Below are 1002810 nucleotides of genomic sequence, written 5' to 3' on the forward strand. Positions count from 1 at the left end.
GTCACCGAGTTAACGTTTAAGATCTCGGGGCAGGGCCCGAGCTGGAATGAGAAACCCAGTCTCCTGACTCCCGGCCACAGGTTCTGGACACCTCGCATCCCAGTGCTCGTTGGGAATGGCAACGGATGTCATGAGAATGGTAAAGTGTTTTAGGATCGAGAGTTTAATGTTCAAAGTCAGATATCTATCTGGTGGGCAGATAATCAACTACTTTTGGGAGGTCACTTCACAGACTTAGTATTCATTCCCGCTGGCCTCCAACGTGGGTTTCAGAGAGAAGCCTGGAAGTTGTCACGGCTCTATGGGTTGGAAGCCCGATTATGGGGGGTCGAGGAGAGGAGACAGTGGGTGTAAACTCTTTCGGGGATCTTGGAAAGATTAAGTGCTTAGTAGAGTGATCTGCACGCAGTAAGCACTCAATAAATAGGATTGAATGAAATGATAGGGAGATGGGGTGGTACCTGAAGAGTGAGCCTACTTGAGGCAGGGACCTGGGGTCGTGACATCAAGAGAGTTTTTTTTATTTTAGGAGAAGGATTACATGGGTGTGTCTGTAAGTAGTGGGGAAGGAGCAGTTGGAGACTGAACAGTTGAAGTTGGCAGTCAAGGAGAGAAGAAGATGGGGGCAAATGTTTTAATAAGAGGGAATGTATCTGTTTATTGTTGCAGTGCACTCTCCCAAGCACTTAGGACGGTGCTCTGCCCACAGAATGCACCCAATAAATATGATTGAATGAATAAATAATAAGGTTCGAAAGGGCAATGAAGTTAAGCCTGTGACAGGAAAATGCCATCCTTTTTTCTGTCAATAACAGCCCTTTCGTGCCTCCCCAACATCATTCTCCTCGTGCGCGCTGCAAGGCCCAAGCATTTTATTCATTATGTCTTTGACTAAACAATTAACCTTTGAAAGATGTTCCGCTCACCAGATGTAATTGCCGGGGGTAGGGTTTCGGCAGACATGACTGTGACTTCCAGCAGGCTCTCGGATTTCACTTTACCCACGTTCAAGACATTCTGGCTTAGAAATCTGAGCGGTCCGGCCCGTAATCTTACTTTTATGTTTCTGTTCATACGAGGAAACCACATCAGTATCAGAAGGACCTTTCGGCGCACCTCTTACATGCTGTGGCTGTTTTTAAATGTATTTCTTTAATTTTGTGGGTCTCAGATTTTTCCAACACACAGACGCACCGCTTCACATTCATTTTCTTAATTGCTCTCCTTTACATTATTTATTGTCCATCCCTTAATATCGTCGGTTATTTGGTTACGGCGATGAGATCGTATTCTACCGTCGGGAACGGCCGAGGATTCTAGGGTGGCGATACTCCATCCATGAGCTTGTGACTTCTTTATTATTATTACCGTTATCACTAATAGCAGTCATAATGGTATTTAAGTGGTTGCTGTGTGCCCAGTGTTTCTAAGCACTGGGGGAGATACAAATTCATCAGGTTGGTCACTGTCCCTGTCCCACGAGAGGCTCACTGTCTCAAATAATAATAATGTTGGTATTTGTTAAGCGCTTACTATGTGCAGAGCACTGTTCTAAGCGCTGGGGTAGATACAGGGTCATCAGGTTGTCCCACGTGAGGCTCACAGTCTTAATCCCCGTTTTACAGATGAGGTAACTGAGGCACAGAGAAGTGAAGTGACTTGCCCACTGTCCCACAACTGACACGTGGCCGAGCCGGGATTCGAACCGATGACCTCTGACTCCCAAGCCTGGGCTCTTTCCACTGAGCAAGTCATCTGAAGTTTCAAGTCTTAAATCCGGAACTGAAAATGTCCCAGGGATGAACATCATGTGCAACATGTCTAAATCCACACCCGATTTCAGCCTGAGAAGACAACAGAGAAACAGCGTGGCTTAGCGGAAAGAGCCCGGGCTTGAGAGTCAGAGACGGTGGGTTCTAATCCTGACCCCGCCATTTGTCAGCTGTGGGACTCTGGGCCAGCCACTTCACTTCTCCGTGCCTCAGTTCCCTCATCTGTAAAATGGGGATTAAGACTGTGAGCCCCAAGGGGGACAACCCTGCTGACCTTGTATCTGTCTAGTACGGTGCAGGGCACACAGTAAGCGCTTAACAAATGCCACCATTAGAGCTTTCGCTTGCCCGCTGTGTGACATTGGACAAGTCACTTCATCTTGTCTGTGGGGCGGTGCTTCGTACGTTGGTTTGAACCCGCTACTCTCAAATTGGATTAATTAATCCCTTCTCACTCTCATCTCACCTATCTGGCCTCTGGCCAGGAAAGCCCTCCCTCCTCCAATCCCCCAGACGATGACTCTCCCCCCCCCCTCCTCAGAGCCTTCTGGAAGGCCCACCTCCTCCAAGAGGCCTACCCGGATTAAGCCCCCTCTTTCCTCTTCTCCCGCTCCCTTCTGCGTGGCCCTGACTTTTGGTCCCTGTGGCCTGGCCCGCGACTGAGCCCCCGGAGGGCCCGGAGCCAGGCGCTGGTGCTCCTGTCCATCGTGGCCTGGGCCCATCTGTCCAGTTTGCAGGAGCTGCGGGGAGGGGAGGGGGCGGAGGGAGGATGGAGGATGGAGGCGGAGCTCCCCCCTGCCTGGGAGAGAAGACTCAGACTCCGGTGTGCCCGGCTGAATAGCAGGGTTAGGGCCAGGGGGATGCAGCAGCAGCCGCCCCCTCCTCCTCTGCCTCCTCCTCCTCCTCTGCCGCTGCCGGGACCTTTGGCCTTGCTGGGACCCACAGGTAAAGCTGCCCCTCCAGGACCCCCTGTCCGGCCGGCAGCCGGTGCCCTCGCCCGGGCCGGACCTCCCCGGGGAGGGCACTGGCTGGGCAAGTAGGACCTGGGCGGGGGGAGGTAGGGTGGGCAGCGGGGGGGACAGGTTGGGTGGGCTGGCACAGGTAGACCAAATTTGGCTTCCTATTCCAGCACTTACAATTTAAGAAGCGGCACCTTGGCCTAATAATAATAATAATGTTGGTATTTGTTAAGCGCTTACTATGTGCCGAGCACTGTTCTAGGCGCTGGGGTAGACACGGGGGAATCAGGTTGTCCCACGTGGGGCTCACGTCTTAATCCCCATTTTACAGATGAGGTAACTGAGGCACCGAGAAGTTAAGTGACTTGCCCAAAGTCACACAGCTGACAAGTGGCCCAGCCGGGATTCGAACCCATGACTTCTGACTCCAAAGCCTGTGCTCTTTCCACTGAGCCACTCTACTCTGAAAAAAAATAATGTTGGTATCTGTTAAGCGATTACTATGTGCAGAGCACTGTTCTAAGCGCTGGAGTAGATAAAGGGTAATCAGGTTGTCCCACGTGAGGCTCACAGTTAATCCCCATTTTACAGATGAGGTCACTGAGGCACAGAGAAGTTAAGTGACTTGCCTACAGTCACACAGCTGACAAGTGGCAGGGCTGGGACTCGAACCCATGACCTCTGATTCCCAAGTCTGGGCTCTTTCCACTGAGCCACACTGGCCTAGTTGGTAGAGCCAGAGCCTAGCTGTTAGAAGGACTTGAGTTCTTATCCTCCTTCTGCCCCTTGCCTGCTGCAAGGCTTTGGGCCAGGTACTTCACTCCTCTGGGCCTCAGTGACCTCATCTGTAAAATGGGGATTAAGGCTGTGAGCCGTAAGTGGAACGGGGTCTATGTCCAACCCGATTAGCTTCTATCTCCTTCAGCGCTTAGAGCAGTGCCTGGAACACTGTAAGCGTTTAACAAAAACCACAATTATCATTCGGGGACAAAGGAACAACAGCACAGCGACCCAGCAAGCAGGTGGTTCAGGGGACCGCTAAGGTGCCCAGGAGGGCCACTGGTAGCCCTTCAGGGCTAAAGTCAACTGTGTGACTTTGGGCAAGTCACTTAACTTCTCTGTGTCGCAGTTACCTCATCTGTAAAATGGGGATTGAGACTGGGAGCCCCACGTGGGACAACCTGATTACCTGGTATTTGCCCCAGCACTTAGAACAGTGCTTGGCACATAGTAAGAGCTTAACAAATGCCATTATTATTATTATTAAAGTAACAACAGCAGCACAGTGCTACACTCAAGCAGGCAGTTGCCTGGGTAGCCACTGTGGTAGCCACTGCCGCCTCGACCACCCCCACTGACCCCTTACCTCCCCACTGTGCCTGTCCGCCGTGAATACACCCAGTCGATCGATGTTATTTATTGAGCGCATACCCTGTACAGAGCACTGAGCTAAATGCTCGGGGAGAGTACCATCCAATAGAGCTGAATGTGAAATAGATCAGAGGAGTCTTAAAACCTTCTCATAAGCCAGTGGTATAGAGGGACTCTCATTGAAATCAGAGATTAATGAGTCGCTAAATTATTTATTGTTGTGCAACCCAAGAGTGGTGTTCGGATAATATTGCTTCCTGGAGCTCAAAGAAGCTTTTTCTAGTCAGCTAGCTAGCATCAGGTTTTAGACGCTATAATATGCTCACGGCATTATTATTATTACTGAGTGCTGACAAGTTGTTTCTGATTCATAGCGACTCCACGGACATATTTTGTCCGGAACGCTCTGTCCTCCGCCGGAGTCCGCAACCTTTCTAACCGATCTCCCGTTATCGTTGTGCTGGTCTCTATCCACCTAGTTGCTGGTCTGCCTGTTCCTCGTTTTCCCCGGACTCTTCCTAGCATTAGTGTCTTCTCCAGGGAATCGGTCCTTCTGATTTATGCGTCTAAATTATGCTCATCAAGTCGAGTTATTTGACCTTTCAAAGACCACTTGGGCTTAATTTGCTCTAAAATCCATTTGTTTGTTTTTCGGGCAGTCCTTGGTATTTGCAAAAGCCTTCTCCAACACTACATTGCCCAAGAATCAAAGTGGAGATAATAGCTGTAGCCTCAGAGTGTGGAAGAGTAATGAGTTTCAGCATTTTGGTTGTGCTTTAATTAGGAAGATAAGGGTCAAAGCCATGTTGGTTGACTTTCTCAAACTATCACTCCCCTTAAAGTTAAGTTTGGAACCCCAAATTAAGTTGCCGTTGCTATTATAGACCTATTAAGGATCATAGAGCTGGGAAGAAAAAAACAGTCACGAAAAATGATTTAAAGGCTATTAATTTTAAAAGTTTTCTTTGGTTTTTTTGATTCACCGTCGATGCATGCAGATGATTTGGAAAAGCTGTGGAACTTTTTTGTAAAAAAACTTTAACCTCCTGTTGCTAAGAAGATACTTAAAATGTGGACCACACCCAAATAACGACCGAACAGGTGACCCAGCAGAGCAGCCTGGCCTAGTGGAAAGAGCGCGAGCCTGGGAGTCAGAGGAGCTGGGTTCCAATTCTGCTCCGCCGTTGTCCACTGTGGGACCTTAGGCGAGTCATTGCTTCACTTGCCTCATCTGCAAAATTCAGATTAAAACTAGGATCCCCCGGTGGAATGGGGGCCGTGGAATGAAGGCCGTGTCCAACCCTATTATCTTGTATTTACCTAGCATTTAGTACGGTGCCTGGCACGTAATAAGCGCTTAACAAATACCATTAAAAAAAAACAACAAGAAACTCAAAACCCCTGAACAGATAACTGAAGAAGATAAAAGTAGTAGAAAAAAGATCTTCCTTCTGTTTAAAAATGAAGAACAGATCCCATCGAGAAAGAGGAAGTCTTTAAGGATAGCCAGATCATGTGAAAACAAGAAATTCAATGGGTCACCCGGAAATATGAGGAGCATATTCACACGGAGAGAAGCAGAGAGGCTCAATGGAAAGAGCATGGATTTGGGAGTCAGCGGTTGTGGGTTCTAATCCCTGCTCCGTCACTTGTCAGCTGTGTGACTTTGGGCAAGTCACTTCACTTCTCTGAGCCTCAGTTCCTCATATGGAAAATGGGGATTAAGACCGAAAGCCCTACGTGTCTTAATCCCCAATTTACAGATGAGGTAACCGATGAGGTAACTGAGGGACAGTGTCCAACCAGATTTGCTCGTGTCCACCCCAGCACTTAGTACAGTGCCTGGCACATCGTAAGTGCTTGCCAGATACCATAATTACTGTTATTACTGTTAATAATAATTGTTATTATTCTATTCCCACAGGGCAGTTTGCCAAAAGAAAGAAGACTTCTCTGTGGTTCGCTGTCTCTCTTCTGATTGTATCGGTTTTCATCCTGACCATTGGCTTGGCAACGACCACCAGGACGGAGAACGTCACCGTGGGAGGCTACTACCCTGGAATCATCGTGAGTGTGTCTCAAGTCCTCTCTGGGGGAGCTCACAGAGAGCCGGGGTGGATAAGGACAGTTTCCCATCGAGTTGTCAGACCGAGGTGGAAAAGTGAAGGAAGAAGGAGGGAAGCCGGGTTGGGAATGATGCCCCTCCGGAATCTTGTTCCACCAGAGCGTTTCACTGTGGGACTGAGGGACCTCACCTCCGCCTTCTTATTTTTTTAATCGTATTTGTAAAGTGCTTACTATGTGCCAGGCACTATACTAAACGTTGGGATAAATTCAAGACAATCAGTTTGGATACAGTCCCTGTCCCCACATAGGATTCACAGTCTTAATCTCCAGTTTACAGGTGAGGTAACAAGCACGGAGAAGTGAAGTGACTTACCCAAGGTGACACAGTGGACTAGTGGCGGGATTTCCACTCTTGGGGGTCACAGTGTTTAGAAACCCAGTGTCTTATCCTTATTAAGTGCTAAGTTTCCTTTCTGTGTTCCCGGGGTGTTGCTGCACGACTAACTTTGTTTCTTTTGGGCTTGTCTTCTTTCCCCGTTTTTTCTCCTTAGCTTGGTTTTGGATCTTTCTTAGGGATCATTGGCATCAATTTGGTAGAGAACAGAAGGCAAATGGTAAGAACAGAAACGCTCTTCTTTTCCCACAAATATCATTGGAAATATCCGTTTGGGAACCCAAATCAACGATTTTTTTTTGGTGGTATTTGTTAAGCGCTTACTATGGGCCAGGCACTGACGTCAGCGCTGGGGTAGATACAAGCTAATGGGTTGGATACCGTCCGTGTCCCACATGGGGCTCCCAGTCTAAATCCCCATTTTACAGATGAGGTCACCGAGGGTGCGGAGAAGTGAAGTGACTCGCCCAAGGACACCCAACAGACCAGTGGCGGAGCTGGAATTAGAACCCAGGTCCTCTGACACCCAAGCCTGTGTTCTTTCCACTTGGCCACACTGCTTCTCTTTATTTAGAGTATTTATTAAGAGTGTAGTAATAAAGTAATTGTGGTATTTGTTAATCTATCAGTGGTATTATTGGTTGCATACTGGGTGCAGGGCATTGTACTAAACGCTTGGGAAAGTACAATACGAGAGAGTGGGTAGACATGATCCCTACCCTAAGAAAGCTAGAGGGGGAGACAGACAATAAAATAAATTACAGATAGAGAAAATGAATGAATGAAAGCAATCTCACTGTCAGCAGTGTCATCTTTGACAGAGAATAACCTTCTTATTCAGGTGCTGCAAGAGAGAAGCAGCTTGGATAAAGCTTGGGCCCGGGAGTCAGAAGGTCATGGGTTCTAATCCTGGCTCTGCCACGGCCTACTGTGTGATCTTGGGCAAGTCATTTCCCTTCTCTGGGCCTCAGTTCCCTCATCCGTAAAATGAGGATTAAATACCTGTTTTCTCTCCCATTAAGAGTGTGAGTCTAAGTACTCTGACCTGATTGCTGTCACTGCAATATCTGGCCCATAATAAGCAGTTAACAAATATTACCATTTAAAAAAGTATTATTATTATTATCATTGTACTTTCCAAGTGTTTTTTACAGTGCTCGGCACACAGAAAGCACTCAATAAATATGATTGAATTATTATTATTGAAGCAGCTTTCCTAGGGTACTGTTAATCCGTGGCAAGTATGGTCCTTTCTGACATAATACGGAAATTGTGTTCTTGAAGAACTTCATACTTTGAAAAAATCCCCGTGACTGTCAATTAGAGAAGCAGCGTGGCACAGTGGAAAGAGCACGGGCTTTGGAGTCAGGGCTCATGAGTTCGAATCCCAGCTCTGCCACTTGTCGGCTGTGTGACTGTGGGCAAGTCACTTAACTTCTCTGTGCCTCAGTTCCCTCATCTGTAAAATGGGGATGAAGACTATGAGCCCCACGTGGGACAACCTGATTCCCCTATGTCTACCCCAGCGCTTAGAACAGTGCTCGGCACATAGTAAGCGCTTAACAAATACCAACATTATTATTATTATTAATTCAGTAGGAAATAACTGGCTACGGGTTGGATGATTGAAAAACACAGACAGGCTCAAGCTCTTTCTGCTAGGCCATGCTTCTCTCCTTTTGAGGTAGCCCTTGAGGGTCTTGCATTGAGTGTGGCCTAGTGGATAGAGCACGGGCCTGGGAGTCAGAAGGTCATGGGTTCTAATCCCGGATCTGCCACTTGGGCAAGTCACATCGCTTCTCTGGGCCTCAGTTCCCTCATCCATAAAATGGTGATGAAGACTGAGTCCCATGTGGGACGGGGACTGCGTCCAACCCGATTGTGTAGTATCCACCCGGCGCTCACGACACTGCCCGGCACATAGTAAATGCTCAATTCCATCATTATTATTGAGGAGAGAGGGATGGTAGCATGGGAGAGCGGCAACGCCGGTGTCCCCTTGACCATCTTGAACCCTGATTCCCTTTCCTCACGGCTCTGGGACCTGTAAATCCCACGCGACTTCATTGTGTCCGCTTCACCTCCTTTGCCCACTGGTGCTGCCCCTCGCTCCACCTCAATGACCGGGAAGCCTGGTCTTATTTCATTTCTCCGCTGGTAAAAGAAAATGTCTTTCCATTCCCTCTTCTTGTTATCACTGGCTCGACAGTTTCCTCTCATGATTTGTTGAAACTCTGACTCCACCGCTTCAGTACCCCGTAGCCCGGTGGGTAGACCCCGGGTCTGGGAGGCAGAGGACCTGAGTTCCAGCCCCGGCTCCGTCACTCCCCGGCTGTGTGACCTTAAGCAAGTCACTTCTCCGCCCCCTAGTTACCTCAACTGTAAAATGGGGATTAAGACTGTCAGTCCTATGTGGGACAGGGACGGTGTCCAACCCCATTTGCTTGTATCCACCTTCCCGCTTCGTACAGTGTCTGGCACAGAGTAAGCGCTTAACAAATACCACAATTATTATCATTAGTTTGTAAGTTAGTTGGAGTCGGGGATCATGTCTACCAACTCTGTTGTAGTGTACTCTCCCAGGAGATTAGTACAGTGCTCTGCATGCAGTAAGTGCTCAATAAAAAGTATGTTTGAATGCTTCTCAGTATTCTTTAGGAGTTTCTCTTGGATCTGAAAGTGTCAGCTTTCTGTCTGTGGGATGGAGAAACAGCTGCCAAGAATAGGATGCTGTCAATTTGGGCTGTTATGACTTCCTTTATTACTCCACACCTTAATTTATTTTTGTTTCTTTCCATCAATGCTGAAGCACTGAACTTTCTTAGCTAGAAGCAGATGTCCCTCTGCTCTTTCTCAAGAGTATGAAGTCAGTTTTGTAAAGTTTCAGACCTTTGTTTTACTGCTCAAATTTCCTTTTTGCCTTTAACGTGTATTTTTAGGCCTACTACAAGTGCTTTTTACTGCTTCTTGAAAGAGTCTGGCTGAGAGCTAATCAGAGAGTTGTTTTGCAGGTGGTCCCATTGGAATCCAAGGATTTCTCTAGTGAAATTCTCCTCCCTTTAACCTTCCTCCCTATCTCAAAATTGACCACTTATCCCCATATTTTGTTTTCTGTCTTTTAGCCAGTTTTCCTCTCAAGCACAGAACATTGCCTCCGGTGCCATGATTATGTCACGTTAACTTAATCAAACACCTTTTAGAAGGTCAAGCAATTCTACTCACCGGTTCCCTTTATCTATGAGAGTTGACCCCCTTAAGGAATTTAAAGAATGCTATCTCATCAGTGAAGCATGATTTGTATTACAGAAACCATATTTTCTTTCCTCCAACAGATTATTTTTTTAACCAATGCTCATTACCAAATATTTAAATGATAAAATCCTTCCTCAGGTGGAGTCAGAGGACCTGGGTTCTACTCCTGACTCTGCCACAAGCCTGCTGTGTGACCTCGGGCAGGTCATTTAACTTCTCTGTGCCTCAGTTCCCTCATCTGCCAAATGGCAGGGATTGTCTCTGTTGCTGAATTGTACTTCCCAAGCGCTTAGTACAGTGCTCTGCACGCAGTAAACGCTTAATAAATACATATGAATGAATGATACCTGTTTTCTGTCCCACCAACCTGATAATCTTGTATCTACCCCATCGCTTAGTACAGTGCTTGACATGTAGCGCTTAGCAAATACCATCATAATTATCAAGTCTTATGTCCCAAGCCTACAAGTAGAGGTAATAGCAACAGCCGTATATATTAATAATAATAGCACTTATTATGTGCGAAGCATTGTACTGAACAACAGAACGATAAACGGACACAATCCCTGCCTACAAGGAGCTTACAGTCGAAAGGAATGAAAGAAGACAGCCGGGAGTTTGAGTGACTGGATGAGAACCGGTTCCTTGTTTTCCCAAAAACACCCCTGATTTTTTTCCTCCTTCCTGTCGTTTCAGTTGGTAGCCTCGATCGTATTTATCAGCTTTGGAGTGGTGGCAGCTTTCTGCTGTGCAATAGTGGACGGGGTGTTTGCGGCTCGCCACATTGTGAGTACCGTTCAGCCGTCGCCTCGAAGAACTTTGACCCCGGAAGTTCCTCTCGCGGTCATAATGCCGTGTCACGGAATTTCCAGGCCTTCCCTCGCCATTTCAAGGAGTTGGGAATTAGCCCAGAAGCTGGTTGGAATTGAGGGGAATTTTGGAGGGCTTGGAAGGTGGGGAGGGGGAGGATGTCTGGAGGCTTTTTTTTTTTCAGGAGAAGGGGCGTTCCAGGATGAGGGAATTGCATGACCGATAGATGTGAGGTAAGACAGGAGAAAGGTACGATAAGACTTCACCTGACTGTCGTATTGTACTAATAATAATAATAATTTGGGTATTTGTTAAGCACTTACTATGTTCCAGGCACCGTACTCAGCACTGAGGTGGATACAAGCATATCGGATTGGACACGGTCCATGTCCCACATGAGGCTCAGAGTCTTAATCCGCAATTTACAGATGAGGTAACTAAGGCACAGGGAAGTGAAGTGACTTGCCCAAAGCCACCCTGCAGACAGTCGGTGGAGCCGGGACTGGAACCCATGACCTTCTGACTCCCAGGGCCGTGCTCTATCCACTGTGCCATGCTGCTGCTCATTGGCAACATAGAAGGGAGAGAGAGGAGGGGAAATGAAAGCTTTGTCAGGGAAGATGTGATTTTAATAAGGCTTTGGAAGTTGGGAGAATAATGGTGTGGATGTGTGCAGGGAGTTGGTGGCGAGCCAGATGAGTTATCTTTATGTTATTCTGTACTCTCCCAAGCGCTTAATACAGTCCTTTGCACACAGTAAACACTCAGTAACGATGATTGAATACTAGTTCTGGAGTGACACTTTGTCCCAGCCAGGAGATTAGCTGATTTTCCCTCTAGAGACATCTGGAGTCTGCTTTTCCCTAAACCCAAATTTAAATGCATTTAGAATCCTCTAACCTTGCCCAGTATTTAATCGATCAATCAGTCAAATGTATTTATTGAGCACTTACTGTGTGCAGAGCACTGTACTAAATGCTTGGGAGTGTACAGTATAGCTGAGTTGGCAGACACATTCCCTGCCCACAACAAGCTTACGAGCTGGGGGGGAGATAGACATTAATATAAATAAATAAATTATGGGTAAGTGCATAAGTGCTCTGGGGCTGAGGGAGGGATGAATAAAGGGAACAAATCCAAGTGCAAGGGAGGCTCAAAAGGGAGTAGAAGAAGAGGAAACGAGGGTCTAGTCGGGGAAGGCCTCCTGGAGGCGGTGTGCCTTCAGTTTGTAGGTGGGGAGAGGCATCGTCTGTCGGATACGAAGAGGGAGGGCGTTCCAGGCCAGAGGCGGGTCGTAGGCTAGAGGTCGGTGGCGAGAGAGATGAGACTGAGGTACAGTGATTAGGTTAGAATAATATTTTTATTCAGAAAAATACTTTGGGTGTGGAATAATCCCTGGCAGACCTCAGCCTTCAAGCCAACCCTAACCCCACCCCTGAGCTAGACCTCCTTTCCCTCCAGCCTGTGAGCTTTTTGTGGGCAGGGGATGTATCTGTTTATCGTTCTCTTATACTCTCCCAAGCGCTTAGTACAGTGCTTTTCACACGGTCAGCGCTCGGTAAATACGATTGAACTGAACTGAACTACGGGGCAGAGCCGGACTCACCCCCAATCATGGCACATGCTCTCCTTCAGGCCGTGCAAGAAGAGCGAGCCCTCTCTCTCTGTACCCGCTCCTCTGCATCCCCATCTCTTGATTTTCCTTCATGCACCAAGGTGGATGGAATCCTTATCAGATGCAGCAAAGCGTTCCTCTCTGGGATCTTTACTGAGGAATACCAGGTGCTCCCTTCTCTTATCTTAATAAGACGGGAGAAGCACAGTTTTTCCACATTTTTCCCTCCACATTTCCCTCCACATTTTTCCTGAAGTAGAAATAATTGAATCTCTCGTTCCGCCGAGATTATTCTTTGCCGTTCATCTTGGTGTAGGAACTCAGTCGATCGTGAAGGGGATCTTTCCAGACTTTCCGAGGGACTGAAAAATGGAATAGGATGAAAATGATTTGCTAAACTTAACTACAGTTCGCCCACTGCTGACACAAACATAATAAGAAGCAGAGTGGTCTAGGGGAAAGAGCACAGGCCCGGGAGTTCGAATCCCAGCTCTGCCACTTAATTGCTGTGTGACCTTAGGCAAGTCACTTAGCTTCTCAGTTCTCTCATCTGCAAAAGGGGGGGGGGTCAATCCCCGCTCTTCCTACTTGAACCGTGAGCCCCTTTAATCTATCCTAGCGCCTAGAGCGGTGCTTGAAGCACAGTAAAAGCTTAACAAATATCACTATAATAATTATTATTATTATGACAGATCCCAGGACACAGGCAATGAGAAGGGAAAGGGCATAAGGGGATGAGGGATTAGTTGGTGTGTTGAGCCTAGGGAAAGAAATCCATGGGTGAGGTGCAGAATCAGTCCCTGGCACGTGCTATCTGGGTTCCTCTGGCTCCGCCGAGGCTAGAGATGAAAACTATTTAATTGCACTGATGCTCATTCTTTCATTTCCTTCCAGGAACCGAGGCCTCTGAACACGGGAAGATGCCAGTTCTATTCGAGTGGGATGGGATTCGTCTACGATGTTTATCAGACAGAGGTAAGGGAAAGCCACACAGCGGCTCACGGGTTTCCGACTTTTTTTTGTAAGGGGCCCAGCCTCACCCACCCTCCACCCCCTGTTCCGGCTGGCTTTTCCCGGCTCACGAGCTCCCAGTGGCAGCTCTTCTCGATCCATCATCGATACCGAGTGGCCTACTGGAATTGTTTGGTGCCTAATAGCTTTCTCCAAAGGGATTTTCACTGATCGAAAAATTGAAAGAAATATCTCAGATAATACATCGAGCTTCGCCTCGAACCCCTCCAAACTAGTGGGACTTGAGTTTGGCCTTCCAGGGTTGACCGTGCTTGGCAGAGGGAGGTATTTTCCACTTTCGGTCATGCTGAAGTGATAAAAGCACGGTGAGGCTTCTGCATAGTTTACTGCCCGAAACAGATGTGAGTTCTTGCCTCCTCTTTCTTTTGATAATGAAAAGGTAAGAGGAGAAGCTGGTGGCAAGGAGAAACGGTGTGGACTGGTGGGTAGTGCATGGGTCTGGGCAGCAAAAGGACATGGGTTCTAATCCCAGCTGCGCCACTTGTCTGCTGGATGAACTCGGGCAAGTCGCTTCACTTCTCTGGGCCTCAGTTTCCCTCATCTGTAAGATGAAGACTGTGAGCCCCATGTGGGACGCCGACTGTGTCCGCCCTGATGTGTTAAGCGCTGGGGTGGATACAAGCAAATTAGCTTGGATATAGTCCCTGTCCCACAAGGGGCTCACAGTCTTAACCCCCATTTTATAGATGAGGTCACTGAGGCCCAGAGGAGTGAAATGACTTGCCCAAGTTCACAGAGCAGACGAGTGGCAGAGCTGGGATTAGAACCCAGGTTCTTCTGATTCCCAGGCCTGCGCTCTAGCCATTAAGCCACACTGCTTCTCCTTCTGACCCTTTTTTTGGTAATGCTATTTGTTAGCTGCTTACTTTATGACCAGCACTATTCTAAGAGCTGGGGCGGATACAAATCGAATGAGTCGGACACAGGTCCCTGTCTCAGAAGGGGCTCACAATTTAAAAAGGAGGGAGAACAGGTATTGAATCCCCATCTTCCAGTTGAGCAAACCAAGGCACAGGGGAGTTTAGAGACCCGCCTAAGGACACGCAGCAGGCAAGTGGCAGAGCCAGGATTTAGAACCAAGAGCCTCTGACTTCCAGGCCTGTGCTCTTTCCACTAGCCACGCTGCTTCCCAGCCCTGCTTCCTTAGCCCTTGATCCATAATACTGTAAGATCCTAGGGAGCAGGGATCTCAACTACCAGCTCCGTGATTGTGTCCTCTCCTGGTGCTCTATACAGTGCTCGGCACACGGTAAACACTCGATGAATACCACTGATGGATTGATTGACCCCTCAGTGTTAAAGCTGTGACCGTCAGCTTTAACAGAGACAGCAGTGAGAGACAGCATCCCAGACGGATTTTGCACTTCAACATCTCAGCAGAATCTTTCCTCAACCCCGGAGGTGTGCGCCAAAGACATTTTTCCCGAGGCCGTTTATTTGACACCTCTCGGGCTGTTAGTCACGCACAACTTATTCCGTCCAACGTCCCGAGAAGGCTTGACTTTTGCAGTTGACCCGGTCTGTGAAAACTTTCCACAGTTCTGTAGAACGTTTACGGCTCCACCTTCAAACGCCTGACTTCCTTTCTCTTCTCAGAGGAGCATACGCCTCTGACAGGCTCAGCTCGATTTTGACTCCAGATTCCTTCCAGTTCTTGCCTTTCATCGGAAGAAGGGCACCCAAAAAACTTAGTGCCAGGTCCACGTGGCTTTGAGTTGGACCCTGCTCTGTACACAGTACAGTGCTCTGCACACAGTAAACACTCACTAAATACGGTTGAATGAATGAATGAATGCAATGACCCAATGGATTAGAGCCCGGGCCTGGGAGTCAGAAGGACCTGGGACCTAATCCCGGCTCCCCCACTTGTCTGCCGTGATCTTGGGCAAGTCACTCTGCTTCTCTGGGCCTCAGTTTCCTCAACTGGAAAATGGAGATGAAGACTGTGAGCCCCATGTGGGACGGGGATTGGGTCCAACCTAATCACCTTGCATCTAACCCGGTGCTTAGTATAGTGCCTGGCCTATAATATGCGCTTAGCATATGCCACAATTATTATTCTACAAGAAACCACCACTTTGACCCATCCCCCTTATTCCCCGGTGCTAATTTCCTCCCGGGCTTTCTTCCAGTTTTTCCAGCCTTTCAAATCCTTCTGAGTGTGAGTTTCCCAACTTCCCTCCCTTCAGGCCCTCTGGCTCGGGTCTTCTGACCACTTAGCTACATAATGCCGGCCAGATACTTGTGTCGGGGAGACAGGGAGACGGAACAAGCTGCTTCTGCTCCTCGGGATGAGGGGAAGGAGCTTGGGGCAGAGGAGATTGGAAAATGAGCTAGAGGATCCGGACGGTGGTGACGCTGGGCCCGCCCAGAGTTGATGGAGGAGATTCGGAAGGTCCGATCCTTCGTGTGCCCCCGTCAGAATTCCTCTCGGGATTGTCTGCGACCTGGCAGGGCGGGGCCTTAGTAGAAATGGCCGACGAGAGCCGGGGGAGCCCCGGCCCTTTCCGACGGGAATATTGTCAGCCCGGGCCCGCTCTAGGCCTCCCCTGCTTGACCGCGGTCTCCTCAGATGTCCGGTCCGTCTGACGGGTGGTAAAGGCGGAAAGCCTCCCCGCGGTCTCCTCTGATATTACCTCTCCTCGGAACAGAGGGACCAGGCCCAGCCTCGGAAGGAAATCGGGGTACCCAATTGCCTCATGGCAGCGGGGAGCAGTGAAGACCCTCCTGACCCTCCCGGGATGGCCACCGTCTGGGAATTCCCAGGCTTTATCAAGGTTGCCACCGCCTGTGCGCTGAGTCCTAGCCCGCTCCCTCCGGCATTGGCCTTGTGGGGCAGCCATCTTCCCCTCCCCTCCCTTCCCCTGAAGCCCCCACACCTCGCCTGTGCTGACGTTTGGGGTGTTGGGAGCCATTCTGCCCATCCTTCCCCAACCATTCTCCCTGTCGCTCCCGGTGAGGAGAGGCCTCTGCCGTTTATGACGTAGCCACGGGACTTTCGGTTCTCCTCCCTTCAGCCCCTTCCCTCCGTCCTCCAGGGCAGGGGAGGGTCACGCCGCGTGGTCGGCGGGGTGCACGGTGAGGGGAGAGGGGCCCCGGGAGAGGCAGCGAGGCCGGAAGCCGGGTGCTGGTGTCGGGGGGTTGCCGGGCTAGTGAGAGGTGGGCAGGGATTCCACAGCGGGAGGAAGACGGAGGCTGCTGGGGTAGACCAGGCTGTAAAAGGGACCGTGCCCATCCCTGTTCTCCCTCCTTAGGGTGTGAGCCCCATGTGGGACCTGAGTATCTACCTGAGTATCTCGTATCTACCCCAGCGCTCAGCACAGTGCTTGGCACACTGCCATAACTATCACTGGAACAGGTAGTCAGAAGAGTCTAATAGAGTAAAGCATGATCCTTGCCTTCAAGGAGCTCAAGCTCCAGTAGGGGAGACGGACACGAGAGTAAATTATAGGTGGTAAATTACCTACTCTAGTGTATCCTATTCTCGCAAGTGCTCAGTACAGTGTCCCGCACTCATTCAGGGCCGGGGCTGGGGCAGGATGGCCGGTTTAACGTAGCCGAGGTGACAGAGGACTAAATCCCATCAGTTGGGGACTTCTGAGATGACCGAACTGTCTCGTCTTCAGGTCATGTGTTACACCTTGACGAGCAAGTGCCAGCTGAAGGTAAAAAGCAACACCTGCTACTGCTGTGACCTGTATAACTGTGAAAAGTAAGTACCTCCCACCCCACCCCGCCGCTTTCCACCAGAAGACCTGGGTTCTAATCTCGGCTCCCCCGCCTACCTGCTGGGTGATCTTGGACAAATCACTTAACTTCTCTGTGCCACAGTTTCCTCAGCAGGAAAATGAGGACTCGATGCGTGTTCTCCCTCCCTCTTAAATTGAGCTGCGTCCAATCTGATTATCTGATATCTAGTCCACTGCTCAGTACGGTGCCGGCCTAGTGGTGGATAGAGCCTGGGCCCGGGAGTCAGAAGGACCTGGGTTCTAATCCCAGCTCTGCCACTTGTCTGCCGTGTGACTTTGGGCAAGTTGTTTCGTTCTCTGTGCTTCAGTTCCCTCAACTGTAAAATGGGGAATAAGACCGTGAGCCTCACGTGGGACCCGGACTGTGTCCAACCTGATTATCTTGTACCTACCCCAGTGCTTAGTACAGTGCCTGGCACGTAGTGAGCGCTTAGCAGATACCATTAAAAAAAAAGATTTGAGGGGAGCCGAGTCCAGGAGCTGACCTCTGGGTGTTCATCAGCGCTGAGCAGTCCAGCAGCTACTACGAGTTCGTCGGCGTGAGCGGCTGTCAGGATGTGGTCCATCTTTACCGGCTGCTCTGGTCGTCCACGGTCCTGAACACCATCGGCCTGTTCCTGGGGATCGTCACCGCGGCCGTCCTGGGGGCCTTTAAGGACATGGTGAGCCCCTCCTGTCCCCCCCAACCCCCCAAAACCCCTGGCTCCGAAAGCCCAATGTGCTCATAGGAGCCGGAGGACCGCTAACCTTTATGTAGCCACGTGGCCTAGAGGAAAGGCCACAGGGTTGGGAGTCAGGAGGACCTGCATTCTAATCCCTGCTCCGCCACGTCTGCCGTGTGACGTTGGGCAAGTCATTTAACTTCTCGGGGACCTCACTCATCGGTAAAATGGGGATTAAGAGTGTGTCTAATCTGATTAGCTTGTATCTGCCGTAGCACTTAGAGCAGTGGTTGGCACGTAGTAAGCGCCTAGCAAGTATCGTAATTATTATTTTGTAGTATTTTGTAGTACTGACTTACTCAAGGTCACAGAGCAGGCAAGTGGAGGAGCCGGGATTAGAACCCAGGTCCTTCTGGTGTGTTTCTGGGAGAACAACAAGCGCTAAAAAGAAAACAGAGTGGGCCATTTTTCTCTGTGAGACGATGATCCCCGTAATAAATTGTGGTATTTGTTAAACACATAGGAAGTGAGGCTAGAAAACCGAGGGCTAGAGAAAGTGCCAGATAATGAGAAGACACAGTCCCTGTTCCCCATGGGGCTCACATTCAAGAGGAGAGAGGGAAGACGGGAATTTCAGCCCCATTTTGACAGGTGAAGGAACTGAGGCACAGAGAAGTTGTGACTTGCCCAAGATCGTACAGCCATCACGTGGCGGGGAGTCGGGAGCAGGGAGCGAGTTCTCTCGTTATCGTTTCCGGCTCTGGTCGGAAGCAGCGTGGCCTAGTGGGCCTGGGAGTCGGAAGGACCTGGGTTCTAATCCCGGCTCCCCCACTTGTCTGCTGTGTGACCTTCGGCAAGTCACTTCACTTCTCTGAGCCTCAGTTCCCTCATCTGTAAAATGGGGATTAAATGTGTGAGCCCCATGGGGGACAACCTGATTACTATGTGCCCCGCCCCCTTATGCCGTGAGTTCCACGTGAGACATGGACTGCGTCCAATCCAATTATCTTGTATCTACCCCAGAGCTTAGAACAGTGTTTGGCACGTTGTAAGCGCTTAACAAATACCATCATTGTTATCACGGGGGTTGTCTCATCGTGAGCACTTAACAGATCCCACGATTATCATCTCATGAGGCGAACGAGGAGTAGTCCGAAGGCGCGTGGGGAGTGTTGGGTGGCGAGGGGGTTATCCGCCACTTCTCCCTTCTCTTTGCCAGGCGCCCTTATCCCAGCTGGCCTTCGGCTCCGCTCCGTCCGCCCAGATCCTCTACAACCCAGCTCAGCAGCAGGTCCTGACCTACGCGGGCTTCTGTCCTTCCGCCGCCACCATCCCTGCCTTCCCCTCCTACCCCCTCCCCCTGCAGGTACGTGCCTCCGCCCCCCCTCCACCGGAGAAGAAATCAGGGGCAGTTTGGGGAGGGGCAGTGAGCAGAGGGAAGGTTGGCGGAGGAACGAGCGGAGGGGCGATTTGGGGCGGGATGAGTGGACCGTAGACTCTAGACTGCCAGCTCGTGTGAGCAGGGAACGTGCCTGTTTATTATTGTATCGTCCTCTCCCCCGCACTTACCTCAGTAAGCGTTCAATCCCGGCTCCCCCACTTAGCTGTGTGACCTCGGGCAATTCGCTTCACTTCTCTGGGCCTCCGTTACCTCATCTGGAAAATGAGGATGAGGATTGTGAGCCCCATGAAAATCAGAATCTCGGTTTCCGCTATAGCCGGGCCCACCAAGGTGGAAAGGTGGGCTCTGTCCAACCCGATCTGCTTGCATCCACCCCAGCCTGGCCCTTAACAAGTACCGTTGTTATCGAGTACGATCGAATGAGGAATGAGGGACAGTTTGGGGAGGAATGGGTGGAGGGGTGATTTGGGGAGGGACACCACCCAATAGAGGAGCGGTTTGGGGAGGAATAATAGTAATAATAATGGTATTTGTTGAGTGCTTACTATATGCCAGGCACTGTACTAAGCGCTGGGGTGGGTACAAGCAAATTGGATTGGACACAGTCCCTGTCCCACATGGGATTCACGGTCTCAATCTCCATTATCCAGGTGAGGTAACTGAGGCCCAGAGAAGTGACGTGACTTGCCCAAGGCCACACAGCAGACAAGTGGCAGAGCCGGGATTAGAACCCACGGCCTTCTGACTCCCAGACCCGGGCTCTATCCGCTACGGCATATTAAGCGCTCACTAGGTATCAGGTACAGTACTAAAAGCTGGGGTAGATACAAGTTCATCGGGTTGGATACAGCCCCTGTCCCACAAGGAGCTCACGGTCTTCATCCCCATTTTACAGATGAGGGAACCGAGACCCCAGAGAAGTGAAGTGACTTGTCCAAGGTCACACGGCGGAGGCGGAGTCAGAACCAGGATCCTCTGACTTCCAGGGCTGTGCTCTTTCCACTAGGCAGCACAGTTTCTCCCCCTCTCCCCATTCACCGGGCGGAGACGTTGAGGCGTGGATCTGTCCCTCGGGATCAGATAGTTTGGGTACGGAGTCCAAACAGAGCATAGTGACTTTCTGGACTCCTTGGGCTGTTCCAGCTTCTTGATTTTTGGCATCCTCAGGAGAAATCTGTGTGCGCATCCTGAAATCTTGATTAAACTTAATAGTCAACATATGTCGGGGTGTAATTACATAAACGTTAACGATCAGATCTCCTAATGGCAGGCAAATCGAATCAGCCGCCCGGTGCTTCCTAAGAAAAGAAAATCCGACTCTCCGGTTCCGCTACAGCCAGCCCCGCCGACGTGGAAAGGAAATATTTGAAGTGTTCTGTTAAAATAATTAACAGCTATAAATAAGTCCCGGTAATGGACAGAAGACAAGGAGACAGTTAATTGTTGTGAGGGATAGGTTAAAAAAAAAAAAAAAGAAACCTCGCAGATCCTGCCAGGAAATGTTCCTTATCTTGCATCATATTTCCATGAGCTCTTCCAGGCAGGAAGGCAGGGAAGGGTTGGGTACGCCGTTCCTTTCTCCTCGGAGAAAAGTACAAGCACAGATTTTCTCCACGAGTAAGGGTGCATGGGACAAGAGGGCTTAGGAAAAGGTTTTCCAGGAGAAAGATTCCCTTTTGCCTTAAAAGGGCCCGGGGCAAACTTAACCTTTAGTGCCTTCAGAGTGTACGCTCCTCGCGGGCAGGAAGGGCGTCTCCTGCTCTCGCCGTACCTTCCCCAAGTGTTGAGGACAGTGCTCTGCACAGAGGAAAGCCCTCTCAGTAAATCTTGCGGATGATTTCTGAGCTCTGGGGTCGGTCTGGGAAGAGAGAAGGAACGGTTCTGCAGCCAGTCACTCTCGCCACGCTTCAAAGCCACCCCGACCTCACTGCTTCCACCCTCTGCCCCCATCCTTCAGCGTGGCGGAACGGGAAGAACCCGGGGCCGGGAGTCCGAAGGACCCGGGTTCTGATCCCAGCTCCGCCACTCGTCGGCTGTGCGACCCCGGGCGAGTCACTTCGCTTCTCTGAGCCTCCGTTCCCTCATCTGTAAAATGGGGACTGAGACTGTGAGCCCCGTGTGGGACAGGGACTGTGTCTAACCTGATGATCTTGTATCTACCTCACAGCTTAGAACAGTGCTTGACACCTAGTAAGCGCTTAACAGATGCGATCATTATTAAAGCTACTATTATTATTATTATTTTTCCTCAGCTCCTCTTCTAGGCCGTAAGCTCCCGGCGGGCAGGCATCCCATCCTGTCGCTGGACCTGACGGCTCTGAATAAATGAGGATTAAGAGGGCGAGTCCTTTGTGGGACAGGGACTGTGTCCAACCTGACTAACTTGTATCTACCCCGGCACTTAGAACGGGGCTTAGCACATAGTAAGCGCTTAACAAGTACCACCATTATTATCAATAAAGCTGCTGGTTCAGCTCTGCTAAGCAGTCGAACCTGAAGGTTTTCGTGGAGCCAGCGGAATGCGTTGCCTGGAAAAAGCAGACTGGAAATAAGGCAGCTGAGCTGGTCTAGGTCTGACCTGGAAAAAGAATGGAATTTTTCCTATCTGTTGATGCCCCTCTACTTGTTTTGTTCTGTTTTGTCATCTGTCTCCCTCCTTCTACACTGTTGGGCAGGGATTGTCTCTATCTGTCGCCGAATTGTACTTTCCAAGTGCTTAGTACAGTGCTCTGTACACAGTAAGCACTCAATAATTATGATTGAATGAATGAGTGAATCTCTCTCTTTCCCTCCCTCTGCCTCCTCACCCTGAATCTCCCAGACTGTTCCAACTCAGGTTATAGCCTGAGAGGTAATCAATCAGTCCGTGGTATTTATTGAGAGCTTATGTGAGCGGAATGCTGTACTAAGAGCTTGGGAGAGTACCATTCAGCTGAAATAGGCCCGTTCCCTGCCTGTAACAAGCTTACCGTCTACAGGGGAGTCAGGCATTCATATAGATAAACGAGTTCTTTAGTTTATGTCATTTAAAGATATTTAAAGATATATGATTTGAAGCAGCGTGGCCTCGTGGAAGAAGCGTGGGCCTGGAAGTCAGAGGACGGGGGTTCTGATCCCCTCTTCACCCCGAGTCTACTGTGTGACATTGGGCAAGTTACTTCTCTTGACTGTGCCTCGGTTCCGTCATCTGGAAGACGGGGAATCGATATCCGTTCTCCCTCCTTCTTAGACTGTGAGCCCCATGGCGATCCCCCGACCTTTGCCCTTCCGGGGCCCGGCTGGCTCCTAGTTCCGCCACCCCGACTCAAGAGCCATTTTGTTTCTTTGCAGCCGGCCACCACCTTCCCAGCCTCGTCGCCCACGGAGGTCTCCATATCCGGTGACACCCAGCCTCCGCCTCAGGCCGGCTCCACGTACGGGCTCCACCCCAACGCCCCGTCCCGCTCTCCCCCAGTCTACTTCCTCCCAGGGGACAAACCCCCGCCCTACGCGCCCTGAACAGGCAGCGCATTTCTGGGGTCGCCTCTTGGGGTTGGTTTGTTTTTTCCCCATCTTCTCAAAAAAAAAAAAAAAAAATCGGAGGCCTCCCTTCCGGAAATCTCCCACCTCTGTTCCCCGCAGACGATCCCGGACCGTCTTCCCGGTACTCCCGACGGTCTCCCCGGGCCTCTCTCTCCCTCCCGTGCCGGCGGATGGAGAAGATGGAAGGGCAGAGCTCAGTGGGCAGGGCCCCGCGCTAATCCAACCGTCGGCTGGCTCCGGCCCCAGCAGGCATCGCTACCGCCGGAAAGCTAGGGTACCAAGATGGCGGGATGGACACCAGGCCCTTCAGGACAAGTCCAGAGCCAGCCGGGACTTGGGGCTTGCAGTCTTCTGGCGTTCCACTCGTTCCTCTTCCCGGTCGCATCCGGTGAAAATCCCTTTCTCTTTGGTGGGGAAACTGTGTCCCGTGAAAACCCCTGAGAGGTTATTTTACGGTAAAATATTCCATGTGTTTATATATTTACACAGGACCACACGCCTGAGGAAGAGAAGCAACCTGGCCCTAGTGGCTAGACCACTGGCCCGGAAATCGGAAGGACATGGGTTCTAATCCCGGCTCCGCCCCGGTCGGTTGGGTGACCCTGGGCAAGTCGCTTCGCTTCTCTGGGCTTCAGTCCTCTCCCAAGCATTGAGAAGAGTGCTCAGTACACAGTACGCACTCAGTAAACACGATCGATCGACTCTATCTCCCAGGCCCGTGCTCTATATTGTCCTCTCCCAAGCGCTTAGTCCAGTGATCCACACCCAGTAAGCGCTCAATAAATAGGATTGCCTGACAGACTGACCCCGTCTCCCAGACCCAGGCTCGTTCCCTTAGGCCACGCTGATTCTCCAGCAAAAATGTGATCTGGGCTTGAAGCAATCGTGTCCCGTCTGCAGTTTACCCAAAGGAGTCGTTTCCGCCTCTTCAGATCCGACAGACGGTTGCTCTCCCCCTCCTTCAAGGCCTTTCTGAAGGCACATCTCCTCCAAGAGGCCTTCCCTGACTAAACCTTTTTTCTTTTTCTTCCACTCCCTTCTGCGTCGCCCTGACTCGCTCCCTTTGTTCATTTCTCTCTCCCGGCCCCCACCACTTATGTCCATATCTGTCATTTATTTATTTCTATTGATGTCTCTGTCCCCTCCTCTATAAGAATAATAATTATGGGATTTAGTAAACGCTTACCATGTGCCAGGCACTTTACTGAGCGCTGGGGTGGCTTCGAGCAAATTGAGTTGGACACAGTCAGGGCTCAGTCTCAATCCCCAATTTCAGATGAGGTAACAGCCCCAGAGAAGCGACGTGACTTACCCGAGGCCACACAGCAGACAAGTGGAAGAGCCGGGATCAGAACCCATGACTTTCTGACTCCCGGGCCCGTGATCTATCCACTACGCCACGCTGCTTCTCCTCTAGACCGTCGGCTCGTTGCGGGCAGGGAATGTGCCTGTTTATTGCTGTATTGTGCTCCCCCGAGCGTTCGGTACGGTGCTCCGCACGCAGTAAGCGCTCAATAAATACGATCGAATGAATATCGTGAGTGAATGCTGCCGGTGCTCCTGGGTTTCTTCATCGAGCGGCGGGAAAACCCATCTCAGCCTCCCTCTGCTGTCACCAGCTGGTCTTGCACGCCAAGGACGCCAGACGCCTTTCCAGGCTCTCTGACTTTATCGTTATTCATTAATCGCGTGTATAGAGCACTTATGGTGTGCAGAGCACTGGACTAAGCGCTGGGGAGAGCACAACAGAACCTCAAACCCATTCCCGGCCCACACCGAGCTCCCGATCTGGAGGCGATCTCACGGACTTGGTTGGGAAGGGCTCTTTTTCCCCGAAAAAGAAGCCACTTCCACCTCCTGCTCCTCCTCCGGTCAAGCGTATTTGCGGAGCGCTCACCGCTGGCGGAGCGCCGGACTGAGCTCCCGGGAGAGGACGAGAGAAGGCTGAACGGCCGCAGCCCCTGCCCACGATGACCTTTCGGCGGCTAACGAGCCGCCCTGCCCGCGGCCCCGCGGGGAAGGGAGTGAGCCGGCCGGCCCCGACGCCCTGAGTCAGCCGAGATCGGCCGACGAGGCCCCGCCAGGGAAACCGGCCCTCGTGGTGTCAAAACAAGCCCGGCCAGGCCGAGGTCGAGTCGACAGGGAGGAAGGGGCCGGCTCGATGTTCTCTCCGTTCTGCTCGGGGATTTCCCTGGGGAGACCACCCATGGTCGGCGTCCGCCGGTGCCAGGCAGCGGCGGCTTCGACGGCACGGGGCGCGGATTCGAGGGCTTCCTACCCGGAGACGTCGCTGCCCTTTCACTCTTCGAAGGGCCTGTCGTAATAATGATGATAAGGATGGTATTTGGGAAGCGCTACGTGCCAAGCGCTGTCCTCCCCCCTCCATTCATTCATTCGATCGTATTTATCGAGTGCTTACTGCGTGCAGAGCACCGTACTAAGCGCTTGGGAGCGTACAGTTCGGTAACAGAGACAGTCCCTGCCCAACAACGGGCTCACAGTCTTCTAACTGTTGTTGGGTAGAGATCGTCTCTATCTGTTGCCGAATTGTACTTTCCAAGCGCTCAGTACAGTGCTCCGCATCCAGTAAGCGCTCAATAAATACGATTGAACGAATGACCGTTCGGGGCGCTGGAATAGATTAAAGGTAATGAGGTTGTCCCACGTGGGGCTCACAGTCTTCATCCCCATTTTACAGATGAGGTCACTGAGGCCCAGAGAAGCGAAGTGACTCGCCCAGAGTCACCCGGCTGACACGTGGCGGAGCCGGGATTAGAACCCACGACCTCTGGCTCCCAAGCCCGGGCTCTTTCCACTGAGCCACGCTGCTTCGCTGCCAGGCAGAGTTTGAAGCAGCACGGCCGAATGGCTGGAGCCCGCACCTGGGAGTCGGAAGGACCTGGATCCTGCTCCTGGCTCCGCCACTTGTACGGAGAAGCAGCGCGGCTCAGTGGAAAGAGCCCAGGCTCGGGAGTCAGAGGTCATGGGTTCGAATCCCAACTCCGCCACTTGTCTGCTGTGTGACCTTGGGCAAGTCACTTCACTTCTCTGGGCCTCAGTTCCCTCATCTAAATCTGGGGATGAAGACTGTGAGCCCCATGTGGGACAACCTGCTTACCTTGTATCTACCCCAGCCAGCGCTTAGAACAGTGCTTGGCACTTAGTAAGTGCTTAACAAATACCACCGTTATTATTATTATTATTATTATCCTTGCTCTCCCTGTTTGCTGGTGAAGAAGCAGCATGTCTCAGTGGCAAGAGCTCCCGGGCTTGGGAGTCAGAGGAGATGGAATCTATTCCAGGCTCTGCCACCTGTCTGCTGTGTGACCTTGGGCAAGTCACTTCACTGGGCCTCAGTTCCCTCATCTGTACAATGGGAATTAAGACTGTGAGCCCCACGTGGGACAACTTGATTATCTATCCCAGCGCTTAAAACAGTGCTTGGCACATCATCATCATCATCATCATCATCACCAGTGGTATTTATTTATTTATTTATTTATTATTTATTTATTACTTTTACCATGTGCAGAGCACTGTTCTCTAAGTGCTTGGGAGAGTGCAATAAAGCAGAATTGGCAGACACATTCCCTGCCCATAACAAATTTACAGTCTATAGAGGGAGACAGACATTAATGTAAATAAAGAATTTATATATCATTTAAAGGTAGGTAATAATAACAATAATCGTGATATTCATTATATAGTAAGCACTTAAATACCATCATTATTTTATTATTATAAACAGATAGGTGGGCTTAGAGGCCAGAGATCCCACCAGGACTCTGGTTCCTTTCCTCCTGTTAGCCACATTACTTAATTTTCTCTACACACAGGAAGAAAATGTGAAAAAAACCCCCGATAGACTCCTTTTCCTCTGAGGAAATAGCTCGGGAGGCCAGATTGAAAGGGGTGGGAAATACCAAGTTTGGTCCTGAAAGAACAAGAGTCAGAGGGAATCGCGCCTCCATCTTGGGACCCACGGGATTCTTGGAAGGCTCAGCCAGAGCTCCACGGCTATTTTCCGGAACCCGGAACCGGGAGTCAGAAGGGACCCGGGTTTTAATCCCCCTTGTCTGCTGTGAACAAGTTGCTTCACTTCTCTGGGCCTGTTACCACGTCTATAAAATGGGAATTATAGCTGTGAGGCCCAGGTGGGACAGGGACTGTGTTCGACCTGATTTTCTTGTATCTACCCCAGTGCTTAGAACAGTGCCCGGCACATAGCAAGCGCTTAAAAGATACCGTAAAACAACCCAAAAAACCTGGTGATTTTTTTGGCTGGGGGGAGGGAGTTCCCGTTTTGACCTGTGCTGAATACTACATTTTAGAAGCAGCCAGGCTTCCCACCAGTTAGACGTTCAGATGGGGAGGATGTAATTATAATAATATTAATAATAATGATAATAAGAATACTGGAATTCGTTAAGCACTCACAATGTGTCAAGGCCGAGTTAATCAGGTTGGGCACGGTCCCTATCCCACACGGTCAAAGTAGGAGGGAGAACAAGTATTGAATTACCTTTTTACAGATGAGGAAACTGTGGCCCAGAGAAGTTAAGTGACGAGCCCAGGGTCACACAGCAGGTAATTGGCGGGGCCGGGAGTAGAAGCCAGGCCCCCCGACTCCCAGGTCCGGGTGCTTCCGGAGACTGGGACAGGATGCTTTTCCGTGTAAATACCCGGATAAAGATTCCCGATTCGGGGAACTGGGGAAGAAATTAGAAGAGTCACCTGCCAAATTTCTCATCTATAAGAGAGCCCATTCTCCTTCAGTCGTATTTATTCATTCCAATCGTATTTATTGAGGGCTTACCGTGGGAAAAGCGCCGTACTATTTATTGAGCACTTACGGTGTGCCGAGCCCTGTACTGAGCGCTTGGGAGACTACAATACAGCAATCAACAGACACGTTCCCTTTCCACGTCGAGCTTACCTTCTGTGTCACTGGCACCAATTCTTGATTGGTAAGTGCTCAAATACTACTGATCGATCGGTTTCCCCTTTCCGGCCCCAGGGGAGATCTCTCCGCTGCTAAAAGGGATGAAAGAGAAAGCACACTGCCGCACAGGATTACAAATTTTCATGTAAATCTTTTAATCTGTCATATTTCAGAGATCAGAAAGCGGTGTTTGGTAATAAAAATAATACAGAACTATTATTTCCTTCAAGTCTACGTCGAAATGTCACCCGGGTTCCCCGCCTTAGAGGCCTCCGACCTGCCGTTAGGCCGTCTTGATATTTTCTTCGGGAAACTTCTTGGAGTCTACGCGTCGTTTGGGGTTGCTAATATTTGTCTTCTGAACTATTTACAATATATTACAAACGGGGAATCACCAGGCAGAGCGATGGCCACGATCGATTCGACACGGGGATCGATGGCTCCTACGTAACTTCAGTGTTTTTAAAGAAACTATACACGCGGTGCGGGGGGCGTGGGGGAGTCTGAATAATTTATCTTCTCGATCCAAAGAAAGCCTAGCCGGAAGAGTTTTCGGTTCTGGGACTCGGGCCCCGTGGCGGCGGGAGCCTACTGAGGCAAAGGCTCGATCGGAGGGCAGGAATGAGACGTGATGTCGCCGTGCTTGTAAACGGCCTCGTCCAAATCCAGTGTCTTATTGTTGACCTTCACGGTCATGCAGCCGTGGTAGAAAGCGGTAACGGGAGCCGAGGTGACGGGGACGTCTGGAGAGACGGAGAAAAGACACCCTTTAGTTAATCGGAAGGCTGGAATTCATGCGCCCGCCATTCCCCTCGATCGATCGACCGGGTGCTTACTGCGTGCAGGGCACCGTACCCAACGCTTGGGAGAGCACGGTCCCAAGGTCCCTGCCCTCGAGGAGTTTAGAGGCTTGAGGGAAGTTTCAGAAAAGCATCTTTTAAAATGGGCCATTCTTCGCTCAGTCCGGTGGCCCGTGGAATTCAGGGTCCTGCCTCCGCCAGCAGGTAGACGGTAAGCGCGTTGTGGGGAGGGGTCGAGTCCGTTTACGGTTCTGTTCTCCTCTCCCAGACGCTTACTACGGTGCTCTGCCCGCAGTAAGCGCTCGATAAATACGACTGCATGAATGAAGTAGAGGATTCTGAGAAGTGTGCTCACCTAGAGGTCTATAATAATAATAATAATAATGTTGGTATTTGTTAAGCACTTACTCTGTGCAGAGCACTGTTCTGCGGGAGATACAGGGTAATCAGGTTGTCCCACATGGGGCTCACAGTCTTAATCCCCATTTTACAGATGAAGTAACTGAGGCACCGAGAAGTTAAGTGGCTTGCCCACAGCCACACAGCTGACAAGTGTCAGAGCCGGGATTCGAACCCATGACCCCGACTCCCAAGCCCGTGCTCTTTCCATTGAGCCACACTGTCTATCCATTTAACATCTCTAAGGTTCCCCTCTAATCACCTACTACGGATCTGTCACCCACAGATTTTTTCCAGTCGCCGTCGTTCCAAACCTAGAGCATTCGGGTACTCCTCTCCACTCATCGATCCACCCGAAAGGGACACTCGCTGGTATTTATTAATACCTTTTTTCATTTCTTTACTTTTCCTTTATTCCTTCTCCGATCGCCTCTCCCTTCTGGCTCAATTCTACAAAGTAGGTCCCACCGAAAGAGAACTCAGAATTTCTCGTGACTCTAAGGTCACTGGGGGCGGAGAATGTGTCCGTTATATTGTTCTAGCCTACTCTCCCAAGAGCTTAGGACAGTGCCCTGCACACAGTAAGCGTTCAGTAAATCCAATTGACCTGTCTTCACATTCCCTCCTGCTCTCCCTCTAGGCTATAAACTGTGGGCAGGGAGCGTGTCTACTAACTCCGTTCTGTTGTCCTCTCCCAAGCGCTTAGTACCGTGTTCCGCGCACAGAAAGCGCTCAGTAAATACCACTGATTGATTAGACTCGTGTGAGGTTGCAGAATGCGGCTGCGGCAGACTCAGAAGCCGGTAAGGGACACCACAGGAAAAAGCCACTTCCACTTGGGAAATACTAATAAAAAACGCTATTTTTTTAAGCGCTTACTATGTGCCAGGCACTGTACTACGCGCTGGGAAACACCGTCATCCCCCCCCACCATCCCATGGCTCCTCACTATCCCAGGGCAGGTTAATCAATCCATCTGTGGTATTTGTTGATTGCTTACTGTGGGCAGAGAACTGCCGTGCTCATAGGAATGTCCAATACCACGGAGTTGGTGGACACGATCTTTGCCCACAAGGACAGGGAGGTAGCGGAAGAATGGGAAAATTCAAGAAGTAGCCCCGAAGCCAAGATCATTGCCCCTTACTGTACAAACCTTTGCCATATCAGTGTCGATCCAAGGAACATCCAAGCCTTAGTATCCCTAGCTCGCCTCTGTCCACACTTGCTCTTGGGGAAGAGATGGTGAGGATTTAGACCTACTGGTTTAATCCCCATTTTACAGATGAGGGAATAGAGGTACACAGAGAAGTGAAGTGACTGGTCACCCAGCAGACAAGTGGCAGAGTTGGGATTGGAACCCAGGGCTTCTGGCTCCCAGGCCCGGGCTCTAGCCACTAGACCATGCTGCCAGGCCCACGATCTATCCATTAGGCCCCGCCGTTTCTCGGATTGACTGTGGAAAGGAACCTGGTTTAAATCTGAGCTCTCCCAGAGGGCCTAGGTTTATCTGCCCTCCCGACAGATTTTTTTTAATGGTATTTGCTAAGCGCATACTATGTGCGAGGCGCTGTTCTGAGTGCCAGGGTAGATACAAGCTAATCAAGTCAGACACAGTCCCTGTCCCGCATGGGAGTCACAGTCTTCGTCCCCATTTTACAAATGAGGTAACTGAGGCCCAGAGAAGTGAGTGACTTGCCCAAATTCATACGGCAGACAAGTGGGGAAGCCGGGATTAGAACCCCTGGTCCTTCTGACTCTCAGGCCCTTGCTCTATCCACTAGGCCTCGCTGCTTCTTGCCACCCAGAGAGAGATTCCAGGCCCTGGAGACTGCAAAGTTCTTGTGGGCAGGGATCATGTCTTCCAACTCCATTCAATTGTTGTCTCCCAAGCGATCAGTAAAGTGTTGTGCACACAATTAAAAAAAAAGTGGTATTTCTTAAGCGCTTACTATGTGCCAGGCACTATACTTGTATAAGCTCTGGGATAGATAACCTGATAAGCTTGTATGTACCCCAGCACTTAGAACAGAGCCTGGCACCTAGTCAGCACTTAAATACCATGAAAAAAGATCTATTGGGAGGGTGGTTAAATATAGACCCTCCGTGGACGCTGAGATTTAAACCAGCCGCTTTAAAATCACACCATCCCTTCTTCGGGAGCGACTGCGCTCAGTAAATACCCTGGATTCTAGGAGTCCCGCTTTCCACCCCAGTTGGCACGAAAAGGCGTCTAACAGAAGCAAATGGGACCCGGCAAGAACCCCGGCTGGGCCCAGGGCGGGCTCAGGACGGTCCTTCCCGGTCTCGGGCAGAACCGGCCTGCCGAAAAACGAAAGCGGCGGTCACCTGGCAGCCCTCCGACGAACGTGGTGAGCGGGCTCTGCAGGTAGCCCTTCAGGGTGGACAGCCTCTCCTCCAGCTGCGTCGGGCTCAGTTCGCTCTGCCCCCTGGTCCCGTCCACGGCCAGGGTGACCCCGTCCCCGGTGACCGAGATCTCCACGAGGTGTTCCTGCCCGTCACAGACTTTGATCTCCATCAGAGATACGGCCACGTTCTCGATCGCCAGGATGACCAGCTGGAGGGGGGGAAAAAGAGAAAGGGCCCAAATCAATCAGTATCCATCAATCGATCCATCTGTCGGTATTTATTGAAGGCAGAGCACTGTACTGAGTGCTTGAGGGAGGGCAGGAAAGAGGAGTGATACAGGCCCCTACCCAGATAATAATAATAATGGTATTTGTTAAGCGCTAACTATGTGTCAGACACTGTTCTAAAATGCTGGGGTGGATCCTAAGATAATCGGGTTGGACACAGTCACCGTCCCATGTGGGGCTCACGGTCTCGATCCCCACTTTCCAGATGAGGTAACCGAGGCACAGTGAAGTGAAGTGACTTAACCAAAGTCACGCAGCAGATAAGTGACGGAGTCGGGATTAGAACCCATGACCTAAATGCCAGAGTCAGAATGACATGCAGACCCCGTAACTGGCGGAATTCAACCCCAAGTGCTGAGAGGGAAGAAAATTGGTTCCTCAGATCGTCTTCCTGAGAGAAGTTCATCAATCCACCTTGTGTTGCTTGGATTTTGAGGGGTTTTTATGGCATTTGTTAAGCGCTTACTATGTGTTCTGAGAATTGAGACGTATATGGTGTGAGACCTCAATTTTCCCTCTATCGTAGCTTTAGTGTTGAAATGCACTGTTGAGCTTTCTCACCCAAAAACAATGTTCAACAGCTTGTTAGAGGAAGAACAAGCCTCCACCAGTTGCTAACAATAATAATATAATAATAATTGGTATCTGTTAAGTGCTTACCGTGTGCCAGGCACCGTTCTAAGCGCCAGGGTGCATACCAGATAATGGGATTGGACACGGTCCTTGTCCCACATAGGACTCACGGTCTTCATCCCCATTTTACAGATGAGGAAACTGAGGCCCAGAGAAGTGAAGTGACTTACCCAAGGCCACAGAGCAGACAAGAGGTGAAGTCAGTATTAGCACCCATGACCTTCTAATTCCCAGGCCCTCGCTTTATCCACTACCCCACGCTGCTTCTCCTCTGCCATGCTGGCAGAGCCGGGATTAGAACCCAGATCCTCTGACTCCCAGGCCCAGGCTCTTTCCATTAGGCCATGCCGCTCCTCTCTTCTCTTTTTCCATAACTCCTCTCCTTCTCTCTATTTTCCCTCCCACCTTTTCTCTTCTTCCACCCTTCTTTGACTTTCCCTTCTCCCTTCTCTTCCCCTTTCCTGTCTCCTCTCCCTCTTCAAACTCCTCCCAACTCCCATCTCCCTAAGGGGAGCCCTAAACTCTATAAAACTCTGGGCATCAACAGCTCGAATGTGTCCTTCGGTTTATCTCCTTTGCGCAAAAAGACTGCAAGGAACGAGGCTTAGCAGATAGAGTACGGGCCCGGGAGTCAGAAGGACCTGGGTTCTAAATCCCGACTCTGCCGCTTGTCTGCTTCACGCCACTTAACTTCTCTGTGCCTCAGTGACCTCATCTGTAAAACAGGAATTGAGACTGTGAGCCCTATGTGGGACAGGGACTGTGTCCAACCCGATATCTTGCATCTATCCCTGCGTTTAATACAGTGCCTGGCACATAGTAAGGGCTTAACAAATACCTCTATTATTTATTAGTATTATCGCCAGAGGGCATGGCACCATCTTTCCTTCCCGGTGGGTTCTGAGGAGTTTGGGGTTAGCCTGGGTAAGGGAGTTCGGATGGGACAGCGAGCGGAGACTACGTCGAAAGCCAGTACCTGCTTTTTGAGTTTTTTCGTTGAATGGAAGTCCACCAGGGCCACGGAGAGCGAGATGGCCTTGTCTTGGCTCACGAGAGCCAGCAGGACCCCCGTGTCGGTGGCCGGGTGAATGCGAGCAGTTGCTTCGATTTCCCAGCTTCCGTTAGCTTCAAGCCCGGCTGATGACGTCGCTAGAAAGAAAGATGCGGATCGGAAAACAGCAGGAAGAGAGACGAGGCGGGCTTGCGTCAGGAGAGTTGGGAAATCAAATCGAGAGCATTTTTGGAGCCCCTACTTTTATTTTTTTAATGGTATTTGTTAAGCATTTACTATGTGCCGGGCACTGTACTAAGCGCTGGGGTGGATGCAAGCAAATGGGGTTGGTCACAGTCCCTGCCCCACAGCTCACAGTCTTAATCCCCGTATTACAGATGAGGAAACTGAGGCACAGAGAAATGAAGTGACTTGCCCACAGCCACTCGGAAGATGAGCGACCGAGCCGAGATTAGAACACATGATCTTCTGAGTCCCAGGTCCATCCTCTGTATCCCAACATTTCAGTCCATTTAACTTACAGGCAGTATCATCTTTTAGGCCTTGAATAACACTCGAAATGTTAATTACCCAAAAGAGGGAAAAAAAGTCTGCTGAGAAGCAGTGTGGCCTAGTGGATAGAGCACAGGCCTGGCAGTCAGAAGGACTTGGGTTCAAATCCCGGCTCTGCCACTTGACTCCTGGGACTTAACTTCTCTGTACTTCAGTTACTTCATCTCTAAAATGGGGATTAAGGCTGTGAGCCCCATGTGGGACATGGACTGTGTCCAACCTGATTAGCTTGTATCTTCCCCAGCGCTTAGTACAGTGCCTGGCGCATAGGAAGCACTAAACAAATACCACTAAAAAAGAAGAATGGCTTCTTTCCTGTGTCGGAATCAAGCGCTCAGTAAATACCATCGATCGATTGATTGGATTGACGTGGGGCCCGAGTTACTCGGAAGGCCCGGGGCCCAGCGTAAACTCGTCGTGGTCAGGGAACGTGTCTGTTTATTATTCTAGTGTACTCTCCCAAGCTCTTAGCACAGTGCTCTGCACACAGAAAGCGCTCAAGAAAGACGAGCCAACGAATGAACGAATACTTACTGTAATCGAGATCGAAATAAGCAAATCCGCTGCCGGGGAAATAGGATCCCCTTCCGGTCACGGAGAAACACTGCATTTTGTGATTCACTTTGACGGTTTCTTGGATGGTCGTGTCTTCGCCGTTTAACCAGTTCCAGCCCCTCATGCAGCCATCCAGACGTGGGTTTATCTGGGAAGACAACGGGGATCCCGGTCACTCTGAGGGCATTCACCGGGGTGATATGTGCTTAGGCCACATGACCGGTTGGCCAAGGGGACCTCCGTCTTTGAGAGGAGACCTTTTTGGAGAAGCAGCGTGGCCTAGTGCAAAGAGCACAGGCCTGGGAGACAGAAAGGACCTGGGTTCTAATCCCGGCTCCGTCATTTGTCTGCTGTGTGACCTCGGGCAAGTCGCTTCGCTTCTCTGGGCCTCAGTTACCTCATGTGGAAAATGGGAATTGAGCCTGCGAGCCCCACGTTGGACTGGGACCGCGACCAATCCGACTCGCTTGAATCCACCCCGGTGCTTAGTATGGTACCTGGCACATCGTAGGTGTTTAACAGATAACACAATTATTATTATTATTATTGTTGTTCTCATGTCAGTTTGCTCCATCAAAAAAATGGAGGTGTAAATAACTGCCAGTGTCTCCCTGGGAGCCAAAAGAGAGAGAGTTGTTTTTGTTTTTCGTTTTTCTTTTGGAATTTGTTAAGCGCTCACTAAGTAGCCGGCACCGTTCTATGCACTGCGGCATATACAAGCTAATCAGGTTGAGCACAATCCCTGTCCCACATGGGGCTCACAGTCTCAAACCCCATTTTTACAGATGAGGGAACTGAAGCACAGAGTAGTGAAGTGACTTGCCTAAGGTCACCCACCAGACAAGTGGGTGGGATTAGAACCCAGGTCCTGTGACTTCCACGCCTAGGCTTTCTGAAGTTCTGAAATTTGGTTTAATCAATTAATGGTATTTATTGAGTGCTTCCAATGGGCAAGGCATTGTACTAAGCGCTTGGGAGAGTGCAATACAGAGATGGTAGACACATTCTCTGCCCATGAGGAGCTTAGAGAAGGAGACTAGATAGGGAGGCTGCTTTTAAGATTGTTGTGAGGATATTCCTGTCTTTGCGCTGGATGCTCATGGTTAGGGAATGTTACCTGACAATGTCACCAACCTGAGAATTCCTCCATTATTTGTTTGTTGCCTCAGTTCCCTTCTTATGTAAAAAGAGAAGGGCCAGGTGAAGAGAGCTGGCTAAACACACAGCTCCAAGGAGATGGGAGATAAGACTTTTAAGGACATTCTTCACTCACACCAACTCTGTGGCCACCCACCAGGATAAAACGTTCTCCTAATGGGAGGCATTTCAAGAATACTTGTAAGAGTTTTTTTTCTTTTTCAGTGGCCAAAGGGCATGGGAATCCAGAACATAAACAAAGGGAACCTCTTTTAGGGAGAGGGGAAGAGGGAGGGGAGAGGAGGAAAAAAGGGAACAGAAAGACAACTTTGAGCACAAAACTGGGGATACTTCAAACATGACTCTATGGAGGACTCGGAGGGGAATGAAGCTTTCTGAAATTCCCTCAAGTTTCAATCGAATCGATCCATCGAACGATGGAATTCACTGAGCGCTTACTGCGTGCAGAGCACTGTACTAAGCGCTTGGGAGAGCACAATAAAAAGAGTCGCAGGTACGTTCCCCTGGCCATGAGGAGCTTATAGTCGAGAGGGTGGAACCGACATATAGATAATTTAACGATATAATAAATTGTTTACGGACGCAATAAACAATAAGTAATTTACAGACTAGAAACTTTTGGCCAAAGAACGTGCCAAAGGCAGAAGCTCAGGACAAATGACTAAAACTTATCAAAATGAGGTCCCAGGTCAGTGAGTCAGGCAGTCAGTCATATTTATTGAGCGCTTACCATTTGCAAAGCACTGTACTAAGCGCTTGGGAGAGTACAATAGAACAATAAACAGAAGCATTCCCTGCCCACAGAGGTATTAAAAAGCTCTTCTTGGAACCACCGCCCCAGAAAAAACCACTCATCCTCAAATAAGAGTGAGTGTGGGTTCCTTTCCAATCCAGATTTACCTGTATTTTGTTTTCTTTTGCTTTTATCTTTACAGGTAGAGTCAGTGGATCGAGGCATGTTTAAGCTCGACGAAGGGGAAAGGGAGTGACCCTCCCAGCATTGCTTCAGATACGTTTTTCACAGCAGTCTTGGCTTTTTCCCTGACATTTTGCCGTGAGTACTTAACTCATAGTAGGTGGAGAAAAGCTTCTCTCCCCTCAAGAGGCCTCTCCCTCACCGGCTCAAACACCCTATGTGTCCTACTCTGTGAAATGCCCCCTTTGATTAATAATAGTACTTACAGGCTGAATGAGGTCTTTATTTTTAAAAGGAATGCCTCCCACGGTGAGGTTCAGCTGATACAGTCCTTTGTCTAACAGAAAGAGATCTCCAGAGACGGCTATTTTCATGACAGCATCCTTGTTGACTTTAATCACCAGACTCCGCTCCAGTTCTTCCACTGAAATCTGAGGGAATTCAAATGAATCAATCGATCAATCAGTGGTGCTTATTAATGATAATAATAGCGATGGTATTTGCTAAGAGCTTACTATGTGCCAAGCACTGTTCTAAGCCCGGGGATAGATACAAGGGTATCAGGTCGTCCCACTTGGGGCTCACAGCCTTGATTCCCCTTTTACAGATGAGGTAACTGAGGCACAGAGAAGTTAAGTGACTTGCCCTGACCGTGTGCAGAGCACTGTAGGAGAAGCAGCACGGCATAGCGAAGAGTACCGGCCTGGGATCGGAAGGAGGCAGGTTCCAATCCCGGCTCCGCCACTTGTCTGCTGACAAGTGACTTGGGCAAGTTACTTCACTTCTCTGGGCCTCAATCACCTCTTCTGAAAAATGGGGATTGAGACATGTGGGACAGGGACTGTGTCCAACCTGATTACCTTGTATCTACTCTAGCGCTTAGAACAGTGCTCGACACATAGTAAGCACTTAACAGAGGCCATCATTATTATTAATCTCCATTTTACAGATGAGGTAACTGAGGCACAGAGGCTTAGTGACCCTTATTTTTCAAAACTGGGGCTTGAGCGGTTGGCCAGAAATGACTAGTACAGTTCCTGGCACATAGTAAGGACCTAAATAGAAAAATCATAAAAATTTAGAAAAAAGAAGGAGAAGATGGCTGCTGTAAGTGAAGAGCATCAACAGACGGAGTCAATAAGGGGATGCATTCTTAACCGGATTCGAAACTCTTCCCAACATAAGCTAGCAGGCCACAGAAATGCCCTTTCTTTAGTTGGCAGCTTCTACAAAACAACCCAACTAATTCTGCAGTTTGCAAGAGCATTAGGCAGAGGTTAAGACATGAAACTATCTGCAATGTGTTTTCCCTCAAGTGGAAGATGGGCCACAAAATTTAGCAGCCGTAATACCCACTGAAGCAACTCCAGTGAGTGCTACTTGCTTTTTAAACTAGATGGTCTAAACTTTGCCTCCCCCCTCTGCAAACAGAAGCAGCGTGGCCTAGTGGAAAGAGCTCAGGCCTGGGTGTCAGAAGGACCCGGGTTCTAATCCCTGATCTGTCTATCCACTAAGCCACACTGCTTCTCGGGAGAGAACAGTATACTCGAGTTGGTAGACATGTTTCCTGCCCACCGGGAGCCAATAATCACAACAGTCAGCCCGCCTATAATAAGGAGAATAAATTCTTGATGAACCCGAAGAAAGGAAAACTCACATTATAGCACAAGCACCTTAAAAAGACCCAGCACATCCATGCAACCAAGCAACTTGTGGGTCAAAAGCCCATTCCCTAATCCCAAACGGCGTCACCTTGGGCAATTCATTTCACTTCTCTGTGAAAGGGACAGGGACTGTGTCCAAACCCAAACCGATTTGCTTGTATTCATTCATTCACTCATTCAATCTACTTATTGTATGCTGATCACCATACTAAGCACTTGGGAGAGTACAATAGAATAAACAGTGACATTCCTGCCCACATTGAGCTTACAATGAACAGAGTGGGGGAGAAAAACAACAGTACACATAAATAAAAGTAAAGATATGTATATAAATTCTGTGGGGTTGGGAGGGAGGAAGAATAAAGGAAGCAAGTTAGGGCGGAAGCAAGAAAGGATGAGAGAAATGGAAAAGTGGGGCTTAGTCTAGACTAAGAAGGCCTTTCGGAGGAGATGTGCCTTCAGTAAGACTTTGAAGGTGGGGAGAGTAATTGTCTCTCAGATTTGAGGAGGGAGGGCTTTCCAGGCCAGAGGTAGTGGTGGGCCAAGGGTCCCGGTGAGATAGAGGAGATGGAGGTGCAGTGAGAAAGCACCAGCGGAGAGAAGTGTGCCGGCTGGGTTGGAGAAGGAGAGAAGTGAGGTGAAATAGGAGGGGCGAGGTGGCGGAGTGCTTTAAAGTCAATGGCGAGGAGGTTTTTTGGATACAGGTGGATGGGCAACCACTGGAGTCTTTTGAGGAGTGGGGTGATGTGTCCTGAACGTTTCTGTAGAAAAATGATCTAGCCAGCAAAGTGAAATTTGGACTGGAGAGGGGAAGAGACAGGAGGTTGGGAGGTCAGGGAGGAGGCTGAAGCAGTAAAGCAGGCGGAGTAGGATGAGTGATTGTATCACTGCGGTAGCAGTTTGGATCGAGAGGAAAGGGCAGATTTTCGCGATGTCGTGAAGGTGGAACCGACAGGATTTAATGAGGGATTGAATATGTGGGTTGAATGAGAGAGAGGAGTCAAGGATAACACCAAGGCTACCGGCTCGTGAGACAGGAAGGATGGTGGTGCCGTCTACAGTGATGGAAAGGTCAGGGGGAGGACAGGATTTGGGTGGGAAGATAAGGAGCTCTGTTTTGGACATCATAAATTGGAGGTGATGGGAGAACATCCAAGTAGAGGAGTTTTGAAGGCAGAAAAAGATGCAAGACTGGAGAGAGGAAGAGGGATCAGGGATGAAGGTGTAGATTTGGGTAACACCCGCAAAGAGGTGGTAGTTGAAGCCATTGGAGCAAATGAGTTTTCCAAAGGAGTGGGAGTAGATGGTGAATAGAAGGGGACCCAGAACTGAACCCTGAGGGACCCCCACAGTAAGGGGGTGGGAGGGAGAGGTGGAGCCCACGAAAGAGACTGCGAATGAACGGCCAGAGAGACAAAGGGAGAATCACAAGAGGACAGAGTTAGTGAAGCCAAGGTTGGATAATGTTTCCGAAAGGGGGTGGTCCACAGTCTCAAAGGCAGCTGAGAAGCCGAGGAGGATTAGGACGGAGTAAAGACAGTTAGATCTGGTGATTTTTGAGAGGCGGATTCTGTGGCGTGAAGGGGATGGAAGCCAGATCGGAGGGGGTCAAGGAGAGATTTGGAGGAGAGGAATTTGAGACAGCGGGTGTAGACGACTCGCTCAAGAAGTTTGGAGAGGAAAGGCAGGAGGGAGATGGGGTCATAACTGGAGGGGGCCGAGAGGTCAAGGGAGGGGTTTCTTTTAGGATAGGAGAGACATGGGCATGTTTGAAAGCAGTGGGGAAGAAGCCATGGGAGAGCAAACTGTTGAAGATGGCTTTTGGGGAGGAAATAAGGGAGGAGGCAAGAGTTTTGATAAGGTGAGAAGGAATGGGGTTGGATGTGCAGGTGGAATGAGTGGTTTTTGAGAGGAGGCAGGAAATCTCCTCTAGAGATACTGCTGGGAAGGATGGGAGAGTCGAATAGGGGGCTGCAATGGGGAGGGACTGAGGAGGCGATTTTAGGGAGCTCACATCTGATGGTGTCCAGTGTATCCCTCCCCCCGCCCCCCCCCCAGTGCTTAGTACAGTGCCTGGCACAGAGAAAGGGCTTAACAAATATCACAGTTATTATTATTATCTAAGACGTTAACTGAAAATATACGTCATGGGAGAACTGGCCATACCTTCGTGGAGAAAGATCTGAAGAGGATTACATATTTCAGTAATTAGGATCGTTCAAACCCCGAGCTTGCCCAAGGAGCTGATAAGTGGCAGGATCTGGATTAAAATCCAGGTCCTCTGACTCCCAGGCCCGTGCGCTACCCACTAAACCATGCTGCTTCTCTAGCCACGCTGCTTCTCTAGGTTTTACACGCATGATCCTACCCAGTAAGGCAAAGCAGGAGAGGCAGAAGACATATATTCAATGGAATTTCTTCTTTAATAGCTCTGAGAAAGTCCATTCCACCTTCCTCATGAGATCTTGTTCCTATACGTTTGCCATGCCTCCAAGAACCGCTGACCCCATTCATTTCCACCAGAATTGAGGCAACTGTGATTCACAAAAATGTGATGGCTACAGCAGATACATTTTGCGATATTTTTCCACCGGTCGGTCGATCTCCAGATTACTCATCTCACTTCTTCTCTCACCCAAGGACAAAAGGGGCTTTCTTCAAGAAGTCACTGGAGTGACGGGAGACCGAGGAATTTCTAACTCTGAACTCTACGGTTCCTAAAAGTCACTGAATATTCCCCACAGAAATTTGGGGATTGGAAGACGTTCTGCCCCTGCATCTCTGAAGATACTAACTTGCTTGTTTCCTTAAGACGCCAGGAAGAGACCTAGACATTACTTTAAGGGATTACCAAACGTCTACTCTGTATTTATTCTTTGAGTCCAGGGTTAATTTTTCCATCATCTTATTTTTGTGAAAAAGACAACTTCCTCTGGTCCCTCTTTAAAAATCACCACCCACATGCAAAACCCTGAAAAATAATTTCAAATTTTTCATCATTTTGCAACGATAAACGATTTTAGCCCAGTCAGGCAACGTTTGCAGCATTGGCGAAAGAAGCTGCCACTAATTTTTGAGGAAGGACCGCAAGGCTAAACATTTACTAGAGATGTTCCTTCATCATTCACAATTATTGAGCGCTTACTGTGTGCAAAGCAGTGTACTAAGTGCTTTGCAACTAGACCCATTGCAACAGCAATGAGAGCGACCCAGTCAAAGGACCTGGGTTCTAACTCAGCCCCGCCACTTGTTAGCTTAGTGATCTTAGGCAAGTCACTTCGCTTCTCCACAGGCATACCTCGACGACCTCCTCTGTAAAATGGGGACAAAGACTGTGAGCTCCGTGAGGGACATGGAGCGTGTCCAACTTTATCGGCTTAGACCATAAGCTCACCTTGGGCAGGGGAGGCGTCTATCATGTTGCCACCCCGCCGTAGCACGCCGCGCGGAGGTGAAGGAACAAACAAGCCGGTACTCACCGTTTGCCAGGAGCCGTGGTTGATCGTTGGCCCGCTGCTGGTCACCCGACCTATCCCGCTGAACTTCAGTTGCAGCTCTAACCTCCCGCCGCGCAAAGCCAACACTATCCACGTGCTGTCTCGGTGGCCTCCGGCAAAGAAAAGGATACCTTCAGGATCAAAGGTTCTAAAGTCGAACTCAGCCACAAGTCTGACCGCAAGGGTGTCAAGAAACAAATTAGAATTATGGAGAGGTCAAAACCACTGACTCTTTTTCCCTACTGATGCTTACGATCTTTTAGAAGGGCACGTGTTTTCAGCGCTAATCGAAACCCCGATCGATCAATCGATCGTGTGTATTGAGCGCTTCCCGTGAAATCTATTGAGCACTCAGAATGTTCGCCACTACAGAGCCGGTAGACCCGTTCCAAGGCCACGACGGGCTCACGGTCTAGAGCAAAAATGAATTTAGATTCTTGAAATCTCCCCTCTAGACTGTAAGCTTGTTGTGGGCAGGGGACGGGTCTACCGGCTCTGTAGTACTAGGCTCTCCTGAGCGCTTAGTACAGTGCTCAGCATGCAGTAACCGCTCAACAAATTACCATCGATCACTTGATTAAAAGGGCTTGCTCTACCGCACAAATAGCAGTCGAGTCAAACGGCATTGGGATCACTAGTGCCCTGAGAGATGAGAAGCAGCATGGCGTAGTGGATAGAGCACGGGCTTTGGCGTCAGAAGGTCATAGGTTCTAATCCCCACTCCGCCACTCTCCTGCTGTGTGACCTTGGGCAAGTCACTTCGCTTCTCTGCCTCTCAGTTATCTCATCTGTAAAATGGGGATTGTCCCATGTGGGACAGAGAGTGTGTCCAACCCGATTTGCTTGCATCCAGCCCAGCCGCTTAGTACAGTGCCTGGTACGTAGTAAGCACTTAACAAATACCACAGTTCTCCTCCTTATTCTTATTATGAAAAAATATTCTACCGTCGCCTGAAATGCATTCTCACCTTGTGGGCTGCCTTCTTTTGAAGCGAAGCCTAATGACAGGAGTTCCACTGAACATCCGGCCGAGATATAAGGACTTGATGCTTTTGGCGGTGTTAAATGACACGCATGGCAAAATGTCCTGGAATGACAGGGAAATTGCAGGTGTCAGTCAAGAAAGTGGGGAAATCGGCTTTTTAATGTTCTTTCCTTTTAACCCTCAAGCGCTAATGATAAGGGGCTAGGTACATCATCTTACATCCTGATCCTCCCTAAAAGAGCTTTAAAGTGTTACCCCTTTCTTCACAGCGGCTGTCTCCACTAGCATTCTCCTGAGACCTATGCTTTGCATACAGTGAGAGCTCAGTAAATATGATCTAATGAATGACTGAACCCATCCAAGTTAGATGTGTCAGCACTTCACTTCTCTGTGCCTCAGTTCTCTCATCTGTAAAAAGGGGATTGAGACTGTGAACCCACGTGGGACAGAGACTGTGTCCAACTCGATCTGCTTGTATCCGCCCCAGTGCTTAGTACAGTGCCTGGCATACAGTAAGCGCTTAACAAATATCACAGCTGTTATAATTAAAAGCTACGTGGCCTAGTGGAAAGAGCCGAGGCCCCGGAGTCAAGAAGTCCAGGATTCTCATCCTGGCTCTGTCACCCGTCTGCTGTGTGACTTAGGGTAAGTCACTTCTCTTCTCTGGGCCTCAGTTACCTCATCTGTAAATGGAAATTAAGACTACGAGTCCCATAGGGACTGTGTCCAGTTTGTTTCTCTTGTATCCACCCCTGCACTTAGAATAGTGCTTGACATAATAAGTGCTTAACAAGTACCATGAAAAAAAAATGGAGGCTCCCAAAGGAGAAGATAATCGGCTCCCCATTACAAGGGGTTCATGGATATCAGGTAGAGGAGTCAGCTGGACATTTCCCCATACTCATCCATCACCACTCCCAGTACCCTAGGGGATCCTCCCTCCTTAAATCCGACAATGATTCTCCCCTGCTTCAAAGCCTTAATAATAATAATAATAATAACGATAATAATAATAATGTTGGTATTTGTTAAGTGCTTACTACGTTCTAAGCGCTGGGGTAGATACAGGGTAATCAGGTTGTCCCACGTGAGGCTCACAGTTAATCCCCTTTTTATAGATGAGGTAACTGAGGCACAGAGAAGTTAAGTGACTTGCCCACAGTCACACAGCTGACAAGTGGCAGAGTCGGAATTCGAACCCTTTATCTCTGACTCCCAAGCCCGGGCTCTTTCCACTGAGCCACGCTGCTTAATAAAGGCCCATTTCCCCCAAGAGGCCTTCCATTCATTCAATTGCATTTTTTTCATTCAATTGCATTTATTAAGCACTTACTGTGTGCAGAACACTGTACTAAGCGCTATGCCCTCCTTTCCTCTTCTCCCACTCCCTTCTGTGTCCCTGACTTGCTCCCTTTATTCATCGCCCTCTTCCAGCCCCACGGCACTTATATACATTAGAGAAGCAGCATGGCATAGTGGATAGAGCATGGGCCTGAGAGTTAGAAGATGATGGGTTCTAATTCTAGCTCTGTCACATGTCTGCTGGGTGACCTTGGGCAAGTCAGTTCACTTCTCTGGGCCTCAGTTACCTCCATCAGCAAAATGGGGATTGAGAACGCGAGTCCTGCGTGGGACAGGGACCGTGTCCAACCTGATTTGAATCCACCCCAGTGCTTAGTACAGTGCCCGGCACATGGTAAGCGCTTAACAAATACCATAATTATTATTATTATGCCTGTAATTTATTCATTTGTATTAATGTCTGCCTCCCCCTCTAGACTGAAAGCTCATGGTGGCAGGGAATGTGTTTGTTATATTGTTATATCGAACTCTCTCAAGTGCTTAGTACAGTGCTCCGCGCACCGTAAGTGCTCGATAAATACGATTGAATGAACGAATGAATAGATCCAGAAATGAAGTGCCGTCTGTTTTACAGGACTGAAAACACGCCCCGGCAAAGCTCGCTTCAAACTGTGGAAACACACACAACCCAAAGGTTTCACCAGGAAACGTTCTTGAAAAACAAAATCAGACTGAACTGGCAAACCTCACTGGAGGAAATTCAGGGATTCCTGGCTGAATTAGCAAAAAGGTCCGGAGGAAGGAAAGTGGTAACGTTGTCTGATGGAGGTGGCCCCGGCTATCTGCCGTCTGATTACATCCATGTGTAACTAACCTCTGTCTCACTAACTTCCTAAGTGTCACCGGTCTGAGTGAAAACGCTCTTAAAAGTGTGTGTGTCACGTTCTTGGTCTCGACTGTACTGGTCAGTTGTCTAAGCTCGTGGTTACTATAGAGATTCTACAAATACAAAGTCATGTTCTCCAAAAGTTATTATTAGTACCGAAACACGCTTGACCCAGAAACTTCTCAAAGGCCCAGAGCCCTCAGGAAGTTTAGATGTCCAAGCAGGGACAGAAAAGGCTACTAATCATTTGTGGGAGACGAGCTTTAAACAGGCTATTGTTCAACACAATGAAACCTGATTGTCTCCATATTTTCCCTTGGGTCTCTGCCATTCTTCAACACAGTAAAACCTGATTATCTCCGTATTTTCCCTTTGGTACTTGTACTTCTATATATCCTATCTGTGCCTCCCCAGTTAGATTGCAAAGCTCCTGGAGGGCATAGGCTGTCCATTCTACTTTCACCTTATGCTCCCAAGCATCTAGTAACTCACTGTGGGCAGGGAATGTCACTGTTGATGGTTGTAGCGTACTTTCCCAAGCGCTTAATACAGTGCTCTGCACTCAGGGAGCGGTCAATAAATACGACCGACTGAATGAATACCGCACACAGAAGGAATCTAATTCAGGGCTCTGCATGGGGTAGCCTCTCGATAAGTGCTAATGACGATGCTGACTGTTAGAACTGGGATCAAATTCAACTCTAAATTTACACCCAGAGCGCTGAAGGAACAGCTTGCTGAAGCCAGGGTTTGCAAAGAGCGTGTTGGAAAAAGTCATCCTTCAAGGAGTTACAGGTTTGGAAATCCCAACTCACTCTGCAAGTACTAAAGCACAAGGAAAGAGAAGTAGTGTGGCCTAGTGGATATGGGAGTCAGAAGGACCTGGGTTCTAATCCCGGCTCCACCACCTGTCTGCTGTGGGGCCTTGGGGAAGTCACTTCACTTCTCTGGGCTTCCGTTCCCTCATCTGTAAAATGGGGATTAGGACCGTGAGCCCCACGTGGGATAAGGACTGTGTCTAACCTGATTAGCTTGGATCTACCCCAGAGCTCAGTACAGTGCCCAGCACACAGTAAGCGCTTAACAAATACCATAAAAAATAAAAAAGTACCTCACAAGTGTTCATATCGTGAGACAGTTTCACCCCTCCTCTGCCATCACAGTGGCAGGTGTAACTCCCCGGAGAATTGACACAGGTCTGCTCACACAGTTTTTCTTCACATTCATCCACATCTGTGTGCCCCAGAGGGAGGGAAAGAGAAGATTAAAAAAGAAGAAAAAAAAAGGTGCTAGAGCTTCTTGAAACAGAGCATTCTTAAAATTCTGAGTAACATGGAGGTGGGATGCTAGGGGGGACGTGAGCCCCAAGTGGGACAACTTGATAACCTTATATGTTTCCCAGCGCTTAGAATGATGCTTGGCACATAGTAAGCGCTTAACGAATATGATCATTATTATTATTACTATCCTTCAGAGGTGGGGAGACAGGTTTGGAAGTGAGGGAACGGGAGGAAGAAAGAAGATTGCAAAGGCCTGGGAGGTAGGAGGGGCTGGATTCTGAAGCTGTCACCCCATGAACAATATGGAGTCCATGGGGTCTTTGGTGACGATTTTTCTGGGTTCCCCCCACCCCTCGTTTCCCCTCTCGCTTTTCGACACGCGAGGACAGAGGGCGGGAGGGAGGGAGAAGAGGCGTGTTACCTTGGCAAACCTTTTTCTCGTTATCAAACTTGTAGCCTTCCTCACAAAGGCAGGTGTAGGAGCCCATCAAGTTCTTACAGAGAGCTTCACCACAGGCGTCCGGCTCGGAACACTCATTTACGTCTGCCACCAAAAACAAACCAACAACAGGGCTCATTTGTATCGCTGAACAGTCGACTGATCGAACCCACAGTCACCGGCAGTGACTTTTCAGGAGCTGGCGGGACCGATGATCCGTGAGTGACTTGGAATTCGGGAAAATAAATTTGTGTTCCCTAGATAATAACAGCTGGATTTGGAGGAAAACTGCCTCTCCTCTGGCTTACAATCTACAGAGATTGTAAACTCGTTGCGGATGGGGAGCATATCTACCAACTCTGTTGTATCATACTCTCCCAAGCGCTTAGTACAGTGCTCTGCACGTGGTAATCACACAATAAATACTATTGATTGATGGATGGCTTCAAAAATCTCCTAATTCACTGTGACTCAGCTCTGCTCCCCAGGTTCTCCCAATCCAATCCACCTCCTTCGGGGCCTTATCAATCAATCAGTGGTATTTACTGAGTGCTTACTGCGGGCAGAGCACTGCACTAACCGCTTGGAAGAGTATGATACATAGATCTGGTAGACACGATCCCTCCCCACAGTGAGTTTGTTCTTCCCTAACCTCCCTTTCAGAGCAGATAATCTGCCTTACTTTTCCCAGGAACTTCTAGGCCTCTGCCATCAGTCTGTTTATTTAGTGCCTAGTAAGTGCAGAACACCATTCTAAAAACTTGGAAAAATATACCAGAGCAAAATAAATGTTCCTCAAAGGGATTACAATCTAATGGTGAAGATGGGAAAAAGTATGGCTAAATAATAGGCCTCAATTCCCTCATCTGTAAATGGGTATTAATAACAATAATAATAATAATAATAATGATGGTATTTGTTAAGCGCTTACTATATGCCAAGCACTAAGACCGTGAGCCCCATGTGGGACAGGAACTGTGTCCAATCCAATTTTCTTGTATTCATCCTTGTACTTAGTACAGTGCCTGGTACTTAGTAAGCACTTAACAAATACCTCAATTTTCATTATTATTACAATGCCTGGTACATTAAAGAGCTTAACAAATACCACAATTAGTAGTAGTAGTAGCGTTTAGAATTCTAAAGCACGTGCTTCAAGAAGCAGTTTCTACCCTGGCAGAGTTGCGAACTATCTAAAGATCTCCACTGCTGCTGGAATCTCTTGCAATTCCTTAGAGTAATGCTCATGCCCAAGATTTTACGCCTTTGTCTCCAAGGATGGTCTATTAAGATACAAAACCACTCAATTAAAACATTTCCCAGATGACAAAAAGCAGATATTGCAAAAGGCTGATCCTCATGTTGCTCAGAGAGTAAAAGAGAGATTTTCTGGTAGTTTAGACCCCTGGTAATCTTAAAAATTGTTCTCAACCTCCTTATCTTGCAGAAAGAGAAAGGTATTTACACAAAGGCACAGAGGGCTTCTCCGTCTCAGACTGTAAGATGGTTGGGCTGGGAACGGGCCTTATTTTGTCTTATGCCATCGAGTCGTTTCCAACCCTTAGAGACACCAAGGACACATCTCTCCGAGAACGCCCCTCTCTCCATCTGCAATCTTTCTGAAAGTGGATCCGCAGAGTTTTCTTGGTCAAAATCCAGAAGTGGTTTCCCATTGCCTTCTTCCACGCAGTAAACTCGAGTCTCCGCCCTCGACTCTCTCCCGTGCCGCTGCTGCCAGCACAGGTGAATTTTAACTTGTAGTCTACCAACTCTGTTATATTGTACTCTCCAAGTGCTTGGAAGCAGCATGGGGTAGTGGATGGAGCGTGGCCCTGAGAGTCAGAAAGTCACGGGTTCTAATCTCGACTCTGCCACGTCTGCTTCGTGACCTTGAGAAAGTCACTTCACTTCTTGTAGCCATCCCAGCGCTTATGTGCCTGGCACATAAGAAGTCCATAACAAACACCATTATTATTATTATTATTATTATTGTTACAGTGCTCTGCAACAGAAAGCTTGCAACACATACCACTGAATGATTGATTATTGTTTCTTCCATTTGCCCTTCCCAGAGATATGGAATGTCTTCACCGAGCTTTTTAGATTATGATCTATGGACCATATCTGATTTCCACCAGTGTGTTCTCTTCCAGGGATTAGTACGGTGCTCTGCATATAATAAGACTTAATAAACACTATAATAATAATGATGATAATGGTATTTGTTAAGCACTTACAAGCGCTATACTAAGCGCTGGGGTGGATAAAAGCAAAACGGGTTGGGCATAGTCCCTGTCCCTCCTGGGGCTCACAGCCTTAATCCCCATTGTCCAGATGCGGTAACTGAGGCCCAGAGAAGTGAAGTGACTTGCCCAAGGTCACACAGCAGACAAATGGAGGCCGCGGGAGTGGAACCGTGCTTTACCCACTAGGCCACGCTAAGTAAATACGTGGGGAAAAACAGTCATTTAATGTTTTAGCAGATCCTCCCAACTCGCTCCCCGGAATGTAGATGTTCCTTGTAGCTTCCAGTAACGTTTCTTCTTGCCAGGATTTTCAGGGTTTGGTTATCAACAGTGTCATCATTTCTACAAAGGGACTCACTCTTTTACGTCCAGCCACAAGCAAAACCGAGGCCAGAGGCTCGCTCTCAGCTGGACACCGGGCCAGAATGCATTACTCCTTGCTTTCTGATCCCCGTTCAAAGCTGCTGATACAATCTGTGCCACAAAACAATGAAAGGAAACATCCAGCGAACAAAACAGAAACTTCTACTCAGCCTCGATGGACCAGACAAAAGCCTTTGATACCAGCAACTTCTTGAGAAAATGTGGCTATCTTGAGAAGGAGGCCAACTGTGATTTAGCTCTGAGGAAGAGGAAGCGATAAGCACCAACAGGAGGAGTGAGTTGGGTTTTGCCTACTAGTAATAATAATGGTATTTGTTAAGCGCTCACTATGTGCCAGGCACTGGGATGGAAACAAGCAAATCGGGTTCATTCAATCGTATTTATTGAGCGCTTACCGTGTGCGGAGCACTGTATTAAATGGTTGGGAGAGTACAAGGTAACAATAAACAGACACATTCCCTGCCCACAAAGACGGTCTCGGTACCACATGGACATCCCAGGCTCAAACCCTGTTTTACAGAGGAGGTAACTGAGACCCAGAGAAGTGAAATGACTTGCCTAAGGTCACACAGCAGACATGAGGCAGAGGCGGGATTAGAACCCAGGTCCTTCTGAATCCAGGCCCGTGCTCTATCCACTACGCCGTGCTGCTTCTCTTGCCCAGAGTCCGACTTGGTTTGGAATGAGATACCAGAGGGTGCCGGTTTATTGGGCTCAGAGTCACAACATACACCAGACTGATATCGGTCTTCACCGAATCTTACAGTGGGAGGGACCTGGAGGTCATCTGATCCAGTCCCCTGCCTCTGGGCAAGCTGAGAGACGACACGATCCTGGGAGGATGCTATGTTCTTTCAACCTCTCCAGAATGGAGATTCTGGAAATGGAAACAATTGCCACATCAGGAGGGTCTTGTAGCCAATTAAAATCTCTCCCGCTTTCATTTCAGCCCATTTCCTCACTTGGTCCTCCTTGGACAATGGAAAACAATCGGCCGACATCCTCTCCAAGAGAACATTTGATGCTATAACACGTTCTTACTAAATGTTTTCAAGAGAATGCTGTGAAGGAATAAGGACATGGTCTTCTGATAGAAGCCTGTTTGGAAACTGTGCTGTTTGAAGAAATGGTAGGTGAGTTCCAAAACTTAGTAGAGAGCGACGTGCTTAGCATTTGGGGAAGTCCGACGGAATGAATGAACATGTTCCCTCCTTCAAGGGGCTAACGTGGTCTAATACCAGGTATCAGTGTCAAGATGATTGGTCTGTAGTTTCTCGTCATCTTATGCCGTCGAGTCGTTTCCTACCCATAGCGTCACCATGGACACATCTCCCCCTGCTCTCCATCTGCTATCGTTCTGGTAGTGGATCCAGAGAGTTTTCTTGGTAAAAATATGGAAGTGGTTTACCATCGCCTCCTTCCGCGCAATAAACTTGAGTCTCTGCCCTCGACTCTCTCCCGTGCTGCTGCTGCCCAGCACAGTGGAGTTTTGACTTGTAGTAGATTGTCTTCCGCTCGCTAGCCACTAACCAAGCTAGGAATGGAATGGACAGGCCTCTGCTTGACTCTCCCTCCCGTAGTTGAGACTGGTAGAGGACTGGAAACTCTCCAGGTGCCACCCTGAGAGGGGCCTGTAAATTCTACCATCTTCCTTATGCCCCTTTTAAAGGAAACAACGTGGCTAGTGGAAAGAGCAAGGCCTGAGCATCAGAGAACCTGAGTGATATTCCCAGCTCCACCGCTTTCCTGCTGTGTGACCATGGGGAAGTCATTTAACTTCTCTGTGCCTCAGTTTTCTCATCAGTAAAACTGTTCTTCCTCCTGCTTGGACTGTGAGCCTCATGCAGGACAGGGACACTATCTGACTTCTATCTCCCTTATCTGTGCTTAGTACAGGGCTTGGCATGTGGTAAGAGCTTAACGAATACTATTATTATTATTATTATTGCTGGCACCACATTTGACCTTTTCTAAATTTCAAGGTCTTGGATGTTCTTTCAGTTCTCAAAACAAATTGCTAATGTTCCTGTGATTACCTCCAGAACTCCTTAAGGACCTAGATCGTGACGTCAAAGCTTGCTCACTAAACTGTGTCTTCTTTCCTAATCCAGATTGGCTTGCTTCCCATTCTCTTGAAGTGGGACTCACCACGGTCATTTGCTCACTGAGATCTCTTTGTAAAGCCAAGATTGTGGTATCTGTGAAGTGCTTACTCTGTGCCGAGCGCTGGGGTAGATTCAAGGCAATCAGGTTGGACACAGTCCCTGTCCCACATGGGGCTCACAGTCTTAATCCCCATTTTACAGAAGAGGGAACTGAGACACAGAGAAGTGAAGTGACTTGCCCAAGGTCACACAGCAGACATGTGGCAGAGCCGGGATTAGAGCCTACGTCCTTCTACCTCCAAAGCCTGTGCTCTTTTCCATGCTACTTTTAAAACTATTTAATCTGTAGAATGAGATTTCAATACCTGTTCTCCCTCCTATTTAGATTGTGAGCCCCAAGTGGGTCAGGGACTATGTCCATCCTGATTATCTACCAGGATGAATAATAATAATAAATAAATCCTCCCCTACTAGACTTGTAAGCTCCTTGTGGGCAGGGAATGTGTCTGTGTATTGTTGTACTGTACTCTCCCAAGTGCTTAGTACAGTGCTCTGCACATGGTAAGTGCTCAATACATATGATTGACTGAGTGACACTGGGCCTCAGTTTCCTCACCTGTAAAATGGGAATGAAATGCCCATTCTCCCTCCTATTTAGACTGTGAGCCCCACATGGTACAGGAACTGTGTTCAACCTGATTGACTTGTACTTACCCCACAGGTTCAAACCATGCTTGACAACTTGTAAGCGCCTAACAAATACCACTGTGATTGTGTGTGAGAGAGAGAGAGAGAAACAAGGAGAGAGAGGGAGAGAAAGAAGGAAAAAAGGAGAAGTCTCCAGACTGTAAACTCGTTGTGGGCAGGGAATGTGTCTGTTCATTGTAGTATTGTACTCTCCCAAGCGCTTAGTACAGTGTTCTGCACATGATAAGAACTCATGTAAGAGAGGGGGAGAGGGAGAGAGAGGGAGGGAAGGAAAGAGAGAGGGAGGGGAGAGAGAGGGAGGAAAGGGAAAGATGGAGAGGGGACAGAGAAAGGAAGGGAGAGGGAGAAAGGGAGAGGGGAGAGAGGGAAAGACAGGGAAGAAAAGAAAGGGAGGGAGGGAGTGGAGGGAGAGGGAAGGAGAGGGAAAGGGAGAGAGAGCGATGGAGAGAGGGGGAGAGGGAGGGAAGGAGAGAGGGAGGGAGGGAGAGAGAGAGAGATGGAGAGAGGAGGAGAAGGAGAAAGAGGGAGCGAGAGGGAAGGAGAAGGAGCAAGAGCGGGAGAGAGGGAGAGAGATGGCAAAGGAAATGCTTTCGCACTCCTCTCCGAAGGAATTCACAGCTGTGTATTATTGGCACCACCCTGCAGTGGAAACAAGCGAAGCTGCCAGCAAAAATGAAAAACCAAAAAGCTGAGTGCGGTTGCTTGAAAATAATGCTCCCCCAGGCCCCCGCACAGACTGCCAGTCCCATCTATAGAGGCCACCGGCCTCGGCAACGACTAGCCAGCCCGCCCTCCCTTCCTCCTTCTCTCCCTCCCTCCCTTGGCACACCAGACCAGCCGGGCCCTTTTCAGGCCGGAACCCAGCCCGGTCAATCCATCCCACTCTCCGCCACGAAGCCCACGTTCTCCCCTTCCAAAGGGATTCGTTCCAAGATGGTATTCCGAGCCGGGAGCAGCGCAAACGGTCGGACGTTGCTAAAGGCTCGGGTGCCTCTCCCTCCAACCACTGAGGTTTATGTCGATGGAATCTTTAATAATAATCATTGTGAAGCGCTTACTATGGGCCAGACACTGTTCTAAGCGCTGGGGTGGATAGAAGCAAATCGGGTTAGACATAATCCCTTCTCCCACACGTGGCTCACAGCCTGGCATAGCGGGTAGAGCAGGGGCCTGAGAGTCAGAAGGTCATAAATTCTAATTGCGGCTCTGCCACTTGTCTGCAATGTGACCTTGGGCAAGTCACTTCACTTCTCTGGGCCACCTCATCTGGAAAATGGAGATTGAGACCGTGAGCCCCATGTGGGACAGGGTCTGTGTCCAAGCTCTGTATCCACCCCAGTGTGCTTATTATGGTGACTGGCATATAGTAAGCACTTAATAAATACCATAAATATATTTTTTTAATCTCCATTTTACAGATGAGGTAACTGAGCCACAGTTGATGGTATTGATGCCTGACTACTTGTTTTCTTATGCTTTCTGTCTCCCCCTTTTAGACTGTGAGCCTGTCGTTGGGCAGGATCGTCTCTATCTGTTGCCGAATTGGACATTCCAAGCGCTTACCCCAAGTAGCAGTGTACTAAGTGCTTGGGAGAGTAAAATACTACAGTAAACAGACACATTCCCTGCCCACAACGAGTTTACAGTCTGGAGATTTCTCCCTTCTTCCTTCTTCCTCTCCTTTTCTCTCTCTCTCTGTTTCTCTCTCACACAATCACAGTAGTATTTGTTAGGCGCTTACAGGTTGTCAAGCACCGTTTAAAGCTGTGGGGTGAGTACTTGGAATGCGTACAGTAAGAACTCAATAATTACGATTGAATGAACAGTGCTCACCACCTAGAAAACACTTACCTTCACACGTCTTACTGTCCGGGCGGAGCGAGTAACCGGCGTAGCAGCCGCAGTCGAAGCTGCCTGGCTTGTTGTAACAGATTTGATTGCAGCCTCCATTCCGCTCGTCACATTCATTAATATCTGGAGAGGAGGACCAGAAATGATTTTGGCTTCTTAACCAATCCCATAGTTGACACCCACACACGGAGCCCATGATATTAAGTCCTATTTCCATTATGTTGCAAGACTCTCAGTACTCGCACACGCATTCCTCTTCCAACCTCTGAAATGGAATTAAAAGGAGGTTTGGCTTGGCCCGCAGAAATGAAAAGCGACGACAAAAAAAAAAAAAGAGAGAATCCTAATCCCTCCGCTCCGAGGCTCTGAAGCCTTAGGGTCACTTTCCGATCTCGTGTTCTTGGACTCTCGGAGATTGAGAAGTGGCTGGTTCTCGGCTGAATCTGTGCCAGACCTTGAGATCCAGGGGCTTCTGGACCTGTCAGCTCATTGTGGGCAGGGAATGTGTCCGTTTATTGTTGTATTGTACTTTTCCAAGTGCTTAGTACAGTGCTTTCCACACAGTAAGTGCTCGAAAAAATACGATCGATTGATTTGCCTGCAGTCTTTAGGAATGGCGTTGGGAGTAGAGAAAGGTCATCCTCTAGACTGTTGTGGGCAGGGAATGTGTCTGCTTATCGTTGTGTTGTATTTTCCCAAGCGCTCAGTACAGTGCTCTGCACACAGTAAGTGCTCAATAAATATGACTGACTGACTGTCAGTGGCTCAGCAGTCAGGAAGACAGTGGGAGAGGAGAACTCTGCAGAACAATGTAGAACGCTCTTCCTTCAGTTTCCTCAAAACAAATATCGGCCAGTGCACCCACTCCAAAGTTTTTAGGATGATGAGAGGATGGGCCTGGGAGTCGGAGGACCTGAGTTCTAATCTTGCCTCTGTCAATTCCTTGCTGCATGACCTCGGGCAAGTCACAACTTCCTTGCGCCTCGGTTTCCTCAAGTGTCAAATGGGGATTCGATTCTCCTCTTTCCCTCTTAGACTGTGAGCCCCAGGTGGGAGAGGGACTGTGTCCAACCTGATCAACTTGTATCTACCCCAGCGCTTAGAACAGTGCTTGACACCTAGTAAACACTTAACAAGTGCCAGGATAATAATAGTGATAATAATAATAGTGATGGTGATGAGCAATATCAAGGGTTGGTTAGGTGCCAAGCACTGGGGCAATAATAATAACAATAATTGATAATCATGGTACCTGTTAAGTGCTTACTTTGTGCCAAGCCCTGTTCTAAGCACTGGGGTAGTTACAAGTTGGAAACCCAGGGTAAACACAACACAATCAATTCAGGCACAGCCCTGTCTTACTTGGGGCTCACAGTCTAAGAGGGAGGGATCACCGGTATTTTATCCCCATTTTACAGGAGAGGAAACCGAGGAACAGAGAACTAAAGTGACTTGCCCAAGGTCACACAGGAAGCAGGTGGCAGGAGTGGGACTAAAACTGGATTTCTTAACTCCCCATCCTGGGCTCTTTCCACTAGGCAATCCAAGCTTCTCTCTGGAGATTGCATTCTTCTTCCTGTCTCTCTCCATCCTTCAGGCAAGAGCAACACTCTCAGTTCCACGAGACTGCACCCGTTTCTCAAATACCCCACTCGTGTCCCCTTTCGGGGTGCTCTGGGGAGAGGGAGCACCCCCGGAATAAAGAAATTTGCTGGGTCATTTTAGGAAATCCAGGTCAGGGAACCCCCTAACCCTGAAATTCTGTGGGAAAAGCAACTAGACAGATGGAGAAAGAATACAAGAATAGGCGCTTAGAGATTACCTTGGTCACACGTTCTCCCCTTCCAGCCGGGTTTGCACTGACAAAAGAAATTGGCCACTAGGTCTTGGCAGGTAAGCGTCCCCTCTTTCTGGCAAGGATACGGGATGCACTGATCCGGCAAATCTGACGTGAAAAGAAGGAAGAAAGGATCTCGTCGGATGGTGACACACTAAGGTTTTCAGACGCGTTTCAGGAAGAAAGAAGGTGGCAAAATCAGTTATCTAATGGAGAAAGGGAATGGTTGGGATTGGATTTACGGAGACCGAAGCAAACCGGGCTCGGCTCCGATGGGGAGGACGTGAACAACCGTGATCGGCTTTCCGACGGTTTGATCGTCTAAACCAGACTCTGCCCGGGGAAATGGTTTTTACAGCAGTTTCACGCAGATGGCCAGCAGCTCGGCCACCAGAGCCCGTTTCTGGTGGTCGACCACGTCGAAAATCAGGCAAGTCATCGAGGCCCGCAAGGCGTCGAGACGGAATTGCTCTTCTCCCTGGAAGCAGAGACTGGGAGGGGTTTGAGGAAGCGTTTTCACCCCTAGCAACAATGATAATAATACTTGTGGTATTTGTTAAGCGCTTACTATGTGCCAGACACTGTATAAAGCGCTGGGGTTGGATGCAGTGCCTGTCCCTCAGGGGGCTCACAGAGGAGAGGGAATGACATAAACCAGCATACGGAGCAGTTATTCAGTCCTGGAAGACAAAGACACCTGTCCATTTCAGTTAGATGAAAAGATAGAAGCCACAAAGGCTCTTTTATGTAACCAGGGCGGAAGAGCCAAAAAGTCCCATATGAGAAGTATAGAGGAATAAAAAGGGCAAAAATCCAATGGGTTCCTTTTGGCCTTTTTTTTTAAAGGTATTGGTTAAGCACTTACTATGTGCCAGGCACTGTACTAAGTGCTGGGGTCGATATGAGATGAAGGAGTGGACACGGTACCTGTCCCACGTGGAGCTCACAGCTTCAATCCCCATTTTACAGTTGAAGTTAAGTGACTTGCCCAAGGTCACATAGCAGACAAGTGGCGGAATCAGGATTAGAACCCACGTCCTCTGACTCCCAAGCCCGGCCTCTTGCCATTAAGCCACACTGCTGCACTAAATGACTCATTCATTCAATCATATCTATTGAGCACTTACTATGTTCTAAGTGCTTGGGAGAGTCCAATACAACAATGAACAAATGCATACCCTGCCCATAACGAGCTTAGTAATAATAATAATAATACTTTTGGTGTTCACTAAGCACTTACTATGTGCCAGGCACAGTTCTAAGCACGGGGGCAGATACAAGTTAATCGGGTTGGACGAAGTCCCTGTCTTTGGGCTCCCTGTCTTAATCCTCATTTTACAAATGAGGTAACTGAGGCCCAGAGAAGTGAAACGACTTGCCCTAAGTCACACGACGGACACCTGGCGGAGCTAGGATTAGAACCCAGGTTCTTCTGACTCCCAGGCCCGGGCCCTATCTACTAGGTCTGGCTACTTCTAGTCATGGATGCAGTGAGGCCACTGGTTGCTAATTCTACTTCCACGCGAAGCTAGATCTACACTTTTCCCACCCTTGAGATGAGTTTCAAGAACCCCGGCCGCAAATAACTCTGTCATTCTCCAATCCCGGTGATCACCTTCCAGGCTGAATCCTGAATAAGAGCAATATCCCGGAATATTGTTTTTTGCCTGATTCGCTTTGGAGAAAGAAATGAATCTGACCCTTTAAAAAAATAACAACACTATTTCATATCGAGACCCGTCGCTCCATGAGGACTGGAATTTCGAGTTTGGTTCGGAGCAACGAGAAAGTCACATCTTTTTAAGTGCCCTGAAAACTACCGGGACAAGCGGAGGCAAGCTGAAGCGTGAATAATAAGGACTCGATGAAGCATTTACAAACTATCAGCCTGTTCCCTTAAATCTCTTATGGTCCAAAATAGCTATTCCTTTCCATTCTCAGAAAGACGGCTTAAAGAAAAAAGGAAAACAAAGTTCGCAACAGACACACACACATACACAGCTGAACTCAGTTTCTATTTAATAAACCAACAGAGAACCCAATAGAAATAATTCATCAGACGCAGGAAAACACTTCCAAATATGACAGTTATGTCATGCTAAGGTTTGAGAAGCTTATACCATCCTGGGCTCGAGAAAGAACTATTATTACAGACAACTGCCAAGGAACCACTGTGACAACAAGTATCTTTAACTGCTGAAATTCCCCAGCGTCTTATGGAAGGAAGGAGGCAGAGGAAAATAATCTCCTTCTCCACCCTTCCTCACCTCCTTAATAGGAGACATGGAAGGCGTTTTGGACCACAATACTTGAATTCCGCAAATTTTTTTTTTAGCGACGACGTGATTTAATGTGACGAAGAATGGGCTCATTGTTCGGAGACAGGTCCTTTGTCCTTGATCCAGTGCCCCGGAGGGGTTTGGGCAGGCTCTGGACTCAGGGGAATGGCTATTTCTTCCTGGGTTGCCCTCTGGCCAACCCTTAAATCAGGAACGGACAAATCTCTGCCAAAAAGGCATGAAAACCACCTCATTCCAGCCCAACACCAGCTCCAGTCCAAGCTGGGAGAAAACTCCAAATTCACCCTGCATCCCACCCCAACCTACCGCCGACATCAATTAGGTTGGCCTAAGTGCGACCCCCATGCAAACCCATCAAGGTGACACAGAAGGGAGGGGGGAAGAGGAAAGGAGGACTTAGACAGGGAAGGACTCTTGGAGGAGATGTGTCTTTGAAAGCGGGGAGAGTCATGTCTGTCAGGTATGAGGAGGGAGGGCGTTCCAGGCAGGAAGCAGGATGTGGTTGAGGGGTTGGTGGTGTGATAGAAGAGATCGAGGTACAGAGAGAAGGTTGGCGTTAGCATTAGCATTCTCCCCATTACCAACTCCGGTTTCCTTTCCATTGGACTGCATTTGGAATCCCGAGAGCATGCCGGTGTCTTTCCCGACAGTACTCAAACTTCCTTTCATCATTATCATCATTATATTCGTTAAGCACTTACTAACTACCAATCACTGGTCTAAGCACTGGGGTAGAGAATCAGGTCTCATTAGGGGTTTGCAGTCTGAGTAGGAGCGAGAAACAGGCATTGAGTAACCATTTTGCAGATGAGGGAACTGAGGCACAGAAATGAAGTGGCTTGCCCTAGGTCACACAACAGGAAACTGGTGGAGCCTGAATTAGAACCCAGGCAACTTGCCCAAAGTCACACAGCTGACAAGTGGCAGAGCCGGGATCAGAACCCACGACCTCAGACACCCAAGCCCGGGCACTTTCCACTAAGCCACGTATTTCCTCAATCTTAGTGACTTGGCAGGGAATGTGTCTGTTTATTGTTATATTGTACTCTCTTAAGCACTTAGTACAGTGTTCCTGCACTGCATAAATACTACTGACTGGCCGACGTCTCGGAGAACGAGAAATGTAATTTGGTGAAAGTCCTCTGTGGAGATTTCCTCCCTGTTGATCATTTAGTGTGGATGGTGGATCAAAGGTTTTCTACTGGGAAAAACTACATCTGGAAGAGCAAAAAACCGGGGGGAATTTGGTCTTTCTCCTTTCGGAACTCTCTGCAGGAAGATTGCCAAAGTCTTTGAATGTTGTGCTCAGCAGCTGAGACTCTTCTAACTAGGGCAAAAGGGGAAAAAAATTGAACATTCACTTGGACTAATTATCCTTATTCTTTTTCGTCCATCTGCCACTGAGTGAATTTGCGGAATTGTTCTGTGCCTTAATGAGAAGAAACATACTTCTAGACTTACTCCTCCTTCTCTCTCAAAATCTGTAAACTTTACGAAAGTAAAGCCAGCTGAACATTTGTGAAAATATGGAACAAACGCGGCCCGACTAGAGCTATTAAACACAAACGATTTGGATAGCTTCCCCCAAAATGTGATTCTCTTAAAGCAAGTAGCGATTGGGGACAGCAGATAAAACTAGTAACTCATATTGGAGTAAAGAATTGCTCCGCACAGAGTAAGCGCTTGGTAAATATGACTGAATAAATGAATGCATGAATGTAACGCAAATTTGGTCCAATGACAAAACTCTTAACATTCTTATTTTCTTTCTCCCCCTCCCTTTCTAGACTCTAAGCTCAGAAGCGCTTAGTACAGTACTCTGCACACAGTAAGTACTCATTAATTTTGTACTTATCTGTAATTTATTTATAGTAGTGTCTGATTCTAGACTGTAAGCGCGTTAGGGACAGGGATCGTGTCTGTTACACTGTTCTTTTGTACTCTCTCAAGAACTCAGCCCAGTGCTCGGCACCTAGTAAGTGCTCGATAAATGCAATTGACCGGCTGAGTGGAAGTAAATTGGATCGATTGGTTGACTGTGCAGGTGCTGTACCATCTGCTAACTGCATGCTGGGATGGCCTCTGACATTAGGCCAAAGCTGTGGGGGGAGGAGTGATAAGGGGTGGAAACGTGCTCCATCCAGACGCACTCGAAGGCGACTTTTGGTGGGGGCTGCAAAAACAACGGCAGCTGGTGAAGTTGGGGGGCTCACTGCGGGGTGTTTCTGTCCCCCTCCTCAACCCAGAGCCCCCGACGTGCCCCTAAATTAATCCAGCGCTGCTAAAGGCCAGCCCCTCCTCTCCTCGGTCCACCTCTCTGGCCAGGCTGGGGTGTTTCTAAAGATGTCCGGCTGGCCTTCGGCTCAAAAACGAACCTTGGGGACTGAGCCGTTCGGAAGATAAAAAAAATTGATCTTGGCTTCAACATAATGTTGCGTTGCAGGAAGGGGAGGAAGGAACTCATTTGCTGCTGCGGAATGGAATGTGAAACATTTGCTGACAGCCCAGATCAAACTCATCCCCCCCCACACACACTTTTTAGAGGAGCCGTGAGGATTCTTTTCAAGTCCTCTGCCCCTGTTTCCACCTGGTGGGAATGGGAAGACAGCCTTTTTTTCCTCGAGATTCAGAGAAATTTAATGAATTCTCCTCACTACTAAATATCAAACCCTGCCTACCTAAAATCTGAGTTTCCCTCTTAGTTAGCGCGGAGCTGGGAAGGGCAGAAAATACTGACGTGTGCTCACTAAAAAAAACCCGCAAAAAACAATGGATCAGTGCTTTTTCTATGGTATTTGTCAAGCGCTTACTATGTGCCAGGCACTGCATTAAGCGCTGGGGTAGAATAGAAACGAGGTCGGATACAGTCCATGTCCCACATGGGGCTCACAACTTTGATCCCCATTTCATAGAGGAGGGAACTGTTCTCTTATCTGTCAAATGGGGATTAAGACTGTGAGCCTCGTATGCACTTGGATTGTTCCCTTCATTCAATCCTCACTCAGCCCTACAGCACTTAAGTCCACATTGATAAATTATTTATTTCTATTAATGTCGGTCTCCTCCTCTGGACCATAAGCTCGCTGTGGGCAGGGAACTTGCTATATTGTTTTATTGAACTCTCCCAAGTGTTTAGTACAGTGATCTGAACACAGTGAGCACTCAATAAATATGATTGACTGACTACTACTAATAATAATAATGTTGGTATTTGTTAAGCGCTTACTATGTGCAGAGCACTGTTCTAAGCGCTGGGGTAGACACAAGGGAATCAGGTTGTCCCACGTGGGGCTTACAGTCTTAATCCCCATTTTACAGATGAGGTAACTGAGGCACAGAGGAAGTGAAGTGACTTGCCCAAGGTCACACAGCAGACAAGTGGCTATACTCTTCCAAGCGCTTAGTACAGTACTCTGCACACAGTAATAAATAAATAAATAAATGCCATTGATTAATGTAGGATATGGACTGCATCCAACTCAATTATCCTGTATCTACCCCGGAGCTAAGTATAGGACCTGGCATATAATAATCACATGATACCATAAAAGCGAAAATAAAAAGCAGTTTCTCCAGGGAGCTGAGGAGATCACTGAATCAGTTCTTCCCAAGCGATTAGTATAGTGCTTTGCACACGATTGAAGGAATGAATTCTATCACATCAGCTGTCCAGCCAAAGTAAGGAAAGTAAGGTACATACTGTGTATAAATAGTGTGCAGAAAAAGATGCCCTGCTTACACTGAGGAAGCCGATATAATAACCTTCCAGCAAAGTCATGGAAAACAGGGAGCATGGAACAAGCCGGGAGGTCATTAGTGGTCAGTTCAACAGCAGACACATTTCCTGCCCATAAGAAGCTTACAGTCTAGAGGAGCCACACGGGGAAAAGGATGGGCAGGGGAGAGTCTACCCTCTAGACTCTAATCCCAGCTCCTCCACTTGTCTGCTGTGTGACCTTGGGCAAGTCGCTTGACTTCTCTGCGCCTCAGTTACCTCATCTGTAAAAGACTGTGACCCCCATGTGGGACAGGGACTGGGTCCAACCTGATCAACTTGGATCTACCCCAGAGCTTAGAACAGTGCTTGACACATAGAAAGAGCTTAACAAATAACAATATTATTATTATTATTATTGTTATTATTAAGCTTGTTGTGGCCAGGGAATGTTTCTGTTTATTGTTGTACTGTACTCTCCCAACTGCTCAGTACAGTGCTCCCCACACTGTAAGCGCTCAGTAAATACAACTGAATTGAATGAATGAGACGGGATGAGTAGGAGGTGACCAGAGGGAGCGTGAGGGAGATTATTATCATTAACATATTTGTTAATAACTTACTATGTGCCAAGGCACTGTGCTAACGGCTGGGATTGGACGAGCAAATTGGATAGGACACGGTCCCTGACCCTCGTGGGACTCACAGTCTCAATCCCCATTTGATAGATGAGGGAACTGAGACCCAGAGAAGTAAAGTGACCTACCCAAGCCCACACAGCAGACAAGGGGTGGAGCCGGGATTAGAACCCATGACCTCTTGACTCCCACAATTATTATTATTACAATGTGACAGTTGGTAGACATGATATCTGCCCACAAGGAACTTATAAGTCTGCAGAGTGAGAAAGACATTAAAATAAATTACAGATAAGGGAAAGGGAAGGGCCTGCAGACTGACTGTGACCTGTGACCCAAATCAATCAATCATTTTATTGAGCACTTACTGCGTGTTGAGCACTGTAGTAAGCGCTTGGGAGAGGAGAAGCGCTTACTACATCCATGAGGCTTTACCTCCTTCAAAAGGCTTTTCCTGACTAAGCCCTCCTTTCCTCTTCTCCCATCCCTTCAGCGTCACCCTGACTTGCTCCTTTTATCCCCCCCTCCCAACCCCACGGCACTTATGAACATATCTATCATTTACTTATTTATATTAGTGTATATCTCCCCCTCTAGACTGTACACTCACTGTGGGCAGGGAATATGTCTGTTTATTATTCTATCATACTCTCCCAAGTGCTTAGTACATTGCTCTGCACACGGTGAGCGCTCAATAAATACGATTGACTACCATACAGCACATTTGGTAGACACACATTCCCTGCCCACAGTGAGCTGACAGTCTTCCTAAAACTTGGGGAAACTCAAACAGCAACAATTCTGCTTATGATATCCGTTTGCAAATCAAACATTTCTCCTGTCCCCGTGCGCGACAACAGGAAATAAGTGTGGGAGAGCCTGTTAGCTCCTTCCCAAAACTAGAATAAAATCAGCATCAAGCCCAAGTGAAGCACAAAAAATAAGAAAGGTAGAATAGAAACTTACTGTGAACGCACGTAATGAAATCTGGACTTTTGGTATAAGGCGACCCATATTTCTGAATGCATTCTGCAGAAGAGAAAGGGACATTTTCATTACTTGCTATTTGCCAAGGAATAGGACCGGATTACATCTCATCCCCGTAAGGTTTCAAATAATGACTGGGAAGGTAGATTTATATTTGTACAAATATTTTAGCTGTAATAAAACAAGGAAATGACAGGTGACCAGATCGTATACGTAAGCTCCCTGGGAGTAGAGAATGTGTCTGTTTATTGTTTTATCGTACTCTCCCAAGTGCTTAGAACAGTGCTTTGCATGCAGTAAGTGCTCAATAAATACGAATGAATGAATGAATGAATGAATGAATGAATGAATGAATACCACCTGCCATCCCCACTAGGTTTTAAAAAATGACTGGGAAGGTAGGTTTATATTTGTACAAATATTTTAGCTCTAATAAAACAAGAAAATGAGAGATGACCAAACTGTACATATAGTCTACAATCTACAGTTAGGTATTGAAAAACACACTCCAGTCAGTGCACAAGAGGCATGTCTGATTTCCAGAAAGATTATCCACTAGGGAGTTGTAGGCCATTTCAAATGGGAGGGCGATGTCAAATTGCAAAGATGATCACTATCTGGATGTTCAGTACACTCAGAGAAAATTCTCCCCCGTGTTCACCCTTCTTGAAAAGTGCAGACTGGAAGTTCATTATGGGCAGGGAATCTGCCTGTTTATTGTCATATTGTACTCTCCCAAGCACTTAGCACAGTGTTCTAAACATAGTAAGAGCTCACTAAATACAACTGAATGGATGAAAGTATACTGTAAACTGAAAATGTGAGCTCTGACATAATATTGGACAAGTCACCAACAGAAATACAATTGGCTACTCAAATGAAGAAAAAGTAGAAAGAGTATTTTTCATGTGCTTAATGTGGTCAGAGCACTCTCCTAAGCGCTGGGAGAAAATATTTTTTAAGTGCTTAGTCTAAGTGGGAGGGATAACAGGTACTGAATCCCCATTTTACTGATGAAGAAACTGAGGCCCAGAGCAGTTAAGTGATCTGCCCAAGGTCACCCAGCAGACAAGAGGCAGACCCAAGATCAGAACCCAGGTCCTTTGACTCCCAGACCACGTTGCTATTGCCAGGGACGTAACGCAAACAGAACCACATGGGGGATCGAGTAATCTGAAGCCATGTAGAATTTTTCTAAAAAGACAGAGGTCTTTAATTAACACTTAGTACAGCGCTCTGCACACAGTAAGCGTTCAATAAATATGACTGACTGATTTATTCATTCACAGAAGCAGCCAAATTGTTCACAGATTCTGTGGGACCTGATTAATTTGGAGCGGTCTTTAGAATTTGCCCCAATTTCTCCACCTAATGACCCCACTGTCATTTTCCTTCTGGACTGGTGAAGAGACAGTCTTAAAAGAGTCTTTTTGACTCAACTCCTGCTATCCGTTTTTCCCCCATGGAACATGCCACGTAACAGTGACCTTGGGCAAGTCCGTGCCTCAGTTCCCTCATCTGCAAAATGGGGATTTGATACCTGTTCTCCCTCCTTCTTAGACTACGAGCCTCATGTGGGGCCCCGGCCTTTAGTACAGTGCTTGGCACATAGTAAGCGCTTAACAAATACCATTTTTAAAAAAAGGGCCAATTAGAGAAAGTTGTAATTAAACTCACCCATATATCTCGGATAAAAATAGTCCTGTGGAAGAAAAAAGAAAGGGCATGGTTTTATTGGGGCAGTGGGAAGCTTCCTTATCAGCGAAATCAATATTTAGTTAGCAAATAGCGACCTATATCCACAGCAGAGTTGAGAACTCGGATGACCATTTTTCCTGAGAGGATGGTGACACACACTGTCATGGAGGTAATGTGTTTGACCCAGGGGGATGAGAAAGAAAGATTAACACCAGTTCCCATCTGGGAGAATTCCTCAGCAGCCAAACCATGTCTTCATAAGAAGCCACTTACCCACTATCCGAGAAGTAAAGACGTACTAAGTAGAAGTAAAGAGGAACTAAGAGGAATCTGGGGACAAAAACCAGAGGGAAAAGTACAGAATCATTTTGTCGCTCGTTTCCCCCTCTCTGCCGTTTCTTGTGATCACGTGGGCCCTCAGAGGACCTTATCTGTGGTGATCCATAGTTTTCTCTGGAGGGAAAATCAGGACAGAGAAAACGAACGCTGCCTCTGAAGAGAACCACTTGAGAAGCAGCAGATGTAGTGGTTTGCAGAAAGAACGTCCCATCCTCTTGGGTCACAGAGACGTGAACTCTCCATCTGGGCACAGACCGGATACGGGACACGCCAGGAACACGGAAAACGTCTTGAGTTCATCCCTAAATAATGACTCACAGAGAGGGATCGTTACTCAGACGGGGGTCGTCAGAGGGGAGAAGCAGAGTGGAGTAAGAGAGGTGAAGTATCAGAGGGGTTGTGAGGACTCCAGGGTTAAAGGATTGAATTTATGGATGAAGATTTAAGTGCCGCAATTTATGTTGAGCAAGGAGGAGGGGATTGGAGTGAGTAGCAGTCATTCATTCGATTCAATGTATTTCCATTGTATTTACTGAGCCCTTACTGTGCTAAGCGCTTGGGAGAGTACAATACAACAATTGACACATCTCCTGCCCACCATGGGCTTACAGTCAACGAGCTTACAGTCTCACGGTCATCTCACTCACTGGAACAATTGTCAGCCCGAGTCCAGATCCTCAAAAATTCTGGGGTGTCTGGCGCTCTTTAAGGGGGACAGCTTTCCTGAACTCCTACCAGGTTCTAGAGGGGTAATACTCCTTTAGGGTCAGTGGCTGAAAAACATTTAGAGCCAGCATGGCTTAGTGGTAAGAGCATGGGCCCGGGAGTCCGAAGGACCTGGGTTCTAATCCCACCTCTGCCACTTATCTGCTGTGAGACCTTGGGTAAGTGACTTCACTTCTCTGGGCCTCATCTGTAAAGTGGGGATTGAGCCCCACGAAAGACAGGGACCGTGACCAACCCAATTTGCTTGTATCGATCCCAGTGCTTAGTATAGTGCCTGGCACATAGTAAGCGCTTAATAAATACCTTAATTATTATAATCATTATTATTAAACTGCCCTATACCCTCTACAATGCTGGATCTCTGCACTGTAGCCAAAATCCAAAGTATCGGTCCCAGCGTCCTTGAGCTGAGTAGCTTGAGACCTCTCACTCTCCCGTTTGATGATCTATTTTTGGCAGCAAGAGACATTGCTTTTGACGACCAGGCTTCAGCAACAACAGAGCTACGGTTCTTGGTGGTAAGCTCATAAACAGATACCTTGGAGAGAGAAACTATGTGGCACATTTAGAACCGCATAGTAAATTTTTGGATCCTGTATTTGGCATATATGGTCAGTCAGTCAATCAGTCATATTTATCGGGACCTTACTGTGCGCAGAGTTTACTACGCGGAAGGCGGCAATGGTGAACCATTTCCGGATTTTTGCCAAGAAAACTCTATGGATGCACTGCCGGAACGAGGGGAGATGGAGAGCGGGGCGTTCTGGGAGAGATGTGTCCTTGGAATCGCTCTGGGTCGGAAATGACTAGCATAAGACAAGCCCGTGTGCACAGCACTGAACTAAGCAGTTGGGGGAGTACAGCATAACAATGTAACAGACACATTCCTGTCCTCAATGAGCTTCCGGCCGAGAGGACCGTAAGCAACTAAGCGAGCCTTGCGGACTGGAGCGAAATAATTTGAAACCCGCAAACATTTCTCCCAGCCCACCATTTCAGCTGCTTTGCCTCCCACCTAGAATTCCCAGAGAGCCACGTTTCCTGTCTGCCTCCTTTCGGCAATTAACCTCTCTGGACTAGGATGTAGCCCTCTAGACCGTAAACTCGTTTGGGGCCGGGACTGTGTCGGTTTATTGTCGTATTATACTTTACCAAGCGCTTAGTACCATGGTCTGCCCACAGTCAGGGCTCAATAAATACGATGGAATGAATGAATGTAGCCAAAACTCACTGAACTGGATTCATAGGAGAGCAGAGGTCACGGGCTTCCTCCTCGAGGAGCTCACGGAAACCAAACCGAAAGGGAACAGAAGAGACAGAGCTGGTGAAATCCGTCGGGCTGGCTGCCTGCTTTCTTTCTGGGTGCAGACTTGTTTTCTAAAAGCCTTTGGATACCATGAGCATCACAGAATGTGGAGGAAAGGCAAAACCGAGGCCTAAGAAAAGACCACACTCCTGGAGAAGAGAGTTACAAAACAGAGTTGGTAACCCAGAGTGAACTGTGTAAAGGGTCTTCCATCTCTCCCTGAAATCTTGGTTTTCTAAACTGTTACGGTAATGGTACAGAACCCACATCAAACTGAGCTCTTCGTCAGACTCCCAACCCAATCTCTCGATCAATCATATTTATTGGGTGCTTACTGTGGGCAGAGCACTGTACTGAGCGCTTTGGGAGAGTACAATATAACAGACACATTCCGTGCCCACAGCAAGCTTAGAGTCTAGAAGGGGAGACAGACATTGATTAAATAAGTAAGTTATGGATATACACATTAGTGTTGTGGGGCTGAGAGGTGGGATGAAGAGCTACCTCAGCGCTTAGAACAGTGCTTGGCACATAGTAAGCGCTTAACAAGTACCATTATTATTATTATTATTAACACAGGAGTCCCAAGACCTGGGCTCTAACCCGACTCCACCACCCATCTCCTGAGTGACCTTGGACAAATCACTTCACTTCTCTGGGTCGTGGTTTCCTCAGCTGTAAAATGGGTCTTCGATCCCTGTTCTCTCCCAATTAGGCTGTGAGCCCCGTGTGGGGCGGGGACTATGCCTGATCTGATTATCTTGTATCTATAAATGATATATTATGAATTATTTATTTGTATTACTGTCCATCTCCCCCTGCAGTTCTCTGTGGGCAGAGAACACGTCTACCAGCTCTGTTGTACTGTACTCTCCCAAATGCTTAGTACAGTGCTCTGCACGCAGTAAGAGTTCAAAAAACACCATTGATCATGATAATGGTGATGATCTATGCCAGCTTGCAGAACAGTGCTTGGCCCACAGTACATGCTTAATCAAACCCACAACTATTATTATTAGTATTTTTATTACTTGTGGGTCTTAACTTTTTATTAATAACGATACAGCTAATATTAATAATTTAAAAGTAAGATAATTTCAGATTGCCCCTTTTCCACTCTCCTTCCGGATCTGGAGTGTAAAGGGAAATTAGACATCAGTCACTTGGACTTCAATCGATTAGACTTCAATCAATCACACTTGCCCCTCAAAGCCCTACTGAAGGCTCACCTCCTCCAGGAGGCCTTCCCAGACTAAGCCCCCCTTTTCCTCTGCTCTCCCTCCCCTTCCTGTCACTCCGACTCGTTCCCCTTGCTCTACCCCCCAACCCCACAGTACTTATGTGTACATATATACACATATATATTAATGATGTGTATATATCTATAATTCTATTTATTTATATTGATACTACTGATGCCCATTTACTTGTTTTGATGTCTGTCTCCCCCCTTCTAGACTGTGAGCCCGCTGTGGCAGGGATTGCCTCTCTTTGTTGCTGAATTGTACTTTCCAAGTGCTTAGTAGAGTGCGCTGCACACGGTAAGCACTCAATAAATACGACCGAATGAATGAACAATATAACAGATACATTCGCTGCCCAGACAAGCTTACAGTCCAGAGTTTAGAGCAGCTGAGTGTCAGGGCCGGGATTAGAACCCAGGTCCTCTGACTCGCAGGTCCATGCTCTATACAGTAGGTCACACTACTTCTCAGGTGGTTAAACTTGAAAGGGTATGTAGGTCATTTGGCCTGGCTGCAGGTCCACTTCAGTCTGTCTAGAGAAAAATCTTAGCTAAATTTTGGTACTTATTCAGCGCTTAGTACGTTCCCAGCACTGTTTTAAACGCTGGAGTACATACAACTTAGGTTGGACACAGTCCTTATCCTATATAGGACTCCCACTCTTAATCCCCATTTTACAAATGAGGTAAATGAGACCCAGAGAAGCAAAGTGACTTGCCCAACGTCACACAGCAGTTATGTGGCAGAGCTGGAATTAGAACCCATGACCTTCTGACTCCCAGGCCTGCGCTCTATCCACTAAGTCACACTGTTCTCCAAATGAGGTTACTTTCTGCCCTCTTCACGGTCAAATTGTCCTTAGTTTCAATCGCTGCTTCAAATGGGCCTTCAAGCCATTAGAAGGAAACAGGAATATTTCATCGCAGAGGCTGATGGAAGTTTTATCAATCGGGGGCCCCGCAAATATTCTCCTGGCATCCCTCCAACTGAGCCTGTGATTTTTAGAAGCCGGAGAGATGTTTGAATGATCCGGTGCCAGACTTTCGGAGGGCGATTGTTCGGGACGTGGGAAATCAAAGTTAGCTTAATCAACTGGGCTGGCAGGAAAAGTGAACACAATATCTGGCTCTTCTGAGCCGGGGGGTACACTATGTATTCTTGGGAGGTATGCGGTATGTACTCCAGGAAGCCAAAGAGGTAAACCTGGTGTTTCTTGCCAGGTTTTTCTTGGAGCCAACAGACGGAGGATCAGAAGAATGGGTCTCGAAGCGTTTCGGGAATATTTCCTGTGTAAACAAAGACTTAGCCTTCATCCACCAAATTAGCAATTTCGGAGGTCCGATTTAATTTGCATTCCTTCTTGGTTTAGCTGTGCCAACGGCAAGGATAAATATATTGATAAATACACTGATGGAGTTCATTCATGCATTCTACCGAATTTATTGAGCACTTACTGCGTGCAGAGCACTGGACTACGTGCTTGGAAAGTACAATTCAGTAACAAATAGAGACAAGCCTTGCCCACAGAGGGCTCACAGACTAGAAGGGGGGAGTTCATCTTTGGGACAGAGGCCGTCTCCTGGAAGTTTCTCCTCAACACTGACCCCTCAGAAACCCTCTCCCACTCCAAAATTATAGGATGGGTTCCCCCCGACTCTAGTCCCCGACCTTTCCAAGGTCCCCTTACAAGGAGTGAATCCTTTCTTGTTTGGTTCTGAGGTGTGTCCTCCTCCCTAGAACTTTGCGTGCTCAGACAGGCTCAGTACCAGTCTTTGCACATTTGGTTCGGAGGGGCAAACTGGGGAAAGATTCCCCTGATCCTTTGACTAAGACTCAGGCAGGGAAGCGGCGGGGGAATTTTCAACTCCCAAAATTAGGCGTGTTTTTGAGGGAATTGCCTATTCTGAGCCCATGTGGGTCAAAGCTAGCATCGAGCTCCAACCCAGTGAGGCATCACAGGGCAGATGCTTGGAGTTGAATATCACTAGTCCTGCTTCCAGAGTCAACCGGCAACACATCTGCCTAGGTACTTTTTTTAAAAAAAAGTGGTATTTCTAAAGTGCTTCCTTTGTGCCAGGCACTGTATTAAGCCTTGGGGTAGATTCAAGCTAATCAGGTTGGTCACAGTCCCTGTCCCACATGGGGCTCACAGTCTTATTCTCCATTTTATGGATATGGTAACTGAGGCCCAGAGAGAGTGAAGTGATTTGTCCAAGGTGAAACACAGACAAGTGGCTGATCTGGGATTGGAACCCATGACCTTCTGACTCCCAGGCCTGTGCTCTATCCACTATACAATGCAATTCAACAGAGTTGGTAGACAAGTTCCTTGCCCACAGCGAGCTTACAGTCTAGCTGGCTTATCGTAGGCAGGGACTGTGTCTATCACTTATGTTTTATTGTACTCTCCCAAGAGCTTAGTACAGCGCACTGCACGCAATAAGTGCTCAATAAATATCATTGATTGATGGATGGACAGACATTCTTTTTCTTAATGGTATTTTTTAAGTGCTTACTATGTGCCAGCCACTGTCCTAAGCACTGGGGCAGATACAAAGTAATGAGGTTGGACACAGTCCATTTCCCACGTGGGGCTCATAGTTTTAATGCCCATTTTATTCATTCATTCCTTCAATCGCATTTATCCAGCGCTTACTGTGTGCAGAGCACCGTATTAAGCATTTGCGAGAGTAGGACGCAACGAAAAACAGACACATTCCCAGCCTACAGCAAACTTTCAGGTACCTCATTTTACAGATGAGGTAACCGAGGCACAGAGAATTGAAGTGACTTGCCCAAAGTCACATAGCTGATAAGTGGCGGAGCCGGGATTAGAACCCACGATCTGTGACTCCCAAGCCCGGGCTCTTTCCACTAAGCCTATCCTCCCTACCGTCGGCTAGCGAACTACTGAAATGACGGTAAATCCATAAGCATCGGATCCAAAACGTTTCTCATCGGCTATGTTCCCTACCCTCCGGCCAGCTGCATTCTCCTAACAAAAATATCACGGCATTATAGGTGGATGGTGACGTTATGCATTGGCCAAATTAGCAGGTGATTGTCTTCCTTCGGAACCTCCTAAAGGAGGGCATACTGTAATTTCTAAGTTAACAATGAAGGGCATTTGTTTTGGTTCCTGTTCTAAGAGAATGGAGGGCGTTGTCACCGGTCACAGAAATGAAAACTGGGAAGGCCCGGGGATATCATTCAACTCCCCACCCGGGTGACCAACCCAGGGTGGGTCACAATACGGAAAGATCTTAGCATTAAGGGATTGGAGTACGTAATGATAGACTTTCATTACTTCGCCGGTCCAAGTTTCTACCTCCTTCTAAACAGCTAAGCCACAGCCCGGTTGCGTTTCCATATTACCGTCCCCTGATTCGCATTTGGTGAAAGTACATAAAATAATAACTAATAATAATGATGCTATTTGTTAAGCATTCGTTCGTTCATTCAATCGTATTTATTAATAATGATGGTATTTGTTAGGAGCTTACTTTGGGTCAAGCACTGTTCTAGGCCCTGGGGTAGATACGAGGTAATCAGGTTGTCCCACGTGGGGCTCGCTGTCTTAATCCCCATTTTACAGATGAAGTAACTGAGGAAAGGCGAAGTTAAATTGCTTGCCCCAGGTCACACAGCAGACAAGTGGTGGAGTCGGGTTTAGAACCCGTGTCCATTTATTGAGCACTTATTGTGTGCAGAGCACTGTATTAATAATAATGTTGGTATTTGTTAAGCGTTTACTATGTGCCGCGTGCACTGTTCTAAGCGCTGGGGTAGACACAGGGGAATCAGGTTGTCCCACGTGGGGCTCACAGTCTTCACCCCCATTTTACAGATGAGGGAACTGAGGCCCAGAGAAGTGAAGTGACTTGCCCACAGTCACACAGCTGACAAGTGGCAGAGCCGGGATTCGAACTCATGACCTCTGACTCCAAAGCCTGTGCTCTTTCCACTGAGCCACGGTATTAAGCGCTTGGGAAGTACAATTCGGCAATAGATAGAGACAATCCCTGCTCAAAATGGGTTCACAGTTTAGAAGGGGGTAGACAGTCATCAAACCAAGTAAACAGGCATCATTATAAATAAATAGAATTATAGATATACACACATCATTAATACAAATAAATAGAATTATAATTATAAATATTTATATATAAGTACTGTGGGGTGGGGAGGGGAGTAGAGCAAAGGAAGTGAGTCAGGGTGATGGGGAGGGGAGTCAAACACAGTAGTACATATGAGAATACCAGAAGGGAAAACTGGAATTGAATCCCCATTTTGCAGATGAAAGAACTAAGGCACAGAGAAGTGAAGTGACTTTCCCAAGGTCACATATCAGAGAGGTGGTGGAGCCGGGATTAAAACCCAAGGTCTTTCCACTAGGCCATACTGCCTTCCAAATAAATAACATTACAGGTATGTACATAAGGGCTGTGGGGCTGGGATTGGGGAATGAACAAAGGGAGCAAGTCAGGGAGATGCAGAAGGGAGTGGGAAAAGGGAAAAGGGGGGCTTAGTCAGGGAAGGTCTCTTGGAGGAGATGGGCCTTCAATAAGGCTTTGAAGGCAGGGAGAGTCATTGTCTGTCTGATATGAGGAGGGAGGGCGTTCCAGGCCAGAGGCAGGCGGAAGAGATAGACTAGATCGAATGATCATGTGACTTTCCATGTCCTTCCCACTAGGAGCTCAGTAAATACAACTTGATTAATTAATTGCTACCCTGTGACCCGCTATTGTCCAGAGTCTGAGGGAAAATATGTTGTACTATTTTAGGCTGAAGAAGCATTTCGGGGAAAAAGGGGTCGGTGAAGAAACAACAGACTGCATCGCTCTCCCCCTCACCCCCACCAACTCCCGCATTGGTAAGGAATAATAATAATAATAATAATAATAATAATAATTGTTAAGCGCTTACTAAGTGTCAGGCTCTGTAGTAAGTACTGGGTGGATATAAGCAAATTGGGTTGGACACAGTCCCTGTCCCACGTGGGCTCAGTCTAAATCCCCATTGTACAGATGAGGCAACTGAGACACAGAAGTGAAGTGACTTGCCCAAGGTCTCACAGCAGACATGTGGCGGAGCCGGGATGAGAACCCAGGTCCTTCTGATTCCCAGACCTGGGCTCTAACTGTGCAGAGACCCCAAAATGCCAGGCTGATACACACCTTGGAGGTGCCGTGGGGGTTCGTCTAATGCTAAATCAATCAGTCAATCTGTGGTATTTATTGAGCGCTTACTATGCACAGAGCACTGTACTAAGCACTTGGGGAGAGTACAATACAGCAGAATTAGCAGACACGTTCCCTGCCTATAACGAGCTTACAATCTAGAGGGGGAGACAGACATTAATATGAAGCGGACGTTAATATGAAATACCGAATACAAGAGATCCCTTATGCCCCAAGTAATTTGGATTAAACGTTATGCTTTCTCAAGGCCCAGCTAAATTGCTACATTCACTTGCTCTAATCAATTTGAAACTTCGCCACGCTTTCAAGGACGAGCGGTGCGGAAAGTTTGCCGTTCTGGTAACCCGGCTGAGGATCCCTGTGTCCTGTGATGCCCTTTCCACTTGGGAGGGACTGTCTTTTTCAAAGACACGAGCTTGTGGTGCTGGGGGGGGTGGGGGCAAAGGGGGAGAGCAGAATAGGAGTCTTAGTCTGGGAATGGGGAAACAGAGAAGCAGCAAGGAGTAGAGGATAGAGCATGGGCCTGGGAGTCAGAAGGTGATGGGTTCTAATCCCTGTACCCCACTTGTCTGTTATGTGACCTTGGGAAAGTCACTTTGCTTCTCTGGGCCTCAGGTACCTCATCTGTAAAATGGGGATTAAGACTGTGAGCCCCACGTGGGACAACGTATCATGTATCTACCCCAGCACTTAGAATGGTGCCTGAAAGTAAGCGCTTAACAAATAGCATCATTATTATTAACGGGGAAAGAGTTATTGTCTGTCAAGTATGAGGAGGGAGGGCGTTCTAGGCCAGAGGCAGGATGTGGGCAAGAGATTGGGGGCGAGATTGACGAGATTGAGGTATAGTGAGAAGTTTAGCTTCAGAGGCGCAAAATGTGTGGGCTGGGTTGTAATTGAAAGTGGGGTGAGGTGAGATTGGAAGGCAGCGGGGTGGCAGGGTGATTGAATCATCTTTATTGCATTCTACATAAAGCGGAAAAGGTACCTATTGATGTTTTTTCTTCCTCAAAACCGGTAAAATTTAAGCAGGTTACACTTCACAGAACAGACTATCACAAGGCCTGAGAACTGAGTTTTGATCAGAGTTTTGGAGACATAAGCTATCTTTCTGCCATGAATGATCTGGACAGGGACCTGAAGAGTAACTAAAGAATCTTTGTTTAAGGAATCTGGCAATCACTGACTGTGCTTGCTTAGCCCAAACCAACACTCAAGGAAAAAACAAATAAAAAGCCAACAAAACTATCCCCAGTGGAAGCAACCTCACGTTCAGTCAACATCCAAGGAGTGTTGGAAACTTGTTCCTCTTAATGAAATCGATATGAGTCAACGCAACTCTATTTGCAATCAGAAGATCTTTTTTTTAACCCTGTTTGATTTTCTCAGGCCTGGTTTTTCATTCATTCAATCATATTTATTGAGCGCTTACTTTGTGCAGAGCACTGTACTAGGTGCTTAGAAAGTACAATCCGGCAACAGATACATTCCCTACCCAACAACTGGCTCGGGGGTGATATTGATCAGGTCAGATGTGACTCTCCACTGCACTATGAGAACATGCTAATTCTGCTTTAAATAGATTTATTTACTCTTCCATTGCTCCTAATGACCTGCAAACACCAGGTAAAAAAGGGTTTTTTGGAGAGTTTTTTTTCCTGCATGGACATGGGACAGGACCTCTTCCCCTGCGTCACTCAGGGTACCTCACTAGAGAAACATCACAGCGTAGTGGACAGAGCACAGGCCTAGGAGTCATTAATTAATGACCTTTAATTTCCTAATTTAAGTGCTTGCTGTGGACAGGGAACGTGTCTGACAACTCTGTTGTATTGTACTCTCCCAAGCACTCGGTACAGAGCTCTGCACACACAGTAAGCGCTCAATAAATAGCAGCGACCGATTGATTGATTGATTGATTAAGCATTTACCTTGATGTAACCTAGCAGTAAGGCCGTGGTCACCTCATGAAGTCGGCATAGATTGGACACTCACTGTGGGCAGAGATTCTTTCTCTCTTTATTGCAATATTGTGCTTTCCCAAACGCTTAGTACAGAGCACACAGTAAGTGCTCAATAAATACGATTGGATCTACGAACTCTATCGTATTGCACTTTCCCAGGCTTAGTTCAGTGTCCTGCATTCAGTCACTTCACTTCTCTTTGCCTCGGTTACCTCATCTGTAAAGTGGGGATTAAGACTGTGAGCCCCATGTGGGACAGGGACTGTGTCCAACCCAATTTGCTTGTATCCAACCCAGTGCTTAGTACAGTGCCTGGCACATAGTAAGCTCTTAACAAATGCTAAAATTACTACTGCAACAGTAAGTGCTTAACTCCCCTCTCAGGGTCGCACCCGGACATGAGAAACACATCTTTGTTCATTCCAAGCGCTTAGTACAGTGCTCTGCACATAGTAAGCACTCAATAAATACTATTGAATGAATGAATGAATCTTGTTTCAGTCAGAGAAATACAGGAACCCCAAAGCAGCAGGGTAATCGATCGGCTTTAAACGGACAAGAAAGACGGTGAAAGGGCATCTTTAAGGACAGACACATCGGTAGGAAACAGAAAAGATTAGAAGGCAAAGAGCTACAACCACGCGGAACTAGACAGAGTTATTGCTCAACCCCAGTGCGCGTCTTCGACACTGCCCTGACAGATGTTACAACAGATTAAAAATGAAACCCAAAAGATAAAAATGTTCAAGTGGGATTCTCAGATCATATCCTGGAAATACCGTTTCGAGCCTGGGTTCTAAGAGCTTACAATTTAAGTAAATTGTAAATTCCACAAACTGAAATCTTTGTAGGGTTGTCCTTTGCTCCTGAGGCTGAAATTCACCACGGGAGGCGGGATGGGTGGCTGGAAATGTCACCATGGGAAGGACACCCGGGCCGGGTCGGGTGGTGCTCACACACAGAGGTCACTATAGGGTGGACCCTCTGTCCTGATCTCACAGTGCTCACCTATAGAGTTCACTGTAGGACGGACTCTCAGCCCTGACCGCTCAGTGCTCACACACAAAGTCTGGCCCTTCCTCTGCTTGCTGTGCTTTTTGCTGGCAACCCCTGCCACGGTTTGCAACTTTTATCTCTTGGTCTGAAGGCCTTTAAGAAGCTTCTGCTCCTTTTGCGACTGACGGACAACCACGGTGGTCTAGATGTGCAAGTTCGCCCCCAGTTTCCAGCTGGGATATGGCATTGACTGAGATTTTATTTGATGGTATTCTTCAAACATTTCCTCTGCCCTCTTCGCTTTCGGTTTCCCAGCTTTCGGTTTCCCAGGCTCACCACACAGGCACTCTTTGGGTTGTTGTTCAATCCCCTCCCACGTTCCTCCCCGCTCAGCTGTGTTTCAGTAAACATAATTCAGGAGAAACAGCATGGCCTAGTGGCTAGAGCACAGGCCTGAGAGTCAGAAGGACCCGGGTTCTAATCCTGGCTTGGCTTCTTGCCTGTTGTGTGATCTTGGGTAAATCACTTAACTTCTCTGTGCCTCAGTTACCTCATCCGTAAAATGGGGATGTAATGTCCATTCACCCAGTCCTTAGTCAGCAAGCCCCATGAGGGACAGTGACCGGGCCCGAGCTGGAGACACCTCAGTGCTTGGTACAGTGCTTGGCACATAGTAAGTGCTTAACCAATACCACCATTATTACACCAGAGCTCGAAAGGTTTTCACTTTGGTCGGGAACCTGATATCACATTTCTACCACACTCTTTTTTTTGACAATCCCCCAAGTGATGTGCTGACATCCTTGACTCCATTTTCTACTTTCTGATCTGTTGTCACAGCACAATTCAAGGGCTGCTCGAGTAGCAGAATTCCGTGACAGCTTTTGGCTCTGTGTGGCCGGTATCTACTTTTAGTTGTGTGTATGATTTCCTGACGCTGGCTCCTACAGCGATTGAAGAAAAGTACCTTTGAATCGAAGGGAGTTTCAGATTGGGGGAGGAAACCTTTAGTAGATGGAGCAAAAATCGATCAAAACGGAAAGATACCCTCCGTTCGCTTAAAACACGGGGGGTTAAGTTTTTGGCGACCACCACGTTAAGGAAAACTCGCTTGGTAGAACTTTGAGCGATACCATGCTTTCCTTCCAACACTGCAACTCTATCTAGATACATGTGTACTTTTGGACGGACATTCCCTAATATCGTTCTATCCAAAATGCAGAGTGAAAACACACGTTATGAAACGTCTGAGTGTTTGGGGATGTTTAACTGTTTAATTTTAATGGAAAGTGCATTCCAAATCTGGCCAAAGAAATAAGGTCTGGAAGATCTTTACAAAAAATTTAAAATAAAAATGAAGAACACTGGGTCAGATTGATCTCCAACTCAGCAGTCTGTCTCAACAGTTGCCAATAAGCTGCTTGGAGCAGTCATGTCATGGCTGCCCTTCTTACCAGCCAATCTAAGGATGATAAATGATACATCCAGCACCTTTAACTTTTCCCTGCTTGTCCTCAACTGTCCCCTTCATTACCCCTCATGGATCATTTGTCCAGGAGTTTATCTAAATCTCTTTTGAAACTGCTTTTTTAAAGCAGCTTCCTGTGGTGATGATTTCCATATGTTTGCCATCTGGTGAGAGACGGGTTTCCGCTCATGTGTTTTTGACCTATCTCCTCTGAGCTACAATGGGTGTCCTCTCATCCTGGTATCGTGGATTTTAACGAATAACGATCAGTCAATCCATCAGGTTTGTTGAGCGCTTACTGTGTGCAGAGCACTGTACTAAGGTCTTGAGAGAGTACATCGTAACACCTTTCAGAGTACGGTCTCAGGAGGATACATCGTGGTTGGCGGACACCTTCCCTGCCTACAAGAAGGTTGCAGTCTGGGTGGGGGGATAGACATTAATATAAATGAATAATAATAAATGAATAAAATTCAGGTTGACCCTGTCCATACACCCTTCAGAATTTTGGAGACTTTTGTCCATGTTCTCTCTCAGCCTTCAACATTATCTGTCCCAAGTGCTCAGTATAGTCCCTGATCATGATTATTATTATTGTCTTTGTAAAGCACTTACTATATGCCAGTCACTGTACTAAGCCCTGGGGTGGATACAAGCAAATCGGGATGGACACAATCCCTGTCCCATGTGGGATTCACAGTCTCAATCCCCGTTTTACAGATGAGGTAAGTGAGGCACAGAGAAGTGAAGTGACTTGCCTGAGGTTGCCAGGGATTAAAACTCATGACCTCCTGACTCCCAGGCCCAGGCTCTATCCATTACGCCATGCTGCTTCTTCCCTTCCCTTCTTGTTCACCTCTACTGATGCTCTTCATAATCTATAGGGTCCAGAACTGCATTGCAATTAATCAATCGATCGATCAATAGTATTGGCCGAGCACTTACACTGTGCAGACCATTGTATTAAGCTCTTGGGGGAATAAAATATCAATCCATCAGAGGTATTTATTGAGCACTTGCTGGGTTGTCTTGTCTTATGCCGCAGAGTCGTTTCCGACCCATAGCGACACCACCGGACACATCTCTCCCCAGAAGGCCCTGCTCTCCATCTGCGATCGTTCTGGTAGTGAATCCACAGAGTTTTCTTCGTCAAAATCTGGAAGTGGTTTCCCATTGCCTCCTTCCGTGCAGTGAACTAGAGTTTCCACCCTCGACGCTCTCCCATGCTGCTGCTGCTGCCCAGCACAGGTGAGTTTGTAGCAGATGGCCTTCCACTCGCTAGCCACTGCCCAAGCTAGGAATGGAATGGGTAGGCCTCTGCTTGACCCTCCCTCCCATAGCCGAGACTGGTAGAGTACTGGAAAATCTCCAGGTGCGACCCTGAGAGAGACTTACTGGGTTACAAAGCATCATACTATACACTCCTTTCCTCTTCTCGCACTCCCTTCTGCATCATCGCCCCTCCCAGCCCCTCGGCACTTACGTACATATATGTCACTTATTTATTGCTCTTAATGTCTGTCTCCTCGCCTCCAGACTGTAAGCTAGCTCGTTGTGGGAAGGGAATGTGTCTGTTTATTGTTATATTAATAATAATGCTGGTATTTGTTAAGCGCTATGTGCAGAGCACTGTTCTAAGCGCTGGGGTAGATACAGGGTAATCAGGTTGTCCCACGTGAGGCTCACAGTTAATCCCCATTTTACAGATGAGGTAACGGAGGCACAGAGAAGTTAAGTGACTTGCCCACAGTCACACAGCTGACAAGTGGCAGAGCTGGGAGTCGAACTCATGACCTCTGACTCTGAAGCCCAGGCTCTTTCCACTACTCTCCCAAGCGCTTAATACAGTACCCTGCAGACAGATCAGTAAATACAGTAAATAAGTCTGCCTGACTGAATTGGGAGAATACAGTCCTGTAGAGTTGCTAGATCTAATCTCTGTTCTCAAGGAGTTTACAGTCTAGTAGGAGAGACAGGCAGCAAAATCCATTATTACAGCAAGGGGGTAGAGAAAGAGATGCAGTGAGAAGGTTGGGTGGGGTTTGGTGGGAGAGGAATGAGGATAAGGGGTGGAGAAAGAGTCGATTAAATGCAGGAGTTTCCGCTTGGTGGGAAGATGGCTGGGAGGGCTCAGGCACGGGGATATCATGGTTTCACGAAGTGACAAAACCAGCCATATTTTCTCTTCCCTCTTACAGAACACCCTTTCTCTTCTCCTCAAACTCTGTGGAGTCATTTCCAATTCATAGAGACTCTGGTTTTTTATCTGTAGGGTTTTCTTGGTAAAAAATACAGGAGTGGTCTACCCCTGCCTTCTTCTGCTCAGTAGAATAGTGCTTGATACATGGAAGTGCTTAACAAATACCATCATTATTATTATTATTATTGTTATAACTTAAGTCTCTGCCACTGTCTTTGATCAACACTTTGATTACTTGGACTCTTTCGCATGCCCTCTGTCCAACTCAGATGAATTACTTTGATGCCTCATCTTAGACCTTTCCATCATGGGTGACCCTGACGAGAGACTGTCTTTCAATGGCCTAGCTCTAAGCTTCATTACTGTACGCAAACTCTCCTGCCATGGTAAGACATCGATCCTTAGGAGAGCACCCTTTCTAGCGGCTACCGTATCCTGGATTTATCGTTGGAAAGAACAGCCACAAACAGCTCTGAGATCACTTCCCTGACAGGTCCCCTCAAAATGTAGTTCATTCATTCAATCATATTTATTGAGCGCTTACTGTGTTCAGAGCACTGTACTAAGCACTTGGAAAGTACAATTCGGCAATAAATAGGGACAATCCCTACCCAACAACAGGCTCACAGCCTAGAAGGATATTACTTAGATTGCCTTCTCCTTGGTTTATGGCCTTGCATCTGCTCACGGTGAAGTTCACTGGCCATTTTTCAGCCCATTTCCTCAGTTTTATGGGGTCCGCCTGGAGTTTATCCTCGTCTTGGTGAGATTTCACAACCCAGAACGGCTTAGCGGCAACTGTAAATTTGGGGATTTCACTACGCGTGCTCTCTTCCAGATGCTTTAGGAAGATGCTAAACAAAATTAATCTTTAGCTCCAGTGCCTGGAAAAGGACACTCTTTTCTCTTCTCCATCCAGATAATAATAATAGGGGTATTTATTAGGCACTTACAATATGCCCGGCACTGCAGTAAGCATAGGGGCACTGTACTAACTGCTGGATAAGTGACCATTTATCCCCACCTATACTTCCTCTCTGTAGCCAGTTTTCTATCCATGACAGACCACATCCCCTAATCCTATTAAATTGCTTCTAAAGACATTTGTTCACAATAATTCATTCATTTAATTGTATGTATTGAGCGCTTATTGTATGCAGAACACTGTACTATGTGTTTAATAAATGTGGTATTTTATAAGGGCTTTCTTTAAGCCAAGCACTGTGAGATGGTTGGGCTAGCATAACTTGTTCATTCATTCATTCATTCATTCAATAGAATGTTTTGAGTGCTAATTATGTGCACAGCACTGTACTAAGCACTTGAGAGAGTACAGTAGAACAATAAACAGACATATTCCCTGCCCACAGCGATAGTCTAGAGAGGGAGACAGACATGAATAGAAATAAATAAATGACAGATATGGACATAAGTGCTGTGGGACTGAGAGGGGGAATGAAAAAAGAGAGCAAGTCAGGACGACTTGAAGACTACATAATATATATGATATAGTATTTTATATATACTATAATATAAATAGAATGGGCAAAGTCCCTGTCCCAAATAGAGCCCTCAGTCTAAAGGGGAGGAAGAAGATAAGCAGCATGGTTTAGTGGAAAGAGCACGGGCTTGGGAGTCAGAGGTCGTGGGTTCTAATCCCGGCTCCACCACTTGTCAGTGGATGACTTTGGGTAAGTCACTTAACTTCTCTGTGCCTCAGTTACCTCATCTGTAATACGGGGATTAAGATTGTGAGCCCCAAGTGGGACAACCTGATTACCTTGTATCTATTCCAGTGCTTAGAACACTGCTTGGCACATAGTAAGTGTTTAACAAATGCCATCATCATCATCATAATTACCTTGTATCTACCCCAGCGCTTAAAACAGTGCTTGGCACATAGTAAGCGCTTAACAAATACTATCATTATTATTATTATCAACTACCTATCCTCTAGACAGTAAGCTCATTGTGGGCAGGGAATGCATCCTTTTAATGCTGTATCGTACTCTCCCAAGCCCTGCACACGGTAAGCGCTCAATAACTACAATTGAATGAATGCAGTATCCACAGTGAAGTCTGGAACGCAACCAGAGATTCCCAACCCAACATGGCTTTGCTGGCAGGACACGTGAGAATGGATGGTGGCGGAATATTCCAACAGCTGCCTTAGAGTGAAGGGAAATCAGGGCTTTGTAGAGACAAGGAGGGGAGGGAGAGAGGCACAGAAGCTTTCGGAAAAATAGAGAAGCACAGCTTCGAACAATGTAGCATCGTGGAAGCCTGCTGAGAGACAGACAGGCTAGCAAGGCACACACAAATCAAGAGAAGAACTGCTTTCTTGGAGCAGAGAGACCACCGAAAAGATGGAGAAAAAAAGACAGATTTAGAAAGAAGGGCAGTAGCTGTAAGATTTTTTTTAATGGCATTTGTTAAGTGCTTACTAGGTGTCAGACTCCGTACTAAGAGCTGGGGTAGATACAAGCTAATCAGTTTGGATGCAGTCCCTGTCCCCCATGGGGCTCACAGTCTTGAGAAGCAGGGTGGCCTAGTGGAAAGAGCCTGGGCTTGGGAGTCAGAGGTTGTAGGTTCTAATCTCGGCTCTGCCACTCGTCTCTTTCCCACTTGGACCAGAAGCCCCATGTGGGACAGGAACTGTCACTTGGCAGATATTAATAATGTTGGTATTTGTTAAGCGCTTACTGTGTGCAGAGCAGTTCTAAGCGCTGGGGGAGATACAGGGTAATCAGGTTGTCCCACGTGAGGCTCACAGTTAATACCCAGTTTACAGATGAGGTAACTGAGGCACAGAGAAGTTAAGTGACTTGCCCACAGTCACACAGCTGACAAGTGGCAGAGGCGGGATTCAAACTCATGACCTCTGACTCCCAAGCCTGGGCTCTTTCCACTGAGCCATGCTGCTTCTCTACACATCCATACTTAATTGGGAATGTGTCTGTTTACTGTTGTATTGTACTCTCCCAAGTGCTTAGTACAGTGCGCGCTCAAGAAATACGATCGAGTTAATGAATGAATGATTTATTTATATTAACATCTGTCTCCCCCTCTAGACTGAGAGTTCATTGCGGGCACAGAACTTAACTACCAACCCTGTTGTACTCTCCCAAGAGCTTATAGTGGTAAGCGCTTAATAAATACCACTGATTAATTAAAATTTAAAATAATTAAAAATTTTAAAAAATTAACCAAAAAAATTTTTAGAAGAGCTGTCCCAACCCCTACGACCATATTCTCAACATTCTTTGCAAGCCAAGGGAAGGACAATCTTGGTTTCCAATCAGAGTTGGAATTTCAACAGTGATTTGCTCCCCCCCCACACACCACTTCATTATAAAGAGAAAAGCAACCCTATTGCCAGTTGCCACCAGAATTTAGCATAATAATATTGTAACACTGAAGTCCCCTGGGACCGGAGAAGCCGATATCTCCTGTGGGTCAAAAGAATAATTTCCATCTGCAAGGTTGCCTGCAGGGCTCGAATGGAGAGAGCAATGGATACAAAGGATGAAGAGCCGGCAACCTGAGAAGTGGAAGAAAGATGCTTTTTCCGCTCATCCAGAGGGAAAAACTTCCTCTGCAAAGTCTGATTGCTTCTCACTGACATTTCTCTGGAACTAAAGAATAGCGTGGTCTAATGGAAAGAGCACGGGCTTGGGAGTCAGAGGACCTGGGTTCTATTCCCAGCTCTGCTGTGTGATCTTAAATAAGTCACTTCCCTTCTCTGGGCCTCAGTTACCTCAGTGGCAAAATTCATTTGTTTAATCGTATTTTTTGAGCGTTTACTGAGTGCAGAGTACTGTATCTACTAAACCCTTGGGAAAATACAACAATAAACAGTGACATTCCCTGTCCACTACAAGCTTAGTCTGGTGGGGGGGGGTGGAGGTTGGGGGGAGCAGACATTAATTCAAATAAATAAAATACCAGATATGTACATAAGGGCTGTGGAGCTGGGATGGGGGGAAAGCAAAGGGAGCAGGTCTGGGCCTTCAATAAGGCTTTAAAGCAGGGAATAGTGGTTGTCAGTCACATTAGAGGAGGGAGAGCATTCCAGGTCACAGGCAGGGTGTGGGCGAGGGGTCGGCGGTGAGACAGAGGAGATGGAGGCCCAGTGAGAAGGTTAACACCAGAGGAGTGAACTGAGCAGACTGGGTTTTAGAAGGAGAGAAGTGAGGTGAAGTAGATGGGGGCTAGGTGATGGAGTGCTTTGAAGTCAATGGTGAGGATTTTTTGTTAGACGGAGGTGGGTGGGCAACCACTGGATTTCCTTGAGGAGCAGGGTGACTTGTCCTGATCGTTTCTATAGAAAAATGATCCGGGCAGCAGAGAGAAGTATGGACTGGAGTGGGGAGAGACAGGAGAGACAGGAGGCTGGGAGGTCAGCAAGGAGGCTGATGCAGTAATCCAGGTGGGATAGGATGAGTGATTGTATTAATGTGGTAGCAGTTTGGATGGAGAGGAAAGGGCGAATTTTAGCCATGTTGTGAAGGTGGCACTGACAGGATTTGGTGATAGTGAACACGTGGTTTGAATGAGAGAGAGGAGTCAAGGATAACGCCAAGGTTATGGGCTTGTGAGACATGAAGGATGGTGGTAATGCCTACAGTGATGGGAAAGTCAGAGGGAGGACAGGGTCAGGGTGGGAAGATAAGGAACTCTGTTTTGGACACGTTAAGTTTGAGGTGACGGGAGGACATCCGAATAGAGATGTCTTGAAGGCAGGAGGAGATGCCAACCCAGAGAGGGAGGGAGATCAGGGCTGGAGATGTAGATTTGGGTGTCATCTGCAGAGAGGTGGTAGTTGAAGCCATGGGAGCGAATGAGTTCTCCAAAGGAGTGGGTGTAGATGAAGAATAGAAGGGGACCCAGAACTGAACCTTGAGGGACCCCCACAGTTAGGAGATGGGAGGCAGAGGAGGAGCTCACGAAGGAGATAGAGACCGAACGGCCAGAGAGATAACAGGAAATCCAGGAGAGGAAAGAGTCAGTGAATGGGATTCAATACCTGATCTCCCTCCTACTTAAGACTGCAAGGCCCAGGTGGGATTTGATTATCGTATCAACTCCAGGGCTTTCTGTCTTAGAATGTCACTTCCTCTCTTAGTGTATGAACCCCGTGCAGGCGGGGACTACATCTAGTATTTCCGTGAGCCCCATGTGGGACATGGACTGTGTCCAGTCCGATTAACTGGCATCTCCCCCAGCACTTAGTTCGGTGGCCAGAAATCTCCCAAGAGAGGGGTCAGGACTGATGATTTGAAAAACTATCTGTCAGGCAGGGAGATAGGCCGATAACGCCCGGCTCCACAAGCCCGGAGGGGGAATTATTTTCCTGGTACTGGGGTCATGAGATTGCTTAAGGTCAGTGAAAGACTCCTAAAGACTCAAAAGGAAAAGAAAAATGGTCAGCTTAGGGAAGACCTACAGAGAACACGAAGGGGAAGAGTCTGGACCATGAAACCAGGATCATTAGTCATGTCAAAATACAATTCATGAAACCCTAAAATGATAAAAAGTGTCGGCAAATGCCACACAGGAATTCGGTTGTGAGGATTTTGATAATAAAACTACTGTGGATGACAGAACCATTTTTACAGTAATTCAGATACCAGAGATGAGGAAGAATGATTTAAGCCGAAGGAGGACCGTGGGACATATTTTGGAAGGAAGACTTGGAAAAAACAGAAATGAGAACAGCCAGGTTGATTTGGCAGCAAGGAAAAACTCCTTCAGGAGTAAAAAAAGTTGCCGAACAGATGCGGTTGAACGGTTAGAGGAATAAGGCGAGGTTATAATGGATACATCTGGGGTACGGCCAGGGGAAGAGAAACGTGAGGCAGAATGGTGGCGGGGCTAGCTAGGAGAAGCCATCCATCCAGAATACTTTTCCTGAGAGCGGCCAAGATATTGTGCAACCACACTCCTGGCTCAAAAAATATATATTTTTTTTAATCTAGAGAGTATTTCAGAATGGCAGAAAAGAGAGGCAATTCTCCGTGGAGCAGAAATCACATTACAGGATTACGGGAGAGCATATTTGAATCCAGGTTCCTGGAATCTGAAGAGGGCTTTCACCTGAGATAGGAGCGGTAAAGACGTAGAGCAGTTCCAGGGGAATCGATCACCGATCGCATTTATTGAGTGCTCGCTGTATGCAGAGCACTCTACTAAGCACTGGGAGAGTAGAATATTAGTATGTTAAGCACTTACTACGTGCCAAGCACTGTTCTAAGTATTGGGGTGGATACGAGTTAATCAGGGTGGACACAGTCCCCGCCCCACATGGGGCTCACACTCATGGCTTAGTGAATAGAACACGTGCCTGGGAGTCAGAAGGTCATGGGTTCTAATCCTGGCTCCACCACATGTCTGCTGTGTGACCAAGGGCAAGTCACTTCACTTCTGTGGGCCTCAGTTACCTCATCTGTAAAATGGGGATTGAGACTGTGAGGCCCATGTGGGACAGACCTCTGTGCAACTCGATTTGCTTGTATCCACCCCAGTGTCTTGGTACAGTGCATGGCACAAAGTAAGCTCTTAACAAGTACCATCAGTATTATTATTATTATTGTTATCATGGTAATGGTTCTAGGCAGTTGAGGAACATACAAAGGAAGGACAAGATATAATCGCTGCCCTTGAGGTAGACATAAATTGATGAATATTCAAGAATTAATATAGAGAATCCCACTTAATACCCGTTCTCCCTCCTGATTATTGCAATTATTAATTTCGTAAAGTGTGTCAAGCACTGTTCTAAATTCTGGGGTAGACACAAGTTAAAAAGGTTGGGCACAGTAGAAGGGGGAATAGGCATGGAATACCCATTTTACAGTAGATAAAGTCCCGACAGTTTTTCTCTCCTGGGATCGATAATCAATAATAAAGGAATAGTCAAGAAATATGCTGAAAATTAATGACTTGCTATTTAGAGCTTGGAAAAAGTCATGAAATGTGCTGATAATAATTGCCACAAAAATACAAATCGTCAACTCTCTGGTGTTTCCAGTGACAATGTATGGATCAGAAAGTTGGACAGTGAAAAAAAAGGATAGAAAGAGCATTGATTCTTTTGAAATGTGGTGTTGGAGAAGTCTTTTGCAAATATCATGGACTGCCCGAAAAACAAACAAATGAATTTTGAGGCAAATTAAACCAAAATGGTCTTTGGAAGGCCAAATGACTCGACTTAGATGAGCATATTTTGCACATGTAATCAAGAGGGCTGATTCTCTGGAGAAGACACAATGCTAGGAAAAGTCCAGGGAAAACGTGGTTGAGGCAAACAGGCGGCTAGATGGAGAGAGACCATATGACGATAACGGAAGAACCGTTAGAAAGGTTGTGGATCATGGCGGAGGACAGGACGTTCTGGAGGAAGTATATCCATGGAGTCCCTATGAATCGGAAATGACTCCATGGCACTTAATAATAAATAATAAAGTGCTGCACATTAGTGCTGTGGGGCTGAGGGTGGAGTGACTCACAAGTGCTTAGGGGGTACAGATCCAAGCACATAGATTTGCCCAAGGTCTCATAGCGGGCAAATGGTAGAGCCGGAATTAGACCTCAGGTCCCCTAAATGTCAGAGAGGCTGCATCCTTCTAAATAACTGAAGGGACACTGTAGAAAGTCAGAGATGAGAGGCTTCGTGGACCAGGAAGAATTTTGTGGGTTTTGCAAAAAGATAGAGTCATCATTGTGTACCAATTTAGATTTTAGAAATAAGATGGTCCTGATCAGTGCTTTTATTTCCTGATAATGATAATAATAATACTTGTTAAGCACTTACTATGCACCAAGCACTGTCCTAAGTGCTGGGGTAATTACAAGTTAAGGAAGTTGGGCACAGTCCCTTTCCCGCATGGGGGTCACACTCTCAATCCCTATTTTACAGATGAGATAACTGAGGTCCAGAGAAGTGAAATGACTTGCCCCAGGTCACACAGCAGACAAGCTACGGAGCCGGCATTAGAACCCAGACCCCTCTGACTCCCGAGCCCAGGCTCTATCACTAAGCCAAGCTGCTTCTATTTCCTATAAAGAGGGACTCAAAACCTATGTTTCAAGTCCTGGCCTACCTGTGTGATGTGCACTGGGAAAGAAAGAGTCTTATTAATGTCGGTCCAGGGGCTCGGGGAGGGAAATGGATGGTATTTCAGGGGGGTTGAGAAAGAATAAGTCTTTGAAAAAACTTCTCCCTTTCTTGTCGCCTGTCGACATTCATTGAGCACATACCGCATACTGTTCATCTCCTCCATGAACAGACGTTCCAGAGGATTTCGGGTGTTTTGGTGCCAAAAAAAAATGGTCGAATTTTGGAAGGATGAGTGTGAAATATTACTAATATGATTTTCTCCTCAAAATACCGCTGAGGTGTAGGTAGAGCTAGTCATTACAATCCCCATTTCACAGATGAAGAAACAAATACAGAGAGGTGAAGTGACATGTCCAAGGTCACACAGTGGCAGAACGGGTGACAAAAACTAGATGGTAAATTCCTCTGCTTAACTTTAAGTATCTTGAGGGCGGGGATCCTGTCCCTCAAGTCTGTTGTATTGTAGTCTTCCAAGGGCTTAGTACAGTGCTCTACATAAAATAAGTGCTCAATAAGTATCACTGATTGATTGACTGATAATAATAATTATGGTATTTGTAAAGTGCTTACTGTATGCCAAGCACTGTTCTAACCTCTGACTTCCAGGCCCCTGCTCTTTCCTCTAGACTGAGCTGCCTCCTGGAAAATGGAGTATTGGACCTGGCAGAAATAGGGATCAAATAGAAATATTGGAGAAGCAGCGTGGCATAGTGTAGAAAGACCACGGGCCTGGGAGACTCCTCCAAGAGCCTGCTGTGTTGTGTGACCTTGGGCAAATCACTTAACTTCTCTGTGCCTCCATGACCTCATCTGTAAAATGGGGATTAAATCCTACCCACTTCTACTTAGAGTGTGAGCCCCAGGTGGTACAGGGACTGTGCCCAACCTGATTAACTCATATCTACCCCGGCCCTTTGAACAGTGCTTGGCACATAGTAAGCACTTAATGAGTGCCATAGTTTATTAATTATTATTAAATGTTTCCTCAAGTACCACTGGATGTGGAAGGAAAGGAGTCAGACTAGTAATATGGACTAAGTTGGGAGCAATCATAGGCAGTAGTTTTGGAAAGTGTGTTAAATTTAAAAGAGTATCTGAAATTAATTGGAAATTTTTTTAAGGTTTAATTTTGTTCCCATTTTTAAAATTCTCAGAGAATGAATGAGATAATCGAGTCCTTGGAGCCCTTTGGAAGAAAGGGGCTAAATCAATCCAAGGCTTGATTATTGTTATTATTACTACTTTCTACTATCATTTACTTGGTAACTAATAATCCAGCCAGAGCACACAGAGGCTACTAGATACATGTCAAGACTTGTTCTAATTCTCCCTCTCCCTCCCTCCCTCCCTTCCTCCCTCTCCATTCCCCAAGATGAATTTTGCCAGGAGCTGTTTCACTGTGGACTGCAAACTACCGAGTCACTTCCCAGCGGCCAAGCTGAAAGAGAACAGAGCCGCAATCCCCTCTCTGTTAAGTTTCATTTGAATGTTTCGGAGCAAACAAGACAATCATTCCGCCAGCCCATGATAATCTTCGGTGAACCACCGCATTAAGCAAAGTCGCCTCTCAATCCCCTCCTCCAGAAAACTCCCTCGGCTTCCTCAGACTAACACCAGATCATCCTTCCCCCGGTTGGAGGTGCCGCAGATTTAACCCATTCCCCTAGCCAGAAAAAGAGTAGAAAAATAGGGGGGGGCAGACGCAGGAGGGGGAAGCCTAGTTGGTGTGTTTCTTTAAAGCCGCTGCCTAAGTACTGCAAGAGTGAGAATCCCCAGCTCTTCAAAGGGAAGACCTATTTCTGCATTTTAAAAAAGATTTCCTGCTTTTCTGCTTATGGGGTGAGGAAGGTTTTTGGGGTTTTTTTTTTTAAAGTAAAAATCTGATGTCCTTTTGATAACCATGGTAATAAGAGACCGCTTTCTATTCAGGGAACCTTATAGGGAAGGGTAAGGAGGGTATGGAGACTCCTCAAAACAGCTCAGGGAGAGGCAGGGTGAGAGGGGCGGAGAGGACAGTAAAGGTCACGGTAAAATTCACATACTTTTACCGTGTAAACTGGCTTCTTTGATTCCAAAACGATGGGATGTCGGAAAGAATGTGGAGATTTTAAAATACTCCAGGTTGAGATTTGAGAGAATCGATAGACGCACACCCAATGCAGTGCTCTGCCCACAGTAAATGCTTAGTCAGCAGGATCACTTTGATAAAGGCCCATGAAAACTGTCAGCTGCACACCGACCACAGGAAACATTCTCAAATGAATCAATTCGCTGACTATATAGCTATAACTATTTGGATAGATAGACAAATAGTATCACTCAAAATCTGGGGCTCGGCTCCGCAGTGCTCCGCACTGCCTCGTTAGACCAAGTCGGGGTTAGTTTGCGAGGTTCGAAGGATTGATCCGATGTTTTCCCCTCCGAATGACTCTCTCCAAACAACTCTAGACTGGGAGCTGGTTGTGGGCAGGGATTGTCTGTCTTTATTCCTCTATTGTACTTTCCCAAGTGCTTAATACAGTGCTCTGCACACAGTAATTGCTCAATAAATGAATGAATTTCCCAGCTGCCCAGCTGAAGGTCCAGTTCCAGCTGTTGTGGGGGGAGCGGAGTAGAGGTGGGCATCTCCAGTGGGCAGTTCCCAGGGGGCTGCCCCGTCGCCCCCCCCTCCCCCCATCCTCCTCACCGTCTCGGGGTCATTCTCGAAGACCTCCCTGGCCTCCTCTTTGACGCAGAGCTCCTCAATGCACTCACGCTCCAGATGGCCTTGCTTGGTCTCCTCGAAGATCTGGTAGGCCCGACGCTGCCTGGACCGCAGGAACTGAGCCGCCTCCCGTGCCCGCAGCAGGACAGCTGTCCCCGTCGCCCGCGGGACCCCAGGGTCCAGGCCGGGGGCAGAAGGATGAGGTGAGCAGGAGGTGGTTGGGGAGATGGGGGAAGGAGGGGGAGATAGAAAACACAATCCATAAATTAGGATGTCCACCCCAACCCCATCCAGGATACTTGGGCCCCCTCCCTCCATCATCTCTCCTCTCTCACTCTCTTTGCCCTCCATCTCTCCCTCTCCGGGCCCCGCCATCTCTCCCCTCACCCAACTCCACCTCTATCTCCCGACCCCTCCACCTCTCTCCTGGCTCTTTCATGTCTCTCCCAGGGCCCCCTCCCCTCCATTTCCCTCCCATCTCTTTCTGGCCCCTCCACCTCTCTCCCGACCCCTCCATCTCTCCCCCATGTCTCTCCCAGCCCCTCCATCTCTCCCCCATCTCTCTTCCGGCCCCTCCACATCTCTCCCGGCCCCTCCATCTCTCCCCTCCCCCTACTCCATCTCTATGCCCTGGCCCTTCCAACTCTCCTCCTTCTCTCTCCTGGATCTTCCGCATCTCTCTCGCCCCCTCCATCTCTCCCGCATTTTTATCTTCTGGCCCCTACCTGTCTCCCCCAGCCCTTCCATCTCTCCCCCGTGCCTCTCCCGGCCCCTCCATCTCTCCTCCTCCTCTCTCCCGGCTCCTCCATCTCTTCTGCATCTTTCTCTTCCGGGCCCCACCTGTCTCCCCCAGCCCCTCCATCTCTCCCCCACGTCTCTTCCCGGCTCCTCCCTCTGCCTTCGACCGGTCCTCCATCTCTCCTCCCTCCCTCTGTCCCCCGGCTCTCTGCGTGTCTCCCCCCGGGTCGGGATGGGTCGGGATGGGGATGGGATGGGGATGGGGGATGATGCCTGGATGTGTGTGTGTGTGTGTGTGTGTGCGGCGGGAGGGGCCGGGGGGCGCTGCGGCAGTAGGGGGGATGGGGGGGACACTCACCGTGCGAGGAGTCGGTGACCAGCAGGACGAGCAGCAGCAGGACCGTGCCCAGGGCGGCGGGGCCCGGACGAGCCATCGTGCTCCTGCCTCCTGCCCCCCGCCCGCCCGCCGCGGGGAGGGAAGGAGGGAGGGAGGGAGGGAGGGAGGGAGGGAGGACGGAGGGGAGGAGGACTGCGGGGAGGAGGAGGGAGGACGGCGGGGGAGCGACGGACTGAGGGCTGCGGGGACCGGCCCGAGGGGAGGGGAGGGGAGAGGACGGCAGGACCGACCGAACGACCGACGGAGGGAGGGAGGGACTACATGTCTGAGGGAGGGACCGACGTGAGGGGAGGAGGGACCGGCTGGCGGGAGGGAGGGGGCGGGGGCCTACTGAGGGGAGGATGGACCGACTGAGGAGGGGGGGATGGACCAGGGGAGGATGGACAGGCCGAGGGGAGGATGGACGGACTGAGAAGGGGGGACTGGACTGAGGGGAGGATGGACAGACTGAGGTGAGAAGAGACAAACGGAGGAGAAGGGGGACGACTGAGGATGGGGGCATGGACTGAGGAGAAGGGGGATGGACTGAGGGGAGGATGGACGGCTGAGGGGAGGATGGACCGCCTGACGGGCAGGTGTCCATCCGTCCGGTCGGGCTGCCGGCCTTGTGTGGGGCAGGTGGCTGCGATCAGAGGTGCGAGGTGAGAAAGGGTGCGGGCGGTAGCGGAGTGCGGCCTGCTTGCCCTCCTCGGCCCCGCCATTGGCCCCGGACCCTAGAAAAGATTGGACAGAGGAGGGCCAGAGGCGACCTCCGTGTGGCTGGGACAGAGCCCAGGACCACCCCCCGGCATCTTGGCCAGAAGTTGCTCTCTTTATCATGGTTACCACTACCGTTGCTGTTATTATTACTACCATAACCCTAAGGGAGCTATATAACAATAATAATTATGGTATTTGTTAAGCCTTACTATGTGCCAAGCCGGGGTGGGTATAAGCAAATCGGGTTGGACATGGTCCCTGTCCCTTGTAGGACTCGTCCCGATCCCCATTTTGAGGGAACTGAGGCCCAGAGAAGTGAAGTGACTTGCCCAAGGTCACACTTGGGATGCGCCAAGCCGTGTACTAAGCACCGGGGTAAATAGAAGATCATGGTATTGGACATGGTATTGGATGCGCCAAGCCCTGTCCCGCACTGGGCCGACGGCCAAAGTAGGAGGGAGAACAGGTATCAAATCCTCATTTTAGAGGTGAAGGAAACCGAGGCATAGAGCAGTTTGGCGATTTCCCCAAGGTCACACAGCAGACAAGTGGTGGAAGAGGGAGTTTAGATGCTGCCTCAGCGTCCGGCTGCCTAAATGACTTTGCAGCGGGATAGAGTTGCTTTCAGTCTGTGGGAAAGGGACTTTCCCTACCTAGGGGTTGCCAGAGTCTTTTTTTAAAAAAATGGTATTTGTTAAGAGCTTACTATGCGCCAGGCACTGGGGTAGATACAAGGTTGAGACACAGTCCCTGTCCCACCTAGGGCTCACGGTCTCAATCCCCATTTTACAGATGAGGTCACCGAGGCAAGGAGAAGTGAAATGACTTGCCCAAACTCACCGAGCAGAAAAACGGTGGGGCCAGAATTAGAACCCAGGTCCTTCTGACTCCCAGCCCGGGCTCTATCCACTAAGGCCTCACTGCTTCTCTCTTGTGAACCTTGAGATATAAAATAATTGAAGAAAAATAGATCCAAATTTGGAGGCTGAGTTCTTTGCGACTCGTCTGGGACTTGCCTTTCTTTTTCATTCTTCTCTCCTCCCTGTACCTTCTTAAATCTCTTAGTAAGTGGTTTCACCGGACAACGCCCAACCACAATAGTAAAGATAAACCAAGGTCAAACGAAATTCAGTTCACTTCTGGTTCCGTGGCTTAGATGGAATTAATTCCCTTTGAAATAATTTTCATAATTTTGACAACCTGGACCTTGAGATTATCCCACAGACATTGAAGATGAAAAGAAAGAAACATTGTTTCTGCTTGTTTTTAGAGACCAACTCCTTTTCTCTCTTGCTTCTTAAAAGGTTTCTCAAGCAAACTGTACAAGGCAAGACCCAACAGTATCTTCCTAACCTGGGGGTTATGACATTAGCCGTGGATTTAGTAGCATAAATTACCCAGAAAACGAGAAGTTGGGCTTATGATCTTCCTGCTATGGAAGCAATAAAAGGCCTGTGCAGCAGAAACAAAACTGAAAAATGGATGACTTGTTTCCATTTCTGGCTTTGTCACGGTATCATTTAGGCAAATCATTTGCAGAGTTCTGTTGCTTCCCACTTTTTAGAGAAGCCCGTCCCACATCGAGTTCTCCACCTTACTGGCCCTCTCCAAGCTAGAATTCCTTGTCTCTGAGTGCTCAGGACGTCAAAGTGGCCCCAGGCTTTCCTTTCAAAGGAGAATTCCTCATTTAATAAACCCCTCTCGTCTATCAACAGACTTTATTGAGTGCTGGCAGAGAGCAGTTGCACTGGGCTCCACCCATGAAAGCTTCAAAGGAAGAAGAAGACGTGAGTCCTGAGGTAAAAGATAAGACAAACCTAAATGTAGAACCAACTGGCAGAGACGCCCCTGACATTTAGGAAGACCAATAACTGAAACAAAGTGAAACAGCGCGGCCTAGTGGACAAAGTACGGGTCCGGGCGTCAGAGGACCTGGGTTCTAATCCTCCCTCCACCCCTTGCCCGCTGTGTGACCTCGGGCAAGTCACTGCACTTCTCCGGGGCTTAGTTACCTCATCGTAAAATGGGGATGGAGACCGTGAGCCCCAGGTGGGACAGGGACTGTGTCCACCCCTGGTACATAATAAACACTTAACAAATACCATTATTATTATTATATCTACTCTGTTGTATGAAACTCTGCCAGGTGCTTAGTACAGTGCTCTGCACCCAGTAAGCCCTCAGTAAATACCACTGATGACCCTTGGGGTCTCTGGACTCAAGAGAGGAAGGATGGGATCCAGACAGTATGGCCTCCTCCCCCTGCTAAAAGCTCAGTTCTTGGGACACTGCTGGATGGGGGCTGAGTTTGTTTTTAGCTACAACTGGTGCCTTATGCAAATTTGCCTCCTGTTGCCCCAAAGGTCCTGAGCCTGGCCTCAAAGAGATCCCCATTCTCCTGTTGCTGCCAATAATAATAATGATAGTATTTGTTAAGCGCTTACTATGTGCAAAGCACTGTTCTAAGCAGTTGGGGGATACAAGGTGATCAGACTGTCCCACATGGGGCTCACAGTCTTCATCCCCATTTTACAGATGAGGTAACGGAGGCACAGAGAGGTTAAGTGACTTGCCCAAAGTCACACAGTTGATAAGTGGCGGAGCTGGGTTTAGAACTCATGACCTCTGACTCCCAAGTCCGTGCTCTTTCCATTGAGCCACGCTGCTTCTCTAGCCACCCCGCCCAATCTGTTTGCTGTTTGTCTCCCAGTGATTCGGTAAACTCGTTGTGGGCAAGGAATGCCTTTATTATATTGTCCTCTCCCGCGCGCTCCGTACGCTGCTCCGCACACGGTAAGTGCTCGATCAATACGAATGAATGAATGAATGAATTCCTGGAGCACATCCTTCCCAAATGAAGGACAAGTCCATGAGGAACTCTGATTTTTCAGAAATATTCTGTTCTCTGGAGGTGGCATGATCTGAATATTCTCACCATGTCTTGAGAAATGTCATCTGGAATGTTCCCCTCTTCCCCAAGTTCCCCCAATAACTTGGCAACTGAGTCTCCGGGCTAAAATTCTCATCCATATTTAGAAACTCTGTGCAGAGAACAGCAGCAGGATCATTGGTCTGAAGTAACTAAAATTTTAAGAGGTCAAAACAAGAGATATCTAGCAGTTTGGTAAAACTTACCTGAGGGGAAGAGCGTGATAGAGTATGGGCCTGGGAGTCAGAAGGACCTGGGTTCTAATCCCCGCTCTGCCTCCGTGTGACCTTGGGAAAATCACTTCACTTCTCTGTGCCTCAGTTTCCTCATGTGCAAAATGGGGATTGAGACTGGGAGCCCTATCTGGGACAGGGATTGTGTCCAACCCGATTGTCTTCTATCTATCCCGGCGCTTAGTACAGTGTCTGGCCTAAAGTAAGCACTTAACAGATGCCATTATTATTATTATTTCAGATTCATAATCTTGTCTGAGGGTGTTCAAAGGTCCTATGACAACTGACATATTCTTTTCCCCTCCCAGCCAAGCAGAGCAGAGCAGGAATTGAGGAGTTAAAGAGAGGTGGATTTATTGAGAATGAAAGAAATTGCTCCTTTGGGAAATGCTAGTCACCTAATGCTATTCATTTACAGTGAGACGTCATCAAGTGGAGCTGGGGTGTCGGGGGGGCTGCTTTTAGCAAAATGGGAGAATTTCACTGGCAGGAACAGTTGAAGATGAATAAACTGAAATGATGATAAGGTAATCAAATCTTTCCTGGGATAAGCAACTGAAAGGAATGATAGCAGCGTGGCTCAGTGGGAAAGAGCACAGGCTTGGGAGTCAGAGGATGCGGTTCCAATCCCGGCTCCGCCACTTGTCCGCTGTGTGACCTGGGGCAAGCCACTTAACTTCTCTGTGCCTCAGTTACCTCATCTCTAAAATGGGGATTAAACTGTGAGCCTCACGTGGGATATCCTGATTATCTTGTCTCTACCCCAGCGCTTAGAACAGTGTTTGGTACATAGTAAGCACTTAACATCACCATAATAATTATTATTAAAGTGGCTTCAGCTGGAGCAGGGTTTTTGTTGGGTCTATTTGAATTCTTCCGAGGTAGCGGGGATGAGCCATGTCATATTACGAGGGTCAGGGCACAGATGCAGTAAATTCTGGGAAGCTGTATGGCCTAATGAATAGTGCACGGTCCTGGGTTCTAATCCCTGCTCTGCCACTTGTCTGCCGTGTGACCTCGGAAAAGTGATTTAATTTCTCTGGGCTTCACTTACCTCATCTATAAAATAGGACTGTGAGCCCCATGTGGGATGGGGACTGTGTCCAACCTGATTAGCTTGTCCTTACATTACATTACCCCAGTGCTTGACATATAGTCAACGCTGAACAAATACCGTCATCTTCGTTAAATTCTGGGAAACTTCGAAGACCGTTTCAAGGTCAAAACCTCAGCATGGCGAGACCTACTGGCAAAGCGAACCATAAAATTGAGGCAATTGCCTGGATGATTAAAGCCAAGGGGTTGTTTCTGTTGTTGTTGGGGAGGGAGAGGCCGGTGAGTGGAATCTAAAGGAGAAACTATTTTAAAATCACAGCGAGGCAGGCTGAAAACTAGATGATGAGTTTTTAGAGAGATCAGGAATGTGCTTTCTGTCTCACCTTCAAGTGGTGTCTTACCCCCCAGGGAGAGGGAGAGGTTCCCTCTTTGATGAGCCTTACCTGCACCAAATGCCACCATTTAATAAGCAGCAAAGGGAAATCTCAAATAAGCTCTCAACAGAAAGCAGGCAATCTCTCAGCTGCAGTGAGCGTAGCTCATTCTGCAAAGCTGTATCTCAATCCAAGGACAGATAGCATCCAAATTAAATCGGGTGCATTCGGGAATCCTTGAAGAGGACACACTGCAGTTAGATCCTTGACACACAAAAATCCGTCCCTCGCCGCTTAGGAGTGGAAACCTCCTCATCCGTGATGTTCTGTCTGTTCTTTGCCGTAGTTTTCACTGCATCCCTCTCAGTCATCACCACTCAGAGTTTAGGATCGTTGCTGGAATTTTGAAATAGAGGCAGCAGAAAAAGAATATGGGAGCCTATTCCTCATTCTCCTCATTCCCCAGGCCCTGCAGAACGTAAAGAGGGCCGATATGGAAGAAAAATAAAGCTGGTTATTATTCCTATTTGGCTTGTGGGCAGATCTCAGGGGAAGTGAGGATTCTTGGTAGGGGCTTACACAGTTGTCCTTTGGGCTGGCATTTTGCCCCTGGCTTGGTGCCTGTAGGATCGGAAGGGAGAAAGCCAAAATAACCCGCAATGTACCTAGACAGCTAAGCGATGCTCTGCCAAGAGGCTGCAGCCAAAATATCCAGCCAGAGGCCCGAAGCTCACTTATCTGCAAAGGCTGGTCTCTAACCCTTTGGAAAAGGGGAAATAGAATTGACCATGCTAAGGTAAGATTTTAAGAAGGCTTTGAAGATGGGGAGAATGGGGAGTCTGCCATGGGGGAGGGAGCTCCGGTCCAGAGGGAGGAGGTGGGCGGGGAGATAGATGAGCTCAAGGTCTACAGCGAGTAGGTTGGCATTTAAGAAGCAGTGTGACCTAGTGGAAAGAGCCCGGGCCTGAGAGTCAGAGGATGTGGGTTCTAATCCCGGCTCTTTCATTTGCCTGCTGTGTGACCTTAGGCAAGTCTCTTCACTTCTCTGGGCCTCAGTTACCTCATCTGGAAAAGTGGGGATTAAAGCTATGAGCCCCATGTCGGACAGGGACGATGTCCATCCTGATTACTTTGTATCTCCCCCAGCTCTTAGAACAGTGCATGGCATAGAGTAAGCACTTAACAAATGCCACAATTAATATTGTATTATTATTAGAGGAATGAAGAGTGCAAGTTAGGTTGTAAAAGGAAATGGGCATGGTAAAAGATCCCTACGACCTAAGCATTTTGATACTCACCCCTCCCCTAAGCACCCTGATACACACCCCTAGGCCCATAGTACTTGTGTCATGATAATAATAATAATAATAATGATACTTGTTAAGTGCTTACTATGTACCAAACATTGTTCTAAGTGCTGGGGTGGATAGAAGTTAATCAGTTTGGACACAGTCCCTGTCCCACATGGGGCTCCCAATCTCAATTCCCATTTTACAGATGAGGTAACTGAGGTACAGAGAAGCAAAGTGACTTGCCCGAGATCACACAGCAGACATGTGGCAGAGACAGGGTTAGAACCTATGGCTTTCTGACTTCCTGGCCCTGGCTCTTCCCACAACTCCATGCTGCTTCCCAGATGTACAGCTCCTTATATTCTGTTGCTTTCCCTACCTTTATTTTTATGGTGTTTAGTAAACTCTTACTATGTGCCAGGCACTGTTCTAAGCACTGGGATAGATATGTTTATTTGGTTGGACACACAGAGCATAAAGTCTAAATCCACTACTTCTAATTTGTTTCTGTGTCAGTGTCCCCAGTTAGACTGTAAACTCCTTTTGGCAGGGATCCTCTCCTGCCAACTCTATTGCACTATTATAAGAGTTTAGTTCAGTGCATAATGCACAGTACTGGATCAATAAATATCATTGATTGATTAAATGGCTCACACTTAAGAGTATATGTGTGTGTGTGCTAAGATGTCACTTAAGTTGACAATGTTAATTGCAGATTGTGTTCAAGGTGGCTTAACTGCCTTGCTTCAGTGGAAATTTCATGCTTAAATAAAAATAATAATGATGATGGCATTTGTTAAGTGCTTACTATGTGCCAGGCACTGTACTAAGCCCTGGGATGGACACAAGCAAATCGAGTTGGACACAGTCCCTGTCCCACATGGAGCTCACAGCCTTAACCTCTATTTTACAGATGAGGTAACTGAGGCACAGATAAGTGAAGTCACTTGCCCAAAGTCACACAGCAGACATGTGGTAGAGTCAGGATTAGAACCCGAAACATTCTGACTCCCAGGCCCGTGCTCTATCAACTAAGCCACACTGCTTTTATGTACATTATATACATATATATATATATATTGTTGGTATTTGTTAAGTGCTTACTATGTGCAGAGCACTGTTCTAAGCACTGGGGTAGACACAGGGGAATCAGGTTGTCCCACATGGGGCTCACAGTCTTAACCCCCCATTTTACAGATGAGGTAACTGAGGCACAGAGAAGTTAAGTGACTTGCCCACAGTCACACAGCTGACAAGTATATACTATCTATTAAAGACTAGGGCGGTTAGGAGAAAATGATTTCAGCTCTGGTCCCAATCTTAGCGGGCGATGACTGACATACAACAAAGAATAATATACACATGCAATGAAAATAAGTTAAAAATAAAGAATAGGAATATCACCCAGTTATGTGTCTATCCCACTACCACCTTCCAATGTAGACTATAAGCTCACTGTGGGTTGGGAACATGTCTACCAACTCCCTTGAACTTCCTCAAGCACTTAAAGCGCTCTGCACACAGTAAGTACTCAATGAATCCCATTGATTGATTACTGATTGATTTTCATTGTAGGCTGGGCAACTGTGGGAAGTGGAGTGAACCCCAAAGTGGAGTTCAGCTAGAGCCTCTAATCGTGCAGTAGAATCCAAACTTCCACTGAATACGTGAAACACCCACCATCCAACCCCCATCCCAGATCTCCTACCAGAAAGTGGCCAGAAAGTCATAAATGGGGCTGTCCTTGTGACCTCTGAACCAGGCAGGGAGCCAGATGAATTATAAAGGCCATTTTGCAAAGTGTCTTTTCAATTGTTTCACAATATCTCTAAGGGCATAAAATACTGACTGAAATAATACAGTCATTGTCCAACTCTGCCAGACCCCAGAATAAGCTCTCCCTCCCCCAGCGCCCCCAGCCTTGACTCCAGGCCCCAAAGTGGGAGGATGTCCACAGAGTTTAACTGGATTATCGGTGCTGAGCAAGAACCGTACAGAAATATATATATTTTTTCCTACAGCTTTGAGATATTTGGCAGATTCAGCACCTCTTCTCTGGAAAAAAAAAAGAGTTCCATCTTGTAGATTTTCTGATTTTCATGAAAAACACAACCAAACCATGAAGTTAGGAAGCAGCATGGCCTAGTGGAAAGAGCAGGAATCTGGGAGCCAGAGGACCTGGGTTCTAATTCTGGCTCCACCGCTTGTCTTCGGCAAAACATTTAACTTCTCTGTGCCTCAGTTTCCTCAACTGCAAAATGGGGATTAAAAAAATGTTATCCCTCCTATTTAATCCGTGAGCCACATGCAGGACAGGGACTGTGTCTGACCTGATTAATTTGCATCCACCCTGGCACTTAGACCAGTGTAAGACACATAGTATTATAAATATATAAATAAATGTCAGTCAGTCAACTGTATTCATTGAGTGCTTACTGTGTACATGGAGTTATAACAATAAAACAGACACATTCCCTGCCCAAAACGAGTTTACAGTCTAGAGAAGCAGCATGGAAACAGCGTGGCTTAGTGAAAAGAGCTCGGGCTTGGGAGTCAGAGGTTGTTAGTTCTAATGCCGTCTCCTCCACTTATCAGCTGTGTGACTTTGGGCAAGTCACTTCACTTCTCAGTGCCTCAGTTACCTCATCTGTAAAATGGGGATTAAGACTGTAAGCCCCATGTGGGACAACCTGATTACTTAGTATCTACCTCGGCGCTTGGCATATAGTAAGCGCCTAATAAATACCATCATTGTTTTTAGAGGGGTGACAGACAGTACAAATAAATGAATTACAGATATGTACATAAGTGTATAGCAAAATGAAGAAATGCCTGGAAGTATCTTGTCCTAGCAGATAGAGCATGGGCCTGGGAGTCAGAAGGACCTGGGTTCTAATTCTGACTCCGTTTGTCTGCTCTGTGACCCTAGGCAAGTCACTTCACTTCTCTGAGTGTCAATTATCTCATCTGCAAAATGGAGATTAAGACTGTGAGCCCCATGTGGGACAAGGACTGTGCCCCATCTAATTTGCTTGTATCCACCCCTGTGCTTAGTACAGTGCCTGGCATGTAGTAAACACTTAACAGATAACACAGTTATTATCATTATTGTTATTGTGAATTGTGGGAGAGTGGAAAGAAATGGGCTGAGAAGCAGCATGGCCTGAGTTCTTTCCACCAGAGTCAGAGGCGCCAGTTTCTAATCCCGGCTCCGCCTCTTGTCTGCTCTGTGATCTTGGGCAGGCCACTTGACTTCTCTGGGCCTCACTTCCCTCATCTGTAAAATGGGAAAGGGGTGTAGATTATATCCTTGAAGAAGGTTTACCTGCAAGTGTGAGATCAGAGAAGTGAAACATCGGTAATAATTCTACTAATTGTGGAATTTATTAAGCGCGCACTTTGTGCCAAGCACTGGATTGGATACAAGCAAATCGGGTTGGACACAGTCCCTGTCCCACGTGGGGCTCACAGTCTTAATCTCCATTTTACAGGTAAGGGAACTGAGTCACAGGATACAGGGATGAGAGAGGTGGTGGACTGGGAATGGACCCTCCCCCCACCATGGGCTGACTGGAGAGAAGGAATTGAGGGGTCATAGGGAGGTCAGGGAAATTTAAGCATTTTAGGTGAGTTTTCAATAGCAATGCTTAGATTGTAAACTCGACTATGGGCAGGGATTGTCTCTATCTGTTGCCGAATTACAAGTGCTTAGCACAGTACTCCGCACATAATAAAATCTCAGTAAATACTATTGAATGAATTACTGCTTAATCTGGTGGTTTTCCCAGTCAACTGCTAAATTGTATGCAGGGCCTTGGGTACTTGAGGGGGAAGAGGTGACCGTTTAAGAGTAAACAGGGGCGGGGGGGGGGGGGGGGGGGGGGGGAGGTGAAGGCAGGCAGCTGTGGATAATGGAAAAAATCCAAATCAGTTGTCACCTGGGTGTCAGACAATCACACCTGTTCTGGGTTCTCCACGGGGGATTCAGGCCGGGAAACCAGGAGAGGGGAAAGGCCAAAGAATGAAAGGCTGGGAAGCAGGGAGGGGAAGAAGGTGAAGGAATAAAAGTCCGGGAAGCAGGGAGGTGGGGAGGTAAACGAGTGAAAATCCGGAAAATAGGGGGAGAAGGGGAAGGAATGAAAAGCTGGGAAGCAGGGGGTAGGAATGAAAGGCTGGGAAGTGTATGGGGGGGGGAGGAATGTAAAGCCGGGAAACAGGAAGAAGGGGAAGGAATGAAAGTCTGGGAAGCAGGAGTGGAAGAAGATGGAGGAATAAAATGCCTGGAAGCAGAGAGAGGAAAAGGTGAAGGCATGAAAGTCCTCTTGTCATCGGGCAGAAGATGTGAGCGCCGTGGCCTGACCGGAGGGATGGACACAAGGTAGGCCGTGAGGCCGATGGCTGATGACCTGGTCTGGCTGAGGCCTCTCGGAGGAGAGATATTCATTCAATAGTATTTCTCTTTGGTCCTAGGACAGGTCTCTGTTCCGGATGGTGGGCGATGGTCTGGGCCACTTTGTAGTCTCTCAGGTGTAGAGATCTCGGTGTCCTCGGGGAGGTTTCAGTCGTGGGTGATGTTGGATGGTCTGTACCGGTTTGTGGCTTCTTGCAGGAGAGATCTCAGTGTCCTTGGGGAGATCTCTGTCCCGGTCCATGGTCTCCACTCTGGTTTGCATCCCTTCGGGGAGAGGTCTCTGGGTCCTCGGGCCTGGGCGGTGGTCGATGGTCTCCACGCTGGTTTGTTGTCTCTCGACTGAGATCTCTGTGTCCTCGGGAAGATCTCTGCCTCGGCTGATGTTGGATTGTTTCTGGGCTGGTTTGTTGTCTCCCTGCTGAGTGATTTCTGTGTTCTCGGGCAGGTCTCTGTGCCAGGTAATAATGATGGTATTTAAGTGCTTACTATGTGTCAAACACTGTTCTAGGCACTGGGGTGGATACGAGATAATCAGGCTGCCCCATGTGGGGCTCACAGTCTTCATCCCCTTTTTACAGATGAGGGAACTGAGGCCCAGAGAAGTTAAGGGACTTGCCCAAAGTCACATAGGTGACAAGTGGCGGAGTAAGGATTAGAACCCATGTCCTCTGACTCACAAGCCCGGGCTCTTTCCGCTGTTGGATTGCCTCCGTGCTGGTTTGTGGCCTCTCAAAGATCTCTGTGTCGGGGAGATCTTCGCCCCAGCAGATGGTCGAGGCTGGTTTGTAATCTCTCGGTAGAGAGATCTGTGTCCTCGGGAGGGTCTCTAGGCCTGGTGATGGTGGTCCATGATGATCTGTGGCCGGATGAAAGATAATCAGGTTGGACAGAGTCCCTGCCCAACATGGGGCTCACAGTCTTAATCCCCATTTTACAGATGAGGTCACAGAGGCCCAGAGAAGTGATATGACTTGCCCAAGGTCACTCAGAGGAGTGGCAGAGAGGAATAAGAACCCAGGTCCTTCTGACTCCCAGGCCGTGCTCTATCCACTAAGCCACACTACTTTTGCATGTCTTGAAAGGCCCCGAGGGCCCTTTGGGAAGCAGAGTCCAAGGGTGACTGAGTCCTGAAGCTTCCGTGACTTCTGTTGAGAAGCAGAGAGACCTAGTGGCTAGAGCATGGGCCTGAGAGTCAGAGGCCCTGGGTTCTAATCGTAGCTCCACCACTTGTCTGCTGTGCGATCTTGGACAGATCACTTCTCTGTGCCTCAGTTACCTCATCTGGAAAATGGGGATTCCCCTAACTGTTCTCCCTCCTATTCAGATTATAAATTCCTTGTGGGACAGGGAGTGGTTTGACCCGATTATCATATATTGCCCCCAGTGCTTAGAATAGTGCTTGACACATAGTAAGCCCTTAACAAATACTGCAACTATTATTAATAACTACATCTACACTTTGGAGTAATGGGAGGGTGGAGGGAAGGAACATTACTGTAGTTTTGAAAAACAATTGGAATTTTTCCCAGATAATACTTTTTTGGCTTTTCATGCCCTGTTCAGCCCAAGACCATGAACTGCCAACCGTTGCCCAGAGATCTTTAATGAATAATTCCACTCAGAACTCACCTAGCCAGTTGCAAGTCTTAAAGGGAAAGGTGCCCTGCAGATTTTGGCACCCAGGTTGTGAACCCAATGGAGAGGAATAATTGTCCTAATTAAAATGTGTGGATTTATTTCTATGTTTTTGTTAAGCACATACTATGTAATAATGATAATGGTATTTGTTAAGCTCTTACTTTGTGCCATGCACTGTTCTAAGCGCTGGAGTAGATACAAGATAAGCAGGTTGTCCCGTGTGGGGCTCACAGTCTTAATCCCCATTTTACAGATGAGGTCACAGAGGCAAAGAGAACTGAAGTGACTTGCCCAAAGTCAAACAGCTGACAAGTGGTGGAGCTGTAATTAGAACCCACGACCTCTGACTCCAAGGCCCATGCTTTTTCCACTGAGCCACGCTGCATCTCACACTGCTGTATGCCCAGAACTGTACTAAACGCTGGGGTGCATTCAAGATAATCAGATTAGACACAGTCCCTGTCCTATATGGGGCTCACAGCCTCAATCCCCATTTTACAAATGAGGTAATCAAGGCACAGAGAAGGTAAGCGTCTTGCCTAAGGGCACACAGCAGAAAAGTGGCAGATCTGGGATTAAAACTCTGGTCATCTGATTCCCAGGCCCTGGCTCTTGAAGAGTGAAGAAAGCAGAGCAGAAATGATCCAAAACAGTGTTAAAACTAGTTCCCCAACCCGTGATATAACCGGTGTCGGTGAGGTGTTCCCTCCTTGCTCAACACTGCCAGGCAGGCTCCACCTTAGTTTACACCAGGCCTGCATCAACTCAGCGCTTAGTACAGTGCCTGGCACATAGTAAGCGCTCAACAAATGCCATAATTCTTATCACCTTCATTTTCATTCAATCCTATTTATGGAACACTTACTGTGTGCAAATCACTGCAATAAGCGCTTGGGAGAATATACTACAATAACAAATAGACACATTCCCTGCCCATAAGGAGCTTATCACCAGCACCCCACAGGTAGGCAGTAGCATGGCCTAGTGGATAGAGTCCGGCCTGGGAGTCAGAGGCTATGAGTTCTAATTGCGGCTCTGCCACTTCTGTTGGGTGACCTTGGGCAAGCCACTTCACTTCTCTGGGCCTCAGTTACCTCTTCTGTAAAATGGGGATCAAGACCGTGAACCCCACATGGGGCAGGGACTCTGTCCATCCCGATTTGCTTGTATCCACCCCAGTGCTTAGGAAGCACTGTAGCACTTAAATACCATAATTATTATAACCTTCCTTGGATAGATTGATCAATGAATGGTATTTACTGAACGCTGACTATGTTCAGGGCACTGTACTAAATGCTTCGGGGAGTACGATAGGACAGAGTTTGTGGATGCGATCCTTGCCTGCAAGACGTTGGGTCTAAAGGGAGATGATGACCCTGTGAATTCTTCATTCCAGGAAGAAGCTGGCTTTCCTTCTTCACAATGGTTTTTACTGTTAAAACTGAAATGCTGTCGGACAGCCAAATCCCCACTCCCTAACCGTTCCCAAATAAAACTAGGCGTTCAGGCCAAATGAAGGAAGTGAACTGTTGGCTATAAGTAAACATTTTTGACCCGATCTGCTTATCTGAAGTAACCAGCCTGTAGTTATAGTTTATCGCGACACGTGACTTCCTCTATCAAACAGAAGGTGTTGAAAAACGCGCTGCAAAGCCAGGTTGAGCAAACCGTTTGGGCGTTCACTTTCCTGGCGATCTGGTAACAGTGAGCATTTTTTTCCGTTTAAGCACAGTTTTTCATCTTTCGTCTGTGAAGGTGGAAACTCCTAATCCCGTCTCTTAGCTCTTCTCTCTCTATCATGGATCGTGGGTTGACCTGGTGTTTTTTATGCTGCTCTAAGCATGGTGCAGTGGCTAGAGCATGGGTCTGGGAGTCAGAAGGTCATGGGTTCTAATCGTGACTCTGCCACATGCCTTGGACAAGTCACTTCACTTCTCTAGGCTTCAGTTCCCTCATCTGTAAAATGGGGATTGAGACTGTGAGACTCAGGTGGAACAGGGACTCTGTCCCTCCTGATTTGCTTGTAACCACCTCAGTGCTTAGTACAGTGCCTGACACATAGTAAGTGCTTAGCAAATACCATCATCATTATTATTATTACTACCTCACTTTCACCTCGGGCCTCTGAGTCTTGGAAGCAGGGAAACAGAGGGCTAACATCTGAGAGAAAGAGGTCATAACTCAGAATGCACTTGCCCTGGAGTGTTAGTGGATAAAGAGAATTGGTTGAGCCAGTGAATCATACTTATTGAGTGCCTAGTACAGTAGAAAAATGAACAGGTGTGAGCCGGGTTGTAGTAGGAGAATAGCTAAGTGAGGAGGGATGCTTAATGTAGTGCCTGGTGCATAGTAAGCACTTAGAAATACCAGAATTATTATTTCAAGGAGTCAAAAGGCAGGGCTGGATACAAAAATCTTTCTCAATTTTTAAGAAATTTTTTCTTTCACTTGAATATTTATGAGTTTATCGGGCAGATGATAGATACGTCGGGACTCTGAGTCTAATCACAGTGAACCCAGTTCTCCTCTCCTTGGAAAGGCAGGTAAGGGGAAGTACCTGGGGTTCTGAGGGACAAAATTGTGAATTAGAGTGTGCGTTTAAGAAAGTCTGAGAAGTCACATGGCCTAGTAGTAAGAACCCAGGCCTACGAGTCAGACAACCTGGGTTCTCACTCTGACTTTGGCAATTGCCTGCTGTGTGACTGTGGGTGAGTCACTTAGCTTCTCTATGCCTCTTTCCTCGTATGGAAAAAGGGGATTAAATACCTGTTCTCCCTCCTACTTAAACTGTGAGCCCCATGTGGGACAAGGACAGTATCCAATCTGATAAACATGTATCTCCCCCAGGGCTTAGGACAGTGCTTAATACATAGTAAGTGCTTAACGAATACCACAATTATCAATAATTACTATTTTGCCAGCCTGCACCTCTGAGTTTATACTATCTTCAGAATGGAGGATAAATGAATTGACTTCTAGTGCTTCTTTTGGGAGGGGCTTATGAAGCTGAATTAATTCTCCTTTTCAGCCGCTGTGTGAGAGAGAACACATTTAACATTCTTTCCACTTTAACTGCATCCCAAACAGATTTCCTGATTCCATTGGCTAATTTCTCCACAAGCCTTGGGTTGCCAGTGGGAGCAACTTCTCATCCAGGTGAATTTTTGTAAAGCTACTTATTAGGCTCCTTTAGCCATGGGCCTGAGTGTTGGCTTGATATTTTATAAGAGAAACCGGTACCTAGGTCATGTCTGTTTCAAGCTAGAAAATAGTTCCCTGAATCCCCGTGTTGTAATGGTGCTCACATTTTATTAGCCAGCTAACAAAATTAAAGGGTGATCCTAATTCTTCTTTTTTGGAACTGTGTTCAAGCTTAAAAAAAAAATGGTACTTAAGTGTTTGCTATGTGCCACTGTTCTAATCGCTAGGGAAGATACAAATTAATCGGCTTGGTCATGTTCCTTGTCCCACATGGGGCTCACACTCATCCTCATTTTACAGAAGAGGTAACTGAGGCCCAGAGAAGTGAAGTGACTCACTCAAGGTCACCCAGCAGATGAGTGACTGAGTTGGGATTAGAACGTAGGCCCTTCTGACTCCCAGGCCCATGCTCTATCCATTAGGCCACACTGCTTCTTGTATAAAAGCCTGCTCTAGGCCGCTGAAGGATTTCATCCCGTCAAGATCACTTAAGGCTTTGCAACGCCTCTTCTTGGCCCGGTGCTTGCTAGAACTGTGCAGAAAATGCACACTCCTGGAAGAGCAACTGGAAAATGTAGGTTTTCTATAGAGGGGAGGGGGGAAATGAGCATTTTCCAGAAGACACTCGAAAGCAGCTGCATTGAAACATAACTCTCCCCTAGACAAAGACAATACACCCCTCCTCAAAGGTCAGACATAAGCGTTTTCCCAAACTTGCAGGGTCCCAAATTTTGAAGGAATCTAATGGTCACAATAGTCTATAAAATGGGGCTTCGGTCTCTTTTCTCTCTCCTACTTGGGTTGAAGCAGCATGGCCTAGCATTTCAGTCGGCCTTTGGCAATTAGCCTCATAGAGTATGCCATTCTGACATGCCACTACTTTTTGCTACTATATTGCTTCCTTATGATCATCTTAGCACGTGCAGACCACCTGAGAATTGGAAAAATAGGATAGGAATTTCCAACATGAGGCGGGTAAAAGGCTTGAAATGTTATTTGAGACAGAAACTAAGGGATACAGAGAGAGAGAGGCAGAGACTATTTTCTGCATTAAACCAGTTTGGGGTTTTGGTCTTTCTTTTTTAAATGGTATTTGTCAAGCTCTTACTGTGTGCCAGGCACTCTACTAAGCTGTGGTCAAGATACAAGATCATCAGGTTGAACACAGTCCATGTCCCACCTGGGAGTCACAAGTAGGAGGGAGAACACTCACTGAATCCCCATTTTGCAGAAGAGGGAACTATCACCTATCCACTAGGCCATGCTGCTTCTCTTCGTTGGGCTCTTTAGCCCGAACATGTTAGAGCCCGGGCCCGGAAGTCAGAAGGACCTGGCGTCTAATCCCAGGTTAGCCATTTGTCAGCTGGGAGAACTTGGCCAAGTCACTTCACTTCTCTGGGCCTCCGTGACTTCATCTGTAAAATGGGGATTAAGACCGTGAGTCCCACGTGAGATATGGACTGTGTCCAAAAGCTTTCATTTATCCCAGCGCTTAATAGAGTTCCTGGCACATAGTAAGGGCTTAATAAATACCATAATAAAGTGCTTAGTATGTACCAAGCACCATACTAAGCACTGGGGTTGAAACAAGAAAATCAGGTTAGATATTTTCATTCATTCGTTTGTATTTACGGAGCGCTTACTGGGTGCAGAACTGTACTAAGTGCTTGGGAGAGTACACTATAACAATAAGCACATTCCCTGCCCTCAGCGAGTTTACAATCAAGAGGGACCTTACAGTCTAGATATATCCTTGTCCCACAGGGGCCTCACAACTTGTCTGCGTGTGACCTCGGACAAGCCACTTAACTTCTCTGGGCCTCAGTTATCTCATCTGTAAAATGCGGTTTAAGACTGTGAGCCCCATGTGAGACAACCTGATAACCTTGTACCTACCGCAGTGCTTAGAACAGTGCTTGGCACATAGTAAGTGCTTAACAAATACCATCATTATTTCTAATAGGAGCGAGTAGGATTGAATCCCCATTTTACATGAGGAAAGTCATAATATTTTCCAGAGGCATTGGAACAGATCCTAATTTTAAATATGTGAGTCGAGAGGAAAATGTACCCCGTAATCCAGCTGCATTTTTCAAGGTACATATCCCAGGTGTGAGTTACACCTGTAGCCTCTCATGATTTCCAGGGTTCTGTTCTTCAACCTTATCAAACCTTAAAACGTGACTATTCCTTTCTGAAGAGCTGTGGTCTACTCAGGACTTTATTTGAGCTCAACCGTGGGGCTGTGGACAGAGAGAAAGCTCTCTTGCCTAATTGCACAAACTCCAAGCAAGGATTGCTTGGGACAAGGGGTGGTGAGAGCATCTAAATGAGATTAGAATTTCGGGGTCGACCACAAGTGATAACCCAGCCATTTCTGTTAACCCAGCCGTTTCTGCCAACCAATACCCCTTCCCCCCGGCTGCTGCCGATCGAGAAGCTCGGAGTAGAACGGCAGGCAAAGGGAGAGAAATCAGTTTTCAGCTCCCTAGCATATAGTAAGCCTTAAGCAAGCTCTCAGGAGCATGAATAATAATAATAAGTGTGGTATTTAAGAGATTACTACACTTCCAGCCCTTTACTAAGCGCTGGGGTAGATACAAGATAATCAGGTTAGACAGGGTCCTTGTCCCACATGGGGTTCACAGTCAAAGGCAGAGGTATTGAATCCCCATTTTATAGATGAGGACACAGAGAAGTTAAGGGACTTGCCCCGGGTCACACAGCAGGCACAGGGCCGGGATTAGAAGCCCAGTCCTCTGACTCCAAGGCCCTTGTTCTTTCCATGAGGCCACGCTGCTTCCCGAGACTGCCTCTGTGGAATTGGGAAGTGGGAGAAGGTGAACTAAGCTGGCATTACTCATCGAACGGTTGGATAAGTTAAGTCCAGTGGATCGGCAAGGAATTATTTCCTGAGTCGGGGCTCATTAGGGCTGAACTCAAGTGTCCTAGCTAATAATTAATTACTTGCTCTGTGTGTGAGTATGTGTGACAGGGGAGGGGGGAACACAAACATTCTTCAAGAACTAGGTAACTTTGAAGCTGTCACTCATCAAGTGTGCCTTCCAGAAGCCACTTCGTGCTGCCCGAACGCCCGAGACTGAAGAGTGAAGTCGGACACCTTCAGCTCTCTGGCCCCAGTCAATCGGTGGTATTGATTGAGCACTTACTGTGCGCAGAGCACTGTTCTAAGAGCTTGGGAGCGTGCAATAGAGTTGGTAGATGCAGTCCTTGCCTTCGGGGCTTACGAACTAGTGGGCGAGACAGATACTTAGTACAGTGCTCTGCAGACAGTAAGCGCTCAATAAATACTATTGGATAAATGAATGCTGACAAATTACAGGTAAGGCTGAGCAGCTGAGTATAAAGATGTGTACCCTGAGTCCTGGGGGGTCAGTGAAGGATGGAGGCGAACGCTTCAGCTAGCGGGTACGAACTTGAGTGCAAAAGAGATGCAAAAGGGACTCAGGAGGGAGGGAAAGTAGGATGGGAAGATGAGATTAGTCTGGAAGGGCTTCTTGGAAGAGGTCATTTGAGGCGGGCTTTGAGATGGGATGGTGGATGTGAAGGAGGAGGACGTTCCAGACAGGAACAGTGCTTTGCCCACAGTAAGCACTTAATTAAGATGATGGAATGAACAGCAGGGAGGACGTGAATGAGGAGTCAACAGTTGTAGAGATGAGAGCAAAGCACCATGACTCAGTTCCATGATTCCTAAGAGAAGACGCTGCAGAACGTAGGTGTAACAGATTCCAGCCAGTCACTCGTTGTTGAGGAGCAGCACGGCCTAGCAGAAAGAGCCTGGGCCTGGGAGTCAGAGGACTGGGTTCTAATCCCGGCTCTGCCAAGGGTCTGCTGGTCGACCTTGGGCAAAACAAGTAGCTTCTCTGGGCCTCAGGTCCCTCTTCTGCAAAATGGGGATTTTCATCCCAGTTCTTTCCTAATGATAATGATGGTATTTAAGCGCTTACTATGTCCCAAGCACAAGGTTGGACGCAGTCCCTGTCCCATGTGGGACTCAGTCTTAATCCCCATTTTACAGATGAGGTGATCGAGGCACGGAAAAGTGAAGTGACTTGCCTGAGGTCACACAGCACACAAGTGGCAGGGTCAGGATTAGAACCCGGGTCCTTCTGGCTCCCAGGCACTATGCCACGCTGATCCAACTTACACGGACTCCACTGTGGGGCCTGATTATCTTATATCTATCCAGCCCTTAGTTTAATGCTTGGCATATAGCAAGCACTGAAATGGCATCATCATTATTAGGTTTCATTTTCAGGCCCTCCAAAACAACCCGAATCTGAAGGACTTTAAGGCTCTCAACCCGCTTCCTGAAGAGCAGAGAAAAGACTATGTGATAATTGCACTGGCAGAAGGAGCTATAGTTTAGAGGCAGAACTTTATACTTAGTCATGAAAAGGGCTTAATGGGGTTTTTAGAGGAAGACGCCCAGGAACCAAAGCTTGTCTCATGTTAATAGACAGCCATTATTACTGCCTGAGACTGGAAGTCATTAGAAGCCTAAAGAGATAATATCTCTTCTCAAACCCCCAACCGGGTTGTAGTTATTTGCCAGCAAAGCAATAATTTAACTACTCCAAAATACCCTCACTGCAATTCCATCAGAGTTGGGATTCTATAATGTTCTCTCAGAAAATGGCTGCCTATTTGGCTGAATGTGGAGTCGTATTCCTCAGAGTCCAATTGCCCAGAATTGGCTAGTGTTTTATAACCTGGACAATCAGGAAATAATTTGGTCCATCCGAATACTCTCCATTCATTCATTGTCATATTTTTTTGAGTGCTCACTCTATGTAAAGCACTGACTTGTCTTATGCCGTTGAGTCTTTTCCAACCCGTAGCGACACCACGGACACATCTCTCCCAGAACTCCCCGCTCTCCATTTGTAATCGTTCTGGTAACGGATCCATGGAATTTTCTTGATCAAAATTCGGAAGTGGTTTCCCATTGCCGCTTTCCGGGCAGTAAACGAATCTCCGCCCTTGACTCTCTACCCTGCCACTGCTGCCCAGCACGGGTGAGTTTTGACTTGTAGCAGATGGCCTTCCACTCCCTAGCCACTGGCCAAGCTAGGAATGGAATGGGCAGGCCTCTGCTTAATTCTCCCTCCCATAGCCCAAGACCGGTAAAGTACTGGAAACTCTCCAGGTGTGATCCTGAGAGTGGAGCAAAGCACTGTACTAAGCACTTAAGCCACTGTATGAGCATAGTTTGATTCACCTTTCATGATGAGGCCATGTCAAGAAAATTGTACTGCCTAAAAAGGAAAAACTTACGAAAAATTACAAACCATAACGCTTCCTCCTCATAATAATCAATGTGGAATTTAAGTGCTTACTATGTGCCAGGCATTGAACTAAGCACTGGGGTAGATACAAGATAATTGGGTTGAACACAGTCCCTGTCCCACATAGGGCTCACACTCTTAATCCCCATTTTGCACATGAGATAAAGGAGGCACAAAGAAGTGAAGTGACTCATCCAAGGTCACACAGACAGCTGGTGGGAGCAGGGATTAGAACCCAGGTCATCTGCCTCCCAGGCTCTTTCCACTAGGCTACTGTTTCTCATCATCCTCAGTGGTATTTACTGAGCACTTTCTGTGTGCAGAGCACTGTTCTAAGCTTTTGGGAGCAGAAAAGGCAAAAGAGTTGGTAGACACATTCCCTGCCCAAAATGATCTGACAATCTAAGAGGGGGAGATAGACATTAATATAAATGAATAATTTATAATAGATAATTCATAGATATGTATATAATTCATAGATATGTATATAAGGGCTGAGGGCAAATAATAATGGAACTTGTTAAGTGTTTACTATGTGCCAAGCACTGTTCTAAATTCTGGAATAGATGCAAATGAATCAGATTTTCCCACATGGGGCTCACAGTCTTAACCCCCATTTTACAGATGAGGTAACTGAGGCATTTACTGATTAATGCTTTTCTGATTAATTTGTAGCTCCCAAGTTATGCCAAACCACCCTTAAGCACTTTAATTTCATTCCTACCCTCAGCTATATATATTTCTGAGAAGCAGCATGGTGTAGTGGTTAGAGCCCAGGCCTGGGAGTCAGAAGGTCATGGGTTCTAAGTTCCGGCTCCGCCATTTGTCATCGGTGTGAACTTGGGCAAGTTACTTCACTTCTCTGGGCCTCAGTTACCAGATCTGTAAAATGGGGAATTAAGACTGTGAGCCCCATGTGGGACAGGGACTGTGTCCAACCTGACTACTTTGTATCTACCCCAGCGCTTAGAACTGTGCTTGGCTCCTAGTAAGTGCTTAACAAATACCATTATCATTACTATTATTATTTCTATTTGTATATTCAATCATTTATTTAGCTATTTTGTCCGAATGCACTTGTACTGCCTCCCGTTATACCCTTGTTCTTCCTCCTCCTCCCACTATTTGTAAATTCCTGTTATCCATCTTCCATCTGCATTAGATTGTAATCTCCTGGAGGACAGGGTTTGTTCTTTAATCAGGTATTTTTGAGACCCTATGATGTGCACAGCACTGTACTAAGCATTTGGGAGAGCACACTGCAATTAGTAATCGTCGTTACCTCAACTGTAAAATGGAGATAGAGACTGTGAGCCCCATTTGGGACAGGGACAATTTGCTTGTATCCACCCAGGTGGATACAGGTACAGTGCCTGGCACATATTAAGTGCTAAACAAATACCATTATTATTTATATTATTATCTTGAACAGATCTGATGCATCCTGCCTCTACCACTTAACTTCTGTGCGACCTGGGGCAAGTCACTCCATTTCTCTGGGCCTCAGCTCCCTTATCTGTAAAATGGGGATTAAGACTGTAAGCCTCATGTGGAATAGAGACTGTGTCCAACCTGATTTACTTGTAATAATAATAATAATAATATTGGTATTTAAGAGCTTACTATGTGCAGAGCACTGTTCTAAGTGCTGGGGGAGATACCGGGTAATCAGGTCATCCCACGTGAGGCTCACAGTTAATCCCCATTTTACAGATGAGGTAACTGAGGCACAGAGAAGTGAAGTGACTTGCCCACAGTCACACAGCTGACAAGTGGCAGAGCCGAGAGTCGATCCCATGACCTCTGACTCCGAAACCCAGGCTCTTTCCACTGAGCCACGCTGCTTCCCTTACCACCCCAGAGCTTAGTACAGTGCCTGGCACATAGTAGGTGCTTAATAAATACCATAATAATAATATTATTTTGCCACCTTAAAAATGTCCCAAATGGTGGCTATGATAGGAGGGTCAAGGGGTACACAATTGCCATCCAAAGTGATAGAGACTTCATTCATTCAATAGTTTTTATTGAGCGCTTACTATGTGCAGAGCTGTACTAAGCACTTGGAATGTACAAATCGGTATAAATGAATAAGGCTTCATTCATTCTCACATCTCTGGGTGGTGACCCCCCATTGGCCCCTTGAGCCCCCAAATTGATCTGGCCCTGAAAAGGGTATTCTGAAGCTTAGCACTGTACTAAACTCTTGGGAGAGTACATTAGAGCCACTACACTCAATCCTTGGAGAAGCAGCGTGGCTCAGTGGCAAGAGCCCGGGCTTGGGAGTCGGAGGTCATGAGTTCGAATCCCTGCTCTGCCACTTGTCAGCTGGGTGACCGTGGGCAAGTCACTTCACTTCTCTGGGCCTCAGTTCCCTCATCTGGAAAATGGGGATTAGGACTGGGAGCCTCACGTGGGACAACCTGATGACCCTGTATCTCCCCCAGCGCTTAGAACAGTGCTCTGCACATAGTAAGCGCTTAACAAATGCCAATGTTATTCGAGTTTACGATCTAGCGGGGAGCAAATGCTAAAATAACTTAGAGGAAGGCCAAAGCAATAGAGTAGAAAGATAGGGATAAAGTGTTCTGTGTTGTAAAGGGATAAGCATTCTAGTACTTAAGTGATGCAGAAATGCAAAAGTGGCAGTAAGTCAGCAAATTGGTTGGGGAGCTGAATGAGGAAGCAGGTAAGGCTTCCTGGAGGAGGTGTGATTTCAGCGGGGCTTGGAAGATGAAGAGAGCTGTGGTCAGATGTGAAGGGAGAGGGACTTAATACAGAAGGGATATCTTGAGGAAAAGGTCAATGGTGAGAGAAGAGTAACGGGGCCTAGTGGGAAGAGCACGGGCCTGGGAGTCCGAGGACTTGGGTTCTAATCCTGATTCTGCCACTTGTCTGTTGTGTGACTTTGGGTAAGTCACTTAACTGCTCTGGGCCTCAGTTTCCTCATCTGGAAAGAGGGGGTTAAGTACCTGGATGTCCCCTGTGGGACAAGGACTGTGTTTGATCAGATTATTTTGTGTCTACCCCAGGGCTTTCCACATAGTAAGCACTTAATAAAAAACACCATTATTATCGTTGTGATGAGAAACAAGAACAAGGCTCGTGAGTAGATTGAAGCCATGTGAGCTGGGGGTTGTGGGAGAGGTCTGACTACAGAGGCAAATCCTCATTTCAGTGCGAGACCACTAGACAAAACTTTCGGCAGTCCAAATTATATTTTGCTCACCCATCATCACATGAGCAGCAATCCCTATTTTGGGTGTGTTCGTCTGAAAATAAATGTTCGACTCTCCAGAGTCACCGCTTCATCACGATACAAAAGAACCGATTTGCTTTTAGCCGTCCCTGTCCAAGATAAACCACCACTATTGTTTGAAAAATCACCCACGCACCTTCCTATTACAGGAGGGTTTTTTTCCCTTGGCCTTATACTGTAGCGTTGGGTAAGCTTGGGCCATTTCTATTGCTGTTTGATTGTCTCCACCATTCCATTTAATCAGATTGCTTCCCCGTTGTCTGGAAAATGAGCCAACTTTGTTTTCTCCATTCCATGGAAGGTAGAAACTGAGGCAGGAGTCAGAGTGGCAGCCAAAAATCACCCAGCATGTGGAGCCAGTATTATAAATACTTGTCACATGGTCATTTTTAGGGCAGCAGTTAATATTTCTGGTTCATCAGGGCGATTTCTGGAAAAGCCATGGACCCTTTCCAAACACCTCCACTGTTTCAGCACATACCTTCTTTATGAGGCGCGGCTCGATAGCCAAGGAATTTGCAAGTTAGAGCAAGGTTCACGTTGTTGGTTTCCAAAAATAACCCCCAAGCCTCAACAAAAAACCCATCTTTCAGACAGAATGTCACATGTCTTCCAGTCTGCATGCCCTCATTCTTTCCAATACGCCTATTTCCCAGGCAGGGAGCTTTATCGGCTATTAGTCGAGGTGTCGAGATGGCCTTCGTTGGCAAGTCAAGGCCCTGGCAAGAAGGTGCCCCTCTTTTGTCGACCTCCAACTGACTGGCTCACCCCTACGGGAGGGTAGTTAGTGGTCCTCTGCCTCCGAGATGGCGTCGAGGGGATTTGGGAGTCAGACGCGTGGGTGGAGAAAACTCTTCATAGACCACAACTTCGCCACCTCAGCTGGATCTCTGAAGCCTCTCCTCAACCCCTTCTTGTGACTCTGTACTTTCTGACTCTCCTCCTCACTCCAGTCTTCCTTCTGATCCCTTTCTTTCTCCAACACAGTTCGATATCCCTGGCCTAAGCTTGGGGTGGCTGCACCTTGTCTCCTTGACCCCGACCCCCTTCAACGGGGCTTCGGTCTTCTTCAGTCCACAGAAATCACTCTCTCAGAGGTCACCGATGATCTCCTCCTTCCCAAGTCCAGCGGGAGTCCTTTACTCCATCTTAATCCTCCCCCACCTCTCAGCTGCTTTCAACACTGTCGACCACCCCTGTCTCCCGGAAACATTATCTGACCTCAGCTCGACTGATACCGGCCCCCCCCCCCGATTCTCCTCCCGTCTCTCCGGCTGCTCGTTCTCAGTCTCTTTCGTGGGCTTCTCCTCTGCCTCCCATCCTCTAACCATGGGGATCCCTCAAGGTTCTGTTCTGAGCCCCCTCCTATTTTCCATCTCTTGGTTCTTATGGCTTCACCTGCCTCCTCTATGCGGATGATTCCCAAATCTAAATCTCCAGCCCTGATCTCTCTCTCTCACTGCAGTCTTACATTTCTTCTCGCTTTCTCTTGGATCTATGCCCGAATGAACGTATGTCCTTCTATCACCTCAAACTTAACATGTCCAAGACAGAAGTCTTTATCTTCCCACCCAAACCCGGTCCATCCCCCGACTTTCTGTAGACGGCACCACCATCCTTCCGGTCTCACAAGCCCATAGCCTTGGCATTATCCTTGACTCCTCTCTCTCTCATTCGGCCCACATATTCAATCGCTGAATCCCATCAGTTCAACCTTCATAACATCACAAAAATGTGTCCTTTCCCCTCCATGCAAACTGCTACCGCGCTAATCCATGCCCCCATCCTATCCCACCCTGACTATTGCATCTGCCTCCTCGCTGACCTTCCAGCCTTCTGGCTCTCACCACTCGTCCATATTTCGCTCTGCTGCCCGGATCATTTTTCTACAAAAAAGTTCAGGCCAGGTTTCCCCACTCTTCAAGACTGCACACTTCACTCCTCCAGGGCCAACTTACTCCCTGTAACATGATTTTGTCTACCTCCCCACCAACCCCTGACCCATATACTCCCTCTGGCTTGGAACTGCCTCCCAGTTCATATCCGTCAGACCATCGCTCTCCACATCTTCGAAGCCTTGCTAGAAATCACATCTTCTCCACCAGGCCTTCCCCAACTAAGCTGCCATTTCCCTACTCCCTCTCTGTACAATTAGATCTGTACCCTTTAAGCATTTGATATTCGCCTGACCCTTCAGCTCACAGCATTTGTATTCATGTCTGTCTGCCTGTTCTGTACCTGTTCTCCCTCCTAGTTAGACTGTGAATGCCACATCAGGGCTGTATCTGACCTTACCGGGAATCTATCTCAGTGCACGTTTCAGTGCTTGGCCCATATTATTACTATACTGACTTCCAGGCCCATACTCTTTCCACTAGGTCTGGCTGCTTCACTCTACTGAGGGTGTCAAATATTTTCATATAACATGTGAAAACTGTGTACAATTGTTGGTGTTTATTTTGTTTCTGTTCACCAGGTTGGCTGTCTACATATGGTGGGGGGAAAAAATGTGTTCCTCAAGAAAAAAGCAAAGCAGTTCATTCGATCGTATTTTTTAAGTGCTCACTGTGTTCTGAGAACTGGGAGCCTGGGAAAGTACAATGCAATGATAAATAGACACATTCCCTGCTCACAATGTGCTTACAGTCTGGGCAGGAGAAAACCACACTGCAAAGCAGAAAATAACTGGCATTCTTTTTTTTCCCCATGGTATTTGTTTAATCGCTCACTCTGTGCCAGGGACTGGACTGAGCCCTGGGGTAGATACGAGTCAATTCCTTATGGGGCCCACAGTCTTAATCCCTGTTTTTTACAGATGAGGAAACTGAGGCACAGTGAAGTGACTTGCCCAAGGTCACAGAGCAGACAAGTGGTGGAGCTAGGTCCTTCTGACTCCCAGAGCCCTTCCCTATGCACTAGACCACACTGCTTCCTTCAGATCTGATAGAATTGTCAGATTTTATCCTATCCGTCTCCAGCGGCTTATCGCCGGTTTTCATGTCCGTGCAGGCATCATTTACAGTCATTTGCCGCCGCGGTAGTTACTGGAAGAGAAACAAGAACAGCTAGCTAAAAGAAAAAAGCCAGCTCCTTGAGCCTCATCGCTTACACTACGGGACAGAAAGTTGTAAAAGCTCACAACTACACAGCAATCCTCACCAAGGACTCAGTAAGTAAAGCCCAGTTTGACATGAGGTTCCAATTACGTGGATGGTGGATTTCAGGACAGTGACATAAGAGAAGGATAATCAGGCTAGATGAGTTATTTTCCTTCTTGCTGGCCCAATAAAGTAGAAGATTATCTCAAAGAGCACGTGGCACTTTCAAAAGAACCAGAGAAGTCGGTAAATCATGTGATGTGGTGAGCTTGTCAAAATCGGGTCCGCCCTTCGATCAGAGAAGGCTGAGAACATGTCTGTGTTTTGTTTTCAGAGACCATTCGCGGAGCTATTGCTGTTAAGTTGTTTAGTGTGATAGTTTTCTTTCCTTCCCTCAGGGGACTGGTATGAGCATCACCCCCCAAACCTTGAAAGGGAAAAAAAAACAGGTTTTAAATGTGAATTGGGGAAGCAGCATGACCCAAGTATTCATTCAATCGTATTTATTGAGTGCTTACTGTGTGCAGAACACTGTACTAAGCGCTTGGAGAGTACAATTCGGCAACGGGGGACAATCCCTACCAACAACGGGCTGGGAGTCAGGAAGAACTGGGTTCTAATTCCGGCTCTACCACTTGTCTGCTGTGTGACCTCGGGCAAGTCATTTAATTTCTCTGGACCTCCCTTTCATCATCTGTGAAATGGGGATAAAGATTGAGACCCATGTGGACCATAAACTGCGTCCAGACTGATTAGCTTGTAGTTACCCCCATTGCTTAGATCAGTGCCCGGCACATAGTAAAAGCACATAGCAAATACCATAAAAAACATTAAACATAAGCAGTCTATTATTCCTGAAATTGCGCTTTTATATGTAGCCAAACATGAACCCCACTTTTCGAAACTGTTCTGTGACAACTGTACTGTGAAGACACCATGGGAGATCAGAGATAATAATAATTATGATATTTAAGCACTTACTATGTGCCAGGCACTGTACTAAGAACGGGGATAGATACAAGCAAATCGGGTTGGACACAGTCCCAGTCCCACGAGGGGCTCCCGGTATCAATCCCCATTTTACAGATAAGTTAAGTGACTTGCCCAAGGTCACACAGCAGACAAGTGGCGGAGTCAGGTTTCAAACCCAGGTCCTTCTGATTCCCAGTCCTATGCTCTATCCACTAGGCCATGCTGCTTTTAACAGCAGGCCAAGATACAGGTTAATCAAGTTGGACACAGTCCCTGTCCCACATGGGCTGCATTCTCTAAGGAGGCGGAGACAATCTAGGTAGAAGAGACGAAGGGGGATAGTCAAAGGAGGAGGGAGAAATAGAAGAGCAGCATGGCCTAGTGGCTCTGTTGAATGCTTGCTGTGTGATCTTGGGTAAGTCACTTAACTATGTCCCAGTTCTCCTTTTCTCCCTCCTACTTAAACTGAAGGGCAGGGACTATGCCCCACCTAATGCACTTAAATCTACCCCAGTGCTTAAAGTAGTGTTTGACAAACATTAAGCACTTACCAAATACCTTAAAGAGACAGTCTAAGGAGGAGGGAGACAGCCTAAGGGGGCGGTGGTGGGGAGAGACAGTCTGAGGGGGAGGGAGGAGATGGGATTTTAGGAGGACTTTGATCATGGGGAGAGCAGTGGTCTGGCTGCTATTGGCCTGCTGTGAGACCTAGGGCAAGTGACTTGGCTTCCTCGTCTGTAAAATGGGAATGAAATACCCGTTCTCCCTTCCCCACCCTTAGTACAGTTCTTGGCACCGAGAAAGCTCTTAAAATCCAGTTATCATTATTACGGAGTTCCGCGTCGGTGGATTTCTGTTGATGATCCTGTTTCTGAATGGTCAGGAATTGCTGAGAGTTTCAAGGAGTGTTGAAGGTGCTGAAAAGCATGAGGGGACAAAGCGGGGAAGAGTCAAGAATGAAGTACAGTTAGAAAGTTTGCTTGGCAGAAAGGGAGTGAGTTGGGAAATAAAGCCAACATGAGAGAGGAATGCTTTGAAGTAGTGGAGAAGTAATAATAATATTCATTAAGCATCTCCCCCTCAAGACCGTTAAGCTGGTTGTGGGCAGGGAATGTGTCTGCTGTACTCTCCCAAGCGCTTAGTACAGTACTCTGCCGACAGTAAGTGCTCAATAAATACTATTGATTGATTTTACTGGTTGCCCAGCACTGGAAAAGAATTTGTGGGTGGGAATATTAATTTCCGTCTCCTCCTCTAGACTGTGAGATTGTTGTGGGCAGGAATGTGTCTGTTGTCATATTGTACTCTCCCAAGTGCTTAAACAACATAAAAGAACAAATATACACAGACACATACATCCACAAAAAACCCCAAACAACCAAGAAATCAATGGGACCAGAGTTTTGGGCTCCTCACACTTCAGAGTACAACAGTCACAAGTGCTAGAGCCACAATCTCGGCCTTCCCAACTTTGCATCTGGTGGAGCTCTTATGTCATTCCGCTTATGTCATTCCCATCCGCGGTGGAGCAAGGCAGGACGGGAACCACTGAAGCCAATCTGGAGGTGTTTTTTGCTTGATGCAGAGGGAGACGGGAAGACGTGGAGGTCTGGGATGAGGGTCGAGCTGTTGTGGATTAGATAGTGATCTGGGATTAAGACCCATCTTCTGTCATTGATTTGGGGGGCCAACTCCGGGTCAGTGGACCTCTCTCCTTCAGGAAGCACCTTAGGATAGCCGAGCGAGCTCCCGGGAGCATTTGTCTTCTGGGCCACTGGGTTATCCCAAACCCCATGATTAAGTAGATCAGAACCGTGATTTGGACTCCACCCTCTGGACTGCCCCTTGGGCTCTTGGGTAATTTTGGGGGGGAAGCCAAATGACCCCCCTGGGCCGCCGACAGGGATCCTGAGTCAAGATATAATTAGAAGTTGTCTGCGAGATAAAATACTTAACAGTAATAATACTAGAGCATGGGCCTGGGTCAGAAGGACCTGGGTTCTAATCCCAGCTCTGCCACATGTCCGCCGTGTGACTTTAGGCAAGTCACTTCAGATCTCTGGACCTCAGTTCCCTCATCTGTAAAAAAGGGACTAAGACTGTGAGCCCCGTGTGGGACGTGAACTGTGTCCAACCTGATTTCCTTGTATCTGCCCCAGCGCTTAGAGTGCCTGGCACATAGTAAGTGCTTAACAAATTCTATTTAAAGAAATAGGATGGAGAACAGATATTGAATCCCCACTTTGCAGGTGAAGAAACTGAAACACAGAGAAGAGAAGTGATTTGCCAGAGGTCATACTGCAGACAACTGGTGGAGCTGGGATTAGAACCCAGGTTTTCTGACTCCCTTGCTTTTTCCTCTAGGCCACACTGTTTCTCCGGAGCAGAGAAATAAGCTTACATTCTAACTAAGCTTGGAAAATGATGATGATAATAATTATGGTACTTATTAAGTGCTTACTATGTGCCAAGCACTGCTCTAAACGCTGGATACAAGTTAATCCGGTTGGCCACATTCCTTGTCCCACACGGGGCTCACACTCTTAATCCCCGTTTTACAGTTGAGGGAGCTGAGGCACATAGGGGGTGAAGTGACTTGCCTGAGGTCACATAGCAGACAAGAGACATGGGGATTAGAACCCAGGTCCTTCTGACTCCCAGGCCCGTGCTCTATTCACTAGGCCACACTGTTCACTGGTGGTTCCCCAGACGACAACCTAGAACTGCTAGAGAGCCCCAAGTGGGCCTCCATACCTCCCGTCAGCCTCCAGACTGTCGGAGAACAGCCTCGCCTCCCCCCCCCCCAACAGCTTGGAATGACCATCCCCGATGGTCCGCGCCGGGGTTCGCCAACTCCTGGCCGATGGTCCAACGGCGACGGATCGTTGGCAGAACTCACCGGCAGAGACCTCGGCTAGGAGAGCAGGGCAGCCCTTTGGAGCCCCGGGAATGGTAAACTCATTTCTCCCGCCGAAGGAATGTGGCCGGTATTTATCCTTCGTGGTTTCCCACAAAAACCACACGGAAGATTCTTGGACGGGCAGCCCGCCGGCCCCCTCCGGTCGTTACGCAATCGTCCCCTCCTGAGTGGGACCGGAGAAATGGGAAAGGAAATGGAATTTTGTTTATCCTCTTCAACTATTATTCTTTATCATACTTTCACAAGAGGAGTGTACTTCTTCACACTTTTACAGGCCCCAGGAAGCTCAAGGGGGAATCTGATTTGGAATCCTCACCCGGGGCGTTTGCCAGTTGAGACTGTGTGAGGCCTTAGTTGTGCCTGTCGGTGTGAAAATTCTGTTTATCTTTTGTGGTTGCTATTTGTTATTAGTATGGTATTTAATAGTAATAACAATCGTACTTAAGTACTTACTGTGTGCTGAACACTAGGGTAGATACAAGTTAACCAGGTTGGACACAGTCCCTGTCCCACACGGGGCTCACCCTCTTAACCCCCATTTTACAGATAAGGTGACTGAGGTCCAGAGAGGTTCAGTGACTTGCCCGAGGCCACACAGCAAACAGGTGGTGGAGCTGGGATTAGAACCCAGGTCCTTCTGCCTCCCAGGCCTGTGCGCTAACCACTGAACATGCCATTTACTCTGTGTCAGGTGCTGTCTTAGTCGCTGGAGTACATAAAAGTTAATTAGGCCTTCTAATTATAGTCCGAAGGCCACGGGAAAATTTGCAGACATGAATAGATGGGCACTGTATCCGTTCTGCTCATGTCGTACCTACTCCAGTGCTTAGCACAGTGCTGGTCCAGTAAGTATGGAACTAATAATCATTACTACATTTTCCCATGAGCTTAGTACAGTGGTCTGCCCAAGTGAGCCCCTAACAATGATCATAAATTGATTTCTCCTCCTCATTATACAATAATATAATAAATGATGGTATTTGTTAAACGCTTACTATATACTAAGCACTGGGGTAAATGCAAGATAATCAGGTTGGACTCAGTCCCTGTCTCATGTGAGGCCCACGGTCTGAGTAGGAAGAAGAACAGGTATTGAATCCCCATTTTGCAGCTCAGGGAACCGAGACAGAGAGAAGTTAATGGTTGACCCAGATAGTCCACGACTAGGGGACAACCAGAGGAAGCCCAAAACAGTTGACAACCAGCTCATTCGCTTCCCCGTCCACTGGGCTGATTTTTCAAAATACCAAGTCCTGGAGTGGAGGGTGCTGGGGGCAGAGGTGCCGAGAAGACCCTATTGAAATTGGCTGGCCTATTTCACACACGAACTTCCCCTTCTCCATCTAACTCCCATCCCACTTCTCCTTTCTCCCCCACTTGCCTCTCCCCATTCCTCTTTTCTTCCTTCGCTCGGAAATCGTGTTGGACACAGCCCCCATCCCGTGTCAGGTTCATAGTCCCAATCCCCGTTTCACAGATGAAGTAACTGAGGCACAGAGAAGTGAAGTGACTTGCCCAAGGCCACACGGCAGACAAGTGGCGGAGCCGGGATTAGAACCCATGACTTTCTGACTCCCAGGTCCATCCTCTATCCACTACGCCACGCTGCTTCAGTACATAGTAAGCACAGAACATACACCATCATCATTATTATTATTATTATTTAAAGTACAGTGCAACAAAGGTGGCAGACACGTTCCCTGCTGTCGAGAGGTCAAAATTATTTCCCGAGTTCAAAGTGTGGGGTCCTGGTCTGAGAGGCAAATAGGGAAAAGTTGGGAGAAGCCAGAGGAGAAAAGAGAGTGAAAGGAGGGAGAAAGAAAACTAGGAGGCAGTACAAAATAAGTGATGTCTCTCTCGTGACTATAAACTCCTTGTGGGCAGGGATTGGGCCATCTGACAGTATTTTATTGGACTCTCCCAAGAATTTAGCACAGTGCTTTGTACATAGTTAATATGATTGATTGACAGGCTTTGCCCTGAGGTCTTTGGTCTTGCTGGAATATCTCATCAGTAGCCTCTAGCAGTTGTTAATAATAATAATAATGGCATTTGTTAAGCACTTACTTTGTGCCAAGCACTGTTGCAAGTGCTGGAGGGGGAACAAGGTAAGCAGGTTGTCCCGCATGGGGCTCACAGTCTTCATCCCCATTTTACAGATGAGGTCACTGAGGCACAGGGAAGTGAAGTGATTTGCCCAAAGTCACACAGCTGACAAGCGGCGGAGCCGGAATTAGAACCCACGATCTCAGACTCCCAAGCCTGGGCCTCTTCCACTGGGCCACGAAGCAGGAGTAATGGGAGCAGTAGTAGTAGTGGTCGATCGTATTTTTTGAGTGCTTACTCTGTGCAGAGCACTGTACTAAGCGCCTGGGGATTGCAATTCAGCAACAAATAGAGACAATCCCTAGCCACAACAGGCTCAGAGCAGCGTGGCTTAGTGGAAAGAGCACAAACGAACTATTCACAGAGAGCGAGGGCAGTAGGAAGTCCTAAAGTCAGCTTGGGAAGAGGGTGAACTTGCCAGGATGAAATAATGGAATAAAATAATAATGTTGGTATTTGTTAAGCGCTTACTATGCGCAGAGCACTATTCTAAGCGCTGGGGTAGACACAGGGGAATCAGGTTGTCCCACGTGGCGCTCACAGTCTTAATCCCCATTTTACAGATGAGGGAACTGAGGCACAGAGAAGTTAAGTGACTTGCCCACAGTCACACAGCTGACAAATGGCAGAGCTGGGATTTGAACTCAAAATAAATGAATGTACAATTGAAAAGACACAGAAATGAAAGCGCCAAGGAGCAGTATAAATTACAGAAGGGCCCGTGTCCTTGAATGAGACTTGCATGTTGGGGAATTGATCACAGAGGGCATCCTGGAGGAGGTGACCTTTAAGAAGGGTTTTGAAGAAAAGGAGGCCTGAGGTCTGGTGAATCTGGTGGGAGGCAGTTTCAGGAAAGAACAGGGTTTTGAGAACTGAGTGAATATCGCCTCTACAGCTTAAAAAAAAAAATCTCAAAGCAGAAAACTGTAATTAATCCGTAAAACAATGGTATTTATTGAGCTGAAATCAATCAGGGGAAACAATGGTATTTGTTGAGCGCTTACTGTGGGCAAAGCACCTTACTAAGTGCTTGGGAGAGTACAGTATAACTGAGTTGGTAGACATGTTCCCTGCCCACAGAGAGATTACAATCAATCTAGAGGGGGAGACTGACATCAAAAGAAATTACAGATTCATTCATTCAATAGCATTTATTGAGCGCTTACTATGTGCAAAGCACTGTACTAAGCGCTTGGAATGTACAAATCGGCAACAGATACAGTCCCTGCCCATTGATGGCTCACAGTCTAATCGGGGAAGATAGACAAAAACAATAGCAATAAATACAATCAAGGAGATGTACATCTCATTAAAATAAATAGGGTAATAAAAATATATACAATTGAGCTGAGGAGCACATCGCTGAGGGGAAGGGAGAAGGGGAGGAGCAGAGGGAAAGCGGAGGGAAAAGGGGGCTTAGCTGAGGGGAGGTGAAGGGGTGGGGGGTAGAGGGGCAGCAGAGGGAGCAGAGGGAAAAGGGGAAGCTCAGTCTGAGAAGGCCTCTTGGAGGAGGTGAGCTCTAAGTAGGGCTTTGAAGGGGGGAAGAGAATTAGTTGTGAGTCAGGTATGCAGCCATCTAATTTGAAAAAGATGGAGACTTTAATGCATCACGTTGCCTAAAGAGGCAGCTAATATACAAAGATACCAGAGATAAATGTCACTGCCCTTTATAAAAGGACCACCAAATGATGTATAGATATGTTCGGAGCATGGTGTAATGGATTGAGCACGGGCCTGGGGGTCAGAAGGTCATGGATTCTAATCCTGACTCTGTCACTTGTCTGCTGTGTGACCTTGGGCAAGTCGCTTCACTTCTCTGGGCCTCAATTACCTCATCTGTAAAATGGGGATTGACACTGTGAGTCCCACTTTGGGACAGGGACTCTATCCAACCTGATTTGTTTGTATCCACCTCAGTGCTTAGTACAGTGCCTGGCACATAGTAAGCGCTTAACAAATACCATTATTATTATTATTATCAGGTTCTGTGGAGCTGAGTGGGGTAAATACCGGTTGCCCAAAGGGCACAGATTTAGTAACTCTAAAATCCAGGAAAGGCCCAGTGGCTTGAGGGAGTTGAACATACTTTCATATATATATATTTTTTGGTCTTGAATCCCTACCAGGAGAATCCAGAGATGCATTTTGCTTAGTATAGAGTGACCTCTAGTGAGCATAGAGCTGGGCTTGTTTATGGCTCCGGCACTTCTCTCGTACTCCAACCCAGCCCACACACTTGGCTCCTCTCATCCTAACCTTCTCCCTGTTCCTCTGTCTCCTCTGTCTCCTCTATCTCCTCGCTGACCTCTCCCCACATCCCGCCTTTAGCCTGGAACCCCCTCCCTCCTCGTATCCGACAGACACCTTCCCCTCCTCAAAGCCCTATTGAAAGCCCATCTCCTCCAAGAGGCCTTCCCTGGCTAAGCCCCCCTTTTCTCTTCTCCCTCTCCCTTTTGCATCACCTTGATTTATTCCCTTTGTTCATCCCCCTTCCCAGCCCCACAGGACTCACGTACATATCCGTAATTTTATTTCTATTCATGTCTGTCTTCCCCTCTAGAATGTAAGCCCATGTGGGCAGGGGAATTTTATTTCTATTCATTTGTGTCTTCCCCTCTAGACTCTGTAAGCTCACTGTGGGCAGGGATTTTTTCCATTAAACTGTTATATTGCCCTCTCCCAAGCATTTAGTAGAGTACTCGGCAAATAGCACTCAATAAATATGATTAACTCAATTGAGCTGAATTACACACTTACATTTTACAGCTGAAGTAACTGAGACACAAAGAAGTTAAGTGACTTGTCTCCCAGCAGGCAAGTAGCAGAACTGGGATTTGAACCCAGGGCCTCCTGACTCTCAGGCCCGTGTTCTAGCCACTAGACTATGCTGTTTCTAAATAATAATTGTTTTTAAGTGCTTACAATGCATTGAGCAGTGAGGTAGGGACAAGGCAGGTCAGACACAGTCCTTGGCCTCCATGGAGTTCACAGTCTAAGGGGAAAGGAGAGCAGGTATTGAATCCCAATTTTACATATGAGGAAACTGAAGCACAGAGAAGCTCAGTGAATTTCCCAAGGTCAGCGACAAGTGGCAGAGCCCGGATTAGAACCCAGGTCCTCTGTGTGGGGCTATAATACTACTAATGGTATTAAGTGCTTACTATGTGTCCAGCACTGTTCTAAGTGCTGGGGTAGATACAAGCTAATCAGGTTGGACACAGTCCCTGTCCCCCACGGGGCTCACAGTCTTAATCCCCATTTTACAGATAAGGGAACTGAGGCCCGGAGAAGTGAAGCGACTTGCCTAAGGTCACACAGCTGACAAGTGGAGGATCGGGGATTAGAACCCAGGTCCCTCTGACTCCCAGGCCCGTGCTCTCTCCATTAAGCCAAGCCGTACTCTCATCGTTCTTTGCAAGAGGTTCTCTTGGGCCGGAGATGTCCCTTGCAGCCCCGAAGCTCCAGGCTAAGGCAGGGAATTGTAGGGATGGGGCCCAGGCTGGGGCTTGGAAAGGCTCGACTGTTTTCCAGACCTTTGCCAGCTCTTCCGGGAACTGACACGGTTGAGTCAGGAGCTCTCCCCGTGTCACATTAGCCAGATCTCCTTCTCCGTTCCTTGCCTTTGCGCCCAGCCAGTCCCGGCTGACTGAGCTGAGGGTGAAGCCAGCTGGCGAGGCGAGCCGCTGACTGGGTGACCAGAACTTTCCTCTCCGGTTATTCTGTTCTCGAAGCCCAAAACCCGCGAGCGAGGGCCGGGCTGATTCTCTGAGTCGGGAACCAGAGGAGCAGCGTGGCCTAGGGGGTAGAGCCCGGGCCTGGGAGTCAGAAGGTCCTGCGTTCTAATCCCAGCTCCGCCACCTGTCCGCTGTGGGACCTAGGCCGTGTCATTTCACTTCTCTGGGCCTCCGATACCGACTCAAAAGCTGTTCTCCCCCCTACTTAGACTGTGAGCCCCATGTGGGATGGGGACTGTGTTCCGTCTGATTGACTTGTATCTGCCCCAGCGCTTAGAACAGTACTAGACACATAGTGAGCGTTTAACTTGTCTGCTGTGTGGCCTTGGGCAAGTCGCTTCCACTTCTCTGGGCCTCAGTTCCCCAATCTGTAAAAAGTGGATTAAGACAGTGAGCCCCATGTGGGACAGGGACTGGGTCCAACCTGATTCTCTTGTATCTACCCCAGTGCTTAATATCGTGCTTGGTACATAATAAGCGCTTAACAAATACCACTGTTATTACTATTAACAAAAAGACCATAAAAAAAGTAAAAAAGTGTCCTCTACTGCCTCTCACTTGTTCTATACCTTGGCTTCTACCTGCTTGTTTGAACTCCCCATTAATCAGTCTAATGCTATTTATTGAGCGCTTACTCTGTGCAGAGGACTGTACTAAGCGCTTGGGATAATACAATCCAACAGAGTGGGATCCCTGCCCACAATGAGCTCACGGTCTAGAGGTGTTAAGCTACTAGAGAGAGTTTGGGAGTTTAATAGTTTTTTCCTCGGAAGGGGGGAGCCATGATAACCCAGACCGACCTCACTAATTTCTCCTTCTCAGTCTCCTGCTCTACCTACTTTTCCAACCACGTTCCCAAACTCCACTAAAAATATTCCTCGTGGTACTTATTAAGCGCTTGCTCTTGGCGTAGATGATCAGGTTGTAGCAGGTCCCTGTCCCACATGGGGCAGCCAGTCGAAAGGGTAAGGAGAAACCAGGTATTGAATCCCCAGTTTGCAGATGAGGAAACTGAGGCTCAGAGAAGTTAAGGGACTTGTCCAAGGTCACACAGGCAAGCTGCTTTCGTGCCACTGCAACTGTCATTTACCCTGCTTTGGGTACCAACAAGTGTACTTTCAACAGTTTATTCTGCTTCTGCTATTCGTAAGTATTTTTATGTCTGGTTCCCTCTTAGAGTGAAAGCTTGTTGGGGGCAGGGACCCTGTCTAGCAACTCTGTTATATTGTACTTTCCCAAGCGCTTAGTACAGTGTTCTGCAGACATTGATTCATGTTTGGGTGGGAGGAGTGTGTGGTATGTGTCCACATCTGTGTTGAGAGCATAGGTAGGTGTGATTGTGTGTGATTTGGACAGGGAGGGCAAATTGTCTTGTGAAAAGCAGCAGGCTCTATTGGAAAAAAGCACAACAATGTGAGTCGGAGGACCTGGGCTCTAATCCCACCCCCGCCATTTGTCTGCTGGGTGACCGGCAGGTCATTTAAGTTCCTTGTGCCTCAGTTTCCTCTTCCATAAAATGGGGATTCAAAAAGTTCAAAAAGCAGCATGGCCTAGTGGATTCAGCACAGATCAGGAAGTCAGAAGGTCATGGGTTCTAATCCTATCTCTGCCACTTATCTGCTGTGTGTGAGGCTGGGTAAGTCACTTCTCTGGGCCTCAGTTCCCACATCTGTAAAATAGGGATTAAGACTGTGAGCCCCAGGTAGGACAGGGACTATGTCCAACCCGATTAGCTTGTATCTACCGCAGCCCTTAGAACGGTGCCTGGAACGTAGTAAGTGTTTAACAGATACCATTATTGTTATTATTCAAGTGAGCACTTTGGGGAACTCGTCCTGAAAGTGCTTTATTTTGGCCTTTCTTGGCTCAGCAGATTCTAGTTGCCTCCGGCTCTGAGGCAACAACTTGTTTCTATCACCTTTCATCCTGCCAGACATGTACCTCCTGATTTATGGCTGGTAGGGTTTTGGTAGAGAGGTCGGCTCTCTGGGGGAAGGTTGGCAGAGGGATTTGTTTTTCCAGATGTGGCTGCCGGGCTCTGTCGGCAGAATAAGCGAATAGTTGTGGTCTCAGGTCCCCGTTTGGTCCAGGCTGATCATTAATAAAAGCTGTGGTTGTAATATAAATGGGTCAGAGAAGAACAAACCAAATAAATTCTGGTTCCAAAATGCCCTAAACTCACACACCTTTCATTCTGGCCCAGGGGGCCTTGTGGACCTGCCCGCCTCAAAAAGACTCAAGTCTGGTGGCTTCCAAGGACCCAACGAAGTGTGTGTAATGATGATAATAATGGTATTTGTTTTAGAAAAGTGAAGTGACTTCATTTGTTCATTCATTCAATGGTATTTATTGAGTGCTTACTGTGTGCAGAGCACTGTACTGAGCGCTTGGAAAGTAGAGTTCGGCAACAGAGACAATCTCTACCCAACAACGGGTTCACAGTATAGAAGTGGGGGAGACAGACAACAAAACAAGTGGAAAGACATAGTGTCAATAGAAATAGAATTATCGATCTATACACATCATTAATAAAATAGAATAATAAATATGTACATATATACACGTGTGGTGTGGGGAGGGGGGCAGAGCAGAGGGAGGGAGTAGGGGCAATGGGGAGGAGGAGCAGAGGAAAAGGGGGTGCTTAGTCTTGCCCAAGTTTGCCCAGCAGACCAGTGGTGGAGCCAGTAATGATAATAGTAATAGTGGTAGTTGTTTAGCACTTACTACATGCCAGGCACTGTATTAAGTGCTGGGGTAGATATAAGCAAGCAAGTCAGGTTGGACGCAGTCCCTATCCCATGTGGAACTCACAGTTTCAATCCCCATTTTTCAGATGAGGGAACTGAGACCCAGAGAAATAAAGTGACTTGCTGAAGGTCACAGCAGACATGGAGCCACGATTAGAACCCATGACTGTGCTCTCTCCACTGGGCCATGTTGCTTCTCAACCGCCCACCTGAGGGCTACAGCACCGGCCAGGGAGTCAGAAGGACCTGGGTTCTAATCCCGGCCCCACCACTTGTCTGTTGCGTGATCTTAGGCAAGTCACTTCGCTTCCCTGGGTCTCAATTCCCTCATCTGGAAAATGAGGATAAAGGCTGGGACTCCCCAACATGGGCCAGAGATTGGGCCCAACCTGATTATCTTTTATCTACCCCAGTGCTTAGGACAGGGCCTGGCACATAGTAAGCGCTTTACAAATGCCATAAAAAAAAAGAAAAAGAAAGGGGAAAGAGAACGCAGAGTTCCACAAATCTGAAATAAGCCAAGCGGACCAACAGAGGTCACTGCTGACTGAGGAATTGTGGGGGAAGGTTCCTGAAGAGGAGAGGCAGGGATTTAGCATTCACCTCCTGTCCTTGTTTTACTTGTAAGACAATTAAAATAAATATTCCATGGCACATGTGTGAGCGAGTTCTCTCTCTCACACACACTCATTCACTCTCGCTCGCTCTCACTCACACATTCATCCCACTAGGACTCTGGCTGCAGAGTTAGACTGTAAGCTCGTAGGGAGTGGGAAATTTACCTGTTTATTATTATATCGTACTCTCCCAAGCACTTGGCAAACAGTAAGCGTTCAGTAAATACGATTGAATGAATGAATGAGGTGTGGGGCTCAGGTGCTGAGCTGAACACTCTGCTGGGGAGGGCAAAGGCGTAGAACAAATGGGAAGGTAAGGATACCCCCCCCCGCTCCCCCTGGGAAAAAAATTAGAAGTCCACATTTTACTCGAGAATGGCTTACGTGATATCATTAGGTCACACCGTGTGGCTGGCGTAATGTGTAACGTTGCAGCGTTGAGATGTCTGCTAGGAAAAACGCAGGCCCAGGAGTCAGAGGAACTGAGTTCTCATCCTGGTTCAGCCCCTTGCCCGCTGTGTGGCCCGCGGTAGTTCACTTTATTTCTCTGTGCCTCGGTTTCTTCACCTGTAAAATGGAGCTGGAATATCTGTGCCCCTCCCCCTTATGCTGTGAGTCCCACGTGAGACATGGACTGTGTCCAACCCCATTATCTTCTATCTCCCCCAGCACTTAGAACAGTGCCTAGCACGTAGTAAGTGCTTAACAAATCCACAATTATTACGATTATTATTAAAGGATCCAGATTCATTCATTCTTTGGCGGATATAAAGGGGGAAGGCCATCCAGGTCAGAGGCAGGACGTGGGCAAGGGGTCGGTGGCGAGATTGACGAACGGTGAGCAGGTTGCAGTTAAGAGGATCCAAGTACGCAGGCTGGGTTGTAGTAGGAAATCAGCGAGGTGAAACAGACACACGTTACCCATTTCCACGGTTTTTCTCAGACTTTAATTCTTTGTGGAAAAGGGGGGTGTGGAGTAGTTCTACGGGAGGTCCGCCTGCCAGTTCGGGGTTGGGGGGTCCCTGCTGGCTGGGTGGTCTTGAGCTCCTGGGGGTGAGTCTCCTGGGGGAAGCAAGAGAGACAGATGTTAAGCTTTTGGGGGGGAGGTGTAGAGGAAGTAAGGCCCACCCCATGCTGGCTGCCCCGGGGACCCATGCTAGGCCCCTCTGCCTTCTCTGGTCATTCCTAGGAGCACCTGCCTTAGCGGGAAAAGGCATAACGTAGTAGATAGAGCCCGGGCCTGGAATTCGGAAGATCCTGGGTTCTAATCCCAGCTCCTCCACTCCTCTGCGGTGTGACCCTGGGCAAGTCACTTCTCTTGGCCTCAGTTCCCTCATCTGGAAAATGGGGATTGAGACGGTGAGCCCCATGTGGGACAGGGACTGTGTCCAACCCAATTTGCTTGTATCCACCCCAGCGCTTAGTACAGTGCCTGGCACATAGTCAGCACCTAAAAAATACCATAAAGAAGCAGCATGGCCTAGTGGCAAGAGAACAGCCTTGAGAGTTAGAGGATGTGGGTTCTAATGCCGGCTCTGCCACTTGTCTGCTGTGTGAACTTGGGCAAATCACTTGACTTTTCGGTGCTTGGCACATAGTAAGCACTTAAATATTATAATTATTATTAGCGGGGATCCCTGGCCTTTCTGCCTTTCTCCATCATCATCATCGATGATAGCCGATTATCTTGTATCTACTCCACCGCTTAATACAGTGCCTGGCATGTAGTTAGTTAAATACCATAATTATTATTAGTATTTAGTGAGCACTTATGTGCAGGGCACTGTACTAAGCTCTTGGGAGAGTACAATACAACAGAGTAGGTGGACATGATCCCTGCCCACAGCGAGCTTACTGTCTAGAGGGTAGACAGGTGTCAATATAAATAAATACCTAATTTATAATGTAATGTAATTTAAAGATTGTATTTTCCAGTCTTAGATTCTCTCTGTCTGATGGAGATTGGGGTTCCCTGGGCAGAGACAGGGTGTGATGCTTCCTTGATGCTTTATGGGGAGACGGTGGCTGTTTTCCCTTCTCCGAGCCAAGTATGGAGTGGCAGAGATAGGGGGATGACAGGGAGGATGCTGAGTTTAAGCTAGCCTCATTTACCTCATCTGTAAAATGGGGGATGATGATGATTATTATGGTACTTGTTAAGCGCTTACTACCCGCCAAGCACTGTTACAAGCACTGGAGTAGATGCAAATTAAATCAACCTTCTCACCGTGCCTCTATCTCGCCTATCTCCCTGCCGACCCCTAGCCCACTTTCTGCCTCTGGCCTGGAATGCCCTTCCTCCTCAAACCCGACAGACAGTGACTCTCCCCTGCTTCAGAGCCTTATTGAGGGCACATCTCTGCCAAGAAGCCTTCCCTGACTAAGCCCCCCTTTCCTCTTCTCCCACTCCCTTCTGCATCGCCCTGACTTGCTCCCTTCATTCATCTCTCCTCCCAGCCCCACAGCACTTATGTCCACATTGGTCATTTATGTATATTAATGTCTGCTTCCTGCTCTGGACTGTTTGCTGTGGGCAGCGTAGGTGTCCTATTGTACTCTCCCAAGCGCTTAGTACAGTGCCCTGCATATAGTGAGAGCTCAAAATATACTATTGGCTAACTGACTAGATAGTGTCCCCCATTTGGCTAAATGGGCCCATGGGATCAAGGTGGGGGTAAAGCTAGACTGACCAAGCTTTGCTCTCAAGGTTCCAGGGGTCTTAATTCAGTGTCCCTTTGGGGGTCGGGGAGAGAAAGGAAGAGGAGGAGGAGATAGAGGGGGAGGAAGAAGGAGAAGAAAGAGTAAGAAAGGAAGAAAGAAGAGGAAGAAAGGAAGAAACAAGAGGAGGAAGAAACAAAGAGGAAGAGGAAGAAAGGAAGAAAGAAAAAGAAAGAAGAGGAAGAAATAAGGGAAGAAAGGAGGAGGAAGAAAGAAAAAGGGGAGGAAGCTAGAAAAAGAGGGAGGAAAAGGAATAATACTAATAATAATGAGGGCTAAGTAACTCCAAATCTGCCTCTCAGTCCGTACCCCGTCCTGGACAGTGGTTACCTTCTGGATTGGTTACAGGCTTCTGTCTTTGGGTTTCTTCTTTGCCGACACGGGGAAACAGCACATCCAGCTGCTCTTGGGCCTGCCGCACTCAAGCCAAGCAGAGACAAACAGGGTCAGGGGAAGGTTCTCACTGCTAGCTGCCCCGAGCAAGGTGGAACCAAATGGCTGTGGGAATCCCCTTCTCAGCTCTGCCCCTTTTACCCATTTACAGGCAGCAGGAAAGCTCAGTCTCTGACCTTCAGATCCAATACCCCCACAGAATCCCACCTCCCTGATGTCCATATCCGGAATTTATTTATACCAATGTCTGTCTCCCCCTCTAGGCTGTGAAGCAGGGAACGTGTGGGTTATATTATTGTGTTGTGCTCCCCCAAGTGCTTACTACAGTGCCCTGCATATAGTAAGCACTCAAATATGATCAATAGATTTCAAATGGAGATTAAATCCTCTTCCCTCCTATTCATTCAATCGTATTTATTGAGCGCTTACTGTGTGCAGAACACTGTACTAAGCGCTTGGAAAGTACAATTCAGCAACAGAGACAAGCCCTGCCTGACAATGGGTGTGAGCCCCATGACAGCAGGGACCGTGTATGTCCAACCTGATTATATTGTATCGGTCCCACCGCTTAGCACATAGTAAGCGCTTAACAAGTACCATAATTCATTAAGTACCGTAATTACTCACTCATCTTCATCGGACCTCTCTCCCGCCTCCTCGTCGATCTCTCCTTCCGCCAAAATTCTTTCGATATTCTAAATGAGAGCAGACATGTTTTCACCCACGCACCGAGAGCCCCCGTCATGGCTGGTCACCCCCAGAGTCCCTTTCTCAGGAGGGGCGAGGGGAGGGAGGGAGCCTGGAGATTCAGCTAGGAAGGGGCAGGCGCTAGGCCTCAGGACCCGGCTTCGAAACCCAGGCCTGCTGGGGAAAAGTGAGTTTCAACAGTCTAGGTCCCAAATGACCCAGGATCCGTTTGGTCGGCAAAAGTAACGAGTAGAGAAGCAGCGTGGGCTAGTGGATAGGGTCCTTCTGACCTGGGTTCTAATCCTGGCTCTGCTGCTCATCTGCTCATCTGCTCTGGGACCTTGGGCAAGGTACTTGATTTCTCAGGGCCTCAGTTACCTCATCTGTAAAATGGGGATTGCGACTGTGAGTCCCAAGTGGGACAGGGGCTGTGTCTAAGCCGATTTGCTTGTTTCCACGCCAGTGCTTAATACGGTGCCTGGCACGTAGTAAGTGCTTAACAAATACCACAATTATTATTATTACCTCCCAGGATGAAGCTTCGGGATACGTTTGCTCTAAAGAGTGCAGTGGGATGCAATCGATCATATTTATTGAGTGCATACTGTGGGCAGAGCACCGTACGATACGCTCAGTCCAGAGACAATGGGAAACAGAGTGGCCCGGGGCGCTCAAGTGAAGGGAAATAGCTTGCCCAAGGTCACAGCAGACATGAGGCGGAGCTGGGATTAGAAACCAAGTCCTTCTGACTCCCAGGGCCCTTTCCGCTAAATCCTGCTGCTTCTCATGACCATCCTCCAGTGGCTTTTGTTCCCCGTCTCTGATGCCCATCTTCCAGTGGCTCTCCTACCCCAACCCATGCCCATCTTCCAGATTCTCTCCCATGCCCGTCGTGATCATCTTTCAGCGACTTTCCCCTCTTGGTGTTGGTCCTCTGTGGATTTCCCGCCCCCTTATGCCCACCCTCCGGCTACTCTCCTGTCCCTCCCCTCCATGCCTGCCCTCTCCCTGCCGTCCCTGCCCCATCCCAGTGCCCACTGTCCAGCCAACCAGGCCCAGCACCAAACCTCACCCCGCACCAGCGAGCTTAGTCAGACTCTGTTTAGTTTGCGTGTAAAATAATAATTAATACCAATTATGGTATTTATTAAGCCCTTACTCTATGCCAGGCACTATACTAAGCACTGGGGTGGCTACGAGCAAACCGCATTGGCCACGGTCCCTGTCCCACGTGGGCCTCACGGTCTTCATCCCCAGTTTAGAGATGAGGTAACTGAGGCGCAGAGAAGTGAAGTGGCTTGTCCAAGGCCACCCAGCAGACAAGTGGTGGAGCCGGGATTAGAACCTATGACTGTTCCCAGGTCACTGCTCTAGTGTCCACTAAAATGCTCTTACCTCCTCGACGTGGTCTCGTAAATCGATCTCCACAAATACAGGGTGCAGTTTCTGAAGGAGGAAAGAGCTGTCCTGTTTAGAAATGGCGTTGTCCCGTGCAGGAAAGAAGAAAGAAATGTCAGTGGTTCCACTAATAATAATAATGTGGTATCTGTCTAGTGCTTACTATGTGCCAGGCTAAGTGAGCCCCACGTGGGACAGGACTGTGTCCAACACGATTTGCTTGTCTTTACCCCAGCGCTTAGTACAGTGACTGGCACATAGTAAGTGCTTACCACATATCACAGTTTACGTGTACCACAATAAGGTGGTTCTAAGCGGCAGAGTAGATCCAAGCTAATCAGGTAGGACTCAGTCTCTGTCCCAAATTGGGCTCACAATCTAAATCTCTATTTTACAGATGAGGTAACTGAGGCAACAGAGAATAATAATAACAATGTTGGTATTTGTTAAGCGCCTACTATGTGCAGAGCACTGTTCTGAGAAGTGACTTTCCCGAAGTCACATAGCTGACAAGTGGTGAAGCTGGGGTTAGAACCCATGACCTCTGGCTTCCAAGCCCGTGCTCTTTCCACTGGCCCTTGCTGTGATGACCCATACTGAGCCATTCACGCTTTCACTCCTATGCCCAGGGGCCTGTGTTGCACCCTCCGGAGAATATTACTCATTCAATCGTACTTACTGAGCGCTTTCAATGTGCAGAGCACTGTACTAAGTGCTTGGAAAGTACAATTCGGCTACAAATGGAGATGATCCCTACCCCACAACGGGCTCACAGTCTAGAAATGGACTTTGTGTTCCGCTCTGGTCCTGACTGTACCAAGGCTCATCTGATTGACCACTGCTGCCCAGTGGAACTCTGGTCTTTCCTTTCCCCAAACATTAACCTTCCCGAACCCCCAGGACCCTCCGTCAGAATGACGGCAGGCTAATGGGTCAGGGCTGAGGCCTGGAAAATGGCCAGACTGGGGCGGGGATGTTCTAATTCCCAGCCGGGTGTTCAGGGCTCCTTGTGGACTGGGAATGTCACCGTTTATTGTTGTATTATACTTTCCCAAGTGCTCAGTACAGTGCTCTGCACACAGTAAGCGCTCAATAAATACTATATCCTGAGAAGCAGCATGGCGTAGGGGCAAGAGCACGGGCTTGGGAGTCAGAGGACATAGGTTCTAAGCCCAGCTCCCCCACTTGTCTGCTGTGTGATCTTGGGCAAGTCACTTAACTTCTCTGTGCTTCAGTTACCTCCTCTATAAAATAGAGATTAAGACTGTGAGCCCCAGATGGGACAATCTGATTACCTTGTATCTACCCCAGCCCTTAGAAGTGCGTGGTACATAGTAACCACTTAAATACTATCATTATTATTGCATTGTACTCTCCCAACTGCTTAGTACAGGGCTCCGCACACAATAAGTGCTCAATAAATACAATTGATTGACTGAAAACCGGGAGGATTATATTGCCTTATTCAGATTCTGGTCCTATACAGAGGTTTTCAGACGAACTGGCCCTTTCCAGAAATACGCTTTGCCTTAGGCAGTCTCAAGCCCCAAGGGAGGTCGGAGGAGGACGGAGGTGAGAATTGTGATGTCATAGGAAGTTGTCTTTGGAGTGTGATGTTCCTGGCCATTGTCAGACTATAGCCCGCCTCTCTGGACATGCGGTTCAGAATGACTTACATATTTCTCAAGCAGGAGGTCGTCTGGCTTGGAAAACTCCGGGTCACTTGCCTGTAGGGTGAAAGAAAATGCAGATGGTGTAAACCGTAGCAGAACCCTAACTCCACACACCACGGATCATAATTTATTTCCTTCTCAAATGAAGATTAGAGAAGCAGCACGGCCTAGTGGCTAGAGCCCGGGCCTGGGAGTCGAAAGGACCTGGGTTCTAATCCCGGCTCCACTACTTAACTGCTATGTAAACTTGGGCAGTCACTTCATTTCTCTGTGCCTCAGTTACCTCACCTGTAAAATGGGGATTAAGACTGAGAGCCCCTTCTGGGACATGAACTGTCTCCTACCTGATTACCTTGTATCTACCCCAGCGCTCAGAACAGCATCTGGCATATAGTAAGTGCTTAACAGATGCCATTAAAAAAAAATGGAAAAAAAATTCCTCACCTCTGCTTCCGCATACATTTCTTCGAGGGAATGTTTTCTGTTCTTTTCTTTCTCTGGATCTCCCTCCTCCTCCTCCTCCTCCTCATTTTCACCTTCTTCCTCCTCTTCATTCTCCCCTGTCTTTCTCTCTACCTTTTTTAGTGCACCTGGGTGCTTGTCCTTTTCATCCTCTAAGTTCACCTGGCTAAATGAAAGGATTCAATCGATCATTAGTGTGTTGTACACTTCCAAGCACTTAGTACAGTGCTCTGCCCATAGTAACCCCCCCAATAAATACCATGGATTGATTGATTGTACTGAGCACTCATTGTATGCAGAGCACTGACTGGAGCCATAAAATACAGGATACCTGCCCTCTAGGAGCTTACCATCAACCGGAGGGAGAGAATAAATTCAAAGGAGCAGAAAGAGAATGGAAAGGTGAATAATAATTGTAGTAATAATAATAGCAATATCAATCAATCAGTGGTATTTGTTGAGAACTTACCTGATGCAAAAATCCTAAGTGCTTGGGAAAATACAATAGAATTGTTAGATGGAACTTTGCCCACAGTATATGTAAATCAGACAGCCAGGTGGATGAATAAATGCTAATTAAATAGCAGGGTTTGTAAATCGATGAGAACAGATCCTACAATGAGAACAGATCCTACGGGTGGTTTTGAATGCGTAAATGCTGAGAGCATGAGTTGTGAAGGTGTGACCTGGGGAGAAGAAAAATCGGGGAAGACCTCTTGGAGGAAGCAGTCTTAGGAGGCCTCCGAAGATGGAGAGAGCTGAGGTCTGGTCGATTTATCAGGGAGAGACTGTGCGGTCACTGTTGGCAGGGAATGAAAGGCAGCGGAGCCTAGTGGATAGAGCACTGGCTTGGGAGTCAGAAGGTTCTCATCCTGTTTGTGTTGTGTTGTCTTTGTTTTCTCTTTGAGCCAAACTAATTGAATGTAAATGTTCCAAACTTTATAACCTTTACAGGAGTACAGGAGTTGATTGAAATTGTATAGCTTTTTAAAGGTGCGGTTTCTTCAAGTTATTTGCATAGCAAAATGTTCACTTCCTGCACTTTGACAAGCACGTTTATTCCGAAGAGGTTGGGTACTGTCTTGAGTGGAATGCAGCGGGGCTCAGTGGGAAGAGCCCGGGCTTGGGAGTCAGAAGCCATGGGTTCGAATCCCGGCTCTGCCACTTGTCAGCTGTGTGACTGTGGGCAAGTCACTTAACTTCTCTGTGCCTCAGTCACCTCATCTGTAAAATGGGGATTAAGACTGTGAGCCTCACGTGGGACAACCCGATTACCCTGCATCTACCCCAGCGCTTAGAACAGTGCTCTGCACATAGTAAGCGCTTAACAAATACCAACATTATTATTATTAACCTGGCTCTGACACTCATCTGTTGGCTGACTTTGCGCAAGTCATTTCCCTTCATTTTACTTCATTTCTCTGTGCCTCAGTTCCCTCATCGGTAAAATGGGGATTAAGACTATGAGCCCCATGTGGGATCGGGACCGTGTCCAACCTGATTAACTGGCATATACCTCAGTGCTTAGAACAGTGTCTGGCACATAGTAAGTGTTGAACAAATATTTTTAAAAAAGCATCTACCAACTTTGTTGATTTAAACTCTCCCAAGCAGTAAGTAAAGTGCTCTGCACAGAGGAAGGGTTCAATAAATGCCATTGTTCGACTGAGGGACTTCCAAGGCAAGAGGAAGCGTGTGAGCCATGAGGTAGAGGGGAATAGTTGAGAACGGAGTCCAGTGAGGTTGAGCTTGGGTGAAAAAGAGAGGACAAGCTGGGGGTTTAGACATTTTGCAGACAAGGGAACTGAGGCAGAGAAGTGAAGTGACTTGCGCGAAGTCACAGAGCAGACAAGTGGTGGAGCTGGGATTAGAACCCAAGTCCTTTGACTCCCAAGCCTGTGCTCTTTCCACTAGACCACACTGCTTCTATGTTTCCAGCTGTAACCCCACTGGTTAGCAACAAGAGACGGTCAGTTTGAAAATAAGATGACTGCTTACCAGCTAGCATCCTCCACTTCGACTCTTGGCTCTTTTTCCAACTCCTCAGCTGCTTGGAAGGAGGAAATGAGTAAGTTAGAGTGTCCCTAAATATCTTTTTCATTTAAATCAAGATATGCGTTCTTTATAGAGTTTTCCAAGAGCACCCAAACGTTATGGCCTAGTGGAAAGGGTACAGGCCAGGGAGTCAGAGGACCTGGATTCTAATTCCACCACATAATAATAATAATAATGTTGGCATTTGTTAAGCACTTACTATGTGCCAAGCACTGTACTAAGTGCTGGGGTAAATAAAAGGTAATCGGGTTGTCCAACGTGGGGCTCACAGTCTTAATCCTCCTTTTACAGATGAGGGAACTGAGCCACAGAGAGCTAAAGTGGCTTGCCCAAAGTCACATAGCTGACAAGTGGTGGAGCCGGGATTAGAACCCACGACCTATGGCTCCCAAGCCCGTGCTCTTTCCACTGAGCCATGCTACTTGCCTGCTGTGTTACCTTGGCCAAGTCATTTCGCTTCTCCGGGCCTCGGTTTTCCCATTGGTAAAATGGGGATTCAATACTTGTCCTTCCTCCTCCTTAGGCTGGGAGTCCCACGTAGGACAGGCACGATTATTTGGTCCCTATCCCAGTGCTCAGTACAGGGCTTGGCATATAGTAAGTTCTCAACAAATACCACTATTATTATTTTTATTATTATTGCTCTTATCTGTGCTAAGCACCATAGAAGCACTTAAATACCATTAAAAGAAACCTCATTATTACATGTGACTCACTGTGTTGTAGCCAAAGGGCTTCCCTTGCCCTAATAATAGTAATAAGAATGATAATGACAATTTGTGCTATATTTTTAAGCACTTATCATTGTGCAAAGCACTGCGCTAAGCCCGTTGTGGGCAGGGATTGCCTCTGCATTGTACTTTCCAGGTGCTTAGTACAATGCCCTACACACGGTAAGCGCTCAATAAATACAACTGAATGAATACAAGATATTCAGATGGGACACAGTCCCTGATTCCCCATCATACTCACAGGGGAGGGCGAACAGGTATTTCATCCCCGTTTTAGAGATGAGGAAACCGAGACCCAGAGAAGTGAAGTGACTCGCCTAAACTCATGCAGTGGATGGGTGGTGGAGCCGGGATTAGAACCCAGACCTCTGATTCCCAAGGCCCGGGCTCTTTTCACTAGAGAAGCAGCATGGCTTGGTGGAAAGAGCCCGGGCTTGAGTCAGAGGTCGTGGGTTCTAATCCCGGCTCCGCCACTTGTCAGCTGTGTGACTTTGGGCAAGCCACTTCACTTCTCTGCCTCAGTGACCTCATTTGTAAAAATGGCAAAATGGGGACTCAGTATTTGTCAATAAATAAATGTGGTTATGACTGAGCCCCACGTGGGACAACCTGATTACCTTGTACCTACCCCGGCGCTTAGTACAGTACTTAGCACACAGTAAGGGCTTAACAAATACTGTAATTATTATTTTCACTAGGCCATGCTGCTTTCCTTTGGGAATCACAGGGGCCTCTTTCTGGCTTCCCCTCCTGTCCCCACCTCCGAGCTCCGTCCACCCCAGCAGCCATTTCTCCTCGGTGATCTTCACCAGCTCCATGATGGCAGCCGGTCCTCCTACCCACAAAGTTCTCTGCTCCGTCCCGTGGAACTCTAGGAGGCGGCGGGCGGAAGAGGACCGGATCTCGTGCCCTCCCCTCTCCCTCTGCCCCATCGACCTCTCACCGATTTCCTGCAACAGCGACTTGGCCGGACTGGCTCTCTCCCTCCTCTGAGGGAAGGCCGCCTCGCTCTTGCTCCTCTGTAGCTCGGAGGCTTCCGTGACCACTCTGTGGAGCCTGGAGGCCACCGGGAGGGCGGCGGTTCCCGGCGTGGGCCGATGCCGCCTGTGCCCCGTCGCCACCTCCTTCTCCATGGCTTGGCTCTCGGGCGCGCCAAGGAGTGTCAGTCCGGAAGCATGGTTTCGAAGCCCTCCCTCGGGCCTCCTTGCCCTGGCAGAGCCAGCTGCCTGAGGGGCCGGGGAGGGCCTGCTTGTTGCTACGAGGCTCCTGTGACATCACTGCAAGGGGGGGACCGAAGTAAAGTTTTGCTCTCACCCCGACAGAGCCGACTCTGGGTCAGGCGGGGATGGGGTGGGTGAGGCCGGCCCCGGCTTCCCTTTTCCGGGCCCCGGTTTTCCCCGAGAGGATCGGATCGCTGTCCGCCAAAGAGCTGATGCGAATCGGGGGATCTGGGTCGCTGACCTCCCTGCCCCTCCCCGCTCTGGTCCACACTTCTATCTGCTGCCTGGATCGTTTTCCGACAAAAAAAAGGTGCAGGCTGTGTTTCCCCACTCCTCATGAACCTCCGGTGGTTGCCCATCCAACTCTGCATCAATCAGAAACTTTTTACCATCACCTTGCCCCCTCCTATCTCACCTCGCTTCTCTCTGACCACAACCCATCCTGCAAAATTCCGCTCCTCTAACGCTCACCTTCTCACCGTACCTCCATCTAGTCTACCGTCCTCTCGCCCATGTCCTGCCCCAGGCCTGGAAAGCCTTCCCTCCTCACATCTGACAATTACTCCCCCAACTTCAAAGCCTTTTTGAAGGCACATTTCATCCAAGAGGCCTTCCCTCACTAAGCCCTCTTTTCCTCTTCTCCCACTCCCTTCTGTGACTCCCTGACTTGCTCCCTTTATTCATCCCCCCTCCCAGCCCCACAGCACTTATGTCCGCGTCGTCGGTCATTTATTTATTTATATTAATGTCGGTCTCTCCCTCTAGACTGTAGGCTGATTGTGGACAGGGCATGTGTCTGTTATATTGTGCTTTTCCAACTGCTCAGTACGATGCTCTGCACATGGTAAGTGCTCAGTAAATGCTATTAACTGACCGGGTTTGAATCGCAGCTCTGCCTTTTGCTTGTTGCATGACCTTAGGCGAGTTCCCTCATCTGTAAAAATAGGGATTAACTATGCTTTCTCCCTCTCCATTAAGATTGTAAGGCCCGTGTGGGACAGGGACTGTGTCTGATCCGATGATCTTACATCTATCCCTGTGCTTAGTAAATGTTTGGTACACCCTAAGAACTTAAAAAGAGAAGCATTGTGGCCTAGTAGATGGAGCACGGGCCTGGGAGTCAGAAGAACCTCCACTCTGCCACTCGTCTGCAGTGTAACCTCGGGTAAGTCACTTCACTTTTCTGGGCGTTCAGTTCCCTCATCTGGAAAATGGGGATTGAGACAGTGAATCCCATGTCGGGCAGGGACTGTGTCTGACCTGATTACCTTGTATCTACTCCAACGCTTACAACAGTGCTTGGCACACAGTAAGCACTTAAATACCAGGGTTATTACTATTTCCACTGGGCCTCACAGGGCGTCGGACCCCACAGAGATGGTGGTCTGCCGTTACCCCAGAGTCCCCAGCCCAATTACCTGTACGGGCCCACCTCTGGACCTGTGCTTTGTTTGGTTTCAGCCCTGTCCCGCTGGACGGATCATCTTTGGTCCCCAGGGGGCCCATTCGGGACAGCTCAAGACTGAGAATAATAATAAAAACAATGATGATAATTCTGGTATTTAAGCGCTTATTATGTGCCAGGCACTGTACTAAGCGCTGGGATGGAAACAAGCAAATCGGCTTGGACATAGTCCCTGTCCCATGTGGGGCTCACGGTCTCCATCCCCATATTACAGACGAGAGAACTGAGGTCTAGAGAAGTGAAGGGACTCGTCTAAATTCGCACGGCAGACAAGGGCGGAGCTGGGATTAGAACCCATGACCTTCTGACTCATGCCCGGGATCTGTAAAAGGGGGATTAAGACTGTAAATCCCACGTTGGACAAGGACTATGTTTGACCAGATTTGCTTGTAGCCGCCCCAGCACTTAATACAGTGCCTGGTACAGAGTAAGCCCTCAACGGATCCTACCATTATTATTATTATTATTATTATCCACTACGCCACGCTGACACCAAGGTCTGGCTGTGGAAGCAACCACGCTAAATTCCCAACTGACGCCAACCCGTTTTCAGAAAGAATAAAACATTTGCTTTAATTGGCAAGTTAAAATACAGTGTGGATCATTAGTTTTTTATAAACGGAATATTAAGTTACAAATACATGTTAAAAATTGCAGTTCAGTCGCAGCTCCTGGGCCGCCCCCCCCCCACCCCCCCCAATTCCATTTTTTGCACCATTTTCCTCCCGCCCCGCCGTTATTTTCACTGACATCAAATAAGGTAACTGTTTTCCCACTAGATTAAGGTTCGGATCTACAGTACGTCCAAATGAGAGAGAACTTACGACGATGACTTCACCACACTATTATTAAACAGCGCTTCTCCCCAAACCAGTCAGCCTAGCTGAAAGCCACAAGCCCAGTGAGAGCACTGGCGTTGAAATGCGTTAGCAAACGACTCGATAACTGAGCTGAAGAGTTCATCTTTGCTAGATTATGGTCCAATCTGACTTAAAAAAACAACAACAAAAAAAAAACAAACCCCAAAAAAACATAGCCCCGGCCCCTGTTCCGATTACTCACTGTACTTCCTTTCTGAGGAGGTGTAGCCGATTAATGCCCAACAATGACAGTCACTGGTTCGTCCCTCCTCTGCCCCGTTTCCACCTTTAATTGGTACCAGTGACAGCCGGAGTCACCACTCCCCGGCTCATCACTGACCACACGCAGTCCAGGGGGTCTGACACGGAGTGGCGTGTCTTTTTCGAAGAGCTCATTACAAAACAGTACGTATTTAAAAACACTTAAGAAACACTGCTGCAAAATTGTACACCTCGAGTCCACGATATAAAACACACAGAAGGTACTGCCAGAGAACGCCGTCTGCTTTGAAATCCCAATCGGATAGAAAAAGGCCCTTCTGGCTTCAAGCGGGACAAGGTGGGCCGGCCGCTCTCCTCGCGTCGCCTTCTTGGGCCTGCCGGCGTAGTCCCTGAGGCTGCTGTGGAATACTCAACCATCTGGCCTAGAAGATTCTGGAATCTTCCAAGCCCAAATCCCCACGGAGCCCATCTCCACGCCGGCCCTAAACTGCCCCGGCAAAAAGCGGGATGCTCTCCTCGAAGATTTCGAAGAAAGACCCCGGGATCTCTAGACCGTGGAGAGTACGTCTCTGACCCAGCCAGGAGCAGGGTGTGTCGAAGACGCGATCTGTCATCCGCCGAGAATCGGACCCGTGTGAGCTACAAAAAGACGGGAGGGGGGACCGAAAGCAGAGTGCGGTCGCGAAGCGTGGCTGCCGGAGGTCGGCGACGGGTGCGATGCGCGGAGACGGGAAAACGGCCGGATGGCACGTCGAACTCAACCCGCAGCGGACGGGGTCGCTGCCTCGGGTAGCCGAGCCCAGGTAGCCAACACGGGACCGATCGCTCGCTTGCGAGAAGCCGTCTCCCCACGGGCCACCGTGGAAACACAGGTGGCCGGTTTGCTCACCTGGCGTTTCCAGATGAATAAAGTGCACAGCGGCTCTTGTAACAGCTCTCGTCCGGGAGAGAGAGAGAGAGGGAAAACACTTCAGTCTCGAAGTTGTCTCCACATGATTTCCTTTTGGGTTTTTTTTTGTTTTTTTTCTCCCTCTCCCAACAGCCCGGCTTTCCACATCTTCTCGCTTCTCGGCTTCAAAGTCGCTCTGTCAGCCGGCCACAGCCCCCGGACGTCAAATGGAATGAGCGGAGATCTCCGATTGCTGCCTGATGTAGCTCTGGAAACTCTTATCGCCGATGGGGTGTTCCCTGCGAAAGAGCGAGAGCGGGAGAGCCGGAGTTATCCGATCCACGATGCTGAAGACACTGGGACCGCGTAGGAAGCGTGGGGGCGTTTGGGCCGGAAAAGGTTTTGCCGGAGCGTGCTTTCATAAGAATGACGGTAATAATGAGGATAATCATAGTAATAATGATTTTTGTATTTGCTAAGTGCTGATGATGATGTGCCAAGCCCTGTGTTGAGCGCTGAGGTAGATAAGAGGCAGGGCAGACCCAATCCCTGTACACGGGGCTCACAATCTAAGTAGGAGGGAGAACAGGTACTGAATCCCCATTTTATAGATGAGAAAACCAAGGCAGAGCAAAGTTAAACTGGAGAAGCGGAATTGCCTAGTGGCTAGAGGATGGGCCTGGGAGTCAGAGGGACCTGGGTTCTAATCCTGACTCTGCCACTAGGCTTTTGGGTGACCTTGAGCAAGTCGCTTCATTTCTCTGTGCCTCAGTTCCCTCCTCTGTAAAATAGGGATGAAGAATATGAACCCCACATGGGCCAGGGATTGGGTCCAACCTACTTGTATCTACCACAGTGCTTAGCAGGATCTGGCACAGAGACGGCTTTTAACAAATAGCATTTTAAAAAACCAAAACAAAACGGCCTAGCAGATACAGCCTGGGCCTGGGAGTCAGAAGGACCTGCGTTCTAATCCCGGCTCCACCACTTCTCCGCTGTGCGGCCTCGGGCAAGTTACTTCCCTTCTCTGTGCCTCAGTTCCCTCATCTACAGAATGGGGATTAAGACTGTGAGCCTTACGGGGGATAGGGACCGTGTCCAACCCGATTAACCTGTATCCACCCCAGAGCTTAGAAGAGTGCCTGGCACACAGTGAGCACTTAATGAATACCAAGTTTGACCACCCAGACAGAGCTAACTCATTCAATAGTATTTGAGCGCTTACTATGTGCAGAGCACTGTACTAAGTGTTTGGAATGAACAAGTCGGCAACAGATAGAAACAGTCCCTGCCGTTTGACGGGCTTACAGCTAATGGCCTCCAGGGAGAGCTTGGTCAAGGGTCAGCACGGGGGGGACACCCTGTTTTCAGACATGCAACTCCCCTGATGGGCCCCTCCCAAAACCCCTATTATTGGATCCACCCCTCCTCCTGGCTCCTTCACTTGCTATTCATTCAATCTTATTTATTGAGCACTTACCATGTGCAGAGCACTATACTATGCGCTTGGGAGAGGACAACAGAACAATCTTGATTCTATTTATTGCTACTGTTCTTGTCTGTCCGTCTCCCCCAATTAGACTGTAAGCCCGTCAAAGGGCAGGGACTGTCTCTCTCTGTTACCGATTTGTCCATTCCAAGCGCTTAGTTAGTACAGTGCTCTGCACAGAGTAAGCGCTCAATAAATACTATTGAATGAATGAATGAACCAGCAGCAGAACATTCCCTGCCCACAAGCTCACAGCCTAGAGGATGATTCGTGATTGACAATATCCTGGAGTCCATTTTCCCTTAGCCTTACCTGACATAAATCGTGACCTACCCCAGAATCTCTGGCAAAACAATACAAAATCCCTTCCCATAGAGTAGTCTGTAACATGAAATATTACTGGCCTAATAGAGAGCCCTGTGCTAAGGGCTGGGGAGAGTACAAGAGAACGATAGACATATTCCCAGCCCACAGTGAGCTAAGTCTAGAAGGGGGAGACAGACATTAATAGAAATAAATTAGGGCTACGGACGTGAGAGTTGTGGGGCTGGCGGAGGGGATGGATAAAGGGAGCGAGTCAGGGCGACGCGCAAAGGAGTGGGAGAAGAGGTAAGGGGGGCTTAAGTCAGGGAAGGCGTCTTGGAGGAGATGGGCCTTCAATAAGGCTCTGAAAGGGGGGTGAGTCGTCGTCGTCTGTCAGATATTAGGAGGGAGGGCGTTGCAGGCCAGAGGAAGCCGGCAGGCAGAAAAGGGGCCAGTGGCTTTACCCAGCTGAATTAAATCCCAGAACACTTCCTGAAAACTTCCACGTTCCGGCTAACTGTCCCAGAATTTCTTTCTCTACCAGTCCGCCGGTTCCCCAGATTCCCAACCCCAGAGGAGTTTGGAAAGAACAGAGCGATCGAGACTTACTGGCTTCCGTATTTTGTCTTCTTGAATTTATCCCTTTTGTATTGGGCGTGCTCTTGTTCTAAAGTTCCCACGCCGGCTATGATCTGCTTTAGTGTTTTGTAGGTCTCCTGAGGGTCGTCGATGAGAAATGTGGAATATTCCTCTTGCTCAGGGCCGTCGTAGACGGATTTGCTGCCGCAAGCCTCTGCGAGGACATGGGGGTGGTCAGAAGAAAAGGAGGGAGGAAACGGGAAGTCTCAAACGGAAGCTCAATCGGTAGGTCAATGGGATTTATCGAGCGCTTACTATGCGCAGAGCGCTACACTAAGCCCTTGGGAGAGGACAATGCAGTAGAATTAGGAGACACGTTTCCTACCTATAACGGGCATTAAGACCATGAGCCTCATGTCGGACAGGGACTGTGTCCAACCCGATTTGCTGGCATCCACCTCAGTGCTCCGTATAGAGCTTGGCACAGAGTAAGCGCTTAACAAATGCCACAATTACGATTATTCTCCACTCCCAGAGCGAAACAATCTCCAGGGAGAGGCGGCATGGCTTAGTGGATAGGGCACGCGCCTGGGAGTCAGAAGGATCTGGGTACTAATCCCGGCTCCGCCACATGTCTGCTGTGAAGCGACTTCTCTGGGCCTCAGTTACCTCATCTGTAAAATGGGGATGAAGACTGGGTGCCTTTTGTGGGACATGGACTGTGTCCAACCTGATTAGCTTGCATCTACCCCAGTGCTTAGAACAGTGCTTGACACATAGTAGGTGCTTAACAAATACCATCATCATCATCACTTTGATACTCTGCCTAGCCCCACAGCACTTATGTCAATTGTCTTTATAGTTATTCTTTCCCTTATCTGCAATTTATTTGAATGTTTGTCTCCCCCTGTAGCATGTAAGCTCCTTGCGGGCAGTTGTGTCAACCAACTCTATTGTTATCATGGTATTTGTTAAGCGCTTTGTGTGTGTCAAGCATAGGGGCGGAGACAAGTTAATTAAGTTGGGCACAGTCCCGGTCTTACATGGGACTTACAGTCCAAGTAGGAGGGAGAACAGGTATTTAATGCCCATTTTACAGTTGAGGGAAACGAGGCACAGAGAACTGAAATGACTTGCCCAAGGTCACACACCACACAAGGGGCAGAGCGGGGATTAGAACTCATGACCTTCTGACTCCCAGGCCCGTGCTCTATCCACTACACCACACATCTGGGGAAGCAGGTGGGCTGCGAGGAAAGCCCCATCGCTGCCCGCACCGCGGACCGATATTCGGCACATTCACCTTGCATTTTCTCCAGTTTCGTCATGTACGAGTTGAAGAGGGAGTAGATGCGCTCGGTCTCGCGGTCGCCATCTATATCGAGCTGTATGTTCGCCGGGAGCCCTCTGTCGAAACAGAAAGGATTCTAATCACGACGGAAAAAACGAAGCCGCGCACGCTGAGGTGATTCCACATTCAAGCCGCTGGGAAATACGGCCCAGGTAGGGGACCAGAGGAGACCAAACGTCACTGGTTATCATTCTTCTTATTGTTATTATTATATTCGGCATTTACTGTTATCATTCTTCTTATTGTTATTATTATATTCGGCATTTACTGTGTGTCAAGCACTGTCCTAAGATCTGGGGTAGATAATAATGTTGGTATTTGTTAAGCGCTTACTATGTGCTAGAACTAGAGCACTGTTCTAAGCGCTGGGGTAGATACAGGGTCGTCAGGTTGTCCCACGTGAGGCTCCCAGTCTTCATCCCCATTTTACAGATGAGGGAACTGAGGCCCAGAGAAGTGAAGTGACTTGCCCACAGTCACACAGCTGACAAGTGGCAAAGCCGGGATAATCCAAATCAATCAGGACGGACACAGTCCCCGTCCCACATGGGGCTCACAGTCATACTCCAAGTGAGAAGCAGCATGGCATAGGGATAGAGCCCGGGCCTGGGGTTCAGAAGGTCACGGGTTTTAATTTCAGCTCCGCCACTTGTCTGCTTTGTGGCCTGGGGCAAGTCACTTCCCTTCCCTGTGCCTCATCTGCAAAACGGAGATTCAATCCCTGTTCTCCTTCCCCCTTTAGACCACGTAAACCACGTGGGACAGGGACTGTGTCTGATATATGATACCATCAGCGCTTAACAAACATAACAATCGTTCGCTGTTACTGTATCAAATAGGCTTTTGATGAATTCACCTCCCCCGTCTTATTTTCCTCCGCCAGAGTCTACAGGTCTTAGGGAGGAAACTCCCCAGCACGACCTCGGGTCTGTGGATTTCATCACGTTCTGCCCCTTCTTCTCTTCCTCCCCCGGTGTGTGCCGCTATCACTGCTTACAAAATCATCTTTGATTTCCTCCTCTCAAATCAGGGTGGGGTGGAAAATCATGCGAGTAAATATGGTAGATATAAAGCCCTCTCCCCACTTCTCCTGTGGATCTCGCCTGGGACAGGGGATGAAAAAAACGGGCAAGTCGGGGCGACACAGAAGGGAGTGGGAGAAGAGGAAAGGAGGGCTTAGTTGGGGAAGGCCTCTTGGAGGAGATGTGATGGGGAAGCTTTGCACACAGTAAGCGCTCAATAAATGGACATGGGTTCGATTCCCGGCTCCGCCACTAGTCAGCTGTGTGACTGTGGGCAAGTTACTTAACTTCTCTGTGCCTCAGTTCCCTCATCTGTAAAATGGGGATTAAGACTGTGAGCCTCACGTGGGACAGCCTGATTACCCTCTATCTACCCCAGCGCTTAGAACAGTGCTCTGCACATAATAAGTGCTTAACAAATACTAACATTATTATTATTAATAAATACAATTGAATAAATGAATGAATGATGGCACCTGTAGCCAGCAGGAAAAGGCAAGGAGGGATCGTTTTCTACAAGCTTGGCATGGTCACTGTGGTGCCTGTCCGCTTTCCCTTCTTCCCCTCAGGACCCCAGGCTGGGCTGACAGCCGCCTTTTGAGGAGGCGTGTCAGAAATTTCCAGAAAGACAGAACCGGGGCTGTTTCCGTCATCTGTGCGGTCCCAAAATAGGTGTCTCCCCCTTGCACGCCCGATCCCCGAGCCTTCGACCCTGATGAGGAGCAGGAAGGGGCTGACGTATACACAGTCCGGTCCTCCCGTCTCTTCCCCTGGGTCCCGGCTTTTCCGGGGACTCCGGCTGCGGTGCGGGGGGAGGCTGTGCCGTTGGGGTCCTTACCCCGTGCAAGGGGTGCAGCCCGGCGTGGTGTCCGAAGTGGCTTTGCAGCAGAGCCAGTGTCCGTTCAGGTAGGCCGAGGGGTGGTAGACGGTGAGCCGCTTCTTGTTGCACTGGCTGACCTTGGTGAGGATGTCGATCCAGTCCTTGGCCTCCACGCAGTTGTTGGCCTGGATGTACAGGGCTCTCTCGGGCTGGATCACCTGGAACATCTGGAAAGATTCCCCAACCGTTCACTCATGCCTTCGAATCGGATTCTCATTCATTCATTCAACAGTATTTATTGAGCGCTTACTATGTGCAGAGCACTGTACCGAGCGCTTGGAATGGACAAATCGGTAACAGATAGAGACAGTCCCTGCCCTTTGACGGGCTACAGTGCCTGGCACGTAGTAAGCGCTTAACAAATACCGTCATTGTTATTGAGCCCTTTACCATGTGCGGAACACTGTACTAAGGAGCGGCACAGCGAGGTGGATAGGGCTCGGGTCCGGGGGTCAGAAGGTCATGGGTTCTAATTCCAACTCCACCACCTGTCTGCTGTGTGACCTCGGGCAAGTCACTTCACTTCCCTATGCCTCAGTTACCTCATCTGGAAAATGGGGATTGAGACCGTGAGCCCCACACTGGACAGGGGCTGTGTCCAACTCAATTTGCTTGTACGCACCCCTGCACTTAGTACAGTGCCTGGCACACCGTAAGCGCTTAACAAATACCACCGTCATTGTTATTATCCTCGAACGGGTGACGACTGGGGAACCTGAAGAATGGGGGGTGAAGGTGAAGGAGGAGGGAAAGACGCCATCAAATCTGCAGGAAGGACGTGTTTGGGAAACACCAGTCAGTTACCACCCCAAGCCCCCAGGTCTTGGCACTTACATTTTTCATTTTGAAGGACTCTTCCTCCAATTTCTCCACCGCCAGGATGTTCTCGATAGGAATGCTATAGAGGGGCTGGTCTCCTGCAGAAAGCCGACGCAGAGAGGAGAGAAGACGTGGTGAACGGGGCAGGGTTTTGCTACCGCTCCAAGACTTCCACTTGGCTCCCGCCAAGGCGCCATTTATGCTTTGGAAGGAGGAGGAATGCTCCTTGGCTTTCCCTGACAGATGTAAAACTTTCTGCAGGACCCTGGTTTCCATTCCGGCTCTTTAAGGACTTGTGTCTTAAATCCTCTTCCCCCTCCATCTAGAGTTTTGGGACAGAGCTTCCTTGGGCAGTTCTGTCTAGCCCAGAAAGAAGCAATAAGTGAATTTTGAGTTCTCATCATCGTTTAGGTGGACTGTTGAATGTTTTGAGATGCTTAAAAGTTCTGAGCATCGGTAGAAGAAGTGTTATGCCGCTATATCGTCCTCTCCCAAGTGCTTAGTACAGTGCCCCGCACACAGTAAGTGCTCAATAAATACAACTGACTGACACTGCTGTGAGTTACGACTCCATTTTGGATTCTGAGCTGGTTTCCAACTTGCTGCTCTGAACCCAGTGGCTCCCTTTCTTTCCCCGTCCTATTAATACAGGCATGATAAAGCCAACAAATTCCGAGCCCGTTTTTTTTTAAAAGCCCCGGTTTTCTAATGCCCTGGTCAATCACAGCCTTATCTCGTAACCCCCAGATAAACATTCATTCTATTTAGAAGTAGCTTCTCCCTGCCCCTCTCAAATGGACTTTGGGTTTCAGAAAGTGAGGCCTCTGAAAGAGCTGAAATTTGGGGAACCGAGAGGAAAGAGGATTTTGATTATTTTCTTGTTTTAACTGCGGAGAGGAAATGCGGGATGGGGAGCACCTGACTAGGTTTAGCATGGAGGATTGAGGATGAAACACAGGATGAGGCACAGAAAGTCCGAGAGAGATGATGGTGTAGGTTGGAAGTGGACAGAAAGAAACCAGCGTTTAGAAAATCTAAGCTAAGAAGGAGAAGAGCCCCGGGGGGGGGGGAGGAGGGGGAAGAATAACAGATTCCAAAGCAAAAAAAAAAAGGAGAGGTAAATGTGATCATTTCTTAATGAATGAAATTAATTTCACACATGTGGATTTTACAAGAATCAGAGCAGCCAGAGAAAAGGGGATTTACTTAGCCAAGTTTTCATTTTCCCCTTTTCTCCTTTTTGATAATTTCTTAGTCTTGCAACAGTAGGGTTCAGGAGGTCCTCCACTCAAAAGGACACCAAATTTGTCCAGATAATTTGGGACTCTCACATGGCTAGCTCCCTTGATACAGACGCTCCTGAAGAAAGGCTCTTTTCCCAGCAGGAACTATTGTAGTAATTTACCCTTCCTTCCCTCCTGCTTTTCAAAGTTGGTTTTTTCCCTTACAGAAACTTAATAAGAACAGAGCCAAAGTCCATAAATACAGCACTCTTGTTTTTATCTGAAAGCTGGCCCTGGTAAAAGAATGAAACGGAAGGATTCAGAGAGTAATTGAAAAGCGAACCTTTCTTGTTACCTTTGCTTTTCTGATAGGTAAATTCATGGTTTGTCAGACGAAACCACCTTTTCTTGAAGTTTTTCATACCAAAGCGTTTTCTTCCTTGCGCCCTCTTTATCATGAACCTGTTGTAAAAAGGCACGTAGAGCTTCATGCAGGCTTTATCTACGAAGAGTCCTTTCTGCCCTTCCCAGAGGAATAACCCCAGAGAGCTTTGGTAAAATCATGAGAGGGTCCTTTATGTGAATAATGCTTACATGCTCCCTGGACTAATATTTTCTATGACTCCAACGCAGAGCAGCTTGGCCTAGTGGAGAGAGGCCGGGCCTGGGAGTCGGATGACCTGGGTTCTAATCCCGGCTCTTCCACTTGACTGCTGTGAGACCTTGGGCAAGGCACTTGACTTCCTTGTGCCTCAGTTACCACAGCTATGTAAAATGGGGATTAAGACCGTGAGCCCCACATGGGATAGGGACTGGATCCAACCTGACTAGCTTGTATCTACTCCTCCATTTGAAACCGTGCTTGACACACAGTAAGCACTTAATAAATACTATCATCATCATCATTATTACTACAAAAAACTAGATCAAAAGCCAGGAGCCTCCTTTAGAATAACCAAGGAGACTCGACCTTGGTTCAGGTGAACCAATCACCAATCCGAGGTAACAATGGGGTTGTGTGCAAATTTTCCAGTTAACAAAAAAAAAAAAAAAAAAAAATAGCTTCCTCTGAGGTGAGAAGGAAGTTTCTTCCCTTCCGAGTTTCCCCACTGAATTTTTCAGCAGTAAACATGTTCCCTTCAGCATGTGACCCAGTATCATAATAATGATGATGGTATTTGTTAAGCACTTACTATGTGCCAAGCATTTTCTAAGCGCTGATCCTCCTGGTGATCATCTATGGTACTTATTAAGTGCTTACTGTGTGCTGAGCACTGTACTAAGCGCATGGGAGATAAAAGCAACACAGTTGGGAGACACATTCCCTCCCCAATAAGAAGTTCACATTCTAGGGGACAGACTTACAGTAGATCCCCTTGAGGCGATTCGCTGGTGAGAAATGGGCTAGGAGGGTTTAAAAGGGTCAAATTAGTTCCCTGATATTTATTGGGTGCTTACTGGGGGTAGAGCACTGTATTAAAAGCGCCTGGGAGAGTACAATAGAACCCTTGACCTTCTGACCCCCAGGCCCGTGCTCTAACCACTACGCACACCATCCTGAAGCAAAGTAAGGGACGCCCCATCTGATCTGAATGGGGCACGGGGAGCTTCCCTTTTCAGTTGCTGGATTCAGAGCCCTGAAAACTAATCAGTTCATCTCGAAAACTGAGGCAGAATGCTAGATAGCCCCCTGTTAACCTTATCAGCCTTATTACCCTTGTTACCAACTCTTCTAAACACCCCCTAAATTCCAGGGGCTCGGCCCCGGCTGAGAAGTGGCATAATATCCTCCTCATAAAGTCTCGATTTGATTTGCCCTACACTTGAAGAGAGAGAAAGGGCTTTATGGGAGGGTGAAGGGGTAATAATAATACTTAATAATTATGGTATTTGTTAGGTGCTTACTATGTGCCAGGCACTGTACTAAGCACTGGGGTAGACACAAGGTAATTAGGTTGGACGCAGTCCTTGTCCCATATGGGGCTCAAGGTCTTAATCCCCATTTTATAGTTGAGGTAACTGAGGTCCAGAGAAGTAAAGTGACTTGCCCAAGGTCACACAGCAGGCAAGTGGCGGAGCCGGGATCAGAACCCAGGTCCTTCTGACTCCCAGGCGCGGGTTCTATCCACTAGGCCACGCTGCTTCCCCTGACCACCCCCTTACCGGGGAATACAGGAAATTTTCTAAGAGACTCTCAAAAACCTTGGCTGCTTATCCAGTTTATGGATTATTCAACCACTTAATTATCACCCTGTCTCCGTCTGCGCCTTGAGGTCCTTTCTTCGCTCATCAAGCCCCCTGACAAGAGAGTGGGCCAGAGAAAATAACAGGGAAACAAGCCCACCAATTTCGCTCCTTGTTAGCATGTTTGGTAAAAGTGTTCGTTAGCGATGAAAAGAAACCGCTCCTGGAGAAAATGGGATTCCAGTGGATCTTAATGATGTGTCGCTACGATGGATAATTAGAAATTGAGTGAAATGGTTTCTCTTCCAGCGTGGCTGAGAGCGAAAAGCACAGACCTGGGAGCCAGAGGACATGAGTTCTGATCTTGGCTCAGCCACTTCTCTGCTCTGTGACCTGGGCCAAGTCACTTAACTGCTCTGAACCTCAGCTTCCTCATGTGTAAAATGGAGATGCAATTCTTATTCTCCCTCCTTTTTAGACTGTGAACCTCATGAGGGACAGGGACTGTGTCTGACCTGAATATCTTGGATCTATCCCAGCACTTAGCACAATGCTTGGCATATTACAAGTGCTTAACAATCACCATTATTATTATTACTGGACTAATGGTTTTTACATATGTGATTACCAGTCTTCACTTAGCTAGGATCCCAGATTTAAAAATCCCATTAGACCTTTCTAGCCCTGCCAGCAAACATTGGGCTCAGAATAATTTGGTGTCCCAGGAAATGAGAAGTTAAAAGATGCGAAACAGAGAAAAACAATGTTAAGACAAGCTAGCAACTGAAAGGAGGTTGGACATGCAAATCTAGATTTCTCACCCTCCCCTTCCCGTTTTGAAAATATGAACAGAAGGGGAAAAGAATGTTGTTTCAGGATCCTGCCCAGAGTCCAGAATGTTTGGCTAAAATACTTCCTTACCCTTCTTTAAGCAATATCGGCTGCTCTATACTCTTGTGATCTCTTCTTCCAGATGATGAAATCAGATCTAGGAACTTTGAGAAGAAAAATAAAGATAATTGGTGAAAAGTTGAAAGGCAACGGACCGATGAACATTTCTCAAAGGGATGAGCTCTAATGATAGTTTGAAGCATTGATTCATTCATTCAATCGTATTTATTGAGCGCTTACTGTATGCAAAACACTGTACTAAGCAGTTGGGAGAGTACAATATAACAGTAAACCGGACAGTTTCTCTCCCATAAGGAACTTACAGGTTAAAGTGGGAGACAGACATGAATAGAAATAAATAAATGACAGATACAGACAGAAGTGCTGTGGGGCTGGAATGGGGAGATGAATAAGGGGAGCAAATCAGGGTGATGCAGACGGGAGTGGGAGAAGAGGAAAGGACGGCTTAATCAAGGAAGGCTTCTTGGAGGAGATGGGCCTTCAATAAGGTTTTGAATGGGGGGGATAATAGGGAAAAGCAGCATGGCCTAGTGGATAGAGCCCAGGCCTGGGAGTCAGAAGGACTTGGGTGCTAATCCCAGCTCTGCCACTTGACTGCTGTGTGACCTTGGGCAAGTCACTTGGAGGAAGACCTTAGGGACGATTGAGAAGATGGAGGGGTAGAGTCGAGAACCACATGCAGTTGGAAGATTGGCTTGGAAGAAATAGAGAAAGGGTGCTGTAGGAATAGTGGGTGAAGACCAGGGAGAAGCAGTGTGGCCTACTGGAAAGAGTGGGGCCCGGGAGTCAGGGGACCTGGGTTCTAATCCTAGCTTTGCCACTTACCTACTGGGTGATCTTATCTGCTATTTATACATTTAATGTCCGTCTCCCCCTCTAGACTGTAAGCTCGTCATGGGCAGAGAATGGGTGGGTTTATTGTTCTATTATACTCACCCAAGTGCTCAGTACAGTGCTCTGCACACAGTAAGAGCTCAAACAATATGATTGATTGACTGCCTGATCTTGGGCAAGTCACTTCACTTCTCTGTGCTTCAGTTTCCTCATCTGTAAAATGGGGATTCACTGCCTGTTCTCCCTCCTACTTAGAATGTGAGCCCCATGTGAGGCAGGGACTGTGTCTGAGTTGATTAACTTATCTTTATCCTAGTGCTTAGAACAGTGCTTGGCACATAGTAAGCACTTGTTATCACTAGAGGACCTGGAGTTCCCAGGGAAGGGAAGGAATGGGCTGGACTGGGATGGGGGTGATCTTGGGGAAATAATAATAATAATAGTGTCTGTTAAGCGCTTACTATGTGCCAAGCACTGGGGTAGATATAAGTTAATCAGGTTGGACACAGTTCCTGTCCCACATGGGGGTCACACTCTTAATCCCCATTTTCCAGATGAGGTAACTGAGGCTCAGAGAAGTGAAATGACTTGGCCAAGTTCACACAGCAGACATGTGGCAGAGTAGGGATTAGAACCCTGGTCCTTCCGACTCCCAGGCCCGGGCTCTGTCCACTAAGACACGCGGCTTCTTGAACGTGTCGCTGAGGAAAGCTTGACCCATCACAAAGGGGAAAAAGTACTGGGATATATAAAGACCAACACGCCAGATTCATTCACTTGAGAGGAAGAACTTTGAGAGCAACAAATAAAAACAACTGTGGTAATTGTTAAATGCTTATATGTGCCAAGCACTGTACTAAGCACCGGGGTAGATTCAAGATCATCAGGTCTAACAAGGGATTCACAGTCTGTTAGGAGGGAGAAACAGAGATTGAATCCCCATTTTTCAGATGAGGGAACCGAGGCCCCGAGAGGTGAAGTGACTTGCCCATGGTCACACAGCGGACAAGTGGCAGACCGGGGATCAGAACCCAGGTCCTCGGACTCCTAGCCCTGTGCTCTATCGACCAGGCCACACTGCTTCAACAGATCCAACCCACTGTTCGTCGGGATTAATAAATGTACCATGTGCGGGCAGGAGAGGGAAACATTACCTACATTTTTCACTGCGTCGGCATATTTCTGCTCATTGAAGAAATCATAAAACGTAGCCATGTAAGACTCCTTGAAACTGGCCTGAAATAAAATATTTGGCTTAGGTTAGGCCTGATTCATTCCTAAAATCTGACCAGGTGATTAAATCCTAAAATCTGAACATGTGGGACACACGATGAAAAAAGACCTCCTGCACTTTACTGTTAGGCAGATCAACTAAATCCCCCGTAACTACGAGAGCGCGCTTAGGTCTTTTTCCAAACGATACAGTTATACCAGGGTCTTCAAAACACTCATCTCTGGCACAGCCATTAGAATTACGATCGATTTAACATTTCTGACCAGGAAATGCAAAGCACTGGTCTGAATTTGGCCTAACCTGTGGGTACCTCCCACAGCCGTGAAAAGTGGAAGAGTGTGAAGCAGTGGGACGGATTAGTTTATCCCCGATCCCCTGTGATTGGGAGGCCTTTGCGATCGGTCTCCCGCAGTTGTGTGGCCTCAGCGATCGGCCTCCTGGGATTGGGTAGTCTCGACTCCCGCTCAGCCCACCCGCATCCCAGGCCACGGACCACACAGCTGGGAAATTCAAGCACGTGCAGGAGTCACAGACCCCCCCAGAAGGGCAACGCTTCCAACTTTTCAGGTCAGAGCTGTGGGTCAGTGGACACTGGGCAGGAACCCCCTCTCCCCCACCTCCCCTTGCCCATCTTTTCTCTTCCCATCCCGGCATCCAGGGATTTGGAACTAAACGCTTTCTTAAAAATCTTTCCAAGTGAGTCTTCCCTTAAAAAAAAAAAACACAAAACACCAAAACCACGCCAGCCCCCCCCCCCCCCCCCAACTCAACCACATCTGCAAACAACTGCCTCCAGTGAGGTTACACTGCATTTTAAAACCACCTTGTTCTCTCTACCTAGTGGGTCAGTGAGGTGCTTCACCTTGCTCCAGACCTCCTGATATTTAGAGTGCCACCAACGCATGAAGAGAGTGCTAGACCTCTCCGACATGAGTTTTTTTTCCCTCCTAGAAAGCAAAATAGAAGGGGAGACTCACCGATTTGGATTTGGCTAAGCTGCCCAGCGTCTGTATGGTCTTGGAGATGAGCGTCAAAGTCCGAGAAGTCTGGGGATCCTGTGGGAGGGAGGAAAGCCAAAAGGTGAGCTGGGTCACACAATGGGTATAAAACCCACGAGGGAAGCCCTGACTTGGCCTCATGCCGGACTTTCACGGACAGGAAACTTCACCGAGAGTTCGATCCATTCGTATTTACTGAGCGCTATTGTGCAGAGCACTGTACTAAGCACTTGAGAGAGTCCAATACAACAACCCACAGACACATTCCCTGCTAACAGTGAACTTCAAGTCTAGAGGGGGAGACAGACATTAATAGGAATAAATTCTGCCCACCCATGGCACTGGAGCGGGGGGACCGGCTGAGAACCCCGTTTCCTCAGGGACGCTGGAGGAAAATCACTTACGGTATGATGAGGGGCGAGCTGGAAGAGGTTGGGAGACAGGATGGCGGGAGCAAAGAACCTCAGGAAGATAAAGCTGCTCACGGCTGTGTATCTTACATCCAAATCACCTGAAGCGAGAAGAGGCATTTTATTCATCCCCAGAAGGTAGCATTATAATCCTTATCATTATTATTATGTTATTTGTTAAGCCCTTACTACATCTCGAGCACTCTCTAAGCACTGCAATAGATACAAGATAGGTTGGACACAGCCTCTCCCAACTGCTTAGAACAGTGCTCTGCACCCAGTAAGCGCTCAATAAATATGACTGATTGATCGATCGACCGATCGATCGATAGTCCCCGGCCCACAAGGGGCTCGCGGGCTAGGGCTGGAGGGAGAACAGGTGATTTAAAGAGAAGTGAAGCGGCTTGCCCGAGGTCACACAGCAGAGCGGAAATAGAACTCGGTCCTTTGACTCCCAGGCCCGGACTCTTTCCCCTAGGACTTGGGGAAACTTAAAATACATTATAAAGTCACCGCACTGCGAGTGGTCAGATGATATACTTCCTGTCAGAAATTCAATCTTTTTCTTTCCTCCCAAAAGGGAGGGCCTTGTTTAGAGTCTTTCAAAATTTCACAATGGCTTGTTTGGTAAGAAAGGGGAATTTTCATTCCTTTCCTCCACGGAGGTTTTAGTTAAAAAGGAGTGTGTAACGAAGAGTCTTACTTCATACTCTACTAGCTTCCGAAGCGGTGTATAAGTCTACGTTATAAGCTCTTTGTAGGTAGATTTTTTTTTGGTTTATTTTTAAGTTGTGATGTGATAGCATTCCATTAAGCCCTTAGGGTGCAGTAAACATCTGCTGTCTCATAATATTAATAATAACTGTGGTATTTGTTAAGCGCTTACTAAGTGACTGTACTAATTACTGGGGGAGGATAGAAGTATATTGAGTTAGACACAGTCCTTGTTCCAAATGGGGTTCACAGTCCTCATCCCCATTTTACAGATGAGGAAACTGAGGCACAGAGAAGTGAGGTGACTTGCCAAAGGTCACATAGCAGACAAGTAATGGAGCCAGAATCAGACACTGGCCTGATCCAGGGATAAAAAAAAGAGGGTTGTTTCCTTAGAGTTACTTCAAGTCACCGGGCCCCATTGAGTCAATTACCTCGGAGACTCCAGAACAATTGGAAATTCAGAGGCCTGAAACAGGTCAAGTCCCCCACTGAGTCAATCAGTGGTATTTACTGAGCGCTCACTCTGCGCAGAGCACTGGAGACCAGCTGTTTCCTAGTGGGTACTGCACCGGCCCCGGGAGTCAGAAGGACCTGGCTTTCAACCCGGCTCCTCCACGTGCCTGCTGTGTGACCTTGGGCAAGTCACTTCACTTCTCTGGGCCTCAGTTCCCTCATCTGTAAAATGGGGATTAAGACTGGGAGCTCTATGTGGGACAAGGGACCATGTCCCACCCAGTCATCTGTCTTTTCCCCGGCGCTTAGAATGGTGCCTGGCACACAGAAAGAGCTTAACAAATACCACAATTATTATTATTGTTCTCACAGTGCTCAGGGCCAAGCAGAGCAGCTGACCGGAGCTGCCGAGTGATCTAGGGCGGTGGACAGCGGCGGAGGTTTGGGGGTTCAGCCAAACCAGGGAGCAGCGTGGCCAAGTGGAAAGAGCGCGGGCCTGGGAGTCAGAGAGCCTGAGTTCTAAATCCCGGCTCCGCCGCTTGCCAGCTGCGTGACCTCGGGCAAGTCACGTAACGTCCCCGGGGCCTCCATCTCCTCATCTGTAAAATGGGGATGAAACACCTGTTATCCCTCCGCCTTAGATGGGGAGCCTCCCGTGGGACAGGGACCGCGTCGGATCCGTCACGTGTCCGCCGGTGCCCCGGGGGATCTGGTTTTCCAGCCCGGACAGGGAAACGAACAGATGAGTCTCGGCAAACACTGACCTAGGGGACTGGCGCTTGGTTTTCCGTCCGCATTTTTAAAACCGCCATTAGCACTGCCGGGGCGTGGGTGGCAGATGGGAAGATAATTATCGGAGGTGGGCCTGGAGTTATTTTGAGCCGGAATCAATACGCCGATGACTCACCTTGGAAGCGCTTGGCGGCAGACTCTCTTAGGGAGAAGAAAATGTCACACATCACAGTGGGGCAGCTCACCCCGGATTTGGTGATAACGTTGAAGATGCGATCCACGTACTGACGCAGATTTTCCTGCAACACGGAAGAACATTCGTACTGACCCACATACTGAATTCTCTTCTCCCCGACAGCAGGGCTTAGAGGATAGAGCCCTGGCCCGGGAGTCGAACGACCTGGGTTCTAACGGCAGCTCCATCACTTGTCTGCTGCGTGACCTCGGGCAAGTCACTTCACTTCTCTGGGCCTCAGTTCCCTCATCCGTAAAATGGGGATTAAGAGCGTGAGCCCCAGGGGGGATTGGAACTGTAACCGACCTGATCAACTTGTATCTACCCCAGCGTTTAGAACAGTGCTTGACATATAGTAAGAGCTTAACCAACAACTATTACATGTTCCGTACCCACAAGGAGTTTACGGTCTAAGCGCTTATTACGTGCCAAGCACTGTACGAAGGGACAGAATCTAAATAAGATGTGTGGAGTGACTTTGGGCAAACAACAAGCGGCATGGCCGGGATTAGAACTCAGGTCCTCCTGACTCCCAGCCCTGTGCTCTATCCACTAGGCCATACTGCTTCCCCATTTGCCCTCTGTGTGACCATGGGCAGATGACTTAACTTCTCTGGGCTTCTATACCTGTTTACCCTCCGCCTTAGATTGTGAGCCCCATATTAACAGTAACAGTGATATCTGTTAAGCGCTCACTATGTGCCAAGCACTGTTCTAAGTGCTGGGGTAGATACAAGCTAATCAGGTTGTCCCTCATGGGGCTCAAAGTCTTAATTCTCATTTTACAGATGAGGTAAATGAGGCACAGAGAAGTTAAGCGGCTTACCCAAGGTCACAAAGCAGACAAGCGGCAGAATCGGGATTAGAAATTTCCTCATTCTCTGTCTCTCCTCACTCTGTACACTCTGTCCCCTCCTTAATAACCGTGATACTTGTTAAGCGCTTACTATGTACCAAGCACCGTTTTAAGGGCTGGGGTAGATACGAGTTAATCGAGTTGGACTGTCCTCCATGGGGCTCACACTCTTCATCCCCATTTTACAGAGGAGGTAAGTGAGGCCCAGAGAGGTGAAGTGACCGGCCCAAAGTCACACAGCAGAGAGGCGGCGGAATTAGAACCCAGGTCCTTCTGATCCTCAGTCCCGTGCTCTCTCCATAGAGAAGCAGCGTGGCGCAGTGGAAAGAGCAGGGGCTTTGGAGTCAGGGCTCATGAGTTCGAATCCCAGCTCTGCCACTTGTCAGCTGTGTGACTGTGGGCAAGTCACTTAACTTCTCTGTGCCTCAGTTCCCTCATCTGTAAAATGGGGATTAAGACTGTGAGCCCCACGTGGGACAACCTGATTCCCCTGTGTTTACCCCAGCTCTCAGAACAGTGCTCTGCACATAGTAAGCACTTAACAAATACCAACATTATTATTAAGCCACACTGCTTCTCCAAGTCTGTAGCAGAAGGCCCCCCTCCCAGGGTGACGATTTTTCATTCCAAAAATCTGGGTTAAAACCAGAAAGGTGACGTACCATGTTGTTTTCCAGATTCTCCCCATCTTTTAACTTTACAGGATCAATTTCGCAAGCTTTGTGGACTTGGCAGATCTGTAGAAAATATTGGAAACCATTAGCATTCGTGTCTGTCAGCAAAGATCAAAGGGGGTCTTTTTTTCTTAAGCCTGGAACTATGGCAGGCTAAAAAGCTTACTCATACCGAACAATCAATACATCAGTGGTATTTATTGAGCACTTATTGTGTGCAGAGTGCTGTACTGAGCGCTTGGGAGAGTACAAAACAATGGAGTTGGAAGAATGAGACTTGCCAGCCATCAGGTAGCAACAGTCAATATTTCCAGTTCTCCAGGGGGACCTGGTCTAAAACTTGAAAAATACCAGTCAACCAATCAATCGTATTTATTATTATTATTATTACTAATAATAATAGTATTTGTTAAGCGTTTACTATGTGCCAAGCCCTGTTCTAAGCACTGGGGTAGATAGAAGGTAATCAGGTTGGACCCATTCCCTTTCCCACACGGGGCTCACAGTCTCAATCCCCATTTTACAGATGAGAAACTGAGGTCAAAAGAAGCAGAGTAACTTGCCCAAGGTCACACAGCAGACAAGTGGCGGAGTCAGGATTAGAACCCATGACCTCCTCTCTTCCAGGCCCACGCTCAGCCCACTTCGGCATGCTGCTTCTCAGCCCTCTAATTTAGTGCTTTCCATGGGCAGAGCACTGTACTAAGCGCCACGGGCAGTGTGATATAACAGAGTTGATAAGCATTTTCTCTGTCTGCAAGGAGCTTACAGCTTACAGGTCACTGGTAACAGATCAAAACTCGTTTTGGAAGTCTGGCTTCTTTGCCTTCCTCAACTTTGCTTCAGATCTGATGAAATCGAGTTGAGCCCGACACCTGTTTGAACCCCTACCGTGAAAGGCTGAACAGCGTGGCTCAGTGGAAAGAGCCTGGGCTTTGGAGTCAGAGCTCATGAGTTCGAATCCCAGCTCTGCCACCTGTCAGCTGTGTGACTGTGGACAAGTCACTTAACTTCTCTGTGCCTCAGTTACCTCATCTCTAAAATGAGGATGAAGACTGTGAGCCCCACGTGGGACAACCTGATTCCCCTGTGTCTACCCCAGCGCTTAGAACACTGTTCTGCACTTAACAAATACCAACATTATTATTATTAACTGAATTTCATCAACGTCCACACGAGGATATCATTTAATCGGCCGTCTCCTGGGAAAAAGGGTCACCTCATCCAACTGTTCAGAGGGGAAATGTTCCTGACAAGGCACCGCAGCTGACAGTTCGGGACAGAAAGTGCTGAATCACTCGGAACGGAAATCTGTGGTCTAAATGTCTCACTCAGTTATTGGTCTCAAAAGAGAATGGTCAGACTGTGCCGGACGGATAGCAGAATGTCACCACATCACAAGCGGAATCAGATATCTAGGAATAACCACACCGCTTCAAAAATAGAGGACGAGTAGGAACTCTTATTTGGGATAGGCAGCTTTTCCTAGAGTAAATCTGACTTCTATCTTCTCTGAATAAATTACTTATTTACTCATATAAATGTCTGTCCGGCCCCCCCGGCCCCAGGCCGTACGTTCATTATGGGCAGGGAACGTATCTGAAAATTATGCTGTACTTTACTCTCCCAGGTGCTTAGCGCAGGGATCTATCTGCACATGCTAAGTGCTCAATAAATACGGTTGATTGATTCTATCACCCCTTATGCGCCTCCATTTTATGATGGTCTGTTGAAACGAAATTTCCAAAACTCAAGATCACAAACACGAGATCCTGGAAAATGCAAATTCTCATCACCATTTTTTCATCACAAGTCGACAGTTAGGGAACTGGAGGTCCGCTTCATGCCCCAAATGCAATTCTCTGTGAGAAATATCATCTCCAGCAAATTCCTCCCCACTCAAAGAAGCCTAAAACTTGAAGAAACCGACAATCCCAGCCCACCAAAGATGGTTTCGGCTAGCCCTTTCCTAATCTCAGCTCGAGAATTGCTCTTACCTCATCTATTATTGGCTTTAGGGTAACTTGAAGGTAATGCATGCCTGCAAGTTTCATCGTCTCATCAATGCACTTGGACGTTAATGAGTTTCCTCTGAAGATGGTGTTCGGATCTCTGGAAAACAGGAATTTGTTTTGTCATTTCATCGATGCGTAAAAACCCGCTAACCTCCAAAAATAAAAGGAGAATTTTAGGAGGCCAGAAGCTATTTCCGGATGCTCATTTGTTGACAAAGGCCCAGAGTCAAATATTAGTGTGGGTTTTTCAGATTATATTAAAAAAAGGAGGAAAACAAAATGCTGTCTGAAGAACCATTTCAATTGGATATTCTGCAGGGGGATGCTGCGAAATCTCTTCAGGTCGAGCGATGCCTTCTAGACATCTCGGGGAAGGTTAGAACATTGACCTTTGCTAATTTATCAAACTCTCCTTCCATTGGGAAATTGATTTTGGCGAAGACACTGGAGTTAATTAGAGTACCCAGGTTTTCTATCGCGCTTTGATTCTCAACCCGCTCGCACGTTAATTAACTCATCTTTGCCCTCCGGCAACACTGCGAGGTTGACAAGGAAAAGCAGGTATTATTATTTCCATTATGCGAATGTGGAAGCCGAGGTACAGGGAAGGAAAACTGAGGCACAGAGTGATTCCTTGCCTGCGAAATCCCACCAGTTTGGCAGAAAGAGAGAGGAAGGGCAAACCAGCTGGTCTGGAACTCCCCAGCTGGATCGGCAAAGATGGATCAATCTGGGACCGAGGCTTAATTCTACAGAAATGACGCTCAAAGGGAGTTACGGCTGTCTTTTACCGACTGATCCGCAGCTGGCACCGGTCAATAGCTGGGGCTTTTCATTCCATCCCAAGAGAGCCCCAAAACAGAAGTGAACGATGCTGAAAAACTAAGCTCAGTCATCGGCTCTAAAACACCAGCTCCCTGTACCCCTTTCTGAGGGCATCCCGAGATTTTGCACGGTCTCGTGGATAGTGCACAGGCTTGGGCATCAGGAGGTCCCGGGCTCTAATCCCGGCTCCTCCGCTTGACTGCTGTGTGACTTTAGGCAAATCACTAACTTCTCTGGGCCTCAGTTACCTCATCTGAAAAATGGGAATTGAGACGGTGAGTCCCATGTGGGACAGGGACAGTGTCCAACCTGATTAAGTCTGTATCCACTCCAGCATTTAGTACAGTGCCTGGCACATACTAAGCGCTTAACGAATACCACCACCATTTACCGGCCAAATAACTGACGGGTTTTTCTCTCAGGAGACCCTCTTGATAACCAGCTTTTCATTCATTTATTCCGTTGTATTTATTGAGCGCTTACTGTGTGCAGAGCCCTGTACTAAGCGCTCGGGAGAGTACAGTGTAACAATTTTTTGCTCTCCAAGGCACAAAAAGCCATGATCAAGATTCTGACAGGTCTGAAAGATTCACTCCGCTAGTTATACACGGTTCAAGACTTTCTAGTTTCCAATTTCAAACTGACGGCCTGAGCAGAGGAACCATCGAGCCAGTGCCTCGGCACCATCCGCGTCCCCCCCCCATCCTGCCGGTCGTGTGCCCGCCCCCTCCGACTTCTTCGACGCTAACGGGGGCGTGGGATCGACCCGGGGGCCGGTGGCTACTCACTGGGTCCTCCTCACTTCCGCGTTGGCGATGGCGCTGATGAAAGGCACGATCTTGCCGTAGTGGAGGAACAGCCGCACCAGGGGGATGGCCGCCTCGTGCTTCTCGCGACAAACTTCGCCCAGGACGTGGGCAGCCGAGGCCGAGACGGGCTGGGGATGGGGGGAGGGGAGGACGGCGAGACAGTGAGAGAGAGAAGCTGGGCCTTTTGAAAAAGGCTACGCTCCCCAGAGGTCGATCCCGCCACCGGTGCCAGTGGCGAGCGAGGGGTCCACAGGCCGTACCCCCGAAAACGGCCGTGGTGGCTTCTCATTTCTAAGCCAGGCTGGCCCACGGTAGCTTCAGTCACCAGAGGGCAGCAGGAGGACGCTTAAAAGCCACGACACCGGGACGGAATCGACCCCTGCGACGTTACCGACACCCACGGCTTCGCGGGTGAGAAAGGGGACGAAAATCTGTCGGTCGGTATTCCCCCCGCCACTTCCCCTTCAGCGTGGTGCCTCTCCCGAGCCACTCGAAATGACAATTTCCGAGCCAACGTTGTCCCCCTCGGCTGCTTATGAAAATAAATTGAAAGGAACCCCACTGAGCTCACATACGGAATTAGGAAGTCGATACCCATTACTTGCGGGTTCTCCAAACGGTTGTAACTGCAGACGGATGGGGTGTGTCTTTCCGGCGGCCAGAACGGGGTGATAAATATCTCCGGGCCCGGGCACGGAACCGAACCAGTGGGAAATGCCCCTCTTTGTGAAATTCACATATACTCGAAGGACGCAGCCGAGGTGTCGGACGCTCGAGGCTCACGCTGCTTCTTCTCACGCTTTCCCTCTCCTCCAACCCCACCGACCTTCGTCAACCTCCTCCCCTCTACCCACCCACCGACGAGAGCGATTTCTCAAGGTCACCGGCCGGGCCTAACAAGCGCAGTACCTCAACGTCGGCCGATTTTAACAGGAGGTCTCTGAGAGAGCTGTAATAGTCTGAGGAAAAAACATGGTCCTCTGTGTAAACCACATTTAACCTTAAGGAACCAAGGTCATCTGGTTTCAGCGACTTGCTGCCGTTATCTCGCGGCTGCAGGAAATACCTGGAAAGAGCACATGGATCAATGGTTTCCCCCTACCAGCCAGATGGTTTCTTCGGTCCTGAAGTCATAATGATGATAATAACAATAATGACATAATGTTAGCTATTAAGAGCTTACTATGTGCCAGGCACTGTATTAAGCGCTGGGGTAGATAGAAGCAAATCGGGCTGGACGCCCTCCCTGTCCCATATGGGGCTCACAGTCTCAATCCCCATTTTACAGATGTGGTGACTGCGGCACAGGGAAGTAGAGTGACGTGGCCAAGGTCACAAAGCAGAAAGTGGTGGAGCTGGGATTAGAAGCCGTGACCTTCTTACTCCCAGGTTTATGCTCGATCCACTACGCCATGCCGCTCTATTTCCACTCAGGGGGTGGTTCACTTAGAAATACCAGGTGGCCTTATGAGAAGTTGCTTGATTCCTCCCGATCTGATTCCTTTGCTGAAAAGGTTCCACTCTTCCCTGGGAACTTGGGATGGGAGAATCAGAATCCTTCATAATTATGGCAAACACACACACAAATATAATCCCACATACCCCAAAGCTAAATGGTCAGTTGCTAAAAATGGGGATTTCCTCCAAGTGGCACTGCAGATGCACTGTGGGCTCCATTTCAACAGAACTAATTTCTTCTGAGCTCCAAAATAAACTGCGATAGGAAATCTCATCCAAGAATAATCACCGAGGTATTTGGGGAGCACTTACAATGTGCCAAGCGCTGTACTGAACGCCACGGTAGAGATAAGATAATCCAGTCGGACACAGTTTCCGTCCGACACTGGGGTCACGGAAAATTTACAGTACTAGAAATGTAGGTTGTCAAAAAAAGCCAACATTACTCTTGAGAAAGATTTTCTTTTTGAAACCGCTAGCACCGGGCTCAGCTCTCTCACCCACAGGGCACCCATGTTAAACGCCAGACGAACAAGGGCTGGGGCAATTCGGGTACCTCACCTGCAACGCGGATAAATCACGGGGCATTGAAAGAAAAGATTGGGACGAGAGAAGGAGGCAAGAGAAACTGTTTAAACTTTCACAGGTAGGAGTTACCATGCTTCGTAAGAATTGGACTGTCGGAGAACCTTCAGAGGAATTCTTAGTTCTCCCAGAAACTCATCTCCAAACTTCAAGTTACTGGCATTCCAAAGGTCAATCCTGGAACAGACACAAATCAATAAGAAATAACAGACTCTCTGTTTCGAGGCGGAAATCCTGCAGAACGCTATCGTGCGATCTTGTGACTCTCCTATCTAGCTTCCTCGGAGGGATCGGAGCAAATCAGAGATGAGAGAGCGGGTGTGAATCGATCAATGGTATTTACAGAGAGCTTACTCCGTGCAGAGTACTATCCTCAATGCTTGAAGTAAAAGAGCCGGAGAGTCTTCTCTGGAAATCTCGGGAAACGGGATTGGGTTTCACCGGGAAGACTGAAAGGTTTTAGGGGTTTTCCCGGAGGTCGATTTGGGTGTCCGCCCCATCCACACAAATAGACCTCACGGGATTCTTTCCGAGCGGCACAGTTCTACGGCCCGGATCGGCGGCCGATATCTGGAACTGAACATAAGCTTGAAACAAGGTGACCCTTTGCTTGTGACTGCCCTTCTGTCCCTATCTGTCATTTATTTATTTCTATTAATGTCTGTCTCCCCCTCTAGACTGTAAGCTCATTGTGGGCAGGGAAGTTGTCTGTTTACTGTTATACTGTACTCTCCCAAGTGCTCAGTACAGTACTCTGCATACAGTAAGGGCTCAATAAATATGACTGAATGAATGAACTAATGAAACAGCGTGGGTAATCGTCGCTATTAATTCCTGAAGATATTAGGGGTGCTCAGAGCAGAGTATAAACTTCAGGTCCCACAGAGAGAAAAGTTTTTATTCTGTCACCGGCATCTCTGAGGCAGCTTCCCCAGTCAACGGTTCATTCATTCAGATTTACTGATTGCTTACTGTGTGCAGAGCACTGTACTAAGTGCTTGGGAGAAGACATTACTACAATAAATAGACACTTTCCCTGCCCACAACAAGCTTACAGTCTAGAGAGACCTCAGGTATATATAGATGTGTATATATCTATAATTCTATTTATTTATATTGACGCTATTGATGCCTGTCTCCCCCTTCTAGATTGTGAGCCCGTTGTGGGCAGGGATTGTCTCTACTTGTTGCTGAACTGTACTTTCCAAACGCTTAGTACAGAGCTCTGCACACAGTAAGCGCTCAATAAATACAATTGAATGAAGTGACATGACGTGTCACCTGGGAGAATTTAAACCGACCAATCCCAAAATGGTGAGAGGCTGAATCTCTCTCAGGCTAGTTGCCACCAGTAGCTATGATACTGTCCACTCCCAAGCGCTCAGGACAGTGTTCTGTGTGCAGTCGGTGCTCAATAAACACCCCTGATTGGTTGGTTGGTTTCTCCCCCGCTTGGTTTTCCTTCCTCTTGGCTCCCACGCGGGCCCACAGAAGATGTCGGGCTTTAACAGCTCAGTCCCTGAACTCTTCACCCAGAACCTTCGAGTGCCAAAGGAAGCACTCGCCATTCGCCTTCAGCCACATGGCCCGACAAACCCCACGAGGGAAGCCAAAGTGCTTCCTGCAGAGGAAGTGGGGGGGTGGGAGGCGGGGAGGTCCAGTGCTCTGCAAATAGCAGGCAAACCGCCATGCTATTTTTGCAGAAATCATGTTCAATATCATACCACCCTACCGCCATCTGCCCTCTTAGTCTGGTTCCTTCTGCTTCGAGAGTAACTCTCTGCCGAGCACTTTCTAAGTGCTTAGTGTTGAGGGGAAGCAGCGTGACCTAACAGATAGAGCCGGGGCCTGGGAGTCAGAAGGACCTGGGTCCTAGTCCCGGCTCCGCCACTCGTCCGTTGCGTGAACTTGGGCAAGTCACTTCAATTCTCTGGGCCTCGGTTACCTCGCCTGGAAAATGGGGATTGAGACTGTGAGCCCCAAGTGGGACAGGGACTGTGTCCAACCTGATTAGCGTGTATCTAACCCAGCCCTTAGAACGGTGCTAGACAAGTAGTAAGGGCTTAACAAATATCATCGTCGTCATTATTATTATTAGGGGGCTTTCACGGTTCTAGGTGCTCGGGCCAGATAGCGACCTCGCTTCTTCAGCTGCCGGACATTCCATTCTCTGGCCAGGAGAATTATGGATAACAGTGGGTGGTTGGGGGGCAAACAGATGTGAAGGATGTCGCGGCCCACCTTCAAACTCTACGGCGCCCAGAGCGTTAAAAGAAATAGACGTCTGGCAAACGACAGAAGCAGAGCCCTGGATTAACACCAAGAGCCATTTACCTTGGAAGACTATTTCCAGCTCTCAACAACGAGGCAGGTTCCAAGCTGCCATATAGGGAAAGTTTAGCCAAAAGACCCAGACATTTAATAGCAAAACACTGAGCGGCTTCTTAACCGTCGGGCTGGGATTCCCCCACCTCGTCTTTCTTTTCCCAGAGAACTGTGACCCTGTGGAGCTGCTTGGCTTTCTACAGATGAGAAGAAGCTGCAGGCTATAGACGTGGAAGCCATTTTAAGCAGGGAACTGTCCTTTCCTTCGGACGGTCCCAAGTGAGAACTCGAAACTGAAACTGGAAGAGTCTGAAGGTGCCCAGACCCAGAAGCCTGGCCTTCTGTGGCAAATTCACAACGGGCGATCGACCCAGGGTATGTCTACGGAGCTGATAGTCCTACCCTTCAAGGACTTGGCGGGAGAAAGATGGGGAAGCAGAATCGTGCGGCTCAGACTTGCCCACGGGTGCGGAGGGGAAGGGTCTGAGCATGGGGCCGGGAGTCAGGAGACCTGGGTTCCAATCCCGGCTCCGCCACTTGCCTGCTGCATGACCCTGGGCAAGTCACTTTGCTTCTCTGTGCCTCCGTTTCCTCATCTGTAAAATGGGGATTCGATACCTGTTCTCCCTCTCCCTTAGACGGTGAGCTCTATGTAGGACAGGGACTTTGTCTGACCGCTCATCTTTTATCGACCCCAGTGCTTAGCACACGGCTTGGAACAGAGTAAGTGCTTAACAAATCCCATTATCGTCAGGTGCGTGGAGAAAAACACAATCTTTTGCCTTCCATCTGCTGCCCCTGATCTCATTACAATATCAACACTTTCTATAATAATAACTGTGGTATCTGTTAAGCGCTTACTCTGTGACACACACTGGGTTACATAAAAGCTAGCGAGATGGGACGCATTCTCTGTATCATACAGGGCTCAGTCTAAGGGGGAGGGAAGCAAGTACTGAATCCCCATTTTTACAGATGGAGAAACCGAGGCACGGAGAAATAAAGCAGGCAAGTGGCGGAGTGGGGATTAGAAGCCAAATCGTCTGACTTCCAGGCCCGTGTTCTTTCCACTAGGCCACACTGCTTCTCTGCTGGGTTCCCGAAACGTTTCCACGAAGTCTGCCTTTCCTTTTTCTCTGGAATCGTGGAGGCTTGAGAAATTAGCAACAGAAGACTCTCTTTCTTGGCGGGGCTTTCTTTACTAATATGACAAATGTTTGTTGTCATTGTACCCTTTTGCATATCCTCCCATCCAGGAGTCTGAAAGTTCAAAAGAGTCTCTCCCCGAATAAGCTGCGGGCATGTGTTCCTTGTTAAAGGCAAGGTTTTCGTTTCAATTAACATTTCCGAGCTCGGTGCTCTCGCCAGTCTTTTGGCCATACAGGGAGGGAGGATCCTGCGATCCTGCCAACGTAAGAACTCAAAGGAAGAACCCAAACGTCAATTCACTGGCAGCCAAAAGTTTACTGGCATTTACAAAGCCCACAGAAAGCGGAATGTTTAACTCTAGATGGGTTATTTATGTCTCTGAACGTTCCGTGTTTTTTGGGAACTGGTCTCCTGGATCCTCGGCCTTTTAACGTCTTCTAGAGTCTGGGAAAAGACACGATCGATGTGTACAAAGCCACAAAGGGCAGAGCCAGGGCCAGCGCCAAATTGTGGTTTCCCCAGTCCCCTGGAAATACGTCTAGGAAGCCTCCATGGAATCTTGAGGGAGGTAGGTTCCAAACAAATCTAAGGAAACACTTCTTCATACGTGGCGCACAGGGAATTTGCACAGATGGGAAGGTGGGCCGTTAGAAATTTTCATCAGGTTCCAGGGATGTTGGGGCCAATTCACAATCAGGTGGTTCCCTTATGAGTTACTAGAAAGAAAGGTTAGGGGCGGAGCGGGGAAACGTTACAGTTAGGGAAAGCAGTGTGGCCTAGTGGATAGAGCATGGGCCCGGATGTCTCAGAGGACCTGGATTCTAATCCTGGCTCTACCCCTTGTCGGCTGTGTGACCTTGGGCAGTTCGCTTCTATTCTCCTCCTCTGGAAAATGGGAATTAAGGCTGTGAACCCCATATGGGACTTGGACTGTGTCCAAGCTGATCAGCTTATATCTACCCCAGAGCTTAGAACAGTGCCTGGCACATAGTAAGCACTTAACAAATAGAGATACTGGGATGGATGTCCAGGTGGGTAAATATCGCATGGGTCCTTGAAGCGTCCAACTGACACTGGTCTGCCCCAGTAGTGACTTTTCTTATGTTGTCTTTTAGGGTCATTACTGTCTAAAAACACAGTTTGGGAAGCTCCTTAAATTGGATAAATAATTCTAAAGTAGATAGGAAGTCAGCAGCCCAAATCTCTGGCCAGAAAGTCAAGAATGGAAATATCCTGGCTTTGAATAATCAGACTTACATAGCAAGTGCTCAGTAAATACCACTGACTGATTAATAGCCCGGCCCTTGGAATAAAGATTCTGATTTATTTATATTGAAGTCTGTCTCCCCATCTAGCCTGTCAGCTAATTGTGGGCAGGGAATGTACTCTCCCAAGCACCCAGTACAGTGCTCCATATAAGGTACACGCTTGATAAATACGATTGATGATGAGGATTCATTCATTCAACTGTATTTATTGAGCATTTACTGTGTGCAGCACTGTACTATGCGCTTGGGAGAGTACAATATAACAATAGACACATTCCCTGCTTGAGACGGTCTGCACTCTTTGTGGAAACCTTTGCATGTCTCATGCATTTTTCAGGTGCCAGCCGAGTTTCAGGACCTTTAGCGACCTGCTATGTGGCAGGTACCCCTCCTTAATTCGGTAGAACTCGGGGACACGGACAAGAGAATCGGCTCGGTGTCCACGGCTTCTCTCCCTCACCCCAAAGTCTCCCCTTGGTGTCTCGCTGGGGCCTGAGGAAAGAGTGAGGAGGTCACAATCAGTTGGCAACGGACTCCGAGAGACAAGGCAGCCTTAGCCGAGTGCTAAAACGACGCCGTCTCTATGACAACATGCTTGATGGAAACAAGGGAGAGGTGAGCGCAGAAAACTAGCAACAAAATCGCTTCCATGTGGACTGATGCTTAACATTTTCCAAACATCCCGGGACTCTGTGGAGGAGGGAAGGGCCATCTCCATCCTGTGGCTTCAGCCTCCCTCTCCGCTCTTCCACGAGCAGTCGTTAGTTTATAGTAGCGGAAGCGGAACTTAGACGAACCCCACTCTGCATCCAAGGAAGCGGCGTGTGAAAGGATGCCTTCGTCTCAAAGTGCAATTAGCCGTCAATTGCTGCCTAATTCCTCTGAATTCCATCAGAACCGAACTGGTCTCTCTGAAACTGCTGTTGGGATCCTGGCATGAAATCACGGTGGAGTGGGGAGGGAAGAATCTTATTTCTTTTAAAACCAGCTGCCCTCACCAAAGTGTCGGGGTCGGCCAGAACTCCCGAAACTAAAGGGCTAATTGGAGAAATGGTGAGCGTAAGAGATTTAGTGGAGATTTACGTTCTAATTTTCAAATTATGGAGTTCTTGGGCAAAACAGAGCCTCAGCATCTGAACAGAAAAATGGGTTTGGGTTTTGGGGGGCAAGGGAAAGGAAGCCTTGGGGAAGTGAACCGATGACTCAACTTTTCCCCTCCAATAATCTTCCCCCATGATTGCTACGGCCCTCTGTCGTCTTCCGCGCGAACATCCAATGCCTTAAAAATCTGATGCTCAAGAACTCCCCCAAACTGGGTGGAGGGAGTGAAGGAGGAGAATTGGGTGGGGGGCGGGGAAAGTCTGACTCACCCTCCCCAGAAAGGCCCCAACCGGAACAGCAGTGTAGAATTCTGCTGCTTCAGTTTTCCCCTACCACTTTGAAATCTCTCGAGGGTACCCCACCCAGTTTGAGAAACCACAAAATTGTCTCTCTTCCTGAAGCTAAATGGTCCCCAGAGTTCGATGCCACTTCAGAAACCCTCTGCAAAAGGCTCCAGTGAAACAACCCCACCCAGTCGCCCAACAAACAGGAACAAACCCCAACGAAAATGGCAAGGCGAAAAAAAACATTCATTTCCTACCTGATCTCAAGTTTGTCAACATCCTCTTCTTCAAAGTCAAAGTGGGATTTTTTGTTGTAGCTGCAGGGTCTGGTCACCTGATCGACCACAGAAAACACAGACGACACGAGGGAGAGAAAAATGGCAGATCACTCAACCTTCCTTCGTAGGCAAACATGTGCGCCCCAGGAGGCATTCAATAAACGGTATTTGTTCAGCGCTTACTATGTGCCAGGCCCTGTTCTAAGCGCTAGGGTAGATACCAGGTTGGACACGGTCCCCGTCCCCACCGTGGAACTCCCAGTCTTAACTCTTATGCTATATATGAGTACTGAGGCCAAGCAAGTGACTTGTCCAAGGTCACACCACAGACAAGTGGGCTTGCTTGTCTCAATCAAATACTACTAATCGATTTGCTGTCTGGCCCCTTCCTCTGATCTGATCAAACTCCAAAATTCATAGCGAGGAAGACTTTAGTATCAAGGGGTGGAAAAATCCCCTCTCCCTTCTTTTCAATGGGCTGAATTTCTTTTTAAAATTCGCGTAAAGCTCTCTTCCTAAAGAGGACTGGTCATGACGCCCATCGCGATTAACCCGAGGGCTAAACTAACTAGCTTCCATGGATCTCGTGTGAATGCAGCTGAAACCAAAAGACCGTATAGCCTGGTGGATAGAGCGTGGGTCTGGGTGCCAGAAGGACCTGGGTCCTAATTCCGTCTCCTATCTCTTGGGTGACCTTGGGCAAGCCGCTTCACTGGGCCTCAAGTTTTTCATCTTTAAAATGGGGATTGAGACTGTGAGCTCCATGAGGGACACAGATTAGCTGATTAGCTAATTAGCTAAACCCAACCTGATTAGCTTGCATCTACCCCTTTGTTTAGTACAATGGTTGGCACCTAGTGAGTGCTTAACAGGTACCATAAAGCAACCACCGGTGGAGAGGTGGAGACGTTCATCCTCCATCAGCAGACAGCTCTAGGCACTGGGTCCCAGGTGCTTTGTTGGGGACTTGATCCTCACGTTCCTCAGTTCCAGATCAACCTTTTCTGATCTTTAGATCCTCTTTCCTGTCTCCCTCCTTCCCATCTTGTCACTTCCTTGTGGCCTAGTGGCTAGAGCCCGGGCCTGAGAGTCAGAAGGACCTGGGTTCCAATCCCGGCTCCGCCACATGTCTGCTGTGTGGCCTTGGGCAAGTCACTTCACTTCTCTGGGCCTCAGTTCCCTCATCTGTAAAATGGGAAATAAGAATGTGAGCCCTGTGTGGGACAGGGACTTTGTCCAGCCCGATTGTCTTGTATCTACCCAGCGCTTAGTGCAGCGCTCGGCACATAGTAAGCACTTGACAAATACCGCAATTATTATTATTATTGTCTCACAAATCTGGACAGTGGACACCAAACCAGGACCAACCACAAAGGGACTCAGGGGAAGTAGTGGGGCGAAGCAAGACCTCCTTAAACTAATTGTCAACAGATTGAAAGCCCTGACACCTTTCTCCCTCACTGAGCTGTGGAGGATTAACATTTTCTTGCTAAAGTGTACGAAGTCCCAGAGGTAAAGATGCGCTAAAAATGAAATAAGCAGTCACAGCTGTCCCTGGGGTACAAAAACCACATCTTGGATCTCACAAACACTGACTTTAAAGGCAGTGTGAGCAACTCTAGGTTAAAGACATAGGGGGCAGGTAGTTTTTAATTGTAAACTAGTTTAAGATTAGTTTGTCTCAGCATTGCCGGAGAAACAAAAGTTTTTTTTTTATCTTTTACCCCAATGACAAACAGAAGGAAAGGGTACCCCACCCATTGCGATAACCACAGAGCCAAGTGATAAATGAAATGTATCTGCAGAGCTATTTCTGAAACCACTAAACACCTCACCCTACAGCAGATTTAAAAACAAGAAAACCAACTTAGAGTTCTGCGAGAAATTTAGACTTTTCACTTCATCGACTGCTGACGATCCCATGCCCTTTAACGTATTAATTCAGTTCGCTCACGAAAACGCAAGCAAATGTATAGATTCGCTTTGAACTGTTTTTCCCTGCATTTTTGAAAATTGCAGATTGAATCCTGAGGTGCTCAGAGATGGAAGGAATTACAAGCACAGTCTGTCACGGTTCAGAGTGCCTGGAATCAGAGTCCCCCGATTAGACTGTAAGCCCGTCAATGGGCAGGGACTGTCTCTGTTGCCAAATTGTACATTCCAAGTGCTTAGTACAGTGCTCTGCACATAGTAAGTGCTCAATAATGAATGAATGAATGGAACCAAGCCACTTGAAGAGTTCAAACAATTATATTTACTGAGCGTTTCTTACTCTGCGCAGAACTCTGACCTAAGCGCTAGGGAGAGAATAACACAACAATATGGCACATTCCCTACCCACAATGAGCTTACAAGTCTAGAGGGGGAGACAGATATTAATATGAATAAACAAATTACAAATACAGTATATATATGTACTGTGTGGGGATGAGAGGGTGATGCAGAAGGCAGTGGGAGAAAAGGAAAAGAGGGCTTAGTCAGGGAAGGCCTCTTGGAAGAGATGTGCCCTCAAAAAGGCTTTGAAGGCGGGGAGAGTCATTGTCTGGCAGATATGAAGAGGGAAGGTATTCCAGGCTAGAGACAGGATGTGGGTGAGAAGTCGACAGCGAGACAGATCGAGATCGAGTAGGTTGGCAATACAGGAGCAAAGTGTGTGGGCTGGGTTGTAGTAGGGGGGTGGTGAGGTAGAAGGGAGCAAGGTGACTGACTGCTTTAAAGCCGACGGTGAGGAGTTTCGGTTTGATGAGAAAATGCATGGGCAACCACTGGAGTTCTTGAAGAGTGAGGAAACATGGAACTGAACGTTTCTGTCGAAAAGGGATCCGGGCAGCAGAGTGAAGTATGGATTGGAGTGGGGAGAGACGGGAGGTCGGGAGGGCAGCAAGGAGGCTGATGCAGTAATCGAGGTGGGATAGGACAAGCTCTTGGATTGACACGGTAGCAGTTTGCGGAGAGAGGAAAGGGTAGATTTTAGTGATTTTTTGAAGGCAGAACCGACAGGATTTAGTGATACACTGAATATGTGGGTTGAATGAGAGAGGAGTCGAGCATAATGCCAAAGTTGCGGGCTTGTGAGACAGGAAGGATGGTGGTGCTGTCTCAGTGATGGAAAAGTCAGGGGGAAGACAAGGTTTGGGTGGGAAGATCAAGAGCTCTGTTTGGATATGTAAAGTCGGAGGTGACAGCAGGACAACCAAGTAGAGATATCTTGAAGGCAGGAAGAAATGTTAGACTGCAGAGAGGAGAGAGATCAGGGCTGGAGATGGAGATTTGGGAATCATCCGCATAGGGTTGAAGCCATGGGAGCGAATGAGTTCTTCAAGGGACTGGGTGCAGACAGAAAACAGAAGGGGACTCAGGACTGAACCCTGAAGGACTCCCACAGATAGGGGATGGGAGGCAGAGGAGAAGCCCACAAAAGAGACTGAGAACGAGCGGCCAGAGAGATCGGAGGAGAACCGGGAACCGACGGGGTCGGTGAAACGGAGGTTGGATGATGTTTCCTGGAGAAGGGGGTGGTCGACAGTGTCGAAGGTAGCAGAGAGGTCATCTTTAGGGCTGCTGATACATTGGACTGTATGCCAAGCCTCAACCCAGGCAAAGTAAGAACAAAGCCAGATGGCATACTGGGAAGACCAATGACCTGAGAATGGTGAACACACTTTGCCTCATGCACAAAGTGTGACCTGAGCCTTAGCTCACCTGGGATTGACACTACCTGAGGGAGAACAGGGATTGAATCTCTATTTTATAGATAAGACCCACAAAAGTGAAGTGACTTGCCCAAGCTCACCCGGCAAGCAAGTGGTGGAGCCAGGATCAGTCTTCAGACTCTCAGGCCTTGCTGATCCTGAGGGCGAGCCCATATTATCCCTCCAGTTTGAATGGTATCCGTAAACTCCCTCTAGACTGTAAACTTGTTGTCGGCAGGGAGTGTGTCTGTTTATTGTTATACTGTACTCCTCCAAACGCTTAGTACAGTGCTCCATACACAGTGAGCACTTAATAAATATGACTGAATGAATTTTCCAGCATGAATAAACATGCCACCCCTTTCAGAACTGTACATCCAAGCCCTCCTTCATCCTGTCACCCTTCTCGAAGCTTCAGCCACTCCACGATGGAACAAGGCCTTGGTCTCCGGAAGATACGGACGCATTTGATGAAAAAACTCTTGTTCTTCTATTTCCCAGAAGGGGTGGCATCAAAGGAGGGAGAGGGAGGTGTTATCGTATAAGGTGAACAGTTAATAGGGATGGGAAGAGGGCCCGGAATCAATTTCAATTCCAATTCCTGTAATCCTTCCCTAGAATACTTGGGAACATTCCCAAGTATCATCTTCAGAGGAAACACGTGCAGAGCCCACGTTAAGAGAAGCGGCCGTGGCTTATTAAACAAAGCACAGGCCTGGGAGTCTCAGAGGGCCTGGGTTTTAATCCCGGCTCCAGGTCTGCCTCTGTCAGATCTGCATCTTCCCCAGTGCTTAGAACAGCGCTTAGAGAAACAGCGTGGCCTAGTGAAGAGAGCACGGGCCCGGGAGTCAGAAGGACCTAGGTTCTCATCCCGGCTCCACCGTTTGTCGGCTAAGAGACCTTGGGCAAGCCGCTTCACTTCTCTGGACCTCAAGTTATCTCTTCAGTAAAATGGGGTTTAAGACTGTGAGCCCCATGTGAGACACGGACTGTGTCCAACCTGATTAGCCTGTATCTACCCCAGTGCTTAGTACAGAGCTAGGTAGGTGGTAAGTGCTGGAATGAGTACCACAATTATTATTATGATGAGGAGGAGGAGGAAAGGGAGGACTGAGGAGAGCGGGAGGAGAAAGAGGAGAGGAAAAAAAGGAGGAGGAGTGGGGGAGGGGGGGAAGAAAGGGGAGGAGGAGGGAGAAGAGGAGTGAAAGAAAGCTGGGAGAAGGGAGAGGAGGGAAAGAAGTACCACAGAGCCTGAATACTGCCCTGAGATACTGCTCTACCCATCCTGAGACACTACTAATCAATGGTAGTTATTGAGAACTTCTTATGGGCAGAGCACTGTAGTAAGCGCTTTCACTCTGCCAAACTATCCCCACCGTCCTCTCAAATGCCTACCTCAAAATAAAACACTTCATCGAAATGGGGGTTGTTGGTCTTCTTTTTGACTTTAGTCTTCTTTGCTTCTGACCTGGAATAAAGAGAGGGGTCAGAGAGGAGGAAACCACGACAGCCTTATTTAACAAAAGTTCTTGGCCCCCTCCAAAAAATGACAAAAGACCCAAGGAACTGGTTGCCTTTTGTTTATCTCATAAATATTTGTACGTGTCTGTTACCTCCAGATGGTATGTAAATCAGGAACCTACAGTGAGCCAAAAATACTTGACGTGAATAAAAATATTTGAAATCTTACAAATAGAGCCGTTTAAAAGGGGTAAAGGAAGAAGTAGAGGAAATTCAAAACCACTCTAACCCGATTCCTACCCTCTAGGCCTTCCTCTGGACAAAGCATTGTTCGCAAGCTTCCCACAACATGTGGGAACTTCCTTCCACTGACAGTGACAGTGAAAAAGTAGAAATAGAAAGAGAGCGCGCTCCCTAAAGAAACTTGCCTGTATGGACCAGCCAAAGTAACCGTAGCGTATGGATCACACTGTCCATTCACGATTGGAAGTCCTTGGCATTCTAGAACTCTGCACCCAGAAAGAGAGAGATCATAGTTACTATTATTGTTATTTTTTATGCTATTTGTTAAGCATTTACTATGTGCCAGGCACTGTACTAAGGCCTGGAGGTTGGACACGGTCTCTTGTCCCACACGAGGCTCACGGTCTTCATCCCTATTTCAGAGATGAGGAAACCGAGGCACAGAGAAGTGAAGATCATGCAGCAGACAAGTGGCAGAGCTGGGATTAGAACCCAGGTCCTTTTAGCTCTCAGGCCCACGCTCTACCCCCTAGGCCATGCTGCTTCTCATGACCATATCGGGGTGACCCTGAACCCCAACGCAAGAACAAACGATCACCAAGCCCAGCTGCCACTTGAGGAGGGCCAACAGCCTTTGTCGAAACAATCTGGCTGTGCTTTGTGGGAAGGACAAGTCTTGGACCCTAAATCAACACATGAGGTTACAGCGGCGTCACGGCCCGGTAGGTCTTTGACAGACAGGGGATCTGCTCTCAGAAGTTCCCTAGCCCTTATCACCCGTCACCCTTCTTTGCCCCCACTTTTACTTGAACTTGAAACACAGAACTGGCCGCAGAAATTTCAGGCTAGATGGAGGAATTTCTCCTCTGTTATCCTAAAAGAAGGAAATGTCCTGTGCTTGATCTGTAGAAAGACAGCAAAAAATCAAATAGGAGGAGGAGCAGGATGAGGAGGTGAAGGAAGAGGATGAAAAGGAGTTGGTGGAAGAAGAGGAGGAGAAGGAGAAAAACGAGGAGCAGGAGGTGGAAGAGGAGAAGGTGGAAGAAGAGAAGGTGGAGAAAAAGAAGAAGATGGAGGAAGAGAAGATGATGGAGAAGGAGGAAGTAGAGGAGGTGGAGAAAGAATCCTGTTTCTTGAGACCCCACTGAGCCTCTGTTTAATTTAACTAATTAATTACGTTATTTGTTAAGCACCGAGGTGCAAGGTAATCCGAATGGACACAGTCCGTGACCCACATGGGACTCCCAGTCTCAATCCTCGTTTGACAGATGAGGTAACTGAGGCACAGAGAAGTGAAGTGACTGGCCCAAGGTCACAGAGCAGGCAAGTAGCAGATCCAGGTCCTGGGACTCCCTAGCCCGTGCTCTTACCACAAGGCCTGTGCAGATGCGTTGGACGGTTGCAACTTAAAGCCCCAACCCTTGCCCTTTGCCACCAGACTTGTTGAACTCTGAACCTTGTCTTTTAAATTGTTTTGGGATTAATATTATATCACTTTTCCTTCTGTGCTTGTCGCCAAATCCTTCTCTGCCTTATTCTTAGCAAGTGATTCCCTGTAGAGCCAGAAACCGTATCTACTTCTCACTAGTGTATTTTTCCCAGGGCTTCGTACAGTCTGCCCAAAGTAGGGACTTAATATTACTACTATTAGAAGCAGCATGGCCTAGTGGGAAAAGCACAGGCCTGGGAGTCAGAGGACCTGGGTTCTAATCCCAGCTCCGCCACTGGCCTACTGGGTGATCTTGGCCAAGTCACTTCAATGCTCTGCCCCTCAGTTACCTCGTCTGATAAATGGGGATTAAGACCGTGAGCCCCCTATGGTACGGGGCCCATGTCTGACCCGATTTGCTTGTATCTACCCCAGCGCTCAGTACAGTCCCTGGCACACAGCAAGCGCTTAGCAAATAGCACCATTACGAAAGGGGAGGGGGGAGGAAGAAGCGGAAAAGTAGCAGCAGGAACACAAGTGGTTACCTTTGGCTTCCTTTTTCTCTCACATTCTACCTCCCCTGGGTCTTCACCCCGCAAACACTTCACCCCACCCCATTCAGCTTCATCTTCAATTGCTTCCCCTACTTGGATATTATTTCGGTGGCTGTTTCCCCTGCTAGACGTAAGGTCTTTGAGGTTAGGGATCATGTCTACCGACTCTTTTGAGGACTCTGAATCACGGGGAGAAATTCTGCTCCTCTAGCTGCAGCTGCCGTCTGACTTTCGCTGTCACTCCCGGCTCTGCTGTTTGAAGAAGCAGCGTGGCCAAGTGGATAAGAGCCCGGGCCTGGGAGTCAGAAAGACCTGAGTTCTAATCCCAGCTCTGCCACGCTTGTCTGCCGTGGGACCTTGAGCAGGTCACTTCACTTCTCTGGGCCTCAGCTACCTCATCTGTAAAATGGGGATTAAGACTGTGAGCCCCATGCGGGACAGGGACTGAGTCCAACTTCACAAATCTGTATCTACCCCAGCGCTTAGCACAGTATCTGGCACAGAGTAAGCACTTAAATACCACAATTATTATTACTACTATCATTATTGTTAACGTTTGGAGTGCTTCACTGCTCCTAATGTGTGTGTCTCCAGGGCCCCTCCCCCAAGTCCACTATGTATTTATAGATTCTGAACCTCGAGGGACAGGGGCCGTGTCTACTTCCTACCTGTATGTTCTTTCCCAGTGCTTAGTACAGTGCTATGCCCACTGTAAGCATTAAATACATATAATTTCTACTACTAATTCTCATCAGCGGTTGGTACAGGGCTCTGCACGGAGTTAGTATTCAGTAAATACGATTCCCCGATTGCTCAGTCCTTGTTTCCCTCCTACCTCCATCTCACCTATTTTCTGCTATAGGCCTGGAACTCCCTCCCACTTCATATCCAATAGGCGATCACTCTCCCCACCTTCCAAACCTTATTAAAAGCACAACTCCTCCAAGCAGCCTTCCCTAAGCCCTCATTCTCTCTTCTCCCACTCCCTTCTGCATCACTCATTCATTCAATCGTATTGATTGAGCGCTTACTGTGTGCAGAGCACTGAACTAACCACTTGAGAGAGTACAATACAACACTAAACAGTGACATTCCCTGTCCACAATGAGCTCACAGTCTAGAGACGGGGAGACAGACATCAATACAAATACATAAAATGACTGATAAATATACAAATGCCGTGTGGCTGGGACGGGGGGAAGAACAAAGGGAGCAAGTCAGGATGACAGAAAAGGAAGTGGGAGATGAGGAAAAGTGGGGCTTAGTCTGGGAAGGGCTCTTGGAGGAGATGGGCCTTCAATAAGGCTTTGAAGGGGGGTGGGGGACAGTAATTGTCTGGTGGATTTGAGGAGGGAGGGCGTTCCGGGCCAGAGGTAGGACGTGGGCAGGGGTCTGCGGCGAGACAGGCCAGATGGAGCCACAGTTAGCACCAGAGGAGTGAAGTGTGCAGCGAAGTTGTAGAAGGAGAGAAGTGAGGTGAGGTAGGAGAGAGGGCAGGTTCCTACTTAGATTTGCACCCATTTTTGACCTCCCTTTCAGTCCCACAGCACTTATGTCCCTATGTCCCTGCTGACTGGGGTAACTCCAGGCCTGCACCCATCCATTCCTAACAGGAAGACTGAAATTCCGGTAGGCTGGAAAGGTTGGGTGGGGTGGGAGGGCAGAAGGGCAGAGGCCCCAAATTCAAGGCTTCAAACCGGGAGGAAAGGGCCTCAAGGTCCACAGAGGCCAGAACTGCTCCAAACAGGCAGGGTTTGCTGCCTCTCTCACCTACTTCCCCTCTAGACTGTCAATTCCTCGTGGGCGAGGAATGTATCTACCCACTCGTGTTGCACTGTACTCTCCCAAGCGCTCAGTAGAGTGCTCTGCACACAGTAAGCGCTCAATCCTCAAGGTATTCTCAAAGGCAGGCATCATGTCTACCAAATCTGAGCTAATTTATGCCCCCCTCAATAAATACCATTGACTGACAGAGAAGAACTCTCCCAAGCCCCTTCCACTTAAACTCTTGGGGGTGTTCCCCCTCTCTACTAAGCCAAACCCATACAGGCTCCTGCCTTTAAAGGCATTAAGAAGTCTTGGGGAAAAACAAAGCACAAGTTAGAATACAATCTGTGCTAATCTCAATCATAATGTTCTCACAGTGGAGGGAGTTAATTCATTAGCAACCTAACAGTTTTATGAGTCAATTATAGCATAGCTATAAGACAATGTGCAAAAAAAAAATCAAATGCAGTTCCTGGTTCAGACTACCAAATGAAATTTTCTTTAGTCAAAGCCCAGAGTGAAGACAGGTCTAAAATACTTAAAGAAGCCAACACTCGATAGGTCACAATGTATTCTGAATAATTCCATTACCTGAATCTCTGTAAGTTATTAATGGTCTTTACTGAACACTTAATGTGTGCAGAGCACTACAAGCAAGTGCTTGGGAGAGTAATAATAATAATAATATGGTATTTATTAAGTCCTTACTATGTACCAGGCACTGTACTAAATGCTGGGGTGGATACAAGCAAATCGGGTTGGACAAGGTCCCTGTCCTAGGTGGGGTTCACATTCTCAACCTCCATTTTACAGATGAGGTAACTGCGGCACAGAGAAGTGAAGTGACCTGCCCAAGGTCACACAGCAGACACGTGGCGGAGCCGGGATTAGAACCTAGGTCCTTCTGATGTCCAGGCCCGGGGCTCTATCCACTAGGCCGTGCTGATGCGTTTAGGCTCTGAGACACCCCATGGCAGAGGATAAAGCAGGGGAAGGAGACGTGGTTTTGATTCTCAGGGTCATTCCTGCCCAGCTATACCCTTGGGCCAGTTACTTAAGACCCTTCCCACTCCCCCATAACCATGGACCCCCGCAGGGAAATGATAGGAACCACAAGATAACATCTTCACAAGACTGTGAAGTGCAGATGAAGGGGATAGTATAAATCTGTTCCGAGATCCTCCGATAAAATGCAGCTACAGATGATAATTATTAACAGTACTATTATGGATTGCATAAATGGGCATTTTGCCCCCAGATGCCTCCCTTTAAAAGCCTGGTTTGCCTCTGAATTTAAGGATATTAAAAATGAATTACACTACAACGTATCACTGATTGAATGAATGAGTTAATTAATAATTCAGCTAGTTCTTTTTCTTGATTTCTAGTGCCAAGCGGAATCTCCACTGGGTTCCCGATGGTGCTGGAAGCTCTGAAAAGGTCATTTAACTGGGATTCTAATCTGGGCTCTGCCACTTGTCTGCAGTGTGACCTTGGGCATGCCACTTCACTTCTCTGTGCCTCAGTTCCCTCATCTGTAAAATGGGGATTAAGCCTTTGAGCCTAGTGTGGTATAGGGTCTGTGTCCAACCCAATTACTTTGTATCTACCCCAGTGCTTAGTACAGTGCCTGGCACATTGTAAGTGCTTAACAAAAACAATTATTATTATTATTGTTGTTATTATTACCATTGTTTCCCCTCTAGACTGTAAGCTGGTTTGGGCAGGGAATGTGTCTGTTATATTGTTTTACTGTGAGCTCCCTCTCGACTGTGAGCTTGTTGTGAGCAGGAATGTGCCTGTTTATTTTAATATTGTATTCTCTCAAGTGCTTAGTATAGTGCTTTGCACAAAGTAAGTGCTCAATAAATATGATTGAATGAAATCAATAAATGTGCTCTCCAAGCACTTAATACAGTGCTCTGCACACCATAAGCGCTCAACAAATATTACTGACATCAAAAAACGCAAACTCCGCTGATTCACTGCGTCGCAGGCCACGAGACAGTTTATTTCTCAGTGACTGTCCCGGCAATGGGATCGAGGAAAGTGGGGGTGGAAAGGCAGGGGGAAGGAGATGGGGTTCAGATCTGATCCTGTCCTGCTAAGAATCCACCTGTCTCTCCCCATGTCTGAGACAGTCAGCCTTCACCAAAGACCGAAACAAACGTGGCCTTTGTTGAACATTATATTGCAACTCAGCAGGGTGGCTCTTCAGACAGAAAACATCAGGGTGAATCATCCTCCACCCACCTCCAAAAGTACAATGAAAGGAGACAAATGGGACCCTTCAGGAAAAAGCCGCTTTGTGGCAAGAGCAGCTGAATCTGGGCCGCACGCTCGCAGCCTTGCAGGGGCTTCCGGGGCCTGACGCAGAGATTCTCAGGTTCGGTCCAACGTCAAGGCGGAAGGTTTTTCAGAAAATGAGCCCGAGGTGCCGAGCTCTCACCTTGCAGCTTCCTGCCCTCCCCTGCCTCCGCCCTTCCTAAAAACTCCGGGTTCACTTCTGCCGGAAGGCTGGCCAAGGGGACTGAAGCATTCTGTTCCCCAGATAAGCGGCCTGGCCTAGTGGAAAGAGCAAAACCCTGGCTACTAATTACCAGCCCTGCCACTTGCTTGCCGTGCGGGCTTGGCCGAGTTGCTTGCCTTTTCTGAACCTCCGTTTCCACATCCGTCAAAGGGGGATTTCAACACCTGGTCTCCCTCCATCTTGAGACTGTGAGCTCTGTGTGGGGCAGAGAGTGTGTCCGATCTGACTGTATTATAACCAGCCTAGAGTTTAGCACATAGTAAGTGCACGACAAATACTATGATGGTGATTATTAGAAGCTGGGGCCATATCTTTGGTTTCATTCACTCATTCACTCAGTCGTAATTATTGAGCGCTTACTGTGTGCAGAGCACTGTACTAAGCACGTGGGAAGTACAATTCAGCAACGAATAGCGACAATCCCTGCCCGCAACAGGCTCACAGTCTAGGAGCGGGGAGACAGACATCAAAACTGTAAACTATAAGGTTGTTGTGGGCAGGGAATGTGTCTGTTTATACTGTACGTCCCCCAGTGCTTAGTACAGCGCTCTGCACAAGTAAGCGCTCAATAAATTCGACCAACTGACCTACAGTGTTCAGGGAATACTGACCCCAATATTATTTTTATTACTATTATATTTGTAAAGTGCTCACTAGGTATCAAGCGCTCTAAGCGTGGTGGGTTCATTCATTCATTCATTTTTGTTAAGATTTGTTTTCCTCAGCCAAGTAGAAAAAGAGGGTCCTTCATCTCCCTATGTGGAAATGCAGAGCTAAGTTTTGTTCCCATGGCTGCTGTAGCAATAAGCCGCACTGATGATTCACAGAGAACAGGTGTTTCTATACCTGTAACTCCGGTGCCTTTCATCTGATGACAACAAAGCCTTTTACAGATGCTCATCTTGTTCATCCTCACCACCTCCCTGGGAAGGAGGCAAGCAGGAAAAAGTCCTAACCACATTTTAGATAAGAAGAAACCAAAAGGTAAATCGTGTGTGTTGCCCAAGGTCACACCACAAGCAAGAGGAGAAAGAGGATCTATAGATCCTGGAAAGGCCCTAAGCACTCATTCATTCATTCCAACGAATTTATTGAGTGCTTACTGTGTGTAGAGCACTGTACTAAGCAGTTGGGAGGGTAAAATATAACAACAAATAGACACATTCCTGCCCACAACAAGCACAACCAGAAAAGGACTAACAGATCTCCTCCACACGACTGCAATGTCTTCCCGCTGCATCGTACTCTCCCAAGCGCTTAGAATTTACGGAGCACCTTCTGTGTGCCGAGCACTGTACTAAGTGCTTGGGAGAGCATGATATTAACAAGGTTGGTAGACTTGTTCCCTGCCCACAAGGAGCTTACAGTCTGGAGGTTCACAATTCAGGAGGGACAGGTCAAAAGTCATATTCACTGATTGACTGATTCATTCATATTTATTGAGCTCCTACTGTGTGTAGAGCCCTAAGCACTTGAGATAATACAACAATAAACAGACACATTGTGAGAAGCAGCATGGCTTAGTGGAAAGAGGCCGGTCCGGTCGGCAGAGTGAAGTATGGACTGGAGTGGGGAGAGACGGGAGGCAGGGAAGTCAGTGAGGAGGCTGAAGCAGCAGTGAGGGCGGGATAGGATAAAATAGGATCACTGAGCTCGGACTGGGCGCACGCCCCAATTCTATCCTGAGTTTCCTCAAGGCAGGCAATTGGTACAGTGCTTTGCACAAAGTAAGCGCTCAGGAACTACGATTGAACTGAATTGAAAGGAGTGAAAAGCCTTCTCCGAAGCCTTTGGATGACTAGCTGGTCTGCCCTTCCTCTTCCTTTCAGCTTCTATGGAATCTGGCAGCCTATACCTTCAAGATGAGAGTCACTACCCAGATGCCATAGGGAGGGAGCGTCATTATTTGGGGATTATCACTGATGCGCTCGGCTCTCTCAGAAGTAAACACGCCCAAACCATCCGTCTTGGGGTTCTGCCTGCCCGACCAGCTGGGGTAATACCCGCTATTCCGGCTGCTTGTGACTCGGATGACTCCCGTTCACATGCGGGGCTGGAGCAGTTCCTTCAACCTTCTGGAAATGGCAAGTCCTGCATAATAATTCAAGCGATGCAGGGCTCCTCGGGAAACTAAAGCATCCGACATCACTCTGGAGAAGTTCCCGTGGAACTCAAGAAGATATCTTACATTTCCTCAAGGATTCTCCTTGACAATCAGTCGATCGAGCTGGGATTAGAACCCACGTCTTCTTGACTCCCAGGCCCAGGCTCTTTCCAACAAGCCAGGCTTCGCTACATGGAAAACATTTCAGGACCCAGAACCTTAGACATTAATTAAAAAAAACACTACCCATCAAGGCTGCCCAAACACACAATATAAAAGAAATCAATTTGAAGGTCATGTGAAGTTCACTTTCCTGTCTGAAATTTAAGCTGAATTAGACAGACAGCAGCGGGGCTAAATTGCATGAAGTCGGTAAAATTCACTGTGCCCCAAGCAGTCGGTACAAAGATCTGTCTTCTGCTTCCAGCCAACGGAAACCACAGACAGCATAATGCAATCAAAACTCCGGCCTTGTCGGGGTGAAAATCAGGCTACTGGGACACTAAACTTGTTAAGACATCCAGCATGGGCACAACCTCTCTTCTGCTAACTATGAGAGGCAGCATGGCCTAGTGGATAGAGCACCAGCCTGGGAGTCAGAAGGTCAGGAGATCTAATCCCAGCTCCGCCACTTGTCTGCTGGGTGACCTTGGGCAAGTCACTTCACTTCTCTGTGCCTCAGTTGCCTCATCTGTAAAATGGGGATAAGAGGGTGAGCCCCATATAGGACATGGACTGTGTCCAACTTGATTAACGTGTATCTACTTCAGCACTTAGACCTATGTATAGCACATAGCAAATGATTAATAAGTACCATTATTATTATTATTCTGGGCCTCATTTAACTCATCTGTAAAATGGGGATTAAGACTAAGAGCCCTATGTGGGGCAGGGACCGTGTCCAATCCGTTTATCTTGTATCTACCCCAGCACTTAGTACAATTCCTGGCACATAGTAAACGCTTAACAAATACCACATTTAGTAGTAGTAGTAGTAGTAATAGCAGTATTACTATTATTCTTCAAATACTCCAGGCCACAGGTGCCTCCAACCTTCAAACCTCTCCTCCTCCACGATGCAATTCTTCACTTAGATTCCACTGTCCCACATCATGTCACTCCAAAGCAGTGCTTGGCACAAATAGCCACTCAATACTTTCATAGCTACTGAGGTACCTATGCCACTGACTTAATCATAACTGTGGCATTTGTTACACTTTTACTTCGTGCCAAGCACCGTACTAAGCACTGGGGCAGATATAAAATAATCAGGTCTGACACAGTCCTCATGTCCCATGGGGCTCAAAGTCTAAGAAGGAGGGAGAACAGGAATTCAATCCCCATTTTAGAGATGAGAAAACTGAGTAACAGAGAAGTTAAGGGACTTGCCAAGACCCCAAAGCAGGTGAGTGATAGATCTGGGATTAGAACCCATGTCCCCGATTCCAGATGGCTGTGGTCCTTCCACTAGGCCAAACTGCTTCATGTATTTGTTAATTCATTTTTTTCCACACTCTTCCTGCTTCCCACTGTAACTGAATTTATGCTCCTACTCCCATTGTAGGTAAAAGTTGGTATGTGTGCGTGGCTTGGTGGAAAGAGCACGGGTTTGGGAGTCATAGGATGTGGGTTCTAAACCCGGCTCCAACACTTGTCTGCTCTGTGACCTTGGGCAAGCCACTTAATCCTCTTGGGCCTCAGTTACCTCACCTGTACAATGGGGATTAAGACTGTGAGCCCCACATGACACAACCTGATTACCTTGTACCTACCCTGGAGCTTAGAACAGTGCTTGACACATAGTAAGCGCTTAACAAATACCATAATTATTATTATCTTAAGCTCCTTGAGACCAGGTAGCATTTCTTACTTTTATTGTCTTTCCCAAATACCTAGAACAGGGCTGTGCACCAGAAATTCAAAAGTACTTCTGAATGATGGAACAAATGCCTCTACACTGATCAATTGTATTTACTGAGCGCTTACTATGTGCAGAACACTGTACTAAGTGCTTGGGAGAGTATAATACAACAATCGATAAAGGGTATTGTTGCTTATTATGTGCAGACTACCGTACTGAGGGCTTAGTACAGAATTAGCAGCCCTGTTTCCTGCCCATAACGAGTTTACAGTACTGAAGGGGTAATGATTCCTCCAACTACCTCTCCAGCCCTGACTTCTCTCTTTCTCTGAAGTCTGGCACTTCCTCCTGACCCAGAATATCTCTACTTGGATGTCCCACGGCCACCTCAAACCTTACATGTCCTAAACGGGACACCTCATCTTCCCATCTAAGTCCTACTGTCCTCTGTCTACAACACCACTCTCCTCGCTGTCTCCTAAATCCATAATCTTGGCATTGTCCTCAATTCAACTCACTCTTTCAACCCACATATTCAATCTGTCACCAGATCCTGTTGGTCCCGCCTTCACAACTTTGTTTAAATCTGTCCTTTCCTCAACATCCAAATTGTTACTATTCTGATCCAAACCCTTGTCATATCCCACCTCCACTACTGCATCGGCCTCCATATGGTACTTTCCCAAGCGCTCAGCACAGGGCTCCGCATACAGTAAGTGTTGAATAAATACGACTGACTTGCTGACCCCTCTGCCTCCCGTCTCTCCCACTTCACTCCATAATGAAATCACTCTGCTGCCCAGACCATTTTTCTACAAAAACTTGCAGTCCACGTCACCCCGCTTCTCAAACACCTCTTGTGGTTACCCATACACTCCTCACCATCAGCACTAAAGCCCTCGATCGGCCCTCCTCCTACTGCCTAACTCGCCGGCGACGTCTTGCCCACACTCTCCCTCTGGCCTGAAGTCCTTCTCAAATACGAAAGACACCTCTCCCCTCACCCTCAAAGACCTCCCAAAATCACATCTCCTCCTGGAGGCCATCCCCACCTAACCCCTCATCTCCCTAACTCGCACTTGGATCTGTACCGAGTCCGGAAAGAAGACAGAGAGGGAGAGAAGGGGAGACTGGTAGCTCTTTAGCACTGAGAGTTTGGGTCACTGAGTCTTGCTCCTCCTATCCCCACCCAGAAATAAGGGACGGCATATTTGAGAGCCTCCACAGGCTGGAAGAGTCAGCTTCCTTTTCTCCTTTGGACTCAGCTCCTACACGATTCCTCCCTCTCCACACAGAGTGACCTTCGTCTCCTTCCCTGGGCAGGACTTTAGCAATTCGACGCAAACAGCCCACCGTGAGGAAAACGGGGATCATTTTAGCATCCATTCTACGCCCCAAATGTCCCTCTTTGATAGCTTCCTGTCAGTCAGTCAATCGTATTTATTGAGCGCTTACTGTGTGCACAGCACTGGACTAAGCACTTGTGAGGAAACAAGAGAATAACACAACAGACACCCATAAAGGCCTTCCAGTCTGGAGGGGAAGACAGATATTAATTTAAATAAATAAATGACAGTTACGCACAGAAGTGCTGAGGGGCTGGCCGGGGTGGAGGGGTGATGAATAAAGGGAGCAAGTCAGGGTGATGCAGGAGAGAGTTGAAGAAAGGGAAAAGAGAGGGCTTAGTCAGGGAAGGCCTCATGGAAGAGATGTGCCTGAAAGGCCATGTTTCTTTGGGTTGGGGGAAGGAGGAAAGGGCCTTGTTTCTTCAGATCTGGGGAAAGAGGAAATGCACTGTTTTCCTCTTTGATATTCTGAGTGATATGTGGCTTTTGTAACATACGTTTTCACCCAAAACAGCACACGCGATTGCTTGCTTCTTTCTTCTCCCGGCTTACCGTGTAGCAAGTTTATGGCAAATGACTCCAGTGTCCGTTATGACTTCACTCAGCCTGAGCTCCAGGTGGACCTTACCCTGAAACACAGAATGACCAAAAAATCCTCATGAAATGAAAGATCTCCATCCTGGAGCACCAACCCATCAGTCAATCAATCAGTTGTATTGCTACGGTCACCAATAGTATTAAAGGCATTAAACGCTCAATAAATACCATTATATTAATATAATAATAATAATGGCATTTGTTAAGGGCTTACTATGTGTCAAGCACTTAGGTAGATACTAAGGTTGAGAGGCAGCTTGGCTTAGAGGACAGAGCACAGGCCCAGGAGTCAGAAGGACCTGGGTTCTAATCCCGGCTGTGCCGCTTGTCTGTTGTATATCTTTGGGCAAGTCACTTCACTGAGCCTCAGTTACCTCATCTGTAAAATTTGAGATTAAGAGTGTGAACCCCATGTGGGACAGGGACTGTGTCCAACCTGATTAACTCGTATATACCCCAGAGCTTGGGACAGTGCTTGGCACATAGTAAGCACTTTACAAGTACTTGTAGGGAAGCAGCGTGGCTCAGTGGAAAGAGGCTGGGCTTCAGAGTCAGAGGTCATGGGTTCGACTCCCGGCTCTGCCACTTGTCAGCTTTGTGACTGTGGGCAAATCACTTCACTTCTCTGGGCCTCAGTTCCACCATCTGTAAAATGGGGATTAACTGTGAGCCTCACGTGGAACAACCTGATTACCCTGTATCTACCCCAGCGCTTAGAACAGTGCCCTGCACATAGTAAGCACTTAACAAATGCCAACATTAATTCTAAGTACCATTTTTTCATTATTAATATTATTACTAAGCACTTGGGAGAGTACATCTTTTCTATCTTATCCACTCTACTACTTCCTCCTACCTATAACGGACTCCAGGGTTTGCGTTCTCCGCTAGACTCTAGCGGGGGATCACCTCTACTAATTTTACCGTACTCTCCCAAGTGCATAGAACAGCGTGCTGTGCACGGTATGCTCTCAGGGATTACGTCCAAAGTAGAGTCGGGAATTGAGGGGAGGAAGCTGAAGCCACAAAGCTCCCTGTCCCTACGCAATCACGGCTCTAGGCTATGGGTGGAGTGAGGGAGGATAGGAAGATAAAGATCCGAAGATGCGCTGAGAGATCCGAGGATGCGCTGAGAAATCCGATCACCTCTCCTCCACACTCCTAAATAATTCAACCCTATTCTGCCCCAATCACAGCATGGCCTGGTACAAAGACCACGGGCCCGGGAATCAGAGCACCGGGGTTCTATTCGCCACCTCTCTGCCGTGAGATCTCGGGCAAGTCGCTTCACTTTTCAGTGCTTCAGTTTCCTCGTCTGTAAAATGGGGATGAAATCTTACTCGCTCCTGCTTAGACTGTGAGCTCCATGTGAGATAGGGGCTGGGTCCATCCTGATTTCTTTGTACCTACCTTAGCGCTTAGTACGGTGCTCAGCACATAGTAAGCGCTTAACAAGTACGATCGTCTTATTACTGTTCTCCTAAATGTCCCCAGAGAAGTAACCAAAGCCGCGATTTGCCTCAGCCTGTTATACTTCATCTGAAAGCACAGCCATTTGAGGAATTCAGGTTCAAAGATATCACAGAGCAGTCCTCAAGAAGAAAACAACCTCAAAGCCACAGAAGTCAGCAGCTCACCCACCTTCAGTTTTCACCAGCTGCAGATTTGTGGTTCAACGCAAGAACACGTTAAAAAAAAACAAGAGCAAAGCTGTCTTCCTTTTAATACCACCCACCCCCAAGGGGAGCTGAAGGATTTGGAGGATTGAAGCCACTGATGGGCTCCCCCCATAAGAATTACCATCATCAAAGCTCCCAATTGGTCCCATGATGTTTTTGCTTTGCTACGGAAAACCCCGGATTACATGTCAGTCACACCCAGGGTCTCTAACTGTGCCTGAATGTGGGGGTTGGGGGGAAACGTGAGGAAATAAAGCTTCCCCTCAGACAGAGTTAATGAGAGAAGAGGAAACCAAAAGAGGCTTCCAGTTGCTTGGCAAGGGTCATTCATTCAACAGCATTCATTGAGTGCTTACTTTGTGCAGAGCACTCTACTAAGCGCTTGGGAGAATACAATATAACAATAACAGACACGTTCCCCGCCCACAACGATCTTACAGATTAGAGGGCCTTTCAGGCAGCAACCTAGGTCCAGTACTTAGGTCCATATCTGCAATTTATTTATTTATATTAATTTCTGCCTCCCCTCTGGACTGTAAGGTCCTTGTGGGAAGAGAATGTGTCCGTTTGTTGCCAAATTGTACTTTCCAAGCTCTTAGTACAGTGCCTTGCACACAGAAGAGCTCAATAAATAGGAATGAATGAATGAATGAATGAATGAAGTTCAAAGTCTAAGACTGCTGTGGTGAAATGGTATTTCGACCCACTTCTCCAAGGCAGCAAACTTGGAGAATACTTGGCAGACTGTAAGCTCGTTGTGGGCAGGGAATGAGACTGTTTGTTGCTATACTGAACTCTCCCAAGTGCCTAGTACAGTGCTCTGCACACAGTAAGCGCTCAACAAGTACGACTGAATGAATGAGTGAATGAATGGAGGGGGTATGGTTAGGGAGAGGTTGGGGGTGTGGATACTAAGTGACTCGTCGTCCCGATCATCATCAACAACGCTATTTAGTGAGCGCTTACTGTGTGCAGAGCACTGTACTAAGCGCTTGGGAGAGGACAATACAACAGAGTCAGACACAGTATCACCCCTTCCCATCGCTAAAGGAGAGGCTCCCAAAGAACAATTATCAGAACAATAATATAACAATTACGGTATTTGTTAAGCGCTTACGATGTGCCATACACTGTTCTAAATGCTCAGGAGCTTGATGTCTAGGGTTTTGGGGGCTCAAGGTCCAGGGGCTTGGAGGTGAGAAGCAGCATGCCCTAGCAGAAAGAACACGGGCCTGAGAGTCAGAGGACCTGGGTTCTAATCCCAGGTCTCCCATTGCTCTGCCAGTTGCTTGCTGTGCGACCTTGGGCAGGTCACTTAACTTCTCAGTGACTCAGTTTCCTTGACTGTAAAAAGAGGATTCAATACCCATTCTCCTTCAGGCTGGGAGCCCCATTAGGGACAGGGACTGGGTCCAACCTAATTGAGTTGTACCTACCCCAGGGCTTAGAAGAGGGCTTGACATCAGAGTGCAAAATACATTCCATGGTTTTAAACATAAATGTCTCAAACCCTGAATATCACTGCCTTTATGAAAGGACAGTTTGCCCCACCTTTGAAACAGAGTGAGGTTAAAATACCTAAATAGAAGCAACATGGCATAGTGGATAGAGCACGGGTTTGAGAGTCAGGAGGTCATGCGTTCTAATTCCGCCTGGGCCACTTGTCTGCTGTGTGACCTTGGGCAAGTCACTTCACTTCTCTGTGCTTCAGGTACCCCATCTGTAAAACGGGGATTAAGACTGTGAGCCCCATGTGGGACAGGAACTGGGTCTAACCTGATTTTCTTGTATCCACCCCAGGGCTTAGCACAGTGCCTGGCACATAGTAAGAGCTTAAGTACCATAATTATTTTTACTATAAAACGAACTGACAAGGTCCAGGGGCTTGGGGGATGCTAGGACCAGGGGCTCAGGAGTTTGACGTCCCAACGAAACACAGGCACAATGTAGCTGAGGCAGACAGAACGCTGTCAAAACAATCCCGCGTGTAACAGAAGGAGGCTGCCCATTTTTCCCTGCCTCGGGGCAGTCGACTGTCTGAAGCAGTCCCAGGTTGGCTGTGACACACGGCAACAGACGGAATCGAGGTATCACTGACAGCAGGTTGTCTTCATCCTCTCCTCTTCCCCCACACATGGCGGGGAAGCGCCTCTAGAGAAGGAAATACTCTTCTGAGAAATTCTTAGAAAGGCCACTGAGTCAGGCTTTGCCCCAGCACACACCAGGGTGAAACATCTTCCCCAAAAGCCCCTTCATCTCAGGAACGTGACCACAAAATACTCTGCAAACCCCTTCAGACCTTTCGAAGCGGAGATAAAGGAGAGACCGGCCTGAATGCCATTCATATTTCTTTTCCTTGAAATAAGCGTTTATCACGCTTAGCCCCAAAGCAGTTATTTAGTAATTTGGTTTTCGCAGACTATAAGTAGAAGAAGTGACCGGAGGGAGAAATGATTCCAAAAACAGAAGCCACCTCCGAACTCTGAAAGAAGCAGCTTTTATATTTCATTCTTTCTAGGTTTAGGGGTTTTTTTAGTTGCATGATACACTTTAAATTTAGGAATGTCATAAATACCACAGTTATTATTAGAAATTGGTCTCCAATGGAACTCTTTTGGATCCTAAGGCCTAAGTGAAAATACAAAGATGTGGAGCAGGCAAATAACAACAACAACAACAACAACAACTGGGGTATTTGTTAAGCACTTACAATGTGCCAAGTACTGTACTAAGCTCTAGGGTAGTTACCAGTTAATCTGGTTGGACACAGGCCCTGCCCGACATGGGGCCCGACGTTATGGGGAGGAAATGTGTCTTACCAACTCTGTTATGGTAAAGGGCTCAATAAGTACCACCAATTGCCCGACTGATTTCACATCATTTCCTTGTCTGTTAAATGCAACAAGCTCAGGTCTGGGTTCTGTATTCAGCTCGGAGAGTTCAGATATTAGTTTCAGATCCAATCTCTATCGCTGATCTTTCCCTTGCTAATTCATTCTCCTGTTTCCTTCTGGTTTCTGGACATCTCCATCTGGATGGCATCATAACTCATCTCTCTCCTCAACTCATTCCTCTTTCTCACTTTTCCATCACTGTCAACACCGTTTTCCTCCCTGTCTCAGAAGCCTGAAATCCCAGGGATAACTCTGACTCCTCTGTCTTCTACTTCCCACATTTATATAGCTTCTAAATAATTTCATGAATCCACTCCCCTCCTCTCCACTTTTACAATCACCCTCTGCTGTAGATTTTTCTTAAAGCCTCCTGAGGTCTTTCTGGCTCCTCCCTTCAAACACAACAGGGATAATCATAATAACTATTATTACTATTATTAAGCGCTGGGGTAGACACAAGATAATCAAGTGGACACAGTCTCTTGTCCCTCAGGGTGCTCACAGTCCAAGTAAGAAGCAGTAGGCAGTAATAATAATAATTGATAATGATAATAATAATGGTATTTGTTAAGTGCTGCCTTTGTGCCAGGCACTGTTCTAAGTGCTGGGGTAAATACAAGTTAATCAAGTTGGACACAGTTATGTCCCACGTGGGGCTCACAGTCTAAGTAGGAGGGAGGAGGATTTAATCCCCATTTTACAGGTGAGGAAACTGAGGCCCAGAGAAGTGAAGTGACTTGCCTAAGATCCCACAGTAGGCAAGTGGAAGAGTTGGAATCAGAACCCAGGTACTCAGATTCTGGGCTTTTTCCACTAAGCCATGGTGCTGCCCAATAGATTAGAGAGATAATAGATTTATAGAGATTCCTGGTTTGCAATAAAGGCAAGCAGGAGTCACCTGATTATAGTCCAAAGGTTTCTGGGGACCTCCAGGAGTAGAGGGAGAGGGGAAGTCTGACATTTTTAGTTTGCCTGTGGCCAGGGAACGTATCTGTTCACTGTTCCACTGCACTCTCCCAAGCGCCTAGTAGCGTGCTCCACACACAATAAGCGCTCGATAAATACGACTGAATGAACGAATGAACGGCCCTTGCGGAGCTGAGCTCACCTGCACTTCGGAATCGGCATCCACGTGCTGTAGCTGGAACCAAGTGTCTCTGTTGTGATACTTCTGCAAGTCTTCCTTCTGGATGGCCACTTTGCCTAAGAAACAATGAAATCCATGAGTCCAACCGTCAATGCTAACTGCTCAGTGTTTTCTCGGGGCAGAGCCCTGTAGTAAATGCTTGGGAGATTATAATAATTTATAATGACACTTTTTTCTGGTATTAGTAATAATAATAATAATTGTGGTATTTGTTAAGCGCTTACTATGTGCCGGGCACCAAACTAAGCACTGGGGGTGGATACAAGCAAATCGGGTTGGACACAGTCCCTTTCCCACATGGGGCTCACTCTTAATCTTGTTAAGCACTTACAGGGTGCCAAGTGCTGGGGTAGATACAAGGTAATCAGATTGGACATGGTACCTGTCCCACATGGAGCTCACAGCTAAGGTCACCCAGCAGACAAGTGGAGGAGCTGGGATTAGAACCCACGACCTATGACTCCCAAGCCTGAGCTCCTTCACATTAGGTCACACTGTAACATACAGAGGAAGTGCTTCCCTGCTCTGAACACTAAGGAATCTCAACTGCGGGCAAATCCCGAGCTCAAAGGATGGCGTATAGAACTATGGTACCTTGTGTGGTGAAATCGGAATCATCAAATACCTGTTCTTCCTCTTACTTAGCCTGTGAGCCCCATGTGGAACAAGAAATGTTTCTGACCTGATTGACTTGGATTTATCCCAGCGTTGAGAATGCTGTTTGTCACTAAGTAAACGCATAACAAATATAATAACAATAGACCATGAGCCCCTTGCTGTGCTGAGTGACCTTGAGCAAGTCACTTCACTTCCTCTGTGCCTCAGTTAACTCATCTGTAAAATGGGAATTGAGACTGGGAGCCCACAAGGGACAGGGACTGTGTTCATCCGCCATAGCGCTTAGTACAGTGACTGGCACATAGTACACGCTTAACGAATGCTACAATTATTATTAAAGTCCGACCTGCTTATGTTTTACCCATTCTAATACCTGGCACACAAGTGCTTAATGAATATCAAAATTATGACCAAAGCTGGCTGTAAAGAGAAGAGCGGAGAGTAAAAAGATGAAGACAGGGAGGAAAAGAAAAAAACCCACCCGCAGATGTCCTGTACCCACCCGGAAGGGAGAGCTGAAAAAGTGCCTTCCACCAGGACTTGGATAAAGTCCTAGAGTCATTCAAATGATGGGCCACTTAACTTCCTTTGGCTCATTCATCACCCAATTATAAATATATAATGACATCTTTCACGGTGCAGCTTTGTAATTTCCTCTCCCCATGGACTGTTCAGTTACAGCCTCTCTGATGCTTGCTCCCGCTTTTTTTCTCTCTCTCTGGAATTTGCTAAGCGCTTCCTATGTGCCAGGCACTGTACTAAGCACTGGGGTACATAGAAACTAATCAGGTTGGACACAGTCCCTGTCCCACTTGAGGTGCACAGTCAATCTTCTTTTCACAGACGAGGAACTGAGGCACGGAGAAGTGAAGTGACTTGCCCAAGATCACACAGCAGACAAATGACGGGGCCAACTATCCACTCAGACATGCCACTATTCAGCATAACAGTCAGTTGTGATTCAGTTACGTGGATTCCAGAACCCTAGCACGGACTAGTGCTTAGAGCTCGGGCCTGGGAGTCAGAAGGACCCGGCTTCTAATCTCAGCTCCTTCACTTATCTGCTCCGTGACCTCGGGCAAGTCGCTTCACTTCCCTGTGCCTCAGTTCCCTCATCTGTCAAATGGGGATTAAGACTGTGAGCCCCGTGTGGGACAGGGACTGTGTCCAACCTGATTTGCTTCTATCTATCTCAACGCTTAGAACAGTGCTTGACACATAGTAAGCGCTTAACAAACACCATCATTATTATTACTATTATTACGTATTTTTTGATTCATACGTGAATCCCGGAACTCAAACATCGTCAATGTACTCTAGAAAGCCGTCCTGGGAGAGGATGCAAAGGGCAAACCTCCCCACCAGCCTCTGGAGCCTATCGGGATCTCTGGCCAGTTCTGGAGCAGCGGTCTTGTGCGCTCATCGCCAAGGGCGACGGACCCACCGAGCACTGTACCCTTTTCCCGAAGCTTGCTCTGTCTACGCCCAAATGGGGGATGAACTCGGCAAAGAAGAGAGATGGGAGGAAATCAACCGGGGAGCAATCCCATAAGTGGTGCTGTTGCCTAGCGGATTACGCCCGGGCCTGGGAGTCAAGAGGACCTGAGTTCTAATCCCAGCTCCGCCTCGTGGCTGCTGTGTGAGCTTGGGCAAGTCACTTTAGTTCTCTGGGCCTCAGTTTCCTCATCTGGAAAATGGGGATTGAGACTGACCTTTAGGATGAGGTATTCCAGCAGCACTTGGTGCTGAGAGGGCATCGATGCCCCTCCCTCTCCCCTCACCTCCTCTGCCACCCGCCTCCTCTTTTCCCCCCACCCCGCCCCGGGCATAGCTGCTGGCGACAACCCATAAAAGCCCCGCTGGATTTGGTCCCAAATGCCAGGTGACATGATTCAGGAGAAACATGATAATGGATTCTAAGAAACTGCAGCTCCAGCTTAATTACATTTGACACTCTTGCAGAGCGGTATAGTGACAGCGAACTTCAAGAGCGTAATCTTTAATTAAGGGGAAAAAAACCTCCCATTGAGACTGCCTAAAGCAAAATATTTGAAAAATGGAGCTCGGTGGAGGAAAAGTGTTACAGGAGCATTAGGCTTGTCACTTAATACACAAAGGAAGCAAAGTGTGTTGTTGGGTTAATAGAATTTGTTAAGAGCTTACCATGGGCCACGCTCTGTTCTAAGCACTCGAGTAGACACAAGGTAATCAGGTCCCACATGGGGCTTACAGTCTTAATCCCCATTTTACAGATGGGGTAACTGAGGCCCAGAGAAATAATAATAATAATAATAATGTTGGTATTTGTTAAGCACTTACTATGTGCCGAGCACTGTTCTAAGCGCTGGGGTAGACATAGGGGAATCAGGTTGTCCCACGTGGGGCTCACAGTCTTAATCCCCATTTTACAGATGAGGGAACTGAGGCACAGAGAAGTTAAGTGACTTGCCCATAGTCACACAGCTGACAAGTGGCAGAGCTGGGATTCGAACTCATGAGCCCTGACTCCAAAGCCTGTGCTCTTTCCACTGAGCCACGCTGCTTCTCTGAATGAATTGCCCAAGATCCCACAGAAGACATGTGGCAGAGCTGGGATTAGAACCCAGGTCCTTCTAACTCCCAGGCCCGTGCTCTATCTGCTAAGCCAAGATGCTTCTAATAGTATTAGGCACTTACAACGTCCAGAGCACTTTGCTAAGCACTGGGGTGGATACAGGCCAACCTGGTTGGACACATTCCCTGTCTCACGTGGGGCTCACAGTCACAATCCCCATTTTACAGATGAGGTAACTGAGGCCCAGAGAAGTGAAGTGATTTCCACCATGCCCTGTTTTTCATATAGAACAATCTGACATGCAGAGCGCTGGTTGAAGAGGAAAGGAAGTCGCCTAGATGGTGAACGTATCTTCCAAGCTACGGCAGTGAGGGTCAGGCAACTCTTCAGGGGTGTAACGAACAGGACCGAATTAAGAGGGGAGACGTGAAATATCTCCTCTGCCTTTGGTTTTTACCTTCAATTTTAAAGAATAAGGGTGAAACCACATTTCTAGTGTGGGCTATTCATTTCATTCCACCTTCCCGTGGAAGCAATCGCTTTATTTTCAAATGATAAGATACTTATGCTTTCTTTCTGTACTATCCAATATTGTTTAAGCTGACCTGGCAATCTTAATCTTTACCAACTATTTTCCAGTATCTCTTTGAAGGGACACATGGGCTACAATCTAAATTACAGCATGTCAGTGTTTAAATGAATGGAAAGATTTGTACCGTCGCTATTAAAGTAGTAAAGGAAGCAGGCCTCTGGTAATAATTCAGCCTGAAGACTCGCTGGGGAACAGGTTATTTCCAGGAGTAACAGATTGGTATTATAAAACTGGAGAGCTTGGAAGCTTGCTTTTTCATTGTTAATAACTAGTGTTTTGTATAGATCTTGTATAAACCCACCTCTTCAATCTGTCACCAAATCCTATCGGTTCAATCTTCACAAGATTGCTAAAATCCGCCCTTTCCTCTCCATCTAAACTGATACCACATTAATTCAAGCGCTTATCCTTTCCCACCGTGACTACTGCATCAGCCTCCTTGCTGACCCCCCTACTTTCTGTCCTTCCCCACTCCAGTCCATATTTCACTCTGCTGCCCGGATCATTTCTCTATAAAAACGTTCATTCTCGTCTCCCCACTCCTCAAGAGCCTCCAGTGGGTTGTACTAGGAGAGTAGCGAGGTGACATAAGAGGGGACAAGGTGATGGAGGGCTTTAAAGCCAATCGTGAGGAGTTTCTGTTCGATGTGGAGGCAGCCACTAGAGGTTTCTGAAGCATGGGAAAGATGGCCTGAACCCAGGTGTGTCAGGGCAGCCACAAAACGATCATTTCCAAATCCCACTCCGGCACCACGATGGGCTGTTCCGACACCATCAAGGCCCACGGCTCATCCACACCCTGGGCACTCGGGCAACGTGGGCACCAGCAGCAAGCACTTGTGCCCAGAGAGAGGCTGGTGTCGGGCTTCTGGGCCCCCTGACGCCGCCCAGCCCAGTGGCTCACCTCAACCATTCCTGATAGGGATCCTTTCTGGCACTGCAGAACCGAGGACAAAATGGATTCCACCCGCGCTCGGCCGAGTTCCCAGGCGGGCATTTGGGAGCCACGCACGGAAGGCACGGTTGTTATGGCAAATCCCGCAATCCCCCTGCCTCCGTTCCACTTCTGATCTGGCTGAACCTGAACCTCCTCAGGGCCCGTCGCCTGAGGGTTCTGTCCTCAGAGAGATTAATTTTCCCAGAATAATCTTAGGAGCCAGGGCTGGAGTCAGAACACCCCGCTTTACCAAGTGCCCTTCCTTCCTCGGGCCGAGCGGCGAAGGTCACAAACTGAACCCCCCGAGGCCCCAAAAGGACCCTCCACGTCAACCCCCACTATCCCCTGCTCCTCCCAGGCCTCAGACACGACGGTGCCATCCAGGCCCGATTCTAGAGCCACGTCTGAGCTGGCCGAGCATTCTTTTAGCGACGCCTGACTCACTGGCCTTCATCAGCAGGCAGCGGGTATGGTAACCTGACGGATACCGGATGGAAAATTCTCACAGGGCAAGTTTCTGCTTCTTGCTTCTAGGCTACATATGTCGAAATACTTTTCTGTTGTTCATTACTACTGAGAGAGAAGTGGAAAACCTGAGCCAGATAAATGGCTAGCCCTTCCTCATGGTTTTCACCCCACCCTCAGTCCTACAGCACTTATAGCAGTAAATTATTCCATTTATATTAACATCTCTTTCCTCTTCTACACTGGAAGTTTGTTGTGGGCAGGGGATGCTACTAACTCTCTCTCTCAAGTGCTTAGTAGAGTGTTCTGCACACAGCAAGTGCTCAATAAATACCACTGACTGATTGTTTGAGTTCCCCCAATGACACCTAGCAGCTTTTTGAGTGCAAAGATTATGTTAATGACAGTGAGATACTCTGATCAGTTTGGACCAGTGTGACTAGAAACAAAGCATGTTCGATAATCCCTTTCACATCATGCGTTTGTGAAAGCTGCACTTCGGCACTTTAATCAATCAAGGTATTTCGTGAGCACTAACTAATAATAATAATAATAATAATAATAATAATGTTGGTATTTGTTAAGCGCTTACTATGTGCAGAGCACTGTTCTAAGCACTGGGGTAAACACAGGGGAATCAGGTTGTCCCACATGGGGCTCACAGTCTTCATCCCCATTTTACAGATGAGGGAACTGAGGCACAGAGAAGTTAAGTGACTTGCCCACAGTCACACAGCTGACATGTGGCAGAGCTGGGATTCGAACTCATGAGCCCTGACTCCAAAGCCCATGCTCTTTCCACTGCGCCACGCTGCTTCAACTGCCCACTAACTGTGGGCAGAACATTGTACTGAGCACTTGGAAGAGGACAATGCAGTGGAGTTGGTAATAATGATAATGATGGCATTTGTTAAGCTTTGTGCCAGGCATTGTACTCAACACTGGAAACACGCTCCCTTCCCACCAGAAATTTAGTCAAGAGGGGGAGATAGACATATCTACTGTGTGTAGAACACGTGCAGAACATTTTAGAAAAATGAACCGGGCAGCAGAGTGAAGTACGGGCTGGAGAGGGGAGACAGAAGGTAGGGAGGTCTGAAAGGCCGTTACAGTAGTCGAGATGGAATACGACAAATTCTGGGATGCGATACGCAGAAGGCACGGGTGTCATGGCAAATCCCACAATCTCCCTGCCTCAGCTTCACTTCCTAATCTGGCTGAATCTGACCCTCCTCAGGGCCAGGGTTCAGCCCTCAGAGAGATGAATGGTGGCAATTTGGATGGAGAGGGAAAAGGGTCAATTCTGGAAATGTGCAGCACTAACTGGCAAGGTTGGCAACACCCTGAAGATGGATGTTGAAACAGACGGAGGAATCAAGGATAAAGCCACATCTGTGGGCTTGAGAGATGAGGGAGGATGGCAACTGTCCACTGGGATGGGAAATTTAAGTGAAGGGGAAGATTTGGGAAGGAAAATTAGTTCAGTTTTGGATGGGTTGAGTTTGAAAAACCAGCGAGTGGGACAACCAGGTAAAACTTAGAGGCCAAAGGAAATAAATGCGGGTTTGCAGAGAAGCAGGGTCCTGTTGGTATTTCTCCCCCTGGGCATCACAATCTTCTGAGTCTCTGTTCCAAAGTTGCTCCCTCAATTCTGGGAATCAATCAATTAATGGTATTTACTAAACATTTACTCTATGCAGAGCACTTTAGCGCTTAGGAGAGGACAATAGAACAGAATTAGCAGACACATCCCCTGCCCAGAATGAGCTTGCAGTCTAGACAGAGAGGCAGATATTAACATGAAACAGCGTGGCCTAGTGGAAAGAACAGGGGCCTAGGAGTCAGGGCACTGGGATCTAATCTCGGCTCTGCCTCTTGCCTGCTGTGTGACCTTAGGGAAGTCACTTTACTTCTCTGGGCTTCAGTTTCCTCTTCTGTAAAATGGGGACTAAATCCTACTCCCTCTTATTTAGGCAGCAAGCCCCATGCAGAACAGGAACTGTTTCCTATCTGATGATTTTATATCTACTCCAGGGTTTAGTACAATTCTTGGCACACGATAAGGGCTTAACAAGTACCATTAAAAAAAAATACTGAGTTCTAGGCACGAGGTTAACCCAGCTTCTGCTGGGTATGCCAAGCTCTTTAAGGTTTTGCTTCACTGAGCTTTAAAAAACCCCTATTTACATGTTCTAGTAATTAGTCACCCCAGAAAACTCTTCCACTCTGCCCTTTCATTAGCTTTTCAGTGACTTCTTGAACCACAGGTTAAAAGATGGCCTCCAAAATCAAGGTATTGGCTTTCTTTTCAGAAATCTGAGGAAATTCCCTTCAGCGTATTACAGGAAACTGTTCCTCAAGGACAAATTAAACTTTAGGCTCAGGGTTTCAGTAGTATTATCTCGGCTATCGACAGCTGTTGAATTATAGTCATTTATATAACCGGGTGCAATACCACAGCAGTGAGAGTAACAATTTGAACACTCATAACTATAAAATTGAAACTCCCAGTTTTAAACATATCCCATAAACATAAAGACGTTTCAACAACTCAAAGGTGCTACTTAAAAAGTCATGCTATTTTACTCAGAATGGGCTAATCTCCCAGACTTTTTATTGCCTCTCTTCGGACCAAACCCTCTCCCCAAGAATCCAAGTGGGCTTTGATTTCTGGATATAAGACAAGCTCTGAACACCGAAGACTCTGGATTTGGGCTAAAAGGTTGATAAAATTAAAAGTTCAGCTTGATTTCTGCCCATCTGATGCCTTTGGAAGGACCAAGATCAGTTAGAATGGGTTCTAATCCCAGCTCCGCCACTTGTCTGCTGGGTGACCTAGGGCAAGTCACTTCACTTCTCTGGGCCTCAGTTACCTCATCTATAAGATGGAGAATTGAAACTGTGAGCCCCATATGGGACAGGGACTATGTCCAACCCGTTTTGTTTGTTTCCACTTCAGCTCTTAGTACTAAGTACATACTAAGCTCTTAACAAGTACCATTATTATTGTAACCATTGAACCATTAATGCTGCGACTAAGTAGTAACAGCACTTAGTACAGTGCCTGGCACATAGTAAGCACTTAAATACCATCATTAGTAATAGACTTAGTAGTATTAGTAATAGAAAACTAATTAAGACTTTGCCAGAGTCTTGGGCATGAAATGGATCGTATTTATCGAGTCCTTACTGTGTGCAGGACACTGTATTAAGCGCTTGGGAGAGTACAAAACAACAATATACAGATATATTCCCTGCCCACAATGAACTGACAGTCTAGAGGTGGAGACAGGCATTAAGAGAAATGGAAACAGATTACGGATGTGGACATAAGTAATTTGCAAGTGCTCCCGCCCATTCCTGGGTTGAAATACGCTCCCCCTTCCCTCGTGGCAAAAGTGCATTGTAATTCTGCAAGCAAGTCAAATAATGATAGCAGCAATAATAATTGCGGTATTTATTAAGCGCTTACTACGTGCCAGGTACTGTACTAAGCGCTGGGGTGGATACAAGCAAATTGGATTGGACACAGTCACTGTCCCATGTGGCGCGCACAGTCACAATCCCCATTTTACAGATGAGGGAAGTGAGGCACGGAGAAGTTACCAAGAAAACTCTATGGATACACATACCAGAACGTCGTTACGGCAGAAGATGGGACATTCGGAGAGGGTGTGACCACGGAGTCGCTACGGCTAGGAAACGAGTTGACGGTATTTGAAGAACTGAGGCCCAGAGAAGTGAAGTGACTTGTTCCAGGTCACACAGCAGATAAGTGGCAGAGCCAGGACAAGAACCCATGACCTTCTGACTCCCAGGCCTGTGCGGGATTGACCCATCCGCTACTCCATAAACAGTTAACGTCACTTGCACCTACATTCCCCATTTCCTCCCCCCAAAAGGCCGCTTACAGATTTCTGGACAAAGCCACTGGGCAGAGATGATATTTTATTTCTTCTGGAGGCTTACCGCAACTTTCCTTGAGAGTTCGTGAGCTAAGTGTGCTATAAATAAGTGTGAATCACAGGCCCCAAACGGTCCACCCTGATTAACAATCTGCCCATTCTTTCACTAGGGTGACACCAAGCAACCCTCGGGAATGGTATGTACTGAGCTTCCCTCCTCAAAATACAGACCAGCCACGGACCATTTCTCCCATCACGTGGGGCCTAAAGACTAAGATATTTCATTTAGTCACTCATCGCAGGGCTTTAGCCTGGAAGCAGCGTGGCCAAATTGAACGAGCACGGCCCTGGGAGTCTCAGGACCTGGGTTCTAATTCTGGCTCTACCATGTGACTGAGCAAGTGACTTAACCTGGTTTTGCTTCAGTTACCTCATCTGGAAAAAAGGGATTAAATCCTACTCTAGACTTGAAGCTCTTCACGGGCAGGGAATGTGTCTGTTATATTGCTATAGTGTTCTCTCCCAAGCATTTAGTACAGTGCTCTGCACATGGTACAGAACCGCTCAATAAATATGACTGACTACTCTCTACTACCTAAATTGTGAGCCCCATGTGGGACAGGGACCTTGTCCAAAACTGTTTAACTTCCCCAATTACTTGGCACATACGAAACACTTACCAAGTACAAGTAACAAGTATTTTTTTTATGGTAGTTGTTAAGTACTTACTATGTGCCAGGCACTGTTCTAAGTGCTGGGGCAGAGCCAAGCTAATCAGGTTGGACACATTCCCTGTCCTGCATGGGGCTCACAGTCTTAATCCCCATTTTACAGATAAGGTAACAGAGGCACGGAGAAGTGAAGTGACTTTTCCAAGGTCACAGAGCAGACAAGTGGCGGAGCCGAGATTAGAACCCAGGTTCTACTGACTACTGAACCCAGGCCCATGCTCTAGTCACTAGGCCACGCTGCTTCTCAGTTACGAAAATATCATCTGTTGGCTACCTGCAGGAGAGCGTGGTTTCATCATAACCTGGTATCTATTTCTTCTCATGCAGGCTGCTTCATGCTTAAAGCTTCATGAATCAAGCATCCAACTCAATGGGAATACCAGAGATTTCTCCTCCTCTCTTTTCTTTCTAAGCTTAGTGAAAGATTCCCCTCTTCCCTCGGCCCATGTTTTGCTCCCCACTGAGAGAACGATTTAACCAAGCGGCCTGATTTACTGCGGGCTACTTGAATGGAAGTTCCAAGAGAAAGATGGAGCCCAATACAGTGCCCTATACCCAGCAGGTACCCAATACAGTGCCCCTCTACACACAGCAGGCATCCAGTACAGTATATATGGCAGGCACCCCCTAGACTGTCCCTTCACACAGCAGAAGCAGTGTGGTCTAAGGGACAGAGCATGGGAGTCAGAAGAACCTCGGTTCTAATCCCGGGTCTGCCATTTGTGTTTTGTGATCTTGGGCGAGTCACTTCACTCAGTTTGCCTCAGTTCCCTCATCTATAAACTGGGGAGTGAGACGGTGAGCCCCATGTAAAATGGGGATTATGCTTTGGGAGTCCAAGGTCACCCAGCACCTGACTCACAGTAAGCGCTTAACAAATACCACAGTTATTATTATTACTATTATTATATAGTGTCCTACATACCCAGCAGGTGCCCAGTGCAGTATCCTGAAATGGCAGGCGGCTAGTACAGTGTCCCACACACCTTCTAAATGAGATTAATGATGACAATGTGCCATAAACTGAGGTAGCTCAGTGATTCACAGCCAAGGCGACAGCAAAATCCAGGGCGGGGCCTCTCACCTAATAATAATAATTACGGCATTTGTTAAGCACTTACTACGTATACCAGGCACAGTCCGTGCCCCACATAGGGCTGACACTCTTAATCCTCATTTTAAAGATGAGGTAACTGAGGCCCAGAGATGTAAAATGACTTGTGCAACGTCATACAGCAGGCAAGTGATGGAGTCAGGATTTGAACTCAGGTCCTTCTGATTCCCAGGCCCAGGCTCAATCCACTAGGCCATGCTGCTTCTCCACGTCAGAAGCGGGGCCGGGGGCGAGGACTAGGAGAAGGTACCAGTGACTGCATGTACACTCAATGTTCTGTGGCATCATGAACACTGCATGTACACTGGATGTGCCCTGCATTCACAATGACTGTGTGCACACTGCATGGACTGAGACTCTATTTTAACGTCTTCCCTAGACCTTAAGCTCCTTCTAAGTACGGATCACATCTATCAACTTTATTGTATCGTACTTTCCCAAGCGCTTCGTACAGTGCTCTGCACAGAACGAGTGCTTGATAAATCGACTATGGGCAGACTGCATGAACTGGGACTGAAAGTGGATTGCATTTACTGGGGTTGAGGGGGAAACAATTACGCCTTTTTTTTTTTCCTCAGAAGAAAAGGACCCAAAATCAGTTATCTCACGCTAAAAAACTGAAGTTAGGGTCTGAGCCAGGGCATCAGAGAAGCAAACAAGGCTGTGGCATGTTGGGAAATGGTTTGTTTAACAGGACATGACTTATGATACAGCGGCAAGAGACAAGTTGAAGCACAGATGGTTTTACCTATTCCAATCAACCCTGCAGCTGGTTAGGCTAGCTCTTATGTCCATATCTGTAAATTATTTATTCATTCAGTTGTATTTATTGAGCGCTTACTCTGTGCAGAGCACCGTACTAAGCGCTTGGGAGAGTACGCTACAACAATAAATGGACATATTCCCCGCCCAAAATGATCTTACAGTCTTGGCAGTGGGGAGACATATCAATACAAACAAATAAATGACAGATATGGACATAAGTGTTGTGGGGCTGGGAGGGGGGAAGAGTAAAGAGAGCAATTCAGGGCGACGCAGAAGGGAGCGGAAGATGAGGAAAGGGGGTTGTAGTCTGGGAAGGCCTCTTGGAGGAGAAAGAGTGCTGTTACCCCCTCTAGACTGCACGCTCATTGTGGGCTATGGATATGTCTGTTATATTGTTCTACTGGACTCTCCCAAGTGCTTAGTACAGTGCTCAGCACACAGTAAGCATTCAAAAAATACCAAATGACTGACTGGTTGGTCTTATTTCTGGGTACCCTGACACCCAGAAACCCAGGCATATTCCCAACATCCAGTGGTTCCCAATACTGGCTCTAAGGATAATGGCTCTAAGGAATGAAGGATTTTAGAGTCTGAATCACAGACCCTCATTGCTCCCTTTGCTCTTCCCCGCTCCCAGCCCCACAGTGCTTATGTACACATCTGTCATTTATTTATTTGTATTGATGTCTGTCTCTCCACCTCTAGACTGTAAGCTCGTCGTGGGAAGGGAACGTATCTATTTGTTGAATGGTGCCCTCCCCTGGGACATGTGGATCCAATGCCCGTTTCTTTATCAGGGCTGAAAACACACAACTGAATTCTGAACTTAGCCATCGAGCCTACCTCACGTTTAATTGGCTTTTCGCCACAGGAGAGCTTCAGGTTTTCTACTGGGAAGCCTTATAATGATCAAAGTTAATCTGGAAACTGACCTTCATCCATATGCCGCTAAAGGGCATATGGATATTGGGGGAATGAAGGAAACCTCGGGCAGACGATTCAAGCAGAAAATCGCTAGCTGAATTCAGAAGTCTCTTGAGCACCCTTTTAAATTATGACAGGTTCTAAACTGCAGCGGGGATGGGAAATGGCATTTTTCTGAACGTTTTCAAAGAGGGGAAGAAAAGGTGGATTCTGCACAGTTCCTGTTTCTTCATCCAGGTGTCTCTCTCCCCCATCTTCTCCTTGTTTTTGTCAATATTTCATTCGGTCACACTTATAGAGCCATTACTGAGTGCACATCACTATACTAAGCACTTGGAAGAGTACAATACAACAATTAACAGATGCGTTCCCTGTCCAAAGCGAGCTTACAGTCAAGTGGGTTGAGAATGATGTCACATGGTACAGAATTCCGAGGCTTTTTGAGCTCCACTCAATGCCTTGGACACACAACTTTTATATGATCGTAAAATGAAATTACCCCGATCTGATAGAAGCAATGTTGTCTGCCTTCTAGCACCTTTCGCCCTAGCAGCGGAAGAACTGTTTGTTGATTTTGTTCTCCTATCTTCCAGGGATCAATGTTCAAGTGAATCAGCCCCTGATTCTTTTTGCTATTTTAAAGACCAACATAATATAAACTATGGTGTTTATTTTTCAAGTACTGTGTGCCAAGCACTGTACTAAGCACTAATAAATCAGGTCCCACATGGGGCTCACAGTCTAAATGATCAAACAGTCGTATTTATTAAATGCTTTCTGAGTGCAGAATACTGAACTAAGCGCTTGGGAAAATGCAATATAACAGTTCCCTGACCACAGTCTAGAGGGGAGGATGGGAGAGAACAGATATGGAATCCCCATTTGGCAAACGAGGAAACTGAGGTCCAGAGAAGTGAAGTGATTTGGCCAACGAAATAACAGTAAAGATGGTATTTGTTAAGCCCTTACTATGCGCCAGGTACTGTACTAAGTTCTGGGGTGGATATGGGCTAATGGAGACGCAGTCCCTGTCCTACGCGGGGCTCCCAGTCTCAATCCCCATTTGACAGATAAGGTAATTGAGGCACAGAGAAGTAAAGTGACTTGCCCAAGGTCACACAGCAGACAAGTGGCAGAGCCGGGATGAGAACCCGTGACCTTCCCAGGCCTGTGCTCTATCCACCAAGCCACGCTGCTTCCCCACAGCAACCAGCATGGCAACCAAGCAGCGGAGCCAGCATTAGAATTTAGTTCCCCTCTCTCCCAGGCCCGGGCTCTTTCCACTAGGCCACGCTGACTTCCCATAATATCTGTCCCCTTCCAGTTGTTAGGAATGTCTCCGAGAGGCTAGCGCAAATTGAAACCAACAGTTCTGGGATAACGTCTGCTGAGTGCTAAAGTCCTCTGGGTCGGCTTCAGTGACCCACTGAGGCTCTCTGGCCTCTTATTCTTGCCCTCTCCACCCGTCCAGCCTCCTGTCACCCCACCCGTCAACTCTTCTCGTTTGACCTCTTCCTCCGCAGAATAGAGGGCAAACATTAAAAGTTCCAGTTGTCGGTCATCGGTTTCCTCTTCCTGTCGAGCCGCGGGAGATATTGTCTTCGTCCTCCTCTCTGGCCTCAACAATTTTTTTTTTTTTTACCAACTATGACTCATGCTAGACACATCCCCTTTCCAGCTTTAGCTTCCCCCACCTCATCCCGACATAACCCTAGGCTTTATTTTTACATTTGTTCCTCTAGAGGGAACTGAATCACTTCCCAGGTCCCTGCCGAGTCCTCTGTATAGCTGTCTTGTCTCCAAAATCGCTCTGGTCCCTGATTTCCTACTCCAACCCAGCCCGCACACTTCACTCTTCTAACGCCAACCTTCTCCCGCTACCTCGATCTCATCTATCTGGTCGCCGATCCCTTGCCCACGTCCTCCCTCTGGCTTGGAATTACCTCCCACTTCGTATCCAACACTTCCCACCTTCAAAAATCCTCCTAAACTCACATCTCCTCCGAGAGGCCTTCCACGACTAAGTCCTCATCTCCTCAACTCCCTTTCCCTTCTGCACCGTGTGTGCACCTGAATGTGTACCCTTTTAAGCATTCATGTTGACTCTTCTCTCAGCCTCACCGCACTTATGTACATGTCCTTCATTTGGTTTAATGTCTATCTCCCCCCTCTACTCTGTAAGCCTGCTGGGGTCCAGGTTTGGATCTACCAACGCTCTTGTATTGTAAGGTCATTGTGGGCAAGGAAAGTGTCTGTTTATTGCTCTGCACACAATAAGCGCTCAATAAATATGACTGCATGAATGAATGTTCTCCCAAGTATTTTGTACAATGTTCTGCACATAGTAAGTGCCCAGTAAATACCACTGATTGATCAATTTTTTCTATGGTTTTCATTGAGCGCTTACTATGTGTCAGGCACTGTGCCAAGCGCTGGGATGTATACAAATTAATCAGGCAGGGCACAGTCTGTGTGCGTGTTTTAATGGCATTTTTAAAATGCTTACTATGTGCCAGGCACTGTACTGAGCACTGAGGTAGATAAGTTAATCAGGTTGGACACAGTCCCTCATGGGGCTCGCAGTCTTAATCCCCATTTTACCAATGAGGTGATAGACCCAGAGAAGTGAAGTAAGTTGCACAAGGTCACACAGCAGACGTGGCGGAGCCACGATTAGAACCCAGGTCCTCTGACTCCCAGGCCCACGTTCTTTCCAATAAGCCATGCTGCTTCTATACCTCTAACTTTCCTTCTAGCAACCTCTTATGGAGCAGGAATTTGTTTAAAACCTCCCTGACCTTGCAGGTGTTGGTAACCACACCGCTTCCTGTTAAGAGGGATTCCATATGTTTATACCCTGTTGGGCGAAGAAGTGTTTCCTGTTTTGTGTTTTGAACCTACCCCTACCCCTTCACGTCTCTGGACCTTCTGGGTTGTTTTTATGGAATCTGCTTGACCACAATTCCACGATTACCCCGCTCAATCAATCAGTAGAATTTACTGAGCGCTTATCTGGTGCAGAGCTCTGTAGTAAGCTCTTGGAAAAGTACGATAAAGCTGACAGACACATTTCCTGCCCTCAAGGTGCTTACAAATCTAGAGGGCTCAGTTCCCATTAAGTTTCTATCGACTTCCTCACAATCTGTGACTTTCCAGGTTAATCTCTCCTCAACGGTCCAATTTTAGATGGTTATAAACAGGCAGGGAGGTGAAAATAAAAGGAGAATTCACAAATTCCACCCAGGTAATAAAGAGCCCATATCCCAATTGTGAGTACAGAAAAGAACAATAATCAGAAAAAAAAACAACTCAGCTGGATACTCACCGATGATGGAATCCCTCCGGAAAACATCTCTATCATAAATGTAAAAAGATAGGTGACGAAAAGTCCGAGGAATTTCACAGTAAAAATCTTCTCCATAAAAGGGGCTGTGAAAACAAACCAAATTATCAATCAGTCAATTGTATTTTTGAGGACTTATGCGCAGAGCACTAATAATAATAATAATAATTTTAATATCTGTTAAGCATTTACTGTGTGCCATACACTGTACTAAGTGGTGGGGTGGATACAAGCAAATCAGGTTGGACACAGTCGCTGCCTCATATGGGGCTCACAGTCTCAATTCCCACTTTACAGATGAGGGAACTCAGGTCCAGATAGGTGAAGTGACTTGGCCAACTTAACACAGTAATCAAGCAGCAGAGCCGGAATTGGAACCTACGACCTTCTGACTCCCAGCCTGTGCTCTATCCACTACACCACGCTGCTTCTCGGCGCTTCGGAGATTTCGCAAAACAGAAAATCCAGGGTATTTTACGGTTTATATTGAACGGAATTAAAACCAATCATAAAATGAACTGCCCACTTCAGAACTTCAGTAGGCATTCAGTAAATACCACTGACTGATTGTTCACTATGTTACTCTTACAAGCCCAGAATATTTTCTTGGCAATCAATCAGTGGTATTTATGGAGCGCTTACTGTGTGCAGAGCACTGAACTAAGCAGTGGGGAGAACACAATACAGTAGAATTAGTAGACACATTCCCTGCTCTCAAGGAATTCACCGTCTGGAGATTGTGATTCATTTGGTGACATATTCCAGGAATTTATTTGGTTGAATTTGAAGCACCCATTTGAGTGCTGTGGTGCTTGGTTTATTAGAGATATACACATGCATCAGTAAGACCAATATTTCTTGGAAGTGCATAGGCAGTAAGCCATCTGATAATAATAATGATTACTATGAGCCAACCACTGTTCTAAGCACTGGGGTACATACAAGATAATCAGGTTGGACACAGTCCCTGTCCCATATGGGGCTTACACAGTCTCAATCCCCATTTTATAGATTAGGTAACTGAGGCCCAGAGAAGTGAAGTGACTTAGCCAAGGTTACACAGCAGACAAGTGGCAGAGCCGGGATTAGAATCCAGGATCTTCTGATTCCCAGCCCCGTGCTCTACCCACTAGACAACACCGCTTCTCAGCATGATGGCAGCAAGACCCGACCTGGGGCTTGCAGCACTAAAGCAGCTGGACCCAAAAGCAGGCTGATACTCATCTCCTTGTGGGCAGGGAATGTCTCTACCAACTCTGCTGTATTGTCCTCTTCCAAGCGCTTAGTACAGTGTTCTGCACACAGTCAGCACTCAATAAATACCACTGGTGATGAGTCAGAAGGCTCCTTCAGGCCCTGGTCATGCTCCACAGAATCTGCCTGCCCGAGGGGCAGCAGTGTGGCCCTGTGGATCGAGCCCAGGCCTGCGAGTCAGAAAGCCCTGGGTTCTAATCCTGGATCCGCCACTTGTCTACTCTATGACCTTGAGAAGTCACTTTACTTCTCTGGGTCTCAGTTCCCTCATCTGTAGATTGGGGATTAAGACTGTGAGCCACACATGGAACAAGGGCTGTGTCCAACCTGATCAACTTATATCTATCCCAGCGCTTAGTACAGTGCTTTGTAAATGCTTAATAAATGCCATTAAAAAAAGACTGCAAGCCGCCACTTGAAAACATTTCTGAAATGTTTCCCCAGAGATAACAGAAATTTTAAGGGTAAGAACACGCTCGTTAGCCTGAAGAGCTGCCTGAAGTTTTGCGGCCGTTACCGCCATTTTACTTGTGAAATTCAAATTACAGTGCGAGCATTTCAAATTGCAGACATCCGACCTTCCTAGTCCTCCCCTTTTCCAATTTCTCGGAGAATTCCTGTCCGCGCATTCTCCCCTGTTATTCCTCCTGTCAGAGGCTTTGCCTTCTGCCGCAGACTTTTCCCCTCTTTCCCGAGCCTGCTGAAGGATGAGTCATCCTGGCAGATGCAACGTGCACCACAGATGGAGACTTAAAAATAAATCGCTAATTCTGATTAATAGGCTGAAAGCCAGTGGTTTTTCTGGTTAAACAAAACTCCCTATTGTTCTGGCCGTGCACAAGGCTTGGGATGGGGAGACATCGAGGGATCAAAGCCACGGAGAAGACACCCAAAATTCAATAATATTGTGGTCCTAAATTAAGCGCTTATGAAGCCTACTTCACTGCTTTAAGAAACATGTGCACCCACCATCCACAGAAATCCCTGTACCTAGATGTTTGTGAGGGCACCATGCCTAGTGAAAAAGAGAATGGGCCTGGGAGTCAGCGAACCTGGGTTCTGATCCTGACTCTGCCACATGCCTGTTGTGTAACCTTGGACAAGTCACGTCACTTCTCTGGGCCTCAGTTACCTCATTTGGAAAATGGGGATTAAGACGGGGAAACCCGTGTGGGGCAAGGCCTTGTCCAACCTGGTTTGCTTGTAACCACCCTAGCACTTATCTGCAGTACCTGGCACATAGTAGGTGCTTCAAAAATACCACAGTTATTACTAATATTATTATTATTCTCAGATGAATTTCAAGGTACCAAAGCATACTTAAAACGCTTGGTTCAACTCTTGTTCTCCCTCTCTTGAAGGCTGTGAGCCTCTTGTGGGAAAGGGACTGGGTCCAACCTGATTATCTTGTATCTATCCCAGAGCTTAGTAATACTAATAAATGTGGTGCCTGTAAAGCGCTTACCATGTGCCAAGCACTGCTCTAAGCACTGGGGTAGATACAAATTCATTAGGTCAAAAGCTGTCCCTGCCCCACATGGGGCCCCACAGTCTAAGTAGGAGGGAAGAGCAGGGATTGAAGCCCCACTTTACAGATGAGGAAACTGAGGCACAGAGAAGTTAAGTGACTTGCCCAAGGTCACACAGTAGGCAAGTGGCAGAGCTGGGCATTAGAACCCAGGTCTTCTGACTCCCAGGGCCGTTTTCTTTTCAGTAGGCCCCGCTGCTTGGCACACAGTGAGAACTTAAATACCATAATTACTATTATCATTATTATGATTTTTATTACTTTCTTCCAGCATAAAATGATATTTTACAACCATGGCTCTTCACGTCTGTGTGGTGCGGGGGTCATGATGAAGTCAATGAACTTTACCTAGCACAATCACATCTCAACCCACTGAAATCTCTGCCCTTCGAATGACATCAAAGAAAGAAACAAATGTCATTAAATCTCCCTCTTCCATCAGAACAAAATGCTCAGGACAACTGGGGAGTAGAAAAAGTTGCAAGATGCCAAAGGAAAAATGGGCTTATGCTTCAGGAAGACAAAATGGCAGCATGAGTTCAGATGAAGACATGGCTTGTATCTCCCACACGCTTGCACACAGTAAGTGCTCAATAAATGAGACTGAATGGGTGAATATTTAATAATGGAAGGAATTTTCTCAAAGGAGGAGCCAATGGCCAATAATAATCATCACTATAATTACTGATCGTCATTGGAGGTTGTCAAGACCAAGGAAGACGTTGGCGGAAAGGCTGCAGAAGAATGCCCTGCTAGAGCTCTGCTTCTCTGGGCAGGGAAAAGGGGAGGGACGGGAATAATCATAATTGTGGTATTTGCGAAGCACTTAATATGTACCAGGCACTACACTAAGCTCTGAGGTAGATGCAACCTAATCATTTGGACAATGTCCATGTCCCATACGGGGCTCACAGTTTTAATCTCCATTTTCCAGATGAGGTAACTGGGGTCCAGAGAATAATAATAATTATGGTATTTGTTAAGCGCTTACTATGTGCCGGGCACTATACTAAACACTGGGGTAGGTACAAGCAAATCGGGTTGGACGCAGTTCCTGTCCCATATGGGCCTCACAGTCCGAATCTCCACTTTACAGTTGAGGTAACTGAGGCCCAGAGAAGTGAAGTGAATTGCCCGAGGTCACCCATCAGACAAGTGATGGAGCCGGGCTTAGAACCCAGGCCCTTCTGACTCCCAGGCCTGTGCCCTATCCACTAGACCATGCTGCCAACTGTAAATCCCTCAACAGAAACAGAGAAGTTTCTCCAAGGAGGAGGAGGAGCCAACAGTCCAACGTTTTGATCCGGGTGGTCCCCGAACGCCCTCTACATCTACATATGCCTTCCTGCTCCCGTTCAGCTGGGACGCTTCCGTCGTCACACCCCGCTCTCGTCCCTCGCGATAAAAGAAGCATCTCCCCCTCTGAAACTGGAAAAACCTTATACCCCACCGTCTCCCCCTCGGCACCGAGCGGAATTTTTTTCCTCCCCATTGAGCCGTGCCAAACAATGTCTTCTTTCTGGCGGAATCAAAGGAGGGCCAAGGCGGCTGCGAGCTTCCCCTCCAATTACCAACTTAACCTTGGGGTAGCTCTTTCCACAGGAGCGGCTTTGTCTCCAACGGGGCCCCGCGAGGCCAGAGGTCAAACAGCAGTCAGGGCACGATTCCCGGCCCTCGGCGCATAGTTTCCAACAAGTCGGCTCCGGGGCCCTCTTTCCGAAGAAACTAAAATGGCGTCCTTCCTCACAGCTGGCCGCCCCTCACAGGCAAACGATCGCTCGCCAAGGGCATTTGGCGGCGGAAGCTGTAGATAGCTGGCGAGAGTTTTCTCACCCAGCAATCACGGAAGAAGCTCTGTACAAATAACTGTGGCATTTGCTAAGCACTTTCTCTGAGCCCGACCCTGTTTCAATAATAATAACTGTGGTATTTGTTAAACACTTACTGTACTAAGCGCTGGGGTATTATCATCATCAAGTGCCGTCGAGCCGTTTGCGATTCATAGTGGCTCTATGGATGTACTTTCTGCAGAAAGTCCTGTCTTCTGTCATAAAAGCGCTGGGGTGGATACAAGCAAAGGGGGTTGGACACAGTCCCTGTCCCACATTGGGCTCCCTGTCTCAATCCCCATTTTACAGATGAGGTAACTGAGGCCCAGAGAAGTGAAGTGACTTGCCTAAGGTCACCCAGCAGACAAGTGGCGGAGCCGAAATTGGAACCCATGACCTTCTGACTCCCAGGCCCGGGCTCTATCCACTAGGCCACGCTGCTTCATCTGTATCTTCCCCCAGTGCTTAGAACTGGGGCAGATACAAAATAATCAAGCCGTGTCCCACAAGAGGGTCACGATCTACTTCGACCCCTACTTTCCCCAACTTCGGAGGGGAAGCAGGTATTTCATCCCCATTTGACGATGAGGAAACTAACTGAATGAGCTATTGGAAGTGGTGAGGTCAATGTGTCTGTTTATTGTTATACTGTACTCTCCCAGGCGCATAGTGCAGTGCTCTGCATACAGTAAGTGCTCCATAAATATGACTGAATGAATGGTTCTTAAAGCAACATCTTCTGCTCCTTTGCTGCTTTCTGCTTTGACACCCACTGAATCCCGGGCTCCACTACTACTAGGAAAGGTTGTAAAAATGGAAAAGAGTGAAAGGCCCAAAGGATTACTTCTAAAGAGATAATGGGGGATTGAATATAGAGGAGGAGGAATCCAGATATCACAGAAAGGAATGAGAATGTTGAAGAAGATTTAGGCATTTGTTCCCCGGGGGATGGCAAATGACACCTCATTTGATAGGACGGACTGGCGGGGGTCTGCAAGTGGGTGTACACTGAGTTATGTTTGACTGAACTGGCCAGTGTTGTGAAAAATGTGTGTTGCGCATTGTGAAGAGAAATTCCTAACTGAATTTGGGTGGCTAGACAGGTTGGGAGTCATCTTATTGATCTGGATTTTTTATCCTTTTCCCTTCTCTCAGAAATTCTGGGAAATCACCTGGTTAGGTGGAGGAAAACTGAGCGGAGGCATGGGAGTGGAAAAGGTAACCAACTCTTCTTTAGGGCCTAATTGGGAGTAAGAAACCCTTGGGGATTGGAACTATCCATTTAGAAGATCAAAAGGGAATTTGTTTGAGAGAAGGCAGCTCCCTCAAAGAGGGCAATTGGTTGTCTTCCTCAAAGAGGCACCTGCCTCCATCAAATAGTTAAGTGTGAAACTGCAAAGGCGGTAATTGGGAGAGAATTTGCAATTGCTCTAGAATTACTCCAGTCTAGAAGTGTCTGTAGGGGTGGTGATTTAGAGACTATTGCTGAAATTCTACTGCATTAGATTTTGCTAATTCGGTAAAAGAGGTATACTAGCAAGTCAAATACCAACAATATGGCAAATCACACAGCCTAGTGGAAAGAGCCCAGGCCTGGAAGTCAGAAGAGTTGGGTTCTAATCCCAACTCCACCATTTGGTTCCACCATTAGGCAAGTCACTTCACTTTTCTGTGCCTCAGTTAACCTCGTTTGCAAAGTGAGGATTAAAACTTTCAGCCCCATGTGGGACAGGGTCTGTGTCCAATTGTGCTTGTATCCAACCCAGCACTTAGTATAGTGCCTGGCACACAGTAAGGGCTTAACAAATACCAGAATTATTGTACTCTCCCAAGCGCTTAAAAAGTGCTCTGCACTCAGTAAGTCCTCAATAAATACGAATGAATGAATGAACACAAGCTAATCAGGTGAGACACAGTCCTGGCAAACGCAGTCTAAGGTGGAATGATCGCCTTGTGGAAAGGAACTGCGACTCTACTGTACTGTAATAATAGTAATAATTTGATATTTGTTAAGCGCTATGTGCAGCGCACTGTTCTAAGCGCTGGGGTAGATACAGGGTAATCAGATTGTCCCAAGTGAGGCTCACAGTTAATCCTCATTTTACAGACGAGGTAACTGAGGCACAGAGAAGTTAAGTGACTTGCCCAGAGTCACACACCTGACAAGTGGTAGAGCCGGGATTCGAACCCATGACCTCTGACTCCCAAGCCCAGGCTCTTTCCACTGAGCCACGCTGCTTCTCTTCAAGAGAGTACTGCTGGTACTCTCCCAAGCACTCAGTACAGTGCTCTGCGCACAGTGCGTGCTGCATAAGTACTACTGATTGAACGGATGTTCAATCCCCATTTTTATAGATGAGGTAACTGAGGCACAGAGAATCACCAGCACCAGGAATCCGGGAACCAGAAACCCCGCATCTTCTGAACTTCCATTTTTTTTTCCAACTTCTCACAGACGGTGCTCGGAAAGGAAAAAGGAAAGTCAAACTGTCCTAAGTGAATCATGCAAGCTCAACCACTTTGCTTTTCTTCCAGTTCTGTGTTCTATTGCAAAATCCTGTGCTTATTTCCCAACGTTTGGTTTTGGTGGGGGGGAGAAGTGTAGAGAGCTCTTGCAATAGCCGACTTGTATGCTTGGCACACTTTGAGAAACAGAGAGAGCGAGCTACATGATGAATAATAATGAAACCCCCAACCAAACCTCTTTGTGAAGAGATTCTTTTCAGCTGTCTTTGTTCTTAAAATCCCTGGGAGATTTACCATGCGACAGAGAATTCCACATCCTCTGGCAGTTCCACAACTTCAGAAACTCAGGATCATTTCTCTGGGTGAACCGAAGACCCAAGGTCACAATTCAGGCCGGGCTGGAAGCAGGAGAGATTAAGCACTGGACTTTTTCTGAATAACGCCACAATATACTAACACTTCACTCTCCTGGGAGTCAGAAGGACCTAGGTTCTAATCCTGGCACTGTCACTTGTCTGCTGTGGGACCCTGGGCAAGTCACTCCACTTCTCTGAGTCTCAGTTGCCTCATCTGGATAATGGGGATTAAGACTGTGAGCCCCATGTGGGACAGGGACTGTGTCCAACCTATCTTGTATCTACTCCAGGGCTTAGTACAGTGCCTGGCACAAAGTAAGCATTTAACAAATAACCTAAAAAAAAAATGCAGGAGCCCACCTGATCCCAAATGGCTACTATACATAAAATCCGAAGACGTGTTACGCACTAATCGTTGACGTAATCCAGATTCCGTTGTGAGCTCGTCTCTAGACTGTTGGTTCATTGTGGGCAGGGAATGTGTCTGTTCTTTTGTACTCTCCCAAGTGCTTAGTACAGTGCTTTGCACTCAGCAAGTACTCAACAAACACGATTGAATGAATGAACCTACTTTGACTGGATTGTGAGATATGCCAGTGTCCATAATTTCCAAATAGAATGTGGAAAACAGATCCATCCCTGACCAGGGACCCAGTCTTATGAAAGGCAGGCCTTCATTCATTCCATCGTATTTACTGAGCACTTACTGTGTGCAAAGCAATGTCTTAAGCACTTAAGGCAATGTGGCCAATTGGAAAGAGCGTGGGTCTGAGAGCCAGAGGACTTGGGTTCTAATCCTAGCTCCACTGGTTGCCTGCAGTGTGACCTTGGCAAGTCACTTCACTGGGCTTCAGTATCCTCATCTCTAAAATGGGGGTTCAATACCTGTTCCTCCCCTGACTTAGAGTGTAAGCCACATGTGGGAAGAGAGATTCTGTCCAACCTAATTACCTGGCACCTACCCCAGCATTTAGGACAGTGTTTGGCACATAGTAAGTACTTAACAAATACCATCATCATTATTATTAGAAGAAGACCTAGTAGATAGAGCACGGGCCTAGGAGTCAGAAGGTCATGGGTTCTAATGCCGGCTCCATCACTTGCCTGTTGTGTGACCTTGGGCAAGTCACTTCACTTCTCTACGCCTCAATTACCTCATCTGTAAGATGGGGATGAAGACTGTGAGCCCAATGGTCACAGGGAGTGTGTCCCACCTGATTTGCTTGTATCCACACAGTGCTTAGTACAGTGCCTGGCACATAGTAAGCACTTAACGAATACCACAATAATTATTATTATTGGCCTTCTGCGAGCAAACAGAATTAGTCACTTGACTCTTGATTATGCTTCATCCCCTTACTGTAGCACATCAGCCCGATTGGTTCTTAGAGAAGCCCACTGGTGAATTCACTTCCAGTTGAGCAACCAATCCCACAGCCCACGCCTGCACCACCCCACCCTACAGAACCAGACTCCGGTGGGCTCAAGATGGGGCAAGCTCTAGCCCCAACCCTTGTCTGTTGGGAGACCTTGGGCAAATCACTTCACTTCCTTGGCCCTCAGTTCCCTCATCTGTAAAATGGGGATTAATAGTAATTAATAATTACGGCATCTGTTAAGCAGTTACTATGTGCCAAGCACTATTCTAAGCACTGGGGTAGATACAAGGTAATCAGGTTGGACACAGTCCCTGTCCCACGTGGGGCTCACAGTCTCGATCCCCATTTTACAGATGAGGTATCTGATGTCCGGAAAAGTTGACTGACTTGCCCAAGGTCACACGGCACACGTGGTGGAGCCGGGACTAGAACCCACGACCTCTGACTCCCAAGCCCGTGTTCTTGCCGCTAGCCCAAGCTGCTTCTCTAAAACTGTGAGCCTCATGTGGGACAGGGACTGTGTCCAACCTGAGCCTGTACCTCCCCCAGCGCTTAGAAAAGTGCTTGACACATAGTAAGTGCTTAATGAATACCATTATTACAATTATCCTGGGATTTACATGCCCGATCTGACCTTTCCAGAGGCATTTCCCTCCAAAGACTGGTAGAGGGGGAGGCTGGCACAGAGGGAGGAGGGAAAGATGCCGTCAAGACAGCTGCAAAGCCTGACCCCTTGGCTTCCTCTTTTGCCCAACTGTTAGGGCGGTTTTACCCACAGTCACCGGACTTGGGCCTCCGGGGATTTTGGGTTTGGGGTTAGAAGGAGGTTAGCATCCCTCAGGGAGTCCTGGAGCACCTCTAAGGCACCCGATACCCCAGCAAAATAGGCCAGATTTGCTGCCCATCTTGGGGAGCGAGGAGAGACATAAGCATGGATTGATTAGACTTCCCCGGAACAAGGAGTCTGACAAAACCTCAGACTTTCTCCTGACGAACTATTCATTCGGAGAGACCAAGCTCCGTCAGCTCTTACAGGCTGTTCTCCTATTCCCTCTGCACTTGAAATCCCGATTTTAGCTTCAAGCGTTTCCGGTGCTTGCGCACTGCACTTCCCTTTAGAAACCAGCTGACCTTGGGGTCTCCGTCGCCCGCCTCGGATGGTATTTATTCGGCTCCCTGGGTGGTAAGTCCCTGAAGGTGCTCTGGCTGCTCAACCGTGTACTTCTAGCACAAGACATCAGGATGAATTATTCCATGGCAGGAGGAAAAAAAAAACTGGGATTCCCTCTCTTTGATAAAGAAGCAGAAGGTTGGTCGGTGCAACTCACCTTCATGTCTCCTTGGTCTTTAAACATCCTGAGTGCAAACGCAAGGATGGAGTGGGGATCCCATCTTGTCGCAGGACAAGATTGGGTCACCCTGGCTTCTACACACTAGCCAGAAACTCCGCTCTGAAGTTGCCAGGGTTGCCCTCCCAAGGATCGTTTACTTTCGGCCACCTGGGCTCCTCTTAATCCCTGCACTGTCTGGGGTCCATCTCCTAGAGTCCCCTGTGCCTTCCGGGGCCCACCGCCCATAGTCCTCCTCTGCCCGCATACATTGGTCTGTTTCTTTTTTCTTTAAAAATAGCAACAACAATCATATTTATTGAGCATTTACTTGGTGCCAAGCACTGGGATGAATAAAAGACATAATGGATCCAGTCTGTCTCATAAGAGGCTCAGAGTCCAAAGGAGGGACCGATGAGGAAAGTGAGAGAAAGAGTGACTTGCTCAAGGTCACACAGCCAGTGGAGTGAGATCTGAACCCAGATCACCCCATCCCCAGGCTCTCTCCACTGTGCCAGCCTCCACTCTTACTCTTAAATACAGTCCATTCATTCACTTCTGGCTACGTTTATTAATAATAATGATTAATAACAGCCCTTAAGTGCTTCCTATGTGCCAATCACTGTACTAGGCACTGGGACTCATGATCTAAATAGGAGGTAATAGGATTTACAATTTAATCCCTATTTTACTTATGAGGAAACTGAGGCACAGAGAAGCCAAGTGAGTTACCCAAGGTCACACAGCAGACAAGTGATAGTGCCAGAATCAGAACCCAGGTCCTTTGACTCCCGGGCCTTTGCTCTTACCACTAGGCCACACTGTTGAAGAGTAGAAGCCCTTTGAGAGCACAGGGGTGGTCCATTACTTGAGCAGCATGTCTTTGTGGATAGAGCAACGGACCTGGGAGCCAGAAGGACCTGGGTTCCAATCCCGGCTCTGTCACTTGTCTGTTGGGTGACCTTGGGCAAGTCACTTCACTTCCTCTGGGCTTCCGTTACATCATTTGTAAAATGGGGATTAAGAATGTGAGCCCCATGTGGGACAGGGATGTGTCCAAACTGAGTACCTCATGTCTGCCCCAGTGCTTAGAACAGTACACAGTAAGTGCTTAACAAGTTCCATAGTTATGATTATCATTTGCATGAACCCCAATCACCTCCTCCAGAGTGCTATCTACAGTAGCTGCTTCGTTAAAGAATAATTATGGTATTTAATAATAATAATGTTGGTATTTGTTACGTGCTTACGTGCCAGGCACTGTACTAAGCGCTGGGGCGGATACAAGCAAATCAGGCTGGACACAGTCCCTTTCCCACGTGAGGCTCACAGTCTCAATCCCCATTTTACAGACGAGGTAACTGACGCACAGAGAAATGAAGTGACTTACCCAAGGTCACACAGCAGACCAGTTGTGGAGGTGGCATTAGAACCCATGACCTTCTGACTCCCAGGCCCATGCCCTATCCACTATGCCATGCTGCTTCTCAACTGATGCCGATGATGTCCTCTTACAAGGATTGCAAAAGCACACATTTCAATGTGGTCATACCATACAGACGTCTATTAATTTAGGGGATTTCTTTCGTTGGTAAAGAGACCAGAAAGTTTCCAAATTACAAGAACTCTAATAGATGTGGGGGGTGGGGAAGAGAACAACAGGCCGAGTCTGGGTGGGAAGGCAACCCAGTCCTTGTTTCCTGAGAAGCAGCCCAGGCCTGGAAGTCAGAAGGACCCGGGTTCTAATCCCAGCTCAGCCACTTGTTGACTGTGTTACCTTGGTCAATTCACTTAACTGCACTGGGCCTCAGTTCCCTCATCTGTCAAATGGGGTTAAGACTGTGAGCCCCATGTGGGACAGGGACTGTGTCCAATCAACCCCAGCACATAGAATAGTGCTTGGCACATAGTAAACGCTAAACAAATACCATTATTATTATTATTATTATTATTGAGCGCTTACTTAAATACCATTAATTATTATCATCAGATTCTGTTGACCATCAATTCCCAATGGCTCATTTTCACAATCAGACTGTAAACGCTCACTGAGCCAGGACTCTCCTGTATATTCACCAAGTCACCTGAAAATTGCCCTGCCCACACCAGAGAGCCAAACCTGCTGTTGAAGGTGGCAGTCATTATTCCGTGCAGCGTGTAAAGACGCAGGGAAATCTAATGGATAGCACTTGGGGGTGGGAGTCAGGAAGGCTGGATTCTGACCCCAGCTCCACTACTGTGCGACCTTGGGTGAATCGCTTAATCGCTCTGTGCCTCAGTTTCCTCATCTGTACTATGGAAATTAAACACCTGTTCTCCCTCCCACTTAGACTGCATGACCCACGCTCACGAGTCCTATAGCCACGACATCTGGACCCTAACTCTCTCCTTCTCCACCCACCCCTTATCACTGCTTTAAAAATCTACCGGGATTTCTTTTATGGCATTTGTTAAGCACTCATTAGGTGTCAAGCACTGTTCTAAGTGCGTTGGGTTAGATACAAATCAGATTTTTGAAGAGGAAATCTGTGGGGGAAGCAATTATGCGTTATTATTGGAGTGACTGTTAAATCAACTTGCTCGCCATTTTAAAAGCACAAATCATTAATAAACCATTGGACCTTTCATTTAAAAAATCCATTACAATATTTAATACTTCCTCTCCTGAGACTGCTCATCTCCTTCCTTCACCAAAAAGGATTCTAGCTCTCTAGTGCTTTTAATCATCTCTAAAATGTACGTGGTCTATTTTCTGAATCGACAATTTTCAATTTTCACTATTATTCCTCTAGAAGAGCAAGTTTCTAAACCCATTTAAATCAAAATGAACTTTCATCTGATAAGACTCCTTAAAATCCATGGTATATTTTATTCACCACAACGTTATCTGTAAAACACTCAAACCTGATAAAATGGTGGAAAAATTATTTCAAAGACCCTCACCAAAATATTTTTTTTCCAGAAGACACACGACAAGGAAAACTGGAAAATGCTCAAAACTTGAAATGAAAAATTCCCTATTACGAACTCTCATACACACACAAACACAGAGTATATTAATACATAATATATTCATGTATACATATATACACATAAATAGTTAAATCTGAGTTTAAACAACTATGTTAATGAAAAAAGCAACCTCACTGATTAGATATCAGGGAGAGAGAAATGTATATTTGTGGGGAATTGAACCTTCCTGGATAGCAGTGGTACCGGGTTTAAGAACAATTTTAAAAGTTGGTTTACATGTTTTAATTGTTCAATTATTCCGTTCTTTCTGCGGGATAAGACATCAATTTCCTCCTTGATTTCACCTTCCCTGCCTCCTGATTATTACCATTATAAATAAAAGGAACATTATGGGGGTGTATATCTTCCTCATCTGGGGCAGAGGAACAGCACAATGAACACACTAGGGTGTTTTCTTGATGTGTTATTATTCCACATTGCAATAAAAGACAGATAATGTGTTGGTAGGTGGGGGGGCGGTCAAACTCAATTTCAATCAGCCTCCCTAGAGATGTCAAAGTACCTGGATATTGAGCTGAAGTCTTCAGGGTGAAAATCCACTGCCTTGAAAATGGAAAATGTGCAATAAAGATGAGGGGGGAAAGATATTTCCCTACCAAAGAAAAACTCCTCACAGGGAGCAATATGTCTGAACCAAGAGAAGTGTTTTTGCCTGTTTAAAGGAATAGAAGATTGTTGCTTTCTGTATCTTGACTTCTATCCCATCACTGATATCCAGTACTTTGGTTCTCCTCCTGGCCTGGAATTCCTTCCCTCTTGGTATCTGGCAATCCATCATTCTCCCCACCTTCAAAACCCTCCTGATATCACTTCTCCAAGAGGTTTTCCCAGTCAAAGCCTTTAATTCCCCTAACCACCCTCCCCGCTGCTACAAGAAGCAGCGTGGCCCAGTGGACAGAAGCCCGGGCCTGGGAGTCAGAAGGACCTGGGTTCTAATCCCAGCTCCTCCACTTGTCTGCTGAGTGACCTGGGGCAGGTGGCTTCACTTCTCTGGGCCTCAGTTACCTCATTTGTAAAATGGGGATGAAGATTGTGAGCCCCATGAGGGACAAGGACTGTGTCCAACCCGATTTGCTTGTATGCACCCCAGCGGTTGGGACAGTGCCTTGCACTTAGTAAGCATTTAACAAATACCACAATTATTATTATTATTATTACATGCACTAAGCTATATACCCCCTAAGTACTTTGATACTAACCCAGCCCTTCTGGCACTTATGTACTTAGACTGTGAGCTTGTCGTGGGCAGGGAATGTGTTTGCTGTAGTAGTGTACTCTCCCAAACGCTTAGTACAGTGCTTTGCACACAGTAAGCTCTCAATAAATATGTCTGGATGAATGAATGTACACATCTTTCTATGGTATTTCCCCTACCTGTAGTCTTCCTACTGTCTCCCCTTTTAGCAGCTATGGCACTCATTGCTGGGTTTTTCCCACATTCCATTCTCCTAATATTTGTTAAGCACTTACTATGTGCCAAGCACTGTTCTAAACACAGGGGCAGATGGAAGGTAATCAGACTGTTCCCATGAGGGGTGCACAGCCTTAATCCCCATTTTAGAGATGAGGTAACTGAGGCACAAAGAAGTTAAGTGATTGGCCCAAAGTCACCCAGCTGACAAAGTCTACTGATGCACTGGATGGATCAATTGTATATACTGAGCCCTTACAGTGGGCAGAGGACTGTGCAAAATGCTTGCACTGCACTAGAATGAGCAGAGAGGCAGTTTATGGTGCAAACAATACTATATAGACTTCCCCCTCCCCATGCAGATGGCAGAGTTCAAGGGTATTCAAACAATAGTTTTGATCAAGCAAGATTTGTTACCATAGAGATTTCTCCACTATTTTGGTCCTGAAAACTTCCTCCTGGTCCAGGTTGACGGTACAGTAACAATCCCTCATCTTGTTTGGCCCTGGATATGTAGGAAGATTTTTGGCTTCTCCTGAAAGGTAAAAAGAAGAGAGTCAGTTATCATTTTCCAGTCTTGATGCACTTTCTTCCAGGATTTATTAATCTGCATCCTTGTTTGAATGACCAGAGCTGCTGTTATAAAAGATATGGTAAATCAGCACTATTCAATCAGTTCTAATCCCGGCTCCGCCACTTGTCAGCTGTGTGACCTTGGCCAAGTCACTTCGCTTCTCTGGGCCTCAGATACCTCATCTGTAAAATGGAGATTAAGACTGTGAGCCCCACGGGTTCAACCTGCTTACCTTGTATCTACCTCAGCATTTAGAACAGTGCTTGGCACATAGTAAGTGCTTAATAATAATAATAATAATGTTGGTATTTGTTAAGCGCTTACTATGTGCAGAGCACTGTTCTAAGCGCTGGGGTAGACACAGGGGAATCAGGCTGTCCCACGTGGGGCTCACAGTCTTAATCCCCATTTTACAGATGAGGGAACTGAGGCACAGAGAAGTTAAGTGACTTGCCCACAGTCACACAGCTGACAAGTGACAGAGCTGGGATTCGAACTCATGACCTCTGACTCCAAAGCCCATGCTCTTTCCACTGAGCCACGCTGCTTCTGCTTAACAAGTATCATTATTGCTTAACAAGTATCATTATTATTATTTGGTTCATTCGGGTCCCAGATACTTTGGTCTCCTTTAGCCAGAGGTGGACAGCCAAAAAAAAGTTTGGATAATGAAGACCGAATTTCTCTGGGGCCTGAATTATCCTAATCATTTGCTAATTTAAGCAAGATTTTGTTATAATGGTGTTTGTTAAGTGCTTACTATGTGCCAGGCTCTCTACTAAGCACTGGGGTGAATATAAACTATTCAGATTGGACACAGTCCCTGTGTCTTAATCCCCATTTGACAGAGGAAGAAACAGAGGCACATTCAAGTGAAGTGCCTTGCCCAAGGTCACCCAGCACACAAGTGGCAGAACCAGGATTAAAATCCAGGTCCTTCTGATTCCCAGGCCCGTGCTCTATCCACTGGGCCACACAGCTTCTCTGCTCTTAATGTCCGTGTCTATGAAAGCTAGTTAGATTCATTGTGTGACAGAGTGGAAAAGCCAAGGGACAGTCAGGAGAGCTGGATTCTAATCCCAGCTCTGCCTCTGGCCTGCTGTGTGATCTTGGGCTAGTCACAACTTCTCTGTGCCTCCATGGTCTTTTCTGTAAAATAGGGATAAGACAGCTCATGAGCTTCAGCCAGGGCAAGCACTGAGAGCAATCTGATAAGGCTGTATTTACCTCAATGCTTAGCACACTGTAAGCACTTAATAAAAGCCATAATTATTAAAATATTTTGCAATGCAGATTTCTTAGAAATACACCCCCAGTTATCCTTAGGCTGGCAGCTCCTTGTTCGCAGAGAACATGTCTGTTGCACTGTATTCTCCCGAACGCTTACAGTACTCGACACACAATAAGCACCCAATAGATCCCACTGGTTAACTGAAGCAACATTTTGAAAGTGGAATAATTGGTCTTTTTAAGACAACACAAAAAAGAAGCTCACATATGCTAGAGAAGCAGCATGCCCTAGTGGATAGAGCACGTACTTGGGAACCAAATGGACCTGAGTTCTAATTCCAAGCTCTGCCACTCATCTGCTGTGTGACCTCAAAGAAGTCACTTAACTTCTCTGCACCTTAGCTACTTCAGCTGTGAAATGAGGTAACTTTGAAATGGGGATTACAACTGTGAGCCCCGGATGGCAGGGACTGTGTCTAACCCAATTTGCTTGTATCCACCCCAGTGCTTAGTATGGTGCCTGACTTAACAAATGCCCCAATTATTATTATATGCTATAATAATCATAACTGTGATATTTGTTGAGTGCTTACTGTGTGGGCCAGACACTATACTATGGGTCTGATCAAACTGACTCTAAGGGAGCCATTTTAATTTATTTTCACTTTTGCAGGAACCACAAAAAGAGTCAGATCCTGGGAGGGGTAATTTGCTTTTTGCATTCACCCCCTAACCCACCTTTGTGAGTCAGCTGCAAGGGAGCCCAACCCAGGAATGGAAAGTTAACACTGCCTGGGTTTCCTTTCTATTTCCAACCAAGGCCCAGAAGCCTTCAAACTTCCTTTAAAGTGTCAATACCCCTTAAGCGGGTATTTACACTTCAAGGGCTGGCAGTCTGACAGGAAATGGCCTCAAGACTTTACACTTAACTCTTGTCCAGAGATGGCTATCAGGTGACCCAAGGGTCTCTGGGGGAGGGGACTCTTACTGATAAGCTACAGGAACAAGCAGGATGAACTACCCTGCCCGTTGGTTAGCTGGTGAATAGAAGGGGAACAGAGATGAATGAAATTTAAGCAACAGGAACAAGGGTGGCTTTTGAATTGGACATCTGCAGTTCAGCTCAAGTCCACTGGATAAACAAATGCCTCATTCAGCCCCCGAATTCCCAAAGGGTTTTGCCATTTAACTAGCTAGTGACACTTTGGCTCCTAATGTCATTTTGGGCACACCTTCCCCCTGAAGACCTCAGGCCGAGAACACGCCAGGGTGACAAACGCCAGCTTCCACATCCGCCTTCCCGAGGGACCACATTCCACCTGAAAGGAAGTCGGCATCGAAACCAGAGCGAGAGATTCTTTTTCGGAACTTCATCTACGGAGCCGGCCTCTGAAAGGCCCAGCTGGCAGGGCTCCGACCAAGAGGGCCTGGGTTTCAGATCGATTTCCAAGTATTTTTGTTTTTACAAGCATCCGTGCAGGTCTACTGATTCCGCTTGTGTGCTCTTTACACTGGCAACACACCCTGTCCCCGAGTAAGGGATGCCTGCTTTTGGAAACAATTTTAATTATCTTCTTTCCTTCAGGCCTTCCAAAGTTTCCCCTGAGCCCAACTTACCCCGGACCGTCTTCATTCACCAATTAGAACCACACAACTCCACCCAACCTTCTGCCAAGTTTTATTTTTCCAGAGGGTGGGTAACCAGATCAAAACCACTCTAGAATCTACTGGAAGAGGCTCCCTCGGTCACCCCCATGAAAAGACATGCCTACTCTTTTTCTAATTATCTTGTATCTACCCCAGCACTTAGTACAGTGTTTGGTACATAGTAAGCGCTTAACGAACACCACAGTTATTATTATCATTAGTTCCAGTTTCTTCCCTGGGATCATTACAGTGCGAGGAAAAACTTTGTAAACTGGGCTCCACGAGTATTTGTTAAGCCCTTACTATATGCCAGGCACTGTACTAAACGCTGGGGTAGATAACTAATCAGGTCTGACAGTCCCTTGTCCTACTTGGAGATCATAGTTTTAATCTCCATTTTACAGTTGAGGCTACTGAGGCACAGAGAAGTTAGGTGACTTGCCCAATGTAACAAAGCAGAAGTGGTGGAGCTCTGCTAATCAATAACTGTGGAATCTGGGAAGCGCTTACTATGAGTCTAGCACTGTACTAAGCACTGGGCTAAATATAAGATCATCGAGTTGGATCCACAAGGGTTTCCCAGTTGAAGGGGGAAGGGAGAAGAGGTATTCTTTCCCCATTTTACAGGTGAGGAAACTGAGGTCCAGAGAAGTGAAGCGACTGGCCCACAGTCACACAGCAGACAAGCAGCATAGCCAGGATTAGAATCCCAGTATCCCGGGTCCCAGGTCCATGCTCTTTCCACTAAGCCAACTGGCTTCTCTGCTTCTTTTTACACCTTTGGCCTGGCTTCTTTTCTGCTAATAGTCATCAGGAGCTCCCATATGGGTTAAGGGGTAGTGTTGCCTAATGGATAGAGCACGGGGCCTGGGAGTCAGAAGGACCTGAGTTCTAATCCCGGCTCTGCCACTTGTCTGCTCTGTGACCTTGGGCAAGTCGCTTAACTCCTCTGGGCCTCAGTTACCTCATCTGTAAATTGGGGATGAAGACTGAGAACCCCATGTGGGACATGGATTTACCCAAGCACTTAGAACAGTGCTTGGCACGAAGCGAATGCTTAACAAATACCATTAGAAATAAAAGGTAGGGGGGCTGGCTAGGAGCAATTTTTTCAACTATCATTAGTGACTATCTACTCTATCACCAATCTCTCCAAGATTTACCCAAAGAGTGACATTCTGCAAATTCTAGCCAATTTTTACTGGAGTCAAGTAATACCAGTTAAGTCAACGGCTTAGCAGACATCCAGAACAAAAAAAACTTTCAGCTACCTCCTAAATATCAAAGGATAGGTTTCCCAAAGAACTCCAAGTGAAAGATCGAATACAAATTCGAGCCTTTAGGCACCCAAAACCTATTCCTACCTCTAAGAAGCCAAATGCTTAGTGCAAAAACTGGTTTCTTCACCTTGAAGTGTGGGAGTGGGGGGTCACAGGGGATTTCCCTACTTCCCAACGTCTCCCCATGATGTCCCAAGAGGATACCTTAGCTAGGCCACTTTACAATAGTTTGTATTCCCTTCAGAAGTAGCACAGCCTAGTGACTCCATGTGGGACAGAGACTGGGCCTGATTAACTTGAATCTATCCCAGGGCTTAGAAAAGTGACTGTCACAGCACTGTACTGTACTGTACTGAGTGTTGGGGTAGAAACAAAATAATCAGGCTGGACACAGTCCCTGTCCCCCACAGGGCTCATTATCTTAATCCTCATTATACAGATGAGGTAACTGAGGCACAGAGAATTTTAGTGACTTGCCATAGGTCACACGGCAGGCAATTGGCAGAGCCAGGATTAGAATTCTGGTTGGACTACCAAATCCTTGGGCTTCATAAATAAGTCCTCGGGAGCTTAACAAATACCATCATTATTATCCACCAGAACTCGCTGTTTCTCAGCATTCTCCTTCCCCTTAGACTGTGGTAGGACAGGGACTGTGTCTGACTATCTTGTGTCTGCCCCAGCACTTAGTATAGTGTAAGCTCTTATCAAATACCCCAGTTTTAAAAATGAATATTATTTAGTCTCTCCTTAAACCTCCAGTAGGCTTAATCCACCCAAGTCCAGGTTTTGCAGGAATTTGATTCTCATTCTTTCCTTCTGCTCCCTGGGCCAGTGAGCAAGTTGGTCTAGAACAGTTTGGGACCAAAAGCACAAAAAACTCATCAATCCTGACCCCAAGGGGGGGGTCTTTTCTTTAGAAAAATGAGCTCCAGGGACTGTCATTTGTAACGAAAGTCTCTGGAGAGAGAGAAAAATGCCCATTTAATGTCTATGAAAATGCTTTTCCTATCAAACTATGGGATCTGAGCTTAATTGTTTATATCTCTTTACTTCTACTTCCCAGGAGCTTGAAACAGGCATTCATTGCTTAGCTCTTCCTCTTTCCCTTCAAATCTGAGCTTTTTTCCATTGGGCAAGTGCCAGCTTTGCTAATGGAGCTTGAAATGAACATGCTCTTCTGGATGAGAACACGATTCTGAGAGCAGGATTTATCAGTTTCAATTCGGGTAGTGGTGGGGTGGGAGGGTGTTGAATTCCTTGTTTAATTTCACTATTGACTATTAACATTTCATCATCCTTCACCAAAAAAGGCTATTTTCCTTAACTTTATTACATCCTCCTACTAAAAAGGCAAACTGACATTTGTGAAGTGTGCAAAACACGAAGCACTACCAAAAAGAATTCTTCATTTTTTATTTTTTTAATGGTATTTAAACACTTATTATGTCCCAGGTGCTATACTAAGTGCTGGAGTAGATTCAAGGTTGGGCACACTCCATGTCCCACGTGGGGCTCACGATCTCAATCCTCATTTTACAGATGAGGCCCATAGAAGCAAAGTGACTTGAATCAATCATATTTATTTAGCGCTTACTATGTGCAGAGCACTTGTACTAAGCACATGGGAGAGTACGATACAACAGAATTACCAGACATGCTCCCTGCTCATGACTTGCCCGAGGTCACACAGCAGACACATGGTGGACAGGATTAGAACCCAGGTCCTTCTGATTCCCAGGCCACACTGCTTTACAAAAATATTAATAATGGTATTGGTTAAGCGCTTACTATGAGCCAAGCACTGCTCTAAGAGCTGGGATAGATACAAGATAATCAGGTTGTCCCACGTGGGGCTCACATTCTTAATCCCCATTTTACAGATGAGGGAACTGAGGCATAGTGAAGTTAAGTGACTTGCCCAAGGTCACACAGCAGACAAGTGGCGGAGTCAGATCAGAACCCATGACCTCTGACTCCCAAGCCTGCTTCACATTGTTTCAAAGTGATGATTTCCTAAGTTCCGACCTCTGGTTAGAACACACTCAGACAAGGAAGAACCTTCTCTTTAGAATCTGAACTTCTAATTGAAACAGAAAGCAAAAGGAAAGCAAAAAGGACCTGAACCATATCTTCCTGAAGAAGTCTATGAGTCCAAGAAAGAAGCAGATTTTGAGGAGAGATTTGAAAGTGGAAGGAAAGTAAGCCTTTGAGGGGGTCCACGCCAGCCTTGTGAATTACAAGACCTCATCATCATCATCATCATCATCATCAATAACAAAATAATGATAATTATGGTATTTGTTACGTGCTTACTATGTGCCAAGCACTGTTCTAAGCACTGGGGTAAATACAAGGTAAGCAGGTTGTCCCAAATGGGGCTAACAGTCTCAATCACCATTTTACAGATAAGGTAACTGAGGTACAGATAAATTAAGTGACTTGTCCAAGGTCACATAGCAGACAAGTGGCGGAAGTGGGATTATAACTCACCCAAGCCCGTGCTCTTGCCAGTAGGCCATGCTGTTCCTCTGATGGTATTTACTGAGTGTTTATTGTGTGCAGGGCACTTTACTAAGCGCTGGGGAGAGTACAATGCAACAGAATTGGTAGACGCGTTTCCTGCCCACAACGACCTTGCAGTCTAAAGAGCACCTTTGTGAGCACTATTTGGGAACACTTTATTCTTGGGATTTCTGCAGCCCACCTCCTCAGACGAACTTCCAGGGCTTCAAGAAACCTCACCAAAACGCACAAAATAACCTGTTCACTCCTATAGGCAAAACACGCATACACAATCCAGCAACACCCAGCTGGCCACACAACTCGCCCAATTCTCAGGCTCAAGCACACGCCCTGACCAAAGAATAGCTGTGTTCTGGAATTGTATAGCAGACAGTTATGCTGGGTAAAGTTTTTGGGAACGGCCATTTAATCCCCATTTTATAGGTGACGAAACTGAAGCACGGAGACATTAAATGACTTGCCCAGAGTCACACAGCAAAAGTGCTGGAGGCAGGATTAGAATTCAGGTCCTCTGACTCCCAGGCTTGTGTTCTTTCCACGTGGCGATACTTCTTCTCTTTGCAATCAAGTGTCACAGATTAGGGAGAATACTAGCAGAATAGATATTCTAATCAATCATATTTATTGGGCACTTGCTATGTACAGTGGACTTTTCTAAGCTCTTAGAGAGCACAATATAACAGTGGGGGCAGGTACGTTCCCTGCCCACAGTGAACTTACAGTCTAGAGGAGGATTCATAATCAATAAAGTTACTTTTGTGCTACAGAATCACCTAAAGCTTCTTGGCCGAGTTCCAGATTGTTGCTTCATCCTTACTTTGGGTTTGAATCCAGAGAAGCAGCATAGCCTAATGGATAAAGCATGGGCCTGGGGGATCAGAAGGACCCGGGTTCTAATCCCGGCCACTTGTCTGATGGGTGACCTTGGGAAAGTCACTGAATATCTCTGTATGCCAGTTTCCTCGTCTGTAAAATGAGGATTACGACTGTGAGCCCTATGTGGGACACAGACTGTGACCAAACTGATTACCTTACCCTAGCGCTTAGAACAGTGCCTGGCCCGTAATAAGTGCGTAAGAAATACCATAAAAAAAACCACACACAAGTTGCCATCTCAAAAATGCATTTTGTTATAAATCTGGGTTAGGCCTGGTTAGAATTCAGTAGTAGAAACAGGGCAAACTACACCAACGCCAGCCAATAAATTTAGTTATTCCTGGTTGCTCTATGAGTTCCCCTTTCCATAAGGTTTCTAAAACAATCGCCACCAAGTCAAGAAGCAATGTTAAGCATTCATGGGCATCCGATTTCATTTTTGCCTGGAATAGCTCGCTTGTCTCCCCTCAACATCTCAGTGGAATGAAGCCTTGGGGGGAGAGAGGGAGGGGAGGAGACGAGCCCCAGCCCCAAATTTCAGAGGTTTTGGGATGTTAACCTTCGGTTTACAATCCCCACTCCGTTTTTGATATGCCTCTCTGGGAAGCCCTGTGAGGACCGGGTGATGATTTCTACAGAAAAATGAAGCAGCAAAGTAATAAAAACAATAATAATGTTATTTGTTAAGTCCTTACTAGGTGCCAGGTACTGTATTAAGCACTGAGGAGGACACGAAAATCGAGTTGGACACAGTCCCTGTCCCACGTGGGGCTCACAGTCTCAATCCCCATTTGACAGATGAGGTAACCGAGGCACAGAGAAGTGACCTGCCCACAGTCATACAGCAGACAAGTGACGGAGCCGGGTTTAGAACCCAAGTCTTCTGTCACACAGGCCCGGGCTCTAGGCCTCACTGCTTCCTTAATTTCCAAGAGTTCATCTCTGGGACCTTTAGTTCAGACAAATCATGAAAATGCTCACATAATTGTCCTGACCCCATTATATGAGCAACTGCTAGGAAACCTAATCCACCTTGGGATAGTCTCCACCAGAGAAGCAGACATACCAGGGGTAGAATTTTAGAGAAAATAAGCTTCTGTCTGGGTTTCTCAAGCACGAAGATCTTATCGGTATTACTCATATAGCTGGAGACCAGCTGACTAGAATTCTCCCCAGTTGTTTCCCATGTCTTGCTCTTGCCAAATGTAGTTTTGGATTGAAATGTAAATATACTATAGTAAGTAAATAGTTCACATGTTTTGTGACAAATGTAGTTTTGCATTGCAATTTAAAAACTATATTAAGTAAATAATTTGCATTATACCCACTGACATGTATTACTCTTCACACATTAAGGGCTTAATAAATACCACTGATTGATTGACGGAGTCTTAAATAAATGATGTCTGTTTCTTTAGAAATAATATGAGATCTCAAAAAGGTTCATCAATAGGGTTAAGTGGACATGAGCAACTAAGATGCCATGAAAATGGATTGGGCCAATAAATGAATATTAAACTTAGAAACTCACCTTCTTGTATGCTACAATCAATGACTTATGTGAAATATGCATGCTTCTCACACACGAGAGAGATTGAACAGTACCCTAGAAACCTAAATGTCTTGCCACAAGCAAGATACTTAAAAGCAGAAATCCTAAAATGCCACAACTGTAAGTGAAAAGTGCCTATCTCTCCCGGCGTCAACACCTGCTGTGTGACTTTGGGCAAATGATTTCACTTCTCTGTGCCTCAATTCCCTCATCTGCAAAGTGGGGATTCAATCCTTATTCTCCCTCCTAATACAACTGTGAGTCCCAAGTGCGACCTGATTATCTTATAGCTACCCCTCAGTTGGTACATAGGTGCTTAACAAATGCCACAATTATTAAGATTATTTTTAAAATAAAAAATGTGTAGTAAGTTTTAATTCAACAAAATAGAGTCACAGGTGGCTCAATTTTTTTAAATGTCATTTGTTAAGCGCTTACTGTGTGTCAAACATCATCTATGAGCTAGGATAGGTATAAGTTAATTTGGTTGGACACAGTCCCTGTCCCACAGAGGGCTCACAGTCTTAAGTAGGAGAGAGAACAGGGACTGAATCTCCTTTTTACAGTTTAGGAAACTGAGGCACAGGGAAGTTAAGTGGCTTGTCCAAGCTCACACTGCAAGCAATCGGCAGAGCTGGGATTAGAACTCAGGTCCTCTGACTCCCAGGCCCATGTTCTTCCCACTAGCCCCCAGTGTTTCTCAATCTCACCAACTATTAAACCTGAGAAACAAAAGAAATGAACGCCTTTCAAAGAAGGACACTAAGAGATACCAGAGACAACACGGAGCCATTTGACTCATCAATCATCAAAGGTACTTATTGAGCACTTCCTGTGGGAGAATATAATACAAGAGAGTCAGTAGACACGGTCCCTGATCTCAATGAACTTACAGTCTAGACTCACAGATTGACAGCCAGCACTGTACTGAACAGCTTCTATAGATAATAATAATCATCTTTGTATTTGTTAAGCGCTTACTATGTGCCAAGCACTGTTCTAAGTGCTGGGGTAAGGTAATCAGGTTTTCCCACAAGGGGCTCACAGTCTTCAACCCCATTTTACAGATGAGGGAACTGAGGCACAGAGAAATTAAGTGACTTGCCCAAGGACACACCTGACAAGTGGCAGAGCCAGGATTAGAACCCTCAACCTCTGCCTCCCAAGTCCATGCTCTTTCCATTAAGCCACGCTGCTTCTCATGCCTATGGATAAGACATAGTAGTTGGTGCTTAAAACCCAATGCTCACAATATCTTGTTGTTTTTGGCATCTGTGCTGCTATAGAAGAAGCTTCCATCATAAAACAGGCAGCAAACTCGAAAGTTCAGAAGGTTGTGAAGGGAGTAAATGTTTATTCAAATGATAAATATTTTGGATAACTGCTTAAACCATTTAAGAAAATAGGGTAAACAGGACCTGTGACCAATAAAGACATCTGATTTCTCATCTATAGGAGACGGTAACTTAGGCCAATGCATTACATTAGGTCAAAAGTCACAGGAGAAAGAGAATGGAAAACAATTTCCAGCTCAGCTACAGGATGAAATGAAAACACTTCAGCTCCATCCTCAAGGTTGTTGAAAGCAAAACTCCTCCGTTTACATAAAAACATCCTTTGGATCATGTGTGGAAGGATTTCAACTGGCAGTTCCTCATAGGAAAACAAATATAAGACCTTTTTCACACTAAAAAAGAAACAAAACAACTCGCTGAACAATTGGCAAGGTGTATTTCTTCACAAAATTGCTCTGCAATAACTGACTTCTCCACGACATGGTTGGATACCAATTGTGAATAAAGAAATGGACTGTTTTCACTCCAAATCCTACAGGCAGCATGTCCTACTGGAAATAAGAAAACTAGATTTGAGGGTCAAGACCCCTCGGTTGTAATCCCACCTCTCTCACTGACCTAGGTGACCTCAAGAATAATTTAAAATTACATTACTTGTTAAGCGCTTAGTGTGTCAAGCACTGTTTTAAACGTTGGGATAGATATAAGATCATCAGGTTGGACAAAGGCCTTGTCTCATGTGGGGTTCACAGACTAAGTAGGAGGGAGTAGAAATTTATTTGAAATGAATTTGTCATTTCTTTCTTTCTATTAATGTTTGCCTCTCCCTCTAAACTGTAAGCTTGTCGTGGGCAGGGAATGTGTCTGCTTATTTTCTATTGCCCTCTCCCAAGTGCTTAGTACGGTGCTCTGCACACAGTAAGCGCTCAATAAATACGATTGAATGAATGACTGACTGACCCAGCCGAGATGCCCCCAACCTGAAAGGAGGAGAAGAGCCAGACAAGGTTGCATAAAATCCAACCACCACGATACAGGCAGCAACTTGGGCATTCTCTGGGCAAATATTTTGCTAAATTCACTACTGCAGCCGCTCCAGAGCTTCAGTGGAAAAGATTCTGGTGGAGAAGATTTGAAAACCCTGGAAAAGGTCGGGATTTGGGAAAGGAGGTTGGGTCCAGAGGCTGAGAAGAACACTTGACTTGAGCTGAAAACAACTGCTTCCAATTTGTGGTGGCACAAAGGTTTCCCTCTTCGGGGCTTGAGGCTACTTTCCAACAGTCAAATGTTCAGTTGCATGATGAGTGTTTCGGTTTAGCTTTATATAGTTTAGTATTATTTGCTTTTTCTTGCTTTTTCCCACACTACTCTCCACAAGAATCCTGGCGTCAACTTGGCCAACTACTTTTCTGGGAGGCAAATGACGGCTGAGAATGATTTTTTCCCCTTCACCTCACATCTGATTATTGCTCTCCACTTGCCTAAATGCCTAATGTATAAACAAACAGGCAAACAAACTCTCCTGGTGTTCAGAATTCTGGTAACTAGCTCAAACAAGGAAAACTACTGACAAGGAATACTCAGACACAGCCAAATTAAAACTTCAGCAAGATAGAAATTAACATCCTGAAGAGTGGTTGCTCTGAGGAACTCACTGCTTAAATTTTTTTCAATTTATCTGCTTTTTCATGAGTTTTCTCTTTATCCTCTTTAGTATTGATTCAATGTGTCCTAAATAAATAACTGCACCTGCAGTGTTAACTTGAGGCACCCTGAATTACTGATACTCAGAGTTTTGTCACAAGGACTTCTCCTCCACCAGGACTTCACTTTCAGAAGACAGAGAAGGCATGAGAGAAAAGAGGAACTTGGCAAATGTTTTCTTTTCATCAATCATATTTATTGAGTGTTACTTTGTGCAGAGCACTGTACTAAGCACTTGGGAGACTATGATGTAACAGAGATGTTTCCTGCCCACAACAAGCTTACAGTCTTTTTGTGTGTCGATGCATATGTGGTATTTTTTATTCGGGGGGTATATGCACATATACCCAGTGGGCGATAGCATGAATGTGTGCAGCAAGACACAAGGAGACAGAAAAGAGCTGCAAACCCTGAACATGATCATCCAACAAGGGTCAGCCTTTTTATGTGCACAATGTGGCCAGGGCTTTAACTTTTTTTTTTTTATGGCATTTGTTAAGTGCTTACTATGTGCCAGGCACTGTACTAAGCACTGGGGTAGATTCAAGATAATTAGGATACACACACCTCCCGTCCCACAGAGGGCTCACAGTCTTAATCCCCCATTTTACAGAGGGAAACCAAGGTACAGAGAAGTGAAGTGACCTGCCCGAGGTCACACTGCCAACAAGCAGCAGAGTCAGGATTAGAACACAGGTCCTCTGACTCCCAGGCCTGTGCGCTTTCCACTAGCCTACGCTGCCTCACAGCCACACTGGGACTCCTAGGTGAATTTCACTGTTGGTGCTCTTGGACTACAAAGGACAACATACAGCGGGGTTAACGCTCAGTATGTTGTCTCGAGAGCACCGAGTTACAGAGCACCGATTTGGAGTTCAAGAGATCGGGGTTTTGTTCTGTCTCTGCCACTGACTAGCTGTGAGATGTTGGGCGAGTTGTTGATCCTCTCTGGACCTCAATTTCTCCGTCTTTAGAGAGAATTCCACCTACACCTGCCTCTTAGAAAGATGGTGAGTTCCAATAACAGGTGTGAAAGCATTTCAGGCCTTTGGGAAGAATCTACGGTTGTGGAAACCCATTATTTTTTTTTTTAAAGAAATACACACTGAAACCCAGAGGGGGGTTAACACTAGGTCTAAGGTGGTTAAAGAGAATTTGGCTAGGATTATTAGTGGGGTTTTAAGAGTGCTCATCGTTCACTTGGCCCAGCCAAGTTTTTACTACAAGAAATGAGGATCACCCTCGAAATACTCTGCTCATTAAAGCAATCATTTTTCACCCCACAGCTGGCAATAACAACTGAAAGAGGGGTAGAGTCATTGGAACTACAATAGCATCAACCTGATAACTCCTGGCAGCCTTATGAATCAGTAGTGGCCGGTAGTGGCTGTTAGCTGGACTATATCCTGTGGGTCACTAACTTTTCTTTTTGGTACTCATTAAGTGCTTACTGTGCATGAAGCACTGTTCCAAGCACTGGGGTAGATACAAATCAACCAGGTCCCTGCACCACATCGGGTTCACCATCTAAGTATGATGGAATTCCTGTTTTCGGTTGAGGCAAATAAGGCCCAGAGAAGTTAAGTGCCTTGCCCAAAGATCACAAAGCAGGCAAATGGTGGAGTTGAGATGATTCAATCAATCAATCCATGGTACTTATTGAGTGTTTACTGGGTGTGAAGTACTGCTCTAAGCGCTGGGGAGAGTGCAACACAACAGAATTGGGAGATTCGTTCCTTGTCCACAACGAGACTGTAACTGAGGCACAGAGAAGTTAAGTGACTCACCCAAAGACACATGGCAGAGCCAGGATGGGAACCTTGGCCCCTTCTACCTCACCTCCCTTTTCTCCTTCTCCAGCCCAGCCCGCACACTCCCCTCCTCTGCCGCTAACTTCCTCACTGGGCTTTGTTCTTGCCTGTCCTGCAGCCGTCCCCTGGACCACATCCTACCTCTGGCCTGGAATGCCCTCCCTCCTCATATCCACCAAACTAGCTCTCTTCCCCCCTTCAAACCCCTATTGAAAGCTCACCTCCTCCAGGAGGCCTTCCCAGACTGAGCCCCCCTTCCTCTGCTCTTCTTCCCCACCTCATCACCCCGACTCCCTCCCTCTGCTCTACCCTCCCACCCCAGAGCGCTTATTTATTATTCTATTTATTTTATTAATGATGTGTATAGATCTATTTATATTGATGCTATTGATGCCTGTCTACTTGTTTTGTTGTCTGTCTGCCCCTTTCTAGACTGTGAGCCCATTGTTGGGTAGGGGTTGTCTCTATTTGTTGCCAAATTGTACTTTCGAATCTCTCAGAACAGTGTTCTGCACACAGTAAGCGCTCAATAAATATGACTGATTTTGAGCAAGTTTGTTACTTTATTCATATTCATGTCTGCCTCCCTCTCTAGACTGTAAGCTTGTTATGGGCAGGAAATGTGTCTACCCACTCTGTCGTACTGTACTCTTCCAAGCACTCAGTCCAGTGTTCTGCACACAGTAAGTGCTCAAAAAGTATGATTGATTAATTGACTGATAAGGAAATAAGCTTAGCCTGCCACAAGAACAGGTCTGTTTTTGCCTAATAAGAACAACAATAATTGGGCTATTTGTTAAGAGCTTACTATGTATCAGGCACTGTACTAATTTTTACTGTTCATTTCTCCTTATGCATCTGTCCTCCCTATCCCGGAATTTGCAACTGGGAGCTCCTTGTGAACCAGGGACCATATCTCATTCCCACCTGGATATTCTTTCCCAGTGCTTAGTGTAGTTTCTGCAAATCACTAAGCCCTTAATAAATACTACTGCGATGCCTACTATCAGATTCATTCATTCATTCATTCAATAGTATTTATTGAGCGCTTACTATGTGCAGAGCACTGTACTAAGCGCTTGGAATGAACAAGTCGGCAACAGATAGAGACAGTCCCTGCCGTTTGACGGGCTTACAGTCTAATCGGGGGAGACGGACAGACGAGAACAAGAATCAGATAGGCGAAGCAGTGTGTGTTTTGACTAATAATAATAATAATGGTACTTGTTAAGTGCTTACTATGTGCTACACATTGTTCTAAATCCTGGGGCAGATGCAAGTTAATCAGGTTGGGCACAGTCCCTGTCCCACAAGGGGCTCACAGTCTTCAACCCCATTTTACAGAGGAGGTAACTGAGGCACAGGGAAGTGAAGTGACTTGCCCAAGATCACCCAGCAGACAAGTGGTGGAACTGAGATTAGAACCCATGACCTCTGTCTCCCAAGCCCATATTCTATCCATCATGCCATACTGCTTCTCTGAACAAGTCTCGCAATGCCGCTGCCTATCACATGAATCAAAAAACGCACGCCAATTGGCAATATGTACACAGAAGGCTGTTGAGGGAGAGCACATACAGGCTGCTTCCTTTTCCACAATCAGCTCGACAGTTACGGTGAAGACTGACGGTCGCAGAGTTGGATCGCATCATATACACAAAAAGATGAGTCATTCTTTCTTGGGATAGCTTGGTTCTCAGACCAGTCCTCACATGACAAACCCTCCCACCCTCACCCCCACCTCCCACCTCCCCACCCCCTCTCTCTTGGAATCTAAATCGAGCCCTGTTTAAAATTGTGTCTAACACACAAAATCAGTTACAGCAGGAGGGCCTTGCCTGCTGGTGAGCGTCACTCTCGGCTCGCTGCGTTCCTGCCGCAAAATCACGTAGGAGAAGTCAGAAGGGCCGAGAGGCTGTTTTGTTCGGGTTCAGAAACTGTTTTAAAACTCAGGGTCTATTTTTAACGTAATTAAGTGTTTAAATTCAACAAAAAGAACTGCTGGTGTTTCAATAACCATCTGCATCTGAAGAACTGGGGATTCTCAAGGAATGATGCCAGATTTTTTTTTTCTTTATGGAATTTTTTTCAGTGCCTGTTGTATGCCAGGCATTGAATTAAGCGCCAGGGTAAAGGTGGAACACAGTTCGCATCTCGCATGGGGCTCACAGTCTTAATCCCCATTTTCCAGATGAGGTAACTGAGGCCCAGGGAAGTGAAGTGACTTCCCCAAGGTCACCCAGCAGACGAGTGGTGGAGTCAGGATTAGAACTCAGGTCCTCCGGACTCCCCGATCTGTGTTCTACTCACTAGGTGGTGCTGCTTTTCTTAAAGAGGGATTGCCATATCCCACTGCAGCAAAACAGGCATTTTTCACTAATCGACCAACCAGTGGTATTTACTGAGCTCTTACTGTCTTACTTATTGAGCAGTACTTCCAAGGATATCCTCTTCTCCTGACTCACATGTAAGAAAGAAATAATTAGCAATAGTAATAAATATATTTATTAGGGGCTTATTGCATGCCCCCAATGCCTTCACTGTACCAAGCCCTGTGAAGAGGATGCATGTGGAAATGAAATATGATCCCTTTCCATCAAGGAGCTCGCAATCTAGGATATAAAGGATGAAATATAAATTAAGTCCAGTCACTTGCCAATGGATTATTAATAATATGCCTAGCTACTCCTTTGGCTGCTTCTCATATGCAGCGTGGCTCAGTGGAAAGAGCACAGGCTTGGGAGTCAGAGGTCATGAGTTCGAATCCCGGCTCTGCCACTTGTCAGCTGTGTGACTGTGGGCAAGTCACTTAACTTCTCTGTGCCTCAGTTACCTCATCTGTAAAATGGGGATTAACTGTGAGCCTCACGTGGGACAACCTGATTACCCTATATCTACCCCAGCGTTTAGAACAGTGCTTGGCACATAGTAAGCGCTTAACAAATACCAACATTATTATATGGAAAAAACTGAGCTCCAATTGACAGTAGGTGAAGCAGCACTTTCCAGGGTCAAAAGGATTTTCCAGGCCACTCTGACAACCAGAGATGGAAGGCGTCGTGGACAGAGAATGGGCCTGGGAGTCAGAAGGACCTGGGTTCTAATCACAGCTCCTCCACATGTCTGCTGTGTGACCCTGGACAAGTCACTTCACTTCCCTGGGCCTCAGTTCCTTCAGCCGTAAAATAGGGATTAAGACTGTGAGCCCCAAGTGGAATAGGGACTGAGTCCAACTTGGTTAATTTGTATCTACCCCAGGGCTTTGAACAGTGCTTGGCACATAGTAAGCACTTAACAAGTACCATAATTATTATTATTAATTAGATCATCGGCTTAAATTAGAAGCCAAATCCTTCTGACTCCGAGGACCAGGCTCTATCCACTAAGTCACGCTGTTTCCTTTCGTTTGGGTCTTCCTCTTTGTCTTGTTCTAATCAAGTATCGGGCTGTTCCAGCAACTTACTAGACAAGACACAGTACAAGCATTTAAAGGGAAGCAGTATTTCAAACAGTCACTTCCACAAGCATGCATTAGAGCGTATTAAGACACCCAAGTAAATATGAACAATTTGTTTTCCCAAAAATGTCCTCTTCCAATAAAGTAATGAAATACAGTCCCATGAGTTCACTAAGGACATGCTGAATCACTTGGGAAAATTCTCAAAAACTTTCATTTAGGAAATAGTTTTCAATGATATTCTGTACTTTCCCTTCTCTCAAAGAAAGGACCCAATTACTAAAGAAATCTGCAATTTTCTGGGCATAACTCAGCTTCTTCCATGTCTGCCTCCATTCAAATTCCACAACTAATAAGTACCCCCAACCCAATCCAGAAGGTTAGTAAGAAGGACCTGGGTTCTAATCCTGGCTCTGCCTCATGTCTGCTGTGTGACCCTGGGCAAGTCACTTCACTTCTCCGTGCCTCACTTTCCTCCTCTGTAAAATGGGGGACAGGGACTGTGTCCAACCCGATTATCTTGGATCTACCCCGGCACTTCGTACAGTGATGGGCACAGAGTAAGAGTTTAACAAATGCCATTTAAAAAAAAAAAGTGTAGTTTTTCCTCAATCTGTGCTCAGGGATTCAAGTGATTATGCATTTTGCACATATTTAAGAATGTGTTTATGAACAAGCATATGTTCTTTTGATAGGAAAGTATTCCTTTGTCTCATGTACTCCTCAGAATCTAATTTCCTTTAAAGCCTTAATTCTGTTTCAATCAGTAGCCCCTCCCTACTCCGCCCATAATACCCCAGGGAACACAATTTTGTTCACTCCTTTACTCAACGGTAATTTTTTTATGATATTTGTTAAACGCTATGTTTCAAACACTGGAGTAGAGACAAGTTGGACACAGTCCCTGTCCTTTATGGAGCTCAGTCTAAGTAGAAGCAGTATGGCCTGATGGAAAGAGCCGGGGCCTGTAACTCAGAAGACCTGGATTTTAATCCCAGCTCTGCTATTTCCATTCTGTCAAGTCACTTCCTAACTTCTCTGGGCCTCAGTTTCCTCATCTGTAAGGAGTGGGAGAAAAGGAAAGGAGGGCTTAGTCAGGGAAGGCCTTTTGGAGGAGATGTGCTTCCATCTTTGAAGGGGGAGTGAGTCACTGTCTGTCGGATATGAGGAAGAAGGGAGTACCAAACCAGAGGACCATACCAGCTCAATATTTGACTGATTGACTGGGGGAGTACAATGAAATTATCAATCACTGACCTGGTGACAAATGGACAGATCTGGAATAATTGTAGTGAAGGCCAAAGCAATATAGTAAATAAGAATTCTAGTACTTGTTAAGTGCTATGTGCCAAGCACTGTTCTAAGGGCTTGGGTAGATACAAGTCAATCAAGTTAGACACAGTCCATGTCCCACATGGGGCTCACAGTCTTAATCCCCGTTTCACAGATGAGGGAACTGAGGCCCAGAGATGTTAAATGATTTGCCCAAGGTCACAGAGCAGACATGTGGTGCAGCCAGGATTAGAACCCAGGTCCTTCTGACTCCCAGGCCCGTGCTCTATCCACTATGCCACACAGGGAGAGAGGCGCTTTAGAAACCAAGATCTCTTGCATATCGCATCAGTAATCTCCCCAAAATAATTTCCCAGCAACTGAGCTCCGGTAGAATTCGACAATAAGGGAAGAATTCTCCTTTTGAGAGGAGGGCAAAGGTGTGGAGGAATTTCCAGACTTCAAAGGGCTCATGGATCAGGACAACTTTGGGGCTGGGGCGGGGAGGAGAAGGAGTATTTTCCTGATCCCCATCTCTCCCACAGAGGCGGCCCCGACGACCATGAGACAGAGAGTGAAGCTCTAAGATTCCCTCAGAGAACCGCTCGGGTGTTTCGAGTGACACAAAAAGGCCCTTTGATTGTTTGCCTATCACCACGTGCTAAGTAACAGACCCTCGTGCTAAGTAACAGCTCCACAAGCTCTCGCCAGCATGTGATTTTATTTTTTGGAAGCGGCATTCTTTCAGCCTTGACTCACGCTCCTCCGCCACAGAGGAAGTCTTACTGGAGTGATGCTACCCTGGATGGAGTGGCCCGTGCATTGAAGAATTGCAAGTAATCAGGAGACCGAACTCGCTAAAACCCAGCAGAGAAGGGCTAGGTCTCCATCCCTTCCTTATCCTGGCAGCGCTAAGAGCTACAGTAAACAGACCATCGTTTCTTCCATAACGTGGACTTTCACTACGCAGAATTAGGGAACGTTCTTCCGAAGACAAGCGGGAATGCAATGGACAGAAAGTGAATAGGCGCTGGGGCGAATGCAAGCAAATCAGGTTGGACACAGTCCCTGTCCCATGTGGGGCTCACAGTCTCAATCCCCATTTGACAGACGAGGGAACTGAGGCCCAGAGAAGTGAAGTAACTTGCTCAAGGTCACACTGCAGACAGTTGCAGAGCCGGGATTAGAACCCAGGTCCTTCTGACTCCCAGGCCTGGGCTCTATCCACTATGTCATGGTGCTTCATAAATTGAAGGATAACATGGATTATAATAATAATAATAATAATAATGTTGGTATTTGTTAAGCGCTTACTATGTGCCGAGCACTGTTCTAAGCGCTGGGGTAGACATAGGGGAATCAGGTTGTCCCACGTGGGGCTCACAGTCTTCATCCCCATTTTACAGATGAGGGAACTGAGGCACAGAGAAGTTAAGTGACTTGCCCACAGTCACACAGCCGACAAGTGGCAGAGCTGGGATTCGAACTCATGAGCCCTGACTCCAAAGCCCGTGCTCTGGATACAAGAAACCCACTTTTAATTACAACAAGAATAATCAAAATTGTGGTATTTATTAAGCACTTAGTATTTGCTAGGCACTGCACTGAGCGCCTACTACGTACAGGGCACTGAGCTGGGAGCTTAGGAAATGCGGCTTAAGTAAAAAGCTCCATTTCCACCCACAAGAAACTAATAATCTAATCCAAAGTGGTATCAATAATGTCATCTTCAACCCATCTCAAAGCAGTGTGGCCCAGGGGAAAGAGATCAGACCTGCGAGTCAGAGGACTTGGCTTCTAATCCTGGCTTCTCCATGTGCCTGCTGGGTGACCCTGGGTAAGTCACTTCACTTTTCTGTGCCTCAGTCTCATCTATAAAATGGGGATTCATTATCTGTTCTCTTTCCCATTTAGACTGTGAGCTCCATGTGGGACTGTTTCTGATTATCTTGTATCCCCAGTTCAGAGGCTGACTGAAGTCACATCTCCTCCAAGAAGCTCTTCTCCTACTTCCTTCTGCTCCGCTCTTACTTGCTCCTTCATTCATCCTCCCTCCCATCCCCATGGCACATATGTATCTATCTGTATAGATCTGTAACCTATTTATATTAATGTCTGTCTCCCCCACTTGACTGTGAGCTCGTGTGGGCAGGAATATGTCTGTTGCTATATTGTACTTTCCCAAGCGCTTAATATAATGCTTTGCACATAGTAAGCGCTAAATACGACTGAATGAATGAATCATCCCTGGGGCTTAATACAGGACTTCACATGTGCTTAATATTATTATTATTGTTGTTATTATCATTACCCAGGCCACTCGGGGCGGGGCACGGGGGGTGGCGGGTGAGAACTCATCCACCTCAGGGACTGTGTTTATGATTCCACCATTTTCCATTCCTTTAGAATTTACATTACTAGAGTACATAAACCAGACCTCCTCTCTGCTCTTTAGAGCAGCTGGCATACAACGGGCATTCAATAAACTTCAACTATCAAGATTAAATAAAAGAACCCTCTACTTCTCACAGTAAACCTACTGCAACATCCTTGGGGCAATGACCTGTATTTACAGTGGAAAGGCCTCTTTCCTTCCTTCTTATCCTGCAGCTTCCCTTTGCTTCCAATTACAGGAAACAGGAATTTGACCAGTGTACAAACAACTTTATTATCTCCGCAAGTGCCAGAGTACGAAGGGAACTAGCTACTTTTCTCCTTTATAATACCGCCGGTGAGATGTAACTCTATGGATATTAGACCAGAACGATGGCAGATGGGGTGGGATTTTCTGGGAGAAATGGGTCCATGGAGTCGCTATGGGTTGGAGACGACTTGACAGCCTAAGACAAGTGAGATGTAAACTCTTCTATAGACTCTAAACTCCTTGTGGGCAGGAAACATCTATCAACTCTGCTGTACTGTAGTCACCCTCACAGCTCTAGATAATTAGATAACTAGATAATTGGTTCCTTCCCTTACATAATTGATTTTAATATCTGTTTCCCCAACAAGATTGTAAGATTCTCAGAGATGTCTACCAACTTTATTGTGCTCTCCCAAGCACTCAGTACAGAGTTCTGCATAATAATAATAAATAATATTTATGGTATGTGCTAAGCTCTTATTCTGTGCAAAGCACTGTACTAAGTGCTGGGGTAGATACAAGCAAACCGGGTTGGACACAGTCCCTGTCCCAGGTGGGGCTTAGTCTCAATCCCCAATTTACAGATGAGGTAACTGCAGCACACTTAAGTGACTTGCCAAAGTCACACAGCAGATAAGTGGCGGAGGCAGGATTAGAATCCATGACCTTCTGACTCCCAGGCCGGTGCTCTATACACTACACCATACAGCTTCTCTGCATACACACTCCATAAATATCACTGATTGATTAAAATAATGTAGAAATGGAGAAAAGCATTCTGCTAATGGGGGAATATAATATAATATAGCAATTTGTATCACAAAATAGAGGAAGCAGCATGGCCTATTGGATAAAGCACAGGCCTGGGAGCCAGAGGTTCTGGGTTCTAATCCTGGCTCTGCCACTTGCCTGCTGTATAATCTTAAGCAAGTCACTTAACTTCTCTGTGCCTCAGTGTCCACAACTGCAAAATAGAGATTCAATCCTGTTATCCCTATTGCTTAGACTGAGTCCCATGTGGGACCTGATTATCCTGTATTTATACCAGCGCTTAGTTCAAGGCTTAATAAAGTCCACAGAAACTGCAATATCTGTTCTCCCTCCTACTTAGACCTCGGCGTCACTGACATTGTCCTCTCCCGATTCTCCTCCTATTGCTCTGGTCACTCATTCTCAGTCTCTTTCGCGAGCTCCTCCTCCTCCTCCTCCAACTGTGGGGGGTCCCTCAAGGTTCAGTTCTGGGTCCCCTTCTATTCTCCATCTAGCCCCACTCCCTTGGAGGCCTCAATCACTCCCATGGCTTCAACTATCACCTCTGTGCGGATGATTCTCAAATCTCCATCTCCAGCCCTGATCTCTCCCCATCTCACATTTCCTCCAGCCTTCAAGATATCTCTCCTTGGATGTCCTGCCGTCACCTCAAATTTAACATGTCCAAAACAGAACTCCTTATCTCTCCCCACAAACCCTGTCCTTCCCCCTGACTCTCCCACCACTGTAGACAGCACCACCACCATCCTTCCTGTCTCACAAGTCCATAATCTTGGTATTCTCCTTGACTCCTCTCTCTCATTCAACCCACATATTCAATCTGTCACTAAATCCTGTAGGTTCAACCTTGCCGACATCGCTAAAATCCACCCTTTCCTCTCTATCCAAACTGCTACCTTGTTAATCCAAGCACTGATCCTATCCCGCCTTGATTACTGACCTCCCCTGCCTCCCTGTCTCTCCCCGACTCCAGTCCATACTTCACTCTGCTGCCCGGATCATTTTTCTACAAAACTGTAGCCCATATGTCCTCACTCCTCAAGAACCTCCAGTGGTTGCCCATCCACTTCCACAAAAAATAACTCCTTTACCATTGGCTTTAAAGCATTCAATCGCCTTGCCCCCTTCTACCTCACCTCACTACACTCCCACCACCCAGCCCACACACTTCACTCCTCTAATGCCAACCTACTCACTGTACCCCCAACTCATCTATCTCACTGCCGACTTCTCACCCGCGTCCTGCCTCTAGGCTGGAACGCCCTCCCTCCTCAAATCCGACAGACAATGACTCTCTTCCCTTTCAAAGTCTTACTGAAGGCACATCTCCTTCAAGAGGCCTTCCCTGACTAAGCCCTCATTTCCTTCTTTTCCACTCCCTTCTGTGTCACCATGATCTGCTCCCTTTATTCACCACTCCCCTCCAGTCCCACAGCAATCCATAATTATTTATATTAATGCCTGACTCCCCCTCTAGACTGTAAACTCGCTATAGGCAGGGATTATATTGTTATATTGTTATATCTGTTATATTGTTGTGTTGTACTCTTCCAAATACTTAGTACAATGCTCTGTATGCAGCAAGGGCTCAAGAAGTATGATTGATGTATTGATTAGACTGTGAGGTTTGTGTGGGACCTGATTCTCTTGTATTTCCCCCAGCACTTAGGACAGTGTTTAACACATAATAAATGCTTAAATACCATTAAAAAAAACATTCATTCATTCAATCGTATTTACTAAGTGCTTACGGTGTGCAGAGCGCTGTACTAAGCACTTGGGAGGGTTCGATATAATAATAAACAGACACATTCCCCACTTACAAAGAGTTTGGTCTCTTAGAACCATCTCTCCTCATCCCATTCCCACTGAATCCAAAATTATAAAGTACCAGTCCCATAATACTAGTTTCACGCAAAACAACCCCTCTTGCACATGAGAATAGACTCTAAGTGAAAGCTGTAAAAATTCCTCACTGCTGTTAAAAGTTCTCTGGTCAAAAGAGAAATTACAGAATAACTCACCTACAGCAAAGCTCCAACAACCTTTGAAGTCAAAGAATATTCTGCATTCAAAAGTAATTTACACAAAAGGTTAAAATCCCTTCTCCCCTAAACTGCCCTGTAATTTAAGCTGGCTAAGGTTTTTTACTTCAGTTTGTAGAATTGTGATGGGGAGAAGTAGGTAGGTTCATAATATTGACAATATTCACAATACTCAACTGATAAGGCAAACAGATTCCTCTTAGAAAGTAAAAGAAAGAAAACATGGTACCAAGGAGTTTTCTTCTAACACTTTATAGACTCTCAGATTGAGCCCCTTGAGGGCCAGAGACTGTGTCTAATTTCCATCAGTGAAATTCTTTCCCACGCGTGGTACACAGCGCTCTGCATACAGCACTTAAAAAATAATATTACTGCTACTAAATGCCTCCAAATCCACAGTGGACAGAAAGATTCTCCATCCTCACCAATGAAACCCACAAGTACAATAGTTCACTTTCCTCTCACAGAATATCAAAGAAATTCTCAGCAATTCAATCTGCAAAAACACCCAGGAGGCCTGTAAAAAACAAAGTTGAGTGGAAGGGCAATATTCTAGCACTACAAATAACGATAATTTCCTTACTGACATATAGAGGAGTGAATCTGGTCCCAAAGGATGCCTGGTTCCTAAGGAGTCAGAATTTAGTTGCAAGCTCAGTAGGTGTTACGATCCTGAAGGAAGTATCCAATCTATACCAAATGGGGTGCAGACTCTCCCTATAAAGCCAACACTGAGAGGCTGGAAAATTGCCCTCCTTATCTGAAGGCCCTAAAACCATTCATCTCCTTATGGCCTGGAATGTTGACAGCGGCCTCACAGGAAGAGAAGCAGTGTGGCCTAGTGGCTAGAGCCCAGGCCCGGGAGTTGGAAGGACCTGGGTTCTAATCCCAGCTCCACCACGTGTCTGCCATGTGACCTTAGGCAAGTCGTTTAACTTCAGGGTTGTAAGCTCGTAACCTTGGGCAAGTCACAACCTCCGGCTGTAAATTCGTTGTGCGCAGGGAATGTGTCTTTATACTGTACACTCCCAAGTGCTTAGTACAGTGCTCTGCACAGAGTAAGTGTTCAATAAATTTGATCGACTAACAAAAGGTCACTCAGACATCGACAAGGCATATGGGGAAGAGTTCGGTAACCTGTCCTGGTTTTCTGATGTACATGAAACTTGCTGCATGAGTTTAATCCAAAGGAGACCAACCCACAGCTTGTACTGAAGGCTATCACTGCCCTGAAAACCAACACTGGAAATTCCCCTCCTTACACAACAGCTGTTTCCTGCCACAGGGAATGAGTCTGTTTACTCTTCTATTGTACTCCCCGAGCACTCAGTACAGTGCTCCGCACACAGTAAGCGCTCAATAAATATGAATGACCGTCTCTCCTAGCTTCACTCAACACATCAATGGACAGCTGGGTTGGTTTTCCTTTCCCCTCCATTGTGCGTGCAAACACTCACCCTTATTTAGTCTCACCTCAGTTTTTATATTTAATAATAGTGGTCATACTAATGGTACTTAAGCGCTTACTATATGCCAGGTACTGTTCTAAGCACTGGGAGAGATACAAGGTAATCCAGTTGGTCCCAGTTCCTGTCCCACCAGGGGCTCACCCTCTTAATCCCCATTATACAGATGAGGTAACTGAGGCCTAGAGAAGTTAGGGGACTTGCCCAAGGTCACACAGCAGACATGTGGTGGAACCGGGATTGGAATACAGGTCATTCTGACTCCCAGGCTCATGCTCTATCCACTAAGCCACGCTGCTTCTCTTCCTCCTCTATTTTTAGATTCCAGACTGGGAGCCTTCTCCAGGCCAAAATTACCTCCTTGATATTAATACTCAGACCAACTCTCAAATGTTCACACTAATGCGGGGAAAGGCTATTCATTTAATGACACAGATGAATGAGAGCCACAGATATCATGTTGACTTAATTTTAACTAGCTCCTCCCCAAAACGTCAGGAGAACTGCTAATGAATAACATGCAACTTTTGTTACTGAGAGTAAGTGCTCAACAAAATTAATAATAGTACTTCTTAAGTGCTTACTGTGCACCAAAATCAGTACTAAGAGCGAGGGTAAATTCAAGATAATTGGGTCCCACATGGGGCTCACAGTTTAAGAAAAAGGGAGAACAGGGACTGAATCCCCATTTTATACTGAAGAAGTTGCGGCACAGAGCAGTGATGTGACTTGCCCAAGGTCACACAGCAGGTTTGTGGTGGAGCCAAGATTAGAATGCAGGTCCTCTGACTGCCAGGCCTGTGTTCCCCCCACTAGACCATGCCGTTTCTCCTTTTTATTGCTATTATTATTACCATTATTATTACCACTGTAAGCCAAAACCTACCCATTCTCTCCCACAAAATGCCAGCAATTTGATCTTCAAGTTAAATCATTAAATGACCGGTCTTTAGAAAACCTTTCAGGGAGCAATTACGTAAGTGGCAATCAAGCTTTCAAAAGGTTCGCCGTGCTCCAATATTCTGAGAGAAGTGGTTGTTTTGCAAACTCTGTCATTTCCTAATTTCATCACTCTTAAAACCATTTCTTTCTGAAAACCAGGCTTTCATTCATCATGCCCGTCCTCTAACCACAGTGCTTAAAAATCCTCCATGTCCATTTCTGTCCTTCCTGTCTGAATGGCCAAAGGGCTTCGCCCAGTTCATTCAGGACCTTGAGCAAAGCCAGCAGAATTTCACTGGCATCCAGGTTTCCTGGCTGAGAATTTGAGGATTACCACTTCTCCTATTTACGGACTGGAATGCTAAGGTAATGCAAGGGGGAGCGATGATCTGTTTTTAGTTTCACTCTCAAACTCCAAGGGTATCCTTTCCTCTCGCCACCCAAAAGGCCCACCCTCTTAAGATGTTTCAGAAAGTTAAAGATGATAGGGTGATGGACCTCCTCAGATGTGGAACAAGTTGACTATATCAGGTGGATTATGGTGCAAATTGCTGCTGCCTTTCTAGTGAGCTGTACTATGCAACAAAAGAACAATATAGAACAATAAAACAGGTACATTGTCTGCCCCTGAGGAGTTTACAGTCTAGAGGGGGAGACAGACATTAATATAAATCAATAAATTACAGATATGTACCTAAGTGCTATGGGGGAGAATGGTGAATAAAGGCAGCAAGTCAGGGACATATGGAAAGGAGTGGGAAACGAGAAAATAAGGACTTAGTCGGGGAAGGCCTCTTGGAGGAGGTGTGCCTTCATTAAGGCTTTGAAAGGAGGGAGAGTAATTGTCTGTAGGATATGAGGAGTGAAGGCGTTCCAGGCCAGAGGCAGGTCTACGATGACATAGACGAGATCGAGGTACAGTGAGAAGGTTGACATTTGTGGAGTGAAGTGTGCAGGCTGGGTTGTAGAAGGAGAGTAGCGAGGTGAGATAGGAGAGGGTATGTTGACTGACCTCTTTAAACCAATGGTGAGAACTTTCTGTTTGATGTGGAGGTGGACAGGCAACCACTGGAGGTTGTTGAGGAGTAAGGAAACATGTCTTGAACGGTTTTGTCGAAAAATGATTGGGGCAGCAGAGTGAAGTATGGATTGGAGTGGGGAGAGACAGGAGGCAGGGAAGCCAGCAAGGAAGTCGATACAATAATCAAGGCCTGAAAGGGTAAGTGATTGGAGTAAAATGGTAGCATTTTGGATGGAGATGAGAGGGTGGATTATAGCAATGTTGTGAAGGCTGAACCGACAGGATTTAGTGTCAGATTTAATATGTGGGTTGAATGAGAGAGGAGTCAAGGACAACGCCAAGGTTATGAGTTTGTGAGACAGGAAAGATGGTGGTACAGTGATGGGGAAGTCAGGGGGAGAACAGGATTTGGGTGGGAAATCTGTTTTGGACATGTTAAGTTTGAGGTGACAGCAGGGCATCCAAAGGAAAGATGTCTTGAAGGCAGGAAGAAATGCGAGACTGCAGGGAGGGACAGAGATAGGGGTTGGAGATGGAGATTTGGGAATCAACCAAATAGAGGTGGTAGTTGAAGCTATGGGAGCGACTGAGTTTTCCAAGGAGGTAGGCATAGATGAAAAATAGAAGGGGACCCAGATCTGAACCTTGAGGGACCCCCACAGTTAGGGGGTGAGAGAAAGAGGAGGAACTTGTGAAAGAGACAGAGAATGAGCGGCCAAAGAGTTAGAAGGAGAATCAGGAAAGGACAGTGTCAGTGAAGCCTAGGTTGGAAAATATTTCCAGGAGAATGGTGTAGTCAACAGTGTTAAAGGCAGCTGTGTGGTCGAGGAGGATTAGGATGGAGTCAAGGTCATTGGATTTGACAAGAAAGAGACCATTTGTGGCCTTTGAGAGGGAAGTTTCTGTGGAGTGAAGGGGACTGGGGTGGAGTTGAGGAGTAATTGAAAGCAGGTAGTGGAAAGGTCATCAGGAACATCTAGGTGGATACTGAAGTCCCCAAGGGTCAGTGTAGGGATGAAGAAAGATAAAAGAAGTCTGAGAAAGGGAACAAAATGGTTCAAAAAGTTGGGAAGCAGAGCCTGGGGGGTGGTAAGATGACCATGACTAGTATCTGGCATGGGCGACAGAGGCGGATTATATGGGCTTCAAAGTAAGGGAAAGAGTAGATCCCACTAAATAGATCCCAGTGATTATCCCAGAATTCAGGGCCAGAAAGGAATCAAGCCCCCCCCCCCCCCCCAACACACCCATTCTCCCTTGGATGGCGAGTCTCATGGGAAATGTAAACCCTTGAAATCTAAGAACATCGGAAATCATTGGGAAGGAAAAAGCCTCTTGGCTAGATAAGCAATTCTTTCAGATTTCTCTGAACTTCGGCCTTCTTGTCTTATCATGATAGTCTCCAAGCCAAAAAGAGACTCCAGCTCCTCTGACTCAATTTTATTTTTATTCTAAAACTCTAAACTCTGGTCCACCGTGGCCTTTCACCTGAAGCAGCTAGCGAGAGGGGTTTCATGACGAAAAACACCTTCAGGAATACGTTTGGCAATGCATCGCTCCATGTTTCATTGAGGTTATAAGCCACTGTTTAGAATCCCAATTTTGGGGTCATTTATCAACTCTGTCCTTTCTTTCTCCTCCTCCTCCCATCTCCCCTTCTACTGTGGCTGTCCTTAGCCCCATTTGGTATTTTGCCCTGGCTCAAAACTCATGCCCACACTCCATTCGTTCTTCATTTCAACCTTCTCCTCCCCGGTCTCAGGGAGTCCTAGTGACAAAACCATGGCCCTGGGAGTTGGAGGACCTGGGTGCTAATCGCAGCTCTGCTGCTTGCCTGCTCTGTGACCTGGGCCAAGTCACTTCACTTCTCTCTGCTTCTGTTTCCTCATTCATAAAATGGGGATTTCCCCCGCTACCTAGACTGGGAGCCCCATGACGTAGCCTAAACTGATTGAGTTGTTTCTAAACCCAATGTTTACCAGAATGCTTGGGACAGAGTAAGCCTTCAACAATCAGTCAATTGTATTTATTGGGAGCTTACTATATGCAGAACACTGTACTAAGCGTTTGAGAGTGTACGAACAGAATGAGCAGACATGTTCCCTGCCCATAATGAGCTTACAGTCTAGGGGGGAGACATATTCATATGGATAAAATCCATGTATCATTATTGTTATTATTACTTATCTCCCTTTTAAGCCAGGTTCTCAACCGGAAGGATTTAGAGGACTGTCCCTCCCAGGCAGAACTAGCCTCATTAGCGATATCACCATTTTACTTTTTTTTTTTTTTTGACATTTTACAGATCCTAGCTCTTGGAAATATTACTGTGAGGTAAGTCAGATGAAGACAGGCTGTAGTAGTCCCGTTTTACAGGTTAAGATAATCAAGGCAAAACATCACGAAAGGTTGTCTGGATTGTCCAACGGGTAAGCCTGTGACAGAGATGGAAGTGAAACAGGGATTCCCCCTCAGACTACGGATGAAACATTTGATCGCTTTGTCATTATCGAGTTAAAGACTGGAATAAATCAGCATCTTTCACTGACCTTTCATTCATTCCCTCAATCGTATTTATTGAGCACTTTACTGTGGGCAGAGCACTGTATTAAGCATTTGGTAGAATACTAAATAACATTTCCATGACTGAAATGAATTCTTAGGAAAGAGAAGCATTACTTACTCCTGACACCTTAACTCCTTTTTCAATAGGTTTTCCTTGATTCTCAGCAGGAGTCAATTTTGTTTTAAGATCTTTCGCATGTCCCAGAGTTTTCCGGACCCCTTATGAGCCAATCGTTAGCTAAGGCTTCTTTCCTCTCATTCTTTCTATCCTGAGTTCAAAGAACTCGCCACCACCAGAAAGAGACCACAATAGCATTGTAACTAAGCTTTAGATGTGCTCAATCATCTTAACTACATGTGTCACTTTAATTTCCTAGGATTGTGTCCAAAATAGCCGCTTAACCCACGAGCTGGTCACAAAATATAATCCTGCGCAAACTCGGGTCTACTCTTCAGAGTACATTACACCCGCCTCTAAGAACATTACTAAATACTCCCCTGATTCCCATTTGTAACTACTGAGAGGTTTCTCTAAAGAACCGCAATCGATTCCCAGTTTCTAGATGAGTGAAGATGGAAAGCATATCTGATTCATAATAAATATTTCTGCCACTTTCAGTCTACGAGCCCGGATTCCAGGCTGCTCTTCTTCGTCTCTCCAAAAGATGGAGGGTGGGGAGAGAGTCGGCCTAAGGGAGGATGAAGGATGGGAGAGACAGGGAGATACATGGAGGTAAGCTGGAGGAAAAGGAACTCAAAGCATGTGGATGTAAGGAGAGAAAAGTCCTCAATTTCTTAGCTCTGAGGCTGAGTTTTAGACTGTAGAACTGTTATTATAATTATTATTATGGCATTTAAGGGTTTATTATGCCCCAGGCACTGTACTAAGCGCTGGGGTGGATACAAGCAAATCAGGTTGGACATAGTCCCTGTCCCATGTGGGGCTCACAGTCTCAATCCTCATTTTACAGATGAGGTAACTGAGGCCCAGAGAAGTGAAGTGACTTGCCCAAGATCACACAGCAAACAAGTGGTGGAGCCAGGATTAAAACCCATGACCTTTGGATTCCCAGGCCCATGCTCTAACCACTATGCCACACTGCTTCCCTAGACTGTAAGCCTGTTGTGGGAGGAGAATGTGTCTACTGTTATATTGTACTCTCCCAAGTGCTTAGTACCGTACTCTGCACACAGGAATCACTCAATAAATACGGCTGAATGAATGACCTAACCCGGCAATGTCCTTCACAGCTCAGATCCCACCCACCAGAATCAGGATTGTTTTAAAACGTGTCCACGTGTGAGGGCCAACATTTCCGGGAGGTGGGGGGAAGAGGTGTAGTCTAGTGGATAGCACACAGGCCTGGGAGTCAGAAGGACCTGGGTTTTGGTCCCGGCTCTGCCACTTGTCTGCTGGATGACCTCGGGCAAATCACTTCACTTCTCTGTGTCTCGGTTATCTCATCTGCAAAATGGGGATGAAGACTGTGAGCCTCATATGAGATATGGACCGTGTCCAACCCGATTAGCCTGTATCTACCCCAACACTTAGAACAGCATCTGGCACATAGTAAGCACTTAAATGCCATAAAAAAAGGGACACCACACAGAGATCAGGATGAATCCTCTGTTCACCCCCACAGTACTGACATCCATCTCGATAAATCATTTATTCATATTAATGCCTCTCTCCCTAGTCTGTAAGCTCCTTGTGAGCAAGGAAGTGTCTACTAACTCGGTCACATTGTCCTCTTCCAAGTCCTTAATACAGTGCTCTGCACACAGTAAGTGCTCAGTGAATACCACTGATTGATTGACCACCGCTTGATGCAGCAACGGGTCAGTTTGTGTTTAATAATAATATTTGATAAGTGCTTACTATGTGCCAGGCACTGTGCTATGCACCACGGTAGATACAAGATAATTGGGTTGCACACAGTTCCTGACCCACATGGGACTCACAGTCTTTTACAGATGAGGAAACTGAGGCACAGAGAAGTGAAGTCACTTGTCCAAGGTCACACAGCAGACAAGTGGCAGAGTAGAATTAGAACCCAGGTCCTTCTGACTCCCAGGCCTGGGCTCTTTCCACTAAGGCCACACTGTGGAGATGTGCAGTTGGCCCCTCCCCGCGACTGCTTAGTCTTGCAGAGGACGGAAGGCAGGGAAGCTCAGGGGTCTGAGTTCCCCGGGTCCCACAGGACCCCTCCGCGTCCCCCCTTGCAGGACCCTGACTCACCTGAGCTGGAGGCAGTGGCCATGAAGGGGAGAGGCTCTCCTTGGTTTGAAGGAAGAGGGAAGAGCCTCCCAAGAGCATCTGTCAGGCTCGTTTTCTCTGAGGTTTAATGAACACAAACCCAGGGAGGAAGTGGAAAGTCTGGGAGAGGTCACAACCCTCTCCTCCTCCAGTTAATGACTCACCAGGTGCACAAATGGGTTTAAAACTTGGCTGAGGCCTTTGGGAATCCCCAGTTCCCCACCCCTCCCCCCGTCCCAGCCTCTGTAGAACCCAAGCCGCGTCGGGCTCTGGAGAAGGCTGGCGCTGGGAAGACCTGGCTCCCCTGGCCTCCGCGGGAACCAGGCCACGTCAGGTCTCTGAGATGGCCAGCACTGGGAAGACCCGATCCCCCTCGCCTCCACGGGAACCATGTTGTGTCAGGCCCTGGAGACAGCCAGCACTAGGAAGATCTGGTCCCCCCGCAATTTCATGGGAACCGTGCCACGTTGGGCCCGGAGATGGCCAGCATTGGAAAGACCTGTGTTCTTCCAAACCTCCACGGGAATCATGCCACGCCAGGCCTGGAGAAGGCCAGCACTGGAAAGACCTGGATCTCCCCAACATCCATGGAAATCAGGCCGCGTCGGACCCTGGAGACGGACGACACCGGGAAGGTCTGGATGCGACGTGTGGAGCTGCCGTCAGCTTCCCCTGGGGAAGCATTCCGTACAGGAGCAGTATTCCGGCCAGCCGGGGATAGGGCCCGGATAATTACGCAAAGCACAAGAGGCTCAGTCAGACCTTGCTCTGGGCGAGGGGGTGAAATGATCATTCTCCCTTTTTTTTTTTTATGGTATTTGCTAAGCACTTACTATGCACCAGGCATTGCATTTTTAAGTGCTGGGATGGATACAAGATCAGATTGGACACAGTCCATGTCCCATATGGGACTCCATCTTAATCCCCATTTTACAGATGAGGTAACTGAGGTGCAGAGAAGTGAACGGACATTCCCAAGAACATAAAGCAGGTACATGGCGGAACCTGGATTAAAACCCAGGTCTTCTGAATCCCAAGCCCATGCTCTTTCCACTAAGCCACCCTCCTACTCACTTGCAGGCAGGTCTCTGGTAAGGGAGGGGGCAAAGCCCAAGATGGCTGCCTGTGGTCTCACCGAGCTGGGAAAGGTCACTTTCTGGCCCAGATAGCAATCGCACAGGTCATGGGTTCGAATCTTGACTCCGCCACTACGCTGCTTTGTGACCTGAGGCAAGTCACCTCACTTCTCTGGGTCTCAGTTCCCTCAGCTGCAAAATGGGGATTGAGACTCTGAGCCCCACATGGGACAGGAAGTGTGTCCAACCAGATTTGTTTGCATCCACCCCAGGGCTTAGTACAATGTCTGGCACATAGTAAGCACTTAAATACCACAATTATTATTATGAGGGGTGGCAGCGGCCAACAGAGCCGCAGTAGCTGGAATGAGGTTCCTCACGTTTCCCCTCCTTTATGATGACCAATTGATCATTCAATGATATTTACTGAATACTTGCTCTATGCAGAGCACTCTCCTAAGCGCTGGGGAGAGGACGATACAAGACAGTTGGTAGACACGTTCCCTGCCCGTAACGAGCTTATGGTCTAGAGGGGGAGACCGACGTTACTATAAATCAAAAATCTGTAATAGCCAATTTAAAGATCTGTACATGTGCGTTGAGGTAGGGATCAGGCTTTCTCTGCTGGATTTGAGCCTTGGACCGGACTGTTGCTGCTCTAGGCCACACGAGAGCCAAAGATGGGAATTTAGGGGCGCTCCTCTGCTCCACCTTCAACTCATCACACTGTCCTGTTCACTCACCTGCCCTCCCCGCACAGGTCACAGGGAAAACACGGGAATACATTTCCGGGAGTGCACGCTAGGTCTTTGCAGAGGGCAGAAATGATGTCAACAGGATTGTGCAGACAACCATAAAGTGGATCACAGGTCTGAAAGGAGGCAGATTGGCCTAGTGGATCCAGCACAGGGAGTCAGAAGGACCCACGTTCTAATTCTGGTTCTGCCGCTTGTCTGTTATGGGATCATGGGCAGTCACTTACCTTCTCTGGGCCTCAGTACCTTTTTTGTAAAATGGGGAATAAGACTTTGAGCCCCGTGTAGGACATGGACTGTGTCCAACCTGATTAGCCTGTATCTATCCCAGTGCTCTGTACAGTGCCTGTAGTAAACACTTAACATGTAGTAAACACTTAACATGTACCATAATAATATTACTATTATTATTATTATTCTCTCTGCCTCAGTTACCTCATCTGTAAAATGGGGATTAAGCTTGTGAGCCCCACATGAGACAGGGACTGTGTCCAATCTGATTAGCTTTTATTTACCCCAGCACTCAGTACAGTGCCTGATAAATAATGAATACCATAAAAAAATAATTTTTAAAAAATGATGTGCTCTGCTCACAGTAAGTGCTCAATAAATACCACTGATTGATTGATTTGCCCGGCAGCAATCCCTCAGAGCCTGATTTTTCCCACCTGCCAACATATGAACAAATTTAGCTACTTGTCTCTAGCAAAAGAATGAACAAGAGTCTCCTGTCAGGAGCGATGGATGATGAGTCTAGGCCTTCTGCTCTCAAAGACCAATTCCAAGAAGCATCCGGACAAAAACGATACTGGAAACTAAACCAACTCGAATAAACCGATCCTGATTTGATAGAAACAGATGAATCTCTTCTCCCTTTTTCCCATCCCTCCCCCGTTCTGGCTCTAAAGTTCAAACTATTTCGAGGGAGAGAGAGTGGGAGAGGAAGTGGGAGGAGGAGGAGGAGAGGGGCAGGATAGGGAATGTGCCATGAAACAGACTGTGAGGAAGCGGGTAAGCAGAGAGAGAGGGAGAGTTCTGAATGAAATCCCCCCACCCTGAGACAAAAACCAATAAAAGCCAAGACAGCCCGCAAAGCTTGGGGGGGGGGGGGGGGGGGAAAGGATTTTTTTTTTCTACCACATGTTCATTTATTTTCACTCAGTACATGCAATAAACATGCACTTAGGACAAAACAGAAAAAAATAGTTCTCCAAATACTGAGCTGGAGCATTGAACAGAGCAGGAAATGATGAACAAAGAAAGGAATTTTAGAGAATCCAGATGTACACTGAAACCAGCTGGGGAAATACGAGAAATCAAACTGCGGCCTTGGAAAGGTTACCAATGAGTGACTTCTACAAGGAGCACGATGTATTACTCAAGAATAATAGCTGTAAGCGGTTTCCTCCCAGTAACACCTCAGGAAGAACTCCCTGCCACAGGATATGGATTTACAATGTTTTTTTGCTTTTATTTTTATTTTTTGGCCCTTAAGAGCTTACTATGTGGCAGGCACTGTAGTAAATGCTGGGGTAGATAAGTCCCTGTCCCACATGGAGTTCACAGCCTTAATTCCCATTCTACAGATGAGGTAACTGAGGTACAGACAAGCTAAGTGACCTGCCCAAGGTCAGAGAGCAGACAAGGGGCGAAGCCGGGATTAGAATCCAGGTTCTCTAACTCCCAGGATCATGCTCTTTCCATTAGGCCATGCTGCCTCCTCTTCTTCGTGTTGGTATCTCCCCACTGCCACAAAATGTGATGGGATAATCGATCAATCCATGGTATTTAGTGCGTGCTTACTGTGTGCAGAGCACTATACTAAGCGCTTGGGAGAGTACAACATACCAGATTGGTAGATACGGTCACTGCCCCCAAGGAGATAGGGTTTTCAAGTTGGTGCCCAAGTTCCACGCGTTCGAGGAGGGGAAAAGTTACACAAAGTATCTTCCTTCTACTTTCAAGGACTGTGTCAGCCCAGGTGACAGGCCTACTATAAATACATTTCCCTGTCAATACTTCCCAAGAGCTAGAAGCCTGGAACGTTTTCTCCGTAGTAGCTGAAGTGGGCTGTCTATTTGAGGGAATGCTCTCCCTTTTCTAAAATAAAAACCCAACCACCGGAAGAGTAACTCTAACCTGGCAGACTTGGAAGCCGAGTAAAAGGAAATCAAAGATATTTGCAAAGAGCCAGGCCAAAGCTGGAAACAGGAAGGGCAATAAAACCAGCTCCATGGGAGTCCAGCAGAAAGAGAGCTTGTGGAAGAGCAGCTAGCAAGTTGACCAGTCACCAGTCAATGGTGGACAGTGAACATGCCTACCCACTCTGCTATACTGAACTCTCCCAAGCTCTTAGTACAATGTTGTGCACACAGTAAGCGCTCAATGCATATCACTGATTGATTGACATTTACTGAGCACACATTGTGTGGAGAGCACTGCGATTGAGACTGTGAGCCCCACGTGGGACAGGGACTGTGTCCAACCCAATTTGCTTGTATCCATACCACTGCTTAGTACAGTTCCTGGCACATAGTAGTCACTTAATGAATATCACAAGTATAATTATTATTATTCACTTAGAAGAGTCCCATATAACAGCATTGGTAGATATGTCCCTTGCCCAAAAACAAGCTTGCAGTCTCGAGGGATCTAGGCCAGGATTGTAACCCTGTCATTCTTCTAAAGCAATGATCCTGGGACGGATTACATTTGGAAGCAGAACCTCCAGTGGAAGAATCCTCTGGTCAATCTCCACACTGGTTTAACCTCGCCTAGGTTCCTGGGTCCTATTCTCAGGAAGAGGGATATCGGAGCTCCCTGTGGGCAGGGCATGTGTCTGCTTACTATTATACTGTCCTCTCCCAAGGGCTTAGTACAGTGATTCACACATAGTAAGCGCTCAATAAATACTATTGAATGAATGATTGAGAGTGTCCAGAGAAGTGTCGCAGGAGTAATTAAGAGGGCTCAATCACAATAATGATAATAATTGTGTCATTTATTAAACTGGAGTGTATACAATCAAATCCGGTTGGACATCATCCCTGTCCCAAACGGGGCTCACAGTCTCAATCCCTATTTTCCAGATGTGGGGTAACTGAGGCCCAGAGAAGTGAAGTGACTTGCCCAAGTTCACAAGGCAGACAAGTGGCGGAGCCGGGATTAGAAACCAATGACCTTCTGACCCCCAGGCCTGTGCTCTATCCACTAAGCCAAGCTGCTTCTCAAAAAGGAAACCTCCCAGAAAAGCCTCAAGAGACTGGAATTCTTCAGTCTGAGGAAGCGAAGAAGAAAGGGTAATTTTATATTTTCCTAGATACACACTCAGGACTCCTAGAAAGTGCAGATTGCATTACTGCAAAACGCCACAGTTATCAAATATCGTGCTGAAGAACTTAATTGGCCCAACGCCATTCCTTCCAACATGCTCATAATTGTCTTAACTTCTTCTAACAATGTGCTAGCCAAAACATTTGGGGAAAATGTGTGTTACTGCAAAACTAAGTGTAAACTCTGCACTGTATACCCATATGTCCAGACTCAGCCACGACACTGCCCTACCTGCTCTGATTCAAAGACGACACTAGTGATGAGTGAAAGGAAAAAAACAAATGCATCACCCTCAAATGATACAAACATGCTGCATTATAATACTTCATTATTTAAAATGCCTATATTACACCATAAAATCGATCTATAATTGAGGAAAAATAGTACAGTGTACACATAGGTGTTCACTGCATCCGACCTGATTATTTTACATCTACCCCAAAGTTTAGGACGATGCTTGGCACATATTAAGCACTTAACAAGGACCAAAATGCTTACTCCTCCTCTTCCTACAGAAAAATTGTTCTTAGTTTCGGCAAAGGGTCGGAAGATAGCAAAGAAGCCTTTCTAATATCCGAGCAATTTGCTGCTGTTCATAATAAGCACTTGATAACTATGAAAACTAACCAATGCTTAACCAGAAATTTGGTCCACATAAAGACTATCCTTTGCGACACTTATATGCCTGTCACTTAAAAGCTGCCCCGTGCTATCCCAGACTTCCAATTTATTCATTCAATTGTATGTATCGAGCACTTACTGTGTGCAGAGGACTGTACTAAGCGCTTGGAAATGCCTCTGCTCAAAGAGCAGCCTCTCTTCTGATCATCTAATTTTAAAATGACGTTCATTGATGGGTAAAGTAGTATCCCAGACCCCCGCTATCCCATCAAACTGAAATTGGAACAGCCAGGAGACAGGTCCAGACATATCCTTCTCTGAAGGATTTCAGATGCTGACCTCTCAATCGATGGTACTTATTGAGTGCTGTATACAGAGCACTGTACTAAGCACTTTGGAGAGTACAATAGAACAATAAACAGACATGTTCCCTGCCCACAATGAGCTTACAGTCTAGAGGGGGTGAACAAAAGTCATCCATTATCATCATCATTACTATTAACAATTTAAAATTTGTTGCACGGAGAAGCTAGGGAAGATGCCACACATGTGACTTGTATTTCCTCCTGAAATAAAGACTGGGAACACGACTACCAACACTATTGTACTGTACTCTCCCAAGTGCTTAGTACAGTGCTTTGCACAAAGAAAGCACTCAAAAAAACCCACTGATTAACAAATACCAAGAGTTATTACTATCATCATTATTATACACAACTTAGAAGTATCAGCCTACACTTGAAATCCCTGGGATGCTCTGAGACCACATTCCCACAGCCTTGTTTTGAGTGGAGATTGAGGAGGCTCTACAATACTTCCTAAAAAGAAGGGGTGTAGTTATGAAAATGCAGGACTCTCTTGCAGTCCCTGATCCCAGATCCTTAGGGACCCAGGACAAAACTGACATGGCCACACCCTTGGGCAAGGAAGCAAGGGCTGGAGCCACCAGATATTCTTCCCAAATGAGGAAAATTGCAGAATTTTTTTTTAATATTAGTTAAGTGCTTACTATGTTCCAGGCACTATATTCAGTAATAAAAATGATGGTATTTGTTAAACTCTATGTGCCAAGCACTGTTCTAAGCACTGGGGTAGATACAAGGTAATCAAGTTGTCCCACGTGAGGCTCACAGTTAATCCCCATTTTACAGATGAGGTAACTGAGGTATAGAGAAGTTAAGTGACTTGCCCACAGTCACACAGCTGACAAGTGGTAGTGCCGGAATTCGAATCCATGACCTCCGACTCCCAAGCCCGGGCTCTTTCCACTGAGCCACGCCGCTTCTCTAAGTCACGTCCACACTACCCGTGCCCCAGAGAAATATATGTGCCCTTAACCTGGAATGTTAAATGCCCCGGGATACTGAATGGGCCAGCTAGAGAGTCCTAAAAGCAACACCCAGCTGCAGCCGACCTAAAAGGAAAGTCTAATAAACGCCGCATTCTTTCTCTGAGCATCCATTGAGAAAGAGCCAGAGTTTCCAAGGAAGCGGGCTCCCACGTTGGTGAGGAAGTGATTTGATAACGCATCCGACAATGCTCTCTTCCTCCCGACCTTCCCTCCACCTCGGGAGGCACCCTGCTCTGCACACAGTAAGCACTCAATAAATACGACTGTTGAATTAATCGATACCTTCCCCTTCTGAAATTGCAGTCGTCTAGTACATGGGCTCTGATCTCACTCCTTCTGCCTGCTACTTTTCCTCGGCAATAGCATCTACCTCGCGCCCCTCAAGCGGTCCCTGATTTTTAGTGATCCCTCTTGCACAATGAAGTCAGCATAGTGAGCAACACGTGGCAGGGCAAAACTGATTCGGAGACACTTGGTGAGAAGCAACATGGCCTAGAGGAAAGAGTTCGGGTCTGGGAGTCAGAAGGACCTGGGTTCTAATCCCAGCTCCGCCACTCATCTGCTGTGTGACCTAGGGTAAGTCACTTCACTTGTCTGTGTCTCAGTTACCTCATCTGTAAAATGGAAACTTCTGTGAGACCCACATGGGACATGGGACGGTTTGCATGTATCTACCCCAGAGCTTAGGACAGTGCCTGACACATAGTGAACACTTACATACTCCAATTATAATTATTATTTTTAAGACCACCCTCCTCTCAGAGGAGAAATTGGAGAGGGAGAGACAAGTGAATGTTTCAGACAGGCGATAATGATAATGACATTTGTGAAGCGCTTAATATGTGTCAAGCACTGTTCTAAGCGCAGGGGTACATACAAGCTAGTCATGTTGGACATAGTCCCTGTCCTACATGGGGTTCACAGTCAGTCCATAATTGGCAGAACCCCAAGGCAATGCCTGAGTCGGACCTGATTATCTTATTTTTTATTTCTTTTAATGGTATTTCTAAAGCGCTTACTATACACCAGGCACTGTTCTAACCGCTAAGGTAGATACACTCAGGTTGGACACAGTCTGTGTCTCACATGGAAATCACTGACTTCATCCCCATTTTACAGATGAGGTAACTGAGGCAGAGAGAACTTAAGTGACTTGCCCAAGGTCACAAATCAGACTTGTGGCAGAGCCAGGACTAGAACCCAGGCCTTCTGACTCCCAGGCCCATGCACTATCCAGTAGGCCACACTGCTCCTCATTCTGTATCTTCCCCAGCACTTGGTCCTCGACACATAGGAAGTACTTAACAAAAACCACAATTACTATTCTTCTGGGAAACCTTTATTCTCATCCTGGAGAAATGGCAGTGAAGTTCATTTAGTTAACCTGCAAACTGGAATTAGCAGCCTGGAAATTTCAGGCTGATGGTCAGTAATAATAATAATAACAGTGGCATTTGTTTAGCGCTTACTATATGCCAAGAACTGTACTAAACGCTGGGGTAGATACACGCAAATGGGGTTGGACACAGTCCCTATCCTACGTAGCGCTCAGAGTCTCAATCCCCCTTTTACAGATGAACTGAGGCACAGAGAAGTGAAGTGACTTGCCCATGGTCACACAGCAGGCAGAGCCAGGATAGGAACCCATGAGCTTCTGACTCCCAGGCCCGTGCTCTATCCACTACACCATGCTGCTTTGGTCTAATTGTAGGCAGAGTGGGGGAAGCAGATGGGTTGAGGTGGAGTAGCTCAGAAAGCACTTCGGCAGAAGAAAAGGCTCAAGCAAGAGTGGGCCGCTTTCCTGAAGAAAGATGGAGGGCTTAGAGGTCAACTCCGATATCTCTAAGGACACAGGCCCCTGCTTGGTTTGTTTAAGACTCTAAAAGTGTCTTAGGCTACTTGAAATCACCACTAAATTGGACTTTACCACACTTTCTGCCTTATATGGTGGAATGCTGCTACAGGGACTTTTATTGGACAAAAGTCAAGTTAGACACTTTCTACTTTACTGCAGTAGAAAGACGAGGGCTAAAGACAATCTGAGAATAAGGAGACACTGGTGAGCTAAAATCTTTCCCTTTTTCTCTATTCCTGAGGTCAGATATCATGTCACTTAATCCGCTAAGTAAGTGTGCAGATAGAGATGAAGGGGATATTTTCAGGACATCAATTCCTTCATTCACTTCATGATAAATTCTCATAGATCTGGCTTGACCCTGAGGGACTCTTCAAGAGTCAAGGTGGTGGTCAGAGTTTCCTCTTGCCCTTAAAGAATCACAGACCACAGGATCCCGTTTGCCCCAAGTTCCCTAGGAGATGAATAGGCCAAATCTGTTTCCACCATTTTAACTCCCTCAAAGTGCTGAAAATAGAAAACTCAGGATTTCCCTCAGATTTTTCTCAAAATCAAGATGATTTTTTAACTCTTTCCTCAGGCTGGCCCCGGGAAATCCTTCTTGAAAAAGAAGTGTAAATCCTCCCTCGGCCAAATGAATCAGCGTCTGTCTCCCGCTCTAGTCTGGAAGCTCATTGTGGGCTGGGAATGTGTCTGTTTATTGTTACAGAGTACTCTCCCAAGCGCTTAGTACAGAGCTCTGCCCAGAGTACGTGCTCACTAAATACGACTGAATGGATTGAATGAACTGAATGAATAAATGCAGGCAAGGGACTTTTGCTCAGCAATCTAAATCTAGGTCCCTGGGTTACAAAAACAGGAATCCCACTTTAACACCAATTAAGTCTCTCAAGATTTGACAGGGCAGCCAAACTTTCTTTATTCCATAAAACTCCGGAAAGAACAGTCCCACTCACTGTTACTAACACGGTATCGTGCACTCAGAATCTACGGCCATTATATTTGAAAAATAGGTAAAAAAAACCCCTTCCATAAATACATTAAGTCTCCGTAATTTAACATCTGCCTCTTTCTCATGACTGTAAACTTTTTATGAGTAGGGAACGTGTCTACCAACTTTGCTATATTGCTGTCTCCCAAGTACTTAGTACAGTGCTCTGCACAGACTGAGGGCTCAATAAATACCCCTGATTCATTCATTCATATTTATTGAGTGCTTACTGTGTGCAAAGCAGAGCACTGTACTAAGCGCTTGGGATAGTACAATGCAATAAATAGATGCATTCCCTGCCCACAACAAGCTTACAGTCTAAGGATTCACCACTCTGAGACAAACTGCAGTTTTAAAATACCTTTAAAATCTGAGTGGATATCACTTGCTCTGTGATGGTCTTGAAGCACCAACTTATCCTAATTTTGGACTCTTGGGGAGGCTCGACAGGAAGTCCAGAACATGTACGTCCTTCATGTGGGCCTCCTGATTGGCCAAGAGTTCATGATGGACCGCCATCGACCCTCCCACACCCTTGTTCTCCCTTGACTTCTACCCTTCCCCACCTCCATACAGTTCTTCTCAGAAGTGAGGTGAGCAGATAAGACTAAAGGTTAAAAAAAAAAAAAAGCCTGAGATCATCTTCCCTCATCTTAGGAGATGTGAGGACATCAGGGTTCTTGACTTGGATTGGGAGATGAGGTAACTGGGGCAACAGAGAAGTTAAGTGACTTGCCCAACGTCACACAGCAGGCAAGTGGCAGAGCCAGGATTAGAAGCCAGGTCCTTCGGACTCCCACATCTGTGTTCTGCATCTTCCCCAGCCTTTAGAACTGTGCTGGACATAAGTTCGTTATGGGCAGGGAACACATCTGCTAAGTCTTATTTTGTACTCTCCCAACAGCTTAGTATGGTCCGCTGAACGTAGTAAGCGCTCAATAAATATGATAGGTTGACTGATTGAGGTGGGGTTAGTGACAGGTCCTCCCTAAATCAGATAATTGCATCCGAATGGCTTTTTATTCAGGCACCGGATCTCAGACTGGCCTTGCATGGAATTTGGCACCAAACAGAAATTTCTAATGAAAAATTCATCTGGGAGTGAAACCAGTTCCTGATATCCTTCATAAACACATTCTGGAAAAAAAAACCACGTTCAGCATGACAATTGTTGGTAAGTGTCTCGGTCTCAATTTCGGAGTCAAGAATGCTGACTTATCAGAGCAAAACTACTCCTCCATAGGATGATCAAGTAAATCTTTCATCAGCCCTCCCTGAGCAGAAATACAAATGGCTTGCTTCTAAAGTGCTGGAAAATCTGTAAATTAAACGGGATCTTCAAAGCCCATATCATCCCCAGGAAGCCTTCCCTGACTAATCTCTCACCTCCCCCATTCTATTCTCCCTCCTTTCTGCATCAGCTAGACACTTAATACACCACCTCTCCCAAAGCACTTACATATATATCCTTAATGAATTCCCCCCTCTACATTGTAAGCTCATTGTAGGCAGCGAATGTATCCATTGTAATGTACTCTCCCTAGTGCTTAGTACAGTGCTCCGCATACAGTAAGCACTCAAGAAATTACTGACTGTGCTAATTATGACATTTGTTATGCACTTATATGCCAAGCACTGTCCTAAGTACTGGGATAGATACAAATTAATAAGGTGGGACACAGTCTCTGCCTCATATGGGGCTCGCATCCTAGGTAGTAGGGAGTAGGCTTTAACACCCATTTTTACAGATGAAAAAACTGAGGCATAGAGAAGTGAAGTGACTTGCCCAAGGTCACACAGCACGAAAATGGCAGAACTGGGATTGGAATCCAGATCCTTTAACTCCCAGGCCCGGGCTCTATCCACCAGGCCACGTGGATTCATGTCACTGAACGTAATTGAATTGAACGTACACTTCAAGAAAAATACATTCATTGAGGGCTCAGGATGGGAATAGTTGAGTGGTAAATCCTGGAGATGGCTGATGGATTTATACTCTGTTGCTTCTCCCTGTAATTTATCTTTAATGTCTGTGTCCCCCACTAGATTGTAAGATCACAGGCAGAGCTCCTATCTACCTACTCTACTGCAAGAGCTCTGCACCCAATGAGTGTCAATAAATACCACTGGTTGATCTGTTCATGATACAATTACTGTCCTCATTATCATTATCGGTGTCATTATTCAAGACATTTGCTTTTCCCAAGAGTAATTAAAATCAATCTTGAAATTTAGATTAGTGACAATCTGAAAATCTCAGGTGTATGGGGTTTTTTTCGTTTTGTTTTCTGCAAACTGCTACGTGTAAACCAGAATTTCCGGAAAACCAGATTCTGCCATAAGAGAACCAGTGAAGGAAGTGGCAGGCACTAACATGTCTAATATTTAAAGACGCTCTCAAGGAGTAAAAGTCACTATTTTCTGATCCTCCAATCCATCTTGCTTACCTAAATCCAGGTCAGATCAGAAACACACACCAAGCCCATTTATGAAAAAAAAAAACAAAAAAACCCAAAACACACACACCTTTCTAATGGTCTGAGTCAGTCTTTAAATTCACTTAACAACCCTCACTGACTGAGCACTTGCCTGGGTGGAAGAGTGTGTAAACTTTCTGTGGGCAGGGAATGTGTCTTTACTGTTGAATTGTACTTTCCCAAGCACTTAGTACAGTGCTCTGCACATGGTAAGTGCTCAATAAATATGAGTGACCCATGCTTCCAGCCCTAACTCCCGTGTTTCCTTTCCTCTCTCAGTCTTCCAACTGCAGTACTGTCCTCTCCCAAGCTCTTAGTACAGCGCTCTGCACATAGTGAGCGCTCAATAAATACCATTGGTTGACTGATCTCCTTTCAGGGGTGGCTTGTACAGCCTCCCATTCTCTGCCTCATGGATTGAAGCCTTTGATTAACTGAAGCTGCTCTGCTTCCTGGTCTGTTTGGAAGCCCCCCTCAGGCTAAAAATAGCCTCAAGCACCATCTGCCATCTGCTGAGGCAGCAGCCTGGGTGGTTATTCTCCACCTCAGGCAGATTCACCCTGCACAGAGCCGGAAGCTTCAGTAATAATAATAATCATGGTACTTGTTAAGCGTTTATTAAGTGCCAAGCACTGTTCTAAGCACTGGAGTAGATACAAGATCAACAGGTTGGACACAGTCCCTGTCCCACATGGGGCATATGAGGCAACTGAGGCATAGAGAAATAATAATGATAATAATAATTGTGGCATTTGTTAAGGTATTTGTTACTATGTGCCAGGCACTGTTTTAAGACCTGAGGTAGATACAAGATAATCAGGCTGGACACAGTCCCAGTCCCATATGGAACTCAGTCAATCCCCATTTTCCAGATGAGGAAACTGAGGACCAGAGAAGTGAAGTGACTTGTCCAAGATCACACAGAGGAGTGGCAGAGCCTGGATTAGAACCCAGATCCTTTTGTCTCCCAGGCCCTGTACACTATCCTCAAGGCCAAGCTGCTTGTGGGAGAGGAGTGGGGGGAAGAGAGGTGGACATACATGTGATCTCTGCTCCAGAGGCCTCTGGGGAGAGGAAAACACAGACTGGTTCACCGCGGCCATGGAGAGGAAAGGAGATGAGAAAACAGGCAGATTCAGAAAGTAACCTATCCTCCCTCCCCTACGTCTTTCCCTTTCTCCTCCCCTCCGTCCTGCGGCGATCGCTCTGGGAAGGGGCTCAAGGGAAATGGGTAGAAGAACAACTGGGTGGAGGACAGAGAGGAAGTCAGTGGAGGAAATTCCTGTGGACTGAACACACTGCTGCCCAGCCTAGGTACCTTCTAGGCTAACTCCAAGGACAGCCTGTGCACTACGTATCATCACAGCCAAAACTTTAAGTCTCTTGTGGGCAGGGAATATGCCTACAAACTCTATTGCAATGTAGGTAGAAAAGCGGTGTGGCCTAATGGATAGAGCACGGGCTTGGAAGTCAGAAGGACCTGGGTTCTGATCCCAGCTCTGCCACTTGTCCGCTGGGTGACCTGGGGCAAGTCCCTTCAAATCTTTGGGCCTCAGTTACCTCGGGTGTAAAATGGGGATTAAGGCTGTGGGACAGGGTCTATGTCCAACGTTACTTGCTTGTATCCACCCCAGTGCTTAGTACAGTGCCTTACACAAAGTAAGCACTTAAATACCACAATTATTACTTTCCCAAGCACTTAGTACAGTGCTCTGCACACAGTAAGTGCTCAGTAAATACCAGTGACTGATTGATTTATACTTGGCTGCTTCCACAACCTGTAATTTATTTAATGCTTCCACTGGATTGTAATCGCTTTGTTTTTTTTAATGGAATTTGTTATAAGCTTACTATGTGCCAGGCACTGTACTAAGTGCTGGGGTGGATACAAGCCAATCAAACTGGACACAGTCCATATCCCACCATCTTAATGAACATTTTCCAGATGAGGTAACTGAGGCCCAGAGAAGTGAAGTGACATGTCCGAGATCACACAGCAGACAAGTGGTGCAGACAAGTGGTGAAGCCAGGATTAGAATCCGAGTCCTTCTGACTCCCAGGCCCGGGCTCTAACCACGATGCTTCTTGTTTCAAACATTTCAATTTGTTTTTCAATGACAGATTTCCTCCAGCTTCCTAGCCAACCAGGTGGCACCTGGGAGCGAACTGGGCATTTGCATTCAAGTTCCTGGAGATAAGACTTCTATACAAAACAGTGTCTGAGCTAGATGTAGTCCCCCTAAACCAGAAGAATGTAAATTCTGTTCTAGAACATAACATTATGTTATGGTACTTGTTAAGCACCTACTATGTGCCAAGCACTGAATTCAGCGCTGGGGTAGATACAAGATAATCAGGCTGGACACAGTCCCTGTCCCACCTGGGGTTCACAGTCTAAGGAGAAGAGAATGGACTTGTTTTAAAATTACCTTGGAATAATTTTCACTGACCAGTTAATGCTATTTACTGAGCATTTAATGCGTGCGGAGCACTGAACTGAGCACTTAGGAGAGTACAACAGAGTCGGTTAGACACATTCCCCACCCACAAGGAGTTTACAGTCTAGACAGACATAAATATAAGTATGAGAGGAAGAAATAAAAGCACACTTCTTAAACCTAGTAGAAAATTCCCCTTCGGAACAGCGGAGATCATTGGGAATTGTGTATTTACTAAAATATCAACAGCACAGTCAAGCACGAAACATGTTGTGGAGCTGAAGTAAATTCTCATTGTCGTTTTCCACCAAATCATCTCCCAGAAGACCCATGTTGTTTTCTTTCAGGTTCTAAAACACTGACTCATGGAAATGTCCGAAAAGCACACTTCCTCAAAGTTGCAATCTTATAGGAAGTGTTTGTTTCGTCTTTCATGACACATTGTCTTTATGGATGAGACACTGCGATAAAAATACTTGGGACCAAAATAAAAAAACATTCAAGATGAATTTGAGTTTTTTCGGCAAGAGACAGCCAAACGCACTCCAACCTGAAGAAAAGGATATTGGTTCAGAGACGCTTTTACTTTGCCTCCTCTCTATATTTAAGATGATTATTTTGGTTCAAGGAAAAGAAACCAAGAGATCGATGTGTGTCCAATCATCTGTCAGTTCCACCTTCACAACGTTGCTAAAATCCGCCCTTTCCTCTCCATCCAAACTGCTGCCATGCTGATCTAAGCATTTATCCTATTCCGCCTTGATACTGCATCAGCCTCTTCGCTGACCTCCCGGCCTCCTGCCTCTCCCCGCTCCAGTCCATATTTCGCCCTGCTGCACAGATGGTTTTTCTAAAAAAAAGGTTCAGGCCACGTCTCCCCATTGCTCAAGAACCTCCGGTGGTTGCCCATCCACCTCGGCATCAAAAAGAAACTGCTTACTCCTGGCTTTAAAGCACTCGATCAGCTCGCCCCCTCCTACCTCACCTTCTTGATCCCCTCTTCTAGCATCAGCTTATCCTCTGTGCCCCCATCTCGTCTATCTCACCGCCGGCCCCTTTCCCACATCCTCCCACCGGCCTGGAACTCCCTGACCCTTCACATACGCCAGATCACCATTCTCCCCCCACTTAAAAGCATGATTAAGGTCACATCTTCTCCAAGAGGCCTCCCCCAATTCCACCTCCCTCTCCCTTCTGCATCTTTTACGCACTTGGGTCTGTGATCCGTGGACATCTGATATTCACCCCATCCACCGGCACTTGGGTACACGTCTTTAAATTACGTAGGATAAATTAGATACGTATTTATAGTCTTGTCTGTCTCCCCTTCTAGACTGTAAACTGGTTCTGGGCCGGGAACATTCTGCCAACTCTGTTGCATTGTATTCTCCCAAGCACTTAGCACAGTGCTCTGCACATGGTAAGTGCTCAATAAATACCACTGATTGACTTCAAAGCCTTATTCAAATCACCTCTCCTCCAAGATGCCTTTCCCAATTAAGCCTCTACTCTCTCCCTTCTGACTCACTTGGATCTGCACCCTTTAAGCACTTAATATCCACCCCATCTTCAGCCACCCTGCACTTACATACAAATCCAAAATTTATTTTAATGTCTGCCTCCCCCTCTAGACTTTAAGCTCTTTGTGGGCTAGTCCACCAACTCTTTTATGTTGTGCTCGCCCAAGCACTTAGTTCAGTGCTTTGCACAAAGTGCTGAATAGAAACAATGGCTAATTGATAGACTATAAATCCCACAAGGGCAAGGATTACATTTTACTAGTTCCTGGGTTCACGATAACGTAGTCAATGTTCTACACACAACAGACACCTTGTAAAGTTCTGGGCGTAGAATAAACGTTCAGTGAGAGCTGTGAGGGATAGCCTTACAGTCTGCTTACCCACAAAAGTCATTCTTCCCTTTCTTTTAGGTCTGAACTTTAGCATTTATTAAGTTGGTTTCCTTTGAGGAGCAAAAGTCTATAAAATCATCTACATTTTCTTACAGTCCCCTGGATAAGCATAACAAAACCATAATAATGATTATGGTATTTGTGAAGCACTTACTATGTGCTAAGCAGTTCACTAAGGGTTGGTATGGTATACCTGGAGAAACAGTCTTGCCTAGTGGACAGAGCACAAGCCTGGGAGTCCGAAGAACCTGGGTTGTAATCTTCGCTCCACTACTTCTCTATGTGACTTTGGGCAAATCACTTAACTTCTCTGTGCCTCGGTTCCCTCATCTGTAAAATGGGGATTAAGACTGTGAGCCCCATTTGGGACAGGGACTGTGTCCAACCTGATTATCTTGAATCTACCTCAGCATTTAAAACAGGGACTGGCACATAGTAAATACCCCGGATATTACTATTATACAAGATAATCAGGTGGGGCACAGTCTAACCAGGTGGGTGGTAAATACTATTATTTCTGCTCTATAGGCGGTGAAAGAAGTCATGGAGAGGCTTACCCAAAGTCTCCCAGCAAATCAAGGACCAAGCTATAGCAACATTTGCTCCTTGCTTCCTGGCCCAAAACCTCCCGACAGGTAGGTATCGGGAACCTTGGGCACTGCCATATTGAATTTACCAGTTCCCTTAATGCCCACCCTCGTCAACAGACCGCTCCTGACCTAAGCAGAAGCCCAGATAACCTCTCCTTGCGGGCAGGGAATGTGTCTACCAACTCCGTTATACTGTACACTTCCCAGCGCTTAGTTCAGTGGTCTGCCCTCAGTAAACACTCCATAAATAAGACTGATATCAGACTCTCCCAAGCGCTTAGAACAGCGGCCTACACGCGGTAAGCACTCGGTGATTGACAACCTGAGCATCTGGACTGTGCCTCTACTTGGATTCATCGTCTGTTCACATTGTGGAGAAGCAGCGTGGCTCAGTGGAAAGAGCACGGGCTTTGGAGTCAGGGCTCATGAGTTCGAATCCCAGCTCTGCCACTTGTCGGCTGGGTGACTGTGGGCAAGTCACTTAACTTCTCTGTGCCTCAGTTCCCTCATCTGTAAAATGGGGATTAAGACCGGAGCCCCACGTGGGACAACCTGATTCCCCTATGTCTACCCCAGAGCTTAGAACAGTGCTCGGCACATAGTAAGCGCTTAACAAATACCAACATTATTATCAGCCCTCCCGGCTCACCACGGGCTTGGCAAGAGGGTCTGGGGGGGCAAAGGGGTGGCCCAAGGACGCCCCAGTGGGTCCTAGCCATGGGTAGGAATCGGTTGGAAAGGACCAGGCTGCTCCTCAGAGGCAGAGAGGCAAGGGTGTATATCTTCCCCACATCGGGATTCATTTGGAACAGTTCCTAGACTTGTCCCTGCTTAGGAAATCTGCCCTAATGTCAGCCTGCAACACGCCCGGGGCCCCGAAGCTCTCCGTTTCCCCAGGGCTTTCCCTCGGAGACCCATGACAAGCACCAACATTTACACAAATAAAGCGAAACCCCAAACAACCCCGGTAGCATGCTTCCTTCCAGGATTTCCAGCCACAAAAAAAAAAAAGAAAGGAAATGATTTGGTAATGTGACCTCGGATATTTCCATGCTCAAAAGCGAGGTGACCAGTCTTGGTGTGCAACAGCCAAACCTCCGTACTGGACAGAGGCAGTCTCATTCTTTCTCTCTCTCCTTCCCTTTCCTCCTATCTCCTTTCTCTCTTCCCTCCTCCTTTCTCTCTCAAGAAGTTACAGCACCAGAGGCAAGCGCCTGTGCTGAAAAAGGAAAGCTCTGAGTTTCCTTTCTCAGAGCCCCACGCAAGCTGGAGCCGAGGGCCTGCTTCTCCCATTGAAAAATCTGGACACACCTTGGATAATCGTGCCATACAGGCCGGCAATCTAGCACACTGGGAACGGTTCAATAATGCTCAGCTGCCCTGGAGGATTAGACGCACCAGATGCTCTGACAACCGCACTAATCCTCAACCTCGCTCTGGTGTTTTGTTTGCTTGTTTAAAGGGGACAGAAGCAGGGAGGAGGCTAAATTACCCAGTTCTTTCATCTTCCCATCTCCCCAAACCAAGTTCATAACTAGGTTATACAAGGTTTCCAAGCCAAACCTAAAATTCCCTTCTGTGAATGGCAGACAAAGAAAATTTGGGGCTACACCGTTTGTTCAAGAGTGGTACAATAGGTAGATAGAATTTCTTCCTGTCTCCTATTTCTTTTGTTCAAACACACCGCTGGAATTCTATCTTTAATGAACAGCTGTCTAGGCTGAATTTCTACCAGAGAGGCATTTTCTTTTCCCCCCTCAAGAACACAGAAAACACTGCTGCTCTGGATTCATTTATGCTTTTGGAAATGAACCTCACAATCTGCCGGAGAACATAGTTTTGACAGCAGTGGCAATATTACTGCATTTTAGTTTATCATTAATGGTACTGAAATTTAGATGTCAAAACAATTTGGGGCTCAAATCCCAATTCTGCTACCTCTGAGTCGATTATTATCGGTAAAAAGCTGCAGCACGCTGCTAAATTTTTGAATTGAGAAGTGAAAACAGATTTGAGTCACAAAGGATGACGGAAATATCCCTTTTCTACGGTCTTTGTTAAGCGCTTACTCCGCGTGCTGTACTAAGCGCCGGGGTGGATACAGGTTAATCAGACTGGACTCAGACCAGTCCCCAGATGGGGCTCACCGTCTTTATCCCCATTTCACGGATGAGGGAACTGAGGCACAGAGAAATTACGTTGCCTCCTGGCTCCTAAAATCTGAAGTTCAGCCTTGTATTACCACCAGCGCTTCTAACCCCACGCTCATAACCGAGAAACAAGCCGATCTGTGGGTCACAAACGTCCCGGGTCACCATGAACCCCGATGTTATTACCTCCAACTACAGTAGAATACTTTGAAAGGAAATATAAAAAAATCAAGAATGAATGTGAAACTCTGCCCAGCGTGATCTTCCGGGGCTGACCCGTCACCCAAGCGATTCATGATATTAACTGAGCGCTTGCTGTGCAGAGCACTGAACTAAGCACTTGGGAGCTACATCGCCCCAGAACTGGTAAGATAACGTTCCCAACCCAGTGAGTTTTACAAGGGGAGCCGGACATTAATCCAAACAAATAATTGATGGCTATTAATTACTCTCCAAATCAATACCACTTTTGTCTTGAAAAAGTGCTTCCCCGTCTGTCCCTCCCCTTCAGAAACCGATTAAGCGATGATATTTACTGAGCGCTTCCTGTGTGGCGAGCACTGTCCTAAAGGCTTGGGAGGGTACAACAGAGTCGGGAGACACGTTCCCTCCTCTAGGCTGCCAGCTCTTTGTGGGCAGGAAATGGGTCTGTTTGTACTGTACTCTCTCAAGCGTTTCATACAGTACTCTGCATACAGTAAGCGCTAGTAAATATAACTCAATGAATAAATACGATTGAATGAAAGCTGGGAGTTGCCCCGCGTGGAGGAAAAGCCGGACGCCGACCCCTGGCCGGTCCGCTCTACCTCCTATCTGCCCACTCTGTCCCGGTGTCCTCTCCTGAGCGTTCATTACAGTGCTCTGCACCTAGTACGCGCTCCATACAGACTGTAAGCTCCTTATGGGCAGGGAATGTATCTGTTTATGGTTCTATCGTCCTCTCCCAAGAGCTCAGTACAGTGCTCCGCACACAGTATGGGCTCCAAACAGATTGTCAAAACGGTGTGGGCAGGGAATGTGTCTGTTCATTGTTCTATCGTCCTACCCAAGTGCTCGGCACAGCGCTGTGCGCTCGAGAACTGAAGGAATAAATGCCACCGCTGGCTGAAGTGAGTGGCAGGTGACCCAGATGCACCGGCTCGGCCCAGGAAGCTCTTGTGCACAGACACACATGTACGCGCGGGCGCATGGGCACCCACACCTATGCATGGGCACACAAACTCGCATGCAGATGTGGGTATTTGCGCACCCACACATGTTCGTGGGCACACTGAAACACATGTACACGCGGGCACAGGGGAACCCACACCTGTTCGTGGGCACACGGACCCACATGTACGTGCGGGCACCCGGGCACCCACATATACACAGACACACATGGGCACCCACACATGTTCACGGACCCCCCATGCACCCAAGTACACACAGGCAGCCACCCATGCGCACAGGCACCCAAACACACATATGCACATGGGCACACACGCGCCCCCAGGCACACATATACACACAGGGGCGCGCACATATGTACAAGAGGCCCGCGGACAACACATGCCTACATGCGCACGGGCCCCCCAGGCAGGCATGTCCACAGGAGCACGCGTACATGTGCAGAGGCCCCCAGACCCACATGAACGATTGCGCCCAGGAAGCGCTCAATAAACAGGACTGAACGATGACCCTATATCTCCCCCAGCGCTTAGAACGGTGCCCTGCACATAGTAAGCGCTTAACAAATACTAACATTATCATTATTATTATTACACGTGCACGGGCCCAAACATGTACATAGGAGGGCGCATATGCCTGTACACAGGAGGACGGACATGCATGTACACGGGAGGAGGGACATGCAGGTACACAGAAGGACGGACATGCAGGTACACAGGAGGAGGGACATGCAGGTACACAGGAGGAGGGACATGCAGGTACACAGGAGGAGGGACATGCAGGTACACAGGAGGACGGACATGCAGGTACACAGGAGGAGGGACATGCAGGTACGCGGGAGGACGGACATGCATGCACAGAGGACGTACATGCACACGAGAAGACGGACATGCATGTACACAGGAGGACTACCATGCACACAGGAGGACGGACATGCGTGCACAGAGGACGTACATGCACACGAGAAGACGGACATGCATGTACACAGGAGGACTACCATGCACACAGGAGGACAGACATGCATGCACAGAGGACGTACATGCACACGGGAAGACGGACATGCACGTACACAGGAGGACAGACATGCATGCACAGAGGAGGACGCACATGCACACAGGAGGAGGCACATGCATGCACACAGGAGGAGGCACATGCATGCACACGGGAGGACGCACATGCACGGAGGAGGACGGACATGCCTGCCCAGAGGAGGCCGCACACAGGCGCCCGGGCCCGCGGGCAGCCAGCGCTTAGAACAGTGCTCGGCACGCCGGAAGGGCTTAACCCCCATCATCAGGATGGGATGAGGAGGGAGAGCGGCGGGGGGCCCCGGCCCGCCTTACCGATTTTGATTTTGACGCTCTGGAAGACCCGGAGCCCCTCCTCCTCCACCGCCATGCTGGCCGATCCGGCCCGGGGCGCGGAGCGCGGAGCGCGGCTGGCGGAGCTGAGCCCTGCACGGTGCAGCCCCCGCAGCCCGTCCGCGGGCTCTGCGGCCCGGCCCCCCCGGGACACGCCCCCTCCCCCCCCGCTCCGCGCCCATTGGCTGGCTCGAAGGGGGCGGGGCCGCCAGACCCCCGCCCCCGGCCTCCCATTGGTCGGGGCCGGCGGGGGGCGGGGCTAGCCCCCGCAGAGAGCGGGCGGCGGGGAGCGCCCCCCCTCGGCCAGAGCGGGAAATGCCGGCGCTAGGGGGGGCTGCCGCCAGGGGGCGCCACTCCCAGTGGAGCCGCGCTCGTTCATTCAGCCAGCCGGCCAGCCATTCGTTCATCCATCCATCCATTCATCCATTCCAAGCGCTTAGAACAGTGCTCTGCACATAGTAAGCGCTCAATAAATACTATTGAATGAATGAATCCATCCATTCATCCATCCATTCATTCCAAGCACTTAGTACAGTGCTCGGCCCATAGTAAGCACTCAATACTATTGAATGAATGAATGAATCCACCCATCCATCCATCCATTCGTTCATTCATCCATTCGTTCATTCATCCATCCATCCTTTCATTCATTCCAAGCGCTTACTACAGTGCTCTGCACCTAGTAAGCGCTCAATAAATACTATTGAATGAATGAATCCATCCATTCATGCACTCATTCATCCATTCATTCATCCATCCATTCAATAGTATTTATTGAGCGCTTACTAGGTGCAGAGCACTGTACTAAGCGCTTGGAATGGACAATTCGGCCACAGAGATCATCCCTGCCCAATGATGGGCTTACGGCCTAATCGATAACGGTGGTATTTGTTAAGCGCTTACTATGTGCCAAGCACTGTTCTCAGCGCTGGGGGGATACAAGGTGATCAGGTTGTCCCACGTTGGGGCTCACGATTTTAATCCCCATTTTACAGATGAGGGAACTGAGGCACAGAGAAGTTAAGTGACTTGCCCACAGTCACACAGCTGGCAAGCAGCGGGACCTGGATTAGAACCCACAACCTCTGACTCCCAAGCTGGGGCTCTTTCCACTAAGCCACACTACTTCTCTCATCCATCCGTCCATTCATGCATTCATACATTCATTCAATCAAAGCAGCAGCATGGCCCAGTGGAAAGAGCCCGGGCTCTTAATAATAATGTTGGTATTTGTTAAGCGCTTACTATGTGCAAGAGCACTGTTCTAAGCACTGGGGGAGATACAGGGTCATCAGGTTGTCCCACATGAAGCTCACAGTCTTCATCCCCATTTTACAGATGAGGGAACTGAGGCCCTGAGAAGTGAAGTGACTTGCCCACAGTCACACAGCTGACAAGTGGCGGAGGTGGGATTCAAACCCATGACCTCTGACTCCCAAGCCCGTGCTCTTTCCACTGAGCCACACTGCTTTTCAGCGTGGCTCTTGGGAGACACAGGTCGTGGGTTCTAATCCCACCTCCGCCACTTGTCAGCTATGCGACCCTGGGCATCTCACTTGCCTTTTCTGGGCCTCTTTGACCTCATCTGCAAAATGGGGATGAAGACTGTGAGCCCCACGAGGTACAACCTGATTCCCTTGTACCTACTCCAGCGCTTAGAATAGTGCTTAGCACATAGTAAGCACCTAACAAATACCATTATAATTATGAATAAAAGTATCTGATTCCTTTTACCCCTTCTCTACCTCCTGAATTCTTTTTAATCTCTATCTTCTTCCCTCCATCTCATTCATTCAATTGTATTTATTGAGCACTTACTGTGTGCAGAACACTGTACTAAACGCTTGGGAGAGCACGACAATAAACAGATACATTGCCTGCCCCAAATGAGCTTGCAGTCTAGGGGGGAGACAGACATTAATATCAATAAATAGATTATAGAGATGGTCAGAAGTGCCATGGGGCTGGGAAGGGGGATGAATGAAAGGAGTCCGCTCACTGTGAGCTTACAGTCTTGAGGATTAAAAGTGTCCAGAGACCTGGGTTCGAATCCCACCTCCACCACTTGCCTGCTGGGTGACTCTGCGCAAGTCACTTGACTTATCTGGGCCTCGGTATCCTCATCTGTAAAGTAGGGATTCAATCAGGTTCTCCCTCCATCCTCTAGATTGTACTAGATTGCAAGCAATGAGAAGCCGTGTGGCATAAGGGAAAGAGCATGGACCTGATAGAGGACCTGGCATGGGTTCGAAGCCCGGCTCTGCCGCTTGTCAGCTGTGTGACTGTGGGCAAGTCGCTTCATTTCTCTGTGCCTCAGTTCCCTCATCTGTAAAATGGGGATTAACTGCAAGCCTCACGTGGGACAACCTGATGACCCTGTATCCACCCCAGTGCTTAGAACAGTGCTCTGCACATAGTAAGCGCTTAACAAATGCCAACATTATTATTATTACTCTCGACTCCGCCACCTGTCAGCTGTGTGACCTTAGGTAGGACGCTTGACACCTCTGTGGCCTCAGTCGCCTCATCTGACAAATGGGAAGTGGGACTGAGATTCCCATGTGGGACAGGGAGGGCTGTGTCCAACCTGATTGACTTGTGTCCACCCCAGCGTTTGGTACAGTGCCTAACACGTAGTAAACACTTAAAAAATACCAGTTTTAAAAAAAGAAAACCCAATGCCCCTCCTCAGAGGGTAATGCAGGAGTGAAACCCCAGCATACCACAGTGAGAAGTGCGAGGAGTTTCTGGTGGTTCTGATCAATAATGATTCAACCGTTTCAAGTTGCTCAGGACCCTGCCCCGTCCACAACGTTGTTACTGCCGAACCGCGCTGGAATACGTGGCGAGCATGAGGCATCTTCCGATCATTTGTTTCTTCCTTACGGCAATTCTGAGAGCGAGACTAATTCATAAATCAGAATTTGAAGTCCCAGAGGTGAAGCAGTTTGTCCATGCTGATGACGTTGGGGGCAAAGTTGGATTTGAACTCGGAGCTTCAGAGTTTCTGGGCTTTCACGAGTCTACCAACCAGCAGTGAGAGTGGTCTCATTTGCTCCCTGGAGGCAGTGCAAGTAGAAAACAAAGAAGGGATGCATTCTCTGCCTACAAATCCCCAGCATTTAGAATAATGTTTGATGCATAGTAAGTGTTTAACAAATACCATTATTTTCTTTTTTTTTTTTAGACTGTCCACCTCCACTAAAATCACCTGATCCTTGCGTTCCCAGCAACTGACAGATCTTCCCTGGGAAGGTATATTTTCAGAAGGGATTTTTGGTAGAAAATTTCCATTTCTGACCCAACTGGGTCTACCAGCTCTGTTGTATTGTACCCTCCCAAGCATTAAGCAGCATGGCTCAGTGGAAAGAGCCCGGGCTTGGGAGTCAGAGGTCATGGGTTCGAATTCCGGATCTGCCGTTTGCCAGCTGTGTGACTTTAGGCAAGTCACTTCACTTCTCTGTGCCTCAGTTACCTCATCTGGAAAATGGGGATTAAAAACTGTGAGCCCCACAGGGGACAACCTGATCACCTTATATCCCCCCAGCACTTAGAACAGTGCTTTGCACATAGTAAGCGCTTAACAAATACTCATTATTATTTAGTACAGTTCTCTGCACACAGTAAGCTCTCAACTAAGACCACTGACTGATTGATAATAAAAATAATAGTGATATATGTTAAGCGCTTACTATGTGACAGGCACTGTACTAAGAACTGGGGGGGATATAAACAAATCGGGCCAGACACAGTCCCTTCCCACCTGGGGCTCGCAGTCTCCATCCCCATTTTCCAGATAAGGTAACTGAATCCCAGAGAAGCAAAGTGACTTGCCTAAGATCACACAGAAGACAAGAGAAGCAGTGTGGCTCAGTGGAAAGAGCACGGGCTTGAGAGTCAGAGGTCATGGGTTCTAATCCCGGGTCCGCCGCTTGTCAGCTGTGTGACTATGGACAAATCACAACTTCTCTGTGCCTCAGTTACCTCATCTGCAAAATGGGGATCAAGACTGGGAGCCTCATGTGGGACAACCTGATCACCCTGTATCTACCCCAGTGCTTAGAACAGTGCTCTGCACATAGTAAGCGCTTAACAAATACCAACATTATTATTATTATTATTAAGTGGACGAGCCAGATTTAGAACCCAGGTCCTTTTGACTCCCAGGCCCACGCTCTATCCATTAACCACTGTGGTATTTGTTAAAGAGCTTACTATGTACCAAATACTATACTAAGCATTGGGGAAGATACAAGGTAACTGATTCTCACATGGGGCTCACAGTCTAAGGAGGAAGGAGAACAGGTATTGAATCCCCATTTTGCAGAGGAGGGAACTGAGGGACAGGGAAGATAAGTGACTTGCCCAAAGTCGCATAGCAGGCAAAAGGTAGAGTCAGGATTAGAACCCAGGGTTCCTGACACACCTGTACACTTTCCAGTAACTATAATAAGATATTTGTTAAGCGCTTACTATGTGCCAAGCACTGTTCTATGCTCTGAAGCTCTGTTCTAAGTGCTGGGCACTGTTCTAAGCGCTGGAGGCTACACTGCTCCCCTAGAAAGGCTCAGAGCGGCTCAGAGGCCCACCCCACTCAAGCCAACCAAGACCCAACAGGAAACCAAGCCACCCAAAGCCATCGTTCGCACAGACTCAAGCACCCAGTTTTCAGCTGTCTTAAAACATTCAACCGAAACTCCCTGTTACAGTCTTTTTTCAGGTTGAATAAAAAGGAAGCTAGGCGTGTTCATGCAGTTGAGAAATATGTGGGCTTAGAGCATTTTGTTTTTGTTGGGTTTTTTCAGTGAAAATGGGCACTGGCCCATGCAGGCTGGCCTAGAGTCATCCAAGGTGAACCTGGGGGGGCTTTTAGATTCTTCTGGCACGAAGCTACCTCTGTCTTCGAGGCCGTCGACTTGGCTTGTTTCCCAGTCTCTGTGTCGACAAGTAATCTACTTCTTTTTCCACTTTTTTAAAAAGAGAAAACATTTATATAAAAGGAACTGAATTTTTTTTTTTAGCAAGAATCCCAATTTCATTCATTCGTTCAATCGTATTTATTTAGAGCTTACTGCGGAGCCAACAGCGTGGCATAGAGAATAGAGCACGGGCCTGGGAGTGATAGAAGGTGATGGATTCTAATCCCAGCTCCGTCACATGTCTGCTGTGTGACCTGGGGCAAGTCACTTTACTTCAGTGGGCTTCAGTGACCTCATCTGGAAAATGATGAATGACACTGAGAGCCCCACATGGGACAGGGACCGTGTCCATCCCGATTTGTGTCCACCCTTAGAACAGTGCTTGGCACATAGTAAGCCCTGAACAAATACCATAATTATCATTATTATTAAGACAATATGACAATAAACAGACACATTCCCTGCCCACAACAAATGTTTGCCGGCTCCTCCCCCAAAGCAGCTACTGAGGACAGGCAACAGCTCATCTTCATTAGGTCCTTTCCTGAAATTGCCCTTTGGGCTGCTAAAATGACTAATTCCAGAATCCTTGAGAGCAAGGATGGTACTTACTAACACTCTTGTACTCTCCCAAGTGTTTAGTACACCGCTCTGCAATGGGTAAGTATTCAATAAATGGGACTGAGTGGTCGATGTTGTTAAATAAATCCCTACGGTCCAGTTCCACCCGGGGTCTCTTTTAAACCCACGAACCCCCTTATTAGCCACAGTAGCCAACAGGAGCAGGGCCTCAGTGGGGCCACTGGGACAGCTACCTCAGGGTCCTCAGAAGCATGACAGAATCCCCCCTCTCCCTCTACACGGGAGGAATTGAAATCTTTTGGAAGCTTGGGTTAAGCAGTGTGGCCTAGTGACTACAGCCCAGGCCTGGGAGTCAGAAGGATCTGCGTTCTAATCCTGGCTCTGCCGCTTGTCTGCTCTGTGACCTTGAGCAAGTCACTTCCCTTCCCTGTGCCTCAGTTACCTCATCTGTAAAATGAGAATTAAGACTGTGAGCCCCATGCAGGAGATGGTCTTCATCCAACGTTGTATCTGTCCCAGCGCTTAGTACAGTGCCCGGCACATAGCGCTTAATACCATAAAAAAAAGGTTCTTGTTAAGTGCTTATTATGATCCAAGCACTGTTCTAAGCACTGGAGTAGGTACAAGTCCATCACATTGGACACAGTACCTGTTCCACATGGGGCTCACAGTCTTCATCCCCACTTTACAGACGACGGAACAGAGGCCCAGAGAAGTTAAATGACTTGACCAAGGTCACACAGCAGACATGTGGCCAAGCCAGGTTGAGAACCCACTTCTGACTCCCAGGCCCATGGTCTATCCACCAATTTGTATATCTGGTTGGTTCAAGTCCAGCAGACAATTACTCTACCCCTTCTTCAAAGTCTTGTGGAAGGCCCATCTCCTCCAAGAGGCCTTCCCAGAATAAGCCCCACTTTCCCTCATCTCCCACTCCCTTCTGCATCTCCTTGATTTGCTCCTCCCCCAACCCAGCCCCACAGCACTTACATCCATATCTACAATTTTATTTATATAAATTGATACGTGTCTCCCCTCGTCTAGACTGTGAGCTCATTGTGGGGAGGGAATATCACTGTTTATTGTTGCACTGTACTTTCCCAAGCACTTTGTACAATGCTCTGCACACAGTAAGCGCTTAATAAATACTACTGAATGAAGGAAGGAAGGAAGGAATGGATGACTAGCTGCTATCACGTGGGTGGCCAGGCCAGAAAGGGAACATCGCTGATGATTCCGAGGAAGTCAGGTAGGTGGGACAGGATATCCCAGAGAGCAAGCATCCCCAAACCCGGCGACTGATCGGTCTGGCGGGATACTGTGGAAAATCCCGGTGGGTTGGTTTGGGCCTCTGTCGTTGGACGGAGTGACTCAGGGAAATTCCTTTACGTTCATTGCGCCCCACTAACTGACTCAAGAGTTAGAATCAAGGTTAGAGGTTCAAGGGCAGGGAAGCAGCATGGCCTAGTGGAAAGTCAGTCAATCATATTAATTGAGTGCTTACTGTTTTTTTATATTTTTTTAATGGTATTTGTTAAGTGCTTGCTATATGGCAGGCACCATACTAAGCGCTGGGGTAGATACAAGCTAAGTAGGTTGGACACATTCCATGTCCCACATGGAGCTCACGGTCTTAATCCCCATTTTACAGATGAAGTAAGTGAGGCACAGAGAAGTGAAGCGACTTGCCCGAGGCCACATACCAGACAAGTGGCAGAGCCGGGATTAGAACTCACATCCTTCTGACGCCCAGACCCCTGTTCTATCCACAGTGCAAAGCACTGTACTAAGCATTTGGGAGAGTTCAATAGAACAATAAACAGAAGCATTTCCTGCCCACAGTGAGCTTACAGTCTATGGGGCAGACACTATTTATCCATTAATATAAATGAATAAATGACAGATGTGTATACAAGTGCTGTGGGGATGGGGGGGATGAATAAAGGGAGCAGGGTGACACAGAGGGGAGTGAGAGAAGGGGAAAGGAGAGCTTAGTCAGGGAAGGCCTCTTGGAGGAGATGGGCCTTCAATAAAAACCACAGCAATGAGGTTTCCCGGGAAGTTGACTCATCTTCCGGCATGTCAGTTAGATGCTAGCTTGAAATGGAGCAGCTGACCAGTGCACAAGAAGCAGATTTGGGAAAACCAATTAGCCTTACAAAAGAAATTCACTAATATTCCATTAGCTCGGTGTTGCTGCACTTTAGCAAAGACTGCAATTCATCCATTCAGTCATATTTATTGAGAGCTTACTGTGTACAGAGCACTCTACTAAGCGCTTGGAAAGTATAATTCAGCAACAAAGAGAAACAAACCCTGCCCATAAGGGGCTCACAGTCTAGAAGCGGGGAGACAGACATCAAAACAAGTAAACAGGCTTCAGTAGCACCAGTATAAATGAATACAATTAGATAGATAGATAGATAGATAGAGATAGAAATATATAAATATACACATCAGAACAAGTAAAACAGGCATTAATATAAATAGAATTATAGTTATGTACACATATACACACAAGTGCTGTGGGGTAGGGAGGTAGAGCAAAGGGAGCAAGTTGGGGCAAGGTGGGGGGGGGGGGGAGTGGGAGCTGAGGAAAAAGGGGGGCTTAGCCTGGGCAATGAAATGGATAGATATGGACGATTTTCACTGACTTTATGGAATAAGCGGATTGATTTTTCCCAATGCAACATAAGCCTGTTTCTCGTAAAAGGAGAGAGTGATGAGGCAGACCCAAAAAAATAGATTTTCATCTTGTCGGGAATGAGGTGGTAGTGGGGATGAATGTAGGACCTTTAATAGTAATTATGGCATTAGAGTGTAAGCTTCTTGCGGTAGGAGTCAATCAATAGTGTTTACTGAGCGTTCACATGTGCAGAGCATGATTACTAAGCCCTTGGGAGAGTTCAGTGTAACAGAGGTGATAGACACATTCCCTGCCCACAACGGCTTACAGTCTGGAGAGGGAGACGGTCATTTAAATAGATAACAGATAATAGATATTATATAGATATCTATATCTATAGATATAGATAATAGATATTAAATAGATAATAGATATTAAATAGATAATGATGTGGGGCTGAGGGTGGAGTGAATAAAAAGTAGAAATCCGAGTGCAAGGATGCAGTCAAAGGGAGAGGGGAAATGGGGACTTAGTGAGGGAAGGCCTCTTGGAGGAGCTGGGCTTTTAATAAGGCTTCGAAGATGGGGAGAGTGACCGTCTGTCGGACGTGACGAGGGAGGACGTTCATATACCAACTCTGTTGAACCGTCCCTCGAGCCTTGAGTACAATGCACTTGCTTTGAGTGAAGCCCTGTTCTAAGGACTGAGATAGATATAAAGTTATGAGATGAGACACAGTCCCTGTCCCACATGGGGCTCACTGTCTAAGGAAAGAGAGATGGGCATCTTCTCTCCTTTCTTCCAGATGAGAAAACCGAGGCACAAACAATTTAAGCGACTCACTCAAGGTCACACAACAAGCATGTAGTCTCTCACAGCGGGCAGTGAGCCTTGAAGATTCCAGGGGATTAGAAAATCTAGAAGCAGAATTAATGGTAACTAGAGCAATGAGGAATCACAAACAGTTGCGAGCAAGTGCATTCCGGCCCTTTGCTGTTTCCGAACGATGACACCGTTTACCGTTCGCCAGACCCACCCAAACTTCTCCTGTGTAAATTAGAGCGAGCAGAACTTCTGTGACTCACACGCCGACTGAGGCGATCATTTCCGCCCATCAGAGTCCAGATGATAGCTTCCCCTCACAGGAAACAAATACGAGATGGTCTAATCTCCTCGATTATAATTTAGGAAGCCGACAAACGAGCCGGCCATTCGATTACGTGCCCGTTCTACACAGACACATACGCTCACACTTCCACCTCTTCTGCACACATACACACAGCTTCTCCCTTTCCCATTTAGAGGTCCAAATTGGAGAAACTCAAGAAAAGTTAGTTCCTACATTCTGAAAGAAATAGACGTACATATCTCTAAATTACATATTATGAATCATTTGTTGATATTAATGCCTGTCTCCCCCTCTAGGCTGTAAACTCTTTGTGGACAGGGAATGGTGTCTGCCAACTCTGTTTTGTGGTACTCTCCCAAGTGCTTAGTACAGTGCTCTGCACATAGTTAAGTGTTTAGTAGAGACCACTGATGATAAAAAGTATTAATCAAGCTATTGGGTATATTCAGAAGAATTAAATAGATTCTACATCAGCAGGTGATCTAAATGTTCCTTGCTTAATCTTTTTTCTCCCCACCTCATGTCCCCAATAACTGTCACTTCAGTCCTTCCTCAACTCCTAGGGTTCTGAAACCTCTCCCTCCCTCACATAGCATTAAAAAAAACCCATTAAAAACAGTATTTGTTAAGCGCTTACTATGTGCAGAGCACTGTACTAAGGACTGAAGTAGACCCAGGATAATCAGGTTGATAATCAGGTTGGTGTCCCACAGTCTTTTCCCCATTTTACAGATGAGGTAACTGAAGCATAGAGAAGTGAAGTGACTTGCCCCAGGTCACATGGACACGTGGCAGAGCCAGGATTAGAACCTATATCACCTGGGAGTCAGGGAAGAGTACAGTAGAATTTGTAGTCAAGATCCCTGCCCTTAAGGAGCTTACAATCAATTAAACAGCCATATTTATTGAGTGCTCCCTGTGTGCAGGGCATTGTATTAAGCGCTTGGGAGAGTAGGATATAACGATATAATAGACACATTCCCTGCCCTCAAGGATTTTACTGTCTAGAGGGGGAGACAGACATTAATATAAATAAATTACAGATCTAGACCTAAGTGCTGTGGAGAAGTGGAGGAAACAGACACTAAAATAAATTTAAAATTGGAGGAAACAATAGAGCATTAAGAGAGGTACCTAAGGGCTACTGGAAGGGTGGGACTATATAAGCTGTTGGGTAATGTGGAAGTATTGAAATGTGTGTACCCTACTGGATAGAGCACAGACGTGGGAGTCAGGATGATCTGGGTTCTAATCCCAGCTCCACCACTTGTCAGCTGGGTGACTTTGGGTAAGTCACTTCAGTTCTCTGGGCCTCAGTTACCTCACCTGTAAATTGGGGATTAAGACTGTGAGCCCCACTTTGGACAATCTGATTACCTTGTACCTACCTTAGCACTTAGAACAGTGCTTGGCACATAGTAAGTGCTTAATAAATATCATTATTATATCATTATTATTACAGTGCCTGGCTGTAAGAAATATCACAATTATTTTTATTAGAAGTGGCTTTCAGAGCCAGGCAAGAGAGGCCCACGGCCTCTCCCCCAAGGTATTTTCTCAGGTTTGGGCATTGGTTGCTCACACCCAGACAGCTCCTTCACCCTCCCCAGCCCTATTCTGCCCTGCTCAAATCAGCTGCTCTCCCTCTCCGGTCTGCTTTCCTCCACTCCCCGATCTGGAAACCAGTTCTGCTCTTTGGACTGGCAAGCTAATGCCTCTTCTGCCAACTCAATGCTTCTGGCCCTGGTCCTGGTTTGCTATTATTAGATTTGGAGATTTCCCGAGGTCTACCACGGCAGCACATGTGCCCGAAGGGTCACCCGGGGAACCACCGCCAGGATCGGCGTGGCAGGGAGTAAGAGGGGAAGAGCCCGCAAGAATAATAATAATAACTGTGGTATTGGTGAAGCGCTTACTATGTGCCAGACACTGTTCTAAATGCTCGGATGATACAAGCAAATCGAACTGGACACAGTCCCTGTCCCACATGGGGCTCACAGTCTTTAACCCCATTTTACAGATGAGGGGAGTGAGGCACAGAAAAGTGAAGTGACTTGATGATGATGATGGCATTTGTTAAGCGCTTACTATGTGCCAAGCGCTGTTCTAAGCGCTGGGGTAGATACGAGGTTATCAGGTTATCCCCACATGGGGCTCCCCATTTTACAGGTGAAGTAGCTGAGGCACCGAGAAGTTAAGTGACCCGCCCAAAGTCACACAGCTGACAAGTGGCAGAGGCGACATTAGAACCCACGACCTCTGACAAGCCCGGGCTCTTTCCACTGAGCCACACTGCCTCTCAAGATCACACAGGAATGGCTGCGGGCTGACGAAGGCTTCGGGACTGATGGTGCTGAGACCCGCCTGAAACCCGTCTGCCCCAGTGGTAAGCTCACTGTGGGCAGGAAGTGTGTCTCTTTATTGATGTATTGTACTCTCCCAAGCATTTAGTCCACTGCTACACACAGTAAGCGCTCAATAAATATGACTGAGTGAATGAAAGCTGCACCTTGTGGGAAGAATCAATAATGCAAGTGTCGCAAGTGAGCGAATGGCGGTGTCTGGCGAAGCTGCAGAGTGAAATCCCAAGGAATCTATTAGCTAATCACACCTCCTCCAAGAGGCCTTCCCCGATTAACCCCTCTTTTTTTTTAACTTATGGTATTTGTTAAGTGCTCATTTGGGCCAGACACTGTTTTAAAGACTGGAGGAGATATGAGTTCATCAAGTTGGACACAGCCCATGTTCTGCATGGGGCTCAGAGTCTTAATCTCCATTTTACAGATGAGATAACTGAGGCTCTGAGAAGGGATGCAACTTGCCCAAGGTCACACAGCAGACACGTGGTGGAGCTGGGACTAGAACCCAGGTCCTTCTGACTCCCAGGGCCGTGTTCTATCCACTAGGCTATGGTTTCCTCTCCCTTCTGTGTTGTCTATGCACCTTGATCAGTGACCTTAGGTCAGTCAATATTCACCCCTCCCACAACCCCACAGCACTTAGACACACATCTTAAAATTGTGACTTCTAATCCCAGCTCCACCACATGTCTGCTGTATGACCTTGGGCAAGTCACTTCACTTCCCTGTGCCTCCGTTACCTCATCTGTAAAATGGAGATAGAGACTGCGGGACAGGGACAGTGTTCAACCTGGTCAGCTTGTATCTACCCCAACACTTAGAACAGTGCCTGGCATGTAGTAGGTACTTAAATACCATAAAAACACACCAAATTTATCTTCGACAAATCTCAAATAAACTTGAATACCAATGTTGAAAAGCTTGCTAGACCCGAGGTTTTTGGGAATGGAGCATTTCCTGGAAATGTGGTTTCATTTACTTTTTCTTTTGTTCTTTGGTTTCAAAATAGAAAGGAGAATTCCCTTGAACTTTAGCAGGAATTCCCCTGCAAATAGGATATTTATTTAAGCCGGAGTGGTTTGAGCCTGTCTGGGAAATGAAGGAATTGAGTGAAGTCCAATAAACCATTCATTCATATTTATTGAGCACTTACAGTGTGCAAAGCACTGTACTAAGTGCTTGGGAGAGTACAATATAACAATAAGCAAGGAGGAAGGAAGAAAGAAAGGAAGGAAGAAAGAAAGGAAGGAAGAAAAGGAAGAAAGAGAAAAGAAGGAAGAGGGGAGGGAGGAAGAAGGGAAGGGAGGGAGAAGGGAAGAAGAAAGGAAGGAAGGAAAGCAAGAAGGAAAGGAAGGAGGGAGGAAGAGAGGGAGGGAGAAAGGAAGGAAGGAAGGAAAGACCTACATCTGAGCATACATGGTTGATCGGGGAGAAATATTTTGCTTGTAGATGATCGACTGACATGATAAGCTTGCTTCTTGTCCCTGGCAGCATTAGTCAGTCAGATTTATTGAGCACTTAGTGCATGCAGAACACTATATGAAGCTCTTGGGAGAGTACAATCTAACAGGACACATGCCTTGCTCGCAATATGCTTACACTTTAGAGGGGAAGGCAGACACTAATAAGTGGAGAGTGGTCACCAAAGCTTCTCTGAGGAAACACCCCTTGGCTATCCGATCCCTGTCGGCTGTTCTCCCAACCGTGTCGGAAGCGCTTCCCCCAGCTATTCTTTTTTCCCAGTTAGCCAGGATACCATGCCAACCGGCACACGATCCGCTGTAAACACCCGGCCGTGTCCCGGGCCAAGCTTGGAAGAAGGTCAGGGCTGTGGAGGCTTTGTCCCTCTCTCTCTCTCTCTCTTTCCCTCCCTGTTTCGGACATGGAGATGGCCCGCGCTTCCCAGACACCTCTGCCTTGTAGCAGCAAATATCTGCAGAGAAAGTGGGACAAAGCCCATTATGAGCAACACAAGAAAAAGGTAGGTGAGTCCCTCCCCCTCACTCTACCACCGCGGTTTCCCCATCGATAATGAAGGCAGGTGGTCGGGGTTATTTTTAAGGAAGGAGGTTAATAAGCAGCCTTATGAGGGGAACTGCTAAAGAGAGACGTCGGAAGAGACAGTAGGCGGGGTGGGAGAGGAAACCAGCAGCCCCAGCTCCGATTTCTGCTCTGAAACAAATAGACAAGGGAGTCAGCAGGTTGTGGGTTCTAATCCCGGCCCCGCCACTGCTCTGCTGCGTGGTCTTGGTCAATAATAATAATTGTGCCAGGGACTGTACTAAGTGCTTGGGTGAATACAAGCAAATCGGGTTGGACTCGGTCCCGGTCCCACATGGGGCTCACAGTCTCAATCCCCATTTTACAGATGAGGTAACTGGGCTCAGAGAAGTGAAGCGACTCGCCCAAGGTCACACAGCAGACAAGTGGCTGAGTTGGGATTAGCGCCTATGACCTTCTGACTCCCAGGTCCATGCTCTATCCACTATGACCTCTCTGCCTCAATTACCTCATCTGTAAAATGGGGACTGATTGTCAGCCCCAGGTGGGACGTGGACTGTGTCCAACCTGATTAGCTTGTGTCTACCTCAGCACTTAGAACAGTGCCTGGCACAGAATAAGCATTTAACAAATACCATTAACAACTAAAAATCAATCCAGGAGCTGTTCTGAAGGAAAAAACGGCAGGACTTGGCAATAGAATGAATGGGGGAGTTGAAAGACAGTGGGAAGTCTGGGTTTCACAAAGTAGAGGGATTCCGGAGGGACAGGGAGGTGTTACTGACAGATTGGAAAGTCAGGAGGAGTGAGTTTAGGAAGAAAGATGAGAAGTTCAATGATATACATGTTAAGTTTGATATTCTCCCCTCCCTCAAGTTCTATGGCACTTAAGTGCGTAACCATCTGTAATTTATTTTAAGGTCTGTCTCCCTTTGTCTGTAAACTCCTTGTGAGCAAGGATTGTTTATACCTACTCTTATGCTGTCTCTCCCAAGTGCTTAGTACAGTGCTTAACACTCAGTAAATACCATTGACTGATGGATTGATTGAAGTTTGAGGTGTTGGGTGGGATACCCAAGTGGAGATGTCCCTGAGGCAAGAGGAAATGCAGGATTACACTTATTAAGCACTTAATGGATGCAGAGCACTCTACTAAACAGCTGGTGATGCATGAACTAGTGGGTAGAGCCCCACCTGGGAGTCAGAGGTCATGGGTTCTAATCCTGGCTCTGCCACTTGTCTGCTCTATGCCCTTGGGTGATCCACTTCACTTCTCTGTGCCTCAGTTCCCTCATCTGGAAAATGTGGATTGAGACTGTGAGCCCCATAGGGGACAGGGACTGTGTCCAACCTGATATGCTCATATCCACCCCAGCGCTTAGTACGGTGCCTGGCACACAGTAAGTACTTCACAGATGCAACAATTATTATTCAAGGTAAGGGCTGGAGGAGGAGATTTGGTGTGATCCACAGAGAGGTGGAAGCTGAAGCCACTTCTGCCAATGAGCTTTCTGAGAGAATGGAGGTAGAATAATAATAATAACAATAATTGTGGTATTTGTTAAGCGCTTACTATGTGCCAGACATTGTGCCAGGTAGAGCTAGAAGAGACCCAGAGCAGGGATTTGTGGGAGTCAGACAGTTAAGGGATGAGTGGAGGATATAGGGCCAGAGAATGAATCTGAGAAGGAGTGTTCGAAGAGACGAAAGGAGAACCAAGCAAGCTAATTCCGAGTCAGCACAACTGAGCCCTGATAGTGTTTCAAGAAGGAGGGAGGGGTCCATGATTTCAAAGGCAGCCGAGAGGTCAAGGAGGATTAGGACCGAGTAGAGCCCCGTGAATTTGCCTATAAGGGGGTCCGGAAGCAGTGTGGGAAGAGCCCAGGCCTGGGAGTCAGAGGACCTGGGTTCTAATCCCTCTAATAATCATACTAATCGTGATATTTGTTCAGCACTTACTATGTGCCAGGCACTGTACTAAGCCCTGGGGTAGATACAAGATAATTGGGTTGGACACAGTCCCTGTCCCACATAGGGCTCACAGCCTTAATCCCCATTTTTTGCAGATAAGTGAGGCACAGAGAAGTTAAGTGACTTGCCCAAGGTCCAGATCCCGAAGGAGCACGGCATAGTGGTTAGAGCACAGGTTTGGGAGTCAGAAGGCCATGGGTTCTACTCCCGCTCCATCGCGTGTCTCCTGTGTGACCTTGGGCAAGTCACTTCTCTTCTCTTGGCCTCAGTTCCTCATCTGTAAAATGGGGATTGAGATTCTGAGCCCCACGTGGGACGGGTATTGTCTCCAACCCGATTTGCTTGTATCCACCCCGACACTTAGTACAGTGCCTGGCACATAGTAAGCGCTTAACAGATACCACTATTATTATTACTATTATCTCACCGGAAACACCGCCATCCAGAGCAACAGGGAGCTTCCGTCCCAGTCACCCCCAACTGACCATGCCAACCTCCCGGTGGCAAGACTTATGATTACGGACGGCTCTGCGGAATGAACCCACAACTTCAGATGAACAGTCAGTCTCAAAAAGAGCGAGTCACGTCACCAGCTGGCTCCAGTCAGCCCGTGCCCGGCTCCATGGAATTCCTTCCATCTTTTCTCGCAGGACCTATTTTCCAAAGAGGAAACATGCCGCTCCCCAAACCCAGATTTAACCTCACTGGGCCTTATGAGAATCTTGTGTCTCTTCTAAATGTAAGCCATTCCCAGGGGCCAACTGACACTAATTGGGCCTTAGAGATGTAATTAACAGGTCCAGTCGTACTGTCCCACCCTGGAAAGACAGTGAAATATTTTACTAAAAGTGCCAGATACACAGCAGTAAGGAAAGCTCACTGAGGCCATCCTTGTAGAAAAATAGAAATGAAACTAGAAAATCTGAACTCCTAAGGATTCCTACTCAGACTTTAAAGACGTTAATCACTGTCAACACAAAGTGACTGAGTAGCAGCGTGGCTTAGTGGCAAGAGCAGGGCTTGTGAGTCAGAGGTCATGGGTTCTTATCCTGGCTCCGCCACTTCTGAGCTGTGTGACTTTGGGCAAGTCACTTCACTTCTCTGTGCCTCAGTTTCCTCATCTGTATAATGGGGAATAAGACTGAGATGCATGTGGGACAACCTGATTACCTTGTATCTAGTACAGCGCTTAGAACAGTGCCAGGCACATAGTAAGCACCTAACAAATACCATCATCATCATCAGAGTCAAAGTCTTTAGTAATAATGATAATAACAATAATAATTGTGGTATTTGTTGAGCGCTTACTTTGACTTTGTCCTCTGAGGAGAGCATTCTAAAAGAGATGGAGAAGCAACTTGGCCTAATGAAAAGAAAACAGGTCTTGGAGTCGGAGGGCCTGGGTTCTAATCCTGCCTCTGCCACTTGTCTGCTATGTGGTCTTGGGCAAATCACTTCACTGTTCTAGGCCTCAGTTACCTCATCTGGTAAAATAGGATTTGAGAGCCAAATGTGGGACAGGGACTGCTTCTAACTCTTATCTCATATAGACCCAACTGCTTAGTACCTGGCACATAGTGAGTGCTGAACAAATACCATAAAACAAAACAAAAAGATGGAGGGGAGATAATTGGGTAAGAAGAGGAGGGTGGAGAACAGATACCAAACTGCAGCTCAAATAGCTGCCTATATTTGTGGCTGATCTGTATAGTCATCCTTCAAATTTATAGTACTCACTGAATAAATTACTTGATTTTTCTTAGCCTCAGGGTTCTCATCTCTGAAGTGGGTATAGCAACCAGCACTGTGTCAGTATGTGTCTTTGCTAATGATCAAAAAAAGGTTCTTTGAAAAAATCACAAAATCCAGCAAATACAATAAGTGAGAGAGCCTCACTGGGTTATTATATTTGTTAAGCGCTTACTACATAACGAGCACTGTTCAGAATGATGGGATAGATATGAGTTAATTAGGTTGGACACAGCCCTGTCCCACAAGGGGCTCACAGTCTAATAATAGTAATAAAGATGGTATTTCTTAAGCACTTACTGTGTGCCAGGCACTATTCTAAGTCTCAAATAGGAGGGAGTAGGATTTAATCTCCATTTTACATTTGAGGAAACTGAGACACTGAAAAGTGAAATGATGTGCCCAAGGTCACACAGCAAGCAATTGGAAGAACTAGGATTAGTACCCAGATCTTCTGACTCCCAGGCCTGTGCTCTTTCCATAAGCCACACGACTTATGGTGCTTCCGACCTTCCCCATAAACTGCATAGACGATTCCCATAATCCCAGTCCGATAAAGCAGGCATTTCCATCACTTTTCCGATTCACAAAGTGTCACATTTAGATTCTGTAGCAAACCAACAGCCTCCCAGAACCTTTTTTACCGATTATCCCTCTCCCTCGGAAAGTTCTCTTTGCCCCAGATAATATGAATAATGAGGTATATAATGCTATTCGTGCTAATAATAGGCTCCATCTAGGCATGGCTTTGAATTATTTGTAAAAAAACACTTTCACCCAAATGGATAAAAATCTGTTGCAGATCCAGACGGCAAGACCAGAGGTGGATACCCAAGCTCCCTTGACCTTTGGCCATCTTCACTTGAAGCTCAAGAAGCTGAAGGTATCCCCTAGGCCTCTTCCCCAAGGTTATCTCTTGGTTAATTAGGATAAATGAGCTGCAAACCAGGAAGACCTGACTAATCAGGCCCAGGAAGCCAGGAAAAAAAAAAATCACATCAATGTGTGGCCACCTGAGTGCCAATTAACTTCCTTCCCCCCCCCCCCCCCCGCCCCCCCCCCCCCCCGGAACTGCCCTGAGGAGTAATTGCTCCCAAAAGCTTTCTTTCTTTTCAGGATGGTTAAAGGTCACCACATCTTCTGTAAGAAAAATGAAGAAAAAGCCTTTTTCAGGGAAAACAGCAGTTGGGAACAATTAAATGAATCCTTTTTTTCCTCTGGGCCTTAGTTAGCTCATCTGTAAAATGGGGATTAAGACTGCCAGCCCTGTGTGGGACAGGGACCGTGTCTGACTTGATTATCCTGGAGACCTAGTGCTTAACAAATACCATGAAACAAAACAAAAAGATGGAAGGGAGATTCTTTGAGTGGCCCCAAAGAATTTGGGGTTTTCCCCTCCTTAGAAGTGCCTGCTTCGTGCTGGACACAGCTTTCAGTGGTTGACTGGAGTGGCTTGTCATCCCAAATATTGTTCTTTTGGACTCTCCCAAGTGCTTAGTACAGTGCTCTGCACATAGTAAGCGCTCACTAACTGACTTACTGACCCCGCTCGGGGCTGGATCCATCTGTAGAGAAGAGGTTGCTGAAGACTCAATCATTTTTCTTTTGCTTTTGAAAGACTCATTTTGGGAAAGAAATCAATCATATTTATTGAGTGCTTACTGTGTGCAAAGCACTGTACTAAGTGCTTGGGAGAGTACAATACAGAAATATAACAGGGTTGGTAGACACGTTTCCTGCCCACAACGAGCTTAACATTTGAGGGGATCAACAAGGGATCCAGCACGTCGAGCTTCGCTTAAGGATGAGGTCCCAAACTGATTTAATTGCTACTACTGGCGTGGAAAATGAACTTCATTCTCCTAAAGGGGAAGACTACTTTTACTTCTTACCACGTGTTGTATTGAACTTTCCTAAGTAAATTAGTACAGTAAATAAATTTAAAAATAGAATTGAATGAATGAATGAGTGAAAGAAATAGAAGCTATGAAAATTAAACAATCCATACAATTCCTCTACAAGTGACTTTGTAGGATGAAATAAAAAGGGGACGGAGGGCATAACAGAAGCATGGGGGGGCGGGGCTTCCGGAAGGAGGCAAAACCAGGGAGAAACAACGGGAAGGCAAAGATGAAAAGACTGAGTGGCAGTGCAGCCTAATGGACAGAGCACGGGCCTGGGAGTCAGAGGACTGGGTTCTCATCCCTGCTCCCCCTCTAGACTGTAAGCTCACTGACGGCAGGGAATTTGTCTACTGTACTCTCCCAAGCACTTATTTCAGTGCTCTGCACGCAGCAAGCGCTCGGTAAATATGACAGTGAATGACTGAACACCGTTTCCTCACTAATGCCCCTAAAACCAAACAAAAAGTTTCAGGTGGGCATAAGGGACTCACCTACATGACTGTTTCTGGAGGAGATATTAACCCCAATAGATTGACAATAAAAGAATAACACGATAAAGAATAGCCCCATCCCAAATAAGGAGATGGGTCTCTTTCCCCGATAGCCCCGGCCTAGGTAGGTTCTCCCAAGGGGAGCCGAGAGGAGGAGTTCTGTCAACCCAAGAGGTCTCTGAAAGTGCATCTCCTCCTTTCTCGGTACACGTGTCTGAGATATTACTAGTCACCCACCTTGTTTCGTCGCATCATTTGATTTCGTTCGGATGCGTTCTGGTTCCGAGACAAGGTCAAGTGACCCCTTATCTCCCTACTTGGTGAATACCACAGCAATTAGGGAAGATTTCCAGGGCAATGTTTGAGAGGATTCAAAAGAGGGGAGGTGAAAGTCTGCACAGTGCAAGGTTGAGAGAAGATGTAGTGGGGAGAGCAAAAAAAGACATACCATTCCGTGAGCCCAGCCTGCCGTAGCTCCAAGGAGTTATTATTCTTATAGTTCTTATATTATATAATAATGACAATAATCGTGGTATTTAATACAGTGCCTGGCACATAGTAAACACTTAAATACCACAATTATCATTATTATTATTATTTGCGGTATCTGTTAAATACTGACCTCATGTCAAGCACCGGGCTGGGGGCGTGTATGAGTGTACGAGGAGAAACATCTCTCTGGGGAAGATACAGGATAATCGAGGTTGTAAGCTCATTGTGGGCAGGGAATGTGTCTGTTTATTGTTGCACTGAACTCTCCCAAGTGGTTAGTGCAGCGCTCCACACACAGTAAGCACTCCAGAAACACGATTGATTGAATGAATGAATGAAGTAAAGATGGTGTGTTTCCTTGCCTGCTCCGGGCCCAGCTAGAGGAGGAGAGGCTTTCGGTGATCGAGAGGGATAACGGTTTGCTGCTGGAGAAGATGGCCTGCATCATGAGGAGCGGGGGCCGCATAGATAACCACAACAACTACAAGTGCAGAAGGTATTGGGCCCTCACTTACCATATTGAATAAATGACCGTCGGGCCACCTCTCTGTCCATCTCCGTTACTCACCCCCTCAGCATTCAAAGCCTTTTTGAAGGCCCATCTCCTCCAAGAGGCCTTCCCTGACTAAGCCCCCCTTTCCTCTTCTCACATTCCCTTCTGCGTCACCCTGACTCGCTCCCTTTGCTCATCCCCCTCCCGTCCATATCCGTAATTCATTTATTTATGCTGTCTGTCTCCTCCTCTAGAACCTAAGATAATAATAATTATGGCATTAGTTAAGCACTTACTATGTGCCAAGCACTGTTCCAAGCACTGGGGTAGATTCAGGGTAATCAGGTTGTCCCACGTGGGGCTCCCACTTTTAATCCCCATTTTACAAATGAGGTAGGTGAGGCACAGAGAAGTTAATTCTGTTGCCGAATGGTACTTTCTAAGCGCTCAGTACACTGCTCTGCATAGTAAGCACTCAGTAAATACGACTGACTGAATGAAGTGACTTGCCCAGCATCACACAGCAGACAAGTGGAGGATCCGGATTAGAACCCATATCCTCTGATCCCCAAGCCCGTGCTCTTTCCACTAATCCATGCTGTTTCTCTAATCATCGAGGGTGGGGAAGGGGGTCTGTTTATTTTTCTATCGTACTCTCCTAAGTGCTTAGTACAGCGCTCTGCACACAGTAAATGCTCAATAAATAAGAGTGACTGGCTGACAGGACTTGGGGATTCCCAGACTGAGTTCACCTGGGAATAGGGCAGTCCGCTGCTTCGTTGAGGTGGGCTGACTCGGCCATGAGGGGTCAGGGACGGAGCCAAAAATAGAAGCAAAGTGGAGGGAGAGGAAAGAGGAGGAGGAGAAAGTGACAGGACCCTTCCCGGAGACCTCAGAAAACAGGAGCAGAGCTGACCACATCTCCCCGCTATCAGCTCTGCCCTTCTTCCTTCTAGCTGTCTTCACCCCCAGAATCCTCATGCATAGACACAAATTCATCATCATCAGTGGTATGTATTGAACGCTTCCTGTGTGCAGAGCACCTACTAAATGCTTGGGATATGAATTCAAGCGCATATCACAGCGCTTGAATATGAAATTGGGATTCATGCACCTCTCTGGAGGCTTTCGGTCAGCTGCAGTGATCTTCTAGCCCACCCCTTGGAAGGTTCAAACAGAGGAGAAGGAAAAAAAGTCCTGCTTTCAGGGGAAGTGAAATCAGTCAATCATATTTTTTGAGTGCTTATTGGGAACAGAACACTGTACCAAATGCTCGAGAGAGTACAATACAGTGCAGTTTTGCAGTGCAGTGCATAAGGAGCATGTTCTAGTGGAAAGAAACCGGGCCTGGGAGTCAGGGCATGTGGGTTCTAATCCCGGCTCCACCGCTTGACTGCTGTGTGACCTTGGGCAAGTCGCTTAACTACTCTGTGCCTCACTTACTTCATCTGGAAAATGGGGAGTAAGACTATGAGCCCCAAGTGGGGCAGGGACTGTGTCCAACCTATACCCCAGCACTTAGTTCAGTGCCTGGAGTACAGAAAGCGCTTAGTAAATACCATAAAAAAGAGGAGGCAGATATTAAAATAAATTATACATAGGAGAAATGGCAGAGCCTAAGGATATGTCGATCAGTGGTATTTACTGAGCACTTACTATGTGCAGAGCACTCTGCTAAGCATTTGGTAGAGTGCAATACAGCAGAACTAGCTGACACATTCCCTGCCCTTAATGATATATCCATAATTGCCGAAGGGCTTGGGAGCGAGGCCTCAATTGGCTCTGCCTCAATTAGAGAGGCAGGATTAGAACACAGATCCCCTGACTGCCAGGCCTGCGCTCTCTCCACTAATCGAGTTGCCAACTCTCAGGGTCTAGATCCGCTGCCTGAATCTTTCGGCTCTATTGCTGCCCTAGTCCTCGGGTTCGATCCATCTTTTCCTTTTGAGTTTAAACAGGGAAAAGCGAGAGCGGGAAATCTCCCGCGTGAGCAAGGAGAATCAAGCCCTCCTGCAAAGGATCATGAAACGGGAACCTCAGTATCAAGTGAAAAAATGGCAGGAAGATTGGCAAGTGTTGGAAAGATACAAGAATAATATTAGAAGATACCCGCTTGGAGGCTGGGATGTGTGCAAATGGAAGGTAATGGTGGATTTCTTTCCATCCGCTGATCCTCTTACTCCTTTCACTTGTCCATTTTGCTCCACTGTTATTCCCTTTGTCTCCTCGATGCTACCACTTAGTACAGAGCCTGGCAAGCAGTAAGTGCTTAAAAAGAGCACAATTATTATCAGAAAGCACTCAAATACAGGGAAACTGAGAATCAAAGTGACTTGCCCTAAGTCACCCAAGAGGCAAAGTAGCAGGGCCCCTGATTTTCAGGCTTAAGTTCTTTACTTTGGGCACTGTCATTATCATTTTTAGTACATAATTACCACAAAATGGTTGTATTATATAATATAATTATATTTGTTATTGGTATGAATAACACTCATCATAATAATGATAATGACAGTTCTCGATTTTCCTTCCGTGGAGTGTGTGGGAGGGCGATAGAGTGACAGAATTGGCCGGAATGACAGAGCAGGGTTGCAACCCAGCCCGGCCTTCTTGTAAAATACAGATGGAAATGATGTAGCTCCTCAGTTCTAACTTACCCAGTCCTGCAAGTTCTGCTCGGACCAGAAAATATTAACATTAACAATAATAATAATAGCAGTTACAATATTTAAGGGCTTATTATGTGCCAAGCACTGTATTAAGCGCTGGAGGGGATTCAAGCCAATCGGATGAGTCCTTGTCCCACACGGGACACACGGGGCTCACAGTCAATCCCTATTTGACAGATGAGGTAAGTGAGGCACAGAGTGGTGAAATGGCTTGTCCAAGGTCACATAGCAGACAAGTGGCAGAGCCGGAATTAGAACCCACAACCTTCTGGCTCCCAGGCCCATGCTCTAGCCACTTCACCATGCTGCTTCTCAAGAAACAGTTCCCCCAGGGCTCACTATCCCTGCTCAAGATCGTGGCTTTGTCTAGGAGATGAGCTTCATAGTAATAATAATGGTATTTGTTGAGCACTTTCTAAGTGCCCGGCACTGTTCTAAGCCCTGGGGTAAATACAAGATAATCTGGCTGGACACTGTCCCTGGCCCACATAGGGCTCACAGTCTTCATCCCCATTTTACAGATGAGGGAACTGAGGCACAGAGAAGTGAAGTCACTTGCCCAAGGTCACACAGCCAAGTGGCAGAGCCGGGATTAGAACCCGGACAGATTCAAACAGAGAGGAAAGTGTCACCTCCCCAGGGACATCTCAATTAAATTAAGCCTCCCCCCTTCTAGGCTGGAACCCCAGAGCTCTGAGAACGAAGCCTGATGAACTGTAGTGAGGATCAGGTTTTCATGGAGGGGGCAGGTTTGAAAAGACAATTTTCTGGTGAAAGCTTCTGAGGATTTGATCCAAAACAAAAAGCAAGCCCAATTGCCTTTTTCTGTCCTGGAACAGTGTGGCTTACTGGCAAGATCACAGCCCTGGGAAGTCATAGGACCTAGTTTCTAATCTCACTTGTCTGCTGGGTGATCTTGATCAAGTCACTGAACTTCTCTGTGCCTGTTTCTTTAACTGTAAAGTGGGGATTCAATATTAGTCCTTCCTTCTTGAACTGTGAGCCCCATATGGGACAGGGACTTTGTTCGACTTGATTAGCTTATGTCTTACCCTAGCGCTTAGTACAGTCTTGGCACATAGTAAGCACTCGACAAGTACCACAATTATTATTATTACTGATAATAACACTTATTAAATATGGGTCTATTCGAAGTGGGTTCTCCTGGCCAAGGTTTTAACTTCTCCTCTCCCTCCGCCTTCCAGCCTCTCTAACCCCCAGCCTGCTCCAAGAAGAGATTTTTCCAAAGGCTAGAACCCCATGGCTTCGTTCCGCTAAAAGTTCTGTTTCCGATGGATTTTTTTGATCTGGCAGGAATCAAAATTCAACAAAAGGGGGACAAACCAGGCCCAGAAGGCCAAGCAGCAACAAGATGAGGACGGAGAAGGCAAACTGATGGAGGAAGAACCAGGATTCGGGCCAAGAGGATGTGTTGGGGAACGATGCCCCCAGTAGATGATTGCTGACCCCCTTCAGCAGTGATGCCAGGGCCAGAGATGACAGCGAAGGAAGCAGTAAGACCTTGGTCGAGTCACTTTACTTCCCCGGGCCTCAGTTCCCTCATCTGGAATATGAGGATGAAGACTTGTGGGACATGGACTGCGTCCAACCCGATCAGCTTGTATCGACCCCAGCGCTTCGCATAAGTGCCTGGCACGCGGTCGTCGCTTAACACATGCTATAAATAAATAAAAAGACAGCGGTACCATCTCCATAGCCCACAGTGCTATCATGCCAAGGGCAGATGTTCAGAGGGAAACGAGGATGTGGCTTTTAACAAAAATAATATCCCAGGGTGATGCAGCAAAACTCTTTTGAGGGGGGTTGAGAGTCAGCAGGTGAAATGATACGCAAGCAAGAGAAAGGATCTCAGATCATGCCGGATTTGAGACCAAAGGTGGCAGCTAGGGTGGAGGGGAAGGAACTACTGCTCTTTTCTGGACTGCCAAGAGAGCAGTCCTCTCTCTTCTCCCAGGCTCTCTGCTGTCACTGGGCAGGGCATCTGTGAAACAATCCATTAATCGATGCTATTTACTGAGCACTTACTGTGTGCAGAACACTGTATTAAGAGCTTGGAAGAGTAGAAGCAGCGTGGTTTGGTGGGTAGAGCATGGGCCTGGAAATCGGGAGGTTGTAGGTGTAAATCTCTGCTCTGCCACAGGTCTGCTGTGTGGCCTTGGGCAAGTCACTTCACTGATTGAGATTGTGAGCTCCATGTGGGACAGGGTCTGTGTCCAACACGATTTGGTTGTACCCACCCCAGGGATTAGTACAGTGTCTGGCATACAGAAACCATTTAAGTAGAATTATTATTATTCCCTGCACCTCAGTTACTTCATCTGTAAAATGGGGATGAAGAGTGTGAGTCCTGAATGTGTCAGGGACCATGTCCAACCTAACTTGTAACTCCAGCATTTAGAACAGTGTTTGACAATATAAGTGCTTAATAATTATTAGTATTATTATTATTGCAATATAACTGTTGGTAGGCACATTCCCTGCCCACAGCAAGCTTATAATAATAATAATAATAATGGTATTTGTTAAGCAATTACTTTGTGCCAATAACTGTTCTAATTGCTGGGGTTAATACAAGGTAATCAGGTTGTCCCATGTGCAGCTCACAGTTTTAATCCCCATTTTACAGAGGAGGGAACACAGGCACAGAGAAGTTAAGTGACTTGCCCAAGGTCACACAGCAGACAAATGGTAGAGCGGGGCTTAGAACCCACGACCTCTGACTCCCAAGCCCATGCTCTTTCCACTAAGCCATGCTGTTTCTCATACTGAGAAGTCTATAACCTGGAGGATGAGCTTACAGTCTTACTGTTTGAAATTATTCTTCACGGGGACAGGGAGACAGCTTAAGTGTTTACAATGTGCAAAACATTGTACTCTGCTACGTGCTGAGAATATAAATGGATGAGAATATAGAGGCATTCCCTGGGCCCCCAGGAGACTCACTGTCTACAGAACTAGGAGGGTGTTCCCTATCCTAAGAAAACCCTCCCTTGACCCCACCATTTCTTCCAGTTATCCTATCTCCTTCCTACCATTCCTCTCTAAACTCCTTGAGTGAGTTGTCGACAAACGCTACCTCCAGTTTCTCCCCTCCAATTCTCCCCTTGACCCCCTCCAATCTGGCTTCTGTCCCCTTCACTCCACAGAAACCGCCCTCTCAAAGGTCACTGAGGATCTTCCTTGCCAAATCCAATGGCCTCTACTCCATCCTCGACCTCTCGGCTGCCTTCGACACTGTCGGCCAGCCCCTTCTCCCGGAAACATTATCCGACCTTGGCTCCACTGACACTGTCCTCTCCTGGTTCTCTTCCTATCTCTCCGGGCACTCATTCTCGGTCTCTAACTGTAGGAGTCCCTCAAGGCTCAGTTCTGGGTCTTCTTCAATTATCCGTTTACACCGGCTCCCTTCGTTTCGACTACCATCTCTGTGGAGATCATTCCCAAATCTACTGCTCCAGCCCTGATCTCTCTCTCCTCTGCAGTCTCGCATTTCCCCTTGCCTTCGGGACATCTCTTTTTGGATGTCCCGATGATGCTGGAAACTGAACACGATGAAACAGAACTCATCTTCCCACCCAAATCCCGTCTTCCTCCTTTTCCCATCACTACAGACGGCACCACCATCTTCCGTGTCTTACAAGCCCGTGACGTTGGTGATATCCTCAACTCATCTCTCTCATTCAACCTGCATATTCAATGTCATTAATTCCTGTCAGTTCTCCCTTCACGATATGGCTAAAATCCACTCTCTCCTCTCCAACCAAACTTCTACCACGTGAATCCAAACACCCTATCATGCCTTGATTACCACATTAGCCTCCTCGCTGACCTGCCTGCCTCCTGTCTCTCCCCACTCCAGTCCACATTTCACTCTGCTGCCCAAGTCGTTTTTCTACAAAAATGTTCTGGCCACGTTTCACCACTCCTCAAGAACCTCCAGTGTTTGCCCATCCACCTCCACATCAAACAGAAACTCCTCACCATCAGCTTTAAAGCACTCAATCACCTTGCCCCCTCCTACGTTATCTCACTGCTTTACCTCAACCCAGCCCGCACATTTTGCTCCTCCAGTGCCAACCTACTCACTGTATCTCCATCTGGCCTGTCTTGCCGCAGACCTCTAGTTGCTTTGTGTCCTTGGGCAAGTTATTTCGTTTCTCTGCATCTCAGTTTTCTCAACTGTAAAATGGGGATTCAGTACCTGTTCTCCCTCCTTCTAAGAGCGCCATTTGGGACAGGGAGTGTGTCCAACCTGATTAACTTCTATCTACCCCAGTGTTTAGAACAGTGCTGACACATAGTAAGTGCTTAAATGTCATAATTGTAACAACAATAATAATGGTATTTGTTAAGCATTTACTTTGTGCCAGGCACTATAGTTAAGATAATAATAACTCTAGACACTCTCCTAAATTCACAGTATTTGTTGAACATGTGCACTGTGCAGAGCACTATACTAGTAGAGAAAGTCAGTCAGTCAATTCTATTTATTGAGTTCTTACTGTGTGCAGAGCACTGTACTAAGCCCTGGGAAGAGTACAATATAATAATAATAATGATGGTATTTGTTAAGCGCTTACTATGTGCAAAGCACTGTTCTAAGCTAACAATGTGACATTCCCTGCCCGCAACGAGCTTACAGTCCTCACAGCGTAAGAAGTCGGAGTTGCTTGTTTAATGAAGTGACAACATTTCCCTTCCCACAAATCCCAAACTGATCCCCTCTGTTCTTTAATTTAAGTTTGGTCTCCTCTTTACTTCCCAGCCTCCTGCCACCCGCAGAAGAAAACTGCTATTAGTGTATTACTATTTATAATCATCCCTGGGTATAGCCACGTTAAAAAACAATTAAAGCTTTTCTAAATGAAATGAGTTCCAAGTCAGCAAAATGAAACCCACACAATGAAGGGAAACTGGACTTTCAGGCAACTTAATGTCTGGAGTCAGAGGAAGCGATGCGGAAAGCTGGCGTGGAATCCAGGGATCGAGTCTTCTAAATCTATTAATCACTGTGGTATTTAAGTGCTTACTAGATGCCAAACACTGTTCTAGGTGCTAGATGCCAAACACTGTTCTAAGTGCTGTGGGCAGGGATTGCCTCTAATTGTTGCCGAATTGCACTTCCCAAGCACTTAGTACAGTGCTTTGCACACAGTAAGCACTCAATAAATATGATTGAGTCAATGAATGAATGGGGTTTTCAGTTTAGTCTACTTACTGAGTGCTTATTGTGTGCAGAGCACTGTACTCAGGGCTTGGCAGAGTACAATATAGCAATAAACGGACACATTCCCTTCCCACAACGAGTTTAGTCTAGACAGTCTGTCCTGAATCCGGCCGACTGCTTCAGCATCAGTAGCCGCTTTCCTCGTGCCCCTCCCTCCCTCAAGCCACCTGCTCTGCCTTAAAAAATTGTAAATGGTTCATTTTTCTTCCTGTATGCTCCTGGAGAGTGGGGGTTTTGCCCACTCACCCTTATTATACTCTCCCAATCACTTAGCACAGTGCTCTACAAAATACCACCGATTGATTGATGATAAAAGAAATCATTCTCCTCATTCGGAGCCCCTGGGCAGGAGATGAGCACGTCCAAATTGCCCAGGCCTGGGTCTCCTCTCTTTCAAGAAGCCAGAGCTGGACAAACCCCCAGTATGCAAAGAGTAACAGTTACACCAAGTGGTGGCCAAGCAGAACTGAAAAATCTCACCCCTGCCATTTTTCAGAGAAACACACCCACGTGTAATTCATTCAATCTTCTTTAATTGAGTGCTTACTGTATGCACAGCACTGTACTAAGCGCTTGGGAGAGTACAATGTAACAACAAACGGGCAGATTCCCTGCCCAAAACGAGCTCACCCAGAATAATAATCATAATAATACTTATGGCATTTGTTAAGCGCTTACCGTGTGCCGAGTACTGTATTGAGCGTTGGGGTAGATGCAAGGTAGGGACTGTCTATCTGTTGCCGACTTGTTCATTCCAAGCGCTTAGTACAGTGCTCTGCACATAGTAAGCGCTCAATAAATACTATTGAATGAAAGGTAAGCGGGTTGGACACAGTCTCTGACCCACTTGGGGCTCAGTCATTCATTCATTCAGTCGTATTTATTGAGCGCTTACTGTGTGTGGAGCACTGTACTAAGCGTTTGGGAGAGTTCAATGCAACAAGAAGCACTCCTTGCCCATAATGAGCTTGCAGTCTAGAGGCGGGGAGACAGACATGAATAGAAATAAATAAATGACAAATAGGGACATAAGTGGTGTGGGGCTGGGAGGGGGGATGAATAAGTCAGGGCGACACAGAAGGGAGTGGGAGAATAGGAAAGGCGGGGAGGGTTTAGCCAGGGAAGGTATTTTGGAGGAGATAGACCCCCAATAAAGCTTTGAAGGCAGTCAAATTTTCTGTCAATCATATTTATTGAGCCTTACTGTGTGCAGAGCACTGTACTAAATGCTTGGGATAGTATGATATAATAAAATAAATAAATAAAAGTGGTTATTTGTTCAGCGCTTACTATGTGCAAAGCACTGTTCTAAGCGCTGGGGGATACCAGGTGATCAGGTTGTCCCACGTGGGGCTCACAGGTTTTTTTTAATCCCCATTTAACAGAGGGAGAAGCAGCGTGGCTCAGTGGAAAGAGCATGGGCTTTGGAGTCAGGGCTCATCAGTTCGAATCCCAGCTCTGCCACTTGTCGGCTGTGTGACTGTGGGCAAGTCACTTAACTTCTCTGTGCCTCAGTTCCCTCATCTGTAAAATGGGGATTAAGACTGTGAGCCCCCCCATAGGACAACCTGATTCCCCTATGTCTACCCCAGCGCTTAGTAGTAAATAAACTTGGCACATAGTAAGTGCTTTTCAAATAGCATAATTACTATTGTTACTATCTGGATGTCTCTTCCGATCCCTCGAGAACCTCTGAAGAGGGCTCAAACAGCGGAAAGGATTGAATGAATGAATAAATGAATGGACTTTGGCTCCCATGAAGGTCTTCAGGGTAGCATGGCATAGTGGAGAGAGACCGGGCCTGGGAGTCAGAAGGTCATGGGTTCTAATCCAGCCTCCTCTACCTGCCTGCTACGTGACCTTGGGCAAGTCGCTGGGCCTTAGTTCCCTCATCCGGAAAATGCGGTTGAGACTGAGCCCCACGTGGGACAGGGACTGTGTCCAACCCGATTTGCTTATATAATAATGTTGGTATTTGTTAAGCGCTTACTATGTGCAGAGCACTGTTCTAAGCGCTGGCGTGGATACAGGGTAATCAGGTTGTCCCACGTGAGGCTCACAGTTAATCCCCATTTTACAGATGAGGTCACTGAGGCACAGAGAAGTGAAGTGACTTGCCCACAGTCACCCAGCTGACAAGCGGCAGAGCCGGGATTAACAATATGATATAACAATACACAGGCACATTCCCTGCCCACAACTAGTTTACAGGAATTAGAAGTAAACTGAGAAACAGTGAGAACTGTGAATAGAAATAAACCGAGAAACAACGAGAATTGTGATTAGAAATAAACCGAGAAACAATGGTGGAGTGTGGAGAAAGCCTGGATATCAGACCGTAAATTCGTTGTGGACAGGGAACGGGTCTGTTTACTATAATATTGTACTCTTCCAAGCACTTAGTACAGTCCCCACCCTATTGCCCCTACTCCCTCCCTCTGCTCTTCCTCCTTGCCCTCCCCCCAACAGCTTCTTTCGGAATCGGTGCGGCGAGAGAGAGAGGCCGGGGATGGAAAACCTGAGTTTTGTACAGAATTGATTCCGCGGGGCGAATTGAATTAATTATTTAGACGCGACAATCGGCCTTCCCTTTGGGGGCAAACATGGTGCTAACGCTTTGGGAGGAATATGGTGTTACAGCTTGGAGGAATACACTGATATGTTGCTCGCGTGTGGGCGGACACCAGGGCCCACTTATTCAATAGTATTTATTGAGCGCTTACTATGTGCAGAGCACTGTACTAAGCGCTTGGGATGAACAAGTCGGCAACAGATGATTTAACTTATGATTTACTCCCAACGTGGGGAGGCGGCTGGTTCCCACCATGTGCTCACCCCACCCGGGAGGAATCCACTTTTGCATTAAATACACTTATGCGTTAAACACTAATGAGTTACATACACTTCTGAGTTACATACAGTTATGCGTTAAACCCAGTTATACACTACCCACTTATGGCCCCACGTGGGACAACCTGATTCCCCTGTGTCTACCCCAGCGCTTAGAACAGTGCTTGGCACATAGTAAGCGCTTAACAAATACCAACATTATTATGGTTAGTGGCATTTGGTGAGGCGGCCAGCTCCCACCCTGTTCACGCCCCCCTAGGGAGGCACCCCCTTAGACATCAAATCCATTTTTAAAGTTACATACCCACGGTGAAGCTTCTGTCTTCCAACCCCACGAGCTCTCAGCAGGACAGGACGCTCACGCATCCCACAGCTCCTCACTTGGTGCAGGCAGAGAGGCCTTCTCACACTCTGGACCAAGACAACCTGCAACCAGCTGCTGCAAATCACACTACTCCACACAGAAGATTAGAGGAGGCAGGTATTTATCACCTGTGCCCTTAGGCCATTCCAGCTTCCGGCCTCAGTTTATCCAATCTCTGCCCTCCCCCCTCCCCATTCCTAATTTGATTGGCACGGGGGCGAGGGGCACCTTGTGTATTCCCAGTTTGGGCTGTCAATCTGGCAGTTTGGGTCGTGGAGGCGGTGTCCCACCCTCCCTTCCGAGTTCCGCCTTCTGGCCCAGGAGTTCACGAGGTAGCATTTGACCTTGAGATGGTGAGTACCCCAAGGTCACCCGGGACGTATCTAAAGAAGGAAAACACGTTGCACACACGGAAGGTTTAGTCAAGCAGCCTCAGGGTTAGCGTCAGTCCTCACAGAGGAATATTGGTGCCAAATTGTGGAGAATTTATTTTTACCTTCTCTGTGGAGGAGAAGATTCAACTTGAAGCACTTCCTGCCCTGGTTTCACCCCCCCCCCCCCCGGTGTCTGGAGCTTTGGAGAAGTAGGCCCAGTTCAGAGTCTACTTTGAGTACCTAATAATAATAATACTTGTAGTACTTGGTGAGCTCTTCCTAAATGCCAGGCACTGTACTAAGCGCTGGGATAGTTAAAAAAATCTGGTTGGACACAGTCCTAGGCCCACATGGGGCTCACGGTCTCAATCCCCATTTGATAGATGAGGAAACTGAGGTCCAGAACAGATCCCACAGCAGAAAAGTGGCAGAACTAGAACCCATGACCCTCTGTCTCCCTGGCCTGTGCTCTGTGCGCTTTGCCAAGCGGTTTCTCAGCCAGCCAAGATTAATCAATCAACCAATCAATCGATTATATTGATGGAGCATGTGTTTGCAGAACATAGAACTAAGCAATGGGGAGAGTGATGATAAAGTAGATATGAATCTTGCCCTGGGGGATTTTATAACCTAACCTTAACAGTTGGCTATGGGCCTTTTTCTAATCCTAAACCCTGCCTGTCCTTCCTCCAGCTAATAATAATGGTATTTGTTAAGCGCTTACTAGGTGCCAGGCACTGTACTAAGCACCGTGGCTCAGTGGAAAGAGCATGGGCTTGGGAGTCAGAGGTCATGGGTTCGAATCCTGGCTCGGCCACTTGTCAGCTGGGTGACTGTGGGCAAGTCACTTCACTTCTCTGTGCCTCAGTGACCTCATCTGTAAAATGGGGATTAACTGTGAGCCTCACGTGGGACAACCTGATTACCCTGTATCCACCCCAGCGCTTAGAACAGTGCTCTGCACATAGTAAGCGCTTAACAAATACCAACATTATTATATAAGCAAATCGGGTTGGACACAGTCCCTGTCCCACGTGGGGCTCAGTCTCAACCGCATTTTCCGGATGAGGGAACTAAGGCCCAGCGACTTGCCCAAGGTCACGTAGCAGGCAGGTAGAGGAGGCTGGATTAGAACCCATGACCTTCTGACTCCCAGGCCCGGTCTCTATCCACTATGCCATGCTACCCTGAAGACCTTCATGGGAGCCAAAGTCCATTCATTTATTCATTCATTCAATCCTTTCCGCTGTTTGAGCCCTCTCCAGAGGTTCTCGAGGGATCGGAAGAGACGTCCAGATAGTAACAATAGTAATTATGCTATTTGAAAAGCACTTACTATGTGCCAAGCTTATTTACTACTAAGCACTGGGGTAGTTACAAGGTAATCAGGTTGTCCTATGGGGGGCTCACATTCTTAATCTCCATTTTACAGATGAGGTAACAAAGGCACAGGGAAGTTAAATGGCTTGCCCAAGGTCACACAGCAGACAAGTGGCGGAGCCAAGATTAGAACCCACGTCCTCTGACTCCCAAGCCCGGGCTCCTTCCGCTAAGCCACGCAGATAGCACGAAGACCGAGGCCAAGATTGGAAAACCGCTTGTTCCCCATAACCTCTCCAGGGAGTCAGAAAGACCTGGGTTTTAATCCCTGCTCGTCAGCTGTGTGACCTTAGGTAAATCACTTGATTTCTCTGTGCTTCAGTTTCCTCACCTGTAAAATGGGGATTGAGACTGTGAGCCCCATGTGGGAGAGGGACTTTGTCCATCTTGATTATCTTGTATCTACCCCAGCGCTTAGTACAGTGTCTGGCACACAGTAAGTGCGAAGCAAATATCATTATTATGAGACCACAATGCAGGTATAGAATCATCTGTGTCTGAGAGAGGGTCTGCTCAGGGCACTTCTGATTTCCTGCTTCAGCTGGCACTTGGTAACATAGCACTTCTTTTTTGAACTCAAATTTAGCTCATTTTAATTGGTAGCAAAAACGTGTAGCCTCGTCGAGGGAGTCTATTTTGGGGTAGTCGTCTTGGGAATTGGTTAAAGGGCTCCGTGAGCTGATGTTAATTGGATGTGCTACTGGACTCCTGGAGATCATTAAGTTGTGCAGTCACAGAGAGGTTTTAGGGGGACGAGATTTTAGGGCACCAAGTTTCCAGATCCTTGAAGACCTCCTCCATCTGAAAGGGATGCTAAAGGCAGCTAGAAGGCTAAATCGATTACGAGGAACGACGGCACATTTGTGAGGAGTTTCAGATGGACCGCCGTCCGTTCCGCTCCTTCCCTGCCCGAAGAGGGGCAGGCGAGGAAACCGGCCAGGGGAATGACAGGGAAGAGCCACCAGGCAGAAACAGCCAGTCGATGGCCACGTTCCCGGTGCGGATCCCGAGTGACGCGAAGTGCCCCTTGGCGAGGCCTCGCTCCAGTTTGCGCGGAAAAGCCTGGCACAGTCGGCCTCCCCCCAGCCTACCTCCATCGCCCCTTCCGCCCCAGTAGAAGAGCTTAAAAATCCCAGTCATCTCAGCCTTTGCGTTCAAATACCTTTATTACAATTAACTGAGGTCGAATAAAAACCCAAACCAACAGGAGTGTGAGAGAGGTTCAGAAATTTATTGCAAGGCTGGGCACCTGCAAAAACCCTTCCAAGCCCTGGAGGAGGCCTGCTTAGCAGCGCGGCTTATTGGCCTAATTCGTTCAGACTAAGAGGGCCACGTCTTAGCAAAGAGAGTGAAGGGGTCAAAGTGGCTCATGAGAGGAGGGTGTGGAATCCTGAAGGGAATCCCAGCGTCTCTCAAGCGGTCAGTACAGTGCTCGGAACACAGTAAGGGCTCAATAAGTACCAAACTACTGATTCTCTCTCAAGGGGACGGAAGTTCTGCTTGCTTTTTCCCCTTGCATCCTGCTGATTCCTGCCGGTCTTTCTCCCTCAGGGGCTCCGTCTCAAATCCCCGGACACCCAGCCCCAGAACGCCGAAATTGCTCCTTCCAGCCGAGGCGGTCTTCTTGGTTCGCTCTTGGAAGCGACCGCCTTAGACCTGCAGGGTCCAGCGTCGTTAAAGAGGCATTCTTTCACAGCTCGTCTGAAATGTTCCAGAACTGAAGACTCTTTCGTCACTTACTTCAACGTGGAAACTTAGGAGCCGGAAAGTTTAAAAGGTTAGGCTATCGGAAACACGCTGGGGAAATCAAACTCTGAAGCCTATCGACACGGAGTATTCAGTCACTTGCGAGAGAACCCATTCACTCAGAAAAGCTCAGGTGCTTTTCAACTTAAAAATGACCGCCAAAGAGAATATATGTGAGATGTCTTTCTAAGTGATTCAGTGATATAAAACGGTATAGAAAATGATCACTAAGTGCAAATGTAGTGAGAACAAGACGGCTTTAGAAAACATTCCCAAGGTAGAATTTAGCAGACACAAGAGACGATCGGCGGCTTTTTTAGCTGAGTTCTAGTCATCCTCGGAGTCTGAATCGTATTTCTTTCCACGGATGGTTTTCTTTTCCAACTTTGTGAAGTTGGTTCCGAACTTCTTCTGACTCTGGAAAGGTGGCTCCATCAAATTTCCGCTGAGAATCAGAAAATAAGATTTGAAAAGTTGATGAAAGAGTGACATTCTGATCATCAAACACCACAGTTTAGATATCTAGCTTCACTAAGAGCCACCCAAAACCTCCAATCCCACCCCACTCCAACTGTATTGCCATTTCTGCGCATAACTTTGATGTGAGTTTCCTCCGAAGGCATTTCAGTTCCCTCATCTGTAAAATGGGGATTAAGACTACTGTGCGCCTCACGTGGACAACCTGATGACCCTGTATCTACCCCAGCGCTTAGAACAGTGCTCTGCACATAGTAAGTGCTTAACAAATACCAACATTACTATTTCACGAGTGCAGGTTCTGTTTCAAAATATTTGGTTCACACCTTTTATTGTACGTACAATCTCCCATAACTAAATGAAGATTTTTATTAACTCCAGTGTGGGCTCATAATGATAACAATTGTAATAATAACGACAATAATATTAACAATAAGAGTGACAGTTCATACACACTATGAGCGGTATGACAGGGTAGATACCAAGTGATCAGAGAGATCAGATTTGTACATTCCAAGTGCTTAGTACAGTGCTCTGCACATAGTAAGCGCTCAATAAATACTACTGAATGAATGAATGAGAGGACATAGTCCTTGTCCGACATGGGGCTCACCAATCATTTAGCTCCGTTTTACAGATGAGGAAAGTAAGGCCTAGCTCGAGAGGTTAAGTGACTCTCCTAAGGTCACATAGCAAGCCTGGGACTGGAATCAAATCTCTGATGTCCAGTTCTGTGTTCTTTACACTAGGCCACCCTGCCTCCCAAACTGCATTATCCCAAAGCCAGGGCTGTGCTGATACAGCAGGATGGCCTGAAGATTGCTGGTTTTCGCTCTCCCCTCTGGCAAAAACATCCACACAAACACACGTACGTCTCGGGGGACATTTCGCCTCAGCAATAAATGGCCAGATTCCACCTGAAAATACCGACCAAGAAACGAATCGACCCCACTTTTCACTCACCTGTAGTTAAGAATGTCGGAACATCCCAGTCGCCATTCTAAGGTCTCTGTGGTGAAGTCATCTGTGTTGCCTAAATCCGTAAAACCGACCACGTAATCTTGCGTTTTCCCATCTTTCACCAGAGCTAGAGTGGGGATGACTTTGATCCGCAGCCTCTCACACAGAAAGGGAGCCTTTTCTACGTTTAATTTCAGAAATTTGGTCTCGAGATGCTTCTTGGACAACAGTGCTAGATGCTTGTCTACTATTTTACATCTGTGAAGCAAAACGTAATTGAAAATTAAAATCAGCAACAGTCCAAGCACTAGAAAGGCTCAAGAGATGAAGCACAACCCCAAGTCAAGGATCTCAAAGAGGTGATTACTAGATTATTCATTCCTTCAATTGTATTTAGTGAGCGCTTAATGTGTGCAGAGCACTGTACTGAGCGCTTGGAAGGTACAATTCGGCGATTGTTATTGCCAAAATTATGATTATGAAGTAAATTCTGAAAATCTCTTCAATCTCCTGATTCACAACGAAACAAGACCGAATGCAGTTCTAATCCTCTCAAACCACTTAATTCACAATAAAGGTTCCCATCTTTTCCTCAATTAATCTAAGCTTTTCAAGAGCAATGCGTTACCTGAAGGTGGAATCTCTATAGAAATGGCAAACCACTTTTTTGCTCTCTTTGACTTCCTGAAAAAAGTCTCGCTCGCTAGGGATTTCCCGGTATTCTCCATGTCCTTTGGAGAGCCACTCCTGGTTTGGAGAAAAAGGAGGACATATTAATCTTTGAAATCTCACATTCAAACATTTCGGTGACCTTTAGCAGGCCACACCTTATTTAAGCGGTCAATCAATCATATTTACTGTGTGCAGGGCACTGTACTAAATGCTTGGGAGAGTACAACACAAGGCTCACCAGCTCTGGGTGCCAAAATACTTCAAGAACATCAGCCCCGTACACGAGCTGAGCTTTTTTGGGTCACTGCATAAAAAGCCACCCACCCGTAAAGACTCGGTTTGGCTTTGAGATCATTTGGGTTGCCAAAACTCTTTCCTTTCCTCTCGCTTTCCTCATGAATGTCCTTGAGGAAGCTTAGAATGGGCTTTCGCACGGACCCGCTGTCCGCACCACCCTGCTAGACCTGCCCGATTGATGTCTGTAAGCGATTCTTTCCCTCGTCGAGATGCAGGTAGCACTCCGCATAACAGATGGGCTACAACTCTGCCTTCGCAGCTCGTGTTTTGTTTTTTTTCCTTTTCTGGGTTCTCAAGTTGGGCTCCTCTGATTTTCGAGAGATCTGTGAGGAACCCGGCCCAGGAGAGCCTTATTTGCTCTATCGCCTCAATCTCGATTTGTTCTTCTCCACCCGTTTCGGAGGGACCCTCTGTAAGCTTCTTGTGGGCACGGAATGTGTCTGCTATACTGTTATAGTGTATTCTTCCAAGAGCTTAGTAATAATACATAATAATTATGGTATTTAAGTGCTTACTATGTGCCAAGCATGCTTTGCACACAGTAAACGCTCAGTAAATATGACAATGAATGAATCGGTGGGGAGGGGAAGATCTGCTACAGACCCCGGGGACGTCGCCACTTCTGCGACACTAGCCCGTGCACAGACATGCTTGGTCGTGGGTTCTAATCCCGGCCCCGCCACTTGTCAGCTGTGACTCTGGGCAAGTCACTTCACTTCTCGGTGCCTCAGTTACCTCCTCTGTAAAATGGGGATTAAGACTGTGAGCCCCACGTGGGACAACCTGAACTTTGTATCTACCTCAGTGCTTAGAAGAGTGCTTGGCACATAGTAAGCGCCTAACAAATACCATTATTATTATTATTGACAACCCCGTTATTTTCCCAGCTTCGGGAAGCAAGGCAGGAGAGTTACTTGTTTCTGTTGCTGGGCTTTCTTTAGCGCTTCGAGTCTCTTTTCCTTGAGGCGTTCCAAGTCGTCTTCATCCATCTGGTCCAGTTTCTGAATTTCCGAATCGAGCTGCTCTTCTACCAGTTTAGTGGTCTGGAGCAACTGATTCTCCAAGACTTTGGAAAACATGTTGACAGATGTATCTGCTTCCATTACCCAAATGTACGGTTCACACCTTAGAGCTGGCGAAATAAAACACACACTCTTATTTCCTTAGCAATCTTTAACAGTAGTTCCGTCTCCCTCCAGTCACCATATCCCCCAAACAATGAAGTAACGCTTTTTTTAAATTTAGTCGATCTCTTTCGGTTTCTAAGAAAAGACGTGTGTATTTCAGGAACCGGCGGGATGAGATAGAAGAAAGGACTGAAGTTAACTGAAGTCATCTTTCTGCAGGCTGCTAAAGCTAACTCTGAAGCACTGTGGGCGGGGAATGTGTCTATCACTGTATTGTACTCTCCCAACCGCTTAGTACAGTGCTCTGCACATAGTAAGTGCTCAATAAATATGACTATGTGAATGAATAAATGGACTGAGAGGGATATTTCCCATTACTCTGTTCAAAGGAGAAAAGGCTGCTGATGTAGCTCGGAAACCGAACTATCATATTTCAAAACAGTATTACTGGGGGCTGACAGATATGCAGTCGTGTAAGTAGATGACTTAGTACAGTGCTCTGCACATAGTAAGCGCTCAATAAATATGACTAAGTGAATGAATAAATGGACCGAGAGGGGTATTTCCCATTACTCTGTTCAAAGGAGAGAAAAGGCTGCTGATGTAGCTCGGAAACCAAACTATGATATTTCAAAACAGTATTACTGGTGGCTGACAGATATGCAGTCGTGTAGATAACTTAGTACAGTGCTCTGCACATAGTAAGTGCTCAATAAATACTACTGAATGAATGACTCTTTTGAGGGACAAATTCACGTGAAAGATTGGACATATTTTCCTCCCAGCGTCTTGCCAGTTTAGACAAAAAACTGTCATCATTCAGGGTTCTCGACCACAAATTTCTGCACTTTTGGAGACCCAGCTTCTATTCTACTTCTGCCCCATTCAGTCCTGCCTGAGGAAACAAATGTCAACTGCGTGACTTTGGCCAAGTCACTTCTCTGTGCCTCAGTGACCTCATCCGTAAAATGGGCATGAAGACTGTGAGTCCCACATGGGACCACCTGATCACCTTGTATCCTTCCCGGTGCTTAGGACAGTGCTTTGCACATAGTAGGCGCTTAACAAATGCCAACATTATTATGATTAAGTTGTTGGCAACAAAGGGAGGGAGGCTTCCATTTTGGCCGTTGCCCAGCACCTGCTAGCAGGGAGGTGACCCCCCACCCACTCCCATCTCATCTCTCCCACCCCCGACCCTCCCTCTTACCAGGAACCCCCTTCCCCCCTTTACACGAGAAGCAGCGTGGCCTCGATAGAGCGCAGGCCTGGGAGTCAGAAGGACCTGGGTTCTAATCCCCACTCTTTCATTTTATTTCATTCACTCAATCGTATTTACTGAGCGCTTATTGCGCAGGGCACTGTACTAAGCGCTGGGAATGTACAGTTCAGCCACAGATAGAGACCATCCCTGCCCACCAACGGGCTCCCAGTCTAAAAGGCGGAGACAGACAACAAAATAAATAGTCAGGCATCAATATTTAATAGAACGATAGATATATATGCATAATTAATAGAGTAATAAATAATATACAAAAATATACACAAGTGCTATAGGGAGGGGAAGGGGGTAGATATATACACATCATTAATACAGTAATAAATAATATATGAAAATATGCACAAGTGCTATAGGGAGGGAAAGGGGGTAGATATATGCACATCATTAATAGAGTAATAAATAATATATAAAAATATACACAAGTGCTAAAGGGAGGGGAAGGGGGTAGATATATCATTAATAGAGTAATTAATATATAAAAATATACACAGGTGCCAAAGGGAGGGGAAGGGGGTAGATATATACACATCGTTAATAGAGTAATAAATAATATACAGAAATATACACAAGTGCTAAAGGGAGGGGAAGGGGGTAGATATATACACATCGTTAATAGAGTAATAAATAATATACAGAAATATACACAAGTGCTAAAGGGAGGGGAAGGGGGTAGATATATCATTAATAGAGTAATAAATAATATACAAAAATATACACAGGTGCCAAAGGGAGGGGAAGGGGGTAGATATATACACATCGTTAATACAGTAATAAATGATATACAGAAATATACACAAGTGCTAAAGGGAGGGGAAGGGGGTAGATATATACACATCGTTAATAGAGTAATAAATAATATATAAAAATATACACAAGTGCTAAAGGGAGGGGAAGGGGGTAGATATATCATTAATAGAGTAATTAATATATAAAAATATACACAGGTGCCAAAGGGAGGGGAAGGGGGTAGATATATACACATCGTTAATAGAGTAATAAATAATATACAGAAATATACACACACAAGTGCTAAAGGGAGGGGAAGGGGGTAGATATATATACACATCATTAATAGAGTGATAAATAACATATAAAAATATACACAAGTGCTATAAGGAGGGAGGAAGGGGAATGGGGAGGGGAATGGCTCTGCCCCTTGTCTGTAGGGTGACCTCGGGGAAGTCCCTTCATTTCTCTGGGCCTCAGTTTCCTCCTCTGGGAAATGGGGATGAAGACGGTGAGCCCCACGTGGGGCCACCTGGTGACCTTCTACTTGCCCCAGCGCTTAGGACAGTGCTGAGAGGCAGCGTGGCGCAGTGGAAAGAGCACGGGCTTTGGAGTCAGGGCTCATGGGTTCGAATCCCAGCTCTGCCACTTATCAGCTGTGTGACTGTGGGCAAGTCACTTCACTTCTCTGGGCCTCAGTTCCCTCATCTGTAAAATGGGGATGAAGACTGTGAGCCCCACGTGGGACAACCTGATTCCCCTGTGTTTACCCCAGCGCTTACAACAGTGCTCTGCACATAGTAAGCGCTTAACAAATACCAACATTATTATGCTGGGCACCTAGTAAGCGCTTAACAAATGCCATAAGAATAATGAGTAGACTGGGAACCCGTGGTTGGGCAGGGATTGCCTCTTTCTGTTCCGGAACTGTTCATACCAAGCGCTTAGTACAGTGCTGTGCACATAGTAAGCGCTCAATAAGTACCATTGAATGAATGATTATTTAGAACAGGGAGGGGCCCAAGTCTTTGGCGCCAGCTGAACTGCCAGCGACGCGCATGCGCGGTGACGCCGACTTGAGCGCATGCGCGCCCAACAATGCGCATGCGCGCACGCCCCCCCCCCCCCCCCCCGAGGCTCCTCAGCCACCGCCCCCTTCTCTGTCTCTCCGTGTCACTCTCTCTGTCCGTGTCTGTCTCTGCCTCACTGTCCCCAGCGGCCGCCGCGGCGACCGTCGCCTCACCTGAAAAACCCCTCGGCTCCGCGTTGCTCCCTCAGGGGTCCGGAAGATCGACCCCGCCTCTCTCTCTCTCTCTCCCTTTCTCGCTTTCTCTCGGCGGGCGACGGGGAGCGACTCGCTACGCCGCTCCCTCATTGGCTGGCGGCCGCCGCCCCCTTTCGCTACGCCGCCTCCTCATTGGCTGGCCGCGGCCGCTCCCTCATTGGCTGACGGCCGCCGCCCCCTTTCGCTACACCTCCTCCTCATGGCCGGCCGCGGCCGCTCCCTCATTGGCTGACAGCAGCCGCCCTTTTTCGCTACGCCGACTCCTCATTGGCCGGCCTCGGCCGCTCCCTCATTGGTTGACGCTGACGGCGGCCGCCTGCTCATTGGCCGGCTGGGGTGGCCCTTCCTCGACGTACACCTATTACGTAAGGGAGCGGAGCGCGCGCCCGCCCTGGAGACGGCCGCCCCGCCCCTTTTTGTGAGCCGGGCGCGTGAAGAGGCCGGTTCGACGGTGTCTGCGCGGGTCCAATCTTCATGATTTTGCGTGGGGCCCTGGAGACTTTCCTTCAATTCAATGCAATCGTATTTACTGAGCGCTTACTGTGGGTAGAGCGCTGTACTAAGCGCTCGGAATTACGATGTCATGTGTTATTAATAATAATAATTATTATTATGGTATTTGTTAAGCGTTTATTGTGTGCATAAACAGGATAATCAGGTTGTCCCATATGGGACTCAAACTTTTAATCCCATTTTACAGGCGAGGTAACTGAGGCCCAGAGAAGTGAAGTGACTGGCCCAAGGTCACACAGCAGAGAAGCGGCGTGGCCACAGTGCCCACAGTGACACAGCTGACGAGTGGCAGAGCAGGGATTCGAACCCATGACCACTGACTCCCAAGCCCAGGCTCTGTCCACTGAGACACGCTGCTTCTCTGAATGAATGAATGATTGACTGACTGAATGAATACATGAATGATTGAATGAGTGAATGAATGATTGAATGACTGAACGAATAAAGGAATGAATGATCGAATGAATGACTGAATGAGTGATAGAATTAATGAGTGGATGCATGAATGAATGATTGACTGACCGAATGAATGAATGAATGAGTGATAGAATGAATGAGTGCATATATAAATGAATGATTGACTGACTGACAATGAATGATCGAATGAGTGATTGGATGAATGAATGATCGAATGAATGATGGAATGACCGACTGACTGAATGAATGATCGAATGAGTGATTGAATGAGTGAGAACGACTGAGTGCATGCATGAATGAATGACTGACTGACAATGAATGAATGAGTGATTTGATGAATGAGTGATAGAATAACTGAGTGCATGAACGAATGATTGAATGACTTCATTCATGCATTCATTCATTCATCGATTACCGACTGAATGAGGCAGCGGCTCGGGCTGCCCGTGCTCCTCCGGAGCGTAGGGGGCGCTGGTCCGGCTGGGTGGGGGTGTGTGTGGAGGGGGGTCGCTCTAGGCCTCCGACGTGCCCCGGCGTGCCCGACGTGCTGACGTAGTAGCGGCGTGCGGGGCGTGGCGCCTGCGCAGTGAGCAGCCCTTCCCCTATGTGGGCCGGCCCCGTGTGCGGGCGGCGCGCCTGGGGGCTGAGGAGCGGCGGCGGGGGGCGTCCGGGCGAAGGACCGGCGGCCGCCGAGGAACGGCCTGTGGCGCCATGGGGAAGAAGCAGAAGAACAAGAGCGACGACAGGTAACCGCCGGCCCCCGCCCGGGGCGGCCGCAGCCGGGAGGGCTGCCCGGAGGAGGGGGGCAGGGTGGGGGAGACGGGGCTTTCATTGGGGCTGCCATGGGGGGGGATAGTGGGGGGCTGGGGGATCGTGGGGGGGAGGGGTGATGGGATATCGTGGGGGGGGGGGATGGGATATCATGGGGGGGAGGGTGGGGGGGCTGGGATATCATGGGGGGGAGGGTGGGGGGATCAGGGGGGGAGGGTGGGGGAATGGGCTATTATTGGGGGGATGATGGGGGGCTGGGGCTGTCATGGGGGGATCAGGGGGGGATGGTAGGGGGATGGGCTATCATTGGGGGGGATGGTGGGGGGCTGGGGCTGCCATGGGGGGCTGGTGGGGGGGACTGGGCTAGTATGGAGGGAATGGTGGGAGACATGGTGGGGGGCTGGGGCTGCCGTGGGGGGATGGTGAGGGCTGGGTTATCGTGGAGGGGATGGTTAGGGGGGCTGGACTATCATGGGAGGGATGGTGAGGGGGCTGGGCTACGGACGGGGGATAGTGGGGGACCGGGGCTACTGTGGGGGGCAGATGGTGGAAGGGCTGGGGCTTCTGGGGCCGCTGAGACCTGGCTTGAGGTGTGGGGCTCCACCACCTGCCGGGGTGAGCCAGGGCCGCCCTCCCTCCCACCCTGCGTCCTGCCCCCTCTCCCCCTCGCCCAGATGCCCCCCCGAAGGGATTGGGGTGTCCCCCATCCCCGTCCCCCATCCCCCAGCCGTCGCTTCTCACATATCTTCGGTTTGCAGGCCGTGCACAGATAGGTTCCCAGAGCCCGGTGAGTCCCCCCACTCCGGCCTTCCTTTCTCTTTCCTTTGGCTTCTCTCAGTCCACGTCTGGGGAGAGAACACTATCGCCTACCCTGTATCGACCCCGGCGCTTAGAACGGTGCTCTGCACATAGCACTTAACAAATACCGACATTATTATTATTATAGCCGCCGCCGACGTGTGAGATCTCATCGGAAGATGAGCCGGGGGAAGGAGAAGAAATCAATCGGTCACTTGTTCGGGGGGTGTCGTGAGCGGAGCGCTGTACTGAGTACTTGGGAGAGTACAGCAGAGCAGAGGTGGTAAACAGGACGTGTTCCTTGGGCACGCGAGAAGCGGCGTGGCCTAGTGGGTAGAGCCCGGGCCTGGGAGTCAGAAGGACCTGGGTTCTAATCCCGGCCCCGCCACTTGTCCGCTGTGTGACCCTGAGCAAGTCACTTCTCTTCTCTAGGTCTCAGTTCCCTCATCCGGAAAATGGGGATTAAGGCTGAGCCCCATGTGGGACAGGGACTGTGGCCAACCTGATTACTTTGTATCTACCCTAGAGCTTAGAATTGTGCCTGGCCCATAATAAGGGCTTAGCAAGTATCATTTTAAAAAAAAAAAGTGCCTGGCACATAATAAGCACCTAACAAATACCAAAAAACAAAAAGCAAATAAGCAAAAAAAAACCATACAGCCATTTTGCTGTTAATACAATACTGGTTAAAGTCAGAGTTTGGGACTAATTTATCATTGAAATGATTGTGGCATTTAAGTGCTTATTTTGTGCCAAATACTGTCCTAAGCGTTAGGCTGATAAAATGGTGTTCAGGGCTTCCTGTTTGCCAGATTCAGGGGTAGATACGAGATCATCAGGTCGCACGTGGAGCTCGGTATTAGGAGGAAGTGATTTTTTTCCATAATAATAGCGGTATTTGTTAAGGGGGTACTGTATGCCAAATACCCTACTAAGTGCTGGATAAGATATTAGAAAAACAGCTCTGACAACTCCTGCCCCAGATGAGGCTCCCAGTGTATATAAGACTCTGGTATTCAGTGTCCATTTTACAGATGAGAAGCTGAGACCCAGAGAAGTGAAGTGACTTTCCCCAGGTCACCCAGCAGGCAAGTGGTGGATCCAGGATGAGAGTCCATGTCCCCTGACTCCCCGGCCCAGGCTCTATCCGCCAGTCCGTGCTGCCTCTTAGCTTCACGTAATTGCAAAGTGTTCTCCGTGGTAAAGTTCTGTTTTCTGCCCAGTGCATTAGGAAACGTAACACTTAATGACGCCTATTTGCTTTGCACATGCAACACACGTAAAATAAGTTTTCGGGAAGATCCGGGCTTTACCCCAGATTTCCACGATTCTGTAACATTAAAATCATCACTTTCTCTGCTTCCCTATTCTTTCCCACCCCACCGTAGTGTAAATTCGCATTTTGGACATTTCACTGGGGTTCCATCAGCAGGCTCCGGCATTTTCCGGAGCCAGGAAACATGGAGATTTCAGGTTGGAAGCCGACGTATTGCACCTTAGGATGGAAGTAGCCACATCCATTCCTCTGAAACGGATGTAGCTTTTTTCCCCCAAATTTGCTAAGGAGCCATATGGTTAGCTGGGAATTACTGATATTTAGTACTTTCCAAAACGAGTTGTTAAACCCTTCCAAGTTGCTTAAAAGAGACCTGGATTTCCCTTGCAGGGGAGATTAACACGCTTCATCACATGAATGAGACCCTCGGGAAGGTGATAATTATGGTATTTCCGTGCTTCCTATATGTTAAGCGCTGTGGTGATGCAAGGTAGTCAGGTTGTCCCACGTGGGCCTCAAAGCCTTAATCCCCATTTTCCAGATGAGGGAACTGAAGCATAGAAAAGTAAAGTGACTGGCCCAAGGCCACACAGCGGACAAATGGCGGAGCCGGGATGAGAACCCACGTCCTCAGACTCCCAAGCCCGGGCTCTTTCCATAACTTAAGATAAACTTAAAACTCTACTGGCATTTCAGCCGATCCTGCCTCGAGATCCAAATCAGCTCACCTAAGGATCCACGCCGCGCCGGTGAATTAGAAATCGTACAAGACTTCCCTTTAATATTCTCAAACAGCAGAGGGCTCAGACTTAACTCTCGTCCCAAAGGAGGCCGATTCTCTATCCCGGCTGGTCTGGGACGGCCCCGTTTCAGCTATCAGATCTTACCCTGGGTCGAGCTCTTCCTCGGCCCTGGTCTCTCCGGATCGTTTTCAACCCCTGCTGCCTGGAACCAGCGAGACGAGATTTTCTTGTTCTCGTTCCTGACCTGGTTAAACTGGTCAGCGGCTTAAGCCTCCACCCCTAGCCGCAATCGTTGGTTTTTAAACGCTTGGAAGGCCCCGTCCGCTCGTTCTCCGCTGAGACCCCACAGCATTCTTGGATTTGGAGGGTGCCGTTCTGGGACTGCCCCCTCCTCCGTCCTGGCGATTGAGGAGGAAGGGGTAGACACGCAAGCTTAGGCTCTTGTCTCCTTCCTTGCCCTGGAGATTAACAACAAAAAATAATGTAGCGAGCCCTCATCGTTACAGAAGGCAATTCTCTCGGGGGTCTAAGATTACTCTCTGTCTGTAAGCTGGCACTTTGGGAAGAACATTATCTCGCTCAGGTCACTAGGAGACAGGTTAGTGCCCCGCTGCCTTGGTTGGGCACAGGATAAACGTCTCCCAAGAGTTCTAACTTACTACCAAAATGTAACCGTAAGCGGTGGGAGAACTGGGCTCGGCGTTGTATTTGTTTTCTCTGCGGTGTAGTTTAGAATCTGGAAGGCCTGGACCAGAAGTTGGAATTGGCTGGGAGAGTGCTTTTCTACTATTTTCGGCTCTAACGCGGAATTACATTTTGTCAGCCACCATTCAGGTCAGCCGGTCGTGGGTATTTATTGAGCGCTGACAGTGTGCAGAGCACACTCTGCTAAGCACTTGGGAGAGTACAGCGCAACAGTATAATGGGCACATTCCCTTCCCTCAGTGAGCTTACAGTCTAGAGGTATCTTATTGCCCTTTGGCCGTCCTTGAGATGTTGTAAAATCGATCTGTTCGGTGCGCCGTGAGCCCGAAACTGGCGTGAAATATTTTTTCCCCCCTTTTATATCCCTTAAATTGCCCCACAGGAAATTGATAGGAAGGCATGTTGCCTGAAAGGCTTGACGGCTTCGAATTTCCTGGGTAAAATGTCACCTGTGCCGCCCTTGTGAATTTAGGCGGATAGAACGGTATTCTTGCCACCTGCCTAATCAAATCAATCAGTGGTATTTATTGAGCACTTACTGTGTGCAGAGCACTGTACTGTGTCAGTCAATCAGTCGTATTTGAGTGCTTAGAATATGCAAGGCACTGTACTAAGCCCTTGGGAGAGTATAATAGAATAATAAACAGACACATTCCCTGCCCCACAATGAGCTTATAGTCTAGAGGTAGAGACAGACAAATAAGTGACAGATCTGGACATTAGTGCTGTGGGGCCGGGAGGGGGAATGAATAAAGGCAGAAAGTCGGGGTGACGCCTTCCTTTCCTCTTCTCCCACTCTGCATCGCCTTGAATCGCTCCCTTTATTCATCCCCCCTCCCCAGCCCCACAGCACTTAAGTCCATATCTGTCATTTATTTCTATTAATGCCTGCCCCCCCTCTAGACTGTAAGCTCGTTGTGGGCAGGGAATGGATCTGTAATTAAACTGTCCTCTTGCAAGCGCTGACTGTGTGCGGGGCACTGTACTGAGCACTTGGGAGGTACAGCCCAAAAGAGTTAACACATTTCCTGCCCACACTTAGCTTCTGGACTAAGTAAAGCGTAAGAACACACCTGTGTACACTTGCGAGTGAAAGTGCCTAAGAGGTACAGACCCAAGTGCGTAGGTGACGCAGAGGAATGGGGAAATCCGGTGGTTGGAAAGAGGGTTTAGTCAGGGAAGGCCTCTTGGAGGAGGTATGATTTTAGCAGGGCTTTAAAGATGGAACGAGATGGTCTGTCTGATATGAAGGGGGAAGGAGTTCCAGGCCGGACGAAGGATGTGGACGAGAGGTTGCCGCGAGACGGATGAGATTGAGGTACGATGAGGTCAGGTTGGAAGGAGCGAGGTGCGTGGGCTGGGTTCGAAGAGGAAAGTAATGAGTTCAGGTCGGAGGGGGAGAGGACCGTAAAGCCGATAGGAGTTTCTACTCTATGCAGAAATGGGTGGGGAACCATTGGAAGTTTTTGAGTCTGGAGATGTGTATGGAATTTTTTTTTTTTTATTTTAGAACAATTATCTGAGCAACGGAGTGGGGAGAAATGAGAGGCATGGAGGGCTTGGGATGGCTGGTGAAGTGATGAAGGCTGGATAGGCTAAGGGCTTGGTCCACCGTGGTAGCCGTTTGGTTGGAGGGGAAAAGGTGGATTCTTCCTTGCCGTCCATTCGGCCACCACATTGGGCCAAGCGCTTTTCACGTCCCAGAGAAACGGCATGGCTCAGTGGCAAGAGTCCAGGTTTGGGAGTCAGAGGTCGTGGGTTCTAATCCCGGCTCCGCCACTTATCAGCTGGGTGACTTTGGGCAAGTCACTCTGCTTCTCTGGGCCTCAGTTCCCTCATCTGGAAAATGGGGATTAAGACTGTGAGCCCCGTGTGGAGCAACCTCATTACCTTGTATCTATCCCAGCTCTTAGCGCAGCGCTTGGTACATAGTAAACGCTTAACAGATACCATCATCATCGGTCTCCGCCAGGTCCTCACTCCCTCTATCCTCTCCCTTCTCCTTTCAATCTGCAGCCCAGGTCATTTTCCCCCAAACAACATGGCGCAGTGGATCGAGCTCAGGCCTCGGCGTCAGAAGGCTGTGGGTTCTAATCCTGGCTCCACCGTGTGTCTGTGGTGACCCGGGGCGAGTCACTTCACTTCTCTGGGCCTCAGTTCCCTCAGCTTTAAAATGGGGATCGAGACTGTGAGCCCCACGTGGGACGGGGCTGTGTCCAACTCGATTTGCTGGGTTCCACCCCAGCGCTTAGTACATTTCCCGAGGCGTAGTAAGTGCTTAACAGATCCCATTGTTGTTATCCTTTTTCACGCATCTCCGCCGTTCTCCGATCCCTCTGATGGTTCCTCTCCGCTTCCAAGAGGATCCCCGTTCCCCCAGCTCACACGCTTTATTCCTCGCCTGCCGACCGTCTCACGACACCTCATTCTCATCTCTGTTGCCGTTGACCTTTTGCTCTCGCCCCGTCTTTTATTCACTTTGCCGCACTGGTATCTCTTCCTCATTCGTGGTTACAAAATTGCCCTTACCCGCTCCGTGCTGGTCTGAGCCCCAGTGATAATTCTAAATCAGAAAAATAGTCTCCCACAGTAATAACAGCTGACTTGGAAGTCATGGAGGCCGCCCCGTTTGAATCTGCTCAAAGGAGGTTATGAGTCGGTACGTCCTGTAATTGGTCGCTCGAAAGCCTGTCGAGCCCGTTTCGGTGGGTATTATTACGACCAGCGTTTCTCTTGACCCCCGCGTGCAAATTGAAATCAAAGCAGAGGTGAAATGTGGAAATTGTCCAGCTTGCAGTGGCGGAGGGAGGTCTGTTTTGAGTTTTTCCCACAATCACGTTAGAACTAGACTAACTCAGAGGAAACGAAAATACCCCTTTTCCTCCTTTTATCCGTGAAAAGCAGGTTTAGATGCCCCTCCGCTGGTTATGCCGTCAATGAACTGAACGTGCGTGAAAATCAAAAAAGCCGAAGGCCAGTGGTGGATAATTGAGAGGACACGACCTAGGCCAGAACGGGTCCTGTGGGAGTAGAAATGGGGTTTGGAGCCTCACTCCCACAGAGGCTTTTGTGACCATCATCGTCGATGGTATTTATTGATCTCTTGCTATGTGCAGAGCACTGTACTGAGCGCTTGGGAGAGTATACTAGAACAATAAACACACAGCTGCCCATAAGGAGCTTCCTGTCTAGCGTAAAGCGTGGGAACCCACCTGTGTTCACCTGTGAGTGGCCCGAGTTTTTCATCCCGTGGAGTTGGACGGGACCTACTTCCCACGCTGTGGGGTAAGCGCAGGCTTATTCTGGGCCTGGCCTTCGATTTCCCCTGAAAGTTGATCCCAAAGTTCCCAGGGAACGAGGGACGACAAGCTCCCTTTCCTACCAGCAGGGATCGGGGGTTCAGACAGACCCCCCCCCCCCCCCCGGGCCAAGCAAGAAGAGAGGAACAGTACCTCCGTTCTCCATTTTGCTTTGTCGTAAACTCACTCTCTTCTGATGGGATTAGAACCCGTGACCTTCCGACTCCCAGGCCCTTGCTCTCTCCACTCCCCCGTGCTGCTTCCGATCCCTGCCCGCAAGGATCTTACGATCATACCGGTGGCGTTCTGTTGAGGTTAATCGTCCTCAGTAATAATATCGGGACTCGGTAAGCGCTTACTCTGTGCCAAGCACTGTTCTTGCTGCACTCTGCCCTTTCAGCTTTCTTCTTGAATATTGACGATGCCGGCGGCATCTCCGCGTTTCATTCGAGGAAGAGCTTATGGGAGCTTTGAAGATGGGTGTCCCCTCCCTGCTTGTAAATGGCAGCAGGGCCGGGCGTGTTGCTATTTTTTTTTACGACTGACTGCGGCGTCTTCCTCGCTAATTAGGACACGTACCACGTCATTGCTTGTTGGGAGATTGTCATTTGCTTCTTGGCTTGTCCTTTCTACTTAGTCCAGTAGTAGAAGGGGTGTCTTTTCATGGAATTGGTCAAGCGTCTGCTAGGTATCAGACACTGTTCTAAGCCGTGGGGTGGATACAAGTCAGGTTGGCCACAGTCCCTGTCCCGCATGGGGTCCGCAGCCCAAGTAGGAAGAACCGAGGGACAGAGAAGCGAAGCGACTTGCCCAAGGTCACCCGGCAAGCACCTGGCAGAGCCGGGATTAGAACCCAGCTCTTCTAGGCCAAGGTGCCTCTCGCGCGTCGAGGCTGGTGAAATGCGGCCGTCTCCTCGGCGGGATTCCCTCCGGGTCGGAAGCTGCGATTCCAGAAGTCTCCGAGGGTTATGTAACTGTCCACGACGGGTGGAAGTCACGGTTGTTGCGGGGGAATGCTCAGCCCCGGATCTCTTTGAAGACGCTCCCTTTCGTGCGTGTTCCTTAACTTGATTTTCCCGTTGCGACGCAGGTTACCCCGAGAGTCACTCTTGTCTGATTCACCACGTGCCGCCAAGGGGTTGTCGCAGTAATCGCTCTGCTGCGAGGAGACTATCTCCGACGCGATGCGAGTGACTCAAGGCTCCGTGACTCCCCTCGGCCGTCTCTGCCCCTCAGCTGGCCGGCAGAGAGACGGGTTCCTTCCGGGGTAATTTTGGGGAACTGTAGTTTGGGTTTCCTGTTCCTACCGGGCGGTTGAGCTGTAGGTGACTGTCTTGGTTTTCCGGTTTAACCTGGAATTTTGGGCGGGTGGGTGGGTTAGCAGCCAGCGGCTGCGTCGTTCAGTGAGTATCAGATCACTATCTTTTCTGTCCGTTGTTATATTGAACTCTCCTAAGGGCTCAATACAGTGCTTTGCACACAGTAAGCGCTCAATACGAATGAAAGTTCAATATTCTACTCCACACGTGGTCGCTGGGGTGCGATCGTCCTCGAGTTCGTGTCGCCTCCTGCGCTTCGGGCTAACAAAAGTCATCAACGAGGATTTTCATAATTTATCCGCTCCCCACTCTGAATCCGTTTATGCTGTCAGTCTGCCCGACTTCCTGTGGTAACAGATTCCACGTGCTCACCACCCACTCCGCGTAGAAACGTCTCCTCTCGCGGGTTGCGAATCCCGCCCTCCCAACGCACCGGTGGGTGTCTCCGCATCCCGCTGCTGTGGAATTTGATGAGCTGTCCTGGGACGACCCTGTCCGCGCTCCCTTTGGAATTTGGGAGACGTCAGTAATAACTGTGGAATTTGTTAAGCTAAGTACTAAGCGCTGGGGTCAATAGAAGATAATCACGTTGGACACAGTCCCTGTCCCACAGGGAGCTCACGGTCTTAATCCCCATTTCCCAGCTGAGGGATCTGAGGCACAGAGAAGGGAAGTGACTTTCCCAGGGTCACAGAGCAGACGTGTGGCGGAGCTGGGATTAGAACCCATGACCGTCTGACTCCCAGGACCGTGCTTTATCCACTAGGCCACACTGCTTCACCCCGATCCCCTTCTAGACTGTGAGCCCGTTGTTGGGTAGGGATCGTCTCTATTTGTTGCCGAATTGTACTTTCCAAGTGCTTAGTACAGTGCTCTGCACACAGTAAGCGCTCAGTAAATGCGATTGAATCCTTTCCTGGCCTTCCTCTTCCCGGGGAGATGAGTACTACTCAACTTTTGACCCCGTCCTATGGGGCAGGGTGACCTGGGATAATAATAATGATGGCACTTGTTAAGCGCTGACTATATGCCAGGCACTATACTAAGCACTGGGGTAGATACAAGCTAATCAGGTAGGACCCAGTCCCTGTCCCACATGGGGCTCACAGTCTCAGTCCCCATTTTGCAGATGAGGTAAGCGAGGCCTAGAGAAGCGAAGTGACTTGCCCGAGGGCACAGAGCAGGCGAGTGGCGGAGCCGGGATCAGAACCCAGGTCCTTCTGACTCCCAGGCCCGGGCTCTATCTACTAGACCGTGCTGCTGAGGGGCTACAGTGACACGCCCAAAGAGGACAAGAGAATGAGAAGCCCCGGAGGGCAGCCAGGCCTGGCGGGGGTAGGAGGGGGGTGGGAAGAGGGGCAGGAAGCCCGTTCTTGGCTCTGATTGGGCTTGGAAGAGAGCCCAGGCCTTGTCTGGATCCTGCCCCTCTGTTCCTGGACAGGACAATGGTTTCTTTCCCTCCTGGCTGGGTCCACGTATTTTCACTGACAATAATAATAATTGTGGTATTTATTAAGCTCTTACCGCGTGCAAGGCGCTGTACGAAGCACTGGGGTGAATACGAACACATCGGGCGGGACACATTCCCAATCCCCTTATTACAGCTGAGGGAACTGAGGCCCAGAGAAGTGAACCGACTGGCCCAGCGTCCCACAGCAGACAAGTGGCGGAGCCGAGTTTAGAACCCATGACCTCCTGACTCCCAGGCCCGGGCTCTATCCTCTACTCCGTGCTGCTGCTTTTTGACCGAGGCCCTGACTCTTTGCCGTTGGGTGCTTGCCCTCTCCTGTCTCTGTGGGTTTCTTCTCTCTCCTCTATCTCTCAGCCTCCGCCCACCTCAGAGGTTTCCCGTCCCCCTAAAGAAAGAAAAGGTCCGGCCCTTTTGTTCCCAGCAGCTTTATCTCTTAACTGGAGGCTGCAGCCCTCCATTGACTGGATCCCACCCAGTCAGGACCCTGCCTGCCTAATCCGCTCGCTCATCTCATCCCCGTTATCACCTTTTCCCTACCCTGCTAATCTCTCCTCCCCCCTCCCCGGCACATTTTGACCCTGCTCTCCTCCGCAGGGACGAGGCCCGCTGCAACGTTGCCGGAGGTAGAGCTGATGATAATTATGGTATTTGTGAAGCGCTTACTGTGTCCCAGGCGCTGAGGTGGATAAAATCAAATCGGGTTGGACACGGTCCCCGCCCCACATGGGGCTTATGCTCTTCTTACTCCCCATTTTTCAGATGAGGGAACTGAGGCCCAGAGAAGTGAAGTGGCTGGACCAAGGTCATACAGCAGACCCGTGGCGGAGCCGGGGTTAGAGCCCCGATCCTCCCGACTGAGCCACGCTGCTTCAGATTCAAGCTCCTTGACGCTCTCAGCGTCCATCCGTCACAGCGGCGCCACAGTCTTCCCGGCCTTGTGAAAGTTGAGAAGTCCACCGAGGAATGAGGGGGGCGGGTAGGAAAGCAGCACGGCCTAATGGCTAGAACTGGGAGTCAGAAGGACCCGGGTTGTACACGGTCCCTTTCCCACGTGGGGCTCACAGTCTCAATCCAGGCGAGGGAACTGAAGTCCAGAGAAATGAAGTGACTTGCCAGGGAAGGTCCCACAGCAGACAAGTGCCGGAGCAGGGATTAGAACTCGTGACCTTCTGACCCCCAGGCCCGTTGCTGTATCGGCTGCATCACGCTGCTTCCTCAAATACAGTCGCCCTCACGATTTATTCATTCAGTCAGTCGTACTTATTGAGCGTTTACTGCGAGCGAAGCCCTCTACTAAGCGCTTGGGAGAGTACGACAGTGCACTTCCAGTCCCCGCGGCTTATTTCTGGAAAATTGGAAATGCCACTTGGAAATGAATTTGAAACAAAATGTGAACCCCGAAGGAAGTTGACGAGGGACCTCGGCGGAGTAAATAGGCTTTAAGGAATCGGCCTGAAAGGGCCGGGAGTTGTAAAGTGAGGCAGGAGGGCGCTGGTGCCAGGATGGCCGAGTCAGGGGCGAGGGAGTGAGAGCCGCAAGCAGGTGAGGCCTGTTGGAGAGAGGAATTGGGAGCAGCTGCTCTAGATTTAATGGGGAGGTGGAGAGTGGTTTTTTTCCCCTCTGCTGCCGTGCTGTCTGGAGTCGTTTTCCAACCTGGGAATTCACGCACCCTAGGGATGGGACAGGCGGTGACCGAGGGCGGAAAAACACGCGGAGTTCAATCCGGGAGCTTTACAGAGAGCCCCCCCCAAAACAACATTTTTGTGTTTTCTTTGCCTTCAAGAAGGGAATGAGCTTCGACATACCGTAGCTGAAAAATCACCTTTGTCCTGTGATGCTACTTAGGTTTCATGTGGGTGTTTTTTTCCCCCTCTTGCTCTCCCCTTTCTCACTCCCTCTCTCCCCGCTTTCTCTCCCACTCTTCCCTCCTTTCTTCCTCCTCTTCCCTCTCCCTCCCTCTTTCTCCCTTTCTCCTTTAGCACTGTACTAAGCGCTTTGGGAGAGCACAGAACCCAACAGAATCAGCCGACCCATTCCCTACCCATAACGAGCTTACAGTCTGGAACCGTAAAGAGCACTAAAGCTGGGGGCCCCGTGTTTCCACAGATGTTCGGAACAGTTGATTGTCTCCATCGGGAAAGTGTTGGGCCAGTTACAGCCCCAGTGAAATTGCATTTGTCTCTGTTTTGTCTTTCTTCCTTCAAGCACCAAGGATGATATCGATCTCGACGCGCTGGCCGCGGAAATCGAGGGCGCGGGGGCCTCCAAGGAGCAGGAACCTCCCAAGTCAAAAGGCAAAAAAAGGAAGGAGAAGAAGAAGCAAGATTTCGAGTAAGCGTGCTGTTTCTATGCGGTCGTTGGTATTTCGTTTATCGAAGATGCCCCCTCCTTAGAGGCTGCTCCTGTTTTCTCATTCTAGTGAGGACGATATCCTGAAGGAGCTGGAAGAATTGTCTTTAGAGGCACAAGGCGGCAAAATTGACAACAAAGCTTCAGTCAAGGTGAAAGAATACTATTTCTTCTCTTCCTCCTACCCTTGATTCACAGTGGGTATTCTTCAGGGCACAGGTGACAACTGAGGAAATCTAATATTTTAAAACAAACTCCGCTGCTTTTAATTACCGTGTATCAACTGGCAGTCGGATAGCTCGGAACTCATTTCTGGAGATAATTAAAGAATTTAGTTGACTCCCCTGTCCTTGCTATTTTAATAATAGTAATGATAATAATAGTGGTATTTAAGTGCTTAAGCTATTCTAAGCACTGGGGTAGATACCAGATAATCGGTTTGGACACGGTCCCTGTCCCGTAGCGGGGCTCACAGTCCTAATCCCCATTTTACAGATGAGGGAACTGAGGCACAGAGAAATGGCTTGTCCACGGTCACGCAGTAGACGTGTGGTGGAGCCGGGATTAGAACCCACGTCTTGCAACATCCAGCTCCCTGCTCTTCCCACTAGGCCACGCTGCTTTCCTCTCTTCACCATTAACCGATATTCAAAGCTTGATCTCAGAGTGTTTGCAGGGCTTGAACTCAGGTGGATCGCTCAAAGGCTTAGGGCTAGTATTCTGTGGCATTCTCTCTTCCCCAAATTGTATTTCTTTTGTGGATGTATTGAAATTAGGGAAAAAAAAAATCCATGGCTGCATATCGTTTAATGAAATAAGGAAATAGTTGAACACGTTGGGGATGTTTTATTTTTAAGGCTGCAGGATTTTTAAAAATGTGAATTTGAAAAATTTTCTCGTTGAAGTAATAAAATGTTTAAAATAACCTAAAATACTTTCCAGGCGACAGAGAATGAGGAAGAGGAATTTAGCATCTCAAAGCCAGACAAAAGGAAAAAAACCCAAAAGGGCAAAAAATCTAGTTTTGACGATGACGATAGTGAGGAAATGGAGAATAAAGATGCGAAATCAAAAAAGGCACAGGCGCCAAAAACGGAAGAGCCCTCTGGAAGCGAAGATGATGCCGTGGAAAAATTCTCCAAGAAAGGTAAAGGAAAAACACAAAAGTCAAATAAAAAAGTGGATGCTTCCGAAGAGGACGAAGATAACAATAAGAAGGGTAAAGGGCGCATCCGAGCAGATTCTTCAAGTGGAAGCGGGGATGAATCCGACTTCTCCCAGAGCAGAAGAGGGCAAAAGAAAAACCAGAAAGCAAAGGCAGCCGCTAGCCTCGATAGTGGGAAAGAGGAAGACGACACCTCGTTCAAAATAAAAACCGTCGCACAAAAGAAGGCAGAAAAGAAAGAGCGTGAGAGAAAAAAGCGAGATGAAGAAAAGGCAAAATTGCGAAAACAGAAAGAAAAAGAAGAATTAGAAGCCGGTAAAAAGGAGGAGAACAAAAAGAAGGATTCACAAAAGAGATCAGAGGAAGAAGGGTCAAAATCCAAAATGACTCTCGAAGAGAAGGCGGAGGGTCCCGCAGCCTTGGAAGGTTGGTAATTTTAGGTGAACGAGAAAAGGAAGAGGGCATTTTTGCTCTTCGTCTCTATGCTGTACACCCATGTTGCAATTTGTAGCTGGCTGTGCAATCAAAATATTGTCGTCAGACGAGGTTCAGCATTTTTTCAAAAACTGTTTGCTGATCATATTGGATTTTCTGTATTTGTAACATTGATGTCCTTGGTAGGTAATTGCTGGTAATGAGTTTTAAAACTGGACTCACCGTAAGATTTGGGGCAGTGAGTACATGTTCCACGAGAGGTTAGATAATGTCGGAATCATTGTCTCTCTGCATAGAACAACACCCTGAGCACCATTAGGCTAAAACATAATTTTCTGTATTTGAAAAGATCTGCCCTCTTTCCCCCGCTAATTCCTCCCCACTTCCTACATCTCTTGTCTGGTGTTGAATTTCTAGTAACTTGTGGCAATTTGGCTTCCCTCCCCTCAGCCGATGACAACGAGGGAGACAAAAAGAAGAAAGATAAGAAAAAAAAGAAAGGAGAAAAGGAGGAAAAAGAAAAAGAGAAGAAAAAGGGTCCCAGCAAAGCAACCGTAAAAGCTATGCAAGAAGCTCTGGCTAAGCTGAAAGAAGAGGAGGAGAGACAGAAACGAGAGGAGGAGGAACGCTTAAAAAGACTCGAAGAGTTGGAGGCCAAGCGGAAAGAGGAGGTATGAATTTCTCTAGATTGTTTTTTAAAAAAGAAACAAAAACCTGCCATGGCGACCTTGGGAGTTTCAAGAGGAGAGTTTTAACATCTAGCTCTGATCAGGTCAAACGGCACGGGTTTAGTTAGCAGAGTCTGCACCAAGCAGCACTATCTGTATGTTCTCTGAAGCTGTTGGGGGTGAAGACACAAAAACTAACCTTTCGGGCTTGGCTCCTTGGAGATTGGATCTCCTGCAGTTTGGGGGATGGAGCTTAACGAGGGACAGGGGAGAAGAGCCCCCCTAATTAGCACCCACACCCGACGGCCGTGAAAATTGGGTTGGAAACGGGTGGGTGTGAAAAAATTGCTTGTATAATTGGGACAAGACACAGAAGGGGCATGTGATGAAATAAATGCAATAACTGTTTTCGTCCAGAGAAAATACTTCTGGAGGAATCCTCAGAGGTCTCTCTCACCTCGCACTAGAGCAGTGAGTCAGTCAGGCTCATATTATTATGCGGATATTATTAAGCGCTGACTGGATGTAGAGCACTGTACTGAGTGCTTCGGAGAGGACAATACAACAGAGTTGGTAGATGCCTGTTCACGGGGAGCTTGAAGCCTAGAGAAGAGCTTACAGTGAGACTTATTTGTACCAGTTGAAATATTTTGGAATCATTTAACCTTTCTGTGACTTTTAGCTTATTCAGTAGGGGCTGTTAAAGTCAATCATTTAATGGTATTGAGCATTTTCTGAGGGTAGAGCACTGTAATAAGGACTTGGGAAAGTACAATACTATAGGATGTTTTGTAGCCGCCCCCACCTCCCCACAGCAACCATGATGTGGTTTCGCTCGATTTTGAGATTTGTTGTGGAGCTGATGCTTTTTACTTCTCTTGAAGTTAACCCAAACCAACCCAGTACCCTGTGGCGAACAAAAGGGAAACGATTTTTTTCCACGGGACCATTTTCACAGGAACGCCTGGAACAAGAAAAAAGAGAAAGGAAAAAGCAGAAAGAAAAAGAACGAAAAGAACGCTTGAAAAAGGAGGGGAAACTCTTAACTAAATCCCAGAAAGAAGCCAGAGCCAGAGCCGAGGCTACCCTAAAACTCCTCCAAGCTCAGGGTAAGTTACCTCGTTGGCGTGAACCGACTTCAAGGCCCAGGTCCGGGCAACGTCAGTGGACCACTTTTTCAAAGGGCCTTCTTCCGCTTCTACTGGACGAAAGGGAGAGAACACGGGCCTGCGAGTCAGAGGGCCTGAGTTCTAATCCTGGCTCGGCCCGTTGTCTGCCTTGTGACCTTGAGCGGGTCACTTTTCTGGGCCTCGGTTTCCTCAAACGGGGACTAATAATAACTGGTATTTGTTAGGCACTTTCTATGTGCCAGGCACTGTACTAAGCGCTGGGGTGGAAACAACCAAATGGGGTTGGACACGATCCCTGTCCCACACAGGGCTCACAGTCTCAATCCCTGTTTTCAGAGAGGGAACTGAGGCACGGAGCAGTGAAATGACATGCCCAAGGTCACACAGCGGATAGGTGGCGGAGCCGGGATTAGAATCCATGACCTTCTGACTCCCAGGCCCCGGCTCTATCCACTATGTCTCCCTCCTTCTGAAGACTGAGCCCCACGTGGAACGGGGACTGTGTCCCGCCTGATGAGCTTGTATCTACCCCAGCGCTTAGTACAGTGCTTTGCACATAGAACAGATACAGCAGTTATTATTGTCGTCATTATTACTACTTAAAAGCTAAAGTAGGAATTTCCCCACTGTCTACATTTCTCTTGTATTAGGACAAAGTAAAATTCCTTTGAAAAAGGATGAACACTTTAAAAATATTCACTTAGGACCATTCCCCAATCATTCATTCATTCAATCGTATTTATTGAGCGTATCATTATTAAGCACTTGGGAGCGCAATACAACAGAGTTGACAGACATGCTCCCTTTACTTGCGCATGGAAAATTCAGGTTATTTCCCCTTGCTCAACTGTGTAGAGGCGTTTAGTTGGCAGTAGAGACAGTGGAGTTATTTGAACTTTTATTTCGCCTCTAGGTGTTGAAGTGCCATCCAAAGATTCTATGCCAAAGAAGAGGCCTATATATGAAGACAAAAAGAAGAAAAAGCCGCAGCAACAGCAAGAAAATAAAGAAGGTGAGACTGTTAGCTCATTTCACAGTTTCCCCAAATCTGCCTTGGTTTGGTCATGACTTGGAAAATGGGGTGGAAAATGTTCTTTGTTTTCCCAAGGACAGTGCTTGAAGCCGACTGACGCTCTGGCTTCAGGCGGCGGTCCTACTTCTCTATCCCCTGCTTCCTCCTGTATTTATTATGGTCTCACAAAGACACTGAAGCGAGAGACATCAAACTAGAATTTACCTACTGAATCACTCTGCCCCTCTCAAAGAAGCAGGGCTTTGGAAAAATAAATTAGTAAAGGGTTTTATCGTTCTGTTTAGAAACAATCAACCAGTGGGTATTTATTGAGCGCCTATTTTGTATAGAGCATTGTAGGGGAGAATACAAGATGACAGTGTCGGCGGACGCGTGCTCTGCCCTCGAGGAGCTTCCAGTCTAGAAGGGGCTTTAACTCCTCGAGCGTGGCCGTCTGTAACGATTTCTTCAACGGTGCATTTCAAAGGGATGATCTCTGTGTTTCCCCCTCTTAGTCTCGGAACAGATAGAAATGAGCGCCCCAGTGGAGGTGATTGTTGAACCCGCTGTAACGGATCAAGAAGAGACCACGCCACCTGTTGAACCAGGTCAGAGTCCCGAACAAGTGACTTGTCAGTTGTCGGCAAAGAGCATAAACATTTCACCACCCATCCCCCGTCAACTGTGCCGCTAAGTGTTTTTTATTATTATTAATAATAATAATAATAATCACATGGCTTGAGTGCTTACTGTGTGCCAAGCACTGTACTAAGCCCCTGGGAGAATACAGAATAACAGTGCTGAGAGACATGTTCCCTGCCCCCTCCTGCTTGGCTTTTCAGGGTGGTTGTTTTTTTTAAGTGCTTATTAGCATTTCCCCAGAGAGCCATCACACAAAAGGAGCGGTTGGGAAGATCAAATATAAATGAAACCATTTGCCATTAGGAGGCAACCTCATAAAGTGGGAGGAGGCTGAAATTATTGGCCGAAATGAACGAGTGTTGGAATATCTGTGGATTCAGAATATCTGTAGATTCAGGTTCCCGTATCTATCTTGACGTAGATGAGGAAAAGCTCTGGGGAGATTTAATTTGCCTTCGGCACTTTATATCCCTAAGATGTCAGTTATGTGATGTATTTCCTCTTGGGAATTGGGGATATTGTTTTGGGGCTTGACATGAAGAGTCACAGGAAAATAATTCATCGAAGACATAGGTGTTGTGAAAAAGGAAAGGGAGGAAATGGAGTAGAAAGGCCGAACTCAGAATGAGGAAATGAGCCATCGTGCAGATTCTAGATCCCAAAATGGAAAACACAGAAAACGTCGTTAAAGCCTTTACTATTCCAAAGAGACATGAGTAAAGTGAAATACAGATGCTCAGTTTTGCCCTTAAGAGCCACAGAATGACGTTGATTTGTGCTACATTTGAAAATTATACAATTAAACAGGTCCAGCTTGTGGTACCTAAAATCGCATATCCTTTAATTTTCTCCTGGCCATGGAGTCTTTGGGACTCATTAAAACATTTCCAAATCAGAGAAAATGAAAAGCAGCGTTTAGCTCCTCCACATTTAGCTCTAGCCAGTAAATTCCTCGTTTGTCCAGAACGTGGTGTTGGACTTTTAATTCGTTCATTCAGTCGTATTTATTGAACACGTACTGCGCCGGGAGCACTGAAATAAGCGCCTGGGAGAGTACGATACCGCAGTATCATGTAGAACAGGTTAGTGATTTCTGTTCCTTTAAAATGATCCGATACTGATTTTTAATTACAGGAGAGGAAGAGGAAGAAGAGACGGGTTTGGATGATTGGGAAGCCATGGCCAGTGATGAGGAAAGAGAGAAAGGTGAGTTTTTATATGTGCCAAGACAGGCCTGGTTTTTGGATCTAGTCTGACTCTGTGTAACTCAACTTCTTTACCAGCAGCTGGTGTTAATTATCTTTAACTTTTTTTTTTTTAATGGTATTTGTTCCACGCATAGTACATGTGCCAGGTACTGTACTAAGCGTTGTGATAATAATGGTACTAATAGCTTATCGCGTCAAGCACTGCTGTAAGCGCTGGGGTAGATACAGGCTAATTGGGTTAGATAGCATCCCCGTCCCGTACGGAGTTCACAGTCTGATCCCTGTCCCATCACGTCGTGCTGGAATGATTGCCGTATTTTAACCTTCAGCTTTAGGTGAGTGATGAAATAACAACTGTCCCCTGTGGGCGTGGGGAGGGCAGGGGGCTTCCAACAGACACAGAGCCTGGGGGTCTGGGGCCTCGAGGCCGTGGCGGGGCAACTCGGCTGGGGGCTTTACCCCTGTCACCACGGAGCCGTAGACCCCCAAGCTCTCCTAGAACCCGGAGATCTGGGGTTGGGGTTTGCACGTTGGGAGAACCTCATGCTCACAGTCCATCAATCCATCCATCTGTCCTCTGTATTTATCGAGCACTTACTGTGTGCAGAGCACTGGACTAAGCGTTCGAGAGGGTACGGCACAGTCGAGGTGGTAGACACGTTCCCTGCCCACAGCATGGCCTAGTGGAAAGAGCATGGGCCTGGGAATCAGAAGGGCCTGGCTTCTGATACCGGCTCTGCCAGTTGCTTGCTGTGTGACCTTGGGCAAGTCACTTCACTTCTCTGGGCCTCGGTTTCGTGGCCTAGCAGATAGAGCACGGGCTGGGAGTCAGAAGGACCCGGATTCAAATTCCGCCTCTGCCACTTGTCTGCCGTGTGACCTCGGGCTAGTCGCTTCACTTCTCTGGGCCTCAGTTCTCTAATCTATAAAATGGAGATCGAGTGGGAGCCCCATGTGGGGCAGGGACTGTGGTCCAACCTGACTAATTTATATCTGCCCCAGTGCATAGAACAGTGCTTGGCACATAGTAAGCACTCAACAGTACGATAATTATTAATTAGTACTGTTAGAGGCCTGGAGCAGACATGGGGAAAGAATAATGGGTCCAATTCCACCCAAAACAACCACAACAAAAGAAAAATCTTCAGGGGCCTCGTCAATCCTGGGAAGACTGACTTTGGTTCAGGCAGCCATAGCGGTCTCTCTGTTTTGTTTCTCCAATAACTTTCCTCCTCACCAGCCCCTTCCGCCGTGGGGATGACGAGGTGGAAGGAGGGGGGCCCAGAGCACTTCGATTACTTAAAGCACTTGATGATGATATTATTAAAGTGCTTACTATGTCCGGAGCACTGTTGTAAGTCTCCCACCTCCAGCGGTAATGTTCATATCCTTCCATTCTCCCCTTATTTTCGTGTCTGTCTCCGACTCTAGACTGTAGTAAGCTCCTCGCGGGCAGGCTCATTCTCATCCAGTCCAAGTCACTCAACTTCTCTGTGCCTCAGTTACCTCATCTGTAAAATGGGGATTAACTGTGAGCCTCACGTGGGACAACCTGATTACCCTGTATCTACCCCAGCGCTTAGAACAGTGCTCTGCACATAGTAGGCGCTTAACAAATACCAACATTATTATCCAGTCCTGTTTTCTCTGCATCACAAATGTTTTTCACACCTCGACCAATAGGGCTTATTAGAAGAAGAGCCCGTGTGGGCGAACCTAGTGGAAAGAGCCCGGGCTTGGGAGTCAGAGGTCGTGGGTTCTAATCCTGGCTCCGCCACCACTGGTCAGCTGTGTGGCTTTGGGCAAGTCACTTCACTTCTCTGGGCCTCAGTTTACCTCATCTGTAAAATGGGGATTAAGACCGTGAGCCCCACGTGGGACATCCTGATTCCCCTGTATCTACTCCAGCACTTAGAACAGTGCTTGGCACGTAGTAGGTGCTTAACAAATACAATAATAATAATAAAAAAAGTGTCCATTTTCTCGACAGAGAGAAAAACCATCCACATCGAAGTGAAAGAAAGTCCGGTGGAGGAGGACGAGGGGGAGGACGAGGAGGACGAAGAGGAGGAAGACAGCGATGAGGATGACGATGAAGGAGAAAGCGGAGGCAGCGAAGATGAAGATGAGAAAGATGCCGGCAAACCCACGATAGAAACGAAGCCGAGTAAGGAAGCGAGCTCGGAGTCGGAATCGGATTCTGACGACGATCGCACCAAAGAAGAGCGAGCTTATGACAAGGCTAAACGGAGAATCGAGGTATCGTTCTTCCTTTCCCCCTGCCCGGGCCCGGCTGTGTGTATGAGCCCCCTGGTCCCCACCCTGCTGGTGGGAGAGGGAGCTGGTTGTCCCTCATTCCCTCGTCTGTAAAATGGCCATTAAGACCGTGACCCCCATGGCGGACAGGGACTGCGTCCAACTCGACTTACTCAGATCCACTCCAGCACTTCGTACGGTGCCTGGCACCTAATAGCGGCCTGGTTTGGTGGATGGAGCATGGATCTGGGAGTCAGAAGGGCCTGGGTTCTAATCCTGGCTCTGCCACGTGTCTTCTCTGTGACCTGGGGCAAGTCGCTTAATTTCTCTAGGCCTGTTACCTCATCTGTAAAATAGGGATTGAGAGAGTGGGTGCCATGTGGGACAGGGACTGTCTCCAACCCAATTAACTTGTAACTACCTCAGTGCTTAGACCAGTGCGTGGCACATAATAAGTGCTTAACAGTTATTACAGTTATTATTGTAACTACCCCTATGCCTAGTACAGTCCCTAGCGCATAGTAAGCACTTAACAAATACCACAGAAAAATGCACATAATACTAGACTGTCATTATAGGTGGCTAAGCCTATCCTCCCATCCATCATCTCTCCGTCCCTCCAACCCCATAAAAACACGTCCTGTCCCAGTTTAGAAACTAACAGCACTGTTTCTGAACGTCGGGCAGGGTTCAAGGAGTTTTTAAGATTCGAACTTGCGGTAAATTTTCATTTCCCCCTTCCATTCTAGAAAAGAAGAATCGAAAACAGCAAAAACGTAAATACGGAAAAGCTAAGAGCCCCCGTGATCTGTGTGCTCGGACACGTCGATACGGGAAAGACCAAGATTTTAGATAAGGTAAGATGCCACGGACATAGGGTATACACGGGGTATACATCCTCCCCGAGCGGTGTTTGAAGAAAGACAACATCCCCATGCAGTCAGTGCTGTGTATTTTCTGTAGTTAGCAGAAAACCGGGAACCGTACTGACTCAGCACTCGATAGGAGCGGTTTCCGTGTTTACGAGCACGCTGCAAGATTCCCCACGGACGTCTCCTCAGAAATCATTTTGCATTAAATCCTGCAAAATGGGAGCCGGCAGAAACCTGCGTACCGTCCGTTTCCCCTGCCGGTTCTTCTCGAAAGCTACGTTGTTTGAATTTGTGCTTTTGCCCGTCCCAGCTCCGTCACACTCACGTTCAAGACGGCGAAGCGGGAGGGATCACTCAGCAGATCGGAGCCACTAACGTTCCCCTCGAAGCCATCAACGAGCAGACCAAGATGGTGAAGACGGTGAGTGCTCCACTGCCAGCATTTTTGTTTATTTCGAAAAGCTCTGTAGGCCTCGAGGAGTCTCGAACAAGATCCTGGGGATGAGACACTGAAGTGGAGGTGGCTAAGGAGAGACGGTTTTTGTCCAGCTGATTGGTATCCATTTAATCTTCTGTAAAAGCGGGAAGTTTACTTCATTGTCGTATTTATTGAGCCCTTACTGTGTGCAGAGCACTGTACTGAGCGCTTGGAAAGTCCAATTCGGCAACAGATAGAGACAATCCCTACCCAACAACGGGCTCACGGTCTAGAAGGGGGAGACCGACAACAAAACAAGTAGACAGGCAGCAATAGCATCCTAGATTTGATCTGTTGTGTTGCCTTGGAGGCGTTTTCAAAATCACCCTAGTGGCAAATAAAAGCATTTAAATAATAATAATAATAATAACAACAATGTTGGTATTTGTTAAGCGCTTACTATGTGCCGAGCACTGTTCTAAGCGCTGGGGTTGACACAAGGGAATCAGGTTGTCCCACGTGGGGCTCACAGTCTTAATCCCCATTTTACAGATGAGGTAACTGAGGCACAGAGAAGTTAAGTGACTTGCCCACAGTCACACAGATGACAAAATGCATTGTAATAACTTAAGATGCCTCTTTGATGAGATTTTTTTTTTTAAGCGTGCCTAAAGTGACAGCTGATAAAAATGAATGGATCTCTAGGTTGAAATATTTTCTCCTACTGCAGAGACGAGCCAATTACGCCATGTTGGGAATTTTTTTATGTTTTAAAAAATGGCTGATTTGGGAGTTACTCTAAAATAGTTGGTATTTGTGCCCCCCAAATTAAAGTTGGATCATATAGTATCTATTTCCTGCCAGTCGTCTCCCTTATTTACTCATTAATAATGTTAAGCCAGTGATTCACTGAAATGTAGTTTTACCCTCTAATTTTTTTGGAGCTTGTGATAGATGGTAAAGAAAACAAAACAACAAAACTCTCTGGATCCGTACTAATTTCTAGAAAATTTCCAGCAGTTGCTAGCCTCACGGAGTGCTTGTTTCTCCAGTGTGGATGTGCGGCCCGGTGAGCTTCTGTGTGTGCAGAGCACTGCAGTAAAAGCTATACATGGTTGCATCAGATTATTTGTTGAACGTTGTATAGGCAGTGATCTGGAATGGATTTGATGTGCAGTTAGCTCATTTTATTTTACTACACTTAAACATACCTCCCCCGCCCCCGGATTAGTTTTTTTATCAGTTGAACTCCTGCTTACAGTTGACTAAGGGTCAGCTCAGTGGATCCTGACTTTCGTTGTGTGATTGCCTGTCCTGAAGTTACTTTTTTTTTCTTCCTAATCCCAGTTTGACAGAGAAAACATAAAGATCCCAGGGATGCTGATTATTGATACTCCAGGCCATGAGTCTTTCAGGTAAAAAAAAATACAGTCCTTTTTACATAAATAGAAGCATCTTTACTTTGAAAGTCATTATTTCAATGCGAGTAATGAGTACAGGGTAGAAATTAGACTGTCATAACCTTGGCTACCATCTTTTCTTTATTAGTTAAGTGATGTCTCCCTTGCCATGGTTTTAAGGATAATATTGATGAATTTGGGTGGAACAGAGGGGTATTGCTGATTTGCTAATGTGTGTTCCTTGTCCTTCATCTACATCATTGTCATCAGTGGTATTGAGTGCTTACCGTGTGCAGAGCACTGTAGTAAAAGCTACACGTGGTTGCGTCAGAGTATTCGTCGAACATCGTAGGAATCAGTCTGGACTGGATTTAATGTGCAGTTAGCTCATTTTATTTTACACTTAAGCGTACGTTCCCCCCGCCTCCCCCGTATTGTTTTTTAAATTGTACCTAATTGAACACTTCTCAGAGAGACCTAACAGTAGTTCATATTTCTTCTTTTCATTAGTAATCTAAGAAACAGAGGAAGCTCGCTTTGTGATATTGCTATTTTAGTGGTGGATATTATGCACGGTTTGGAGCCTCAGACAATTGAATCTATAAACCTGCTGAAATCTAAAAAGTGTCCGTTTATTGTAGCCCTTAATAAGGTAAGTTAACCTTTCTCAAAGTTTTTTGTATGCAAATGAATTTCTGAGCAGCCTAATCTGTTTCCCTGTTGGGAAAGGGCCTGCTTTTTTTTTTTTTTAAGAAGAAATTGAAAAGTCCATTCTTCACCTCCCTCCCGCCCCCCAATCGATCACATTTGTCCTTTCAAAAGAAATGCATTTGAATATGTATTTATCAAGTAGTGAGATGGAAAGAGCGGTTGCATCCCACCATAAAAATTCTCCCTCCTCCAGAAACTCTTCCCCAGTAATTCACCCGACTCCAGTTGTTTCTGTCCAGCATTAGCCCCTGGGTATTGTAACCCTGTCCTCGGGACATAGGGCTCTGCATATTTGTATTTATTTGTTACCTACAGGCAGCAGTGGAGTGGGAGTGGTAAGCACTGGGCTAGATGCAGGGATTATGAGCTTGGATGCAATCCCTGACCCACGCAAGGCGTACACTTCCCACTTATAAGTCGGGAAACGGAGTCACACGGTTAGCCGGTGGTGGAGCTGGGGCTCGAACTCGGGGCTTCAGACTCGCAGCCCTAATAATGGTATTACGGTACTTGTTAAACCCTTACTATGTGCCTAGCACTGTTCTAAGTGCTGAGGTAGATACAAGTTAATCAGGTTGGACACAGGTCATATATCACAGGGGGCCAACAGCTGTAATCCCCATTTTTCTTGCAGATGAGTTAACCGAAGCCCAGAGAAGTTAAATGACTTGCCCAGGGTCACCCAGCAGAGAAGTGCCAGAGCAGGGATTAGGACCCAGATCTTTCTGACTCCCAGGCCTGGGCCCTTTCCACTAAGCCCCACACTACATAATTACGTCATTACAGCATAACTCAGTTGGCCGGACTTAACTTTACCAGGTTAATTATTCAAGGGTACGGATTGAAAAAACCAGAGATTTTTTCACCAAACTGTCAGATTTACTGGGTCCAGTAAGAGGCTATGTCAGGCAGCAGCTCTTGGCTGCTGGGTTTTCAGATATGGAAACCGACAGGTTTGTGATTTAATTAGGACTAGGACATAGCAGGTCTAGAAAAAGGTGCAGGCATTTTGACCCAAGACCTTCCTCTAACAGATCGTATCCCAGAGTGGCATTTGATTATACTCGTTCATTTATACCGATATAATGTGCAATTAGAGGACTTGTACGTTGCCGGGAGGCTGGATGCGATTCATCTGTGAAGTGCTTTTGAGGTCTTCTGGAAGCAAGGTCCTCTACCTAGTTAGCACCGAGTCTGAATAATGCATGAGTTTAAGGAGCGAGTTGATGCGTAAGACAGTAGAAAGCGATTGAATCGTTCACCATTCCTTTTTTTACATGCATTCATTCTTACTGTAATGAATATTCTAGAGAGAAGGGAACTAACGATCAAACCGTTTTCCAGATTGATAGGTTGTATGACTGGAAAAAGAGCCCCGACTCAGATGTGGCTGCTACTTTAAAGAAGCAGAAAAAGAACACGAAAGATGAGTTTGAGGAACGTGCAAAAGCTATCATTGTGGAATTTGCACAGCAGGTGAGTGAAATCTCTTTGCGACCGCTGGGTTTTCTGGCAGTTCATTCCCAACGAAGTGACTTAAAACTCTCACCAAGTCGGATATATCTTCGGCGCCGCCTGGACACTGTCACGGGCCTGTTTGTAGAGCACCCTGCAGCGACTCTAACTGGCAGTTTCGATGTTTCCACGCAAGGAAAATCTCGGTTGACCGGTCTCATCCCCCTCTTCAAAGCCTTATCGAAGCCCCATCTCCTCCAGGAAGCCTTCCCTGACTAAGCCTCCCACTCCCTTCTGTGTCACCCTGACTCGCTTCCTTTATTCAGCGCCCCTCCCAGCCCCACAGTGCTTATGTCCCTGTCCGCGATTTATTTATATTGATGTTTGTCACTTCTTGACTGTAAGCACCCTCTCCCCGTACCCATTCCAGATAATAACGATGATGGTATTTAAGCGCTTACCATTATGCCAAGCACTGTTCTGAGTGCTGGGGTAGATACAAGGTGATCAGGTTGTCTCACAGTCTTAATCCCCATTTACAGATGAGGTAACTGAGACCCAGAGAAGTGAAGTGACTTGCCCAAAGTCACACAGCTGACAAGTGGCGGAGCTGGGATTAGAACCCATGACCTCTGACCCCCAAGCCCGGGCTCTTTCCACTAAGCCACACTGCTTTTCTATGTATTCCAGATCTATGTAGAATAATAATGATAGGGGCGAACGGGCAGCAGTAAAATCAGACACCCCCCCCCCCCCAAAGAGGACGCATTGTCATGGTTCTCCAAGACACCTCAACAGGCCCCCGGCCGACAGTTGGAAGCCGCCGCCTGCGACAGCCGCTTCTATCCTTCTGTTTTCCCCCTCCCACGGCCTGATGAAATGTCCCGCTCTTTTCCCCCAGGGTCTGAACGCCGCCTTGTTCTACGAGAATAAAGACCCTCGCACTTTCGTATCTCTGGTACCTACCTCGGCCCACACCGGAGACGGCATGGGAAGCCTGATCGTCCTTCTCGTCGAGTTGACTCAGACGATGCTGAGCAAAAGACTGGCTCACTGTGAAGAGCTGCGAGCTCAGGTCATGGAGGTAATGCCAGCCCCGCTTCGGAAAATGGCGTTCCGGAGGCCGAGCCAGCCTTTCCCTAATCGCCGCGGGACCCAGGGGCCCCGTGCGGAGAGGAGTGGGGCTCCGCGACGGCGCCGTTCAGACCGTTGCTCGTCGTGGGCAGGGAATGGGCCCATTTGTTGGTCTACCGTACACTCCCAAGCGTCTAGAGCAGTGCTCCGCACACCGTCGGCGCTCCATAAATGCGACCGAATGAAGGAGTGAGCTGTTCCGTGTCTTTCAGGTCAAAGCGCTTCCCGGGATGGGCACCACCATAGACGTCATCTTGATCAACGGCCGCCTGAAGGAAGGAGACACCATCATCGTTCCCGGAGTGGAGGGGCCCATTGTCACCCAGATCAGGGGGCTTCTCTTGCCTCCCCCGATGAAGGAATTACGAGTGAAGGTGAGCTCGAGGCACGGCAAGTAAAGCTGCCTCTGCCAGCTTTCTGCTCTTCTCCTTTCTTTCCTCTTCTCCCACTCCTTTCTGCGTCACCCTAGCTTGCTCCCTTCATTCATCCGCCCCGCCCCAAAGCACGTAGGTACGGATCTGTCATTCATTTATTTCGATTAACTCCCGTCTCCCCCTCTAGACCGTAAGCTCGTCGTGGGCAGGGAATGTGTCTGTTTATTGTTGTACTGTACTCCCCCGAGCGCTTAGTACAGTATGGTTCATCATGGTCGATCACCCCCCAAACCTGGAGGTCCGAGCCCTAAAATAAGAGCGCTTTGGATCTGGTCGGAACTGTCTTGCTTCGGCTCTCAACGGGCTAAAATACCTTCAGAGCAAATGTACGTGTACGGATCTGTAATTTATTCATGTTACTATCGGTCTCCCCCTGTAGACTGTAAGCTCGATGCGGGCAGGGCGCCTATGTGTTTTATCATTGTAACACACTCTCCCAAGCGCTTAGTACAGGGCTCCGCACACAGTGAGCGCTCGACAAATACGATTTTGAACGGACGAAGGACGTCATTCAGTCGCACTCTTCGTGTCTCTCTCCAGAACCAGTACGAGAAGCATAAAGAAGTCGAAGCAGCCCAGGGGGTCAAGATCCTCGGGAAAGACTTGGAGAAGACCTTGGCTGGCCTGCCTCTCTTGGTGGCACATAGAGAAGACGAAGTTCCCGTTCTCAAGGTGAGAGGCCCAGCCCGACCGTGAGGCCGATCGTCGCCGAGAGGGTTGAGCTGTTGAGAGGACAGACTCGGGCTGTTTAAAGTTCAGGTGCTCCTTGAGTGAGAAATTCATCCTCCCCGCCTGAACTCTGCCCTCTCCTTCCTCTCAGCCACTCTCTCACGCTTACTCTTTTAAATCCCCCACCTCTCCCTTCTCTCGCTCCGGAGAAATCGCCAACTACCCCGTTGGCAAAATGGAAACCGTCAGGCCTTTCTGACGGTTAAGATCTGCCCTGTGCCTTACTTCCTCTCACTTGCCCCCGCTCTGCTCGGCCGGGCCTCGAGAAGAGAGCTACGTTATCAGAAGACTGGCACCCGCTCTTCTTCCCTCCTTGACTGCCATCTTCAGCTGCTTCCTCTCTGCTTTCAAACACACCCACGTGCCCTCTCTCCTAAAAAAGAAAAAGGCTCCTTCCCGACTACGTTGCACGATTCAGCAAAGGCTTCATCTCCCTTCCCATTTCTGTCCAAACTCCTCTTTCGACCCCCATATTCAGTCTGGCCCCAAATTCTCTCAGGGATCGGAGGCCCTCCCAGTTTCCCAGATCGTAGGCAGAAGCAGTGTGGCTTAGTGGCAAGAGCACGGGCCTGGGAATCCGAGGACCTAGGTTCTAATCCCGACTCTGCCGTGGGTCTGTCGTCTCTTAAGGCAAGTTAAAGAAATTAAGCCCCGTAATTTCTCTGTGCCTCAGTTTGCTCATCTGTAAAATGGAGATTCTGTACCTGTTCTCCCTCCTACTTAGACTGTGAGCCCCGTGTGGGACGGGGACTGTGTCTAACCTGATTATCTTGTATCGACCCCGGGTTAACGAGTACCATAAATTATCATCATTATCCTTCCCCCTCAGCCAGGCTTTCACCGTCCTTTCTTTTGCAGGATGAGTTGATCCACGAGTTGAAGCAAACACTGAATGCTATCAAGTTGGAAGAAAAAGGAGTTTATGTCCAAGCTTCTACACTGGGCTCTTTGGAGGCTTTACTTGAATTTTTGAAAACGTCAGAAGTGCCAGTAAGTTAATCGCTCCCCAATTTTAACGGGAGCAACCGGACCGCCAGGGAAGTTGCCGGAGAGGACCATCTAAATATTTTGTAATTGCCTTTTTTACAGTATGCTGGAATTAACATAGGTCCAGTTCATAAAAAAGATGTTATGAAGGCCTCAGTCATGTTGGAACACGATCCTCAGTAAGTCGGGTGTCTCCCCGTGCTAACTGAAGCCCTCGCCCACCTCCGCTTATGCGGCGAACCTCCGCCGGGGCCCTCCCCCCGGGCCCCCGCCGAGCCCGTCGCCGCTTCCGTGCCCGCCGTGCCCGACGGGACGACGGGACCTCCCCGCTTGGGCCGCCCGTGTGATCCTCTGCGCCTCTCGTGCAGGTACGCCGTCATCCTGGCATTCGACGTGAGGATCGAACGGGACGCTCAGGAGATGGCCGACAGCTTAGGAGTACGAATTTTTAGCGCGGAAATCATCTACCACCTATTCGATGCCTTTACGAAATACCGACAAGACTACAAGAAGCAGAAACAAGAAGAATTCAAGTAAGTGGGGTCGCCCGCCTTTGGGGCCTGAGTTGTTTCCGGTTCAGCTGGCGGGGCTCCATCCAAATCCAACAGATGACACGGCCTTTAGCAGTGCTTAACAAATACCGCAATCATTTTTATTAGGGACTCCTTCTGGGAAAGAACATGCCTATTCTCTGTTTTGTACGGGCCAAGCGTTCAGTACAGCGTAGGGTCCGCAGTGGCTGCTCAGTAGATGCCACTTGGAGTTCACGGCCACCCCTGGGCCAAAAGTTTCTTGGGAAGCTATCGTCCCTCGGGGCTGCTGATGGGAGATGGCCTCGGTTGGAGACTTGCGAGAAGTCCAGAGGCCCCCCACGTCCGCCCGGCAACCCTAGCATGTCTGCTGGGTGACCTTGGGCAGGCCACCTTACCTCTCTATGCCTCAGTTACCTCATCTGGAAAATGGGGATCAAGACTGTGAGCTTCATGTAGGACAGGGACCGTGTCCAACCCGCTAACCTTGCATCTACCCCAGTATTCAGAACAGGGCTTGGCACATAGGAAGCGTTTAACAGATAACCCATCGTCATCGTCTGCTTTCTTCCTCCTACAGGCACATAGCCGTATTTCCCTGCAAGATGAAAATCCTCCCCCAGTTCATTTTCAACTCTCGAGACCCGATCGTGATGGGTGTGATCGTGGAAGCGGGCCAGGTGAAGCAAGGCACCCCAATGTGTGTGCCCACAAAAAATGTAAGTGATCGCCATCCTCGCTCCTTCGCCCGCAAACCCCACTCCGTGCCCCTCGGACCCCTGAAGTTGCCAGAAAAAAACAATCCTGATCACGCGGTGCGGCTCACACCAAGTTAACTCTGCTACGAAGCGTCGGGGCTGATTAATTGTCAGAGCCTGCCACGAACTCTCTCTCTCGTCTTCTTGGTGGACTGACCGTTTTCCGGCTTGATGACGGTTTAACGAAAGGGCGGCCACGTAAGAGCGGGGCTTGGGAAACGTATCCTCCGTCCTGATGCCAATTAGTCTAACCTGAAAAGTACTTTTCTGGCAAGCCGCTGGCTCTGTCTGCCAAGAGAGCCCAGTCCCGATCTTTAATTTCAGTGTCTTCCCCGCAAGGCGGTACGGCCGCTGCTTGGTCCGGTTCCCGGGCGGCTGTTTTTCGTTTGCTTTCGAAGGTAGCGGTGATGTGATCTGTCTGACGCCGAATGCTTGTCTTGGGATGGTAGGGACTTGGGGGAGGGCAGGAGGAGAGAAAGCAGGTGTTCAAAGGTGTGTCGTCCCCCCGGCGTCTGTCTTCCCCGACTAGAGAGGACTCGGGCCCAGGTGGTGCTGATGCATCTGCTGCCTACGGCGTAGGATTGCCTTATTTTCCAGCCGTGGTTGAAATTCCCAAGCTCTTCCTCTTCGGGCCCATTTCAGGATGGGCGTTACTCCCGAATGGCGGTAAAAGCCCGCCCGTGCCGTTCGGGGTCTGACGAGCGGTCGTCCGAACTGGCGTCGGGTCTCTGAAGGTGTTGCTAAAAAGTGCTGAGGGGGGCCGGTGACTCGGTGCCCCCCGTCCCCAACTTGCCCTCGGATACGTTTCCCAGCTAGCGAGGCTGGTGCGAGTTATTGGATATTCCCCTCCAAAGCTCCGAATCTTCCCCCAGCTGATCCCTAATCCATTATAGCTCTCTTCCCCCTGACATTTACTAAGTTACAGTGTGACTCAAGCCTTCTTACCGGTCTGCTCTATAATCTCCACATCTGAGAAAGAGAAAGATGGAGAGAAAGGGGCTGTGGGTTCTAATGCCGGCTCTGCCACTTCTCTGCGGAGTGACCTCGGATAGTCACTTCACTTCTCTGTGCCTCAGTTATCTGTAAAATGGGGATTGAGACCGTGAGCCCCATGTGGGACAGGGACTGTGTCCAACCCGATTTGCTCGTATCCACCCCCAGCGCTTAGTGCAGTGCCTGGCACGTAGTAAGCGCTGAGCAGATACCATAATCATCATTATTGAGAGAATGGATATTGTAGGGGCAGTTCCTTCTGAACGTTTTCCAACCGGAAACTCCTTGCTCTTCTCCACAATCCCCTCTTGAAGCCTGTCGTCATCACCCAGTGGCCCCAGTGGTTATTGTTTTGTTAGTGTTATACGATGGTTATATTGTAATCACAGTAACAATAACGGTATTTGTTAAGCACCTTACTCTGTACCAAGCTCTTTTCTAAGCGCTGGGGTAGATACGAGGTGATCAGTTTGTCCCACATGGGGCTCACAGTCTTCATCCCCATTTTCCAGATGAGGTAACTGAGGCCCCAGAGAAGTTAAGTGGCTTGCCCAGGTCACCCAGCTGACAAGTGGCGAAGCTGGGATTAGAATCCACGACCTCTGACTCCCAAGCCCGGGCTCTTTCCCCTACGCTGTGGGCAGGGAACGTTGTCTCCCAACTCTGTACTCTCCCAAGCACTTAATACAGAGCTCTGCAGACCGTAAGCATTCAGTAAATACCACCGCCCGATCCGATTAATCGGGGAAGGCTTCCTCGAGGAAGGGTGATTTCAGAAGGACTCCGAAGAGAGGGGAGAGCAGTCAGGTGGTCTCTGAGGCCGGCCGTGGGGGCGGGATGGGCGGCTGAGGGCGAAAGATCAGAAGGCAGCGCCGGGAGAAGACGAGGTTGAGCGGGAGAAGGAGCGTCAGTTGGAGTGGAGGAGGAGAGACAGCCGAGGGACGGGTTTTTGGCTCGCTGCGGAGGAGGACGGGCAAACCCCTGGAGTTGTGGGAGGGGGGCACGGCGCCGTGCGTCGGTCGGGCTGACGGGCCGCTCGTTCGGGCCTTCGGCCGGCTCCCCCTCGGCCGTGCCCACGGTTTCCACCCCCCGATTGCCCTGGGGGGATAAACTCCTCACGTTTGCCGACGCTGGCGAGGTCCTTCCGCTCCTCCTCCTCCTCCTTCTCGGAAGCGGGCCCCGAGGCCTTCGCTCCGTCACACGCCGCCTTCCGCCTTCCAGTTCGTGGAGATCGGAATCGTGACCAGTATCGAGATCAACCACAAGCAAGTCGACGTGGCGAAGAAAGGCCAAGAGGTCTGCGTCAAGATCGAGCCGATTCCCGGGGAGTCGCCCAAGATGTACGGGAGGCATTTCGAAGCGACCGACGTTCTCGTCAGCAAGGTAAGAGCTGGCCGGGGCTCCCGTCTCGCAAGGGAGGAATCGGGTCGTCGCCCCCGGCGCCGCCGCCCCTGGGCTCCCCGCCGCCGTTTCCGACCCCCTCTGTCCGTTGCAGATCAGCCGCCAGTCCATCGACGCGCTCAAGGACTGGTTCCGGGACGAGATGCAGAAGACCGACTGGCAGCTCATCGTGGAGCTGAAGAAAGTCTTCGAGATCATCTGACCGCCCCCGGCGGGCAGGGCACGGAGTCGACTCGCGGATTCCGTCGCCGGGGCCCCGACGAAACCGAGGCAAAAACAAATGAAACCAGGTTTGGCTCCCGATGGACTTAAAAGTTTGGAAGGAAAAAAATAAGCAGATAAATTGTTTTCCATGAGAAACCGAGAAACTTACACTGGTTTGACAGTGGTCAATTAACACGCCCCGCGTCTCTCCCCTCCCCTCCCGATCCCCCCTTCTACTGGCTGCTGTTTTAAAGTTCGCCCTCCCCAGATTTGAATTTTTATTACAGAACTAAAGCTCTTTCAATTTTATACTGATTAAATCAGTACTGCAGTATTTGATTAACCAAGCTTCTGCAGACTTTGTGATTCTTGGGGACTCTTTTGATGTAAGAAATACGTCCTTATTTATGCATATTTCTTTCCTCGGTGGGGGTTTTTTTTTCCAGCCTTCTGCTTCGTGCCTCTAGGAATTTTTTAAAATAGAGAATTAGGTATTCTGAGATTCCTGTTTTTGCTTCGTGTGAAACCATGATGTAAAGCGTAGTCGGCCGCCTTTATCGCTTGTACAGTCCACGAGAGTCGATTTGAACTGTAATCCTAAGAAAAGAGCCACAATAAAAGAATGCCACTTATTTCGTTCACGATCGCCGTGGCATTCTGCACCTGCAAGAAATAAGTTAGCTCTAGCCTCTTCTCACTTTAAAGTACGTTTTGGTCTGGGGAAGACGTCGACTAGCAGTCGATCGTGCCGATTTAATATGCCTCGATCGGGTACTCAGTATGTTCGAAAGGGTCTGGGTTGGATGCTTTGTTCTTTTAAAACCGAGTGGCTGGGGGGGACCTTTTTTTTTTTTAAATGACTAGATTAGATTGCTCGTTCGATTACACTGGGTTATGTGCAAAGCGGATGGGTTCGTATCAGAGCCCGGGCTAGGGAAACCGAGGGCCGAGCCGCTCCTCGGGCAGTGAGGAGGAGAAACGGCAGGGGTTGAATGTCTGGGGCAAACCCCTGACGCATTCAGATGAAATCTCCACCCTTTACATTTTGTAAACTTTAAATAATGCTGCCTTTAGGTTGGCGGAAGGCGGGCCCCTAGATCGAGACGGAAGCGACGGGTCCTCCCTTCCGAGATGGCCCGCGGCCGACCGGGCCCCTTCATTTTCTGCGGCGGATCTGTCTGTCGGTTTTTACGCGGTGTTAATCCGAGAATCTTTATTCCTAAAAGGTGAGGAGGAGGAGCTCAATCTGTAATTCAGGGTCTTTGGAAAGAAACAAAAGGCTGAGGAAAGGAAATCTGACCCAGGCTGCCAGTGAGTAAGGAGGGGACCTTAATCCTCCCCCCCCCCCCACCTCACACTTGTGCCCTTAATTAAATCAATCGGTGATATTTAATGGGTGCCGGACCAGGTGCTTGGGCGAGTACGGTACACCAGAATGGGCGATCCTTGCTCCCGAGGAATTTACCAGCCTGTCCTTTGCCTTGTCCAGAATCAAAACCCAGATCTACCTTTTTGCTTCAAGGGCTGACTCGACCCCATTTCTTCCTCCCGTCGTATTCTGACGGAGCCCGCCGCTCTCGCGGCAAAAGAACCGGATCCGCCTCTCAGGGTTCCTGCCCCCGCGCTAACGCTCTGGGGCGCTCCGCTCTTCTCATCCACGTACTTCCCGAGATTGTTAAGGAGGCGCCAGGCAGCCGGTCGGAACGGGGAGGGGGAGAGGTCAGTTAAGGATTCATAAAACGGAGTCGGTACAAAATATACATACAGTTCTTTATTAAACAACTGTAAACACTTCACTGTAAAAATCCATAAAACTTTATAAACAAACATTTTGTAAATAGAATCTATGCTACAGTAAAAGAATTTAACACAATTATTTACATGCAATACTGACAAATTTGGCACTTTTCGAAAAGAAATGTACAAAAACACTTGTTTAAAAAGAAATGGAAAATGATAAAAACTCAGAGTATCACTATCATGCACTCTGCAAATACCTCACGAGCACTTATGGCACAGCTAGCGGAGAGCGCCAGGCTCTCTCGCTCTCTCTCTCCCCCCCCCAGCTCCTTCCTGCAGGCTTAGATAACTTTTAATGTGCTTCCATAAGTCTGTTGTAAAACCACCTGAACGTTGTCAAGAATGAAGTCAAACGCCATATTCCAAACAGATTCCACCGACTGCTGCATCAACCTGGAGATGGGGGGGGGGGGGGGGAGAAACATATGCCAAAATGGCCTTGAATTCACTCTCCGTTCCGACCACTTCCAGCACCCCCTCCCAGGGTAGAACTTACTTTAGTTAGGACAGAGGTGAAAGATTTTTAACACCTGGGATGGACCGGGTCTGGCCGAAACTCGGTTTCGTCTGTGTTGCACTTTAAAGCCGCCTGCTAAACGTCGAGGACAGACGGGAAAAGCTGACCTTTTCCAGGTAGAGTTTAAGCCGTACCTAAAGGAGGAGTCCCCCGCCATCCAAGGACTGAGAGAAGGATCCGGCCGGAGGAGCCAACCCCTGGCCCCACTCGCTCATCCCTCTCTACTACCGGGCTCTGGCGAGGGGGCGGCCGGAAGCGGGGCTAGGGCGAGCACCGTTGGAGCCGAGCGAGTCGGCTCCAGGGAGAAACAGTCTCACTCGTTGTTCTCGAAATGCTTTTGGTCTCTTTCGGAACCTGTGATCTGTTCTGTAATTGTCGGCTCTTGTGTTTTAGCCCTGCCTGAATTTTTCTGTGTGTCGGCCCACCTCTTCCAGAGTTCTCTCGGGACTTCCCAGAGCCCTGCTCACTAAAAGATGGGTTAATTGGACGTTCCGGGTCCCATCTAGGCTGACGGGTGTCCAGATGCAGGATCCGGTACTCCTAGCCTGGGGGGGGGGGGGGAGGAAAGCACTGTGGCCAGAAGACAGCCCAAATTACGAAACGCTGATTAATCTACCACTTCGAGCTGCCAAAATGAGTGCTGTGGTTTTCGATTCTATTTTTTTTTTTCTGGAAGCCTGTCTGAAAACACTTTAGTCGCTCTTGGTGCAAAAGACTAAGTGAGATGTTTAATAAAAGCAATTTAGTTACCTTTTCATGTATTTTATGACCAGATCTAATTTTTCCAGGTCTTTTTCTTCTATTAGATCAGTACAGTACTTCACGACCTGCAGGATGTCTTCCTCCATGGGATCTGTAAAGAAAAAAAAAAACCCAACAGATTGTACACGCTTCGCTTCATAGATAGTGAGTGATGAAGGCAAAGATACTCGGGGGGGCGGGGGGTGAACTGCTGTTGTAGGATAGCATTATTAAGTATTTACCGTGTGCAGAGCGCTAGGAAAGAATACACAAGTGGGAGTGAGACGTAACGACGACGGTATCTGTGAAGCGTGGGCTAATCGGGCGGGACACGGTCCCAATCCCCATTTCGCAGAGGCCCCGAGAGGCGAAGCGACTCGCTCAAGGTCACAAAGCAGACGAGTGGCGGAGCGGGGATCGGAACCCACAGACCTCCGACTCCCGGCCAGCCAAATGCGTAAAATAAGGACCGGCATCGATACCGGGCCGTGGTTTGAGGAGCAGAGTTTTCGGCTCCTCGCGCCACAGTCCGAGACCCAGCCGGTAGTCACAGCAACCACGTCTTCCCCCGCGGGGCCCCGGAAGCTCAGTCCGCCCCTACCTCTCGGGGGGCCCGCGTCTCCCTTTCCGACGAAACCAGCGGGAGCGAGCGGAGGTTCCGGTCCCGGCAGGCCCACCCGCCGCTCCTGTCCGAACCCGGCCCCCCAAACCTTCAGAGGTTGCCGGACTGGGTGAGGAGCGTTGGCCCTGCCCCCCGGGGCCGGCACGATGACGGTACCCGTTAAGCGCTGGGGTAGGTACGTGGTAATCAGGTTAGACGAAGACCGTGTCCCGCATGGAGCTCACAGTGTTAACCCCCATTTTACAGGTGAGCTAACTGAGGCGCAGGAAGTTAAGTGACTTGCCCGAGGTCACCCAGCAGACGAGGGGCAGAGCGGGGATTAGAACCCCGGTCCTCCCGACGCCCAGGCCGCTGCTCTATCCGCTAGGCCGCCCTGCTTCACCGAGCGGCCCTGAAGCGACTCCCGAGCGTGAGGGGTCCCGGGCGAGAGAGGAGGGGGAGGATGACGGAAGGCCCGTAACCTGAGATGGTGGTGATCCATTCTCTGAGCAAGGTCTTCACGTCGTTGAACTCCACGGCTCCGGCCAGGTTGGGGGCTGGCGGTCTAGGCTGCGAGGCCGTGGGGCTCGGGACGGTTGAAGTCGAGGCGACCGGCTCCGTCTGTTGGAGAAGAGTAAGCCCCCGAACGGAGTTATTCCACCCGACGGTCTGGGTCCGCCCCTTTAGAGCCGAGTTAACGAGAGCCAAGACGGCCAACGGTGAGTTCGCAACAACCGGGGTGTCCGTTAAGCGCTTCCTACGTGCCAGCCGCCGTTCTAAGCCCTCGGGGTAGATACCGGATAATCGGGTTGGACGCGGATCTCGGCCCGGCGCTGATTCTGGGGACCCCGCCGGCCCCTACGCTTGATTATGCTATCTGTGAAGCGTCCGCTACGTGCCGGTCGCCGTACTAAGTGCCGGGGTGGACGCAAGCCAACGGGGTCGGACACGGCCCCCGTCGCCCGTGGCGCTCGCGGTCTCAATCCCCATTTTCCAGATGAGGGAACCGAGGCCCAGAGATGTGAAGCGACTTGCCCGAGGTCGCCCGGCCCACGGGCGGAGGAGCCGGGGGTGGAACCCGGGACCTTGCGACGCGCAGGCCCGCGCCCCGGCCACTAGGCCGTTACCTGTGGTTTACTTGCGGTTGTGCCGTCCTGTTTTAAGAAGCCGTCTATTAACTTCTGGGGACTCCCACAGGGGACGGCCGTGGACTTGGCCGGGCTGCCGAGCGGCCTGTTCTTCAGAGGACTCTGGGCCGCTTTGACGGGGCTGACCGCGTTGTTGGTTTTTCGGTTTCTTTTCTTGTTTTTCACTGACGCTTGCTTCAACTGGAGTAAGGGATTTTTTAACCCTGAAAGACAGAGGAAAGCCCAGCGTGGCGTGAGGGGGCCCGGGGAGGCCTCTCTGCCATCGTAATCTGTCGTCGGGCGGGCCCGGCGCCGCTCGGGTCCGCCCAGGGTGAGATGTGGGCTCACGGGGAGGGGAGAGCGGAATTTGGGTCTGAGGGGGTGGGGCGTGATTAACGCACGACGGCCTCATTTTCCGACCCGAAGATTTGCCTCTAGTGCATTAATGATGACGGTATTTGCGAAGCGCTTACTACTTGCCAGGCAGCGTGCTGAGCGCCGGGGTGGACAGAAGCAAATCGGGTTGGACACGGTCCCTGTCCCTCTTGGGGCGCAACTCTTCACCCCCATTTTACAGATGAGGTAACCGAGGCCCAGAGAAGTGGAATCACTTGCCCGAGATCACAGAGCAGGCAAGCGACGGTGCCGGGACTAACACCCAGGTCACTCTGCCGCCCACGCTCTACCCACTGGGCCAAGCGGCTTCTCTCTCATTACAGATAAAAAGCCTCAGTCACCCTGACAGAACGCGTTTCCCTCCGAGACTCGATCCTCAGGCCCGGGGTTGGTTCTTCCGGCCTCTGGGAAGGCCGCCCGTTTAGCTTCAGTCTCTTGGGCAGCACTGGCACAAAACTGAACCGCTCCTCCCATCGTGAGAAGATCTAGACCGTATCTACCTTCAGGCAAGGGGGACCCGTAAAATCGCCAAGGAACGTTGTCATTTCGGCACTGAAATGAGCTTCCCCCGGCTTGAGGCCCCCGCTCTTCCTCCACTGTAATAGAATGAGCTGCCTCTCGTCCTTCGGTCCCGTAGCGCTCCCCAGACTTCAACTCTCAGACTCTCGGTCTGGGTGTGGGACCCACAAGACCTCCTGCCGCTCAACTCTCTTAGCTGCCAAACCTGCGCCGGTCCCCATTCGTCTCCTAGCTAGTTTTCTCGGGGCAGCGGGCGGCAGCCTCTGAGGGCCTCCGCCGTTCACGGCCAAACCCCAGAACATCGCCCGCTAAATGGGAACGAACAGCCGCCAGGGCAACGGGGATTACAGTCAGGGAAGGCGGATGGAGCTGATGTCTTTGTGGACCCCTCCCGGGCTGAGCCTCTGTTCAGTGCTTTGCACACCTTAAGCGCTAGATAAATACGGTTGAAGAAGAAGAGCCCGCCGCCTCTAGGCCCTCGCCCCGCTCACCAACGGGGACGGGAAAAGGCCTAGGAGACCGTGACCGCCGTCTCATTTTACGGAAGCCATCTACCAGTGCGGCGTTTAAACCGGGGCAACCCGAAAGATCGGCGTGCGTTCGTAAAGCCTGAAAGACCGGCCAGTATTTATTGACGAGGCCTTTCCCGGGACAACCACCTGAACGTCGGCGAATGTTTATAAGGCCTCGCTTGCTCTCAATGACCCCTTTCCTCCTTGCCCCCGGCTCGCTCGGTGACTGAATGGCGGCCTTTGTGGCCGGCCGGAGAACGCCGCAGATGCTAATGGCATCAGGAAGCCGGGCCTGAATGTTTTCTTTGTGGGCTACGCTCGTCCCGCTCATCTGAGAGGTTCCTAAAAACTATCTCCATTTAGAGATGGAGAGGGACAGTTGCGGTGACCCTCTCGGGGTGGGTGGTGGGAGTTCTCGGACCCAAAGAGTCGAGGGACAGAGGTGGTTTCTCACTGGGCTTTTGTCGGCTGGCTACCCGAGCCCCACTCCGTCGTGGTCGGCGGTATCTCCGGGCTTACCCGACGTGCTGGCTGGCTGTTGATTGGGCGGGTTTTCCAACTGCCTCTGCCTCTGATCGTACGCCGCTTTCAGCTCCTCCTGAAGCTCGGGGGGAAGTGCGGCGAACACCTCCGGGTCCACCTGACGGGAGGGGAGAAACGAGGGTCACGGGAGTCACCGACACACCCAATTCCTCGTCTGCTGGTCGTTTCCGGTTTTCCACGGATGGCTCTCGCTCCCCCGGGGTGGGGGCGGAAGGGCATTTTTTGGATTTGCTCCGTCAGCCGGAACGAGGGCTGTCTAGGTTTTTTCATGGGTGGACTTCTAAACTGTAAACTGGAATGTTTAACTGTACGCTTGAAAAGGCCTGGGTCACGGGTTCCACGTGGGAACAGTAATCATTATGGTATTTGCTGTAATTGTGGAATCTGGCAATTAAGGCATATGGTATAAAAACTGTGGTTTTTAAGGGCTTTCAGTGCTGGGGTACAAGAGAATCCGGTCGGACGCGGTCCTTCCCACAGTGAGTAGGAGGGAGAGAGGAACTGAATCCCCCCTTTTACAGATGAGGAAGCAAAGGCCCAGAGAAGCTAACCCACTTGCCCACGTTTAATCAATCAATGGTATTTACTGAGCGCCTGCTCTGTGAAGAGCACCGTACTAAGCGCTGGGGAGTGCCCAATCCAACGGGATTAGGCACGTTCCCTGCTCGAAATGAGTCTACGGTCCCAGGGCAGACAAGTGGCGAAGGCAAGATTAGGACCCAGGCCCTCCGCCTCCCAGGCCTGCTGGTGAGGAAAGGCCCGGGGCAGATGGAAGGATTTGCCAGCGGCCTCCGGGGTCCCAGCTGCGGGAGGCGAGGGAGGCGAGAGCCGTGCTCGTGGGCCGGCTGCTCCCTGGCCGAGGGATCGCCGCCGCCAACGGCAGACGGCCCCTGGCCTCTCCGCCTGGAGTCCCAGGGATGGGCCCGGCCGCTTGCCCGGCTTACCTGCGAGAGGGCCGGCAGGGCTATCACGCTGACTCCCGCGTCGCTGCTTGATTCTTGAAGTTCGGGGATTTGTAAAAGAACCGTTCCCACCGGCTGGGGCAAGATCCCGGCGTGACAACCGTTCAGCGGCTCTTTCTTTTTCTCACCGGGCGCCTCTCCCTGCTGCATGGCGTGCATCTGTTCTATCTGTTCTCGGAGATCAGCGGGGAGGGCCTCGAAGACAGACTGGTCTAGCTGGAAAGGTCCAAAGGAGCAAGTCAGTAGCTCCAAAAGAAAGATCCTAGGATCCCCACAGAGGGTGACGGTCCTGAGGATTTCACAGCCTAGTACACGCACCTTTCAGGTTCCAAAAGCCCACAAAGCTTCTACCAACGGGGACCCCTCTCCCTCTATCCACTCTCCGAGAGCAAAACCCCAACTTCAGCCGAGCAGCAGAAACTCAACTCCTGCCCACTTGGACAAAAACAGCTCCCATCTTTATTACTATTAGGATCATTACCACTGTCGCGGCATCTGTTAAGTGCTATTATGCGTCAAGCACCATTCTAAGCTCTGGGATAGATCCAAGTTGATCTGGTCACCCCACCTGGGCTTACAATCGAAGTAGGAGGGTGTAGGATCTAATCCTCACTTAAACCGAAGCACAGAGAGGTTAAGTGACTTGCCCAAGGTCTCACTGCAGAGTTGGAAGAGCCAGAATGAGAACCCAGGTCCTCTGACTCACATGCGCCTGCTGTTTGCACTAGGCCACGTGCTTCTCTCTCTTGGTCTTAAGATGAAAACTGAGCATGGCTCATAGATGATTCCTAGATAGAGCCAGAGCCCTCCAAACTTACCTGGGAAGGGGACGGAACCTCGATACTGAAATTCAGTCTCGATTTCACACTGACTGGGGAATGCAGGCCGTTCCACTTCGCTGCAGGCTCCGTTTTGCTCATAACAGGACTGAGGCCGGACGTTAGATGTGTAGTGAAAGATGGCAGGAAAGTTCTTGATGCAGATGATATTTCAAGGTCCATGGCAGCAACAAAAACTAGAAAGGGTATAAACGAGATAAAATGACCAGGCAGTCAAAAAAAAAATCACTATAAGTCAGTCAGGGAGAGCAAACTCCAAACCTTATTCCTGCTAAACCAAGGGCAAGCATCCAAAATCAATTCTATAATTTTTCACCTCTATTTTTTTAACACCTATTTTATTCGATAGGTTTCATTCATTCAGTCGTAGTTATTGAGTGCTTGAGGTGTTCAAAGCACCGTATTAAGCGCTTGGGAGAGTACAATATAACATCAGACACATTCCCTGCCCACAACGAGCTCACAGTCTCTCTGTGGGGAGACAGACATTAAAATAAATAAATAACAGATATATACACATGGTTCCCTATCATACTGGTTGTCAGTGTGGAGGCCTAACTAGAATATAAAAACTGGGTGTGCCATCCAGGAGGGTGAGGCTTAGGGAAGAGGACTAGGACCTTTAACTGGACTTTAGAGATGTAACCCCAGTTGTGGGTTATGCCTGGGGGAAAGACTGGGCCCAAACAAAGAAGCTGGCTTGCCCAAGGTAGGGGGGAGGAGAGGATAGAAAGGGAATTCTCAGGTCTGACAGGGAAAAGAGAAAAAGGTCCAACTGCTAGGAGTGATTCCAGCCAGGAAGGGAGGTCGTGGGGGCAAGGAGGGAGCACAATGACAGGGGGGGAGAGAGAGAAAATGTGTGTCTGTGTCTCTCTCTGGGGCTGTGAAGACATAAGGCTTGGGACCCCAGCTGATCAGGAGCCTGCTCATCTGAGGAAATCCCGGGGCTCTTCGAAAGGGAACTCACAGGCTGTGGAAGGGCAGGCTGGAGACCCGTCTCGAGCTCAGCCTGGGGGGAGACTCAGGCTGAGTTCCAACTGAGTGAGACCGTCAGGTCTGAACTGCAAGCGGCTTCTATTGGGTCTGGGTTATTTCGACAGGCCAGTCCACCCAAAAGCAAAATACAGATCTGGATTTCTCCACGGAAGCCAGCAATTACGTAAACAGAGGGGAATGGACTCGGCTCGGTCCCCCCTACGAACCTTCTTTGTGTTCCTCTTCTGCGGGTTTCTTGGCCTTCTGAACTTGGAAGAGATCAAGGACGGAATGGGCTCCACCAGGAAAACGGACAGATTGTGCTGCTGGGTGAGTGGCATCACCCGGAGAGCTTTTACTGATCGGAACCAACTGATTCACGAGAATCCCAACCTGAAAAGAAACGAATCATCTCCGTTTTTTACACTATAGAAGTTCAGTAAGCTTTCGAAACAGAATAAAGGTACTGGGATATCAGATAGATGCTAATTTCTTCCTTTAAACCCACACCTCTTCATTCAAGGCAAAAGAGTAAAGGCATTTAAAAATGTATTTCTTACTGCTGCGGCTTCTTTCTGTCCAAAAACGTTAAAATACACTCAAAACCGTAATCTCGGTGGTTAGTTTGGGTGTAAACTTGATGATCAAAGATTCGTCTTCACTTTAGGGTCAGGCACCACAGATATCGCAACATTTTATGCACTCTGAACTGTCCTAAGATACACACACCTCATCCCCACTCTGATAATGCTCCAAAATTTCCTCCTCAGATGTCTGTTTAACCGGTCTCTGACTTTAGCCTGATCTCTCTTATTCGACAAGAACCCTGGACGACACAGGCGCTCCTGGTGTAAGAGTCTGTCCCTGAGATCTTTTTTTTACAAATAAGACTTTTTCATAGCTCAAAGACTCTCCCACCCCAAAGAGAAGTATTCTGCACCTTGAAGAAAGGCGCTTCCTACACTCAAAGACAGCTTTGACTGCAGTCAGAACACACAGAGTCCCGGTTCTGTGAACTGAAGAAAGAACAGATGCAAAGCATCACCAGGAGACTCCTTACAGGCTTCAAAGCAGTCACCTCTCCCCCTTTCTACCTCACCTTGCTACTCTCCTCCTCCAATCCAGCCCGCACACTTGGCTCCTCTAATGCTAAAACCTTTCTCCGTACCTCCATCTCAGCTATCTCGCTGCTGATCCATCACCCGCATCCTGCCTCTGGCCCGTAACGCCCTCCTCTTCGTATCCAAACCCCACCTTCAAAGCCTTATTGAAGGGACACCTTCTCCAAGAGGCCTTCCCTGACTAAGCTCTCCTTTCCTCTTCTCCCGCTCCCTTTATTCACCCCTGCTCGCAGCCTCACAGAACTTACTGTGACTTTTATTTTACTTATATTAACATCTGTCTCCCCCTCTAGACTGTAAGCTCATGGTGGGCAGGGACTGTGTCCATTATACTGTTGTATTGTACTTTCCCAAAGCGCTCAGTACAGTGCTCGATAAATACGACTGACTGAAAGGCCAAACCTTCAGGCTGTGAAAATTGTGTATTTCTGTTGGAGCTCTTCAAGAGTTTAAATGGAAGGGTAAGTGGGAATAGGCTTCCGGGGACATGAACCTTGCAGAAAAGGAGCCGAATAAGCGAACATACTCAGGAAACAAACTCCAGGTGGCCCAAAACAAAAATGAAGTTACTTACCCCCCTCATATCAGATATATTCACTTTCATTGTGTGAAACATGTTTAGGGTTGCTTTACCAATTATTTTGGCACTATCTGTTGCTTGATCCAGAATTACAGTCCTGAAAGAAAAAGAAAAAAAATACTTTTAGCAAGTGAGGAAGAACTCTTTTTACTCTTTTCAAGTTTTATACAAGCAGCAGAGGTTCGGGATTTCATTCCCTTGGAGAACTCATTCGCCCCCACCGTTTCGACTTCCATCTCTAAGCGTATGAGTCACTAACCTTTTCCATGCCTCAGTTCCCTCCTTTGCAAAACGAGGGTTCAAGACCTGATTTCCCTCCTACTTAGATGGACAGCCCCCTGTGGGACCTGATTATCTTGTATCTACCTCTGCACTTAGTACAGTGTTTGGCATACCTTAACAAATACCACAGTTATTATTATTATTTCCTGAGTGCAGACAGAATGCAGTACTACCGCTTGGGAGGGCAGAATCTAACAGAGTTGGTAGACATGCTCTCTCCCACAAGGAGCTCAGTTTGGAGAGAAGACAGACATTAATATAAATAAATAATTTACAGATATGCGCACAAGTGCTGTGGGACTGAGGGTGGGGTCCAATCAGCCGGTCCCCTCCTACCTTATTTCTCCTGACCTCCAATTACAACCCAATCCGCACACTTCCACTCCAACACCGAGAAACTTGCCATACCTCCACCTTTTCTACCTCGCCGCCAACTCCTTATCCGTATCCTCTCTCTGGTCTGAAACACCCTCCCGCTTCACATCTGACAGACCATCATTCTCCCCACTTTTAAAGCCATCCTAAAAGTCACATCTCCTCCAAGAGGCCTTTCCTAAGCCCTTTATCTCCCCCTACCTATTCACCTGTGGACCTGGATTTGTACCCTTTAAGCATCTGATAGTCACACCACAGCACTCATGTACTTATCCTTACACTCTCCCATTTACTGTAATGTGAGTCCCCACCAGTAGACCGTAAGCTTCTTGTGGGCAGGGACCGTGTCTACCAACTCTATGACATTATGCTCTTCCTAGTGCTTAGTACAGTGCTCTGCACACAGTACATGATTAAAAGATATCACTGATTGACTGAGGAGAGAGAGGCAGCAAAATATTTACAGATGGGGTAATCAGAATCCATGAGTTGACTGGTTCATCTCTCATACGTACACAGATGCTGACGGACAAATGAGAGGGTTTAAGGGGCCTGTAGGCATCCACTCCTGAGGTTCTACACGGTCCCAAAGTAGGGGTGCTTATTCAATAGTGAGTTTTGGGAAGTGGAGGTGGGGGAGACTTCAAGCATATTAAGGAATATAAAGCGTGCAACGAGTGCTATCACGCTCTCTTATCTGAACAGTTGAAAACCTACAGCGTAATTAACCCCCATGTTTTTAACATGTGCAATTTGCCTTGTGCAGTACGTGGAACCCTCACAAGGATTAGGAGAAACAGATTCCTCAGAAGGACTGCACGAAGCCTCATTATCCTCTTATGATGAGAAAGCATTTTCCCCTGGCTATTGCTCAATGTCTCAGTTGATGCCGAGTGGTGTCTGTAGGAGTTCTGAACGACAGCCGGACCTAGGGTCCCGCTGTCGGCTGCTAGTGGGGAGGGAGGCGTGACAAAGAGGAGGGGGGGCATTACGGACCACGCCATTACCACTGTCAACCATCCACAGGTCGCGGCTGCAGTGCGGTGGCTGGGGTGTCCAGAGGGGAGCTCTTCTTCAACCTGAGCTGGTTGTGGGCAGGGAATGTGGCTGTTTATTATCTGTCCTCTCCCAAGAGTTTAGTACAGTGCTCTGCACACAGGAAGCTTTCAATAAATACAACTCAATGAATGAATGAGGCCCAGCTTGAGAGTCACTAGGGCCAAGAAGAGCATGCTCTAGGGCCTCTGCAACGGGACCCAGCTATTGAAGAGCCCCAGTTGAGATGAAAGATTACAGGGAAATGCGATATCTGAGGGCCAGGGCAAATACGACGGAGCCTTGACGTAGTAAAGCTCTAATCAGGTACAGAAATCTCAAAAATGGTAAAAGCAAGTCACCCCAAAACTCCTGAAAGTCGACGGGTCTTTTAGGAAAAACTTGGGGTGAGTGATACCTTCCCTGGCGAGCAGCAGGAACTCAACTCCTTGAGGCAGAAAGCGGCTTCTCCAGCGAGCCTACCTGGCAATGTTATCGCAGATCCCGTGACCTCCAAATTTCGCGGGTTCCACGGGGGCGCCCGCTTTTCGGACCATGATTTTCAACGTCAGTCGTCTACCCTTCATGCCGGCAGCTTCCAGCCTTCGTTGAATCTCTTCTGAAAGTCTCAGCAGAAAAGCTTCTGCTTCCTTAGGCTACAAGAACCAACACATTTTCCTATTAATTAATCTTCCTCTCTAGTTAACGTTTCTCCTTTTTCCACCCCAATTACTGAGCGTATCTTCTACCTCTATCTTAAAAAGGGAACCAAGAATACAAACGCTGATAGATATAATAGCAATAATATCACTTGTTAAGCACTTGCCGTGTGCCAAGCATTGTACTGAGCACTGGAGTAGGCTCAAAATAATCAGGTTAGACAGCGTTTCTGTCCTGTATGGGGCTGACGAGGGCATAGGATTTAATCCCCAGTTTACAGAGGAGGAAACTGAGACCCAGAGAAATGAAGTGACTTAACCAAGGTCACCCAGCCAGCATGTGGCGGAACAGGAATTAGAACCCAGGTCCTCGACTCCCAGACCCGTGCTCTTTTGCACTAATGCCACACTATTTCCATATAGCAAATGTATTCAAAAGAATTTGCTTTTTCGGTCAACTCCATCTGGAAGTTGTCACTTTTTCCTTTAACCTGCCTTTTAGCACTCGATAAAGTATCAAGTGTCAGCAGTGGGAGACACTCCAAATCCCCTGTGCTACGATTCCAAGGAATTGGTTTAATACGTCCATAAGCTCGGTTCTCCAAGGGTCACAAGCCAGGGCTTGCAGTCCTGCCAAACCTCACGTTACAGAACACATCCCGAGGAACTAACCTGCTTCGAAGTTACATGCCACGTGCACAGGGAGTCCGGTCTGTTTCAATAATGTGACCTCCTGAGTGCAAACAGGCCCTCGGTGTCCATAGATCTTGCAAAGAAAATTCTAGCCAAAATATGCACTGAAAAAACTCACGCCGTGGCACAACCGTGTGTATTCTTTTAAGCTGATTTAATTCTGGAAACTCCAGCTGAGAAGGATTTAAACTAATGTGCCATACACAAATTATACACTAATGTGAAAAGGCACTTTTCCAACAAATGGAAAAATCCCACGCAGTTATACGGGTTAGTTTCCCTGACCAAAGTCTACATCCTAAGCGGGGGGAATGTGGGGCATTTTTAACAACATAATTAGGACAATCTACTTAGGAGAAGCAGTACACATCAGAACTGGTAACTTAGTTCCACCAGCCTGGAAATCCAACCTAATTCTAAAAGGAGTCAAGAAGAAACTCTTGCAGGGAATTTCTCTCTGACTCTAGTTTACAATCATTTTGGCTAATCAGAAACAAAGGACCAATTTAAAGTAGGGTTGGCAAGTACCAGCTTCAATTCTTTACTCCCTGGAGCAAATACAGTAAAAACAAAGTACTCTGAGGCTTAAGCAAGCAAAGCTACTTTAACCACGGACTTGGCCACGAAAATGGAAGAAAATGTGACTGGAAACGTAATTACTGGATCAAATGTTTGAAAAACAGGTGAGGAAGAAAGAGCCGTCCTAACAGGTGAATCTGATTAAAATAAATATGCACAACTCAATTATCTGAGGTAACAAGAGCCCCTGAGAACATGTGTGAATAACTAAAATTTAGGGTAGGTAGCTTCATATTCTCCCATTCTAAATCTTTGATCTGACATACTAATGGAGCCAAATCATCCAACTGGCAAAGTTTTATTTCTCCTGCCCCACCTCTGGTGAAGGTGCTATTGACCAACAAAATAATCCAAGAGGAGGAAACTGGAGAGAGAAGGAAAAAGAGCAGAAGGCTAAGTGAGAGTTACCTGAAGAATAGAAAAAATGAACATTTTTTTTGCACCAAACTTGAGTATCTGTGACTAAAAATGGTGAGCTTTTTTTACAGATAAACTTCCAAAGAAAATGTTACTTCAGGATTTTTTGTCCAAAATGACCACCCCCATAAAGGCAAAATATGGTTATATGAAGAGTGGGGCATGAAAATAAAACCATCTAACATTTTTGGTAACTACTGAAGTTTCATGATGTTATCCATTTCTAGTTTAGCCTTTTGAATACCTGCTTCCCTTTTGTCAGATTCTAAGCATATGAGAAAGTGATTATTTTCAAAACTGAGAGCTGGGAATGAGACAAGTATATGGAACACATTTTTTTAGATTAAGACACTGCAAAATCTTTACCTGGGTAAATCTTATTCCATAGTTGATCTCAGCCGAAACAGATTTCCTTTCCTTTTCTGTTCGAACTGGCCGATCATCCAAGCCGCGGCAGAATCTATAAAGCATCTGTCCTGTCTTGGGGCCAAATTCTTTCTGGAGCTTGGACATGGTCATATATTGAAGATCTCCACAGGTTTTAATTCCCAGAGATGCCAACTTAGATTCCATTGACCGACCAACTCCTAAGAAGAGAGGCAACATTTTTCCAAATGGCAATGTACGCACTGAATTTAAATGGCATTTAAACGCCGGGAAATACATGAGCCCCATGTGAGACAGGGACTGTGCCCTAACGGATGATCTATCTACCCCAGGGCTTAGTACAGTGCTTGGCACGGAAGAGGTGCTTATTATTATTATTATTGTTACATTATTACATGGAGACAAACTACCTGAACCGAGAGAGGACCAAAATGCTGGGGAACTGGGATCCATTTTAAAATTTCACCTCATTTCACAGACAAAATCATGATGAACTGTTCCATTTTCTAGAGGCCAGGACAGTGCTGTTAAGGTCGACTCACTGCAGTGAATGACTGACCGAAGGAACGAATTCATCTATTCCCAAGCAGTTGCCAGAATTTGCCCCAAAGGTTCTGTTAATGTGCTTTGAAGCCTGACCCAATTGAACTTCCTTCTAATGGGGGAGAGAGATTACATGGCGTGGTCTGCTCTAGATTTTAATTAAGGCCAGTTTTACAAATGTAGCTGTGCCAAAGGAACTGTCCTGTGGGGCGAAGAGGTCAAAACACACTTTGTGATGGGAGGCTGCAGAGAAACTGATCAATAAAACTGCTCGGAAAGCAGGTGCCCAGGTGCAAGTGAAGACAGTAATCACGGTGACAAAGGGGGTAAGAAAAGAGGGCTTCTCCCTGGATTTTCTTATTCTTAAAACTATATGTCAAATGTTCCTTAAATCTCACATCCTGAATCCCTCTTTAGATCGACTTGGGCCCTCTTTTCCCTCTCCCACTCTGTCTATGCACTCGGATCTGTACTCTTTAGGCACTTGACATATCTATAAATTATTTATTTATATTCCTGTCTGTCTCTCCCTCTAGTCTTTAAGCTTGTTGTGGACAGGGGGCATTCCTATCAACCCTGTAACATTGCAGTCTCCCAGATGCTTAGCACGGTGCTCTGAGCACAGTAAGCATTTAATAAATACCATTGATTGATCGACGCAAAATCGCTTCTGTCCTATTTTAATATTTGATAGTAATACACTTGGAACACTTCCCAGAAGATGGCAGAAACAGCAGTAATGGTAATCACCACAGAAAGGAGTGATCAGTGGCAGATCATCCGTGAGAAGCAGGGGACTCAACGGGCCTGGGAGTCAGAGGATCTGGGTTCTAATCTCACCTCTGCCACTAATCTGCTGTGTGACATTAAAGCAAGTTGCTTAACCTCCCTTTGCCTCAGTTTCCTCAGCCGTAAAATCGGGATTCGACACCAGATCTCCCTGTCTTTTAGACTGCGAGCCTCACAGAGGACTGTGTCCAATCTGATGATTGGGAATCTATCCCAAGGCTTGGCACATTGTAAGTGTGTTAGAGACACCACAATTTTTCTGCTCATTCGTTTTTTGTAATAAGATGACCCTACAAAGAGACGGTCTAGAGGTCTGATCTGCCCAGAGATCTCTTTCAGATGATTTGAACATCCAAATATATCTGAAAGGCCTCTTGTTAAAATACTAATCACTACTTACTGCACCCACGGTTAGAGAGAAATTTCTCAGGTACCTGTGATCAATCGATCAATGACTGAGTCCCTGCTGCCCACCCCCACTCAATCCTGAAGGCAAATTCCAACACCTGGAAGGTACCCTGCAGTCTCCAGTCCCCTCAAAATAATATTAATAATACTGCTCCTTTAGAAAGGTTCTTTGGTAGCTCCTACAGTATTTACTCTCGCCCTTATCTTTTTTATGTTGTTTGTTGCTTCCCATTTCTTTCTGGATCATCGGTCAGTTGCATTTATTGAGAGCTTACTTTAAGCACTTGGGAGAGCATAATAACAATATAACAGATGCATTCCCTGCCCACAATGAGCTTACAAGTCTTAGAGCGGGAGACAGACATTAATTTAAATAGAATTACATAAAGGTACGTAAGTCCTGGATGGGGATAAATGAAGGCAGTGAGTCAGGGCGATACAGAAAGGAGTGGGAGAAGAGGAAAGGGGAGGCTTAGTCAGGCAAGGCCTCTCGGAAGAGAGGTGCCTTCAATAAGGCTTTAAAGTTGGGGGCAGAGTCATTGTCAGATATGAGGAGGGAGGGCATTCCAAGCCAGAGGCTGGATGTGGGTGAGAGGATGATGGTGGTCCATCCCCAACCAACCAACCATCCAGCTTACTGCTTTAGATCGTGTGTGGTGGGGAGGCCCACGGGACCATGTCTAATTACTGGACTTAGTAGGATCCACTACCAGAACGACTGTAGATGGACGTGGGACGTTCTGGGACAGGGGTGTCCCTGCAGTCGCCGTGGGTCGGAAACAACTCAGCAGCCTAAGACAAGAGTGCTTCAGGCCCAGTAAGCGCTTAAGAACTCCTCCTAGTAAAATCGGTATCATCTAGTGGAAAAAAAAAAAGCCAGGCCGGGGAGTCACAGGGTCTGACTTCTAATCCTGGCTCTGCCACTGGCCTGCTATGTGACCTTGGGCTAGGCACTGAGTCCTCCAGAGGGCCAAGGACCATGGCTAATTCCCTCCTGCATATTCTCTCCCAGCCCCTAGTGAACGCTTAATATTACTACCTAGTGAATTTTTCTGTGCCTCCATTAATTCCTCCTTCACAAAATAGGTACTAAATACCCAGTCTCCCTCCCGCTTAGACTGGCGGACAAGAGTTAAGGCTGCTGCAGTCGTAGGAGAGGACCATCCTCCCTGCTGAGGTCTCTTTAAGGCACATGTGTTACACCCTGGGTGAAGCCAGGGAGAGGGTGACCCTGTTCCATATCTAGATGTACGTACACACACCCACCTACCCCCCCCCCACACACCTTATTCAGAAAGAAATCTTGCTCAATACAAGTCCTGGTCTTTTCCTGGCGTCGGATAGCCAAGAGGCTAAAATTCTGTAACCAGTGGCTATTTATGATGGAGATAATGGGAGCGAGCCGATGTGAGCGGAGGCCTCGGGCGGGGGAGTCTCCACTTCCACCCATCAGCGTGAGAGTCCAGGCCTGCACCAGGCCGGGAGCCAGAAATAAACAGCCTGCCTTCCCAACTGTTAGGAAGTCGGAAAGCTGTGGCCACTTAGAAGCCGAGACTGAAGAACCTCAGTTCTGCTCTCCCTCCCAGCGCTGTTCAGCTAGCTAAGAGTCTGGGCCCGGGAGGCAGGGGATCTTGAGTCTAATCCTAGCCCGGCCACTTGCCTGCTGTGTGACTTCGGTCAAGTCCTCGGACCCTTCGTTTCCTCATCGGTAAAATGGGGATTAAATATCTGTTCTCTTTGACTTAGATTGTGTGCCCCACGTGAGATCGAGACTGTCTGCCCTGATTACCTTGTATCTACTCCAGCCCTTAGTTCGCCGCTTGGTACATAGTAAGCGCTTAATATATGAAACAATTATTATTATTGTCATCCATTTTGGCCTCCATCTCTTTTTTTTTGTACTTTCCAATGCTTTTATCAGTAACGGTTTGACTTTTTCTTTTGTCCTCCCCACATAGCCCCATGTAGGACAAGGACTATGCCTGAACCGTTTATCTTGCTTTCACTCTAACACTTTGTTAATAATAATAATGGTATTTGTTAAGCACTTACTATGTGCCAGGCATCGTACTAAGCGCTGGGGTGAATACAAGCAAATCGGGTTGGACACAGTCCCTGTCCTGCATTGGGCTCACAGTCTTCATCTCCATTTTACAGATGAGGTAACTGAGGCCCAGAGAAGTGAAATGGCTTGCTCAAGCTCCAGGACAGACAAATGGCAGAGTTGGCATAAGAACCCATGACCTTCTGACTCCCAGGCCCGTGCTTTGCACAGTGCCTGGCACACAGAAAGCCCTTAATAACATAACTAATAAAAGCAGTGATTCAACAACTTAATTCAATGGGTCCTTTACGACTGCTTTCTCAAATTCCACATTCTTTTCCACGGCGTATGTACTTCTGATATACTCTAATGTGACAAGCAAATCTGAAGCAGCTTTGGCTCCTCTGAATTCTACTTTCGTTCCTTGGATTACTCAGAGGGATTTAGGAAACACTAACCCATGACTCAACCTGAAATAACGGCTAGAATCTGATCATTTCTACACTGGGTGGATTCAACTCTAACACAGCCCTGGAGTTGTTCAATGGTATAGAAATCTGCGGCTTCTCTGGGCTTTTAATAATAATTTTTACGGTTAATTGAAGGATATCCTCTGTAGTTGTTTTTGTTCAGACTTTAACATCAGTCAGGAAAAAAATAAAATCAAATCCCTGAAACGATCGGGAAACAACATCTCAGTTTACCTGGTAGGTTGGTAACTAGCTGACCTCTGATAAAATCATCCACCTCCTCTGGTTTTAAGTGATACTGTCCATCTGGTTTTGCTTTCCGAGTTGCCAGTCTAGCCAGCAGAATATTGGAACCTATTAAGGACAGATAACATTAGCTTGTTTAAAAGAAAATACAAATCGTCATACCTTTTTTTTTAAAAAAAAAGAATGTCTCAAATGAAGACAGGCAAGGAGACAGAAAATACACTAGTATAAAATTACTATAAACTCAGAAAACATCCATCTGCTATTTTTTACTGTTTTACAAAAATCCCCCATTTAATTCATTGCAGTAGTCAAAGAAAACCTTCAAGAGCCAAAATACATTTGGCTTTGGTATTGTTTTTATTGTCTCTGGCAAGAAAATCCTTACAGGGAAAAGCAGGGTGGTCTTTGGAGTCAGGGCACTAATCCCAGCTCTGGGACCTCACTCAAAGCTCTGTGACTCAGTTCCCTCACCCGGAAGATGGAACCAATAGTTCTCCTTACCTTCCACACACTTTGGTCTAATAAATACATTCTACAAATTCACAGTATTAGGCTAAATGTGACTTTTCAGTTTTATACTTTTCATCAAAGTTGGCCCTAAGGAAAATAAAACTTGATGCTGTGTAACTTTTTTTTGTACCACAGCAATCCTTTAAAAACTCTGGAGTGCTAGCTGCTAGCATCTTTTAATTTAAGTAGCTCACAGAATAACTGCTAGAACAGCAGATCCATTTAGCGATGTTTGTGAGAGAAAGGGTCTTTAATACCTCGAGATTCAAATTTGGGAGCCTTAACGTACCTTTATACAATGTAAAGCTATATTAATTGTGGTTTTTTTAATGGAATGAGTGTGAGGCAAGGTTATTGCGTGCTTAGAAGACACCCCAAGGCAAAACTTGAAACATCAAGCAAGAATCTGGAGAATGGTATCTGTGTCACCAACAAAAACACACAGATGCACAACACAGCATCTAGCTCGAAGGATCTCAAATAGGTTACAAATAATAAAAATGAGAGTGGGACCTCGAATAATAGTGCCCTCTATCCACTAGGCCATGAGGCTTTTCCAAGGTACTGCTTGAACATTAAAATTGCATCCACAGCCAACACATGGGCGTAATAAGCAAACTTCCTAGAAAGATGTTTGAGTTCAGTGAGAAATTAAGAAAAGAAAACTGACCATCCTTAGAAATACTGACTATAAAAAAGTGCAGGAAAAGAGGCTTGTGATTTATATTCTCAATTACAGTGAGCGATTTACCGCTCACAGAATTTTAACATTTTGGTAAATGACAACGGAATGACGTGGCTCCTGGCTGTAGCAAAGAATTAGAAATAGTTTGTGTACAAACGAGAAATAAACCGTACTAACCCATGCCAACAGAGGCCGTGCATTTAGTCTGGTCTTTGATTTCAGTTCGGAGGGCATCTGCAAATTCGTCAGGAGTGAGTCTGGTCTCTGCAAGGATTTCAGTGATATCTACTAGAGCTTCATCACAACTGACAGCTTCAATGTTATGAGTATAGCTAGCAACACAAAGTAAAGGAAATGAATCAGCAGCAACAGCTCACCATCTGTTAAAACAAACATGTAGCAAATAAAGTCTTCCTTCCCCATCGTAGTTTTCCACATTATAAAGTCCACAATATACTGACTCCATCAGGCAGAAACCTGATTTTTAAGTGTTTCTACAACCACCTGACAGGCAGAGCTGCCATTATCGATACCCCGTCAATCTGCTTTCATAACCTCAAAACAAATCCCTTTCCCAAGTCAGAGCGAATTACTTCCTTCCCCGTGTTATTTAATGGCGAGTACTTGGTTCAAGGGTTCCATTTTAACAGAACTCAATTATCATCGTGTGTTAAAAAAAATTAAACAGACTGTAACAATCTAGCAAGTAAATATCTGCTCCACTGAAATCTTCTACAAACTTAAGAGCGAACACACGTGGGGTGGGATATTGACTGGCTTATGCTTACAGCAGATCTGGGGTTTAGGATTCACATTTTAGTCATTTAGACTGTGAGCCCATTATTGGGCAGGGATTGTCTCTATCTGTTGCCCAATTGTACATTCCAAGCGCTTAGTATAGTGCTCTGCACATAGTAAGCACTCAGTAAATACTGCTGAATGAATTTTATGGGAACAAAAAGTGCTCTGAGAGAATTAAAGATGAATCTCTCTTCCTGCAGGAAATTAGAGAAGTCGTTCCCGACCCCAAGGACATTTTTGGTTCACATATTCAGACAGGAGACTAGAATTCCTCATCCTTCCCTCTTCTACCTCTCCAACGCGTTGTGCAGACAAAATCCACAGGAATACAAACACAGAATCACCTCCAAGATCATTTCAAAACACGCACCTTAGTTGGCCCAAAACCTGACTGCCTAAATTGGGAAATGGAATGGTGGGTCTGATGCCTTCCGTCCCCGAGCCCTGTAATTGGCTGGAAGGTGAACCCTGGGGGCGGCCACGGGCCGGGCTGGGGCCCAGCAGAGACGGGCAGGGGTGTTTCTAGTGGACAGGGGCAGGCGCTCACCATGGCAAATGCCAGAGCTCTTCAGGTAGATGCTGGCTAAAGCTGACACAGCCATCGCAAAGGGCCATCTGGGGAGGACAACCGACCCTAGCCGTTCCCCTCGACTGTTCCCTATGGAGAATTTCTGCAACTCCCCACTCCCACTCAAACATGAAACGCTCTCTTTCACACACAAACACACACGCTCTCTCTCTCTCACCCCCCGCCCCCAGTGATATCTCCAGTGCGGAGAGCACAGGAGTAGCCAGTGACTGGAGAAGGTCTTAGTGGTTAATACACAGTCCCGATTAGACTGTGAGCCCATCATTGGGCAGGGATTGTCTCTATCTGTTGCCGAATTGTACATTCCAAGCGCTTAGTACAGCGCGCTGCACACAGTAAGCGCTCAATATTGAATGAATAATACCGCCATTGCACAGCGAGCTGGGCTGAAATCCCAGTGTGGGGACACCAGCCACTGGGGCGGCAGTGGGAGGAAGACAGGGCAGCAGTGAGCCAGCCAGAGCCTGGGAGCATTGGGAACATGTCGATGCTCATTCATTCAATCGTATTTATAGAGCGCTTACTGTCTGCAAAGCACTGCACTGATCGCTCGGGACAGTGTGATGTAACACTAGACACATTCCCTGCCCACAACGAGCTCTCAGGCTAGCCCCAGCTCTTGATGATGATAACAATAATCATAATGATAATCATATACTTAGGTTATTTGTGAAGTGCTTACTATGTGTCGAGCGCTTTTCTAAGCACCGGGGTAGGTGCAAGATGATCAATTTGGACACAGTCCCTGTCCCTCCTGGGGCTCGCACCCTGTCGGCTCCTTGAGGGGAGGGATTAGGTCTTCAAACGCCAATGGAGAGTCGGGAGCAGTCGGTTCAGTGCTCTGCACACAGAGGGCACTTGACTGATTTGTGCCTAGGCTGACAAAGAGTTGGTGCCCCAGGCCTCAGCCATCGACACCGGGATTTGACTCCCAGTCAGAAGTCGCGGCTGCAGGAGCCACTTTAGTCTTCAACACAGCCCCGGGTAAACATTCAGTCTCCGCCGGAGGATGCGTACACGTATCTGTCTGGTCGACAGGGAGGGAGGCAAGCGTGGGTGGCCGAAGGGGGGAGGAAATAGAAGTCCCAGAAAATGATAGTGTGGGAAGAGAGAAATCTTTAATACAAGAAAAGTCCGGGCTTCTCCGCTCGTTTTGGCTAAGTAGTACCATTTCCAAAGGAGCAATTTGTCCAATTCTGGGGTTCGTTTCAAATGATACCGGTCTCTAACAAATCACCTTCAATTTCCATCAAAAAACTTTGAGGTGGCACTCTTTAGGAGGGAAAACAGGAGCGGCTGAATTATGTGAAATTACTTTTGTTAGATATGCCTATCATTACTAGCAGAGAACAATATCAAAAGAAGCAGGCCCGAACACTGAAAAGTAAGAAGATGCACAATTCCATTGTACGATTTACCTTGCTAGGGTTTCATACATCGTCCGTGAAACTTCCTTGTATGCATGGAAGTCATATGGAACCGCTTGAAGGTTTGGACACAGCTTTTTTGCTTGCCCAAAAAACATTCCATTCTTTATGCCGACTTGTCTAAAAAGAAAAGAAAGTCCAGTAGATTACTTAGTCTCAATCCAAATTCTAAACATTTGAGATTTCTGCTTCAAAAAAAAAAAATGCATATGTCCCTATTCCAGATGGAGTTTCACGATGGGCCACTCAGATTTTGCTCAATTTTTTAAGAAGCAGTATGCAAACAGAAGGACAAGAGAAATATTCAGGCACATGAAAATGAGTACAGCAGCACAGGAAAATTTAGGAAGTTTGGAAGTGAAGTGACTTGCCCGAGGTCACAGGGCAGACAAGTGGCGGAGCCTGGATTAGAACCCAGGTCCGCTGATTCCCAAGCCCGTGCTCTTGCCACTAGGCCACACTAGCCTACTTATTCCAGCCAGTTTATAATTCCCTACTTGTTGGAGGGACCAAACCACAGGGTATACTTTTTAATTGGCGGGCAGACTGTAATTGCAGAGCTGGCATTTGGCCAAATCCCCAGAAGACCATCTTGTTTCCTCTAGGAAACACTGTGTGTAACTCCCAGAGAGGAGAAATCAGCAGCATCCTTGCAAAATCCACATTTTGGCAGCCACTGGACAGGACTTGTCGAGGCAGCACGGACAATGCCACTCTCAATGAATCGGTGGTATTTACTGAGCACTTCCTGTGTGTAGAACACTGTAGTAAGTGCTTGGGAGAATACGACACAATAGAGTTGGTAGACGCAAACCCTGAACACAGAGAGCTTAGGCTAAAGGGGGGTTTCTAGGCTTCTAAGTGTTGAGAAAACATTCTGGGTTTTTTTTTGGAGATCATCGAGAGAAAATCTGAGACCTGACAAGATTACTCCAAGTCAAAGAGAAAACTGACAAGGAAAGGCTAGAAACAGTCCTTCTTCAAAGTGCCTACACTAACTTTTTTCAAGGCAACATTTGGGAAAAAGCGATTTAGTATTTGGCAGTGTCAAAATACTTCCACCCTGCTCTTATTCCAACATGGTAAGCAAATGTCACATACCTGGCTTCATAGCTACAAGATGCAATTTCAGCCTTCGACAAAACAGTGCCATCCAAGTCAATTCCGTTTGTCAGTGCAGAGTCCTGACTCTCCCACATTGAGGAATCCAATAAATCGGGAACTTTATCTACTTTGAAAATAAGAGAATGTAACTATTAAACATCAAGACCTTTGATTTTATTTCCTTAACTTCTGTTCAAAGAGGAGCTTTCAGTTTCTTCCACTTACATCTTTTTGTAGTGAATTAAAATAGAAACTTTATCCACTGGTATCTACCACCAACATTTCGGCTGAGGAGAAAGTTAGTACCTATATTATTCACGGCTTAGTTTCGGAAGTCTCATCAGCAGTTAAGGAAAACCACGTATTGTCCACATAAACTGAGAGTACCTCGTAATTAGAAACCTCGGTATTTTATAGAGGGGATTTCTTATACCTGTAGCTTAATGGAATACATAAAGGCAAATACATTCCGTAATCTTTTGCAATTCACACAAAGGTCAGCAAGCTAAACAACTTCAGTTCACTGAATAGGCCTATAAGTCAGAGAGCTTTGGTCAAGGGGCAGAATTTCAATTTCCAGAAACTGTGAGCTATTGAAACTATTTTTCAAGATTCTCTAAATTTAATATTCCTACAGGCTACTTAGATGAACAGTAGGCTAGCCAAATACTTGGTTTACTGCCATCCCTATTCTGGGGAACATTTCTGCATATTCAACTCCCAAATAATTAAAATCATCATTCTATCACTTTGAATGAACCTACTCCACAACGAAGAATCCACATTCAATAAACCTTTGAGACTACGAGAGTTACAAAATGCGGTACGGGAGAAAGTGACAGCATTCTGTATATAGTTCACCCACATCTAATTCAAAGACAGAATTTAAAGCCAGCTGAAATTCCACATGAAAAGATGAAAGGAAGACCCCGGCACCCCCCCAACAACTACTGGCTGCTCGCCACTTTATTTCCTTGACAATCTGCAGTCTCACAGTCATTCTGAAATAGGCGGAAGAAAAAACAGCGTCAGTTACTGGTGCCTGGGGAAGCTATTATTAGGTTGCAAGAAGGGCCTGCTGTAAAAATACATCACGCACTCCAAAAACATCCTTTCAGCTACAGCTACCCTACTATAAACAACTATACCACCGCTCAGGAAAACAAGAGCAAGAGATTCCTGCTAATTTGTCTGACTCCTACACTCTATAACTGACAGCAAGTCTTAACTGTTCATTAAGGATGAGCCGAGCCAGTGTTAGGAAAAGCGTGTCAAAATGAGGAGGGTTGAGGCAGAACAGACTCTTGTATGGACCCGGGGATTGGCAAGCCTAGACTCTTGAACAGGCATAACAGTTGCAAGCTCATTGAATTCTCCCGCTCGGCACGTGAGAGCCCACACCTTCAAGACCGGAATCTCACTGGGGTCAAAAATCTTCTTGAAACACAGCGTAAAATCTGAGCCCTGGTGTCGCTGAAGACTACGCCTACACAACACTATGCACTTTCAATTGGGCAAGTAAACCGAGGAGCCTTACCACTCCAGAGGCCCCAGATTCCCTGCAGAATTTTCAACCTCAAAAGTTGGAAAAAGCGTGCGGAATACAGCACTCTGACTGGATATCATATTTCTATAACCAAGGGACCTACTGCTCAAAAGCGGCTTCGCAAAGTAGAGCCTGACCCAGATGACGCTGCCTTCAGTCACGTCCCTTTTTCGGTTGATTTTTACATCGTCGATTAACTTCGAAGGGGCCCCTAAGTAACCCTCGACCCCTGAGATTTCCAATTAGAGAAAGGTGAAAATTCACGGCTAGAGAGAAGAGTGAGGAGAACAGCGCGCTTCCCCCTCCCTGGCCTGAGATGCGAGGAGACGCCTCGCTTATCTCCACTGGGCTCGCTGACCTGTTCCACAGAGCGGCAGAGTGGCTCCCTCCGTGAGCTGAGACAGTTGCTTCGTGTGAAATTCAGGGCAGTGCAGAGATGCACTGTCCCCACGGGAGGACAAGGCAGAGAACTGCTCATCAAAACTCGACAAACTAGACAGGCACATGGTCAATGTGGAGGAACAGTTGGAGAGATCAGAGGCCGGGACCCAAGTCTGTGGAAAAGAAATCGCTGAGAATCAATCTGGGACTGATAGGAGGGTTAAAAATTTTGCTCTTTAGAACGTAAACTGAAGAGGTCGCCGCAGGAGTGGGGTGGGGCCAGCTTCGGGCAAGGGCGAGAGGCTTCGACTGGGAAATCGGCTGGCTTTTCAAGTAAGGATAGGCACGGAGGCCCTTGGGGCGGAATGACACTTGGGCCTGATGCTTGGAAAGCTGCTTCAAAGCGAAGCCAAGGGTGGACGACGAGAGCCGTGGTGTGGGATTTAGCCAATGGACAGCTCTGCCACGGGCGGTGTTCACGAGGGATCCAAGATGCCCTTTTGCCTCAGAACTTGCCCGGCGTCATATATCAAAGGGTGGGAACTGCAAGCCTCAAAAAGAATATGGTTTGTAGAAAGTTGGGGCTCTAGGTGTCTACTTTTCAGCCCAAGAATGAGTTAGCGGACAGAACGCTTGGCGATATTACTTCAGAATACAAAATGCCAAAGACAGTAAGATAGGAAAGCAGCGTGGAGAAATCTGAAACTTCTGAGGCAGTAGATGATAGAAGTGAGCTTTCCAATAATCAAGCTTTAGTTTAGAAGAACTCTGTTCTAGGGCCTAGTCATTTGATGGACAGCAACTCCTCTCGAAAACACTCTACGTGTTTGGGTTTGGGTTTTTTTTGTTTTCTTTTAATGGCATTTAAGTGCTTACTGCGTGCCAGGCACCGTACTAAGCTCTGGAGTGGTCAAGAGATAAGTGCGTTGTACACAGTCCATATCTCACTTGGGGCTCACAGTCTTTACCCCCATTTTACAGATGAGATAACTGACACATTGAGAAGTGAAGTGACTTGCCCAAGGTAGCACACCAGACAAGTGGCGGAGCTGGGATTAGAACCCAGGATGTTGGACTCCCAGGCCCGTGCTCCTTCCATTAGGCCATGCAGTTTCTCTCTAGGTTTCTTCCATTTTAGATTACTTGCTCTTGGGCAGTTGAATATGTGACCTAATATCTGAATTTGGAACTAAAAGACACTGACGGCACACAGCAACACCAAAGCGTAATTTCAGACACTTTGCGACATTAAGATTGCCTAAATTTTTTTTTTTTGTATAGTTCTGTATTTAGAAAAAAAAAATAGCAACCTTAGTTGAGGGACACCTTTAAGAGGGCAGATAAGAGTTTAAACATGTCTTCTGGAAGTAAGCTTTCAGTTACCGCAGGTCTCGAGAAAAATGAATTTTCAAAGTTCATTTCAAAAATATTACCGAACACCACACTTGCCTCTAAGTTGATAGAGACGGCCAAGAAATCAATCATCCCTGGCAAACTGCGCACGGCTAAACTTAGCGTCATGAATGTTCCCTCAGGATACTTGGTGAACCTGAAGCTCTAACTGCAGGCACCCTCTCTCAAAGAACAGTGTGTGATTGAAACAAACTGAAGCCCGTACCTATGTCCACTGAGAGCGAAAGCAGCACTGTTTTTTATGAACTCCAAGTAGACGTAAGAGTATTTACTAAGCGCTTACTGTGTGCAGAGCACTGGACTAAGTGCAGAGAGAGGATGCGCTGCCGGGAATTGGATATGGTCACGGGTTCTCAGTGGGGAGAAGGGACTGCAGACAGACACATCAAGGATGATGAAACACTAAGACACCACACAGAAAGATAAAATAAAAACAGTAGTAACAGGATGGTGCTGTGGCTAGAGAAAGTGGCTTGAGAAGCAGCATGGCGTAGTGGGTAGAGCCCGGGACTGGGAGTCGGAAGGTCACGGGTACTAATCCCGGCTCCGCCACCTGTCTGCTGGGTGACCTCAGGTGAGTCACTTCCCTTCTCTGTGCCTCTGTTCCCTCATCTGTAAAATGGGGAGACTGTGAGGCCCATGTGGGACAGGGACTGGGTCCAACCCCATTTGCTTGTTGACACTCCAGCGCTTAGAACAGTGCCCGGCACATAGTAAGCGCCTAACAAAATACCGTAATAATTACTACAGGAGCAGAATTTTAGGCTCCTCAAGGCTCAGAGTCCAGGAAACACAAGCCACAGCAACCACTATGGCAGCCACCAGTCTTCTTGGGGATGTCTCTAAAGCGCGCTGACATCATCTGTAAGCACAGTCCACACCTATTCAGGAGGGTCACTGTCTTTCAAGGAACCTCTGAGAGCTCTCGGCCACTACCAGAGATCAACTACCAGTGACGCTACTGATATCGAAGCCAGAGTATTAAAGCCCCTAAAGCAGCCGAGTCAAATACAATTCTGGATGAGCCACAGCAACCTCTCGCTTAAGCCTGACCAATGGGATCTGACGTGACTCAAGACTTCGGTTATAAAAATCCAGAAGGAATCTGATGAAAGGAAAACGTATATAAATATATTCCAAATGGCTAACTTTGGGAAATCAAGGTGGGGCGGTCGACAAAAGCCCTGTCATCAAAGCTTACGATTCCTGGGGCTACTTCTTCGCTTGCACGTTTGCCTTCCTAATTTTCACCTTTAAGGTTTCCACGACCACAACAATATTCTACGGCCGAAAAATCTAGAGGGTCGGTGAAACTAGAAATGACACTGAATCCATCTAGTTTATTCTATACACCAAGAGAATGGCCAACAAAATGCTAATTTTTCCTTTTCTTGCCAACGACATGAAACCAAATGTAACTCAGGCAGCTTTCCAGACACCAGATGTAAATGCGCAGCAAATCGCCTGTATTTGATTTTTCAAGCAGCACTTAACGAAGAATTTCCGGAAGAAAGGAAAGAATAAGGCACGCCAAGATGTCTGGTACTTTAGTATTCACTAATCCTAAAAAGAGTTCAGGATTTGGGTGCATTTACATCTAAAGGAAGTCAGAGTCTTTAATGCAGTAAATCATCAAACACTGCCAGAAAGGCATTTTCAATGTACAGTGAGTAAATGTAATACGTACTTGCTAGAGGAAATAAGTTTATGAAATAAACGCTCCTCTAATCAACCCAATATACTCTCATTTTGAGAGGAAAGATGACAGTGACCATGCCAGGAATTGAAAGGAAAAATAAAAACACTTTAGTGAACGTGTTCACTCTCTAGCAAACTCCATTTCCATTTACAGTACAATTTCTACTGGTCAGTTAGTAATTTCAATTCTCCATGGGTAAGTTGACTCTTTACCCTTCTTAAAAATAATGGAAGACACATATTTAAATTACTTCACAAACATGAAAATGTTAGTAGCCATCTACCTAATGGCTACCAAACAAGCTAATTATCTTTTCACACGCAGCCTGACTTTACTCCATAGGGAAAAAGAGTTCGCCCTCCAGGATAATGTTAACCAAGAAAAATAGTTACAATGGGCCACTGATTCCACAGACAGACACTGCTCTCCTTTCAGACATCTCTGACACTGACAAAATCATTGAGCTACAGAAAAAGGAATTAATTATCTTGACTTGGCTCTCCCGTCAACGAGAACTAGACTTCTGCAGCAGCGGCAGCAGCCTAGTGTCAAAGAGAGCTCATTATACCTGCTTTGCCTTTCTGTATTTTATTCTGATAGTACTGCCATTCCAACTGAGGGTTCGTTCCCGGACGTAAAGGTGCCCGTCCTCCTCCTCTGTGGCTGGTGACGGCTACTGGTTTTCCTGGAGAGCAAAGGAACAGAATTATTCTTACGTTAAAAGGCACGCATGAGAAAAGCAACTCCTACGTGATGTGCTGCACAAGAAAAAAAAAATCCTGAAGAGTTTTTACATCCTCTACTGATTTGAAAGGACAAAAGGAAAAAGAAAATGCAACTCTTCACAGGGGCTGACGCCTCCAGAAAGATATATCGGCAACGGCACTCGGCCACGTGACTAAATCAGAGTCCCGCAAATGAAGGATACAACAATTTAGCTACATTTACTTCAAAATGGAAAGGAACACTCTGTTTTTTTTTAATTCCCATGCTTGGCACTGAGAAGTGGCATTTCAGGTCACAGAAATTAGTAGCTATTTGGAAAAGATACAGATGTGGATAGGGAACGAATAAAAGTAATGAGATGCACAGAGTTCTAAGACTGCTTCGTTTAGTTTTCTTGCCAGATCATAATTCTTTAGAGAGCCTTTTGGAAAGAATGCACTAGCAAAGTAGGGGTTACCAGAACACAGCTGAAAAGTGGTTATAACATGATGTGTGGCTCTGCCAGGAAAGCTTTATCAAGCTCGTTTCAAGCAAAACGACAACACTGCGAGGCAAAAATAATCCCGGGAGTTATTAGCATCGCAAAGGGAAGCAATTACTACTATGTCCTAGAATGCCAGCACCTTAATAATGAATAACAATTGTGCTATCTATTAAGTGCTTACTATGTGCCAAGCACTGTACTAAGCACGGGGGTAGCTACAAGATAATCAAGTGGGGCGCGGTGCTTGCCCCAGACAGGGTTCACATTCCTGGTTGGGTTAGGAGGGAGAACAGGCAAACAGGCATGCATTCATTCATTCAGATTAAGAGAGTAAAGTTCATTAGATGGGGCAAGGAAGGGGGCCACTGGTGAATTTAGAGGGAGTGATCTCAATGGGGTGAAGAGAGCAGCAACCAGATTGTAGGGAGACAAGAGTGGAGTTGAAAGACTGGAGGAAGCAGGTGTTTATTTTCATCTGCCCGAGGAATTCAGATAGGAAGGGGAGCAAGGATAGAGGGTGACAGCGGGTGGGAGCCAAAGGAACTTTTTCGAGGGCAGAGGGTAGACTTGAAAGCAGAAAGCAGATCCCTTCCCGAGAGATGTCGGAGAAGGATGAAGAGAGTGGCTCTGGAGGAGGGACCCGATTGGGAAGGTGAGGGGAAAACTCTGTGGAGGTCTTCGCCTGATGGTTTGGATTTCGTCGACCAAGAAGGCCATCGGGCTCAAGAAAACGGGGGCAATGGGGATAGTAGCCATGGGCGTCAATCAGTGGGAAGCCATGTTCCTAAGCAAATATGGGTGAATCTGAGGTGGCCAATGTCATTACATTATATTAGTAAATAATGTGGACATGCAGAAATACTCAAGCTAAAGCCCCAACGGCTGGTTTCCTCATAGGATACGGGAATTATGACATTTACACTTACCACTAGAGCAAACTAATCACAAAAGTTCACTAATAATAACTGTGGGATCTGTAACCTCTCCCCCTTCCGCATCACCTCGACTCGCTCCCTTTGCTCTTTCCCGCCTCTCCCTGCCCCACAGCACTTACGTATATATCTATCATTCTCTTTATTTATATTGATGCCTGTTTTCTTGTTTTGATGTCTGGCTCTCCCCACAAGACAGTAAGTCTGCTGTGGGCAGGGATTGTCTCTCTTTATTATTGTATTGTACTTTCCAAGCGTTTAGTAGTGCTCTGCACACAGTAAGCGCTCAATAAATACGACTGACTGAATGAATGTAAGCCCTCAGCACGTGCTAAGCAATGTACACAGCACGGGGGTAGTTACAGTATATGCAGACTGGACACTGACTGTCCCACATGGGGCTTGAAGTAAAAGGAGTGAAACAAGAACTGAATCCCCATTTTACAGATGAGGAAACTGAGGACCGGAGAAGTCAAGTGACTTGCCCAAGGTCTCACAGCAGGCAAGTTCATTCATTCATTCAATGGCATTTATTGAGTACTTACTGTATGCAGAGAACTGTATTAAGCACTTGGGAGAGTACAATATAACAATAAGCAGTAACATTACCTGCCCACAATTACAGTCTAGAGGCAAGTGGCGGAGTCAGGATTAGAACCTAGATCATTGGACTCCCAAGCCCGTGCGCTTTCCACTAGGCCACATAGTTTCCCTGACTAGCTCCAAGGTCTAAAGGCAATTTGGTTTCTGACTCAACACCCCAGCTGACAGACGTCGCCAGCAGAAGAAAACTCAGTTTTGGCAAGATGGGGAATTGTAAGAAGCACCCTTAAGTCCACTAAAGAATTAAAGTTCCATTGGTAGACACATTCTTAAAACATGAAAGAGCCTCAGGAATATAACGAAAATACTAACCTTTGAGATCTGGTCTATTTCTAATTCCCACTGAGACAAAGAAGCAATCCATATCAACATGCATTATACAGCTCTGATGCCTGGGTGAGCTCAACACAGATACATTACCTAGAACGAAGGAGAGAGAACTTGATCCTTGATCTAAATTTTGACACCCCAAACAATAGATGCTTTCATGCTTGATGGTAATACTAAAATTAAAAAAAAATTCCAGAGTGATTTCAATGGCCTATAAATAAAAAAAATTTGCCATTTGAATTCTGAAAATATCAGTGACACCAGCACAATGTGGAAACTTTAGTTTAAAATACCAAGTGTGTTTCTGCCAACTAAAGAATCACGAGCCATGAATTTCCACTCTCCAGGATCACAATTAACAAGGTCTGTTTTTTTCAAAAATAACAGCTCGGTTACTAGAGATACTGCACTAAAACCTCATTACAGATGCCGAGCATGTTAAAGTGATTCATATAGGGGAGCTTTTAGGTTTTGGTTCCTAGACCTAGATACACAATGATTTTTAAATGGCCACTTTCCTAGTCACATGCATGACTAGGAAGAGTAAACATTTCTTAACAGAGTTATCTTTAAAGGGACCTGATTCCAAATTGCCTAGGGTACGCTCATAAGACACCCCAAACAGCCCATTTATGATGGCTTTTTTCAGTCGCGGCGCAATTCGAAGCTAAACCGATACACTATAAACCCGGGTGAGAATACATCGCAACACTGCTTTTCTGAAATGTTACCACAGCCTCAAAAAACATCTCTCTGAACTAGATGTATTTGGAAGGAGGGAAAGGAAAAAAGAAAAGTTAGAGGCAACGAAATTGTGATTTCTGGTGATACACATAAGATAGAAAGGCACTTTCCCCCCCCAAAAAAAGTTCACTTGGCTTTTCCCCAAGAGAATTAAGAGTCCAAGGAGAAAGCACTGATGAAACAATATCAGTTTAAAATGATCTACCCTGCTTATATTTGACACCTAAAACGTAACCCCCGAAACTACACCAGCACTTTGGGAGTAAAATTCCAGCACCACTTTTTCTTAACCCTTTCTAACTCAGAAATGCCTTCAGATCACGAAATTCAGAGTCCTCCTTGGGAATCCCTTTCAAGATCCCCGATAACATCAGTGTGTTGCTTCTTTCTTATTTAATTGCACACATACACGTGCAACCCAGAAAGCTCAGCGTGACGGGGCGAGTCTGGGAAAAGTGACCTGTAAACTCCTTAAGGAGCACTTCCAGGCTTCTGGCTGGCGGTGGGTCAATCCTTGGGAAGACAGAGGGCTGGAGACATGTCCCCAGCCTACTCTCCTTGCTTCGCGTGTGCCCTCCCCCAGGAGAGGATGCGGAGCATTTAGACGGTAAGCTCGCTGGGGGCAAGGAACGTGCCTACCAACTCTGCTGCTCTGTACTCTCCCCAGAGCTTCGTCCAGTGCCCTGCGCACCGTAAGCGTTCAATAAACGCCATCGATGACAAGGAAAACAATCCAAGCTTTATACCTAGAATTCAAAATATTCACTGTGGATGAGCGATCACCCCGGTGCTTAAATCCACACCTGGCTCAAGTTTAAAAGGGCTAGAGAGGGTTTGGTCTTACAAAACAGACCTCAAATCTGACTAGGTGATTTAAAATCCTTATTCATATATTAAATAAAACACAGATCTTGGTTTAGGCGTTTCCACCAAAAAATCAGGTGCACTACGAAACTCAGCGGTCCCTGTAGGCAGAAAATTATGAGAAAGTTTAGTCACAATCAGATACGGATTCACAGCATCACGAGTTGATCGAGCGCGATTATCTCGTAGTAAAAGGTGCTTCCGACTAGTATCTACCTGTGTCGGTTACTACAAATGCAGACCTGCCTGCCTTCAACTTTTTTAACTTTTCCCTTCCCGGAAAAACACCGCTACTTTGCCTCTGCAAGGTGTTGACAAATTCAGTCAGTTCGCACTTCCACGTTGATAAGTGATGCAACCGGGAGCGAGAGTAAAAATTTGAAATAAAGTTGCCGTCTGAAGGTCTGGGCGGTGTGGAGGGAACTGCCTTGCTAAGAGACGGTATGGCAGAAGTGCTTTTTGTGCTTGAAGGCCCCTGAAGAGTGGAGTGCTGAGCACCGTTTATTTTAGCGTGGCTGTGCAAAGGTGACGATGGGAATGAATTATTCATAGTCCTGTGTGGATTCCACACCATTTCTGAATTCCCGTTGCTCTGAGGCAACTGCTCCAGGGCGCGGTGCCTCAAGTCGACGCTGCCTGCCGCCATCTTCTCCTCCTCTGGCGCTGGCGCGGGGCTCGGAGAAAGCCTGCTTGCCACGCGGCGACCCGAGGGCCCTGAGCAGTCCTGCGTCTTTAAGGCACCGTTAGAGCTGTGAGTGTGTCCATTGAAAATGGCAGTGCTGTCTCTGGGATGCTGAACTCCGTTTGGTTTCCGCCCAGGAAGTACCTGCTCCAGCTCTGTAGACGGAAGATCGGCGCTTGGATCTTCCTCGTTCCAACGGCTCAGTCCATTGATTTTCACCTCATTTCCCGTCTCAAACTTCTTTAGGATGTGATTTCTAAAACGGAGAGAGAAAAAGAGACATTACCCCGAATATCCCGCCGGCGTTTTACTGGCTCGGTAGCGTAAGAGCGGCTACTGAAAATACGTCCCTTCCGTAACCCTTCTTCCCACCCGTTCAGACAAAAATAGCACCTTCGGGGCGGGACTTAGGTTTGTAAACTCCACCTTTCGGGGGAAACTTGGTCTTTCAGGGCAAGTTGCAAGAAGGTACCATAATCCTTCATCAACTGGATGAAATTCTGGATGACTCTGGGTTGAGCTGGACTACTGAAAATCAATTTTCCTTTGCCCTGTGTCATGGCCTTTGAGGTACCTAAAGGCAGTCTATGAAGACAATAAAATGGAAGTGGGATAAGGGCTCTGATGAGGAGGCGACTTCCTGGCTCTGATACCAACTTGATTCCCGCCTTAGGACAAACCGCTTACGTAAGTGAATCCTTTATAAATAACTGGAAAACCTATTAGGTGTTTCTCCACCACCACCATGGATGCTATACAAAACTTAATCTGAAAAAGGGGTATAATTATTTTGATTTCCCTAGTAAAGGCTTAGCCCCTAAGGCCTGAGCACGTTTGCGGTTTTGCAGAGGGAAATAAATGAAAAGGGAAAGATACTTTTAGAGGGCAAAGGAGAATGACATTACATGAACGGGAAATACGGCCCTCCGGAGATTAAAAAAAACCAACAAAAAACCCCATATGGGCAGTATCAGGGGATGAAAACGCTACATACTGTGACGTAAAGTCAAAAGGGCTCTACAAAATATATTTGGAGGCTAAAGATACCAGCGGAGAGCAGTCGACTAGTAGTATTTACTGAGTGCTTCCTGTGTGCAGTCCACCGTACCAAGAGTTTGGGAGAGTCGACAATAATAATAGCGATATTTGTTAAGCATCTACTATGTGCCAACCATAGCGCAAACTGCTGGTTTAGCTACAGGATAACTAAATCTCGGACAGTTCCTATCCCACCTGGGGCTCGCGATCTAAGCGGGAGGGAGAACCGGAAAACTAATTCCCCAATTTACAGACAAGGAGGCCGAAGCAGAAAGGTTAAGTGACTTCCCCAGCTCGGTGGTGGGGCGGGGATTAGAACCCCGGGCTCCTGACTCCCAGTCCCACAAGTCCCCTCTGCTTCTCTGAGACAGCGGAGCTGCTTGTTTTAACAAATTAGTAGACATGAAACTTTATACTGTAATGGGGGAAACCGACACCAAAATAAGGTACGGGTAGGAGGAAGCAATAGAGAGTAAAGACACATGTCCCCAAACGTGGGGAAGCCCCCACCCCATCCCACCCCCAGTTCTCAGGTGGCAGACATGTGATGAAGTGGAATTTGAGAAGGGGGAAAGAGATAGGGTGGGGATGAGAGATTAATCAGGGAAGGCCTGCTGGAGAAGGGCTTTGACGGCGGGGTGGACAGTGGTCTGCCGGACGTGAAGGAGGGGAGGGGTCCGGGGAGGTAGGCATGAAGCAGGAGGTCGGTGGCGGGAGAGATGAGAATGACACACGGTGAGCCGGCTGGCTGGACAGGGATGAAGTGAAGGAGCTGGGGCGCGGTAGGAGGAAAGAGATGATAGGGAAGTGGAAGGGAGAGATGATTTGAGTGCTTAGTACAGTGCTCTGCACATAATAAGCGCTCAATAAATACCATTGATTGAGTGCCCGAAAGCCAGTGGTCAGGAGTTTCCGCTTGGTGTGGAGCTGATGGAATGGGCAACTTCTGAAGGTTTTTAAAGGAGCAGGGCTACGTGCACAGAACAATGTTTTAGAAAAAGGATCCGAGAAGCGGTGAGGTATGGCCTGGAGGAAGAAGAGATTGAAGTCGGGGGGGAGGTCAGCAAGAAGTGGCAATTCATTTTACAAAGATGCAGTAAAAGTCGGAAAAATTCCCTGCGTTTAAGTTTCTGAATCAAAGTGTGTTGTGACTGATAACTAAACTAGCAGTTCCTTATATCCGCACCTCTGAACTTCGGCTTTGCCAAATAAAAATGGTCAGCCCGCATAAAAGGTAAACAGGAAATTCGTATGCAGTGAATTAATCGATCAATCGGTGGCATGTATTAAGCGCTTACTATGTGCAAAGCTCTGTAGTAGGCACTTGGGAGAGCTCAATACAACAGAATTAGCAGACGTGCACCCTGCTGAAGTTGGATTTCATTTTACTCGCCCAGCATAAAGTTTAATTGATCCTGCCTGGGCTTATTTACTGGCAAAGTACCACTACTTGAGAGGTAGCCCCACGCTTTGATTAAAAGGGTTAAATCTAGCATGATCATTTCTCTCTCATTGTGAAACAGATTTCCTAAAAATATCTTAAGCTGATCAATCAATTCTCATCTACTGTGGTGGTGTTCTGCTCTTAAGTACGTTGAGATCACGGAAAGTTTAACGGGAGGTTTTCAGTCACATATCTGCTAACTCTCCATCAGTAGAAAATAAGTAGATTTCCCCTACACCTTAGAGAACATACTGGTGAACCTTGCAAAAATAAATATACTGACTGCTTTCACTTTGGGAAAACAAAACTTTCACTGCGTACACCTTACTGTGACAACGGAAACAATAATCGTAAAAGAAAAATAATCATCACAGAAAGCAACAAACAGCGTTATTAGACTTTTCCCTAGTTAATTAGAATCTTAGTCTTTTGGAAAATACATCCACCTCCCAAAGCAAGCAATTTAAAGTAATACAAGAGAAAGAGGCTGGTAATAATTAACCACCTGAAATGCAAGTAAAGGCAGCAAGCCAATTAATTGTGATAACCAATTTACCCAGGATTATAGCAATTACACCTCAAATCAAAGATACTGGCAAAAAATATATTTTTTACACCATTCATATGGCAGAAAATCCTCTCTCCCCCCAAGACAATACATTTCTGTACATAGCAGGCATATATACAACACACATAGTTTGTTGTAGCTTTAATTCACCTTCTGCATAGTTCAGAATATACTTTCGTATCCATGCATAGTCAACATTTACATCGTCTTATCATTCGTTGCCATAAATTAAACGTCAAAAATCTCAACTTCCCTCCATGACTCCACATTAGCCCCACGACTGCACTACAGAAGTGATTTTCAGCTTCCATCCCTTAACTAACGGTCGTCAACATCGGATTTTTCAGAATGACACTTCCGAAGGAGAAGAGGCCAAAAGAATCACACCGCCAGTTAACTTTAAGTCAACGTTTCAAAGGGGACGCTTGGAGCTCCATCCGTTCAGATCGTCAGCGCGATAAAGAAAAAAGGACAAACTGGTTTGTCTAGCGCACACTTACTCAGAAGCCGTCGCCGACAAAGCAAACGACTTAATTTCTAAGACGCCGGGGCGGGCTTTCGGTGGAGTTTTCGTAACCCGTGGCAGGTTCTGTGTGTGTTCCTGTTCTAGCACTCGCCAGCCGGCGAACGCCACACCTGGGGGCGTACTCACGGAAGCCGGCTCTTTAGTCCCCGCTCAGAGCTGGCGGGCCTCCAGCTTTGTCTGTTCCGTATTCCCCGCCTAGAAACACTTACACCCTCTGGTTGAGCTGTTTGGCTCTATTGCTTGGACCTGGCAAGGGATCCTCGGGTTTGCATATGGTATTAAAGTTGAGGCCTTTCGGGACACCGGGCTGCTTGGTGTAGAGCTGATATGGGATGGACGGGAGGAGACGGCCGGCTTTGATGCTGAAACAAAACAGAACGAAACGGTTTTACGTTTCCAGTCCGTTGCACTTAAACCAGAAAAACAAAAAAACCACTGCATGTCACGCTGGCTTCCTTCCTCTTGCTTTGGCTGGCCGTCGTGTACACATTATACATTAATACTGTATACTATACAGACGTATAATACCGACGGTCTTGCTGGGTTATCGGAAACTCTTTCACGCCCGCATCTGGAGTTTCCGGCCAAGCGACGTACAGCGCTGGAGGGCTAGGGGACGGAACTCCGTACCGGTTTCCCCCAGGCTTATTCAATTCCCACCTGTGCATTCTTTGCCGGCGTGCATTAATGGTCCGCACGCAGTAAGCGCTTAATAAATAATATTACTACTATTACTATCTCTCTCACTCCCTGCACTGGGGAATCACCCACTTTCACACCTTGCCACTTTAGTCACTGCCCAGACTTTGACGAGGCCCTTCTGCCAGAAATAACTTCAATCGTTATTTAAAAATCTGAGGAGACTTTCCTCCTGGATGGGGAACGAACGCATTTATCCTGGTATTTCTTGCCTACATATTCGCTTGACTGTCTGACCCGTGTTCTCTTGATCGGTCAGTCAATGGTATTTATTGAGCACTTGCTATGTGCAGAGCACTAGACTAAGAGCTTGGGAGAGTCCATTACAACAGAGTTGGCAGTCACGCTCCCTGCCCACTAGGAGCTTACAATCTAAGGAGGAGCAGACATTAAAACGGATCCGTACATAAGGGTTGTGGGCAACTGATGATTTTTACTGAGCCCTTAATGTACACAGAGCACTGTACTAAGCGTTCAGACGAGAACCCGGAGTCAGTAGGCATGATCCCTGCCTTCTGGGAGCTTGCAGGGGAGATGTACGCTAGAATACATTACAGAGAGGGGAAACAGCAGAATATAAGGATAGGGATAGAAGTGCTACGGGGGTGTGACCTGGAGCAAGCCACTTAACTTCTCTGTGCCTCAGTTACCTCATCTGCAAAATGGGGATTAAGACTGTGAGCTATACGTGGGACAGCCTGATAACCTTGTATCTACCCCAGCCCTTAGAACAGTGTTTGGCACATAGTAAGCACTTAACAAATACCATAATTATTATCGGGTGAATATCAATGTGCTTGAGGGGTACAGACTCAAAAGCATAGATGACTCAGAAGAGAGGGTGGATAGGGTGGGATATGAGATGGTATGGACGGCTTCCTAGAGGAGACATGATTTTAGCAGGGCTTTAAAGATGGGGAAGGTGGTGGGATTTTGGAGAAATCTGCAGGGTCGCCCGGCTGCTTGTGCTCAGACAGCCCCTCATTTTGAACCTTTCGATAATCATTCGCCTGGAAGTCATCTGTGCTAAGGAGATATGGCGCCGTACAACTTAGACCCGGCACACGACCATTTCTTCCACCACTGCACGCTCCGAACACATGGATGTGCACGGCCGAGGGAACATTCCCTAATTCCTCAAGAGTTCTATCCCAAACACACTGGGAAGATCTGCCTTCGGAGAAGAACGGAGATCATCATTTCCACAGCTCCAGGCTGCAACCCCTCTAGGCTGTAAGCTCGTTTTGGGCGGAATCTGTCTGGTTTTTGTTGTACTTTACTCTCCCAAATGCTTAGTACATGCTCTGCACATGATAAGGGCTCAATAAATACAAGTGACTGAATGAACCCTTGTACTGCCAGTCACCTCACCTCACAGGTCATTTTGTTGGCTATAAGAGATCTAGACGACAGCACAGACGGGTTGACCAACTGGTTGTTACCCTTTGAAAAATCTTTTCTGAAGCCTGCCCTTCTACGGGGAATGGGGAAGGAAGAGAAGGCGTGGGGGAGAAGGCCTTCGGAGGCTTTTTGGGAAGTCACCCAGGATACTGATCAAAGAGAAAAATAGCCTTGAGTTAACTTTCTGGGTATTTGCATACTTCAGCCGGGAAAGAGAAAAGGGGGGCAGGATTAAAAAAGCTCACCCCACTAAAGCAGACTGTACTTGGACTTTACCTTGAGAGGAGAGAATCAGCAGAAAACTCAATAAACAGACACAATGATAATAACTTCAAATAGCAACCGGAAAATACCCTCATGTCTACACAAGTGCAGAAATGTTCAGGAGCACATCAAAGTTTTCAGACACAGTCCATATACACATCACGCCCCACCCCATCTACACACACATCATCATCCCCACACTCAAATGCCAATTCCATCACAGGTCTTCTGAGGTGCACACTTAGAGAATAGGGAAAGGGCACGTCAAATTGGACAGAAGGCTAGTCGGGGGACTGGAAAGGAGGAAGAAAGCTGAAAGCTCTGGAGGGCCACTAGTGTTTTTGAAGGTATATTCGATGTTGCATTTACAAGCATATCACTGTACCAGCATCTGATTCCCCAAATCCATAAGCAGATTGAGGTACTAAAATGTTTAGAGTACTCCTGTTACACAAAAAAACCCCTAAATGCTCCCCTAATTATGATTGGAACAAGGAATATACTTTTTAAACCAAACTTGTTTACCAAACAGGGGCAGGAGAGGATGCTTACCTTTCCACAATCCATTCTGGTCGAACTACTTTTTCCCCTTTCAGTTCTTTAATTTTGGCGTTTGGAAGATTTGTGGCTATAATGTGCGTTGTTTTGGATCTGGAATAGTACACGTGGTACTGACCTCCATGCAACATCATTAGCTTCCTCAATTCATCAGCAGAAGGATCTATTTTTTTTTTTAAAAAAGGAAGAAAATATTGGTGGTGGGTAAAACATCAGACCTTGAGGCAGAAGAATTGGACTCTCTGAGCTCCCCAAGTGGAGTTGTGTCTGCACTCATAAGAATTTTCTTGGCAAAATGAAGGCTATAGATTTACCTCAGGTTACAGCCACCCAATAATACCTATAACTCATAGTTGCAGCTTCTCTGGTTTGACCCCAGGCTTCATTCAGTCATTAAGTCATTCAATCGTATTTGTTGAGGGTTTACTGTGTGCAAAGCGCTGTTCTAAGCGCTTGGGCGAGTGCAATACAACAACAGACACTTTCCTGCCCACCAAGAGCTCACAGTCTAGAAGGGGCGAGGCATCCTACTCTACATAAACTCTGGGGACAGAGCCGCTGTTGTCTGACGCCTTGAAGGTGCACGGTCTCAAGGCACAATGTGTTGAAGTCACAGTCTCTTGGCCATCAGCTAAAATTTCAGGATTAAGAAGCCGTGCCTCGTTTTCGACAAACTGTATAGAGTTATAAAAACAACTGAAACAGGTTATAAAAACAATGACCTCAAAGACAGGACTTCAAAAACATACAGAGGTGCTAAAGGAGGAGTTGGTTTGCTACAAGGTAGTTTCTGAAGATGGGAAGAAATGTTCTTCCCCTTGACTCTGTTTATTGCCATTGTTCTCGTCTGTCCGTCTCCCCCGATTAGACTGTAAGCCCGTCAAACGGCAGGGACTGTCTCTATCTGTTGCCGACTTGTTCATCCCAGGCGCTTAGTACAGTGCTCTGCACATAGTAAGCGCTCAATAAATACTCTTGAATGAAAAGAAAGCTGTTATTGGACCTAAATCGAACCAAGTTGATTGAATAGGCTTCAACGTCTGTAGCCTCCTGAAAAGAATCATAATTACACTACAATTCCTAATTTCATTAAGATGTTATGCTCTGAATGACTTTAAAAGAGATTAAACAATAGTTTAGGGATCCTTAATGTACGAGTGTACAGCACATCAAGGAATTTCATATTTTTCCAGAGGTTGTGAAATGGATCCCAATTCATAACATAAATCAACGGGAAAATTTATCTCATGATACACAACCGCTTTCAAGGACAGCATTGCAGATAAATCATGGGGTTCGCAGACTTGGCTACATCTTCACAAACCACAACCTTTCCCCCCAACGGAAACATCTCTTTGACGGGCAAATATTTCCGAAAGAGAACCCCGCATTTCAATAGCTTCAAATAAGACCGATATTTATGTAGGTGTGAGGACACTGCAGATCTTTTAAACCTTTCTATTACCTCCTAACAGGGTCCAGTTAAAACCTTCAGTCAAAATGTTTAAATGATTCTGCTTGTTAAAACATTTCCCTTGCTTTTTCTCTACTTCATCTCTATTCCCATCTCCCAACACATATGCATACATATGTATATATCTGTAATTTACTTATTTATATGAATGTCTGTCTCTCCCTCTAGTCTGTGAGCTCATCATGGCAAGGAATGTGTCTGCTGTTACACTGTACTCTCCCACCAAATGCTTAGTACAGTTCTTGGCGCAGCACACAGTAAGCGCTCAATATATATGACTGAATAAATGAATGAATGAAAGTCCAGACCTGCCAAATGAAGATGTCTGCAACTCAAACACACCATCTAATAATAATAATAATAATTAATAATTGTGGGATTTGTTAAGCACTTACTAGGTGCCAGGCACTGTATTCAGCGCTGGGGGAGATACAAGCAAATCTGATTGGACACAGACCCTGCCCCGCATGGGGCTCACAGTCTCGGTCCCCATTTTACAGATGAGGTAACTGAGGCCTAGAGAAGTGACTTGCCCAAGGCCGCACGGCAGACACGTGGTTGAGTTGGGACTAGAATCCGGGACCTTCTGATTCCCAGGCCCGTGCTCTACCCATCATGCTGTTTGCTTTCGCTAACCATCTGTCAGCGTTACAGAGATACAGTATGAACTTAAAGAACTGAATTGGTTTTCCCAGCCCCTATGATGTACATGTGATTTCTGAGGTATTCGGAGAAAAATGATTACATAGTTCCAAATGGGGTTAAAATATAAGGAAATATCACAGCTCATGTGGTCAGTGACTCCAAGAGGAAGCAGGGGAAAATTATCAACTACTAACCAACTTCCCTCAGGGGTGAGGGGTGGGAGCTGTGAAACCCAGAGAGCCCAACTGCCCGGGGGAATCCATCCAATATCCATCAATCAATGGAATTTACTGGGCGCTTCCTCTATGCAGAGCACTGTACTAAGCGCTTGGGACAGTACCACAGAGTTGGTAGATATGTTCCCCGCCCCCAACGAGCTTATGACACTCGTTATCCAGTAATGCTCAAACTTTCATTCATTCATTCATTCATTCAATCGTATTTATTGAGCGCTTACTGTGTGCAGAGCACTATACTAAACGCTTGGAAAGTACAATTCAGCAACAAAGACAGACAATCCCTGCCCTCCACGGGCGCAGTCTAGAAGGGGGAAGAAAGGCATCAAAACAAGTAAACAGGCATCAACTGCATCAATATGAATAAAAAGGATTATAGATATATATGGATCATTAATAAAATAAATAGAATAAATACTTACATATATACACAAGTACTGTGTGGGGGGAGGGGGCAGAGCAGAGGGAGCTAGTTGGGGTGATGGGGAGGGGGAGCTGAGGAAAATGGGGGGCTTTTCTACTTCTAATCCGGTTCTGCCACTTGTCTACTGCGTGAAACTTCCAGCAACAGTCCCTGCGTTTTCAGCTTGGGTGATTAGACAGTAGATGTTACATCAACATCTTGTCAAGTGTATAAACAAAACAGACCAAAGCAAATGGTCCTATGCTCCCCAAAGCTCAAAAATTAAGCATTTCATTATTTAAAAATATTCTCATGGGGCTCTCCATAACAACTCTGGGGGAAAAAACCCCCTCCATTTTAGGCTCTCGAGGACGGCAAAAGTGTACTCAGCGAAAATAAATTGTGCATGGCTGATTAAAATGCTTTCCGTCCACCCTAGCATGCTGCTTGGAATTAACTGTTATCTTAACGAACACTGAAAGTCTTCGGACGGACAAAAGCACACCCGGTTCTCCCGCAGCAAGGGAGTCTGGGGGGGCCGTACAACCTTCTCGTAAAATCCTGCATTAAGGAAAACTCTCGTCGGAGTATCAACCGCATCAGACGCTGCGTACACACTTTATCCAACGCAGACTCGCGGTGTCGGGGGAACGTTTCCAAGTTTCCCAACACCGTGCCAGTAGTAAGCTGGAGTAGAAATAGCATTCGCTACACGCTTACAGTGTGTGTGCGCAGAGCACTGTCGTAAGCGTGGGGAAAGAACGCACAAGTGAGAATTAGACAGAGTCACTGTCCCTCGGGGAGCTCAAAAAAGAAAAGGAGCAGCAGCAGAGAAGCAGCGTGGCACAGTGGATAGTGCACGGGACTGGGAGTCACATGGTCATGGGTTCTAATCCAGGCTCTGCCACCTGTCAACTGCGTGACCTTGGGCAAGTCACTTCACTTCTCTGGGCCTCGGTTTCCTTAGCTGGAAAATGGGGATTGAGACTTTAAGCTGCTCGTGGGACAGGTACAGTGTCCACACCAACTGTAACCAGCCTAGCGCCTAGTACAGTGCCTGGCACATAGTAAGCCCTTAACAAATACCATCAGTATGAATTATTACTATTAAGAGTTTAAGGGGAAGAAGGTTTTGGAGTTAGATACATCAGGAATTCCAGACCACGCTGAACGCACACATTATGGAAGAACCGAGCAGAATACGAATTTCACGAACCAAAGACGGGAGGAGGAAGAAAGATTTTAAACCAAGCAGTGACGTGTGCCAGAGGGGACGTATTCGGGAACTGAACTTTTTGTGTCAAACGCTTTTCCATAGCCCTGACTCCTTCCCTCTGCTCTACCCACCTCCTGGCTCCACAACACTTGGGTACATATGTGTACATATTTATTATTCTATTTATTTTATCAATGTTGGGCATATATCTATAGATCTATTTTTACTGATGAAATTGTTGCCTCACCATTGTTTTGTTTTGCTGTCTGTCGCCCCACTTCTAGACTGTGAGCCCATTGTTGGGTAGGGATTTTCTCTGTTCCCGAATTGTACTTCCAAGAGCTTAGTACAGTGCTCTGCACACAGTAAGAGCTCAAGAAATACGACTGAATGAATGAATGCATTAAACCCTGCTCTGGGCAGGAATTGACCCTCTTCTTGTGGCTCTGAGTTTTTGTGTGGCCACAAACAGCAAGTTCCCGTTGTCATTCCACGCCCCTTGCTGCCTCTTCAGCTCCACCCTGTCTTCCCCACTCACATGCCTAATAATAATTATGGTACTTGTTAAGCACTTACTATTTGCCAAGCACTGTGCTAAGTGCCGGGGTAGGTACAAATTTAATCAGATTGGACACGCCTGCAAGTGAATTTCACGAAACACAACTTGACATTTGCTAAACAGCTAGCATGTAAATTCCTTGGGAGAGGGATCTCAGCCACCTACTCTACTGTACTCTCCCAAGCGTTTAGTACAATGTTCTGCACACAGCAGCCCTCAATAAATATCACAGACTCACTGAAATATGTCAGCAAAAATTAATTCTCCCCTGAATCTCTGGCCAGATCACTCTTCACCCCAAGTACCAATTTCCTTAACCGAGTAGCCAAGTACAAAACACACAGAATTGTAAAACAAAATTTAACACTTTCTACTCAATATCTATTCATAAACTCAAAACTTTTGCCTTCTAGACCAAAGAACCGTGGTCTGGTGGATAGAGCCCGGGGCTCGGGAGTCAGAAGGACCTAGGTTCTAATCCCGATTCCACCACCTGTCTGCTGCGTGACCTTGGCCAAGTCACTTCTCCGTGCCTCGGGAAAAACAGGGATTAAGACTGTGAGCTCCGTGTGGGACAGGGACTGTGTCCAACCTGATAAGCCTGTATCTGTCCCAGTGCTTAGTACAGTGCCTGGTGCATTGTAAGCACTTAATCAGCAAGAAATGGATGTTGTCTAATTAATTTACTACCAAGGCCTTCAGAATCACTACCCACCGGGAACACTTCAAATGCAGATCCTCAGAAGGACAGGGAGCATCCTCTTACACACAATGTTTTGTTCCCAACGCACTTTACACTCACTCACTAATTACTACTACTTTACAATATTCAAGTTAAAGTGGCATTATCTCCTTTCTCCTAATCAGGGAAGCAGGATCACAGGAGTTAAATTCTGACAGAGAATCGGAATTTAGAATTTCTGATTCCTTGTGCCTGGTCTTTAACTGAAAGGAAAACCACCACTTCCTCGTGTCCTCAATAAAAGCAACGGGAGGGAGACAACTGTGGTCAAACGCAAACTCACACAAATTGGCAAACTGTATTCACTGGTGCTTTGGACGCTGTAAAAATCAGATCCCTTGATGCCAGACCTCTCAATGGCAAACTTTTCCCTTAAACGGGCAAAATGATCAATTTTCAAAGCTGGATCTGTGGGGAGGGGAGGTGGGGAGAGATGGTGAATTTTTAAGGATGACCTCTAACAAATTCTAATACAAACTTGGTCAAATCGGGGAAAAACGAATTTTGTTTCCAGGTGAAAGCAAAAGGGTTTCCAACTGAAATCAGCACGGCGGAGTGGAAGCAGCATGGGTCTGGGAGTCAGAAGATCATGGGTTCTAATCCCAACTCCGCCACTTGTCTGCGGTGTGACCTTGGGCAAGTCACTTCACTAGGCCTCAGTTACCTCATCTGTAAAATGGGGATGAAGACTGTGAGCCCCATGCGGGATGGGGATTGTGTCCAATCCAATTTGCTTGTATTCACTCCAGAGCTTAGTACAGTGCTTTGAACATAGGAAGCACTTAAATACCACCATTATTATAATTAGAAATCACTTTCACAACCACTTCTGAATGGCTACGGGGAAAGTCTGTGCTGGAACAGTCCCACACCTTCTCCAAAAGAATTCTTAATTAAACTAGAAGCCGCACAGTTTCGCCAGAACATGTGTTTTCTTTTCAGGCTTTGGCTAGAACGCAGTTAGGCAATTAGGGAATGTTTGTCCGATAACGTGGAGCCTGCTTGGATACAGAACATCATGGTGTTTCAAGAAACACCATATGCAAGCACGAGGCGTCAAACGCTGACTGTAAATACTACAGCGCGACTCTTCCTCAATGTGGGGAGATGGCAACCCCCGCGTTTTTACGGAATCCAAATGTGCCGTAGGTGGGTACGAGATGAAGATTCGGGAGAGGACTCAAACCTGTGTAGCCGTTGACGTAGATGGAGACCCCGCTAAAGATCGCCGTTGAAGTTCCATCCTTCTGCAGAGCAGCATCTGACCGGAACTGTTCCTCCAATTTCTGGACCTTTGCAGCCATGTATCCACCCTAGCATCAGAGGGGTGGGGGGGAAACCTTAATAAAATGGAAATTTCAATCTCACGGCCTATTCATTCAGTCAGTCATGCAACTGTATTTATTGAGCACTCAATGTGAGCAAAGCACTGTGGACTGATTTAGGCACTTTTGAAAAACGCTCTATGGAATGGAGACTACTCATTTTTTGCTCCCTAATCCTATCACTGACATCAGTCAATGGCATTTACTGAGCGTTTACTGTGCACAGAGAGCTGAATTTAGCGTTTGGGAGAGTACAACAGAGTCAAGAGACATCATGGACTTATTTGTACCGGATAGTAAGGTAGCCACTGAGACGGTTGTATTCTGTTCAACTTTTGGTCATTCGATCTGGGACAAAGAGCTGGCCCAAATCGTTCCGTCAACGGTCACTGAAGGGTGGACTAAGGGTAAGTCAGGGCCGAGGATAAGCGAAGAGGCAACTTGAGAAATTAGAGTCCTTGATGGGCCAGAGTTCTGACTCCGAGCCAGGCCCAATCCTGATTAGAGAGAGGGAGTCACGTCAGGCCCGGGGAGAAGACACATCAGGTGGGGATTTTGTAAAACTAGTTGTTCTTGTGTATCAGTGAGAAGAAGCAGCGTGGTCTAGTGGGTAGAACATGGGCCTGGGAGCCGGAAAGACCTGGGTTCTAATTCCGGCTCCGTCCCTTGTCTGCTGGGTGACCTGGGGCAAGTCGCTTCACTTCTCTGGGCCTCCAGTGATCTCATCGGTGAAACGGGGATTAAGTCGGTGAGCCCCGTGTGGGACATGGACCGCGTCCCTCCTGATTACCCTGTATCAACCCCAGCGCTTATGTGCCTGGCACATAGTAAGCGCTTAATGAATACCAGAAAAGGTAGTTCTAGTGAGAAGGCTCAAACTCCAGTGGCTGGGCACCAGCCCAATAACACTCCAAGAATCACATCTGCCAGGGGCTGTAACACTCTAAGAGCCCCAAGGAGCTAAAAGAGGGATCCAGAGCATCTTCAATTGACCCCACATTTTCCTGTCTTTCTGCTGCCCGATCCACGTCCCAGAGGCGAGACTCACATTCAGGGAGGGAGGCTGCTGACAGGCACTGCCGGCCTGCAGGAGGCCAGCTCAGTTTCAGAGGAGCAGCGTGGCTTGGTGGAAAGAGTAAGCGCCGGCGAGTCAGAGGACCTTGCTGTTAACTCCAGCTCTGCCGCCTGTCTGCGGGAGGGGTTTAGCCAAGTCGCTTTGCTACTCTGTGCCTCGGTTACCTCGTCTGCAAAACGGGGACTGAGACTGTGAGCCCCAAGAGGGACAGGGACGGCCCGGTTTGCTTGTATATCCCCGCAGTGCTTGGCACACAGTAAGTGCTTAAATACCACAATTACTATTATTAATATGCACTTACTGTGTAGAGACCCTGTACTGAACCCTAGGAAAGAAACTGTGTGTCTCAGTTTTCTCATCTGTAAAATGGGGATTCGATCCTTGTTCTCCCTGTTATTTACACCATGAGCACTATGAGGGATCTCATTATCTTTCCTCTCCCCCAATGCTTAGTTTGGTACTTGGTACACAGTAAAGGCTTAAATACCATAATTACTAGCATTATTATTATTAGCACTGTCAGATACAGCACGGGAGAAAATCAGAGTATGGGCCAACTTGCAGCTAATGGGGACTTTACCATATCCTGCTTTTAATGCGCAGAGTGGGTAACCCCTGCATGCGTGAATAAACAGAAAAGGGAGCACTGCTAATTTCAGAGCTGATTCCAGACACTTCGTACTTATTGACCCTTCTAACTACCCCTCGCTAACTATCGCTACTTTGAAAGCAATAAAGAGCTTCTCTGACTTAATGTTTATCATTCCCAGGCTGTCCAAGATCTACCCTAAACTTAACTGATAAGTGCCTCTAAATAAATTTCAACCTATTTTCCTTCCCAAGGTAGGGAAGTAAATAGAAAACGTGGAGCCAGATTGTCCCAGTGCCTAAGTATTCCCTAGGGGTAAATCCGGCCCCTCTGAAAGCTACATTAACTCCTCTGAGTGACTATGACGCTATGCTACCCAGGAACTTATTTCTGGAATTGAGAAACGGTGGCTGGAAGAGGGGAGAGGATGGCCTGGTCAGCGGATAGCACCCGAGCCTGAGAGTCAGAAGGAGCTGGGTTCTAATCCTGGCTTTGTCACTTCACTGCTGTGATCCTGGGCAAGTCACTTCATTTCTCGGAGCCTCAGTTTCCTCATCGGTAAAATGGGAATTAAGACTGTGAGCCCTATGTGGGACGGGGACTGTGTCCAACCTAATTATCTTGTACCTACCCCAGGGCTTAGAACAGTGCCTGACATCTAGTAAGTCATTAACAAATACCATCATCATTGTTATTATTAGAAGGAGACCAGAACCCCACTACAGAACAGCCTGTGGTAAGTCGGGAAATGGGGATAAGCCCGAAAAAACCAACTTTTTATTTGCGTGTTAACTCACTTAGCACTATAGTCTGGGGCCCTACCTCTCAACTCCCAGTGGGAATCTCACTGCAAATGGCTCCAGCCTCCGCTTGCTCCCTGCCGAGCTCCACCTTCTGTACGGACAGTTGCAGAGAAGCGGTGTGGCCTAGTGGATATAGCCTGGGCCTCGGTGTCAGAGGAACCTGGGTTCAGTTCCCGGCTCTGCCACTTGCCTGATGTGAGACCTTGGGCAAGTCACTTCACTTCTCTGCCTCGGTTACCTCATCGATAAAATGGGGATTAAGACTGTGAGCCCCATGTGGGACAAGGACTGTGTCCAACCTGATTTGCTTGTAATAATAATAATGATTACGGTATTTGTTAGGTGCGTTCTATGTGCAGGCACTGCGCGTTGAGGTTGGATACCAGCAAATTGGGATGGACACAGCCCCTGTCCCATGGGGGACTCACAGTCTCACTCCCCATTTTACAGATGAGGTAACCTGGGCGCAGAGAAACAAAGTGACTTGCCCAAGGTCACATAGCAGACAAGCAGTGGAACTGGAATCAGAACCCATGACCTTCTAATATCCAGGCCTGTGCCCTATTCAGCTCACCTCGCTGCTGAATCTACCCCAGCGCTTAGAACAGTGCCTCGCATATATAAGTGCTTAATAAATGCCACAAATATTATCATCATTAGCCAGGTCACTGTGGACTTTATGAGAATTGTACCTACCCCAGCGCTTAGTACAGGGCTTGATACATATAGCTGTTTAACAAATACCATTACCACCATCATCGTCGAGGCTGTGGCCGGTGGTGGTGGTGATAAGCTACTTTGATGGGTTATTTGGAGGGGGTGAAGCGAGGGGCCTGCCTACCCCTGAGTCGCTCAGGGTGACTTTTCGGAATGGCTTCTCGAGGAAACTTATGGAGATAGAGACCAGGAAAGATGCACACTTGCAAACTCCTCTAAGCGCTTAGTACAGTGTTCCATAAATACAACTGAATGAATGAATGCATGAATACAGAGGATCACTCACCCAGGGACAGACCGTCTCACTAGCCTCCAGCCACAAGAAACTTCTAGACTTTAAACTCGTTGTGGGCAGGAAATGTGTCTGCTTATACTGTACTGTACTCTCCCAAGCGCTTAGTACAGTACCTGCAAACATACAGTAAGCACTCAATAAATACGCCTGACAAGAACCCAGGCTCAGTCACCTCTCCTGGGAAATAGGCCCTGACCGAGTAGAGGGTTACAACAGCAGCAAATCGTAACGATCAAGATAACCTATTACACTGGAAAAGTAGCTTTCTAGATAGTACTCTGTAAGTGCAATGTTCTAAGCCGTGTTAAAAATCAAGGAAATGGCGAAAGGCTTTAAGCCCAGCTCGATGAAATAGTTTTTACTTAATTTAGACTCACCCAATTTTCCCAGCCATCGTTTTCAGCTCGTTTCCTCCATCCACCTCGCCTCATAGTGGCGCTTCTGTAGGAGAAAATAAAAAACAAAGAACAGGTTAGCAATTTCCACTCCCACTCTATGTCCTAATTCTCCTTTGACAGGTACTGTTATCTATACATACATTCAGGGTAATGAGAAACCACGACAAAATTTCAACTCAAAACTGCCTGATTGGCAATTGCTTGAATTAAACCATTCCTTCCAAAATTAGCCCATCTTGATCCCTACAAAATCTTCTTCTAGTTCAGATAAACTGTGCTGATCTTTAGAAACTCTAATTATCAAAGTACTGGATATTATTCAAGCCAAATATAATTAAGATTCTATGCCTGTTTTTACATATTCTCTATTGCCTAAATGGCCCATAAAAGGTAAAAAGAATAACAGATTCCTTTTCAGCGTACAAGATCTGCAGGGTGTGTTTCCTACCAATTGTTGGATTCGTGGTTTATTGCTTGATAACTTATCCATCGATAAGTTACTGAAGTGAATTTTTCCACCTGTTCTCAGAAGTACAGCCAATTCTCCTGAGGGGTTGTGTTCTTGTAAAACCCCACGAAGAGCATACTCGCCAGATCTGAGGCAGCGTGACCTAATGGGAAAAAGCCCGGGGCTGGGAGTCAGAGGACCTGGGTTCTAATCCTGGCTCCGCCACCTGCCTGCTTTGTGACTTTGGGCAAGTCACTCAACTTCTCTGTGCCTCATTTACTTTAACTGTAAAAGGGGGATTCAATCCCTGTTCTCCCTCCTACTTAGAGTGTGAGTCCCACGTGGTACAGGGACTGTGTCCAACAGGATTAAGATGCATCTATCCCAGTGCTTAACAAAAAGCAAGTGTTAAGAAATATCACAGTTACGTTTATTATTCTCCTATACAAATGCACATGAACCGTTTCATCGTCTATCGACTTTACTGCCCTCTTCCAAGCGCTTAGTAGAGTGCTCTGCAGACATTACTAAATTCCACTGACTGATGGATAGCGGGGCTCACGGTAGATAACGGGCTCATGACAGATGAACGGCTCCCTAATTCCTTAAATACGCTCCGACTCTGCCCCTTGTCAGCTGTGTGACTGTGGGCAAGTCACTTCACTTCTCTGGGACTCAGTTTCCTCATCTGTAAAATGGGGATGAAGACTGTGAGCCTCAGGTGGGACAACCTCATTCCCCTGTATCTACCCCAGCGCTTAGAACAGTGCTCTGCATGTAGTAAGCGCTTAACAAATACCAACATTATTATTACACAGTGAAAAATGTGTTACTGCAGAACTGTGTATACCTACTTACACTGATGCCTTTACTTTCAGTGTGCCAGGAAAATTCTTTTTTTCTAAAGAGAGCTTCTTTTCGATGAATCTAACTGTTTCGCTCCCTCAGGCCCACTTTGAAAGAACAGAAAAGTGGCTAAGGTAGACAGCCTGCTACTGCAGAATTCTTTCTTCTACCACTCGAAACTTGAGCGTGAACTGTTGCAGGTCTAAGGAGAAGGTTGGGGAATTCCAACCTGACTACCTTGTAACTACTCCAGCGCTTAGTGCTTGGCACGTAATAAGCACTTAACAAACACCATAATTATTATTACTAATGAATATGTCATCTAGCCATGTGCCCACAATTCAAATCACCCTAACCTTTAACCTTTCTAATCCAGTCTAACCTTTCTAATAGAATCCTTTATTTCAAGAGGTGGGGGGGGGGGGGGAAGCAGTGTGGCTTAGTGGCTAGAGCCCGGGTCTGGGAGTTAGAAGGTCCTGGGTTCTAATCCCAGCTCCGCCACTTGTCTGTTGTGTGGCCTCAGGTAAGTCATTTCATTTCTCTGGGCCTCAGTTACCACATCCGTAAAATGGGCCGGGGGGTGGAGGAGATTGTGAGCCCAATGTGGGACAGGGACTGTGTCCAAGCCAATTACCTTGTATCTGTCCCAGCACTTAGTACAGTCCCGAGCACAGAGTAATCGCTGCACAAATACCACAATTATTATTATTTTATCCATAGTTTGTTTTAATGTCTATCTCTAGCTTTCTACTACAAGCTCTTGGTGAGCAGGAAACATGTCTTATCAACTCAGTTGTACTGTACTCTCCCAAGCGCTTTTTTTTCTTAATGGTACTTGTTCATTGATACTATGTGCTAGACACTGTTCTAAGACTGGGGTAGATAAATGTTAACCAGGTTGGACACAGTCCCTGTCCCACTTGGGGCTCACAATCTTAATCCCCATTTTACAGATGATGGAACTGAGGTCCAGAGACGAAGTGACTTACCCAAGGTCACAGAACGGACAAGTGGCGGAGCCTGGATTAGAACCCAGGTCCTTCTGACTCCCAGGCCCGTGCTCTATCCAGTAGGCCAAACTGCTTCTCTAGTTCTCAATAAGTATCAATGAGTGACTGTATTGTCCAAATGCCAAACGTACTCGATAGCCAAAGTGTGATGACAAAAAGTCTGTCCAAAAGGAGGTGCATCCGGGTCCACCTCGTAAACTGTCCTTCATTAGATAGTCTGGCTTTGCTTAGGCTGACAATATCGAGGCCATACCTGGCCACAGTCGCCCCGCCCCATGGATTAGTACCCAGGGGGCGAAATCATTAGTTTGGCCTCCAAGGCTTTTGAGAGGGAAGATACTATTCAGTGATTTAAGTCCAAGCATTACTAGAGCCAGTGTTTTTAGAATCCGTCTAGAGAAGCAACCTGGCCTAGTGAAGAGAGCGTGGGAGTCAGAGGACCTGGGATCTAATCCTGCCTCTGCCACTACTTGCTGTGTGGCCTGGACAAGTCACTTCACTGTGCCTCAGTTCCCTCATCTGCTAAATGGGGATTCAATATGTGTTCTCCCCCTCCTACTTAAATTGTGAGCCCCACAAGGGACCTGATTATCTTCTCTCTACCCCAGTGCTCAGTACAGGGGCTAGCACATAGTAAGTCCTTAAATGCCACAATTATTTTTATTATCGATCCAAATTCAAAGGTGAGTAAACATGCTCTACCTAGCCAGGTTCTTTCTATAGTTTCAACTAGATAAGCCCCTACATTTTCAATCATACTGTATGCAGAGCACTGTACTAAGCACTTGGAAGAGTACATTGTAACAAAGTTGATAGATACATTCCCTGCCCACGTCGAGCACATTTTGATATTAGCTCATCAGAAAAACTGCCCCCATTAACCCCTCAAGCAGCTTACTGGGGCAGAGGCCTTAATATTCCTTTGGCATTTGATCAACAGTACTTACTGAGCTACTGTGGGCAAGAACAAATTTGGGGGAAAGAACAGAGGAACTAAAAGATCCTCTCTGCCCTCAAGGGGCTTACCTTCCAATGGGCAACAGAAAAAAGAACGATGATCACCTGGCAATAGCACGACGATGGAGAGATTGAATAGATGGATAAACAAGAGAACAGAGTAAGTACACAGGTGCGGCAACTGAATCAACCCCCTGCCCCCCCAACCCTGGTCTCCCTGGTGAGGGAGAAATTGGAGGTCTTTTGGAGGTGGGATTTCGGAGGATTTTGTGAATTGCTTCCTTCATTATTAAAGCGCTACACTTGAAGCCACACTCTCTTGGCTGGACTCACAAAGCTACCGTGCTCCACAAAAGATTAGCCTCTGAATCACTGTATGTGGCCTTTCCCTGGTGTGAAATGGCCTCCCTCTACCACTTTCCTTGCCTTCCTTCAACTCTGTTGCATTGTGCTTCCCCCAAGTGCTTAGCACGGAGCTCTGCACGCAGTAAGCACTCAATAAACACCATAGCTTGATTGCTCTGCACGCAGTAAGCACTCAAATATGACTGATTGATCGACTGATTCCAAACTGCTCGAGACCCACCTCCCTGAAGCCGCCTGGCACCCTTTCAACGTCTCCCGCCGTTCTTTAATTTCCTCCCTTCCCGATTTCTCTGCAATAACATTTATTGAGCATCTGTGTGCGGAGCGCTGCAGGAGAGGCTCAGACGACCTATGGAAGGCTAAAACATAATCCCTGCCCTTGAGGAGCTGACGTTCTAGTCGGAGCCCTGAATGGCATTGGCTACCTTTGTGTAGGTTTCTGTCGTTCGTGTTTATATGAATTGAAAGTTTTCCTGGACCACCCTCCCCACTGTACGGGAAACTCCCCTCACTGGGTTTGAGTTCCTGACAGAGTTTAAAAACCATTTCAAAAAATAAAGAAAATGTTTCTGCATTTACATGCCCACTCCTACTACTGGCAGAGTGTTGCTACGGCTTCCAAGTTTGGGAATTCATCCTTCTTTCAGGCCAAAGGAAAGGAGCTACCTCTCAATATTTCTACTCCTCCCCGCCAATCCGCTTAGTTGTTATTCTCTTGCACTAAGCAGATTTAAGAAAATCTGTCTTGAACCTACCACCATGAAATGCTCAACAGGAAAAAATGAAAACAAGTGTTTATAGTCGAATTTATGTACATATCTGTAATTTATATACTTACATGAATGTTCGCCTCCCCCCCTAGACTGTTAGCTCGTTACAGGCGGGGTAGAAGCAGCGTGGCTCAGTGGAAAGAGCACAGGCTTGGGAGTCAGAGGTCATGGGTTCGAATCCCAGCTCTGCCACTTGTCAGCTGTATGACTGTGGGCAAGCACTTAACTTCTCTGTGCCTCAGTTCCCTCATCTGCCAAATGGGGATTAAGACTGGGAGCCTCACATGGGACATCCTGATTACCCTGTATCTACCCCAGTCCTTAGAACAGTGCTCTACACATAGTAAGCACTTAACAAATACCAACATTATTATTATTATTATTATGTACCCGTTCACTGTCATACCGTACTCTCCCAAGCGCTTAGTACAGTGTTTTGCACACAGTAAGCACTCAATAAATCTGACAATGAATGAATCTGGACTGAATTTTGAATGATATACTCCACCCCCATGCTATTTTATTGGTTCTCCTTCTATTCTCCTTTGTAATCTAAACTCCCAAAGGTAAAACGATGCATAATCGAATAATCCCTTCCATGCTGCATTACCTGTCCCGAGGTGGGTTCTAGTTGTCGTTTGCAACTCTGGCTCTTCTCCTCATGGAATCTGTCCCATCCCTGATTGTTATGTGCATGGCGGATACTCAGTAACTACTGTTACTGGCTCTTGTCACTTCTAATTTCGGTTTCTCAGTGGTCAGTAACTGCTGCTTCGACAACCTTAGAGCACGTCTTGTTTGTAGTCACCCACATTAGTTGTTTTGGTATCCTGTTTTCTGTTTTTCTTTCTTGTTACCAATCCTCTACAAATTCCAGCTCAGCGATGCTGAGTTGCATCAAATAGCACTTCGAGGCTCGTGAATCGGTTACACCTCTGCACACGGACGATGAAAAAGGATGTGTCTTACAGCCTCACGGCTCTATGCATCTTTGGCTTTGAAGAAAGTACATGGGAGCGGGGTAAGACACCCCCAGCCACACATCATTGGTGGAGTCTAGAGTTTTGAACGCTGGCCCCTCTAAACTGTAAGCTCTTGTGGGCAGGGAAAGTGTCTATCGTTATACTGTACTCTCCCAAGCGCTTAGTACAATGCTCTGCACTCTGTAAGCACTCAATAAATACCATTCATTGATTAACTGGGAATAGATGCAAGACAATCTGTTGGGATATGACCCCTGTCCCGCACGAAGCTCACAGTCTGAGTAGTAGTACTGAAGCCCCATTTTTACAGCTGAGGAAACGGAGGTTCAGAGAAGTCAAGTGATTTGCCCAAGGCATCCAGCAGGCAAGTGGCAGAGCAAGGAATAGAACCCAGGTTCTCTGACTCCCAGGCCCACGCTCTTTCTACTAAACCATTCCATTTCTCTAGTGGTTGGTCGCTTCTAAATAGGGGTTGTTTACCTCCCTCTCCATTGCTCAACAGCTATTCAACACTATTGTTACTGTGCCATTTTTGAAGAACTTTTGACCACTGTTTTACTTGCTACTAGATTAGCCACTTCAATACCTTGCTCGCTTTTTTCTTTTAATGGTATTTGTTAAGCACGTCCTATGTGCCAGGCACTGTACTTCATGCTGGGGTAGCTCATCAGGTTGGATAGTCTCTGTCCCACATGGCCTCACAGTCTTAATCCCCATTTAACAGATGAGGAAACTGAGGCACAGGGAAGTGAAGTGACTTGCCCAAAGTTCCACACCAAATAAATGGCAGAGCCAGGATTAAAGCCCGGGTCTCCTGAGTATTCATTCAATGGTATTTATTGAGCACTTACTGTGTACAAAACACTGTACTAAGAGCTTGGGAGAGTACAATATAACAACAGACTGGCAGACATGTGTCACTGCCCACAACGAACTCACAGCCTAGAGCTACCATGACTACCAGGCCCAGGTTCTTTTCACTACGTCACCCTGCTCTGGCTCACTGACTTTCACCCAAAGCGACCTTTTTCAAAGGTTCTGTTTTGGAAATATTTGATCATTTCTATGGTTATTCTCTGAACCCTTTTCAAGGTCTCTCTCTCTCAAATGGTCCAACTTACAACTATTCCATACTCCGAACTTAGTTAAGGACCTAATTACTACCAAGGTACCAGAACCATAAGCTGGGTTACTTCATGTCTACCAACTCGGCACTTAGAACAGTGCTCTGTACACAGGAAGTGCTCAATAAATACCACCGACTGACTCACAGCATTTGAAATTCATGCAGAATTGTAACACTTCTCAAGTGTTAACTATATAAAGCCCTGACTGGTTAGCTTCCCGCTTGCTAGTTTCTCACCACAAAAATAATCATGGTTTGGTATGTTCTGCCCCTGCCCCACCGAGGGCTCCCAGGTTTCATCCCCATTTTACAGATGAGGGAACTGAGGCGCAGACAAGCGAAGAGACTTGCCCATGGTGACGCAACAGACAAGGGGAGGAGTCCGGATGACAACCCAGTCCTCTGGACTCCCGGGGCCGTGCTCTCTCCACTAGCCCATGGCTGCTTCTCCTTCTCCCTTCTTTACTCTGCTTCTGCGGTTCTCACTGGACACCAGCCCCAGCACTGGGAACGGGGCTCAATCAGTCGATCAGTCAGCTTATTGAGTGCTTACTGTGTGGGGAGCACTGTACTAAGCACTTGGGAGAGGGTGATATCACAGAGTTTGGTAGACCCGCTCCCTGCCCGCAAGGAGCTTACGGTCCAGAGGCGAACCATTTCTTCCAAGGAAGCACCGACTCTGCCCAGAAAGACAAGTGTTGTCAGAAGAACGTCCCAAATTTCCTAACAGAGCTCTATCCCAAATGCGTAGTGGGAGCACGTGTTGGGAAGAAGTGAGTAATTCAAATGCCTCCACCAGCAAATTAAGTCCACCTCTTCTGGTTTTGTTTTTAGGAGGGGATGGAAAATCCTGGTCTGTCTCATTAAAAAAAAAAACAACAGAGAGAGAACACTTTGGACATGAAAAACAATTTAAATGGAAAAAAATCCTTAAAAGAATATAAAGGCAATTTAAAATAGCATAGACTTTAAAACAAGCGCTATAGAAAGAAACTTTAAAAACTCTGATGAGAGGACTGAGGAATACCAGAGCCTAGGGACCACAACCTCATTCATTCAATCGAATCTCCCGAGTGCTTACTGTGTGCAGAACACTGTACTAAGTGCTCGGGAGAGCACACCACCACAATAAACAAACATTTCCTGCCCACAACGAGCAATCTCATCAACCTTAGGCCGAAGAAACGAGTCTAGCCCTGGAGGCAGAACACAGAGGATGCACAGCACAGGGCTCCAACCCAAATAATAACACAGTCACTTCTGTTTCGACATGTCGGTCGCTCGATCAGTCGTATCTACTGAGTGCTTACTCTGTGCACAGTACTGAACTAAGCCCACAATTAGTAGCTACGATCCCTACCTTCAGGACACCAAATTACAGAGAGGGAGAACTATAAAGCTACATACATAAGCACTTCACTTCTCTGTGCCTCAGTTACCGCCTCTGTAAAATGGGGATGAAGACTGTGAGCCCTATTTGGAACAGGAACCGTGTCTAACCCGATTTGCCTGCATCCACCCCAGGGCTTAGTATGGTTTCTGCAACATAGTAACTACTTAACAAATATCATGATTATAAACACGGTGAAGGTGAGTGAGCTTCTAAGAGTGGCAGGAGATGGGTAAATGAGATGAAGGATAGGAGAGATTATTCAGGCAATTATTATTATTCAGATTATTCAAACGTCTGTCAGGATGGGAAGGGGAATCAATCGATCGGTCAATCAGTGGTATTTATTCATCACTTACTGTGCGCAGAGCATCGTACTAAGCGCTTGGGAGAGCACAGTGGATAGATACATTCCCTGCCCACAATGAGCTTCCAGTCTAGAGGGGCGGGACGCTTCCAGGCAGAAGAGAGGATGGGAGCAGGAGGCTTGGAGAGCGAGAGAGACAGGGGAGGAGGCTGAGCGTGTTGTCTGACTTGAAAAGAGTGAAATGTGGCATTCCGCTGGGACCCAGTTCCAGAGGAGCAAGGATAATTAGTGGACTGAGTAACTTCCAGCTAACGGTCAGGAGTCGCAGCTTGCGACGGAGAGAAATAAGCAACCACCGGAGGTTTGTGAGGAGAGCGAATAATGATGCGTTAGAAAAATGATCTGAGCCGAGTGAAGTATGGTCTGGGGCGGGGGACGGCGACTGCAGTCCAAGAGACCTGCAAAGGACAGATGCGGTAATCAAATTGGGATGTGACAAGTCTTTGAACCGGTAGGTTGGCCATTTGGATGGAAGGGTAAGGACAGATTCCTGAGCCGTTCTGATTGATTCATGAGGAAGAACCGACAGATTCTGGGGTGAGAGGCTAAATACAGGAGACTGAGAGAGAGGAGTCAAGGATAACGCCGAGACAGTTGTCCTGAAAGGCGGGATGGATGGAAGTGCTGTCGACAGCCACGGGAAAGTGAGGTGGAGGACAGGATTCGGGAAGGAGGGTGAGGATTTCGGGTTTGGATCCGTTGAGCCGAGGTGTGGGCAGGACGCCCGTGAAAAGACGGATGCGGAGGAGAGAGATCGGGGCTGGTGAGGTCCACTTGGGAGTCGGCCTCTGACAGGAAGCAGTTGAAGTCGTGAGAGCGGAGGAGCTCCCCGAGGGAGGGAAGGAGGAAGTGGAGAGAGAGAACGGAAGGAGAAGACCCAGAACTGAACCGTGACAGATGTCCGGCTCTTAGGAAGTGGGAGGCGGAGGAGTCGGCAACAGAGACGGAGAATGAGGGACGGCCAGAGACGCAGGAGAACCAGGGAAGGACTGTGTCTGACAAACCAAAGTTTCCCATTACACAACTTGGAAAAAATACAATGGAAATATCGAGGGACGGTGTGTCCACAACATGAGTCTGCTCTGGGAATAATTAAATCCATAAATTTGTGCCAAGGTTCTGTACAGGAAGAAGCGGTGGATCAAAGCATACTTTCCAGCCTCACTGAACTCTAAGTGTATTTTAGGTTCCTGCTATTTGATACAATAAAGTTTCATTGGGTGGCAAGAGTTGTAAGAGCCTTCTTCTAGCAGAAGACACAATAATGTAGCAATCCGTATCAAAAAATGTCAATCGTGGAGGGCTGTTCAAATATCTACTGCTTGACTCGTCAAATCAATGGTTCCTATAATGCGATTTTTCCATTACAAAAGGTTCTTTACAATGACCAGGCTATCACAGAAATGACTACCTTGACTTCAGAGAGTGCTTTTTTTCCCCCTTCATTTTACAGATGAGGAAATGGGGTGTCTTGCCGGAGAACGGTGGCAGAGCTCAAACTAGAACCCAGATCTCCCGACTCCCAACCCACTCTCCCCACACCCCCAAACAACAGAGCACCCAGAATTGGGTCGAGTCTTATGACAGTGGAATGGGAGGACAAAACAGTTCCATACCTCCTAGACAGCCCTAATTCTCTGAAGATACTGGGATTCGTTTGTTTGTTTTACGGTATTTGTGAAGCGCTTACTATGTGTTGAGCACCGGGGTAGATAAAGGTTTATCAGGTTGGACAGAGTTCCTGTCCCACATGGGGCTCACAGTCCAAGTAGAGGGAGTAGGGTTTAATCCCATTTTAGAGTTGAGGAAACCGAGGCCCAGAAGTGACGTGACTTGCCCAAGGTCACACAGCAAGCAATTGGCAGAGCCGGGATTAACACTCAGGTCCTGTGACTTCCAGGCCAGGGCTCTATCCACTAGGCCACGCTGCTTCATAAACAAGTTCATTCTAGGCTTGTCGACAGGCAGCTCGAATCTTTGCTGTAGAAGCAGGGAATTGGAGAAGTCTGACCTCACTTTTGATTCAATTGCATATCTGTCGCCAATTTTTTTTAATGGTATTTGTTAAGTGCTTACTATGTGCCAGGCACTGATGTAAGCGCTGGGGTAGATACAAGATAATCCCGTTGAACACAGTCCCTGTCCTGCAGCGGGCTCGCAGTCTTAATCCCCATTTTCCAGATGAGGGAACTGAGGCTCAGAGAAGTGAAGTGACTTGCCCCAAGTCACACAGCACACACCTGGCGGAGCCAGGCTTAGAACCCATGACCTTCTGACTCCCAGGCCCGTGCTCTAGTCAGTAGGCCATGCTGCCTCTCCACTTCATATCCTAATCAGAACTAGGATTTTTTTCCAATCGCAGTCAAGCCAAAAATATAGAGGAGTAATTGTGCATCAATCGAGAGGATTTACTGAGTACTCTCTACTGGGTGAAGAGCACTGTACTGAGTACTGGGGAGACTACAACTAAGCCAGGCAGTCTCTGCCCTCGAGGAATTTATAAGCTAGCATATAGTAATAATAATGGTATTTGCTAAGTGCTTATCATGTGCCAAGCCCTGCACTAAACACTGGGGTAGATACTAAATAATCAGGTTGGACACAGTCCCCGGCCCACATGGGGCTGCGGGTCCTTGTAGGAGGGAGTAGGATTTAATCCCCATTTTACAGATGAGGAGACTGAGGCTCAGAAAAGTTAATGACTTGCTCAATGTCACATGGTAGGAAAGTCACCCAGGCCTGTGCTCTTTCCCTAGGCCATGCCATTTCCAGTGTAGTCCATGTAAACCTTATTCTATTTCACTATTTTGTAGTCTTTCACTGCACATGTATTTTACATGTGCTCTCTGCACTACTTAAAATCACACCAACAGGCACCACTCTATTACTAAAATTGGAAAACGAATAGCTAGCCCTCAACTGTAAACTATAACTAGATGTTATTCCTTTCCTTCAGTGGGAATCCCATCAATTTTCTTCATTCATCTATTTATGCATATTGTCTGTCTCCCTCTCTAGACCGGGGGCTCATTGTGGGCAGGGAATGTGTCTGTTGTTTTATTGTACTCTCCCCAGAGATGAGTACAGTGCTTTGAACACAGTAAGCCCTCAGGGACTGTGTCCAACTGATTAAGTGGTATCTCCCCCAGCGCTTAGAACAGTGCCTGGCATACAGTAAGTGCTTAACAAATACTACACCAAAAAAAAAGTTCCAAAGCCACAGGGCAGAGGGGATAAAACCAGGGTAGGGTGGGAGGAGAAGAGCAGTAGAGATCCTAGCCCACTCCTCTGCCCTACCTGCTCTCACCCTGGCTACTAGACCATGGGGCTCTTAACAGTTTCAAGAGAACAAGTGTGGCCTAGTGGAAGGGCATGGGCCTGGGAGGCAGGCTACCTGGGTTCGAATCCCAGGCTCCGCCACATGTCTCCCGTGTGACCCTGGGCAGGTCACAACCTCTCCGTACCTCAGTCTCCTCATCTGTACAGTGGACCGGCTCTCCCTCCTATTTAGACCGACGGGGACTATGTCCAGTCCGATTAACCTATATCTACCTCGGTGCTTAGCACTGTCCTTAACATACCATTATTACTACTACTACGACTTGCAGATTTGGGGAGCTCAGGCATGGAAAGCTGCAAGCAAGCTGCGGAAGTGAAAGGACGGGGGTGAGCGTGCCAAGACAAGTTAAAAAAAAAGCCAGCTGCCGTCGCCCCGTCGATGTCAGACCACCAAGCCACAGCCCTGGATCGCCTCCACGGTTCGCTTCTTCCGCTACAAAATCTAGGCATCAGGCCAACCTTGTCTACCTCCAACTCATCCTCGACTGCTTTAATTCTGCTCTCTCTTCTGACCGGCAACAATACTTCTCCGTCCTCATCGGCTCTTAATGACCACCGTCTCTGCCAACTGCTTCTGAGCAACTCTCCCTCCCAAACCTCGTCCTCCCGCCCACTCCCGCATCTTTTGTCCCCAATGACCCGCTATCTGTTTTTTCACCAAAACGGAAGCCATCAGGCAGGAACTCACCAAATTCTTCCTGGCACCTCTCTGGGTCCACTCTCCTTCCCCCTCACCGACTCGCTCGCCCCTTCCCAGTCGTGATCCGAGAGGCGCTCTCCCGCACACTTAGTACGGTGCTCTGCACTAAGTGCTCAAAAGATACCGCTGATGGATTTGGTCACCTCTACCTGAATGTCCTGCCGACATAGCACACCTCACAGGTCCAAAACTAAATTCCTCTTCTTCCCACCGAAACCCTGTCTTCCTCCAGCCCTGCAATCACCACCACCATCCTCCCGGGCTCACAGGCTTATAAATTTGGCACTGTATTGGGCTCATCTCTTTCTTCCGACCCACATCCACCACACCATGCCGCTTCGTCACCTCTCCAGAACCCACCTCCGTCTCTCCAGCTAAACTGCTATTATGTTAGGCCAGACGCTTATGTTCTACCTCGAGTACTGTATCGCCCTTCTCGCCAACCTCTCTGCCTCCCATCTCTCCCATCCATATTTCATTCTGCTGCCCGGATCATTTTTTTTTTAAATCATTTTGCGTCCATCTCCCCACTCCCCAAAAGCCTCCAGTGGTTACCCATCCGTCTCCACATGCAACAGAAACTCCTTACGGTTGGCTTTAAGGCTATCAGCTCTCCCCCACCTACCTAACCTCGATCACTTCCCACTACAATCCAGCCGCACACTTCAATCATCCAAAGCCCACCTACTTACTTCCCTCGATCGTCTCTCTCGCCGATCGTCTCTCTCGCCTTCGACCCTTTGCTCCCGCCCTCCTGCCTACTGGAAATTATCTCCCTCTTCATATTTGAAGAAAACCACCACTCTACAGTACTAAAATCACATCGCCTCGAGGAATTCTTCCCTGACTAACCTCTGATCTTCCCATCCTATTCTCCTCCCTGCACACCTAAGCACTTTGAGCTCACCCTGCCTCTGGCCGCACAGCACTTACATACAGATCCTGAGAGTCTGATCCTTTCCCTATCTGCATTTTTACATTAACGTCTGTTTCCTCCACTAGATTGTAAACTCTCTGAGGGAAGGCATCGTATACCCCGACTCTCTTGTACGCTCCCAAGGGCTTAGTACAAGGCCGTGTACACGGTAAGCCTTCAGTAAATAGCACTTACTGAGAGAGTGGGTTTAGGTTACCAGCAGTAGGGTTGGCTCACGGTCAAGGTGAAACAGGGAAAGAACGGTAAGAGACAGAGAGAGGCAGTGTGGTCTAGTAGAAAGAGCACGGGGCGGGAGGTCACATCCTGACTTCTGATCCCAGCTCCACACCTGCCGGCTTTGTAACAACTTCTCTATGCCTCAGTTTCCTTATCTGTAAACTGGGGATTAAAATCCTGTTTTTTCTCTCTCCCCAAGATTGGGACTCCCATGTGAATAATTATAATTAACGGTACTTGTTAAGCGCTTACTGTGTGCCAAGCATTGTTCTAAGGACTGGAGTAGATACAAATTAATCAGGTAGAGATAAGGCGACTGTGTCCAACCTGATCGTCTTGTCTCTATCCCAGCACCTAGTACTGTGCTTGGCACACAGTAAGCGCTTAACCAAAAGCACCATTATTTTTCTATCCGATGTCTGGGCAAGAGCTTTAAAATTTGCATATCTGATTGACTGTCGAAACATTTATGTTAATAAAACATTTAAGTATTGTATACTTTAAAACCATAAATGAAAAATAAGGACATATACCTGATAGTTTCATTTCACGCTAGAAGAGGCAACACTATGCAATGAACAATTGTTCTTATTAAGCGCTTACTAATAATGTTGGTATTTGTTAAGCGCTTACTATGTGCAGAGCACTGTTCTAAGCGCTGGGGTAGACACAGGGGAATCAGGTTGTCCCACGTGGGGCTCACAGTCTTAATCCCCATTTTACAGATGAGGGAACTGAGGCACAGAGAAGTTAAGTGACTCGCCCACAGTCACACAGCCGACAAGTGGCAGAGCTGGGATTCGAACTCATGAGCCCTATGCATTAATGCATTTTACTATGCATTAAACACGCTTCTAACTGCTGGGAGAGAGACAAGTTAATCAGGCTGAACACCATCCCTATACCTCATGAGCCTCAGAGCCTAAATAAGAATTGAATCCTTATGTTACAGATAAGGAAATTGAGGCAAGGGAGTGACTTGCCCAAGGTCACACAGCAGGCAAGTGGAGAATCCGGGAATAGAACCCAGGTCCTAACTCCTAACTGGTGCTCGTTCCCCTAGATGACGCTACTTCTCATGAAATACTAGCATAACACTGGCTGGGATGGATTTTCGAAGAGTGACTGTGTTAGCGAGCGATTAACCGTAGGGTGAATTTTACTGAGAGCAGCTGAGTTAGGAAAAAAAAAAACCCGCCTAGGTTATTTAGGTCATTTCTGTCTGTCGTTTGTTGAAGTTTAGCTTAGGAAACGAAAAGACACAGCCTGCCTCCGCAAAGTATATTACTACAGACAAGCTCTAAGTAAGACTGCCTGAAATTGTGCAAACTGTAATCAGTGTCACTCAGCAAAAGACTCCACAGGTAGAGGAATTCTTTCCTTTCACTTCTTCCCTTCACCTGGAGCTCCAAGTATCTATTGTTAAGACAAAATAATTACCAGAGCACTATAATTCATTCTTTACCTCCTCCCTCCCCCGCCACCATTAGGGAGGTGGGTTACTGCTTTGGTAGCTTAGCCTTCTTAAAAAGGTCACGCGCATAATCAATGGCATTTATTGAGTGCTAACTGTGTGCAGAGCACCGTACTGAGCACTTGGGAGAGTACAATACAATACAGAATTGGCAGACACAATCCTTGCCAGCCCAGAATTTACAGTCTACAGGAAAATAAGGTATTAGGGGAAAATGAGATAATTGTCGCTTAGAGCTTCAGTTAAGAGGCAAACGTGAAGGTGTTTCGGAAGGAAAAGACACTGAACGATTCCAGACAGTGGAAGTCGACTCCCTGGCCTTGCCCAAATCTGACGGGGTCCGTGTTTCAAGCGAGTCGACCTCCTGATGAAGGTTTGCCCCACAGCAATCATTCCGTCGTATTTCAATGGTATTTATTGAGCGCTTACTGTGCACAAAGCACTATACTCACAACCGAACGGCCAAAGGAGGCTCTCTGGGAAGCCAAAAAAGGCCATTCCAGCCAGTAAGAGGACGGCCCTCCCGGCACCTCTTACCGACCAAGGAACAAGAAAACGTAACCACAGAACCCGGGCTCTCCACAGAAAAGTCATTCCTCCGGGGTATTCCAGGGTACACACCCTGGTCTTCCCAAACGCAGGCTTTCCACTCTACTATGTGGGTCAGAGGGTGCTAGGGGATTCGCAAGCCACCTCCTGATTCCTGGATAATAACAATAATAATAATAATTGTGGTACTTCTATATGCCAGGCACTGTCCTAAGCGCTGGGGTGGATACCAGCAAATCGGCTTGGTAACACTTCCTGTCCAACGTGGGCCTCATGGTCTCAATCCCCATTTTACAGATGATGGGACCGAGGCACAGAGAAGTGAAATTCATTCAATCGTATTTATTGATTGCTTACTGTATGCAGAGCACTGTACTAAGAGCTTGGAATGAACACTTCGGCAACAGATAAGAAACAATCCTGCCCAACAATGGACTCACAGTCTAAAACGACTTGCCCAAGCCCACGCAGCGGAGCCGGAATTAAAACCCAAGACCACTGACTTACAGGCCTGCGCTCTATCCACTTTCTGCTTCTCAGACTTTTCGAACCTAAATATAGGTAAAAGCCAAGATTTCCATTGGATTTTGAATTTTACCACATCTTTTCTTACAAGGGGGGAAAATTATGCCAATGGATCAAAATTCTCAATATTCATCCCTGCCTGAAGGCAACATGATGAATCGGGAGGGTGGTCAAAGCATGGGAGCTTGGATTCACTCATTCATTCAATCTTATTTCTTGAGCGCTTACTGTGTGCAAAGCACTGTACTAAGAGCTTGGGAGAGTACAGTATAACAACTAACAGACACAATCCGGCCCACATCGAGATCGGAGTCTAGAGGGATGGTTAAGTTCCTGTGTCACTGTGGCAGGGAACCAGAGTGCTCTATCCCGAGCTCACGAATAGCTCCAGAAGAGCGTCAAAGGTGTACTCTGGGCCTGATCAGACCTTTCTCCACAGTGACTCCTCTTTTTTTAAAAAAAAATATTACACACTTTCTGTGTGCCAGGCACTGTACTAAGCACTGGGGTAGATACAAGCCAATCAGGTTGGACACAGTCCATGTCCCACAAGGGTCTCACACTTTTAATCTCCAGTTTACAGATGAGAGATGTCAGGCACGGAGAATTCATTCTTTCAGTCATATTTATTGAACGCTTACGGAGTGTAGACAGCTGTACTAAATGCTTAGCACTGTACTAAGAGAAGTCAAGTGATTTGCCCAAGGTCAGCTGGCAGAGAAGGGGCAGAGCAAGCATGAAAACCCAGGTCCTTTGGGTTCCCAGGCCCGTGCTCTCTCCACTAGGCCACGTTGCTTCCTCTTCTGAGCAGAAAAATGAGAGAGGAAGGGAGAGAAGGAGGGTGTTTTCATAAAAGTGGAAGGAGGTTCACTTTTGGCATTTGCGATTTTGGGGGTCACACGAGGCCTCTCAAGGACTTTCTCTGATTCCAAGGCAAGCGGTCGACAGACCTCAATCTTGAAGGAATAATCATTCACCACACCATCAATGAAAACTGAAGCTTGCTTCAGCTAGCATGCTCAACACCCTTCAAGTTCCACCGTTTCTGCCCGGATTTATTTGGTCGGCATTAAGTTCGCTCTCTCTAACCTTAAAAAAATCTAAACTCCCAGGTTCGGTGACTTAAAGATTGCAGGGTGACATAGCTTATGCTCAACAAAAACCCAAAATTTGTATGCAAATTTCATTTGCACCGACCTACTACCGGGGTATATTTTTGTCTACCATTAAGAAGATGAACTGCAAGACCTCAAATACAGCAAAGAAAATACAATGAATGGCCAAACCCGAGAAAGGAAAACAATTCAAAACATCAGAGGAAGAGAGGAATCTATGGGGACTTTACTTTTTTTTTTTTTTTTTGCTTTAATTACCTTGAGTCTGCACAGAATTAGTGAAAAGACCCATTTGGGCTAACTATAACCTCTGCCAGCTACTAGTAATTAAGTAACTGGTTAAACAGTTGTGTCGAGACCTCTACCCAATTTTAATCACCTGCGCACAATTCAGGCAGTCTAATTACTATCACCGCTCCGCTTTGGCCAGCATCTCTAATTTTCTAATTTTTTTTTTTAAGGGTATCCGTTAAGCCATCACCACATGCCAGGCACTGTACTGAGCACTGGGGCAGACATTAGCTAATCAGATTGGAGACAATCCCGGTCCCACCTGGGGCTCACAGTCTTCATCCCCATTTTACAGAGGAGGTAACCGAGGCCCAGAGGAGTGAAGTGACTGACCCACGGTCATGCGGCGGAGAAACGGCAGAGCCGGGGATCGGAACCCAGGTCTTCTGTCTCCCAGGCCCGGGCTCTTTCCGTTGGGCCATGTTACTTTTGTGGGGGCTCAGACTGAAGCTGCTCTTGCGGTTTTAAGTCGGTATCGAGCATTCCCCTCTCATCCAGCCCCCTCGCCAAGAAAAGGCCACATGCAGATGAAAAACACGCCGTTCCAACCAAAGTGAAAAGGAGTGTTGGTGATGGAACTGACTGGTCACAATTTTCTGGGAATGGGAATGCCAACAGAAAACGCCCTTCCCTTTCCTGATCCATTCAATCATACTGCTTGAGTGCTCCTACTGTGTGCAAGACACTGTAATGAGCGCTTGGGAGAGCTGATCCGAAATGCCCAAGCCCCTAATGTTGTGTCTGCCCCAGGTCTTAGCACGCAGTGGACACCAAGAATGCTGTAATTCTTTTTATTATATAGACGGCAGCTGACATAAACTGCAGTCTCTCTTCCAACAGAATCCCCCATTATGGAGCTCATTCACCGTTTATGCAATAGGAAAAAAAAATACAGGGTGCTGGGGAGGGAATACATTTTAAAAATCTAAGTCGAGTCACTACTAAATCGACAGAACGCAAAATAACCGATACAAAAATGAGTATGAGAGTAATCAGAGGCTGCAGCCAACTTAATAAGCAACAAACCGCCAACATCATACAGTGGGAGCCGCAGTTTGTTGAACGGGGGCCTTTAACATACGTGTGTGTGAGCGTGCGTGTGTGTAGAGGAAAGACAACACTATTTATGCCAAGGCTTCTTCTTTCTCTAGGGTGGCTGCTAATTGTCCTCGCAGATAAGAGACCCAGAGCCACACATGATATCACACAAAAGGACGGGTGCACCATTTTACAGACGTCCATCCGAGACCACCGACCCGTCCAGTGACTCTCTGGGGACCCCCCGGGTTTTCTCCCCCTCCCTCCAGAGCCTTTGCGTTCCCTTCCCAGGTCTCCTGAGCCCAAGTGCCGCTTCCAAACGACAGACTCGGCGGCAGAATCAGAGGGGGAGGGCTTTGCAATCAAATACCAGACCTATGGCTATCGGTTGCCGGGCCCTGCAGAAAAGTGGATCGCCCGGTAGAGAAATGGACAAATGATCACTCTGTCCTAGCACCAAATAAGAGGGACATCCCCACACCCCTTGAGAGTAGTGGAGAAGCTCCCCGGGGTTCTAATGAGCGGGTAAACGGATGGAAGAAGTGACACAGAGAGAGAGAGGAAGAGATCTTGGCTTCCATCCATCCTGTACATTTACTAACAAAAGGGACACAGCGTCTAGTGGTTTTTGAGGTCTGAACTCGGATAGGCTGCTGGGGACTCTCAGAGAGGCGGCAGCGGCTGAGAGATAACCGTCACGGCGGAGCTGCGATTTTCAAGAATATTTTACTTTTGCAGCACCTTGGAAAAACCGCCGATTGATCAAGTGGGTGCGGGGCGAGCAGGGGACGGTTCTGCCAACTCCGATTTTGTTTTCTGGTGGTTATTTGTTAAGCACTTCCGACCTGTCAGGGGCCGTTCTAAGTGGCAGGGGTAGATACAAGTTTACCAGGATGGATACAGTCCCGCTCCCACATGAGGTTCACGGTCTAAGTAGGAGGGGAGGACAGGGACTCAATCCCCATTTTATAGCTGACGCACAGAGGAGCTGTGACTCGCCCAAGGTCACCCGGCAAGCAATCTGCAGAGGCGGCATCAGAACCCAGGTCCTCTGACTCCCATGCTACTGAATTGTATGTTCCCAAGCACTTGGTATACTAGTCCGCACACAGTAAGCACTCGATAAATACCACCGATCGACCGATCGTCCTGAGGGGATGGTCGTCTGACGGGTGGGGGGCCAAAAAAAAAAAAAAATCAAGCCAGCACAAATTATCTTCAGGAAGCGGGAGCCGGAGAAATGACGCTACGGCTTCTCGTGGCGGGATAAAGGTAAAGGTGGCAGAACGCACAAGAGTGCCACCGGCGGGCGTATAAACCTAAGTACCAACCGTGGTCGTGAGATCGACCCGCCCCGGATCGGATTTTAGTCGACGGATGAACTCTGGTTTTTGACCCGGTCGCGGAACTATTCTTACGGTTTCCTCTAGTTGAAAATCGGCCAAGTAGCAGAGGCAGCCTTAGGAATTACAGAGTCCATTTATGCAGCAGTAAACATCGCGGCACAAAGCGTTGGGATTAAAGGTTCAGCTCCCTGTGACCGGGCTGGGCAGAGAGGTGCAGTATTTACAGGGGGGAGAGCCGGGGGTGGGGGGAAACGGGGATGGGAGGACTGTAGGAGCTGACCCTCTCCCCTATGTGCACGTGGACTACTAATAATAATGTTGGTATTTGTGAAGCGCTTACTCTGTGCAGAGCACTGTTCTAAGCGCTGGGGTAAACACGGGGTCATCAGGTGGTCCCACGTGAGGCTCACAGTTAATCCCCATTTTCCGGGTGAGGTAACTGCGCCACAGAGAAGTGACTTGCCCACAGACATCCAGCTGACAAGTGGCAGAGCTGGGATTGGAACCCATGACCCCCACTTCCAAGCCCGGGCTCTTTCCACCGAGCCACGCTGTATACCGACATTATTATAATAACGACGACGAGGACGGCTTTCCTTCCACCGTGAACACGCGTCAAGCGCCGGGGCGGAGAGGCGCCGATCGGGTCGGACGCGGTCGCCGTCCCACGTCGGGGCCAACGCTCTTAGAGAAGCAGCCTGGCTCGGTGGAAAGATCCCGGGCTTGGAAGTCAGAGGTCATGGGTTCGAATCCCGCCTCTGCCCCTTGTCAGCTGGGTGACTGTGGGCCGGTCGCTTAACTTCTCTGTGCCTCAGTTACCTCATCTGTAAAACGGGGATGCGGTGCGTGGGACAACCTGATGACCCTGCATCTACCCCAGCGCTTAGAACAGTGCTCTGCACATAGTAAGTGCTTAACAAATACCAACATTATTATTATCCCCATCTTCCAGACGAAGGGACCGAGGCCCGGGGGGCGAAGCGGCTTGCCCAAGGTCACCGGGCAGGCAAGTGGCAGGGGGCCGGGATTGGAACCCGGGTCCTTCTGACTCCCAGGCTTGGGCTCCACCTACTAGGCCCCGCTGCTTCTCTCTTGGGGATGGGGGTGGTAGGAAAAGAGCAAAATTGGGGGGGGAGGGGGACGCCAATGGGGCAGGGGACCGCAAGTGTGGCCTGGAGAAGAGGACTAGGGGTATCCTTTCCTAAGGGAAAATGGGAATTTCTGCAGGCAGGCATGCCTTGACGTGTCAGGGGATGGGCCAGCCCCAGGTCCTTTCTCGGGCTCCCTTTTAGGATGGAGTAGCCACGGGGCCGGGGAGGGGTCCTGGGTTCTAATCCCCACTCGGCCCCTTACTAATCATCACGCTGGCCTTTGTCAGCCGCGTGCCCAGGCCCGTCCTGGGCATCCCCAGGGCAATGAGGGCCCGACCCTGCCACTCGTCAGCTGTGTGACTGCGGGCAAGTCAGCTCGCTTCTCCGTGCCTCAGTGACCTCCTCTGTAAAATGGGGCTTAAGACTGGGAGCCCACGTGGGACCCCCCCTGACGACCCTGCCTCTCCCCCGGCGCTTACAACAGTGCTCCGCACACAGTAAGCGCTTACCAAATAGCCGCATTATTATGACGGACCAGGGTGGTGACAGGTGTCGGGACCGGCCTCTCCCTTCCCCCCCCCCCCGCGGGCGCTGGGCCCAGCGCGCTGCGCAGAGTCAGCGCTCGACAGAGACGCCTGCGTGATTGACGGGGCGAAGCTTCGGGGCTGAGGACTAACCCCCCCCCTCCCCCCAACCCTCCTGACGAGGGGCGTTCACTATGTGCTGAGCGCTGGGGGCGGGAGGGCGTCGGGCCGCCGCCCCTGAGGGGCTGAGAGGGGCCCCCGCCCCCCCCCCCAGCGCGCACGCGCAGTGGGAGGAGGGGGGGAAGGGGGCCGCCGCGAGCGGGGATTCCCCCCCCCCACCCACGGGGCGGGAAGCGACCGGGGGGGTGGTGAAGGGCCCCCCCCCCCGGACCCACACATAACCGGACGGAGGTGCGGCGGTCGGTCTCTCACCTTCCCGGCGGCGCGGGTCCACCATGCCCGGCGCGTCCCTCTCGCTCCCTCGGCGGCGGCGGCGGCGGCGGCGGCGGCAGCGGTTGGGCGCGCGCGCGCGTCCGGGTGGCGCGCGGGGGCGTCACGTCGCGAGCGCCGCGCTCCCCAGCCCCCGGCGGGCGGGCGGCCCCGCGCGCGCCCTCGCCCCCACTGCGCAGGCGCGCCGGCGCGCGCGCCTCTCCCCCTCGCGCCCCCCGCCGCGGCTCGCGCCCCTCCCCAGGGCGACGACCAAGGGGGGCGCGCGGCGCAGACTCTCCCACCCCCCCCCGGAGCACGTGACCGTCTGGCGGGGAGGGAGCGGGCGGCCCCGCCCCCCTCCCCCGGCGCTGCGGCCGGGAGCGCCGGCGCCCCCTGCCGGGCCCGCTGCGGATCGACGCTGCAGCGCGGGGGGCTGCGGTGCAGCGCCTGGTGCAGCGCGTGCTGCAGCGCCTGCAGCAGCGCCTGCAGCAGCGCGGGGGGCTGCGGTGCAGCGCCTGGTGCAGCGCCTGCAGCGCGCACGCGGATTCCTCCCCCCTCCTTGGAAGCCGTTGCAACCGCCCACTCCTTCGTTTTTCCGCGAGCGGTGCGGAGCGCTGTGCTAAGCGCTGGGCAGGGCCCGCTGCAGCAAAGGAGCAGGCGCGTGCCCTGCTCCCCGTCGAGCCCCACGGTGGGGAGGCGGCCGGTAATGAGCACAAATGCATGAAATTCACATGGCGTTCACTCCGTCGATCCTATTTACTGAGCGGTTACCGGGGGCCGAGCACTGTACTGAGCGCTTGGGGGAGGGCAGTGCAACCGCAGACGCCTTCCCTGCCCCCGACGAGCTCACAGGCTAGAGGGGGAGACAGACGTTAAAATAAACAAATTACATTTACATGGCACGGCATTCGTTGTCAACCGAATTTATTGAGCGCTTACTCTGTGCCAAACCCTGTACTAAGCGCTTGGGAGACGACAGTGCAATAACAGACACCTTCCCTGCCCCCGACGAGCTCACAGGCTAGAGGGGGAGACAGACGTTAAAATAAACAAATTACATTTACATTGCATGGCATTCGTTCAGTCAACTATTTACTGAGCACTTACTGGGTGCAGAACCTTGTGCTAAGCGCTTGGGAGAGGACGGTGCAACAACTGACACCTTCCCTGCCCCCGACGAGCTCACAGGCTAGAGGGGGAGACCGACGTTAAAATAAACAAGTTACATTTACATTGCATAATAATAATGTTGGTATTTGTTAAGCGCTTACTACGTACAGAGTAGATACAGGGTAATCAGGTTGTCCCACGTGAGGCTCAGTCTTTACCCCCATTTTACAGATGAGGGAACTGAGGCACAGAGAAGTGAAGTGACTTGCCCACAGTCACACAGCTGACAAGTGGCAGAGTCAGGATTCGAACCCATGACCTCTGACTCCCAAGCCCGGGTTCTTTCCACTGAGCCACGCTGCTTCTCATTGCATGGCATTCGCTCAGTCAACCGTATTTACTGAGCGCTTACTCTGTGCCGAACACTGTACTAAGCGCTTGGGGGAGGACCGTAATAACAGACACCTTCCCTGCCCCCGACGAGCTCACAGGCTAGAGGGGGAGACAGACGTTAAAATAAACAAATCACATTTACATTGCATGGCACTCATTCAGTCAACTGTACTTACTAAGCGCTTACTGTCTGCAGAACCCTGTACTAAGTGCTTGGGAGAGGACAGTGCAAGAACAGACACTTTCCCTGCCCCCGAAGACCTCACAGGCTAGAGGGGGAGACACGTTAAAATAAATTACACGACATTCGTTCAACCGTATTTACTGAGCGCTTACTGTGTGCAGAACACTGCACTAAGCGCTTGGAAGAGGACCCTATAACGGTAAGCAGACACATTTCCTGCCTTCAACGAGCTCACAGCCTAGAGGAGGAGACGGCTATTAATATGCATATTTACATAAATTACATTTACATTACATGGCATTCATTCAGTCAACCGTATTTACTGAGCTCTTACTGTGTGTACAGCACTGCACTATTTGGGAGAGGACACTAAGACACAGTCCCTGCTCATAACGAGCTTGTAGCTCTGCAGCCATCATGCTCTCCCAAGCGCTTAGTACAGTGCTGTGCACCTAGTAAGCCCTCAATTAATAATAATAATGTTGGTATTTGTTAAGCGCTTACTACGTGCAGAGCACTGGAGTAGACACTGGGGAATGAGGTTGTCCCACGTGAGGCTCACAGTCTTTATCCCCCTTTTACAGATAAGGGAACTGAGGCACAGAGAAGTGAAGTGACTTGCCCACAGTCACACAGCTGACAAGGAGCAGAGTGGAGATTCGAACCCATGACCTCTGACTGCCAAGCCCGGGCTCTTTCCACTGAGCCAAGATACAACTAATTGATTGAGGCTGCTCGGCACATAGTAAGCGCTCAATAAATACTATTGAATGAATGCAGAGGAGGTGGCCTTCTTGGGAGAGGGGGCAGGGTACCCCCTTGCCCCCCCATGGATCCACCTCCCCGGCTCCACCACTAGTTTGCTGTGTGACCTTGGGCAAGCCACTTCACTTCTCTGGGCCTCAGTTACCTCATCTGTAAAATGGGGATCGAGACCGTGAGCCTCACGTGGGACAACCTGATTACTTTGTATCTATCCCAGTGGTCAGAACAGTGCTTGGCACCTAGTAAGCACTTAACAAATACCATTATTATTATTTCCTCCTGCTCCCCTAAGCCCAAAAGCCAACCTGTTTCCTGAGTTGGCCTCCCTGGAGATCAGGCAGAACAGAGTTCCCCCCTGCTTGACCTCACAGCTTCTCCACCCCATGATTTTTGGCTCCAGGGATTAGTAAAGAAGGTCCTTCTATTTATTTAGAGGGAGATGGGGAAGGGGAGGGGGGTGGAAGAATATTTTAAAAAGCACAGATAACCCACAGAGGGATCTTATTACACGCTATGAATCTGGACACCACAAAGCACGGATTCCCAATTGTTGTTCTGTCACCCTTTGCATCTGAGTAAATTGATTGGATTCGACTTGTTTAAAGATGAAGTTTCCTCCTCTTTTGTGCCTGAGGCTTTGGCTGAGAAAATGACATACCTGATCTTCCTACCTTAGCTGTGGTTTTTTGTTGTTTTTTTTGCATGACGCTTTTATTCCCTAAAGCACTCTCACACACAGCTCGTTTTGGCCCTCACAATAACCCCATGAGGTAGAGAGAAAAACAAGTACCTCATTTTTTAGATGAGAAAACTGAGGTACGGGGCAATTAAGTGACTTACCCAAGGTGAGACTTTAACGCTGGCCCTCCCACTTCCATTCATTCATCTGTAATAATAATAATAATGTTGGTATTTGTTAAGCATTTACTATGTGCAGAGCACTGTTCTAAGCACTGGAGTAGATACAGGGTAATCTGGTTGTCCCACGTGAGGCTCACGGTTAATCCCCATTTTACAGATGAGGGAACTGAGGCACAAAGAAGTGAAATGACTTGCCCACAGTTTCACAGCTGACAGAGCCGGGATTCAAACCCATGAACTCTGACTGCCAAGCCCAAACTTTTGAGCGCTTCCTGTGGGCAGAGCACTGTACTAAGCGCTTCCAGACTGTGCCCTTCCACTACCCCCTACTCCTTCCCACTGCTCTGTAGTCTTTCCAAGAAAAATAACAAACTTATCCCACCCCTTTGAGCTTCTGGTAGAGAAGGCCGAAATCTCTGGCTAAAAATTTTCATTTCCATCAAAAGAGAATAGGGAACCACCCTGCATCCTTGAGGAGGGAAGTAATTAGTTCAGATCGTTTGAGAAATATCCCAGTTCATCCAGGAAGTCTTCCCAAAGTGAAATTTAAGGAGAATTTTTGCCTTCCCTGAATGTCTGCCTAGAATAGGCCTTCCCTCATGGGAGCCACAACACATGCTTCATAATAATAATGATAATAATGATGATGGTATTTATTAAGTGCTTACCATGCGCCAGGCACAGTTCTAAGCCCTGGGGTGGATACAGACAAATCAGGTTGGACACAGTCCCCGTCCCATGTGGGGCTCGCGGTCTCAATCCCCATTTTACAGATGAGGTAACTGAGAAGATAGTGACTTGCCCAAGGTCACAGAGCAGACAAGTGGCAGAGGAAGGATTAGAACCCATGACCTTCTGACTCCCAGGACCCTGCTCTATGCACTACGTCATGCTGCTTCCGCTTCATATCAGAGATGGAAAACAGAAACACAAACCTGAAGTCACAAAATGTGAAGGGTTTACGTTTAATCTGTATCTGTATGACTGTCGGGTATCTGGTTCCTTTTTTTTAATGGTATTTTCTAGGTGCTTACTATGTGCCAGGCACTCTTCTAAGCGCTGGGGTAGACACAAGGTATGAGGCTGGACATGGTCCCTGTCCCACATGGGGCTCGCAGTCTTAATCCCCATTTTATAGATGAGGTAACCCGAGGCACGGAGAAGTTAAGCGGCTTGCCTAAGGTCACAGAGCAGGCAAGCGGAGGAGTAGGGATTAGACTTCCAGGCCCTTGCGCCTTCCACTAGCCCAGGCTGCTTCCCCAAGTCGGACAATCTCTATCCCACCAAGGGCTCAGGGCCTAAGGACCCAGGAGCTCAAAGAGTTTACAATCTTCGCCTCCCCCCTCAAATCCGACAGCTAATTACTCTCCCCCCTCTTCGATAAGGCCCATCTCCTCCAAGAGGCCTTCCCTGACTAAGCCCTCCTTCCCTCTTCTCCCAATCCCTTCCGCATCGCCCTGACTTGCTCCATTTATTCATCTCCCGCTCCCAGCCCCACAGAACTATGTCCACATCGGTCATTTATTTTTATTAATGTCCATCTCCCCCTCTAGACTGGAAGTTCGTTGTGGGCAGGGAATGTGTCTGCTTACTGTTCTATTATACTCTCCCAAGCGCTTAGTCCTCTGCTCTGCACACAGTAAACGCTCAATAAATACGATCGAATGAACATTAAATCATTTATAGACAGCACATCAAAGGAAAAGGGAAGGTTGTATTACAGCAATCGGGTATTTAGATATGCCTTCAAGTTTAGTGGAGTTTTCTGGTTCACAAGTGCGGCAGAGCTGAAGTGGTAATTGCAGGGTTATACCCTGGGGAGATTAAAATTCAGCCGGGGAAGGCCTCCTGGAGAAAAGGTGATTTCAGGAGGACTTTGAAGATGGCAAGAGCTGTGGTCTGACAGATTTGAAGTGGGAGGAAGTTGGGTCTGACAGATTGAAGTGGGAGGAAGTTCCGGGCAGGCAAAAAGGGCAGGAGCAAAAGGTCAGGGGTGGAGAAACGAAAACAAGGCACGGGAGACTAGATTATTTGGAGAGGAAACAAGAGTGCGAAAGACTGGAGAGAGCGGAGAGAAGGTGTAAGAGGTAAAGAGGTGATTGAGCGCTTCAAAACGAATAGAGATTTCTCCTTTATGTAGAGGGGAATGGGTAACCATTGAAGGTTTCTGAGGAGCGGGAAGAAGAAAGCAAGGGGTGGATCGCTATTATGAAATGGAAGAATAATAATGATTGTGGTATTTTTTTAAGCGCTTACTACATGCCAGGCACTGTGGTTTGGTGGCAAGAGCACAGGTTTGGGAGTCAGAGGACGTGAGTTGTAATCCTGGTTCTGCCACTTGTCTGTGTGACCTGGGGCAAGCCACTTAACTTCTCTGTTCCTCAGCTGCCTCATCGGTAAAATGGGAATTAAGACTGTGGGCCCCAAGGGGGACAACCTGATTACCTAGTATCTACCCCAGCTCTTAGAACAGTGCCTGGCACATAGGAAGCACTTGGCAAATACCATTGTTATTATTTATTATTATTACTAAGCGCTGGGGTGGTTACAAGGTAATTGGGTTGGACACAGTCCCTCTTCTTCAGAGGGCTCACTGTCTTAATTCCCATTTTCCATTCATTCATTCTATCGTCTTTATTGAGCGCTTACTTTGTGCAGAGCACTGTACTAAGCGCTTGGAATTTAGCAACAAGTAGAGACAATCCCTGCCCACAACGGGCTCACAGTATAGAAGGGAGACAGGCATCAGAACAAGTAAGCAAGCATCAATAGCATCCATTTCCAGATGAGGGAACTGAGGCCCAGCGAAATGTCTTGCCCAAGGTCACACAGTAGACAAGTGGCGGAGCCGGGATTAGAACCCACGTCCTTCTGACTCCCAGGCCCGGAGTCTATCTACCGAGCCACGCTGCTTCTCTGAATAATAGCCCCTAAATGGCTCTTTCATCGATTGCCAACCACCCAGTGAGGATTTTGCAAACCCAAATACTGCAATTTATCAGGTGTAAAAGGCCATGTTACAGCAGCCCCTGCGGGGAGAGAGAATTCAGGACTGCTGGCGCCCCCTGGCAGCAGTTGCCAGGAGTACAATTTATAATAATAATTATTAATAATAATAATAATGTTGGTATTTGTTAAGCGCTTACTATGTGCAGAGCACTGTTCTAAGCCCTGGGGTAGATACAGGGTCATCAGGTTGTCCCATGTGAGGCTCACAGTCTTAATCCCCATTTTACAGATGAGGGAACTGAGGCACAGAGAAGTGAAGTGACTCGCCCACAGTCACACTGCTGACAAGTGGCAGGGCCGGGATTTGAACCCATGACCACATTCGAACTTATGAACACAGCTGTAATTTACTTATTTATTTCTATTAATGTCAGTCTCCCCCTCCAGCCTGTCACCTCGCTTTGGGTGGGGAGTATGTTTATTATTATCAGTCGTATTTATTAATAATAATAATGGTATTTGTTAAGCGCTCTTTATTTTATTTATATTACTATGTGTCTCCCCCTCTAGACTGCAAGCTCACTTTAATAATAACAATAGTTGGTATTTGTTAAGTGCTTATTATGTGCCAAGTGCTGTTCTAAGCCCTGGGGTAGGTACAGGCTTGTCCCACGTGAGGCTCACAGTTAATGCCCATTTTACAGATGAGGTAACTGAGGCACAGAGAAGTGACTTGCCCACAGTCACACAGCTGACAAGTGGCAGAACTGGGATTAGAACCCACGACCTCTGACTCCTAAACCCCTGCTCTTTCCACCAAGCCACGCTGCTTCTGTAAGCAAGCGAATGGGCAGGGAATGTGTCTACCAAATCTTAGTTATTGTTATAGCATATTCTCCCAAGTTGGTCAGTGCTCTGTGCACCTTAAGCGCTCAATAAATACGACTGATTCATTAATAAGCACACCAAATCTGCATGAATTAAACCTAATATTTTTCAATCCCAAGAGACTGGACCTGGACAAGAATACTAGTTCAACGTCTTCTTTGTTTAGCTAGAAATCATGGTTGCTATTTTTGAACTAAAGAAACACAAGGAACTCTTTCCAATTCACGCTGAGCCAACACGTTCCCTAAATTAGTCCATATAAGGTCCATGGTTTCCAGTTTTCTACACCTAATTCAACCTCCTTTTTGAAACTATGCAAAGGCTACTCTTGGTTAAGGAGTTTTCCAAAAACTGCCACTTTCAAACAGAAAGGGAAAAGACAAGAAAAGAAAAGCATGTTGGAGATGAATGTACTAGTAAAACCTCGGCATTTGAAGGGAGTTTTTCATCCCCAAAGGGCTTCCTCAATAAATCTAAAACCCTCCAGAAGGAAGTCCACATTCTCTTTAGCAATTCAATTTAAAAGAAACAGAGAAGTTGACATTACAAATAAAATGGGGTTTCATTCAATTGCAGTTACGATTTCCAACCCAAGTCAATTCGTTGAAGTGTCACGGAGTGACTATTTCCGCTGCACCCACTGAGAAAAAGGGACCCTTGGGTCTTTATTAGGAGGAAAAGTAAACTAAGGACGGGAGCTGAGAGCAGTGGGGCTCCTTAAGGCCAGGTGGATTAGACCGAATTCTGTTCAAAGGGTTCGTTTTTGAGATCTCTCTGTTCCACCCATGTACACAGTGAGGAGTAGGTCGGTCTCACTGGCACAACTGCTAAAATCCGCCCTTTCCTCTCCACAAACTGCTACCATGTTAGCATGATTACCATGTACTCATCCTATCCCTTCTGGATTACTGCATCAGCCTCCTTGCTGACCTCCCAGCTTCCTGTCTCTCTTCACTCCAGTCCAGACTTCACTCTGCTGCCCGGATCGTTTTTCTACAAAAATGCTCAGGACACACTTCCCCGCTCCTCAAGAAACTCCAGTGGTTGCTCATCCACCGTCATATCAAACAAAACTCCTCACCATTGGCTTTAAAGCAGTCAATCCCCTTGCCCCCTCCTACCTCTCACCTCCTAATATAACCCAGCCCGCACAATTCGCTCCTCTAATGCTAAACCTCTCACTCTGCCTCAATCTCACCTATCTCACCGCCTACTTCTCACCCATGTCCTGCCTCTGGCCTGGAACGCCCTCCCTCCTCAAATCCAACAGATAATTACTCTCCCCGCCTTCAAAGCCTTATTGAGGGCCCATATCCTCCAAGGCCTTCCCTGATCAAGCCCCCCTTTTCTCTTCTCCCTTTGAGTCCTTCACCCTTTCCTCTTCACCATTTGTACATCCCCCCTCCCAGCCCCTCAGCACTTACATACAGATCTTCATTTAATTGTTTATATTAACGCCTGTCGCCCCCCTCAGATGGTATGCTCATTGGGGGCACGGAATGTGTCTTTTTATTGTTGTACTCTCCCAAGTGCTTAAAACAGTGCTTTACACACACAGTAAATGCTCAATAAATACAATTGAATGAGTGAAGTAACTTGAATTTTGGAGAAACATCAGGCTTAGGCCAATGCATCAACTCTAAAACACTTCACCTCAGCATTTCAAACTCCACTACTAGAAAGCATTTATTATTATTATTAATAATAGTATTTAAGCACTAACTGTCAAAAACTGTTCTAAACACTCTCCAGAGAACTTTGAGAAAAGAGCAGGGGGAGGGTTAAAGGCTAAAAGCAAATCTGGGCAAAAGTTCCAAGCTGGAAACCGTGCCATGTCCAAATCTCACCCATGTATTTTTTTCCCAGGGTTGAATACAGAGTTTTCCGCCCAGCTGGCGATTCATAAATGCTACTAACCCCTATTACTCTCTCTATCCCTTCAAAGCTGACAGCCAGCAAAGGGCCGAGCATACTTGAAACGATCATTTGTAGAGATCTGAGGGGTTTAGGATCAAAAAATCCCCTCAGAATTCTGAGACTGAGGAGGTTGGTGGTGTGTGTGTGTGTGCGAGGCGTGAAGGGAGAGGTGGCAGAGAAGAATTGATACTTCCAGGGAGATGGAGGAACCTGAAGGGTAAAGGGAGTCCTCTATAGAGCCACATGGAGGGCTCTTATCTAGACCTGATTTTCACTCTGTGTCCCTTTCCCCATTCCTCCTCTTCATTCAATCAATCCATCAATTGTATTTACTGAGCACTTATTGTGGGCAGGGCACTGTACTAGGTGCTTGGGAGGGGACACTATAATAGAGATGGTAGACACATTCCCTGCCCTCATGGAGCTTACAGTTTAGAGAAGCAGCATGGCTCAGTGGAAAGAGCACAGGCTTGGGAGTCAGAGGTCATGGGTTCGAATCCTGGCTCTGCCATTTGTAAGCTGTGTGACTGTGGGCAAGTCACTTCACTTCTCTGTGCCTCAGCTACCTCATCTATAAAATGGGGATTAAGAATGTGAGCCCCAAGTGGGACAACCCAATTGCCTTGTATCTGCTCCAGCGCTTAGAACAGTGCTCTGCACATAGTAAGCGCTTAATACCAATTTTTTTTTTTAGAGGGGGAGACAGACATTAAAATAAATTACAGATTTTGTAGGTGAGTTCTGTGGGGAAAAGGGTGGGGTGGATAAAGGATACAAATCCAAGTTCAAGGGGGGCGCAGAAGGGAGAGGGAGTAGGGGAAATAGGGGTTTAGTTGGGTAAGGCCTCTTGGAGGACATGGAACCCATCTCCCTCTTGCCCCTTCATCCATTCTCTTATCCACCCCCAGGATATCCTCAGTGTTTTCAGCGAGAAATCCCCACCCTCCACCCCCAAAATTCTCTTCCCTCTTTATGTACAGACTAACCTATAAAGGGGGCAAGAACCTCACGGTTCTTTGTGAATTTGTGCAGGAAAATCACAAACCTAAGGACAGACTCTACCTAGTGGCCAGAATTGAGGACCTTAGAAAACTGTCCCTTTATTGTCCCTTTAATAGCCCATTGTTAGACTGAAATCTCCTTGAAGGCAGCGATCTTTTTTTAATGGTATTTGTTAAGCGCTTACTATATGCCAGTGAATACAAGACCATCAGATTGAGAAGCAGCGTGATTTAGTGGAAAGAGCACGGGTTTGGGAGTCAGAGGACATGGGTTCTAATCCCGGGCCCGCCACTAGTCTGCTGTGTGATCTTGGGCAAGCCACTTAACTTCGCTCTGCTTCAGTTACCTCATTTGTAAAATGGAAATTAAGACTGTAGGCCCCACATGGGACAACCTGATTATCTTGTATTTACCCCAGTCCTTAGAACAGTGCTTGGCACATAGTAAGCACTTAACAAATGCCATTATTATTATTATTATTATTATTATTGGACCCAATCCCAGTCTCAATTGGCACTATGGCACTCATGGTCTTAATCCCCAGGTTACTAAGGCACAGAGAGGTGAAGTGAAAGTGAAGCTCAAGGTCACACAGCAGGCAAGAGGCGGAGCCTTCGGATTAGAACCCCAGTCCTCTGATTCCCAGGATTGTGCTCTATCCACTGGCCATGTTGCTTCTTTATCACGTCTATTGTGTTGCAGTGTCCTTGATTATGAGCCTCTCAAAGACAGGAACTGTGTCTACTTCCCACTTACGTATTCTTTCCCACTGCTTAGTACAGCGCTCTGCGCATAGTAAACACTTAATAAATGCTATCACTAGTCTCCCAAGTGCTTAGTACAGTCCTTTGCACACAATAAAGCTCTTAATAAATACCACTGATTGATTCCTAGAAGTCTTCGTAGGGAAACGGAAAATACCAATCGATGCTCCTGATTTCTTGTTTTCCACCTCTGCCCTCAGCTCAGAATCCACTTCCTCTCTCCACAGACGAGGCAGCCTGAGGAACAGAATTTCCCTATCACAGCACGACACAAGGAAATCAATCAGTCATAGTTATTGAATGTTTACTGTGCATAGAGTATTGTACTAAGCACTTGGGAGAGCAGATTATAACAGAATTGGTAGACGTGTTCTCTTCCCACACGAGTTTAGTCTAGAAGCAATCATATTGACTGAACTACTGTTCGCAGAGCCCTGCACCAAATAGTAATAATAATAATTGTGGTATTTGTGAAGCGCTTCCTATGTGCCAAGCACTGTTCTAAGCGCCAGGCTAGACAGAAGCTAATCAGTTTGGACCCAGACCATGTCCCATATGGAGCTCACAGAATGAATCCCCATTTTGCAGATGAGGTAACTGAGGCACAGAGAAGTGAAATGACTTGTCCACGGTCATACAGCAGACCATGGCGGCGCTGGGACTACAGCCTTTGGAGTCCCAATCCTGTCCTCTATCCCCTAGGCCATACTGCTTGGGAGAATAGAGTTAGTACAGGAGAAGAAAGAGAAAGAAGGAAGGGGAGAAGCCTTTTACCACTGCTCAGAAGCGGCCTAAATGACAAGAACTCTCACCTATAGTGTGTGGCAGAGGTTGGTGATTTGGGCTTCCAAGGAGGAGGCAGTGAGGGATGGAGTGGGTGGGATGGTGTAGGAGCAGCATTGGGGAGTGTGGTGAGATTCCTCTCTGTTCCCCCAGGAGTCGGGGGGAGTGGAAGACGTTTGTCCCCTACCCCTGGAGAGAACCAGGGAGGTGGTACCGTCTAGAATGAGGTAGCTCAGTGGTCATGAGGAGTAGAGACTGGGTTTGGGTAAAGTCGAGGATGAAGGGGTGTAACCCATGATGAAATGTGGGCCCCCTAGGCCAGGTAGGTGGGGTTGGGTTTGATGGGAATGAAATCACGGAGGTTGGGGCTGGATGGTTTGGGGCTGAGGCACCAGAGGATGGGGACATAGTGAGATATCACTTTTTATTCTTCTATTGTACCTTCCCAAGCACACAGTACAGTGCTCTGCACACAATAAGCACTTAACAAATATGACTGAATGAATGAGAGAGGGCAGGGATCATGTCTACTTACTCTGGTCTTATACTGTCCAGTCGTCTCCAACCCATAGCGCATCCACGGACACATCTTTCTCACGACGCCCCACCTCCATCTGCAATCGGTCTGGTAGTGGATCCATGTAGAGTTTTCTTGGTCAAGATCCAGAAGTGGTTTCCCATTGCCACCTTCCGCACAGTAAACTCGAGTCTCCGCCCTCGACTCTCTCCCGTGCTGCTGCTGCCCAGTACGGCTGAGTTTTCCCTTGTAGCAGATGGCCTTCCGCTCACTAGCCACTGGCCAAGCTAGGAATGGAATGGGTAAGGCTTCTGCTTGACTCTCCCTCCCGTAGCTGAGACTGGTAGAGTACTGGAAACTCTCCAGGTGTGATTCTGAGAGGCCTCTACTTTATTGTAACAATAATAATAATTTCAGTACTTGTTAAGTGCTTCCTATGTGCCATGCACTGTTCTAAGCGCTGGGGTAGATGCAAGTTAAGAAGGATGGACACAGTTCCTGTCCCCCATGGGGCTCACACTTTCAATCCCCATTTTACAGATGAGGAAACTGCGGCCCAGAGAAGTGGAATGACTTGCCCAAGGTCACACGGCAGACATGTAGCAGAGCCGGGATTAGAACCCATGTCCTTCTGACTCCTAGGCCCGTGTTTATCCACTAAGCCACGCTGCTTCTCATAGTATGCTTCCAAGCACCTAGCACAGTGTCCCGCACAGAGTAAGTGCTCAGTAAATACTAATGAGGGAGAGTACAAGGAAGTCCTTTGTCCTGTAAGCTGTTCATTGCTCTATTGTATTCTCCCCAGTGCTTAGTACAGTGCTCTGCACCTAGTAAGCACTCAATAAATATGATTGACTGACTCAAGCATTGCTGCTTCCAGTCCCTGATCAATCAATCCATGGCATTTATTGAGCACTTACTACGTGCCAAGCACTGTATTGTGCTTTAGTGCTTTGCACTCAGTAAGCGCTTGATACATGCGATTAAATGAATGACTGCATTGGATGCCTGGGAGAGAATAATATAGTAGAGCTGATAGATGATAATAATACTAAAAATTGTGGTATTTTGTTAAGTAATAATAATAATAATGTTGGTATTTGTTAAGCGCTTACTATGTGCAGAGCACTGTTCTAAGCGCTGGGATAGATACAGGGTAATCAGTTTGTCCCACGTGAGGCTCCCACTTAATCCCCATTTTACAGATGAGGTAACTGAGGCACAGAGAAGTTAAGTGACTTGCCCACAGTCACACAGCTGACAAGTGGCAGAGCCGGGGTTCGAACCCATGACCAAGCCCGGGCTCTTTCCACTGAGCCACGCTGCTTCTCATGTGCCAAGCACTGTACTAAGCGCTGGGGTAGATACAAGTTAATCAGGTCCCACAGAAGACTCAGAATCTGAATAGTAGGGAGAATGAGGTATTGAATTCCCATTTTGCAGATGAGAGAAATGAGGCACAGAGAAGTTAAGTGACTTGCCCAAGGTCACTCAGCAGATAAGTGCCGGAGCTGAGATAAGAACCCAGGTCCTCTGACTCCCAGGCTTGGGCTCTTCCCACTAGGCCATGCTGCTTCTAGATAGACACCTTCCCTGCCCACAGAGAGACTGGCTTCTAGATGCTCCTGTTTGCAGCTTCCAAAGAATCTGAAATTCAGCCAGCCATATTTATTGAGCACTTACTGTGTGCAGATCACTGTACTTGCACTGTACTAAGCTTGAGTAGAGATCATTCAACTCGTCCTCAGCTCTATTATCCACACTTATTTTCAGAAACAAGTCTGTGGATGTTGCTAACACTCCATGCACAACTCCCACCGCCTCAAAACCCTCCAATGGTCAACCCTCTAACTCCAGAAACTCCTCACCATAGACTTTAAGGCCCTCACTTAGCTCTCTCCCTCCTACCTCACCTCGTTCCTCTCCCAGCTCCACCGTATGTCTGCTGGGTGACCTTGGGCAAGTCACTTCACTTCTCTGGGCCTCAGTTATCTCATCTGGAAAATGGGGATTAAGAGCATGAGCCCCATGTGGGATGGGGACTGTGTCTGACCTGTATTTACCCTAGCGATTAGAACTGTGCTTAGCACAGAGTAAGCGCTTAACAAGTACCATAATTATTAGCGTTATTACTACAACCCAGGCCCCACACTTCATTCCTCTACTGTTGATCTACTCCCTGCACCTCTCTGAAAGCTCTTTGAGGGCAGTCATATTCTACTTATTTTACTGTACTCTTCCAAGCGGTCACGACAGAGTTCAAGAAATGCTACTGATTGTTTGCCCTGGGCCTGACATCAGTGGCAATTGCTGACTAGCTTTGGGGCAAAGGGTCCTGGAGTGAAACCGTGTGGAAAAATCAAATAAGGTAGGGGAAGGAGACTCAAGGTTAGGTTGCTACCCAACTGACTGTAATCACAACCCGACCCAGAAAACCTTTTGCTCAGAGAGATGCTCAAGAACGAGACAGATGAGGGTGTATTTGAGGCAGAAAGATGTTGATTTCATGGTTTATTGGCACATTAAAGAAAGCTTACTGATGAATTCATCTTTCTCTTTTAATCTAAAAGTGTTTATTCTTACAAATCTTTAAGGCTCATCCTATTGCAATACAGTTAAGATGTTTCACCATTCTCGGAGCGATGTGGGATATGAATTGACACAGTAGAATCTCCAAAGAGTAAAACCGGTCACCAGTGGTGATCTTGGTACTCCTGAACATTAAAATCTGTCCACATACACTAAAACCAGACAAAATCATTAACCACGTGAGTCTTTTCCTCCTCCTTTTCTCCCCTAATTAAACCCCTGCCCTTTGAATGCTCCATCTTGTCTGTGAGGAACAGAACAAACACAGCTTTCTGTGAATATCAAATTGGTTTTCTGCCCTTTTTCAGGAAGAAAGGAGAGAAAATGGAAGAGAGACACTTTCAAGTCTGTGTTTTACCCACGGAGATCCACGATTGCTCAGTTCAAGCACTGCAGTCTTCACCTTTTCAAACTCTGGGGGAGAAATCTAGGGGATACCAGGAGAGTCCAGAGGTGAGATATTTTACTTGTTTCCTGGGTTCTATTAGAACAAAAGGAACACGAATTTTGAGAAGGAAATATGGTCATCAATACTAGTCATATGCAGCACAAGTCAATCATCTATTCAAATGCACTGAGAAGATATTTTAATTTTTAGTTGATTCCAATATCAGTAATACCATAGATTCTTTTGGTGCATAGTGGAATCACTGCCTCCATTGCATCTAAAATAATTTCTAGTCAATCAACATAAATGTTAAACCTTCTCCAAAATAGGGTACAAATTGAATCTGAGATAACAAAAAAGACTGATGAAAAGATATTTTAAAATAGAAATAACATAATATAAATAACTGATCTAATAAATAAAGCACTTTGTCATTCACAAGTACTACAATGACATGCACATTTTTACAGCATAAATCACTGTACAGAATAATCCCATTTTTTAAAAAATTGTTCAATTCTGTAAGCAATGGCTCTAATTCCTTATAAGCAGGGAAAGAAGGCTGTGGTGATTGATCTGAAAATGCCCAAATCAAGAAGATCAGAATGATCTGAAAAGCCTAGTTTGAAAGCAGAGGGCCATCGGGTTGCAGATGTTTTGAGAGTGACAAGAAATTAGAAAGTGAAATTGGAGGCACAGAATTGGAATGGGATTGGAAAGAAGGGCTGAAAATGACCTCTACAAACAGATGGTAAAAGCATTTGCTAAAAAAAAATATGGAACTTTGTATTTCCCCACCTCGCGACCCAAACGAAATAAGAAGTCGACAACCTGACATGGGGAAACCATGCTAGACATCTCCCTTCAGCTCCCAGAGCTCTGTAGGATGACACAAGTTACCGCCAATCTGTCAGGGAAAACCAGGAGGCTGTTTTATGGCCTAACTAACCCAACAAGCTTTTCAAATGAAGAGCAACATTTTCTAATGTGAAACCGTGCTCTCCATAGGGGACAGTTTCTCTACGGCGCACAGGACACTCTCCCAAGCACTTAGTACAGTGCTCTGCATACAGTAAGTGCTCAATAAATTCGATTGAAATACGGTCAAATGAAAGGATCTATCAGAAACTCCTACTGAGGGCTCTCGTTTGCTGGGCCCAGGGAGAAAGGTGGGAAGAGGAGCCCCGGATAAGATACAGTGTGACCTAGTGGATAAAGACCGGCCCCGGGGGTCAGAAGGACCTGGGTTCTAATCCTGACCCTGCCACTTGTCTGCTCTGTGACTTTGGGCACTTGACTTCTCTGGGCCTCAGTTTCCTCATCTGTAAAATGGGAATTAATAATGATGGTATTTGTTAAGCGCTTACTGTGTGCCAGGCACCGTATTAAGTGCTGGGGTGGATATGAACTAAGCGGGTTGGACACAGCCCCTGATCCACACGGTGCTGACAGTCTCAATCTCCCTTTTACAGATGAGGTGACTGAGGCCCAGAGAAGTGAAACGACTTGCCCAAGGTCACAGAGGAGGCAAGTGGCAGAGCCGGGATTAGAACCCATGTCCTTCTGACTCCCAGGACCATGCTCTCTCCACTACGCCATGCTGCTTCTCCACTGTGAGACCTGTGTGGGATAGGGTCCAACCTGATTACCTCATATCTCCAGCGTTTAGTACAGTGCCTGGCACCCAGTAAGTGCTTAACAAATGCCACAGTTATGATTATTATTATCACTACACTGTCTGTTTGCTTTTTGTGCTCTTTAAAGCTCTAGCTGCATTAACAGGTATGAGGCTGACTTGGATCTAGGGTTGGGTTCCAGGTGATCACAAGACTCTTCTTCTTCCAACTGTGATAAGCTCTAGGCCCGACCACCGTCCAGCAGCCTGGGAGACAGCTTTGCCCTGTGGACCTCAAAACCCGTGGTGGACCCCAGTCTAAATAAAGACTATCCGCAGGCTGCTCGTGAAATCTCCCATTTGGAAGGAAAAGAGAAATTACAGGAGATTTTGTACCTGTACTCTTCCAAATGCTTAGTACAGTGCTCTGCCCCCAGTAAGCGCTCCATAAATACGATTGAATGAATGGATCAATATCCCCCTAGGAGTCCTTCAAGAGAGGTAGGAACAGACTGCGTGGGGTGAATTCTGATGCTAAGGGTTGAAAGCCGGGCTTCCGATGAAAGAGAGCCTCTTGCAGGGACTGGGAGAGGGCAGCTGGAGCATGGCCGGTGGACAGAACACGGGCCTGGGAGGCAGAAAGGTCATGGGTTCTATTCCCGGCTCCGCCCCATGTCTGCTGTGTGACCCTGGGCAAGTCACTTCACTTCTCTGTACCTCAGTTACCTCATCTGTAAAATGGGGATTAACATTGTGAGTGCCAGGAAGGACAGGGACTGTGTCCAACCCTATTTGCTTGTATCCACCCCAGTGCTTAGTGCCAGCACTTAGAACAGTGCCTAGCATTTAGAACAGTGCTTGGCATCATAATAAGCTCTTAAAAAAGTTTCCAGTATTTAGAACAGTGCTTGGCACACAATAAGCACTTAACAAATACCATAATTATTATTATAGTGCCTGGCATACAGTAAGCACTTAACGAATACCAGGATAATAATAATAATTATTATTACGCCAGGTTTCCTGAGACAGGGATGCAGGGAGCTCCTGGGTTCAGAAAGGGTAAGACCATCACCTGTTGGAAGTGACCTAGCTTCCCTCCTACCCTGATGAAGAAATCCCATTTGTGTGCCGAAGTTCTCTGTGGAGCCCGGGACAAGCCTGTATGTGGAAACTAAAGCCGAAACTGACCTACAGACCTGACTCCTTCCCCAAGAGTGACCCGAACCAAGAGAAAGACGCCAAATCTTTGACTGTGTGAGTTTCCCGGCCCAAGCCTCACCTCTGTAGGTGTTTTCCTTGGTCAGAGGCCTTTAGAGGTCTTGGAGAGAAACACTAGCTGAACAGATCATGGGATCAAATGGTTTATTTCTTACTTGTCTTGCCTTATGCCGTCATCTCCGACCCACAGCGATGCCATGGACACCGCTCTCCCAGAATGCCCCATCTCCAGCGGCGATTGTTCTGGTAGTGGATCCATAGAGTTTTCTTGGTAAAAATCTGGAAGCGGTTTACTATTACCTTCTTCCATGCAGTCAACTTGAGTCTCCGCCCTCGACTCTCTCTCGTGCCGCCATTGCCCGGCATGGGGGAGTTTTGACTTGTAGCAGATGGCCTGCCACTCGCTAGCCACTGGCCAAGCTAGGAATGGAATGGGTAGGCGTCTGCTTGACTCTCCCTCCCATAGCCGAGACTGGTAGAGGACTGGAAACTCTCCAGGCCATCCTGAGAGGGGAAGGTTCTTTTAAAAGTTCCCATATTTTCATCCAACAAGTAGAATACAATAAAACAGAAAAACAGAAAAGAGAACAGCCTATCTGTTCCCTTACTTGCAGTTTGCTAATTCAGCTATTTCACAGAGTGGGACTCTAAAGGCGGGAAAAAGAAAAAGGCTTAGCATTGTGGACAAAATAAAGTTTTAAGTATGAATAACAAAGGAAATTTAAATAGTTCAATTTTTAGGACTGACAAACCACGCTAAAATGCACAAAAACTCCAGGTTTTGGACTATTCCATGGAAGTTTTCAGAGGAACTTTCCACATCTAAATGACAGGACAATATGATTGTAATATTTTCAGGCCACATCAATTCTCTAAGCTGCGTAAACATTAATGCTAAACTCTTGTTTTATGCCGAGTAATCTCCGACCCATAGCGACGCCACGGACACATCTCTCCCGGAACATGCTGAACTCAGTGTTCATTAATAGCATTGACTGGTGTTTGGTGCTAAGATCGATGCATTTTGAACAGTGGGTGGATAAGGGAAATTTACAGTGGTCTGCACACAGTAAGTGCTCAATAAATTCGATCGAGTGAATGAAATTGCCACCTTAAAGCTTAGGGCTCCCAATAATCTCAATGGGAGCTGTGAGTATTAATTCCCAGCTATCATACTGAAAACTTTTACCATAAATAGAAGATAACTAAATTCTACTCATGAACATAAACAATTTATAATAAAAATCATGAAAATAATTATATTTTATTACAATACAAAAATATTTAAATATAAATATAAATAAACATATTAAATTTTATCTTTATAAATAAATAGAAATAAATCAATAAAATTAAATAAATATAGGAATCACAGTCAGATACAATTCTGAAAAAGGATAATACTTATACTTTTCCTTCCAATAAACAAGTGAGTCCGTTAGTGAGATTTGGGTGATAACCTTTTATCTTCCCCAGCACTTACTACAGAAAGAGTGAGAACATTCAGAGATAGAAGCTTCTCCTTCTGGTAGAGAAAGAAAATCAGAACTGACCCCAAATCAATCAAGTAGTCAAACAATCAATCCCATTCACTGAGCACTTACGGGGTGCAGAGCGCTGTACTAAGCACTTGGGAGAGTACCCTAAACAGACTTGTTCGTCACATTCCTGGCTCACAACAAGCTTACCGTGAAAAATTACCATTTTGTAGTTACAATTAGTCAGTTTGCCCGTTGGTGAATTCATTCAATCACACGCGTAGCTACTGTGTGCAGAGCCCTGGAGAGAACAAGACGTAAAAGGAAGGCTCCCTGCTTCCGGTGAGTGATCCCTGCCTCCATTTGAAAATTCCCTAGTGAACCGGTGAGGGGAGAGGGAAAAGGGCAAGGGATAGTTGTCGAGAAGAAACACTTGTTTCAAATCCTAAGAACCTAACTGATTAACAGGAAAAAGACAAGGAGCGGAGAATTGTAGTAACGAGGAGGCTGGCCCTAAGTCTAGGAATGAGAACAAGATGTAAAAGGAAGGATCCTTGCCCTCTAGGAGTTTACTAATCCTTCCCTTGGCAAATAGGTAAGCAGAGGTTTGCAAAAACAAAAGTGCTGCAGAAAAAGTGGTTTGGGAGAGAGAATTTCTATTCTGAACCAAACTGGACTTCTGTTAAGAAAAGAAGTTTTCTCTCAAGACTGGTGGCTGGTAGCTTTTCCCAAATGAATCACTAAGGGCCTTGGTTCTGATCCCGGCTCCGCCACTTGCCTGCTGTGTGTGACCTTGGGCAAGTCATTTCACTTCCTCTGTGCCTCAGTTCCCTCATCTGTAAAATGGGGATTAAGACTGTGAGCCCCAGGTGGGACAGGGACTGTGTCCAACCTGTTTACCTTGTATCTACCCCAGCGCTTAGAAGAGTGCTTGGCACATAGTAAATGCTTAACAAAATTACAATTATTATTATTGTTATTATTACTATTATTAAGAGGAGCTGGGTAGAGGTGGGGCACGACACACCACTGAAATGTACCATGTAAGGAGAGGGGAGCAGAAAACATCTGATTCTGCTGAAATGATCTAAATAAGGAGAATTTTATTACAACACAGCTAAAGAGTTCCTTTCTAAATAAGGAGCCTTGGTATCTCCCCACCACTGGTTTAGCATCTTCCTGTTCTTGAACACAAAATGAACACACTTTTTCCTTGCAGATACTGTAAACGCTAACATTACCATATTTTGGGGTATATATTGCACGCAGTAAGACCTCGATAAGGACGATGGAATGAACGAATACAACCCGGCTCCACCATTCGTCTGCTGTTTCACAACCTCTCAGTGCCTCACTATCTTCATCTGAAAAATGGAGCTAGAAATACCCAAGCTTCCCCTCCTGCCTGGGGCCCCATATTGGACAGGCATTGGATCCAATCTGCTTTTATTGTATCTACCCCATGCCGAGGAGAGTGCTTGGCAAATAGCACAATTACTATTATCCTTGTTCCTAAGATCAAAGACACAACTTCTTCAAAGTAAGATATGCTCAGATAATCAGTCCGTGCCTCACTGGAGTAGCATTAGGCTAAAACCATTGGCATTTGACGGTCAACTAAATCTGTATCTCATCGATAAAGATACATTTTGGAGACATTCTGTCTCCATTTGAAAATTCTCTAGTTAATCAGTGAGGGGAGAGGGAAAAGGGCAAGGGATAGTTGTCGAGAGGAAACACCAATTTCAAATGTTAAGAACCAAACTGATTAAAAAGAAAAGACAGGGAGAGGAGAATTGCAGTAACGAGGAGGCTGGCCCTACGTCTAGGAATGTCTGCAGGTGAATTCAAATTAAGCACAAAAATCCTGATCTGAATGCATTTTGATTTTAAAATCTGGTCAAAAAATTTATGGAAGCCAATTGCTCTCCTGTGCTTAAAATTCAACCTCTATTTAGCAGCGTAATTCACTTACCATAACCTCAGCAACCTAAGAAAGACAGATAGGGTGAATTCTAGTCAGCTTATAAATTCCAGTTTCCTACAGATTAAAAAATTGCAGACAAATAAATCATACGAATATTCTGTATGTGCATTAAGCCTGGTAACCACTACAGTCTCGGGAATTTAAACAGATAAACCTCGTGTAGATTAACTGGGTCCAAGAGCAGCGACTTCTTCAGCAAACAATTCCCACTTTTGGGGTGAAATAGAGTTACTGCTAGTGGTGGCTCCACTAAACTGTGAAAAATGCCTTTTTAAAATATATACACCACTGCACAGTTTCAAAGATGTGACCCATAAATATCAATTAGCGGTATTCATCAATTTTATAGTAATTACTACACTTCTGGGGTGATGACAATATCCAGTTACATACCTTTAATAAAAGGTTCTAGCAATACCCTTCTGGTTGAATCGACCTGTAGTGTGTACGTAGCCGGATGGCATCCATTCACAAATGTACATTATGCCTAGTCAGAAAAATGTCCATACCATATTATAGGATGCATATAACACTTGCATGGATAATTGGGTCTTTTTCAGCGCAGAGCCTCAGTATGTGTTTTCACGTACTCTCTTTAGGAGCATTCCAGGTCCCTTTTATCCCACATGTCTTCCCGCGGCAGGAGTAAATTTCCACTTGCAAGACTTCGAAATGGCTACTTGGATCCAAACTCCCACCTCAAGCAAAACTCTGCACCTGATTTGTGCATATCGTCGTCCACACGCAATATCCACCACCCGCCTTGTTCTGCTCACTGATGTTGTCGGTTGGGGCCTTTCATAGGCAGTTCAGGCCCAGGGGAAGGCAGCCAGTTTGGAGGGGGTCATCCATCTGGGTTTGGGGGGTTTATAGAGAAACCTTGGGGTGTGCTGGAGAAGCGGCATGGCCTAGTGGAAAGAGCGCGAGCCTGGGAGTCAGAAGGTCTTGGGTTCTAATCCCAGTTCTGCCGCTGGTCTGCTGTGTGACCTCGGACAATTCACTTCACTTCTCTGTGCCTCAGTTACCTCATCTGTAAAATGGGGATGAAGACTGTGAGCCCCATGCGGGACGGGGATTGTGTCCAACCCGATTTGCTTGTAGTCACCCCAGAGCTTAGTACAGTGCTTTGGACATAGGAAGCACTTCACAAATACTGTAATAATAATAATAAAATAATAATAAGGGGTAAGATGGGGCTATATGGAATCTGTCGGCCCTGTTGCTTTCAGGGCAGTTCTGACTTTGCTCTTCCTCCTTGTACTGGGAAAATGGGGGTTGAATGGTGAGTGTGGGACCCCTATAGCATATAGAATCACCCCAGACCTGGGGCGAGTCCCCCGAGTTGTCTTCAGTGGAATGGCTCTAGCCCTAGAGATTCTCTTTGACAGGAAATCTGATCTTTGGAATCCAGCATGGCAATCTCTCCCCAAATCAAAGGGAATCTGGTTGAACTCAAGGAGTTGACCTGAGGACAGAATTTGTCTCTAAAAAAAGAAGGGAACTACAGGCAGAGTTATAAAAGAGAGAGGGTGGGGGGGGGGGGGACAGGATGTAAACAATTAAAAAAAAAACAATCGGAGGAGACAGTTGGAAAGAATGTCTTTTGTCACAGCGTCATTGTTGCCAAATGAAACATTTTAAACAGAAACTATTGCACGTACTGTTCTATACAAAAGAAACAAGTGCCAGTGATATGAAGTACAACAAAATGACCAACTGCAAGAAATCCTTTTGAAAGCAGAGCCTCAAGTTGCCAATAATCGGGCTATTATCGTAATTAACCAAAGACAATGTCCAAGTTTAATGAATTTAATGAGTACATCAGCTGGAATGTCTCAAAACGGGCCCAATTTCACAGAAAAAGGGCAAGACTGGCAGATACCATGGTTGAGCAAGGAATGTGAACATAGTACAAACCGACTCTCATTCATCCTGAATGGCCAAGGCAATTTTTATAATTCAATATCTACACATGAGTCCCAACATTCCAACAGAGTTCATCAGGATTAAGAGGAACTAAGTCATAGCCCTTCAAATAAAGGTGACCCAGAATTCTCTACTCCAAATCTCCAATGAAGAATGAAATCCTGAAGATTTGTTCATAATCACTGCAGGGCATGAAAAAACTGCAGCACTTAAAGTTGAATGAATAGGAAATAAGACTTCCCAAATCATCCCACTACTCAAATGCCTGGAAAACATACACCGGAGCTGGAAAAGGCAAATGGGGCAGATCCTTCTTCATCTATTTAGATAGAAAATTCCAAATGATTTGGAGAATGGGGCCGACTGGCTTTCTTCTTTCCTAACCAAAGATCAATCAACTAGGGTCACCAAACTTCCCAAATATACCGGTAGCTGAACACTCAGTCAGATATTTCAGCATACATCCTGTACTAACACCCTGAAATAGTTCTCGTGACACAGAGCGCCTCATCCTTATGACACACTGAGAGTCTCTCACCAACAAAAAACGGGAAAGAAGAAAGGCAGCTGTGGAAGTGGATGAGTTACCTGCAAAATTGAGCTATTTTTTATAAGACCCAAAGCCAATTTTCTTCAAAAGAGATTTTCCTAACGCTGTATCTTTAGCAGGCCTGGAACTCAAACGGGGATATGATGAAACTCTCCAATAGAAAACTCTTTTCAACGGAACCAGAAAATGCCCATTGCTGGGTAGGGATTGTCTCATCTGTTGCCCAATTGTACTTTCCGAGTGCTTAGTACAATGCTCTGCACACAGTCAGCGCTCAATAAATATGACTGATCTAAGGTGTCAAGAGTGTGAAGGGAAAATGAAATCGGAACAAAAATTCCCAAAGTGCTAGAGGCCGCGGGCATACCCTTTATAGTAAAGAGCTGAACAGTCTGAGCTGAGCCCAGCCAAATTCCAGTTATTGCAGGCTTAATTCCCCCTGCACAAAAGACAGCTTGTCAACTAGGATGAAAATGTTCCCCAGCTCAAGACGCGTTAGAGCCTTGGAGGAGTAGATTACGCATGAAGAGAGAGGGGATTACGATTGTAAATAGCTCTTAACTCACTGAGCAGCAAACCTAGCCATCTGGTTAAAGGAAAAGGTCCAGATAGGGAGTCCTGATTCAGAGCAGAACAGTTTCAAGATGGCCAGGCAGATGACACGGTACTATACACCCGCACCACAGAAGATAGACAATATGGTACTACGTGTACGTGGCGTCATATCTGTAAAATATTTCCCTAAGTGTAGCGATTGCTTTTCTTTTAGGCGGGGCTCCAAGGCAGTAGAACATCTTTATTTCTTTGAGATCCTCTGCAACGCATGTTAATCTGGCAGGGGAAGAAGGATGGTAAAAAAAAAAAAAAGTCACTTTTGCTTAGTCCGTATTTTAGTCAACGGCAAATCTGAATGGGTGGTGGGCTTTCTGTGTAACTACGGAGGGAGAGAAGCGCTGCGACGAAGAAGTGTCCTGCGCTCAAGCCAGCTCTCAACATGGCCACCGCTCAGATACCCACGCCCCCGTGCCACACGAAAGCCATGGGCCAAACAGCACATTATCCCTGAAAGTCATCAAAGCGTGAAAGTTGTAGAAGCATCTGAATTGGCAGTCAAGCTTTCAGTGTGCTTTATTGCACTAGGTTTAACAAACCCAGGAGATCTGGGTTGCATTTTCTAGGAATCCTTGGTCAGGTGTGGAAGTAGAAAAGGTGTACGGTTGTGTATGTGTGTGTGCGCGGGGGGGTGTACCTTGGTAACACTCCTGCCTATTTTTACAGTGGCGAGGTCTACCTGGGGCACAGACATTCTGAAGAGCTTCGGGTTTCACTCAGAGACACCCAAGGGCCCCCACCCACCCTCACCTACAAATACACTCATACCTTGGGGAAAAAAAAACATTGTTCAACGCTGAAGAAACGTTCACCTCCATTTGGATAAATGCTGGGTGGGGGCCGAGTCTCTCTGTAGCACAGTGTCCGGGAAAATCCACCTCCCGCCGGGAGGGGACAGAGTCTGGGGGTGCAGGCCACGGTCGCTACGAGACGTAAGTCCTGCTCCGGACCCAGCGCAGTCCCTGCTGAGTGTACTGCACCAGATGCTCCATGCTGCTGTGCAAGGTGACAGGTCCCATGAGTGAATCCAGATCGTTAAAGAACTCTAGGGGACGGGGAAAAAGAATAATAACAATAATTAGGGTATTTGTTAAGCCCTTTCTACGTGCCAGACACTGTACTAAGCGCTGGGGTGGATACGAGCAAATCGGGTTGGGCAGAGTCCCCATCCCACAGAGGGTTCCCAGACTTAACCCCCATTTTACAGCTGAGGGAACTGAGGTCAAGAGAAGTGAAGTGACTTGCCCAAAGTCACCCAGCAGGCAACCGACAGAGTCGACATTAGAACACATGACTTTCTGACTCCCAGGCCCGGGCTCTGTCCACTAGGCCATGCTGCTCCTCAGGGCAAGAGGGTGACAAACATAGACTCTCTGATTGAAAACACATCGAGCGACTTGTGAATACTAAAAAAAACCCCCAAATTTCTGGACCCAATTCTTTTTTATTTTATGGTATTTGTTAAGCGCTTACAGGTGCCAGGCACTGTACTAAGCACTGGAGTACATACAAAGTAAGCACTGTGTCCAACCTGATAAATTTGTTTCTACTCAAGTGCTTAGCACAGTGTCCTGCACATAATAAACACTTAACAAATACCATCACAGTCCCTAACCCACATGGGGCCCCCAGTCTTAAACCCCATTTTACAGATGAGGTAACTGAGGCACAGAGAAGTTAAGTGACTTGCCCCAGGTCACACAGCAGACTGGCGGAGCCGGGATTAGAATAAGAATAATGATTAATAATTATGGTATTTGTTAAGCGCTTACTATGAGCAAAGCACTGTTCTAAGCGCTGGGGTTGATAGAAGGTAATCAGGTTGAAGTCCTTCTAACTTGCAGGCCCGTGCTCTATTCTGTCCCCATAATTATTATTATTATGGTATTTATTAAGCACTTACTATGTCCCAGGCACTCTACTATGCACTGGAGTAGATACAAGGTAACTGAGTTGGATACAGTCCCTGTCCCACACAGGGCTCAGTCTTAATTCCCATTTTTCAGATGAGGGAACGGAAGCGTGAAGTGAAGTGACTTGCCCGAGATCACACAGAAGACAAGAGGCAGAGTTGGGATTCAAACGAACTGATTATATTGGAAATTAAGCCAAGAGGGGCAGATATCTAAGTCACTTACCTTGAGCGAAAATGAGTGTTTCCCTGTAAACTCACTGTGGACAGGAAATGTGCCTGTTTACTGTTGTATCGGATTCTCCCAAACGCTTAGTACAGTGCTCCGCACACAGCAAGTGCTCAATAAATACGACTGATTGATTCCTTCCAAGACACAAAATAATAATAATAATAATAATGGTATTTGTTGAACTATGTGCTGAGCACTGTTCTAAGCGCTGGGGTAGATACAGGGTAATCAGGTTGTCCCAAGTGAGGCTCACAGTTAATCCCCATTTTACAGATGAGGTAACTGAGGCACAGAGAAGTTCAGTGACTTGTCCACAGTCGCACAGCTGACAAGTGGCAGAGCCGGGATTCGAACTCATGACCTCTGACTCCCAAGCCTGGGCTCTTTCCACTGAGCCATGCTGTTTCTCTAACCTCAGCTCTAAAATGAGCTCTAACCTGCAAACAGGTTGGAAGCAGCATGGCCTAAAGGAAAGAGCAGGGGTCTGGGTATCAGGGAACCCGGGTTCTAATCCCAGCTCGGCCACTTGCCTGCTGGGGTGGCCTTGGGCAAGTCACTTCACTTCTGTGTAATCTGAGCGTCCAGAGAGGCTCCCAAGCCACTTCCGGGAGCTTGTTTGGCCAGGTAAATACAGTTCAGTGAGGGAGCAAGCAGAGGGCAAGAGGAGAGAGGGAATGGGGTTGTGTTTGATAGAGGAGTAGGTTTCGAAAGGAGTTGAGAGCCCTCTTCTTGAGCGACCGCTGGGAAGGAGGAGCAGTGGAGCCTACTGAAAGAGTATGGTCCTGGGAGCCAGGGAATTATTTTTTTTAATGGTATTTGTTAAGCTCTTACTATTTGCCAGGCACTGCTCTAACTGCTGGGGTAGATACAAGCTAATCAGACTGAACACAGTCCATGCCCCACCTGGGGCTCACAGTCTTTAATCCCCGTTTTTTTACAGAAGCGGCAACTGAGGCCCAGAGAAGTGCAGTGACTTGCCCAAGGTCACACAGAAGACAAGTAGCAGAGCTGGGATTAGAACCAACCAATTATATTGGAGATTAAGCCGAGAGAGGCAGACACCTAAGTCTCTTAGGAGATCGCCCAAGGACACACAGCAGACAAGTGGCAGAGCTGGGACTAATAATAATAATAATGATGGTATTTGTTAAGTGCTTACTATGTGCCAGGCACTGTAGTGAACGCTGGGGTGGCTACAAGCAACTCGGGTTGGACACAGTCCCTGGACCATGTGGCGCTCACAGTCTCAATCCCCATTTTGCAGACGAGGTAACTGAGGCCCAGAGAAGTGAGGTGCCTTGCCCAAGGCCAAAAGGCAGGCAACTGGAAGAGGCAGGATTAGAACCCAGGTCTGCTGTCTCCCAGGCCCAACTCACTAGGCCACCCCGCACCCTGGCTTCATTCATTCATTTAATTGTATTTATTGAGCGCTTACTGTGTGCACAGCACTGTAATAAGCGCTTGGAAAGTACAATTTGGCACGTGGAGGCAGCGTGGCCTAGTAGACAGAGTACGGGCCTGGACGTCAGAAGGGCCTAGGTTCTAATCCCGGCTCTGAAAGGCGTCTGCTGCATGACCTTGGGCGAGTCACTTCACTTCTCTGGGCCTCAGTTCCCTCCTTTGGAACCGGGGGAGGAAGACTGTGAGCCCCAGATGGGACGGGGACCGCGTCCCACCCGATTTGCCGGTATCCACCCCGGTGCTTGGTACAGCGCCTGCCATCTAGGCAAGTAGCATTATTATTCATTACTGTTAGTGTGAGCGAGCCGCCGCCCTTGACCTCCCGCACCTCTGTTCTCCTTGGCGAGGTTGTCGGCCATCTCCCAGGAGTCATAGCTGTGCAGGATGCTGTTGGTGATGCTGACGTGATTGGCTGCCATCTGATGGATGCGCTGGGGGATGCTGATGATAGACGTCGGCGAAGGGGCTCCGCTGCTGGAGAGACTCCCCTGAGATCCCACGGAGCTGACCGGAGACGGGCTGGGAGACATGGGGCTGGGAATTCCTGTGCTCCTGAAGGGGAGAAGGTAGGGAAGCAAAACCAGAGAAGGAGGTAAGGGAGTGGCTAAGCTCCTTGGGGGCAAGGAACGTGTCTGTCTGCTGCTGCGGTATACTCTCCCAAGCGCTTAGTACAGTCCTTTCATTCCACTCATTCACTCAATCGTATCTATCGAGCGCTTGCTGTGTGCAGAGTGCTGTGCTGGGCGCTTGGGATCGTACGCTACAACAACAAACGGACACAATCCCTGCCCACTGCGAGCTTACAGTCTAGAAGGGGAAGACAGACATCAGTAGAAATAAATCAATGACAGATAGGTACATAAGTGCTGTGGGGTGGGGAGGGGGGAAGAACAGAGGGAGCAAGTCAGGGCAGCGCAGAAGGGAGTGGGAGAAGAGGAAAGGGGGGACTTAGTCCGGGAAGGCTTCTTGGAGGAGACGGCTTTGAGGGGCGGGGGAGAGTAACTGCTGGATTTGTGGAGGGAGGGCGTTCCGGGCCAGAGGCACCATGGGCGAGGGGTCGGCGGCGAGAGAGGCGAGATCGAGGCACGGTGAGAAGGTTAGCACTAGAGAGGTCCAGCGTGCTTTACACACAGAAAGCGCTCAATAAATATGATTGAATGAAATGGCACACCAGACTGCAGTGTTCTGAGTGGCAGGAAGCAATACTTTCCAGTTGCGTAGTTCCTAGACTTGTTCAGCAAAGGTTTCTAGTTGTACACTTTGTAGAGTCATGGAGCATAAGCTTCATTCATTCGGTCGTATTTATTGTGTGCTGTGTGCGGAGCGCTGTACTATGTGCTGGGGAGAGTACAATAGAACAATAAACAGACACAATCCCCGCCGACAAGCTCGCAGTCTAGAGGGGGAGACAAACATTAATATACATACACATAGATAAAGATAGGTTCATAATAAGTGCCATGGGGCTGGGAGTTGGGGGAGGAGGAATGAATGAAGGGAGCAAGTCAGGGTGATGCAGAAGGGAGTGGGAGAAGAGGAAAGGGAGCGCTTAGGGAAAGCTTCTTGGAGGAGATGAGCCTTCAATAAAGCTTTAAAGAGGGGGAGAGTGATTTTCGGATATGAGTACAGTTGTACAGTTCTTAGAGGCACGCAGCAACCGTTTCTTGGTGAGGGTTGGGGGAAAGGGGGAAGGAACTTACTTTCCACTGGCGCCCCAAGGAGATGGGGCCTGGGGAGCTTTTGAAGAATTCTGCAGAAAAGAGAAGGGTGTTTAAGAGTGAACGACCGATCATAGGCAAGCAAAAGAACAGTAGCAAACTCTACAGTGGCTGTGAAGGAAAAAAAAAAAAGCCACTCACACTCGGGGAGAGAAAAGAATGGAGGAGAGTGAGCTAGGCTCTCTGGAGGGTCGGGCTGGATCCTCTAAGCTTCCTGACGGGATAAGTTTGAGAGTCTTTGCCACATTTCTGGTCCTGCTTTCTTGAATCTGATTAAATCTGCCTTCTTACCAAATTGGAACTTCCCTGGGTCTCTTGCTTTAATGAACTTTTAAATGATGAACATGTTTCCACATATCAACAAATAAATAAAAGCATTTTGCTGCTCTTTAATTAGATAGTCAACGGTTAGAGACCTCCACTTTTAGTTTTCATTTTACTGATTTTCTTCGTGGTACATTTTCAGAGCTTATTACTGCACCAACGGAAATGGTGACTGTCGGGGTAAATGTCGGAATTTATCTTAGTGCAAGGAAGGACAGTTCGGAGCAGACTAAAACCAATCAACCAGTAGTTTCTGGAGCATTTACTATGTGCACAGCACTGGACTAAGCATTTGGGAGAGTACAATACAATAGTGTTAGAAGATATGATCCCCGCCCTCAAGGAGTTTATAGGGAAGCAGCATGGCCTAGTGGATAGAGCACGAGCCTGCGAGTCAGAAGGACCTGAGTTCTAATTCCGCTTTCGCCATCTGTCTGCTCTGTGACCGTGCCATGCTGCTTCTCGTAGTAAGTGCTCAACAAATACCACAATTATTATGGCTGTTTTGATGACTATTCCCTTTCGGTCCTTTCCTGCCTGATGATTCTATGACTGATTGTGAGATAGAAGATACCGAGTCCCCTACTGAATTCCCAGAATGGGTTTGTTGGAAATAGGTTCTATTTTGTTGGCCAGAGTTTTCAACCTGGATACGTACTGCTACAGTGCTCGCAATGATATCTTGCTGCCGAAGCCAGAGAAGCAGCGTGGCCAAGTAGAAAGTGCATGGGCCCGGGAGTCAGAGGACCTGGGTTCTATTCCTGACTTTGCCATGTGTCTGCTATGTGACCTTGGACATGTCACTTGTAAAATTGGGATTAAGACTATGATCCCCACTTAGGACAGGGACTGTGTCCGACCTGATTATTTTGTATCGAACCCTGCGCTTAGAACAATGCTTGGCACATAGTAAGCACTTAACAAGTACTGTCATCATACTATCATCATTTCACTTTTCTTTGCCTCAGTTACTGCATCTGTAAAATGGGGATTTAATAATAATAACGTTGGTATTTGTTAAGCGCTTACTATGTGCAGAGCACTGTTCTAAGCGCTGGGGTAGACACAGGGTAATCAGATTGTCCCACATGAGGCTCTCAGTCTTAATCCCCACTTTACAGATGAGGTACCTGAGGCACAGAGAAGTGAAGTGAGATTTGCCCACAGTCACACAGCTGACAAGTGGCAGAGCCGGGATTCGAACACATGACTTCTGACTCCCAAGACCGGGCTCTTTCCCCTGAGCCACGCTGCTTCCAAACACTGTTCTAAGCGCTGCGGGGGTGGGGGGGAAACAAGGTGATCAGATTGTCCCACTACTCTCTCTGTGGAACAGGGACTGTGTCCAACCTGATCCACTGGGGTGGGTACGTACAGTAAGCATGCAAAAGGTACTATTATTATCATTATTATTATTATTATTATTCAGAAGGTACCTTGAAGTAGTCAATCAGGGCTTTCGAATACTTCACGGCATGGTCCCTTTTGAGCCGAAACATCCGCCAGTAGAGGAGTGCCAAGCAGCGGTAACTAGAGGGGAGAAAAAGAAAACCAACTCTAAGGATCTCTTCTTCAAAATCCTCACACGGCATTTGAGAAAAGGAAAGCCTTGAACCCTGGAATCCTGGTTTCCCTGCTCTTTGGCTTTTTCAACAGGGAAGAAAGTCTAAACTATTTATTGATGCCACTAGAGGACTCCCTCTCCACACGATTGGAGAGTTGGAATATTCCGATTGAGTCCGTGATGATGAACTCTGCAGCTCCACAAGAAATTGAGCTAGAGGAGGGGGAAAAAAAGGCTTTGTTGTCTCACTGTTGTCAACTGAGCAACCTCCACAGGCAAGCTCTGAAGAAGGAATATCCCTTTCTCTAGCACTACTGCTAGACAAACAAAACTAACAAATGGATTCGGGAGCAAATTAAACCAAAGTGGTGTTTGGAAGGTCAAATAATGACTTAGATTAGCATATTTTGGACACATCATCAGGAGGACTGATTCTCTGGAGAAGACACAAATGCTAGGAAAAGTCCAGGGAAAACGTGGAAGAGGCAGACGGGCAGCTAGATGGATAGAGACTGTAACAATCATAACGGCAGAACCGTTACAAAGGCTGTGGATTATGGCGGAGGACAGGACGTTCTGGAGAAAGGATATCCATGGAGTCGCTATGAATCGGAAATGACTCAATGACACTTATTAATAATAATAATGATAATAATAATAGCTCTACTGCCTTATGACTGCCTTGGTTCGCTGAGTTCAGGGAGATCTTTGGAAGATTTTGACCTATAGTTTAAAGAGAGGTCATGGGGCATTTTCTCCTCTCTCTGTGATATCTAATCCCTCATTCTCTGGTCTGTAGACTTAAAAAACCACAACGATTGTAATTACCATTCAGTATTCCTGCACGGTTATATTTACAAAGTTCATTAGTCCACTGAACCTTCAACCTTCCAAATGTCCCGTTTCACCTGCAAAGTGGTTTCTTCACCACTTTCGGGTCGCTCGCTGAATCCCAAAGAGGGTCAATGGGTTCCCGATTGAACACGGAATTTAAATTCAATAGAAAGGCACTTGCGTAACATCTATCACCCGACACACTTAAACTGTCCCTCTGAAAGTGGGGAGAAAGAGGGCGGGAGGGAGAGATCGGGGGGAGAGAGAAACGCTTTCGCCGTCTCAGCCATCCAGACTGGCCGGCTAGCTCTTCTGAGGTCACATGTACCCATTTCTAGCTAGCAGTGCCAATTCCACATTTCTGGAGCCACTCCGGATTTGGAGGGGCAATTCTGGACCCCTGATCCCACTGCTGCTGGCCGTTCCCGGCCTCCTCCCGAGCCAAAAAACTGTGGGCGCAGAATTGGGGTGGGAAGGGGTCATTTCCCTTTGGCATGCTGCAGATGGTGAAGTGACAGAGACAGCGTCCTTTGCGTTTCCCCCGCACCGTTAGGCAGGGCGAACACATGGGAATCCACGCTGTTTTGGGTAACGAACACATCATGTGTTTTTAAAAGAGAAATTGTGATTTTTAATACCCCCACGGGGACAGACGGTCCCGACCCTCAACTTAAGGTACAAGAGAGAACGCTGACTTAAACCCCTCTCTTGAATCCGCCCGCCGCCCCTTCGTGCAGACCATTATGTGAGTTGCCACAGTCGCACCCAAAGCGTGAAACAGAAATGAAATTACAGGGATGTCGACCCACTCTGCCCACGCGTCGTAAAAAAATCCCAATCAATGCGAACTGAAAAATGAATTACTCTGTTGTACTGCAGCTTCGGGGGAAGCTTCCAGTAATTATGAATCACTCGTGCCCAACAGCAAAATGCAGGATTTGCTAGTATTCTCTCCTCGGGAGACCGCCACCCCCGCCGAGCAGCCCCTTGTGGACCGAATTAAGCACCTGGTTGTTAAGGAAGACGGAAGGAGTCGGGGAGAAATAACTGTGCGTTAATATTGATTTACCAACCATAACGCCGCCAGCTGTTTGTCTTCGGGAGTGGCGTTGGGGCTGGAGTGGGTCTTGAGTCTCATGGCATACCTCAGAGAGACACATGAAGAAGATCATTCCACGTTCACCACCCACCTCATACTCCTACTTATTTCTCTTGGGCCACTCTGAGACATTTTGCAGGGCTTAATGGCTCCCTGCTCGAAATCTGGCCAACGTTCCACCATTATTACCATCAGCTCTGTTTTGATCACGGCCAGGATAGAATGATTTTCATGAGCACCCATATATGATTTGGTCTTTAACAGTAGTGGCTTACACGGTAGACATACCTAGAGGAATTTGCGGAATTATCCAGGTAAACAGGGAACATCTCCGCTTCTACTAATCTTGTTTTGCCGCTGAGTAGCTGAATAGCTCACAGAGGATGAAGACGGTGCGCATAACTTTCAGGATCTTTTTATGGTATCTAAGTGCATCAAGCACTGATAATAATGATAATAATAATCATGGTGGCATTTGTTAAGCGCTTACTATGTGCCACGCACTGTTCTAAGCACTGGGGCATATATAAGATAATCGGGTTGGACACAGTCCCTGTCTCACACAGGGATCACAGACTTAATCCCCATAAAGAAGCAACGTGGCTTACTGGAAAGAGCACGGGCTTGCTAAGTGCTTAGTACAGTGCTCCACACATACGATTGAATGAATCAGAGATCATGGGTTCTGATCCCAGTTCCGCCACCTGTCTGCTGTGTGACCTTGGGCAAATCACTTCTCTGGGCCTCAGTTCTCTCACCTGTAAAATGGGGATTAAGATTGTGAGCCCCACATGGACAAACTGATTACCTTGTATCTATCCCTTTGTTTAGAACAGTGCTTGACACATAGTAAGCGCTTAACAAATACCATCATTATAATTATTACTATTTTATAGATGAGGGAACTGAAGCCCAGAGAAGTTAAGTGACTTGCCCAAGGTCACACAGCAGACATGTAGCAGAGTCAGGATTAGAACCCAGGTCCCCTGACTCCCAGGCCCGCATTCTGTTCACTAGGCCGTGCTGCTGGGAGAGTTCTTGCTCATTCCTGTGGACACAGTGTTCCCTCTTCATAGAATCCCAAAATATAGCCCGCCTCAAGAGGAAAACATAGTTAAGAGAGCCATGCTTCTAAAATCCTTACCTGATGAGTTCAACTGTTTCCGAGTACATTGTATAGGGGGATTTCGATTCCATAGGGCCCTGTTCCATAGCATTTCCGCACTCAATAAATGACAGGGCTGCTTCTGCATAATTCAGGGCCTTCCCAAATTTCTCCACCTAAGGAGCACAGCACATACATGGCCTTGTTTAAAAATGGTACTAGATCTTAGTGCGGTATTTTCATAATTCGTTCTGGGATTCACTGGAGAAGCACAAACTTAAGGTTCCAGGAGTCTTTGTAACAGGACCAAGTGAAAATCGTCCTAGACCCAAAGAGAAAAAAAAATCTAAAGCTAAAGGATTCTTAATCAGTCAAACAATGGCATTTATTGCGTGCAGAGCACTTGGGAGAGCAAAATAAAGTTGGGAGACATGATCTCTTCCCACAAGGAGCTTACAGTCTAGCATTAAAATATGTGTATTTGTTCAAGTCTTCCGCTCCAGTTCACACCAATATCAAATTTTCATGTTTTGGAGTCAAAAACCTAGACTTCTATAGCCTGTTATTTTCTACCACCCACCATTAATAATGGTGGTATTTGTTCAGCACTTAGAATGTGCCAAGCCCTATAATAAATGCTGGAGAAGATTTAAGATAATCAGGTTGGACACAGGCCCTCTCTTTCTTCTCCCCTCCTTTTTTTTCTTCTCTTTTTACTCCTCCCCATATTGCTATATGGTTTCTATATCCCACCCTGATTTTAATGTTTCAAAAATTATGCAAAAAGGTGGGGGGCAATTATGCAAATCAATATGGCATTAATAACTCTAACTCCTTGAACTTCCTTCTCTCAGATGTCCATATTTGCTCATCAACCACGGGTGGCCGGCTCAGGTTGGGAGGGATGAAGGGACGAAGAATGAAGAAAAGGCAGGAACACAGAGATTCCTTGTTCCTCCTAGGGTGGGCGGAAAGTGTTGGCCGGAGGAACTGAAAGGCCAGCTTTGACTCCTAGGTCTCGGTTCGTGAGGGAGAGCGGGGGCAGGATGGGGATTCCAGCAGTTTGGGGATCATAAGCACAGGTGATTTAAGCATCTGGACACCTCTGCAGGCTCCATGGAATTGCCTTGTTCCAAACCCGTCTGTCTAGGCAGTAACGGCAGTATTTACTAGGTGCTCGCTACATGCTGAACACTGGGCCAAATGCTCAGACAGATACAGGATGATCGGATTTAAAAAAAAAATGGTATTTGTTAAGCACCTACCAGGCACTTTATTAAGCGCTGGAGTAAATAAAAGCCAATCAGGTTGGACAAAGTTCATGTCCAACATGGGGCTCATAGTCTTAATCCCCATTTTACAAATGAAGTAACTGAGGGACAGAAATTAAGTGACTTGCCTAAGGTCACGCAGCAGACCCAGATTAGAACCCAGGTCCTCTGACTCCCAGGCCTGTGCTCTATCCACTAGGCCACACTCACATGGGGCTCACAGATTAAAGGGAGGGAGGAATGGTTATTGAGTCTCCATTCTTCAGATGAAGAAACTGAAGCCCAGAGAAGCTAAATGACTTGCCCAAGGTCCCACAGCAGGCAAGTTGAGATCAGAACACAAGACTTCTGATTCTCAGGACTGTGCTCCAGAGAAGCAGGGTGGCCTAATGGATAGAGTATGGCCCTGGGAGTCAGAAGGACCTGGGTTCTAATCCCGGCTCTTCCACATAACTGCTGCTTGGGCAAATCACTTCACTTCTCTGGGCCTCGGTTACCTTATCTGTACAATGGGGATTAAGACCATGAGCCCCATATGGGACATGAACTGCGTCCAACCTGATTAGCTTGTATCTACTCCAGCGCTTAGAAATGTGCTTGACACATAGTAAGCGCTTAACAAATATCATCATCATTATTATTATTATTGTCCTCCAGGCCTCGCTGCTTTGGATTAGGAGTATTATTAGATGAGGCCCCTGGGAAGCAACTTGAAGATCAGAAACCTGCTTTGCTTTCTCTCCGAAAATCCAGGAATCTTTTTTGCACAGAGTTGAGTTGTCTGCTTCCCCGGCTGAGAAACTGAAGGCAGACACTAACCCATCTCAGCGCCTCAGGGATTAGCCAGGCCAGGAAAAGCTATATTTTTTTAAAATGTGTCATTCGGGACTGAGTCTGTATCCTGAATGCACTTCAGCCTTTTTAGGGGCTGAATTCCTCTGCGTCATGGCTTTTGATGACACATATGAAGACCACAGGAGTCTTTTTGGGGGAGTAAGGAATTCGGTTTGATGCCAGGCATGGCTGGCTGAGCTAACACATCGCAAAAACAAACAATCTTGGATATGAAAAACAACCACCACCAACTATTGGCAGGAACTTCTAATTAAGCCTTAGAATAAATGGAAATATTCATTAATTTAGGCTTTTTCTTTCCCAGTCAGACGTTGTAGGCTGAAGTCATAGTTGATTGGGCTGTAAATGGTTCGATCACATAAACACTTCTTAATTTAACCAACCCAGCTATCCTTGTAATAGATTTTATAATTACCTAGCTATATTGCTCTGTTGATGGAGTTTCAGTACAAAAATGATTCAGGAGAATGTATCTGGAAAGAAAATGTTCTCACCATTGCATCTGCTTTATGCTTCATCCGTTTAGCCTCTTGCATAAAATAATCTGCAGTGTGTGGCCTACAAAAGGGAGAATGACATTGCATTTTATTACTTTTGAAATGCCAGATATTTTGAAGATATTCTTTCCCTACATACACACACACACACACACACACACATATATGAATATCTAATCTGCCATTTAAAAAGTGCGCTTAATGTGGAATCATGGATCGCATATTTTCACATGACTGATTTTATGCAAAATAGCATTTATTGCTATTCTTTTTCTTTATAATTCAGTAGAAAATGCTGATAGGCTACATTTACAGAAGAAACATCACGTTCCCCAGATAATCACGGTTCTGAGTTGTGAATCAGATTATTTCAATGTAGCAAAGAAATAAATGCACACTTTGGTTTACATAATGTTTACATATTAGCAATTCCATTTCAAATCAGCTCAAATCAACTCCATAATACTTGTTTGCCGGTATGTACGTATGTGTACATTGGTATGTAAAATGTGTGTGCCTGAACACATATACAAAAAGAGGCACGCTTTTTATATATATATATATTTACGGCTTTTTAGAGCTTCATGTGAAAATACAACTGGACAACATCATGTGATTATAGCCTAATTCTAGAAAAGTGAATTACCAAAGATGTCTAGCTAGTAATAATGCAAACATGACTTTTATTCTCCAGGGTTTTGATTAGTTGGCTGGAAAGCCTTAAAGGCAGACGGGCATTATTAAGGCAATAATTAGTTTTTAAGACAATAATAACCCAGGCCAGCAGAGGATCTGTTGGGAAATAGCAGGGAATGTCAGGAATTTAAGTGTCCCCAGCAAAAACCGAGTTCACCTGAGTTCACTGAGGACCTGGGTTCTAATCTCGGCTCTGCCACATGTCTGCCGTGTGACCCTGGGCAAGTTACTTAACATCTCTGGGCTTCAGTTCCCTCTTCTGTAAAATGGAGATTAAGACTGTGAGATTAAGACTGTGACCAAGCTGATCAGCCCTGCTTCCCCAGCGGTCAGAACAGTGTTTGGCACATAGTAAGTGCTTAACTAATAATAATAATAATGATGATGATAAACTGAGTTTACCTAACTGCCACCCAATCAATTATCTATTTGGAACTCATCATTTTAAACATGACTTTTTAGAAAGCTTAGTTCTATTAACAGATATGATTTCATTTTTCCCCTCTACATTTAAGAAGCAATTAGTATAGGTTTGAGGCATTGTATCATGTTTTTGTTTTGTTTTGTTGTGGTGGTTAGAATTCAATCTAGCATGACTACTGCCTTCTGGATGAAAACTGGTCCATTCAGTTGAACTTCTGCATGTTCTAAAGAGCCATATCATTCCTAAACTGCTAAACTTGATATAAAATTCTGATTTTTAATTGTTCATGATCCCAGGATATAGTGGATATTGTAGTTAATATACTGTGATATCTGAGAATAATTTGGCAATTATTTAGCCACTTTTCTTCTAATGCAGGCCAAAATTTTCTCCACTCTCTCATAAGTAGCAGGCTGTAAGCTCGCTGTGGGCAGGGAATGTGTCTGTTAAATTGTGATAATAATGATGATTGTGATATTCGTTAAGCTCTTATTAAGGGCGAGGCACTGTACAAAGCACTGGGGTAGATGCATCAGGCTCAAGACTGCTTAATCCCCACTGTACAGATGAGGTAACTGAGGCCCAGAGAAGTGAAGTGACTTACACAAGCTCACATAGCAGGCAAGTGATGGAGCCAGGATTAGAACCCATGTCCTTCTGATTCCCAGGCCCATGCTCTATCTACTACGCCAAGCTGCTTTTCAACAGAGTAAACTGCAACTTAGGTGACAGCTTTATGTGTGTATGCGTTAGGTGGTTTTGAATTGGGGGGTTTTAACTCTGTAAAACACCTTGATATACTTTCAGAGGAAAAGTGGTCAGCACATGAAAATGAGTTGCTTTATATGGAGTGTAGGAGATTTTCCATTTCCATTTTCCACCTTTAGTGGATTTCTGGGGATATTTGCTATTAAACTGACGGAAAACTAATGTGAATTCAACGAGATTAGAGACAACGGTTTAATGAAGGCAGCATGTTGCACTTCGTATACTAACAAACGAGTATTTGCAGGAATATAATTGGTTTCCTCTTTGAAATCACCACTACGGCAGTTCCAGAATATAGTATAGCACAAATACTAATATAAAATTCAATTTTCTCTGCCAACCGATTGCTCATCCAATTCTTTATAGTTTATATGGCAAACCTACGGAATTTTCTGTTTCATTTACATAATGCATTCTCACTACACTGTTTCTCCCGGTGACAGTCCTTTATGATGATACATTAAGAAACCTAATAAAAGTTCAATTAAACACCATAAATGTAGTCAACTGCATGTTTCAGTGCACTTCAGAAGTGTGGCTTTCAAAGTATTTTCAAAACCAAAGCAAAGGCCCTTTAACATTTGGCTAAGAATCATGGCCAACAAAAGCAACCTTCTGAGAGCTTATTCTACACAGAAGCTTTTTTTCCTTTTCACAACTATAACCCTATTTCTAGGCAGCTTCTGGCACCTGAGCTTTTTTTTTTTTATGGTATTTGTTAAGCACTTACTATTTACCAGGCACTGTACAAGGCGCTGGGGTAGATACAAGCTAATCAGGGTGGACACGGTCCCCGTCCCATGTGAGGCTCAAAGTCTTAATCCCCATTTTATAGATGAGGTAACGGGCACAGAGAAATTTAAGTGACTTTTTCAAGGTCACACAGGAGCCGGGTGGCGGAGCCGGGATTAAAACCCAGGTATTCTCACTCCCAGGCCCGTGATTTTTCCACAAGGCCATGCTATACTTTTCAAACAAATCTAGTTCATTCATTCATTCATCGTATTTATTGAGCGCTTACTGTGTGCAGAGCACTGTACTAAACCCTTGGAAAGTACAATTCGGCAACCGATAGAGATAATCCCTACCCAACAACAGGCTCCCACACCTTCTCATGGCCTCTTGGCTGACCTCCCTGTCTCCTGTCTCTCCCCTCTCCAGTCCATATTCCACACCGATGCAAGGATCATTTTCTAACAAAAAAAAGTTCAGTCCATAATCTCCTCACTCCCCAAAAGTCTCCAATGGCTGCCTCTCCACCTCTTCATTTGCATTCATTCGGTCGTATTTATTAGGCACTTACTGTGTGCAGAGCACTGTACTAAGCGCTTGGGAGAGTACACTACAGCAATAAACAGACATCGGACACCAACACCTAACCATTGAGATTAAGGCACTCCTCAATCAACTGTCCCCCCCTACATTTCCTCACGGATCTCCTTCTACAACCCAGCCCAGACACTTAGGTCTCTAGCACCAACCTGTACATCGACCTCGTCTATCCCACCACCGACCCCTTGCCCACATCCTCCTTCCGGTCTGGAACTTCCCTTCATATCCGACAGCGTCCCCACCTTCAAAACCCACCTAAAATCATGTTATCCAAGAGGATTTCCCTGACTAAGCCCTCCTTTCCCTATCACCCCTCCCCTCTGTGGTGACTATGAGTTTGGCTGTGTACCCTTAACCACTTTGATACTCACCCCAACCCTAAAGCACTGACTTTAGGTACTGTAGAGTATTTCAGGGACTTCCCCTAGTACAGTGCCTGGCACAAAGTAAGCGCTTCATTTCTCTGGGCCTCAGTTCCCTCATCTGGAAAACGGGGATTAAGACTGTGAGCCCCACATGGGACAGGGGCTGCGTCCATCCCCATTTCCTTGTATTCTCCGCCACAGCTTTAGGAGAGTTAGTTCCTGGTCTGTAGTAAGTGCTTAACGAATACGGCAATTATTATAGAACACTGTACTGAGCACCTAGTGGTTACAGAGCACCGTATCAACCACTTGAGGACTACACAATAACATTTAAAGACACTGAAGCTCTTGATCTCTCCCCTTCATTAAACAGAAGAGCTTTTAACGTATGCAACCCATTTTCTCTGACAGTTCCAGAGAGACTCTGCTTCTTGGATTGTGGTTTATTTTATTTTTTATGGATTGCAAATTGCTTTGGGATGCACGGCAATTGGAACGTGACATCTTTCTATCTATCCGATAGCTACGTAAGGGTGTTTTTTATTCCATCGTATCTATCTCCATAAAAGGGAGAAGCAGTTTCATCGTAGCGGCCTGCCAGAAATATCATATGGATTGCTAATGGAGGGAGCAGGTGATAAAAGCCTCTTAGTTGATATAGACGGTGGCAAAATCAGGTCCCAGTGACAGCAAATGGGGGGAATCATTCTTCTTCTAAATAGTTGCCCAAGAAGCCCCGGATTGAGCCTCCTCGGTTTAATTACTAGGACTCCTAATGGTCTTCCAGGCTTTGCTTCTGACACACCCTTCGTGCTCAGGATAACCATCAGGTGGGATCTGTATATGGGACTTTCAGTTCATCCTTATTTGAGGCCCAGAGAAGTTGTGACTTGCCCAGAGAATCTATGTGAAGCAGCGTAGACTAACGGAAAGATCATGGGTCTGGGAATCAGAGGACCTGGGTTCCAATCCTGGCTTTACCGCATACCCTCTATGTCATCTTTGCCTACTTGTTCATTCCAAGCGCTTAGTACAGTGCTCTGCACATAGTAAGCGCTCAATAAATATTATTGAATGAAATAAATGCTACTGAATGAATCTTTGGCAAGTCTCTCAACTTCTTTGTGCCTCAGTTTCCTCATCTTTAAAATGTGGATAAAACACTACTCTCGCCTACTTAGAAGAGGAGCCCCATGCGGGACTGGGTCTGTGTCCAACCTATTTTGAATCCACTCCGGTGCTTCGACAGTGTTTGTCACACAGTAAGCACTTAACGAGTATCATTATTTTTACTATTATTATTGCCCAAGGTCTCACAGCAGGCAAGTGACACAGCCAGGATTAGAATCCAGGTCTCTGATGCCCACTGGACCATGCTGCCTCTAGATCTGCTGACTTCCGGTAAACCTTAGGAAGGGAGAGGGGTTGGAGGGTGTCGATACCTCAGTAATGGTGGTCCGGAAGACTAGAGTTTGGGGCGCTGCCAGGGGCGGAGGTGGGGAACCTCTTTAACCCTCTTCCCTCCTTTGGTCATCAAGGAGTCCGCGCTCTGGACGTGACTGTTGACATTTACTGAAGGCTTATTTCAGGTTTTCCCCAAAACAGAAGACAGGGAAAGGCACTCTTCGGCATTTGCTTTGAGAAGCTCCGTGGCCTAGTGGAAAGAGCCCGGTCCTGGGAATCAGAGGATCTGGGTTCTAATCGCATCTCCACCACCAGCCTGCTGTGTGAGCTTGGGCCAGTCACTTCACTGGGCCTCTGTTACCTCATCTGTAAAACTGGGGATTAAGAACGTGAGCCCCATTTGGGACATGGACTCTGTCCAACCTGCTCAGCTAGTATCTACCCCAGTGCTTACTACAGTGCCTGGCACATTGTAAGTGCTTCATTCATTCATTCAATCGTATTTATTGAGTGCTTATCGAACGTGCAGAGCATTGTACTAAGCGCTTGGGGGAGCACATTATAACAATAAGCGGACACGTTCCCTGCCCACAACGAGCTGAGAGGTAAGAAATACCACTGAAGACAAAAAACACGATGAAAATGAGAAAACCCACGCCAAACCTAGGCTCTCCCTCGGCGGTTTAAAATTAGATGGTTTCTCTGACGTATTGTAACAGCTGTACTTACATAGCATCGAAGACTAGCTTTTGTCTCCTTTTGTCTCTGTGGCTGTTGTGTGACGGTGACCATGGTTCCATTGGAGGCTGGGACTTGTTGCAGACTAGCGCATTTTCTGAGTTGGTGTGAACAGCTTTCTGGTCAACAAACCACACAGAAGACACTGAGAAACCGGTGATGGAGCTGGACGGCAACCCCTGAACTACAATGGCTTCTTTGTCCCGGGTGGTAGCTCGCTACCTGCTTCAAAAAGGAGCGACTCCAACCGCCTAGATATCCGACACCCAAATCCACCCATCCCCAAATGGTACACGCTGGAGCTACATGTGATGTGTGTGCAAAAACAAAACTAGACTAGTACCCCACGATGGAAAAAAAGAGCGCTTGTTCTGAGCGGAATACCCAAACGGAATCTATTTATTGGAAGTTGATCGTAAGCTATGATCTGTTTAGGAATGCAGAGGAAAATTTCCTGTCTGGAAATGTTACGGATATAGAAATGCACTTCCAAATTTGGAATGCTGATGTGCTCGGTCACTTGAATGTTGTCCTGGCGACCAGAAATCTGTCATCGGGCGACCCTGACTCTGAGAGAAGCAGCATGGTCTGGTGGATAGGGCTCGGGGCTGGAGGTTTCTAAGGTCCTGGGTTCTAATTCTGACTCCGCCACTGTCTGCTGTGCGACCTTGGGCTTCACTTAATTTCTCTGTGCCTCGGTTACCTCATCTGGAAAATGGGGATTAAGACTGTGAGAATTGTAAGCCCCATGTAGGACATGGACCATGTCCAACCTAATTAAGCTGGTATCTAACCCAGCACTTAGTACATGGCACGTAGTAAGCCCTTAACAAATACCATTAAAAAAAACAAAACAAAAGAAAAATAACTTCTCCACCTGAAATTTTCAACAACTCCCTCTTGATAGACAGTGGTATGAAACAAAGTGACGGGAAGGGATTGTTTTCCAAATGCTGAGTATGAAAATTTGGATCGGAAAAGAGCGGTCCTTTTTTTTCTGTCTTACTTTTTTCATTTTGCCCTTTCTGGAAAATAAGAAAATCTATTTCAGACTGTAGATTTAAAAGCCGTCTCCACAGGGGTCAAGGCGACTCAGTCAGAGGGTCGGTTTCCTGACGGCAGCGGGTAGGTCTGGGTTCTCGGAGATTGGGGCAGGAGCCGAAAACAGAGAGACCGTGCAAAATTGCGCTACCAAGGCGAGCAGTAAGTCTCCGTGGTCTCGGTGCATGGACTCACACGGTTATGTCGTTTTACGCTTTAAATGTTTAATGACTTTGAACGTGTGGTGGAATTTTTCAGATTTACCAATGACGACCACGCTGCCAGGGCTATAAATGCCAAGCCTGGAGGTTTTGGGGGTACAAACTTCCAATTCCAGAGGTGCCTGGGCTATCAGCTGCTCCACCTAGTAGTGCAGGGGCTATAAACAGCTGAGAAGCAGCGTGGCCTAGTGGCTAGAGCATGGGCCTGGGAGTCAGAGGGATCTGAGTTCTAATTCTGGCTCTGCCACCTGTCTGCTGTGTAACCTTGGGCAAGTCACTTCTCTGGGCCTCAATGATCTCATCTGTAAAATGGGGATTAAGACCATGAGCCTCATGGGAGACAGGGACTGTGTCCAACCTGATTAGCTTGGATCTACCCTAATGCTTAGAACAGTACCTGACAAATAATTAATGTTGGTATTTGTTAAGTGCTTACTATGTGCAAAGCACTGTTCTAAGCGCTGGGGGATACGAGGTGATGAGGTTGTCCCACGTGGGGCTCACAGTTTTAATCCCCATTTTACAGATGAGGTGACTAAGGCACAGGGAAGTTAAGTGACTTGCCCAAAGTCACACAGCTGGCAAGCGGCAGAGCCGGGATTAGAACCCACGACCTCTGACTCCCAAGCCAGGGCTTTTTCCACTGAGCCACAACAAATAGTAGGCATTTAACATATATCATTATTATTATCATTGTTATGATTATTATTACTAATTCCAGAGAAACCAAGGCTATCAGCAGCCACCCCCAGAGGGCTCTGAAGTGATGAATTTCCAATTTCTCAGGGGCCAGGGCGATCACCTGCTTCACCTTGAGGATTTGGGGCTATGAACTTCTAATTCCAGGGTGCCCTAATGGATAGGGCATGGGATTGGGAATCGGTAGGACCTGGGTTATAATCCCAGCTCTGCCACTTGTCTGCTGCGTGAGCTTGCTCTTTCCACCAGGCCACATTGCTTCTATGAGGTTTAGGAGGCGTTCACTCTCTTCTTAAAGGCAACCAAAGTTCCTGTCTGGCAGCTGTTTTAGAGTGTCTACACAAAGAGGCTCTGTTTTCATATTTCTGGGGCAGCTGAGGAAGGGAAGAGAGAAGGAACAGGGACTGGATCCAGGGATTGAATTTGTAAAGCAGAGCAGCAGCATGGTGTAAAGGATAGAGCAAGGGCCTGGGAGTCAGAAGGTCACAGGTTCTAATCCCAGCTCTGCCACTTGTCTGTCGTGTGACCTTGGGCAAATCACTTCACTTCTCTGGGTCTCAGTTTTCTCATCTGTAAAAATGGGGATTGAGACTGTGAGGCCTATGAGGGACAGGGACTATGTCCAACCCGATTTGCTTGTATCCACCCGGCACTTTGTACAGTGCTTGGCACTTAGTAAGTGCTTAACAAATACCATAATTATTATTCATTATTATTAGAGTGGGGGAATTAGAGAGAAGGAGGGTCTCCTCCTCTAGACTGCAAACGTAGTGTGGGCAGGGATGTGCCTGCCAACTCTGTTGGCCTGTACTCTCCCTTATGCTTAGTTCAGTGCTCTGCACATAGTAAGCACTTAATAAATACCATTGATGATGATGATGAGAGAAGCCAGGAGGAAGGTGGATGGAAGAGAGATGAAGAGGAAGATGGTTTAGGTGCTAGGAAAATGGTATAGATTTTTTCTTGAACCCTAGAGGCCAATTTATGGCACCAAGTTATAGAGTGAAGAAAAGGTGTGGTGTGGGGTGGGGTAGTGAAGAAGAAAGTAAGGCGCCCTTAATAAAAGTTTTCAGTAGACATGGGTAGGTATTAACTCGGTAGGAATGCTAATAAAAACTGTGGCATCTGTTAAGCGCTTGCTATGTGCCAAGCTCTGTGGTAAGAGTTGGTGTAGATTTAGGGCACAGAGACTGCTACTATTAGGTTTGTGGGAGAACTAACATATATATCGTCTACATTTTAAAAATTCCAGTGGTGTGTGAAGTCTTTCCGACGAGAAGGTGGTGGGGAGAGAGCTCACGCTGACAAACAGCTCAGAGTGTCGAGCGTCAAAGCTTAGAATTGAGATTCTCGTGAAAAATCGGTACCAGTTGGGCTGACTCGCTGCCCTAAGATCTCCACCCACCTGTGAGGAAGTGGAATCAGACCCTGACTCAAACTCTTCAGCCAAAATTATTGAAGAAAGAGAAATTCAGTTAAAATTGTACATTTGGGGCAGAGAAAGAAAGGTGCTTGTTACCCTTGTTGGTTGTTCAGTGCTTGAACTCCTCATCTTCCCACCCAATCCAGGCCCTCCTCCTGTCCTTCCCATCACTGTAGACAGTACCACTGTTCTTCTTGTCTCAGAAGCTTGTAACATGGGTGTTGGCCTTGACTCATCTCTCTCATAGAACCCACAAATTCACTGTTACCAAATCCAGTAAGTTCTACCGTCAGAATATAGCTAAAGTCTGCCCTTTCCCCTCCATCCAAACTACTACTAAGCTGATCCAGCCATTATCCTATCCTGCCTTGACAGTTGCATCAGCTCCTCACTGACCTCCCTGCCTTCTGTCTCTCCCCACTCCAGTCCATATTTCACTCTGCTGCCTGGATCATTTTTCTAAAAAAAAGTTCAGTCCACGTCTCCCCACTCCTCAAGAATCTCCAGCGGTGGCCCGTTCACCTCTGCATCAAACAGGGACTCCTTACCAGTGGATTTAAAGCAGTCCATCAGCTCACCCCTCCTACCTTACCGACCTCCTACTAAACTCCAGTCAGCACACTTCACTCCTCTAGCAGCAGCTTATTCACTGTGACTCGATCTCACCTATATCCCCATCGACCCCTTTCCTTGACTCCTTTCCCACATCCTGTCTGGTCTGGAACTCCCTCCCCCGCCATATAAGCCAGGACCGCCAATCTTAAAGTCACATCTCCTCCAAGAGGCCTTTCCCCGAATAAGCCTTCTTTTCGCTGACTCCCACATCCATCCACATTGAGCGTTTGGATCTCTACCCTTTGGGCATTTGGGATTTACCCCACCCTCAGCCCCACAGCACTTACGTACAGATCTGTAAATTATTTATATTAACGTCTGTCTTCCCCTCTAGATCCTAAGCTCATTGAAGGCAGGGAACATTTCTATCAGCTGTGTTGTATTCTATCTCCCAAGTGTGCTCTGCACACAGTAGGCACTCGATAAATACCACTGATTGAATGTTTGGAGTTTTCTCTCACATCTGCCCCCCATCACGGAGACCATCTCTCAGACCTCATTTGATCCTGGGCTGGGCAGGGAGGGGAGAGCAAGGACCCTCCCACCCCAAGAAGGACCCTCCCACTCCAAGATTCTTGGTTAAGGTGGTCACCCACTTTTCTGGGGACTCCTTTGCCCCCCTCACCTTCCCCACCCCCAAGAGGCAGGAGAGACCGCTTAATCCCATCCCCGTTTCCATCAGAAACTTACAGAGAAATCTGCAGGATGGGTTGGCGACTTGGTCTCGGGCCTGGGTTTTTGGCTGGAGGAGATGGAAGTTAATAGACTGTTGCCATTCGGTCTACAGGGAGAGGTTAAATCACTGCTGGAGTGTTGGTGTTTTGACGCGTCGGAGAGGGGTGAGATGGGTGACCAGGCCGCTTTCTCATTTTTATTCATTGGTGTTGCCGAGCTGGAAAAGGAAATTACAGTAATGGAATGTCACAGAACTGGCTCAGAGAAAGGCACGTGTTTTATAGCCCACCGAAACCTCCGACTGAAAACCTGCGGGCAGGAAGAGGTTTATTAGGAATGATAGAATTATTATCTTAGAAACAATTTGCAGGAAGAAGGACCAATTTCCTGGGCATATTGAATTTCTGGGGTTAACTCAAAGTCAGCCAATGATAATCAGAATTAACAAGGATAATAATGACGACGACAATTATGCCGGGGGAGGGGAAATGGAAACGTGGAAGTGGTGGCCTATCCGTTCCGTGGATCCAAATGCAGAGGATAAGGTTCGTTCATTCATCCCACTGTACTTATTGAGCACTTGCTGTGTGCAGAGCACTGTACTAAGCACTTGGAAAGTACAATTTGGCAACAGATAGGGACAACCCCTACTCAATAAGGGGCTTACGGAGCCTTTGCACGCAGGTGGTGCTCAATAAATACGATCGAGTCAACGACTGATCTCGTGGACCAGGCGGAACCCGCCCTCAAGCAAGACATTGCTCTCTAGTTTCCGCGGAGTGGACACCGCGTCCACTTAGAAGGAAAATACCTACCTATTGACATTCAAGCTGCAATGGTTTCCTGATGGAGGGCTTTTGGCCGGAGCAGTGGATCGTAAGGAACACGCCTTGTCTCCCTGAGTCTTCTTACTCTCCCTGATTTCCTCTTCGTTTTCACACTGCAGGAGGATAAGATTAAAAGCGGTCATCTCGACAATTTGTGGGCAGCAGAAGGAGCGGATCACGGCTGGCTCTAGACGGGGGAAACTTTCTCCACAGCTTAATCGCAGTCCTCCTAAGCCCTGTCACATTCGATCGTATTTATTGAGCGTTTACTGTGTGCAAAGCACTGAACAGAGAAATCACGGGCCTCGGAGTTGGAAGGACCTGGGTTCTAATCCCGGCTCTGCCACTTCTCTGCTGTGTGACCTTGGGGAGGACACATGACTTCTCTGGGCCTCAGTTTCCTTATCTGTAAAATGGGGATTAAGACTGTGAGCCCTACGTGGGACAGGGACTGTGTCCAATCTGATTAGCTTGTATCTACCCCAGCGCTTAGTACAGTGCCTGGCACAAAGTAACGGCTTAACAAATACCACTAATATTATTATCATCCTCACTTCTTGCCTTTCACCTTCAGAACACAGGATGGCTATGTCCTGTCCTTCATGGGAGTCATATTTTCTCCCCCAGCTATATTTTCACCACAGGCAGAGGTATCTTTCAGTCGTAAGACAATGAAAATAATAACTGCGGTGCCTCCGGGTGTCAATCGGAGGGAGTCTCTGGCTCACGGAACTATCAAAAGGAAAAGTTCTCTGCACTTTGGGGCTAGATGGTGTGAAAGCTGCCCAATACCAACGGTTAAGAAAGGAAAGGTCAGTCAGTCGATGGTATTTAGTGAGCGCTTGGGAGAGTACAATACAACAATAAACGGGCACATTCCCTGCCCACAATGAACTTAAAATCTAGAGGGGATATTAATAGAAATAAAAATAAATGACTGATATGGACTTAAGTGCTGAGGGGTAAGGGGAGGATGAATAAAGGGCGCAAGTCAGGGCAGCGCAGAAGGGAGTAGGAGATGAAGAAAGGAGGACTTGGTCAGGGAAGGCCTCGTGTAGGAACTGTGCTTTCAAGTACGGCTTTGAAGAGGGGGAGAGTAGCACTCTCAGTAGGTGGACGGGCAAACGAGCTATCCCTGTGGTAGCGGGGATGGCTTACATTGAGCCAGCACTACATATACGCTTGACGGACTTCTGGATGCTTCAGCCGTATTTGCACAATCCTATATAACTGGAATTTACAGATACGATACATCTGTAATTTATTCATTTCTGGATATTCATGTCTATCTCCCCGCTCTTGACTCTGAACTCAACTGCGGGGAGGGAAAGTGTCTACCGACTCCGTTGCTCTCCCAAATACTTAGTACAATTTGCACACAGTCAGCTCTCAATAAATATGATTGATTGATTGAATGAATGAATAGCAGCAGTAATCATATTTTTTAAGCGCTGTGCGCAGTAGGAACGTGAGCTCGTTCTCTCTAGACTGTAAGCTTGTTATGGGCAGGGAATGTGTCTGCTAAATCGGTTGCATTGTACTCTCTCAAGCGCTTAGTACAGTGCTCTCCACATAGTAAGCGCTCAAGATATTTGATTGATGGATTGGCTGCAGAGCACTGTACTAAGCACTGGGAGAGACTACATGGGGAGGGGGAAATCAAACATGGTCCTTCAGTGGGCTCACAGTCTAACGATACACACCCTAAGATGATGATTATGGTATTTGTTAAGCGCTTACTATGTGCCAAGCACTGTTCTAAGCACCAGGGTAGATATAGGGTAATCACGTTGTCCCACATGGCTCACAGTCTCAATCTCCATTTTCCAGATGAAGTAACTGAGGCACAGAGAAGTTAAGTGGCTTGTCCAAGGTCACCCAGCAGACAAGTAGCAGAGCCAGGATTGGAACCCACGACCTCTGACTCCCAAGCCCGGGCTCTCTCCTAAGCTACGCTGCTTCACACCCTTGGCTATCTGTACACACTGGCTGTATTTTCACATTACCCACACCACAGCTATCCATATACACCAGCTGTATTTTCACAATTCCCCCACCACGGCCATCTGTACCCACCGGTTGTATTTTCCCAATATACACACCACGGCCATCTGTACACACTGGCTATATTTTCATAACACACAAACCATGGCCATCGGTACACACTGGCTAAATTTTCACAATACGCTCACCACGAACATCTTTAAATGAATACCTTTATATTAATGTCTGTCTCCCCTCTAGACTGTAAGCTCATAGTGGGCAGGGAATGCATCTGCTTATTTTACTACTAATATTTAATACCTCACCTGTAAAATGGGGATGAAGAGTATGAGCCCCACGTGGGACAACCCGATTACCTTGCATCTACTCCAGTGCTTAGAACAGGGCTTGGCACACAGTAAGAGCTTAACAAATACCACAGTTATTATTACGAGGACCCCGCATCTCGTGCCGGGCAGAAACGCCTCGAATACTCGCGACGTCCCGGAAAGGCCACACACGGACCCACCTTGCGTTTCCGCTTGGATCTTGGCAAGACCTTGCCCGCCGGTGGGTCGGGGGCGGGTCTCTGGGGGTTGCTCTCCATCCTCCCGTCCTCAGGGGAGGCCCCCGGGACCCTGGATAGAAGAGCCAGGTCGATTTTGACCCACAGCGCCTTGACGTCGTCGCCGTCCTTCAGGGGCGACAGTAGTTCATTCCTCCCGAAAGGAACCAGGGTGTAGGACTGCTCCTCCAGCTCCGGGCCTGGCTCGGCCCCGCCCCGGGGCCCGGGCAACCCGTCCCGATCCGACTCGGGGTCCGTGTCCGAGGAAGAGGAGGCGGACGAGGAAGAGGAGGAAGAAGAGGAGGACGAGGAGGAGGAGGACGACGAGGACGAGGAGGAGGACGAGGATTCTGTCTCGATGAATTCTTTGGATTTGGGGGCTGTTCGGCCGGGGCCCCGGAGCCGGCGTTTCTCCCAGGCCACTGAGGCACGCCGCTCCTTCCCCGATCCCGTTCGGTTGCTGACCAATCTGCGCTTTGGGGGTTCGGTGGGGTTGCCGTCCAAGAGCCCTTGGCTTCCGCCTGCGGCCTCGGCTCTGGGGCAGCCGAGGCCGTGGCTAGCAGGGGGCTTCTCTGTCCTCCCGAGCTGCTTCTTCCAGGCCGATCTCCTCAGCGGGGCACCGGCACCGGCCGCAGCGAGAGCCGGGCCGGCGGTGGCCGCGGTGGCAAGAGCTGGCGGCGATTTCTGCCTCCCCGTTCGGGCGCCCGGGGCTTTGCTGGCTGTCCTAGGCCTCTGCTCCTGCTTGCTGGGGGTCTTGATCTCCTTGTCTTTGAGGCCAGCTGGCTGGCCCTCAGCAGCTTGGACACACCCTGACCCGTCGTCCTTTAACCTACCGTAACACTGCCCGCTCCCTGGACCGGAGCCTTCATTTTGGTGGAGAACCGGGGGCTTCTGGGAATTAACTTTGTTCAGCCACTTATCCAGCTGCCACTTGTTAGAGGACGCTTGTTCCGGCTAAAAGGCAAAAGTAAAAAAAAAGACCATTTATGAGGGGCTTGGCTGATCTTTGTTTTGGCTGATCCAAAGGGTGAAGGGACAGATAAGCGCTTTGTTAAGCGCTTACTACGTGCCAGGCACTGTACTAAGCGCTGGGGTGGATACAAGCAAATCGGGTTGGGCCCAGTTCCTGTCCCACGTGGGGTTCACAGTCTCAATCCCCATTTTCCAGATGAGGGGACTGAAGCCCAGAGAAGTGAAGTGACCAGCTCAAGGTCACACAGCAGACATGGGGCGGAGCCGGGTTTAGAACCCAGGCCCTTCTGACTCCCAGGCCCATGCTCTAGCCAGTAGGTCACATTGCCTTTGACTTATGATAGCTGTTGGAAATTTCCTTCAGACTGTAAATTCCTATATGTATATATAGAATTTGTTAAGGGCTTACTTTGTGCCAGGCACTCCTCCAAGCACTGGGGTGGTGAGAAGCAAATCAGGTTGGACACAGTCCCAGTCTTATGCAGGGCTCACAATCTTAATCCCCTTTTTCCAGATGAGGTAACTGATGCACAGAGAAGTGAGATAACTTGCTCAAAGGTCACACAGAAGATGCGTGCAGGAGCCGGGATTAGTACCCACGACTTTCTGATTCCCAGGCCCGTGCTAGGCCACGCCGCTCTCCCACTCCTCCGGTGGTCAGCTCACCTTCTCGGGACCAGGCCAGAGGCGACCCTCGAGATCCCAGCACCCGTGACCGAGGCAGAGCCGTCCACAGTCCCAAGCGCTTAGTACGGCGCTCTGCCCACCGTAATTGCTGAGAAATGCAATTGAATGAACTTAGCAGCGGGGGTGCCGAGGAAAGGCCAGCTCCAGCTGCCCGTCCGGCCGCCGAATGGCGTGAGCGAAGCCGAGCTCTCCGAGCCCATAGGCGCAATGGTCCCCCAGGGAATCGGCTCCTACGCCCCAGCCGGGACGAATATTGAGAAGCAGCGAGGTGTAGTGGATTGAACCCGGGCCTGGGAGCCAGAAGGTCATGGATTCTAATCCCAGCCCCACCACTTGTCTGCTGTGGGACCTTGGGCAAGTCACTTCACTTCTCTGTGCCTCAGTTGCCTCACTGGGAAATGGGGATTAAGACTGTGAGTCCTCTGTGGGGCGGGAACCATATCCAACCCGATTTGCCCGTACCTTCCCCAGCGCTTGCGACGATGCCTACCTCATAGAAAGTACTTAACAAATGCCTTCATTATTATTATTTTTGACCGGCAGGATCGGCTTAGCCTACCTGCCAGGCGGCCTTAGGGATCCATTATCCCTCAGAACACCTGACACACTGCCAGGATCGCACCACCCCATTTTAGGGCTCGGCAAGTCGAGGCCAGGGACACTTGGAGTTCTGTCCAGGACCTCACCCATTGTCACATAGGATTCCCCCAACTCCCCGCCACCTCCCCAAACCCTGGGCCTGGTTTCTAATCCTGGCTCCACCGTTTACCTGCTTGGTGACTTTGGGCAAGTCACTTCACTTTTCTGTGCATAGAAGTGACTAGCCCAAAGTCACACAGCTGATAAGTGGTGGAGCCAGCATTAGAACCCACGACCTCTGACTCCCAAGCCCGTGCTCTTTCCACTAAGCCACGCTGCTTCTCTTCCCGCTCCTTCTTTTCCCTCCCTCCCCCTTCAAAACCGAAGGGACGAAGACTAAAGTGGATCTGCATTTTATGGCTTCTTTTAGCCATGAATTTTATGGTTAAACGAAGTTTATCCTCAGAGTCCCACAGCCTCTAGGAGTTCACCGCTGCCCACTCTCCACCCAGAGCAGTCCTGCTCTGAATTACTATTCAATTTTTGTCCTTCCCACTCTAAAGCAGAAAAGGCAATCCCTTTTATTGGAGCCTTATACTATGTTGATGTGGGGCGACTAGCTCTTCAAAGTTCCACCTCAAGTTTTCCTCCCCGCACTCAGAATGAAAAGTTAGCATTCCGAGCCTGTGTGCCTTTCCCTAGCCCTAGTTGCAGTCCTAATCCCGTCTCTGCTGTGTGATCATGGGCAAGTCACCTGACCTCTCTGGCCTTCGGTTTCCTCATCTGTCAATCAATTAATGGCATTTATTGAGAGCTTATTGTGCGCAGAGCACACTGTTCTGAACACTTAAATGGGGATCCGATATCTGTTCTTCCTCCTCCAGAGAGTGTGGATCCTATGTGAGTCCCATGACTTTGTCCGATCTGATCATCCTGTATAATAATAATTGCGCTACTCGTTAAGCGCTTTCTATGTGCCAAGCAATATTCTAACAGTCCCTCTCCGACATTTTACAGGTGAGGTAACTGAGGTCCAAAAAAGCGAAGTGACTTGCCCAAGGTCAGACAGCAGGAAGGTGGTGGTGTCAGGATTAGAACCCATGACCTTCTGACTCCAAGGCCCACTCTCTAACCACTACACCATGCTGCTTCTCGTATCTACTCCATCTCTTTTCTCGGCCCGCCGTAAGTACCTGACAAACACCACAGTTATTATTTCAGTTCTGAAAGTCCTCCTCTAAACCCAGCCCCCCGTCAGCACCCCGAAATACCATGAGAGGAGAACACACTTGGCTTGAGATATGTGCTATGAGGAGGGGGAATTTGGAAAAGGAAGAGAAGAAGATCATTCCCAACACACCGACCGAAAGCTTCTCAGCAAAGGGCATGGTGTGGAAAAGCTGATTCACCTGCCTGGGGAAAAATGCTCACCCAATAGCATTTCGTGATAGCTCCAGGGCATGACATTAGCTGTGTGACTGTGGGCAAGTCACTTAACTTCTCAGTACCTCAGTTATCTCATCTGTACAATGGGGATTAACTGTGAGCCTCATGTGGGACAACCTGATTACCCTGTATCTATCCCAGCGCTTAGAACAGTGCTCTGCACATAGTAAGTGCTTAACAAATACCAACATTATTATTGCACTGTGGTGATTCACATCAAACGAAATGGCTTTCGACAGATCTGGCTGAAGAGTGTGCTTTACGCAGAGTTGAGGGGAAACTGGGGGGAGGTTTCCCCAATCTAGGGTTCGGCCGCCTTTGGGGTACAAAGCGAGTCTCCCTGATATTAAACCCACTCTGGGAGGACTACTGCCGTTCGAAATGGGGCCTTCAGAAATCTTACTTCCTCGCTGGCTGTGCACGATGGTACAGCCCAGGGACCCTGGGCTGGTTTGTGGAACATGTCTGGATTAGTCTAGCGAGGGGGAAGGAAGTGGGCAAATGGAAAGCGCACACGTGCAGGAATCAGGAAACCTGCTTTCTAATCCCTGCTCCTCCAGGTGCCTGCTGTGTGGCTTTGGGCAAGTAACTGAACTCTTCTGGCCTCAGTTTCCTCATCTGTAAAATGGGCACTCAATACCTGCTCTCCTACCGCCACAGGCTGTGAACTCCATGAGGAACAGAGACGGGCCCAAGGGGGACCGGTGTGGCAAAGCGGTAGGGAGCCGGTCTGGAAGCTGGAGGACCCGGGTTCAAGTCAGACCTGTCCCGTTAGTCTGCCGTGTGACCGTGGGCGAGTCATTTCACTTCTCTGTACCTCAGTTTCTCCAATTGTAAAATGGGGGTAATAATACCTGCCTTGTTTCCCCTACCTCACAGGGGTGTTTTGAGGGTTTGAAATGAACTAATAAACGTGAGAGTGCTTTGATGATAAAAAAAAAGCACTATAACAAAACCCAAGGTAAACCAGCACTTAGAACAGTGCTCGGCACATAGTAGGCGCTTAAATACCATAAGCATTTCTTATTCCCTCGTATTGTTCCCACTGCTTAGCACGATGCAGTCAGTAAGCACTAAACAAATATCACCACTGTTGTGATTAGTTTTCATGCCTTTTGGGGTTGGTCAACTAGGCAGCTATTGGCGAACTAGGATTTGACTGAATTTCACTGCTAAAGTTCAGGAGTATAAGTGGAGCAGGCAGAGTCCTAAGAAGCACAGAGTATTGCCAAGTTGAAACGTCGAAACCCAATCTCGCTCCAGAAGGATGAACACTGAAGGGGATTTGTATTTTATGCTTTCTTGGGGAGCAATCAAAGTTTATCCTCCGAGTTCCAAGGATTCTACGAGTTCACCAACACCCACTAGCCATCGATAGCAGTCCCGCTCTGAATTACTATTCATTTTTTCCCCCTTCCCACTCTAAAACAGAAACGGCAATCCCTTTTATTGGAGCCCTATACTATTTTTACGTGAGGCGCCTGCCTCTTCAATGCCGTTACCGCTGCAATAAAGGATTCCACTGTTATTTGTCATTTGACATTCATTTTTCTTTTTTAGATTTTTCCAAGAAAGTGCAGCTAAATTGGCATTACTATTTGCAGCCCCCCTCCCCGTCACTCTCTCTACTCATGACAAACTGCAAAGAGGTGAGATCGCTTCTGGGGTCAATCTATAAAGCCATTTCACATTGATTTACACGGGGCCGCTCTTAATAGGCCGATCTAGTCACCGCCCTGAAGGGCCACGTGGAGTGACCGGATCATTAATAACGATGGTATTTGTTAAGTGCTTACTATGTGCCAACCACTGTTCTAAGTACCGGATGACTGTTGGTTGCATCACGCGTAAGCAGGGGGAGGTCTGAGGACCAAAAGAATGAGGTGTCTAATCCCGGCTCTGCCTCGCGTCTGCCGTGCGACCTTGAGCATGTCACTTTGCTTCTCTGTGCCTCGGTTACCTCCTCTGGAAAACGGGGATTAAATCCCACTCCCTCCTACTTAGACCGTGACAGGGACTGTGATCAACCCGATCAACTTGCCTCTTCGCTGATGCTTAGATCAGTGCTTGGCCCACGGTAAGCGCTTAATAAGTACCATAATTATACATCTTGGAGCTTCCACGAGACGTCGCATTTGGGATGAATCGGGAGAGGAAGGGCGGGAAAGTGGCCAGGCGGTAGATAAATAAACAAGGGACGTCTTTTCCTACAGAGGGGAGCCGGCCTGTCTGCAGGCTTAGCTGCGGTTCTACGCATGCATGGGAGGAGAGGAGAAAGGACCAAAGCCTCTTTTTCTGGAAGCGCTCAGAGGGAAAGAGAAAAGAACTGGGGGTGGAGGGCGTGGAGTCGAGCCAAGAAAACGGCCTTACCTCTGGGCTGGAGAAGCGAGGAGGGTCGGGGTGTTCGCTCTCCCCAGAACTGCTCTCGCTTTCCGAGTCGGATCCCGAGCTGCTGTCCGAGTCGCTGGAGCTGCCGCTGTCGCTGCTGACTCCCCCGCCGGGCGGCTGGGAGGCTCTGGGGCTGGGAGGCTGGACCGTGCCACTACCAGGCCCGCCGCCAACCCACCGAGAGGGAAAGGAGAAGAAAATAAACAAACACAAAACGGCCCGGGGGGCCCCCGAGCTCGCTTTCGGGGGTCGGCGTTCCGACCCGTCTCTGGAACCCGGGGCTCACCGGTCCAGAGGCAAAGGATCCGGGGTGCCCACGGATGCCCATCTGAAACTGGGCCCTGGCACTAGGGTTGTCGTTTGGATGGGGGGGGAAGGGAAAGGGTTTAGGTTTTCCCGACCACGGCTAAACGCTGCTGTGCTTACAGTTGATTTTTCATTCATTCGATCGTACTTATGGAGCGCTTACTGTGTACAGAGCACTGTACTAAACGCTTGGGAGAGTACTATACTTCAGTAAACGGACACTTCCCTGCCTATGATGAGCTAATGATTTCATATCCTGACCACCTGAGAAGACAAAAAAAAAAGCCCGAAAGCCCCAAATGCGAAACGGTATTTTTATCAATAATAATAATTCTAATAATGGCATTTGTTAAGTGCTTCCTATGTGCCAAGCACTGAGGTGAGATACAAGAAAATCAGGTTGGACACAGTCCCTGTCCCACATGGGGCTCACAGTGTGAGGGAGAGTCAGTCAGTCTGCCAATCAATCGTATTTATTGAGCGCTCTACTGCTTGGGAGAGTACAATATAGCAATATCACAGACCCATTCCCTGCCCACAGTGAGCTTACAGTCCAGGGGTAGGGAGAAAAGGTAATGAACCTCCATTCTGCAGAGGAAGAAACAGAGGCCCGGAGAAGTGAAATGACTTCCCCAAGGTCACAGAACAGGCAAGCGGCAGAGCCGGGTCCACTGACTCATAGGCCCCGGCTCTTCCCACTAGGCCTCGCTGCTTCTCAGTGTTGCTTGAAAACATCTGTTGAGTGCTTCACTGCTGCCTCTGAGGAGAAGGTAAAACAATGACAAGTATTTTCCAAGTGCTTAGTACAGGGCTCTGCACACAGTAAGTGCTCAATAAATACGAGTGAATGAATGAATGATGCCAGGAGGAAAAAGCCAGTGTAAGGCATGGCCTAGTGGATCCAGCGCGGGCCTAGTGGATCAGGCAGCCTTGGGTTCTAATTCTGACTCTGCCCCTTGTTTGCTGTGTGACCTTAGGCAAGTCACTTCACTTCTCTGAGCCTCAGTTACCTCATCTGGAAAATGGGGATTGAGACTGTGAGCCCCACGTGGGACAGGGACTGCATCCAACCTGATTTGCTTATATCCTCCCCAGTGCTTAGTACAGTGCCTGGCACACAGTAAGTTCCTGGGCCCAACCCTTCCATCCTCACCCGGTGCAAATCTCTGACGGGTTTCTAATGACTGAAGATTGCAGCGGCTTTTGGAAACAGCATCTGCAAGTTCACACCTGAAATTCATATCTGTCCCGTGATTGCCAGGATGTGATATGTTCTCAGAGACAACGGGGGAAAAAAAATCTATTCTTAGCACACACCCAACCGCATAGATTCTGAGCCAAAAAGTGAAATGGAATACTCAGTTCACAAAAAGTGTTTAACATTTGCCTTATCTAACTGAATGAGAAACATACGTTCACTTCTTAGTTCTGTACAGGGCCTGACATGCAGTAAGTGCTTAACGAATACCAAAAAAACCCCAAACCCAGAAGAAAAACAAACAAAAATCCTATAACAGGCAAAACTGGGATAAAAACTCAGTGCTCCTCACTCCCAGGCCTGTGCTCTTCCCATTAGGCCACGTTGCTTCTTATTTGTTTGTGATCGACATTATTATTAAAGGAGGGAATTCAACGCTGCTTCAGCAGGTTCCTCTTTACGACTTGAGGCTGATGGAATGCCTCTCACCGTGAAACGGCACTCTCAAAACCATGGCTATTAGACAATGGGGCAGTTAGGGCTCTGCCAGAAAGATCTGGGAAGAGAACCAGAAGAGGAAGGTATTCTGGTTATTAACGGTCCTTCCGGCCAGACATGACACAACACGCAGGTCCTGAGGACCATGGGACTGGGTTCATGTGGGCAGAAAGCGATTGGACGGCAGGCTGAAAGCCGGCCTCGGGGCCAGGGACCAGCAGCCAGTGTCCGCCTTCCCGACTGCCAGGAGTCGGCTGGTCACCCCCGAAGAAGGACGCACCGGCTGGGTTTTATTTGAGTGGCTCGCAAGCAAAATACAGCGATTCGATTTTCCGCCGTGAGCTGGACTGGGCAGCAGCTGGCGGCGGGCAGCCGGCCACCCTGTCGTGTCAGGCTGGGGAGTGACCAGATTTGGGACTCGCCAGGGCACGGGGCAGCCAAGTGCCCAACTAAGTGCCAGGCACTGTTGTAAGTGTCAGGGTGGATACAAGGTAATCGGGTTGGATATGGTCCCTGTCCCACATTGGGCTCTAAGTCTTAATCCCGTTTAATAGATGAGGTAACTAAGGCCCTGAGAAGTGAAGGGACTTGCCCAAGATCACACAGCAGACAAGTGGGGGTGCTGGGATTAGAACTCAGGTCCTTCTGACTACCAGGCCCATGCTTTTACCACTAAGGCCATGGATGGAGAAACTCTAGCTCTTTTCCTTTTCTTAGGCTCCCATTTGTGTTGCCCTGACTTGCCCTCTTTATTCATAACCCCACCTCCAGTCCCATAGCATTTACAATAATAATAATACAATGATGGCATTTGTTAAGCGATTACCATATGCCAAGCACTGTTCTAAGCACTGGGGTAGATACAAGGTAATCAGGTTGTCCCACCTGGGGCTCACAGTCTTAATCCCCATTTTACAGCTGAGGCAACTGAGGCGCAGAGAAGTCGAGTGACTTGCCCAAAGTCACACGGCTGATTAGCGGCAGAGCCAGGATTAGAACCCACAATCTCTGACTCCCAAGTCCGTGCTCTTGCCACTAAGCTATACTGCCCAAGGTCACACAGCAGGCGTGTGGCAGAGCTGGGATTAGAACCCAGGACCTCTGACCCCCAGGCCCGTGCTAATTTATGTCCACAGCTGTAATTTATTTATTCATATTAATGCCTCTCTTCCCCTCTAGACTAAAAGCTGGTTGTGGGCGGGGAATGAGTCTGTTTATTGTTATATTGTACTCTCCCAAGCGCTTAATACAGTGCTCTGCACACAGTAATAAACCTAACGAATGGTTACCACTGCTTTTTCCAGCTTTTTCTCCTCCATCTCTTCCCACCTCTAAAGCCAAGGAACATAATTTTGGGGAAACACTGCAGTTTTGGCTGTCCTTCCTTAATCCTCCCAAGCTGTCTAAACAATACCGTTTCCCTTTGTCAGTTCCGTGTCTGCCTCTGTTTGAGAACAGGAGTTCAGTGCCTGCAGGAGGGGCCTTTAGCATAGATAATTGAACCGATATTTGTTAAGTTCTTACTTTGTGCTAGGCACCGTACTAAGCGCTGGGGTGGATACCAGCAAATCGGGTTGGACACAGTAACTTTCCCACGTGGGGCTCACAGTCTCAATTCCCACTTTACAGGTGAGGGAACTGAGGCCCTGAGAAGTGAAGTGCCTTGCCCGAGGTCACACAGCAGATGAGTGGCAGAGCTGGGATTAGAACCCATGACCTTCCGACTCCCAGGCCCGGGCTCTAGCCACTAGATCGTGAGATGGCTGGGAGGTTCCGGGGATGACCTCTGCCTGGGAAGCGGCCTGCCGCTGTCGGCTTCTGAGAGCGAGCTTGGTTTGGATCACCAGAGGCTCCCCTTTGGACGCTGCAGAGAGAAGGAGCTGGAAGGTGAAACTCTTCATTTTTTTATGGCATTGGTTAAGCACTTACTATATGCCAGGCACTGTTCTAAGTGTTGGGGGAGATACAGGGGAATCAGGTCAGACACGGTCCGTGTTCCACATTGGGCTCACAGTCTTAACCCCCATTTTACAGATGAGGTACCTGAGGCACAGAAAACTGAAGCGACTTGCTCAGAGTCACACAGCAGACGTGGTGGAGCCGGGATCAGAACCCAGATCCATCTGACTCCCAGGCTTGTGCTCTATCCACCAGACCATGCTGCCCGTCCCAGTTTTGACTTGGGAAAGGCAAAATCATCAGCATCATCATTATCATGGTATTTATAAAGCACTTACTATGTGCAAGGCACTATACCAAGCATTGGGGATAGATATAAGCAAATCGGGTTGGACACATTCCCTGTCCCACATGGAATAAACCATTCGTTAGGTTTCTTACTGTGTGCAGAGCACTGTATTAAGCACTTGGGAGAGTACAATATCACAATAAGCAGACACATTCCCATGTGATTCCACATGGGAATCACAGTCTTCATCCCCACTGCAGGTGAGGGAACTGAGACACAGAGAATCATAATAGTAGTTATAATAATAATTATGGTATTTCTTAAGTGCCTGGCACTATATTAAGCGCTGGGGTGGATACAAGCAAATCAGGTTGGACCCAGTCCCCGTCCCACATGGGGTTCACAGTCTCAATCCCGTTTTACAGATGAGGTACCTGAGGCCTCCGAGAAGTGAAGTGACTTGCCCACGGTCACCCAGCGGACGAGTGGCGGAGCCGGGACTAGAACTCAGGTCCTGCTGACTCCCACGCCCGCGGCTTCAAGCTGTCTGTCCCAGTTTTGGAGTGGGATGGGCATCGAATGGAGCAGCCGCGCTGCCGCTCGAGCAGACCGTTCGGCGGGCCGGTCAGAAGGCTGGCAGGGGCTCTGCAGGGATATTAGTCACCCTCTTGCACAGCGACCAGATACCCTGAAAAGTAACTGGGTGGAGGCCGTCTAAATCAGCAGAGCAAGCTAACCTTTCAGTAGGAGGTGAGCTCATCTGGCCCCTGTTTCAAACAATTAAAGAGCAGAGAGCAAACTGAATCCACCCCTTTCGGTGAGGACCTTCGAAAGGGAAAGCGAAGCTCTTTACGAACAAGGAATGTGTCTATCGTTGTAATGTACTCTCCCAAGTGTTTCGTACAGTGGTCTGCACAGAGTGAGTGCTCAATAAATACAACTCACTGACATTCCTCGGAGAAGTCCTTGCAGAGCTCTCTCCCCTAGTCTGGACAGGGTGCCGGGCTCCGTCTTAGCGTCTTCAGGGCCTTCCCTATTGGAACTACAAAGGCAAGGCCTTTGTAGGCCTCGGGAGACAACGGACAGGTCACCTTCCTCACTGAACACCAAAATTTCCGTCTCGACTTGTTTTCACTGATGCCCGCCTCCTGGCTTTCTCTGCCAGGGGTAGGGGCAGGCTGAACAAAAATTTACGCAGTCAATTATACCGACAGGCCTGCAGAACTGAAGAGAGCTGAAAATGCCACTCTGAAGATCAAATTCCTCCTCCCTCCCATTCCATGACTTGGCAAAGGAGCCCATCTCTAGAGTTATTTTAATAATGACATTGGTTAAGCCCTTACTGTGTGCTAGGCACTGTACTAAGCGCTGGGGTGGACACAGTTCTGCATTCAGTACTCAGTAAGTACCCACTGGTTCTGAACACTGCCCCAAACTGTTTCTCTGATTGATAATAATTATGGTATTTAAGCGCTTACTATGTGTAGAGCACTGTTCTAAGCACTGGGGTAGATACAGGGTAATCAGATTGTCCCCTGTGGGGCTCACATTTTTAAATTCCCATTTTTACAGATGAGGTAACTGAGGCACAGAGAAGTTAAGTGACTTGCCCAAGGTCACACAGCAGACAAGTGGAGGAGCCGGGATTAGGACCCACGACCTCCGACTCCCAAGCCCGGGCTCTTTCCACTAAACCACGCTGATTGAGAGATGATGGGAGTCTGTTCCCTGGAACTCTGGCCGGAAAGCAGCTTTTAGTAGCAGCTGCCACGTGCCTCATGGATAGAGCAGGGGCCTGGGAGTGAAGGACTTGGTTTCTAATCCCACCTCCGCCACTTATCTGCTGCGGGACCCTGGGCAAGTCTCTTCGCTTCTCTGTGCCTCAGTTCCCTCATCTGTAAAATGGGGATGAAGACGTGGGACAGGGGCTGTGTCCAACCTGATTATCTTGTATCTACTCCAGTGCTTAGGACAGAGGTTGGCAAAGAGTAAGTGCTTAACGAATACCACAGTTATCGTTAATTATTGGTGAAAGGCAAGGGTCAAAACTGAAGAGGAGAGGTGCCCTGATGGGCTTCTTTTCTTCTTTGGGGGTCGTCGCAGAAATACTCCCCTCATGCCCTGACTGCCCAATGTCAGCCAAGTGAGATTCAAACAAGCGGAATTTGAACCTGAGGCCTCGTCAGAAAACCAGACAGCTTCCGGCCTGGGATGCCTCTTAAAGGCTCATAAAAATAAAGGCATTTCTGGAGTCGGGAGCTGCTGTTTCCAAGGATGGTTATCGGTCCCTTCGAAGCCCCCGGCTATACGGGCCAGCTGAAGAGCAGATCGTCAACAACTGCTTGCTTTCGCGTTTAGGCTTATCTTTTTTTTTCATAGAGCTAATACAATTTTCCCCGGGAGCTCACATTTCTTGCCCAAGCTGATGTATTCATGGGAAATTAAATTCTGATTTGATAAAAGCTGGGTCCTGGCAAACAGGGTTGGAGATCTCAGAGAAAACATGAATTCCTTATCTGTGGCTGCAAAGCACCTGGCTAGCAATGTGCTCACTGGCTTGGCCTTTCAGAAACAGAAGGAAGCGGTCCAAGGGAAGGAATTAATTTCTTAGACTCGGGAATTTCCCATCGCTTCACTTGCCCTAGATTTCAGGATGGATCTCTTGCTTCACTGTAAAATGCCCATTTGCTTGGCATGTTAATGAAGTTTGGAACCTGGTCATCCACTATTTAATACACACCAGCAAGGTTAATCATACGGCAAAACACTTTACCAGCTGCACACATATACAATGCTAAAAACAGAGCACCAAAACAGTGCTCCGTACACAGTCAGTGCTCAATAAATACCACTGATTGGTTACTTGACTGACTACAGTCTTTCTTGTCCAGGGAGGCAGCAAGGCCTAGAGGATAAAGCTCGGGCCTGGGACTCTGAGGACTTGGGTTCTAATCCCAGCTCTGCCACTTACCTGCTGTGTGACCTTGGGTAAGTCACATCTTTGTGCCTCAGATCCCTCATCAATCAATTAGTGGTATTTATTGAGCACTATGTGCAGAGCACTGTCCTAAACGCTTGGGAGAGTACAGAACCATAGAATTAGCAGACACTTTTCCTGCCCATAAAGAGCTCACAATCTAGAGGACTGTAATGTAAACGGGGATTCGATACCTGTTCTGACTCTCACCTAGACTGTGGGCCCCAAGTGGGACCTGTTTATCTTGCATCTACCCCAGTGCTTAGTACATAGTAAGTACATACACAGTGCTTAACAAATATTATTAATAATAATAATAATGATGATATTCCCAACAGCACTTTGCGTATTGCCCACATTAGTCAAAACACCATATGTTTTTTCTGGACCAATGCTGCATCTGATTTGAATACTCACCTCCTTATGTGGACACACACCACCCATATACACACAAAATCATACACATTCTCCATTAATTATCTATTAATCCACAAAGGGTAAGAAAGTCAGAGGCTTTTCCCTCTTTTTCCCTCTTTTCATCATCATAACGGCCACACATTTCTTCCCAAGGATTTTATTCTCCTTCTCTCTCTGATCTCCACATTTCAAAGCCCCTGCTAAAATTTGCCTACCCTATAAAACTTCCCCAATTAATTCCCAGCCCCAAAGTTGCTTAAACAGCCAAAAGAAAGGAGTATGGTGTAGTGGATAGAGTATGGGCCTGGGAGGCAGAAGGTCATGGGTTCTAATCCCGGCTCTGCCACTTGTCTGCTGTGTGGTCTTGGGGAAGTCACTTCACTTCCCTGTGCCTCAGTTACCACATCTGGAAAATGGGGATTCAGACTGTGAGCCTCATGCAGAACGCAGGACAGGGACTGGGCCCACCTTGATTAGCGTGTAACCACTCCAGCTCTTAGCACAGTGCCTGGCACAGTGCTTAACAAATACCATTATTATTATTACTATTAATAAACCCATCAGCCATCTGAGCAATTATGAAGGTATATGAGTCCTCAGTGTATTTGCATATACTTTGCTTAGACTGTACATTCGATTGTTGTAAGCTCCCTCTAGGCTGTCGGAGAAAAGGAATAGCTGCGTGTCCACCACCTCTGCATTATCATATCCCTCCAAGGCTTCATACAGTGCCCTGCACCCAGTAAGCACTCAATAAATAGGATTGATGGATTGGAGTATCTGGTATTCATTTTTAAAATTTACTTTCCTCCACTGTTCTTTTAGAGCAAATGTGGCCTTCAGCCACGCTCACTGGCTCCGGAGAGGAACCGGTCTTATTTACCAACTCGGGGAAGAGAAACTCCACGGAACAAGGACATGGCAGAGGGTGGAGGGAGCAGAGAGCGGTTTGGGAGAATTAAAAGCACCTCGGCGGAGAGTCTCATCGAAAGAAAGGTAATGCCCAGTGAAAGGAGTTGCAAAACTGGCAGAAAACAGCACGAAACACACACTTATTCCTGAAAAATGAGGTAAGGCCTCGGCCTCCTCTAACTCTCAGAATTTACTGCCATCACTCATACCTTTTTTCAGCAGGCTTCCTCAGAGCACAAGCGATTTTGCATATTCCATATGAAATACAACAACTCGGCGATTTTCTCAGTAATAAACTCCACGCACGCATGACAAATCCAAGCATGCAAAATGTTTAACATCCCAGTTCACCGTTACTTTGGGGACGAAAGCCGATTATGAGTTATATGCCACAATAAATAGGGCTCGATGTATCATAAAGCAATTTATAGTTCATAAAAATGACAAAATGTACCTGTCAGCTAGAACGCGGAGAGGAGACCTCTGTGCTGCCTGCTGGAAGAAAGGGCAGAGATGTTTATTTTATATTCTGACTTATGAATCATGAGCTCAATCAACACTTAAGAAAATGTGTTACACGCATTCTTTTCGTGCGGCCAAATCCAGATGAGTGGACTGAAACCTGCTGCTGTGGTGTGTTCACCATAATACTGGGGAATTATCCTGAGCTGCCACAACATTTTGGAAATTAAGGGGGCTATTTTATTCAGGTGATTTTCAACAGGTCTCTGGGAAGCCAAATCAGGCTCAAGTTTCCCCCCCCTTTTAAAACAATAATCATAATGATAATAATATTACTTCAGTGCTTACTATGTACTGTTCTAAATGCTGGGGTAAATACATTCATTCATTCAATAGTATTTATTGAGCTCTTCCTGTGTGCACAGCACTTTGCCAATGCTTGTGAGAGTACAGTTCAACAATAAACAGACACATTCCCTGCCCACAGCGAGCTTACAGTCTAGAAAGGGAGACAGACACGAACAGAAATAAATGACAGATATGGACATAAGTGCTGTGGGGCTGGGAAGGGGGAATAAATAAAGGGAGCAAATCAGGCGACGCAGAATGGTATGGGAGAAGAGGAAAAGAGGGCTTAATCAGGGAAGGCAACTTGGTGGAGGTGCAGAGGAGGGCGTGCTAGGCAGATTGGCGCCTAATCCCCTCCCCTCGCGGCTCCCGGCCCCTGCTGCTCTCTCCCCACTTCTCCCCCTTTTAGTCACCCCAACTACTGTCATGCTTCACGCAAACTGTTAGTACAGAGCTTTGCACGCAATAAGCACTCAATAAATACGACCGAATGAATGAACGCTCCCGCGGCCGGGGAAGTCCAGAAATCCAACATGGAGTCCAGCTTGGGAGGGACTAGGCTGCGGTCACATCTGGGTTCTGAGACGCCCCTCCCTCCATGCGGGACCATTCAGAGGGGAGCCCCTTAGGCCCCGGGCCACATTGGGGTCCGAAAGAGCCAGATATAGCTCCTCCCAACCCACCGCTTGCTGATCCTTGCTGACTTTCCTCCCTCCCGTCCCCTTCCCTTTTCTCCCTCCCCATCAGCCCGGATCTACTTCCTGGAAGGGAACAAGGAGGCCTGCAGCTCTGCGATTGTTGAGCTTACCATCTAGAGGGAGAGATGGACATTAATATAAATTGCAGGCATGTACATAAGTGCTATGATGCGCATAAATTCCGTGATGAACAGAAGTGCTGTACAATCTGACCGAGTTGGGTAGATGTGTTCCCTGCCCACAAGGAGCTCACAGTCTAAATGAGCTGAAAAAAATATCTCCTTTAAAAGAAATACACGTTCCAACAGACTCACCTTCCAACCGAGAGTCAAGAGGAAAAAGCTGTTCCCTAAAAAGCCTTAATCCCCATTTTACAGATGGGGTAACTTAGGCACAGAGAAGTGAAGTGACTTGCCAAAGGTCACACAGCACTCCTCCTCTTTCCTTCCCACCCCCGACCTCAGTCCCAGAGCACTTATGAACATATCCGTCATTTATTTGTATTCATATCTGTCTCCCTCAGACTGTAACCTCATTGCGTGCAGGGAATGTGTCTGTTATATTGTTATACTGTCCTTTTCCAAGTGCTTAGTGAATGCTCAATAAATATAATTGATCAATTGATTGAAAATGACTGAGCCAGGATCAGAATCCAGGTCCTTCCAACTTCCAGGCCTGTGTTCTCTCCACTACACCATGATGCTTCTCAGGAAACCAAATGACTGAGAACTAGTATTATTGACTCAAACACAACTAAATTTAGAAGAAATATCAAATACATATGAGCAGTCCTGCTGTTTAGGGAAGGATTATTGATTGTCAGGATCACTAAACGGGAGGCAGCGTGGCCTAGTGGAAAGAGCACAGGCCTGGGGGTCAGAGGACCTGGGTTCTAATCCGGGATCCACTACGTCCCTGCCGTGTGACCTTGGGCAAGTCGGCTTAGTTCTCTGTGCCTCAGTTCCCTCATCTGCAGAATGGGGATTCAATACCTGTTTTCCCTCCTACTTAGGCTGGGAGGCCCACGTGGGACCTGAGTCATTCATTCAGTCATATTTATTGAGCGCTTGCTGTGTGTACACTTGGGAGAGTACAACAGAGAAGCAGTGTGGCTTAGTGGAAAGAGCACGGGCTTAGGAGTCAGAGGTCGTGAGTTCTAATCCCAGCTCCGCCACTTGTCTGCTGTGTGACCCTGGGTAAGCCACTTAACCTCTCTGTGCCGCAGTTACCTCATCTGTAAAATGGGGATGAAGACTGTGAATCCCACGTGGGACAACCTGATTATCTTGTATCTACCCCAGCTCTTAGAACGGTGCTTGGCACATAGTAAGCGCTTAACAAATACCATCATTATTATTATTATTCTCTGGGCCTCAGTTCCCTCATCTGTAAAAGGGGGATTAAGACTGTGAGCCTCACCTGGTACAACCTGGTAACCTTGTATCTCCCCCCAGCGCTTAGAACAGTGCTTGGCACAGAGCAATCTCTTAACAGATGCCATCATTATTATTATTACTGTTCTACTGTACTCTCCCAAGCACCTAGGACAGTGCTCTGCACAAAGCAAGCACTCAATAAATACAGCTGACTGCCAGACTCAGAGCCACCACCGGGAAGTAGCCAGAAGTTCACTGTTCATTGGCAAGGCATTCCACCAAGCACAAAACAAAAGCCTGCTCTCCTGATTTATTAAGCTTCTAATCTGTCTTCATCTATTATCTATGCCACAATGCACGAAAATGGGTGGCTCTTAGTACCAACTATTGCATTTCCTACAACTTTAATAGTCTGGTTCTGACTGTGCCATTTAATCTGCATTTTATTCCACATCATTAACATCTTTACTGAGGCCAGCTCACGATCCATCAAGGAAGGAGACGAGAATAGGTTACACGTTCTTCAGACTTCCTCAAAATAAGGGGCAGTGCCTTTTTTTGAGAAGAAAAAAATAAGCACGATGGTATTAGATTAGAGGCTGGTAACACAATTCAAAAGCCTACAAAATTTATGAGTGTTTTTAAAGAAACCACTTTGGATTTTGCATATTATTTTATCTCTGGAAAATAATGAAATACATAAACATAGCTTCAAAACTTTACTGCTGGGGATGAAACAGCTAAGAAAAAAAAATTACTTAGGTGACTCATGAAAAACTATTCCCAGTAAATTCGATGAATTGTCCAATTTTACTTGTTCAGGAACCATAGATTACAAGAAACGAGGCTTTATCTCCCCACCCTCCCACCAACCCAAGCACCTCTTCCTCCACGCTATTCACCACAAAATGGGTTATGGATACATATAGGAGGATATTTCATCGATCCGCGCAGGGTTCATTAATCATTCATGAAATATTCTAGCAGCAGTCCAACTCTACGAGGCAAAATAAGTTTTCTGCCGGCAGTAATCGTTTTCAGGATCTCATTCTCTGGAGATTACATCTCCTCTCTCCATCATTTATTACCACGAGCCGGGCCTCGGGAAGCATGATCAGTTGATATTCAGGATTCGCCGTGGGTTAAATGGGCTACCAAAATTACTTGAGGGGGTCACATGTTGCAATCTGTTGCGGAAGGGAAATCAGCGTGGGAATGAAATGCCTTTATTGCCCTTGGGGTAGAGCGGAGAGCAGGGAGTCAACTCACGGTTTTCTGGAGAGGCAAGTGGAAGAAATCGAATGGGGAGCAGAGGAGAACATCCTGAGTTTCGCAGGAGCCCAAGACACTGTGTTCTCAGCCAGCTGTCACTCACTCATTCAGTTGTATTTATTGAGTGCTTACTGTGTGCAGAGCACTGTACTAAGCGCTTGGGAGAGGACGATATAACAACATTCAAAGAGCCAGCATCTCACTGTGCGTTTTGTTAAATGGTGATCACGGACCTACTGATGCCCGCTAAATGGGAATGGAACATGGCAGCATGGATTTTGAAGAGGATATCCCTCTGGGAATGCTGGCTGGCCTAATGGATAAAGCACAGGCCTGGAAGATAGAATGATCCGGGTTCTAATTCTGGCTTTGCCACTTGTCGGTTGTGTGACAGTAGTGTCTGCAGATACACTGCAGACCTGGGATTAGAACCCAGGTCCTTCTGACTCCGAAGCCTATGCTCTATTCGCTAGGCCACTCTGCTTCTCACTCGGTGTGTCTGTCCACTTTTTTGTGTTTGGTCTGAATATCTGTTTCTACCTTTGCACTGATTCTCACGGAGATTTCCCCCAGCTCCCAAAAGTCACATCCATCACCCCAATAAATGATTGTCAAACAGCGACGGATCTAGTTTTATTTTGGCCACCAGGGACGGTTTCACCTACGCTCATTCCCCAAATTCACCGGTGTTTCCACTTCCGAGCACATAGTACCCGAGTTGATCGCCGCTGAATTGTGTTTCTCTATTTCTGAGCCCCAGGAGGGCAGTTAGACTGAAGGCCACATCCTTGAGGGAGCCTAGGGCTCTCAGACTGGGCTCTTCTCTTATTGTCCAGGTCTAGACTTCCCAGTAGATTCTTTTCAGAGTTTCATTTCCTGTTGCACTCGGAAACACAGCATATTCGACCATCTCTTGCGGGTGGTATCTGCTCAACTTGTCTCAACCTTCCCCTGAGGTTCCAGGGAAACTTCAGCTCACCCTGGGCTGTATCACTTAGACTGGCAATCAATGGTATTTATTGAGTGTTTACTGCATGCAGAGCACCGTACTAAGCACTTGGGAGAGTACAACGATAAACAGTCACGTTCCCTGTCCACAACAAGGTTACAATCTAGAGGGTGATATGGATCCTGAATATTGCTTGTAGCGGCGTCTGCCACCTAGCCCTGATTTAAGTATTACAGGCCTCAGGCTTTCTGGATTTTCTCTCTTACTTCCCCATGGAGGGCCATCCATTTGTTGGAAATCTGATACTTCCTTTAGGTCAGTCAAGCAACCAATCAATGGTACTTACTGAGTGCTTACTCTGTGCAAAGCACTGTACTAACCATATGGGAGAGTACAATAGGGTAGGTAGACGTAACCCTTGTCCTTAAAGTGTTTACAGGCTGCTGTGTGCACAGGATTGTGCTGAGTACTTGGGAGGGTATTACAAAATAGAAGTGGGGAGGAGGAGGAGGAGGAGGAGAAAAAGGAGGAGAAGAAGGAGAGGAGAAATGAAGGCCATTCATTCTCAATCTTCTTCACAGGCTCCTCCTCTGTCTCCCACCGCCTAACTGTGGGGGTCTTTCAAGGTTCAGGTCTGGGTCTGCTTCTATTCTCCATCTACACCCACTCCCTTGGAGAACTCAATCGCTCCCATGACTTCAACTACTACCTCTCTGTGGATGACAACCAAATCTCCATCTCCAGCCCTGATCTCTCTCCCTCTGTCCAGTCTCATATCTTCTCCTGCTTGGCTGTCCTCCTGTCACCACAAGCTTAACAGGTCCAAAACAGACTTCCTTATCTTCCCAACCAAACCCTGGCCTCCTCCTGACCGTCCCATCACTGTAGACGGCACCACCATCCTTCCTGTCTCACAAGCTTATAGCCGGCCTTATCCTTGACTCCTCTCTGTCATTCAACCCATATATTCAGTCCATCATTAAATCCTGACACTGAAATCTGCTCTTCTCCATCTAAACTGCTATCATGTTAAATCAATCACTCATCATAGCCCACCTGGATTATTACATCAGCTTCCCTGCTGACCGCCCAGCCTCCTGTCTCTCCCCACTTCAATCCATACTTCACTCTGCTGCCCAGATCATTTACCTACAAAAACGTTCAGGATATGCCACCCTGCTCCTCAAAAGACTCCAGTGGTTGCCCTTCCACCTCCATAGCAAACAAAAAATTCCTCACCATTGGCTTTAAAGAACTCCACAACCTTGCTCCCTCTTACCTCACCTCACTACTCTCCTTCTACATCCCAGCCCGACTAACTGGAATGCCCTCCCTCCTCAAATCCGACAATTACTCTCTCCCTCATGAATGCCTTATTGAAGGCCCATCTCCTCCAAGAGGCCTTCCCAGACTATGCCCCCCTTTCCTCTCTTCCCATTCCCTTCTGCGTCACCCTGACTTGCTCCCTTTGTTCCTCCCCCCACCCCAAGCCCCACACCACTTATGTACATATCTGTCATTTATTTATTTGTATTGATGTCTGTCATCCCCCACTCCAGACTGTAAAATCTTTGTGGGCAGGGAATGTTTCTGTTTATTGTTGTATTGTACTCTCCCAAGCGCTTAGTAGAGTGCTCTGCCCACAATAAGTGCTCAATTATTATAAAATGAATGAGAAAGAGGAGGAGAGAGAGGATGAGGAGCAGAAGGAGAAGGAGAAGATTTGTTAAGCACTTACTACAGAGCCTGCAATAACCTGCTGTGTGACCTAAGGCAAGTCTCTTAACCTCTCTGTTCCCAGTCCTGACAGCAAAAGGAAATTATTCCTTTTCCTGGGAAATTATTCCTGGGAAGGAGCGTGGCTCACTGGAAAGAGCCCAGGCTTGGGAGCCAGAGGTCATGGGTTTGAATCCTGGCTCTGCCACTTGTCAGCCGTGTGGCCGTGGGCAAGTCACTTAACTTCTCTGTGCCTCAGTGACCTCATCTGTAAAATGGGGATTAACTGTGAGACTCAAGTGGGACAACCTGATTACCCTGTATCTACCCCAGTGCTTAGAACAGTGCTCTGCACATAGTAAGCGCTTAACAAATACCAACATTATTATTATTATTCCTGGAATGCTGGAGGCCTTTACCACCCACAACGCCTCAGAATGTCTGTCCCAGGAACTTTACTTATACTGGAGCTGAGATCAAGTCAGGTGTGGTTTACTTCAGGTGTAGCATGTGGCTCAGTTTTCTCATTTATAAAATGGGAATAAGATCTCTGCTCTACCAATGAGATTGTGAGCCCCCGGTGGGGCCGGGACTGTGCCGAATCTGTCGATGTCTATCTACCACAGCATTTAGCACAGTCCTTGGCTCAGAGTAAGCTCCTGATAAATACCATAATTTTTAACTGGGAAACACTGTGTTGGTTTTTAAAGCCTCCCTCCTCATTCTGCCCCTTCCCAAAAGTGATGTTGATTATATTGGAAATACTTTTTCCTTGCAGTAGCTGACACCAGCATCACCGCATAAATGTGAATGTGGTCAAATAAGGTTAAAATCACTGCCTGTGAAGAAATTCCCTCTTCTTTTATTTACGGTTACAGTAAAATGGAGTTACTCAACTCAGCCTTAGGGTTGATTAAAAAAAAAAAATCATCCCTAAATCCATCAGCAGGAATTTTTTTTTTTAATCAACCCTAAGGCTGAGTCGAATAACTCCATTTTACTGTAACCATGTTATATTGTATTCTCCCAAGCACTTAGTACACTGTTCTGCATTCATTCAGTCATATTTATTGAGCGTTTAGTATGTGCAGAACACTGTACTAAGTGCTTGGGAGAGTACAATCTAACAGACACAGTCCCTATAGGGGGTTCATTCATAGTGCTGGAAAAGATCTGAGAGAGAGAGTGATTTTAAATTAAGGTAACTGTACCATCTTCAATGTCCCTGACTTGGCAAGAAAGCTTTCATTCAGTAGGACATTCCAATGGTATATTTAGCTTCATTTAAATGTAAAAGCAAACAGGCCCCAGTCCTTATTTGGCACTATCATTTTACTCCACCGCTAAATATTGAATAAAGGTCTAATTCCATCTGTTTCTAAATTTAAGATAATAGCTGCTTTAAATTTTCTCTCCATAGTTGGCAGGCTTAAAATTTTATGTTAGAAAATATCGCATAAGATGATGAATCCATTAAGCCCTCACACAACCAGCACACGTTGTCGATTATCACTGCAGGACTGTGATTTGGCCAACTCCAGCCTAAAGACTCGTCATTTGACTATGGGATAAAAATGATAAAACACAACCGATTTCTGAGGCAGGAAAAAGTCGATTTGGGAAACCGGTCCCTCGGACCAGATTTTGATTGCGCCTTTGACTTCTGTTTATAGAATTCCGCAGAACTCTGGCAGGAAAGGAGAGCACATACCAGGGTGTTGACTTTCATGAACCCTCAGGGAGGTACAACTCAAGATGCCTGGATGAACTTTGGCTACGGAATCCAGACAGGCACAATGGCTCTATTTATTCAGACTTGGCAACCTGAATGCGGACCGAGTCGGTGGGTCATAAATTTTCACGGCCTCGGAACTTCGACGGCAACCAACCTGATCCCGGGAAGAAAAATGCATTCAGCGAAACAGAGTTGGACGGCAAAATCTGTTAGATTATGATTCTACTTACGGGTATTCGTCAGCTAATTTATTTGGTCCCTGATTGACATGCATTGCACAATGCCTTTGGAGAATTTTCTGGAGGCTCTGCTTTCTGTTAAGCAATTTTCATATCGTAAAAGGACAAGGGAAAAAATGAACACTTCATATTGCGATTGGCAATCTGTTTTCAATATAACCCCCGAGGCTGACTTAAGTTAACTAGTGACCTCTGAAAGAAAGAGCAGACCACTGGAATGGCGATGCATTTTGTGCCTACCCATACATCAGGGAGCAGAAAAGCATTAAGCACCACAATTCACCGCGCCGAACAATCTTAATGGCAATTTTGACATCCTCATGCAATAAGGCTTCAGACCCACTCTGAGCCAAATGGATGGCAAAATGATTTCTCCATTCATTAGAAATTAAAAAAAAAGAATGGGTGCTTTAACTTGCAGATTTATGCTAACTACCCGGCTATCTATTACATTAATTGTGGATTAAAAGATAACTTCTCCTCAATGTACGGAGTCAATTATGCCAACAGAGAAATTTCCTCCTACAGATTACATCCTATGATCACTGCCTGTAAAATTAAAATTGTCGGCGTAAATGAATAAACCGTGCTCGTTAAAAGAGAAAATGCATTGCTGTAATTAAAATGAAAAGACTGTCTGACGGTGTGGGGAACGTAATTATATTGAGCCAGAGACACATACGCATCCTGCTTTCACCCGCCCTCCACCCCGGGACTTCCACCCCGTCTGTCATCTCTGACACGCTGTCCGCGATTGATGTTATCTCGGTCCTCCTGGCGGGAAATCTTGACGGTGCCATTCCTCTCTTCCATCTTGGCTAAGAAAGGTTCCTCTTTGCCTTCTCTCTGGGCCCCAACGGAAAGGCGGGAGTGGGAGTGGAATTCCCTTCCCTCATTCGCTTCAAAACCAGGGAACAATTTCCTGTTATCTCATTGCTTTCTCAAGGACCGGTCTGGCCCATTTCCTACAGTCTTTCTGTTTCCTCTCCTCAGGGCAAAGTTTCACTTTGGAGATGAATGAACTGTACTCTAGTGAGCATTCACCAGAAATACCCTTGTGAGGTCTGGGGAAACCTCCTGGAAGCCTAATATGTGGCTCAGGCAGTCTGCCCTCCCTGCTCCCTTTAATTTCAGGGTCTTTTTTCAGGGGGAAGGAGTGGGGTTATACACAGCTGCCGGCAAACTCAGCTACAGTGGTATTGCTTTAGGTGGGAGAAGCAGGCTTGAGCAGATCATTCATTCATCATTTGTATTTACTGAGCACTTACTCTGTGCAAAACACTGTACTAAGCGCTTGGGATAGTACAATATAATAATTAACAGACACATTCCCTGTGCCTTAATCCCAGCAGCCCACAAGGATGGCCTCTAGTGGAGTCTGTGCCCTCCCCCTGCAAACCCAGAGCCCTCTGGAGGAAGATAGAGTGGTCTAGTGAGAAGAGCACAGGTCTGTGAGTCAGAAGATCTGGGTTCTGTGCTGTGTAACGTGGGGACAGTTGCTTAACATCTCTGTCCCTCTGTTTCCTCATCTGCAAAATGGAGATTAAGACTGTGAAACCCATGTGAGCCACAGAAATGCTGCTTCTCTCCTTTCCCATTTCCAGCTCCTCTGAAATACACCTTTCCACCTGGCTCACTCCCACTCTGGAATCTCCCTTGCTTGGCCTCCGAGGACAACAGGAGGGAAGACAGAGACGGAGGCATTGTCGGAAAATAGAGTGTATCAATTCCTTACGGGCCGATCCAGCCTCAGTCTCTGAGACAGGAGACAAAAGGGGGCCGGGGTGGAGGACATTAGCAATCATGATAACGGTGATAACCATTAGGCATTTTGTGTTAAGCATTGTATGGGGTAGGCACCAAACAATCAGATCAGACACAGTCCCTGTCCCACAGTCTAATGGGGAGGGTGAGCAAGTATTTAGTACCCATTTTACAGATCAGGAAACTGAGGCCCAGAGAAGTGACTTCCGCCAAGTCAGATGGCGATTACTTCCTCTCTGTCAACCAACTCTTGGGACTTTTATAGGGCTGAGGGGATAGATACACTTTTCTCACAAGCCATCTATGCTCTGAGCCATAAAACAAAGGCTTAGGTCAGACACCAGATAATCACCTCTCAAGTCTTCCAATGTAAAAAAGAGGTCAATTTCTGCCCCTCGCGCAGACACACAACTTCCATACACAGGGTAGGGTTTTACCACCACCCCAGAGGCAGAGTAAGCAGAATCCCCGGATTATAAAAAAAAAAAAAAAGACTACCAAAAAAAACCCTCCCAGGAATTGCTTTTTGATGATCAGGCCAAGAGCCAGTAATTGCAGGTCAAAGCAGAACAATATAATATGATTAGTGTCAGAGCAAGCACCTAAACCACAGCCCATAAAGCAAGTTTAGTACTGGGAATAGAGGAGAGGCACTATTGGGGGAAATCATTCAAACTATCAGCATGGCAGTCGGGACAGACGTTACTAGGGAAGCGGCACCCGATAAAGGTCAAGTCTGGTAAGAAGGGCTCTAATCCGGTCAGTAATGACCAGCCGATGCAGCTGACCCCCTCGGAGAGGGAGCTTGGAGAAGGCCCAAATCCATGGACATCGCAGGCCCCTAGAATCTAGAAGCAGAATGGCCTAATGGAAAGAGCCTGGACCCAGGAGTCAGAAGAGCCAGGATCAAATTTTGGCTCCCCCTCTTGCCTGCTGTATGACCTTGGGCAAATCAATCCATCCATCAATGGTAGTTATTGAGCGCTTACTGTAGGCAGATCACTGTACTGAGCGCGTGGGAGAGGACTGTACAACAGAGTTGGTAGGCTTGTTCCCTGCCCACACTAGGCTTACAGTTTAGAGGGGAAGATAATAATAATAATAATGTTGGTATTTGTTAAGCGCTTACTATGTGCAGAGCACTGTTCTAAGCGCTGGGGTAGACACAGGGGAATCAGGTTGTCCCACGTGGGGCTCACAGTCTTAATCCCCATTTTACAGATGAGGTAATTGAGGCACAGAGAAGTTAAGTGACTTGCCCACAGTCACACAGCTGACGGTGTTATTCATTCATTTGTTCATTCAATTGTATTTACTGAGCACTTTCTGTGTGCAAAGATCAGTACCAAACGCTTGGGAGAGTACGATACAACAACACATACCCATTCCCAGCCCACATGAGCTCAAAGTCTAGAGGGGGAGATAGACATTAATATATATAACTATTATATATATAAATGAATAAATAAATTACAGGTATACCAAGTGCTCAAATGGTACAGATCCAACTGCAAATCACTTAACTTCTTTGTATCTCAGTTACCTCACCTGTAAAATGGGGATATCTGTTCTCCCTCCTTCTTAGACTGGCAACCCCATGTGGAATGAATACCGTAGCTGAGCTGCTTACGCTGCATCAGCGCTCAGTGCAGTGTGTGGCATGTGGTAATCACTTAAATACCACAAATTAGTTGTCCTCTCCTGGGAAAGAGAAGGTTCCTTGCTAACTGGTGGAAAGTTTCCCAAGTTAGGCAGTCCAGGGGCTTCTAGAGTACGTCACTTAGTATGACCAAGCATAGAACCATTTACTTGGAAAGGGGACTGTGAGAGAGAATCAGGGTCACTGGAATGACTTGGAATCAGCTGCTAAAATAACTTTCCTATTGAGCACACTTCATATGCCACAGCTCGCCTCTCTTCTCTGATATCATCCACTCGTTCCGTTATAGAGTGATCAAGACCCTGCCTAAGAACCTCTCGATTCTTTCCAGCATAGTCACTCTTCTTGAAACTTTCTCTTTGCCCTCTATTTCACCCCACCCTATTCTACCCCTATACATTACTTGTATTTGCAAGTCTAGACAGTTTAATCAGCTGAAGAGCAGTCTATGGTACCTGTGTATGAAATACACTCTTGCAAAAATCAATTGGTAGTCTGAGTACTGTATTACATGGGAAAATAATTTATAATAAAGGCTCTGAAATATCCCAACACCCGGCACGTTTACTAAAAGTTGATGGAATGTTAATACAGCTAATGATGAAAAGAAATGGGGACTTGGAGAATTTGATTTTAGTCTTTTGAAGTCTGCCGTTAACTACGAGAATTTCCCCAGGAGAATCTGAAAACGATGAATATTAAATGCAGATTTCTTTTTCCTTTAGCTAACTGATCAGAAGAGTGTCTGGAAACACAGCAGGATGCACCGTGCTGATCAATCAAAATCGGTGAAGACAATTCCAAGCAAATACAAATAACCTGGCAGAGAACTGGTACATCTATTATTTTACCGAATGGTTTGGCTCACCTCAGCACATCCTTCTTCTGAACGTTCATGACAGCCAAAGAAATCTCAATGGCTCTCAGTGACATTAGTAAAAATCTCACCTGCTCATTCTCTTCGTCGTCACTACTTAACTTGAGGTCATCTTCTAGCATTCTGGAGGAAGAAACAGAGGAGGATGAGGTGTTTAGCTGATCCTGATACATTTGGCACGGACACGGCATTTTAATTTCCAACCACCTTGAGCGGCGCTATTCCATTTGCAAACTTAGAGGGGATGGACATTATTGTCTCCATGGTACAGATGAGGCAATTAAGGTTTAGAGAGGGCAGGTGATTTTTGTCTCAACGCATACTGCAGGTTAGTGGCAGAGCCAAGATGCCTGACTTTCAGCACTGATCTCTCACCACTAGACAACACTAGGACTTTTTGTTGGGAAGATACCAGGAGTGGGGGCAGCCATTTTGGGGTGTGTGGGGTGTGTGTGTGTGTGACAGAGAGACAGGGAGAGAGAAAAAGACTAGGAGAGATGGGTAGGTAGGAATTGCCAGACAAATCACAAATTCAGCATGGTGGAACTCAATGACAGTCAGGCAATCATATTTATTGAGCACTTACTCTGTGCAGAACACTGTAGTAAGCGCTTGGGAGAGTTATTATCATCAAGTGCCATCAAGTCATTTCCGATTTATAACGACTCTATGGTTATATTTTCTCCAGAACGTCCTGCCTTCCGCCATAATCCTTAACCTTGCTAACGGTTCTTCATTATCGTTAATGGTTTCTAACCATCTAGCTGCTGGCCTGCCTCTTCCTCATTTTTCCCTGGACTTTTCCTAGGATTAGTGTCTTCTCCGGAGAATTAGTCCTCTTGGGAGAGGACAATATAACAACAAACAGCTCAGGTTCTTCGTTCTCCTCAAAGAGTCTGAAGCAGGAATCAGTGATCACCCTCAACTCCCCTGAGCCAAAATGTTAACGGAACAAGAGCAGTTTTGGCAGGCAGAGGCCGGGGAGGAGATTCCAGGGTAAGGCCAGGGACCCTCGTTCCGGGCAGTGACACGGTCTGGACTGCAGAGGGAAGGACCCCCTCGATCCTGGGTGTCCCCATGAAGGATTCACAAATACCATATCAAACAAAGCACCGTTTTAAGCGCTGGGCTAGAAGTTTTAAGCACAGCATAGTGGATATGCCTGGGAGTCAGAAGGTCATGGGTTCTAAACCTGGCTCTGCCACTTGTCTGCTGTGTGGGGAAGTCACTTAACTCTTCTGTGTCTCAGTTACTTCATCTGTAAAATGGGGATTGAGGCTGTGAGCCCTACAAGGGACAGGGACTGTGTTCGACTCAATTTGCTTGTATACACTCCAGTACTTAATACGGTACTTAGCACATAGTAAACACTGAACAAATACCATTATTATTATTATAATAATCAAGTCAGATACAGTCCTTGTCCCACTGCTTCTATCAACTATATTTATTGAGTGCTTCCTGTATGCACAGCACTGTACTAAGCACTTGGTAGACTGCAATATAACAGAGTTGGTAAACACAGTCCCTTCCCACAATGAGCTTACAGTCTAGAGGGGAAGACAGACATTAATATAAACAGATGCAGAGTGACAGAATTAAACATCAGGATCTTAAAAATAATAATAGACAACAACAGTATTTAAGTGCTTACTATGTACCAGGCACTGTACTTAGCACCAGGATGGATACAAGCAAATCAGGTTGGACAGAGTCCCTATCCCACGTGGGGCTCACAGTCTCAATCCCTATTTTACAGATGAGGAAACTGAGGCCCAGAGAAGTGAAGTGACTTGACCAAGGTCACAGAGCAGACAAGTGGGGTGCAGGGATAAGAACTCATGATCTTCTGACTCTCAGGCCTGTGATCTACCCACTTAGCCAACCGAGACTTAAATCCCAGGGGGCTGGGAGGGGTTTCTAAAAGAGCTAGATGCTACTGAAAACATATCCAGGCCCGGCCCTAATGGCCAGCTTTGACTGGGGTCACTGCAGCCTATTGCTCACCCCTTTGTTGCAGAAGGAGGCCTGGCTAGCAGATAATCACAGCCACTGCCCCCCCCAATCTGGCCAGAAATGCCAGAGCCACGAGGGGATGGCAAAGGTGGGGGGGTGAGCAAGACAGGATAAACATCACCCCATTAATAATATGATAATAATTGTGCTATTTGTTTAGCACACACTATGTGTCAAGGACTGATCAAAGCACTGGGGAAGATACAAGCTTATCAGCCCCATGGGGCTCACACTCATCATTCCCATTTTACAGATGAGGTAACTGAGTCACAGAGTAGTTAGTTGACTTACCCAAGGTCACACAGCAGACAAGAGGCAGAGTTAAAATTAGAACCCAGGCCTTTGCTTTATCCACTAGGCCAAGCTGCTTTCCCGCAGGCCTCCTTTTGGTGCTCCAGGACTTCTTAAAGGCTCATCTCCCTCCAGCAGTTCTGTAGCTCACAGGACCAGCTGTTGTGCATTAGCAGACTCACTATGATTTGTGCCACCAGAATGTTGGCTAGTGGAACCACTTTAATGGCCGCGGCGGCAGCAAGCCCAGCCCAGAACAAGGCAGCAGTGGCAGAACAAAAGACAAATGATAATAGCCTGCCAGTTCCTCAAAGGAGGTACGTCTTTATATTCTGTGATTCTGGTGTTCCGTGAATTCCTCCCACACTCCTGGAGTTCCTTCTCTCTTTCCTCTCATCTCTTCCATTTCATTCCCTCTCTCCTATCTTGTTCCTTCCCCCCCTCCCCCCCCGCCCCGCTCCTTCATCTTGGTCCTTCTTCCCTTGCTCATTTTACTCCCTCTTCCCCACCCGTTCTCCTCAATCATTTGTTCTGTTCCCTGGAACGTGCTCCTGGAAGCCCAGTCCCATCCCTTTTTCATCTCCAGGAAATTGGTTCACTTTAGGCTTAGAGCAGCCACAGCACCTGTCTCGGCCCAGGAGCGGATATCTTTAAGGGGAAAAATTAATCACGCGGCTCTATTAAATGCAAAACAGATGAGAGTGTTCTACCAGGTGCTGCCACCTCTTCCTTGGGTGGTCCTGGGACCCTCTGGACTCCCATTTCCTTATTTGAAAACGAATCCCACTCGATTTTGTTGCATTACACTCTCCCAAGTGCTTAGTACAGTGTTCGGCACACAGTAAGTGCTCAATAAATACGACTGACTGATTTTTGCTATCACTGATCCCTTGCTCATGTCCTTCTCTCTTCAAATCTGGGAACCATGTGGTGTGGCTATCTTCAAAGTCCCTCGGAAACCCCACCTCTCCACCCCTCATTGACTAATTTCCACCGCTGGTAGATGTGGTATCTGAACAGCCACTCTTACCATATATATGAACTATGTCTGACCTAAGTAACGTGTATCTACTCCAGTGCTAAGAACAGGGCTTGACACATAATAAGCGCTTACACACCATAAAAAAGCCAGAACTCCTCATCTTCCTACCCCAAAACCCTGTCCTTCCCCAAGACTTTCCCATCACTGTAGACGATACAACCATCCTCCCTGACTTACAAGACATTATTTCCAACCCATCTCTCTCACTCAACCCACATATTCAATTTGTCACCAGATCTTGTTGGTTTTACCTTCACGGACTCTCTAAATCCAACCAAACTACTACGATGCTGATCCAAGCAGTTAGCATATCCTGCCTTGACTATTGCCTCAGCCTCCCTACCGTTCACCTCTCCGCTCTCCAGTCCATACTTCACTCAGCTGCCTGGATCATTTTTCTCCAAAAAACATTCAGTTCATGTCTCCCCACTCCTCAAAACCCTCCAATGGTCGGCCATCCACCTCTTCATCAAACCCAAACTCCTTGCCATCGACTTTAAGGTGCTCGATCAGCTGTTTCCTTCCTTCTTCACCTTGCCGATCTCCTATTCCCAATCGAGACTGCTCACGTCACTCTTCAAACACCAAACTGGTCACAGTGACTCAATCTCTACTCTCTCACCTTGTCCATATCCTCCCTCTGACCTGGAATTCCCTCCCACTCATTTGAATAGACCATTTCAAAACCCTACTTACACTATATCTCTTCTAAGAGGCTTCTCTCGCCCTCTCAGGATGGCATCTGGAGAGCTTCCAGTAATCTACCGGTCTCAGCTACAAGAGGGAGAGTCAAGCAGAGGCATATCCGTTCCATTCCTAGCTTGGGCAGTGGCTAGCCAGTGGAAGGCAATCTGCTACAAGTCAAAATCACCTGTGCTGGGCGGCAAGAGGCATGGGAGAGAGTCAAGGGTGGAGACAATTTTACTGTGAGGAAGAAAGTAATGGGAAAGCACTGCTGGATTTTTACCATGAAAACTCTCCGGATACGCTACCACAGTGACTGCAGATGGAGGTGGGGCGTTCTGGGAGAGAGGTGTCCACAGAGTCGCTATGGGTCGGAGACAACACGACAGCTTAAGGTAAGACAAGAGGCTTCCCTAACTATCCTCTATTTCTTCCCTCCTATTCATCCTCTCCCCGCTTCACCTTTGCAACTTGGACTGTACCCCTTAAGCACTTTGATTTTCATCTCTTACCAGGCCCACATCCTTATAATCTGCTTTCCCCATCTGGAAACAGCCTGGGCCTGGAATCAGCAAACAGGAGTTCTGCCTTAGGCAAGTCGCTTCACGTCCTGGTGCCTCATTTCCCCCATCTGCAAAATGGGGATTCAATACCCCTTCTCCCTCATACATTCATTCAATTGTATTTATTGAGCGCTTACTATGTACAGAGCACTGTGCTAAGCGCTTGGACTGCCTCCTTAGACTCTGAGCCCCACAAAGGAACTGATTATCTTGTATCTCCCCCAGGGCTTAGTACAGCGCTTGGCATATAGTAAGCACTTAGTGAATGCCACAATTATTATTAGCGTCCGGGAAGCGAAGCTGACGGCTTGACGAGGGTGGGCAGAGGAGGTGAAAGGCCCAGAATAAAAGAGGTTCTGAAGAATTAAGGCCAGAGAGACTGAAGGTGCCAAGGAGAAGGTATGGAGAAACACATAATCTGTGGTCTAAACACCTGATGAGTGGTTAAACAGCTGTCTGGAGAGCTCTCTGTGGTAATCCAGTTAGCTGTTAGTGCCTAATTAAGACTTCTCGGTGAAGCCTGAACTACATAATTGAGAACTGCGACATTTGAAGGACTCAAACAGTGCATTTTCTAATGCAATTAAGTGATTGAGATGTATTCCCACTACATTTAGGAACCCAGTTAGGGAACGGTTTCTTAAAATTATTGCCGCCGGATGGTCGATGATAAAATGGCTTAAAAACCACCCACTGAAGGCTAAGTCATCAGGCAGGCAAAGGCGGGTAAGCAATTTCGCTGGGACAAACTTATTTCTCCGATCTTAATGATCCTAAAAATTCAGAAGGTTCCAGAGGGATTGAAGGTCAGGGTTTTTTTTGGTGGGATAATCAAGAGTCAACTAAAATAACGCTTCTCTTCATGAAAACCCACCCTTAAGCTCTTTTCCACAAGTGCTGGATTAAATTGAGGAGGGCAGCAATCTCACTGAGATTTCACCATCATATTCTGTGGGTTAGTGGAGAGAGCCCGGGCCTGGGAGTCAGAAGGATGGGAGTTCTAATCCCGGCTCTGCCATGTGTCTGCTGTGTGATCTCGGGCAAGTCAATTCACTTCTCCGTGCCTCGGTTACCTCGTCTGTAAAATGGGGATTAAGATGGTGAACCCCGTGGGGGACAGAGACTATGTCCAACTTGCTTACCGTGTACCTAATCCGGGGCTTAGATCCATGCCTGGGACATAGTAACAAGATCCATAAAAAAACAAAAACACCCCGCTTTTTGTGAAAAGCTCCTTGTGAGCAGGGGTTATGTCTACCAAGTCTGTTAATCAGCTAATCAATCATATTTATTAAGCAATTCCTGTGCGCAGAGCACGTACTAAGCATTTGGGAGAGTACAATACAATACAGTTGGTAGACACGTCCCCTGCCCTAAAGGAGCTTAGTATTATTTTATTCGTTCCCCAGTGCTTGGTACAATGCTCAGCATACAGTAAGGACTCAATAAATATCACTGATTGGTTGATTGGGAATCTCTATCAGAGAGGTGGGATTGAAATCTCCCACTTGTTGCTAAAATCTGGGTTGCCTTCTAGTGCAGTTAAAAAGAAAAAAATCACGTAAAGAATAAAACTCTCCTGGCAGGCAACCCTAATAGTTTATGAGAACCAAAGATTTATATCTTCTTTAGAAAGTGGAAATAATTGTTACTTTTACCTTAGCTATCTATGCGCGACAGATGGTCAAGTACTTCTTAATCCTTGCCTGATTTTTAAAACAAAAGGAATTTGTTTCATAGAGCAGTGTTTTTATATTAACAGGACTAGGCCATTATAATCCACTTAGGACTATTCACATTTAAAGAGTTTATTCTTTTGAAAGTTGTCCTCAAGCTGAGTTATTTTCATATATTTCACTGACTCGAATTGTTGGGTTTTTTTCAGATGTGATATATTTTATATTGCAGTATATTGCATCCTCTTGAGAGATTTTAAATCAAAGAACGAAAAGCTTGTTCTTGGGAAGATACCGGATGATCGGGTCAGATCCATTCCCTGTTCTGCACAGGACTCAGAGTCTAAATCTGAGGGAGAACAGGTACTGAATCCCCATTTTACAGATGAGATTACTGAGGCAGAGAGAAATTAAGTGTCTTGCCCAAGGTCACATGGCAGGCAAGTGGCAGAGCTGGGATTAGAACTCATGTCCTCTGACTCTCAGGCCCATTCTTTATCTACTGATTGTCTCGGTCGATCTGTTTAACTCTATTAAGATTTTCCCAAATGGCATGGCAGTGTTTAGGCAACATTTCTATGTTGCGGGTACGAATGAAGCAGCAATGATAGAAACATATAAATAGTTATATAGTATGTCTAGATTTAAAGGTGTTTGCAGGATCCTCTCCCTCACTTCTCTGAAAGAAAAGGTGGAAGACTTTTGCCCCTTTGTTAATAACTGCTGGTCGTTAAGCACTTACTATATATCAAGAACTGTACTGAGCTGGAGTAGGTTGGCACTAGAGGAGCAAACTGTGCAGGCTGGTTTGTAATAAGAGAGCTGTGAGGTGAATTTACAAGAGGGCAAGGTGACTGAGTGCTCTAAAGCTGACGGTGAAGAGTTCCTGTTTGGTGCAGAGATGGATGGGCAACAACCAGAGGTTCTTGAGGAGCAGGGAATGTTTTTGTAGAAAAATGATCCGGGCAGCAGAATGAAGTATGTACTGGAGTGGGGAGAGACAGGCTGGGAGGACAGCAAGGAGGTGGATCTTATAATCAAAGCAGGATAGGATTAGTGCTTGGATTAACATGGTAGTCTGTATGGAGAGAAAAGGGCAGATTTTAGCAATGTTGTGAAGGTTGAACTGACAGGATTTAGTGGTAGACTGAATATGTGGGTTGAAGCAGAGAGGAGAGTCAAGGATTACACCAAGGTTATGAGCTTGAGAGACAGGAAGGATAGTGGTACTTGCTACCATGATGGGAAAATCAGGGGGAGGACAGGGTTTGGGTGGGAAGATAAGTTCTGTTTTGGACATGTAAAGTTTGAGGTGGTGGTGTGACATCCAAGTAGAGATGTCTGGAAGGCAGAAGGAAATGTAAGAATGCGGAGAGGTTGGAGATGTAGATTTGGGAATCATCTGCACTGAGGTGGTAACTGAAGCCATGGGAGCGAATGAGTTCTCCAAGGGAGTGGGTGTAGATGGAAAATAGAAGGCGACTCAAAGCAGAGCCTTGAAGGACCCCCACAGTTAGGAGGTGGGAGGCAGAAGAGGAGCCCACAAAGGAGACTGAGTATGAGTGGCCAGAGAGATAAGAGGAGAACCGGGCGAAGACGGTGTCAGTGAAGCCGAAGTTGGATTACATTTCCCGGTAAAGGGGGGTTATCGACAGTGTCGAAGACAGCTGAGAGGTCGAGGAGGCTTAGGATGGAGAGGAGGCCACTGGATTTGGCAAGAAGGAGATCATTTGTGACCTTTGAAAGGGTGGTCTCTGTGGAGTGAAGGGGACGGAAGCCAGATTGGAGGGGGTCAAGGAGAGAATTGGAGGAGAGAAACTCGATAGCTGGTGAGGACAAGGAGTTGGGAGAGGAATGGTAGGAGGGAGATGGGGCGATAACTGGAGGGAGCTGTGGGGGTCAAGGGAGGGGTTTTTTTTTCAGATAGGGAAGACTTGGGCGTGTTTGAAAGCGGTGGGGAAGATGCCCCTGGAGAATGAAGAGTTGAAGATGGCGGTCAGGGAGAGAAGAAGACAGAAGGCAAGTGTTTTGATAAGGTGCAAATGGATGGGGTCAGATGCATGGGTTGAGGGGGTGGATTCTGAGAGATGGCGGGTGATATCTGCTGGGAAAGGTGGGAGAGTTGAGGAAGGGCCTGGAGAGGAACAAGGGAGATTTCAGGGAGAGCACGCCAGGCATCACCCGGACATTACCCCAGTGAAAGACGAGTCACGAGCCCTGGCCACGATGCACTCTGTCCGGCTTTCTTCCCAGCAGCAGCCAGGAGGAAGTCAGAGGGTGGCAGAGAAGGAATTGTAAATAGATCCACAGAGTAATTTACCAACAACCCAGCTGACCTGCTAACCTCTCCTCAAGGCTCTGTGAATGTGTTAGCGGGGCAGAAAATGCCCTTTCAAAAATGTTGTCTCAACATGATCCTTTGCCTTCTCTTCAGAGAGAACAGCTTGTCTTCAACTCCGCTACCCAGGTGGAAGGAACGCGAAGAAGCAAAAAGGTTGTCAAATCTAATTAAAGCGATAAATCGGGTCCTTAGTAAAACAAGCAGGTCTCATTGTATTCTTGCCATTGGCGTGACTCACCCGTGGGAGAATTAAATATGGAGTAAAGGTGGGGGGCAAATAGAGTTTATGAACCGAATTAGAAATTTCAAGGGCTACTCTAAAAAGGATTCCTGGCCCTCCCTTGGGCTTTCTTTTTTTAAGACGTGCTACATTTCATAGGAGGGGGAGGCAGCGGGTGGAGCGGGGAAAGGGCTTGAATGACCACTGGGGGCAGGCTGGATCCACCACCAGGGGGCAGGTTTGTTCCACCACCAGGGGGCGGGCTTGATCCCCCGCTAGGGGTGGATTTGATTCCCCCACTAGGGTTGGGTTTGATCCACCCCTAGGGATGGGCTTGATCCACCATCAGGGAGTGGTGAGCCCTCCCTCCACCCCGAGGGCTGGGCTGTTGGGGGGGTCTTGTGGGCTTGGAGCCCCCTCTCCCCCTAAGGACCCCACGCCCAGCGTGGCACCCAACCCCCATCCTCTTCCAGAGCCGGTGGAGGGTGGGAAGAGGGGAGACAGGGACACAATCTCTGTAAAACTTTCAGATGCTGGAGAGGTTCCTGACAGCCTGGACCAGTGAAGAGAGGGTTAGTTTGACTACAGAAGCAGCTTGACCTAGTGGATACACCACCGGCTTGGGAGTCCGGAGGACCTGAGTTCTAATCCCGGTTCTGCCACTTGTCTTCTATGTGACCTTGGGTAAGTCACTTCACTTCTCTGGGCCTCAGTTCCTTCATCTGCAAAGTGGGGATTAAGACTGTGACTTCTATGTGGGACAAGAACTGTGCCCAACCCGATTATCTTGTATCTGCCCCACTGCTTAGAACAGTGCCTGGCATATACAATTATTATTGATTTTAATTGTTAGTGGACCTGGGAATCAGAAGATGATAGGTTCTCATCCCGGCTCCGCCTCTTGTCTGCTCTGTGATCCTGGGCAAGTCACTTGACCTCTCTGTGCCTCAGTTTCCTCAACCCAATTTGCTTCTATCTACCCCAGTGCTTAGAACTGTGCTTGGCACAGAGAAAGTGCTTAACCAATTCCATAATTTATTATTACTACTCCTACTCCTGTCTGACATGGGGCTCGGAATTTAAGATGACGGGAGAGAAGGTATTTTATCCTCATTTTACAGGAAACTAAGGCGCCAAGAAGTTAAGCGACTTGCTCAAGGACACCATGGAGGGTCGTAGCAGAGCTGGCATTAGCCTCCAGTCCAGGCACTTCATTCAATAGTATTTATTGAGCACTTGCTATGTGCAGAGCCCTGTACTAAGCGCTTGGAATGTACAATATGGCAACAGATAGAGACAATCCCTGCCCAATGACGGGCTCCCACGCTGCCTCCCAAATTAGGACTCATTTGGAATAAATACATAACTAAAACAAGAACATTTCAACTGGTTAAATCTCCAGGCAAATTCATTATCAGATGCACGACCACGGATCATTTCTGCCCAGAGCAGAACAATGCTAGGTTCCCCACTGCATGTCCCAGACAACCCAAAGCAGTTCTTTTGTTTTCACTCAAACTGAAAACCTGCCTTGGCTGGGAAATGTCTGTTGCTACAGTAACAGACTTGCCTCAGGAGAAAAGTTAGGGATGTGGATTAAGTATTATTTATCTCCAGCTGACAATAATAATAATGATGGTATCTGTTAAACGCTTCCTATGTGCCAGGCACTGTTCTGAGCGCTGGGGTAGATGGAAGTTAATCAGGTTGGGGACAGTCCCTGTCCCACAAAGGGCTCCCAGGTTTACAGATGAGGGAACTGAGGCACGGAGAAGTTAAATGACCTGCCTAAGGTCATGCAGCACACAAGTGGCGGAGCCGGGATTAGAACCCAGGTCCTTCCGACTCCCAGGCCCATGCTCGATCCACTAGCCCACACTAAATAGGGGAAGAAGTCTCTTGGAGGAAGTGTTCTAGGGGGGCTCTGAAGTAGGGGTGGAGGATTATGACTGTGGTCTGGTGAATTTGAGAGAGAACATATCTGGGCCCCAGGATGAACGTGAGCAAGGGATTAGCCCATTGTGGGCAGGGAACGTGTCTATCATTGTATTGTACTCTCCCAAGTGCTTAGTACAGTGCTCTATACACAATAAGCGCTCAATAAATATTGAGTGAGTGAGGCGATCAGGTGGTCATAGCATTAGGTTACAGAAGACCAACCACCTGTTTGCTGAGTTCCTCCAGAATTCTTGGATACATTCCATACGAGCTGGTGATTTGTTTTCAATCTGGCTTAAAAATTTGGCTTAAAAATCTTGTAAGGTCACCACAGTTCAGATCATATTCTCCAACTGTCTGTTACAAAAAACAATTTGAGTGAGGGGAGCCTCGGACATTTCTTCAGTCAAGATAATAACAATAATTATGGTACTCGTTAAGCGTGCCAAGCACTGTTCTAAGCACCGAGGAAGATGAATGATACATTTCACTGAGACACTCGGCAATCTCCTTTTCATTCTTAAGACTCCCTTTTTTTTTATCACAGTCAACAAATGGCTCTGTTGATTTCTTAGCCGGCTTCCTGCTTTTTGAAATTTCGATGGCAGGTTTAGCTGGTATGCTTATATCCTGGACGTAGCCAAATTCAATCCCGCAGACAAGGGATAATGGGTTAGCTGGTGGTAGTAATAATAATACCGGTGGTAGTCTAGTGGAAAAAGAAGATTAAGGGTTTTAATCCTGGCTCCGCCACTTGTCTGCTGTGTGACCTTGGACAAGTCACTTCCAGGGAGAGGGTGTGCATGGGGAGGGAGAGAAGTGGAGTTTGGCGGAAGAACTGGGGGATGGAGGGCGCTGAAGTCTTTGATAGACGTTTTAATTGGTTCCTAGCATCCTTGCTCACTGAGCAAAAGAGGTGATATTTAAATGGACCCGTCTTTTCCGTCTTCTCTCTCCCCTGTGCTTTCTTAAGCGCAGAACGCTGGCATTCTACCAGCTCCTTTAAAATGTCAACCTTTCTTGGTATTGTGCCCAAGGAAGAATTGAAGGGGAACTTTCTGTCACGTAAAAACTGTGCGTTCAGCTAGGGTCCTGAATGCTCTACGGTTGTCTAGTCCTCTTGGATCGTTACTGAAATTGTTTGTAGCGGCCTGCTTTGTAGGGGAAAAATATCGGAAGTCTCCTTCCATTTGTTCCTCCCACTTTGGGGAAGGGGGCATGTCTCAAGGGAAGATTTGAGTGAGGGTGGGTACCTTGGATCATTTCCCATTTCAAGTGCTCTTCTGTGCTTGGTTTTTTGTTGTTGTTTTTTGTGTGTGTGTGGTATTTGTTATGAAGTTGCTAAGTGTTAAGCACTGTTCTAAGCACCGGGAGAGTCACAAGTTAATTGAGATGGCGTGATGTTAACGCCACACAGGCAGCTCCTATGACTGTGAACTTGGAAGAGCTGCTAGTGTATCCATCCAAGGACCACAGGTGATTAGAAAACAGAATTTTCTGAAAATTTTAGTTTGTAAAATGAGCCCCACTAGCCCATTTTCCACCAAGTCACAATGACAGCTTCATGGGCTGGAAAAAAATTGTTGCGCAGGTCAAAACTCATTAACATTCTTTAATATATTTTCTCTGGTTCTACTCCTCTCCTAAAATGGATCTTTTCGGATCTGCAGGTTTTTGTTTTTCTTTTTATTCCCTAGGGTAACGGCCTTTCGGTGGACTTTACAGTGAGTTCTGGAATACTTGTTTCTGAACTTCGTGTTCTTGCTACGAGAGGACTTGGCTCCCAAGACACTGAGAGCTTTGACAGACAAGCTAAAAAAGAACACTTTCCCAGGGCTGGTTAGGAAGGAGGTGAGGTAAAGTGCAGAGGTTCCCGCTGTTTGAAAAGAAGCTTTTCTCAGCAGCGCAAAACTGCCCCAATAGTGGAGGAATCTATGGTAATTGCTGGAAGGTTTGTTGGTGGGTTTTTTTAAAGTAAACCTTTAGGAGAGTAAAGATAGCTGGGCTAATTATAGTTTAAAAAAAAACCAAACCTGTGTTTTCCTGGAGCACAGGAGAATTTATTTGACAGAAAGATATCCAAACAACTGGTGCAGGGAGAGCTGAAATTGGGAAACCAGAAGCAAGGAGGGCAGAGGAAATATTTTAAGGATATGGTAAAACAAAGCCTCCGACAATGCTTTATCCCAACTGAAAACTGGGAGTTGATTGCTGCGGACAGACCAGTAAGAAGCAGGGTGGTCTAGTGGCAAGAGCCCGGGCCTGGGAGTCAGAGGACCTGGGTTCTAATGCTGGCACCGCCACCTGCCTGCTGTGTGACTTTGGGCAAGTCGCTTGATTTCTCTGGGCCTCAGTTACCTCATCCGTAAAATGGGGATTAAGACTGTGAGCCCCATGTGGGACAGGGACAGTGTCCAACCCGATTTGTTTGTACCTCAGCGCGTAGAACGGTGCCGGGCACATAGTAAATGCTTAACAAATACCACAATTATTGTTGTTATTATACATAGAGCTCAAAACGGGAGTGACTCTTCTTGAGCGAAACCTTCATAAAAAAGGCCGAAGGAAAAAATGGCACCAGGCGCTACAAACATTAAACACAACACCAACACAAAAAGAGACAACCTTTGTACGTGCACAATGCAATACAGACCCTGGTCCCACATTGGCCTTTTCAGACCCACATACAATCACCCCTCAGTTTCCCCATGGATGGTGTCTTCTAAGACAAAGAACATATACAAAAACAGAACTGGGCAGGGAAAGTGCCCGCTAACTCGGTTGTATTGTACTCTCTCAAGCGATTAATCTGATGCTCTGCCCATAGTAAGAGCTCAATCAATACATTTGATTGATTGAACTATGGATACACGTCAGAATCCTTCACCTGGGAGTTAGAGATTTTGGGGAATCAAAGAGCTGCAAGAGTCTTTAGGTCTGTCGTCTGCGACCAGCACACTGTTAACAGATTGTCTGTTAACAATTGCAGGGAACTGAAAATTTTCTATACTCCCAAATCTCCTAAAATGAGTTTCTTCGATCTCTCCCGGGAACCCATTCCCTTGGCGAATACTCCATGTTTAATCTAGACCCCTCAGGCCACAGCTAGGCAGTTTCCCTTTTGTTGTGCCTTTGGTACCAAAGGAATAGTGGAATAACAGATATCACCTCAAGATCATGAGAAGCAGAGAATCCTAATGGAAAGAGCTTGGGAGTCAGAGGACCTGGGTTCTAATCTAAGCTCTGAGGACATTCCAGGCCAGAGGGAGGATGTGGGAAAAGGGTCGGTGGTGAGACGGACGGAAGTAGGATGCACAGGGAGCAAGTTGGAACTAAAAAAGGGAAGCAAGTAGGAGATGGTTGAGCTAAGGTAAGAAAAGGTGAGAGATCGAGAGCTTTAAACCTGATGTCCCTAATCCTACAGAAAAAAAAAAAAGACTGTTTATGCTATTTTCGGATCACATTTCCAGAGAAATCCCAAACTTCCTGCTAAGTGCTTTTTGGAAAAGGGCAGCGGCACAGACAACCAACTACATCTGAAAATGACTCCCTTCTCGATAGGATCAAGTAAGAATGAATCCTTTCAGTATTTCCTAAGAACATCTTGTCCTGTTGTTTCCTGGAAAGTCATTCAACTCTTCAATTTCCTGTTTTAGAGTAAGCATCTCATTGGATTTTAACAGTGTTATAAATGGGATTAAGCACGGAGTCACCATCACGAGTTTCTCGTCTTCAGAAACGCGAGCAAGAGATCCCATCGGAAACTACCTGAAATCCGTGCAACTCGGAGAGACTCCGGTGAAATTTCAACAGGTATTTGTCGACCCTTTAAAGTAAGCTGCCGCCTGGACAAATCTAGTCATTATTTCTCCCGTCAGCGAGAAGACACAGCGAACCTATGCACTTATTTGATTAAACTGGAGAAAACTTTAAAGGGAAACATCAGTAATGCCTCATGGGAAGCAGTTCGATCTAGTGGAAAGAGTTTGGGCCGGGAAGTCCCCCCACGAAGCTCCTCGTGGGCAGGAATCTTGTCCACCGACTCAGCTGCGTTGTCCTCTCTCAAGCACACTACAGTGCTCTGCCCACAGGAAACACTCACTAAATACCACTGATTGATTGATTGATTCCCCTCTGCTTTCAACATCCTCACGTGTCTCCCCTCTATAACAGCAGCCTTCTCCTGCTTCCATTTCACTGTCCAGATACTGTCTCATCTGCCTCTCCTATGTCCAAACTGCTTAGGCAGCCTCTTCTTCACACTTGGAGCTCTCATAAGAGCAAGAACCTCCTTGCTTTTTTTAAGGTATTTGTTAAGCGCGTACTATATATCAAGCAGTGTTCTCAGTGCTGGGCTAACGAGTGCTAAGTTATCCAGGCCGGGCACAGTTCTCTGTCCCTCATTGGGCTCGCCATCGGCAACCAGACGCTTCACTCTACTGAGACTGCGCGTTCATTCGATTCATTCGATCGTATTTATTGAGCGCTTACTGTGAACAGAGCACTGGAATAAGCGCTTGGGAAAGTACAACATAAAAATAAACACATTCCCTACCCACGAGGAGCTTACAGTCTAGTGGACGGTCTTAATCCTTCTTGACCTCTTGACCCCCTCAATCGCTCCTTTCTCTTAGACAAGTGATCGGGCCTCGGTATGATTGGCATGGTGTTCTTCTTCACTCCTCCAATGCCAACCTACTCACTGTACCTCCATCTCATCCATCTTGCCGTCAATCTCTCGCCCTCGACCTGCCTCTGGCCTGGAAAGTTCTCCCCCTTCCTATCTGATAGACAATGACCCCCCGCTTCAAAGCCTTATTGCAGGCACACCTCCTCTAAGAGGCCTTCGCTAAGTCCTCCTTTCCTCTTCTCCCTCTCCCTTCTACAACATCCTTGCGCTTGTTCTCCCCATTCCTCAAGAATCTCCAGTGGTTGCCCATCCACCTCAATACACAGAATTGAATGAATGAATGGGGCTGGGCAAATTGGGCTATCTGTGGAAAAAACTGTAATAATAATAATGGCGGCATTTGTTAACGCTTACTCCGGTTGAACTTTTAAACCGGCAACTTGAAAAGGCACATTTCTCAGGTTCCAGCAAGGAACGATAGCTGAATTGTGAGCCCGTTGTTGGGTGGGGATTGTCTCTATCTGTTGCCAGACTGTACTTCCCAAGCGCTTGGTATGGAATGGTTATCTTGTATTTCCCTAATTCTTAATACGCTGCTAGGTACCAAGTAAGCACTCAACAAATACCACAATTTATAATGCATTCATTCAATTGCATTTATTGAGCGCTTACTGTGTGCAGAGCACCATAGTCAGCGCTTAACCAGGTTGGACACACTCTGTCTCACACGTTGGACGGACGATAGTCACTGAATACCCAGAGGAGGAAACTGAGGCAGAGAAGTTAAGTGACACGCCCTAGGTCATAGAGCTGGGCCTCATGCTAGAATATCCTCCCATGACGGGGAAAATGTTGGAGAACGAAGAAGGGTTCTCTGCAGCTCTTTCAAGTGGCCCGCGTTTTATGTGATATTATTTCAAATTGACTTTGCAGGGAATTCACATGAGAATTGTACCAGAAAATAGTTACGTTTTTGTGAGCAGTTAGCTGTTACTTGAAGCTCTTGAGTTGTAAGAATACTTATTGCTCTTACTGAGAGGGTGATAAGCAAGGACAAAAAAGCACAAAAATGTTTTCTTTGGTCCAGTAAATACTCAGTTGGGGGTATTTTCCAAAAATGATTTTTTCGGGGCTCCTGGAAAATTCCTTGGGTAGAAAGGAAATCTTTGTGATTGATGACCCTAATTTCAACTTCTGCTTTATTTCAGCTTCCTCATCAGCCATCTCATTTTATAGGACGAAAGTGCTCAGAACAACTTAGAACTAAAACCCCATCTCCTACCCATAAAAGAGGGGATTGAATATCGTGTTTTGTTTATTAGCTTCGTTAAATTTTTCCAAACTACTTATGTTCCTCCAGAAACAAAATACCTACTCACCACTTAGGACAGCCAAGAGTGCGGATCCATGTAATACAGCATGTAAGAACAGCATGGCGTAGTGGATAGAGCACGGGCCTGGGAGTCAGAAGGTCATGGGTTCTAATTCCGGCTCTGCCACTTGTCTGCTGTGTGACTCTGGGCAAGTCACTTCACTTCTCTGTGCCTGAGTTCCCTCATCTGTAAAATGGGGATGAAGACTGTGAGCCCTGTGTGGGACAGTCACTGTGTCCAACCCGACTGACTCGCATCCACCCCAGGGCTTAGTACAGTGCCTGGCACATAGTAAATGTTTAACAAATACCATAATTTTCATTATTATTATTATTATTTCAGTTCATCAAAGAACTCAATCAAGCAATCAATCAATCATATTTACAGAGCATTTACCTCTGTGCAGAGCACTGCATTAAGCAGCTGGGAGAGCACCACAGCATCAGTAGACAAGATCCCTGGATTAAAGAAGTTTACAACTTCGTTGGGGAGACAGACACAAGTAAATTACAGGTGTGGGAGGCAACTGAGAAGCAGCGTGGCTTAACGGAAAGAGCCCGGGCTTGGGAGTCAGAGGTCGTGGGTTCTAATACTGCCTCCTCCACTTATCAGCTCTGTGACTCTGGCCAACTCACTTAATTTTTCTGTGCCTCAGTTACCTCATCTGTAAAATGGGGATTAAGACTGTGAACCCCACTTGGGACAACCTGATTACCTTGTATCTACCTCAGCGCTTAAAACAGTGCTTGGCATATAGTAAGTGTTTAACAAATACCACTATTATTATTATTATTATTGTTAAGGATATGAGCATAAGAGTTTTGGGGAGAGGGGCGGGGTAAGAATCGAAATGCTTAAGGACTACAAACTAAATGCTGAGGTGATGCAGAATGGAGGGAAATTGAAAGGGGAATTTGTAAGGCTAGTCAGGGAAGGCTTCTTGGAGGAGACGTGACTTTATTAGGGCTTCGAAAATGGGGAGAACGGAGAGGGGGGTGAGCAAGAGAGAGAGGAGAGTGAAGCACAGTAAAAAGGGTGACATTTGACATTAGAGGAGCAAAGTGCGCAGACCAGCTTGCAATAAGACATGGGCAAGGTTAGGTAGGAGGGAGAGAGCTGACTGAAGTCCTTAAAGCCGATGGGGAGGGGTTTCTGTTTGATGCGAGGACGGAGGGGCAAACGTTGGAGGAATTCATTCATTCGTATGTATTGGGTGATTATCGTGTGCAATGCACTGTACTAACGTTTGGGAGAGTACAATATAACAACAAACAGAGCCATTCCTCGCCCATGACAAGCTCACAGTCTAGAGGGCTAGGGAGATGAGCACAGAGTGATACTTTAGAAAAATGATCCAGGCAGCTGAGTGAAGCACACACTGCAGGGGAGAGAAGCTGGAGGCAGGGAGGACAAAGAGGAGTCCTATAGGTCTACTCAGTTTATTTTCTCTGTTAACCACAGACCTCCCTATCGGTTCCTACCAGGGTCCGGACACTGATCCTTACCCCGGTCTCACCTTCCCACAGGGATGACTCAGGGTGGAATAAGAAAATAACGATAATTGTGGTATTTGTTAAGTGTTTACTATGTGCCAAGCGCTTCACTAAGCGCTGGGGTGAATACAGTAACTTTGTATCCACCCCAGTGCTTAAAACAGCACATAGTAAGTGCTGAACAGATACCGTCATCATTATTATTATTATTATTACAAGCAAAGTGGATTGGACACAGTCCCACCTGGGGCTCACAGTCTTAATCCCCATTTAAGAGGTGAGGGAACCGAGGTACAGGGAAGTGAAGTGACTAGCCCAAGGTCACACAACAGGCAAGGGGCAGAGCCGGGATCAGAACCCAAGACCTTTTGACTCCCAAGCCCGTGCTCTAGCCACTGAGCGACGCATCTCCTCGCTCTGCTGCTTCTCCTACCTGTAATTAATTTTAGTGTCCGTCTCTCCCTCTGAACTGTAAGCTCCCGTGGGCAGGGAATGCGTTCATCCAAACGTATTTATTGAGCGTTGACTGTGTGCAGAGCAACACAGCATCTCAGAGTATCTGCCGACTCTGCCGTATCAGCCTCTCCCTAGCACTCAGGGTAGTGCTTTCCCCACGGGAAGTGCTCTGGAAATACCCTCGACTGATCGATTGATTGGAGGCTGTTTTCTCCGAGATACTATAATGGCTGTCAAGCACGGGAGCTACTGTTAAACAACAGACGGCAACGGCTCAACAGTCGGCAAGAGGCTGCCAACGAGACACATCCGGTTTCTCCTTAATAAACAAACATTAAGTTGGTAAGGCCATTAATGAAGCATTTATTAGGTGCTGAGCGAGATAACAGAGCGAACGCGGTCCCTGTCCCACACTGGGCTCGTACTGTGGGAGGGAGAATGGGGACTTCTTCCCCATTTTACAGATGAGGGAACTGAGACATAGAGAAGTACGGGGACTTGCCCACGGTCACACATCAGGCGAGAGGTGGAGCCGGGATTAGAACCGTGGTCTCGCGACTCCCAGGCCCGGCGGCCTCAGTCATTCCGGAGTGCTTATTGTGTGCAGAGCACTGTACTAACCGCTTGGGAGAGTACGATATAACAATTTAACAGACAGATTCCCTGCCCACGATGTGCACGTTGCTTCTTCCGGTAATGATATTAACTGCCTCTCACTGTGTCTTAGCTGCTCGTCAGATGGCATATCCCAGAGATGGAGACACACTGAATTCTTTCCTAAATAATAATTACAGTAGTATGTGTTAAGCGCTTACTATGAGTCGGGCACTGTACTAAGCGCTGGGGAGCTTACAAGCAAATAGGGTTGGATAGAGTCCCTGTCCCACATAGAGTTCACGGTCCCCATCCCCATTTTACAGATGAGGGAACGGAGGCCCAGAGATGTGAAGTGACTTGCCTGAGGTCACATCGCAGACAAGCGGCGGAGCCGGGATTAGAACCCATGACCTTCTGAGTCTCAGGCTCTTGGGTTTTCACCCTACCTTTTGCAGAGAAGACTGTTGGGAGATTTGGAAACGTTCTCCTGACAACAGGCATCTCTCAGGGTAGAATGGGGGTTGGAAGAAATGGTTCTAATAATAATAGTAATAATAATTGTGGTATTTGTTAAACGCTTACTACATGCCAGGCACTGTACTAAGCGTCGGGGTAGTTGCGAGCACATCGGGTTAGACAGTCCCTGTCCCACGTGGGGCTCACGTTCTCAAGCCCCATTTTACAGATGAGGTGACTGAGGCCGATGAGGTGACTGAGGCCCAGAGAAGTCAAGTGACTTGCCCAAGGTCACACAGCAGACATGTGGTGGAGCCCGGATTAGAACTGATGACCTGCTGACCCCCCCAGGTCCGTGCTTAATCCACTACACCAGGCCGCCTCCCTGATACGAGAGCCAAGCGTGAAGAAAGCTTAGACGGTGTCACTACAAAGTCAGCAGCAGGGCCAGGAGCTTTTGCTGCACGTGGCTTTTCCGATTTTCCAACCATTAGCTTTTACTCCGCACGTCGATGTTAAGTCAACTGTGAAACAAAACAGTCGCCGGGTGGGAGCCCCAGCCAATCGGACTACGACACACATTAGTCATTTTCTGAACTTACGTCTCATAGCTTAAAAGAGCTCTCCCTCCCACACGACATCAGCGACTTTCCCGATATTAAGGGAGTGTAACTTTATTGGCCGTCGATGACCCTGAAATGTAACTTTCCTCACCGGTGCCAGAACAGTGAGGCCAACTGCTTTTCCGGGACAAATTAAACCGCCGGGCTAGAAAGCGAACCTTAACTCAAACCACGGCACTCCGAGGGGAAGGCTGGTCCGAGAGTAGCAGGGCGGTCTAGCGGATAGAGCACGGGCCCGGGAGTCGGAAGGACCCGGGTTCTGATCCCGGCTCCGCCACCTGTCCGCTGGGTGACCCTGGACAAGTCGCTTCTCCTCTCTGGGCCTCAGTTACCTCATCTGTCAAATGGTGATTAAGATTGGGAGCCTTATGTAACAATAACAATACTAATGATGGTACTTGTTCAATGCTTACTGTAAGCGCTTAATACAGTGCTCCGCACACAGTAAGTGTTCAATAAATACGATTTAATGAAATACGATTGAATGAAAGTGCCAGGTATTGTACTAAGCGCTGGGGTGGATACAAACGTATTGGGTGGGATACAGTCTCTGTCACGCATAGGGCTCACAGTCTTACTCCCCACTTTACAGATGTGGCACAGAGAAGAGAAGCGACGTGGTGGAGGCGGGATTAGAACCCAGGTCCTGCTGTCGCCCAAGACCGCGCTCGTTCCACTAAGCCACACTGCTCAGCGTCCCTCACATTTCTACCTTCGCTTTTGTCCCTCTCCAACCCAGCCGGCACTCCTGGCTCCTCTGGCGCCAACCTTCTCACTGGGCCTCCGTCTCACCTGTCTCGCCGCCGACCCCCCCCGCCCTCATCCTGCCTCTGACCTGTAACGCCCTCCCTCCTCTAATAATAATAATGTCGGTATTTGTTAAGCGCTTACTATGTGCAGAGCACTGTTCTAAGCGCTGGGGTAGATACAGGGTCATCAGGTTGTCCCACGTGAGGCTCACAGTCTTCACCCCCATTTTACAGATGAGGGAACTGAGGCCCAGAGAAGTGAAGTGACTTGCCCACAGTCCCCCAGCTGACAAGGGGCAGAGACGGGATTCGAACCCATGACCTCTGACTCCCAAGCCCGGGCTCTCGCCACTGAGCCATGCTGGCCCTCTAATCCGACAAGCAATTACTCTCATGAGGTCGTGAGTTCGAATCCCGACTCTGCCCCTTGGCAGCTGGGTGACTGTGGGCAAGTCACTTCACTTCTCTGGGCCTCAGTGACCTCATGTGTAAAATGGGGATTAACTGTGAGCCTCACGTGGGACAACCTGATGACCCTGTATCTCCCCCAGCGCTTAGAACAGTGCTCTGCACAGAGTAAGCGCTTAACAAATACCAACATTATTATCACTGGCTTGTTTGGCCACAGACCCACACTCTGGCCACGTTCACCGTCAGCTGAGGCTTTTCTCAGTCCAAAGGAGCGTCAAGGTGGGAAGAGGCTTCTGCCTCACATCATGTTGTTCAGCCACATTTACACCCACGGGTAGGATCTTTCTCACGCTGGCATCATCTTTGAAAGTGAAAGACAGAGGTGTATGTGTGTGTGTGGCGGGCGAGGGGGGACAGATTTTAAGAAAGATGTTTCATTCGGTCCATTGTGATCCCCAAAATGATTTCTTCTCTCAAACCACGCTGGCTAGCCCCAGCTTATTCCGGTGTGTATCTGAAATGTCTGTGTGAGGGGGTGGTGGGCGGGGAGTGTGTGTGAGTGTGTGGCCGTGAATGTATATCAGCGAGTGTATGTGTGAGAAGCAGCGTGGCTCAGGGGAAAGAGCACGGGCTTTGGAGTCAGGGGTCAGGGGTTCGAATCCCGGCTCCACCACTTGTCAGCTGTGTGACTGTGGGCAAGTCGCTCAACTTCTCTGTGCCTCAGTTACCTCATCTGGAAAATGGGGATTAAGACTGTGAGCCCCACGTGGGACAACCTGATTCCCTTGTGTCTACCCCAGCGCTCAGAACAGTGCTCTGCACATAGTAAGCGCCTAACCAGTACCAACATTATCATCATCTCTGGGCTGCCAGCTCGATGTGGGCAGGGAATGGGTCGGCTTATTGTTGTCCTGCATTTTCCCAAACTCTCTGGATGCACCCCCGGAATGATGAGAAGCAGCGTGGCTCAGGGGAAAGAGCACGGGCTTTGGAGTCAGAGGTCATGGGTTCGAATCCCGGCTCGGCCACTCGTCAGCTGTGTGACTTTGGGCAAGTCACTTAACTTCTGGGTGCCTCAGTGACCTCATCTGTAAAATGGGGATTAAGACTGTGAGCCCCACGTGGGACAACCTGATTCCCCTGTGTCTACCCCCAGCGCTTAGAACAGTGCTCGGCACATAGTAAGCGCTTAACAAATACCAACATTATTATTATTATGGCAGATTTCTTCTCATAAACAGCCGTGGCTGGCTGCAGGCACGTTAAGGGAACATATTACAAAAAATCTTTCACTTGAGCCTCTACGGTTCCCAAAATGATTTCTTCTCTAAAATGGCTCTGCCTAGCCATGGGTTATTTCAGAGAGAGAGAGAGAGAGAATGTGTGTGTGCGTTGCACGTGCATTTGATTTCTTCTCCAAAACGGCTCTGGCCGGCCACAGGTTATCCCTCCGGGGCCTTGGGCAAACATCGGCTCCGGGATTGGCAACGGTCGAAGATGCCTGTTGTTGCTGGATTCCAGCCCAGAGGCGGCTGGAAAATAATGGATGGTCTTCAGTCACAGGCTTCTCGCCTAGAGGCTCCTGTTTCGGGAGCTTGGTCAAGTTTGCAAAACTCCTCAGGGGCGCTGGCGACAGCTCCAGCTACACCGCCCCTCCAGGGATCCCACGCCCCTTCTGGCAGGCCCGGCTTTAGGTCAGATGGATCCACAGAACGCCGTGATAATAACGATAATTCTCCAATTAGGTTAATAAAGAATATTTCTTTCAAAAATCGTGGGGGGTTTTTTCGTTTTTCTTGAGGAATTCCTCAGGACTTCCTCGGACGAGGACGGCCCGGGGGGTGATCTCGAAGGGGCTCCGGGACGGGACGGTCCGTGGTTCCTGGCTCTCTGTCTTCCAACTGAGTTAGCTTGGGAATTGTTCATTCATTCATTCAATCGTATTTATTGAGCGCTTAGCACAGAGCACTGTATTAAGTGCTTGGGAGAGGACAATGGAATAATAATGATAATACATAATTGTGGCACTCGTAGAGATGAACTGAAGCCAGAGGCCATGGCAGAGTGGCAACTCAATGCAGGAAGAGACAGCATTTTGTCCTCCAAAAAATAATAATAACTGTGGTACTTGTTAAGCTCTTACTATTTGCCAAGCACTGTACTAAGCGCTGGGGTGGATACAAGCAAATCGGGTTGGACACAGTCCCTGGCCCGTGTATGGCTCACGGTCTCATTGCCCATTTTACAGATGAGGAAACTGAGGCCCAGAGAAGTGAAGCGACTTGCACAAGGTCACACAGAGAAGCGGTAGAACCAGGATTAGAACCCACGACCTTCTGACTCCCAGGCCCGTGCTCTATCCACGGCCCCATGCTGCTTCTCCAATCCCTTGATCCACAGGATGTGGCCTCATTCATCCAATCATATTTCCCTTGGGAGAGTACGCTATGACAATAAACAGACTCCTTCCCTGCCCATGACAAGCTCACATACTCCAGCCTCCCAGGAAGCAGCGCGGAACATTTCCGGAAAGGGAAGAAGACCCAAGGGCTGCTGAAGGTGGGGAGGAACCAATCCTCTAGGTCCCTGAGATGGGGAACGTTGAATTTGAAACACCTTTTAGGTTTTTTTCTGAGGATTGCCAATGGGCCCGGAACTGCCAGATCTGCTGTCTCGGCAGTTCATCCCTGACCGATGATAATGATGACAATGAGAAGCAGCGCGGCTTAGTGACAAGAGCCCGGGCTCGGGAGCCGGAGGACATGGGTTCTAATCCCGGCTCGGTTACTCGTCTGCTGTGTGACCTCGGGCATGCCGCTTCACTTCTCTGTGCCTCAGCTGTAAAATGGGGATTGAGAGCGTGAGCTCCACATGGGACAAGCTGATGACCTTGTATCTACCCCAGGACTTACAACAGCGCTTGGCAATTAGTAAGCACTGAACAAATACCATTATTATTATTATTATTATTATGGTATTTATCAATTGCCTTTATGTGCAAAGCACCGTACCAAGAACCAAGGTAGATACAAGGTAATCGGGTTGGACACAGTTCCAACCCGACTTGGGGCTCACAGTTTAAGTAGGAGGGAAGAGGCTGTAGATGAGGCTCAGTGAAATCGAGTGACTCGACCGAGGTCACACAGCAGGCACGTAGCAGAACTGGGTTTAGAACGCAAGTCCTCTGAATTCCACGTCCATGCTCTTTCCACCAGGCCACGCTGCTCCTTCCCTGTGCCCGCATATTATTCAAGTATGACAAAATTTATTTTACATGTCACTGCACGGAACAGGCTGTTTTCACTTCATTTTTCCTTTTGGTCAAAATATTTACATTTCAGTAGGAAAACGCGCCATAAAAACACCTACGTATATACAAAAACGGATCCCATCAAAATGTCAATGTGTTTGGCAAATGGGAAAGTTTGTGCATTTTGTTCGTTCTTGTGCCGGTCTTAGCTCTGAGCTCTGCTCGTCTTAGGTCTGCATGAGGAAAAACTGGCTGGTATTCAGGGGGGAAATGGGAATGTCGATTCGTGACTCCCACCCTCAGCGTTCCCAGAATTCCTCTTTCCCCTGCCAACTGGGAATGTCTGTCGGGCACCGTGGACCACCGGTGCCCCTGAAACGCCACTGGATGGGGGATCGAGTGTGAGAAATCAACCCCCCTCCTCGGTCAGTCAGTCAGTTGTATTTATTGAGCCCTTCCTATGTGCAGAGCACTGTCCTAAGCGCTTGGGAGAGTACAACAGGACAATAAACGGACACATTCCCTGCCCACAGTGAGCTTACAGTCTAGAGGGGGAGACAGACATGAATAGAAATAAATGACAGATAACCATGAGTGTGCTGTAGGGTTGGGAGGGGGATGAATAAAGGGGGCACGTCAGGGGGGATGTAGAAGGGAGTGGGAGAAGGGGAAAAGACGGCTTGGTCAGGAAAGGCCTCTTGGAGGCCTGCGGCAGGGGAGTGGGAAAAGCATTCTCCCTCGCATGGATAATCCCGAGCAGAGTCTCGTCCTCTTCCAAAGGCTCCCCTCCAAACTCAAGAACTACCTCGACTGGGAGTACTTATTAAGCACCCGCTCTGGGCCAAGCTCTGTGCTAAATGTTACACAAGACAGATTGGACACAATTCCGGTCCCACACAATCCTTCCGGTCTATGAGGGAGGGAAACCCGGTATTTCATTTCCATCTGACAGGTGAAGAGATGGAGGTTAAGTGACACACAGCAGGATCACGGCGGAACCAGTCCTTTGCTCTTTCCTCTAAGCCACGCTGCCTTTCTACAAGCCCCGGTCAGCCATCCCTCACGGAAGATTTTTTTCCTGGTTCTTAATAATAACAATAATTATAAAGGTAGTAAGCTATTAAGCTTTTACTATGTGCCAAGCACAGTACTTAGCGCCGGTTAGATACAACTTAATCAGGTCGGATCCAGTTCCTGTTCTGCAATGGGCTCACAATCCTAATCTCCGATTTTCAGACGAGGTAACTGAGTCCCAGAGAAGTGAAGTTACTCGCCCAAGGTCACACAGCAGACACAGCAGACACACAGCGGAGCCAGAATTAGAACCCGGGTCCTCCTGACTCCCAGGCCCAGGGTCCAGCCACTAAACTGCAAGGCAGAACTCCTCGAGAACAACGATGAGATCCGAGACGTGCCAGGTGGCGGGGAGGCCAGAGAGCTTTCTCACTCCCCAAACCTTTGATCATTTCCCCACCTGCTCTGAGGTACAGGCAGGTGCTTTTCCGCGGGCTGTGAATTCACTTACGCTTTCAGCTGGGACTCTGCTTCTTTCTGGCTCCGTCACCTACCTGGCCGAGGGGAGGCTTGGCAAGAAAGAAGAGGGTTCATGCTTCGGTAGGAATGGAAAATGTGATTTCCTTTACATTTAGTAAGACCACCTGGCCTGGGGAAACTGCTTCGTCGATTTGGCCGCCCTGAAAAGTGCACTATGATTCTGAGACTTCCGCCGTCTGATGCCACGGCTGGCTGGTCAGAGCCCCTGGTGTCCTTGCTAATCTGGTTCCGGTGGCCAAGGGGATAGAGCAGGATGGCGAAACGAGCTCGGGCCTGTCCGGGCTATTCTACGAAGCCACGACGGAGGATAATGATAATAACTGTGGCACTTCTTAAGGCTTACTATGTGCTAAGCACCGTACTAAGCTTGGGGGTCAATAGGGGATACTTAGGTCCCGCTTGGGGCTCACACTCTGAGTAGGAAGGAGAACGGGTATCGAACCCCCCGTTTCGCGGAAAAGGGAACTGAGGCCCAGAGAAGGGAAGTGACTTGGCCAAGGTCACCCAGCAGCCAAACGGCGGAGCTGGGACTAGAATCCGGGTCCTCTGACTCCCAGGCCCGGGCTCTTTCCACGGAGCCTCACCGCTTCTATACAACGGGAGACCCGGATACAGGTGTTAGAATACATTTCCTCTCTAATGCTAACCTTCCTCTCTAATACATTTCCTCCTCTAGCGCTAAACCTTCTCGCTGTCCCTCCCTCTCGTCTCTCTCGCCTTCATCCTGCCTTGGCCTGCAATGTCCTCCCTCCTCAAATCTGACAGACCATTACTCTCCCCACTTTCAAAGCCTTATTAAAATCCCATCTCCTCCAAGAGGCCTTCACCGACGAAGCCCCGATTTCCCTTACTTCCCCTCCCTTCTGTGTGTACCTACGCACTTGTGTTCGTACCCTTTACTCACTTCATCTTCACTCCACCCTCAGCCCCACAGCACTCATTTACCTATCGGTAACTGACTGATTTATATTAACGTCTGTCTCCTCCTCTAGACTGTGGGTGCGACTGCAGATAATAATAACGATGGCATTTGTTAAGCGCTTATTACGTGCCAGGGTGGACACAAGCAAATCGATTTGGAAACAATCACTGCCCCATGCGGGGCTCACAGTCTCAATCCCCATCTTCCAGACGAGGTAACTGAGGCCCAGAGAAGCCAAGTGACTTGCACGAGGTCACACGCGGACAAGTGGCAGAGCTGGGATTAGAACCCATGACCTTCTGACTCCCAGGCCCGTGCTCTAGCCATTACGCCTTGCTGCAGATCTGTCTGTCTGTCTACCTACCCACCTAACCATCCATCCATCACCAGAACTGAGCCCTGAGGGATCCCCACAGTTAGGGGGTGGGCATCAAAGCAGCAGCTGGCAAAAAGAAGCAGCACGGTCTAGTGGAAAGAGCATGGTCCCGAGGCTCAGAGGACTTGGGTTTTAATCCAGGCTCTACCGCTTCTTTACTGTGAGACCTTGGACAAGTCACTTAACTTCTCTAGGCCTCCGTTTCCTCATCTCTAAAATGGAGACGAAAGCACCCTCCCACCCACCTAGACTCGAGAAGTGGCATGGTGGATACACCACGGGACCTGGGAGTCGGAACGTTGTGGCTTCTAATCCCGGCTCCGCCACGTGTCCGCTGTGTGATCTTGGGCAAGCCACTTCACTTCTCTGTGCCTCAGTTACCTCAACTGGAAAATGGGGATTGAGGCCGTGAGCCCCATGTGGGACGGGGACTGTGTCCAACCCGATTTGCTCGTACTCACCCCAGTGCTTAGTAATAATAATAATAATGTTGGTATTTGTTAAGCGCTTACTATGTGCCGAGCACTGTTCTAAGCGCTGGGGTAGACACAGGGGAATCAGGATGTCCCACGTGGGGCTCACAGTCTTAATCCCCATTTTACAGATGAGGTAACTGAGGCACAGAGAAGTTAAGTGACTTGCCCACGGTCACACAGCTGACAAGTGGCAGAGCTGGGATTCGAACTCATGACCTCTGACTCCAAAGCCCATGCTCTTTCCACTGAGCCACGCTGCTTCTCAGTGTGCCTGGCCTGGTACAGTGTGCCTGGCCTAGTACAGTGCCTGGCACATAGTAAGTACTTAACAAATACCATATCATTATTAACTAACTAACATTATCACTAACCCCCTTGGGTCAGAGACTGTGGCCAACCAGAGCATCTTGTACCTACCCCGGCGCTTAGTACAGGGTTTGATAGTAAGCCCTTAACACATATCATTAAAAAAAGGAAAGACTGAGAAGGGTCAACCAGACACGTCAGAGGAGAACAAGGAGAGGTCCGTGTCTGAGGAACCAAGGTTCGATAGCGTTCCCGGGGGCAGGGAGTTGTCCGCTGTGTCGAAGGAGGCTGAGGGGTCGAGGGAGATTAGCAGAGTGAGGATGGAGTCTGCCGGATTTGACGTGAAGGAGGTGGTTGGTGACCTTGGGCAGAACGGTGTCACTGAAGGAGGCCCAAGTTGGGTCGTAGGTCAGGAAGGGAGTGGAAGGAGAGGAAGTGGGCGTACGCAAGCTTCTCGGGAAGTCTGGATAGGAAGGGGAGGAGGGAGATGGGGCGCTAGCAGGAAACCAGCGGTTTCCAGAGACGGCCCCAGGACTACACTGAACAGGACAATTCAATGCTCGGAATCGTTGGTTTCCCTGGATCTCGGAGAACGTGTGCCACAGTGCAACGCGGGCCACTGGGGTTCCGGGAAAGGACTGACTTTCGAAGTTTCGAAGCTGGGGTTCTGGTTGAAAGGAGTGACGTAAAAGTCCGAAAACCTGTATACACGAAAGTGTTTTTGCCTAAAACAAGCTCCAAATGACAAAGAAGACAAAGAGGAAAAGAGGAACGGGGAGATGCTCTACAAGACAGAGGTCAGCACCGTCGAATGAGTATCCACAGCTTTTTAATTCACCTTACAAAAGAGGAAGTCCATCCGGCCGATTTGATTCGCTTTAATAGAGAAAGCCTATAATATTTAGCGGCCTAGTGGAAAGAGCATGGCCCTGCGAGTCAGAAGGACCTGGGTTCTAATTCTGGCTCGGCCGCTTGCTTGCCGTGTGACCTTGGGCAAGTCGCTTAACTTCTCTGTGCCTCAGTAACCTCGACGGAGACTGAGACCCATGTGGGACACGGACTGTGTCCACCCTGATTAGCTTGTATCTACCTTAGCTCCTAGAACAGTGCGTAGCACATAGTAAGTGCTTAACAAAATAGCAAAAAAGGAATTGAGGTACTTGTTAATCGCTCACTATGCACCCAGCACTGTATTAGGCTCTGGGGTAGATATAGGCTAACCAGACCGGTCACAGTTGCAGTGCCCCAAATGTGAGGGTTCACGGTCTTACGGGGAGGCCTCTAACAGGTATTGACCCTCCAATTTACAAATGAGGAAACTGAGGCACAGAGAAATGATGTGATTTGCCCAAGGTCACACAGGAGGCAAGTAGCCGGGCCAGGATTAGAACTCGGGTGTCCTGATTCCCGGCTCAGGGCTCTCCTTCGACGCACCATTAGGCTGATCCCTCTAAAGAGCACCGCAACGATGGAATAATTCGGGCACCTCGTTGTCCGATCTGGACTATATACAGGACCCATCCGATATCTCCAAGAAAAGAACACTTTCCCTTCAGGCAGAACTAGGACCTGGCCACCCCTGCCCTCAGGAGCTTCCGAGAGTCATCCCCCGCCGCCTCTTTCCGCTTACCGGCGCGGACCAAACCTGTCAGTTCACCCTCCCTTGGTGGAAGTGCTGTGTGACCTTGGGCAAGTCACTTCACTCCTCTGTGCCTCAGTTACCTCATCTGGAAAATGGGGACTGAGACCCTGAGCCCCACGTGGGACAGGGACCGTGCTCAACCCGTTTTCCTTGTATCCACCGCGGCGCTCAGTACGGGGGCTGGGACGTAGTGAGCACTTAACGAACACCACAGTTACCATGGTCCTACGAAGCCGCCGGACCCTTAAACCTAGAGATGCATCCGCCTGACTGCTGAAACCCGGGAAGGGTAATAGGAATACGAAAATGCTCTTACCCTGAAGATGTCAGGCTCCAGACGAGGCTTAGCAAGTCAGAGACTAGCAAACTTGCTTGTAATAACATCCTATCAGATCCATAAGGCCTCTCCCCTCACCACCCGCACCTCTCTCTCCGGTTCAAAAACCACTGCCGGCACTACGGTGGGATAATCCAAGTCCGGGGATTAAGGCAAGAGGCTTGCTTAAAGTCCCGAGTCTGGTTAGAGATTGAAAAAAAAAATTACTCTGTCTTGAAGCTGTCAGCTAAATGTTTTTAAAGTTAAAAGAAAAAAAAATCCACCCTCGCTATTCCTGGCAGATCTTTCGGCTCTTTAACTGGTGGAAAGTTCATCTCTCTTTCAGGTATTCCATATCTCTCGGTGTGTCAGGGGAGAGCAAGCAAACAAACGGAAAATCATCCATGAAGCCGAAAGTGATTCTTGGTAACCAACGTGAAGATGTTTATCTTGCTCTGGTGTGGAAGCTATTGAGGAGGTCACTGAAAATGCTTCTTTGTGATTAAAAAACAATCTTGGTGTTCCAACCCCGATGAAAGCGAAGACTCTTCAAATTCCCAAATCTTTCCATTCCTGGAAAAGTCTTGGTGTTCAGATCTTAATGGCATTCCTGAATTTAAAACACACACAGACACACGCACGCACACACACACACAAACTCGCTTTCAGGCTAAAAAGCCTATAAAACAGACTTTTTCCATCTTATGACCTCAGCTTTTCTTCCTTGCAAAATGTTAGTTGTTTTTCTTGGCCAGTTCCCAGAATTCTGTATCTCTCTCCCTCTGTGTCTCCTTCCCCCCCACCCCCCCACCCCCGTCTCTATGACTCTTTCTTCCTCTCATTCCTTCCTTCTTCCTCCTCCCTCCCTCTCTCCTCGATCACCCTATAAAAACGATCGATTCAAATTTCAGCCCTGCTCGATCCATAGCGCTGTGTTGTGCGGCGCTTGAGAAGCAAGCCGGGAGGGAGGAAAGAACTAACTCATGGGGAAAGAGAAGTGTCGAACAAGCATCGTTCAGAAGAACCAAAATTGGCATTTCTGGATTTGCATTCTTTTCCAAACAGTCTATTAGGGTCCTTTTTTCTTTCTTCCATTTCATCTGGGCTTTGCTTTAGGGTAGAATTTCTGGCAAACGAGTTGCATTAAATAGTTCTCTCCAGTACATCACCGTCTGACTGTGCCCAAAACAACATCGCTGCCAGATCTCGGCTGGCCAGTTTGGGGTTTCAGATTTCACCCGGCATTCGCTCCGAGAAGAGTCTTCCCCAGATCTGTCACCCGGGCAACGAGGAATCTTAGCCCAGCCCCAGAAATCACGTAACAGCCTGCCTTTCGATTTATCACTTTCCCGACCGGTTCAACTTGCGACATGGCTTTCCAAGGCGGTCCAATCACCAGGACGGTCTAGAGGGGGAGTCAGACATTACTATAAATAAATAAATTACGGATAGAGCTATTGGAGAATCGTCAACCTCCTGGACATTCGGAAACATGCTGGTAGGCGCTGGACATTTTTATCGGAAAAACAAAGTCGTTATTAAGGGTTTTGACTGAGTACTACTTCATTTCTGTGAATTTTGGATACTGCAGGAGCATAGGGGTGATATAATAATAATAATAATTAAGGCATTTGTCAAGTGCTTACTATGGGCCAGGCACTGTACTAAGCACTGGGGTGAATAACAGTACCTGTCCTGCATGGGGCTCACAGTCTTCATCCCCTGTGAGCCCGCTGTTGGGTAGGGATTGTCTCTATCTGTTATCACACTGTACTTTCCAAGCGCTTAGTACAGGGCTCTGCACACAGTAAGCGCTCAATAAATACGATTGAATGAATTTTACAGATGAGGTAACTGAGGCCCAGGCAAGTGAAGTGGCTTGCCCGAACGTCACACAGCAGTCAAGTGGCGGAGCTGGGATTAGAACCCATGTCTCCTGACTCCCAAGCCCGGGCTCTTTCCACTATGCCACGCTGCTTCCCATCAAACTTAATTACCAGGTAATTGGGTTGTCCCACGTGGGGCTCACCGTCTTAATCCCCATTTTCCGGACGAGCTAACTGAGGCCCAGAGAAGTGAAGGGACACACAACAGACAACTGGGAAGCAGCGTGGCTCAGTGGAAAGAGCCCGAGCTTGGGAGTCAGAGGGCATGGGTTCGAATCCCAGCTCCGCCACTTGTCAGCTGTGTGACTGTGGGCAAATCACTTAACTTCTCTGGGCCTAAATTCCCTCATCTGTAAAACGGGGATTAACTGTGAGCCTCACGTGGGACAATTTGATTACCCTGTATCTACCTCAGCGCTTAGAACAGTGCTCTGCACATAGTAAGCGCTTAACAAATACCAGCATTATTATTAAGTGGTGGAACTGGGATTAGAACCCAGAACCTTCCGACTCCCAAGGCCGGGCTCTTCCCACTGGGGCACACTGCTTCCCATCAAAGTGAATCGCACTGTTCTTTTCGAAGCTTTTGCTGGAAGAGAGCCGTTCTTTTCTTGCCTGTAAATTAGACTGTAAATCCTCGGAAGGCATGGATTACGTCTACCAACTCTACTATACTCTCCCAAAGGCCTAGTTCAGTGCTCGGCACACAATATGTGCTCAATTAATACCACTGATGGACTGATTCTGTGAGGCTTTGATGTTCACTTAATCAGAGGATTAAGGACAAGCTAAAACAAAGGATCCTATTTTTAAAAAGAATCTCAAACTCAACCTATTCGGGCAAGAACTGGATTTATGTGATGTTGGGTAGAGAGGACATTGACGAATGGAGTAAGAGGAAGTGTGGAAAGGAAGGATTTTGTTCTCTAGACGGTGAACTCATTGTGGGCAGGTATAGGTCTGTCAGTTGTTATACTGTATTCTCCCTAGTGCTTAGTACAGTGCTTTGCACACAGTAAGCGCTTAATAAATATGACTGACAATGAATTCTCTAAGACCAGTTGTATTCAGTGACCAACCACTTCAACCTTACACTATTCTCTCATTCTCTCTAGACTGTAAGCTCATTGTGGGCAGGGAACGTGTCTGTTTCTTGTTGTTCTGTACTCTCCCAAGCGCTTAGTACACTGCTCTACACACAGCAAGAACTCAATAAATATGACTGAATGAAAGAAGTGAATGAATCTGCCTTACGCTAATTAATAATGATAGTGATGGTGGTATTTGTTAAGTGCTTATTATGTGCCAAGCACTGTACTAAGCTCTGATAATTAGACCAGACACCATCCCTGTCCCAACCGGGGCTCAAAGATGAAGGGGGAGGGCGAACACGTAACCAACCCCCATTTTACAGATGAGGAAACTGAGGCACAGAGAAGTTGAACGGCCTGCCCAAGGTAAAACAACTGGGAAATTCCGCTGACAAGAATTAGAACCCACGTCCTCTGCCTCCCAGGGCCGTGCTCTTTCCCCTAGGCCACGCGATCCATACGGTTCTATTCTTAGATCAAATGAGCGACAAGATGGCTTCTCCCCTAATCCAAAAGAAAGAGAAATTCAGGGAGGTGGAGAGCTGGCCTTAGGTTAGGACAGGATCCCGCAGATCGTCTAGATCGTGTTCATGTGTGTGATCGTCAAGGTGGGAGATTCTCTCACACGACTGAGGGCATGAGGTGAAGCTGGACAACCATGTCTGAAAGCACAATGCATTTCTCGGTGTCACGAACCTTCACCAGATAAAGTGCCAGAATGATGGGCTCGTCCATCTTTCAAACTCAATCTCAGTCGGCCGTCAAAGTCACATACCAGATTTGGCTCTGGTCGGGGAGGAAGCCTCCCTGCAAGCCAACGGCTCAATGTGAAATGATTTACTGCGGTGTTTAGCAAGTTATGGATATCACAAATGCCAAAAGTATGAACTAAGAAGCAGGCTTGGCCAATCTCCTTGGAATAGGCCGGGCAAAGTTTAGCACACCGGGTCGGAAGAGGGGCTCCGACGACGACCTCGTACCACCGACCCACAGCCCTGGGTTCTAATCCCGGCTCCGCCGCTTGTCTGTTGTGTGACCTTGGGTAAGTCACTTCACTTCTCTGTGCCTCAGTTACCTCATCTGCAAAAATGGGGACTGACAGTGAGAGCCCTATGTGGGACAGGGACTGTGTCTTGTATCTATCCCAGCACTCAGTACAGTGCCTGGCACATAATAGGTGCTTAACAAACACCACTATTATTATTATTACACCTACCCCTTAGTTGTAGACTTTTGCTGAACCGACATCAGATAGTGGTTCTCCGATCCTGGCTCTGATGTGGAAGTTCCTGCCAAGGCCACCTCTTCCTATTTGGAGACATTCCCCACAGTTTGGACAGCAGGAATCATGCAGCGGGTATTCACGGGAGTCCTGGATTTTGGCTGTCAATCAGAACCAAGCCAGCAGGAAGCTTGCACACTGTAGCCCAGTGGAAAGAGCTCGGGCCTGGAGGTCAGAGGACCTGGGTTCTAATCCTGGCTCGGCCACTTGTGTGCTGTGTGACCCCGGGCAGGTTATTTACCCTCTCTGAGCCTCAGTTTCCTCAACTGTAAAATGGGGATCCAGCACCTGCTCTCCCTATTTAAACTGGGAGCACCTGCTCTCCCTATTTAAACTGGGAGCCCCATGTGGGGCCTGATTATCTTGTATCTACCCCAGTGCTTAGTACAAGGCTTAGCAAATAGTGTGCACTTAATACACATTATTGTTATCATTATTCTTATTATCCTGTGAGCCCCAACAGGTACTAACTGGACCTGATTCTCTTGTATCTACCCTAGCACTTGACTAGTACAGTGTTTGGCACACAGTAAGCCCTTAACAAATGCAATTATTAGTCTTAGTGTACTCCACCACAAGGCCAAATAGCTTCAACTACTCAGGCTCAAACAAAAACTTTCAGCCAATCCTGAAATATCTGAATAAAAGTCTCTGCCAGTCACTTTCAAGGCTCCTTGACTAGACGCGAGAAGCAGCTTGGCCTAGTTGATAGAGCACAGGGTCTGGGAGTCAGAAGGACCTGGGTTCTAATCCCGGCTCAGCCACTTGTCTGCTGTGGGACCTTGGGCAAGTCATTTCTCTGGGCCTCAGTTCTCCTCCTTTGTAATAGGGGGATTGAGATGTGAGCCCCGGGGACAGTGACTGTGTCCAACCTGGCTTGCTTGTATCCACCCCACGCTTAAGACACTTCCTGGCATATCTTAAGTGCTTAAGAAATACCACAATCATCATAATTATTATTGTAAGCCCTTTGAGGAATCATGTCTACTAACTCTACTGCATTCTCCCAACTGCTTTATAGAGCAGTCTGCCTAGAATAAGTGCTCACTAAAGATTTTTTTATTGACCGGAGTGAGAAAAAACCAAACTCTTAGCCCAGTTAAAGAAGAAATGTGAGCTGGGGAAAATTTAGGGGGCGGAAGCAAGCGTGGGGTCACTCGCACGCAGACTGCCTCCAAGGGAGTACACATCCACCTGTGGTCTGACTACTTTTCTTCATATCAATGTTTGAGGAGGTTATTTAGGAGCCGGGCTGGGGACGGAAACCAGGGCAGAGGAATCTTGGAAGCGCTGGTTAGGAGAACGTTCTCCATGCTTGTGTGGAACTGGGAGTGCTTGCTGAAATAAACTCTGACACCATTGGAAGGAGGCCATTTTCCAAGGGAGGGCTGAGGTAAACAGGTGGAATGGGGCCGGCGAGCCAGCTCTTCAGGTCTGCCAGCTTCTCGGTGCGGGGATAAATACCAGACTTCAGTCTTTTGCTATTTTCAAAACTTTCATCACACTCCCGAAACACTAGCTTCATTCACGATCAAAAGCCAGACTCTCCGAGACACGGGCCTCTTGGAAGCAATACCGGCGGGTTGGGGAAAGGAGATAGTAAAAGCATTCAGGGATATATTAAGCAGTCAATCTCTCCTTTCTTCGCAGTTCTTCCTTGATCGTCCTTCTTTCTATTCGAGTCGGTCTTGCCTCTACCTCACGGTTTGTGTGTGTGTTGGCCCTGTGCCCTCAGCTCACACTATTAATAATAATAACAATCAGGGTATTTGTTAAGCGCTTACAACGTGCCAGCCACTGTACTAAGCGCTGGGGTGGATACAAGCAAATCGGGTTGGACCCAATCCCTGCCTCACGTGGGGCTCACACTCTCAATCCCCATTTTCCAGATGACTAAGTCCTCCTTTCCTCTTCTCCCCTTCCTTCTGTTTTGCGCTTATTTGTTCCCCTTATTCATCGCCCCCTCCCAGCCCCACAGCACTTATGTCCATAACTGTCATTTATTTATTTATATTAATGCCTGTCTCCCCCTCTAGACTGCAAGCCTGTTGTGGGCAGGAAACGTGTCCGATGTTGTTACACTGAACTCTCCCAAGCACTTAGTAAGACACTCTGCACACAGTAAGCGCTCAATAAATACGAATGACTGAATGAATGGCAGCACTGTATTCGACCCGATTTACTTGTATCCTCCCCAGCACTTAGAACACTGCCTAGCATTTAATAAGAGCTTAACAAATACCTATTAATATTATTATCTTGAGCTCCCCCGAGGAGGAGCTGGGCTCTCCTCACAGGCCAGATCCCCAATCCCAGATAGAGCTGCTCGAATTCTTGGCTCTCTTCTGGGACTAAGGGCTAAGGCAGATGAGTTAGAAATTCCTTGGGCCGCCAAGCTATACACGTATTCCGAGAGCAGAGCACTTATTCTTTCCAAATCGTTTTTTTCCATTTCATCTGTAGGACGTTAAGATCCAGACTTATGTGGGAACTTGCTTTCCAGCAAATGCACGTCCTAGAAATGTATAATCAAAGATCACTCTTAAACGGCGCGCACAGCCAAATCAACTGATAATATGTCGAATGTGATTTCAAAATAAGTTCATCAAAGGTTGGAGAGCTGTTGTTTTTTGTTTTTCTCCCAGTTCATTTAATAAAGACCATGACCAATGTTCTTTTTTCAGCCCTAAAGCCCCAACAGGATCACTCTGCAATTTTGTGGTTTAACCTTTCAGGTTTGTGGTAAAGTGCAAACCATGTCATTTTTGCAGTTAGTCGACAGTTAAACAGAATTGCAAATAGCTAACCCTGTAATAGCATATCTGCTAGTCAGGACGGGCCAAATGTCATTTTTTTCCCCCGTCCAGTCCCTCTACAGTTCCTCCAGATGGCAGTAAAACACTTCTTCTGTCGGTCTGAATTGCCGGATTTTCTAAGAAAACGGTAATTTTTTAAACCATTTTAGACCATCATGTCCCATCACTCATTCCCCACTATGAGCTGAGCAGAAAGCACCAAGATATTACTATTTTTGAACAGTTTCGGCCCAAAATTCCAAAAAATGATCACCGCCCCCTCTCCCTGCACTGAAATCTACACAGTTTGATAAAAGCCATTTCTGGGACCACTGAAAAGAATCTGGAATTCTAAAAAATATCCAGATCGAAACTTTCAGCCCTTTATCACCCTGGTTTCTTCTGGCTTTTTAGATTACTCTTGATCAGGGGGCAAACGGCAACATCTCGGAACAGTGTAGACGAAACGGCATTTTGAAATGTAAATAATAAGAGCCATGGGTCATAAATCACAGACGAGTTACCTCCAAAATTCACATCACCGTTATGGTCCCTAAATGGGATAGGATCCCTCCTTATTTCTGATCCATTCCAGCTAGGCTGAGTTCACTTGTCAAGTCTGTGAATCTTTCTCTTTGATTTCCAATTCCATCAGCCTTTATAGACTGAGGGAAAAATGGTTAAAAAAAAAAAATCCCTGCTGCCGCACTAGATGGAAGGTGAAACACTGATGTATTACAAAGACTTTCCCCCATCTCTTTCTGTACCGCTTTTGTTAATTCGAAAACATCAACAAAATCGAGAGAGGCCAGAGATAACCGTAATTGGATCTCGAGTAATTCAGGGGTGAAGTTGCAGACTGTAGGCTTTTAAAATTACATCAGTACATCAAAAGAATGTTTGACATGCTTCCTCTTAGAGAGGGTGACGGAGTCATTCAGTCTGAAGGCAGGATTTGTTGCCAAACTCTAGTACGATTCATAAGGTTACCCTCTTCTCTCACAAACCCTCCAAATTCCCATTATGCCAGGGTAGAGGAGTAGAGATGAGAAGAGCAAGTCGACCCACTCTTTGATACTGTCCTCTTCCAAGTGCTCGGCGCAGTGCTCTGCCCACGGTGAGTGCTCAAATGATTACCATTCTGTGATTAAAATGATCACTCTAATGATGCTAAAGCTCATTAAACACCCCAGTACGAGTTGGCACTAAAAGATTCTAAAGGCGAGGGTTAAAACATGACAGGGGAAACTACAAGCTTCCCCTTGGTTAGAGAAATAAGAAGAGCCACTATCTTATGTCACAGACACGTTAAGAAAATAGACGTCAGTGATCGAAACGTGAAACTGACTTACGATGAGCACGAGGTGTCATGGTCTTGACTCTTTGGCTCGGTGTCGCATTTCTCTTAAGAAAAAAAAGGAAAGAGCGGAGAACGCATGAATGATAGTTGTGCTTCAAGATTCCAGATGCAAATACATTTTCAGCCATCATCAATTTTCAAAAATGGCCTTCACTGACCCAGCCCCGGCTCTGCCCAGTAATTATTTTCTCTGCTCTGAACTGCCTAAGCTCTAACTGCTAAGTGGGTACTGAAGCGCTCTTCACGAAAAATCAGAGAGCTCGGAGAAGGCAAGGGTATACATAAGCTGTCTTGGGTAGTGGAAGGAGTTACCTCCGATGGTGCAGTTCACTTTCGAGCATGTGTGTGGGTGAGAAGGCCAATGCGGGACTCACAGTCCCAGCCACGCTGGGTACACAAAATGGTAGTCCCTTGTGTTTTTTTTCTGCTTGAGATTGGCAGGCACTGAGGCGGTTTACGTGGGTCCCAATTCCGCCTCCGCCACTTGTCTGCTCCGTCACCTTGGGTAAGTCGCTTAACTTCTCTGTGCCTCAGTTACCTCACCTGTAAAATGGGGATTAAGACTGTGAGTAGCACCTGGGACAACCTGCTAGCCTTGTATCTCCCCCCAGCGCTTAGAACAGTGCTTGGCACTTGGCGCTTAAATACCATCATTATTATGTCCTCCCTTCTTCTCGGAACTCCCTCCTTCTTTCTCCTCCGGCAGACCGGTCGGTACTCTCCCTATCTTCAAAGTCCTACTCAAATCTCCTCTCCTCCAGAGGCCTTCCCTGATTAATTTCTCATTTCCCCTTTTTATTCACCTCCCTACTCTGCAACCTGTGCCCTCACTCCCTAAGCATTTAGGGACTTACCTATTCCCGTCCCTCACGGTATTTATGTACGTTAGAGAAGCGGTGTGGCCGAGTGATTAGACCACGGGCCCGGAAGTCAGGTTCTAAACCCGACTCCTCCACTTATCCGCCGTGTGACCTTGGGCAAGTCACTTCACCTCTCTGCACCTCTGTTCCCTCATCAGCAAAATGGGGATTCAGTATCGGAGCTCCCTCCTACTTAGAATGGGAGCCCCATGTGGGACCTGATTATCTTGTAGCTACTTCAGTATTTAGTACAGTGATTGGCACATAGTAAGCGCTTAAATAATAATGATAATAATCATGGTAATTGTTAAGCGCTTTCTACGCGCCAGGCACGGTACTAAGTGCTGGGATGGAAATAAACAAATCCAGTTGGACCCAATCCCTGTTCCACAAGAAGCTCACAGTCTCAATCCCCATTTTACAGCTGAGGTAACTGAAGCCCAGGGAAGTGAAGCAACTTGCCCAAGGTCCCACAGCAGACAAGTGGCAGAGCCGGGATTAGAACCCATGACCACTACTGTCATCATTCCGCTCTTTTGCTTTCCTCTTCCTGTAGTTTTTTTCCGTGTCTGTCTCCCCTGCTAAACCGTAAGTTCCTTGAATGCAGGGATCGTGTCTACCAACCCTACCGTACTCTCCTTCGAGCTGTGTCCGGTGCTCGGCACGGAGTAAGTACTCAGGACGTACTCTGGATTGCTCGCCTGATTAGAGAGCCAGCTGACCAATTTGCAGGAGAGGAAGGATGCCACAGCGGGAGTTGTTCTTCCACTAGACGTGACAGGCTCCTGCTTGACCGCAGACACGGCTGTGCCTGATGTCGAGTGAAGCCCTCAGGTAAACTGTTTGGGGCTTCGCTGACTAAATATCCCACTGTTGGTTCCGAAGGGACTAACAATAAAAATAATAAGAATTGTGGCATTGTTAAATGCTTACTGTACGCCAATCGATCAACGGTAGATTAACTGAAAGCCTCTAGGCTGTAAGCCCTTTGTGGGAAGGGTTTGTCTTTCTGTATTGCTGTATTGTACTTTCCAAGCACTTAGTACAGTGCTCTGCACACGGTAAGTGCTCGATAAATATGATCGAATGAAATGATTGAATGAATGGTATTTATGTGAGGAGCATCGAACTAAAAGCTTGAGAGAGTAAAATACAATAGAGTTGGTAAGCCCTGTCTAAGTACTGTGATAGATAAAATACCCTCAGGTTGGACACAGTCCCTGTTCTAGAGTTGAAGCAGCAGGGAGGATTCTTCATTCTCTTCCCCCACCCCCATCTTTGGAGGGGCCCCCTCCTTCTCCTGCTCCCCCAAATCACAGGGAAAGGCAGGTCTGACTGCTCACCTGCCCCATCTCTGTCTTTCACCTTATTAATAATAATTAGAATAATAATTACAGCAATTGTGAAGCACTTACTATGTGCCAAGCCCCGTTCGAAGCGCTGGGGTGGATACAGGTGAATCGGGTCGGACGCAATCCCTGTCCCACATGAGGCTCACCGTCTTATCCCCATTTTACAGATGAGGTAACTGAGGCCCAGAGAATTTAGGCGACCTGCCCAAAGTCCCACAGCAGACGTGACGCGGAGTCGGGATTAGAACCCAGGTCCTTCAGACTCCCAGGCCCGTGCATCTTCTCTCTGCTGCACTGTCCCGCTCTACCCTGACCATCGGCTTCCACATACCGACGCAATTCCTCTGACCTCTTGCTCCATCCCTCCTGTCAGTCAGTCAGTCGTACTTATCGAGCACTTACTGTGTGCAGAGCACTGTACTAAGCGCTTGGGAGAATATAATATAACAGATCTCAGCCACACACCAGTGTGTTCCTGAATAAGTTACTTTCTTAGTGTTGTCTACATTTGGGCACCACAAGTGTAAAGTCCTCTCCGTCAGAGGCTCTTAGTCGGTCCGATTTGGGTTAGTGAAGGATGGGAGCAATGTGTCCTAAGGGAAAGACCACAGGCCTGGAAGACAGGGGACCCAGGAAGCATCATGGCCTAGCGGAGAGAGCACGGACTTGGAAGTCAGGAGGACATGGGTTCAAATCCTAGCTCAGCCACTTGCCTGCTGTGTGACCTTGGGCAAGTCGCTTCACTTCTCTGGGCCTCAGTCACCTAATCTGTCAAATGGAGATTAAGACTGCAAGCCCCATGTGGGACAGGGACCATGTCCAAGCTGATTATCTTCTATCTACCTGAGCGCTTAGAATGGCACTTGACAAAGAGTAAGCGCTTAACAAATATCATTATTATTATTATTATTATTAATAATAATCCCAGCTCTGCCTCGTGCCTACTGTGTGACCTTGGGCAAGCCGCTTCACTTCTCTGGGCCTCAGTCACCTCATCTGTCAAAAGGAGATTAAGATTGCAAGCCCCATGTGGGACAGGGCCCATGTCCAAGCTGATTATCTTCTATCTACCTGAGCGCTTAGAACGGCACTTGACAAAGAGTAAGCGCTTAACAAATATCATTATTATTATTATTATTATTATTATTGTTAATCCCAGCTCTGCCACGTGCCTACTGTGTGACCTTGGGCAAGCCGCTGCACTTCTCAGTGCCTCCATTTCCTCATCTGTAAAATGGGGACTAAGACGGTGAGCTCCACGTGGGACAGGGGCTGTGTCCCGCCCTATTACCTTTCATCTACCCTAGCGCTTAGTACAGTGTCTGGCACATAGTAAACACTTAACAAATCCCACAGTTGTTGTTGTTATTATTAACCCAGGTCTACCACTTGCCTACTGTGTGACTTTGGGCACGCCACTTCATTCCTCAGTGCCTCAGTTTCCTTTATCTGAAAAATAGGGATACAATACCTGTTCTTCCTCCCCCTTTGGACTGTGAGTCCCAGTTCAAGAGACTCTGTCCGATCCGATTATCTTTAATAATCTACTCCAGTGCTTAGCACCTAGTAAGGCTTTAAAAAAATACCACGATTCCCACAATTACTGGGTGTGCAGCACTGAGCCTCAGCCACATCGCAACCCTCCCTGCCTTCACAGCCCTCCTAAAAAGCCTCCTCCTCCATGAAGCTGTCCCTAACACCTACATCCATCATCGTCACCTTGCCCTCAGCCTTCCTGTGGCTATCTACTCATTTCATTCAATTTAGTCATCACCACCACTCATCAATGTATTTACTGAGCGCTTACTGGGTGCAGAACACTGTACTAAGCGATTGGGAGAGTAAAATAAAATAGAATTGGTAGACGTTCCCTTGTCCACGGAGCGCTTACAGTCTGGTGAGGGATAGACATTAATAGCAATAAATATCATTCATTATATTATTATTTATTATACTCATCTGTGGAACGGCCTACTTGTGTTTCTATCGGTTTTAACTAAACTCTAACTTGTGTTGGCACTGCATGTCTATAATCTGTGTCTGCCTGTTTGCCCCACTAGTTGACAAGTTTCTCGTTTTTCTACAAAAACGTTCAGGCCATGTTTCCCCACTCCCCGAGAACTTCCAGCGTTTGCCCATCGACCTCCGCATCAAACAGAAACGCCTCACAAATGGCGTTAAAGCATTTAATCACCTTGCCCGCTCCTAACTCACCTCGCTACTCTCCTCCTACAGTCCAGCCCACACACTTTGCTCCTCTAATGCCAACCTGCTCACTGTAACTCCGTCTCTTCTATCTTGCCGCCGACCTCTCGCCCACGTCCTGCCTCTGGCCTGGAACACCCTCCTTCTTCATATCCGACAATTATCCTCCCCGCCATGAAAGCCTCACTGAAGGCCCATCTCCTCCGAGAGGCCTTCCCTGACTAAGCCTTCCTTTCCTCTTCTCCCACGCCCTTCTGACTTGCTCCTTTTATTCACCCCCTCCTTTCCAGCCCCACGGCACTTATGCCCATATCTATCATTTATTGATTTATATTAAGGTCTGTCTCCCCCGCTAGATGTGTAATCTCATTGTGGGCAGGGAATGTGTCTGTTTATTGTTATAGTGCACTCTCCCAAGCGCTAAGCACTGTGCTCTGCACAAAGTAAGCGCTCAATAAATGCGACTGGCTGACTGACTAATGTCGGCTGAGCAGAAGGAAGTGCAGAGTTGGAGCGGGCCAGGGTGATTTTGAAGTGGCAGAAATCCAATTCAGGAGAACGATGAGCACCCCCTGGTAGCCTCTCATTTTCTGTTGCCAGTTGCCCGCAGATTGTCAGTGGGAGAGAAGCTCCCACGGATCAACTGCGCTCTTCCTTCTGGCCTCCTCTTCCTGTGACTGAATTCACGGTTCCCCACAGAATCCTCGTCCTCGGAGCCCCTGCCCTAGGCGAATCCAGACGCGATTATGAGATCTCGTGGGTGGTGTGGCTTCTCACCAGCCGGCTTCCCTTGCTCTGCTGAGGGCTTTTTTCTGCGCTCCCTCATAGCACTATCCCCTCCGGGGGCTCTTCCCTCCACACCCGGAGGGTGACCGCTCACTTTCAAAGCTACATCACCCGGCCCGGAGTGACTGGTGATCGGCAAGCGGTGCTCTCAGTAGGCCGGGGGGGTCACGGAACAAACAAGGATACGCAGGCTTTGTTGGCGGGTTTTAATGACATGAGCAGAGTCGGTCATGTATTTTTAATTCCTAGATCATCACTAATCCCCCTCCGTGGGGCCAGGGGAGAACTGGAATAAAAGCTTTGCTTCCCAGGGAAAATCCACTCTTCCTCCGACAACAGGGCCTGCATGCTGACCGGCTGGACTTGATTTCCCCGTTTTCCTACCGTCTACCTGTTTTTGGAGGGGGTGTGAGTCTTCCCCGGAGAGGTGCTGTTTTTCTTAGAAACTACCCCCGAGGGCTCGACGTAATTTGGTTAGGAATCTCACGGTTGGTTTGCTCTCCCCATAAACCTCCCTTTTCCTTTGGGAAATTCATCATTTGTCCCATTTCATCTTCATCCCGTTCATGCTCGGTGCCCGAGGGCCAGGAAAAGAGTTTTGTTTTGGGGGGCGAGGGGGAGGAAGGGGCAGGGGGCAGTTCTGGAGCTGGCTGTCAGCTTGCCTGGGTCTCTCCTGCTGCTTCTCACCCCTGAGTATTGGGCAGGACTGGAAAAAACATAGCGGGGAGGCAGAAGGGACAGGGACTGTAACGGCTTGGTTTGGGGCTGAGCGTGGCTGCGCCTTCTGCTGGGTGACCCTGGGCAAGTCACTTCACTTCTCTGGGCCTCAGTTACTTCACTGGTAAAATGTGAATTGAGACCGTGAGCCCCACGTGGGACAGGATTGGGTCCCACCCGATTTGCTTGTATCCATCCCAGTGCTCAGTATAGAGCCTGGCACCTAGTAAGCGCTTAACAAATACCATCATCATCAACCCTATTTCATTCACTCCTTCAGTCGTATTTACTGAGCGCTTTCTCTGTGCAGAGCACTGTACTAAGCGCTTGGGAGAGTACAATACAACAGTAAACAGACACACTTCATGCCTACAACAGAGCGTGTGTGTTACATTTAAGATCGTAACCACAGGCATGTTGGTCTCTCAATCAATCAGTGGAATTTTTGAGCACTTCCTAATAATGATGGTATCTGTTATGCGCTATGTGCAAGGTACTGTACTAAGCGCTGGGGTGGAAACAAACACATCGAGTTGGACACACTCCCTGCCCCAGATGGGGATCACAGTCTCAATCCCTATTTTCCAGATGAGGTGACTGAGGCCCAGAGAAGTGACGCGACTGGCCCAAGGTCACACAGCCGACCCGTGGCAGAGCCGGGATTAGGAACCTATGACCTTCTGACTCCCAGGCCCGTGCTTTATCCACTGTGCCACGCTGCTTTCTGTGTGCAGTGCACACGGAGAGGATGACTGATTTAACAGAAACGATTCCTGTCCTTACTGAGCTGGCAACCCAGTCTCACTTTCTCGCCTTTTCTCTTCTCCCCTCTCCACCGGTCTGCCAGGCTCAACCTTGGAACAACTGACCCAAACCCCTGGAGGTCTGCCCTTTTTTGAACCCAGGCGTTCTGGTCATTTTATCAGTGGTCTGAACGCAGCGAAGCGAATCTCTCCCACCCCTCTGCCCCAATCTGCGGCCCTGAAATGATGCGTTGGGAGAAAATACCGGAGTCTCGGGTGGGACAGGAACCGTGCTCAACCTGATTCTCTTCTATCTACCCCTCTGCTTAATGCAGCGTTTGGCACACAGTAAGTGCTTAACAGAGGCCACTCCTCCTCAGAGCTCTTCCTTTCCCTAAGCAAGCCAGACTAGGAGACTGGATCTCCCCTCCCCACCCCGGCCCCCAAATAGCACTGACCAAAGAGCTGAAGGCTTGGGCCCAATGGACTCTTCGCCCCGCTGATTCTTCCCCCTCCTCCCTTGTCTCCTCCGGGGCTCACTCCGCCCTCCTCCTCTGGCCTACCAACACGCGGCAACCACATCTCTATCAAGTCCAGTTGCAGAGAGAGACAGTTCTTACTTTGAATAAGGTGTCCGGTGGATACATGCTGAGAGTCCTGAAATAATAAAAGAGGATCGATTAATGTTTGCGTTATAATTTCTGTCAAAAGCAACAAGAGATTTGAAAACAAGCTCTCGGACTGGTCGTTTGCCATCCAGTTGTTGCCCATAATGGCCAGATTGCTACTGACCCCGAAACCAAACGTTTTCAAGAAATGCCTCTCTGGGGTTTCGGGCACTATTCTCCTTTGCTTTTTATTGCCTTTCATCTGACCCCATTTCCCTACTTGCTACTGGCCCTCTCCCGCAACCCTCAAGAAATCCTTTAGTATAATAATAATTGTGACATTTGCTAAACACTTTCTGAGTGCCCCACTGTTTTAAGCGCTAGGGTGGATACAAGCAAATCGGGTTGGACTGAGGCGCAGAGAAGTGCAATGGAATCCAGGATCATCATTATCATCATGGTATCTGTTAAAGCGCTATGCGTCAAGCACTCTACTATGCCCTGAGCACTGCTCTAAGCGCTTTAGTGTCCTCTTTGATCCTCACCCCAGCCCCACAGCACTTAGTTAAATATTCTTAAACTTTACTACTTCCCCATCCCTAATTTATTTTAATCTCCATCTCCCTTGTAGACTGGAAGTTCCTGAGGGCCGGGATCGTATCTACCGACTCATATTGTACTGTAACCGCTTACTATGTTGCCAGTCACTGTACTAAGCACTGACATGGATATAAGCAGATCAGGTTGGCCACAGTCCCTGTCCTACATGAGGCTCACGGTCTTAATCCCCATTTTAGAGACGAAGGAACTGAAGCACAGAGAAGTGAAATGACTTGTTCAAGCCCATATAGCAAACAAGTGGCAGAGCCAGGATTAGAACCCATGACCTTCTGGGTTCCACTACACCAGGCTGCTTCCCTCAGATGACTACCACCTTTTGGAGGAGGAGTCAAAGTGATTGGTGTTTCCATGATGCTTGGCAGGCCAGTGGAGTATCTGAAAATATTGCCGGTTGCTTCTTCTCCGCTTGAGGATTTTTAAAGCTACTTTGGTATTTAAAAGCCCACGGATAATGAACCAAATTTTTTTCATTTTTGTTCTTAATAGCGTTTGTTAAGCGCTTATTATGTGACAGGCCGGTGGAATGTCTGAAAGCATGACTGGTTGCTGCTTCTCACCTTGAGGATTTTTAAAGCCACCTTCATAATTAGAAGTCCACAGAGAATGAAGCTAATGTTTTGGGTTTTTTTAACAGTATTTGTTAAGCACTTGCCATGTGACAGGCACGGTACTAAGCTCTGGGATAGATACAAGCTAATCAGGTTGGACACAGTCCATGTCCCATGTGGGGCTACCAATCCTAATCCCCATTTTACGGATGAAGTAACTGAGGCACAGAGAAGTTAAGTGACTTGCCCAAGGTCATCCAGCGGATCAGCGGCAGAGCCAGGATCAGAACTCAGGTCCTCTGATTTCCAGGCCCGGGCTTTTTCCTCTAGATTGTAAACTCACATTGGGCAAGGAATTTGTCTATTATGTTGTGTTGTACTCTCCCAAGTGCTTAGCACAGTGCTCTGCACAAGGAAGCACTCAAAAATATGACTGATTTCCACTAGGCCACACTGCTGATTAGGATCAGATCAGACCCCGCCACTGTCCTACATGGGGCTCACGATCTCAAGAGGACTGAGGCAGATATTCAATTCCCATTTTATGGATGAGGAAACTGAGGTGCAGAGAAGGTAAGACACGGCCAAAGTCGCAGGGCAGGCTAAGTGCTGGAGGCTGGGATTAGAAACCAGATCTCTGGACTTCCGGTCCTGTACTCTGTCCACAAAGATCTAGATAGACCCTGGAGTGATGAAAATTAATAATTGAGTATATGCAGATAAAAATGAGGGCTGAGGAGGATATAAATAAGTGTGTAAGTGCTTGGCATTTTGCTATGCATCTATCTCATTTACAAAATCCCCCAGTAATGCCAGGGGGACATGAAGAGAGTGAAGAGGAAGTAGATCAAGGTATTTATTTCATTTTCTGCACTTGCTTCTCAATAAACCCTGAAGAAAACATCTTTGAGAGGCAGCATGGTCTAGTGGAAAGAGCCCGGGCCTGGGAGTCAGAAGATCACGGGTTCTAATCCTGCCTCCACCACCTGTCTGCTGTGTGACCTTGGGCAAGTCACTTCCCTTCTCTGGGCCTCTGTTACCTCATCTGGAAAATGGGGATTGAGACTATGAGCCCCACATGGGGTGGGGACTGTGCCCGACCTAATTTGCTTGTGTCCACCCCAGTGCTTAGTATAGTGCCTGGCACATAGTAAACGCTTAGCAAATACCATCATCATTATTATTACTATTATTAGTATTTTTATCCCTGCAAACAGACACAGAGTAGAGAACTTTGAACTTCTTTCCCAACGTACTGAGTTGTTCTTGGATGTGAGCAGTTAAATTTCCTTTCATTGGGAGTTTAAATTGCACCCTTCATCTTAACGCAGGTTTTATTTTAAGGTTTATCTACTTAGCCACAGGCTTGCCACTTTAATTTCTCACTCCATCCCCGCTCTCTTCTGGTTGCAGTTGTGATAGCCTTTGAAACTTTAATAGTCTAATTAATAAATTGAAAGCCTCAAGCTACCAGACAACTAATTAGTTGAGATGCAAGTTAAAAGAAGTGCAGGATGTGTGAAAATTAATGATGTTGATATTCTATTGGGAAGAGATGAATTAGCAGCAACATTTTGAGCATCTTGGAAAAGAAGTGGTATAATCTAGAGGTGAATTGAAGCACAACCGTCTTTGATTCACCACCTCCGCTCTGCCATCAGGGACAGGCAGGATACGGCAGAATTTTCTAATTCCCTCTACTGCCCTGGTAATGCCTTCATTTCTCTTTCTAATCCAAAGGTCTTCCTCAGAATTGTGGTATTTGTTAAGTGCTTACTGTGTGCCAGGCACTGTGCTAAATGCTGGGGGAGATACAAGCAAATCAGGTTGGACACTGTCCCTGTCCCACGTGGGGCTCACCGTCTCAATCCCCATTTGACAGATGAGGTCACTGAGGCCCAGAGAAGTGAAGTGACTTGCCCTAGGTCGGTCAGCAGAAAAGTGACGGAGCTGGGTTTAGAACCCATGACCTTCTGACTTGCGGGCCTGTGCTCTATCCACTATTGCCATGCTGCTTGCCATACTGCTTCCCACGCCGTGCTGGGTATGAAAACACATACACAAGGTTTCTTGTGTTTCTGCTTCCCTCACTCTGAATTTGTGTGTGTGTGTGTGTGTGTGTGTATGTATGTACACACACAGAGAGAGAAAGCATTCTCTGCAGATGAAATTAACCAGGTCTGTTACCCAAGAAAACTCCTGATATTTCACAAAAGCAGAAAGGAAACATCACAGAGAAAAATCCTTGTGACTTTTTTTTTTTTTAAAAAAAGATCAAACGTGCCGATATCTCATTCCACACTGCGCATCGATTCTATTGAAGAGTGAAGAACTATGGGCAATTCATTTTACAAATGTGCTAAATGGGCTTGAGCTGACCATGCCAGAAACAGGCTGGGTTAGAAAACTGATTTACGTCCCTATGCCAAGAGTCAGTACAGCTAGTGGAAAGAGCAAAGACTGTGAGAGGACCTGGGCTCTAATGCCGGCTTGGCCACTTGCTTGCTGGGTGACTATGGGCAGTCACTTAACTTCTCTGTTTCCTCACCTGCCAAATGAGGATTCAGTACCTGTTTCTCATTCATTTATTCAATAGCCTTTACTGAGTGCTTACTATGTGCAGAGCACTGTTCTAAGCACTTGGAATGTACAAATCGGTAACAGATAGAGACAGTCCCTGCCCTTTGACGGGCTTACGGTCTAATCGGGGAGACGGACAGACAAGAACAGTGGCAATAAATAGAATCGGGGGAAGAACATCTCATTAAAAGAACATCTCATTTCTCCTCCTCCTTGGACTGAGAACTTTATATGAGACAAGGGCTATCGCTGACCTTTTTATCTTTTATCTACCCTACTGCTTAATAAGGTGCTTGACATACACTAAACACTTAACAAATACCCCATTTACTATAATGGGAAGTGAAAAAATGATGACAAAACTAGTAACGTTTAATTTGCATCATGTTTGCTTTCATTCAAATTATTTTAATGACTTGAGGGATAGAAATCAGATAAAATTCTGAAAATGTATGCCTCATTATATGTTAAGAAATTTGAGAAAATTTTCAGAGACTAACAATTTCACACTTGCTTTTCACAATTATTAGGATCCTAAAATGGGAAACATTATTATGATGCTTATTGTGCTTATTGGGTTTACTCACAACTATCTAGAATAAGAAACTCCACAGGGAGATTAAACAATAGTAATTGAGAAGCAGGTGAAAGAGCAAGGGCCTGGGAGTCGAGAACCTGGATTCTAATCCCGGCTCCACCGCTTGTATGCCAAGTGACCCTGGGCAAGTCACTGACTTCCTCTGTGCTTCCATTACCTCACCTGTAAAATGGGGACAGGGACTGTAACCAACCTGATTTCCTTGTATCCACTCCGGCGCTTAGTACAGTGCCTGGCACATAGTAAGCGCTTAACAAATAGTATTTTTTAAAAAGCAGCAGTTATGTTTCTGAACTCCAAGATGCCTCACCTTGTTTGTTAATGGAAACTTGCTTGCTGCCGCTGTTCCAGGGGAATGGGTGACAGAGAGTGGGGAAGGCCAGGAATGGCTGGTCTCCTGGGCGAGGAAAAACACGATCCTGATGGGAAGCCCGTGAAGCTCCTTCAAGCGATTAGTTCCACCTCCAACTACATAGATAATCCTCAGCACTGGCTTGAAGGCACCCGATCGGCTCTCTCCCGTCCTCCTTAGCCTCAATCCTCTCTCCCTCCAGCTCAGCCCTTCTCTTGGCTGCTTCCGAAGGAGGGAAGATTCAAGGAAGGCTTTGAAGATGTACGGAGAGTGGTGGTCAGGAGGATAGGAAAGGCGAGGAAGAAAGCAAGAGACTAAACTGAGGCACAACCAGTAGGTAGGTGTTTACTGTCTTCTTAAAGGTAATCAAAAGTCCCAGTGGCAGCCATTTTAGGGTATCTACATTAGAGAGGTTCTTTTTTCATATTTCTGGGGCAGCTGAGAGAGGACAGAGAGAAGGAACGGGGATTGACTGTGTTAAGGGTGGAGGAATTATAGGAGAGTCTCTTCCTCTACACTGTCTCCCCCTCTAGAATGTAAGCTCATTGTAGGCAGGGATGCATCTCCCAACTCTGCCAGACTGTACTCTCCCAAGAGCTTGGGACAGTGCTCAGCATGTAGTGAGCACTCAATAAATGCTTACTTAATAAATGCTTGATGCTGCTGCTGAAGTGCACAGTTGATACGGGGGGCGGGGAGGGTGGGTTGGGGAAATGCGGACTTATTCAGGGAAGGCTAAATGCGAACTGGACAGTTCTTCTAAAGCAGAGGCTCTGGGATGATTGTGATACCAAAGGGTAGCGTTGTCAGTAGCCAAGTGCCCCAACTAAGGGAGGAATCCCTTCCTTGCACAGGGGGTAGAAGGGCCGGGGTTGGCAGAGGAAACTTTTATGCCTCACGTGCATGCGTGGTTAGAATCTCCCCATCAATAGCATCACCTGCCAACCCTGGCTGCCTTTTGATCTTATGGAAGTACAGATGAAGATAGACTCCCGTATCTTCGAGCGATTCTTCTACGCCAATCGGCAGACGCACGCCTGGCTGCCTTGGTGACGGATTCGATGTTCCGCGCTACCTGATCCTAACGGTGTTTTAACTCCAGTGGCTAGATTCAAATAAGACCATCTGTTTTCCACACTTGGCCTCATCAGTGTGGCTACTCTTCCGGTTATGTGCCTAATAATGCTTCTTCGTCCATCTTAGCTAAGCATTATTTATTCTATCTACATAGACAGCGGTATAAACCTGGTCGAGGAGCAATATTGGGCCTTGTGGGCGCCATTAAATTCAGCGAGTCTTCAGTGAGAGATTTAATGATGGATTTAGTAATATGAAATGGGGGAAAAATGCCCTTGGCTTTTACATTTTCATTTAAAAACATATAAAAGACTAGTAACTCTGGCAGTTATCTTTTTTTTCCCAAAGATTTGACTGTAAATCACACTTGGAAAGATGACTGGAGCTACACCATTCACTGCCTCTCAGATAACAATAATAATAATAATAATAATGGTATCTGTTAAGCCCTTACTACGTGCCAGGCAGCGTACTAAGAGCTGGGGTAGACACAAGCAAATCGGTTGGACATAGTCCCTATCGCATATAGGGTTCACATTTTACAGATGAGGTAACTGAGGCCCAGAGAAGCAGAGAGACTTGCCCAAGGTCACACAACAGACAAATGGTAGAGTCAGGATTAGAACCCATGACCTTCTGACTCCCAGGCCATGCTCCATCCACTCTGCCTCGCTGCTAGGTGAATGTCACCCTCAGTGGCATCTTCTCTGAGGACAAAGGACAACTTTATATAGTAAAGGACGACTTCATTTCCTTCTTCAAGTCGTGTCAGGAAAAATAAACATCAGTGGCAGAAACATGAGTGCTGCAAATTAAAAGATAACCGCGGAATGATCTTCTTTGCATTTTAAAGCAAATTAGAAAATCGTTCAACTAATTTCGACAAGAAAAGAAAAATGGATCGAGTCAAAAATTACACTTGCGTGGACCCTGATGATAATACCTGAAATTAGGTCCCAGCGTCAGCTCGGGTAATATAAATGAGAAGTGATCACTCATCAGAAAAATGGATTCGCTCCCACCTGACGCGCCTGAACCTGAGAGCAACTCTCCCAATAAATTGACTACTCGAGCGATTACTGACCAGCCTTAGGAAACCCAGCCTGGCACTCTTTCTTGCTCAAAAGCTGCATATTTATCCAAGACCAGGAAAGGAAAGAGACCACACCTTTCCTGGCCACGGCCCAGAATAAATGAAGAACTCGGGATCGACAGAAGATTATATTTTGAGCACAGAACAGTCAGTGGCTTTTGTCTCCAACTAGGATACGCACCAGCCTCAAGAAGAAACTGCTAATCGACCTCACATACCCTTTCCCACACGTATGACCAAATGAACTGTGAAAAACCTCCATTATGTCACGCCGTGAGGTAAGCCAATCCTTTGGTTGTCAAAACCTGCTGGGATTTGGGAGGAATTGGAGTTGTGTCGTCTGTACCCGAGGATGAAACCTGGGAAGCAGCATGGCCTAGTGGAGAGAACAAAGGCCTGGGAGTCAGAGGAACTGAATTCTAATCCCACTCTGCCATTTGCCTGCTGTGTGATCTTAGGCAGGCCACCTAACTTCTCTGTGCCTCAGTTTCCTCGAGAGTAAAATGGGGATTAAATCTCACTCTCTCCTATTTAGACTGTGAGCCCTATGTGGGACAGGGACTGTGTGTGAGCTGATTATCTTTACCCACTCCAGCGCTTAGTACTGTACTTGATGCATAGTAAGAGCTTAATAAATATCATTATTATTCTGAAACGTGACCTTCAAAGGGGAACTTATTCCCATTCAGTGCTTTTTTAAATCAACAAACATTAAGGGACTATAAAATGCTATAGGCCTATTATCAGAGAACTATGATGATAATGTAATATTGGTTTTAAGGGGTCACTGTGCTTAGTGAGCTACAGAATTCTGCTGTCTCAGAGACTCTGCACATGGCAGAGGGAACTTTGGCCCTCATAGTTCTTTTCCAAGGAAGACAAAAATTCACAAAGGTCAGAAGGAACAAACTGAGGAAGACACTCCCACTTCCGGTGTTTTCTCTCAATTATCAAATGAATTGGTTCCATGCAAGAGTAAATGAATGACCTCGCTCTCTCAATTTCGAGGTGACTCAATTTTTTAATGTCACTGGGCTAACCCTGTTCTTCCAAACTCTTTAAAAAATGCATGTGTCGAACAGGCTTGGAATGGCTCAGCATTAGAAATCGGAAATTCGATTAATCCTGAAAATCATCCACTTGGATTTCCTTGACTCTACTCCTCAACCTAACGTTCACATAATAGTGGACAACACCACCCTCCTGCCTGTTTTCAACTCAATCAATGGCATTTACTGAGTGCTTACTACATACAGAGCACTGTACTAAAAACCTGGAAGAGTACAATACGACAGAGTTGGTTTTTGAAGCCTGTGACCTCAGTATCATCCTTGATTCCTTGCTCTCTCTCAACTCTTACATTCAGGTTCTTCGTTGCATCCTGTTGCTCTTTTCCCTACAACATTTCCTAGAAATAATAATAATAATAATGGTATTTGTTACGTGCTCACAGGGGTTCACAGTCTTAATCCCCATTTTACGGATCAGGTCGCTGAGAGTCAGAGAAGTGAAGCGACGTGCCAATGGTCACCCAGCAGACAAGTGGCAGAGCCAGAATTAGAACCCGTGATCTTCTGACTCCCAGGCCCGGGCTCTATCCACTACGCCATGTTGCTTCTCACGTTGCTTCACAGTCCTATTTTAGTAGATTACCCTGTTTTGTACTCTCCCAAACACTTAGTACAGTGCTCTGCAGACAGTAGGAACTCAAGAAATATGACTGTCAGACTGACTGATGGATGGATTCAATCACTGTTTTGGAATACTTGCTGGACATCTACCAGAACCGGCGATTTCAAACTAAATCGAGAATTCCTCCAGTTGGAAAACTGCACTGAAACAAATCATTTCCTGGTAGTTATCTTGCATTTTTCTTCATTAATTTTATCCTATTATTCCTGGAGTACCAGTCCGGGCCATATTTAATCACTCTACAGGGGCATCACCCTAAAATCCACAAATATGCTTCCTCAATTCATTTGAGGAGATGCCGGTGGGAATTCTGAATATATAAATCTTGTGCTTATTGTTTTACTCTCCTGCCACTTTATGAATCATTGATTAACCTATTTTGTTTATCTTGAAATCTTCCAGCTCCTTGGGCGTGTCTGCAGTTCTCCTCTGAATGCTCCCCCTCCCCTTTCGGAACGATTCTATCTTCTTTGTTCAACACACACTTACTCAGTTTGTACATGTCTATTATGTATCAATTATCATATAATTACACAATCACTGTAATTGGATCTAACTACGTAATTAGTAGGTGTGATTACACAATTAAAACATGCAATTTCCAGGTTAGAAAGTTAAGCGGAAAAGCTCTAAAAAGTGAATTCCGTATGCAAGGCACATACCTTTATACCTGCCCGCCCTGGCTTTCCGAAAGATAATTCCCACATGATAAAAACGAAATCAGTAACAGTCATCCCATATGATTCAATAAATACTTTCACATTTTGAAGAAACACATTAAAAGGGGTTTGAGTCACTATTAAGAGGCATGAATTTGAAGGCTGGTTTTCTTCAGTGTACAAAAGGGTGACTGGAATTCTTTTGTAACACACATACACACACGTCCGTGCTTTCTGAGTTTCTCTACTGAGATCTTGAGAAGCAGCATAACCTAATGGATAGAGCACGGGCCTGGGTGTCAGAAGGATCTGGGTTTCAATCCCGTCTCCGCTACCTGTCTGCTGTGTGATCTTGGGCAAGTCACTTCACTTCTCTTGGCCTCAGTTACTTCATCTGTAAAATGGGGCTTAAGACTGTGAGCCCCACATGGGACAGGGACTGTATTCAACCCCATTAGCTTCTATCTACCCCAGTGCTTAGTTCAGTGCCTGGCACATAGTAAGTGCTTAAAAAAATACCACAATTATTATCTTATGTTGTAAATGCAGCTCTGAGTCATTATTAGTTGTGTTGGGCTTAAACTAGCTTTACCTGGCAGGTGTTTTCCTAAGAGCACTTAGACAGGCTTCCCTGGAGCAGCCCAGCCCCATTCATTCATTCATTTGATCGTATCTATTGAGCGCTTCCTGTACTAAGCACTGTCCTAAACTCCAGTCCAGCCTAGTCCAGCTGAAAAATGTTGTGGAGAGATGAGATGGAAAGGCCATCCAAGGCCACCAGTCTGCTAGTTACTGGGTGAGGGCCAAGTTCAGCTCCTCGCTCCTCGAGTGGTGCAATTCCACTGCTCGAGATTGGCTTCTTCCTAGGAAGACACGAGCCTCCTGTGGAGAGCAGCTGGGATTCCCAGGAGAATGTGTCAACCCAGCCCTTGAAAGACATAGGTCGGAAGCTGGAGGAGAGAGTGCTCCTTCTGAAGGAAAGGCTCTTTAGTTGGGGGAGAACCTCTTAGACAAGTAATCATATTTTATGGTAACCACTGTCGGTAGTGTATGACAGATTTCTGTAGTTCCTCCCCCCAAAACAACTCACAAACAAGATTTGGTGTCCCTCTTAACACCCCAAATCCAGTGCTTGGGAGTCTAGGGGCAGGAAAAGGTTAACAGCCTCTCTCCCCTTTTCGGCTATCACCGATCAAAAGTAATATTACATTTCCTTGGAGGCACTGGCTTCTAGACACCACTCCCGGGATCTTGAGGAAGCAAGAAACATCATGCTGAATGAATGAATCAATCAATAATCATAATAATTGTGGTATTTTTTAAGCGCTTATGGTGTGCCAGGAACTGTATGAAGGGCTGGGGTGGAATCAAGCAAGGGTTGAACACAGTCCCCAGACCAAATGGGTTTGTCTCTGAGCAACTCATCCTCCCAGATAAGGCAGTACATCTGACTAGTAACAGTAGCAGAGCGAAATATGGACTGCAGTGGGGAGAGCGAGGAGGCAGGGAGGTCAGCAAGGAAGCCGATACAGTAATCATGGAGGGATAAGATAAATGACTGAATTAACAGTTTGGATGGAGAGGAAAGGGCAGATTTTTCTCCCGTCTGGTGGTGACTGGCGAGGGGCTGTGTGAAAGGCTGAGCCGGATTAAAGCTGAGGAAAGTGGCATTGTATTTCCTCTGAAAAGAATAGCTTCGTAGCTCTACTCATTTTTTTTCGCCGTACCCGTGTCAAGGTGTTAGTTTTCATGTTACACGGATGAAAGGAAAATAGAAAGGCAGTCGGTGTAATACAGAAAAAATATATAAATATGGAAATGTATTAAGGGAAGTCAAGTGTGACTCCCTTTCCTAATTGCCTTAACATGGTTCCCACTAGATGCATAAATTACAGCTCCTATTAACAGCACTATGAATAATAATCAGTTTACTTTTTGGCTTGTATCTAAATATACTTTCTATATGATTTCATCTTTTATTCAGCTGTTTAAAAGCAGAACATCTAATTACAGTTCCCATTAGTCTGACGTTAATTTTTTTTCCTCCGCCGAGCGTGTGTGATGACTGATTTTCTAAAAACAGACAGAATTCTTTAGCATATGGAACAAATCGTGTTATTATTAATGCATTCCCAGATGACTCTGCATTTCAATTCTCTTAATTATTTAGTCATTGCTGATTATGTCTTTTCACAATTCATTATCCCATTTCCTGCAACGTGGGCATTTTATTCATTAAGTGTCAAAATGAAAGTCCTGACCTCCAAAAAGATAATCAGGAAATAAGCGGCAGAGAGAAGAGGTCTGGGTTTTCCTTTGGGTTCATTCCACCAACGTGATCTTGCTGAGTGGCTCCAAGCCACCCAACGCTCGCTTCTCTCACAGTGTGTCAGTCTTTCCTGCTTTTAAGAGGAAACTCCGGATTGTTGCTTTCGAGGCATCTCGCCAACTCTCCTCCCTCTCCCACATCGCCTCTTCCTCGTCACCTGCTTCACCTTGGCTCACACTCTTTTTTCCTTCCAGGTTTCCCCGACTGGTTGTTTCGAGTCAGGACCCCACGAGATTCCTCTCCCCATCCCCCACCTTAGCCGGTGAGTTTCTTAGCCAGTCTCTGGCAGAGCAGCCCCCTCTTCTAAAAGACCCAACACCAAGACATCTGCCCGGTCCTCGGGCCCACGTGTTAATCTCCACGATTCACATGAGCATCGTCCAGAGGGCGGAGCGATGTCATCCACTCCCTTCTCCGCTACACATCTGCTGTGCGGACTTAGTATGTGCTCGCGTGTTTCATATGCTTGGCACAATCACTCAAATTTGTCTTCTGCTGCATCAAAATGATCATCTTTCCCACTGGGCACGTCTGGTTGCTCTGGCGAGGTGAGCTGAGGTGAAGCAGGGCATCTGCCATCTCAAGGCCAAAACCCTATCTCGTGACTGCCCGCTAGACAGACAGCCCAGACCAGGAATGGAGAAGGTGTCCCATGCCCCCGTGCCCACCAAAGCAGGTACGGAGGAGCAGAGTGGGGAGGACAGAAATTGGAGACGAGGAAACCGGAAGCCCAAATGGCCCGGAGCGACGGGTGATAAATACCTGCCTCGTCCGACATTCTGGGTGGCGGATCGAGATGGGCAGAAGCTGACTGCGTGTCACCTCTGCCCGGAGTGTGGGATGCCCGCTCTGTCTGCACCAAGCGAGGAGCCGTGGGACGGGTGACATCGTGGGGCTGGAAGCTAGGTGCTTCGCATAAGTGAATTCCTCCCTAGTGGGAAGTGTTCGTGGGTGGAAGTGAGATGCTTTGCCATGCGCCATTAACACCTAAGTGAATTCCTTCCGAGGGAGACGTGGTCATGGGAAGGAGGAAGGTGCTTCGCCACGTGCGATAACGTGTAAAGTGAATTCCTCCCTAGTGGGAAGTGTTCGTGAGTGGGATCTGGGTGTCTCGTCACATGCGATTAACGCCTAAGTGACTTCTTCCCGAGTGGGAAGAGTCGTGGATGGAAGCTAGGTGCTTCACCCGGCACGAATAACTAAATAAGTGTATTCCTCCCGAGGGGGAACTTCAATTAGCCGCGTGCGAATAACTAAAAATAAATATAGTCCTCCCGAAAGGGAAGTTCAGCTTGCCGCGTAGGCAGGGAACATGTCTGTTTATTGTTGTAATCTCCCAAGCCCTTAGTACAGTGCTCTGCACACAGTAAGTGCTCAATAAATATGGTTGAATGAATGAATGAATGAATGAATGAATGAATGAATAAGTTCTCCGGTCACACGAGGGGTGACAAGAAGGCACTGATCAGCTCCACCTCCATCCCCCACCACGGTACTCCATGTCCAGTTAGCACTAGCAAGTTTCTCTCCATAAGGTCTCAAGGATCAAGCGCTTAGTACAGTGCTCTGCACGGAGTAAGCGCTCAATAAATACGACTGAATGAAGGATCCTTTGCTCTTTACATCCAAACCTGTCATCATCCTGGGGAGCTGGTGCCTTTAGAAAATGGGGAGGGACGGGACTCCTCGCGACATGAGCACCTCAACATTACCCTTTCCTTCCCCAACAGTACTTGATCTCAGCAGTTGTAGTAATATTTACTGAGCGCCAGGTGAGAGCAGAGCATTGAACTAAGCACTTGGGCAAATTCAGACACAAGAAAATGAGCCACTTCTTGTCTCTAGACTGTAAGCTTGTTGTGGGCAGGAAACATGATTGTTTATAGTTCTATTGTACTCTCCCAAGCGCTCAGTTCAGTGTTTTGCACAAAGTAAGTGCTCAATAGATACGAATGAATGAGTTTCCCTTACCATAGGCTCTGCAGGAATATAACCACTGCACTGTAAGAGAACTGTGTGCATTTATATCCTTCACGTGTTTACATAGGAGCCTGCGTCCTGCTCTATCTAGCCACCTCTGACCTCTATTCTGTATCGCAGTATTTACCGATTCCCCTAGAACAAATCTCTCTCGAAGGTGTATCATCCTAGCAACACTCTAATTTAAAACATTTTGAGCAAAACAAAGAAAAATTTTCCCTTGGCATGTGTATGAGAAGAAATTACTCGCACATAAAATTACTTGCCTGAAACAGCAAAAAGGGTTTGGATTTGTTTTGTTGTCAAATATACAGCCTGAACTTTACTTGAATTTGTTTTTCTTGACTAACTGAGGTGCAGTCTGAATTCCATAAGCTACGCACCTTCACCAGCAAGTTCTGATTGCCACCACGCTAAGGAAAAGGCAAATGAAAGGAGCTGTCCTATGCAACACACACTTGAGTCACCTCATTTTATAATCACAAACGCAACACAGCGTGGTGTAGTGGAGAGAGCACAGGCCTGGGAATCGGGGGTCAAGGGTTCATTCATTCATTCAATAGTATTTACTGAGTGCTTTCTAGGTGCAGAGCACTGTACTAAGCACTTGGAATGTACAAATCGGTAACAGAGACAGTCCCTGCCCTTTGACGGGCGTACAGTCTAATCGGGGGAGACGGACAGACAAAAACAATAGCAATAGATAGAATCAAGGGGATGGATGAACATCTCATTAAAACAATAGCAAATAAATAGAATCAAGGTGATGTACATCTCATTAACAAAATAAATAGGGTAAATAGTTCTGCCACCTGTCTGTTGCGTAACCTTGGGCACGTCCCTTCCCTTCGCTGGGTCTCAGTTCCCTCATCTGTAAAATGGAGATTGAGACAGGGAGCCCCACGTGGGACAGGGACTGTGTGCAACTTAATCACCTTGTATCTACCGCAGTGCTAGAGTGCTTGACACATAGTAAGCGCTTATCAAATACCATAAGAATAATTATTATTAATACTCCACACTTTCCCTCCCTTCACTATGTTATGGGCGGCTGAACTAGGCCTTGCAGAAGGTTTGATCGCTCCCTACTCTCCCTTCCTGTCCTCGAGTTCACGCTCTGCATAACCACTACTCTGAGCCCCGGGCCACGGCGGATTTTAGGAGATGACAGAGCCCACCTCACGTCCCCATCTGGTCCCTGCTGAATGGACCTTTGTGAACCTCTCCGTCAATTTCTTTCGTGCCCGCCTCTCGTGCTTGATTGAAAACTCCTGGAGGACAGGGATTGTGCCGACTAATTCTATCTCCCTCTCCCAAGCGCTTAGTACGGGGCTCTGCCCACAGTAGATGCTCAATCAATACTTCTAATTGATTGATACGCGAGGCCCCGTGCCTTTTGTTTAAAAGCTAGCACTACAGTAGCTCCTATTCCCATAGGCTGGGTCCAGTCAATGCAACGGTCAACCGGTGGTATTTATTGAGTATTTACTGTTTGCAGAGCACCGTACTAGGCACTCCGGTGACTACGATGCGATAGAACTGGAAGACACGATCCCTGCTCCCTGCTTCTTTAGAGTCTAGAGGAGTGCTCCGAAACCTTCTTGCTCTTACAATAGCAGACCCTTAGAATATGGGCCCCCAAAGTGGACAGCATGTTTAACAATAATAATAATAAGAATAATAATGTTGGTATTTGTTAAGCGCTTACTAGGTGCAGAGCACAGGGGTAGATACAGGGCAATCAGGTTGTCCCACGTGGGGCTCACAGTTAATCTCCATTTTACAGATGAGGTAACTGAGGCACAGAGAAGTGAAGTGACTTGCCCACAGTCACACAGCTGACAAGTGGCAGAGCTGGGATGATGAGGTAACTGAGGCAGAGAGAAGTTAAGTGGCTTGCCCACAGTCACATGGCTGACAAGTGGCAGAGCCGGGATTCGAACCCATGACCTCTGACTCCCAAGCCCACGCTCTTTCCACTGAGCCACGCTGCTTCTATGGTATTAGTTAAGTGCTTACTAGTCATCCCATCCCAACACAGTGGCTGGCACATAGTAAGCACTTAACAAACATGATTATTATTATGATTATTATTCACTCATTTATTGAGCTCATATTGTGTACTGTACTAAGTGGTTGGGAGAGTACAATACAACAGAGTTGGTAGATACGTTTCCAGGCCACAACAGGCTTACAGAATAGGGGATAATCAGATTATAAGGGGTGGATATAAAAATCAGGATCTCCCCTATAAATCCGCTTTAGACTAACCCTTGCACCCCATATCTTGCCCCTCATGATCTGTCCGTGTACTTTATTGAGAAAATTGACACCATCAGGCACCACCTCCCTAAAATTTCTCCTGCTTCTCCCCAGTCCCTTCCCTCTCCTGCCCCTTCTTCAACTCTCCCACCTTTCCCAGCGGTATCTCAAGAGGAGATTCTCCTGCCTTCTCTCGAAATCCACCCTCACCACCTGTGCACCTGACCCCATGCCTTGCTCCGGCTCCCTTCTTAATAATAATGATGGTATTTATTAAGCGCTTACTATGTGCCAAGCACTGTTCTAAGCGCTGAGGTAGATACAAGGGTGACCCACGTGGCGCTCACAGTCTTCAATCCCATTTTACAGATGAGGTAACTGAGGCATGGAGAAGCTGAGTGGCTTGCCCAAGATCACACAGCAGACATATGGGGGAGTCGGCATTGGAACCCACAACCTCTGACTCCCAAGCCCGTGCTCTTTCCACTGAGCCACGCTGCTTCCCTCCTTAACTGCCATCTTCAACTGTTCACTCTGCAATGGCTTCTTCCCTACTGCGATCAAACATTCACATGTCTCCCCTAGCCTAAAAAACAACAACCATCTACTAAGTGCCAGGCACTGTACTAAGCGCTGAGGTAGGTACAAGCAAATCAGGTTGGACACAGTCCCTGTCCCACATAGGACTCGAAGTCTTAATTCCCATTTTACAGATGAGGTAAATGAGGCTCAGAGAAATGAAGTGACTTGCCCAGTGTCACAGGGCAGACAAGTGGCCAGTCATTCATTCATTCATTCAATCGTATTTCTTGAGCACCTTCTGTGTGCAGAGCACTGTACTAAGCGCCTGGGAGAGTACACTACAACACTCCCTGCCTACAACGAGGTTACAGTCTGGCCAGCACTGGCCCAGTCCAGTCAACGTGGCCCAGTCCAGCCGGCACTAGCCCAAACCAGCCAGCATGGCTCAAGGAGGGCCAGTTAAGCCAATGCTGGCCCAGTCCAACCAGACCTGGCCCAGATCAGCCAGCACGGCCAACATGACCCAGTCTAACCAGTGGCAGCCCAGTCCAGCTGGCAATGGCCTAGACTAGCCAGCATAGCCAACATGGCCCAGTCAAGCCAATGTGCACTGGCCCAGACTAGCCAGCATAGCCAACATTGCCCAGTCATGCCAATGTGGCCCAGTACAGCCAGCAGGGCCAAGGTGGCGCAGTCTAGCCAATGTGGTCCAGTCCACTCAGCATGGCCAAGGTGGTCCAGTCTAGCCAATGTTGCCCAGTCAAGCCAATGTGGCCCAGTCCAGCCAACACTGGCCCAGAGCAGCCAGTATGGTTCAGTCCAGCCAATACCGCCCTGTCCAGCCGACACAGCCCAGAGCAGCCAGCAAGGGCACCGGTCTCCGCTTAGCCTATCCATCCGGGTACCCACAGCTACTCCCAAACTCTATCCAACTCAAGAATTATATTCTTCCAAGCACTTAGTACAGTGCTGTACACACAGTCAACGCTCAATAATAATCATCATAATAAAAGTGGTATTTGCTAAGCGCTTACTATGGGCAGAGCACTGTTCTAAGCACTGGGGTAGATGCAGGGTAATCAGGTTGTCCCATGGGAGGCTCAGAGTTAATCCCCATTTTACAGATGAGGTAACTGAGGCACAGACAAGTTAAGTGATTTGCCCACAGTCACATAGCTGACAAGTGGCAGAGCCGGAATTCGAACCCATGACCTCTGACTCCCAAACCTGGGCTCTTTCCACTGAGCCAATTTGTTATGCGCTTACTACGTGCCAGGCACCGTACTAAGCGCCGGGGTACATAGAAGGTAATCTGATTGGACACAGTCCCTGCCCCACATGGGGTTCACACTCTTAAGCTGCATTTTATAGATGAGGGAACTGAAACCCAGACAGGTGAAGCAACTTGCCCAAGGTCACACAGCAGACATGTGGCCGATTAGAACCCGGGTCCTTCTGACTCCCAGGCCTAAGGTCCATCCCTTAAGCCACACCACTTCTCCGCTAAGCCACATACTCTATAAATACCACGGATTGATTGACTGACTGCTTTGTTTCCAAACCTCAGGTACCTTGGATGAACCTCTTCTGTACACAAAAGGACTCCTGTTTAATAAAGACACTGAGTTTGGCAGAGTACAAAAGATATTCTGAGGAGATCAGACGGAGCTGTTTTTGTTTCTAGTTCATTATGTGCTGAAGAACTAAAAACTTCCTTCCCGGAAGGAAATCATCTGTGAATGACTTAGTCAGAATTTGGAGGAACCATTGGACGGACAGGAGGGAGAGAAGTTGGCTGATAACTTGGTACTGTTACGGGGGAAGACTAGAGAAATTCCGGAGCTCAGTCAGAAGACGTTGAGCAACTGGAAAGTTCAAAATTCTGGCTGGGCTGATTTTTAAACTTACGTGATGATGTTTGCATGTTCAAAAGGTCAGAAGTTCTGTAGGGGGGCTCTATTGTGTGTATATATAGGACTTTTAAAGAGCAGCTCTCTCAGAGCCATCAATCAATTAATCAACAGTATTTATTAAGCGCTTACTATGTGCAGAACCCAGTATTTATTGAGCGCTTGCCTTGTGCAGAGCACTGTACTGAGCACTTGGAAAGTACAATACAACCGAGTTGGTACATGCAATCCCCGCCTTCAAGTAAACTCGTCTCTAGACTGCGAGCTCGTTGCGGGCAGGGAATGTGTATTTTTATTGTTCTGTTGTACTCTCCCAAGTGCTTAGTCCAGTGCTTTGCACACAGTAAGAACTCATTAAATATGTTTGAAGGAAAGGAGCTAAGTCTACGGCGATCCACGGAGTCAGGTCTGGCCTTTGTGATTTCCGCTTTGCTCCCTTGGTCTAATGTCTGGCATTTTGTTGGCCTTCCTGGATGTCACCATACTTGGATCCACCGTTAGAGACAAGGTATGAGAACCGACTGGTCAGTCCATAAGAGAGCGCTGTCCTGTGCGAAGCGATAAGCAAATATCTTTGATAGGCATAAGATAAGGATTGCTTTTTCACTTCAGTGAGGACCACAAAAGGGTCAAGACAGCAAAGCCCGGGGATTACAGCTCCAATACGTGCTTGCTCTATGAGCTGAGGCTTAGCTTCTCTGGGCCTCGTTTTCTCATCTTTCAAATGGGGATTCAATACCTATTCTCACTGTCTCCCCCTCTGAACTGTAAGCTTGTTGTGGGCAAGGAATGTGCCCGCTAATTCTGTTGTCTTGTGCTCTCCCATGTGCTTAGTACAGTACTCTGCACATAGGAAGACCTCAATAAATACCTCTCACTCTTGTTCTTCCTCTTACCTAGACTGCGAGCCCCATATAGGCCAAGGGCTGTGCCTGGTGCCGATGATGATGAAGATGGTATTTCTTAAGCGTTTCCAATGTGCCAGGCACTGTACTAAGCGCTGAGGTGGATAGAAGCAAATCGGGTTGGGCACAGTCCCTGTCCCACATGGGGTTCACCATTGTAATCCTCATTTGACAGATGAGTTGACTGAGGCCCAGTGAAGTGACTTGCCCAAGGTCACACAACAGACCAGTGGTGGAGCGGGGATTAGAACCTAGGTCCTTCTGATTCTGATTCCCTTGTCAGCTTAACAAGGGCCATTATTATCATTATTATTAATATTATCAACATCACCATCATTACTGAAAGCATAGACCCTGGACATCAAGCCGCGCTGGACTGAATCGGGATTATTATTATTATTATTATTACGGCATTTGCTAAGCGCTTATTATGTGCCAGGCACTGTTCTAAGTGCTAGGGTAGGTACAAAATAATTGGGTTGGACACAGTTCCTGTAACCACACAGGGCTCACTGTCTGAATCCCCATTTTACAGATGAGGTAACTGAGGCACAGAGAAGTGCCCAAGGTTACACAGCAAATGGCGGAGCGGCATTAGAACCCATGACCTCCTATCTCCCAGGCCCAGGCTCTCTCCACTACGCCATACTGCTTTCTCACAGGGGAGGGGACAAACCAGCCGCAAACCAAAGAGGAGTCCCGGCTGGCAGCCGCCCGGGGAAGACCGTGGGATCCGGGAACAAGGATTGGGGCAAGAAAAACCTGAAATCCGGCAAATGGGTGAATCTGCTGGTGGTAGAAAGCCCAGGCTTGAGGTGAGGACAGACCCCAGCATGCCAAAGCCCCAATCTCTCCCTCCAAGTTTGAATTTGGGGCCCATTGCTTGATTTGCTCTGAATGAGGGCGGATCAGAAATGGCCGCTTCAAGTGAACGAAATCCTCTCTCAAATGCATCGTTTCCCCTCCCCCCTTCCAGACCCCCTGGGTCCCTCCAGGGAAGGGCTTCAGGCACCCAGGCGCCCAGGACCTTGGCAATGGGAATTATGAATTTTAAAAATATCCTACCCGCAATATTTCTTTCACACAGCCGCTGTCTCCGGATCCACCATCCTGAAAACAAAAGCAAAACGTGGTTGTAAGCTAGATCCAAAATGTGTTCGGGGGAAGGATGTGCTGTTACATCACACAGACATCCCAAGTGCCTTTTTTTAATCAGATAAATGACGAGCATTTTTTGCCGTCAGAATCTACCTGTGACGTCTTCATTTTAAAAGATGAACTTCTGTCGTTCAACTAGCCTTTGGGTATTTTCAAGAACAGTAATACGGAGACAGTTTAAGAATGAAATCTGAAATGGCAATGATGCTCAATGTCTCCCAGTGCTGACCTCCCTCTCTTGACCCTCAATAATAATAAAGCAATAATAATAATAATTATAGTGTTAGAATATTATATAATATAATCAGAAGCAGCATGGCTCAGTGGAAAGAGCCTGGCTTGGGAGTCAGAGGTCATGGGTTCGAATCCCGCCTCTGCCACTTCTCAGCTGTGTGACTGTGGGCAAGTCACTTAACTTCTCTGTGCCTCAGTTACCTCATCTGTAAAATGGGGATTAACTGTGAGCCTCACGTGGGACAACCTGATTACCCTGTAACTACCCCAGTGCTTAGAACAGTGCTCTGCACATAGTAAGCCCTTAACAAATACCAACATTATTATTATTGTTACATTGTACTCTTCCAAGCGCAGTGTTCTGCAAACAGCAAATAATCAATACAAGTGACTGACTGTACAGACCTGGGAGTCAGAAGGTTATGGTTCTAATCCCAGCTCCTCCACTTGCCTGCTGCGCGTCCTTGAGCAAGTTATTTCACTTCTCTGTGCCTCAGTTACCTCATCAGTATAATGGGGATTAAGACGGTGAGCCCCCTGTGCTTCAGGGCCCGTGTCCAACCAGATTATCCTGTATCGACCCCAGCACTTGGCCCATAGCAAATGCTTAAATTCCATAACAAAAAAGAAATCCAAAAAAAGCCCCCCAAACCCCACACTCTGCCAGGATAATATAAGGACCTGAGGGAGGGGAAGGGGTTCTGAAGAAATGGCCCGGGGCATCTCATGGCTGATAACACAGAATAGCTGATTACTATGCCAAGCACAAAGAGCTGGAAGAAGCAAGGCTCAAGGAAAAAAAAGCAAAAACCAGGCAGTCGCAGATCCTGGGGAAATGGGCCGTCCTTTGTGAGGGATCCTAGCGCCACACATTGATTTTTTCCCACACCTCTTTTTAACTCTTTCCTTTCGCAGCCCCTTAGAAGGCTGCGGCCTGCTTTGGTGATGAGAACGCCTCTGAACTTCACAGGAACCTTTTTTGCAGGTTTTCAAAGTCCTTCACAGGCATCACAATTACAACTGAGGCATTTGTTAAGCGACTACTAATGTGCTGAGCACTGTACTCTGCATAAGGGGATTACAACCTAATCGCATCGGACACAGACACTGTCCCATTCGGGAACCTCAGTCTAAAGGAGAGGAAGAACACACATTTTATCTGAAAATGATGCTACCTTCACCTAACTCTTTCCATCACAGAACCAATCGTATCTGAGTGCTTATTGGGTGTGGGGCACTGTACTAAGTGTTTGGGAGAGTACAATAGAACAGACTTTTGTAGACCCGTTCCCTGCCCAGAAGGAGATCACAGTCTGGGGCGGGGACAGACATTTATACAAATAAATTACAGAGAAACGATGTGGGGCGGAGGGAGGTGTGAAAAAAGGGAGCAAAGGCTACACGGAAGGGAATGTGAAAAGGGAAATGAGGGCTTAATCAGGGAAATGTTGGCATTTTTTTTGGTTAAGCGCTTACTATGTGCAGAGCACTGTTCTAAGCGCTGGGGTAGTTACGGGGAATGAGGTTGTCCCACGTGAGGCTCACAGTCTTCATCCCCATTTTACAGATGAGAGAACTGAGGCAGAGAGAAGTGAAGTGACTTGCCCAAAGTCACACAGCTGACAAGGGGCAGAGTCGGGATGGCGTCGGGGAGCCAGGGTCGATCTCAAACTGGGATCCCTGGTGTCCTTTAGGGTCCAGGGCCCTTTAGCGTTGGGGTGTACGTGTACGCGGGCGCTGTCGGTGAGGGAGATGGGAGAGGGGCGACGCCAGCAGGTTGGCCGCCCTCCTCTGAGCATTGTGGGGCCAATATGGTGGCAAGACTCTCCCACCCACAGGGAGGCCCACTGAGATCCACACCCTCGTTTGGAATGGGGAAGGAACAGTGAGGAAGAAAGGCCTTAGTGTTAGAAGCAGGATGGAGATGCCCTGAGGCGACAAAGCCTCCATCTATGCAAAGGCCTCTGGGTTAGAGACCAGATGGGCCTCCCTTCTCTGCCCCAGGCCACAAGTCTGAGGAGGGGAGGGGGAACGCTTGCAGCGTGGCTCAGTGGAAAGAGCCCGGGCTTGGGAGTCAGAGGTCATGGGTTCGAATCCCATGTCCGCCACTTGTCAGCTGTGTGACTGTGGGCAAGTCACTTCACTTCTCTGGGCCCCAGTTACCTCATCTGTAAAATGGGGATTTACTGTGAGCCCCACGTGGGACAACCTGACTACCCTGTATCTACCCCAGCGCTTAGAACAGTGCTCTGCACATAGTAAGCGCTTAACAAATACCAACATTATCATTATTATTATTAATCCCCACCCCACCACCTATTAGCTGTGTGACTTTGGGCAAGTCACTTCTCGGTGCCTCAGTTCCCTCATCTGTAAAATGGGGATTAAGTCAGTGAGCCCCACGTGGAACAACTTGATTACCTTGTATCTAGAACAGTGCTTGGCACATAGTAGGCGCTTAATAAATACCATCATTGTTATTCAATCGTATTTATTGAACCTTTACTGTGTGCAGGGCACTGTACTAAGTGCCTGGGAGGTTACCGAATTGTACAATCCAAGCGCTTAGTACAGTGCTCTGCACATAGTAAGCGCTCAATAAATACTACTGAATGAATATGATAAAACAACAAAGAGCCTCATTCGTGCCCACAAAGAGCTCAAAGGCTAGAGGGGGCTCGGTTTTCACTAAGCATGGCCGCAGCCTTGTTGTGGGCAGGGGATGTGTCCATTTACTGTTGGGTTGTACTCTCCCAAGCAGTTAGTATAGTGCTCTGCACACAATATTATTATTATTATTACATACAAATTGCTCCTTATTTTCACTCTTGAGCTCCCTATATGGGATTGCCTACAATAATAATAATAATTATGGTATTTAATAATAATAATGTTGATATTTGTTAAGCACTTACTATGTGCAGAACACTGTTCTAAGCGCTGGGGTAGATACAGGGGAATCAGGTTGTCCCACGTGAGGCTCACAGTTAATCCCCATTTTACAGATGAGGTAATTGAGGCACAGAGAAGTTAAGTGACTTGCCCACAGTCACACAGCTGCCAAGTGGCAGAGGGGGGATTCGAACTCATGACCTCTGACTCCCAAGCCCGTGCTCTTTCCACTGAGCCACACGTATTTGTTAAACCCTTACTATGTGCCAAACACTGTTCTAAGCCCTGGAGGAGATACAAGGAAATCAGGTTGGACACAGTCCCGGGCCCACATGGGGCTCTCAGTTTCAATCCCCATTTTACAGATGAGGTAACTAGAAGTGAAGTGACTTACCCAAGGTCACACAGCAGGCAAGTGGCGGGGCTGGAATTAGAACCCATGACTCTCTGACTCCCAGGCTCGTGCTCTATCCACTGCACCATGCTGCTTCTCTAATGTCAGCCTTCTCTCTGATCTCCCTTCCTCCCGTCTCTCCCCGCTCCAGTCTATTCTTCACTCCGCTGCCTGGCTCATCTTCCTGCAGAAACGCTCTGGGCCTGTCGTTCCCCTTCTTAAAAACCTCCAGTGGTTGCCTATCGACCTCCACGCGAAACAAAAACTTCTCATTCTAGGCCTCAAGGCTCTCCATCGCCTTGCCCCTTCCTACCTCTCCTCCCTTCTCTCTTTCCACTGCCCACCCCGCACGCTCCGCTCCTCCGCTGCCCACCTCCTCACCGTCCCTCGGTCTCGCCTATCCCGCCGTCGACCCCCGGGCCACGAGGTCCCGTACGCCCTCCCTCCTCACCTCTGCCAAACTGATTCTCTTTCCCTCTTCAAAACCCTACTTAAAGCTCACCTCCTCCGAGAGGCCTTCCCACACTGAGTTCCCCTTCTCTCTCTGCTCCCTCTACTCCCCCTTCACCTCTCCTCAGCTAAGCCCTCTTTTCCCCCCTTTCCCTATGCTCCTCCCCCTCTCCCTTCCCCTCCCCTCAGCACTGTACTCATCCGCTCAACTGTATATATTGTTATTACAACTGTTATTACATTGAAGCAGCGTGGCTCAGTGGAAAGAGCCTGGGCTTCGGAGTCAGACTCCCGGCTCTTCCACTTGTCAGCTGTGTGACTGTGGGCAAGTCACTTAACTTCTCTGTGCCTCAGTTACCTCATCTGTAAAATGGGGATTAACTGTGAGCGTCACGTGGGACAACCCGATTACCCTGTATCTACCCCAGCGCTTAGAACAGTGCTCTGCACATAGTAAGCGCTTAACAAATACCAACATTATTATTACCCTATTTATTTTGTTAATGAGATGTACATCACCTTGATTCTATTTATTTGCTATTGCTTTAATGAGATGTTCATCCCTTCGATTCTATTTATTGCCACTGTTCTTGTCTGTCCGTTTCCCCTGCTTAGAATGTAAGCCCGTCAAAGGGCAGAGACTGTCTCTATCGATTACCAATTTGTACATCCCAAGCGCTTAGTACAGTGCTCTGCACATAGTAAGCGCTCAATAAATACTATTGAATGAATGTCTCCTTCCCCCTCTAGACTGTAAGCTCATTTTGGGCATGGAATGTGCCTGCTTATCTTATACTGTACTCTCCCAAGTGCTTGGTACAGTGCTCTGCACAGAGTAAGCACCTAATAAATATGATTAAACGAATGAATGAAGTGTGCGTGGGGAAATTCTTTGAAAATGATTTTTCTAGTGGAAAATCCTTGGGAGAGGCAAACCTGTCTGTGGAAAGAGCTTGCGGTGGAACTCCAAGCCCCTAATCATGCCCCAGAGCCTGCCTGAGGAAATTCAACCTCAGATTAGGAGAGTCCTTGATCCACCGAGAGTATTTAGGACTCTTCCGGCCTCCCAATTCATCCCTCCCAGCCTGGAGCTGCTTGCTGCCCCGTGAAGCTTCTGGCAATGCCACGAATCCAGGAGCAGCGGCAGACTGGGCGGTCTTGGAGGACGCTGGGGTTGGGAATGCCTGTGTGGGGGGTCTGGTCGGGGAGATGCAGGCCACCCTTTGCCCGATCCATGTACATCTGGGAATCACAAGGACCTGGGATTCTAATTCCGCCTCTTTTACTTGTCTGCTGAGTGACCTTGGACAAGTCATTTCACTTCTCTGGGCCTCAGTTCCTGCATCTACAAAATGGGAATTAAGGCTGTGAGCCCTAAAATAATAATGATGGCACTTACTATGTGCCAAGCATTGTTCTGAACATTGGGGGAGATATAAGGTAATCAGGTTATCCCACGTGGGGCTCATGGTTTTAATTCCTGTTTTACAGATGAGATAACTGAGGCCCAAAGAGGTTAAGTGACTAGCCCAAAGTCACACAGCTGACAAGATCAAGATACAGAGAGAAGGTGGGCATTATAGGAGCAGCGAATGTGGGCTGGATGGTAGCCGGAGATCAGCGAGGCAAAGGATGGGGGAGAGAGCTGATTGACTGCCTTAAAACCACTTTCAGGAGATTTTATCTGACATGGAAGTGGATGGGAAACCTCTGGAAGTTTTTGAGGAGTGGGGGAACCTGGACTGAACATTTTTGTAGAATGTTCCGTGCAGCAGAGTGGAGTATGGACAGGAATGGGAAGAGACAAGAGGCAGGGAGGTCAGCAAGGAGGCCTGATACAGTGATCATGGCAGGATAGGATAAGTGCTAGGATTAATGTGGTAGAGAGGAAAGAGTGAATTCTAGAGATGCTGTGAAGGTAGAACCTACAGGATTTTGTGGCAGATTGAATCATCCCGTTGAATGAGAAAGAAAAGTCAAGGATAATTCCAAGTTACAGGTTTGTGAGGCAGGGAGGATGGTGGTGGTGTCTGTGTGATAGACAGAAAAGCCAGAGGAAGGAAAGGGTTTAGGTGGACAGCACGGAGTTCGATTATACTCTTCCAAGTGCTTAGTACAGTGTTCTCTAAGTGATCAATAAATACTACTGATAGGTTGATTGATAAAATCCAAGACTACATGGGTTTCCTCCCTGCCCCATGATAACTAAATGACCCTTGTCCAATGCCCTTCAGAGGTGGCTGTCCAAGATATTGGCCATGTGGTTGCTATTCCAAGCGCTTAGTACAGTGCTTTGCACAAAGTAAGTGCTCAATAAATACGATTGAATGAAACCATATAGGTTTGGGATTTCTTTTAGAAAAATTCTGCATTTGCCCCTTGTGGACATGGCCCCATTAATAGAGGAAGGGGAGGAGAAGGAGAAGCAGTGTGGCCTAGTGGATAGAGCATGGGCCTGGAAGTAAGAAGGATCTGGGTTCTAATCCTGGCTCTGCCATGTGTCCACTGAGTGGCCATGGGCAAGTCAATTCACTTCTCTGGGCCTCAGTTACCTCATCTGCAAAATTGGGATTAAGACTCTGAGCCCCAAGTAGGACAGGAGCTGTTCCAACCTGATTAGCTTTTCTCTACCCTGCGCTTAGTACAGTGTCTGGCACACAATAAGCACTAAACAAATACCATTAAAAAAAGATAGAAGGAAGAAGAGCAGGAAGAGAAAGAGTGGGAGGCAGAGGAGGAAAATATAAAGGAGCAGATTCAGTATCAAATTCATGCTATGAAGATGGCAAATGCTATTAGAGTATCCAATAAATTAAATGGATTAATTGGCCAGAGATTTGAGAGAATTTAATTAACAATAAATCAATAAAATGATGCAACATGAAAAATCAATTACATTCCTGTTTACATCATTTCCCTTCAAACAATTCTGTTTGTGCGTCTCCAATTAGGAAGCCATAAAAGATGCTATAAATTGAAACATAATAAGAATCATTTATAATGGTAATTAGTATTCATTCCCAAAGAGCCAAGGCTAATGTGATTATTTCAGGTTGCCAAATAGATAAGGGGTTAAAGGCGGCTTTGTTGTAGGTATGCTTCAACAGCCCTTAGTCAATATTTGGGTCTTTCTTGGAATAACCTCAACACCATTTAACACTGAAATCATAGTGGTTTTCTGCCTTAAAATGACAGATAAAGGGAAGGCATCCATATTGCAGCACGGCCTACTAGATAGTGCATGGGCCTGGGAGTCAGAAGATCATGGGTTCTAATCCCGGCTCTGCCACTTTTCTGCTGTGTGACCTTGAACAAGTCACTTCACTTCCCTGCCCACAAGAAGCTTACGGTCTAGAAGCTTCACTCCTCTAGATCTCATCTGTCTCAGCACCAACACTTTCTCACATCCTCATCCATTTATGTCAGACCATCACTCTCCCCACCTTCAGCCTCATTAAGGTCACATCTCCTCCAAGAGGACTTCCCCGATTAAGCCCTCTTTCCCCAGCTCCCTTTCCCTTCTGTGTCATCCTTGGGCCTGGATTCATATCCTTTGGGCACTTGATATTCACCCCACACTCAGTCCCAAAGCACTTATGCACAGATCAGTAATTTATTTATTGATATTCATGTCTGTCTCCCTCTCTAGACTGTAAGTTTGTGAGCAGTAAATATGTCTACCAACTCTTTCCTATTGTACTCTTCCAAGCTCCTAGTATAGTGCTCTGCACACAGTGAGTGCTCAAAAAATTCCACTGATTGCTCGACTGACTGAGGTTCCAGGTCCACTACAGTCAGCACTCCACTTCCCCTAAAGCTGCATTTGCTGGGGATTGGGAAACCTGAAGCCTGAGATGCATTCATAAGTACTCAAATGCTGGGGTCCATCTCCAACTAGGAGCTCCCAAGATTTGCACCTTTCCCCCAGCTCTATTCCTGGCTCATTCTATAATAATAATAATGGTACTTGTTAAGCATTTACTATGTGCCAAGCTCTGATCTAAGCACTGGGATAGATACAAATTAATCAGTTTGGATTTGTGGAGTTTACACTCTTAATCCCCATTTTACAGATGAGGTAACTGAGGCATAGAGAAGTGAAGTGACTTGCCCGAGGTCTCTCGGTAGACAAGTGGCAGAGTCAGGATTAGAACGCAGGTCCTTCTGACTCCCAGGCCCGAGCTGTATCTACTAAGTCATGCTACTTCTTTGAGCCATCTTTATCTCCAGCACCATTATCCCATCATACCAAGGGGTTGATAATTAATAATTGTAGTAATTATTAAGCACTTATCATGTGCTAAGCACTGTACCTAGCATTGAGACAGATACAAGTTTATCAGGTCGGATAGAGTCTCTGTCCCACATGGGCCTTGCAGTCTAAGTAGGAGGGAGAACAGGTATCTAATCTCCATATACGGTTGAGGAAACTGAGGCACTGAGAAGTTTAGTGATTTGTTCGAAATCACACAGCAAGGAGAGCTGGGAATAGAATCCATATCCTCTGACTCCAAGGCCTGTGCTCTTTCCTCTAGACTGTAAGCTCATTATGGTCACGGAACGTGTCTACCAACTCTGGTATACTGAACTCTCACAAACACTCATTAGAGTGCTCCGCACCCAGTAAGCGCTCAATAATGCCATTGATGATGATGTTTTGTACTCTCCCAAGTACCTCCCACATCCCTTGGTCTTGCTGCCTCTCTGCCCCCCACTTCACCTCCCCTCAGCTAAGCCCTCTTTCCCCCCTTTCCCTCTGCTCCTCCCCCTCTCCCTTCCCCTCAGCACTGTGCTTATTTGCTCATTTGTATATATTTTTATTACCCTATTTATTTTGTTAATGAGGTGTTCATCCCCTTGATTCTATTTATTGCTACTGTCTGTGTCTGTCTCCCCCGATTAGACTGTAAGCCCGTCAAGGGGCAGGGATTGTCTCTATCTGTTGCCTCTATCTGTACATTCCAAGTGCTTAGTACAGTGCTCTGCACATAGTAAGCACTCAGTAAGTACTATTGAATGAATGAATGAATTTGATTTCAAATGAAAGAGACCGTAGAAAAGCGAGCATTATGCTGATTGCCAGGGAATAATAAAACAGCCTAACCTAAAATTGGAAAGGCCAGCCGTGACCTGCAATCAGAAAATGCATTTTCTGCTATTCAGAAAATGCAATTCAGAAAATGCCTGGAGCAAGTAAAAGAGCTCAGGGAAGAGGGAGGACCCTGACTACCACAGCTATCCCAGCAGGAGGCCTGAAAAGGTGATAAGGAATCACTGGTTTTCAAACTGATTTTGCAAATAACATGGCTGCGCTACAAAATGCAAATGAAAAATGCCACTGTGCCATCTGTCCAATATCACAGCAGGATGGGGGAAAGATCAGAAAGAGATGCTGTTGGAAATCAATTTAAAAAGTGGCAGTTTAAAATACTCCAGGACCATAATATCAGCATCAAATATTGGCCAAACATAGGGCCCTCTTATAAGTCACAAATAATTCTGCCAGATGGATCTTTCTAAATTCCATGGGCTACAAGCTTTTTTTTTTTTGGCAGGTATTTTTTAAGTGCTTACCATGTGCCATGTCACTCTACTAAGCGCTGGGATAGGTGCATAATAATAATATAATAATGATAATAATAATGGTATTTCTTAAGCGCTTCCTATGTGTCAAGCACTGTTCTAAGTGCTGGGATAGATACAAGCTACTGAAGCTGGACTCTCCCAGCATTTACCAGTGCCCTGCATACTGTAAGCGCTCAATAAATACCATTTAATGAATGAATGAACTTGAAGTTCTGAGCTGTCTCAGCCCAAAGGCACCGACTCTCGTTCACGGCTCTCCTTCACGACTATCCATCCAGGAACTCCTTCTGGTTGTACGAAGTTCTCCGAATCAACAAGCATGTCACATACAGCCGGGGAAGGTGAGGGGTGGTTAACAGCACGGCGGTCCCGTATCTACTTCCCACAGGCAGTAAGTGCTTAATAAATGCGATTACTCCTCATCACTGCCCTCGCAAAATAGTTCCCACACTGTGTAACAACTGGGAAGCCCACCTGCTTGAAGTGCCTGTGACGATGCCTACGCAGCTTTGAATACAGACACCAAAGTTGGATTTTTCTTGCCAAAAGTGCCATGATCTTTGGAGTGAATACTATTTCATTTAAAATAAAAGTACAGCCCAAATGGATTCGTTTGGGCATTCATTTATGAAATGTTCCCATTTTAGGCCACGTTCAAAGGCGCAATGGAAGACGTCGGAATGTAATATTGCACTCTCATCACTGGCATTAATTGTCATCAGTTGCCGAAGTTTGTTTATAGTGCTGAATGATTTTTAATCCTCAGATAATTATGTTGATGATCAAATGATCCTACATGATTTGATTTTTAGAAAATGTGTAATATAAGCAATTTGTTCTTGAATACAAAATGGGAGCGCTTGTCATTATACTGTGCTGGTGCTTTTTTCTCCAGGGAGATGTAGGATTTCTGAGTAGCAATTTATAGTAGTTCATTACAGAAATAAACCAGACCACTTCAGTGTGCTATCAAAATTATGATTATAACAAAATAGTTCCTGTGAAAAATGAAACTGTCAACCAATAGTACTTATTGAGGGCTTACCCTCTGCAAGGCACTGTACTAGGCCCTTGGGAGAGCACGCTAATTAGTAGATATGACCTCAAGGAGGTTGTCTTGTCTTGTCTTATGCCGTCGAGTCGTCTCCGACCCATAGCGACGGCATGGACACATCTCTCCCAGTACACCCCTCCACCATCTGCAATCGTTCTGGTATACCAGAGTTTCCGCCCTCGACTCTCTCCCAAGCCACTGCTGCCCAGTCCAGGTGAGTTTGTAGCAAATTACCTTCCACTCTCTTGCCACTGGCCAAGCTAGGAATGGAATGGGTAGGCCTCTGTTTGACTCTCCCTCCCGTAATAGAGACTGGTAGAGTACTGGAAACTTTCCAGGTGCGACCCTGAGAGGGGGCAAAGGGCCTTACAGTCTAATAACAGCTGACAATAGTCCAATTACCATCACAAAATCTCTAGCATCTGCCAATTCCTCTCCATCCAAACAGGTACCACACTGATGAAGGCAGTTATTTCCCACCTTGACTACTGCATCAGCCTCCTCATTGACCTCCTTCTCTCCTGTCTCACCCTTACCAGTCCAAACTTCACTCTGCTGCTGGAGTTTTCTGAAAAACTGTTCAGTCCACATCTCCCCACTACTTAATAACCTCCAGTGGCTGCCCATCCATCGCTGTATCAACCAGAAACTCCTTACCATCGGCTTCAAGGCACTCAATCGATTCTCTCCCTCCTACTTCGCCTCTCTAATCTCCTCCTACAACGCAGCCCACATACTCCACTCTTCTAGTGCCAACCTACTCTCTTTACCTCAATCTCGTCTACCTGCTGCCATTCTCTTGCCCAAGTTCTCCCTCTGGCCTGGAACTCCCTCCTCACTTCATATCCAACAAACATCTTGGTCATCTTTACAATTGGCTGTACACGCCTTAATCCCTTTGACACTCACGCCAGACCCACAACACTTTCGTGCATATTTTTATATTCTACTATATCCCCTATCGGTAACATATTTTAATGTCTGTCACCCCCCGTAGACTGTAAACTCCTTGTGGGCAGGGATTACACCTACTACCTACTGTGTAAAATTGTGCTCTCCCAAGCGCTTAGTTCAGGGCTCTGCATACAGTTAGCACTCAAAAAAATACCACGCTAATTGATTATTTACAAAGCTACTTGCTTGTTCCTGTGACTTGTAACTAGAAACCAGGAAATTATGACTTGTAACTGGAAAATGGGAAGTTATGCCAACATATTTTATGGTGTTTAGATACAATGGAATGAGAAAATATGGACGGGGACTAAGTACAGTAAATGGCTTGTTAGTGTACTGACCCCATATTTTTAATGGCATTTGCTAAGTGCTTATTATGTGCCAGACACTGTACTAAGGATTGGGGTAGATACAAGATAATCAGGTTGGACAAAGGGACACTGTCTCTGTCCCACATAAGGCTGACGTCTTAATCCCCATTTTCAGATGAGGTAACTGAGGCACAGAGAAGTTAAGTGACTTGCCCAAGGTCACACACAGATAAGTGGCAGAGTGGGCATTAAAACCCAAGTCTACTGAATCCCAGGTCCACTGAATCCCAGGTCCAGCCTCTCCCTGTAAACTCCTTTTGGGCAGGGAATGTATCTTTTTATTGTTTATTTGTATTCTCCCAAGTGCTTAATTCAGTGCTCAGGCAAACTGTAAGCCCTCAATAAACATGACTGACTGACCGACTACTTTATGTGACTCTATGACTCTCAGAGCTAATGCTAGAAAGATAATACGGGGACACCTTCATTGAATACTTGAAAAAAATAACGATTTTTGACAGACTGCCCAAAACATTTGATGTTTTGCTCTCCCAGTCTCTAAAAAATTAGACAGGAATCCCCTTTGGGACCCTTGGCTTGTATAAACCGTATCCTGCTTGGACCTCCTTCATCTTACTCCTCGCCACTCTGGGTTTGCCACAGTTAGGTCGTGAATGCCTTTTCAAAGAAAAACCAAACAAGTCTTAATATTTTGGTAAGCAATCCCAGTGCCCCAAGCACGGGATGGAAATGCTAATGTAGATACAATCAGATCAGACACAGTCTCTGACCCACGTGGGCTCACAGTCTAAGGGGGAAGAAGAATAGGTGTTTAATCCCCATTAGGTAAATGAGAACAGAGAGGCAGAATCTGTGAGCCCTATCATATGGGACCTATCTTGTATCTACCCCAGGGCTTTAATACAATGCTTGGCACATAGTAAGCACTTAACAGATACATTTATTATTATGATGATGACTTACTTGCACAGCCCTAAAGTGGAGAACATCAGCAAGTGATTGCTCATTATTATTATTATTATTATTGCTATGATTATTATATTTGTTAAGCACTTACTATGTGTCAAGCACTTCTCCAAGAGCTGGGGTAGATACAAGTTAATCAGGTTGCAGCATGGCATAGTGGATAGAGCACGGGCTTGGGAGTCAGACACCATGGGTTCTAATCCCGACTGCTACTTGTCTGTTGTGTGGCCTTGGACAAGTCACTTCACTTCTCTGTTCCTCAGTTACCTCATTCGTAAAATGGGGGTTGAGACTGCGAGCCCTATTATGACAGGGACTGCGCCCTGATCTTCTTGTATCCATCCAGTGCTTAGTACAGTGCCTGGCACATAGTAAGCACTTAACAAATACCACGACTATTATTATTATTATTAGCCCCTGTTCCACATGGGGCTCACAATCTAAGTAAGAGGGAGAACAGGTATGGAATCCCCATTCTACAATTGAGGAAACTGAGGCACAGAGAAACTAAATGACTCCTTCATCTTACTCCTTACCGCTCTGGGTTTGCCACAGTTATGCCGTGAATGCTTTTCCAGAGAATAACCAAACAAGTCTTAATATTTGGTAAGACTTACCCAAGATCACATAGCAACCAATTGGCCGCAGAGCTGGGATTAGAATCCAGATCCTCTGACTCCACGGCCCATGCTCTTTCCACTAGGCCAAGCTGCTTCTCCAAGGCCACTGATGCCTGTCTACTTGTTTTGTTTTATCGTCTGTCTCCCCCTTCTAGACTGGTGAGCCCATTGTTGCGTAGGGTTTGCCTCTGTTGCCAAACTGTACTTTCCAAGCGCTTAGTACAGTGCTCTGCACACAATAAGTGCTCAATGAATACTACTGAATGAATGAACTAAAAACATCTCAGCAAAAAACGCTTTGTAAACCTAATCAATCCAAATATTGCATATAAAATGTTCATGAATAATAGCCAAGATACAACATTCAGATTTATCAATGTTTACTTTTACATGAGTGCTGCAGATGCAATTTAAAAAAACTACTATATGGTACATGATATACTTTTGATCATACAATGGAGTAATTACTATTTAATGAAGAAAACGATCAGATTTTGAAAACATCTCTCATGAACACTGTTTCCTTTGTTGGGTTGGCAGCATGAACCTGTCATTTATTTATTTATTTGTATTGATGTCTGTCTCCCCGGCCCTCCCCTCCCCGCCCGCCCCCGCTCCTGTAAGCTCATTGTAGGCAGTGAATGTATGTGTTTATTGTTGTACTGTACTCTCCCAAACATTTAGTACAATGCTCTGCAAACAGTAAGCGCTCAATAAATAAGACTGAATGAATGGATAATTATCAAGTGCTTAGGTGACACAGATCTAAGTACATAGGTGAGGGTGAAAGAACAAGTAGGGGAAAGGAGAGCTTAGAGGTTTGTCAGATATGAAGGGGGAGGGAGTTCTAGTCTCCTCCATAGCATGGGTTCAGTTAGAGTATCACGACAGAAGTCAAGGATGCCTCCCTCAATCCCCAGCACTCCCTGACTCAATGGCTTCCGTGTCCTCTGGTGGAAGTTCAATGCTGTCTAGTCACGTTAAGAAGGTGCCACATAATGAGCAAAACTCGGGGCAAGGAGTTTGGCTTCCTATATCCCTAAAGGGATCATTTGTGCTCATGATAATCACTTATTCAGTGTAGCATTAAAGCTGAGGTCTACCAAGCACTGTCACTAGGAGGGTTATCACCCCCCGCTCGGAATCGGGCTTAGGGCATTCCTGGCTTCACTGTCTGGCTGGGAGTCAGAAGTAGGGGAGGGAGGAGGGAGGAAGAGTGAACTTTCTGGAGGGGGTCTAAGTGACTGCAAGAAAGTGAGGGCACGGTCTCTCTTCCTCTCCAACTCTCTTGTGTGATGTCTTAGTGGGAATGGCAGGAAACAGACAACATGCCCTCAAAGATAGACGGCCTGAGCAGAGCTGCCTGCCACCCCTGAGCAGAGAGAGCCAGACAGAGGTCCAGAGGGATGGAGGGTTATTGCCCCCTCAGAGCCTCCTGCCATCCCAGAGCGAAGAGAGCCAGACAGAGAGGCCCGGGGGATGGAAGGTCACAGCCTCCTCAGAGCTGCTTGCCAACCCAAAGCAGAGAGAAAGAGAGGGAAAGGCCCTAGAGGATGGAGAATTACAACTCCTCAGGGTTGTCTGCTATCCCAGAGGAAAAAGAGTGAGACAGAGGCCTGGGGGGTTGGAGGTCACGGCCTCCTTAGAGCTGCCTGCCATCCCAGAGCAGAGAGGGCCAGGGAGAGGCCCTAGAGGAGGTGGAATCATGTCACCTCCAAGTGCCTACCATCCAAAAGCAGTCAGCTAGACAGTGGCCCGGGGGATGAAGGGTCACGGTTTCCTCAGAGCTGCTTGACAACCCAGAGCAGAGAGAGCCAGGGAGAGGTCCTGGCCAGGGCCAGGGCCAGAGCAGGGAGAGCCAGGGATGTAGACTCTCAGCCCATCAGAGCTGCCTGCCATCCCAGAGGAGAAAGAGTGAGACCGAAGTCCTGAGGGATAGAGGGTAGCTACCTCTCACAGCTACCTGCCAACCCAGAGCACAGAAAGTCAGACAGAGGCCCAGGGGGATGGAGGAGCCTCGTCAGAGCTGCCAGCCACCCCAGAGCAAAGAGAGCCAGCAGTTCCAGTTGGCAGTTTCTGGGAAAAGCTCCTGTAAACACACTGCACAGTAACCACCTCTAGCCAGACTGATTCAGGGATCAACGTCTGGGGGGGCAGACACCTCAAGAACTTTTCCAGACTAGTCCCTTGGAGTTCCAGAGAAGCAGCGTGGCTTAGTGGAAAGAGCACGGGATTGGGAGTCAGAAGTCTGACTCAGAATCAGAGTCAGAGGTCGTGGGTTCTAATCCCGACTTCACCACTTGTCAGTTGTGTGACTTTGGGCAAGTCACTTAAATTCTCTGTGCCTCAGTTACCTCATCTGGAAAATGGGGATTAAGACTGTGAGCTCCACCTGGCTACATCTGAATGAATGAATGGAAGAGTGTACTAGACTACATTGACATGATCTCTGCTCTCAAGGAGCTTATCCTCATCTTTGGAAATTCAACCAAGTTGGTTTGGCCACCTTTCAATTCAATTCAATTCAATCGTATTTACTGAGTGCTTACTGTATGCAGAGCAGTGTACTAAGAACTTGGGAGAGTACAACAGACATATTCCCTGCCCACAACAAGCTCAGTCTTCCACCTGCTTAGAACACAGTAAGCACTCAATAAATATCCTTGAGTTACTGAGGAACTTCACAGTTGTGGTTTTAGGTCATGGCATGGTCTAGTGGACAAAGCATACACCTGTCAGAGGACCTGGGTTCTAATCCCACCTCCACCACTTGTCTGCTGTCCTTCCTACTTAGAACCAGTGTGGGATAGGGACTATGTCTGACCTGATTATCTTGTCTGTACCTCAGTGCCGAATACAGTGCTTGGCTCATAATAAGCACTTAAGTATCACAATTATTATTCATCTTATTATTGGAGAAGCAGCATGACCTAGAAGAAAAAGCACAAGCCTGAGCAAGTCACTTTACTTCTCCATGCCTCAGTTACTTGATCTGTAAAATGGAAATTAAGACTGTGAGCCCCAAGTGGGACATGGACTGTGCCCAACCTAATTACCTCATATCTACCCCAGAGCTTAATACGGTGGCTGGAAAACACTAAATGCTTAACAAATACCATTTTTTTAAAAAGTCACTTAACTTCTCTGTGCCTCAATTCCCTTATCTGTAAAAGGGGGATTCAATATCAATTCTCACTCCTACTTAAACCGAGAGTCCCATGTGGGATCTGATTATCTGGTATCTACCCTAGCCTTCTGTACAGTGTTTGGGACATAAGTGTTTAACTAGTATCATTACTATTTCAGGGACCCCTAAGTCCAATGGAATAATAATAATAGAGGAATTTGTTAAATGCTTATGCTGTGCCCAACACTGGAGTAGATACAAGATCAGCAGGTCAGACACAGTTGCTGTTCCTGTTCTACGCAGGGCACTCAATTTTAGGGGGAAGGGCAATTTAATTTAACAGGAATTTAATCCCCATTTTACAGATGAGGAAACTGAAGCCCAGAGAAGTTGAATGACTTGCCCAAGGTCACCAAGCAAGCAAGTGGCAGAGCTGGGATTAGAACCCAGGTCTTCTGACTCCCAGGCCTGGTGCTCTCCCCACTAGACCATGCTGTTCTTTCTCAGGAAGCGCTTCATGAATTCCTTTTGCTTCAGTTTGAGCCTGTCACCTCTTGCCTGATACTGACGGGGGAGGTTGTTCCTAGCTGTGTTCGTGTGACTCAGTCACAGTCCACCCTGGGGGAAGCACAGTGTGGTGGGAGAGTCAGCAGGTGCCACAGCAATCCGCCGAGTGGGTTCGTTCTCCCGCCAACGGGAACGGTGAGGCGTGCGTGCCGAGGAGGCGGTGGCGTGGCCAGTAGGGCTCAGACAATGGAGGACTCCGTCCCCAAGAGAGGCCGATGCCATGCCCACACACACTAACACATATGTACAAGCCTTTTTCTGCTTCGCCAGGACTTGAAAACCGGACTGAAGTAGACAGATGGGATTTACGAGACAGCGGGAGTGGATTCACAGCTTCTGAAAGCCCTTTTCCAAAGGAAAAAATGTCCTTGTCTGCTCATCCTCGTCACTCCCTCAGCACCCCCTCTTTAGAACATATTGGCTGGGGGAGCTGAACTCCCAGCAAAGATAACCAGGAAGGGGAGTAATTAAAATTGAGTTCTTTCCACTTCCTGGGGGGGTTCCACTGCAATAGCTAATTGCCTCTGCTAATCTTGTCTCTGGCAGTTCACAGGGAGGGCACCACATATGAAATACAGGCACCAGGAGCTGTTACCCATTGAAATCCAAAGGCCTGACAGATTGGGTGAGAGCAGAACAAACAAAGTGTGAATCTGGCAGACTGAGCCCTGGGGGAAGGATGAGCCCGGCTAGAGAAAATATATTTTGAGGAGGAGAGGGTCAGTCAGTCAGTTGTATTTATTGAGTGCTTACTGTTTGCAGAGCACTGTATTCCCTTGGGGGAGTACCATGTAACAATATAACAGACGCATTCCCTGCCCACAAAAAGCTTACAGTCTACAGGGGGAGACAGAGATTAATATAAATAAATAAAATTACAGATATGTACCTAAGTGCTGTGGGGCTGGGAGAGGGGGGGATGAATAAAGGTAGAAAGTAAGAGAGACTCAGAAGGGAGTGGGAGAAGAGGAAAAGAGAGTTTAGTTAGAGAAGGCCTCTTGGAGGAGATGGGCCTTCAACAGGGCTTTGAAGGTGGGGAGAGTCACTGTTAGTCAGATATGAAGAGGGAGGGAGTTCCAGGCCAGAGGGAGGACAAGGGTGAGAGGTTGGAGGCGAGATAGAGGAGAACAAAGTACAATGAGAAAGTTGGAATTAGAGGAGCAAAGTGCATGGGAAGGGTTGTAGTAGGAGAGTAGTGAGGTGAGGGAGAAGGGGGCAAGGTGACTTACTGCTCAAAAGCAGATGGTGAGGAGTTTCCGTTTGATGCCGAAGTGGATGGGCAACCACTGGAGGTTCTTGAGGAATGGGGAAACATGGCCGGAAGGTTCTGCTGTTGCCCGGATTATTTTTCTACAAAAAAGTTCAGCCCACGTTTTCAAACTCCTCAAGCACCTCCAAGTGGTTGCCCACCCATCTCCATTTCAAACAGAAATTCCTTACCATTGGGTTTAAGCACTCAATCACCTTGCCCCCTCCTATCTCACCTCGCTGATCTCCTACTACAACCCTGCCTCAACACTTCACTCCTCTAATTCATTCAATCGTATTTATCGAGCACTTTCTGTGTGCAGCGCACTGTACTAAGTGCTTGGAAGGTACAATTTGACAACAGAGACAATCCCTACCCAACAACGGGCTCACAGACTAGAAGGGGGAGAGAGACAACCAAAAAAACCCCAAGACATCAATAGCATAGAAATAGGTAAATAGAATTATAGATACACACACATCATTAATAAAATAAATAGAATAAAAAATAATGCCAGCATACCCACTGTATACCAATCTCGTCTATCCTGATGCCAACCTCTTGCCCACGTCCTACCTCTGGCTTGGAATGTCCTCCCTCTTTACAACTGACAGACTTTATTCTCCCTACCTTCAAAACCTTCCTAAAGGCACATCTTCTCCAAGAGGCCTTCCCTTATTTCCTCTTCTCCCACTCCCTTCTGCATCACCCTGATTTGCTCCCTTTTTTCCCCTCCCTCAACCCCACAGCACTTATGTCACTGTGTAATATCCATAATTTATATATTGATTTTAACATCTGTATCCCTCTCTCGACGGTGAACTCACTGTGGGCAGAGAATGTGTCTACCAACTCTGTTGCACCCTCCCAAGTTTTGGGGGAGGGAGGGCACACTCTACTAGGAGCTTGGGAGGTATTTCCTCTTAAGCTACTGCTGAGGAGGACAGGAGAGTCAAAGAGGGAACGGGGGGGGGGGGGACGGACTGGAGAGGAACAGGAGAGATTTTAGGGCAACCACGACTGATGGTTTCAATTTTATCAACATCTCCTCTGTAGAGTAACCAATCAATCACTCAAGCAGTGGTATTTATTGAGCACTTACTGTGTGCACAGCAATGTACTAAGTGCTTGGGAGAGTAAAATACAAGAGAATTAGCAGAAACCTGTTCGTAATGAGCTTACAGTCTAGAGGGAGGTCAGACATTAATGCTAAGTGACGATGATTCCAGAAAGCAGCTTGGCCTAGAGGAAAGAACACGGGTCTGGGAGTTAGAGGATCTGGGTTCTAATGCTGACTCTGCCATGTGTCTGTTCTGTGATCTTGGGCAAATCACTTCACTGCTCAGTTTCCTCCTCTGTAAAATGGGGATCCAATACCTCTTCTTCCTTCTATTTTGAGAGTAAGACAGGGGCAGGGTCCCACCTAATTATCTGGCCCCTACCTCAGCCCTTAGTACAGTGCTTGGTAACTCACAGTAAGCACTCAAAAAATACCACAATTATTATTTATCATTCGTATCTCTCCCTCACTCTTGTTTCTATCGTTAGGTCACAATTTGCATCTTGCTTTTCTCTTGCTCGCCTCCCAAATAAGCTGGAGGGCAGGAATACTGTCTTCGGCTTTTATTGTTTGTTCCCCAGTGTCTAGCATAGTACTGTGTACACAGACAGACACTCAACACAGTGCTAGGTGGACAGCAGTGATAAATACTGCTGAGGAGGGTGATTTATAGACTTCTTACATCCCTGTCTGAACCCCTTTTTTACTTGACAGCCTCATCTCAAAGACCCAAGTTGGGCTGTATATCATGTCACACCAACCAAAATGGAAACTGAACTGAAGAATTACTCCCTTCTTAAAACATAACTCAGGCAATTTGGAAAGCAGAGTACAAGCAATAAACCTCTTTTATGTTATCACTGTCATTGGTACTTTATTAATGGCTGTTATTTCCTTATCACATCTTTCATGCCCTTGTACAAATTGAGCAAGGTTCTCAATTTCTGAAAAGCAATGAAATTGTGAAGTGAAAACATAAAGTTATCTTTCAAACATAAGATATTTATTTACTTAACAAACTATACGTTTCCTTACTAGTAGCAAGAGCATTGTCAGAGTCACCACCAACATACATATACATATGTAATTATATCTAATCTTATAGTCTACCCCCGTTCTTGACACATAGCACTGAACAAATACCATAACAATAAAGATGTCAATTTTGAATATTTACTTGTAGACCTCCTGTGTATTTAGTGAAGACCGTGAGGTCTTTGTGGACAGGGAACAGGTCTACCAACTGGGTTGCACTGTTCTTTCCCAAGCGCTTAGTACACTGCTCTGCGCACAGTAAGCACTCAATAAATACTACCGAATTATGGATTTATTTGTGAATTGTTGAAACGAGTAGTGTCTCAAGAGACACCACAATGACGCCCGACACCTTCTGAATCAGCTGGGGTTTGCTAGGAAGTCTTTTTAAGCACTGGCGAGAACCCTGAATATTTAATATTCATCCCAAGGAAAGTGTTTCCACATGCAACATCCTCACTGGTAGGCTCACACACAAATCTGCTCCATGCATTTCCCTTCTCCTCCCACTCTCTCACACGCCAAACACACATGATCACTCATGTTCTTGTCAGAGTTTGAGTATGCAAACCTCTTCAAGGCCTGTTCTTTAGGAAGCGGTGACATTCATAAGATTTAATTTAGAGTTCCACTATTAATTTCCGAGAAAACTGTCACATACTTATACGGACATGAAGAGGATGAATAATTCAGCAGCTATAAAGGGATGATGAAACAGAAGTTGAGCAATTATCATTGTCACTTTCATTAATATTTGAAAGTAGCTAAGAACCAAAGAGGCCTAGAGCCATTTATTAATATTATTTTTAAGGGCAATAACCACAACAATAATATGATTATCTGTTCATTAAATTTCAAACCAAGCCAGACCCATCACTCACGGCTGACTTCCGCAGCCGAAAACAATTCGGTTATTAGCATCAGAGACCATCTGATAAGTTACAGTTAAAATCGGTGTCAGAATTCTACCTCTAAAGATTATTCTTGCTGCTGTGTTGCTGGCTGTTTTATTCTCTTCCTGTTGGGTAACACAGAGATCCCCATAAGAATGGAGGGACCAACTCTGGGAAGAGGAAGGAACAAGATTATGGATAATAAACACAGCCCATTAAAAGGCATGGAACAGTATCCCTGTTTATCAGGTTTGACCATCTCCTATAAACAGCCCCGACGTGCTCTGGGGCTTTACATAGGCAAAGCTGCCTGAACATGCTCACCCTTTTCATCAGATCCCTGCATCTCTGAAGCCATTTTTTTTGTCTTTAAAGAAGTGGAAGGGTTTTATCCTTTTTTTAAAAAATGCTACAGTAGGTGCGAAATGACCCCAGGATTATCCAAGGAGGCTGTGAAATATATGACTTTGAAATTTGCCTGTGTTCAGGATTGGGAGTCAGGGAACTTGGGTTATAGTCCCCACTTTGGCCCTTGTCTTCTGGGTGACGGTGACTTTGGGCAAGTCCCTTACTCTCTCTTTGCTTCAGTTTCCTCATCTATAAAATGGAGATTAAATACTTGTTCATCCTCCCCCTTATCAATCAACCAATGGTACTAAACATTGTGCTCAGAGCACTGCTCTAAATGCTTGGAAGAGTTCCATAAATCAATCAGTGGTATTGAAGAGTGTTTAGTGGGTGCAGAGCACTGTGCTTTCACTTGGGAGAGTGCACTACAGGAGAGCTGACAGACACATCCCCTGCCCACAAGGAATTGGGAAGCATTGTTGCCTAGTGGATAGAGCATGGGCCTGGGAGTCAGAGGACCTGGGTTCTAATCCTAGCTCCTCCACCTGCCTGCTTTATGATCATGGGCAAGGCACTTAATTTTTTTTTAATAGTTCTGTTAAGCCTGTACTATGTGCCAGGCACTAAGCGCTGGGTTAGATACAAGATAATCAGTTTAGACGCAGTTCATGGAACTCACAGTCTTAATCCCCATTTATTTTTTTTTACAGATAAGGTAACTGAGGAACAGAGAAGATACGTGACTTGCCTAAGGTCACACAGCAGGCAAATGGTGGAGTCAGGATTAGAATCCAGGTCCTTCTGACTCCTGGGTCCATGCTCTATCCACCAGGCCATGCTGCTTTTCTGTGACTTGGTTACCTCATCTGTAAAATGGAGATTAAGACTGTGAGCCCTTGTGAGATGTGGACTGTGTCCAACCTGATAAACTTGCCCAACGTTTTCTACAGTGCCTGGCGCATAGTAAGCACTTAACAAATACCATTGGCGTGGGAAGGAGAAGAAATTTACAATCTGGGGGGAAGGCAGACATTCAAATAACTGAAGGATGCATTTGTTAGTGCTGTGGGGATGAGGGTAGGGTGAATATCATGTACCTAAAGGGTACAGATCCAAGTGGATCGGCGATGCAGGAGATACGGGGATTAGGAGAAAAGATGCCTTAACTGGGAAAGGCCTCTTGGAAAAGATGTGCTGTAGTGGATAGAGAACGGGCCTGGCAGTCAGAAGGTTATGGGTTCTAATCTTGATTTTGTCACGTGTCTGCTGTGTGACCTCGGGCAAGTCACTTCATTTCTCTGGGCCTCAGTTACCTCATCTGTAAAATGGGGATTGAGATTGTGAGCCCCACGTGGGACAGGGACTGTGTCCAACATGCTTTGTTTGTATCTACCCCAGCGCCTAGTACAGTGCCTGGCACATAGTAAGCACTTAACAAATACCATAATAATAATTATTATTACTACTAATATGGTATTGAAGGTGAGAAGAGTGGCGACCTGACATATATATGAAAGGGGAAGGAGTTTTTGGTCAGAGGGAGGGTGTTGGCAAGGGGTCAATGGGGAGGTAAACTTGAGTAAACTGAGAAGCATCAAGGCCTGGTGGATAGAATACGGCACTGGGAGTTAGAAGGACCTGTGTTCTAATCCCGATTTAGGAATCAGGTCAGGAGTTCTAATCCCTGCTAGGCCACAAGTCTGCTGTGTGACCTTGGGCAAGTCACTTCACTTCTCTGGGCCTCAGTTACTTCATCTGTCAAATGAAGATTAAGACTGTGAGCTCCATGTGGGACAGGAACTATGTCCAACCTGACTACCTTGTACCTACCCCAGCACTTAGAACAGTGCTTGGCACAGAGTAAGCGCTTAACTAGTACCATAATTATTATCATCATTCTTCACCCAACCCCCCTCTGGAATGAGCCAAACAAGGCAGAGAACAGCCACCCAGTTGGGATGAGGCTTCTGTCAGCAGAGTATTTTTTAAGTGCTAACTGTGCACAAAGCACTGTAATACATGGTGACACTTAGACAGGGTCCCTGGCCCTCAAGAGGCTCACATCCTAAAAAATAAGGAGAGAAGAGGGCTGCTGATGAACACATATGGAGAAAATTAAAACAATAAAAATACAAAATGAATCTAAGAGGTGAGGCCAGAGATAAATTCCAAAGAAAATGAAATTGTTGGGGTCTGTGGGTAAAGGAGCTGAGTTCTGCTCTTCTCCCTACTAGGGATTCAGCAGATGCTACTGCTGCTGCTGATAATAATTAATTGCAATACTTGAGTGCTTATTATGTATACTTGCTAAGCGCTTATTATGTGTCCAGCACTGTTCCAAGCAGTGAGGTGGATACAAGATACAAAGTCGGCACTGCATATTCCATATGGGGCTCACACTCTAAGGGGGGGGGGTAGGATTTAATCCCCATTTTGCAGTTGAGGAAACTGAGGCACAAAGAAGTGCCCAAGGTCACACAGCAGACACCTGCCAGAGGCAGGATGAGAACCCAGGCCGTCTCACTCCCGAGGTTGTGTTCTTTCTACTGTTCCCACACTGCTTCCCGTGTTTTCTGGTGACCTTTTCACATTTTGGGGAAAATCTAAACCTGAGTGATAGTCTAAACTCCCTCAGTCAGATAAGAGATGGCACAGGGAAGTTAAATCTCTTTGGAGCAATGGAAGATGCAGGGAAAAGAAGCTCGTTGTGGGCGGGGAACATGTCCACCAACTCTGTGGTATTGTTATATCATATTCTCCCGAGCATTTTGTACATTGCTCTGCACCCAGTAAGCACTCAATAAATGTGATTGATGGATGGATTGATTGGGGGATACATCAATGATGGCGAAGTGCGAAGGTAGCTAAGGCAGGGATAATCGTGGATCTGGTAGCAAATTCCCACATAAACATCGGGAGTTTCAGTTCTCACATTTGGCTTAGCAACACTCAGTTCCGCGGCAATCAGTGGAGAGCACTTATTGTGCCAAGGAAGTGAAGGTTACTCAGTGTCCTGATAGCTTTCTATTTTGGATCAAATGCATCCAAACTGAGCTAATTTGTGTACAGCTGCAGGCCATATACACATGACTGTTTAGAATTCTTTATAGAGTGGAGGCCTTTGTACTCCATACTTCACGGAAGTTAATAAGTAGGTGTCAAACTCTGAATTAAAATTCCCGCAAGAGGACACAGCACAAAGGACAATAAAAATGATTTTTAAATAATCATAGGGATAAATAGCATCCACTTCTGACAAATGTAAGTGCTGGCATAAAATGTTATTAGGCTACAGAGATTTTCTTTTGTTCAGGAAGTATGTTTGATTCTCCAGCAGGGTCATTCATCATCCTAATGAGCCCTCAAAATGTAAATTAAATAGCAAAGACTGATTCATTCGAGAAACATCTCTGTGCTGGGTGTTAAACCATTTTTCTACTTTTATTCTTATATATAAAGGTTCATTCTTTCATTGAAAGAAAAAGAAAAGCCGCTCAGTACTTCAACACTTTATGGGGCAGATCTGTGTGATGCATATTTTCAGGAAACTGTTTATTCATTCACTGGCACTTTGGATATGACACTTTCAGAAGATTTCATTTAATAATAATAATAATAATAGTAATAATAACAATAACAACAACAGTAACAATAAGTGCTCACTGTGTGCCAGGCACTGGGCTAAGTGCTGGGGTGGGGTAAGTTCATCAGGCTAGACACAATCCCTTTTCCCACCTGGGGCTCACACTCTTTTACAAATGAGGGAACTGAGGCCCAGAGAAGTGACTAGACTTGCCCAAGGTCACAGAGCAGACAATGTGGTGGAGCCTGGATGAGAAACTAGGTCCTTCTGACTCCCAGACCTGTGCTCTAACCACTAAGCCACACTGATTCTCATGTTGTGCCCTGTAAATTATATTTGATCTGGAAAATCTCAGAAACCTGTGCATGCATGTGCTTTTTATTATTATTATTATTATTATCCAGAGTCATTTAGTCCAGGGAAACCCTCAATGGAAAAGGATTAATTTCAAACAGCTCTACTTCACTGAACCCAACGTATTAATAACTAAGTAAATACAATTCCAACCATCAATGGTAAAATTATATGGTCATGGAACAAATTGCTTGAAATTTCTTGTTTATCTGTTAGTAAGAACATTACCCATCTTCAACCCTGAATAGAGAAATCAGGTTTTATACTTGATTTCAATTTATGCATGACCTCAGGCACGCACCCACACAGATACACAAAATATAAGAGTAAGAGGAGCTGAACTTATCTGGAACGAGTTTAGAAAAATACTTCAGTTAAATAAAAATGAATGCAAATCACACCTCAGTTTCTTCTGAATGGCTTTGTCTTGTTTTCTTTCTCTGCCCTTGTACTTCTCTGTCTCTGTGTTGTGTGTGTGTGACTCTTGTCTCTATGTTTCTCGGTGCCTCTCTTTCCTAGTGTCCCTATTAATTATTCTCAGTCATGTGTGTTTGTATGATGTATGGTGCGCTACTCTTTAGGTGTGTGAGAATAAAGCGAAGACATGATATTAATTGCCGCATTAAAGTTAGCCGGACGACAATAAGTCTGCCATTAAACTGAGCACGGAAGATTTAGAGATCCCACTCTGTGGTATAAATTTATTATTACGAAATCTATATAGTTTGGTGACATATGTTGATGAGGTCATAAAGTTAGAAAAATATTCAATGAAACCACGCAGCAGCACTGAAGAGTATACTTCAATGTGATCTCAGGATCTGAATTCCTAAAATAGCTCAGAAAGAACGGCTGATCTTAAAGTGGTCCCAAAACCAGTTTATTCAAAATGATTCAAAACGCCTTGAAGGGAAGAAGTAAATGCTACCCTGCCTCGGGACTGGGCCACCTCTGGACACGAGTTCTCAATCAGTCAATTAATTAATGGTATTTATTGAGCATTTCCTGTGTGCCAAGCACTGTACTAAGTTCTTGGGAAAATATTACACAGCAGAGTTGGTAGACACATTCTCTTGCCACAAGGAGTTTATAGTCCAGAAGAAGAGACAGACATTAATAGAAATAAATAATTTCCAGACAGGTTCACAAGTGCTTTGGTGCTGAGGATAGGGTGAACAGCAAGTAAGCTCATTACAGGCGGGGAACATGTCTATTTATTGTTGTATTGTACTCCCCCCAGTGCTTAGTACAGTGCTCTGCACATACTAAGTGCTCAATAAATACAGTTGAATGAATGAAGTGCTCAAAGGGTACAGATCTAAGTCTCCCAGAGGGAGAAGGAATAGGAGAAAAGAAGGAGAATCAGGGAAAGCCTCTTGAAGGAGATGTGACTTTAATAAGGTTTTGCAGGAAGGAGAGTGGTGATCCGTTATATATAGATGGGGAGGAAGTTCCAGGTCAGAGGGAGGATCTAGGCAAGGGTTCGGCAGCAAGGTATCTTTTAGACACTTGATATTCACCCCACCCTCAGTCCCACAGCACTTCTGTACATATCTATAACATTTATTTCTATTAATGCATGCTTCCCCCTCCAGACCATACACTCGTTGTGACCAGGAAATGTGTCTACCAACTCTACTTTATTGTACTCTCCCAGGCACTTATTACAGTGCCCTGCACACAGTAAGTGCTTAATAAATACTACTGATTGATTGATTGACTGATATACAGGGTTGGAGTTGCTATGGGTTGGAGACGACAACAGCATAAGACGACAAGGTGAGATCGAAGGCAGATAGTATCTTAGTAGCAAAACTGATCACTTGGGCAGATGTCACATTTCTCTCTCTCTCTCTCTCTCTCTCTCTCTCTCTCTCTCTCTCCATATGTATATAAATGATGGTATTTGTTAAGTGCTTACCATGTGCCAAGCACTGTTCTAAGCGCTGGGGTAGGTACAAGGTCATATATATATATATATATATATATATATGTTGCAATTTTGACTCCTGGCTTGGGACTAAGATTCTACAGCCAATCACAGTGAAAGAAGTCCCTTCTGTGAATGGAAGAGCCGAAAAGTGGCTTCAAAGTAGCTCTCGATTAGGGGACAGGGTGATAGGATGGATTCCATTCAAACTGATATTCAATTGGGTAACATTCCACGATAAATGGCAAGAACTTTACAAGAAAGGCTTTCTTGACTTAGGGGTATAAAAAGAGCTTATTAAAGGCATCAATTGGAAATAATTTAGTTTTGAATCAAGGCAGGAAAAGGCATTATAGACTCTCAAAGAGAGTCAGAATCCTACATGGTAGAATATGAATTTCCATCTCTTCAGGTGATGAATAATTCATATCTGACTCAGTCTCAGTCTCAGGGTGTGTGTGAGTGTATGTGTCTGCATGTGGACAAGGAATGTGTTATATTGTTGTGTTGTACTCTCCCAACTCCTTAGTACTGTGCTCTGCCTGGAGTAAGCACTCAATAAATACGATGGATTGATTGAGTGATTGATGTGTACATGAGTGATGTATATACTCACTGACAGCACAAGTAAATACTTTCAATAAATTCACTCCAGCAGGAGACCCAACAATCACTTTTCAAATAAGTATACACGTCTAAAGTGTTTCTCAAGAAAATCCACAATGAACAGAATCCTGTGGTTTGTTATTTAAACACTTTTAATCAGATTTAAAATACCCTAGGATTAGGCCGACGTAATGTGTGATTGGCAGCCGCATTCGGAACTGTGCAAAATAAAATGCATACTTTATTAGTCCCTCAGCTGAGTTCTGAATCGCCTGGCTCAGAATAAATCTCAAACTTTAAAAATAAATTCTCCACTGAATTCATATCTCAGAATGATTCATCTTTCCATGACCATTCAGTTTCATTTGGAACAGAATTATAACGTTTAAAAAGGGGCCCTAATCCTACTGGCAAACGATGAATTCAAGGGGAAAAGGAAAACATTTTCTTGCTTTTATCATATTCCGGGTTCAGAGTCACAGGACGGTCTGCTCATTACTAGAATTCCTTGAACCAAATCAGACATTGTTTTCATATCTACCTTTGGATTATGGAATGGCAACTTGCCAGCGCGGGTACAATATAACAATATAACAGACATAGTCCCTGCCTACAGAGAGCTTACAGTCTAGAAGGGAAGACGGACAGTAATATAAATAAATAAATTACAGATATGTATATAAATGCTGTGGGACTGGGAAGAGGAATAAATAAAGGGAGCAAGTGAGGGCAACAAGTGTTGAAGGAAAGGAAAAGAGGGCTTAGTAAGGGAAGCTTCTTGGAGGAGAAGATGTGCATTCAAATATAGCGTTCAAAGCGGGGGAGAGTAATTGTTGGATAGTAATTAATCCTATCATTAGTACTAAATCAGTCCTAGTGTTTAGTTCTGTGCTTGTCACAGAGTAAGCACTTAACAAATACCACGATTATGAAGAAAAAGACATTTGAACTTCAAGACCATCACATACAGCGAAGCAAGTCCTATTGAAAGGATGATACTTTGCCCTAAACACTCCCCGAAATGCGCCGCACCTTATCCTGTGAAGTATGTCAGGGCAGACTGTGGCGGCGGGCCTCTTGGACTCCGCTCCGACCGGTAGGCCGAGTTAAGCCATCAGAGTCCGGCCAACAGGCTGTGGAGCTTGAGGGCATCAAACTTGAGGCAGCACATGCTCTAGTTGGGGCTGGATTCCAGAGGGCCAGGGACAATGACTAATTCTCTCCTGTGTATATTTTCCCAGTGCTTACCATAGTGTTTTATGCACAGGAAGAGACACAATAATGGGGGAAGCAGGTTGGTCTAGAGGACAGAGCACAGGCCTGGGAGTCAGAAGAACATGGGTTCTAATCCCAGGCTCTGTCATTTGCCTGCTGTGTGTCCTTGGGCAAGTCACTTCATTTCTCTGGGCCTCAGTTATCTCATCTGTCAAATGGGGATTGAGACTGTGAGCTCCATGTGGGACAGGGACTGTGTCCAACCTGACTTGCTCATATCTCCCAGCACTTAGAACAGTGCCTGACACAAAGGAAATGCTTAACCCATACTATTATTACTACTAGTATTATTATTCCCCTCTCAGGACCGCACCTGGAGAGTTTCCAGTACTCTACCAGTCTCAGCAGAGGCATACCATTCCATTCCTAGCTCGGGCAGTGGCTAGCGAGCGGAAGGCCATCTGCTACAAGTCAAAACTCCCCTGTGCCGGGCAGCAACGGCATGGGAGAGAGTTGACGGCAGAGATTCAAGTTGACTGAGCGGAAGGAGGCAATAGTGAACCACTTCCGAATTTTTACCAAGAAAACTCTATGGATAACTCTACCATGACGAATGTGGATGGAGGTGGGGCATTCTGGGAGAGATGTGTCCTTGGAGTCCTCATGGGTCGGAGACGACTTGAAAGCATAAGACAAGACTATTATTATTATTATTATATTAGCATTACCATAACAGCTGTTACTACTAAATGGACAGCAATCAGTAGTTCTGGAGGGATGGGGAGGGATGGAATAGAGGCATCAAACGGTAGCCATCAGGCTTTCTTTGGGTCAACGGTGTGGGGGTAAATGATAGACAACAGGAGTCCCCAGACCCAGTAGCTACAGGGTTGGGGGGTAATGAAGATGAGACATGCATCTTCCTACCTCAAATACTATGTGTCAGGCACTGTACTAAGCACTGGGGTGGATACGAACAAAGCAGATGGACACAATCCCTGTCCCATGAGTGGCTCACAGTCTCAATCCCCACTGTACAGATGAGGTAACTGAGCCCAGAGAAGTGAAGTGACTTGAACAAAGTCACACAGCAGACAGGTGGTGGAGCCAGAATTAGAACCCACAACCTTCTGACTCCCAGGTCTGTGGTCTATCCACTACAACAGTTCATTCATTCATATTTGTTGAGTGCTCACAGTGAAATGGCAAATACTAAAGTATGAGAAGCAGTATTCGTATAGTAGAAAGAGTACGGGTCTGGGAGCCAGAAGGTCATGGGTTTTAATCCTTGCTTCACCACTTGTCCACTGTGTGATCTTGGGCAAGTCATTTCAGTTCTCAGTTGCCTCATCTGGAAAATGGGAATTGAGACTATGAGCCCACGAGGGACAGGGACTGTGTCCAACACGATTTACCTGTGTCCACCCCACTGCTTAGTAGGGTGCCTGGCACATAGTAAGCGCTTAACAAATACCATAATAATTCATTCATTCACTCAATTATATTTATTGAGCACTTACTGTGTGCCGGGCACTGTACTAAGCGTTTGGAAAGTACAATCCAGCAACAAAGAGATACAATCCCTTATTATTATTATTGTTATTAAAGTACGACACTTGTGAGCCATCCAATGAGGGAAGGGTAACATATAGCTCAAAAGCTGCATTTCACCCATCCCTGGAATACCCACCCAGAAAACCCCAGCTTGAACCCCCGCAATGTTCAGTGCAAGGGAAACAAATGATTCCAAATATTCCAACGTTCGTCTTCTCCCGCATATATAAAGTTAGACCTTTATTATTCCTTCCTTCCTTTCTGTTGACTGATCTTTTTTGCACAATCAAAAGTGTAAGGTCTTTGTACATAGCCATCGCGGGACGACTCTCGCTAATAACTCGATCTGATAGATGACTGACCCGAGAAACCCTTCAGAAACCTTCTCCCTTTGTCCCCTCTCATCCATCAGGAGTCTTTTCGCAAAGACGAGACCGTTTCCACATCAAAACCGCGGTTGTAAAAAGGCACAGCTGTCCCTTTCAAAGCACGCGTCTTTTCTGGAAAATGTCAGAGAGGTGATATTTGGGTGCTTCACCACCCAAGAGGCCAAAGATGATTGAACAATGAAGCCAGCGAGACAGCTAATCAATAGCAGTCACAATACTATCTTTTATCTTCCGATATCTTCACTTTCAACTCAATACACATCATTAGAGCAGGGAACCAGACCGTCAATCTTCATTAGGAGCAAATGCCATATGAAAGAATTAATCTGAGTACCACAAAAACAAGGATTCAACTGCATGCTTGTGAACCATTTAAAAAATTCATTTTTAGGAATAAATAAAAAAAAGTACCGTGGCAGATTGCCTCCAAATGAGAACTAAGCGTATCCATTTTTGTCTTCTTTTTGCTCGATAGGTTTCTACATTATATTGGATTGGAAAAGAAAAGTGATAAGCTTCAGGACAAGTTCCTGAAAATTACTGGTGGAATACCAATGATGCAGCTTCAAAGGCCCGGCTTGTGCTTTGTGTGTCTGACAAGTAAATTGAGCATTTGTGGTGCTCTGAAGGTCGCCGACCTCTTTCCTTGTTCCCATCTGGTCATTTAAATAACACTGAGGTCCCTTCCCACTCACTGCTTTGGATATCAGCTCTAACCCTCCATCCTATCCCAGCTCCTCACTCACTAGAACGCAGCCCGCGTGCTTCGCTCCTCTGAAACCGACCAACTCCCTGGGCCTCGATCTCGACTTCCTGTCCGTCGACACCTTGCTCGCATCCTTCCTGCCGCTTGGAACTCTGTCACCGTTCATATCTAACCACCCACCACTCTCTCCATCTGTTTTAGTGGGCAGACGCCGGGCTTGGGATGTGGGTTCTAATCCCAACTCTGTCATTATCTGCTGTGTGACCTTGCCTCAATTCCCTCATATCAATAATAATAATAATGATGGCATTTGTTAAGGGCTTACTATGTCCCAAGCACTGTTCTAAGTGCTGGGGAAGATATAAGGTGATCAAGTTGTCCCACATGAGGCTCACAGTCTTAATCCCCATTTTACAGATGTGGCAACTGAGGCCAGAGAAGTTAAGTGACTTTGCCAAAATCACACAGTGATGGAGTCGGTATTGGAACCCATAACCTCTGACTCCCAAGCCCGTGCTCTTTCCACTAAGCCACGCTGATTCTCATCTGGAAAATGGTGATTAACAGTGTGAGCTCCATGCGGGACAAGGACTGTGTCCAAGCCGATTAGCCTCTGCACTTAGAACAGTGCTTGACACATAGTAAGTGCTTAACAGATTCTATCATTATTATTACTCTCCCAAGCACATGGTACCATGCTCTGCCCACAGTAAGTGCTCAGTAAATATCATTGACTGACTGATCACTTCAGGAAGCCTAGACTTCAACTAGTACTATTTGACAATTTCTGCAACTTGTCCTGATCCTCCTGTTCTCTAAAATTGTTCCTCAGCCTCTGGGCAGGAGCTGGCCTGTGTTTTTTTCATGGTATTTGTTATGCACTTACTATGTGCCAGGCACTGTTCTAAGCTCTGGGGTATTCATTCATTCAATAGTATTTATTGAGCGCTTACTATGTGCAGAGCACTGTACTAAGCGCTTGGGATGAACAAGTCGGCAACAGATAGAGACAGTCCCTGCCGTTTGACGGGCTTACGGTCTAATCGGGGGAGACGGACAGACGAGAACAATGGCACTAAACAGCGTCAAGGGGAAGAACATCTCATAAAAACAATGGCAACTAAATAGAATCGAGGCGATGTACAATTCATTAACAAAATAAATAGGGTAACGAAAATATATACAGTTGAGCGGACGAGTACAGTGCTGTGGGGATGGGAAGGGAGAGGTGGAGGAGCAGAGGGAAAAGGGGAAAATGAGGCTTTAGCTGTGGAGAGGTAAAGGGGGGATGGCAGAGGGAGTAGAGGGGGAAGAGGAGCTCAGTCTGGGAACGCCTCTTGGAGGAGGTGATTTTTAAGTAAGGTTTTGAAGAGGGAAAGAGAATCAGTTTGGCGGAGGTGAGGAGGGAGGACGTTCCAGGACCGCGGGAGGACGTGACCCAGGGGTCGACGGCGGGATAGGCGAGACCGAGGGACGGCGAGGAGGTGGGCGGCAGAGGAGCGGAGCGTGCGGGGTGGGCGGTAGAAAGAGAGAAGGGAGGAGAGGTAGGAAGGGGCGAGGTGATGGAGAGCCTCGAAGCCTAGAGTGAGGAGTTTTTGTTTGGAGCGGAGGTCGATAGGCAACCACTGGAGTTGTTTAAGAAGGGGAGTGACATGCCCAGATCGTTTCTGTGGGAAGATGAGCCGGGCAGCGGAGTGAAGAATAGACCGGAGCGGGGCGAGAGAGGAGGAAGGGAGGTCAGAGAGAAGACTGACACAGTAGTCTAGCCGGGATATAACGAGAGCCCGTAATAGTAAGGTAGATACGAGATACGTGGATCAGACACAGTCCCTGTCCCACCCAGAGCTCACCATCTTAATTCCCATTGTACAGGTGAGGTAACTGAGGCATAGAGAAGTGAAATGACTGGTCAAGGATTAAGGATGTACTTTGAAGATTTATTATTAAATCTAAAAATTATAAAGGCCTCAGAGCAAAGTTGGCTATGTTCTCTGAAGGCCTGGCCCCAACCACTTGATAAAGAGTCTTTTGATCCCTTAATCAACCTCACTGGTGCCGTTTAAATCTCCGTGCAACCTGGCTGAGGCTTGCAGCATGGCTCAGTGGAAAGAGCCCAGGCTTGGGAGTCAGAGGTCATGGGTTTAAATTCCACCTCTGCCACCTGTCAGCTGGGTGACTGTGGGCAAGTCACTTAACTTCTCTGTGCTTCAGTTCCCTCATCTGTAAAATGGGGATTAACTGTGAGCCTCACGGTGGGACAACCTGATTATCCTGTATCTCCCCCAGTGCTTAGAACAGTGCTCTGCACATAGTAAGCGCTTAACAAATACCAACATTATTATTATTATTATTACATTGTATCTCCGAATCAAATACTCTGTCAGCAAACATATTTGCTCAGTCTCACAGTTATCCAAAATATTTACTGAATATTCCCCTGGCCTTGGACAAACTCTCTATTTCCCTTTTCCCTTTTAATGTCATAGATTTAGCCGGGATTTTTCATTAAGCCGGGGTTGGTGGGGGGGCGGGCGCGCCGAGAAGAACACGTATATCCCTCCAGCTTACAGATCTACCATCATATACGTCATCTAACCACAGATCTCACGTTGAAAACATTGAAGTCTCAAGAAAATTTGGAAAATCAAATAATGGTTGAGAAACTGTGTGACCTAGTGGAAAGACCGCAGGCCTGGGAGCCAGAGGAGCAGGGTTCTAATCCCGGCTCCTCCACTTGTCTGCTCTGTGACCTTGAGCAAGTCTCTTCACTTCTCTGTGCCTCAGTTCCCTCATCTCAAAAATGGAGATTCAATAACTATTCTCCCTCCTACTTTGACTGTGAGCCCATGTGGGACAGGGACTCACACTGATTGACAATCAATTAATTTAGCAATCATATTCATTGAATACTTATTCTGTGCAGAGCTCTGTACTAAGCACTTGGGATAGTACAATACAACAATATAACAGAGTTGGTAGACACATTCCCTGCCCACAGCGAGCTTACAATCTAAAGAGAGAGACAAACATTAATATAAATACATAAATTACAGATATGCACTTGGGTGCCGTGGGGCTGAAGGAGGATGAATAAAAGGAGCAAATTAGGATGACACAAAAGGGAGTGGGAGAAGAGGACTTTGTCAGGGACAATCTCTTGGAGGAGATGTGCCTTCAATAAGGCTTTGAAGGTGGGGAGAGTAAAATGTCTGTGGGATATGAAGAGGGAGGGCGATCCAGACCAGAGGCAGGACATGGGCAAGAAGTCAGTGGTGGGATAGACGAGATCGCGGTACAATGAGTAAGCTGGCATTAGAGGAGTGAAGTGTGCGGGCTGGGTTGGAGAAGGAAATCAGGGAGGCAAGGTAGGATGAGAAACTTGATTGGGAACTTTAAACCTGATGGAAAGGAGTTTCTGTTTGATGTAGAGGTGGATGCTTAACAAATGTCATTATTATTATTAACAAGGTTGTTTATAACATGATAACATGTTTTGTTGATTTTATAAACATGTTTTGAATTATTTGACTGTTATTTGCTACTTTTCTTTGGGTAAAGACTGGTATAGCTGCCAGAATCTCATCACTTCTAGATGCAGAACACTGGTATTCTGAATGCCAGACATATTTAAGACACTATATGTGATTACACATGAAGGATTAACCTAGGCTTTGCCAATTTAACATCCAGCATATCCTCTGTAGGAACCAGATGATAAAAGAAGCAAATCTTGGAGATCTAGTTCCATTCTTTTTTCCTTTCCCTCTGAACTAATACAGTGCCAAGCCTACTCAGGTACTCAAATATTTTTTGATGAAAATAAGTAGCTACTACAGATGGAATGAGGATTTGAAACATAAATAAGTTTTCCCCTTACTTCACTGTCAGAAGTATGGTCAGAACTTTGATCAGCATAAAATGTGGCAAACTGCTTAGTTTCCAGCAGTGCCTGGATCAAAGATCCCTGAGATCTCATCCGATTAATCGATGGAGAAGCCGTGTGGCCTTGAGCACTGGTCTGAGAGTCAGAGGACCTAGGTTCTACCACTTGATCTTGGGCAAGTCGCTTAACTTTTCTCCCCCCTCAGTTTCCTCATCTGTAGAGTAGGGATTCAACACCTGTTCTCCCTCCTGCTTAGAATTTGATCCCCATTTAAGATAGGGTGTGGGTTCCACCTATTTATCTGGTATCTACTCAAGAGCTTAATACAGGGCTTGGCACAAAGCTAGTGCTTAACTAATATCATTATTATTAATTAATGGTATTTTATGAGCTCTTATTGAGTATAGAGCACTGGACTAAGTACTTGGGAGAGTACAAAACGAGTTTGTAGACAGGAGCTTTCAGACTAGAAGGGGAGACCAAAATGAACTTAGGGGAAGCAGCAGAGTCAATCAATCAATGTTATTTACTGAGCACTTACTGTGTGCAGAGCACTGTACTAACTGCTTGTGAGAACGCAATACAACAAAGTAGGTAATCACATTTCCTGCCCACATCAAGAGTATTTTGTTAGCAATAATAATAATTGTGGTATTTGTTAAGCGCTTACTATGTGCCACTAAACAATGGGGTAGATTCAAGGTAAACAGGTTGGACCCAGTCCCTGTCCCACACTGGGCTCACAATCTTAATCCCCGTTTTTTAACCTATGAGGCAACTGAGGCACAGAGAAGTTAAGCGACTTACCCAAGGTCCTACAGCAAGCAATTGGCAGAGCTGGGATTAGAACCCAGGTCCCTGACTCCAAACTCGTGCTCTAGCCACTAGGCCATGCTACTTTCATAAGTGCTGTGAGGTTGAGGGTGGGATAAATATCAAAGATTCATTCAATCGTATTTATTGAGCACTTACTGAGTACAGAACACTGTACTAAGTGCTTGGGAGAGTACAATACAACAATAAGCAGACATGTTCCCTGCCCATAATGAGATTATAGTCTAGAGAAGATTCAAGCCATGGGTGACTGAGATAGAGGGAGTTCCTCATGATCGTCCATGAACATCTAGCTACAAAAGTCTTGTCAGCATGGAGGAGTGGTTAGTACAGTGTTTGGCATATAGTAAGGGCTTAACAAATACCGTAATTATTTTTATGTGAACAGGGGCCACACATCCTTTAGAATGGAAGCTTGTTGTGGGCAGGGAATATGTATAGTTATTGTCGTATTTTACTCTCCCAAGCGCTTAGCATTGTGCTCCGCACATGGTAAGCACTCAATAAATATGACTGGATGAATAAATGAATTTTCTAGGCAATGACGATAACTCCCGGCATGTCTCATTAGAATACTCGCATGGAGGGTGGTGCATTTGGCTGGCAGGTAATTTTAAATTCCTGGCAGGGTTCAGTTCTCCTTCAAGCAGCTCCCTGCCAATATCCATTGATTTCCTTTTCCCTTTTTAATTTCCTCTAGTGCTGCCCTTTCCATCTGGAAGGCACGAAAAGCTAGTTTACTTTGGGGGAAGTCATTACATGTGAGATTTTCTTGAATCACATGGATACAAGTGAGGGAAGAAGAAATCTAGGAATGTATCATGAGTGGAGCCATGACAGTTTGCCTTGAACTTTGTAGAAGCAGCTAAATAATAATAATAGTGGGATTTGTTAAATGCTTACTATGCTCAAGCACTGTTCTAAGCGCTGAGGTGGAAAATCGGTTTGGATATAGTCCCCCTTTCCCACACTGGGCTCACAGTCTTAACCCCCATTTTACAGATGAGGTAACTGAGGCACAAAGAAGTAAAGTGACCCCCTACAGTCACAGAGCAGACACATGCCAGAGATAGGATTAGAACCCAGTTCCTTCTGACTCCCAGGCCCAGGCTCTACCCACTAGGCCATGCTGCTTCTCGGTACAATTTCTAGGAGCCAGGGGCAGGTGCTCAACCCTTCCTTAGGGGCTGCCATTCCCAGAAGGCTTGGTTTAGTGGAAAGAGCATAGGCCTGGAAGTCCAAGTACCTGGATTCTAATCCTGGCTCTTCCACAAGTCTGCCGAGTAATGCTGGTCAAGTCTCTTAGCTTCTTAATGCCTGGGTATCCTTATCTGTAAAATGGCAGTGCTCTAAACACAGTAAGCGCTCAATAAATATGACTGAACTAATGAATACCTTCTCCCTCCTACTTAGACTGTGAGCCCTGTGTGGGACAGGGACTGTGTCCAACCTGATGAATGTTTATCTAACCCAGGGCTTAGAACAGCACTTGACATACAGAAAGAACTTAATTCCGTAAAAGACAAGGCTTCTCCAAGGATTTTATGATTTAGATGCCAGTGTCCTATGACATGCTAGAACCCAGACGTGAGCACTTAAAAGGAAGCAAATGCTTGCTAAATACAACGACAGAAATAATAATATGCACCTTGGGGCAGAGGTAGGAATTTTGATGATAAGAAAATCTTTAAAACTCTCACAGAAATGATTTAAGAAGGATTATTTAAGAAGGAAAGAATGAAAGAATAATGATTTGTGTGGAGAAAGCTGATATCAGTAAATTGGGCTCTGTGGGTACAGATACACACACACACACACACACACACACCACACCCTTCATGCTCCAAGACGATGCTATTGTCAGCCAATGCACCACTCAATTCATTCAGTTAATATTGAATGCCTTTCACAAACTCAAAAAAGGCCTAACTCTCCAACCAGGTGATTAGTTCAAAAGGAATCCAAACTAAATTTATGAGGAAGTTGTCTAAAATGAGGAAGTTGTGAATCAGTTTGGGAAAGCACAAGCAGAAACAAACACCAACCCAACTTGTGTCCTCTCCTCTCCCTCCATATTTTAACTTCTGTGGGGGCTCACCAATACAAATACCAATTCTTCATCAATTTAAATTTCAAAGCTACACGCATGTGTGATGTGGGCAGGAACACACAGCAGTGGGAAAATGTATCGTTTTAGAAAACCTAGGGCAATTAATCAAGCAATGGTATTTATTGAGCGCTTAGTGTGAGCAAGCCTCTGTACTCAGCATTTATCACTGTACTATGAACTCCTAATAAAATCCTCTTTACAAATAATGATACCCTGACTACTTCCCCACAGTATCAGTCAGTCAATCACATTTATTGAGCGCTTACTGTGTGTACAGCACTGTACTAAGCGCTTGGGAGAGTGCAACAAAATAAACAGACACATTCCCTGCCCACAATATCCTCCTAATCCTTGCAAGTTTAATTCTGGCTTCTAATCCCAGCTCTGCCACCTGTCTGAGTGACCTGGGCAAGTCACTTCACTTCTCTGTGCCTCAGTTACCTCATCTGCGAAATGGGCATAAAGACTGTGAGCCCCCTTGTGAGAAACAGACTGTGTCCCTACCTGATTAGCTTGTATCTACCCCAGCGATTAGTACAGTGCCTGGCATACAGCTGAGTGCTTAACAAGTGTCATTTAAAAAGAAAAGGTTTAAGCAGCAGTTTTCAGAAACAAAGGTCACTTGTTCAGCCACAGATAAATAAAAATTCACAGGCATTCCCAGAAAAGATCAATACAGGTACGAAGAAATCTAAGTTGATAATAAATTTTTGTCCCTGCTTCACATACCTCAAGAATGTCAGTATTTACTGGAAGCCCTGTGATATCAGCTATTTGAGACAAGTATTGATTTTGCCACTGAAGTGTGACTAAAAGGATATATAAACTGCTCCTGGGGTCAATCGATCCATTTATCTTCACTGTTATTTTTATAAAAAGTCAGAGTAGCATAAACTTTGATAAAATGTGATGATGGAAAGAAATAGTGCTGAGACAGAGGTTTGAGAAGTGGTGGCATGAACATTCTGCTCTCTGGCAGCACCAAAATCAAGTTAACATCAGGGAAGCCGTAATATTCATTTTCAAAGAAGAAAATGCCACTTTCTGACTCAATGAGGCCTATAGAGACCCAGGTGTTCGCTCAAGGCTCTGTCTGAAGCCTCAACTCATCTCTCTCTAAACTCGCTCACCCATTCAGAGGGTCAGCTGCCATCTCTCTGCTAAACACTCTCAAATCAAACTCACTTGCCTCTACCTCGCTTCTGCTACACAATTTCAGTCCTCCTTTTCCCTCCTAGATATCTTTCTTTCAGACAGCCCGTCGGCTCCGAATGGTAATATTGATACTTATTACATCCTTTCTACGTTCCACGCATTGGAGTGGAGAGATAATCAGATCAGAGCCAGTCTCGTCCCATTTAGGGCTCACAGTCGAAGAAGGAAGCAGAGCCGAGATCTCATCCCAATTTTCCTGATGAGGAAAGTGAGGCACAGAGAGGTTACCATGTTGAAAACTGAACAACTCATCTTTCCTCCTCACCCCATTCCTTCTAAATTGCCCCTCTCTGTCAAAAATACCATTCCCTCTGCCCTAGAAACCTGCCATTCTGGTGTCATCTTCGACTCCTCACTGGCTTTGAGCTCTGATGTTTATTCATTCAGTCTATCCATAAGTTCTTCCTCTACTACTGGGGGAAGCGCCATGGCCTAGTGGGAAAAGCAAGTGTTGGAGCCAGGATTAGAACCCATGACCTTCTAAGTCCCAGGCCCATGCTCTATCTACTACACCATGCTGCTTCTCTGCCGTGTGATCTTGCTCTGCGATCTTGGGCATGTCGCTTAACATCTCTGGGCCTCAGTTTCTTCATGTGGAAAATGGGTATTCAAAATCAGTTCTATTTCCCTCTAACAGTGATCCCCACATGGGAGAGGGACTGTATCAGAAGCAGCATGGCTTAGAGGAAAGAGCATGGTCTTGGGAGTCAGAGGTAGTGGGTTATAATCCCAGCTCTGCCACTGTCAGCTGTATGACTCTGGGCAAGTCACTTAACTTCTCTGTGTCTCAGTTACCTCATCTGTAAAATGGAGATTAAGACTGTGAGCCCCACGTGGGACAACGTGATTACCTTGGATCTACCCCAACGCTTCAAACAATCCTTGACACACAGCAAGCACTTAGCAATACCATCATTATTATTATTATTATTATTATCCTACTTGAAAATCTCACATCTAACCCATTGTTTAGGGTAGTGTTTGACATATAGTAAGGGCTCAACAAATATCGTAAGTATTATTATTATAACATTTCCTAGATATGCCTCCTCCCTCCCACTTAGACTGTGAGCTCTATTGTGGGACGAGGATTGTGTCTGCTTGTCTTGTATCTACCCCAGTGCGTAGCACATGTCAAGCCATTTATATATGTTACCGGTTCGTTCATCTATTTCTTAATCTATTTCATTCATTCAATCATATTTGTTGAGTGATTACTGTGAGCAAAGCATTGTACCAAGCACCTGGGAGAGTAGAATACAACAACAGAAGCATTCCCTGCCCACAATGAACTCACAGTCTAGGAAACTCTTTTCACACCCTTGCTGCAATCCAATATACCAATCTTTTTCCTCCTACTCCCACAATTTTCTATTTATGCCTGCCTGTCTTACCTATTAGGCTATAAATTCTCTGAGGTCCAGGGCCGAATCTTTTTTTTCTAGTGCACATTCAATCAGTCATGGATTAATCGATGATATTTACTGAGCACTTGCTCTGTATTACACTCTTGGGAGAATATAACAGAATAAGTAGATTTAATCCCTGCTCTCAAGGAGTCTATGTAATCTAGCAATAAGGATATCAGTGTGTGCACCAAAGGAGTGAGGATGGAGTACTTAGGGGGTGCTCGGGGAGTGGGACTAAGTGCACAGTATGGTATTTGTTAAGCACTTACTATGTGCCAAGCACTGTTCTAAGTGCTGGGATAGATACAAGGTATCAGGTTGTCACACGTGCTGCTCATGGTCTTAATTCTCATTTTACAGATAAAGTAACTGAGGTACATAGAAGTGAAGTGATTTGCCCAAAGTCACACAGCTAACAAGTGGCGGAGTTGGGGATTAGAACCCACGACCTCTGACACCCAAACCCCTTGCTCTTTCCACTAAGCCATTTTGTAGGAGATACTGAAGGGAGAGAAAATGAGTATGGGGGTAATGAGAGATTAGTCAAGGAAGGCTTCCAGAAGGAGGTGTGATTTTTAGTAGGCTTTGAAAAGGGTGAAATAGTAGTCTGTCAGATATGCAAGCTCATTGAGGGCAGGAAATGTATCTGTATACTGTTATACTGCACTCTCCCAAGAGCTTAGTAGAGTGCTCTGCACACAGTAAGTGCTCAATAAATACAATTGAATTAAATACATTTTAATGAAAAGGTGTCCAACACATATCTCTGATTGGTTGATTGATGAGGTGTAAAAAGCTGAGTCCTCAGAGACAGAAAAGGGCTAACTTTTTTTGTTTAGTTTGTCGATAATTGCTGCAGTCCTCCAGGAGCAATAATGTCTCTAAATATTTTAGAATAAATTAGGAAATATGTTTGGTAACTGAAGGAATATTTAGGCTTTAAAAATCAGTAGTACAGCAGCATTTACAGCTGCTTTTTATTGCTTTATTGTTAAATCGTGCTTCAGTAATAACCACTTTACTGTATCCCAATAATCACACAAAGCTTTCAAAGCAAAGCCATAGAGAAGCCACCCAATTGAGTCTGTAATGGATTCTGAGGTTGCCAATAGATTTGAGTTTAAGCACAGCGAGAGTGGAAACCCTGTGAAATCCCTCTTACTTACAGCAAAATATAATTGCCAGTAGGTTTTAGAGCAGCCAACCCACTGAGCACGTATATCTTGGCAATCGGTTTTGGACAGGACGAATCTTCCATATGGGGTCACCTCAACAAGGGATGCTGTTGTTGACCGACACCAGACCAAATTGACAGCAGTCAGTCAGTCAGTCAATCGTATTTATACCAGTCCTCCCCAGGACCTAGAATGTTTCCATGCTGTTCAATTCCCACCCGGGGAGTCTCTACCAGTGCTTAGAATAGACTAAGTGCTTGATAAATACCATTATTACTAGTACCAATAATAAAGATGTTATTTTTTAGGGGCCTACTGTGTGTCAAACACTGTTCTAGGCACTGGGACAGATATAAGTTCACCAAATTGGACAGAGTCCCCGTACCAGATGGGGCTCATGGTCTAAATAGAAGGGAGAAATGGGTATTGAATCCACATTTTTGCAGTTGAGGAACCTGAAGAACTGAGGCATAGAGATGTTTAGTGACTTACCCATAGTAAGCGCTTAACAAATACCATAAATAATTGCAATAATAAGAGCTTGACAAGTACCCTAAATAATTATTATCAAGTGAGAGGTGTCAAGTTCCTTTTGAGAGTGGTTCCATTATGTTCCTGCCCCAATAATCAGGGTATGTGGTTAGGATGTGGACATTTGACCCGACTGTTAATTGTTCGACGCCACCTTGACAGAGACAAAAGATCCTGCTTCACAGTTATCCTATTGGGTCTCCAAACTATTAAAAGAGGTGTTTGGCCCCAGCAGCCTCTCTGGCAAGTAGCACTGAAAAGCAGCATGGCATAGTGGCTAGATCATGGGCCTGGGAGTCAGAAGGCTATGGGTTCTAATCCTGGCTCTGCCACTTGCCTACTGTGACCTTGAGCAAGTCACTTCATTTCTCTGGGCTTCACTTATCTCCTCTGTAAAATGAGGATTGAGACTGTGAGCCCTATGTGGAACAGGGACTGTGTCCAACCCAATTTGCTTGAATCCACCCCAGCATTTATTAAGCGCTTAACAACTACCACAACCATTATTATTATTATTACTGGCCATCACCTATTCTAGAGCCACACCTCACTCTTAGCCTTTGCCATTTTAGGCAAACGGATTTAGAAGACAATTTTTTTTTATGGTACTTGTCAGGTGCTGACTATGTGTCTAATACTGTTTAAGTGCTGGGGAATGTACAAATTAATCAGTTCAGACACAATCCCTGCCCAAAATGAGGCTCAGAGTCTAAGCAGCAGGAGGAACAGGTATCCTCTTTTTACAGATAAGGCAACTGAGGCATAAAGAAGTTAAGTGGCTTGCCCATGGTAATACATAAAGAAATCGGTAGAGCCGGAATTAGAACCCAAGTCCTTCTGACTCCCAGGCCCATGCTCTCTCCACTAGGCCACACTGCTCAAACTGGATGGAGGATGTAGAAAAGGGTTCGACGGAGAGAAAGACAAGATCGGGGCAAAGTGAGCAAGCTGGAACTAAAGGAACAGAGTGCGCGGGCTGGGCTGGAGTAGTAGATTATTGAGGTGAGGTAAAATGGGGTGAGCTGATTGACTGCTTTAAAATCGATTGTGAGGAGTTTCTGTTTGATGTGGAGGTGGATGGGTAGCCACTGGAAGTTCTTGAGGAGTGGGGAGACGCGGACTAAACTTTTTTTTAGAAAAATCATCTGGGCAGCAGAGTTAAGTATAGTCTGCAGTGGGGAGAGACAGGAAGCCGAGAGCCCTTCATCACTACTGACCTGAAATTATAGAAACAATCCCGGATCCAGAAGCATTCCTTCCTTAAACATCTAGATGGTAGAGTGTAACATCCCTTCATTTTTATCAAAACAATTATTTTAAGGTGATACCAAGTCTGCGTGAGAATAACACAAGACAGCCAGGTTAAATCGCTTGAAAGGTTACAAACATACAAATGAATGTGAAAATTAATAGCTGGTTTTCTTTCTTGGATGCTCTAGCACTAGAAACCCAAGGAAGGTTGACAATGGAGAGAAAACTGGAGCTGTAGGAAAACGAATGTAGAGCGAATGTGAAATTCTCTTTCTGGGGAAAGGTCGACTTTCATTTTTCCAAGTATCTAGCTTGTAAAATTTAATGACTCTCCATTTATTAACTCAAGGCCCTACCATTATGAAAGGTTGAGAGGAAAAACCTTGTGCGACCTGTAGAAGAGGATTTGCCCGTGGTACCGAAGATCAATATTTCTACATTTAACCCAAGTTTTATGTCTGACGACAAACAGAGTTCATAAACGTCTCTCCGTAATTTGCATTAGTACAAAATATTGGCAGAGAAGCATAGCCTGACTGTCTGCTTCCGAGTACTAGGTAATGCCCTCAAATTTATTGAGTGTGCTGCGTGTTGTCATTAAGTACCAATAGATAACTGCCCTGCACCCATGTTTGAGAAGATTTTTCTTCTTTAAGATGCCTGTCTATGGACTAAAGAACTTTTTGAAGGTCATATTTTTTACTCAAGTAAGCGCAGCTATGATTCTCAACAAATGAGCAGGAATCGGCAGGAATTTAAAGACCTACAAAAAACACCCTGGGCTTGGGAGTCAGAAGATCTGGGTTCTAATCAAGGCTCTGCCACCTGCCTGCTGTGTGATCTTGGGCAAATCACTTCACTGCATTGGGTCTCAGTTTTTTCATCTGTAAAATGGGAATTGAGTACCTGTTTCTCCCTCCTACTTACTCTGTGAGCCCCACGTGGATCAGGGACTGTGCCTACCTTTTCTCACCCCAGCACTTCTAACAGTGCTCACCACATAATAATAATAACAATAATAATAATAACTGTGGTATTTGTTCAGTGCTTACTAGATGCCAGGCATTGAGCTAAACAGTGGGGTAGACACAAGATATTCAGTACACACCCACACCCCCTGACCTACATAAGATTCACAGTCTTAATCCCCATTTTACAGATGAGGGAACTGAAGCCCAGCAAAGTGAAGTGACTTACCCCAAGGCCACCCAGCAAACGAGTGGCGGAGCTGGGATCAGAACCCAGGTACTTCTGACTCCCAGACCCATTCTTTATCCACTAGACCACACATAGTAACCACTTATCAAATATAATAATAATAGTCAACTATTAATTGACTGAGGAACAAAAGCCTCAAAGAGCTGTACCCCCATCGATTATAATTATAATAACAATGGTACTTGTTAATCGCTTAATATGGGCCAAGCACTGTTGTAAGCACTGGGTTAGGTACAAGTTAGGTTGGACACAGTCCCTGTCCCACGAGGGGCTCAGCTTTTCCTCCCCATTTTACAGATGAAGTACCTGAGGCCCAGAGAAGTGAAGTGACTTGCCCAAGGTCACCCAGCACATAAGTGGTGGAGCTGGGATTAGAACCCAAGTCCTTCTGACTCCCAGGCCCGTGCTCTATCCACTACGCCATGTAGAAGAAAACTTTCTACTGCTGATAACCAGATCTGGAAACTCACTGATCAGAACGTTGTGTGCGTCCCTCTTTGTCATTCAGTCAATCATTTTTACTGAGTGCTTACGGTGTTCAGAGCACTGTACTAAGTGCTTGGGAGAGTATTTATTTTGTTAATGAGATGCACATCACCTTGATTCTATTTATTTGCTATTGTTTTAATGAGATGTTCATCCCCTTGATTCTATTTATTGCTATTGTTCTTGTCTGTCTGTCTCCCCCAATTAGACTGTAAGCCCATCAAAGGGCAGGGACTGTCTCTATCTGTAACCGATTTGTACATTCCAAGCGCTTAGTACAGTGCTCTGCACATAGTAAGCGCTCAATAAATACTATTGAATGAATGAATGAATGAATGAATGAATGAGAGTAAAATACCACAGTAAACAGACACATTCTCTGCCCACAACAAGTTTACAATCTGGGGCAGGGGTGGATGGTGGGGGAGACAGACATTAATATAAATATATCAATGACAGATTTGTACATAAGGGCTGTGGGGATGCTGACTTGAGAAGAAGCCCGGAAAGAAGCAAAGGAAAAGGCGGATCTTCTCCAGGGAACCCATTAAGTGGCAAATCCGAGATGAGGGGTGGCAGGGCTGGAATTCTGCCCGATGGCCTTCACTTTTCTGCCCTTCCGAGAAGCACTGATACCCATTCCGGCCCCAAACGTGTCCCAGAATGTTGTCCCATAAGAAGGGACCAATCACCAGAAGTCCCCACAAGACGCCTGGGATCAAGGGAACTCAGCTGGCTGACACCTGGTTTCGGCAACAGAACGTGGCCCCAAGGAGAAGCAGCAAGGGGTAGCCGACAGAGCACGGACCTGGAAGTCACAAGGTCATGGGTTCTAATCCTGGCTCGGCCACTTGTCTGCTGTGTGGCCTTGGGCAAGTCGCTTCACTTCTCTGCGCCTGTTACCTCATTTATAAAATGGGGATAAAGACTGGAAGCCCTATGCGGGACAGGGACTGCATCTAACACAATTTGCCTGTATCCACCCCAGAGTTTAGTACGGTGCCCGACACATAGTAAGCACTTAACAAAAACCACAATTATTACGGAGGAGGACTGTCCTTCGAGAAAGCTTTGGCTGGTTCAGAACCCACCACTTGACTTTTAGAATGGCAACTAAAATTTCCTCCAAGAAGCAAGGAAGCAGTTTGCTGGCTTCTAGGAGGGCCACCATTCTATGGACTTTGTGAAGAGGGATGGCAATTCCCCTTGTTAATCCCAGCTGAGGTTCCTCATGAATTAATTTACATGCTCCCATCACCTAGCAATAACACTAAATGATGAACATCGTTTTCTATTTGACGAGGGCACTGCATTATCTGCCATAAGCAGAGCACAAAGAAATTTCGGTTCTGTATTTATTGCTTGGGCTATTACATAAAAATATTACAGAAATAAAAACTCGGGGAAAAAAACCCACCCTGTAGGCTCTGGCGACGTAGTAGTCGTAATATGCTAGTACACAATCAATTCTGATAAAAGCTTTTCTCTTTCAGTGTAGCCAAGTTGTCCGAGGGGAATAAATGATTTACTGCATCTTCGACCCGGCCCTTTCCTCCTATTATTTTTTTTTAAAAATTAGTCCGTTTTGCACTTACAAAATAAAATGTGGTTATCTGCATTTGTTTTCAGATTCTCGAAGACAAGATGGATCTTTTGTTTCTGATTCAACGAGGAACACTCGAGCATTTGAGTATATCCAATCTTCCTAAAATACGGGGTTTGAACTCTCCCCGACACCTTATTATGGAAAGCTCGCAGTGGAGTATTTGTGGTGGGCAGCAGTGCGCACATGTATAGAAGAGCTGCTTCTTCTATCCCACAGCACACTCTAGCCGAATAAGCCTGCTTGTGAAGCCTTCCCTAAGCCCTCCTTTCCTCTTTTCCCACTCCTTTCAGCATCGCCCTGACCTGCTATGGTTATTAATCCTCCCTCCCAACCCCCTAGCACTTATGTCCACGGCTGTAATTTATTTATTTATATTAATGTCTGCCTCCCCCTCTAGACTGTAAACTCATTGTGGACAGGGAATGTGTCTATTGTTGTACTGTACTCTCCCAAGAGCTTAAAACAGTGCTCTGCACACAATAGTGTGGCTTAGTGGAAAGAGCACGGGCTTGGGAGTCAGAGATCGTGAGTTCTAATCCCGGCTCCGCCACTTGTCAGCTTGTGACCTTGGGCAAGTTACTTAACTTCTCGGTGCCTCAACTACCTCATCTGTAAAACAGGGATTAAGACTGTAAACCCCATGAGGGAAAACCTGATTACCTTGTATCTACCCCAGTGTTTAGAACAGTGCTTGGCACATAGTATGCACTTATCAAATACCATTATTATTATTAATAAATATGATTAAAGGAATGAAGGCTTAGGAAGGTGCCTAAGCACTCATGCAGAACTGTATGTTCGTTAAACTTGTGGAAAGAATTCAGAACAATATTAATTTAGGGTTATTCCCCTGTTCTCTCTCCCTCCCTCCAGGCTTGTATCTCCTTCTGCCTTCAGGATATCTCCACCTGGATATACACCCGCCATCTGAAACTCAACATGTCCAAGACTGGGCTTCTTATCTTCCCTCCCAAACCCTGTCTGCTCCCTGACTTTCCTGTCACTGTAGACAGCACTACCATCCTTCCTGTCTCACGAGCCCATAACCTTGGGGTCATGCTTGACCCTGCTCTCTCATTCACCCCACACATCCAATATGTCACCAAAACCTGCCGGTCTCACCTTCACAACATCACCAAGATCCGCCCTCTCTTCTCCATCCCAACCACTACCTTGTTGGTACAATCTCTCATCATATCCTGACTGGATTACTGCATCAGCCTCCTTTCTGATCTCCCATCCTCCTGTCTCTCCCCACTCCAGTCTATTCTTCATTCCGCTGCCCGGATTATCTTTCTACAGAAATGGTCTGGGCATGTCACCCACCTCCTCAAAAATCTCCAGTGGTTGCTTATCAACCTTCGCATGAAGCAAAAACTCCTCACCCTTGGCTTCAAAGTTCTCTATCACCTTGCCCCCTCCTACCTCACCTCCGTCTCTCCTTCTCCAGCCCAGCCCGCACACTCCGCTCCTCTGCCGCTAACTTCCTCACTTTGCCTCCTTCTCTCCTGTCCCGCCATCGACCCCTGGCCCACATCCTACCTCTGGCCTGGAATGCCCTCCATCGTCACATCTGCCAAACTAGCTCAATTCCCCCCTTCAAAGCCCTATTGAGAGTCCACCTTCTTCAGGAGGCCTTCTCAGACTCAGCCCCCCTTTTCCTCTGCTCCTCCTCCCCTCCCCATCCCTTCTCCCGCCCTCTGCTCTACCCCATTCCCCGCCCCACACCACCTGTGTATATTTGTACATATTTATTATTCTATTTATTTTATGAATAATGTGTGTATAGCTATAATTCTACTTATCTATTTTGAGGCTATTGATAATAATAATGCTGGTATTTGTTAAGCGCTTACTATGTGCCAGCCTTAACTTCTCTGTGCCTTAGTTACCTCATCTGTAAAATGGGGATTAAGACTGTGAGTCTTTTACATTTTACAGATGAGGTAACTAAGGCACAGAGAAGTTAAGTGACTTGCCCAAAGTCACACAGCTGACAAATGGCAGAGCTTGAATTAGAACTCATGACCTCTGACTCCCAAGCCCGTGCTCTTTCCGCTAAGCCACGCTGCTTCTCAGTATTGATGCCTGCCTACTTGTTTTGTTTTATTTGCCTCTCCCTTCTAGATTGTGAACCCATTGTTGGGTAGGGATTGTCTCTATCTGTTGCTGAATTGTACTTTCCAAGCGCTTAATACAGTGCTCTGCAAACAGTAAGTGCTCAATAAATACGACGGAATGAATGAATTTAGAAATGCAGCAGGGCAGCGCACAATTAACTGTGCTATGTTATCCTCTCCCAAGTGTTTAGTAAAGTGCTCTGCATTCAGAAAGTGCTCAATAAATGCCACAGATTGTTAGAAAAGAAACTCCAGAGGGGATTGTGAAGGTGTGACAACTCTGTTTAATCCTGATCCAAATAGACTGTAGACTATAAACTCTTTGTGGGCAGGGGTCGCATCTAACCATTCTGTTGTAGTTTACTCTCTACACTTAGTGGTATTTGTTATCAGGTAATCAGGTAGGCCCCAGTCCCTATCCCACATGGGGCTCACATTCTTCATCCCCATTTCACAGATGAGGGAACTGAACCACAGAGAAGTGAAATGACTTGCCCAAGGTCACACAGCAGCCAGGATTAGAACCCATAACCTCCAACTCCCAGGCCCGTGCCCTTTACACTAGACCATGCTGCTTCCTGTGTGCTCTGCACACGGGAAGTGCCCAATAAATATTATTGATGGATCGATTGATCCACAAGGATAGACGTCTCTCCCCACAGCTGCCCTCTGGCAGGGTTCAAGCTCTAGGCTGCCAGGAAAGAGAGGAGCTCCAGGAGCGTTTACGAAGGCTCTGGGTGAACAATGAATTCAGCATGCATTCTCTTGGGTCAATGCGAAAACTTAGTGCTCTTGGTTTGCAGATTAGCGATTTATAGACACGAGTCCACACTGCTAAAAAAAACATATCGAGCTGCTAGAAAGAGGTGCTAAAAACCTGGTAGCTTCAGGCTTAAAAATCATCTGGAAGGTTGTTAAAACCACCGATGCCCTCCAGGAGGCTCAAGGGCCATGATTAAGAGTTCCTCACAGTTGCAGACTTAAATTAGATTTCTGAAGAGGAAATCGTTATCGATCAGGAGCCGATGGATTTTGCCATCAAATGGGGAAAACTACACGGTGGGAAAAAGTGCAGTCCTATGCTGGATGCCTCCAGTGACCTAGCTGAGAGAGTCATTCAGGCCACACGTTCGAACCTTATTGAACTGCAGGAATTTTCCTCACTTTAAGCTCCTGGCTTGGCTCATACTGGCTCACAGTCTCGATCCCCATTTTACAGATGAGGTAACTGAGGTAGAGAGAACTGAAGTGATTTGCCCAAAGTCACACAGCTGATAAGTGGCAGAGCCGGGATTAGAATAATAATAATGTTGGTATTTGTTAAGTGCTTACTATGTGCAGAAAACTGTTCAAAACGCTGGGGTAGATACAGTGTAATCAGGTTGTCCCACATAGGGCTCACAGTCTTAATCCCATTTTACAGATGAGGGAACTGAGGCACAGTGAAGTGACTTGCCCACAGTCACACAGCTGAGAACCCATGACCTCTGACTCCCAAGCCCGTGCTCATTCCACTAAGCCACGCTGCTTCTCTTTTCTCAAAGATCTCAAAGAGCTCTTTGTGGCTGCATCAACGTCCAACAAACAAACTGACCGCTATGAGAGTTCCAACTGTGTTTTAGACCATGTGAGAGGGAGGCGGGAGGGCAGAAGGACAGAGCAGGTGGAATTAGAAAGTCTAATAACAGCGATATAATCCTGCTGAGATAGTGTTCAGTACCTCTAGACCGCAAAAGTGCAATGATTATCACATTACTGGTGGCTACAGAGCTCTGAAGGCTGAACTAACCAGCTGAGACTCAATCCACGGTATTTTTTGAGCACTTACTTTGTGCAGAGCACTGAACTAAGCGCTTGGGAGAGTACAATATCTCTAAATCTGCAAGCTCACTGAGGGCAGGGAATGTGTCTACCAACTTTGTTATATTGTACTGCGAAATAGCGTGGCTCAGTGGCAAGAGCCCGGGCTTGGGAGTCAGAGGTCATGGGTTCAAATCCCGGCTCTACCACTTGTCAGCTGTCTGACTGTGGGCAAGTCACTTCACTTCTCTGTGCCTCAGTTACCTCATCTGGAAAATAGGGATTAACAGTGAGCCTCATGAGGGACAATCCGATTACCCTGTATCTACTCCAGCGCTTAGAACAGTGCCCTGCACACAGTAAGCGCTTAACAAATACCAACATTATTATTACTGTCACAAGCGCTTATTAAGTGCCTCGTTGTGGGCAGGGAATGTGTCTGCTTATTGTTGTAGTGTACTCTCTCAAGTGCTTAGTACAGTGCTCTGCACAAAGTAAGTGCTCAATACGATTGATCGAATGAATGCTCTGCACACAGTAAGCGCTCAATAAATACAATCGATTGGCTGATTGATAAGACTTGAGTCTAACAGGAAGACTAATGTGGTAACCGTTTGGATGGAGAAGAGAGGGAGGATTTTAGCAAATCTATGAGCTCCATGTGGGACAGGGACTGTGTCCAACCTGATTATCTCGTATCACCCCCAATGCTTAGAACAGTGCCTGGCACATACTAAGTGCTTAAAGAGTACCAGAATAATAATAATGATTATACTTATTTATGATCCAGTTGTCCTCTGGATTTGAAGATGATGCTCTGAAGGGTAAAATTTGATCGGCATGTGAGGGACTGACTGCTTCAGCTAGGTTTCCCTGCCCTCGGAGAGACTTATGCTTGAGTTATTTGTCAGGGAGTAGTGATGGGTTGCCCTGAGTCATCCACACTCCCTCACCCTTGTGACCAATGGCATTCACTGTGAGACAAGGCCAGCTGGGGCACTGTATTCACAGCTAATAACTGACGATATCGTCACTGAGTGAAAAAAGATATCTGGGACAAAAGGATCGAGGAAACTGATCTTTCTTCTGAGCAGTGAAGACCTGTCATTTCCATGTAAGTGTTTTGAAACAGGGTGGGAGGGTGGGAAAGAAAGAAATTATTATTCGGTCAGCCAATGGCATTCGGTGAGCACTTACTGAGGGCTAAGCTGTATACTAAACACTAAGGAAAATATAGTGATAGTAGGGCACACATTACGATGACGATGGCGGTATTTATTATGCACTTACTATGTGCCAGGCACTATACTAAGCAATGGGGTGGATACAAGCTAATCAAGTTGGACACAGTCCCTGACCCACATGGGGTTCACATTCTTAATCCCCATTTTACAGATGAGGTAACTGAGGCGTTCCTTGTGTGTGGACTCCTCTGTTCCCTGCTAATTTTAAAATGGGGAGAGAAAAGACATTTGCACCCATCATTACAAATTTAGAAACGGCTTCGGCGGCGCCCCATTACTTCCAAGAAGGAGAGACAGGTTGCCCGCCATCTCTGATGTATTACCGCCATTGCTCATTGTACCCATCTGGTGTTTCAGAGTCCTCCGACTGCTCCAGCATTAACTCATGCTCTAAAAGCTTTACTTCCAACATCAACATCGATTTGGAAGGAATAGCAGTGTTGCAAGGTCACCGGGCATATCACGGGGCTCTGCCCCAGATTTAGAGACTGCAGAGAAGGCAAACATAAAAGCAGGAACACAGAGTTCCATTATTTCAATCATCCGATGAGCCGTAAACCCGGAATGGGGAATTCTAATCAGAGTTAAACCACCGGAGGTATGGGCCTGGGGTTTCTACTGATTTCTTCCTGCAGTCGTGGATACTTACTGTGGGAATAGAAAAACTGTCCTCTTTCCTTCCAAGGCTTAGAGGGAAGAATTTGCACACGATACATAGCTTGCAATTGCAATTGAAGGTATCCTTCTAAAATGAACCAGGAGAATAATGCTAGGAAGGCCCGTAGGAGGAGTCTGAGGAAAAAAAATGCATGACCAAGAAACATGAATTTCTTGGGATACCTCCCTCCCGCCTTTTGAGAATCGCGGGAGTCTTCTTCATTCTCATTTAACATGGAGGTTAAGGTTCTTAACAAAGCTCATCTCAGAGTTTATATTTGCTCCTTTGTACTCTCACAACAATAATCATAACAATAATAATGGTATTTTTTAAGCACTTACTATGTGCCAGACACCACACTAAGAAGTGGGGTGGATAAAAGCAAATTGGGTTGGACACAGTCCCTGTCCCCCAGGGGGCTCACACTATTAATCCCCATTTGACAGATGAGGGAACTGAGGCACAGAGAAGTGAAGTGACTTGCCCAAGGTCAAAAAGCAGATTAGTAGCGGAGCCGGGATTAGAACCCTTGACCTTCTCACTGCCAGGCCTGTGCTCTACACCATGCCATGCTGCTTCTCTGTGCACTTCACAGTGACTGCTCAATAAATACCGCTGACTGATTCATTCATTTTAGAGATTGATTCTAGACTTACATTTAGCATTCCTCAGTAACTTAAACTTCTAGAGATTAATAATTGTAATATTTGGTAAGCACTCTGTACCAAGCACTGCATTAAGCTCTGGGGTGGATTCAAGATTGACAGAATACATTATAAAGATAAAGTAGTGGCGCCTTAAAAAACCTCCTCCGACTTCATTTTGAGTCCCAATCTAAGTTTCTGGTGTCCGTCACTTCAGTGCAATGCGAGGCTTAGAAAAGTTGTTGAAAAGGTGACAGCTACATGATAAATGTGATTTTTGTACCACACAAACAAGAACAATAACAATAATAATAACAGCAATAATAATGATAATGATTGTGGTAATTCTTCAGCACGTTTAGCACTTGCAAGCTGTAATTTATTTTAATGTCTGTCTCCTGCCTCTCACGCCTCAGACTGTAAATTCCTCAAAGGCAGGGATCGTTCATGCAACATGGCATAGGAGATAGAGCACGGGCCTGGGAGACAGAAGGTCATGGGTTCTAATGCCGGCTCTGTCACGTGTTTGCTGTGTGACCTTGGGTAAATCACTTCATTTTTCTGGGCCTCAGTTCCCCCAGATGTAAAATAGGGATTGAAATTGTGAGCCCCACATGGGACAGGGATTGTGCCCACCTCCATTTGCTTGTATCTTTCCCAGCGCTAGGAACAGTGCCTGGCACATAGAAGTGCTTAACAAATATCATTATTATTATTATTATTCTGACAAATCTATTTTCCCAAGTGCTTAGAACAGTGGAACCAATAAGGATCACAGTAAATAGCACTGATTGATTGTCACCCTGCCCACAGTTAATTGTAGTCTCCTGCTTTATTTTAAGAACATTTTACATTATTATCTAGGGCAGAGAGATAACCTGAATGCCACATTCTGCCCACAAGCCAAACTACCACAAAAATCCCACTCTATCAAATCAAATGCTTCTTCTCATTTTAATGGCGATCTCTCTCTCTCTATTATACTCAATAATTGTTTAATTATTACCAGTAATCTTTCTCGTGAATTTCTTCTAGTTGGGAGAATTAAGTCTAGCATAATCACTTCCAAACTGTTTCCATTATCTTTGCTCACACTGTAAATTCCACATTTATTACTGAAAAAGTATTGTGTTATCTTCTAGTGTCTTCCCTGTTTGATGTGTTTTTCAAATTAACACTCCCTTGAACCACCGAATTGCATGGCAGTCATTATCTGTAATTTTACCGGGATATTTATTGAGATTGAGTTCGGACTTTTGCCATATTCCTAAAAGTGGATTGCTTCCCATGCATTTTGCCTTTCTTAAAGGTACTTATCTCCATTGATTATTTTTTTTTAATCTCCTGAAATCTGAATGAGCCTATTGCCACACAGTTCATTATATTATTTTGGGGGTTACTGTTGAGTTGTTTCTATGTAGACATTGAAGCTATTTAAATGTATTTTCTGTTCCCTTATTGGTAATAATGTTTGTACTTCGGAATGTCCTGCAATCTGGGAAGACTCAACGACCTCTTCAAAATTTGGCTGGTGAAGAATCCCAAGGATGACCTACCAGCATCATCATCATCCATCAACATGGAGAAGATTCATAAGTCACAACTGACACTGACCGGCAAAAATAGAGTTTACGCAAGCTACCGACCCCATCCCTTACAGTCCAAGGTGGAAGAATTTTCCTTCCGTTATGGGGGAGGTCCTTCCAGACCTCCTGTTTCCAAGTGGTGAGCAAGCGCTTATTCTAGGACACACAAGATGTGATCATCGATGGGGGCCGGAAATATGTCTGTTTACTGTTATATCATACTCTCCCCAGCGTTTCGTACAGTGTTTTGAGCACAGTAAGTATTCAATTAATATGGCTGAACGAATAAATGGTCATTGTTTGGATCAGTAGGTGGCCGTTTGAATGAAGAGGAAAGGGAGGATGTTAGCAATGTTGTGAAGGGAGAGATGACAGGATATGGTGACAGACTGAATATGTGGGTTGATGGAGAATGAGGAATCAAGGATTATATGCCAAGTATGGACTTGTGAGACAGGGAGGAGAGTGGTGTCCACTACAGTGATGGAAGAGAAAGCGCATACGTACATATCCATAATTTACTCCATTATCTGTGTCCCTCGGAACATGGCTACTAACTCTGTTGGGCTGCACTCTCCAAGCACTTACTACAGTGCTCTGCACATTGTATGTGCTCAATAGACCCAACTGATTAATTGTGGGAGCTTGGACGGCCCAATGTATATATTATTATGGTATTTGTTAAGTGCTTACTATGCGCCAGGAACCATACTAAGCCCTGGGGTGGATAGAAACAAATCGGGTTGGTCGCAGTCCCTGTCCCACATGGGGTTCACACTCTCAATCCCCATTTGTCAGATGAGGGAACTGAGGCACAGAGAAGTGAAATGACTTACCCAAGGTCACAGAGCAGACAAGTGGCGGAGCTGGGATAAAACCCATGACCTTCTGACTCCCAGGCCCTTGCCCTTTCCACTTGGTCATGCTGCTTCTCTTTTTGTTGTTGTCTTATGCTGTCGAATCATGTCCGACCCATAGTGACGCCGTAGACACATCTCTCCCAGAATGCCCCACTTTCATCTGCAATCGTTCTGGTAACGTAGCCATAGAGTTTTCTTGGTAAAAATATGGAAGTGATTTATCGTTGCCTCCGTCCGCGCAGTAGACTAGCATTCACTTATTGGGTGAAATTCAGTAGCAGTATATATTTCCAGACTACTCTAGCCTTCTTATATTTTCCACATATTTTAACCTGACAAGTGCTAACAATTTTTGGCAATAAAAATGGGCCAAGAGAAAGCACAGACCTAGAAGTCAGATGACTTGAGTTCTAAACCCAGTTCTGCCACTTGTCTCCTGTCTGACCTTAGACAAAGTCAGAATAATAATAATAATAATGTTGGTATTTGTTAAGCGCTTACTATGTGCCGAGCACTGGTCTAAGCGCTGGGGTAGATACGGGGTAATCAGGGTGTCCCACGTGAGGCTCACAGTTAATCCCCATTTTACAGATGAGGTAACTGAGGCACAGAGAAGTTAAGAGACTTACCCAAAGTCACACAGCTGACAAGTGGCAGAGCCGGGATTCGAACTCATGCCCTCTGACTCCCAAGCCCGTGCTCTTTCCACTGAGCCACACTACAACTTCTCTGGGCCTCAATTTCCTCCTCTGTAAGATGGGGATCGAGACTGTGAGCCCCATGTGGGACAGGGATTGGGTCTAACCTGACTGTCTTGGATTTACACCAGTGCTTAATACAGGGATTGGCACACAGAACTTAACAACACTATGAGTATTCTTACTGTAGATCCCTCTGCCCAATTTCTTCAGCTCATCGCTCAGTGCCCACTTACTTATAAAGGTTTTGCTCTGGCTCAATGCCTTAGAAACATTTCCTCCATCATCGTTTTCTGAGTTACTCAGGAAAAAAAAATTCAAAATCAAATTTCTTTTGCTGTATTTGGACTTGTACGAAACAGACAACAAAGCATTGCTAATGATGAGACTTCAGTTAAACCTTAATTACAGGTGCAAGACATCAATTCAATTTGGGAAAAGAGTTGGATGATTAATTATGCTGAAAATATAACTGCATGCTTAAATAGATGGTTTCCCATCTGTATCTCAGCCAGGTGTTTCTCTTCTTTCAATTACATGGGGATTCGATACCTGTTCTCCCTCTTACTCCTCCTCTTTCCACCCAAACCCTGTCCTCCTCCTGGCTTTCCCATCACTGTAGATAACACTACTATCTGCTCTATTCATTCAGTCTGTATTTACTGAAAACTTGGCACCGAGGCGCTAGGGACCTTGGCACTATCCTAGACTCATCTCTCTCATTTCACCCATCTATTCAATCTGTTACCATGCCCTGTCGGTTCTACCTTCACAACATTGCAAAAATCTGCCCTTCCCTCTCCATCCAAACTGCTTCCATGCTGCTCTAAGCACTTATCCTATCCAGCCTTGACTACTGCATCTGCCTCTTTGCTGGCCTCCCAACCTCCTGTCTCTTCCCACTCCAGTCCATACTTCACTCTGCTGCCAGGTCATTTATGAACCAAAACGTTCAGTCCACATCTTCCACTCCTCAAGAACCTCCAGTGATTGCCCACCCACCTCCTCGCCAAACGGAAACTCCTTACCACCGGCTTGAAAGCAGTCAAGCAGCTCGCCCCCTCCTACCTTACCTCACTGATCTCCTCCAGCCCAGCCCACATATTTTGTTCCTCCAGCGCCAGCTTAATCACTGTGTTCCAATCTCTACCTCATCGCCGACCCCTTTCCCACATCCTTCCCCTAGCCTAGAACTCCCTCGCCCTCTGTATACGCCAGGCCACCACTCTCTCCACCTTCAAAGCATTATAAGGTCACATCTCCTCCAAGAGGCCTTCCCCCATGAAGTCCTCTTTTCCCCGGCTCCCTTTCGCTTCTGCTTCATCTACGCAGTTAGATCTGTGACCTTTGGACATTTGATTTTTGCTCCATCCCCAACCACACAGCCCCTAGGTACATATCTTTACATTATAGATTATAAATTCATTATTTATTAATATCAAAATCTGTTTTCCCCTCTAGACTGTGAAATCGTTGTGGCCAGGGAATTTGTCTGCTAATTCTGTTGTACTGTGCTCTCCCTAGCCCTTAGTACGGTGCTCTGTGAGCGCTCAATAAACCAGTGATTGATAGATTGATTACGCAGACTGGATTGGTGTGGAGATGAATGGGCAACCCCTGGAGGCTCTTGAGCAGTGGGGAGACGTGGACTGAACATTTTTGTCGATAACTGATCTGTGCAGCAGAGTGAAGGATGGACTGGAGTGAGGAGAGACAGGAGGCAGGAAGAACACTTAGGAGACAGATGTGGTAGTCAAGGGAGGATAGGATAAGCTTTAAAAGGGGTGTTTTAACAGAATTATAAGTCAATATACACATTTGGTAGATATTTTCACAAGGTGAGACGACTATTCACATACCCATGTGTGCAGTCTTTAGAAATGTTTGGATTGTCTCCAAGGTAGTTGAACAAAATGAGGCTAATAAAACATAATTTAACATTAATTACCATAACTATCAAAAATAATTGACTGGTACAAAGCACAGCACTCCTATTAAAAGGGAACCTAACTGTAATAAAATATAAATATAGTATTCTTTACTGCAGACATAATAATTGCAATGCAGCAATTAAATTTACAGGCAACTGTTAAGATTCTTCTGTGACTCTAGTACCGTGAACCGACAAGATAGCTTGATGAAGGAGTTGTCTTTTAAGAAGCCTTGCGCTCTCCTTGGAATTTTCCCAGTAAATCTTGTTCCGAAGCTTTAAGTGTGTGGGCTAGGAAACGGTGCTGCCTATATCACTGACGTCAAGCCATGAAACGTGATGTCACATCTCCTCCAAGAGGCCCTCCCTGACTAAGCCCTCCTTTTCTCTTCTCCCACTCCCTTCTGCATCACCCTGACTGACTCCCTCTATTCATCCCCCTCCCAATCCCACTGCAATTACATACATATCTGTAACATTTATTTCTATTAATGTCTGTCTTCCCCTGTAGACTTTAAGCTTGTTGTGGGCAGAGAATGTGTCTGTTATATTGTTCATTCATTCACTCAATCATGTATATAGAGTGCTTTCTGTGTGCAGAGCACTATACTAAGCATTTGGGAGAGTATAGTACAACAATCAACCGATACTTTCCCTGCCCACAACGAGCTTACAGTCTAGAGAAGTTGTGGCAGTAGAATAGGATATGTACAACCCAGATGCAATTACATGTTAATACTAACAATAATAATAATTGTGGTATTTGTTAAGTGTGTACTGTGTGCCAGGCACTGTACTAAACACTGGGGTGGATAGAAGTAAATCAGTTTGGACTCAATCCCTGTCCCACATGGGGCTCACAATCTCGATCCCCATTTTACAGATGAGGTAACTGAGGCCCAGAGAAGTGAAATGACTTGCCCAAGGTCACACGGCAGACAAGTGCCAGAGTCGGAGTTAGAACACATGCTCTTCTGACTTCCAGACCCATGCTCTCCCCACTACACCACGTTAGCCTCTCGGAGTCACCAGTGGCAAGGGATTTAGCCGCTGTTTTCTGCAGCTACATTTGAAGAAGAGACCCTTGTCCATATCCTTCGGCCCCATCCGAATGTGTGGCTAAGTGCAAACTTGGACAATATCATCATCATCATCATCATGGCCTAGTGGAAAGAGCCCAGGCCTGGGATTCAGAGGACCTGGGTTCTAATCCCAACTCTACCAGGTGTCTGCTGTGTGACCATGGAGAAGTCACTTCACTTCTCTGTACCTCAGTTACCTTATCTGTAAATGGGGATTAAATCTCACTGCCTCCCACTTGGACCATAAGCCTCATGAGGGGAAGGGACTGTGTCCAACAGGGAAGGGACTGTGTCCAGTCTGATTAATTTGTATCTATCCCAGTGCTTAGAACAGTGCTAGGCACACAGCAAAGCGCTTAGCAAATATAATAATTATCAATTATGACCCTCACTGGTATTTACTGAGCGCTTACTATGTATAAAGCAGTTCGAAGCACTTGGAAAAATACAGCACAACAGAGTTGGTAGACGCGTTCCCTGCCCACAACAAGCTTACAGTCTAGAGAGGGAGACAGACATTAATATAAATAATTTATATTATATAATTTATATGTATGTACAGATACTTATAGAAATGTACAACAGTTCTTCACTCCCGAAAAATCATGATAAATAGACGATTTGAGAGGGAAGATAACCTTATGAGAACTAACCTCGATTTCTTTTAAATTTCTATAATCCTGGCTATGATAAGAGGTGATTAGATGAGTGGTGATTAGTCTCCTAATCCATTCAAATCAGGCATCCTTAAGAATGATCACTTCCGCGAAAGTCCTGGGCTGATTAGGAATGTGATTTTTAATAGCTTGGGATTTGAGCAGAAATTAATTCGCAACAAGGAAAATAAAATGGCTTGTCAGGCCGTTTAAATTCATCTTAAGGGTTATCAAATCAGAAATGAAACTGGGAAGAGGGAGGACAGAACAATGGGAGAAACAAATTATTGTTTTTTGGAGAAGGCAAAAAGTATAACACTGAAATCCTGGGTTGTCAGCCTTGGAGAGCCGTAAAGTAAACCGTGGGCCTTCCAAGACAGTTGCAAGTTTGAAAAGGACTGCCTAGGTCAATTCGAGTGAGAAAAATCTTTCAGATAAAGTAATATATTACAGGGGAGGGGAAAACCTGTCAGGCTGCTGAGATTTGTGCAAGATCAAATTGATGCAGGAAATCATTTTCAGAGGGAAATCCAGCACAATGGGAGAAGAAAGGGTGATTTCTACTATTGCTTGATGGATTTTCTGTACTTGAGGTTAGGACGACAAGTCCATTTTTCAAAGATAAAGCTCCTCGTTCAAGGCAGGGAGAAGGCCAAAAGGGGGGAGTTGGTGTTAGGCCTGTCAGATGCTAACACACATCCTATGTGGCAGCTGTGAAGGAGGTGGCTGTTCCTCTTGCCCCAAAGAAAGCTAGACTTGATGTAGCCTCCAGAAAGAACCCACAGCCTCCTAATCAATCAATGAATGGTATTTATTGAGTCCTTAGTGTGTACGCAGCACTGTCCTGAGTACTCGGGAGAGTATGCTATAATAGAATTGGGGCGTTCTATGTTTCAGCTTATGTGTGGGTTTGCCCGAGGGGCTTTTTCTTTTCAAAGTTGATGCTACCACTGAAAATCCCACCCATGTGTGAAAAGGCTAGTTTATGACCCACAATTGATTTTTTTAAAATTTAATGATATTTGTAAAGTACATACTACCTGCCAGGCACTGTACTAAATTCTGGGGTAGACACAAGTTAATCAGGTTGGATACAGTCCCTGTCGCCCGTGAGGCTCACGGTCTTAATCCTCGTTTTACAGATGACATAACTGAGGCAAAGAGCAGTGACTTGACCAAGGTCACACAGCAGACAAGTGGAGAGAGCGAATAGAAGTCAGTTTCTGTGACTCCCCGGCCCATGATTCTTCCACTAGTCCATGCTGCTTCCTTTCTCATTTGGGGGATTGGGAAAGATGCTCACGATGGGGATGGCTCCTTGCTGCTTGCAGGATTTGGGAAGAACCTTTGGCATCTCAATCTTCCCGTAGCCTCTGCTTCTGGAAGCAGTTGCCCTGTTGACTGTTGCTTGCTTCCACATCAAACAAAAAACTCCTCACTTTTGGCTTTAAAGCAATCACCTCACTCCCTCCTATCTCACCTTGCTAATCTCCTTCTAAATCCCAGCTGGCACACTTTGTTCCTCTACTGTCAACGTACTCACTTTACCTCAATTTCGTCTATCTCGCCACTGACCCCTCACTCATGTCCTGCCTCTATCCTGGGATGCCCTCCCTCCTCAAATCCGAAAGACAATGACTCTCTCCACCTTGGAAGCCTTATTAAAGGCACATCTCATCCAAGAGGCCTTTCTTGACTAAGCCCTCCTTTCCTCTTCTCCCACTCCCTTCTGCATCACCCTGACTTCCTCCCTCTTATTCACTCTGTTCCCAGCCACACAGTACTTATGTACATAGCTGTAAATTATTTATACATATTCATGTCTGTCTCCCCCTCTAGACTGTAAACTCATTGTGGGCAGAGAATGTGTCTGCTTATTCTTAGATTGTACTCTCCCAAACACTTAGAACAGTGCTCTACATACAGTAAGTGCTCAGTAAATATGACTGACTGTCTTGCCCGACTGGATTGGTGACCGAAGTGATGACCCAGTGGCCTGTTATGTGATTACAATGATCGTATTTGTTAAGCGCTCACTATGTGATAGGTGTTGTACAATATGCTGAGGTAGATACAAGGTAAGTGGGTTAGACACAGTCCATTTAATGATTATGGTATTTGTTAAGTGCTATGTGCCAAGCACTGTTCTAAGCGTTGGGGTAGATACAAGGTAATCAGGTTGTCCCACATGGGGCTCTCAGTCTTAATCCCCGTTTTACAGATGAGGTAACTGAGGCCCAGAGAAGTTAAGTGACTTTCCCAAGGTCACACAGAAGACAAGTGGTGGAGCTGGGATTAGAACCCATGATCTCTGACTCCCAAGCCCTTTCTCTTTCCAGAGCTCTTTCCACTGAGCCTGCTGCTTCCCTAAAATTAAAAGGATGGTATTTTAGCACTTACTATGTGCCAAGCACTTTTCTAAGCACTGGGGGAAATAAAAGATAATCAGGTTGTCCCACATGGGGCTCACAGTCTTAATCCCCATTTTACAGATGAGGCAACTGAGGCACTGAGAAGGGAAGTGACTTGGCCAGTCACACATTTTACAGTTGAGGTAACTGAGGCACAGAGGAGTGAAGTGACTGCCCAAGGTCGCACTGCAGACAAGTGGTGGATCTGGGATTAGAACCCAGGTCCTTCTGACTCCCAGGCCCAGGCTCTATCCACTCATCTGAAAACCCCTCTCCTTATTTTTTTTCTCTTCCATTCAACTTACTGATTCACCCAGGATGTTCCTTCTGTTTGACAAGCGGGAGATGATGCTCTAGACCACGAGATGGTGTCTGGCATATCAACTCAGCCAGAAGAGGTCTTTGCCGTTGAGTCTGCCAAACCCATGTGGCTTGCTGACTTTCTCCCACGTGTGGGCATTGCTTCCAATTCTAGCATTAAAACCACCCATTTTAATTAGTTTATTCTGATGCCAGGGCTCCTGCGATGAGCTGGCCTAAATCTTGGTAGAAATATTCTTTTTTTCCCCCTTGCTCTTTGTCACTGTGGGGGCAGGTGTGCCGATGACGGTGGTAAAGTGCTTTTGTTTCCGGGACAGGCTTAGCATCGGCAGATGATCATGTACCTCTGGGGAGATTGGGAACTGAACATCTAACTATAAATCTGATCCCCTGAAAAAGCAGCGAGACCTAGTGGAAAGAGCACTTGCCAAAGAGACAGAGGACCTTGGTTCTAATCCTGGCTCTGCCTCCAGGCTGCTTTGTGACCTTGGGAAAGTCACTTAACTTCTCCGGATCACAGTATTCTCATCTCTCTTCTCCCTCCCCCTTAGATTCTGAACACTGTGTGGGGCAGGGACTGTATCTGATGTGATTATAATAAAAGTGATAATAATTGTGGCATTTGTTAAGCACTATGTCCCAGGCACTGTACTAAGCAATGAGGGAAATACAAGCAAATCAGACTGAACACAGTTCCACATGGGGCTCACAGTTTCAATCCCCATTTTATAGACGAGGTGACAGAGGCACCAGAAGTGAAGTGACTTGCCCAAGGTCACACAGCAGACAAGTGGTGGAGCTGGGATGAGAACCCAGGTCCTCCTGACTCTCTCCATTAAGCCATTTTTAGTACAGTGCTTGGCATGTAGCAGGAGTTTAACAAATGCTTTTATTATGATTATTATTCTCGAAATCATCATTCTTGAGAGGAAGAGCTTCCCCAAAATGACATGTACTCTGCATCCATCTCCACAAGCTGGGCTGCATCCAGTACACTAGTCTTCACTTAGTATTGAGATCTCAACTCTGTATTTAGTCCAGTCTCTATTCAAACTGTTTTCTTGTTTCCTTCATCATGTTGCATCCTGATATTCCCCGATGGGATGGTTATTTTCTTGATAAGCCTCTTTTCTGTTATTTATTTTTGCAGTCAAAATCTAATGGTGAGCTAGGTTTGATTTGGGCAAGGACAGTGATTTTTTCTGTGTTTTTTTTCTAATAATAACAGTGATGGTATTTGTTAAGCACTTACTATATGCCAAGCACTGTTCAAAGCACTAGGGTAGATACAACCCCCCTTTTCCCACTGCTGCTATTCTGTGCATGGGCCTGGATCTCTGCCCCTGTCAGACAATAGCGAGAAGCAACGTGGCCTAGTGGGTAGAGCTCAGGCCCGAGATTCACACATTTATTGAGTGCTTATTGTGTGCAAAGCCCTGTCCTAAGCACTGAATCAATCAATGATAATTAATTATTAAAATAATCAATTCTTCTGGACAGGTTCTTGATCCAGAAGCCTCATGACTGAGGCTCCTACATCAGTCTCGAAAGAGATTCCACCATCATCATCATCTTACTGAATTTGATTTCATTTTCTAAGTTATGGAGGCAGAGCCAGGATTAGCATTGCTTTCCTCATCTTTGCTCAGGTGGGAAGTCCTGGGCTGGCCTTTGATTGTGTACAGAGTGTATTTGCACACCTGAAGCATCGGCTTTTGAGATGATCCACTACAACTGAGCCCTTTCATGACTCGGCCGGGGCTACAGATAACTGGGATCCTGGGACCGAGTCCAGGCTCTGTAATTCTGGAGACGTATGGTGTCCTTGGAGTGGGCCCAGGAAAGAAATTGAAATAATGAGAGGGTTGGAAGGGAAAGACAAGGGGAAAACAAAGGATTGAAGCCCTGAATCTGGCAGAAAGAAGGTTTAGAAGGCATCTCCCTTTAGGCCAAGAGAAGAACAGTAGGAGGGAGATAGGGTGAAACCGGAGGGAGCTATGGAGTCAGGGGAGGGTATTTTTTTCTAGGATAGGAGAGATGTGAGCATGTTTAAAAGCAGTGGGGGAAAAGCCACTGGAGAGTGAACAGCTGAAGATGGCATTTAGGGAGGGAAGAAGAGAAGGGCACATGCTTTGATAAGGTGTGGAGGGAGGGAGTGGATTTTGAGAGAAAGCAGATGTCTTGAGATACTGATGAGGCAACAACCTTCAAGGAAAGCTATGCCATTGTATCTTGGGGTCAATACCTTTGAGAGAAAGTCCTGACTGCCTACCTTTGCGACAGAACTGAAAACACTGGCAGAATGAAATCATTTTCTCCCAGGCTACCATTTATGGGCATTTTCAGGCATGCCCACAAGCATAAATGAAGGCATTCACATAGTAGCAATGAGAGTGATGGTCTTTATTAAGCACTGACAACGTGTCAAAACACTGCACTAAGCATTGGGATAGGCACTAGAGAATCAGTAGTGGCGTAGAGGATAGAGTATGGGTCTGGGAGTCAGAAGGTCATGAATTCTAATCGTGGCTCCGCCACTTATCTGTTGTGAGACCCTGGACAAGTCACTTCACTTCTCCGGGCCTCAGTTACCTCATCTGTAAAACAGGGATTGAGACTTGGAGCCCCTTGTGGGACAGGGACTGTGTCCAACCCTATCTGCTTATATCCACCCCAGCGCTTGGTACAGTTCCTGGAACGTAGTAAGAGCTAAACAAATACCACAGTAATTATTTGGGGAGAATGAAGAGAGTGTGGGAGTGGTGCTTACCGTGACAGAAACGTGAATGAGGTGAAGAAGTCTACCAAAACCAATCAGTCAAGCAAGTAATTGTATTTACTGACCACTTACTGTGTTATAGAACACTGTAATCCTTACTAGGCTTAGAGCAGAACCTCTAACCAAGAAGACATACAGATTTAAGATAATCCTTTCCAATGGTGGCTTCGGATGTCAGTCAACGCTAAGATTTATTTTCCTGAAAGTAAGCCCATAACCTTGGCATTATCCTCGACTTCTCTCTCACATTCAACCCACATAGTCATTCTGTCACTAAATCCTGTCGGTTCTACTTTCATAACACCATTAAAATCCACACCTTCCTCTCCATTTGAACTGCTATTACTCTGATCCAAGTGTAAGCTTGCCTCTAGACTGTAAGTTCGTTATGGGCAGGAAATGTGTCTGCTAATTCTGTTGTCCCGTACTCTCCCAAGAGCTTAGTACAGTGTTCTCCAGATAGTAAGTGCTCAATAAGTACCACCGATTAACCTTCTGTACCTCAGTTTCCTCTTCCGTTAAATGGGGAATAGATACGTGTTCTCCCTCTAAGACTCTGAACAGCAATTATGTACATAGTCTTAATTTATTTATTTACATATATATCTGCTTCCCCCTCTAGACTGTGAGCTTGTTGGGGACAGGGAACATGTCTACCAACTCTGTTATAATGTACTCGCCCAAGTCTTTAGTGCTTTGCACACAGAGAAGCAGCATAAGCTAGTGGATAGAGCACGGGCCTGGCAGTCAGAAGGACCTGGGTTCTAACTCTGGCTCGGCCACACACCTGCTATGTGACTGTGTGCAAGTCACTTCACTTCTCTGGGCCTCATTTCCCTCATCTGTAAAACGGGGATTAATAATAATAATAATGTTGGTATTTGTTAAGCGCTTACTATGTGCCGAGCACTGTTCTAAGCGCTGGGGTAGACATAGGGGAATCAGGTTGTCCCACGTGGGGCTCACAGTCTTAATCCCCATTTTACAGATGAGGGAACTGAGGCACCGAGAAGTGAAGTGACTTGCCCAAAGTCACACAGCTGGCAAGATTAAAACTGTGAGCCTCACATGGGTCAGGGACTACATCTAACCTGATTAGCTTGTATCTACCTCAGCACTTAGAACAGTGCCTGGCTCAAGGTAAATGCTTAACAAACACCATAAAAAATAAATACAATTGACTGATTATGGACTGCTTCTTAGACACCACAGAACTACAACAGAATTCTTATGGTTAATCCACTTCAGGAGCCAGATTGAGGCCTTCTGATAAGGAATGTGATGAGAGGAAAAGGAAAGGAAGTGGCTCCAAATGTAATGATGCCTAATTTTTCTTTTTATCATCTAACCTTTAGATGACAGTGAACAGAAATATTCAGGGCTTGCTGGAAAGGGCCTTCGTTTGGGTGAAAAAAAAAAGACTTCAATTTATCTTCTATGTAGAAGACATTGTTATAAATATTCCATTCCCAGAATGGAGATTGAGGAGCATTTAAACAATAACCAATGATCTACACTGATGTTAAGCAGTCAGAAATAAAACCCAGGGACAACCTGATGAAATGAGGCAATGTGCATCTCTGCGCTGGCTGGAGAGTCAATCCCAGCAATATAGATCTGGGAACACTTCCTAAAGCCAAATTTAGGGAGCCATATGGCCATAAGGCAAGCGGAAAAGGATTTGGATTGATTTCCACTGTCTGTTCATGTGCGGTAATCCACAAAATTTGGACATGTGTATGCAGATTTCATTGACAGAAGAGTTCAGGCTTGAATTCCCTAACAACTCCAATCCATTCTGAGGGTGGCGGGGCTCTTTTTAATTTCTCTACAGTTCCCGTTTTTCAATGCCTTATAACTTGTGGGCATCTATCCGAATGCATGCCTCCCAGAAGACACAGCAATAGAACGGGCATTATTCACAATCGGGACTTCTACACTGGCTATTGGTTATTTATATGCAGTTATGCACGACATTTGTGCTTGGGTCTCTAATCAAACCCAATAGCTTAGGCTATATCCCCTGATGTTAGAGTCAGCCACTGGCCTCAGGCTCTGGCTAACTCTTAACCTGAAAGCAGACTTTACAGTGGGTAATGCCAGCATTATTGTGATTTATCTTAGACTCCTCTCAAAACCCTGCTAGACCCTCCTAACTTTCAGCTGTTGTAGATTAATTGTAGTCAATTGCTCTGATCAGCACTCCCCAGTGACCCTCGCCTCCTAAGGAACAACTAGCCCATTCTCAGTGGACAGGTCACGGGCCTGGGAGTCAAAAGGACCTAGGTTCTAATCCCAGTTCCGCCACATGTCTGCTGTGTGACCTTGGGTGAGTCACTTCACTTCTCTGGGCCTCTCTTACTTCATCTGTAAAATGAGGATTAAGGGTGTGAGCCCCATATGGGACAGGGACTGTGTCCAAACTGATTAAATTGTACCTACCCCAAGTGGGAGGGCGTGGCAGGAGAACAGATGTGAGAAAGCAGGCCCCTGATGCCCCAATTCTCATTTTCTCTTTCCAATACCTTTCTAGAAAGATCTTTGCCCCTGCACAATTTGCTGCAATATAAATGAGAATAAACTAGGGAACTGCAATTTAAAAAGGTTATTAGTTTTTGTTTTCAGTTGTCTGAAGAGATGTTTTCATTTAAAAAATAGGTTAGGGGTGAAGTTGTTGGGAAATTTTAACCCTGGCAGACCTGGACTAGGATCACTTATTCCATAGAGTAATGTACTAAGAGCTTGGGACAGTATAATACAACAGTAAGCAGACTCCTTCCCTGCCCACAGAGAGCTTTCAGTCTAGAAGGGAGACAAAAATCTCCCCTAAGTCTTCTGGCCAGCCCAGGTATTCATTTGGAAATCACAAAACTCTCCATCTAGTAATAATAATATGGGTATTCGAATGTTAGTCATATATTCTGTGCCAAGCTCTGTACTAAGCACAGGGGTAGATTTTTGTTCTGTTTTGTTTTGTTGTCTGTCTTTTAGACTGTGAGCCCGTTGTTGGGCAGGGATTGTCTCTATCTACCGCCGAATCGTACATTCCAAATGCTTAGTACAGTGCTCTGCACACAGTAAGCATTCAATAAATTCGACTGACTGAATGAATGAATGAATACAAGATAATCAGGTTGGGCACAGTCCCTATCCCACATGGGACTCACACACTAAGGGGATTACCTGAATATGGTCGGGGAAGAAAAGCAAGTGCTCTACCAAATGGTTTAAGTGTGATTTTCATTCCCTCATTTCAAAGTAGACTCTTCATTTTCATGGAAAATAATTGCTTCAGGTCTGAGCCCAAGAAGCATCCAGCAGCTCCAGCGGACAGGGTGGTTAATTAAGTTCTTGATTCCATTTCATTTTCAAATGTCTGGGTTGTGATCTTCTTGGGGGCAGGGTTGGCCAGGGCTGGGGAGGAGGGGGAGTGGTTTCCTGCCCTTCTGGAAGCACGATATTAATGAGATCTCTTCTGAATAAGAGCTTTATGCAGAGCCAGAAATCAGAGGAGTAGCGTTACCCTCAGAAATATTAATCTATTTCCAAAGCCTCCATTTCTAATCTGCATTTAAACATTACCTTGATGGGAATTTAACCACAACGGTGAAGTATGCTCGCACCAAGGGTAAGGTGGGGAAATGTTGTGGTTCACAAATAACAACAGTAATCAAATTTACATTTCCACATAAAATGGATATTTGCTATTTCATCTTTACTGCTTTTATAATTAGAAGGGAAAAAAATGAGTAATTAAGAGAGAAAAGAACTTTTAATGAATCTTTGAAACACAGCTCTAGACTGTAAGCTCATTGTGGGCAGGGAAGGTGCCTGCCAACTCTGTTGTAGTGTACTTTCCCAAGCGCTAAGTAGAGTGCTCTGCCCACATTAAGTGCTCAATCAATACCACTGATTGATGAGAGCTATCTGGTTTGCTTCCTTTCATTTCATCCTAAACTTTAGGGAGGTGGATTTATTAGCAGGAGAATTTGTTGTGCCTGTGGGGTTCCAACAACAGATTGAAGCCAAGAATGAAACAGATTGGAACTCTTCCACAAGTCACTTGAAGCATAAATGTAAGCCCACTGTACAATAATCTACACTCTACACAAAATGATGAATCCAAACCCCTTAGCAACACTAAAATCAATCCCACTGCCACACAGTGCTAGATTTCATAAGAAGTGGATGGTTAGAGATGGCCATTTTTTTTTTCAGGGGGAAAAGATGCAAAAGATGTAAACTTTTCCTTCAATATCATTATTCATTCATTCAATCATATTTATTGAGCACTTACTGTGTGCAGAGCACTGTACTAAGCACTTGGGAAGTACAATTCAGCCACAAATAGAGACAATCCCTGCAAATAATGGGCTCACAGTCTAGAAGGGGGGAGACAGATATCAAAACAAGTAAACAGGGATGTGTCAAGCACTGTTCTAAGCGCTGGGGTAGATGCAAGTCAATCAGGACAGATACAGTCCTGGTGCCAAACGAGGCTCACAGTGTATGAGATTAATAAGACAATATTTTCCACTGCAGGTTGCACCCTCCACATTATATCAGCCCCTTGCAACCAGTTACCACTAATCAAGATGGAATGGTGGAAGTGAGTTTGCTGAGGATCTAGCCTCTGGCTTTTAGGAATGAGTACTGGAAAGAAAAAGTAGGGCAGAACCACATCTAAAAAAAATGAGCTAAAGTAAAGAGTGACAGAGAAAGAGGTAATCATCATCAATCACCCACAACAACATACATTTCTCCACTGAAAGGAGAGGTGGTGTTCTGTGTAAATGCCAAGGTCAATTTCAAATTAAAAACATATACTGGTATAATTCTAAGATTGAATGATTATTTAAGTTTCATCATTTAAAAGCCAAGGCAACAATAAGCTTAATAATAAGAGTGGTATTTGTTAAGCATGTACTGTGAGCCAAACAATACACCACACATCAGAGCATGTATGATATAAACAAACCCTATCGTATAATGGGGTTATGGCTGACAGAGAAGGAGGAATAGGTATTCAATCCCCATTTTATGGATGAGAAAAGTGAGGGAAGGAGAAACAGAAACTTCAGACCATTAATTTTAAAGTACTCAATCAGCTCTCCCCCTCCTACCTTACCTCACTGATCTCCTACTACATAGTAGCAGTTAACAAATATCATAATTATTATTACAGCAGGTTAAAACCACTTCAAGATCAAACTACCCTAGGGAGGCAACCTGTATTATTCATCACCTTATCCCAAACATACTCCTTCCAATCCCAGTGTTTTGGTAGAGAATGCAGTTCCCACCTTCTTTCTTTGTCAGTCAATCCCATTTACTGAGTGCTTACTGTAAGAGAAGCACTGTACTAAGCGCTTGAGAGAGTACAATACAGCAATAGAACAGACACACTGCCTGCCCACAGTGAGCTTCGGCTGTGGCTAGGACTTGGTGAAGCATGGGGGAGAAGCACTATCCACTAGGCTTAGAGAAGCAGCTTGGCATAGTGGACAATAATAATAATAATAATAATGGTATTTATTGAGCGCTTACTAAGTGCCAGCACATGAGTCTGCTGTGTGACCTTGGGCAAGTCACTTTACTTCTCTGTGCCTCACTTACCTTATCCGTAAAATGGGGATTACGACTATGAGGCCAATTGGGTCAGGAACTCTGTCCAGCCCAATTACCTTGTATCCACCCCAGCACTTAGTATGGTGCCTGGCACATAGTAAGTGCTTAAAAATACCTTTTATATTATCATCATCATCATCATCATCATTACTATTAATAAATGAAAAGTGATGCCCTCTGAATCATCAGCTATGATTTTAGGAATAAAAAGTCATATTAATTTTCAAATAAATGGATGAATTTATAAATATGATTGAAGACAGCCTGCTGGAGAAAAATATTCAAAGATGCCCAGGAATACTCAGAAGGCATTAGTCTGCAGCAAGGTGCTTTAAGAAGAAAAGAAGGCTGCTATTCAAAGTCTTCACTAAAGATGAAAAACCCATTTCCACAGTCAGCAGAACCAACTTCTGACACCTCCTTCAAAGAAGTGCAGTCATATTTAAACTCCTCATGTAATATTTTGATGTAATACTTGGCATTACTTTTATAAGGATCAAACAACAGTGACATTTAGCATTTCTCTCTCCATATATATAATATTAAACATTAAATGAAATATATATTTAATCATATATAGCATGTAAAGGAATTTGATATTTTCCAGAAGATCTGGAACAGATCACCTAAATCCATGGGAAAACACACCCAGTAATACAACCATTCTTGATTTAACCACATTTTCCATTAATATAACCCAGTTGTATCAGGTCACATGCCTGTGTTACCTTCGTTCTTTTTATACATTTACGATATTAAGAGGAAGGGTATTTTCCAAAAATGGACCTGACCTCTGAAAAACCTTTTCTTTCCAAATAAATGACTTTCAGGAGGATTATATTATACTCTTCACAGAGAGCAGGCGTAATGAATCCTGTTGACAAAGTGGTCTTCCCTATCAATGCTTCATTATTGTCATTTTCTCCCTTCTATTTTGGAGGAAAGTGTGATTTTCAGACACTGGGCATTTATCCCAAATCCTTTGGAACTTTGGGAATACATTCACTTTTTATAAACTGAAATAAAAGAAGTTCTCCAGCCCTGATCTCTCTTCCATTCTGCAGTTTCGCATCTCCTCCTGCCTTCAAGTCATTTCTTCTTGGATGTTCCCACCATGAGGTCACACATCAAAAACAGAACTCCTTATCTTCCCACACAAACCCTGTCCTTCCCCTGACTTTCCCATTACTGTAGATAGCACCACCATCCTTCCTGTATCACGAGCCGTAACCTTGAGGTTATCCTTGATTCCTCTCCTTCATTCAAACCACATAGTCAATCCGTCACCAAATCCTGTCAATATTGCTAAACATGGCTAAAATCTGCTCTTTCCTCTCCATCCAAACTGCTACCACATACATCCCCTTGATTCTATTTATCGCTATTGTTTTTGTCTGTCTCCCCCGATTAGACTGTAAGCTCATCAGTGGGCAGGGACTGTATCTGTTGCCGATTTGTACATTCCAGGCGCTTAGTACAGTGCTCTGCACATAGTAAGCGCTCAATAAATACTATTGAATGAATGAATGAATATCCAAGAATTTTATCCTATACTGCCTTGATTACTGCATCAGCCTCCTCGCTTACCTCCCAGCCTCCTGTCTCTCCCCACTCCAGTCCATTCTTCACTCTGCTATCCAGATCATTTTTCTAGAACATTCAGGCTACACTTCCTCACTCCTCAAGAACCTCCAGTGGTTGCAGGTCCACCTCCATATAAAACAAACTCCTCACTAATGACTTCAAAGCAGTCCATCACCTTGCCCCCTCCTTCCTCACCTCACTATTCTCCCATTACAAACCAGCCCGCACACTTTGCTCCTCTAATGCCAACCTTCTCACTGTACCTCGATCTTGTCTATCTTGCCACCAACCTCTCACCCACATCCTGTCTCTGGCCTGCAACGCCCTCCTTCTTCGTATCTGAAAGGCAATTTCTCTCCCCACCTTCAAAGACTTACTGAAGACACATCTCCTCCAAGAGGCCTTCCCTGACTAAGTCCTCCTTTCCTCTCTCCCACTCCCTTCCGCATCGCCCTGACTCACTCTGTCTTCACCTCTAGACTGACAGCTCATTGTGGGCAGGGAATGTGCCTTTTATATTCTTATACCGTGCTCTTCCAAATGCACTCTGCACACAGTAAGCACTTGATAAATATGATTGACTTGACTGGAAGATGGAAGGAGACTAAGTGCTTAGTACAGTGCTCTGCACAGTGTAAGCACTCAATAAATACCACTAATTAATTGATTGAGAGGGTAAAAGCATTGAGGCAAATGATTTTAGAAGGTGAGAGGGGATAGGGTCAGAAGCACAGGTAGAGCAGGTGGATTAGAGAAGTGGAAGAAATAGATGGGAGGCAGAAGAAAGTTGAAGAGGAGCCATGGGAGTGATGGGGAGATGGAAATTCACAACTGAGGGTTTCAATTTTACCAACCAAGTAGTTGATGATCTCAAGGTTAGGGTTAGGGTCAGGGTTAGGGAGGGAAACGATAGATAAAATATTGGGGATTTCAGAAAGGAGGTGAGGTCTAGAAGGGTTGGTGTGGGTTGTGGACATGGGAGTCATTGCAGGGGATAGAAAGGAGCTGTCATGTGTAAAACAGAGAAGCAGAGTGGATAAAGAACAGGCCTAGGAGGCAGAAGAATCTGGGTTCTAATCCTGGCTCTGCCACTTGTCTGCTATGTGACCTTGGACCAGTCACTTAACTGCTCTGTACCTCAGTTACCATATCTGTCAAACGGGGATTAAGACTGTGAGATCCATGTGGGACATGGACCATGTGCAGTACCTGACACATAGAAGCACTTGACAAATAACATCACAGCAGGACAGAGTGAATTTTAAAGTAAAAGGTGGTTCAGTGGTGGATTTCTACCAGCTGTGTTCAGCTGCCTGGGTGCAAGAGAGGGGGAAATAAACAGCAGTGGTGATCCAGGGCTTGGGGGCTGGGGTGTATAAGAGAAGCAGCATGCTCTAGTGGAAAAAGCACAGGTCTGGGAGTCAGAAGCAGTGAGTTCTAATCCTGGCTCTGCCACATGTCTGCTGTGTAACCTTGGGCAAATCACTTTACTTCTCTGGGCTTCAGTTACCTTATCTGTAAAATGGGGATTAAGACTGTGAGTCCCAAGTGGGACAGGGATTGAGTCCAGCCTGATTACTTTGTATCTATCCTAGTACTTAGAACAGTGCTTAGCACAGAGTAAGTGCTTAACAAATACCACAATTATTATTATTATTATAAATGAGATTGGTAGACAGGGTTGATCTGAGGATGTGTGTTTTTGCTAGCAAGGAATTTGGGAGGAATGATAGAGCCTAGAATAGATGCCATGAGTTCAGAGGTCATTCAAAGGGGCAGGGACAGGATTCAAGGGAGATCGGATGAGGGGGAAGGTAGGAGAGTTGCAGTCAGAAAGTGGTATGCCTGAGGTGATGAGGTTAGGTTTTGGTCTTGTGCAGCACTGTAAATTTCTTTTTAGAATTGATAACGTTAAGTCATCTCCAGTGAAAGAGGACAAGCTTAGGGGAAAGGTGTCTGAAGCTTGCAATTGAACCACTTCCTTTTAGAGTGCAGTGATATGCCTAAACCACTTTCTAGGAAACACTGTGAAAATGAAGAAGTGGTTGCTAAACGAGGCTCTGGGTAAAGGATTTCTATGTCTCAGCTTCCACTTTCAAATTAACTTGAAGACCTATTTCACAAGAATACAAATCACCCTTGAAAAAAATACAGACATGGAAAACCCAGAGCTTATTATGAGTTACCAAAATACTATATTTAGTGCTCAGTATGTCCAGAGAAAAACATCTGATTGGGTAATGTGATTTTACAGACTCCTACGGCTGCAAAGATCTTGAAGAAACAAAAATTCATACTGTGATATTTGTTAAGTGCTTAGAATGTGCCCAGCAATGTGCTGTGCACTGGGGTAAATACAAGATAATCTTGAGACATCGCTTGGCTTAAGCCCCTGAAAGTGAATAATTAGATCATCCCAAAGCGATGGTTATCTCTCCCTCTCTCTCATACACATGCACACGTACATACACACAAAAAACCCTGCACACACACAGCCATTTGTGTGCATGTATATGTATCTCACATGTATATTGATATATATATAATAATAATGCTGGTATTTGTTAAGTGCTTACTATATGCCAAGCACTGTTCTAAGCACTGGGGTAGATACAAGATAATCAGGTTGTCCCACATGGGGCTCACAGTCTTAATCCCCATTTTACAGATGGGGTAACTGAGGCACAGAGAAGCTAAGTGACTTGCCTAAAGTCACACAGCTGACAAGTGGTGGAGCCAGGATTAGAACCCATGACGACTGACTCCCAAGCCCATACTCTTTTCACTAAGCCATGCTGCTTCTCTGTGAAGATTGAGAGATATATTCATTCATTCGTATTTATTGAGCACTTCCTGTGTGCAGAGCGCATTACTAAGCGCTCGAGAGAGTACAATATAGCAATAAACAGACACAATCCCAACCCGCAATGAACTTATTTGGGTATATTGATTAGTGATCTTAATTAGTTCTAAGAAAATAGAGTGTTATGGAACAGAGAAATATAGTTTCCCATAGGAAATAATGAAAACCACGTCAACCTGGTCCCAACGTGCAAAAAATTAGCCAATTCATTAAAGGCAATTTTAAAGTAATAAAAAACTGCAATATAGTTAATGGCATTTATTAACTTACATGGTTATGGAGAAATGTAAATCTAACCCCATTATAAAATATTATAAAACATTATAAAACTGTAACAATTAAATGTTAGCATGTCAAGGAAAGACCTGGAACCATAACTGTCCTCGATACAAATAAAATACAAATGTGTAAATAAGTGCTGTGGGGCTGGGAGGGGGGAAGAGCAGAGGGGGCAAGTCAGGGTGATGCAAGAAGGGAGTAGAAAATGAAAATTGGGGCTTAGTCTGGGAAGGCCTCTTGGAGGAGATAGGCCTTCCATAAGGTTTTGAAGTGGGGGAGAGTGGTTATCTGTTGGATTAGAGGAGGGAGGGTGTTCCAGGACAGAGGCAGGATGTGGGCGAGGGGTCGGCGGAGAGACAGGAGAGATAGAGGCATACTGAGGTTAGCTAGCACTACAGTAGTGAAGTGTGTGGGCTGGGTGCTAGAGCAGAGAAGTGAGGTGAGGTAGGTGGGGGCAAGGTGATGGACTGCTTTAAAGCCAATGGTGAGGAGTTTTTATTTGATGCAGAGGTGGTTGGGCAACCACTGGAGTTTTTTGAGGAGTGGGGTATCATCCTGAACATTTTTGTAGAAAAATGATCCAGGCAGCAGAGTGAAGTATGGATTAGAGTGGAGAGACAGAAGGCTGCGAGGTCAGCAAGGAGACTGACACATAGGTTCTAATCCTGGCTCCACCATGTATCTGCTGTGTGACCTTAGGCAAGTCACTTCACTTCTCCGTTACTTCAGATACCTCAACTGTAAAATGGGGATCGGGACTGTGAGCCCCACATGGGACAGGGATAATGATGATGGCATTTGTAAAGCGCTTACTATGTCACAGGCACTGTACACAACCACTTCTTCCAACCTTATTTTGCCATCTCTCCAGACACTTAACATCTCTGGGCCTCAGTTTCCTCATCTGTATAATGGAGGTTCAATACCTGTCCTCAATCCCACTTAGAATGTGAGTCCCATATGGGACAGGGCTGGGTCCAACATGATTAACTTTTATCTACCCCAGCACTGAGAAGAGTCCTTGACACAGAGTAAGCGCTTTACAAATACCATAATTATTACAATATAAGAGGTTTGGTAGACTGTACAAAGGGCTTGGGAGGGTACAGTATAACAGATTTGGAACACAGTCTACAGGAGGAGACAGACATTAAAATAAATTATGGATACGCATATAAGTGCTGTGGAACTGAGAGTGGGGTGAATAAAGAATACAAATCTAAGTGCAGGGGTGACAGAAGGGAGAGGGAGTCAGGAAATGAGGGCTTAGTTGGGGAAGATCTCTTGAGGAGATGTGATTTTAATAAGGCTTAGAAGGTGGGGAGTGTGATCCTCCGTCAGATATGAGGGGGGAGGAGCTCTAAGCCAGAGGTACTACGTGGCCGAGCGGTCGGTGGCGACAGACCAATTGTGGTATTTTTTCATTCAACTGTATTTACTGAGCACTTACTGTATGCAGAGTACTGTACTAAGCGCTTGGGAGAGTACCAAGCACTGTATTAAGCACTGGGATAGATACAAGATAATCAGATGGGACACAGTCTGTCCCACATGGGGCTCACAGTCTAAGGAGAAGGGAGAACAAGTACCAAATCCTCATTTTACAGATGAGGAAACTAAGGCGGAGAGAAGTTAAGTGACTTGTTCAAGGTCACATATCAAGCGAGAGGCAGAGCCAAGTTTAGGATCCAGGCCATCTGACTCGCAGGGTTTGTGCTCCTTCCACTAAAGCATGCTGCTTCTCTTCAATTAGGAGGTATTTAATGTTCTGGGCCCTCTCTGGGGACAAATCGAACACCGATCCCACAGCACTCTGGGACTTGCAATTCAGGGGTTCCATAATGCCCTGGGACTTTTAAATCACTCCTCTCTCCACATTTATGGTTACTGAGCGTCCACCAGCCAATCATATTTATTGAGCACTTATTGTGCTCAGAGCACTATACTAAGCGCCTGGGAGAATCCAATACAACAATCAACAGACACATTCCTTACCAGGGTTGGTTGAAAAAGTTAAATTGATGACCCAGTGACCCATCATTCAACAAAAATAATATGGACAGCTTTTCATTCATTCATTCATTCAGTCAGTCAGTCAGTCAGTCAGTCAGTCAGTCAGATTTATTAAGGGCTTAGTTTGTGCAGAACACTGTACTAAGCGCTTGGGAAAGTACAATACCACAACAAACAGTGATGTTTCCTGCCCAAAACGAGTTCACAGTCCAGAGGGGGAGAGACAGACATCTATATTAATAAATAAAATGAGAGATATATACATAAATGTTGTGGAGCAGGGGGTGGGGAGGGAGAGCAGAGGGACTATGTCAGGGTGACATAGAAGGGAGTGGGAGAAGAGGAAAAGTGGGGTTCAGCCTAGGTAGGCCTCTTGGAGGAGATGGGCCTTCAATAAGCTATGAGAAATAATTATTGGAGAAATAATTATTTGAACCATAAATTCTCAAACGTTTAAACAAAATAATAAGTTAATACCATCTGTTCTGGTTCTAGCAGATCCAATTTTCCCCACTGCTTTCCTGTGAGAAAGAGAGAGTTAATTTCCATGAACTGCTTAAGATACTTGGTAGGGCACTTAAAAGCTCACTCATTTGTTTGGTGGTTTTATAGGCCTCTTGTGCAGGGAGCAGGGAAACAACAGCTTGCAATGCATGAGGAGAAAAGATAAAACTCCCCTGCTGTGTAGATTTAGTCCATTTGCACTGGCTCTCACACAGAAAACAAATTGCAACCACTCACGAAGAGTCTTCTCTAGGCGCTAGAAGCCCTGATAAATACAGACCAAAATGAGTAAATCAAGGCACCTTCACATCAGGAGCAGAAAAAAATCGCTTCTCCGTCGACAGCTGCTATCATAATTAAGAACAGATTTCATCACTAAACTCTTGCTGGTTATGTCTGCCGCAAAACAAATACCCAGATGCGGCCCATTTACATTCCGAAAGTTCTGCGGCAGATAACTGAAGGAAATTTGCACTTTCAGCTTTTAAATAGCTTTCCTTTAATACGAAACGATGATCTTATTTCCCTTTGCATGCATCGTCTGACCTCTGTCTCATCAAGAACATTAAGTGAGCGTATGAAATCCAAGGCAACATCAGTCTCTTATGTAACTACATCTCCCTCGGTAAGTTTTGTTTCAAAATTTGTTACTACAGCCTATGGAAGCAGTAGTTCTTTTCCAGATCCTGAGATAAACTGTGGTAGTATGCAAATGAATTATTTCCCAAAATGGAATCTGACACCTGTTCCTCTGCTGCAAAAACCTGTAAAGCCTAAATTCTGCGTGATCTACCCATTCTTTTTAAAAGGTGGCATGAAGTGTGTTTGGGGAAAAGGATCTTGAGTGGTAAAATGGGAATCCGTCTGTAATTGTTATATCATAATCTCCTAAGCGCTTAGTACAGTATTCTGCACACTGTAAACACTCAATGAATATGTTTATTAATAATAATAATAGTAGTATTTTTTAAGCACTTACTATTTGTCAAGCACTTTTCTAAGCGCTGTGGGAGATACAAGGTAATCAGGTTGTACCACGCGAGACTCGGTCTTAATCCCCATTTTACTGATGAGGGAACTGAGGCACAGAGAAGTTAAGTGATTTGCCCAAAGTCACACAGCTGACAAGTGATGGAGCTGGGATTAAAACCGATGGCCTGATTCCCAAGCCCGTGCTCTTTCCACTGAGCTACACTGCTCCTCCGTTTGAATGAAAAAATTATAGATGAGAAATTTAAACAATGAAATAAAATGGTCGCAAATTATTCATTCATTCATTCATTAGTATTTATTGAGCACTTACTATGTGCAGAGCACTGTACTAAGTGCTTGGAATGTACAATTCAACAACAGACAGAGACAATCCCTGCCCACTGACGGGTTTACAGTCCAATCGAAAACGCAGAGGAAACTCAGCAAGGATCCTGTGATTGTGTCCTAGTGCTGTAAAATGATGCTAATGATAGCACATCTACCACCTCTGTTGTATAGTATTCTCCCAAGCATTCATTCATTTGATCGTAATTAATGAGCGCTACTGTGTGCAAACTACTGTACTAAGCACTTGAGAGAGTATAATATAATAATAAACAGGCACATTGCCTACTTAGTACAACTGTGCATACAGTAAGTGCTCAATAAATACCATCAACTGATTAATATACAACTCTGTTCCCTCACCTGGGTAGGCGGGCAGGTTCGCCATACTGTGTTAACCCCACCAGAAATCTAAAAACAGGCAATAGTCCTATATAATAGTTTTGTTTTACTATGATGAATGACCGTTACTTCAGTGTGCATTGGGCTGAGGCAGCGCAAGAAAGCTAATTTTCTGTCACACTATGTGAGCTCAGCATATCTTTCTCATGACCCAACACCATCTTGTTTCCTTGTTGGACGTCAAAGCCGTCCTTGTATATTCACCACCCCAAGTCAAAGTAGATCAGTGCTTAGGCTGCCTCGTGGCTGGGCCTGGGGATTCCAAGCCCCAGAGCACCATGATGTGCTTAATAAATCCACCACCCGTCACTGAGTTCCCATTCCTGCCTCCCTACTCACTCCTTCCCTCCTACTCCCAGACTCTCTCCCCGTCCACCTCCCGGCTCCCAAATTCCATCTTTGTTCTCTCAGCCAGGACTTCGTTAGCCACTGGACTCACCGTGAGCAGGGAATGAGTCTGTTATAATGTTCTACTGTACTCTCCAAGCGCTCAGTACAGTGCTCTGCACCCAGTGAGCACTCAATAAATAGGACTGACTGACACTAGGAAGAAGGGGCAGTTGGCCCGTCACCAGAATCAAAAATGGGCAAGTAGCCGTTCTTCTTCAGCCAGAAGATGAGAGCAGGAAATCAGCAGAGGTTCAAAGTCATTCTTTCTTGCAAGTTACGTGAAAACATTTGAGGGTTTTTCATTAAACTCTTCAGGACCCAATCCCAGAAGGCTTCCTCTTCTGTCATTGTAAGGGGGATGTTTCCACTGACCAGAAGCAGCAGAAATTTCTATCGAGGAATTGGGAAGGGGAGAATGGATTCAAGAAAGTAAGGTGAGTTTATTTTCATCTACTGGGAATGTATTCAGAATGTCTTACCTTCTGCCCAACCTTCATGTCTAAAACTATATTTGTATTTTCCACAGCAAGACATGCACGAAGAGGCATATTCTAATTTCTAATCTACTCGCATCAGGGTTTAATCAACTATTTATTTTATTTTTTGACCTCGGCTAGTTATTTAATCTGTGAAATACCATTCAGGGGAAAAGTCTCAACCCTAAAACCTGTTGGTGTAAAGATAAGCACTTTATTTAATATCTAATTAAATATGGTCACCAGAGAAATCACAGCCTATGAAACTTTATCAGAAAAAGATTAATCTATTTCAGGCTTAACCCAAAATGTCATAAAAGAACTCATGAATTTAGATAGGAATCCACTTATTATCCAAAGACATTTTCATACTAAGTAAGAATAGTCTTCATTGCTGACTAGTTATATGTGGAACAATTGCATCTCTATCCTAAGCACCTATCACTGATTTTTAGGGCAATTATCAAAAGCAATAATAAACAATCCATAGGGCCAGAGGCTTATTTTTCCCCCGTTTTCCAAGGGTACCTTGAAATGTCTAAAAATGAAACCAAAAAAGCCCATAGTTTCATTCTTTCAAGAAATTTACACCGCTTCACACAGACCATCCACATTTATCCTTGCAATCTCTCCTCCACTTTAAAGATGGAACTACTGAGGCAAAAGGAAGCTATATGACAGAACCAGGGTCATAAGAATCGTGGTATTTGTTGAACCAGTACGGTGCCTGGCAGATAGTAAGCACTTTATAAATTCCATTTAAAAAAAACACAACCCACAGCAGATGTGGAATTAAGGAATTAAGATTTGGATTAGGCTGCAGAGGTCTCAGCCATGACTGTCTTTTAATCATCTGTTGTATATTCCAGGTTTCTCTGTTCCTTCTGCCAGTGATTAACAACTATCTATTGTTTTTTCAGAAATCAAAGCACTCTCCTAAGCATTGGCGTAGATACAAGATCATCAAGTCCCGCATGAAACACACTTGGTAAGTAGGAGGGAGAACAGCTATTGAATCTCCATTTTAAAGATAAGGCAACTGAGGCCTGGAGAAGTTAAGTGACTTGCCCAAAGTCACACAGCAAGCAAGTGGCAGAGGTGGGATTAGAACCTAGGTCCTCTGACTCTCAGGGCCATAATCTTTCCACTAGTCCAGGCTGCTTCTCAGGCACAAAGACAGTTGCAAACCAGGAATAGGGGATACCAGACCACAGCTCTTTCCTCTAGTTGCCTCCACAAAGGTAGTTGGAAGTAAAAATAAGAAGAAAAAGCCATTGTGACAGTCTTCGAGGCCCATCCAGTTCATTGAAGCATCCTAATCAATCAATGGTATTTACTGAGCACCTGCTATGTGCCGAGCATTGTACTGAACACTTGGGAGGGTACAATAAAATAGACTCAATATGCATAATTATATTAATAATAATTGTGGTGTTTGTTAAGTGCTTACTATGTGCCAGGCACTGTACTAAGCACTGGGGTGGATACAAGCAAATCGGGTTGGACACAGACCCTGTCCCACATGGGGGTCACAGTCTCAATCCCCATTTTACAGATGAGGTAACTGAAGCCCAGAGAAGTAAAGCAACTTGTCCAAGGTCACACAGCAGATAAGTGGTGGAGATGGGATTAGACCTCAAGACCTTCTGACTCCCAGGCCCAGCTCTAGCCACTAGGCCATGCTGCTTTGACCCCTGCCCTCAAGCAGCTTACATTCTAGGAGTTTTAATTCCCATACACTGTAAACTCCTTGTGGGCAGGGAATGTATCTACCAACTCTGTTACACTGTACTCTCCCAAGCGGTTAGTACAACTAGTAAGCACTCAATAAATACCACTGATCGCTTGCTTGCTGGCTGGAAGGAACCTGGGCACTGAAACAATAGGTTCCACCCGCCACTGTTTCCTGAAAGGGGAGAAACAGTAGGGAGATGCAAGCCCCATGCCTGTATCCCAACACTTAATCTTAGCAGCAAGGGGGACTCTTCCCTTCCACCTCCACCTCTGTCACTCAGTCATGTCAGTGGCGGTTCTCTGGTCTTCCATGAAGAACCGTCGGGTGTCTACAATCAGGGCCATCCCCACGACATCCTGCACCCTGAGGCCGGGGTCTTTAATGCTGCCCCTCCCAATGAAACCCGGGGCGTGACATTTTCAAGATGGCAGTCGCACAACAGAGACTTGGCATCGTCACTGAGGTGGCGGGCCCAGAGCTCGGGTGGGACAGAACAAGGATTGACAGAACTATTTATTAAATTTTAAAACAACACAAAGCCTATCGGGGCATTTTTATATCTGCAAAAGAGAATTATTTCCTAGAAAAGCAGGCCCGGCATGAAGCCTCCACAAAACCTGGGGCAGGCTGCTGGGAGGTCACTGTGACTATAGGTGTACCTTGGCCTCTGAGCCTCAAGAAGCCTGAAATTCTATTTCTCTGGCCGCAGTGCTCTACTGATTTTTGCTTTTATTTCTGTATTTGTTCTTGTCTTTTATGTTATTTTAGTGTTTGATTGTTTCATCTCGCCATAAGTGCCTGTGGCCAGTCCTCTTTTACCTCTTATATTCTTAGATTGTGAGCCCCTTGAGTGGCAGGGACAGTGTCTAATTCCCACCTTTGTATTCTTTCCAAGCATTTACTACAGAACTCTACATCCAGCAGCCCCTTAATAAATCCTATTACTTTTTCTTCTTCTACCACTACTAGTAGCCCAGCGTCGCATAGTGGCTAGAGCACAAATCTGGGAGTCACAAGGACCCAGGTTCTAATTCCGGCTCTGCCATATACCTGCTATGTGACCTTGGGCAAGTCATTTAACTTCTCTGGGCCTCGGTTACCTCATCTGTATAGTGGGAATTAAGACTGTGAGCCCCATGTGGGACAGGGACTCTCCCAAGTGCTTAGCACAGTGCTTTGCACACAGTAAGCTCTCAATAAATACAACGGAGTGAATGAACAGGGACTGTGTTAATGAACAGGGACTGTGTTCCACTTGATTAACTTGTATCTACCCCAGTACTTAGGACAGTGCTTGGGATATAGTAAGCGCTTAACGAGTACCATAATTATTATTATTATTACAATGACTATTACTTCTACGACCACCACCAAGATTGCTACTTCAGGGGGTCGAGGGAAGGATGCTAGGATAAGGATAGGCACAAGACCTCAGTCACCACAGCCAGGACTTTAGCTTGTTGCCACCAGGGGAGTTTGAGTAGCCCACCCCCACTACAACTGCCTGGGTCCTAGATCTGGTATTAGGCCGGGGTGACAACAGATTCTTCTCTGGACTGAATTCGCTGCTTTGGATGGGCTAATTCAACTTAGCCCATACAATTAGGGCTAAATTGACTGAACCCTCTAAATTCAACCTCATCGCTAGACCATGAGCCCCCGGGGGACGGGGATTTTATCCAACCTGAGTATCTTGTGTATCTGCTCCAGCGCTTAGTACGGTGCCTGGCAGATAGTAAGCACTTTATAAATTCCATTTAAAAAAAACACAACCCACAGCAGATGTGGAATTAAGGAATTAAGATTTGGATTAGGCTGCAGAGGTCTCAGCCATGACTGTCTTTTAATCATCTGTTGTATATTCCAGGTTTCTCTGTTCCTTCTGCCAGTGATTAACAACTATCTATTGTTTCTTCAGGAATCAAACTAGTCAACTGCAACTGTTTCAATGATTTTTTTCACATTGCCTCTGCTATCCCACTAGTTCTTCAATGAAGCATTCCCTTCAGCCTGCAGCTTTTACTTGTCTCACCAGAGATAATATGAGTCACAGCTCACAGAAAATGCTCTAAGAGGGGAGAGTAGTCTTAAATGAGGAAATCCCAGAAAGAGCGGAGATCAGGTATAAATAGATGATTCCAGAAAGGAGGTGCGAAGAGTACCTAAGAGGAATGCCAAAACCAAAATGAAAAGATATTGTGAATGATGATAATGGAATCTCCTGTAAATGAAGGGGAAACCTCCAACCAGTCACCGAAACCTCACTCACACAACTGAATACTGCATTTGTGATCTGCACAATAGCAATCACTCAGTAATTTTTGGTTGAGCATTTACTGTCTCTCTGCCCCCAAAGAATGTTCAAGCTAATAGAGGAAGGAGGCAAACATGTTCAGTAATTATAGACACAAGTGGTGTCAGCACAAAGGGATGAATAGATGCCTGGCCTAGTGGATAGAGTACAGGTCTGGGAGTCAGAAGGACCTGGGTTCTAATCCCAGCTCCACCACTTCCCTGCTGTGTGACCTTGGGAAAGTCACTTCACTTCTATGAGCCTCAGTTCCCTCTTTAGGAAAACTAAGACTAAGCCCCTTGAGGGACATGGACTGTGTCCATCCTAATTAGCCTGTATCGACCCCAATGCTCAGTAGAGTGCCAGGTATATAGTAAGTGCTTAACCAATACCACAAAAAAATACATGGAACTACAAATTCAATAGATACATAAATGCCAAGGATGGCAAATCACAAGTCTGGGCATTAGAAGACCTGGGTTCTAATCCCAGCTCTGCCATTTGCTTGTTGTGTGACCTTGGGCAAATTACTTCTCAGTGCCTCAGTTGCCTCATCTGTAAAATGGGGATGAAAAAACTGTTCTCCCTCACTCTTTCACTGGGTCCGATCTGGATTTATTGTATCTACCTCGGTGGTTAGCTCAGTGCACGTTACATAGTAGGCTCTGCACAATTACTAGTATTATTGTTAGGCTAACAATATCCTGGACATCACCAGGAAGGGACTAGAATGTACACCAAAAGGCACAGGCCTGCTTCCATATAAAACTATATTAGTCCTGTACCTAGAATGCTGCTTGCCATTCTAGCTACCACATATTCAGATGGACAAAATACAGCCGAAGAGAGAAAAAGGCAACCGAAATGATCAGGAGATAGAGCAACTTTTTAAAGAGGAGGGATAGAAAAGATTAGGCCTGTTGGGTTTGTAAACACAAAGGCTGAGAATGGGCAAAATTGAAGCTTACAAAATCATAAAGGAAAAATACAGGACTATAATAACAATAATTACGGTACTTGTCCAGCCAAGCACTAAGCACCTGGGTAGTTACAAGTTCATCACAGTGGACAGAGTCCCTGTCCCACATGGGGCTCACACTCAGTCCCCATTTTATAGATGAGGTAAGGCAAGTGAAGGAGTCGGGATTACAACCCAGGCCCTTCTGACTCCCAGGGCAGTGTTCTTTCCATTAGGCCATGCTGCTTCTCCACCATAGTTCACCAAATCCCATTCCACCAGGATGAAGGGCACCCTCCAAAACCTGAAGTTGACAATGTCAAACACGACAGGGAAACACTTCTTCACACAATAGGGGGCCAGACATATGGAACTCATTACCACAGGAGGTTGAAAAACAGCGGCATGATTCTTCCAATTACTCTGCCAACGAACGCGGGCCAAATGTACGGAAGCAGAAGCAATGAAACATTTTTCATCTTTGCAAACTTTTGCTATGGTTCATCTTTAACAAAGAAGGAAAGGTATGAAAATGAGCTTTCACCCATGGAAAAAGCTCAGGGCTCTGAAATATAGCACCAGGAGTGAAACTCAGTTCCTCTGTTGGCCTTTTTTCCACCACAGCATACTTTCTCCAAGAATCCAACATTCTCTCTTGGAGAGAGAATGTGTCTTTAATTATCCGATCGGCAAGAATGGGGATGTATATTAAGTTCAGTGAATAACAACACCTCCCTCTGAGGCGGGTCAGAGAGAGGAGGAAAAAGCCAACTCAACAGATGGTCAGTTTGAACCTCCAGCATTCTACAACCTGCCATTTTCTAAATGCACAATAAAACACAACATTTCAGTTTCTGAAAATGTTTCACATTTCAAATGTAATTCATTCCATTGTATTTACAGAGCACTTACGGTGTGCAGAGCACTGTACTAAGCATTTGGAATGTACAATTGGGCAGCAGATAGGGGCAATCCCTGCCCAACAATGGGCTCACAGTCTCAATCCCCATTTTACAGATGAGGTAGCTGTCGCCCAGAAAAGTGAAGTGACTTGCCCAAGGACACACAGCAGACAAGTGGCAGAACCCGAACTAGAACCCACGACCTTCCGACTCCCAGGCCCGTGCTCTAGCCACTATGCCATGCTGTATCTGCTCTAGAGCTTAGCTGAGTGATTGGCACAGAGTAAGCGCTTAAAAAATTCCACAGTTATCACTATGATCACTGAAAAAAGTCATATATCCCAGACTGACCAGAATTATTCATTCATAAGTTCATTCTGGATTTCTGCTTTATTCTAACTGGTTTGGAAAATGAAATGGAAGGTAACAATAATATTTATCTCTTTGGATCTTTACACTCAGGCAATTGATAAATATAATCTACATTTAAAGAGGGTTTTAAAATTTATGATATGCTCTTAAGGGATCTTAATGGTCCAAATATCTTCCTGAATTATCCAGGAAGATAAAATAAGAAGACTGTGTGATATTTGCTTCTATTTCTGGCCAAAATGGTCAATGTCATAAATGTTCTACTCAAATTTTTCCTTTCTTGGTATATTCAATCTTTTAAGTGAAAAGCATTATTAAAAAGCAATTAATAGGAGAAATCAAAATGCAAATCAGCAACGCTTGAGTCCAAATGATCTGGTTTTAGCAATCAGGTCACTTCTGAGAGGCCTGGAGTCATGAAAAAAATTATCTGATTACCAAAGTGCAACCTAGAATACCACAACTCAAATGCTGCAGCTCTCAAAGAGACCGATACATTTAGTTACAAACCATATCCAAGTTATTACCATGTAAATAATTAATGTTTATTCATTACACACTTAATTTATTAATTTTTTTATTTAATTATGCTCTTTACTTTGTCTTCAAGGCACTGAAGGCTTTGCAAAACTGGTATACTACATTAAAATACAATCTACCTTCCTCACACATTACACCATAATGATGCACCATTTGGGTTCAATCACCTGTTTCACAGCATCTCTTTATCAAAATATTCCTGACATTCTGTGAGAAATTTTTTCCTGCCACAAAGATTTATTGATTAACTTGTACCTACCCCAGCGCTTAGTACTGTGCCTGGTGTATCGCAAGCGCTTATAAAATACCATGTAAAAAAAGAAAGGAAATCATTTCCAGCAAACATATCTGCTTCCTTAATACCCACTGCACCCTGTTTTGAACATATTACTTCTATCTTCAAGTATATTTGCTTTTCCCATCAGTATTTCCTTTTAAATCCAGCTCCAGATCAACGAATTACCAGACGCGAGAGATAGAAGAGAATCGTTTTTTCACTTTGGCATTACTATACGAATGACATTAAAATAAATGTTGACTTACCTCCCCGTGTTTGGCGATGTTGAACTTTGCTAACCTTGGCCTGGTCTTGCCCGAGTCAGGTTTGTTAGCTGGCTCTCCTCCGCATGGGGCACAGTGAAGGCTCGGTTCCATGGAGGATTTTAGTTTGGGAGACTCACTGGGAGTCTGATCCTGGCCATCCATCGGCCGAACGTAAGCCGTTGGCTTCCGCTGGACTCCGCTGGTCTTCGACGGAAGGGAAGATGGGAAGTTCCCACTCCTGCCGTGCTTGGTCGACATGGGCCTTTCTGGAGGCCGCAGGCGGGCGCCCACGGTGCAGTCGGCCTTGGGCCTCTGAGGCTGCTGTCTACTGGCCCCGTCCCCAAGTGCTGCCCGCTGGGGACCTTGTTGTGCTGGGTTGGAGGAAGAGCGGGAGGACGTGGGACTGGTTGCACAGTATTTACTCGTTTCACCACTGGTTTTTTGGCTGGCGGTTTTCAAGTCAATAGCGTGTGAATCGAGCAATCGGTGGCCATGTTCGTTTGGCTTCTGGTGGTCAGCAGAAAGCGTGGGCCCGGCTTTCTGCCAACCTGCCGAGGGCTTCTTGAGCTGTGGCTCTGGCACGGCGACCACTGTGGAAGACGAAGAGCCACGGAGAAAGGGTTGCGGCCCGGAGGCCGGGATCAAATCGTCGTCCGCTTTATCGGCTGGGGTCTGAGGACCCCCCGGCTTGGGAACTCCGACGAGATGGCTCTGATTGGATCTGTCCGTCAGCAGGTCTTTCATCTCGTCATAGTTGCCCAGAGTGTTCTGGATCCGATTCGAGAGCTCGTCCCCCTTGTTCGTCTGCAAAACAGAAAACCCGAAGCAACCAGTCAGAAGCACTACGGAGATGCATCCATAATAATAATCATGGTATTTGTTAAGCGCTTACTGTGTGCCAGGCACTGTACTAAGCACTAGGGTGGATACAAGCACATCAGGTTGGACAGAGTTCCTGTCCCACATGAGGCTCACTGCCTCAATCCCCATTTTACAGATGAGGTAACAGAGGCATAAAGAAGTCAAGTGACTTGCCAAAGGTCACGCAGAAGACAAGTGGCAGAGACAAATGGATCACACAGCATAGAGCCAGCCTTGAAACCACCTGGTCCTCTTGGCCCAAGTGGAGGGATGAAATAGAAATCCTCACTGGTTCTGAAGACACTTGTCAACACACTAAATCTCCGCCAAACGAACAGAGCCATAAAGTGCCTTAAGAAAGAAATCCTTCCCCAGTCGCATGTTGCAGTTAAAATCTATTTTCCAGAGACTGGAAAATGTTCCGTAGCACCTGCACAAAATAATTTGGGAGAAATCTCTTCGTGACTAATTGCTTTTTCCCTTGTGGTTCCCATCAAACCTTTCTTGCAAAATTCAGATTGGAAAATACTCCATTCTTTCTTTCCTACTGCAATTAGTCTTCTGCGAAACGCTAAGCAACAGGGGAGAAGTGACTCCCTGGCTCTTGGGCTAGAGCCTGCAGGCTAAACCTGAGCTGCTCGTGAGCTCCAAGAAGCCTCCGAGAGTAGCAAAATCTCCTGAAGAAATTGGGTTTGCAGGGCAGATTACATTTCTGCCACTTACCACAAAGGAGAAATAGTTAATTTCTAGTTTCTCCGGTAACAGCCTAAATAGGTCTCCAGACTGGAAGCATAAGTCAAGGACATTCAGAGAAAATAATAATAATAAGGATATTTGTTAAGCATTTGCTATGTGCCAGGCACTGTTCTAAGCGCTGGGGTAGATACAAGCTAATCAGGTTGGACACAGTCCCCTGTCCCACATGAGGCTCATAGTCTTAATCCCCATTTCTTCGATGGGACAACTGAAGCACAGTGAGTGAAGTGACTTGCCCAAGGTCACAGAGCAGACAAGTGGAGTAGCCATGATCAGAACCCAGATCTTTCTGACTTCCAGGCCCATACTCTATCCACTGGCTATGCTGCTTCTCAATGAAGAATTCCCTGACTTTTTTTTTTTTTAAAGGTACTTATTAAGGCCATACTATGTGCCAAGCTCTGTTCTAAGCCCTTGAGTAGATACAAAATAATCAGGATGGACACAGTCCCTTTCCCACTGTTCCATATGGGACTCATAGTCTAAGTAGTTGGGAGTTAGATTTAATCCCTACTTTACAGGTGGGATAACCGAGGTTCAGAGAAGGTACGTGACCTGACCAAGGTCACCTTAGCAGAGGAGTGGGGGAGACACTTCTTCGGTTAAGTGCTTCGGCAAGTGAGGCCGCCCAACGGTCGTTCCTAAAATGAGTCTGTACCCGCTTTATTTTACGACTAGAAAAATAATCCCTGTGGTATTTGTTAAGTGTGGACGACGTGCTTGACCCTGTGCTAAGCGCTGGGGGTAGATGCGATCAAATCACTGGCAAAGTCAGTTTGGAGAGGGTGACAGAAGCACCTGCTTATTGGACTGCGTCAGAAAGCAGTACATCAAAACATGACTCATCTCTCCCAACCCAAGCCTATCTTTCTACAAGGATAAAAAAAAGGAGCAGACAAATATATACCTTATACGGTTCACTGAAGAGGGAATAACTTGTATTAAAAGTGGTACCGTCCTGCTGAGACTCCTGATTCCTCCTTTCCCGTTCTTTCTTCCGCAGCGCACTTCGGTCTGGTTCATAGACACTGCATCGCATAGAGGGAAGAGAACCAGAACACAAAACGTAAAGGGCAAAGCAAAATCCTCCGCTAATCGAAGCACAGAACTCTGCTTCACAGACAAATGGCAGTGATAACAAGGCCATGAATCAGATTAATGCCAGTTCCAGGCCGATGGGGAAAGGGACTCAGAGCGGGAGAGCTTTTTTGTCACACAGACCACAGATCGTTAACCTCTTTGGGAAAAACAAAGCCAATTTAGGAGAGGCTCCAGCCTTTACTGGACTGGAGAGAAAGGAAATCTCTCAGCCACTTGAACCAGCAGTGGCTGAAAGTCATCTCAAAGCAGACTGTAATTACAGCTATTTGTAAATATAAATTATGAGCATATTTCCACTGATGACATACCCTCAGAGTGTTAGATGTGGATGCTCCTTTTTTGCATAGCTGTGTTTTTATAGAGATTCTTTCATTAACTAGCTCCCTAAAGAGCTGTTAAAACTACATGCTGTAGTAGTTTTCACAGTTATGCTCCTGCTTCTGATCTCAGTTAATCAGCCAAGTCATCAAAGTACTCCTGAATCAATTCCTCTTCCTGATGTATTTGACACCATCGCTATTTCTAACGATGAAAAACGTGTGCGGAGGGAGGACGGGTGGGCAATGGAGGGGAAGAAAGGAAATTGAAATTACTTCAAAGAAGCGAGCCCTTTAGTGGAAGAAATTACCATCTACTCTCCCTAAAATACAAACCCAGACAAATTTGATTCTATATTCCAGGACGCAAGAGGAATTAAACAGAAAAAAAAAATGAAGGGCTCCACTTTCCTGATCTTTGAAATTAAGGTTCCTGCTCCTATCACCCTGACACTAAAAAATTGTTAAGCGCCTGCTAAGTGCCAAGAATTGTACTAAACGCTGAGGTGGATACAAGCAAATCAGGTTGGACACAGTCCTCGTCCCATGTGGGGCTCACAGTCTCAATCCCCATTTTACAGATGACATAACTGAGGCCCAGAGAAGTGAAGTCACTTGCCCAAGGTCACACAGCAGACAAATGGCATAGCCGGGATTAGAACCCACGACCTTCTGATTTCCAGGGCCATGCTCTATCCACTAAACCATGTTGCTTCTCTAGCAGCACTAAATACAAGTCAGTTAGATCGGACACAATCCCTGTCCCACACAGTGCTCACCAGGAGAGTCAGTACCTTCTCGCCCATTTTACAGTAACTGGGGCAGAGAGGTTAAGTGACTTACCCAAGGTCACAGAGCAGGCTGGGTCTACTGATTCCCTCTCCCAAGCTCTTTCCAGTAGGGCACCCTACCTCACACTTTTAACACTAGTTAAAAGTGTAAGAACACACATAACTATTAAAATCAAAGGGATAAATAAGTCAGTGATAAAGAAATATATAGGAATGTAGAAGTGGCTAAAAAGTCAGTGTGAGCGGGAAAGTGTGCAGGTATGTGGATGGGAAGTGGTGGCTAAGATTAGCATCAACGACTTTTGTTGTCTTCTACGAAAAATGGCAAGTATTTGTGTCATTAAAACAAGGGGTTCTGTCCCCATTTATCTGTCCAGAAAGAAGGATTGTTCAGGTTTCTACCCAGACAGTCCAAGGCTGTGAACCTTGCATGGGACAGAAACTGTGTCCAACTCGATTATCTTGTAACTACCCCAGTGCTCAGAACAGTTCTTGGAACATAGTAAGCGCTTAAGAAACACCACAGTGATTATCATTATTATTATCATCATTATAAGGACCAACTAATGAATCAGATGCTTTTATGTCAGGTATTTTTCTTTTCAGGGCCCAGCCTCCTTCTACCTCCAAGTTCCCTGGCTCAGAAGCGGCAATTAGGTAGCCTCAGATCTGGAAAGGGAAAAGCAACAGCTCTGGAGCAGTGTGGGGGGAGAAAACAGAGGTCAGGGGTCAAATTTTAAACTATCTTTGAACAATGGCCAAAAATGATTCAATCTAGAAGTAGTTCCTGCCTGATCTTTTGAAAAAAAAACCCACACATTTCTGATGACTTGTTAGGATCCCTTTAACAGACAAGTATTCAAAATAGCAAATTTCACCATTGGCAAAGAACAACTTGTGCCCTCGACGTATTAGGGCGTTACCCCCAGGTTGGGAAAGCAGTCCCTAGTGTTCTCTGCTAGCGTTGCTCCTATCTCTCCCACCCTGTCTTACATACTTTGTCACTGGATTGCAAGAGTGCTGTTTTCAGTTGTTAACTCTTCCTTATGAAGTGCTTAGTACAGTGCTCTGCACACAGTTTGTGCTTCATAAATATGACAATGAATGAATGAAAGAATAATTGTGACTGAGGTGTTCAGCATCAGATATTTTTTTTTTGATCGTCAGCAACCAGTCATCAGACCTGGCTGAATGCTTAGGAGATTGCCACTTCACCCTAGGTATACATGTATGTGTGTATACATGTATATGCTCCCGATTAGACTGTAAGCCCCTGATTAGACTGTAAGCCCGTCAAAGGGCAGGGACTGTCTCTGTTACAGATTTGTACATTCCAGGTGCTTAGTACAGTGCTCTGCACATAGTATGCGCTCAATAAATACTATTGAATGAATATGCTCATGTTTATGTGTACACACACAGCACGCACGTGCCCGTACACTCACACCCCTGCTTTTCAAATATGTGAAAAGTCAAATATTTTGTAGTTCTCAGGAAGACCACCCTATGCCTAATGAGAGGGCTAGATCTTCTCAGATTGACTTTCAATCAGTATAAAAAAGACACTCCTGACATCCATGAGAAGCAGCAGGGCCTAGTGGAAAGACCATGGTTCTGGGAACCTCAGGACCTGGGTTCTCATCTCAGCTCTGCAACTGCTTGCCAGGTGACCTTAGGCAAGTCACTTAACTTCTCTGCTTCTCAGTTCCCTCCACCGTAAAATGGGGATTAAATACCTCCTATTTAGATTGTGAGCCCCAGGTGGGCCAGGGACTGTGTCCAACTTGATTAACTAATTTCTACCCCAGCGCTTAGAACAGTGCTTGACAGAGAATAAACACTTAATAATAACAACAACAACATTCCAGGCATTAGAACTTCCTCTTTGGGGCAGGCATTCATACACTGAGGCTGCACCTCCCATCTGCTAGTAGGCAACTGGAAGATGAGCCAAAAAGGAATCCTCTCCATCCATGCTGAAATCCCATCGACACCCTCTCTCATGATTTACTGATGTTTCCAGGGACCCTCATAATTCCTAGGTCATTATACGCATACATTAACTTAATAAGAATTGCAAGTGGAGCTGAGTTTCTTTGTTACTACCAGATGGCAGAATCTCTGTCATTTGTAAAGTGGTTCCTCATTTGCATAAAAATTACAGGAATCACATTTCCCCAAACGTATGTCACCAAATGTATTTATTTATTTTGCTTGGAATAGGGAAGCGACCAACTGCTACATTTCATTAATTGCAGCTGCTGCAATTGCATGCGAATTGAGCATTTTTAAATGAGCCCCTTTTCTAAGATTGTTAATTCAAAATATCCCAGACATTTATAGAAAACATTCCCTGCAAAAAAAAGAATATTACATTTTTCAGATATCACTTTGTCACATTTTTCCAATTTAAAAGTGAAGCCGTTTTCAGAATGAAGAACATAGGAAGGGGTATTGAAATGAGGATTCATTCATTCAATGGCATTTATTGAGCGCTTATTGTGTGTAAAGCACTGTACTAAACACTTGGGAGAGTACAACAATAAAGAGACACATCCCCTGCCCAAACCTGCTTACCGTCTAGAGGTCAGACAAATCAGTGATCAGACAAAATGATGACTGATTGAAAAATTAATTTGTACTTGATCACCCAGAGATTGTCTGAAACTATACTAGGGCAATAATTTGGATCTTTGTAGAGAAGCAACTTTGTTCCTAGAAGTTTTTACAATCCTGAATTATCCTTCCAGCTTTCTATGAGGTGGAGGACGGGTACTTCTCTTCCTCAGGCTTGTGGCCCAGGGCAGAGAGGTGAGACCCATGCAGAGATTGAGGCTTTGCTGTCTCGGGACATCCCCAGCCTGCTTCTAATACAAAGATGGTTCTTCCTTATTGTTCCTTCCCCTCCCCTGGCTTCAGACGGCCGTGTGGATTGAGGTCTGCCGAACTGTGGGGAGGGAGATTCAAGTCGTCATGTTGGTCCTGCAGTCCAAGGTGTCTCTGCAGAGTACAGAGGGGGCCCCTCCTCCACCCCCTCTCACCTGAGATGCCCACCATACATACCTACCCCAACAACCAAGGGGTGGCAGTGATACCTGGGACCTGCAGGACACCTGGGACCCCGTTTTGGGATTGACCCTGGCTCCCCATATTTCCCCAACGCCTTGATGTTTTGGGGTTTCCTCCCTCCTCCCCAGGCCACATGGCTCTAAGATGGCAGCTCAGGCCACGAGGCAGAGATCAACTGACCGCTGGAGGGGAGGACTAAGAGTGATGAACGAGGGCCATTGGAGAATGAGGGATTCCAACTTCCTGCTCATCCTTAAATTAGAAGGCCCGGAACCTGACGGACAGCACGGGGACTAATGAGGGTTCGCTCCCGTAGGGGCATCTTTGGTAGGACAAGGAGGGCTGACGGTCAGCCAGGGGTGCCCTGGTGCAAATGAAGGGATGTGTTAAACACCCCCACTCATGCTCAATCAGACCGTTCAGTGTACAGACCGATCAGTCTGCAAACCACTTTATGCCTGAGCTCGCTGTGGGCTGTGAATGTCATTGTACATTGTTGTATTGTACTTTCCCAAGCGCTTAGTACAGTGCTCTGCATACAGCCTGTCTACTTGTTTTGTTTTCCTGTCTGTTTCCCCCTTCTAGACTGTGAGCCCTTTGTTGGGTCGGAATTGTCTCTACCTGTTGCCGAATTGTACTATCCAAGCGCTTAGAACAGTGCTTGGCACATTGTAAGCACTTTACAAATAGTCTAATTATTATTATTATTATTATTATACTCCACCTCACCAGGAGTGGTAGCAATTCCCAGTGTCATCTCAAAGTCATCTCAAAGTATTTGGGAATCAGAGTTTTGCTAAACACCAGAAAGCTCCCTTGGACAAGAAACAATAACAGTAATTATAACAAAAATAGTATGTGGTAAGTGCTTACTACGTGCCAGGCACTGTACTGAGCACCAGGGTAAACACAAGATAATCAGGTTAGACCCAGTCTCTGTTTCACATTAACTCAGTCTAATGGGGAGGAAGAATGGGTATTAGGCTAGCACCTTTATTTTACCAATCATCTTCATATTAATTATCTCATTTTCTCCTCCAAACAGTGCAGTGAGGCAGTTAGGTATTATTAGTTCCATTTTCACATGGACAAATAAACTAAGACCCAGAGAACCTATTCCAATTCCAGTGACTTCCAGCACTGTCCAGGAAACACACTGCTTCCTACATCTCTCACCCTCCCTTGCTCAATGAGCTGTATTTATTGAGTGCTTTCTGGGTGCACAACACTGTACTAAGCACTTGGGAGAGTTCAATGCAATAGAGTTGGTAGACATGATTCCCTGCCCACGAGGAGCTTCCAGTCTAGGGGAGCTTAAATCTCTCAGTCAAAATACTTTTGGAACAAACCTGCTATATATCACATTTCAAAATTCATATCGACTCTATTGAGCCCAGTGGCCATTCTGACAGGTCACAATGACTTGTCATATGAGGGAGTCAGAGGACTTGGTTTCTAATCCCAGATCTGCCAGATGCCTGCTGTGTGACCTTGGGGAAGTCACTTCACTTCTCTGTGCCTCATCTGTAAAATGTGGATTCAATGCTTGATCTCCCTCCTACTTAGACTGTGAGCCCCATGTGGGACAGGGACTGTATCCAATCTGATTAACTTGTATCGACTCCAGCACTTAGAACAGTGCTTGACACACAGTAAGCACTTAATAAATGCCACAATAATAAATAAAAATAATAACTAATAATAGTCAACTCACAAATAAGCTAAATCATGTTAATCCAACCTGGAGGAAGTATGACAGATTCCTCGACTGAAATATGGCCATTAAAATTGCCCACTAGCCAATCTCCCTTCACAGTCATTAGAACACAACATGGCACTCACTCCTTCCACTTTTCCCCTATCTTTTTCTCTCCTTCCCTTACTAAAATGAGAAAAATTGCCAATTTCAAACATTCTTGATGGCGTTTGGAATAATGACTGTTTCACACATTTTTCTAAACATATTTTTACCGAATAAATCCTGAATTATGTAAGTAATAAACCCCAGGAGATAATATTGCAAAAGAAATGTCCTACCTACCAAACTCAAGTGCAAAAACGTCAAAATACAACGAAGGCAAGACTCCCTTACATTTTTAATAATCCCATTTGAAATACAACAGTGGTCTATTGAATTTCTGATCTGGCTGGTTGCATTGGTATGTAACCTTGTTGTGGGCAGGGCACGTGTCTATCAATTCTATTATATTGCACTCTCCTAAGCGTTTAGTATAGTGCTCCACACACAGTAAACACTCAATAAATACCACTGATTGATGGGTCGATGCAATCATGCCACTGAATCTCATGGGCATTTCCCTGACAGTTTCATTGATCCCATATATGTTCCTCATAGGGCCGTTGTTGGCTTCAGCACCCTTTTCAAGTCAATGAAAATGATGACTTTTCAAACCCCGAGTATTAATGGACTTCAGCGAGCTGTTAGGGAGATGGAACCTTTACATTTCCAAGGGTTAAATGCTTCCCTTAATGAAATCTAAACCTTTGGTGCACTTAGAACTGCATCAGACTTTGATGAACTAGTTACGAGATCAATAAAATGTTATGCTGAGCCGCAAGTGCCTCAAAAGATGACTTTTATGTGGTTTGAACAGCAAGAGTTAATTTGAGGATTTCTACGATATCTTTTTTTTCCACATACAAATAGTAGTGCCGTAGGGTGAAACAATTACTCTGATTTACCATTTTCTCTTTGATTGAACATAAAGATGTAACGGGGCCTCAAAAAGACAAACCCTGCCTCCTACCCACCAACAGATAAATACCAACTCTGCTATTTCAAGGGAATTTACCCCGAGGCAGTACCAACGAGTAGATATCACTCAGTGACATGTGTCTAAGATGAGATTGATGTTTACTCTCACAGCTTTTCATCTTATAGCCAATAAATTACTTTCCCTCTTACCAAAATGCCCAGTTAAATTTCATTTTTCACTTAGCAGCATCATTTGAAAACTCTGGCTCCCAGCAATGTAAAAGCACGAAGGTTTCATCTTCTAGAGTGTGTTTTTAATTTGCATGAATCGTGAAACCCAACTGCGCAGACATGATCTAGACCACACATAAACCAACGGGATATTCTATTTCTTCAGTGACACTCGCTGAATCTGTAATAAGTCATCCAAAATGGCCTGCCAATTATCAAAATTCTCAGTATCAAAATTTTAATCAACTCTAACACTTCAGGCAACCTGCACAGAACACAGGCTGCCTGGGCAAGTCATGGTGAAAACTGCCTGGCTCCTATTGGCATCTCTTTTTCTCAACCCCGTCTCTCCCTCCCCCATCTCTCCCCGCTTCCTCTCTCCACCATTTTCTCTGCCTCTTTCTGGTTTGCTTCCTTCCCCACTATCAATTCCTTTCAATCCTCTCTGACCTCAAGTATCCAGGCAGAGCCTGAGAAAGAGGTCAGGTGGGCCAGAAATGAAAAAGAGTCACAGAGGGTAGATTAATTTGAGAAGAAAGAAGAGGGTTACTTGGGTTTTAGTGGGAGAAGAGAGTGGGTAAGTAGAAGGGAGAGAGTTGATTGAGTGCCTTAAAGCTAGTGGTCAAGAGTCTCCGCTTAATGCAAGGAGGAATGAGTAACCACTGAAGACTTTTGAAGAGTGAGGTGCTCCCTAGAGAATGATGCTTCAGAAAAATGATCCAGGCAGCAGAATGAATTATGAACAAGAGAAGCGGGTGTGGAAGCCACTGAAGAGGTTGATGTAGTAGTCACGCTGAGAAGTGACAAGCACTTGGACCACTGAGGTGGCCATTTAGATTAAGAGGAAGGGATAGATCCAGGAAATGTTTCAGAGAAAAAAAGGCAAAATTTTGCATCACACTGAATATGGGGATTGAAAAGGAGGAGACACCAGAGATGATGCCAAGGTGGCAGGCTTCAGGGATGGAGAAGGAGTTGTTGTTGTCAAGTATGAAGGTAATTATAATAATAATTGTGGTATTTGTTAAACACTATGTGCCAAGCACTGTACTAAGCGCTGGCGTAGACACAAGCAAATCAGGATAGATACAGTCCCTGCCCCTCATGGGGCTCACAGTCTCAATCCCCATTTTACAGATGAGACAACTGAGACACGGAGAAGTGAAGGGACTTGCCCAAGGTAAGTCACATAGTAGACAAGTGGTGGAGCTGGGATTAGAAGCCATGACCTGACTCCCAGGCCCATACTCTATCAACTATGCCATGCTGCTTCTCTGACACAGAAGTGAGTTGGGGGCAAAGGGGGATGAGCATTTATATCCTTTGGGGTGAGAGTAGGACCTGGCAGAAGAGCTCTAATACAGTTTATAAATATGCTAGTCTTTAAATCTATTATTACTAGGTAACAGATTCAAAATCTATTACCAAAGGCTAATATTCTTCACCACGTAGTCTCTATACAGATCTGTATTGATAATATCTGCTCACTGGTATTAATTATCTCTTTGCTGGACAGAAAGCTAGCTATGCTTCCTATCTCCCATGAATTCCATTGCAAAATCCTCCTGATAGTAAATTGGAGAGCAGAACTGTGCTTTGCCAGACACAATTCCTTTTTCTTGCTTGGAACTTATTGTTCTGCAAACCCCCATTTAGAGGTCGTTCAAATCTGTACTGGAAGCCATTACTCTGTTTAGATGTTCTAAGAACATGTTTTCTCTTTAATGTGTTTTGTTCACAGTAACAATTATCTTCATCACTGTGAAAGTTTGAGTGTCCTTGTGTGCCCTGCTCTACTATAGGTGTCCTTTATAAGATGGGTCAAAGAGATATAATGCCTGCCTTCTAAGTCTTTGCAGTCTTAACTAGACATCTGCTATTCCAGATAAATTCTCAATTGGACAAACACTGTTACTATCATCGTTATTGCTATTTTTACAATATTTGTTAAGAGCTTATTATATTTCAGCACTTGGCTAGATACGAGGTAATCAGTTTGGACACAGAGCCCCTGTTCCAAAAGGGGCTCACAGTCTACGTAGGAGGGAGAATAGGTATTGATCTTAATGAACCTTTGATTGTTTCCTTTAGGTTTGACCCGCAATAGGTATGTACCATCCAGAGACACTTAAGGAGGAGGTGAGCACTCAGTAGGGTTTTGAAGGGGAGAAGAGAGCTGGTTTGGCGATGTGAGAAGGGAGGGCATTCCAGGCCAGAAGTAGGATGTGGGCCGGGGGTCGACAGCGGGACAGGAGAGAATGAGGTACAGACAGGAGGTCAGCGCAGAGGAGCAGAGTGTGCAGGCTGGGCTGTAGAAGGAGAGAAGGGAGGTGTGAGGTAGGAGGGGGCAAGGTGATGGAGAGTTTTGAAGCCAATAGTGAGGAGCTTTTGCTTCACAAGAAGGTACCTCACAGTTTGTGCATGTGTTGGCCCTCTGCTCTCACCTCACAGTGTTATTATTAATGATAATAATAATAATTAGGGTATGAATCCACAGCTTGCTTTCTAGGTGACCTTAGGCAAGTCACTTAATTGCTGTCTGCCTCCATCTTCCCATTTGTTAAATGAGGATAAAATACCTGTTCAAAAAAGATTTGTCATTTGAGAACGTGGTCACGATCGGCCACATTTAGACGGTGCACATCAGTCAGCTGGCCATCTTTCCTATCATTTCTAAGGTTTAGAAATTAGGTAGGTAAGGAGTGAAAAGCCCTGTAGTCCTAATATGGGTTATAGTTTCAATTGCTTGGCCACAGAAATTTCCACAAATTCTAAAGCATGCAAGTCCAAACAAATGGTCACAGGAACCCCGTAGAGAGGGTAGTTGAAGCCATTGGGGGGGGGGGGCGCAAATGAGTTCTCCAAGGTAGTGGTGCTGATGGAGAATAGGAGACCAAGAACTAAGCCTTGAGGGACCCCCAGAGTTAAGAGGTAGGAGGCAGAGGAGGACCCTGCAAAGGAGACTGAGAATGAATGGCCAGAGGGATAGGAAGAGAACCAGGAGAGGACAGTGTCAGTGATAAAAAAGCTTGGATAAAGTTTCCAAGAGAATAGGGTGGCCCACAGCATCGCAGACAGATGGGAAGTTGATGAAGTACAGGATTTGGATTTGGTAAGAGAGGGCATTTTCCTTGCAGTGAAGAGAGCTGAAACCAAACTGGAAGAGTCAAGGAGAAAACTAGAGGAGAGGAAGTGGAGGTGTGTGCCAAGCACTGTACTAAGCACTGGGGTTGACACAATATAAGTCGATCACACATGGGGCTCATAGTCTAAGGGGGATAGTGGGGAGAACAGTTAGTTTATCCTCATTTTCAGATGACATAACTAAGACACAGAGAGGTTAAGTAACTTGCCCAAAGTCATACACCAGGCAATTGCTGGAGCTGGGATTAGAACCCGGGTCCTCTGACTCTCAGGCCTGTGCTCTTTCCACTTTCTCCTGTGAAGCATATGAGCTAGGTTGTACCAGGAGGAGAGAGTGAAGAGCATATGTCCTAATGAAATCACTCGCCCCTCTTTCAAAGCACTTCTCCAAGAGACATTTCCTGACTAAGCCTTCGTTTCCTCTCCCCACTATTTTCTTCTTTGTCATCCTTGCACTTGGATTTTCACCCTTTATTCAGCCCCAAAGCACTAATGCGCATATCTTTAATTTATTTATATTAATGTCTAACTCTTCCTCTAAACTGTAAGCTCGTCATGGGCAGGGAATGTATCTACCAACTCTTATACTGTACTCTCCAGAAGTGTTTAGTTGGAGTGCTCTTTGCACACAGTAAGTGCTCAATAAATACAGCTAACTGATCTCTTTCAGGAAGCCTTCCCAGATTGAGCTCTTATCCCTTAACCGTTTTTCCCCTTCCTACTGCCTTTTCCAGGCCCTTAGGTACTCACCCCATCCACACAGCACTTATGGACCTATCCTTGTATTTGGTTGTTTCCTCACTGGTCATCTATTTTAGCGTCCGTTTCCTCCATCAGACCCTCAAGCTCCCCGAATTGTGTCTACCAACTGTACTGTACTCTCCCGAGCACCCAGAACAGCACTCGGCACAGAGAAAGCGCTCTCTAAATACTGTAAATTGACTGGATAATAATAATAATAATACTAATGTTGGTATTTGTTAAGCACTTACTATGTGCAGAGCACTGTTCTAAGAGGTGGGGTAGATACAGGGTAATCAGGTTGTCCCACGTGAGGCTCACAGTTAATCCCCATTTTACAGATGAGGTAACTGAGGCACAGAGAGGTTAAGTGACTTGCCCAAGGTCACACAGCTGACAAGTGGCAGAGCTGGGATTCGAACCCATGGCCTCTGACTCCCAAGCCCAGGCTCTTTTCACTGAGCCATGCTGCTTCTCTAAGTAGGAGGGAAAAAGATGAGTGTCTGAGAATCAGTGACAGAAATATATGGTGTTATACACAGAGATATTATCATATGCTTGACAAGAAAGCAGTAATTTGGAGATGTCTTTAAAATCCCAGCACCTAGTGTTTCCCTTTCTTCTCCCTTCATTTTTCCTTACACCTGACATGCTACATTTTTATTCAGTTTACGTGTAGGTTTCCACACCCTCCAATTTTCATGTCTCTGGCACCTCCCTGATTTTCACCTGGTCTTTAAATAAAGAAAAATCAGCATTCAGTAAAATGGCTTCCATACTTTCACCCCAAGCATTCTTGTTCTAACACCTGAAAATCAGGTATGAGACAGATATCATGAGGCAGGTAATACAAATCGAAGACCACTACTTGCTAAAATCAGTGGTTTTGAATGAAATCCTGAAATGACCTGAATTTCCAGAGGTGACTTCTGGACTGAGGGTACTTACGTTTGAAAATGTCAAATTTATGGATAATATTAAAAGTGACAGATTTTTCATCAATACTTGAAAGTGAAACACCTAAATTAAACAAATCAAATAGCAAAACAAAAGTAAGAAATAATTACGAAAGACTCTACAAGGCAGATCCCCATCACATACACAATCAACATTTAAAGAACTTCCACTAATAGGTGCAGATTATAAAAAGGGCACATGATCATAAGATAAATCATTAATATCTTATTAAAAGAGATAACTTTGTCATTATAATGATAACAAGATCATGAGAAGCAACATGGTGTGGGTACAGAGCACGGCCCTGGGAGTCAGAAGGTCATGGGTTCTAATCCCATTTCTGCCACTTGTCTGCTGTGTGACCTTGGGCAAGTACTTCACTTCTCTGTGCCTCAGTTACCTCATCTGTAAAATGGGGATCGAGACTGTGAGTCCCACATGGGACAGGGACTGTGTCCAACCAGATTAGCTTGTATCCACTCCAGAGTTTAGTAGAGTGCCTGGCATACAGTAAGCGCTTAATAAATACCACAATTATAATTATTATTATTATGACTCAAATAACCATTGATTGCTATTGCTGGACTTAAGCAATATCCACCCAACCTAGCAGTCTCCTGAATCGGGACAGCAGGATGCTCAGAAGAACCACACAGTGGTCACCCTCCTTGACATCCTTCTTCACAGGACATTCCTAGCTTCTCCCTTTCCCCTCTCTAACTTTCCCTCTTGAAAGTCATTATGTTCTCTTCATCATCCTATGGCCTGAAAAGATACACCTTCATTCATTCATTCATTCATTCAATCAATCACACATATCAAGCGCTTATTAAGTGTAAAGCACTGTACTAAGCGTTTGGGAGAATACAAGACAACAACAAATAGACACATTCCCTGCCCACAACAAGCTCACAGTCTAGAGGGGAGCAAGTCAGATTGGACACAATCCCCGTCCCACATGGGACTCACGATCTCAATCTCCATTTTACAGATGAGGGAACTGACACCCAGAGAAGTGAACTGACTTGCCCAACATCACACAGCAAACAAGTGGCGCAGCGAGATTAGAACCCATAACCTCTGACTCCCAAGCCTGTGCTCTATCCACTACTGGCCAACAAATCAAACTGACCCATAGGGGAGGGAGAGAGAGAGAGAGGGAGAGTGGGAAGAGAGAGACAAAGAGAGAAAGAGGCCTAAAATCTCCTTCCCTCCTCATATCCGCCAAGCTAGCACACTTCCCCCCTTCATAACCCTATTGAAAGCTCACCTCCTCCAGGAGGCCTTCCCGGACTAAGCCCCCCTTTCCTCTGCTCCTCCTCCCCTCCCCATAGCCCATACTCCCTCCCTCTGCTCTATCCCCTCCCCGTCCCACAGTACTTGTGTGTATATATGTGCATGTTTATAATTCTATTTATTTTATTAAGGTGTTTCTATCTATAATTCCATTTACTTATATTGATGCTATTGATGCCTGTTTTCTCGTTTTGATGTCTGTCTCTCCCCTTCTGGATGGTGAGCCCATTGTGGGCAGGGACTGTCTCTGTATTTGTTGCTGAATTGTACTTTCCAAGTGCTTAGTATAGTGCTCTGCACACAGCAAGTGCTCAATAAATACAATTGAATGAACGGAAGGTGGGGGGGAAAGAGAGAAAGAAAGAGACCGACAGGAGATGGAGGAAGGAGAAGAGAGAAAGAGAGAGAGAGCGAGAGCGCACAAACACACATTCAGTCAACACGTGATTGATATTTGCTGACACTTTAAACTGCACTTGACCTCCACTCAGCGATTTTTCCTTTAAGGATTTCCCCGGAATCCTGCTACATACGGCCAACAGAAAATACCGGATGTGAATCAGAAGTCTCTAATTTCCCTGTTGGGCCATGCGCATGAGACACAATTACATATTAGCAAGAGTCAGCATAAGCTCTATAATTGCATTTTTTTATTAGAGTATTGACTTTTAAAGAAAAATATTTATCCAAATATTAGCATGTAGTATACGGTGGCATCTATTTTTTTCTAAAAATCCATATGTGGAAAGAAAGATGGAGGGTTGGCATTATGTATACACAGAATATTATACTTTTAAGCACTCACTGTATCAGGCACTGTCATTCATCCATTCATTCAATAGTATTTATTGAGCGCTTACTATGTGCAGAGCACTGTACTAAGCGCTTGGGATGAACAAGTCGGCAACAGATAGAGACAGTCCCTGCCGTTTAATGGGCTTACAGTCTAATCGGGGGAGATGGACAGACAAGAACAATGGCAATAAATAGAGTCAAGGGGAAGAACATCTCGTAAAAACAATGGCAACTAAGTGTCCTAAGCACTGAGGCAGATGCAAACAAATTAATCAGGTTGGACACGGTCTCTGTCCAACGTGGGGCTCACAGACTAGGTAGGAGGAAGAACAAGCATTAAATCCCCATTTTACAGACATGGAAACAGAGGCACAGGGAAGTGACTTGCCCATGGTCACATAACAGAAGGAACATCCTGGGTGAATTAGTATAGTGAACGGAAGGGAAACAACACAAGGGGTGGGGGTGGGGGGGAATCAGGAGAGTGGATAGAGAACAGACCTGGGAGTCAGAAGGACCTGGGTTCTAATCCCAGCTCCGCCACTTGTCTGCAGTATTACCATGGGAAAGTCATTTCACTTCTCTGTGCCTCTGTTACCTCATCTGTAAAATGGGGATTCTGGCTGTGAGCCCCAGGTGGGACAGAGACCGTGTCCAACCCAACTGCCTTGTAACTACCCAGGCACTTAGGACAGTGCCTGGCACATAGTATATGCTTAACAAATACCATCATTATCATATCAGACACTTGGAAGAATCAGGACTAGAACTCAGGTCCTCTAACTCCCAAGCCCATATTCTTTCCACTAGGTCATGCTGCTTCTCATTCCTCTGCATTTGGATTGAGGAGGACCTGTCTTAAGACAGGGGAATGGCCTATATGACTTTTCATGGCCACAGCTGGCTCTTTTTGATCTAGAATATGTTTCTTTTTTTTTTTTTACTTCTCTCCTATGGTTCTGTATCGCTGGAGAGCATCACCAAGATGAGGACCCAATATTTCCATCAGTTTGCATAGCACAGTTGCAACCTAATCTAGTCTCGAACATCACCGTGATAAAAACCCACCATATAGCTTTCTCTTCACCACTAAGCAATCACCTGTTAATCAATCTATCGTATTTACTGAGTACTTATTTTGTGCAGAACACTACATTAAGGGTTTAGGAGGCATATTCCCTTGCCACAACGAGTTTACAGTCCAGAAGGGATAAGTTTAGTTATCTGCATTTTAACCAGTTCTGGCTGTGAATCTACATAATTCAGCCACCTGGGTCTAATCCTCTATGCCTTGAAATGCCCAGCTCTTTCAGTTTTCACCAGGAGGTGAGACTTTAGGGAGGATAACATTTCTAAAACAAAACAGAGAAACTGTTTCACATTTAAATACCCAGTGTGCCTACAGGGGACCCTAGTTGTCTAAACCGTTAGTAGCATACTATGTGAAATAGCTTATTTTCACAAAATACTTAGCATTTAAATTCCGGACTGCTAATGTAACTAGCCTCCAATGTCCTGAGCTTCAGGTGGCAAGCAAGACACTGAAACCAGAGTCTGTAGATGCCTAATTCATCAACAAGCGTGGCTGCTATTTACCTTAGAAGCTGGCAGGAAAAGGCTTCTTATCCCCCGAAGAACGCCCTCCCTTCTCAAATCCAACAGGCGATCACTCTCCCACCCCTTCAAAGCCTTATTGAGGGCGCATCTCCTCCAAGAAGCCTTCCCAGATTAAGCCCCTCCTTTTGTCTTCTCCTACTCCCTCCTGCGTTGCCCTGACTTGCTCCCTTTGTTCTTCCCCCCTCCCAGCCCCACAGCACTTAGGTACATATCTGTAATTTATTTATTTGTATCTGTTACCCCCCACCTCTAGACTGTTAACTCATTGTGGGCAGGGAATGTGTCTTTTATATTGTATTGTACTCTCCCAAGTGCTCAATACAATGCTCTGCACACAGTAAGCGCTCAATAAATGTGACTGAATGAATAGAAACCCTATCATTCCTGACTTATGAAACTTGGTAGGTGCTGGCAAACGTGTCACATTTCGACACGGAGCCACAAGGAAGACAATCAAAACTGGGACAAACCTCTGCCAAATTTAGCATCCCTTATCCCACGGAGTAATTGGAATCGAAAATAGAAACAGGAAAATGTACTCATCTTCCCCAAATGATGAATATCAGCGTCTGCAGAAAGAGACAGGTGTATTTTATAAAAAAAAAATAAAATAAAATGTTTTTCATACTACTAGCTCACCATGGAGTACTGATGTTATCATTATAATGACAAAGTTCTGATAACACAGCCCTCTCTCACCATTACCAGCACTGTCTCAGAAAATGCTAGAAATTATGAAATGGATAATGAAACAGAATACTTTGCTGGGCTTTTTGCCTTGAGGATTTCACAGATCTGAATCACTGCCCTCTAGGAGTTTCTATTCTAAAACAAGTATCACGGTCAAACAAATGAATTAAAACCAAAACACTGAATGTTCCCCCTTTGGGCTGGCAATGAAGTTCTTGGCAACCAATTTAAAATAATAATTGTGATATTTGTTAAGCATTCACTATGTACAAGACACTGTACTAAGCACTGGGGTGGATTCAAGCAAATCAGGTTGGAGATAGTCCCTGTCCCACATGGGACTCACAGTCTCAATCCCCATTTTACAGATGGGGTAACTGCGGCACAAGAATAATAATAATAATAATAATGTTGGTATTTGTTAAGCACTTACTATGTGCAGAACACTGTTCTAAGTGCTGGGGTAGACACAGGGGAATCAGGTTGTTCCACGTGGGTCTCACAGTCTTAATCCCCATTTTACAGATGAGGGAACTGAGGCCCAGAGAAGTGAAGTGACTTGCCCACAGTCACACAGCTGACAAGTAGCAGAGCTGGGATTCGAACTCATGACCTCTGACTCCAAAGCCCGGGCTCTTTCCACTGAGCCACGCTGCTTCTCTTAAGCACAGAGAAGTCAGGTGACTTGCCCAAGGTCACGCAGCAGATACATGATGGAGCCGGAATTAGAACCCAGGTGCTTCTGACTCTCAGGCCCAAGCTCTATCCACTATGCCATGCTGCTTCATGCCTGTGAAGAAAGGGTCCAGGAGAAAGTTCTTTACCTCAGTCATGGCACAGTCACAACCTTATATGGTGCTTTCGATTTCTGCAAATTCTTCCCAAGCTGAGGATGATGACAGGAACCTTTCTGTACCTTAGCCATGTGACTGCTGTGATAGAAATGTTCAATCTACTTCCATAACTGTCTGAGGAACTGCCAAAAGGCCAGATGTTTCTGACAAACGAATAGCAATTTGGCTTCAAAAGCTAATGGACCCAACCCAAAGAGACGAAGGCAGGTGGGCTGATGCAGTGAGGCACGTTAACCATCCTCCCTAGCAATCATCTGCCTGTCTTCAGGAAATCTCCGATACTGTGCTTTATAAAAATCCAAGCAATAATGAGGTGTCAATACAATTAGAAAGGAGTAGTATTCATTACACACTGTGTGCAAAGCATGGTAAACTTAATGTCTAAAACAGAACATTTTATCTTCCCACCCAAACCCTGTCCTCCCTGTGACTTTCCCATCACTGTAGACGATCCCACCATCCTTCCTTGTCTCAAATCCAAAACCTTGGTGTAATCCTGGCCTCCTCTCTCTCATTCAACCCACATATTCAATCCATCACTAAACCCCATCAGTTCGACCTTCCCAACATTGCTAAATCCACCCTTTTCTAACCATGCAAACGGTTACCACGTTAATCCGAGCACTTATCCTTACCTGGTTTCATTACTGTATCAGCCTCTTTGCTGACCTCCCAGCCTCCTGTCTCTCTCCACTCCAGTCTATACTTCACTCTGCTGCCCAGATCATTTTTCTACAAAAACAATTAGGCTATGTTTCCCCTCTCCTCAAGAACCTCCAGTGGTTGCCCATCCACCTCCACATCAAACAAAAACTCTTCACCATCAGCTTTAAAGCAGTCAATCACCTTGCCCCCTCGCTACTCACCTCACTACTCTCCTACTTTAACCCAGCCCACACACTTGGTTCCTCTAATGCTAACCTTTTCACTGTACCTCAATCTCATCTATCTCGCCACCGACTCCTCGCCCACATCATTCATTCATTCATTCATTCAATCGCATTTATCGAGTGTGTACTATGTGCAGAGCACTGTACTAAGTGCTTGGAAAGTACAATTCGGCAGTAAGGCAAGACAATCGTTGCCCACACCGGGCTTACGGTCTAGAAGGGAGGACATCTTAAGCACTTAATAAATTCCATTTAAAAAGACAAAAGTCCTTTTATAATTCTATTCCACAAGAAACTTGAGGATAGGTGCGAAAAGCTTCTTTCATTTTATAAAAAAACCCCTCCAAATCTATAAAATCTTTCCTCCACCCTACTTGCTTCAATATTTTATTTGAATAGCACTGAGCAACAGAATGTTAATGCTTTAAATCATTTTCAATTTTCACGCAACTCATTGCCTCACCACATTTCTTTGGACCCCTTGGTCCAAGGGCCATTGCTTATTTTTATGGTTGGATTAAAAATTAACCACCACATAACCGATGTTAGGAACATGAAACTTAATGTTTAGCCAATTACTACATCAGATTAAATAATCCATGTTTAGGAAACAGCACAGGAGCATTTCATTTTCACTACAAAAAAAAAGATAAACCATACCATGTGAGAGTTGTTAAAGTACAGTGAGATAAGGTAATATTGACCAATTCACACAGTTAAATTTAAATAAAGCCTACGTCTGAAATACTGATGGAAGCACATCCACCTCCTCCATTAAAGATTCAGGGGATCCTCGTTATCTTTCACATAAAAGATAATAAAATGCTCCTCATCAACTGGTTTCCTTTCTCCTATTCCACCCTAGCTTGCACTCTTTGCTCCTTCCCAGAAAATCTTATCATTATCATCTCGTCATTAGCTCTCCCACCTATGATCCATGATTTGTGCTTTCCCCTTGCCGTGAATGTCTTCCTCACTCAGCTTGACTACGTCACGTCTCTCCTTCCTTCAAGCTCATTGAAAAGTTTAGTCTCTATTAAACATACTCCCCAATCCTTTCAGTCACCCCATTTGTAACTACCTTATTATGTATACACTTGGGCTAGCTATTTTATAGCAATCAGTCGGTGGTATTCACTGAGCACTTCATCTGTGTAAAAGCACTTGGGAGACTACAACAGAGATGTAGCTTGGCCTTATAGATAAAGCACGGGCCTGGGAGTCAAAAGAGCCTGGGTTCTAATCCCCCCCACCACCACTTGTCTGCTGTGTGACCTTGAACAAGTCACTTAACTTTGCTGTGCCTCAGTTCTCCTGTTCTCACTCCTTCTTTGACTGTGAGTCCCATGTGGGACTGCATTCGACCTTATAAACTTATTTCTACCCCGGCAAGTCGAAGAGTGACTGGCACATAGGAAGAGCTTAACAAATACCTTAAAAGGTTATGGTTTATTAACTGCTTATTTTGTGTCAGACACTGGGCTAAGGAGTGGGAGAAAATCAAGATACATATGTGGTTCCTGCCCTCAAAAAGCCTTGGGTCAAATGGAGGGAATCGAGCCCACATAAGGTGATGCACATATACCCTAATTCCCTTGGGGAACTCTTCTGCTTTCACGACTTGGACTACCATCCCCATGAAGACGACTCCCAAATCTATACCTTCAGCCCTGAAAATATCCTTTGACATGGAAAAAAAAAACCCTACCAAGATATAAAATCTGAACATCAGTATTGAAACAGTTAATGGGACTAATTAGACAATCCCACAAAGCTGTACCATAAAAAAAATTGTTATTAAAAACACCACCCCCATTTGCTCTAGAAAAGGAGTCAAACAAAGGAGACCCAAATTGTCTGCTGAAGCCAGAGAGAAGCCAAGCCACCAGGAGGATGCCCTACGGATAGAAGAACAAAGACATCCCTAAGTCAGGATTTGCAGCACGGAGGAGAAACCCATTAAGCTGGTCCAGGGTTTAGCCAGAAGAGCAGGTTTTCAAGTTTCTCCATTTGGCCTCACCCATCGGGGTAAGTAAATCTGCCAAGCAGGTAGCATCTTTGGCCTGCTGAGGGCTGCAGATTGCATGATGTGACAGGTATTTACTCAGTTTGGCAGTAAACATGTGCACTGTTAATACAACTGTGACAGGCTGTTGTATTAGGGCTTCAGTTGAGGAAGGAAATCAGGATCATAACCTACGAGTGGCCAGATGAGATCGCCATGGGGGGGGGGGGTCTTAGAATTATAATTATTATAAAAACTATAGTATTTGTTAAGCGCTTACTATGTGCCAGGCACTGTTCTAAACACTGGAGTAGAAACAAGATAATCCAGTTGGACCCAATCCCTTTCCCACATAGTGCTCACAGTCTTAATTCCCATTTTACAGATGAGGGAACTGAGGCCCACAGAAGTGAAACAACTTGCCCAGGTCACACAGCAGACAAGTGGCAGAGCCGGGATTAGAACCCGTGACCTCCTGACTCCCAGGCCCGTGCTCTATCCACTAGGTCAGATCACCAGCACTAAAGAAGCAGCGTGGCTTAGTGGAAAGAGTTCAGGCTTTGGAGTCAAAGGTCATGGGTTCGAATCTCGGCTCTGCCACTTGTCAGCTGGGTGACTGTGGGCAAGTCACTTCACTTCTCGGTGCCTCAGTTACCTCATCTGTAAAATGGGGATTGACTGTGAGCCTCATGTGGGACAACCTGATGACCCTGTATCTACCTCAGTGCTTAGAACAGTGCTCTGCACATAGTAAGCGCTTAACAAATACCAACATTATTATCATTATTATTATTATTATTATTATTAAAACAATGCTTAGCGTATCCCAGCATTCACTGCTGGAGCAAAGCATTAGGAGAATGGGTGACAACCTGATACCCAGAAAACGTGGCCTAGTAGAAGGCTCTAGAATGTAAGCCCCTCTAGAGTGCAAGCTTGTTGTGGGCAGGGAATGTGTCTGGTTATTGTTGTATTATACTATCCCAAGCGCTTAACACAGTGTTCTGCACACTGTAAGTGCTCAATAAATATCACTGATTGCCTGGGAATCAAAGAAACTGGGTTCTAATCCAGGCTCTATCTCTTGTCTGTCACCTGACCTTGGTTAAGTCACTTAACTGCTCTGTGCCTTGGTTTCCTCATCTGTAAAATGGGGATAAACCCCTCCTCCTTTCAATTTAGAATGTGAGCATGAAGGAGGGATAAAGACCGTGTCCAACCTGATTATCTGGTTTCTGCCCTTAAACTTAGTACAGTGCTTGGCACACAGTAAGCACTTAACAAGTACCGTTTAAAAAAAAAGTCCAACAGATTAGAAAAGCTTTAAAGACAAAGAAACAAAACCAAGTGAGATGATATAGCCATGGCAGTGGCTGCATAGACAACTCAGCCTGGTGAACAGCCAACAGAATTAGAGTAACTATCTCAGACAAAAGGAGATAATGGCCCATAGATCCCTTTGCTCTTCCTCCCCTCCCAGCCCCAAAGCACTTATGTACATAGCTGTCATTTTATTTATTTGTATTGATGTCTGCATCTTCCCTCCTTCTAGACTGTGAGCTCGGTGTGGGCAAGGAACGTCAATGTTTATTGCTGCACTGTCCTTTCCCAAGCACTTAGTACAGTGCTCTGCACACAGTAAGCGCTCAATAAATATGACTGAATGAATGAATGAATGAAAGAGGGAGAAACTAAATAAGAGTAAATGCTTAAAAAGTAAAGCTTAAAAGTAATATATAAAAGTAATATAAATTTCATTCAATAGTATTTATTGATAAATAAATATAATATAGAGAGAGAGATAAATATACCAGTAGCAAGAGCAGAACTAGTAATGAATGAGAGAGTTGACCTGATACTAATAATAACGATGATGGTATTTGTTAAGCGCTTACTATGTGCCACACACTGTTCTAAGCACTGGGGAAGTTATATGGTAATGAGGTTGTCCCTCATGGGGCTCAGAGTCTTAACCCCCATTTTACAGATGAGGTAACTGAGGCGCAGAGAAGCAAAGTGACTTGCCCAAGACCACAAAGCAGACAAGTGGCGGGGATGGGATTGGAACCCATGACCCAATAAAAGCTTAACAAGTACCACAATTACTATTATTACTTCTGGTGGGTTTCTCTAGTCATTCAATGAAGATTAAACCAATGACAAATATTGTAAAGTTATAGTGACAACTGTCACAGTACAACATTAATTTGTCACAAGGTTAAACGAATGATAATTATAGAGAATTTCAAAATGAGACTTGTTCATGTCATTTTTCATTTAGAGTGTTACACTGCAAATGATTTCCATTGTGTTAATTTACACCTGCTAATTTACATCTACCTTCTTTACTAGGTTTATGCTAGGGCAGGTACTTTGTGCCACTAAAATTTGCTTAAAATGGCAGAAACAATTACTAATTAGAAGGGCATGTTTACTTTAATTATATTGATTTCCTAGTCTAATTTTATATGTACCACTCTACGGAAATGTATGATTTAATTAGCCAGACCCATTTATCTCAGACAATATCTCAAAAGAGAATTGCATTAAAAAGCCTTGTAGAATGTTTCTGAGCTTTTGTGCTTCCTAAATTCCTTGAATGATTTTAATAGCAAAATAGGAGGGCCAAAGAGCTCTCATTCCATAACTCCACGCAGCCTGAATTTCTGAGCGGAGCCTTAAGAAACTTGGGAAATTATCAGAACTACATTTGAATTCAATTCAATGTGAGGGTGCTTTTTCAATGGAAACATACAGTCATAGCCTAGCCAAGCTCCTTAAAGCATTCATAAAATCAAAATCAATATCCAGTAAGTGTTCAGGCCATTCACTTGTCTGCATGGCTTAAAACCTCTATAGATTTTTATTTATTGGTATCTAGAGCCAAACTCGGGGACTAGAAATCCATTTGTCAACTCGGAAACCACGGTCCACTTGTGTTTCTGAGTAACACGTTCATTTCTTTATCCGCTCCACAGCTCCCTATTTCTCCCTCTGGTCTTCCGGTTCATTTCTGACAACTGGAAGCACCCCAAAACCAATTCCCGCAAGACAGATCTTCATGTCTCAATCTGAATTTCGGTGAGGATGCGGTTATGTTGAACCTAGCTCCACAGTCAATAGTATTTATCGAGCGCTTACTGTTTGCAGAGCATTGGAGTTTGGGAGACTACAACAATAGAACAGAGACAGATACAGTGCTCTGCACACAGCAAGTGCTCAATAAATATGATTAACAGATTGATTGATTGATTGTACATTAGTGCTGTAGAGCTGTGGGGAATACCCAAAGGTTTAAGGGATTGGAATAAGTGCATAGGGAGGCTGTAGAAGCAGAAGATAGGGTGGGGTATGAAAGATTAGTCAGGGGAGGCTTCATGAAGGAGCTATGAGTTCAGTTCACTAACTGAACAAAAAGCTGTTGTTCCTCCTCCGTTGAATGATGACAGACTTTCGAGTAACTTGGATAGTATTCAGGAGAGACGGCCGGAAAATCTCTCAAATACACAAAGGGGAAAAATGGGGAGAAATGACTGAATTTCCCATTTAGTTCCAATGCTGTCCCCACGTTACCTTTTTATTTCCTTGAATCTACCCAGTATTCTTAAAGGAACTTTCATATCTCTGTTTCCAAAACTCACTTTGGTGCTTTTTATGGTAGATGCTATACTAAACTGTTGAGTGAACATCTTTTTCAAAAATAAGCATTTTTGCCAGCTGGATGGATAATAACTAGGGTCGCGAGTGAGGAGCAGGAAGGGACTTTCAAAAAATAAACTGATGAGCAGCCTTAATGAAGAGCATCAGCCCTATAATAATCCCCTCTCTCTAATTTATTTTAATGGCTATCTCCCCCAGGAAGATTATCAACTCCTTGTGGGCGGGAATCACACTTACCAACTCTACAGTTAGGGACTTTCCCAAATGTTTAGAACAGTCCTCTGCATACAATAAGGCTCAATAAATATCACTAATCGATGATAATGGCATTTGTTGAGCACTTAGGTGTCATGCATTGTTCTAAGCACTGGGGTAGATCGATATCAATCAGGTTGAACCTGGAGTTTGCAGTCTAGGGATTAGGGATGGCGGGTATTTATACCCCATGCCATGGATGAGGGAACTGAGGCACAGAGAAGCTAGGTGACTTGCCCACGATCACACAGCAGGCAAGTGGCCGAGTCAGGTTTAGAACCCAGGTCCTCTGACTCCCAGGCCAGAAAACCCAAAACATTTTAATGCACCCCCAAGGATACAGCAAACTGGGACTTGGGAACAAACATGAATTGTGACTTAACTAGTTGAATCTGGCGTGGTAGCAGCCCAACAAAGTTTGAACCCAGGCTCTTCCAAGGAGAATCCCTACAACACATTATATCCCACCTTGACTACTGCATCAGCCTTCTCAATGACTTCCCTACTTCTTGTTTCAGCCCTCTCCAGGCCATATTTCACTCTGTTGCCCAGATCATTTTTCTAAATAAACATTCAAGTCTACATCATCCCTCTCCTCAATAACCTCCAGTGGTCACCCATCCACTTCCACATCCAACAGAAACTCCTAACCATTGACTTTAAAGCACTCGATGAACTCTCGCCACCGACCCGTTGCTCACCATCCACCCCATGGCGTGGAATTCCCTCCCTCTTCATAAACAACAGACCATCACTCTCCCCACTTTTAAAACTTTATTAAAATCATTCCTCCTCCAAGAGGTCTTCCCTGACTAGAACCTCGTTTCCCCTTCTCCCTCTCCCTTCTACATCACCTATGCATTTGGATCTGTAGTTGTGCTATTTGTTAAGCACTTACTAAGCACTGGAGTAAATCTAAGAGAATCAGGTCCCAAATGGGGCTCACAATCTAAGCAGGAGGGAGAAGAGGTACTGCATCCCCATTTTGCAGATGAGGGGACTGAGGCAAAGAGAACTTAAGTGACTTTCCCAAGGTCACACAGGAGGTAAGTGGCAGAGAAAGGATTAGAACCCAGATCCTCCCAGGCTCGTGCTCTTTCCATTTGGTCAAACTGCCTCGCAGTACCCTTTAAGGACTTGATTTTCATTCCATCCTCAGCCCCACAGAACTCATGTTTATATCTATACTTTCTTTTAATATCTCTATAGACTGCAAGCTCATTGTGGGCGGAGAATGTTTCTGTTTATTATGTTGTACTCTCCCAAATACTTAGTACAGTGCTCTGCACACAGTAAGCACTCAAATACAACTGAATGAATCCACCAACTCTGTTGAACTGTAACTCATCCAAGCACTTAGTACAGTGCTTCGCATACAATAGAGACTCAATAAATACCACTGATTGATTGACTAAATGATTTGTAGAAAACTTGCAAAACTTGCAATGACTGACTGACTAAATGACTTGCAAAAAGTGTAAGACTATTCCAAAATTTATGGGAAATGGAAATCTGAAATTGAACTAGTTTAGTCAATATGTCGGCCTAACACTTCACGCAGCAGAACTGAGAAAAGTTAAAAGATAAATTCAAAGTTACTCAACATGCCTTAATGCCTCCTTATTCTTTCCCAGGAGTTTTGGGTTTCAAGTTCACTGCTTTCTTAAACTGTCAGTAGAACTCTTTCGAGGGATTTTTTTTTATGCAAGCATGCCTTAAAGGAGAGGGTGGGGTGAGATGTGAAGTTAACATCTGGTTAAATTTCAGTGTAACCATCACAGTTACAGTTAATAGGGAACCACAATAATTAGATTACAGTCTTTCCAACTCCAAGGAGTAGATATGATCAATTAAAACCATCAGTTATAATGTTTGGTTTACCTAAGTAATGGGGCCTTAAATGAAATCAATACTTATTATGGCCCTCGGAGTCCTCCACCTCCAGAAGAGGAAATCAACAAAACAGATAAATTGATTTTTCAAATGGACTTCAGAATATAGAATCACCACAGAGCCGTCAAATGGCATTCATTCACATTCATTCATTCATTCTTCCCCTGCCTGTGCCTGCATACCTGCATATACTTATTCATTCATTCATTCAATTGCATTTATTGAGCGCTTACTGTGTGCAGAGTACTGTACTAAGTGCTTGGAAAGTACAATTCGGCAACAGATAGAGACAATCCCTACCCAACAATGGGCTCACAGTCTAGACTAAGGGGGAGACAGACAACAAAACAAGCAGACAGGCAATTATTGTCTATCTCCCTCTCTAGACTATGAGCTCGTTGTGGGCAGGAGTGTCTATTTGTTGTTATATTGTACTCTCCCAAGTGCTTAGTACAGTGCTTTGCACACAGTAAGCGCTCAATAAATACGACTGAATAAATGAATCTGTGCGTGGATACGTATAGGTATCCACACCCTCATTTGATGGTCTGCGAGTACGATGATTTCTTGGTTCTACAACCCACCGAGTTAAGGGAGAGGAATAGAACATTTTTGTTTAATCATCATATTCGGCAATAATAATAATAATCTTGGTATTTGTTAAGCGCTTACTATGTGCAGAGCACTGTTCTAAGCGCTGGGGTACATACAGGGTAATCAGCTTGTCCCACATGAGGCTCACAGTCTTAATCCCCATTTTACAGATGAGGGAACTGAGGCACAGAGAAGTTAAGTGACTTGCCCAAAGTCACACAGCTGATAAGTGGTGGCGCTGGGATTAGAACCCACGACCTCTGATGCCCAAGCCTGTGCTCTTTCCACTAAGCCATGCTGCTTCTCAGTTCCCAATCAATCAATGGTATTTATTATGCAGAGCACTGCTCTAAGCGCTTGGGAGAGGACACTAGAGCAGAACTTCCCAGTGTCGCTACTCAGCACCCATTTATGACCTGAGCCCAAGAGGGCACGGAGGGCCGGGGCCCACTGTATCCTGCCTGGAGTCGAGTTGACCTTGATTGAATTGGTACTCTTGATTAACGGAAGGTCAGATAACCAAGGTGGTGTATTCCAGCCCATTAGGGATATGTGGGCAAATCTATGGGAAGGCAGTTTTAAAAACAAAGTTGCTTGCTCTAAATCGAGTCTCTGAGGAGTCCTTAGAGAAGGTATAATTGTGATTCACTTAACCCACATTGACAAGTTTAATACGGTCGACAAGAGAACGGACACCAAGAGCTGTCAATGACTGATGCGGGTGTTTTCACACATCCATTTGTCCTTGAAAGACAGGGTGTGTTCTAGCAAAATCCCACATTCGGGAAAAATTGTGCTGTATTCCTCCCCTTTTCTCACATGGCATGTGGGCGTACAAACCATTACTTCTAAGAAACATTCCGCAACAAACCGTGTCTTTAGCCAAAGTGCATGACGACCTGCTTTACAGCTAATCTGAATGTATCATTGGAGGAGCCACCTTCTGCCCACTGGGAACCCAAATTCTAACAAGTTTTAAGACAGATTGAGAAAGAGCCCCATCCTGTCCTCTATCAAGAGTATTCGCTATGGTCGTCTGGATGAAAGCACCTCAGGGCATTCTTTGGAAGACCAATCTTGGATCCGGAGATGATCCCCAGACTGAAAATTGGCTGAAAAGCCATCCAAGGAGCCAGATGCCTTCTCTGGAAGAGCTTTACCTAGGATTTGGCATCAAAACTACTAGAGTGTCTTTGATAAAGGGCAAAGAAAGCTTGGCTTGCACAACTGACAGCCTGACTTCATCACCAACCACCTTCCTGTACCCACCAAACCTCTTTCTTTTGAAAGAAAGAAACTCAAATTGACTGCACAGAAGAAAGGGATAGAAAAACCACCGTATTTTTACCAAGAAAACTCTTCCCAAGCCTCTTGTCCTGCCTTATGCTGTCGAATCATCTCTGACCCATAGCAACACTATGGACATATCTCTCCCAGAATGCCGCACCTCTATCTGCAATTGCTCTGGTAGTGTGTCCACCAAATTTTCTTGGTAAAAATCCACAAGTGGTCTAGCATTGCCACCTTCTGTACAGCCAACTTGAGTCTCCGCCCTCGACTCCCACCCATGTCGCTGCTGACCAGCATATGGGAGTCTTGACTTGTAGCAGGTGGCCTTCCACTCACTACCCACTGGTCAAGCTAGGAATGGAATGGATATGCCTCTTCTTGATGTTCCCTCCTGTAGTTGACACTGGTAAACTACTGGAAACTCTCTAGGTGCGACCCTAACAGCGTTTCCAAGCCTCACTGGACCTCATTTTTGGCTCTCCCACCTTCACCCCCCCCCTCACGTTATTCCCCCAGCCTGGAATTCCCTCCCTCCCCACCTCAGATGGACCACAGCTCTCTCCACGTTCAAAGCCCATTCCGAGAAGCCTTCCCAGATTACTCTCACTATTTTCCATCACAGGATCCCTTTAACCATTCCTAGCTTTTACACACTTATTCATATCCATCCTCTCAGTACTCATGGACAGATGTATACTCATTTATTTATTTCGACTCCCCCCAGCTATAAATATTTTCATATTGGTCTCTACCCTGTTCAACTGTAATCTCCTTGTGGGCAAGGAACATGTCACTTTTTGGCTCTGAACTTCCCAGGCATCTACTACTGTGCGCTGTACTAATAAAAATAAAAATAATTGTGGTATTCGTTAAGCATTTACTATGTGCCAGGCACTGTACTGAGCATTTATTCATTCAATCGTATTTATTGAGAGCTTACTATGTGCACTGGGATGGACACGAGCAAATCGTATTGGACACAGACCCTGTCCCACGTGGGGCTCACTGTCTCAATTCCCCTTTTACAGATGAGGTGAATGAGGCCCAGAGAAGTGAAGTGACTTGCCCAAGGCCACACAGCAGACTAAGGTCATACTGAGCCGTGCTGCTTCTCAAGCGAGGCCCACAGAAGTTAGATTTCTTGCCCAAAGGCACATAGCAAGCAAGTGTTGGAGCCAGGCCTAGAGCCCAGGTCCTCTGACTCCCGAGCCCGTGCTCCGTCCACTAGGCCATGCTGATGGGTTGCCATGAGGGCAAATAATCAATCATGAAACACTGCAACTCAGCAGAACAAGCCCAGAATCTCTCCCACCCTTTTGTCTTCTTCAGGATAGAAACCAGTGGTTTCAGGAAATCCCATGACCTATTTAAACACAAATGAAAATGCAGAGAGAACAAGACTCTCTGATGTGTCAGTAAGAAGTGATGACTTGAGCACAATCTTGTCTGCCCTCTACATATGCCCTTTGACCCCCGACAACCAGAGAGTGGAAAGGATCTCTGACAAATTAAGCCAAACAGTTAGAGCTCATCTGGCTGGTTCTCTGTGGTAATTCCTACAGATTCATTACGATTAGATGCTCTTCTTTCGGACCAGCGAACCAGAAATGGGGGTGAGATAACGCATAATACCCCAGGGAGGGAAACCCCTTCTCAAGCTGATTTAAGTCACCCTGATAATGTGTTCACACCACTCTGCATTCGCCACAGAGCTCCTCAATTAGTTCATAGCCAAGTTAACCTCCTACCTCCCAGAAAATATAACTCATATACATTTTATCCGTGCAGCTTTCTGTCTGCTATTATCCATCATTTACAAGTGTTATTTGTCTATAAAAATGACACTAAAAATTTGAGAAACGATTATGCTCTGCCTGCTTCTGGCAGTGTTTTAACAAATGGTTCCAATGCAAAAGGCTTTAAGTCACATAAGACGCAATTAGTCAAAGAAGCCATAAATATTTTTTAAAAGGATACAAATGATTACTCATCCAGATTATAAAATGTCTACAGGCTGATACACAATAAAATAGGGGTTAACATAAAACAGTGCACTTCATTATTTATTGCTAATAAAATTCATCAAATTCAGTGCTTCTTACTCATGCATGCATTTAAATAGAAACTTGGACACTACATCCATATTTATGCAACTGAGCCCGAAAGATCGTTATCTGTAAACAAAAAGAAAAGGCTGCCGAAAATGGAACATAGCTGTTATTCTGTTATGGTACCAACTGTTTGGCTTGAGGCACAAATATTTATTTTAATTAAAACTATTAGCTTAATAATATTTTCCACAACCAATGATTTCCTGATGAAATCATTCTGTGTAAAAGAATAGAAGAGGGGGGAATGGCCATTCATTCACTCAATTGCATTTATTGAGCGCCTACTGTGTGCAAGCACTGTACTAAACGTTTGGGAGAGTACACCACAACAACAGACACATTTTCTGCCCACAACGAGCTCACACTGTGTGGTTTTGCCCGGTATTGTACATGCCCAATCCACAGGATCATCAACGCTAAGATCCTTTCATTGCTCTGCTTAAATCCGTCAATCAATCAATAGTATTTGAAGGCTTACTATGTATAAAGCACTGTACTAAGCGCTTGGGAGTGTACAATACAACAGAATTAGCAGGCAAGTTTCCTGCCCATAACGAGTGTACAGGCTAAAAATCATCACCCACTAAAGATGCTGTTTTAGAAAACAAAACCCGATAAATTCATTATTCAGTAGTTCCCAGATCCTTTCTTTCCCCAGTAGGTGCCCTTGGTTTTCCCTCCCTTAGGGTCCACTGCCTCCACCTTACTCTATTGTTCCAGGGTTACAATAATAATATTAATTGTGGTATTTGTTAAGGGCTTACTTTGTACCAGGCACTGTTCTAAATGCCCGGGTACATTCTAAGTGCCGGGATACATATAAGATAATCAGGGTGGACAAAGTCCCTGTCCCACACAGGGCTCACAGTCAATCTCCATTTTACAGATGAGGGAACCTAGGCACAGAGAAGTGAAGTGACTTGCCCAAGTTCACAAAGCAGACAAATGGTGGAGCAGGGATTAGAACCTCCCTCAAATTGTGAACCCCAAATGGGACAAGGACTGGGTCTGATCTGTTCATATTGTATCTACCCCAACAATGAATCAATTCAAGAAATCAATCTATTAATAAACGGTATTTTTTGAGCACTTACTGGGGGCAGAGCACTGTACTAGCACTTGGGATAGTACGGTCCGACAGAGTTGGTAGACACGTTCCCCGCCCACAAGGAGTTTACATTCTAGAGGGGGGAGACACCCATTAATATAAATAATTCATATTATATCATTTATAGGTGTATACCTAAGGGCTCTGGGGTTGAGGGTGGGGTAAATCCCAAATACCCAAAGGTCACACATCCAAGTACACAGATGATGCCGGAGAGGGACCTAGGGAAAAGAGGGTTTAATCAGGGAAGGAGGTGCGGTCTTCATTTTGAAGGTGGGGAGAGTGGTGGTCTGCCATATATGGAATGGGAGGGAATTCCAGGACAGAGGGAGAACGTGGGAAATGGGTCGGCGGTGAGATAGACGAGATCAGGATACGGTGAGCAAGCTGGGGCTAGAGGAGTCAAGTGTGTGGGCTGCACTGCAGTAGCTCAGTGAAGTGAGATGAGAGAGGGCAAGCTGAATGAGTGATTTAAAGTCGACAGTAAGGAGTTTTGAGTGCTGCCAGTGTGCAGAGCACTGTACTAAGCACTTGGGGGAGTATAATACAATAAAGTTGGGAGACATAATAATGCCTTGCGCATGGTAAGTGCTTAATAAATATCACAATTGGTGTTATCATTTAAGGTGTTTGCAACTGCCTCCAATATGATGGAGCTTGCAGACGTTTCTTGATGTTTCACCGCTTTCTTCTTTTGCAACTACAGGGGGATGACACAAGTTAAGCAGGGCATCAAGGCACAGTGGATAGAACACGGGTCTGGGAGTCAGAAGGACCTGGATTCTAATCCTGGCTCTGCCACTTGTCTACTCTGTGACCTTACGCAAATCACTTCACTTCTCTGTGCCTCTGTTAACTCATCTGGAAAATGGGGATTAAGACCGGAAGCCCCATGTGGGACTGTGTCCAACCTGATTAGCTTGTATATACCCAGTGCTCAGTAGAGTGCCTGGCACATAGTAAGTGCTTAACAAATGCCGTTTAAAAAAGAAAGAGAGCCAGGAACCAATAAATATAATTGAATGAATGTGAATGACAGAACTAGAAATAGAACCATGGTATTCTGATTCTTACATTCTACTGATTCTTAATTATTAGACTGATTCTTTGTCTGGTATGTTATTCTCTCAATGATGACCACAGACAAAGAAAGTCAACATGAAAAGCATCAGAGGGTATTTACATTGCCCACGATAAATGTTTGTTTCCAGAAAAAAAATGTTCAAACATGATGGGATATAGTTTTAAATTCAATAAGCCAAAGGTCCTGATATGACAGAAAAATATGTTTGCTTTTAATACACTGGAGGCACCCTTCTGTAAAGGCTGGCCTTGTTGAACTGCCACGGTCAGCAAGTTCATGAGCTACTTGCCACTTAGCTATAGATCCCTAAGCCCATCTCAGACTTACGTATTTAACTTCTATGAGACGCTCCAAATTTGGGTTTGGATTATTAATAATAATGGTGGTATTTATTAAACCCTTCCTAGGTGCGAAACACTTTACTAACCACTGGGGTAGATATGAGATAATCAGGTCAGACACAGACCTTTTCCCAAAAATGGGCTCACAGTTTAAGGAGGAGGGAAAACAGGTATTTCATCCCCACTTTACAAATGAGGAAACTGAGGCCCAGGGAAATTAAGCAGACACACCTCAGGTGAGTGGCAGAGTCAGCATGAGAACCCAGGTTATCTGACTCCCAAGTCAACTTTTTTTCACTAGACCATGTTGCTTCTCTAAGGGCTGGTTTATGAATATGCTAAGAGTACTATTTTAAAGTTGGTCAAGCTAGCCTGCAAGCCCTAAGGACATTCTGGTATGGAATGATTTGTAAAGCTGATTGGCCTAAGTTGAGGCTCACAGTTCACATACCTCTTCACCTAAAATTTAATGTACAGGTAGGCCCCTAAGCAATGAATATAGCCCAAGTCAGTCAGTCAGTAGCATTTATTGAGAGCTTAGTGTGTAGAGAGCACTCTACTAAACACTCGGGGGAGTACTTATAACGACACATTCCCTGCCCACAATGAGTTTATAGTCTAGAGGGGGAGACCGACATTCATATAAATAAATTACAAATAAGTATATAAGTGCTGTGGGACTGGGGAGGGGGATGAACAAAGGGAGCATATAAGGGTGACACAGAGGGAGTGGAAAAAAGGAAAGGAAGGCTCAGTCAGGGAAGGCTTCTTGGAGGAGATGAGCTTTCAATAAGGCTTTGAATAGGAGGAGAGTAATTTCCTGTCGCATATGAGGGAGCACCTCCTAGGCCAGAGGCAGGATATGGGCAAGAAGTTGGGGCAAGATAGATGAGATTGAAGTACAATGAGTAGGGTGGCATTAGAGCAGTGAGGTGTGCAGGCTGGGTTGTAGTAGGAGAGAAGCAGAGTGGCTTTGTGGCAAGACCACGGCTTGGGAGTCAGAGGACGTGGGTTCTAATCCCGGTTCTGCCCACTGGTCTGCTGTGTGACCTCGGGCAAGCCGCTTAATTTCTCTGTGCCTCAGTTACCTCATGTGGAAAATGGGGATTATGATTGTGAGCCCCACGTGGAACAACCTGAATATCCTGTATCTACCCCAGCTCTTAGAACAGTGCTTGGTATATAGTAAGCGCTTAACAAATATAACAATAATAATAGTGGAGATTTTATAAGAGGAATGCAATCCCACATACAGGATTTGAAAAGACCGATTTTGACAGAAAAATAAATTATTTTCTGTACAGTACAGTAAAAATCCCTCTCTTTTTCTATAAACGCCAAGGAAAGGATCACACAGAAATGCATATCATCTTCCCCTCTGTCTCTTTCCCTCTCTCACATACAGACACTGTGTTTAAAATCGTAACTGGCATTTAATACTAAGAAATCACCATATTCTGACACATGTATCATTGCAACACAATTATTCCCTGCATTTCTCTTAGAATCCTTATTTCTTCTTTATTTTGTACTGGCCACAGAAGCAAGGTGATTATAAATACCATCAGTGAAAATGGAAGAAAAGGTAATTGAAGTACACTATGGTCATTTTATATCTAGGAGGAAAATGTCTCCTAGATTTCTGTAGCCTTAACTGCAAGCGATTAGGCCATTTCTGTTTGGGGGGATTTGTACAATAAATTTTAAAGACTGGTTCTTTGAGCCATTGAAAGGTTAAACTCCAAGCATCGAAAGCTGTATGTAAGAACAAGTCACTGACAAAATACTTAACCTTTCTCAGACCGAAAAAAGCATGCCTAATAAATGTGAAATGGCCACCATTCTAATAGTTACAAGAAGAAATTTGAGCATTTAAATGTCACGAGCCTCCGGCTCGTACCAACCAGGGCTTTCCTGGGCAGGGGGAGAACACGTAGTAATAATAATAACTATGGCATTTGTTAAGTGCTTACTATGTACCAGGCACTGTAGAGTTCAGACCACACCACCCACCACCAAGGTTACCGTGGAATGTTTTTTACTTAGTTTTACCAAGGTGCAAGGGAGTTACACATACACACTCTCACTCCACCAAGGGTCCACTACCAGTCGGCTGGTCAAAGGAGCCCATTCTGCCAATCTCACGGAGGAAGGATGGAAGTCCTTGGCGAGATGGACCACAGTGACTACAAGCCTCCTTTCCGCAAGCTGCTTCCTTCCAAACTCAACTTTCCTCTTGTCTTCCAAGGGCTGCTGCCTTCGAGTGCTTACTTCTCTCCATGTGCTTCCCACATGCATTCTTTCAGATTCAAAATGAACGCCTTTTATCCACCTTGAGCATCACAGCTGGGGCCTATGTGGCAGTCACTGATTGGTCCAGGCCCGTTACAGGGTAGAACAGGGAGAGAAGGCCACACCTTTAAGAACCCAGCAACATTCATTCATTCGTATTTACTGAGCACTTACCCAGTAAGACCATATTTGTGTACAATTAACTACTTTTTGTATTGGCATATAGGCAAATTATTTTCTTCACCACAGATGGTTAACTCCATGGTGAATCTCTCAAAGCCGGGTTTTTTGTTTTGTTTTGTTTTTGCCGGATCTGTTCTTTACCTGGCCAGCTGTAAAAGTGACTGTTCTAACCTGCTTACAGACCTCTTTGTTAGATCTGTAATAGTCCCCACCCCTGCAGGCATTCCCTGAATGGGAGAGTGGGAGAGAGAGTAGTTGCGACTCTCTCCTAATTACCTCTTTTACATTTTTGCACCTTAGCTAATGACAACTAATCCGTCCAATGAGGGGAATCCACATTTCACAATAAAGGGAAGTTTGATTATTTACTTGAGGGAGGTGCCTTTCCCTCAAACAAATTCTCTTTCTCCTTTCTAAAGTGATAACTCCTGAAGGGTGGAGCTACCCAATTTTCCCCTAAGAAATTTCACCATGCACAATACACTCGCTTCACCACCTTGGCCAGTTCATCTAACCACACTTGTTCTACACATGTTCTTACATAGACAAGCAAGTGCAACCGATCCCAACACATTTACTCACTCCTTTCAGTACTTAAAACCGAACGGAGATGGTTTCAGGTCGTTGACAGGAGACCTTTCTTCATCAGCAGCTAAATCTGTATGTAAGAACAAGTCACTGACAAAATACTTAACCTTCTCAGACCGAAAAAAACATACCTAACAAATGTGAAATGACCACCATTGTAATAGTTACAAGAAGAAATTTGTGCAGTTAGGGGGAATTTTTTTCCTTTGGAGAAGCATGTGTGTCATGGTTGTGATAAAATCACAGCCATTCTAGACAATATTTGCCAAACTCTTTGTATCATCTGTACAGATTTTCGTTATCTAAAGAACTGAAATTGCCCTATTTCATTTATCACTTTTACCTGTCTCTACTTGTGTTTTTGCCCTTTTTTTTATTGCAAAAGTTACTGATACACCAAGTGCTTCTAGGCAATGCAAATTCTGCATCGTAGATGGAGTTATCCGCAGGTAAAGGGTATTTTCAATCCTGCCTTTATCTCACAAACTCATTTACTAAGTATCTCTTTACCTTCGGATGTTTGTGACCAAAAAAAACGGTGCGGGGGGAGTATGGAAAACCTAAGTTTCCTGTCTCAGGAGCTAGATGGTTGGCTGAATATCTTGCATTTTAACTCTCGGATACGGCTTTTTGCTACTTTAACAAAACACTCTCACTCTGCCCTCTAAATGGCCCTGTTGTATTTAATATTTTAGTGCTCAATAAATACCACTGATTGATTGATTAAAAGGAGATGTACATGTCTGTCATCATCAACAAGATTGTTAAATGAGAGAAGAGAGAGGTCTCTTTCAGGACAGCATAAGAAAGCATGTCCTGGCCTTATAAGCTACTGTGAGGTGATGCCTGTCCTAGTTTGTGCTGGAAGCTGGAATGCCAGCTGGGTCATTGTGGAAAATGGACTGCCACGTGGATTTATCCATACTCTGTCCATTAAGTCACTCTTGGGAATCAGGACCAGTTAGACCTCTCCAAAAGAGACATTTAATTTGGTGGTTGACAAAGCCTTGGGAGGGGAAAAAAAAGGCAGAAAATGGCTTCTAAGGGAGTTACAAAAATGAAGCATTAATAATGGATTGAAAAGTCTTTGAAGCAATTCATACAACTGCATCTTTATGTTTCTTGTTAATCAGGACTGGGTTAATTCCACAGATCTTGGAAATGTTCTTCAACAGGCATGATAAATTCCTTCCTGTGAATAGGTTGTTTATGCAGTTGTAATTGAGTGTGCAGGCTGTATATTATTAGTACATTCTTTGTAAATGATTAGCAACGTAAAATAAAACAGAAGTGAATTTTAAAAAGTGAAGAGCAGTATGGCCTAGTGGGGAATAATGTGGCCTTCTGGAAAGAGCATGGGCCTGGGAGTTGAAGGACCTGAGTTCTAATCCTGGTTCTGCCATCCATCTACTGGGTGACTTGGGGCAAGTCATTAATTTCTCTATGCCTCAGTTCTCTAATCTGCAAAATACGGATTCAGTACCTACTCTCCCTCCTACTTAGACTGTGAGCCCTGTGTGGAACCTGATTATTGTGTATCTACTCCAGTGCTTAGTACAGTGCCTGACACATAGTAAGTACTTAACAAATAGGACACATTATTATCATCATCATCATCATCATTAATGTGGAGGTCAGAGCTATCCTTAGTCATTTCCAGAATGTCATTTCCCTTCCCTGACTCTGCCCGCAGCCAGACTCCTTCCTCTGGAGGTGCCACCTTTGCTAGTACTAGATGATTCCCTCTGGTGATCCTGGGGCAGAAGAACTGTGTGGCATTTGGTAAGCACTTACAATGTGTACTAAGCAGTAGACATGATAATCAGGTTTAATAATAATAATAATAATGTTGGTATTTGTTAAGCGCTTACTATGTGCTGAGCACTGTTCTAAGCGCTGGGGTAGACATAGGGGAATCAGGTTGTCCCACGTGGGGCTCACAGTCTTAATCCCCATTTTACAGACGAGGGAACTGAGGCACAGAGAAGTTAAGTGACTTGCCCACAGTCACACAGCCGACAAGTGGCAGAGCTGGGATTTGAACTCATGAGCCCTGACTCCAAAGTCCGTGCTCTTTCCACTGAGCCACGCTGCTTCTTAACACAGTCCCTGTCCCCCAAGAGGCTCACAGTCATCCCCACTTTACAGATGAGGTAACTGAGGCCCTGAGAAGTGAAGTGTCTCACACAGCAGACAAGTGGCAGAGCCAGGATTAGAATCCAGGTCCTCTGACTCCCAGGCCCATGCTCTTTCCAGTAGGCCATGTTGCTTCCTAATCCAATCCCCTCTCCTTCGAGCCTCAGAGGCATCTGTGATCATTTCAAGCGGGATCAAGGAAGGAAGGGTCTTTATTCCAGGCAGCTCTGGTCTCTGGCCTCAGTTTTATGCCTCTTCCTTCAGGTCTTCTGCTGACTGGTCAGCTGCAACGCACAAGCTAAATCAATCCTAACAGCAGACATTATGTTAAATACAGGCTCTGTGTTTGACACAGCTGCTTTTGCAGTGCAAATATTAACCTGTACAACCTTGCCATGCTAAAAATCCAACATAAAATGATCTCTTTTGCTCCTTTGTAATTGTGGCCATAACAACCTCTTCCTTCTTTATCTTTCGCAATTCTTTGTCTACTTTGACATTTTTATCTTAATTATTACACTAGTATAACACTTCTTGGCTTGCTTCTCGCTGGTACAAGGATGAAACAATTTGCTAATTAATTATGGTCTCGAAGGAAAAACTCAATGTAGATTTCTTAAAATCACATCACCAGTGATTGCCATACAGAAGAGTTCTTCAACCTTAAACTCCAATTCTGAATGGAGGAGGGAAGGAAGAGGAGGAGGAGGAGAAGAATTTGTTAGGTGTTTATGATGTGCCAAGCACTATATTAAATGCTAGGATAGATAAAAGATAATCAGGTCTAACAGTCCCTATCCCAAATAAGGCTCACAGTCTAAGTGGAAGTGAGAACAGGTATTGAATCCCCATTTTTCAAATGAGGAAACTAAGGAGAAGAGAAGTTAGGTGCCTTACCCAAGGTCACCCAGCAGGCCACTGGCAGATTCAGGATTAGAACCCAGGGCCTCTGACTCCCAGGCCTGCTTTCCACTAGGCCTTGCTGCTATAAGTCAACAATTAGAGGAAACATATTTGCAACTCTTTAGGCAAAGGTGGTTGTCAAAGAGTTATTCAAATCTTATTTCATGGAGAATTGATTTATTTTCTCCAATCAAATTAAATATTCATTCAATAGTATTTATTCAATAGTATTTATTGAGCGCTTACTATGTGCAGAGCACTGTACTAAGCGCTTGGAATGAACAAGTCGGCAACAGATAGAGACAGTCCCTGCCGTTTGACGGGCTTACAGTCTAATCGGGGGAGACGGACAGACAAGAACAATGGCAATAAATAGAGTCAAGGGGAAGAACATCTCGTAAAAACAATGGCAACTAAATATAACTAAACTAAATATATCACATATCGGTTCAGGCAGGCCTAAGGCTGCATTTCCATTTCACAAACTATCTCGCATACCGAAAGACACCGAGGAAAGAAATGCTAGAATGTGCACGAATGACATGAAGGAACCTGGGAAAGATTTGCAGATATGATGAGAGGTGAATAGGACACCTCAGGGAAAATTCCCTCTCTTTAAGACCTAGGAGCTGCAAAGGAGCAAGAGCACGGGACAGGGAGTCAGAAGTCAAACCATCAATTCTGGCCCCGATCGGGTCCTTTGGAATCCACATTCCTCCCTAAGCCTCAGTTTCCTCATGTATATAATAAATAACCTTCAGAGGAAAGGAGCTATAGGAATACAGTAAAATAAATAGCTATGTGACCTTTCCCTGTCTCAGAGGTGTTTTGAATGCATAAAAACCACATCCTTTATTTCTATGTTCTATATTCCCAAAGGTGGGTGGCTGCTGCTGCTATCTATGAGACTGTGTGTCAATTTCTGAGTTCTTCAGGCTAAAGCAATATATAAACTATTAATGCTGCCAAAGGTATTGACAATCATTCCATCAACTGTATTTATTGAGTGCTCACTATGTGCAGAGCACTGTTCTAAGCACTATTTTATGGTATTTGTTAAGCGCATACTCTGTGCCGAGCACTGTACTAAGCTAGTCAGCCAAGTGAAGTGACTTGCCTACTGTCACACAGCAGACAAGAGGTGAAGTCAGCATTAGAACCCAATTCCTTCTGACTCCCAGGCCTGTCTTCTTTCCATCTGGCCACGCCGCTTCCTAACCCCACCTTGAATCTGCTATCGACTTTCAATCTGCCCAACTGCCCAAAGGAACAAATTATTTACTCTCACCATTTCCTAACTAGTATCTCTCCATTATGCTCCCTCAAAACGCTGGCAGAATGAGGTTAGAGTAGTCCTTACTTACTCTGGGAAGTCAGGGCAAAATTTAGCCCCAAATTTATTGATTAAAATATAAACTCTTCTGTTCGTTTGGAATTATCTAGAGGACAGGGACTGTCTTTTACCTTTGCTCCATCACCATAGTCTTCCAAGAGCTTAGTTCAGTGCTCCGCATGTAATGGGCATTTGATCGATATTATTAATTGTTTGTTCCTGGAACAAACCAATCCAATTTCTTCAAACAAAAATACCCAACCCAGAGATACCTCACAGCTGAAGTAAAAGGGCAATATGAAATAGCCACCTTCAGAAAGACAATGTCTCATTGACTGGTTCCCTGACATTCAAGCTATAGAGAACTGCTAATATTGAGATACCAAATGCAGTCTCCACGTAGGCTAGGCTTTTCCACTTAAACAAATCTGATCATTTCCCAGATCTTAAAAAATTCGCACTACACCAGTGAAGGAAGAAAATCGTCACCTCTTATTCTATTCTCGTATAATGTCCCTTGCTGCGGCCTCCACTACTCCCAGCAAGTGTAGCCTTATGCAACAATCCAACAATTCCCCGTGAGATACTTGCCTTCAAAACCATATGCCCTTATCCTTGCACAAATGACCCATCTGCTGCAGCAGCATGGCTTAGTGGAAGGAGTGCAGGCTCGGGAGTCAGACTTGTGGGTTCTAATCTTGGCTCTGACACTTTTCAGCTTTTTACTTTTACAGATCAGATAACTGAGGCAAAGAGAAGTGACTTGCCCAAGGTCACACAGCAGACTAGGGGCAGAGCCGGGATTAGAACCCATGACCTCTGACTCCCAAGCCCGGGCTCTTGCTACTAGGGCATGCTGCTTCTCTAAATAGTATTTGTTAAGCACTTACTATGTGCCAGGCTCAGTACTAAGCGCTGGGGTGGATGCAAGCAAATGAGGTTGGACCCAGTCCCTGGCCCATGTGGGGCTCACAGTCTCAATCCCCATTTTACAGATGAGGTAACAGACACAGAGAAGTGAAGGTCACACAGCAGATGAGTGGCGGAGCTGGGATTAAAACCCATGACCTTCTGACTCCCAGGCCCAGGTTCTTTCCACTAGATCACGTCATTTCTCATATTTTAGAGATATTAGCTTGCCCCAACTTTTGCCCTTCCGATGCCTACCCCTGGCTGTAGGATGTGTGATTAGAGAGAATGATTTCCTGACAAAGCCTTCCCACCTGGCAAGCCTCTCCCATGCCTAATTGTAAATCTTAAAATATTGCTCTCCAAACAGGAGGAGAGATTGATCACCACTCGCTTTGAGTCCAGGCAGAGACTATATAAAAAAACCCCAATCCTGCCACGGCAGCAAAAAAAAAAAAAAAAAAAAGTGCTGTCATCCCTTACGTTAAGGTTGTTGTTATTAATTTGAATATTGCAAAAGGGAGAAAAAGGATGGCATCACCAACTCAAAGGGGATTAAAGCTCTAAATAGAACGTGAGGGGCTCTGGTGTCACGCTTTTACCACTGAGCCTTTGACCTTCGTGTGAGTTAAGTCTGTAATTAGCAAGGTTGCTTCCCAGTCTCTGGTTCCTGATGGCATCCGCCTGTCCAAGCTAAGCCCAGAGGACAAAGCTTCGGCCCCCTCCTTTGTACTCCGTTTGAATAAAACTCGTGCCCCTGGCACCCAGAAAAAGCACCCTCCGGGCAGCAGCCGTTTGCAGCGTCAACCACTTCACTCCTCATGAACACACTCTGTGAAGGTTGTTGAAGAAGCTCAGGACAAAGAATAATAACCGTGGCATTTGTTAAGCACTTACTATGTGTCAGGCACTGTACTAAGTACTGGGTGGGGAATATAAGCAAATCAGGTTGGACACTGTCCCTGTCCCACATCTAGTGCTTTGGACAGTGCTTGGCACATAGTAAGCACTTCAGTGCCATCATTATTATTATTATTATTATTTGCAGGCTCACTGTTAATCATAATGATATTTGTTATGTATTTATACAATGCATTAGGTTAGATACAAGTTAACTAGGTCCCTGTCCCACATGGGGCTCACAATCTTAATTCCCGTTTTACAGCTGAGGCACAGAAAAGTGAAGTGATTTGCCTGAAGTCACACAGCAGACAAGTGGCAGAACCAGGACTAGAATCCAAGTCCTTCTGACACCCAAGCCTGTGCTCTATCTACTAAGCCACACTACTTATTGCCAAGCCACAGGGGGGTTTCTGGCAGGATTATAATAATAATAATGATTATTATGATGTTATTTGTTAAGTGCTTACTGTGTGTCAGGCTCTGTACTTAGCACTGGAATGAATACAAGCAAATCAGATAGGACACAGTCCTTGTCCCACATGGAGCTCACGGTCTCAATCCCCATTTTACAGATGAGGGAAGTGAGGCCCAGAGAAGTGAAGTGACTTGCCCAAGGTCACGCAGCAGACAAGTGGCAGAGCAGGAATTAGAACCCATGATTTTCTGTCTCCCAGGCTCATGCTCTATCCACTATGCCAAGAAGATCAGTGGGAGTACAGGTTCGCTGCTCCGTCCTAAGAAGGGTAGGTATCCCCCACACAGATATCGAAGATGTGCTGGCCTCCATCCTCACTTAATAATAACTGTATTTGTTAAGAGTTTGCCATATGTCAGGCATTGTACTAAGCATTGGGGTGAATACAAGTAAATCAGTTTGGACAGAGTCCCTGTCCCACGCAGGGCTCACAGTACAAATGAGGTAACTGAGGCACAGAGAAGTGAAGTGACTTACCTAAGGTTACACAGCAGACAAGTGGTAGAGCCGGCATTAGAATCCATGACCTTCTGACTCCCATGCCAGGGCTCTATCCACTACACCATGCGCTTCAGCCACAGTTGCCCAGGTATTCCTAGGTGGTGTTCTTACATGGTGACACCATGAGATTGTCTTACAATGGCTCGCCACATGGTTGTCTTACGTGGTGCTATGTCAGTGACACCACATGATGCTCCCACATGATGCTCTGTGGTGCTCCTATTTAGATCTCCTACATGGTGTTACTACATGGTGTTCCTATGTGGTGCTTATTCATTCATTCATTAGTACTTATTGAGCACTTACTAGATGCAAAGGACTGTACTAAGCACTTGGAAGAGTACAATATAACTATAAACAGACCCACTCCCTGCCCACAACAAGCTTACAGCCTAGAGGGGGAGACGGACATTAATATAAATAAATTACTGATATCTGCATAAGTGTTGTGGGGCTAGGAGAGAGGATGAATAAAGGGAGAAAGTCAGGGTGACACAGAAGGGAGTGGGAGGAGAAGAAATGAGGGATTCGATTAGTCAGGGAAGGCCTCCTGGAGGAGATGTGCCTTCAATAAGGCTGTGAACAGGTGCTCCTACATGGTACTCCTATCTGATGCTCCTATGTGGCGTTCATATGTGGTGCTCTTCTGTGGTGCTTGCATTCACTCATTCAATCGTATTTACTGAGCGATTACAGCATGCAAAGCACTGTACTGAGTGCTTGGGAGAGTACAATATAACAGTAAACTTAAGTGGTTCTGCTACATGGTACTCTTATGTGGTATACAACATGGGTGCTCCTTTGGGGCTTCCTGTTCTCCTCTGGAGAAGAACTGAGGCAGAATAATTTATTTATTTAATGTCTGTCTCCCCCTCTAGACTGTAAACTCATTGTAATAATAATAACGTTGGTATTTGTTAAGCGCTTATTTTGTGCAGAGCACTGTTCTAAGCGCTGGAGTAGGTATAGGGTCATCAGGTTGTCCCACATGAGGCTCACAGTCTTCATCCCCATGTTACAGATGAGGTAACTGAGGCACAGAGAAGTGAAGTGACTTGCCCACAGTCACACTGCTGACAAGTGGCAGAGCTGGGATTTGAACCCATGACCTCTGACTCCCAAGCCCGGGCTCTTTCCACTGAGCCATTGTAGACGGAGCGTGACTGCCAACTCTGCTGCACTGTATCCTCCCAAGTGCTTAGTATAGTGCTCTGCACATGGTAAGTAAGTGCTCAGTAAATACCATTGGTGATGATGATGACGACCTACCTGGGCATCCGAAATGATCTGCTGAGCTCAGAATGATCCATGCAGGATGTTACATACAAGAGTTTGCTCTCTCCAGACATGAACCAAAGCATAAAGAATATCCAATTTACTGCAACGGTGACATTTTTTACTATGATTAAGCATCTAACCCCTTACATTTTGCTAAATACTCAACCAGAAGCAAATCATTTGGCAAGAAGAAACCAGCTTGACCTCGGTAAAGGCTGGATGACTCTCATTCATTCAATTGTATTTATTGAGCCCTTACGGTGTGGAGAGCACGGAACTAAGCACTTGCGAGAGTACAATGTGACAAAGGATATTTGCTCACTGAATTTTTATACCTCATACACTCCAATATTTAAAAAAAACTTCATGTGTTCAATAGCTATCTATACCTCCTTATCATTGACATTTTATTGTAAGGACTGCAAATCATTGATTGCATTGCTGACAGAGCTAAATAGCACAAGTGATAGTACTAGAACATTATCAGTTTTCCCCCATTCACAATCTATTTTAATGTTTGCCTTCCCCTTAGGCTACCAGCTCCTTGGACCCTTGTATTGTAACTTCCCTCACTCAGTAAATGTCATGACTGATAGATTTACCTATCAGTTACATTTGTGGCTGAGCAACAAAACCACAAATAGGAAGAGGTTTGCCAAAGGTAACAATTCTATTTGAACAAAACTTTCTAAATGAAATAAATGACCTGTTTTTTGGACAATCCCAGTCAAAATTCTCACTGTACTCTAGTTTTGAGAATCTTTTTAAAGAGAACAATGAGTAAATTTCTCATCAATTAAAGCAAGAGGAAAAGGAAAATTACGGCTATAAGTACAGGATCTAAAAATTTGAATGGATCAATTGGGTATTTCCTATATGTGAATTCTCAAGAATGTTTTCCCATTCATATGTTGAAGGGTTTTGATTTACTTGATTTACTTCTGAGGTACTATGTATTTTGACCATCACAATGTGGGGAAGTTTGCGAGACAGTTAAATCTTAATGTTTGTAGAAATGAAGTCAATTTAGCTGAGCTGTGAAATTTAAAAAAACTCTATATTCTTTCATATTTTTCTATTGTTTTCCCAGTCTTCGCCTCACTCAAAACATACAGCAATAAAGAAAAAGAAATACTGTACAAAAGAAAATAAATCTAAATGCCTCTAATAAGCGTTTAAATAGCAGACCATCAATTATATTTTTTGAGTGTTTAACTGTGAGCACAGCACTATACTAAAGCACTAAGGAGTTTTCTTAAGGAAGACTACCGAATTTTCAGAGACAGTGTGGGCGAGAGATTCTCAGTGTGACCCTTGCATTTTTTGTTTTTAATGGTATTTGTTAAGCGTTTACTAGGGACAGTACTAAGAGCTGGGTTGGATACAAGCAAATCGAGTTGGACACAGTCCCTGTCCCATGTATGGCTCACAATCTCAATCCCCATTTTACAGATGAGGTAACTGAGGCACAGAGAGGTGGCTTGCCCAGGGTCACGCAGCAGACAAGTGCCAGATCCCAATCCATTTAGCTGGAGAAAGAAAGGTACAAATCCAACCCAGGGCTTAAACAAGGAAGGTGAGTGATGGAAATTAGAAAAGATTTTTCTAAACATCCAGAAATCTACAGACAGAGCCATTAGAGAAGCGATAATCTGTTCAACCTTTAATTTCCTTTAATGGATTTCCTTCAAGGTACTTTCCAACCGTTACAGTTAGATCAAAATACCACTTGTCATGCTATGTTAAGAACTTGAAAATGTGAGAGCCTTATCACTCCCTCGTTTGAATGTTATTTTATTCCAGTCTTTCACAGATCTTATATTCTATTAAAAAATATTTATTTTTATTCATGTCTGTCTTACTGCAGTCAGGGAACATGTCTATGAACTCTGTCGTATTGTAAAACATAATGGTATTTGTTAAGAGCTCACTTTATGCCAAGCACTGTTCTAAGTGCTGGGGTAGATACAACGCATTCAGGTTGGACACTGACCCCATCCCACATGGGGCTCACAGTCTCAGTACTCTCCCAAGTGCTTAGTACAGTGCTCTGCACCCAATAGCACTTGAATAAATACCAGTGATCGATTATTGTTTCATAATATGTCTAGTTTAGATTTCTCAACTTCATAAAAATGAACATAGCAAAAGTTGCAGTGCAGGGGATGTGTCTGCTAATTCTGTTGCATTGTACTCCCCGAGCACTTAGTGCAGTGTTCTGCAGATAGTAAGCACTCAGTGCATGCTCTTTTTCTGGGTTTACTTGAATTTTCCACTTGAATTTTTTACTTGAATTTGTTGAGCGCTTAATATGTGCCAGGCACTGTTCTAAGCATTGGGGTAGATACAAGATAATCAGGTTGGACACAGTCCCTTGTCCCATGTATGGCTCACAGTCTTAATCCCTATTTTACAGATAAGGGAACTGAGGGACAAAGAAGTTAAGTGGCTTGCCCAGGGTCACAAAGAAGACGGGTGGCAGAGCCAGGACTAGAACCCAGGTCCTTCTGACTCCCATGCCCGTGCTCTTTCCCCTAGGCTATACCACTTCTCTCTATGAATTAGGCTGAACACAGTCCCTGCCCCTCATGGGGCTTACAGTCCAAGTAGAAGGAAGCACAGGAGAACTGAGGCACAGAGAAACAAAGTGACTTGCCCAAGGGCACACAGCGAGCATTTGGCAGAGCCGAGAGGAGAACCCAGGTCCTCTGACTCCCAGGCCTCTGCTCTTTCCGAAAGCCCTGCAGCCTGGCGAGCCCCACTTGTTTTAAAAGGGACCTGAAAGGGAAATGCAAAGGTTCTGGAGCCAAGGTGAGGCAGTCAGGAGAGATCTCCTGGGAAAATTAATGTTCCAGGTTTGCAGGTTGGAACGGATTTCCAGATTTCCAGGTCACTGTTCACTGCAACAAATACCATCATCATTATTATTATATGACCATAGAGAAGCAGCGTGGCTCAGTGGAAAGAGCACGGGCTTTGGAGTCAGGGCTCATGAGTTCGAATCCCAGCTCTGCCACTTGTCGGCTGTGTGACTGTGGGCAAGTCACTTAACTTCTCTGTGCCTCAGTTCCCTCATCTGTAAAATGGGGATTAAGATTGTGAGCCCCACGTGGGACAACCTGATTCCCCTATGTCTACCCCAGCGCTTAGAACAGTGCTCGGCACATAGTAAGCGCTTAACAAATACCAACATTATTATTATTACTGCGTGCAGAGAGAGTGCCATCCAATGACCTCAGGGAGAATGGGAGAGGCCGGTTAAATGTCTAAGGCCGGTCCAGAAACCGAGCCTCAGAAGTTAATCCCCTAATAATAATAATAATGGTATTTGTTAAGCACTTACTATGGGTCAAGCACTGTTCTAGTCACTGGGGTAGATACAGGCTAATCAGGCTGTCCCGGACCTATATGGGACTCACAGTCTTAATTTCCATTTTACAGATGAGGGAACCAAGGCACAGAAAAGTGAATCGACCTGCCCAAGGTCACACGGCAGACAAGTGGCGGAGTCGGAATTAGAACCCAGGTCCTTCTGACTCCCAGGCCTGTGCTCTATCAACTAGGCCACGCTGCTTCCCTCCTATAACTTACTTAATGTCTCTACACAAGTGAGGCGGGTTCACATCAGTTTTAATTAAAAGAAAGGTTATAGACCTTACGTAGCTCTGTTGGCCCCTATTTTCGACTCTGCTGTTTTCTGCTCAACGGCTCTACCATTCCTCCCTCATTGACTCACACAGCTTCAACCCCCACCAGCTCTTCCAAAACTTCAATTCCCTTCCAAAGCCCCCAATCCCCCTCACTCCCTCATCTCTATGACATCGCCAGCTACTTTTTGGGAAAACCAACGTCATCAGGCTTGAACTTCCCAAAGCCTTTCCTCGCGACGTTCCGTTCCTGCTTCTTCACCTTTCTTCTGCTTCCTACCTGGCGCCCATCTTCCTCTCTGCAGCACGGGGGAGGACAGAATGGGGATCGTTGAATCAGAGAAGTGGAAATAATGGCAGACTTCATTCAGTCAGTCTTCCCCCACACACATCCCCGTCGGCAAACGCAAGTAGCATTCTGAAAAGAAATCTCAAGCTGGTGTGATTGCCTTCCAAGAAAATTCAGGTTCTTTTCATCTCTCCCTTTGGAAATTACCTTTATTCTTTTGTTGCTATCACCATCATTGCTATTGTTATTAATAAAGTTATAATCAGGTATTGAGATGGATTTAAGCATCTGTGGTGAACAGTTGTTGTTATTCTCTTCATCCATAAAACTTGTCAGCAATGTGGTTTTATTGCCATACAAGTCATAGTAAGAAAATGACACAGAGAAAGTGTACTTTTTCTAGACTTTAAACACTGACAAATTAAGCTCGTGCCTAAAAGACAGAGTGGGAGTAATACACCACGTAGCATGAGCAGCAGCATGGCCTAGTGGACAGAGCACGGGCCTGGGAGCCAGAAGGACCTGGGTTCTAATCCTGGCTCTGCCACTTGTGTGCTGTGTGACCCTGGGCAAGTCACTTCACTCAGCATCGCACAGTGGATAGAGCACGGGCCTGGGAGTCAGAAGATCATGGGTTCTAATTCCGGTTCTGCCCCTTGTTTACTCTGTGACATTGGTCAAGTCACTTCACTGGGCCTCAGTTACCTCATCTTTAAAATGGGGATTGAGACGGTTAGCCCCACGAGGGACAGGGACTGTGTCCAACTCGATTTGCTTGTACCCACCCCAGCACTTAGTACAACGCCCGGTACATAGTAAGTGCTTAACAAATACCATAATTATCATTATTATTATTATTCTCTGTGCCTCAGTTATCTCATCTGTAAAATAGGGATTAAGAATGTGAGCTCTACGGGGGACAGGGACTGTGCCCAACCCGATTATCTTGTATCTACTAAAGTGCTTGGCACATAGTAAGCACTTAATACCACAATTATTATTATGTAACAACTTCAATACTGCCAGCCGTGTCATCTTCAAAAACAAAGGATAACCAAATATATACTCAGACATTTATACATACGGTGAGGGTAAGAGATGTAGTTTCACGGTAAAATGACCTGGATTGATTTCCTCCGTGTTTATGCTTTATTCTCTGAGATGCTATACCTTCTCCTACTCTATGATTCAAATGCTTAATATTTTCCTCTTAGGAATCATTATTCCAATTGCGACTATGCCAGCTCAGCTCACAGTTTACAACCCATCCATTCAGGGCTCTTTCTCCCAAACATCCCTAAATCTCCCTTGGAAAAGCATATGTCCATAAATCTGGAGGATGAAAGGTAACCACGAATGCCCAGAATGTACTAATACTGGGCTTTATCATGAAAAATAAAATTGGGGGAAGGGGCAGAAGGAGAGGTGCAGCTTAACACATCAATTTGTCCTTCACGGGGCTTGGAAATTCAGATCCCACTCCTTCCCAGAGCTGTCTTTCTCCTAGTCGGTTTTTCATCAGTGCCACCCACACCCCTCACTCAACCAGAAATGGCAGGGCACAACTGCCGATAATCAATGGAGAAGCAGCGTGGCCTCGTGGAAAGGGCACGGGCCTGGGAGTCAGAGGACCTGGGTTCTAACGCTGGCTCCTCCGCTTGTCTGCCGTGTGACCTCGGGCAAGCCACTTAACTTCTCTGGGCCTCGGATACCTCATCTGCAAAATGGGGATTCAGACTGAGCCCCATGTGGAACACGGACTGTGTCCAACCCGATTTGCTTGTGTCCATCCCGGTGCTTAGTACGGTGGCTCGCACATAATTAGTGTTTAACAAATGCCTTTCGAAAACACAATCAATAGTATTTATTCAGCACTTACTGTATGGACAGCACTGTACTAAGTGCTTGGGAGAGTACGATACGACAGAGTTGACGGATACCCTCCTTTCCCACAAGGAGCTTACAGCCTTAAAGGAGTCCTAAGCCACAGTCAGCTAAAAGGCAATGAATAATAATAATAATAATGGTATTTGTTAAATGCTTACTACATCTCAAGCACTGTTCTAAGCACTGGGGTAAACACAATTATAATAACAACAATTAATGACATTTGTTAAATGCTTACTTTGTGCCAAGCACTGTTCTAAGCACTGGGGTATAAACAAGGTAATCAGGTTGTCCCACGTGGGGCTCACAGTCTTAATCCCCGTTTTACAGATGAGGTAACTGAGGCACAGAGAAGTTAAGTGACCTGCCCAAGGTTACACAGCAGAGAGAGCCGGAATTAGAACCCACATCCTCTGACTCCCAAGCCCATGCTCTTGTCCCTAGGCCAAGTAACGTTTCCAGTTTTGGTTACAGTCTCGAGGAGGCCGTATCTCCTCCCCCATGCTTCTAGCCCACTCATTATCTCTCGTCCAACCCGATTAGGTTGTAACTACTCCAGCGCTTAGAACAGTGTTTAACTCATAGTAAGCGCTTAGCAAATATCATCATTATTATCTCTTCTCTCCTCAAAAGCCTCCACTAGCTTTCTGTGGCTCTCTACCTTAAACAGAACCTCCTCCCATTTACCTCAAGGCTCTCCTCCATTTGGTCCCACTTAAAGAATAATAATAGTAGAATTTGTTAAGGAAATTAACACTGTAACTAAAGCACTGTACCAAGCACTGTGGTCTTGCCTTATGCTATCGAGTGGTCTCCGACCCACAGCGACGCCATAGACACATCTCTCCCAGAATTTCATTCATTCAATAGTATTTATTGAGTGCTTACTATGTGCAAAGCACTGTACTAAGCGCCCCACCTCCATCTGCAATTGTTCTGGGAGTGTAGCCATAGAGTGTTCTTGGTAAAAATACAGAAGTGGATTACCTTCTTCCGTGCAGTCAACTTGAGTCTCCTCCCTCGACCCTCTCCCATGCCGCCGCTGCCCAGCACAGGTGAGTTTTGACTTGTAGCAGGTGGCCTTCCACTCGCTATCCACTGGCCAAGCCAGGAACGGAATGGGTAGGCCTCTGCTTGACTCACCCTCTTGTAGTCGAGGCTGGTAGAGGACTGGAAACTCTCCAGGTGCGACCCCGAGAGGGGAAGCATTGGGGTAGAGCCAAGACGATCAGGTCCCACATGGGGCTCACAGTTTAAGTAGGAGGGAGACCAGGTATGGAATCCCGTTTTGCAGATGAGATAACTGAGGTGCAGAAAAGTTAAGTGACTTGCCCAAGGTCACAACGCAGGCGGAGGTGGCATTAGTACCCAGGTCCTTCTGACTCTAAGGCCCGTGCTCTATCCACTAGACCTGACTGTTTTCTCCAAATCTCATCTGAAAATCACCGCTTCATGAAGACCTTTTTTATGTCCCTCAAATATCATCATGACATTACACTCTCGAGCACATGAATTCGTACAGAACAGGTGGCCTGAACAGCAGTAGCTTCATTTGTGTTATGCCTTGCATTTTATTCACATTTACCCAAGAATTTAATGCTCCATCTTACCCACTTGCACCCCAATATATTTTAATTTTCATATGATGTGCCACAGTAAAGAAATGAGCGTGTGGTTTTGACAACTTGATTTCCCAAATCAAGCCCCTTACAAGCACAAGGCAAAATAAAATTAGCTAATCATCTAAAGGACATTCAATTGGATGCAGATTTGTGTAAATTTTCCATTTATTTGTATACTGCTGTCTATTTATTGGGCAGTAACTCTTGCAAGTTGCAGGGCAACAGTGAACCCTTATTACATTTCAGCAGTCTTGATGAATTGCTTCAAAATCCCACTCATTGCACCCTGCTTATGTGTGGAAAGAGAGAAAATGGATAATAGCACTGGCATTTTGCTGAGATTTTCTCTGTGGGAGGAGAAGGGGTGGTTTGGTTTTTTCTAGAGTGATTCTCTCCTAGCTATTTCTTCTTCTCTGGAGCCATCAGAGATCAAGCCTGTTGAATGGATCCCTTCAATAACAATAATGATGATATTTCTTCAGTGCTTAATATGGGCCAGGCACTGTACTGAGCACTGAAATGTTGTACTTTCTCAAGCGCTTAGTACAGTGCTCTGCACATGGTAAGCACTCCATAAATACGACTGAATGAATGAATGAGTGGATACAAGCAAATCGGGTTGGACACAGTCCCTGTCCCATGTGGGGCTCACAGTCTCAATTCTCTTTTTACAGATGAGGTAACGGAGGCACATAGAAGTGAAGCGACTTGCCCAAAGTCACACGGCAGACAAGTGGTGGTGCCGGGATTAGAACCCGTCTCCTTCTGACTACCAGTCCTGTGTTTTATCCGCTACGTCACACTGCTTCTAAGATAGAGAGAGAGACAGCACCTCTTTAAGAAAGAGGCTGCTCTGTCTTGGACCAGACTAGTCAAATCAACCAATGAATGGCATCTATCATGTGGAGAGCACGGTACTAAGCGCTTGGATTGAACACTACAACAGAGTTGGTAGACATGCTCCTTGCAAGCTTATTGTACAGTCTGCCTATGGTAATAATAATAATGTTGGTATATGTTAAGTGCTTACTATGTGCCGAGCACTGTTCTAAGCGCTGGGGTAGACACAGGGGAATCAGGTTTTCCCACGTGGGGCTCACAGTCTTAATCCCCATTTTACAGATGAGGGAACTGAGGCACAGAGAAGTTAAGTGACTTGCCCACAGTCACACAGCTGACAAGTGGCAGATCTGGGATTCGAACTCATGAGTCCTGACTCCAAAGCCCGTGCACTTTCCACTGAGCCACGCTGCTTCTCTATGGTCATATAATAATAATGATGATGGTATTTGTTAAGGGTTTACTATGTGCCAGGCACTGTACTAAGCACTTGGCTATACTGTACTCTGCATACAGTAAGCCCTCAATAAATGATTGATTGTTTAATTGATTAAATTACGTTAATTTAATCAAAACTCAAAACTGCCCAGAAGGTCTTTTGTTATTACTCTGGATGTAGATTTGCTCTTTGGGTTAATTCCTGCTGCTGATAAAATGGTAGGATAAAAGGATTTTGATGTATCCTCATCCTGCTTAGTTTGACATTGCGATAATCAATGCGGGGAGGGAGTGGGGAAGAGGATTGTGCTTCTCCACAGGCTAGGAGAAGCAGTGTGGTCTAGTGGAAAGATCCCCAGTCTGGGAGTCAGAGGATCTGGATTCCAATCCCAACCTTGCCATCTGTCTGCTGTGTGTCCTTGGGCAAGTCCCTTAACTTCTCTGTGCCTCTGGTACCTCAGCTGGAAAATGGGGATTGAGGCTGTGAGCCCCACGTCGGACATCGACTGTGTCCACCCTGATTACCTTGTATCTACCCCAGTGCTCAGTGAAGTGCCTGGCACATAGAAAGTGCTTAACAAATAGAACATTAAAAAAGGAGCAGGGAGAAGAGTTCACCTGAATAATCCAAAACAGCAATGTACACAGGCTGATCAAATTAATCGGATCATTGCTCAACACATTTAAGGAATATTTTGAAAAGGAATCTCAGGTACAGTTGACTCCAGGGCGATGACTTAGATCCAAAGTCAAAGACTCACCTTGAGAAACCCCACCTCGTGTTATAATAATCAACCAAACAAACAAACCAAAAAAGCTTTCTGGCTTGATGAATGAATAGTAGCTATCACGCAGCTTTCTGTTGCCTTTAATCACAACTTGTTTTCTGAGGTATTATGAAAGTAGCAGAAGAAAAGGATTTTCGTAGAAGAGTTTTGGAAAAAAAAAGTCAAGAAACATTCAGATTAATCTGTCAATTATTTTAACTCACATTATCCTGTTTTCAGTTTAATTATTATTCCATTTATGTAATATTTATGAGAAATCATTTTCAAGTCCTTTACCCATGACACTTTCCTCCACATTTATAAGAGCTTTCGAATGTGGTACGACAGACTTAACATTAGACTTATTATAATTTGCATGTAATTTTGCTATTGTCTTGCTCATCGCTAATCCTCCTTCCCCCCACGCCAAGGAATTACAAATTCAACAAAAGAGCACAGAAAAATGCATTATCTTTCCACAAGAAGATAATGGCTTCTGGAGTCAGACCTACATTTACCTAAAGCCCATAATATTTCCAATGAGAAAATTCTAGGCCATGTGGGGAAGTACATACCTATTTAAGTCCTCTTTCTTAAAACATAATTTATGAACTTTAAAAATGCTTATCCTTGATCTAGAAGACAGAAAAGGCTGACCAGATCATTGCAATCCATCATGTCAAAGATACTTAGCATATTACTATGACGGAAACTCCAGGTTTTGTATCGGTAGCTAAGAAATCCACATGTTCCTGGACTATTTCACTGACAATTTAGATGCAATTGTTTTCACTATTTGATATACTAGACAGTTGACGGACAACATGAACAAACAACCTGCAAGTTTTACTTTCATCAGTAAAAAGGTAACTTCTGCTTATTTTTAGTTAGCTAAAAAAAATCGTTCTGAGTTGACCAATGCCCTAAGTAAATTATCTGTAGTTGGTTAAAAAAAAAAAAAAGCAAAACTATAGCCAAAATTTGAAAATACTTGTACCTGGAAAGATCATGCATGTAGTCTTGAGTTCAACATGACTAAATGGAAAACCTCTAAACTGGTAGCTGAAATACCCTTAAGCCATAGTTATAAGCAGTAACATAGTAATTAGCAGCTTTTATAGGCTAATAACACATTTCATATTCATACTCGCCCGGCTTTTTGGAGTTGCCAATGCAATATAAAAGTTTTATTGTATTGCGGCTCATCGTTGGGTGTTTTATAAAAGCCAACATTATGCACAGCAAGCTATTTCTCGACATGAGCCTTTTAAAGGAGGGTTAATGAGCTGGCTCCCTTCACTTCCCACAGCAAAGCTAACTTCATCCCTGATAAACTCCTTCACATACCAAAGCTGGACAAACCTCCCATCTACGTGTACAGCTATATACAGTGTGGATGGATATCATCATCAGTTGGTAATTACCAAGCGCTTACTATGTGCACAGCACTGTTCTAAGGAGCTTAGGGGAGGACAATACAAAAGAGTTAGCAAGGAGTTTACAGTCTAGAGGGATGGATTGGGATGTGATTATCTTTCACGTTCATCGTGGCTTATTTCGGTGTACTATCCTGTCCTTCCCAAGACACAGGCAATTCTGAAGAGACACAGCATGGTCTAGTGGAAAGATCGGGCCTTAGAGTCAGGGGCCGTGGGTTCTAATCCCGGCGCTGCCACCTGTCTGCTGTGTGACCTTGGGCAAGTTACTTCACTTCTCTACGCCTCAATCCCAGCTTTGCAGATGAGGGAACTAAGACTGTGTGCTCCACGTGGGACAAGGACTATGTCCTACCTGATTACCTTTCATTCGTTCATTCAACTGTATTTATTGAGTGCTTCCCGTGTGCAGAGCACCGTACTGAGTGCTTGGGAGAGTACCATAAAGTCATAAACAGACACATTCCCTGCCACCATGACCAGGTATCTACACCAGTGCTTAGACCAGTGCTTGGCACATGGTGAGGGCTTAACAAATACCACAATTATTAAGACAGGAGAAGACTCAGCTGAATCCAAACCACCCTGAATCACAGGCCCCCCAAATAATCAGTCGGCTCCACCAATAACAGCCCCCAGAGGCTGCAAAATACCAAATGCCACCGACGTATTTATTCCAAGAGCCTGAGAACCACAACCCAAGTTCCACAAGGTGCCCACCTCAGCAGCCTTGGGTAGCCCACTCTGATCTTAACAAAAATGGCTAAATGTTATCAATACCTGTCCTCCTTTCCACAAAGACCGTGAACCCCAGGTGGGACAGGGACTGTGCCCAACCTGATTATCTTATATCTACTCCAGCACTTAGTACAGTGCTTGGCACATAATGAGCGCTTAACAAACATCATCACCATCACAGGAAAGTGAGGAGGGGGACAGAGGCTGAGAGATGGACGGTGGCAGACCCCTACATCAAGACCTGAAATGCTTCAAGTAATGATTTCCCTTCTCTTTTTCTGTTGGTCTCCAGGGAGAGAATTAGTGGCCCCCTGGCAAGCTGCCCCCCTCACCCCCCGGGCCTGCTGCTGGCTGGCTGCACCCCACTTTGCTGGGACAGCTGGGGGCGGGGAAGGGGTCTGCCCAGCATCCTGGAGGAACCTTATGCCCAGTGGGGGCTTGCAGGGGAGAGAGGCCTGGGAGATGGGCAGGTGGGGGACACTAAGGGGGAAGCAGCGTGGTTAGTGGCAAGACTCCGGATTTAGGAGTCGGAGGACGTGGGTTCTAATCCTGGCTCCGCCACTTGTCAGCTGTGTGACTTTGACTTCTCTGTGCCTCAGTTATCTCATCTGTAAAATGGGGGTGAAGACTGTGACCCCACGTGGAACGAAGCCCCACGTGGAACGACCCAACTACCCTACAGCTTGGCCCATACTAAGCGCTTACCAAATGCCATCATTATCATCAGCATTATTACCTCAGTGCTTAAAACAGTGCTTGGCCCAAGTAAGCACTTACCAAATACCATCATTATCATTAGGATTACTACCCCAGGGTTTAGAACAGTGCTTGGCCCATACTAAGCGCCTACCAAATACCGTCATTATCATTAGTACGATTACCCCAGGGCTTAGAAGAGCGCTTGGCCCATACTAAGCACTTACCAAATGCCATCATTAGCATTAGCATTATTACCCCAGCGCTTGGCCCATAGTAAGGGCTTACCAAATACCATAATAAGTTCCGCACATTTTCCCCCTACAGGGTGTCTCCCCTGACATTTCCCCCTCACCCTGATTGACCTGGGGGGAAGGGGCTGCATTGGGGGGGAGGGGCTGAGAAAGGGGGGTGGGGGGCTTTTGGGGGTCATGGGGGGAGGGAAGGGGAATGGGGTGAGGGTCTGTGGGATGCAGGCCCCCCTCCCACACATGTACACACACATATACACACATATACACCCACCTGCAGGGCCAGACCTCCCCCCTCCCCCGGGTGCAGCTGGGTCGGGGGGGACGGGGAGCTCAGGGGGGACGTGTGGGACCCCCCCCCAAACCCCACTCCCACTCCCAAACCCCCGGTCGGGTCTCCCCCCTCCCCGGGCCGAGCGGGTCCGCCCAAGGCTCACCACAACGAGTCCAGGTCCCAGTCCTGCAGCAGGGCCAGGTCGAAGCTGTCCATGGTGGCGGGGGGCGATGCTCCTGTCCGGTGCTCCCCTCCGGTGCTCCCCCGCGGTGCTCCTGCTGCTGTTGCGAGGCAACCAGAGCGGGGCAATCAAGGTGCATCCTAATTGCACCGCGCAGGGACAGACACCGAGACGGAGACAGAGACAGAGAAAAGCCCCTCTCTCACCTGCCCTCCGCCCCCTCCCCCTCTCCCTGGTTGGGGGGGGGGGGGCCGGAGAGCTCACACACTCACACACACAGACACACACAGACACACACAGACACACCCCCTCCTCCTGCTCCCCTCTCTCTGGTCGCTCGCCTCCCTCTCTCCTTTTCTTCCTTCCTCCCTCGAGCTTCACCTCCTCCTGCTGCAAGCAGCCCCCCGCCCCCCCGCCTTTCCTCCTCTGAGGTCTGCGGGGGGGGGGGGGGGGGGTGTCTGTGTGTGTGTGTGTGTGTGTGTGTGTGTGCGGGTGCACGTGTGGGCGCGCGCGCGCCTTACTGGAGGCCAGCGCGTGCACCGTGCACCGTGCACCGAGCTCCGTGCACCTTGTTCCCGTGCACTGGGCTTCGTACCTCGTGCCTGCCCCGTGCCCCGAGCTCCGTGCCCCGGGCACTGTGCTTCGTGCCTGCTCCGTGCCCCGTGCTCCTTGCTCCGTGCACAGTGCTCCGTGCTCCTTGCACCGTGCTCCGTGGTCTGTGCTCCTTGCTCCGCGTTCTGTGCTTGGCTCTGGGCCTGCTCCGTGCTCCGTGCACAGTGTTTCGTGCCTGCTCCGTGCCCCGTGCTCCTTGCACAGTGCTCCGTGCCTGCTCCGTGCTCCGTGTCCCGTGCTCCTTGCACTGTACTTCGTGGTCTGTGCTCCTTGCTCCGCGTTCTGTGCTTTGCTCTGGGCCTGCTCCGTGCCCCGTGCTCCGTGCTCCGTGCCTGCTCCGTGCTCCGTGCCTGCTCCGTGCCCCGTGCTCCGTGCACAGTGCTCCGTGCCTGCTCCGTGCCCCGTGCACAGTGCTCCGAGCCTGCTCCGTGCCCCGTGCTCCTTGCACCGTGTTCTGTGCTCCTTGCTCCGTGCACATGGCTCCGTGCCTGCTCCGTGCACAGTGCTCCGTGCCTGCTCCGTGCCCCGTGCTCCGTGCACAGTGCTCCGTGCCTGCTCCGTGCCCCGTGCTCCTTGCACCGTGTTCTGTGCTCCTTGCTCCGTGCACATGGCTCCGTGCCTGCTCCGTGCCCCGTGCTCCTTGCACCGTGCTCCGTGTTCTGTGCTCCGTGTTCTGTGGTTTGCTCTGGGCCTGCTCTGGGCTCCGTGCCCCGTGCCTGCTCCGTGCACAGTGCTCCGTGCTCCTTGCACCATGCTCTGTGCACAGTGCTCCGCGCACCTTGCTCCCTGCCCCTTTATCCTACTTTCCCAAGCGCTTAATACAGTGCTCTACACATAAAGCGTTCAGTAAATACGATTGATTGAATGAATGAATGAATGCATCCCAGATCGCTGGTGCTCCGACTTCTGCTCCTTCTCCCGCTCTGCACCCGGTAATAATAATAATGATAATTATTATTATTATATTTATGCGTTTACTATGCGCCAGCCACCGTACTGAACCCTGGGCGGGAATACAAGAAAATCGGATCGCTGCGCCTCCTACTTCTGCTCCTTCTCCTGCTCTACGCCCGGTAATAATAATATTAATAATAATAATGTATGGTGTTTGTTAAGCGCTTACTATGTGCCAGGCACTGTACTAAGCGCTGGGGTGTATACAAGCAAAATGGATCGCTGCCCCTCCGTCTCCCTCTCTGCATCCGGTAATAATAATAATTTTAAAAAAATAGTATATGTTAAGCTCTTAGTATGTTAGGCACTATACTAAATGCTGGAGTGGATACAAACAAATCAGATTGCTGCTCCTTCAACCACCCTGCGCCGGCAATAATAATGATGATATGTGTTAAGCGCTTACTATGTGCCAGGTACTGTACTAAGCGCTAGGATGGATGCAAGCAAACGGGTTGGACACAGCCCCGTCCCCTGTGGGCTCTCAGTCTCAATCCCCATTTTCCCGATGAGGGAACAGGCCCAGAGAAGTGAAGTGACTTGTCCAAGGTCACACAACAAACACGTGGCGGAGCTGGAATTAGAACCCATGACCTTTTGACTCCCAGGCCCGGGCTCTAGCCGCCAGGCCACAATGCTTCTCTACTGGACAGACCCTGAGCGAAGCATAGCTTCGACTGCTTCCTGTAGTTTTGGATTTTGTCCTTGTCCTTCAGGGGTTAGGGGTTCGGGAGAGGGTACTGGGGGAGGATCTTGGTGGATGTTGAAAAGTTGCCCCTCCAATAATCCTTCCCCAGGTCTGTACACTCCCCATCCACCCAATCCTCTCTGAGCTCCCCCTTGCCCATCCATCCATCCATCCATCCATCCATCCATCCATCCATCCATCCATCCATCCATCCATCCATCCATCCATCCATCCATCCAATCTTATTTATGGAGCACTTACTCTGTGCAAAGCACTGTAAAGCACTGTACTAAGCGTTTGGGAGAGTACAGTACAACAACAGACACAATCCCTGATCCGGGCCTTGACCAGCTCCGAGCACTGCACCCTTCCACCACAAAAATCCTCTTGACCCTTGAGAGAAGAGTGTGCGTTGCAAGGAGGAGCAGATCTCACCTCCCTCTTGGTCCATGGGGTGATGGCCAGAGGGTGGGAGGAGGCAGAGTCAACGGAAAAGAGAAAAATAATTTATTTATATTAATGTCTATGTCCCCCTCTAGACTGAAAGCTTTTTGTGGGCAGGGAATGTGTCTGTTGATTGTTCTCTTGTACCTCCCAAGCGCTTAGTACAGTGCTCTGCACACAGTAAATGCTCAATAAATACAATTGGATGAATGAATGAATGAATCTCTCCCTCTGGCACAATCTCCTCTCCTGAACACCATAAGGAAGACTCCTCTTGTGTGGTGTCTTTTCCATAGGACACACTACATTCCTATCTGGGATCTTGATATCTCCTTGTGGCTGTGCCTGAGTCATAGGTCTAATTTATTTATTTGTTTATTTATACTAATGTCTGTCCCCCCTCTCTAGACCTTACGCTCGTTGTGGGCAGGGAATATGTCTATTTATTGTTATAGTGTATTCTCCCAAGTGCTTATACAGTGCTTGGCACCCAGGAAATGCTCAATAAATACGATTGAATAAATGATTGAAAGTGATAGAAATACTTAGTACAGTGTTCTGGACACTGTAAGCACTCAATAAATACCATTGATTGATTGATGGATTGATAAAGCCCCCTCTGCAACTCAGATCCTCCCCAAATCTGAGAAAAGAAACCATGTTTTCTCCTAATTTATTTCCCAGAGGTATTCCACTGGAGTGTGGATTCTTTGAGGGCAGGGATCCTATTAGTGCAGTGCTCCGCACAGAATAAGCACTTAATTTGTTAGGTGGCTTTTAATTCTGCAACCGGATTAAAGGATGAGAAGAACTGTAGAAATGCTAAATATTTTTTATATCCTTTGGACTTTTGTATCTGGTTACATTATAACATGGACCAATTCTCACCGCTCTAAGAAGGTATCTTCAGTCTTTACTCTTTCACTTTTTTTCTCTTCCTCAGTAGTAAAAAAGGTCCTTTGTTCGCACCTCCTCATCGCGGGTATAAAGGCAGAGGCGGAATAAGTGCAAGTCGCAGAAAGGAAATAAGGACTCTCAGAAGTGAAATTCAGGTGACTTATGTGATGTGGCCAGGTCTTGAGAAAGTGATTTATTTCTCAAAAAGCTGACTCAACTTCCTAAAAATCACAGTCTTCAGGGTTGAGAGCGCAAAACCCCAGGTTCTAATCCCGGCTCTGTCACTTGTCTGCTGCTGACCTTGAGCAAGTGATTTAATTTCTCTGTACCTCAGTTACCACTTCTGTAAAATGAGGATTAAGAATGTGAGCCCCATGTGGACAGGGACTTTGTCCAACCTGATAAACTTGTATCTACCCCAGCGCTTAGTAGCTATACTTAGTAGCTATATGCCTGGCACATAAGTGCTTAACAAATACCACTGTTTTTTTTAAAAAAGCATAAAAGGATCAGGATGACCATTTTAGTGCAGGATGAAGAAGAGGTGTCTAGAGTTGAGGTTGACAAACTACAGCCAACTCTGCAGTTAGAAATGCCTTATCTCTGTTAAATGTTTTAGCATCAGTCTTGGAAATTCATGAAAAATAAAAAATAAGAGGTGGGGAAGAGAGAGGCCGGGAGAGAAAGTACCACACTGAAGAACTAAAAGTTCTATAAATAAGCAGCACACTGCATTCTTGGCATTTAGCAAGTGCAAGCAGAACGGTGTGCTGAGAAAACTTTATAGTTAGGACATGCCCCCTCCCTCAAAACTCACATTCCCTTCCCTTTCTCACCCAAAATATTTATACAGAGGAAGACTGCACTAGAACAAACACAATCTTGTTTATTCTAAATTAGGACTCTGGGACTTGTTTCTAGAGATGTGTATCTGCCCTTCCCATCAAGGGTGAAGAGTAAATAAATGATGACAGAGAAGGAAAAAAGCAAAGGTGCCCCATTTTTGAAAGACTAGTTCAGGCCATTTAAGGAGCCCTTTAACTAATTTAAGGAACCCTGAGCTAGCAATTGGAATTTTAGTAGAAGAAAATTATATTTATCACTTTAAAATGATATGGGTTTGAGTCTAAAAAAGTTAGATTGGATTCATATTTATAACTTTAAAATGATATGGGTATATTTGAATCCAAAAAAAAGTTGATGTAAATGGTCTAGGCATTTCCTTGGGAGTATCTGCCATTTTCAATGTCAACCTGAACTGTGGCAAAAAGCATCTATGTTACCATTAATAGTTTCATTTTCATAGTGTCTGCAAAGATAATCCATCCAAGATAACCAAGGCAGATTTTAATTTTCTTCACTATCCTTGGAAATCAAACTAAATAAACAATTATTTGTAACTAAATATCACACAGCTGATGAGAGGTTAAGGGGAGATCTTATTTGTAGAGTGGAATGTAGTATTATTTATTTGGTTTATGATAATGGTGCCCGTTACATTCAAGCCTCCAGATGTCTGAAGGAAAATAATTTTTCCACAAGTTAAAATTCCACAGGTTAAAACAAGACAAGATGGGGAAAGAAATGATTTTACAGAGAACGGGTGAGATACAAATTAGCACTATATTTTTCATATATTTTTCATATAATGTTAGAGGTAGCAGCAGACATGGCCGAGTAGGTAGAGCCCAGGCCTGGGAGTCAGAAGGACCTGGGTTCTAATCTTGACTTTGCCACTGGTCTGCTGTGTGACCTTGGGCAAGTCTCTTCACTTCTCTGTGCCTCAGTTTACCTTGTCTTTAAAATGGGGATTAAGACTGTGAGCTCCATGAGGGACATAGACAATGTCCATCCTGATTAGGTTGCATCATCCCAAGCAATTAGTATAGTGCCTGGCACATAATGAGTGCTTAATAAATACCACTGAAAAGTTTTTTTTTAAAAAAAAGATTTTTTAAAAGAATTAACAAATACCACAGTAATAATCATCATCAATCGTATTTATTGAGTACTTACTGTGTGCAGAACACTGTAGTAAGCACTTGGGAGAGTGTAACATGATAATATAATAGACAAATTCCCTGCCCACAAGGAGCCAGCCCTCACACTTTGCTCCTCTGGTGCTAGCCTTCTCACTATGCCTCGATCTCACCTGACTCGCCGTGCGTTATTGTACTTTCGCAAGTGCTTAGTGCAGTGCTCTGCACACTGTAAGCACTCAATAAATATGATTGAATGAATAAGCTTACAGCCTCCATGCTGACCCCCCTGTCCCCAAGCTTTTCCCTCTCCAATCCGTTCTTCACTCCGCTGCACAGAACGATTTTCAAAAACATTGTTTTGCATTCAGCTCCCACTTCCTCAAAAGCCTCCATTGTTTCCTCATTCCTCTTGGAATCTGAGCAGAAATTTCTGATCACTGACTTTAAGGCAGCTCTTTCCTCCCATTTGCCCGTTCTTTTCTCCCATTACACAATCTTTTTCCTCTCAAGCTCACCTACTCACTGTGCCTTCTTCTCTCCTGCCATCCACCTCTTGTTAAGAACTCTTTTCTGCCCATCATCAAAGCCCTTCTGAAGTCACATCTTCTACCTGAGGCCTTCCCTGATTAATCTCTCACCTATCCACCTTATTCCCCCCACCAACTGTCACTTCCTCATTCATTCAATTGTATTTACTGAGAGCTTTCTGTGTGGAAAGCATTATACCAAGCACTTGTAGGGTATAGTATAACAATAAACAGTCATGTTCCCTGCCCATAACGAGCTGCTCATTTCTGCCCATAACCTCATGTGTATATCTGCAAACATTGACCTCCTCCTCTCTGTAATTTATTTAGTGTCCCTCTCCCTTATCAGATTTGAAGCTCCCTGAGGACAGACATCTTGTTGTCTGTTAGTTCTACTGAACTCTCTATCATTCCCTCTTGCCAGTGGTCTGACTGCACCAGTGCTTAGATCAGGGCCCAGCGCTTAGAACAGTGCTTGGCACATAGTAAGCACTTAAATATCATCATCATCATCATCATCTAACCAGAACCACTCACCTGACCATCCTTTTCATCCTTGCTCTTCATTCATTCAATCAATCATATTTATTGAGCAGTTATGGTGTGCAAAGCACTGTAGTAAGCACTCAGCTGCCCAGATCATTTTTCTACAAAAACGTTCAGAACATGTCACCTCCTCCTCAAAAAACTCCAGTAGTTGCCTATCCACCTCCTCATCAAACAAAAACTCCTCACCATAGGCTTTAAAGCACTTCATCACTTCCTACTTCACCTCGCTCTCTCCTTCTACAACCCAGCCCACACACTTGGCTCCTCTAGTGCTCACCTTATCACTGTGCCTCCATCTCACCTGTCTCGCCTCTGAACCCTAGCCCACATCCTGCCTCTGGCCTGCAATGCCCTCCCTCATCAAATCTGACAATTACTCTTCCTCGCTTCAAAGTCTTATTGAAGTGCATCTCCTCCAAGAAGCCTTCCCAAACTAAGCCCCCTTTTCCTCATCCCCTACTCCCGACTGCATTGCCCTGACTGGCTCTCTTTGCTCGTCTTCTACCCAGCCCCATGGTACATTTGTACATCTCTGTGATTTTATTTATTTGTATTGTTGTCTGCCTCCCCCCCATCTAGGCTGTGAGCTCGTTATGGGCAGGGAATGTCACCATTTATTGTTGTACTGTACTCTCCCAGGTGCTTAGTTCACTGCTCTGCACAAGGTGATGGCCTGATAAGTTTGATTGAATGAATGAATGAAGAAGGCACTCCAATGATCCCATGAACATCCTGGTTTCAAACAACATTTAATGTCTCCCCTAAGGCAGGCTCCAAAATTCCACCCAATCCAGTAGGTGCCCATCTACAACTCTGCCGGTTTTCCTACTCCACAGGTATCCATGCAGGAATTCTTTCTTCTAACCCAGGGTGGCATCGTGCATCAATTTCTGGGTCTAGAACAGATGGTGCGGCTGTGCTGGCATCATCACAGCTAGGTTTCCATGGAAACGTGTGGCAAAAGGACTCTCTCTGCCTCCGGCTTTTTGACAGTATCCTCCGCTGCAGTTGTGGAGTTTTGGTGGGGCTCTACACTGGACCCTACAATGTATCATCTTCCGATTTAAAGGATAGCTAGACATACTTAAATATGGGGGAGGTGGGTGGGTGTGAATATACACACCCTCTCATTACACTCTCAGGGCATGAGAGTTCAATAAATGATTTTTGATGGAACGAGTGACTTGTAGAAGAATGGGGCAGGCACAGTGGAAGTACAGTGCTTAGTAAGTACAGTGCTCTTCACACAGTAAACATTCATTAAGTACCACTGATTGATTGATTGGAAGCTCAGTGCTCAGACTGGCCCAATTATAATGGCATATTCAGAGGGTGCTTGTTGTCAACCAACTTCAAAGACAAGAATAAATGTCTTGATCTTTGACAAGGAAGTTTCTTGAGCCAGGAAGGGCAGAGACTCTAGCCCTGATGATCACCTGTTTTCCCACCTTCTCCCAAAAGAGGTTCCCCCCTAAGTATCTGCTTAGCAAGCCAGCATCCAATCGATCGGTAATATCTGTTGAACACTACTCTGTGCACAGCACTATGCAAGGGGCCTTAGGGGAGTACGTTAGAGTCGGTAAACAGGATCCCTGCTCTCAGGGAACTCATTCATTCATTCAATCATATTTATTGAGCGCTTACTGTGTGCAGAGCACTGGGAGGGTACAAAACTCACAGTCTACTCTCTGTAGGGCACTATTACTAAGTAGTGGGGTGAATTCAATAAAGTAGATATGGTTCCTAAGAGAAGTGAAGCGCTAAACTGTACACTTTTCCTCCAGCCTACAAACATATTCCTTTCAATTCAGCTATTCCTCAAAAGACACCAAAATCAATTAAACCATCCATCAATGGTATCTTTTGGGCTCTTACTGAACGCAGAGCACTGTGCTAAATGCTTGGAGAAATTTGAAAAAACAGAGTTGGTTCTCTAATCACAGAGAACACACAGTCAATAGGGAGAGACAGATATTGAAATCAATTACAGGTAGAAGCCGTAACAGCATAATAATAATAACAATAATAACATCTGGCATTTGTTAAGTGCTTACTATGTGCCAGGCACTGTTCTAAGCCCCAGGGTAGATACAAGGTAATCTGATTGGACGCAGTCCCTGTCCCACACAGGGCTTACAGTCTTAATCCTCGTTTTACAGTTGAGGGAACTGAGGCCCAGGGAAGTCAAGTGACTTGCCCAAGGTCACACAGCAGACAAGTGGCAGAACCCGGATTAGAAGCCACAACTTTCTGGCTCCCAGGCCCGCGCTCTATCCATGAGGCCACGCTTCTTCTCAAGAGCATGGATTAGAGCATACAAAAAATAAACTTCGGTTGATGGGAGTGAGAAACTTTCATACTTTATGAAGTGCCCAAGTAGAATTCCGTTAGAATACCTCAGTAGTGTTATTATAATAGAAGTATTCCTAAAGGAGAAAATCCTTAAAATAGATCTAGTTTGGCAGCTGTCCCATATTCATGTCCTTGTGTTTAGGATTCCACCCATGTACTTCCTTGGATAAGTGATCTCCGATGCCATGCCTTCTTTATACATATCTGCCGGCATATTTATATCCCCATGGGTGTGTGAGACAAGTGCACTGCCTTGTGACACTCATAATAAACAAATAGGGCACTCCCCTTATGGCAGAAGATAAAAAAAGCGCATGTGGCAAAACCGTGGACTTTTCATAAAATGCAATCGATAAGCTTTTGCAATGGAGAAAGGTCATTTGGTTGGATTTTTTTCCCCTCCTTAGCCAAGGCTGCCTAGTTCCTTAAAGCAGGGCAGTGTGGGATATCACACAATTTATGCCCTTCGGCACTGATACTGAGGTCAGGCTTAGCGGTCCAGGACAATACGATGCTTTTGTCCTAGTTTCATTCTCCTTTCAGGTTTGCAGGGATTGATGGTTGGAACTCTATTCTTTTAGCATATCTGTGCATGTTAGCATTATGGGCACAGAAGTGCTGAGCAAAGAATCAATACAATTCATTTGCCAAAAGAGGTTTGAATGGATACAGCTCAACTCTGCATTGCTACAACCTACAACCTCACCCTCTTCTCGGCCGCTCCTTCTGAGCAGTCGTCCTGCAGTATTTCGTTCCACAGAATGTACTGAGTGCCTTCTGTGGGTTCTAATCCCGACTCCACCTCTTGTCTGCCAGGTGAGCTGGGGCTAGTTACTTCCCTTCTCTGGGCCTCGGTTACCTCATCTGTATAATGGGGATTGCGACTGTGAGCCCCACATGGGACAGGGATTGTATCCAACCTGATGTGCTTGTATCCACCCCAGGACTTAGTACAGTTAATGCAGTGCTCTGCACAGAGTAAGTCCTCAATCGGTAGTATTGATCAATTCATTAGCAATGAGGGGTAACTACTAAATATGCATCTAAAAATCATATTATTTGACAAGCTTGCTGTGGTCACGGATGGTATAAGAATACAAATTGGATTGTTTTACTACGCTTTCCATGCACTCTAATAATGACCTCAACTTTTACGGGATTTATGGAAGGCAAGTAATCCCATTGTAAAGACTCAGAGTCTAATGTGGAAAGAGGTAAAATGATGTATATCCTGTAACATTTCAGTGAAGATGGATTTTAATTTAGATCTCCTGGCTTCTAAAAAAAAAATGTTGTTTGTTAAGTGCTTACTATGTGTGAAGCAATCAATCAGTCATATTTATTGAGCACTTACTGTGTGCAGAGCGCTGTGCCCCTCCACCCGAGGCTCCTGACATCCCCACAGAGGGAGATAGCTCTCCTTCCCCTTCCTACCCGCAGCCCAGTTCTCTGGCTCCAGGCCCTGTTCTATAAATGGTGAGGCCCTCCCCAGGGGTTGGCGGTGGTAGGGGGAAGGATGGCAGAATGGCCCGCTCCACGGTACTTCTGGGAAGCAGTATGGCCTAGTGGATAGAACCCAGGCCTGGGAGTCAGAAGGACCTGGGTTCTAGTCCTGGCTCCGCCACCGGTCTGCTGTGTGACCTTGGACAAGTCACTTCCCTTCCTCTGTGCCTCAATTTCCCCATTTGTTAAAGCCTCCTTTCCCTCCTACTTAGGTTGTGAAGGCCAGAGATTGTGTCTGACCTAATTGTCTTGTATATACCCTACAGCTTGGCACACAGGAAATACTTAATATTATGATTACGATTATGATGCTCCAGGTTCACAAGTTAAACTCTGACCCAATACCTGGAGAGCTGGGATTTCGCAGTTGCAGGCCTCACAGTGGAAATCCTCCTGTTCATTCAGTCATTCCTTCACCCGTATTTATTGAGCATTTACTGTGCGCAGATCATTGTACTGTTTGGGAGAGTACAGTGCAACAATAAACGGACACATTCCCTGCCCACCACGAGTTTCCGGTCTTGAGATGGGCCTAGTCTTCCACGCACCCTGAAGCGGGAGGCCGCTGCCTCTCCTCCTGGTCACGGGGCATCTCAGGGGCTGGCTTTAGACAGAGGGCATGCCTGCCAGGCAACTGCCTCAGGGCACAACACCGAGGAGGGTGGAGGGGAGAGGCCTGATGTAGCAGAGGCAGTAGAGCGGGCACAGTGGCAAGAGGGCGTGGTTATAAATTGAAAAATACCCAGCCCGAGTTGAATGTGGCACCCGGGTGAATAGAGACATGGGAGGAAAATACAGTGGCTGGGGATTAAGGGCACAACCAGGAGTCCCCCTGGAAATCCGCTCTAATAATAATAATTGTGGTATTTGTTAAGCTGTTCTAAGCGCTGTTTTAAGCTCTGGGGTAGGTACAAGGTAGTCATGTTAGATGCAGTCCCCGTCCCATGTGAGGCTCACAGTCTTAATCCCCATTTTACAGATGAGGGAACTGAGGCACAGAAAAATGAAGTGACTTGCCCGACGTCACACAGGAAACATGGCAGAGCCGGGATTAGAACCCATGTTCTCTGACTTCTAGGCCTGTGCTCTGTCCACTAGGCCAGGAGCTTTTGAATGAAAATATTACTTTTCAAGGCAAGTGGTGTCACCTCTAGAATACCATAACGATGTTAATAATAATAATAATAATCACGGTATTTGTTAAGCACTTACTCTGTGCCAAGCACTGTTCTAAGCACTGGGGTGGATACAGATAAATCAGGTTGGACACAGTCCCTGTCCCTTGTGGGCTCACGTTCTCAATCCCCATTCCAAGGATGAGGGAACTGAGGTGCAGGGAAATCAAATGACAAGTAGACAAGTGACAGAGTGAGGATTAGAACCCATGACCTTCTGACTCCCCGGCCTGTGCTCCAGCCACTAGGCCATGCTGCTATATGGAGCAGGAATGGAAAGCAAGAATTTCCCTGGCTCAGGACAGCTGGGAGTCTGAAGCTGCTCCTGGGTGTCTCCTCTACCCTCCTACCTAGTGGCCACAAGCTAAAGCTCATTGATGTCCTTCATGTTTTTCCTACGGCGAATTATAAATCTGGGTCATTTCCTTATAATGGTGGAGCCCCTTTGGGTTGAGGCTCAATCAATCATTCAATCACCTTGCCCCCTCCTACTTCACCTTGCTACTGTCCTACTCCAACCCAGCCCACATACTTTGCTCCTCTAATGCCAACTTTCTCACTGTACCTCGATCTCATGTATCTCGCCACCAACCTCTCGGCCATGTTCTGGAACACCCTCCCTCATATCTGACAGACAATTATCTTCCCACCTTGCAAAGTCTTATTAAAGGCTCCTCTCCTCCAAGAGGCCTTCCCTGACTAAGCCCTCCTTTCTTTTTCTCCCAATCCCTTCTGTGTTGCCCTGAGTCGCTCCCTTTATTCACCCCCAGCCCCACAGGACTTATGTCCATATCTGTCATTTATTTATTTCTATTAATATCTGTCTCTCCCTCTAAACTGTATGCTCATTATGGCCAGGGAGTATGTCTGTTTATTGTTATATTGTACTCTCGCAAGCGCTTAGTACAGGGCTTTTGCACACAGTAAGCACTCAATAAATATGATCGAATGAATGCATGAAAGACACCAAGAACCTCTTCACAGCCAAAGCTCGCACTGACCTAAGAGAGGTTTTCAGCTGCAGGAGCAACAGGACATTTGTTCAGGCTGCCTTAGATGCCACTGAATGCATTTTCCTTTATGATGTAATAAACTCGAGATCGTTGCCTGGAGAGTGACAGAAAGCAACATAAGATTCATAACAGTATAACCGTCTGTGTGAAGTACATAGAATTATGGTAAGTACTCACAAGGGCATTAATGCATATCCTTATCAAGGGGGGCAAGGGGTAGTAGGATGTCTTCATCGTATCCTTCTCCAAATGTGCTCCAGGTGGCCGGGTTATCATTCAGAATTGTGGTATTTGTTAAGTGCTTATCACGTGCCACGCACCATACTAAGCACTGGGGCAGATGCAAGATCATCAGGTCAGTTTCAGCATCTGTCCCATATGGGGTTCACAAGTTTAAGGGGGGACTCATAGTAGCACTTCACACTGAAATATTTACTAAACATTACCATATTTACTTAAAGAATATATATCCTTAGGTCTTCCAGTTTTGCCTGTAGAGTTTGGGGTACACAAAGATTTTTGAGGTTAAATTTCTAATTTAGAATTAGCAGGCTCTGGTGGGAAATGGAGCCCCAGTGGATCCTGGCTCTCTTGAGAAGCAGGGTGGCCTAGTGGATAGAGCAAGGGACTGGGAGTCAGAAGGGCCTGCTTTCGAATTACAGCTCTGCCACTTGTCTGCTATGTGACATTGGCCAAGTCACTTCTCTTTGGCTCAGTTACCTCATCTGTAAAATAGGGATTAAGACTGTGTGTCCCATATGGGACAGGGACTGTAAATGACCTGATGATCTTGCATCTACCACAGTGCTTAGTACAGTGCTTGGCTAATCATAATATCAAGCACTTCCTGTGTGCCAGGCTCTGAGGTAGATACAAGATAATTAGGTCAGACAGAGTCCCTGGCCTTCATGGGGTTCACAACCCAAGTAGGAGGGAAAGTAGGCAGTGAATCCCCATTTTACAAATGGGGAAATTGAGGCACAGAAAAATGAAGTGACTTGCTCAAGGTCCCACATCGGGCAAATGGCAGTACCAGGACTAGAACCACGTCCTCTGACTCCCAAGCCCATGCTCTTGCCACTAGGCCAAGCTGCTTCTCAACCAGGTGTTGAATCCCCATTTTTACAGATAAAGAAATTGTGGCACAGAGAAGTGACGCAGCAGACAAGTGCCAGAACCATGAATCGTGTAGCACATAGGCACCTATCTTTTATACTATATTGGTGCCTCCTATCTATAGTTTATTTCAGTGTCTGTCTCAACTGCCAGGCTGTAAGCTTCCTGTTATACTCCCCAAAGTGTTCAGTACAGTGCTCTGCCTACAGTAGGGGCTCAGTAATTACTACTATTGCTGTTAATTGAACATGTTTGGAAGAGTCTTCTGGTCACACAACTATCTTTTTAGCTACAACTGTCCACATGGGTAATAATTTTATTATTTTTATGTTCTTTCCTGTAGACTGTAAGCTCCTTGTGGGCAGGGAATCACGTCTACCAACTCTGTTGTGTGTACTTTCCCAAGCACTTAGTACAATACCATAAGTACTCAATAAATAATAATAATAATTGTGATATTTGTTAAGCGCTTACTGTGTGCCATGCACTATACTAAGCGCTATGGTGGGTACAAGCAAATAAGGTTGTACCCAATCCCTGACCCACATGGGACTCACAGTCTCAATCCCCAATTTACAGATGAGGTAACTGAGGCACAGAGGAGTGAAGTGAGTTGCCCAAGGTCACACAGCAAAGTGATCAAGGCGGGATTAAAATCCATGACCTTTTGACTCCCAGGCCCATGCTCTATCCATTATGCCATGCTGCTTCTCAAAACCACTATCAATTAAATACCACTGATTGATTTCCAGCAGTAAATGACCGGCAAGAATGAGAGAGTGGGAGTGGTATAATAATAATAATAATAATAATAATAATAATAATAATAATAATGGCATTTGTTAAGCACTTACTATGTGCCAAGCACTGTGGTGGAGACAAGGTTATCAGGTTGTGGGGGGCTCACAGTCTTAATCCCCAATTTACAGATGAGGTAATTGAGGCACAGAGAAGTTAAATGACTTGCCCAAAGTCACACAGCTATCAAGTGGCAAAGCCACGATGAGAACCCACAACCTCTGACTACCAAGCAGGGGCTCTTTCCGCTAAGCCACGTGGCTTTCCCAAGTCCTTGGCTCAGGTTTTCGACCCTGAAATTTCAGCAATGGGCCTTGTCCATCTTTCTTGATAGGAAACTCCATCTGTGCCAAGCACTGTGCTAAGGGTTGAGGGTAGATGTGAGATAATTAGATCAAACCCAATCTCTGTCCCACCTGGAGCTTCCAGCATGTCACCATTAGAAGCTCCATCTTCATATTTGAAGAATAATCGATCAATATAGGGTATTTTCCGGGTGCTTACTGTGTGCAGAGACGGCACTGTACTGAACGCTAGGGAGAGTACAAAACAATAGAGTTGATAGGCACAATCCCTGCTCTCAACAAGCTTATAGTCTACAGTCTATTTCTTAAGTTATGATTATTATGGCATTTGTTAAGCGCTTACTTTGGGCCAGGCACTGTACTAAGCGCTGAGATGAATGCAAATTGGGTTAGACAGAGTCCCTGTTCCACATGGAGCTCGCAGTCTCACTCCCCATTTTACAGATGAGGTAACTGAGGCACAGAGAAGTGAAGTGACTTGCCCTAGGTCACACGAAGTAAGTCAGAAGAAAGTAATGGTGATGATGATTTGGGGCTGGTTGATCATTTCCAAATGGATTGATTTTAAATCAGAGAAGGGCTCCATTCATAAATTGGTAGGCCGGTTCATCCTTATCCTCCCAGGAGATGTTCAGATAAACAACCCGATGTGTTTCCATACATTTACCCGCGAGGCACCAGCGGGAAAATCCCCCGTGGGGAGGCAGGCTGCCCAGATGGAATAAGTCTCTCCTGAAAACACTGGCAAGAGATTGGGGCTGACGTGCCCTAGCTCCTTTCTCCCTCCCCACCATCTGTTCATGCAGCAGAGAAGAACACGGCACGTTTTCCTAATTTATTGTCGTAGACAGCTAGATAAATAAAGCTCCACCTTATCACCAGCCTAGCCAGGAAACAAAGCACCAGACCTGAAACTCTTTGTGAAGTCGGTTCTTTGCTTTTCCTCGTGGTCACCCCCTTCTCTCTCAGGGAAGAACGGCTGTGTCTCTCGGATGGTCACATTTCCTACCACCTGGGCCTTTGCCTCACTGGAAAAATCCCACATCCTCTTCCCAATCTTCCGTCTTCTGCGTGCCTTAAGGAATCTTCTGGGGCTTCCCAAAGCAGCATACAACAGCTAATTTGCAACTAAGGTGTTCGGGTCAGGATCGAGTCTCTACACGCAGTATGTGCTCAATAAGTACGATTGAATGAATGAGTGAATGAGTGAAAGGTCAGAGGATGTTAGACTTCCACCCTTGCCAGGGTGTTGGATTGAAATGCCAGGGGGAGATGTAAACATGGAAAGGCTCTGGAAAAAGAGGCGCAGCTGGATGAGGGAATTCTCCCACTCACAAGCCAGTCTCCAGCATCAAAGGCTCCCTGTGCCCAGGGAATCTTAGCACTCTATGCCAGATCAACTAAGAATAAACACCCTCAGGGTAAATTAGGTGCATAAGAAAGCGGCCCTATCACTTTCAGTACTACGGGGACATTCCATAGTCAGGGGAACAGTAATTTACTCAATGACAACAGTTAATGGAACTTCTCATATCACCTTACTCATAAGGAGTTTTCCTCCTGGGAGAGTCTGGTGCACTAATCTTTAACACTTGAAATCATTGACTTGCATTTTTTTGAGGTGCTCAAAATAATTATAAAAGAAGAAGAATGTAAATGTTATACATAAACCTATATGGGGGGAAATCATCACTGACTCCCAGTATTTCTTTTCTGTAACTAAATACCCCTCAAACACTTGTGTGGCCTTATTGGTCATTGTAGTAATTGAGTATTTTTCATTCTGTGTGTATCTAAATTCCTTAAACATGTAAAAGTGGGGCTGGGTTGATGGGATGGGATAGGACGGTAGTGTTAATTAAAATGATTAAGAGTGTAAGATGAAAATTGTGCTGATGCATATAAATGTGCTTCAGTGAATTGTCAGGGTAGTCTGAAAGAAAGAAGGGCATTGCTGGGGGGTGTCACTTCCTCCAGTTTGGTAGGCTTCCTAACTCTGCATCTAGAATAATAACTGTAGTATTTGTTAAGTGCTTACTCTGCACAACCACCATAGTAGATTCAAGACAGGCAAGTCACTCGCAGTCCCTGTTGCACATGGGGTTCAAAGAAAAGACATAATGGACCTGCAGGGTGATTAGGTATAAGAATCTTGAAGCCCAGAGAAGTGACTTGCCCAGGGTTATAAGCAGGCAAATGTTGGAGCCGGGATTAGAACCCACGTGTTTCAGGCCTCTCCTCTTTCTACCAGGCCATGCTGTTTCTCTAACACAAGCAAGGCTTTTCCCACCACAATGTATTCCCTGATCCTGCTTTTCCATTTTTTTCCAGAAAAGAAACGGAGCGACATTTTAGGCTGACTGCCTGAAAAGGAGCCAGCGGTCGAAAGGGATGCGGCAGGTAGACTGGTCCCCCCCTCACTGACCCAACTCCCTTCTATCATGTTCCACCAGTACTTTCATTCATTCAGTAGTATTTATTGAGCCCTGATTATATGCAGAGCACTGTATTAGCGTTGGGGAGAGTATGATATAACAATAAACAGACTCATTCCCTGCCCACAATGAGCTTACAGACTAGGGGGGAGACAGATGTTAATATAATGTACAGATATGTTCATAAGTGCTGTGGGGTTGGGGGGGGGGGGTGAATGAAGGGAGCAAGTCAGGGCAATGCAGAAGGGACTGGGAGAAGAAGAAAAGAGGACTTAGTCAAGAAAGGCCTCTGTGGGAAAAACTTCCAGGAACTCTCATTCCAGTGAGTTTTCCAAACACCCTTTTGCCACTAAGGGCAAAATTGGCCACCGGCCTGTTTGTAATATTGATTCTTCCCAGGCTGCTCCAACCCAGAGAACCATGGGATGGCTGGAAATGGATTTAAAAAAAAGACTTCACAATAACAATAATCATAATAATAACGGTACTTGCTAAGCACTTTGGGCTGTCCTAAGCACTGGGGTAGGTATAAATAATCAGGTTGGACACAGTTCCTCTCCCACATGGGGCTCAGACTCTTAATCCCCATTTTAAGGATGAGGTAACAGGCACAGAGAAGTTTAGTGACTTCCCCAAGGTCACACAGCAGACAAGTGCCGGGTTTAGAACCCAGGTCCTTTGGACTCCCAAGTCCATGCTCTATCCACTGGGTCATGCTCCTTCTCTGCAACTTTGCCACCAAGTTGTAAAATTCATTCTTCCCAGACTGCTCCGACCTTAGTTGGAAATAGATTAAAAAAAAAAAAAAAGACACCATGGCCTGAAATGGCCACTCCTGATTGGCTTTTGTACCTTTCCAAGATGGAAGCGCAGAAGCAGAGTGCCTACCTTTTGATTCTACTGACCCAAACCCTCTTTAACTGACACCACAGAGGGAGGTTTGGGTCAAAGGTCACAATCTTTTTGAACCACAGTGGCTTGTCATCCCCCGCAGATGTCCTCCTTTTGAGAGCCAGCCCTTGGAGTGTTGGGAAAGCTGCAGCTGAGCCCAACACTGGGCCTTAATTAATGAGCCTCTCATCTGGCAGAAATCTCAGATGCCCTCTTATCCATGTTTCCCCATCCCAGCTGATAAACACAGCCTCCACAAGCCCTGAAGTAAAGGATTCTATTTTGATCAGATTCTGGAACCCCTGCATCCCTAATGGGTTTTTGACAGAATTTCTGAGAAATAGAGCTGAGGCATCATCCTATCATTGCAGTGCTGATGCTCAACCATCAATCAGTGCTGTTTATTGAGCCCTTTCTGTTTGCAGAGCACTGTATTAAGCGCTTGGGTTATGAAACACGAACCGTTATGCTAGATTTGTGTTTCCTGAGATGAACAGTTTGACATCACCTCTCAGTCATGTATTCAACACAGAAAAATTTGATTCCATTGTTCTTCAACCACATATTTTTCGGGATGAACACAGCGTAGCTTCACTTAGATTTGTTGTGGTATAAGTGAATAGAATTCTGGGTCCAGCTCCTGGAGGAAATGATTTATGAGGTGGCAATAAATTAGGCCCTTTGGGAGAGGCATTAACTCTTTCAAGTCTCCAGGGTTGATGGAAGAAATTACTGTCACCATTCCTTCCGCCACCACTTTCTCCACCTGCAAAGCCCTCCTAAAATTATATCATTTCCAAGAGGCCTTCCCTGATTAAGACTTCATATCCCATACCTCTCTCTCCCTTCTGCATCACTTGTGCACTTGAATCTGTACCCTTTAAGTACTTAATAATAATAATTGTGGTATTTGTTAAGTGCTTATTATGTGCAAGGCACTGTACTAAGGGCTGGGGTGGTTACAAGCAAATCAGGTGGGACACAGTCCCTGTCCCACATGGGGCTCATAGTCTTAATCCTCATTTTACCAATGAGGTTTATGAGGCCCAGAGAAGTAAAGTGACTTGCCCAAGGTCACACAGCAGACAAGTGGCTGAGAAGGATTAGAGCCCAGGTCCTTCTGACTCCCAGGCTTCTGCTCTATCCACTAAGCCATGCTGCTTCTCAAGAAAGGAAAACAGTTAACCCCCAGATAAAGGAATCGAGCACAGAAGGAAATAAGCATTTTATCATCACACTCTACAGTAGAGACAATCTAAAGGAGATTCAAACTCGTGGGGAGGCTTTTGCCAAAATAGCGCTTTAGCAGGCTGAGCTATGGTATTCACCCCACCTTCAGCCCCACAGAATTTAGGTACACGTCCTTAATTTATTTTACTATCTCCCTCTCTAGACTGTAAGCTCACTCTGGGAAGGGAACATGTCTGTAGTAGACACTTAGCGCTTAGTAGAGTGCTCTGAAACACAGTAAGTGTTCACTGAATAACCATTGCTTATTAGATTGATTGGTGCCCTGTTCAAGAAAATGCTGTGATCAGTCTTTCCCTGCCTCTGGCTGGGAACTTCCTCCCTCTTCATATCTGACAAACCATCACCCTCCTGCCACCTCAGAGCCTTGATAAGAGCACATCTCTGCCAAAAGGCCTTCCCCCACTGAGCTCTAATTTCCTCTTCTCCCATTCCTTCTATGTCACCCCTGCACTTGCATTTGCTCCCTTTATTCAACCCTCCCTCAGCCCCACAGCACTTCCATATATATCATTAATTTATTGATTTATAGTAATGTCTGCCTCCCCCTCTAAACTGTAAGCTCACTGTGGACAAAGAACTTGTCCACCAGCTCTACTGTATTGTATTCTCCCAGGTGCTTAGTACAGTGCTGTGCACAAAGTAAGCGCTCAATAAATATGATTGACTGTTTATTCATTAGTCATATTTATTGAGCAAGCGCTCAATAAATATGATTGACTGTTTATTCATTAGTCATATTTATTGAGCACTTATTGTGTACAAAGCACTTGGGATAGTACAATATAACCATAAACAGATATGTTCCCTGCCCACAATGAGCTTACAGTCTAGAGAGACATGGTGCTTGTCCAATAAATTTTGTGTGCAAGGTGTGTGCAGGGCACAAGGGTGGAAGCAGGGTTGGCGAGTCTTTGGCCCAAGGTCTGGTAGAGTGAGCATCTGACTCCTTACATAGGCAAAAAAAGGTTCTTTTCTCCCAAAAAAATTCCCTTTCCAGCCACTTGGGTGGAGAGAGGGGTGGGCCGGGATGGAAAACTGAGGAGGCGAGGAGGCTTAGAGGAAGAGGGCCTTTACAAAAGAGAAGCACTGTGGTCTAGTGGACGATAATAATAATGGTGGTATTTGTTAAGTGCTTACGTGTGCCAGGCACTATACTAAACACTGGGGTAGATATGAGCAAATCGGGTTGGACATAGTCCCCGTCCCTCCTGGGGCTCACAGTCTCAACCCCCTTTTTACAGATAATCGAACTGAGGCCCAGAGAAGTGAAATGACTTGCCCAACGTCACATAGCAGACAAAGGGCAGAAGTGGGATTAGAACTCATTATCTTCTGACTCCCAGGCCTGGGCTCTAATCCACTAAGCCATGCTGCACAGGCCTGGGAGTCAGAAGGACCTGGCTTCTAATCCTAGTTCTGCCACTTGTCTGCTGCATGACCTTAGGCGAGTCACTTAACTTCTGTGAACCTCAGTTACCTCATCTGTAAAATGGAGATCAAGACTCATTCAATTCAATAGTATTTATTGAGCGCTTACTATGTGCAGAGCACTGTACTAAGCGCTTGGAATGAACAAGTCGGCAACAGATAGAGACAGTCCCTGCCGTTTGACGGGCTTACGGTCTAATCAGGGGAGACGGACAAGAACAATGGCAATAAATAGAGTCAAGGGGAAGAACATCTCGTAAAAACAATGGCAACTAAATAGAATCAAGGCGATGTACATTTCATTAACAAAATAAATAGGGTAATGGAAATATAGACAGTTGAGCGGACGAGTACAGTGCTGAGGGGATGGGAAAGGAGAGGGGGAGGAGCAGAGGGAAAGGGGGAAAAGAGGGTTTAGCTGCGGAGAGGTGAAGGGGGGGTGGTAGATGGAGTAGAGGGAGAAGAGGAGCTCAGTCTGGGAAGGCCTCTTGGAGGAGGTGAGTTTTAAGTAGGGTTTTGAAGAGGGGAAGAGAATCAGTTTGGCGGAGGTGAGGAGGGAGGGCGTTCCAGGACCGCGGGAGGACGTGGCCCAGGGGTCGACAGCGGGATAGGCGAGACCGAGGGACGGTGAGGAGGTGGGCGGTAGAAAGAGAGAAGGGAGGAGAGGTAGGAAGGGGCAAGGTGATGTAGAGCCTCGAAGCCTAGAGTGAGGAGTTTTTGTTTGGAGCGGAGGTCGATAGGCAACCACTGGAGTTGTTTAAGAAGGGGAGTGACACGCCCAGATCGTTTCTGCAGGAAGATGAGCCGGGCAGCGGAGTGAAGAATAGACTGGAGCGGGGCGAGAGAGGAGGAAGGGAGGTCAGAGAGAAGGCTGACACAGTAGTCTAGCCGGGATATAACGAGAGCCTATAATAAGACTGTGAGCCCCATGTGGGAGAGGGACTGTGTCCAACCTGATTATTTTGTATCTACCCCAGCACTTAGAACTAGTGCCTGGCTCAGAGTAAATGCTTAACAAATACCAATGGAAAAGAAAAAGAGAATATCAAAAAGGGAGGTTTGTATAGGATCAACCATTACAAACCATTACCATTATAACCATTACCATTAAAAGCCACCAAGTATTTTTTATTAAGTTTTAGGCTGTATCAGAAAGGGGAGAGTATGGATCTATATGCTTTTGGGGGGGGTGAATGCCTTTGACTTTTAAGAGGGGGAATTTATCTTGTTACTCTATGGTTTGACAAAAAATGCTAGATGGTTACTCTCCTAAGCATATATTAGGAAGATGATGAGGGATTGAAAAGGAACTGTATTTCTCATTCACCGAGGTTAACCATGTACACTATTTCTAAGCAAAGTCTTCTGAACACCTCCTAAATCTAATAGGAAAATGGCAACATTAAAGATTAGATAATAAACACGGAAGAAACTCACAGCTGGAAGTTCCATTCAATATAATATTTATAGGGATTTGTTTTGGTGACATTCCAGTGCTTCAATTCTGTGTTTAAACAAAGAGATGGTATCAGCCTGCGGCCACTCTTGAAAAGTAGCTCAGCCTCTTTTATAAGGTGCAGTTCAGACCCTAATGATGTACTTTATCTCTTTTCTACCAAACTGAGCTAATGGCCATCTCTGCCAACTACAAGGAGCCTTTGCAGTTCCAAAAGCCCTCAAATGATTGCGATTTTCAGCCTGATACCCTTGACGGGAATTAAAAGCAGTCTTTCCTTAAGGAGGTGTCATTTTATAAGGCAGAGGGCACAGAGCTCTAAATTGTAAGCTCTTTGTGGGCAAAGAACGTGTCTACCAATTCTGTTGCATCGTACTCTCTCGAGTACCCAGTGCTTTGCACGTCAATAAATACCATTGACGATGAAGCCTAAGTGTTTATGCACTGTGTTCTGCTTTGTGGGTGACTGACTCAATGTCTGGAATGAACTCAATGGACTCTCATTAAATTTTAAGCTCTTTGAGGACAGGGATCCTGTCTACCAACTCTCTTTAATAAGCACTCAATAAATTCGATTGAATGAGTACAGTGTTCTGCACACAGTAAGTGCTCAATAAATATGATTGAATGAATGAATGGAATACCATTGAATGAATTATTTATTGATTGAGAAGGAAGAAGAGGAGGAGGGGAAAAGGAAGGAGAGAAGAAACAGAAGGAGAGGATGAAAGAGAGAGGAGGAAGGGGGGTGGAGGAAAAGAGAAGAAGAGGGAGGAAGAGAAGGAGGATGAGGAGGAAGAGAAGGGAGAGAAGGAGGATGAGGAGGAAGGGAAAGTGGAGGAAGAGGAGGGAGGTAAGAAGGGGAGAAAGGAGGGAGGTAAGAAGGGGAGGGAAGGAACCCCAAAATCCAAACTACTGCAACTCTTTCTAAGTTGTTAAAAAAGAAAAGAAATTGCCCTTGCTTCATTATGCATTGTTTCTGCTGTTGCTGGTTCGCCCTGAGACATCGCCACAAAGGATTTTACTGGTTATCTGATTGTCATCCTATCTAACATGTTCTGGCTGATGATAGTTTAAATGGGATTTAATTGGTAACATATTGTCAACTGAATTAAGTGCCATATGATACCGATTTAAACCACGGTAATTTTTCCATAAAGAAAAATCTGTCAGCAGACTACAACCCAGAAACAGCAATAAATCAAATTGTCATGTTTATTAGTTATTGCAGGAATCTAGTTGTCTTGTATTCATTATAGTTGCTTTTTTAGCACCTATAAAAGCTATAAAGAAGAATATTGGAGCTAGGTGCTTTTTAATAGGCTTGTGTTTGCATGCAGACACCCACTGGTTTTTTAATCATGTGAAAAACACAGCACTGTATAAAAGAAAAACATATCTTATTATCATATGTTGTGTTTTAGGAATAATCAAAACTATTTTTGCAAAGCTGTGTTTTACAACACTGCCACCGAGAACCTCTATCATTTGTGGTTTTTTCCTTTCAACTTTCTACTGCTAAATGTAGTGTTGGCTGCTTTCCTGAGCCTTTTTTTAAGTTAAATATAGAGCCGCACTTCTAATTCTGTTCTTTACATTGAAAAAAATATGCTGGGAGTTTAGGGAACTGGAAATCTGGATAAGTAGGATTATCAAAAATTATTATTCATTTTAAGGTTGAGGTGTTCTTACATAGATCAGGTTAAGCACACCTAGGTCAGCAGGTCCAAGTACAAAATCTGATGTTCCAATTTTCCGGGATAAGTGACTGTGGGGAATACCACCTTCAGACTCTGCCCTGGCCCTGTCTTTTCTGAACAGGATGGTTATGGAAGAGGGGAACTTAATTGCTGCAGTATCACATCACTGCCTCTTGAAACCTCTACAATCAATCACTGATACCTTTTGTGTGCTTACTGTGTGCAGAGCACTCTATTAAGTTGGTAGACATGTTCCCTGCCCACAAGGAATCAAGAAGGGGAGACAGACATTGAAATACATTTCGTATATGTACCTAGTGTTGTGGGGTTGAGGGTCGGGGACATATCACTGAAACCTGACTCTCCCTAGACAACACGGTCTCCCCTGCCGCTCCCTCTAGAAAGGGCCTCATCTTCACCCTCTCCCCCAAACTCGCTCGGAAAGGGGAAGGAGTCAGCTTCATTCTAGCTCCACAACGTCGCACCATTCCACCTCCTCCATCCCTTTCTTTCCCTTCCTTCAAAACCCATATTATTCACCTCTACCATCCACTCCAGATGCTAGTTACAATCATCCACCACCCTCCAGGCCCCACCACCAACATTTTGCACCATTTTGATCCCTTTCTCACATTCCTCTCTTTCTCCAACTCTACACTGATCCTTGGGGCTTCAATATCCACATAGATGTTCCTCACAATTATTCCACTGCCTGTTTTCTATCACTCCTCAACTCCATTGACCTCCTGCTCCACCCCAGCTCACCAACTTGGACACACGCTTGATCTCATCATCTATCCAATGCTTAGTACAGTGCTTGGCATACAGTAAGCGCTTAACAAATACCGTTATTATTATTACCCTCAACTCTGAAATCCCTCTGACCACAACCTCCTCACCTGCCTTCTCCCCGCAAACCTAACCTGTTCCCCCACCTTCTTCAGTTCTCCCATCTTTTCCAGCACTATCTCAAGAGATCTGCTTTCTCTCAAAATCCACCTGCTCCACCTGCACCTACGACCTCATTCTTTCGCACCGTATCAAAGCACTTGCCCCCTCCAATCTTCCCTCCCTGACTGCTACCTTCAACTGTTCACTCTCTAATGGCTTCTTCCCCACTGTTTTCAAACATGCCCATGTCTCCCCTATCCTAAAAAAAAAAAGCTTTCCCGTGATCCCACCTCTCCCTCCAGTTACTACCCCATCTTCCTCCTACCATATCTCTCCAAACTCCTTGAGTGAATCATCTACAGCCACCGTTTCAGGTTCCTCTTCTCCAATTCTCTCCTTGACCCCCTCCAATTGGCCTTCCATCTCCTTCATTCCATAGAAACCACCCTCTCAAAGGTCACCAATGCTCTCCTTCTTGCCAAATCCAAAGGCCTCTACTAACATACTAATCCTCCTCGACCTCTTAACGGTCTTCAACATTGTCAACCAACCCCTTCACCTGGAAACATTATCCAACCTCGGGTTCACTGACACTATTCTCTCCTGGTTCTCCTCCTATCTCTCTGGCCACTCATTCTCAGTTTCTTTCGTGGACCCCTCCTCTGCCTCCCACCTGCTAGCTAACTGGTGGCAGGGCGGGGGGATGTCCCTCAAGGTTCAGTTCTGGGTTCCCTTCTATTCTGCATCGGAGAACTCATTCACTCCCATGACTTCATCTACCATCTCTTTGTGGATTATTCCCAAACCTACATCTCCAACCCTGATCTTTCTCCCTCTTTGTAGTCTCACATTTCCTCCTGCCTTTAACGCATCTCCACTTGGATGCTCCACTGACACCTCAAACTTAATATGTCCAAGACAGAACTCCTTATCTTCACACCCAAATCCTGTCCTCCCTCTGATTTTCCCATCACTGTAGACAGCACCACCATCCTTGCTGTAAAGCCCATAACCTTGGCATTATTCTCTACTCATCTCTCTCATTCAGCCCACATTTTTGATCTGTCAGTAAATCTGTCGGTTAGACCTTCACAACATCACTAAAAGCCACCGTTACGTCTCCATCCAAACTACCACATTCATCCAAACACTTATCCTATCCTGCTTTGATTACTGTATCGGCCTCCTTGCTGACCTCCCTGCCTCCTCTCTGTCCCCACTCCAGTCCACACTTCACTCTGCTGCCCGATCAGTTTTCTTTAGAAACATTCAGTACATGTTTCCTCACTCCTCAAAAACCTCCCGTGGTTGCCTATATACCTCTGCCTCAAACAGAAACTCCTTACCATCAACTTTAAAACATTCAATCACTTTGCCCCCTCCTAACTCACCTCGCTCCTCTCCTACTACAACTCAGCCCTCACACTTTGCTCCTCTAATGCCAACCTTCTCACTGTACCTCAATCTCATCTATCTTGACACTGACCTCTCACCAATGTCCGGCCTCTGACCTGGAATGCCCTCCCTCTTCATAAACAACAACCAATTTCTCTCCCCCTTCTTCAAAGTCTTATTGAAGGCACATCTCCTCCAAGAGGCCGTCCCTAATTCCTCTTTTCTTCTTCTCCCTTCTTTGTTGTTACCCTGATTTGCTTCCTTTAGCCACTCCACCCTCAGCCCCACAGCACTTATGTATATATCTGTCATTTATTTACTTATAATAATGTCTGTTTCCCCCTCTAGACTGTAAGCTCGTTGTGAGCAGGGAATGTGTCTACCAAATCTGTTATTTTTGTACTCAAGCGCTTAGTACAGTGTGCTGCCTACCATAAGTGCTCAATAAATACCACTAATTGATTAAGCAATATAAGACAAGGACAATTATAGGCAAAGTTAAAGCAACAGAACTAAAGATAAAAAACAAAGTTCTGTGGCTAGAGAAGCAGAGGTATAGGCTGACAGAGCATGGGTCTGGGAGTCAGAAGAACCTGTGTTCTAATCCCTGCTCCTCCACTTTTCTGCTGTGTGACCTTGGGCAAAACATTTAACTTCTCCGTGCCTCAGTTACCTCATTAGGCACAGGGATTGTGTCCAATTTGATTACCTCGTATCCACCCCAGTGCTTAGTACAGTGGCTGGTATATAGTAAGTGCTTAACAAAGACCACAATTATTATTATTATGCTTCAGAGTCCAACAGTCACAGCCACAGCCCCAGTGACCACTTTGGGGAGATTCCACAGCTGGCTCAGAGTATCAACGGTCAAAACTTGTTGGGGGCAAAGTAGGGGAGGGGGAAGAGGAACCTTAACCTGGTGCTACTTCTGTCCGCCCCTCCCAGCCCCCTATAAGACACACCACACCACACAAGACCACCACAACCACATACTCCCACACACTCATCATGCACCTGCACCTGCAAATATGTATAGAACACCCACAACAAAGGCAACCCAAACAAACATGCACCATGCCTACTCCAAAACACAAACATATGTTCACACGCATGCCAACCCCATATACAATGAAACCACACGTGTACACACACACAAACAAAGCAACACAAGGATGACACATTCATGAAATCTCACCCTTCTCTGGGGCTTATGAAAATGCCAAGTACTGTCTTGTTAATGGAAGTCATTTTGCCTCACAGGCATATCACAAAGTTTGTGGGTCCAGGGGCGGGTGGGAAGGGGAAGTAGCTTCCGTGTCTCAGCACAATAGACACCCGCAGCAACCAAGGAAGAGCTAAGCTTTGCAAATTGAGTTAAAAATGATGCCTCCTGAGTTACTCTCCCCTTAGGTGACAGCATTCTACAGCAGACGTCCATCATCAAGCAGAAAAATCGCTGCACAACGCCTACTGCAATTCATGAACATGACATAAAGTGAATGCTGCCGTAGCAATATCATGTTTATGGTCAGTAAAAAATGGAGAAGCCAGAGACGTGCACATAATTACCGGGAAACTCACTTGTACGCTACTGCCATTTACCAAAGAAGAAGTTGCCCGCAAGTGAATTTGCATACAAATGAGTTGCTGACTGAACAATAACTGGACAGTGATCAGACTTCACGTTCCTATTATGAAGGCCCTTTGGTATCCAAAAATACATTTATACAATCAGCACTCTAGTCTTGAAAGCTAATCGCCACCAAAATAAATTCAAAGAGCCTGCTGAGCTTTACAATGGGGGATACATTCATGATAAAACTGTCCCTGAATGTCTAGGGTAAGAGCAGGAGTAGGAGAAGAAGTAGGAGTATTTATTAAGTGCTTACTTTGTGCAGAGAGCACTATCTGGGTGCTGGGAAATAAACCCATGTCTGAAACTTAGAACCGGTGTTGGAAGTTGGGTAACAGACACATTAGGTAAAGTGAACGAAGATACAAAAGACAAAGATGACGATAAGGGTGAAAAGTGATTCTGGATAATGCTAAAGTCCTCGTGTCTATCACAGTATTGGAGCTAAAACTTGTTAAGGAATATTGAATCAATTTCTCAGTAGTATTTACAGACCTCCTGTTTTGGGGGATTTTTTTTTTTTACTGGCATTTGTTAATCGCTTACTGTGTGTCAAGCACTGTTCTAAGCACTGGAACAGATACAAATTTATCAGGTTGGACATGGTCCCTGTCCCACACAGGGCTCAGAGTCTAAGTTGGAGGGTGGAGGATTTAATCCTCATTTTTTGGATGAGGTAAATGAGGAACAGAGAATAATAATAATTAATAATTATGGTATTTGTTAAGCACTTAATATGTGCCAGGCACTGTACTAAACGCTAGGGTGGAGACAAGCAAATTGGGTTGGACACTGTCCCTGGCCCATGTGGGTCTGACAGTCTCACTCCCCATTTCACAGATGAAGTAATTGAGGCCCAGAGAAGTCTTGCCCAAGGGCCATCAGCAAGCAGTTGGCAGAGCCTTGATTAAAACTAACTCCCAAACCTCTGCTCTTTCCACTAGGCCATACTGCTTCCCCTGTGTTCACAGCACACACGCCTTGAGAGAGTTAAAAAAATCAATCGCATTTATTGAGCATTTACTGTGTGCAGAGCACTGTACTAAGTGCTTGGAAGCGTCTGATATAACAATAATAACAGCCACATTCCCTGCCCACAGTGAGCTTGCATTCTAGAGTCTAAAAGACCCCAACCTATGCCCTTAAGAGGGAAGATAGGCACAAAATAAAATACAGATAGGAAGAAGAGAACAAAATAATATGAATACGGATAAGTGCTTAAATAGTACAGTATGTAAGTTGATAGGTACATAAGTGCATAAATGTGGAGGGGTCAAAAAGGTTCTGTAGTAGTCATTGGGAAGAAGAAGAATTAATTCGGGAAGGCTTCCTGAAGGACATGTGATTTCAAATTGGCTTTGAGGTTGGGAAGAGCTATGGTCTGCAGATGTGAAGGGGGAGGAGTTCCAGGCAGGAGAGAGAGTGTGATCAAGGGGTTGGAGGAGAGGGAGATGATGATAATAATAACAATTATTACTATAATAATTATGCACTTAGTCCCCTCTCAGGGTCACACCTGGAGAGTTTTCAGTCCTCTATCAGTCTCAACTAAGGGAGAGTCAAGCAGGGCATACCCATTCCATTCCTAGCTTGGCTAGCCAACGGAAGGCCATCTGCTACAAATCAAACAAGTCAAAAACTCACCTGGGGTGGGCAGCAGCGGCACGGGAGAGAGTCGAGGGTGGAAACTCAAGTTTTCTGTGCGGAAGGAGGCAGTCGTAAACCACTTCCAGATTTTTACCAAGAAAATTCTATGGATCCACTGCCAGAACGATTGCTGATGGAGAGCGGGGCGTTCTGGGAGAAATGTGTCCATGGCGTTGCTATGGGTCAGGGATGACTCGACGGCATAAGACAAGACAAGAAGTACTTAGTATATGTCAGGCGGTGTACTAAACTCTGGAGTAGATACAGTATAAGTAGATTGGACGAATTCGCTATAGGGAGTAGATTGACTTGGGAAGTGGGGTGTGTAAAGCAAAGCAGGGAAGCAGCATGGCTTAGTGGAAAGAACCCAGGCCCGGGAGTGACAGGATCTGGATTCTAATCCCAGTTTTACCACTTATTTGACTGTGTGACCTTGGGCCATTCATTTAACTTCACTCTGCCTCAGTTACCTCATCTGAAAAGTGGGGATTAAGACTATGAGTCCCATGTGGGACAGGGACTGTGACTACCCGATTATCTCACATCTACCCCAGCGCTTAGTACAGTGTCTGGCAAATAGTAAGTGCTTAACAAATACCATTAAAAAAAGGGAGAGGATTCTGAGAAATCTGGCCTCTGTTCTTGGGGCCAAGACGAATCAGCATGAGGCAGCTGCACTAAAACCAGAAAGCAAATAGCCATTTGCTTAAGAGGAGCCCCAGGGCCAAGCAAGACCCTCCCATTTGCCATAGGAGCAGAGGCATCATCTCAGACCTCAGCCAGACAGGGAAAATGGCTCCTTCCAGGGAGGAGGGACAGAGGGGGAACAGATGGGAATTAACCAAAGGACAATGATAATAATAATAGTAATAATGATTATTAAGCTGAGTGCTTACTCTTCCAAGCACGGTTCTAAGCGCTGGGGTAGATACAAGCTAGTCAACTTGGACACAGTCCCTGTCGCACTTAGGACTCACATTCTTAATCCCCATTTTACAGATGAGGTAACTGAGGCCCAGAGAAGCAGCATGGTGTAGTAGAGAGAGAATGGGCCTGGGAGTCGGAAGATCATGGGTTCTAATCCCGGCTCTTCTGCTTGTCCGCTGTGTGACCTTAGGCAAGTCACTTAACTTCTCTGGGCCTCAGTTACCTCATCTGTAAAATTGGGATTGAATATCTGTTCCACCTCCTACTTGTCTGTAAGACAGGGACTAAGTCCAACTTAATTGACTTGTACCTACCCCAGCGCTTAGAACGGTGCTTAGTGCTTAGTACAATGCCTGGCACAAATTAAGCACTTAACTAGTGCCTCAAAAAAAAAATCATCACACTATGTTAAGTGTTTTTTTACTTAATTAAATAAGACAGTAAAAACCCTTTTTTAATGCATTATCTTTTTAAAGGTGAACCATGCAGAAATCATCTCTTTAGAAAATTACAGCATAAAATGATCTTTTTACAACCTCCTAGAAGGCTTGCAAAACTTTAAATGTCATGTGGAGGTTTTTAGAGGAAGAAATTCTTGAGGCTCTTTGTACCATGAGGCAATTAGCATCCTGCTGCTTTAAACAATGAATAATATTTTTTACTTGCAAATAATGTTTTCAATTAATGATACTGTACAGCACACACTCAACACATTCGGAGCTGGAAATAACCGAAAGGAACAGAGTTAACATAGAAATCTTTTCTCCACATCAACTTTAAGTCTAGGTGAATGCACTTTTATTTCACACCTACTTGAAACTGTTGTTTGAGTTTCATTTTTATATTTCACATATCTGGCCAGAAGACAAATCTTTTGTTGGAAATCATTTAACATGCATCAACTCCCAAGAGTGATGAGAGACCCCAGAAATTTTCTTTTTCTTTTTTAAAAATTAATAAAGCACCAAATGCCATATGTTTGAACTATTATCACAAAGTTATATTAATGTTTCATTTTAAAAGACAATTCATTTGTTATCAAAAATTATACATTTTTATTTTTTAAAAAAACGTTCAGCTAGTGGTACAGGTTTATGCTTAATCCTTTCTTTGCTACATCCAGTTAACCTCTTAATCTCAATCTCTCTGTGCCTCATTTCCCTCATCTGTAAAATGGGGATTAATTACCTGTTCTCTCTCCCCCTTAGACCAGGAGACCCATGTGAGACAGGGCCTGTGACTAATTGTATTGGAGCCACCCTAGTGCTTAGCACAGTGTTTGTCCCTTCTTTTTTCCTCCTCCTCTTTTGTCCCTTCTTTTTTCCTCCTCCTCTTTCCTCCCTTCTTTTTTCCTCCTCCTCTTTCCTCTCCCACCCCTTCCTTTTCTTGTGGTCCATCAATCCATCAATTAATGAGTGCTCACTGTGTACAGAACACTGTATTAAGCACTTCTCTTGATGCTCTGTTTTGGGCTGGAACCACACATTCCCCCTGGATTTAGGACTCTGATTTCCTCAGGGGAGTCTTTCTGGAAAGCAGGATAGGCTTTTACCCCCATCAGCCCATCCAGCCAATGCCTCTCATTCATGGCTACCTTTCAAAATAACACCATTGAAAGCTAGACTTCCATGGTGCTTACACATAACGGAACACCCACTGGAAGGGTCTGCACTCCTGACCCACTGTTTTAATCGAGTGTAGCCCCAACACTGAGGAGGTTAAACCAAAGCACCGTGGGAGGAGAAGCAGGAGTCAGGATGTCACAGGTTCTAATCCCGGCTATGCCACTTGTCTGCTGTGTGACTTTGGACTTCTGGGCCTCACTTGCCACTTCACTTCTCTGGGCCTCAATTGCCACGTCTGTAAATGGGGATTGAGACTGTGAACCCCATGTGGGACAGGGACTGTGTCCAACCCAATTTGCTTGTATCCACCCCAGTGCTTAGTACAATACCTGATACACAGTAAGAGCTTAACAAATACCACAATTATTATTATTATTTTTAGGAGCAGAATGACTAGGGGGAGGAAAGACAGGGAATGTGTCTGTTGTTATATTGTACTCCCCCAAGCGCTTAGTACAGTGCTTTGCACACAGTAAGCACTCAATAAATACGATTGAATGAAGTGATAATGTCCACAAGGTTAAAATGTGCTCAAAAGCAGAATCCATATTTTCCTTTCTCTATAGGTGGAACTCATACCAAGGAAATACCAGTGTATTATTCTACTACAAGTGAATTCTAATTCCTCTGGCATCAAGATTGATGTCATTTAGTTCTGAAATGCTCATGAACAATGGGTTTGGTAGGTGAGAAGCTGGACCCAATGGTATTATCTTGTTTAAACCTGGCGTAATGGAAAGCAGCCACTACACCAGTTTAAGCAGCCTGGCATAGTGGAAGGAGCACGGGCCTGGGAGTCAGAAGGCCATGGGTCCCAAGCCACACGTCTGCTGTGTGACCCTAGGCAAGTCACTTCACTTCTCTGGGCCTCATCTGTAAAATGGGGATTGAGACTATGAGTCCTATGTGGGACAGGGACTGTGTCCAAACTGATTAACTTTATCTCCCCCAGCACTGAGAAGAGTGCTTGTTGCATAGTAAATGCTTAATAAGTACCATTATTATTATTACTGTTCTATCTACCCCAGAATTTAGTACAGTACCTGGCACATAAGAACTTGACAAATGCATATATATACATACATGGCATATATATATATACGTATATATATATACCATCCACATCTGCTTGAGCCCAAAATCTTCTGAGAAGCTGTCTGGTGTCATGGGAGAGCCCTCTACAATACTGCTAGACTAACCTTTGCTGCCCCCCCCCCCCCCGGATGGCACCTGGAGAGTTTCCAGTCCTCTACCAGTCTCGGCTATGGGAGGGAGAGTCAAGCAGAGCCCTAACCATTCCATCCCCAGCTCGGGCAGCAGCTAGCAAGTGACAGACAATCAGCTACTAGTCCAAACTCACCCATGCTGGCCAGCAGAGGCACAGGAGAGAGTCGAGGGTGGAGACTCAAGTTACTGTGCAGAAAAAGGCGATGTGAAACCACTTCCATTTTCATCAAGAAAACTCTAGGGATACACCACCAGAATGATTTCAGATGGAGGTGGGGCATTCTGGAGCATCCATGGAGTCGCTATGGGCCGGAGACAACTCGACGGCATAAGAGAAGACAACCTTTACCAAGAGCCTGTTAAGGACAGATTAATAGAAGCTCTTTGAGATACACAACTTAATGGCACTGAATTTCCTTAAACTGTAAATGCGGGCTAAATTCTTGGATGCTGGCTAGCCTTCCTCAAAAACACCAACTCCATGGATCTACTGCTGACAACTAAACTCTTGCTGGTCTTTTCTCATCCCACGACCTTACCCTGGAGGTCTCTAACCCACTGCATCTTTGGCTATGATTCTCAGCTGGTCTCCTGCCATTCTCTAGAATCATTTTCTAAGCCTGAACGTTTTGAAAGGTCGAGGAATATTCACGCTGGTCTCTCAGTGAGCTCTTACTGTTTCAGCCCAGTGCTCCGCTTCGTTTTATTCAACCACTCAGAAGCATCTGGACAAGAAGAAAGATCTCTCCCTCCCTTGTTGTTTCTCACTGAGCACGGGCAAAAGTGAGGAGGGCTGAGCTGAAATGGACTAATTTGAGAAGCAGTCTCAATCTGCATCCAGTTAATGATCTACAACATCTGGGGTGAGGCATGGAGATTTGCAGAAATGAGCCCTAATGTTTGCTAATTTCAAGTGGCACCTCAGTCAGTCAGCGAGAATGGGAGAATGCAGGAATGCTAATTGAACCGGGTCCAGGGAGCTGTTCTGCTTCTAAGCAGGAAGCTTTAGAACACAATACTTGCTTAAAAGTGAGCTGAAAACAATTGAGAAATAATGAACTTGGGATTTACAATCATGTGTATAAAGAGCCTATTTTCATAAAAGGCCACACACTGCAGAGCAAGGAACTCTGGTCGTTATAAGTGAATAACTCACCATGAAGGATGAGCACTTAAAATTTTATTTTGCATAAGTTCCCAACATTTCCATACCTCATCTCTGGGAGGTATTGTTTCAGGAAAAAGGTTTCAGTTTATCCATGCAAAACCCAAGTTGTTGGGTATTTTTGCTTTTTTTTTTTTTGCCAGGAATTAAATGGGTTCATTTGGTTTGAAACTCAGGTAGGTGAGAACCAGACTTGACCCTAAAAGCTATAGGAAATCAGTGTCATCCACAGAAGAATAAAGGTTTCAGGATCATTGCTTGCAACAATTATTTAGGTATTATAATCATTTCCCCATTTTGAAAACCCAGTGCTTATTATTTCGATCTATTGGCTTCATGTGTAACCATCACCTGGCTTTTAGTTGTAAGGCTCAATTGCCCTGGAAGGAAATTAAGGCTTTTTTAAGCACTAATAAAAGACGTTTGCAAGGGCTTTTGTAACTGCTGTTTGTAACTGTGTTTATCATCATTTGGCTGGAAGAAACTCTTAAGAAATGAAAAGGAGATTATTATTACAGTTTGAAAGGAGAAATAAACTCTTGCCTATGGCTTCTGTGCCATTTCCCACAGTAGCCAAGTCTGCTGGCCTGGGAGCCAGGAGACCTGGGTTCTAACCCATTCTGACACTTGCCTGCTGTGTGGCCTTGGGCAGGTCGCTTAACTTCTCTGTGCCTCAGTTACCTCATCTGAAAAATGGGGATTGAGGCTGTGAGCCCCACGTGGGACAAGGACTGTATCCAACTCAATTTGCTTGTATCTTCCCCAGCGCTTAATACAGTGCCTGGCACATAGTAAGCACTTAACAAAACCATTATTATTATTGTAATCATTATCATTACACCTTCAAATTATCGTTGAGCAAAGGGGGGTGTTGGGGGGAGTCGTCTTCAAACTCACTACCAGTGGCCTGGGGCTGTCCAGAAGGAGTAGGACATGGCATAGTGGATAGAGCATGGGTCTGGAAGTCAGAAGGTCATGGGTTCTAATCCCTTCTCTGCCACATCTGCTGTGTGATCTTGGGCAACTCGCTTAACTTCTCTGTGCCTCAGTTACCTCATCTGAAAAATGGGGATTGAGATTAGTGAGCCCCACATGGGACAGGGACTGTGTCCAACCCGATTTGCTTGTGTCTACTCCAGCACTTAATTCAGTGCTTGGTATATAGTAAGAGCTTAATGAATACCACAATTATTATTATTATTATTGAGAAGCAGCGTGGCTCAGTGGAAAGATCTCGGGCTTGGGATTCAGAGGTCGTGGGTTCTAATCCCTGCACTGCCATTTTGTCAGCTGTGTGATTTCGGGCAAGTCACTTCACTTCTCTGGGCCTCAGTGACCTCATCTGTAAAATGGGGATTAAGACTGTGAGCCCCACGTGGGACAACCTCATTACCTTGTATTTCCCCCAGCGCTTAGAACAAATTCAACCCATATATTCAATCCGTCACTAAACCAGTCAGTCCCACCTTCAAAGATCGCTAAAATCCACCCTTTCCTCTCCATCCAAACCACTACCATGTTAGTACAATCACTCATCTTATCCTGACTGGATTATTTTATCAGCCTCCTTGCTGACCGCTCAGCCTCCTGCCTCTCCCTATTCTAATCCATATTTCACTCTGCTGCCCGCATCATTTTTCTACAAAAACGTTCAGGACATGTCTCCCCACTCCTCAAAAAACTCCAGTGCTTGCCCATCCATCTCCGTATGAAATAAAAAGTTCTCACCATTGGCTTTAAAGCACTGAATTACCTTGCCCTCTCCTACCTCTCCTCGCTACTCTCCTACTGCAACTCAGTCCACACATTTCGCTCCTCTAACGCTAACCTTCTCAATATGCCTCGACCTCATCTATCTCACCACCCACCCCTTGCCCATGTCCTGTCTCTGGCCTGGAATGCCTTCCTTCCTCAAATCTGACAGGCAGTCCCCACTCTGGCCCCATTCAAAGACTTCTTGAAGGCACATCTCCTCCAGAAGAACTTCTCTGACCAATTCCCCCTTCCCACCTCCACAGCACTTATGTACATATCATTTATTTATTTATATTAACATCTGTCTCCTCCCTTCCCCCCCCCAGACTGTAAACCTGTAAACTCATTGTGGGCAGAGACTGTGTCTATTTATTGTTGTATTGTACTCTCCCAAGTGTTCTGCATACAGTAAACACTCAATAAATATGATTGAATGAATGAATGCACTGTGTGCAGAGGTGGGACCAGAACCCAGGTTTCCAATTCCTAGTACTGTGCTGTTTCTATTGGGTCACTTTAGGGAGAAAACATCCAAGGAAGCAGAGATCAGTGGATTCTTTATTATTTATCTCACACTTACTCTTCTAGTGTCAAGGGTTTATTTGTTCCTTGCTATTTTTCTTAGCCTGAAAAGCAATGCTCAAGTAGGAGCTCCCATGCTGAGCATGGTGTCTTAGGAATGAAATATTCTTTGCCAGGATTTGAGCTTGATGATTCTCTCTCACTGGGAAATACTTCAGGTAAATAGCATCTGTGAACACACTGAGCTGTTATTCAGAGGGGCTGTCATTTTTTTTTTAAATGGTATTTGTTAAGCACTTACTATGTGTGGAACGATGTTTTAAGCACTGGGGGTAGATAAAAGTTAATTAGGTTGGACACAGCCCCTCTCCCTCATGGGCCTCAAAGTCAAAGTAGGAAAGATAACGGGAGAACTGAGACAGAGAGAAGTTAAATGACTTGCCCAAGGTCACACAGCCATCATTTGGCGGAGCTGGAATTAGAACCCAGGTCCTCTGACTCTCAGTCCTGTGCTCTTTCCAAGAGGCCATGCTGCTTCTCAATTCTTGTCAGTGGAACCATTGCATTCCCTGGCTCATGGGGAGTTACTGCGATGCAGAGGGGAGAAGATGCTGTTTGTTGAAATTTAACATATATAAACCAGAATGAAATGATTTGTTTCCAGTTTGATAGAACAGGCTTTGACTGCATTTAAAGAGTGTGGCCTAGTGGAAAGAGTATGGATTGAGAATCAGAGGACCTGAGTTCTAATTCCGACTCTGCCACTTTCCTGCTGTGTGACCTGAGGCAAGTCACTTGACTTCTCTATGCCTCTATTACCAATCTTCCTCCTACTTAAACTGTGAACCCCATGTGGGACAGGGACTGTGTCTGACCTGATTAACTTGCATCTAGCCCTGCACTTAGAATAGTGCTTGACAAATACCATAATTTTTATTAAGTAATTTAATCATTATAATGGGGACTGTAGACTGTAAGCTCATTCTGGGCAGGGAATGTGTCTTTTAGATTGTACTCTCCCAAGCACTTAGTATAGCACTGTGCACACAGTAAGCACTCAATAAATATGATTGACTGACTGACTGACATGACCTTAGGCAAGTCACTTCTCTTTTCTGTGCCTCAGATCCTCATCTACAAAATGGGGATTAAGGCTGTGAGCTCCATATGGGACAGGGACTGTGTCCAACCAAGCACTGGGGTGGAGACCAGCAAACCAGGTCGGACACAGTCCCTGACCCACACAGGGCTCAGAATCTCAATCCCTATTTTACAGATGAGGTAACTGAGGCACAGAGAAGTGAAGTGATTTACCCAAGGCCGCACAGCAGACAAATGGTGGAAGTGGGATTAGAACCCATGACCTTCTGACTCCTAGGCACATACTCATAGGCGTCTTCTATAAGAGAAACCTGAAATATGGTTCGAGACAATGTTAATTATTTACTCTAAGTGGTATATAGTCACGATAAAACAGCAACTTTGGGACAAATAGACCCCTTCCCTAAACATCATAATCAAGTATCAGGCTGGGGACGATATCATCTCTATTTATGCGCCAACCTGATTGTATCCTTTAACGCCAGAAGAAGGAAAATCATAGCCTAGCATAAACCAGGAGATGCAATAAATAACGAACAGCACTAACAGCTTAGCGTCGTAAAGAAACAGATGGAAAACTTCCCTCCAGAGATCATTGCATCTCGTATTAGCAAATGAATCTCTGGACGGGCCCAGGGTGAACAGTTCAAGTCTGAATCACAATGAGGCGTCGGTGACTTTTTACTATAAGAATTTCTTGGATTTACTTAGGAAAATTATCCTTTATTCTTGTCGGTTTCACCCAAGACATGGAGAACAAGGGGCAAAGCCTCCTGATGCCAAAGCATGTGCTGTGCCATCCAATTTGTGACGGTGCCACCAGACCCTTAAGATCTATGTCTCATAGAGACGAAAATGCCATCTTCTCTCCTTGTAAAGTTTGAAAACCTCAGTAGTAAATCCACCATGATTAACAGTGGTGGTTCCTTCTAGGTCTCTTTCCCAAGATCCTCCTCTACCTCCCTCTTCCAAACTGTGGGAATCCCTCAAAACTCAATTCTTGGGTCCCTTTCTATTCTCTCCCTTTGAGATCTCATTCGCTCCCACGGCTTCAACTCCCATCTCCTCACAGATGATTCCCAGATAATAATAAAGGTATTTGTTAACCGCTATGTGTCAGGCCCTGTACTGAATACTGGGGTGGATACAAGCAAATCAGGATGGACAGAGTTCCTGTCCTATATGGGGCTCACAGTCTCAATCTCCATTTTACAGATGAGGTGACTGAAGTACAGAGAAGTGAAGTGACTTGCCCAAGGGCACACAGCAGATAAGTGGCAGAGCTGGAATTAGAACTAATGACCTTCTGACTCCCAGGCCCAGGCTCTATCCACTATGCCATGTCCTTTCTTTCTCTGCAGTCTTGTCTTCAGGCTTCTCCACTTGGATGGCCCTCCGACTCCGCAAACTTAACATATTTAAAACAAAACTCTTCATCTTCCCACCCAAACCCCATTCTTCCCCTGGCTTTCACATCACTGAAGACAACACTACCACCCTCCCTGTCTCCCAAGCCGGCATCCTTGGCATTATCTTCGACTCATCTCTTTCTTTTGATCTGCCTACTCGGCCACCAAATCCTGTTGGTTTTACCTTCAGAACATCTTTAGAATTTTCCCCTTCCTTTCCCTACAAACTGCTACGACACAGGTTCAAACACTTGACATATCCCACTTCAGCTACTGCATCAGCCTCTATCCACTAGCATGACATAGTAGATAGATCATAGGCCTGGGAGTCAGAAGGTCATGGGTTCTAATCTTGACTCTGCCACCTGTCTGCTGTTGACCTCGGGAAAGTCACTTGGCTTCTCTGTGCCTCAGTTGCCTTATATGTCAAATGGGGATTGAGACCGTGGTATTTGTTATGCCCTTACTATATGCCAACCATTGTTCTAAGCACTGGGGTAAATACAAGCTAATCAGGTTGGACACAGTCCCTGTCCCCCATGGAACTCCCTCTCTTACTCCCCATTTAACAGATGAGGTAACTGAGGCTCAGAGAAGTGAAGTGACTTTCATTCAGGCATTCAGTAGTATTTATTGAGCGCTTACTATGTGTAGAGCACTGTACTAAGCACTTAGAATGTACAATTTGGCAACAGATAGAGACAATCCCTGCCCAATAACAGGCTCACAGTCTAAACGGGGGAGACAGACAGCAAAGCAAAACAGAACAAAACAAAACAAGACAACATCATCAAGGTAAGTAGAATCATAGAAATATACATGTCATTAACAAATATGCACAGTGCTGAGGGGAGGGGAAGGGGGAAGAGCAGAGGGTGGGAGGGGGGAATGGGGAGGGGAGAAGGAGCAGAAGGAAAGGGGAGGCTCAGTCTGGGGAGACCTCCTGGAGGAGGTGAGCTTTCAGTAGGGCTTTGAAGAGGTGAAGAGAGTTAGTTTGGCGGAAGTGAGGAGGGAGGGCATTTCAGGACAGCAACAAGGTCACAAAGCAGACATGTGGTGGAGTCAAGGCAGCAGCTGGATGACTTCTCTAGAAATCAACCACTACTTCATGTTTTATGAAATAGCAAATGGAATATTCATTTTTAAGATGAAAATATTTACAAGTGAACTTATTCTTATGCTCTCTTCTGCTGCTTTGACTCTGTATTCTCCCCTTCTGCTGCAACCTCTCCAATTTCCCTCTCAAATATTCCCTCTCTTAAAGAGAAAAATATATACAAAAGGTATATTATCAGATTAATATTTAAGTATTTAAAGGTTCCAATTAGCCTAATGTAAATTCTTTATGGGCAGGGAATGTGTCTACCAACTCTGTTGTATTGTACTCTCCCAAGTGCTTAGTATAATGGTCAGCGCACAGTAAGTACTGCATACCAACAACTGATATCTAGAGATGACCCTCTTATAGTATCTTATCATTCTCAATTTCTTGACATTGCATTTAGACATTACTCTTTATGTTTTCACCCTTACCCCATCACTGAATAAGCAAATCTTTTTCCTTTTCCTTTAACTCTTTGTTTGTTTTGAGGTACTTGTTAAGCACTTACTATGTGTCAAGCACTGTTCTAAGCGCTGGGGTAGATACAAGTTTAGCAGATGGACATTTTATCTGTTTTTGTCCAAAATATTTGCTATCCATATTTGTTTCAATTTTGTAAATAGCCCATGATCCCTCAAGAGAATTAATATTAATAATAACTGTGGTATTTAAGCACATTTGCATTAATATTTCTAATCTCAAGATAGCACCATTACCCAGGTGTCTCTCTTCAAATCCTCCAAAGGTAGCAGAATTCTCCTTGTGACACATCCCAGTTGAATTTCATTTATCACCTTTTTCAGCAGGTGTAGCTGCATAACAATCTTCCACATTTCATCTGTCGTAACAATGTTTTATCAATTCATTTACATGAGGGATTTCCAATTCAGACTCAGAATGGGGATATTCTTCATTGTGTCCTTGCAAAGATTAATGATCTTTCCCTAGCTTCAAATAACCAGTTGAAAATATAGTCTTCACCACTTTGGTGGTGTTTCATACAAATTCTTCTTAAAAATATTTACAAGTGGTCTATGCCTTCGAGGAATGGAATTCTACATTTAAAAAGGGTGCACGTTTTTTTTACGAGGAAGACAAGGACCAAAGTAGACAGAGTAATGGAATTTATGGAGCACCACTTGTTACAATGCTCTGTTTTAAGGGCTTGAGAAATATAAAAGAAGCGACACATTCCTTACCCAAAGAAACTTACACTCTTATGGGGGAAAAAGAAAGCATTTACAAAAGGAGTACTCAAGACAAATGACTAAATGTACACCTGAAAAACGGTTTTTTATTATTGTAGTAATAATAGTACTTCTTAAGCGCTTACTACATGCCAAGCACTGTTTTAAGAACTGGAGTAGATGAAAATTACAGTCCCTGTCCCACATGGGGCTCACGGTCTTAATCCCCATTTTACAGATGTGGCGACTGAGACCCAGAGAAGTGAAGTGACTTGCCCAGAGTCACAAAGCAGACAAGTGGCGGAGCTGGGATTAAAGCACATGTCCTTCTGATTCCTTGACCCGTGCTTTATCCATTATGCCACACCGTTTCCCTGTAGACAGAACCACCATCCTCCAAGTCCATAGCCTTGATATTATCCTCGACACCTCGCTTTCATCAACCCACATATATTTTTTATGGTATTTGTTAAGCGCTTATTATGTGCCAGGCACTGTATTAAGTGCTGGGATAAATACTTAGTAATCAGGTTGGACACAGGCCCTGCCCCACGTTGGGATCACAATCTTAATCTCCATTTTACAGATGAAGTAACTGAGGCACAAAAAAGTTAAGTAACTTGCCTAAGGTCACACAGCAGACAAGTGGCAGTGCTGGGATCAGAACCCATGTCCTCTGACTAAAGTGTCACCTCTGCACTCTCTAGCCCCTGCATACAATTCAACAATTTACTCAGGAAACCACCAGATTAATCAGTTATTGCTGTAAATAACCTCACTTACAAACCCTTAAACTTTCCTAACCTCACCATGACTCCTCAACCCCCACCCTCCAGTCAGCCGATCCCTGTCCCCCTTTCCCTCCCCTCAATTTCCCTACCCCATCCCTGTTATCTTGTCCCAGGACCACCCCTCCTCCCCCTCCCGCCCCGCCAAGCCTCAGCCAAGTATTGCCTGTGGACCCCGGCTCCATCACGGGGAAGCTCCCCTTCATAATAATAATAATAACAATGGTATTTGTCAAGTGTTTACTATGTGCCAGGCACCGTACTAAGCGCTGGGATGGATACAAGCAAATCGGGTTGGACCCAGTCCCTGTCCCACATGGGACTCATAGTCTCAAATCCCCATTTTCTAGATGAGGTAACTGATTAGGGCAGACAAGTGGCGGAGCTGACCTGTTCCTGACCCAGTCTCTGCTCCTCCTTCCAATCACAGAAACCTGGCTCTAACCCTCACTAGACTTTAAACTACTGTGGGCAGGGAATGTGTCTGTTATATTGTCATGCTGTACTCTCCCAAGCACATAGTACAGTGCCCTGCACACAGTAAGTGCTCAATAAATATGATTGATTGATCTATCTCAGTGCTTAGTACAGTGCATGGCATGTAGTAAGTGCTTAACAAATCCCATAAAAATCCTAAAAAAAACACAAAACATATTCTCCTACCATATTATTTAATCCCCATTTTATAGATGAGGAAAGGGGCAACAGAAGAGGAAACCATAGCTTGTTTTTTTTCCCTCTCGTCTCTAAACTAGTTGAGCAAGTTTTCAAAAATCAAAATGGTAACTCATTAGAGTAATTAGCAATATTCCAATGTCATTTTTCATTCTAGGTTAATTATTCCCTTTGAAGCAAAGAGAATTCATGCGAAGCGACTGGTAAATCTACAAATCCCACCCTTGAGGAGAGCAAAAACTGTTGTGAAAACATTAATAATAACCTGGAGTGTTTTCTTAGAGAGTTGTTACTGGTTGGGTCTGTAACTGAGAGAAAAGAAGGAATTTTAAAGAGAAAAAGAGGAAAGGTTACTCATAGGCAGTGTGGCCAGTTCCGAGGAAAGGGTGGAGCAGAATTGCTGATTCCTTATCTTTTGTTGCCTTTCGCTTTGTGTTCAATACAATCTACCATTTTCCAATGTCTTAGCAGAGTATCCCTGAAAGAACTCATAAGCAAAGCCAAGAGGAGAAACGGAGACAATTATGCAGACAATGAGTGCTTACTCAGCAAAGAGTGATTTTTCTACCTTTCCATCAGGGTTGGAAACCATGGAAAAAGATTTGAGCTGTGCCTCAGGGCACTAGGTTAGGCCTGAGGTGGATATTAATAAAAACAACAATAATAATAGCATTTAGGAAGTGTTTACTATGTGTCAAGCATTGTAGTAGATACAAGATAATCAGGTAGGACAGTCTGTTTTCCACAGTCTAAGTAGGAGGGAGGACAGATATTAAATCCCCATTTTACGGATGTAGATACTGAGGCAAGGAGAAGTCCCTGACTTGCCTGACGTCACACAGTTTGACAGGATTTTCCTGACAAGAAGAAACTATTAAATACTGGGGAATGTGGGCTCCCCTTCTCTAGAGTTCTTTAAAAGCAGTTCTTTAAAATTCCCATGTTTGGCTTCCACTGTCCTTGTCCTTGACCATTCAAGCACCTTCACCTAGAACCTTAATTATGGCCCAAGGCCTCTGTCACTGAGAAACTTGAAAGATTTTTCACCTGAATCATCCATCTGTGTAGCCGGATCTTTGTAGGGAAAAGAAAGCTGGGGGGAAGGGGAGGTCTCGCCACTGCCAGCCTCATCATTTGATCAGCTTGAGAGCAGTGGGGCGTTTGATAAGCACCAGGTTGGCAGCTTGCTTCTGTGCAGAGAGCGACAAGTGACCCCCAGATGTTTACTTCCTCAGGCACCCCACCATGACAGGAGCTGCCTGAGAGCTTGTCTGAAGAAGCTCCGGGCCCTACCATCTGTTCGACTTCCCACTTGGGTTTTGGTAAACTTCAATTTAAGGCTCAGAGCAGCAATGACTTGGCTGCTGGAAATTACGGCTGTGAGCCCCAGGTGGGACAGGGACTGTATCCAACCCAATCACTTTGTATCTACCCTAGTGCTTAGGACAGTGCCTGGCACATAGTAAGCGCTTAACAAATACCACAGTTATTATTATTATTATTATCGTTAACCCCTTCCTTGCTCTAGACCGGGCTGACTGGGTTTTCACTAGTCTTGAGTGACTTTATTTGAAGCGGTATCAGGAGTAAAATGGTGTCGGAGTAAAATGGTATCTTATGTGCCTGAAGAGCTGAGGCACATTTGTCTGAATCATTTTCACCTCCTCTTTGGGGTCGTCTGGCTGAATTCCCTGTGTCTGCAGGGCACCTTACTCCAGTAGAAATCTTGGTAGAAGCGAAGGGCAAACAGATAAGATGCTGACAGAACAGAGTGCAGGATTCTTCCTCAGAGAGAGAGCCTGCCCTTAGCCTGGGAAACTCCTTTGAGATGGGCACCGGTCTTTTCTCTAAGGGAAACTGAGACTTCCAAAAGAAAAAAAAGGTTCACTTATTTTGAATCTATAGTTTACAGCCCCTAAGGAACAAGGAGCTAAATTTAACAAGCCACTAGGGAATTTTGACAATCCTAGGCTAGTCAGACATTAATTACATCACGTCATGCATTCATCGTCTCACACTTGACCCTTCTTTCCTCTTTGTCTCTCCAATTTTCTCTTCCAGTCTGCGTCTCCATCTTCTCCTTCCCTGAAGGCTCCGGGACAATCCAAGTGGGCAGTTGCAGCTGTCTTTAATTATATTGTTATATTGTTCTCTCCCAAGCCCTTAGTATAAATCCACTGACTGACCATAGATCCGTTCCAAATGGTGTCTTTCAGTCAGCTATTTTTATTGGACATCCCATTGCCAGGATGTAAGCCAAGGCCAGCACCTAGCACCTGGAAGCTCAATTAATTAATGATGGTATTTGTTAAGCAATTACTATGTGTCAAGCACTGTTCTAAGCAGTGGGGTGGATACAAGCTAGGAGGTAGGACACAATCCCTGTCCCACAGGGGGCTCACAGTCTTAATCCCCCTTTTTACAGATGACGGAACTGAGGCCCAGAGAAGTGAAGTGACTTGCCCAACGTCACACAGCAGACAAGTGGCAGAGCCAGGATTAGAACGGAGCAGAGTGCCCTTTCTTTCCCTTCCTTCGAAGCCCATATCATCCACCTCTACTACCCATTCCAGATTCAAGGAACAGTCCATCTACCATCTCCCAGGGCCCAATTTTTTGAACCATTTTGATCCCTTTCTCACATTCTTTCCCTTTTTCTCCATCCCTACATTGATCCTTGGGGTCTTTAGTATCCACATAGATGATCTTGATGAGTGAGTCTTCCACTGCCCGCTTTCTATCACCCCTCCTTTCTTCTGACCTGCTCCACCCCACCTCGCCCATTCACCAACTTGGACACATTCAAGCATATACCTGCTTTCAAATATGACCATGTTTCCCCTATACTAAAACAACCCTCCCTTGATACCACAGCTCCCTTTAGTTATCACCCCATCTCCCTCCTACAATCCCTCCCCAAGATCCTTGAGTGAGTCATCCACACCCACTGTCTCAAGTTCCTCTCATGAAACCCTTCCAATCTGGATTCCATCCTCCTCACTCCACAGAAACTGCACTCTCAGAGGGCTCAAATGATCTCCTTCTTGCCAAATCCAATGGCCTCTATTCCATCCTAGTCCTCCTCGATTTCTCAGCTCTCTTCAACACTGTGGACCACCCCCTTCTCCTGGAAACATTATCCAACCTTGGCTTCGCTGACACTGTCCTCTCCCGCTTCTCCTGCTATCTCTCTGGCTGCTCATTCTCAGTCTCTTTCGCGAGCTCCTCTTCTACCTCCCACCCCCTAATGGGGGGGGGGGCGGGGGGGGGGCGTCCCTCAAAGTTCAATTCTGGGTCCCCTTCTATTCTCCATCTACACCTAATCCTTTGGGCCCTGCCAGGAGACCACCCCCTTCTGCATTGGCAGCGAGCCGCATGTGTTCGTCTATCCCTTGCCCCCTCCACTTTCCAGTTCTTCCCAGCCCGCCCCGCCTGCCAGTGGGGAACATTACTTTAACTGAGCGAGAATCTCAGGTAGCTCAATAACACTGCAGTAATCCCCGACGCTCGCTAAAAATAGGATCCCTTTAAAGTGGAGTGAGGGAAAGTGGGTCAGAGAAACCCGGGTTGATGGTCAGGCTGAGACCTCCTCCTGGAACTGCCACTGGGCCATTTCCTCAGTCCGATACACAGTTCCTCAGAGACACAGAGATCTGGGGCTTCTCAGTGGGCTGGCTACTAGCTAAATGGAGAAAATTGGAAAGGAGCCGAAAAGAGCAATGATGCCAAGTGGATAAAGCACCCCCCACCACCCTGAAACAGTGCCCCAAACCCCACAGCACTTATGTATATATCCGTAGTTTTTTTATTTATATTATCGTGTCTCTCTCTAGAATGTAATCTCGTTGTGGCCAGGGAAAGTGTCTACCAACTCTGTCATATTATACTCTTCCAAGTGCTTAGTACAGTGCTCTGCACACAGTAAGCGCTCAATAAATATGATTGACTGATCGATTATTGAGCACTTGGGAGAAGCAGCATGGCTTAGTGGAAAGAGCACTGGTTTGGGAGTCAGAGGATGTAGCTTCTAGTCCTGGCTCCACCACTTGCCTGCAGGGTGACCTGCATTTATTAACTCCTTACTCTATGCTAGGCACTGTTCAAAGTGATGAGGTAGATAAACCAACCAATTTGGACACAGTCCATATCCCACATGGGGCTCATAGTCTTAATGCCCATTTTATAGATGAGGTAACTGAGGCACAGAAAATTCAAGTGACTTGCCCAAGATTATAGAGTAGGCAAGTGGTGGAGCCAGGATTAGAACACAGGTCCTTCTGACTCCCAGGTCTGGGCCCTATCCACTAAACCACGCTGCTTCTCAAATCATTTAACTTCTCTGTGGCTCAGTTTCTTCATCTATAAAATGGGGATTCAATACCTGTTCTCCCTCCACCTTAGACTGGGAACCCCATTTGGGACAGGGTCATGGGTTCTAATCCTGGTTCTGCCACTTGTCTCCTTTGTGACCTTGGGCAAGTCACTTAACTTCTTTTTGCCTCAGTTCCCTCATCTGTAAAATGGGGATCAAGACTGTGAGCCCTAGGTAGGACAGGGACTTTGTTCAACGTGATTATCTTATATCTACCCCAGCGCTTAGAACAGTGCCTGGCACTAAGTACTTAATAAATACCATAATTATTATTATTACTGTATCTCTACTGTATCACGTAGTACAATGCGTGTCACACAGTAAATGCTTGGCAAATACCGTGACTATTATTGGGGAGTCCAATAGCATTGGTAGACACAGTGTGCTCTCTGTCCTTTTGGAGCATTCATTATAAGGAAATGTTTCCTTACCGATTCCCTCCGAGCCACATAAAAGTTTTCCATAAAATCTTCCTACGCAATCACAGGCACTTCAGCCTGCGGCCTTTGCTTCAATTTTGCCTCAACCATTGCTATTTTTTAGAAAACCATAAGTTCCTTGTGGACAGAGAACGTGTCTATCAACTCAGTTCCGTTGTACTACCCCCAGCGCTTAGTACACTGCTCTGCGCAGAGTAAATTCTCAATAAAGGCCATTGATGGAATACTGAACTGTGTCCTTGCAGTAAGTTGAAGGTCCAGGGAGATTCTTCATAGCTAAGGTCACAGTGACCCCTTGTGGATGTATCAAAATTTGGGCTTTTTTGAGAATTTCTTGAGGTTTTCCTATTGTCTCCGGGACGTTCTGTAAAGTCTGCGGTTCTTGGGAGAATTTTCCCTTTGGATCAGGGACTTATTGCACTTCCATCTCATCTCTCTCACTGTCAACCCCTTGCTCACGATTTCTTCCTGACTGGAACTCCTTCCTCCTTCAGGTGCGTAGTACAGTGCTCCACACGCAGTAAGTGCTCAATTTATGGTATTTCTTAAGTGCTATGTTAGGCACTGTTCTAGGCTGGAGTAGATACTAGATAATCGGGTTAGTCATATTCCCTGTTCTGCACAGGGCTCACAGTCTTAATCCCCATTTTACAGATGAGGGAACTGAGGCCCAGGAAAGTGAAGTGACTCACCCAAGGTCACACAGAAGACAAGTAGCAGAGCCAGGATTAGAATCCATGATCTTCTGACTCTCAGGTCTATGCTCTATCCCTGTTGCTTCTCCAGTTGATTGATTGATTCTTCCAGCAGACAAGTGTCTCACCGTTACAGCCGACCTGGTGGACCCTGGAGCAGCACGGCCTAGTGGTAAGAGCACTGACTTGGGAATCAGAGGACGTGGGTTCTGATCTCAGCTCTGCCACTATCTGCTGTGTGGCTTTGGGTTAGTCACTTCACTTCTCTGTGCCTCAGTTACCTCATCTGTAAAATAGGGATCAAGACCGTGAACCCCATGTGGGACAGGGACTGTGTCCAAACTGATTGCCTTGTGTCTACCCCAGTGCATAGAACAGTGCTTGGCACATAGTAAGTTAACTAATACCATAATTATTATAATTATCATCATTAGGGCCTTCTAACTCCCAGCCCCTTCTCTAGACACTAGGCCATGCTGCTCCTCGCTGATTCTGGCAAGGAGCCACAGGGGCTTTCCTGTTTTCCTCATCCAGCCACTACCCCGCGTCCAGGCCAACGAGGCAACACAGACCCTCCCCAGGAGCTGGGACGGCCCCCACATCTCTGATGGGCAGTCTCTAGCCCTGGATTCCCGCACCCACAATCCCTAACCATCTCTTCCTCCGGCCCTTCACCGAAAATCCTGCCTCTCTATTCCCTGGTCGCAAGAGCGGGTGACCTAGAAATTGAAACGACAAAGCCGGCAGATGGAGAGGCGCTATAAACCGCTCGTTTATCAGATCATCTGGCAGGATTTCACCGGACTAACGTGCCGTAGCACAAAATGCGCCAATTGGTCATGGAACCTGCTTCTGGCTTGGCGCTACTGGGGTGATCCGGGCCTGCCCCGTTGCTCTCTCACCTTGACATTTGTGCAGCGGACCTTCTCTCTCCTCACCCAACCCCACTGCCCGCCCTCCGCCTCTTCCCTCTCTGACCACCGCCGCCGTCTGAGCACACTGCTTCTGCGATAGAATTGATCGGGGAAAGCAGATGCCAACAAGCCCTTGGCCTCCTAACTGATCTAGGATGATGATTTTCCCAGCACCTGGGAAGCTGCCCATGCCACAGGATTGCTGCCTGAGACTTGTCGAAGCAGTTCTGAGGAGAGCAATCGGAATACATTGTAAGAGGTGTTTTGCTGCACCACCTGCTCCAACACACGTGGGAACCTGAGGGACCCCAAAATAGAGGCAGTGGTTTGGGAGTGGTGGGGAGGAGGCCGGGGGGGACTGGGCGGAGGGCTCCCCCTAGGAGGACCGAGTGATTTCCCCCGCCTCACTCCGAGAATGGAGGATGGGAAGGAGGGGGGCAGGTTGTCTCACCTCTGGGGGGCTGGCCCGGGGTGGGGACAATCAGATTACATTGTAAGAGTTGTTTTGCTGACACAAATACACACACCCCCACACACATGCCTGCTGCAGTGCTGCCAGGAACTCAACAGATGGTGCGTCTCCTTGGTGTCAGACTGTGTGGCTGAGAAAGCCCGGTCCTGGGGGACCTTCCGACCGGAAAATACTGCACACCTTCTCCTGGAGGAGGGGTGGGGAGGCTGGCTGGCTGAGGACCCTTTAAGGCCTGTGTCGTTTCTACATCCCATGGGGAGATCACTGACTGCCTTCACCAATGCCCCACAAGGAAACATGGGCAATGTAACACATCCTGTGCTGGCCACAGAGTGTAACTCGATGACTCCAAGCTCTCCTTTTTCCAGATTTAATCAGTCAATATGATTTTTGAGCACTTATTATTGCTAAATATATATTATATATAATGATAATAATAATAATGGTATTTATTCAGTGCTTACTATGTTCCAGGCCCTGGACTAAGCACTGGAGGGGAATAGAAACAAATCAGGTTGGACACATTCCCCGTCCTATATTAGGCTCACAATGTACAGATGAGGTAACTGAAGCACAGAGAAGTGAAGTGGCTTGCCCAAGGTCACACATCAGACAAGCGGCAGAGCCTGGATTAGAACCCAGGTTCTTCTGACTCCCGGGCCCGGCCTCTATCCGCTAAGCCACACTACTTCGTCTCAAACTAAGCACTTGCGGAAGGAGAATAGAGAGACACAATCCCTGCTCTTAAGGGCTTTACAGTTTAGTTGGGAAGGCAGACACTAAAATAAATTATAGATGAGGAAGTTATTGAGTATAAAGATGTGCATGTAATTGTGGTACTTATTAAGTGCTTACTATGTGCCAAGCTTTGTACTGAACTCTGGGGCAGATACAAGATAATCAGGTCCCACGTGGGGCTCACGGTCTAAAGGAGAGGGAGAACAGGTATTGAATCCTCATTTTACAGATGAGGGAACTAAGGCCCAGAGAACTGAAATGACTTACCCTAGGTCTCACAGCAGGTACAGGTAGAATGGGGATTAGAACCCAGGTCCTCTGACTCCCAGGCCTGTGCTCTTTCCACTCGGCCATGCTAAGTGATGTAGGGGGTGGAAATGGGATGAGTAGCAAAGGCTCGAGTAAATAGGTGATGCCAGTGCGGGAGAAAGTAAGGTGGGGAGATGAGAAGTTAGTCAAGAAAGGCTTCTTGGAGAAGATACATTTTTAGTAGAGCTTTGAGGATGGGGAAAGTGGTGGTCTGTCAGAGATGAAGGGAGATCCAGGAAGGAGGGAGGATGTGAGAAAGATGAGACTGAGGTATAGTGAGTAGGTTGATGTTAGAGTGAAGTGTATGGATTGGTTTCTACTCGAAGAGTGAGGAAAGGGGGAGTGTAAATTCATTGCGGCCAGGGGATGTGTCTCTTGTTACATTGTACTCTCCCAAGTGCTTAGTTCAGTGCTTTGCACACAGTAAAAACTCAGTGAATATGATTGAATGTGAATGAATGAGCTGATTGAGAGCCTTAGAGCTCATTGTGAGTAGCTTCTGCTCAAGAGGGAGATAAATGGCCATTCCCGGAGGTTTGGGAGGAGAGGGAAGATGAATGCTGTCTTCTTGCAGGCCACGAGTGTTTCTCGTGGGGTGGCCTGGGACCCCCAACTTGCTTCCAGCCTTTGCCTTCCCTTTCTAGGTCAGGGTGAAGACAGGTGCATCGTCTCAACTGCAGTACCTATCTGCGGGAAGCTCAGGGCCCCAAATCAAAGCCTGGGAAACCAAAGTATTGGCGTTGGCAGGGGACAGGAAGCAGGCTGGTTGAATCCTGGTAGGGTGGCACATCTCGGGACTAAGTGCCACCTGAGAGCACGGCTGGGGCGTGGGCATCGCGGGGAATTGCTCAGACTGTCTGGATTGGTAAGCCCCAAAGCTACTCTGCCAATTCATTAAGATCCTTGTGGGCAGGGAACATGTCTACCAACTCTGTTGTATTGTACTCTCCCAAGCGCTCCGCTTACAGTAAGCGCTCAATAACTCTCACTGAGGGAGTGCAAGCTAGCCACCAGAAACTTCGCCCTGAATAAAAGCAGGATAAAATGAGAGGAAACAAATTCTGAGCGGGATGAAAACTGGGTACCCTCTCAATTACCCGTGGAGGGTAAGCGTGGGGGGACACTGGCATGGATAATTGGCTCGGGGGGGAATCTCTACTCAGTCACACTCTCCCCAATCTCTCCCTGAAGCCTCTCATTAGTGCAGCTGCTGGGTCAACACATTTCACTACGCGCAACATGGCACAATGACCTCATGTGTAAGCTCGATGTGGGCAGGGAATGTGTTTATTGTTCTATTGTACTCTCTCAAGCGCTTAGTACAGTGCTTTGCCCACAGTAAGCACTCAATAAATACGATCAAATAAATGAGTGACAAATGAACACGGCAGCGCGGTTTAGTGGATTGAGTATGAGCCCAGGAGTCGGAAGGACCCAGATTCAAATCCTGGCTCTGCCACTTCCCTGCTGTGTGACCTTGGGCAAGTCACTTCACTTCTCTGGGCCTCAGTCATCTTGTCTTTCAAATGGGGATTAAGACTGTGAGCCCCATGTGGGACAGACACTGTGTCTGACCTGATTTCCTTGTATCCACTCTGCTTTGTACAGTGTCTGGCACATAGTAAGCACTTAGTACCACTACATGGCAGTCATAAATTGCATGGCTTTTTTGTATGTTAACTGCTCAAGGGCATCCTTTCATCTGGATCTTCTGCAGGAAAAGGTCACTGACCTCTGGGTTAGAGAAGGAAGTCAGAGGTGATAAATCTTCAGTTCTAAAGAAACAGCCTAAGGATGTTTGAAATAATCCAATGGGTCTGTCCATCTGGGGCCTAAACTAATCTTCATTATTATTAGGAAGCATTATGGCTAATGAAAAAGCACAGACCTGGGAGTGGTGGACCTGAGTTCTAATCCTGACTCCGCCACTCGTCTGCTGTGTGAACTTGGGCAAGTCACTTAACTTCTCTGTGCTTCAGTCTCATCTGCAAAATGGGGATTCGAAACTTGCTCTCTCTCTACTTAGACTGTGAGGCCCATGTGGGACCTAATTACCATATACTTACCCCAGTGCACAGTACAGTGTATGGCACAGAAAATGCTTAACGAATACCACTACTGCTTTTTTTATCAACAGCATAAGATTAAATTCATTTTTCAGCAGCTTACTTTATATTCACATTATTCCAGGATAAAAACAAGAATTCAAGTTTTTACTATAGCCCTCATTTCCCCAACCCACCCATTCCTCTGAGTCACTTTTGCACATCCCATATACTCTATTTCCCCTATTTGTAATTTCTTTTCATTTCTGTCTCCCTCTCTATAATGTAAGCTTGTGGGCAGGGATTGTGTCTACCAAGTCTATCGTATAGTACTTTTCCAAGGACTCAGTACACCGCTTGGCACAGAATAAGCACTCGATACAAATCAATTACTGATTCTGAACTCACTCTGAATCTTGTACAGGGAATGTGCCAGATTCCAGCTGCTTCCAGGGCCAATTTTCCCAGGGAGATTTGAAGTCTGAAGAACCCTTTTCTGAAAAGGGGGTAAGAAGCATCACTTCTGGAACTGCTCCAGCCATTAGGCAATGGGCCTAGGAGTCAGAAGGACCTGGGTTCTAATCCTTATCCACCACACATCTACTCTGTGACCTTGGGCAAGTCACTTCACTGGGCCTCATTACCTCCTCTGTAAAATGGGGATTAAAAGTGTGAGTCCTATGTGGGCCAGAGACTGTATCCAATCTGGTTAACCCCAGAGTTTAGATCAGTGCTTGGCACATAGTAACTGCTTCACAAGTGCCATTATGATTATTATATTTACTGAAAGAGGCCTAGGCTGAGAAGTGCCCAAGCCAAAAAAAGACAGATAGCCCTACTAGGGAAGGATATGTTGTGATACCACTCAACTGTAACAGGTAAGAAAGTCTCCTCTTCAGCTACTTCCAAAGCAGCAATAGCAGGGAGGTTGGGGCCCGGTATGGATTTACTGAAAGAAAAAAGAAACAAATAAAAGCTTATGGGGGTTTCATCTACACAGAAGATGGGAGGAACAAAAGTCCTCTAGACTGCACTCAGTACTAGCACTCAGTAAGTGCTCAAGAAATACCACTGTTTGAAAGAGAATGGCCACAGAGGAAGTGTTCTGAAGCTTTCCGATTTAGGCCAAGGAGAATATCCTATGAATCCCCAGCAAGGAAAGTCGGCTAAGGAAAAGCCTGGGGAGGAATTGGCCCAAGATACCACGGCGGCTGCTCAGCAAGTACGAGAAAGTTAAAGGATGAGGTGAAAAGTCGGATAAGAGAGCACTGGGGGGTTTATGTGTTCACAGGAAAGCGCACAGAGAGCACCATTCTGCCCGGGGTGGCCAGTATGAGGAGCATGTCTGCCAGCTGCTGCCTGAACTCATTCCTTAATTTGAATTCTTGGAGATTTAGGAAAAGATTCCGGAAAACTGAGGTCCCCGGGTCCACCTACTCAGGGTTGAAAGAGGCCTACCATCACTCAGTTGGATGATGGGCAGGACTTCATTACTCCCATTTGCTATTAAGGGTACAAACCAGAATCCCAAAAGGTATCTTATTTTAAAACAACACGACCTCTTCCTCTTCAAAGCCCAAAGGACAGAAGACATAGACTGTGAGCCCGTTGTGGGCAGGGATTGTCTCTACTTGTTGCTGAATTATACTTCCCAAGCACTTAGTTCAGTGCTCTGCACACAGTAAGTGCTCAATAAATACGATTAAATCAATAACAGACTGTGCATTGCCCTAAATGATCTAAATGGCCAAATGACAGTGATTTGCCGACCAAAGAAGCAGCATAGTGGACTGGATAGAGCACGAATATGGGAGTCAGAAGGTGATGGGTTCTAACCACTCTCCGCCACTTGTCTGCTCTGTGGCCTTGGGCAAGTCACTGTAATTCTCCAGGCTTCAGTTACCTCATCTGTAAAATGGTGACTGAGACTATGAGCCCCACATGGGACAGGGACTGTGTCCAACCTCATTTGCTTGTATCCACCCCAGCACTTGGTACAGTGTCTGGCACATAAGTGTTTAAGAAATGCCATTATTAATATTAGATTTTTTTTAATAGCCTTTGCAATCTCTTCATTCTTTTTTTCTCTGGCTGTTTTGGGGCGACAGCCAAGTCTTCTTGTGCAGAAAGAAGGGAACCGATAAACGTTAAATTGCCAAGTCACCTTATTCTCTCCCTTCTGAGAGGTTTTAATTCAGAAGCTATGCAGTCGGTCCATTTAATTTCTTTATTCCAAACATCACATAAATTAAATACATATTTTCCCATGAATATTACAAATATACATGAAGTGAATATTGCAGCATTGAAGTTTGGCCTCCCTTAGGCACCAAGAAAGGCCAAACAGAGTTGTGACCACATGGATCTGTCCTGTTCTGAGTCAGTATGAAAGAGAAGGTGCAGATTGAAAATTTCTAGTACATGTATGTGATAATACCATTTATCTATCTTTTAACAGGTAAGAGCATGATTTCATTTTAAGTTTATCTACATTAGAACTTGCTTGTTCAAACCTGCTCAGGTAATTGTATGAAAAATACAAGATCAGATTCTTAATTGGTACAATCATTTCACAACTGCAAATTTAAGGCGCTACCGATACCAACTCCACTCGCATGAAAGATACGCTTGAATTGAATAGACCACTTTCCAACAACGCCAAAGTAGCTTTTCCACAGACTTCAGTGGGAACACAGAAGGGCAAGCAACCATGAGAGGTATAGCAGGTCAGTTCCTGCAAGTTGTATAAATTTTGACAAAACTATTAAGGTTCAAATGGATGACAAAGGCCCCAGTGGCATTTTTGTGAATGGTCCCTGAAAAGCAAAAAGTTAAAGTTATACCGGCTGCTACCTTTCTGCACCGACCCAGCCTCTTTGCTTGGGCAAACCACCTTAATATGCTCAGGGCAGAGTCTTGGTCCAAATTCTCCTCTGACCCGGGGGGCTTCCTTCCATCCTGCTTTTCTTTACTCTTTACTTCTCTTACGTTTTCCTTTATGCTGGAAGACTGGCCTCGTCTTCCTGGAGGGGAGACGGATGTCCCGTGTTGGGCAGACTTGCATGGCTTAGGTTGCTGCAGTCAGGAACCTATTTTACCACACCTCTGCATATGAAACATAATGTTGCATAGCGGGCGCTTGAAACCTTTCCTGGGCAAAGGCTAATGTCCTCAACTTTGCAGGCTTCAGATACGGTACTTGATCTTTTAATGTTTTAGGTAATTATCATAATGTGGCATTTGTTTGCTCGGGTGAAACGCAGAGTGCACTCCAAAGAGGCAATCTCTTGCATGATTTTTCTGGACTCGACAGATTTTGGATCAACAATTAAGCTTTGACTCTGTGGAGTCTTTAATTCACCGAAACGTTATACTCTAAGAGCAGAGTATTGTATTTGGCACCAGCAGAGATGGGGGAGTGCAAGAAAATCAATAGCATTGGGGGTGTTCAGTGTATCCTACCTGTATATGTGGCTCTTTAAAAAGGCTCCCACCTCCCGCCTGCCTGTGTATTAGGGGCTGTGGGGGATGGGTCTAAGCCTGCCCAACTGAGCTGGGATGGAAATGGGAAGTGAGGAAGAAGCCTTTTATTAAAGACATCACCTACCTGCCATTTCCTGTCACACAGGAAATATGCTAAATATCAAAGACCTCCACATTCTGCTTCAATAACCCATAATTATCCATCCCAACCTGCAGATTGTTCCCCTATTTCCCCCCTCCTGGCATTTGCTAACCCGATCTGCTACAGTTTCAACAAAAGTTGGTAGACGGTTTCTAAATTTGGAAATACTCCGGGAATTTTGCAGGTGGGTGGGTGAAAGACCAAGGAAAAGGAAGAAAGGAAAGCAGCACATAAGTACCCTGATTAAAAAGGTTAAAAAAAAAACAACCAAAAACTGTGGAGAAAAATTATCATTTTCTCTAGTAACTGTCATATAGATACTGTGAGATTAGATATAAACAAAAAAGTCCTTAAGAACACAGAAAATGACAAGATAGGTGTGCTGACCTGAATAAACAGAAAATCCTCCTGAATGCCTGGAAAATGACTACACAGTCCCTGGTTTTAAACATGGAATTCTACATGAGGGGCCTAAATAAAATCGGGGCCAGCTTTTATATGAAATAAAGATGTAATGGATTGTGATATTAGAAGTAAACAAAACTAAAATCAACCATTTATTTTTGAGCATTCTACTTGATTTCTGGCATTCTGATTACCCAAGAGAATTTGCAGAGCATGTGAGGCCAGTAGTGAATAATAACAATAATAATAAAAGTACTCGTTAAGCCCTTATTATGTGTTAAGTACTGTTCTAAACGCTGGGGTAGATACAAGTTACTCAGGTTGGACACAGTCCCTGTCCCACAGGAGGCTCACACTCTTGATCTCCATTTTACATATGTGGTAACTAAGGCCCGGGGAAGTGAAGTGACTAGCCCAATGTCACACAGCAGACGAGTGGTAGAGCCAAGATTCTAATCCTTCTGACTCCCAGGCCCGGTCTCTATCCACTAAACCATGCTGCTTCTAATACTGGCCATAGGTCCAACCAAAAAATCTTACATATCATTTGGGATCAGGGTTTTATCCTCAAAATCAGAAGGAATGCAAACAAACACTTCTGAATCTCCTCGTTCAGTTTTCATTCTAAGGGAACAACCCAAAACATTGAGTTTTAAATTCATTTTTAAAGTCATTTTGTTTTTGACCTGTCCTTTACAAATCTTCTAAGGTGATGGAACTAGAATTGTCTTTTTCCCCGAGCCTGGAAACTGGTTCGGTCAGATTTGAGAATTCAGATTTCCCGTGCCCTTTTAAGGCTTTTGAGTCTTTCTCTGGGATTTCAAGTTTGTGTGTGGGTGTGTGCATGTGTGAACACTTCTTCAGAGTGTTCCTGGGGCGTGTTTAAATGGATATGTGGCCTTGTGATAAGTTATCTGTTCCTAAAATGTACTCGGAATCCTAGGTTACTGCCAGACACCCACTTGGTATTACACAATTTTTCTAACTTAGATGCTCTTTCCCCAGAGTATGAAAGTGATTTTTTTAAAAAAAAAAAGGCACTCCCAAGGGGATGGCAGAAGCAGCAGTTAGCTGTCCTGGGCTCTGGGAGTGAATCAGACAGAGAAGCAGTGTGGGCTAGTGGAAAGAGCCTGGGACTGGCAGTTGGGGGGGAGGACATGCGTTCAAATCTTGGCTTCAACACTTGCTGTGTGTGACCTTGAGTAAGTCAGTTTGCTTGTTGGCACCTGTTTCCTCATCTGTAAAATGGCGATGAAATACCTGTTCTCCCTCCTACTTAGATTGTAAACTGAAGGAGGGACAGGGACTGTGTCCAACCTGATTATCTTGAATCAACCCAGTGCTTAGTCGGTACTTAGCATGAAGTGAGCTCTTAGCAAATACTATCACTATTACTATTATTATTATAAGAGGACTAAGCAATCAGTCACTTTACAGATTGAAGACACTTAGAGTCTGAGCACCCAAGCCAGTTCTGAAGAGTGCCAAAATGTTGCACTCCTCTATAGTACTCACTCTCAAGAAGGTAAAAAAATAAGATACAAAAGAAAAAGAATATTTAGGATAATATGATGAGCACAGAGGAAGAGGAGGGATAAAAACAAACAACGATCGTGGTTTTAGCTGGATCCTGTAAAATTCCTTCATGTGAATTTTGGGTTGCTACCCTTCAGGCAAAATGGAGACTATAGCCAAATCTTCTAAGTAGACTCCTTTTATTACTGTAGGGATGGAAGATGAAGTCCTAGGAAGTTTAATGAAGGGATTATTCCAATGATGGTAAACAAAATTCTTAAAAAACAACTGTAAAACATATCATAAAATATCATATATCCTGTCCCTAACTCTTGCCTGACTGTTGACCTCGGACAAGTCACAACTTCTCCATGCTTCGGTTTTCTCATCTGTAAAGTGGGGATTCGATGCTTGGTCTCCCTCTCTTCTAGACTGAGAGCCCCACGTGGGACAGGGACTAGCGTCTGGCCTGATTATCTTATGCCTACCCCAGCACTTAGTCCAGTGTTTGACATGGAGTAAGCGCTTAAAAAATGCCATAATTAACAAATCCAATAATTCTCACACTTACAAATTTTCAAGCCACTACTGAGATAGAAAAGGTTTTCTAAGAAGAAAGCTACAAAATGTTCAGTGCATATTATGAGTTTTCATGAACCACTTATACTAAAAGTCTTCTGCAACATTCCTTTTTTTTTCTTGCTCTCAAGAGCCGGCTAATGACTACAATACCAAAAGTTGAATACTTTTAGTCTGTCAAACATTTTTTGAAGCGATCACCTTTCAAAACTCGTTTAGGCAAATTGGTTTTAAATGACATCTGTATTGAGAGAAGAGATTCAAAACACGAAAATTAGGCACTTTAAACATCTGATCATCAAATATTTTCCAAATTCTTCTTTAAATGTTGCAGGCATCTTTAATGACTCCAAGGAGATCCCACGTTAATTTTTCCCACTTACTAGAAGGAATTTTATTTATCGGAACACAAATGACTGGAACTAAAGTAATACTGTCAGTTTACTGTCTAATAATTTGCTTAATTGACACACCAGCAACATTTGCTATTACGAAATACATTTCGAAACTCCTAAACACCACACACAATGGACGAGGACAGTAACGTGACAAAATTTCTCATTAGTTGTCTTTCATTTACCAAGCAGTCCGGGCCCCTTTTCAGACTGAGATCGCTATCATGGACCTAGACTTGCATCAGTTGGTATATAAATTAAAAAAACAAAACAAAACGGAAAAACAACTTACTAGCACGGGTCAAGTTGTTTCGACAAACACGGTTCCAACCTACTACGCGTTAGGTTGGCATGTTATTTGTACATTCAAGCATTCTTCCTAAAGCGATACACCTGGTCGGGTAGTTGCTGGATAGCTGTTTCCAAAAAGAAGGGGTTCATTTCTTGAGCTGGCTTTCTCGTAAGATACACGCACACGCATATACAAATACACACCCTCCACACTGCAGTGTGATTTCCTGGGCTCTGGATTGAAACTAACGACCATTTTACAGTGGTCTTTAACTTCCTCCCTTTTAACTGCACAGCTTGGTCTTGTCTGCACTGTACTTCAGACCAGCTGTGCTACTTTTAGGTGATTCCAAGATGAAGACACACGTCTGTCTCGGATTAATTTTGACAGTCACTTGATAACGACATGCAACCCACAAAAGGCTACCAAATACCACTCTATTTAGTAGCTATTACCGTTTGAGACAAATTACCTGCCTCTCTCTCAGGCAACCCCTTTGACTGATCAGCTTTATAGGGGTGGACGGTCTTTAAGAGAGGATGGAGGGTGGATGGCATTCGGAGCACTCTGTGTCAGTGATGGGCTCTGCGAAATTTTCCTTCCACCCACAAAATTCTGTCCTTTCATTGACCCGCCGTGGGGAGCGTTCGGATCAAAAAGCATTTAATTCCGCATGAGCGATTTCCCGGTCAATTGAGCTCTCTATCCCAGCCAAACGCAAACAGCACATAAGCCACTTGTGGTGTTCTAGTGCTTTCGGCACGAGTGTGTTGCAGGCTAGAAGCTTCCGCTACGAAGAGTTGTTTCTTACGCTGTCCTCCGCTACTTCCGACTCTGTCGGGATTGTTTAGCCACTCTATCTAAAGAGGCTGAGGTTTCACCACGAGGTCAGGCACGGTGAGTAGAATTTGGTGGGTGGTGAGGACTCCGATTCATATGACCCTGAAATTAAACGTGTCATTTCCCCAACCAAAACAAAGCGCTATTGGCCTTGGCGAAGGGGCCTCTGGCAGTCTTGGGAACGAGATCGACAATTCTTTTTCTGCCCCATTATACACTAGCCCGGGTCATCTGGGCCTTTTGCGTGTGACAAATATTAATACCCGTCTGATGGCGACTAGGCGGTCTTTAAGAGAGGTCATGCCGAGTATAGCCAGCTGAGCCCTGTTTTCTAACGGTAACACTGCCAGCAGCCACCAATACCAAGCAGGGCCACTAGGATTGCTCTGTAAAAGAAATATCGAAATGCAGATTTAGTCATTAGACCATAAATGGAAAGAAAGCTCTCCAAATAACCAACCTGAAACTGTGTGGCTCGGTGGAAAGAGCACAAGGCTGGAGATGGGAGACCTGGGTTTCCAACATTTGCCTGCTGTGTGACCTAGGACACATCAATAGACTTCTCTGTGCCTCAGACCGATCTGCTTATCCCAGCTCTACCTCATGCCGAGCACAGTTATTAGCCTTGGGCTGGTTATGAGACATAGGAGTTAAAGGCCACTCAAGTCTCATTTCACCATATCCTTAAAATCCAGATTACTTAATAATGATAATAATAATAGTGGTATTTGTTAAGCGCTTACTATGTGCCCGGCACTGTACTAAGCACTGGGGTAAATACATGTTAATTGGGTTGGCCACAGTCTCTGTCCCATACGGAGCTCAGAGTCTTAATCCCCATTTTACAGATGAGGTGACTGAGGCACAGAGAAGTGAAGTGAGTTGCCAAAGATCACACAGCAGACAAGGGGCGGAGCCGGGATTAGAACCCAGGTCCTTCGGACGCCCAGGCCCGTGCTCTATCCTCCAGGCCAGATGCTGCTTCAGAAGAAAGCATGTCAGAAGGGAAAGTCCATGTTCTTTTAAGGAATTGACCCCCGCCCTCTCATTGCTCTGACTGACAAAAACTTGTGATTAACAGGAACGGCGATCTCAACCTTCACCATTCCGTCATGATCCGGAACTTCTGAGAGCTCAGAAAAAAAGCACCTATGCCTCCAACAGCACTTACAAGGACCTGTTTCACGGAAAGAGGAGCCAAAAAGAACTCCTGAAAAATCTTCCAGAAATTAATGGGATTGATTTCCTAAAATTCTAAGTAGGCAATGCTGAATCCATGACCCCGGTAAACCACTAACCCAGGGTGGGGAAACAGAGACTCTCTTCACTCACAGCAGTAATAATAGGGCAGATGGTGGTAATTTCAAGCACATACTCTCTGCCAAGCACTGCGGTAGGGGCTGGGATAGAGACAAGATAATTAGATGGATTCAGTCCTTGTCCCTCATGGGGCTCACAGTCCAAATGGGAGGAAGAGCAGGAATTTAATCCCTATTTCCCTCAATGAGGGAAACTGAGGCACAGAGAAGTTGAGTGACTTGCCCAAGGTCACTCAGACAAGTGGTAGAACCAGGATGAGAACCCAGGTCTCTTGGCTCAGGTGTACTGTTTCCATTGTTATTGTTATTATCTTACTGGGTGGTTGTTATACAACATTATCTGCATTACTTATTATTTCACTGCCAAGGCTGATTGTACTGTACCACAACTCCAGGCTTCTGGGTAGCGATGCTCTTTTTTTTTTTTTTTACAGTATTCGTTAAGCGCTTACTGTTCTAAGCGCTGGGGTAGATATGAAGTAATCAGACTTGATACCATCCACATCCCACATGAGGCTCACAGTGGTAATCCCCATTTTACAGATGAGGTAACTGAGGCCCAGAGAAGTAAGGCAACTTGCCCAAGGTCATACAGCAGACAAGTGGTGGAGCCGGGACTAGAACCCAGGTCCTTTTGACTCCCAGGCCTGTGCTCTATCCACTAGGCTGTTCTGCTTCCCCCAGCCACCTGGGCCCGGGCTGCATTCTCACCCCTGAAAATAACATCGGAGAAGCAGCATGGCAGAGGGGATAGAGCAAGGGCCTGGGAGTCAGAAGGGCCAGGTTCTAATCCCAGCTCCACCAATTGTGTGCAGTGACACCACGGGCAATTCACTTCACTGTGCCTCAGTTACCTCATCTGCCAAATGGGGATTAAGACTGTGAGCCCCACGTGAGACAGGAACTGTGTCCAACCCAATTTGCTAGAACAGTACCTGGCACATAGTAAGTGCTTAACAAATTCCATAATTATAATTATCACTTTAATTATTATAATTATTATACTAGCATATGTTCAGTTCATGAAGCCTGGCCACTCCTCATCTAACCTAAGTGCTTATGCCTGGCATGTACTTTAAAAGTCCTGCTGAACTTCCATAAATTACTCTTTTGGTGACATTTTCTCACTTAAAATTCTCGCTGTTCCCTGCTGTAGGCATCTCCCTGGTGACGATTCTACAGGTAGAGGCAGAACATTACTGACTCTAAATTCCCACCTGTGTTAACAGATTGCAATTCTATAGATAGCAACCTAGGAAAATCAATCCCTTACCAAAGGCAGGCGCTTACTCCATAGCTTATATGTCTGCTTCTGAATTGTGCTCCACGATAAAGACTACGCATATCAACAAAGATGGGTCAAGCTGAATTTCTACTTACTTTTTATCACTCACCACTCGAGTCCCCTTAAAAGGGTAATGAGTCAAGGGGACATTGAGCTGCCATTGGTTAGTTATTAAGTTAGTTAATAAGTTAGTTACCTTATTACTGATGGAACGAAAATTATTTCTGACCACCTTTTTTAGCTAGTGAACCAGCCTTCATCGATGGCCCTTAGCTGTGCAGAGTAGTGTCCGGAGTCCTGTTACTCTAGGAATGCAAGACTAAGTCCTAGGAATTTTATTGAAGGGATTATTCCAATGATGGTAAATGAAATTCCTTTTTTCAAATCATAAAACATATCATAAGATATTATACATCCCCTCCCTAACTCTTGCCTGCCCGCTGACCTTAGACAAATCATTTTAACTTCTCTGTGCTTCAGTTTCCCCATCTGTAAAATGGGGAATTCAATGCTTTTAATGTGAAACATCAAGTAGGGGGTGTAGGGGGAAGGGAGCTGGTTCCAAAATACACCCCATGGAAGCCACAGTGGAGCTACTACCATTATTATTAAATACCATTATTATTATTAAAGGGGCTGGGTATGGCCAAGTGCAGAATAACTTGTCATCAAATAGCACAGCATTGAGTAGTGAATACAGCATGGGCCAAGGAGTCAGAAAGTCATGGGTTCTAATCCTGCTCCGCCACTTGTCTGCTGTGTGACCTTGGACAAGTCACTTCACTTCTCTGGGCCTCAGTTACCTCATCTGGAAAATGGGGATTGGGACTGTGAGCCTCATGTGGGACAGAGACTGTGTCCCATGAGATTTACTTGTATCTAGTGCTTAGTGCATTGCCTGCCACATAGTAAGTGCTTAACAAACACCATAATTATTACTATTATTATTATTATTATTATTATTATTAAGAGCACCCCTAGCACAACAGGGCAGGAAGTACCAAAGAAAAATGTACCTGTGGTTCAGATTCTTTGCCTGGCATTGGTCCAAAATGGTTTAGAATTTGCGCTTTCATGTTGTCCTTGAGAGATGTAAACCAGGAGACAGCTTGATCATACACTGAGTCATGCAGATGGACAAGTTCCTCGTCGTCTGGCCCTTCCACCTGATCAATCACAAGAAAAGTAGAGAGGGTTTGTAAAAGTGAACTTCATTTGGAATGATCTTCCTCCTTTCTGTCATTTTTAAAGGGTCTGTCTCGCCCACCAGACTGTCAACTTCTTGAAGGCAGGGATCAGGTCTACTGATTCTATTGTAATCAATCAATCAATCAATGGTATTTACTGAGCACTTTCTGTGTGCACAGCACCAAACTAAACGCTCGGGAGAGTGCGATTCAACAGAGTTGGCACACACGATTCCCTACCCACCACGAGCTTACAGTCTAGATGGACAAAGAAAAACACCAGCTTCCCTGCTGCTCTGCAGCCTGAAGCCAACACTTAATAAAAAGAGGTCTTCAAAATCCAGGAAGACAAAAATGTCATCCTGTAAAGTATTTTGAATTAGGAGAGGTAAACGGGCTTGTAAAATTTTCAAGGCCAAATTTGGTTAGCCTTCATTTTTAGCTTCATAAAGTTCACTCATTCAATTATATTTATTGTGCTCTTACCCTACGCAGAGCACTACTAAGCGCTTGGGAGAGGAAAAGAGAAGAATAAAGACACATTCCTTGTCCACAATGAGCTTGCATCTGAAAGCTCCTTTCAACAGGTCCAGAGTTAGCTCTCCAAAACACTCAAATATCATAAAATTGATAGATCAGAGTGAGGGAATATGTGTCGACAGACCCTTATGCAGCAAGGATGCAGCAAGACATCTTGCAACACCTGTCTACTAAAGAATGCCTCTTTGCATTTAAGCCATGCCTGACTACTTTTAAAATGTTTTTCATGGCCAGAGTACGGTGTTCTGCACGTAGTAGGTGCTCATAAATGCTACTGATTGATTAGACTTTTAATCCGATGAAAAAGCCATGGCAAAAAAAAATTAGAAGTCGATCAACGAGGCAGAATTTCAACAATACCTCACCATCCAGTACAGAACACCACTGAAGCCAACCAGACAAAAGGCTGGAATTACGGCATGTGGTAACGAGAAGGTCACTGGAGTGACAGGATTATGGTCATGGGTTCAGTATTCGGGAAACCACAAGTTGTTGAATCCTGAATTTTTGATTTTACAAATATGTTGTGGCCAATAAGAACATAGGCAGACCGTTACTGGGGTCGGTCCAATGGTGATCCGGTCAACGATTCTGTCCCAGACAGTGGCAACGGGATGCTTGGATGATCTGTGACCCAGTAGTCCTCACTCTAATGGTGTGACGGACCATCTAAGATCTTTTGCTTTTCATCTAATACCACAATTACTGACTCTTCACCCAGGAATTTATCCATTCTCCCAAGCGCTTAGTACGGTGCTCTGCACACCGTAAGTGCTCAGTAAATACGATTGAAACATGAAATAATGACGCTGCTAACTGGGAATGTTATCAACCCCAGGATCTTCCAGACCAGTCAAAGTGACGGTCGGCCTTTTATACAATCGCACCAACTATCGTAACTCAACTCCACATCCAGAAAGTATCTGGACTTGTGGACCCATGATATTAGATCAACGCATTCCTAAATTTAGAATCTCTGCCGGTGCATCCTATCCTCTGGGGGGATCTTGGGGGTCATTAGGGGTGGGTTCATTCATTGGTATATAGTGAGTGCCCACTGTGTGCAGAGCAGTGTACCAAGCGCTTGGGAAAGTACAATACAACAACAGTGACATTCCCTGCACACAATGATCTTACAGTCTAGAGGTGGGGCAGAGAGACATCAATACAAATAAAATTATATTTATTTATTTATTGAATAAAATAGTTCCCTGGAACCATTTCAGGAATCAGGAATCTGACCTTAGATGGTCCCGATTTGACTTTCAATGGCTCCAAAGTCTTTGTGGTAGCCACACCGCATTAGCAGCAGTCCCATTCAATCTAGCCCATTCAATCGGAATTGGAGCGTAGAGCCCTGTTCCACCACTTGTCACTGTGTAACCTTGGGAAAGTCACTTAACTTCTCTGTGCCTCAGTTATCTCATCTGAGAAACAGGGATTGAGACTATGAGCCCCACATGGTAGAGGGGCTGTTTCCAACCCTATTTGCTTCTATCCACCCCAGCACCTAGTACAGTGCCTGACACATAGTAAGCACTTAACAAATACCACAATCATCATTATAATTACTGCTATTAGTATTTTGGGGGCCCAGACACTGGACACCGAGTCCTTCCGAGGTCCCTGCAACTCTGACAGAAGACCCAGTGATGCTATCCTGGCCCAGTGATGCTCCTCAGACCACTTACACGATCAGCCAACACATTTAAACCTCAGCTAAAATTAGAAATTCAATTATCCAGGATACCTGCAAATCCGGACTGTCGCCGACCTTCTAGGACGGAGATTTTACTGTAGTGATATTTTTGCCCATCCAGGTGGTTCATCCAGTTAATCTGTTCCAAAATAGCCTCCATAAAATTGGGTTCCATCCATCCCCTACTGGTAATCTGATGCAGCCTCCTTAGCGTTGTAATGGTATTAACTGTGCGTCTAGGGGGTGCCCAGTCCCAGACCGGAAGATGGCAATGCTAATAATAATAGTATTTGTTAAGTGCTTACTCTGTACTATGTGCCTGAATCAACTATGTCTGAGGCCAGCTCTGCTATTAGAGCCAGGAGGTAATCTAATCTGCCTAAATTCTCAAGCCTGAATGGTTTGTACCACAGAGAATCATTGTCCTACTGAGGTTCAGGGGAAAGAATGGAGAGAATTTTTAAAAAGAGGGAGTTAAAATGAGAAGGCAATAGTTGGTCAAATCTTTGAAATCTGGGACTGAGAAGAAGCACGGAGTAGTGGATAGAGCATGCAACTGTGAGTCGTGGGTTCTAATTCCAGCTCTGGCGCTCGTCCGCTGTGTGATCTTAGGCAAGTCACTTCACTTCTCTGGGCTGCAGTTACCTTCTCTGTAAAATGGGGATCGAGACTGTGAAATCCCCATGTGTGGCAGGGACTGGGTTCAACCTGATTCGCTTGTATCCGCCCCAGCACTTAGTTCAGTGCCTGGCACATAGAGCTTAATAAGAACCACAATTATTATTAAGTATATGAATTCCACCACAGACCTACTGCGGGTATTTACAGGGTGTACGGAGACGATATGAAATACAGTCTTGGAAGTCTTCTGGTTAAACTTTTGAATATATTACCTTTTTATCTTCGAGGTACTCGATGTTTGCGGTGTTATACCCATCTCGCAGTCCATGGCTTAAGACTCTGAACCGACTGACTCCAACTGTATCTACAATTGAACTTCCATCAGGAAAAAACTTCACGTCCCTAATCTCCAGCATGCAGCCATAATCGGCAAACCTGGAATGAAATAGGCGGGGGGGGGGGGGGAGTCACTCTGTGGCCTAGTGGAAAGAGTAAGGGCCTGGGAGTCAAAAGACCAGAGTTCTAACCCCATCTCTACCACTTGTTCTTGTTCATTCATATTTATTGAGCGCTTACTGTGTGCAAAGCACTGTACTGAGCACTTGGGGGAGGACAATATAACAAGAGACACATTCCCTGCCCACAACAAGCTCACAGTCTGGGGGGCGGTGGAGACAGACATTAATATACATAAATACATAAATAAATTACAGATATATACATATGTGCTGTGGGGCTGGGAGGGAGGATGAATGAAAGGAGCAAGTCAGGGTGACGCAGAAGGGGATGGGAGAAGAGAAGGGCTTAGTCAGGGAAAGCTTTTTCCTGTGTGACTTGACTACCTTGTATCTACCGCAGCACTCAGTACAGTACGTGGCACACTGTAAGTGCTTAATGAATATGTTTAAAAAAAAAAAGAGCATGGGCCTGGGGGTCAGAGTACCTGTGTTCTAATCCAGGCTTCACCAATTACCTGCAGTGTGACCTTGAGCAAGTCAGTTCTCGGTGCCTCAGATGCCTCAGTTGTAAAATAGGGACTAAAATTGGTACTAAGCGCTTGGGAGAGTACAATACAACGATAAACGGACATGTTCCCTGTCCACAGTGATGAGAGAGGCATCCGAACAGCCATGCCATGTGCCCGCTAAGCCGACACGGTGGACTTTAAGGCTAGAGAAGTAGATATGGGGGATAAAATGCAAGGCCGAGGGCAAGAGAGAGAGAAAGGCGCTAAACTTCTGGGTCTCTTGGGTTTTGGGTCTGTCGGCGGAGGAGCTGTGGGCCGAGGACAAGGGGCTGACGGCATCCCAGCCAATAAACTCAGCTCTATTCACCACCCCAGCGCTTAGTACAGTGCCTGAAGTATAGTAAGCGCTTAACAAATACCATTGTTATTATTATTCACATAATAAGTGTTGTGACTCTTGATGTCACTTGGGGATGGAGAAGAGAAGGAACTGAGTAGGGTCCTTACTCCACCCACTTCACAGGGAAGAGGAAGGGTCTGGATGTGGACAGGATTCCTCTGAAACCTGGACCCCTGTGGGGAGGAGCCACCAGTTATTATCTCATTATCAACCAGAAATTGATAGCGAAGAATTCCTGGTACCTACAATTCCCCCATCAAAATGCGGAAAGTCAAAGCATCACATAATCGCAATTCTTTCTTCGGCAAGTGCAAGATAATGCAAAGAAGGCTCAAGCTCTTGAGGAAATTGAGAGAATAATCTATTTCAAAAAGCTGAAGAAGCGTGCGGTTCCTTACCCTTTGAGCTCGTCCGCCAAACACATGCCGAACCTTTTGGTGCCGGTCTCCATGCACCTTCTCATCATTAGGCGATATCGAGGCTCGAAGATGTGAAGAGGACATGGGATTGTAGGGAAAGCCATGGTGCACACAAAGATGGGAACATCTTTAGTCAAACTAAAAAGCAAAGTTTATTTAAGTTAGGTGAATATTCGGAGCCAGTTCTACTCAACTGCTACGGGTAATACAAGAGAAGAATTAAACTTCAGCTAGCCTTCCTTCATTCACACCATGGTGTTCTGACACCCTCAGAGTTGGTCTACTGGAGATCAAAGGGTGAGACCATTACAGAGAGCCTCGCTTTGCCAACTGGAATTTGGGCATTTTCCCATTACGGCCTATGGCTCACCGATGTCTCCCGCTTGGGCACATTACTTGATAACCATAATGGAAAAGGAATTTCTGACTACAAAAGTCCAAACTAGAACAAGTTGCACAATCTGCTTCTCTAGAGAGGGTCTTTAACAGGCAGACAACATGGACCTACACTTGTATGTTCCTTATAAAACCTGGGGGGAGAAACATGAATGTGAAAGGAGAGACCTGGATGGGCTTGTGGGTCTCTAGTCCAACCGGCCCAAGGGTTGGGTGATACTGGGGGGGGTGCTCATTCACTTGCTGGGATACCCACCCATCCCCATTTCAGGAGAGGCTGGGCTCAGATGTTGCCAAACCCTTGACTTGGATTTAGACCCTTTATAATAATGATGGTATTTGTTTGTTTGTTTATAGCCTTTATTCACCCCAGCCTCAGCCCCACAGGATATATGTACATTCTGCCTACCAACTCTGTTACAGTGCACTCTCCCAAGTGCTTAGTACAGTGCTCTGTGCACAGGAAGCACTCCATAAATATGACTGATGGATTGATTGATCTAGAAAAGAGAGGAAGAGACATTTAAGATTTCAATGCCAACAAAGAACAAGTATTCAGGAAACACTGTTTTCATCATCGGTGGTGTTTATTGAGTGCTTACTGTGTGCAGAGCACCATGCTAAGCGTTTTCCACGTTAAATGGTGCCAGTGAGTAAAATCACTACGACTTCGAGGCAGGTGCTTCCCCCATCTACTTCATTAGCTCTGATATCTCTGGAAAGTTGAATCTCCTCCTGCTTAGCAGGCACCAGGAGCTTAAACTATCCAAAACTCAACTCCTCATCTTTCCTCCCAAATTTTCTCCTCCTCCAAACATTCCCATCACAACTGACAACTCTGCCATCCTCTCGGGTCACTGAATCCTCCCACTCTTTCAACCCCCATATTCAGCCTATTGCCAAATCTGGTAGGTTTTTTTCCTCCGTCTCTTCTCCAACCAAACGAACAGCCACTATGCTATTCTAGGCACTTGCCATATCCTGGCTTGATCACCACATAACAATAATAGTAATAATTACAGTATTTGTTAAGCGCTTATTATGTACCAGGCACTATAATAAGCGCTGGGCTGGATAAAGCAAATAGGGTAGGGCTCATAGTCTCTATCCCCATTTTACAGATGAAGCCCAGAGAAGTGAAGTGACTTGCCCAAGGTCACACAGCAGACAAGTGCCAGAGCTGGGATGAGAACCCAATACCTTCCGACTCCCAGGCCCATGCTCTATCCACTGAGCTTCAACCTCCTCCCTGCTTCCACTCTTACCTCTCTCCAGTCTATGCTTCACTCTGCTGCCCTGATCATTTTCTAAAACTTCATTCTGCACTCACTTCTCCACTCTTCAAAAACCTCCATGGCTACCCATTCTTCGCCACAATAAACAGAAATTCCTACCCCTTGACTTTAGGGCACTCATTCAAACCTCTTTCCTCCTTATCCACTTTCCTATCCCATTATACCCCATCTCGCACTCTTTGTTCTTCCCAAGTTAAGCTAATCAGTGAACCTTTTTCTTGTCTTTCCTACGGCCAATTTCTTGCCTAAGAGCTAAACCCTGCCTGGAACTCTTCCCTTCTAAACCCGACAGACCAGAGATCCTCCCATCTTCAGAGCCCTCCCCCGACTGATTTCCACCCTCTTCAGGTTAGAACGCCTCAGCTGCCACTTCAGGACGTCTGTGCCATCTGAACTCTTTTATAAATTTTATTTTAGTGTCTCTCTTCCCCACTAGATTGTAAGCTCCCTAATATTATTACACTCTACCAAGCACTTGGCACAGTGCTTTTTACCCAGTAGGCGCTCAAAATGCTAATGATTCACTGAATCATTAAAATGTTTCTTATCGTTCTTTGCTGGGAGCACTGAATGTTGTTTTTTTTGGAAAATAGGAATTGTTTAATTTAATATAAACGTTTTGTCTCCAAATTGAAGCCCAGACTTGGGGGACATCAAACTTACTCAGACAACTCCTTTATCTCGTCATCATAAAGTTTCTTCCTTTCAGACAACTCCTCTGGCAAATACCGAACGATTAATGCTTCAGTCAAAATGGTCTTTTTATAACTTCTGTTAGCCAAAAACTACAATAGAAAACAACCACAGTATGTATCAACCATTCAAGTTCAATTCAAGTAAATGAATTCAATACCATAATTATGATTTTAAGGCTTCATTTTTCAGTCTCAATAAAACCAACTGAAGAGTGCTTTGAAGATCAGCTGGAGATATGCTTAGTAAGTCTCCGGGGGAAAAACAAATAAAACTGGTGGGAAAGAAGGTGTCTGTGATCCTTAAAAGTCCCCAGTCAGAACAAGCCATTAAAATAGTGGACACTGCTGGCCACCAATGAGTGATCAAATACCAAGGCTCTGCTTCCTTCTCCAATTACAAGCCATTACAGGCGAGAAGCAGCGTGGCTTAGTGGAAAGAGCACGGGCTTGGGAGGTAGAGGACGTGGGTTCTAATCCCGGCTCCACCACCTGTCTGTTGTCTGACCTTGGACACACCGCTTCACTTCTCTGTGCCTCCTCTGAAAAATGGGGATTAAGTTGGTGAGCCCCACGTGGGACAACCTGATTACCTTGTATCTACCCCAGCTCTTAGTGCTTAGCACATCATAAGCACTTAACAAATACCAACTACCATAATTATTACATAGTGGAAGGTCCCAAAAGTATGTGCCTGGGCGAGTAAGCTGCCCTGGAGCAGCTGAATGCAGCAAGACCTGTCCCAACACTGCTAGCACTAGAATCTGTCAGCGAATCCTCTAGGCTGTAAGCTCGTTGTGGGCAGGGAATGCATCTGTTTATTGCTATACTGTCTTTTCCCAAGCGTTCAGTACAGTGCTCTCCATACAGTAAGCGCTCAATAAATACGGCTGAATGAGTGAATGAGTCACTTGAGCTCCCTCTGATGACTATCGCAGGCTGGGTTATGTCAGTCAGATTGGGTTTTCACTGCTCAGCAAATAGCCAGGGATGGCAAGTAAGGGGAAGGAGCCAAGCTCCTCGCTCTTGCCTGCTGCCGTGGCACGGAGGCTTGGCCCCCGAAAAAGACTCTTCCCTGTTGGAGATGGGAGGAACCATCCAGAAGGTGGGATTGGGGGCAGGACAGGGTGCCGGGAAGAAGGGGACATAGAGGAGGAGTAAGTGCAGTGATCTAGATCTGCTTTGTTGCACTTTGGAGCTTTGATACTGGGGTTTACTCTGAATATTGTGTGGAATTCATTAGAAAACAGTGATCAGTCATTCTTGTGGAGTTTCTGGCTCCACTGCTAAGCTCACCGTGGGCAGTGTTGGTATACTGTACTCCTCCAAGTGCCTAGCACAGTGCTCTGCACACAGTAGCGCTCAATAAATACGACTGACATGTCACAACTTCTTGGGGCCTCAGTTTCCTCATCTGTAAAATGGGGATAAAATATCTGCCCTCCATTCCTCTTGAACTCTGAGTTCTAGGTAGGACTGGGGCTGTCCCATCTGATTTTCTTGTCTCTACTCCAGCATTTAGGATAGTGCTTGGCTCAGAGTAAATGCTAAATAAATATCATCATTATTATTACCGCCATCTGCATTGTACTCATGTTGGGTCAGTTTAGCTATAGTCTCCCTAAAGCTGATTTTGGACAGATGACATATCTACCAACTCTGTTCAACACTCTCCTAAATGCTTAGTACAGTGCCCTGTGCACAGAAAGCACTCAATAAATACTAATGATTGATCAATAAACTAGAACCCCAGAATCCCTATTGTTCTAAGATAAGAACTTTACATTTTTTTTAATGGCTATGCATTAAGAGTTATATCAATCAGTCATATTTACTAAGCACCTACTGTGTGCAGAGCACAGTACTAAGCACTTCAAAGTACAATATAACAGAGTTGGTAGACACATTCCCTGCCATAAAACAGAGGCAGAAGAGGCAGCCCAGTAGCTCAATTTAGATGGCTAATTCATTCAATCATATTTATTGAGCACTTACTGTGTGCAAAGCACTGTACTAGGTGCTTGAGCACTGTACTAAGCACTTGATGTAGGGCAGGACTGTGTCCAACCTGATTATCTAGAATCTACCCCAGTGCTTAATACAGGGCTTGACATAGAGTAAGTACTTAAAGACCACAATTATCATTAATCCACTCGTTTTTACTGCAGAAGAGAACTGAGACTTAAAATTATAGACAGAAATTCAAGACTCAATTTTTAAATGTTTAATTAACAACATACTTCTCCATTCTTCTATGTAATTTACTATCAAATGTGGGGCAAATTCTGATTATTGATTAACCTAAATTTTCACTGACACTACGTTTTAGTGGCACTGGTTTAAATTCACTCGCAAGAAAATGAAGACCTCTGAGTGTGGGTAGGATTGTTTGAGGGGACTGGTCAAGGAACATATTTTAGAAATGTAAATTGTTGACCTTACTTCTGAAAGATTCTCTTTGCAAAGAGGGCAATCCGGGGTATGGTCTAGGCAACGCTCGAGACATTTTTGGCAGAATGTATGACCGCATGGTGTGGTGACAGGCTCATAGAATAACCTACACAAGGCAAAAAAAGGAACAGTGTCTCATTTAGAAACCAAAAACGCTTCAAATATCCAAAAATGTCAACATGCATCTCTCCAACTCTCTACAACAAGGGTTTCCTGTTTCTGTTCTTATCTCTCCTATTGATTTGTAAACAGTTCTATTTTAGTTTGTCCTTGTTCCATTCTGATTCCAAGATCCTGAAGAGTTGTTTAAACTAAAACTATAAGTAAGTTGGGCAAATAAATCCATCATTTAACAGTTCCGATAGCCTGAGGTGCTTTCCCAAGAGCTTAATACAGTGCTCTGCATGCGGGAAAGGTTCAAGAAATACACCACTGATTGAGTGATCAAATAGGAAAGGGTATTTGTTTTTCCCAAGCTAACACGAGTGGAATCCAGAACAGTAACAACTGCCTGCCGTAAAATACCACGTATTTTCCATCTACATCTCAGGATTAGGAAGACTGCCCTTTTCTAATGTTCTGTGCCTGCTTACCTCATGCACAGGGAACACTCAAAGTCAGAAGCATCTACCAAGAATTGTGGATTCTCTTCAAATTTGGGACCAGCAGAAATCACGGGAAAGGAATCTCCAGCTAAGGGGAAAAATGTTTTCAAGAAGCCCATTTGTAAACATGCAAATAGACTGCACTTGAATGATGTCATTTAATAAACAGATGTCTTAATCGGGAGAATGCTATTATATAAATCTAACAAATACAATAACAAGTTCTGGGAAAAGAGCTGCCAACGTTTTCTCCACTTAAATTTATAAGGGCTTTCTTAGGAACGTGCATGAGCATCAAAGTGACTCATCCAGTAGAAAGCTGGAAGTTGAAATTAGCTCCTACAGAGAGTACCCCCCTTTGGATTTTTTACAGAGGAAAATCAGTGCTGAATAAAATGACATTCCATTTCCAATGAATAAATGTGGGGTTTATTCCCCAGTTTGGATTATCCATGCTCTTAAGTATTTGTTAAGCTCTTACTATCTGCCAGACACTGTGCTAAACGCTGGAGTACAACAAACAACAACCAATGAAATTTATTGAGCATTATCTATGTGCAGAGCACTGCAACAAGTGTTTGGGAAGACTAAAATCTCTGTAATTTATTTAACATCTGTCTCCCCCCTAGATTCACTGTGGGCAAGGAATGTGTCTCATATTGTTGTGCTATACTCTCCCTAGTGCTTGTGCTATACTCTCCCAAGCACTCAGTACAGTGTCCTACACATAGTAGGTGCTCGATAAATACGATTGATACAGTAAAACAGAAGAAGCAGATCTGTTTGCTGCCTAAAGTAGGCTTTCACTCTAGAGGAGGAGACAGACATTAATATAAGTAATTTATAACGGCTAATTTAAATATATGTACATAAGTGCTGTGGAGTTGGGGCGAATATCAAACATCCAAAGGTCACAGGTCCAAGTGCATAGACGATACAGAAGGGAGAGCTTTAACGGGGAAGGCCTCTTGGAGATGTGACCTTAATAAGGGTTTGAAGGTGGAGAGAGGGGTGGTCTGGCGTATATGGAGGGGGAGGGAGTTCCAGGCTAGGGAGACGATGTGGGAAAGGGGTTGGCGGAGAGATGAGATTGGGGCAAAGTAAGTAAGAAGGCGATAGAGGAAGCGAGTGTGTGGGCTGAGCTCCAGTAGGAGATCAATGAAGTGAGGTAAGGTGGGACGAGCTGATTCCCCCTCTAGACTGTAAGCTCATTACGCACAAGGAATGTGTTAATTCTGCTTTACTGTATTCTCCCAAGCACTCAGTAGAGTGCCCTGCACACATAAGCACTCAAATACCACCGATTGATTGATCGATCGCTTGTTTAACTGTGGGGAGGACAACAGTGTATCTTTTTGTTGCTCTTTGTTTTCCTTAGAGTTTCTGTTTTTTCTCTCCTCCCCGATTTTCACAAGGAGATAGAAAAGGTACCATTCGTCCAATAATGATAATTATAGTATGTGTTAAGCGCTAAGTGCCAAGCACTGTTCTAAGCACTGGGGTAATTACAAGGTAATCAGGTTGTCCCACGTGGGCCTCACAGTCTCAATCCTCATTTTACAGACGAGCTAACTGAGGCACAGAGAAGTTAAAACACTTGCCCAAGGTCACACAGCAGACAAGAGGCAGAGCCGAAATGAGAACCCACAACCTCTGAGTCCCAAGCCCGTGCTCTTGCCACTAGGCCATGCTTTGGGCAAGTCACTTAACATCTCTGTGCCTCAGTTACCTCATCTGTAAAATGGGGATTAAGACTGTGAGCCCCACATGGGACAACCTGATCACCTTGTATCGCCCCAGCGCTTAGAACAGTGCTTCGCACATAGTAAGGGCTTAACAATTTCCATCATTAATATTACTATTATTAATTGCGACCTCAATTTCCACTGAACCACTGTCCCTCTTCTCGTCCTATGTCCAACCACTGTCCCTTTTCCTGTCCGACGTCTGCTGCCTTCTTGGCTCCACCCTCATTATGTCCACTGAGAAGGTTGACCATTTGACTGAGTTCAACTTTAAAGAGTAACTATTAGTCGGCAGTTTCTCAGAGACAGTCTCCAACTGGATTATCTTGTATTTACTACAGCAATTAGTACAGTGCTTGGCATATTGTAAGTGCTTAATAGATACCAGACTTATTATTGCTATTACTATTAAATTATTATATATTATATTATATATTATTATATATTATAGCTTGTTATATATTATATTATATATTATTATTATATTATATTATTGCTATTATTGCTAAGTCCAGTATTTTTCCACCTCTGTAAGAGAAAAAACCTAGAGTATTGTGAGACCTCTCATTTATATCACATGAAATAGAGGACACAGACCTTCCTTGGGGATTTTATTTGGGATGTCCGAGTTCTGCACGTCCTCCAAATCACTGGTGAACTCTCTCTTTAACCGAGGACTGGCAAACCTGGAAGGAACTGTTTTCAAAGTCTTTGGAGCATCTTCAAAATGTAGATTCACAACATGGTGTGAAACAGAAGAATCAGTGCTTTGAAATACGTCGGACTCTTGGGATGGAGTTTTGGTTAGCCTGAACACAGAATCCTGAAAATGAGAGAGAGAGATGCAGTGTAAGGAAAGGCCAGTTATTGTCTGTCTCTTATCTTACAGTTCTCCAAGAAGAAGAAGAGTCGCCTACTTCTCTGTCAAAGAGAACATATACGGCGCAATTTCTCCAAGCAACTAAATGTCCATCAATCAAGGGATTATGGAGTTTTTACTGTGTGCAGAGCACTGGACTAATTGCTTGTGAGAGTCAGAGTTGGAGATAGTTTGATTGGTGAATGGCAATGCTTGTATTCTTTTCTAGAAAGCCTTCTTCGGGTTCTCTTTCCTCTCCAGCCGCTCCTCTCAGCCTCTGGCCACACCTCCAAAGCCCTTCTGAGGCCTCAATCTTCCCCTCCCAACTAACACCTCACCATTTCTGTGCCAACAGCACACTTATGCATTGGCACCACCCTTGACACTTCAATTAATCTCCATGTACATAAATTACTCCCTAAGCACTTACTCACCTACGTATTTATATTGCCTTTCTCTTCCAGTGCCTAACTCATGGTTATGGTCAAAAAGCTCTGTCTTATAAAAACATGGAGCTGGGACAGGCCATCCAGACCTGCCTCTCATGAGGTGAATGTAGACCGGATGGTTCATTTCTGAAAAATTAATCGTTTTGAGGACCTCGAGGGCTGAAGATTCCACTGCCTTGCCAGCTTGTTCATGCTCAATTTCCTTTGCGATAAAGAACTTAATTCTCGTGTTTAACTGAATGCTCTATTTGAATCCATTTCTTTGGTTTTTCTTCTGGGACACCAATGACTTTCTTGTAAAAGTCCTTTAACTCATTAGCTTTTTTACTCTCAAGGCTAATGCCTCCCATGTCTTTAAACTTTATTCTTGGGGTTTGTTTTCTATCTCTAGACAGTAAGCTCCTGGTGGGAAGGGAACAAGTCTGCCAACTCTGCTGTATTGTCCTCTCCCAAGAGCTTAGAACGGTGCTCTGCACACAATAAGCCCTCAATAAATGCCATCGATTGATTGACTGTTTGAGCTTCAAATTAAGCCCATTTCTTTTTGCTCTAGGCAAAGAACAGGACCCACTCTCTTTCAAACAACCTTCATCATTGTTGTGAATCTGTCCCTAAATTATCTCTACCAGACTAACATTGTCCCAATTCCTCCTACCACTCAGAGGAAATCATTTTCAAATCTCCAGTCATTTTATTATGTTGTTATTAATAATTAATAGTTATATTATTATGATGGTACTTATTAAGCACTTACTATGGGCCAACCACTGTTTTAAGAACTGGGGTAGATACAAATTAATCAGGTTGGACACAGTCCCTGTCCCACATGGGGCTCACCCTTTTTACAGATAAGGGAACTGAGGCCCAGAGAAGTTAAGTGATTTGCCTAAGATCACAGAGCAGACATGTGGTAGAGCCGAAATTAGAACCCATGGCCTTCTGACTCCCAGATCCATGCACTACCCACCAAGCCATACTGCTCTTCTCTGAATCCTCCAAACTTTTCACACTTGTCAATTTGACACACCCCAAAGTGGGTAAAGTGGAATAACCACAGCTTGACTGACGCCAAGGATTACACCGTGACTTTGGCACCATCTCATACATCCTGGCATGCTTCTTCAACAGCAGTACGGCATTCCAAATCAAGAATTCATTGGCAAATAAGAAGCCAAAGGCACGTCCTTCATTACATCTGGAAAGGGGCATTTCATACCTTAGAACACCCAGCACTAGAATCATCTTCTACAGGAGGCTGTATAGTTATGCTGCTCAGAAACTTGGATTTCCACCTGGGGTAAGGTGTATGGCTTCGGACGGAAGATGTTAAGTCATCGTGCACATTTTCCAGAGCTGGGAAAAACATCTCACACATGATCTAGATAATTGCAGAAAAGAGAAAAAAAATTCAGATATGAATTTTCAGAAGTAGGCATAATCCTTCCAAATGCAGTCTGTGAAACTGCCAAGTAAGGTATAAAGTCGGATTAGTATGACACCTGCAAGAGAATTCCACCCTTGTACAAACCCTAAGCAGTTTCAAATGTTCTCAGCAATCATATACTCCAGAGCACAGAATTATGAGGACCTTCAAACCTTACGCTGTATGTGTCTTCGTGGATCACACTGCCTGGTGAAGTTTAAAACTGCTCTTTTCAAGACTCTCCTACCTCAATGAGGATTACTCTGGACATAATTCAGGGGATGTGTTGCGTTCCTTTCGCAAACATTAAACCCTAATAAAGCATCTAATCAACTAAATTCAGGAAAATTCAGAGGAGAGGCAATTAAATGAACATTTTATCTTCAGATATTAAAAACAAAAACCAAATCAGAATATCTACAGCCAAAACAGGAACAAACCTGATGCAGTACAATTGGGGAAAAAACATACAAAGGTTTTCTACCTTTTGTGCTTCTTTCTTCGTTAAGCTCCAGTCGGGATTTAAGGCAACACAATAGAGAAATTCCTTCAATGCTTCTTCAGTCCTTCCCAGACCAGAAAGGGCCTGTGCTTTCACATAATGTCCCTTGATGAAACAGACCACAAGGCAAACGTTGTAAATATTCCTAATAGGCAAAGGCATCCAGAAAGTTCGTTTGCAATGGACCAAATTTGGAGCGATCTTCAAAACCCGCTTTCCAGACGAACAGAAGCCAAAGACCACAGTGATGAAGTTTATTCAAGTCTCCACCTTCCCTGTCCCTGTCTCCTTGTGATCATTCCACCTTGCTGCTACTAGATCCTGCCCCCTCCCAATGAGCACTCAAGCTGCTGACTAAACTTCACAGGCTGAGGGACAGAATCATTTCTCCTTGAACTGGAAGGAAGTAGAGTGAATGTGCTCCCCTGGATTGCACGACCCTGGAGAGCAAGGACCGGATCTACTCTACTGAATCTATGGGACTCACCCATGTACTAAGTACAGTTATTAGCACATGGTGCTCAATAAGCATTATGGCTTGATGGATGGACATCATCTCGCCCTATGCACTCCAACCTCATCCCCACATCCTGGGCTCACACAGCTATCTCCTCACTCCCCCAATAATAATAATTGTGGTATTTGTTAAAGCCCTTATTACGTGCCAGGCACTGTACTAAACGCTGGGGTGGATACAAGCAAGTCCCCATCCCATGTGGGGCTCACAGTTTCGCTCCTCATTTTACAGATGAGGCGACCAAGGCCCAGAGAAGTAAAGTGACTTACCCAAGGTCACAGAGCAGACAAGTGGTGGAGCCAGATTTAGAACCCAGGTTCTTCCGACTCCCAGGCCCATGCTCTATCCACTTCTGCTCTGAATCTGTTTTCCCAACTTTTATTTTTTATGAGTTTTGAAGGCAGCGGGCTCTGCTGCTGCTGCCATGGCTCTGGCCCTTCCTGTGCCCACAGTTATCACTCCCAGGGGCCACGAAGCCAAGGTACCGGTGGGGAGAAAGGCCCTGAGGCCTGGTCAGGAAAAAAGCAAGTGGCTGCAGCCTTTGGTGGGGGAAATAATAATAAGAATCACTGTGGTATTTGTTAAGCACTTACTATGTGCCAGGCACTGTACTAAGCGCTAGGGTGGATACAAGCAAATCTGATTGGACACAGTCCCTGTCCTGTGTGGGGCTCACAGTCTTAATCCCCATTTTACAGATGAGGTCATGAGAAATGGCCCCGGTGGAGAGGGCTGGTAGCCAAGATCTGAGACTCTTTCCTGCCCGCTTCCACCCACTTCCTCCACCCGGGCAGACAGGGAGGCGGAGAGCTTTGCCCTGCCAAGGAGGGTCGGGTAGGGCATTCAGGCACCTAATAACGGGGGGTGGGGCTAGCTTCACAGCGCTTAATTGGAATGAAGTCCAAGATCTAACTTTGGAAATGCCTAGGGCTGAAAATGACGATCCTCTGACAGGGGAAACCATGCCAGGATCCGGGACGTGCCTGGCTCTCTCGCTACCCTTCCAGCCACTGCTACAGTTCAGTTCATTTGTGAACTCCGGGATGTGGGAGTTGTCCAACACTCCACCCTGGATCCTCTTCTCTTCTCCCTGATATACCGGGGCCCCAAGGCCCAGGCGATCAACTGTCATAGTTACACAGAAAACATACAAGTCTACTGACAAATCTCTCGACCAAACAATACCTCGATAGCATTTACTGACTGCCTACTGGTTGCAGAGCCCTGCGTTAAAACTCCAGGGAAAGTACAATAGAGATAGAAGTCCTCGCCGTCGAAGATCTTGCAATTTACAGATAGGAAGAAGAAGAGAATGAAGAGATGAGAATAGGGATAAGTAGGTGCTTTACTAAGCATTTGGGAGAGTGCGACAGAACAATAAAACACAGTCCCTGCCCACAATGAGCCTAGTAAGCGCTCAATAAATATCATGGACTGATTGAGAATTACGAAGAGTGTAGGTGATACCGAGGTCGTGGGGTTCAGAGACAGGGAGGATGGCAATGTTGTTGGGAAAGTAGTCACTGATGACCTCCTCCTGGTCAAATCTAACAGGCTCTGTTCGGTCCTAGTCCTCCTTGAGGTCTCGCCCTCTTTGGTACTGTGACCCCATCCCTTCTCCTGGAAACGCTATCTCCGCCTTTGGTTTTTACTTACACAGCTCTCCCTTGGTTCGCGTCCTATTTCTCTGGTGGCTCCCATCCCCTAACTGGGAGTGTTTCTCAAGTCTCTTCTCACTTTCCACTAACTTACTAGGGGAGCACATCGGCTTCATTCATTCAATTCATTCAATTGTATTTACTGAGCGCTTACTGCGTGCAGAGCACTGTACTAAGTGCTTGGAAAGTACAATTCTAAGGAAACTTCTCTATGCCCGGTTTTTAGCTTTCTTACAAACGAATAAAATATCAAGAAGAAACATCATCTTCAGAACTGAAAGACAGTTATACATAGGTCCAAAAGATTATATTCTCTCATCCCAGAACAGTAGGTAGCTTACCTTAGACCACAGGGGTTCACTTTGACAGACAGCATCAGCATCGTGGAGGGCCTGCTTATAATTTTTCATGACTGTGCATAATTCTGATCGCTGTACCAATAACAAGTAGTTGTGAGGAGCTGGAACAGAAGAGAAAAAAAAAAATCCAGTGAAAATTACTATATCTATCATGAGGAACTTATTCTCCAAAGAAAGATTGCCTAGAAAGTAAATATTAGATGACAGTTAAAAGTAATCCTCTTCTCAAACTTGCAATTAAATGTGCTTTATTTCTTACGTAATCTTGCATATTCTGACTAAAATAAATCCATCTGATTGTAGCTTCCTTTGAGACACTCTAAAACAGGATTTTCAAGACTTCAAAAGCATAGAAAGGATTACTGAACAGCAAAGAAAGAATAACTTGTACACACCTTGGCTAAAATAATCTCCAAGAGTAAACTGCACAATTACTTAGTTGCTGGATCAGCTTTTTAAGAAAGTTCCCTCGTGAAGAAAGGAGAAGAGATAAAAAGAGAAGAGTAGGCAAGAAGAAAATATTTTTCTTGGGATTTTTAAGAAAATTAAGCTCTAATTCATTTTCTTTCTCAATACAAAAAGGAGCTTTTGAGTTACAGAGATAAAGTTTGCATGTATGTTCTGGACAAAGACTCTTAATTGAGGAGAAAAATTGGAAAATATCTCTCTTACATTCCAGTTCTGCTTTCACCAGGTTTCTTCTAAAAATTCATGGCCTTAATAGTACATGGATAAAATAACTAACTTTCACCTCTCCCTGCCAAAATGCCACATTACCTGAATTCTGACATAGCCCAAACAGCCTTATAGAAGAAAGACTACCAGGTATCTAGATGAAATAACCAACTTTTTAAGTGACGACAGTGTATCAGCTTAAAATGCCTTTATTTGTTTCCCTATAATAACTCTCTTCCAATGCCACATCACACTGTATGCCTGTGGTCAGAAAATCATTCCTTCTTCCGACGGGCACCTTCTACTCTAAACGGTCGTGAACACACGTGTTATGGCAGAACTGAGCGTACTGAGAATGCATCGGCAATGCTGTCTTGGTAAACCTCAAAGAGCTCGTAATAATTGTGGTAGTTGTTAAGCGTTTACTATGTACTAGGCACTGTACTAAGGGCTGGGGTGGATACAAGCTGTCATAAAGTGTTTCAAAACTTCTGCAAAGAAGTAGAGTGAACACAGACATGTTGAGAAGCAGGATTAATAATAATGTTGGTATTTGTTAAGCGCTTACTATGTGCAGAGCACTGTTCCAAGCGCTGGGGGTAGACACAGGGGAATCAGGTTAAAAGAAAGAGTAGTAAGGAGAAAGAGGTGAGGTCCTTCATTTATACAGGGAAGAGTCTTCAAAAACAGTGCCAGTACGGTTTAACGGATACTGAAGCCAACAGGAGAGATGGAACTAATTAGCTGAATTGGTCCCAGAGCTAAAAGTAGGACAGGACAACTACAGCTCCACCCTTTAAGGAATAAGTTCGCCCTTGCTCTTCTCTTCAATTTACACCTGAAATCAATCCCATTTTATGCAAGTCTCTAACTACTATAAAGAGAGAGCATGGAACGATGTAATCTAATAGCTTGTACAACTAAGGGTCATTTAATAACTAAATCTCTGTGACCTTATTTGCTGCGAAACTCGAAAAGAATAAAGACGCTATATTTTCTAAACGTTCTGGAAAAACAGTGATTTTGTATCTAAGAAGCAGTCCCCAGAGTAAGCCCTTCCCAACCAAAGTATGGTGGTGGTGGTGGGCACAATAAAGGGGGAAAAAAAGACCTTCCCTTCCAAATCGATCAATGGAATTTATTGAGCGTTTGCTATGGGTCGAGCACTGTAGTCATTCATTTAGTTGTATTTATTGAGCGCTTACTGTGTGCAGAACACTGTACTTAGCGCATGGGAGAATACAGACAATGGAGTAGGTAGATGCGATTTCCTGCCTTCAAGGGGTACCTGTAATTTATGTACATGTAAGTTTTCATTTATTTATTTATATTAATTCATTCAGTTGTGTTTATTGAAGTACTTATTGTATGCAAAGGGCTTGGGGGAGTATGATATAACAATAAATGTCTGTGTTTCCCTCTAGACTGTAAGCTTATTGTGGGCAGGGAATGTATCTCTTTATTGTTATATTGTACTCTCCCAAGTGCTTAGTACAGTGTTTTGTAAACAGTAAGCGCTCAATATATATGATTGAATGAGTGAATGAATCAATCAAGGAGCTGATGGTCAAGCGGGGGACAAGTAATCAAGTGTTTTTCCTTTTTCCTCAAACTAATCTATAAATGACTCCAAATTACTTTCATCTACTTTCTTCCATAAGGGAAGCAACTGAACTGTGGTATTAGACATTCCTAACATAACATTAAAGATTAAAAATTAAAATAAAAAAAATTACACTTAATGAGTCTTCTACCTGGTTCAGCTAAATTTGTTCTCAGAAATGAAACTAGCAATTTAACATGTAAGCATGCACATATCCTGAAGGGCTCAACGTCTATCTTACCCCCAAAGCTAATATCAAAGTATTTCTAAACTATTTGTCTCTTCATTTTTTCAACCTCCTTACTAAAGAATGTTTAAAAATCATTTACCCCTCCCCCCAAAATACTTCCCAGGCTTATCCCTAAGTCGCACTGGACTATTTGAACTGTTGCAGTGACTTACTAAACTGTGTTATTTTACTGTAGTTTTTCTATGACATTTGGGTGAGGAAGTAAAAAATAAGTTTGCAGTGACTCAGGGGGAGGGTGGTGAAATCAAGATGACAAGCCCTCAGCAATCACTGCTGAAAAGGAGAAAAATGAAGAGTGATTCTTTTGGGCACTAGGAGATCATCTTGACTGTCATCCAGCTGCCTATTTTTCCATACATACTAGAGTTGGAAAGATTTCTGGTTGAAGAACCAAACGTCAAAAAAAGGTTGCTCACTTTGTGGTGGGTCCCTTCACTCAATTGCATAAACACTCAAAGATAAATAATTCAAGTAGCTACAGATCAGTGCAGAGGTAACTACCATAAAGAACGCCTGTGATAATCAGACCATAAAACAGCCACCACTTCCTTTAATATTCCTTTGGACATCCAGGTGGTCTTGACAATTGGTTTCTGGCAATAAAAGACAAGCAGTCCTAAGTCATTTTGAGTTACAGATTCCAGTCAGGATGAATGACGCGGATGACACTTCTAATCTTACCCCCGTCTCGGCTTTACAACACTACCCTTCTCAATGACACTTGGTTCTGTGGGTGGGCATGTGGAAGTCATGGGGAAATGACATGTGCCTTCCTTAGTGTCCGTTGGATTAAAGAATCCATGTTTGGATGCTCTAAACAAATTTCAATTAGCTCCACTCTAGGAGAGGTTTGAGGATGAAGATGGTCGGCCCATGACTACTTGTGGGGATGTTTAGCCACAGAAGATTTATATTTATTTGCATCGAGAAGCAGCATAGCATACTGGGGAAGAAGGTCATGGGTTCTAATCCCAGCTCTGCCACTTGTCTACTATCTGACCTTGGTGAAGTCACTTTACTTCTCTGGGCCTCAGTTACCTCATCTATAAAATGAGGTCTGAGACTACGAGTCCCATGTGGGACAGGGACTGTATCTTACCCGATTTGCTTGTATCCACTCCAGTGCTTAGTACAGTGCTTGGCACATAGTAAGTGCTGAACAAATGCCATTATTATCTATTCACAGCTACTGCCCAATGCCTGACCAAGAAAGATTGAAAGAGGCTACACCAAAAATTAATCGTTGCAGGCAGGGAAGGTGTCTACCAACTCTGTTGTATTTTAATCTTCCAAGCACTTAGTACAGTGTTCTGTACACAGTAAATGCTCAGAAAAAAACACAAACCTTTGACTGATTTTTTTTATAGTATTAAGTGCTTATTATGTGCCAGACACTGTACTAAGCACCAGGGTAGATATGAGCTAATCACGTTGGACAAGGTCCATGTCCCTTGTGGGGCTTGCAGTCTTAATCCCCATTTTCCAGATGAGGTAACTGACGCCCAGGGAAGTGAAGTGGCTTGCCCGAGGTCACACAGCAGAAAAGTGAAGGAGCTGAGATTAGAGCCCAGAGCCTTCTGACTCCCACATTCATGCTCTAAACACTAGGCTGTTTCTTTTTTAAATAAGAAAAACGCATTTCTGAACCAAAGCTAGACATCCTATTGCCACAAAGTTCAAGAACATCAAGGGGATGAAAATGTATAGGTGAGGAACCTATTTTCTGTGAAACTTGCTGAGAATAATCACATTCAATCGTATTTACTTAGCGTTTACTTTGTGAGAAGCAACTTGGCTGAGAAGCAGCTTGGCTGAGCGGAAAGAACCCGGGCTCGGGAGTCAGAAGTGATGAGTTCGAATCCCGCCTCTGCCACTTATCAGCTGTGTGACCTTGGGCAAGTCACTTAACTTCTCTGTGCCTCCGTTTCCTCGGCTGTAAAATGGGGATGAAAACTGTGAGCCCCACGTGGGATAGCCTGATCTCCTTGTATCCCCCAGCGCTTAGCACATAGTAAGCGCTTAACAAATGCCACCATTTTTGTGCGAAATACTGTACTAAGTGCTTGGGATAGTACGATCTAACAATAAACAGACACATTCCCTGCCCGCAGCTAGCTTACAGCCTAGAGGGGGAGACAGACATCAATAGAAATGAATAAATAAATTATGGATATGGACATAAGTGCTGAGAGGCCCAGCACCATTGGTCAAAATGGACCAAAAAACAAATGGCAATAATAACTGCCCTGTGGCAGTGAAACCTGAGTCTCAGAAACCTGAGGCAACTTCAAATAAAGGATAGCCACTATTGTTTCTAACAAAGTCAATGCGCTATCAGCTCCTCTCATTACCAGGTTATCCTAAGAAAGAAAGAGGGTCTACTTTCAATGAGCAATTAAGGTAAAAGCCAAGTAAACCTCACCACAGTCAGAGAAGCAGCTCAGAAGCAGGACCGCTTTCAGAGGCACCAGACAGGGAGGCAAGCAAATTAGGTTTCTATTCCCAGTTCCGTAGCCAACCTGCTCTATAATTTTAGGAAAGGCTTAAACTCCAGTCTTCGAATATCCACCTTCGAAAAGAGGCAAGAATAAAGCGTCTCACCTAACTCACTCAACACCCTTGAAGAGAAGCAGCATGGCTCAGTGAGAGCATGGGCCTGGGAGTCAGAGGTCATGGGTTTGAATCCCAGCTCTGCCACTTGTCAGCTGTGTGACCTTGGGTAAGCCACTTAACTTCTCTGTGCCTCAGTTATCTCACCTGTAAAATGGGGATTAAACTGTGAGTCCCACGTGGGACAACCTGATTACCCTGTACTCGGCACATTGTACATAGAACATGCTCAGCACATAGTAAGCGCTCAACAAATATAATTATTACTAAAAATATCTGTCTCCCCCTGTAGACTGTAACCTCATCGTGGGGAGGGAATGTGTCTGTTTACTGTTGTGCTTTTCTCTCTCAAGCACTTAGTACAGTGCTCTGCACCCGGTAAATGCTCACGAAACACCATCGATTGATACCAACCACGACTGTGGCTAGCTGGGAGCCCGGCATCTTTGCCATAAGCTCAGAATTGCCTTTGCCCTCCTTTCCTTTTCCTCTTTCCACTTGCAGCCCAACCTCCCCATCTCTGCCCTAGCTATGGGAATGAGCACAGGCATAGCGGAGAGAAAAATTGGGGTTGGGGAGGCATGATGTTGGTTTGCGGGGAGACCACTGCCCTTCCTTCATCCCCCCTCCCGCCTCTAACCAGTCTCTGTTCCCATGGTGTTAGCTCTGGCCGTTGGGGTTGCAAGCCAGAGAAAGGTTTGGCTAGAAGCAGCGTGGTTTAATGGATGGGAGTCAGAAGTATCTGGGTTCTAATCCCCGCTCCGCCCCCTGTCTGCTGTGTGACCTTGGACAAGTCACTTCACTGGGCCTCAGTTACCTCACCTGTATAATGGGGAGAAGAGTGTGAGCCCTATGTGGGACAGGAACTGTGCCCACCTGATTAACTTGTATCTACCCCAGCGCTTACAACAGTGCTTGGCACATAGTAATATAGTAATTTGGCACATAGTACATAAAAATACTATAATCATTAAAGGCGGGGGTGGGTGGGACATGGAACTGGCAGGAAGGAGGGTGGAGGGAGAGGATGGGAAAGGTGGAGGTGGAAGCAGCCGGGATCTAGCACTGAGATTAGAATTAAAAGTGAAAGAAAGGCCCAAAATATTACATAAACAGCTTGGTTTAGCCAAAACGGAATTTAGCGGTGACAGGAGATCATGGGCCCAGGAGGCAAAAGAACGGGGTGACTTGCCTTCTGGGTGACCTTGGGGTGGTCACTTAACCCCCCTCATCTGTATAATGGGGATTAATCCTAATCCATCATACTTAGGAACTGTGCCTGACCTGATTAGCAATCAATCGATGGTATCTACTGAACGCTTCCTGTGTGCAGAGCCTTGTGTCTACCTCAGTGCTTGGAATATAGCAGACACATAATTATCATATTGATACTAAGATGATGATTGGGGGGGGGAGGGGAGCGGCAGAAAAGCTGCCAGGAATAGGGGACAGTGGAGGAGAGGCGTACTAGCCTGGAAACATCCTGAGCAGGGAATTTGGGAGGAATTCAAAGCTTATCAGGTGTTCGGAAGGAGACAGCCCGCCACCAGGTACTTTTTAAGGAAAAGAGGGCAGCAACTGCTATTCAGCCTAAACTGGATGGATTTTTACCAGTGTCGAAAAACCCTACCTTGCCTTCTATTTCTGCAGCCTCCAGTGAAGACTCCTATTACAATTCCTCATTTATTCTGTGTTGCGATTATAGGGGCTGAATTACTTTAACAAAGATTTAAAAATACTTTAACATGTGCTTCCGTTTTTCTTTCCCAAGCGCATATTAGGATCTGCACTGCACTCTGCGGGTGCCCAGTAAATACCTTTACTATCTACTATTACCACCACTGCCACTATTTTAATGATATATGGCGTGAAAAGAATTTTAGATTATTTACCAAGACATTCTAGATTGGATCCTAATTTATAACATACCAGCCTATAGGAAAACATACCCCATGAAGCACTGGGAAAGGGGGAAGAGTCGGTTTCCTTCTGGCTCCCCAAGGCCACTTTCCCAACATTCCACCTTCCTCTCTTTCCCTTCCTTTGAAGTCCAAAACATCTGCCTCCTTCGCTCCCCTTGCATGAGCACTGTTATAATCTCCCAAGAACTTAGTACAGTGCACTGCACATTAGAGAAGCAGCGTGGCCTAATGGAAAGAGCACAGGTCCGGGAGTCGGAAGGACCTGGGTTCTAATCCCCACTCCACCACTTGCCTGCTGGGTGACTTTGGGCAAATTGCTTCACTTCTCTGTGCCTCAATTACCTCAACTGGAAAACAGGAATTAAGACCGTGAGCCCCATGTGGGATGTGGGCTGTACCCATCCTGATTATTTTGTATCTACCCCAGTGTTTAGAACAGTTTTTGGCATATAGTAAGCACTTAACAAATACCATTTTAAAAAGTGCTCAATAAATCTGATTGATTGCCTGACAAACTCGCTCATTATACAATCACATTTTCAAGGAATGTGACACCAGTATATCTATTGCAGGGCTTGTAGATGCACAGGAAAACCAGACTGCTCAAATAAATTTATACTCTCAACTTCAAAATACATTTCTACCTTGAAGCTGTCGGCACACACAAAAAATAATTAGCTATGGTCTACAGAATTTTAAAAAATGGCTGTTAGTTCCCTAGAGTGCCTATTAGTCATATGCCTCATACAAAGAATTTTAGAAACTAGTGTCCCCTTGCTTCTTATGGTTTAAGTTTTCTTGTTGCATGCTGGAGAAACGGTGTGTGCTCTCTAGTAATTCAGAGGCTGGCTATTGAGGTCTCTGACTTTTCTGCTTTCTTCCTCAGGCTCCCAGTATTTGAGCCATATCCCAGCACATTAGCAGTTCCTCCAGGATGGAACAGCAAGGAGAAAGATGAAACACAAAGTGCAGGATTCTTTGGCGGCTTGTCAGCTAGTCTAGCTGAAAAAAAGAATGACATGAGAAGATACAACTAATGGTTAAATGCTTAAATTAAGGTTTCCATATCACGCGTTTTCACTACTCATGTTAGAGAGAGTGCTGTTGGGGAATTATGAAATGGTGTTTCAACAAAATGTATCTGTCAGGAAGCAGCAGAGCCTAGTGGAAAGAGCACAAGATGGAGAGTCGGTCAATTGCATTACAGCACTTACTCTGTGCAGAGCACTGTACTAAGCACTGGGGAGGGTACAATTTCTAGACTGTGAGCATTGTGGGCAGGGACTATCTCTGTTTGTTGCTGAATTGTACTTTCCAAGTGCTTAGTACAGTACTCTGCACACAGTAAGCACTCAAAAAATACGATAGAATGAATATAAGAGAGTTATATTGAACTCTATCTGGTATATTAGACCCCAAGGGACTTGAGTTCTAATTCTAGCTCTACCACTTGCCTGCTGTGTAAGCCACTTAATTGGGATCTAATCCTTTAATAACTGCGGTCTTAATCCCCATTTTACAAGGTGAGGTAAATGAGGCACAGAGAAATTAAGTGACTTGCCTAAGGCCTCACAGCAAAGTGATGGACCCCAGACTGGAATCCAGTCCTTCAGACTCCCAAGCCTGCGCTCTACTCATTCATTCATTCAGTTGTATTTCTTGAGCGCTTACTGTGTGCAGAGGTGTGTACTAAGCACTTGGGAGAGTACACCAGAACATTAAACAGACACGTTCTTGCCCACTAAGAGCTTACAGTCTGGGAAAGGACAACAGAGTTAGTAGACATGATCCCTGCCCTCAAGGAGCTGACAGTCTACTGTGTGCAGAGCACTGTGCTCAGAGCTGGGGAGAGTCCACAGAGTCAGTAGACACAATCCCTGCCCTCAAGCTTACGATCTACAAGGGGAGACTGATGGGAATCTAAATTCCAGACAGAGGAAACAGTGGGAGGGAAGAATCAAGTCACGAATGTGGTGGGGCTGGGTGTGAGTATCGAAGTGCTTTAATGGGCTCACTGAAAAGCCTAAGACCCACACTCCTTCCCTGAAGCAAGGGGCAAACAATCTAAGAATTGATGAGGAATTATCATCAATGCCATTTATTAAGTGCTTAGTTCATTCCTTCAATCCAATTTACTGAACTCTCAGTATGTGCAAGCCACTCTACTAAGCACTTGGATGAGTACATTTCTTCAGGAACATAATCCCCATGTTAGACAACTGTACAAGAATTTCAATGATCTCTGGTGCTCTGGATCTCACCATTTTAGCGAGTAAGAGTTGCCTGTAATTTCTGTTAAGATCAAATCCATAAACCACAGCCCGTATCAGTCGATTTGTCTTCTACTGAACGTTCCCAACTGCCTAGTAAAATGTTAGGAACACGGTAGCGCCCAACAGATATGAATGAAGATGCCCAAGCAACGGGTTGTTACTTAGCAGTCTTTTCCCACCCCAGAGTCTCTCACACTTCTCAATTCCACCACGTACAGTAAAGCCAAGAGAAGCAGGGAAACAAAACTGCAATTCTGAGCAGTTGGCTGCTGCACAGAAGGGAGGTAAGAAAGGCAGACAAGGCGAGCTGTACAATTTGCTAATCTGGCTTCACCTATAGAAGTACGCTGGTAGAATACCGAATGGAATTGGTTCTTTTCATCCCTTCATTTACCAATTCAAACTCCGGCTGGTTATTTCCACGGCTGGCTTAAAGCTGCATAAAATTTCCGCTCCCCTACCAGGTTATGAATTTTAAACTGAATCAGAATGAGGAGGGCGCTGATTAAAAAAAAGCTTCAACATAAATATAACTTCATCTCTTTTCTCCTTCCTTAGCCTTCCCAGCCAGCTCTAGTCCCTTCTTCTCAATCAATGGTATTTATTAATAATAACTATCGTTATCATTATGGAAATTGTTAAGCCCTTACGATGTGCCAAGCACTGTTCTAAGCACTGGGGTAGATACAAGTTAATCAGGTTGGACACAATCCCTGTCCCATGTGGGGCTCACATTCTTATCCCCATTTTACAAATGGAGAAACTGAGGCCCAGAGAAATGAAGTGACTTGCCCAAGGACACAGTGCAGACATGTGGCGGAGCCAGGATCGGAACCCCTGACCTACTAACTCCCAGCCCCGTGCTCTATCCAGTAAGCCACACTGCTTCACATGAGCACTTACTATGTGCAGAGCACTCTCCTTTCCCTCTCAACAAACTTGACCATCTCTCACAATTCCCAAGACCCTCCTTAGTGGCCCCGGCAATAGTTCATGGAGGAAAATCAGAAATTCTCCCAATTATGTAAGACACTACCTTCAGTTCTGAAAGGGCTCTGGACTCTGGGTGTTCACAGACAAGTGATGCCTAATATATCACATAATTCTAACAATCACAGTAGAACGCTTCAATACTCAATCAAATTCAGTTGATCCATAATACATCAGGGATTTAGGCACATCTCAATTTGTTTTATGTGAAGTTGAACTAAAATTAAAATTGGAAAATATCATACCAGGCCCAAATTCCACATACTGCTATGCCACTTTTTGATGTCTCTTCTTCTGACATAAGTTTATGCGTTCCAAATAAGTTTGAATAAATGCTTGTAATTAGCAACAATAATTTAACACTACTTGTGGGGGAAAAAGTAGGTTTCTCTTCAAACTATTAAAAAGAAATCATCTGATGGGTCTACATTCAGTCTACATAGAGTGCTCTGCACAAAGTAAGTGCTCAATAAATGATTGAATGAATGAATTCTAATTTAAGCTACCCTTCGGTTTGAAGTCTGGGGCGGGTCAAAAGAACTTGATACCTAGTCCACTTCTTGAAACTAATAAATTTATGTCTAGTGAGTTTTTTTTTTTTTACCCTGGCTAGTGTCCATTTATAAGGGAGATTCTTTTGCCTGACACATCAAAAATGGTAAGCACTGAAAAGTCTTGGGAAATTATGGGACCTTCCTCCACTTGAAGTAGGGGAGAGGGAAGAGGAACTTAAACTTCACATAAAAAATGACCTTTATTTTATTTTTTTATTTTTCACAAAACTACAAAAAGTCTAGAATTTTGAGCTTTGAGTAAAAAGTCCTGTTTCCCTGGATATTTTATGGTATTTTCTAAATGGCATTTGTTAAGCACTTACTATGAGCCAGGCACTTTACTAAGTGCCAGGTTAGATCAAAATAATCCAGATTGAACAAAATCCCTGTCTCACATAAGGCTCACAATCTGAATTCCCATTCTACTGAGGAGGTACCTGAGGCACTGAGAAGTGAAGTGACTTGCCCAAGGTCACACAGCAGACAAGTGGCAGAGCCGGGATTAGAACCCAGGTCCTCTGCCTCCCAGGCCTGTGCTCTTTCCACTAGGCCATGCTGCTTCAGTTGTCAGCCATCTTAAAGGGAAGCATAGAGAATCAGTGTTCGCCCATACCGATCTCAAAAGCGTAACGCCTCACATTCCTCCTGCAACTTTAAAATGGAAATTCAACACCTGTTCTCCTCCTACTTAGACAGTGAGCCCCATATGGGTCAGGGGCTGTGTCCAACCTAATTATAACTTGCAACTAAACCAGAGTTTAGAACAGGGCTCCACACACAGTAAATGCACAATAATATTAACAATAATGATGAGGTTATTTATTAAGTACTTACTGTGTGCCAGACATTGTACTAAGCACCGGGGTGGATACAAGCAAATCGGGTTGGACGCAGTCCCTGTCCCGTATGGGGTTTAGAGTCTTAAACCCCATTTTCCAGATGAGGTAACTGAGGCCCAGGGAAGTGAAGTGCCTTGCCCAAGATCATACAACAGACAAGTGGCGGAGCTGGGATTAGAACCCCCGATCTCATGACTCCCAGGCCTGTGCTCTATTTGTTGTCAAGCATTACGGTCACAGCATACATTCTGCACTAATTTTTACATCAGCCTGCTGTGTGGTCTTGGAGATGGTCTGCCATGAGACAATTTTCCATTTGGATGTTTTTGTTTTTTTCCACTGTTAAGCTTTTAATACAATGAATGTGCTAGTTATTTCTAACAAGGGACTTGTTTACATGGTTTCCAAATACAAATAGGAAGCTTCAACCCTATTAGTGGCTCATATTTTAGACCTGAGCACTGAAGAAATGTAAATCTAAAAGCTGGGATTTGAAAGCTTTGTTGCAAGATTGCCTGGGCTTATTAGGCAATTCTCTAAGTCCTCACTGTTTGGTGATGCTAAAGCTTGAGCATTTCACTGCCATCCACTCGCTTGGTCTGAAGCTTCGCGTGGCACTAATAGCCTCCTTGCCTGCCTCCTCCGCTCTCCACTGCTGAAAATATCACCGGCCCACCCTAATACGAGTGCTTTGGTGGCATCCAAGGGAACCGTGCAGGAAAGAAAAATTGACCTATACAATGGGTGAGCCGATGTATTTCTATAAAGCTTCAAAATGGGTGGACTTTTCTATGCTGTGTATTCCTGGATTGCCTGCAGCTTGAAGCAAGTTTTTGTTCATCTCTCCCCCTCCCCATCCCATGAGGGCAGAGATATTAATGTAGTTTCTGCTCAGAAGGCTAGACAATTCACATATTCCCAGTCTGGATGATAGCAGTTTCCAGGAAAACCCAGAAGCCAGAAGGCTTCTGTCAACTTACTGCCTGCCTAGATAGCTAGCAAGTGAAGCTAAGCTCAAGATTCAGGGGTGTGTCAGTCAGTCAATGGTATTGACAACACCTACTAGGTGCAGAGCACTGTACTATTAATAATTGCGGCATCTGTTAAGTGCTTACTATGTGTCAGGCACTGGGCTAAGCGCTGGGGTGGATATAAGCAAAATAGGTTGGGTATCATCCCTTTGCCACGTGCGGCTCACACTCTCACATCCCCATTTTACAGATGAGGTCAGAGGCCCAGAAAAATTGCCCAAGGCCACAAAGCAGACAAGCGGGAGAGCCGGGATTAGAACCCATGACCTTCTGACTCCCAGGTCCTTGCTCTATCCACTACGCCATGCTGCTTACTAAGCGCTTGGGAGCATACAAAACAACAATAACCAGACTCTTTCTCTGCCCACGACAAGCTTGGTTTTCCTTTATGTTCTGGCTGACTTGGGGACAACTGGAGAAAAGTACCTCCATGGAGCCAGAACACAGAACAACAGAAAAGCTAGGGGAAGAGAAAGACAGGAAGTCTAGGTCCTTCCTTGGCCAAAATTTAAGCTTTTGGACAGCAGTGACTGGAGAAACCTCAGTGACGCTACAAGGCTGAACACTGGAGCAGGGAACCTTGAGCCAGAGAGCAGAACTGCCCGAGTCCTGAGTTAAACACATTCGGTGTTGAACTTAAACCAAATGACAGAAGGGAAAGAACGGGCTTGGCGACTGTGTTTTGTTTTATGCGGTTTTCTTCTGCTTCTGTCTTGGTGAGGCCCAGCAAGAGGATGATGGGTAAGATGAGAGATTTCCAAGTTCCCAAATTTCTGGCTAAAGAGTCAGTGAACTGTATTTATTGGGTGCTACTGTGTGCAGGGCACTATACTAAGCACTTAGGAGAGTACAATAGAACAATGAACAAATTCCCTGCCCACAATGAGCTCACAGTCTAGAGTAAGTCTACAACTAAAGAGATGAAAAAGTGTACTTTCCACATGGATCCAGTTTTCCCTTACTTTTGGAGTAGTGGATAGAACAAAGGCTTGGGAGTCAGAAGGTCATGGGTTCTAATCCCGGCTCTGCTGCTTGTCTGCGGTAGGCAAGTCACTTCATTTCTCTGTGCTTCAGTTCCCTCATCTGTAAAATGGGACTGAGACAGTTAGCCCTCTGCGGGACAACACTGTGTCCAACCTGATTTGCTTGTATCCATCCCAGAGTTTAGAACAGTGCCTGGCACAAAGTAAGCATTTAAATACCGTAATTATCATTATTAGAAATGCACTGATCGCCCCACCTAGGGGCAGTGAGCTAGAAAATTACCCCGAAAATGCCCTGCCTCACCCAAACTAAACCCACCAGAGGCCTGCAAGCCTGCAGAAGACTATGTGGCCCGATACAAATAGCTGTTACATCATGGAACACCAGGCTGCAACAAGACAGTGAAAACAGTTGTTGCCCAGAAAGAGCAGCCTTTTTGCACGTGCACTAGCCGGCCATGGTGCCGACACTGGACCGCTGAACAAAGTTTGACTTCCCGACAACAGACAGGTACTGGGATAGGCTTTCTTTGGGCGATGTTTTCCCTGAGCGGAGACAGCTCCCAGATGCTGGGACTCTTGCCTCTCAAACGATGATGGCCTAAACTTTCATTACTGGACAGCACCTGCAGCAGACAGATCAGCCTGACATTTTGCAATCAAGGGCCACCCTCCACATGGATAAAATTCAAGCTCAGTAGCCACATTTTCCAACGTGAGTCACTACATAATCTGTTTCCTTGGATGCTTGATGGTTCCTTAGTTCTAATACCTAATTGTTTTCATTTACCCATATTTCTTCTTTGATACCTTTCTTTAAAAGGTGAGAAGCAGCATGACTTAGTGGATAGAGCACGGGGCTGGGAGTCAGAGGTGCATGGGTTCTAATCCCCGCTCTGCCATTTGTCTGTTGTGTGACCTCGGGCAAGTCACTTCCTCATCTCCTACTCCCTTCCGCATCACCCTGACTCAGTCCCTTTGCTCTTTCCCCCTCTTGCCGCTCCACAGCACTTAAGTATATATCTGTAATTCATTTATATTGATGTCTGTTTACTTGTAATAATGTCTGTCTCCCCCTCCCTAGACTGTGAACTCGTTGGGGGCAGAGACTGTCTATTACTTTAATGCATTTTCCCAGGCGCTTAGTACAGTGCTCTGTACCCAGTAAGCACTCCGTAAATATGATGGAATGAATGAATGTCTTTTGCCTCTATGTATTACACTCCCAGGCACTTAGTAGAGTGCTCTGCACACAGCTGATGCTCAATAAATACTATTCGATTTCCTGACTGATGAACTGGTTGATTTTGCATTATGGAGCTCTTCCGTTTTGTAAACCCGGCAAAGAAGTGGGGCGTACCATGTCAGGACTGTGTGGCTAGGGAAGACCAATTACACAAAAATATATGGAATTTTTATTTTACTCTTTCTGCACAGGAGCATTTACCAAGTGATCCTGCTTAGTGGTTGATCTTCCCTGTCGAAAGATTCAAATTGTCAAGAGGGAATGTGGATTCCTTTGATCTGTTTAAAACCCTCTAAGTAAAACATATTGCAGAATCTTTCATCTGGCTGCAGGGGATGAAGGTGCTAAATGTCTAATTCCTACCTGTGTTTTCTCTCCCAGGGTTTAGTACACAGTAAGCATTTAATACTTAATAATGTTCGTTTCTGCTAATTCTGTTGTATTGTACTTTCCAAAGCGATTAGTATAGTGCTCTGCACCTAGTAAGCACTTAAATACCACTGATTGATGATTTTATAAAGACTATTACTTCCATCTAATCAGAGAGTTTAGTATCTTAGGCTCTATCAAGTTTTAGTTGCCATTCTCACAAGAAAAGGAAAAGACTTTGGGGCTAGGTGTTAAACTTCATCTGTAAACTGACTTTCTCCTGGAAACATGATCTTATCTTGGCTTCACTGACACTGTCTTCTCCTGGTTTTCCTCCTATCTCTCTGACCGCTCACTCTCTCTCAGTCTCTCTCACGACCTCCTCCCTCGACCTCCCTCCCCCTGAGGGAGTCCCTCAGGGTTCAGTTCTGGGTCTCCCTCTCTTCTCTATCTACACCCAATCCCTTAAAAAAACTCACCCACTCCCATGACTTCGACTACCATCTCGAGGCAGATGATTCCCAAATCTATTAACTCCAATCCTTTCTCTTTCTCTGCAGTCTTGCATTTCCTCTAGTCTTCAGGACATCTCTACTTGGATGTCCTGCCAACACCTCAAACTTTACACATCCAAAAACATACTGTCTTTCTCGTCTCCATCACCCTCCCCGTCTCACAAGCCTGTAACCCTGCCATTATTCTTGACTCATTTCTCTCATTCAACCCACATATTCAATCCGTCACCGAATCCTGTCAGTCCTACATTCAGCACATGCTAAAATCCTCCTTTTCCTTTCCGTTCAAATTGCTACCACGTTACTCCAAGCATTTATCCTATCCCGCCACGACTGCTATATCAGTCTCCTTGCTGGCCTCCCAGTCTCACCACTCTTAAAAATCCATACTTAACTCTGCTGCCTGGATAATTTTTCTACAAAAATGTTCAGGCCACGTTTCCCTACTCCTCAAGAACCTCCAGTGGCTATGTGCCAGGCACTGTAGTAAGCGCTGGGGTAGATACCAGCTAGTCAGGTTAGACATAGTCCCTGTCTCACATGGGGCTCACAGTCTTAATTCCCATTTGACAGATGAGGTAACTGCGGCCCAGAGAAGTTAAGTGACTTGCCCAAAGTCACCCAGAGGACAAGTGGCAGAGCTAGGATTAGAATCCATGACCTTCCGACTCCCGGGCCTGTGCTCTATCCACTAGGCCAGGCTGCTTCTTATGCAGAACTTATGGTTCTTACCCAATTCTACCAGTTCAAGAGAGGGTTTGAAACCAGTGGGGAAGACGCTTTAGGAAAGTTTATGGTTGAAGGCAGCGGTCAGGGAGGGAGACAAGTGATTTGATAATATATGAAAGGATGGGGTCAGAAGTTCTGAGAGGAGATGATGGGCCATCTAGGAGATTCAAGAAAAAGCCTGGAGCTCCAGCCACTGATTGCATGTGCATATCTGTAACTGATTTATTTCTATTAATGTCTATTTCCCCCTCTGGACTGTAAGCTCATTGTGGGCAGGGAATGTCTCTGTTATAATGCTATATTGTACTCTCCCAAGCGCTTAGAACAGAGCTCTGCTCACAGTAAGCGGTCAGTAAGTTCATTCACTTATATTTATTGAGCATTTTCTGTGTGCAGAGCACCTTACTAAATGCTTGGGAGAGTAGAACAATAAACAGACCCATTTCCTGACCATAAATATGACTGACGGATGGTGGGGGGCTCAGCAGTTCCCAGCCTGGGGGATTCCCCAGGGCAAATAATACGTCGTTTGCTGAGGTAAAGCCTTTACTGCACTTCTGCCCAGCTACTTGTTTGCTGCACCTTAGCTCCCAAAGGGAACATGTCTGTCGGAAAAACAGTCAATGGAAAATGGAATTTATCGAGTGTCTAGTGAGTGGTAGGTTGCACTAAGTGCTTTAGAGATTTCAACAATAACAAGGCACATGTTCCCGACCCTCAAAGAGCTTACAATCTCATAGGGGAGAGAAAAGAAAATTACCTACAAATAGTGAAAGTCAGAGAAATGATGGCCCTCTCAGGGTCGCACCTAGCGAGTTTCCAGTCCTCTACCAGCCTGGGCTATGGGAGGGAGAGTCAAGCAGAGGCCTACCCGTTCCATCCCTAGCTCAGGTAGTGGCTAGCGAGTGAAAGGCAATCTGCCCAAGTCAAAACTCACCCATGCTGGGTAGCAGTGGCATGGAAGAGAGTCAAGGATGGAGGCTCAAGTTTACTGTGTGGAAAAAGACAGTGGTAAACCACTTCCATATTTTTACCAAAAAACTCTACAGATCCACTAGCAGTACGACTGCAGGTGGAGGTGGGACGTTCTGGGAGAGACGTGTCCGTGGAGTCGCTATGGATCAGAACGACTCAACAGCATAAGGCAAGAGAAATGATGAAGCAGTGTAAAAGCAGGAAGCTAGGGGAAATAGCCCAGATAATTCAGTATATGGACAAATGTGTAAAAAAATCACGATTTCATACGGGGTCAAAACCATGCCTTTTTGATGGCCTCCCTAATAGTGCCCAACATTTTACTGGCCTTTTTGTCTGTTGTGACATATCAGACGAGCAATTTCAGGGAACAGTCAACAATGACACAAAAATTGCTTTCCTGATCTAAGACTGATTGTTCAGAGTTCACAATCCTATAAGTTTGATTTGTACTATTCTTCCCTAGCTACACTACCCTGCCCTTTTTCAAAGGGAAACTTGATGTCGATTTTCTCCACTCTCTTCACCTTAGAAAACCTTCCCGCAAGTTATCTCCATTTGTACAGCACTTCACCACCTGCAAAAAGTCACCACTGTCTGCAAATGCAGGTTTTCCTGGACATTTTCTCTTCCTGATGGTTTAGGATCACTTTATGGAAAACTGGTCTTAACCTCAATCAGTGGGGAACACCACTATTTATTAGTGCTCCATCTTGGAAAGTGGCCAGTTATTTACTTGCCTTTTAAGTCAGGTTTATATTCTGTAGTCAATCCATAAATGAATCGGTGGTATTTATTACAAATCAATCAACCAATGGTAGCGTTGTGGCTAAGTGGTTGGAGGACGGGCCTGGGAATCGGAAGGACCTGGGTTCTAATCCGTACTGCAACACTTGTCTGCTGTGTGACCTTGAGCTGGTCACTTAACTTCTCTGGGCCTCAGTTACCACATCGGTAAAGGGGGTATTAAGAGGGCGAGTCCTCTGTAGTTCAGGGATTGTGTCCAACCTGAGTTGCATCTACCCCTTTGCTGAGAATACTGCTTGGCACATAGTAAGCACATAATGAGTACCATAATCTTTATTATTGCTATCATTATGGTACTTATTGAGTGCTTACTGTGGCCAGAGTACTGTACTAAGGGTTTAGGATAGTACAACCGAGTTGATAGACCTGATCCTTTCCCTTGAGAACCTTAAAATCGAGTGCCTTTTGAGAGAAAAGCCATGTATTCAGCTCTTGGGACACAACAACAGAAGAAACTCCTTGACAGTAAGGAATTCATGATTTAGTGGGAGACAGACAGACAAAACTTAGAGTAAGCATAAAAGACTATAACGAAGTAGTTCAATTACCTCTAGTGCCTAATAAATATGATTGGTGGATTGACTGGTCAGGATAAAACATCAGAATAAATAACAGACTATGGGAAGCAGCATGGCTCAGTGGAAAGAGCCCGGGCTCGGGAGTCAGAGGTCATGGGTTCGAATCCCAGCTCTGCCACTAGTCAGCTGTGTGACTGTGGGCAAGTCACTTAACTTCTCTGTGCCTCAGTTACCTCGTCTGGAAAATGGGGATTAAGACTGTGAGCCTCACGTGGGACGACCCGATTACCCTGTACCTCCCCCAGCGCTTAGAAAAGTGCTCTGCACATAGTAACCGCTTAACAAATACCAACATTATTATTATTAAATAAGAATCCAAATAAAATACTGAAATACAATGCTTAAATTCTAAGAGTGATTATTGGGTTGCCTAACCTAGGGTGATATCAATTGTTTGGGGAAGGCTCCAGTCAGTTAGTGGTATTTGTTGAGGGCATGAATTTGTGTGTCAAGAGAAGGTAATTTGGGTATATGAGGACATAAAATTGAGGGGGCAGGGTCAAAGGACTGGAGATTTCTGTGGGGATACAGGACAGATGTGCAGGGAGTGGGATTGGGGAAGAGAAGGCAGGTGAGGAGCTTGTAGTCAGAAAGAGGAATTTCAGAGTTTCTGTCCTCAATTCACATGTTCAATAAGTCTTCAAATTACTCCAACAGAACAGTGAGGCAGGATTTCTCTTTCCCACAGCAGAGTAAGTGGTCCTACAGTCTATTATACATTCTATCAATGTGCCAAGTATAAAAGTGAAATTCACCACCCTCCAATTGCCAGGATTACCTCCGGCACCTTTTAATGTGACCTATTTATACCAGTTTGCTAATAGAGGACTTGTTTGGAACAATCCATTTCATTTTCTGGCCAGGAATTCCATAACCTCCTTTGGGAGTGCCTTTGGAATTCTCAGATGGATATCATTCAGTCCTGATAAGCTACTAAATCTAGTTTATCAACTTGGTATGAGATATCTGTGTGGTAACCACAGTTTGACCTAGTTTTCCTGACCTGCCTGCTCCAAAGAAAAAGGAAAAAAAAAAAGTGTCATTGATGGCACATTTCTCACATCTTACTTCATCAAAAGAGATCTAGGGAACTCAGCGGAATGCCAGCCCTAGCCCTTTGCTTCCAATGGCACCCTTCCCATTGGAATTGAATAGCACCGCTAATTTGAAAAATCCGGCATTATTTACTTTGGCATCCCTTGCAAGGTGCTCTTGGGAGTTCTTTTCGGGGATGAATTTTCTGTTTGCATTTGATCTGCCAATCTTGATGAGTTTCCACTTGACTCAATTAATCAAAGGCATCTGTTGAGCGTTTACCGTGTGCAGAGCACCGTACGAAGCCCTTGGGAGAGTAGAATGTAATAGCGGAGGTAGACACGTAAGCTTTCCACTTGCACAAGATGAATCCTTCTACTTTGAAGACCTCTTTTGCTTTACCATTTGGCCACCCAGGGTCTTCTTTTCAGTTCCAGGCAAATACTTTACCTGAGCTTCTAAAATTTTAGTAACTTGATGGTTACTAAAAGCTCTTTGAGCTGTTTCTAAACTAAAACTCCCATTTTATCATCGTCTTCTTCAACCAGCTCTGTTTCACTGTACTCTCCCATGTGCTCAGTACACAAGTTCTCAATCAATACCACTGATGATGATGATACAAAACACGGCATCCTTGGGTTGGATTTTTTCCCCCTTCCCTTCTTGACAAAAGATGTTAAAATGAATTTTGTTGTTGTGATCCTTCTTGTAAAGTGACTTCATCAAAATGATTACAGTAAGCTCCGTTAAAAGACTTTTTTTTTTGTTTCTGCGACTCATTTAGTTGTCAGGAACCGAAGGCACCCGAAAGCCCCTGACTCTATATTCTTTCCCTAACTCTAGAGTTCCCCAGTCTTTGCAATGCCTCCCTCACAGCTGAGCCCTAAGCCGGCCGAACTTCTGCCTTCCAGATGGATCTGGCCTGGGCCCAACCCCACCCTAAAGCAAATCTCAGGTGGGCAAGCACCAGATCTATCTGGGAGCCGGGAGAGAAGTCTTGGGCGTGAGGCCTGGGACTCCTCTTCAGAAGGCGCAGTGACCGGCGTAGGACAACGTCGGTGAGCGGCTGTGTGCCTACCCAATCCTCTCCGGGCATGAGGATGACCACTGCCGGGTGACTATTCACTCATTCGATCGTTATTTACTGTACTATCTGCGCTGTCTGCAGACTGCTGTACTGAGAGCTTGGGAGAGTAAAATGCAACACTAAAAAGACACATTCCCTGCCTGCAACAAGTTTACAGTCCAGAGGGGGAGACGGACATTAACAGAAATACATAAATGAGAGAAATGTACATAAGTGCCATGGGGCTGGGTGGGGGGGATGAATAAAGGGAGCAAGTCAGGGTGATGTAGAAGGGAGGAAGAGAAGAGGAAAGGGGGGCTTAGTCAGGGAAGGCTTCTCGGCCTCGTGTGCCTTCAATGAGGCTCTGAAAGGGAGAAGCTTCCACAAAGGGACTCGGTTGGACGATGACATGCCCACGTGTGCCCTGAAGGGCTTGGGGCAGAGGACCAGGGAAGGCGCCAGGCCCCCCTCCAGGCCCGGGTCTCTTCTGGCTGGGTCCGCCTCCCGACTTGGAGGTTGACAGTCGGCCCTGCTAGGACGCGGCCTTCCGGGGTTCAACCTGGCCCACCCGAACCCAGACTTGTCTTCTGCTGTCGAGTCGTCTCTGAGTCATAGCGACTCCATGGACACAGCTCTCCCAGAACGCCCCACTTCCACCTGCCTTTGTTCTGGTAGCATCTCCCTAGAGTTTTCTTGGTAAAAATGCAGAAGTGGTTTATCACTGCCTCCTTCCACACAGTCAACTTGAGTCTCCACCCTCGACTCTCTCCCTTGCCGCTGCTGCCCAGCACAGGTGAGTTTGGACTTGTAGCAGGTGGCCTGCCACTTGCTTGCCACTGCCCGAGCTAGGCATGAAACGGGTAGGCCTCTGCTTGACTCTCCCTTCAGTAGACGTGACTGGCAGAGTACTGGAAACTCTCCATGTGTGGTCCTGAGAGGGGCCGAACCCAGTACAGCATGAAAAATTCAGTCGGGCCCACCTGACTCTTGAATCTTGCAAAGGTTTTCTTGCACGGCAGGGCCGGTATTTCCCAAAAGCCATAAGAGCCACTTCCTCCAGGGCCATGTGGGCTGGCACCCCTTGGCACTGCCCACACACGGAGTGGGCAACAGACGGCGGGATGAACCTGGCTCAGCTCTGGGTCACCGAGGCCGCTGGTTCTCACAGGCTCGTCACAAACAACCAAGGCTCTAGAATTTACCGCTGCTCTGTAAGCTCGTTGTGGGCGGGGCGTTGTCTGCTTGTTGTTCTTAATGTCCCCTCCCAAGGGCTTAGTACAGTGCTCTGCACCCAGTAAGCACTCAATAAATACGACTGAACGAATGAACGCTAGGAATCCACCCTGGCTGCTCTCATATACGCCCCTGAAGAAAATGGCTCAACACGCACAATTTTCAATGAAAACAAGGGCCGGATCAGAAGCCTTTAGCCAAAGTAAGAAGATTGTTCTAAGACGCCGGGGGTTTCGGAAAAGACTCAGTTCCTTGTACGCCGCGTTACGGTTACTCTGTACCAACTCTGTTAAGTGATAACATAGGCGGTCATTAAGGCTTTTGGCAGTTACTCCTCCTCAGAGTTGTACTTACGACAGTGGATCTGGTGCGTTACGGATCGGACGAGGGAAGCTCTCCCCACTCGGGTCAATAAAATGTACGTTGATCTGTATACTCGGAAAAGCAGAACTCAGGGAGCAGGATGGTGACTGTGTGGCCGGGGAGGCTTCTGGGCAGACGGGGATTCGAGCTGGCTGGGGCGGAGGGGCAGCTCAGTCCCCTGGGGGCTGGAGCTGGGCCTTTTAGGAGACTCCCCGGCTTGGAAAACACATCAGAGTTTCCAAGGAGGGCTGAAAGCTGACAGTCCTCGCCCACTCCCCATTCAAGTCCCTGCTTCCAAAATGAGCAGTCGGTCCTTTTAGCCGTGAGGTGATTCTCGCCAATAATAATGACGATGATGAGGGTATACTTGTTCAGTGCTTACCATGTGCCAAGCACTGTTCTAAGCACTGGACTAGACACAAGCTAATCAGGTTGGACACAGTCCCTGTCCCACATGGGGCTCACGCTCTTAATCCCCATTTTGGAGACGAGGTAACTGAGGCCCAGAGAAGTGAAGTGACTTGCCCAAGGCCACAGAGCAGACAGGTGGCAGAGCCGGGATCAGAACCCAGGGAATCCTTCTGATTCCCCGGCCCGGGCTCTATCCACTAAGCCCTAAGCCGTGCCGTAGGCTTGAGAGGTCTCCACGTTCACCATCGGGCTCTAAAGAGGCCTGAGGGGGCCTGCTCTGGGCAGCGGATACGGGGGTGGGAAGGGAGTCTGGTCTGTGCGGGGCCCGGCTTCTGGTCTGGGGATCCCCATCCACATGGAGAACTTAGTTGGAGGAGAGAAAGGCCTGGGATGGATCTTAAAAGAACCATCCTTTAAGGTGGAGCAGCATGGCCTAGTGGAAAGAGCAGCCCCCAGGGATTCACAAGGACCTGGGTTCTAATCCCGAATGTACCCACAGCTTGCTGGGTGGCCTTGGGCAAGTCACATCCTCCAGCCTCGGCTTCACCGACAGTGTCCTCTCCTGGTTCTCCTCCTATCTCTCTGGCCGCTCAGTCTCACTCGCGGGCTCCTCCTCTGCCTCCCACTTCATAATTGCGGCGGGACCTCAGGGTTCAGTTCTGGGTCCCCTTCCTCTCTCCATCTGCAACCCACTCCTTTAGAGAACTCCTCTGCTCACGTGGCTTCAACCACCACCCCTACGCAGAGGATTGCCAAATCTACATCTCCAAACCTGGTCTCTCTTTGAGAGAGGGAGATTTCCTTCTGCCTTCAAGACACCTGTCCTTGGCTATCCCGCAGTCACCTCCAACTTAACAGGTCCAAAACAGAACTCCGTACCTTTCCAACCAAACCCTGCCCTCCCCTGACCTTCCCATCACGGTAGACGGCACCACCCTCCTTCCTGCCTCACAAACCCGTGACCTGGGTTCTATCTTTGTATCCCCTCCCTCATTCAACCCACATATTCAGTCTATCACTAAATCCTGTCAGTTCCACCTTCAGAACATCGCTAAACTCTGCCCTTTCCTCACCATCCAAACTGCCACCCCATTAATCCAAACACTCATCCTACCGCACCTTGATCACTGCATCGGCCTCCATGCCGACCTCCCGGTCACCTGTCTCTCCCTACTCCAGTCCACACTTCACTTTTCTGCCCGATCGTTTTTCTACAAAAAACGTTCAGCCCACGTCTCCCCGCTCCTCAAGAACCCCCAGTGGTTGACCATCCATGGCCACATCAAACAGAAACTCCTTATCCTCGGCTTTAAAGCAGTCGATCTCCTTGCTCCGTCCTACCTCACCTCGCTACCCTTCTCCTACAACCCAGCTCACGCACTTTGCTCCTCAAATGCCAAACTTCTCTCTGTTCCTCCATCTCATCTATTTGCCCACATCCTGCCTCTGGCCTGGAACACCCTCCCTCCCCGAAGCCGACAATGACTCTCCCCCTGGCTTCAAAGCGTTTTTGAAGACTACTCCCTCCTGCGTCACCCTGACTTGCTCCCTTTATTCACCTACCCCCAACCCCACGGCACTTCTGCACCCATCTGTAATTTATTCCCATTAATGTCTGTCTCCCTCTAGACTGCAAGCTCGTTGTGGGCAGGGAATGTGCCTGTTATATTCTTGTGTTGGACTCTCCCAAGCGCTTAGTCCAGTGCTCTGCACACAGTAAGCACTCCATAAATACGACTTGCTGACTACTGCACCACTCGAGAAGCCAACCAGTCCAAAGGCACTTACGACCCCTAAGGACCAACCCAGGTTGTCACAAAGCCAGTTGCCTGGGCTCAGGCAGCACTAGCCACTTTCCCTTTCAAGCCGACCCTGGGGCCACCAAATGCAAGCGCTCGGCACCAAATAATCATAATATTTGTTAAGCGCTTCCTATGTGTCAGGCACAATACTAAGCGCTGGGGTGGATACAAACAAATCGGGTTGGACCCAGTCCCTGTCCCACATGGGGCTCACAGTCTTAATCCACGTTTCAGATGAGGGAACTGAGGCCCGGAGAAGTGAAGTGATCTGTCCAGACTCACATAGCAGACAAGTGGCGAAGCCGGAATTAGAACCCATGACCTTCTGACTCCTGGGCCCGTGCTCGATCCACTCTGCCACGCTGCTTCCCCAGAGTTAAAAAGTGGCCAGAAGTTTTTTGGGTTTTTTTGGGGGGGGTGGCTGAGGGGAGGGTGTATGTGCTGCTCTGGAGACTACTGGGACTGGCTGCTTATAGGGCAACTTCTGACACCCCCCTAAGGGGCAGTTTGAGGACCCTCAAGGCCCAGATCCCGAAGCTTGGATCTGCTGGGGGGGGGGGGTGGAGGGCGAGGGTGACGTGTGCCCAGTGGCACAGCGGGGTGGGGCAGAAGCTGGGCCCCACGAGTCCCCGCAGCCTCCGTGCCCATGGAGTTCCAGGGTCCAGGGATCTCCCCTCCCACTCGACCCCAAGGAAATGAAGCCTTGCTCCGCCAGGAGCAGAGAGCAGGCTGGAGCGAGGCCCCACACGGTCTGCTGACCCTACAAAATCAGGGCAGAGGGTCCCCTGGGGGGCTCCCCAATGCCCTGGGCAGTTTAAACCCTCCACACCACCAGGGGTAGAAAGCAAAACCAACCAAAAAGCAAAACCAAACTACCTCTTGCTAGCAGCCCTGAGCCTCTCTGTTGCTGGGGCTCTGGGTTTCAAGGTGGCTTCTCCCTCCCTCTTAAATTGTGAGCCCCGGGTAACGATCCTCCCTGGGGTACTCATTAAGCATTCACCAGGTCCCAAGCCCTGTGCCAAGCACTGGGGTAGACGCACGATAATCAGGCCAGACAGAGTCCCGGGGCTGTTCCCCGTCTAAGGGGGAGGAAGGGCAGGGATCGAATCCCCATTTTAGAGAGGGGAAAACCATGGCATGGAGGAGCTAAGTGTCTTGACCAAACTCTCTCCGCTGGCAAGTGTGACAGCGGGAGTTGCTGAGCCTCTGCCAGAAAACAGGACGAGTTCTGCTCGCGTGTGCATGCCTCTGGTGTGCACTGCACAGGCCTCCGGTGAGTGTGCACGTATGAACCCAATGCCGAGGCCTTGCCCACATGTGTATGCATGTACATACGTGGGTGTCCTTGTGCACAAGGTGTGGGCCTCTGGTGAATGCGTGGGCAGAGGTGCACGTGTGGAGAGAGTGTCCTTGGGGATCTGTTCTGAAAAGCAGCGTGGCTTCGTGGAAGGAGGACAGGGCTAGAAGTCAGAAGATCTGGGTTCCCATCCTGCTTCCGACAGTTGCCTGAAGTGTGACCTCGGGCAAGTCACTTCTCTGTGCCTCAGTTTCCTCAACTGTAAAATGGGGATTCAAAACCCTTTCTCCCTCCTGCTTTGACCCTGAGCCCCACGTGGGTCAGGGACTGCGTTTGACCCAATTAACTAGGCTGGTACCTCAGCGCGTAGAACAGTGCCTGACACATAATAATGTTGGTATTTATTAAGCGCTTACTATGTGCCGAGCACTGTTCTAAGCGCTGGGGTAGACACAGGGGAATCAGGTTGTCCCACGTGGGGCTCACAGTCTTAATCCCCATTTTACAGATGAGGGAACTGAGGCACAGAGAAGTTAAGTGACTTGCCCACAGTCACCCAGCCGACAAGTGGCAGAGCTGGGATTCGAACTCATGAGCCCTGACTCCAAAGCCCGTGCTCTTTCCACTGAGCCACGCTGCTTAGTAAGCGCTTAACAAAGACCATAAGTCAGTCAGTGATATTGGATTCCTCCTTTTACAGAGGAGGAAACTGAGCCGGGGCTTTCTACTTTGGGGGGGTAAAAAAATCAACAGTCCTCAGGAACGGCCTTTAGCATACTCTCCAAAATACGGCAAAAATGAAGGAATAACATCTGTTTCCCCCCTCTCCCAAATGAAACTGCTGACAAGACTCATAAACAAGTAGAGGCAAGTCTCAGTGAAAACTCATGTCATAGATGTACGACATTCTATGCACCGTATCCTGTTAACTTAGTATTTCCCATCTCGGGGACACATACAGGCTTTGCACACGAGATCGATTCAGAACCGTAAATCCGCATCAGGAGGAGCAATGGACAATTACATTCAATTTAAATGAAAAGGAACCCTCCCCCCCCCGGCAAAAACACCGACCTTAAAGATTTCTAATTTTAGGTGGAAATCTTTCTTCTAAACCCTGCACTGGAGTGCAGAAGTCTTTTCAGAGACTGAAAAACCTTGCTCGCGAGTTAATGACTCCAAAAAAAAAAGGGAAAAGATTTGAAAGACTGTAATCCAGAGCTGACAAATTCACATCTGGAAAGAGAAGAGTTCCACCTCAAGAGTGCCTTACCTAGCACTGTAAGCCACGAAGTGACATCTAGTGTCACTCTAAATCATTCGATCGAAAAACGGGATTCGGGGAGGAAACCCCGCACCTCTCCACTAATCCCAACTGCCAGGAAGATTGGGATCTTTCTTTAAAGGTCAAATAAAGAAACAAACCCACAAGCCACTCAGAGAAGTTTGGCAGCACTTTAAAAGGCTGATTAACAAAGAGGGACGATGCAACGGTGGCTCCAGCGCTTAGAACAGCGTTGGGCACATAGTAAGTGCCTAACAAACTCCATCATTATTACGCAAATACCTTCTTCACAAGGCGGGGAGGGGCTTCAAAATGGGTAGAAAGCAACCGGCTGCAGGATTTACACCACAGACGGGATGTTCAAAGGCCACTGAGGCAGGGGGCACGACTTAGCAGCCTGACTTAGTGGCTAGAGGCCGGGGGCCTGGGAAGCGGCAGGACCTGGGTTCTAATCCCGGCTCTGCCCCTGGTCTTGGGCAAATCACTTCACTTTTCTGTCCCTCAGTGACCTCCTCTGAAAGAGTGTGAGCCCCACGTGGGGTGGGGCCCGCGGCCTACTTGATGAATTTGTTTCCACCCCAGTGCTTGGCACAGAGTAAGCGCTTAAAGAGTGCCGTAATCATTATTAATAATGTTGGTATTTGTTAAGCGCTTACTATGTGCAGAGCACTGTTCTAAGTGCTGGGGTAGATACAGGGTCATCAGGTTGTCCCACGTGAGGCTCACAGTTAATCCCCATTTTACAGATGAGGTAACTGAGGCCCAGAGAAGTGAAGTGACTCGCCCAGAGTCACACAGCTGACAAGTGGCAGAGCCGGGAGTCGAACCCATGACCTCTGACTCCGAAGCCCGGGCTCCTTCCACTGAGCCACGCCCCAGCGCTTAAGTACAGCGCCTGGCCTGTAGAAATTCTGTTAGGGTGTACTCTCCCAAGAGCTCAGCCGAGTGCTTGGCACACAGTAAGTGCTCAATAAATACAACTGAATGAACAAATGGCAGAAGAAAGGAAAATAAAAGTTAAAGCCAATTCGGTCCCGTGAACCCGCCGGGGGAAGGGGGAGTCTCTGTGCCCTCCTCCGGCTGCCCGGGGAGGGCACGAGGCAGGGCACTTGGGCATTTTCCGTCTCTGTCGTTTCCAAAGCGGGTCAGTTGGGCACCCTCCCCCTCCTTAAAACGCCAGCTGACAGAGGAGGAAGAGGACAAGTCACACCCCGGAGGGGGCAGGAGAAGGCCGTGCCGGGAGAGTGCCGCGCGCTTCGCAGAGAGTAAGCGCTCAGTGAAGAGGAGAGAATGAACGGAGCGGGCGGCGGAGTTGTGCGGGTCCGTTGAGGGGTCCCTGAGCGTGGGAACGGCCCCGGGGAGCACCCCTCTCCCCGCTCCTCGGCCTCCCCCAGATTTCTTCACCTGGATCTCCGTTCGGCACTCAGCACAATGCTCGGCACAGGGTGGGCGCCCCCCGCCCCCAGACCCCGTGTTTATCACAGCAGTAGCAGGAGCAGCAGCCACCCCGCCCCACCGCCCACTGTGGTACACACACACCCCTTACAAACAGAGACAGACTCCCTTCTCACCATACACACACACACTCAAGCAGACCCCTCCTCCCCACACTCATACCTGTATGCAGACCCCTCCCTCCCACCGCACATACACAGATGCAGACCCCTCCACCCCCCCCCACTCGTATACAGCCCTTTCTCCACCACACACAGTCATGCAGGCCCCTCCCCACCACATACACACGCATGCAGCCCCCCTCCCCACCATACATACATACACGCATGCATGCAGCCCTCTCCCCATGATACACACATGTAGGCCCCCTCCCCACCATACATGCATGCAACCCTCTCCCCAGATATACGCATGCGGACCCCTCCCTCCCACCCCATGCACATGCATGTAGACCGCTCCCCTCCCCACATAGACTCACGCAGACCCCTCCCCTCCCCACATAGATTCACGCAGACCCCTCCTTAGCCCACATAGACTCACGCAGACCCCTCCCCTCCCCACATAGACTCACGCAGACCCCTCCCCGCCCCACATAGACTCACGCAGACCCCTCCCCTCCCCACACAGACTCACGCAGACCCCTCCTCTCCCCACATAGACTCACGCAGACCCCTCCCCGCCCCACACAGACTCACGCAGACCCCTCCTTAGCCCACATAGACTCACGCAGACCCCTCCCCGCCCCACATAGACTCACGCAGACCCCTCCTTAGCCCACATAGACTCACGCAGACCCCTCCCCTCCCCACATAGACTCACGCAGACCCCTCCCCGCCCCACATAGACTCACGCAGACCCCTCCCCTCCCTACATAGACTCACGCAGACCCCTCCTCTCCCCACATAGACTCACGCAGACCCCTCCCCGCCCCACACAGACTCACGCAGACCCCTCCTTAGCCCACATAGACTCACGCAGACCCCTCCCCGCCCCACATAGACTCACGCAGACCCCTCCTTAGCCCACATAGACTCACGCAGACCCCTGCCCACCCCACAGAGACTCACGCAGACCCCTCTCCACCATCCCTTCATGCAGCCCCTTCCCAACCCCACAGAGACTCACGCAGACCCCTGCCCACCCCACAGAGACTCACGCAGACCCCTCCTTAGCCCGCATAGACTCACGCAGACCCCTCCCCGCCCCACAAAGACTCATGCGGCCCCTTCCCAACCCCACATAGACTCACGCAGACCCCTGCCCACCCCACAGAGACTCACGCAGACCCCTCTCCACCATCCCTTCATGCAGCCCCTTCCCAACCCCACAGAGACTCACGCAGACCCCTCCCCACCATCCCCTCATGCAGCCCCTGCCCCAGCCCACAAAGACTCGGGCAGGCCCCCTCCCTCCCCCCCCGATGGAGTCAGGCAGCCCCCTCCCACCCCACTTAGAGCCCGCAGAGGGTCGGTCCCCCCCCCCTCCCGCCCGGGCCCCCGGGGGTGGGGCAGGCGGGGCGTTCGTCGGGTCCGGGAGGAGCACTGACCGAGGCTGAGCGCCCGGTCGTAGGCGCGGAGGGCGCGGGGCAGGTCCGGGGGGCGGCGCGGGGGGCGCGGGCCCGGTCCGTCCCTCCACTTGTCGAGCAGGGCGTGCAGCAGCACGTCGGGGCGGGGCGCGGGGCGGGGCGCGGGGCGGGGGGCGGCGCAGCAGGGCCCGGCCGGGGCCGCCCCGCAGGCCTGGCACAGCGTGTGTCCGCACGGCAGGGTGACGGGGCGGCGGAGCAGGCGGCGGCAGCGCGGGCAGCGCAGCAGGGCGGGCGCGGCCGGCTCGGGGGCTCGGGGGCTCGGGGGGCGCGGGCGGGGGCGCGGGCGGCAGGCCCAGCCGGTGCAGGCGGATGGCCCGAGCGCAGCCGTCCACCAGGTGCCGGAGGTGCCGGGGCCCCAGCCGCCCGAGGCCGGCGGCGGCGCGGTAGCAGTCGAGCGCCTCGGCCGGCCGGCCCGCCCGCGCCAGCGCCGCCCCCCGCCGCAGCCACCGCCTCCGCTCCCCCGCCGCCGTCCCCGCCCCCGCCCCCACGGGGCCGCGGGGGCCCGGGGGCTCCGGGACCGGCCCGGACGCGCTGCACATCCCGGGGGGGGGGGGGCCCCGCACGCACCGAGCCGGAGCGCCGGAGCAACCGCCTCCCGCCGCCGGGCCGCGCAGGCGCGCCGGGGAGCCCGGGGAGGGAGGGGGAAAGAGAGACAGAGACAGAGAGAAAGGAGGCCCCGCCCCTCCCGCCTCCGGGCTCCACCAATCCCCAGCCTCAGCACCGCCCCGGGACACGCCCCCTTCATAACAGGCCACGCCCCCTGCCATCAGGCCACGCCCCTCCCATCCGGCCACCCCTTTTCTCATCAGGCCTCGTCCTTAACATCAGGCCACGCCCCCAACACCGGGCCACGCCCTATACCGTCAGGCCACGCCCCCACCGTCAAGCCACCCCCTCTCCCCCCATCAAGCCGCCACCCCACCACCACCAAGACCCCCCCCCATCAGGCCACCCCCCTTTAGCATCAGGCCTCGTCCCTGAACATCAGGCCACGCCCTCTACCGTCAGGCCACACCCCCATCATCAGACCACGCCCCTCATCGGCAGGCCACGCCCCCATCATCAAGCCAACCCCCCCCCCATAGGGCCACCCCCCTTTTATCACCAGGCCTCGTCCCTTCACATCAGGCCACGCCCCCACCATCGAGCTACCCCATTCCCCCCCCTCAGGCCACCCCCCTTTATCATCAGGCCTCGTCCCTTAACATCAGGTCACGTCCCCATCATAGGCCCGCCCTCTACCATCAGGCCACGCCCCTTATCATCGGGTCACGCCCCTTAACTTCAGGCCAACCCCCCCCCCCACCATCAGGCCACCCCCCTTTATCATCAGGCCTCGTCCCTTATCATGCCACGCCCCCTATAATCAGGTCACACCCTCTACCATCAGACCCCACCCTCTGCCATCGGGCCACGCCCTCCATCCGACTGTGAGCCCGTCAAAGGGCAGGGACTATCTCTGTCCCTTCCAAGCACTTAGTCTAGTGCTCTGCACACAGTAAGCGCTCCATAAACACTATTGAATGAATGAATGAATCTGCAGAGGAGTTACGGGCCCCCAAGGCTTTTTACCTAGGTGACAAACCTCATTTTGTGTTAATCGAGGGGGAAAAATTTTGCCTGGGCTAAGGTAGTTCCCAACATTGAATAAGGCCCTCTATCTTTTAGGTACTGCGCTTAAATGATGGTCCTCTAGACTGTAAGCTCACTGTGGGCAGGGAACGTCTTTTTTCTATTGTTAAGACTATACTGTCCCAAGCGCTCGGTACAGTGCTCCGCACGCAATAAGAGCTCAGAAAAGTACGACGGACTGGTGTGTGAAAGAAATCAATTTTTCCAAGGATGGAGTAAAAGCTTGACGGTATCATCGATGGTATTTATTGAGCAACTGGGAGAGAATAATAATCAGGAGGACTGATTCTCCGGAGACGACACTAATGCTAGGAAAAGTCCAGGGAAAACGTGGAAGAGGCAGACCGGCAGCTAGAGCGCTTCATACAGTGCTCTGCACATAATAAGTGCTCGATAAATACTACTGAATGAATGGATAGAGACCACAAAAGCGATAACGGAAGAACCGTTAGAAAGGTTGCGGATTAGGGCGGAGGACGGGACGTTCTGGAGAAAGTATATCCACCCATGGAGTCGCTATGAATCGGAAACGAGTCGACGGCACTTAATAAAATCAATAGAATGGTTAGACAGATTCCTGGCCTCAAGCAGTTTATCGTCTGGTAGGGTTTCTTCCAAAAGTCTTCCCAACTCCGTACCCCAAAGCTCTGTACCCCAAAGGTTGACGCTTTGCCCCAGATTTTACACAAAAGATCCCATTTTATTATTATAAATAATAAATTGTGGTATTTTGGAGGGCTGAAGAGTTTTACTTCAGACCAGCCTTTTCAGGTCACCCCTAAAAACTGACAGGACTTGAAAAGAGAACTCTGAACTACAAAGTTTGCAGATGCAACCGTTTCAAAGTTGATGAAACTAGCGTGCTTATTTTTAGCATCCTATATGTAGGTCACTAGTCTTACAAAAGGCACCCGTTGTTAGAGAATAAAGGTAAAGAGAGTAGGGGGAAGACGTGGGAAAGACTCTGCCAGGCTCAGGGGAAACATTCCAGAAAAATGTTCCTGAAAGCAAAGCTTTGTCCTGATCATTAGGGGTAGGAATTAGTGCCCGCACATAGTGAGCGCCTAACAAAATACCATCATCACCGTCATCATAAGGAACCACCGAGAGTGACCGGGGAGGAAGGGCTCATGGTAAAGAAACGGGAATGAAGGCAAAAACTTGCGGATTTTTCTAAAGGGTCAGAAAGAGAGGAGAGGGAATTTTAAAATCATCAAAAGATGTCTGAATTGTTACAGTGAAAAATGCCCCTCGGACCATCTCCTGACTGAAGAAGCAAAGAAGACAAGCTTCCTTAGCATGTCCAGCTGAGATTAAACCCGGCTTGGGGGGAGGATTTTTAAATCCTGTAGGAGGAATTGCTTTTGCTAAGGAAAAAAGGGAACGTTTTCAGCAACTGGGGAGGGAGAGGGAAAAAGCGAGGACTGCGCTTGCTCGGTAACTGTGTGCTAAAGGTTAAGCGGAGGCTTTAGTACCCTGACCCCTGTGTGGCCTGCCCAGTCTAAAAAGTCTGCCTATTTACTCATACTAACGACACTGGGGAGATTTATTTTGGATCCGCTAAAATCCCCGGCAAAACCCCTATGTCTTCATTTATATAAACTCCCCTTTAAATTCCCTTTGTTCTCTGTCTGCTCCTAGAATTCTACCCTCAAAGGAAAACACTTGAGAATGCAGATATGACTCACTCCATAAAACCCTGTTTTCTTTCTTTCTTTTCTCCCCATGCCGATTTAGACTCTTCATCTATCTGTCTTCAGAGAAATCCGTTCAGAGCCCTCCTTCCTCCTCGGACTGGGAGTCTCATTCAGAGCTTAGAACAGTGCTTCGCACATAGTAAGTGCTTAACAAATACCATCATTATGGTTATTATTATTATTATGGGGGACACGGACTATGTCTGTCCTCATTGTATCTTATATCTCCACCAGTGTTTGGCACACAGCTCTTGACAAATAGCGCTATTGTGATCATTATTATTATTATTACTGCAAGTACAGCCAGTTCAGTTGTACTCAGCCCCACAACTTTTAGGGGCTCATTGTGAAGAGATTGCCCCAGAGCTGATCTGTCCAGTTTAATACATGCACGTGCTCTTCTGAACGTATTTTGAACATCTTGTTTCCTAGTCGAATGGTACACTTGAAAAAACACGCCCTTCCCATCTGCCTCACAAGGGGAAATCTCCCATCTCCTTTTAAAATCTCTCCCTGCTACCCCAACATCGGCACCTCCAACTCGGTATTATCCTTGGCATTTTCCTACAAGCTTCTGTAAGGTGATGGTGCTTAACGGTTCAGGATTTCTGGTAGATAGTCTCATTCATTATTTTTTCAATTACATTGCCTATTATCGATCCATCAGTCAGTGGATCTGATGGTAGAGCACTGTACTAAGCGCTTGGGAGAGCACAATAAAAAAATAATGGCACTTTTTAAGGGCTTACTGTGTGCCAGGCACTGTACTAAGCACCGGGGTGCCTACAAGCAAATTGGGTGGGGCACAGTCCCTGTCCCACATGGGGCTCACAGTCTCAATCCCCATTTTACAGATGAGGTAACTGAGGCCGAGAAGAAAAGCAACTTGCCCAAGGTCACACAGCAGACAAGTGGCAGAGTCGGGATGAGAACCCATGACCTTCCAACTCCCAGACCCGTGCTCTAGCCATTACACCATGCTGCTTCTCATAGAGGAATATTACAAACACATTCTCTTTCCTGCTCTCAGCACCACTGGTGAAGCATGGCAAGTGACTCGGACCCCTTCACACCGAGCACTGGGTTGGACCTGTTTGATGTATTTATTTCTGGGCGAACCCCCAGATGCCTAAGATATCGCTTCTCTCCTACAACCCAGCCCGCACACTTCACTCCTCTAGCGCTGACCTTCTCACTGGGCCGCCATCTCGCCTGTCTCTCCGCCGGCCCCTCGTCCACGTCCTGCCTCTGGCCTGGAATCCCCTCCCTCCTCTAATCCGACAACTACTCTTCCCCGCTTCAAAGCCTAACTGAAGGCACATCTCCTCCAAGAGGCCTTCCCAGACTAAGCCCCGCTTTTCCTCATCTCCCACTCCCTCCTGCACTTGCTCCCTTTGCTCTTCCTTTTATTTATCCCTTTGCTCTTCTCCCCTCCCAGCCCCAAAGCACTTAGGTCCATGCCTATCATTTTATTTGTAGCGATGCCTATCTCTCTGCCACCAGACAGTAAGCTGGTCGTAGGCAGGGAATGTCACTGTTTACTGTTGTGTTGTACTTTCCCAAGCGCTTAGTACAGTGCTCTGCACACAGTAAGCGCTCAAATACGATTGGACGACACAGGCGAGAGGTCGGCGGCAAGACAGATGAGATTGAGGTGCAGCGAGGTTAGCAGTGGAGGAGCAAAGTATGCGGGCTGGGTCGTGGTAGGAGGATCAGGGAGGAGGAAGGCAGGGCAGCCCTCTGGAGGAGGAGGCTGAGGTACCTGGTGGTGGTGAGGTGAAAGGTGGCAGTCTGCCAATGAGTGGTTCTGGACAGCCTTAAATTCTCCCGTTTGGAGCCAACTTCCCGGCACAGTGGATAGAGCACGGGCCTGGGAGTCAGGTCGTGCATTCTAAGCCCGGCTCCACCCCTTGTCTGCTGTGTGACCTTGGGCAAGTCAATTCACTTCTCTGGGCCTCAGTTACCTCAACTGGAAAATGGGGATTGAGACTGTGAGCCCCACAGGGGACAGAGTTTGGGTCCAATCCGATTTGCTCGTACCCACCCCGGGACTTGGTACGACGCCTGGCACATAAGAAACGCTAACAAATACTGCAATTATTAAGATGATGACCGAGTCTTATGAGGTAATTAAAAACACTGCAGACCACTCCTCAACCCCTGCCCTTCATACTTCCTAGATTCCTAAGAACCACAAACATGGCCATCTTCCCAGCCCTCTCCCCTTTCCACCCACCCACCATTTGTTTATTCATTTACTTCCTATGTGCCCAGGATTCATAGGATTCCCACTCCAACCTTCAATCGGTAGAATTATGGAGCACTTACTCTGTGCAGAACTCTATACTAAGTAGTTGGGAAGGACGATAGAGTTAGTCTCCACGATCCCTCCATTTAAAGAACTGACAATCTCGCCGGAGAGAGAGACTCAAAAATAAAATTCCAGGCAAGAGCACCAACGGAATATAAAGACATGTAGAAGCTGAGTGCCCTAGTGGGAAAAAAGTGCTTAGCAAATAGCGTTATCATGTCCCTAAGTGCTGTGACTGGGGAGAGAGTCCTTAGAGGGTGAGGGCTAAAGCACAGAGGTGTTGGGCATGATGGTGGGGGGCGAAGGGAGGGAGGAGAGGGGCAAAATGGGAGTTGTTAACACTACCTCCCAGCAGTAGGAAGGGAAGAGAAAAATGTCAGGAGATCTTAGCTGGGAAGTGGTTGAAAATCAGGACGGTAAGACTGAGCAAGGTAATGGAGTGCTTTAAAGCCGATTACGTAGAGTCTGTTTGAAGAGGAGCTGGATGGGCAACCAATGGAGGTTCTTGAGGAGTGGGGAAACATTGCCTGAACTGTCTGTAGAAAAATGATCCAGTATGGACTGGAGTGGGGAGAGACAGGAGGCAGGGAGGTCAGCAAGGATAGTTAGTAATCAAAGCGGGGTTGGGTAAGTGCTTGAATTAAGGTGATAGCAACTTGGATGGAAAGAAAGCAGATTTTAGCAAAGTTGTAGAGTGAACTGACAGGATTTGGTGACAGATTGAATACCTGAGCTGAGAGAGATGAGTCGTGAGGCTCACCCCAAGGTTGGGCCCTGCGAGGCAGGGAGGATAGTGGTGCCATCTACAGTGATGGGAAAGTCAAGGGGAGGACAGGGTGGGAAGGTAAGGAGCTCTATTTTGGGCATGTTAAGTTGAGGTGTCGTCGGGACATCCAAGTAGAGCTGTCTTGAAAGCAGGAGGAAACGCGAGACTGCCGAGGAATCAGGGCAGGAGATGGAGATTTGGGAATCATCCATATAGAGGTGGTAGTTGAAGCCATGGGAGCAAATTCAGTTCTCCCAAGGAGTGGGTAAAGATGGAAAATAGAAATGGGACTCAGAACTGAGGCTCGAAGAACTTGCAGTTAGGAAGCAGGAGGCAGAAAGAGGAGCCCGCGAAAGACACTGAGAACGAGTGGCCAGAGAGATGGGAGGAGAACCAGGAGAGGACAGAGTCAGTGAAGTCATGGATGGATGTTTCCAAAAGTGGGGGGGGTTGACAGTGTCAAAGGCAGCTGAGAGGTCTAGGACGATTAGGACAGAGTAGAGGCTGTTGGATTTGGCAAGATCACTTGTGACCTTTTAGAAGGCAGTTTCTGTGGCGCGAAAGGCACGGAAGCCAGATTGGAGGGGGTCAGGGAGAACTGGAGGAGAGGAACGTGAGACAGTGGGTGTAGACAACTTGTCTAAGGAGTTTGGAAAGGAATGGTAGGAGGGAGATGGAGCCGTAACTAGAGGGAGCCGTGGGGTTAAGGGACTTTTTTAGAAAAGGGGAGACACGAGCATGTTTGAAAACTGGGGAAAGAGCCATTTATGAGCCGCAGGTGGGACAGGGACCGTGTCCAACCCCATTTGATCGTATAGTACAGTCCTGGTATATAGAAAGTGCTTAACAAATGCCATTTTTAAAAACTGTACTCTCCCAAGCGCTTAGTACAGCGCTCTACCCACAGTAAGTGCTCAATAAATACGACTGACGGGTAGATCAACATCATGGAACAAATACTGTTATTAGCTACACCAGGGAGCTGAGGAGGGGGCGTAGGTCAAAGTCTGGGCTGGGGGCCTTCAGGACAGCTCTACTTGGATCTCTGGACATGTCAAATTTAACATGTTTAAAACACAACTCCTCACCTTCCCACCCAAACCCTGCCCTTCCCTTTTCCCATCACTACAGACAGCACCACCATCCTTCCTGTCTCACAAGCCTGTAACCTTGGCATTATCGACTTCTCTCTCCGAAGTACCACATATTGCTCTAAGAGCCGGGCTAGATAGAAGGTAATCAGGTTGGACACAGTCCACATCCCACGTGAGGCTCACCATCTTAATCCCCATCTGTCAGAGGAAGTAACTGAGCAGAGACGTTAAGCGACTTGCCCAAAGTCAGAGCAAAAGAGAGGCAGAGTCAGGACTAGAACCCAGGTCCTTCTCTCAGGTCTGTGCTCCATCCGCTAGGCCACCCTCCTCAACCCACATATTCAATCCGTCACAAAATCCTTTCAGTTCAACCTTCACAACATTGCTAAAATCCACCCTTTCCACTCCTTCCAACCCCTACCACAGTAATCTGAGCATTTATCCTATCCTTCTTTGGTCACTACATCAGCCTTCTGTCTCTCCCCACTCTAGTCCAGACTTCATTCTGCTGCCCATATCATTTTCTACAGTAACGCTCAGTCCACGATTCCCCACTCAAGAACCTCCAGGGGTTGCCCATCCAAAAGAAACTCCTTTTACCACTAGCTTTAAAGCACTCATCACCTTTCCCCCTCCTTCCCTTCCTCACAGTTCTACTACAACCTAGCAAGCACTTTCCTCCTCTAATAGTAACCTGCTAAACCTACCTCTTGCCTACATCCCCCACCTCTGGCCCGGCACACCCTCCTTGTTCATATCTGACAATCACTCTCCCCACCGTAAAAACCTCAGCCAAGACATCTCCTTTCGAGACCTTCCCCCCACTCCTTCCTATATCACCCTTGCACTTTATTCCCTTTATTCACTCCTCCCGCAGACTCACAGTACTTAGGTACACTGGTATTAATGTCTGTCTCCCACCCCGATCTGCTTCTATCTCTTGGTCAGGGTTTGGCAGGGACCCAATTCTTTCCCATCGGCCTCGAAACACCACCTATTCACTTTTTGGGTCACAGCTCCAAGACAGCCAGCCATAATATTAATCCAACATAACGAGAGTGCAGTGGTCAAATTCCACCCGCTAACCAGTAACGTACAAACAGAAGTCTGAGGCCTTTTTAGACTTTATTAGGGGGAACATAACCTTGATTAGTTTTCATCCACATTGACCGTCTGTAGGTCTGAAAAACAAAACACAGAAACAGGTTTCAACTGAAGAATGTTCACGCGGCAGGGCAAAGTCCTGGCAACTCCTCGCATCATACTCAAATCGGTGGAAATATGTATACGAGGGAGCACCACACGATTGCCTTCAGCTCCACCAGTCGCAAGGTACCCGGCGACCCTGTTCCGACCCCGCTCAAAGTTTATGGCCTCGCGGATTCCCCAGAAAGGTCCAAGTTTCCCCTGCATCGCTAGATTGTAAGCTTGCTGCGGGCAGTGAACGTGTCTACTGACTCGGTTGTATTCTCCCAGCGCTTAGCCCCACACATGCTGAGCACTCCATAAATACAACCGACTGAATGACGACTAACAGGTAGGAAGGCGAGATGGGAACGTGGATAATAATAATAATAATAATAATAATGTTGGTATTTGTTAAGCGCTTACTATGTGCTGAGCACTGTTCTAAGCGCTGGGGTAGACATAGGGGAATCAGGTTGTCCCACGTGGGGCTCACAGTCTTAATTCCCATTTTACAGATGAGGGAACTGAGGCACAGAGAAGTTAAGTGACTGGCCCACAGTCACACAGCTGACAAGTGGCCGAGCTGGGATTCGAACTCATGAGCCCTGACTCCAAAGCCCGTGCTCTTTCCACTGAGCCACGCCACCTGATGTGCCAGGACCACAGAACCCGGCGCGCTCATCAGCGGGCAACGGGAAAACACGCCGCCCGTGACCTGGGGTCAAACGCGACGTGCTCTATCGCTACTAAAGGGAGGTCTTTGTTCGGCCTAGCGGAGTCCTCTCAAGCTACAACCGTTGTCTGTCTCACGGGGACGTCGGCTAACGGGGAGGAGAGACGGAAACACCGAAGGCGGCCAGGAACGGGACCGGGGGCCGCCCCGTGGGCCTACTCACTTTTGAAGGTGGTGACGGGTACGTAGGTGACCAGCGTGTACAGCTTGTTGGGAGAATCTTCGTCTTCATTGCGCTTTCTGGACAGACGCACCCGCATGCGGTAGGGGACGTTCCTAAGCGGGAAGGTTTCAGATGGTGATTGGCAAAGGAGATGTCCGGCTGCCGCCTCGCAGACCCCCATCTATTCTAGTCCCACGCTTGCCGCATAGGAAGCAGTGAATGATTACCATTAACAACCAAAAGCCACCACCAACTGAGATTGGAACCAAGGCCAGAATATCAGAAGACCCCCCCCCCCCGGCCCCCATCCATGTTTTTCTATTTATGGTATTTGTTAGGCGCATACCATGTGCCAGGCACCGTATTAAGCACTGTGGTAGAGATGGTGATTGGGTTGGACACAGTTCTCTGTGTCCCTAGGGGCTCAGTCTTAATCCCTATTTTTACAAATAAGGGAACTTGAGGCCGACAAATGACGGAGCCAGGATCAGAACCCAACTCCTGTCTTTCAAGCTTGTGCTTTTTTAAATGGGCCACACTGCTTCTCTGCTATCTGAATGCTTAGGAAAGGGGGGGGGGGCGGGGGGGAGCGCCAAATCCTCAGGGCTAAAACAAGCTCCCGGAAAGGACTGGGCAGGGAAGAGAACTAGAAAAGCCCTGCAGGGCAGAGAGTGAAGAGTGGGGGACACCCCCATTACAGCCAGTCACGAGGCAGAGTCCAGTTTCCTCAGAGCCCGCCTACACACTCACCTTATTCCTTTGGCCCAGACGGCTTTGTTCAGCCTGGTGTCGATGCGTACGTCGGGAGTTCCCATCTCCTTCATGGCAAATTTACGGATCTCCTTGAGGGCACGGGGAGCCCTTTTCTTGAAGCCCCTGGGTATTACAAAAGAAAGGCATTTCTGAGTACGTGTTCACTTGCACCTGGATCATTTACTGAGGCTGAAGCACCTCAAAAGGACGTTTTGAAGAGTAACTGGGGCCAGAGAAAACTACTCTACTGTCCAAAATGGGGCCCCTTGCATAATGAGATGTTTCAGGGCTCAAATTTGATAGGACCAGAAGTAGACACTGGGGATCCTCTTTAATCAGGTCATCATATAAAAAGGGGCAGATCAGATCATAGTTCCACCCCCAGAGTTTCTGGTTTCATTTCAATCCCGATGGGCGGTGATCAGAGGGCCGGAGAATAAAGATCTACACACCAAGAAATTTCGTGTTAAATCTTTCAAAGCAAAATAATTGGTTACTATTGGTCGAGAGTATTTCCACATAAAAACGTGTCCAAGTTTTAGACAATTTTAGCATAACACCAAAAAGGTACAGCGGTCAGGAAAACATTTCCCGAATGGATCCCCCTGAAGAACTGAAACAAAGCATGTCATCTCCAGGAGGGTAAAACTCCAACTAACCTTTGGGCTCAGGAAGTGTGGTCACAGTGAAACCACCCCTTCTTCTCCATCCAAACTGTTACGGCCAGTCAGTCCATCATATTTATCGAGCGCTTACTGTGTGCAGGAGCACTGTACTAAGCGCTTGGGAGAGTACATTGTAATGGAGCATGGAGCAGGCACATTCTCTGCCCACAGTGAGCTGACAGTCTAGAGGCCCAGGTCCCCAAGGAAAGTTCTGATCTGGTAAGGCGGCCCTGACCCTCGGGGTGGGGGTGATTCTTTCAAATTCACTAATAATCATAATGGTATTTGTTAAGCACTTACTATGTGTCGAGCACTGTTCTAAGCGCCGGGGAGATACAATATAATCAAGTTGTGCCACAGGGGGCTCACGGTTTTAATCCCCCAAACTGCCGAATTAATCCAATCATTTATCCTAGCCCTCCTGGATTACTGCATCAGCCTCCTTGCTGACCTCCGAGCTTCCTCCAGTCCATATTTCACTCTGCTACCCAGATCATTTCTCTACCAAAACGTTCAGTCCACGGTTCCCCCCTCCTCCAGTGGTTGCCCACCCACCTCCTACCTCACCTGGCTACTCTACTACAACCCAGCCCGCACATTTCACTCCTCTAATACTAACCTTCTCGTTGTGCCTCGACACCGACCCCCAGCCCACATCCTGCCTCTGCCCTGCAACACCCTCCTTCCTCAAATCTGACAATGTCTCCTCGCCCTCCCCCCTTTCAAAGCCTTATGAGAAGCAGTGTGGCTTAGTGGGCAGAGCACATGCTTGGGAGTCAGAGGACGTGGATTCTAATCCTGGGTCCGCCACTTGTCTGCTGTGTGACTCTGGGCAAGTCACTTCACCTCTCTGTGCCTCAGTTACCTCATCTGGAAAATGGGGATTAGGACTGTGAGCCCCACGTGGGCCAACCTGATTACCTTCTATCTACCCCAGTACTTAGAAGAACAGTGCTTGACACATAGTAAGTGCTTAACAAATACGCGCTTGGGAGCGTAGAATACAACAGTGATATTCCTTGCCCACAACCAGCTCGCAGTCTCGGAGAGGCGCGCAGACATCAATAGAAATAAATAAAATGACAAAAATGTAGTACATAAGTGTTGGGGGGGGGCAAAGGGAGTGAGTCAGGGCGACGGGGGAGTGGGAGAAGAGGAAAAGTGGGGCTTATTATTATTAATAGTAATAATAAAGGTATTTTTAAGTGCTTACTATGTGCCAAGCACTGTTTAAAGCGCTGGGGGAGATGGAAGGTAATGAGGTTGTCCCACGTGGGGCTCACAGTCTTAGTTTTAGAGAAGCAGCGGGGCTCAATGGGAAGGGCCCGGGCTGGGGCGTCAGAGGTCATGGGTTCAAATCCCGGTTCCTCCGCCTGCCACCTGTGTGACTCTGGGCAAGTCACTTCACTTCTCCGTGCCTCAGTTCCCTCAACTGCAAAATAGTAATAATAATGTTGGTGTTTGTTAAGCGCTTACTATGTGCAGAGCACTGTTCTAAGCGCTGAGGTAGATACAGAGTAATCAGGTTGTCCCACGTGAGGCTCAGTTAATCCCCATTTTGCAGATGAGATAACTGAGGCCCAGTGAAGTGACTCGCCCACAGTCCCCCGGCTGACAAGTGGCGGAGGCGGGCTTCGAACCCATGACCTCTGACTCCCAAGCCCGGGCTCTTTCCCCCGAGCCCCGCTGCTTCTCTAAAATGGGGATGAGGCCCGTGAGCCCCACGTGGGACAACCTGATCCCCTTGCAGCCTCCCCAGCGCTTGGCACATAGTAAGCGCTTAACAAATACCATCATTATTATTACGGTTGTTATCGTTAATTTCCATTTTACAAAGGAGGTCGCTGCGGCCCAGAGGAGTGACGCGATCTGTCCGAGGTCACCCAGCCGAGACGTGTTGGGATTAGAACCCAGGACCTTCCGCCTCCGAAGGCCGGGCTCCTTCCCCTGGGCCCCGGGCGGTACTCACACTCCGTGGATGCGCTTGTGGATGTTGATGGTGTACTCCCGCGTCACCACCTCGTTGATGGCCGACCGGCCCTTCTTCTTCTCGCCGCCCTTCTTGGCCGGAGCCATCTAAGGGGGGGAGAGAGAGAGAGAGACAAGCCCGTCAGGCCCGGGGCGCGCCGCGCCGGCCTCCGTCTCCCGGCCCGTCGGGGAGCGGGCCGGCGGCCGGGTGTCGGGGAAGCCCCGCGGCCCGCCGGGCGCCATCCTCTGCCGCAGATGGAAGCGGATTGTCCCCCATCCCCGCCGCCCGCCCGGCCGCCCCGCCATCCACCTCTTCGCGCCAGGCCAGCAGCCGAAAGGACCGGAAATACGTCACGCCACCAGACGGAGCTGCGGCCCCAGCCCCGCCCGAGGGGGGCGGACCGGAAGTGCCGGACGCGGCGTGTGACGTCACATCCGCTCCTCCACCCCACCCCCTTCCAACCCCCCCCTCCCTTCCAACCCCCCCCCCAGGGCACGTGAGGCCTTGAGGCCCCATCGCAGTGCTGGCCTTTCTTATTAATAATAATGTTGGTACTTGTTAAGAGCTTCCTATGTGCAGAGCACTGTTTTCTAAGCGCTGGGGGAGATACAGGGTCATCAGGTGGTCCCACGTAGGGCTCACTTTAATAATAATGTTGGTATTTAAGTTTTTTCTATGTGCAGAGCACTGTTGTCTAAGCGCTGGGGGAATACAGGGTCATCAGGTTGGTTGTCCCACGTAGGGCTTATTTTAATAATAATAATAATATGGGTATTTGTTAAGTTCTATGTGCAGAGCACTGTTCTAAGCGCTGGGGGAGATAGAGGGTCATCAGGTGGTCCCACGTAGGGCTCACTTTAATAACAATAATGTTGGTATTTGTTAAGATTTTTCTATGTGCAGAGCACTGTTCTAAGCGCTGGGGGAGATACGGGGTCATCAGGTGGTCCCACGTAGGGCTCATTTTAATAATAATAATGTTATTTGTTAAGCGCTTACTATGTGCAGAGCACTGTTGGGGGAGATACAGGGTCATCAGGTTGCCCGCGTAGGGCTCATTTCAATAATAACAATAATGTTGGTATTTAAGCGTTTACTATTTGCAGAGTACTGTTCTAAGCACTCAGGGAGATACAGGGTCATCAGGTGGGCTCACGTAGGGCTCATTTTAATAATAATAATGTTGGTATTTGTTAAGCGCTTACTATGTGCAGAGCACTGTTCTAAGCGCTGGGGGAGATACAGGGTCAACAGGTCATCCCATGTGAGGCTCACAGTCTTCATCCCCGTTTTACAGATGAGGGAACTGAGGCCCAGGGAATAATAATACGTTGGTATTTGTTAAGCGCTTGCTGTGTGCAGAGCACTGTTCTAAGCGCTGGGGGAGATACAGGGTCATCAGGTGGTCCTACGTAGGGCTCATTTGAATAATAATAATAATGTTGGTATTTGGTCCTACGTAGGGCTCATTTGAATAATAATAATAATGTTGGTATTTGTTAAGCTTTCACTATGAGAAGCAGCATGGCTCCGTGAAAAGAGCCTGGGCTTGGGAGTCAGAGGTCATGGGTTTGAATCTCAGCTCCACCACTTGTCAGCTGTGTGACTTTGGACAAGTCACTTCACTGTGCCTCAGTTACCTCATCTGGAAAATGGGGCTTAACTGTGAGCATCACATGGGACAACTTGATTACCCTGTATCTACCCCAGCGCTTAGAACAGTGCTCTGCACATAGTAAGTGCTTAAATACCAACATTTACAGTGCTCTGTATACAGCGCTCAGTCAATATGATTGACTGACATTCCCTGCCCACAATGAGCCTACAGTTTAGAGGAGGAGGACATTAATATAAATAAATTGCAGATCTGTACATAAGCATTGTGGGGCTGGGAGGGGGGATGAGTAAAGGGAACAAGTCAGGGTGACACAGAAGGGAGTTGGAGAAGAGGAACGAGGGGCTTAGTCGGGGAAGGCCTCTTGGAGGAGGTGTGCCTAGGCTTTGAAAGTGAGGAGAGTAACTGCCAGTTATGAAAACTGAAAGCAAGAACCTGTAACGACCATCTGCTAATAGCGATTAAAGATATCGTGTTTTGTGTCTGTCTTGTTAAAATCTTTCATTCTGTTAAGCCATAGAGCCGTTTAAGTTGGGGTATACTGTTAGTGCTAACAGTAAAAGGGCATAATTTTAATAGTCCAAAATCCACCCTGCCAACTATTTCATGTCTTTTGGGAAAACCCAAATCTGTTAAATTTATCTGGTGGAAAATGTAGAACCTCATTTTTGTTTGCATTCGGTCAACTGTATTTGTTGAGCACTTTTTGTGTGCAGAGCAGTGGACTAAGCAGACATAAACATAGTCTCTGCTCACAACGAGCTTACAGTCTAGAGGGGGAGACAGACTAATATAAATTTAAAAAATTACAGATATGTACATAAGAGCTGTGGGGCTGGGAGGGAGGATGAATAAAGGGGGCAAGTCAGGAGGCCAGAGAAGGGAGTGGGAGAAGAGGAAAGGAGGGCTTAGTCAGGGAAGGCCTCTTGGAGGAGATGGGCCTTCAGTAAGGCTTTGAAGGGCGGGAGAGTCATTGTCGGCTGTGAAGAGGGAGGGTGTTCCAGGTGAGAAGTTGGCTGGGATGAGATCGATGTACACAGCAGATAAGTGGCAGAACTGAGATTAGGACCCAGGCTCTCTGGCGTCCGGTCGTTGTCGCTACAACACTTATTTTGATTCTCAGTTCTGGATAGAACACGAGAGAAGGTTAAGGAAACCACTTCCGCGACAACCGTGACAGCTGTTTCCAAGCCTAAAACAAGATCCCGTGGAAATAGTTACATTGCCAAGGGAACCGAGTGCAAGCCTTTAAATAGTTTACTAGAATCAGATTAAGCAGTACTAGAATGATATGACTCGATTTCACCCGAGGTGTTAGACTGCACGTGGGGTGAATTGTTTCAGAAACAATGGGCCCGATTCTTGGGTTACCCAGCCTCTGGTTATGACGAATTTCATCTTAGCCCTTTCTCAACAGTTGCCTGTCCCGGAGACTGACCTGCTGAGCAATGTTATCGTTATCTAAAATCAGAGTGGAGTGCACAGTGGGAAGTTTGGAATTTCTGGGGAAATGCTCCCGGAGTTGGGTTTAAAATGAAGATCGGGTCAACGCAGACATACTTAGAAAACTTTGTTGGGACCGACGACATCAAAAGCACAGTCCGTGAACCCAAACTTTCCGCGAGACATAGAAATCGAATACAACCAAATATTAAAACGGTTTCAATTACCAGCATTGAAACAAGTATTAGTGCAAAAAAAAAAAAAAAAGCCAATCATACAGCGGCAAACGTAAAGGACCGTAGCTCCAACCTGAAAATTCAATCCCTTCCTCCCAAGAGCTACCCTTTTTATCCTCTTGTTTCCCCCCTCAGTGGACAACATCCCCCCCCGTAGTTTTTTCAGTGTTGAAAGAAAACCCGGAGAGCACACAGTGCTGCTTTTACAGCTCGCAAAATAATTCAATGAAGCATTTTTTTTTTTCCATCAGTGAGCGTCAGTGGAGCCTGCTGAGCCCACTCACAGAATCGTTGGACTCAAGACATACTCAGCTTGAGGACTTCGGTTTGACTGTGGCGGCTCAGCTCACTGGCTTTGAGACTGTACCGGTTTAACTTGGCACTCTCCAGTTTGGGTTTGATGTCCACTTGCTTTTCAAAGAAGTTGACCAGCGACTGTTCAGTCAAGAGTGATGCTAGAATGTGTTCGAGAGAGATAGACCAACCCCCTTCGGCTACTCTGAGCGAGGGGGAGTCTTTCTGGGGGGTCCTGGTTGACTCGAACACAGAGTCCTGCTCACAAGCGCCAGCGGAGGCTTCGGCCTGCGGGTCCTCCGGAAATTCTTCCGAATTACTCCCTGAGCTCCTGCTGCTCTGCCCCACTTCCCCAATCTGTAGCAGCAGGGTGGTGACCGTGGCGATGGCTTGGTATAAGTCATTTTCCTCTGGGTCTTCGTGGAACATACTGTACAAAGTTTTGCAGAACTGGATGAACTCTCTCTAGAAAACACAAAAACAACAGTCAGCGTAACCGTTGCGGAGAGAATCATCCACTCGAAAGGTCTTGCGATTCAGTAACCTCCTGTGGCCTCGCCTTAATCCAGAAATCAGAAAAGCCCTATTTCAGCCATTCAAATGGACACAGGGAATTTATTTCCAGGAAGGAATAGCTTTGCGTCCACTCCCACCTGCAGTAAGACTAGAATGGGATTTGCGCCGCAGGGTATCTGTGGTTTACACTCACATTCACACAGAAAACACCAAAATCTGTACACGTGGGGCCGTGTCTGTTCTGCTCCAAACTTGCCCAAGTCTTGGGAAGTCTGTATGGTCTGTAAGGCTATTTGGTAAGCGTCACGCGAGTTCCCAAGGATGGCATTTCTACCCTGGCTTTGGGGTAGCGTGGAATGGTTACAAAGAGCACTTCTTTGAGCTGCCGCTGGCAAACTGCCTTCTGGAATGAGTCTGGTGGATCCTGGGAGAGACCTGCCGCCTGGTCTTGGCGGAGCGCGTGCTTCTGATAGTGTTCGTGTCAGCTACTGGATAGCTCTGATGTTTAAGATCACCAGCAAGATTGGCCCCGGGGAGGATGTGGAGGGGGTGTCTCTTCTTTTTCACTGAATTCCCACAAAAGTATCATCCATCAGGTTCCATTAATGGCCCTCCCAAGAGCTACCCTTTTTATCCCCTCATTTCCCCCCTCAATGGACAGCTTCCCCCAGTAGTTTTTTCAGTGTCGAAAGAAAACCAAAGGAGCGAACAGTGCTCACGTGGAGGGCAAAGGTGATGATGATGATGATGATATTTGTTATGCACTTATTGTGTGCCACAGTGGTGTTTACGATGTGCCCTCACCACAGCAGGTGAGCAGAGCGTACCTTACAAGGTTGGTGTGTGGAGGTCCTTCCCCCACACGGGGTTTTAAGAGAAGCAGCCATGGCCTAGCGGATAAAGCTCAGGCCTGACAGTCACAGAGAGCTGGGTTTTAATTCCAGCTCTACCGCTTGTCTGCTGTGTGCCCCAGTTTCCTCATCTATAAAATGGGGATTAAGACCGAGAGCCTGTTTTCCTTTCTACACTATAAATTTGTGGGCTTCGAATAGATCTTACCAACTCTCCCAATCGCTTAGGACAGTGCTCTGCCCACAGTAAGCACTCAGTAAGTACAACTGATTGGCCGACTGTCATCTCGCCTGCTACCAGAGGGCAGAGTGGGCTTGCCTACAGCCCCAAGCTGTTTTATGCAAAGGGTCTTCAGGAGCAGGCTTAGTTATAACCAAGTTAGAAAGCAGGATTGTGTATTTTATTACCTTCCCCCTCCCTCTGACACGAGCCAAGCAGACTTTGACAGAAGAATGGACAGTCTCTCCACCTCTAGATCTGGTGGTAAATTCAATCCCGTACCTGGCTCATTTTAGGCAATTCCTTCTCAGTTTTGTCTTTTTCTTTGGCTAAGTCCTTAAGCATCTGCTTCAACTGCTTCTGATAATCCATGGCATCGCCTTGAGAGGAAGAGAAAGGAGTAAGTGAGGTTCAGAAGAGAAAGGGGGAGGTTTTCCAGAGGTTGGCCAGCAAGTTGCAGGATCTGGCCTAGTGAAAAGAGCACAAACCTGAGCTCTCATCATGGCTCTGCCAATTGCTTGTTGTGGGACCTTGGACAAATCACTTTGCCTCAGTTTTCTTAGCTATACAATGGGGATTCAAAACCTGTTTGTCCCCCGACCCCCCCTTCAATTTAGACAGGGACAGGAGCTCTGTCTGACCTGATTATTTGGTATCTACCCCAGTGCTTGGCATAAAGTGCTTAAAAACAGCAATTATTATTCAGGCTTTTCCCAAGTCTTTAGAGAAATAGCATGGTCCGGTTGATACAGCATGGGCCTGGGAATCAGAGTGACTCTGCCACTTGTCTGCTGTGTGACCCTGGGCACATTACTTCATTTCTCTGTGCCTCAGTTACCTCAATCATAAAATGGGAATTATGACAGAGTCCAATGTGGGACATGGACTGTGTCCAACCTGATTTGCTTCAATATATCCCAGTGCTTAGTACAGTGCCTGACATCAATAAGCACTTAAATACCATAAAAAAAAAATTCTCAGAGAAGGCATGAAGCCACCTGCAGCAGAGTAGGCTCTCGTCATCCAGGTGAGATCCAGCGCTTAGAACAGTGCTCTGCACGTAGTAAACGCTTAGCAAATACCAACATTATCATTATTATTATTCTGCTCAAGCTTTAGAGATTTCAATTGCATATCGGCGGTAAATGTTGTCCGTCTGGGGTTAGGGCGCGTTCATTGGAGATTGTTCACGATTCGACTGTGAGCCCGTCAGTGGGCAGGGACTGTCTCTATCTGTTGCCGATTTGTCCATTCCAAGCGCTTAGTACAGTGCTCTGCACATAGTAAGCGCTCAATAAATACGATCGAATGAAAGGTGAGGTGGGAGAAGAGGTTTCAGGGCCGAAGCAGCGATCTCACTCTCACTCCCGAAGAGGCCTGGGGGAACCACAGCCTCACGCCGCCCCAGAAGGAAAAAGTCCTAGCCAATTACCTGCCCCGACAGCAGGCTCCCAATACCTTCAGAAAATCTGAAAACAAGCCATGCAAAGGTGGGGCGGACAAAAGGGCTACTGGACGGGTAGAGGCCAACGAGCTGGAGCAGTCTCAAACATTGGGGGGCTGGGCGAGACCTCCGGCTTGTCTGTCCCTCGTCCAGGAGAAAAGCCTTTAGCCGGTCTGATGGCGAACTGGCTCAAGGGGGAAAGTGAATCCCTGCCACCAGCCCAAGTGACTTTTCAAACACGAAGACAGACAAATACGAGAGTACGTGCCTTTCGGTTTTCCAAAGACCAAGGGCCTGGACGTGGACAACAGCGGATTCTTTAACGGTGACTGGCTATCTCTGTCATTCTCGGTGAGCGCTAGAACAGAAATATTTCCACTGAACAACATGGGCGCAGAGCTTGCCGGCAGTGCATTTATGTGATGGTCATTTTAGCCCAAACTTCTGAATGGGGGTGTGATGTTCTTGGGCAACCATCCTGAAACCAGTCCTCCCCCCACTGCAACCCAACCCTATCTTCCCTCAAACTCTTACAGTTCTGTCATGGCTGTCAAGTCCCAAAGACCCGGGATCTACCCATGTTTCCTGAAAATGACCAATGGGGTCCTCTCCCTCTGTGGATACTGGTCACTGCTGGGAAGGGCTATCAATTCTTCATCAAACCCTTACAATTCAGCAACGTGGATTTGTGGAAAAATCACAGGCCTGGGAGTCGGGGGACCTGGGTTCCAGTCCCACCACTTGCCTGCCTTGTGACCTTGTGCAAGTCACTCAACGTCTCTGTGCCTCAGTTTCCTCATCCATAAACTGGAGATTCAATGCCTGTTCCCCTCTACTTAAATCTAAATCCTACAAGGAACACGGACTATGTCTGATCTCATCAGCTTGTATCGTCCCCGGCACTCAGCACGGGGCTTAGCATATAGCACGCACTTAATACCATAGTTATTATCCAGGGGAAAACAGTTTAAAAAACTTCTTCCATGTGGTCAACCGAATAACGACTCTAATCAGGTGAGTACGGGCAGGCCAAATGCCCTACGCTTGGAGGGACAGGTTTGGGTAGTGGCGGACAACACTATCACCTCTATGCGGATGACTCCCAAATCTACATCTCCAGCCCTGATATCTCTCCCTCTCTGCAGTCTCGCATTTCTTTCTGCCTTCAAGTCATCTCTACTAGGATGTCCCAGTGTCACCTCAAACTTAGCATGTCTTCAACAGAGCTCCTTATCTTGCCCCTCAAACACTTCCCTTCCCCTGACTTTCCCATCTCTGTAGACGGCACCACCATCTTTCCTGTCTCACAAGCCCGTAAGCCGGAGTTATCCTTGACTCCTCTCTCTCATTCAACCCACATATTCAATCCATCACTAAATCCTGTCAGTCTCACCTTTGCAACACATTAAAATCTGCCCTCTCCCCTCCATCCAAACTGCTTCCACGTCAATCCAAACACTTGTCCTATCCAGCCTTGATTATCAGCCTGCTGTCCCTCTTCATTCCAGTCCATACATCGCTCAGTTGCCGGGATCATTTTTCTACAGAAATGTTCAGGCCATGTTTCCCCTCTCCTCGAGGACCTCCAGTGGTTGCCCATCCTCCACAACAAACAGAAATTCTTTACCATCGGCTTTAAAGCATTCAATCGCCTTGCCCTCTCCTACCTCACCTCACTACTCTCCTACTATAACCCAGCCCACACACTTTGTTCCTTTAACGCTCCTCTATCTCACCGCCAACTGTTTGCTCACATCCTACCTCTGGTCTGGAACACTCTCCATCCTCATATCTGACAGAGAATTACTCTCCCCAGCTTCGAAGCCTTATGGAAGGCCTTCCCTAAGCCCTCCTCCCATTTTCTGCATCACCCTGACTTGTTCCCTTTATTTATCCCCTCTCCCAGTCCCACAGAACTTATGTTCAGACATCCAATTTAATTTGTTTTAACGTCTGTCTCCCCCTCTAGACTGTAAGCTCATTGTGGACAGGGAATGTGTCTCTTATTTTGTTATACTATACACTCCCAAGCACTTGGTACAGTACTCTGCACACAGTATGCGCTCAATAAATACCACTGGCTGACTGACAGACCAAGACTTCTGGGGAGTAGGGAGAGGGAAAAAAGGAGACAGGAAAGGATTGTCTGCACCTCTAGATCGTAAGCTCATCGTGGGCAGGGAACGTGCCTGTTTATTGTTATACTATACTCTCCCAAGCGCTCAGTACAGTGGTCTGCACACAATAAGGGCTCGAGAAATTAAGTTTACTGCCTTCCTGGCTCTCTCGCAGCAGCCAAAGAAAGCGGGTGCCAGGGCATCCCCAACCCACGTCTGCTCTAGGTCGAAGGGACCGGCATGGCTGCTGCTGCTCTCCCAGCCTTTCGGTTCTAACAGCCTCAGCTCCTTCCGCCGGGAGCAGGAACCGAAGCCTGCCAAAGACGAGGGAAGCAACGCGAAGCTTCCTCCCTCCCCACACCCCTCCGGGGCCGGCTGTCCTCCCAAGCGGCCACTTCGTCCTGCCGAGGGGACGAGTCCGTCCGCTGCTGCTTACGGTGACCTGCTGCCCGATTTTCTTACCAGGAGGAATGTGGAGGCGGTAGAGAAGCTTAATTTTCTCATTCATTTCTCCATGGTACATAACATCTGCAAGGGAGACACAGAGAACAAGGATCCGGCATTATCCGGTGGCTCGGAGATCGGATGCGTGCTGGAAACTGGCTTAATCCCGGCGGGCTCTCTTGAACCGTGGACGCGGGTTCCTAATTGTTCATTCTGAGGAAGAGCTGATGCTCTTTCGGGGCTCTGCGTATATGAATGGCCTCTGAGAAACTGCTCAGCTCTCTAGCACACCTGGCCTCATTTCAGGGGTCAGTCTATTTAGAAAAAAGTGATGGAAAGACTCCCCCCACACTGATCTACCTCAGCAATGCACTGAAGTGGATTTCTTGCTAGAGGAGCAGTGCAACCTAATGGAAAGAGCACAGACCTGGGGGTCAGAGGACCTGGGTTCTAATCCTGCCTCCACCACTTGCCTGCTGTGTGATCGTGGGCAAGTCACTTCACCTCTCTGTGCCTCTGTTTCTTCACCTGTAAAATGGGAACCCAATACCTGGTCACCTCCTACTCAGACTGTGAGCCCCATGTGGGACAGGGACTGTGTCAGATCTGATTAACTTGTATTGGAGAAGCAGCGTGGCTTAGTGGAAAGAGCCCGGGCTTGGGAGTCAGAGGTCGTGGGTTCTAATCCCACTTCTGCCACTTGTCGGCTGTGTGACTTTGAGCAAGTCACTTAACTTCTCTGGGCCTCAGTTCCCTCACCTGTAAAATGGGGACGGAGTCTGTGAGCCCTTCGTGGGTCACCCTGATTACCTTGTATCTACCCCAGGGCTTAGAACAGTGCTTTGCACATAGTAAGTGCTTCACAAATGCTATCATCATCATCTCCTCCAGCCCTTAGAACAGTGCCTAACATATATAATTGTATTTATTGAGCACTTACTATGTGCCCACTTGATCAGCACATATCCATTCCAGTGCTTAGTACAGTGCCTAACACATAGTAAGGGCTCAATAAAAACCGTTTAAAAAATTATTAAAAAAAAGAAATCAAAGCTCACAGTGGCCCCCAAACACTCTGCTTCCCAATTAATTTAAGGTCCAAGGCCAGAGGTCTGGGCTGGAGTGGACAGCCCCCAAGAGCCAATACCTAGGCAGCGGGCGAACCCTTTGAATCCAACAAGATGATCCATGTTTTCATCCAGCAGCCGGAACATCCTTTCAGCGAGGATCTCGGTGTGCTCTCCACAGGTCCAGGGGGACACGAGCTTGAACAGCCCGGTCAACTGCCGACAGTCAATGCGGTAGTGTTCGGCGTAAGGCCTATTAGGATCATGGCGCTCAACTGCAGGGCTCATCTGTTCCCAGTAACAGCTCATCAGATGCTCTCGCTAAAAACAAAACCAGAAAGCGGCACGTAACAGTACGTCAAGAGAACCAATTTGGGATGAAGATTAAAACCACCTCGTACTGGGATGTCCACGGTGCCCGGCACTCACAGGAGCCAAAATCCTACTTTCATGGATTGTTTTCACATTTTCTTCCACTTTCCTTCTTCCACCTCTTCCTTAGGAAGGAGGCGGTTGGGTAGGGTGGAGAGAGGAGGGAGGAGAGGCTCACTGAGTGGGTATTTTATCTCTCTGGAATCAAGAGCCACTGATGCTTTCGAATGCGTTTTATTCTCAAGATCACCCTCTTGAAATAACCTTTGGTTTAGATTGATGTGATTTCATGGGGGTGGCTGAAGTGATGGGCTTTCCCCACCCCTAAAACTAGTACCCAGGACACAGTGCTCGCTGACCTCCCCAGGGTTTCAGTTTTCTCCATCAGAGATGGGGTGGAGATGGGATCCAAGGAGATAGCTTAATTTTTAGGGGGCAGGTGCCCCAGTGCAACGGCATCAATAGGGGTGCTCAAAGTTCACTCCGGGCCACAGAGAGTCTCGCTTCTTCAACTTAAGCCCTGCTCCCAACAGCCGGGGGAAATCACCAGATTTCTAAGGGTTCTCGGGTCTAGCCCGGTGATCCCGGTGCCCCTAACTCTGCTGAAGAAGGCAGGGAGCATCCCAACTGGCTCCACCTCTGACCGCACTGCACACGGTAAGACACCCTTCCTGAACCGAGCGGAGGGCCTGAGACCTTCCGCCTCTGGGTTCCCCCGGCCGGCTCCCGGATTTCGGAGAGCCACCGCTTAGTCGATGAGGTCATTATCCGACCGCCCTCAAGATACCCTGTCTTCAACCCGGTTCCTCCTTTTCCGCGGCAAGCCACCTGAACAAGTCATAGAGTTCCTCTAACTCTTCAGGGAGAAGCGTGACATCTGGAATGACAACTCTGAGCTAGAAGAAAGAACACAAACAAGGAATATAGTGTCCTGAAGGGGGAGACACAGACTGAGATTAGAGACGTGACGCTGGCCAATGACCAGTGGCATTTATTAAGGGCTTACGGGGCGCCAGGCACTGTTCTAAGCGCTAAACCCGGGCTTAGATGCAAGCTAATCTACCGGGCACCATCGCTGCCCCTCACGGGGCTCACAGTCTAGCAAGCCTCAGTGGAAAGAGCCCAGACTTTGGTGTCAGAGGACATGGGTTCTAATCCCGCCTTTGCCACTTGTCTGCCTTGGGCAAGGCACTTCTCTGGGACTCAGTTACCTCATCTGAAAAATGGAGATTAAGACTGTGAGGCCCACGGTGGACAACCTGATTACTTGGAATCTACCCCAGTGCTTAGAACAGTGCTTGGCACATAATAGGCACTTAAATACCATTATTATTAATAATCTCCATTAATAACCAGGCATAGAGAAATTAAGTGACTTGCCCGAGGTCGCACAGCAGACAAACGGTGGAGCCATGGTTAGAACCCATGATCTTCCGACTCCCAGGCCCGGGCTCTCCCCACTCTGCCATACTCTACCTTTAGCGGGTACCCATTACCCTGATGCATCTGTATAAAGAGTCTCACCATTAGGTTACCAAAAACTCTTTCTTAAAACATCCTCTACAGCAATCGGCAACATATTTCTCGCTAGGAAGAAAAATGACCATAGCTTCAGCTCTGACACAGAAGCTACACAGAGCATTGTTCTGATGCTCAGAAGGTTACAATAAAAAATGGAAGATGTGACTTTTCATTTTATAAATGTTATTTGTTTTCTCCTGTGTGTATTCTTACCAGCAGTTGTGTTTCGCCATACGTATTGTGAAATATTTAACAGATATTACCACCTCGCATTTGTAGAGGGCTCGTATTTTCCCAAAGCACTTTCCTAACAATGATTCATTTTGTCCTTACCCACCGAGCCAGAGGGAGAGGCGGGTATCAACATCCACCCCCAGTTTAAAGATGAGGAAATTGGGACCCAGAGAGGTTAAGTCACTTGTACAGGGTCACACAGTAGACTAATAGACCCTTGTGTGCCTTTCAGCATTTCTACACGTGAAGAAAAGTTACATGAATTGGTGGTTTAGCCATATCTTCTCCTTTCAACTGTGAGCCCCATGTGGGTCAATGACTTTGTCTGACCTGATTCACTCAAGTCTACCCCAGTGCTTAAAACAGTGCTCGGCACATAGTAAGCATTTAACAAGCACCATAAAAGCAATAATAATAATAAGACCGAGGGATGACTTTACAGTGATTTTCAAGTTTAAGGAGGGCTTTTATGGGATGGAGACTCACCAGCGGTTAACCCTGTTCATAGAGAAAATGGACTTTACTTTCGGCAAAGGCCGGATGGACGGCAGTTGGGCAAATGAAGAACTTCCAGAATTTCAGGGTGACAAAACTTTCGAACGGGCTACCCGGGGACCGTGTGGCTCCTCCATCCTTGAAGATCTTCAAGAGAAAAGCCGGAGCTAATCGTTCACCTGCCTGGAAGCGGGGGGCTGGACCAAATGACCTCTTGAGGTTTCCCGACAGTCCCGAAGATCGAGATGCCTATCGTACTTACTACGTTCTGTTTGGTGATGTCCTCGTGGCTTTGGAGGACCTGGATTCTATGCTTACAGCGCATGTGTTCAATCTGCTCCACAGACCGGTCACCGAATTTCTGCAGAGAAAGTTGCAGGATGGCCCATGTGGGGACAGAGGGGACCAACGGGAGCAGAGAAACTTCCGCCCCGAGACTCGGGGCCAGCGGAAAGCCCCTCCTTTCAGAAGGAAATCCCCAGGGATCACGGGAGCTGGGCCCATTTACCTCATACGCGTCCCGAATCAGATCCGCTATCTCAGTCACAGGGAAGGGTTCTTGGTGGTCAGAGAAAAAGGCGTGGTGGTTTCCAGTCGGTGGACCGGGGCTGTCCTCGTTCCTCACATGGTCGAGAAACCTAAACCAAACCAACCGGGGATGTTACTTACACCACCCAGGGGTACGCGGGGGGCGGGGAGGGGAGTTGTCTTCCAGCAGGACACCTGAGGCCAGAAGGGGTGGGGCTGAACCCCTTCCCACCTCTATCCGCTCCATCAAGGCCGGGGCCTAGGCAGGGAGCAGGGCGGGAGGGAGGGAGGCAGGACAAGGTGTTCTTTGTCTGGTGGATTCTCTGAAGAAGCCTCAACTCGGAAAGCCTTCTCAACTTCTCTGACCCTTTCATATGCTCTAAGGAACAAAACCCAGCCCAGTTACTGGGTTTTCGGGAGCAGCTCAGAGGGAAGAATGAAGAGGCAAGGTGGGAGGAGAAAAGGAAGAGGAGGAACAACTACTGTGCTTTCCCAAGCGCTTAGTACAGCGCTCTGCACACAGTAAGAGCTCAATGAATCCGATTGAAAGAATGAACGAAAAACCAAGTGGAACAGCTTCTCTGGAAGCTGTGACGGGCGTGAGATGGTAGCAATTCTGGTTAAATGGGGATTAAAACTGTGAGCCCCACAGGGAACAACCTGATTACCCTGTATCTACCCCAGCGCTTAGAACTGGGCTTGGCACATAGTAAGCGCTTAACAAGTACCACAATAATAATAATAGTTTCCGGATGCAGAGAGCATGGCTGCATAATTCTGGCCTTCCCAACGCAACCTCCCTCCTGATTCCAAACAAGAGCCACTGCCTAGCTGTGGGGGTGGGGGGTGCCTGGACTCCTCAGCCCACCTGCTGAGGATCATCAAGGCCTGGGCATCATCTTTACTGCTGCACAGTTCCACCGCATTTGCTTCTAAAACCGCCAAGCCCAACTGGAAAATGGCTTTGATTCCGTCAAAGAAGAAACAGTCCACCACATTCACGGCGCTTTCTAGAGGCATGATACTGAGGAACAGGGTAAGGAACCACGAGAGGGAAACGGAAGATAGAGCGGACAGATCTTTCATGTGTTCGGCCAGTTCTGGCAGGCGTTCTCTGATGAGTTCTTCGAACACCGACTGGTCCACTTGAGCTCCTGAAAAAAAAAATCAGATTTCCATGGGGACAGTACCTTGACCTCAAGACCACACATTTACTGTCCTGACACCCGGCATGCCTCAACCCCCTGCAAAAAACCCAATATCCACCAGAGCACAAAATGGAGGCCTGGAGGACAAAAGCCCGCTAACGGAACCGTCTATGGCACCTTCATCGACATAGTTTTTTGGACACAGAAAAGGCTCGTCTACCCTTAGCAGGAGAGGAGCTTCCTTAACCCCCTCACAAGCCCAGTTCCTAGGTTTAATAATGAGCTGCTCAATCAAATGAAGTGAAATGTTTAAGAAATGAAAGCACCCACCTGGAGAGGTCTGAGTGCTAGTCCCCACCCTACCCCTACCTCCGGGAGACCCGAGGCAAGTCACTTGGTCTCCCTGGGCCTCAGTTTCCTCATCTGTAAAACAGAGGATACAACTATCTGCCTCCCCCTACCTCACGGGGATGCTGTGAGGAGGAAGATGAGACCCAGATGAAAGAGCAGTCTACACAAACAAGGTGCTACTGATTCCCCCTCCGAGTCCAGCCACCCCAGCCCCCGGCAACCGGAGCCCCAGAGAGAAGGGGATGGGCATGGTTCACCGATGACTCGACGATTGAAATAATCCGGCAGCATGCGTTCACACACGGCAACAAGCAGCCAGAAGGCTTCTTCCTCCTTGGCATAGAGCAGGAACACAGAGGTCAGGATGTTCATGGACTGCAGAGAGGACACAGTGGAAGGGACATTATTTTCCAGGTCACACTACAGCAGGACTGACACTTAAAGCGATGGACCAGATAACCAGATGACCTGGTTCAGCAGTGGATATCAAAGGGTGGACGTATCACCTGCCCCTCTCTCCCCCTGCCCAAACCTATTCACAAGCCTGAAGAAAGGCCACTTATCTGTGAAATGCCAACTTTAGATCCTAGGTTTTCAAATGGTTTCACCAACCCTTGATTTGCTCAAATCTTCAGAGGACCTCACTTGTTTCTTTTACCCCGTTTGTCTCTCTCCCAGAAAAACCACGATTCTCCCCCCTCAAAACACCATCATCTTTCATCACACATGCAGGGATCCAGAAACAACAATTCCTTGCAAAGGAGAGTAGGGACGAAAGATCTTAGCCTCATCAAACGGATGGGACTGGTGAGGCTTAAAGTTATGCGATTGCCCGAGGTCACAAAAGCCAGTTGGAAGCCAAATGGGTGGCTGGACCTGGGGGAAATTCCCCACTCCCTTTACTTCCCATTTCCTAGGTCCAAACAGCTGGGAAACGTAACACTTAAAAGGGGCAATGGTCCTCTCTGAGGTTAGAAAGAGGGATGGAGACCCAGATCCAGCCTTCTCCCTCCCAACGGCTTCACCTGGCAGTAGCCTATCTTAGGGTTGCGGTGGGCATAGGCGGTCAGCACTCTCCTCAGGGCCGCGATGCCCGTTTCGTTTTGAAAGGCGGGGTGCTCGGGTAACGAACGATGCAGGTCCCGTTCGATCTCCTCGGTTGCCATGCAACACTTTCCCATCGACTCCTCCACCAGATTCCCGTAGTAACCGGGATGGGTGTTGAGATCAGTAACGGCATCTGGCGACAGAAAGTTTGAAAAGAACTCACGTTATGGGGCTCCAGATGATTTTCAGCCCAGAGTCACCAAGAGAGGAATTTATCAAGAGAACATCTGCGTTGATCTGATTTCACAGCAATCTTTCGAAATAAATACAATTCCACCCTCAGCCAGAAGCTGATTTTTTTCTTCTTTACCGCACCCTCCTATTACGGTATTTGTTAACAGCTTACCTTACTATGTGTCAAGGACTGTTCTAAGCGCTGGGGTAGATAAAAGTTTATCAGGTCAGACACAGGCCCTTGTCCCACATGGGGTTCACAGTCTAAGTAGGAGAAAGAACAGGCTAATTGAATCCCCATTTTACAGAAGAGGAAACTAAGGCATTGAAAATTTTAGTGATTCGTCCAAGGTCACACAGCACGCAATTGGCAGATCCAGAATTAGAACCCAGGTCCTGTGACTCCCATACCCGTGCTCTTTCCACTAGGGCATGTGGATGTGTGCTTTCTGCTCAAGTATTTGCCTAGAGAAGTAACAGCACAGTCTCAAAGAGTAACTAGAAACAGTTTTAATACTGAGCTTGTCAAGACACATAAATCATATACACACTCGGGTCTTCCAGAATGCAGGTTTTCACTCTGTACTTTAATTTCGGGTACCGTTCTTCCAACGAGAAACGTCTGCTGGGCAATGCACGATCAGAAGAAAGAGTTGTGTGCTGTGTACGTCACACAGCACGCGCTTTAATAGCATGTACTGGAATACACGTTTTTAACACAAGATTGGTTGAGAATGTTACCTCCCTGTAATAAGAGAACCAAGTGGCTCTATTAAATTGGCCCTCATATTGAAACTCTTCTGATGCCAGAGGTTACTTCCAGACACCAGTGTGATTGAAAGATCAATATTCTTTCAGTCGCATTTATCGAGCGCTTACCGTGCACAGAAGACTATGCTAAGCGCTCGGGAAAGTACGATACAACATTGAACAGTGCCAACCCCAGCCCAAAGCGAGTGCCCAGTCTAGATATGGTACTGACATTCCCACCACACTCTCCACTCACACCCTGTCCTGTCTGTTGTTGGCTACACCTGGAGTTCTTTTAGTATACAGCTCTGATTATTTAGCCTTCACACAGCAGACCTCCCTCCAGGCTCCCTCAACTACAGCCCATACCTCACTGTGCCGTCCAGATCATTTTTCTAAAATGTCTTGCTTCATATATCCTTTAGGCAGGAAATGTGTCCGTTTATTGTTACAGCGTACGCTCCCAAGCACTTAGTACAGTGCTTTGCACAACCTAAGTGCTCAATAAAAATGATTGATTGAACGAATGTCTCTCCACTCCTCAAAACCCTCCAATGGCTGCCCATTCCTCTCCACCTCAAGCAGAAACACATGTCAGCTCTAAAGCACTCAATCAGTTCTCTTTCCTTGGTTTATCTCTGCTTCTCAGCCTCGGCAACCACCCGCACGCTGCAGTCCTCTCAAGCTGATTATTCACTGTGCCTTGCTCTCGTCTCACCCGCCACAGACCTCTTGCTCACACCTCCCTCCTGCCTGCCACCCCTGACTTAAACACCCAACAGGCCTCAGCCCCTCCCATCTTCAAAGCCCTTTGGAAATCACACCTCCTTCGGGAAGCCTTCCCCATCTGATTTCCAATCTCCCCGTCTGATATCCCCCAGTTGCCATTTTAGCCATTCCAAGCCATCCGACCACTTGCAGGCTCACCACAGCCCTCAGCACTTGAGTTAATAACTTCTTACTCTGTTAGCAGTCAATGGCATTTACTGAGCACCTATCTGCAGAGCACTGTACTAAGCGCTTGAGCGAGTACACTACAACAGAGTCTACCTCGGGCCCCTAGACTGTAAGATTCTCGAGGGCGGGAAGCATGTCTTCATACTTCATCAGACTCAATATCATTGCTTGATTGCTTTCACGGATCCTAAATACGCATTCTTTTGCATGTATGAAAATAACCATCACAAAGGGGGCTAAAATCCTCTCAAGGCTGTTGAAAAGAAGGGTTTAAGTCAGCATTAATGGCTTGTTCAGGAAAGCAATGCCACAGAAAGGCATTTGACAGCTTTTAGGCCTGTTAATTTGATATTCACCAGACATCCCCCAAGCACAACATTTCCTCCATTAACACATTCGGGCACCCAGGGCCTGTTTCAGGACCTTAGGGCCGGGGCACGAGAGTCATAGAGAAATTCCAGAGGGGCCCCAGGCCTGCACACTGGCACCAGCTGGGCTTATTCATTCAATAGTATTTATTGAGCGCTTACTGTGTGCAGAGCACTGTACTAAGCACTTGGACTGTATAATTAGGCAACAATTCGGCTTAGCCAAACAGGTCTCATTTTGGTAATAGTAATAATTGTGGTATTTGTTAAGTGCTTACTGTGTTCCAGGCACTGTACCAAGAGGTGGGGTGGATATAAGCAAATTGGGTTGGACACAGTCCCTGTCCCATATGGGGCTCTCAGTCTTAATTCCCGTTTTACAGACAAGGAAACGGAGGCACAGAGAAGTGAAGTGACTTGTCCAAGGTCACACAGCATACGAGTAGCGGAAGCGGCATTAGAACCCAGGTCCTTCTGACCCCCAGGCCCGTGGTCCGTCCATTAGGCCTCGCTGCTTCTCAGGGACTCTCCCGGGAGCCCGCTAAAAGGCCATACACGTGGGAGTCAGGTAGGTTCCAACCAATTGCCAACTTACAAACTCACACTTAATACCCATGTCTTGGCATTCAGCCTGGCCAGGATGCCTCCGGCTGGACGAGGTCCTCTTTGAACACTCTACACAATGGCTGAGGGCCAAGGGAAGGGTTTGGCACCGCCCAGGCAAGACTCAGATCCCTACATTCAGCCACTTGAGTTAGGGAAGGTCCACCGAGTAGTGGATAGAGCAGGGGCCCGGGAGTCAGAGGGTCATGGGTTCTAATTATATTCATGGGTGCTCTTATAGTGTTACATCATACTCTCCCAAGTGCTTAGTACAGTCCTCTGCACACAGTAAGCGCTCAATAAATTTGATTGACTAACTGACCTATGTCTTTGTCTATTAAACACTCTGATATCCCAAGTCCCATAGCACTTATGTCCATATACTTAGACTCTACTATCTGTAATTTTTTTAATGTCTCTCTCCCTCTGTATACCGTAAGCTCCTTTTGTGCAGGGATTGTGTCTACCAACTCTACTGTATTGTACTTTCCCAAGCTCTCAGTACAGTACCCGATTAAAATACCAGACAAATTCAAGAAGAATTCATTACCTGAAAAGAGGAGCCAAAGTTTGCCACGCAAGGATTCAGGGATCCCCATGGCGACGAGTTTGCGGATCTTTTCGGTGCGAAACATACAGACGGTTCTGCCGTATTCTACAAAATGGTCACTCCAGAGGCTCACTTTTATCTGTTCCCTTGACTGAAAAACCAGAAACACAATGAAAGGCACGGAAAATGAAAATTCTTCTACCATTTCACAGCATTATCTATTTGACCCACCTATGAGGGAAATTCACAGATAAATTTTCAATAAGAGCTGTCCTGGGCAATGAAATATTACAATCACCCTTAGGTAGAAACCATAGCCCTTCTAACAACTTCCCAGCCTCAACAGTCTTTTGGAGATGTTGACCTGAATTCTGATAGGGAGGTATGGAATTCCTTTTCTTTGAAGTTGTTTAAGAACCAATCTGGTTCCACGGGTGAACTTTGGATCTGTCTGAACATGGCGGGACAGAAAAAAGTGATTTTTTATGGTTCCTTCTAGACTTTGGATTCTATGATTTGCAGAAGAGGTGAGGGCGGGAAGGTGGGGGAAAGAAGGAGGGGGACAGGAGAAATCTACTTCCATCCATGCAGACCAAAGAAGTGTAATCAATTCTCAGTTACTCATGTGAGAGGCGGGAGGGCGAATATGCCCTGGGAAGGCGGGGGAGAAGGGGAAGCTCGCATCAACATGAACCTACCATCCCAGAATCAGGACTCTGGGATCTGGACTGATAGAAGATGGCTAGCAGGGCCTCGGCATTCAGTGGCTGCCTTCCTTCTTCCCGCTTTTCCTCGTTCTGACTGGCCACCGCTTCTAGATTCCCAAACCCCTGGTCGCCGTCCACACCTGGAGCATCAAGCACAAGTGAACTCTGCAAGACAAAAATGGTTTCATAACGATTAGAAGTCCAAAGTACCGTTTAGAAACCTTCCGAGGCCGGAAGAAAGGACCGAGCACGTGAAAAATCTTTCATCTCCTATAACCCCGGCCACTCGGGAGCTGATTGGACAGAATCATGAGGATGGGTTTGACCATTTCACGATCGTTCTGGTCAGAGAAGACACTTTGGGCGGGGCAGAGGGGAGATCTGTCCAAAACAGAAAGCGTTTATCTCTAGTCGAACGACAATTAAAACAGAAACTCACGTTGGATCTGAAGATGGTTTTCTAGGGTACAACTGATTTTAACAATAATTAATTCTTGTCTCTGTAAGACAGGCATGGACTTTTTCAACCCTTCAAACCGGTCAGTTCGGTTCGAGGACTGAAGTTTGTCAACTTTTGGGCGGGCACTGAGTGGAAGGTGTTTAGCCAAAAATGTTTCATCTTCCTCAGCATTACCAGGCCAAGAATCTAAACGTGAAGCTTGCTTCCTCCACACAACACAATGGCAGTAACTATAATTTGCTCGTCTTTGTGCTCTTTACGTCTGTGTAATTACACGGCATCCAGATTTCTTGGCTTCACAGTTAAATGATAATCACGTTTGTTCCTGCACAAAGAAGCCCAGAGAGTTCTTTCAAGAACACAGTGTGAAAACAAATGAAATCTCTCACTGGGAAAATCCTACGGAAAACTAAGAAAATGGCTCAACCAAGGCCCCAATCCCTTAAGTACATGACATTTGATTTTTGGCCTCGCCAAGAGTTAATAGCAAACAGTGGCCGGTTATGCCTCCCAGCCTGGAAATGAGTTTTCCAATCCCCTACTCTAGTAGCAACTACAGATTTGATTCAGAAAAATCAAAATGATTTCCTGGCATCAAATCATCTTTCAGAGTTTCATACCAGGTCTTCACGCTCCGAGCTGCCAAAATGCCTTGGGTTGTTGGCCCGGACTTGCTTCAGCCTCGTTAGAAGATTCTTCACCAAGCCGTCCCTGTCCTTTAGCTCAATGAACTGAAACGCCATCTTGCTCCTGATACTTATAATGATGGGATTGGGAAGGACACTCGTGTCTTCCATTTTCTCTATGCTAACTACCTGTTTTGAAACATTAAAAACAAACACTAATACAGTAAGAGCAAAAATAATTGAGAGCAAAAATAAAACTAGCACAAATACTATTAAAATTGCATTCTAATTGCATAAGGACATTTTTCTGAGTGTATGAGAAATAGGTTTTGGCCTATATATTTCATATGCTAATGCTAATAAGAATAATGATGATGACAGTAACTGTGGTATTTATTAAACACTTACTATGTGCCAAGTACTGTACTAAGTACTGGGACAGGCACGAGATAATCGGATCCCACAAGAGGATTACAGTCTGAGAAAGAGGGAGAACAGGTGCAGGTTGCAGATGAGGGAACCGAGGGACAAAGAAGTTAAATGATTTGCCCAAGGTCACACAGCAGACAAGTGGCAGAGGCAGGATTAAAACCCTGGTCCCCTCAGTCATAGAGACCAGAGTTCGGAGCCAATCTCCAAAGCCTTCCCAAAAGCAGCTTTTCCATCAACGACAGGGTGGCGACAACAGAAGACTCCAGAGACAGAATCTACCTCTCTCAGTGGCAGGACCACATTACAGCAGCCATCTTCTTTGCTGGCAAAACAGACGTAACTGTCGGAAGTGAATATCCGCCCCCCGGTATGGCAGCGGCTGAATGGTGTCCAGAGAGAACAGTCCACAACTTCATGAAGCTTCTCCTTCCTTGGCAACCTGAAGAAGGCTCGGAAGAACTCATTTTGGGCCCTGGCTTCAAGATCCCTTAAAGAGGGTGGGGAAAGGGAGGGGGGAAAAATACTGATGTTAGTGAGAGAAAAGGAGCTGAACACCACAGACCCATTCAGTATTTATAATTTAAAGGTGTTGGTCATAAAAGATCAAATCACTAATTATAATGAGATACAATTATAATGATATATTTATGTATCAATAATAATATTATAATTATACAACAATAATAATGATGATAATAATTATGGTACTTGTTAAGGGCTTACTATATGCCAAGCACTGTTCTAAGCACAAGTTAATCAGGTTGGGCACAGTCCCTGTCCCAGATGGGGCTCACACTCTTAATCCCCATTTTACAGATGAGGGAACTGAGAACCAAAGAAGCGAAGGGACTTGTCCAAGGTTACACTGTAGACACGTGGCGGAGCCAGGATTAGAACCCAGGTCCTTCTGACTCCCGGGCCTGTGCTCGACCTGTGATCTGGAGAAACATCTTAGAGGCTCTTCCCCTACTTCTGCCCTTGCTTCTTCCAGACGGATATGTTTTAAATCACACTGAGCAGTCACTCGAATGCCAGAGGATAGCCCGTGGACGCAGAGAGTCACGAGGGAATGAGGGATGGGGTGGGATGCAGCATGGCCGGGGATCACCCTATGTCAGAAAGGCAGAGCCCCCGCTGTCCTGGCTGCAAGCTCCAATGCGGTGCTACTTCCCTGAGCTGGCCCAAAGCTGCCCCGGCATAGAAGTCAGGTGTGATCTTCCTCGCCGCTTTACTGAGGAATAAACTGGGAAGGCGGTATATCCCTCAGAAGAAGGCTGCCGGTCTGGGAGAGCCGGGTTCAAGTCCAGCCTCTGCCCCCGTCCATTATGTGACCATGGGAAAGTCCCTTAACCTTTCCGGGCCTTAGTTTCCTCACCTGCGAAATGGGGATGATGATTCCTGCCTAAGCTACCTCACAGTGTTGTTTTGAGGCACAAATGAGATCACTTCACAAAAGCACTTCACAAAAACCATTATATTATTACTACTACTTCTACAACTAATTGTGGTATTTGCTGAGCACTAACTATGTGCCAGGAACTGCACTAAGCGCTGGGGTGGATACAAGCAAATCAAGTTGGACACAGTCCCTGTCCCACGTGGGGCTCACAGTCTCAATCCCCATTTGACAGATGAGGGAATTGAGGCCCAGAGAAGTGAAGTGGCTTGCCCAGAGTCAAAGAGCTGACAAGTAGCAGAGCCGGGATTAGAACCCATGACCTCTGACTCCCAAGCCCGTGGTTTTGAGGTGGGGAGAGTGATCTCTGTAGGATACTGTCTCTGCAAACAGTAAGCGCTCAATAAATACCACTAGTTGATCGACTGATGGCTCCTCCCAGGTGGGCTCAACTGCCACTTGGACCAACTCCCGCCCACCCTGTGTGGGCCCCCGGAGTTACATTCCAAACCACGTCCAGCCATGCTCTGCACACAGCAAGTGCTCAAAAACTGCATCTGCTGTTGATCCTCAGGGACTTCCGTTTTCTTTTTTGCTTTTTTGCAAGAAGAGTGTTCTGTTGCTTTAGTCCTACCACAATACAGCCAGAGGCCCAGAGAGAATTTTTCCTAACTCATTCAGTCGTATGTAGTGAGCACTTGCTGTGTGCAGAGCACTGTATTAAGTGCTTGGGAGGGTTCAGTACAACGATAGACACATTCCCTGTGTCTGTTCTGCTTAGAGCCTCTCAGCAAAACTGTTCCACCCTGAAGGGGAATCTTAAGCACTTCCTAAGTCCCAAGTGGTTTTTCCTCTCCTCATTCAAGCAGCTCCAGTTTAAGAATTGCCCGGGGAGGAACAGGAGGGTGAGGTGGCTAGGAAAGGGGATATGTACAAATGACCCCACTAGACTCCAAACAAAGTCACAGAAACCCTCTGAAGAAGGACGATCTGAATACGCTCCCCTGTTTCATTTCATTCTGAACCATCACCTCAGAAACGGAAAGCCCCTTTTAATCCTGGTAAAACTATAAGGAAAAGCAAGACAATGGCAGCTGAAGATAAACTCCATTTGCTAAACATTAACTGGGGTATTTGTTAAGCACTTACTATGTGCCAAGCTCCTTCTAAGCACAGGGGTAGATGCAAGATAATCAGATTGGACACACTGTATCTTTTCCACCAGGGACTCACAGTCTAAGGGCTTAGTACAGTGCTCTGCACATAGTAAGCGCTCAACAAATACTATTAAATGAATAAGTTGGAGGGAGAATAGGTATCGAATCTCCATTTTACCGATGAGGAAACTGAGGCCCAGAGCACTCTCCCTCATGGATGGATGGGTGAGCAAATTCACAACATCGAGTGGAGACGGCTCCTGGCCAGCAGGTTTTTTTTCCTAAAGCTCTTATCTAGTGCAAAGTGTGAGGACGGGTCAACAGACCAACCCTGAGGAGGATTTTGGTTTTCTGTCCGTTGCGTCCTCTGAAACCTAAGCTCTTTGGGCAGCAACCCAACATCAGTGAGTCACTGCCTGTTTATAGTCAAAGGCCTCATTCATTAGAACCTGCCCGGAGAGAAAGATACCATCATATGGTATTTGCTTAGTCTCTTGGAAGGTAATCAGATGACCTCTCACATTTAGGAAAGTTATTCTTTTTTGTTTTTCCCTGAACACTGTAGATTTTCCTCCAGCGATCATGAAGTGAATAGGATGGAATCTTTCTTTGTAAACAATGGAAAAGCCGAGGTTTAATAACAAAGGCTTTGGAGCCAAGAACCCGCGTTGGAATCGCTAACACACTCCCCTGCCCTGCCGGTCACACTTTTGGTTACAGTCTATTCCGTTAAGCTCTTACCGTGTGCCAAGCACTATACTAAGTGGTGGAGTAGGTATGAGATAATTGGGCCCCATGCGGGATTCACAGTTTAAGTGGGAGGGAGATGAGGGAACCAAGGCCCAGAGAAGTTAAGTGACTTCCCCTAGATTACCCAGCAGGTACACGACAGAGCAGGGATTAGAACCCAAGTCCTCTGACTCTCAGGACTGTGCTCTTTCCACTAGGTCAAGCTACTTCCCTATCTCTATACAACACCCCCAGGAAAAACACAAGTTGTAAGACAACTGACAGTAACACACACCTAAGAGTTTTCAATATACGTCAGAGAGTTACAGCATGCTCCCCAAATTCACCTTTGAGTCCAACAGACTGTAATAATAATAATAATTATGGTACTTGTTAAGCACTTACGACATGCCAGGCACTGGGGTAGATACAAGCAAATCGGGTCAGACACAGTCCCTGTCCCACATGGGGCTCACAGTCTCAATTCCCGTTTTCCAGATCAGGTAACTGAGGCACAGAGAAGTAAAGCGACTTGCCCAAGGTCACACGGCAGAGAAGTGGCGGAGCTGGGATTAGAACCCATGACCTTCGGACTCCCAGGTCCATGCTGCTTCCCACTGCGCCAGGCTGTTTCATCAATTCTAAAATCTGTGTTATTAGGACTGTTAAGGTAGAAATGTTCTAGGTGTCTCAAACATCGATCTTTTAAACATTCTCTCTCTCTCATCTCATGAGTACGATGTTGCAGCATTTACCTTTTGGTAATCTGCGTGGGCTCCTGCAAGCTTGGATCCAGGTCGAAGACCTCATTATCTAGAAGCCTACGCAGGGTGACATCAGCCAGCTGCTCCATGATCTTGAAGACCTCATCAAGGTTCAGGAACATGGAAAAGTCACGTTCTTTGCTCTGGGTGGTGACTCGGATCGTGTCAGTCATGAAGACGTTGGACGTTCTTTCTAACTTCTGGACATCAGCCCAGGGGATCAGGAGCTTAACTGCAACGTAAGGAAAGGAAACGGAAAGATTCTCCGGCAAGTGTCGTCGTCCTCATCGGTGGTATTTATTGAGCACTTAATGGGTGCAGAGAACTGTACTAAGCGTTTGGGAGAGTACAACAGAATTCGAAGACACATTCCGTGACCATAGTGAACTTACAGTCTAGAGAACTCTACCTAACTCACCGTACCTCCATTTTGTCTATCTCATTGCCCATCTCTCACCCAGGTCCTGCCCCTGGCCTGAAACATCCTCCCTCTTCATATCCAACGGACAATTTTTCTCCCCAACTTCAAAGCCTTATTGAAGGCGTATCTCCTTGATTCATTCATTCAATCGTATTTATTAAGCGTTACTGTGTGCAGAGCCCTGTACTAAGCACTTGGGAAAGTACAAGCCTTTCCTGACCAAGCCTTCCTTTTTCCCACTTTTCTGCATCACCCTGATTTGCTCCCTTTAGTAACCCCTCCCTCAGCTCTACAGTACTTATGTATAGATCTGTAATTTTTTATTTATATTAATGTCTGTTTCCCCCTCTAGATTGAGAGCTCTTATTGAAACAATAAGTTTACAAACAATGAACGGAAACAGTTTTGGGATATACAGAACCGTGTGAAGACATCTGAGTAGTGAATAAAAAAGGTCCCCCCAACTTCAAATATTCGATTACCACAGAGAGGTAGGTTCAGACAGGGTTAAAGTTTATTCACGATTCAGGCTTTTCCAAAAAGGATCAACTGTGTTTGTTCCTTACCAAATTTGTACAAATTATTCGTTGCAAACTTTTAGAAGTAAACACCTAAACCACTAAACGCTCCTGTAGTCTCCCAAAGGCTGAGTACAGTGCTCTGCACCCAGTAACTGCTCAATAAATAGTATCAATTGATAAACAATGCATTTGAGATGGAGGAACCGATTTTATCTACACTACTATAGAAAAGTAAAATTTCCCATTTCCCATTTAAACCAAGAGTTAAACCAAAGGCAAGTAAACTGAACAGCCTGGGGCTTTAAATGTTACTGTGAAAATGGGAAAAAGCAAAAAAAAAGTTTAATTTTCATATTTTCTAACATCAAGATTATAAAATACAGTTAGGGGACTTAGAAATGCTATTGTCACCTTTTAAAAAAAAAAAAATGGGTTGAAATTAAGTACAATTCCTTAGGTCCACCGACTTCTGATGTGACCCTTGAGCAGGCAAACACTGTTGTTTTTAGGCTATTTAAGAGGCAGTGTGGCCTAGTGGAAAGAGCATGGGCCTGGGAGTCCGATGACTTGGGTTCTAGTCCTGGTTCTGCCACTTGTCTGCTGTGTGACCTTTGGCAAGTCACTTCACTGTGCCTCAGTTACATCATCAATAAAATGAGGAATCAATACCTGTTATTCCCTTTAGACTGTGACTTCCATGTGGGCCAAGGACTGAGTCCAAACTGATTAACTTGTATCTATGCCAGGGCTTCAAAGTGTCTGACACATAGTAAGTGCTTAACAAATATAATAGTAATAATAACAACACTAAAAATGATAATCAAATAGATTGAGGTCCTCCTCACATGCAAATATTGGGGGAAAATAGTAATCTGAGCTTCTGATCCAGATCAAAGCCTCTCCCTGATACTTCTCTTCCCTTCCTCAACCCTCAGCTCTCACCACTCTAATGACCCTAGAATGTTTCAAATGTAGAGCAGGGTTAGCTTCCCTTAATTTTTATCTAGCATGATCGATTAGAGTTTTATCACCTTCTCCAGTCTTATCATGAGCCTGATCGATGACAACCAAGTTCTGGCAAGAGGGCTTGTATGTTCTCCTTCTGGTGACTTAGATTAGCTGCTGCAGAAATGGTGATTATGGCGAACCGACTATCCCTCAAGATAGCACTGTATTAAGCACTTGAGAGAGAGCAGAAGTCAACAGAACTTGACACAATCCCTGCTTATGGTCTCCCAAGGAATCGCATTCCCACCCAGAGCCCTGGAAGGAACTCCTCTTACTCCAGGGAATCGTAGATAAGGAATACTTGGCACCCGTTGGTTCAATGAGAAGTTGGCTCCAAAACTGTGGTGTTTACCAGGCAATTAAATAGCTGGTGGTAGAGATGTTAGCAACAGAAATGTCTGCAGTATGGCATCCTTTAGAAAGCGGCGAGAGTGCTACCCACGATCAGAAAATGACATCCAGGGGCGAGAGAGAGAGAGAGACAGTCCCCTCACTTACGTTCCTTGCCCAAGAAGAAGGAGTAGAAGCACAGATGGTTGATGCTGAGATAGAGCCATCCCTGCCGAGGGACGCGACCCTTCCAGCAACAACAGGAATAATAAGTGATGAGCTTCTCGGCTTCTGGAAAGTTGAATCTGGCCTCAAACTTCACCAGGGCTTCTCGGAATTTCTCAGGATCCTCTTCTTGTTCGGCTAGCTTGCTGCTGGTCTCTTCGGCTATAAGAGCCTAAAGAAACCAAAAGACGTCAGTGTTGTCGTTGTTATGAACAGGGAGGCTGGGGGAAGGTGGGGATGCAAGAAGAAGGAGCTGGGTTTTCCTGGAGGACAGTGAGAACTCAAAGGTGAAAGCATTGTACTGGCACCGGGATAGGCGTAAGATAATCAGGTCCCATGAGGGGCTCACATTCTAAGTAGCAGGGAAAACCGATATTGAATCCGCATTTCGCAGATGAGGGAACTGAGGTACAGACAAGTCAAGTGACTTGCCACACAGCAGACAAGTATCAGAGCAGGGATTAGGAACACGATTTTCAAAACTTCTTGTTCATACGGGAAACAAAAATCAGTTTGTCCACACTCTCTCGATCTATCGACACTGTCTGGAGGGACCTACATTTGGCTTTCTCCCTCCAAAGTTTCTCAGCGGCTGATACGTTTATGAGAGGAGAATTCTCAATTCTGAACTCCCAAAGGTGGACTGACAAATCATCTTGATTACTGCAAACTGCTTGAACTTTTGGGCAACTCTCCAATATAGGCACCAATTCTGTTAGAGCACCCAGCTGAAAGAGTATAGCCACTGTTCATCTTAGACTTGAGGGAATCCAAGTGGATTGAGGATTTAAGGCCTAAGAGGGCCACAGTCAGTTAGGTTAATAGAGGACAGAGTTAGAGTAGGTACAAGATTTACCTAAATCCATCACCACGAGGTTGAAGGTCAAGAGATAGTTGCCCAAATATCCTTTTTTGCTATTGCACTCTGGGCTGGCTCTAGGTTGGAAACTCACTCTAGACTGTAAATTCATTGTGGGCAAGGTACATATCTACCAACTCTCTTGCACTGTACTCTCCTAAATGTTCAGTACAGCGCTGTGCACACAGAAAGTCCTCAATAAATACCATCAATTGATTGATGGATGGACCCAGAACAGTCTTGTTCATAGTCTTCTTTAAAAGAAGAGAGGAATGATCAAGTAAAGTAGGATGAAAATCACAGAAACCTAGGCCAAAAGTAGTTGAAACACTCTGCCAATTGCTTGCTGTGTGACCTTGAGCAAGTCACTTCTCTATACCTCAGTTCTCTCTTCTGTAAAATGGAAATTAAATCCTCCTCCTTCCAATTTAAACTGTGAGCCCCATGTGGGATAGGGACTGTGTCCAACCTGATAAACCTGCATCCACGCCAACCTTACAGTGGCTGGCACATAGTAAGCATTGAACAAATACCTTAAAAGAAAAAGCCAGAAAGGGTTTTCAATCAACAGCAGTTATTGAACATCTACTTTGTGCAGGGGACTGTACTAAGTGATTGTACAATAGAGTTGGTAGACATGATCCCTGCCCTCCTAGAGCTTACAAACAAGTAAAAGAGACAGGCACTAAAATAAATTAAAGGTAGGAAGAAGAGGGAAAAGGAGATAGGTATGATTTGTCTGAAGTGCTAAGAGGGGATGGGAGTACTTAGACATAAAAATGCTGATGGGTCACTTAGAGGGAAGAGAAGATTTAGGATGAGCAATGAGAAATCCAGCTCTGGACATGTTGAGCTTGAGGCAGCGGCCAGACATTCGTGAGATGTCCCGGAGGCAGCAAGAGGAAACGCGAGATCGTAGAAGAGGAGGTTAGAGCTGGCTAGGGAGATTTCCTATGTGGATTGTTGTCCACATAGAGGGGGTAATTAATAATAATAATAATAATAATAATAATAATGGTATTTGTTAAGTGCTTACTATGTGCCCAGCACTTTCTAAACGCTGGAGTAGATACAAGGTAATCAGGTTGTCCCCTGCAGGGCTCACAGTCTTAAGCCCCATTTTACAGATGAGGTCACTGAGGCCCAGAGAAGTTAAGCGACTTGCCCAAAGTCACAGGTGACAAGTAACAGAAGCAGGATTAGAATCCTCAACCTCTGACTCCCAAGCCCAGGCTCTTTCCACTAAGCCACTCTGCTTCTGGGGAGCTGAAACTACAGGAGCAGATGAGCTCCCCAGTGGTCTAGGGGTAAAGTACGAAGAAAAGAGGACCTGGAGCAGAACTTTGGGAGGTAGAGGAGGAAGAACCAATGTAAGAGATGATGGATGAATGGCTGGAGAGGTAAGGAGGATGACTGGGAGAGAATCAAGCCCGTAAAGCCAAGGAAACAGGACTTCCAGGAGAAGGGTTTCCACTGTGTTGAAGGCAGCCAAGAAGTCAAGGAGGGCATAGGACAGAATACAGGCTGTTTGATGTTGCAAGAGAGATTCGTTGGTGGGGAAAGCAGCCTCAATGGAGTGAAAGGTCAGAGAAACCGGATTGAAGATTTAGGAGGACTTAAGACAGAACACAGTCTGTTTGATGTTGCAAGGAAGAGGTCAGTGGTGGAGAGGGCAGTCTCGATGGAGTGAAAGGTCAGAGAAAGCAGACTGTAGGCGGTCAAGAAGGGAGTTGGAGGAGAGGAAGAGGAGCCAGTGGGTTTATGCAACCTGTTTGAGGATTTCGGGTGGGGTCGAGAGAAGGGAGATGGGGGTGAGAGCTGAACGGTGCTGAGAGATTCAGAAAAGGTATTTTTACGAGAGGGGAGACAGACTGTCAGCTCAAGGTGAGTGGGAAATGTATCTACCAACTCTTATTTTGAGAAGCGGCATGGCTTATTGGGTATCGGAGGACTTGGGTTCTAAGCCCGGCTCTGCCACTTGTCCACTGTGTGACCTTGGGCAACCTCTTCACTTCTCTGGGCCTCAGTTACCTCATCTGTACAATGGGGATTAAGACTGAGAGCCCCATGTGGGACAACCTGATTACCTTGTATCTACCCCAGCACTAAGAACAGTGCTCGGCACATAGTAAGTACTTAATACCGTAACAATAATAATACTCTCCCAAGTGCTCTGCACATGGTAAGCGCTCAACATGACTGATAGGCAAGTCTCCCAACAAATGAAAGAAACCATCAGAAAGTGAGGGGTTGACAATGGCAGTCAGAGAAGGAAGAATGGGTGGAGGTGGTTTAAGAAGGGGTGATTTGGAGGCAAAGCAGAGGGCTCGATTTTGTAATCATGTGGGAGAGTTCGTCTTGAGAGATGGCCAGGAAAGATGAGAGCGGGGTTGCGATGACGGTGGGAAGGAGTGTCTTTGGCTTGCTCGAGCCGGAAGATTTTGATTGTAGTCAGCAAGGTCCAGAGGGGGAAGGGGTTGAGAGGACTGGGGTTTCAGGAGTTTGGACTGGGTTTCAGGCTAACCCAGAAGGTGCTTAACTGAGTCAAAGGGAGCAGAGACGTCAGGAAGCATCAGCATGGATAGGAAACTACTGAATTTGGTCTCTCCTCTTAGGCTGTGAACCCCATGTGGGATAGGGACTGTGTTTGATCTGCTTATACTGGATTTACTCCAGCACTTAGTACAGTGCTTGGTACAAAGTAAGCATTTAATATGCCCCACTGTTCTTCTTCTTATTGTTGTTGTTAGAACACTGGAGACCGATCTAAAAAAATAAGGGAAAGAGCGAATTGCTAAATACAACTAAATTGCTAAATACAACTGATTGACGATTGAAGAGGAAACTTAAAGATTTGGGTAACATGTTTGAGGAGTTTAATCAAAGGGAAATGGGGTGATAGTGAGACCAAGAGCTGTTTTCCTTGAAAGGGTAGGACTTCAACTTGATTCAAGGCAGAAGGGAAGGAGTTAGAAATCAGGGGATTTGACAGGGAAAAAGAAAGGAGGATATTTCATGAGAGAAGAATGGATGGTGTTAAAGAATACTGGTGTGCCTGACAGACAGCTAGGACAATCTTGACAAACCAAAGAGGCCCGCCCAATCCATTCCTAGCTTGTCCAGTGGCTAGCGAGCGGAAGGCCATCTGCTACAAGTCCAAACTCACCCGTGCTGGGCAGCAGCGGCACGGGAGAGAGTCGAGGGCAGAGACTCGCGTTTACCGCGGGGAAGGCGGCAGTGGTAAACCACTTCTGGATTTTTACCAAGAAAACTCTACGGATCCACTTCCGGAACAATTGCAGATGGAGAGCGGGGCGTTCTGGGAGAGATGTATCCCTGGTGTCGCTACGGGCTGGAAACGACCCGGCGGCATAAGACAAGACTCCCTGCTCTAGCCTGTAAACTCTTAGTGGGGACATGTCTACTGATTCTATTGCACTATACACTCCCAAGCCTTTAGTACAGTGTTCTGCACTCAGCGCTCAATCAATACCACTGTTAAATTGATTATACTAGGCACCTAGCAGTACGATAAAATAAAAGCCACGGCTCCTGTACTGAAGGCCTTGACAATTTACGGTAGACACAGTCTAAATCAGGTGGCTGACTGCCATGTTACTGAGACCAATTTCCAATCCACCGTATGGCACCTCCCATAATAATAACAATTATGGCACTTGCTACGTGCTTACTATGTGCCAAGCACTGTTCTAAGCGCTGGGGTAGACCTGAGTTAATCAGGTTGGACACAATCCCTGCCCCACATGGGGCTCACACTCTTAATCTCTATTTTACAGATGAGGTCAGTGAGGCCCACAGAAGTGAAGTAATTTGCCCAAGGTCACACAGCAGACAAGTGGAGGAGCTGGGATTAGAACCCAGGTCCTTCTGACTCCCAGGCCCGTATTGTCCAGTAGTTCGTGCTGCTTCTCTTCAGCAGGTTATCGTCATCATCATCATCAGGCTGCCCAGAGCAATCACAGCAACGGTCAGGCCAAATATGAGGAAAAGCAGGTTCAGAATGAAACCTCAACGCTTAAAACCCATTTCAGGAGGTCAGGGGTCTCTGGGGAGACATGGCAATTAACAGGCCACTGGAGACAGTACCCTAGGAAAGTCACAGGTAACTTGGGGTCCACTGGGCCAAAGCAAATAGAGGTCAAGACCTAGCGTGGAAATCTGGAGAGGAAACCAATGGATTTGGGCCCGAAAGTGATCCCTGAAGACCTTATTTGTGTAGGAAAAAGAGCCCTTATGAGATAGGCTAATGTAGATGTAAACTATTCCACCTACCTTGACTTTCCCTTTAGCGAAACTAACAATATCTTCATTATTGTCAAAGACGGACAAGGTATGCAAGAGATTTTGTTCTAACCACTCCCAATGCTGGTTTATCTCTTCTAATGTGGCACCTAGAGAAAGAACAAAAGAGCTGAAGCCATAAACTTATCAAAAAATGGTTTTGACAAATTTCATAACTAAATGCATAATGTAGCCAAAGAACTATCCTTATTAAAGCCAGTGCTTAGAAAACATCATACACCACAAAGTTGGAAGCTTAAACCACCTCCCCCTCCTCAAAAAACGTTGATTATTTTCAGTTTTTCGGACTTCATCCCAGGTCACCTTGGTTCTGAAATTCCAATCAATTTCTTCCTGAGTTTCAGACTAGAAGTCACGGCGTATGCGTCCTTGAAGTATTGAAGAGGGTAAAAAAAAAAATTAGCATTCGGCTAGGGGACCAGAGCTACAGTATGGAAAAAGGCTATACTCCTATTTGAAGTGAATCTTGGATTCTTTGAGCCATAAAACCAGAAAATGGGATGTCTAAGTCACTGTAAAACTCATGTGGTTCCAAAAAGGTGCTATTTTCAAAAGTTAATAAATCCACATTGTGGTCTTTATTTTATCTATATCAGCTACCTCCTCAAGCTGAGTATCAGCTCTCTCCTTTACCCTGTTCAATGTGGATACCACTCCCCATCACTCCACTTCTAAAACTTCCTTCTGAACCTGTTCAACTCTGGGTGGCCCATCAGGGTCTGAGTCTTTTCTCATAACACATTACAAGAATTCATTCTCTAAAAGACCCGATCTCCTTGCCTAAAACTTATTTTATTTTCCCTGACCCAAGTACTTGCACTTTGTACCAAAGTGTCTGTCATGCTTCATTCAGTCTCCACCACTAGACTGTAAGCTCCTCTCCCCTCCGCTGAAAACCCACTCCTCCTCCTCCTCCTCCTCCTTCTCCTCCTAACTTTCCGGTCTGTCGATACCACCACCCTCTTCCCCGATCCAGAAGCCCGTGATCTTGGTGTCACCGAGGCCGTGTCTCTATCTTTCACGTCTCCCATTCAATCTATTTTGTGGGCAGGGATTTTGTCTATCAGTTAAGTTTAAGAAAACTAAGCTTAAGCAGATGGGATGGCTTAGATTCGCAGTGCCTTCCACTTTTCTGTTGTACCCTTTTCTCTATTTTCCATCCTGGTTTCTCAGCCTTCCAAAAGGGCCACTTCCACTCTGAGCTCAAAGCCATTCTGCTCTCTTCCCCCTGAACATTTATTGAGCACTCTAAGGGTTTACAATCACTGATTTGCTCTTCCTTTTCTTCCTTGGGTTTTATTTTATGCACCTCTTTAATCTTGAAAACAGCCTCCTTTCCAGCTGAACAGCAAGCTAGCCTACTTTCTCCTCCCAGTAATAATAATGTTGGTACTTGTTAAGTGCTTACTATGTGCAGAGCACTGTTCTAAGTGCTGGGGTAAACAGGGTAATCAGGTTGTCCCAGGCACCAGTCTCCACCTTGGCCTCCCTAGGCTGTTTATCCTTTCACCCCATAGGCTCGTCCATACCCCACAGACTCTGGCTCAAACCCATTCCATTCTTTAGGCTATTAACCTCAACTAATTTTGGGCAGGAATCGTGACAACCTACTCTACTGCACTCTCCTCTGGGCTTAGTACAGTGCACTGCACCGGGTAAGTGCTCAATAAGTATCACTCATGGGCCTTTCAAATGAAAACGTGGGGCTAGGGTCCTCTGTTCCAACCTAATTTTTCCAAGGTTATGAACTGAGTGACAAGTCAGAGACTATTTCATCTTAAATGAGGGCAACTGCCAGCCACACATTTTCTGTCCACAATTCTCCCTTTCGAAGGGGTATTCTGAAAACTTAAAAGCCTTGGGCAATCCCACCATAAGGTAGCCTGCTTGATGAACAGTCAGAACAGGAATATAGTGGCAGATACTTTAGAAACTTCCCCTGGATCCTGCCTAACCAGTGGAGGGAAATTACAAAACTCACTCCATTGTGGGTGGGGGAGAGAAGCTACGGAAGGTAACTGTGTCTCCATTTATACAAAATCTCTGTTTCTTCTCTGGGGATGGGTGGGAGAATTATTTGCTCCTCTCCTACATCGTCATTTTGAATAAGAAGCCCCATTGTCTCCAACTTTCCCAGTGGAGAGTAGAAATGCAACGCCTCCTCTCCATTCCCCCCCCCCACAAAAAACCAAAACAAAAACCCACAACTTTCCAACCTCCTGTCTTGTTTCCCACAAAGAAAGCCAAATGGCAGGGAAACTTTCCAAACAAGACTTCCTTTAAAGGCAGGTCCTGTGATGAACTTCATAAGAACCATTAAATCATGAGTGAAATCACAGGCAATAAATAGCAAGTGATTTTGAGGAATTAAAAAGTGACTGTCAAATATCTGGGCATTTTTCTAGTCAGTTCAATCAATGGTATTTATCAAGCACTTACTGTGTGCAGGGCACTGTATTAAGAGCTTGGGAGAATACAAAACAATAGATTTGGCAGACACATCCCCACCCAACACATCACTTGTAATGAGTTCACCTGCTCAGTATCAGGTACTTACCGACCTATTGGACGTTTCAGTGTCACAGAAGAGGGAGAAGAGAAAAAGTGGAAAAAACAAGCAAACAAAAAAAACTGACCATCTCCACCCCTTCTGCAAATGACCAACAGTAAGGAAAACACCCATCCACCATTCCACCTCACCTGTTAGTTGGAAGTGATCAATAACTCTGTCAAGCTACTCCACTCTCTCAGCCTTCTCAGCTCTCCCTCAGGAAGAGACCTCCCACCTGCTTAGAAAAACCTAACCCTCCTATACCTGTGCTTCCAACCCCATTCCACCTCTCCTTCTAAAATCACTTGAGCCCCTCCTCTCCCTCCATGACCACCTTGAACTCAACTCTCTTAGGGCTCCTTCTCCAATGCCTCCCTAAATGACCATGTCTGCCTCAACTAAAAACTAAAAATTCTCTCTCTAGATACCACCATCCAACCACGCCCCCACCCCACTTCCAATTCCTGTCTAAACTCTTTGAAGGGGGTTGTATAAACCCATTGCTTCAAGCCATGGGCTGGGTTCCTCTGCCTTCTGCACCCAGAACACTCAGCTGGGCATTTGGGAGAGTGAACATGACGAGCGAGTGAGTCTCCTGTCAAAAATACACCGTGGGCCCTTAGCAGACTTTCAGGGCAAAGAAGGAGAACAAGAGACATAAGAGGCATCTTCAAGGATATCACCAGAATGGGCTCAAGAGTTCATTCATTTATTCAATCGTATTTACTGAGCGCTTACTGTGTGCAGAGCACTGTACTAAGCGCTTGGAAAGTACAATTCGGCAACAGACAGAGACAATCCCCACCCAACAACGGGTTCACAGACCGGACGCTAAGCCTCCACTCCTTGCCTTCTGCTCTCTTACTTTCCTCCCTCTCCCCCAGCCCCATTTCCATTTCCTTATCCTCTCTCTTACTCCCCGCTTTGCCCTTCACTCCATCCCTCAGGTCCCACCCCCTCAACGCTCCATCCTAAATTCACCCCCCCGGCTGAGAATGAAGAGTGGGAATCCCTGGGTACAAGACGATCGGAAGCAGCCATTCCCAAAGGGAGCACACGATTTTGAGAAAAGGCAGCTTATCCCCAGAGGCTCAGTGAGGTTAAGTGACTCGCCCAAGGTCACACCGCAGGCCAGCGGCAGGGCTGAGACAAGAACCCACGGCCCATGCGCTCGGGCAGGCAGCTTCCGCGGAAATAATTAACGGGAGTGGTGGTAATCGCATTTATTAAGAGCTCACTCTGTGCGGCGATGCGGGTCGGAGCGAACACACGGCAGCCCGACATCCATTTTAGATAACCACGTTAGCCTACATCGAGATCCGACGACACAATGGCGGTTAAAGAGCGTCGACAACCCAATAAGTCGAGGAGAGGCTATTCTCCTGCCGGGGTCAGTTTCCAGCCGGGGTTACCTCCGGGGTGCCATGCAGCCGCCCCTCACGCTCACACGGTAGCTTCGTGGGCAAACGGGTCGGTCTGTGACTCACCAATCGCTATGGCCCAGGAACCTTCCGATCCGCTCAATAACTCACCGCATGCTATGGTGGAGTACACCGGCGACCCGGAGACTTGGAGTAAGATGCGGAAGGGGGCAACACGGGCACTGGAGTCCAGCACGGCGTCGAGGGCACCCACCAGGCGGCCTTCAGGAGAGAGGAAAACGGCCCGTCAACTTGAGAGGCGGCCCACGGGTGGGCTGAGGACCACCCGGGCCTCCACAATGGGACCCGGGTTCCCTCGTCCTCGAAAGGGAGGGCGCAGGGGATTGAGGAGTGGGGAGATCCTGAAGCTTTGGGGCGGGGAACCCGTCTCCCAAATCTGTCGTGCTGTGCTCGCCCAAGTGCTTCGTCCAGCGCTCTGCACCAGGGGAGCGCTCAATAAATACCACCGACTGATCGGTCAGTCAGTCCATCATATTTACTGAGTACTCAGTGTGTGCACAGCACTGTACTAAGCACTTGTACAATCTAACAGACACATTCCCTGCCCACGACGAGCTTCCCACCGTGACGGCCAGGTCCCGGCCGGCCCCAGTTCACCCGGGGACGCCGGGGGCCGGAAGGGAAGCGGACTTGCCCAGGGGACACGGTTCAACCCTGTGCTGTTAGGGCTTGAGTCCAAATCTTCCTCACGGTCCAGGGCTTATCTCCCGGCTCTCCTCCGACGGAAGGGGTCTGGATGTTCTCTGCCTAGCCCTAGGCCAAAACGTCCTGCGCTTGGGGAAGATTTTGGGAAATCAATTCAGCGAGAGAAAAGAGTGGAATGTGGAACGGAAGATTTTTATTTTATTTTATTTTATTTTTTTTGTGGCTGAGTACTTACTGTATGCCGGACACCGTACTCGGTGCTGGGGTAGGTACAAGATATAGGTTGGACACAGTCCACATCCCCCATAACAATAATAATGGCAATTGCTAAGCACTTACTATGTGCCAAGCACTGTTTAAGTGCTTGGACTATGTATAGGTCTGTAATTTATCTATTTATTAATATTAATGTCTGTCTCCCTCTCCAGATTGTGAGGTCACTGCGGGCAGGGAATGTGCGTGATGTTATAGTGTACTCTCCCAAGCACTTAGTACAGTGCTTTGCACACAGTAAGCGCTCAATAAATATGACTGAATGAACGAGTAGATACAAGTTAACACAGTCCCTGACCCACATGGGGCTCACACTCAATCTCCATTTTCCAGATGGGGTAACTGAGGCCCAGAAACGTGAAGTGCCTTGCCCAAGGTCACACAGCAGGCATGTGGCGGAGTCAGGATTGGAACCCATGTCCTTCTGACTCCGTGGTCCATGCTCTATCCACAAAGCCACGCTGCTTCAGGCTCACAGCTTTAATCTCCGTTTTACAGATGATGGAACTGAGACATCCAGAAATGTAGGGTCTTGCCCAAGATCACACAGCAGACAAGTGGCAGAACTGGGATTAGAATCCAGGTCCTCTGACTCTTCTTTCTCAAAGAGGATCATAGAACCAACCATCTAAGAAACTAAAAGAGCAGGCCGGTAGCGGCAGTATAATAATGTATTGAATATTCTGTCCTAATGGCAAAATAAACAGTTTGAACCATGCCCACAGGGAGTTTATGCTCTTAAGGGGAAAACAGCCAAAAAACATGGGTGGGGTTAAAGAATACAGAACATATGTCGACCTATAGGTGCTGAGCCCGGGCATAAATACTTACCCGGGTGTCAGGGGTGCCAGGCTCCTCTCTTAATGCTAAAGAAGCATTAAAAGAGGAAGCAGTATGGTATAATGGATAGAGCATGGGCCTGGGAGTCAAAAGGTCATGGGTTCTTTGTCTGCTGGGTGACCTTGGGCAAGTCACTTCACTTCTCTGGGCCTCAGATCCCTCATCTGTAAAATGCGAATTCATCCATTCATTGAATCATATTTATTGAGTGTTTACTGTGTGCAGACCACTGTAGTAAGCGCTTAGGAGAATACAATCCAACAAACTAAGACTGTGAGCCCCATGTGAGACAGGGACCCTGTCTACTCCAGCACCTAGAACAGTGCCTGGAACATAGTAAGCGCTTTACAAATATCATATAATAAGAATAAGAATAATACTGTGACATTAAATTGAGTCCTTTCTGCCAACGCACTTTGAAATAATCAGAAAACGGCAATAAAAATAGCTACTAAGACTTATGGATTTAAAACATCGGCTGCGGACAGGAAATACGTCTACCGATTCTGTAGCTCTTTACTCTTCTAAGTGCCCAGAACAGTGCTTTGCACTCAGTAAATGCTTAATAAGTACTGACTGACTAGTGGAGCTAAAATACATGTGCTGAAAAATGGAAATACTGAAATGCAACTTTCTGTTTCATGCCTCCAAATTAATTCCCATTTCACTTTCTGCATGACTGAGCAAGACAACAAATTCCCCATTTTCAAAAACCACTGAGCTGTCTTGCTCAACTTGGCTTTAGAAAAGAAAAAAAAAAGGCAACAGGAAGTCAAAACTATCTGGGGAGTCGAAGCGCCTCCTAAATGAGGAATTAACCTGCTGTCTATCCCTTTGGGTTCATCTTTGGTCAGCAAACACAGCTCACGTCGCATTCTCACTGGCCTTGGTGGTCTCAAAGCGTAGCTGCCCAGACTACATTGATTGAGTGAGGCCGTGTGAAAAACCACCGGGCTCTCACGTTGAAGATGGTGGCTCTCAGGAGCCAAGCCACAATCCTGTCTGCTTTCTTTCCACCTTCTCTTACGGTGGGAGGGGGAAGGCAGGGCTCAGAACCAAGACACAATGCGCTACACGCTGGGGCAGCCAAGACTGACATTGGTAAGTCACGGAGCCCCAACCAGAGCCGGTCGTTCTTCCTTTCTTGGGCAGGGCACACTCTTATCGGAGGAAAAACCAAACCCCAATCAAAAGGTCCTTTTCACCCTCCACTTTCCAATCAATCCATCGGTGGTATTCGCTGAGTGTTCCCTGTGTGCTGAGCATTCATTCATTCATTCAATTGTATTTACTGAGGGCTTACTGTGTGCAGAGCACTGTACCAAGCGCTTGGAAAAAATACAACAGAGCTAGCAGACACACTCCCTCCCCAAAAGGCATTTTCAGAGTTTTAGCTACACAAATGCCTTCCTCTTTTTGTGGTATTTGTTAAGCGTTTACTATGTGCCAGGCACCGTATTAAGCGCTGGGGTAGGTTGGACACAGGCCCTGTCCCACATGGGGCTCAGCGTCTTCATCCCCATTTTAGAGCTGAGGTAACTGAGGCCCTGAGAAGAGAAGTGACTTGCCCAAGGTCACCCAGCAGACAAGTGGCAGATCAACTGACCCCCAATTCCACAGTTAGTCTACTTTAGTAAGATGATTCTCCAAAACATCCTCAGAATTATACTTTTAACAGAGTCGGCAATCACGGCAAGAAGGCTAATGAAGCCCACAAGTGAAAAAATCCTGTGCACAGGACCAAAGAGGAGGGAGCGGCAGAGGTTCTGCCTTTAAGGGGCACTATCGCAATTCTACTCCATAATCCAAACTGAATCAATCCACCCCGGCCACGCCAAGCCACCGAATAAAGGCATACGCACAGAGAGAGGTCCAGCTTTCCGAGCGTTGTTTATTTTACGTGACCTTTGAAGCCGGTCTCCCGTTATGACAGACCACAGCTGCCCAAGCTCTGCTCTTCCCAGAGAGTGGTCCAAAAGCAAGTGGAAAAAAAGACGAGGTTGTTATTAACAAAATGCCTCTTAACGAGAGTTAGTTCCCCTCAGGTGTTTTTTCTTTTTTTTTTAAACTTCACTCAAGACTGTCAGAGAACTGCCAAAAGGAGATTATTTTTCCTGAGCTAGAGAAGGTGATCATGGGTTTTCCTGCCTGGCGTTAGCCTCCAGGGGTGATAAATCGGACCCATGCTGCGTCAGAAAATGCCACTCCACTGGCAGAGAGGCATGTCGTAAGAGCCCAAATATCAGTATGGGATAAGACATTCTAGAAGGGTCTACAAGTACAACCAGATCAGGCCGCTTGACTCGGCACTGGGATCTGGAGGCCCGACTTCGCTCATTCATTCATTCAATCGTATTTATTAAGCGCTTACTGTGTGCAGAGCATAGCACGAAGCACTTGGGAAAGTATAACAATAAAAGGTGACATTCCCTGACCACATGAACTCACGGTCGGGAGTGGGGAGACAGACTCAATACAAATAAATAAAATAGAGAAGCGCAAATATGTGCTGTGGGGTTGGGAGGCGGGAAAGAGCAAAGGAAGCAATTCAGGGCGATGCAGAAGGGAGTGGGAGATGAGGAAAAGTGGGGCTTAGTCAGGGAAGGCCTCATGGAGGAGATGGGCCTTCATAAGGATGTGAAAGGGAAGAGAGTAATTGTCGGATTTGAGGAGTGCTAGTCTCGGCATTGCCACGGGCCTTTTTGGTGACTTTGGGCTCGTCGCTTGTCCCCTCCGGGCCCGTTTCCTTAGCCATAAAATGGGGTTCAGAAGTAGCGTGGCCTAGCGGATAGAGCGCAGGCCCAGGAGTCAGAAGGTCATGGTTCTAACCCCAGCTCCGCCACTTGTCTGCTGTGTGACCTTGAGCAAGTCACTTCACGTTTCTGGGCCTCAGTTACCTCATCTGTAAAATGGGGATTAAGACGGGGAGCCCCACGCGGGACAGGGACTGTGTCCCACCCAGTTTGCTTGTGTCCTCCCCAGCACTCAGTACAGTGCCTGGCACGAAGTAAGCCCTGAAAAAATTCCACAGTTATTATTATTACACCCACTCTCTCTATATTTTAGATTGTTATCCCCGGGAAGTACAGGGATAGAGTCTGATCTGATTATCCTGTCTCTACCCCAGAGCTTAGCACAGCGTGTGGCACTTTGTGAGTGCTTCAAAAACACTGTAATTAACCACATCACCACCACGCCCCACTGCACCACCAGATTCCATTTGTGCCGTTAAGGCAGAGGGGGGAAACAATCTCTTTGGTCATGAAACATACTGTCCTCTCAGAAGAACATCATATCCTCTAATGCAAAACATTCAAGAAGAGGAATAAACAAAGTCGGTAACTCAGAACAGGGGGTTATTTGTCCATGAGAGAAGTCAGGCTCCTAAATTCTTCTTCTGTTGGGGGCATATATCACCATCAACGGTTTTCCAGAAAAACCTTTTTACAAAATAAATGTCACAGGGGACACCACCACATCTTTTAGTGGGAGCCAACTGAGTTTTTCCAAAGGCTTTGAGTCCCCACAAAAAACTAAGCAGATATCTCCTTTCAGATCTTCTAACAGATCAGGATGCAGAAGTCCGCTTCCTGAATCATACCGGAAGCGACAGAGCTACCTGATTAGATCTGCTTTTGAAAAATGAATTCCAGCTCTGGCTTCTTCCCAGCCAAATTCCAAGTCTGAATGCGATCTGAGGGCCCTGAGAAGGATCTTCATCCTAAGAAGCTGTTGCCACGAGAAAATCGTGTAGATGAGGTGTAGTTTCTTCCTGGGAACAGCAAATCCAGACACTTAGAGTTCTACTTATCAGCGGCCAGTTTCACACGGGACCGTTTTTGAGCAATAACCCTTCACTTTCTCAGCCCAAGTGCAGGAAAAAGGAAATGTCAGTAAAGTTCAGTTACCCTGAATCATGACTCTGTCCACAATACAGAAGTCCTTACTAAGCCTGTATTGCTATTCAGGGGTTTTTCTTCCCTCATTTTGTTTCACTTGCTCTCTCCCCCAAATTGAAGAAATCTAATAGGATTCATCAATAATATTTACTTACTACATGCCAGACACTGTACTAATTGCTGGGGTAGATACAGATAATCAGGTCCCACATGGGGCTCACAGTCTAAGTAGAAGGGAGAACAGGTATTGAAACCCCATTTTGCTGATGGAAGGAACCGAGCCACAGAGAAGTTAAGTGACTTGCCCAAGGTCGCACAGCAGGCAAATGGCAGTGTTGGGATTAGAACCCAGATCCTCCGACTCCCAGGCCTGGGCTCTCTCCACTAGACCATGCTGTTTCTCTAGACCCCAGTCCGCTTTCTAAAACTAAGTCTACGGACGCCAAGTATCCTGGCCTCCCCCAACACAGAACGTTACTCACTAATAAAATACTAATAATAGTAATGATGGTTATACTTGTTAAGCGCTTACTATGTACCAGGCGCCGTACTAAATGCTGGGGTGGATATATGCAAATCAGGTTGGACACAACACGGAGAAGCAGCAGGGTGCAGTGGACGGCACAGAGCCCGGGTCTGGGAGTCAGGAGGTCCTGGGTTCTAATCCCGGCTCCACCACTTGTCTGTTGTGTGACCTTGGGCAAGTCACTTCAATTCTCTGGGCCTCAGTTACCTCATCTGTAAAATGGGGATCGAGACTTTGAGCCCCATGGTGACAGGGACTGCATTCAACTTGACTGGCTTGTATCCACCCCAGTGCTTAGTACAGTGCCTAGCATATAGTAAGTGCTTAACAAATACCATCAGTATTATACAGTCCCCGTCCCACGCGGGCCTCACAGTCTCAATTCCCATTTTATAGATGTGGTAACAGGCACAGAGAAGTGAAGTGACTTGCCCAAGGTCACATAGACAGAATTAGAACCTGTGACCTTCTGACTCACAGGCCCATGCTCTACACACTACGTCATGCTGCTGGACACATCTTAGTGCATTTCTTCTGAAGCTCTGGAAATGATTTATATTACGGCACCCTCGGAGGCAGAATGCCCCTAAGGAGCTTAAGCCTAATCAAATTTTAAAATTCTCATATTTGAGGGCCAGAGTTGGAACCAGAGAACAGGACCAAACATGAAATTGAGAGAACAAGCCCTTCTGCCCTCCTCTCCCCCCATGGTCCCACAAACTCCCCTCCCAACCCCCCAAACCAAAAACAGTAACCAAACAAAGCGCTTCTATTCTGCTGTTCAGAAGAAGAGATATGAAAGGTTGTTAAACTCGCTTTGCAAGACTCACTCAAAGAAGCTTGCAAATCAGTTTGGGGGCCAGGTTGAGCCACAAAAATTCCCACCCACAGCTTCCATTCCTCAAACATTAATTAGGCTCAAACATTTCATTTGCCTGGGAAAAAAAAGGCAAATAAAGGGAAATGGGGCCTAACCCAGAGAGAGAGAAAATAAACCGAACATGTTGTTCTGAGTAAATGATCATTCAGAATTCAGAATCAGTCAGGGTAGTAGGGCATTAATTGTAATAATAATTGTGGAACTGGTCAGCACTTACTTTGCACCAAACACTGTACTAAGCGCTGCTGTAGATGTAAGATAATCAGGATGGACCTAGTCCCTGTCCCACATGGGGCTCACAGTCCAAGAGGTGAGGGAGAAAAGACATTGAATCTTCATTTTGCAGATGAGTAAACTGACACAAAGTAGTTAGCAGCGTAGCTTACTGGCAGCAGGGGCTTGGGAGTCAGAGGTCATGGGTTCTAATCCCAACACCGCCACTTGTCAGCTGTGTGACTTTGGGCAAGTCACTTCACTTCTCTGTGCTTCAGTTACCTCATCTGTAAAATGGGGATTAAGACTGTAAACCCCACGTGGACCAACCTCATGACCTTGTATCTACCCCAGCACTTAGAACAGTGCTTGGCACATAGTTTACCCTTAACAAATGTCATCGTTATTATTATTAAGTGACTTAATGTTGGTATTTGTTAAGCGCTTACTATGTGCCGAGCACTGTTCTAAGCGCTGGGGTAGACATAGGGGAATCAGGTTGTCCCATGTGGGGCTCACAGTCTTAATCCCCATTTTACAGATGAGGGAACTGAGGCACAGAGAAGTTAAGTGACTTGCCCACAGTCACACAGCCGGCAAGTGGCAGAGCTGGGATTCGAACTCATGAGCCCTGACTCCAAAGCCCGTGCTCTTTCCACTGAGCCACGCTGCTTCTCCAAGGTAACAAAGAAAGCATGAGGTAGAGATGCCCAAGCCTACAGTCTTTTCACTAGGTCATGCTGCTTCCTCTTTCAGAATGACATTTGAGTGGGAAATTCCAGCCAGGTAAACAGATGTCTCTCCTATCCTAAAAAAAACACCCCAAAACCCTCCCTTGACCCCATGGCTCCCTCCAGTTATCACCCTATCTCTCTCCTACCATTCCTCGCCAAACTCCTTGAGCGAGTTGTCTACACCCACTGTCTGGAGTTCCTCTCCTCCAATTCTCTCCTTAACCCTCTCCAATCTGGCTTCCGTCCTCTGAACTCCAAAGAAACTGCCCTCTCAAAGGTCACCAATGATTTCCTTCTTGCCAAATCCAACCGCCTCTATTCCATCCAAACCTCCTCGACCTATCCAGCTGCCTTTGACACCATCGACCATTCCCTTCTCCTAGAAACATTATCCAATCTCGGCTTCACTGACATCGTCCTCTCCTGGTTCTACTCCTATCTCTCTGATTCCTTATTCTCAGTCTCTTTAGGGGCCTCCTCCTCTGCCTCCCATCCCCTGACTGTGGGGGTCCCTCGAAGTTCAGTTCTGGGTCCCCTTCTATTCTCCATCTCCACCCACTTCTTTGGAGAACTCCTTGGCTCCCATGGTTTCAACTACCACCTCAATGTGGATGATTCCTAAATCTACATCTCCAGCTCTAATCTCTCTCCCCTTCTGCATTCTAACATTTCCTCTTGCCTTCAAGACATCTCTACTTGGATGCCCTGCCGTCACCTCAAACTTAACACGTCCACAAAGAGCTCTTTATCTTCCCAAACAAACCCTGTGCTTCCCCTGACTTTCCCATCCCTCAGTCGGCACCACCATCCTTCCTGTCTCGCAAGCCTCAGAGTCTTGGCGTTATCCTTGACTCTTCTCTCTTTCACTCAACCCATATTCAATCCATCACTAAATCCTATCGGCTTGACCTTCACATCGCTAAAATCCGCCCTTTCCTCTCCATCCAAACTTCTACCACTGTCATCCAAGCATTTATCTGAACACGCCTGATCAGCCTCCTCTCTCTCCCCATTCTGGTCCATACTTCACTCTGCTGCCTGGATCATTTTTCTACAGAAACGTTCAGGCCATGTTTTCCCCCTCCTCAAGAACCTCCAGTGGTTGCCCAACCACCTCCGCATCAAACAGAAACTCCTTACTAACGGCTTTAAAGTACTCAATCGCCTCGCCCCCTCCTACCTCACCTCACTTCTCTCCTATTACAACCCAGCCCGCGCACTTCATTCCTCTAATGCCAAACTTCACAATGTACCTCGATCTGGTCTATCTTGCCACTGCCCTCTCGCCCACCATGCCTTCCCTCTTTATATCTGATAGAAAATTTATCTCCCTCAACTTCAAAGCCTTATTGAAGGCACATCTCCTCCAAGAAGCCTTCCCCGACTAACCCCTCCTTTCCTCTTCCTCTACTCCATTTAGTCACCCAAACTTGCTCCCTCTATTCATTTTCCCCTCTCAGTCCCACAGCACTTATGTACATACCTGTCATTTATTTATTTATACTAATGTCTGTCTCCCCCTCTAGATTATAAACTTGTTGCGAGCAGGGAATGTGTCTGTTATATCCAAGCACTTGGTACAATGCTATGCACAGAGTAGACAAATACAAATGACCTACTGAGCAAAAGAAAAAAAATGAGGTTCTATATTTTCCCCAAATGAATTTAACAGAGTTGGGTTTTCCTAGAGACATAAAATAGCCAGCGGGGTGAATTTTGGATCACTGAAATAATGCATTTTTAGTGTTAGCGCTAACAGTATACCCTAAAGTGGCTCAATGTCTTAACAGAATGAAAGATTTTAATAAGACAATGACAATTAATATCTTTAAACACTTTCGGGCAGATGGTTGTTGCAGGTTCCTGTTTTCTCCAGAACATTTCTAGATTGAAACCAAACAGCAGGGTATTTTCATCTGGAAATGGTGGAGAAAATTTACAGATAGTTATAATGTAAATAATAATAATAATGGTGGAATTTGTTAAGCACTTATTTTGTGCCAAGCACCGTACCAAGCGCTGGGGTGGATACGAGATAATTAAGTCGGACACAGTCCCTGTCCCATGCGAGGCAGCCAGTCTAAGGGAGGAGAACAGGTAATCAATCCCCATTTTGCAAACGAGGAGACTGAGACACAGAAGTTTAAATGACTTGCCCAAGGTCACACTGCAGGCAAGTGGCCAAGGTGCAGTTAGGCCCCTGGATTTTCCACTAAGCCATGGTGTTTAAAACGTATTTAGCTCTCTTGAAAGAAATGTAAATATCTCTAAGTGCTCAGTAAATACCGTTGTTTGATTGAGGTATACAACCCTGGTTTTAATTTTTGAGTCCTAATCAGTGAAATCTGATTGCTCTGTTAGTCCCTGTGTGGGAGATTCACCACAACATTTGCATTGGCAAACTTCTTCAAATTCTCTCCTCTTAGACCTCCCAGGAAAAAGGAAAACGATGATTCTTGTATACAAAATTGTCTCTGCAATCAGGATTTTGGTTTAGGGTAAATTTTTTTTTAGAAAGAATAGATTTCCTTCTTTTTCTGTTGGCTATTATTTTGAGGGAGAGGGTGTTCTCTTTACATGCTTTTACTGCTACGACAGGCAACGGCAAAAAACAAGGAAAGTCAGAAGGGTCAGAGAAGCCACAACCTTTCCCTGGAACAAGCAACCCTTCCTGCATAAATATGGCCCAAAACACCAGTACCCTTCTGTTTCAGACTTCTGATTCTCGCTGTAAAAATGGTGATATCTGTTAAGCGCTCACTGTAGTTTTAGCACTGTACTACATGTTGGGATTACTCTAGACTGTCAGCTCGTTGTGGGAAGGGAATGTGTCTGTTTAGCGTTAGACTGTGCTCTCCCTAGAACTTATTACAGTGTTCTACACAACGTGAGTGCTCAATAAATGTGACAGTTAATGAATGAATTCATGATAGGCACAAGATAATCAGATCAATCAATGGTAGAGAGCGCTTATTGCATGCAAAGCACTGTACTAAGCGCTTGGGAGAGTACAACAGAGTTGGTCATCATGCTCCCGGCCCACGAAGAGCTTAGACGAAGTCCGGCAGGAGGCAGAACAGGTATTTTCCCCCAGATTTTACAGGTGAGGAAACTTAGATTTTAAAAACAGAGATGGAGCGTGGAAAAGGAAGAAAGGAGATGGCTGAGGCTCGGTGGCAAAAAAAAAAGGGTATAAAACAATCATAAAAACTTACCACACACAAACATACCCTTCCTTCCTCCCCTTGCCCTCGTTTGGACTCAACTAGTTAAGAGTGTGGCATGTAGGCCTAATGGGAAATTCAGTATTTAATCGATAGTGTTACGAGTCCATTCAAAGAAATCAGTGACATCTATTGAGCTCCCACTACAAGCATTTGGAAGAAGATGAAGTATATAACAGAAGACCTGGTCCCTGCTCTCAACGAGCTTACACTCTAGCAGGAGGGACGGGCACTAAAATATTGAACGGCTCGGAGGAAGAAGGAGAAAGGTGGGATAGGTATTTAGTTGCTAAAATCCACCCTTTCCTCTCCATCTAAACTGCTACGATGCTGATCCAAGCACTTACCTTATCCTGCCTTGACTACTGCTTCGGTAGTGGGAAGCAGCATGGTGTAGTGGATAGAGTACGGGCCTGGGAGTCAGAAGGTCATGGGTTCTAATCCCAGCTATGCCACTTGCGTGCTGTGTGATGTTGGGCAAGTCACTTCACTTCTCTGGGCCTGTTACCTCATCTGGGAAATGGGGATTAAGAGTGAGAACCTCATAACTGTGCCTGGCTCATAGTACGCGCTTAACAAGTACCACAATTATTTACTTACTTAATGTGCCCCGATCTTGTCTACCTCCCCGTCGACCCCTTTCCCAAGCCTGGAATTCCCTTCCCCTCCATATATGCCAACCTACCACTGTCTCCACCTTCAAAAGCCTTATTAAAGTCACATCTCCCCCGACTGAGAACTCGTTGTGGGAAGAGATTGTCACTCTTTATTGCTGTACTGTATTTTCCCAAGTGCTTACACAGCGCTCTGCACACAGTAAGCGCATAATAAATACGATTGAATGAATGAATCTCCTCCAAAAGGCCTCCCCCAATTCAGCCCTCTTTTCCCAGCTCGCCCTCCTTTCTGCGTTGTCTATGTCCTTGGGTCTGTGACTTGGGCACATGTGATATTCACCCACCCCTAACCTCATGCCACTTATGTACATATCTTTAAATTATATTTTATAAATTATTTATTGACTGTGAGCCTCACATGGGACAACCTGATTACCCTGTATCTCCCCCAGTGCTTAGAACAGTGCTCTGCACATAGTAAGCCCTTAACAAATACCAACATTATTATATTATTAATCATGGCTCTGCCACTTGTCTGCTGTGTGGCCTTGGGCAAATCATTTCAGTTCTCTGTGCCTCAGTTCCTTCTCCTCCAATAAGCCTTCCCAGACTAAGCCTCACTTTCCTTCATCTCCCTCTCCCTTCTGCGTCGCCCTGACTTGCTCCCCTTTGCTCTCCCCCGCGCCCCACGGCTCCGAAAGTATTCATTCATCCATTCAATAGTATTTATTGAGAGTTTACTGTGTGCAGAGCACTGTACTAAGCGCTTGGAATGTACAATTTGGCAATAGATAGAGACGATCCCCGCCCAATGTCGGGCTTACAGTCTAATCACTTAGGTACACAGCTGTATTTTTACTTATTTGTATTGATGTCTGCCTCCCCCACTCTAGACCATGACCTCGTTGTGGGCAGTCACTGTTTGTTGTTGTATTGTACTTTCCCAAGCACTCAGTACAGTGCTCCGCACACGGTAAGCGCTCAATAGATGCGATTGAATGAATGAATGAATGAAAAATGGGGAGTAAGACTGCGATCTCGATGTGGAACATGGACTGTGTCCAACCTGATCACCTTGTATCTTTCCCAGCGCTCAGCACAGTGCCCGGCACATAAACGTTTAAATACCATTAAAAAAAAAAAGCCTAGCTTAACCTGGCCTGTGCAGACCTTACTACGCCCAACCCGCTAAATCAACCCGAATCATTCTGGAATTGAACTGCTTCAGCTGAGAAATTCACCAGCCTTTTGAAATCCCAAGATCACCCCCGAAGACGGCAGTCTGCCGACAGACACCGTGCGGCAACTGAGCCCCAAGATTTTAAACCCGCTACCACAGAAGACAACATACATGAGCCCCTACAGCACGTCAGATGGCTGGTTTGGCAGACTCAGGAACTTATTTTTATCCGATTCTGTCAAAAAAGCTAACTATTCACTCCCCTTTCCTGGCGGAGAGCAAGTAGGACACTTTGAAGAGACTTCCCATTCATAGGGGAGGATAAAACCAAAGGAGAAAGGAAAGAAAAGCGGTACCAAAATAGAGATTGAGAGGGCTTGCACATAAAAATCCTTCCTGTCTTTTCCGACATTAAAAGGATATTCAGCTTCCAGGCACCTGGCACTGGGTGGCCTTCTCCGGGTAAATGCGACCATTCTAGGCCTTTCTACACAGTCTTGGGGGGCGGTGGGGGGAGGAGGGATCGTGAGGAGGAAGTGGTCGCCGCCGCCGTCACCCCTCGCCTCGGTAGGCATGGTTGTGTTTTCTGAACTGGGGTGTTACAACTTGTTGAAAGTGGTGTAGTCGAGAATTCCCAGACTAACTTTGCTACGTACATAGTAGAATTTTTATTTCGAGGTTGAGCCTGGCTTTCCTTAAACACCTAAAACCCCATGCGGCTCCTTGCCCAGAGAGTGGAGGTGCCTTCCAACAGAACTTCTGTTGCCCTTGTTCGAAATCTTCTTATCCCTGTTTCTTCTCGCTACCCGGGGGAGAAAGAAAATTAAGAGGGGTTGGCGGGTATTTAGTTTAATTTTTAAACGAGGAAATCCCCCTCGGGTTAATGAATTTCTGTCATAGCCTTCATCCTATTTTAAATTCCTTTTCGGCATAAGTGGATTAAGGTCAAATGAACAAGAATGACTCAATCAGGGAAAAGACAACCCTTAATAATCTAGGGGGAAATGGGAACAGGAAGTAAAATCCACGAATCTCATTTTAGGCATCAGTTCCACCTTCCTCTCCATTAAACCTTCTTCTGGTAAGAATAATAATAATTACGGTATTGGTAAGCGCTTACTATGAGCCACTATATTCTATGATGCTTTTCTAGGTCCGGCTTGCTCATAGTATTCCGATTTTGTCCAACGCCACCAAATCCTTTCCCAAATCTTCTCTCCAGTCTGGAACTACCTCCCCGCTCCAATCAACCTTCAAAACCTTCCTGATGTCACATCTCTTCCAAGAGGCTCTCCCCAGTTAAGCCCTCTTTTCCCTGGCTCCTTCTCCCTTCTGTGCCATCTATTTACTTCAATCTGTGACGTCGCCCCACAGCCCTTAAGTACGTATCTCTGAAATGATAAATTATTTATATTAAATATAAATTATCTCCCCCTCTGGACTGTAAGATTGCTGCTGGGCACGGAATATGCCTACCAACTCTGTTGCATTGTACTCTGCTGCACTGAGAAGCAGTGTGGCTCAGTGGAAAGAGGCCGGGCTTGGGAGTCAGAGGTCATGGGTTTGAATCCCGGCTCTGCCACTTGTCAGCTGTGTGACTGTGGGCAAGTCACTTCACTTCTCTGTGCCTCAGTTCCCTCATCCGTAAAATGGGGACGAAGACTGTGAGCCCCATGTGGGACAACCTGATTACCCTGTATCTACCCCAGCGCTTAGAACAGTGCTCGGCACATAGTAAGCGCTTAACAAATCCAACATTATTATTACTCTACCCAAGCACTTAGAACAGTACGCTGCACACAGTAAGCGCTCAAAAAATACCATTGATGATGATGCCAAGCAATATAATCAGACTAAATACAGTCCCTGTCCAACACTGGGCTCACAGACTCACCTGAAGGGAGTAGGGTTTAATCTCCATTTTACAACTGAAGAAACCGAGGCACAGACACATTGACTTGCCCAATGTAACACAGCAGGCCCATGGCAGAGTGAGGATGAGAAGCCAGGGCTCCTGACTCCGAGATTGCTGCTCTTTCCACAAGGCCAGGCTTCTCTATCAAAGAGTAAAATCCACAGATTTGAATTTCATCTCAACTATGAACTATCTAGGGCCCGATTTGCTCTACCAATTCCCCACAGGAAAGGAAATCGAGTGACCAGCCAATCCAAGGCGAGATGATCCCTCACCGAGTAATCTCAAGTTCCCTGGGTATTTATTCAAGGTGGAAGTTATCTTCTGGATATCTTTCATACCTGTCTCGTATTCGGTCAGAATTCGGTCAGCACTTCATTCATTCAATAGTATTTATTGAGCGCTTACTATGTGCAGAGCACTGTACTAAGCGCTTGGGATGAACAAGTCGGCAACAGATAGAGACAGTCCCTGCCGTTTGACGGGCTTACAGTCTAATCGGGGGAGACGGACAGACAAGAACAATGGCACTAAACAGCGTCAAGGGGAAGAACATCTCGTAAAAACAATGGCAACTAAATAGAATCAAGGCGATGTACAATTCATTAACAAAATAAATAGGGTAACGAAAATATATACAGTTGAGCGGACGGGTACAGTGCTGTGGGGATGGGAAGGGAGAGGTGGAGGAGCAGAGGGAAAAGGGGAAAATGAGGCTTTAGCTGCGGAGAGGTAAAGGGGGGATGGCAGAGGGAGTAGAGGGGGAAGAGGAGCTCAGTCTGGGAAGGCCTCTTGGAGGAGGTGATTTTTAAGTAAGGTTTTGAAGAGGGAAAGAGAATCAGTTTGGCGGAGGTGAGGAGGGAGGGCGTTCCAGGACCGCGGGAGGACGTGACCCAGGGGTCGACGGCGGGATAGGCGAGACCGAGGGACGGCGAGGAGGTGGGCGGCAGAGGAGCGGAGCGTGCGGGGTGGGCGGTAGAAAGAGAGAAGGGAGGAGAGGTAGGAAGGGGCGAGGTGATGGAGAGCCTTGAAGCCTAGAGTGAGGAGTTTTTGTTTGGAGCGGAGGTCGATAGGCAACCACTGGAGTTGTTTAAGAAGGGGAGTGACATGCCCAGATCGTTTCTGCAGGAAGATGAGCCGGGCAGCGGAGTGAAGAATAGACCGGAGCGGGGCGAGAGAGGAGGAAGGGAGGTCAGAGAGAAGGCCAACACAGTAGTCTAGCCGGGATATAACGAGAGCCCGTAATAGTGAGGTAGCCGTTCGGGTGGAGAGGAAAGGGCGGATCTTGGCGATATTGTAGAGGTGAAACCGGCAGGTCTCGGTAACGGATAGGATGTGTGGGGTGAACGAGAGGGACGAGTCAAGGATGACACCGAGATTGCGGGCCTGCGGGACGGGAAGGATGGTCGTGCCATCCACGGTGATGGAGAAGTCTGGGAGCGGACCGGGCTTGGGAGGGAAGATGAGGAGCTCAGTCTTGCTCATGTTGAGTTTTAGGTGGCGGGCCGACATCCAGGTGGAGACGTCCCGGAGGCAGGAGGAGATGCGAGCCCGAAGGGAGGGGGAGAGGACAGGGGCGGAGATGTAGATCTGCGTGTCATCTGCGTAGAGATGGTAGTCAAAGCCGTGAGAGCGGATGAGTTCACCGAGGGAGTGAGTGTAAATGGAGAACAGAAGAGGGCCAAGAACTGACCCTTGAGGAACTCCAACAGTTAAAGGATGGGAGGGGGAGGAGGCTCCAGCGTAGGAGACCGAGAATGATCGGCCAGAGAGGTAAGAGGAGAACCAGGAGAGGACAGAGTCCGTGAAGCCAAGGTGAGATAAGGTATGGAGGAGGAGGGGATGGTCGACAGTGTCAAAGGCAGCAGAGAGGTCAAGGAGGATCAGAATGGAGTAGGAGCCATTGGATTTGGCAAGAAGGAGGTCATGGGTGACCTTAGAGAGAGCAGTCTCGGTAGAGTGGAGGGGACGGAAGCCAGATTGGAGGGGGTCTAGGAGAGAATGGGAGTTAAGGAATTCTAGGCATCGATTGTAGACGATTCGTTCTAAGATTTTGGAAAGGAAGGGTAGTAGGGAGATAGGACGATAACTGGAGGGGGAAGTGGGGTCACACACACCTGATACCCTCTAGACTGTAGGCTCGTAGTGGGTGGGGAACGTGTCTATTTATTGTTGTATCGAACTCTCCCAAGCGCTCAATACAGTGCCCTGCACATAGTAAGTGCTCAACCATACGAATCAATGAATGAACACCATTCAGGTTTTATCAGCCAATACTTTATAGCCCAAAAACTTATTCCAAAGGCCGGTCACCCTTTCAGAGATTAAATATGTGAAAAACCCAGTTTTGTCTAATTGTTTCACTGGTGCAGTTTTCAAGTGCCCCTAGAAAGGGTTCTCTCCAGCCCACTATTGGCGTTAAGTCTGAGTCCCTGCGCCTCGGGTTTCACAATATGCCACTGAACAAAATTTTCGCCAAAGGTGAGAAGACACTGTTCCTTGGACTCACTTCTGCCCCATTGCCAACTCAAAATCCCCCTTGGAAATCCCCAGCCGCTTCTGAGATCCTGAGGAAAGCTTACCCGGTGTTTCATAAACACGAAGAGGAAGAAATTTATTTCCCTGATTTTTTTCATATTGCTTTTTCATCCCCTACCATGAAAGAGACTCATTAAGCCACACCACTGGATGGGACTGCACAACAGGGAGAATACCAAGGGCAAACAGCAGGGTTTACTGGATAGAGTGCAGGACTGGGAGTCAGGACCTGGATTCTAATCCCAACTCCGCCACTTGCCTGCTGTGTGACCTGAGGCAAGTCACTTCACTTCTCTGGATGTCAGTTACCTCATCTGTAAAATGAAGTTAAGCTCGAGAGCCCCAGGTGAGACTGTCCAACTTGATTAGCTTGTATCTGTCCCCGCGCATAGTACAGTGCCTGGCACATAGTACGTGCTTAACAAAAACCGCAAAGAAAAAAAACAAGGCCAGGATCAACACCACCATTTGGGCTTTCCTCAGAAGTGGCCCTAATTTCGGAGCTATGATCCTCCAAGGAGGACAGCGCATGGTTGGGGGGAACTGGAGACACAGTTTATGGACCCAAATACCAGAGGGACATGAGAACCCCAAGTATTCAGCTCCAAACGACAACAAAGATCAGCCAGTCGATCGAATCTGTTGAGCGCTTACTGCATGCAGAGCACTGTACAACCCACTTGGGAGAGGACAATTTAACAGACCAATTCCTGCCCACAACGAGCTTACTGTCTAAAGGTCTTCAGAACTGAAGTATTTGCTCTCTTCAGCCTTCTAAATAGCTGTGAGAACTAGATTTTCCAGACATAACATCTGACTGATAACTGTGGCATTTGTCGAGTGCTTTTTAAGTCGCAGGCACTACACTAAGCGCTGGGGTGGACACATGCAAATCGGACACGGTCCCTGTCCCTCATGGACCTCACAGTCTCAAAACCCGTTTTACAGATGAGGGAACTGAGGCTCAGAGAAGTGAAGCAACTTGCCAAAGTCACACAGCAGACAAGTGGCAGAGTCCAGATTAGAACCCGTGACCTCCTGACTCCGAGGTCCATGCTCTATCCACCACACCATGCTGCTTCTCGGCAGACCTAGACCTCGACTTTCTAAAGATACCACATCTGATTACTTGAGATGCCCGATCACCTGAACTTACGGGCTCTAGTCAACATCTATGTCCAGACAGGATCCCACAACTTAGTCCTCAAACTAAGTCGGTCCCCGAACGCCGAAGCTAGGTTCCCCACAACACAGCTCTTCTGGGTGTGACACGAAGAGAGTGGATGACAGGAGACCCAAACAGGTGCCCTGTTGAGAGCTGAAACTGGTAAAAACAAAAGGCCGGGGAGGGGGGGATAAAAGAACTGTCTGAAAGACAAGAAAAACACATCCTTAGACGATGTATTTCTAAGCGGCGGTCCAACTTCGAACTGGGAGTCAATTGCTTCAGAGAGGCCAGCAAAAAGCCCTGCAACCATGAAGCAAGGAGAGTGGCAATTTTTGAGAAAAAGCTTAGCAGGGATCATGAAACGAGGGACCAAAAAATAAAAGAGTAAAAAAAAAAAATCAATCATTGGCATTTGTTAAGCGCTTACTGTTTGCCGAGTACTGAATTAAGCATTTGGGAGAGAACGATGCTGTTATTAGGACTGTACATGTAATAACTGTAGGAGCTTACAGTCAATCATATTTATTGACCATTTACTGTGTGCAACAACCTAACAGACCCGCTCCCTGTCCACAAAGAGCTTACAATCTAGAGAAAAACAGCCAAAAAACACCAGCAAGGTCTGCAAAAATCTAAGCGAAGCAAGAGACGGTTACTATGTGTGCACACCCTGTGGCTGGGATCGGGGGTCCCACGTTGGTTTTTTAAGCCACTCACACACCCGTAGGTGACTTTCACGTGCGTGTCTCTGTGTGTGTTCTTCTCACAGCTGCTCCTCCACCGGGTTTGACCAGAGTGTCTGCGGCTTCCTGGAAAGGTCTAAGGGAAGTGGCCTTACGAGAAGCAGCGGGTCTTAGTGAGAAGCAGCTAGGCTTAACGGATAGAGCCCAGGCCTGGGAGTCACAAGGACCTGGGTTCTAATCCTGGCTCTGCCACACGTCTGCCGTGGGACCTCGGGCAAGTCGCTTCATTTCTCTGGGTCTCGGTTACCTCATCTGTAAAAATGGGGATTGAGGCTGGGAACCCCACGTGGGTTAGGAACCGTGCCCAGCCTGATGAGCTTGTATCTATGATAGCTCTTGGAACAGAGCGTGGTATACAGTAAGCGCCTAACAAATGCCATTATTATTATTCTTTTTAAGTGGCTGGGGGGGGGGGTAAGAGGGAAAGCTGGATCACACCCTCCCTCTCAGGAATGATAATGCAGGCTGGTTGCTCGGGTTAGAGGATCCTTGAGCGTGAGAGGGGCGGGCATCACTGGCTTGAAGGCGCTGTGACCGTTGGAGCCTGGCTGCTGATTCCAACCGGTGCCATCCGGGGGCCTCGGGGACGATGACATGATCTAGAAGCATGCAGGTGCCCTCTGCGGCCTCACCTCTCACTGAGCATTTGCTCTCCCCTACTTCAAAACCTTAGCGAAGGCCCATCTCCTCCAAGAAGCCTTCCCTGACTAAGCCCTCCTCTCCTCTCCCACTCCCTCCGTGCCACTCATACTCGCTCCTTCATTCCCTCCCTTCCCCACAGTACATACGTATAGATCTGTAATTTACTTATTTATCTATTTCTCGTAATGGCTGTCTCCCCCTTTAGACTGTTAGCTCACTGTGGGCAGGAATGTGTCTGCTGTTATATTGTGCTCTCTCAAGCGTTTAGTACAGTGCTTTGCACCCAGTAAGTGCTCAATAAATACGACATAGGGTTGGTAGACACTTTTCCTGCCCACAAGGAGCTCTCAGTCTAACACAATAATAATAATAATTATGGTACTTGTTAAGCGCTTACTATGTGCCAGGCACTGTACTAAGTGCTGGGGTGGATACAAGCGAATTGAGTTGCCTGTACCACATGGGGCTCACAGTCTCGATCCCCCAAACACCACCCCCCATGCTCTTAACTTCTAACAGGAAAGACAGAGGGAGATACTAATAATAATAATAATGATGGTATTTGTTCAGCGCTTACTTTGTGCCAAGCACTGTTCTAATTGCTGGGGTAGATACAAGGTAATCAGGTTGTCTCACGTGGGGCTCACACTCTTAATCCCCATTTTCCAGATGAAGTAACTGAGCTGCAGAGAAGTGAACTGACTGGCCCCAAGTCACACATGGTTCTGCCATTTGTCTGCTGTGTGACCTTGGGCATGTCACTGCACTGCTCTGGGCCTCAGTTCCCTCATCTGGAAAATGGGGATTGAGACTAGGAGCCCCATATGGGACAGGGACCGTGTCCAACCTGATTTGCTTGTATCCACCCCAACGCTTAGTACAGCGCCTGGCACATAATAAGCGCTTAACAAATGCCATTATTACTATTAACATCAGAACTACGGGGCAGAGGCCTGTGAGAATTAGTTAACTCTGGCACTCAAACATGTCCAGAGCTGCATCTGTGGCATTGACTAAAAACAGGGAGCGCTTCCGGGCAAATGGACTTATTTTTCACGAGTCTCAGTCATGAAAGTTCCTAATGGGCAGCTGCAGCAGCTATTTTTAAGTGTGAAATCGAATCCAACCGAGCTCAATCAGCAAAAAAAAATACAATAACGAGGGGGGAGGGTTTAGAGCAAGAGCTGGGGGAGGACGGCTAACGTCACCTGCTTCACTGCCAGCAAGTCTTGAAGGTGATATCTGTGTTACCCAACCCCAACTGAGACTACCAAAATGCAGCGGGAGAAATCAAAAGAGCCGAAAGAAAACTCTGCTTCAGGCCAACGTTCCTCCGGAAGGCGTTCCCCGATTAATCAGTCGGCCAGTCATATTTATTGAGCGCTTCCTGTAGTGCCTGGGATTAACGCCCCACCTCCTGATACACCAAGTCCTCTGCCATTTCAGTCTCTTCGTATTTAACGGTATCGACCAACAGTGGTTATTCCAATAATAATAATGTTGGTATTTGTTAAGTGCTTACTATGTGCAGAGCACTGTTCTAAGCACTAGGGTAAATACAGGGTAATCAGGTTGTCCCACATGAGGCTCACAGTTAATCCCCATTTTACAGATGAGGTAACTGAGGCTCAGAGAAGTGAAGTGACTCGCTCACAGTCACACAGCTGACAAGTGGCAGAGCTGGGAGTCGAGCCCATGACCTCTGACTTCCAAGCCTAGGCTCTTTCCACTGAGCCACGCTGCTTCTCTATTCTCTTCCCATTAGAAGAGTCAACAGTTTCTGCTTGCTTGTTTCTGTCTCTAGACCGTAAGCTTGTTATGCAGGGAACGTGTCTGGTAATTCTGTGGTACTGTACTCTCCCAAGCGCTTAGTACAGTGCTGTGCACCTACTGAGTGCTCGATAAACACCGTTGATTGATTAAAGTGTAGGCTCCAGAGCAGAAATCACATTTCTCCTTGCCCACATCCCGTCTCTGGCCCGGAAGACCTTTCCTCCTCAAATCCAACAGACAATTGCCTCCCAGCCCCATTCAAAGCCTGCCTGAAGGCCCATCTCCTCCAAGAGGCCCTCCCAGACTAAGCCCCGCTTTTTCTCATCTCCCACTCTCTTCTGCATCACCCCGACTTGCTCCCTTTCCTCTTCTCCCTTCTCAGCCCCGCAGCACTTATGTCCATATCAGTCATTTATTTATTTGTATCGATGTCTCTCTTCCCCCTTCTAGACAGTAAGCTCATTGGGGGCAGGGAATGTGACTGTTTATTGTTGTATCGTACTCTCCCAAGCGCTTAGTACAGCGCTCTGCACACAGCAAGCACTCAAACACGATTCAATGAAGTGAACGAATGAATTCCAGGAACACAGACATTACGAATGCTAACTGCAGGCTTCTGAGACGACAAACTATAGAAACAGAATGAAAAGCAACCGACAGCGTATTCTCCCTGAATTACCGAGACTATCTGTCGTCCTTTGCCATTAGTTCGGATGCTAATGCATCTCAAGATCAAGAAATCCGTAGCGGCAATAAAGCATTTATTCAGCACTTACTGGGCACGGGCAAGAGCTGGGCAGTAAGATCTAGGAAGAGAAATATGAGGTCATGAGCAATGCCATGTGGGTCAGAGCAAGAACGATCCACCTCTGACCACGATTAACACTAAAATCAATTCCTCTGCTCAGGTTCTGGATCCTGAAACCTTAAGAGGGAGGCTCACCTGTCATTTTGGACAGGAGGCCCCATCCTCATCTTATTTAAGCCCTCCTAGGGCTTTCTAAGTTATCCCTCCGATAACTAGAAAAGCGGCACGGCCTCATGAAAAGAAAAGAAACCAGGCTGGGGAGTCAGAGGATCTGGGTTCGAATTCCAGCTGTGGGATCTTGGGCAAGTCGCTTCACTTCTCTGGGCCTCAGTTCCCCCACCTGCAAAATGGGGATTCAATCCCTGTCCTCCCTCCTACTTAGCCCCAGGTGGGACCCGATTGTCTTACATCCACCCCAGTGCTAAGTACAGTGCTTGGCACATAGTAAGAGCTTAGGTACCATAATTATGATTACTATTATCTCTTGTGAATGACCCCTCAACTCCTCTTCACACTAGATTTATGCTAAGGGAGACTTTACAACAGCCCGGACCCTCATAAAAACAAATATTGTCACTGTCTAGTACTAATAGTAGTGGTATTTGTTTAGTCCGTACTATGTGCCAAGCACTGCACTAAGCACTGGGGTAGATACAGGATAATCAGTTTGGACACAGTTCCTGTCGCACATGGGGCTCACAGTCTAAGAAGGAGGGAGAATGAGTATTTTATTCTCATTGAAAGTTGAGGAAACTGAGGCCCAGAGAAGCTACCTGACTTACCCATGCTCAACCAGCAGGCAAGTGGTGGACTTGGAATTAGAACTCAGGTCCCCTGATTAGTATTAGTTCTAATAATAATAATTATGGTAATTATTAAGTGCTTACTGTGTCCCAAGGACTCTAAGTGCTGGAGTGAATACAAGCAAATCGGGTTGGACACAGTCCCTGTTCCATGTGGGGCTCACAGTCTCAATCCCCATTTTACAGAGGAGGTAACAGACCCAGAGAAGAGAAGTGACATGTCCAAGGTCACACAGCAAACGGCAGAGCCGGCATTAGAACCCATGACCTTCTGACTCTAGAATGTGACTCTTCTAATAATTACGGTATTTATTAAGCGCTTACTATGTGCCGATGACTGTTCTAAGCACTGGGGTGGATACAAGGTAATCAGATTGCCCCACATAGGGCTCAGTTTTAATCCCCGTTTTACAGATGAGGTAACTGAGGCACAGAGAAGTTAAGCAACTTGCCCAAGGTCACACAGCAGACAAGTGGCAGAGCCGGGATTAGAACCCGTGTCCTCTGACTCCCAAGCCTGTGCTCTTGCCACTAAGCCATGCTGCTTCCCTTAAGCCACACTGCTTCCCATCTGCTTCTAGACTTCGAGCCCGTTGTTGAGTAGGGATTGTCTCTATCTGTTGCCGAATTGTACTCTACAAGTGCTTAGTACAGTGTACTGTGCACAGTAAGCGCTCAATAAATACGACTGACTGAACGCATGACTCCCAGGCCTGTGCTCTTTCCACTCCACCACGGTGTCCATTCTGGACTGCTTTCTTTGGGGAATTTTGCAGAGCACAAAGCTGGATTTCAAGAAATGGTTGGTTTTTTAAAAAAAAAACCACAGAGGGACAACAGGAAGACAAAAACACTTAAAAAGAAGGTGACGCGGAGGCTTCGTTTTGCAAGCAAACAATCCAGAATCAATTTTTTTTTTTATGGTGTCTAAGTGCTTACCATGTGCCACGCACTCCACTAAGCACTGGGGTAAATACAAGCCAGTCAGGTTAGACACAGTCCATGTTCCACTTGCGACTCACAGCTCTAATCCCCATTTTTCCAGATAAGATAACCGAGGCATTGAGTGAATTGTCCAAGGTCACCCAGCAGATGAGGGGCAGGGCCGCCAATAGAATTCAGGTCCTCGGACTTCCTCTTTGCACCGGGCCATGCTGCTTCTCTGACTCACTGTTAACACTGCGATCCATCCCGCAATGTTATTGTCTTTTGTTTTGCTTTCAAAAGGTGTGGAGTTAGCACCTCAAGGCCTTCTACTTTTGACTGCTCCCAACCACTCAGTCCAGTGCCCTGAAAAGAGCAGGTTTAATAAACCTAAGTGTCTAAGGTCCAGTAGGAGCGGCCTCTGTTGGAACTCTCTGTCCATAAATGCAATCGTTCCCCCTCGATTGTCGTTTTTCTCGTTATTAGAAAGAGACGCAGCATCATGCCAACACGGTCAACGACACGTACTTTAATCCTTAGAGTGTTTGCACAACTGAATCAACAGAGCATCAGTCAAAAGAGTCTGGACGGTCTGTGCCCCAGGAACTGCCATTTTCAGCTCTGAAAGAAAACAGTTTCTAACGACGGACAGCCCCTTCGACTATATTTCGGCAACTTCGGCCTTGAATCTACTGCAAAGAAGCATACAGTGCTCCTTTAACATTACCTCTGGCTCAGATTACCCCTTCCTCCCCACCAAAAAGCACCACATACACACGCACAAATAATTCCTTGCCTTGGTTACTCTAATAGTTCCTTCCTTCTCACCTGATATTCCCCGGGAATTTGCAGGCCAGAAAATCTCAGAAGGCTCCTGCCTACCTAGTCACTCCCCGGCACTTCGGCCTCCAGCCACGAGAACCTGGAACGATGGGCACTTGACAAGCCTTTAGAACCCTCTGGAATCCCAGTCTGCTGTGTGACCTGGGACAAGTCACTTTACTTCTCTGTTCCTTCAGTTTCCTCATCTGGAAAACGGGGATTAAGACTGTGAGCCCTGTGTGGGACAGGGACTGTGTCCAATCCAATGACCTTGCATCCACCCCAGTATTTAGTACAGTGTCTGGCACATAGTAAGCATTTAAATATCACAATTATTAAGAGCTCCCAAATATAGTCATTTCTGCTCTAAAGCATTAGTTGTGTTTTTAGGAGCCTTGTGTTAGGGAAAATTACATTCAAGTAACCATCCAGCGCTTAGAACAGTGCTTGGCACATAGTAAGCACTTAAATACCAGCATCATTATTATTATTATTATTTATTCCACTGAGATTCAAGGCTTGGGGGTAGTAGATGGGTCATCTCTATCTGTTGCCAAACTGTACATTCCAAGCGCTTAGTACGGTGCTCTGCACATAGTAAGTGCTCAATAAATACTATTGAATGAATGAAAGAGGCTATGTTTCAATAAAAAAATTCCTACTTTTTTTTTAATGGTACTTGTTCAGGACTTACTTTGTGTCAGGCACTGCACTAAGCGCTGGGGTAGATACAAGATAACCAGGTTGGACACAGTCCCTGTCCCACTTGGGGCTCACAGTCTAAGTTGGAGGAGGATTTAATCCCTACATTAAAGGTGAGGAAATTGAGGCCCAGGAAAGTTAAATGGCTTGTCCAAGGTCTCCCAGCAGACAAGTGGCAGAGCCGGAATTAGAACCCAGGTCCTCTGCCTCCCAGGCCTTTGCTCTTTCCACAAGGCCATGCTGCCTCTCACCTGATTGTTATGTCTACAACTAGCCAAATGCTTGACACACTTGCTGCTCTTTTACTGGGTGAAATTGACTCAGTTATTATTATTATGGTATTCATTATGTGCTTACTATGTGCTAAGCGCTGTTCTAAGCACTGGGGTGGATACAAGGTCATCCGGTTGTCCCACGTGGGGGCTCACGGTTTTAATCCCCATTTTACAGATGAGGTAACTGAAGCACAGAGAAGTTAAGCGACTTTAATCTTAAGCGATGTTCTGTCAACACATGTTCTCACTCTTCCTTTCAATCGATTGGAGCACAGTCTTCCAACGCTGAACATCTGTGGGGATCAGAAGCAGCAGCTGCCGTAGCAACATATAAATATTGTGGTGTTTGTTAAGCGCTTACTAAGTGCCAAGCACTGTACTAAGAGCTGGGGTAGATACAGCGTATTAGGTTGGACACGGTCCCTGTCCCACGAGGGGCTGTCAGACTCAATCCCCATTTTAAAGATGAGGTAACTGAGGCCCAGAGAAGTGAAGTGACTTGCCCAAGGTTACACAGCAGACTAGTGGCAGAGGCGGAATTAGAACCCATGACCCCCGACTTCCAAGCCCGGGCTCTCTCCAGTAAGCCACGCTGCTTCTGTATCGTATTCGCCCCCTGCCAGACTGTAAGCTCATCGTGGGCAGGGAATTTTTTTTATGTAGGTTTACATGGCACACTCTCATTCATTCGATCGTATTTATTGAGCACTTACTGTGGGCAGAGCACTCTACTAAGCGCTTGGAAAGTACAATTTGGCAACAGAGACAATCTCTACCCAACAACGGGGCTCACCAGTCTAGAAGGGGTGGGACAGACAATCAAACAAAGCAAGTAGACAGGCATCGACAGCATCAAAATAAATAGAATTATAGCTATGTACACTAATAAAATGGAATAATAAATATGTCATTAATATACACAGTGCTGTGGGGTGGGAAGGGGGTGAAGCAGAGGGTGGAGAAGGGGGGATGGGGAGGGGGAGCAGAGGAAAAGGGGGGCTCAGTCTGGGAAGGCCTCCTGGAGGAGGTGGGTTCTCAGTAGGGGGCTTGGAAGGGGGGAAGAGGGCTAGTTTGGCGGAGGTGAGGAGGGAGGGCATTCCAGGCCAGATGTAGGACGTGGGTCGGGGGTCGACGGCGGGACAGGCGACGACGAGGCTCAGTGAGGAGGTGAGCGGCGGAGGAGCGGAGTGTACGGGATGGGCTGGAGAAGGAGAGAAGGGAGGTGAGGTAGGAGGGGGCAAGGGGATGGACAGCTTAAGCACTTAGTACAGTGGTCTGCAAACAGTACGTGCTTAATAAATACGATTGACTGACTTCTGGCCCGGCTTGTGTTACTGGACGGGTATCTAATAGTAGCCCTATAGTGGGAATTCCTAAATTGGGGTTCCACAAGAACGTTAACAACCTCACCGTTTCACAGAACTCAATGTACTCAGGTTGCAAAAACCCTAAATACTGCTTGGTCCTCACGGTGCCCCAATCTCCTCTCTCCTGTTTCCAACCTCTCGCTCACATCCGCCCTTCTGCCTGCAATTCCTTCCCTACCCACATCCAGCAAACCACCACCTTCCCACCTTCTCAGCCCTTCTACAACCACAGCCAATCCTGGCTCTCCATTTTACAGATGGGTAACTGAGGCACAGAGAAGTAAAGCGACTTGCCCAGGGCCACAGAGCTCTGTGCCTCAGTTACCTCATCTGTAAAATGGGGATTGAGACCAGAAGCCCCGCATGGGACGGGGACTGTGTCCAACCCAATTGGCCTGTATCCATCCCGGCGCTTAGTACAGTCCCTGGCACATTGTAAGCACATAGAGAAGCAGCGTGGCTTAGTGGAAAGAGCCCGGGCTTGGGAGTCAGAGGACACGGGCTCTAATCCCAGCTCTGCCACATCTGCTGTGTGCCCTTGGGCAAGTCACTTCACTTCTCTGTGCCTCACTTCCCTCATCTGTAAAATGGGGATTAATACTGTGAGCCCCACATGGGACAACCTGATTACCTTGTGTCTATCGCAGCGCTTGGCACATAGTAAGTGCTTAGCAAACACCATAATTATAGCGAGCGCTTAAATACCATAATTATTTAGGGACAGAAGCAGGATTAGAACCCAGGTCCTTGCTCTATCCACTGGGCCACGCTGCTTCCCCTGAACTAGCTACATCCCAGCTGAAGGTGTCCAGGCTGATTACTTCCCCGGCAAAAAGGACGGGCCGGCCTCACTCAAATTATTCTACTCGGCCACATCAGAGAACTTGGACACAGGTGTGAGAACGTGCTTCGGGTTCTCTCGGAAACCTGTCCAACGCAACAGACTTTGAGCAACATCCAAAGTCCTGGAGACAACCTTTCAAGCATCGCTGCGGGCAGACGATTGAACCCACGCCTATAATCCCGTTAACCGAGTCCGCCAGGGGCGGTGAGCCGGAGCGGTCTAAAGAAATCCGAGGCGATGGATCAATGGACACCAGGTAAACCGTACACACAACCGGACACCGAGTCGGCAACCGGGAACTAAATACCGTCGCGGACTACTGTTTCCGGGGTAACACAGCCCGAGACCCAGCGATAGACAAGAACAAGAAGAAACACGAATGTAGATTCCCAGCCCACCGTTCGGGAGAGTTTCAAATGGAGGACGCCTACAGGATGGTTTTGGGAAGGAGAATAATAATAATAAATGATGATGATGGTATTTGTTAAGTGCCTACTTTGTGCCAAGCACTGTGCTAAGCCCTGGGGGAGATACAAAGTTATCAGGTTGTCCCAGGTGGGGCTCTCAGTCTTAATCCCTGTTTTCCGGATGAGGGTAACTGAGGCACAGAGAAGTGAAGTGATTTGCCCAAAGTCACACAGCACACAAGTGGCAGAGCCGGGATTAGAACCCACCACCTCTGACTCCGAAGCCTGGGCTCTTTCCACTGAGCCACACTGTTCCTCTAAAAAGGAGCTGCTGTTTTTGGGCAGACACTTCCTAACAGTGGTGAGACAAGGAGGTGAGAATTAAGCATGGCCAAGAAACCAGACGGTCCAGCCTTGTGTTTGTGTACGTGTGCATATTGTTGGCAGGAAGGGGAGTCCCGCATTGGCTTGTATAGCCACATGCACACACCTGCGCCCAATAAGCTCTTAATAAATACTATCACTACCACCCAGAGATGAACGTCACCCCTGTGGCATCTTTTTCAAATACAAAGACAACTCTTCAGAAATTTATTTTTTTTTTGCAATCAGCTCCTCAGGCTCCCCTTAAACAGCATGCATGAATCAACCCATGCCACACGGCCGATCGTGTCGCTCAGCGGACAGAGCCCCGGTTCGGGAGTCGGAAGGACCTGGGTTCTAATCCCCGCTCTGCCACCCGACCTAGGGCAAGTCACTTTGCTTCTCTGGGCCTTCGTTCCCTCATCTGTAAAAGGGGGATTAAGAGTGTGAGCCTCATGCGAGACAGGGATGGCGTCCAACCTGATCAACTTGTATCTACCTCAGTGCCTGGCACAGGGTAAGCACCTAATGAGTACCATAATTATGATATAGGCTATGAGCTTGATCCTCCCTGAGCTGAAGACCACTTGAGACCACCCAGCCAAGGGGGGCAAAGGTAGTGAAAACCACCAAAGGGTCAGGGCTTTCAGTTCCTGCAAGGTTCTGCCCACCGGGGCCCTATCTCCTGCTCCCTCCAAACGATGCCCTTGGGTGAAGCAGGCGGGCAGCTAGGCGTCTCCCCCATCCCGACTCTTTCGGCGGGCATCGGCCCCAGCCCGGCCTGTTTCCTGCCCACCTGGACTACCGGGAAAGCGGCTCTCGGTTCCTCCCGTGCCCCGCCGCGGCCCGTGTACCCTGAAGCCAAGAACGCCCCCTGCCTTGGAGCTGGGATTTGGGTTCCTGGTGGGGGTCATCCTATGCCCCCTCGCCCCTGAGCGAGGGTCCCGACTGCAGCGGTCAACCACCCCAGGGTGAGGGAGCCGGTGGGGGTCTGGCTGCAAGGCATCGCCCACCTCCCCGCTGGCTCCCTGGTCAACTACTCCTGCGTGAAAGCCCATGAGGTCCAGCTGCTGGGGATCACCCACCTCACTCCGGGGTAAGGGCCGGTGGGGTCCAGCTGCAGGGGATCATCCACCTCCCCGCTGGCTCTATGGTCAACCACTCCAGGGGTGAGTGCCCGGAGGGTCCAGCTGCAGGGGGATCACCCACCTCCCCGCTGGCTCCCCGGTCAACCACTCCAGGGGTGAGTGTCCGGAGGGTCCAGCTGCAGGGGGTCACCCACCTCCCCGGTGAATCACTCCAGGGTAAGGGCAGGTGGGGTCCAGCTGCAGGGGATCATCCACCTCCCCGCTGGCTCTGTGGTCAACCACTCCAGGGGTGAGTGCCCGGAGGGTCCAGCTGCAGGGGGTCACCCACCTCTCTGGTCAACCACTCCAGGGGTGAATGCCTGTAGGGTCCAGCTGCAGGGGGAGATCACCCGCCTCCCCGGTCAACCACTCCAGGGGTGAGTGTCCGTGGGGTCCAGCTGGAGGGGGTCACCCGCCTCCCCGGTCAACCACTCCAGGGGTGAGTGTCCGTGGGGTCCAGCTGGAGGGGGTCACCCACCTCCCCGCTGGCTCCCCGGTCAATCACCGTGTGGGGTGGGGCCCGGGGGGCGTCCTTACCGGCGAAGCGGGCTCCGGGCTCTCCGTGCCCCCGCCGGCGCTGCAGGACGAAGTAGCGGTTGCGCTTGTGGGTGACCCACAGCTTCAGGGCGTTTTTCAGCACCGCCTCCTCCGGCTTCAGCCACATCTTCGGCCCCCGGGCCCCGCGCCCCGGCCCAGACGCCCGTCACATGGCCCCCCGGCCCCGGGGACCACAGGGGAGGAGAGGGGAGGAGAGGAGAACCCCCGCCCTGGGGCTGCAGCGGACAGACGGACACCGGCCCCACAGCAGCAGCAACCCCAGCTGCACCGCGCCCCGCCCCGCCGACCAGGAGGAGGAGGAGAACAGGAGCGGGAGCAGCACGGGGAGGAGAAACAGGAGAGGAAGGAGAAGGGGAGGGGGAGGAGCAGCAGGAGGAGCAGGAGGAGGGGGAGCAGGAGGGAGAGGGGGTCGGGGGAGAAGGAACAGGAGGAGGGAGAAAGGGAGCAGGGGGACGAGGAGAAGAGGAGTAGGAGGGAGAGGGACCAGGGGAAGGGGGAGGAGGGAGAGGGGGAGCAGGCGGGAGGAGGAGGAGGAGGGAGAGGAAGGGGAGCAGGAGGGAGAAAGGGAGCAGGGGGAGGAGGAGAAGAAGAGGAGTAGGAGGAGCAGGAAGGAGAAGGGGAGGAGGAGGAGGAGGGAGAGGGACCAGGGAGAGGAGAAGGAGGGAGAGGAAGAGCAGGGGGAGGAGGAGGAGGAGGAGTGATAATAATGTTGGTATTTGTTAAGCTCTTACTATGTGCTGAGCACCGTTCTAAGCGCTGGGGGAGGTACGGGGTCATCGTCCCACGTGGAGCTTACAGTCTTTATCCCCATTTTACAGATGAGGTCACTGAGGCCCAGTGAAGTGACTTGCCCACAGTCACACATCTGACAGGTGGCAGAGCCGGGGTTTGAACCCATGACCTCTGCCTCCCAAGCCCGGGCTCTTTCCACTGAGCCACGCTGCTTCTTTAAGCAGCAGAGTAGGAAGGAGAGGGGGAGGGGGCATAGGAGGCTGAGGTTTGGGTATTCCTACCTGTTTGGGGCGCCCATTTCCGGCTCCCAGAGAGGCAGTCCCAATCTCAATCCCAATCCCAGCGGCGGCGCCCACCCCCCTGCTCCTCTCCCTTCCCTCTCCCTGTTCTGAGCGCTGGGGCAGATACGAGCTAAATCAGGTTGGACTCTGTCCCTGCCCCATGTGGGGCTCACATTCTTAATCCCCATTTTATAGAGGAGGTAAATCAGGCCCAGAAAAGTAAAGTGACTTTCCCAAGGACCCACGGCCTATTGGAACCCAGATCCTGCTGACTCCCAGGCCCATGCTCTATCCACGGAGCCACGCTGGGGCTCACGGTCTTTTAATTCCTATTGTATAAATGAGATAACTGAGGCCCAGAGAAATTGAGCGATTTGCCCAAGATCACAGAACAGACAGGTGGCGGAGGTGGGATTAGAATCCAGGTCCTTCTGACTCCCAGAGGGGGGCTCTATCCACTAGGCTCCTAGGGAGTCAGGTGGTCGTGGGTTCTAACCCCAGATCTACCACTTGTCTGCTGTGTGACCTTGGGCAAGTCACACTTCTCTGTGCCTCAGTTCCCTCAATTTTAAGATGGGGATTGAGACTGTGAGCCCCACGTGGGATAAGGGACTGTGTCCAACCCGATTTGCTTATATCCACCGTAGCGCTAGTACAGTGCCTGGCATATGGCAATAGCAAACATAACACAATTATTATCATGCCTGTTCTCCCTCCTATTTTTTTTCTTTTTTATGGCATTTTTAAGGTTCTTATAATATACCAAGCACTGTTCTAAACCTTGGGGTACTTACAAGTTGGACATAGTCCCTGTCCAACCTAGGGGTGACAGTCCAAGAGGCACAGAGAAGTTAGCCATCTTGCCCAAGTAACACACTGTTTGGACTGTGAGCCTCATGTGGGCCAGAGAATGTGTCCGATTTGATTATCTTAGTAATTCATAATACTTGTTAAGCATCTACTATATGCGCGGCACCCGACTAAGCACTGGGGTAGGTAAAAGCCACAGGGCTTAGTGGAAGGAGCGCGGGCTTGGGAGTCAGCGGTCTTGGGTTCTAATCCAGACTCCGCCACTTGTCAGCTGTTGTGACTTTGGGCCAGTTACTTCACTTCTCTGGGCCTCAGTTACCTCATCTGTAAAAGGGGGATTAAGACCGTGAGCCCCACGTGGGACAACGTGATCACGTTCTATCTACCCCAGCGCTTAGGACAGTGCTTGGCACACAGTAAGTGCTTAACAAAAACCATCATTGTTATTAGTAGTAGTTTTATTATTAAAAAATAATTGGGTTGGACACAGTCCCTGTCCTAAATCCCTCTTAGATTGTCAGCCTCTTGTGGGAAGGGGGCTAGGTCCAAAAGGGAATACGTCCAAAAAGGGCTATGTCCAAACTACTAACTTGTCCCTACTCCGCCAGCTCTTAGCACAGAGCTTGACATATAGTAAATGCTTAATTAATCAATCATTCATTCAATCGTATTTATTGAGCGCTTACTGTGTGCAGAGCACTTGGAAAATGCCACTGAGCAATAAAGAGAGAAGTAAAGTGACTTACCCAAAGTGACCCAGCAAACGTGTGGCAGAGCAGGGATTAGAACCCAGGTCCTCCAACTGCCAGGTTCACGTTGCTTCCACCAGTCCATGCTGACTCTCAGGCCACGCTGCTTCTCATGTTTACGCCAGTGCTTAGGACGGTGCTTCTGAAAGAAATACCGTTATCATAAGATGTAACTTTTTTCCCCCTTTGCCACTGGAGTTTTGAGCAAACCTCACCTGAATGGCAAGAGACCAGAAAAGATGCCCTACTCTATCTTCATGGGCAGCGTGTGCAAGAGACACTCAGGAAAGCCGCGCAATGGGGGGAAACAGTCAGTCGATCATATTGATTGAGTGTTTTCGGTGTGCAGAGTACTGTACTAAGCGCTGGGGAGAGAACACTACAGCTGACACATTCCCTGCCCACTACGGGTTTACAGTCGAGAGGGGGAGACAGACATAAATAAAAAATGACAGCTATGCACATAAGTGCTGCAGGGACGGGAGGGGGGATGAATAAAGGAAATAAATCGAGGTGGCATAGAAGGGAGTGGGAGGAGAGGAAACAAGGGTTTAGTCAGGGAAGGCCTCTTGGAAGAGATGGGCCTTCAAAAAGACTTCCAAGATGAGGAGAGTCAATGTCAAATATGATGGGGGAGGGTTTTCCAGGCAGGAGGGAGGAGGTGGGCGAGAGGTCGGCGGTGAGATAGTTGAGTTCGAAGTACAGGGAGAAGGTTGGTGTTAGAGGAGCGAAGTCTGCAGGCTGGGTTGTAGTAGGAGAGGAGCGAGGTGAGGTATTCATTCAATAGTATTTATTGAGCACTTACTATGTGCAGAGCACTGTACTAAGCGCTTGGAATGTACAAATCGGCAACAGATACAGTCCCTACCCACTGATGGGCTTACAGTCTAATCAGGGGAGACAGACAAAAACAACAGCAATAAATAGAATCAAGGGGATGGACTTCTCATTAAAACAATAGCAATAAATAGAATCAAGGTGATGCACATCTCATTAACAAAATAAATAGGGTAATAAAAATATATACAAATGAGCGGACGAGCACAGTGCTGAGGGGAGGGGAAGGGAGAGGAAGAGGAGCAGAGGGAAGTGGGGGCAAGATGATGGAGCGGTTTAAACCCGACGGTAAGGTGTTTCTGTTTGATGCAGAAGGGGGTAGACAACCACTGGAGTTTTTGAGGAGCGGGGAAACGTGTCCTGAACATTTCTGTAGAAAAATGATCAGGGCAGCAGAGTGAGGTATGGACTGGAGTGGGGAGAGACAGGAGGCAGGGAGGTCAGCGAGGAGGCTGATAAAGTAATCAAGGCCGGATAGGAAAAGTGCTCAGATTAACCTGGTAGCAGTTTGGATGGAGAGGAAAGGGCGGACTTTAGGCGATGTTCTGAAGGCTGAATGGACAGGATTTAGGGATGGATTGGCTATGTGGGCTGAAAGAGAGAGGAGTCAAGGATAACACCAAGGTTACGGGTTTGTGAGACAGGAAGGATGGTGGTGCCGTCTTCAGCGATGGGAAAGTCAGGGAAAGGACAGGTTTGGGGGGGAAGATAAGGAGCTCTGTTTCACAAATGGAAAGTTTGAGGTGACAGTGGGACATCCAAGTAGAGATGCCTTGAAGGCAGGAGGAAGTGTGAGATTGAAGAGAGGGACAGCGGTCAGGGCTGGAGATGGAGATTTGGGAATCATCTGGATAGAGGTGGGAGTTCAAGTCATGTGAACAAATGAGTTTTCCAAGGGACTGTGTAGATAGAGAATAGAAGCGGACCCCAGAACTGAACCTCGAGGGACCCGCATGGTTAGGAGGTGGGAGACATAAAGAGGAGCCCGCGAAAGAGACCGAGAATGAGCGGCCAGAGAGGTAGGAGGAGAACCAGGAGAGGATGGGCTCAGCGAAGCCGAGGTTGGATAATGTTTCCAGGAGAAGGGGGTGGTCTACAGCGTCAAAGGCAGCTGAGAGGTCGAGGAGGATTAGGATGGAGTAGAGGCCGCCGGATTTGGGAGGAAGGTGACCTTTGAGAGGGCGGCTGAGTGGGGGGACCGAGAAGTGGTGCAGAGTGCTGAGGGGAGGTAGCTGGGGGACAGAGTTGAGGGGAAGAGAGCAGGGAGGCAGAGAAAAGAGAGTTGAGGGTGAAAGTGACACACAGAGCTGAGAGACAGAGAGGGCTGAGGGGCAGAGAAAAGGAGGAGGGGGAGGCAGTGCAGTGCAGTGGAAAAAAAAAGTTGGTATTTGTTAAGTGCTTACTGTGTGCCGAGCACTGTTCTAAGCGCTGGGGTAGATACAGGGTAATCAGGTTGTCCCACATGAGGCTCACAGTTAATCCCCATTTTACAGATGAGGGAACTGAGACACAGAGAAGTGAAGTGACTTGCCCACAGTCACCCAGATGACAAGTGGCAGAGTCAGAATTCGAACCCATGACCTCTGATTCCAAAGCCCGGGCTCTTTCCACTGAGCCACGCTGCTTCTCGGACATATAGTAAACCCTTAACAAATAACATCATTATTAAAGCAGGGGAGCAGGGAGCTGTAGGGGGAGAAGAGTGAGCAGGTTCATAAAGGGTATAGAGGCAGAAAGGAGGGGGCAGAGGACATAGTGAGGAGGGCAGGGGGAAATAATAATAATTAAGTGCTTATTATGTGCCAAGCACTGTTCTAAGCACTGAGTTAGACACAAGGTAATCAGGTTGTACCACGCAGGGCTCAGAGTCTTAATCCCCATTTTGCAGATGAGAGAATTTAGGCCCAGAGATTAATAATGATGGCATTCGTTAAGCGCTTACTATGCACAAAGCGCCGTTCTAAGTGCCGGAGAGGATACAGGACGATTGGGTTGTCCCACGTGGGGCTCATGGTCTTCATCCCCATTTTCCAGATGAGGGAACTGAGGCCCAGAGAAGTGAAGTGACCTGCCCAAAGTCACACAGCTGACAAGCGGCGGATCTGGGATTCGAACCCATGACCTCTGACTCCCCAGCCCGGGCTCTTTCCACTGAGCCAAGTGACTTGCCCAAGGTCACACAGCAGACAAGTGGCGGAGCGGGATTGGAACCCACATCCTTGGGCTCCTAAGCTGGGGCTCTTGCCACTTGGCCACGCTGGGAAAGAGGGCAGGGGGAAGGTGGCCATTCCCTCGTCCTCCTCAGACTTGGGCTGCGACTGTGAGCCCGTTGGGGGCAAGAGAATGTCACTGTTTATTGTTGTAGTGTGCTCTCCAAAGCATTTAGTACAGTGCTCTGCGCACAAGTACGTGCTTAATAAATACAATTGAAGGCTTTGCTGCCATGGGTCACCCCCAGGTTGCCCTGGAAGCAGCATGGCATAGCCGTCAGAGCATTGGCCTGGGATGCGGGTCATGGGTTCTAATCCAGGCTCCTACACTTTCATTCATTCATTCAATAGTATTTATTGAGCGCTTACTATGTGCAGAGCACTGTACTAAGCGCTTGGGATGAACACGTCGGCAACAGATAGAGACAGTCCCTGCCGTTTGACGGGCTTTCGGTCTAATCGGGGGGAGACGGACAGACGAGAACAATGGCGATAAACAGCGTCGAGGGGTAGAACATCTCATAAAAACCGATGGCAACTAAATAGAATCAAGGCGATGTACAATTCATTAACAAAATAAATAGGGTAACGAAAATATATACAGTTGAGCGGACGAGTACGGTGCTGTGGGGATGGGAAGGGAGAGGTGGAGGAGCAGAGGGAAAAGAGGAAAATGAGGCTTTAGCTGCGGAGAGGTAAAGGGGGGATGGCAGAGGGAGTAGAGGGGGAAGAGGAGCTCAGTCTGGGAACGCCTCTTGGAGGAGGTGATTTTTAAGTAGGGTTTCGAAGAGGGAAAGAGAATCGGTTTGGCGGAGGTGAGGAGGGAGGGCGTTCCAGGACCGCGGGAGGACGTGACCCGGGGGTCGACGGCGGGACAGGCGAGACCGAGGGACGGTGAGGAGGTGGGCGGCGGAGGAGCGGAGCGTGCGGGGTGGGCGGTAGAAAGAGAGAAGGGAGGAGAGGTAGGAAGGGGCAAGGTGATGGAGAGCCTCGAAGCCTAGAGTGAGGAGTTTTTGTTTGGAGCGGAGGTCGATGGGCAACCACTGGAGTTGTTTAAGAAGGGGAGTGACATGCCCAGATCGTTTCTGCGGGAAGATGAGCCGGGCAGCGGAGTGAAGAATAGACCGGAGCGGGGCGAGAGAGGAGGAAGGGAGGTCAGAGAGAAGGCTGACACAGTAGTCTAGCCGGGATATAACGAGAGCCCGTAATAGTAAGGTAGCCGTTTGGGTGGAGAGGAAAGGGCGGATCTCGGCGATATCGTAGAGGTGAAACCGGCAGGTCTCGGTAACGGATAGGATGTGTGGGGTGAACGAGAGGGACGAGTCAAGGAGGACACCGAGATTGCGGGCCTGCGGGACGGGAAGGATGGTCGTGCCATCCACGGTGATGGAGAAGTCTGGGAGCGGACCGGGCTTGGGAGGGAAGATGAGGAGCTCAGTCTCGCTCATGTTGAGTTTTAGGTGGCGGGCCGACATCCAGGTGGAGACGTCCCGGAGGCAGGAGGAGATGCGAGCCTGAAGGGAGGGGGAGAGGACAGGGGCGGAGATGTAGATCTGCGTGTCATCTGCGTAGAGATGGTAGAGATGGTACACTTGTCTGCTGTGTGGCCTTGGGCAAGTGACTTGGACTTTGGAGTCAGGGCTCATGAGTTCGAATCCCAGCTCTGCCACTTGTCAGCTGGGTGACTGTGGGCAAGTCACTTCACTTCTCGGTGCCTCAGTTTCCTCATCTGTAAAATGGGGATTAAGACTGTGAGCCCCATGTGGGACAACCTGATTCCCCTGTGTCTACCCCAGCGCTTAGAACAGTGCTCTGCACATAGTAAGCGCTTAACAAATACCAACATTATTATTATTAAGTGACTGCTCCTCTCTGGGCCTCAGTTGCCTCATCTGTAAAATGGGAATTGAGGCTGTGAGCCCCACGTGGGACAGGGACTGGGTCCAACCTCATTTGCTTGTGCCCAGCGCCTAATTCAGAGCCTGGCACATAGTAAGCGCTTAACAAATGCCATCATTACTATTATTATTATTAATTATTACTATCCTCCCCCGGCTGCAAAGCGGACTGACGTCATGACGCCACGCTCCTGGCCCGTTCCCTCTCACCAGAGGCGCATGCGCCTCCCCCCCCCCCCATATGGCTCCAAGATGGCGGACCGAGTGACGAAGCGGAGCCGAACGGCCGTTGGAGGCGGGACTAAGGGCGCTAAAGGGGGACCATTGGAGGAGCCAGGGGGAGGCCACTTCCGCCTCGACAGCCAATGAGAAGCCAGAGAGTCCGACTGACAGCCCGCAGACTAATGAGAGCTCGCTCCTGGGGGGGGAGCATCTTCGGGGGGACCAATGGGAGGTGACTACGTCAGCTAAGGGGCGGGGCTATGTAAATGAAAGGCTATTTTAAAACCCCCGCCCGCTTAAAGGGCCCGCGTTTAGGCTATGGATCGCTCAGTCCTGGAAACTATTGTTTTATATTGAGCCCTCCCAGGTGGGAGTGATTATATGTATTTGCAGTTTCATTTATTATTATTATTATTCTTCATGATAATACCAACGTGATTATAATTAATACTTTAATATAGTATTTAATAATTTAATTGTTGATTGTTCTACTAAAATATGAATGATCATGATTGTCGTTTTTAGGCGCTTACTATGTATTTAATTAATACTTTAATTACTGACTGTTCTATTAAAATATTAATGATCATGATGGTAGTTTTTAGGCGCTTACTAGGTGTGAGGCACTGTACTAGACGCTGGGGTGGATACAAGGCAATCGGGTTGGACACAGTCCCTGTCCCACGTGGGGCTCAAGGTCTCCATCCCCAATGAGGTCACTGAGGCCCAGCGAAGCAGCAGCAGAACAATGACGGTATTTGGTAGGTGCTTACTATGTGCCAAGCACTGTTCTGAGCGCTGGGGTAGATACAAGGTAATCAGATGGACGGAGGGCTCACAGTTTTAATCCCCATTTTACAGATGAGGTAGCTGAGGCCCAGAGATGTGACTTCCCCAAGGTCACACTTCATTCAATAGTATTTATTGAGCGCTTACTCTGTGCAGAGCACTGTACTAAGCGCCTGGAATGGACAATTCGGCCACAGATAGAGACCATCCCTGCCCAAATAACGGGCTCATGGTCTAAACTGTGAGAGAAGCGTGGCTCAGTGGAAAGAGCCCGGGCTTGGGAGTCAGAGGTCAGGGGTTCGAATGCCGGCTCTGGCTTGTCAGCTGTGTGACTGTGGACAAGTCACTTCACATCTCTGTGCCTCAGTCACCTCATCTGTAAAATGGGGATGAACTGTGAGCCTCACGTGGGACAACCTGATGACCCTGTATCTACCCCAGCGCTTAGAACAGTGCTCTGCACATAGTAAGCGCTTAACCAATACCAACACTGTCAAACGGGGGAGACAGACGGCAAAACGGGGATTAAAAGTGTGAGCTCCTCGTGGGACAACCCGATTACCCCGTATCTACCCCAGCGCTTAGAACAGTGCTTGGCGCACAAGAAGCGCTTAACAAAGACCATCATTATTATTATTCATCCAGTCGTATTTATTGAGCGCTTATGGTGCTCAGAGCACTCTGCTAAGAGCTTGGAAAGTCCAACTCGGCAGCAGATAGGGACAATCTGTAAGCCGTCAATGGGCAGGGACGGTCTCTGTTGTCGATTTGTCCATTCCAAGCGCTTACTACAGTGCTCTGCACATAGTAAGTGCTTAATAAATACTATTGAATGAATGAATCCCTACCCAAAACAGGCTCACAGTCTAGAAGGGACGGGGCGGGGGACAAAACGAAAGAAAACATTATAAAAGGTTCCCTTCTAAGTGCAAGGGTGGCACAGAAGGGAGACGGTGTAGGGAAACTGAGGGCTTAGTTGGGGAAGGTCTCTTGGAGGAGGTGTGATTTTTAAGTGAGGCCTGAAAGGTGGGGAGGGTGGGGGGTCTGTCACCTAAGGGGGGACGGCGTTCCAGACCAGAGGGAGGATGTGGGCGAGGGGCCGGCGGCCAGCTAGACGAGATCGAGGTACAGGGAGCGGGTGGGTGTGAGAAGAGTAAAGTGAACGCGCTGGGCCCTAGTAGGAAATCGGCAACATAAGATAGAAGGGGAGAAGGTGATTGTTCAAAGCCCCTGGTAAGGAGTTTCATTCATTCAATAGTATTTATTGAGCGCTTACTATGTGCAGAGCACTGTACTAAGCACTTGGAATTGGACAATTCGGCAACAGATAGAGACGATCCCTGCCCATTGACGGGCTCACAGTCCAATCGGGGGAGACAGACAAAAACAATAGCAATAAATAGAATCAAGGGGATGCACATCTCATTAGCAAAATAAATAGGGTAATAAAAATATGTTTCTGTTGGATGCGGAGATGGAGGGGCAGTCCTGGGGAAAATGCTATTGAATGAATGAAAGGTGGACGGAACTTTTGTTAGAAAAACGATCCAGGCAGCAGAGTGAAGTGGAGATTGGAGTAAGGAGAGAGTGGAGGCAGGGAGGTCAGCGAGGAGGCTGATTCTGTTTATTGCCTTGATTCTATTTATTGCTATTGTTTTTGTGTCTGTCTCCCCCGATTAGACTGTGAGCCCGTCAAAGGGCAGGGACTGTATCTGTTACCGATTTGTACATTCCAAGTGCTTAGTACAGTGCTCTGCACACAGTAAGCGCTCAATAAATACTATTGTCTGCCGCGTGACCCCGGGCAAGTCTCTTTACTTCTCTGGGCCTCAGCTACCTCATCTGTAAAATGGGGATTGAGACTGTGAGCCCCATCCGGGACAGGGCCTCGGTCCAACCTGATCACCTCGTATCCACCCCAAACACTTACAGCGCTTGGCACATAGTAAGCGCTTAACAAAATGCCATAATTACTATTATTATTATCTACTTTTATGGGAAGCAGCACGGTGTAGTGGGTAGAGCACGGGCCTGGAAGTGAAAAGGTCGTGGGTTCTAATCTTGGCTCCGCCACCTGTCTGCTGTGTGACCTTGGGCGAGTCACTTAACTTCTCTGTGCCTCAGTTACCTCATCTGTAAAAAATGGGGATTGAGAGTGTGAGCCCAATCTGGGACAGGCATTGTGTCCAACCTGATTAACTTGTATCTACCCTAGTGCTTTGAACAGTGCTTTAAGCTTGTGGTGGGCAAGGAATGTGGCTGTTTATTGTTATACTGTACTCTCCCGAGCGCTTAGTACAGTGATCTGCACACAGTAAGCATTCCGTAATAATAATAATAATCATGGTATTTGTTAATCGCTTACTGCTTGTCAAGCACTGTTCTAAACGCTGGGGCAGATAGAAGATAATCAGGTTGGACACAGTCCCTGCCCCACATGGGGCTCAGAATTCATACTACCAACTGACTGCACAAAGTAAGCGCTTAACAGATACCTTAATAATAATCACCCTCAGTCCTTTCTTCCCCCATCAAACACATTTTCCCCCGGGACACTACTTCCTCCCCTTGTTCAGCGGACTACAGCTTTTCTCTCCCCTCAGCTCAAGGGAAACAGAGAGGAAATGCAGAGGAAACCCTGAACAATAGAATTCCGTCTTGGGATTTAACGGAGATCTAGAATTTCCAGGAAAGAAGAACCCTGCTCTCTCCTTCCATCGTTGCTATTTCTAAATACTCCACATCTTCACGGCCTTTCAAAGGTGTTAAGAAGTGTTACTTCCTGTGAAATAGTAAGCACCCAGTTTTTTGTTTTGTTTGGTGTTTTTAATAAGCGCTTACTATGAGCTAAGCACTGTACTATAGATCCCAGACATCTGTAAAATGGGGATTAAGAGTGTGAGCTCCATGTGGGACTGTGTCTGAACAGATTATATGGTATCTACCCGAGCATCTAGTACAGTGCCTGGCCCATAATAAGCACTTAAATTCCATTAAAACAAAACTAAACAAAAAAACTAAGCAGTGGGCCAGTCTGTGACCTCCTTTTGGACAGGGAATGTGTCTGTTATATTGTACTCTCCCAAGCGCTTAATACAGTGCTCTGCACACAAGGAAGCAGCACAGCCTAGTGGACAGAGCCCGGGCCTGGGAATCAGAAGGACCTGGTTTCTAATCCCGTCTCTGCCACTTTTCTGTTGGGTGACCTTGGGCAAGTCACTTTAACTTCTCTGTGCCTCAATTACCTCATCTGTAACATGGGGATGAAGACTCTGAGCCCCATGTGGGACAGGGACTGTATAATTACAACTTAATTAGCTTGTATCTACGCAGCACTTAGAACAGTGCTTGACACATAGTAAGCACTTTGCGGATACATCATTATTATTATAAATATGACTGATTGCTCGATTAATCAGAATGAACTGGGTCCCTGTCCCACATAGGGCTCATATCTTAATCCCTATTTTACAGGTGACGTAGCTGAGGCACAGAGAAATGAGTGACTTGCCCGAGGTCACACAGCAGACAAGTGGCAGAGCCGGGATTAGAACCCAGGTCCTCTGACTCCCAGCCCCTTGCTCTTTCCACTAGGCCACGCTGCTTAAGGTATGGAATAAGAGCTGTTTCTTTCCTGTGAACGCCAATAAAAATCTTGTAAAAGCAATCCTCGGCACAGAGACTTTCAAGAATATGATGTAGGTTTGCAGTTAAAGTATTTTAAGCACTCAGTACAGCTCTCTGCACACAATAAGCACTCACTAGATATCACTGAGGAAGTCTAAAATCGTCCTATCTGTATAAATGACAGTCTTAATTCTTAAACAAGTTTGCGAAACCAGGCAGCCTATTTGGGGTTTTATCCGTGGTTATTGACCTAAACATGAGCAGTTTAACCATATATCATCCATCGAGACTAAAAATGTCACACGTTTTAGCTTCGGGGGGAAGGGGGTGGTCTTGGAACCAATTAGACGAGCACAAGAATAGCAAGTGTGATATCTGCAGGAACAGGAGCCCACTGCTTTCACCCATAACCACTCTGGTGTCTTCAGTTAATAGCAATACTTAGGGAGGCTGTAATTTTTTTCCCTGTGCCTCAGTTCCCTCATCTGTAAAATGGGGATGAAGACCATGAGCCCCAAGCGGGACAACTTGATTACCTTGTGTCTACCGCAGTGCTTAGAACAGTGCTTGGCCCATAGTAAGCGCTTAGCAAATACGATCATTATTATTATTAGGGGGGCTCACAGTCTCAATCCCCATTTTGTAGATGAGTTCACTGAGGCACAGAGAAGTGAAGGGGCTTGTCCAATGTCACAGAGCAGGCAAGTGGCAAAGCGGGGGTTAGAACCCACATCCTCTGAGTCCCAAGACTGTGCTATTAGAATCGACAACTGAGGCACGGGAATACATCCCTTGGACCAAAGATAATAATAATAATGATGTTGGTATTTAAGGGCTATGTGCCGAGCACTGTTCTAAGCGCTGGGGGAGATACAGGGTCATCAGGTTGTCCCACGGCTCACAGTCTTAATCCTCATTTTACAGATGAGGTCCCTGAGGCACAGAGAAGTGAAGTGACTTGCCCAGAGTCACACAGCTGATAAGTGGCGGAGCCGGGATTAATAATATTAATGATGGCATTTGTTAAGCGCTTACTATGTGCAAAGCACTGTTCTAAGTGCTGGAGAGCATACAAGGTGATCAGGTTGTAACCCGTGGGGCTCACGGTCTTCATCTCCATTTTCCAGTTGAGGGAACTGAGGCAAAGAGAAGTGAAGTGACTTGCCCAGAGTCAGAGTGGCGGAGGTGGGCTGAGAACCCATGAACTCTGACTCTCAAGCCCGGGCTCTTCCCACTAAGCCCCGCTGCTTCTCCTTTTCAGATCCGATCTCTAGTCCATCCTAATCCTCTTGCACCTCAGTTGCATTTAATACTTATCGACCATCCCCTTCTCTGGGAAAAAAATCCAACGTTGGCTTAACTGACAGTGCCCTCTCCTGGTCCTCCCACCTCTCTGGCTGCTCATTTTCAGTCTCTTTTGGCGGCTCCTCCTCGGCCTCCCACTGTATGAATCCCTCAAAGTCCATTTCTGGGTCCCCTCCTCTTCTCCATTTTCACACGCTCCCTTGGAGAATTCATTCACCAGCCCCCATGGCTTCAACTTCCAGGCCTATGAGGATGATTCCCAATTCTACAGCTCCAGCCCTTATCTCTCTGCCCTGACTTGTCCGTGAGCCCGTGGTTGGGTAGGGATTGTCTCTGTTGCTGAATTGTACTTTCCAAGCGCTTAGGACAGTGCTCCGCACACTGTAAGTGCTCAATAAATACGACCTAATGAATGAATAATTTCACATTTTCTCCTGTCTTCAGGACACCTACTTGGATGTCTTGCCAACGCTTGGCATATAGCGTTCTGTCCAAAACAGAACGCTTCATCTCCCCTCCCGAACCCCGTCCTCACCCTGACTTTTCCATCACTGTAGCCAGCACCACCATCTCCCCTTGTCTCACGAGCCTGTGGTCTTGGGATTACCCTCAGATCAGCTCTCCATCAACCCCCACATTTTCAATGTCACCAAATTCCACCGATTCTACCTTCTCATTGCCAAAAATTCACTCCCTCCTCTCTATCCAGACTGCTTCCTTGCTGATCTGCTGACCTCAGTGCTTGGCACAGTAAGAAGAGTTTAACAAGTACCATAATCATTATTACTACTATTATTACATCCTGCAACTCACTCCCCTTTTATATCTGATAGATCACGCCCCACCTTCAAAGCACATCTCCTCCAAGAGGTCTTCCCTGACTAAACCCTAATTTCCTCTTCTCTCACTCCCTCCTGCATCACCCTTGCAGTTGGATTTGAACCTTCTGTTCCCTCAGCCCCACAGCACTTATTCATATACCTAATTTATTTACGCTAATGTCTGTATCCCTTCTAGACTGGAAGCTTCTTGTGGGCAGGGAACACGCCTCCCAAATTTGCTGTACTGTACAAGCTGCCTTGCTAACCTCTCGGCCGCTCCAGACTTCACGTTGCTGCCTTGACTTCAAAAAAAGAAAATGGAAATAAAAGAAATAGGGAGAGAGAGAGACGGAGAGCGCCAGGGCTGTTCAGTCCATGTTTCCCCACTCCTCAAGAACCTCCAGGGTTTGCCCATCCACCTCCACATTGAACCAAAACTTCTTGCCAGGAGCTTTGGGATTCACACCTATCTTGCCTCTCCTATCTCACCTCACTGATTTCCTATAACCAAAAAATGTTCATTTTACTCCTCTAGTGCCAACCTATACATTGTAGTGCAAGCTCACCTACCTCACCACCGGCCCCTTACCCACTTTCTGCCTCTGGCCTGGAATTTCTTCCCCCTTTATATCAAACAGGCCACCTTCCCCACCTTCAAAGCCTTAATAAAAAACAAATAAATCCCCCCACCCCCACCCACCGCCCCCTCATTCCTATAGCTTCTCCCTTGAACTTGGATCTGCTGCTCATCCGCTATGTGACCTTGGGTAGGTCACTTCACTTCTTTGTGCCTCAGTTTTCTCAGCTGTAAAGTGGGGATTCACTACCTCTTCCTCCTACCTAGACCGTCAGCCCCAAGCGGGACAAGAACTGTGTCTGCCCTAATTAACTTGGATCTACCCCAGGCTTCAGAAGGGTGCTTGGCACACGGAAAGCACTTTCCAAACACCATAAAAAAAACCCTCAAAGATAAAAGCAGTAGTCAAATCTAGCAAAGTGACCCAGCTGATGAATTCAATGTTTAAATATACATAAAGAAACATCTCCCTGAGTGGCCAGGATGGAAATTAAATATTTAAGTGCTAAGTCTGGATGTTGTGAGTCAATGAAGGCTCCTTGGAGGAGAAACGATTTAGACTGTGAGCCCGCTGCTGGGCAGGGATTATCTCAGTTGCTGAATGGTACTTTCCAAGTGCTTGGCCCAGTGCTCTGCACAGAGTCAGCGCTCAATAAAGATACCTGAATGAATGAGAAGACGGTCCTTCGTTCAGGCTTGGAAGCAGCAGTGTGGCCCAGGGGAAAGAACCTAGACTTGGGAGTCAGAGGTCATGGGTTCTAATCCCGGCACCGCCACCTGTCAGCGGGGTGACTTTGGGCAAGGCACTTCAGAGAAGCAGCGTGGCTCAGTGGAAAGAGCACGGGCTTTGGAGTCAGAGGTCATGGGTTCGAATCCCCACTTGGCCACTTGTCAGCTGAGTGACTTTGGGCAAGTCACTTAACTTCTGAGTGCCTCAGTTCCCTCATCTGTAAAATGGGGATGAAGACTGTGAGCCCCACGTGGGACAACCTGATCCCCCTGTGTCTACCCCAGCGCTTAGAACAGTGCTCGGCACATAGTAAGCGCTTAACAAATATCAACCATTAACTTCACTTCTTTGTGCCTCAGTGACCTCACCTGCAAAACGGGGATGAAGACTGTGAGTCTCACGTGGGACAACCTGATGACCCTGGCTCTCCCCCAGCGCTTAGAACAGTGCTCTGCACACTGTAAGCGCTTAACAAATACCAATATTATGATTGTTATTATTTCCCACCCGGTCCTGCACACAGCAAGTCGTAAAGCAAAAGATTATCGCTCACCCAGCGACTTGCCTGTGGCTGGTGGGAGGAGAAGTGGTGGGGTGACAGTGATGGATGGATGGATGGACTGACTGAGTGATGGGCGGCTTGGCAGAGAAGGGCAGCTCCGCGGGTTGGGCTGAGCCTGACCGCCCCCCTCCCCCCCCCCCCGCGCATGCGCCCGGGGCGGGGTGTCTCGCGCACGCGCGCGCGCCGGCGGGGGGGAGGGGGGGCGTGCCGCGCGCGTGCGCGGAGGTGTGCGCGCGTGCGGCGGCGTGCGACTGCCATCTTGTCCGGCGCGCGCTGGCGGGCGGTGGGGGTGGAGGAGGAGGAGGAGGAGGGAGTGGGAGGCCCGCGGGTCCGCCATGCCGTCCGTGCAGCTGCCGCCCAAAGAGAGTAACCTGTTCAAACGCATTCTGGTCAGTGACGGGCGGACGGAGGGAGGGAGGGAGGGCCGGGCCGGGCCGGGGCCCCGCGCTGAGGCTTCCTCCGCTCCGCTCCCGCTCCCGCTCCGCCCCCGCCGGCCGGTGTGGGCCTGCAGCCACCGGGCCCCGCTGGCCTCCACCCCCACAACACACCTTCTCTCCCTCCCTCCTCCTCCTGCCCCACCCCCCTTCTGCTCTCTCCCTTCCTGCTCCCCTCCCTCTCTCCACCCCCCATCCCCCCCTTCCTCCCCTCTCGCCCCCACTCTCCCTTCCTGCGCCCTTCCCCCACTCTCTCTCCCCCTCCCGCCCCCCTTCTTGCCCCCTTTCCCTCCCCCCACTCCCCCTTCCTGCCCCCCTCCCTCCCCTTCCCCCCATTCTCCCCTCCTGCCCCTCCCCCTCCCCTCTCCCTTCCTGCCCCCTTCTTCCCCCTCCTCCCTCTCATTCTGCCCCCCTCCCCACCCTCTCCCCTCCTTCCCCTCACACTCTCTCTTCCCGCCCCCTCCCCTTTCCCCCTGCTGCCCCTTCCCCTGCGCACTCTCTCCCCTCCTGCCCCTGCGCCCCTCACACTGTCTCTTCCTGCCCCCCTCCTGCCCCTTCCCCTCCCCACTCTCCCTCCTCCTGAACCCGCCACTCTCCCCTCCCGCTCTTCCCTCCCTCCACACCCTCTATTAATAATAATAACAATGACATCTGTGAAACCCTTACTGTGTGCCAAACGCTGGGGTAGATGCGAGGTAATGAGGTGGTCCCCCCTGGGGACTCACAGTCTTCATCCCCATTTGACAGCTGAGGAAACCGAGGCACAGTGAAGCTGCTCGCCCGAGGTCATCCAGGAGACAAGCGGGGGCGCCAGGATTAAAACCCAGACCCTCTGACTCCCAGGCCATGCTCTCTCCCTTCCTGCCCCTCGCCTCCCCCAGGGGTCCTCTCCCTGCCTCCCAGTCCACTCCGCGTGTCCCCATCTGGTCTGATGGTCACCTGGCTCCCTTGTCCCTTCCCCGGGCGCCCAGGACACCCTTCTCCTCCCCCTTAAACACCCACTTCTTCATCCCCTTCTTCCCCCATTTCATCTCTCCCTCCCATTCCCCCTGCCAGCCTTAGATTCCCCACCTCCCCACACCGTGAGACCTCTCGCTTGGCCTTCTCCCTTCCCACCTCACCTCCCAGCTGTCTACCCAAATGATGCCTTTGAAATCACAGTGGACTGGATCGCCAGTGGGTTTGTTGGGTTTTTTTTTGCTACCGCACGTGCTGGTTGCCTTAAAAGCCAAATGAGATTTCCATCTGGAAGGGCCACCCTTGGGAAGAGTGTTGCTAGCCCGTTGAGCATTTGAACAAATAAATATTCTGCTCGACTGTTTCTTGAGAAGGAGCCACCGAGTCATTTGGCGTTTCCAATTAAAACGCAGTCACCGCTTCGTCCTCGGCATCCGTCCGTTCTCTAGATTGCGTGGCGATTGACTTCGCTCGGTCGTATTTATCGAGCGCTTACTCTGTGCGCAGCCCTGTACTTAGCGCTTGACTTCCAAAGTGGCTCGGCGCCGATCTGGATTCTGGGCAACTTTGTGCAGGAGAGGAAACTCCGAGAAGAGGTGAGAGGGCACCCATCCTACCGTACCGACAGAACAAACCTGGGAGTCAGAGGACTTGAATTCTCATCCCGGCCCCGGTCAGGTACCTGCTCTGTGACCTTGGGCAAGTCACTTCGTGTCTCCATTCATCAGTTTCCTCGCCTGTGAAATGGCGATTCAATACCGGTTCTCCCTCCTATTTTGATGGTGAGCCCCACGTGGGGCCTGATGACCTCGTATCTACCGCAGCGCTTAGTACGGTGCTTGGCATGTAGTAAGCACTTAACCGATACTGTTATCATTATTATTATTATTATTATTATTATTATTGCGATGGTGGTTCTGAGATGGAGAGGGTTGGGATCAGGCTTGCCTATCTCCGTATTTATATTTTGATGCTCTCCCTACGTTCCTTTATCCTGATCCTGGAAGTTCAGGATCAATGAGACAGGTTTTCCTATGTTGGAGATAGCAGTTTCTGGCTCTGATATTGATGGCGAAGAGATTTTTCAGGCTGCCCTTCCTCACTAGCCATTAGGTTTTAAAATCATTTAATATATTTGATTATAGTATGTAGAGGATGGAACACTATTGGTAAGCCACCTACTTAGCTGTAAAGAAATGGTTAATTTTAGAACAGTTAAATATTATCATTCACAATCTGTCCACCACTACTTCTCCTATGGTACATCTAACTTTCTAGACTTCACACTTATTTCTCTTTCAGAATCTTTAAAGTGGTGTGTAATGTTTTGGAAAAATGTCTCCTCCCTTCCTCTTGCCGTTCAATATTATGAGAGAAATGCTTTGTAAAGCAGTATAGGGTAAGACATTTTAAAGGACATTAACAATTTTATCAAAGAGTTAGGTTTGAAAAATACTTCATGGATCTATTTCATTTTCTCATCTTTCAGTCATTCATCTCACCCTCACCATCTCTTTCTGAGATATCTTTTTTTTTCCACATTGGATACAGATCTGGCTTATCTTAAATACTGCTTACAGATTGTTTAACCTGTGTTTGAGGCAATGGGCATTATATTTAGAGACAATAGGCGATGCTTATTAGGAAAGAAAGGACTTCTCTTATACTCATCAATTTGGGAATGTCTTCATATTTTCTCCAAAAGGAGAAATGCAATCCCCATGACCTTCTCCAGTAGTTGTACCATTTGGAAGTAATCTTCAGAACTCAGAGAAGTTGTTTTTCGGGTTTTTTTTTGTGTGTTTTTTGAGGCTGCAGTAGAAAAGATGGAGCAGAGCTTCCTTCTTTGTCTTATTTCTGATTTACACTTGAAAATTTTTAGAAGGGCACATTTGTTAACATTCACTTTTTCTGGTAGTAGCCTCTTATTTCAAAAACTTTGCAGCCGAGTCCAGGAAGATATAAAGCAAATGTGCTAATGGACATTCCCAGGCTACTTAGGCCGGTAGTTTTGAGCAATTAGCCCAAATAGCTAATACTGTAGCTTAAATTTTAAAGTACAAACTCGTGTCAGAATTGATCAGGCCTGGACCCAATCCAAATGTATGAAAATTCGGTTAGCTTGGTGAGAAGCTGTCGTCTTCCTCTCCTCCTCTGCCTTTCCCGCACTGCCATCAACACCAGCAGTTAAGAGGGGAGAGCAGTAATCTTGACTGAGTTAAAAAGGATGTGAGCAAGAAATTGGCAGTGGGAAGAATGAGAATGAGGCACGGGTTGGCTTGAGAGGATAGAAAGGGGGTGAAGTTGGGGTCTAGTGGGAGAAATAGTGGGGCGAGAGCTGAGAATTGTAAAGCCAGTGCTCAGGAAAATCTGATTTACCTAGGGAGCATTGGAGGGGTTTGAAAGGGCGGGGAGGCGTGCACAGAATGCTACTGCAAATGATAATGGTATTGGTTAAGTGCTTACTGTGTGCCAAGCACTGTTCTAAGCAGTGGGGTAGATACAAGGTGATTAGGTTGGACATAGTCCCTGTCTCATGTTGGGCTCTCAGTCTCAATCCCCATATTCCAGATGAGGGAACTGAGGCCCAGAGAAGTGAAGTGTCTTCCCAAGGTCATACAGCAGACAAGTGGCAGAGCTGGGATTAGAACCCACGACCTCCTGACTCCCAGGCCCGTGCACTACGCCGTGCTTCTCCATGACATTTTAAAGAAAATGATCTGGGTGGCAGAGTGTGGTATGGAATGGAGAGGGGAGAGAGTGGAAGTTGGGCAGTCAGTCAATCAGTTGTATTTCTTGAGCTCTTACTGTGTGCAGAGCACTGTACTGAGCACTTGCGAGAGGACAATCTAACAATAAACAGACACATTCTCTGCCCAGGAGGCTAATGCAGTAGTTAAGGGGGGTGTGGCAAGTGTCTGGGCCAGCATGGTAACGGTTTGGGTGGAGAAGAAGAAGGGGCAGATCCTGGAAATGTGGCGGAGAACGAAGGTTTGGTGACTGAATAAGGGAACTGGAAGAAATGGAAGAGTTAAGGATATACTGCCAAGCTGAGAGGCTGGAGAGATGGAGAGGGTGGTGGTTTCCACTGTGATGGCAAAGTTAGGTGGAGGAGAGGATTTAGGAGGGAAGAGGATAAGTTCAGCTTTGGATACATTAAGTTTGAGGTGTTGGAAGATTTTGTTAGCTATGTCCAGGAGGACGGAGAAAGTGCAAGATTGCAAAGAAGGGAAATGGGTGGGGTGAGTAGATTGGGGAATAGAACCTCCCCAGAAATGGTTGTTGAAGCCTGGGTTGGTAGTGGGTGAGTTTTTTTCCAAGGGAGTGAATGTATATTGAGAATAGAAAGGGACCTAAGAACAGATCCTTGAGGGGACCCCCACAGGTAGGGAGTGGGGGGTAGAGAAAGAGTCAGTGAGAGAGACAGAGAAGGGTCATCCTGAGAAATGGGAGGAGAGCTAGGCGTGACTGTCAGAGAAATCAAAGTTCACTCGGTTTCCAGGAGGAAGGGGCGATCCGTGGTGTCCAAGGCGGCCAATCGGTCAAGGAAGATTAGGACAGAATGGAATCCCTCAGGTTTAGCAAGAAGGTTGTAGTGACCTTGGAGAGAACAGTTCCACTGGAAGAGGGCAGAAACTGGACTGCCTGTGATGAAGGGTCAAGAAAGGAGTCAGAGGGGATGAAGCGAAGGCAGGGGATGCGTCCGATCTCTTCGAGGAGTTTGGACCGGAATGGGAGCATGGAGATGGGGTGGTAGCTGCCCGGTTAGGTGGGATCCAGATAGGGCAGACGTGGACATCCTTAAAGGCGGAGGTGAGGGAGCCATCAGGATGTCAGGGGGCTGAGGATGGCGCTCAGGGAGAGAAGGAGAGTGGACGCAAGTGCCTTTATAAGGTGAGAAGAGATGGGGTCAGAGGTGCGGGCGGGAGGGGGTAGTTTTCGATAGGTGGGAAGTCTCTTCAAAGGCACCCTAGAAGGATGAGAGCGTGCTGGCGGTCGAGAGGAGGAAATAACAGGGGAGCTCATGCCTGGGGGAGAGGGGAGGATAGGGTTTGGATGGGAAGATAAGGATCCTGTTGTAGACATAATTAAGTTTGAGGTGACGGGAGGACATCCAAGTAGAGATGTCTTGAAGGCACGAGGAAATGCGAGACTGCAGAGAAGGGGAGAGAGAGCGATCAGGGCTGGCTGGAGATGTGGGTTCGGGTAAGAGGTGGTAGTTGAAGCCGTGTGATCGAATTAGTTCTCCAAGAGATTGGGTGTAGATGGAGAGTAGGAGGGGACCCAGAACTGAACTTTGAGGGACCCCCACAGTTAGGGGTGGAACGCAGAGGAGGAGCCCCTGAAAGAGTCTGAGAATGAGTGGCCAGAGAGATAGGAGAACCAAGAGAGGACAGAGTCAGTGAAAGAAAGTTGGATAACGTTTCCAGGAGAAGGGAGGTGGGTGACAGTGTCAGAGGTCAAGGAGGATTAGGATGGAGTAGAAGCCATTGGATTTGACAGAAGATCATTGGTGACCTTTGAGAGGGCAGTGTCCGTGGAGTGAAGGAAGCCAGATTGAAGGGAGTCAAGGGGAGGAAATGGAGACAGAAGATGTAGACGACTCACTCAGGGAGTTTGGAGAGGAATGGTAGGAGGGAGATGGGGCGATGACCGGAGGGAGCCATGGAGGGAGGGGTTTGTTTTTTTTTTAGGAAAGGGGAGATATCGGAATGATTGAAAGCAGTGGGGAAGAAGCCATTGGAGAGTGAACAGTTGAGGATGGCAGTTAGAGAGGGAAGAAGTGAGGGGACAAGTGTTTTGATAAGCCACGAAGGAATGGGGTCAGAGGCACAGGAGGAGGGCGGTGGATTTGGAGAAAAGGCGGGAGGTCGCCAAACCTCTGGGAAAGTTGGGAGAGTTGAAGAAGGGGGAGGAACTGGAGAGGGACAGGGGACATTTGAGGGAGATCACATCTAACAGCATCAATTTTCTCAATAAAGTAGGTGGCCAGATTATTTGGGGCAAGAGATGGGGGAAGAGGGGAAGCAGGGGGTTTGAGGAGGGAGTAAATGTCTGGAGAGTGGTGAGGCTGCTGGGCATGGGGGTCAATAAAGATGGAGACTTTACGTAAACTGTAGGCCCCTGGAAGGATTGTAGACAATCCATCAGTCTGGTATTTATTGAGCACTTTGTGTGCAGAGCACTGTTCAGAGTGCTTGGGAAAATTCAGTACAACAGAGTTGGAAGATCCATTCCCAACCCACAAGGAGCCTGCAGTATACAGGGACTTCAGACTATTGGAGCCATAGTTCTGGACGGGGAGAGGGGTGAAATTGTTGAACAATAATAATAATAATGATGGTATTTGTTAAGTGCTTACTATGTGCCAAGCACTGTTCTAAGCGCTGGGGGAGATACAAAGTAATCAGGTTGTCCCAAGGGGGCTCACAGTAATCTCCATTTTACAGATGAGGTCACCAAGGCAGAGAGAAGAGAAGTAACTTGCCCAAAGTCACATAGCTGACAAGTGGCGGAGCTGGGATGAGAACCCACGACCTCTGATTCCCAAGCCCGGCCTCTTTCCCCTGAGCCACGCTGCTTCGCAGTCGAATGTTGAGCAAAAGTAGTATGCACTTCCACGAGCAGGAGAAATTCATTCATTCGATCGTATTTATTAAGTGCTTACTGTGTGCAGAGCACTGTACTAAGCCCTTGGGAAAGATCAATACAAGAATAAACAGTGACAAACCCTGCCCACAGTGAGCTCACAGTCTAGAATGACAGCATCTGACCTGTGACCAGTGACTGCTGCGAAGTTGTTCTAAGCCATTTCTCCAAAATCTTTTCCCCAGTGGCACAGCAGTCAAAAAAAATTGCTAGGTCCTGAACTCTGAAATATCAATCAGTCAGTGGTATCTGAGTGCTTACTTTGTGCAGAGCACTGTTCTCTGTGGTTGGGAGAGTACAATACAACAGTATTAGCAGTCATGTTCACTGCCCATAACAAGCTTGCAGTCCAGAGGCGGAGACAGACATTTATATGAATAAATAAGTAATTTATAATGTAAAGAAATGTACACAAGTGCTGTGGGATTGGGGATGGGGCGAATAGCAAACGGCCAAGGGTCCCAGAACAGAGGGTATGGACAGCACAGAAGTTGTGTGTCCCAAGAACTGGAATAAGATCGTGTTCATGTTCAACACAGATTACAAGTATTTCTTCCCTTATCTTTCCCAAAGGTGAGTTACGATTACTGGTATCTTCAGACAGCAACAAAATTCCCATGTTGTACTTTGGAAATCTCCATATTTGCGCGTAAATGAATTCCCATCCTGAAGAGCGGTCTGTGCTCTGTCATGTTTGACTTAGCTTGCTCTGTGGACACAGTGTGGCCGGGACTATGGGTCCTGCGTTGACACTGGTCATTGAACTTCAACATCAGCAATGGCTTCTTCAAATTTGGACAGCTACTTGTACACAAACATGCCTGCGTGCTCTGCTTGCTCTTCCTTTAAGTCCTTTATTCATCACCCCTGCACCCCAGCCCCACAGAACTTATATACATATCGGTAATTTATTTATATTAATGTCTGTCTCCCCTCCTCTCGACTGTAAACTCATTGTGGGCAGGGTATTTGTGCATTTATTCTTATATTGTACTTGCCCAAGAATTTTGCACACAGTAAATCTGATGATGAATGAAAGGATTTCAAATAATGGGCCTGAATCCTTAACTCATTCCTAATGACACTTGGGGATGTGCAGAAAAGAAAAGAAAGCTCAAGATTGAAGTCAGAAAATAGGATATTTAAGGAAGGAAGCTGACTGGAATCAGGAATTACGTCCCTCATCTCTTGCCCCGATCACCCTCTATAGAGGGTAGAAAATCCTCTAGATGAAAGAGGTTAGGGTATCTACTGTAAGAATCTGGAATAATAATAGTAATAATAATATTGGTATTTGTTAAGCGTTTATATGCCAGAAGGTCACACCTTCATGCTAATTATGCTACAGATGAGTGTTGGTGAAGAAATTTGGGGCGGGGGAAGGAGAAGCTAAAGCTAGCTTTGTGAACTGCCCCATTTCCTAAATTTTGCCATTTAATATGGAAATAACCCACTTTTGCTTCTGAGGTGGTGGTTTTATTAAATCTAGTGGGATGGTTTTCTTTACTCCCTGAATTGAGTAAGTATGGGTCATTTTAGATCATTCCATTTTCTCTGCTCACACTTTTTCATCCACAGTAGACGCCTGTAAAATCGTTCATCTCTTCTCTTCCTATACACCAATATTTGTCTCACTCATTTTATGAGACAAGAACCACATTCCTACAGTTCCCTGAAAGAGAAACTAAAGGACCTCTATTAGTCCAGGCATTCAGAGGGAAGGATATGAAAAATCTGGCCCAAATCCCGAAATCCCTCCTAGTTCTTTGAAGAATGGGAAAGCTGATTAAATATGTCTGCTATCATATTTTACAGATCCAGATGTAAAGAATGCAAATAAAAAATTGAAATGGAGATTTAAAGCTCCCAAATTGGATCACCAACTGCAACTTCTCTGGATACCTCATCTTGCCCCATTTATTCTCCATACTCAAACTACCTTCTGTTGACCAAATTGACGCCTTCAACACCACCCTCTCCACTAAATTCAACTCACTTGCTCCCCTATTCATTTGCTGATTCCGTACTACTAACTCACAGCCCCGGATCACTTCCTCAATCTGCTTCTTTTGCTCCTGTGCATGAGCTGCAGAGCGCTGCTGGTAGAAATCGAGATACCAGGCCTCCCTACTTCACTTACCTGAAGTTCATCCTTGCCTGCTTTAGCTCTGCTCTCTCTCTGGCCCGGCAACATTTTCTCTCCATCCTTATTGACTCCTAGGCCCGTTGCCCTTGCCAGTTTCAGATTTTTAACTCTCCCCTCAACCCCCTCACTCCCCTACCTCCCCCATTTCTTGCTCCTAATCACCTGGCCGTGGAATTTGATAAAATGGAAACTATCATTCGCGATCTCTGTAAAATCTCCCCTGTTCCTCTAGTCCCTCTCCTCCTGCCCCTTGTTCAACTCTCCCATCTTTCCCAGTATAATAATAATAATGATGATGGTATTTGAGGGTCTCAAGAGATCTCCCGCCTCCTCTCAGAATCCACCCCCTCTTTCTGCGCCTCTGAATCCATTCCATTGTACTTCATCAAAACGTTTGCCCCTTCTTTCCTCTTTGACTGCCATCTTCAACTGTTCACTTTCCACTGGATTCTTCCCTACTGCTTTCAAGCGTCGTCGTGTGTCCCATACGTAAAACAAAACAAAAAACCTCCCTTGACCCCATCGTTTTTTCCATTTATCCTCCCATCTCCCTCCTATCCCTCTCCAAACTCCTTGAGTGAGATGTGAACACCTGCTGCCCAACTTCCTCTCTTTTAGTTCTCTCATGGACTCCCTCCAAACTGCCTTTTGGCTCCTTCACTCCACTGAATTTGCCCCGTCAGAGGTCACCAGTGATCTCCTTCTTGCCAAATGCAGTGACCTCTATTCCATCCTATCTCCCTCGACCACTCAGCTGCCTTCAGCACCATCAACCATCCTCTTCTTTTGGAAACATTAGCCAACTTTGGCTTCACTGATGTTATCCTCTCCTGTTCTCCACCTATCTCTTTGGCCACTCACTCCCAATCTCTACATACATATATGCCTAAAGACAGTGATTCTTCTGTCACTGCAGGCTCATGTTTTTGAAACAAGGTTCCCCCAATCCTGCTATCAGACTTCAGCCAAATTGTATGAAGAAGACCCATTTAGTTCTCCCAGAATGGATATTTCAAAGTGCATTATGTTTCGTATTAACGTAGACAAGAAAATCTCATGTTGCTTTAAAGTCGACAGATACGATTAAGTGATCTTTCGCCACTCCTTTTGCCTATTTACACTGGGAAAATGTAAACAAGAGTCTGTTAATTTTCCATAAGAAAATTAGGGGTGAGGGAATCTTGGGTTTGAGTGACTATGTAGGAAATTTTAACTCCAAAGTGGGGTCAGTTATCAAATCTGTTAAAACTCGGGTTGTGTTTCCCTCCTGGTACTGGAAGCGTGATTTTGTGATCTGTGCTCTCACTATTGCTTGGAGGCCTGTTTTATGAATCACTGTGTTTATTGAGTCTTTATATGTCAGGGAAAGAGGTTATTCAGGAAAATACCTTTGGTCATTTGTTTCTTTTCCCTTTTCAGAAATGTTATGAACAGAAGCAGTACAAAAATGGCCTCAAATTTTGCAAGATGATTCTTTCGAACCCAAAGTTTGCTGAACATGGAGGTATGGTATAAGCTGAGAAGGAAACGTGCTGTCGACAGTTTGAGGGAAGGCTGTAATGCCAGAGCTCAGTGTTTTAGAGTGTGATTTGGGGAGAAGAAAAGGGAAATCCATCTGCAGTACCTGTGAAGTGGCCATAATGGGACCTGTTTTTCCAACAAGATCTTGGGACAACACATTATTAGAATTTGTTTTTGTTTTTTATTTGTTGAGCTCTTACCATCCGCCAGGCACTGTACTAAGCGCTGGGGTGGTACAGAGTAGTCAGGTTGGACAGGATCCACGTCCCACCAGGGGCTCACAGTCTTAATCCCCATTTTGCAGACGAGTCAACTGAGGCCCAGCCAAGTGACTTAGCCAAGATCCCGCAGCAGGCAAGTGGAGGACCCGGGATTAGAACCCATGACTCTGACTCCCAGGCCTGTGTTTTGTCCACTAGACCACACAGCGTGAAGTAGAAGTTCATCAGCATTCCCGAGGGAACTACTTTACAACGGTTTAACGTTCACTCCGCTGAGAAGCCGCAGTGAGAGAAACAGTGGAAAGAGCACAGGTTGAGAAGTCAGAGGTCCTGGATCTCATCCCTGCTTTGCGTCTGCCTGCTGTGTGACTTTGGCCAAGTCACGTCACCTCTCTGTGACTCAGCTTCTTCATTTGTCAAGTGGGAATTCACCACCTGTACTCCCTCCTACTTGAACACTGGGTCCCGTATGGGACAGCACCTATGTCTGACCTGATTATCTTGTATGTACCCAGGGCTTAGAGGAAGGGTTGGCACCTGTTATTACTATTGTTATCATCATTATTGTTATTTATTGTAAACTAAACTTCAGGCACTTGTAAATTGGTTCGACTGTTCCTGGATCTGATTAGTATTGCACAGGTAACCAAGTAGCCATTATGAATTTTTTGTTTGTTTTTTTTTCCTTAAGTGGTATTTAAGCACTTAGAATTATCAAACACTGTTCTAAGTGCTCCCGTAGGTACAAGGTAATTAGGTTGGCCACAGTCCAAGTAGGAGGGAGAACAGGTATTTAAGCCCCATTTTACAGCTGAGGGAACTGAGATAGAGAGCAGTTCAAGTGACTTGCCCAAGTGCACACAGCAAGCAATTGGTAGAGCTGGGATTAGAACTCAGGTCCTCTGACTCCCAGGCCCATGCTCTTTCCATTAGGCCATGCTGCTTCCTTCATATCTTCCCACTGGCGTAGCCCGGTTCTTTCTTTCTTTACTTTAACAATACCAAACCCCTTCAGATTTCTACCAGAAGTGCCTCACCCGTGGGTTTGGGCAGTAGGAGGGTAATCCGATGGGAGTGTCGTTTTTCTTTTCTGTGCTCTCCACTGACTTGATCTGGAAAAGGAGTTCCCGGGTGGCGGGGTGCAGACTGGCACATTGCAACCGAGAGAGGAGCTGCTCTTCTTGAACCGAGGCTCTGTAGGACTCGGGAGCCAAGGACGCAGGATGGAAAACGGTGCCAAGCACATCAGGCTACAGGCACGACGGCATAGCGAGGGACAGTCAGTCTGTGTGCTCGAGCGATGCGGTTGGCACCGGGCACTGCGGTAGCCTTTTCGGGCACATAGTCACGCAGAAGTGAAGGCTATCGTCTTCTTTAAAGACACGGAGAACTGGGTTTCTGTTTATTATACATGCGTGAAGTAGGAGAAAAACCTAAAAAGTTGAAATCGGAGAGGCAGATCCCAAATACAGAGTGTGTGGCTAACTTCTTAGATCATTTCCTACTCCATTCCTTCACTATCTAATAGCGTACCTCCCTTCCATAGTGTATCTTTTCTACGGTGTTTGTTAAGCGCTTACTATGTGCCAGGTGCAGTTCTGAGGTCTGGGTAGATACGGAATTATCAGATGCCATATGAGGCTCGCAGTCCTAATCCCCATTTTACAGATGAGGTAGCTGAGGCACAGAGAAGTTAAATGGCTGGCCCAGTGTCACCCAGCAGACAAGTGGCGGCTTCGGGAGATCAGTCATCATCTGCTCAGATCATGTTGGGCACCAGGAGACATGGCAGCTTTCTGCCAGTGGGGATGGGACATGAGGCAAACCTGACGGTCAGTAAATCAGTAGTATTTATTGAGCCCCTATTGTGTGCAGAGAAATATATAATAGAGTTGGTATTGCCTTCAAAGATCTTACAATCTAGCGGGAGAGTCAGACAGAGAAATACATTACAGACAGTTAAAGGTATTAGAGTATAAAATGAGTTTGCAGGTTTATTTTTGTCTGTTTTTTGTATTTAAATGGTATTTAAGTGTTTTTACTATCCGGGGAGATAGAAGGTGATTGGGTTGGACACAATCCATGTCCCACGTGGGGCTTGCAGTCTTCATTTTACAGATGGGGTAACCGAAGCTAGAGAAGTGAAGTGACTTGCCCAAGGTCACACTGCAGACAAGTGGCAGAGTCGTGATTAGAAACCAGGTCCTTCTGGCTTCCAGGCCTGTGCTGTATCCGCTAGGCCGGGCTACTTCTAATGGGGGTGTGGGGAGGAGATTGCCTGTAGTTATATGTACTTCCAAGTCCTTGGATGATTTGGAGGGGCTGCCCTGAGAATTGGGCAATAGGAAGTGAGAAGATCAGGAATTGGTAACTGGGGCAGGCCTCCTAGAGGAGGTGTGACTTTAGAGGGGCCCGGTCAGTGGAGAGGGAATAAGGAAGAGGTTATCGGTGGCGGGAAAGGTGAGAAGGAGACACTGTGAGTAGTGAGCTTGGGAAGAGCAAAGCGTGAGTTGGGGTGTAGTTGGAGAAGAGAGTGGAGAGGTAGGTGGGATAGAGCTGATGGAGAGCCTTAAAGCCGTGGGTCAGGAGTTTCTGCTTAATGCCGAGAAGCCTGGGTAACCAGTGGAAGTATTTGGGGTCGGTGCACAGAGGGACATTTTAGAAAAATGATCCGGGCAGCAGGGACCGGAGAAAGGAGAGACGGGGCCCGGAGATCAGCGAGGAGGCCGATGCAGTACTCAAGCTGGGATATAACAAGTGTTCGGGTCGGTGGCAGCCGTTTGGAGAGAAAGGGACAGGTCCTGGAAATGTGGAAGAATAAGCAACAGGATTTGGTGAGACATGAAACTTTGGCGACTGAAAGAGAAGGCAGAGTTGAGGAAAATGCAGAGATTACGAGCTTGGGAGTGTTAGTGCCACAGTGCCATAGTCAATTCCGATGGAGATTTGAGGGGAGAGGCAGGACTTGGGACATGTTGAACTTCAAGTGTCAGAGGGCATCTATGTAGAGAAGTCGCCGAGGCAGGAGGAAATGCACAGTTGCAGAGAAAGAGAAAGGTCAGGGCTAGTGGGTAGATTTGGAAGTTGCCCGCTTAGTGGTAGTTGAAGCCCTAGGAGCAGACGAGCTCCCCAAAGGATGGGGTGTGAAGTGAGATGAAGAGACTCTAGAACTGAGCCTTTCCTTCACGTCCCCTACTTGACCTCCCTTTTGTGTCACCTTGACGTTCACTCCACCCTCTAGGCCCTTGATGTTCACTCTATCCTCAGTCCCTTAGCACTTAAACATATAGTTCGCCTTTCTGTAATTTATCTTACTGAATGTCCCTCCCACACACACACTGTAAGCTCCTTTGGGCATGGAGTGTGTCTACCCACTCATTTTTATTTTGCTCTCCCAAGCACGTAATACAGTGTTCTGCACTCAGTAAGCTTTTAGTAAATGCCATTGATTTTTAAAGGAAATATCTGTGTCTAGACTCTAAACTCACTATGAGCGGGCAGTTTGTCTGCCAACTCTGTTACATTATACTCTCCTAAGTGCTTAATTTATGCCCTGCATAGAGTGCTCAGTAAATAGATTGACTTGACACCAACCTTGGTGTCGCTGACACTGTCCTCTCCTGGTTTTTATTTCCTATTACAACCCAGCCCGCACACTTCACGGCTCAGTGCCAGCCTGCTCACTGTGCCTTGATCTCATCTACTCACCACCATGTCTGGAAGACCCTCTGTCTTCGTATTGGACAAGACTGTCACTCTGCCTTCAAAGCTTTATTGAAGACCCACCTTCTCTGGGAAGCCTTCCCCATCCCCATCCCATTTATTTGGGATTTGCATCCTTCATGTACCTCCCGCTGCCCACCCCAGCCCCTCAGGGTCCATATCTGTAATTTATCTGTACTGATGTCTGTCTCCAGCTCTTGACCGTAAGCTCATTGTGGACGGGAAATGTCTACTGACTCTGTACTGTTGTAGCTTCCTAAGTGCTTAGACTGCTCTGCACATAAACTTTCAATAAATATGATTGGAGGTAGAAGCAAGATTGCTCAAGGAAGAAATATCCTCATGTCTCAGCCAGTATGCACTGATGGTTAGATGACATAACTCTTAAATTTTAGACCTGTTGAGGAATTATGGGGGGAGGTCTCTGGGGTTGGAGGAGATCTGGGGAGGGATTTCAGCTGGCCCAGTTAAATGCCAAAACTTGTATGCTTGGGCCCTTCAAAGCACTCCATCAGTGAAACTACTCAGTGAAAGACATCATAATGGTGTTAGGAGCATCAATCAACTCAAGCCTTTTCTCCTCTTAAGAACTCGGAAAAATGTGGAAAAACTGCCAACCAGATTTGTCTTTAGTGTAGCGGTAATATTCATTCATTCATTCAGTAGTATTTATTGAGGGCTGTGTGCATTGCACTGTACTAAGTGCTTGGGCTGTGCAATTCAGCAACAGATCGAGACAGTCCCTGCTCGATGACGGGCACACAGTCTAAACTCATGAAGTTCATGAAGCGCCTTCCGTGTACAAGGCACTATAAGTCCTGGGAAAGAGTGGGTGGGTAAAAATAATGGTGGTATTTGGTAAGCGCTTACTATGTGCTAGGCCCAGTACTAAGCACTGGGCTGAATACAAGCAAATTGAGTTGGACATGGTCCCTGTCCTGTGGGGCTCACAGTCTCAGTTCCCATTTTATAAATGAGATAACTGAGGCCCAGCGACGTGACTTGCCCAAGGTCACACAATAGGCAAGTGGTGGAGCTGGGATTAGAACCCATGATCTTTTGACTCCCAGGCCCGAGCCCTTTCCACCAGGCTGTGCTGCTTCTCAAGCGGCGTTGATATTGGTACTTGTCCAGCTGTTATTCAGACATAACTAGAGGATGGAAGGACTTCTGCCTCAGAGCTGAGGGAGATGGCCTGCCATTTATTTACTGTGGTTACAGCCACCCCTTCCCCTGGGAGGGTCTGTTGGGTCGGTACAGGTAAGGGCCGGGGGCAGGTGGGAGAATGTTTTCTGGGCCGTGGGAAGGGCCAGGGGCAGAGCTTGGAAATTGACTCTGGGGGAAGGGAGTAAGTGGCTACAAGAAGTTCAAGTGGGAGAGATAGTAGCCAAAATGCCCTGATCCTCTTGCCTAAAAGAAAAAAGGCAAAATCTCATCTTTCCACTTAGAGATTGCAGAATGTACTTGGAAAGGGGAAGACCTACCCTCAAGGGAGTTATAGGTGGTAAACAAAGAGTTGAGTAGACCCAATATATTATTTCTCTGGTTCTGGACCCTTAGATGAGTTTTAAGCAAGATCGCTCTATAATAATAACAGTTGTGGCGTTTCAGCGCTTACTATGTTCTAATCACTCTACTAAGCGCTTTGGGTAGATACAGAATAATCAGATCAGACAGAGTCCCTTATGAGGCTTCCAATCTGAGGGAGGGAGAACAGATATTGAATCCCCATTTTACAGATGAGGAAACTGAGACACAGAAAAGTGAAATAATTTCCCCAAGGTCATTCAGAGGCGATTGATGGAGCTGGAATTGGAACCCAGGTCCTCTGACTTCCAGGCCTACGCTCTTTTCAGTAGGCCATACAGCTTCTCGAAAAATGTTGTACCTAGTCGGAAAACGACCCAGAACAATTGGAGAGAATAGGCGAGCCACTGGATCGATTAAAATAAACCAACCAGAATAAAATTATCATCCAAGGCATCTGAGTGTAGAACGACCTGAGAGGAAGGGAGACTATTGATAGCTCATTCCCAACCCCAGCACTCTGAGGGCTTCCTCCAGGGAAAGAACTGGGTTGTGTGGCTCGTGTAAACTTTCACAGCAGCGCCCCTTCTCCCGATTCCTGGCAGCACTGGGATTGATGAGGAAAATCTGTGGAGGTCCCAAAATGAATGGTTCATACAGGACTTAAAATCCTCCCTGCTCCTTTCTTCTTCGTTCTGTGTTTTCCCAGTTTGCCCTGAATATTCCCACCAAAATCACACAGTCATTGATCTCTTCAGTTTAATTTTGTCCCAGCAGATGGCATTTGTCACAGTAGAGAGCCTTCCCAGTGTATTCGTGTTTGCTTTTTTTGCTTCATTCAAATCAATCAATCCTATTTATTGAGCGCTTACTATGTGCAGAACACTGTACTAAAAGCTTGAGAGTACAACAAAATCAAAACATAAAGATTTTTCACATCAACTAAAAGTAAATCACATTGCATGTTAGTTTTTATTTCCTGAACCTTATTTTCCCCAAATGAGTTCTCACTGGCAGATGCATATGTACGCTTATATCCAGTATCTGCACCACCTCCCCCACAGAATCGAAAGGAAGCATTTGAATTGTGTGTCCATCATTTTACTGGAGTTGTACAGATGAATTTAATAGATGTAATTTTAGATGGTGTTCAAATAGAAAGACTCATGCATATCATTCCTCTAGTACCCTCCAAATTTAATTATTACTAATGGCATAATTCGCACTTTTCCTCCAGGACATTCACAGGGAAATATAAGGGGGTTCTTTAACCTTGACGAATCCTCCTCCTCCTCCCACTTCTCCTCTTGCTCTGGAGTGCTCTGCTGAAGGATAGAACAATCTGGCCAGTGGCACAAAACTGATGACCAGAGAAGCAGTGTGGCTTGGTGGATAAAGCAGGGGCCTGGGAGTCAGAGGGTCATGGGTTCTAATCCTAGCTTGTTTACTTTTATTACAGAAAAGCAAGCATTTCTTTTCACATCTCTGTGCCTTTTAAATTGGGAACTAATTGGAGAAATTGGAGACTAAGACTGTGAGCCTCATGCGGGACAGGGACTATGTCCAACTCGATTATCTTATATCCGCCCCAGTTCTTAGTACAGTGCCTGACACATAATAAGTGCTTAACAAATACCACTATTATTAATTATTATTATTGTTATTAACATGCCACTGGGAGAAATCAGTGCGGCCTTTCTACGCATTAGCAGAGCAAAGCACCAGGGAAACTGAAGCTGTTTTTCAGCTCTGTTTTATTAAGGCAGATGTCAGATTCTCTTTAACAGTGGCAGCCGTATGGGGGAAAAATCATTCCAAATGACTTTTATAAATATATATATAAATATGTAAGTCTATTTATAGTTTATTCTTCATTGATAACCACTGTTATAGCAACACATGTTAAAAATGCATGTAAGTGCAGCTATGTACAAGTATCTATTTCTTTTACAGAAACATTGGCTATGAAAGGATTGACATTGAACTGCTTAGGGAAGAAAGATGCAGCATATGAATTTGTTCGTAAGGGACTTCGAAATGATGTCAAGAGCCATGTCTGTATCCTTTTCAAGTAATGAATTGTAACTGTTATGCACAATATAACTGTACCTCTAAACTGTATGCAAAGAGTTGTAGACTGAATAATCTGGATGAACTTTGAATCTCTTTATCTTTTTCCCTTCCTCCATTAATAGCGTGGCTGTTGTGACACAAAAATGAGGCTATCTTGTTATTCTAGATAGTGATTTTTAGGTAGGTTTGTTGGCAAATTTCTCAAATAATTTCCCTCTAGGTTAGGAGTTGGCAACCTTTTTGTGGAGAAAAGACCAATGAAATGTAAACGTTAGAGCAGCTGGTGAGCAAAATTATCTTACCATTTAAGCACCCATTAACGTAGTTTACTTCACTGGGAAGGAGTGATTGTAAATGAACACTTAAACCTTACTGTTCATTTTATCTTTCGATTACTCTTTTGTAATGGGACTACTGCTCCATTGTTATCAGATTTCGTAGCAGGCTAAGGTCAACTTCATTCAGGCATTGAGGCTTCCTTTGCTAACGGTGGCCGCAGATTTTCCCAGAGAAAAAGTAACACAAGGTAATCAGGTCGGATCCAGTCTCCGTCCCACATGGGGCTTGCAGTCCAAGTAGGAAGGAGAATAGGTATTGCGTCCCCATCTTACCAATGAGGAGGCTGAGGCCTAGAAAGGTTAAGCAGTTTGCCCAAAGTCACAGAGCAGGCAAGCAGTGGAGCCAGGATTAGAACTCAGGCCCTCTGTCTCTTAGGCCCGGACTCTTTCTGTTGGGCCGCACTGCTTTCTAATGTGAGAAGTCTTGTTAACAATACAGATGGAGCTAAGCATCCAGAAGAGCAGAGCAGACACTACTGTTGTGCTTTAAATGAAAGTCCTTTCTAAGATTGCAGAATCGGCTTATTTTTCCTCTAGTTTTTGCCATCGGTTGACTTAACGCAGCTTTTGTAAATTCTGCACGATGCTGAGTAAGGCTTTCCTGGTGGACTTGAGGGTTTGTCAGTTTTCCACCCAGATTTCTGGCTCCTTGAAGTGTGCAACTTTGAGTTCTAAATCTCCAGCTGAGCTAGCAGGAAAACACTGTGAAGTCTACTGTTTCAGAATAAGCCTCCTGGGATCAAATCAGGAACCTGAACAAAAGAGTTGTGTCCGTGGAAGCCCACAAAATGAGATATAAATGACATGAAACGAGTGTGTCTACCAACTCTGTTGTAGCGTACTCTCCCAAGTGCTTATTATTGTGTTCTGTACCAAATAAGCACTCAATAAATACCATCGGTTGATTGCCGTAGATGATATGAGCTTCTGCAGATCGAAACTGTTGCTGGGGACCCTGTTATGAATTATAAAAGCTCATAGTGATGATAGTGGTACTTGTTAAGAGCTTACTGTTTGCCAAGCGCTGTTCTAAATGCTGGGGTAGACACAAGTTAAGCGTGTGGGACATAGTCCCTGTCCCATTCTTAATTCCCATTTTTCAGATGAGGTAATTTAGGCCCAGAGAAGTTGCGATTTGCCCAAGGTCACACAGCAGCCAAGTGGTGGAGCCCGGATTTAGACCATAAGTCCTTCTGACTCCCAGGCCCGTGTTCTATCTACTAAGCCACGCTGCTTACTATAATGTCTCAGTGCGTGTCATTCTGCCAGTCCATGAACACATCTGATTTTGCTTCAAATGCAAAACACCGCCTGCTGCGGAAAGGGGATCTTGCCGTTACATTGAATTTTTTAACATTCAGTTGATTTGAAGTGAAATGTAACATCCTCACAGTAGTGCGGTTTAGCAAGACAGTTAATGTTCTACTTCTCTTTCCAGGGGTTGTCTATTATTATACTGTACTCTCCCAAGTGTTTAGTACAGTGCTGTGTACACAGTAAAGCGCTCAATAAATAGGATTGACCGACCACTCTCCTAAGCGCTTAGTATCCCGCTCTGCCCGCAATAAGCGCTCAATAAGTACGATTGATTGACTGACTTCACCTCTTTCAAACGCAGCAAAGTGAGCTAAACCTTCTCGCCGATCAGCCAGCAGACATTCTGTGCTTCAAAAGTCCCGGTTAGTCAGAGTCTACTTCTTTCAGCAGGACGGAATCAGTGACAGTTATAGGAACCACACAAAAATCCAGTGCACCATCTGAGCTATCACTGCCACTTGAAAATGAAATGGCACTCCAAATAATAATAGTGATGATAAGGATGACATTTGCTAAGCGCTTACTGTGTGTCAAGCACTGTTCTGAGCACTGGGTGACTGTGAGTGCTGTTTTCTGTTGCACAAAACAGTGAAAACCTGAAATAGGACGTTTGCCATCTTCTGACAAAAGGGCAGCAGATCCTCCTGTGTAGCGGGGGCTACATGCCAGGGTCAACCTGTACCCACTGAAGCAAGCTTCCGTAAGGGTACCTGCTACATGGTGACAAAAATCCTTTGGAGTTTTGAGTGGGCCTTCATCACTTGTTGGATTTTTTTTGGCTTGTTTTTATGGCAGGAAAGCAAGCATTTCTTTTCCTGATAAATTGCCCTGTGCTTATCTACAGTGCCTGACATATAGTAAGCGCTTAACAAATACCATAATTATGTCGCTTGAATACAGGGAAAGTTGTGCAGTCAGTCGGTAGTATTTGCGTTCTTGATAATAATAATGATAGTATTGAAGTGCTTACTGTGTGTCAAGATCTGTTGAAAGCGTTGGGGTAGATACACCTGATTTGCAAAACGTACAATAGTGTCACCCAAGTCTGTACTGAAGTGTGTTAAATCTGCCCTGAAGAATATTAGGCTAAAGCCATGGAAGTACTTTTACTTGTGAAGATAACGTTCATGTCTTTAGAAATGAAGAACCCTGCTGTTTACGTAGTTTCATATAAGAAAGGTCCTTTATGGCCCATATGTACTCCCTGCTGAGGTTGTTTTATATATATATTAGGATTTTTAATGCTTTGTAATTACCAAAGTTCTCAACAGTTTATCCCAGCGTTCCCTGCCAAAGGAAAGTGAACATACAAATAGCATGTTTTTTTTGATCTCTAAAGATGTAAATGAATCTCATTTGTCAAAAATAAAAATATTTCTGTGGCTTTAGCCATTCATCAGTGCACATTTCAATGAGTCAGTCACTGGTATATTTTTGGGCATCTACTATGTGCTAAACACTTTACTAAGACCGAGGAGAGTACAACAGTAGCAAGAAACATTCTGCCCTCTTACAAACTTACAATTTAATAGGGGAAGACCAATAAAAATTGTTAAATAACGTGAGAAAAGACAAGGGTATAGCGGGAAGTAGGCCAGATATAGTGAATATATAAATGAATAAAAGTATGCAATTTTTTGGCTAAGGGAGGATGTTGGGTTGACATGGCTAGGATTTCATGAATTGATCAGGAAAGAGTTTTTGGAGTAGGTGGAAATTTGGGATTTCGAAGATAGGGAGAGGGTTTTGGTCTGGTGGATTTGCAGGGTAGAGTGGGGTTTGGGAGGGAGAGTATAGGTGCGGGGTCAGAGCACTTGATCAGTACTTAGTTACAGTACCTGGCACATAGTAAGCCATACAAATACCATTTAAAAAAAAGGACATTTAACTCCCTCCTCAAACCTCCTGTTGCCCCAACTCCCCCATACTTTGCCCCCAATGATCTGACCACCTACTTTATTAAGAAAGTTGAAACTGTCAGGCATGATCTCCCTAAAATCTTCCCTGCCCCTTCTTCAACTCTTCCGTCTTTCCCAGCAGAATTTCAAGTGGAGATCTCATGCCTTCTCTCAAAATCCACTTCCTCTACCTGCGCATCCAACCCCTCCCATCAAACCTTACCAAAACACCGGCCCCCTCCCTTCTTCCCTCCATAACTGCCATTTTCAATGGGAAGTAGCATGGTGTAGTGGATAGAACTTGGGCCTGGGAGTCAGAGGGTCATGAGTTCTAATACTGGCTCCTCCTCCTGCTGTTTGGCCTTGGGCAAGTAACTTCACTTCTCTGTACCCCAGTGCCCTTATCTGTAAAATGAGGATTAAGACTCTGAGCCCCATGCAGGACAGAGACTGTGTTGGGGTAGATACACCTGATTTGCAAAACGTACAATAGTGTCACCCAAGTCTGTACTGAAGTGTGTCACTTTGCTTGTATCTACCCCAGTGATTATTGGAGTTTCTGGTTCATAGTAAGTGGTTAAATACTGCAGTTATTAGTATTAATAATAACTTTTCCCTCTCCAAAAGCTTCTCATGACTGCTTTCAAACATGTCCATGTCTCCCCATCCTAAAAACGCCCTACCTTGATTCCCACAGCTCCCTCCAGTTATCGCCCCGACTTCCTCGTACAATTCCTCTCCAAACTCCTTGAGTTGTCTACACCTGCTCTCTCAAGGTCCTCTCTAGTTCTCTCCTAGATTCCCCCTCCAATCTGGCTTCCAACCCCTTCGCTTCACAGAAACCACCCTCTCAAAGGTCACAAGTGATCTCCTTCTTGCCAAATCCAGTGGCCTCTTTTCCATCCTAATCCTCTTATCCCCCTCAGCTGCCTTCGACACTTTCGACCATCCCCTTCTCCTGGAAACATTATCCAGCCTCGGCTTCACTGACACTGTCCTCTCCTGCTTCTCCTCCTATCTCTCTGGCCGTTCATTCTCAGTCTTTCATGGGCTCCTCCTCTACTTCCCACCCCCTAGCTGTGGGAGTCTCTCAAGGTTCATTTCTGGGTCCCCATCTGTTCTCCATCTTTTAAACCACTCCCTTGAAGAATTTATTCACTCACATGGCTTCAACTACCACCTCTCTGTGATTGATTCCCAAATCTACTTTTCTAGCCCTGATTTCTCTCCCTGTCTGCAGTCTCCCATTTCCTCATATTAAATCCTGTCGGCTCCACCTCTGCAGCATCGCTAAAATCCGCCGTCACCTCTGTCCGAACTGCTACCGTGTAAATCTAAGTGCTTATCCTATCCTGCCTTGATTACCGGGTCAGCCTCCTTGCTGACTTCCCTGCCTCCTGTCTAACTCCAAACCATACTTCACTCTACTGCCCGGATCATTTTTTTACAAAACTGTTCAGGCCACTTTCCCCTCCCCTCAAGACCCTCTGGTGGTTTCCCGTCCACCTCTGTATCAAACTTCTTACCAATTTCTTCAAAACACTCAATCACCTTGCCCCCTCCTACCTCACTTAGCAGCTCTCCTTCTAGAACCAGCCCCCACACTTCGCTCTTCTAATTCCAACCTTCTCACCGTTTCTTAATCTGGTCTCTCGCCCCCGTGACTTATCTCTTGCCTAAAACGCCCGTCTGTCTTCATATCTGACAATGACTCTCTTCACCTTGAAAGCCATTTTGAAGGCCCATCTCTTCCAAGAGGCCTTCCCTGACTAAGCCCCCGTTTCCTCTTCTCCCGCTCCCTTCTGTGCACCACCTTGACTTGCTCCCTTTATTCATCTTCCCTTCCTAGCCCCACAACACTTAATGTACACATCTGTCATTTTATTGATTTATATTAATGCCTAGACTGTAAGCTCGTTGTGGGCAGGGAATGTGTGTGTTGTACTTTTCCAAGCGCATAGCACAGTGGTCTGCTCACTGCTCAGTAAATACGATTGATGGACTGACTGACTTGCTTCGGAGAAGCAGCGCGGCTCAGTGGAAAGAGCCCGGGCTTGGGAGTCGGGTCATGGGTTCTAATCCCTCCTCTGCCACTTGTCAGCTGTGTGACTCTGGGCAAGACACTTAATGTCTCTGTGCCTCAGTTACCTCATTTGGAAAAGACTGAGACCCCCAAGTGAGACGACCTGATTATCTTGTATCTATCCCAGCGCTTAGAACAGTGCTTGGCATATAGTAAGCGCTTAACAAATACCATCATTATTATTATCGGGACGTCTCTACCCGGACATCCTGCCGCTACCTGAAGCTAAACATATCAAAAACTGAACTCCGTATCTTCCCACTCAAATCCTGTTTTCCCCGTCTTTCTCATCACTGTAGACAGAACAACTATCCTTATCTCAAAAACCTTGGGCTCTTTGGCTCATCTTTCTCATTCCACCCTCTTAATCTGTCACCACATCCTGTCAGTTCTACTTTCACTACATTGCTAATATCCACCCTTTCCTCTCCATCCAAACTGCTTCCACGCTGATCCAAGCCCTTATCCTCTCCCTCCTTGACTACTGCATCAACCTCCTTGCTGACCTCCCTGCCTCCTGTCTCACCAGTGCAGTCATACTTCTTTGTTCCACAGATCATTCTTCTTTCTTTCAGTTGTATTTATTGAGCGCTTACTGACTGCAAAGCTCTGTAGTAAACACTTGGGAGGGTACAGTATAGCAATAAACAGACACATTCCCTGCCCACAATGAGCTTCAAAAAAAATTGCTCCAGTCCATGTCATCCCACTCCTTAGGAACTTCCAGTGGCTGCCCACCCATCTCCTTATCAGACAGAAACGTCTTTTCCGTCAGCTTCAAATCCTGCAGTCAGCTTACCCCATCCTACCTCTTTGATCTCTTACTGCAGCCCAGCTGCCTGATTTCATCTATCTCGCTGCTGACCCCTTTCCCGTACCCCACCTCCCCTCCCACACCCGAGCCTGGAACTCCTATATATATGCCAGACCACCACTCACCTCACCTTCCAAGGCATTTAAAGTCATATCTTCTCCAAAATCCCTCCTCGATTAAGCCCTCTTTTCCCTAGCTCGCTTTCCCTTCTACGTTGTCTTCGTACTTAGATCTGTGCCCTTTGGGCATTAGATATTCGCCCTGCCTTCAACCCCACAACACTTACGTACATATCTTTATTGCAAATTTTCCATATTAATATCTTTCTTCACCTCTGGACTGTAAGGTCATGGGCTGGGAAAGTGCTAATTCTTTTATTCTGTACTCTTCCCAAGAGCTCAGTACAGTGTTCTGCACATAGTAAGCATTCTATAAGAACCATTGATTTGAGGGGTCTGATGACTGTAAAAACTGGTTTCGAGAAGGAATTGACACCCTCTTTTAGAATGGCATCCGGCTTTGTCCGCCAAAGTGAAACGGATATGCTGACTGCATTTTCTCCAGATTGATGCCGAGGACAGCAGACTTCAAATGACTCTTCGACTAGTTTTTGTATAACCCAAATACAGTGCTCTACCCTAGTATCTGCGCGTGTGTTGATTTCCTTAACTTGTTAGGTTGGCACGTGTATGGACTTTTGCAGCGCTCCGATAAGAAATACGATGAGGCTATTAAGTGCTATCGAAATGCCCTCAAATTAGATAAGGATAATCTGCAGATCCTGAGAGATCTTTCTCTGTTACAGATCCAAATGAGAGACTTGGAAGGATACAGAGTAAGTACTAGCCTTGATTGTCTGGCGCTGTCTTTTGTTTACCGTGCTGTAAAGACTGTGGGTGGACCTCTGGAAACCGTGCTGCCTCCCTGGAGCCCTCAGGACAGCTGCCTGCCACAGCCAGGCCACAGCTGAAAAGTTCATCTCTCTGCCTGCGGTTCTGCTCCTTGCCCCTCTGCCAGGCCTTGGGGGGAGTGGGAGAAAGGCGGTAACTTCTCCTCCTCTCCTTCCTCTCTCCCTCTTTCTCTCTCCACCTCCCTCCCTCTTTCTTTCTCTCTCTCCCTCTTTCTGTCTCTCCCTTCCTCCCTCTTTCTGTCTCTACCTCCTTCTTTCTTTTTTTTTCTTTCTCTCTCTCTCTCTCTCTCCCTCCCTCTTTCTGTCTCTCCCTCTCTCCCTCTTTCTTTCTCTCACTCTCCCTCTTATTTGCTTTCCACTCTCCCTCCTTCCTTTCTCTCTCCATATTTCCCTCCTTCCTGTCTTTCTCTCCCTCCCTTCTTTCTTCCTCCTTTCTTCTTCCCTCTTTCTCTCTTCCTCTTTTTCTCTCCCTCCCTTTCTCTCCCGCCTCTCTCCTTTCTCTCTTCCTCCTTCTCTTTCCCTCCTTTCTCTCTTCCTCTTTCTCTCTCCCTCGTTCTTTCTTTCTCTCTTTTCCTCCTCTCTCCCTCCTTTCTCTCTTCCACTTTCTCCCTCTGCCTTTCTCTCCTTCCCTCTCCCTCTTACTTTCTCTCCCTTTCTCTCTTCTTCTTTCCCTCTCCCCCTCTTTCTCTCTCTCTTTCCTCCTCCCACCCATCTCTTTCTCTCCTCTCCCCTACCCCCTGCCCCAACCAAACACACACCTAGAGAGCAGCTACAGCTCTTGGAGCCCAGAGCTGGGAGCTAGCCTGCTTGGCCAAGGTAGACGAAGGGCAGACGCCCTGACTCCCAGTCTCTCCTGCTGCAGCTGCTGCTTGCTTTAGATGATCTGGATGAGTGCGTGCTTCATCCTCGTCATTCTCATTTGCGTTTATCTTGTCTCTGGTCTTCGGGGTCTTCCCTCGTCAGTCTGTGTCTCCCTGTCTCATCCCTGTTGATCATCTGTCCCTCTGCCTCTCAGCTGAGTCTCTAGGTCTCCCTTTTCTGCCTTCTTCCCCTCCTCAACTTTGGACCGCTCCCCCCGCCCCCCGGCCTAACTGCTTGCTGATTTCATTATCTTTTGTTTTATTTAATGATAACCTATTAAGCTGCTGCTAACTGTACAGAGAACTGATTAGTCATTTGTAGCCCTTTTTAAAGCGTGACCAGCGAACAAATGTATAACTGTACCTGCATCCAATAGACAGAAATGTGTTTAGAGTTTGAGTTGTCTGCACTAATGACTCCCAAATACCTTACTTTACTCCAACAAAGGCTTTAAGACAATGAGAGAATTGGGCTCATTTTCAGTTTTTATGCTTCTCCTTAACTTAAACCCATGCATTTTAATGGTTATTTTAAATAGCTGTAAGATGTCTTGGATTTCCCAAGGTGATACCTTGGAAGCCTAGGCCAATCTTTCTAGAGCCAAAAAAAAAAAAAACTGGAATAAAGACTAAATGAAAGGCATTTACTTGCTCTTATTGCAGACATAATCCAATACACCAGTTTCTTCAAAAATGTGTAAAGTCAAGTAAGATAACATAACTCCTGAAGGCCCCATATATACATATACATATATTTGAGAAAGTTATTTTTTTCTTTATTAAAGGAGACGAGATATCAACTTCTTCAGCTGCGGCCCACACAGCGAGCTTCGTGGATTGGCTATGCCATTGCATACCATTTGCTGAAAGATTATGATATGGCACTAAAACTGTTGGAGGAGTTTAGGAAAACTCAGCAAGTAAGGATTTTGAGTTTTAACTCATATTTCTGAGCATTTTATAATCAAAATTGGTGGGGGGAGCAGGGGAGATGAGGGGGAAGAACTATGTTTTGCTAATTTGCTGACCAAACAATATCTTATCTGCTTCCTCATTACGTCCTCATTGAAGCAGAAATCCAGACCAGAAGCTCGCCAGAGATGGAACTCTGCTAGTTCTCCATTTGCTCCTTGTTAGGCTCTTGATGATTTTTCTTGTCCTCCATCCAAGAACTGTAGGTGTAAGTCTTGGGCTATTTGCATTTCTCCCTTTGCACTTGTTCTGGCACGGTTTGCATCATCACCTGTACACAGGTTGTCAGACCTACAACCCCGGCTCTTCTTTCTGGTTGGCCGGAAGACTGTGTCATCACGAGTAATGTCAAACGCTGACCTTGCCTGTGAGGAGTTTAAGCTGATGAAGGAAAGAAGCCCACACCAATTCTGAAATTAAGAATAAATGAGCAGAGGGGGAAAAAGTCAAGCACTGGTAGTATAATTCTTTTAACCACCATTTGTTAAACTCTTAAAATGGGGCATGGCACTGAGTAGGAGGTGCAGGGTTAAAGAGAGAAACCATTCAGGCCCAATCTCCAGGCTCCAAGAAGCTGGCAATCTAGGAGAAAATAGACAACTTGGGTAATGGAAGAATATTAGGCAGACAAAATGAAAACACGTTAAAATTCCAAGATATTTCAGCAGTAATTTATCTAGTTAGTAACAACTAAACAGACCTTGGAGAGGAGCCATCTGTGGTTACCCCTTCACTCCGGACAGAGTCCGTGGTCCCGTGTGGTCGTAATTTTCCTAAAGTTGTAATTGTGGGGAAGGAAAGCTCCTGCCCTGTGGAAGGGTGAGGGGGGCTGGGCAACCCCTTGAACATGGGGCTCCTTCCTGACCGTGTAGCTTCCTGTTTCTCCTTATCCTCCTAAGAAGCCCTTGGGGTTCAGTAGATGAGTTACCCAGAATCTCCTCGTAGAATAGACTGTGGAACAGCTGCCTTTCCATAGCGTACGTCTTGGGGTTATGCCTCTATCCCTAAATCACCACCACGCTTCCTTTGACAGCTCTGCATTAGATACCTCGTCTACTGGTCCTTGCGTGGCCACTCACCCTCAGCCTTCCCGGTGACACCAGCCTAGTACTCTCTTTCCTTTCGGAAGTCTGGCAGGCTGTGACTCTCCTCACGGTTCTGGGATTTCTCCTACTTCTTCTGGGATTTCTTCTCTTACTTGGGCTGCAGAGACTCCGTCTTGTTTGCACTGTGAGGACCCTGGCTTGTCGTGTGTATACACACACAGAATGTTAACTGGAAGGGCTGGTGGGGTCCAGGGATTGTTTTCAATTTGAAGACTGAGGGGAAGGAACCAAGGTGAAAGGTAAAAGTTAAGAGAAAGGAGAGGCTTATAATTAAGTTCTCTTCAAAAATTGGAAAACTCCTTGAGACCCAGTTGGGAGAGGGAGAAGAGGCTAGAGGAGGATTAATAGGGCCTGCCCAGAATTAATTTCTGCATGCACGTCTCTAGCTTGTTGCACCCAAAACTCCTAGAGAAGCAGTGTGGTATAATGGGTAGAGTCTGGGCATGGGAGTCCTGGGTTCTAATCCTGGCTCCATCACTTGTCTGTTGCGTGACCATGGGCAAGTCACTTAATGTCTCTGTGCCTCAGTAACCTCACCTGTAAAATGGGGGTGACGATGGAGAGTCCCATGTGGAACAGGGACTGTGTCTGACCTGATTATCTTGTATCTAGCACTTAGTACAGTGTCTGGCACATTGTAAGCCTTTAACAAATACCCTTAAAAAAAAAAGTTCCGGCAGAGGTCCAGGAGGGTCAGCCACTCTGGGCTAGCCACCTGATAACCAGTTCCACCAGGTTTAGCTTCTTGATTTTGAAGTCTCAGGGTGAGGCTGACCTTGTGGCCTCAACAGGGAATTCCATCATGATCATCATCACCATCACCCTGCCTCTTTGGAGATAAGTTTTCATGGGCTTTGGAAGCCTAGACCTCCAATCCAGACATATTCCATAGTGTCTTCAAGTTAGGCATCACGTATTCCTGTTACTTTTGTGATCTTATGACAGTTTGTGTGGAGCAACGTTCCTCTCCCGCTCCCCCACCGCCCCACAAGCAGAAGTAAATAGTTGTTATTTTGTGTAATGGCAAAATTCTTGATCTCTTTTTCCAGGTTCCTCCTAATAAAATCGACTACGAGTACAGTGAATTGATACTATACCAGAATCAAGTAATGCGAGAGGCAGATCTATTTCAGAAGTCCCTAGAACATATAGAAACATATGAGAAACAGATCTGTGATAAACTTTTAGTAGAGGAAATTAAAGGTAAGAGGATTTGATTGTTCTTCTGGTTTTGGCAGTTGTGGCAGGAGAAACCTTCTGCCCTTAGATTTTTCCCTGCTGTTAGAATCAGGCAATTTTGGGTTGGCAAACCAAAGAATATAAATTGACGGTAGATTAGTTACAGTGTGTGTTAAAGGCTTCCAGTCAGTTTATCTATTACCTGTGCTTTTTTGCGGGCCGCCGCCACCCCAGTTATAGGAGAACTGGGTGTGCCGAGCGCTAGGGTAGATCAAAGCCAATCAGTTCAAACACTGTCCCCGTCCTAAGTGCACGTGCCCAGTCCCAAGTGCATGTGCCCAGACACCTTCTGACCCTCTGACTCCCAGGCCAATGCTCTCTTCACTATGCCATGCAGCCCCTCCAGGTGTAAAACTAGGTGGACTAGGTGTAAAACTCTGTTTTGGTAAAAAAAAAAAAAAAAAAAAATGTTAGGTTATTGTTTTCAGTGAAAATTTGTCAAATTTGGTTTTAGGGGAAATGCTGTTGAAGTTGGGGCGGCTAAAAGAAGCTGGTGAAGTATTCAGAGAATTGATAGATCGGAACGTGGAAAATTGGTATTATTATGAAAGCTTGGAAAAAGCCCTGCAACCTAGTACGTATAAGTCATTTTTCATTTTCATCCAGTTAGCATTGGAAATGTAAGAAAAAAATTAACGCTGTAATGTTCACCATCCACTCGAGGTGATTTCAACAGCCATTTCTTTACTATCTATGCTTCTCGTCATTTTGTTTATCTGCACATACATACGGGGCCTGGCCACCGTGGCTCTTGAGACATATCTGGGGCTTCTTGAAGCTAAATGTGGCTCTTGAGTTACATGACATGCCCATGGTCACCCACAGTAGGTAAATGACAGAACCAGGATTAGAACCCAGATCCTCTGAGTCCTGGGCCCACTTTCTTTCCCCTAGTAGGCCAGGCAAGACGTAAAACTATTACACCAACTTGGCCATTTGCTTCATAAGCCTGGAGTCTTATATTTCTCCTCCTTAGCAATAAATTCCTAATAAATTGCGATATTGTCATCATAAGGTTCTGAAACTAAATTTGAGCATATACGTTATAGTGTGACATCATCACAGACATCCAGCCCTCTGCCAGCAGAAATGAGACCTGGAAATGCCAAGTTTGAGAGGAGTACATTCAGTTTAGTGGTAGTAATAACGTTTATTAAGTTCCGACTGTGTGAAAGAGCACGGATGAAATGTAATGACCCATTTCAAAATGTTCCTGGTCTGAGTTTGCAGAAAATTGTGAATTCTTTTTTTGTTTTTCTTGTTGCTTTTTTAATTTGGTCCAGGCTCTATTTGAGAAATGACGGTTACAAGAGTGTTATTGTAATACCATAAGCCCGTCAAACGGCAGGGACTGTCTCGATCTGTTGCCGACTTGTTCATTCCAAGCGCTTAGTACAGTGCTCTGCACATAGTAAGCGCTCAATAAATGCTATTGAATGAATATTTCACCTGGAGAGCCATATGCTTTTAATTTTAACGAAAATTGTGGTCAAGATTCTATTCTCCAAGTGGGAGAAAAATAAAATGCAAAAAGTTATCAATGCTAAACAAATTATGGAAACCTAATTTCAAGTATGAGTACTGTATTTGCAGGATAGAATTAGGACCGTTACTTGATTGCAGCTGTAGAATTAAGATTGTTACTTAAACTGCTAGTTAATTTTTATAGGACAGCCTTTTAAGGGAAAATTATTTGCTGTTGTTGATGTACAGCTAATGTTATACTTTTCATGTCAGGATCCTATATTTAAACTGTATTATCAAACTAACCAAAGTACTGTACTTTATTTTTTAGGTGTCCTTAGGACTTTTTCTCCCCCATGGTAAGTTCTGGAGCTCCAACTTGTGACTTCAAAAAGGGGTGTTAAATAATTTGGTTCTGACGTTTACTGTCAACAATAATTCACATTTTTGCGATTTATACCCTAGATTTAGTAGGTTGTTTTTTTTTTTACATTAATTGCAGCTTGATGACACCAGAAAGGTTTTTGCCATCCTATGAAGTGAAGGCAGAGCCATGATAAGATCTCATTTTAAATTTCAGTATGGAAATAAGGCTTCAAAAGATCTCCAAACCTTTTAACATTATCTGAAAGTAGCATTTCATATTGAATAGCTCAGATTTAAAGTCCAACCACATTGGAGCTCCAAAACATATTATTGGGGGAAGAAAGGAGTCTAAAAATCAAACATTGCCCCTTAAAGTGAAGTGTATTTAGTCCTGATACACAACAATATATTTACTATTGGGCGAACCCTGATGCTAGCATCAAGATATTATTGTTATAGTCAATCGGTCGTACTTATTGAGCACTTACTGTGTGCAGAGCACTGTACAGAAACGCTTGGGAGAGTACAATATAGCAAGAGTTGAGAGATAAGTTCCCAGTGTACTTGTCTATTTGGTATTTATAAATTATCCAAGAGGTTTTTTTAAAAAAAAAAAATGAGTAGCCCTTGTTTTTCTTGAAGTAGCTTTTGTGAATGAATTTTTGATTTGTAAAATACTGTATGGATTTTTCAGGTTTAAAACAATAAGGGAAGCCTTTTTTTTCCTCAGATTTTTATTTTTTTGGGGGGTTTAAAATTTGAAGAAAAATTTACGGCTAGGTTTAGAATTTGTTGAAGCATTTTTTTTTTAACTAAATGATTCCCCGGTCCAGTAACTCCTTGCAGTGTGGAGGCAGGAAAGAGGACAGCACCAGAGCTTCTTAGTCGTAGGGCGAGCAAAAGAGGAGAGGACGGTGATGTGGGTGGTGACATTGAGCTGGGAGGGCTGGCACGGCGGAAGCGGAGATGGGGCGAGGGACAGTCAAATGGTGGGAGGCTGGGAACCCACACAGCTATGGCAGACCCTCTATCTTGATCCCTCCAGGCCCTCAGCCGCTGCTCCTTTGGATTTAGCCTTGGGGGTCTGGAAGAGAGAGAAAAGAAAAAGAGGGAAAGGAGACCCAGGAGCAAGAAAGAGAGAGGCACGCCAGGAAACAAGAGGCAGACACGTATTCTCGATGTTTTGATGGGGAGATGAGGCGGGAAAGGAGAGAGAGAGACTTTTTTCCGTTACAATTGGATTTTTTTTAAACAGGACAAGAATTGGGGTAGAAATGGGGTAAAACCTGAAAAATTCATCCGTTCTTTCTCTGTATACACACCCACTGTACAGTTGTAAATCTGAGAAAACTATTTCTTGGTAATGATGGAATGAGCCCATCCCCTAAAGTGTCTTAGGGCCTACGTAATATGCAGTTTAAAATAGACCCTCTCTTTTATGACGTTATTTGTGTATTATTAGCTGTAAAAAAAAAAACCCGTAAGATTTTAACCTAGCTTTGGAAATGAACCAGTGTAGTGCATGTCTATCTAGGGCACTAAATCAAAAGTACTCTGAAGGTTTATTTTAAGTTATCTCCGTAACATGCTGTTGATATAGTCATATATACATGTATGTGTGGCTTATAAAAGTGTTTCATTTTCAATCGGTGGTATTTATTGGTGTGCAGAGCACTGTTCTAAGTGCTTGGGAGAGTACAAAAATCCCAGAGTTGGTAGTCACGTTCCCTACCCTCATAAAACTCGGTCCTGTGGAGGAGACAGACGTGAATATAAATAAATAAATTACGGATATGTGCATAAGTGCCGTGGAGCCGAGGGTGGGGTGAATACCAAGTGCCCAAATGATACAGATCCAAGTACATAGATGACAGAGAAGAGAGAAGGAGTCGGGGAAAGAGGGCTAAATTGGGGAAGGCCTCTCAAAGGAGATGTGAACTAAATAAGGCTTTGAAGGTGGGGAAAGTGGTCTGGAGTATATGGAGCGGGGAGAGGATTCCAAGCCAGAGGGAGGGAGTGGGGAAAGGGGTCAGCAGCAAGATAGATGAGATCTGGCACAGTGAAGCAAGCTGGTGCCCAGTGGGAGGAGTGTATGTTCTGTCCTGTAGAAAGAGATCACTGAGGTGAGGTAGGAAGGGGCAAGGTGACTGAGTGCTTTAAAGCCGCCGGTAAGAAGTCTCCCTTCGACGCGGAGGCAGATGGGCAACCAGTGGAAGTTGCTGAGTGCAAAGATGTTGACTTGAACGCCTTAAAGAGCGTATTGCCCATTGCCCTATGGATTGGTTGCAGCACTATTTTGTGCTGGCACCAAAATCAGCTCCAGGGGCAGTACTAGTGGGCCCAAGAAATACTGTTGATCAGTTGTTTTTGAAAATATACTGCTTTAGCAATAAGTAACTATTTCAAAGCTTCCACGTTTTAAAACAAGCCGTTCACGCCACAGTTTTAGACTGACGAGGTTCATACAGTTGTTAATTCTAATTTGATTTAGAGAGTTGTAAAAATTTCAGTCAGCTTTTTGTTGCTCCGTATCTTATATGTGTTGTTTACTGCTAATAGGCACTTTAGAAGAGAGGCTTCAAATTTATGAAGAAGTTAGTAATCGACACCCCAGGGCAGTTTTGCCTAGAAGATTACCATTAAACTTTGTCCCAGGTAATATCCGCGTGGCTCTTTCGTGGCGCTGTTTCCTTTTTGTTCCTCTAGTGTGTCATGGTAATTTTAAAATTGTAGCATTTGTTACTTCTAAGTTAAGGTGACTTTATTACTTACAAAAGTAGCCACATAATTTTGTGGGAACTTTTGATCACTTGAGAAAGTCAATACATGCACTGGAGTTTTGTATTGATTTCATGCTCCAGTTCAACATCTCAGAAATTGGGGTCTATTTTTGTCCTTATTGATCCAATTGGCTTCTCAATAGTGAAACAGGAAAAGATACAGTGCTTTAGTAGGTACATTTCTCTATGTGTTGAAAGAAAAAAATGTCACAGGGTTATTTTTGTTTTTTTGTTTTTTGGGTTTTTTTTTTTGAAGAAAGTACAATAGTGAAATTTCTTGCTGTTAATGGAAAGACGTGAAAGGTGAGGAGTTTTTTTTGAGACAAGTATTCAAGATATATTGAAAAGCAGCGTGGCCTCGTGGAGAGAGCATGAGCCAGGGAGTCAGAAGGACCTGGATTTCAATCTTGGCTCCGCCACTTTTCTGCTTGTAGCCTTGGGCAAGTCATTTAACTTCTCTGGGCCTCGGTTACCTCCTCTGTAAAATGAGAATTAAGACAGAGCCCTCTGTGGGACATGTACCATGTCCAATCTAATTAGCCTGTATCTACTTCAGTGTGTAGTACATTGCCTGGCACGTATTAAGGGCTTAAAAAATATCGTACACCACAAATACCATTAAAAATTAATGGATTCATATTTTCTATGTAGCCAACCTACTCTTGGAGAAAAAGTTAAAGGCTGCAAAAGTGTGCCCTTATTAAAGAAGGAACTATCTAGAAGTGATTTTTTTTTTCAAAGGCTGGGGTGTCATTTCTTTTCTCCTTACCTCTAGGTAGCTTAATTGTTGTATGATGAATCAACCCATCAATCGATGGTATTTTAGTGCAGAGTACTGTACTAAGCGATTGGGAGAGTTTACAGCAGAATTAGCAGACACGTTTGCTGCCTGTGACAAGCTTACAGTCTAGAGGACAGAATCCTTAAAGTATCAATTGTTATAAATGTGTTTATACTGGGAAACCGCTGTCAAGTTTCTTGCTATTGTGCAGGTCCCAGTTAGTTGCTGATCACCTTTGGATGCCTTTTTCCCTCTGGCGACAGGAGGTATTTTTTTTCTTTAATATTTGGAAGATTTCATTATGTTCTGAGACTTCGTGAATCACTGACTAGAAAGTTTTCAACCTCAGGAGCAAAAGTGGAAGACAGTTGAAAATCATGACCTCTCAAAAAAGAAATAACTGTACAGCCATGGTATCTGAGTAGCCACCCTCACTTTTTGATTTTCTGATAAAGAGAATTTACTTTTTAATATGGCAGACTTCCAAATTCCTGGCTTTTCACGCTGGGAATGGTGGAGGCATATATGTGTCTCTTCACTGTAATTATGAAAGGAGAAAAGACTGACAATTCCTCAAAAGTAAGGGGAAGCCCAACTCTGCCAATGACCTAGTTCTCTAGGAGAGTTGGGACTCTGAAGGCAAAAATCTTCCTGGGTTCCCTCCTATCTGTTTTGGCCTTTTCCAGAAATCCTCTCCTAGAAACTCTTAACGTATGGCAAATATCCAAAAAGGTGTACATTCACGCTTCTGGAGCCCATCCTTGATAAATCAGTGAATTTTGGTAAGCACTCCATTGGGTATTTGGGACATTACTCTGCTAGGGAGAGACAGACCAGAGCTAGTATGGAATATATGCTCCCTTTGGGCAGTATTGTGCCTACTGATTCTGTTGTACTCTCCCAAGTGCTTAGCAAGTGCTCAATCAGTACCATTGATTGACTGACAGAGAGGGAGAAGGTAGCAATTAGGGCAGCAAGATGTTCACCTGAGACTGTAACACCAAGTCCTCTGTAGGGAGAAGGAAGCAGTTGCTCAACAGAAGCAGTGTCACCAAATGCCCTGAACTTGATGGGCAAAAGTATACAGGTAATTTAATTTTTCAGAGTTTAGTAATAATCGGGGTATTTCACTGTCGTATTACACAGTCTCTGTCCACAGCAGCCTTACAGTCTAGATATTATATGTGTTAAGTACTTACTATGTGCCAAGCACTCTGCTAAGAGCTGAGGTAGATACAGAATAATCAGGTTCCACATGGAGCTCAGAATCTACTAAGTAGGAGGGAGAACAGGTACTGAATCCCCATTTTTGCAGATGAGGGAATTGAGGCCCAGAGAAATTAAGTGATTTGCCCAAGGTCAAACAGCAGGCAAGTTAGCAGAGCTGGAATTAGAACCCAGATCTTCCGTCTCCCTGGCCAGTGCACTTTCCACTAGGGCACACTGATCATTCAGTTTAGGGTGTGTCCGGGCTTTTTGTTTTCTTCCTTCTGTCCACCTTTTGGCTGTCATATGAGGAAAAAGACATTTTTATAAAAAGGTTAGTTGTTTTTTTTTATGGTATTTGGTAGGCACTTACTATGTGCCAGGCACTGTTCTGAGCGCTGGGGAAGATACAAGATAATCAAGTTGGACATAGTCCACAAGGCACATGGGGCTAACAGTCTTAATCCCCATTTTACAGATGAGGTTCCTGAGTCACAGAGAACTTAAGTGACTTGCCCAAGGTCACATGGCAGACAAATGGTGAAGCCAGGACTAGAACCCAGGTCCTTCTGACTCCCAGGCTTTATCCACCTGGCCATACTGCTTCTCAAGAGTGCACCTCTATAAAAGTGTGGTAGTGGAGGAGATTTGGGGAATGCTAAGGAAATCGCTTCTGGATTTCAATTTTTCAGGTTCTGCCGGATTCCCATATCGATTGATAATTGATAACTGAATTACCTTTTGGCAGTTCAGAAAAGCCTGACATTGAACCAAGTGATTTGAATAACTTGGGTCAGCCAAAAAGAGGCAACCAACCAAAAAGTCAGGGAGGTGTTGGCTAAAATACTTGTTGCTTAGAGAAAGTACGGTATTAACGAGAGGGAGGATAGAGGAGAGAGAGAGACAGGAGAGTGAAAGAGAAATAATACTGACCTATAATTCTCTTTGGGGATTGATACTTACGGGATCCTGGGCATCTTTTCAAACCACAGGATAATCTCCTGGCATGAGTCTACTCTGTATTATGGCTTTTTTGGTGATATCATTTGAAATGTTAGAAGGTGTTTGGACACGGTGCTTCCTTTAGACTTCTAAAAAGCCTGGAAAACTAGAGGAAAAGCCGAGCTATCATTGCAACTCCATCATTTTCAAAAGATGGGCTTTAGGTGTGAGTTAAAATCTGGTCAGTCAGTGCGGCACTTCCATTTTTTATGAAAACAATACTTTTTCAGGATATGTAGTCATCAAGACAGAGATCAAGTACCATTCATTGGAGTCATTCCTAGAAATTGCCTTAAGGTTATCATGGCACTAGTAAGATTTGGGGAGGATGTGTTATCCATCTTTTTGAGGCGAAGCTATATAGGGCTCCTAAGCCATCCAAGGCGGATAAGAATCCCCTTCTAAGATCACAGAAAAGGAAACTCCAGTTGCCTTCGAATAAACCATTCCAGTAAAATCAGCCCTGACTCTTAGGAAGTTCTTTTGTGTATTCACCTAAATTCCTCCTCCTTTCACTTGCTTGAGGAAAAAGTCACCATCCTAATGCAATAACCTTTCATAAGTTTGAAAAGCATGATGGACCTCGAATTTCTCTTTTCAAGGCTAGGGAATCCCATTTCCTCTGTCTTCAAGGGTTTATCATGGCAGTCCCTTAATCATCTTTATTGCTTTCAAAGTTTTCTGTTGATCGCATCTTCTTTAAGTTGTGATGCCTACGATTGGACTCACTTATCCAAAGAAAGGTTCTAAGGTAGGAAAAATATCTCCTGGGAAGCAGAATGGCCTAGTGGCAAGATACGGACTTGGGAGTCAAGAGGACGTGGGTTCTAATCCCAGCTCAGCCACTTGTCTGCTGTGTGACCTTGGGCAAGCCACTTCACTTTTCTTTGCCTCAGTTACCTCATCTGTAAAATGGGGATTAAGACTAAGAGCCCTTTGTGGGACAGGGACTGTGTTCAACCTGATTAGTTTGTATCTACCCCAGCACTTCTTGGCACATACTAAGCGCTTAACAAATACTGTCATTATTATTATTTTGTTAGAAGTAGGTGTTTCTGACTCACTGGGGTGTTTTTTTTAAGAGAATTATGAATTTGAATCTCCATTACTATAAGTTAAAATATTTTCTAAGTACCACTTTTGGTATAGATAAGGATTTTTCCACTGGTTCTTGGAAAGTCACATAAGTTTCCCTACAACAGTGGCCTCTGAAGGACAAAACAAGTTATTTACTTAGAAGCTGATTTGTTTACAGTGTAGACCTTCTGAGAAATATTTCTAGAAGAGAAAACTGCAAAAGTCATGGTATTATACTCACACTGAGACTATACTCTAGGGCCCTCTACCTTAATTAAGAGAGACTAATATAGAAAATTTGACTTCTGAATTCATGCTCAGAGATTGATTCCTTGATATTAGAAGTAAGTTGGAAAGGTAATCTACATTTTTGTTAGCTGTTGAGATTCTTATTCTGCCATGCTTGGAGATAGCAACAAAAGGAATAAGTAATGCTGAAATTGTTGGGAGAACATTTTGCATTTTATAAATCTTTATCTCGGTGCTTAAATTCTAGGCACTACTCATTATAAGAATCGTTGAGATGACACCAATTTAAGCATAACCAAATCCACTTTTGTTTCTAGGTGAAAAATTTAGAGAACTAATGGATAGGTTCCTGAGGGTTAACTTCAGTAAAGGCTGCCCACCTTTGTTTACCACTTTGAAATCGTTGTATTACAATCCAGAAAAGGTAAAATTTGGCATTTATTCAGTTTTCATATAGTCTTTGTACTAATTTAATTTTAACAAATATATCGTTTGTAGAGATCATTTCCTTGTAATATGTAAGTTTATAGTTTGATAGTTCTTTTTTTCCATAAGACAAGTGTTCTTCTCATTTTTATTCTAGAGAAGTATTACCTGAAATGTTACATCTCAATGTCTTTAACACTAAAGGAAATGTCAAAAATCTCTTAGATGGCATTTACTTTAGATAACCTTTTGAACATTCTCCCCACCGCCCCACCCATCTTTAGAGCTTTACTCCACTTTTTGGAAGGCCTTTCGTGTTGCCGTGTTCTTTTTTTTAACTTCTAGTGTCAATAGAAATTTTGATTTAACTTACACCACATTCATTTACACCCTATCTTACATTATATTTAAAACTATTTTGAAACAGAAGTTTGTTTTTCTGTGCATGTCATTAGAATTTCTGCAGTTGAACACTGCAGATGGGAGCCGGGGGGGACGTGATATTGAGACACAGATGCTCCCAGACCCTTTTCCCCTTTCACCCACATTTCCTCTTTCCCCCTACCTAACACATTCCCCCTTCCTCTCCCATATTCGAGAGCTGAGGTGAGCAGAAGAGCATTCATTCAGTCATTCCATTGAATTTCTGAGCGCTTAACTGTACAAAGCACTGTACTAAGCGCTTGGGAGAGTACAATATGACCACAGACAGACATATTCCTGCCCACAACTAGCTCACAGCAGCAGCTGTAGCAAAGAAATGAGATTCCCAAAAGCTAGAGGAAGGAATGAATGAATTTTGGCTGAGGACCATTGTCTTTCTGTGTATCTGGGATGGGATTCTTGTCTCTCTCTCTCTCTCTCTCTCCTTCTCTCTTTTTGGATCTTTGGCTGTGTGTATGAAGAGACCATCCGGGCCTCCTCAGGGACTGGAAATCTGCCCCCTGTGTTCATGGGAGTTGTCATCCCAGGTGCCCACAGGGATGGGCAGCCATCACTGTGTGGAGCCACTGCCCATTTGCATCCCAGCCTTTGTGTTATGGCTTCCCCTCCCCTTCAGCCTCAGACACTGAGACTGTCCAGGCCCGCTCAACCGAACCCATCTATGGGTCCTGGAGTTCCCTTTGATTTTGTTTTAGTTTTTCTAGTTGTATTTGTTAAGCGCTTAATGTTTGCTAGGCACTGTACTAAGCACTGGACTTGTACAAGCTAATCAGGTTGGGCATAGTCCCTGTCTCACATTGCATTCACAGTGTCAATCCCCATTTTACAGGGGAGGGAACTGAGGCCCAGGAAAGGGAAGTGACTTGCCAAAGGTCCCAGCAGAAAAGTAGTAGAGCCGGGATTAGAACCCAGGTCCTTCTGACCCCCGGCCCCGTGCTCTATCCATTAGGCCACACTGCTTTTCCTGTTCCCCTTCTAGGTTTCCTGTTGTGCCTGAGTTTTTCATCGCCAAGCAGGATTGTTGTTGTTGTTGTTATTGTTGGAAATGAATGGATTCATTATGGTGTTGAATGAGTTACTGGGTTTATTCCTTATTGGAAGGGCTGATGCCTTAATGAACTATAATAATGATCAGTAATTATGATACTTGCTGAGCACTTATGATGTGCCAAACACTATTTTGAGTGTTGAATAATGGTATTTGTTAAGCGTTTACCTTGTGGCAGGCACTCTACTAAGCATTGGGGTGGATACAAGCAAATATGGGTTGGACACAGCCTCTGACCCACATGGGGCTCAGAGTCCCGATCCCCATTTTACAGATGAGGTAACTGAGGTCCAGGGAAGTGAAGTGACTTGCCCAAGATCACACAGCAGACAAGTGGGGCATCTAGGATTAGACCCAGTGACCTTCTGACTCCCAAGCCCGTGCTCTATATGCTATACCACGCTGCTTCATTATAGTTGGAATGTTCATTCTCATTTATAGTCCACTTTGATAAATTTCTAGTAGTAGAAATTTGGCCATCAAATTCTGGTTGTCATAGTACAGGAATACCATCTAATGAAGGCGTGCTTTATGTAGTACAGTTAGCAATATTCATGTTAAACCGGGACAAAGCAGGTCAGATTCTAACCCCTGAGCACAAGTGTTAGAGAAAGTTTAGTGGGAAAATGCTTTATTCCTTTTTTTTTAAAAAAATTGACTTAAATAGTGGAAAGAGTATGGGCTTGGGAGTCAGAGGATGTGGGTTCTAATTCCAGCTCTGCCACTTGTCTGTCTTGTGACCTTGGGCAAATCACTTGTGGAAGAAAACTGCACTGACTCTCCGTTGCTTTCAAAATAATAATAATAATAATGAGAGTATTTGTGAGGCGCTTACTATGTGCCAAGCACTATTTTAAGCGCTGGGGGAGATAGAAGCTTCATCACACATGATGGAAGAGCACAGCACATTGTATATACTTCAGTACAAACAGCAGTAAATTCTACTTGGGATCAGTATTAGGCCCGGTCGTCTGGTTCTCTCCATTATAAGGATCAGGTAGGCAGGTTTGGAATCCTGTCCTGGCTTTTTCCTGTCTCAAGACGTTAACTGACCAAATATCCTGATAAGATATTAAGATATCTTAATATCCTAAGATATTAGATATAATATAGGTATTATAGATATTACTTAGGACAAAGCAAAGGAGAGAGGAGGATACATATATTTTACCACTACTAGGGATTCTAGTCATCTGAGGTAATCTTGTTCACTTAAGGTGGTTAGGAGATAATCAGGCCTAGAAACAAAACATGTCGGATGAGAAAGAGCAAATACAAGGAGGTCTAGACCACAGTGCTTCCACACCGTTCAGTGGGATGGAATGTCTACCATCTTGGTTGTATGGTGCTCTCCCAAGCATTTTGTACCATGCTCAGTAAATATCTTTGGTGATGGATGATCACGGAGGCAGCCATCATCACATGGTTCCCCTGAGCCTCTTGGGGCTACTGATGGGGACAGAATACTGGGCTGGTTTGGACCAACGGTCTTAGCCAGGACAGTAATGGCCCTGCTTTGGGTCTTCTGAGGGGAGCCAGGGGTGAAATAACAGGAACAGGCGGCCACCCATGTGGTCCCTCCATTGTGATAGCAGTTGTTGGACTCTGAGATGGGAGGAGCCTGAAAACTCTCCTCCTCTAGCCACATTAGCATACTGCTATTGTTGTGTTTATTATTTTCTTTGCCTTTCCTATTGCTTTGGTGTGGAGGCCTCATGCTGCCCCAGCCTGGGTCCTTCCCAGCCCACGGTGCCTGGCTGGCCTGGAGCAAGGCCCCAGGAATAGGAAATGGCTGCAGCAAATATGCATTTTGAAAAGTTCCCAAAGGCAGTACTGTAAGGAATGTAGCCAGTCACAGTTTGCACTTGGTGAAATATATTTTTATTTGGATTTTAAGTTTTCTTTAACATGCAAATGTTATTTCTTACTATGAAAATGAAGGAACCGCTATGCCTTTTTCATTTGCCATTTTCCTACCCCAGTTGAAAAGTTCTGAGTGGCAGTTGGGGTCCCCCTCCCCATAAAATATTTTGTACGGCCTCCTTAAAAGGCAACCGATTATCATTGGAATGAAATAAAATAAATTCAAAGACTGTGGTTTTAAAAGCAACATTTTTTCTGTGTTTGTTTGGATGCAGGTTACTACCATCCAGGAACTTGTCACTAATTATGAAGCCTCCCTGAAAACATGTGACTTTTTCAGCCCACATGGTAAGTCTTGTTCGGATTGGGTTCAACCTGATTTAGCTTGTATCTGACCCAGTGCTTAGGACAGTGCGTAACATGTGGTATGTGCTCAATAAATACCATCGATTGATTGACAGATTCCACTATTATTAGCAGTGATAACAGTAATAAGCATTTAATAAAATGGACCTATTAAAGTCCTGCAGCGTTTCTCACCCACCTCCCAAATTCTCCCTGCTATAATAATCCCCACTAATCAATCCATTGATTTTAGCATTCATTCATTCAGTCGTATCTATTGAGCACTTACTGTGCACACTTAATTGTGCAACTCACTGGAGAGGGAGAGAGAGGAAGGGAGAGGCGGAGGAATTGAGCGTGAGAGTGAACACAAGAGCAACAGATGTAGGCGCCCCTCCATCCCTGCCGGAGAAGAGCCTACTCCATTCCCAGTAAATGCTCGCTCTCAGGAGAGCTCCTTTTTCTCAGAAATGGCATTTGAGAAGAAGTTTCTCCGGGGAAAATAAGGGGATGCTTTGGCACGCTCTTCCCGCGGCTCCCCTTCGCCCCCAGGTGCGGCCGGGGATCGGAGCCGGCGTCCACATTGGGCTCCAAGAGGATGCTCACACCCAGCCGGCCCTCGGGCCTGCTCTTCCTGGACGCTTGGTAGCTCTCTCCGGGTGCGGGACTTAAGGCCACAGCCAGATTCGGTTGTGACCTTGGGCAAGTCATTTCCCTTCTCTGGGCCTCAGTTCCCTCTTCTGTCAAATGGGGATTAAGACTGTGAGCCCTATGTGGGTCAGGGACTGAATCTAACCTGATTACCTTGTATCTACCACAGCACTTAGAACAGTGCTTGGCATATAGTAAGCGTGTAACAAATACCATTATTATATTATTATTATTATTATTATTAATAGAGTGCTTTGCACACAGCTCTCAAATACCACTGATTGATTGAAGCCTCAGGACTGAGGTTCATCTGCCATTTTTAACAGTAAATAAAAATAATAGCTATTATTATTATGGTATTTAAGTACTTACTATGTGCCAAGCACTGTTCTAAACACTGGGGTAGATAGAAGGTAAGCAGGTTGTCCCACGTGGGACTCACAGTCTTAATCCCCATTTAACGGATGAGGTAACTGAGGCACAGACAAGTGAAGTGACTTGCCCAGGGTCACGCAGACAAGTGGCGGAGCCGGGCCCTAAGTCCTCTGACTCCCAAGCCTCTGCTCTTGCCACTTATAGTCTCTCTCTCCCTATAGACTGTGAGCTCCTTTTGGGCAGGGATCACATCTTCCAACTCTGTTGTACTTTCTGAAGCGCTTAGCACAGTGTTCTGTGCACAGTAAGTGCCCAGTAAACATCAGTGATTGAATGATTGCTTGAGACACTCCCCCCCCCACCCTCATCCGATCATCATTTGAAGATTTCTACAGAGTTTCTGTCCCATAGGATTAGGCTTTTGATTTGACATTGTTTTTCCTAAATTAGGTCTGTATTTTAGAATCGCTTGTGTCAGAAAGTAGACGGTCTAAATAAGAATATGGCAGTTTAGAAATAATTTTGGGTTTTTTTTGCAAAGGATGAGTGCTCTGCCTACAGTCAGCACTCAATAGATCTGAGGATCTATACAGAGGGAAATTTTAGTAAACAGCGTTGGAATTAAGGTTGCCAGGTTTTTAAGTGCAGCTGTTCATTACGTTAAGCGCATGGTACAGTGCTTTGCACACAGTAAGCGCCCAGTAAATAGGATTGAATGAGTTGCATTGGCCTCTGAAACGAATGTGTGCTTCTTTGCAGAAAATGGAGAGAAGGAGCCCCCAACGACACTTCTTTGGGTTCGGCATTTCCTGGCCCAGCACTTTGACAAACTTGGCCAATGTTCGCTGGCTTTGGATTACATTAATGCTGCAATTGCGAGCACACCAACATTAATAGAACTGTTCTATATAAAAGCAAAAATTTACAAGGTAAAATTGTGTTGCAACCTTGTTACAATGAGAGAGGAGGTGCCCGATATATTGTAAACCTGGGATTTCCTGGACCTGGATAGTATTCGATTTCGGTTGAGGGGTTCAGTGTAATTCACCCAGATTCAGCTGTCAGAAATTGTTAATTGTAATTAATCTGATAAAGTGTACCCTGATGATCACATCCAATTCCTGGAGGTTTAATTTTGGAAACTTCACAGCTGTGAAGGCAGTGATAAGATGTAAATGGTTCTTAAATTTTTTATAAACCAAAATAATTTTGACTTGAATGATATGAATCCTAGTAATATCTCTGTTATAGCACATAGGAAATCTCAAAGAAGCTGCTAAATGGATGGATGAAGCTCAGTCTTTGGATACAGCCGATCGATTCATCAACTCTAAATGTGCAAAATACATGCTGCGTGCGAATATGGTGAAAGAGGCAGAAGAAATGTGTTCAAAGTTCACAAGGGTAATAATTATTGTAATTATGCCATTTATTAAGCACTAATAAATTAGTTTAGGTCCTAAACGCTGGGATGGATATTGGATTGGACACAGCCCCGCTCCCACATTCTCACAATATGCCTCCCTCCCTCATTTTACTGATGAGGAAACTAAAGCCCCGAGAGAGTGACTTTCCGAAGGTCACTTCTAAATTCTAAGAAATGAACAACCTTGAGGATCAAAAAAAAAAAGGTTTCTGTACATTGGAGTGAGAGAATAAATCCCTTATTTAATGGAATTCTTGGGACTATTTTAAGGTTATTTTGAATTAGAAAAACAAGGTCATTTAGATAATATCCATTGTAACATTGTGTTATCATCAGCTGACACAGTCCTTGAATATTTACAATGAAAGCTTTTTTTTTTCCTCCTAAATCAGCCTAGGGAAATGGTAGTTGCTAGTTTTCTAATTCAGGTTAAAATGCAAGGAGGCACTGCAGGAGAGAGAACTCTCCACTACAGCAAAATTAATCTCCATGGGGAATCAGCCTAAATTCCCCTTACTTGTAGGGTATTTTAGTTTCCAGTTTGTGAGTATCATGCTGGAAAATGAGTATTCGTGTGCTTCGCGTATGCCTGCTAAATAATGCATTTCCACTAGAATTATTTTGGGGTGGATGACGTAACGAATGAGAAAAAGAACAAAAGTAAGTTGTCCCTGGTAATTGTAGGAATTGTAGTAAGGATTATCTAATGACTACTTGAATGGAGTTTCCATAGATTCCTTGGCCCTTCCAGAGTCAGGGTCTTTTCCTGGAATTACATATCGAGATTCTAGATTTGCCTTTAAGACTTACTCCAAACTTTTGGCTTTCATCTCTTCCCTTTTTCTTCATCCAAAAATGCATATATCTTTTATCTTTATATGAGCATCTTGCCTCTATTGTGCATTGGAAATTGGTTTCGATAATCAAATCGTTTAGCTTCTGATGAGTGAAAAAAGCAATTTTAAATTGTTTCATTAATTAAAACCCATACAGCAGACAAGATCACTGCACATCCAGCTGCCCAAGCTTTATATTCCCTTTTTTTCTCCCCTCAGAAACATTTCATCATTTGCTAGACTTTCCAACTTGCTATTCTGCTGTCATAGAAGCAGTGTGGTTCAGTGGCAAGAGCCCGGCCTTGGGAGTCAGAGGTCAGGGGTTCGAATCCCACTCTGCCACTTGGCAGGTGGGGGACTGTGGGCAAGTCACTTAACTTCTCTGCGTCTCCATTACCTCATCTGTTAAAATGGGGATTAAGACTGTGAGCCCTACGTGGGACACCCTCATTCCCTTGTGTCTTCCCCAGCGCTTAGAACAGTGCTCTGCACATAGTAAGCGCTTAAAAATACCAACATTATTATTACTATTATATGGTATCTCGGACCAGTCACTACTGTTACAAGATTCAGAAGTAATTTTAAAATGGGATTATTTTATAGCCATGGTTTGTATTGAGGGAAACAATATGAAGTGAAACATATTTCTTTTTCTTTAATTGTGTTTATTGAGCGCTTACTTTGTGTAAAGCAGCGGACTAAGCGCTTGGGAGGATACGATACGACAACAAACACCTTCCCTGCCAATAGCGAGCGGTCACATAAAATACTAATCTGAGGAAACAAACCTTCCAATCCCAGTTTTGGGTTGCAGACAAGATTTGAAGACCAGATGAATCGTATTGGTTTCAAAATAGTTTTGAATATTCCCTTTTCAGGAAGGCACGTCTGCCATGGAAAATCTAAATGAAATGCAGTGCATGTGGTTCCAGACGGAGTGTGCTTCTTCCTATCAGAGGCTGGGAAAATTTGGAGATGCCTTAAAGAAGTGCTACGAAATGGAAAGGGTAAGCGCTTCCAACTTTTCTCTCTCTCTCTCAGGCGGTGATTAGGCAGACGCAGAAGTCAATGAGTGCCTGCCTGCTCCCGCTTAGTGGAGAGCCGTATGGAGAAAAACGTTCCTAGCCGCTTCCCAACTTTCTGAGTTTGTGTCCAGTTGCCGGCGCCTATTTTCCAATATTTAAGATGCTTAAGGGTCCTCCTAAAAAGACCGCGACTTCCCTCTTCAGCATCCATCTACCTGGCATTTTCATACTGTTTCATAATCCCTCTCTTCTAGTGAGTCTAGCCTAGCTTCAAAGGACCCCTTGAGCAGATGGCAACCTGTAGCACCCTCTGAATTTGACCTGTCCTCTTTACACCAGGATCTGATCCCCAGCCAGTGTCTCTCCAGTTGGTCCTCCGTTCTTTCCAAGACATTTGTGCCCACATGCAGCCCTTGGCCCGCCACAGCCTTACCGTTTTTTTCGGTCGGTTTTTGCATGGTGTTTGTGTTCCCCGTTGAGTTGTCTTACTGTCCCGTGATAGGTGAAGTGAGGAGACTTCTTCTCCTGCGTGTGAATTTTGTTTTCCTGTTCTTTGTCATCTCTGAAGCATTCTTCTTCCAAATGGACAACAGGGGATAAAGAACCGTAAATGCATCACCTTTGGCAACCCACCTGTTGCCATGCTGACGCGGTATAAAGCCACAGGCATTGTAGTCAGGCGAGCCTGATGTCTACTGCCTCCGCTGCTAAACCACAGCGGTGATTTTAGCCGTTTCCCTATATGGAGACGCTGAGGAGACCCAGAGGCAAAGCCTCTTAGTGTTGGGGAGGGGAGGGTGATGACAAAGGTAAGGAGGCAGAACAGTTGGGTCAGTAGTCCTTCAAAGTTTCTACTTTGGCTGCTCGATGGCTACCTGATTTCTATTTTCCACCTCCTCCGAACATCAGGCTAATGACGAGAAATCGCTAAGACCGATCAGAAGGAGCTTAGCTGGGCAGGTGCCCTGGGGGAAAATGAAATTTTGCAGGGAAGTTATTATTTTGATTATTTGCCACGCTGCTTCTAATTCATATGGTGAATTACTCCGTTGGCACAGTCCAGTAGTTTGAGAGGGTTCGATGAAGGCGGTAAATGAGCCAGAGGAGTCAAGGAGCGGATGTGGGGAAGAAGGTAGAAGCAAAGGAGATGCCCTTTGTCCTAGTGTGAAGTGGGCGTGGGGGCAGCTTTGAGTATGAGGAAAATGGGAAGAGCATAGAGGGGAAAATTAGAAATGGAACTTCATGAAGAGCTGAGATTCTAGAGTTTGAAAAAGTGTCTTGTTATAAAGAGGGTTCGGAGGAACAGTTCGTCTGTAGAACGAAAGGTAAGTGCTTAAAGTGCATGAAGAGAAATGTAGGATGAGCCTAAGGCAGGATTTAAGTGATCAAGAGTTACTTAAGCTCTGGAGGGGTCTACCAAAGGAGAGGAGGAATTTCTGTTAGCAGGTAATAGAGGGCTCTCATTTCATTTATCCAACCTGGGTTTAGCTGTCTGGGTCGTGCAAATGAAGGGGGAAAGAACTAGATGAGCCAAGGGCTCAGAAATTTCCACGTGTGGAATTCCATGGCCGTTCAGGAGGAAGAGGTTGAGAAGCAATTTCTAATTTTTTTGGCGTATATCACCATAAAGAAGGATTATATGGAGAGCTAGAACATTCAGCTCTAATGTTAACATTAACATTCAGGAAACCTCAATGACTGTCCTTACATGTAATCCGACTCTGTTTACAGGACCTCAAAAAATGCTTGCAGTAAATACCGCTCTTAAAAACGTTCCCATTGTTTCTGTTTTAAAGGGCATTAGAGGTAAGAATTATTGCTACCTGTTAAGGGATAATCTTGTGGTTTTTGTTTTAAAGCATTTTTTTGAGATAACAGATGATCAGTTTGACTTCCATACGTACTGCATGAGAAAGATGACTCTCCGTGCCTATGTTGACCTTCTGAGATTAGAGGATGTGCTCAGAAAACACGCTTTCTACTTCAAGGCTGCTCGATCAGCGATTGAAATATACTTGAAGTTACATGATAATCCATTAACCAGTGAAAGCAAAGAACAAGAAGTGAACTCAGGTAACTCAATCAATCAATCAATCTATCAATCAGTCGATGCTATTTACTGAGCATTCGCTGTGTACTGAGCTGTCTGCTAAGTGCTTGGGAGAGTACAGTACAGTGGAGTTGGAAGACATCATCTCAGCCCTTAAAAGACTCTCGACTGTAGTGGGCAGGACGGAAATAAGAAGTTACAGATGGGGAAGCAGCAGACTATAAGGACATCACTGTTCTCGGGCTGGGGGTGGGCTGCATAGCAAAATGCTTAAGGTCTCCCGTTTTACAGATGAGGTAACTGAGGCACAGAGATCTTAAAGTGTTTGGAATATAGGCAGGACATGAAGCAGCACGTGCTTGGGAGTCAGAAGGACCCGGGCCCTAATCCCAACTCCACCACTTGTCTGGGCGTGCCTTGGGTAGTCGCCTAACTTCTCTTTGCCTCAGTTACCTCAACTGTAAAACAGGGATTAATATCGCGAGTCCCGGGTCTCAGTCCCAGTGAGGACTGGGTCCGACTGATTAGTTTGTGTCTGTCCCAGCGTTTAGTACGGTGTCTGGCACATAGTAAGCACTTACCAGTTACCATAAAGAATAAGGACAAGCATAATTGGAGGTAGAGGCGATGGAGCCAGTGGAGTGAAATGGTGGTGATAGCAGTAAGGAAGGGCAGGAGGGTGATGCTATGTAAGGAATGATGCCTAGTTGTCGAACCAAGAAAACGGGAAAAAACCTGCACAGCTGCAGAAATTATTCAAGCGGAGTGTTGCTGTGACATCACTGAATTGCATGTATTCTCCCATGTCCGTTTAATCTACTTCTTGAAAGCCACAGTCCCCATATCATTGAAGTTTTAAACACATTACATCTGAGAGGCGTCGAAATAAATTAGAGAAGATCGAAAAGCTATCTTGCCCTTTCTCAGCTCGATTCTATGGCATAAACAGAAGTAACCTGGTGGCATGATAAGGTGATCCTCCTTTTAAATGCTCTATGGATTGAATTTTTTTCTTCCCACCTCTGTGGCTACTCTTAGAAAATCTGTCAGCCAAAGAACTGAAGAAAGTGCTTAGCAAGCAGAGAAGAGCCCAGAAAAAAGCCAAACTGGAAGAAGAGAGGAAGCATGCTGAGAGAGAACGACAGCAAAAGAATCAGAAAAAAAAGAGAGACGAGGAAGAGGAAGAAGCCAGTGGTCCCAAGGAAGAATTAGTTCCTGAAAAACTGGAAAGGGTAAAGCAAGGGAAAATACTTGACAGTGATATTGTACAATTTTTTTAAAAAATGTATTCACCCTATTCCTGATGTTTGATCATTTAAATGTAAACACTTAACGTCTTGAATTCAAAGTTTTCTGCATATAAGGACCACAATTTTTGGCAAAGCCTAGTGAACTCCACTTATTGGCGATTTAAGGAAAGTGCAGTCCTTTATCCTGTGGTTACATTTTGATTTTGGGAAAACTCGCATCTCGAAACCCATACCTTGACCAATCATACAATCCTTTCCCTCCGACACTGCCTCTTGTTCTCTCCGGATTGATGACTGATGTCAGTCCAGTGTTCCCTAATTCCCCAGGAGCACTCTATCCAGAAGGCATAGTAAAAACACATTTTGGCAGGGAACTGACAATATTTTCATCAAATATTAAACCCAGTTTCTTTTTCTCCCCCTCTAAGTAAAATAGTTATGTCCCGAGTAGCAGTGCAGAAATTCAGATCCATGGCTCTTTTGGCAACAGTTTATATAATTGCTTTTAATGATTTTAAAAAACAAAGAATTAAGTGGTTATAAATTAGATGATTGCTATAATTTAGTTTTAGGTAGAATTTCATTTCCCAACAAAGGAAAATAAAGAGTTTTAATTGTAGATGTATAGGGGAAAATTTTTTGCAGTTTTTTTCTGAAGTGTTTTTTTTTTATCTTTTTGTTGAAACAGGTAGAAAATCCATTAGAAGAGGCTATTAAGTTCCTTATTCCACTTAAAAACCTGGTTGCTGATAACATAGATACCCATCTTTTAGCATTTGAAATATACTTTAGAAAAGGTAAAGTGGAGCTATCTAACTTTTGCCTAAAGTACTGGGTTTCCTGAGGAATACGTTCACGGGGATATGAGGTTTTTACTGCAGTGGCATTTTGCCAGTGGCTTCTCACTTAAAGAGACTCATTTAAGGTAAAGAGAAAATGGTGTTCATAATAATAACTGATGGGGTTTAAGCATTTACTATGCGCCAAGCACTGTTCTAGGCCTTGCCTCTTAGGAGATTAAACACATGAAAGCATTTAACTGTATGAGCCTCATTTAATTTCACTGGCTGAGTGTGTCCCTCTGAACATTACTAAGTAGAATTTTAACATGATTACTTAAAGAACAGAGAAATGTAAAAATGAGTTCCACTCTCAGTTGACCAAAATTTTTTGGTAAATTTAGCAAGCTCTGGGTTATGATTGAAGGGGGTGGTTATATTCAGAGTAGTCTTTTGTTACCCAGAAAAAAACCCATAATTTTTAAATGATTTTTTTCTTTGGTTTTTCTGATCCAGGAAAGTTTCTGTTAATGCTTCAGTCAGTCAAAAGAGCATTTGCAATTAACAGTAATAATCCATGGCTACATGAATGCTTAATTAAGTTCTCTAAATGTGGTAAGTACAAGGTCATCTAATAATAATAGTAATTGTGGTATTTGTTAAAGTACTTATGTGTCATCCACTGTATTGAGTGCTGGGGTAGATAGAACATAATCACAGTCTGTTAGGACTGAAAAGGCATAGGGAATCTCCATTTTGAAGATGAGGGAGCTGAGGCCCAGATAAGTTAAGTGAATTACCCAAAGTCATACAGTGGACAAGTGGCCAGGGATCAATGTAGGAATGGAGAAAGAAGGAATAAGAGAAAGGGTTCAAATTGGTTAAAAAAGTGGAGGTGGGTCCTGGGGGGAGGTAGGTGACCCTTCCTGGAATCTGGAATGGGTGGTAGAGGTGGATGATATGGGATTCGAAGGAAGGGCAAGACAGGGATGGGAGAGATGGAATGATGCAAAAGTAGCATTGGGATGCAAGAAGGGAGCCAAAACCTCCCCCTTTCCCTGTGAGCCTTGGGGAGTGGGCCAAGATGAGACCCCTCCAGACAGAGCAGCAGTGGAGACCTTGTCGTCTGGGGAGAGCCAAGTTGCAGTGAGGGTCAGGAAGAGCAGTGATTGGGGCAGGAACCAGTCAAGGAGGAAGGAAGCTTACCCAAGATGGAGCAGGGTTCCACAGGTCACACTTCGTTGAGGCTTTGGGGCACGGGGGAGGTTAGTGGGGTAAGGATAGCTGGTTGGGGGAGGTGCATGGGGGATGAGGGGATGGGACAGGGTGACAGATAGGATGGGGAGGGGCTGGTTGGAGGAGGGGAAGGGGAAGACTAAAATGGACTGCTTGGAGGGTGGGGGTTGAAGGGACGTGGTGAAGTTGTAGGGTTGAAGTTTAAGGGTTGTAGGTGAGGTAAACAGCAGCAGTAACTACTTGGTCCCGTGATTCCCGAAGGAGATTGTTGAATCTAGACTGTAGACTGTTGTGGGCAGGGAATGTGTCTGTTTATTGTTGTGTTGTACTTTCTCTAGGGCTCAGTACAGTGCTCTGCCCACAGTCAGCGCTCAGTAAATACAATTGAGTAAATTCTGAACTGGACCCTGGGTGCTTGAAACTGAAGAGACCAGTGTTTAGGAGTAATCAGGGGCTGGGTTGGCGTAAAAGTAAGCAGCTGTTGATATGTAAAAATGTAAAAAATAAAATTGGGGTCATTGTCACCCCCGGGGTTAAGCAACCACACCTCATCTGTGGAATCTGGCACAATCTGGACCCTTCTACACAAAATAACAGTTGCTGGCTCCTGGTTTTAAATGTTTAAGTCGGTTTAGTATTAAAAGATGCTATGACTTTTGATATAAATCCAACCCTGCCACAGAGTATGCTATTTTTTTTTTCCCAGTGTCAAGTCATAGTAATCTCCCAGAAATTGTGAACAAAGTTTTAACGCAAGAAATGCAGAAAATCTTTGTTAACAAGGACTTGGAAAGTTTCAACGAAGAGTTTCTCAAACAAAATGCTACCTCTGTCCAGCATCTACTTTCAGGTTAGTTTTATTTTGCACACAGTAAGCGCTCAGTAAATACCACTGATTGAAAGGTAACAGCCCCTTGGAATTCTGGCGGCAGCTAAGGTGGTTTCTGGGGCACTCTGGGATCCCAAGGCTGACTCTGAGGTGCCTTAACCTTCTCTCTGACTCCTGTGTGATAGGAAGGCTGAAATAATTTAAATGGCTTTAAAACCACACTGCAGGAAAAACATGAAAGGTCAGAAAAATTTAGGGAAAAAAATTAGTGAAAATATGGGGGTTAGGGGGGTGATAGCGCAACTATCCTGTGAAGACAGACCAAAAGAGATGGAAACTCTTCAGAGTGGAAAGAAGGCTGAAAGGGAGTTGATTAAATCCACCAAGTCATGAGGGGTGGTTAGGACACGCAGAATGGTTGCTCACCGGAGCTTTAGAACTAGCAAGTGCCTTTTGAAACTTCAAGATGAGGATGAAAAAAAAGTATAAGCGCTAATTCCCGGAAGGTCGGGGACTAAATTGGACATTTGGTTCTAGGAGGTTCTAGATACGTAAATGGGAGACCAGTCCACGTTGTAGTAGTAATCATAATATAGTAAATGGCAAAGCACTGTTGTAAGCTCTGGGGAAAGGTACTCAGATGAAAAGGAGACATGGTTCATGGCCCCCAGTAAATGGGGGCGGGTTGGCGATGGATACCTAAGGGGAGCTGAAACAAGAACAACGTAAAAATAAATAGTATCAGACCGAGATAAAATGGAAGAGATCATGAATTATAGATGTCAAAGGAGAGCAGTGATCCCCTTCCAGGGATTCTTCAGTGACTTCATGGAAGCAGTGTACTTGGTTAAGGTGATTCATTTTCTGATCCAGGATGGCGTTTCTTCTGTTCTAACTTTTTTCAGGTTACTCTGTATATTAGAAAATGACTGAAATATTAATAAATGAAAAAAATCACTAAAAATATTCATGCTTTCCATTTAAATGTTTCTCTCTCTTGGTAAATTAGGTGCTAAAATGATGTATTTCCTGGACAAATCAAGACAAGAAAAGGCAATTGCTATTGCCACAAGATTGGATGAAACTGTGAGAGATAAAAATGTGAAGGTAAACTTTTTAAAAAAATTTGGCCACAGTTGGCTACTCTGAGTTATTCCTTTTAGCGTTGTTTTAAAAATGAGCCTTTTCACCTTTGACTTTGGGCTATGTGAATTTTGGTGGGATATGTGGTCAAATTATCTGACCCCAGAGAAATGCTTCCTAAGAGTCCCCGGGTGTGGTGATCATTTATTTGGCATCTGTTAAGCACTCTGGGTTTCTTTTGCTTTCAGCTGCACATTTTGCCACCTCTACACTGTTGCCTGAATTTCCATCTGTAATTACTCTAGACTTTTTGTTCTTGTTTTGGTAGACTCTGACAAAGGTTTTTGAGGCACTTCTCGATGGCAGCTTTGGAAGTTGTAGTACTCAGTACAAGGAATACCGGACAGCATGTCATAAACTGTTTCCTTTTACATCCACCTTTCTGCCTGCCACAAATGAAGATGATAGTAGTTCTTCATCAGTGAACCACACGGCCACTAACCATGATGTGCTAGTTAATGAAATTTGAAACATTACAGACATTTAAGACTTTTGTGGAGGTGGTTATGGCTGGATTGAGATCAGGGTTCTTTTCCGGGATACATTTTAATACCTACAAGTACAAAATAACGAATTGGATAGCAAAATTAAAATGGAATGTGCTCTCAGCTCGTTTGGTTCTCCCAGTCCCTCCCCGCCCCCAGATTGCCAATGTTTAAACATCCATAATCAACATCTGTCATATTTATACTTGTATCGTTTTCATCTTACCAATAAAACCCTCATATTTTGAGCGTTACAAGAATGTTCGGGATCGTGCTTTCCCCTGAATGTTGCAGGTAGGAGAACATTTGGTCGCTGTAAACATTGAGCAGTTTGAACTGACTAATTCTAATGTCCCGTCAGTCAGGTTGGCTCCCAGTGCCTCTTTGTTTTGGATTTTAGTTTGATCACTTGGTGTCTGGGTGTTTCCTTAAAGTACATCACTACAGAAATGTTGGCTGTCTTGTATGACTTTTTTTTTCCCCCCTCCCAGTCCTGTGTTTCTGGGAAATCAAACCTGGCAAATGCAGACATTTTGCTTTTGAAATTAATGGAAGTGTTTGAAACGCTTTCCTCTCCAATGTTCCACACGTAATTCATTTCCTTGAAAAATCTTGAACCTTAAAGTCTTAAAAATGTTTTACCGTTAAAGCAGTTAAAATATTTCATCAACATTTCTCTAAATATCAACGCAAAGGATATCGTTTTATAGTTTAGATGCTTCCACATATTCTTCGGTTTTTGTAAGGGCAATTTATCCATTAAAAAAAATACTCTGATTTTACACAGAAAACTAAAACCATGCAGAGAGAGAACTAGAAATTCACAGTTGTTTTCAGGATACCTCAGTGGGAAATCTTTTAGGTGCCTGCCCCTCCCCTCCCATTGAATTTTTTAAATTAAAAATACAACTGCTTTCATTTGAGGAGTGTTTATTTTTACACTGAAGTCCTTCAAGAGAGCCTGCAAATTAGGTACTCCGAAGCGGAGAACTGTCAAATGTATTCAGATGTACCGACAACACAGGAGAATTTGTAAGTATTCCTACTTTGATCGTTAAGATGTAATATTGCGGAGATCAGTGACTTTTTGACAGCTCTGCATACTCTGGGAATCACTCTCAAATCTGAAAGTATCGTTGGCTTGTACAAAAAGAACTGTAATAGAATCGTTCTGTGTTTTTGTTTTTATTTCATTGCTATGTAAATATTTCAGTAAGTTACTAGACCTAAGGCAAATATAAATTCATGAGGGGAGATTTTACTAAGACAAATAAACTGTTCTAATTAAAATGGTTTCCTTTCTGCCTCATCCATTAGATTTAAAATTGCTGAATGAAAAAGTTCACTGTAAAATAATGCCAACCTATGTACCGCTGTAATAAATTATTTTGTACACAGTTACCCTGTTGGCTTTGATTTTCATTGTTGTGATTCTCAGTCCCAGTTTTAGAGAAGAGGCTGTTTTCCCTAAAATAAGCAAGTTGATTTTTGAGGCAGTGGAAATGACATCAGACTTAGCTGTTGAGCAAGGAGATGGCTGGCACCCATCCCTTAGCTATCCGTCCCCACATTGGCCCCTCTGAATACCAAGAAGATGCGAGCAGCATGGCATTAGTGGATGGGGCCTGAGAGTCAGAAGGACGTGGTAATCCCGGCTCCGCCACTTCTCTGCTGTGTGACCTTGGGCAAGTCACTGACTTTTCTGCGCTTCAGTTCCCTCTTCTGTAAAAAGGGGGATTAAGACTGAGCTCCTTGTGGGACAGGGACTGAGTCAAACCCAATTAGCTTGTATCTACACCAGTGCTGAGTACGGTGCCTACCACATCGTAAGCACTTAACAAATACCATAAAAAAATAAATGAGTGCTCAATTGCTCGAGCTTCACACAGTATTTCCAGCTTGCTCTCTTCCTTCCTCTCCCAAACCAACTTCCTAGCTATGCCTCTAGACTGTAAGCTCACTGTGGGGAGGGAATGTGTCTGATATATTGTACTCTCCCCAGGACTTAGTACAGTGCTCTGCACACAGTAAGTGCTCAATAAAAATGATTGGCTGATTTACTGCCTGGCCTCGCTCTCAACTTTCCCTTGTCCACTCCCCGGGTGTACCCTGTTCCCCGGGTACTAACTAACAAACCCTCCAAAATAATCTCACCTCTTGCGAAAGGTCTTCCTCAAATCAATCCCTGTAGCTTTTGTATTAGTTTATACTCTGTCCCAGCACTTATTTGTTGATTACCAGATTTTATTCAATCCTCGATTTATTTAGTATGTTGTTTTCATCCTGATTACTGGATTTACCATATTTTTATGACTCATTTCCCCTCATTAAAATGTAAGCACCTCTGGGCAAGGAAAATATCACTTGGAATGGACTCTCCCAAGTGCTTAAGGTATGTATATATGAGGTACTGTGTTATATTTTCTGCATCGTAACATATAACTTTATGTACATGTTTTGCTTTAAATGTAAATGACACCCCTGCTGGCAAAATTCATCTGTGGGTGCAGGGAGGGGGAATCCAAGGCACATTAAGTAGGTTAGGTTGGCTTGAGAGGAATGAAGTGGATGAACTGGGGGAGAAAACAGGAAAAGAGCTGACAGCTGGTTGAGAGCCTTAAAGCGACTTTCTGCTTGATGCAGAGAGGAGTGGCCAATCATTCGCGGTGTTTGAGGAGTGGGGGGATGTGCACAGAACGATATTTTTTAAAATAAAGGTTAGATAGCGGGCCCAGAGGACTGGTCTACGGTGTTGAAGGATGCCGCTGCTTCCAATTCCAGCGTTTAGAACGGTGCTTGGCACGTAGTATGCGCTTAACGTATGCCATTATTATTATTAATTCCCCTCCTCCAATTCTTTCCTTGATCCCCTTCAGTCGTCCACCTTCACTCACCTGCACCCGCCCTCTCAAAGGTCACCGACGATCTGCTTTCTTAACCAAGCCTTGCGGCCTTTACTCCATTCTAATCCTCCTCCATCTCTCATTTGCCTTTGACTCTCTACCACTCCCGACTCCTGGAAACACTATCTAAGCTTCGCTTCACTGATAGGGTCCTCTCCTGGTTCTCCTGCTATCTCTCTGGCCGCTCATTCTCAGTCTCCAACTCAGAGCTCCACCTCTGCCTCCCACCCCTGGCTATGCGAGTCCTTCAAGGCTCAGTTCTGGGTCTCCCTCCGTTCTCCGTCTGCACCCCCCTCCCTTGAAGAACTCATTCATTCATTCACTCCTATGACTTCAGCTACGATCGCCAAATCTACCTCTCCAGCTCTGACCTCTCTCCTCTGCAGTCCATGTTTCCTCCTGCCTTCGGGACCCAGTGCTTGGCACTCCAGCGCTTAGTACGGTGCCTGGCTCATGGAAGCGCTTAACAAATGCCATCATCATTACTTGGATGTCCCACTGAAACCTTCAAACTTAACACATCCAAAACGGAACTCATCTTCCCCTGCAAACCCTGTCCCCCTAACCTGAAATCTTGGCATTATGCTTAATCTTTCACTCAACCCAAATATTCTGTCACCAAATCCTATTATTTCTGCCTTCATAAAATCTCTAGCATCCGTCCCCTTCTCCAAACCTTTACCATCCCCATCTGAGCAGTGTGGCTCAGTCAGCAGGACCTGGGTTCTAATCCTGACTCTGCCCCATGTTTGCTGTGTGACCTCGGGCAAGTCACATCAGGCTTCTGAGAATTCCTGAGAATTCCAAGTGTGAGCCCCTTGTGGGACGGGTTGTGTCCAACGTGATTACTTAGAACGGTGCTTGGCGCACAAGTGTTTAATAACTGCCCTAATCATTACTATTACGATTATCTCACCTAAACCTCAACCTCAGCATTCTCGCTGACCTCCCTTCTGCTCTCTCACCACACTCTGGTCAGTCATTCAATCGTATTTATTAAGCGCTTGCTGTATGCGGAGCACCATCCCGAGCGCTTGGAAACTGCAATTCGGCAATAGAGACAATCCCTGCCCACACTGGGCTTACAGTCAAGAAGGGACTCCGGTCCTCATGCCGCTGCCGCCCGCGTCATTTTTCTACAAAAGAAAGAAGCTGCCGCCAGAAGCTGCTGTGCGACTTTGGGTGAGTCACTTCCCCTCTTGGTGCCTCGGTTCCCTCATCTGTAAGATGAAGACTGTGAGCCCCACGTGAGGCAACCTCACCCGGTATCACCCGGTATCTCCCCCAGGGCCGAGAACGGTGCTCGGCACAGAGTAAGTGCCGGACAGCACGGCTCAGTGGAAAGAGCCCCGGCTTGGGAGTCAGAGGTCGTGGATTCCAATCCCGGCTCTGCCGCCTGTCAGCTGGGTGTTGGGCAAAGTCACTTCACTTCTCCGGGCCTCAGTTCCCTCTGTAAAATGGGGATTTGATTCAAACTGTGCGCCCCATGTGGGACAACCCGATAACCTTGTATCCCCCCCCCAGCGCTTAGAGCAGCGCTTGGCACAGAGGAAGTGCCTTATACCATCATCCTTATCAACAAGTGCCATCATCTTGAGAAGCAGCGTGGCTCAGTGGAAAGAGCCCGGGCTTGGGAGTCAGAGGTCATGGGTTCGAATTCTGACTGTGGGCAAGTCACAACCTCTCTGTGCCTCAGTTACCCCATCTGTCAAAAGAGGATTAAATGTGAGCCTCACGTGGGACAACCTGATGACTCCGTATCTCCCGCAGCGCTTAGTACAGCGCTCTGCACATAGGAAGCGCTTAACAGATACCAACATAGGGAAGCAGCGTGGCTCAGTGGAACGACCCCGGGCTTGGGAGTCAGAGGTCATGGGTTCGAATCTCAGCTCTGCCACTTGTCAGCTGGGGGACTGTGGGCGAGTCACTTCACTTCTCTGGGCCTCAGTTCCCTCATCTGTCAAATGGGGATGAACTGTGAGCCTCACGTGGGACAACCTGATGACCCTGTATCTCCCCCAGCGCTCTGCACATAGGAAGCGCTTAACAACATTATTATTAATTTCCACTCCAGAGGCCCCGCCCACCCCGGAGGCCCCGCCCACTCCGGGGCTCGTCCAATCAGGACCCTGCCCCCGCAGGCCCCGCCCCCGGCGTGTATATAAGGGGGGGCCGGGGGGGCGCCGCCGCTTTAGACGAAGCTGGAGGGAGACGGAGCGGAGCTGCGGGAGCCATGAAGGCCGCCGGGCTGTCGGGACGCCCCTCGCCGGGGACAGGTGAGCGCCCGGGACCCAGACACAGCCCCATCTCCCTCTCCCCCCCCCCCCCAAGGCCCCGGAGCAGACGGCTGGCGGAGCGCAGATTAGAACCCACCACCTTCGGACTCCCGGGCGGACCTGCCGTCGTGGGCGGGCGGGGAATGTGTCTGTTTATCGTTGTATTGCACTCTCCCGAGCGCTTAGTACTTAGCGGGGCTTCCTAATAATAATCAATATTAACAGGCTTCTTATTGTACTTCCTATGTGCCAAGCACTGTACTCGTCCGCTCAACTGTCTATATTTTCGTTACCCTATTTATTTTGTTAATGAATTGTTAATAGAATCGCCTTGATTCTATTTATTTGCCATCGGTTTTTACGAGATGTTCTTCCCTTTGACTCTATTTATTGCCATTGTTCTTGTCTGTCCGTCTCCCCCGATTAGACTGTAAGCCCGTCAAACGGCAGGGACTGTCTCTATCTGTTGCCGACTTGTTCATCCCAAGCGCTTAGTACAGTGCTCTGCACATAGTAAGCGCTCAATAAATACTATTGAATGAATAAGCGCCGGCTGGGCTGGCTACGCGCTAATCGTAGCTAATCCCTGTCCCACGTGGGGCCGAGACTCTCAGTCGCCATTTGACAGATGAGGCCCAGTGGAGAGAAGCAGCGTGGCTCAGTGGAAAGAGGTCACGGGTTCGAGTCCCGCCTCTGCCCCATGTCAGCTGTGTGACTGTGGGCAAGTCACTTCACTTCTCTGGGCCTCATCTGGAAAATGGGGGTGGAGACTGGGAGCCTCACGTGGGACAACCTGAGGACCCTGGATCTCCTGACTCTGCACAGAGTCAGCGCTTAACAAACACCAACCTTATTGAGTGACCTGTCCAAGGTCACACGGCCCTCTGGTCCAACGAAGTTTTGGGATCCATAGCGAGCAGAGGGGTGGAGGCTCCCAGGCAGGCAGGCAGGCAGGCAGGGGTGAGGCCAGGGCGACCCAGTGAGCCGGGGCTGAGCCTTCCCTTCCTTCCCCTTGCAGGCCCGGAGCCCTCGGAGGCGGGCGCGGCCCTGGCCGACGCCTTGTGCGAGTTCGACGCGGTGCTGGCCGACTTCTCGTCCCCTTTCCACCGACGCCGCTTCCGCTACGAGGAGCACCTGCAGCGCATGAAGCGGAGGAGCAGCACCAGCATCAGTGACAGCAGCGGCTTCAGCGACTGCGACAGTGAGTTCCACTTGGCCCCCTCT

The 1002810-nt window shown here is 46.6% G+C and overlaps 14 protein-coding genes, 2 long non-coding RNA genes and 8 other non-coding genes across 52 annotated transcripts in view; 7 read left to right on the forward strand and 17 right to left on the reverse strand.

Moving 5' to 3' along the window:
* Positions 1-2586: 2586 nt before the first annotated feature.
* Positions 2587-44621, forward strand: TMEM255B (transmembrane protein 255B). Of its 5 annotated transcripts, none has more exons than XR_003753921.2 (10): positions 2587-2717; positions 6027-6169; positions 6721-6783; positions 10512-10601; positions 13135-13215; positions 16899-16984; positions 17524-17683; positions 18903-19049; positions 36248-36366; positions 44311-44621. XR_003753921.2 is itself a non-coding variant. In XM_029048211.2 (10 exons), exons 1-10 carry the CDS (start codon positions 2633-2635, stop codon positions 36249-36251), a joined length of 945 nt encoding a protein of 314 aa, XP_028904044.1. In that variant the 5' UTR covers positions 2587-2632; the 3' UTR covers positions 36252-36502. The 5 variants fall into 5 exon arrangements, 4 of the variants coding, with proteins under 4 accessions (XP_028904044.1, XP_039770861.1, XP_028904040.1 ...); XM_029048211.2 differs by lacking the exon at positions 44311-44621 and adding an exon at positions 29035-29120 and having other exon boundaries at positions 36248-36502; XM_039914927.1 differs by lacking the exon at positions 44311-44621 and having other exon boundaries at positions 36248-36502.
* GAS6 (growth arrest specific 6) lies at positions 27681-92222 on the reverse strand. The gene is made up of 15 exons (XM_029048203.1): positions 92114-92222; positions 91000-91166; positions 64730-64754; positions 63032-63094; positions 55398-55520; positions 53576-53698; positions 46264-46386; positions 45674-45795; positions 42358-42476; positions 41372-41561; positions 36495-36659; positions 34134-34302; positions 33012-33184; positions 31095-31323; positions 27681-28292 (listed from the first exon to the last, which is right to left on the reverse strand). Exons 1-15 carry the CDS (start codon positions 92187-92189, stop codon positions 28138-28140), a joined length of 2022 nt encoding a protein of 673 aa, XP_028904036.1. The 5' UTR covers positions 92190-92222; the 3' UTR covers positions 27681-28137.
* On the reverse strand, positions 50404-50541 carry LOC114805975. The gene has a single exon (XR_003754106.1). It is a non-coding gene; the product is annotated as a small nucleolar RNA SNORA7 (small nucleolar RNA).
* LOC114805964 lies at positions 79247-79384 on the reverse strand. The gene has a single exon (XR_003754095.1). It is a non-coding gene; the product is annotated as a small nucleolar RNA SNORA7 (small nucleolar RNA).
* Positions 92223-113037: 20815 nt separating the features above from the next.
* Positions 113038-113176, reverse strand: LOC114805999. Its single transcript, XR_003754130.1, has one exon. It is a non-coding gene; the product is annotated as a small nucleolar RNA SNORA7 (small nucleolar RNA).
* Positions 113177-133598: 20422 nt separating this feature from the next.
* On the reverse strand, positions 133599-144130 carry C20H13orf46 (chromosome 20 C13orf46 homolog). 5 transcript variants are annotated; one of them, XM_029047828.2, is made up of 8 exons: positions 143811-144130; positions 142080-142128; positions 140064-140247; positions 139623-139673; positions 137944-138015; positions 136489-136556; positions 135799-135888; positions 133599-133797 (listed from the first exon to the last, which is right to left on the reverse strand). In XM_029047828.2, exons 1-8 carry the CDS (start codon positions 143998-144000, stop codon positions 133668-133670), a joined length of 834 nt encoding a protein of 277 aa, XP_028903661.1. In that variant the 5' UTR covers positions 144001-144130; the 3' UTR covers positions 133599-133667. The 5 variants fall into 5 exon arrangements, with proteins under 5 accessions (XP_028903661.1, XP_028903660.1, XP_028903664.1 ...); XM_029047827.2 differs by having other exon boundaries at positions 133652-133812; positions 143811-144128; XM_029047831.2 differs by having other exon boundaries at positions 133679-133797; positions 135799-135880; positions 143811-144125.
* Positions 144131-146098: 1968 nt separating this feature from the next.
* Positions 146099-318302, reverse strand: RASA3 (RAS p21 protein activator 3). Of its 3 annotated transcripts, none has more exons than XM_029048305.2 (24): positions 318162-318302; positions 231779-231896; positions 216760-216863; positions 200791-200885; positions 195065-195141; positions 183107-183187; positions 182613-182685; positions 177505-177581; positions 171193-171297; positions 169987-170143; positions 169057-169205; positions 167426-167540; positions 165417-165491; positions 163839-163962; positions 161756-161862; positions 161331-161408; positions 160278-160355; positions 158295-158368; positions 155533-155651; positions 153982-154064; positions 153106-153314; positions 151198-151301; positions 149925-150108; positions 146099-147822 (listed from the first exon to the last, which is right to left on the reverse strand). In XM_029048305.2, exons 2-24 carry the CDS (start codon positions 231853-231855, stop codon positions 147747-147749), a joined length of 2421 nt encoding a protein of 806 aa, XP_028904138.1. In that variant the 5' UTR covers positions 231856-231896; positions 318162-318302; the 3' UTR covers positions 146099-147746. The 3 variants fall into 3 exon arrangements, with proteins under 3 accessions (XP_028904138.1, XP_028904135.1, XP_028904136.1); XM_029048302.1 differs by lacking the exon at positions 318162-318302 and adding an exon at positions 286356-286478; XM_029048303.1 differs by lacking the exon at positions 318162-318302 and adding an exon at positions 286356-286477 and having other exon boundaries at positions 155545-155651.
* On the forward strand, positions 299830-311433 carry CFAP97D2 (CFAP97 domain containing 2). The gene is made up of 5 exons (XM_029048306.2): positions 299830-299970; positions 304513-304593; positions 306975-307093; positions 309040-309232; positions 311074-311433. Exons 1-5 carry the CDS (start codon positions 299872-299874, stop codon positions 311212-311214), a joined length of 633 nt encoding a protein of 210 aa, XP_028904139.1. The 5' UTR covers positions 299830-299871; the 3' UTR covers positions 311215-311433.
* A 2820-nt stretch (positions 318303-321122) lies between the features above and the next one.
* Positions 321123-328771, reverse strand: TXNDC9 (thioredoxin domain containing 9). The gene is made up of 5 exons (XM_001506905.6): positions 328506-328771; positions 325042-325259; positions 323787-323905; positions 323162-323416; positions 321123-322166 (listed from the first exon to the last, which is right to left on the reverse strand). Exons 2-5 carry the CDS (start codon positions 325228-325230, stop codon positions 322049-322051), a joined length of 681 nt encoding a protein of 226 aa, XP_001506955.1. The 5' UTR covers positions 325231-325259; positions 328506-328771; the 3' UTR covers positions 321123-322048.
* Positions 328772-330109: 1338 nt separating this feature from the next.
* Positions 330110-363419, forward strand: EIF5B (eukaryotic translation initiation factor 5B). Its single transcript, XM_029048117.2, has 24 exons — positions 330110-330223; positions 342065-342190; positions 342279-342360; positions 343151-343799; positions 344259-344479; positions 345435-345585; positions 346520-346618; positions 347134-347226; positions 348395-348466; positions 350459-350727; positions 351474-351581; positions 351907-352017; positions 353362-353429; positions 353925-354066; positions 355470-355601; positions 356482-356664; positions 356927-357088; positions 357689-357820; positions 358736-358867; positions 358967-359043; positions 359233-359397; positions 359975-360113; positions 362367-362528; positions 362641-363419. Exons 1-24 carry the CDS (start codon positions 330189-330191, stop codon positions 362746-362748), a joined length of 3618 nt encoding a protein of 1205 aa, XP_028903950.1. The 5' UTR covers positions 330110-330188; the 3' UTR covers positions 362749-363419.
* A 1084-nt stretch (positions 363420-364503) lies between these two features.
* On the reverse strand, positions 364504-437305 carry REV1 (REV1 DNA directed polymerase). Of its 7 annotated transcripts, none has more exons than XM_029048111.1 (23): positions 437249-437305; positions 415388-415451; positions 411393-411519; positions 404926-405094; positions 402219-402371; positions 397968-398689; positions 396126-396233; positions 393637-393753; positions 388027-388153; positions 386917-387045; positions 384286-384440; positions 382899-383018; positions 378390-378610; positions 376159-376331; positions 373978-374080; positions 372510-372675; positions 371287-371483; positions 370451-370684; positions 369483-369603; positions 367537-367760; positions 366892-367030; positions 365818-365920; positions 364504-364943 (listed from the first exon to the last, which is right to left on the reverse strand). In XM_029048111.1, the coding sequence occupies exons 2-23, from the start codon at positions 415439-415441 to the stop codon at positions 364832-364834; spliced, it is 3774 nt and encodes a 1257-aa protein (XP_028903944.1). In that variant the 5' UTR covers positions 415442-415451; positions 437249-437305; the 3' UTR covers positions 364504-364831. The 7 variants fall into 7 exon arrangements, with proteins under 7 accessions (XP_028903944.1, XP_028903941.1, XP_028903942.1 ...); XM_029048108.1 differs by having other exon boundaries at positions 388027-388156; XM_029048109.1 differs by lacking the exon at positions 437249-437305 and adding an exon at positions 420416-420513 and having other exon boundaries at positions 388027-388156.
* Positions 437306-449623: 12318 nt separating this feature from the next.
* Positions 449624-449762, reverse strand: LOC114805966. The gene has a single exon (XR_003754097.1). It is a non-coding gene; the product is annotated as a small nucleolar RNA SNORA7 (small nucleolar RNA).
* A 2097-nt stretch (positions 449763-451859) lies between these two features.
* On the reverse strand, positions 451860-455385 carry LOC103171480. Its single transcript, XR_486807.2, has 2 exons — positions 455347-455385; positions 451860-452448 (listed from the first exon to the last, which is right to left on the reverse strand). It is a non-coding gene; the product is annotated as an uncharacterized LOC103171480 (long non-coding RNA).
* Positions 455386-455569: 184 nt separating this feature from the next.
* Positions 455570-455705, reverse strand: LOC114805983. Its single transcript, XR_003754114.1, has one exon. It is a non-coding gene; the product is annotated as a small nucleolar RNA SNORA7 (small nucleolar RNA).
* A 4538-nt stretch (positions 455706-460243) lies between these two features.
* On the reverse strand, positions 460244-731760 carry AFF3 (AF4/FMR2 family member 3). 5 transcript variants are annotated; one of them, XM_039914931.1, is made up of 20 exons: positions 731549-731760; positions 674357-674477; positions 671833-672636; positions 582336-582380; positions 562155-562191; positions 554864-554915; positions 516128-516179; positions 503415-503455; positions 494447-494618; positions 488357-489346; positions 485833-485957; positions 485033-485234; positions 480335-480462; positions 474614-474677; positions 472033-472169; positions 470863-470934; positions 468828-468921; positions 467050-467099; positions 465678-465901; positions 460244-462789 (listed from the first exon to the last, which is right to left on the reverse strand). In XM_039914931.1, the coding sequence occupies exons 1-20, from the start codon at positions 731599-731601 to the stop codon at positions 462668-462670; spliced, it is 3585 nt and encodes a 1194-aa protein (XP_039770865.1). In that variant the 5' UTR covers positions 731602-731760; the 3' UTR covers positions 460244-462667. The 5 variants fall into 5 exon arrangements, 4 of the variants coding, with proteins under 4 accessions (XP_039770865.1, XP_028904073.1, XP_028904075.1 ...); XM_029048240.2 differs by having other exon boundaries at positions 462668-462789; positions 503415-503452; XM_029048242.2 differs by lacking the exon at positions 582336-582380 and having other exon boundaries at positions 462668-462789.
* LOC114805976 lies at positions 520130-520267 on the forward strand. Its single transcript, XR_003754107.1, has one exon. It is a non-coding gene; the product is annotated as a small nucleolar RNA SNORA7 (small nucleolar RNA).
* Positions 553017-553076, reverse strand: MIR7416 (microRNA mir-7416). Its single transcript, NR_127400.1, has one exon. It is a non-coding gene; the product is annotated as a microRNA mir-7416 (primary transcript).
* Positions 725389-725526, reverse strand: LOC114805938. The gene has a single exon (XR_003754070.1). It is a non-coding gene; the product is annotated as a small nucleolar RNA SNORA7 (small nucleolar RNA).
* A 12460-nt stretch (positions 731761-744220) lies between the features above and the next one.
* Positions 744221-835866, reverse strand: LONRF2 (LON peptidase N-terminal domain and ring finger 2). Of its 3 annotated transcripts, XR_005661162.1 has the most exons (13): positions 835746-835842; positions 813698-813816; positions 811164-811286; positions 810473-810634; positions 808546-808771; positions 806192-806291; positions 805590-805704; positions 803119-803240; positions 800744-800902; positions 799251-799413; positions 795948-796097; positions 785547-785625; positions 744221-744356 (listed from the first exon to the last, which is right to left on the reverse strand). XR_005661162.1 is itself a non-coding variant. In XM_029048247.2 (12 exons), exons 2-12 carry the CDS (start codon positions 813764-813766, stop codon positions 785623-785625), a joined length of 1392 nt encoding a protein of 463 aa, XP_028904080.1. In that variant the 5' UTR covers positions 813767-813816; positions 835746-835842; the 3' UTR covers positions 785442-785622. The 3 variants fall into 3 exon arrangements, 2 of the variants coding, with proteins under 2 accessions (XP_028904080.1, XP_028904078.1); XM_029048247.2 differs by lacking the exon at positions 744221-744356 and having other exon boundaries at positions 785442-785625; XM_029048245.2 differs by lacking the exons at positions 744221-744356; positions 785547-785625 and adding an exon at positions 790694-792713 and having other exon boundaries at positions 835746-835866.
* LOC114805867 lies at positions 744348-759723 on the forward strand. The gene is made up of 3 exons (XR_003753930.2): positions 744348-744427; positions 748813-748881; positions 759339-759723. It is a non-coding gene; the product is annotated as an uncharacterized LOC114805867 (long non-coding RNA).
* A 16936-nt stretch (positions 835867-852802) lies between the features above and the next one.
* On the reverse strand, positions 852803-857577 carry RPL31 (ribosomal protein L31). The gene is made up of 5 exons (XM_029047787.2): positions 857477-857577; positions 857168-857274; positions 854531-854656; positions 853781-853893; positions 852803-852877 (listed from the first exon to the last, which is right to left on the reverse strand). Exons 2-5 carry the CDS (start codon positions 857272-857274, stop codon positions 852846-852848), a joined length of 378 nt encoding a protein of 125 aa, XP_028903620.1. The 5' UTR covers positions 857477-857577; the 3' UTR covers positions 852803-852845.
* Positions 857578-860338: 2761 nt separating this feature from the next.
* On the reverse strand, positions 860339-925621 carry TBC1D8 (TBC1 domain family member 8). Of its 3 annotated transcripts, none has more exons than XM_029048287.2 (20): positions 925313-925621; positions 894614-894724; positions 890501-890619; positions 885292-885520; positions 882835-883075; positions 879077-879284; positions 878360-878554; positions 877271-877444; positions 876573-876723; positions 873089-873303; positions 872321-872438; positions 871433-871718; positions 870545-870674; positions 870299-870397; positions 868616-868682; positions 867495-867737; positions 866366-866431; positions 864055-864144; positions 862625-862722; positions 860339-861220 (listed from the first exon to the last, which is right to left on the reverse strand). In XM_029048287.2, the coding sequence occupies exons 1-20, from the start codon at positions 925437-925439 to the stop codon at positions 860759-860761; spliced, it is 3429 nt and encodes a 1142-aa protein (XP_028904120.1). In that variant the 5' UTR covers positions 925440-925621; the 3' UTR covers positions 860339-860758. The 3 variants fall into 3 exon arrangements, with proteins under 3 accessions (XP_028904120.1, XP_028904123.1, XP_028904122.1); XM_029048290.2 differs by lacking the exon at positions 925313-925621 and adding an exon at positions 925065-925084; XM_029048289.2 differs by lacking the exons at positions 885292-885520; positions 894614-894724; positions 925313-925621 and adding an exon at positions 890834-891306.
* Positions 925622-941738: 16117 nt separating this feature from the next.
* NAA16 (N-alpha-acetyltransferase 16, NatA auxiliary subunit) lies at positions 941739-997808 on the forward strand. Of its 5 annotated transcripts, none has more exons than XM_029048291.2 (20): positions 941750-941872; positions 952089-952173; positions 959615-959719; positions 966862-967019; positions 968740-968874; positions 971082-971235; positions 971726-971845; positions 975661-975756; positions 980514-980620; positions 984253-984325; positions 986108-986277; positions 986600-986752; positions 988489-988617; positions 990495-990708; positions 991724-991917; positions 992624-992732; positions 993231-993329; positions 994657-994800; positions 995789-995886; positions 996191-997808. In XM_029048291.2, the coding sequence occupies exons 1-20, from the start codon at positions 941819-941821 to the stop codon at positions 996389-996391; spliced, it is 2598 nt and encodes an 865-aa protein (XP_028904124.1). In that variant the 5' UTR covers positions 941750-941818; the 3' UTR covers positions 996392-997808. The 5 variants fall into 5 exon arrangements, with proteins under 5 accessions (XP_028904129.1, XP_028904124.1, XP_028904126.1 ...); XM_029048293.1 differs by lacking the exon at positions 941750-941872 and adding an exon at positions 952610-952914 and having other exon boundaries at positions 952084-952173; XM_029048294.2 differs by lacking the exons at positions 941750-941872; positions 952089-952173 and adding an exon at positions 952978-953053.
* A 3698-nt stretch (positions 997809-1001506) lies between these two features.
* RGCC (regulator of cell cycle) overlaps positions 1001507-1002810 on the forward strand; it is a 12045-nt gene continuing 10741 nt past the window's right edge. The window contains exons 1-2 of the mRNA XM_029047737.2: positions 1001507-1001586; positions 1002605-1002787. Coding sequence (XP_028903570.1) covers positions 1001544-1001586; positions 1002605-1002787 — 226 coding nt within the window. The 5' untranslated portion in view covers positions 1001507-1001543. The remainder of the gene's footprint in view (positions 1001587-1002604; positions 1002788-1002810) is intronic.

Source organism: Ornithorhynchus anatinus, chromosome 20 (genome assembly GCF_004115215.2).
Source record: "Ornithorhynchus anatinus isolate Pmale09 chromosome 20, mOrnAna1.pri.v4, whole genome shotgun sequence".
Classification (NCBI taxonomy): Eukaryota; Metazoa; Chordata; class Mammalia; order Monotremata; family Ornithorhynchidae; genus Ornithorhynchus; species Ornithorhynchus anatinus.

Coding starts and splice junctions, on each gene's coding strand:
- TXNDC9 (XM_001506905.6), bottom strand. CDS start 325,230: ATGGAAGCAGATACATCTGTCAACATGTTTTCCAAAGTCTTGGAGAAT. Junction 323,417..323,786: donor TATAGAGATTCCACCTTCAG/GTAACGCATTGC, acceptor TTTGCTTCACAG/ATGTAAAATAGTAGACAAGC. Junction 322,167..323,161: donor TCCGACATTCTTAACTACAG/GTGAGTGAAAAG, acceptor TCTGATTCTCAG/CGGAAATTTGATGGAGCCAC.
- TMEM255B (XM_029048207.2), top strand. CDS start 2,633: ATGCAGCAGCAGCCGCCCCCTCCTCCTCTGCCTCCTCCTCCTCCTCTG. Junction 2,718..6,026: donor GGCCTTGCTGGGACCCACAG/GTAAAGCTGCCC, acceptor CTATTCCCACAG/GGCAGTTTGCCAAAAGAAAG. Junction 6,170..6,720: donor GCTACTACCCTGGAATCATC/GTGAGTGTGTCT, acceptor TTTTCTCCTTAG/CTTGGTTTTGGATCTTTCTT.
- RASA3 (XM_029048302.1), bottom strand. CDS start 286,410: ATGGCGGTGGAGGAGGAGGGGCTCCGGGTCTTCCAGAGCGTCAAAATC. Junction 158,369..160,277: donor ATGCCGACGCAGTGAAAAAT/GTAGGTAATGTT, acceptor TTCTTCTCAAAG/TTCCTAGATCTGATTTCATC. Junction 150,109..151,197: donor GAAACTGGAGAAAATGCAAG/GTGAATGTGCCG, acceptor ATGTCCTCGCAG/AGGCTTGCGGCAGCAAATCC.
- RPL31 (XM_029047787.2), bottom strand. CDS start 857,274: ATGGCTCCGGCCAAGAAGGGCGGCGAGAAGAAGAAGGGCCGGTCGGCC. Junction 854,657..857,167: donor CACAAGCGCATCCACGGAGT/GTGAGTACCGCC, acceptor TGTAATACCCAG/GGGCTTCAAGAAAAGGGCTC. Junction 853,894..854,530: donor GTCTGGGCCAAAGGAATAAG/GTGAGTGTGTAG, acceptor CTTCCCGCTTAG/GAACGTCCCCTACCGCATGC.
- GAS6 (XM_029048203.1), bottom strand. CDS start 92,189: ATGGCTCGTCCGGGCCCCGCCGCCCTGGGCACGGTCCTGCTGCTGCTC. Junction 64,755..90,999: donor TCGAGAATGACCCCGAGACG/GTGAGGAGGATG, acceptor TTTCTTCCACAG/GACTATTTTTATCCGAGATA. Junction 55,521..63,031: donor TTTCATTACGTGCGTTCACA/GTAAGTTTCTAT, acceptor TTTTCACGTCAG/ATTTGCCGGATCAGTGCATC.
- LONRF2 (XM_029048245.2), bottom strand. CDS start 813,766: ATGAAAAATTATAAGCAGGCCCTCCACGATGCTGATGCTGTCTGTCAA. Junction 803,241..805,589: donor GCAAAGAGAATCTTTCAGAA/GTAAGGTCAACA, acceptor TTTCTATTGTAG/TTTTTGGCTAACAGAAGTTA. Junction 792,714..795,947: donor GCAAAGAATCTGAACCACAG/GTACATTTTTCT, acceptor TTTCTTTTACAG/AGCAATCCTAGTGGCCCTGC.
- CFAP97D2 (XM_029048306.2), top strand. CDS start 299,872: ATGGAGATGGCCCGCGCTTCCCAGACACCTCTGCCTTGTAGCAGCAAA. Junction 299,971..304,512: donor ATGAGCAACACAAGAAAAAG/GTAGGTGAGTCC, acceptor AATCTGTTGCAG/ATCCAGACGGCAAGACCAGA. Junction 309,233..311,073: donor GGGATGTGTGCAAATGGAAG/GTAATGGTGGAT, acceptor TTGATCTGGCAG/GAATCAAAATTCAACAAAAG.
- NAA16 (XM_029048291.2), top strand. CDS start 941,819: ATGCCGTCCGTGCAGCTGCCGCCCAAAGAGAGTAACCTGTTCAAACGC. Junction 971,236..971,725: donor TTTAGTAGAGGAAATTAAAG/GTAAGAGGATTT, acceptor ATTTGGTTTTAG/GGGAAATGCTGTTGAAGTTG. Junction 988,618..990,494: donor AGTGCTACGAAATGGAAAGG/GTAAGCGCTTCC, acceptor TTTGTTTTAAAG/CATTTTTTTGAGATAACAGA.
- TBC1D8 (XM_029048287.2), bottom strand. CDS start 925,439: ATGTGGCTGAAGCCGGAGGAGGCGGTGCTGAAAAACGCCCTGAAGCTG. Junction 872,439..873,088: donor CTAAGATAGGCTACTGCCAG/GTGAAGCCGTTG, acceptor TCCTCTCTGCAG/TCCATGAACATCCTGACCTC. Junction 862,723..864,054: donor GGTCTTTGGAAAACCGAAAG/GCACGTACTCTC, acceptor CTTCCTCTCAAG/GCGATGCCATGGATTATCAG.
- C20H13orf46 (XM_029047827.2), bottom strand. CDS start 144,000: ATGGAGAAGGAGGTGGCGACGGGGCACAGGCGGCATCGGCCCACGCCG. Junction 140,248..142,079: donor GAAGTGGAGGATGCTAGCTG/GTAAGCAGTCAT, acceptor CCTTTCATTTAG/CCAGGTGAACTTAGAGGATG. Junction 135,889..136,488: donor GAGAGGTCCGATGAAGATGA/GTGAGTAATTAC, acceptor GCTTGGCTTGAG/TGCGGCAGGCCCAAGAGCAG.
- REV1 (XM_029048108.1), bottom strand. CDS start 415,441: ATGAGGCGAGGTGGATGGAGGAAACGAGCTGAAAACGATGGCTGGGAA. Junction 388,157..393,636: donor AATACAGAAAGGCAAAGCAG/GTATAATGAGCT, acceptor TTATTTTCAAAG/TAGATAAAGTTCCCGATTTA. Junction 367,761..369,482: donor ACAGCCAGCCAGCACGTCGG/GTAAGCCCGGAG, acceptor TCTGTCTTTCAG/GGTTAAAAAATCCCTTACTC.
- EIF5B (XM_029048117.2), top strand. CDS start 330,189: ATGGGGAAGAAGCAGAAGAACAAGAGCGACGACAG. Junction 346,619..347,133: donor ACAGCAAGAAAATAAAGAAG/GTGAGACTGTTA, acceptor TCCCCCTCTTAG/TCTCGGAACAGATAGAAATG. Junction 354,067..355,469: donor TTATTGTAGCCCTTAATAAG/GTAAGTTAACCT, acceptor ACCGTTTTCCAG/ATTGATAGGTTGTATGACTG.
- AFF3 (XM_039914931.1), bottom strand. CDS start 731,601: ATGGACAGCTTCGACCTGGCCCTGCTGCAGGACTGGGACCTGGACTCG. Junction 485,958..488,356: donor GATCCAAGCGGAAACGCAAG/GTGGGTCCGTGT, acceptor ATCCTCCTGCAG/TGTGAAAACGAAGAGGAAAT. Junction 468,922..470,862: donor AAACAGCTGGCGGCGTTATG/GTTGGTAAATCA, acceptor TCTCCCCTCTAG/TTACCGCTGCTTGGCACTCC.